At 45.0% G+C, this 933271-nt stretch overlaps 1 protein-coding gene across 1 annotated transcript; it reads right to left on the bottom strand.

The window, feature by feature from the left end:
* Window positions 1–59055: 59055 nt before the first annotated feature.
* LOC138472584 (rap1 GTPase-GDP dissociation stimulator 1-like) lies at window positions 59056–733491 on the bottom strand. The gene is made up of 14 exons (XM_069610828.1): window positions 733311–733491; window positions 497959–498063; window positions 415490–415612; window positions 396626–396751; window positions 394691–394819; window positions 391296–391421; window positions 236642–236785; window positions 227200–227331; window positions 206918–207052; window positions 195468–195593; window positions 157332–157471; window positions 129792–129918; window positions 125347–125475; window positions 59056–60302 (listed from the first exon to the last, which is right to left on the bottom strand). The coding sequence occupies exons 1-14, from the start codon at window positions 733312–733314 to the stop codon at window positions 60151–60153; spliced, it is 1698 nt and encodes a 565-aa protein (XP_069466929.1). The 5' UTR covers window positions 733315–733491; the 3' UTR covers window positions 59056–60150.
* Between the last annotated feature and the right edge of the window lie 199780 nt (window positions 733492–933271).

The following is a 933271-nucleotide window of genomic DNA, read 5'->3' as shown; positions in this document are numbered from 1 at the left end:
GTTTTTCCACACAAAGGGAGGCCCACGGGAGGAACTCTAGCAACACAATTTCAAGAGTTAGCATCTTTTTCAGACTACTTCCTCTCATGAACGCAGTGCAAGCAATTTGAAACTATTGTGAAGTAGGGAGAGCAAAGGCTAGAAGTACCGAAATCACCTGCAAGGTAGTGTTCCTTATTTCAGCTGTCAATTGACAGATGCAGTCTCACATGCTCACAATAAACCTCATATCATGAATAAAATTCAGCATTATGGTCACACCATTTCAAGTGATGAGCATTAAAGTACTTCATACAAAACGCGCCCAGACTTCAAACCAAATCAACACCGTACTGTCAAGCCTCTGACATGTGCTACTGGTTTCAGTAAATTGACCTTACAGGCAACCAATTGCAACTAAGACACATACTATTAACCTTTGAGGAAATCACAATGCCGGAAACCTCCAAAAGCAGGGAATAATGGCACATCACTACAGCTAATGTGTATTCATACACATGGCATGAACTACTTACTGTCCATACTTTCAAAAATATTGAAATTAAAAAATATCAACTTTCCAAGAGCGATCACATTTTTTAAAACCCAAAAACATTCAACATTTTTAATTCAGAAATAAAACAATAAAAATGTAATAACTAACCTTCAAAATTAAAAAATATCTAAACAAAAGCAATCCAAATGTAAAATGCTAAAATTACAATTCAAAATTTAAATTAAAATCTTAAAATTCTAAATCATTCAAAAATATCAAAAGAAAATGAAGTGCAAAGTCACAATACCAAAGTTCAACAAAATCACAGTTCAAAAAATCTAAGTCTGAAAATATCACAGTTGTACAAATATCAAAGTTCAAAAATAGCAATGTTAAAAAAAAAAATCACAGTTCAAACAGTGCTGTCTTCCGAAGATTGGTCACTTCCACACACCAAAAGAAGGCAGACTGTCTCCAAGCCAGCAGAGTTTCAGATGGGGCTGAGGGCAGATTTTTGGAAAAAAATTGTCCATGCTCTGAGGTGTGGTGTCCTTTGCAGAACAGGGTCTGTGCTATTTCCGGGGCCTCGGGTTATAACTGGGCTCCACTGGTGGGTTCTACTTCAGGGGCAGGAGGGGGCCTCACCTTCTTGGCATGAGCCCAGGACTTTAGACCTTGCAGCTTCATAGTTCTGTCTTTGGTGATGAGGACAGTAAATGGTCCTTTCCACCTGGTCTGTGGACTAGTCTCACTGGCAAAGTCCTTGAGCATCAATAGGTCTCCCTCCTGCACTGAATATAGTTGTTGCTTGCCTGGCACAGGATGCACCTCACTGACCTGGCGGTAGATCTGTCTCATGACAGAAGTAAGGTGCTTGAAATATGGCAGAACTGAATCATCAGGCAGTGCCAAAGGCAACCGGTTCACAGATGGAAGGACTGCAGCTGGCAGGGGAATTGGTCTTGCCATCAGGATCTCAAATGGAGAGTGTCCAGCAAAGTGGCTGGTCATACCTCTCATGCCCCCCAAAAGAAGTTCTCACTGTCCAGGAAAATTATGCGTACGCTTCAGGACCAGGGACACAACTCACAACAGTGTGCAGACAAGAGGGTAGAACAGCAGTAACTGGGTCAAGTGGAGTGCTGTAGTAGGCCATAGGACGCAGTGTACAACCATGATCTTAAATAAGATACTTCAACTCAGTTTTGCAGAACTGCAGCTTCACCTTTGATGCCTTGTGGCCCCTGATAGCCTGCTCAGTGAGCAGATGAACCGTGCCAAGAATGCACAGTTCCTCTGTCTTGGAGCAAATCAGCAGATCATCCACATAGTTCTGCCTGACTCCAGCAAGCTTTTGATCTATCTCCAAAAGATCCTTCTGCCGAAGTTGGAAGAACACTGTAGGTGCATGGATATACCCCTTTGGCATTCTTTTTCAAATTTCCTGGATGTCCTTAAAGGAAAAGGTGAACAGATGCCAGCAGCACGGATGCAGAAGGACACTGAAGAAGGCACTGCGAAGATCGATGGCACTCAAGTGGGAAGCAGTCAGGGATGGCAGCTAAGAGTGTGGCAGGATCTGGGGTGATGGCTCTCAGGGGTTCCACTGTAAGGTTAATGGTCTGAGGTCCTGAACCAAGTGCTAGATGTTAGAATTGGGCTTCTGCACGGCCCTGATGGCGCTAGTAGCAGGGGAGCGTGCCACAGCCAGGATGTCCTTTCTTAACAAAGCATTAATGACAGGAACCAGTTCCTTTTCGTCATCTGGCTTCATAGGGTACTGGAAAATCTGGGGCAGAGAGGACCCAGGGATCACCTGAACATGCAGGGGTTAAGCAGATTGTATCAGCCCCGCTTCAGTGCTATGGGTGGCCCACAAGGTGTCTAGCTCATTGCTCAATTTAGGGATAGGTCAGCATGAAGTTAGAGAGCCGCTCAACCACCTCTGTCAGAACCATTGCAGACATTTCTGAATTCCTTTATTTCGGGCTCTGGTTTTACAGACCTCCCTCAATTTAGTGATAGGTCAGCATGGAGTTAGAGCCACTCAACCACCTCTGTCAGAACCATTGCAGACATTTCTGAATTCCTTTATTTCGGGCTCTGGTTTTGCAGACCTCCATGAAGAACTCATTAGGATTGTCTGGGATGTAGAGTGCCTCAACACTTTTGGAAAATGATCACTCCACCCATCTTTCCCAGGAAATTCATTCCCAGCAGATTTTCAGGGGAGGGTGAAGGCCTGTGTGCTAGTCAGGGGACCCAGATGAACCCTATCAGTAAAGGTGACGGGCACCTTAGAGGGGATGCCCTTTGCTCCTACAGCTGTGACAACCCAGCCAGATAGTGGCGCATCCAGGAACTCCCCCCCCGCTCTGTGTGCTTAAGGTGGGTCCTGTGTCCACCAGCATTCTGACACGCTTGTTGCATACCTGGGCTGTCATGTAGGGGCCACTGTATGGGAAGGTGATGGTTGGGCAAGGAGTTGGTGCACTAGGGGGTACTTTGTCTGGTCCAGTTTCCATCAAGCTTGAGGTAACTGGAAGGGACTCTAACGTAGCTGTTGGGGCAGGGTTGCAAGGCGGTGCCGGAAGAGCCACCATGGGTGTTCTACTTGCTGGGGGATGACAGGCATTGGTCAGAATTCTGGCTGGGTGTTGTCCAGGCTGGGGTGCTGGGCCAGACCCAGCCTACTTATTGGCCCTGAGCAGACAGGGCGAGGGCCTGATTCTGCTCATGCTGAATCAGCTGATGCCCATTGTACTTCCAGTGGCCCCATTCCTTACAATAGGCGCACTGGTCCTGATACACTAGGGGACCTAACTGGGATGGGTACTGAGCTGGGACAGACTGTGGCATGTAATGAGGGTTTTGATAGCCAAAGTGCTGGTATATCTGATGGGGTGTCTGGGAGTGGTGAATGATTCCTCCTCTTCCTCTCCCTCCCCTGCTAAATCTATGCTGGCCTCCAGAGGCCCCATACTGACCCTCATCGGGTGTGTGCACCATCTGGAGGGCAGTCTCATCCATGTCTGGAGATGCAGGCATAGCAGCAGCAGCCGCTGCATCAGTCTGCATCTGCAGAGTGGCAAACTTCAGCTGCATGATTTTTTCTTTATCGTCCTCTTGCTCCTTCCTATGCTGGCTGCAGTATTGCCTGGCTTGGGCCAAGATGCTGGAATAGAACATGCTGTCCCACCCCGCACACATCTGCTTGATGTCTGCACTGGCCTTGCAGTAGACCCGCTACATGATGGGTGACAATAAGGGGCCTAGCTTCCTTGGCAGTGCCATCCATCCCAGAGTATTGCTGGAAGACCTGCTTTAAACTCTGGAGTTACTCAGCCACTTCCCGATTTTTATGCTACTTACATGATTTTAGCCTTTCAAAATCAGTGACTGCAGGGTATTGATTGATATTTTATTTCTATTGCGATCGTACACAAGTGTTTCAGAGCACGACAAGGCAAGGGAGGGGAACAGGGGAGAACAAAACAGCGATCTTACTAGGCCAGTGACATTGAGAACATGCATGTGCATGGGAGAGGGGGAGGGGAAAAGTGCATGGAAGGAGGGAGAAGTGTAAAGTGTGAAGCAGAGGAGAAACAGATAAATAACAATAAATAAATAATAAAGGCAACAAACAGTGGTATTGCAGCCAGCAATTTGCAAGTGCTAGGTTTAAGGCGGCAGACAGGGTAGGTCTGACAAGTGCAGGAAGAAAAAGGGTGGGGGGGCTGTATGGGTACAGATACAGACCCCAGTGCAAGGGGTGGCCCGGAGGCATTGTGGGAGGGTGGCAGGGTGAGCAGGTACCTGAGCCCGAATGACAGAGGGTGGCCAGGTGCACAGTGCCAAGAGAGAACAGATCAGCACGGGACAGGGGGAACGAAGGCAGAAGAAAAGAGGAAGGTCTTGAGGTGCTTCCGGAACCGGAGATGGTTCTCCTCAAGTTTTAGATTTGCAGGGAGGCTGTTCTAGAGGGAGGCCCCAGCCGAAGACAGAGATCTACCCCCAGCTTGTTTCTTTGAAAAACGACTGACCCTGAGGGAGTTGGAGGTAGAGGAGCGAAGAGCTCGAGAGGGGAGGTATTTGCAGAGGGATAGCTCAAGGTATTTTGGACCCAGGCCCCAGAAAGCCTTGTGGACAATGCAGAGGATTTTGAATTTAATCCTTGCATCCACTGGGAGCCAGTGGAGAGATTTCAGAGCTGGAGAGATACGATCCCAGGGCTTGAGGCCAAGGACAAGTCTTGCAGTTCTGTTCTGGACTAGTTGCAGAGGGCAGAGAGTAGAGGCAGGTAGATTTAGAAAGAGGCTGTTACAATAGTCCAAGCTAGCGAGAACCAGAGCTTGGGATACCATGAGCTTCTGGGGGAAGGAGAGGAAAGGCAGAGTACCTCTGAGGCAGTGCAGTCGGAAATTTGACTTTTTAGAGACCTCAGCGATGTGGGCGGAGAAGGAAAGGGTGGAGTCAAAGATGACCCCGACGTTCTTAGCCTCAGAGGTGGGGGTAGAAGGAGGGCCAAGGGAGGCCGGCCAGGGAGTGAGGGGAAAGGATGTGAAGGTGTGCCGATAAGGAGGATCTCCGTCTTGCTGGCATTCAGACAAAGATCATTGGCGGAACACCATTCTGGAATGGCAGTTAGGCAATCAAAGATGAGAGAGGGAGAGGAGGTGACAGAGGGCAGCCTGAAAATGAGTTGAGTGTTGTCAGCGTAACGCTGGAAATTTGAGCAGAAAGTGGCAATGCAGTGGGCGAGAGTTGCCAGGTATTGGTTGAAAAGCCAGGACAAGAGGTTAGACCCCTGGGGAACACCACAGGTAGTGAGGAAGATAGATGAAAGGAAAGACCCAAGTTGGACCTGGGAGGGTCGATCTGAGAAGAAAGAGGTCAGCCAGAGCCTGATCAGTGATACCCAGATTTTCACGGAGACTGTTGAGCAGGATGGTATGGTTGACCGTGTTGAAGGCAGAAGAGAGATCGAGGAGGATGAGGACAGAGGGAATGTTAGAGTCAAGGTTGGAGAGCAGATCTTCACGGATGTTCAGGAGAGCAGTTTCCGTGCTTCTGGCAGCTCTGAAGCCAGACTGGTGGTCATGGAGACAGCCAACAGAATTGGAAGGAATGTTAAGCTGAGAGATGGCCAACTTTTCCAGGAGTTTGCCAAGAAAGGGAGTAATGGAAATTGGGCGATAGATAGCTGGACAAGAGGATCAGCTGTGGGTTTCTTGAGAAGAGGATGCACAAAGGAGTGCTTCAGAGGTGAGGGGAAGGATCATGAGGCAAAGGAGTGGTTGCAAAAATCAGCAAGGGCCAAAGCAAGGATGTCAATGTGGTCCTTGATGGTTTTGTAGGAACAGGGATGAACCTGTTTTGACAAGGCTTTCATAGATCGGACTTGTCTGGCGACCTCGTCAGGGGTGAAAAGAGGAAAGGTCGAGAAGGATGGTGGGAGGGTGGCTAAAGGAGGGTCAGCAAGCACAGATGGAGAGGGGAGAGGAGGGTTGTGGGTGGAGAGGGTGAACGGGATGTCCTCGGTTTTTTAAATGAAGTGAGAGGCAAAGGCATTGCAAAGAGCCTGGGAGGCAACAGGAGGGGTAGACTGCAGCAGGGTTGGCCAGCTCCTTGGCGATTTTAAAGAGTTCGGCCGAGTTGTTAGATGTTGCAGAGACACAAGGTTGAATGTGGACTCACTTCTTGGTGAGGACAGAGAGTTGGTATTGCCTTTGTAGCAGGCGACAGGCCAGTTTGTCAGAGGATGAAAAGGAAGTCCTCCATTTCCTCTCAGCTGCCCTACACTTACGTTTAAGTGTAGCTAGGTCAGAGTCTTACCAGGAATTGCACTTGGCTTTGGACTTCAAACGGCAAGAGCATCAAGTGTATCAGAAATTGAAGAGTAGAGCAGAGACAGGGCTGTGTCATGATGTCAGACAGCCAAAGGTGGAGGGGGGGAGAGAAAGTGGCGGCAAAAGCCTCAACTGACAAACGCTTCATGGGCCGGATGTCCGAGAAGGTAGGTGGCAGTGTTGGGGTAGGCTTGGCTTGGGGGTAAGAGAGGGAGAGATGCGATGAGAGGAGGGAGTGATCGCTCCAGGAGAGTGGAGTGGTCAGAGGGATGGAGAGGGGGGGTCAGAGGAGATCAAGACATCGAGTGTGTGCCCTGCAGAGTGAGTCGGGCCAGAGGGGAGGATGGAGGATGGATGGAGTAGACTTCTGCTATGGCTTTTACAATTTCTACTCCCTTCCGGGAGAGGCCGGGACTAGCTGGAGTCACTCATTCACCTTCTGTCTTCTCAGGCAGATTTTGAAGGTCCATTTGGCCTTGGTCATAATGGTGGCCGACTGGTAGGAGGACAGGATTGTCCTCTGAAACTGGCGCATTTCAGCCAGAGAAGGGGCATAGGCGGCTATCACATCCCTCAGAAACACCACAAATTCCTGAGAGCTCTTCCTAATGTTGGGAAACTGTCCCTCTAGGTTGAGTATCTCTGCTGGGGACCAGGGCTGGTGGACCTTGACTAAGGTAAATGCCTGAGGGGCAGCAACAGTCCTTATAGGTGCAACAACCCTCTCTCCTCCTCCTTCTCTATGAAGATGAGGAAGAGTCGGTGTCAGCACCCCTGTCCTTGTCAAGCAGGTAATTGACATCGGCCTCCCTTAGTGACTCAGCAAGAGCATATGCACAAGCAGCAGCAACTGGGGCGTGGGGCAGAATATCTGAGTGAGGGAGCAAGCACAGAAACATCTATGACATCCACTGGGGCAGAAGGTTTTACTGGGGGGTGACACCTATAACTGGGGTCATTTCTCATCTTCTCTAGACTATTGTCATGACCACTGTCAAGGGGGCACACGTTGTGCTACAAGCAGGCTCCCACCAGAACCCTGAGGGCCTTAAAACCACTGCAAAAGGGCTCCTGGAGCCAGTCCTGGCGCCTTTGGCACCAGGCTCATATGTAGGAAGGGAGGGCTGTTCAAACTAGGTCCCATTTATGTACATGGGCCTTTAAATCCAACATGGAAGCATCCATACAGTCTAGTTCTAAGAACCAAGCCATGTGGTCTAGTGTTTTGGGTGTGGCAGGCCTGGAACTATTTTACCAGGTACTACTTTACCTGGGCTATATAAACCACACCCTGACTGCCGAACACACTCAGTGTCATTCTGCAACCCACAGCGTGACGCTCACTGTGTCCAGCTCCTGGTCTTCAGCATCTTCCTGTAATCCTGCAAGAACAAGAACAAGATTATTCTGTTTTACCTGAGAAAACAACATCCAGCACTCAGCATCTCAAGTGGGCTGTAATCTGTGGAAACCGAGAGAAGAAGAAACATCACTCACCTGTGAGTACTAGCTTAAGGACTTCCGGTGAACCACTACCACAGCTGCTGTTCAAACATTGCGACCTCCAATAACGAGAAAGGGAAAAACAATATTAGAAAGCACGCTTCCAAAACATCGAATTCCATCAGTCTTACCTGAATTCCATCGCGCTATGACACGCTTCCATCCGGAGCACCACAGCAACATCTGCAAAGGAAAAGGGACATATTCAGGTTCACTTTCAATATTAAACAACCCCACAGCGCTGTACTTACCTTAACGGATTCCGGGGCCTGTTTTTCGTCGCGCTCTCATCCACTCGCAGCACCACAGCGGCCTGTGAAGAGAAGAAGAAAACACTGGTTAGCTTTAAAAGACAATAAAGGCGCTGCACTTCACGCTTTCTCTTACCTAGAAAACGTGCCTCTCCATCCGGCACGCCAGCATCAAAACCTTTGCACCTGAAAAGGAGATAAAGATGTTAACAAATTCCCACCATAAACAGAACTAAGGCTTACAATTAACAAACTTACCTGCCTACCAGCAGATTCGGGGTCACAGCAGGCCTGGGCCCAAGGAAGGTGTACTGCACCAGTGAAGCAACTCGGGCAGCTCGCCAACAAACGTTAAGCGCCCCTGTACAAGAAACGCAGGACGCATAGCTCACCCTACAAATAACTAAGGTGAGAAAAGAACCCTGTGGGAAGGGAATCGGTCAGAGGGAGGTGGGAGATTCACCCATTAGAGACAGTTATCACAAATGCTCCCTTCTGTAATTGCAGATTCATTATTCAGCACTGGGCAACTACGCATCCAGGGTTCCATCTCAGAGCCTTCCAGACGCCCCCAGGGATATCAGGTGAGCGTAACAACTGTGCTGTTATAGCTTTTTCCCTAGCCTCTCTTGTTGTTTCAGCCACTTCTTCCTGGCCAGAGACACACTGGTGAAGGAGTGTTGTGGACGCTGGAGATACAAGCAGGAGGCAGCAGTGGCAGAGTAGCAGGAAGGAGGGTGGAACGAGGTAACAAGAGAAGAGATATGAAGAAGAGTGAAGGTGAATAAGGTGGTGGAAAGTAGGAATATCAGAAGAGGGGTGAGTCGAGGAAGGGTGGAAATACAAGCAGATGGCAAGGTTCCAAGGCGGAACAGGAGAAAAAAGAGGAGAGGATGAGTCTGGAGGTGCATGTAAGGGCCCCTTAGGAATGGGAGATTGCAACACATCTGGGAGGTATATGAAGAAAGTGTTTCGGGGAGTAGGGCAGGACCATAAGACAAGGAGGTGAGGAAGGAACACTGAACCAATCTGTAAAGAATCAAAGGTGGTAAATCTCTTAATGAAAGTTCTAGGGCTAATTGCCATATCCCTCAGCCCTAGCTACTATCACTGTGCAGGTCCAATGCGCTGGAACACCATGGGCCCTATATGGAAGCCCTGAATCTAGAGGCTGAAGAGCTAAGAAAGCAGTATGGTGGCCCTCAAACCCCCAGACTGTGAGTGACTGAGAAGGGAGAATATAAATCCCTGAAAGGGATCCCTGGATTGGGAGTATGAAACCCAGGGATTATTGCTTGGACTTCTAGGCTTGTACATCCTGTTGATGAGCTACATTTCCCTTAGTTGGTCCCCTTGTATAACAACCTCTAAGAGACCAGTGCTTTTTAACTCTCAGTTTCATTGTCCACCTTACATTCATTTACTTCATGTATCTATTTATTTATATAGCACTCAAGCCCATGGGCATCAAAGCGCTGTAGCATAAAGGGACAGAAACAAACCAACATCAGTCCAACTGAGCCAGCATATCAGAGAGTGGGTTCACAGAACGGAATGTAACTAGGAAAAGGATTCAGAGAAAAGTAATATTTTAAAAATGTTCCTAAAGGATGTAAGAAGCATAGTTACACACCGTAGGATGTGCAGGTTTCCATAGGTTGAATATGTCCATGCTAATGTGCATTGCTCATTGCGAAGAAAGACATTTTGAAATCTTCCACAAGGCCCTCTTGAGATGGCTGTATCCAGAACGTTGTGAATCTGTCAGCAAGAGAGAAAGTTATCTACAGCAAGAGCCATGTTCTGGAGACACATGATATAGTTTGGAGCTTTTAATGATCTTTAAACTTGATTAAATTGTTGTTGTGATGTTTTTCTTCCCATGCACTTGACTGCTGTTGTTTCTCTGCCTTCCCATTTTCTCTCTGTGTTTTTAACCAAATGTCGATAAGCCGCGTTATGCACTCTTGTCAGAATCACATTGTATAGGGACCTGCATGTGTATGAAATGCTTGAATGTTTGGTTCTTACCTTGTGCTTTGTTTTAGGCACTCTTGCCTGAATCTCTATTCACAGATGCTGTATCGTGATTGGATTTTATTGGTGTGATGCATTAAATTGAATTTTATAAAACAGTGTTGGGAAGGGGGTAAACCATATTGCATTTGGGGCATCCTATCTAGAAAGGATACTATCCCCTTATGGAATGGTCTTTCCCGCTGCCTTGGTGTCACGGTAGAATCAAAGATGAGACAGTTGTCAGGATTTATAGTAGAAACAGATTGTTCTATAAGTTCTTTGGAATTCTACACGAATTAAAGGGATCTTTCTATCACAGCACTCCAAGCAAAATGAGCAAGCAATGGATACACCATAGTTAGGGTTTCTCGTTTTCAGTGTTTTTTATTTTTTAGTTCCTTTTTACTTCCAGTAGTGTTTTTCCAGTGTTTTCAAAAAATGTCAGGATCTGTGTTTGTCAGTGTTTTCCCATTTGCCGCTTTACAAAACCGCAGATAACTTGGTGTAAACACACACATATTCTCTTATTGTTTAATTGCATGCATAAATAGGGTACCATCTCATGACTGGCTGCAGGAATAACATGTGCCTGAGGTTGAGAGGCTAACCTCGAAATCCACCCTAATGAAACCATCGCTCAACGAAGTTCATAAATCATAGACAGATTTGACCTCTTCTGACACTGGTATTGTTGTATTAAAAAGATGGCTGGATTTAAGAACTCACAATTTGTGTAGGTAATGTGCAATGAGATTACATTATTTGGCAAGGATCACTCACTTTGGTTGAGCAGTTTGCTAAAAGCCCCTTGTTTTATGGCTAGTCCCTTTGTGACTGTTGTGATACATCGGAGGATCCCAACTAACTCCATTTAAGCAGCACGGAAAAGGCAAAAAAATGACCAGCTGCAAGAATAACATATGCTAAGGTACTTTTGCACCCATTGCAAAAATCATTAGCCAGCACCCATGAATATGCACACAGTAAGTGAACATATATCTTAAAGTGAAACATACAAATGTAGTTCAAACGACCTTCCCCTTAGAAGAAAGTGTGCAGGACAAAAGAGCATTGGACCTAAAAAGTAACAAACACCAGAACAATTACATACGAGAGGAAATGTTCCGATAAATATGCTGGCAAAGTATAAAAGGGGCTCACCTTTTAAAGCCAGCAATCTGTAGCGAAATATTTCCTGGAAAACAAATCCCAATAGGAGACAAGTGTTTGTGGTATTATGGGTAAGCATCTGCACTTGGAACATGACAACCTGAGTAAAATCCTTGTAGCCACATACTTGAGCAAGCTTGGCAACCTCCAAAAAACCCATGGGGTTGCGTCCGCCCTCTGAACCAAAGTTATGCTGTCCACCCATATGTATCCTTTACTTGTACCTTAAAAAGCATCCACAATCAGGGAAAAATAACTCTACCAGTGTGGGATGTTTTTACCCATGCACCCGAGCCCTACCACAAAAACTGTGCCTTACTGGCATTGAAAACATCATGATGGCCAGAACTCCCCAGAGAGTGCACAGGGAAAACATGAAGAATAGGCTGCCACCCATTTTTGCCTATGTTGTGAGCACAGGAGGGCACTGCCTAAAACCACCATTGGGCTACACACACAGTAGCCTGAAACCATTGGGAATGGCAATGCTGATTGCCAAAAAAAGCAACTCAGAACTGTGGGGAATTAATTTTCTTAAATCCCAAAAATGGTTGCATTACCAGTAATCACCACTATCAGAAAGCCGGCGTTTTAAAACCACCAGACTTTTGTGTAAAACTGAACAAATGAAACAAAACCAGACCAAGGAAAGACTTGCTAAGAGGTGGATACAATGTAAAACTATATTCTGAAATGACTTGAAGGAAGTCATTATTTAATGTATAGGTAAACATTGTCAGTTTGATTTGAATGTAGAAAACTGGGAACAAAAAGTGACATTTAGCTGAAACCTGGCTTAATGAAACTGGATTCTGCCTGAAAACTACCCCCGACAGGAGTTGAAACCTGCTCAGCCACTCTTCCCCTTGCCAAAAGGAGTTGTCACCTCTCTGATTAGATTAGGGGTGGAGCAGCTGGGGACTACAGGGAGGTGAACAAAGGCCTGTCCTGGACTCAGGCAAATGTTATATTGGGGGGCCGTAAAGTGGCTTCCTCTTAGGGGAAACTGGGAGGGGCAGTGCCTCTGCTAGCAGCTGAGCTTGGGGGAAGTGGATAAACCAGTTATTCCACCCTGTGATGTGGGAAGCCACACCCCTTTTTTGACCAGAGCATAATTTTAAAAAGATAGATAACTCATAGTGCAGACTTGTCAGAATTATATAAGTAATATCATTATTTTTGTGATTTTTCTGTGAACATTTTAAGAGGCGTTAGGACCCTGTGGTGTATTCTGGGGGGTTGCTAGCGGAAAATAGGGTCTCACTCCAAATGTATGCATGTTAAAAATCTGACACTTTATCATCTGTAACCCATATCCCTGGTGCACATTTGTGTAAAATCTGGAAAGGTTTAGAGGTCGTTATCTGGATGAAAAGGGGAGAATTCTGTCATCAGTGGACACGACATCGTACAAAGACAGGGATAGGATGGTTTGGTGCTACAGAAAATGTTAACTGGACCTATAATATTAGAAAAATGGTGCATAGATAAATATGTATTTGGGTCAGAAATAGATTTGTGTGCAATCTGACAAGGGGAGGTTCCTCTGACCATAAAACCTACAGCATCACTCTGACTCACATTTCCTTCCCCCAATCAAGGGAGAGAGGAGGAATTGGCCAATGATAAGTGAGAGGGGCAGGTTTAGTTATGACCAACGCACACACCCACTTTCCAAAACACATAAAAAGAGACTGCTGGGACAGGTAGAGGGATTCAATTCCATTTTCTGCGGAGCATGCTGACCGACGACTTCACATCCAGAGATCCAACACTTAGACTTCCAAGCTAAACAGAGACTACAGAACTTTGAACCAAGAAGGCCCACTGCAAACAAAAGTATTTGTCAGCAGGCCTCAAAATCATTTGCAAACTCTTCCACAGCCGGGCGAGCTGTCTGAATTCTTTTGCCAAGAACTCTTGCCAGTACCCAGAAAGCAGTGTTACATCCAGAATCCACTTGATCCGGACCGGAAAGCAGAGCAGTATCCAGAACCAGAGGCCGCTGAATCCAGAGAGGCTAGACCAGCAGAGAAGAGCTGACCCAGACCGCTGTGAGCAGAACCAGTGACCCAGATCGCTGTGAAGTGCCGAGACCAGAACCGGAGTCCAGTCCAAAACCTGACCAGATCCGTGGCGGAGGCCCATTCCTGCACAAAATATATTGTGAGTACCTAGCAGAACTGTGCAGAACCAATCTCTTAGTTAAAATAATCTAATCCAAACTATTTTAACCTAAGTAGAACAGCCTCCTAGAAATCGTGTCACCTGTCAATTCTGCAGCTGCAAGCTGTCACCTGTAATTTTGAGTTTACTTTAAATCCGAAAAACTACCTTTATTTAATCGTCCGTATGGGAACGCAATTTAACTTGCATCTGAATGCTTAGAATCTAAGCTTTCCAACGAACCTAGAACCGACTTCCTGCTCCCTATACTTTTTCCGTAATCGCGAGACACGCACTTGCAAAATTTACCGCGATTTGCGATTTTGGCTCAATTTCTCCACTTGTCAAAATAGCAGCTCCATTCTTTCTTTTGTTAAAATCCGTTTGCAACTTGGTAATAACTCATAGAGCATTGCTAAAGTGTGCCTGAACTAATACCAACACGCATCTCCCACTCACCCTGAATCTCTAGAGGGAATTAAAATCAGTTGGCACATTTTCCCATCCATTGCCATCACATTTAAAAGCATTTTGGACCTGTGTGTCAAACTCCTACCTGTTTCCTCTAAGCTTGCTGGGAGGGGGGGAACTGAATTTCGTATTTTATTTGATTGCATTCCTGAGAACTGTGTGCTCCTCTTTCCATCTCCTTCCATTTCTTACATTACATAGGGGAGGGGGTGAATTGCCAGAGAAAAAGTGATTATCTTATCTTTTGCTAAAATCATATCAAGTATTCCTGTACTGCATTTTATTCCTCATTGCTTTTCCCTTGAAATCATAGAAGTATTTTTGCTACTTTATCCATCCTATACTAACTCCTCATTGATTGTAAAGAAGTGTGCTAGTGCCAGATTACCCATTGTTGATCAACATCATATTTCTCAGTGTACTATCAGATATTAATTTATTATAAATGTGTGATATATATATATATATATATATATATATATATAGTTTAATTTTTCAAATAAACCTTTTAATTTGCAAGACAAACCTACTTCTTGGCTCAGGGGGATTCTCAGAGGGGGGTGTTATACAAGGGTTGTCATCCAGAGTACTGAACTAAACATAAAAATACATCAATAAGGGTTTTCCTCAGCATCCCAGACTAGGCATTGACTCAGCTGTAGTGTTGATTGAATATCGCTTACAAAAGTGGGGGCTCAAGCCGGGATATTCTGGGTTATATTTACCATTTGTGCAGATTAATACAGTGTGCCAACTGACCAGATACACATATCTGGTTAGATCACCACGCTGTTTTACACTGTGAAAGCACCCCTCAAAGGAACGCTCTAAGGAAACGGTCTGTTTTGCAAAATAAAATAAAAACTTCTGTAAGTCAGGAAGGAACTCAAATTCCAGAATGACGACCTTGGTAGATATGAAAATAGCCAGAGAGCACTTCTTACACAAGCTATTTGTGAGAGGTGAGCGGACTCATCAGGACCAAACGGTCTGGTTGCAGGCAATCGCGCAACAGGTCACTGAAACAGGGTCAGATATATGGGGAGATCAGAGTCCCCTACATGTGGCCCTGAGTGAACTATATATGGCCCCTAAAGCCAAAGATGAACATAAGATTGCCAGGATAGCGGCATATTTTGTATCTATATATGGGAGCCATGCAGGACAAATGTGCTGAAGGCCAAGATCTGGCAATTAGGCAACAGATGGTGTTAGAGAAGGCCCAATCTGATCTGGACTCTTCTGAGCAGAGGCTGCTCAGGAGCCAGGAGTCAGAAAAGGACAGCAGACAGTGCATCACTAAAATAAAGGAGGATATGGATGTGCTGCAGCAGGAAAAGGCGGACTAGGATACCAGATTTCTGGCCTTGCAGAAGGAGTACCAAGAAGGTTTGGACTCCCTACTACAGAGCCAGAAAAAGCTGGAGCAACAATTAGATTTCAATAGGGCATGTGCCGAGCAGGTAGTCACCCTGCAAAGCCACCTAGATAGGGAGAAGGCAGAGAGCAATAAACTGATTTTGAAAGACCTGGATACCCAGGCAGAGTTTGACCAGGAGCGCCAGAAAGCTGGTGCCTTCCAAAGGCAAAGGGACGACCTGGCGGCACAGATGCAGGCTCTTAGTCAGGAAAGGGATACCTTAGGCCAGGAAGTCTGCCACTTAAAAAGGAAAATTGAAGAAAATCACCTGGCCCTACAGGGACTGGTTGACCTCCAAACAGAACACCAGAACTTGTTAGAGCACACCAGGAGGGTGGAGGATGCTCTGGCAAGAAAGGAGCAGGCCAGTAGGGATGGGACTGAGGAGGTAACCCTCCTGCAGCAGAGACTGGCCCAGTACTCCAGGACCAATCAGGAGGCACAGAGAGAAAATGAGGCTCTCTGTCAGCACAATGATAGGCTCCAGCAACAGGTAGCAATGCAGGAGAGACTGATAGTCTAGTAAGGCCTTAACTGAGGAACTGAGGAATTGAAAGTGCAGGCTCTTGCGTTGCAACAGGGAGCAGGGGCTGATAGAGATGAGGTGCGCTGGGAAAGGGAAACGCCTGAGCATAACTTCAGGAGCACTGGTACCAGAGGCCTTCATCTCTCCCAGTCCCTGGACTCTGCCACCCCCATGTCCCCTCGCGCATATGAGCCCAGGGCCACGGAGATGGCAGATTACTATCCAGCTAGAAGTATGGGGCTCATAGGCCAGTACCTCCCAGGAATGGATGGGCGGGCATCCGGGTATGGGCACCCAAGCACAGTGCAATTTAGTGGGGAACCCCAGGAGAGTAGGCCCATCCTGAAAACCTCTGCCCAGTTAGGTCAGTGGGGGGGGGGTACCCATCAAATCCTGGCAGCAAGGAGGGATCTGAAGACTCCTCTGAGCATTACAGGACACAGGAGACCAGGTCCCCACATTCTGCCAGCCATTCCCAGGCTCGCAGAATCCGGGAAAACCTGGAAGATCAGACGGGCACCTCTGGGAGCAGCGCTTCTGAGTCGGAGGATGAATGGACCAGGGTTACCCGAACCAAAAAGGCCAATAAGGCAAAAAGGGCCTTGCTTAAGGACCCATTGAAACAAATAAAGGCAATAAGGAGTATCATCATGCCTTTTCATATTCTGTTTGGGAACACTTGGAGCTCTATGAGCAAATGATGGAGACTTTCCATTTGAAGGACAGCCAAAGCTGTATTCAATATGTAAAGTGGACCTTCTCACCAGAATACTCCGGTTTCTTTGCGGGGCTGGAGGATCAAAACCATTCAAGGTGGTCCACATACAGGGCGGCCATCTTGAAACATTTTTCTGTGCACAGAAATCCTCAAGAGGCTTGCAAGGCAGCCTACAATTTGCAATGTGGGGGGATCGGGCCCCACAAAAGTTTGTACAAGAATTAAAGCGTGCTTTTGCGCAGACCACCAGAAGGGTACGCACGGATAGCAGAGAATTTATCAATACGTTTTTCCATGCCTTACCCAAATACATAATGACCCAGCTCGTGAGAGATTTTTATGAGAAAAGATCTTTAGACTGGGTCATTGAACAGGCTACCCGGATCTATGAGGTGCAGAAGCCTATCGAAAATAAAAATAATGCGCCGAAAAACCCCAAAACCAACAGCACCCCTGCTGCTGCCAAGGTGGCAGAGGTAAAGGTTTCCCCCGTTTTAGATTTGGAGATGGGGGGGCCTAAAAACCTGCCTGCACCAAATAATTCACAGCCCAGAAGGCCCTCGAGCCAGTCACAGACAGGGAGTCGAGGAGGTAGTCCCGCAAATGGGGTCCCCCGCCCCCCTGACTATGTAAGTCCCCGCTACAGGGGAAACCGACCAATCCTGGGTTATGTGTGGACTCCTCCAGCCCAAGGGGGGGGATCCAGCCAAGCACCTAACCCAGGGAACTTCCCTCCCAACTTCCCACAGGAGGGCAGAAATTCTCCAAATCCTGGGCAGAAATTTTCCCCCAGGTATCCACCCAATTTCCAGCCCCAAAATCATCCATCCTTCTTTCCCCAATTCCCTGAGCCCAGACAACCTAATCCGGGAGAGGGGAGGCCAAGGGTGGAGGGGTACCAAAATCTTCCCAACCAGGGGTACTACCAGAGAAGGGATAGCTACCCTTCCCGGGATCAGCCCAGGGGAGAAAATAGAGCCCCGTATCAGCCTGAGCGGGTTTCACAACTTGAGCGCCAGGTCCAAAATATGGCACGGGATCTGGGTCACATACTCAGGGCTCAACAGAACCCTCAGATGAGCCTGCCACTGCAGAATGCCCCAAACTCTGGACCTGGTGCTCCAGAACAATGACGGGGGCAGCACCCCGATAACCCACCGGTTCCCAGGGAGGAGGCACAAGGGGAAGGGGGGTGGAAAGCCTTGGAGGATGCTTCCTTCCCAACTTGTAAACAGCCCCTGGAAAACCAGGAACCGGAAACAAAATCTCCTGCCCCTGAAAGTCTGCCACCCAAGGAGCAGAGAGGAGGTAGGAGAAACAAAGGACCCAAACAGACCCACTTTGTGGAGGAGGTACAGGTCTTCCAATTTGAGGGAGGGAGGGGGATCCTCAGAAGATCCTGGGAAAAGGATCTTCTCCTTCAGAGATGGGGAAACTCCTCCCAAGGAAAAATGGGTCCCAAGGGATTCCAATCCAGACTGGGGAGATGTGGAGACTGAGCTACCGCCGCCCATCATCTCATCCCAGAACCGACAATACCAAAATCCCCTGGTTCAAACCCATCCTGGTGACTGCCTCCAAAAAGGGGGGGTGGCCCAGAACCAGAACCAGGGGAACCCACAATGGCTCTGATCTCCAGTTGCCAACTTTTTCTTTCAGATTCCCAAGGCTCTCCACAGAATTCTGCCCACATCTCTTCGCTAGCAAATGTCCAAAACCAGAAAGTTAGCCCACCAGTTGTCCCAAAATGTGCATTATCTGTGCCCCCTTGAGGAGAAGGAGGGAAGATACCATGCCCCGGTACAAGTACAGGGGCAGGGTACCATTTTGGCATTGGTGGACACTGGATCCCAAGCTACCCTTCTGTCCAAAAGGGCCTTTTTAGGAACTAAATGCAGGAAGGGGGGAGAATTACCGAATTCCTCTCACCTCTCTTCCTGGACAACTGCAGAACTTTGACGGGAAGGAAATTCCCGTTGAGGGGACTGCAGACTTGGACATTAAAATTGGGCGACACAAGGTGAAACACCCGGTCATAGTAGTGACTCCAGAGGGAACCCCTTGTTTACTAGGGAATGACTTCCTGAGAAGGTTGTCACCCCTAATAGATTGTGTAAACAAGGTCCTCTGGACCCAGAATAGCCGACCAATAAAATTAAAACAGAGTGTCAACCATGTTAGTTTAAACGGCACCTGCCACATGGTTGAACAAAAATCTGACCAAGTAGAATTTCACTTCCAGAACAACCAAACTCCAGACGTGACAGTAATAGCAGTAGGACAACAGACTGGTGATGGGGGGTCCTCTCTATTTCTGAAAACCAACCTTCCTTCCAGTTTAAGGTGGTATTCCACACTGGAAGGAAACACCCTGAAATTCTTTACTAATCCACAATCAGAAACTCCCACTCCTATAGTCCAGAAAGAGGTGAAATCAGCTCAGAGCCTGGCTGATATTCAGCAAATTGGAGAGCAGTTGTTCATCCCTGTTCAGTTAAATGATGGGAAGGACTCTGTTCTCGCTCGAGTGTGTGTGAACAAGGGTAAGAGCTTCATCAGCGAAGCCATGTTCCGCCAACTCCCAAAAGATCCAGCCATTCCCACATTCAAACTGATAGACAAATGGGAAATGGACCTGGAAGCACCTAATTCCAAACATCTCCTGCCAAGCAGGTGTATGCTCAAAATCTCCATTGGCAACAAGAGAATAGTCCATAATTGTTGGGTCGTGCGAGACGTCACTGCCGCCTTTTACTTAGGCAGTGACATTCTCAATCGCTTTGCCATTAGTTTGGACCTAATAAACTTCAAAGCTTGGTCCCGATTAGCGGATAATCCCATGGGCTTTGATGATTCAGAAAAAGCATTTAGGTCAGCTCAATTGCTACCTTATGCAGTTGAAATTCAGATTAAAGAGGAAGTTACCATTCCAGAAAGGAACCGACAATTCTCCCTGGAAGTGAAAGTTAAAAGAGGACAAAAATTGAAAAACCCTGATGCTTATATTCATCTAAATGCTTCTCTCCAACAGCAAGGGTTGGGGGTAAACCCAACACCATTAGTCAACATAGAACATGACACCATTCCAATAGAGGTGGATAACAGCGACTTAATGAGTATTACTCTAGCCGCAGGCACCATTATTGGAATGGCGGTTGATGACCGACATTTCTCCATTGATTTAGGAAATGAACTGTTAGGACCGATCCCCAAGGACTGTTTTGACAGTGACAGTGAGGACAATACGACACCAGACAGGATTTTCACCCGGGATGGGGGGAACTTCCTGGTGTACACTTCTTGCCCTTATGGTTAGGAAGATGTGACTTGTGACTTCAGGAGGGATGAGGTGATTTTCCAGGTCCATGAGGGCTGCCTTTCCCACCTGAAGCCTCCAGTCCAAATCAGCACTCTGACCAGGGACTTCTCCACCCAGCTGGAGGAGGCCCCTGAGATAGCCAAACCAGAAGTCTTTCCAGGCTTCAGGCAGATGGTGGAAGAGAGTGTCAACCTAGCTGATGCTTGTGTGACTCTGGAACAGAAGCAAAAGTTGAAACAAGTTTTCTTGGATTTCCAAGATCTCTTTGCGGTAGACTCATATGACTGTGGTCGCACCGACATCCACACCACAACAATTCCCACGGACCCTGGAATGACTCCAGTGTTTGTGAAGCAATATCGCTTCCCTCTCGCATCCATGGAGTCCCTTACTGAAATAATTAAGAACCTTGAGTCCCGGGGAATAATCCCTCCAGTCCACAGCACTTTCAATAATCCGGTGCTGGGAATATTGAAGCCAAACGGCCAGTGGAGACTCTGCGCCGACCTTAGGGAGCTCAACAAACGGGTCCATACTTCCCGATGGCCTCTGCCCTACATTGACCAAGGGCTGGCCCAGATTCAGGGGTCGCAGGTATTCACAGCAATAGACCTGACCAATGGATACTGGACCGTGCCTGTCAGTAGGGAGGACCAATACAAACTGGCTTTTACCTTTGGGGGCCAGCAGTACACATGGACCCGGACTCCCTTCGGATACCTCAACTCCGGCAATGAATTCAACATTTTCCTACATAAGGCCATGCCCGACCTGGGTGCGAGGGGTAACCTGGCTTATGTAGATGATGTCCTCATCAAAAGTTCATCTGTGGAGGAACACATAGCGGAGATCCGTTATGTTCTGACACAGTTGAGGGCCGCCAGAGCAAAACTTTCCTTCCAGAAAGCACAGTGGTGTAGAACCCGTGTTAATTTCTTGGGGCATGAGATTACTCCTCAGGGTCTCTGTCCTCAGGAAAAGAAAGTGGAAGCACTTCAGAAACTGAAAGACCCCACAACTCTGCGGGAACTAAGGAGCCTCCTTGGACTGACTAATTACAGCAGAAAGTTTATTGAAGGCTACGCAGAGATCACTAGACCCCTGATTCATCTCTTGAAGGGGGGGGTCAAGTGGGAATGGGGTCCAGAACAATCCGAGGCGGTAAAACAACTCAAAAGAAGCCTCTCACAAGCGCCTTGCCTAGCTTACCCTGTCAGAAACAAGGAGTTCTTCCTGGAGACAGGGTTCTCTAATACGTGCTTGACGGCAGTATTATACCAAAAGCATGACAAGGTCAATAAAGTAATCTCCTATGCGAGCAAAACTTTATCCTCTGTGGAGGAAAAATTCAACGATTGTGAGAAGGCACTCCTGGCAACGGTGTGGGCATTGAAGAATTACCACCCGTTTATCCAGGGGGAACACATCATAGTGGAGACTCCACACCAGCCTCTGCAATATCTCCAAAGTGACAGAATCCGGGCCGGAAATGTGAGTAATTCCCGAATTACTTCCTGGATTCTGTCAATGCAAGGCTTTCCTGTGGAGGTCAGATATGGCCAAAACAAGAAGAGTCCCCTCGCGCAAGGTCTGGCTGACTTGCATGATTGTGCCAGAGAAAACTGTATCGAGGACGAAAGTCTAAAAATCAAGGACAACATGGAGGCATACCTTAATTCCCCACACAGTCTTTGAAGAAGACAAGTGTGAGGGAATGCCCACTGTCTATGTGGATGGATGCTCGTACCATGTTGACAACAACGGGGAGAAAGAACTGGTGGCCGGCGTAGGGAATGCCTGGGTGAAGGAGTTTCCAGAACCCTCCGCTGGATACGAAATTGGTCCCCAAAGTAGTCAGGTGGCAGAGTTGATGGCTGTGCATCAGGCCATCCTCACTGCTGTCCAACATCAACTCCATGAACTGGTCGTAATCACAGATTCGGATTATGTACGGAACGGGTTCGTGGAGCATCTGGACAACTGGAAAACCAAAGGCATGTTATGCGCTAATAACAAACCCCTGAAACATGGGAAGTTAATCCAAAAGATTGATGATCTGGTCACATCGAATGGGATGACCATCTACTGGAAAAAGATCAAGTGTCATTCCAAAGTAGAGGGACCAGACAAAACTGGAAATGACTTAGCTGATCAGCTGGCCAAAACCGGGGCCATCCAAGGGGATCTAATAGAAATAGAGTTCCTGTTGGGGGAAATCCAGGTCACTGCGATCACTAGGTCCCAGACAAATGCTCACAATGATCTTTCAACTGCCCAATGGAGCAAGGAGACCCCTGATGCTGATTTGATTACAGCTCAGAAGGGGGATCCAATCATTGGTCAGTTTTACCAACACCTTGAGGACCCTGAGAACTTTCCCCTGACGGACACAGATTACATTGGGAAAGAGAACCTAAGAGTGTTGATGAAATGTCCAAAAATGTTCCGAATCCAAGACGGTTTGCTGGTAAGGAAATCCGAAGCTGGCCACGATCAGTGGGTGGTTCCTACCTCATTCCGAAGCCTGATGTTAAGTCACGCCCATGATGCGGCCACCGCCGGTCATAGGGGGTTTCACACAACACTGGAAATCTTAAGAGAGGTTGCATACTGGCCACACATGGGGCAGGACCTTGACCAATACTTGAAGGGGTGTCTTGTGTGTGCACAATTTCAGCCATCATCCCTCACGCACCGTGCACCTCTCCAAAAGAGGGGGGATGACACTGCCATGGTCAGATTTGCAAATTGACTTTGTAGGCCCTGTAATTCGCTCGTCTAGAGGAAACAAGTACATGTTAACTGTTACATGCTTGTTTACCAAGTGGGTGGAATGTCTCCCAGCCCCAAATTGCAAGGCAGAAACAGCAGCTGCCCTGATGATTAACCACATCTTTTCCCGTTTTGGTCTACCTCAAAGGATTGAGTCAGACAGGGGTAGCCACTTCACCAGTGAAGTAATGACAAAGATGTGGGAGATACTGGGGGTCAAAAGGAAGTTACATATTGCTTACAGGCCAGCTTCTTCTGGAGCAGTGGAGAGATACAACCGAACCATTGTGAGCATATTAAAAAAGTTTGTGGCAGATTCTGGGCCAAGTTGGGATATCCGATTACCTCTGGTCCTAATGGCCATCAGATCTACCCCTTCATCTGCAACCAAAATGTCACCATTTGAGTTGATGACGGGACGCAAGATGGTGCTTCCCCAGCATTTGCTCTACAGGACCCAAGAGCAGACACTGATAAATGCCTCCACAACTCATGAGTATGTGGAGAATTTAAGGAAACACCTTCAACATGCTTTTGCCTATGCTTAGCGGAATCTAGAAAGATCAGCCGAGAGCATGAAGACCCACTATGATTTAAAAACTACCCGAAAGGAATATAAGGTGGGTGATCGGGTCTATCTATACAATTTCCAAAGGAACCAGGCCAAACAGCGAAAATTCTTGCCTACATGGATGGGACCGTTTGAAATTATAGACAAAATCTCCCCTGTGGCCTACAAGATCCGCATCCCCAGAGGTGGTTTGGCAGAGGGGGAAGACAAGTGGGTACATATAAATCAGCTAAAGTGTTGCCATCCCAGACACACTCTGCAACAACTGGAGGAATCCACTGGAATCCCAGATGGGGCCGCTCCAGAGTAATTGAGTTCCAACCCTAAAATATTCCACATATAGCATATAAAATTCTCTGATCCTTGTATATATATATATATATATATATATATATATGTGTTCTTGTCTCCTAAGTTAAAAAAGAAAATGTATATGTTCATATCTTCTGATTCATAAAATGTATATGTTCGACACACCATTAGTAGTGATGGAAAAATGTCTACGAATAGGTATTGCCGCTTTTCCTTTGTCGTCCTAGGAGAAAGAAAACCTGGAGACTGGCCAAGGAGGATGATCCGGAGACCGGGAGCAGAGACCCAAGGGGCCCGGGGTACCGCCCAATCCTCCCATCAGGACCAGCAAGGAGAACTGATTGATCGACTGGAGGGAGGAAAAGATGCTGAACTGTGCCATCTACCGGAAGAAGATGAGGAAAACATCCCAGATCTTGCGAGTTCCATCTGTGAAGGATCAGAATGGCCATCGCAAGAAGGGGGGGTTGTGGGATGTTTTTACCCATGCATCCGAGCCCTACCACAAAAACTGTGCCTTACTGGCATTGAAAACATCATGATGGCCAGAACTCCCCAGAGAGTGCACAGGGAAAACATGAAGAATAGGCTGCCACCCATTTTTGCCTATGTCGTGAGCACAGGAGGGCACTGCCTAAAACCACCATTGGGCTACACACACAGTAGCCTGAAACCATTGGGAATGGCAATGCTGATTGCCAAAAAAAGCAACTCAGAACTGTGGGGAATTAATTTTCTTAAATCCCAAAAATGGTTGCATTACCAGTACTCACCACTATCAGAAAGCCGGCGTTTTAAAACCACCAGACTTTTGTGTAAAACTGAACAAATGAAACAAAACCAGACCAAGGAAAGACTTGCTAAGAGGTGGATACAATGTAAAACTATATTCTGAAATGACTTGAAGGAAGTCATTATTTAATGTATAGGTAAACATTGTCAGTTTGATTTGAATGTAGAAAACTGGGAACAAAAAGTGACATTTAGCTGAAACCTGGCTTAATGAAACTGGATTCTGCCTGACAACTACCCCCAACAGGAGTTGAAACCTGCTCAGCCACTCTTCCCCTTGCCAAAAGGAGTTGTCACCTCTCTGATTAGATTAGGGGTGGAGCAGCTGGGGACTAAAGGGAGTTGAACAAAGGCCTGTCCTGGACTCAGGCAAATGTTATATTGAGGGGCCGTAAAGTGGCTTCCTCTTAGGGGAAACTGGGAGGGGCAGTGCCTCTGCTAGCAGCTGAGCTTGGGGGAAGTGGATAAACCAGTTATTCCACCCTGTGATGTGGGAAGCCACACCCCTTTTTTGACCAGAGCATAATTTTAAAAAGATAGATAACTCATAGTGCGGACTTGTCAGAATTATATAAGTAATATCATTATTTTTGTGATTTTTCTGTGAACATTTTAAGAGGCGTTAGGACCCTGTGGTGTATTCTGGGGGGTTGCTAGCGGAAAATCTGACACTTTATCATCTGTAACCCATATCCCTGGTGCACATTTGTGTAAAATCTGGAAAGGTTTAGAGGTCGTTATCTGGATGAAAAGGGGAGAATTCTGTCATCAGTGGACACGACATCGTACAAAGACAGGGATAGGATGGTTTGGTGCTACAGAAAATGTTAACTGGACCTATAATATTAGAAAAATGGTGCATAGATAAATATGTATTTGGGTCAGAAATAGATTTGTGTGCAATCTGACAAGGGGAGGTTCCTCTGACCATAAAACCTACAGCATCACTCTGACTCACATTTCCTTCCCCCAATCAAGGGAGAGAGGAGGAATTGGCCAATGATAAGTGAGAGGGGCAGGTTTAGTTATGACCAACGCACACACCCACTTTCCAAAACACATAAAAAGAGACTGCTGGGACAGGTAGAGGGATTCAATTCCATTTGCTGCGGAGCATGCTGACCGACGACTTCACATCCAGAGATCCAACACTTAGACTTCCAAGCTAAACAGAGACTACAGAACTTTGAACCAAGAAGGCCCACTGCAAGCAAAAGTATTTGTCAGCAGGCCTCAAAATCATTTGCAAACTCTTCCACAGCCGGGCGAGCTGTCTGAATTCATTTGCCAAGAACTCTTGCCAGTACCCAGAAAGCAGTGTTACATCCAGAATCCACTTGATCCGGACCGGAAAGCAGAGCAGTATCCAGAACCAGAGGCCGCTGAATCCAGAGAGGCTAGACCAGCAGAGCAGAGCTGACGCAGACCGCTGTGAGCAGAACCAGATCGCTGTGAAGTGCCGAGACCAGAACCAGAGTCCAGTCCAAAACCTGACCAGATCCGTGGCGAGGCCCATTCCTGCACAAAATATATTGTGAGTACCTAGCAGAACTGTGCAGAACCAATCTCTTAGTTAAAATAATCTAATCCAAACTATTTTAACCTAAGTAGAACAGCCTCCTAGAAATCGTGTCACCTGTCAATTCTGCAGCTGCAAGCTGTCACCTGTCATTTTGCGTTTACTTTAAATCCGAAAAACTACCTTTATTTAATTGTCCGTATCTTTGGAACCGTTTGGGCTAGGAACGAAATTTAACTTTCATCTGAAAGTTTAGAATCTAGGCTTTCTAATGAACCTAGAACCGACTTCCTGCTCCCTATACTTTTTCCGTTATCGCGAGACACGCACTTGCAAAATTTACCGCGATTTTCGATTTTGGCTCAATTTCTCCACTTGTCAAAATAGCAGCTCCATTCTTTCTTTTGTTAAAATCCGTTTGCAACTTGGTAATAACTCATAGAGCATTGCTAAAGTGAGCCTGAACTAATACCAACACGCATCTCCCACTCACCCTGAATCTCTAGAGGGAATTAAAATCAGTTGGCACATTTTCCCATCCATTGCCATCACATTTAAAAGCATTTTGGGCCTGTGTTTCAAACTCCTACCTGTTTCCTCTAAGCTTGCTGGGGGGGAACTGAATTTCGTATTGTATTTGATTGCATTCCTGAGAACTGTGTGCTCCTCTTTCCATCTCCTTCCATTTCTTACATTACATAGGGGAGGGGGTGAATTGCCAGAGAAAAAGTGATTATCTTATCTTTTGCTAAAATCATATCAAGTATTCCTGTACTGCATTTTATTCCTCATTGCTTTTCCCTTGAAATCATAAAAGTATTTTTGCTACTTTATCCATCCTATACCAACTCCTCATTGATTGTAAAGAAGTGTGCTAGTGCCAGATTACCAATTGTTGATCAACATCATATGTCTCAGTGTACTATCAGATATTAATTTATTATAAAAGTGTGAAATATATATATATTGTTTAATTTTTCAAATAAACCTTTTAATTTGCAAAACAAACCTACTTCTTGGCTCTTGGGGATTCTCAGAGGGGGGTGTTATACAAGGGTTGTACTGAACTGAACATAAAAATACATCAATAAGGGTTTTCCTCAGCATCCAAGACTAGGCATTGACTCAGCTGTAGTGTTGATTGAATATCGCTTACACCAGTCTCCAGGATTGCAAACTCTCTTGCCAAATCCTGGGCAAATATTTGTGACTCAACTGCCCTCTCATTAGTTCCCCTCCTCAACCACAGGTCTGGTTTTCACCAATGCTCTGCTTTATAAAAGATAACCTGAAAAGCACACATACCATAGTAAGGTACTCACTGAAATATATATCCTTATAGAACTATGTTAGACAAAAACTGTACAATTGTGACATTATTCCCCCAATCTTGACGGGGAGACTACGCATACCAGAGTGCAATTGTGCAAAAGGCTAAAAATGGGCTTTGGGTTTTGAAAATGTGTTTTCAAGGCTTATAACAAAATGTAAAGTGTGAAAGGGTTACCTGTTATTATTTCAGTGTTTGACAAATGCAGGATTCTTCTATGATGTGATCAAAATATTACATTCTACATAATAAAATGCTTTTAATGTTAAATATCAACTTCTGAAAATGATGTAGTTAGTTTAAAACTGTTCTGTGTGATATTGACTTGGATTAGGGGGTAGATTGGTAACTGGTCCTTCCTGTGTGCTTTTACAATTAAATGCCCATTTGCATTACTTCACACAAAAAGATTACGAGGGTTTTGTCCAAAACAATGGTCCCTTAAATGAGCCATTATTTATAAATTGCTCCTAATTAAAAAACTCTCCTTGAAGAAAAAAAGTGCTCAGCAGCAATTAAGGGGCCTGTAGCTTTTGATGGGCCACTGGGTGTGGGTGCTCTAGAGAGCCACAGGAGGTTGGGAGGTGACCATGACGCTCTGATATCAGGGTTAGCCTCGTACATTGAAGCCACTCTTCTGCAGACAGATTAGGCAAACCGGCCCATCAAAGGAGGGCTCTTTCACTGGGATGAGAGAAAAGAAAGGTGCTGACGGGTGCTGCAGAGAGAATGGCAAGAGATCAAAGGAGCTTAACACTCACAAACAGAGCTCACCTGAAACCAGAGTTTTCCGGATTCCCCCGAGGAGCAAGAAAACAATCTCTTGGGACTTTTGCCAGGCTTTTTCAGATTTTACTGAAAGTCAGAAAGCCTAACCATAGTGTACCTGGGGTATACAATGTAAGCAGGAGACTGTTCCCCCTGGATCCAAGTACACACTCATGGATATAGATAGCCCCACGCTTCTTTACTGTCGAACAAAGCCTCAGGAATATAGCATTCAGCATGCACTTTGATTCTCAAGCAAAGTTTCAGGGTTATAGTGTCTGGCACATTCATGGATTGCCAAACGGCCTCTGGGATACTGCACCCAGCTTCCTATTTGTAATCCTTCCAGGTGTGTAGGGCCTGGCTCACATCTTTCAATTCCTATAGATATAATATCCAGTTCACCTGTGTCGGGGATAGAGTGCCCAACACACTTCTTCTTTTATGGATATAGTGCCAAGCTTGTTTAATGTTGAGTTGCCTATTGTTGTCCTGCTCTTCTCATGTCTCCAGATGTCTTTTGCCTTTATACTGAGTTTGTTAGACCTTTTATAAGCCTCTTCCCTTGTGGGCCCATGGCTGGTGACCTGGCATTGGTTTGTTTTCCTCACAATATGCTGTGTGCCCTATGGTTTCCCTGTGGCCCTTTGAGACTCTACATGCCCCAAAGGTCCTCCTGGAACCCGGCAGAAATCCCACCTTCTGCTGAAGGTTTTGTAGCTTCTCCTCCTGGCTTACCCACAGTTCCAGAGCTCGCTCAACTGTAGTGTGTCCAATGCTCCTAGTCTCCTTGGCATGCTGTTACATTTCTGTGGTGATCCTCTCTGCCAAATGGGATTCAACAGTGAAGGTGGGTACTCTGCATTACTTTCTGTCAGCCTCTTAGCTTCCTTTTGTTGTTTCTGTAAGTTTCTGCAATGGTCCCATCTGTCATACATGATCTCGTGGTGAAGAATGGGAAGCTGCGTTTCCTCTTGGCAGGGCACTTGATTCTTGATTTATGTTGGGGACTCTCAATGAGGGTCCACTCTGGCACTTAGGGCCCTGTGAGGAAGATTGATACTGGTCATCATATTTTCAGGTAGGCTTTATGTCTGGACGGCTAACTCTGGCTGAATCATGGAGAGGCATGAACATTTCTCCTGGGTGACAGTTGCCTTTAATGTTCAGACCCCAGATTATTCTTACTAAAACAAGATGTCTCTCCCACTGACCCCATGCCTGACAGGGGAATTGAGATGGAATAATGAACTCTACCATAGCCAGTATTTTCAGGTTCTATTTTCTCTGACTTGGATGAGGCATTAGTTGGAATATGTGGATCCTTGAACCCTTCCAAATGGCTTTCAGCTCTGGCTCTAAGGCTCTGGCAGGCTGGGTTTTGTGGCCCACAAAGTTCCCTTCATGCCTTTGGATGAACACTCTGATGTGGCTCTCTCTTATATGTTGAGTATCCCTAAAGGTTGTCATTAGACTAAAGCGCGCTCAGCTTAATTTCAATTAGCAAAACTTATGCAGTAATAGTATTGCATTCTGAAAAATCACATAAAGTAGTGAATATTTCGGATCCTATTTATTGTGAACAGCCGATACGTCTTTCGACCCTTGGTTGTCTTCAAGGCTGCATAAATTAAGTTATATAATAATCAAGCAATTTCACATACATTAGACAAAATTAATAATAATAAAATCATGGTTCATAGTGATAATTTCGACTACAAAAATGTCGAAAGTCAAAATTTCGAGAAAAAAAATGTCGAAAAAAAAAATGTCGACTTTTTTTTTCAATGCATTTTTTTTCGAAATGGGGGGGTTCCCCCCAACCCCCCTTTTTTAAATTTTTTTTTAAATGTTTCCCTTTTTTTTAACTCCCGAACCCCTAAAATAAATATATAATTAAAAAAAACGAAAGTCGACATTTTTTTTTCGACATTTTTTTGTCGACATTTTTGTCTGTCGCCATTTTTTTTTCGAAATTATGACTGCCCACCTAAAATCATATTGTACATTGTGAAAAATAAACAGAAAATTGAGCAAAAAACCATACCACACAGGATGATGTCATCAGGAAGGTAGAAAATTCACCAATCCGGATAAAATAATAAATTAGAATGTAATCAGTTATAGAATATTACATTTTGGTCTAGATATTGTCAATCAACACTTAGTAACCTCAAATTACTCAATCCAGTAAAACCGGAAAATTGATACATTAAATAAATGCCCTTATAAAGTGAGAAACAAGGACAAGCAAACCATTGTCCACATGCATTAAGTTATTCTCACCATATGTGATGATATACTCTATCCCAAAAAGTAGCTGTATTGGGTTATCATTATATTGTACTGGAGAAAAGTTATTGTGAACAAAGAAAATAAGGGACTATCTTACCCCGCATCGATTATGGTATCCTTGTATCTCTACAGGGAAATGAGTTATATGTTAATCTGCTAATTGATTACATTTTTAGCGAAATCAATGATTTGACCTGAATCAAAAACAACAACAAAATAATAAAAGGTTGATTACCTCAGGGATTATTAAATCCCAGTTCCGGTCCTGTTAAATGTTGTCTTCAGTTGTTTGGATATGCTTATATTAATGTGCATTTACTCAGGTATTCCGTTCTGGTTTTTCAAAGCTCTAAAGTTAAAAAATATATATATAAAATAAGTGTAATCCAACCGGTACTTATTGAATCCACTCAAGTGTATTTCACTTGTTTTAAATATTTACAGAACTAGAATTATAAGGTTATCTGGCATAATCATTCTTCTATTATATTGTGTTATTAAATACATTTGCTACTAGTAGCACCATGTTTGGTTTCCGAATTGGGGTGTGACTTGTCTCCATTTTGGTTGCCCTAAGTTAGTGGAGAGGGATTCTATTTTACTAAAATTCAAAACGAGCATAATCTAGCTGGTTTACCTAATGCCTGGATTCCATTCTAGATGAACATAAATTTCAGATTAATCCCCTGCAGAGATGCCGTCCGCGCACCTCCGCATTCGCCTTGTAAAAATAAAACATGGGCGATTACGTTTGAGACGTCATGACGTTTCGCGCCGAGCGTGCGCGTGACGTCAATGTAAACAAATCGTCATTACGGACGTCATAATCTCACTAAGCTTGATTGTCGTCTTGTATGTTTATTTGTGTGTATACGTGATGAGGAATTGATGATTTCTAATAAAGCTCCTATGTTGACATCATTAATCCGAGAGAAATGAAACTAAATAAATCCTAATTATATTAGCAAGCTCCAAATGGGTAGAGCCTCCTATGGGTAATTAAAACAGTTGCTCATAAGAACACATACATTTCATGGTCTATGTTCAGACCATTTTCCGTAGCTCTACATAGACAAATTAGTTTCGACTACAATTTCCGAAGCCTAAATTATAAATTCCCCCCTCTTGGTCCCCTCTTGGCTCTCATAATACCCACAAATCGTAAATCATCCAGTTTGTCCATTTGATGTTCCGTACGCCAACGGGTTGCTAAAGGTAATTTCGAATCGATATTTCTCAAACTCTGTAAATGTTCTCTAAAACGTACCCACAGCTGCCTGATTGTACTCCCAATATAATATTTGCCGCATACACATATTATTGCATAAACGGTGTAACATGTTTTACAGTTAAGGAAATCAGATATCTCAATTTCATGTCCCAAACCATCACAAAATGTCTAACTCTTGTCTAACGCATATGGGCATTGATTACAATTACCACATCTGTGAAAACCATGTCCTTTTGATAGTCAAATACTATCTTTTTAAAAAAAAAAATGTTTAATTTATTTTATTGTTTTATTGCAACGTAACAAAAACAACATAACATTCTCAAAACACTCAGCCCCTCCCACCCCTGCCACAACCCCAGGTCCAACCCGCGTTCCCTATTGTTCGTCTTCGCTGGAGAGCCCTTATGAACTGCTTGCGTCTTCATTAGAGTAGATTCCCTCTCGGGGATGGAATAGTGTTACTGTCAGCGACACCCATTGCTGCAGGTCTTCACTAATGTCCTGTTTCTGTTCCCGCTGGGCATTCTCTCAGGCCCCCATTTCCCCGGTCGACCATTTACGGAGGTCCTCCCACCACTGTGTTACGCTTGGAATCCTAGGGCTCTTCCACTCCATAGCGATGCGCCTTTTGGCCAGAATGTACATCAGATCTTTCATCTTGTTGAGTGATTTGTTTTTCTTGCTTTTCTTGTATTTGCCCAGTATGCATGCCTTTGGAGACTGTATGCCCAAGGTTATGTCCGCTTCCATCACCTTTGTCTCTATTTGCTTCCAGTAGGTTTGTAGTACTGGACAACCCCAGAACATATGGGTCATGCCAGCACGGGGTTCTCTGCATTTGGGGCATTCTGTGACTCCTGCACCTTTAAATTTGCAGATGACCTCTGGGGATAGGTAGGCTCTGTTAATGATGTAGAATTGTATAAGTTGTAATCGGGCATTTCCGGACACTTTCTTGTGGTAGTGTATCATGGCTTGCCATTCTTCGTCCTCGAACTGTAGGCCCAATTCCTGCTCCCATTTTCCTTTACACTTAAGGTCTTGTCTGGTTGTGCCGTCAAGCAGCGACTCGTAAATCCTTGAGGTTTCATGTCCCCCCTCTGCCACGTTCAGCATGTTTTCCACGACCTCTGTCCCAGCTACAAAGTCGTCGACCTCAGGCCATCGTGTTTTAAGGACACTTACTACGACTCCATGCAACAGGAACTGACCTGTAGGTAGTCCTGTGGTTTCGTGCAGCTCCTCGAATGTCAGGATGCCCTGTTCGCTCGCCAGGTCGCCCAGGGTGGCAATCCCAAAGGGTTCCCATATATTCCTAATTATCGTCGGGCCATCAGGTCTGGCGGTCATTGTGGCAGCCAGCGGGATCTGAGGTGAGTAGGGGTCTTTTGCATTCATGGCTCTGCAGGCTCGCTTCCATATCTGGATCCCAAGGTTGATTAGGTATGGGTGGTTCTGTTTTCTTTTAGGTGTAGCCCAGAGAAGGTCTCTAAGGAGCCCTTGGGAGACCGCCGGCTGTAGAAGTCGGGTGTCTGTTGTTGTTTCGTCGGCCATCCATTGGATCACATGCTTCAATTGGCCTGCTAGGTAGTATAGCTCAAAATTGGGGATTTTCAAGCCTCCCTTGTCGTAGGGCCTCTGCATTACCTCCAGTGCCACTCTGTGCCGTCCCTCCTGCCACAGGAATCTCCTTCAGAGCTTATTCAGTTCTCTGAAGAATTGCTGAGGGATGTAATATGGGACGTTTGTGAAGTAGTGTAGGAGACTGGGTAGTGACACCATTTTGAGTAGTCCCGCTCTACCGGCCACTGAGAGCGGTAGCTTGCTCCAGAGGTTCATTGCTTTTTCAAGGCTGTCTTTGGCTTTTGCCATGTTCAGGGCGTGTTCGGTCTTGGGGTCTCGATGGATAGAGACACCTAGGTATTTGAAGGAGGAGGTCTCCCACTTAAATGCCAGTTTAGGGAGGCTTGCTACTTTGACCCCGCTCAGGGCCGCCAGGGGGAAGAGGCAGCATTTATCATGATTGATTTGGATCCCAGTGACTCTGTGGAACCCCTCTAAGGTTTTGAGTATGTATGGCAGTAAGTGTTCGGGGTCACTTAAGTAAAGGAGCATATCGTCAGCGTACATAGAGACTAAGTGGGTTGCCCCGTCTATCTCAATGCCCCCATCCTCATATTCTTGTCTTAGGTATGCAGCGACAGGCTCAGCAGCTATGATGTATAGCATGGGGGAGAGGGGGCATCCCTGACTCGTGCCTCGGTGGAGGAGCCATTTCTCGGAGTAGGTGCTATTAGTGCGCACTCTAGCTGTGGGGTCTGTATAGATTAGCTTAACCCATCTTCGGATAGGCCGGCCCTATTCCCATTTTGGCCATTGTGGCGTGAAGCCAGTCCCACCTGACGGAATCAAACGCCTTAGTGGCGTCTAGGGACGCCACTGCGAATTTGCTTGACCTGCCCTCTGTGCTATGAATGACGTGGTGTAGCCTGCGCAAGTTCTCTGTGATGGAACGCCCGGGTACATATCCTGTCTGGTCCTGATGGATCAGCAGCGGGATCACTTTTCTCAAACTCCTAGCCAACAGTGCCGTCAAAATCTTGTTGTCTACATTGAGCATGGACAAGGGCCTGTATGAGCTGCAGTCGTCCCCCTCTTTGCCCGGTTTCAAGAGCGGTATAATCACAGATTCGCGCATGGTGTCCGGCAGGGTACCCGCATCATAAGCTTCATTATAAACTTGGGCCAATAAGGGGGCTAGTGTGTCTTCATAGGTTTTATAAAACTCCCCGGGGAGTCCATCAGAGCCCGGTGTCTTCCTGGAGGGGAGTGATCTGATAGTGGCCACGACCTCTTCGGGGGTGATGGGGTCGTCTAGGGTCTCGGTAAGCTGCCCTTCTAGTGCGGGCAGTCTGATAATATCTAGAACGTCCTCGATATCAGTGTCGGCAGTTGGTGGGGGATCGGCGTAAAGTGCTTGGTAGTATTTCGTAAATACCGAGTTTATCTCAGTCTGCGTGTGCGCTGATGTTCCATCGGGTCTACGGATGTGGCAGATGGGCCTCCTAGGGGTTTCCCGTTTATAGAGCCACGCTAGTAGCTTCCCCGGTTTGTCACCCATGGCGTGCTTCCTCTCTATGTGTTTTGCGTAGCTAAGTCTCCCCAGTTTTTCCCAGTGGACTAGACAGGCATGCTTGAGGTCCAGAATCTTCTTTGTGGGTAGGGTCCAGTGAGGACGCGGCTTCGAGTTCTCTCAGCTCGCCTTCGTCTCGACCTAGCAGGGTCGATATGGATTTCTCTGCACCCCCTGTGGCAGCTATCATCTCCCCCCTCATCACTACCTTGTACACGCCTCCCATGCTGTGCGGATGTGTCGGACACTGTCCTCATTAATCTGCCAGTAGTCTAACGTGCTGCTGCGGATCTGTTCACTGAAGGCTCCATCAAGCAGAGCCTCACTCCTGAGCCTCTACGTGGGTGCAGGAGGTCGGGGCGCTAGCACTGTCCAGGTAGCTGTGAGTGGGGAATGGTCAGACAGCACTCTTGCTTGATATTGTGTGTTTTCAAATGAGGCCTGGTGTTCTTCGCTCACGAGTAAGTAGTCTATTCTAGTATACACTGCGTGCGGGGGCGAGTAAAATGAGTATTCTCTCGCTTCAGGGTGTTGCTCTCACCAGAGGTCTACTAGTGCAAACTGTTGTGTCAGTTCTTTCAGAATTTTTGCCGGCGGGGAGGGGCGGGCGTGCTTACTATCAGTCCTGTCCATGCGAGGGTCTAGGGTGCAATTGTGGTCTCCCCCCCCATATCGAGATACAGTCTCTGTATGGGCCCAGCCTAGTGTGTAAGGAACGGAAGAAAACTGTGGCATCATGGTTGGGGGCATAAGAGTTGATCAGGCAGACCTCCTTCCCTTCAATGGTGCCATGTAACAGGGCCATTCTTCCCTCGTCGTCTGTTTTCGTGTGGATCAGGTTTATAGGGATGGTGGGGGCTATCCATATAAGGACACCCCTGGCATATGTGGAAAACGTGGTGCCTATCGTCGTTCCTCTCCAGATCCGGGCCAGTGCCGCCAACTTTGGAGCGTTCAGGTGTGTTTCCTGCAGGAAGGCAATTCCGACCTTGCTACGTTTCAAGAATGAGTGAATTCTACGCTGTTTGACGTAGCTGTTCATCCCTCTGACATTCCATGTCATGATTCTAATTTTGTCAGCCATGGGAAATTGGTGGTCTGATGTTCCGGGCTTGTGCCTGGGGTATGTCTGTAAAGGGTTCCAGCAATTTTGGGCGCTCTAGGTGGACCTGGGTCTGAGTACTCGCTAATTCCCAACTGGGGTCCCCAGGTCTGGGTTCCCCTTCCCAAAAACTTGAACTTCCCTTTAACATAACGAGTCTAGCGAGGTTTCTCTCGCTCTGACTTTCCTGTTTCCGCTCCATTTGACCTAAGGTCTCCAGGTGCCCTACGGGTGGGCGTAATTCACCCAAACTTCTTCAGGGGGTTTGAAGCAAGAGCTCTTCGATTGTTGTCTTGTGAGGAGTTATCCGACTCCCGTGCAACTCCTATGGAGATCAATGTTGCTGCGGTGCGGTGCGTCTCGATTTCCATGCAAGCCCAGCACCAGAGCCGGGCGACTTGTGTCACCTGGGATGCTGCTTCCGTGGCCTGCGCTCTCTGGGTTCTATGTCTGGGATCTGCTCTCTGTCCATCCACTCGCTGGCTTCCGCTGGTGTATCGAACAGTAGCGCTTTGCTGTTGTGTAGCACTTTTGCCTGGCTGGGTAAAGAAGCATGTAGCGTAGGCCTACGCTTTTTAGTCGTACCTTAGTAGAAATAAATTGGGCCCTCACCATCTGGACTTGGAATGTGTAGTCCGGGTTTATGGCCACTTTGGCTGAGTCACGTTGTATACGGCCACCCGATCTTGAGAATGCGAGGATCGCCTCTCTGTCTCTGTAATTGAGCACCTTGGCTATTATAGGCCTGGGTGGGGCCCCCGGGGGTGGCCGTTTGGTGAGGGAACAGTGTGCACGCTCAATGGTAAAGCCTTGCAACAGCTTTCCGGCCCCAATTTCCTGTAGTAGGAGGTTCTCTACATAATTCGTGGGGTCGCTCCCTTCAATACCCTCGGGAAGTCCGAGGAGTCTAACGTTGTTTCGGTGCGCCCGCCCTTCAGCTCGATCAGCTCTGTCTTCTAGGTTTTTCACCTTTTGTACTAGAGCGTCCACGTCATTGAGTATCTGGGTTTTCGCCTCCGTGTTCACGCGGACCTGGGTCTCCAGCGCCTCCGTTCGACTTGCAATAGCGCGGATATCCTGTCGCAGCAGGTTCAGGTCAATTGCTACAGCGTCGATTTTAGTCTCCATGGTCCTCTGTAGGGCCTTGATGGCTTCCATTAGCTGTGAGTTAGCTGGTTCCTGGGTCTCTTCCTGCTGAGCTGCCGTATTGGTGGTGCAGGTGTCAAGACTGGCTGGGCCGCAGGCCGCGTATGTTCCATCGTTGTTTGCCGCTGTCTACTCTTGTTGCCTCTCGCTGACATTTCTCACTAGGCAGGCGGGCCACTGCGGTGCAGTGCCGTGGGTGGGACTAGTAGAGTATGTTGGCGTGACACCTTAGGGCTATGTGCGCAGCACCTTTTAACATCAGTGCAGGAGGGGGGCGTCAGGCTCGCCTCAGTGCCCCTAGGCTCGTGTACGCTCGTGCCATGGGCAGAAGCGGCGCCCGTGGATCCGCTGTTAGCTGGTCCGAGATCAGGCCACTACTTAGGATGGGCATGTCTCCCCGGTGAGGGCATCCCCGGGCCAGGTCTTCTGTTGTTGCCGCGGCTAGATGTTGGCGTGAGCCCAGGATCCACGTCCTACAGGGCTGGGTGCAGTTTGTGGTCCCAGTGGTTGCGTGGTGGCACAGAGAGGGTTATGTAGAGAGGGTGCGGGGGGGGGGGCGCCTATCCACTGTGTAATGCTTGAGAAGGCGGCTGGGACGCCCCTCCCACTATCTCCTTACCCCGTGTTCGTTCGGCGAGTTGGCGGACCTCTCCGTGCCGGCTCCCTCTCACTTCGTCCAGGTTGCACTCTGGCTCCGGGTGCTGTGATCCCCGATCGCGAGCAGACCCGGTGGGGCCGCTCACGCTCCACCTTCTCCGCAGAGGCTCCGGCAGCGTATCTCAGGCCGCTCGGGGCCGGGTCTCCTCCAAAGTTCCTCCACTCACGTCAGCAGCCCAGGTGCACAGTCCCCTACTTCGCGAGCGGGCTCAGCAGGGCTGCCCACGCTCCTCTGTCTCCGCTGGCTTCTGGTGGTGCGTCTCTGGCCGCTCGGTGCCGGGGCTCCCCCGGGGCTCAGGGGAGGCACTGGAGCTCAGGAACCGCAGCGCGGCACCGCTCTGATCTCCGCTCCTCTCGCCCAGTGCTCAGTTCGCCTCCCAGGCACCGCACGCCGGGCCCCAGAGCCGTCTGTTGTACGGGCCATGTGGCTGTGCTCCAGTGTACAGCGTCCCCCGCTAGACAGGCGCCATTTTCTGGTGCCAGCGTATCTCGGCAAACTCTGAATATCTTCGTGCCGGTAGGTCGCAGCGGCCCCAAACTTTGTATGCAGGTGCTCTGGGCGCTTAGCCACGGGTGTGGCACGTTTCAGCAGAAATAGTGGGGCGAAACCGCAATATCGCAGCAAAATCAAGGGCACATCATACGGAGCTGCGTGGAAAGTGTCCTGCTTACATGGCGGTTAGCCACGCCCCCCCAGCCAAATACTATCTTGTGGTAATGTATGATTAAAGAAAGAAGGACATAATTTTTGTTTTATATTGGATGCCTTGGTAAACGTGAGTTTTGGCTGTTCCGTTAGATACGGTTCTAAATCCTTATCTAACTTTAAAATGTGCCAAAGTTTGGCAGTTAATTTATACAGAAGGCTACTGTTTTTGGAGAATCGAGTAATGATAGCAATTGATTGAGTCTTGGTCCTATCTTTGCTGCTGTCTTTCAGTAGATCCTGTTGTTTTGTATAAATATATTTGCTGCATGATTTTTCAATAACATTGCGGCTATAACCTCTAGCATGAAATCTTTCTGTTAACAGTTTACATTCACTTAAATAGTCAGTATCTAAACTGCAGTTTCTCCTAGCTGTATACAATTCTCCTCCCGGGATGTTGTTAATGGTGCTTTGTTGATGACTACTACTTGCGTGTAGGATTGAATTAACCTCTGTGGGTTTACGATATGTCTTTGTTTGAATAGAATTATGCTCAATAAAAATGTGTGAGTCCAAAAAGTCTATCTGTGTAGCACTCACATGTCCCGATAGATTAATTCCAAAGTTATTGGCATTGATATGTTCCTCAAATTGGTTGAATTGTGTTTGGGAACCTTTCCAAATGATAATAATATCATCAATAAACCTTTTCCATTTGATGATATTGTGTGAATAAGTGTTGTGTGGATAAACATGCATTTCCTCAAATTGGGCCATAAACAGATTGGCCAAAGATGGTGCAAATTTGGCACCCATAGCAACACCCTTTACTTGTACATAGTATTGGTTGTTAAAAATACAAACATTATTCTGTAAGGTGAAGACCAAGAATTCCTTGAGCATTTGCACATGTTTCCAATATGAAGCCGACCAATCACGATATGTGAATTCGAAAGCTTCTATTGCGAGATCATGCTGTATAGTAGTGTACAATGCTGAAACATCTAAAGTGGCTAGTAAAAAATCTGGCTGCCATTCTATAGATTGGAGAAATTGCAGTACATGTGTACTATCTCTTATGTAGGATTTAATTTTTTGAACTTCTGGTTTCAACACTTCGTCCAAATATTTCTAAAGGCCCTCCGTGGCCCAACCTATACCACTCATGATGGGTCTCACTTCAGGCAACTGTTGGTATGTTTTATGTATTTTTGGTAAAAAGTACATTGTGGGCATTGTTGGATTAGAAACCATTAGGATTCTTATTTTCCCTAATTTTGAAAAAGAGGAGGATGCTGATCTAGCGGAAAAATGGGAACATAATTTAAGCACCAGCTCCAAAGTAATGCTAGAATTACTGATAACTCACGCAACCAGAGAACATCAAAGGATTATTGAACAGATCAATGTCATTAAAGAAGAGATCAAGAATATGCCCAAACAAGAAAGGTTCCCAAACACAATTCAACCAATTTGTGGAACATATCAATGCCAATAACTTTGGAATTAATCTATCGGGACATGTGAGTGCTACACAGATAAACTTTTTGGACTGACACATTTTTATTGAGCATAATTCTATTCAAACAAAGACATATCGTAAACCCACAGAGGTTAATTCAATCCTACACGCAAGTAGTAGTCATCAACAAAGCACCATTAACAACATCCCGGGAGGAGAATTTTATAGAGCTAGGAGAAACTGCAGTTTTGATACTGACTATTTAAGTGAATGTAAACCGTTAACAGAAAGATTTCATGCTAGAGGTTATAGCCGCAATGTTATTGAAAAATCATGCAGCAAATATATTCATACAAAACAACAGGATCTACTGAAAGACAGCAGCAAAGATAGGACCAAGAGTCAATCAATTGCTATCATTACTCGATTCTCCAAAGACAGTAGCCTTCTGTATAAATTAACTGCCAAACTTTGGCACATTTTAAAGCTAGATAAGGATTTAGAACCGTATCTAACGGAACAGCCAAAACTCACGTTTACCAAGGCATCCAATATAAAACAAAAATGATGTCCTTCTTTCTTTAATCATACATTACCACAAGATAGTATTTGGCTATCAAAAGGACATGGTTTTCACAGATGTGGTAATTGTAATCAATGCCCATATGCGTTAGACAAGAGTTACAAATTTTGTGATGGTTTGGGACATGAAATTGAGATATCTGATTTCATTAACTGTAAAACATGTTACACCGTTTATGCAATAATATGTGTATGAGGCAAATATTATATTGGGAGCACAATCGGGCAGCTGCGGGTACATTTTAGAGAACATTTACAGAGTTTGAGAAATATCGATTCGAAATTACTTTTAGCAACCCATTGGTGTACGGAATATCAAATGGACAAACTGGATGATTTACGATTTGTGGGTATTATGAGAGCCAAGAGGGGACCAAGAGGGGGGGAATTTACAACTTAGGCTTCGGAAATTGGAGTCGAAACTAATTTGTCTATGTAGAGCTACGGAAAATGGTCTGAACACGGACTATGAAATGTATGTGTTCTTATGAGCAACTGTTTTAATTACCCATAGGAGGAGCTACCCATTGTCCACGATGCATGGTTATTACTAAATTTAACTACAATACTAGTGGTTGTATCTGTGCTGAGACCATCACCTATTTTAATTCAATCAATATCGGACATAATATATTTGGGAAATAATTTGGTTAGTTTTTCTCCATATTGTTTTGAAAGCATTATACATATGATATTTGATCATATATGGTTTCAAAATGTCTCCATTATTTTAAATTATTCAATACTCTTTCTTGCATAAACTAGTAATATAGTTAACATAGAGATATTTAATACAATTGTAGGATTTACTTCATTTTTCTCGAAAATACGGGAGCGTAATTGGAGCTTGCTAATATAATTAGGATTTATTTAGTTTCATTTCTCTCAGACTAATGTCAACATAGGAGCTTTATTATTAGAAATCATCAATTCCTCATCACAAATACGCACAAATAAACATACAAGACGATAAGCAAGCTTAGTGAGATTATGACGTCCGTAATGACGATTTGTTTACATTGACATCACACGCACGCTCGGCGCGAAACGTCATGACGTCACGAACGTAATCGGCCATGTTTTATTTTTACAAGGCGAATGCAGAGGTGCGCGGGTGGCATCTCTGCTGTTGATTAATCCTGAAATGTATGTTCATCTAGAATGGAATCCAGGCATTAGGTAAGACACCTAGATTATGCTCGTTTCGAATTTTAGTAAAATAGAATCCCTCTCCACGAACTTAGGGCAACCAAAATGGAGACATGTCACAACCCAATTCGGAATTCAAACATGGTGCTACTAGTAGCAAATGTATTTAATAACACAATATAATAGAAGAATGATTATGCCAGATAACCTTATAATTCTAGTTCTGTAAATATTTAAAACAAGTGAAATACTCTTGAGTGGATTCAATAAATACCGGTTGGATTACACTTATTTTATATATATATTTTGTAACTTTAGAGCTTGAAAAACCAGAACGGAATACCCGAGTAAATGCACATTAATATAAGCATGTCCAAACAACTGCAGACAACATTTAACAGGACCGGAACTGGGATTTAATAATCCCTGAGGTAATCAACCTTTTATTATTTTTCGTTGTTTTTGATTCAGGTAAAATAATTAATTTTGCTAAAAATGTAATCAATTAGCAGATTAACATATAACTCATTTCCCTGTAGAGATACAAGGATACCATAATCAATGCGGGGTAAGATAGTCCCTTATTTTCTTTGTACACAATAACTTTTCTCCAGTACAATATAATGATAACCCAATACAGCTACTTTTTGGGATAGAGTATATCATCACATATGGTGAGAATAACTTAATGCATGTGGACAATGGTTTGTTCGTCCTTGTTTCTCACTTTATAAGGGCATTTATTAAATGTATCAATTTTCCGGTTTTACCGCATTGAGTAATTTGAGGTTACTAAGTGTTGATTGACAACATCTAGACCACAATGTAATATTGTATAACTGATTACATTCTTATTTATTATTTTATCCGGATTGGTGAATTTTCTACCTTCCTGATGACCTCATCCTGTGTGGTATGATTTTTTTGCTCAATTTTCTGTTTATTTTTCACAATATACAATATGATTTTATTATTATTAATTTTGTACTATGTATGTGAAATTGCTTGATTATTATATAACTTAATTTATGCAGCCTTGAAGACGACCAAGGGTCTAAACACGTGTCGGCTGTTCACAATAAATAGGATCCGAAATATTCACTACTTTATGTGATTTTTCAGAATGCAATACTATTACTGCATAAGTTTTGCTAATTGAAATTAAGCTGAGCGTGGTTTAGTCTAATGACAACCTTTAGGGATACTCAATAATTTAGAGGACCCCAGTTCGTGGTTCTCAGACATTAAGACTACCGCTGCTGGCATCCGATTCATTGACAAGTGTGGAAAATAGCGCACAGTTACACAGTATCTTACCCACAGCAATAGTTTACAATCTCTCTTATATGTTGCCTCTCATATGTATGTCTCCACAGATAGTGGCTTGTCATTTCATTTGGGGATGTGCGGGACAGAATCGGCAACCTGTCGTGCACAGGTTAATATCTTGGGGCCAGGTCTTCAAATGTAGCCATCTTCATATCTTTCTGACTGATCCTACTTGCATGATTGAAGCAGATGTAGATTTTTGGAAAAATCTGTACCTAAAAGTAGTTCTTCCAGTGGTGGGTTAGGGGGGAGGGACTGGCCGCTACCCCATGGGGAAGAAGATTGCCATGATTTCTATAGGTTAATTGGGTTCCAGCAGTGTTTTGTCAGTCTCTCTTCTTTCTTTTATCTCCTCCTTGGATGGAACTCACTGATTACTTTGATTCTGACACAGCCTATGGTTCTCTGGAACTCTTTTGGTGTCCTTAAGGGAGAGTGGCGATCCTTAAAAGTTGTTAGGTGCCTCTGGAGACCTAGCTCACCCGGGATCTTCCAGGCTAGTAGCTTTCCAATGAATTGGGTTGTTCTGTCTGTCAGAAAGGCTTTTCCTTTTTCACCTCACCTAGATTGCCCAAGTGTTAAATCCTCGCTGCTCTTTCCAGTTTTCAGTTTATATTGTACACAAACTAAAGCCTTTGCTCTCAAATGGGTTCTCTTTGGGTGACTTTCTCCCTTTCGCGTTCTGGTATGCTGCACATGGGGTCCCAAGTCATCTTGTTTCCTACCGATTGCTTGAAGATTGTTTCCTGTACTGTTGAGTTTAGAGGACTTTAGGTTCTGTTTTCTGTTCTTTGTGGGTTTTCCCTCCTGTTCTTCATGACATGCATATATGAAGGCTTCTCACAATGGAGTTGGGGGATGTTTCCTCCTTAGTGAATTAGTCAGGGAGTGTTGAAATAGGTCCCAGATGGCCAGAGGGTACTAAAATGATAGAACTGTTAGAACTCTTTCCATACCAGCATGATACGGCTGAGAAAGGACATCACAACACCTCAGTAGTAGCTCTCAATGCAACTCTGTCTCAAAGAGTGTTGTTTGTTGAATGGGTATCCAATTGGTGCAAGCACTATAGAGATCATACTCATTGGACCATGGTGATTACGGCTTGAACATTTGGACTGACCACTTAAATGTTTAAATTGTAAACCTTGCACTTTTTTCTTCCTGTGTGGATTTTCATGATGGGTCTAACTGCCATCGCTGATGGACCCTCAGCAAGTGATATCCGTGATGATCCTTCAGATGGCAACACTTTCCCCCAGGAGAGAACCCTTTGCCATGAGACTAGGAAGGTGAGGTTGCAAACCAATAGTCCACCTAGGGGTGGTAACATGTGGGAGGATCTCATGGATAGAGACTCCTCTCTAGGGGATAAAGATGTGATTATGAGGCACAGTCCCTTTAAACCCCAACCCAGGTAGGCTGACAATAGTACCTGAACCATATGGGTTTAAACCCATGTCCAAAGCCAGGTGCTATTTTGAAACATAGGTAGAAGCACTTGAGAATGATGCAAGCAACCGGGAAAAGTACCACAACAGCTAAAGTCAATGGAAGGGATGTTATGTTATGGTGGACCCTACCATATCAAGGTGTCAGAAACAAACCTAGGTGGAAGAATACTGAGCTCAGTATCAGAGAGAGTACCAGAGAGAATACGGTAACTCGAGACAATAGTTGAGACAGAGTCAGAAATCAAGGACTAGAGAAAGATCAAAGGCGAGATAAAACCCAGAGGCAGGCTCGAGAAGGTTGAGCTAGAGACGTGAAGGGCATTGTTCAAGGGAACACACAAGGATGTCTTGCAGGCCGGCAGGGAGTTGGCAATGGAGAGAGCAGAAACAAAGAAGGGAATAGGCGTCCCACATGGAGGCAGAATGCACAACATTTTACAGATGAAACTTGGTGTCCGGTGGAAGAGAGTCAAGCCGAGCAAGTGGAGGCATCGTAGAACACACCAGTGAACCAGAAGTATATTGTTCATAAGATGCTTGGAAAGCATCATACTAGTTGGTCGAGAGTAAGCCCTACAGGGACAGTGATTGGGTGATGGTGGCGTAACCCGTAGTGGATGTGCCGGGCAGTCCAACAACTATGCTGAAACCCCCTAACCCTACCTGTTTGCACAGCCACTTACAGAGAATTGAACAGTATCTAGGGAGCTGGTGGCTAAACGTTCTATACAGGGAAGGACGGTCAAGTCCCTGGTCCGCTTCCCGGCAGCCAGCTGTAGAGGGTCCAGGAAGCAAACTGCAATGAGAGGGGGAAAAGTTGATTGACTATCACGAAAAGTCAGGCTGAACCGGTGAAAACGTCTGACACCAAGTACCAGGTAACAGGATTCAATAAAGTCCGGGAGAGGGCCAGGGCAATATTAAGAGAGCCTTAGAGGCTGCCAATAACATCAGGAGGGTGTAAAGAACTGTTAGCTGAAGACACACCAATATTCAGAGCAGTTAAGTAACCAAGCTAACCCTCACATTGGCCGTTGGGATTAAAGTCTGTCAGTACGGCTCCAGAAACCAGATGCCCCTTGAAATGTATTCAATGGGTTACCTTCTTAAGTACAATCCCAAGAAACCGAAACCTGTTGCCGTGTCTTCTGGAGCATTATTGACGAAAACCGAAAACTGGGTTCCCAAACCCAATCATCTTCTGTCGTCATTCTTTCACATTCTGCTGATTGGTCAATACCAGAATATAGCAGGAGTCTCGTCTTTTCAGTATGTGACCTAAGCTTTGCCTTCCTCAAGATAAAAAGAAAAATCATTGTTTTCTTGTCATTTTCTTTTCATTTGAAATGCCAGGAGAATCAATAATCCTTTCAGACTGTAAACCATAAAGAAATAGAAAAAAGCATAAAACATTTTTTGGCACAGTTCCCAGGTCCGTTCCACAAAAGGTTGATACTGGAAAGTCAATAGGTACTCGAGGAATGGCTTCATCGTCCCAGTGGGGGCAGAGCAAGAGACATGCAAAAACTGGGATTGTGAAAGCCTCCATAAGTGAACTACAAACCTTATTAAGAACTGTTAAAGACATTGGGGAAACGGCTAGGAGAAGGGAGCCATTCTCCTAGCCCCACAAGAGCTTTTTGTGGTTATTTGATTTTCTATCGGGTTACAGAGAATATTTAACAAAACACTTAAAATGATACTAGGAAAGTTGGTAGACAAGGACGTGAAGGACTGGGATCGCATGATCCCCATGGCCTCATTTACAGTAAGAAAGACCCCTGGGGCATCCACCGGATGCTCTCCTTTCAAACTACTTAATAGTAGAAACCAAGAGATGACCTAGACATGCTCTGGGAGACCTGGCAAGAAAAAGAAGAAGCACCTATTCCCCTCTCACAAACAGCTACTCGATTGTGAGAGCATATGAAACTTGTTCGAAAACTGGTTTATTTTCACATGGAAAAAGCCCAAGCACTGCCAAAGTCCACCTACGACTAAAAGGTCAACTTACGATCTTTTCCAATAGGACAAAAGGTATTAGTCCTTTTACCTACCTCAGAAAACAAACTTGTCTCAAAGTGTCATGGCCCATATGAAGTATTGGAGCAAACATGGACCTGTACCTATAAAATAGCCCAACCTGGCAGGAAACAAAAGGCCCACCTCTACCACATAAATCTCTTAAGAGTGGAAAGAAAATCCTTCCAGAGCTACTGCCCTGAAACAGTCTTGTTTGTTATCAGAGGAAATAGATCATTTTGCATTCGTTCCCCAAGAGCTATCTAGGCAACAACCAGAAGACTTAAAAGATTTTGTCACAACATTCCCATATGTATTCTGTGATAAATCAAGGAGAGTGCAAGGCACTTATCATTATATCCGAATTCCAAAGGGAAAAATGGTCAATTTGAAACCATATTGTCTCCTGGAAGCCCATAGACAGTAGTTGAGGAAGTGAACAAAATGCTAAGAGAAAATATTATCAAACCCTCTTCAAGCCCATTGTCCTCTCCTATTGTATTGGTCACAAAACCTGATAATTCCTGGAGGTTTTGCATAGACTTCCGACAGGTCAACACCATCTCCGACTTTGATGCCTATCCCATGGCGCACATTGGTGAATTAATTGATAAACTCGGAAATGCCACCTTCCTATCAACCCTAGACCTAACTAAAGGGTACTGGCAGGTCCTAGTACATGGACCTGATAAGGAAAAGACTGCTTTCTCGATGCCCCTGGGACTATTCCAGTTCAAGGTCCTCCCTTTTGGCTTACACAGGGCCCCCGCCACGTTGCAACGGCTTATGGACAGGATACATCAGCCCTACTCAGATTTCTCTGGGGCTCATATTGACGACATAGTCATTTATAGTAAGACCTGATGAGACAATCTTTTCCACATCTTTACTATTATGAGAGCCTTCAGAGAAGCCGGCTTAACTGCCAATCCATCGACATTTAAACTGGCTCAATCAGCTGTGAAATACCTTGGCTTCTTTGTAGGGAATTGCAGTGTCCAGCCTCAACGAGAAAAAGTGAAAGCCGTCCTAGATACCCCCTCATCCAAAACCAAGAGAGACCTCATAGCATTCTTAGGGTTAATCGGTTATTACCGTAGGTATTTCCCTAATTTCTCAGACAGAACAGCTAGGTTGGTGGACTAATTAAAGAACACCGAACCCCAGAAGATTAATTGGACTGACGGGGATGATGTATGTTACAACAGCTTAAAAAAAAACCCTGTGCCAGAACACGATCCTAAAGGTAGTAGATTTTCAAAAGAGTTTGTGTTGCAAACTGACTCCTCTATTACAGGGTTAGGAGCAGTTTTGTCACAAGTTTGTGATGGATTAGAACACCCTATCCTATTCACTAGTCGAAAACACTTTCCACGTGAAAAATAACATTCTGGGGGTCATTACAAGATTGCCGGTCCGGAAACAACAGTACCGGTAAGCTTGCCGGTACCATTGTTTCCAGACTGGCAAACTACGAGTTCTGTGAGCAGGTGCCTTTCAGCCTGCCAGGTTTGACCTGGCACCCGCTCACACACCTTGATGGATGCACCGGCACCAATAATGAATGGTGCCGGTGCATCCGTCCTCCCCATTCCCATTGAGTCCAATGGGACTCGAATGGGAATGGAGAGTAATATTTTCCGGCGCCGGCAAAGGGCAATTACTGGGACCGCTGGGGCCGTAATGCCCCAGTAAGTCCCCATTGCTGGGCGCTGGAAAATGACTCAGGTAAAAATGGCACGCTACCGCCGGACTCATAATGAGGCTCTGTGTTAGAATTAGAGGCCCTTGCCATCAAATGGGCCATCACCCATCTAAGATACTATCTGTTAGGAAGGAAGTTCACACTTGTCATAGATCATTCTCCATTAGTGTGGATAAGCCAGCAAAAGGACTCTAACCCTCGAGTCATGCAGTGGTTCCTAGACCTGCAACCCTACTGGTTCACTGTAGATCACTGAAAAAGTAAAGACATGGGGAACCTCGATTTCCTTTCTCGGTTTCCCTGTGAAACAGATGCGGCTACATCGCCTAGAGGAAGGGCATGTGAGAAACCAGAAGGTTTCTCACCCACTAGTCCCCGGGGATCTGTCATCCAGGTGGCCAGGACACGGCCATCGCTTTGAGATCCAGTTCCTAGGGCAGGACCAGTGAGGAAGGATCACCTGGGTGAGGGTCTTCAGGGAGTCGGTGTGGGACACAGGATGGTGAGATGCAGTATCCCAACAATTTACCACAACTTTACCTTAGGATATTTAGGAACTCTACCACCCTTTACAACACAAACACCTTCTCAGAGACGGCCCACTATGAGAGAAAACAGACTAATACACTGTATTGGAGCAGTGTACCTGACATGTCCCAATACAATGCTCAGGTGAGGTCAGGCAATTCGTGACCATTGCACACACCTGACTTTCATTACACTTCTCCACACAGATAAAAGGCGGAGCACGAGAGCACACTGAGTGAGTCAAAGCACACAAGGAAACAGCGGTTTTCGAGACAACAGCTGAGAAAGACAGAAAAGACGGCACAGCCAAAGGGGATTGGAAAGAGGGAAATTTCCTTGACCTTTTTGACACAGAACTGTTATTTTCCAGACGGAGACCTTGAGAATACAAAGTGTAAGACCAGGAAACCAGGCTGAAGCATCCTGCATTGTGTGTCAGAGATACCCAAGGCCCTCCTGCGTCAATAATCAAGGTGAATCACCATCCACCCTGGTACCGTCCTTAGCTCCAAGAAAAAAGCAGCATCAGTGAAGTCAACACAGCCGCTGAGCTGGGGAGACTGATACAAGACCGGTCTGTTTTGAAGCCAAGGTTGCAAGCAGCAACATTGTATGGTGAGTGCTGGAATGAACATTGTTAAAATGCATCTTTTAAGAGACGCAAGTGAAGTTGAACTGCTGATGAGTGATTAAACTTTAAAGCAACTACAATACCTTTGACAGAGTGGTCAAACCTTTGACAACGTGGGTGCTCAATCGAAGGTTTCTGTAAGACTTCCAGCTGAGAAGTGACAAAAGTAGATACATTTGGTCAGAGCCCGAGGGAGGGAGACCGATTGAAAGAGAATAAATAAATGTGAATCGAAGTGGTCCTGCGACGGGTTAAACAAAATCCTGCGCACAGTCGAAAGTCCTTGATTTTGATCAAGTAGAGAAAGTTTGGAAAAGTGCATGAATCTGGTCCAAGCCCGGCAGAGGGAGACCAATTGAATGTTTTGTATTAAAGTGAGTCTGAGCCGGCGCAGGGGCACCCGGGGGGAACAATACATCACCCGAGAAGGTTTATAAGTGAAAATCCTGAGAAGAAAGGAACTTTAATGCTTTGCCATGTTGCATCAGACCCTCTGAAATAAGAGACTTTGGCACAGAAGGCCCTGATGTTGAAGTTTTGAACTGCATCCTGGTGCTAGAGAAGCCAGAGAGTTGCTAAGCTTGAGTGTGCCACCTTGTCCTGTGCTGAAAACGTGGGGGAGGGAAGCCAATGGCTTGAATATCCTGACATATAATTTCTGTCATGATGACTACCCCCGGGGACCCAGACCAAGTACAGCAACCCCGGAAGCAGGCATCAAGTTATTCCAAGCAAGCCCAACAACCCCTGCTAGGGGCTATTTGGGTGCAGTCCTGGCGTCTATGGCGCCAGGCTCATATGGAGAGTAAGTCCTGGCGCCATAAGCGCCAGGCTCATAGATTAAAACTTACCTGATGCAGACCATGCTGCAAGAGCTCCAAGCCAAAGGAGGCTTGGAAGGGATTACTTTAACTAGGGACTATTTTCACTCGGGTGGGGCTTGGGAGGAATACTTACCTGGGACTACTTTGGAGGCTATTTAAACCACGCCCGAAGAGCAGCACACGAGTCGCCTTATTCTGCATCTAGCAGCGTAACGCTCACCGTGCCTGCAAGTCTGCATCCAGTCTTCTGCCACTCCCGCCTCGAGTTTGGAGCTCCTAGAAAAAGGGAGAAAGAAGGAGAAAAGGTTAGAACAAGAGCAATACCTTTGATCATTACCTGAATTCCCGATCCATCGCGCCTTCGAGCTGGAAGAAAGAAGTTATTTAATGCACGTCGCCTCGCCTGCTGCAGCGCCGCGCTGAACTCACCGGCCTTCGCAGCATCTTCACATTCCACCGCATCCTTCTGCATGTTCCCGCCGCGCTCCGGCACCTAAGGGGAAGACAAGAACAGCAAGGTGATTCAAGGGAATACACAGAGGCAATATTAGTTATCCCCATAGACTTACCTGATTTTACCACCAGGGGTATTATTCCTCTGCACGGGTCGGCGCAGCTTCCACTGCATCCTCGCCGAACCCCGGCCCCTAAGGGGAAACAAAAGGACAGCAAGGTGAAACAAAGGGACAAACAAGGGGAACCCTCCTCACCACTATACACTTACCTGATTTTACCACCAGAGGCATTATTCCCCGAGACTTCATACTTTCTCTCAGCGCCTAAAAAAGGGAGAAAGCAGCAAGTTACATATTGACATTATTTTATCGAACTGTGGGATAATACAAATCCTTACCTGAATATTACCAGTTGCCACAAGGAACTCTTCACTAGGGTCAAGCTGCAACCTGCAAGGAATCGGACAGAGTGAAAGTCAGACATTTGAACTCTTACGAACTACATACTTACGGCGTCTTGCCGGGAATCTCAGAGTCAATATTGTTCTGGAACACACCAATTCCTTCGAGCCAGTGAAGCAACTGGTTATCTACGCGCCCCTGCACTCAATGCAGGATGGAAAGCTCATCTTTCCAAACCATCAGGTGAGACTATAAGAGGGGACATCAAAGGTGATCAGTGGGGAGAACAGCGGGAATGGGGAGGGGTTAACGCTCAACTCCACGGGTGGTTAATTCCCTTTCTCCATTTTCAGAAGAATATTCCTACGGGCGAAGCAAACGAAGCTAGGTGGGCCAGTCCAGTCCGTCATCTCGGCACTACGCGTCACATTGGTGGAGACCGCAGCTGTCCAGTTCAGATCGACGCCCCTGTGGGAGCCAGGTGAGCGTAACAGAATGCGACGCCTACCCACAAATTCCCACCCGGGCGTTATGGATACCTCAGAAACTGACCAATTGGCCCAATTACTAGGGGAACTGAGGGCTGAAGTGCATTCCGCCCGTCAAGAAACCAATGCTCTTAGGAGAGAACTGATTTTGTCAAAGGAGCGAACTGACGACCTTGCTAGGCAACTACTGCAAAGCCAGGCAGGACAAGCACCCCTACCAGGTCCTGGGGGAAATCCAGCTCCTGTGCATTGAGTAACCCTATGCAAATAAACCTACCAGGAAATATTCCATTACCTCACCCGAAAGCTTTGCCGGAGATCCCAAAAGGTTCGCCATGTTTATGAACCAATGCCGCTTGCACTTTTTATGCAGACCTGGAGCCTTCCCAAACGATCAAGCCAAGGTAGCCTTCGTATTGTCATATGTCAGCGGCAGTGCAGCTGATTGGTCAATTCCACTAGTTACTCAGGATGACCCAATTCTTCGGGATTTTCAGGGCTTTCAAATGAACATGGAAAGACTATTTGCCCGGAACTCCCAAGGACAGGCCCTGGATAACAAACTTTTGTCCCTACGACAGAGTAACCAGGACCTTCTATCCTACATCACAACCTTTAATAGGTTGATAGTGGAAACTGGATGGCCTGAGGTAAAACGAATCACGTTATTTCATCGAGGGCTTTGAGGAGAACTCAAGGATGTCTTGGCTCAAGTCGTGAACCCATCTCAAGACTGCACTGAATATATAGACTTAGTGGTCCAGTTAGATCACAGACTTCAGAACAGAAAGGCTGATTGAGCCAAGTTTGAGAATCGCGTGTTGGTCAAAACCCACGCTAACCCCAAAAGAGCAGATGCTTCAGAACCCATGCAAATCGGAGGAGTTAAAGGACCCTTAACACAGAAGGAAAGGGAAAGGAGACGGCAAATGCAATTGTGTCTATATTGTGGAACGTCTGGGCATTTTCTACGGGATTGCCCTGTAAAACCACCCAAGAAGGTGGTAGGAGCTGCTGATAAAAGCCATATGGAGTCAGACTCGGGAAACGACCACGCCCGACAAGCGTAGAGGTCCGCTTGCCGAGCTTGAAGAAGGATACTCGAACCTCGCATTTCATCATACCAATGGTCCTCATAGATCCAATGCAGCCATCGCGTATGCACGCAGTAAGGGCATACATTGATAGCGGGGCCATAGGAAACTATGTGGACTACGAATTGGCTTCCAGGATGAATCTACCACTCTGCCGAAAAACCACCTCAGATGTCATCACCACAGTCGATGGAACTGAAATTGCCTCTGGGCCTGTAACTCATTCCACCGCAGAGATGACACTATTGGGTCAGGATGGGCATCGAGAGACTATTGTGTTTGATCTAATCAAAGCCCCACAGTTCCAAATAATTCTGGGGATACCTTGGTTGGAAACACATAATCCTTGTATTGATTGGCGAGAGAGGAGAATAACCTTCCCGGATTGTGCACAAACCTGTTACCCAAAGAAAAATCTGAACGCAGGCCTGGCCACAGTAACCACAGCAGTCATGCAACTACCTCCAGAATACCAAGAATTCCAGGATGTCTTCCAAAAAGAACAGGCAAACACCTTACCACCTCACAGATCGTACGATTGTCAAATCGATCTCATACCCGGTGAACAACCCCCTTGTAGCAGGATCTACGCCCTTACGGAACCTGAGAACCTTCACCTACGACAATACTTAGACCAGTACCTTGCTAATGGCTTCATTCGCCCATCCAAGTCCCCTGCATCTTCAGCTTTGTTCTTCGTGCACAAAAAGGAAGGTGACCTCAGAACGTGCATAGACTACCGTGCATTGAACCAGATAACTGTTAAGAACCGATACCCATTGCCTCTGATCCCTGAACTACTAGACCAAGTGAAGGACGCTTGCATATACACTAAGTTAGATCTCCGGGGGGCATACCATCTGGTACGTGTTAGAAAGGGCGACGAATGGAAGACTGCTTTTTGCACCAAGTATGGGTTATTCGAATACCAGGGGATGACTTTCGGGTGGTGCAATGCACCAGCAGCCTTCCAATACTTCATGAACGATGTCCTTCGTGAACTCATTGACGTTTGTGTTGTCGTATATATCGATGATATTCTAGTATACTCCTCTTCAGAATCTGGCCATGTGAAGCACATCCGAGCAGTCCTTGAGAAATTGCGCCAGCACAAACTATATGCAAAACTGGAAAAATGCGTTTTTCATGCCACAGAAGTTGAATTCCTTGGGCTTATCCTGACCCAAGAGGAGTCCGAATGGACTCACGAAAGGTGGACGCAATCCTTAAGTGGCCATCACCAAGTTCAGTTAAAGGAGTACAAAGCATGCTCGGCTTGCCAATTTCTACCGCAGATTCATCCCAGATTTTTCACATGTTGTACATCCCATCACAGCACTCTTGCGAAAAAATAAATGCTTTATGTGGACTGAAGAAGCTGAAAATGCCTTCCAAGAGCTGAAGGCGAAATTCACGTCTGCACCTGTATTAAAGCACCCGCGCCCTGAACTTCCATACATAGTGGAAACTGATGCATCCAGTCTAGCCATAGGAGCTGTCCTGTCTCAAAAGGTCCCTGAAACTGGCCAGCTTCACCCAGTAGCATTTTGGTTCAGAAAGTTCTCGGCACCCGAGTTAAACTAGGTGGTTACCGACAAGGAGTTTTTAGCCATTAAATCCGCCTTCAAGGCTTGGCGGAACTATATTCTCGGTGCCAGGCATACCATTACTGTGATCACCGATCACCGGAACTTACAGTATTTAAAGACAGCCAAGGCCCAATCGTCACGCCAACTCTGATGGGCATTGTTCTTTGCCGAGTTTGATTTCGTGATAACCTATCGACCAGGTTGTAAGAATGGTAAAGCAGACGCCTTATCCCGAATAGGGATGGGAGAGGCAGAAGTGAACCCAGAACCAGTACCTATAATTTCCGAACAAAGGATTCTTGGCATGACTACTCTACAGACACTAGAGGACATTCATGTAAAGATCCGGCAACTCTTTGATCCTACAGCCCTGCAGGACTGGGTAAAGAAAGGCCTGGACTACTCTGTCACCAATGACCTGCCTTATTACCAAGGGCGGCTATTTCTGCCACACAAGGAACTACAAGAGCTAGTTATTTCCCGTTATCATGATACCCTAATGGAGGGGCACCCAGGTATTGCAAAAACTGAATCTAAAATTAAGAGACAATTCTGGTGGCCCACCTGGCGAAAGGATATTAAATCATTTGTGATATCTTGTGGTATTTGCACCCAAAACAAAAGTCAAAAGAAAAAACCAGCTGGACTCTTACAACCTTTAGACATTCTGCCTACACCATGGCACACCTTATCGTTAGACTTTATTACTGATCTACCCCCATGCAATGGATTTAACACCATTCTAGTTATTGTGGATCTTTTTTCAAAGACGGCCCACTTTATTCCTTTAAAGGGATTACCTTCAGCTTCAATCCTGGCTAAGGAGTTCCTCGAAAACATTGTTCGCATACACAGATTTCCGTCCGTATTGGTCTCTGACCGGGTAGTCAATTAATTTCATATTTTTGGAAAAAATGTCAATTGGCGCAAATCGATATGAGGTTATCGACCAGTCACCACCCCCAAACCGACGGTCAAACGGAGTGGACCAACCAGACTCTCGAACAATACCTGCGTTGTATGTTACATCAGACTGAGAGTAATTGGAAAGATATTCTTTGGATCGCCGAATATGCATACAATAATTCAGTACATTCTGGAACTGGACAAAGCCCCTTTTATACCTTATATGGGCACCATCCTCGAACCTCAGACCTTGACTCACCCCAACACTTAGAAATGCCCGCAGTGGACCATCTGCACGCTACGATTACACAAGCCTTTAAGGAAGCAACTGCACATTTAAAACAGGCGAAAGAAAAATACAAGAAAGATGCTGATCGGCATAGAAGTGATACTCCACAATACCAGATAGGGGACCAGGTATGGTTAGTCACAAAACATATACCTCTAAAGGGAACACAGACCTTTAACCCCAGATATATGGCGCCTTACTCTATTAAGGCCATTATCAACCCAGTGGCTGTCAAGTTGGATTTACCTGCTAATATGCGAATTCACCCCATCTTTCATGTGTCACTTTTGAAGCCAGTGCAACCAGGGACAAGACTAACCAAGCCACCAAACCCCATCCTTGTAGACGGGGAACCTGAATTTGAAGTTAAGAACTTCCTGGACTCCAAGCTGATAAAGTCAAAACTTTTTTATTTAATCGACTGGAAAGGTTGCGGACCACAGGAAAGGTCATGGGAACCTAGTGACCACGTTCATGCACCCCGATTGGTGAAAAAATTCCACCGAAATTTCCCAGACAAACTGAAGCCATAAGGAAGAATGACTTTAGGAGGGGCCTTGGGGGGGAGTGCTGTCATGATGCCTACCCCCGGGGACCCAGACCAAGTCCAGCAACCCCAGAAGCAGGCATCACGTTATTCCAAGCAAGCCCAACAACCCCTGCCAGGGGCTATTTGGGTGCAGTCCTGGCGTCTATGGCGCCAGGCTCATATGGAGAGTCAGTCCTGGCGCCATAGGCGCTAGGCTCATAGATTAAAACTTACCTGATGCAGACCATGCTGCAAGAGCTCCAAGCCAAAGGAGGCTTGGAAGGGACTACTTTACCTAGGGACTATTTTTTACTCGGGTGGAGCTTGGGAGGAATACTTACCTGGGACTACTTTGGAGGCTATTTAAACCACGCCCGAAGAGCAGCACACGAGTCGCGTTATTCTGCATCCAGCAGCGTAACGCTCACCGTGCCTGCAAGTCTGCATCCAGTCTTCTGCCATGCCCGCCTCGAGTCTGGAGCTCCTAGAAAAAGGGAGAAAGAAGGAGAAAAGGTTAGAACAAGAGCGATACCTTTGATTCTTACCTGAATTCCCGATCCATCGTGCCTTCGAGCTGGAAGAAAGAAGTTATTTAATGCGCATCGCCTCGCCTGCTGCAGCGCCGCGCTGAACTCGCCGGCCTTCGCAGCATCTTCACATTCCACCGCATCCTTCTGCATGTTCCCGCCGCACTCCGGCACCTAAGGGGAAGACAAGAACAGAAAGGTGAGCCAAGGGAATACACAGAGGCAATATTAGTTAGCCCCCATAGACTTACCTGATTTTACCACTGGGGGTATTATTCCTCTGCACGGGTCGGCGCAGCTTCCACTGCATCCTCGCCGAACCCCGGCCCCTAAGGGGAAACAAAAGGACAGCAAGGTGAAACAAAGGGACAAACAAGGGGAACCCTCCTCACCACTATAGACTTAACTGATTTTACCGCCGGAGGCATTATTCCCTGAGACTTCATACTTTCTATCAGCGCCTAAAAAAGGGAGAAAGCAACAGGTTACATATTGACATTATTTTATCGAACTGTGGGATAATACAAATCCTTACCTGAATATTACCAGTTGCCACGAGGAACTCTTCGCTAGGGTCAAGCTGCAACCTGCAAGGAATCGGACAGAGTGAAAGTCAGACATTTGAACTCTTACGAACTACATACTTAAGGCGTCTTGCCGGGAATCTCAGAGTCAATACTGTTCTGGAACTCACCAATTCCTTCGAGCCAGTGAAGCAACTGGTTATCTACGCGCCCCTGCGCTCAATGCAGGATGGAGAGCTCATCTTTCCAAACCATCAGGTGAGACTATAAGAGGGGACATCAAAGGTGATCAGTGGGGAGAACAGCGGGAGTGGGGAGGGATTAATGCTCAACTCCACGGGTGGTTAAATCCCTTTCTCCATTTGCAGAAGAATATTCCTACGGGCCAAGCAAACGAAGCTAGGTGGGCCAGTCCAGTCCGTCATCTCGGCACTACGCGTCACATTGGTGGAGACCGCAGCTGTCCAGTTCAGATCGACGCCCCTGTGGGAGCCAGGTGAGCGTAACAGAATGCGACGCCTACCCACAAATTCCCACCCGGGCGTTATGGATACCTCAGAAACTGACCAATTGGCCCAATTACTAGGGGAACTGAGGGCTGAAGTGCATTCCAGGTGAGCATAACAATTTCTTGAACACTTTTCTTTTGCATAACATTGTTTCCCACACTATTTGTATTTAGAAGGAGTGGCAATATGTTTATTAGTATAGGCCCTTTTATTTTGACAGACTCGACTAGGACTGCATTATTATGATTTGATGGTCGTAGCTTGCTCCCATCGTCAGATTTAGGATTAGGTAGGTGTTTTTCAAACCCAATTGAAGTTCAATAAACACATTTGAACTGTGATCACTTGTGCCTATCTTACTATTTGAAACCATCTCTTCCTTACACTGATCATCACATTTACAGGTTGCCTCTGCATCTGGACCACAAGAACGGGCTCTGTGGTGGTGAGGCTAAAAATGTCTCCCGGGTTACTAATGTACTATTTTAGAAAAGGAGAATGAGACTTACTCCTTCTTTTTAAATATGGTGCCCGAGCAACCAGCCTGGTGTCAAGCAGGGTAACTGAGATTAAGAGGTGTCGATCATGAGCATGATCATAGCCAGTATTTTCAGGTTCTGTTTACTCTCACTCAGTGAGGGTGCGGGCGTGGACTAGGAGTGGTGCATGCACATGCAGGTCCCACTCATGACCCCATCCAGGTACCTTATTGCTCTAGCCTGAATAATCTGTTAGACCGGCTTTCCTGGCATGCAAAATCCCCTTCATGTCTTAGGACAGGGTCAGAACCCCAACGTTATACATGAAATACCTTAAATGATCTAATAATGCACTGCTGGGTCTCAACAGCTAATCCGATTTTGGAAAGTTAGTTATTCAAATAATTTGATGTAGTAGCTGAGGAGTAGACCTGTATTTAAGACACATAATTGTGTGCTTACTCCCAGGCTTTGGTAGAGGTGCCTATCATGAAGATACTTCTAGACAAGCATAAAGTGCATTCCGTAGGGATAAAACTACCACAGCATAATTCCTGCATAACATAGCCCGCAGAAAAAACATAAAGCACTTACCTGTCCCCAGGACAAATATTTTCATAATATGATTACCTTAGTTCAGCTAATTAAGTTTGCATAGTATGCACTAGCGGAAACAATGGTACAAGGACATTTTCTCAAGACTGCTTCATGCTCTACTACACCTGCCCATGAAGGGAACTACATTGCTTTCTTTGCAAAGCAGTGGACTCTGGCAGTGCAGTGCCCTCAGTGCAATGCTACTTACGTGGAGCGTGGCCTCGTTCAAGGAACCTCAAGATCTTAGGTACCTCTGGAAAGAACCTGGAGGTGTTGCCAGATCAAGGCACATTCTGCGGATTTCTTCAATGTCATTCTGGGGGTTTCATTTCATAGATGACCTCAAGCCGAGGCCTATTAAGGCTATTTACATGTTTTTTTTTATAAAGGTCTTTGAGGACAATTGTATACTGAACTGTTAGAGGAAAGAGTTAGGAAAATCATGTGAATCCATAACTGCCAGCACTCTGTCAAATTATCGCTGCATTGTCTCCTCCCTCATCTGCCAAAGGCAGGAACAAAATATATAAGGCCATTCTCCAGTGCTGTCATTGATGGCATGGAATCCTTTATTTTGTCAATATCCCCACTCGAGTAGTGGCATTTGGAGTAGGAGATGGCACAACACATGCCCCTGTTCCGGTGCAAATGTTGGCAGGAGGATCAGAAACGATCAACCTCCTACATTGATATCTTTATAGTTATTTTAAGGCATGACATCCTGCCCACATAAGGATAATTCCTCAGTCATGTTACCAGGGAAAGGCAGCTGCCATCCCAACTCTGACCCATACAAATCAAGGAAAAGAGCATGGAGGGTTGTACCAATTTATTTCAAAACAAGGAGACTTCCACCACTTGCCATGCACCCTGTTGACTAAACGCTTGTCATTTTCAAAATTTTGGAAGAACAGGATTCTGTAGGTTGGCATCAGGTGGGTTAACGGTTCAACAAGGTGTTTTCGATGGATCGCAAAAAGTAGGACATCTTTTCCAAGCGCCCTGGGCAGCTGAAGTAGAATGCATATGGGTGATGAGAAGGATCATGTCCTATTGGTGAGACAAGGGCATAATTCTTTAGGGGAAAATAATTACAGTTGAAGTTTTTTTTGGTATTGAAGCACAGACTGATTTGACTGATACAACATAAAAACAGTCTTTTTCAACCACAGTTACCCTGACGTTGGCAGAAAAAGGAAGCCGTGCAATCAGTTGAATATAGTCCATTGGCATGTTTTGTGAGTTAAAGCTAGACCGCAAATTTTCCATAGCTTCCACCATCTTACTGGACAAACAGAAAATAAACACCCTCTTCCTTAAGCTTGTCTGCCCCATCACAGGCAAGATGTTGCCTTCAGCAGCATGGTGTACAATGTCATCCAATTTTCAACGAACATGCCATAATTCACCTCTACAACCAAGCTGGGATGTTAAACTTCCCCTACCCCTGAAAGAAACCAAAACTTAACATGCTGTTGGCCGTATTATTCGAAAGAAAATGGGTCCTGTCACAGTGATCAGGAGACTTAAGCACTATTTACCCACTAGTAAGAGATCCATAGAGATTGAGAAAAATTAAAACGAGTCAATAATTAACATGTACTTTTGGAAAACTGTAGCACTGTTCAGTAGATCTTCGTCAACTTGATTTTTGGCTTGGATTCTGCATTGAGTTCCTCGGAAAGCAATTTGGCCTTAGGAGCCATTTTCAACATCCTATGCTAATATGTCATACGTTTTGCTACTTCAAAAGTATACACGAGTACTTATTTACAATGGACAGGTCACGGATGCCTCTCATTTCTAGTGAAAGTATTGCTACTGTTGTCCTGACAAATGTACATTTTCTTTGTGGAAGACTGCGAGTGGGCGTTGTACAAAAGGTGCCTTCTGGTTACTGTTAAGTGAACTATCCAAAAAAGTGGCTTCTGTGCTGGTTGTCGTCGCAGAGTATCTCCAGCGCTGTGACTGCCTGTTTGACTACGTTGGCATTGCTGTGGCTGCAGAGTCTTTCAAGGGTCGCCTTCATGTTGGATTCATCTACTTGCCGCTTCAGCTCCTCTGTGGGCAAAGAAATTAAGGTTAAACAACACTTAAAACATTCCTCAATAGCTTTGTTGACTGGGCACATAAATGCATTTGGAACACTGTGCTAAGATACTGTTCTTCCAAATTCACAAAAACCTCTGATACTAGACTTACCCGTTCATCCCACACAAATCACCTTAACACCCTAAGATTCAGAATCCAAAGAGCAGGTGGCGCTAGCTTCCCGGTAATCGCCACCAAGTACTCGAACGTTTTACCACCATCCTCGAGACTGGAGCACTCCTACTGGGCATTCCGCAAGCAGCTCAAATGATTGCTTTTCTCCCATGAGTCCTAGAGGTGATCGCTGCATGACTCCTCCCAAAACATTTAACATTGTACATATCCTGGCTGATCTTTAGTTGTACTGTCGGGGGAATTTCCTGTTGTCTGTTCTGATTACCATGTTATAACGATTTTAACATATGGCTTGATGCCTTAGGGTTTAGTGTGCTGTATAAATGCTAACATAAATAAATATATAAAATAAAAATGAGCTGAGTGAGGAACTTCTTGAGTGGGGATCTCATAAGGTGTACTCTCGCGACCCGTATGTCAGTGCTATTGAGGTTAGCAATGGTTGTTATTATTTTATTCTTGTGTCGCAAGGGTGTAGGTCAACACGGAGACATAGAGTCCCTCAGCTCCGTTTGTAAAGTAAGCAGTAGTTTGTTTGTGCCTACACCTCTTTGCGCCAAATTTCTGATCTGAATGAATCAAAGTACGTAGTCAAGTTTCTTCAAGCATATTTTCTTAATTTATTTGATATATATTCTGCCCATATGGATGACACTTGTTTCGGCGTTTCTTTCTCGCCTTTTTCAAATCCGGGCTGAATGCAAACGTAACATGTAATAAAACAAAACACAAAATATAACATATGAAATAGCATTTTAGCATATTTTGTAACACATTTAGTAATTAAAATAGTGACTTAGGCTGTGTAGTATATCCTTTGAGTATTCTCAAATTACATGAACACCTAAAAGTGCAGCACCTCTTAGTTACCTCAAATGGTTAAAAATAAATCCATTACAGTGACTAAGTTAGTTTTTAAAATTAAATATGTGCAATCCGAAAAAGAAGTAAGTATGGGATGGCATGGATCTAACAATTTTTGGCTGTCAGAAAAGCATGTAAATTTGTTTTCTTACCCTTATTGAATGTAATACGAATCTCCCTTTCTTTCTTTCTTTCCGGGAATTAGTTTTTAGTTGAAGTATATCACGGTAGTTCCAGGGTTAAATCCCACCTAAAACAAATTTGATTATTCTATTATGCTAACATTAGCCTTTTAACCTTCTATCGGATTGATTCTTTGTGCATGATTCCCTTGCATATATTTAGACACATTTTAAACTCTGGTAAGCATGACTAGTAAGATCTTTCTCATTGGATTTATATAAAAAGTGTTATTCATATTTGCAATCCTCCAATTGCATTACATATCCTTGGTCTCATGCATTCTGTTACTCTAGCGGTCACTAGAAATTACTTTTTCAGTTACAACGACTGGTAATCGATTTGCTCCCCATATGTGTTTACCAAAACACCCTGTCGCGTGAGTTTGAAATCCCAACAAAAATATATTTTATTTATGCCACTCGGCATCAAGCATGCTGATTTCTACATTGAGCATGCTTGTAGCGGTGGTCTTTCCACCCCTTAAAAGCGCTTACCTACAAAATTCACCTGCTCATGCCTCAAGCGTCGGGAGTCCCGTTTTGATTCTGACAAATCCTTGTTCATAACATTGGTTTGAATTTAAACTTCCGTATTTATGTTGCAAAGAAAAATATTATTGAATAGTGCAATGTTAAATCATATGCTTTAGATATACACATGGGGAGATCCTATATGGGCGAAACCGCTAATCAGATGAAAGTTAAACAGATGAGAGAGGCGAAAGTAACATCAAACCACAGGTACCACAATGCACCATTCTGAAATTGTGAAAAGAATGCTAAAAAAATATACTGAAAAAATAATGGTCAATGAAGAAAACTAAAGTTACCATAACGCACCATTCCCAACAGGAAACTGTCTCAGGTATACATAATATAAAGAGATTGCGTAAAAAATACTAATAAACATAGTGTAAAACTAGTTACTCTTTTATCTTTAATTTTTGTATAATTTGGACATAATAATAAGTAACAGATCAGCCGCGCAAGATAAATACGGAAGTTTAAATTCAAACCAATGTTACACTAAACACAAATGCAACAGACCATTTTAAACACCAAAAAGGAAAAAAGGACTTACGTACTAAAACTCAGCCCAAAGTATGGCCGCCGAATTTTGCAAATGAACAAAAGGAAAGAGGGACTAGCAATCTGTAACTCTTTATGAACAAGGATTTGTCAGAATCAAAACGGGACTCCCGACGCTTGAGGCATGAGCAGGTGAATTTTGTAGGTAAGCGCTTTTAAGGGGTGGAAAGACCACCACTACAAGCATGCTCAATGTAGAAATCAGCATGCTTGATGCCGAGTGGCATAAATAAAATATATTTTTGTTGGGATTTCAAACTCATGCGACAGGGTGTTTTGGTAAACACATATGGGGAGCAAATCGATTGCCAGTCGTTGTAACTGAAAAAGTAATTTCTAGTGACCGCTAGAGTAACAGAATGCATGAGACCAAGGATATGTAATGCAATTGGAGGATTGCAAATATGAATAACACTTTTTATATAAATCCAATGAGAAAGATGTTACTAGTCATGCTTACCAGAGTTTAAAATGTGTCTAAATATATGCAAGGGAATCATGCACAAAGAATCAATCTGATAGAAGGTTAAAAGGCTGATGTTAGCATAATAGAATAATCAAATTTGTTTTAGGTGGGATTCAACCCTGGAACTACCGTGATATACTTCAACTAAAAACTAATTCCCGGAAATAAAGAAAGGGAGATTCGTATTACATTCAATAAGGGTAAGAAAACAAATTTACATGCTTTTCTGACAGCCAAAAATTGTTAGATCCATGCCATCCCATACTTACTTCTTTTTCGGATTGCACATATTTAATTTCAAAAACTAACTTAGTCACTGTAATGGATTTATTTTTAACCATTTGAGGTAACTAAGAGGTGCTGCACTTTTAGGTGTTCATGTAATTTGAGAATGCTCAAAGGATATACTACACAGCCTAAGTCACTATTTTAATTACTAAATGTGTTACAAAATATGCTAAAATGCTATTTCATATGTTATATTTTGTGTTTTGTTTTATTACATGTTACGTTTGCATTCAGCCCGGATTTGAAAAAGGCGAGAAAGAAACGCTGAAACACGTGTCATCCATATGGGCAGAATATATATCAAATAAATTAAGAAAATATGCTTGAAGAAACTTGACTACGTACTTTGATTCATTCAGATCAGAAATTTGGCGCAAAGAGGTGTAGGCACAAACAAACTACTGCATAAAATAAAAATGTTCTCGTTTATTTTCCTAGACAAGAACATGCACTCCTCCCCACTTTCTTTCCTGTTGCCTTTATATTGGGACCTTACATACAGTCACTTCACCTGTTTTATGTATTTTTTCATTCATAGTTTACTAAAACACTGCATGTATACAAAGTCACTCCCAAGCAACGAACTTTAACATAAATATATAATTTACGACAAGCACTTTTCGCAACTCTCAGCACTACCCTGTGCGGAAAACCAAACTGACTCATGGAACCTCCCCTGCGTGGCACTAGTCCACACCTTTAATCTCCGTGAAATCTGCCGGTTTTGGTCGTTTTGACCGAATCTAATGGTTTGCATGAACCATTAGATCTAAAAATACTACCATCAAAGGTTCGAACACCATAAGTTTGAATCTTTGGTGGTAAAAAGAAAATGGGGGCTGCATGGGTTTCCCCCGCACGCCCTGCTCACTATACTTCATAGTATAGTGAGTGGGGGTTGACAGCCCTGCAGCCTTCCTTTTAAAAAAAAGAAAATAAATAAATAGTGGCTGCGGGTGTGTCCCCCACATCGCCCAACTCACTAAACTTCATGGTATAGTGAGCGAGGGTTGCGGGGGACAACCCGCAGCAGCCTTCCATTAAAAAAAATAGAAAAGAAAAGGACCCTGCGGCGCCGGTTCCCGATCACGGAAGTGAAAGGGAACTGGCGCTGCAGGAACCCAGCGTGAAGAAGAAGGTAAGTGTTTTGATTTTTTATTTTGGGGGTGTGCTGAGGGTGTAGGTGGGGTGTTATGGGTGTGTTGTGTGTGTGGGTGTGCGTATGTAAGTGTGTTCGCATGAGAAAGGTGCAAACCTTTGGTAGTTTGCACCTTTCTCATGCGAACGTTCCAGCCGCGGAAAATTCAGCTGCTGTCGGATCACTTAGAATTAAATCTGCCAGCAAGAGCAATGAAGTGACAACACCCTAGCCTCCACTCACCGCCCCCCTCATCCCTAAACTAACTCCTCACTACTAAAATCTTGGACCCTTGCCTCTCCCACATTCCTACAGACAACCTCTTAGGTCTACGGTACTTACCAGATTCACACCCTATCTATCTTCTATCCACAACCGTGCTCTTCATTTTTCCACTCAACAATCTGGGGGATGCCCATGTGGCTAATTTATGAAGTTGCTGCTAGCCACAAACAACTTGGGGCTTTCATATTGACAAACGGGTAACGGGTACTTCTGACCTGCATCCATCAACACCAAAGGTGTCTGCATCTGCCTTCCCACTATCTGAATAACACACCCAACCCCCCTTTCTTACAGAGCCAGGCGCAGCGTGGCCCATATTATTGGCAGAACAGCACTATTTAAGAACACTTTATATTGCATTACATTTCTCCTGTTAATTCCCCAACTTTGGCTTACTCCTGCTCTTTCCTCCCTGTGTACTACTCTTAAACCAAGCTGAACGACGATGGAACAAGTCTCACTGATTCTCTGATCTTGCTGTGCTGTCATGTCTTCACACAAGACACAGTGTAGGCCAACATACTAAGTACAATTGCTCCAAAAATCTGAGCGAGCAAGGACTAATTTGATTGTTACCTATTGTGACCCTGACTGGAAGAACACCCTGACCCTGCAGGATGAGCTGACTCTAGGATGCATATGGTGGTCCGTCTATCTAACAGAGGATAGGTAGGAGAGAGAACTGACCCTAACTCTACAATGGATGGTTGGTCAAAAGGAGCCCAGATAATGCCTGGGCTATCTTAAGCCAAAACCACACCAAAAAAAATGTTAAAACCGAGATTTGGAAATTTAAAAAGACAGAAAAATGGGGTGAAGAGACACCGAATGGGGGATTTTCCGGCTGTATTCACCCTCTGTGGTGTGTGCTTCACCCCTCCATCTATGGTTATGCCTCAAGTATTAATTACTCCTGTGGAAACCTTAAAACAATGTATCTAGCACCAATTTACAAGATGGGTGCAGGTATTCCTTAGGAATTGATCCGAGGTGCCTCTTAAATATTATCTAGATACAAGGCATTATAAAAAGTCAGTTATTGTTAGACGGTGTCTTTTCTGTTGAGGACATCTGTCGAATGTCAGGTGGACCTGACATTCGACAGATGTCCTCAACAGAAAAGACAGTTGCACTTCAACTGCTCTAAAACCGAGATTCTATTAGTTGCCTAACACAATACCCTGCAACCCATATCCCTCTCTCTTTTCCTCCCTCATGTCTTCCTTTCTCCACTTCTGCCCATAAGTTAGATGTGACCTTTGGCCACTCTCTCTCCCGCTTTGTGCACATATCCAACAAAACCCACTCTTGCCTTTTCTTCCTTTTTACTATTCGTCATGCCAGCCCTTTCTTATCTTTCCATTCCACAAAGCTTTTCAACACTTCCTCAATTTTTAATCGGGTTGGATATTGCTCTGCGCTTCTCCTTGGCCTGTCTGCTTCCCATCTGCTCAATTATGTTTATAACTTTGCTATCCATGCCTTATTCTCCCTCTCCCAACGCACATCGGTCACTCAATCTCTACTTTCCATTTCTCTTCTATCCTTTGATGCTTGTGTTCTTTTCCATTTCCTTACGATTGTCTACAAGTGCATCCATGGTCTCGCTCCACCCTATCTCTCCTCCGTTCTTCCTCTGTCTGTCACCTCGCTCCCTTCACTCTCAAAATCAGCTCCTATTGATTGTTCCCCGGCCTCTCTGTGCTACATCCAATTTTTGCTCCTTTTCTCGTCTCGTTGCAAAACACATGAATGCCCTGCGTCTATCTATCCGCTCTTAATCTTCTCTTTGTATTTTCCAAATCCAACTTAAATTTAGTCTTTGTTCCTCTTTTTCTAATAACTGATGTTTCTCTGTTGCACTACTTGTTTTGATTACTACGTCATACATATCCTAATAGTATACCGTTCTTTCATTATGTTCAGCATATTAACGAAAAAGCTCAATATATCCAAATAAATACAAATGCATATACATTTTTTGTTATTTGGGCTGACAAGGATGTATTTTCCAGGCATGCTGTTAGTATCCAGGTATTCAGTTTGATATGTATGTAGCTACCTGCACCAGTCCTACTCATTGCCTTACTCCAACTTTAATTTTTGAGGCAACTCACTAGCTTTATACACACTTGTGGTGCCAAGCTGTTGCGTGGCTAACCCTACATGAGAAATGTCAGTACTTTTGGTTTTACTCTGTATCCATAGTATGCCTAAAATTGGAATGTAGTTGTGAAAAACAATTATTGGATTATAGAGACAATGAACTGTATATGTGAAATGTCATTATATACTATCAAGACAATAAGAAATTACTTATCACGTTTTAAGTTAAGGAGATGTTAAGGTTATACCATAAAATGCACAAGCCCGCAATAGTCTCTAGTTAAATTTAACATCTCGCCTACGAATGTACTAATTGTACCTCACGAAATATGTTTTTGTTTCAAAATCTTCATTATGAATATTTCTTGTCCGATTGAAAAACTTCATGGAACAAAATTGAGGCACCACATGTTTTCTATGATTTATTTTCTCATTGAAGGCACTTGCAATAATCAAAAGACCAACCATATTGTGGGTCCAGTTCTCAGAAACACATCACATAAAATGATTCACTCATCTTAACAGCAGGCAAAATGACGTGTCCATTCATTCTTTATTCAACACGTTTGCATATTTATTATCTTGTACTTAAGCATTCTCTGCTCCAACAAAGAGACCGTTCCATCCCAATAAAAAAATAATTCGTAACCCTGATTTTCGAGTCAACAATATCAGTATTGTAAGTATTGTTCAAGCCAGATTTGGGAACCACTAATGTCAAATTTAATCTGCTGTCTTCAATTCTGTCTCACACCCATTCTTGCATTACATCTCAATACACATTGTTGGAGTATGAAATTTGGGAATGGTTAGGTGGATGCATGTATGTTTAGAGATTCTAGCAGGTGGTATATGTGAGAGTTGGTCCCTCCCCAAGGCAGTGCCATGTTTGTTGGCCAAACAACATTTGGTAACTAACTTGTTTCAATTGCATTTTCCATTTCTCCCACCAAGTCTATCGCAGTAGAGATTTTCGTAAACTGGTCTTACACATACATCTCATCATTAGGGAATTGTTTAGATTTGCAGCCACAACTTATTTCCTCTGGCTGGGAGCTACATCTGAGTGATTTCGTGAGTGTGTTGACAACTCTGTTTCCTTTATTTTTTTAAGCTACTTTTAGTAGGCCTGTCACATGGCCACTGATATCTTCTAGTAAGTCATTACCACACTAAATGACAATGATATACAGTGATCCACTTCGCCTTTTCTAATGTCAGTAGTCCTCTTTTTTGATTAATACATTTTCTGTGTTTTTCCCTGTTCTTACTGCTTTCTTTTACTTGTGGTGTCCTTTGTTTTTCTAAATGGTTCCACTTTTATCTGGTCCCTCCTCTCCTGCCCCGCAAAAAGATTATCCGGGTAATGACTCTAGTGTCAATGAGAAATTAGATTAATTTGTTGCATCAAGATATAGCTTATCAACTAGTTACTTTTGCCTTTAGGCCTGGTTGGTGCCCAGTTTGCTCTGTCATTTATCTGACTATTTTTAGTGTGTTATACAGATCATCTTCTTTTGTCTGTGTTAAGCTTTAACAACCTCCTTGTTTACGATGAGAGTTCTGGTCTTTCCTCCTTTAAGTTGTTAGATCTGAATTTTCACATTGTGGGAGAAGGTTTACTCTTTTTCTATTTCCTCTGTGTTTCACTGATTTATTTTGGTATAGTTCTTAATAGCAACTTTAAGGGCCTCATTTTAATTGCAGTGCAAATTGACCAGGATGGTAAATGAACAGGCAGCGACAAGGACACCATCTGGTTTTTGACTTTCGTGGCCTTTTTGGATTGATGAAGTGTGAGCAAGGAGTTTTAAAATTGCCTCTTCTTTTTTCACTGCTCTGTGCAAGAAAACTACCAGCATCTCCGTCTGCATCTAATTTAAAAGCCTAAAATCCTTGAATTTCTTGTGGATTCCCACTTACCTTTCACACCTGCAAAAAGCTGGCAGAAGCCATAGGAATTCATTGAAATGCCAACTGCAATTGCTGATCGTTTTGTGGTCAGAGTGGGAAAATAGCGCCACCTGGATACCTTTGCCTTTTAACGGCCCGACCAGTAAAACATTCTTATGGTGATGGCTGTGCACTTGGTCCTTTGTATGGACTACAGCTCTCCTTAAAGTGAGCATGCAAATGGTAAATGTATATCGATATATTGCTCCATTTTGTGGTTTAAAAAAAAAGAAACACAATAAAATATAGTTTCTCAACAAGATGGACTTATCAAATGCAAGGATTGTAAAATAAACATGCAGTGAAAAAGGGAAATTTACCAAAATGTTGCCTCCCGAATTCCGAATGATGAAAATTTGACTTTATTTTGTCCGCCCTCCCCTTACCCCACATATATATGTGGGAGAATGGGATATAATACACGTATGGGGTGAGTGCAGGGGTCTTCCCCCGCATATGTATGTGGTTTAAAGGGGTTTGGAAAAAAAAGAAAGTCAACATTTTTGGCAGTCCGACTGGGGGTTGCAGTAATCGCATAGATCTGTGAAAAAGACAATTGTTTTGGCTGATGCATAAGCATTAGGATCCAAGTCATAAAATAAGCAGTGCCACATAGCAATTAGCTATGTGATTCTGTAGGTTTGCTAATTAAATGTGCACTTGTGTAGCAAATCTAACTATTTAAGTTACCCTGTTCAATGAAAGCAGAGACCACTGTGCATTTGTCTTTTTTTCTTCAGGGATCCCTCCACCCTCTTTTTTCTGTTCACTGCAAGTTCAAATGGACTAATGGAGAGAGAGTGCAGCAGCCTCTTCCAACCTTATGTGCCAAAGGCCCTTGTGAGTATTCGAGCAAGAATTTGTTTTTCTTTTCAAATTATTGCAAACCAGAGGTAATTGGGATAATATGTTTCTGTGCTAACTTTATTTTTTAAATGCAGTCATTTAATTTCATTTCTAAAAGTGTAATTTGTTACATAATGCATAATTACAGTATTGCTACCGTAAGACACTGCATTGTCTCTATGCTTTACAGTAAAGTGTAGGTCACTGTATCTAAATATCATAGTGTCAACTATATTTCATTTTGTTGAGGATGATGCATCATATTGATGAGTGGACAGTTTTGAAAATGTACATGATCGAACACCCAAATGCCATTGAATGCAAACCTTGTTCTGTAACCTGTTGGTTACATGCAGCTTGCAACTGGTGCTAAACTCATGAGCTGATCCCATACTCCTTGACATGCTATTGTATCACCCTGTTGCATTATACCAGGTACTCTGAAAGTGAGATGACCGCTAACTACAATATTCCACTTAGTTTGCCCAGTGTTCTCCCTGCTACACCATCCACTCTGCTTAGTCTTTTAACTTCTTTCCTCTTATATAAAGAATAGACAAATCTAGCTAGATGTTTATGTATAGCAGTGATCAATAGTTCCATCAGTCTGTACAGCTATAGATCTACTGCACTACCATCACTGTAGTTAGCCCCCAGAGCTTGCTTTGCTCTAGGATTATGAATACAGTATATATTAGCACCTGCAGTAGAGAGAGCTGGCCAAACTGTTTTCAGAGCCTTTTTATCATATCAATGTGTGCCCATTCATGCAGCTAACCTTTTACAGACACTTATCAGGGCTTGCAAAGTATTTTCGCCCACTCACAAAGTCGAGTAGATTTTAGGAAGGGCCAGTACCATTTGCAGGGGATGCTTAAAACCTTTATTTAAACGTTACTTTGTTTGCAGTAAATGTCAAATAAAATGGTCACTGTGCAGGGCTGGCCTCTGCGTGGCAGCAGTGTGCCAAACTAAAGTTGGATTGTGATGACATGCACCATTTTACAGAAAGCACATTTAAAATTGTTGTCATCCGTTGCCATGGGTATAATGCATATCTCTTTGGTTCAGTGGGTAAGCTAAGTTGCCCGACTTGCAGGGCTAGTGGAATTTTAAAGAGCTTACAAGGCCTGACTTATCTCATTAATGTCTTACTGAAGTGGTACACAAAACTGCTGCATTGTTGTGTATTTGTACAAGTAACTTTTGGTGGCATTAGAAAATACTAGTAAACCATTGCTAATCAAATGGGGTTTGTTTGCTAATCAAGAACGTTTTAATTAGCAAACTCTGCTAAAGAGTTTTGGAAAAGTAACTTATGCCTTGGATCATATCTTAAAGCACTGGCACCGTTCCACAGCTGCCACATTATTTCAAGGTTTTCTTTGAACAGTCATCCAGCAGTGCCAGATTCGATTACATCCAGTTAATAAATGTCAGTACAAATGTTGCCAATTTAGGTCAAACGTGCTGGGTTCTATTAGACCTAATCAGGATGTCAGTTGCAGCTTCCATTATGCGTAGTAAATTCAGATACTATTATGCCCATTTAGCACATCAGTGCATTATACCCAATTAATACAGGAAGGCTGCATTCCATGATTCACATGTAGCTGTATACCATTATAATCAGCAAGTATGGCAAGCTCATACTCCAACATGGCCGGGGGAAGAGGATTTGGGAAGTAAGTGTGTGTGTGTGTGTGTGTGTGTGTGTACAAGTGTGCCCTCGCCTTTTGCTGGGGCAGTGGATGTGTGTGAAATGTTGTGGACACTGCATCACAGTTACAGAGAAGCACACATTGAATAGGATGGAAACAGAGTATCCCCGAGTTGGAGTAGCAATTGCTATCATACTATATTAATGAACAATATTTTATACATATAAGAAAAGGAACATCACTAAGTAAAAAGGATGAGTGCTAGCAAAGTGCACCACCAACTTACAATAGCAATATAACGAGCCTTTGCTACTGTTACCAATGGCCGCACTCCCCCAATTCTTAATGAGAAATCATTTTCATTTTTATTTTAAGAAAATCACTTACCGTATGGGCGGGTGATAGTACTATTGAACATGCATACAAAGACTGAGATAACCCCCGAGTCCTCTGGTGGACTAGTACTGCACGCTTCTAGGGAAGAAATCCATTAAGAAATATATATATAATTTCTAGATATAAGATAAGATATTTAGATATATAGATACTCTCTTCAGTGTTAATGTATTTCTTCCATAGCCCACTGTAATATATTTTTAATTTAGGTAAACTTAATTTAAATGATTAAATCAAAACTATGGCCCTCATTACGACCCTGGCGGAAAGTGACTGACCGGACCGCCACAGCGTAAATAGCGTTTCCGCCATTGCACGAAGGAGCAAAGTGCGGCCCATTCCGACCCATCGGGCACGAGCACCACGGCATGGCGGAAGTGCAAAGTCCGCGATGGCGGAAAAGACCCCAAAACGGCCCACACCGCCGCCGTACGGCGCCCTAGGTGCAATACCGCCACCCATCACAGCGGACACCGCAGTGTGCGCCTACCGGAAAGTACGGTGACCGGAAATATACGGAAACGGAAGTTAAAACATGGGCCCGGAACGGGAAACATCCCGCCGTACACCTATAAAACCACTAAAACCACACAACCACTAAAAACACTACCCTGAGACACACCCCAACCCGTCATCCACCCTAGCGAAACCAAGAAAAATGGGAAAAGTAGCGAAGAAAGCGTGCGACCGCAAGCGGCAGGTCCACTTCTCCCGTGAGGAACTCACCGTGCTAACAGAGACCCTCCAGGAGAATGCTGCCGTCGTCTTCTGCACACAAATGACCAGGACGGCACTTGCAAACAAGAAGGCCATATGGGCTCTGGTGGCACAGCGGGTAAGTGCGGTGGGGACCGCACCCCGCACCCCACAGCAATGCCGAAAGCGATGGGACGACCTGCGGATACGCGTCCGCAGCATACTCTCTGCCAACCGCAACATTGCCACAGCCACCGGGGGAGGTCCTGAATCACCCATCAAGTTGACCCCCTGGGAAGAAATCTGTGCCTCCACCATCGGAATGGAGAGCATAGAGGGAGTCGGAGGGATGGAGAAAGGAGTGCAGACATCCGAAGATTCAGGTAGGTGGGCCAGATAAAACAATGCCAAATCCACAAAGTCCAACCATGTGAAGTACCATGTGTCCACATAGTGCAACAGAAACACATGTCCAGGAGAACGTCCACACACATCGGCCTGATAGCGCACGTTAAAACCCACAATAAATACATAAATAATTAAAAACCCCTAAAACACGCACTACACGTGCAGCAGGTACACCCTAACTGCAGGCTGCCAAACAACTGCACCCTCACTCCACACACAAATGAAAGCACCTCCAAGGCCCCGACCCAAATCACCCTCAGGTACCACCCCAATGCATGTGATACAATGCCATTCCAATTCCCACAGACCCATCAATAACCCTCGCCCTCCTTTACTCCACCACAGGGTCCGATCCAAACGACGAGCTTCAGGACACCCCTACCAGCACACCTGCAAAGAGGGCCAAGACCAACGGCCAAAGACCCTCCACCTCAGCTGCACGCATCAAGACACGGCAGCAGCACAAATCAGGTGGCAGCACAGAGGAGGGAACATCAACAGGCACCCCAGCAGCCAGCATGCCCACACCACCACCACCACAGGTCCCCCCAACGGATGCCACAGAAGGCACTGCCTCTGGTGGCAGCAGCACCATAGGTGACACCCCATTGATGGCAGCATGCTCCGACACAGAAGACGGGGATGTCGAAGACAGATCCATCCATGACCTGTCCCAATCCCCCTGTCTGTCCCATCCCGTACAACATGAGGATACCACGGAGGGGCACCCACAAGACGACGACTGGCCATCCCCCACAAGCCCTGTGGCAAGGCAACATGAGGTCAACAGCCCCTCTGTGACACCCCCGCAAATGGCCATGGCCCAGCAGAGGCAACAGTCCCTCGACCAGTTAATCGTGCAACAGCAGCAACTGGCCACACTCCTCAAGGACCATGCCGATGAATGTGGGGGCACTAAGGCAGACATAGAAACATCAACTGAGACACTTAGGGCAGAAATGGAGAGAGGTACAGAGACACTAAGGGCACAAATGGAGAGTAGCACCGAGAGCCTGGGAGTCCAAATGGAGAGAAGCACCGAGAGCCTGAGGGGGGAACTGCATGCGATGTCCAAGGACGTATGTGCCGAACTTGCCGCAGTGCGCCGTGTGCTCACTGAGCTCTCGCAAACCCTTAGGGACATGCATGGACGTGAGCAGGCAGAGACATCATCCGTTGCAAGTTCCGTCCAGGGCAGCCCCCAACGTAGATCTGGGAGGAACCTGCGCTCCACAGGCAGGGGTGCCCCTGATACCCGCAGAGGGGGCTTGCAATAGCGACTGCCCACTGACAACGAGCATCTGTGGGCACTGGTGTTCGGGGGGGAGGTAGGAGGGTGGAGGGGGTGTGTTGGGCTCACTTGGGTGGCGGGTCGATAGGGTGTACAACATGATATCACATATGCCATAAACAGTGCACGATCAACCAATGAGATGTGTGGACATTGATCTTTGTGTACTAGGCCATCATAGGCGTACAGTCCATATTGTGCATGTCCCAGACACACACAGTGCCACGAGTCCCGTGTCCATGTATCAGCCACCAGGCGTGAGTGCTAGAAGCATACATCAATGAGATGCTGATGAATGTCACGGCCCTCCGGTGCCTCGCAGACTCCTTGAGGTGCTGCCACATCCCCGCCCTCATCATGACCATCATCAGGTGCTTGCAGTTCTGCGTCAGGGGGCATGGGCACATTTCTACGTACGCACATGTTGTGGAGCATGACACATGCCATCACCATCTTTGCAACCTTCACATGGCGGTACAGGAGTGCCCCGCCAGACCTGCTGAGGCAGCGGAAACGACCCTTCAGTAGGCCGAATGCCTGTTCAATGACTACACGGGTACGTGAGTGGGCATGGTTGTAGTCCTCCTCATGCTGGTCCCGTGGGTTCCGGACTGGTGTGAGGAGCCATCTCTTCAGTGGATATCCAGCATCACCTGTATGTGGACGAGAAACGTATGATGTGGAATGCCATTGCTACGTACGCACACCCCCCCACCCCCCTTCCTGCCAGGTCATTGCCGAATCACATACCCCACATTATCATGCATGTAATGAGACTCACCGAGTAGCCAGGATCTGTTCCCTGCGTGTCGCTCCATGTAGCGTGGTATTGTAGAGTTCCTCAAGACCATAGAATCATGGGTTGATCCAGGGAATCTGGCACAACAATGTGTAATGATCCTGTTGGAGTCACACACCATTTGTACATTCAGAGAATGAAATTGTTTTCGGTTGCGGTACTGGGCCTCCATGGCATGTGGGACGACCAATTCCACATGGGTGCAGTCGATGGCACCAATGCAACCCGGTATGCCGGCAAGTGCATGGAATCCCACTTTTGTGTTGGTAATTTCCTGCTCCGAGCGTGGTAGGGAGATGTAGTCGTCTGCGTGCTGCAGGAGGGCATCGAGCACTTGCAATAGTGTCCGTGAGAACAGTGGCTGAGAAATGCCATGCAACTGTCCGACTGTGTGCTGGTAGGTGCCTGTGGCCAGGAAGTGGAGTACAGACACCACCTTCAGTAGGGGTGGGATGGCGGTTGGGCTATCTATCATGCTGACAAGGTCAGCCTGTGTCATGTCCACAATGGCGGCTATGGTGTCCCGGTCCAGACGGTAGAGGGTGTGGATCTGCTCATCAGTGAGGTTGAACGGATGTGCTTGGAGGCGTGGGATTGCGGGCTGCCTGCGTGGTGGTAGTGGCTGTGCTGGCGGCCCTTGCTGGCCCTGCCTTGCCCTCCTCCTCCTCCTGCGTCTCCTCCGTGCGGCCGGTTGTAGTTGGTGTTCGTCTTCTTCCTGGAGTTGGAGTACTTGCAGTGCTATCAGGTCCCCCAGGGCCAACATCGCGAGTCCTGCCGGTAGCATTTCGGTGTGGTTGTGGGAGGAGACTGGCTGTGCAATTTATGTGTTTTCAGGCTGTATGGCCTCCACCTGTGGTGATTCATTCCACCTGTGCAAACTGCTCTCCCCTTTGGCCGAGCACGTCCCGCACACAACGCTGCAATTCGGGGAATGGCATCTTGCTATTGCAATCATGTATTTGTACCCGATGGCCGTGTAACATTGGTTGATATGTTCATTCTGCTATGGTCCCATTGTTTCACATACTATCTGTGCAGTCGCGAACAGACTTGTGAAGGGTCAGTGGTACGTAGTACTCGAGTAACGGTGGGCCCTCATGCATCACTGTACCGAGTTGCAACGACGGGCGGGGCGTCCCATTTGTGGGTGAAGGCAGTTGCCATTTTCACACACAGCCGCACTAGATGGATTAATTAGTGATTTCAAACGGCCACAGATGCTTCTTCGACGTGATGTTGCAAATGAGGAATTCGAAGGGCGGCGCTTTCGGTTTTCAGCTAGCGGCGAGGAAATGCCCACAGGTCTGACTGCAAATATAACGTACTATTGTTCAATGTCCTTGGGACAGGGGCCATGGCGAGGATGCAATGATTGATATGAATGGTTTGGGATGCGCAATAGCGACGTGGGCGATGAGGCCGGACGTTCCCAAATACATGTTACTTCACAACACTGGCATTACGGGCTGGGGCACTGTGGATTTTGCAGGCTGCATAACGCACAGACTCAATGGATATTTCTAATGTTATGTGAGTAAATATTCTGGCGTTTTAATCCCGGGATGAGGGAATGATGAATGGATGCATGGGCAGGTGATTTGATACAGAGTTTGCCATGTACAGGGCTTCTTGGAATCTATACGCCTCCCCTACGCTATGTGATGCAGGGCTGCCATAGTGGGACCATTGTCTATCTGGCCTTGTTGAGCCCTCCCTGTCTCGACGCGCCCTCAGACACTTGTGTCCATGCACGTTACCAATCCCATCTGATGGATTCTGTTTTGACAGACGCATGCACAGGTACACTCGTTTGTGATGGTGTTTACACCTCGATATAGATAGTTATGAGTCGCAAGTGGTTTTTGGGTGGTGATGAACCTTTGGAGTGGGCTAGCATGCATATGGCTGTGGATTTAGTGTGATCATTGAAGTGAGTTGTTCGAATGTAGTTCTGATGGCCATTCTGTTCTTTTTCTTTTCTTTTGGTTGACAGGTATCTCCTCCCCTTTTGCCACTGCCATCTGTATGCCACTCCTGCAGATGGGTTTTACTCCCGACACCTGCTGCTTCGTGTTAATCAGTGGAGCAGCATTACGATCTTATGGGACGATCGCCAATGGGCCACATGCCCTTACGCAGTACTGGTGGCTCGGAGCAACATTTCGGCCTTTCAGCTGGACTAGTGCCTCCCCATTGGGACGGCCCTGCGGTTGTGTGTGCTTCCATGTTGCCTTTTTGTACGTGAATGTGGCTCTGTGTACCATGATGGAACAGGGCGTCACACAAGTAGTGGCTGGTCATTTCTTGCGGATGCAGCCCACAATGGTGAAATGTGTTTTGGAGTTCATGGCCTGATGGCTGTATGGGCTTGGTGATTTTGTTGTGCATTAAATTTCTATTCTGATTTGGCCCGTGTAGCGTTCTTCTTTGCAAGTGATGTGGCATATTCCTATTTGGGGAGCGATGTATTGTGAGGAGATCTGCATTGGGTTCCAGCTTCGGAGTTTAGTTGCGTGGTACTGTACTGGACGCGTTTGCCTACGAAGCCCGTGAGGTCAGGGATGGGGGCTGCCAATATGACTGTTTGAATGTTGTCATGCTCAGGGGCGGGGGATTGGGTTTTGTGTAACAGATGCCGGTCAGCCAGGTGGACTGGTGGAATGATGTGATTTTCGGAATATTGCTGGTCACAGGTGCCTGTGTTTGCGTGCGTTTCTTGGTGGGGGACTGTGGTCATGTCCATTGGGATGGCTTCTGTATTCGTGCCATCTGTGCCCTGCAGCTCCCATTGGCCCCTCTTGTGTTTCATTTGTTCGTTGGCATGCATGGGTGACTTGTACATTTCAATGGTTGCATTGTGACTTCATTGCACCTACGGGGAGTTGTACTTTGTGGGCAGGGAGCGGTGTACAGGCACTCAGTGGGGCCGTTTACGGTTGATTCGCGATGCCGTACTTCTCACCATGGCGGAATGATTCATTCCGCCATGCTTGATGGCGTTAGGTACATGTCCGCTAGGGTCGGAATTAGCATACCCTTGCGCCATGGTGGTGTTTACGGTTTGGCATGGCGCGCGCGCGCGTGCTTGGTGCAGTTAGCGTTGGCGTTCACTACGGTGTCGCTAATGGCTTCGTACTTTGCGGTGACGGGTCATAGTCGCACCGAGCGCTATTCGATGGCGGTATTGCATTTCCGCCATCGTTTTCCGAATTCCGCCAGGGTCGTAATGAGGGCCTATGTCACTGCTTCTTGTTGACGATATTTCAATTGGCTGTTAACCAGTAATCCCCAAGGACATTTTATCAAGAATGTTGTCAGACGCAAAATTGTTGAGAACCTTTTGTTTGAACTACAATTTTGCTTAAGCAAAAACTTCCCATAAATACATTTTCTTTTAGAAGATATCTCTGAAATGTGTGATTTTAAAGTTGATTTTTACATGGGTATGTATTTTGTCCTGAAAATTAGTTTTGATTCAATCATTTACATTACATTTAGGGAGATTAGAAATATATTACAGTAGTGTATGGAAGGAATAAATTAACACCGATTAGAGGAGAGTGTATTTAATAGACTTGCCACCAGAGGACATCTCAGTCGTAAAATAACGCTGCTACCCAATCCAATGGAAGCAGGAGCATTCATTACACATAGGGGCAGGGGGTCATTTTGATGTGAAGCACAAATTGCAAAAGGTCAATCCTGTGCAATCATTAACTTTGTCAATGCCTAGTGGAAAAGGAACGAAGAGTAATTGCTTTGATTTTTCACTTTTCCACTACATTTGTGGTAAAATGTAAATGCTTCCCGTAATTAACAATTATGGGAGGTGTTTACAATTGATTCCTTTGGATTATGCCTCCTGTTACCATGTGGGAATTTGAGACGGATTCCATTACTGCCTTCAGAAAAATACATGCTGGCAATAATGCAGGCACCATTGAGAGGCGGTGCGGGAGCAGCTCACCAACTCAGCCCGAAAAATGGTAAAACATGCTGTGGAGCGCTAAAAACGGTGGTAAAAGTGTACCACCAATTTTACTGCCATTTGTTTTTACCCAAGTTGCTGGATCCGCAAAATGACACTCATGGTGAAAATAGACAACGTCTAGTGTACGAAGAGGAGAAATTACTAGGCAGGGTCAGTTTGAACAATGCATAACAGGTACATCCAGAGGAGCAGCATTGATTGAGCATGGCAACAAGAAACAAATGGCGAGTAGAAGTAATTAATATACGGCAAAGCGCCTTCCCTGGATTAATTGATAGTTGCTTTTTTCAATTTTGTTACCTGGCAGCAGATTCTAGCGATGTCTGATACTCACTAGTCAGTCAGTCTGATTGTGAAATTTCTTAATTGGAATGCTAAGTCTAAATCATTCGCATAGGCTTCTATTTGAATTGAAAAAGATATTACTTTATTCCTAATTTGTTTAAATTAGTGTTTTATTAATATCTTGGTTTCAGATTGTACATGGTGCCAACATTCTCCTATTTGGAGGCACGTGCTATTGTTTCGCCCTTGCCTGGGCTTTCTCAAGGCACAATATTTTTACTTTACAATTACCCAATTGTGGGTTCAGTGTATAAGAAACATAGTAGTGAGCTGTGTGGCATATTTTTTCAGTTTGTTTTCAGATGACCAATCTTACTTTGAAAGGTATTGCTGTGGGTTTAACATTCCATACTGATGCGTTTCATCACAGCTATAAACGTATTTTCTTTTTACATATAAATCTTGTACGATGTGTGGGATATATTGACCCACTCAACGGCATTCACCACATCACCAAGCGGCATTTGCGCAAGAAACAGCAACCTGGCTGCGCTGGCTCCTGTGCGCACCAGGACCTCAAAACTGCATTTTGGCAGCAAACAAAAAAATTGCTGCACCATCCTACCTAGCACACTTCAGGCAAAATGGAACAAGGGGACACACTGAAAAAATATGCCCGTGTGTTCTGAAACATATATAGAATCAAGTGAACAGGCAGCACTGGATTGCTGCAAAAGCCAATAATCCCATTTAAAATGAAACATTTTCACCCTTTAAACATGCTGCTTTGATGCTAATTCCATCTGTTAATTCTGAAACCACTGTGATTCAATAGGCCCTGTCATGCCCAGGATATTTCACTGTACTTCACCAAAACCAGGCATAATTCCTGAGTGACAGGCCCAGTCAAACCAGCTTTCAGAGAAATCAAGAAGCAAATTCATTTTCACTCACAAAGGAACACACATTTATTTTCCTTCCAAATGTATCAAGGTGCAGCAGTTCAAAGAGACTTTAACTCTCTGAGCCAGGTCAAGTACAATTGTATCTATACTTTAGATAAGATTACTGCTTCAAGGAAATTACTACATCTGCAAAGATAGTGTGGGCAATCTGAGGCAGCTGCCAAACCGAATTTAAAGAAAGAAATGCTAGCCGTTTTTAACACATGAAGAAAAATGGGCTTTGCTGACTGAAGAAAAAATGTCCTGTTTAAAATAAATTGTTGAATAAAAGTCTGCTTACTAAGCAATGTATAGGGTTTATGTTAGTGGTGATAATACACACATAGGCTGTCTTCTTTCACATGTTTTAATTCAGGACCCAAAATAAGAAATTAAAGAGTTTAAAAAACATGGGCTGGATTTGCAAGCTCTCACAAAAACCAGTATTTGCAGTTGCCAGCTATGAAACTTCCCCAACGAAGGGAGACACACCATAAATCCAGGACACGCAAGTGAAAATTGCCAGCTTGAAAAACTTTGTATGGGCCGGGACAAAGCAAGTTCACACGCTCATCAGACATTCGTCTGTGCTCCAGGCTGGGACAATGGAAGTCCTGAGACACTGACCTGTCAAGTGTAAGGGGCAATAAAACCTTCAATTAAGATGGGAAGCCCCCCTTTCCTTGAAGGAAATTACAGTTGCTTGCAGTTGGAGCAAGAAAGAAAACAGGATCTAGTAACAAAGGGACTGCCTTTTGGTTACAAAGACCATTCTATAAAGAAACTTTAAAGACTTTTTTTATCTAGGTAGCAAGAATTAGTAGAAATGCAAAAAGTTTGCAGTTTCAAATCTAATTCTACGTGCTATCTTTTAAAACTTGGTAGAACTCATTACTGCATGGGGAACAGAAGTTACAAAATATGACAGATTCCAAGGAAAGTATTAATGGTGCAAACATACAATTTTGTACATACATCCCTGGGGATAATTCGCATTTGTGTATAAAATTGTGGAATTTTAGGCCAAATCTTTCATGTTTAAAATTACCAAAATGTATCAGAAAGGCAAAACAAGCTTGCACAGATCTGAGGATTGGACTGATCTGTGCTGCACATAATATGTAACCTGTGGGAATAATTTGCCAAGAGATTGCAATTGAATAAATGTATGTTTTTGGCAAAATAGGATTTTCAGTAAAGTAAATGTGGGCGTTTCTGGACATTGTAAAACTCACATAAACCTGACATCATTCCCTTAGAAATCCAACCAACTGAGAGTGAGGCGGAGACTAGCACCCTTGTCCAATCCCTTTGCTAGGGTGTGTTAAGTTAAGCCTGCCCGGTCATATACTGTGATGATGTAATTTTACACTATAAGTAAGGGTCCCTGACAAGACCCTAGACACACTCTTCCTGATTTCCTGCGCTGCATTCGTGTACCCGTCATCTATCCAGACTCCAGATCCTAACTACAAGGCCAAGCATTGCTGATCCTGCTCCAGCAAGGTCTCAAATTCTGAGAACCACTAAAATTCCCAAATAACCAAAGGGAAAAACTGTGGTACTTTTGGCATCCTGATCCAGATTGGCTTGCTGCCACTCGGCAGACTCGGGACCCACGTCTGGGCATACCCATCCCTTCTGTAATGGCTTGACAGGCGAAGAAAAATGGTCTGGAGGGTTGCCCCGAGCAATGCCAGTGGGTAAGATTCAGTCTAAACCTTCCAGCCATCACCTCTTTATTTTTGCTTTGTCACCCTGAGTGGGACGGGTATGCCCAGACGTGGGTCCCGTGCCTGCTGGGCCTAGAGACCCAAGCTCTTCACTGATGAGGCCCAACAAGGGCGAAACTTGTTTGGGGGTGCTTGTGGTCTCGTGCAAAAGGGATGTGACCTAGCAGTTCGGGCTGGACTGCCCCTTTTGGGGTGGGACCAAGCCTGATTTGCTTATGGTCTTTCCCGTTCTGTAATGGCTTGGTAGGCGAAGAACGATGGTCTGGAGGGTTGCCCCGAGCAATGCCAGTGGTTAACATTCAGTCTAAACCTTTCAGCCATCACCTCTTTGTTTTTACTCCCTCATCATCCTCCTGCACCGAAGTAAATTGCATCCTTTTTAATGCCCGATCTGTAGCAAAAAACAGACACAGCATCTTTGACCTCCTCGCCTCTGACAAACCGGACCTGGTCTTTATCACGGAAACCTGGTTCTCTGATGACTTTGCCCCTATCGCCAATGAAGCCTCCCCCCCAGACTACTCCCTCATCCCACTGAACCAACCCTCTAGAGGAGGAGGACTAGCAATTGCCTTCAAGTCACACTTCTCTGCCTCAATCATCGACAACCAGCCAACTATTCCTTCCTGTGAATCACTCCTCGTAAAACTATCCCTCCCCACTTCATTCTCACACAGCTTCTTAATCATCTACAGGCCCCCTGGCTGCGACAGACAATTCTCAAACAACCTCTGTGACTCAATAGCCACCCTTCAACTAAACCATCCCACCCTCACCCTTCTAGGAGATTTCAATATATGGCTTGACATCCCCACCAACCCTATGACCCACTCTCTGGTTGACTGCCTAGACATGATTAACCTCCATACCCACATAAAAGGGCCAACTCACTATAAAGGACACACCTTTGATGCCATCTTCAGCTCCCACGACCTGATACATCTAAACCCCCCATCCCTATCATCTGGTCCGATCACTTCATTGTCTCTCATCATTCGCTCACCCAACCCGCTCCCCGTCCCCAAACCAGAACCTCTAAATCTAAGCAAATACTGGAAGAAACAAAAAATCCTTCCCGACCTAGCCGATACACTCCTTCAGTCTCCTCCCCTTACCCGCCCACCCAATGAAGACCTAACCTCCGACGCCTTTGACTCATGGCTCAACACTTCATTAATCCCGCTCACCCCCTCTTGCAAACCATCAGCTCGCCATGGCCCTTTTCCGGGATGGTTAAAACCAGAACTGAAGACCACTAAACAACTATATAAATCCCTTGAACACAAATGGCGGAAAGACAAAACTACCCTGAGCAGATCCACCATGGCCCGGCACCACTGCCACTACAAAACCGAAATCCGGAAAGCTAAAAAAGCCCATTACAGCTCACGAATACTAAACTGTAAAAATCCCAGCAAAGAACTCCACAAAATCATCTCTGAATTCACCAAACCATCATGTACCACCACCCAACCGACCCCTGCACAATCACTCTGTGACTCACTCTCTCCACTTCTACACCATTGCTCTTAAAAGAACAAACTCTCTAACCAGCAAACTAGCCCTCTTACACCCACCACGCAATCCACCCACCCTACCTGCCATCCCACCGCCTGCAACTGCTACCCACCCAACCTTCGACTTCTTCACTCCATTATCAACTGACCAATTTCTCAAACTTCTCTCTGCCCGCAAACCATCTGGCTCCCAGCCGGACCCCTGCACAGCCACAACCCTCAAAGAAATGTTTGCATCTACCTGCGCAGGTGAACACGCAAGAACCATCATAAACGACTCCCTCTCCTCAGGAATTTTTCCCGATGCGTTCAAAATTGCTCATTTCAAGCCTCTTCTAAAACTTCCTTTGAAAACTACTGCCCCATCTCAAACATCAGGTTCCTTTCTAAACTCATTGACTGAACCACCTACTCCCAACTAAATGCCTTTGTCGAACCCAACAATCTCCTAGTCCCCACTCAATCAGGTTTTAGAGCCCGACACAGAACCAAAACCACCCTAACCTCAATCTGGGATGACCTTAAAAACACTGCAGATTCTGCGGGATGCGCCGCATTAATCCTTCTTGACCTATCCGCCACCTTCGGCACAATCAACCACTCAATCCTCCTCGACCGACTCCACTCCCTGGGAATCCATGGAAACGCTCTCAAATGGATACCATCCTTCCTCAACAATAGGAACCAAATAACCCTACTCTCCGCCTATGCTTCCCACGCCTGACCAGTCAACACCGGAGTCCCACAAGGAGCATGCCTATCAGCCCTCTTGTTCAACCTCTATATGTCCACCCTCCCACGAATAATCCGCTTGTACAATATCCTGTCCTACAACTACGCCGATGACACACAACTAATCCTGAAACTCCTTAATTCAAAACCCAACTGCCAACCTGACCTCGCTGTCTGCCTCCTTGAGATAGATCATTGGATGACCACAAACCACCTCTTGCTAAACCCCTCCAAAACCGAAATCATGGTATGTGGCAACAACAAACTTCTTCCGCACCCGCTACCCTGGCCATCTGCCATGGGCAATTCCCCGACACCCTCAAACTCAGTTAAAAACCTTGGATGCACCCTACACTCTGACCTAACCCTCTCACTCCAAGTCAACAACGTCTCTAAGTCCTGCCACTACCACCTCAAAGCTCTTAGGTGCATTTTTCCATACCTCTCCTTTCCCATCAGACTCTCCGCTGTCCAATCAATTGTTATGTCAAGACTGGACTATGATTACCCCCTCTACCTCGGCGTCCATGCATACCACCTGACTAAACTACAAAGAGCACAAAACGCTGCAGCCAAATTGCTACTAGCACTTGGCCCAAGAGATCACATCTACCCAGCTCTCAAAACTCTGCACTGGCTTCCGGTTGCCCCGAAGGGTGACCTTCAAAACCTTATGCATCTCTCACTGAGCAATGCATAAAACCAGACCTCAATATCTTCAGTACAAACTAAAACCCTATCATCCCCCACACACTCTAAGATCAAGCTCTGCCGACCTCCTAGTTATACCAAAAACCAACTTAGTCAGGTTAGGTGGATCATCATTCTCAGCCCTGGCCCCCACACTGTGGAACTCACTTCCACTCCACATCAAAACTCACCGAGGACCTTGTCTTTTCGCAAACTACTGAAAACGTGGCTCTTCCCCTAAAATCGACACTTAACTCAAACAGGATAACAGCAACAAAGACATTAGCCCAAGGTTGCTATATCAAAAATAACAATCCAGCATCGAGACCCGAGCGAGAAAAATTGAAAACTAAAACTGCTAATGTAAATTAAAACGGATAAACTGAATAGAACGAGTGAAGTGGATGAAAGGAATGAAGAGGATGAAAGGAATGAAATGGATAAAGTAATGACATGGATGAAAGGAATGAAGTGGATGAAATAAAAGAACTGGATGAGAGGAATGAAGTAGATGCAGGGGTGAAATGGATGCTGCGGATGAAATGGATGCAGCAGATGAAACAGGTGCAGTAGGTGTAACGGATGAAGTGGATGGAAGAGATGAACCAAATGGAACGGATAAAGTAGCCGGAATGGATAAAGTGGCCGGAACAGATGAAGAAGGCCAGAACGGATGAAGTGGCCGGAACGAATGAAGTTAATGGAACGGATGAAGTGGATGGAACGGATGAAGTGGATGGAACGGATGGAGTGGATGGAGTGGATGGATCGGATGAAGTGGATGGATCGGATGAAGTGGATGGAGTGGATGGATCGGATGACGTAGATGGATGAAATGGAGCAGACGGATCAGATGGAATGGCTAGATCGGACGGAGTGGATCGATCAAATGGAAAGCATAGGGCAGATAGAACACATGGAGCGGATGGAACGGATAGAGTGGATAGAACGGATAGAGTTGATGGAATGGATAGACTGGATAGAACGGATAGAGTGGATGGAACGAATAGAGTGGATGGAAGGGAGGGGGCAGATGGAACGGTCGGAGTGGATTGAACAGATAAAGTAGATGGATCAAATGGAGCGGACAGATTGGATGGAATGGCTAGATCTGACGGAGTGGATTGATCGAATGGAATGGATAGAGTGCATGGAACGGATGGAGTGGATGGAACGGATGGAGTGGATGGAGTGAATGGATCGGATGACGTAGATGGATCAAATGGAGCAGACTGATCGGATGGAATGGCTAGATCGGATGGAGTGGACCGATCAAATGGAAAGCCTTGAGTGACGGATAGAACACATGGAGCGGATGGACGGGATAGAGTGGATAGAACGGATAGAGTGGATGGAATGGATAGAGTGGATAGAACGGATAGAGTGGATGGAATGAACAGAGTGGATGGAAAGGAGGGTGTCGATGGAACCGTCGGAGTGGATGGAACGGATGAAGTAGATGGAACGGATGAAGCAGACGGAATGGACGAAGCAGACGGAATGGATGAAGTAGATGGATTGGGTGAAGTGGACGGATCAGATGGAATGCATGGAGCGGATAGAACGCATGGAGCAGATAGAACGCATGGAGCGGATGGAACGCATGGAGCAGATAGAGCGCATGGAGCGGATGGAACGGACAGAGTGGATGGAACGGACAGAGTGGAAGGAACGGACGGAGTGGATGGAACGGACAATGCAGATAAAGTGGATGGAACAGATGGAGTGCATGGAATGGATAAAGTGCATGGAATGGATAAAGTGCATGGAATGGATGGAACAGATGGAGAGGATGGAACCGATGGAGTGCATACAATAGCGTGCATGGAATGATCGAATGCGTGGAATGGATGGAACGGATAGAGTGAATGTAGCGGATGAGTGCATGGGACAGATGGAGCGCAAGGGACGGTTGGAGTGCGTGGGATGGATGAGTGCGTGGGATGGAGTGCGTGGGATGGATGAAGTGCGTGGAACGGATGAAGTAGATGGAAAGGAAGAAGTAGATGGAACGGATGAAGTGGAGGGATCAAAAAGAATGGACTGATCGGATGGAGTGGTTGGATCGGACTGAGTGGATGGATCAAATGGAAAGCATGGAGCAGATAGAATGCATGGAGCGGATTGAACACATAGAGTGATCAAACGGATAGAGTAGATGGAACGCATAGAGTGGATGGAACGGATAGAGTGGATGGAACGGATAGAGTGGATGGAAGGGACAGAGTGGATAGAACGGATGGAGTGGATAGAACGGATGGAGTGGATAGAACGGACGGAGTGGATGGGACAGATAGAGTCGACGGAACGGTCAGGAGTGGATGAAACGTACGAAGTGCATGGATCAGAGCGAATGCATAGAACAAATAGAATGGATGGAGTGCATAGAACGGAAGGAGTACATGGAACAGATGGAGTGCATGGGACAGATGAAGTGCATGGGACGGATGAAGTGCATGGGACAGATGGAGTGCATGGGAAGGATGGAGTGCGTGGGATGGACGGAGTGCGTGGGATGGACGGAGTGCGTGGAAACGATGAAGTGGGTGGAACTGATGGAATGGGTGGAACGGATGGAGTGGATGGAACGGATGAAGTAGACGGAACAGATGAACTAGGTGGAATGGATGGAGTGGATGGAACAGATGGAGTCGACTGAACGGTTGGAGTGGATGGAACGGACGAAGTACATGGAATGCATGGAACTGATAGAGCGGATGGAGTGCATAGAACTAAGGGAGCACATGCAACGGATGAGTGCATGGAATGGTTGGAGTGCATGGAATGGCTGGAGTGCATGGAACGCATGGAGTGGAGGGAACAGATGGAATGGAGGGAACAGATGGAGTGCATGGAACGGATGGAGTGCATGGAATGATGGGAACAAATGGAGTGGATGGAACGGATGGAGTTGATGTTATGGATAGAATGGATGGAGTGCATAAAATGGAGGGAGTACATAGAACGGATGGAGTGCATGGAATGGATAAAAGTGCATGGAACTGATGGAGTACATAGAACTGATGGAGTACATGTGACAGACTGAGTGCATGGGACGGATGGAGTACATGGGACGGATGGAGTAGATGGAATGGAAGGAGTGGATGGAACGGAAGGAATGGTTGGAACGGATGGAGTGGATGGAACGGATAGAGAGGGCAGAACAGATGGAGAGGGCGGAACATGTGGAGATGGCAGAACGGGTGGAGATGGCAGAACGGATGGAGTGGGCGGAACAGATGTGAACTGAACGGATGGACTAGATGGAATGAATGGAGTGAATAGAATAGACGCAGCGGATGTAACTGATGCAGTGTGTAAAACACATGGAACCGATTGAATGAATAAAAAGAATAGAACAGACAGAACACTCTAAACAGATGCAACGGATGAAACGGATCAATAGATTGGACTGAGCAGTTTATGTAGATGAACGAACAAATGATGGAATGACTAGTAAACCAATGAAGAACCAGACGAAATGTATGAACAGATGAAGCTGATTGAAAGGAAAGAGTGAATAAAAAGGATAAAATAAATGGCTCAGATGTGCGCTCGATCTCAAGCTCCTTACTGAAAACCACCATATCACATCACCACGCTTACTCTCTCCTATACACCACCATTCAACTAGAACACAGCGATAGTATGACACATTCGGTATAGCTCTTCTCATACTAAAACATCATCCTAATTAAACACATCTGGGTCAGCACACCCGCTAGCCTATGCGTCTCCTCAGACCTAACGCAGCCAGAAATCAGTCTGGGTATCACCCCACCAGAATGAACACATACTCCTGATCTCCCAACCACCATACCTACCGCTAACAAGCAGCTATCATACGAGTACCACACCAGCTGCACACATATCCGGTGCTCCCATGCACCTTATGACTCTCTCCCTCTCTTTCTCTACTGACTTGAACTACGGATCCCGAGGGCGTTCAACCTACCAGCGCCTTGAGATCATACCAATGACACATAAGGCGCTATATAAATGCAAAGTAACATAACATAACATCTCAATATTGAATCTAAGAAAGGAATATAAGCATTTCAATTGCGCGCTGCATACTAGGCCGAGACTAAGGTGTGCGTCGCCTGATTGAAATCCTTAACAATTCACAATTGTTAGTTTATCACACAATTTATTCTCAACACACACTTCTTGTAAGTTATGTCTCATGTTGTGGTTTTCCTCATAGTCGATAAACTAAGCTTAGATTCTAGGTGGTTTCTGTGAGAATCCCTCTTGTGCCGGTTCCCGTTAAATTGCGTTAACCTTGTTAGGTATGCTCACTAGTGGTCCAAATTTACAATTAAAGGCACCTTCTTAGGCTGCTGTATGGTTTGTTTCCGGATGAGGCGCTCCGCCATCAAGAAAGAACAAGAAACAAAGCCCAATGGAAGAAGCAGCACATCTCTACTAAAGCCAGTGGCCAGTGCATTCCTGAGTATTAGCAGCATTTGGTACAGGAGGAGTATAGGTAACCCCCAGCGCACCAAGAGAATGTGTAGAATTGATAGCACAGGAGCTCAATAACCAATGTCCACTGTACCCAAGAGATGAGGTATAGTAGCGTTTGCTGGTCATGGTCTGTCAAGATCACCTTTACTGCACCCAAGGGCGTTCCTATAGATACCTGCCAACATTTCTAGACTCCCAAAAGAAACCATTTGAAGCTGAAAGAGGAATAATTGAAATGTGCCTATTAACGGGAATCTAAGTCATGGATATGTAGGGTAGGTGAAAATACGAAAGGTGTTGAAAAGTGTGATATCACTGGTATTAGGGAAAATGGATCATGAATATAGTGCCAGTTATTATGACAATCTGTAACCAGTACATTGGTATGAGAATTGAAAAAGTTTTTCTTTCTTGTGTAAAATGTACAATTTGTATAAAAAATACACAACAGAAAAAAAAAATCACTGGCTTAAAAAATGCCAAATCTCCTTCACTGTGTATGCATTCTGCAAATGGCGGGTGCACATATTGCTGACACGGTACATTCTGAACTCGCAAGACTGTAGTTTTCCCCTCAGGAAAAACACTTTTGTGGTTGTCACTGGTCTTCAAAAGGCTGCCCATCGGAGAACAGCCAGGTGTGAGAGAAACAGCTATCAAACAGACACCGAGCAGAATTTGAATATATTTAGTGCAAAGCACATGAGAAGGGCGACTTTGATGTGTGGACTACTGAATGAGGGAAATGTGTCCCATGTTACGGGCGGTGTTTTCTTTGCATTCTGATTCTTGTGCTTGTCCTGTCCTGATTAAAAATCTGCGGCTACAAGTACCAGCATGCAGAAAGTAAGTGGGAGCTGGTTGAGTTGTTCGATTCTAATTCACAAGAACGTGGCAATATGTATGTGTTTTCCCCAGGCAGCTAAACAACACGGATACCGTTTTAGATATCTGTTGGCTCTCTAAATGTTTACAGCACAACTCATCTGCACAAAGGAGAAAGTAGTAAATACACAAATGAAGCAGTTCGTCCCTACGTGTCGGCCTGTTCATGTTGACGAGTATGTGTGTGGGCTGGAGAGGTGGCATCTAACCCCACATCGGGCATACCTACTTTAAGACCCCTTCTATTCACAGCCAATGGCACAGTGGCTGCACTAAATTGTCTGTGTACACATGGATATTTGAACGACTATCGTGTACTTACATAACACAAAAATTTGACAGGTGTGCATGGGTGATCGTCCTTCTCTCCCCCAACACCAATCTGGCATAGATGCCTGTACAGCAGAAAGAGAAATGGGGGACGCTTGGGGGACGGGGGTGGAGGGGAATAACCTCGCACACGCTGACTGCATTCACTTGCAGTTTGCTGGGTGAAGCCGTGGGCGGGGGCAACATCTTTAGAGAAACCTCAAGTGATAGGACTGACTGTTCCATCCCATGACAACACTAATGAGGTGGTGCAGTGCCTTTTCTCCAACAAAGGCACCCCCAATATTTATGGGGGACACCACACAATGAGCTGTTGCCTGAATTATGTCCACTTTGTCACTGGCAGCTCCTTCAGCTTTCGATTCACCAGGGCTGCCATCTTGGCTGTTCCATGACAACACTGTCAGGGTTATTCATAAAATTTCGCATAAAAGTGTCGCAAGCGGCTGGCGCATAGTGTCCGCGTGCGATTGTCTGCGCCAGGCGCGTGCGCCAAAACCGATTTCCGCGCACAGCGTATTCATGGATTTTAGGCTGCCAAACCAGCCGTGGCGCAGAGTATCGCAGCGACCCTGCAGCAGCGCCAGTAACGCCCCCAAGAACGCCCTCGCGCCACGAAAAGCCATCAAAATATCTAAATCATCGCAAAGGGCTGCGCTAACCCTGGACCAGTTTACAGGGCTGCCAAACAAGGAATGCAAAGCGGGTAATGTTCATATCAGGGGTACGCAGGAAGTTTTACATGCGATTAGCCAGGGTACGTGTATGACAGGGGTACGCGTGAAGTTAAACACGCGATTAGCCAGGGTACGTGTATTACAGGGGTACGCAGGAATTTTCACACGCGATTTGGCTGGGTACGTGTATTGCAGGGGTACGCGTGAAGTTTTACATGCGATTAGCCAGGGTACGTGTATTACAGGGGTGCGCAGGAATAATCACACGCGATTTGGCTGGGTACGTGTATTACAGGGGTGCGCGGGAATTATCACACGCGATTTGGCTGGGTACGTGTATTACAGGGGTGCGCGGGAATAATCACACGCGATTAGGCTGGGTGGGTCCTCACCGGTGTTCCCTGTACACCCTCCACGGCCCCTGCAGGCAGCCCACAAAACAGGGGACTACCCTGCACACCTGCTCATGTCTCCCACCTCCACCCCCCCAGCAGTGTGGGGCACCCTCCACCAGGCCCCCACTCATGTCTCCCACCCCCTCCCAGCCACCATGGGCAGCCCCCACCAGGCTCCCACCCATGTCTACCACCCCTCCCCCACCCCCAGCCACCATGGGCAGCCCCCACCAGGCCCCCACTCATGTCTCCCACCCACCCCCACCCCCCAGCCACCATGGGCAGCCCCCACCAGGCTCCCACCCATGTCTACCACCACCCCCACCCCCCAGCAATGCAGGGGCAGCCTCCACCAGGCCCCCACTCATGTCAACCTGCCAACATTTCTAGACTCCCAAAAGAAACCATTTGAAGCTGAAAGAGGAATAATTGAAATGTGCCTATTAACGGGAATCTAAGTCATGGATATGTAGGGTAGGTGAAAATACGAAAGGTGTTGAAAAGTGTGATATCACTGGTATTAGGGAAAATGGATCATGTATATAGTGCCAGTTATTATGACAATCTGTAACCAGTACATTGGTATGAGAATTGAAAAAGTTTTTCTTTCTTGTGTAAAATGTACAATTTGTATAAAAAATACACAACAGAAAAAAAAATCACTGGCTTAAAAAATGCCAAATCTCCTTCACTGTGTATGCATTCTGCAAATGGCGGGTGCACATAGTTGCTGACACGGTACATTCTGAACTCGCAAGACTGTAGTTTTCCCCTCAGGAAAAACACTTTTGTGGTTGTCACTGGTCATCAAAAGGCTGCCCATCGGAGAACAGCCAGGTGTGAGAGAAACAGCTATCAAACAGACACCGAGCAGAATTTGAATATATTTAGTGCAAAGCACATGAGAAGGGCGACTTTGATGTGTGGACTACTGAATGAGGGAAATGTGTCCCATGTTACGGGCGGTGTTTTCTTTGCATTCTGATTCTTGTGCTTTTCCTATCCTGATTAAAAATCTGCGGCTACAAGTACCAGCATGCAGAAAGTAAGTGGGAGCTGGTTGACTTGTTCGATTCTAATTCACAAGAACGTGGCAATATGTATGTGTTTTCCCCAGGCAGCTAAACAACACGGATACCGTTTTAGATATCTGTTGGCTCTCTAAATGTTTACAGCACAACACATCTGCACAAAGGAGAAAGTAGGAAATACACAAATGAAGCAGTTCGTCCCTACGTGTCGGCCTGTTCATGTAGACGAGTATGTGTGTGGGCTGGAGAGGTGGCATCTAACCCCACATCGGGCATACCTACTTTAAGACCCCTTCTATTCACAGCCAATGGCACAGTGGCTGGACTAAATTGTCTGTGTACACATGGATATTTGAACGACTATCGTGTACTTACATAACACAAAAATTTGACAGGTGTGCATGGGTGATCGTCCTTCTCTCCCCCAACACCAATCTGGCGTAGATGCCTGTACAGCAGAAAGCGAAATGGGGGACGCTTGGGGGACGGGGGTGGAGGGGAATAACCTCGCACACGCTGACTGCATTCACTTGCAGTTTGCTGGGTGAAGCCGTGGGCGGGGGCAACATCTTTAGAGAAACCTCAAGTGATAGGACTGACTGTTCCATCCCATGACAACACTAATGAGGTGGTGCAGTGCCTTTTCTCCAACAAAGGCACCCCCAATATTTATGGGGGACACCACACAATGAGCTGTTGCCTGAATTATGTCCACTTTGTCACTGGCAGCTCCTTCAGCTTTTGATTCACCAGGGCTGCCATCTTGGCTGTTCCATGACAACACTGTCAGGGTTATTCATAGAATTTCGCAGAAAAGTGTCGCAAGCGGCTGGCGCATAGTGTCCGCGTGCGATTGTCTGCGCCAGGCGCGTGCGCCAAAACCGATTTCCGCGCACAGCGTATTCATGGATTTTAGGCTCCCAAACCAGCCGTGGCGCAGAGTATCGCAGCGACCCTGCAGCAGCGCCAGTAACGCCCCCAAGAACGCCCTCGCGCCACGAAAAGCCATCAAAATCGCTAAATCATCGCAAAGGGCTGCGCTAACCCTGGACCAGTTTACAGGGCTGCCAAACAAGGAACGCAAAGCGGGTAATGTTCATATCAGGGGTACGCAGGAAGTTTTACATGCGATTAGCCAGGGTACGTGTATGACAGGGGTACGCGTGAAGTTAAACACGCGATTAGCCAGGGTACGTGTATTACAGGGGTACGCAGGAATTTTCACACGCGATTTGGCTGGGTACGTGTATTGCAGGGGTACGCGTGAAGTTTTACATGCGATTAGCCAGGGTACGTGTATTACAGGGGTGCGCAGGAATAATCACACGCGATTTGGCTGGGTACGTGTATTACAGGGGTGCGCGGGAATTATCACACGCGATTTGGCTGGGTACGTGTATTACAGGGGTGCGCAGGAATAATCACACGCGATTAGGCTGGGTGGGTCCTCACCGGTGTTCCCTGTACACCCTCCACGGCCCCTGCAGGCAGCCCACAAAACAGGGGACTACCCTGCACACCTGCTCATGTATCCCACCTCCACCCCCCCCAGCAGTGTGGGGCACCCTCCACCAGGCCCCCACTCATGTCTCCCACCACCCCCCACCCACCATGGGCAGCCCCCACCAGACTCCCACCCATGTCTACCACCCCTCCCCCACCCCCAGTCACCATGGGCAGCCCCCACCAGGCCCCCACTCATGTCTCCCACCCACCCCCACCCCCCAGCCACCATGGGCAGCCCCCACCAGGCTCCCACCCATGTCTACCACCACCCCCACCCCCCAGCAATGCAGGGGCAGCCTCCACCAGGCCCCCACTCATGTCTCCCACCACCCCCACCCCCCAGCCACCATGGGCAGCCTCCACCAGGCCCCCACTCATGTCCCCTATCAACCCCACCCCCCAGCAGTGCAGGGGCAGCCTCCACCAGGCCCCCACTCATGTCTCCCACCACCCCCACCCCCAGCCACCATGGGCAGCCTCCACCAGGCCCCCACTCATGCCTCCCACCCCCCCCCCCAGCAGTGTGGGGCACCCTCCACCAGGCCCCCACCCATGTCTACCACCCCCACCCCCCAGCCACCATGGGCATCCCCCACCAGGCCCCCACTCATGTCCTCTATCACCCCCACCCCCCAGCAGTGCAGGGGCAGCCTCCACCAGGCCCCCACTCATGTCTCCCACCACCCCCACCCCTCCAGCAGTGTGGGGCACCGTCCACCAGGCCCCCACTCATGTCCCTTATCACCCCCACCCCCCAGCCACCATGGGCAGCCCCCGCCAGGCCCCCACTCATGTCTCCCACCACCCCCACCCCCCAGCCACCATGGGCATCCCCCACCAGGCCCCCACTCATGTCCCCTATCACCCCCACCCCCCAGCAGTGCAGGGGCAGCCTCCACCAGGCCCCCACTCATGTCTCCCACCACCCCCACCCCCCAGCAGTGTGGGGCACCCTCCACCAGGCCCCCACCCATATCTACCACCACCCCCACCCCCCAGCCACCATGGGCATCCCCCACCAGGCCCCCACCCATGTCTACCACCCCCACCCCCCAGCCACAATGGGCAGTCCCCACCAGGCCCCCACTCATGTCCCCTATCACCCCCACCCCCCAGCCACCATGGGCAGCCCCGACCAGGCTCCCACTCATGTCTCCCACCACCCCCAGCCACCATGGGCAGCCTCCACCAGGCCCCCACTCATGTCCCCTATCACCCCACCCCCCAGCCACCATGGGCAGCCCCCACCAGGCCCCCACCCATGTCTCCCACCACCCCCACCCCCCAGCCACCATGGGCATCCCCCACCAGGCCCCCACTCATGTCCTCTATCACCCCCACCCCCCAGCAGTGCAGGGGCAGCCTCCACCAGGCCCCCACTCATGTCTCCCACCACCCCCACCCCTCCAGCAGTGTGGGGCACCCTCCACCAGGCCCCCACTCATGTCCCCTATCACCCCCACCCCCCAGCCACCATGGGCAGCCCCCGCCAGGCCCCCACTCATGTCTCCCACCACCCCCACCCCCCAGCCACCATGGGCATCCCCCACCAGGTCCCCACTCATGTCCCCTATCACCCCCACCCCCCAGCAGTGCAGGGGCAGCCTCCACCAGGCCCCCACTCATGTCTCCCACCACCCCCACCCCCCAGCAGTGCAGGGGCAGCCTCCACCAGGCCCCCACTCATGTCTCCCACCACCCTCACCCCCCAGCCACCATGGGCAGCCTCCACCAGGCCCCCACTCATGTCTCCCACCACCCCAACCCCCCCAGTAGTGTGGGGCACCCTCCACCAGGCCCCCACCCATGTCTACCACCCCCCACCCCCTAGCCACCATGGGCAGCCCTCACCAGGCCCCCACTCATGTCTCCCACCCACCCCCAACCACCATGGGCAGCCCCCACCAGGCCCCCACTCATGTCCCCTATCACCCCCACCCCCCAGCCACCATGGGCAGCCCCCACCAGGCCCCCACTCATGTCTCCCACCCACCCCCACCCCCCAGCCACCATGGGCAGCCCCCACCAGGCTCCCACCCATGTCTACCACCACCCCCACCCCCCAGCAGTGCAGGGGCAGCCTCCACCAGGCCCCCACTCATGTCTCCCACCACCCCACCCCCCAGCAGTGTGGGGCACCCTCCACCAGGCCCCCACCCATATCTCCCACCACCCCACCCCCCAGCCACCATGGGCATCCCCCACCAGGCCCCCACTCATGTCTCCCACCCACCCCCACCCCCCAGCCTCCATGGGCAGCCCCCACCAGGCTCCCACCCATGTCTACCACCACGCCCACCCCCCAGCAGTGTGGGGCACCCTCCACCAGGCCCCCACCCATGTCTCCCACCACCCCCACCCCCACCCCCAGGCCACCATGGGCATCCCCCACCAGGCCCCCACTCATGTCGCCCACCCACCCCACCCCCCAGCAGTGCAGGGGCAGCCTCCACCAGGCTCCCACCCATGTCTACCACCACCCCCCAGCAGTGCAGGGGCAGCCTCCACCAGGCCCCCACTCATGTCTCCCACCACCCCCACCCCCCAGCAGTGTGGGGCACCCTCCACCAGGCCCCCACCCATGTCTCCCACCACCCCCACCCCCCAGCCACCGTGGGCATCCCCCATCAGGCCCCCACTCATGTCCCCTATCGCCCCCACCCCCCAGCCACCATGGGCAGCCCCCACCAGGCACCCACTCATGTCCCCTATCACCCCCACCCCCCAGCAGTGCAGGGGCAGCCTCCACCAGGCCCCCACTCATGTCTCCCACCACCCCACCCCAAGCCACCATGGGCAGCCTCCACCAGGCCCCCACTCATGTCTCCCACCACCCCCACCCCCCAGCAGTGCAGGGGCAGCCTCCACCAGGCCCCCACTCATGTCTCCCACCACCCCCACCCCCCAGCCACCATGGACAGCCTCCACCAGGCCCCCACTCATGTCTCCCACCACCCCCACTCCCCCAGCAGTGTGGAGCACCCTCCACCAGGCCCCCACCCATGTCTACCACCCCCCACCTCCCACCCCCCAGCAGTGTGGGGCACCCTCCACCAGGCCCCCACCCATGTCTCCCACCTCCCCACCCCCCAGCCACCATGGGCATCCCCCACCAGGCCCCCACTCATGTCTTCCACCCACCCCCACCCCCCAGCAGTGCAGGGGCAGCCTCCACCAGGCTCCCACCCATGTCTACACCACCCCCACCCCCCAGCCACCATGGGCAGCCTCCACCAGGCCCCCACCCATGTCTACCACCACCCCCACACCCCCAGCAGTGTGGGGCACCCTCCACCAGGCCCCCACCCATGTCTCCCACCACCCCCACCCCCCAGCCACCATGGGCACCCCCCACCAGGCCCCCACTCATGTCTCCCACCCACCCCCACCCCCAAGCAGTGCAAGGGCAGCCTCCACCAGGCCCCCACTCATGTCTCCCACCACTCCACCCCCCCAGCAGTGTGGGGCACCCTCCACCAGGCCCCCACCCATGTCTCCCACCACCCCCACCCCCCAGCCACCATGGGAATCCCCCACCAGGCCCCCACTCATGTCTCCCACCCACCCCCACCCCCCAGCAGTGCAGGGGCAGCCTCCACCAGGCTCCCACCCATGTCTACCACCACCCCCACCCCCCAGCCACCATGGGCAGCCTCCACCAGGCCCCCACTCATGTCTCCCACCACCCCCACCTCCCCAGCAGTGCAGGGGGAGCCTCCACCAGGCCCCCACTCATGTCTCCCACCACCCCCACCCCCCAGCCACCATGGGCATCCCCCACCAGGCCCCCACTCATGTCCCCTATCACCCCCGCCCCCCAGCAGTGCAGGGGCAGCCTCCACCAGGCCCCCACTCATGTCTCCCACCACCCCCACCCCCCCAGCAGTGTGGGGCACCCTCCACCAGGCCCCCACACATGTCTCCCACCCACCCCCACCCCCCAGCAGTGCAGGGGCAGCCTCCACCAGGCTCCCACCCATGTCTACCACCACCCCCACCCACCAGCAGTGCAGGGGCAGCCTCCACCAGGCCCCCACTCATGTCTCCCACCACCCCCACCCCCCCCAGCAGTGTGGGGCACCCTCCACCAGGCCCCCACCCATGTCTCCCACCACCCCCACTCCCCAGCCACCATGGGCATCCCCCACTAGGCCCCCACGCATGTCCCCTATCACCCCCACCCCCCAGCCACCATGGGCAGCCCCCACCAGGCCCCCACTCATGTCCCCTATCACCCCCACCCCCCAGCAGTGCAGGTGCAGCCTCCACCAGGCCCCCACTCATGTCTCCCACCACCCCCACCCCCCAGCCACCATGGGCATCCCCCACCAGGCCCCCACTCATGTCTAAAACCCACCCACCCCACCCCCCAGCAGTGCAGGGGCAGCCTCCACCAGGCTCCCACCCATGTCTACCACCACCCCCACCCCCCAGCCACCATGGGCAGCCTCCACCAGGCCCCCACCCATGTCTCCCACCACCCCCACCCCCCAGCCACCATGGGCATCCCCCACCAGGCCCCCACTCATGTTCCCCATCACTCCCCAGCCACCGTGGGCAGCCCCCACCAGGCCCCCACTCATGTCCCCTATCACCCCCACCCCCCAGCAGTGCAGGGGCAGTCTCCACCAGGCCCCCACTCATGTCTCCCACCACCACCACCCCCCAGCCACCATGGGCATCCCCCACCAGGCCCCCACTCATGTCTCCCACCCACCCCCGCCCCCCAGCAGTGCAGGGGCAGCCTCCACCAGGCTCCCACCCATGTCTACCACCACCCCACCCCCCAGCCACCATGGGCAGCCTCCACCAGGCCCCACCCATGTCTCCCACCACCCCCACCCCCCCAGCAGTGTGGGGCACCCTCCACCAGGCCCCCACCCATGTCTCCCACCACCCCCACCCCCCAGCCACCATGGGCATCCCCCACCAGGCCCCCACTCATGTCTCCCACCCACCCCCACCCCCCAGCAGTGCAGGGGCAGCCTCCACCAGGCCCCCACTCATGTCTCCCACCACCCCACCCCCCCCAGCAGTGTGGGGGCACCCTCCACCAGGCTCCCACCCATGTCTCCCACCACCCCCACACCCCAGCCACCATGGGCATCCCCCACCAGGCCCCCACCCATGTCTCCCACCACCCCACCCCCCAGCCACCATGGGCATCCCCCACCAGGCCCCCACTCATGTCCCCCACCCACCCCCACCCCCCAGCAGTGCAGGGGCAGCCTCCACCAGGCCCCCACTCATGTCTCCCACCACCCCCACGCCCCCAGCAGTGTGGGGCACCCCCCACCAGGCCCCAACCCATGTCTCCCACCACCCCCACCCCCCAGCCACCATGGGCATCCCCCACCAGGCCCCCACTCATGTCTCCCACCCACCCCCACCCCCCAGCAGTGCAGGGGCAGCCTCCACCAGGCTCCCACCCATGTCTACCACCATCCCCACCCCCCAGCAGTGCAGGGGCAGCCTCCACCAGGCCCCCACTCATGTCTCCCACCACCCCCACCCCCCCAGCAGTGTGGGGCACCCTCCACCAGGCCCCCTACCCATGTCTCCCACCACCCCCACCCCCCAGCCACCATGGGCAGCCCCCACCAGGCCCCCACTCATGTCCCCTATCACCCCCACCCCCCAGCAGTGCAGGGGCAGCCTCCACCAGGCCCCCACTCATGTCTCCCACCACCCCACCCCCCAGCAGTGTGGGGCACCCTCCACCAGGCCCCCACTCATGTCCCCTATCACCCCCACCCCACAGCCACCATGGGCAGCCCACACCAGGCCCCCACTCATGTCCCCTATCACCCCCACCCCCAGCCACCATGGGCAGCCCCCACCAGGCCCCCACTCATATCCCCTATCACCCCCACCGCCCAGCAGTGCAGGGGCAGCCTCCACCAGGCCCCCACTCATGTCTCCCACCCACCCCACCCCCCAGCAGTGCAGGGGCAGCCTCCACCAGGCTCCCACCCATGTCTACCACCACCCCCACCCCCCAGCCACCATGGGCAGCCTCCACCAGGCCCCCACCCATGTCTCCCACCACCCCCCCAGCAGTGTGGGGCACCCTCCACCAGGCCCCCACCCATGTCTACCACCACCCCCACCCCCCAGCCACCATGGGCAGCCTCCACCAGGCCCCCACCCATGTCTCCCACCACCCCCACCCCCCCAGCAGTGTGGGGCACCCTCCACCAGGCCCCCACCCATGTCTCCCACCACCCCCACCCCCCAGCCACCACGGGCATCCCCCACCAGGCCCCCACTCATGTCTCCCACCCACCCCCACCCCCCAGCAGTGCAGGGGCAGCCTCCACCAGGCTCCCACCCATGTCTACCACCACCCCACCCACCAGCAGTGCAGGGGCAGCCTCCACCAGGCCCCCACTCATGTCTCCCACCACCCCCACCCCCCAGCAGTGTGGGCACCCTCCACCATGCCCCCACCCATGTCTCCCACCACCCCCACCTCCCAGCCACCATGGGCATCTCCCACCAGGCCCCCACTCATGTCCCCTATCACCCCCACCCCCCAGCCACCATGGGCAGCCCCACCAGGCCCCCACTCATGTCCCCTATCACCCCCACCCCCCAGCAGTGTGGGGCAGCCTCCACCAGGCCCCCACTCATGTCTCCCACCCACCCCCTACCCCTCAGCCACCATGGGCAGCCCCCACCAGGCCCCCACTCATGTCCCCTATCACCCCCACCCCCCAGCCACCATGGGCAGCCCCCACCAGGCCCCCACTCATGTCTTCCACCCAACCCCACCCCCCAGCCACCATGGGCACCCTCCACCAGGCCCCCACTCATGTCTCCCACCACCCCCCCAGCAGAGTGGGGCACCCTCCACCAGGCCCCCACCCATGTCTCCCACCACCCCCCAGCAGTGTGGGGCACCCTCCACCAGGCCCCCACTCATGTCCCCTATCACCCCCACCCCCGGCCACCATGGGCAGCCTCCACCAGGCCCCCACTCATGTCCCCCTGCCCACAGGCCCTGACAATCCTCAAGCATGGGCCTCATGGCCAGCCACCACAGCCCAAAGACACAACCAAGTATTACATGCACCCATGATACTACTCCAATGGAAACAATGTAAATCAACACATGTGTCTCACACACACACAATGGTTGCAAGTGAACCTGAAAACCCATATCATGACATGCATGAAAACAATGAGATGAAACCACACATTGAAGAATTAAAAAATCCAAATAATGTATTAATAACAACAGTAATGGCAAACAGAATTAAACAAAATACACAAGTAAAAAAAACACAAAATTAAGCTGGCTGTCCCTTTTCAAATTAAATTCAATAAATGATAATGCAAAAAAATTTCTTCCAATGTTCAACTCCATAAAAAGGAAATGAAGGGAAAAAAGAAATAGAAAACCATTGCTCCATGGGAAAAAATATTCATAGTAAAAAAAATGTCCAAATCCTAAGTCCAACTATGTACAAAGTATTCAGGGTCCATCATCCCAACAGAAGAAATGAAACCTACCAAAAAACCTATCTATACTATATACAAAAGGTGGAGCAGTGTCCTTCCACTCCAAATAAAAATAAACTATAAAGGAAACCTATCACTAAATAACTATATACAAGGGCGGCGGGCCAGTCCAGCGGCTCACTTAGTGGTGTTCCGGGCCAGGGCATCATCGAACTCCTCGTCTATGTCCCAGAGGGGGTCCTGTTCCATGGCCCTGAGGGTCCGCAGGGACGCCGACATGTTCACCTCCAACTCCCTGCGGATTGCCTCGAGGCACTCGGCCTGCCTCGGGGCCCTCCGCATGGAGTTCTCCGCCCTGACCATCGTGAGCCGCACCTCTTCCGCCCGCCGCCGCTCCGCATCTATGGCGTGGCCCAACCGCTGCCACACGGAAGACACTTCCCGTCCAGGGTCCTCCTGCCCTCCGGCCGATGCCTGCCCCTCCGATGTTGAAGGCCCCGAGCTATCGTGGCTCCCACCTACAGCCTCCTGCTGCTGCAGCTGCTGCTGTCCATGTGCCCTGTCCGATGGTGCCTGCACATCCTCCTCCAGCTGGGGTGCAGTCGTTGATGTGGCCACCCCTGCTAGACGTCCGACTCCCGACTGTGGCAGGGATCTGTTGTCCACCAGCCTGGCCGCACGGTCGGAGGCAGCTCCACAGGGCACCCAGGTGACACATGGGTGGGAAGATGGCATGGAGGACGACTGGGGCATAGGGGGATCCGTGGAGGAGGAGGTCGGAACAAGGTCCAGGAAACGGAGGAATCCAGCCCTGGTGAGCTGTCCCAGTGGCTCAACGCAGTCAACGAGCCATGCGAGAAGACGTGCAGACTCATCATGAAAAGACTGCAGGTCAGCTCGCATGGCCCGTTGACGCAACGCCACCCCACCCTGGACAGGCTCAACCTGGTGCAGGATAGCCACATCCACAGGGAGAGGAAGGCCAGGTGTTGTAAGCCAATCCCCTCCCTGAGAACGGGTCTGGAGGTAGGCATCCCCGCTGGTGCAAGATGATGCAGTGACAGGAGCAGGGACAGGATTGCACACAGGCACCTCCGCGGCGGCCTGTGCTGCCTCCTGTCCCAGATCCTGCACTGCACCACTAGCACCAGTGGAATCCCCACCTCCAGACCCCGCCTCTGTCGCTTGCACGGCCTCCTCCTCCTCCAAACCCCCCACCAACCTGGATGACTCCGTGCCATCTTCCTCCGTTGGGCCCTGTGGGGTCTCAGCTGCCCCTTCTGCTGCCGAGGAGTCCAACTCCAACCTCCGCCTCTTGGACCTCCCCTCGGCAGCTGCGGCCTGGGACACGGCACCGGACTCCTCACTCCCCGACGAGATCAGAACCTGGGAGGGGATCCGGGCCTTGTGTCTCCGGCTGGTGGTGCGACCCCTGCCGCTGTGCTCCACAGCACCTTCTCCGCCCTCTTCATCAGTTGACGCTGCAGACAGGGAGAAAGAAAACACAGGCATCAGGGCACTGTCCAATGGACTCATACACACATGACAGTCATACATGAGTGGCATTGGTAAACCTCAGACATGGCATCACAATCCCCAACACACATGTCATTTCAACTTGCACACATGAGCCATACCACAGCCATATTGCAACAGCCAGCACCATCCATTCACATACAACAGCATGAGCAGCCAAAGGTCATCCACACATCACATGCTACATAGGGAGTACACTACACATGCACACACACCACCAAACTTGCATGCATGTGTACACCTCCGCCAACTGTCGCAGTGTTCCGATCGACATCCATGTCACACTTGACAATCATTCCTCCACATCCTGTGCCATGCAAGCCCACACGCACAAGCACCATCCATGTGTCACACATGAGACCCCTCGCATGTGTCACTCTCACGGCCCTGTACACCCCCCCCCTACTTGCCCACATAAAAATACATGTTCAACCTGCACACTCCTGGCACACCACACGCACAGCTTACAATCAGTATGCATGTACACTTACCGCTCGACTCCAGACGGGTCTGCCTTTCAAGGACCTGGACGTGGAGCGCTGGGGATATGCGTTCCAGGACCCTCATCTGATCTTCCGACAAGTGGCCCCGGCGCCCCTTAGCATCCGCTGCCTTCAGGAGGCGCCGGGCCTTGTTGAGGGTCCTGGACCTGAAGTCCTCCCAGCGCTTCCTGACACGTTCGTAGTCGCGGACTGCCACCTCCTCCGTGTTGATGGCAGTCACGATGTCCATCCAGATCCGAGTCCGTCCTTCCTTGTCGGCGCCCAACCTTCCGAAGAGGGCATCATACTGCCCCAGGCCATGCTCCACCAGTACACCAACTTCGGTGGCAGTGAAGCTGGTGCCCCTCTGCCTCCTTGGCCGGGGTTTGCCACTGGTGCCAGATGTTGCAGTGCCCGACATGGCAACCCCAGAGGCAGGAGTGGGTGGGCAACTGGGGCTGGGCTGTGGGGCGATGGAAAAGCAGTCGAGAGTCTTCGGTTCCAGCGGGGTGGTCACAGCAACAGCACCCCTGGCTGATGTGCAGGCAGCAAATGGCAGGGCACGTGGGCAGCAGGCAGTCAGGCAGCAGCAGATGGCAGGTGGGAGCGTGCTCAGCGCTCTGGGGGGCAGTAATTCGGCCTTCTGGGCAGGAGCGTGGTCTTCTGTGTGTGAACGCGTGGCCAGCTTGATACGGAGTGATTTTGCACGTGAAAATCCAGCACGTCTGCGTGTAATTCGAGGAAAGGCCCTTAGCGCATAAGCGCGTCAGCAAACGTCTGTACATTCATTGGCCCAAAGGCCACCAGCGTATGCGCGTCTATGAAGCCACGTGCACGTTGAATATGGCACACGTTTGAAATGTTGCGTGTTAAAAAAATGAAAGACACGTCTGAGTGTCAAAGCGTGTAATTGGTGGAAATGGCCTTAGCGCGTACACGCGGAAGTGGCAAAGCGTGTAATTGGTGGAAATGGCCCTACACGCGGAAGTGACAAAGCGTGTAATTGGTGGAAATGGCCCTACACGCGGAAGTGACAAAGCGTGTAATTGGTGGAAATGGCCCTAGCGCGTACACACGGAAGTGACGCTGGACGTGTGGGCCTGCATAAAAGGTACGTGTAGAACACCATTTCCTTGTACGTGCTTTTCGTGGAGAGCGAGTGGGTGAAATCTGTACTTCTTGTCGTTTCACACATGATTTACTTCACTGCGTTTCAAGTTCGTACTCCCTGTTACCTCTGACAGCTTTTTCTCTTTTTTCTCTAATTCTGGTTTTCCTGGGCCTGTTCCCTCAAACAGCGTTCCCTTCTACTGTTGTCCTGTCTCCTCAGACAGCGTACAATTCTTCTTTTGGCGGGGGTGTTGCCAACGCGCACACGCGCTTCTTTTTCACGCTCTTTTTCCTGGCAGACGGTGAGTCACGCACGTATCTAACATCTGTGCTTGCCCCGTGTGTAGCCTACCCCTTCAGAGGTCATTCTAGGCTGCGTGTGACACACATACGTTCATTCTTGTGTTACTGGGTGCCACAGCGTAGTGCAGGTTTTTTTTTCCACACATGTGGTCTAGGAGGGGTTGCGTGCACGTCATCTCCCTTTTTTGGGCTTCCTGTGCGTTGCGTGACCCGTCATCTTTCCCCAGGGGTCACATTCAGCCTTGCTAGAGCACTAGGGTACAATTACCATCTGGTACCCAACCCCTTTGACCCCCAATTGCCCAGGACAATAGTTTACAGCCACTCCCATACGCACATTAACATCAGTGCCATGGTTGGGAGGCGAGGAATCCGTAAGGGTGGCAAAGGTGGACGAGCCACAAGTGGTGGCCATGGTGGATCCGGTAGGGGACGTGGTCGTTACTTGCAGGGTGACCCTGTCCCCCCATGTGTGGAGGACCAGTCAAGGGCACCCATAATCCCCCCCGCCCCCCCTGGTTGAGGCTGATGTGGCTGACACCATCCATGCTCAGCCCTTGTTGGACCAGCCCATTGTGGCACCAGACCTGGCTGACTCCATGGCTGACTTCCAGGTCAGCAGGCCTATGACACGTGCGCTGGTGCACGTTGATGTCATCAGGCCACGTGGATCAGGGGCAGCAAGGTCATCTGCTGCCCCAAGTAGGCAGGGTGGAGAGGCTGCAGGGGCAGCTGCGGCTCCATCCACCCCAGCTCTCACACACTCAGCCAGGACAGTGTCGGTCCTAGTCCATCCTGCTGACATTCTCCTGACACCATTACACTTGAGCCAATGCCTGCACCAACTCCCATGCTGAGTATGCAATCCCACACTCCTGATACAGAGTCCACCAGGGCTCCTGCCCCCAGTGTCCAGAGCGGCGTAGGACACTCAGGATCACCACCACCTTCCAAGCGGAAGAGGAAGAGTGCTCGTCCGGCACAGGCTGATGCCCCAGACACGGCTACACAGTCCGGCCCGTCGAGGAAGCCCAGCTTCACAGATGCCGAACTGAATGCACTTGTCGAGTATGTGTCCGCACATGATAACGAAATGGTCATTGTTGCAGGATCCAAGACCACACCTGCACAACGCCAGGCACACTGGCAGACAGTTGCGGACATCGTAAGTGCCCTTGGAATCGTGAGGCGCACAGCCAATGATTGCTATAAGCACTGGAATGACCTAAAGCGCAGGGCAAAGAATAAGCTGGCCTCAAGTCATGCCGCAACTCTAGTGACTGGAGGTGGGTCTCCAGTAGAAGACATGGAACTCACTCCACATGAGTCAGTCACTGGGACCTACGTCACGAAGGAAAAGATCCAACGCGTGGGAGATCTGCCTGATTATGAGGCATTGTCCGGTGAGTGCACATGCATGTGTGTGTCATCCATGTGCATGGTGTGTGTGTGAGGGCTTCTGTTTGTGTGCCAGGTGAGGGTGTGTGCGCCTTAGTCGTTTGGGTCACCCATGTGCTTCATGCAATACATTCTGCGCAGCAGCATTTGGCCATAGCAGTATCCCTTCTGCCAACAGTAGACATCTAGCCCAACAGCACGCCAGTTGCCCTTGAAGTGTCACCTTGCCACAACATTGTTGCTTATTTTTCTCTGTTCATTCAGGCAGATTGTTTGCATTCCACCACTTTTACTAGGCATTTCTCAGTCCTCTAGTCACATGTCTGACATGGCTATGGTAAAGTTGAGTAACTTTGTTACCTGGATATCATTTGGTTAGACATGTCCCTGTGCAATCGGACCATTTTGGACTGGCAGCTCCAGGTGAAAAATCAGACCTGTTTGAATTAGAAAAGCTATTACATGAGGGAACTGGACTGAATGAATAAGTGCTGCCCTCCTCTCCATCTTCACTCAATAGCAATGGTACATGCCATCTGTGTGATGGCATGTGTATTTCACCTGGCAATCACAGGCCAATGTGTGATGCCACTGCCAGGCAGCATGCAGAAAATGTGTTCATCTTCCATCTTGGTGTCATCAGTGTGTGCCATTTGTCTACCCTTCATACGCAGTGAGGGTGCATGCATGGGAGGGTTTTAGTCATGTGGGACATGTGTCAATCAAGTACTGGTTCTGTTGCTTCTCAGCCCTCATTGTGTGCCATGGTGCTAATGCCTGTTTCCATTTGTTTGCTTTTATGTCTTTGCAGGGGAAGACGCACCTGATACTGCTGGGGTTGTGGAGATGTTGCAGACCCAGGAGGGGTCTGAGGGCTGACCGACCACCAGTGAGGGACGTGGTGTGGTGGTGGGTGAGAACCCACAACTGCTGCAGGTCGTGCTCTCAAGGGGTGTCTCTGGCTGCACCTCCCCCGAGCTGTACTCAGGTGTTGATTCGGATGATGAGACCTACGTGCCGTCGCAGGTGAGTGTTCCTGGGAGGGATTCTGTTCTGTCCCACCCACCTGCACCAGGGTCAGAACCCTCAATGGGGATGTCAGTGTTGGCAGGTACGCCTTTGGTGGTTACGGATGCAGGGTCACACTCCGCGACATCTGATCCTGTTCCTGGGCCAGCAGATCAGAGGGGGAATGCAGTCCTGCAGCCTCAGGCAGTGCCGGCACAGCAAGGCGCAGTTCGCCTTGCCCCAGACAGGTGTGGTGCCCGCCGATGTGGTGGCCGTACGCCACCTGGCAATACGGCATGGGAGCAATCCATTTACGGTATGGCAACCCAACAGGCAGCATCATCAGAGATGATGGCTCAGGCCATGGATAGAGAGGCCACTTCCATTGTCCCCCCGAAAGGCGGATGGAGCGACTACAGCAGGCAACTGACTCCATCTGCCAGTCACACAGGGAGGACATGTTGGCGTCCAACAGGGACAGGTGGGCGGCACTGGCGACTCTGCAGGAAGCCATCTCCATAGAGTCCCAGGGCCACAGGGAAGCCCTGAGGCTGGAACTCCTTCACCTCAGGACGACTCTTGTTGAGCTTGAGGCTTCAGCAAACCGAAGGACAGAACAGCAGCTGGAGCATCTTACCCGTACGCTCTCAGCTGAGATGCAGACAACTAGGGCGGAGGTCCGGGCATCCCGTGAGTTGTTGCATGGGGACCTCCGCACACTCATCCTCCAGAATGACACCTACCACACCCGCATGCTTGCAGCCATGGAGGAACAGACTAGGGCCTTGCGTGGGCTGCCTCCCATAGTGCCACCACCTCCGGATGCAGCTGCACAGGGTGATAATAGCGACAGCAGTGATACTCCCACAATAGGGTAGCCGTGTGGGCCATGAGCACATGGAGGTGTTTTTTTTTCGCAAGATCCACACAGGTGGGTTTTGGTGTGCACCGTGTCCTCGGACCTCCTGGGTGGCCTCCCCAACCCCCCCGGGCCCATTAATGGCCATTTTTGATTTTTTTTTATTCTATTTTTTTTTTCTTTTTTTTTAATTGTTTTTTTTTTTTGGACAGTGTGTTGCCTTGTGTGGCTCCCGTGGGCATACGCTGCATTGTGGCTGGGCACATGCAGGCTTGTCATGTATTTGGTTCAGATGCTTCGGTTTTTGTCACACACACCCCTCCTGCTTCCCGTTTCCATGGGCTTGCAAAGGGTGTGCCCAAGTGACATTGACGTACATGGTGACATTGGACTCCCACTACATGTGTGGGTAGTCTAGTCAATAATGTGTATACATTCCTAGTGCATATTGCTGTTGTGTTGTACACTGCATGTTGCACTGATGTGTAACTCATCATCCATGTCTACCTCCTAATTTGCAGGTCCTTTCCTCATGTCTACACAAGGCCCTCTACTTTGGAGATGGGGTCCATGTTGGCAGCAGTGCACCTACAACTCTACATGGCGGCAACACTGTACAGTTGGAAGTGGTGGGAGTGCAGGCATTTCCAGGTGGTGAGACTACTGATTCCTTACATTCGTAATGTCATGTTAATGGTAGTTTTGAGGGTCAGTAGCTGATAAGTGTTATTGCTAAATACCTGCTCAAGTGTGTTGTTGGTCCTGCATTACTGTGAGCATTTCAGGTGTCGCGAGTTTCAATTAGGGACACTGTACTTTGTGACACTTGTGTCATGTTGTGGGGATTACTTTGTTTACCTGCACATAGCATGACATGGCACGGTGTGTCGTGTGGCGGTGCTGGGGATGTGTTGGGTGACATGGCACTGTCCTCATGTTGCATTTTGCAAGTGGGTATTCATTTTAGCTGCATGAATGTGTTTTTTCACGAAACTGCATTGGTGGTGTCTGTGTAGGTAGGGATGCACACATTGTAACACTTCCAGGTGAACAATCTCAGGCTGATATGGTTTTGACGGTTGATTCTCCAGACATTCAGGATCAGTGTCAGGTTGAGTCATCATTGATTGTCAGATGGTATGTGCCAGGGCAGTGTGCACTCCACAGGGGTGTGATTTCTACGTGAAGTAATTAGCCACTAGCTGTGTACGGGCTGCCTCCCCCGTGCCCTTTCCCCTCCCATGCGCAGCAGACGTGCATGTGGTTGGGGATGTGGGGGCACCACCATGTCCACGGCCAGGCCCCGGCGTGTTGCAACGTTGTGCAGGACACATGCTGCCACTATGATCCTGCACACTACTGGGGGAGCGTATAACAGCTGTCCGCCAGAACGGTCAAGGGAGCGAAAGCGTGACTTAAGCACTCCAAATGTGCGCTCCACTATGCCCCGGGTTGCAATGTGGGCTGTGTTATGAGAGGGTAGGCACTGTCCCCTGTGGAGGTGGTGATGGGTATCATTGGTGGGGTTGTGACCTTGCTCAGTATCTGACATGCATGCATGTGCAGTGGCATTCATACTCACCAAGCAGCCATGTATCGCCATGCCGCCCGGCTTCTAGGTCCCGGCTTAGGGTGGACATTCGGTAAATGAAGCTGTCGTGGGTGGACCCGGGATAGTTGGCATGTACTGAGGTGATGATTCCCTTGGCATTACATACTACCTGCACGTTGATGGAATGCCAGTGCTTGCGGTTCCTATAGATGTGCTCAGATGCCCTGGGGGGACCTAGAGCCACATGGGTGCAGTCGATGGCACCTAGCAATTTGGGGAATCGTGCCACACTGTAAAAATCCAAGGCGGCAGCATGCCTTTCTGCAGGTGTTCTGGGCAGGTATATGTGCCTGCGGACTGATGGGCGTGCAGTGATGATGTTCAAGACCTGGTGTAGGCAGCGTGACTGCGTGGCCTGTGACACCCCACCCAGTATGGCACTTGTCTGCTGAAATGATCCAGTGGCTAAGAAGTGCAGTACATTGAGGACCTTCTCCAGGGGGCTGAGTGCTTGGGAGCACAGGGTGGGTGATGTGAGGTCATCCTCCCACTCACTCACCAGGTCCAGTATTATGTGTGGTGGAAACCTGTACCTCCCATACACCTGGTCATCAGGCATCCCGAAAAGGCTGGTTCTGGGTGTGAAAATTCTGGCCCTGACTATCCTCCTCCTCCTCCTTTGGTAGCCCACGGCCACTGCTGCTAGGAACGGTATATTCATCCTGGCGTCTGAGCTTGTTAGTTTTTTGCGCGCAAATGTATGCGTCGCGGGTCGACGTATGCCTGCATCCTACTGGCGTACGTGTTTCTTTGCGCCTGTTGTAGGCGAGCGTGTGAAACTTCCCGCGCACCCCTGAAATCCAGTACCCAGGCCAATAGCGTGTGGAAATTTCCACACAGCCCGGAATACACGTGCCCTGATGTACTCGCGTGTGTGAGTGCCCGCGCACCCCTGAAATACACGTACATAGGCCAATCGCGTGTACGCGCACTTTTGTCCAATTACACGCGATGACACTCTGACGTGCAGCCTTTCCACGTGTGCTCCGTCATCACGTGCTCTGAGGGAAACACCCGTGCGGGTCACGTCACAGACGCGCTTACGCGCTGAGGGCCTTTGGTCCAATAGAATCGCATATGCGTGCTGACGCGCTTACGCGCTAAGGGCCTTTCCTCCAATTTCACGCTGACGTGCAGGATTTTCACGTGCCAAATCACTCCGTATCAAGCTGGCCACACGAAAACACACAGAAGACCACGCTCCTGCCCAGAAGGCCGAATTACTGCCCCCCAGTGCCCCGAGCAGCCTCCCACGTGCATTCTGCTGCTGGCTGCCTGCCTGCCTGCTTCCACCGTGCCCTGCCATTTGGTGCCTGCACATCAGCCATCTGCAGGGGTCCAGTTGCTGTGTCCACCCCTGCTGGAACAGAAGATTCCCGACTGGGATAACATTGCTCCACAGCCCAGCCCCAGGACCCAGTTGCCCACCCACTCCTGCCTCCGGGGTTGCCATGTCGGGCACTTCGACATCTGTCACCAGTGGCAACCCCAGGCCAGAGGGGCAGAGGGGCACCAGCTTCACTGCCACCGAAGTTGGTGTCCTGGTGTAGCATGTCCTGGGGCAGTATGATGCCCTCTTTGGATCGTCCCGCGCCAGCAAGGAAGGACGGGAGAGGATCTGGGCCGACTGTGTGGTTGCCATCAACGCGGAGGGGGTGGCAACCCGCGACGTCCAGAAGATCAAGAAGCGCTGGGAGGACTTGAGGTCCAGGACCCTCGTGAAGGCCCGGCGCCTCGTGGATGGGGGCCGGGCTGCATGAGTTCCATCCAGATGAGGGTCCTGGAACGCGTACGCCCAGCGCTCCACGCCCAGATCCTTTAGAGGGAGACCTGTCTGGAGTTCAGCGGTAAGTGGCCAAGCATTGCTGTGTGAGACAGGGCATGTTGCGGTGTGCTGGTTGTCTGATACTTACCTGTATGTGTGACATAGGCCATGTATGCATGTATGTGTGCAGGGACATCATGGTAATGCATGTGCGACCAGTGATGTGTGAACCACATGGTTGTTGGATGTGTTTAAATGAGACATGGGGAGCCCTATGCAGATTTTAGACATGAGAGCATGCCAGTCTCTGTTCCTGGACATGGGTGGGGGTGAGGGATGGGTGCTGATGCCAGGTACATATATGGTAGCCATGTCTGTGTGCCTGACCTGCGTGTCTGTGACTTGTGAATGCCATGGATGCATGGCACCTGTGTGACAATGCACAGATTCACTGATGCAGCCTAGTTATCCTTGTATCCGCTGTGTTTGGGGTGTATGAGGCCAGATGGAAGTGACTGAGGTGAAGTGTGTGCATGTGATAGGCATGACCCGTGATGCATGTGAGTTCCATATCATTGTATGTTTCAAGAGTCCATTGGACATGTATGTAAATGTCCATGGCATGCACCATGCCTGTTACTGTGTGTGTTTTGCCTGGACTGACCCATGTGTTGTGGAGGGACATGATGGAAGTGTACTTTGACAGTGGTACTCATCTGCTATTGCTTCCTGTCTAGGGGACCATTGTACAGTACCCTGATGCTTGTGTTCTATATCTCCCTCTACGCAGCGGCTAGTGAAGAAGAGGGCAGAGACGGCGCTGTGGAGCAAGGCGGCGGGGATGCCCCACGGCTGCAGCGGAAGGGGTGGGTGAGCCACCACAGGGGCCTGCTATGGCGGAAGACGGTGAGGAGCCATCCAGGTTGGTGGTTTCCACAGAGGAGGAGGAGGCCGCCACTGAGGCACACATGGGGCCTGGTGGGGGCATCCCTGCTGGTGCAAGTGGTGCAGTCCAGGGGCAGGGGCAGGAGGCAGCACAGGTCACCGTGGAGGGGCCTGTGTATGTCGCTGTCCCTGACCCTGTGAGTGCACCACCATGCACCAACAGGAATGCCCCGTCCCAGGCCCGTCCGCAGGTAGAGGGGATGTCCATGTCACCTGACTCCCCTCCACTTGTGGACGAGGGGACCCGTGGCCGTATGGAGAAGGTCCTGATTGGGGTTGCGATGCGCGCGGGTGCAATTTGTGATGACGTGCGTGCTTCCCGGGAGGAGCACGCACGTCATCACGAAGAGCACCGTGCCGACTTGGCCCAATTGGGATCTTCCATGTTCGGGGGTTTCCTGCATGTGTCGGCCAATCTGGCGGCCCTCTCCTCATCTGTGGAGGCTATATGCCGGTCGTTCTCCTTGCCGTCTTCCGGCCCAGATGCCACCAGGGCCCCCTGTGGACCTGCCCTGACCAATGCAGCCAGCTCGGTGGGGATCCCATCCCTGCCACAGTCGGGAGTCGGAGGTCCAGCAGGGGTGTACCCCAGCAGATGGAGGATGTGCCGTCATCATCAGGCAGGGCACGTGCACGACGGCGTCAGTGGATTCCATCAGCCTGGATGCCGTCGTGCTGGCAGAGGCAGTTGCGTCGGAGGCAGCAGCAGAGTCAACGTGGGAGGCATCATGGCTCGGGGCCATCAACATCGCAGGGGCAGGCATCGGCCGGAGGGCAGGAGGACCCAGGACAGGAAGTGTCTTCCGTGTGGCTGCGGTTGGGCCAGCAGATAGGTGCAGAGCGGCGGCGGGCGGAAGAGGCGCGGCTCACGATGGTCAGGGCGGAGAACTCCATGCGGAGGGCCCTGAGGCGGGCCGAGTGCCTCGAGGCAATCCGCAGGGGGTTGGAGGAGCAGATGGCGTCGTCCCTGCGGACCCTCGGGGCCATGGAACAGGACCGCCTCCGGGACATAGACGAGGAGTTTGATGATGCCCTGGCCTGGAACACCACGGAGTGAGCCGCTGGACTTGCCCGCCGCCTTTGTATATAGTTCTTTAGTTTTAGGTTTCCTTTGTTTCTTCTTATGATTTGGAGTCGACGGACACTGCTCCACTTTTTGTATATAGTTGCATTTTAGTTAGGGTTTTTTGTAGGTTTCCTTTGTTCAGTTGGGCTCATGGACCCTTGGATGTTTTGTACATAGTTCTTCATTGGATTGGTTTTTTTTTTTTTATTATTTGTTCACCATGGAGCAATGGTCTTTGCATTTATTTTTCTCTCTCGGATTGATTTTATTTTTAATGTGACTTTGAACAACATTTTTTTGGATTTGGATTTGTAGTTTTGATTTTTTTGGACGGACATGCAGCTTATCTTTTTTTCATTGCCATTGTAGTTTGTTTCATTTCATTTGCATTCCATTTTTTTTAATACAATTTTGTTTTCATACTTCACTGTGTGGTATCATCTCATTGGTTTCATGCATGTCATGTTGGGTGTTTTCCCATTCAATTGCAACCATTGTGTGTGACAGACATGGGTTCATTTGCTTTATGAACATTGGGGGTGTAACATGTAATTTCCATTTCCATGTGGGTGAATGGGTTACTTGGTAGGGCCTTTTGGCTGTGGAGGCTGACCATAACGCACATGATTGGGGATTGTGAGGACCTGGGTGCAGGGGGACACGAGTGGGGGCTTGGTGGAGGGTGCCCTGCACTGCTGGGGGGTGGGGGTGGTGGGAGACATGAGTGGGGGCCTGGTGGAGGGTGCCCCGCACTGCTGGGGGGTGGGGGTGGTGGGAGACATGAGTGGGGGCCTGGTGGAGGGTGCCCCTGGATGCTGGGGGGTGGAGGTGCACGGGGACATGAGTGGGGGCCTGGTGGAGGGTGCCCCTGCACTGCTGGGGGGTGGGGGTGGTGGGAGACATGAGTGGGGGCCTGGTGGAGGGTGCCCCTGCACTGCTGGGGGTGGGGGTGGTGAGAGACATGAGTGGGGGCCTGGTGGTGCTGCCCCTGCACTGCTGGGGGGTGGGGGTGGTGGGAGACATGAGTGGGGGCCTGGTGGAGGCTGCCCCTGCACTGCTGGGGGGTGGGGTGGTGGTAGACATGGGAGGGAGCCTGGTGGGGGCTGCCCATGGTGGCTGGGGGGTGGGGGTGATAGGGGACATGAGTGGGGGCCTGGTGGGTGCTGCCCATGGTGGCTGGGGGGTGGGGGGGTGGTAGACATGGGTGGGGGCCTGGTGGAGGGTGCCCCACACTGCTGGGGGGGTAGGGGTGGTGGGAGACATGAGTGGGGGCCTGGTGGAGGGTGCCCTGCACTGCTGGGGGGTGGGGGTGCAGGGGGACATGAGTGGGGGCCTGGTGGAGGGTGCCCCTGGATGCTGGGGGGTGGGGGTGATAGGGGATATGAGTGGAGGCCTGGTGGAGGATGCCCCTGCACTGCTGAGGGGTGGGGGTGGTGGGGGACATGAGTTGGACATGAGTGGGGGCCTGGTGGAGGGTGCCCTGCACTGCTGGGGGGTGGGGGTGGTGGGAGTCATGAGTGGGGGCCTGGTGGAGGGTGCCCCGCACTGCTGGGGGGTGGGGGGGTGGGAGACATGAGTGGGGGCCTGGTGGAGGGTGCCCCTGGATGCTGGGGGGTGGGGGTGCAGGGGGACATGAGTGGGGGCCTGGTGGAGGGTGCCCCTGCACTGCTGGGGGTTGGGGGTGGTGGGAGACATGAGTGGGGGCCTGGTGGTGCTGCCCCTGCACTGCTGGGGGGTGGGGGTGGTGGGAGACATGAGTGGGGGCCTGGTGGAGGCTGCCCCTGCACTGCTGGGGGGTGGGGGTGGTGGTAGACATGGGTGGGAGCCTGGTGGGGGCTGCCCATGGTGGCTGGGGGGTGCGGGTGATAGGAGACATGAGTGGGGGCCTGGTGAGGGCTGCCCATGGTGGCTGGGGGGTGGGGGGGTGGTAGACATGGGTGGGGGCCTTGTGGAGGGTGCCCCACACTGCTGGGGGGGTGGGGGTGGTGGGAGACATGAGTGGGGGCCTGCTGGAGGGTGCCCGGCACTGCTGGGGGGTGGGGGTGCAGGGGCACATGAGTGGGGGCCTGGTGGAGGGTGCCCCTGGATGCTGGGGGGTGGGGGTGATAGGGGACATGAGTGGGGGCCTGGTGGAGAGTGCCCTGCACTGCTGGGGGGTGGGGCTGGTGGGAGAAATGAGTGGGGGCCTGGTGGATGGTGCCCTGCACTGCTGGGGGGTGGGGCTGGTGGGAGGCATGAGTGGGGGCCTGGTGGAGGGTGCCCTGCACTGCTGGGGGTGGGGGTGGTGGGAGACATGAGTGGGGGCCTGGTGGATGGTTATCCTGGATGCTGGGGGGTGGGGGTGCAGGGGGACATGAGTGGGGGCCTGGTGGAGGGTGCCCCTGCACTGCTGGGGGGTCGGGGTGGTGGGAGACATGAGTGGGGGCCTGGTGGTGCTGCCCCTGCACTGCTGGGGGGTGGAGGTGGTGGGAGACATGAGTGGGGGCCTGGTGGAGTCTGCCCCTACACTGCTGGGGGGTGGGGGTGGTGGTATACATGGGTGGGAGCCTGGTGGGGGCTGCCCATGGTGGCTGGGGGGTGGGGGTGATAGGGGACATTAGTGGGGGCCTGGTGGGGGCTGCCCATGGTGGCTGGGGGGTGGGGGGTGGTAGACATGGGTGGGGGCCTGGTGGAGGGTGCCCCACACTGCTGGGGGGTGGGGTGGTGGGAGACATGAGTGGGGGCCTGGTGAAGGGTGCCCTTGGATGCTGGTGGGTGGGGGTGATAGGGGACACGAGTGGGGGCCTGGTGGAGGGTGCCCCTGGATGCTGGGGGGTGGGGGTGATAGGAGACATGAGTGGGGGCCTGGTGGAAGGTGCCCCACACTGCTGGGGGGTGGGGGTGCTGGGTGACATGAGCAGGTGTGCAGGGTAGTCCCCTGTGGTGTCGGCTGCCTGCAGGGGCCGTGGAGGGTGTACAGGGAATACCTGGGAGCACACAGCCAAATCGCGTGTAGAATTTCCCGCGTATCCCTGAAATACACGTACCCAGACAAATCGCGTGTGGGAATTCTCGCGCACGTACCCGGCCAAATCGCGTGTGGGACTTCCCGCGCACCCCTGAAATCCACGTACCATGCCAAATCGCATGTGAAACTTCCCGCGCACCCCTGAGATCCACGTACCCAGCCAAGTCGCGTGTGGAAATTCCCACGCACCTACCCGGCCAAATCGCATGTGGAACTTCCCGCGCACCCCTGAAATCCACGTACCCTTCCAAATCGCGTGTGAGACTTCCCTCGCACCCCTGAGATCCACGTACCCAGCCAAATCGCGTGTGGAAATTCCCGCGCATGTACCCGGCCAAATCGCGTGTGGAACTTCCCGCGCACCCCTGAGATCCACGTACCCAGCCAAGTCGCGTGTGGAAATTCCCGCGCACGTACCCGGCCAAATCGCGTGTGGAACTTCCCGCGCATCCCTGAAATCCACGTACCCTGCCAAATCGCGTGTGAGACTTCCCGCGCACCCCTGAGATCCACGTACCCAGCCAAATCGTGTGTGGAAATTCCCGCGCACGTACCCGGCCAAATCGCGTGTGGAACTTCCCGCGCACCCCTGAAATCCACGTACCCTGCCAAATCGCGTGTGAGACTTCCCACGCACCCCTGAGATCCACGTACCCAGCCAAGTCGCGTGTGGAAATTCCCGCGCACGTACCCGGCCAAATCGCGTGTGGAACTTCCCGCGCACCCCTGAAATCCATGTACCCTGCCAAATCGCGTGTGAGACTTCCCACGCACCCCTGAAATCCACGTACCCAGCCAAATCGCGTGTGGAAATTCCTGCGCACGTACCCGGCCAAATCGCGTGTGGAACTTCCCGCGCACCCCTGAAATCCACGTACCCTGCCAAATCGCGTGTGAAAGTTCCTGCGCACCCCGGAATACACGCACACGTTATTTTTCAGTCAGCGGGTGTCCGTGTTTGTGGGTACCCCTTTGCACGTCATTTGTCCTGGAGGGCCACAGTATAGGACATTCATCATAGCTGTATATAGGTGCTATTTGTTGGCGCACCTTTTGGCGCACATTTATTACATGCGCAGAGACGCTACCGCCTGCTTTCTTGTGGCGGTCGTGTTTGTGCCTGTGCGCTGGTTTGACCGTGCGCTTTTTTGCCCTATTCGATTCCATGAATACGTGTTGTAGGCGAGCGTGTGGGCGTTCCGCGCACTTGCACCCTGTACTTCCCCCGTGACGCCCACATTTTGGCATGTTGTTCCCCATTCCGAGTGTTACGCCCCGTGTTCCGCCTACTTTTGTTGTGTGCGCCGCGCTATGTGCGATTTTCGCTGTGGCCTGTGCGATTTTCGCTGTGACCTGGCGCACGCCGTTAGATGGCCTGTGCGCCAACGTGCGCCGCACACTTTTTTAGCGCACATCCGATGGTTTTCTCGCGCACTGCCTTCCATGAATCGATGTCCGCTGCTTTTCGTGCGATTTTCGCACTTGCACTGCGATTTTCGCTATTCCACTGCGAATCGCACGTTTTTGGCCACTTGCGTCGCGCTAATTATTCCATGAATCGGCATGTGTGTTTTTGAGGGGAGGGAGAGCAAGGATGGGAGGCTGTATGTGGAAGGAGGTGGCTGCAGTATGGTTTTCTGCCTGCTGAGGACCTACCAGCTAGCAGCATGTTGTTCCTTCTCTTACTCGTATAAAGGCAGCAGTTGCTAACGAGCAATGGTAAAGCCACTTTTGTGTAGGCATGGGATAGGTATTGCCATCATGGTACCACTTGGTCATACGATTGTAACGGCGAGAAAATGGTGCGAGGAGCTGCGCATATGATAGAAGTGCCTAACAAATGCCTATCTACTACATATGTACAAGCTTTGTCCATGATTATTTTCAACAAGACTTCAGTGCAAGGACGTCCACACTGCTTATAAATAAAGTGGCTGAAGGGAAATTTTGTTAAGACAGGTTTATTGCACCAGTAACCTTTACAAATGCAATCATGCCATTAACTATCATTAGACTGCAGGCCAAAGTTTGATGTTACTACTTGCTAATGCTAGCTCAAGGAGTTGGAGGATGTCTTTTTGGTGGGGAGGGCCATAGGGATTAGCATGGACATGGGCCTGTCAATGGGTGGGTGGATAACCAAAATACCCACAAACTCAGTGTCTCTCCCAGATCCCATGGCTCTCTTAGCAGTGCACCAATGCAATAGTTTTGCCTTGTAGGTGGCCCTTTAGCCAAAACTAAAAATCTATCAATTTGAAAGCAGAATATGCATGCAACGCTGGCAGGTCACACACCAAAATGCTTCCTGAATTAAGCTTTGACACCGCCTCGTAATTTTGCTTTCCCCCACATATCAAAGACTCAAGCAATAAATAATGTTTAATGTCACTGTTCTTGTAGTGCAACCATGTGGGATTCATTATTATAGTGGGGCTGGGAGGAGGGAGCAGAGGTGGTGTAAAGTACAAAAGTAGTATTCATCCAATGAAGGCGTACCCAAAGTTACGATGCCAGGGCCAGGAAAATTCTGATTTGATTAATGAGGAATAGGAAAACTCTAACCAAAACACTGCCTTAACCTTACCTAAATCCGAAAGCCCACATTATCTAATCTAACAATATAAAAAAAGGCCAGATGTATGTTTGTCCGATTCAGTAGCTAAGCCTGTAGTCAGCGCTAGAGGGAGCTGTTGCCTTAGGATATATAGTGGTCCTACTGTGTTAATGTAAACCTGCACGTTGGCCCGTGAACACGGGCATCTACACTAGTAAAGGAATATTTTGACGACAGTTGTCTTCACCAACATGCAGCCGAATCTAAAAAGGAGGCATCATTAAAACACGCTTCACACAAAACTGAGTGTGTGTCCTTGGTTAAGTGGGATCCAGTGCGTAAAATAAAATGTCAATTTTAAAAGGAGCCAAAAAGCAAGTCAAAGGCTTCACAATATAATGCTTAGCTTATATTAGGCGAGGTTCACACCATTTCCAGTGTTCCCATGTACAGCCCGCTTGCATCCATCTTAACTGAGTGTATTGCACTGGGTACCAACAATTTGTGTTTCCCCTGCACTTGTAAGGATCCCCCCCTCATTGCCCCTTTGGTACAGACTTTACTTGCTTTGGACAGTTCTCTTTTCATGCCATTTTGGATAGGTGCCGATATCCTGTCTGGGAACCTCGGGGATGTTTTTTAGCTTCACACTTTAGTTGCATATTTTAAGGCAATTCTGTTCCATTTTTTTGTTCTATTTTGTAACTGCCATTCAGAGCCCTCTCCCAGGTCTTATACAGAATTGTGCCTCTTTATGGGGGGACTATTTCCCTTTTGGCAGAAGCACAACTGCACCTAGCTAGATATTTACTGCCTCAGACACAAACCCTGTTCAGCTATAACTTCTAATGTATTTCTGGTTGTTTGGGGGGGTGGGGTGGGGAACGGATGGTACAGTTTGTTTGAGTGCTACAACTGGTTAGTGGAGGTTTGACCAGTAGGCATTTTCCACTTTTTCTGTCTTCCGAGGTCTTTTGGTCTCATACGTGGGTGTCCGTTCTAGTCTACCTCTTGCAATTGTTTTGCTTTATCACACACATCTGTTGCACGAGGTCCTTGAGCAGCATGTTGAACTGGTCCCCTACTCAGGGGGTGCAGTAATGCTCTCCTTTGCCCCTGTTCTTTCTTTCTTTTCAAGTGGTTTGTTAAAATGGTCTTGGTCTGGCACCTTGTTCTAGGAATTGTGGCTGCGCCTACAGCCAAGCACTACACAACCAGGCTAGATTTTGTTGCAGTAGACAGGGCAGGGCCTGAGCCGGCAAGACCCACCCAAATCTGTAAATGCCCACTCAGCCGGGATGTGTGGGCATTTATAAATGTTAATGTTTCTGCGGTGGGCCCAGCTACATTGGCCTCAGGCCCCACTTGTTAGACAATCCTGGCTACGCCTCTGGGGTGTTATCTTGCTGTCCTTACACAGCCTGCTCCTCCTGTCACTGATTATGGCTGAAGCTCCAATTCCTCCAGTTTCAATTCCAGTCACTGCCCAGGGGCTTGATCAGTCATACTGCACCATCCTGTTGCGTTTGCTGCACTGCTTCTCTTCCACTAATCACAGGAACAGGGACGGCTCTGGTCACCCAACCGGAGCATACCAGTATGCTGCCTTGTAGGCGAGGGGTCCTCTCTACATTTCCACATAGATTATGATTGTTTAATCTTGGCTTTCAGAGTGGGACTTCCATGTAGACCCCTCAGTGGATTTCGTAGTGTGCTGTTATGTTGGATGGGTCGGGTCGAGATTTATTTCCCAACATTCATCGACGCCTCAGGGACTTCACATGGAAAATGTCCCATTGGTACCTCGCAGAGCCACAACTGAAACTCGCAGTTTAAATTAAAAGAAAATAAAGCATGTGAAACCGGAGACCGTGTACGGCAGGAAATGAAGGGTAACGTGGGTGATCATCTCCACAAGAAGGACATGCCATTGCTGTTTTATTCACTTTCAAAGATGGATGGCACAGTCAATTCTTATTTTGTTGCTCTTCATTTCCATGTCAGGGCAGACGTGGAGTGATGTGGTGATTCCCTTATATTGATTCTGTGATATGCAGACAAATCTACTATCCACAGTAATACATAATAGGCAGAAAATTAATCCAGTTGCATTTTCAGCAAATTATTCCTGTCCATCTTTTATCTTCCATAGTACTTGATAATACTGTATATTAATGCCATCTAGACCAACAAAGGATGGAGTAGAGAAATCTGCCTGACTTCCTAATCCCTGACACTTTATTTATAGTCATTGTACTTGCAATCGGTTTCTTTTCTAATCCTCAATTTATTTTTTTAATCAAATGCACTGCACGGAACTACACGATATACCTTGCATATGATTATTGAGAGAGGACTGGGTTGGTAGACGAAGACCGTTCCCTCAAGGAGAGCAGACGATGAGATATTATCAATTCTAAACATCATAATTAACCAGTGCTCTGTTACGGTTGTAATCCCTCAATAGTATGCATTGTTAAGTCAGTGAGTCCAGCAATTTGCCTCACATGACCTTAAAGGTCTTTCCTTTCTTTTACTCTTAACATCAGATTCTCCAGAGAAGCCAATTTGGGGAGTGTACACAACCGTTCTATTAGTGTGGGTTTGGTATTGGATTTCCATTGGGGGAGCATTCATTTCTTTTGACCAGTCTTTCTGGTTCCTTGTTCCCTTGTTTAATCCTCAGGTCATTGAACAGTAGCCTTTCTTTTGACAGCAACACTCTCAGGCCTCACACTGTTGTCATTTTGCATGTACTTTCCTCCAACCTACCTGTTATCAGTTTGCATGTTACTAGCATGTAACACAGGGTGGTCTTTGGATCTCTTCAATCACCAGCATTGGCCTTCCACTAGGTACAGGTTCAACAGTTTTGCGGGTGTCCAGAATGCCCTTCACATAATACACTGCTGTGTGTATAACATGCCGAAGCTTAGGCCCTCCTCTCTTGTACCCCCCACATGTGAGCTTCTATCTTGCTGGTACATCTCCTTTCACAATCCATTATATTATTTTTCTCAGGACCTTTAGGCATTTTCTCTGTGATCACTCAGATGGTCTGATTTCTTGACTTGTCGCTTGATCATCATATCTTGCATTATTTTGCTAAAGTTATAAAGTTATTGCCATTGTTTGACAGTTGCAGGATGCACGACAAAACAACCATCTTTATTTGCTGGTACTGCACAGATTCACTTTGTGATAGATTGTGTCTTGCCCCAAGGCACAATCTCTCAGGTGTCCCATGGCTTTTAGGTCTTTTAGGTATCCATTACACCAATATAACCCCACTTATGCAGTTTTACACATCGGGTTTTCAAGGTTGATGAACATGGAACGACGTGGGATGCTCTCTTATTTTTGTGCAGATTTGATTGTATGTAATTATTAGAAGAAAAAACGAATGGGAGATTTAATCGAATTTTAGCTATGCGAACATTACATATAACCGAAGATTTCAATGGAGTCTCCCATTCGGAGCCATTACAGTGACCAAGCAGAGCAGGAGTTGCAGGGGTGTCCCCCGCACCTTCTTCACTGTCATGGCCTCATGGGTTGCGGGGAGTCCACCGCTTTCCGAACAAACTTGAAATAAAAAGGACTCTTCAGCAATGGTTTCCGATCATGGAAGTGAAGGGAACAGGCGTTGCAGGGATAAAGCGAGTCAGCAGCACACAGCAAAGCGTGCCGCCGAGGGGTAAGTAAGGCAGTGGGTGGCAGTGGGTTAACTGCAATTGCTGGGGGAGGAAAAAACAAAAGATATTTTTTTCTAAATTACTTACGTTTTTTTCTCCCTCGGTCATTTCAGCTTCCAACAAGTCTCTGTAATCCTGAAGTGACAGGTTGGTTTGGTAGAAGCTTGTTGTGTTTCGGCCAAGATATGGGTTCAAAGCGGGATTTAGTTCTTTTTTTGCTGCCTTAACCTCAGTTTCATTGAATGGGTATTTTTATATAGTCCTTTTTCATATTCCTTATTCTAGGCAATTCTATTCTATCAAAAAAGACTTGATCTGAACTCTATGCATTTGTCACATTTATAACAATTTTTTTGCAGAGGTCTTGCATGTCCGTACAGATTAACAGGTTGTCTGCTCTGATCTTTCCATCTGTGTCTCTGATCACATGCACTTATCATTGTGTTGTCTGTGTTTTCACTGTGTTCTAAGAGCTTGTCTGGTTTATCAACTCCTTTCTAGTAGCGCGGTTTAGTTCAAAAGAGCATTTTCGCCATTTCGGAAGTAGTACTTACTCAGCTCAAATTTTGCTGCCTCTAACTGTCTTTGCAGGTTGAAGGACACGCAATTCCTCTTCTCTTCTTACTCTAGTGTGCCAATGTTTTTACTCTGGTTTGCTATGTTTTTTCTTTTCTCCTGCTTTTTCTTTTCGCCTGCTTTCTCCTTGTGGATACTATCAGGAATAATCCCGCTTGAGGGAATCACAGAATATTGTGAGCCCCACACAGTAGCTTTATTGATTCTTACACAGAGACTTCTTCATTGAAGTAATGTTGAATTTGAAAGCTATGCAGACGGGGGAAACGCTATTTTTCATTATCATCATTGCTTTCTCTAACAAGTTGCAATGTTGCATTCCTTTTTCTTGTTTGGAAAAAAAAGTTTGGATTGGAGCAAGGATGTGCTCCAGTACATTTCTCACACTCAGTGGACAAAAACTGTTTTCAGGTATTTATAAAGTAAATATAAGCACAGCACACTATTTCAACAGCAAATAAGGTTTAGTCCTCATTGGATACTTAATAAAATTTCCAAGGCGGATCTGATGGGCTCAGATACATCTTGGAAAAGAATTTATAAACATTTTCTATACAGATGTTTGATAGTGTAGATGGGGTGGAAGTACATCTTTTTGAGAATGAACATGGTCAATTATATTTTACTAAAAGAACTCATGTTACCTTACTTAAGAACTTATCAAAGCAGCAAAATTGAGCAACAGATATAGACATGAGGGTTACCATCTTTTTAGTAGGCAAATTATGGATTTTGAGACATCGGGAGGCATGCTGGAAAATTGTCAATGAAGAATGACAAGACAAAATTTGAAACGTCAGCCTTTCAGAGAATAATAATGAAACTGTGAGCAAGGAGTCATAACTGTTGAAAAAATTATTGAAATTGATGCGATGTAAAAAAAATGTGAATTGCCATTCAATCAGTAACAGAAAATGTGGGATCCAAAACTGATGTGTGGGGAGTTAGAATCTAGTAATTTGTTTGCTTTAAATGCTTTCAACTGATAATAATTCACGTAGCAATTCATTTTTTCTCACTTCTTGATTTTTAAAACTGTGTCCTTAATCGCTTGATGTGCCTTGCACTCTGAACTAAACTGCACTGAGAATGGGGGGTGTGGCTGGCTGACATATCCTGGAGCAGACGTTGGGGGGAGGTGAGAGCTGGCGTGCTGCTGCATACTGGGATCTACTGTGTTCTCTCCCCACCTGTTGCCTCCTCCTGGCATGGTGCAGTGGGTTGTGGTGCATTGCAGGACACATTTCAAAGAAACGGTGCATTTTTGGGTTGCGGACTGGTCCTTCTACAAGCACACAAACGTTTCTGCCGAATTCAGGCAACCCGTCTCATGTGTGAAGGTGCTGAAATCCAAGAAGAGGGGTGGCGTGTCCAAATGTTATGTAGCCAGTAATGTCTGGAGGGTCTTAACAGGTAACTATGCAAAACTTGGTGCAGATTGGTGAAATGGTGTGGAATTGCATAAGGAACAACACTTCGTCAAGCCAAAGACACCCACAAACAAATTTGGACTTGCACTGAAATCCAGGGAAAGGGTGGGGTGGGGTGGGCAGTCATGTCCAAAGGGTCGTAACAGGTAACTATGCAAAATGTGGTGCAGATTGGTGAAACAGTGTGGAATTGAATAAGGAACAATGCTTCGCCACAAACCCAAAAATGCTCACATTTATAAATATAGATAGAAGCTGGTATGCTCTATTTGTTTACAGTATATTAATAGAATTAAGTCTTTGAAACTGAAATAAAATGTTGCATTTTGATTACAAACACCTTGTTAATAAAATCATAAGTCATTATGCGTTATTGTTCATAATTATACCGTACATGTTTTATGGCAATTACCTGAATTTAGAAGACTGCAAAGTAGCCCCATGCAGTTATATTTGACCTCTGGCCCCATGCTGTCATCATCTAGGACCTTCTGTAGGATTGGGATGAGCCCTGATTCCATAAAGGATTCTTCTACAACGTCTGCAACAAAAAAACGAATTATTGTCAATGCTGGCTTCTAGAAGGTTCCAAGTGAGCGGCTTGGCTTGGGCATCCTTATGTTTTTTCTAGCACTATAATGAAAATGATACATCCCGAGAAGTGAACGTCACAGATACAGGCTAAGATGTTCACATAGGCCCAGGTTGTCCAATAGCTCAAATTAGGTAGGAACACGGGTTACAGTAGTGTACGGGACTCATTCTGCAAGAATGACTGGCTGTGGTAAAACACTGCTTTGAAGCACGAACAGCTCAGCTGCAAATACGACACATTAAATTGGGTGTTCCGGTTCCCTTCCAGCAGTATGAAATTACAGAGGCAATTAAAGTCAAGGGTAGAAATACCATCAACAAAACACATTTTTCAGACTTTTCTGCAGCACAATGAATTACTCTGGTGGTAAAAATGTACCCCAGGTAATTGATCAGTGGCGAAATACCAATGGCAGGTAAATGTTCACTTCTGGATCTGGCATCTGCAGAGAAAAAAAACTTCACCATAATTACATGGGTGTCATGGGACTCCCCAACACACAATCTACACTGCTGCTGCTGCTAATTGGTAACACCATTTTAAAACAAGTTAAAGGATGATCTGATTTACCACCATTTGTTTAGATGTTCTAATTTTCTCTGCTAGGGAGTGGTGGTGGTACTGTTTGACTCGTGGTAGTAACTTCACCAAAAGTGGCAATCTGGTGGGGAAATTCGTTCAGCTGTATTGGACCCTGCTTTTAATTCGCAGCTTGTCTACCACCGCCTGTTCTACCTGAGAAAGTTGCCTACAAATACACTAGACTAACCGAGTAACACCGCTTCTCACAAATCAAGCCCTGTCACAAGACCAACCTCCACACCAGTGGCTAACTAGGTCCTTGCAGCACTGACTTTAATTGGTCAAGCTTAGGCTCTCCCGTCAAGGAACAACACACAGTATATCTTGGTCACCACTCACATTGAATCACTCTGACACTCGGGACACTGGCACTTCCAGTCTGGAAGCATCAACACCAGAGGAAAAAAACGTATCCCAAAAGATCAAATTACAAAATGAAGGAGCCCACTTGCCCGTATTTTGTAATTTGATCTTTTGGGATTTTGGCCATTTGTCGCCCGCGCTGCCTTTCATGTATCCAGGCGACACCCCTGTAACCCCCACAGCCCATAATATTGAACCGGGGTAGCAGGGGACACCCCAAAACCCCCGCTCCCCTTTTCAGTATTTCGGGCCAAAGATCTAATCTACTATGCCGATTGCACGCTAAATGTGCATTCAGCATTTTAGATTCGAACTTTTTGTTCATTACCCTGCCTTTCCCTCCATCCCATTAAAAACACCCTTCCACTTTTCTTGCATAGCCACTCATAGCAAGGACGTTAAAGGGTCTAAGGGTACTTTGGAGACCACTGATGTCATATCCTTGAGCGTGGTTCTCTTTTAGTGGTCAGGATTTTACTCCACTGACGAGGATGAACTCGGTCTTTGAGGGGCTGAATTTAGGTAAATTTCAGGCATTCAGGTTTGGATGATATGGAGGTAGGATCCGGGAATGTACAGTTGGGTGGTGAAAACTTGCGGCAGAGTTGAATTTTGTTTGAGTATTGATCAAGGGCACTCTCTTGACTGCATATTGTAAAGCTTCCAGTGGTACCATGCACATATTCAAAATCTTTGGGCATAGGTTTGAATCTTGAAGGACTTGGTAGTAGACAGGGAGAGAGATTGGAAAACTGTCTTCTGGACATTGTGTTGCTGTTTGAGAAAGAAGAGAACAACTAGCTAGATATTGCTTCAATGATGTCCGTGGAAGAGGGGCCCCTGGTTAGCAGGACATTCTGATTGACTGTGTCCACTGGGAGTTCCAGGGAGTATCAACATATTGAAATCAGCCTTCTCTGTGTTCCTCGGGCTGTCATGCTGGGTGAAACCCACACTAGTATGTATGGAAAAGGCTCTTGTGGTCAGTTTGATTTAGCAATGATGCTGCCGCTGCTTTTTTTCTGACCTCAAGGATTTCAGGGTTTATTTGAGGGTTTTGTGGTAGAAGAGGATAAACATATTTCATTGAAGACCAGAAAGGCGATGAGCAGATTGAGGAATTGAGTACGACTGAGGAAAGAGCAGTCTGTGTGAGGGAATTAGGGATGCAGGAGAGGGTATATTGCTCTTGCAAAACGTGGCATTCAAGGATTGGATAGTGGAGGAAAATGATTAGTGGTCTACTCTTTTGCCCCACCTCTGCTCCACTGTCCATCTCCCCTTTGCTACAACCTCTTCCTTCATGCTTCTTTTCCTACTCCTCAACTTGCCTCTGTCTGCAACCATAACCCCTCTCCTACTGCTACCCCCTTCCCATTTTCATATCTTATTTGTGTGGATAATAGTATCTGGAATGTATTTATTTACTGGATATTGCAGTGTGTGACAGCTGTGCACTGGTGGAAAGTGAGTGCTGTGTTTAGCTGGGGATCCACTAGATTGCAATTTTTTCAGGTGTGCAGCGCACCACACCTCGGTTCCATCCACCATAAATGTACATAATACCTGATAACCTTTTTGCTGCTGAGTGGTCATGCCAAGGACTCAGGATGTCTGACTCCTGCTGCAGTATGCTTTCCTGACACGGTAGCATGTAGTCTGAAGCGGGTTGTACCAGGAATGTTTGTGTACCAAATCCTTACCGTCAGCGCACAGGGATTGTCAGTAACATGCAGCATGAAGAGTTCTGCTGTGGCAGTTCAGCAAGTTGCAACTTCTGTATTCACAGAGTTTGGGGCACTTGACTCTTAATCCCTGGTTCGTATTGTGGGATAGACTGAGACCCTAATATGGCAGCCAATGCAGTTAGGGACACCTGACTCTTGGCCCCTGTTGGGGATCTCGGCGCAAGTTGGGCCACTGTACAAGACTGGGAAGGGAGTGGAGGCCCTGGGGGAGGTTTCATTAATGGATTTGGTAGGCTTGGATTAGATAGGATCTACGGCAAAGTACTTATCTTCTGAATGCACTGATGCACAGTCCTCTTGAGTCAGCTAGTCTAGCAACTTTTTTCTTCCTCCTCTGCCCCTACATTAGCCAGTACTTGAGATGGGTGTTTCTGGAGCATCTTTCCTTCTGACAGCCAGATGGATTTTGCAGTGGCCAGGACCTTCCACTGGGGATACCTGACTTCATACTTTTTCCTGCTATCTGTCCTGCTTCATCTTCCTGCATTGCAGGATAACTAGTCTATAATAAAAGGTTATGGGTAGGGGCCCCAATCACTTCATATTCACTGTGTATAAGGTACTAAAGCCTGGAACATCACCCTACTCCGTCTAAGGACATTTGACCTTCACTCAACCTTCCTAGACAATCTGAGGACCCGTCTTCTCCAACAGTCATAGTGCAGGCTTGCCTACAAATACTCCCTTAAGTCTTGATTTATTTTTCCTTCCTGAACAGAGCAAAGTTCTAAGGTAAAAGGTAGATGCACAAAAACAATGGGAACAATCGATAGAAGAGCCAAGAGGCCGGACATCAGAGTTTAACTCCATCTGGGACCAGAGGTATACACAGGGGTGGAATGCAAAATAAAAACATTTGTATGTCTAACTGTGGCTTAGCACAACAGTGGACTGTGCAGCCCGTTCTGAAAACCCCCACCTTGTGATTTACAGGAGTGATTGAGGTGCTATTCATTAACATTAAATATGATTATCTTATGTACATGGGCCATCAAAGCAATGGGTGGAAACAGAATCTCACACGGTGATCCACTCCATAACTCTATCACTAATCGCGCCCTCTCTTCCATTATGATTTTGTGGACAGGGAGAGAATATTCTGTAAGTAGTTTAAGAATTGGATGTGCCCGGGTGGCCACCGACCTTTCTCTTGTTTCAACTCTTGATGAAGAATGAGGGTATGTTTTGACATGGCATTGCCTCACCCATCTGCTGATGGATTGCTCAGTCACCTCACCTGGTATAGGTTGAATGGTCTGAGCCATTTTCGCTGCATGACTGATCTGCTATACATGTCGGGGTCATTTCTCAAGTGTACTGGTGTATACCATAGACTTGGAACAACGAGTCATAAGATTTTGGTATTTCAGCGTGTTCTGGATGACAGAACTTAAAGCCACTGGGAATGTATTAGTATTGTGATAGTTGTGCAAAGTGACCACACATCAAGCATCATGGTTCTTCCTAGACTGAGGAAACACTCAATACCACATTATCTGACAACATGTATGGCATGTTTCCTTAGTTCGTTACCGACATCATGTATGGCATATTTCCTTAGTTCGTTACCTAGACTGATGGCTGATGCAATGGCCAGAGCTATGAGGGCTTCGTTCTGCATGATGACGTGCGCGCTCGTTGTCATGGATACCAGGTGCTTGACTCCTTGAGCTTTCTGTACAGCTCTCACCACTTCCTACGGCCAGCGGGACCCAAGATACATGAATGGAAATAAAATTGAAAAGACTGCAATAAATAATAGCATTTTCCACTGAAGAAATAAGTTACTATAATGAATTCAATTAAACCTGTAATATAAATAATAACAATACAGCTGAATATTAAGCACTTTGCAAAACATAGAAGCAATTTTTTCTTGAGCCTTGAATGTAGCAAGTTATTTGCATGCAACTCATGATGAATAATTGTACTCAACTCAGAAAAGAAATGCTGAAACAGCTCAGCTGGAAATGCTGAAACAGCTCAGCTGGAAATCATATTTAAGACCTACAGGTTAGAAACACATTTCTACAGCTGACAAACAACAGACTTATTTACTTTGTTAGCCTAGTCCTTATTGGTTATACACGTGGCGTTTCCAAGATTGCAAATCACATACAGGACTTCCTGTTTATTACACGGTGTGCAGAAATATATTATGGATTTAGATTTATGTAGGAGGTGTATGAAATATAAAATGTTGTGTTTTAGCCACATCAGAACATGCCCACTAGGGAGGCATTATGACGCCGGGGGATCAGATCTCCGCTCACTTACCTGTCTCAATTATATGATTGGCAGATGAGGCATTTTAGTCTGGGTTTGAAGAAGTAACCAAAGGCGTACCCTCCAATTGGTGGATACCAATCCATCAGCATAGGGGAAGTCGTTCCTGGCCAGAGAGCTGGCAGGTGACGGCTAGTCTACAACTAGTCTACAACTATACCCTTAAACTCTTTGAAAGTAGGATCTTGTCAGTGCCGGCCCTCTGTGACCCAAGTCCTTTCCTGCTCTCCAGAGTTATGATTGGCCTCTCGCTTCAGAGCACATGAATACATTCACCATGTTTCTCACAACAGCTTTCCTGTGGAAAGGACACCCTGTTGTATTTGGCAATGCCCAGGAAAGTGTCTAGAAACCCCTTTCCTTGACTCACTGCATTCATGACCCTACACAGACATGTCTGCTAAATATCCACGATTGATGTTACTAAGGGCACTCTTATGTGAGGGTGGACACTGATATGCGTGTCAGTTGTGTTATGAAACTTTATTTTCAATGTAGAGAAAGAAGACATCAATTTTAAAAAGCAATAACATATTTACAAAATTATATACAAATTCACAGAAACATCAAAAACAATAGTATCTATAGAAACGAAACCCACCCTAAACTGCAGTTCACATCTCATTGCCTACAAAATCTAATTCAATACAGTTCCAAAAATCTCTCCCCCATACCTTTGCAAACAAACCATTTTTGCCTTGTCTCCTATGTAAATGTTCCTCCATAGCTGCCAAATCTCGCATTTCACTTAGCCACATTTCTTTTTCTAATGTAGCAACAGATTTCCAATTCCTAAGGATAATTTTCTTACCCACTGCAGCCCCTCTAAATAACCATTTTTTTTGGCACTGAGATAGGTCATCCAAGATGGAGTCATTCCCCAGAATTAACGTCTCAAAATTAAAATCAATAGTCACTTCCAGGATTTCTACACAAAATTCACAGACATCGCTCCAAAACCCACGAACCTTCACACAATCCCACAGCATATGTTCCATCGTACCATTATCCTGAACACATGCCCAACATTCCGGACCATCCTTTAAACCTCTCCTCCATAATATTTCCGGGGTCCAATAGACCCTATTCAGGATCTTAATTTGTCTTGTCCGTTCAGTCAAACCCAAGGAACACAGTTTGCAGATTCAGACTATTTTGAAAATCAATTACACCCACAGCCAACTTCAATTTCCTATAGTCTGAAAACCTGAAACCCTCGATGCGAAATTATCTTTGTAAATCTCTAGCGCTTTTCCATTCACCCTCAATGAAGAGGTCACCAATCCAACTAACACCACCCAAAAACCATTCAGGCCAGAATAAAGTTTTGTCATACAGTTTGATAGAGGGATTCATCCATAGTGACGCATTCGGATCTCTACATGCATTCACACCCAACAAGACATTCAGATTCTTCCAGGAACTTCTCAATGATGTAGTCAATACATCTTTCACACCTTTCGATGCTGTGGTTAACAATGCCCTAGGTGACAAAGGACCGTTAGCACTCGCCTCGGCTGCTGCCCACACACTAGGATTTATCTCCATGAAATCAACCATGAAAGCACAAGTAAAGGATAGATGATAGGCCCTGAAGTTTGGCACTCCTAACCCGCCTTTCTCCAATGGCAACTGTAGCTTCCACAAACACAATCTTGGAGGTTTCCTGTCCCACAAAAATCCCTGTATAAGCCTGTCCAATTCTTTCCAATGAGAAGCCTCAAAAATCAGTGGGATCATACCCAAGACATAGTTGATTTTAGGGGCGGACACCATCTTTAAAGCATCAACCTTCCCCCAAAGTGAAAGATTCAGTAAACTCCAACGTTCTAAATCATTTTTGAAAGTCACCGTAATCACATTCATGTTCACTCGTACTAGGTCACAGATTTTCGAAGTAATCCAGATCCCTAAATACAACAACTTTTCCGGACACCAAAGAAAACCCAGATCAGTGACATACTTTTTGCTACACCCAGGGACCAGCGGCAACACTTCTGATTTGCTCCAATTTATTCTATAACTAGAAATCGACTGGAATGAAGTTATGACATCCATCAATGTTGGTAAAGATAGATGCAAGTCTATCAAAACCAAAAGTATGTCGTCTGCAAACATCCATACTTTCTGTTGTAAACCCCAACACGAAACACCATATATATCCAGTTAATTTCTAATATAAGCCGCCAATGGCTCAATCGCCAGAACAAACAACAAAGGAGAAAGGGGGCATCCCTGTCTCGTCCCCCTTTCCAGTCTAAAAGGGACTGAGCGAATCCCATTGGTGTTAACATCTGCTGTCGGTTCTGAATATAAGAGCTTAATCCACGATCTAAAATTCACTCCAAATCCCAATTTCTCGAGGACTAAAAACAAGAAATCCCATTCCACCCGAACAAAAGCCTTCTCCGCATCCCATGAAAAAACGTCCGCATCATCTGACTCATCCGTCGCCTTATTAATTGTATGGAATAAACGCCTGATGTTACTGGAAGTTTTTCTCCCTTTTACAAAACCCGACTGATTTTCATTAATCAATTTCGGTAAAAGATCCTGCAATCTAACGGCCAAGAACTTAGCCAAAATTTTGTTGTCCGTGTTAATGAAACTAATCGGTCGATAACTCCCAGGAAGCGTCTCATCCTTTCCTTTCTTTGGAAAGACAGAAATCATAGCATGTCTAGTCGAAGTCGGTAGTAGGCCATTAGCCAAAGAGGACACAAACATATCCCTAAGTAAATTCAGGGCCGAATCTGGTAATATCTTGTAGAATTCTACCGGAAAGCCGTCTGGCCCAGGTGACTTTCCAACATTTAATTTGTGAATCGCCTTCTTAATCTCATCCAATGTCAGATCTCCTTCAAGTAATTGTGAGTAATATTCAGGAATTCTAGCAAGGTTCACTCTCTCAAGAAAGGCAACATTCTCTGTCAACACATCAACTTCACTCTTATATAAATGCACATAATAATCACAAAAAACACTTTTAGTTCTAATGTTAGTTGTGTTATGATCGATTGACTGGCCACTCTGAAGCCATGTTAGAAGGATCCTATATGTGCTGTGGAAGACTGTGCACTCCTAGTTCTCTAGGAACCAGCTACATGATCTAGTCTCTTCCACAGCTTATTTATATAGCTTTAGTTACTGGACCTCCTTTACCTACAAGAGGGCAATAGGAGGAATCCATGGCCCTTGGTGAAATCCATTGTGTTTACAATGAGGAGTGCTCACTGGTAATCTGGGTAGATGCCCCTGCTCAATTGGACTTAAGCTGAGAACATGGATGCCCCTTTCAAAACATTTTCAGGTGTAGTCTTTGTTCTAGTCAGAACATCTTGTTGGGCTAGGAAGCCCATCTCTGAGTGAGGATTGAAGACCGAGCTGCCAGCGTAAACCGCCTTTGACGACGTTCAAGGAATGCTACTTTCACTATTTTTAGATTTGATTATCGGGTGCCACAGACGAGCCAAAACTATTGCCAAAGTAAAGGAAGATATTAGCTCAGATGGGAGGTGAGGAGGACCACACATTCTGCGGGTGTTATTTGGTTGTGTGCCCACCCCTTTCACACTTAGGGCCACGCTAAGGCCTATGTGCATGTCTTCCCCTTCCCAACCTAACTACCACCACTGGGATCTCTTTGTTCGAGCTCTAGTGCACAGAATCATACCCATAATGACTGAACTGTGCCCTGCATACCCAGCTGTTACATAAAAACTAAGAAAAATGTCTGCAAGTTAGTGCTTTACAGACCCATGACTTTAGTAATAAACATAGTAAAAGGATTTCAGTGCAATACGAAAAACAGAAGTCTTTTTTATGTCTATTATTAATGTTATTGGTCAGCAAATCCTAACTTGGAGAAATTTTTGACTTGACAGTTGTCCAATCATTACTGTGTATGTAAGTCCCAAGTAAGCAATTATTGTGACTCTACAATGCATTTTGTGATGGACCTGTGACCATCTGACTACATGCTGTAATATCACCATAATTATGTAAATATGCACTACATCCGCAGTAATTAATGGAAAGCAAACACAATGTCTGCAACGTTGTGTTTGTAGACCCATGTTGTTAGTACTACACGGAGTGAGAAATTGAAGTCTTTTTACTATGTTTAATTCTAATGCTGGGAAAACAACAACCTGCAGACATTTGTTTGTTTTATTATTTATAAAGCACGCCAGACCCGAAGGTATCAGGGCATAGAGAGCTACAATACGATTTTCAGCTTTGTTACAGTACTGTACACATATGTACAAATCAATACAAAATACAAATACAAAGTATGCAATATGGAGAAAGTCAGAAGGTATATACAACAAGATATGGTCAGCAGGTACAAAGCGGTCAAGTGGGTGATAGATAACATAGAGAAGTTTATATACAGGCATGGGCATGGCAGAGTATTGCAGCAGACCATTGAATAAGTGTGCAGAGAAGCAGAGCGGCATTGTTGCAAGGAGTCGACAGTATATACAAAGTGGTGTAAAGGCGCTTTATCAGTCATTTTTTTTGATCCAGTTAGTGATGTTAAGTCTGAAGTGTGGGTATGTTTGGTCTTCCCTTAGGGCAGGAGGTAAGGAGTTCCACAGCTGAGCAGCTTTGACTGGAAAGCTGCACCCTCCAGTTTTGGAATGTTAAAATCTTGGTATTGTTAGAAGGTTAGAGTTGGCTGATCTTGTTGGGCGATTCGAGGATTGTCTCTTGAATCTATCTATGAGATTGCGTGGGACAGCATTGTGTAGGCATTTGTGTGTGAGTGAGACCGTTTTTAGTAGGATTTTATCATTAGTGGTGAGCCAATTGTTCATTCTCCTCATCTCCGAGATGTGAGTATTTTTTGTTATACCCAGCGCCTCTCTGAGGGCGTTATTCTGTAGAATCTGGATTTTATTAATTATGTGCTTATTGGGCCCCAGATATAAGGCATTGCAATAGTCCAGTTTCGAAAGAATTAGTGCTCTGGCCAATGTAATGCAGCTGTGCATGGAGCGGAAGGGCTTGGCAGCTCTAATTAGCTTGGTGTAAGCCGTGGCTGAGGCCATGGCGTTGACCTGTTTGGTGAAGGAGAGGGTGGCGTCTAAGTAAAGGCCTAATGTTTTGACTTCTTTGGCAACTTTGATTGATATGCCATCGATATTGAAGCTGGAATGTTTGTGGCCTAGTTTGTTCAGATTAGGGGTGGTGCAGAGGATAATGAGTTCTGTCTTGTCATCATTCAGGCATAGACCGTGAGCGGCCATCCATGCCTGGATGATGAGGTACACCTTGTTCACCGAGGCCAAATACTTGCCATAATCTCCTGTCAGCAGTATGAGGATCTGGGTATCGTCTGCATAGCTAGTGTAGGCGATACCAAGATCATCTAGATCATCGAAAGGGGCTTCGTGAATATGTTTTATGTGCTGGGTGAAAGGCATGGTCACTGTGGCACCCCACAGGTGATGGGAATGTGGTTGGCGAATGCTGAAGGTGAAAAGACACACACAGTCCTGTTATTCAGGAAGGATTGTATCCAACCTATTGCTTCTTGTGAGAAGTGTGCAGACGTGTCGAGGTGGTTGCAGAGGGTTGTAGGTCAAAGGATCGACAGTAAAAGGGTCGAGAGGTCAAAGGATCGACCCCAAAGGGTCAACAGGTCAAAGGATCGCATTTTTTTTCACGTTTTTTTATTTTTTGGGGGGGAGTCCCCCCCAATCTCCCTTTTTTTTGCTAAAAAACACTTTTTTCCCCTAAACGAAACCCCCCAAAAATATATATAATTTAAAAAAAAAATTCGATCCTTTGACCTGTCGACCCTTTGGTGTCAATCCTTTGACCTGTCGACCCTTTGGATTCGATCCTTTGACTAGACAGAGTTGCAGAGGACTTTGTGGTCTACCAAATCGAACACTGCTGATAAGGCAAGCAGGAGTAGCAGGGCAGTTTTCCCACTGTCCCTAAGTGCATCAATTTGTGCCTTGAGTTCTATCAGCGCTGTTTCGGTCCCGTGCTGGGGCCTGAAGCCAGAATGGTGGACTCCTAGGAGATGGCTGTGTTCAAGTTATTTCTGTATTTGGAGGTATGTGACCCTGTCTAGGATTTTAAGCAGGAAGGGGACTGTGGTGATGGGTCTGTAGTTAGTGAGAATGGCGGAGTCTAGTGATTGTTTTTTATGGAGTGGGAGTACCCAGGACTCCTTGAGGTTGCTCGGGATGGTACCGGTGGAGAAAGATGCATTGATTCGTTTTGAGATAAAGTGAGATAGGTCTCTGGCAGCATCTTTAATGATTTGATCAGGGCAAGGGTCTCCTTGGCAGTTGGATGGTTTTAAGGTGAGGATAATTATTTCCACCTCTATGATGGACACTTTGATGAAGCTGAAATGGTGTATCGATTTGTGAGTATACGTATGCTTGGGAGGTTGAGTGATAGGTTTGTTGAGGAGGTCTTTTCTTTTGGTGATCTTATCTTGTGGGGTAGCTGCTTTGTTGGTAAAGGCTTTTTGAATACTGGTGCACCAGTTTTTGCCCTTCACACAAGTGCCTGGTACAGAGATTGGAGTTTCAAGATCTTTAAGGATTATGAATAATTATTTTATACTTGAGTTGGCTTGCTGAATTCTCTTATTGTATGTATCTTGTTTGGCTGGTATTATTTCCTTCTTGTAGAGGGCGAATATTTTGTTAAGGTTGGATCTATTATCGTCTGATGGTTGGTGTCTCCATGTGGATTCACTCTTCCTCTCAATGATTTGAGGTAGGAGGAGAACCAGGAATTCAGGTGCATTTTAGGTTTACTCTTTCTAGTTTTTAGAGGGGCAATGGAGTCTAGTGCAGACATAATTTTGTTGTATTTCTCGACTAGGAGGAATGGATCGGTGGATTCTGGTAGGGAAGTTACCGTTTGTAGTATTAGGGGTACGAGTTTCTCAGCTGTAATGTTTTTTTTATTCCTGGTGTGTATGGCGGGGGCCAATGGCGTGTTATTGCTGGCTGGAGTTATGGTTTCTAGTGAGAATGCTAGGGGGTGGTGGTCCGTCCAGGACTGTGGGGTGATGGCAGTGATAGTGGCGTTTCAGTTGTGGTGTGCCACCCAGTCAAGTGTTCTTCCTTTGATGTGGGTGGCAGGGGTTACTCTTTGGCTAAAGCCTAGTTCCGCAACAGAGCCAGCAATTAGTTCAGCTTGCCGATCTTTGGGGTCTTGAAACTCCAGGTTAAAGTCCCTTAATAGTAGGACTTGTTAGGTATTTTAAGGTTGTCGGAGAGGATAGTAGTTAAGTCTTCTTCAAAAGACATAATGGGGCCACGTGGTCTGTATAGTAGGTGAATAGTGAGTATTTTGGAGCTGGAGATCGGTAGTTTAGCGATTAAGGATTCGCAAGATTTGGGGGCGTGGCTAACCGCCATGTGAAGAGGTTGTTCGCTCCGCGTGCTCCGCCTGATGCGACCATCATAAGCTGCCTTTAACTTCATTTTTCGGGGGTCCCGAACCCCACAAATCGCCTCACCGTGGGCTAACATCCTGCTGCACCTGCGGGTCAACTCCCGGGGCTCTGGGTGACCGGCTTCGCCTCATAGACCGTGCGACACGATCCAGCGGACCAGGGCCAAGATGGCGGGCCCGTCGCCCAGCACGACGCGGCGGCCCGCACTCTAAGGCTGCTCCGCGCCACAACGCTCAGCTGCCAGAGGGGGGAAGACCCCTCCGTCGCACATGAGCGCCTGGCTAGACCGACGAGGGGGACTTGCGAAGCACCCGTGTGGCCGGGAGTGCGAATAAGAGGAGGCGCAACCAGGACGCAGAGCCCAGCCTGAGACGTCCCGGACAAGGGCGCTACCCACCGCGGAACCGTGAGCCGGGGCTTCGGAGACCCTTTGAGGTGAGCGGGGGGGACTAACCCAACTGATATATACAGGCTGTTATCGCCGGCCCTCGGGGCGCCCCCCCTCCCTCTTCCACCCTACATAGGCACGGCAGCCCCCACACGAAGCGCCAAGCAGACGTAGCTGTATCTCGCCAGCCGCGCCCTGTTTTGGAAACTCAAAGAAGCGGCCCCGGCGCATACCAAAGACCACTGCTGGCCTGGCCCGCCCGCACAATGACTCAACCACGGGTGAGGGCATTGGGCATTTACTGCCCCTCCATTTCATCACACCTTGGCCACCCCTATAACAGCGAAGCCCTGTGGCCCAGTTGATATGTCTACCAAAGGAGCAAGGGCCAAGCAACGCCAGACCACCATTGATACCTTCACGGCGGCGGGGCCCACAGCGCCTGAGATCATGAACGGGACACTTGCTGCAGACCTACTAGACCCCTCGGGGCCAACATCAGAACCAAGCAACACACAGATCCTCAAAGCCATCAAACAATCTCAAGCAGCCGTGGAACATAAAATTGACGCTGTTGCCATAGACCTGAACCTCCTACGCCAAGACGTCCGTTCCTTTGCCAGCAGGACAGACACGCTGGAGGCCCAGGTCCGCGAAAACATCGAAGCTAAGACTGTGCTCCTCAAAGATGTCGATGTACTCCGACAAAAAGTGAAAAGCCTGGAAGACAGGGCCGAGGAGGCAGAAGGGCGCGCACGCCGTAACAACATTCGCCTCCTGGGGCTCCCTGAGGGCATTGAGGGATCGGACCCCACGAACTTCGTCGAGAACCTCCTATTACAGGAGATTGGTGCAGAGAAACTCTCCCAGGGTTTCACAATCGAAAGGGCTCACCGGTCCCTCACATCGAAACCCACCCAGACCAGTGATCGCTAAAGTACTTAATTACAGAGACCGTGAAACCATCCTCGCCTTCTCGCGATCAGGCGGCCAGATCTGCAGGGGCTCAGCCAAGATATCCATCTACCCAGACTATACCTTTCAGGTTCAAATGAAGAGGGCACTGTTTATACATACCAAAGCTAGACTGAAGTCTGCCGGTCTACGCTACATGCTCCTTTACCCCTCCAGATTGAAGGTGATACGCAACAACAAAACTCACCTCTTCGATACCCCTGCCGAGGCTCGGGACTGGATGGACAGGGAGCAGATCCCAGATATCGAAGTCAGGAAGCGACAACCCCGCTGAGCCCCGTCCCCCAATGGCTACACCTTGCCCCAATGTCTTTCGGAGGCCCCACCAAGGAACGGCTACACACGCCGCAGCTGACTGGATTGCTCGACACGAGACGCCCGGACGAACACTCTCCTACCCCTGGAAGCTCTTTCTTGTTAAGGGTACTCGATACCCGCCCGTAGGGCACCATACGACCGATGTTCGGTCTAAAGGAGCGGAAACGGGTCTGTCATATTGAAGGACACCTCGCTCGACCTTGTTTATGTTTGGGAAGTTCAAAGTTATGGGGGGGTGGGAAAGGGGAAGTTGGCACAGCTGTTAAGTGCCCGAATTGGGGAAAACCAAGACCACCAACATCCACCTTAGACAGCACGGACGAAGCATCTACCCTACGCTGGATGGGCTTACAGTCACCGGAGCAGAGGTTAAAGGACGCAAGTACCCCAGCTGGGACCCACATGCATGAACCACCTGGAGCCCATACGATCCCCACGCTCCTCCCGCCACATGCAGTGCATCCGGGTGGGCCTGATATAGTCACTAGAACCCCTGATTCCCATGGCTGACTCGATAAAAATCCTGACGTGGAACGTCAGAGGCATGAATAGCTTCGTGAAGCAACGGTGCATACTCGCCTACATCAAAAGAAGTAAAACCAAAATAGTCCTACTTCAAGAAACGCACCTAACGTCGGACAAACTGAAGGCACTGGCCAAAGCTTGGCGTGGTACTCTGGTAGGATCTTCCTACTCCTCCTATGCCAGGGGTGTCCTGATCTGGGTAGACCCCTCTATCCCCTTCCGATTAGTTAGCTCCAAAGTAGACAATGAGGGCAGGATGGCACTAGCATGCGGCACTATCGAAGGGAGAGAGACATGCCTAGTCAGCACCTATGCACCCAACCACGACGCAACGACCTTCTTTCACTCCCTATATTCACGTCTCAGCCCTTACAGGGATATGGGGGGGGTGACCACAACTGCACCCTAGACCCCCAGAAAGACAGGTCTGACGATAAGCATACACGCCCTTCCCCGCCGGCCAAAATACTGTCCAGGCTGGTACAGCAGTTACAACTCCGAGACTTATGCAGAGAACAACACCCAGACCTGCGTGAGTTTTCCTTTTACTCCCCTCCACACGCGGTCCACACTAGACTTTACTACCTTTTCGTAAGCCTAGAACAACAGGCAATGTTTGGCGGGGCTCAGTACCAGCCCACAGTGCTGTCCGATCATTCCCCACTATTGGCCACCTGGGAGGTCTACCCGCCTAGAGCCCCTGTCCCCACCTGGAGACTCAGGGCTGAAGCCCTTCTAGACACAGCCCTCCGCGAACACATTGCAGACAGGACAGAAGACTATTGGGAAAGGAACCTCAACAGTGTCAAACACATAGGCACCGCCTGGGAGGCATACAAAGTGGTCATGAGGGGGGAGATGATCGCAGCCGCGGGCGGGGCACTAAGGTCGGTTACTTCCTCCCTGGAACACGCAGAGAGGGAGCTGGGAAAACTGGAAGGCAGACTAGACCCATCCCCAGAACACTTACAGAAAGTAATTGACCTAAAACAAACCTGCCTTACGCACTGGGAGTCCCTGGGTAGGCTGAACTATGCCAAACACGTTGAACAAACCCATGCCCTAGGTGACAAACCCGGTAAACTCCTAGCTTGGCTATACAAGAGGGAGACCCCCAGAACACCCATTTGCCAAGTACTCAAACCAGACGGCTCCCTAGTGCACACCCAGATTGTAATTAATTTGGTGTTCTCTGACTTTTACGGCAAATTATACGCCAAACCCCCATCCGTGGCCGACTCCGACATTGAGGATGTCCTGGATGACCTAGACCTTCCCAGGCTCGATCCTCAAATGACGGACATCCTGGACGAACCCATCACCCCAGACGAGGTCAAAGTAATCATCAGATCACTCCCGGCCGGTAAATCCCCAGGCACTGATGGCCTCCCCGGGGAATTTTATAAATTGTACGAAGAGACCTTGGCCCCACTGCTGGCACAGGTGTTTAACGAAGCCTACGAGCGTGGCGCCCTCCCTGACTCCATGAGGGAAGCGGTGATAATCCCCCTCCTGAAACCCGGGAAAGACGGATCGCACTGCGGCTCCTATAGGCCCCTCTCCATGTTAAATGTCGATTGCAAGATCCTAACCTCCCTGCTAGCTAGTAGGCTGCGAAGGGTAATCCCCCACCTTATCCATCAGGACCAAACGGGTTATGTGCCCGGTCGCTCCATAACAGAGAACCTGCGTAGGTTGCATCACATCATATACAGCACGGAACAGAGGCCTCAGAAATACGCGGTTGCGTCACTTGACGCCACCAAGGCCTTCGACTCAGTGCATTGGGAATGGCTATATGCCACTATGGCTAGAATGGGAATCGGACCCGCCTTCCTGAAATGGACCCAGCTAGTCTACACCAACCCCACTGCTAGGGTACGCACAAATAGGACCTTCTCAGACAAATGGGCCCTACACAGGGGCACCCGTCAGGGCTGCCCACTCTCCCCGATGCTATACATCATTGCCACCGAACCCGTAGCCGCATACCTTAGACAGGAATTACTTAGAAAGTAATAGACGGAGTGACCCACCTCGTCTCTATGTACGCGGACGACACGCTATTGTACCTACATAACCCCAAACACCTCCTGCCCTACATTCTAGAAACACTGGACGGATTTAGCAGATACACGGGTATCCGAATTAACAAAGACAAGTCCTGCCTCTACCCTCTTGCCGCACTGTATAAAGAAGACCTAAGATCCCTTCCCTCCCTGGATCTAGAATGGCAAGTGACCTCCTTTAGATACCTGGGAATCACTATACACCGGGACCCATACACGCAACATATACTCAACACAGTGAGAGCTAAAGACACTCTAGAAAAATCTATGGAATTCTGGGGCAAGCTCCCGCTCTCGATGGCCGGAAGGGCCGATCTCCTCAAAATGGTTGCTCTTCCCCGCTTACTATACAACTTTACAAACGTTCCCTACAACATCCCCCCTCCTTCTTCAGAAACATAAATAAACTATGTAGACGGTTCCTTTGGCAGGGAGGCAGACACAGGGTGGCGCTGGACACATTCCAAAGACCCTACGAGAGGGGAGGAATCAAAGTCCCCAATTTCGAATTGTACTACCTGGCAAGCCAACTAAGGCATGTGATGCGATGGATGGCTGACGAGACCTCCACGGACACTAGGCTCCTCCAACCTGCATTGCCCAATCTCCTCCTGAGGGACCTACTATGGGTCCGGAACAGACTCACACAGCCCTTCCCATACCTAATCAAACTCGGAATAAAGCTCTGGAACAGAGCGTGCAGAACTGTGGGGTCAGCTGATCCCTTCTCACCACAAATCCCCATCGCAGCAATTATGGCTTACCAGCTATGGGGCTCTCTCAAATCACGCACCCAGTGGGAACCTTACGGAGTGGCCACCTTAGGAGACCTAACACGAGACCAAGAGATCATACCCTTCCCTGACCTTGCTGAGACTACGGGATTACCCGCTGGCCAATTTTTGCTCCATAGGGCAGTGACACAAGCCATAATGGTTAGATGGCCAGAGACTACCACCCCAAAGACGGAAAATGTGGTCATAGAAACACTATTAAACACAGCTGAAGGCGGCCATGAAACCTCGCGATTGTACGAAACCCTGCTCCAGGGCACGACAAACAGCGCGCTCAAAAGCAAAGCAAAATGGGAAATCGAACTTGGCCAAGACTTTGCAGAGGTCGAATGGGAGAAAATAACTCACTACCACAAAAAAGTTTCTAGGAATGCCCGTTTGCAGCTCATTCAATTATACATCACCAACAGAGCCTACCTAACACCAGAGGCCATATCCAACTTCAAAGGAGCTGAGGCCCAGGTATGCCCCAAATGTAAGGAGCCGAGAGCGGGAATGACGCATATGTTCTGGGGCTGCCCGGAGATACGCCACTTCTGGACACAGGTTCAGGAGAGGGTGGCGGACGCAGATATTGAGCTAGAAGTGAACAACCCCGCAGCCTGCATCCTGGGCAGATGCAAACGCAACCACAAAAATAAGCCTCTAAACAAACTCAAAGAACTGATTTATATAACTGCGAAGAGACTCATAGCCATGGGATGGAAGAGCCCAAGGGCCCCGTATGAGGCACTGTGGTGGGGGGACCTGACGAAATGGATAACGGCGGAGACCGGCGCGTGGGAAATGGCAATCCTTGAACAGAGGCTGGACTCCAGTGGAGAACTGCACCGCTGGGTGGCCTTAACAGAGCCACTACTGCATCCTAATAACTCTGACGATACCTCGGACGGTTCGGACTGTCCTAGCCATCAATCCGGCCCATCATAATTGGAAGATAATGTTGACTGTGGTCTTGAGTTGGGGGTGGGGGGATACGTAATTCTTTGATTAACGTCTGATATTACAAGAGATGCATACTTTGTTTGTTAAACTGTTAAAACCAATAAATAAAGTTAAAAAAAAAGGATTCGCAAGATTTTACATCGGGTGAGGGAGTTAGTCTCATGTTTAGATTAGTTTTAGCTATTATGGCTATACCTCTACCGTGGGCGTCGGTTCTGTCGTTTCTGAGTATTGTATAATCCTCAGGGACTGCGAGTGTGAGGGTGGGGCCGGCTGCCGTATGAAGCCATGATTCAGTAATGGCCATGAAGTCTAGCTTTTCTGTCTGTATTAGGTTCGCTATCTCCGTGGCATGTGCCACTAATGAGCAGGTGTTTATTAAGGATCCCTTAAGGTGTGAGGCAATCTTCTCTGTTTGTGATTTGAATGGGACTTGGATGTTGATATTGTATTTAGGTGGTATATTAAGTGGTTTGCTCTGTTGGCAGTTTACGTTCAGTGGTGAGGGGTTAGGTGAGTGTCGTTTAATAAAGTGTTGGTTGGTTTGGTGGGTGGATATGTCTTTCTAGTATTTGTGATGCTAGTTGACCTGGCGAGAGGTTCAAACAGCTTGGTGAGTCTGGAACGGAGTCTAAGGTTTCCGGAGGTGGTGCTGCATGGTCTAACCATGATGTGAGCATTAGGGGTTCGTGAACATGTGTGACTCACATTATTAGGTGATAGTGAGATTGTTGGGGTAATCAATTGTGCTGATAGTTGATCTGTCATGGTAGGGCCAAGTGCCGGTAGGAGGTAGAGGCTTGAGGTGCTAGTTATGAAAATCAGGTCCAGAATGGCCCTTAGTAGGACAGTGTATATGCTGGTCCTATATATAGTGGAGCGACGTGTTCTGAATGGTTGGCTAATTACGTGTTGCTACCAGTGGGTGGTGAAGGGCAGAACAGTTAGTCAAAGTGGATTGGTTCCAAGTTGCTTACAGCAAAGGTTGAAAAGCACAGAATGGCAAAATGGGCTGATTAGAAGTTGCTAACAATGTGCAAAAAATAGGCTGATTTGAAATTGCTAACAATAGGCAAAAATAGGCTGAATCGAAATTGCTAACGATGTGCAAGAATTAGGCTGATTCGAGATTGCTATCAATGTGCGAAATTAGACTGCATCAAAGTCACTAACAAAGGGCAAGAAATAGGCTGAATTGGGGTTGCTAACAGTGGGTTGAGGAACCAAGAGTTGGGCGAGATGGGCTAGATCAAGCTTGCAGACAGTGGTTGAAGTATGGCCGAGTAGGTTGGCTCTGTTTGGTACAGGAGGTGAAGCATGGACGGATAACAGTGCTCGATACATTTGTTTTGCAGGCATTACTCATGTCCGGGGATAGCGATAGATTAATTTAGTTTTACTGAGCAATTATTAAGTTGCTGTATGACATATTATGAGCTTGTGTTGATCGAGTAAAGTGCACCTAGTGCAAACATTGATGTTGCGATATCCAAGGGTGCTGGGCGCTTCTTAGGGAATTGATGTGCTGGTTGCCGGCCAAACGAGTCAGGTACAGAAGAATGTGCGGTGAGTCAGGTTGGTAGAATCCCGATATATGACCTGGGCAGTCAAGAGAGGGCAGGCGGGGGGGGGGGGGGGGGGGGTGGTGCAGTACTTGCAGTGCTCGACGGGGTGTTGAGTTGACGGTAATGTCCAACGGCTGATGGACCGTCGCGGACAGGCGCAGACAGGCCCTTTTGCTGGGCACTTCTGCGTCGGCGCTTCTTCCGTCCTAGCGCACGCACGAAAAGAGAGGCAGCCATTTACCTTGTTGAAGGTAATGGCTGGGGTGAAAATAATAGGGGTCAAGGTGCTGCACCGCAGTGATGAGGTGCGCAGATCAGCTGTTTAGAAGCAAAATTGACAAAGTAGAAGATGGCGTGTGTCCTCACCGTCAGTCGCTGCGTCTCGTCGCTTTTACTGGATTAACATGGGGAGCGACGGAGAGGGGGCTCCTGCCACGCTCCTCTCGATGCAGCTGCACACAATTTGTGTTGTCTTGTAATTACCAGGTACGGGACCAAATAATCAATTGTAGTGATTTTAGAGTGCTATTTGTGATGGTCATTTCCCGTTTGAAAACGGCCAGTAACATACCATAATTACTTAAATATGGCCTACACCTCCAGTGATTACTTGATACCTGATAACTAATATAAACGTCTGCAAGTTATATTCTTAATAATATAGTAAAACACCTCTGTCCATCCAGGTGCACAGAAGTCTTTTTTGTGGGTGTTGATGTGATTATTGTCCATTCATAAGCGAATTAATTGTAATGAAGTAGCCCCAGTTGGTGTTCTTTTCCCCACATCACTGCAGCAAAGTTGAGCACTACTGCCTCATGTATACCTGGAAACATGTTATGGGTGCAGCATTCACACTTACATGAAAGCCTATGCTTACCTGTGTCAAAAAGCGAATTTCAGGAAACACTGGAAGATCATCCCAAACAGCCCCCCCCCTTTTCTTCCTGCACTTATCAAACCTACCCTTTCTGCTGCTGCCTTAAACCTAGCACTTGCACATTGCTGGCTGCACTACCACTGTTTGTTGCCTTTATTATTTATTTATTGTTATTTATCTGTTTCTCCTCTGCTTTGCACTTTCCACCTCTCCCCCCTTCCATGCACGTTTCCCCTCCCCCCTCTCCCATGCACTTGCACGTTCTCAATGTCACTGGACCTGGTAAGATCGCTGTTTTGTTCTCCCCTGTTCCCCTCCCTTGCTTTGTCGCGCTCTGAAGCACTTGTGTACGAGCGCGATAGAAATAAAATATCAATCAATCAAAGCACTTGTGTACGAGCACAATAGAAATAAAATATCAATCAATCAATGAATCCAGTCTTGGTTTACCACTTCTCAAATGAAAGCTGCCGAAAACAGTGCTCCGGCCAAGGGAATGTAAACGCAGTGCCCACCACTGCAGCATTAATTGCGTAAATGTGCCAGTGGTTAGCTAGTATTTGTTAGCTCGAAATTGTAGGGGTAGTTCGGTCGGGATACCGGCAACTTTGTAATGAGCCCGATTGAGTTAGCTAAACCTTGTTGGTTTTGTCAGAAGCATAGAGACGCTGTTTGCTTTCCTTTGTTCTCGATCCCGGGGCTCCATTGTCACTTTGACCAACGGAATTTGTAGAAAACTGCTTTTCGTCTTGGGAAACAAATTGTCAATGGCATGCAAACTACACTCCGCAATCCCCTCTTTCAATTAGTGTTTCTCCTCCTCTTAGCACGCGTTATAGGCCTAAGAAGCATGTTTCTGCATGCATAACAAAATTGTAGGATCTGATTCACAGCCCTGTCTAAACTGGAGCATCAAGCATCATAAAGCATATACGCCCCACAGTGGCTTCGCCGGGGTGTGTGGATCTGTATACAACACAATAACCATAGAATTAAAACCACATACAAAATAGGATGACTTCATTGTGCTGCCCAGGGGAGCTTTCATTTATATGAGTTGCTTTGAAATTCCTTTAGGAAGTAAGTGGATCTTTGTTTCAGACACTACTTAACATCCCAGCACGCTGCTGCAAGGGTGTTCTCTGTAAACCATTATCTAAGAGCCTAAACCCTCATTGCCTATTTGGGAGTGGTTTTATACCCAACGTGTTACTTAACTAGTAGCACTTGAATTCTTCTGAACAGCAAACTTAAACCAAAGATTGTATTGCATGTTTAAAAAGTTTTTGGCTTAAGACACCACAATTTCCTGTAGGATCATTGTTTGCCTATTATTCATTTCGCTCACAAGCCAGACTCAAGAACAAGTGCACTTGATTTAGGGGTACCCAGTGGAGCATTTTGTGGGAGATTAGAAGAACCCTCCCACCTCCTTCGTCTTCCTCTTCCCTCCCCATGATGTTGCTCAGTTCATTTTGAGACACTCAAGCTCTAATGCAGTATCTATAGTCTGCATTAGTGTTTCATAAATAAATAAATAACCGATAAATAAATATATGTGTCAGCTGTGATCTCCACCTTGCGCACCCCTTCATGCATGACCGTTTTAAGCACTTTTGTGAGCCCCCTGTACCAAACCAAAATAATTTAAGGATCCAGAATAGCTGGTCGCGCCCCCCCTCATCGTGATCACAACACGTAGCTTGATATGCTGCCTCAGAGCGATCAAAATAAGCATGGTTTTCACCCCTTACCCTCTTCATTCTTGCTGTAATCAGAATGATAAACAAGTAGCATCTCAAGGCCAACATCAGCAGTCCAAGAGGAAGGTCATTGTGTTTTAGTATAGGTACAGGACACTTTACATCAATATCAGCCATATGGAAAGTATACCAGCCTAGTATAAATGTAGGACGTGAAAAAAGGTGCACATAATCCAGAATAGCCAGAAGACCCGGATTAGCTGCCTCACAGAGTGCAAAAGTGCGCAAGCATGGAAACAGGTGACCAATTAGAAGCAAGGAGAAAGCTACACATACAATAGCATAGATAGTGGATGAAGATTGTAAATTACCAGGAAGGTGACTTCATCCAGACAGACTGAAATTAGATGAGGGACATGGTTTTTAAGTAGCATTGCCACTAGACAGCAAAGAAACAAGGGGTTGTGGTGTGCAGTATATTGAGCCTCACTATTATTATAGAGGAAGCACCAGTGTAGTTGGTGAAACTATGAGGGGGGGCTTTTACAAAGATCTTATCCTGAGAACGAAATCACTATGAAGGGCAACAATTTTGAAAGGCTTACAGACTCGCAATTTTGACATGTCAGGCAATATGAGATTAAATGAGATTCCCAGGATCACACATTGGTTGAGAGGAGAAGCTGGGATTTGCTCCCACTCTGCAAATTCTGCACATTAAAACTTGCTTTTCCAGTTCTTACCATGAACAAACATTATCCCATTTTATAGAACTAAACTTGGAAAGTACACAAATCACATAACCAAACATGACAATTAAAAAAATAATAATGTTATAGACATGTGAAGGAAGAAAGGGCGTTGAGCGACTGTTGGAGTTGTAGGCTGTGCAGGAGGAGCCACCCCCTCCCTCTCCTGTTGCTATCATTATTTGGCCAGTGGCCCGGAGCGGCAAAACCCGGTGCGAGAAAGGGAGGTGAGCAATGACTGTTGGAGCTGCAGGCTGTTAGAGCAAGCAGCTTGCTGTGAGCCACTGTATTTGTTCACGTGGTGCCATAGCCGCAAGAGCCCAAACTGGGCCCCTCGTCCCGTTCAATTACCACTTCCCTCACGTCTTTGCTGGTCCCCCACTTGGTTCTGGCCCCCCATCTGCCGCTACCCCCTCCAATAATGTCAACAGGGCTCGTATTGTGGGTGGAAATGGCTGCAGCTGCTTTATTAGGCAGGAGGTAACTTACAGGTGTTCAGTTTTGGTGGCACAGCATGAGGATTCTGTTCTGAGCTGGTGCCCATTATACATTTGTCCTTTCCCCAGGTGGTCTCCTCCTGCAACCAGTAGGTTGCTATCAATTCTAACCCATTACACATTTCCCAGGTGCTTTGTCCTCTTTCTTGGTTCTTCCTTTCCTCGATCTCCTGTCTACCAACACAATTTCCCCATTGCCTGCTGTCTTGCACGCTTCCACTTCTTACTCCTCTCTCCAGGCACCTAACCTCTTCCTCATTCCCCCGGGCTCTGCCATCACCCATTCCCTGATCCCAGGTGCCTTGTTTTCTTTTCTTATTCCTATCCCCCAGGTGCTTCGACCCGTTACTCATTTCTCCATTCTCTGAACCTCTTCCGCCCTTCCCCCTTACCTAGGCATCTTGCTATCCTACCCAGTGCCCATTTACCCCAGATTCGTGTCATCTTCCCCAGTTGTTCATACCCTGACCTTACCGATATATCCTGCCCTTGCCCCTTGTGGCTTCTGCGGGGGCTTGTAATCTTCCACCTTGCTTGTTCCCCCGAATAGTTGTCCCCCATCTCTGCTTTACTTTTTCATTCTTTTTTTCTTTCTTTCCCCTTAGCCAGCTACTCGTGTAGCAGCGTCCACAACAAATTCCTCCCTCCTTTCAACCACCTTGGGTTTCTTTTTTACTCACACTTTTGTATTTACACCTGTAAGGAACTCTTGGTGGCAACAGTAAAGACAGACACAAGTGATCATAGTTCAAGGCTGTTTATTAAACTGCAAAAGTCGGTGAGATAAACGCCTAATCTAAAACTAAATGTAAGATGGGCGCAAGCTTAGACCATCAAATTAAAATAAGGCAGTCCCAGTGGTGTCGTGTCAAATAAAAGGGCCTATACTAAGAAAAACCTATTGCTAATACTTACGCTAATTACAAAATGAGTGTGGGATAGGATTCACAAATAATGTGTCAGGATGCAATAGTCGGGGTCTCATTTCCCCACGTTTTGAGCACGGGATAAGGTGGAACCTCTGAGCATAGCACACTTCTCTGGCTTCCCAGCTCGAGACGACAGTTCCACTCAACTTTCAAGAAACTCGATGGCCAAGTCTCTTTTCCTGAAAAAAGTCTCTTGCCTCCCAGGGTCGGAAAATAACAAACAAAACGTTTTTCAAGAACCTCGATGGCCAATTCTCTTTTCCTGCAAAAAGTCTCTTGCCTTCGAGGGTCAGAAAATAACCAACCAAAAAGTTTCTTTTATACAGTAGTTAGGGTAATAATGGCTGACCCCGGGGTCCCCCTCTTCCGGGCGCAAACCCTTCTCAATTTTCAGCCTCCCTCTCCCGGATTCACTATGGCTTTTCCTTGGACCACGAATCTTAATGTCTGTTTTAAACAATTCTTCAGACTTCGCCCCTTTCTGTTGGCAGCCCTCTGCCAGGCTCACTCTTGCCAACCTTTGCTAAACAGTTCACTGTAGACATCCCTCGATGGGGTTCACTTCTGTCAACACATTGTTCAGAGGGACGTCAGGCTTTGCCCCTTTTTTTCAGCATCCCTCTGCCGGGTTCACTCTTGCCAAATTCACCAAGCGGGATTCAATTCCCTTTGCTTCACAATCATCTGTTGGACGAAGACTTTCAACTGTGCAGAGGATTTTACAAGACCCCTGTATGACCACTTTGACAGTTCCTTTGCGGCCTTCCCGAGGCCTTCTTGTATTAGCAGTTTCAACAAACACAGGAGTGACCAGAGTCTCTCATGTAAGCACCCATGTGGTGCCGGATCCATCTGCAGCTGGTCTCCTCTTTATTTTAACAGTTCTTTGAACTTCCCTTAAGTTGCTACTTTACGGATTTCTTCAACACTGTTTTTTTTTTATTGATTCTCCCCTCAACTCACTGGCTGTGATGAACCGCATGGCTTTTTAGAATATCTGGAGTCAAGGCCGGTACCACGGTAACAGGCACCTCCCTCTGTCCTGCTTATCAGCGTAGGCACGCTCCGTGTACCACTGACATATGCTGCCACACACTTGAGCTATTGTCTGCGATCTTACGATTCCCTCTCCAGAGGTTTTACGGGTCTGGGTCGAAAAAGGCAAGGTCATGTCTCTCCTTGTCAGCCTCTCGATATTCACCTCCATTTTCCTCCTCTTGGACTCTTGAATGGGAGTTATTCAACTCTCCCACTCATAACATTCTACAAACAGAAGGTGGTACAGATCTTGACAAACATATCTGAATCTCTGTTAAACCTATCATGAAAAGTGTGGGGAGTAATGGAAGGGATTTTCTTGTGGACGATTTTAAGATGGCCAAACTCGCTCCCGGGGTCTGCCATTAGATACGAGCTGCGGAATCAATAGCATTGTGGAAAACAATATCACTATATAGAAAATGCATGATCATAGACAGTTCTGCCCCGTTCTCCATCTTGAAGACACGAGAGACCGACCAAGATAAGGGATTGAGACGGTGGAGGTATAAATGTGAGGCCTACCTTGAAAGGTGTAGCATCACAAGGGACCTACTCATGTCCTATCCAACTAAAGTGAAAAGAATTGCAATCCCTTAATTGGGTTGGAAACATGGGGACAAGGGGAAGAGATAAATTGATAACGGAGACAGAGCATGGAGTGGAAAGGGCTATCTCCAAAGGTTTCCATCAGCATACTACAGAGACCTTCTGTTGAGATGCCCCCTGAATATCCTTCCAACAGGGGAAGTTCAATTGGCCAGGAAACAGATTGAGGAGTCAAATCTGCAGTGCAGATACTTTGGAGACCTTAGGAATGTGGAAACACTCTTCCATTTAATAACCTCCTGTAAGGTTCTAGAACGAGATTTCTGGAGGGACATGTAAGTCATACACTTACACTGACAGCAGAAGAATGGCGGAAGAGGCTTTTGGATGGGAAAAGATCTGTTTGGTTTTAGCAGTGATGAAGTTTGTGGAATATGTTTTAAGATAAAAAGATTAACTAATTGGTTGGATTTGGGAAATCAGGGATTTACGCAAAGATGTACGAATTCTAAGATGAACTGATGATTGACGAAATGGGAAGATTGGGCTCCCTCTAGGCTCGGGTGATATGATAGGTTTGAGGGAGTGGATAATTATGGAGGAATTTTATTTTGGATATATTTTAGCAAGGTTGAATAACATTTGAGGATATGAGAAGATTTTAACTGTGGTCTAAATAAATTGTGATGTAAAAGGTTTTATTTTGTGATAAACCAATAAACAAATTAAAAACCAAAATACAGAGAGGCTTTTTGTAGATGGGCTGAGTCAGAATGGTGGGTCTTCATTGCCCTGGTTTGTACACGTAAGAAAAGAGCTTAACAGACTTGGACAGACTGATTGCTGGGTTCTGCAAAGTCTTATGGATGGCAGCACTAAATCTCTTTTTTGAAAGGCTTATACGAGCAATGCTGAAATTGAAGTTCTGAGCATGGTCAATAGTTCTTACTCACTCAGGACCAGAGACGTTTTTATGGGAGGGCAAAAGGGGCACTTGCCCAGGCCCCCCCACCCCCTTTGGAGCCCCTCATCCCCACAAGGCAGGCGTATCTAAATAAGTAAGATTCCATTATTCACCAGACTTAAAAAGCACATGTCAGGATATTCTATGGCATGCTGCTGAGGTTCTAAACCCATTGCATGTCTGTTTTGAAAAGTACATTCTGCCCTGATCAATTCATCATGGAATGCCTTCTGTGTTCACTGTGGTATACATAATTTGTGCGTTCCTAACGGCACAACTCTGTAGCATTCTTTCCTTCCTATGGGAATTATGTTGATCATGTGCAATAGCTAAAGTTGAAATGCATATTGATAAATTGAATGCCACAATCGTTTAGAAGTTAGCTCAGTGTGTTAAGCTCTCATTGCAATAATATGTGTTCATGTGCAAGATTAGAATAGCACATTCTAAGAAAACTTGGCTGAGCCTTTCCTGTGTTTGAAGTTTATAAACCTGCCTGCATATGTGCCGGATGTTATAACACAACAGGTGCTATTATCAGCAATGTAACTGCGCCAGATAGGGGTTGCTATTAAAACGAACACATCATCTGTATGGTGAAGGTCTAGACATTGGTTTGTTCACATGGGGAGTTGTAAAAGCTAGGCAATCACCCCCAATGATGAGCATAATCTGTTAGTCCAAGAAGTGAATACGTATCCAAATTCAAGACTGTGGAACAAAAGCGTTCATGCTTGCATCCTGGCTTTGTCAGCAGATGATACAGTGATCCTGGTCAAATCATCTACTATCTCTTACATTATTGTGCTGTCTTCTGTGAGGTTTGCCTTTGTGCAGGCTGTTGTATTGTTTAGCCCATTACTTGATCTTTCTTCTAATGTAGGCCATTTGACTGGAAGGGGTGCTCGACCGAAGACAGCGGACCAGATGTTGCAGGCCTCAGGCAAGCATATCTTAAGGTCTGCTCGTTTGATACAAAAAACAGTTCGCTTTTTTCTAAAAGTCAAACGTTTTTATGCACGTTTATGAATGACAATGTCACAAGCCATTGTTTTGGAAGTAATTAAAGTTTTGAAATACGAAAGAAAAATCCAGATTAAATGTGTTAAATAACATTGATTGGTATGCTGGTGCTTATATGCTTCCATTGATGATGGAGAGAATTAATCTAGAATCATTCCCATTTTGCGTAAAACCCTTCTATAATATTTTTTTTTAAATGGTCATGTTTGGTAATGTGATTTGTGTACTTTCCAAGTCAGTTTTATAAAATGAGATTGTTTTAGTTAATTATAAGAACTGGAAAAGAAAGTGTTCAACACCAGCAAGTGATCTTCAAGGAAATTCGAGAGTGGTGTCTTAAGTCCTGGTCTAACTTCTTAGAAGTAGTACGAACACAGTTCACTACAGCACAGATTTGTAAAAAACCTTAAACAGGTTAAAAACAAAAAAAAAAAAAAAAAGAAAGTGTTCAAATGCAGAAATTGCAGAGTTGGCACACAATCCACCCCGTACCCAATGTGTGATCCTGGGCATCTGATTTAATCTTGTATTGCCTAACCTCTCAAAATTGCCAGTCCCTAATCCTTTTAAAATTGTCAGCCCTTCAGAGTGATTTCCTTCTGAGGGTATGATCTTCATAAAAGCCTCATTCATGGTTTCACTGGCTATCTTGTTGCTTCCACTATAATGGTGAGTATTGATATATTGCACACCACAGGCATATGTTCGTTTGATCTCTAATGGCAACACTATTTGAAAACCATATCCCACTTCTTCTGTCAGTCTGTCTGACACCTTCCTGGTAGCTTCTAATCTGCATCCACTATCCATGCTATGGTATGTGTAGCTGTCTTCTTCCTTTCAATTAGTCTCCTCTATCCATGCTTGAGCTCTTTTGCATTCTGTGAGGCAGCTCATGTGAATTCTCTGTCTATTCTGGGTTAAATGTGCCTTTTACATATGGTTCTGCATTAATACTACAGGCTGCATACCTTCCTGGATGTAATTGATAAAAAGTATCCTGTATCTATGCTAGAACTGAAGTAACTTCGTAGACTGCTAATGTTGACCTTCAAATGCTACTTCTTTATCACTCTGAGAATGCTGCAAGGCAGCATATCAACCTCTAGCTTGTGATTGCAAGAAGGGGGTCGGAGGTGCAACAAGATATTCTTGATCACTTAATTCCTTTGGTTTGGTGGAGGGGGCCCTCAAAGATGTCTGTGCCCAGGGCCCCAAAAGTGGTTAGGATGGCACTGCTCAGGACCTATTGGGCGGTTAAGCAATGCTTAAGGTTTGAGACATATTTCGATGATATAACCCAGAAACCGATGAGAGCATTGTTCACCAAATTGCGATTTGGTATTTTGCCCTTAGCCACTCTGCAAAATAAATGGAACAGCGATAACTCACCCTCTTGTCATTATTGCATTTTAAAGAGAGAAAGCCCCATCCACTTTCTATGCTTGTGCCATGTGTATTTAGGGTTGAGATAACGCTATCTAAAACCGTTGTTGCTTGCTAGAAACATCAGATCTGCACTGCAGGCTATGGATATTTGTTGCTTGTCTGGTGTAGATTGGTAGTTTACGCTGTGATGACTTATCTTCTAAAAGCTTGGAGGAAAAGGAAAAGGAGTCTAGCTCAAGTCACCACAAAATAGGTTCTCATGCACGTGTCTTGCAATGTAGGACCAGAATTGTTTGTTGTACATTCATTCTGCTCTCGGTTAGACTTTCTCTGAAATGCATAGTGTTTTATGCACTATTTTAAGAATTGTGTTAAGCATTGCAAGGAATTTTGCCACCCTAGGCAAACTGTCAGAGGAGGAGCTGGTGTGGGACAATCCTTAAGGAACAAGCATTGCCAAAGCTGATGGTTTGGACCTTTGTGCAGGCGTGTGCATGGCAAAGCTTCATGGCGGGGGCTGACTTAATAGTGTTGAACCGACTGGGCCTGCTGCATGGACAAGCATTGTTAAAGCCAACAGCTTGGGCTTTTGTATAGGTGTGAGAAACACACTTTGCGTATAAAGCTAACTCAAATAGGGTTATTTCAGGACACAGTCAAACGTATGGGCGGGCCTCACGTTTACTATTTATACTATACATAGAATTTATATAAACTGTATATAAACTGTATATAAAAAATGATATTGAAATGTAATTTATATAGAAATGTATATCAACATTTATATTAAGTCATATCAAAATCGTATAAAATTGATATCAAAACCCATATTAAAATGTATATAAAAAATATATAACATGTACATACAATGCATATAAAATCTATGTCAAAATTATCATGGGTCAATCAAATTGATGCTAAAAATATTTGGGTTCTTATCAAATTTATATAAAAAATGTTGGGTGCCAATACATTTGATATCAAACATTTTGGGGGTCAATCAAATGTATATCAAAGAAGAATGTGTGGCTTAAATGTGGCAGTAAACGAAAATCGGTGTGAAATGTTAGATGATGCGTATTCATTCTGTAGTTAAATCTAAGAATTATGACTATATAATTACATACTGTGATGACTACTTTTTAAAAATGTCATGATGCGTTTATGAGCGTGTTCAATATATTGTGCTCTTTTTTGATTATTAGTACTTCCATCATTCCTTATGGGCAACCAAATGTGTATTGTTTTAGGTGAGACTGAGAGTTCCTGAAACACTGGTGTGTTAACCTGACATAATTATGTTCGCCCGATCTGAGATTGTATGATTTTGTTTACAATGGATTGCAAAAATGCCTAGGAATTAGACATACATATAGCATATTTAAAAGATTCAAAAGCATGCTGACACCTATCAAAATCTATATCTGTGGTAAGACACATTCTTTTCAGTTAATTTATTCACTTTTGTTTTTCACTTTATTCTTTTTTTCCTGCAACATTGTTTAACGTTTTGCACAAGATTTGCAGTTCACAAGACACCAAATTGTCCTAGTTGTTTCTTGTCTTTAGGCGACTGTTTACCCAACATAAGTTCTTAGGATGTTTTCCTCAGATAAGCATTCAATATACAAATATTTACTTCCGAACTTGACATTTTGGTTAATGTGTTCTGATGGGTAACAGAAGTGACAAAACACGCACTTTAGTGTGCTGGAGTTTGTACACAGAGGGCCTCATTACAACATAGGCGCTCCCGTAATGAAGGGTGCCGGTACGGGACCGGCACCCTTCTTTACAGGATGCCCTATTACGAGGTTCCCTTGCGGGACCCGGTAAGGATGCCTGGTCAGACCCGGAGGGGACCAGGGAGCTAATAACGGGCCCGTTAATTCCCTCCCCATTCCCGTTGAGCCCTATGGGGCCTCAAATGGGAATGGGGATGGCTTCCTTCAAGGAGGAATTACCGGGTCCTCCAAAGTTGGAAAGACCCGGTTATTCCTCATTGAAGGAACCTGGTACTGGGACCCGGTATGGAGGCCCAGAGCCTTCTTTTGTTTTTACCTTTGTACAAAGAACTAGTTTTCTCACCTGTGATTTGCTGTGGCGCAGGAGGGATGCCAGCAGACGATTGGCTTCCCCGCGCACGCCGGCATGATCCTTGGCCTCGCACCATTGCACGAGTCTACTTAGAAGGGTGTGGTCCTGTCCCAGAATCCGTGCAGCGTCAGCTTTGTGAGAAAAAACAAACAGATATTTGTAGTAAAGAGAAATACTGTCATTTGGTGAAAAGTAGTGCCAAGTCAGCTCAGCAAAGTCACGCTCCCCATAACATATCTACAGGGCAATTACTAGACGATATGGCACCAAGAGCAAAACCCTAGACTGTGCCCTGACCGAACATTAGAAAATAACTGCAATATAAACTGATACTGGTGTTAGCAATTAAAATAATTACAGTACTTCAAAGTAATAAACACAGAAAAGTCGACAAGGACATTTAAAAAAAAGAATTCACTTTCATTATCATTATTCTCATTTATATATTCATTGCCTAAATAAGGGGTAGTGCCCGAGATTTTTACTCCCGCAAAACATTCATTGCTGGTGCGTAATCTGATTTTTCGGACCACTGTACTCTCAGTTGTAAATGTAACAAAGCCGATAACCTCTAAATAACATCTCTTCTGCCATTAAAGATCATACATATGTTTTTACCAGTTTTCAGCTACTGAAACTCCTGTTCCAGTTAGCAACAATTACTAAAAATGTAACCATGATCCTCACTCACGGTAGCTCAACATTGGGAAATAAAAAAATGGTTACAACGAACATGTTAACTAGCTTCAAGCCACAACTAATGTCTCTTTCGACGCTTGTTTTCTGCCTGTGCATATGTACAACTTTGCCAGTAAATGACACGCATGCAGAAATTGTGCCCTGCCACCTACACGAACTTACATTAACAACCGTGAGCCGCCGTTCCTCTTCTGGCCTTTCCCTATTGGGGCCGCAAGCCTGCATTGCTTTCACTACTGTGCCCTTTGCTTGAGCAGGCGTAAAAAAAGAACTTTCTCTTTCCCGACTTCCGCAAATAATTGCTTTCTTCACTATGTCACACGGCACATCGTTGGGTGGCCAGGCAACTCAATTACCCTCATTACAAGTTTGCCAGTCCGGTAACAACGGTACCGGTAAGCTTGCCGGTACTGTTGTTACCAGACCGGCAAACTACGAGTTCTGTTTGCGGGTGCCTACCTGCCCGCCAGGTCTGACACTGCCGGTAGCACCAGCACCATTCTGAATGGTGCCATTGCTACCGGCCTCCCCATCCCCATTGAGCCCTAAGCGGTTCAAATGGGAATGGGGAGTATACGTTTCCAGCCCCTGGCAATGGGGAAATACAGGGTCCGCCAGGGTTGTAATGGCCCTGTATTTCCCCATTGCCAGGTTTTACCGTCAAGGCTACCGCCAAACTTGTAATGCGGGCTATGTCTCTGTGATATTTGTTTCCAGTCCCCAGCAAATAATCAGCAAAAACGATGCAGCTGGGAGTTTTCGTCTTGTTTAGCTTCAATTGGACTAAACTAATGATTTTCAAAAGAAAATAACAGGTTTGGAAAAGGGTGATCCATGGACACAAATTTTATCACACAAAAACAGCGCACGGAAATGTGCCTAGTCACCTGCCACAAGACCACACATTAATGCAGGTTCACACCTTCTTTGTATATTGGGCCCCACGAGGTCAGAAGTGTGATAAAAAGTGGTGGTAATTCCATTAATGCCACTTTATTGCTACATTACCACACCGCCGTCCTACTGGTTTTGGCGGTGAAGTGTAGGATCTTATTCCAGTAAAAAAGCTGGAGGTAAATCACCCACCTTACTGCCAACATTCATCAGTATTACCATTGGTGGTAATTCTTAAATGATCCCCATGGATTTCTATGAACTCTAAAAAGGGGGAATTACACCATTGTGCCAACACTCGTGATTCCGTGGTAATTCCATGGGGCCGAGTGGTGGTAATGGTAATTAATTTGGGCAGTAATTACCCAGATTTACTACTGAATTACTGCCAAACTCCTAATGATACCCATTATACCTTCCTTTGGCCCATACCATGGCCTTAGGGCTTCCCAATTACCCCATTTGCCTCAAATCTTTCTTCCTCCAGCCGTCTCTGGTCCCTTTGCTTAACAGCATTTCAATTATGCGGTTAAACATATACTTCGCCAGTTCTAGACAGGATTTGGAAAAGGCTTATCCTATTATTATATCATATTCATTGTTAACTCCCTTATCTATCAGGCGAAGCATAAATAGGTGGTGCCACTCTACATATTATTTCATCCGCCATTGATACCATCAACTGTGGTAAGCTATGGGAAAAATTAACAAAGTTATGTTGCATGAACATAATGTAGCTGGGGTCAAGTTAAATAATATGGGTGATTTATCATCCCCCATCAAGATAGACAAAGGAGCGAAGCAGGGGTGGGTTTTGGCCCCTGCTTTATTTAATTTGTTCATGGCGGATATTAGTGAACAGTTCTCTGAAGTGCACAATTTTCCACCGAAGTTAGGGACATCCAAGATCCTATATCTGACTTATGCAGATGGCCTAGCTACATTTGATGCCAGAGATGTTGGCCTTTGTAGGAGTGCAAGATTGGTCAATGAATATGCACAGGTGAATAACGTGTCCATCAATATGGAGAAATCCAAATGTATGTGTGTGGGCAAAAGCTAAGGGTACCTTGGTTATGAGGTTGAGTCCAACTCTAGGGAATCCTTGGTATTTCAGAAGCGCCACTCGAGGGCTATCGCTACTATGATGTTGATAAGAAATGTTGTCAGCACCGATGCCAGATAAAATGTATCCTGCATTATTACTCTCTATGGACAAAGATTAGTGACCAGTATTGCTTATGCACTGGAGTGTTCGTATTCAGATTTTGAAAAATTGCCCAATTTTCTGGAAGGCCACGCTTGGCGACCTATCTTAGGCCTTTTCAAAAGCCACCCCCATAGCAACCCCCCCATACAGGCCATGCTGAGCTTGATATGACTTTGTTGTGCACCATTATAAGCACACAAAGGAACTATTTACATCAAAAGTATGAGTGTTGAAAAGCAATCGATTCTCCTATTGCTTAAGGATGAAATGTTAAAAGGATCCTGTAGAGGTTTAGAGGAATTTACAATTAGAAATTAGAATTTCTTTCAGAAACTAAAATGGCTCCCTAATTGATCGGATGGTTTGGGTGCACTGTTGAGCTGATTTAACAGAAAGGCCCTGGAGTGGGACTGGTCAATGAACCCTGACCACATAGGGTGACTTGTACTTGACATAGTCAAGTACAACTAGACAATAATATGAGGACACATGAAATGTTTGCCTCACGTCCCTACTAACCACACCACCATCTTGTGATAAGGAGACTTCTTTCAACCATGTCAGGGGCTTATTGATGCTAGTCCTATTTGGTTGATTTTACAATGTTTTTTATGTGATGATTTTTTATGTAATGTTCTTTTTAACAATTTTTGCATTTTTGTGTATACATTAATTAAAATATGTAATTTCTCTATCACTCTGTCTGAATATATTTAATGACATAGTTTCTTTTTTTTGGTGCCCTTGCAATTAGACACACCTAGTACGTATAGATGTGGGTAGCTGTTGTGGAACCCCCCCTCCCCCTGTACGCACACATAGGGTGACTGCCATCTTTGTGCACATTCTCGAAACTGTACTTTCCCCATAAATATATTTATCAGTTTCCTAGCCCTACACTCAGATGCGGTTAAATAAACTACCGGCCACGGATGCAAATGGTTTGTGGTTGAAATTACCTGATGAGCATAGGTGTCGTTTGTGTAATGACTTGCAGACAACTGATTCATTTAGACATGTTTTGACCTTGTATAACTCTATGCTAAAGCTCTATATTAGTTATTATAAACATCTTATAGACGACATGAACTATGGGCGTGCAGTCTTTATAACGAATGAAAAAATAACGACAGTGTTTTCGATATTTTCACTATCTTATTTGAATGCACTATCCAACACTTAATTGCTCTTGTAAGGGTTTGGCAAGACTATGGACTTAAAATAAGGTATGGCGATAACCCATGATTCTGTTCCGGAATGGGTGACACAGACGTTTGTTGGCGATGTAGACATAGGAAAGGAACACTAGCAATTTCTCAGGTCACAGAGATGATAAACACTGCGCTAAGAACGGAGTTGTAATACAGCTTTTGGACTGTGGTTATGGGAGAGGACTCTGCCCTGGAATCTTTGGCATATCATCAGAAACACTGACTGTTCAGAGAGGCCATGAACATTTTAAAACATGATACTGAGGGAATAGAAGTCAGTGAAGCCTACAATGAACAAGGAATGGAAAGGACAACCCACTGTAAGAAGCGCACTGCTTCCCATCAAATCTGATATCTTTTCTTTTGTATTTTTTTGTGATCAAAAGAGCATGGCTCCTTCCTGTATGTAAATAAATAAAATTAAAATAAATGAATAAACTTGGTGTGGGCCTTAAGGATCACTAATGGCGGAGCAAAAGGAGACACCATTTTGTCCCTGAAATCATGAAATCTGCCCCACTGTAAGGCAATCTTTTTAATATAGTTACCCTAATCACTTCTGAGGACCACACTTTCTGCAGTTAAGTCACAGTAAGAGTGCACACACTGTTTAAGCAATGAACCCTGAAATATAATCCCCCTCTGCAAATAAGACACTTGACTACATACTTACTGAGGTTTACTTGGTACAAATATTTAAGTTTAGGGTTTCAAGGACTATAGTAATATTTTAATATAGTGTTCACTTGAAAAATCCACAAATCACATAGTTGACCAACCTGGCAATATCAATAATGTAATTATTTAATGATGTATATTAAACAAATGGAATGCCAATGTACCTTTATTTCCCACATTCTGAATGGAAAACTGCAAGTCCTAGAATGAAAAATAATGATAGCCTGACAAATCTGCCATTGCACAGCACTGTTTATTTATTTATGTATTTATATGAATTTTTATATACCGCACCACATGCCAGCAGGCCTTAGGGTGCACACAGAACAAAACAAAACAAACTGAATTAGATAAAGCAAAAAGGTCCGGGTCAAGGGTTGCAGAAGACAGTGGCATTATAAAGTAGACATCAGGCAGAGGACTCAGTCAGGAGAGGGGTGAAGAGTAAGGTCTTCAGCCTTTCTTTGAAGTTAATTGTCATAGTTTCATTTCTGAGGGCTATCAGAAGTGAGTTCCAAGCAGCAGGGCTCAATACATCGAAGCTAAGGCCGCCTGCGTTAGCCAGTCTTAACAGAGGCTGCACAAGTCTGAGTTGGTTACTAGATCTAAGGGTACACAATGAGGTATGGTGCAGGATGTGGTCAGTAAGATATTTGGCAGCAGTGTTGAGTATGCACTTATGGATCAAAGTAAGGAGCTTGTGTGTCACTCTGTGCTTCACAGGGAGCCAATGTAGTTCCCGTCTGGAGGCTGTAATATGTGCTCGTTTAGAGAGGTCAGTAATGACATGGACTGTGCCGTTCTGGGATACATGGAGGGAGGATAGAATGGTCTGAGAGCAACCACTCAAGAGACTATTACAGTAATCCAGGCGGGAATTAACAAGAGCAGTAGCAAGGATGGCTGCATTCTCATAAGACACAAATAGCCGGATATGACTGAGCAGCTTGTTAACAAGGCCGCAAGTGCTCCGAATCTTAGCAGTCTGCTGCTTCATTGTTAACTCGGAGTCAAGGGTGACGCTGAGAGTCTTCACTTTTTTTGCCCGGGGATAACAGCATTGAGGATGGTGAAGCTTTTGTATTCCGAGGTAAGGTTTTGAGTTTGGGGCCAGTAGCCACAATCAGAAGTTCAGTCTTGTTTGTATTAAGTGCCAGTGAATTGATAGCCATCCAATCATGAATTGCAGTATAGATTTTGTTATGGTCGGCTAAATCCTGTGCAAACCAGCCCGCGAGTTTCATAATGACCTGGGTGTCAGCAGCACAATTAGTCTACTTGACACCCAGGTCGTCCAACAGTCTGAAGAGGGTGATGATATAGACGTTAAACAACAAAGGTGAAAAGCACGATCTCTGGGGGACGCCACATGCACTGGGAGCAGGCCAGGAGTGGGCCTCCCCTGGGGAGACTCTGGCCTCCTTACGTGGCCCAAGAAAGGAGGTAATTCAGAGGGAAGCCAGGCTGGAGCAGCCTACTATAGATTGTAGTCGTTCTACCAGGATGGTATGGTCCATGAGTTCAAAAGCAGAGGAGATATTCAGGAGCATCAGAAGTGCAGGTTGGCCATGATCGACAATGTTTATTAAGTTGGCCTTAAGATCGAGCATGGCCATCTCTGGGCCATGATGGGCTCTAAAACCTGCCTAATAAGTGCTCAGAATGTCATTCTGCTCTATAAATTGTTGGAATTGCAAGTAAGTGACTTTATCCAGGATCTTGGTGGAAAAGGAATGTTTTTTTTTTATGGGGCAATAGTTTTCTGTTGCTAGAGGATCAAGATTGTTCTTCAAAAGGGGGATAACCCGGGACTCGTTAACAAAGGGTGGGACAGAGCCTTCAGCAAAAGAAAGGTTAACTGACTTGAATACCCATGGGCAAAGTACATTGATACACCCAATAAAAAGTTAGAGGGACAGACATCCCCCCGGCAAGAAGTGGGTTTCATGGTAGAAACGACCTGGAGGATAGTAGTCTCAGTACAGGGGGAAAATGCAAAGAGGGGGGTTTCGGGAGTTATAGGGTATTCCTTCAAGTGTGGACCAAAGACGGCTCTTTGATATGATTAAGTGAATTTCTGGAGAGCTGAATGGCATTTTGGATAGATGACCTTGTCGATAAAGGCATTATGAATGGTTTGACACCAGTCATTATTCTTCACTGGACCAGTGATCATGCAAGGTTTGCCTTTAATTCGTTGAGATTGGCAAATCATTATTTTGAGCTAGACTTAGCTAGTAAAATCCTGGAGTTGTAGACAACAGATTTAGCCTGTATAATAGCTTCTTTATATTGTTTAATCAGGAGTTTGTAAGTAGCCAAGGTAGATGGGGAGGGGTTATTGCGCCAGCAACATTCAGCAGCCCTTTTTCTGATGTCTGAGGTGGGGGATGCTGTCGTTGGACCAACTTTTCCTCAGAGTTTTCGCTTTTTACGTGTCAAGTTTTTATGGGGGCTAGAAAATTAATGTCACCTTCAAAGTGGCGGTGAGATGGCAGGCTAGTTCATCAGCCCTCTCAACATGATCCACTGTACCCAGTTGGGCACTGAGCAGGGGTGATAATTTATCTGGAGAAACTCTTTTCCAAATCCTGGTATGAATAACTAGCCTAGGGTTGATGTAAAGCTTTGCGAGAGACCCTGGAGTATTGACACGAAAGGTGAGCAGGTAATGACCAGGACAAATACAAGGGCAGGTAATGAGATTCGAGACTATAAGGTGGTGAGCGAGAACCCAGTCAAGGGTGTGCCCGGCACAATCTGTAGGGCCTGATGGCCACTGCGTAATTCCAATATCCCCAAGGACACCCAATAGGGAGGAGGTAGTAGTGTCAGAAGGAGTATCGGCCCAATGATTGAAGTCGCCCAATACTAGGACCGGGGTGTTGATCTTGGTAATCTTCTTCAGGATGCATATTAGCTGTACTTTGAAAAGGGGAAGGACCCTTCAGGGGCGATAAATGACAACAAAAGAAATTGACCTATTGTCAGAGATGTTTTGTTTAGTTACAAGACTTTTGCAATCATCCGGGGCCTCATAGGGAACCAGGTGGCAGTGTAATGAATTTTTAAAAAATAAGGCCACCCCTCCCCCCGACCATCTTTATGATTAGCCCATAGGATTTGGTAGTTATTAGGAGTGGCAAGAATGGCTTCAGAGGAGGGGCTTCATTGAGCCAAGACTCTGTGATGGACAGAAAATCGGGGCTTGACGCTGTGAGGAGGTCGTCAATCTCAACTCCATGTGATCGACTGGAGCGGGTATTAAGGAGAGCAAATTGAAGCGAGGAAATGGCGGTCGGGTCAGGCGTAATGAGTCCTGTAGATGCATCTTGTGCAGGGTTAATTGCAGCGCTCATTGTGTAAGCTACAGAGGCTTTGGGATGCATTGGGCAAGGAATATGAGAGGGATCAGAGGAATCAGCCGTCACGTTCGCACGATTTACACGCATATAGGGGATGGCTAAAGAATCAGATGCTTCTATGTGAGGGCAGCGAGGGGTGAGATCAGTGTGTGACGATGGGTGACCGGGGTGCTCGAGCAATCATCATGGTGTTGTGCTTCGAGTCTGGCTCTCCGGTTATTCTGTATGCGCGAGATTAAATCAGAGCTTGACATGGTGAACAAGCACTGACAAAGCAAATGTCAGAGGGATATTTACAGCGTAGGAGGTCAGAGACCCTCTGAATCAGCGGTACGTACACGCACTAACAGGCTTGGTCACGCCCGGCACAGTCGCATCTGCACAACAAATAAAAAGGGAAAGAACTACAGGAGGGCTGGATAATGTAGTTCGGTCGGAACGTGCAGCATGTTAGGAAGTAACGCGAGGTCGCCGAATTTGAAAAAAAACAATTATGTTCGGGGATCTCTCTCCGCCATAGAAATGAATTAAAGTATTGCGCTGTGTAAAAAGCATGCACAACTAATGTACATATTATAAATATGCTTTTTATGCTACAGCTTAATAAACCTGATCCCCACTCTAAAACGCTAAAAGAAATTGTGTAAAAAGGTCACCTGGTATAGAGATTGTAGGTCACAAAACTCCTATAATGTATAATGTTAAGAACATTTGATATCCATGTGACGAAAGTGGATATCATGGGTATGAACTAATCTTTAAAAGGGAGTGTTCTTGTTTCACACTCTTTACTTGACGTGGAAGCAGACTTGCTAAATTAGGGGTGGGTTCTTTCAGTTGTAAATGCACCACTGCAGTAGCAATTGCCTAACAATTCACGACTAAGAAACAAACAAAAAAGTAATTGCGCAGAAATGGACGCAGTTTATGGTCTGGATTTCGTCCTGCTCATAACGGCTCTGAAAGTCATCAGGCCCTTTCAGGCATTGCTCAGAATTTCCGAATAGGTGGAGTCCAATTAGCTCAAATGTGGCACGCCCTTGGATGGAGGTGAGTAATTCGTTGCTGAGAGGGAAAGCAGTTTGCCTAGAAAAAGTGCCAGCTGAGCCTGTTTCCCGTGTTTAGCACCTTTCCGTTGCCTAACAAGTGCATATATTTTGTTAAATATTTTGTATTTTAATACCGCTTGCGGACACCGTCTTTTGCCTTCATTTCCTGTGGCTTTAGAGCTTTGTACATTTTCAAGGTTCACTGTACTTCAATGTATTACCCAAATTGACCTTACTCAGTTTATCAATTTTGTCGCAATGATGAGAGGCTGAGTTTGCCCTGTTAGGGCGCTAACATGTAATCTGAAGGTTATACACAGATAATCTCTGCCAGTCTCATAGTCCCACAGAGCCATGTTGCATACACAAGGAAACAGTCCAAGACAGGGGTCTGTATTGTTGGCTATCCAGATGTTTTGGACTACAACTCCCCTTAGCCAAAACAAGCATCAGACGTGCAATGACCATTGGGCTAATTGGGCTTGAGACCCCCACTGCCCCCAAAATGCCAGGAGGTTGCTTGCTGGACATCGCTCACCTTCAGAGTTGTCATGAGCAGGACAGGAACCAGAAAATAAGCAGTGCCTGGGGCTGCGCTGTTAACAAAGGCCTGCCAATTACTTCTGTAATACGTTTCATAGTTAGGAGCAGCACTTTTCTTTGTTTATTAACATTTTATTGCTTTTACACATATACAAAACCAACAGATCTACAGTTATGAAGCTGGCAGAAAGCAAGAGTAACCTCCCACTCTCTTTCCCACCCAACTCCCTCCAATCCACGGGCATTCCAACCAATTCAAGTGTTCAGGGATTACACAGCACCCATGAGGAAATACGACCATGTGATCTTGAATAGCGTCATCTTCTTCTGCTCCTCATTATAAATCGCTCAACCAGCGATGTCCTTTCCATTCCTATTTCATTGTAGGCTTCTCTGACTTCTATTCCCTCAGCATCACGTTTTTGGCTTTCATGACCTCTCTGAGTTCTCCCCTATAACCAGAGTCCTAAAGCCGTATTCCAACTCTGTTCTTAGCACAGTGTTTATCATCTTTGTGACCTGCCCCCAGAAATTGCCGATCCACGTACACTCGCAAATCATGTGCTTTAGTATTCCTTTCCTAGGTCTACATCTGCAGACAGGGGTGTTGCTAAGTCTGGAAAAGATCTGGGGCTACACTAATGTCAGGACTGTCAGGACTCAGGGCTAGCTATCATTTTGGTTGTAGCCCCTGAGCCTTTATCCAGGGCTACAACCAAAACACCCGGGGCTATAGCCCCTAAGCCCCCCCCTAGCAATGCCTCTGTCTGCAGAAAAGGCCTGTGTCATCCATTCCTCACATAGCCATCCTCTCTGATGTCCGGTACACCCGTTTCAGCAACTTAACCTGCCTGGCTCTTTCTTCTCAATTCACTGGCACCAACTCAATGTTCCTCCAAAGTTGAATACATTTTTCTGCAGTGACATCCCATCCCAACACCCAAGACCATTCTGCTAACCATCTAAAGTTCCCTGTCTCAGATCCTTGGGGAAGAAGGGAAACAGCTGACCTTGTTACTCCAATTATAGCACAATCACCCCTGGGTCTATCCTTATAGTCTCTTCCTTGCCTTCTGAGCCTGCCTTAGATGTTACAGTTCCAGGGTTATCAATTAGCCATTGGAGCAGCCTTCCATTCCTTTCTCTGCCTGCAGTTTTTTTAAGGTGATTCACCTCCCTATCCTTTATCACATCACCCCACCACTTATTCCGTTTAGGTACTTTGCGGGCCAGTAAATCCCCCTCAGGTCATGCTGCAGTATTGTTGGGAAGGGGGGACGATCGTCCCAGACCCCCAAGTGCTTTCGGATGAGGCATAGGACTGGAAGTGTGCAGTAGTGACTCGGGGAGGGTACAGGGGGTTGTTGACAGGGGCTATAGTGCAGGCAGGGTGGTGGATGCTTTGGCTCTAGAGTACATGGTGAATCAAGCACCATCTTAGATAGTAGCAGCCATATTGAAATCGAGGCCTAGCTAGGCATGCAGCCAGGGCCGAAGACCCGAGCCACACTCATAGAATTAAGTGTATGCATGCAGGAATAGGTTGTAGCTTTGGTACAGGTGAGAAAGGCCAGAGCTGCAGAGATTCATAAACCCTTCATTGTCTCAAGTTGCCAGCATTTGTATCCCAGAAGGACTGTGCCCTGCAAGGCCACGAGGGGGTTGAGAGCTCTCTGCGAAAAGCGATCCCACGAGAAGTAGGGCACGAGCCTCCAACCTTCCCTGTCCGAGTTCTTAGTAATACCGCCCAGATGCCCCGTCCCGAGATACCCAGCATTCCAAGGTACCAGTCAGTCCCAGACCACCAACCATAAAACTGTTAGACCCCCAATCGACCAGAAAACATCAGAAAGCAGGTAACAGTTGCCTTCACCATAGGTTATGTGATTTGTGCTGCGAGGTGCCGGGAGGGGCAAAACAACAAACCTTTGGACGGGAGCTTTGGACGGACGCCTTTGTGTCTGTAATCAATCTGTAGTCTGTTAGATGCAATGACCTTGAAGTATCCTCTTAGCCCTTGTCTGCAGTACAAGGTGCACATTAGGTTAGAGATAGAGCATGTATTGTTTTTCTTCGCATAATGACCAATTCATTATAGTTTCATGCCCAATTACGTGCGAGGAGGAAGCCACATGGAAGAAGATGAACAGAAAACGCTGGGACCAATGGCCTGGCATCCCTCATTGAGCAGGTAGCCTATGTATAGGGTCTCACCAACCAGCCATTTAGATTTTTACATTATGTAATTTACATCACAGATAACGCTGTGTAGCTTCATAAAGTGTTGCTCATACCGATTTCGCCAGAACGTTTCCATAGCAGCAGAGTGCTTTGCTGGTGCAGTTCTATTTCTGTGGAGAAAAAAAAAAAAACCTTGTTCTCCTTGCATCCTTTCCAAGTAAGGGCAGAAGGTGGCACCATTTATTGTGATAGGGGGATACAAAAGTAGGAGCTCTGTATAATTACAGAGCTCGGATTCCTGTGCCCAATATATTTTGGGTCGGGGAAGGAGGCAGAGTAGTGGTTGTTGTTTTGGCTTATTATTTTAGTTTATTGTTTTAGTGTATTGAACTATTATTGTGAATCTGGCGGAGGCCGAGGGAGGGCATGTGGGAAGCAGTGTGAGTGTTAGGTGTGCGGAAGTGTGCGCAGATGGGGAGGTGTGGACTGGAGACGACTAAGAGGTCGGGGCAGAGGACCGGTAGTGACATTTATGATAAAATTGCATGCGACGCATAACGAAAAGGTTTCTTCTGTGAATATGACAATTGTTGATTTGGGGCCAATTACTCCATTGGAGTATGTATATGTGTAGTTCATTGTGATTGTATAAGGAGAAAATAGAAAGATACCATAAGCAGTGGGTGGCAGAGAACCAAGGGCTGATACCCCTACCCTGGCCAGAGCAGGGTACTACAAACAGAGACTATTAGAGCACATGAGCCCATTCCTAACTGCCAAATATAAAGGTAAACAACTTCAGAAACGAAAAGAGATTTTAGACCTGTGGGAAATATAGAGGAGACCGCCGGGTGTACACAATGGCATGAAGATAGTGCCACCTCAAATATAGTGAATGCAACAGCGCCAGAGGAAGCTCTGCGACCTGTGCCTAGAGAGGGGCTTTATCCACTTACCACCCACCCAGCCACAAGATACACCAACCCAGCATATGTGCACCCAGCTGCCACCACCCCACCCCTGTATCGATCACAGAAGGTGTTAGAGGAGGCATTAGAGGCAACAAAAACTGAGCTGGCCCGTCTGAGGACAATAAATGAAGGGAAGAGCAAATCAGGATGTGGGTTGGATGAGTGCAGGGCTGGAGACATTTTGTTTAGACTGGATAGCACTGCTATTAAGGATGTGCATATTGAGAAGCACAGTAGTGGCGATCGAGGGGCAGAAGACACAGGTTATGGGACTGTGAGGTTGAACAGGGAAGCACATCAAGAGGTGCAAGAAGAAAAGTGGGACAGCATGGAAGAGTTTCAGGACGAGGAAGGGGATGCACAAGGGGCTCCAGAAATCACACAGAGAGTGGAAAGCTTGTGGGGCGGGCGACTGAGGAGCAGGTTTGGGCGGTTAACAGTAGCAAGTAAAAAGGGACGTAATGGACGAAAAGCGAGGCAGGGATTGGGAACGCAACTGTCGTTATTGCATAAGGGACCTAGAAGTGCCATGGAGTCAGATGGATGAGAAAAATTTGATGACAACACACCTGCCCCTTGCAGCCGGGGCCGGGAAGTGGATATAAGCATTTGAAAAACAGACAGCAGGAATCCCTTTGGTGGTTGGAGACATTAAATGTTTACTTGTTGCAATTGTGGGAGATCAGGCTGGGAACGTGTGGGTCAAGGTTGGCCATCCAGGAATGAAATTGCATGATTACGCGTAGGATGGAGCCCCTTTCAACAATATTAAAGCACAAGTGTGTGACGCATTGTGGCGGGTGTACCCTGACACACCTGACTTACAGTCCATAATTCAGTACACCATGGGAGATGATGAAGACACCGATCAGTACATTTTAAAAGTGCAGGAGATGTGGAAAGCAGAGATGGATCACCAGTGGGACCGATCAGTTCCTCTTTTCTATTTTGTTACTAAGAGGGGATTGCTTAAGGAGGTTCAGAAAGTGCTTGACAAGATAGTGGGCATAGAGGCAAAAAGGTGGCCCGAGATTCGGACTATAAGTATACACCATTGTAAAAGGATTAAAGAACGATGAAAGGAAACAGCTCAAAGGTTGCAGTCATAGGAAGCAAAACTGGTGCAGAAGAAGTTAGCTAAATTAGCAGTGGAGGGGGTGGTGACAGCGAACACTGAGACAAATTCAGCTGAGCAGTCTGCAGCTTGCGCAGATAGGAGTATAGCAGCATTTTGGGCAGGTGGAGGACAGGGGCAGTGGGGCGGTGGACTCCCGCATCAGCAGGGGTGTTGCTAGGTCTGGAAAAGACCCGGGGCTATGCTAATGGCAGGACTCTCTGGACTCGGGGCTAGCTAGCCTTTTGGTTGTAGCTCCTGAGATTCTGTCTGGAGCTACAACGAAAAGACCAGGTGCTATAGCACCCTTAGCCCCCCCCCCTTAGCAACGCCTCTGCGTATCAGTATCTGAATGGCACCAAGGAGGTCAGCAACAGGAAAGAGGAGGGGGATGAGGGGGGAGGAGGAGGGGAAAGAGGGGGAAGAGGGGAAGAGGGGAAGAGCGGGAGGAGCAGGAGGAGGGGGAGGAGGGAGAAGAGGGGGAAGAGATGGTATGGGACCATCTCAGTGTTGGAGCTGTGGGAAGTGGGGACATTTTTTAAGAGTGTAGAAGCATGCAGGGAGCAGGGTACAGCATATATAATCAACCTGCCACTGCACCGCCACAGCCATGTTCCTTCCCACCCCTGAAGTTCACCTCCATACCTTATGAAATACACCAGGCCTACACCCGGTTGCCACCAAACCCCCAACATGTTTAGGCACAAGCATTGCCTAATACAAAACCACAAACAACCCAGCAGAACACCATATACAGAGGCCAAATGCCTGCATCCAATGCAGTGCCAAATGGAAACGGTAGCACCATACTGAGGGTTCAGCGTCATGGGAGGAAACCCTTTTATGTTCCCAGGTACCAATAACTACCTTGATTAGGACAACCCACAGAGAGCTCTTGCGTGCCCAGTCCTGTCCAAGACTACCCGCCCTGATGAAGATCCCTTGGTGGGTGCTGAGATAGGTAATAAGCAATTCATCTTTATTGTCGACACGGGTGCCACTAAATCATGCATCAGTGAGGGAAACTTCCCACTATCAGATGAAACTCTTGTCATGCAGGGATTCTCTGGGGCTGTCACAACAGTTCCCTACACAGAAGAGGTAGCTTTCAAAATAGGAGGAAAAGTGCACCCTTACTGTATTCAGAGACCTTCCTGATAAATATGTTTGGACAGGATTTGTTGAGCAAACTGAACATGACCATCTGCTTTACGGACCATGGGGTCGTATGTGGAACCCCAGGCATGTGCATCTTAAGGTCATCATACAGGCCAGAGGATGGGAGGTGGTGGTTCGCAGCAACCCCGTGGAATCAGACATGTTTGTGTACAGGATAACTGTATTGCTTGTTGCGGTGCCCCAGATTGGTAAAGCATGTTGGCGGGCACCATCAGACTTCATCTTCTGACCAGTGGTGACCCCAGAGCTTGTGGCAGGAACAATACTATCCCTACATTTACAGGGCCTGGTTGTGTCAGCTAAAAGGATTGTTCTGGTGGGCAAGAACTCTGATGGGTACAGTGAAGTACTTTACTGTGTATTGACTCAACAGTGCCTCGCAAAGAAGTGACAGATGGAGAATTGTTTGAGGATCGGGTTGACGATGGAAAGATTGTGTTAGCAATCTGTATCCCTTATGACATTGTGTTGCAATATCGAAAGGTACATTGTTCCTGGATGGCCCTTGTCGTCCTGTTCCCCTTCACCGAAAGTGGCTTCGAGCAGGTCCCAGAAAGATTATGGACAACTAATGCCCACGATGTAGGGCTCTTGCAAGGGGTGGCACCGGTCCGAATAACACTCAAACCAGGTGCGGTGTTGCCCCGAGCTAAACAGTATCCACTGTCTAAAGAGGCAGGGGAGGGCATATGGGACACAGTTGTGGCACACCTGAATCAGGTAATAATAGGGCCCTCCACCTCCCCATGAAACACAGCGATCTATCCAACAGAAAAGGCAAAGGGGGAGTTGGAGGATGATATAGGTCCTCCGCCCTCTAAATTACATTGTTCAGGCAGAATTTCCTGCAGATCCGAACTCTGCAACAATACTGTACAGCATCCCCAAGGAGATGGCCCACTTCACTGTGGTGGACTTAAAAAGAACACCTTCTCCATACCCCTGCACCCCGATTCGCAGTACCTCATCACGTTTACACATGGGGGATACATTTAGAGCACCAGAGATTGCCTCATGGGTACGGTGAGTCCCTCAGCATCTTCAACAGGATATTGCATGCTGATTTAGGGACCATTCAAGTGCCCAGTACCATCATTCAGTATGTTGTCAATTTGCTGGTGTGTAGTGAAAGTGAGGACTATCTCCCTCCTGCAGCTGCTGGCATACAAGGGGTACAAGGTAGAGAAGGTGAAGCTGCAATATTACTTCCAAGAAGTACACTATTTGGGCCAGCTGATATCTGTCCATGGGAAGAAAATGATACCTGATCGCGCCACCTCAGTGCTCATTACTCCTCAGCCCAAAACTGTCAATGAGATGCAGACATTTCTAGGGTTGGGTAACTACTGCAAGGCATGGATCTTAGATCATGCTGCGTACACCAGGCCCCTATTGCAGGGCCTCAAGGAGGCTCAGAAAAACACCATAAGATTGCATGGACAGAGGACATGCGCAACAGCTTCAATGATCTGAAGGAGGTAATTTCTACAGCCCCAGTGCGAGCTACCCCTGATTACACCCAAGAGTTTTGCCTGTTCTCCCATTACAATGGCCAGATGATGACTGCGGTACTTATGAAAAATAGCACGATGGGCCACAAGCCATTGGCCTATTATAGCGTAGTGCTAGATTCTAGTGGGTAAATGCACCGGCCCTACTAATGGCACAGACAAGGTTTCACTCGGTAAAGCTGCCGCAGATGCGGCGGCCAAACAAGCGGCGGATTTACCAGTGCCCATTGTTTCTGAGTACCCAGTGGTAGTGCACAGCAGAGAACAGCTACAAGACTCCTATAATTCCTTACCGATTGCACAACTGATTGAGTTGCAGGGACGGGCTCCGCAGGAGGAGAAAGATCTATGGTTAAAAAGGGGATGCAAGCAGTCCCCTACAGATTTAATGTGGCAACAAGAAACATCGGGCAAAGCAGTTATGCCACATGGAGTTGCTGCTGATCGCATGCAACCAGCTGCATCATCCTTCCCATGTGTCAAAATAACATATTGCTGCAGATCTACAGGAGGACTGGTTTGTCCCCAATCTGCAGGAGGCAGTAACTTAATAGTTATTAACTGTACTACTTGTCAGACTTACAGCACTCTTCTCATGCTGACAACAATCTGGGGTACACTGCCCCACCTTACTGGGCCATTCCGCAAGTTGCATATTGACTACATGGATGTGGGCGAAAGGTGTAACAGGTCTCGCTGCCTAATAGTAGTTGTGTGTCCTTTCTCACGGTTGGTGGAGGCTGGTCCTTGTGCACACCCTGATGCAAAATGTGCAGCCAAGTTCTTGGTCAGATAGGTTTTCCCTCAGTGGGGTGTGTGCAAAGTATTAAGGTCTGACAACGGCACACACTTTTTCAATGAGCTCTTCAAAGAGATCACAGTGTTAATGGGCATCAAGCATCAGATGTGTACAGTTTACCATCCCCAGGCCAACACGGTTGTGGAGAGGATAAATGGTCTTCTAAATAGCGAATTATCCAAGCTTTGCACCACTTTAAAAAATAACTGGGTGCACTGCTGCCACTTGCTCTGTTCAGCATGTGCATGCAAACCAGTAAGGGTCACCACTTCTCACCTCATGAGGTGGTAATGGAGCAGCGTATGCACCACACAGGCCTGCGTCTTTTCTAGGGGATGACTTTGGAAGTTACTTATGTGCCTTAACAAAAGTAATCAAATGTATCTCATGACAGATAGCGCCACCAAGGACTAAAGAGATGACCAGCACTGCATCTGATACTTCACCAACATCACCTCCTCTCCAGCTCTTCCCTGGCGACCTCGTCTATGTAAAGAACTGTGTCCGCCGGTGGAGTGAGCATAGATAGAACGACCCCTTTGATGTCATCCATACTACTCCCCTTAGGGTGAAAGTTAATGAGTTGGGGTATTGGGTGTATCGCTCTGATGTCAGCAGAGCTCTGCAGGCCACACCATCCTCCCAAGTTGAGTAAAATGCTAACAGTGCAAGCTGAGTACTGCACTCTAACCCTCTCCTCCTAGTTGTATTACTGAAGAAGCACCTGTAACATCACACTGGTGGATGCTTCCTTCCTGACGGTGTTCTTGATTTTGTTTTTTGAAGGTCTTACAACCAACCTATCTCTGTGACACACAAAATACACTGCTATCCACTTTTTGCACAAATGAGCTCTCTCTCTCTCTCTCTCTCTCTCTCTCTCTCTCTATCTCCCTCTCTATATATATATCTCTCGCTCTCTCCCTCCCTTCCTCTCTCTATCCCACTCTCTCTCTCTTTTGTCTACTCTGCAATAGATGTATGCATGCCTTTCTCCTTCGTGTTGAATGTCTATATGAGTCCACTCTTTGATCTCCTGGATTCTGCCTGCATTGGATATACCAATTATGCCAAGAACAACCAGGTGTTCTTCGCACTTACAGGAGAATATAAGGCTGACACAGCCAGGATTAACCAAGTTTATATGATGATTCAGGCTTGGGTGGCCTATAATTCAATGGCCCTTAATGATAGCAAAACAGAGCTTATGCTGGTGGGCTCCTCACAGTGTATTGAGAGGCTTGACGCAGAATATACACAGTTTACAATTGCTAACTGTAGGATTCAGACCAGGATTCAGACAAGCCATTGTGTTAAGACCCTGGGGGTCCATCTGGATTCTAGCCTCTCCATAAAGCAACATGTTCTACACACCAAGGAGGCATGTGCTTCATGACTAAGTTGACATTTTCATGCTAGCCATGGCTTTAGAAAACTCTACAATTGACTATTGTAATAATCTACCAGTGGGCGCCTTGAAGGGTAACATTAAGACTCAGCAGTAATAGTTGTATGTGGGCTTGCAAGAGCAGAGCATGTTACGCAGGCAAAGAGATCACTGGATTGGCTACCGGTTCACCATCGAATCTCTCATAAGATCTTATCTCTTAACCATAAATCTATGGCGAACCAAGCTCCTGCCTATTGGACACAGCGGAAGAAGATGACTGTCATACGATCATTATGCTCTAATGGACTGGGCATGCTTTTTGTGCCCGGGTTTAAGCAGAAACATTTTGGCGGTACCTGCTTTGATGTCGGAGCAATGACTCTTTGGAATTCCCTTCCAAGTGATATCAGAGATATCACTTGTTTATCAGGCTTTAAGAAAGCTACAAGAACCTTTTTCTTTAACTCAAAGGATTAGATTTTAGTTCCTTATGGCTATCAACCTGGATTGTTGACTTGACCTGCTTTGACACTTCCTTGATACCACACGCGTCAGGAGCCCCCAAGGTATTAATGCTACAGGAAACTCCAATTTTGGAGGCTCAATATTTACTTCATCTGACCTTGTGCAGACTGTGAAGCACTTTCCAGGCACGAAGCATGCTACTTGAAGTAATGGACCCTAATCAACTGAAATGTGCTCAAAACTCCAATAGTGTGCAGTGCTTGCAAATACCATACCTAATGTTAGAAGGTGTGAGGTTCGTTGGAAGGCATGAGGTTCGTGGCAAGCAGATGGCAAGAATCTACAATGAGCTGCATGGCAGGCAGACTTGTAGGATTTGGAGAAGAAGTGATTGAAAAAGCAACTGCAGTATGCAGCGTGTACTGGAATGAGCAAGTAGCAAAACTCACGTGGATCGAGGCAATGGAAAAACCAGTGAAAGTGCAAAAGCACGAAGAATATGAACTGTGTTTCTACAATGAAGGGAGTGTCTTTGTGGCGAAAAATAGTAGGTGCAACAAAACATGTTCCATACCAGATATCAAGAAAGGGACAGCAGCCATGGTGGATAACTACTGGGTGTCTGGACAGCAGGCATTTCTGCACCTCCCGCCATCATGGAGGGGCACCTGCTTGCTGGCCTCATTGCACTCAGCACTCCTGGTTTTCTCCGAAGAATGCTTGATAATAGGACCCGGTGGCTTGTCGGCCCTAACATCTACACCAGCGTCCGACATCCCCACCACTGTGCCACAACAGAAGCCAATATTCTGTATCTTGCCAGAGAAGGAGAAAAAAGAAAAATTATAGAGCAAGAGAAGGTCGAATTGTCTCAATCTCATAAGAAAATACCAGATCAATACCGACTCTGTAGCAAAGAAGGAACTTGTTTTCCTTCATTACTGTTATCAGGAGTGTATACCGCCACAAATACCAAATAGCTCTGAATTGTGTATTGGGAAGTGATCCAGCTGGCCAATGACACTGAACAAGGCCTTAACGTGATAAAGACGGACCCTCCGACCACGAGAATTACACAGAACACTGGGTAGATTTCACAGGCAATGGAGGGTGCATATATATGACATGTACTCCTGAGCAATATGCACAAGCTGGGGAAGGTTTACAGTCTGTATGCAGGGAATGGGTACCAAAGGAAGGGTCACCTCCATACTTGGAAGCTGAAAGATTGGAAAGGGAAACAATGATAAAAGAGGACGAGAAGTTCACCTGGGAGTTGATGTTTAGGTACTTTGCCGGCCAGTAAATCCCTCTTGGGACATGCCACAGTATCTAGGATGACATCTTCCAGCATTGCCTCAAGAACTCTGTTGGTTACCTCACCTCCATTTTCATTCTTGTCACGGATGTCAGCACAGCTCTTGGTTCCAGTGGTCCGATCATGTTGGCCTCATCCTTTGTTCATGCATCAGGCTCATCCTCCAGAAATGCCAACACATGACATGCAGATAATGCAAGATAATCTAGCAAGTTAGATACTCTCTGCCCTCCTTTCTCTGTTGATTGCTGCTGTTTCCATGCCAAGGTGCTTTGCTGTCTTATTCAGGGGCTTGAACCTCTGTGTCTTGTCCATGGAACATACTTTTCCTTGGATGGAGAGATAACAATGCTAGGGTATTATTAATCCTCGCTGCTGCCTTCAATTGCAGAGAGCTCAGCCGCACCCAGGGTGCCAGCTTCAGTGATACCCATCTTTGCAGCTCAGACTTCAAGCCTGCCACTGCAAGAGAGACTTTCACCTTCATAATGTCTCTCGGGTCACTTATGAGCCAGTTACCAAAGTATTTCATTTTGAAGTATACCAGTTGAAGCCATATTGAACAATGTTATTCTTTCAGAAGCTCTTTGAGATTGGTAGAGCCACAGCTTTAACCAATTAATTTTGGAACTGGAGACCTCATTGAAGCCGTTTATTTTCTTACTCTATACCAGCAACAAATCCTCAAGGTTTTGAAGCACTAGAGGTAGGTCATCAGTGTAAAGCCATAATGTCTTTCCTATTCCACCATAGTTCACTCCTCTGTTTCATCTATCCCATGCTATCCAAATTGCAAGTTTGTGCTAGAACAAAGAGCAGAAGGGAGATGGAGGATTTTGGTCCTGTCCCATGACCCAGGTGGAAAACCTGGGAGCAGACCGCGTTCATGATGACTGAGGCTGTCGGATTGCAGTATAACAGTCGGGCCCATTTCAAAAAGCTTTTGCCAAATCCCATCTCCTCCAGCGTCCTGAAGAGCAACCTCCACTCAATGCAGTGAAACACTTTCTATGCATCTAGCGAAAGTGCCACCACAGCTGTATCCAGCCTCCTGCCCTCTGTCATGGATCAACCTTCTCGCATTTACTATGGCATAAGAGCCTTCACAAACCCCGTCTGATTCGATTCTGTGATTATTGGCATGATCTCCTCCAGTCTTTTTTACCATGATCTTACAGTCCGTGCTAAATAGCCTATGACGTCATGACGTGAGCATGCTCACTCACGTCAGATACAAAAGTTGGCCATTTTGCCTCATGCAATGTGGCGGTCTTGATATAATACAGAACCATACTCTGGTGAGTTATCAAACTGTTTAGCACCAACATTTGGGTTTATTATGAAGTGAGAATCCTGCTAAGAACCTCCTTATTTGTTTATAGAGATATTATTGCAAATCACTAGTTTGAAGAATTCTTGGAAGATCAGTGATATCAATCATCCATCATTTCAGTCGCAATTGGTGAGTGGACTTATCTCATTCTTCATACCACAATTTAAAAATACTTGCATGCCGTGTGCACGCTTAGTAAGACACCTTCTAGGAGTTTCATTGTTTATTTATAGATATATTTTACTGCAAACCCAGACTGTTGAACTATTGAAAGACTGTAGTAAACGATCCTCTCAGCCTCAGATGGTGCGTGTACTTATCTAGTATTTTTCTCCTAAGACACCTTTTGATGATATTATTGATGTAGAATACCACTTAAGGCATCATATCATGATAAATCATTCTTATTTCAGCTCCATACGGAACTCAACATAACTACACATTTTTATCTTAGCCCTTTGTGATATTAAACAAAGTCAACAAAGCATTCCCTTATTATACCCTCTTGGACAAGAGGTAAGCTTTTAGCTTCTATGTTATTCCTCCAGACAGACTATTGTCCATAATCAAAACTGATTCAATAATATATCAATATATCCACCACCACTTTTATTTTTAATCAATAGGTGATATTTTAAACAAAGAACCTCTTATCCATCCCAAGAGAAGTTGTCTTGTGGATCGCAATATCTTAGCAAGGTGAATGCAAATTGAGTACTACGTGAGATTTCAAACACAAGATAATTGTAAAACTAGAAATATTGACTTAATTCTTTACTTATTCTTTAGATTTATCGTGAATTCTGGGGAGGTCACACACTGAAATGTACTCCTGATGAAGGGTTTTACCCGAAACGCGTTGAGCTCCTCTTTTTAATGTTTATTAAAAATGAATATGCATAAAGATTTCTGAGTTATCATTTCACGTTTCTGTACATCATTGTTTGAAACAAATTTAATGTTAATTGAATTTTTGACTGACTTTGATCAATATTAATGGTGTGCAGGGAACCGGAGTGCCCAACACAAAAGGACAATATTGTTTTTTCTCATACAAATCTGGGGCAGCCCGTCTGTACTGGGACATTTCCCAGTATTGAGGCTAGTCACCAATTTGATTAGTTTCTTCACAGAGAGCTTTCTTTCCGGCTGGGCCCTCTCCTCTTTTGTCAATTTCGGTAGACACACTTCTTGGAAAATCAGCTCCCAGTCTTTCCTGTTAACTACTGTATCTGCAACTTAAAGCTTTTTGTAGAAGGTGCTGAATTCCAGATTGATTTCTTTGGTATGATATGTCACCCTAACGCATCTTCTCTGAATCCCGTACATTGCTCTCTCATTGTTATTATCCTTAGTTGGAAACTCAGTAATCAGCTACACTTCTTTCCATCCTTACATACACCATGTCCTGAACGAGGTGAAATCTAACTTTTGGGTCAATAGCTTATTCTGTTCATACTTTTTACCTATGAGTTTGCTTTGATTTTCATCACTTTTTGCTGTTCGCATACTATCACAAAGCTTTTGATCTCTTTCTCTAGTATTTGTGTTTTACAGCTCTTGACTGCCTTGTCTTTGCTAGACGAGCCAATCAAAAGGCCTTGCATGCAGCACTTGTAAGCCTCACAGACAGTTATGTCTCCTACCTTTCCATTCTTATTCACTTTCAAAAACTCTTTCAGCCTCTTTAAGTACTCAATCTTTTCATCTCATCATTTCCTAGCAGCAAAATATTTGTGTCCATGTAGGCACGTGTGTAGTCGAGTGCTATCCAGGAGATGATTGGTGCATGCTACTGTATATATGGATATTTCCTATTTCATTGCCCAGGCAATTCTGTGTGACTCTCCCGGAGGGCAGTATAAGATTTATTTGGAGTACACATCATTCACCCTCAAGTGGAAGCATAAACTCTGACCATGGGATATTCTAGTGTCCATATGTCCATAAGCTTAAACGTTCTCAGCGAACCATTTAAGGCCCTGCTGCCCCTCCAATTTCTTTCACATCAAGCTGGTCCCCTGATCCTGTCTAACATCAGGCTCAAGACCTTTTTGAAGTTGCTGCCTAGCAGAATATCATCCCCCGAGTTATCTTGGAGGTGCTGTGCTAACTGCTGAAGAAGCTGTTATTCTCAGGCGAGGGGGCATTTTGTTATGACAGTCTATAGTACCTTCAACTGCACTGTGACTCCCCTACCCTCCTTGTCTCCTCTGTGCAAGACTGTCATGTTAGCACAGTTACTACATAGAAGGATGAATTTAGAGTTCAATGTTGAGGAAAATAACCTGGCTCACTCCTTCTCTGCATAGTTCAGGGACTCCAACTATGTTAGGTGGGCCTCCTACATCATAGTTACATCAGCGCTCATCTTCCTCAATTAAGTGACAAAGTTTTTCCTCTTGATCGGGTTATTCAGCCCATTCACATTCCATGACACAAACATCAGTGTATCTGTACTACATGCTCCCACTTGATTGTGTTTGCTGACAGGATTGGTGTTCCTGCTGAGTTTGGAGGACATTAAGCTCCCTGTGATACCATTAACATTCCTACACTAGAGCACCAGTATCAGCTATTGAAAGCTATTTGGAAGAGATCTCCATGTCCTCTCTTCCCCTATCATTGGATAGATTTTAACCCCATCCATCAATTCTCTTCTTTATCTAAATATTCATCTATTTGACCAATCCCACTCTTCTATCTATAAGAGTGCCTATTAATTCATGTTGGTCCACAATTCAGTCAGATCCACTCTTCCGCTCCAGAAATTACACCCCAGCAAAGCACTATCAACCCCCCTCCTCCTCCCAGACATTCTAGGTTTTCATCTTGCTGGACCCCTCCAGCATAGTTCAACTTCTACAATCATCCCTGGGTGCTCAAATGGGCTTTGATTTTTCTATGGCATGCATCCTCTTCTCCCTGTGCCACGTTATCCTTTTGTCTTCCAACTTCTGTGTGTTTGTGAAGAGTAAAGGACCTTCCGGTATGCTTCACTGAAAGAAGCTTCAAGTTTTCAGCTCTCCAGCACCGCTCCGTTGACCCGACCTTTGCTTGCGTGCTGCTGAGCATGGACCGCTTGCAAGCAGGTAGGCCATTTAACTGCTTACATGCATCAGCGTCATCTTAACTCAATAAAAAGAGCAGTTTTATATTGTACAGTTCACAAAATAGTTCCCTCTCTCCTTCACCGGGTGTTGTGGGGAACCACCGTCCAGGCTATTATGGATGTTGTTTGGGGATTTGATCTGACATTATATTACATTGACTTCACCCAAATCCCTCTTGGCCACCTTAGCACCTCGTTGGGGTCCTTAGTGCTCCGTATACCCTTTGGCAAGTGCATCATCAATACAGCAGGTTTTGTGAGCATGACCTTAACCAAAGTCTTTTTTCTTCTCCACAACCTCGCTGGTGAAGTCATGCTAGAAGTGGACAGGTGTACCTTTTAGGTGTACCCCCAATCCTCCCTTCCTAGCCATTTTTAAATATCTTGTCTTTTGCACTAACCTTGGTTAGTGTCATTCTGATTTCATGCAGCTCCTCACGCCAGAATTTCCCAGCCCTGTAGGCAAAATTAAAGTAAAGAGGGCTAATGACCCGGTCCCCATAAATCTCTCCCAAAATCTTTATGACAAATTCTTTTTCTTTTTTTTTTAAATTTGTTTATTTTAAATCAAGGCAGGATGACAATTACATAACAACTTGCACAATCATTTAAGCATGTTAACCCACAAACACTTTCTTACTCTCTTCCCCTCTTCCCCCCAGCTCCCAGGCCCGGATTCCTCCTTCTAGAGCCGTCTGCCTCGCGCCCCACCATCTGTGTCCCTTTCGGGGTTTTCTTGATCCCTCAGGGTCCAGCATGCATTAGTGGGCTTATAGGTCAGTGTCGGGAATTGCTGGTCGTATTCCAATACTGGGGCCCAAATGTTCTGGAATCTGTGGAGCGCACCCGCCTTTGCCGCCATTACCTTTTCCGCAATCAGTATGTCCCAGAGTTTCGTCCACCACTGGGCCATGAGGGGGCCTTCTGTGGACTTACAGGCGCGGGCCAGCACCGTTTTCCCGGCTAGTAGGCATTGGGTCAGCAGTTTTGCTCTATTTCCGGCACGTGGGCAGATCGTAGGGATTGGTGCTCCCAACAGGACGGGCTCCGGTTCTAGCGGGATTGCTGACCCGGTGATTTGTGTGATGGTCCCCAGGCATGCCTTCCAGAATTGCTGGATCTTTGGACAAGTCCACCACATGTGGAAAAAGGCGCCTGGGTGGCCGCACCCTCTCCAGCAGAAGTAGTCCACTTGGGGGTTCATGTGATGAAGTCTCAGCGGTGGGTAATACCACCGTAGTATGATTTTGTATGCACTTTCCCTGTTGGTGATGCAGGTGGATGAGGCGTGCGTCCGAGTCCAGATGTCTACCCAGGTCTGGTCTTCTATCGGGTGACCCAGGTCCGCTTTCCATTGGGCCATGCAGCGCGTTCTCGTGCTCAGGAAGTCGCCCAAAAATCGCCTGTAGAGGGTGGATACCCTCCCATGGACCGGGAGGTCCCTGAGTGTCAGTTCCAGGGTGGTGGGAGGACGCGTTGCTGCCTGCCGAGTTAGGGGGTGAGCACACCAGTGACGCAGTTGAATGTAAGTGTACCTGTCCCTTTCTTGGAGTTGAAATTTTTCTTTACATTGTTCAAATGTGAGGGGTGCCTCTCCCACCTACAGCTGGTCTATGGTTTCAAGGCCGCCGTTTATCCAATTTTGGAAATTGCGGGCGTTCGCTCCCGGCAAAAAAGCCGGGTTATGAAAGATCGGGGATTGTGGGCTTAGACCTCTCAGAACCCCCTTTCGTTTCAGTGCCCAATTCCAGGAGTTTAGAGTGTGTCTGCTTGCCAGTAGAAGGTCTCCCCAGTGCGTTCTGAGGGGGGTGGGATGTGTGGCATGAATCGCAAGGGTAGGGGCATTCGTGACTGTTCCAGCTCCACCCATCTGGGGCGGTTTGTAATTGTTTGCCACGCATGGACCTGTGCTAATTGGGCTGCCACCCTGTAGGCCTGTAGGTCCGTGACTCCCAGTCCTCCCAGTTTGGAGCCCCCCAGTAGCGTCTTTAGGGGGATTGTCACCTTCTTACCTCTCCAGATAAATTTCAGCATCTTCCTCTGTAGGTTCTCGGAGGGCTGGAGTGGGGATCGCCACTGGGAGGGAAGCACAGGCATAAAGGAACCTCGGGAGGAGGTTCATCTTGCACGCTGTTATGCGTCCCAGCAATGAAATCTCTTCGGCCGCCCAGCGTTTCAGGTCTCCTTCCAGTTCTCCCAGTAACCGGGGAAAGTTCACTTTGTATGTGTCTTTCGGGTCTGCTGGGATATAGACCCCCAAATTGGGGATCGCCCTTTTTTCCCACGTGATTGGGCACATCTTAGCCAGTGGTTCCCGGTCTCCTGGGGTGAGGTCGATGCTTAGGGCTGCTGATTTGGTAAAGTTTTCTGAGAAGCCGGATACCTCTCCATAGCTGGTTATTTCGTCTAGCACGTGTCGCAGGGAGAAGCTATCTTCTGAGAGCATGAGTAGGACGTCATCAGCGTATAGGGCGATTTTACGTTGCGAAGGGCCGACCTGCGGGCCTTTGATCTGGTTGTTTTGCCTAATTCTTTGGGCGAAGGGCTCCATGGTCAGGGCGAAGAGCAGTGGCGACAGCGGATAGCCCTGTCTAGTCCCGCAAATCAGGGGGATCGGGGCTGAGTTATGTCTGTTGATCCTCAGGAGTGTCTTTGGGGCTGTATAGTTAGCCAGGACCATTGTTTGGAATGCTGTCCCAAAGCCGAAGGCCCCCAAGGGGTATTTCATAAATATCCAATCCACCCTGTCGAATGCCTTGGTCGCATCTAGGGACATTAAGACCTGCTTCTGGGAGTTCCTGGGAGCAAGGTCCACTAGGTTTAGGGTTCTCCGGATGTTATCTCCTGCCGCCCGGTGCAGAATGAAACCTGCCTGGTCTGGTTGAATGATCTCCGGAAGGACACGACCAAGGCGGTTCGCCAGAATTTTAGAGTATAGATTTGCGTCAATGTTCAATAGTGCAATCTGCCTGTATGAGGCCAGGTCCCTCGGGTCTTTCCCAGGTTTGGGCAGGAGCATGGTGGTCGATTCCTGCATCGAGGGGGTTACCAACACTGTTTCCCTGAAGGAGTTGAAAAGTGTCACCAGGGGGGGAATTAGCTGTGGTCTAAATAATTTATAGAACCTGGTTGAGAATCCGTCTGGGCCCGGGGCTCGTGTTTTGAGTGATTTAATGGCATCTCCAATCTCCTCCTCTGTGATGGCTGCGTCCAGCTCCTCTCTTGTTGTGTTGGGAAGTCAAGTATTCCCTTTGTTGTGGTTGGTTCCATGGGGTGGCCGTCATGACCTTGGTGAGGTGGTCCACCGCTAGTTGTTGTTTTTTGGTTTCCGAATATTGGACAACTCCTTTGGGGTCACGCAGGCCTGCGATCATATTGGTTCGTCTTAGTTTGGCCAGTTTGGCCACCAGGATTTTATTGGCCTTATTGTTCTTCGCGTAGTATGATTGTTTAGCCTTGGCCATGAGTAGGGCGGTTTGTTCCGCATAGTGGGCTTCCAATTTCTTCCTGGCTGTACGCATAGCTCTCTGTGTCTTAGAGGACCAGCCTTTTTTCTTATGGGCTTCCTCTGCGGCCCCTAGTTCTTCCTCCAAACTATCTGGGTCTGTCACCTGTTCCTATGGTAGGCCGCTCCTTGGGAGATCAGAGTGCCTCTGATTACTGCTTCCATAGCATCCCAATTGTTTGCCACAAAGGTATCGGAAGCTGGGTTTTCCTCAAAGAAGTTCTTGATGGATTTCGCGATCTTGTCCCTTGTTGCTATATCATTGAGGATAGGGTTGTATAAAGTCCATCTGCGTGGGCTGTCGGATTTAGGGTTCTGTGCCTGGATCTCCAGGATCACTGGGGCATGGTCAGATAGGGCTCTCGTGCTGATGGATACCTCCTTGACCAAAGCCAGAGTTTGGGGGGAGGTCAAGAGGAGGTCGATCCTCGAGAAGGTCGGGTGGACGTATGAATAGAAGGAGAAGTCTTTTTCGGTGGGGTGGAGCACCCGCCATTGCGTCCACCACCTCTAAAGATCGGAACATCTGGAGGAGGCTCAGCGCCTGGGTGAAGTCGCTCGCAGTCGGGGGGTGCGATTTGGCTCTTGTGGGGTCTGGAACACCATTGAAGTCTCCTCCGATTATCGTTTGGCCTTCTATGAAGCGTGAGAGGGTGGAACCCAGTGAGTCGTAAAAATGTGATTGTCCGACATTGGGGGCGTATACCGAGATGAAAGTGTATAGATCTCCCAGCAGAAGGCATTTGACCGCTACAAATCGGCCTTCCGAACATGTTTTTGTTTCCAATATCCGTGGGTTTAGGTCCTTCCTGAAGAGGATCGCGGTGCCCCCTTTTTTAGTTCCTCCTGATGCAAAGAATTGGACGGGGTACCATTGGGAACGGAGCCGGCCCACATCTGTTTGTAGCAGGTGTGTCTCTTGGAGCATGGCTACTGTCGCCTCTTCATCCCGAAGTTTTAGTAGGATTGCTTTTCGCTTAGCAGGAGAGTTCAGCCTATTGACGTTTAGGGAGAGGAACCTTAGGGTTTGGTGGTCTGCCACTAGGTCACTCTCTGTGAGTTGGGTTGGGGGGGGTCGAGCGGGGGTGGATCAACTGCCATTACTGTTAAGAGTTAGGAGTGTATCATCCTGCACTTGGGGTTTTAACACGCGCCCCCAACGGGGGGGCGTAACCTTAACCAGCAGGTGGGCCAACATTGTGTGTGCGGGCGCACCCTTGGCCAACTGGGCCAATGAACAAATCAAGGTGTAGAGTACCGTGGGTTTCCAAGGATTCAGTGTTGGGACTTTCCTTGGAGTGTCTATGAACCATGGGTGTGGCCCGCCGCCACCGTCGAAGAGATCTATTTATCTAGGAATGAGCTGGTGGTTCCATAGTAGGTGAGGGCTGTCAAGCAGAGGCCGATGTCGCCCAGATCCATGAGGCGTGCACCGTCCCAGCTTACCTCCTCCTGTGGTTTCGCTGTATCTTCGACCATGATGATCGCCTGTGCTTTGGGGAGGGGGGTGGTTCAGCTTCCCCAGCCCCGTCCAGATTCAGTGAGGGGGTCTCCTCGGGTGAGGTTGGATGCATGATTTTGTTTGCGTCTTCCAAGTGGCTGATTCGCCGAACAGTGCCTTTATATGAGAACTGAAGCGCCGTTGGAAATAACCATCTGTACCGCACCCGTTGGTCTTGGAGAAAGAGTGCCAAGGGGCGGAGTGCCCTTCTTTTCTGTAGAGTGAGTAATGAGAGATCCTGATAAATCTGCAGTGAGGTGCCCTGAAACGAGAGGTTGTCTCCCATTCGGCTAATCGCTGAGATGGCCTCTTAAGTCGTGAAGAAGTGAACCCTGGTGATCTCATCTAGGAGAGGGCTGACTCCACTCCCTGGTGTGGGCGCAATCTGTGCGTTCGGTCTAGCAGTAGTTGGGATTTGTCCAGATCCGGGAGCAGGGCCTGGAAGAAGTTCCCTATGTATTCCGCTATCTTGTTGTCGGGGACAGAGTATGGAACACCTCGGATCGGAGGTTATTGCGATGCGCCCTGTTTTCAAGGTCCTCTTGTTTAAACTCCAGGATCTCATATTTATCTTGTAGGGTGTTGATGGATCGTTGGATTTCCTCCAGGGAGGTAGTGTGGACTTGTGAGCGGTCTTCGATCTCTCCCAGCCTCTGCTCAACCTCTGTTACCATCTGGTCCGTCTGCTCTACTTTGGAGGTGAGTTCTGATAGGCAGGAGCGGAATTCGGACTTCATGTCTGCCATGAAGGCCACTAGGTCCCCTCTAGTAGCGAGAGCATCCTTTTCCTCTTCTTCTGTGGGGTGTTTGGGAGGATCATGCTTTTTGCCTTTGTCCGCTACGGCAAACATAGTGGTTATGTCCGCGGCTTTACCGGCCTTCGTTTGTTTAGTCATGGTGGCTAGGTGGGGGTGCCGCGTCAGGGAGGTCTCGGTGTTCACCGGGGGGCACTAAGAATGTGAAGGAGGCCTTGTAGGGGAACTCTCCAAGTGGGCACCCCAATGGATCAGGTCCTGTGGATTTTGCGTGTTGCTAAACTGGTTGGTTGAGTGTGTCCATTAACAAAAGGGGAAGCCGAAGGTCCATTGCGTTGATCTGGGCTGGGTCCGCACACTGGGTGGGTATGTGGGCCGGGGCGCCCCAGGAAAGACATAGGGGGTGGGAGTCCGTATTACACTGGGCCTTAGCTGGAGACACGTGTTGTGTTGGGCCGGGCTGGTGTGGACTTGCTCCTGGCGTGCTACGTTTCTCGGGAGGGGGAGATCTCCTCCGGGGGTGCTGTGCTGTCGGGCCCCTGGTTATTACACTGCGGTTGGTGTTGCCCCTGAAGCTTCTTGGGGCTCAGATCTGTTTGCGTGTGTGGGGGGGGTTCCCATCCGACGCCTCACCTCCCCAATCCTGCTGTACCTGGAGTGGTTGCTGATGTGTCCGTTGGGCGAAGGCACCTGGGCCTCTCCTGGAAGCGGGAGGCCTCTGCAGCTCCCTGTAGCACAAGCTCCCCACCAAGGTCCCGGCCGAGTCCGGCGGAGCAGTCCCTCTCTCGCCGCCCACCCCCGGTGGAATTCCGGGAATGAGAAGGCCCTCAGTAGGTGCAGCCGCGGCCGCCGCGGGGCCCGAGTGAGATTTGCGGCAGGCTTTTGCTTCTGCATCTGGGTCTGTGGCTGCTTGTGCTGTCGGGTATCAGTGCACCCCTCCTCTCTGTTTTCTTAGGTCTCCGCATGCCCCCTGCCTCAAGGATCGTTTGCTTCTCTGGGGATCGCGGGTGTCCGCCATCTTGTTTTTCGTGAAGGGCCCCGGGTGCAGGGTTTGGCGACCAAAATCGGGAGCAACGCACACGCGTTAGTTGGTCATCTTCGACCTCGTTGTGCCCCAATGGTTCCGATCACCTTGAGTGGTATTGGTGATCGCGTACCTTCATTGGAACCGCATGAAATTCGCGGCAGCCGTGGGACACCCACGGGCAGCTTCAAGGGAGCGACCGCATCCGTGGCACTCCAAGCCACGCCCCCCATGACAAATTCTTTCATATGCTTCTCTGTCTCTTCCACGATTTGCAATTTGAAGCATCTGCACTTCATGTCCAGATCTGTGTTGCAAGCTTGCATTTTAGGCTTCTCATGCTTCAGTTCATTATAGACCCTGACATTCCCAGTGCCACTGTATTTTCCTCCACTCTCAACACCCTGCCCTCCAATTGTGCTTAAGACAGCTTGCTAAGGGTTGTTTTCATGTCTCCCACATTGTGGGGGACTTTCAGCAGCAAGATCTAGATCGTCTTCCACAAGGCCAAGCTTGGTGTGTTTGGGTTTCATTGGGATGGGGTTTTCCACCAAATCAATCTTCTTTTTACTGTTTACTATGCACATTTTTTCCAGCTCAAGCTTCTGCTCTGTTGGGTGATATTCCAGAATTCAAGCAGCAGTGTTCTTATGCAGAAATGTTTGCAGACTCATTTTACAATACATTTAAATTGCATGCAGAGGACCTCCAACGTTAGAACTTACAAACAATCTTAAAAGTCCATGAGGCACAGGGTAAAATGACAGAGTAAAAGTGAGACACACTTCCTTTTACTCTTTCATTTTCCTGTCCTTTTCCAACTAGTGCTTTGCAGGCAGCGTTTAATAATGGAATCCTATGGAATCCACCTGCTCTTGAGCAGGTGCAAAACTGTGGCGGATTCAATAGGAATCCATTAATGTTATGCTTGCATGAAAATCTCATGCAGATTTAAATGAAGTGCTCCCACAAAATGGAGGAGGTGAGCACAACAAAGCTTTTATCTCTGTTCTGCAGGGGTGTTGCTAGGTCTGGAAAAGACCCGTGGCTACGCTAATGTCGGGACTGTCGGGACTGGGGGCTAGCTAGCCTTTTGGTTGTAGCTACTGAGATTCTATCAGGGGCTACAACCAAAAGACCAGGGGCTATAGCCCTCTTAGCCCCCTCTAGCAACGCCTCTGCTGTTCTGGGCCCCTTCTCAGCCCTTTTCTCAGCACCAATATGGGGCAGAGCTAGAAATGGATGCACAAATGCATTAGGCCTCACATTTATGTTTCAATTTCTCTTTCTGTCCCATTTAAAATGAGGTCCTTAGTGAATTGAAACTGTGATGGGACATTTCCAACTGAAATCCTCCACTCAACTGCGATTATCGACAAAATCGGTGCCGGCATTCAAGATTAAGCTAATGACACAGGAAAACTGGGTTTTATTAAAGTAATCCGAATGGCAGCATCAGTGGGGCAAGAAAGAAAGAGAGTTGGAGGGTTAGATGAGACAGGAGGAAACTCCTCTTCAGAGGTGCCCTCAAGTGACTGGTTTTCTATGGGAGTGGGAGAGATATGACGGCTTTGAAAATGAAATCTTGTACTGAAAAGTATCACTAGAATCTGTGTTAACATGTGTTAAATACCCGAAAACCATATTGGTTCAAAAATGCCTACAGCAGGAAAGTGAATCACAAAAGAAAGCTACTTTTTAAAGGTTTGTTTATATTCATGAAGTCTATTAGCATAACATCCAATAAAGAGGGTTTCCATTTCAGGACTCTTAGGGCCTCGTTCCGAAAATGGAGGTAGCCATGGCGCTATTTGCGCCATGGCTCTCTCCAATACCGGGTCCGGCACCAGTCTTGTTCAATGGGGACTTACCGGTGCATTCTGACCCTGGAGGGACCGGTAAGTCCCCATTGAACAAACCATCCCCCATTCCCATTGAGCCCCCATAGGGCTCAATGGGAATGGGGAGGGTGCTAATAACGGGGTCGCGACTAGCAAGCCCGTTATTAGGGCCCTGGTCCCTTAGCAGGACCCGTAAGGGACGTGTGGTCAGACCACACGTTCCTTACGGTTCCCGCTAAGGGACCTCGGAATTGGGCGGTAAGGGATTACCGGCACCGGTCTCCTTACTGGTGCTGGTAATCCCTTAACGCCCAACTCAAAATGACCCCCTTAGTCTTCCATTCAGTATGCAGAAAATACAGCTACAATGATACTCTTTTGGCTTACCATGTTTATATAAGGCGTACATATTGTCAAATTGATTTGAGTGCTTTGTGTAACTAGAGTTCATAAGAGATGTGGTAGGTGTCTAAATTGCAGAGTGGGTTAAAATTCTGACTTCACTGCTTAACCAACATGTGTGATACTGGGCAAATAATGTAATCTCACTTTGTCTTAACTTTACAAAAACTCCCACAAGGAGGAGACAATTGAATGATTTTTTAAAACAAAGAAATTGTGTATTCTCATGCTCCACTGTTTGCGACCCTCAGGCCGACACCTAGAATTGCCTTATTGTAGCACTTGCCTTTCTTCAGTCCTACGTTACTTTATTTCACAAGCATATATATATTCTCAGCAGCCAGTCATTGGACCAGGGATTCTAGTGTAGTGGACTGACCTCAGCAGAAACAATATTAATGTCCTCCCCTGTTGCTGCCACCCATCAAACCTGCTTGGGCAGAACAGAGCTCCATCTCACAGGAGAAAGAGCGAAGGTGTTTGAAATGCCCTTGAATGCAATGTTATTGGGTATTGTACAGAACAACCTCTGCCATTTTCAAGATTTCCTGGTGCCTCAGGAACTTCAAGGAGAGCGGTATGGGACTAACAAAGGAGCAGTGGAGCAGGGCAATGTGGCATTTTTGTAATGTTGTGCCCAGATCTGAAAAGGTAGGGATCTCAGTAGGGTGCACATTTTAGAAATATTTTTAGTTGTCTGGAGCAGTGGTTATTGTGCACTCTAGGTTGATAATATACATCGGTTGTGTTGTTGCGTGTTGTGTCTGGCAGAGTAGCAGTTAAGGAGACTGTGAAGAGTTCTGTTGGCATATGTGTGGTGGGTTGGTGTGGTCTTCAGTAGCAATAAGTAAAGGCAAATAGGCTTTAAAGCGGTACGAAGAAAGTGTTCACTGATTCACAAGAACAATTTATAATGAAGTAAGGAGATTTGCTTTGGGAGAGAGAAGGAAAGAATACAAGAAGAAGAAGAGTGGAAACAGAGAGGCTGAGAATTCCAAAGTTTAGGGGCGAGCTAAGAGAAGTCAACCACACACCACATCATTATCACAGAAATACCAGTCTAGCAAGTGCCAGAAGAAATATTTTGTCCTTTAATTCTATCAGGTTTACAGCAGTGTCAGTTGCCCAATGTGGTTTAAATTGCACAATTTGTTGCTAACTTGGCACTAGTTTCCACAAACGTTCATTGGGGGAGAAGACCCCACACAAGTAATGTTGCCACACCCCCACAAAGTCTCTGAATTTAGCTCCTCTCACCAGTTGAAGCATTAGCCCCCTTTTCAAAGTCTAATTGTGCCCCTGACCAGATTAATATATGAAGCAGGATCATGGGAGTCATAGTTCAAAACATCTGGAGTGGCACAGGTTACATGAAATAGAATATGTTGTCCTGGTCCAACATAAGATGCTTGTAAGAGCTGTTAATCATTTGCCTCATTCCCAGGCACTTTGATAACTACTCTGGTCCATATTCCATTGGAGATGGTAGTGGTAAAACATTTTCATCACAAGTTTGGCGGTAACCGTTAAATGCGGCGGTAACGCTATTACAGCCGCATTTAAGGGTCTGCCACACGGGCTTGGCGGATTTACCTCCAGCTCTGAGCTGGAGGCAAACCTGCTGCGATTTTGCTGATTTTTGGCGCTATTACCGCCAAACATTCCCCATTGGGCCCAATGGGGAATGGGAAATTCCCAAATGGGCCCAATGGGGAATGGGGACTTACAGTTCCACCAAACTCATGATCCAGCGGTAATAGTGCTGGGGGGTTTGGAGGTAGGGCTAACAGCCCCGGCGGTAATACTACCGGGGTTAGTGCCTAACCTGTGATGAGGCCCTTTGTGTTTACGAATACCTGATGGTTTACCAGTTTGCCAACACAGTAGCTTTACATCTGAAACTCTTTTTTTCCACCTGGTTATGTGTGGAGGATACTTCCTCCACACAAAAGCATTACTGCTTCTGGTTTTGCCACATGTACTAATAGCACAAGACCTCAATGTTCTCCTATGCACTCCAAATTGGGGAATAACAGAAAGGTTGCATGACTCTGAATCGTCCAGAACCATCTCGTTACTGCATGTTAACCAAATGCAGTAATGATAAATGAGTTTGGCGGGATTACCAAAGGTTGATGATGTGGTTTCATGTCCCTCAGAAGAAGAAGAATCTCTAGAGTAGGTTGAAATAAATAATGATAGATCTCTGCAGTTGTGACATATCTTGGATTCTGGATAGAGGTGTTCACACAGAGTAGAAAACTGATCCAGATTAGTTAGAGTGAAGATCTGGATGCAGGAAGGAGCCCGTATCCAAGCTCTCGGATGTCCCAGCAAGGATTACCATTATTGGTAAACTGCTCACTTTGCCCAGGCCACCAATGCAATACAAGTTGTAGGCAGCCATAGGTAGTCTGACAGTGGTGACATTTTGGGGTTCTGCCGCACTCAGTTTCCAATTCAATCTAGTTGTTAGATTGACAAGATCAGGAGGACACCCAGCCAATTTAACCCTATAATTGTGGGGGCAGCTCCCTTTGCACGAGATTTCCTATGATGAGGACTCTCATTCATATGTCATTAGGGTTGTTTGAACTAACAATTCCCAGTAAATAGGGGTGTTTTACTGAGGTCATTGGATGATGGCACTATCAGCAGTATGAGTTATGGTTTGGTCATGCAGAGACATTAACGTGTGTGGTTGTCTTCTCAAAGACAGGAGAATTTCTTACATAGACACCACAGTCAGTCTGAACTCTTACGATCGTTGCTCCTCTTTTGAACACTACATCCCAGGTAGGGAATACCATGCCACATTACTTTGGTGCTCCACAGGGAATAGCACTTGCAAGGGATATCTTTCTATCATGATTTCCCAAATGTAAATGTCCAGTGTTAATGCAGCACTCTATATTAGGATTATCCTAGTCATAGGCAATCTCAGGTTTTACACATAGGGAAGATGAAGCAGTGAGAAATAAAGGGATTTGCCAGGTCCAAACACTGGAAGATGCTAAAAAGAGAAATCCGCACCACCCAGGACCATTTGAAATTCAGGAAAAGTCTGAAAACCTGGCTCTTTAATGTTTAACATGTTGAACGTTTAATCTACGTCCATCGACAACAACAGTCCTCAACAGTATGACTTTCATATGCATGCATAACCTAAGGGAACACCATACCGATTCCTGACCGTCCAGCTAGAACACAACCTGTAACGACTAAAAGACATCACATCAAGGCACCACCAAAACCAAAAGATAACTCCTAACATGTCTCCCAGAGTATCTATACATCAACAAAGGACATCATCACTCATCAAACACTAAAGCCAAACACATCTCAAGATAACGCAACCAACAGCAAGACCAATACATTGAAAGCACTACTGAAACCCCAAGAACAATAACTACTTTTTGATTAACCCTCAAATTCTCTCCACCTTACTCACTAAACACAAACACATAGCAACAACTTGCATGCAGCTATTAGTAAAACAAACCTCTTCCCAAAATTTGAACATCACAAAGGTACACCTCTAATTACAGCCAACATACTCAGCCCTTTGCCAACACATACGCCCACACTAAAAGCATGAGGCTACCCCTCTGGACACAATGCCTTAAATGGCTTTCGCCTATAAGCATGCAGCACTCACTCATGATACTTCTGATTTGCAACCTCAACACAAAGCACTGCCATCTTACCTTTCCCTCTCCTCCTGACTAACTAAACACACTCACGATCTTACAGATCAGCCCGAGTGCCTGGATACCATGCAAATGGCAGCGGTACATCGTAGAGATCCTAATGACATAACGTAACAGCATCACACAATTTGTCAAATGGGGAAGACGTGATTAGATCGCTCGACTCTTAAGTGTACAGCTGAAGTTTTTGGCCACTTGGCGAAATCTCCAAACATCATACTTTTTAGAATTACATGTTACAATTGTTCTGATGTTCATTGGGGTGTTTATTTTCAAAACCCCTGATAATCAGGAGCACCCACATCAACACAACCCCACTAGCCTGGCACTTGTGCCCAAAGCCACTGTCTCTGTGCAGCCTTCATACCTTGGCCATCTGTCAACATGCGTAGGGTTCCAAGGAGCTTGAATTGAACTGGAGGCATCTCTGATCTGAGCAGCATCTGGATCCGGTCTGCAACGCCCTGCTCCAGCATCCGCACCTTGTTCATAACTGCAACATGGACAGATACACATTTCACTGCTGGAGAAGTTATGGGAGGGAGAACATTTTTACAGGGATGGAGAGTGAGGCACCAGCCAACAGTGACATTCAGAAATGTGTAGACAGGCCAAAGTGATTAGGAAGTTAGAAGGGCTGGGAGTCTGAAACAGTCACAGATGAGGCATGTATGTCTGACTCTACTCCAGCTTACAATGCCAATAAGGTAGTTTGACCACTATACTTATAATGTGTTTTCGTTCTGCTGCCAGTACGTAATTGAATACTGCAAATTTAGTCTTTTTCTGACCAATGTACAGCAGCTAAAAGCAATTTAAATTTAGCCAGATGAGTACACATAGCTCTTAGCCTGATTGAAATAAGCAGAACCTCGTTAGTATGTGCAAGCATTGCTTGGAATTAATTCTTAAATTGGCCATTATGATTTCACAGTGGATTACCAACTAGCAAGACTCTTAAGACGCAAACGTGGGCATCCCAACCCAGATCGACTATCACAAATGTGTTTTTGGCTTTGCCAGTGGGAAAAATATTTGGGCGACGTAAGAATACAATTGACACAGGGTCTCAAAGGGCAAACATTTGCTTGCGATGCCCAAACAATTCCCAGACCATGAAATGGTGTATCTTTAATGTTGCACACTTTCCCACTTTCCACTTCTATTGGATTTTTTAGACCTAAACTCTCTAATGTAACTAAATAAATCTTGGTATTTGCATTTGTAGTCTTTTTCAGTTTGTAAATATACTCCCACGCCCAACTTTACAAACATGTGCATTGCTCTCTCCGCATTAGTCGGCAGGGACCAACATTTAACTGAAATTGCTCATATCTTGGTCTATAGGGGTACAAGCCTTAGACTCCCATCAGCTTGGGTGTGTACATTTTTAGATCCTTTGCCAAATGTTAATGTCGCTGAACAGACAGAAGCAGGTTGTTCACCCAACAAGCCGAGCATTTTCCAAGTTAAGCACTTGCCTGGTAGGTTGAGGCTCCCAAACTCAATTATCTTTCCTGTAAAACATGCCATTTTACTAACTTTGTCCACAGCCCAATATACCAAACACAAATGACAAAGAGAAAAACAATACCAGAATGTAAAAATAATCATTGTCTTCCCATAATTCCTCTAATGAAATGAATGCTGCTGACAGGCAGATACCAGCCTATGTAGTCACTGGGACGGACCTACAAGTACATTTAAAGAGTCTTTGTGATGTCCAGTCATTCTACTGTTTGTAAAGGATTCAGAAACTGCAAAAATATGAACCTTGATAGAGGCTTCTCTAAGAAGAAAGGATCTATTGGGGAAAATGGATGTTTTATAGTGCAATGCACTATGCTACTGAGCACATCGAAAAATATATATTTCTCATAGGATGTCATTAACGGAGTTACTGACAAAGCCATTTTGCTCTTGCATCCAAAACCTAGGGTTGTCCAAATCACTATGTATGCTTCAATGTCCCAAACATTTTAATGTTAGGTTAAGTGTTGTCAAAAATGAAACGACCACCAAGCCGACTGTGCATTATGTACTTAGTGATTCAAGCATGCAATCAATGTATTACAAATATAATTGTGAAATATAAAGATATGTGGTCATTTTTATTTTCCCAAAATGCATTTTGATGTGATGCAATGCAGGATGGAATCCTCACAAGTGCTATTTGTCTACTAACCCTTCTCATAGATATATTTCTAAAAAGTGGTGTAGAGGTGTACAAGGTCATTCTCAAATGATAATGCAGGCCTTGCAAATTCTTAAAAGTCCCACTAGACCTGCAGGGCGTTCTTTAGTTTACAAACTCGACATAAGAGAAATGCTCTCGCCCCATGGTGATGAGTGATGCTTTCTGTATAATGGTCCATGTCACCATAAGCACGCTTCATATTCAGTGCAATGCTTCCATCCAAAGGCCAGCCACGCACAGTGAATCTTTATTTTCCATTTACTACAAACACTGTTTGTTTTCAGTAAATGGTAAATACAAGTTTCAAACATCCTTATACTCGCCAGCAAGGTCAAGTACTATGCAATTGGCACTCGCCATTCATAAAATCTCCTCACCAATGCGAGGGGGCTAGTACATTGTGCGAGCCCTGGATAATGTTTATGGTTCTGGATTTTGTAATTGTGCTTTGCTCAGTAAGACAGTGTAACATTTCTATTATGACCTCAACATAAATGGAAGTGAGCTTTATAAATAAATGTTGTAACAATTTAAAAAGGGCCTGACATAGAGAGACCCAGAGAGAGGGGAAATGATAGAGAAAGAGACACACACAAGAGTGAGACAAGAAGATAAAGATAGCACAGAAAGAGAAAACGTGGAGTGTGTGTAGAGAGAGAACGAAAGAGAGAGAGAGACAGAGAGATTGAGAGCTAGATAAGCATATATATATATATATATATATATGTCGACTACAGCGAGTTCTTTTAAAGAAGTCTCCAGCAGAAAGTGTCAACAGGTAGTGTCTCACAGCCAGGAAGGTGCTTGAAATCCACAATTGTTCTACTCCAGCACCTTCAGCAGCCAGCAGTCTTCTACGCATGTGCAAAGTGAATGTCAACAAACAAAATACATTTTGTGGTTGAAACTAACTAAATTCTTAAACCTTAATTCTGCTAAGCAATTTGAAGTTTCTCATGCTTATACCCTATCATGTCCTTTGTGAGACATGGCTTGTCTCTTTAATTTCTGTGTTCATATGCATACACTCTATTCCATGCCCAGCCATCTGCCTATGTGCAGGTAACATTACATTTCTGCCGATTTCTTGAAACGCTCTTCCACAAGCAGATAAGGTTTCAAACTATCAATCTCTGTCATGATGTTTAGGCTTAGAAGGAGGTATTTAGTTACAGCCAATGTCACAGACATGTAGTGACATACACAAACTTTGTATTGGCCCAAGACTTCACTCTCTTCCGATGTTTTCAGTAGTGCTTAGGGAGATTCCTCAAAACAAGGCCACCAACTTGAACATCATTATGGGAGATTGAGATGATTTGTGTGTTTCTGTGAGACAGGTGGGTGCCTCAAGCTCTCATTTGAATAATGAATCTAGAGACCCACAGAAGGTTGAGGGGACCGATCAGAAGCCTCAAACCTGTCAAGAGCTTCACGACAAACAATCTGAATACTCAAAGCTTTAAGAGAGAGGATCAATAAAAGACCAATCCCAAATTCCTGTTCCTTTGTGGGTTTTGATGGACTGTTAGAGGATGGAACAGGGTAAATCCACAATTGTAGTAAAGAAGTAGGTGTACCATAGAGAGCTGGATTATATTTGAAAGTTTTGTTAGTAAGGGTTTATTATATTTCATTATGTGTTTTGTGGTGTTTAAGTTTTCACAGTACCCTGTCATTTTCATCTGCTCCAAATTTCAAGTTCCCCTATTCCATTGGCCTTTGTAAATCCATTAATTTCCTCATTATTCACCATAATTCTCTTTATCGTTTACACTTTCATTTTGTGAAGTTATCAGTGAATTTTCATTTTATTGGGTCTTCGCAACTTGGGAGAACAATTGGAGATGTGCCCCAAATGGATTCTGAAGGTGTTGTGCAACTCCTGTTCATTGTCTGGTGGAAGATGGATTGGTGGAAGTACATGGGCCCATTGTCTTTGTGCCTGACAGAACTGTTAGATGTAAAAAGAGAAGAATGTGCAGATGGCGGATAGGAAGCAGTGGAGGTTCTTGTGGAGAGGGGCCTGTTGTAGTGGTGACAGGTGTAGAAATGAATACACAGCAACAATGGGAGAAGGACAAGGTAGAGGGGGCTGAGGATGTCATGGGGGCAGAGGCTGTGGGCCATGCTTTGAAGCAGGTAGGGGAAAACACTGCATATGTCTGGGTGGAGCAACTGGTAGTAGCAGTTTAGGTGACATTGCATTGAAGAAGGCTGCTGTGGGAAGGTTGAGGAAGTAGCTGTAGCTCTGGGATGCAGGGGGTGGTGGTGGAGGAGGAGAAACAGGCCACAGTGGAAAAGGAGGAAAGTGGAGAAGGTGCTGCAGAGGGGGAGGAGACAGCTGTAGGGCTACAGGAGGCTGACTGTGAGGGAGGCGAGGGAGGTGGCAGTTGTGGTAGTATATGGGCCACTGTAGAGGTGGAGGCAGTGGATGCAGTGGTATAGAAGTGGCTGTATGGCAGGAGGTGGTTGCTTACGTGCAAGAGGATGAGTTGGTTAGGACTGCTGTTGCAGATTGTACATGGCGCGCCAAAGGCCAACAGATTGCCCCACTAATGCCAGTAACATTGTTCAGCGCATGGGAGTACCGCTCTCTGCCTGAGAGAAAGATGGTGCATATGGGATAGTGCACAGTGGTGTTAAGCCCCTACACAAAGTTAAGGAGTCAGGGTATAATCTTGAGCATTATGCATTGGGCCTTAAGGCAAACCCTACAGTAGTGCAAATGAGATCTGTGCCTCTCTAAGGGGAAAACACGCTTTTCCTGCATTGTGAGGCCATTGCCGGGGGGGTGATCTAATAGACAGAATAATGTAGAGCTACCTACTTGGCCTCTGTCCTTCAATTAGAGAAGTGAGAAGCAGATAGAGGAAGTGAATGACTTCTGTGAGAAACTGAACTAGGTCCCTTGTTGATGAGAAGTCATTTATAACGCACCTGTACACAAGTGTTTCTAGGCGCGACAAGACAAGGTAGGGAAGACAGAGGGAGGACAAAACAAATGATCTTACTAGGCCTTGTGTCATTCAGATGGTCCAAGTGCAGGGGGGAGGGAGAGGAAAAGTGCCATGTGGAGGGAAGGGGGAAGTGCAATCAGGGCAGCATTGCTCTAAGTAAGTGCAATAGGATTTGAGCAATTTGATTCATAAAATAGTGCTTCATTGAAGCACTGGTCCAGGGCAGCAGAGAAGAGCACATTTGGGCACTGCTTTTGGTATCCTATGCAGAAATTGGATTAACAGTGATATCTGCAGTAGAACTGAAGTCTACACGTGAATCACCAAGGACCTTCCTAGGCAGAGAAGACCCCGAGAGTGGAGGTTTGGTCCATTTGGATAAAAAGAAGCTACATTCAGCCTCAAACAATTCCGACAGCAATACAAGTGGTTAAGCTGTTACAGCCCTGATGAAAGTGGTCTTTTACCACAGAAACCGGTCGGCTTATCATAACACTGCACTGGCACACTGTCATGCAGTGTGCCAGAGTACAGTGTGATCTATCCTAAAGAAGTGAAGGATTGATCTAGGATCACCACTGTGTATTAAACAAACAGAAACACAGAGAAACTGTGTTAGTTTATCAACATCAAGAAAAAAAGAAAACCAAAATGAAAAAGAAGTAGATGCGAGGACTGTAGGTCCCAACTATAGCAAGTATTTCCACCCCCCAGAAGACAAATCTACCAGGGATGAGTGGTGCTCTTTTTTAACTAAAAAACCTGCCCTCAAATGAAACTGAATAAAGTCAATGTTTTTTCGTTCTGAGGACAGCCTTTTATGACAGATGAATAGAAGTTTTCCGAAAAATGTTTTTGTTCTTGCGAATTTTTTATGAATCAAATTGCCCAAATCCAATTGTGAAGACACGTTATTAAAGGGAAGATTTGAGTCCTGACCACCCTCATGGTCCAGCACGTGGATATCTCTAAGTAAGTGCGGCCAGGGCAGCGCAGCTCTGGGTAAGTGCAAGGAGGCAGGGGGCTATAGGGTTACAGATACAGGCCCAAGTACATGGTAGGCCCGGAGGCAGTTCAGGGGCTACTGGTCATGGAGGAGCCTGTTGGCCATTGAAATTCTGAGGGTTGGCAGGCAACTAGTCATTAAGAAAGCCATATACCTTTTAAAGAGGAGGGGCATGCCCTCTGGGAGATGCATAACATGTGTGGAGCAAAGGCTTCCTTTGTAGGAGAACAATGAACATTTTTCAAGGGCAAATGGGGCTTTGCCCTGTAGGTGAGTTTTGCAAAGAGTTGGGGACTTGCCCTAGATAAGAGCCATATAATTGGCAGAGGACAGTTTTTATTTGTACGAAAAGACATTTTGAAAGAGTGCTGTACCCATTCTATAGAGCAAGTTAACCGTTTCAATGTTTTGGGTCTCCTCTGCCTATGCTTATGGTTAAAATAGCCAGACCCAAGAAGAATACTAGCCAATAAAACACCATGTTATTATCATGACCTTTGTTCAGCTCTCATGTCTTCACACCAATTACAGCCACCATTGCAAGATGTATTGGTGTGACAACCACCACAAAGTAACCCTACTCCACGTATGTGTGTAGCGTACACCAGACAAAAAGTAAACATCCTCTGAGCTGGACTTGTGCCCTCTCCCTTTTTGCTGAGATTGGTGCATAACTGTCTTCTCATTGTCTTCTGGGATGTAGGGCTTGGTCGCTTTGTATAACATACATAGAAAGATTGCTGCGGTTGTGAGACACAATACTCATGGAAGCACTAAAGAGAGCAGCAACGCAGGGTTTTAGAGGCCAGTGCTGCTGAACTCACAGATCTCTTCGCAAACCAATACTGAATTGGATCATCATCTCTTTGCAGCTGACACGTATCAAGCATTTGTGCATCCAGAGAATAGTGCTAGGCCTGCTATATGTTCCTCACCTATCACAATGAGGAATCTTGGCTCAGGAATAGGTGTGTCTCAAAGGCTTACCTGTCTGCCTGCGTCATACTCAAGAGTGGTATTCACTGAACGTGGCCCAATCGAAGACCAGAAGATACAGGCACTTCCTGATGTTTATATTATCGTTAGTTGTCATGGAATGTGTGACTCAGGGTAGAGGGATATTGCATGTACATTTCTGCCCCTGCACTTCATGCAAATATATTTCCAAGCACCTCAGCAGTTTACCATGTTTTTCACAGACTCTGTTTGTTCCTCCAAATTCTATTTAAAAGCAGCTACTTTCACCTTGGAGCATGGTTCAAGAGCTGATATTTTCCTTTTCATTTTGACTCTGAATACACTACTAGGGTGGTGGCAGACCCCCTTCTCTCGACTCCTTTTACAATGTTCAGAAACACCAAGGAATATGTCTCCCTTCTCCATGTCTTTTCCACAATGTTCACTGTGTTCACAGCCTGCCTTGTTCACTTTCCAGCCAGGCACTGTTACTATGACAATGGTTTTGAAAGCATTTCGTTGTTGGGTGTGGATCCCAATCTCTTCTTCTTGGCTCTTCTTGATTCTTCATAGTTGTACCCGGTTCACTATCCTGCCGGGTATTCTTTTTGTCGGGTCCCAAACCCCTAAAGTATTGGCTTTTTTTCTCTTGGGACCCAGACTCCTTTAGTTCCCTTCTCTCATGTCCAAGACACCTATGGGTTCTCTCTCCTGGGTCCCAGACCCCTTTGGCTTCTCTTCTTTAGGTCCCAGACCCCTTTGTTTTCTTTGTCGGGTCCCAGACCCCTGTGGTTTGGAATTCTTTCTCTTTGATTCCAGGCCCCTTTAGTTTCCTTCTCTTGGGTCCCAGACATCTTTGGATTTTCTCCCTCTGGTGCCAGACCCCTTTGGCTTCTCTTGCTCGGGTCCCAGTCCCCTTTGGCTTCTTTGTCTGGTGACCTAGGCAGCCCTGGTCTTCCGTGGTGCCAGAGAATGCCACGAAGAAGATGGATATGGAGGCCACTCCTTCTTGGATGCAGGTCCCCAACCCGTGTCCCCCTGCAGTATAGTCGTTCTGGGTTCCCAGCAAGCCTCATGGTTTCTCAAACCTCGTCTGGTTGCTCACTGGTCTCTGTCAGCGGTTTCTGGGTCTCCCGTCCCGGTTCAGAGACCTCCTCCTGCTACCGAGCTCTGTGGCTCCATAGCGGCTTCTTGCTTGCGAACATTGCGTCGCAGGTCCACCATGCTCTCAAGCTCCCTCTGTCAACCGGTGCTTTGTCTTCCTGCTTCCAGAAACGACCCTACCATGGGGGGAGCGCTCCTGAATGTCTTTGCTGACAGGGAAGCATCCCATCTTTGGCTGCTTCGCAGTGGTCGAAGTGTACAAAAAGAAGTAGTGGAACTATGTTCCCTGCTGGTCTGCCCCGCTCCCCACAAACCCCATCCCTGCGTCCCCTCCCACACACAATCCAAACATCCAGAGAAGCACACCTGCTATTTATGGGAATGTGCAGTGCATTGCACTGAAGTGCAAGCTTCAACTTCTTCCTACACTTTTATTTTAAAACGAAACCATTCCAGAACAGTTTCTTTTTAAAATAAAAGTATAGGAACTGTGAAACTTAAAAATAAAAAGTATGGGAGCACCACTCCCGACCGCTCCCGCCCACTTCGACCTCTGCTGCTTCGTTCAGCTCATGACCGCAGGCTCCGCAGCTCCCGGTTTCTCTTGAGAGGATTTCTCTCTGTGTTTGATTTCCCCTCTTCATTTCAGTTATGCCTTGGCCAATAGGAATCATATAAAGACTAGACCACACAGTATGGTTCACAGAGGTGCTCACTATGCTTCGCACTTCCTGCTCATCTCAGTACTGATCTTGAGGACTCCCAGTGAGTCAGTTGGTCGCTTCCTCGTTTTAGTACTGATCTTGAGGACTCTCAGTGAGTCAGTTGTTCTCTTCCTCATCCCAGTATACCCTAGAACTGAAACTGCCCTCATCTTTATTGGCGAAGAAACATTGAAGTCTCTGGACATTAACGCTTCTGGTGTACTGAGCCTCCTGAATCTGCGTATGAGCTATGATTCCATGGATCACACACTTCATCTGTATAGGCTACATTTCATCATGGGCATTGAAGCTACAGCTTTGCACTGAATGGACTTTTTTTCTAGGTGAACAGACTGCTGTCAAGGTGGGAGAGTTCATATCAAGCTCATCCACCCTGAAATTTAGAGTCCCACAAGGTACTACACTCTCCCTGTCAATGTTTAACTGATTCCAGCTGAACCCAGCAAAGTACAGGATAACATCTCTAGGGTTCTTCTAATGGCACAGGGTTGAATGACGAATAATAATCTATCCCAACCTATTCCTGTATCACAGTAAAACTGAAATTCCTAGTTTGAACCCCCAATCACCCACCAAGGTCCCATTCCAATAGCCAGACTCCTTCATGTAGGTTCATGTCCTTCTATAGTCAGGGCAAAAAATGATCTAGGCATCACGATTGATGGCTGCATGTTACCCACTCCTCGGATTGAGGAGGTGGTCGATGAGGCTTATTTTCAAATGCATACGCTAAGGAAATCGGCCTATCTGGAAATGGCAGAAAGGGTAGACCTTGCCAGAGCACTGCAATGGTCCACCATAAAATACCACATTCTGTTCAATAACCTGTGAATGATTAAGCGTGGCCTCTTCAACAAAGTGCCCTGATATATCTCAGCCTCACTCAATCACTATATGCCTAGCAGGATCATTTGATGCTCTGACGAGGAACTCCTTACACCACAGAAAGTAAAGAAGTTATATAACATGGAATGATCCTCACAATCAATGCATCCACACGTTGAAACATGCTTCCCAATCAATACGTTTGGAAGTGAGCTACTCCAGGTTCAAACACACTCTGAAAACTCAATTATGTAAAAAAGCTTTCCCTGAAACTATGTAACTGTTCTTTGCCTACTCACTAAAATTCACTGACGATGCTAGTCTCTCATGCTCTAACCCACCCTGAAGAAAATAGCCACCCCATTCGAAGTATTAAGGAAACAGAATTGTGGACACTCATGGTTTGATGGATTGGTTAGATGTGGAATTTATTGGAGTTATATAATGGCCGAAGAGAACTTGAATGACCCTTATGCAAGAACATAGCTATTACAAGGTCTACTTATTAATGCTATCAGTACTAACTCCTTTAAAGTTTAGGTTGAATACAATGGCTTGCTATCTATGCTTTGGTTACTGTTTGCAATTGGTCTGACCTTCCCCCAACTGATCAATGATATAATTGGTAAAGCAGGAATTTTTTTAGTACTCTAAATGTGCAACTATTTTTGACTTACCACCTACTCCACCTGTTCCACCCCCCCTCAGTTTTACTGTACCTGCCGTGCCCCCTATGTGCCGTGAAACAACTTGTCGTAGTTATACCCTTTACAAAACACCAGTAAAAAACAAATAAACGCTCTGCTGAGTCATCATCTGAGCCAATGCCTGCACATGCAACACCCATGTCCCAAGAAGGGAAGGGGTAATGTGTTGAAGCATTCGAACACAAATGTGGAGACAAGTCGCTTCCAAGACCTGGCATTCTTCAGCCATTGGGACCCGATTCTTAAATCAGGTTGTAAGTACAGCAATGTTCATGCAGGTCCACTCTGTTCTATATGTAGTGAGGAAAGTCATGTACAGGACTGAAAATCAAATATTAGTACCAGGATTTGGTTTACAACAGAAAATGTTTTCATACATCAGGAAACAGTCCCAGTTTCCATATATCTGATGAAACATATTTCTACCACCTAGGTGAAACATATCTCATCAAAGGTTTTATTTGTTTGTATACTTATGACTTGTCCAACATAATTTGATACTTTTATTTACATTGCAAAACTCATTGAGCCTCATATTGCACGAAGTTGCCTGGGCTTTAAGACAGACAGGAGCAGATTTCAGAACTATGGAATAATAAAGTTTGGATTATATTCCTTTTAGTGCACGTGTTCAGAATGGATGTATGATCTCAAACTCGGGAAATCAAACACGTTTAAAACTACATGTTGGGGCTTTCGCTGCTGGCACTGAACCCCAAGGCCATTGGATTGAAGCAACCTCAGTAGATCCAGTCCATGTATCTCAAATCCCTACAAATATTGAAATCTGCAGCCAATGTAAGTCATGTTCTACCCTCTCCCCATGAATGCTGTTTTCAAGGATTGCTTGACATCCCAAAATGGTGGTGTTGATGATGGGGTTTGACTTCCGAAAAATGATACGGTGAAGGAGGGCTTTGAATCATAAGAATGGTTCTGTCGCCAATGTAGCAGAATTTCAGACTTGGTGTAATCTAGACAGGGTAGAAATCCAGTCTACAAAAGGTGTGGCTAGGGTCAAACAAAGAATCAGAAGGGTTGCAGTCAAGGAGAGATGACATCTGTCAATGGGGTGGGGCTTAGAATCAAAGGGGGTTATAACCACTTGTCATGTTTGAAAAGTATGTGCCAACCACTTGTTCTTTATTGCCAACACTATTACAATGGAACAGGTTACATGTTTTACCAACACTTAGCAGACCTCAAAACCCACCTAGCGTGCTAGTTCCAAGTGTAGGAAGTGATACCATCCCCATCAAAGCGCTTTTATGTACCAGTTATTTGAGCACCTTCTGTAGGCAGACGCTACCCTCTCATTTGTCGAGACCGCATGTACCTGGGATGGCAAGGTTCCGTAGTGCGCTCAGAGCGGCATGTTGCACAGAGACATCACCATTCTGCACGTGCTGCTCCAGCAGGTCCAGGAGCTGATGTACCACCCCGAGCTCCACCATCCGTGCACAGTTACTGTCTACAGAAAAAGGGATTATTCCATGAGTATGGAGAATATCTTATTTTGCAAAAAATACCTTCACAGCAGGACCATGAAGTATAACTCCTTTTCTGTGCGCCTCCTCACTGCCTTTTAGACACCACATTTTAGACAGCCTCATACACTCTACCAATAACCAAAATGAATAAAGCAGTGGTATTCAAACGATTTTATGCTGAGCCCCCCCCTCTCCCCTTGAGCAACAATATTTTTGTTGGACCACCCTTGAGTAAAATTAGTGTTGCCAGGCCCCCCGGAATCCATATAGGCTTATATTTTCTATTGAAAGCAGTCATTGTTCTCCCCTTTGAAGAGCCTTGCACCCGCCTGGGTCTCCACTGGGCCCCCACCCCTAGGGAGGCCAGCACCACAGTTTGAAGACCACTGCTGTAAAGAAATCAGAAATGGTCAGTGAAACACCTGCTAGAAATTCTCCAAAAATGCCTATTTTCCTCAGCTCGCAGGGAGCGGACTCCACCTCGTATACTGAAAAATGTGATAAATGCATATTGTTGATAAGTCTAGTAAATCATCTAATTTCAAAAATTATTTCCGTATGCATTTTGATTATAAGAATGGGCTAGAATTGATCTTTCATTGAAGAAGCTTCTGTTTTTACTATTAAGTGCGTTTATTTTGAATTGATTTTCTAAAGCTCAATTCATCCAATTCACTTGTTTCTCATAAATTACAATTAATATCATGTGAATAATGTGCCGCAGGCCTTTTCAGTGTTAATGGACTCTCCTGACTTTAAACCAGAAGGAGCAAATGAAAAGAAAAACAAAACGGTCTTCAAAAGTTGCCCGATTTTAACTGAGTGCCAAATGGTGGGTGGAGTGATGCCATACTGGCAGGATTCATATGTTAGAGCTCTTTGACCAATATGGAGTTCCCCTCGGGATGCACTTCCGTCAAGTGCAGAACTCTACGTTGTCAGACGCTCACTATGGGTCCAATCACATAATACTTCTGAGAAGTTTTTAACATGTTAGCATTTTTTATTGCATTTTATTTTATACTCCAACACAGCCTTTTGTTTTAAAAGTTTTAAAACACATTTTATTGAAAACGGCAAAAAATTGTTTCACACAGTGCTTTGCCATTTTTTCAAAACGCACACATTCTAATATTGTATTGCTTCCATACAATCATTTTTTTAAAATACTCAAATTGATTGTGACATGATTTTTTATTTTCTTGCCAAAGTCATACTAGAACACCAAAGGGTCATAACATAACATAACATAACATAACATAACATAACACATTCCAAAAAGAAGAACATGGGAGTCAAGACCTATTCACCTGCCCAAAGAGCAAACTAAACAGGTTTTCCTATTGGGTATCAGTTTCAGTATCAGTATCAGTTTCCACACACTTGAGGTTCACAGTGTTTGCTTTCGAATTTGATGACATAGCACCATGAACCCGGAGAATTGACTGCATATAGAGGTAGAACTTCTTAAACATCTGGGAAAAAGGTACATGACTTCAAAGATTTCAAAACCCAGTATAATAAAGAAATGTGAAGTCATGAAAGCCCAGTTTTCAGTGGATTTGGCATTTGGCATTACCCTAATCTTGGGGGTCTGTAGGCAGGTGCAATGAGTACCTAATGGATAACCCAGCACTGTCTATTCTGCAATCGTTGTATGTGTTGGAGGCATTACAAGGAGTACATCTGAGCATAAAGGCACCTAAATGACAAGTGCAGTGAAGCACTGTGGTGTCCCTTGGACACAAAGTTGGTTGTGGCATGATAAAGCCACTCTGGGAAAAGATTAAAGTGTTTTTTGGCAGAGAGCCACCCACCCCAGAGAGCAATATGACATCCTTTGTAGGACTCACTTGGTATTACTGCAACATCATTGCTGACTACAGGGCAGTAGCATTACATCTCACTCACCTTAAACAACTTCCCCAAAAAGCTGCTAGGCCTGTGGCTAGGTTGCAGGCATTCTACAGACTGAAAGATACCATGGGTAAATCACTGGACTAAAACTAGCCATTCTTTGTTCGAGCTGACATAGCAGGCCGGGCAAGTTTCACTCTTGTCACAACTGCACGAGAAAGGCAAAGAACACCCCATAGAAGTCACAGACACCAACTGAAGTATTGAAAGTTATGACAGCAAAGCACTCCCGCAGATATCCTAGAACTTTAATCAACTGTGCAAGAGTGTTGTTTGGTCAGATGAGTGTCAAGAGGCCTGCCAGGGAGGTGAAAGAGGCCTTTCGCCAAGCAACACTGTGGCGCATGTACATTGAAAGTTTGATGTTCATGTTTCAAATGGATGCCTCCGATCCAAGAGAAGCCGCTGTGCTTTAACTGCTTGTTGAGTGTAGAGAATACCCTACCACGTTCATCAGCTGACGGCTAATGGAAGACAGCACAGATGGATGGTTGCTTTGGTTTTGGTCCTAGAACAAAAAGGACCCTACCTCTAGAGGGATACCCTCAAGGAATAAACACACCGTCATTCCTTATAGTTGTGTAAGGCCCTGAAGGGAGAGAATCCTAAATTACTTTGGTGGATGGTCAGTCTGCAGGGGCTTAACTTCATCCTGCTGCGCATGTTTGGGACTAGTCATTAGACTACGGTTGGGTTTGCTAGAAGATGTGGCCTATTAGAAAGGGAAGGCCACCCGATTTGGGATTAGCCCCACCTGCTGAAATTGGAGAAGTGTGCCCTACGTGTCTTAAAGTCCCATTCTAGTCCTCTGGCATGGAGATGCTGAGATGTTTGCTCTTTGCTATTCCGGTTTACCAGACATATCTGATCACTCCTCATTTGAGGCTTGATCAAAGATGCAAATACCATATGCTACTGTTGAGTGATATTAAGCCCTCAGGTTCAGAATACACCATGTACCCTGTTTTTGTCCCCTTGCAAGTCTCTTTGCATGGTTCCCTATGTGGGCTGAAGTGCTTAGCGGGAGTTTTTGTAATTATAGTGGGAGGCAACTCGGCAATCTGAAGCCCGTCCTCATACCATATTTTATATTTTGTGTCTTATGTGAATATATGTTCTGCAGGGTCCTACCTCCTAGGCCATTCTGGTTGACCTTGAACCTTGCGGTTGTCCTTAATTGACAGGCTTACAATGACTGAGTGGTCTCCTTAAAACTCGGGTATTTCCAAGCACACGTAAGTCTGCATTACTTAACCTTTAAAGAGTTCTACATTTCATAGTTATACACTTGTGCACTGAAAGCTGTTCATTAAAGATGATATTGTTTTAACCTGTTATCTTGTCTACTTTGCTCCACCCTGAAGGATAGCATTGATTGTTTGATGACAGCTACCACTAAGTGTGCCACGGAAAGCTTAAAGGGATACTCTAGTAAAAAAATGTATTTAAAAAATAGATAGGCCACATTAAAAAAAAAATTCTAGCATCCTCCGTTTTAAAACTTCCTATGTAAAATTTTGAGATATTTAAGCTCAAAAGCAAGCACAAGGGCGCCGCCATTTTGTGAATGAAGGAAAAGCCAGCCAGCTGTAGTAAACAAAGTCTACCGCTGGGTGGCTTTCCCTTCATTAGTGCCGGGACTCGGAGGACGCGGACCGGAGACCAGAGCAGGAAAGCTGCAGCTGAATCTCGGTAGGTGCTATTTATTTTTTTTACAAAAAATAAGCACTAGCTGCGGTTTTTTTTCTAAGTTTTCCGGGCTGGCGGAGCCCGGAAAACTTAGAAATAAAACCGCAGCTTTAAAAACGTATTTATGTTTGCGGTCGCTTTTGAAGCGACCGCAAACATAAATACAACGTTATTGTGTTGGAAAACGCTGCGGTTTTAAAACCGCAGCGTTTTCCAACACAACCGTGTTGTGTCTGCCTGAATCTGCTTTTCCATTTGGGGCTCTCGGGCTCCGGAGCCCGAGAGCCCCAAATGGAAAAGAAGATTCAGGCAGACAACGTAGCATTTCCCATTTGGGGCTCTCGGGCTCCCCACGGGGAGCCCGAGAGCCCCAAATGGGAAATCAGCTGCAGGTAGAAACACTACGCGGCATGTAAACATAACCGCGTGTGTTTCTGCCCGCTGTGGCTTTCACTTTGGGTCTCCGGTGCTCCTGGAGCACCGGAGACCCAAAGTGATAGCCACAGCGGGCAGAAACACACGCGGTTGTGTTGGAAAACGCTGCGGTTTTTCGTTCCAAGTTTCTCAGGCTCCTCCGAGCCGGAGGAGCCTGAGAAACTTGGAACGAAAAACCGCAGCGTTTTCCAACACAATAACGTTGTATTTATGTTTTCGGTCGCTTCAAAAGCGACCGCAAACATAAATACAACGTTTTTAAAGCTGCGGTTTTATTTCTAAGTTTTCCAGGCTCCTCCAGCCCGGAAAACTTAGAAAAAAAAACGCAGCTAGTGCTTATTTTTTGTAAAAAAAATAAATAGCACTTACCGAGATTCAGCTGCAGCTTTCCTGCTCTGGTCTCCGGTCCGCGTCCTCCGAGTCCCGGCACTAATGAAGGGAAAGCCACCCAGCGGTAGACTTTGTTTACTACAGCTGGCTGGCTTTTCCTTCATTAGTGCCGCAAAAGCAAAATCCAGCACAGGAGGGCCTCCATTTCACAAAATGGCGGCCCCCCTGTGCTTGCTTTTTCGAATTTTGAGCTTGAACAGCTCAAAATTTTACATAGGAAGTTTTAAAACGGAGGATGCTAGTATTTTTTTTTTAATGTGGCCTATATATTTTTGAAATAAAATTTTTTACTAGAGTATCCCTTTAAGGATCGCCTTGCATGCCTAAGCTTAAGCTTAGAATGGCAGTTCCTGAACATACGCCTTGGAGATTCCCTCGGATAACCAACCTGATATTTGGGGACACAATTTAACAATTATCTGCCTAATCCAGAATATTATTTTAGGCTGCGTTCATGCATTTATAGAGCATTTCAAACTTGTATCTTCAAAATAATTTGCAGAATGTATTGCATGTTTGAGTTGATGTTATGGAGTCAAAATAAGGAATTCTTTAAATATCTAAAGCTTTGACCAAGCTGATAATGTTGTGAAATGATTACATGCTTGCAATCTTTCTGGGAACTTGGATGCCTTTGCCAGAACGATATTAGGCAAGGAAAGCATGAACAGTTTAAATAACCTGGAGATTAAAGGTTGATTGATACAACTCAGCCCAGTAAAGCTCAGTGAGTGGATACCATACTATGCCACTATTATATCTGCATGGAAATATCCATGGTTGAACTTCAGGGCCATTGGGTTATGACTGTACTCGCCATGGTGGGGCAGTGTTTTACACTTGCAGCAAACTATGCCCCTAATGAGGACGATCCTATTATATTTGAGAAATATGAGCAGTAACTATTCAACTGTCATCAACTGTTTGGGGTTTTTTGGGCGGTGGAGCTGGGACACACAGTGAATGTCATGTTTCCGCCAGCGCCACTCGCCTTGCCTTCCAAAAAAGAATGCATTAACTCTAGCATCTGATTTTGATGCTGGTGTTAATGCTTTACATTTCCATGGAATACGCAGCTTTTTAGAAACTACTGCAAGCTAACAGATGCCATAGAAATCCCTGTTAAATTCCTCATGCCATGGGTACATAGTTGGAGGGCTTGGCACTTGGCTGCACTATGAAGTGCAAAAAAGGTGCAAACAATGACAATTCCATGATGGAGACGGCAGCGCGTCGACGCGCACACATTGGCATTCCTATCAGCGTAATTTGGACTTTATGCAATATGAAGCCTTTTTTAATCTAGACCTTGCTGTGCTCAGCTGTTGGATTACTACCATCGGACCATCCACCTGCTAAACTGCTCATGAGTAACTATCAAACCCAATTATAGGTTAGACATTGGTTAGACAATATTTTTGCTGCAAGTAGTGAGATATCATCACTTTAGTTAAACAAATATATTTTCCCTTTGCACAAAGGGCAGCTGAATGTGCACATCATAATTTTTTACATAATATTTATAGAGACTATGTAGGTTGTAAAGCAGTGACCTTTGATTAGCATTGTTAAAGTGTGGGGCTGGTGCTAAAGGTCTGGGCCTGCCACTGTAATTCCGCAATGAAGGGGAGGCCGGATAATTCAGAGGCAACGCGTTTGTCTTGGAACCAAGACAACGCAGCACCACAGGTTCGAATCTCAATCCTGCACTTAGAAACCACTCGCTGATATTAAGCGCGTTATAAATGAACAATAAAATAAATACAAAATAAAGATGGATTTCTATCTATTCACTCTATGGTGTTCATAAGAAAATAAACAAGACTTACACTGCCTGATTCATGGAATTATTTGCGCCGAAAAACGGGGATTTGTACGCCATTCTGCCCGCAAATTCCTGTTTGACAAATAGAGATATGCGGGCAGAATGGCGCACAAATCCCCGTTTTCGGCGCAAATAATTCCATGAATCAGGCAGACAGTCTATATATCTTAGTGGCAGCTGCCAAATTAGATCTACTCTTGATACAAGTTTTGAAGAAAACAATCCCAACCGATATTGTTATTTGGTAATAGTAGCGTCCAATTGAAAACCAAAAGCAATCCTTGATATTGTCAATGGCAGTAATTCAAAAAGTATATTTGGATGGAGAAGTTGAACTGTGGACCTATAAGCCGCCATGCAAGTAATGTAATGTACTGTAGAGTCTGTACACCATCATAAAGTATTTATAAGGATAATGTCTTTCAATGCCATAGTTACATGTACAAGTATAAGTGTAGGTGAGATTAGAACCATACTCATTGGAGCCACATAATGTGGATGCTTATTCTGGTAATCCATTGGAAATCTTTGGATACCAACCATTAAGGCACTAAGTGTTCCTGCTAATTAAAACATGTTGTTATCAAAAGAGATATCCTTTCATGTTACCAAAAATTGGCAAGATATTTTCCACTGTTTAATCCAGAGGTGGTCCCTCAAATACTTTCTCAGGTGTGCTGAAATATGTTCTGTCTCTAGTTGCATCGTCTCGTTCATATTAACATCGGGGTGCATGTCATGGCAACTTGTGGCCAAAGGTGATCTTGGATTTTGATGTTTATTATTTCTTAAATGTTCTTGAAATAATTATTTTGTTGTCGGTGCCATGCTCCCAAATTGCATCTATGTGATGATGCTAGATTTGACAAAGGGGAAAAGCTGGGAAAGGTACTTATATCTTCAGCAATAGATGTAAAAGATACTCTGGGGTCTTGGTAGCTAGAAGGGCTGATGGGTCCCTGTTTAGAGAAGACAAGGCTCCTGTGGATGAATATAACAATTTCTATGATCCTAACCACCTGAGGAGTAGGAATGATTATTTGCAGAATTATCACTACCTCACTTTTCGCCTAGCCAACAATAGATGTTTGCAGGTACAATTTCTGAGGGTGAGGTTGCATTGTTGATTTGGGGATTGCCAGCTAGAAGGGTGGCCAATGAAAATGGGCTTTTGCAGATATTCTTTGAAACATTCAATGACACTTTGGATTCTCTCCTCTTCGAACGTCTTGAAGAAATATGGAGGGGTCTTCTGGATCCGAGCTCATGGTGATGAATTGATATAGTATTTTCCTTTTCAATGGAAGGACACCAGATGGCTTTAAATCTCATTGTTACATCTCATTATTTAATGCTGATAATATAATAATGCTATTTCTTCTAAAATAATTGACAAGCGGATCCCCTTAGCTGTTGAAAGATTGGTAAGGAAAGATCAAATGTAATGAATACGTTGGTGCTCCATGGTGGAGCATATATCATCATTATTGTGAACTTCCCCCTGCTGCCCTATCATGGTTGCTGAGAAAGCAGGGTAGGACGAGGCATTCTTTGGGAGGTCACACATACGTCCTGTATTGCTCTCCCCAAAGTGCACGGAACAAACATAAATCACCAATGCAATTACAGAGCAAATACTTTGAATGTAGACAGACGCAATAACGCATAGCCACGCACTCTTAGAAGATAATCAGCTCTTATACAGCTATTTATTCAAAGCTCAGAAATACATAGAAATAACTCACAAAAATAATATGGACATAAATCACAGAAGAAATAAAAAATTCAAAAGGAAATACATCACCGTGAGCGTAACAGGATTCCTCATCTCACCCAGAAGCGGCTGGAAGACCCCGGGAACAGCCAGGCCGAGAGCACCACAGCTCACAGGAGGGCCGGACATAAGCTTCCTTCTCTGGCTGAAGTCTCACCTGACCACCTCCGGGCTTCCGCATATATACACACTCCACAAAGGGGAGTCAATTCTCGAACCTTCTGGAAATTGCACTTGCGCAGTTGAGGAACAGCTGTCGGTTGCCAGCTGGGTCAATCGAGAGCTCCCCCCAAGAAGCACAGTGCCTCCCTTCTCTAAAAACACTCTCCACGGAGAACAGTAGCAAACCATAACAAAGTTAGCTTTCCCAGCAGAAATGACCTTGACCGCATACCAGGTTTGGAAAGCATGTTTTTCTCAGCACCGTGAATCTAACACTCAGCAAAATGTTTGCAGCTTTTCCCTGTGGTATGAAGTGAATATCCATCATGCCTCCGAGCGCTCCCAGAATACATTGCGCACCAGCGCCATTTTAGATCAAGCATAACAATTCCACCCTTGGATATTTACCTTCCATAACCCAGTGGCACAGGAACCGGTCTCTGAAACCTACGAAATGTTAAAACTAAATTGGGAATACATTGAATGCAACAACAACAAGCAATTGTGTTCGACAATATAATAAAAATGCAAGCAAAAATGTAACGTAGTGTACCCCCAATATCAGGTATCCATGAAAATAACCAATCCCACCAATTTCTATTATGATCTTGAGACACTTGAGAAATGAGACCCCTCAAACTTCGAATATGACTTTCAATAGATCGTGAATGGTCACTTAAATTGAAACAACACATACCTTCAAATGCGTTACACCCTAAATTATGTTTTAGCAATAGATAATCTACAGCAGCTCTGTTCTGCAAATTTGCTTTTCTAATAACTTGACTATCAAGGAGTAATTCTTCTAAAGCCTGCGAAGTATGATTAAGACTTTTAACTACTAAACATGCTAATTTCATCAAAGATTTGTAACCTCCAGCAGCTAAACCCCAAACTCCCACTAATGAAAGGGTTAATGCTAGAACCTCAGCTTCTGATAACAAATGTACATGTGAATCACAGTCAGGAGATAGACCTACAGATTCGAAAGTTGACGTTTTACCTCGAGTTATCGCTGGGTGTAAATAAAACATCATTAGTCCTAATCGAGTTAAAGCACATGGACCTCCAGAAATGTTAGCTGGAATATAAGTGTATGTAATGTTACCACATGAAAAGAGCCATCCTGTTGGAGGTTTCACATGATTCAAATGACTGGCAGTTATCACTGTATGATTACAAGACATAGTGTTATTAACACTGGTGCATTTGCGTGACACTCGCGAACACAGTCGCCTCTCGAACATCGTATGATTATGCTGATTGGTCAACTCTATTTGTCGGCATTTGCCAATTTCTTGTGCCTTGCAGGTCATAACGTAACATACATCACCTTGAGTTATATTGTAAGTAATAACACGTGTCAAATTTCTCCATTTACGGTCAGTCTCTTGGCAGAACCGACAGTATTCATAAACTGAAAAAGATTGTCTAATGTCTGAGTCTTGAATTAAAGAATCTTTGTGTGTGACGCCGAAGATATGCTTTAAAACCGGAACAGGCGTCGGCACCGCTACTAACCACGTAGTCAAAGCTTCAGCATTGGACACATCAGTAAGACAAAAGTGTGATATGTTCAGTACTTGCTGTGCCAGATATATCCACATATTCTCTTCTTGGGTGATCATAGGAGAGTGTTTTCACCTTCCTACGATCGCATCTTACACGACTGGCATCAAGGTTGTTTTCACTGTCTCCTGATGTGTTTGTCGCATTTCACAAATCCATGTCTTCGGTCTGGCTGGCTTTTCGGCACTGGTATAAGGCTGCTTGGGGACAACATTATTCATCACTATAAGTATCCCCTTGATCACTGGCACAGATGTGACATTTTTCGTTGGTAGCAGCAGACTGTTTAACTCGCCCAAATGGAGTCCATTTAGTGCCACAGTTAAACCAACCAGACACAGGATCTACAAAGCAAACCCAGACAAGAGATATCAGTGTTGCACATCAATCTCTCAGGTAACATTTGTCTGCGGGTACATATTGCCATTTCTTTCTACCAGGCTCCATAACTAAAACTACTTGATCTTTGCCTGATGCAATGACATCTGCGGGCACTTGTGGGCCACTTGGCTTTTCTACCCACACCTTTGCACCCGGTACCATACTGTCTGAAGAGCCAAAACCGCGGTCCCCATGGGTAGTTAACACTGTAGGAGGCTCCCCCTTCTTAATCATGGACAATTTAATGGGAAGGACTATCAATTGGGCCACTCGATCACTCTTGTGGATTGACAACAATTGATCCCCACTATTCATTAGGATGACTTTACTCTCGCCTTGGTAATCAGCATCAATCACCCCTCCCAACACCTGAACTCCCATTAATGCTAGGCCAGATCTAGGGGCAATCCATCCCATATGCTCTGGGGGAACCTGTACCCTAATCCCTGTTTCAATTACAACTATTCCTCTTGGATCTAATCTGATTTCTTCATGGGAATGCATGTCTACCCCTGCTGACTCTGGAGTTGCTCGATAGGGAGCTAAAGAACCTGGAGTAATTTCCAAGTACAATAGTGTTTCTCTGGCTGAATTGGGTTGAACCTGTAAAGTAGGAGTCATTTATCGCATCAAAGGAGTTTCATGTTCATATACAGGCCTATTGTTTAATACTTGCACCGCATCAAACACACGATCACGCCAGCCTGTCAAACTGCCATCTCCAGATTTGCGCAACTGTTCTTTCAATAACCCATTCATACGTCCAATTAACCCTGCAGCAGCTGAATGGTAGGGAACGTGGTACAACCACTCAATGCTCTTTTCCTGACAAAACTCTTGGATTAGTTTGCCTTTGAAATGTGAGCCATTGTCACTTTGAATCTGCAAAGGCACTCCATAATGTAATATGATCTGATCTAACAACCTGATGGTGTTCAGTTTGGTTCCACGTTTTCACGGCAAAACCATCAAATATCATGCATACTGACAACCTCTGCTGATTGGCATGGGACCGATATAATCAATCTGCCAAATTTGACCTGGTAATTTTCCTCTTCTCAATGTACCTCGAACAATTTGGGGTATAGGTCTATGTAATTGGTGTTGGCACACGGGACATTGCAAAATGATTGTTTTCACTATTTCTAAAGGAAGACCAATTCCTCGAGCTTGTGCCCACCTGATAGTAGCCTTTTCTCCAAGGTGCCCACATTTCTGATGGGCCCATTTGGCCAAACCCTCCAAATCGTCTTCCTGAGCCTCTGCATCCACTGATGAAATCTTGGTGTGTTCGTCTGCAACAGAATTAAACCAACGTTCTAATGAATCTGTGGTACAATGCGCGTCCACATGATATACAGTGACTTCACTTTGTAATAATATTTCTGCAATATCTTGCCACAGTTCTTTTCCCCACAACTCTTTTGAATGAATCTTCCATCCATTCTTTTGCCAAGTTGGCAACCACACTGCCAATCCATTTGCCACTGACCATGAATCTGTGTACACATAACATTGACCAGGGGTCTCTTGTTTCAATGCTTGGTAAACTGCGTAAAGTTCTGCGAACTGACTGCTCTTCCCTTTCCCTGTCGTTGACAACATCTTTTTTGTTTTGGGATTGTACGACACTGCTTTCCAGTACCGCTCAGTTCCCACATGTCGCGCTGAACCATCCGTGAACCAAGCATGCTCTTTTTGCTCTACGGTCAAATCGCTGTAAGGGACTCCCTATTTCATGGGAGACTCACATTTTTCAGACACTTCCGGTGGTATGTAATCTGAGGGCGGTATGTTGGCTACTTGCTCATGTCATTTTGATACTCCACCCTTTCCTGATTTGGCTCTGTCTTGAATATACCATTTCCACTTAATTATGCTGGCTTCTTGAGCATGTACTATTCGATGCGTTTTAGGAGAGCTCAGTACCCATTGCATGATTGGTATTTCTGGTCTCATGAATACATCATGGACCACCGTCATCTGCTCGGTATCAACAAGAGCCCAATAACACGCCAGCAATTGCTCCTCAAATGGAGTGTATGAGTTACCAGCGTCAGGCAACTTACGACTCCAAAATCCCAATGGCACGCGTTTCCTGTCTTGTTTCTGCCACACACTCCAGTTAGCATAATTGTCTTGTACAGACACATTTAATTCCACTTCTCCTTCCTTCAAGGGTCATAAATCAAGCACCTGCTGCACGGTGTCTTTCGCCATCTCAAAGGCTTTCTGCTGCTCTTCCCCCACTGAAACTCATATTTCTTTCGTGTCACCTTGTAGAGGGGGGGCAATATCTGCCCTACATGAGGAATGTGCTGTCTCCAGAACCCAAACAGTCCTATAAACTGCTGAGCTTGCTTTTTGTTCATTGGAGTGGTGAATTCAAGTATTTTCTGTCAGGCTTTTGGCACCATTTCTCGATGCCCATGATGCCACTGAATCCCTAGAAATATCACTGTTTGAGCTGGACCTTGAATTTTACTCGGATTAATCTCCCATCCTTCCTTTTTCAATCCTTCCATAAGGACATCTAACTGGCTTTGCACACTGTGCTCATTCTTACCTTGGATCAAAATATCATCAATGTAAGGAGAGATTTGCATGTCAGGTTTACACAGTATCTTGTCTAAGTGCTCTGCCACCAGCCGGTGACAGATCGTCGGGCTGTGTATGTACCCCATAGGTAGCCTCGCGAAAGTGTACTGACGTCCACTCCACGAAAATGCAAACTGTTCTTGACAATCGTCAGCAATTGGCACGGAGAAAAATGCATTAGCTAAATCGATCACTGCATACCAAGTCCCCTCAAACTTTTGGACATTTTCAATCAATGTAATAGCATCTGGGACTGCGGGCACTAAGGGAGGAGTGTGTTTATTCAACTCCCTGTAATCCACCGTCATCCTCCACGACCCATCTCCCTTTTTAATAGGCCAGAGAGGATTGTTCGATGAGGTGGTAATAGGGCGTATAACACCCGCCTCTACGTATTCTTTGATGGTGTCTGAAATTTCCTTGTGCCCCCCAGGAATGTGGTATTGTTTCATTGCTACCCGCTTGGTTGCCACAAGCACTTGCACTGGGGGCATCTTCAATTTGCCTACGGTAATGGGTGTACAGATTAATGCACTCACCCCAAACTGGTACGTTTTACCACCAAGTCCCAAGGTTAACCCTTCTAAAATGTCAAAGCCAATTATATATTCAGGTATCGGGACAATTAACACTTGGTATTTCTGCCTATTCAATTGCCTATTTTCATCTACACTCTCGTTTGTACTGCAGGCGTCTCCTTTCCCCCTAGACCTGTAATAGTAAACTGTTTGCCTTTAAATCGTGTTGGATTACCATGAATCAAAGAGGCCTCCGCCCCGGGGTCTATCAATGCTCGCACCCCTTGTGTATTTCCTGGCCACCAAAAAATCTTAACATCAACATGAGGCCGTCTATCCACTTTTAAGCGGGCAGACGCTGCCGGAGCTTGGCCGAAGCCCTAGTCAAACTTCGAATGAGTGTGACTCGACTCCGCCACTAGCATCGCACTCACCACCTTTCTCAAATCAGAGTATGTTGGCTGGTACGGGGAAGGTGTCCCCATAGACCCTTCGTCTTGTTCTTCCGCAGGGGCAGCAGAAGGTGAAGTGTCCCCCTGTGGCATGGTGACTACTTGTTTCTTAACCTGTTTATAGCGCTCTTTGGCTGCAAGTCCTTGTTTTTTGTATAATTCATACATTACTCTGGTTTCAATGCCATCAATGTCTTCGTGTGGCACACCATCTTTTAACAAAGCCAAAAACATGTCTTTTCGGGACACTCGGGAGTCTCTGCTATCTTGCCGCCTGCCTTCGGTTCTTCTCTCACTACACCCCTCTCTCTCCCGTGGCTTGTTATCGCTCTTATCCCACTCTCCCAAATCTGCAAGTTGCCGAATGGCATCTGCTACCTCATCTGTAGCCTTGCCCATCATACCTACGAGCAAAGTCATAATGACACTTTTGTATGCGGGTGGCGCAGTTCTAATCACCATGTTTCGAGTTGAAACTGAGAGCGGCACGGCTCCCATGTGATCAGGAGCATCTATGTGAATAGCCTCTTTCATAGCATGCTCTCTGACTTTTTGAATTGCTTCTCTCAATGTATACCACTTTGTTTCTTCACTGGGCCAATCTGTTGTAATAGGGTATTTACGGTTACATGCTTGGGCTACCAGGTGCAACAAAGACACCTGCGTATCTTGACCATTTGCATCAGGGGCGGTCCTGCTCTTAAGACCTCCTGTACATTGGTGTCAATTGACAGGGGTAAAAAACGTGGTGAATCCGTAGCATCTACCAACAATCCTGCAGCACCCCCATCTAGTAATCTCACCATCCATGTCAGTAAAGCTTCCCCTGATTTTTGCCTCAAACGGGTAATAATTTCCCCAACCTCCTGTTGTGTGTAATCCTCCAGCGTGGTTAAATCCACCATTCCGCCAGCAGGATTCTGTGGGTGGGGTCCGGCTTGCTGTCTTCTAAAGGGCTTACCCGTCACTGTTTTCTGTTTCGCCTCTGTTTTGGGGTCAGACTCATCTGCGGAACTACTTTCTAGACTGGTCGAATCAAAAATATCACCATCTCACTTATCCGGATCCCAGTCTACGCCAGCGGTAGCGATTACAGTTGCCACCTTTCTTTTGTTGACCCCTACCCGTCTTTTCCTATACTTATACCGGGCTATTCTGACTGCTGCCCTCTCGGCCACCGCCTGATATGTGTCAGCCTTATCTTTAAACAATTTCATTGGAATCTGCTGCATTAATGCAGTCTACCGTTCTGCAGCTAGCTCTCTTTCTAATCGCAAGACCTCATTTTTCATTTCCACCTTCATTTGATGTATTTTCCTATATGCATGCAAAAGAACCCAACCTTGTCTACCTAATGCCGCACATTCTTTGCCACGTTCTACTGGAACTTGTTGCAAGCATGCCATTACATCAGCCGGATCGGCATCTCCCAATCCTTGATCCCATGTTTCACTTAAACCGGCACCACATGCCCACGCCTGAGCCAATTTATCATATGGACTATTAGTCCAGCCTGGAATAACAACATCAGAACAGTCACCGCCAGCGGTAACGCTCTTCTTCCTGAACAAGCTACTCATTATCACAAACAAAATAGAACCTCGTTGAATCTATATATTTTCTTCTCTCCATGCTACAGTCACTCCCACAGGCACTCACACACTGAAAGAAGGTAGAAAAAAAAACGTCACTATTCAAAAACTTCACTTACACGACAACCACATCCTATCTACGTTTCAACAGATTCTTGAATACTCAGCACAACTCATCACAAGTATCCTGTTTGTGACGCCAAAAATGTATTGCTCTCCCCAAAGTGCACGGAACAAACATAAATCACCAATGCAATTACAGAGCAAATACTTTGAATGTAGACAGACGCAATAACTCACAGCCACGAACTCTTAGAAGATAATCAGCTCTTACAAGGCTATTTATTCAAAGCTCAGAAATACATAGAAATAACTCACAAAAATAATATGGACATAAATCACAGAAGAAATAAAGAATTCAAAAGGAAATACATCACCGTGAGCGTAACAGGATTCCTCATCTCGCCCAGAAGCGGCTGGAAGACCCCGGGAACAGCCAGGCCGAGAGCACCACAGCTCACAGGAGGGCCGGACGTAAGTGTCCTTCTCCGGCTGAAGTCTCACCTGACCACCTCCGGGCTTCGCATATATACACACTCCACAAAGGGGAGTCAATTCTCGAACCTTCTGGAAATTGCACTTGCGCAGTTGAGGAACAGCCGTCGGTTGCCAGCTGGGTCAATCGAGAGCTCCCCCCAAGAAGCGCAGTGCCTCCGTTCTCTAAAAACACACTCCACGGAGAACAGTAGCAAACCATAACAAAGTTAGCTTTCCCAGCAGAAATGTCCTTGACCGCATACAAGGTTTGGAAAGCATGTTTTTCTCAGCACCGTGAATCTAACACTCAGCAAAATGTGTGCAGCTTTTCCCTGTGGCATGAAGTAAATATCCATCATGGCTCCGAGCGCTCCCAGAATACATTGCGCACCAGCGCCATTTTAGATCAAGCATAACACGTCCCTGATTAGGCTGATCAAGAGCTCTTCCCAAAGCATGTCCCCTCAATTCTGGTGATGGTAGACAGTTTACTATGTGCACCCAGTCATAGGTGTCTTTAATCATTTTCATCTGGCATTCCCATTTTCTGAAATTTCTGACAATGTAGAGTTTATTGCTCTGGATGTCCTACAAAATTTGATTTCTAGTCTACCCACTTATCTCAAGCTCTCTAGAACCAGACGTTCTACTGACACTTGAAAAATTGTTTCTGTCCTCCTAAAATGTGCATCACTACTATTCATGCTGTGCAGATAGGCCTCGTTTTCTTTTCATCCTTCCAAGACAATGAACAGATAATCTGTACACCATGTAAACATAACTATATGTTCAATTCATCAACTGTTTGTATCATCCCAGAAATTAGTTTCTTCCACCACCCCATCATGAGCTTTACAGGGTGCGGCGCAAATCCTGAGTGCATGATAGGTACACATATTTGTTTATACTAGCTATTATTAAGCATGACAACATTTTTCGTTCAGCAGATTTCAGGCATTTCAGTAAACATTTTAAAATGCTGAAGATATGTCAGCCATCATGCTCTCTATAGTGCGCTGAATACAGGTGCATCATGGTTTTTTATCCTTTGTAAGCAGCCACATATCTGGGATCATGTAATGTCTTCTAGCTTTTTTTTAAACACTTACATGTCTACACAGGTGTGTGGTACCATGCAGACATAAAGATATGTTACAAATGTTGATACTCTTTCAGTGACCGATGCCAGCTCATGAGTGAAACAGCTAACAGAAAATAACACCAACATATCTTATAGATCAAGGCAAAGGGCCTCATCACGAGTTGGGCGGTAACGCTGGCACTAATAGCCCTACCGCCAAACCCCCCGGCGCTATCACGGGTTTGGTGGAAGGGTTATTGCCCATTCCCCATTGGGCCCATTCGGGAATTCCTCATTCCCCATTGGGCTCAATGGGGAAAATCGCGCCTAAAATCAGCGATTTTGCTGCCGATTTCCCCCAGCTCAGAGCTGGGGGAAATCTGCCAAAGCCATTATCTGGTGGACCCTTAAATGGGGCGGAAATAGCGCTACCCCCACATTTAAGGGTTACCGCCAGACTCGTGATGAGGCCCAAAGTAGTAAAACATTGGTCACCTTCATGCAGCATCTCTCCTTCTGCCATCACATCTCCTCGGTCATTAGCAGTTGCCTTTTCACATTTTGCCTCCTGTGCAAGATCCACCGGTCCCTCAAGGAGAACTGTGAAATCCAAATGATTCAAGCCCTGGCCACATCCAAGATGGACTATTGTAAGAGTTTGGTGCTGGGCTTCTCCAAGAAGGAAATCGCATGGCTAAAAGCCATAGAGAACAGGACAGGCAGGCTAATGTTTGGCCTCCAAAAACATGACCTAGCAGCTGGTGTTGAAGAACCTCCACTGGATACCAATACAGCACTGAATAAAATGTAAAACCTTGGGGCTTATTTTTGAGCCCCATTACATTACATTTATTAAATTAAATTAAATTAAATTACTGTTAAAAATTCATTTATTAAATTACTGTTAAATTTGCACTTTGGCGCAAACAGGTCCCCATTGGTGTAATCCTCATCATAAGCACATTGGAGTGCAAAAGAGAGGTATAAAGTAGAGGCGTAATCACAGTTTTGCCTCCCTTTTGCACTCAAACGTGCAAACTGAGTAAACAGTGCCTGCCATTTATGCACGGTAGACAGCATTTACAATGGATTCCTATGGAGTCCACCTGTTTTTTGCTGGTGTTAAAAGCAGGCAGACTCCATAGGAATCCATAGCATTTACTCCAGCTTGAAAATGGCATGCTGGCGTAAATGCTGAAGTATTTGTATAACGGAGAGGAAGGGGGAGACAGAATTGTAATGCATGACCCATGCCACCAATAACTGGGTGGATAAGAGCCCCAAATAAGGTACTATGTATGTATGTATGTATGTATGTATGTATGTATGTATGTATGTTTGTTTCTGGGTTTGTATAAAGAACAACTATTACCCAGCGGCATCTTTGTGTTAGAGAAGAAGACAGAAACAAATCAGAATGTTGGTTGACAGTGACCAGTGTGTTACAGAAGGTTAAGTAGGGAGGTCTAAGCAAAACAAAAGAGGTGATGGCTGGAAGGTTTACATTAATCCTAACCTCTGGCATTGCTCTGGGCAACCCTGCAGACAACCGTTCTTCGCCTGCCAATCCATTACCGAAGGAGAAAGACCATATGCAAATCAGGTTTGTCCATTCCAGCCCCATCCCTTCTGTATGAGACCACATGCATGCCCAAACTTGTTTCAGCCTCGTCTGGACTCATCAAGGAGTAGCTTGGGTCTCTAGGCCCAGCAGGCACAGGACCCACATCTGGGCATATGCACCCACAGCTGCTATACTCAGATACCAACCCCTTTCCCTTCTCCCCAGGCTCTACCTACTACTCCCCACACCAGACTGCAAACCACCCCTCCCCCCAATGGTGCCCCACCAAGCCAATTAGTGCCTATTAGAAACTTCCTCCAACTAACCATCTCGTGCCCCACTGCAAGCAGTCACTAGCTCACCGTCTCATGGATCAGAACCATGGCTCAATCACATCCGAGGACAACGGACTGGCATACCACTCTCCGTTTCCAGCAACTTGTTTGCCCAGCTCTGCAGTCTAGAGTCTTCAGATTGGGGCCTGACCCCAGACCCTCCTGCATGCCAGCAGATCCCCACTAAGTTGCTGACAGAAGAGACAAAACCAATCCCTGAAAATCTAGATAGTAGTGGCCCCAAACGGGCCCACCAAAATCCTCCATGCTGCTCCGTGCCACAATTTGAGACCACATTGTACCTTCTGCATGTTTGGTGCAGCACGGCCATCTTCTCTGAAAGAAAATCCAGTGGTCAAAAGCAGAATGCAAGGCCAGTTCCATCCAAACGAGGGTCCAAAGGCCATCGCGGATGGGATCCACAGTGCTCTCCCTTGAGTTCGCTCCACTCCAACACCCCGTACTACAATTTGTCTGAGAGCTCGAACATTGCAGCCTACATCAAACCGAAGGTGCCCCAGCACCAGACAAAGAAGCAATGACTGACTTTGTACTGTGAACCGACAGGCCGCTTTCACTTGGAATAAAGCAAACCCACCCCTTTATAGGCTCCTCATGCAGAAGATGCTTTATTTAACCCAGAAACTCCAACAGGAGCTGGTATAGTCCTGTGAAGGCTGCTATGCCAATCTGTCAATGTAACTCTATGAAACTCTACACCCTTATGCGAGTAGGAATGTCTCACAAAAACAGGTTTCAAAGGAGATGTCACTGCATATAGAGCTTTCAAATTGCCACCCCTGTTTCAGACACGGATATGTGAAAAAGACAGAAAAACACTCACGCCAAGCATGGGCATTTCTATTTGAGCTTCTGAAATGCATTCAGGGGTTTGCACGGACTTTGCAGGCATTGACCTTTCACTTGCACCAGGTTTCTGATAGGATGGGACAGAACAGGCACAGGGGAAAGGGCCACAGATCTGGCACATATCAAAGTGCACCCCATTGTAAATCTGGGATGCACTTTGATTTCCATGAGCCACTGCTGGGCCATGGTCTTCTTTCTGCAAGCCGGATAAACCATTAGCTTTTGTAGATTCAGTTCTGTGCCATTCACACATGCAACCGGATAAAGCAGGCCCAGTCTGGCCATAAGCAGTATTCTTGCGTGTGAGTGATCCACATCAAGGGAAGAGCAATTCTTTTGTTGTTGTTCAGAATCACAGTCCAATTTAGCTTTTAAAAGGAAGAAAAACAAAAACAATGACAGATTCCAGTGTGAGTTCTAGTCAAAGAAGCAAACTTACCATTTCTTGCAAAGTTGGCAATGGCCAGGGCTCCAGTCATCTGCAGCACAGTGTGTCCAGAGGAAAGCCAGACAGGGATATTCGTGTAGACAATGCCACAACCATTGTCAAACAATTTCTGCATAGAATCATCTGGGGAAGAAATGGAAGAGGAGTCATAACCATGCAACCCAAATCTATGATAAAAACACAAAAGTCTGCATAACTAGAAACTGATATTCCTATGGTTACGAATATGGTAATGATGTCTCCATATATGCACATTTTTTACTGTTTTTCGTTGTAGAAATATAAATATGCAGACCCAGCTTCCCATCTCCCTCACGGCTACTGTGGCCATACGCGGAAAAGGGACTCTGGGAAGACCCTTTGCCATGTTCATGACAGTCATCTTTGTAGTTTTTTTTGCCAATAGAAACGATTTTTCTCTCTCCTCGTCTGCTTTTCTTTTGGTTAAAAATCCATTTTGCTCCCTGTGGTGCTAATAGCGATAATACCCGTGCTTGCTGGGATTCCAGGGCGGTAACATTGCATTTCAACGAGTTAAAGGGCTTCCCTGTGATCGGGCTTTTAACTAGATCAGTGCCCCATTATCGCCTGTGAAAGCCTGCAAGATCGGATATTATTGCTTAAACTCCACCAACATTTGAAACCATAGTTTTCCTCATCACCCACAATAAAATACAAGTGAGAACCTTTTAGCAGGCATGGGGTGAAGGAATGAAAAGTTACCCATATTTTTAACCATATGTAGCCACTGAATGGTGGTGGCTCCAACCAAAATAATTGATGCACGAAGCAAAATGAAAAAAACAAAGAGTTTGGGAACAAATACACATACTCTATTTGGCAACCATATTAATACCAAAACAAATGCAGTTTTGTCCATGATTTGCAACATGCCCTTCATGCCAGAGCCAAACCCCGCCCCCAACGTCAGTCTAAAGGCCCACCTAGGGCTTTAACATGTTTTGCAGCAGAAAATAGTGCTATAACCGATGCAAGTCGCTAGAGAAAGGTGGGTCTCTGCGCTTAAGGGGAAGAGAAACAACTACCTCTGAGCACCTGACAGGCTTGCTATTGGACAGCAATATTGTTGTGGGTCTTCCTACCTCTGGGTCATTCTATGCATCACTGCATATTACAATATAGTGTCCTTTTTACTCAACAATAAAACCTAATGAATACTGCTCTCACTTTTCTGTATATTTATTCTCTTGTAGAGATAATATATCAACATTACAAATAGAAAAGTCAAACAATATACAGTTTATACAGTATTAGCAATAGTTGAGCAGATACCCATCATCCTACTCTTCCATTTTCTTCTAAGATGTTAAAACTAGCTACAATCAATAATGTGTGTGTGGCATTGAGGCCCAGTTAAACATAAAATGATACTCAGAATTGTGATTCTGCGGCTTGGCAAGCCACAGGGACAAGTGAGGTTATGCAGAGCAACGTCTGTACAAGCCATTACGTGGAAAGGATTATAAACTCTGTAAAAAGGTCCATGGATTGCATGGGCAGTTAACTAAGAATAACCTAAAAAGCAATATACTCCCATGGATCCAAACGATAACAGGTAAAGCAAATTAAATCTGCCTGTCAGGATTCCTCTCGCCTTCCTCTGTGCTTTGATGGCTTCACTTATCCTGGCCAAAGAAGTATCAGGTGCAACAGAGGTTATGTTTGAATGCTGTGCCAAAACTCAGCACCACCCTAAACTCAGTGTTTCACCAGAACAGGGAATGCTGAAAGGCTTACTTCTCAAACATACATCAAGGGGTCTATTCATAGTGCTCCCATGGAAAATAAAAATATATGCTGAAAAAATGTGTACAAATTTAATATGCCGCCCCGTTAAATATTGAGTACAAGAATAGAAATTTGGGAAAATTGACAAAGTGCCAATTTGTAGCCCCAAAAGCAGTTTACTATCTCAGGGTGAAGGCATCTGAAAAGTGTTTGTGTCTTGTTGTAATGCAGTTCAGCTTGGCATTGTTGCCTTTCCTCTACATTATTGAAGCAACCTTAAAGCAGCAGTTTTTGGACCATAGACTGCACTTACAGTCTTGGCCTACTTCTTAAATCTGCTTGCTTTCTTACCCAGACTTGTAAAGGCTTGCAGAATCAATGGTCCTCCAAGTTCTGCCTCCTAGGCTGCACCCTGTCAGAACCTTCAGTGCAATTTCAGAAGGGCATCTTAGCCAGCTAAAACAGCTAGTTTCTAAACTATAAGTTCCTCCCCTGTTTGCTTATTAGGCAATCCAATCCTACATATGATGATGGCATTCATGTAATCAGTAGACACTGACCATCTTGTTTACATTTGAAACTAAGCAAACTTGTCGTTATCAACCATTTACATATAGACTGGCATGTTTCGACAAGGAGCAACTTTATCACAGAGTACATGACGTTAGTGTTATCCAAAACATTTTCAGCTATCAGCTTATCTCAATTAAGCATTTGCTCAGGTTTGGTGTTTGATCTATACTAGCTTCAACCTGTGTTTTTTGTTTACATAAGTAGCTTTCAGGTGCGTACATGTACAAAAAAACCATATCATGATTCACAGTCAAATTGGTGTGCGTGTTTTGCAGTGTGCAATTAAATTGCTTAAAACGACTTATTTTGTTCAACAATTACTGTTCTTTTGTTTTGAATTACTGCAGGACTACCCACTCGATAGGGCAGAGCCGGGAATGCATTTGCTTTGAAATGCAATTTATAAACAGAACAAGATGTGAGGCAGTTTGCTCAGTCCATACCCATCTTGTGCTTTTCACATAGTAAAATGCAGTTTGAATGAACATTGCTTATGTGACTTCTAGTTAAAAACAGGTTAACCCTATAATGCATTCTGGAAGGTTCTACAATGTTGTGTATAGTTTCAACTGTGCATGGTAAAATAAGGCTGTAAAAGCCAATAGTTAGAAAGCACATTTATGAAATATATCCCTATGAAAGTCACTAGAAATGTTTCATTTGTGGAATGAAGGCCTAAGTGGCTTGGTTTGGAGTTAGAGCTGTTTTGTTTAAATTATATGTATATAATGTAATATATGACAGGCTACATGCCCCTTGACTAGCCTTCATTCAAACTGAAGCTGTTCCTCAGTTGATATTAGGCACCTCATTTAAGATTACTTCTCTAGCATTCCATCAAAGCTTCAAAAACACTTTCCTTTGCACACCAATTATTATTTGTTTGGGAATTTCAAAAATTGATTGTACAATGCTATGAATTCAGTTGCCTTTTGAAGATTTTCCTGGAAAGAATATGTTTCCATTTTAACCCAATATAAATTCATCAGCATGTGGAAAACCCTGAAAACCTTCCTCTTTACCCAGTCATGATGACCCAGGTGAGAGACCACTTCTAGATTTCAGGATAACCACAAACTCTCATTCTATACTGTCTGTCCTTTGATTCCCAACAAGTCATTGTATACACTTCCTAATGTTGTTGTGTTATTTGACCCTCAGCCTATCCATTTGTATATACTTTCATGCATCTACAAGCTAGGTTTATTGGCTTTCTTTTGGTTGTGAGGGATGTACCATGTCCTCGAACCACGCGACGAGATGACTGTGATGATCCCGCAGCATCTTGTTAGAGAACAGCTGGCAGATTTCGCAGTCCTGGATAACATGGTGAGGATGAAGGCAGTAGAGGCAGTAATTATGGTAATCCTCCACATAGACATTCTTTAGTCCACAGCGGGTAAAGGCCTTTAACAGGCTTTTCCTTGTGGATTCCACCATGTGGTAGGCCCAACTGCACAGATGAAACTTCGTCAAAGATTACCGGTGGCAGGAATAGTCTATGGAGCTAGCACTGTCGCCACCAATGCCGGTCGTCGATTAGACGTCGACAAATATATATTTTTCATGGAAAAGATGTTAAAATCCCAAATTATTCATAGAAAAGTTAAAGAGATGATTTTGGAGGACTACCTACAATAAGGTGCGGTAAAAAATCTGAAGATGGCTGACACGGGAGAAGTTAAGGGAGGTGTTCCTATTCGCTGTGAGCAGTATGATTCAAAATGACTATGATAGAGCACAAAAGTGACTGAAAGTTACAGTTTAAGTTTAAACTGCTCTGTGTAACCGAGGATTCCCAGCCTGACGACAGGGATTATTCACAGCATGTGAATCTATGAAAGATCCAATGCTGGAGAACTTTGAAAGAGGTGATTTGTTACACAGTGCGTATGCTAAAAATCACTGATAAACAACTGGAATGCAAAATAGAATAACTCCCATTTGTAAAGGATGACTCCTTCAAAGGACATTTGATGCTGAAATATAATAAGTTGGTTTAGGTCTCATTTCACATATCTACCTATGTATCTGTGTTTCCCAGTCCTATTATGGTCCCTCAGACACTGCAGAATTCTTGAAATTCCACTCCATATGTTAACAGCTACCTGTGTATAGGGTGTCAGATGAAAGGGCCCTTATTTTGTAAACAATTTAAGTTTCAACCTGATGATTTAATGGTAAAAACGTTTCTCGTTTCTTGCAAAAACTTGTGCTGTCACAATATATGTAGCCAGTATCTGGGGTTTTCAAAGTATCCTCCTGCCGCAATCTGCTCAAAGCAGATTCTGTAAAAGGCTGCTAGCCATCCCCAAATCAGCTCAAAATGTTGCTGTGCACTTCAAACTGCAAATTGGCTTTTTTAATAAGATCCCAAGGTCTATTAAGGGAAAAAAGACTGGAGATCCCCTGGCTTACTCCTATTGCAATCAAATAAATGTTTGTAGAATTGCAGTTTAATTTGCTTGGATGTCATCACTTCCTAAAACCCATGTGAAAAAAGTAATTTGAATTCTGATTTTATTTATATAGTGCTATACACCAAAGCGCTTTACAGGAATAAAACAAATGGTACAATTCACAAGAAACAATCTGAGAAACACAAATGAACAGGCATGCAATTTACTTTTTAGATGTGTGCGGAAAGCAGGTAAAGAAGAGAGAGACTCAAGAGGGAGTGGAAGCGTGTTCCAGTGTTTGGGGGCCAGGAGAGAGAAAGAGCGGAAATGGGAGTTAGCACAAGGAGCAGAAGAACAGTAAGAAGGAAGAGAGATTCAGAGCCGAGAGAGTCTGATGGGACATAGAATGAAATAAGAGAAGAAATACAGTGAGGGGCAAGATTATAGAGACATTTAAAGACCACGGAAAGGAAGTTAAAGAGCAAACGTGATTCAAATGGGAGCCAGTGGAGTAAAGCAAGAGCAGGGGCAATAGTCATGAGAGGATAGAGAAAAAAAGCAGACGAATAGCAGAGTTGTAGATAGAACTGAGGAGCGGGAGATGATAAGCAGGAGGCCAAGCAGGAGAGAAGAACAATAGAATAGATGGGAAAAAAATAAGAAACAAGACAGGACTTTTTGTAGCAGGAAAATATAGAAAAGATCTAGCTTTTGGATATTAAAAAGGTGAAACTGACAGGAACAAGAACGAGTGGAAATATGATAGGAGTAAGAAAGGGAAGCGCAAGAACACCACCACGATTCTGGGCAGATAGAGCAAAAGGGAGAGAGGAAGGGGACAAGAAATGAAAGGGGGAGATAGAGGAGGGGGCACAGTGATGGCAGGGAAGATGAGAACTTCACTCTTGGAGGGACTGAGAAGGGGGATGTAGGCTGAGATCCAAGACTGAAAAGTAAGAAGGGAAGAGGTGAGAGTAGAATGAATAATCAGAGAAAATAAAGACATGTGGGATATTCTGACCCATTCCTATATGCCCCACTGCATCAATTTACAAATGGAGAAAGAAACAGCCAAAAATCTGCAAAACTGCGTATGGGTCACAATCACAAAAGGCTTCACACCCCTGCCACACACAGTCAAAGTGGGGGGGGGGGACACTGCAGGAGCATGCCAGTGGGTTCTGTTACATTTAACATGAAGCAAGGCCACAGAATGGGGCTAAAAACCAAAAATGCCTTTTAAAATACAGCTTTGCAACCTTCAAAGTGCTGTTTTGGCGCTAGATCCATTCATTTCCAGTGAATCCTTGAGAGTAAAAGGGTTACAGATTATCCAGTGTTGGATTGAGGGGCTCAGAGGAGCTGGGCCTCACTGACTGACAGCAGCTAAGAAATGTATTTCATGAAAAAGGCAGCCCAGCAACATTGTTTTCAGTTCCACTGGAAAAATGCGGCAAAAAATGGCAACATGTAATAATTTTGGCTGTGCAGAGAGAACTCCATGTAAAAAGGCTGGATACATACATCCAGACGAATCCCAGCACTCAAGGACAGAAATAATGCTGAATTAAATGTGTGTGTGCTGTATAAGAAAATTGGATTTAAAAGGACTCAGTTTAAGGTGCTTTTTCCATGAAGAAAGTGCAACATCGCCTGTTTAAAAGCTGTTTTGGTTTAAAGGTTTTATTCTTGAAGAAAATTCAAAGGATTGCTAATGTCAAAATACACTGAAAACTGTGTGCATTTTATATGTGTTCATGAAAGATGTAGGTAACTTAAAGTCAAAACCCAGTCTTGAGTTAATTAAAGTATTTAATTCTGGACTGACAGCTTCAGCCTGTTAATGGTTGACACCTCGCCACTGACTTGAAAGGCCTAATTGCTGCTGGAAGGTTCTCGCACACTCAGAACAAAGAACTCATTAGACATTCGCCTGTGGCCCAGCCAAAGACAATGGCAAGTTGAACACTCATCCCTACAGGGGAGGGACAGGAAACTTCCCTCTGGACCCCACCCTCATCAAAGGAATTTAACAGCTGCTGCCAGTGAAAGAAGAGTAAAAAAAACTGCTAAAGGACTTTTTGTGTTTAAATGCCTATTTGTAATTAAGCTTTAAAAACCTTTAACTTTGCCATATTAAGGAAGACAAATCTAAAAATTGGTAGTTGTAAATCTAATTTTACGCTCTTTCTGTGAAGACGTGATTGAACCCTGTACTACATAAGGACCAAATGTTACACAAAAATAATAATTGTGCCAAAACTATTCATGCTGCAAATATAATATTGAATACCCGTGTTCTAGGGGTGATTGCACAGATATGTACTGAATTAGGAATTGTTAGGCCAAACCTTTATGATTAAAATTGACAAAATTTCACAGAACGACAAAGCCAGCTCTCACTGAGATGGGAATTGGACATAAGGGTACCAAAATATGTAATGTATGTGTCCGATTTTAGTTGAGGGCATAATTATAGAAATGTGTATTTAATTTTTGGAAAGTTAAATTGTGGTTCAAATAATTGTGGGAGTTCCCAAGTCACATCATAAAATATGACAGCTCTTTCGGTCTTCCAACCAGAAAAAGGCAAGTGCCTGTGACCTATCCCAGCCTTGGGGGTATGGATTGTAATTCTGCCCCTACCATAAACTTAGTGATGTCACTTAGCATGATAAATATGGGAACCTCACAACACCCAGGCACTGATTCCTGACTACATCCTGATTTCTGCATGACGCTCTGGTCCTGACTTCTGCATCCTGTTCCAGAACTTTTCATCTTGTTCTGATTCCAGACTTTGCAAAACCAAGGCCAGCAGCAATTACTGAACTCTTTTCAGCTGGGCCCAAATCCTGAAACCATCCCAATAAAACTTCAGGGAAATTATTCTGATTCAGTTTGGTTTGCTACTATTCATGCTTGCCTGCTGAAACTCGCAATCCCGCTAATCTACAGTGTCCAGTGACAAGAAGGGCCAATGCAATCCAATCTGAGATGCAGTCCAATTGACCAGAACTGCCCAGCTGATCCATACCGCCAGAAGTGCCCTGATGCCTGTAGACCCGATCCGTGATGACCTGAACCTGACGGTCCAATCTTAATTTACAGTGGACTGTAAGTATAAACAAGAATCATAGTCACCCATAGTATATTTGCCTTGTTCTACACCAATCTCAACCCATCCTCTTTTTAACTTAAGAACTTATAATAGTGTCATACCAATCTGAAACCTTGCTTTGATTTCATGTGCTCGTAATCATTTTTGTAAATCCTTTTGTCTTGTGAAATCCCAAAACCTTAAAATCATCCAACGGGTAATCCGACTGAGTCCTCCAAGGCAGACACGGAGGTGCTGGGGTTGGTTTCTGCAGACCACTCTGGAGCTTACTGTGTTTCAAACTGGTAACCAGCCTGAATACCCTAGTTTAGAGCATAATTGTCATTGTAAAAACTGATTTCTGTTTTCATGTTCGTGCCTCTATTTTCAAAAACACCTCTCATTCAAACTTCTTCAATTTTATAGCGAGAGACCTTTTATTAAAAATCGCAAAGTGAAATTTAGGCGGGAATTTGCATTTTTGCAAATGTTTTACCCGTGTCTTTTCCCATTCAAAGTATTTCCATACTCCCATTCTGATTCTAAGTGTGTATTGTTGCTCATATTGTAGTTTATGTTTGGTAGGACATGTTTAGTTTTGCTCCCATAGGAATTTATATCAATTTAAGGATTTTTGCATACTTTTCATTGTTTTTCTCAGCCATTTTCAACTGTCATTTTAAAAGTGTAAAAGTTCCAAAACGCTTTTCTCTTTTGTTAGGGGAGGGAAGATTATATTCAAACACTGTATACATTCCTATACATTCCTGAATACCTGCTGCTTACCTACATCTGTGTAGAATTGTTCATTTGTAAATTAAGAACTTTGCAGGGGGAAACCTTAACTTAAACGCTATCTTTTAACAACCCCCAAACTGTTCTTTTTCCTGTGTTTTCTATTCTATATTGCTATAAGTGAATCCAATTGCCTTACTTACTTTCTGAATTGTTTTGTCACCACATTGGTGATTGCTGCCCCATATATTAAAACTTATGTGATTTGAATTTTAAATAATAAATAAATATTTACCTTTACCAACCAGCCTGATTCCTGGTCCAGTCTGATCTGGGGGTATTTTGAGAAGTGTGTGATATGAGTGGTATATCACTCAGAATATTGAACCTATAGACACATTAAATAAGTATATCATCTGTGCATTACATGCTAGGCGAGACCCGGGTGTATTGCCTGATTGAAATCCTTAACGGATTAAGAAAGAAAGCGCTGGGTATCATCAGTGTAAAGATGATGAGAAAGGCCAAAAGAGGAGATAAGAGAGGCAAGAGGAATAATATAGAGGGAGCAAAGCTGGGGACCCAGGACAGAGATCTGGGGTACACCATAATGAAGAGGAAGGGTAGGAGAGTTAAAGCCAGCTCAGGATATCGAGTAAGTGCGATTAGAGAGATACAAGTGAAACCAATTCATAACAGAACCACAGAGACCAAGACTGGAAAGGGACTGAAGAAGAAAGGAGTGATCAACAGTGTCAGAAGCTGGAGACAAATCGAATACAAGATAGTGGGGAAGACAGATGTAGGGGATGAAATGCCAGCGAAAAAAAGAATAGTTTGTCTCATGTTTACAGCAGCTCTAGCAAAACATCCTTACCTCCAAGAAGCAATGACACCAGGAGATCAGAGGAGGCCTTCATGCTGCACATATCTCTGGTCTGTGTGCTGTCCTGCAACCGCGCTAGGATGTCGCATAGGTTTTCCTGCACTCCTTCATCAACTAACTGCAGCTTCAGGGCATCTAGGGAGATACAGAGTACTTACAACACTCATAAATACTCGACGGGCAGAATGCATACACATTATATATGATAAATGCCGAAAAATATTACAGTTATCAATTCTGCACATTGTCCACATGTAGGCTACATTTCAGTGGTTCCAAGTGATTACCACAAAGTATTTATTCTCCATCACTGTTAGCGCTGTCTCATCACCACAGAGATATCACCATTTTAAATGCTCTGACTGGAAGCCAGGCAGTGTCCCACGCGTTGCCCACCCACTCTGTTTGCCAATGACTGGATTATTGTCTTTCTCCTAACGCCACAGTTGAAATTGCACGAATATTATTCTGTGTGGACCAGGGCGAGAGCAGGGCAGATCAGATTTGAGGACAGTGGCCTAGCAAGCAAGGTGGAACACAATGCCTTAGTATGGCCTTCTCCTCCTTTATCCGTAGAAAATTCCACAGGGAAGACGATGTGAATACCTCCTAATTCCCCCAGAACATTGCGTGCCATGCATTGCGCATAGGATGTTTTGCATGTAGTCCAGAGCAAAAAGTCCTCTGCGTCATACATGGAGTGCGAACAGAGATAGGACGGTCCAGGCAGGTCGAGGTAAAGTAAGTGGGGTCTGGGAGGGCTGGGTTGGGGAGAAGAGTCGCCTGGGCAGGGGATTGGAGGAGGTGAAAGCGGTAGGAGGAAGAAGGGTGAGTGACATGGTGTCCAGGGATGTCCACCAGATGAAGTGAGCAGGGAGTCGGGGTGGGGGGTGAATGGGCATGAGCTCTGGGGGGTGGTGGAGAGGCAGCAGGGGCATGAGGTAGTGTGTGGGGGGACAGGGAGCAAAAGTACATCGTTTACGCGAATCATGTTAAACCCATTCTCGGCATAAGGGGATTTTCGAAAAGGGTGAATTTCGAAAAGAAGTCACGTAGGACGCCCAGCAGCGATTCCTACGCTCCTGCAGAGCGGGTTCAGGGGGCAGCCACTTAGCTAAAGAACATAATAAAGCCCCTGATACCAGATTACAAGGAATTACTTTTTGTTAACATCTGACTAGTTTGAGTACCTTGGTGTAAATAAGTCTACTCGTTCAAGATTAAAATATCTAGGAAACTGTTATAAATACATAGATCGCTGATACAATTGTGCTTAATACTCATGTTGAGAGCTCCTCTGGGAGCTGAGTACCTCAGACTCACTGCCGGGAGTTTTTATGTGGTTGGCGGTATGCTTTGTGACCGATGAGCATCCTGTGTGGTGCTTTTGGTCTGTGATGCTGTGAGTGGTGGGGAGGGAAAGTAGCTAGGGTGGATGTGCAGTGGTAGGAATACCCATACTTTTTGTGGTTTCATGGTGAGCTTCCGTCTGGGCCTTCTGCATGCAGGCCATCCTTAGAGAGGAGGTAGGAAATGACGCAGGAGGGGGCTACTGAGTCTGTCCTTTGTGGTTTATGATAGACAAGGAAAGAACATGTGCTTGCTACTGCTGTAGTGGCCCTTGGCCACACAGGGTGACACACTGTGATTAAACCTGTCCTATGGCCTGGTTCTGGCAGTAGGTGAAGCGACCAGGAGTGGTTGGCAGCTGTGTTCCACTACTTTGATTTTTTTTTTTTACTGTTAACAGATCCTCAAATTTGTGCAACCATTTTGACCATCCCGGTACATTTCGTTATTAAATTAAAGCACACTTCTCCATTTTACCACCGGATATCAGTTACAGCTAAACTGAAATCTGTTTGAACTCAATTGGCTGTCAACCGGCATAAATGCAACCCTTGAAAAATGTGTTGCACTCTGCCCCCTGCCTTCCTACTCTGTCCCCCGCCAGAGTCACAGTTGCACACATTTTTTCGTATTCTTCTATCACTGGCTTCAAGGATATTGGATCTGCAGAGATTTTAAAAGGCAACTATTTAGCAACAACAAGAAAATAGTACAGCAAAGGGGGACGTGGCCAAAAAGGGCAAGAAGGAAGTGAAGGGGCTGTAAAGGACTTGGTCGCAGTGAAGGTGGAATACAGGGTATAGGATGATGTTGATGCTTTTATGGCTGTCTGTGTGTCTATCGCCCTGATGAGAGGTTTGAGAGCTTGCAACTCCACTAGGTGCAAGGCTGCACGTAGATGCCATGGTAGAGGTGCCAAAGGAGCACTCAACCAAATGGATCCTTAAGGGAAAGGGAAGAGATCGGCTTGTTTGCGATGCAAAGAAGAAAGCCACTGTATGGTACACACTGCAAACTCAGGAAAGTGTTTAATGGCAGGGACTTGAGCAGGGGCTGCCTCTGCGGAAAGTATCTTGCATGATCAGCCAGGATCAGGATGGCATGGGCCACCCATGCAGGGTCAACCTAATGGGAACAGCAGGTGGAAAAGAGACGTCGAGTCACAAAGTAGGGTGAGAGGTAAGAGAGATGACAGTGTGCCGGACGGTCACCAGCAACAAGAAAAGTGGGAAGACGATTGGCTGTATAACCTAGGAGTTGGGGACTGGTACCTGTAGGAATCTTGGTTGGAGGAAGGGAGTATTAGGGAGGGTGGGACTCAGAGTATAAGGGGTGCATCAGGAGAATTATGGGCCCAGCAGTGTTAGAGTTGTATAAGGTGATAGGAGACCCTGGAAAGACTCCATGCAATAGGAGATGCCCCTCTCTGTGGATCCAGAGCCTGATGCATCCACCACATGCAGACCACAGAGAAGCCAGGCATTATGCTGACAAGGGTTAAAGTGGAGGAGGAAAGGCAGGTTCTTAAAAATGAACAGCACAAAATATATTGGAGTACGTATAAAAAACATGGCTAGCTGGGAGGTCGACATTGAAAGTTGTAAGGCATGGGGGCGCAAATAACGGAGGGGTTCAACCTGGAGAAAGAGTGAAGGGTTTGCCAGGTTGGAAATAAGATGTCTGAGAAAATGAGTGAGAACCTATTGGTGAGGAAAGGACAGGCACACATTATTACTTACCTAGGACCACCACTAAAAGTCCCAATCCTGTTTACCTAGTACCCTCATGGTGGGAAACAGGGACAGTATAAATGCCCTTTAACTGCAACCCCATGTCTGGTACCCAGGAAAGTCTGCAAGCCATTTCCAGGCACCACCACTATGGCTGGTATGCTGGACATTCCTAATGCTGTTACCCAGCACCACGCTCACCTGCTATTCCCATATGATTGACCCTGCATGGGTGCCCTACCGATACTGGCTTACATTGAAGTTTAATCGTGCTTATTTTATGAGCGTTCCTTATTTTGAATGTTCAGGATTGTGTTTTAATTCATCTGGTCGAGGTGGAGATACATGTTGAAAAATAAGGAGTTTTAATAATACAGGTGATGGGGGGAATCCTGCTCTTTGCAGAGCAATTGATGCTGCACCATGATGATCTACAGGGTAATTCATGGAAATTCGCACAAAAGTGTCGCACGCGGCTGGCGCACAGCGTGCCCGTGCGAATGTCTGCGCCAGCCGCGTGCGATAAAATCAATTTCCGCGCACAGCGTATTCATGGATTCTCGCCTCCAAAAGCAGACGTGGCGCAGAGTGGCGCAGCGACCCTGCAGCAGCGCCAGTTACGCCCCCAAGAACGCCCTTGCGCAAGGAAAAGCCATCAAGATCACAAAACCATCGCAAAGGGATGCGCCAACCCTGTACCAGTTCACCGGACTGGCAAACAGCAAACGCAAAGCGGGGAACGTGTATTACGGGTTTCGGGAACACGTGTGCGCGAGAAGTTTCACACGCGATCTGGCCTGAGGGAGCGTGTGCATGTATTTCAGAGGTGCGCGAGAAGTTTCACACGCGAACGGGCTGGGTGCGTGTATTTCAGGGGTGCGCGAGAAGTACCACATGCGATTGGCCTGGGCGCGTGTATTTCAGAGGTGCGCGAGTAGTTCCACACGCGATCATGCCTGGGGCAGCGTGTGCGTGTATTTCAGAGGTGCGCGAGAAGTTCCACCCGCGATTGGTCTGGGCGCGTGTATTCCAGAGGTGCGCGAGAAGTTCCACACGCGATCGGGCCTGGGGGAGCGTGTGCGTGTATTTCAGGGGTGCGCGAGAAGTTATACACGCGAATGGCCTGGGTGCGTGTATTTCAGGGGTGCGCAAGAAGTTCCACACGCGATTGGCCTGGGCGCGTGTATTCCAGAGGTGCGCGAGAAGTTCCACATGCGATTGGCCTGGGCGCGTGTATTTCAGAGGTGCGCGAGAAGTTTCACACGCGATCGGGCCTGGGGGAGCGTGTGCGTGTATTTCAGGGGTGCGCGAGAAGTTCCACACGCGATCGGGCCTGGGGGAGCGTATGCGTGTATTTCAGAGGTGCGCGAGAAGTTCTACACGCGATTGGCCTGGGCGCGTGTATTCCAGAGGTGCGCAGAAGTTTCACACGCGATTGGCCTGGGCGCGTGTATTTCAGGGGTGCGCGAGAAGTTCCACACGCGATTGGCCCCATTCTGCATGTGACGCCCTGTGTTACGCCTACTTTTGTTATGTGCGCCGCGCTATGTGCGAATTCGCTGTGGCCTTATCGCACAGCGTTCGATGACCTGTGCGCCAGCGTGCGCCGCGCACTTTTTCAGCGCACATCCCACATTTTGCGCGTGCACGGACTTCCATGAAAAGATGTGCGATGTTTTCACTGCGATTTTCGCTATTTCACTGCGAATCGCATGTTTTCGCACACGTGCGCCGTTTTTTCGGCACACATTAATTCCATGAATCGGCCTGCTAATTGCTAAAGTGCATGAAACCACGTCAGTGGCAATCAAGCCCTTTAGCTCGGAAATATGGAGCACTAAATTGGTAAATAAATTACAGATCATTGAGAATAAATCCCTCCACAATTGGTTGACCCTTCCCAGGTTGCATCCCAAAATATGCATCACACTAGGAATTGGGTTTGGATACAGGGGAGATACTGTTGGCATAGCCCATATGTTGCATTGGATGGCAATTTGGACAACCCCCCACACATTACTCTCTTAGATAATTATTTTGCATTACAGCATTGCATTATTTAAAAATAGGGCAAACTTTGCCCTAGTGCTAATAGGGTGCAACTTTGCGCTTGCATTGGCGCAAAGTTTCTGCAATCTGGCCCCAGGTCTCTACAACCAACTTACATACCATGATCCTGGCCAATGCATCCTACCACCATGGTTACACATGACTCCCCTTTGGACTCAAATGCCTCTATGCTCTCAGCACAGACCACATAGCAATCACCATTCGGCTTTTCACACCCAAACGACTTCTACCAAATTTCTCAGCACCTGGAGAACCACAAAAAAGGTTTTCTGTGAAAAGGGCATAGAGGAGACACCCGCACTCCAAAATTCGCCCCCTTCCCCCACTAACCTCTTTTATCTGGGAGTAAAGCAGCAAACCAGGAAGTGAGAAAAAGGGTCCGACACAACACAGACAAAGAAAAGATACAATATGGCCACCAGACCTTTAAAAGCCCATCTCCTGTAGTCTTGAACTTCAAAGTCTCACTGCCAATAAGATCATGGCATAGATACATGTGACCACACCAGCCACTGGGGGAGCAGGAAGTCCGGCAGCAGAAATGAGGTACTATTTGCACTGTCTCAAAGGGAAGCCAGAGTGGAGACTTGGTTGGAAGAATTTAGAGAAAAAAAGTAGTTTGAGGAACGATGTGACACCAGAACCAACTGAGGGCCCAGGAGAGCTGAGCAACCCAGGAGCTTCTTAAGAGATCAATGCAGGGGCAGAGCCTCTTAAGAGACCTATGACTCCCTATAAAAGAGTGGCAATGCCACTATATCCCGTACGAGAGAAGGGCTCCATATTCCTTATTTGTTAGCAGTAGAGAAGGGTGTGACAAGATGACTGCTGTCCTTCAAGTACAGCGTTGAATAGGCGGATAAACCGCCTACTCAGCCCAACACTACTACTAAACTAGAAGTGATCCCAATCATAAAGGTAAAACAGGTACAGATTAACTGATAAACCTCATTCACCTTTTGTAATAATGTTGGCCGAGGGCAAACTACACTCTTCAGAAGGGGTGTAAGGTGCCAACCGAAACAAGTTAGGTACAATAGTCCAAAATAAAGGAATGTCCAAGCAAGGTTCTTTGAAAATGTAGATTTTTCTAAACAATGAAAATGCAAATAACTGTGATAAATCATGGCCAAATAATGCACCCCTGTATGTGAGAACACAGAAGATGAAAATAGCGATGTATGGCACTCTGGGTACTTGAGCAGGTGTTTCCAGGAAAGAAAACAAAGAAATGTTACTGCTTAAAAATGATCTGCTTGCAGAACAAGGTAGAAAAGGGGCATACAAGTCACTAGCTTCTCAGAAAGTGGACCAGAGGGGCAGGGCTTATTATCAGTACCTTATTATTGGCTTAGATTGTTTTACAGTGTCGATCCTGGCTTCTTGGCAGTTTGGTTGAGGTCGAGCTAATGTTGAGATGGTGCGAGCGTCTCCATCGAGTTGACTCGATGGTGCAGGTTCCTGAATGGTCGAATCGGCATTCGACACGGTGAGACAAAGTCTTCCAACTGTTTGAGTAGCCATTGATTCGGCGGTGACACAATGTCTTCCGAGGGATGCAATCAGCATTCACAATGGTGAGTTTAATGCTTCCAGGTCAAGTCGTTGTGCAAGTCGGTTGTTCCCTTGAAGGCCAAGGCTGCAGTTTGTGTTGTTTGAGACATACTGCAACAATGGGTCAGGCCCGCATCGGTGTGGCTCAAGATGCAGTACGCGGTTAGAAGTTGGCTTAGAGAGCAACAAGCAGCCCTATCGGTACTGTGATTGCTCAAAGACTTCAAGCTCAGTCAAAGCGACTCGAGGAAGGTTTAACATGTCTTAACTGGATTCAAGCTGCTCGCTCTTGGGTTTCCTGGGTGCTGTGATTCCCAAAACAGGGGCTCTAGGACAATGTAAATTCTTCTTGCTTTGCACTTCCAATCGAGGGAGCTTGGCTGGCTCCTGCAGAGGTTCCTGTATTCCCAGAGCCATGGTCCTCGTTCCAGTGCAGCCAGAAGTTGATGCCTTTTTCCAACAGAAAAATACAGCAGCCAGATAGCTCCTCAAACTATCCAGAAGAGACCACATCGCTCCAGCCCTAAAACACTGCATTGGCTCCCAGTCAAACATTGCATCACCTTCAAAACAATGTGCATAACACACAGGTCAATCAGTGGACAAGGAGCTGAATTCCTACAAAAGAAAATAACAATCTACAAGCCAATGAGACTCCTCAGATCAAGCAACGAAATCTGTGTGGAACCAAAACCATACCTTAAGAAAAAACATGGGGGCTCCTCATTCTCCCACTTAGCTGCAAAAACCTGTAACAACATCTCGAAAGAAATAGGAAACACCAAAGACCACCTGCAATTCAGAAAATTACTAAAAACCTGGCTCTTCAACATCACAGATCCAAACTGAAAAAGCAAAACAACCAAACAGGAAACACAAAGAAAAGGATGACAAATTTAGGACGACACTGACAACATCCAGAACTGAATAAAGAAACTCTTATTACAACAAGAGAGACAAGGCTAAGTCAAATAGGACACAAGCGACACCCATGAGGACAGAAATCAGCATCTGTAGCCAATTCCAGCCACCAGCCTCACCTGCTCCATGATTGCTACCAGACATCATACTTGTATAGAGTTGTGTGAATGTTAGCACTTGCCACACTTGAACAAAGTTGTGGATATTGGCATGGGAATTGACCGAATGAGGTTGTGAATGAAGGCAGGTGCCGCCTCTGGACGGAAATGCAAGCGTTGGCATTTGCCACATTCTGAAGGGGCTGGGAGCAGTAGCATGTATGAGCAACTGAATAAGATGATGAATGCTAACCAGCCGCCACATATGAATGGAGTAACCTTGGCTGACCGATGCCGCGCACCGACTGGATTGGGAATGCTCTCTGGGCCAGATTTGAAGGGATGCAGAAACGCCGGCCTGCCCCGCATACAGACAGGTATCATGTAGGTGGCCGGTGCCCAATCTGGGCAAGGTTATGAATGTGAGTGGATGCCATGTGGGAAAGGGACTGAGTGTCGGACAGCCCCGGATCTGGATGGAGACGCAGAGATGCTCACGCACCCCACCTGGAGAGAATACGGAAGTTTAGCGCCTCACTTCCAGACAGCAATACCAATTAAACAATACACTAACAATTTCACCCCTCTGCATACACCTCTCAAACTCTAACCAAACACAACCACAAACCTACAACACAACAATCCGCACAAACTTCACTACACTGAAACAACAAAACAAATCACACATAGACCCACACAATGACTACTGACCGGAAAACACCCCAAGACCAGCCAACAGACTTCTGGGCTGAGGCCGCCAACAGCACATCACTGCTCTCTTGCACTTTTCCATCTTATTCCAACTAACTAACCCACACCCCTCCCTTTTTCAGAGCCGCCAGTGCATCAGGGGACCACTTCGGCGGTGATAGTGCATGGAACAAATATCCTTTTACATTAACATTAACAGAAGCTGACTGACAGTGTCCCATGTGGATGGTTAGGGAGACAAACATTCCTCTGCCTTGGATGACTTCTGTTCTCAACTCTATTGCAGAGGACTCTATAATGCACTGCACTCACAGTGGAGGTCCACATCTGTATTCTTCTTTATGGTGTTCAAAGATGAATCAAGAAGGAGTGAGAGACTCCTTCCTTATTAAGGCAAAATGTCACATGGGATTGGAGCAAAGAAACCCTGCTGTAAGGAGACCAATCCCTGTTGGTGTAACAAGTGACTCTTGCCTTCTGACATCAAACCCAGAGTGCTTTGTCCTGCCGAAATGGAGGGGACAGATAGAGAGCCCTGACCGAAAACCAAGAGGGTAGATCCCTTCTCAGGAATACATTCCCTTTCTGGCTACTTTAACTCTGCCCCCACTATGATGCCAGCTGACCTCTAAGGCTCTATGGTGTGCAGCATCCTGGAGTGAGACTAGCTTTTGTATGTCAGTACTACCTTTAAAGCCCAGACTCCCAGGAGATCTAGTAGGACAGTTCCTGGGCCTTGACCGATGGTGGCATTCTTCTTCCCTCGGAATCACTAGTGGTAGCATCCTGGCTATTGTCTCACTGGCAGCAGGGGAGAAAAGCAGGCTAGCCATGAATCCAAACTGCCCTGTTATAGCTAGTCCTAGGCTCACAGGGTGGACACTTGCATGAAATTGAATTGTTGTGGCTCTAATAATTGTGAGCTTTTATCAGTCACCATAACACAGCCAGGCATGGCTTATGTTTAGCAATTACCTTGCCAACAGACTGATTAAGGCAGGCAGTTATGCAGTTATTATAATTTATATCAGAGGTGCTGTAGTTCAAATACTAGCTCTGGCTATGGGGACTTACTTTTCAGCAGCTGTAAGGAATGCACATCTGTCCTTTGATCCTGCCATGCGGCACGCAAGAGCAGGAGCTGCAGATGTTGGGGGCCTGGTACACTAAAGGCACATTAATGATCTATGCTTTTGGCATGGAGCATTGATGAAAGGGGGTCTGTTTAGCAGACCCCCCTTTCTGAAACAAAATCACCTGAATCATTTCATAATAATAATAAACAAAAAAGCTAGGTCTTTCACACCCTCACAGATGACATTCCATCACAAGGGGGAATCCTTCGCAGGGTGAAAAGGGTGCCATGTTTCTTAAGCGTGAGGAGATCATCATATCCCTTCAGACAGAGAAAGAGAGGGCAAGAGAAATCTCATAGATGAGAGACGCGCCACATCTGTCAGAAAAAAGAGCCAGTCAACCTTTAGAGTGAAAAGGCCAGGATATTTCTTGAGACAAAGTGAGAGGAATTGAGGGGTATGGGATCGCTTAGTGTGTAGGAAGGGACACACAACCCTCACAGTGAACCTGCTGCAGCAGTGTGACAGACACTATCCTTCTAGTGTGGATTAAAAATAGTGAACAGGGCTGTATACTCCCGTGATGAGGTTATGTGTCACAGAAGGAGTTGGGCACTATATACTTGAAGCCGTGATCTGCGCTAGCAAGCGTCTGTACGCTATAATGCTGAGAGAGAGAGTATTAGCCAAGAAGTGGTTGGATACTCCATCCCTGAGAATCCCTATAGTGTTGTACTTTAGAGAACCTGGGAGAGACAGCAATAATAGTAACTCAGACATTTTATAATTGATCCCATCCTGATGCTGTTGTGTTAGACAAGTCCCAATCAGCGAAACCCTTTTTTTTAGACATAGGAACGTAGGTCCCACAGGCATTTATCCCAAACTCTTTTGATTTGGAGGCCTAGACCCAAGAAGCATGCAAGGTGCTACTTCCATGAGATTGTACAATAGATCAAAGAACCTGAGGAAGACTAAAACATCAGGAACCCTGACACCTCATAGTTTACCCCATCCTCACACAATTTGCTTAGATTGTTTTGCAAGAACAATATCTTGTTTTGTTGTGGTTATACCCTTAATCCTGATAAGGATTCCTCCCTTTCCTGACAAAGGAATAAAATATAGGCTTTAAACTGTAATTCTGTTTCACATCTTTGAATGATCTACCACAGCAGGCTTGGTTAATGTACGTGCCAGATTTCTGGAAGACTATATAGAGATCCCAGGGCAGACAGGAAGCAATGAGTTGGAGGCATACCATATTTAGCAGTATAAAATACAACAGGCTTTGGCCATTCCAACATTTCATGTACTGTCTGTAGTGGGATTGGCCCAAATCCCCATGCCATAGCCTGACCAATCTACTGAGCAAAGGACTGCATTTTTGGAATTTTTTGCATTTATTTAGGCTGTTGCTAAATAATGTTGTGTATTTGTTAACAAGAAGGTCATAATAAAACCTTATCATTAAGGCAATGGTGGCTAGTGAATTTTTGAATTGGAGGAGCGTGAATATATCCCACAAATATGGCTGAGTGGTTGAGCATAGCAAGGGAGCCAGAACCTTTCTTCATGTCTGGTCGGGGTGGTTCTCCCCCAAGAACATTTTTTGAATTATGGGCTCAAATGGTGCACTATACCACACACTTTCGGTGAAAAACTGGGTGAAAAGCCAGACAGCATGCAATTCGTTTTGTAGGGTAACTCATGAAAGAATCCAATAGATGCAAGCGATACAGTGAACAGGAGCATTTCTCAAATAATTTTCATGAGGCCTTTGCCCACAATATATGCCAGTATAAAACCATTTCACGCTGGCTGTACCCAAACATTTCTTTGCTGGCTGCACCAATATACGCAAGTATTCCCATATAAGAACATCCTAATGTTTACTTCGTGCATAGTGCCATTTTTGATACTATAAGTAAACATGTTCACGCTTTCTCTGCCAATATTTGGCAACAACCTCTATGACTGCCACTAGAAATATGCCACAAAAAGAAACATATTCAAACCAGCTGCACCAATGTAGACCAGTCTAGACATGTAATAACCCTTGTCATATTTGCTTTACCTTTGATGCTCAGTAAAACATGCAATGCCACAGTAAGAAGTTACAGCCAGACTAGCTGCACCAAAATATGGCTTCTGGTTGCCTCACAGCACAGACAGGAACCAGGAAGCAAAGAGCACCTGCTGATACCTGCACATGCACCCAGGAGTCGTAGTGCTACAAAGTCAGTTGCCCAGGCCGTCTGAATCTGCAGGGAGGCACAGGATTGCCCTCTATGCCCATTCAAAGGTGCAGTTCCCCAGCCTGCATACCCAATGGGCCAAGCAATGCTGGGAAAATAAAAAGGCACATGCCCTGCATGGTTCATTGGATGTGCTTGCTGGGCAACAGAAGCTGTCACAGGGAAACAGCGTTTGCCTTTGACAGTTTAAACCAGTCCAGGAGTGCTCCCTCAGCTGCAGCAAGTAGCTGAGGGAGCACTCTGTGTTTACACTGGGCTGGCATGGCTCCTCCATAATGGGCACCCATTATGGACGAACCACCCCTGCATTGAAGCAGTCGTGGCAACAGTAAATAGGCAATTAGAGTGGCACAAGGTTTTACCAACTGAGGTTGTTTACTAGTTAATGAATATAGGGCCTCCTTATGAGCATGCATTCCAGAACAAATGCTGGTAAAACTGCAGTTTTTTCTGGACCGTAGTTCAGGCCCCTCCCGGCAGAGAATTCATTGAATAAGGGGTTCCCATCCCATGGAGTCCTGTCGGACTCCATGGAATGGGAACTTACTGCCGTTGCCCGTAACATCCCAGTAACATCTGGATATCGGGCGGCGGTAATGGTAAGAGGAGTTTGCTGGTAACCCGCCGTTAGTTACCAGCAAACTCCAAATGAGGGCCTATAGTGTTCAAAGCAAGGCACAAGCTTGAGCTCTATAGAGTAGAAGAATGAGGTGCATGGGCATGTCAAGGGATCACACAGGAGGGACTACAGGCAGGCATAAGAAGATTTTGTGACTAGTGGGGCTCTCAGTATGAGAGCAAGCGGATGAAATCTGGAGCCGTGGAAGAAGTGATAATTGTTTTGCTCATGATAAACAGCAGACAGTTGCCAATTACAAATGCAGGTAACACAGTGAGCATAAGAACTCATGGAAAATGGTTTGGGACGGGAAAACGTAAACAAGTATTATTGGTATGCAATGCTGCAAGAAGGAGAGGTGCAAGGTGTAATGTGCAAAAGCTTGAATCACTAGGCATACTTGCAGACAGGTTATTGTTTCAGACAGGCTATTGTGTTATTGGTGCATTCTGGATGTCAGAAAAGACAGGCGGGGATGTGGATGTAACCAGAAGAGAAGCAGTACTGTTCGCCTCCACTCGTTGCTTCCCTTCAAACCATTAGCTGAATAAACAGTCACAGTGACTTCTCAGTACGAGCCACAATCTTCCACCATGGCACCATCTAAGAAGCAGGCAAAGGCTTTGAAATGCCCACAGGCTGACATGCAGAATTACCCAAATATTTATATCATGCATGTAAAATGCTGTTCAATTTATTAAAAGTATCTTAATGCCAATTTGTTTATTTATTTTATTTTATTTGGTAGTTTTATAGAGTGGCAACTCCTAGGGGTGCCACTTAAAAGCACCGAGGCAGGAAAAGGGAGATATAGAATCGAGACTGGGTAATCAAAAGGGGTGATATTACAAGTCCAAGAGGTTGTGAAACAAATGATGTGACAGCAGAAGTAAAGATGCAAAGACGGAACAAGTAAAAATTGAAAGTGGATGAAGGGCCAGTAGAGCTGATAGTGTAGCTAAATGCTAGCTTCAATATTAAGTACAGTTAAGGTGTTTGAGCCCAACGGGGGAGGGGCGCTGCAGCTGGTGGGACTTGCTGGGAGGGTCAGTTGTAGATCTATCTATCTATGAAGCCAAGATGTCGCCAGTTTCTCACGCTCCTATACCAGCCATGCATTGTAGGTGGACGGGGAGAATATACCATTCCAGTGTTTAGCTCATAGTGTAGCGAATGGTCGGCTACTATGATGTAGTTTGTTGAATCGTGTTCTGTGAAAGTTGTTGTTCAGAGAAGAACAAAAATGTCTCTTAACCTACTAAACTAGTGTTTCAGATAGTTTGGGCACGTCCTCTTGAGGTTTCTACATTGTTTTGGCAAAGTAAATGACACTATGGTATCTTACTTGGACAAAAATCACTTACATTTCATTTTAAAATTCTTTTTAGCTTTTACTTTTTAGGGAGATCCCGCCAATACTCCCTTTTCCATCCACTACCACAACTCCCCGTAACCCTGTAACCCGCAACCATGAAAATAAATAAATAAATATATATATATATATATATATATATTTCCAATTCTTTCACTCCGACTGCACGGAGTGATGTTGAGCCGCACTCACGGAGTGGGATTCCGAAAGCAGGCTCCCAGCTCAAAACCACAGACTGCACCAGGATCCAAATGGAATAAAAAATGTTGAGCTTTATTTATCAAAAATTCAGTTTAAAAACAATTTCATTCAAAAAACCTCCATCCCACGCCCCGCCTAACAAAGGTGCTCCACAGATGACGCGTTTCGCTATGCCACAGTAGTGGTCATGTAGTTATGGTTAAGTTGGTGTTTCCATAGGAAGAGCACTTTTTGGGCGGCTTATAACTTTGCTCCCCCTGGACGAATCCACACCAAACTTTGCAAAAAAAGTATATGGCCCACTCTGCATTTTTTTGCAAAGTTTGGTGAGGATTCGTCCAGGGGGGGAAAAGTTATAGGGGGGTCCCAAAATGTCTTTTTTTCCCATAGACTGAAAGGGAAATTGTTTTTGCTCGCGCCTACAGCCCAAACCGCTGCACAAATTTTCACCAAATTTGGACCAGGAGCAGCGGCTTGGTCCCAAAAGCGTGCATTTGCAAATTTGGTGAAAATCCGTCCAGTAGTTTTTTTTAAAATGACCAAAAAGTAGGTCATAAAAAATTAGTGATATCTGTGTTCGGTCCGCGGACACACTTCTCTGTTCGCTCGGTGGACAGTGTCCTGATTGGCCGAGCGGACATGCGGCGTGTTCGCTGATTGGACGGTGGAAGCGCGTCAGATTTTCGGTAGCGCCCGCCATCTTGGATTCGCGGACGTCCGCGGACAGCGCGGTGAAAGTTTGTTCAAAATGTATTTAGTAGAGTGTGTTGATGTGTAGAAGTGTTTGGGGAGGGTGGGAGGGTAGGAGATAGGTTAAATGTTGTGCTTTTCTATGTGGTAGACGTTCTTTTTGTGTTCGATTTGTCTGCGGACATCACGGGTGTTCTGAAATGTTCTAAATAAACTGAATGCGGGGTGTTCTGAGGACTCAATATGTGTCCGTTTTGTTCGCAAGCAAGCTGAAACTGTTCAAAGAACACTCGCGGTGTCCTGAAAGGTTCGCAAATAAACAAAATGGGGGTGTTCTGGGGACGCTGTCCGTATTGTTCGTTGTCAAGTTGAAAGTGTTCTAAGAACTCTCGCGTTGTCCTGAAATGTTCGTAAGGGGTGTCCTGAAGACGCTGTCCGTATTGTTCGATGGCAAGTTGAAAGTGTTCTAGGAACTGTCTCGGTGTCCTGAAATGTTCGCAAATAAACAAAATGGGGGTGTGTCGTTGTCCTGAAATGTTCGCAGGGGGTGCCCTGAGAACGCTGTCCGTATTGTTCGTTGTCGAGTTGAAAGTGTTCTAAGAACTCTCGCGGTGTCCTGAAATGTTCGCATGGGGTGTCCTGAAGACGCTTTCCGTATTGATCGTTGTCAAGTTGAAAGTGTTCTAAGAACTCTCGCGTTGTCCTGAAATGTTCGCACATAAACAAAATGGGGGTGTGTTCTAAGAAAACACGCGTTGTCCTGAAATGTTAGTAGGGGTGTCCTGAGGACGCTGTCCGTATTGTTAATTGTCGAGTTGAAAGTGTTCTAAGAACACTCCGGGTGTCCTGAAATGTTCACAAATAAACAAAATGGGGGTGTTCTGAGGACGCTGTCCGTATTGTTCATTGTCGAGTTGAAAGTGTTCTAAGAACTCTCGCGGTGTCCTGAAATGTTCGCAGGGGGTGTCCTGAAGACGCTGTCCGTATTGTTCGATGGCAAGTTGAAAGTGTTCTAAGAACACTCGGGGTGTCCTGAAATGTTCACAAATAAACAAAATGGGGGTGTTCTGAGGACGCTGTCCGTATTGTTCATTGTCAAGTTGAAAGTGTTCTAAGAACTCTTGCGTTGTCCTGAAATGTTCGCACATAAACAAAATGAGGTGTGTTCTAAGAACACACGCGTTGTCCTGAAATGTTCGTATGGCGTGACCTGAGGACGCTGTCCATATTGTTCGTTGTCGAGTTGAAAGTGTTCTAAGAACTCTCACGGCGTCCTGAAATGTTTGTAGGGGGTGTCCTGAAGACGCTGTCCGTATTGTTCGTTGTCAAGTTGAAAGTGTTCTAAGAACTCTCGCGTTGTCCTGAAATGTTCGCAGGGGGTGTCCTGAAGACGCTGTCCGTATTGTTCGATGGCAAGTTGAAAGTGTTCTAAGAACACTCGGGGTGTCCTGAAATGTTCACAAATAAACAAAATGGGGGTGTTCTGAGGACGCTGTCCATATTGTTCATTGTCGAGTTGAAAGTGTTCTAAGAACTCTCGCGGTGTCCTGAAATGTTCGCAGGGGGTGTCCTGAAGACGCTGTCCGTATTGTTCGATGGCAAGTTGAAAGTGTTCTAAGAACTCTTGCGTTGTCCTGAAATGTTCGCACATAAACAAAATGGGGTGTGTTCTAAGAACACACGCGTTGTCCTGAAATGTTCGTATGGCGTGTCCTCAGGACGCTGTCCATATTGTTCGTTGTCGAGTTGAAAGTGTTCTAAGAACTCTCACGGCGTCCTGAAATGTTTGTAGGGGGTGTCCTGAAGACGCTGTCCGTATTGTTCGTTGTCAAGTTGAAAGTGTTCTAAGAACTCTCGCGTTGTCCTGAAATGTTCGCACATAAACAAAATGGGGGTGTGTTCTAAGAACACACGCGTTGTCCTGAAATGTTAGTAGGGGTGTCCTGAGGACGCTGTCCGTATTGTTCGTTGTCGAGTTGAAAGTGTTCTAAGAACACTCCGGGTGTCCTGAAATGTTCACAAATAAACAAAATGGGGGTGTTCTGAAGACGCTGTCCGTATTGTTCATTGTCGAGTTGAAAGTGTTCTAAGAACTCTCGCGTTGTCCTGAAATGTTCGCAGGGGGTGTCCTGAAGACGCTGTCCGTATTGTTCGATGGCAAGTTGAAAGTGTTCTAAGAACACTCGGGGTGTCCTGAAATGTTCACAAATAAACAAAATGGGGGTGTTCTGAGGACGCTGTCCGTATTGTTCATTGTCAAGTTGAAAGTGTTCTAAGAACTCTTGCGTTGTCCTGAAATGTTGGCACATAAACAAAATGGGGTGTGTTCTAAGAACACACGCGTTGTCCTGAAATGTTCGTATGGCGTGTCCTGAGGACGCTGTCCATATTGTTCGTTGTCGAGTTGAAAGTGTTCTAAGAACTCTCACTGTGTCCTGAAATGTTTGTAGGGGGTGTCCTGAAGACGCTGTCCGTATTGTTCGATGGCAAATTGAAAGTGTTCTAAGAACACTGGTAATGTCCGCGTACATTAAAAGTTTCCATAGGCTACAGTTGAAATCTTTGACTCTATGGGTGTGATATGCTCCGGTGGTTGTGGCCAGGGCATAGAGTGTTGGGTGCATGACCATTTGGTCATGCACCCAAAACTCTATGCCCTGGCCACAACCACCGCAGCATATCACACTTATAGTTTCTTATAACTTTGGGTCAAAAACAAATTTATAAGGAACAAAGCTATAAGATATTATGGGTGTGATATGCTGCGATGATTGTGGCCATGGCATAGAGTGAATAATATACTTACTGTTTGGTTTAGTAACTGGAGTACATGTATTTCTTGTTAATTTCTGTGATAAAAGAAAATAGCATGTTAGTATTAATATTTTGTAATGACTTATTACATTGTATAATCAACATTTTTTTTTTGGACCCACATATTTAGTAGATTACAAACCAGAGTACTGTGCAATTTGCTCAGTTTCTGTGTTTGTTGCTAAAATCATTGGGTCTGTGGGAGAAAAAAAAAATCCATGTTGGATTAAAAAAAAAAACCTTTTTCTGTTATGCTACAGTTTATTTGTTTGTTTGTTTTCAGTGTTCATTTGTTGTTTCTGGCTAATACTTTATACATTGGGTTGTTGCATTTTTTTTGGAGCAGTAACATATTATTTATTTGTTTGGATATTATGAAATTTTGGAGCAGTTAGATACCAATTGGCGTATTCTAACTGTCTATTTTTTTTATATATTTTAGTGGTATTCATTTATCTGATTAATTGTTGTAGAATCTTTGGGCAGTTAGATAGCTTTTGGAATATTCTAACAGTTTATATTTTTTAGTACAAGTTTACTTGAGGTTTAAGTACAGTTTAGTTATCAAATTTTGGTTTTAAGAACATTAAATAAGCGTTTGTAAGATTTGCTGGTTATCTCTGCTTTAGAGTAATGGTACTATAATACATTCAAACCATCCACATTTCTTTTTTATATATGCAGTGTAGTGCCCTGAATCGGTTGTGGCTCCTGCGTGGTAGATTATACCTATTGTTGTGAAGGTTTTCTTACCAAGTGATATTTGACCATGTGTGAATCCAGTCAGCTTGCAGTTGTTTTCGGTACCATCTGCTTTGTAACGTTGAAGCATTAGTATTACGTATTTACTATGTGTTTGTAATACTAACGTGGATCGATTATCTGAATTGCAGGTAGAACATAATCTACCATGGTTTGCATTTTGTACAAGTTGCTGAAATGGAACGGATTCACAATTAGGTATTGATATATACACAAAGCGCTCATTGGGGATTTGTTCTTGTGTCACATTGTTGCAGAGAGTGCATGTATGTTTCCACATGTATGAAATATGGAAGATTTCATTTATAGGTATGTTTTTGTTTTCCAGTACTTGTAGTAAGTACATTAGAAATTCTTGTTGATCTTCCTGTGATTTTATAGTGAATTTCACCATTCCAGTACAGTAGTCCAATTCTTGTCTTATTCCATGAACACTATATGTGTTGTCAGGATTGTTTGTTGCGTTTCTATGAAGTACTAACATTTGCAAACACAATTGGTCTGTACTGTGTAAGTAAATGTTGTCAATAATTGGTGGTAATTGAAATAGGATATTCATTGCTACATTTGCGTAGCAACTTACACCAATTTCATTTCTAAGTTTAAATGGACCAGGTAGTTCTGTATCTGAGTGATTTTTTTTTAGTTTGTCTTCCTTCTTTGACGAAGTACCTGGTTTACTTTCCCTAATTGGTTCTTTTTTGCTTGTGGTACTTGATGACGTTTTAGTTTCTTTTACTCTCTTTGGAGGATTTGCAGTGACATCCTGTTGCATTTCTGTTTGATTTAGTTTTCTTTTAGAACATTTTCCTTTTTGTGGAACAGGATATGTTTCTAGATGGGGGTGTATAGTGAACGAAGTCTATTGTATTCTAAAATGCAAGGAATATCAGCGTTTATTTTACTTGCATCAAAGTTGATTAGAAATAGACTGTCAATTGTACGTAAGCGTGACAGTGCTACAAAGCTCATGCCTTCTTTAAAGACTGTGTCACCAATGTCTATCATTGCTTTGTCTAGGGTAAGATCTTGTGATTTATGAATGGTGACTGCGTATGCAAGAGTTAGAGAAAATTGTTCTCTGCGTACATACATGTCTTTGAAGATAAGGAATCGAGCTATTGAGCGTCCTATCCTTTTTACTTCTGAAAGTTTGTCAAATAGTATATTGACAAACTGAATTTTGTTGTCACGTGGGTATGTTTGAAAGCCAACAACTGTACCCAGTGCTCCATTAACTAGTCCTTGGTCCACGTCAAGGTTACGTTTAAGCATTACTCTGCAATTTAAGGATAATTTTAATATCTTTTCTAAGCCTGCTGTGTTTGAGATTGATTTTTCTAAACTATTTAGACTTGTTGTGGCTTGGTCACACATAGGTAGTGTCATACCATGTACATCTAGTTTGTCTGTGGCGCTAATTTCCATTATTGGTTGCATTTCTTTGCTTAACATTATTTCATTGAATTTGAAACAGCTTGCAAGAGTTGGCATTAAGGCCATACAACTGACATTTTTGTGGGCTAATTGTTCCATAACATCTGTAGTAGATGCATTATCGCCATAAAGTGCATTCATTGCCGGTTTTTCAATATTGCTTCTGCTTCTTTAGAGAGTATACCAACTCTGATCCTTTTTAAAATGTTGGCATAAGTGAGATCTGCAGATTGCCACATGTTTTCTGTTAATTCTCTGTATTGGAAATGTTGCCAAAGGTTGACATTTCCAATGCTGCCAACAGTTTTACAGCAGAGTTTGTGTCCTAATGTTTTAAAAATAGGCTTACCTTTTACTGGTGTAAATTGAAGAAGATCTCCGAAAACAATAATGTGTTTTCCTGCAAAGAGCTCTTGATAGTTTGTTTTCATTGTTCTTGTAATCTGAGGTGAATCAAAGCCAACATTAGGTTGGAGACCATGCTCACTTCATCTATTAGTAGCATTTTCATTTGTTTCAATACTCTGCGTAGTTCCATTGCAGCTTCTGCAGAAAGTTTGTAATGGTCTCATTTGTTCTGGTGTTCTACTGGTAATAGTAGTAATCGGTGTAAAGTGACACCACCTATGTTGTAGGCAGCTAAACCTGTGGGGGCAGTGACAACAGCTGACAGTTTGTTGTTTGTCAATTGTTGAAGGAACTTACTGATGATTTTGATTAGGAATGTTTTGCCAGAACCAGCTTCACCACTGACATACAGTAGTATAGGTTTATAATTATGGCAGGAACATTCTTTATTTTCATGTTGTACACCATGTGCAATTTGTTTTGTTACTTCTTCAAAAATGCTACGTTGTTCGTTATTTACTTTTGATTGTAGTATAGTTAAGTCTTCTTTATCTTTATACTGACACATGGTGTTTTCTACTTCTATCATAGCTAATTCTGCCTCATTTATTATTAGTGGTTCTCCCAGTGGTTCTTGGCTTCCTGTTACAGAAGGTTGACTACTGTCGGGAGTGTCTTTATCTAGTTGGGCCTGGAGTTCTTCTTCGTGTTGCTGTTCATTGTGCAACATTGTTTTGTATTGTGTAAAGTTTACATCAGTTATAGTGCTTTCATTTCCTTTGAAAGCATCTTCATATGAGTCATAGTTTTCTAGTATTTCTTCTTCTTTTCTCCATGGTTTAAAGAGTTGTAGCAGGTAGATGTAATATCATTCTTTATGTTGAGGAGTCTTCAATGACAATTTGATATGATTAATTAAATTTGGTTTAGTGAGTTTAACTAAGCTGCCTTCACAGTTTGTCACTCTGTATTTACCCTTTTTTTCATCAGGTTTTATATTATTTTTGTATGTGTAGTTTTGGGCTATGTGGTATAGACACATGGTTTCCAAAGTATTACTTCTGTTTGGGTAGTATGTGTCCAATAAATTGTTTTTTAAAATGTCTTGGCTGTTGGGATATTGTGGATACATGTTTGGCTATTGTTTCTATATCTTCGTATGTTTTTGGAACTCTTTTTCTAGATTTAGCTGGACCAAGACTTAGCCATACTATATTTTCAGATTTACCATACAATGCAGTACCAGTTAAACGATCAGCTGCTTCATATGATCCACATTCTCTATGGGAGAGCATTTTTATGCCCAAGCTGTATAATTTCTGAGACACTGTTTTATCTGATGACAGGTCATTCCAGAGGTCTTGGAGCTCTGTTTTCTCTGCTTTGGTTAAGTATGCTGTGACATATCGTGCAACTGCAGTAGAATTGTCTGCAATGTACTGCACATCTATGTTTGCATTCCATAGGTGGGTAATGATTGCATTATAATCATTGATATATTTTTCTTCTTCTTTTCTTTTTATGTGATATGTATTTTTAGGTGACTTAACTTTAACACTATGTCTAACTGAAGACATGAGGTTGTTCACTTGACCTGTATTTGTAACTGGTCTAGGAAAACCAAATCGCCATTTGGTGTAGTATTTCCCTTTGTTTTTGTATTTGCGACAACAATATTTGCCACATTTATGTCTTTGAAATCGTAAAATTTGTGCATGAAGATCACTATTTGTGGATTCTGATGGAATTTCACAAGTGACATATTTTTCAATAAACTCTAAAACAGTGGCATCACTGTCTTGACCAAATTTAGGAGCATCTTTAATCCATAAAAGCATGTGGATATGTGGTGCTCCTCTGGCTTGGTATTTTTTTCCCCAAAAGAAGTGTTGCACTTCTCCAAGGGGAGGAACAGTTTTATTACAAATAAAATGTAGCATAGCAATGAAGCGATGGTGAAAATATCTTGAAACATTAACAGGATCCAAAGAACAAAGTTCTTCAGGTGTTAGTATATCTATGTTTGTTTTGTTTTTATTTGATATGCGTAGGAAATCATGTAAATCTTCCCATGCATATTCTGCACAACTTTGGTAGTGGGTATAATTCCAAATTATTTGTGATAGCACGTGAAGGAGTTTGGTTGTTGTCAAGTTTTGTAGTGCAGTAACTGCAAAGTACTAAGGAGTCACTTATTTCGTATTTGTTTTCTGCTACAATGTAGAGAGTGAATTCAAACCATTTAGAATTTTCATTGTCTTCTATTTTATATGATAGGTCTACAGTTTTTGTGTTACTTTTATAAAAAGTTCTGCGGCAACATACACATACATGGTTTGGTACTTCAGCTGATGTACTTTTAAATTTTAGTATTTCTTTTTTGTATGTGTTTAGCAAAAGGTTGCCATGTGTAGAATTGTTGCTAATTTGGTTTAAAGCTATTTCATTCTGTAAATGGCTTTCACTTCCAAAATATTTTTTCTGGATATAGTCAATTTCTTGAAGTAGGTCTTTCGCTGTACCATGTAGAAGAATGTTATTTAAATTTGCTAGTGCTAAAGCAGGACTTTTAGCATAGTACAGTTTATAGACTAGATTTCTTATAGTTGAATGATGTGTTGATATTCTTTTGATATCATGGAAGGTGGTTTTACAAGTAGGTCCTGTAATGCAGGCCAATGAATGTCCTTGTAGTCCTGTGTATTTGCGCACTGGATAGGTATCCATATTTTGCAGTAGTTTAATTTTGATTTTGTCTTTGCTTTTTACATATTGATTGAGGAATTGGCGTAAAGACTTGAAAAATTGTTTGGGAATGTTACATATTGACAAGCATGGCCATTTGTACACTAGACGTTCTGATTCAGTTGAATGGAGGGGTAATTCTAAGTTTTCAAGGCATATTTTTGTAAGGAGTATTTCTTGTTCCATTATGGTATTATTAACTTTTTCATAACCTCGACCACTGCTATGTATGGCTATTGTATTTGTTTGGTTTTGTTTGTACGCTTCTTCATTAAAGTATGGTTCTGTGCTCGTAGTGTGATTCCATTGACCACCGCAGATACTTAAGAAGTTCTTTCTGTTGACATTTTGTTTATTGAAAAGTCTTTTTTGTAATTTACTTATTAGTTTTGTTAGTGGTTTCTTTTTTTTAACACTAAAATAAATAACTTTCTTTTGAGAAGAATTGCACTATCTATCAACACTTCTAAAATTAATTTCCTACGATAGGTTTTAAGCAATGAACCTGATTTCTCTCCTGTTTTTATAACATTTTGAAGGACTTTGTGACGGAACATTTTGGCTAAAATACTTTTCTTGGTATGCTTACTTTGCACTATATTAAAATTTAAAGAAGCAGTTTTATCTGTAGTGATAGCTGATTTTCTGTTAATTGTTTTTTGGTTTGTTTTACATTTTGATAGAGGAGGCAAAGTTTTTGTACTTGAAACTTTATGGTGATATTCTACTTACTTTTTTTCTAAAATTGAACAGGTTAATTCTTAGTTCTTCTTTGTTCTTCAAATTCGGCTGCTTCTATTCAGGAGAATGGTCTTCACTGCAATTGTAAAAAAAACAAATTAGTAATTTTGTTTGTATATAGCACTGTTTTTAATTTAGATATTGATTTTTTTAATTGAAATCCTCAGTGCCTTCCTCAAAACCATTAAAACTATCTTAATCACATAAAATACGTCGCACCAGTTCAATACATATGATATGTCCTTAATGAACAAATTGTATTGCAATGAGTAACTGTAACAAACAAAATATCTTTAGTATGTCTTGTGAAATTCATAATGTACCACTGAATACCACTATTTCTGTAACTAAGCTGTTCTAGGTAATAGTGCCTTAATGGCATGCTTAAATTAAAGTAATCAAATAAATAAATAAATAAAAATATGTAATTGTATAAGTATTATATTTTGAGATTTGAACATAGAGTGTGCATGCATGCAATTTTGTTTCAATATGTGTAGTCTATAAATTTCATTTAAAAATGTTAGTTTAACATGATTTGATAGTGTGTGTATAAAGAAAGTAAATAGTATAAAGGTTTATAAGTGATAGTTGATTTTAGGAAATTGGAAAAAAGACAGTAGATTCATTTTACAGATTACACAAGCTAAAAGTCAGTTTGAAAATGTGTTCATATACTGTACAGGAAATATGCATACCTGTAGTTTGTGTTCATGCATATGGATATGCATGGAGCTGCAAGTAGAAATCTTGGAGACTTGTACAGTATTTCTTGTAGATGGTGCTTGCCAATGATATGACACTAGTACTCAGAGAAATTCACAGTACATTTGCAGTGCTGATCTATGATGATGCAGTTAGATGTAGAGGTCTTGAATGTGATTGGTGCATGGTCATGTGATTTCTTAGCTACATCCAATGAGGGAATGGCACAGAGAGTGAAGTGGAAATGGTAGAAGTGCTGTTCATGTTATGATATGTCCGCGGACATGGCGGTAGTTCGTGGACATCGGGAGTTACATCCGGGGATTTTTGGGTTCAGAAGTCCTGCAAATGAGAATGAGCACTGAAAGGGATTGGTCAGGAAAGTTTAGTGGGTGTGTTGTGCCAGGAGAGAGTTTCTCAGATACTCTTTTTGCGGAGAGAACAACAGATAGCTATGGCTGTGTGTTTCAGAAAACAGATTGTTTGGATTTTGGGAGATTTGTGGATACATTGGTTGAAGGTGCATGCAGAAAGCTGTGGAGTAGCTGTAGATCTTGGATTTCCACATGTGGAAGTACACTGGCATGGAGTACGTGGAATAAAGTGGTTGGACTTGCTACCTCTCTGTGCTACTTTCGAAACAGAGCAACATCCAGACATAATTGTAATTCATTGTGGAGGGAACAGTTTAGGACATGTGTCTGGAATTTCTTTGCAATTTGCTATGAAAGAAGGACTTGGGAAAGTCATGGACATGTTTCCTAATTCTCAAGTAATATTTTCACGGATTGCGCAGAGACAAATGTGGCTTTGTTCTTCTTCATTTAGTCCACAAATGGAAAAAGCAAGGCGCAATGTTAATAAGGCTGTTTGTGCATTTCTAAGAGATTTTGGCATGTCCTCTTATCACAATGAAAATATTATGTTTCGTAGTAGATACATTTTTCGCAAAGATGGAGTCCATCTTATTTATGCTGGCAATCAGATTTTTCTGAGAAATGTACAAAATGCATTGCAACCTTTTTTAGAAATACAGCATCCATTTTGAAGTAGGTGTTAAGTATTTATAATTTTTGACATACAAACACCTCCCAAAGGCTCTTTTCAGAGCCACCACTTCCTCCCAGAGAAAAATGCAATGGTTACAATAGGGTAGCACCCCAATTTTTATGATGTTCGTGAACTGTCCGCGGACTTTTAAGAAATACAAAGGGTCCTGCTTTATTTATCTTCACTTCTATTTTTTAACTGGGAAAGGCGGCTCTGAAAAGAGCCTTATTTTTTTGATTTTTGTTATTTTGTATTTTTTTTTGGTTTTTTTTATACACGACACACTAGGAGAGGAGGGGAAAAGAGGGTAAAGGGGGGGACCCCAAACACAGGGCAAGCTGAGAGAGGAAGATGTAGAGTGGGTTTTACTTGGGTAGTGAGCAGGTCTTCGTGTGCTCTGAGACGATAGTCTCAAAAGCACTCCGAAGTCGCGCCCCCCTGTAGAGTACTGTGTCACAGTACATACATACAACTGTGACCCTCAAAAGGTAAGGGTCATCAGAATTCTGTATGGCCTGTGAGGCAGCTTGAGGAAGACGCTGTCCCACAGAGGTGGTCCTTGTGGTGACAGGATCAGAAACGGAGGATGAAGTAGAGGAAATCAACCTACTACGTTCTTCGCAAGCTATAACCTTGCGAATAGCCCCAGAGTGAAATGACCTCAGGTGTCGCTTCATGGTGATGGTCCCAAAGCTGTACGAATCATGCTTCCCGCGACTGAGTACCATTGTGCACTCATTGCAGGTGAAACTGTTCGCACAAGCCTTAGGACCATTCCCATGAATGGTAAACAATCGCCACACCCAAGACTCACACCTAGTGCGGGTAGTAGGGATTTCCTCTACCTCATTCTCGTCATCCTCTTCTTCCTCCTCTGCATCCTCAATCCTGTTCCCCTCTTCAGGCCCTTGGGAAGGTGGTGGTGGTGGAAGGGGTGGGGGTGCTGCTGAGGCAGATACAGCACCAGGTGGTAGCAGTGAAGCCATGGATGCCATCAAAGATGAGATGGAAATCTGCAGTTCGCAGTTGGCAGCAAAATTCGCTGTGCACTGTAGAAAAGCCAGAAACACAATGAGAATAAGCTCTAGGGCGTGGTATTTTATAGGGGTGCTTGTACGCGGTTCGCAGACATGCGCGCTGTTCGCGGACAGATCAAACACAAAAAAGGTTCAAAAAGTTTCAAAAAGTATGTAGAAACTCATGATTAATATGTGGGACTTGTGCTATGGTGAGTGTTTATGGAAAGAATATTGTGGATGTACTTTTTAATTGTTCGGGGACACGAACAGTGTCCACATTCAGAACACACGATGAGCGTGGGCGCGGTCACATGATCCCTTCGCGAACATGTCCGCGAAGGAAGCGCCTGTCCGCAGGACACCAAATGCAGGGACATTGGTTTGCGCATGCGCGTTGATGTTCTACGGACACTGTTCGGGTCCTGAAGTAATTAAAAGTGCGTCACACGGCAAACAAACATTTCAGGACACTGCTTGTGTTCCTAGAACAGATTCAACTTGCTAGCGAACAGTACGGACAGGTAGAGTGTTCTTTAGGACACCTCAATTTTGTTTATTTACGAACATATCAGAATACCAATTGTGTTCTTAGAACAGTTTTATCTTGCTAGCGAACACCACGGACAGGTGTAGTGTTCTTCAGGACATCTCCATTTTCGTTTATTTACGAACATTTCAGGACAGCAATTGTGTTCTTAGAACAGATTCAACTTGCTAGCGAACAAAACGGACAGGTATAGTGTTCTTTAGGACACCTTCATTTTGTTTAATTACGAACATATCAGAACACCAATTGTGTTCTTAGAACAGTTTTAACTTGCTAGCGAACACCACGGACAGGTATAGTGTTCTTCAGGACACCTCCATTTTCGTTTATTTACGAACATTTCAGAACACCCACGCTGTCCGCGGACACCTACATTGTTTTTTTGTAAAAAAAATGGAAACTAAGTACAACACAATGCAAAAATGTAACTTTATTTAACATATATTAATACTTTATGACTAAGAAGGTGAGGCAGAAAAGGAAAAAAAACAGGAGAATTAGGGGTTCAACATGATTGGTATCAGGTGAAGAAGGGATGGAAGTCTCATCAAAACGTTTTGGGTCATGGAGAGGGTTTGGGGATAATTGACTGGGATATGGTGAGGGGGACAGGAACATGTGGGACAATGGTACAAGGTTTTTGTTTTAAAATGATCTTCAACAAAAGTTTTCAAATTATTAAAATTGGTCAACAATAAATCCATTTTTTCTTTTATGCTGTCAAGTGTGTTTTCCATAACAGCTTCTTCAGAGGTATTTTCTATTTTGGTATGCTCTGTACAAATATATATATATATATATATATATATATATATATATATATATATATGTTAAATGTACATGAAATAATAATAACTAAATGGTTTATATTGTAAAGTGTTTACCATTAGTTTCACTATGTTGTGACATTTCCTCATGTGGGAAATGCTCCTCTAGCCATTCCAGCGTACTAGACATTTCTGTGAGAAAAAGAAAATATATATTTTTTTATCTAATACAGAAAGTTTATAAATATATGAGTAAAATGAAGTACACTTACTATTTCAGGTAAGATATGTTCTAAGTACTCTGTAGGTCTGGTCTTGTTCTTAGTTCTGTAGTGTCTGTGAGGTAATTATGTTGGAAGCTAATTTATCTTCTTGTGGTATATTCCATTTTAGGACATATTGCATTTAAATGAATGGTTAGTGTGTTACATATATGGGTTACATTTCTTATGTATTACTACATATAATGTGTATGTGTGCTGCTTTTTGAATATGTTAAATGTTCATAAGTTATGATATAAGAATCAAACATACCCCCCCCAGAGTTTTTAGGTAGTGGTACTGTTCTCCGAACATGTCCGCGGACATTAAAAGAGTTCGCGGACATACATCAAGTTCAGTAGAAGAGGTTCAGTATGTTCCATATTACATGTACATAAAGTGAAAGCTATTATTATTAAGTTGCGCTACAAAAAACCTATGAAATTCAGTGAAAAAACATTGTTAAAGGGACGTTATGGTTAAGTTGCGCTACTAAAAACCTATGAAATTCAGTAAAAAAACTTTGTTAAAGGGACGTTATGGTTCCAAGTAAAACCGAAAAACCCTTGAAATTCGCCAGTTATGGTAAGCTAAGCAACTATAACTCGCGCCACCACTGTGCACTGCTAAAACTAACACCCATGACATCAAAGATGACATCACAAATGTCAAGGGTGTGCGGGAAGTATCACACGCGATTCCATCAGGGTACGTGTATTCCAGGGGTGCGCGGGAAGTATCACACGCAAAAACAGCGGGGTACGTGTATTTCAGGGGTGCGCGGGAAGTATCACACGCAAAAGCAGCAGGGTACATGTATCTTAGGGGTGCGCAGGAAGTATCACACGCAAAAGCAGCAGGGTACGTGTATCTCAAGGGTGCGTGGGAAGTATCACACGCGATTCCATCAGGGTACGTGTATTCCAGGGGTGCGCGGGAAGTTTCACACGCAAAAACAGCAGGGTACGTGTATTTCAGGGGTGCGCGGGGAGCACCACACGTGAATTGCATGTGTGGGTCCTCCCAGGTGTTCCCTCTACACCCTCCACGGCCCCTGCTGGTGGCCCACACCACAGGGGCCTACCCTGCACATGTCCTGCAGGCACCCTATCCACCATGGCCATGCCCCCCAGCCAACCCACATGTCACCTTGCACTACTGCCCACCAACGCATGTCCCTCTGCACCCCCAGCCACCAGGGGCAGCCTCCACCAGGCCCCCACCCATGTCTCCCATCACCCCCACCCCCAGCCACCAGGGGCAGCCTCCACCAGGCCCCCACTCATGTCTCCCATCACCCCCACCCCCCAGCCACCAGGGGCAGCCTCCACCAGGCCCCCACTCATGTCCCCTATCACCCCCACCCCCCAGCATTGCAGGGGCAGCCTCCACCAGGCCCCCACCCATGTCTACCAGCACCCCACCCCCCAGCAGTGCAGGGGCAGCTTCCACCAGGCCCCCACTCATGTCCCCTATCACCCCCACCCCCCAGCTACCAGGGGCAGCCTCCACCAGGCCCCCACTCATGTCTCCCATAACCCCCACCCCCCAGCAGTGCAGGAGCAGCCTCCACCAGGCCCCCACCCATGTCTACCACCACCCCCACGCCCCAGCAGTGCAGGGGCCGCCTCCAGCAGGCCCCCACTCATGTCCCCTATCACCCCCACCCCCCAGCCACCAGGGGCAGCCTCCACCAGGCCCCCACTCATGTCTCCCATCACCCCCACCCCCCAGCAGTGCAGGGGCAGCCTCCACCAGGCCCCCATTCATGTCTCCCATCACCCCCACCCCCAATAGTGCAGGGGCAGCCTCCCCCAGGCCCCCACCCATGTCTACCACCACCCTCACCCCTCAGCCACCAGGGGCAGCCTCCACCAGGCCCCCACTCATGTCTCCCATCACCCCCACTCCCCAGCAGTGCAGGGGCAGCCTCCACCAGGCAGCCTCCACCAGGCCCCCACTCATGTCCCCTATCACCCCCACCCCCCAGCCACCAGGGGCAGCCTCCACCAGGCCCCCACTCATGTCTCCCATTACCCCCACCCCCCAGCAGTGCAGGGGCAGCCACCACCAGGCCCCCACTCATGTCCAACTCATGTCTCCCTGCACCCCCACCCCCTAGCCACCAGGGGCAGCCTCCACCAGGCCCCCACCCATGTCTACCACCACCCCCACCCCCCAGCAGTGCTGGGGCAGCCTCCACCAGGCTCCCACCCATGTCTACCACCACCACCACCCCCCAGCAGTGCAGGGGCAGCCTCCACCAGGCTCCCACACATTTCCCCCTGCACCCCCACCCCCCAGCCACCAGGGGCAGCCTCCACCAGGCCCCCACTCATGTCCCCCAGCCAACATGTAACCACAATGTAGATCCCTGGCCCTTATGGTCAGCCTCCAAATGCCAAACACCCACCCAAGTATTGCATCCATCCGCTTAGAAATGGCAAAAACATGATCGAACCACAATTGCAAGTTTGGAAATGAACACATGTCCCTCACATACACCCAATGGGTGTCAGTGAATGTCAAAACCCATATCATGATATGCATGAAACCAATGAGATGATACTACACATTGAACTTTGAAGAAAAAATATGTATTAAAAGCAACATAAATTGAATCAAAAATAAACAAACAATAATAGATTTTTTTTTTTTAAAAAACAGCAGGTCCGTGAAATAATGCAAAACCACAAATCATAATGCAAAGGAAAGGTGTCCAAAGTCACAGTCCACAAAAGTAAATCCAATGGAAAATAAAAATCGAAAACCATTGCTCCATGGGGAAATCATAATAAAAATTGAAAATCCAAAAATCAACTATGTACAGATAAACAATCCAGGGTCCATGATCCCAACCGAAGAAATGAAACCTATCTAATAACACTACCTAAAAAAAATAACTATATACAAAAATGTGGCCCATTGTCCAAAAGGTCAAAAAAAAATGCTAATCCAAAGGAAACCTAACACTAACTACATAACTATTTACAAGGGCAGCGGGCTAGTCCGACGGCTCACTTCGGGATGTTCCGGGCCAGGGCATCACCGAACTCCTGCTCAATGTCCCGGAGGCGCTCCTCCTCCATGGCCCCGAGGGTCCGCAGGGCCGTCCACATGTTCCCCCCAAACTCCCTGCGGATTGCCTCGAGGCACTCGGCACGCCTCAGGGCCCTCCGCATGGAGTTCTCCGCCCTGACCATCGTGAGCCGTGCCTCTTCCGCCTGCTGCCGCTCCGCATCTATGGCGTGGCCCAACCGCTGCCACACGGAAGACACTTCCCGTCCTGGGTCCTCTTGCCCTCCGGCCGATGCCTGCCCCTCCGATGTGGAAGGCCCCGAGCCATCATGGCTCCCACCACGTTGCTTCTGCTGCGGCTCTGCCCGTGCACTGCCTCCTGCTGCCTGCACATCCTCCGCTGGCTGGGGTGCAGTCGTTGATGTGGCCACCCCTGCTGGATGTCCGACTCCCGACTGTGGCAGGGATGCCTCCTCCACCAGCCTGGCCGCACCGTCAGAGGCAGCTCCACAGGGCACCCAGGTGACTGATGGGTGGGAAGATGGCACGGAGGACGACTGGCGCATAGGGGGTTCAGTTGAGGAGGGGGTCGTAGCAAGCCCCATCAAACGGAGAAATCCAGCCTGGGTAACCTATCCCAGTAGGCCGACGCGGTCAACGAGCCATTCGAGAGGACGTGCAGTCTCCTCATGAAAAGACTGCAGGTCACCTCGCATGGCCCATTGACGCAACGCCACACCAGTAAGGACAGGCTCAACCCGGACCCGGATAGCCACGTCCGCAGGCAGAGGAAGGCCAGTTGTCGTGAGCTCATCCCCTGCCTGAAAACGGGTCTGGACGTAGGCATCCCTGCTGGTGCAAGATGATGCAGTGACAGGATCAGAGACAGGATTGCACACAGGCACCTCCGCGGCGACCTGTGCTGTCTCCTGTCCCTGGTCCTGCACTGTACCACTAGCACCAGTGGAATCCCCACCTCCAGACCCCGTCTCTGTTGCTTGCACGGCCTCCTCCTCCACCAAACCCCCCACCAACCTGGATGACTCCGTGCCATCTTCCCCCGTTGGGCCCTGTGGGGTCCCAGCTGCCCCTTCTGCTGCCGAGGAGTCCAACTCCGACCACCGCCTCTTGGACCTCCCTCCGGCAGCTGCGGCCTGGGACGCGGCACCGGACTCCTCACTCCCCGACGAGATCACAACCTGGGAGGGGAGCCGGGCCTTGCGTCTCCGGCTGGCGGTGCGATCCCCGCCGCTGTGCTCCACAGCACCTTCTCCGCCCTCTTCATCAGTTGACGCTGCAGACAGGGAGAAATAAAACACAGGCATCAGGGCACTGTACAATGGACACATACACACATGACAGTTGCACATGAGTGGCATTGGCAGACCTCAGACATGGCATCACAATCGGCAACACACATGTCATTTCAACTGGCACACATGAGCCATACCACAGCCACATCGCAACTGCCAGCACCATCCATACACATACAACAGCATGAGCAGGCAAAGGTGAGCCATACATCACATGCAACACAGGGAGTGCACTACACATGCACGCCACCACCACACTTGCATGCATGTGGACACCTCAGCCAACTGTCGCAGTGTTCCGATGGGCATCCATGTCACATCTGCCAATCAGGCTTCCACATCCCGCTGTCACATGCATCCATGTTGCCTCACTGTTGCACCCTTGTCAAATACACACACATGCACATGTACACAGTGCTGATACATGCAGCTGAAAACAACATACATGCGTGACATCACGAACATGCCCACTTACATACACATTCATCCAAACCTGTGTGCCCGAGCAACTGCATTTGACATGCAAGCCTACACACACAAGCACCATCCATATCTCACACATGACAGCCCTCGCATGTGTTAGCCTCACGGTCCTGTACACCCCCACCCATACTCGGCCCCATACAAACAGATGTGCAACCGGCACACTACTGGCACATCACCACACACACAGCTTACAATCATGATGCATGTTCACTTACCGCTCGACTCCAGACGGGTCTGCCTCTCAAGGACCTGGACGTGGAGCGCTGGGGATATGCATTCCAGGACCCTCATCTGATCTTCCGACAAGTGGCCCCGGCGCCCCTTAGCATCCGCTACCTTCAAGTGGCGCCGGGCCTTGTTCAGGGTCCTGGACCTCAAGTCCTCCCAGCGCTTGTTGACATGTTGGAAGTCGCGGACTGCCACCCCCTCCGCGTTGATAGCAGTCACGATGACGGTCCAGATCCGAGTCCGTCCTTCCTTGTCGGCGCGCACCCTTCCGTAGAGGGCGTCATACTGCCCCAGGACTTGCTCCACCAGGGCACCAACTTCCCTGGCACTGAAGCTGGTGCGCCTCTGCCTCTCTGGCCGGGGGTTGTCAGTGGTGCCAGATGTTGCAGTGCCCGACATGACAACCCCAGAGGCAGGAGTGGGTGGGCAACTGGGTCCTGGGGCTGGGCTGTGGAGTGATGGAATCCCAGTCGGAGTCTTCAGTTCCAGCAGGGGTGGTCACAGCAACAGCACCCCTGGCTGATGTGCAGGCAGCAAATGGCAAGGCACGTGGGCAGCAGGCAGTCAGGCAGCAGCAGATGGCAGGTGGGAGCCTGCTCGGGGCTCTGGGGGGCAGTAATTCGGCCTTCTGGGCAGGAGCGTGGTCTTCCGTGTGCTTACGCGTGGCCAGCTTGATACGGAGTGATTTGACACGTGAAAATCCTGCACGTCTGCGTGTAAAACGAGGAAAGACCCTTAGCGTGTATGCACGTCAGCACGCATATGCAATTTCATTGGACCAAAGGCCCTTAGCGCGTGAGCGCGTCTGTGACGTGACGCGCGCGGGTGTTTCCCTCATTACACGTGATGACAGAGCACACGTGGTAAAACTGCACGTCCGAGTGTCATCGCGTGTGATCGGAGGAAAGTGAGCGTACACGCGATTGGCCTGGGTTCGTGTACTTCGGGGTGCGCGGGAAGTTCCACACGCGATTAGCCAGGGTACGTGTGTTTCGGGGTGCGCGGGAAGTTTCACACGCGATTGGTGGAAATCCACGTGTGCTCTGTCATCACGTGTTATGAGGGAAACACCCGTGCGCGTCACGTCACAGACGCGCTCACGCGCTAAGGGCCTTTGGTCCAATGAAATCGCATATGCGTGCTGACGTGCATACGCGCTAAGGGCCTTTCCTCGATTTACACGCAGACATGCAGGATTTTCACGTGCAAAATCACTCCGTATCAAGCTGGCCACGCGTAAGCACACGGAAGACCACCCTCCTGCCCAGAAGGCCGAATTACTGCCCCCCAGAGCTCCGAGCACGCTCCCACCTGCCATCTGCTGCTGCCTGACTGCCTGCTGCCCACGTGCCCTGCCATTTGTTGCCTGCACATCAGCCGGGGGTGCTGTTGCTGTGACCACCCATGCTGGAACCGAAGACTCCCGACTGGGATTCCATCGCTCCACAGCCCAGCCCCAGGACCCAGTTGCCCACCCACTCCTGCATCTGGGGTTGTCATGTCGGGCACTGCAACATCTGGCACCACTGACAACCCCTGGCCAGAGAGGCAGAGGGGCACCAGCTTCAGTGCCAGGGAAGATGGTGTCCTGGTGGAGCAAGTCCTGGGGCAGTATGATGCCCTCTACGGAAGGGTGCGCGCCGACAAGGAAGGACGGACTTGGATCTGGACCGACATCGTGACTGCCATCAACGCGGAGGGGGTGGCAGTCCGCGACTTCCAACATGTCAACAAGCGCTGGGAGGACTTGAGATCCAGGACCCTGAACAAGGCCCGGCGCCACTTGAAGGCAGCGGATGCTAAGGGGCGACGGGGCCACTTGTCGGAAGATCAGATGAGGGTCCTGGAACGCATATCCCCAGCGCTCCACGTCCAGGTCCTTGAGAGGCAGACCCGTCTGGAGTCGAGCGGTAAGTGTACATGCATCATGATTGTAAGCTGTGCATGTGGTGATGTGCCAGTAGTGTGCCGGTTGCACATATGTTTGTATGTGGGCGAGTATGGGTGGGGGTATGCAGGGCTGTGCGGCTAACACATGCGAGGGCTGTCATGTGTGAGACATGGATGGTGCTTGTGTGTGTAGGCTTGCATGCCAAATGCAGTTGCGTGGGCACACATGTTTGGATGAATGTGTATGTAAGTAGGCATGGTCGTGATGTCACGCATGTATGTTGTTTTCAGCTGCATGTATCAGCACTGTGTACATGTGCATGTGTGTGTATTTGACGAGGGTGCAACAGTGAGGCAACATGGATGCATGTGACAGCGGGATGTGGAAGCCTGATTGGCAGATGTGACATGGATGCCCATTGGAACACTGCGACAGTTGGCTGAGGTGTACACATGCATGCAAGTGTGGTGGTGTGCGTGCATGTGTAGTGCACTCCCTGTGTTGCATGTGATGTCTGTCTCACCTTTGCCTGCTCATGCTGTTGTATGTGTATGGATGGTCCTGGCAGTTGCGATGTGGCTGTGGTATGGCTCATGTGTGCATGTAGAAATTACATGTGTGTTGCCGATTGTGATGCCATGTCTGAGGTTTGCCAATGCCACTCATGTGCAACTGTCATGTGTGTATGTGTCCATTGTACAGTGCCCTGATGCCTGTGTTTCATTTCTCCCCGTCTGCAGCGTCAACTGATGAAGAGGGCGGAGAAGGTGCTGTGGAGCACAGCGGCGGGGATCGCACCGCCAGCCGGAGACGCATGGCCCGACTCCCCTCCCAGGTTGTGATCTCGTCGGGGAGTGAGTAGTCCAGTGCCGCATCCCAGGCCGCAGCTGCCTGGGGGAGGTCCAAGAGGCGGAGGTCAGAGTTGGACTCCTCGGCAGCAGAAGGGGCAGCTGGGACCCCATAGGGCCCAACGGGGGAAGATGGCACGGAGTCATCCAGGTTGGTGGGGGGTTTGGTGGAGGAGGAGGCCGTGCAAGCAACAGAGACGGGGTCTGGAGCTGGGGATACCACTGCTGCTAGTGGTGCAGTGCAGGACCAGGGACAGGAGGCAGCACAGGTCGCCGCGGAGGTGCCTGTGTGCAATCCTGTCCCTGATCCTGTCAATGCATCATCTTGCACCAGCAGGGATGCCTACGTCCAGACCCGTTTTCAGGCAGGGGATGAGCTCACGACAACTGGCCTTCCTCTGCATGTGGACGTGGCTATCCGGGTCCGGGTTGAGCCTGTCCTGACTGGTGTGGCGTTGTGTCAACGGGCCATGCAAGGTGACCTGCAGTCTTTTCATGACGAGACTGCACGTCATCTCGAATGGCTCATTGACCGCGTCGGCCTACTGGGACAGGTCACCCATGCCGGATTCCTCCGTTTGATGGGGCTTGCTACGACCCCCTCCTCAACTGAACCCCCTATGCGCCAGTCGTCCTCCGTGCCATCTTCTCACCCATCAGTCAACTGGGTGCCCTGTGGAGCTGCCTCTGACGGTGCGGCCAGGCTGGTGGAGGAGGCATCCCTGCCACAGTCGGGAGTCGGACGTCCAGCAGGGGTGGCCACATCAACGACTGCACCCCAGCCAGCGGAGGATGTGCAGGCAGCAGGAGGCAGTGCACGGGCAGAGCTGCAGCAGCAGCAGCAGCAACGTGGTGGGAGCCATGATGGTTCGGGGCCTTCCACATCAGAGGGGCATGCATCGGCCGGAGGCAGGAGGACCCAGGACGGGAAGTGTCTTCCATGTGGCAGCGGTTGGGCCACGCCATAGGGAGCGGCAGCGGGCGGAAGAGCCACGGCTCACGATGGTCAGGGCGGAGAACTCCATGCGGAGGGCCCTGAGGCGTGCCGAGTGCCTCGAGGCAATCCGCAGGGAGTTTGGGGGGAACATGTGGACGGCCCTGCGGACCCTCGGGGCCATGGAGGAGGAGCGCCTCCGGGACATTGAGCAGGAGTTTGATGATGCCCTGACCCGGAACATCCCAAAGTGAGCCGTCGGACTAGCCCACTGCCCTTGTAAATAGTTCTGTAGTTAGTGTTAGGTTTCCTTTGGTTTAGCATTTTTTTTGGACCTTTTGGACAATGGGCCACATTTTTGTATATAGTTTATTTTTTTAGGTAGTGTTATTAGATAGGTTTAATTTCTTAGGTTGGGATCATGGACCCTGGATTGTTTATCTGTACATAGTTGACTTTTGGATTTTCATTTTTTTTATGATTTCCCCATGGAGCAATGGTTTTCGATTTTAATTTTCCATTGGATTAACTTTTGTGGACTGTGACTTTGGACACCTTTCGTTTGCATTATGATTTGTGGTTTTGCATTTTTTCACGTACCTGCTGGTTTATTTTTAAAAAATTTCAATTATTGTTTATTTATTTTTGATTCAATTTATGTTGCGTTTAATACATATTTTTTCATCAAACTTCAATGTGTAGTATCATCTCATTGGTTTCATGCATATCATGATATGGGTTTTGAAATTCGCTGACACCCATTGGGTGTATGTGAGGGACATGTGTTCATTTGCAAACTTGCAATTGTGGTTCGATCATGTTTTTGCCATTTCTAAGTGGGTGGATGCAATACTCGGGTGGGTGTTTGGCATTTGGAGGCTGACCATAAGGGCCAGGGATCTAGATTGTGGGGGCCTGGTGGAGGCTGACCCTGGTGGCTGGGGGGTGGGGGTGATGGGAGACATGAGTGGGGGCCTGGTGGAGGCTGCCCCTGCACTGCTGGGGGTGGGGGTGCAGGGGGACATAAGTGGGGGCCTGGTGGAGGCTGCCCCTGCACTGCTGGGGGGTGGGGTGCAGGGGGACATGAGTGGGGGCCTGGTGGAGGCTGCCCCTGCACTGCTGGGGGGTGGGGGCGGTGGTAGACATGGGTGGGGGCCTGGTGGAGGGTGCCCCTGGTGGCTGGGGGTGCAGGGAGACATGAGTGGGGGCCTGGTGGAGGCTGCCCCTGGTGGCGGGTGGGTGGGGGTGGTGTTAGACATGGGCGGGGGCCTGGTGGAGGCTGCCCCTGGTGGCTGGGGGGTGGGGGTGGTGGTAGACATGGATGGGGGCCTGGTGGAGGCTGCCCCTGCACTGCTGGGAGGTGGGGGTGGTGGTAGACATGAGTGGGGGCCTGGTGGAGGCTGCCCCTGCACTGCTGGGGGGTGGGGGTGCAGGGGGACATGAGTGGGGGCCTGGTGGAGGCTGCCCCTGCACTGCTGGGGGGTGGGGGTGGTCGTAGACATGGGTGGGGGCCTGGTGGAGGCTGCCCCTGGTGGCTGGGGTTGGGGGTGGTGGTAGACATGAGTGGGGGCCTGGTGGAGGCTGCCCCTGGTGGCTGGGGGGTGGGGGTGCAGGGAGACATGAGTTGGCCATGAGTGGGGGCCTGGTGGAGGCTGCCCCTGCACTGCTGGGCGGTGGGGGTGGTGGTAGACATGGGTGGGGGCCTGGTGGAGGCTGCCCCTGCACTGCTGGGGGGTGGGGGTGGTGGTAGACATGGGCGGGGGCCTGGTGGAGGCTGCCCCTGCACTGCTGGGGGGTGGGGGTGGTGGTAGACATGGGTGGGGGCCTGGTGGAGGCTGCCCCTGGTGGCTGGGGGGTGGGGGTGGTGGTAGACATTGGTGGGGGCCTGGTGGAGGCTGCCCCTGCACTGCTGGGGGGTGGTGGTGGTGGTAGACATGAGTGGGGGCCTGGTGGTGGCTGCCCCTGCACTGCTGGGGGGTGGGGGTGATGGTAGACATGGGTGGGGGCCTGGTGGAGGGTGCCCCTGGTTGCTGGGGGGTGGGGGTGCAGGGAGACATGAGTGGGGGCCTGGTGGAGGCTGCCCCTGGTGGCTGGGGGGTGGGGGTGGTGGTAGACATGGGTGGGGGCCTGGTGGAGGCTGCCCCTGGTGGCTGGGGGTGGGGCTGGTGGTAGACATGGGTGTGGGCCTGGTGGAGGCTGCCCCCGGTGGCTGGGGGGTGGGGGTGCAGGGAGACATGAGTGGGGGCCTGGTGGAGGCTGCCCCTGCACTGCTGGGGGGTGGGGTGGTGGTAGACATGGGTGGGGGCCTGGTGGAGGCTGCCCCTGCACTGCTGGGGGGTGGGGGTGGTGGTAGACATGGGTGGGGGCCTGGTGGAGGGTGCCCCTGGTGGCTGGGGGGTGGGGGTGCAGGGAGACATGAGTGGGGGCCTGGTGGAGGCTGCCCCTGGTGGCTGGGGGGTGGGGATGGTGGTAGACATGGGTGGGGGCCTGGTGGAGGCTGCCCCTGGTGGCTGGGGGGTGGGGGTGCGGGGAGACATGAGTTGGACAAGGGTGGGGGCCTGGTGGAGGCTGCCCCTGCACTGCTGGGGGGTGGGGGTGGTGGTAAACATGGGTGGGGGCCTGGTGGAGGCTGCCCCTGCACTGCTGGGGGGTGGGGGTGGTGGTAGACATGGGTGGGGGCCTGGTGGAGGGTGCCCCTGGTGGCTGGGGGTGCAGGGGGACATGAGTGGTGGCCTTGTGGAGGCTGCCCCTGCACTGCTGGGGGGTGTGGGTGGTGGTAGACATGGGTGGGGGCCTGGTGGAGGGTGCCCCTGGTGGCTGGGGGGTGGGGGTGCAGGGAGACATGAGTGGGGGCCTGGTGGAGGCTGCCCCTGCACTGCTGGGGGGTGGGGGTGGTGGTAGACATGAGTGGGGGCCTGGTGGAGGCTGCCCCTGCACTGCTGGGGGGTGGGGGTGATGGGAGACATGAGTGGGGGCCTGGTGGAGACTGCCCCTGGTGGCTGGGGGGTGGGGGTGATGGGAGACATGAGTGGGGGCCTGGTGGAGGCTGCCCCTGGTGGCTGGGGGTGGGGGTGATAGGGGACATGAGTGGGGGCCTGGTGGAGGCTGCCCCTGCACTGCTGGGTGGTGGGGGTTGTGGTAGACATGGGTGGGGGCCTGGTGGAGGCTGCCCCTGGTGGCTGGGGGGTGGGGGTGGTGGTAGACATGGGTGGGAGCCTGGTGGAGGCTGCCCCTGGTGGCTGGGGGTGGGGGTGCAGGGAGACATGAGTTGGACATGAGTGGGGGCCTGGTGGAGGCTGCCCCTGCACTGCTGGGGGGTGGGGGTGGTGGTAGACATGGGTGGGGGCCTGGTGGAGGCTGCCCCTGCACTGCTGGGGGGTGGGGGTGGTGGTAGACATGGGTGGGGGCCTGGTGGAGGCTGCCCCTGGTGGCTGGGGGTGGGGGTGGTGGTAGACTTGGGTGGGGGCCTGGTGGAGGGTGGCCCTGGTGGCTGGGGGGTGGGGGTGTAGGGAGACATGTGTTGGTGATCAGTAGTGCAAGGTGACATGTGGGTTGGCTGGGGGCATGGCCATGGTGGATGGGTTGCCTGTGGGACATGAGCAGGGGTGCAGGGTAGTCCCCTGTGGTGTGGACTGCCTGCAGGGGCTGTGGAGGGTGTAGAGGGAACACCTGGGAGGACCCACACGGCCAAATCACGTGTAGCATTCCCTGGCACCACCTAAATACACGTACCCTGCTGAAATCCCGTGTGAATCTTCCCACGCACCTCGGAATACACGTACCCAGGCCAATCGCGTGTGGAACTTCCCGCGCATCCCGAAGTACACGTACCCAGGCCAATCGCGTGTGGAACTTCCCGCGCACCCCAAAGTACACGTACCCAGGCCAATCGCGTGTGGAACTTCCCGCGCACCCCGAAACATACGTACCCAGGCCATTCGCGTGTGGGACTTCCCACGCACCCCGAAGTACACGTACCCAGGCCAATCGCGTGTGGAACTTCCCGCGCATCCTGAAGTACACGTACCCAGGCCAATCGCGTGTGGAACTTCCCGCGCACCCCGAAACACACGTACCCAGGCTAATTGCGTGTGGAACTTCCCGCGCACCCCGTAGTACACGTACCCAGGCTAATCGCGTGTGGGACTTCCCGCGCACACCGAAGTACACGTACCCAGGCCAATCGCGTGTGGAACTTCCCGCGCATCCCGAAGTACACGTACCCAGGCCAATCGCGTGTGGAACTTCCCGCGCACCCCCAAGTACACATACCCAGGCCAATCACGTGTGGAACTTCCCGTGCACCCCGAAACACACGTAGCCAGGCTAATCGCGTGTGGAACTTCCCGCGCACCCCGAAACACACGCACCCAGGCTAATCGCGTGTGGAACTTTCCACGCTCCCCGTAGTACACGTACCCAGGCTAATCGCGTGTGGGACTTTCCGCGTACCCCGAAGTACACGTACCCAGGCCAATCGCGTGTGGAACTTCCCGCGCACCCCGAAGTACACGTACCCAGGCCAATCGCGTGTGGGACTTCCTGCACACCCAGGTACACACGCACACGCTATTTTTCACACAGCGGGTGTCCGTGTTTGTCGCTACCCCTTTGCACCTCATTTGTCCTAGAGGGCCACTGTATGGACCATTCATCATTGCTGTATATGGGTGCTTTTTGTTATCGCACATTTTGGCGCACATTTTTTTCAGGCGCAGGGACGCTACCGCCTGCTTTCTTGTGGCGTACTTGTTTGGCCTTGTGCGCGTCTTTGACTGTGCGCTGGTTTGCCCTATTCGATTCCATGAATACGGGTTGTAGGCGAGCATGTGGGCGTTCCGCGCACTTGCCCCCTGTTCTTCCCCCGTGACGCCCATATTTTCACGCGTTGTTCCCCATTCCGAGTGTTACGCCCCGTGTTCCGCCTACTTTTGTTATGTGCGCCGTGCTATGTGCGATTTCGCAGTGGCCGTGGCGCATGCTGTTGGATGACCTGTGCGCCGGCGTGCGCGGCGCACATTTTCAGCGCACATCCAATGTTTTTCTCGCGCACGGACTTCCATGAATCGAAGTGCGCTGGTTTCCCTGCGATTTTCGCACTTGCACTGCGATTTTCGTACTTTTACTGCGAATCGCACGTTTTGGCACCTCTGCGCAGGAATTTTCGGCGCACATTAATTCCATGAATCGACCCCATAGTGTTTCCAAACATAAAAAGATAACATGGTATTTTCACAAATAACCGTTATAGAATATATGGAAAAGAATAGAAGAAATATTGACAGAAACAGAACCTCTACACTTCAAATAACAAAAACATAGTTGATGGCTCCTTGAATAACAAAGCACGTACTAAATACATTCAAGAACCAAAGTGTGCTAAGTACTATGGGGGTAATACCGAGATGGCCGTTGTGGGTTAGATGTGCTGGTATTACCATATACCGCTGCATTACTGCACCGCCCAACTATGAGCTGAATGGAAAGTTGGAGGATTCACCTCCAGCTATGAGCTGGAGGTAAAACCCCTGAGATTCTGCCCATTTTCTTTTGGTGGAATTGCCACAGCAGACATACTGCCGTAGTAATTCTACCAAAAATGCACCATTGAGTCCTATGGACTCAAAACAATTGGAATTTACACCGCCGCTAGTAATCCAGCGGCAATACTGTCGGACCACTGGATATACTGCATAATACCACCCAACTCGTAATGACTCTTTATATATGTAACACAGTAAATTACATTAATCTTTAATACCTCTTGGGATTACAGCACTTAATCTGTCTATCCAATTGATTTCGTTTGTCTATCCAATAGATTTCGTTTTATATATAGATAGTTTCGTTTGTGAATTATAAAATTGTATTATAGCAACAATTACCTCAAGAATTTGCACTCTCATTTGTGATATATGATGTCTGTTCTCATGAAAATGCCATGTTACAGAGGTTTGAACAGCAGCAAAATGGATTAAATTGCATAACTTTTGCGACCAATGACAGCTCTTCCTGGAGGAATTATACTCTTGGCTTCGTTGTTCTGTGTAACTTGCCCTATTGAAGCTTGTCAGCATTTATAGTTTCATCCCCAAAGTATTTTAGTGTTTTGCTTTCTGCCCCATTAATTAGAGAAGGACGAAGAGCAAGGACCTAAGTGTAATGTAATATTTCCTTCAAGCAGTTGGTGTCTTTATAAATAGTGGGGCGAGGAGAGACAATTGTCGCTCTGAGAAATGCTTGCTGTGTAGGTTCTAAACTCTTTTAAGAAGTGTCGTCTTTTTAAAGCTTACAATGAGAGGTTTTCTGACCTGCTGTATTGCCTATTGAATTCCAGGACAAAGCACTCTTAAGCAGAAAAGCAAGCTCCCATGCAGAGCGCTGTTGCTCGGTGCTATTCGAGGAAATCCTGGTAGCAGCTCCATTCCACACCAACCACATAGAACTCCCCTTTGCAACAGCCAATGTCCCACCACAAGTCAACACTTCCTATGCTAAGCCCCTCTAGAAAAAAAGTACTGTCGGCCCTGCTGACCTGAACAACTAGAGTGGTTGCCAACTGTTGCTGCACCTTAAAATTGGCAGAATGGGCAGGCTAACCACAACTGCTCCAGCACGTTGAAGGAAACAATTTACTCAAACCTGCCCATGTTCAAATCACAAGCTGATAAACAGGGAAATTGCCCTGATTTCTATCTGGCATCAGCTCAAGTACCTGGCAGACAATGAACGAATAGCAGCTCTGTTCCTCCAAAACTTGCCATAGTTTTGATTTGTTCTACCACTGAAACCTTGCTACCCGGCTCTTCCTGGTTGGAATTCATGACAGAGCATTCAACTGGATTTTCCTCACTTCCAAGGGTCCCAAATTAATGTTCTTGCCCTTTCTGCTCTTTACCCTACCCGGTTTCATTTGTGGTTCCTCACGGGTCACCACATTCTCCCCTTGCTTTTCAATACGTACCATAGCACTCTGCCGTCGTTAGCCCAATCATTTAGGTTTTCTTATTATAACTGCATAGATTAGGCACACATTCTGGAGATTTGCAAACATTTACAGACATCAGTACTGGATACAGCATATCGACTCCAAGAAAAGAACTGGTTGGTGCAGCAAAACCACCTCCTCATCACCCCTGGAAAGAAAGCAATCCTGCAATTTAGGCATACTTCTCTGGTAACACAGCCCCTCCTATGTTTTCCTTTCTAGGGCACCCACATTTTCCTGTCCAAGAAGTGAGAAATATAGGGATCACGATGAACTTTAACTTCTCACTGGTCCCGCAAGTGACTGCAGTAATTCAACCCTCATTCCACCACTTCAGCATGTTAAGGTGGCAGATAGTTATTGCTTTAGGCATATCTGTGAATGACATTATGCGTCTCGGCTGCTGTCCCTCTCAAACAAGAAACCACAATTAAATACACACATAAATAAAAAGCCCATAATACTGTCAAGCTTGGGCTAGACATTTGTAATTGACCTCTATTTGGGAGTTGCAGAATTCCGGTTAGATATACTCTCCTTCATCACTTGGGCTAAATAGCCCACATCTGGCTAGCAATCCATTTACTGAATTGGCTACCCATCAATCAACATGTCTCATTTAAGGCCCTTTACATTACTCACTGATGCCAGCAAACATAACAATGACAATTCCTGCTTGCCGGGCACCACTTTTTAAAATTCTAATTCCAACGTTGACACTAATCAGCCCCCGCTTGTTTGATGATACTTAACATATCATATCACCTTCTGATGAGGCTTCATGTGACAACCAGTTATAATTGGTGGCCCTGACAATAAATGTATACCAAGGAGTGTAGGGTGTAACCCTGTAGGAGTGGGCTATCTCCCAAAACGTTAAAGTCTTTGTCTGATGCCGTGGCCACAACACACAAGGCCCCCCAAAAGGCCAAGAACCCTAAACTACTGCAACATGTGATGTGCTGTATAGCTGTGCAAGGACTCCAAATTAGTCTCTGGTTCACTCTCGAAATTCAAATAGTTATTGCCCAATTTTGAATCTTGTATCATTTAAGCCTAACCAATATACTAACCGGCACACTGCTTCTATAATGACGATAAAAAGAAGAAAGAAAATTAAAAACAGGGCTCAAGAAGGATCCGGAAACCTTATTATCTCCCTCACTTAACATTCACCCAAGGGAAAACAACATCTCCTCAAGTTTGTTAGTTATTAATGATGAAGGGCTCTATGACGTTGTTGAAAAAAAGCCTAAAAAGAAAAAATCTAAGGGAATATTAATCTGAGCAAGAAACAACACAACTAATTTAAAACTGAGTCCAACAGTGCGACTAGAGGTCAGTTGTCTACGGGCATCAGTAACATTCGTTCATATTTGCCCATGTGCAAACAAGCAGGCATTACGAACGTGCCAAACTCGACTGATCCGACTATTGGCGTCATAAAGGGAGTTTTTTTGTAATTTCTAGAAGGTGGCTGACCATCCTTTCAAAGCCAGAGAAGATTAAGGGTGAAGGGCCAGATAATGCATGAGTACGTGTGGGAAGACAAACTGATGCACCACCCACTCCCAGTACCACTCCTATCTGAATGTGAAGATGTGATCAGAAAACTAAGGACATGAGAAAAACACCCATAGGCCAGGATAGGGGAAAAGAAAAGAAAACACACAGAGGGAGAGGATGACGTGAGGGTGAAAAACTAAGGGAGAGGATTTAATGCAGGAAGAACAGCAGGAGGTAGTCCAAAAGTCCAGAAGGTTCGTGTTAGAACTGATGCGCCACAGAAGGACTAATTTCCAAATAAAAAGCAACCATGTTTACTTGCAGCCAGAGGGAAGAAGCTAGCAGCAATCCAGAAAACAAGCCGAGCTCGAATAGCCAAGTTGCCAGTCGATAAAGAGGGAGCGACAAGAGTCAGTACAGGGGCAAACCGGTTTCAAACTGCCACAGAGTCAGGGTCCGAGCCAAAATGCACCACGGACAAAAAGGAGGCAGTAACAAGAAAACGCAGCTTATTGTCTGGGAGACAGTAAATGGTGGTCCGTTAGGTGCAGAGGATCTCATGAGGGCAGGCAGTCTCTTTCCATTCTGACTGCCACAGGAATTGCGACAACTGGTTGTACTTTGGATCAAGAACCAGGTAATGACACTATTCACCTCGAAGGCATAGAGAGTTTATTTGACTTAGAAGAAACCTCCCCTACCATGATACAACAAATCAATGAGTCAGATCTCCCTTCCCAGATGTAAACACCCATGATGCATAGCAGTATAAGAATAAAAACAGAGCTCTCATATTGAGACCATCTGTGGCTGATGGTAACAGTTTGATACACAATTTTAGCAACTAGGTAGAGCATCGCCTGGAATCGTATAACTCACTTGTTATGTGGACTAATCTGTGTAATACTAGAGACAATCCTAGGTTACCTCAGAATGTATGTTGAATCATTCTACATTTCTTCACTATGCCACCAAATTCTACTACTACGAATTATCACTTTGGCAGATATTGATCTTGCTGAAGCTGTAGAGAACAAATGCTATGTTACTATTCTTGTACATTTTTATTCCGAACCAGTTATTGAATTTATTTTGTCAATGCAAGTTGAAGTCTGGGTTATGACTGCTCACGAGTGACACTTAATTTGTTACCTAAAACTATAGCTCAAGGGGAAACAACAAATCCCATTTCTACTCATTTACCTAGTTCATATCAATCTCTACAAGATGACTTGCACATCAAGAAGGCAAATTATGCAGGAGGTCTTATCCCTCATAGAGTTGACAATTCATTATTGTTACTAACCATAGAGGTAATACACCAATTTACTTTGCAAATGTTGAAAGCTATGCTAACTCTCAAATAGTGAATAAATGGCAGTGCCTATCCACTTTTCTTCCTAGCAATTCACTGAGACGTCACTGGCCAATGTCTTAGCCTTCTTTCATGGAACACCTGTGGTGTCTCCCATTTCTTTGAAAAAGAGGGTATTAAGTCTCACATGAACACTGTGAATGTTGCTGCCCTCCAAGAAATGTGGCTTGTAGTGGTCATTTTTAATTGATGGAGTTGTACAATTCAGAATGTAACAGTAAAAGGTACATCAGGGCACCCTAAAAGGTGGGCTTCTTATTAGTGAGAACAATAATTAACCTGATTATTGCTTTAGAGTCCACGCTTTTAAAAACGACTCACGATACACGTGGAATAGTTTGGGATAACCTTTTTGGGGCATATGGATTATGCATGGAGAATGGTCACAGCCCCAACGATTCACCTGGTAATTACACCAGAGTGTCCTCAAACAGTGCTAGTACCATATGGATTTTTGGATCATCCCACGTGAGGAGATAACATAGGTCACATTGAAACTAATCTGATTAAGAATAGAATTAGTTGGACCCCTACTGACTTAAATAATGCTAATGAATGTTTACTGCCTAAGGTAATGCTCCCGGGGCCTGAAGTTACAGGTCTGAGCGTAGCGAGGTCCTTAACGGTGGCCCCGGGGGCATTACCTTTAGGCGGTAATGGCCCGCCGGCTCGGCGGTTATTGCCATCAGTATTTCAGGCTCTGCAGTCTCGGGATACTAGTTTTCCCGAGTTTGCAGCCCTGCAATACTAATGTCTCGTCACAGTACGCATTAGTTCTAGGAACACTAGAACGTGTGTACTGCTTCATTAGTACAGAGCAACAGGGCGCCATTTTGGGACAACTTGCTCCGTACTAATGAATGGGAGGAAACTGGCCACCTTGGAAATGGGAGAAGGGACTGAGTGTGGTCCCTTCTCCATTTCCATGGTTGCCAGAAAAAAGAAAAAAAAAAGACAGTGTATCCGGTGCGCGATGCACGTAAATGCATCCACGGGATTACACTGTGGAATGGCTCGGAAACGAGCCAGTCCATGTTAAGTGTATCCTGTGGAATGTCGCTACCTGGTATTGATAAAGAATGTAGTTGGAGAAATTGTGTACACATTGCTAACGAAATCAGATTTTTACCCATTCATTCCACTGGACTGGCCATCCTTGAGGCTCATAATCTGGAGCTCTATGCTGAAGCAATTAAATGTACGAGTAATGAATTGACTTCCAGCAGAACATTGGCTACCACTAAATCTCATGGCTCTAACATTGCCTTGCATAGACAAAACCCTTCATTCTCAAAATACGTGATGCCAAAAGAACCCTGAGGTGTGACTTATACCATTTTGCTAGTAGCATCTTTAATACACAAGAACTAATCTTGATTTCCAGAGCAAGAAGAAAAGATTAAACTAGATGGTTGACAAAATATAGTAAAGAAAGGAAATTAGTTTGAAGGCAAGCTCTTATTATTGCTACTAAAAACAATCATTCTCAATCTTTTGGCAAATTGGTTAGACATCCCTTTGCCTCACAGCCTATGCTGGTAGGAGCATCAAAAGACGAATGGAAAAAATACATTGCTTCAAATATTTGCCAAAAATCGCAAATTGATTCTTCTTTAGATTTATGTAATGCAAAGTGGTTGTTCGCTCTACCAATTGCATATTTGATTGCTATTGTAGTTTCCATAAAGAACTCTTGTGGGGGGCGGGGGTGAGGTGTAATGCGCTTATTAAATTAAACCCGCTGTGGTGGGCTGAGAAACCTTATGTACTTTTTAAGTCAATCAGTTATACTAACCTAATACCAGCTACTTGGTGGGAAAGCACTATTGTCCCGATACATAAAAAAGGCCCTCTCGCTATTCTAATAACTACAGGATCTTGACCATTTTGGACGTCCCTCTCAACATCTTTGTGTACGTCCTTTTATTAGAGCTAGACAGCTGGGCTTCTGCACATAACATCATCCCCTTAGAACAGACTGGATTTTGCAAGGGTATAGGCACTTTAACTAATATATTGGCCCTGACTACCATGGTGGAAGCTGCATGGCGCCCAAGAGGTCAGACTACATATGTCACTTTTATCGACTTTAGCGCTGCCTTCGAAACTATTCAAAGGGAGTAAATCTGGTGCAAACCTTACAACTGGGGTATCCCCACTAATCTTCTCAAAGTAATTATTGCACTATATTACAACACAAGAGATAAGATCAGATTGACTTGTTCTGGGGATACCGCATATTCGATTGACACCTTTACTGGTCAAATACAATACTGCATTCTTTCCCTAATTTTATTTAATTTCTTTTTAGCAGATCTTTCGGAGATCACTTGGTGTATGTGACTCATGTCCCCCTGGGCTAGGTGACTCAAGGGTACAGTGGCTTAACTATGCGGATGACTTCAACATCCTATTTATTTATTTTATTTATAGCATTTGTGTAACTCTTAAACCCGGAGGTATCAAGGCATTGGGCCTCATTGTAAGGTTGCCGGTCGGGAAACAACAGTACCGGTAAGCTTGCCAGTACTGTTGTTTCTAGACCGGCAAACAATGAGTTCTGCGAGCGGGTGCCTTTTCGGCCGCCAGGTCTGACATGGCGGGCAGAATGGCACCTGCTTGCAGACCTTGACAGATGCACCGGAACCATTCATTAATGGTGCCGGTGCATCTGTCCTCCCCATTCTCATTGAGTCCAATGGGACTGAAATGGGAATGGGGAGTCATATTTTCCAGCACCCGGCAATGACGAATTACTGGGACCACCGGGTATGTAATGACCCGGTAAGTCCCCATTGCCGGGTACCATAAACAAATGACTCCGGCGGTAGCCGTGCCAGTATTTTCCGGCATGGCTACCACCAGACTTATAATGAGGCCCATTGTCTCTATATAGCAGTAAGCAAAGAGTAGTAGTAATGTACAATATGACAATCATATTTGTTGAACAGTCAGGTTTTCACTTGTCTTTTGAAGGTTGTGTAGGAGCACTTGTTTCCAATATTGGCAGGTAGGGAGCTCCAAATGGAAGGACCGCAGAATGAACAGAGAAATGCTGTCGGATAAACACAGCCAGTGTAATTGTTCAGGTAATGAGGGGCCTCTTTGTGAATACAGTGCTGTGCAAAGGTCAGGGTTTTGAAATCGATGCAGGCTTTGATGGGAAGCCAATGGACCTCTCGACTGGTTGAAGAAATGTCGTCAGAGCGACGTAAGCCCATTGCTGCATGCAAGGCTGTATTTTGGAGAAGTTGGAGCTTGGCAAGGTTAGTTGCCCGAGGTAACCATGAAGAGTATGTTGCAGTAGTCCAGTATGTTGATGATAATGGCTCTTGTGAGTGAGAGATAGTTGTCTAGAGAAATTGTCTACTTGGGAAGATGAGTTTAGAAGTAAATGCCATGGACGAAGCCAGGGTTTTAGTGTGTTTGGTCATAGTCAGCTCTGTATCAAGGTAGACTTCCAGGGTTTTGACCTACGTATGGACAGGTATGGCAGTGCCATTGATGGGAATGATTCCCTGTGGTAGGTATGAGAATTTGGGTGTCGTCAGCGATATTGGTGTAGGTGATGCCAAGGGAGTCGATGATGTTAATTAGGGGCTTGGTGTAGGTATTGTAGAGGGTGGGAGACAGGCAGGAGCCTTGGGGAACAGCTAGGAGAACTGAGATAGGGTCAGCTGCTGAGTTACCAATGAATACCCTCGATGTGAATTTGCTTAGGAATGATTTGACGCAGGTGATGGCTTCTGTGGAGAAATGGAAAAGCGAACTAAGATGCTGGCATAACATGTCATGGTCCACTAAATCAAATGCTGCTGAGAGGTCGAGATGACTGAGAATGGCTAGGTTACCCAAATCATAGATGCTGTCTAGCTGAATTTTGAGGTCAAGCTGGGCTAATTTGGTATTGTATTTAGGGCGGAAGCCAGACTGTCTTGCACCTTGTCATCACACTTGTATAGAGTTCTGTGAATGTTAACACTGGCCACACTTGAACTAAGTTGTGTACATTGGCATGGGCATTGACAGTATGGAGTTGTGAATGAAGGCATGTGCCGCCCCTGGACGTAATTGCAAGCGTTGGCATGTGCCACATTTCAAAGGGGATGGGAGCGATAGCCAGCATAAACAACTGAATAAGATGATGAATGCCAACCACCCACCACATGTGGATGGTGCAGCCTTGGCTAGTCAATGCCGCGCACCTACTGGACAGGGAATGCTCTCTTTTCCAGATTTGAAGGGACGCACATACGCCTGCCTGGCTCCCATACAGACAGGTGCCACATAGGTAGCTGAGGCCAAACAGGGATAAGGTTATGAATGTGAGAGGATGCCTTGTGAGAAAATGGACTGTGAGGATTGGACGGCCCAGATCAGGACAGAGATGTAGAGATGCTCCCACACCCCACCGGGAGAGAATATGGAAATTTAACGCCTCACTTCTAGGCAGCAATGCCAATTAACCAATCCACTAACAATTTCAACCCTCTGAATACACCTCTCAAACTCTAACCAAACACAATCACAAGCCTACAACACAACAATCTGCACAAACTTCACTACACTGCAACAACAAAACAAACCACAAATAGACTCGCACAACAGCACACAACGACTACCAACTGTAAAACACCCCAAGCCCAACCAACGGACCCACCAGGTTGAGACTGCCAACAGCACATCACTGCTCTCGTGCACTTCTCCAGCTTACTCCCACTAACTCACCCCCCTCCCTTTTTTTTTGTTCAGAGCAGCCAGAGCGCCAGGGGACCACTCCGGTGGTGATCGTGCGCGGTACAAATATCCTTTAACATTAGCATTAACCTAAGAGGTGGTGGAGTTCTAGAAATTGTTGGACTTTGGAGTAAGCAATGAGGTCCAGTATTTTACGTAGAAAGGGGACAGTGGTGATGGGGCAGTAGTTGGTGGGGAGAGATGCGTCAAATTATGGTTTTTGAGGAGCGGGGTGATCCAGGCTAATTTGATACTGATAGGGACCAAATTGGCCATGAAAGATGCGTTGATGAATTCAGTAACCACAAAATACTTCATACTTGCATGTGATGGCTTGGCTGTCATGAGAAGAACCTTGTTAACATGTGGAAGGGTCTTTGATGAGAATTATGCCATTGATTGTAGAAGATTTTTATTTAGTGGCAATGATGTCTTAGTCTATTATCTGAATACAATGTGGTGTTTTATTGAACAGATATTCGAATTGATTGCTTGCTAGAACATTTAATATCTTTTGTTTTTTAACATGTTCATATTGTATAACTACTTCAATTAATGTATAGAAAGCCTTAACAGGCTCTATTATACTAAAAACTAAATTAAAAAATATAAATGCTCACATTGATGTGTACTGGGAATTCCACCAATCCAAGCTAGTTCCATACATACTGATGGCTCTTCAAGTCCACTACTGTTCAGTACCTGGAAACTCTACAATGCACAGGAACGTTTCACCCCTTACACTCAACATTCCCACCCTAAGCCCCCCCTCATGCATTTCCACTCACAGTCCTATACCAATTCATCCTGCCACCTTCCAAGGACCTATGCCATTCTTACCAACTCCACTACAGAAGCAATCTGATATAAGGCCATCCTCCATCCACTCCCCAAAGGCTCGCATGGTTATTGCAGCACGATCATGGCAGTGCACAGTGTTCTAGTTTAGATCACATGGAGAAAGTGTTGTCATGTTTAATTTGTGTTGCGCAAGTATATCAAATGGAAGTCAATTCTTACAGAAATCCTATTTTGAATGTCAGCTAAATCACATTAAACCACTAATAAATGCAGTGTTATGTTCATGAAGTTTTCCACTGGGTTATAACTCTTTTCTACCAATCATCCACCAAGATTTTGGAACTTGCATAACATAATATGCACAACACTGCAACCACATGATCCTGCTGTAATGTAAAGCATACTCAATATTAGTACCCTCACCATCCTGCTCAGGGTCTCTAATTGGCAGATAGGCGGGCCTTACCTGATGGTCAGGCACACAAATACTGCTTCTTCATGTGACATCACTGGCCTCTGGCCATCTGGTTTCTCAGACTCTTGCCCAGCAAGTGGCCTTTTGGTTCCCTGGTACTTTTCCTCTTTCATACCATAGCCATGTCTCTCCTGCCTTGCCACCCATGTGCATCAACAGGACCCCTCCTCCCCACAAGTACTAACAGCTTTTAACCTCTTGTGGGGGGCTTTTCTGCCCTGTAACAGTGCAAGGGCCCTTTTGAGGGCTTGGGCCATTACGAGGTAATAAAGTCTCCCAACTCGGGAGCTATTGCTCAAGTCAACTCTGATGAACTCCAGCAGATGGACACAATATTAATGAGGGAATATATCTTTTTCATAAATACCTGCTGGGTCTGAGACCGTGAAGTCTGATTTTTCATATTATTAGTAAGTATTTAACATTAGTTGCATTTTTCTATTCAGTATAATAATAATGAGGATTGTATTATGTGCCGTCCGAGTAGGAAAAACAATAAACTTCACAGTAACATTTTGGGGCATTAGGCAATAATGAATGTACTAAAGACGAGGATGAAACATATGTTAAGTTCTTCAAAGTGGTAATAGTACAACAATTTGACAATGAAAAGTAATGTGGGGAAGCTTTCCTCTGTTGCATTTATTCTGGTATTTATTTGAGCAACACATCTGGAGTTCAAAAGAAGTAGATTGCCTTACAACCATTTTTTTGAACCCTTATAAATGTTGCAAACATGAGAACAAATTAATTGTAAGCCTCTGATATGAAGTCATCGCACAATAACTCTTCTGCCTCTTCTTTGAAGAAGAAAAATATTTCAATGTGCTCATTAAATGGTGCTGAAATAGTATATATAGTTTGAGTAAAAACAGCACTTGTGGGGCCAGTTGGAAATGCTAAAATATGAATGTATACACAAATATAAATGGGCTCCAGCCACTTAGAGGATTTAGGAATTTACTGTTGCCTTTTTGAAATAAAAAGATTTTTTTCAAAATTGACTTTATTGTATATTGAAAAGGTAAAAAACAACATAAACTCAGCAATTTAATTGCGCAACTTTCATCTCAATAAACAAAACTGCAATAAATCACATATTCCAAACACATGTGCAACAAGATGCTATTCAGAAAGATGAAAAGAGAAGAAAAATGGCAGAGATCTCTTTCCTCTCTGGGGAAACATCTATCATATTCTCCTCAGCTTCTTTCTGCTATGATTGAAATAGCATATCACATATTTCTACTTCGTCAATGGTTATTTGCCCGATCTAACATGAAACATCTGGGCCTCTTTGGCACTTTCTTTTGTCTGCCTTACCTTCCCAACTTCCTTCCCTTTGATATTTCTCTCAGAAGAAGCACTATTCAGCCTTCAAATGCCTAGGCTATTTGTTAAGTAGGAAGATTAGGCTTTCCACTTCAAATATTTCGAATGGATTGTGTCCTCCCATGGATTCCTCATTTTATATATATAGGTATCCTGCTTTGCAGTCTATATATTCGTATCCTGCTTTGCAGTCTCATAAACATTTTCGCTGTGCGGCATCGTCGTTCGTGTCCCTCAACTGTTACCATTCTCATGTCTGGACGAAACAACGACGATAGTATAAATAGCACGCACTGCGCCCATTGCCTTAGTTCAGTTTTTTCCACATGCCCAGCACGCTCTTGGAATGTTTCGACTCACCTCAGCAATTCTATTTGACTAAAGTTGTAATTCTTTTTGTGATTCTTCACAATGTCTATGCCGAAAACAGGCTTTAAGAGATGTGCAGATGTCGATTACTGATCCACACAGTTTTTGTCATCGAATGCGTCTCCTGCCAGTCAATGAGTAGTAAGACCTTGAAGGAGAGAATACTGAAGCTGACCCTAGATCGGTCGGTTTCCAAGTCTCCGTCTTCCACACCTTTGAAGAGAAAATCTTCTGGAAGTCTCCAGAAAGGCCAGAGCATTCCATAAAATCACGACCCACGAGCGATTCCTATCACTCTTTTTCTTTGTCATCACCAAAGAAGTTGAAGAAACAACGCCATCATTCCTCATCTTCAGACGCCTCGGCCGACAAGTTTCAGGTACGTTTTTCTGAAAAGACTTCAGCAGCCAAATGGGAAAAGTTACGTGAAAAAAGTATGGAAGTATTCTTGAAGGCAGTCCCTTCCTGTCCCTAGAAAGAGCCTATTGATCCCACCGGGTCTTTCAAGAACGGCAGGAAATCAAGTAAGGCTTCAAACTGCAAGCCCAAATGCTTGAGTCTGAAGACTTCAGCATGTCTTCTCAAGTAGCATCGATACCATCAACCACTGAGACAACATCGAAGCCAAAAGCTTCTGTGACTTGCTCCTCGATGGAGTCAAGGGCGAAGGGCCCTTCGATGTTGACCTCAGTGCCAACTTTGAGCTTCAACTCGTAGTTGAATACGAATTTCTTCAAATCCTTTGGGTCAATTTTCAAGGAAGATGAGGAATTTATCTTAGACCAATTCCGTCTAGAAGAGCTAGCAACTTGTCTGAAGGAGACCAGTGGTCTGGATATTTCCCCTGCAGTTGAATTTGACATGCCAGATGTCCATTCTCACCCAAATGCAGCCTATAAGAATGGTCATGAACAGGATGATCAAATATTTGGGTTGGGGGCTTCCTGCAAAGGACCTTACTCGGGATGATTTCACAGATATCTTAGTGAGAGAGAGAGGCCCTCCTAAGGTGCCTGTGCTGCCCTTCCATAGAGCACTTAAACATCCCATTTTGTAAACCTGATAAAATCCAGACACCACTCTGGCTGTGAACAAGGAGTTGGAGAAGTAGTACAGACCTCCTTCTGTGGACCCTGGCTTTCCTACCAGGATCCCAACACCAAATAATTTGGTGGTACAGGCAGTTACCTCCACTTCAAAGGCTGCAGCTTATTAAACCACCCACACGGATAGGGATTATAAAAAGTATGACACACAAGCAAAAAGCAAAAAGAGTGTTCACTGTTAGAAGCTTTGCATTAAAAGCCATGAATGCATCTTGCGCTCTGGAAAAATACTCCTATGCATTGTGGAATTTAATTTCCCAAGCTGCAGAAAACATTCTTGAGAGTGAGATGAGAGATGGGTTCAATAAGCTAATTTATGATTGTACAGAGGCCTCTTGTCAATCCCTTCAGTCAGGCCTAGATATTCAGACTGTGTCGGCCAATGTATGGGCTCTAGTGTAGTGATCAGGAGATTTGCTTTGCTGTGTAAATCAGGGTTTATTCCTGATTCCCAGTCAAGGCTCCTGGATATGCCATTTGATGGGCCCAACATGTTTGGGCCAAAGGCGGATGACAGTCTAGAAAAGCTCCAAGCTTCAAAGGCTGTAGCGAAATCTTTGGGGGTAGCCATTTGCTTGCTGCAACAACACCCACCTTTGCAGGCTTGCAGAGGGTGTTCATTTCATTATTACTCCTCTTTTGTCCAAAGAGAAAGAGATCAAGCTACACAGAAACAAGGATAAAGGAGGTTCACACATGCCTCCAGAGGCCTACAAGGAAAGACAGCTTAGGCAACAACCTCCTCATTGCCTTCTGCTGCAGCCAGAGCCCCAAAATCTCTCTGAGCACTTTGTTCACAGAACCCCAGTGGGATGCAGATAGACCTAACATCTACAAGAATACCATCTTACTATGTCAGATGCATGGGCACTAAAGACAGTGGCCCAAGTGTGCTGTCTGCCATTTCTGCAAAGACGCCCAGATTGTCCCCCAAGGGAACAGTGTATTTGGGAACCACATCTGCTCCTTCTACAGGAGATTCTTTCCATGTTGGCAAAATGTCCATGGAGAAGGTACCTATAGCTGAATGCTACCAGGGTTGCTACACCACCTACTTCCTGGTTCCCAAGAAAGACGGAGGACTGCGAGCCATCTTGGACCTGAGGTGCTTCAACAAGTTCCTCAGGAAAGACAAATTCAATATGGTCACTCTTTTGCAGATCCTCCAGGCCCTTCAGCTCCAGGACTGGATGGTGTCACTTGATCTTCAGGATGCTTACTTTCATGTGGCTATATATCCCAAGCACAGAAAGTACCTAAGGTTCGCCAATGGAAGTTCTCACTATCAATTTCAAGTACTGCCTTTCGGACACACTTCGACCTAGAGGGGCTTCACTAAGTTGATGCAGTGCTGGCAGTGGATCTAAGGAGGGGAGGGATTCACATCTTTTACTACCTAGACGATTGGTTGATCAGAGCTTGTTCTCCTGAACAAGCTCTGGAACATCTCAACAGCACCTGCCACTCCTCCGCAAAACTGGGCTTCTCCCTCAATTTCCAAAAATCCCAGCTGAAACCATTTTAAAAGCTTCATTTCATTGGAGTGGTCCTGGACTCTTCCTCGGGAGGGCTTTTCCTCCCGAGTTGAGGGCTCATTATATCTTGCAGATGGTAACGAGATTTCAGAACACCCAAAATCTAGCAGTATTCGACTTTCTGAGGTTAATGGGACTCATGGCATCCTGCATTTTCCTGGTGCCAGAAGCCTGCCTTATGATGAGGTCCATCCAGTGGGTCCTCATATCCCAGTGGTCACATTTCTCAGGGAGGATTGTAGACCTTCTTCAGGCCCTGAGCAAGGTTGCACAGAATATCCTGTGGTGAGCCTGCGAGGAGAATGTGATGATAGGAGAGCATTTTGGCAACTCTGGTAGAGAGAATTGTAGTTGCAGATGTTTTTCTCACGGGATGGGAAGCTCACTTGAGCGATCTGAGGATGAGTGGACTTTGGTCCCCATCAGAAATCAAGACAACACATAATCCTGTTAGAGCTGAAGGCAATCAGACTGTCGCTGATGGCCTTTTTGTGTCCAGACTGCGGAAGAATATCCTGATAATGACAGACAATACAGTGGCCATGCATTACCTCAACAAAAGAGTAGATCTAGGGTCACTACCACTGTGCAGAGAGGCAACGCAGCGCTGGTTTTGGTCTCTACAAAACGGGATCTCTCAGTCAGCTGTTCACACATCTGGGAAGAGAATATGGTGGTGGATGATGTGAGCAGGTAGAGCACAAACTCCCATGAGTGGGAGTTTGCTCAGGAAGTCCTTCTAGAGATTTTGGCCCTTTGGCGAACGCCTCAAGTAGATCTGTTTGTGTCTAGTTTCAACAGGAGACCTGTTCTGCTCCAAGGAATTTCCTGAAGGAGGAGCTCTCAAGGACGCTTTTATAGTGGACTGGGAATTACCACTCCTGTTTACGTTCCCACCAGTCCCTGTTATCCCTCACATCATCAGGAGGTTGAGAAAATTTGGGAAATCCATGATCCTGATTTCCCTGGATTGGCGCAGCAGCATGACGTTTCCAGACCTTCTAGACTTGTCCATCTGCCTTTCATTTTGTCTTCGACAGAGAGTTTATTCATTTATTTGCATTTTTAAAGCGCTCACACAGCCCGCGGGCATCGAGGCGCTGAGTGATCTAATCTCATAAGAGGGAGACTGTCTTCCTCATCCAGGAATCAGAACACTGAATCTTTACGCCTGGTTTCTGAGAGGCTAAGATACAAAGATTGGAACCTCCCGGAAGAACATTATGGAGGTGTTGCTTTCAACTAGAAGATCAGCAACAAATATCACTGCCACTGGAACAAGTTTTGCAGCTGGTGTAGAGCTGAAGCTATAGATCCTTTCTCTTGCAATACACCTGCAGTGGTTTGTTTTTACTGCACCTAGCCCACCAAGGGCTGCAAGTGGCTACATTTAAGGGATACTTGGAGGCATTCTGTATTTTTAAACACATGCAATAACAAGGCTCTTACTTTAACATGCCTATTGTCATATAATTATTAAAAGGGCTGACAAATACATCCCACATGTCACTTTTCTGGATCCGTCCTAGGATTTGAACCTGGTACTAACTGTTTTAATGGGAGCACATTTTTAACCTCTCCATTCTTGTCCTTGCAGGTTATTAACCTTGAGAACAATATTTTTAGTAGCCGTCACTTCTGCTTGGAGAATGAGTGAGCTACGAACCTTGTCATAGAACCACCTCTTACTATATTTTCCAAGTAGAAGGTAATTCAGAGGGTTCATCCCTGTTTCCTAAGGTGGAGTCAGAATTTCATCTCACACAGAAGATAACACTACCAGCTTTTTATCCATCTCTTCACCCTTGTAAGGATGAAGATAAGTCATACATACTTGACCTGAAAAGGGCTCTTAGCTTCTACATTTCTAGAATGGCCAATGCCATACAGGATGACCAACTATTTATTGGTAACACTGGCCACAAGTAAGACCAAGTCATGACCAAACAAACTCTATCATGTTGGATCATGCTATGCATTTTGCTATGCATTTTGGAGTGCTACTCCATTGTCGGAAAAGAGGTCCCTGAAAATCTAAGAGCCCATTCCACCAGAGGAGTGGCAACCACTTCAGCTCTCCAAAGAGGTGTACCAGTACAGAACATTTGCAATGCTGTAACTTGGTCCTCATGCGACATGTTTTCAAAGCATTACTGCTTAGACACACTGGCAGGCCAGGACACTCGATTTGGAAGAGCGGTTCTGCACAATATTATGTGCTAATAAAAACAGCACTAAAATCCACTTCTCCCACCTCAATCTACAAAACTGCTATGGCAGTCTATTTAAAATGAGGAATCTGTTAGAAGAAACAATCACTTACCTTGGCAATGTTCTCTTTGATGGATGTTCCTCCCACGGACTCCTCATCGGTCTATGAGGCTACCCCCTGACTGTGGGTGAATTTTTAAATATTTCTCTCTTTCAACACCCATACAGGTTATCTATGACGATGATACCTCTAAGCGCCCACTGCTGTCAAAATTATTTCCAAGACTGCAAAGCAGAACACAAATATATAGACTGAAAAGCAGGATACAAATATATCTAAGATGAGAAATTTGCGGGAGGGACATCCATCAGAAATAACATTACCAGGGGTAAGTAATTGTTCTTCTCCCACCCTCATCACTCATTTTCTCTGTGCTGGCATAAAAGGTTGTTTTAAAACTGACACTAAACATGCAATTTTCACACGGAGAAGGCAATGAGTAATTTGATGGACAGACTGTAGATGGCCCACCCTCACCTGAGAACCCAAATAGCTCCAAAAGATGGTCAGGTCTTCCCAAGTCTTCAATCCAGCATAAGACTTCTTCCCAGAGCAATTAGAAGAGACCACAACTCCACCACATGTGGCCGCATGTTCCTTCCGCTCCACACACCCTCCTGAAACAAGGACTCTCTCCCACTGTACTCTGGCGATCTGTGTGCTCAATTCTCCTCTTGTAATCATGAACCTTTATAGTTGAGAAATCAGTCCTTTGAAGCCTATATGTTTAGCTTAAACTTTCTTGAAGTGTGTCAACGCTCTGTAGTTGGTCTGGGTATGTCACATGTGTAATAGCTCCCTTTATTTGTAAATAAATGAAAACCAACAAGGAAAACAACCTCAAATCTACTCCCAACTATGCCTTGCTGATAAATTAACCATCCTTCCAAAGTTGTTTCACACGTCCAAGTCCTGCCTGAAACCAACTCTGAAATCTCAATGGCACTTGAATAGAATCCCTAATTAGGGAGCCAAAATACAAATAAGACTGGGCAGTCATGAGGGATAGCTTACTATTATTCCAGTTCCTCTGTTATAGTTCCAACGATACCTCAAGAACTTGGTGATACTGTATTCTCCTAGGAAGTGCCTGCGTTGGGACTCACAACCATTCTCCCACAGTAAGTGAAACAAGGACTTCGAGTGCAACTACCTTCCCCACACTCTTTAAGTGGGCCACTAACAACCGTAGCTGTACTGCTCTGAAATACTCAAGATATGTAAAGCTGGCTCCTCGCTCATCTTTTGGCAATATCGGGGTAGAATATTAAACATTTTTATCATTCTACAGGACGAGCAGTCAGAACATGTTAACCAACTTTAAAAAGCAGATCGAGGCCTGGATTAGTAGCATGAAACACAAATGACACCTGTAAGTATATTCTTTTTAATTGAAGTCAATCTGCTCATCCAGGTGACTTTCTCTGCTATGCACCTAAAAAGTGTATGCTTTCCATTACAGCCCAAAATGAAATCTCTCCAACTCGGAACTAAACTTAGGGGAACCTATCCATAGGGCAGGGGTCTGCAACCAGACGTTTCAGACTACAATTCCCATCATATCTGGCTATTGATTATTCGGGTTAGGGATATTGGGAGTTAGTCCAAAACATCCGGTGAGCCAAAGGTTGCAGACCCCTGCCCTAGGGTATAATTTCTGATTTAGTTAAGTTCCCCCTATAGCCTGATAGAGTACGATAGCCACCCAGTTCATGGAATATGTTTGAAATGGAAGTCATTAACTCTGAAATATTTACTAACACACGTTATGAAAATAAGAATAGCTTAAATGAATGGCTTAAACCCCTGCATTTTCCAGTGAAGCTTCAGCAAAGGTTTCTATGAATAATGCAAGCAAAAGGGGTGAGAGCTGATTACATTTCCCAGAGGCATACCCCATTGACTACCACTTGTGCCCTGAGATCTGTGCATAACACTCCCACCACCACATACATTTCTCTCCTACACCCATTTGTTTCAATCAATACCTTGAACATAAATTGCCCACTGACTCAGTCAATCGCCTTCTCAGCATGAGGAGATTGCACGACTTCTTCAGCATTGCCTCTCCCTAGAGATTCCATCAGGCTTGATGCCCTTCTTATATTACCTGTTCCCTAACACTCCCCTGTAAAGCCTTCCTGGTCTTTATGTATCACGTTGAGCCTGGCTCCCTTCAATCTTTGGCCAAGACATTGGAGAGACACTTAATGAATGTCTGTATTACATAACGAAATGGGCCTATAGGATTAAGGCTTCCCCGCACGAATGTGGGACCCTCTCTCTCTCCCTAATAACATTAAACACGCTTGTACTGAAATTGACCAGGACTCTGGGAAACCTCTTATGTAAGGCCACTATAAAGCCATCTCCTTCTGGTGCTGTCTCTAACTTTTTTTTTTTAAACTTTTATTTTTATTCAGCTTGGTAGCACAGGTACAGGTGAGCAACAACAGAGCATATAAATCAAAACAACTTAAAACATCACAGATTCGTACAATAAGTCGAAAGACTCGTCTTGCGCACAGGGGAGGGTACATAGCAGGATGGTACAACCCCCGGTGGGGGACAATTCAAGAGACAACTGGAGAGTAATGAGAAGAGGTGGCTGGGGATGTAGGACCTGTGTCAGTGTCAGGGGGGGACATAAACGAGCAGTACTTCAACCCGATGTCTCTGGGTCTAGAGCAGGCGGGCTGTTGTACCGCCCATGATTCCTCCGTGTCGGAGGCCCACGTAACTGCTCTGAGCCACTGTGTGTGAGTAGGGGCGGTAGGCCGAAGCCAACAAAGTAGTATAGCACGCACAGCCAGAAGCATACAGAGGCCAGCCAGTTTCCTAGAATCCCGTTGAAGCTCGGGGAAGTCGTGGAATAGGCATTTCATTGGGGTTGGGGAGATAGGGTGATCCAGAATAGACGAGATTGTGGAGCAAACTGCACTCCAGAATTGGGTGAGGTGGGGGCATGACCAGATCATGTGGATATAGTCGGTGTCATCATAGCCACATCTAGGGCACCTGGGGGAGGAGTTGTTAGAAATACGGTGTAGCCTGGTCGGGGTGTAGTGGTATCTGTGGAGTAATTTAAATTGAATTAACTTGAATCGGGAGTTGAGGGAGACCCGGTGGATACGTGAGCACATATGGGACCAACGCTCGTCGGTCATTTCCAATCCGAGGTCAGACTCCCAAACGCGCTTTAATTTAGAAAAAGAAGGGGGCGATCTGGATTGGATCAAGGTATATAGTCTGGAAGTTTTGCCCCTCATAGGGAAAGGTGAGGACAGTTCAGTGATCGCCAGCTCATCAGGCGGCAATGCTGGGAAGCATGTGTACTTATGTTTGAGGACTCTACGGAGGGATGAGTATTGGAGCCATACAGAAGGCCTCTGTCTGAGGGACGGTGGGAGGTCAGGCCATTCTATGAAATTACCACCTTCGAATATGTCTCGGAGCAATTCAAATCCCGCCTCAGCCCATGTGCGAACAACCGATGGGGGGACCTGTGGGATCCCCGGGACAAAGTTCCAGATCGGGAAGTTGCCATGGAAGGGATGGGTGATGCCCAACATTTGCCACGTTTTGGATAAAGCCAGGGACGTGCATCTCACCGGATCTAGTGAGCCCGATTCCATTGGCATGGGTGTGATCACCAGTGATCGGATGTCGCAGTCACTAACCGATAACTTTTCTAGTCTGACATGGGGAGGGGGGTCAGATATATTGAACCAATGCGCAATGTGTTGAAGTTGAGCCGCCAGCCAGTACTTGAGGAAGTCAGGTGCGCCAAAGCCACCGACTTCCATCGGGGAGGCAAGGGTCTTGAATTTAAGGCGAACCGCCCCCGAGTGCCAAAGGAAAGTATTGAGGGTTCGTGTCAGTGCCTGAAAAAACTCGACTCCCGGCCATAGCGGGACATTAGCGAATTTATACAATGGCTGGGGGAGTACCACCATCTTCAGTATTCCTACCCTACCTGCCAGTGAAATCGGGAGTTTGTTCCAACCCTGAATTTTCAGCATAAGATTTGTGAGGTATACTTGATAATTCTCCTCGAGAACCCGATCAATGTGACGTGACACCACTATACCTAAATAGGTAAACTCAGATTGGGCCCACGTGAATCCAAGGGTATCGGGAAGGGGGAGTGTGCTGGGAGTGAGCCAGAGATACGGCCAAAGAGAACTACATCCTCTAGTATTGGGGCCAGATTGATTTCAGGGGAGCGAATGAAGAGGAGAGCATCATCAGCATATAGGGAGACTATATCAGAGAAACCGGTGGTGCGTAGGCCTCTATGAGAATGAAATTGGCGAAGCATATCCGCGAACGGCTCCATTGCCACAGCAAAGATTAATGGAGAAAGGGGACAGCCTTGTCTAGTACCCCTAGCTATTTGGAAGAGGGTGGAGCACCGGTCCTCGGTGCGGACTCTGGCAACAGGATTTGAATATAGTAGCCTGACCCAGGAAAGAAAGGTGGGGCCGAATTTGCATTTGTTGAGTACCCGCCAGAGATACCTCCATGAGACTGAATCAAAAGCTTTTTGCATATCAAGCGTGGCGGCCACTGCGTGGACATCAGAGCTCACTCTGCTTATAATATTGAAAAGGCGCCTCAAGTTCAAGGAGGTAGAGCGTCCCGGAATAAACCCCGCCTGATCTGGATGAATAATATGCGGCATGAAGGGAACCAGTCGTATAGCAAGTAACTTGACGTCGCAATTGATTAATGAGAGTGGGCGGTAAGAGCCGCATTGAGTGGGGGATTTACCAGGTTTTAGCAGGACGTTTATGGTGGCTTCGCGGAGCGTGGGAGGGAACTGACCCACTTCCACCGATTCCTCCCAAAGCGCAACCAGACGAGGGAGTAAAAGAGATTTGAACCGCTTATAGAACTCAACGGGTATACCGTCCGATCCCGGGGATTTGCCTGATGAGAGGGAGTCTATGGCCTCCGAGAATTCCAAGGAGGTAAATGGTCTCTCAAGGGCTCCGATGGTATCGGGGGAGAGAGCCGATAGGGGAAGCTTGTCAAGAAAGGTGTCGATCTCTGATATAGTGGCATTGTCCGCGTTAGCATACAAGGATTGATAGAAGGAGAGGAATTCGGAATTGATATCCCCAGGGGAGGTGGCCAGAGAACCGTCAGGCCTCTCAATTCCTGGAATGGGTGGGGCACCGAACTCACGGCGGAGAAGCCTAGCCAGGAGACGGGATGGGCGTTCACCCTCACCATATTTCCTCGCTAGCCCAGGGTTATCGAGAAATCTCTGCTCCCGGTCCGCAAGAGCGCGGAAGGTATCTAGCTCAGTGCCGATCAACGCCAGGGTCTCAGGAGTTTGATTTAGTGTATATTGGGCTTCCAACTCCGATAGGGTGGCTTCACTCTCGGCTATCTCCCTACGGATGGTTCTAAGGATGCCATTTTCTTTAGAGAGAGCAATGCGTCTAATGTAGGCCTTGAAAGCCTCCCAGAGGGTGGCCTGTGATGAGACGGAGTCGGCATTGGTCTCAAAGAACTCCTCGATCGCTGACTCCAACTCTGAACTGAAGACCGGGTCGAGGAGGGAAAGTGGTTTCATCCTCCAGTGTCTAGTACGGTCGTGATCCGGACCCCAGCACAGGGTGATCGTCACTGGTGAGTGATCGGAAAGAGTCCTGGGGAGGATCGACAAGCCCGAGACACTCCTTATGAGTATATCAGACACTAACCATCTATCAATGCGGGAGAAGGAATCATGCATTGAGGAATAAAAGGAGTAGGCGCGGGAGTCGGGGTAAAGGAGCCTCCAAGCATCAAACAGGGCCAGGCGAGGAAGTGAAGAGAGTGTAGTATATGCAGCCCTAGTGAGTTGACGGGGACGAGAGCCAGATCTATCGAGATCCACATCAAATATTGTGTTAAAATCGCCTCCCCAGAGAATCGGTACCAACGGGAAGCCATCTAGGAGAGACGTAAGGTGTGTATAAAATTCAGGATCGTCGATATTGGGACCGTAGATATTTAGCAGGACCACTTCCCTATTCTGCAAGGTGCCATGGAGTAAGACGTATCTGCCCAGGGGGTCTATTGTCGTGGCTATGGGGTTGAATCTAATGCTCTTGTGAATAAGGGTCATAACCCCCCGGCTTTGTGTGGAGTAGGAGGTATAGTATCTCTGTGGTCCCCATGCTTTAGCAAACCTTTCACAATACTCGGTAACCGCATGTGTCTCCTGAAGAAAGTGCTGTCTCTAACTTAATTGTATTAATTGTTTCTTGGACCATGAGGGGACTGTTAGGCATCTCCAAACCAATGCCATCATCCATAGTCTGCTTTGGGAGTTTAAGGTGCCTCAAGAATTGCCTCACCTGTTTCAGTGTCCCTGGGCCTCATACGAGCATGCCGGTCTGGTAACAACGGTGCTGGTAAGCTTACCAGCACCGTTATTACCGGATCAGCACACCCCGAGTTCTGCGGGCGGGTGCCGTACCGCCTGCCAGGTCAGACCTAGCGGGCGGTACGGCACCCACCCGCAGACTTTGACGGAAGCACCGGCACTGTTGCACACAGTGCCGGTGCTTCCGTCCACCCCATTCCCATTGAGTCCTATGGAACTCAAATGGGAATGGGGAGTAACAATTGCTGCCGTCAAGCCACAAACTCACAACTCCCAGCACAATCCCACATATAGCTGTTGACTCTTAAATATATAGATTGTACATGGTGTGTTTAATAAAAGTTAATATATATTTAGAGAACCTTCATTGGACATTCCTTTATTTTGGACTGTGATACTTTGCTGTTTCGGTTGCTACTTCACCACATTCACACCCCTCTTATGGGTATAGCCTCCCCTAAACCCACGTTACCACAAAAGGTGAAGGAGGTTTATCTCTTGTGTAAGGGAGACATGGTATCACAAGTATGACATTGGCACAAAAGGTACAATTTGTAAAACCTTTATTGAAGTTTCAATGGGGTTGGAAAAACTCATACTCTGCCCTATAGCTAAGATGGGAGTAGTCTTCACCATAAAACAATAAATAAAAAAGTCCTAGTTGAGTCTGTTAAATCAAAATGGCCTATACTAACAAAACCTTATGCCTGCCCTATATCTTGTACAAAAGTGTGAACAGGAGAATATGTATGCAAACGAAAGTCAGCGTTCAGATATAACGAATAAATGTGGCTGAGTAATCTCTCCTACCAACGTTGGACAGTACAGAGAAAGGCGGTCCATGCAGGCAAGGTGATACACTCTGGCTCAGGCTCTTAACACAAACGCAGTTCAAGACAAGGATCGAGGCCTGACTGGCCTTTCACGTTAAAGTCTTGCTTTCCAATTTCCCAAAACACAGTTCAGCAAAAAGTTCAGGTCAGTTCCCCTCTGTCAGGACTCAGACTTCATAAAGCACGATTTAACATTGGTCTCCCTCAATCAGGTTCGGACCTTCCACAGCACAAGTTCAAATCAGTCTCCCTCAATCGGGCTCAACCTTTCACAGCACCAGTTCACATTGGTCTCCCTCGATCGGGCTCGGACCTTTCAAAACAAACAGTTCAAAAGAAAAACACTTGCAGGGGTTCCCTTGTCCAATCTTAATTCACCTCCTTTTTACACCTTCGGTTTCCCTCTGTCGGGCTTGGACCATTTCCTGATGTTAAAGACTTTCAAATGTGCGTGGCTTTTTTCTACAGACCTCCGCAGGACCACTTTGACTTTTCAACTTCCAACTCGCACTCCTTTGTTTTTGGCCCCATTGCTTTCTGGTCTCAATAGCTCATTGTATTACATATCAAAGTTCAACATTCACAGTTTACTTTCCCCTTTTCTGTGGGTCAATTTCAATCACTTTGCTTTTACACTTCATTCACTTTATCGCTATAAACCATTCACCTTTCGGTGAGACTTACGGGTGGGCTATTTCCTTTCACCGGACTGCTCCATTACTTAATCTCGCTGACTTTACAGCTATCATCAAGGTTCATTCACAGGTCTGCCTTTCTTCACGTCTCATCCACACGCATGCAGCCTTAAATTGTGCCATATTATGTTGCCACTTCAATCTTTTCTTAGCACACACTGGTCTCTCACATTGCTCAGCAACTCACCAGCTCTGTGCATTTCTCTCTTGTCTTTAGTGTCTTCCAGTTTACTAGTCAAGGCTAGTACCACAGGTTTGGTCTTGCCACCCTAATTCTGCCGTTCACCCGGGAGAGTTAGTGGCATCCTTGAAACACAATGCAGCCTTCTTGTTTGGGACTCAGCCTTCTCCACGTATCTCTCACAGCCTTTTTGAGGCAACAACCTCCTACAGGGAACTCCTGGGTTTCTTAACCTGCTGCTCTTGTCCCTCGGTCGGTTGCTCTACTGCAGTAGGTTCACCTTTTGGTCTGGAGGTTCTGCTCGTACTCGTGTTCCACCTTGCTCAGAGAGTCTCTATGTTCCGCCTTTTATCCGTGTGAGGAGAGCTAATTGGGATCAGATGTATGGACTTAGTGTCAAGTGCCTGACTCTGTCTGACCCAATTAGTGGGACACGTCCAATGCAATGTGTAAGAGCAAGCATTCTTGCTCTCAGTCACCCTCTACCTCAGCCCCAGTTTTTGTTTGGAAAAGGGGGAAGGGGGGAAGTTGGAACATTAGAGAATCCTATCAAATAGGCAGGATAATGTGTATGGGAAAGGGAGGAATACCGCGTCTCGTCATGGGCTATTTCATCCCCACTCCCTGAAGACACCTTACCCAGGTGATCCTCCCGCACTGGTCCACCCCCAGGGTCTGGATCCAACGCCGATGGCCGTGCCCTGGCCACATGAGAGAGAGATCCCCGGGGACCAGCAGGTGAGACACCCTCCGGTTTCACACAATTGACTATGTTTGTTTTACCTTTATGATTCTGTTCGCACTTGATTTGTAGAAGTGTGAGGGCTGAGTGGGCATTTCTAGCCTCTACTAACCCTTGCCCTCCTGCAGAAGTCAATTCGTCATGCAGAGCCTCCTCTGAAAAAAGTGCCTGCCCCTAAATTGGGGCACCTCAATAGATTTGATGTCACTCGCTTCCCACCTCCTTTTATAAATAACACGTTGATGATATGCTTCATTTTCCTCTCTTTATATAGTAAGGAAGTACCCTCTTTCAAGGGTACACCCTGTATTCAGACGTTACAATGCTTTTCAATGCTTTCCATGTCTTTGACCTTTAGGGCCAACTCAGATCCTCGGTCCTTCAAGTCCTTGAGGAATGCTTCAAACTGTCATCTCTATTAGGTTGGCTGACAACCTAATTATTTTCTAATGCCATTGTTTTATCCTTCACTTTTTTTTAATATAGTAATTTTTATTGTTTTTATAAAATAATAACAACAAAGAGTGCTAAAACGTGCGATTGCTCTGAAATACAGTACAGGAAATAACAATGAAATCGAGGGGGACTCCCCAACTGCGGGGAGACCGACGGGTTACAGTAAACCAATGTGGCAGGTACAGTTAAAGATGCGACAGAACACTTCACCCCTGCTCCACACTTTGATAACTTCCAGGCTTGTCCAGCATCCTCCCTGTCAGCCAGGGATATAGTAGGGCATAGTCTCTTGTATTGTTCCAAAGACCACATGACGACAAAGGATAAACAGTGGGAATAAAAAGTATAGAACACAGAATTAACTCAGTTCCCTACTCGTCCGTCTCTTCCCACCAACCGCATACCTTCTGGAATTTACGAGGACAGCCCCTGGCTTTGACTACCTGCTTTTCTAGGGACATACATCTTTCAGTTTTGTTGGTCCAACAGTTGATCTTAGGGTTGCCCAATGATCAACACTTAGACACAATGACCTTCTTAGCCAGACCCAGTATGACCGAGAGGAATGCCCTCTTGTTTTAGAGAACTCTGTTTCCCCCCCACACGCCTAGCAGGACTTTTTTGGATTGCAGCAGATTTGGGACCTCAACATCACAGACAGCCTGCGCAGGCCTTTCCCCCAGAACATTTGAATCTGTGCACACTCCCATATCAGGTGAAAAAAGGTACCTCCCACCATGCCACATCACAGACACCTGTCATGGTCTACAGCCCCCCAGCGGGCCAGATCGGTTCTCGAGTAATATACCCGGTGTAGGATTTTATATGGAATGAGGCAGAGTCTGGACACTATTCTGACCTCATGTGGGAACATGAGGTCTTCTACCTATTCCACAGGGTCTATGGCACCTACATTCCTTTCCCATTTGCTCTTGAGGCGGGACAGCTCCTGGGCCCAAAATGCCGTTAACACCAGGTATAGTGTGGCGGTGGCCTTGGCAGCAATTCTGCCAGGGAAGATGTTAGTTTCTACGGGTCCGAAATTAGGGATCTCATCTAGGGCTGCAAATTGTGACCTGATGGCATGCTTCAGTTGCATATATTGGTAGTTCTCATTCTCAGGCAACCCAAACGTCTCCTCCAGGGACTCAAACGGAAGCTATCGTCCGTCTTGCATTATATCTGCTGAGATGCTGATTCCACGTCTCTCCCAGCTCCTGAAAACGACCCATATGAGAGTTAGTGGCAGCGCCTGCCAATGGAGTGTATCCAAGGCCAATCTTTCTATTGTGGGGTTTATCCTTCACTTTTGTCAACTCAACATTTCAGTTCAGAAAGAGAAGCCTAAATGTTACCTCTGACTGGTTTTATTTCAGTAGGTATATCCTTAATATCATGTTTTGTGGCCACATACTAAGGCACCAACCCTTGCGAGAGAGAGTTATCTTTTGGGTTGCCACCATGGTCTTGTCATCTACTCCCCTAAAGGGCTGTAGGGTGATTATGCCTTTCTTTGTTGTCATTAACAGCCCATTCCTTTGAAGGATCAACTTACCCAGCATCAAACCTATACAGGTCCCCTCCTATTACCCCACTCTTAATTTGACTCCCCCATCTTGGTGCAAGGGCCTGGTCAAGGACAGTTCTTTCTCTCCTTTACTCATTCTGGGCTTTGTTCACCACCAGAACCAGTGCTTAAATTCATGCTACTTCAACTCTAAAGTGGGCCCAGTCAGAGTCCTTCGCATGAGTTCCCAGGCTGAGGGCACCCTCTTGCCAGATCTCCTTGAGACAATCCTTTGTGCAGAAATGCCTGTTATTCCATCTAATCCAGGTACCAATCATACACGTTGGAGTCTCCCTCCATTCGAGTACATTTCAGAGTTGCTTATTATAGCTATGGTTGCTGGCTCCCAGGGCTGCCTACAGTCTCGATGGGATTCCAATGCCGTACCGTCGGTCTGGTGCTCTCCCATAGGCACTTGCAAAGAAAAGGCCCATCCTCAGCCTCTCTGACTTCATTCTCAATCCTCTATTGTACAGGCCACTCAGAACCCCACCAGGCAGCATGGCATCAGTCACTTTTACGATCACGAGTCCTCTCCTTTGCTACGTTGCTCCTCCTCTAGCTAGTTCCAGCTGCCACTCTCTGAGCTCTGTGACTTCCAGGCCTGGGAGATAGGCCACCATTTAACGGGCTGCTGCTTCCACCTCAATCCTCTCCTGCTGCTCGTTCCTGGGGGATGAGAGGAGGGTTGAACCACTGAAACTCAGTTGTACTGGTCATTAATATCTATTTTAACCAGGACATTCTGGGAGAGATTGGAGGGTTGCCATGCTCAGGCTGCCATCTTGCATGTGCTCTCTTGTGATCTCTAAAATAATATATTTTCATATGGATAAAATGCTTGTATATATTAATGTATTTCAATTTGTGTATTTTCAAAAAATGCAAGTAGTTAATGGAGCACAGATAATTATGTAATATTGTAATAGTGAGAAATGTCAATCTTTTTTCCAATAACAGTTGATCACATGGTTGTTTAAAAATTGAAGATTATTTCCAGGGGTGTTGCTAGGTCTGGAAAAGACCCGGGGCTACACTAATGTTGGAACTGTTGGGACTGGGGGTTAACTAGCCTTTTGGCTGTAGCTCCTGAGATTCTATCCGGGGCTACAACCAAAAGACCCGGGGCTATAGCCCCCTTAGCCCCCCCCCCCCAACAAACAACACACTGCCTTGAAAAAGCTCCCATAGAGGATCGGATCGCTTGAGCTATGTGCTAACTGCTAGGGCTTTTCTGATTTTATTTTGCTGATATGAGATATAGGAATCTAAAAATAATGTGTGCGGTGCTCATTTCTTTCTGCTCCTTTATATTCCCCTGCTTTTACAATTTGTGGCATATTCACACTTTACAGATCTTTTACATTAAACACAGTCAACATGTTTCAACCCCTTACATGCATCCTGTGCTAGGCCCTTGGAAAAGACAACGAAAACATATGCATTCCCGGGCTGCTGTGCTACTGATCCATGGAGCAGGGGTAGAGGATTGTGCACCTGACTGCTCAGCCTGGGTGCATAGTGATCTTTCCATGAAAGTCAAGAGTCCCTGTGGTGCTGAGAATACTTCAGAGAGCAGCGCATGTGTAAACCAGACCATATTAGTACGTTTAATTTACCAGGGACTGTTTCTGCCTCTTTTTTGGGTACATACAGAAGTCATGCCAGAAGAAAACTAAGCAGATTTTATAAGGATAACATGGCCCGGGAAAAGCATCCATCGCAAATTGCACCATTCTGCCCATGGTTACCAAATGAGGCTAAGACAATTGCCTAACATTTATCACAAAATTGGAGATTGCTGAGTCTATATGTAATCTATGGAATTCCACTACCATCCTAATGAAGTATATGTTTAAATCCATGTACCTATTAAGAGGGGGGGTTTATTTTTTTATGTTTTATTGTCCATGGTGACACCTACCTTTAACCCAAAAATAATATTGAGCCACATGTAATGTAGCTATATCCTGTGACTAAATAGGTTATAATATTAATCATATTAGTGTGCATTTTTTTCATTTGTTATGGCCAATCCATCTTTGATATTTTGTTTCATGTATGTGAGTTTCCAGGTTGGGTAGGAGTTTATTTCCCGTTCATTTGGTATTAATGAAACACAAATTTTCATGTCATCCATTCTCCCACTTTATCAAGTTTCGTGATCACTTTGTTGTGAAATGCAGGGCGTTAGTACCTTACTCCTGCAAGGGGTACATATGGTACATCTGAGGAGAAGTTGTATTTTTCGACAGCTGTTCCCCCCCCAGGCAATGTTCCCTCTAATTATTTTTCTCTATGTGCGGAATTGGTTGGCTGTTGTACGCACATTATTATCCATGTGTGCAACTGACTAATGAGGTAAGCCACTTTGTGATATGATATGATATGATAGTTTATTTATATAGCGCCTATCACAATGTGTTTCAAAGTGCTTCAAAGCAAGGGAGGGAATAAGGGAAAATACAACGACATTCTTACAGGCCATGAACAGTAAGGATCTGAAATTAACTATCGTACCTGGCCTGACGACATTTCAGATAGTGCAAGTGCTAAGACATAGGCAAGGAATGGAGGGGGGAGTGGGAAGGAAAGGGAAACAGACAGGCGACTACCGTACTAGGCCTGACGACATTTCTGGTAGAGCCAGAGGAAAACAAAAGGTGAGGGAGAGGGGTGCAGAAGTGAGGGAAGGTACAAAACAAGCGGCTATTATACTAGGCCTGAAAACGTTTCATATAGTGATGGAGGGGGTAGTGGGGGGAAAGTAAGGGGATGGGGGAGCGACAGACGAGGTTGCTATCATACTAGGTCCAGGGACAATTCTGATAGAGTAAGTGCATAGAAGAAAGTAAGGGGAGGCGGGGAGGAGATAGGAAAAGGGAGATGGGAGGAGAGAACAGAGAGTAAGCAGTCAAAAAGAGTGGAGAAGCAAGAGGGGAGAGCGAATACAATTGCAGAAGTCAGTAGTAACACGTAATGTTGTATGCCAGGATACAAGATGAAGATGGGAACAGCATGATTCAGGGCCACCATGAGTACAAGATGCAAAAGAAGTCCAGCATGAGAGTTGAGAAAGGGTGACGCATCGTGAATCAATGAAGTCCATAAAAGTAAAAATCCGGCATTGACCACAAGACGGTGATGGTGAAACCAGAATGTATCAGGACAGACCCCTGTGTGCAGGAAGGGGGGGGGGGCAAGGGAACAGCACAGGGGGACCAGAGAGGGTGGGGATGGCCTGTGGGGACAGAGGATGTAAACATATGTTGGTGCATGCTTACCTGCTGTTTTAGCAGGGGGTCGAACCCTGGATCACCCTTGTCCAAACAGGTCCAAACAGGAATTGCCCTTTTCTTTGACTGCCCTTCACTTTGGACGCCCGGGCGATAGACACCCTTGATCTAAGAGTTAAGAGCAGGACAGTAGAGGCAGGGCTAAGAAGGTGGGTGGTGCTTAGGCCAGGTGACCTAGATCCACTTACACCTGCTCTCCAGCTGCAAAGGAAAAGAAGCTGGAAGGCTCCTTAAGTAGGCAAAAGAGCGGCAAGCAGGAAGGCACCAGGTGGGCGGGGCTTGCTAAATGGTGAAAAAGAGCAGCAACCGGGGAAGGTACCAGGTGGGCAGGGCTTAGACCTGGTGACCTAGATCCACTTACACCTGCTCCCCAGCTGCCCATGCATGTGAGTGTGCATATTTAGTGAACTGCCGTCACAGAAGCGAGTTGGAAAAGGAATTTTCTCTTCCCAGCCACTGCAATTCTTGACAAAGCTTAAAACACTTTTTCCAAACACATAGGTTAAAATAAAATATGTCATATGTGATTATACAGAAAACTTATCAACCAGTCCAAGACTTCACTTTCTGCCAATGTACCATGCAAACATTTTATGCCAATGGAAAATCTCTCAAGTGTACTAGAAAACACATATATCTCGTCATAACTGACGTGGCTGTCAAGAAATTCAGACAGAACACAACATTTGCCAATGGATTAATGGCAATTAGTACCCAGAGAGGGCGCAATCAGAATGCAAGAGCCATTCTGATTGGCCCTCGCCGGGTCATTACCAGGCCAGGAATCCCTCTGTCGGGATTCTACAGCCTTTGTCCCCGGCGGGGGGGGGGGGGGCGTTGCAGCCCCTCAGCCAATGAGGAGGCTCGAAGCGGGGCCATCCCCACTCCGAGCCTCCCCACGGCTGAGAGGCTGCCTTCACCCCCTCTGGGGACTCTGGTAAGCTTTTTTTTTTTTTCCCCTTCCTCACTCCTCCCTGCCCTCCCCACCCCACTTACCTTTTTGTTGCTGCGTCCCTACTGGGGAACGATTGCAGGCTCCAGCAGTGTGGAGATACACGGCTGGAGGCTTGCATCGTCCCCTAGCATGGACACACAGGTACGTTTTTTTTTTTTCAACCTTCCCCTGCCTCCCGCCCTCCCAACCCTACTTACCTTCTGCTTCTTTTTTTTTTCGGGAGCGGACGCGCTGGGAACACTTGTGTTCCCAGCGCGTCCGCTCCCGATGGCTGCCATATGGCTGCTTCGCTCGGGCCTATAACTATGGTCCCCGGGGCATTACCTGAGTCAGTAATGCCCCCGCCGCTCGGGTCATATTGCTTAATTAAAAGCAATGCCTCAAAAACATGCTGATAGGAATTCAAGTGCCACTTTAATGAAGTAATTCAAGAGCCAGGAGAACATGCTTCTAATAATTTGTGTAAGGATGATTATTGCATCAGAATAACTGCACCTCAGAATATGATGATCAAAAATTCCTGTGCTTCTGTTTACTACCCACATTACGTTCTCCTGTAGGTAGTGATAGCACCAGACTACAGCTATGAGACGTATGCACCATCAATTTTTACTCCCTAAAAAAATGAAAATGTGCCTAACAAAAATTAGAAACAATGAACATATTGTTGCTTCAGCCCACAAAGCACCACTGATTTTCGAATGAGTGACCAGCAGCATGGGTAGGAACTCTAATAATATTAATCCCCAATCTCATTAGGAGTTTTAAAGGGAAGAACATCTTTTAATAATCAGAAAATATCCCTATTACTTTTTTACTCCCTGAAAAATCATTAGACTCCAAGTAGGGAGCAAAATCTGATTCGAGTTCTGCTTGTACCCCTGACATAGGAAGTGAAATGACAGGGCACATAATGAAGTCTATAGTTTTGCCGCCCACCCTTCCGCACCACAGCCTAGGAAAATGTAAACAAGAGCCTTACTGAGGTTTATTATGGAGCCTTGTTGAATAGCATCAATTCATCATTGATACAACTGATTGAGTGCCTTCTTCAGTAACTATGGATCCCACTTCAGTAATTCTTTGTTATCAGTTAAATAAGATGCAGGGGGATGCTAGAGACAATACACACAGAGCACATGGTTATATTGAAAAGCCCTCAGCAGCTGAGCGTAGAAAGAAAAAGAAGGTGCTGTTGTCTAGACGCGTACTAGACTTTCCTATCCTGTAGCAAACATGCAACACATTTCCATTTCCTTCAGTGTACTGCCAAAACTTCTGACTTTGAAATGTGCTGCTTTGTCCATCACCCGCAAGGAGTGATAATGACCTGTGCTCTTCCACCCATACCTTTCCCGGGCCCCTGTGCTAGCATCCAATACTAGTTGATAGAGAACTGTAAAACGTGAGGGATTGTAGCAGTGAAAACTCAGTGGGATATTTGCAGACCCACAATACTTTGCAAGCAAGGAATATTTAATGCCTCAACATATTATGTCCATTTTAAGAATGTCATGACTCTGCATGTACACAATTATTTTACAGTGCATACATGATTGTTTGCAGCATACACCACCCTCATATCATTGTATAGGATTACACAATGCTCAGTGAAACCTTTTCTGTATAGCAATGAGTTACCATATAATGTGTGAAAGTCTATGCCCAAAGGAACTCTGAACACTTGGCAACGATGCAGATTGTGTGAAAAGCATTCTCCTGTCTGAATATCCGATGCCCCGATACTATGAATGAGTAATCCCAGGCATAGCCCATGTCCATTATCCCTTGTAGGCTAAGTAGATGATATTACAATGTTGCTCTCCACTTAAAGGGTTATGTTAAAGTAGGAGATGCTGAGCATCACATTTGTCTTCTCAAACTCATTAGAGGGCAAATTCATATTTGAGTTTTATACTGCATTATCTTGCAAGGGGGCCACTTCAAAGCACTTGCGTGACATGTGTACTAAGTAGAGGAAGTATGGATAACGTTACACATCCTGGTAGCCTGCTTACATACAGTAATCCGATATTTGAGCTGGTAGTTCGATTGTATAGTGTAGGTGATGCTTTTGGTAAGGCACAATGAGTAACAGAAATTCTGGTGTGTGAACGTTATTCATACTACAACAAACATAAAATAAGTGGATGTAGGTACACGTCTGCTAACCTTGAGCCAAGGGAGGAAGTCAAGGTTGTCTGGTAGTATCTTAATGTGTTCTGGGGCAGAAGTTAAAGTCATAAGGTAACATTGTGGTAGAGTCAAGTTTAGGAGTCATGGATGGGGAGGGAACATTATTTGGTTAAGGTGTGTAGGCATATCTTGGTTAGATTATTCTGTTCATGGAGCCAGTTTTTCATATTAGTTGCTGTTAGGGATTTTAGGTGTTTACGGTCACCCTTGCATAGTAGTGTAATGCAAATGAGCAGAATATCAAGACTAGTTCTTATTTTAAGAGAAAGAAAATGCCAGGTAATTACTGTGGCCTGTTACTCATGAAATCTTTTTGAATAGGTGAGAATTGCCTGTGTGCGCTGTTAAAAATCTTCTGAGCGGCACCCAGAAGGAAGCTGGGCAAGCACACATGCGCACAACTTAGAGGGAACATTGCCCCTGGGAACAATGTTGGCATGGCCCCGGGAAGAAAAAAAGTATCCTGTGAGTTAGAGAGGCAGAGCACCACCATGTGTGTATTAAGGGTCAATCAGTATGTCCCGGTGCCTCTTCGTTGTTATAAATGCCAAGAGTTTGGCCACAAGGCACTAAAATATAGGAAGGATAAGCGCTGTAATAAATGTAGTGGGCCCCATGATATTAATGAATATGTGACTGAGGATATGCAAAAGTGTTGTAATTGTGGTGGTGAACACGTTGCTTCATATAGAGTTTGCCTTAAGCAAGTAGAGGCCTGAAAAGTAATGCAAACAAAAGTGAGTAAAAAAATGAGCTATGCTGCGGTGGTCCTGAAAGTGAGAGTGGAGAGGAAGGAAGTGTCGAGAAGTCCTAAGGTCCCTGAGGGACAGGTGGAGGTGAGGGTGTGGCAGACCCATAGGAGTGATGAGATGCCTTGACATTGGTTTAATGTCAGAATGGAGGACTTGTTATGTTTTATCATTGCAACCATAAACATAACGACTGAATGTCAGTCGTAATTGGACGGATTGCAGGCGGTATTGAGGGCCTCAAAGATGTATCTGAAGATAGGGAATCTCACCGACCGGGATTTGCACAGAATGACGAGTGGAGGTGATACCATCCATGATAGTTTAGGGGTATGAAATGATGGCAGTGGAATACCAGGAGTTTATTGGCGAATGGACAAGAACTGAACAGTGAGTTACTGAAAGAGAGTGATGTGGATTTCTTTGTGTATACAGGAGACTTGGTTGAGCGGCGGTCTCAACTTTCACTTTCCAGGGTATGTGTTGTATCAGAAGGATGCAGCAGTAGGTAGAGGGGTGGTGTTGCTATTTTGGTTAAGAGTGGTATTCAATGTTCAGTAGTTGAGTTTGATGAGGACATTGAACTTGTAGGCATTAAAATACTAGTGGGTATTGGAGTGATGGTTGTGCTCAACTTCTATGACCCTTGATATAGGGGCGTTACAGCACGACCTAGGTAAAAGGAGCAAGTTTATATTCTGTGGTGATTTCAGTAGTCATAATACCATATGGAATATGTTATGGTGATATCTCAGTGCAGGCTGACAATGCAGATCTGATCAGTAGAATGCTGTGAGAAGAATGCCGTGACATACACTCTGTAGCATCATTTGGAATGTTATTCCTTGATGAGAGACAGTTGATTTTATGCTGTGGAGAGGGTTGGGGGTCTTTGCCTTATGACTTGTATTTAACTAATAAACTACATGTCAACCCCATGACTGGAATGGTGCTTTCACATATGGCGACGAGGATGGGATGGAGTGCACAGGTGCCCGTTAATGGACCCGCGACTTCATCGAGAGCAGTGCTGAGGATCTGAGACCCCTGACCAGGCACCCCGGTGAGAAGGAGCTGTCTCACCCCTCCACGCAAAACTCAGTGTCCGGAGAGACGCACCCTTTTGCCGCCCTGCGGGTGCGTGGCTGAGCGTGAAGCCGAGCAGCTATCAGAGCGGTCCCCACGTCCATGGAGTAAGCCGCTTCGAGCCCGCCGCCTCTGGGATTGCAGCGGAGTGAGCCGCTCCGAGCCCACCCCTGGGATTTCAGGGCCGCCTGGGGACACATCCGTGTGTGCGAGGCGGTGAGCGGGGTGAGTGCGAGCGCCGTTCCCTGCTCAATTGGGAAGAGGCGCGCGGCATCCCGAGGAAAGCACACTGTGATTTCCTGCGCCCTCATATCACGTGGGTAGAAGACGCGTGCGACCTCGCAACAACGAGTGTTGCGCGCGTGCATCACATGTGCAGAAGACAAGCATGACCTTGCAACGATGAGGGTGGAGAAGCCTGCCTGCCCGCGTGTTACGCGAGTGCAAATGACGCGTGGAAGGTACTTGCGCAAGCTCGTTCCTACGAGCAGAAGTAAAGAAGTCACATGGCACCACGTGTGAGCTTGTGTCACGGAGCGCAACCTGTGGTGCCTATCACACGTGCGTTTGTCTGGATCTGGCGACGCAGTGGAGCACAGTAGCGGCCAACAGAGGTGAGACATTGGGAGGTTTTGTGCACACTGGCTTGCAGCACCACTGACATTGAGAGGTCGCCTGCATATTTAACTACAGCCCCAGTGTTTTTCACTCTTCACTAAGATTGTGGGTATTCTAAAGTCCCATATTAGGCACGCATGGCTTTGTCTGGGATACCGGGCCCACAAATGTTCTTGCCATCACCTGGCCCCCCAAGGATCAAATGGGGACCCTGGAAGAAGGGTTTTCTCCACTACGTGAAAGCCACTTGTGGGAACGGCATGTCGGTGGAAAAGAAGGTGTCTATGCTTATGCACTTACTGGGATATGAGGGGCAGCGGATTTTTGAAACTTTACCTAATGTCAATGAGTTGGATGCTGAAGAGGGCATGAATGATTTTGATGCGGCACTAGTGAAACTGGATAAACATTTCGAGTCAAAGATAAGTACTGTTTTGGAACGGTATCATTTTGGGGTGAGATCACAACATGAGGGCGAGTCGGTAGAGGACTACGTCACTGCCTTGAGGCATCTGTCTCTGAATTGCAAATTTGGGGAAAGCCTAGATGAACACATTAGAGATCAATTCATTTTGCACTGCTCCAATGACAAGATTAGGGAGGAAGTCTGGCTAAAGGATGATCCCTGCCTAGATGAGGTTATTGGTATAGCGAAAAGAAATTAACACACTCTACAGTGTGTTGCAAAGTTGGGGACGAAGGGTACCAAAGTTGAGCAACAGGTTGAGGTCCTGAGAGTGAGTGACAGAAAGAGGGATGCGGCTAAAACACAGAGAAAACAGAAAGGGAAAACACCCAAATCTGGTGATGTGTACCAAGGGAAAGGTGGCAATGCGACCCAGATGTCTAATAGATTTCCCCAAAGGGAAGCTGTACAGAAATTGGGAAAAAAGAGAGATGAACGTTTATGCTTTCGGTGCGGAAGTCCTCGCCATCTATCTTCATCATCGATATGCCCTGGGAGGAAGTCGAAGTGTAACATTTGTAAAGGATGGGGGCATTTTGAAAACTGTTGTTCTAATTATAATATTGGTGCGGGGAAAAGTATAATGTTAATTGAGGAAGTTGATGGACCTTCATCAGAAGAATGTGAAGGCTCAGATAATGAAATTGTGACGGTGAATATGGTTCAGTGTAAAGAGATAGATGAGTCTGAGCACCCTTCGGCATGGGTTGAAGTAAATGGGTGTCAGGTTAAGATGCTTGCAGATTCTTGCTCTAAAATTACCTTGATGTCAAAAGCTCTATCTGAGAATGTGGTTGGTGGAAGGATGGATGAGTTGAGCCCGTCGGATAAGACACCTGGTGGCTATAATGGTAGCAGAATTGAGGTGTTAGGGTGTTGTACGGCAAGGTTCAAATTTAAAGACAGAGTTACGTATGGAAAGATGTATGTCACAAAGAATGGTGGGACGTTATTAGGATGCAAGGAACAAAGGGGTCTATGTATCAAGTTAGATCCCAATAGCGAAGAACAGGTTTTAGATGTAGGGAAGGAATCTGTGTGCGAGGGTTTGGTAGTGATTCCCAACAGTCTGATTGCTGAATATCCTGATGTTTTCAACAAAGGTGTTGGTTGTCTCAAAGGTATGGTTCATAAAATTGTCTTAAAGGATGGTAGCAAACATGTGGCGGCGAAACTCAGACCATTGCCGCTATCTATGCGCAATGCTGTGAGTGTAGAATTGGAGAAATTGATGAAAGCTGGTATCATTGAACCAGCCAAGGCAGTTGAGTGGATCTCCCCTGTAGTTGTTGTTAAGAAACCAAATGGGGAGTTGAGGGTATGCATCGACCCAAGAGAATTAAACCGTTGTGTGGTGGCAGATCGACACCCGCTACCCAACATGGGGGAGCTGTTGAGCAGGATTGGCAATGCCAAATTCTTTGCCAAATTAGATATGGCTAGCGCCTATCATCAGATTAACCTAGATGTTGAGTCACGCAAACTGACAGCGTTTATTACGTACGAGGGTATTTACCAGTTTAGGCGCATGCCATTTGGTTTCATTTCAGCATCTTCTGTTTTCCAAAAGGTGATGGATGGGTTATTCAAGGGTATTACCAATGTTTGGTGTTTCCAGGACGACGTGTTAATCTGTGGAAATACCCAAGAAGATCTAAAGAAAAAAGTAGAAAGAGTATTGGAAATATTTAAGGCCCGTAGAATTACTTTGAGAGGGGAGAAGTGTGTCTTTTCCACTCGGGTAGTGGAATATTTAGGACATCAAATATCGGAAGAATGATTGAAACCAAAAAGAGAGCTAGTTGATGGTATAAAGAAAATGCAATCCCCTAAGAATAAGGCTGAACTATGCTCATTCTTGGGGACAATAGAATTCTATCATCGTTTCATAGAGAATTACGCTGATAATGTTACTGCGCTGAGGGCATGATTGAGAAAGGGTGTAGAGTTTGATTGGAGCTTGGAGTGCGAAAGAGAATTTCATGAGATAAAGTCGAAAATTGACATGGCCAAACCTTTGGCCATGTATGACACTAGGAAAAAGGCGATACTAGCGGTGGATGCAAGTGAAACTGGAATTGGTGTGGTGATGTCTCAAGTTGGAAGGGGCGGATCAGAGATGGTGGTGTTACATGCTTCACGCATGTTGAGGGGAGCTGAACTCAACTACTCTGTCTTGGAAAAAGAGGCATTAGCATGTCATTGGGGAATTGAAAAGTTGAAAAATTTTGTGTGGGGCCAAGACTTTGTATTGAGAACAGATCATAAGCCTTTGAAAGCTATATTTAAAAGTAAGGGACTGGGCAAAGTGTCAAGAAGGGTTGCATGTTGGGTAACCAGACTACAATGTCACAAGTTTAGTATAGAGGTTGTTGCAGGAATAGACAATGTACAAGCTGATCATGCGTCAAGAATAAGAGTTGAAGATGAGCATGGCATCGAGGGTTATGCTGATATTGAGTCTATGGTTTTTACCACTGGAGGAGGTGTAATTCACAAAGGAGAATGGAACAATGCATTTGCTTTGAATGACATGTGGAAGCACATAATGTCATTCATTAGAGGCGATTGGCCAGAAAAGAGGTTGTTGTCAGGTGAAGAAAGGGCATTCTGGGAGGTGAGGTTTGAATTATCCGTGAAGGATGGTTTGGTATATCGATGGGACAAGTTAGTTGTGCCGAGTTGCCTGAGGAGAAAACTTATTGATATTGCGCATCAAGGACACAGTGCGTTTAAGACCAAGGAGGTGATTAAGGCCGATTATTGGTGGCCGGGGCTGGACCGTGAGATTGAGAGGGTAATTGGAGGTTGTATTGATTGTTCTAAGTCAGGGAAGAACATATCCGCAGTGGCACAGCCAGTGAAGGGAACTGAAAGTCCCAAGGGTGTTTGGCAGGATTTGGCCATGGATATATTAGGACCTGTAGACATGGGAAGGGGTAGAGGTAGTTTTATTGTTGCACTAGTGGACATGTTCTCGAGGTGGACGGAGTTTAAAATAATGAGGGACGTCACAGGACGGTCCATAGTGGCATTTCTGGAGGAAGTGTTTGAAAGGGAAGGATTACCTAGGAGTATGTTGACGGATAATGGTCCACAGTTCACGGGAAGCTTCTTTCAAGAGTACATGTACAAGTGTGGTGTTAAACACAAAAAGACGGCATTGTATTATCCCCAAGCCAACAGCATGATTGAGAGGGTCAACCGTTGCATTATGGAGGGTATCAGAAGAGGCAGTGCATGTGGTTTGGACAGGAAGGTGACTGTAAAAGAACAAATGTATGCTCTGAGAATGGCTCCCAATACTGAAACGGGAGTTAGTCCTTTTGAGTTGATGAGAGGGCAGAAGGGCAACACAGTATTGTCGCGGCTTGGTTGGGCCTGGCGAGAGAGACAGATAAGGTAGTGGAAGAAGTTAAAAAAAGGATGGATGAGCGGAAAAGTAAGTGGGTTGAAAAGGTCAATAAGAAATTCCCCAGAAAGAGAACAATTGTTGAAGTAGGTGACATGATCAGAATAATAAAGGCTGTCATAGCAAAGAAGGGGAATCTTCTGTATTCGGATCTGGTTAGGGTGGCTCAGGTTTTCGAGGGTGCTGTGAAATTGGAGAGTGGGCAAGTGTGGAATCTGTTGCGGGTTGCCAAGGTGAGGAAATAAGGTGTGCTCACATTTGGCGACTTCACAATCTTATCAGTTTATTTTTTGTTTGCGATGTTTAAAATGTATGTATATAGTTTTGTTTGATAAGGGAGGGGGGTGTGTTATGGTGATATCTCAGTGCAGGCTGACAATGCAGATATGATCAGTAGCATGCTGTGAGAAGAAAGCCGTGACATACACTCTGTAGCATCATTTGGAATGTTATTCCTTGAGGAGAGACAGTTGATGTTATGCTGTGGAAAGGGTTGGGGGTCTTTGACTTATGACTTGTATTTAACTAATAAACTACATGTCAACCCCATGACTGGAATGGTGCTTTCAGAGAATAGTCCTGTGACAGATATGAATGGGTCTAGACTTGAGGCGATGGCAGAAGAGTGTGGGCTTGTGATCTTGAACTATAAAGAATACACAAGGGCGGATGTGACTACAGGCCAGGGGTGCTGCCTTGATTTGACGTGGGTTTCAGCGAGTTTGGTGCCTAAGCGCCTGTGGAAGGTGAGAACGGATGGGGACATGGGAAGCGATCATGTATCTATTGCACTGGAGGTAAATTTCAGGATGATAATAGCGACTAGTTCTGCCACCAAGGGTTGTAACATTAAATAAATGGACTGGATGAAGTTTTGTGCGAGGTGCACTGATTTGATGTTTGATAGTGGACATGCTGGAGGGCAGAGTTCATACTTTCCCACCTCAAAAGAAGAGATAAATCAAACGATAGTGCATGTTTTTCAGAGTCTAGTGGAAGAACTGGCTCAGTCTCGGAGAAAGCAGTTTGGAAACCAGAGGTCCACTGGTGGTTGTGAGAATGTTCGGCGGTTGTAAGTGATAGGAAAAAGAAACGGTGGAAGGCCTTACACTCCAAGTGTTTGGAAGATGTGGTGGCGTATAGAAAGGCCAGAGCTCTTGCCCAACGTGTAATCAGGTCACAGAAAAGAGATTATTGGAAGAAATATTGCAGTACTCTTGCTGGGGATACGAGTATGGCGCAGGTATGTGAGAGATTTAAATGTATGTTGGGTCAGGCGATATAATTTTATCAGATCCCACCCATCTCTGTGAATGGGCGTGAATTGGTCGATGATTGTAGTAAAGTGAATGCTTTAGGGGCACATTTTGCGGGTGTGCACATTACGTTTAATTATTCTCCGGCAGCTAGACAAGAGATGACAAATTTCATGATTGCAAATGTGAGTGTGTTAGAGAATGTGCACGTGTGGACGCCCTGCCTGGAAGTGCCTTTCTCTAAGTGAGAGTTACAGAGAGCCTTGAAGGGGAGTAGGAAATCTAGCCAGTGAGAGGATGGTGTGCAAGAAGTTACTGGATAACTGCTTGGAGGTTGTGTTGAGATTGTATAATATAATGTGGGCCAGTGGGACGAAGCCGATTGGGTGGGAGAGGGCTACCATCCTTCCATTTTCGAAACTAGAGAAACTAGCCGATTCCTGCAGATCTTATCGACCTAAAGCCCTGAAGTCTGTCTTATGCAAAATAATGGAGAAAATGGTATGTGGAAGATTGGTATACTTTCTGGAGTCAGAGGGTAAACTAAAATTTGTCCACCATGCATTTTGGAAACATATGTCAGTTATGGATGCTGTGATTGCTCTGGCATCGGAAATTGAAGAGGCCTTGAGCTGGGGTGAAATGGTGGGTGCAATCTTCATAGACATGGAGAAGGAATACAGTATGGTGTGGAGAGGAGGTCTGCTCCATGCTTTACGGGAGAAAGGTTTTCAAGGGAAATTATTTTCCTGGGTGAAGAATATTTGGGAAAATAGAGTGTTTGTGTGAAAGTGAGGGATACAATATCACAGGAATATATGATGGAGAATGGGACTCCTCAGGGCAGCGTTATTAGTCCTGTCGTCTTTAATATAGCGATGGATGGTTTTATAGGAAAGGTCCAGGAGTGTGGATGTAAAGTCAGATTCTGTGCAGATGATGGGGTGCTATGGGTGAGAAACAAGCAAGGTGGTAATATTTAGGAGAAGTTACAAATAACATTGGCTGTCATGGAAGGATGGTGCACGAAATGGGGCTTTATGTTGTCTAGCTCCAAATCAGTTTCTATGCTGTTTCATAGACGTAGAACAAGAGTAAACCTGACTTTAGACTGCGTGGGATTGTGCTGGAGTAAGTGACAGAATGTAGGTACCTGGGAGTGTCTCTGGATGAGTGTTCACATTGGAATACACAGGTGGACAGGACAGTGGCAAAATGTAAAGGACACCTAAATCTGCTAAGGGCGGTGTCAGGCCAGGAGTGGGTGGATGTCAAAAGAGCATGAGACTGCTGTATATTGGAATGGTTAGGAGTGTGTTGGAATATGGGGTTCAACTGCAGCTTAGTTACAGCGAGACTCAGCTTGGTTTGTTGGGTAGAGTTCAGGCAAGCACATTGAGAATTGTGATAGGCACAGTAAGGTCATCACCTACTGAAGCCGTGCAGGTGTTGGCAGGGGGTGTTGTTCTTGGAACTGAGGAGAGCGGAATTATGTGTTAAATATTGGTTGAAATGCCACTCCTACAGTGAGCGGCTCCCAATAAAAAAGTGCGTGCACGTTAACTGGATGAATGTATACAAAGGTGAAAGCTGGGAGAGAAGAGGGAGGACCTTTTGGTTTGATGCTGAAAGGTTAGTGAAGCGCCTGGTGGTGGAGGCGCTACAGATTGTGGAGAATGTTGACCGAGCGCTGTTTCCCATATGGATGTTGCATGAACCAAAAATCTGTTTAGATTTGACAAAGGTAGTGGTGAAAAAGGTAGTGGTGAGAAAGAAGGGTGATAGAGGGGAAATCAGAAAATTGGTGCTTAGGTATGTGGGGGGTAAAGTAGGCTCACAAGTATATGCTGATGGATCCGGGGACCCCGACAGACACAAAGTAGGTATGGCCTGCTATTTTAAGAAGGAAAAGAAGTTTAAAAAGGCGTGGTTATCAGATAATGTTTCCATATGCACGGCAGAGTTGATGCCAGTGAATATGGCGGTGGTTAGATCTATGGAGAAATGGCTGTCAAAAGTAGTGGTATTTGTGGACTTTTTTTAGCACGTTACAGGCTACTAAGGAATGGAACGGCGATAGAAAAAACATTGGGCATCTTTACGAGTATGGAGGCAGCCATGCCGCTTCTAGCGGCATGGCTACCCCCATACTGGGTACCTGGAATGGGGAAAAGCCAGGCTATTCCGACCTTCGGGGGGGCCCGGTATTTGCCCATTCAAGGAACCCGGACCCGGTACATCTCCATTCCCATTTGATCACCCGTAGCGCTCAATGGGAATGGGGAGAATGCTAACAACGGGCCCGTTAATGACCGGCCCGTTGTTGGCATCCTGGTCTGCTCGCGGGTGCTGCTAAGGATGCCTGGTTTTACCAGACGTCCTTAGCGAGTCCCGTGAGAAGACCTCGTAATGAGGCGGTAGAAGGTTAACGGGCCGGCAGCTCTACCAGTGCCGTTACCCTCTACCCCATTCCTCGTAATGAGGCCCATTGTGTTGTGTATTAGACAATAGCTGGAGAAATGCACAGTGGGTGGAATGGGGATTGATATGATATGATATGATATGGCATTTGTAACGCGCCTATGCACAAGTGTTTAAAGGCACAACGAGGCAGGGGGGGGGAAACAAGGGGAGACAGACAACGATCCTACTAGGCCAGGTGTCATTCAGATCGTGCAAGTGCAAGGGCAGAGGGGACTGGGACAAGTGCAAGGGGAAGGGGAGAGGGGAAAGTGCAGTACATGGTTAGTAGAATAGAAGATAAATAATAGGGCCAGCTGGTGGTAAGTGCAAGGTAAGTGCCGGGAGAAGGTGGCGTAGGATACAGAGGCAGTCCCATAGTGCAGGTAGGCAGTGCAGGGAAGAGTGGCTGGGCCAAGGACCGAGATCGGTGAGTGGCCCAGTAGCAGGTTCAGTGCAGGTTCAGTGTTTTTAGCAGGGGAGAGAGGGAGAGAAAGCGGAGGCAAAGAGGAAGGTTTTGAGGTGCTTCCGGAACCGGAGATGGTTCTCCTCAAGTTTCAGGGAGGCAGGAAGGCTGTTCCAGAGGGAGGCCCCTGCTGTGGAGAGAGAGTTGGCATGGATCCCCAGTCATTGTGGGAAATCAGAGGATGAGGCCACTACTAGGGAGGTATTGGACATAGAGATCCCCTTAAGTGTGTCTGAGGTCCAGATGGTGGTGAAAGGTGCAGTTAAAGGAGAATGACAATGCAGATAGGATACGAGCAGGAAGGGGAGGCACATGTTCAAGGTACAAAGGAAGGTTCAGTGCAAAAGATGTGGGGGAATGCACAGTTGGCACACAGAGAGGAAACTATTCTGAATCGGCTAAGAGTGGGTAATGCAGGTTTGAAAGGATGGAAGTTTAAGACGGGTAGAGTCACATCTGCGAATTGTGAGGCGTGCTGAAGCCCAGAAATGGTGGATCACTATATGATGGGAAGCGAAAAGTTCAGACTGCAGAGGGAATTGCTAATAGCCAGGATTAGTAGCATCAGAGTGGTGGTGAGGAGTATATTTTACTTGCTTCACCTCAAAATGGGGTCCTAGGATAAGCAGTGCACGTTCCTCCTTCAATATGTTAGGGATGTGGGAGGAGCTTTAGCAGAGTTGCGTGGCTGACAAGGGTGACTAACGGCGAACATCATCTCCAGAAGGAAATAGCCGGCTCTGGCCCTTTAAGAGCCATCCTAGCAAGATGAAGAAGAAGAAGAAGAGAGAGAGAGAGAGGGACGCAGAAGGCCCAAGGAAAAAGACAGATGAGTGAAGGCGCCTCGTTAAGCTTGGTGTGCTCCTGTCAGCGTCAAGCAGACCTTTCTGGCCTGTTTCATTTGATTTCCCAGCGTGGGTTGTTGAGTGCAGAGGACTGAGGCCAGGAGTTCAGTTAGGCAGCCGGTTGGGTTGTATAAACACTGGTGCTGTCTCCTGTCAAAGTGTTGCCTCCATTAGTCAGTTTCCCCTCTGTTCAGTGTTCAAATGTGAGGTAGGAGTGGAGAAAGCTGCATGGGAGGAGGGACCACTGATGAGCGCAGTCTCCTTCAAATTTGTGCTGCCGCAGTTTCATTATGTGTGTTACGGCAATTTGTAAAACGGGATTAAAATATCCCATACTGAAACACACAAAAGTAACTCTGCGTGCGAAAAAAAAGATTCCTTACCTTCATGTAGTGACAGTTAGTGGGAAACCTGTTGGCGGGCATTGCCTGTAATATGTTATGAGAGGAGTGTCGAGGGTTGAGTGGAAGTAGGAGCTAACAGGTTTTTTTTGGTCAAGGCATCTTGTGCCCGTATTTTGTGAGAAGGTATTTTCAGTGAGGCATCACCTTTCTGTTAAGTGGATGTTTTGTTCCATTCAGCCCTGCACTATTTGGTGCCTGTGTCTTGCTGGTAAGCCACGCGGTGGATCTGCGCCGTGAGTCAGCGAGCCAGTCTACTTCTGACATCTGCTTTAAGGAAAAAATAAAGCGAGTGTATGTTCCTCACAGCATGACATAGACCAGATTAGGAGATCTGGTGGTTAGGTGGCATTCTTTTAGTTCAGTGTGCTATACTGTTGGGTATTCAGAGAAAGAGAAAAATATAACACACCACTAGCTTCATATTTAGACAGATTCCTGTGTTTTGCTTTCCCCATTCCAGAATCCACTGCTCCTGAATCACTATCTAGCCATCTGACACATATCGCAGTAGGGTTTTAATCGTATTGCATGTCAAGGGAGGTTTTCTGTACTTTCCGTAGTCTAGCAGTTAGAGGCTGGGTTATCCGATTGGGTTGTTATTTTTGTATCGCTCGTCTCACATCACACGGTGGGTTTGAGTGGAAAATAAAAGACTACGGGCCTCATTACGAGTTTGGAGGCAGCCATGGTGCTCTTAGCACCATGGCTGCCTCCAAACCGGGCTCCATTACCGGGTTCCTGCAATGGGGATTTACCGGGTCATTCCGACATAGGAGGACCTGGTAATTCCTCCTTGCAGGAACCATTCCCCATTCCCATTTGAGCCCCCATAGGGCTCAATGGGAATGGGGAGGGAGGTAATAACGGGCACATTACAAGTGGCGCATTATTACCTCCCTCTTCCCCTCGCGGGACCCGGAAAAGACGTCTAGTTTTACCAGACGTCTGATCTGGGTCCCGCAAAGGGAACCTTGTAATCGGTGCTCCAGTAATGAAGGAGCCTGGTCCCGTAGCGGCCCCCTTCATTACGGGAGCGCCAGGGTTCTAATGAGGCCCTACGTGTTTATTTATTAGCACAGCAATTGGTGAGACTAGTAACCAGACTGCATTGGTGTGGTGGATCTTAGGGTATTTCATCCATTATCTTTTATGAGGCCGGCCTGTGTGGACCTCAGATCGGGTTCAGGTTTTTGACTGCCCTAGCCTGTTTATTAAGTATACCATAAGGGAAACAATTATTCCATTGTGAGGTGTGCCCGGTCGGTATTTCTATACCTATTTATCGTATAATACACAAATAAACACTCCGGTCCCAGGAAGAAAAGGAAATACTAGGGACCTCATATTGTGCTGTTGTTTGTCTCAGGTTATTGGTTCATAACGAGCCTGAAGAGATCATCTTTTAGGAGAAAGGTTTAGTGGATCACTAGCAAGGGGGTAAATCGTCTGGTATAAATTGGTGTGAGCACCTGCTAAATTATAGGTGGGGAAGAAAGGAACTTGAATGCTCACTTGCGCTCTATTTCGGTGCTTTGCACTTGGCAACTGTTGGGTTTCTCTCCTATGGAAAAAAAACTCTCATCTATAGGACACACTCGCTACAGTAAATTTCAGTGAGCATGGTTATGCTCTCTGACATTATAGGTATAGATCAATGGGGTTGTGTCACCAAAACGATTTTATTGTTCCTGGACCTTGTCTGGTTTGTGTGGTTATTGGGGTTGTCTTGTTTTATATTGTGTCTGAGTGTTACACTGCAGCTACCAGGGTTTCCTTGAAACAGCTCCATAAGGGAGCTCTATAGTTCTCAATCTGTTTTGGGAACCAGTGAGGTTTTCAAGAAGAGATTATAGGGAATATACACTGTACAAGGAACCTCTGAATGTACATTTTACACAAAATATTCTAAAATCTGTATATATATATATATATATGTATATGAACGGTGAATTGGGGTAGAGTGCTAAGATTGAGTGGACTAGATCACATTCCCCACTTTTAATTATAGGCAGATGAATACAATACATTTTTTCTATTGACATATCTATTTATTCATTCAGGCATCTGTTACAGGGCCAAGTGTCATGCCTGCTGACTTGCTGGTTCCTGTTAGAGAAGTGCCCCTCCTCAAAACACAGAAATATTTTCCTTTTGCCCAGAGAACGGCTGTACGACCATTCGTTTCCTGATGGAAGCGCTGGCACGGTACGTTCCCATGGAAATGTTGTGCGGCACCAGCACGCCACGCAATATCACTGTGTGCCAGAATGGTATTACCCAAATTGTTCGTTTACAATTGTTCGAATGAACAATTGACCGAATTTAGAGGGTCACAATTGACCTTTTCACAATTGACCGTATATATATATATAAATATATATATATATATATATATATATATATATCTGTTTGGTAATATATATTTATTTATATATATAGGGGTTTTGGGGAGTTTGGCGTTAGGTGGGGGGTTGTGGGGGGTTTCCCCCCACATATATGTTACAATTGACCTTCACAATTCGGTCAATTGTGAAAAGGTCAATTGTAATTCGAACAGTTGTAAAACGAACAATTCGTATACAACCGCCAGAATCACGTCCTGATTACATGACTTGCAACCCGGTGCATCGCGGTAGGCTGCATCTGTGCAGCTATTTAATCCGGGCATACTATGAACACAGTGCTTCTGATTACGGATTTCTCCTGAAGCATATCCCGTTGCTATGCCCTTTAGCTGTCTCTCAGTGATCCTTGTTGCAGACCTGTTTAACGTCCACAGACTCCTTACTGAACATTGATCCCTGATACCGATCACAGCTTGTTACTGGATTGCCCACGCTCCCGATTTTGCTGTTTAACTGCCCGCTCGTTACTAGTTCTGGTATGCTTATTGGATTGCCTTCTCCTTTTGAATTTGTTTTACTTCTGCCCGCAAATTGCTGAAATGGACTGCAAACGGACTCTGTTATTCGCATACACCCCAAAGCTATTACAAGGTGAGGAACTCTGACCGTCACCACAAGGGCGGCTGGAACGACGTTCTGAAAAGAACCCTACCTGTAAGGACCCTTACCTCTTCCTGACTTCCTCTGCCATCTTCATTCCTGTTCTGCTCTTCCTCTTCAAATATTTGTGTGCTGTGCACTGCACATTGGGACGCTTTGCTGATTTCACCTAGGGTGCACCAACCCAACACTAGTGCGACCCTCGTGCCGCCTGTGTATAGTTCCATACTAACCTTCCCTCAATCCTCGTTGCTCCACTTGCCATCATCCGTTGGATATTTGTCATTGTTACCTCTGCTCCAACACATCTTACGGTAAGAAAATCTGTCACGAGCGTATCTAGACTAGATGTAGGGAAGGGGGAGTGATTAATATTCCCTAACATTGGCCTACCACTTTTCCTTAATAGGAGGAGGCAGGAAGGAGGCGTATATCCATCACCCAGGAAGTTGGATACTATTACCATCAGGTTAGTTCTGCATTATTTGGGGTACTCTTTTCTGGCTGCAAACAAAAACCTTTACTGATCTCTGCCATTCTGTTTCAGCCTGGTGTGTTCCGGGTAACTTGATTCTCCACCCTTCCAATGAATCGCCTGCACTGGCTCCTTACTTTCTAATAGCCAGTGGGGTACATCATTGGGAAGGTCTTATTCTCTCCAAAAATGTTCAGTGTCTTTGGTCAAGGGCAAGCAGGGTTCGAATCTACATCCCAACTCAGGGTCATCCTGGTGAGTCTTGCTGGTTGAGTGATGTTATTTGAGAATTTTTCTGACAGAATCAGAAGCCTCAAAATGGATGTCACCGAAACCCTCAATGCCATGATGCAATTGGTTACAGACTTACATAACGACATGACCACTGCCCATGACTCCATGCGACATCGCATTGATGTTTTACAAACTGCCATATGGGTGCCTTCTCAGGCTGATGTCTCCACAGGAGCCACCACTTCCGGGTACCCGATTCCACATCAGGATCCCATACCTGTGCTCATGTCTACCCAGTTCCCTCTGGCCCCACATGAGAGGTTTACTGTTGATCCCAATACTCACAGGACGTTTGTTAATCAGTGCAGGCTTCATTTTCTTTGTATACCTGCTTTGTTCCCTGACTCGACAACCAAAGCCCCTTTTGTCTTGTCCTACCTAGCATGAACCGCTGCTGCTTGGCCCAACCCGTTGCTCGAGACAAATAGCTATCTCCTTTATGATTGCGATGCACTGATCAGGGCCATGCGTAAACTTTTTGACATGCGGCATAAGACGCAGGCGACTGATCTAGAGTTGCTTAGCCTACAGCAGGGTAATCTCTCCCTTTTGTTGTGCTTGGCCAAATTCTATCAACTGGGGGATGAAACTGACTGGACTGAGGACAAGAAAGCTGCTGTGTTTTTATAAAGGGTTGCCAAAGGAATTGAAGGACACCCTTGCCACTGTTAAGGTGGTGGCATCAGGATTTGTTGAGTTATTGGATTTGGTGCTCTGAATAGATGCTCGTAGGGTAGAAAGGAAAGGGGAAAGAAGACCCCAAGCAAAAGTCCTTCCACGCTCCCACACAGCCCATACCCATGCAGATCGGCACTATCCGGGGTCCTCTGTCTGCAGCAGAAAGGGAAGACCGCAAAAAGAATAATCTGTGTATGTACTGTCATCTGAGCATTTTCTGAGATCCTGTCCCAAAAAACCTTCTTGTAAGCTGGGAAACGTTAAAGCCTGGCAATAGAAGGGGTCCCTTGGACAGGTCTGAGATCGGACTCCTGTGTCCTCGGGGCTTGTCCGCACATGGTTGTGTCTGTATCCTTGAGTTCGGATACCAGCACCATACGCTTGCATGCAGTCCTCGATTCCGAAGATACTAACAATTATATGGATCACCAATATGCTAGGGCCTCTGGCATCCCCGTGCGAAATGATAAATGTATAGTGCCTCCTTTGTGATTAATGTTGGCCTAAGCCTAGTGTTCTACGAGGAAAACCACGTTGCAAGGTTCCGATTTTGGATCGACTTCGCCGCCATTTTAAGATTCATCTGCCATTTTGATTTGTGTTTATACAATTCTCTGTTCTAAAATGGTGGACTGTGTTTTCAACTTGCAACCAAGCCTCCCGACCTTTGAGTCCTGTTAATGTTTAGGCTGTCCGAGAGCCGACTGTTTAGACTAGGCAAAGAGACCTTGTGCTCCATATGAACTGCCATCTGAGTATTGTCTGTGCACATAAGACTCATCCCTGTATAAATGTTGGAACAATGTAAAGTAAATCTCAAGTGTAGACACAGGCCGAACTGCATTGTGTTGGAATATAGACTAAGGCTTACCGCGGGATCCGAGAACATACACCACCATTGTGCCTTCATGGAAATGCAAACCTATGTAATCCTTTTGCATATTATTGTATAAACTGTATGTGAACTAGGCACAAACTCTAGACCAATTATTAACATGAAGAGGGGCTGGACAATATTATTCAAAATTGCATAAAAGTACGAATGTTTAGACGTCCAGCACTCTCTCACCTCTCTTTGTCAGGCTGGTATACATTGCGGGGTGTTGAGAGCCAGATAGCTATCTGTGTTTCTTTGTAAACTGTGCAGAATAAAAGATCTGTGAATCTTTTCAGCCTGTGATTGGTGTATTTCATTTGTGGTACTCAGCCTCGATTTTTTTTTGTTCTTACAGATGGCGCCCGAATAGGGACCCTCAAGATTGATGCCACTTCATTGAAGAGTTGGCGCAGCTATTTGATCGGACGGTGAGAAAGAGGGCCCCTTCTTGGATGAGATGCGACACCTCAACAGTACTGCACAACCCGATCCCGGACGGTGAGCACGCGGTCCGAGGCGGCATCTTGACGAGGGTCCATATATCGAGGCGTGCAGTTTTGCCGAAATCACCAACCAAGAGGGTTTTTTTTGTCCTTAGTAATCTGATCGGACCTCCCTTAGTCCTTTGCATCAGGTAATTTGTGCCCCGATTTTTAAGTATCCTGATATTTGATTTGGAGGATTGTTCTCGCGAGTACAATTATTGACCAGGTAACACCTGTAATCTGACATGCCTGGGAAATTGCCTGTTTCAGGGTGTTATTCTGCAGAGACAATCTTTGGAATTTGGCCGTCCGGCACCACAGGAGGGGTCGCCGGCATGTACTATGTACTGTAAGTACGGCATTGGTAGTATAGTGTTCAATGATATTTGGCACAGACAAACTAGACATGCTTCCGAACTTCAGTGGCCAAGCAATGGTAGCTTTGAGATTTCTCGTATAGAATATTTGGAATCTATATTGTTAAAGAAGAAAGGTAGACCTGCAGCATTTGATACATTACAAAATTGGAAAAAAGAAGCTATGCAGCAGCTTAAAATTAGAGAGAAACATGCACGCAGACATATGTCAAACACAGAGAAAGTGTTATTGTATGACCAGCAAAAACAGTCAGAGTTAGTTAGAAGCATGGATAGGGCTTTTCAACTTGGTATACAGAAAATATATCTGTCTAAAGATGTTCATGCATCAGATGAGTTGATTGATAAGCTTTTAAATGAACGAAGGCCTGATGCTACTGCACCTCCACCTTATGTACCTATTCCTGTTGCCTTACCTCTTCCTGCTGTTGTTCCTCCTCCCGTAGTAATTCCTACTACTCCGGTTATCTCTCCTACTGTTCCTCTGTCGCCATCTATTGCTCTGGTTCCTATTATTGTTCCTCCACCTATACCTCCTCTTTTCCCATTGTTGTGCTTCTGATAGATTTGTCTTCGACGCCAGTAATGGCACCTTCATTACCTATTGTACAGGTTTTGCCTACACTTTCTCTTCCAAGGGGTTCTGTTCCGCTTTTAGTTGATAAGGGTGCTGAATCAAAAATTGTAACTCGTAATACAGTTTCTAAAGAAAGAAAGCAAGACTTGAATGCATGGGCTAGACAATGCATGGAGAAAGTTGAACAATCTGATGTTTTTGCTACGCTCTCTAATCTAGATAGTTTTCCCGAGAAAAATGTGTTCATTGAAGGGATGGGAATCCATTTATCTGTAATGTGGAACAGACTGAATGATATAGATATCCCACAAGGGTTAAGGGATCTAAATGTTTTAGCATATTCAAGAGATACTGCAGAAAAAGTATATGAACACGTCGAGAGAGTATTTGAGTTTAGAAGGGAGTTAGAAAGGTTACAGAATGATGAAATAGATGGTGATAGTTTGAGTGCTATTTTTGTACAGAAACAGTTCCTTCCTCCTTGTAAGTCGATGAGTGAATAAACACAAATTTGCACTAGGGTTGCACATAGATGGATTTCAGACATGTCGATATCTCCCGAAGAAGTATATGACACGTATAATCTGTATACGCCAGAAATGCAGAGGAAAGTGAAACAGGTAATGGTAGAATACCTGCAGGATGATTGTATAAAAGAAAAATGTGTTGTCCCGCAGAATTATTGAATATCTATAAGAAAGCTTTTTCATATGACACGCTCCCACCACTTTAGTGCTCAATTTAGCTCTGTTGCTCAGTAAACGTTCGGAGTTGCCTATTACTCAGTTACCTATGAGAGAGGTTCCTCTGACATTTGTCCCTAAAGTCGAGGTTCCGGCTAATGCCGCAACAGGTGTTGCCGCTTATGATATTGATACACATTATGTATCGCAGTTTGTTCACGTCCCGTTCTCAAGACAGGAAGTGAATACTATTAGACAATCTATTCCAGATATTATAAAGAATCCGACAGGGTTTTATAAAGAGATAGAATCTGTCTTGCAGTTGTCAGTGTTCACTCTGGGCGATATAGACTTGGTATTTCCTGTGCTCATACCTGATAATTTGTGGAAACAGATTAGGGCTGCAGACAATGCAGTAGGATTGGGTGACACATGGGATAATTTGGTCAGACAAGATAGAGGTAGACCAGCTGGTGAAAGACCACCGCAGGTAATACTGACTTTGCCTGATAGAATAGTGGTCAAATTAAAGACTTTCATTCCCGAAAGAAGGATAGTTTGGGACAAACTTACTGCTTGTATTCAAGGAAAATCTGAGGGTGCCACTGAATTCTTTAATCGGTTTGAACAAGTATTTTCAGATTTTAGCGGACAGGATTTAAGAACCGAGTCCGGAAAAAGATTATTTGTGGACAAATTTGTGCGTGGATTGTTACCTAACATCCAGGCGCAAATTATGACTTCTGAGAGTGCATGACAAGCTAAGTCACACTCCGAAGTATTGCATATGGCCCAGTATTATGAAAACAGAGTTAATAATGAAAAAGAAAGGATTGAAAAGAAAAAAGGAGATTTGAAAACAAAGGTATTACGACAGCAGATAGTTAGAGGATCTAGAGGGGGTAAGACACAGTTTAGGGGTCAGTATGTCCCACAAGATAATGTGCCGTTGGGTCCTGTACACGTGAACCAATGTGCCTATTGCAGACAAGAGGGTCATTGGTGAGCAAAATGCCTGATCCTCCAGCAGAGGTCGAATAACACATATGGTGTCATGGGTAGACGACCCAGAGGCTGCCCTGGGGTAGGGGGTCTTGGTAGAAGTCAGTTCGCTCAGAATTCCCAGTCTTTTTCGCAAAATAACCAGCAATCTAATAGAGACAGCAAAAATATCTTTGATAACCCTTCTACTGCCTATCTTTCTGAGGATCTTCCCTTTGATGATATATTGTTCCGTTAGGACAGCCCGAAGCAGGGTCTGGAACCAATGCCTATTCCCGTTAATCAGAAAGGTCCCTATGTTGAGATGATAGTGGGAAATAGGAAACATCTTTTTCTGATAGATACAGGAGCACAGAAGTTTTCCATTGATCATTCGCGGGTTCTAGACATTCCACTGTCAGGGCAGACTAACGTTTCTGTAGGATTTTCTGGTATGCCAGTGGTTAATCCGGTTTCTTTGCCAGTACCGATTTCACTGGGTCCATTCACTGATCACTGTTCGTTTCTTTTGACAACAAACTGTGGAGAGAATTTGTTGGGGTTGTATCTGTTGAAGGAATTAAATCCGGTAATTCATTGTTCTTCGGATGGAGTGCGTTTGACGATTTCACCACAGCAATTTTCTACCTCGCAGTTTCTGACTAGACCTTTACCGCCGGAATTTAGTGACGTTCCGGAGTGTGTATGGTCAATTGATGACAATGATGTTGGTGTTTTACAAATAGAGCCTGTTAAAATTGTTTTAAAACCAGGAATTAAGTTGCCACGAATTCCACAGTATAAGATTTCAGTTGATGGTGAGCAAGCTTTGAAGAGTATAGTTTCTGATTTTGTACATTGTGGAGTAATTGAAGAAATTGCAGGAAGTTTGTGCAATAGTCCGATTTTACCAGTTTATAAGAAAGGGGATAATGCAATTCATTTTTGTTTTATTATCGATGTACGCGCTATCAATAAGATTGTTGCTCCACAATTTCCAATTGTGCCTGATGTAACGATGTTTCTGACGATGATTCCAGCTTCTGCTACTCATTTTAGTGTCTACTTGGACTACAGGCATCTTAACGCAGCTAAAGCGTTCATATAGGTATGTTTTAAATGCTTATGCTCTGCACGCATTTTTCAAGTGCTGAGTCTAAATATTACATGAACTAATTAGATGATTATATTGAGTTGGATTTGACCGCTTGTCTTTCCCCCATAGTGGAGCCCACAGTAATTACTGTGTTTCAATTTGAATTTACCTTTTGGTAAGCATTTCCATCAATTATACATATTTTTTCAATTGTAGTGTCAAGCATGTAATGCATGTAGTACCACATGTACCCTTACTTATCAACACTTATCTTTCAATTAAATTATAATCAGGTTGACTGACCTTATGGAATACAAGGTAATTACTTTTCCTAATAGTTGAATTTGGCGTGTCCATTAAGTTGGAGAGACAAACTTTTTGGCTTTTAATTGATTCCACGGTGGTTATTTTTTGTCTCCTCTTCTCATTTATATAATTTCCAATGACCTTGGCAATTGTGGATGCACCACACAATGTCCTTTTCAAAACGTGAATGTTGATCTTTTTATTTTTTTCTTTGCACATGTCTGATTGTAATTTTCACTACGTAAATGATTAATCAATCTGTGGGAATTGCCACGCATGTGCCCCACATTTGGATCTGTGGTTGTTGTTAATTTATGTACAATTCTTTATGTTCAATTGTGTTTTATTTGTATTTTTGGAATTTTTGTATACTATTGAATTTCCAGCCTCTCATGATGAGCTCCTCAGCTCGAAACACGTGTCAGGCTGTTCAAGACTGTTCAAATTAAAATTCACCTTAACTGTGTCTCTAATCGTGTTTGTGCACATGTAACAGGCAAACCACCCCTTGACATAATTCATGTACTGTTGGCAACTTTGGCAGGTTGCCCACACTTTGCCTCAATCTGCAGCCCTTTGCGAATATTATATATTTGTCAGGGCGCCATTTCTCAATTGTCCTTTTCTGCCAAAACTCGTTCTTCCAATTTCCAATTGTGCCTGATGTAACGACGATTCTGACGATGATTCCAGCTTCTGCTACTCATTTTTTAGCATTCCTATACATGAGGATAGTAGATACTTGTTCGCGTTCACCCTAGGGGGATGCTCGTTTGCATTCACCCGTGCGCCACAAGGGTACACGGAAAGTCTGAGCATTTACAGTAGGGCTTTGAAAGAGCAGCTCGACACACTTGAGTTGCCTACTACTTGTATATTGCTTCAGTATGTCGACGATCTTCTTTTGGCTGCAGATTCAGAAAGTGCTTGTAAGGAAGGCACTGTGATTGTTTATTCATCTAGCAAAGCATGGACATAAAGCTTCACTGAAAAAGTTTCAGTATTGTCGACAGGAGGTCGCCTATTTATGCTATCTCCTGTCAAAGGAGGGAAGAAGATTGACACCTGAACGAATTAAAATCATTTCTAGCATGTCTGTCCCAAATACACAGAAGGAAGTCAGAGCCTTAATAGGAATGGCTTCTTACTGTAGACAGTGGATCCCGAACTTCTCACTAGTGATCAAACCAATGTTGGCCCTGACAAAGAACGCCATTTCTTTGCCACTGCCATGGAACTTGGACCACCAAAAAGCTTTTAATTTGCTCAAGACTGCACTGTGCTCAGCACCGGTTTTGGGCACACCAAATTATGAAAGGGCCTTCGAGTTGTATGTGCATGAACGTGATGGATGTGCGTTGTCTGTGTTAACGCAGGAACATGGGGGGAAGAATAGGCGTGCGGTTACTTTTCCTGCACTCATGATCCTGTTGCATGTGCTGCCGAGATGTCTGAGAGCTGTCGCTGCTGCGTCTGTAAAACAGAGCGAGGGGATGGTCTTAGGCCATGCTTTAACCTGGTTGGTACCTCACTCTGTAGACGTTCTATTAAACAGAACGCAAACACAACATCTTACTTCCGCACGATTAATGAGATACAAATTGATCTTGTTTGCACCGCATATCCAAATGAAAAGACGTTATGTATTAAATCTGGCTGAATTGTTACCTCTTCCGCAAGATATTGCTTGCAGTGACAGAACGTCACATGACTGCCTTTATTCCACAGAACAAGAAACTAAAGGCAGGATTGATCTAAAAGATACACCTTTGAACGATCCACAAGGGGAGCTGTTTTGCGATGGCTCCTGCTTCAAACTTCCGGATGGTACATCCACTGCTGCTCATACCATCACTACACTAAGCACGAATGTGGAAACCAAGAGAATTTTGCATAACTACGCACAGGCCGCAGAGATTATTGCATTGACTAGAGCTTGTGAACTTTCTGAAGGGCTTAGAGTAAATATATATACTGATAGTCAGTATGCTTTTGGGGTGGTTCACAACTTCGGTAGACTTTGGGCAGAACGAGGTTTCTTGACCTCACATGGAACGAAGATTCAATATGGTACCTTGATAGTTCAGCTACTCTCAGCGCTTGCACTTCCTACTCAGTTAGCAATTATGAAATGTGTGGCACATCAGAAAATCATAGACGATGTAGGAAAAGGGAACGCTTTCACTGATCGGATAGCCAAACAGACTGCTACTGATCTCTATTCAGAAATGTATACTGCAAGGGAAACCACAAATGTCTGTACTATAGATGAAGGAATTGATTCCATAAAAAATATCCAAGCCAATGCCACTCTAGAAGAAACTAAACAATGGCCTGAGGGCTTGGCGAGGCTGGATGATGATGGGTGTTGGGTAAATAACTCAGAGGGAAAATGGATGTTGCTAGATGTGTATGTTACTATGATGATTTCAATGGCTCATGGTCCCACTCACATATGTGCTAGGAACATTTGCAGAATGCTAGAAACTGTCTGGGTAAATGTCAACATCCCAAAAACTGCTGAGTGTTTTCTCCAGAGTTGCATGATTTGTTTACAGCACAATGTGGGGAAAGTACATCGACACCAAGGGGTAGTTTTGGTCCACCTTCTGTCCCTTTCGAGGTAATCCACTTTGACTTCATTGAAATGGAGCCCTGTAACAATTTTAAATATGTTTTGGCAATTATTTGTGCTTTTAGTAAATAGGTTGAAGCCTTCCCTGTGAAAGATGCCACAGCAATGACAACGGCGAAAACCATGCTTAAGGAATATTTTACTAGGTTTGGTTTGCCGAGGGTCATCTGGTCGGATAATGGTCCTCATTTTATCGCTGCTGTTATTCTGCAAGTATGCGCGGGATTACAGATCGATAAAGGGTTCCATTCAGCTAGACACGCTCAAAGTGCTGAACTTGTAGAACGCCACAATGGTATTCTAAAAAATAAAATTGCCAAGGTTTGCGCCGGCACCAATTTGAAATGGCCGGACGCTTTACCTATAGCTCTCCTTTCAATGCGCATGACCCCACAGACTAAGACTGGGCTCTCCCCTTATGAAATAATTATGGGGAGGCCAGCTAATATTTGGAATCTGCCTAAACCTAGATATTTAAGAGATGTGGAGCACTAACTTCTTTCTGAGTATTGTGAACGTTTAACTCAAAATCTATATTTGCTTTATCAACAGGTGCTAGAAGCCCTCCCAGATAAATACGAGGGGCCAGGTCACAGGATTCGACCCGGTGACTGGGTGCTCACAAAGTCATTTGAGAGAGCATCCAGTCTTGCACCGCGTTGCAGAGAAAAGCTTCAAGGAACAATGCCTGTTATCGTCTCTACTCATGCGGAACAAACAAGTGACTGTGTGACCAACAAAGACATTGGACGATCGGATACATGGTCCGTGAGGACGTATTGTTTTCTCGTGATTACATTAACCAGTCTCACTGTATTGATTGCTTTCGCATTTTGGTATATGGAAGAAGTGCGCCCACTTGAAACATTTTTTGCCTACTGAGAATGTTTCTACCATGTCTACACCTTTCGTGCATCTATACACTATCTCTTATGGACTTCCAACATAGACAGAGCTATCATAATAATACATTACTATTAAAAATGAATGCAACACATGCGATTCTGAATAGGATGAATTGCTGGGAATGCTCTCATTTACCACTCCATGGGGAAAAAGGGTTGGGCTGGTATATTCATCCTTTGCCTTTAACTATTGCATGTTATGCCTCTTTAAGGGCACTATTCTTTGGCCGATGGAATGATAGCATCTCAGGGAATTTTGACGGGACGAATTTGAATGAGTTTGAAAGGCAAGTTTTAATGCATCTGGGATGCTCACTTTTTGCAAATAGGAGCAAGCTTAATGTTGCTTCTATTAGGCCTTCTGATAGACTGTCCTGACCTTTCCAATCACTAATTTCTTTCAAGATGGGTCCTGTAGGCAACAGGGATGCCATGCCACCTTCTTATACTGTTAGTCATAGCCCCAACTTTGTTTCTTTCTGCATACAAAGGAATGGTACTCATCTAATGGCCGATTTCGAGGGTTGTACCAATGTTGCAAACTTGATCAGTGAGAACAGACCTTTGTATGTAGGAATTCTGCTACGAGGGGTATATGTAACCAGTACCACTGAAATCTCTAGGGCTCGTCCAAGGCGGGACGAGAATAGTGATACTCCTTCACAAGTTCTGGGTGATGTAGCAAAATCTTTTGTACCATTTTGGGGACAGATTATGAATTCCGAGGATATCAGTAGACTAGCAAGAGTACTGGAGAGAACCATCAACCGGACCACTGACATACTCTATAACATGACTCTAGAACAAAATGCAATTAGATTAGTGGCACTGCAAAACCGGATGGTATTAGACGTCATCTTGGCTCAGCGTAGTGGAGTATGCAAATTAGTGGGGTCCGCTTGTTGCGGTTTCGTACCAGATTCCTCCCCGACCATATTTAAGCCAATACAGAATCTGCACGTCCTAAATTCAGAAGTGCATGTTCCCGAGGGAAACTGGGATCTTAGTACTTGGTTCTGGGACTCTTTACGATCTTGGGGAAGGAAACATTTCTCGGTCCTAATGGTAATCCTTGGCATTTTGCTGTTTTGTTGTTGTTGCGTACAATGTCTTCCTGCCATATGTTCAATGCTAGGGGGATGTTGCACGCAAACAGTAGTAACACTAGGACCAAACGTATATGCGCCAGAGAAAATGACCAATGTATTTGTGATGAAAGATATTATTGAGAAAGACCTAATGGCGATTGATATATCTGATGAATATGATTCAGGATGTATGGACATTGAAACGTGTAGCTATGAGTAAATTGATTATTTCTAGTAAGCTCTTGGCTTAGGCCAAAAGGAGGGTTTGTGAAACATTAAATGTATAGTGCCCCCTTTGAGATTAATGTTGGCCTAAGCCTAGTGCTCTATGAGGAAAACCGTGTTGCAAGTTTCCGATTTTGGATCGACTTTGCCGCCATTTTAAGATTCATCCGCCATTTTGATTTGTGTTTATACGATTCTCTGTTCTAAAATGGTGGACTGTGTTTTCAACTTGCAACCGAGCCTCCCGACCTTTGAGTCCTGTTAATGTTTAGGCTGTCCGAGAGCCGACTGTTTAGACTAGGTAAAGAGACCTTGCGCTCCATATGAACTGCCATCTGAGTATTATCTGCGCACATAAGACTCATCCCTGTATAAACATTGGAACAATGTAAAGTAAATCTCAAGCGTAGACACAGGCCGAACTGCATTGTGTTGGAATATCGACTAAGGCTTACCGCAGGATCCGAGAACATACACCACCATTGTGCCTTCATGGAAATGCAAACCTATGTAATCCTTTTGCATATTATTGTATAAGCTGTATGTGAACTAGGCACAAACTCTAGACCATGAATTATTAACATGAAGAGGGGCTGGACAATATTATTCGAAATTGTATATAAGTACGAATGTTTAGACATCCAGCACTCTCTCACCTCTCTTTGTCAGGCTGGTATACCTTGCGGGGTGTTGAGAGCCAGATAGCTATCTGTGTTTCTTTGTAAACTGTGCAGAATAAAAGATGTGTGAATCTTTTCAGCCCGTGATTGGTGTATTTCATTTCTGGTACTCAGCCTTGATATTTCTTTGTTCTCACACCCGTTGTCACCAAATCTATACCTGAAACAGTGAACGGGGTAGACGGTACGCCTTTAACATCAGGCGTGGTTACGGAACAAACCATGCAAGTGACCACCGAAGAGGGACATTCCGAAGAATTGGTCTTTGACCTAATTGCCGCCCCTCAGTTCAAGTTGATACTCGGTCTAGCCTGGTTGTCATTGCACAATCCGACCATAGACTGGGCCTCCCATCAGATACAGGTTCTGTCTGAATATTGCAATGATCACTGTTTCAAAGAACAGGGGGCTGTAGGAGGTTCCCCCTGCCTTGCTTTTCTTGATATGGCTCCCTCCATCTGTGCAGTCACCAGTCATATGAGTACTGTCCCTACAGAATGCTTGTTGTTTTCAGATGATTTTGATAAAGGCATGGCGGGTCAGTTGCCACCTCAGAGACTCTATGACTGCCTGATCGAGCTCCTTCCCGACTCAAAGATACCTACGGGTCAAGTCTATTCCTTGACCCAACAGGAGAACGTGGTGCTCAAGAACTACATCGAGAAAGCCCTGCAATTGGGCTTCATACGTCCCTCTCGCTCTCCAGGGGCATCCCTGTTGTTCTTTGTATAAAAAAGGAAGGAGACTTGAAGCCCTGTATTGATTACAGGGCCCTCAATGCAATAACGGTGACGAACCAATGCACTCTTCCTCGGATTTCTGTGTTATTGGATCAGCTGGTGTTATCTGCACTGTTTACCAAATTGGATTTACGGGGGGCTTACAATCTTGTTTGCATCAGAAAAGGGGAAGAATGGAAAACCGCATTCAAGATGCGGTATGGGCTTTATGAATACCTGTATTGTCCTTCGGCTTATGTAATGCCCCAGCAACATTCCAGTTCCTTATGAAAAACATTTTCAACAATGTTTTGGATCAATATGTTATCGTTTATTTGGATGATATCTTGATCTACTCTCCCTCTTATCGAGAACACGTTGTTCATGTTTCTAATGTGCTACAGCGGTTGCGAGACTACCATCTTTTCAGAAAAGCAGAAAAGTGCGTGTTTCACACTAAGGAGGTCGAATTCCTGGGCTATGATATCACTGACCACAGAGTGTGCATGTATCACTCTAAAGTAAAGGCCATCCTGAACGGGCCTGTCCCGAAGTCCACCAAGGCTCTCCAGTCGTTTCTTGGATTAGGCCATTTTTGTATTGGTGATTCCTCCGATCTTTCTCTTCATTGGTTTCTCCTCTAACAGCTCTAACAAGCTGAAAAGTCCCTTTCTCCTGGACTACAGCCACTCAGACTGCCTTCGATCATTTGAAAAAGGCTTTTACTAAGGCAACTGTCCTGCAACACCCCGATCCCGAGCTTCCATTAATTGTGGGAGCGGAAGTATCAGGAGTGGCCTTAGGGGCTATCTTGTGACAGAAGTGCCCTGATACAGAGGAAATACATCCTGTTGCCTTTTTCTCAAGGAAGATGTCTAGCTACGAACAGAACTATACAGTGACAGAAAGGGAACTGCTAGCCGTAAAGGATGCATTCACAGTATGGCACCACCATCTACTGGGGGCCAAACACCCTGTCATGGTTTACTCAGACCATCGCAACTTACAAGCTTTCAAAACTTTGAGATGCCTAACCACACAGCAGGCTCGTTGACATGCCTTTTTTACTCAGTTTGAGTTTCACATCTCTTACGGTCCAGCACGTCAGATAGCCAAGGCTGATCTCCTTTCCTGTCTCGATGCGGGTATCTCTAAGGTCCCTCCAGAACACCTCCGGGTTCTCTCAGACCATGTGGTATGCAGCTGCATGGCACGGTTGATGCACAGACGTCTTTTACATGACTGGGTGGCTACTAGTCTGATTGAACAGCAAGACCTCAACCTTGATCTACACAATGGCTTGCTGTTTATACAGGGGTTGTAGTACCTACCTAATGAGGAGACACGTACCAAAGCCCTACAGTGGTGCCAAGATTCTATGTTCACAGCTCATCCTGGCCACAAAAAGACCATGAATCGTGACATCATCGACTATGTCTCCTCGTGCTCCGTCTGGGCGTAGTACAAATCTATTCCTGGGAAGCCAGTGGGTCTTCTGCGTCCTCTCCCCATACCCCACAAGCCCTGGCACATGTTGTCTGTGGATTTTATTGTGGAGCTTCCGCCTGCCCAGGGCTTTGATAACATTTGGGCTGTCGTGGACTACTTTACCAAGGTTGCCATCTTTGTTCCTTGTTCCGGTATCCCATCAGCACCTGTCCTTGCAGATCTCATTCTGCATCAGGTTTGTCACTTCTTTCGGCCTCCCATCTATCATCGTCATAAGGCCAGTTGCCTTAAAAGCAGTGTCAGATCTCCACCTCTTTTGCTAAATTTGGCCTTCTGTATTCTGATAAATTGGATGTTAGCCTTGTTACCATTCTGATTTCTGATGTTCTTCTTACCAATGATTGGCTAGTGGCAATCTCTGATCTTGTCTACTAAGGCTGGACAGGTGTTCCATAATATGAACATGCAGCTCTCCTATAGTGCTGCCTACATATATTTTTTGACAGATACAAATAATAACACAGTTTATGAAATCTTGAATCTTGATTTCCATTCCTCCACTATATGTGAATATGTAGGTATCTTTGTGTGCATACCTTCACATGCTGCAGGTTCCTCACTTGTGGAAACCTTTGCGCAAGGATTTCAACCGTTCACTGCAACCCACCTCTTCATTATTAGGTCCAAGAAATGACGGGCACAACTTGTTTTTAAATGTTGGTGCCCGAGTATTTATAAACCTGTGTTTGTCCTTAATATTGTCCTTCAGGTCTGTGTCCAGCAGTAATAAATGCCAATTTCTTTGAACCTTTCTCTATAGTATATTACTATGCTTGGAATATTTGGTACTGAAATTCTTTGGTGTGTTTTGGGTGTAGTATGTGTATATAAAAAGATTGTTGATTTATTTTACAATTTTCTTTGCATTTATATATATATCATTTTCCATTTTCTTGTTCTCTTTTTCCTCCTTGTTGTTCTGTGATGCCGGTGCAAATTACTTTACCCTGTTTGTTCTTTCCCGAATATGTGTTGTAATACAATTGTGTCATTGTTGGGATTTGTTATCAAATATTCACGTATATGAAATGTTATTTGTTTTGGTTTGCTTAATGGGTAATATTTTTAAATAACTGTATTGAAGAATTGTTAGCCAATGGTTTGCCTGGAAAAGAATCACATAGGCCGAAACACGTGGCGGGGAGGGCACCTTATGTATTTTGTAGAGAAGAAACATTGAGATTGCAAATATTGACAAACCTGAATCTTTGCAGGAGTATATGAGGAAAAACTCAGTGGACTCTGTGTAGAAATAGAGTGTACACTTATCTCTGATTAGACGAGTGCAAGTTATTCTGGCACACTTTATTCATTATATTTTATTTGTAGGCGGGACCATAGCCTAAATGAGCCAGAATCTACAGCTACCTGTTCCACCATAACATTCAGATCCTAGTGAACCATATTAATTTCTGCTTCCTAAAGCGCACCTGACAACCTGGATCACCCCCACCCACAACACTAGTCATTTCACTAGAGACACACCTGTGTCCTTCAGCCATCTATTAAATTTTTTCCGTGGGGCACAACCCCATCAATGCCCTTCTTTATCCAAGATACTTTCCTAGCCCAAATAGTCATCGTATGAGCCCACAGTAAGATGGCTGCAATATTGCAGCTGTAACATCATGACCCGCTCCTATCATGTACCAATATAAACTGCAGCGTTGCCGGGGTTTAATCCAGAAAAGATTCTCTGACTGCAGTATGAATCTAAATAGTTCAAAAACATATTCGATCGTGCAGTACCTTAGCAGCAGGGAAGCTGCCTTTTAGATTTTCTAGATCCCTCCACCCACCTATAGAGAACAAGAGAAATCGCAGCATAAACTTTGAAACTGATCTCTCTTTAAGCCACAAATCACGCACTAACTACCGAGTGCCACTTCCAATGACACTTGCCTGGGAATTACTCCCTTTCCTTGATTTCCGCCAGAAAGTCAACATCACCCAGGCCATGATGTTGTCTCAGGAGGCTAGCTCAGGGGCAACGTGCTTGACTTCGAAGGTCGAAGTCCCTGGGTCCACGCTTAGAAACCTCTGGGTATTAAGCGCATTATAAATAACGGTATCTGGTCTTTCCATCTAATGCCATTGCATCTAATGGCATTCCATCGAATTGTTTCCATCTAAAAAATGTGCATCTAATGCATATTTTTGGGGGTTAAAGAGTGTATTTCTGTTTAAGTGCATCATAAAGGGGAAAAATCAGGGGTTGGAGGACCCCCCACACCCTCGCAAAAAAAAGAAAAAAAATGCATTAGATGCACATTTTTTAGATGGAAAAAATTGATGGAATGGCATTAGATGCAGTGGCATTAGATGGAAAGAACATAAACCTAAATAACCAATATCATGTCATATCATATCATGATACATTAAAAACTGGATTACTGTAAAACCATGTACACCGGCTTTTTAAAAAAAAGATCCCTCCGAAACTGTAAACCATCGAGAGAGAGGCCAGCATGATGGATCACCACCTTAACAAACTCACCTGTGACTCCAAGATCCTTCAAACACTGCACTGGCTCCCAGTCCAACAGCACATATAATGCAAGACTTTGTGCATCACACACATTGGTGCGAAATCCCTACCAGGTTCTGGCACTACATTCCATCAAGTAATCTACAAAGCGCCTCCACACAAAGACTCATAGAGCCTTACTATCAGAAACAGGGAAGTAAAGGAAATGAAGCTAAATTGTGGAACAAGCTTACATCTGAACCATAGTAAGACTTGAAATTGACTAATTAAAATGCACGAAGCTAATAAAAACATTGCTGTTTCTGAAAGGTCTTCCAACCGTGACTGTGTACCAGGTCACTAGTATGGATTCTTAGGAATAATAATTTTAATTATAATTAATGCCCTTCGCCTGGGTATCTGCAATGACACTTAGTTGTCTACTGAGAACGACCCTCTACCCAATTTATTTTATTTTTCCTTGCATTGCCGGATATTCCCCACCAAACCTCTTTACCTTGCACTTTCCACACCCCACCATTTCAGTATTTGTGCTCTGAAGTCTGGTCAGAATGTATGTAGCATGGTACAGAACTCCAGATGAATTAAATCATAAGGCTAGAGAAATATGGCATTACAAATCCTGATTCTATGTACAGTTTATACACACAAATTCTAATAAGAAAACCTTAAGAAGAAGTAGTAGTGCATGTTGCAAATGAGTGAAGTTTCAAAATGTACATCTGTATCCAAAAAAAACGAACTTTGATCCAGGTAGCTGGAAAGAATACAACTCTTTGGCCCTCATTACAACACCGCCGCTAAACCATGGTGCTATTAGCACCATGGTTGGTGCCGGTGTTGTAACGGGTCCGCCATGGTTCAATGGGGAATTACCACCCCATTCCAAGGTTGGCGGGGCAGTAATTCCCCATTGAACCATGGCCCTTCCCCATTCCCATTTTCGCCCCATAGGGCTCTATGGGAATGGGAAAGGCGCTAAGTACGGTACCGCAAATTGCGGTACCGTACTTAGCACCAAGGTCCCTTTGCGGGTCCCTACTTGAACGGCTGGTGTAGACCTGCCGTTAAGGTCGGGTCCCGCAAAGTGACCTCGTAGTAAGGCGCTAAGTTTTTAACGACGCCGCAGCCTTTTACCGCCGTTAAACACTTAGCGCCAGGGTCGTAATGAGGCCCTTTAAGTTTAATGGAAGGTGAGTGAATATTTCCCAAGAGGTAGACCACTAGGGAGGCAGTCCAGGGTAGCCATTCCTCTCAGTGACACACGTTCAATATTTAACTTTTTTGAACCTACTGTAGATGCCTCCAGATAAAAACAAATGATAGCACTGCTAGTGCCTCAAGTGATTTTTGAAAGCAATTGCTTCTTAGCCAGATAATCTGGAGCAGACGTGTGAACAGCGCGAAGGACAGGCAGTGCATATCTTCCAATCTGGCCACTAAGTGGAGCCAGTCGAGGCACAAAGGAGTTGGCGCCCTATGTTCATTTTTAGAAGTGTCAGCAATCAGAAACATCATATTTAGCTGCCCTGAGAGTGTCATTGAATATCTGGGAAGGATGGCGAGGGCAGTATGCTTTTAATACAGGCATGATAACACTGTAGCCTTCTCTGGCAGTCAGCCTCACCGCAGTAAATAAATGGACTTACCTTACTTAGCAGCTTAAAAATGGTGATTTCAAAATAGTCTTAACATTGTGAGCTAAATAACGGGCTGAGTCGAATAGAAAGCCCAAAGTCTTAGCCTGCGCACAAAGGACGGGGTATACAGTTCATCGGAAGACTGGTCTATTTTAGCCTGGGGGTTCAGCAAGAGGCCTAGCAGGCTGGGGCAACCTGGGAAATATTTGGTGTGCAGAGCACACTGCTGAAATGAGTAGTGTCCACACTGTGCAGTGCTTATTGCTGTTCTCCTGCCTGTGCGTGGGAAGCCTTCTCGTGGTGACCACCACTGGTGTCACTGGCTGTGTGTGCATGCATGCATGCATTGGCCATGATGTCCTAACATAGCTGAACCGTGATACACATTCTGTAAAACTGTAAAACTGATTCCCCTCATAAAAAAGTTCTAAATGCCAATGTGGATCTGGCTCATGCAATGCTGGGTTATGGTTACAGTCACACTAAAATAAAATCGTTGAACTTGCTGGTATTCGACTCGGCACCCTCGCTGGGTAACTGGGTTATGGTGACTCTTCAGGTACCTACCTTATGGAATCAGGAGTAAGCCTTGGTGACCAGGACTACATCTCTACCAATGCTGGCTCAGTCAGGACTGGGCTGCCATTTCCTGATTTTCCGCTGTCGTTGTGCCCCTCTCTCAGACAGGGTGCTTCCTTTGAGGGCTCACCCAAGTGGTTGAAGTGAAATTTGTTAATTCTGACCATTGATAAGCCTCGACATGCAGTGCCCATGCTACATTCTTGGGCAGTGATGGGAAAAGGCGGGATTCAAAAGGCAGGTGAAACGTACCATAGCTCCTCTGATTTTTCAGGAGCACTGCGTTTCTGACCCGTGCATGGTTTCCCTGGGCTTTCTCCTCTTGCTCTTGGCCTGGTTGTGATCTTTACGATGCGTGACAAATCTCTGCCTCATATTCAGGTGGTTTCCATCCTGGGATGGTGTGAATGGTATTAAGAGGTGCTTGCCGTAAGAGAAGGCTGACCAAGGCACCCCATGTCAATGAATGTGATGTCTTCTATTCTCTCAGGAATTGGAATATTGCTCCTTCTGGGTCATCATTGTGGTCTACTGTTATTCTCTGCATCTTATTGAGGTTGCGCATTAATCATTCTGCATACCCGCTTGCATGCAGCAAGGTTGATTTGCCTGTTATGAATGTTTAGATCTTGTAGAAATTAACAGAATTCCCTCTCTTGGAAAGGATGCTCATTATCATTCTTCATGGAGGTGGGCAAACATCTTTTCTCGTACAGGTATCACAGTAGTTGCAGCGACAGAGTTTAAAATCTCCACCTCCGGATACCGGGAGAATTCATCAATGACCACAATAGTGTACTGACAAGTTGGTAGTGATCCAAAATCATGTGTTCCCAAGGGAAATTGCCTCTAAACATCAACTGGATCTGTGTGGGATTGCGTGGACAGCCTGTGGCTTGACATGGGATGCAGCTTGATAGTGTTGTTTCAATTTTCTTATCAAGCCACTGATGGTCAAGCCAAGCATTTGGATTCACTTTCTGTCTGGAACTTCACTTCCAACAGCCATCTTGAATTGGTGACATCACTTCCTGTGGCCATCATGGATCAGTGATATCACTTCCTGTGGCCATCTTGGATTAGGCTTATCTCCAGTTGAAGGACCCAAGTGGCTCCTCTCGGCACATCAATCAGGAGGAAATCGCCTCATCCTAGCAAACCAGTGACAATATCAGAAAGTGCAAAATATAATGGCCTAGGCGATCAGATGACAAGAGCGTGTATCATCCGTACTGGTTTTTGGCTTCACTTTCTGTCTGGACCTTCACTTCCAGCAACCATCTTGGATTAGCTAAATCACTTCCTGTGGCCATCTTGGAGCAGCCCAATCTTCAGGTGAAGGCCACAAGAGGTGCCTCTGGGAACATCAATGATATGATATGATAGTTTATTCATATAGCGCGTATACACAATGCGTTTCAAAGCACTTCAAGGCAAGGGAGGGAACAAGGGAAAATACAACCACATTCTTACAGGCCATGAACAGTAAGGATGTTAAATTAACTATCGTCCTCGGCCTGACGACATTTCAGATAGTGCAAGAACTAAGACATAGATAAGGAAGGGAGGGGGAGAGTGGGAAGGAAATGGAAACAGACAGGCGACTACTGTACTAGGCCTGACGACATTTCTGGTAGAGCCGGAGAAAAACAAAAGGTGAGGGAGAGGGGTGCAGAAAGGCAGGGGAGGAACAAAACAAGCGATTATCATACTAGGCCTGACGACATTTCAAATAGTGCTGGAGGGGGGGTGGGGAGGAAAAAAACAGTAATGGGAGGGTGGAGGAAACAGACGAGGTTGCTATCATATTAGGTCCAGGGACAATTCTGATAGAGTAAGTGCATAGAAGAAAGTAAGGGGAGCAGATAGGAAAAGGGAGAAGGGAAAGGAGGAGAGAAAAGAGAGTAAGCAGTCAAAAAGAGTGGAGAAGCAAGAGTGGAGAGCAAATACAATTGCAATCAGGATGAAATCGCCCCATCCCAGCAACACCAGGGACAGTATCATAGAGATCAACCACTAATGTACTAGTGTTATGCATCGATGGCGGACTTGGTCGGTTTGGCACCGTTGGCGTCACATCTCGTCAACATATCCAACCCAAGTTGACGTATAGTTCTTCCAAAATGGCGCATCGAACTGAGAGTAACAGTCTAGTCCTGCAGAATGGCGGACAAGAGGCTCCTCCCTCTTTCCTGGAGACGGTACATCTGAAGCAGAAGCCAGGAGGAGGGTGCGTTGCTACTGCTTACTGTAGCTACGTTACGTGAGTAATCGAATAGTTCCGAACTTTCCTCCTGCTTCCTTACCTTTCCGCAACTCCTCTGCTTCTTACCTTTCAAACTCCTTTATATTTCCAGGTTTTCTTTTCCTCCGCGCCCACCGAGCGCAGAGAGTACTCCCACGGCCCCGAGCTTATCGCAGGAACCCTTTCAAGCAGCGTTCCCCGTTGTTAAGGAAGATTCTTTTCAAGTAGGTCGCGTACCTCGTCAGATACTTGACTCCCATCAGGCTACTGTTTGCTGTTAGTAATTCTCGACCCTTTCAGGTTGTGTTCCTTTCTGCTAACGAGGATTCGTGGTATCAGACTACATTTCCCATAACCCCTTCTCCACAAGTCACGAACCTTGTCCTCGTCAACTTAGGTAAACTAAACTCCTCAATAGGTATTCTGAGTAAGACTTCCTACTCCCTTCTTTCAAACCTCTCTTTTCCCTTACTCTTTTACCCAAAGGAGTCAAGCGTGTTTCAAACAGCAGGACTTCCCATCCGTCTATTCTCCCGTTCTAACAGAAATACAGTCCGGAAAGGTATCCTCATTTCCTATATCCTTTGACATACCTTTCCGTCAAAAACATCTTAGTAATTCTCTCCTTATATTATAGTTACCTCCACGTGAAGTAGAATACACCTGCTAGACATTGGGGATCAAACTACGCTCTCTAGCCACGCACCCCAATTTCTATTGACCAGCGCTCTCAAGCAGCCCAGGGTTTTTTCCCTTTCGAGGGTTTCCCTGCTGTGGTCTCCAAGAGCTTTAATCACAAGCGCGAGGAGAGTGCGGCATGTGAACTTTCATCACTTCCTACAGCTCCGAAGACAAGGTAGGCTGTACTTTGATTGTGTTACCCATCGGCCAACATCAAGAGTGAGAAATAGATCATTTGATTGGTATCCTATAAGTTCCTAACAACTAGGCCATCAGGTAACAAGAGCATGTCTCATCACTTCTGAACTCCCTAGGGGCATCAAGCCAGGAACATCTAAGTTAAGGGCAGAGCAGTAAACGGTGAAGACCAGCCATTGACAAGACTCTTTGCCTCTTCACTTATGAGCCTTTGATTTGCTGTGTCCAGCTACTTGTCTGTATGTCTGTAAGTACCCTTACTTGCTTCTTCTCAGTTGCACTCTCACCATGCACTTTGTATGCTATCTCTTCCTTTCCCTTCTACTTGTCTATTCACTCTCGTCCGCTCAGTACCATCTCAACTCTTTCCCCATCCCTATCATCTCTTCTCATCAATGACACCTCTCTACTCGTTCCACTACTCTTTATATTCACAAAACCTAATTCAACCTTACTTATCACATCTACCCCCTGTGTGTCTCACCCTCTTTCTATTGCTCTTTAGAATGCACAGTCTATCTGCAATTAAACATATTTAAATAGCCTTTATACTATGGGAAAGATGACGAATAAGAGGTTAAAATGAAAACGATAATGGCAACTAGGCAAGCTATATGGATGTGGTTTAAGGAGAACAGACAAAAATATGGATTCTGCGAGCATGCTTCAATTTGGTATAATGAAGCATTGCAACTTAATAATCAATGCTTGAATTGGCAAGTTGGGTCAAAAAAGGTATTTTGACTTTAAGTGATATACTAGATGGGATTCGTCTGTTAGATTTTGAGGAATTGCCGAGATAATTTAATCTGAATGCAAGAGAACAGAGTAAATATATGGAACTGATTTCATTAATTAATCTTAGGAAAAGTATGGTAAATGATTCACTGGGAATTAAACTAGAATTGTGTCAACTGCTCATGGGACAGGAGTACAATGTACCTACACACGTGTATTTTATGCAAATGGGAATCGGGCATATTACGGCATGGGAAAGACTGAGAGCTGCATGGTCAGTTGATGTGAATATAGATTTTACGGATAAGGATTGGAAAGATCTACTTAGGGTGAGTGCCAATTTGGGAGCAGATCTAAATCTGCATACAATAAGACAGAAAATAGTTGGCAGAGTATTCTGGACACCAGTTAGGATGCACAAGTTAAAGTTGAAAACAGATGAACTATGTTGGAGCCGTGGAAATGACAGGGGTGCCCTTTTACATCTACTTTGGGACTGTCCAAGGGTTCAAAGTTTCTGGAATTAGGTGATTGATAGAGTTGAAATGGTTTTAAATATAGTTTTACAGAGAACAGCAGTGAATATAATTTTACTTCAGCGTAGGGATAGATATAAACATTCTAAAAAAGTATAATAACTGGATAGATAAGGTTACGTTAGTAGCAATGAAGCTGATTCTCAGGGTCTGGAAAACAAAGGAAGAAACCCTCTGTAGAGGACTGGTTAGTAGAATTGCAAACCTTATCCAATTATGAAAGGCACTCGTTAAAGGCTAAAGATAAGGAGGAAGAATACCTTTCGCTATGGGGATGTGTCCCTTTTTTTGTTGTTGTCCTTTGTGTTGTCCTGTGTTTGGATGTGTGCTTTACAGAAATTATATTGCATTTTTACTACTTGAATAAGGAGATAATTGCGTGGTATGTCGAAGGGGGGTGGATTTGATTAGAATTTTCATGTATATTGATTACGGTAGTAATATATTTTTGTTAATGTGTTTCCTTTTTGGCTTTACTAAACACTCCTGTAATATTATATGTGATGGAATATGTTTGTTGACATACTACAAAAATTTAATTACAAAATAACATCCTTTACCTCTGACTTCTTCCATTCTCATTCTCCTTCTCTTGACCTCATCACCCTTACTGGAACCTGGATCCCTCCCTCTGTCTCTCCAATCCTTGCTGCCTTTCATGACTCTGCCTACACCTTTACTCACTCTCCCCCACAACTGGCGGGGTGGTGGTGTAGGACTGTTTTCATCCTCCAAACTTCCTATCTCTCCTACTTTCATATATCCTGCTAATTCTCCCTCATTCAAATACACTCTCTTCACAATGCCCCCTATGGCAAACATATTATCTCTCTACCGGCCACCTGGTTCAGTAGGTTGATTCTTCAACCACATCTCTCAACTAATTGACTCTCTCCCTCCCGATCACCACCTTATTGCCATTGGTGACTTCAACCTCCCCTCTCTCTTTGCTGTTCTACCCGCTGACCTTAACTCTCTTCTACTTAACCACTCATTCTCCTCTGTCCACCCTTTCAAATGGAAACTCTCTTGACCCTATTCTCATCTCTTCTCAACTCTCCAACTCTAATATCTCCACTGCCACTTCTCCCTCTGATCACTCTCTAGTCTTTGCCACAATCTACACTCCTCCTTCTTCCTCATCTCTCCATGAACTACAACTATTACTAAGCACATGTCTCCCTCCTCCAAACTCCCTTACTACCTCTCTGACCTACATCACTCTCTCTCCTCCTATGCTGAACTCACCTTTTCATCCACTGAAGAAGCCTTCACCAACGTTATGCCTTCTTCAATTAACACTGCTATTTGTGCTCCAGTTTCCTCTCGCTACCCTCTTACTACACTCACTCCTAAATTCTCCCCTCTATGGCAATTGATTACACATCTATTCCACACCCTGAAAATAACAATGAAGGAAAAAACTTTGCAGTTTCCAAGGTCAAGACACTTTGAGCTCCAACTCTATCTCCTGCTCTTCAAAACAACTCCTTTAGTCTTGACTGCCAAACATACTTCTATTTCTCTCTAATTTTGTCTCAATCCTCCCAACCTAGGCGCCTCCAAAAATCTCTCATCTCAAATCTCTCAACTCCAAAACCCACCTCCATCTCCTCTACACTTTCTGCAAATGACCTTTACCTCTAGTTTGCATCATAAATGTCTACCATTCACAATACTCTCACTAATAATTTTCTATCCCCTCCTCATGCTCACTTTTCTCCAACACTTCTAACCTCCTCTCCTGCTACAATGTGTTCCTTTGCCCCCACCAACCCTGATGAGATTATTGCCTTAAGCCTCAAGGCTAACTCTTCCTGCACCCGCACTGACCGACTGTCCACGCACATTGTAAATCACACAGCTCCCAGTTTTGCTCAACATCTTACTTCCCTCTTCAACTGCTCTCTGGACGATGTCACTTTTCCCACATCCTTTAAGACAGCTACTGTCATCTCTCTCCTTAAGAAACCTGGTTTAGATACTAACTGTCCTGCAACCTTTTGCCCTGTCTTTCTTCTATCACAGTATTCCAAAATTCTAGAGCGAGTAGTACTCAATCGACTCACTGAGTTCCTTGATACTCACAACCTTGGGGACCCTCTTCAATCTGGCTTCTGACCTCTGCATTCTCAGCTCTCCTCAATGTCAGCAACTTCAACTCTTCCTCTCGGCATGCAAAACTTTCAGCTATATGTATTCTTCCCAACCACTCTGCTGCCTTCGATACTGTTGACCATTCTGACCTTCTCTACATTATGTCTCCTTGGCATCAGAGATAAGGCCCTCACTTGGTTTGCTTGATACCTTGCACCCAGAAACCTTCAGGTGTCCTGGAACAGCGTTACCTCTCTACTCAACATCCTTACTGTTGAAGTTCCCCAAGGGTCTGTCCATGGTCCACTTCTCTTCACTCTCTGTACTTTATCTCTTGGTACTCTGATCTCCTCTTACAGCTTCTCCAATCAACCCTTCACTGACAACACTCAGATCTTCTCCTTTCACTCCTTATCCGATGAGCGGTTGCCAAAAATGTTAAACTGTTTATTTGTCATCAAATATTGGATGGTGTCTCACTCGCTCATGCTCTCCTCCACTTTTTCTCTTCTCTCCTGAATACCTCCCTTCCTCTGCTTCTGCTCATAACCTTGGTGTCATTTTTGGCCCAGCACACAACGTCTTGCATCTTCATTTCCAAATATGCCACTGCACCCAGACTCAACTTCCTCAATTTCAGAAAAATCTGTCACCTTTTTCCATTCAATACTGCTAAATAGCTAATCTCCTCCTTAGTCCTTTCTAAATTTGACTACTGTGCCAGTCTCCTCTATAAACTTCCCAACTATGTTTTTTGCCTCTGGCCAAAGTCCTCAACTTCGCGGTCAGCATTTTTCTGACCTTTCTCACTTTACTTCTACCTCCTGTAGGGAAATGTAATAGGGACATGCTTTTCCCTATTCTGAATTTCAACAAGGGTTGAAAGGGCACATTTCATCATCCACATTTTAGCAAAGGTCTGAATTTTAACCAGGGCCAAGTGTGTGAGACTCATATGTGTGGCTAAAGGGTGTGAGACACATGTGTGTGACTCAAGGGTATGAGACACAGGCTGAATCTAATAGATGCCAATGTTGGGAATGCACAGAGCACATGCTACAAAATAGTCACTTTGATCCACGATACCACAGTTGTGGGCTGAGTTGCACTGAAAATAAAACTAACATACTAATTTACCTTATCCATTTAAAATATAACAGATTCCCATGCTAACATCTAGTGCATACCAGTCCATGCAGGTTATATAAACTTGGTGCAGATTGATGGAAATGCATGGTAGTTTGTAAATTAAATAAACTAAATGTGTAGGCTTAAAGCTGCACTGTGTCTGAATGGGGAAGTGACAAATCAGAATTGTGGAATGTGAGATCCGTTCTGCTAAAGACATTACATTGTTTAAACAACTTTCAGAGCAGGAAAACGCCACTAAGATGTAGCTATTATTTCCGCTCCTAAGCACTCTGGACACAATCAGAACATTCTTGGATTGGCTGACTGATAAAAAGGGAGGTGGTTTGTATGACACATGAGGTCTTAGAAAAAGGCTTGCAGCAGAAATGGCTGGGTCATTCACTCACTCACTGGCTCGGGAGCAGAAAGACTGATAGAGGGCTAGTTCCAGGTGCTCTTTTCCTCTGGCTGACTTTGGGAACAAAAAGGCTGGCAGCTGTCCAACGAGGGTTCATTCCAGGCGCTCTGTTACTCTGACTGACTTCGGGAGCAGAAAGGCTGGCGCTGTCTAAAAAGGGTTTGTTTCAGGCAAAAAGGGAGTGGACAGATGAGAGTTCTTCTGTCCGAAAACTAGAGTGGGGTCGCAAGCGGTGCAAGACACACACAATTAAAGATTTCTGGGGTAAGTTCAGGCAACTTGAGGAGAGTGCTGATAAGTGAATGTTTGATACTAGGTAGCATAGAGTAAATAAGTAATTTCATATTTAGGTGCTGCAGCATGTCATTTTAAAATGTGTATGTAAAACTGTGTTCATATTTTATTTTCTCTCAAGTTTTGCTGCAATAAAACTCAGAATGACAGAAGCTGTGCTCTGCCAATTTTTGTTGCGAAGTTCAAGGCCAATATTGGCAGAACTCTAGGCATTATCGCAAATAGAACATTTTGAAATCCATTGCAGGAAAGACTTTGCTTTTGTTTGAACTACAACGTGGATGTACATGTCATTCTGTGTATCTTGCATATTTCTAGCTTCTGATAAAGAATACAAATTCGAAAAGGTGACTTAGCGTCAGTGTACTTATTCTGTACTCAGCTTTATTGGGTTGGCATGCAGAGAGATGCAGAACGTGCAGTAAAAAAAAATCAAAGCAAAGTTATTCACTGTAAATAGTTTTACTCTGAGACACTCTGAATGAATATTTCGTGTTTCATTTGCATGGCAAAGGCATTCTAAGATACAAGCCACAAGGGAATAAGGTGGTATTGAAGATAAGATACTACAGGAGGGAATGAGTTCATAGTTTAGAGTGTATTAAGCCCAGTATTTGATTACCGTTAGTGATTCCGGTAAAAGAGCCATCATCAGGCGGTACGCTGAAGTTAGGTTCACCACTATACCAGAAATACCACTATGCCACAAAAATATCCCAAGATACTAAAAATATAGCCAAAAGGTTCTCTGACACTCCTATGCCCATCGCTAGATTGGCTGGCTATCTATGAAACAATGGGCTAAGTAAAAACCTTTTCTCATCATCTTCAAAACTGTCCATGGACTTGCCCCACCCTACCCATCTGTTCACCTCACTCCCTACTCTCCTCTTTGCTCGCTAAAAAGATCATCCTCAGCTCACCTCCATGCCAAAATAAAATAAAAAATGCCACCACTCAAGCCCCCGTGCTTCCTCTCATTTCCGCTCCCTCTCTTTCCTCGCTCCCCTACTCTGGAATGCTCTTCCTTCTACTCTGTCATTATTTAAATCCAGCCTCAAAGCTCTCCTTCTTTCTGAACTATTTCCTAGAACTCTCTGCTACTGCATCAACCTGTTTTCCTCTCTCCCTACCCTTCATGGACACCCCTAGAGCACTTTTCCATTACCTCTCCATCCGTAATTTAGCATTTCCTCCACCATCCCGTTCCTATGTCATTCTGTCCTGTCCTCGTCCCTGGTTTATGTTTCCATCTTCCCCTGCAACATCTGGTCTTTAAATCACATTCTCTCTGCTCACTGTAAAGCACCCATGCCCTCCACTCTGTCATCAATGGTAAATTCTGTATGCATTTTTGTGCCAAAATGCATTGCCTTCCCTGAGAATTTTATAAATAAATAAATAAAATAAAGCCCTGGGAACCATACATTCTTTCTGAGATTGTCGTTGATTTTGCACTGGCCTTGGTGTCTGATGTGCGCACGTTGGACCACCTTCTGGACCAGAGCTGCTGGTATCACTATCCGAGAGCCTCTCAAGTGCAGTCACCAGAAACAGATATTTCACCCCTTCTTAGAAACAGGCTTTACAATTGCTGTTGTGATGCCTCTGTTCGATGCTGGTGGGCTAATAGTAAGCCATTCCATTTGCTTGTGGTGAAAGCTTGCTTCATCACACTGATGCATTCCTTGCTGCTGGTAGCTGTCTCTATTGTTTTCCCCGACAGGGCTTTCAGAGCACTCCCCATGACCACCTTATGTATGTGCTGTTCCAGCCACATGACCGCCTTCCGTTCATTGGCCGGCGCTTCTCTGGCTTAATGCAAAAGGATATCTGACGGGTTACTAGTTCCATATGCAGACAGGCACTACTAGCGTCACACTGCATTTACTTTCTAAATGTGACATTACATTTTTTACTTGGCACCACGGGCAAAGGAAACATGATACATGTGATTATGTGGCTACTTTGACCTATGGGGTCAGCATGCATTTACTTTCTTACTGTGGCATTTGATACTTTTTGCTTGACATCAAAGATAAATCAAACATGATGAGTGTTATTACGTGGCTAGACTGGCTTCCATTGGTGGCTTCACTGTGGCCATATATTCTTTGTGTATCATGGCATTTTTGTACTTGCATCGAGAGTAAAAGAAAAGTTAAGTTTGATTACTTGGTACACTGGCCTATCTTGGCGCAACAGATCTGGATTTCTTAATGTGGGTTGGCATTTTTTTAACGGCTGGAAACTGTAAATGGTAATGCTGACGTATATTAGTGCAGCATGCATGGACATTTATGGGCACAGTCAGCATACAAATGTTTAATATACAAGCATATGTTGTGGCCAAAGGAGTAATGAAAATGTGTTGCAAAATGGTCCTGTGCACTGTTGGTGACTTGCTTCTATTATTTTTTTTCAAGTGTTACCAAACAACATGAATTGCTAATTGTGTGGCCGTTTACCCAGCTTTTCACAGAAAGTGCTGTAAAATTCACCATTTTATTTTATTTTTAAAAGATATTGTCTGTGGAGAACCCCACCAAACACCTCTTGTTTGGTTGTGGCTTCCTCACTATGCTCGGTTGCACATAGACACACACGTTTACGCCCCTCCAGTTCAAAACGTCACTAGCCGCTACTGGCTCCACAAACCTTGAATTCCTATATAGGGAATTTTAATAGTAGATGGCAGGCCACAGATGTTGGAGCTGTCGTGGGGGGTATTTCACTTTCTCCTGCATCCTCCATACCTCCTTCATTCACCAGTTGCTATAGGCTGGGACCTCAGCAAGAAGCCCACCGGGCTGGAGAAAATTGGGGAATATTAGGTGAGCAGCGCCAGCTGCTAAAACAAGCAATGCCCACACTGTGAAGTGCTCAGTGGCTGTCCTCCCACCCATGCGCTGGAAGCCTTCTTTTATTCTTGTGTGTGTGAGTGCATGCATGGGTCATGGCGCCCCAAACATGTCTGCAACATGCTACATACTCTTTAATACTATCATATGACCCTCGTGCAGATGTCTGCAACATTTGACTCTGCAGATGTTTTGGGCTATACCTCCCTTCAGCCCTCACCACCATAATCAGTGGTGAAGGATCATGGAATTGTAGTCTAAAACATCTGGACAGATGCAGATTGTAGACCTCTGCCCTGGCACACACATATTTATGAAATATGACTGGAATAAACACTATTTGCTCTGATGCCCACTAATGCAACCAGGAAAATTGTGCAAATTCAGTAAGCTACATTTTTGCACAAATGAAAATGCTACATAATCACAAGGACCCAGGAGTCCTCACGATAGGGGTGCACTAGTAGTATGGCCATGGCTTCTGAACATAACACACAATGGACCACATTACATGTGTGGTGGTTCGGAAACAAGGGTGCCGGTTAGCTCACTGGCACCCTTGTTTTCGGATCGCCACACTACGAGTCTGCAGGCTGGGGCCGCTGCACTCCAACAGGTCTGACCCAGTCAGGCACAGCGTCCCTGGTTGGCAGATTCGTAACGGAAGCACTGGCACCATAAGCAACAATGCCGGCGCTTCTCTCTCCCCACTCTCAGAGAGTCCTATGTGACTCTGAGAATGGGGACTTACAAAATCCGGCGCTTGACTTTCCACGCCACCAGGACTTGTGATGTCCCGGTGGCACCGGGAAGTCAGGCATCAGATTCAGTGTTACAGGGTTTGGCGGCAACCCGCCAATGGCACGGCGGGTTACTGCCAACCTCATAATGTGGCCCGTTATTTTATGAATTACACCACTTTTTGGAGGTAAACCGGCTGGATTTTATTACAGAAATTCTGACCGGGACCCGCAGGTCTTTTACATCATGCATCATCAGTTGTCATGACCTTGACCCTAGAAGCCCTGCTGACTCGCCAGCTTCCTGATTGGCCTACTAGCTGTTTGAGCTGACCCAAAGTTAATTGCAGAAAATCCAATATTCAGCCGGACAGTCCAAATGCCCATGCCTGGGCTAAGACTCCACCCAATGCGCAAACAGAGGGGCCACCCCTGCCGTCCTCGCTTGCTTGACCTATTCGATGCGAGTGGACCCCACAACCCACAATCTGGGTAGCAAATCCATAGTAGCTGTTCAACATTTTGGTCATGGTTCAAAAGTTTTAATTAATCTGTTATCTAGGTCCACCTCAACATTGCCCATAAAATGCAACATTAAAATACACACATAGCATCACTTAGCACAGTGATCACCCCAATAATTGGAAATTCTATAAACAATAATCCACCAAACAACTGCCAGCACAGAAAAGAGGGTTGGGTGCGTGGGCTAACTCTAAAAACCCAAAAGGCACAGGACGGCGGCGGGAAAGAAAGAGGAGTATGCCTGGGCCTGTCCTGCTTAGATATCCTGACACCCGGATACAGATAAACTGCCCCAACCTGCCGCTGTGCCCGCCCCCTTTGACCTCCTGGAAGTCCCCCAGCGGAGCTGAGGCCCCGGCCATGGCCCACGAGGCAGTCATGGCACAGCTCCAGTTAACTCGTGCCCGTATGCTTAAATCGCAGAGGCAGCGACCGGTAGTCACAATCTTTTAAGTGATTGTTGTTGCTGAAAAGAGATGCTGCTGTTATAATGCAACAACACAGATTAATTGAGCCAGACAGGCGTGTGCAGTGGGGCAATAATGCCCATTATAAAGCTGCAATGAAAAAATCGCTTTGTTATCTCCAGTTGTTCTAGGGAGAATTCAAAAGAAGCCATTAGGGCAGGACGCGGAACAGAAAATGCAACCACTGTGCTAATGAACACCCTGCACAGCTTCCTGCATTGAAACATTGGCCTTGCCAAATCCACCGTAGTGGTGTTCAGCTTTTTTTTTTATATAGCAGAATCAAGGGCTTAGGGAAGTTTGTGACACACAGTTTCAACAATCAAAACTGCTGGCAAAAAGTAAGCCGCCAAGGCTCCGCTTTTCAAGTGAATTCCCATTTGGGTTGCAGATTAGTTGGTCCGGCAGTCAGGGCCCAGTGTGGCGTTGCAATCACATGTCTTCACCTGTATTCAGTGTCGGCCTGTTAAGATAGTTCAGTTGGCTAAAGCATCCGTTGCCTAGTTCTCTGTTCAACTATAAGATCAAAGGCTCGAAATCAGGCCTAGGCCGGCTCAGCCTTTCATCCTTTCGAGGTGGGCATAATGGGCTGTGTAGCATGTCATATATGGGGCTATCAAGTTGCAAGACTATGGCAGAGCGCAAAAACACAGTTAAATAAAAAAAAAACAGTGTTGTCATCATACTCATATTGCTTCCATCGTTGTTCTTTGTTAAATTCACCACCTTGCTGAAGTTAGCTTTGTTACTTACACTCAATCATAGATGTGTAGTTGTATTTGTGAGTGAATTATAGAGCTCAGCAAATACCATTGGGTTTTAAGGTGCTAAATGATGGAGACCTATGAGTTTCCTGGGGCCAGTCTATTTCAGGAAAAGCCAAGATTTTTATGTACTCTAAATAGAAAATGAAGGGAAGTGGCACGGAGAGAGACATGGAGGAAATACTATAACTTGGGTGCTAACACCCTTCCACTGGATGAGATGGGACTTGAAGAAGAAAAGCAGAGGATGACTGCAAATAGCCTAAAGGAGATGTAAGTACAGCTATTCTCAAGACTGGAAGTGGCGATAATCCCGTTATATGCTCTCTGTACAATACGTTGGGATTTGAACCCCATTTGATATTGGTTAGGAAAGAGAATTGAAAGGAAGCATAATCATTTATTGATTTCTAGCTGAAAGATAGGTTTGTAGCCAGGAGAAATGAATTTTTATTTATTTATTTATTTTAATTTTTGTAACGGACCAGCATGCCCGCGGGCCTCAGGGCTCACACAGAACAAAACAAGGACGAAGACAAACAGGCATAAGAGGCAGAAGGGGAGAAAGTAAAAGGATTATTCCATATTTGTTTATTTTAATTTTTGTAACGCGCCAGCATGCCCGCGAATGTCAGTAGCACCTTAATCCCTCAATCCGTTCATAAACAGCGAATGGTCAACAGAGTTAAAAACAGCTGAACATATTAATGAGGTGATATGACGCAAGGCGGCAAGCCGGCCCTGTCAGCAACGGACCACCACACAAGTTAAGGGCTCTGGCAAAGCAAGCATCCATGTAGTTTCCTACGCGGGTGCTAATGGTGTTTAATTTTTTAAAACAACAAATGTAACTTGTGGTTCGCTGTAGTTTACAAGTCCGTTTTTTGTCAACAAGGAAACAGAGTTGGGAAACTAAAGCGCTGTGCTGCGCCAATTCGCAAGGCATGTTTCTTTTAAATTGAACTCTATTAGAACCTGTGCAGGAACTACACAGGTGCTAAGAGGTGAGGGAGAGCAGCGAAGGGAATCGGGCGTTGGCCACCCGCACCCAGCCCACTTTCAAGCATCCTGATTGGTCAGCGCCACCTGCAAGTGTGCTAATTGTTCTTAGTCCATACCCTTTTCATGCTGAACAATAATTACTGTAAATTGCCTTGTTTTTGCACTTTAATCTCAGGGACTGATGTGATTGTATATGTACTTTAGTATTTATAAAAGGCTAGTTCTTTTTATTTTTTTATTTTATTTTGTCATATGAATAGCGCCCAGGGCCAGAAGTAGCACGGCACTTGTACAGGATGTATGGAAGCAAACAGTCAAAAGCTCTAGGTAAACTGTGAATACATAAAGTGTAAATCGTTGGGGTCAGCTATACATGTTTGTTAAAAACATCAGGTTTTTAAAAGTTTTTTTAATGACAAGAGTAAGTGTTTGTTTCTGAGGTGGTCAGTGTTCCAGAGGGTAGGTGCAGTCACGCAAAAGCTGGCACCACCTGCTCTTTTACATTTGTATCTGGGGGCTTAACATTCAATTAAAGGACTCTCCCAATAGGTTATTTTTGATTTGTAGTGTTTAACAAATGTTTGCACTGACATGTCTTTCATGGCTACATTACCAAAATAGTTTGTTGATGGTGAGAATTATTAGGGTAAAATTCAATTTTCTGGGGGTTCTGTTATCCCTTTGTAGGGACCCATTAACTTTTAGCTTTTTCCCCCTTGGTTTTTCTTTTCTGTTTAATCGTTTTATTATTAGATTAATTAAAGCGTGAGTAAAGGCAGATGAAACATCTAATACGTATTGCAGTAAATATTAACAAGCAGTAGAGCAACAGAAGGAAGGGAAAAACAACCATAATATCATTTTAGAACGATTGTTAACGAAGTATATTAGAGAGCCATAATCTGAAATCTGCTATATGAGAACATAATATCTTGCGCACTGACTTAATAGGGGGAGACAAATAAGACAGACAAGAGAACATAGGGAAAGAAGGGAGGGGAGGAGATATATGTGCTAGTATACATTTAATAATAATCACAACTGTAGAAATACACTGTAAACAATAAAGGTTGGGAAGCAGGGATGTTTATGAGCCATGGGTGGAAGCATTGAAATTGCCCAGATAATGAATGAAGAATGACAATTTAGCAATGTATTTGGGGGTAGTACCTTGCAACTTAGCCATGCAATGCTCCATTCTATGAATATGACAGATATTATTCCACCAACCTCTGCTACTTAGGGAACAACCATTTTTCCAATGAGCAGTTATAAGTTTAAGAGCAATAATTATGAATAAATCATACACATTTCCTTTAACAGTTTGCATTCTAAGACTGTTAATGGCGAGGCTGCCTAAAACAATATTCAAAAATGGAAGAGGAATGTCAATTTTAAAGATTAAATTAAGGTATTTCCAGACATCCTGCCAGAAAGAAAAAACAAAAGAACATTTGAAAAACATATGCTCATATGAGGCAGGAGCAGACCAACATTAGCTGATACTGAAATGTTATTGATTCTTGAGAAGATTAGGGACGAAGTATGTTCATCTATGGCGGTACCAAGATCCTCCTCCCAAGACCGACAGATTGACATAGCTAAAGGTTTAGTGTTGAGAGCTGTATATATGTTGGAGGCAGGAAGGGTGGATGATGCAGTTAGTAGCAGCATTCTTGGCGCAATCGGTGAGAGGATGTTGTTTGAGAAAAGATGTAGGGCATCTAAACAAGCATTGACCAATTCATTATAAAACTTAATATCCGTATTTGGAATGGAAAATAAATGCCTAAGTTGCTGAAAAGGTAAAATGATGGGACCATTGATGATATGGTGAATGAATCTAATACCTTTTGATATCCATGATTTGCGACTTAAAGATCTATGATTAATAACAATGTTTTTGTTATGCCAAAGCAAGGGAGACAAATCTTTGTTAAGAGTTTTATTATGGGGAAAAAGGAAGACCTTCAAAGCAGCAGTGGTAGATTTGATTGGATCAAAGATAGCTAAAGAGGAGTAATTGAACCTATATATGAGATCAGCTGGATCGTACGGGGAAACCATATTATCCTCCAGTTTAGACCACAACAGGTTATCTGACCTGAGTGAAGAATTAAACCAACATCACAATTGTTTAACAAGAAAGGCTGTATGATAATGTTTGTAGTCTGGGAATTTGACACCATTCTTATCATATGGAGCTTTTAATTTGGTTAGTGCAATCCTTTTACATTTACCTTAACCCCATAGAAAATTAAGTAATAAGGAATAAATAGGTTTAAAAAAGAAGAAGGTAGCGAAACTGGAAGGAGTTGAAGATAATATAAGATTATGGGAGATAACATTATTTTTATTGTATCGAGTCTACCCCACCAGGATAAGAATAGAGGGGACCATTTAGACATGAGATTTTTAAGTTTGTTTAGTAATAGGAGCCAATTAAGTTTAATTGTGTTATTTATCGTGGGTGCAGAATTGATGCCCAGATATTTAATTGAGTCTTTGCACCATTTTAAGCCAAAAGGATCTAGCTCATGCTTAAGGCAATATGAATTAAGAGGAAGTATTTCCGATTTTTCTTTGTTAAGTTTATACCCAGAGACTAGGCTAAATTGGTGGAGCATATCAATCAGATGTGAAAGGTGATGCTTGGGATTTTCGATAAATATAAGTACATCGTCGGCATATGCAGCGATTTTACAATGTGTGGAACCCCTTTCAATACCCTGTAAATCTTTATTAACTCTGATAAGTTCAAGTAAAGGATCCAACGCAAGGATGTATAAGATCGGAGAAAGGGGACACCCCTGCCTCGTCCCTCTCAGTAGAGGGAAGAAAGATGATGATTGGTCATTCCTACAAATATATGATTTGGGACAGGAATAAAGTAATTTAACTAAGGAGATTAATTTTTTGCCGCAATCATGCCAGGAACATAAAATCCCAATTAACCTGGGCGAATGCCTTCTGTGAGTCTAGGGCAATAGCCACATATCCCTGTCTATCCTATTTGTCCTTGGAGACAATATGAATAACGTCCAAGAATAGTCTAGCATTGGAGGAGATATTACGACCTTTAACAAATCCAACTTGATCCGATTAATCATAGCAGGAAGGGAGGATTCAATTATATTGGCTAGTATTTTCACAAAAACTTTCCATCCACGTTAATGAGGGATATGGGGTGATAATTACTAGGGTTGGAAGGTCCTTATCAGATTTAGGGAATAGTATAAGCAGTGCCTCAGCAAAAGAACCAGAAGATGATTTGTTTAAAGCAAAGAAAGAAAATAAGGATAAGAGTTTGGGGTCAAGGGAATGGGCAAGAGAGTTAAAAAATTCCACAGAAAGACCATCCGGACCAGGGGCTTTATTTCTTTCCAAATTCCTTATAGCTTGCATTATGTCCGCAGTTGTAATATTTTCATCTAGATGAGAAAGATCAATCTTTGGATTAGAAGATCTATTAATTTTATTAAGGAAGGATTTGATCTTCCCAATTGGTATTGGGATGTCATGAGTGTATAGGTTTTCATAGAATTCTTTAAAGCAGTTTAGAATATCCTTTGGGTGTTTAAATACCTTGCCTGAGGTGTCTTTTATATGAGAAACATATGACCTTTCTTTTTTGTTTTAAGATATGAGGCAAGCGACTTACCCGCCTTGTTAGAGGTTTGATACATTTTTGTTTTGTATTTAAGTATGCTACCGGCAGCCAAATCTGTTAGTTCCTTATTGATTTGACAACATAGTGATATCACATACTGTACATTTGTAGAATTAGAGTTTTGATAATAACGGCGTTCTAAGGATGTTAGTTGAGAATATAAATCCCGAAGGTGTTTTTTATGCATCTTTTTTTTCCTACCCGAGATTGCCATAATATGGGCCCTAAGAGCAACTTTGAATGAATCCCAATTATTAACAACGCTAGTGTCTTCATCTCTATTCCGTTCATAATATTGTTGAAAAAGGATTGGGCTGAGGTAATGAATTGTTTATCCTGCAGTAAATAATTATTGAACTTCCACCTAGAAGTAGGCTGGCTGATATCATCAAAAATAAAAGATGTACTAACTGGGGCATGGTCAGAGATGAGTATATTCGAAATGGTGGAGTCAACTATTGGCCCAGTGAGGGTTTTAGAAGTGAAAATATAATCAAGGCGGGGAAAGTGTATTGTGCGGGAGTGAATGAAATGTATAATCAAGTTGTGAGGGGTGTGTGTGTCTCCATGAATCAATTAAGGCAGATTCAGAAATACAGCCTAAAAGAGTTATGAGAATTAGACGATTTAAACCAAAACCTGGATTTTCTATCTAAAACGGATCCATAACTTGATTCATGTCACCACAAATAACCAGGTTAATAAAATTGTTTGTAAGAATAATCTTTTTGATAGATGTCCAAAATGCCGGATCAGGATGCGTAGGGCCATAAACATTCAAAATAGAAACATGTTCAGTGTTGATTGGTAGTTTGACCCAGGCCCAGCGACCATCGGAGTCGCCTCTTGATCCAAAATTTTAAAGGACAATTTCTTACCAAGCAGTATAGCAATACCATTTCTTTTGGCAACAGCAGGGCTTGCAATAACCTCCTTAACCCAGGAGAATTTAAATTTGTTTGCTTCAATAGAAGATAGATGTGTTTCTTTTAAACATACAACAGAGGGTTTAAAGTTATTTAAATGAGAAAGAACTTTGCACCTCTTTATGGGGTTATTGCATCCCTTAATATTCCATGTCACACATTTAAATGGGTGTTTATCAGTTTATGAGCATTGCCAAAGACTGACTTATTAGTACAGAAACTAACAACATAATGCAGAGACAAGGATTTGGGGGAGAGACGCATAAGGCAGACACAGAAGGTAACGGGGAAGGGGAAGGAAGGCCGAAAATTAGGTGATCTCAACATAGATGAACAAACATGTAGATGATTATAGAGCGAGAACAATAAAGATCCTGACATTAAGATCTATACCAAATCGGCCGGGGAAAAGGGGAAAAAAGGATGAAAAATGTAGCAGGAACTGGAGGCAAAAAGCAGCAGGAGACAGCACATGCCAAAAGAGGGGCACCACATCAGCATCCGTCTCAACATTCTAAAAGGATAAATCTAAGAACGGCATGTAGCATAGAACTATATGAGGCAAAGTATGGGAAAAATACTCAATGAGAGCACTTATGATCTAACTGAGGTCGAGGGGTTCACTGGGGGTGATATGTCCATATTCTCCGTTTTGATGGTACGAATGAAGACTTTCAGATCAGCAGGATCCTCAAAAACACATTGTGTGTAACCTTAAATGAGCATGGGTGATATAAACCGTACCTGATGTTAAGCTGTTTCAATGCAGGGCGAAAGGATAGAAATTCCTTCTTACGTAGCACAGTACTTTTGGCAACATCCTGGGAGATGTATAATTTGCTTTTGTGCCAGAACAGATCCTTTTTTTCTTTTACAGATGCCATAATACTTAGCAGTTGCGTAAATTCAAGTAGATAAAAAGTGAGTGTACGTGGAGGAGAATGAGATAATCCTGCATTAGGGTGTTGACCCACCCTATGAGCTTGCTGTATATTAACAGAGGTGCCAGACGGCAAGTGAAGAATAGCAGGTAGTAGCTTTTGTAGAAAAGTAATTGGGTCAGAACCCTTGCATCCTTCCGGTAAACCAGATATACATAGGTTATTGCGTCTGCTCCTGTTTTCTAAGTCCTCATTGTGTTTTTGGAGGGCTTTAACCAATTTTTCCAGCTGAGCCACTCTGGGGGATACATCTCCAGCAATCCCTACCCTCCTCTCCACCTCTTCTATCCTCTCTTCAAAACCTTTCCATCTGTCATCTAGCTGTTGTAGGTTTTGATTCCTGGTCTCAATAACAGGTTTCAAAGCTCTCATTTCTGATAGAATAGCTTCTAAAGCAGGGTCAAATGGATTGGGGGGTGGTAGTGAGTCACTCTTGGGCCTCTTCAAGATTGTTGAGGAAGGCGTAGAGTCTTTTGTAACCTGTGTAGCTTTTTGGTTGTTTTTATTCAAAGCTATTGCACCTTATGACTGAAAACAATGTGGCAGTTAGCAATACAGATGATCCAAATGTAAGATCAAGTTGGTTGAAGTAACTGTAGAGCGCCAAAATGATCAGCGGGAGATCCCACGGTTCTCACACGTAACATTTTTATTTTTAAGCCAGATATTTTAATATTGAGGCAGTAGACCTATTGTTGAAATAGATTAATTGCATTCTTATGTGTAGAGTGTGGCACTGAGAGTTTTGAATGCAGCATTCAATATGGGCAAATACTTGTGCGTAGGAGAAGAGACCGCTGCAAATAAGAACAAGACGTAAGGAAGAATGTACTTGTGGTGATTTTAGATGAAGAAGCCCAAGAAGGACCAACTGAGCATTAGATCTTGTCAGCTTTTCAATGTTGCCAGCAATTTGTCATCAAACTGGATTCAAAAGCTTTAACACAGATAAAGTTACAATATAGCAGATATAGATGAGGGAGCCAGCACTTGCCTTGAAAGTAATGGTGGCGTGAGAACAGACAATATTTTATTCCACTTTGATGTTTATAAAAGATGTAACTTCTTCCTAATGGATGTTGCTGATCTAGGTTTCACCAATGTTTCAATAAACTCTTCATTAACAATTGGAAGGTGAAGAGAAAAATAAAAGGAAAAAAACAAAAAACAGAGCAGCAGTATATGTGAAATGAAAAATGAGTATTTCTTAGTGCACTTGTGATAAGGAGCAGACGGTGGCGCTGTTATAATGAAAGAAACAAAAACCGCAGCACACGCGTCACCGTAGAGGGCTCGTTAGAATTCTCCTCAGGGAGGCGGACACGTCGAGAGCCAGCCGACGCCCACATGGAGCTCTCACAGCGCGGGCTCCAAGAATGGGAAATGCGTCCGTAAAAGCAGGGCTACATGAACGGAGGTAGGTGGAGGAAAAAATAAAGCCAATATGACAGGAAATATCCCTTATTTAGTATACTTGAAACAGAGCCGAAGGATTAGGCGGCCATCTTTCGTAGCACAAGACCCTGCCCCCCCCCCCTTGGTTTTTCTAAGGCATATGACCTTTGTCTGTGGTGAGATGGACTTCAACTGAACCTATCCTGCCACTGCAGCCCTGTTTTGGCGCATAGTCCAATTGTGGCCAATATGACCCCTTGGACAGGGGTCCTTTGTATTCCCACATTCTGGTATTAGGATGATTACATTGCAGTACATTGGTTTAGGGAGTAGGCTGGAGGCATCTATAATTTAGTTTTGTATTCACCATTGGTGCAGTTTGATTTAACCCCTTCACTGCTGAGGGTTTTCCCTCCCAGTGCTGATCTCTTTTTTGGACATTTCAGCATGTTGGCATTCAATCCCTTGTAACTGTTTTCTTACAAGTTATATCCTGGCCAAATATGCACCCTTTTCTTCTCATTTGAAGGTGGTCATAAAGCCACCAAGCATTAGTGGTTTGCTGTAGCACGGGGTGGGTTGAGAAAGTAGCAAACAAGGGACCACAATGTGTGTTTTAACAGAAAATGCCAATAAAATGATGTACAAAGCAGGCTGTGGTTTCTCTTGTAAGAGCTACGAACAAATGGTTTGCAGTTCTGATTCTGCCATTTTCCAAGCTTTCAAACAGGTTGAGTGGAAACGAAAAAAATCATTGGGCTTCCACCCAGATACCACCAAACTGAATTACCGTTACCACCACTTGGTCCGTTGGTATTACTGCAGGATAACAAGTGGCGGTGCCAGTGTAAATCCCCATTTTTTTAGTCCATAGGACTCAATGATGCTTCTTTGGTGGAATTACTGCAGCAGTAATTTCGCTGATTGTGCTGATTTTTTTCAGCGTAGAGTTGGAGGATTTACCTCAGCAAAATGCTGAAGGTAAATCCTCCCCTCCAAGGCCATACTCGTAGTATGGCAGAGCAGGAATATTGGCAGTAATTCTGTTAAGGATGTTATGATATAATGAGGGACATATTTTGATAAGGTTACCATCAGCTTTATGAAAGGTAGGTGATTTTTCCATCATTTTTTAATAGGACATGCTCAGACCGAATGGAAGATAAGGGTATGAAATCTCAATGGGAATACAGGAAGGCATACATTTCTGAAAAGTAGACACATTTCCAAGTTCAGGAAGGTGTCATCTGTGCAGGTCAGGCAAAAAATAGTACCTAGAATTCCCATAGTTTGGGAAAAAATTGGAAAAGTGACAGAAAAAAGTAAGTGCTGGACATGTTTGCACTTGTAAGGTATGGCTCCTGTGAATATTGAGAGAACCAATGCACTGCTACATTCCTCAGACTCTTCTAGTTAGGAAATTACACATTTTTCGTAAGGTTTCACAAAACAAGCAATACCTCGATACAAAAGCTGAGCCATGATACACAGGATTTTTATGCTAATGGCCTAAACAGATGTAGTTAGCATTTGAAAATAAGGAAAACGAATGTGGTGAATAATGGCAAGCATACATTTTTTGAAAGAGCACACACAGACCTTTCCAGGATAGGTGAATTGCACAGGTAACAAAAGCGTACAGTGCTCAAAGCAGCGACTAAATGTAGGTGACATTTGGAAATTAAAGGGTTGTGTCAAAGTGCAGTAGCAAATGTACAAAAATAAGAGAAAACTTCCTACCTTCCCATATTCCCACAGGTGTGCTGATAGAAATGGAGCCTCACATGTTAGGTGCAAAGGCCTGAGCGCAAAGGGAAAAGACTAAACCACTAGTACATCAAACGCCCTGGGGAAGACTGGATTTGACTTTGTGAACAACCCACAGATTTGTGCCTGGGTTGTCGCAGCCACCAAGGAAAACAGGGGACCCCATGCATTTCTGAAAGGAAGACACAGGTAGGAATCCAAAGAGGTCTGACTTGTATGAATCGCCCTATAATGTATTACCCACAAGGCCCAAAGAGTAGGGGAAAAAACACCATTTTGAGACATTTGCCACCAGGAAACCCCCAAATCACGCCGGCAACAACACATATCCAACCGTCCCACATTCCCACAGGTGTCCCGACAAAAATGGTACCTAATATGTGTGGGTGCACTTACCTGGGAGATAAGGGAAAAGGCTAAACCGCTGGTACACCAAAGGCCTGGATAAAACCACATTTGTACTGTATTTGGGCTTGTGGACCACCCACAGATTTAGACCTGGGGTATCGCAGCCACCAAGGAAAGCAGGGAACCCCATGCATTTCTGAAAAGAAGACACTCATGGGAATCCAGTGAGGTCTCACTTGCACGAATCGCGTGACTATGTATTACCCACAAGGCCCGGCAAAGTCCAAAATGTCGATAGAAAAAAACAGTGTTGACATATTTGCCACCAGCAAACCACTGAAACACGCCGACAACAACATATGTCCTACCTTCCCACAGGTGTCCCGATAAATACAGTACCTCACATGTGCAGGTGTACTGACCTGGGCATAAAGGGAAAAGGCTAAACCACTGGTACACCAAATGCCCTGGGAAGACCACATTTTTACCGTATTTGGCCTTGTGTTGGGCCTTGGGTGTCGCAGCCACCAAGTAAAACAGGGAACCCCATGCATTTCTGAAAAGAAGACTCCCGTGGGAATCCACATAGGTCTGACTTGCATGAATCACCCTAGAATGACCCACAAGGCCCAACAAAGTCCAAAATGTAGGGAAACAAACATTTGCCACCAGAAAACCACTGAAACATGCAGGCAACAACATATGCCACATTCTAAGTTGAGAAGCACTTTTCTTGGGCCTTCAAATTTTGTTTTCCATTTGTCTCAGAAGCACATCAATTGCATTTATTGGTTTTTGGTTTTGAATGTGTTTTCGTTTTATGAGAGCCACTCAGGCAAGGAATTGAGTTTAGCATTTGTGATTAGGAAATGCATTTGATGTTAAATATGGAGATGCGAGTTGTATAGCTTTAAAAGATTGCACGTGTTTGCATGTTTGTTTGTGTATGTGCATATGTGCATAGTTAATTGCTCGTCACAGCTGAGAAAGCAAGGAATGGCTGGGCATGTGGTTTGAACTTTACTGCCCTAACATCCCCCACCCTTAGCAGCTATGATGCACACAACCAGGAACAGTGAAAATCTACCAGCACTTCCTTGATGGGCGTTTATCATTTTAATGGGACATTTGCAGTCCTTCCCATTAGGACTAGCTATTAACCAAGCTGTACATATTTTTTGTGGGACCAGCTGTACCAGACATTCTCAACAGCTCTGCTATAAATGTAGGCACAATACACTAATAGCTTAGCAAAGTTCCCATACAATATTCATGGGACAATATCTACTATTAACAATAGTGCTAATACACATTTAGTGGCATCATACCCAGATTGTTTAGTAAGACTCATAGGTTTTGGACCAGTACCTGGATTTCTCAACAGTGGTGTTGCAATGACACACTACCAGCATGTGTTAGCAGTTTCAGCAGTGAGCTAAGGCGCTGAAGAAGAACAAGGTATACGCTCTTCTCTCCATTCTCCTCAGCTGGTGTAATGCAAATTGGTGGACATTGTGAGACAATCACATTGCATTGCTGCGATAGGACTCAAGCCAGTACTGTGCTTTTCATGACTTCTGACTCTCACTTTTCTGCTTAGTGAGATACACTCTGCAGAACCTAGCACCTGTTCTGAGGCACACACCTCAAATCTCCTGATTCATGTGTAGGATGGTTCTTTCAAAGTGGCATGGAGCTTGGGACCAGCCAGTCACGTCAGGAAAAGCATGCATGGGACTACTGGTGCCACAACCCTATGGGCTTTTCAGAGTCAACAGCCTGCCAGGAAATGTAGTCCAGTGTGTTAATAAGCCTGCTACATAGATCAACGTTTAACCTGCTAGGTCCAATCTTGCCAATAGCTCAGTGAATTATAACGTCTGCAAGCAGTGGCATGCGTTTAATATGGAGAATTATAGCACAACTGACTTAAATTTCTACATGGCTAAATGTTCAGAGGTTCAGAACATACATCAGTCTACTCAGTACTGCCATACTTATACTGGCATACAGTGCAGGTAAAGCATCTTTATGGAAGTTAGCTAACATCTGCTGATACAAACCTCTAAATCTGCAATTTCCAGCCTAACTTGCAATAGCATGTTTGCCTACATCTAAATAGACCCACTCCCCATTTTCAAACTGAATTCGATTTGTTAATGCAAAAGGTATTTTCAGCTGTATGAATATGTATTATTGCTAAGCCAAATCCGAATAAAAACAAGAGAGAGAGAGAGCAGTCCTGAACCCATGAGATACAAGGAAGGAAAAGGACAGAACAACAAACACAAATGAGATGTCAAAAACAGGAGGAAAGGAGTTAGGTAGAGCAACAAAGAGAGTAAGCATACAGAAATGGAGGTACATGATAGGAGAGGGGTACAAACACCAGAAATGGGAATGAGGGACAGAATCAGAACAAGAGAGAAATTCGGAAAGAGGGCACTAAGGATATAGAGATCAGTAGCAGGTTGGAGGGATGGGAATGGAAATAGCAAGACAAACTTAAAAACCCTAGGCATCTACATTGACTCCTCCCTCTCTCTGACAAAACAAATTAACGCGATTGCTTCTACCACGGCCTACACGTACAAGCTAATTAATGCTTGCATACCATTTCTGACCACAGGCAACTGCCTTACCCTAGCCAGGGCTCCAGTCTCATCTAAAATTGACTACTGCAACTCCCTCTACCTAGGCACTGACCAACACAACCTAAAAAGTTACACATATTCCAGAACAACGTGCTTAGACCAGTGACTAACCATCCGAGATCACACCACATCTCAGAGTTGTAGCGTAGCGTGCACTGGCTTTCAGTTAACCAAAGAATCAGACTCAAAACTCTGTCACTCACATTCAAATGCCTAAACAATCTAGCACCCAAGTACCTATGTGACAAATTCCCACGCAAGTCCTCGGATCAACCCACCAGATCCATACATTTCAACTGCCTTGTCATCCCTAGGTTCAAGCTCTAAATGGCAGGAGGTAGCAGTTTCCCGGTCCTTGCAGCCAAAATGTGGAACTCCCTACCAGAAACTATCAGAACTGAACCTTCCTTCCACACCTTCAAAAATAACACAAAAACTTGGCTTACACTGAACGAATCATAGGAACATGCATTAAAGCTATATTTACCCACATCCTCCTACTACTCTGTACTATAATCATGCTTGCTATCCTATCATAACCTTATTGCGTCAAATGTATATGAGACTACCTTTACTCAATTGTAAGTTTACCTATATCCTTGCGTAATACCTCTTGTATAGCTGCCAATTTCTACCTTCGTATCTTCACTATGCTAACACCTGCCTTATACCCTGTAAATAATTGATGTGTGCAACTGTAAATTAACTGTAAATATATTTTGTTTACAACTGTAAATTAACCTTTGCTATGTAACTGTAAGAAATGCGCCCAGATGCCTAAGGGCTTGGTGCGCTATACAAATAAATTACAAATACAAATACAAGAGAAAGGAAGGCCATTAACATGACAAAACTAGATCTATAGGAGAGACCACAAGAGAGAAAATGAGAAAGGAGAGAGTGCCATAGTTATACAAGAGAAAAAGACCAATAGGAAGTAACAAGCTGGGGCGCGCTTAATCTTCGGCAGTAAATCGCTGGTCAACCGCAGTAGGAGCAAAATACAAGGTTTCCCTAAACCTCCTTAGAAGAATATCACTAAACAGGAAAGTGTATGTTGCAAAACAGCGCAAGAGACTCCTGATTTAAATGTTCAGTATTGAAAAATAATCAAAATTCTCAAGTCTAAAAAGAATCCAATGGTCATCCAAAACAAGAATTGGTGTTTTATTTCTGTTACAGCCGACACGTGTTTCGACCAATATTACCTCTGACCAAGATTGCCTTGAGGACGGCCTATTGGTCGAAACACGTGTCGGCTGTAACAGAAATAAAACACCATAGTTATACAACATGAGAGGGAAAGGGGGGATTAATAGCCGTAAGATACAGAGCTACAGCAATGAAGCATGACAGAGGAAAGAACCAGCAATAATAGTATTCAGAGCCAGAAGATGTAAACCACAACAGGCATAGCAACGCCTAATAATGAGAGGCAGAGCAGCAAAGTGAGAGACAGTAGTAACAGGAAGGAGAGAGAGAGCAAAAACATGATGGATATGTTATGGTATGTTAAGTACACTTGTAAAGCACAGCGTACACCTGATGGCATCTTGGCCCAATCAAGGATAGGCCGTGAAATGGAGGTAATGCCAGGCAGCAACAGTAGCAGCGAGAGCCAGAGAAGTGCTGCTGGTAGAGAAAGGGACTTGATTCCTGAATAGTTACTGAATAGCTACTGTAATTAGCTGGCATCTGGTTCGCTACCTGTAGTAATTCTTCTCGGATGCCTCTTCTCTTTAACTTCTTGGGTGACGGCTTCACACCTGGATCTCCCTCGGTGGGGCTCATACACCACCTGCTTTTTGCAGGATTTTCTCCTCCCTCAATTTCTCAATGTCTTTTGTTTGGATGACAGCTTCACCCATGGATCTCCCTCGGTCGGGCTCAGACACCTCTTGACTTTAACAGGATTCAATTCCCTTGGTTTCTTAATGTTCACTTTCATTGTGGTAATCACTTCCATTTTTCTTACACTGCTTGTAGATCAAAGTCTTTCGATTGCACATGGATTTTGGTTGAACCACTGTATGACCACTTTGACCTATTTTGCGGACCTTCCTATGGCCTTCTGGTACTTGGAGTGTCTCTCATATGGGCTTGACCAGAGTCTCTTGAGTTAGCACCCACATGGTGGCAGTTTCCCTCTGCTGCTGGTCTCCCCTTCCCACTTTTACCAGTTCATTGAAAGTACATCAGATTTGGTTTAAAACTTGCCACTTTTTGCGATTCTCACTCAACACCGCCCGGTTCTTATTAGTTCTCCCCTCAACTCACTGGCTGTGATGAACCGGTTGGCTTTTGCCTTCTCTGGAGTCAAGGATGGTACCACGGGAGATTCCCTCACTCTGGCACATCAGCTAAGGCTTGCCCTGTGTACCATTGACATCTGCTGCAGGACACTTGTGCAATTGTTCGTGGTTTTAGGCTCTCTAGTGTTTGGGTGTGGCTGGCTATATAAACCACACCCAAGATTCTTCCAGTGCTTTGTGTTGCTTACTGTGAGCTGTATCAGCAACACACTTGCCGTGCTCTGGATCAGCCAGGATCTGCTTACCTGCTCCGGATCATCCTATTTCTGCTTACCTGCTCCGCAACATCCTGCTTCTGCTCACCTGCTCTGGATCATCCTACTTCTGCTTACCCGCTCTGGATCATTCAGCTTCAGCTTACCTTGTTCTTACTCCACGCCACAGCTATCTCCAGTCAAGAGGGGACTTTATACCCGTACCTGTAAGAACAAAGAAGAACAGCGTTAACACGCGCACATCAGTAACGCTGCGCATACTCACCGAATCTTCCCGCAACGCTGGAATCCAGGTTAGTTGCACGAGCGCACAAATCCCTGAAAGAAAGAAGAGACATTATTCATTGCGCTCGCTCCAATAACGTGGACACTTATTTCACTGCACTCTCTCTCTCTATACGGTGCATACTTACCAAAAGATTCCGTGCAAACTTATTTAACCACTAAGTCTCCATTAGCGCTGAAGCCGGACTCGAGGCGCTAATACCACCTGCAAGCGAAAGGGAGAGACACTACCAGGTGCGCTCGAATTGAAGGCGCTGCGCACACCTACCAGCAGCTAGCTTCTACTCGCAGCGCTACTCACCCACAAAAATACTGGCAAACAAATAGAATACGGACAATTTTGGACACAACATTCTCCGCTAAACGTTCACTTGTGGGAAGAACTTTCTAGCCAGTGAAGAAACTGGTGCCTTGAATTCTCGGCCTTGCTCTGACGGCATAAAACAGCGTTTGGCATCTGAACTCAGCCTACAGACATTGGCACCAATCACATGAGTGAATCGCGTCCCTGCAAATGCAGGATGGAGTGCACACCCTACTAAAGATCAAGGTAAACCCATAGGGGGACATCACAGCACACTGTAAAGAGAAAGGAAGGGCCCAGGGGAATCAGGTGAATTCAGGTCTGAGTGTACACCTTGTATTTGGCAGGTGTTCCTCCGGGTGAAACAGGGGAAGTGAAGACTCGGGGTCAAGGGAGGCTCATCCATCGCTCCTGCAGAGACACAGGTGAGTGTGACACATGGCAGCGTCTCTTCATGCTGTCTGCTTTACTCGCTTTTCTCATACTGCACTCTCTTGCTTCACCTTTTATCCCGGTGGGGGAAGGGCCTTCAGGTGTATGTGATCTAAGTCAATTGACTGACTTTACCTGACCATTGTGTCGGGACATGTCAGGTGAACAGGTTTTGCATTAGTCCACTGTCTTGAGTGTGAAAAAGTATTTGTGTCAGAAAGGGGTGTGGTTGGTGTGTCAGAGTATCCTATGGGACAGGATAGGGAAGTTTTGTGCAATGGACAAGAATGACCGGGATGAAGAACATAACATAGGGGATGGTGGGAACAGTAGTGTTCTGCTATACTAGGTTGGGATTTTGGACAATGACAATCAGAGCAACAGGATTGGTAGGGTATGCAGGGTAAGCAGGAATAGCTGGGGTTGTGACATGAATGAAGTGGATTGTGGGAATCACAGTGTTTTGTCTGATCAGGTTGGGAATGCAGAAAATAAATAATAATCAGAGGAAAGGAAAGAAGAAGGATAGGGAGTATTTGAATGGAGATCGGTGAAACAAGTATTCTGGGAGTTATGCTTTTTGGATGCAACTGGGTTTGGGAACCTAGAGGGGTTGTTGGATCTGGGCTGGAGAGATCTAACAGGAGGAAGGGAGGCAGATACAATACAGTCCATGAAAGCCTCCGATATCTTACCCTTCTCTTCTTCTCTGGCACTATACCGCGTCTCACCTGGGGCATTCTCCCAAGCATAACCCTGGGTTCCCCTACACAGGTGATCCGCCCCCACTGGTCCACCCACAGGAACTGGATCCAACAGCGATGGCTGTGTCCTGGCCACCTGAGTAAGGGATTCTAGAGGTCTTACTGGGAGAATACTTGCAGGATTCTCACAGGATGCACTGGCTAGAGACCATTACATTAGAGTGAGTTATTGACATGCTAGGTGGACAAAACAGTGCATTTATGAAGTTGCCAGTCTTACAACGGAGGGTCTTTGTCGACCAGCTAAAGCAGGGGTCTGCATTCTTTGACTCTCTGGATGTTTTGGACTACAACTCCCAATAGGCAGAGCAAGTATAGTCATTATCATTGCTGAGGGATCATGGAAGTTGTAGTCCAAAACATCTGGAGACCTGAAGGTTGCAGGCCTCTGAGCTAGTCCTGAAAACTTAGGAACAGAAAACATGTGATTCCCTTTCAGAGACCCCCTACACCTCTGGCCTTAACGGGATACTTGATCACTTAGAGATGACAACTCAAGCCAATTGTCCTCTCAGTTCAAAACCATAGAGACCACAGATGTTCTTTCGCAGAAATGGATCAGCAGTTTTATTATCAAAGTTAGTTTACAGATAATTAATTTACACAATATGTATCACCTTAACACATTCTTCTTGGTGACCTTACACTCAGGATTCAAAATATTCTTCAACTCTGGGTGACCATGTCCCTCCAGAATGACTTTCAAAATCAACTTACTTAAGACTGATAGTTTATAATAATATTTATTTATTAATGTCTTATAGCTTAACATAAGCTTTTCACATATCATAAATCAATAGAAATTACAAAAGTAAAATACTATTATGATTTCATTAAACATATTCATGATAAAAAGTACAACATTAAGTATAATAGTTAACCAGCGAAAGAATAAAAGAGTTGCAATAATAAGTAAAGTGAATCATCTTATACCAAAAATATCAAGAATGAAGCATAAATTTAAAATGTCATCATAATGATGTTTCAACAGTCCATAACATTGTACTTTGTTCACCTGTATACAATACATTTGCATCACAAAAAAATGCGAAAATCTTGCAGACAAACTGCTAGTGCAGACGCTTAATAGTTCAGAATAAAGTTTAGTCCCATCAGCAGTTTGGGAAGAGAATATCTCTATATAGATATGTCCAGTAGTTTCTCAACTATCAACCATACGTTGTACAGTGCAATATAAAGTTTCATTCCAGTTGCATTAAGCGCCCTCAACCAGAAGACTTTGCTGCTAATACGGTCCATTCGGTGGACAAAGTCCCCATAACATATTGTGTAGGTTTTTTCATTGAAGAGCATCTAGTTAGGACGTGTTTGCCAGTTTCAGTGTCAGTTCTATTCATGCAGAGCCGGCAGATACGTTCTGGTTTGGAAATATTGCTCATGATCCCGCTGATAGCCAGTACCGGTAATTGATCAATCCTCAGCAGAAGGATAAATCGTCTCAGTCGTGGGGAGGGACACAGAGATAGATAAGGTAATGGCTTCTTGAAGGTGTATCTCATATTTTGAACACATTTATAGCTTTTCAGACCTTCTAAGTGTGCAAAATTATCAATCCAGTCATCTAATTCAGACTTTTTAGACAAGGCACATATTGTATTGGCTTGATCCTTAATGAGCCTATTAACCCAGCCGATCTTTTCCAGATATTCGACCATCTGTTTTTTCATGAATGAGAATGTGGCAGATTTATTGATTTCATTGTACATGGCATTCAGCAGGGGGTTTTCTGCTTGTGGTGACATCTTTAAATAAAGTTCAGCCCTTTTTCTGAGTGCTTGAGCTTTCAATGAGATGAGACCCAGTTCCAATCTAAGGATAGCCATTGGTATACAATTCGGGAGTCCAAGTATTTTCTTCCAGAATTTCCCCTCAAGTATCTGGAGCCATCCCAAATCCATGAGCTGTAAGGCTTCTAGACCATAAGTGGTCATAGGGGTTAGGACCCGTTGATATAGTTGTCGTGCAGCCCAGACAGTATACCCGCAGTGAGAAGTGAAGAAACGATATATCAAGGCACTGATTTGAGCAGCTCGCCTAATTCCAGCTTGCTTACACAAAGTGTAGTGGCCCTTAGGATCTATCTCAATGCCCAGATATCTATAATGGGGTGTGTATAGTATTATAGACCCATGTATTTTGACATTCACTTGGGCTATCTTCTTGCTGTTAATGACCATCATCTAGGTTTTATCCAGATTAATTGTAAGGCTGTATCTTTGGGCATAAGTCCATAGCGCCTCTGCTTAACTTGGAAAACCACTCTTTATATGGTCCATAATGGCTACGTCGTCAGCATAGGCAAGAACCGCACAGTGAGCAGGGCCTATCTTGGGAGAACAATTATGTACTGCTGATAAGGCTTTTGGTATGTCGTGAACGACGAGATTATATAATATCGGTGCCGTCACGCATCTTTGCTTTATGCCACGTGTTTGATCAATCTTGTAGGTCATATTACCCTTAGCGTCCAATTTCAGGGAGACTGTAGTGTTACAGTGTAATAATCTTAGATAGTATAATATTCCTTTAGGGCAGCCCAATGTCTCCAGTTTGGCCCACAGCAGATCTCAAATGCCGCCTTAAAGTCAATGAATAATATATATAGTGGTGGATTACCAGGAGATCTGGCCTTATTACGTAGCATGTCCATTACAGTCAAGTTATGCACTGTGGAATATCCACCCCTGAAGCCGCAATGGAATTGGTCTAAGATCTGCTCTCTGTCCATCCATATTTGAAGTTCGTGCAGTAAGTATGTCGCAAACAATTTGCCCGTGCAATCAAGCATGGAGAGTAGATGATAGTTTGAAGGATCTGTCCGGTCTCCCCTCTTATAAATTGGGACCAGAGTAGCAGTCTGCCATGATTCCGGAATACACCCGTCATTCAGAGTCTTATCAAATAGTATTTTCAGGACCTCTGCCCAATATTACGGATTGCTTTTTAGTATAACATTAGCTAGGCCATTGGGCCCGGGTGCTCTTGATGATTTGACCTTTTTTTCATGGTAGTCAGTGATTCCACAGTCACCATAAAAGGGGGAGAGGGACGATCCAAGGTTATCTTCTCCAGGATCAGACCTGTTGGGCAATAATTATGACTTCTCAAAAATTCCTCCCATTGGCCCATATCAATAGGATTATTGAGGGAACTACTCGTATCGCCCCTGGCCTGTCTCAGCAAACCCCATATTGAACGGGAATTCCCAGTGCAGAGTATCTGGATCGTCTTTTGCCATTGAACTAATTTGGCTGTATAACATTTCTGCCTAAGCCAGATTCGAAAGGCATTTTTACGCTTCTTACTTGCAATCTGGTAACTGACCCATGTGATGGAATTTTTGTGTAACTTCTTGAGATCTGCTCTTAAAGCATATTTGTATTGCCAGTAGCATAATTCTGTGAAAAAGATGTTATCCACTCTTCGATCTTGTTGCAAGACATAGTAAGGAGGACTTCGTGACCCATATATGCCATGTCGCTCGTGGCTTCTGCTGCTTTTATGATGTTTTTGGCGGACCAGCGGATATTAGAAGAAGTATGGTTCGTTCTTAGTTCACCAATAGGTCTGGGCCGAGTATGCTGTATCACAAAGTTGAATGATAGCGTGAGAGAGGCATGATCACTCCAGTCATTGTTGTTGATCTTCATGTCAATGGCCAGTTTAGCCATTGAGGGACTTACAAAAATGTAATCTAGTGTGCTTCTGGATCTGGTGTTACTCCATGTAGGTTGTCCTGGATAGTCACTGTTGGTTCTGCCATTAAGGATTTCAAAGTCTCATGTATCAAGGAAGTTTAGCCAAAGTAGTCCCCCTGGGTTCTCCTCTGCATGCCACATCCTACCTATGTTCTTCAGTAAAGGATTGTTACTTCTAACCACTGTTCCCACTATATGACAGTTAGAATCGCCTGCCCTTATTACTAGATTATGTTCCGTATTAATCATCCAATCAATCAGCAGATCGTGACAAGCTTCCTGAATGAGATCTCGGCAAGATGATTCAGGTGGATTGTAAAGATTGATCACTAGCATCTTGTCCACATTGTCTTTGCCGGGAAGTTCTATCTCAACTGCTAGTACAAACTCGTCCATATTAGAGTGCATCCTAGTTGACCGTAGCGGATGTAATATTCCGATAAGGAGACCCCCATATGGTCTTCCCTTGCATCGCTTTTTGGCTAATTCCTGATGGATAGAATAGCCATTTAGGAGGGCCCGGAAGGTAAGCCACGTCTCCTGTAGACAGATGCAGGTGTGACCTACTATCATAGGGGTTGAGCCATCTACAGATAATAAATGGCTAAATCCACGACAATTCCATGTAACTAAGCTTTGATCTCATTGGGTTAGTGACAATGCAGGAAGAGACTCAGCGAGCCATTTAATAACATTCTGTACATCTGCTAGCTGTATTGAGTTGCCTTTAGGTAACTGCGGAGGCGTAGTTTCTATAGTTTTGGTGCTTGGCGTTTGCATTGGCCACTGTGGATCAATTATGTTAGGGTCAGCATCTACTTCAATGTCCACTTCCCAAAGACTGGCTTTAAAGTTGTGTATCAAATTAGCAGTTGCTAAACATTTACAATGTATTGCTGATGTATTGGAGTTCCTTGCTTTCAATGGCTCAACAAATTCAAAGTCTTCAGATCTCAGCACGCTCAGCTGTGGGATGGAATGTAGTCTTGTCAAAAGCGCAGATCTGGAGATCCAATCATGGTCATTATTTTGATACAAGTTCTTGATAATGCAAGTTCTTCAGCCAAGAGGCGGTATAGTGTTACCTTCGTCATCGTATGGCGGCGCGATTAATGAAGCAGGTACAGTATCCATTTTAGGTGGATTGATTGGTTCAATATTTGTGGCATTCAGTGCGGAGTTCACCTCCAGCTCACTCGGACAAAATGAGGGTTCTAAATTCATCTCATCCACTGGGTGTGAAGTAAAGCTGTTATTCAAGTCCACCTCCTCAGCAGGAATTACGGAGGTACTCTTGTCGAGGATTAGCCAACTAGTCAGTTTGCCTTCCTTGCGCGCAGTGCCTTTGTTCACTCGGGCCGCTTTCCGTTTAACTTTTCTCTTGATCTGTTTGGGGGTACTACCTTTTGCGGGTCTGGATATTTCCTCTTCCGGCTCTGCTCTGTCAGGTAGCATTATGGTTGCAGCTTGATGCTTTTTCCTTGCAATCGCTCTTCTGGTCATTCGTCACTGTTTGCATGAGAAATAAACATCCACATTGCTGTAGTGTTTAAATCATGGTCTGCTGTTTCCGGGCATACTGGCACAGTGGTGTTTCCTTCATTCTGCACAGGCTCCAGGTTACTGTTGTTTGCTGTGTTTCCTACCGGTAAGGTAAGAGTGACTTCCAATATCCTCTCGCACATCTTTAACAAGATATTTAAAGCAAATTGTAGAGATGCAATCGAGGATTGCAAGTCCCCCAAGGTCGTTTGGCTTTCCCCTTGTTCTCTGCTACTATCTGGTTCTGATGATTCCAAATGTACATCCAGATTGGGCGAAGCAGATAGTCTATCATATGTTTCTCGTTGGGAGTGGATAGGCAGGTGTTGGTAGCTGTTCATCTGATTGCCCGGGTTGCTACTTAAAAGGGGAGTCATAGATCTCTGCATAGATAAGCACAGGTCCAGTAGTGAGTTGTTATTTATTACACTTTCTCCTAGTGCATCTATGGTGTTATTTATGCTTTGGCCACCTGTCGCCTTTTTTACGGGTAGCGGTGAGATTGTTATATTTGCGGTGCCGGGGAGCAGGAAAAAGTCAGTGATTGCACCTTTCTCCAGAGGTGCTATTTTGGATCCTTTCCAGCCGTTCGTTTTTGGTGTCAGAGTTCTGCACCTCTGGTTGCGAAGATTATATCTCGTCGCTGAACACTTCTTGACTGTCAGCATTGTGAGTCTAGTGCCACTACTCAGATTGGTGATCTCTCACAGTTCTGTGCCACATAGTTATAGATAGAGGGGTAGAGTTGCAGGGAGGGCTAGCAGACCGCAGGTTTAAGTGCATCTTTCCCTTTAGTCCAGGAAAAGCCAGGCAGTGCTAATAGTGGGGGTCTGTTAACTTTTGTCGCTGTTTTTGTTACTGTAGGGTGCCTTGTCGCTGATTCAAGTGAGCCTAACGTCCTGCTTTGTGATCCCAGATGATGTCGGCAGTCTACCTGTAACAAAAGTCTAGATCTTGTAACTGCAACTGTTGATGCCTTATGTATCGTGCCAGGATCAAAGGCGTTGGCAACAGTCTCCTGGAAAAGCTATCAAGTGGCTAATATCCCATAAAATGATGCGCAGTACCAAGTTGCTCCTTTTTCCTTCCAACTTATAGTGTCCCTGTACCTTCCTCCTTACAATACTGCTCTTGCTGGAGCCAATGGAAAGTGATTGGGGAGTGACAAAGTATGTATCTGTGGGGTGCCCATCCCATTCTACGCCTGTTAATCCACTGAATTGCTGGGACCCCTAATGAATAGAGTTAAAAGTCACTGTATAGTGCACATGAAGTGTGATAGTCGTACACGCACACCTCCGGTACTGTTGCCACTCTAGATGAGCCACCAGAGCAATAGATGTCTCTTCAGAAGGGGTTTACAGGGATTATAGGGAATACATATTAGAAGGGGTTGCTGATCTCAATCTAGAGCGTATGGTGAGCGTGCTCGTACAGCTCGTACCGCTCGCGTGCATAACTCATTCAGCTATGGCTCTGTTGCAGCACCGTGCCTTACCTTTTTCGAGTAACGGTCACCAGGGGAAAGCGCGTTACCTCGCCTCCTCGTTTCCTCTTACTTCCGAGGTGGTGGCACTGGAAGGTGGACGTGCCGGGAAGCTCCTGTTCCACTACGCTTCCACCACCTCCAGAATCGATCGTCAGATAGAGGAAAGCACCTAGCAGCGTGTGACGTGTGAGGATTGTCAAGCCGCACCGGTGTAGTTTCACACTCGGAAAACAGTTGGAAACAGTGGCCGCTTCCGACAATCGACAGCCCTGTACTAGAAATGGAGGCAATTGAGTGGGATCCACCTGTGTGTCACTATTAAGGTAATCAGGCCCCTTTAGGTCCCCAGCAGGTGAAATAGTGAGACTATCTCATAGAGGTAGAAGAGGAGTCGGGGTGAGAGGCAGTCCAACATTTTGGCAACATTTTCCAGATCCTGTGCATATCATTTTTTTCCAAGCACCTGCTATAATCTATGGCAAGGAGGCAATTACATGGCAGGCCTGGGGGTGGGGCCGTGGGGCCGTCTCAATATCTTTTTTTCAGATTTGGGAAGAATTGGTATCTTGCCACCAGACTCTGGGTGATATTAAAAGTGAGGATTGCACCAAATTCCTTTCTTTATGTTTGCTTCAGGTACTAAGTGTGTCCCTGGCCTAGATATTCTTAGAAAGGGGCATGTCTACAGAACAGTGATCAGAGTTTGCAACAAAAAAGCCGTTTGCCCAGTCGCTAAACCATAATAGAGTCTGGGTTTATATATTGTTGTGTATTTGTGTCCGCATCGCAGTGGAATTTTTGAAATAGTACACCTATTGTTACAGTGATAATATGCCTTGCTTCAATACAATTTTGCGCAGGGGCATATTAGACAATGGTGCAAAAACTGTATTTGCCTTTGCAAAATCTTTCTAATAAGGGCTCAGCTGAGGACAGCTTTTAGTGAGTTCTTTTGGTAGTTGAGTTGAAAACGTTCAAATAGATTTTGAAGACTATTCGTTTCCTTCGGAGTATGTGGTGATTTATGAAAACTCTGTGTAGTGGGTAATAAATATTCTTTATTTAGCCGTACCTTCTAATCTATCTCACCAAGGAACCCTCTGCTCCACATTCCACTTGACGGCACTCCTTCTAGCTTATCTGCGTGAACTCATGAAGGCACGCGGATGCCGCACATCCATCTTCTCAGCAACACTGACACACTGCCGCTGAAAAGGAAAGAGGAATTTGCATGAACAGGGCTGTGAAGCGAGCGGTGGATAAAGGCTGGGGCGAGCACAGCTGGTGCACGGATACATGTATGTCACTGGGCTGTTGTCTCACATAATGTCCCATGTACTTTCCTCTTCAACTTTCCTGACTCCCTAGTCATGTGTTTGCTCCCTTTGCCTTCCAATTTCAGAAATATTTTCAGGATCAATTTCCTGTGAAATTAACCACCTCTCTACTCGAGTGCTGACCCGATGCCACCACCTCTCTGTTCTGTTCTTCATGTGAGGAAAGGACAGGAAGCTGCACTGCCAGCACTGGAGGGAACTGGGGGTTTACTACAGTGCATTAAGAATAATCACACAGAGCCGGAGAAAGGTTAAACCTTCCCTTATTATTCGCGCCGGCAACTGCCCAGCGCAGGCTTTCCTTATTGTGCATGCACGATTCCCTGACTTTCTATTGGTGGGCGGCTCTTATGACGGAGCTCGGATGCTGCGTGAACTGGGTCCTCTCCAGGACACGACACTCTCAATCTACTCAAGTATTGGTTCTTGCCAGTGCATTCCACTTCATGTCACTCCTATCTCCACCAGATCCATTCATGAATGCCCGTCGATGCCACACATTTCTCTTCTTGCCAACACTGACAAAGCACAGAGGAAAAGGAAGCAGACATTGGCATTCAATCATGAGTAGAGTTGTGGGTGAAGGTTGGGGAGAGCACAGCTGATGTGCGGATACATGTATGTCAGTGGACTATTGCCTCACATAATCTCCAAGGTACTTCGGTATCTGTCTGACTCTCTAAGACTAACAGTCCCTTTCCTCTTCACCTTGCCCAACCCTCTCGTCATACATGCCAATCTGTGTTTGTTCCCTTTTCTGAATTATTTTCAGAATACATTTCCTGTGTAACCACCTCACTACTCGTGTGTTCACCAGAATCCACCACCTTTCGACTCAAATACGACTCTCGCTACTCGAGTGTTGACCATCACCATTCCACTTCACATCAATCCTTCTAGCTCCACTGCATGCATTAGTGAATGCACACAGATGCCACAGAGTAATATCCTTTTAAAAGCTGTATGAGAGTGCTTGGCAATCTTCAGGATGCTTGGCTTCCTTTTCCATTCTTCCCAACTAACCATGTATATTTGCATTTTGCGTGACTTCTTTTTCTTAGCCGCCAATTCAAGCTGCCTCTTTTTTGAATGGCAGCTGAGACATCTAGCCTGTGTGCAATCTTTTTTATCACCATTCCTTCCTGATAAACTAAGGCAAATCCGCTCTGAGTGCTTCTGAGTAGCCTGAATTCAAAGAAGCCTCACTCAAGACAGAGGTGGTCAGATGTTCTTGCCACAACTGAGGCTGACGAAGCTTCAGTCTTGTCTTTGGTCCAGAGAAAAATAGCAATCATTGTCTCTTTGCAAGATGGCATTTGAGAACCGCAAAACGTACGGGACATCAGAACATGAATTCGGGTAATTGACATGTATTTACACAAATAACCTGTCAGCTCAGAGATGATCTCTGATGATGGCCAGTGTCATCATATCTAGTCATAAGAGTTCTGTTATCGCCTCCACTTGCGATGACAATTGATTCTAATGGATGCTAGTCATTTGATGTAAAGAGTTTTATTGAAAAACTTGTTAGCTTCAAAAGAAATAGACAAGGTAGTAGTGGTTGGGCATTGCACCTGGCGTATCATATGGCAAGAGCCAATGTGGTATTTGATCCCATTGTTTGAATCTTGTCAACTCTAGTATACAAACTCTGCACCCCGTGTGGGGTCTACTTTCACTTTGCTGCTCTCTTGTAAGAGGGGAAGGAAACTGCAGACCTGTGAGAGAAAGAGTAGAGTGGAGTATGAGGATAACTTTCAGATGAAGCAAGTACAGCCCTAGAAGCTCTTGAGGTTAGCTAGGGCTCAAGGCTATAGGTGCTAGAGGATGGATTCCTCATAGGCTGACTGGGGCTCTTCTTATCTGTATACTCCAGCCAGTAGCTGAGGCAGCTTTTGGTGCTGGGGGTGGAGGGGCAGCTAATAGGGTGCCAGCAGGAGAATGGGGGTGCACTGGGCATGGGCACTAGGGGACGTGTGGGGGGGGTGGCCACTCACCTAATCCCCCCCCCTGGCTTTGCCACTGACTCCAGCCTATTCACCCTTGTCTAACCAGGGCACTATTACATTCTCATGTGAAACAAGGGCAGCAGGTTGAATTAGGGTCCCAGTGCCGTAAAGAGGCAGCTTGGTTAATTAAGGCCCTAACTAGAGTCTTGGACGGCTTTTTCGCACAAATCCCACTGATGATGATTATCACCACCAGCAATGGTATTTCTAAAAATTCTAGAAATACTACTTGCTATTATTTTTTTTTATTTTTTTTCAAATATTTTTCCTGCCACATATTGAAGGTAGAAATTGACAGTTTACAGTTGAAGTTCATACTGCTTCTATATATTTTGTTTTAAATGTTTAAAAGTGTTAATTGTGACCCTTTAGTGTTAATTGTGACCTTCCAAAAACAGTACTGCATTACTATATAAAATGCAACGCCCAATTCTGGCACAATCCTATTGTAAAGTGCTCTGCTGCTCTTGAGTAAGTTTTGCGCTATAATCAATAAATTAAACAACTTTTAATTTGGGCAATCCTTGTGAAAGGTGGTGAGAGGGTGGGCATCAGTTCCCACTTTCTCACCTCTTTCTAATGTCCCCATGACATCTGTATTTTTACTCTATTGGTGTAAATTTCTTGCGCAGCCGCTATGTATACTGAAAACACTTTTAAACAAATCATGGAACCTTTTTCAATTTTTGACTCCACATTTATGCTCGAGATATAGATTGCAGATTTTCTGGTTGAAAATCCTCCCTGTAGTCCAGAGGTATTTACCACTGATGATGTTACCTAGGAATACTGTAGGAGTGGCCCTTTGATCACCGTAACCCAAAGCAGGCCCACCCTTAAAGAGTAAGGGCACACTTTGACCGAAGGCAAGTTGATTGTACAAACAGCCGCGAGGGATTAGATGACATCAAAGAGTCAAACTAACCAGTCTACCTGAACCACACAAAGAACACATAGTTTATACAATCTGCAACAGTTAAAACACTCCCAGAGGTTTTGTTACAAAGTCAACCACCCGCACATGATTGTTAACCCTATACACTGTAACCATACTCCCTTCAGTTCCCACACTTCTTATTGGATATATTAATCTAAGCACCATCCTCTTTAATTTATAATTGCAGGTTTCATATTTACACTACACCCTCTCTGAGGCCTTTCCACGTGTTGTCATAGCCCCATCTCCTAGTTACACATTTTACACAACTTACAAACAATTTCAGTTATCACAGGTTCCATCTGGTTTGGAAACCTTTATCCCTACGTGTGACACACATAGCTATTCTATGGAAATTCCATTGATGTGAAGAGGAGGGGAACAAACACATTTCCTTTTGATCTATTGTTGCTGGTTTTATCGACCAAATGTGTTGGTGTCCACATTTCACTCTAAACTATGCGACTTACCATTCCAGCCCACATGGTCCTAGCACACAGTGCCCCCACATATGGTTAAATTGTCCGGCCCTAAAATCCAGCCCTAACAGGTGGATGGAATCCCTCTGTGATTCAATAACAGACTCCCATACACTTACAGAGATTGCATCTCCCCTTCACAATGCACAAGGCCATTAAGAGGCCTGCCCGAAACTGAACATCTGATATTCAACGCAACTGCTGCTGTTTTACCCCAAACTTGTAAAACTAGTTTCTCAGTCACACAGATTTCAATTGGCCAACCCAGGTTTTCAGCCAGCACAATTCCTAACTGATCAGAGAACTCTGCAGCAAAACAGATCTGTATATTCAAACTGCCCAAAACCAATTTCCCTAGAGACCCCCAGGTATGTGTACCTACATGTATGTTCAGGACTACAGCATCCAAGCACACTGATTTTCCCATTGCAAATCTCCTACCTCACGTGCACATGTAGAGCTTCTTGCTGCCCAATTGTTAGGCGCTATGTGGCACGACACACCTATATTGCGTTTATATTGTATCAGCAGTGTTGACATTTATCTTGCATGCAATTCGGAAATGTATCAACCAAAACACAAACAACACTAAAAATAACACATATCTCATTCCCATTAGCTACAATGGATTCATGCTAAATTGCAACATCATGTCAACATCGCTGTCACCCCAGCCACCAATATGGGGCACGCAATTCAAACTTCTCTTTACACGTGGGACCCTTACCAACTACCCCTACATCACTATCAGAGTTGTGTACCTCTGACCCTGTATTTGGGCACTAGGTAAAAAATAAGTATTTTGCAAATTTCACTGAGTTTACCGATAATACAGTACCTGTGATGAGCCCCAAAGTGTCCCCCACAAGCATTATGCCTTTATCATTTTTCTTTTGCCTAAAAATAGACCACATTTCCTTAGCTAGTAATGATTACACCATGTTGTAGTATTGTACTTTCTGTTTCCTAAGGTTTCTTTTAACTTTAACACAGTGGGATGTTGTTTATGATAGTGTAATCCATTCAATTCAGAATTATTACGCATATGCGGTGTCTTAAATTGTTGTATATATGTTCATCTATCTGTGAGAGGACCAGAGGCCACTGGGAGGAGTGTGGCATGCAAAGTGCCACTGGCAGGATGTTGCTCCATATGGCAAAAAAAAGTCAGGAAGAGCAAGCATGGAGTCGATGGGCGGGTTAGTGAGGATGCAGGAGAGGGAAATACAAGGGAGGATGTGTCATTTGAGGGATCAAGCGCGAGTGGTGTGGATTCCCATAGGGGCAAGGAGAGGTGTTGGCGTGATTCGCTTGAAAACACATGCAAGATGGGTGGTGGTGCGAAGGGGGAATGTCGATAACCGGACAACCTTTTGGCAGGGCCGCGTTTAACGAGCGACCTTCAGACCCAGATCCAATCTATCAAGTTCAGAGGCGTTGCTAGGGGTTTGAGGGAGCTATAGCCCTGGGTCTTTTGTTTATAGCCCTGGATAGAAGCTCAGGGGATACAACCAAAAAGGCTAGCTAGCCCCCAGTCCCGACAGTCCCAAAATGTGCATAGCCCTGGATCTTTTCCAGACCTAGCAAAACCCCTGATCAAGATCATCATCGTCATTTTATTGGGCTGATTAACCAGTTGTGCATTCTTTCCTGAGCACCATTATGATAGGTGCAGCACAATGGCTCATCGAAACAGCTGAGCTGAAAGGGGCATTGGAATAGAGAAAAAGGAAGCAACAATGTTTTTTTTTGTGTACCGATGAATTTTTAACTACCAGCAGTATTATTTTGGAAGTTCTTCACTTGAATCAGGGTTCTTTTATTTCCTTTTTATTATTTAATGTGGAATACTCTTTTAGGATGATCCTGCGCATTCTTTAAAGTTTTTTTTAAATTCTGGTTCTTTGGCACCGTCCCAAGCCAATGCCCTTCAAACTGCAAGAAGTCAGATTAGTTCAAGGAAGCACACAGAAAAGAACAGGAGGGACTCTACCGTTCTCGGCCAACATCTGCAGCACTTCAATGATGATTTCCAGCCTCTCGTGGGTCCCTGCTCTCTTTAACTGCTTCACCAGTTGTTCGGAAACCTGGGTTCTACTCAGAGCCTCCTTAGCAGTTTCTGAAAGGGACAGGGGCGTGGCAGGTAGCAAATGAGACATTAGGCACATTTGAAAAGGTGCAAAAAGCCAAACTGAAATTGTCCATTTCATTATCCATCCAAAAAAGTAACAGTAACCTCACTGATATGATATGACATGTATAACGTGCCTGTTCACAAGTGTTTCTAGGCACGACAAGACAAGGAGGGGGAGACAAAAAAGGAAGGACAAAACAACGATCTTACAAGGCCTTGTGTCATTCAGATCATGCAAGTGCACGGAAGAGAGATTTGATTTATCTGGCAGCCATTTTAAGATCAGGCAGTATGTGTAATCTTTGGAACTGCAATCTTTGCTAATCTTAAAGCAATACCAGAAGAACAAATGACCTCCGTCCCCAAATATCATGATCACATATGTCCTTTATTAACCCCGCTTAAATCTTCTGACAAACCCTAAACACTCACCAACGACGTGCCTTTTCTAAGAACACATTAAACGTGAACTTGATCACATCACAATTGTTTGAAAAGAAAAAAATCAAATCCATTCTTACAGCAGTGATGGATAATCTTTTGTTCTAGCCTTACAAGGTGTTCATGCACTCTCTCTGTCGTTCTTTGGTTCAAGAGTGTATCTGCTAATTCCCAGTGTGTGTAAGTGTGTGTGCAGTAATGAAATCATCTCTGCATACCCCAAGTTGTATATGCATTTAATCTATGTGGTGCCTATCTTTGAACAATTTACTGACATAATGGTTCATATAGCATTCAAAATTGAACACACTAGTGTAACTTGGGTCCGACTAAGGCTATGCACACTGGCAAAATTATCCTTCTAGCCTATTTTTCATAACTCATTTCAGGTGTGTATGCCTTGTAAAATTAATGATGAGAATCACAAAATATCAGCATTGCAACAGAATAGATGTCTGGAAAGCAATTAGAAAATTAGGGAAATAGTATTGTGCTCAATGTTTTCATGATGAAACGGGGCAGAGGAGTTTCCCCAGATCATGACAGTTAGAGTATGATCAATTTCAATGTCTTCCGTAGTTGTTTATGTAAGTAGTATAGTAATTTGAAAACCTCACATATTAACTGTAGGGTGCACTGAGTATAAGGATGGAGCCATTGTGCTGAGAACAGACACATAAAATATACACACGATTTTCAAGTGTCAAATACCAGAATAATCAGACATCAATGCTAATAGCTGCGTGATTAGAAGGGCAGGGGTTGTAAGAACAGTCCATTCAAGATGGTCTACTCTGCTAGAGAAATCCGGTCACAGGGATGAAGTGTCGGTACAGGTGGGTTTTTGGCTACTTCTTGAGAGTCGAAGTCTGACTGGTGTGGGAAGTCCCTTTAATATATGACATTGTGATGTAAGGCAGTTTGGCTTGCCATCTCTCTGGGGCACTCTTTGAATTTTAAAGCAGGTGAGTCTGTTGTTTGCTCTGGCACAACCTGAGATTGTGTGTTTTATGACTAAATAGTCTGGTTTCTCGTGACCTGTGATCAGGCAGACTACCACGTGTACAACAGCTTTCAGGGGGAACAGCATCATGCTCATCGAGCCAATGAGAATGGTATGTCCAATGTGATGCAGGAGAGGCAGACGGCCTGCACCAGGACTCTGAACTTCGATATTTGGGGGGAAGGCTTTGCTCTTTTGGATGAGGGAGAATATTGGAATCACTTGGCTTTGGTTTCTTATCAACATGCTCCTCCAAATGGAGGTTTGTAGTCTTGCAGAAATGAAAAGGTCTGGCACAATCAGATCATGTGCCTTTCTTCAACTAGTACAGGGGCCACCAAGAAAAGTCCATGGTAGCTCACAACCCCAACAGCTATTCCATGCATTGAAATGTATTTTGTGTGAACATCCTATGATTTTGGGCTTTACAGATCAGACTTGGGAACCCCTGAACTTGATTAAATATGAAAATATTGTGAGTGTGCCATTTGTAACTATAAAATATACATTAAGTGTATTCAATTTTTGGTGTTTACTGTTTAAATAGCATTGACACTCTAGTGTGAGATGATTTGAGACAACTCAAAGGTGGAGCAGCCGTCTTGTGGCTTGTAGGAAATGCTGTGCACTCAAACACAGGCAGTAATCAAAAAATGTCACTATTATGTGAAATCCCTTCTCTGCATTTTGGAATATGTCCACAACATTGATAGTGTAGTGGTCATTTTCCCCATTAGGCTCAGTTTACATATAGTGACTGATCCTAAAATGGCTGCCAGATAAGGCAGGCATCCATCTGCTTGGTACTCCCTTTCCACTGCTGACATTATCAGTGTTCCATTATATGGAGGTGAGTGGGTGCCTAGGAGGAAAGGAAATGGAAGTCAGCAGATGTCACTGGAACACACACTATAATACAAGACTCATGGATGTGGTGTGGTACTTTCACACATAGTGTAAGGGCTTGAATTTGCAAATCTTCTCTTCCTAAAGTTAAAATTCCAACAGTTGTAGAACTCAAAAATCAAACAACTGGAAATATAAAATCTCTATTTCTCTTAGTGAGTGCTTTCTGGCTAGAGAGCATTAAAGGTTGTGTGGAGGATTGGTCACAAGCATTGAGTAAATACCACAATGCCATTCAACAATGTCTAATACATTGTCTAATACCTAACATCCAGAGCACAGGAAATAACAGGATGTTGAATTCAATTGAATGAATGGGACAAAAAAAGAGAAAGTGCAACAAAGATTCATCGTCATTTGGTCAAAAGGTACATATATTTGACATGGCCTCTCATCTGGTCATCTGACCATTTGCATTACCTCTCAGCATGAGGCCATACAGCCTTATGAAATTTGACAGTCAGCTCAGCTTAATCTCGTTTGCTAATTAGATTTATTTCTGTTTTAATCAAATAATTAAATTCTCTTATGATGTTGTTTTTCCATGAAGGATGAGGTGTGTATTTCAAGGTTTCACTGAGTTGTTATGACTTTTTGCATCAAACATAACTTTTTTCTTGTTTTCCTTGCCTGCATTCTTTCAGCAATATTATAGAAAAATGTATTTCCATAATATACATATGCTCACCTTGGGATTTCTGTCTGTCAAGCGATGGTGGCATGGCTTGTTAATCATCCAAACAAATGACTTTTCTATGTATTCTCTGGTCTGTAAGTTAATATGAATCTGAGCTGTTGTGATTTACGGTGTACAGTTTTCCCACTAGGTAGGTTAAATGTTGTCTTGATTCTGGCACTATTTCCATTTCACATGCTAGGAAAACGAGTGGGTGGCAGTACTCACCGAGATCGGCAAGGTTGGACAGCGCCACAAGCCCCACGCTCACCAGAGTGTCATTCTCTGGAAAGTCTGTGAAGATCCTGACCAGGGAGTTGATAGCACCTGCTTCTACCAGTTGCTCTTGAAGTTCACCTAAAGTGTTTGATACAAAAGGCTGAGTTCAGTGGGCAACATGGCCAAGGAGAAGCAAAACACAGACAAGCTTGCAACAAAGTGGACACAACAACAACCACATCAGCACATTTGCTTAATAGGCGTGTCAGATACCAGAGGTTAACTACCTGCCCCAGAGATATTCATGTAACCTAAATGTAACAGTTTTGAATCAAACCATGGTAGGCCCACCATTGTATCATTTCAACATTGATAACAATGAGTTCTGCTGAGTTGGGTATTATTACCAGCAAAATCTATCCAATGAAAACAAACAATAAATGTACTGTGCACATTGTTAAAACGCCAAATATTATGCTTTTGAATGATTGTTCATCAGTTTTTCTTATTTTGAATGGTCCCTTATCAAATTCAACTCCTTGTATTTATGGTAAGCCCCTTTGCGAACTGAATGGATCAGAGATGTGGAACAAGGTCAGAGTGCTGCAAGTCTAGGTCTGTCCAAAGTCTTGATCGGACGAATGGTGATCCAATGCTGTATGTCCACTTTCCACTGCATGGAAACCTACATTTCCAAACCACCTTGGCAGCTAGTACTTTTCTGCGCACATGTTGGTAGCCTTGACATAGGGGCCACTGAATCTAAAGTCATTGCATCTAAGCTGGCCCCCAACACGAATATGGTTGGAGGTACACACTATGGGCCATGTGGGGATTACACTGTCGTGTACATAGGCCTACAGCAGTGCTCTGCACACCTTTGCTGCCCAGATGTTTTGAACTATGACTCCTATGATCCTTCACCATTGACTATGCTTTCTAGGGATGATGGGAATTGTAGTCCAGAGCATCTGGAGAGCCAATGTTTGCAGGCACCTGTCCGACAGTTTCCTGTTGAAGGAAGGTGATAGATTTTCTGGGCACCATCTTCACGCCACATTTCCCAGATGAAGAAATTAGTGCCAACAATCCATTTAAGCAATGGCCATTCCATTCACTAGGCATAATGAATTGGGCTTTTTAGAGGCTTTCACACATTTTCAACAAGAACTATAGTACAACCCACTAAGCACTAACAAATGGTGTTACAAAAGAGAGCGAAGCTCAGGCTAGGGGTTTTCCCAGGCCAAGAGAAGGTGCTTAGGTCGAGGAGTCAGGACATATTTTATTCAGCCCTCCTGGGATCGATTGGTGGGATGCTTGGGGTGTGGGAAAGTCCCCCCTTAGCATCTGGAAGTGAGAGGTTCACCACCACAACCCCTCATAGAGCATTTCTCTTGGGGTCTATTGGTGAGACATCATTGGAAATGGTAGTGTTGAGCAGGGAAACAGTAGATGTATACACTGGAATTAAGTTAAGACCTGTATCGTTATTTATGGCAGGAACACGTTATTGGGAAAAATCCCAAGGTAACTGATATGGGGGAACGTGCTCTGCTTTAAAGGGGACCATTGTTAGGTGTTTGGCAATAATTCACTAGGATAGACAGGTCAGCAACATAAACGAGGTTCTAGGGCTGAGCACATGAATGCCCACTTGTCTCAGATGGAGGACCGTAAGATTCATGAGAAGAGGACCATCATGTCCAAAATGGCGACCCACCAGTTACGGATTGGTCATTCAAATATATGAGGACGTTACGTCTAGTAGAGGAAGGAGATTGAGTTGTGAGGGGCCATACAACCCAGAAAGTTGACTTGTTGTTAGAGATTTGGCAGGATTTATTGTAGCACTACAAATATTAGTATTTCTGACCCAGATAATGTAGAAACGTCATATTGCGCAGGAAGGTCATCCTCTGACTCGGTTGCTTGTGCACTTACTGTTTTCATAGCAGATGCGGCCAATGGCTCTTCCAACGTGAAGAAGAAGCCCCTCCTCAGAGCTTTGCAGCAGAGGCACCAAATCCAAGACCAGCCCAGCGTCAATGCATGGCTTGCGCATTTCCTCTGCAGAAAGAGAGCAAGAGAAAGAGGACTGTTAGGGAGAATTCTCAGAAATGTGCTAATTCCCTGCAACTTAGAGCCCCCCACCAAATTTGCTGGATTTTGAGGACTTGATTTTTTTTAACCTGGAGAGAGTGTGACCCTTTGCACCACTCTCTCATGTATTTTAATATGAATTTTACCTCTGTGTTTCATTTGGTTGTGGAATCTGACAAACGCCATAGGCATCATCTTTTACATTGTGTCACACAGCACCTTCAGTGCAGTGGAACAAGGAAGTCTTTCAGACTTCCCCAAGGTTTAAATACCTTCTCTAGGCTAAACTACTGTTTCCCAGAGCAGTAAAGTGAAATTGACTTTACTTACCAATGTAACTTTCTAGACCCAGCACACCCAATCTTACAATAGAGTGCTGGAGGGGTTACTTAGTATCCTATGTGTCTAGATCCTCATGTAACATGTTTTATGTTACCCTTTCCTCACTGAATGGCTGGTGGCAGTGGTTTCATTGGAACTACGATGGTTTGCAGTTACCGCGGGCTGCATTCGCAGCTTCGGTAAAGAAACCGCGGGGAATCTTTTTCAAAATGGCACATGAGCCATCTTTGACATAATGGCCCTGTTCTTCTTTTTCACCATCTCTTTGTGGAAAGGTCCTTCTAGAGATTTTCTCTGCGCGCCAAACAAGGTTTGGTCTTTGTGTTCATTTCGCCTTTGGCGGGATTCAGAAGTGAAGCCCGCCTCTTGCTCCAGTGTGTCTGGGGTAGGCAGGAAGTGAGGGAGGTGCCGAAACTCCCTGTGCTTAGTCTCCTAAGAGACCCAAGTGCACTATGTGGTGATTGGCTGGCTGACTGTCCGGCAAGGACAGCCACCCTGCTGGGTGAGTGACAGCTAGGCCAGAGTGAATGGGAGAGAACTGAATAAAAGGTGAGTCTTTTGGCTTGGAAGGCAGAGTCGCCCACTGGACTAAGGTACCAAAGAGGAACTTGAAGAGGACGCCTGCTGCAACACCTGGACCGTTGGTTTGCCTGGTGAAGCCCTGCTGCAGTGCCGAAACGCCAAGTTTGCATCGACAGAGAAGCCCCTGCCAGGACGACTTCTCCCTTTGAGTTGGTGGGACCAATTAACTCCAAAGTAAGCCACCTGGATATCCATCTCGGAGCTGGTTGAATTTCCACAGAGTTGCTGCTGGAAACCGTATAGCCAGGGAGAGGAACACCAGATTGTGTGTGTTGCTTTTAAGCTGGCCTAGAGCTTTTGGAAGATCCTCCAGACTCCCAAGAAGCAGGACTGACCAAGCCTGAGACCCCTCAACAGAGTTCAGGACCCCAGAAGCAAGGAAAGTCCACCTCAACAGACAGGAACCGCAGTGTTGTTATTTGCGGTAGACACGAAGTGCTGAAATGTGAAACAGCCACTGAAAGTGAAGTTTGCCGGTTGCTCGTTTTGACCATCCCAGTGCATTGCAGGAGTCCTGCGACGTCCTCCTTCTTGTCCCCACGACTGAGGCCCAGGAACAGTGAGATCTGAAGAGCTGCACAGGAACAGACGTCATCAGCTGCATCTTTTCTTCATTGCTAAGGCACTGTAAAACAAGTCTAAGAGAACTTACCACTTGCTGTAGAAGTGCTTGTAACTTCCACAACTCACAATTTTAATCAGCTTGTGGCCCAACATTTCATTCTTCTTTTCATCAAAGACTCCTAAGAACTTGTGCAAAGACTTTTCTATTTACTTACCAGAAGTGTTTCATCCTATACAAGACTTCTGCCTATTGACTATGGCTTAGCTTATTGAATTGTATGACCCTTCCAAGAAGATCTAAAAGTGTTTGCCCTGCTTAAGAAATGTGTGATCGCTTGTGTTCTAATAATCTTTGCCTTTTACCAACTTTGAAGAGTGTTCTGAATGCCAACAGTAAGATAATAATGTCTCCAGCACCCAAGTTACTGAAGTCACCTGTGGGTGTAGGTTGTGTCTGTGGGCCACCCCAAAAGGGTCTTTTCTGATTCAGAAACTCAGAGTGTACAGTATTGAAGTGTATTTGTGTGTTACTATTATATTGCTCCCTTCTGAAGAAGGCTTTATAACTGACTGGTAAATAAATGAATAATTGTTTATGCAAGAAAGAGAGTTTATTTGAATACCTGTAACTGTGAATCTTTGTATAATTCCACAACAGCTCACATTTCCCCTCTTGAGATAGGCCTGGCTGCTCAACACGCTACCAAAACTGTGTAGTACAAGCTGATACCAAAGGTTGGGTTGCCTACACCTGAAGTCAGAGTTGTGTGTAGTGGTCCCAGAGGGTACTGCATGCAAACTTTGCCTAACAAGGACCAGGAGTAAAGAAGAGCGAGGAAGAATGAGAGAGAGTACGTGAAAGTAAGAAAGAAAGAAAGAAAGAGAGGCATCGGTAGAAAGACGATGACGGAGAGCAAGGAAAGAGGAGGGGCAGTCAAATGGACAAGCCAGGAAAGAGAACGAGACAAAGGGAAAACACAGCGATATAAAAGAGAAAAAGAGAGGGTTGAAAAGGGAGTGAAAAATATAAGTAGAGAAAGGAATAACAGATTAGAGTGTGGAAAGAATGAGAAGAAGTGACATATAGGAAGAACGATTATAAGACTCAGTTAGTGCAAAGCAAGGCATTTGCTTTCCAGAGGGTCACATGGCGACAGACAAAGTAATTAATACCTAACTTCCGCAAAAGCTCACAAAAGTTTATGTTATTTTCCTCATAAGGAAATAGAGTAGCTAAAAAAATAATAATTAATCCTTGAATTCAGAAGATGCGACAATCTAAAACTAGCCTTGACCTTAGCTTCTTCATCTCGTTTTACAAGCTTCCCAGAAGGACGTCTCGGCAAGCTCATACATTTTAAAACGTGGGCAACCAGTGGTCGAAGTGTACGAAAAGAAGTAGTGTAACTATGTTTCCTGCTGGCCTGCACCCACTCCCCACAAAACCCATTGCTACGACCCCTCCCACACGTAATACGCCCCCCCCAAACACGTGCACCTGCTGTTTAAGGGAACGTTCAGTGCAGTACACTGAAAGTGAAGGTTTCAACCTCTTCCTACACTTTAATTTTAAAATGAAACCATTCCGGAATGGTTTCTTTTTCAAATAAAAGTCTAAGAGCTGTAAAAGGTCATTAGAAAAAAGTAGAGGAGCACCGCTCCCGACCGCTCCAGCTCACTTCGACCACTGTGGGCAACACTGTGTAACACAGTGCCAGCCTAGAAACATGTGCCACAATAAAACATAACATATTGAGAGTCTTTCTGTTGCTATTTGAGTCCATGGTGGATTATTGATGTGTACAGATCAATCATAATTACAGGGCAAGTCATTATGTAACCGCAAAGAAAAAAAAAGACAAACCTGCCAAAAAAGCGTGGAAATAAATGGATAAAGCTAGAACTGAAGGATGTGTAAAATGACGAAAATATAAGCATTCAAGAAAATAGAAAAAAAAAGCGAAAAGCGCAATGCCAGCAAAGACCACAAGAGGGAAACATTTTCCACAATATTACATGTAAGAAGAAAACGAGAAGGAATTATAAAAGAAACATTTTAAACAAAGAACAGGCAAAAACAAAGCCAACAGTTTGGGCTTTAGTGTAGACATTGGATAGGCATTTGCAAATCACTGCATAACGGTACTACCTGGGCACTTGATGGCAACATCTGGAAAATGGTGTGTGTATTTGGGCATTTGTCAGTACTTGGAAACAGCATAGCTAATATAAATACGCGCCGAAACTGTTTGCTTTTTTTTTTTTAACAGGACGACAGTGCAAGGACATGCATTCTGCTTATAAATCGACTGTCTGAATGCACACTTGGTTAAGAGTTATTTATTACATCAGGCACGTCCTCCACTGCGGATATAAGTGTGCAGTCTGCAGTGGGACAACAGTGTATTATTTGCTTTAACCACGTATTGTGGAAAACGCGCCTGTTGGAGTTGGAACGGAGCTCGGTTCTCCTTTATCTTTCCCTGACAGTCTGGCAGCTCGGCTATCACCAAAGCGTCCTGGTTGCAGCACAAAACCCAGAACGCGGCATGCCAGAGCACACGTCCTCAAGTGCGGGCAGAAGCCTGCACTCTGCAGACCCACGAGGGCTAGGAGCAACGCTAGCACTGTTCACTATTGGATAGTGTACAGCCTGAGCCCATTTTTTTTTTTTTATTTGTACCCACGTGGACTCATACCCCTTCTGCAGAAGAAAAGATTTGGGCTGACATTAGACAGCAATCTTTTGTTTTTAAGACTTACCTAATATAACAGGCTGGTTTCCACATAGCCCAACATGTGTGCATTAAGGTTCCATGTAATAATGTCGCCACAAAAATCTCGCCTGCAAAAATATCGCCGAAAAATGGCCGTTTTTTTTTTGCCCCTGTCCCCATATATATGGTCACCCATATAATATCGCTGCAACCTTTTCCCAGCGATATTATTTACGGCGACCATATATATGGGGATAATATTACCTGATACCGTGCATTAAGGAGTTCATCTAAACCCTTGGACAAAACCATTGCCAAAGAAATGTTTGAAATGGCATGCAACTTACGATTGCCTCTATCGCCATGTGCAGGAGCGAGTGGTGAAAATACCTCCTTGGGTCTGCAAGATAAACCGTCTATTCAAAAAACAGAGGCAAAGATTTCAGCGTACTTTGCCCCCGCTGCTAAAGGCAAAGCTGTTATTCCAGGGGCCGAACCAGCAAACGAAAAAAAGCCAACTGTGACATTGCCCTTGATCATTACGGATGAAGAAATGCCGGGCGCAGAAGAAATTTGAAGGGAAGCTTCTGTGCAATGGGAGAAAAATTCACCTACAATATTCTCAGAGGTTAGTGCTGGAGATGATAGTTAATCAATTGCATCTTATACCTCTACGTCGCGGCGTGGGCAGTTTAAACAACCACTGCCTCCTGAGCAAACCTTTAGTGCGAACCTTTGGTTGCCTTAAATTATGCACTGTCCACTTTTGTTTCGCTTTATGATAGTATTAAATTAGAAACTAGGATGCACACTTTCTTACTGAATTCTATCTTGCGCAAATTGGAAAATGCCTCTAAGGAGGCGGACTCAAGAGCTATGCTGCACCTAGATCAAAACTCCTCTAGATCTGGGCTTTCACAAGCCGTTCTTTTACTGCAAAGTGCTGCTAGTCAAGAACAAAGAAGGGGACATGGAATTAGGTACAATTCCTCCCCACGGAATACTCAAGAAGAAACTATAAATATTACAGGGAACACGGATAATAATGGTGCAACTCTTACAACTAATATAAAGCCCCAGGAAACACAAGAAAAAGAATGGGCTTTAATAGGCCGGAAAGCCTCACAGAATAGAAAGCACATTACTACTCTGCCGGTGAAGAAATAAAAAAATGTTAGGGCAAAAAGTGCCAACAAGAGATCCTCGCAAAAGTTTCTTCGGAATCTCACTATTCACGAGGCTCTCAGTCATGCCAGCAGAAAGACCTTAAATCCTAAAGTGACCCTCTATGGACATGAAGTTCGCATTATGATAGATCATTTTTCTGAAGATGATTTCCCTACTGAAAGGGAAGCGGTCCTCTATAGTCCACAATCTTTGAGCGGTGGGCTTAACATTATTGCTCCGGACAAACAGACACTAACTAAACCAATGTCCAGGCTGTCAGAGGTGATGGATAAGGATTGCATCGCAATAGGGCAACAAGCTTCCAAAATATTTGTCACTTTGGCGCTACAAACTGATCAGCTGAACCTCCCAGTGGAACATGGAGTAATACCCATATTAAGGGGAATAGATAGCCCCAGGATGGTTCTGGGCAGGAGGTAGTGGATAATGGCTGCATTGCTATAGGGCAACAGGTCTCAAGAGAAATTGTTGCTCTGGAGATACACTCAACCAGTCAAGTCTCCTAGTGAAACCGGAAGCTACACCTGTGTTAAGGGGGACAGATAATCCTAGGACAAATGTTTCTGGGATTTTTAGCTTAGTTAACGATTCCCAAAAATGTTTCCACAGCGATGAAAACTGAGCAGTTTTGTCCTTTGACCAAATTGGGTCTTTCATAAGGGTTGGGCACTTTTGTGAAAGGGTTTGAGGCACCTAGTTAATCCAATCCCAAGGCAGTAGCAGCTATGGTGGTGCAAACAGACCCTGTGATTGATCTAGTGGATAACTCTAATGGTGACCATAAACCATCATGCTCCAAATGGTTTGGCCAGGAAGATACTAGTCATGAGCAGATGTACTGACCATTAGTTAGGTGTGACCTCCTAAATAAATGGAGTTCCCAGCCTAAATATAGTCGGAACCCCAGGGTTTATATGCAGTCCAGAAATGGTGAATCCACAGCCTATAGTGCAGGGGTCTTGCAGAGCATGTGTCGCCCCATTCGAGTCTGTCGGCGGGTTGGTCCACGGGGGGGGGGGGGTGCGTCCCTCTGGTCCAAGGGCCAAAGTCTGGTGCTCAACGGGGCCCAAGTGAGTGTCCAAGAACCCAGGAAGAAGTGGATGCGTTAATGGAGTCAGGGGTGCCTTGAATTCATTGTTGGCAGTTGCTCCGGTCTAGTACTGGCCACGTCCAGCTCAATGGGGGAGGGCTCACATTGCCAGATATTACGCAGGTCTATTCGTGCTGAGCCAGTTCCTCCATTTGCCCTGTGGCCCCCCAGTTCCCCAGTACTGCGGCTTTGTTCTCGGATTCCAGTCTTCCTCACCTGCCACGGTCCCACACCCACTTGCCTCCCTGCACATACCGCTAGTGAATGCTGCGTGCTTGAAATGGCCGCCAGGCCTGGGTGCGCCAATGATCAGCCTTGCTGCAGAGTCACTGTCCTAAGGGCGGCGCGCCACCACCCTGGCCCCGGGACTCCCCCTTACTTGCCTATTACTGCTCGGGCTGCTCCGGTGTTCGCCGGTGCCCTCAGCACTTGTCCTCCCTGGAGGTCCTCTCGCTCTCTGTCCGGAGGATAGGGGAGGGCAGATGCCTTCCGTGTGGTGTCTCCGTAGCGATAGGGAGGGCTGTGTCAGTCCGGGCCTGCCGTGCTGGGACCCACTATAGGTGACAGGCTATCACTGTTCAGCCGTCCATACACGGCCTGGGCTGCGCCTCACAATAGTCAAAGGCCGAGGCGTCTTCGCAGCAGCCAGAGCCGGTCGATGAAGTCAGGAGGTGGCGGTCCTCACGCTAGCTTCGTAACAGGGCACCAGTCGGCAACGCTGTGTTTTCCGGGGAGCCTCCGTCCTCTTTCACAGCGGCCTGCAGGGCTCCTTCACGCTGTGGATGTCTTGGGCTCCCTACAGCGCTGCGCCGCCGCGGACATCCAGACAGTGATTCTGGTGTGAAACCGCACCAGTTTTCCCCAAGACTTCGAGGAGATGGTGCCAGTACTCTTCGCCCTTCGGCAGATCACGTCTCTTCTAGGTTTATTTACATATACAGCAGGATATTGGCAGGATTGTGGGCAGCCCAGACGGAGCAGTGAAAGGCTACGACTGCATCCGTTGGCTGCACAACAGCGCCCCCCTGCCAACAGTGTCTTGAAAGGCACTGGGAAAAATACCCTTTCAATTTCGGGTGATGGTAAACAACACAATAATAAAAAACCTATTGGGAAAAGGAGTAACAACCACAATGGGACTTCTGCCTCGCAGCTACAATCATGCACTCGCAAATGACTTGCGGAGAGTCTTTTTAAAACTGAAACCTGCCTTTTGTTGAATAGATCAAACATTCTGGAACTATTTACAGAAATCCCTAATTTAGTCTTATTTCAACTAAAGACATTCATAGGGTTGAGTTTCTGGACAGTGAATGTACAGCTAGTCATTCTTCATATTAGTTCCAATCTAGTAGCTGCTACAATTCTGAGAGAGGTACAGCTCTTTAAGCAATTCGGAATTGACATCATGGAATGGAAATGAAAATTAGGCCTGATGCGTTGGAGCATAAAATGGCAGGAGCTATTCATTTGGACGCAGCAAAAGAAATTACTGTATCAGTGAAAGATCACATGTAAGGGAGGTTCAACTGATTAAGGAAGTGAATGGCGCATATAAAAAATGTCTTGAGTGGTCATGGTTGGCTGGAGCCCTGCAAGATAACAACAAGAGGTCACTGTGTTGCCCAGAAAGGCTCTAGCATCAAAGTATGACCGTGATGTCATTTCCTGGAATTCCAGGGGCCACATGAACTTGACCTCAAGCCTGGGAGTGGCCAGAAATTCGCATACATTTGATGTCATCTGTATCCAAGAATCATGGCTTATGGAACGACCTGACTGGATGGATATATATATATATATCTTGTTTTAAGGCCACCTGAAAAGGCATAGGGGACAGCCAGTGAGGGGCTGGTCGCCATGGTTAAAGTTGGAGAATGTTTAACTGCCACTAAAGAGTATGTAAAATGAATACATTTACTGTTGAAAGCTTCAAGGGTTACAGTGAGGCGATATGCCCCGAGGTGGGGTGCCCACAGGGTGGTCCCAGCCACCGAGGGGCACATCGCAATTGGCACCCATTTAGCATGCTAGGCGGGTGCTAATTTTTTCTTCTTTTTTTATTTAAAGTATTTTCTTTCTGTGAAGTTTTGGGGCTATAGAGATCCCTCCTGAGAATGGTTTGGAAGCTTTTAGAAGTGGGAGCAATCCCAAGGACCCCGGCCCAAGCAGCTTATCAAACAAGCTGTTTAAAGAAGATTCCATCACTTGGTCAATGGTATTGTATCTGCTATTTGTGGATATCAAGCGGATGGGCCACCTCCCTGCCGCTTGCAATACAGCCTATATTATCCCGGTCTATAAAAAGGGTCTTAGGTCAGATCCCAAGAATTATCGACCTGTTACTATACTCGACGCAGATAGTAATATATATGCTTCTCTACTTCTAATGCACTCCGAAGCAGATCGATTGAAACCCACACAATCGGGATTTAGGAAACACCAAGGCACATATTTAAACAGATTTGCCTTCAAGTGTTGTCAAGAACAAGTATGATTTAGTAACATTGAATTAATCTACGTGGCTGCGGTAGATTTATCATCTGCCTTTGACCTTGTTTCCGGCAACCACTTATGGCAGACTCTTCATAAATGGGGCATAAATGGGCATACCTGAGGGTCTTCTTAAAATGATTATGCCTATTCAAGAAATTCTAAAGTTCAAGTCTGGCTTAACCAAGAAGACAAATTAACAAGAAAGATCTCTACATGTAACGTTTTGAGACAGGGATGTTGGCCCTCTGTCTCTTTAGCCATCTGGTTGGCATGATTTTATCCTTCTAGAATGCACACCAGTAGGCCTAACGTGTCTATTACGTTTTTTTGCGCATTATGCTTCTGTCAACTTGTTATAAATGAATGCAGCTAAAATTAACGTCATGCCACTAACATCCACTAAAAGAATTGGAAATCAGATGGCAGTAAACACCAGACAGTTGACAACCTATTTACCTGGGCTTCCCAATTATTGATATGCCAGGGAAAATGCACATCAGGGCATACTTACGACATAAAGCGGAAGCATTAGCCAATCAGATGAAATACCTCAAATATAAATACTGCACATTGTTATATATCCCATTAGTTAAGTATTATGTTACGTTCTGTTAGGGTGTTCCAGACCACATGTGGATCTGGTACACGGTTACAGTTGGAAGGAAGCTTGGCAGAGGTGCCTGCCGCTCTCTACGCTCTCTCTTAATAGATATTCTTCCTACTTACTTTGCATGTCGTGTGATTGCTGCAATGTCATCATTGGTGACAAGGTGGTGAAAGTCCGCACAAGGGGGCAGAGGGGAGCGTGGAGGCACCTCCATACAATGGCAGGCACCAAAAGAGGCTGAGGAAGCAACCGTCACCCGAACCCAGGTGAGAGGGGGTGCCGCGGCAGCACCTGGACGAGGGCAGAGAAGCAGCGCTTGCAGAAGGTCGAAGGACCAAGGCCCGGGGAAGCAGCGGCCAGTGCCAAACACCAAAGCAAGCAAGTGAGGGACAATGCGAGACGTAACGCTCACGAGCAACCTCCCTCCATTAGCCAGCATTCTTAAAGTGTTGTCCGGACAATGCGGATGGGCTGTGGGTGACACAAGAAAAATAAAAGGTGTTTTTTAATAGAGTGCTTACAAGACGACACTGTGCAGCGTTCTAGAGGAAGGAAAGGGGAACGCTGAGACAAGGAAAACTTAACTATGGCTACAGCAGTTATACCACCTCCACCCCCATTTCTAGCTAAACCACCAATAAGATGGAAGAGGTGGAAGAAAATGTTCGAAACATACACTGTGGCCATGGGTGGAGATAAGTTACACGCCTCCTCAAACAAGCCTTATTACTGCATAATTTGGGCCAGCTGGGCCACAGTGTATTTGATGGCCTTCCAGAACCGCAGGGTGAAGGAACAGGGGACCTAGATGAATTTACCATAGCTGTGAAGAAAACTGAGCAAAATTTTGAGCCAAAGACAAATGGAACTTTCGAGAGACACAAGCTCTTTCAAAGAATACAAGACGCAATGGAACCAGTGGAAGGCTATGTGGCTCTACTGAGGACATTGAGCCATACCTGTGAGTTTGGTGCATCTACAAATTCCCTGATCTGAGATCAACTGGTGAGGTGCATCAACAATCCCAGGGTGTTGATGGCAAAGACATGACACTAGAACAAGAAGTAGAGCTCACCAGAAGTATTAAGAAGATGACACAGTACATGAAGGAGATAAAGATAGAAAAGCACAGCCAGGAAGTGTGTGCAGTGAATCAAAGGAGAGCCACTGGGACAAGAAAGGAATACAAATGCTTCAGGTTTGGGAAGCCAAGACATGTAGCAGCCAGTGTATTTTGTCTGGCGAAGAATGCAGAGTGTATCAGGTGCAAACGTAGGGGTCACTTTGCACACATGTGTAAGGAGAGCACCATCAATGCTGTGGAGTAAAGACCAACCTGCTATGAACAAGAAGTTATGCCGACTCCTCAGGTGGGGAAAGTAAGCCTCGGCACACATTTGAAATCTCTGCAGTGTCTGGAGGTATGGGACGTCCCGTGGACACTTTTCACATTGATGGTTCAAGGCTATCAATCAAGGTAGACAGTGCTTCTGTATGGACTTTTTTTTATTGAAGGACACATTCATGGGAACGTTGTTAAGAGAATTTCAAGAATTAGCACCGCCTCACATCCAACCGTGTGGCTATGGTGAGACAGAATCGAGCTGGTAGGGATGTTTCAAGGACTCATTGGCTATAAAAGCAGGGAATGTATGGAGAACATCCTGTTGGCAAAGAAAGTATCATCTTTGTTGGGATGGGAGGAACAAAGCAACCTAGGGGTTCGACTTCTGGCAACTGCATCTATCCCGGTGACGATAGCAGAAGTGGACCATAAATGGGCCTCAGAATTCCCAATGGTGATCACAGAGATTTTGTGGAAGCTAAAAGATTTCAAACACTGTATCAAGATGAAGACAAAAGCACAGCCAGTGGTGCATAAGGTGCCTCCAGTTCCGCACCACATGAAGGAGCAGCTGCATGGGGAACTCGATGGACTCTTGCAGAGAGGGGTGATAGAACTTTTGCATGGCACGGAGTGGCTATCTCCGGTGGTCCTAGTAGCAAAGAGCAACAGGAATATCCATTTATGTGTTGATTTGAGAGAAATGAATAAGAACATTTTAGTGGAGAGACACCATTTGCCAGTCATATCAGAGGGTTTGGCTGTGTTGGGAGAATCAAGTTGGTTTACGGTCATGGATTTGTCTGCTGCTTACCACAAAGTACCTTTGTCACAAGAATTTCAAGATGTCACAGCGTTCATCACACCGTAAGGAACAATCAAGTACCTTAGGATGCCCTTTTGCTTGACATCAGCTGCGGCTGTTTTTCAGCATTTTATGGAGAAGGTTTTGTAGGGTGTTAGTAATGTGATTGTGTTTCAGGATGACATTCTCATTCTTGCTAATTGTGTTGAACAACATGACAAGAGGCCTCATTCCAAGGTTGGTGCTAGTCATGGCGCTATTAGCCCTATTAGCGCCATGACTAGCACCAATACCGGTACCGTGTCCGCCCTGGTTCGATGGGGACTTACCGGTCTAGTCCGACCTTTGCGGGACCGGTAAGTCCCCATTGAAAATGTCAATCCCCATTCCCATGCGAGCCCCCATAGGGCTGAATGGGAATGGGGAGGGTGCTAATAACGGTACCGTAAATTACGGTACCGTTATTAGCTCTGAAGTCTCTTTGCGGGTCCCGTCCATAATGCCTGGTAAAAGCAGGCATTAAGGACGGGGCCGCAAAGGGACCTCGGAATAGGGCACAAAGGGATTACCGCCACCGGTCTCCTTACCGGTACCGGTAATCACTTTGCGCCCACCTCGGAATGAGGCCCAAGGTATTGAGAAATGTTTTGAAAATGTTATGTGAAGCTGGCCTAACAGTGCAGCAGAGCAAATGTAAGATTGGAGTACGCGAGGTAGAGTATCTGGGGCAAAACATTTCAGCTCAAGGAATTTCTCCCAAGCATAGTCTAGTCAAAGCTATTAGTAATGTCCCAGCAGCGCAGGATAAGGATCAGTTGAGATCATTCATGGGCATGGCAGACTTTTATCACAAGTTTGTCAACAATTTTGCCCTCATCTCAACACCATTGAGTGCATTACTAAAGAAGGGAGTCAACTTCTTGTGGTCAGATGACTGTATGGAAGCATTCCCGGAGATTAAGAAAGGGATCTCCAATGCACCTTCTTTAGTGGAATTGGTGAGTGGACGGAAGACATTGTTGACAGTAGATGCCAGTTTATCGGATCTGGGAGCATCCTTGTCACAACTAGACCGTAGGAAGGAAGAGCATTTGACAGCCTTTGCATCTAGGCCATTGAGGGGTGCAGAAAAACACTATTCATTTGTAGAGAGAGAAGCTTTGGCAGTGTTTTGGGCCATTATGCAGGTAAGTTCTTTCTGTGGGCCCAACGGTTTACAGTAAAAATGGACCACAGACCTTTGATACAAATGTTGGCTTGTGGGAACTGGTCCAAGGGTTCACCCAGAATTTCTAAATCAGTATTAGGCTTGCAAAACTATGATTTTCAGATGTGCTAGGTTCCTGGTAAGCAGAATGTAGAGGCGGATTGTCTCTCTCGACTTCCAGTGGATTGTGTTAATGAGGGTGAACAGGTAGAAGGGAAGGAAGAAGACATGAGTGTTGCTAGTATTGAGCAGGGTGCTTTGAATGAAAAGGAATGGAGGTTGGCAGAAAGAGATGATGCAGTGCTTATTAAGGTGACAGAGTGGACAGCGGAAAGTTGGCCTTACAGGAATGATGTGGACAGGAAGTTTGATCGTTTTCATGAGGTGAAGGATGAATTGTTCTGGTCTGGAGGAAGACTCAGGAGGGCTCATAAAGTGGTTCCCCCGATGGTATTAGGGACAGACTGATAGAAATTGCTCATCAAGGGCATTGTGGAGTCAATAGTACAAAAAGGTTGCTGGGACAGAGTTACTGGTGGTCAGCAATGGATGGCGGAGTTGATAGAGAAATAAGGAAATGTGAAATTTGTTTGGCGAGTGACAAGAGTAAAGTAGTGCGTGAGACACCACTTCAGCCTGTGCTAGTGCCTAAAGAACCTTGCAAAAAAGTTGCAGTGGATTTAATGGGTCCCATTTAGGGGTTGGCTGAGGGTTTCAAGTTCATTTTGGTTTTAGTGCATTACCAGTCAAAGTGGATAAAGTGGAAGGGAGTAAGAGAAGAAACCACAGTGGAGTTGGTGACATTTTATTAAGAGGTTTTCTTTGTGAAGGGTTTCCCACAGAAATTGTAACTGATAATGGTGTGCAGTTCTGTTCAGAAACAATGAGGACATTTTTGATGCAGTTTGGTATTAAACACCCACGCACAGCCTCGTACCACCCCAGGGCAAATGGGCTGGTAGAACGTGCAAATAGATTCCTTAAGGGTGGTATTCAACCGGCTATGAACTTGGGATTATTGTGGAGTGAGGTTTCGAAACACATGGTATGGAGTTATTGTATCACACCACACTCGGACACAGAGGTTTCTCCTTTTGTCTCATTGAAGGGGCGTCAACCGGATACAAAATTGTGTTTGGGATGTTTAGGGTTGGTGTGCAGTGTGAATGTACATCGGAAGGAGGAAGAGGCATAATGTCAATATAAAGGAGCGTTTGATGAACATTTCAAAGTCAAGGAACGTGAATGGCTGGTTGGAGATTGGGCTTTGATTAAGAATCCTAGGTATGGTCTCAAATGCTTAGAGAGCACATTTTTGGGACCAGAAACGATTGCAGCAGTGAGGAATAGTGTGGTGGTGGTTAATGGTGGAGAAGTATGGTCAAAGGGTAGGTTGGCGTTAAGTGAGGAGAGGTCAGTTACTCTTAATGATGGAAATGATGGAGTTGTGGGGAGGAAGTGAGAGGTGGTGGTGAGGAAGTGAAGAGTGTTGGTGAGGGAAGAACAGTGTTGGATGGGGACGTGTAAGTGGAAGGGTTAAAACATTTCGCATTAAGTCTAAAGGATTTATTTTGTGTTAACATTTTGATTTCCCTGGTGTCAATTGATTTCCATCTACAGCAACAGTATTTATTAATTCTCATAATCAATTTTCAATTGTTTATTATTCAACAGTTGATTCTTTGTGGTTTTATTAATGTGTTGTCAATTCCTTGTTAAGGGGAAAGATGTGTTACGTTCTGGAACACGGCTACAGTTGGAAGGGAGCCCGGCAGAGGTGCCTGCCACTCTCTATGCTCTCTCTTAATATATTTTCTTCCTACTTTCTTCACGTGTCGTGTGATTGCCGCAATCTCATCCTATTATTTGGGCAATGTTGTCCCAAAGCTTACCCATGGGATAGAAATATTGCAAACTTGTGCCGTGGATTTTTTAAATAAAATAGAAAATATCATTTGGCGGATAGTGTTAGGTTTTTCTGATGTGGTTCCTTCTCTTGCCATTCTTTTTGAGCTAGGACTAAATTCATTATGAACAAAATCTATTTGGAAGTACATGGCATTTTATAGTAACATTTTAAGCATGTACCCTAGTACCCTGTTTGTAGAATATCGTGGGATGATTCCATCACGTTCTGTACTTGTATTGAACAGTTTTTTGCAATAATGTCTTAAATGACATATCTATGACTTTAATTGATTTATATGGTCCTCCAAACAAGGTCAAATATGACTTTCATGCCCTGCCAGGAGGGCGGACATGGCCTTTAATGGCACGCCAGCCCGAGCTAAGGCAGTCCGAGGCAAAGCGAGGGACTGTGGGGTGTGAATGGCTTTTAAAAATGTTGATCAGGAGATTTGCGCTGCTAGCACAGTCGATCTCCCAATAAAAAAAGAAAAAAAAGCCCCTTTTCCATGTCTATGGCGGTGGCCAGATGGTTGAAGCTCCGGGACCGGAGCACAATGCTGTGGTCCTGCAGATAAGTGGAGGGGGAGCAGGAGATGGAGGGGTTGGGGAGGCAACAGGGAGAGTGTGTTGCCTACCCACCATTAAAAAAAGGAAAAGAAAAAAGTGGTACTTGGGGAAGGGGCTTGGGAGGCTAGGACAGCAGGCGGGGATTGTGTATTCTCGCATGCTGTTCCAGCCACCTGATTGGCTGAGTGCCCTTTCCCGGTGCGAATGCATCTTGTACAATTGGGCTTAGTGTATTACAGTGGATGCATTTCACAGGTTAGTCTTAATGGGCTTTATTATAAGTTTGATGTTCCAAAATAAGGGTGCCGGTAACAACGTACCGGCACCCTTTCCGGTCTGCCAAACTACGAGTCTGCTGGCATGGGCACGGTACTCCCGGCAGGCCTGACCTGCTTGGGAGTTCAAGAACCTACTGGTAGTGTTTTAACTGAAGCATTGGCACCGTAGGCAACAGTGCCGGTGCTTCAGTGTCCCCATGGGGATTTACCGTTCCGCTGCCGCTTATGAATTCCACTGGCACGTCAGGTGGCGGAAATGGTGTTACGGGTTGGCGGTAGCCCGCCTCCTACCGCTGGGTTCTACCACCGACCTCTTAAAGATGATGTCCAATGTATAAGTTCACTCATGAGCAAAAACGTGTGCTGGCATGTCATTTTCAGTGTTTCCCTTGTCCGAAGGCTAGATTAAGTTTTACTAGATTTTGATGGAATTTATTTGGTCGGGATAATAGCTCAGGGCAACAATTTTGTCTTGGAAGCAAGAGAACGCATAGCAACACAGGTTCAAATCCTGGTCTTGTGCGTAGAAACCGTCCTCGGTATTAAGCATGTTATAAAAGAACAATTATAATTATTGTAATTCTTCTTGAATGAGATTTGTTTGCGCTACAAGAAGATTGCACCTCAGAATGCTTACTTAATGTAGCTTGATATGAAATATGTTTTCATTATTTATATATAGATGTCGATATTAGATGAAATATAGCATGCTATAAAAATAGTTTTAAATTATTTTATAATACATTTATTTTGCTCTGAGGAGCTTTTTGTTGGCATCGTTGAATTGTGATTGCTTTTATTGGATTTAAACATTTTTGGGGGGATATTTTCTTTATTTTTGTTAAGGTTCAAACTGCGTTTTAGCCAATATACAAATAAAAAAAATAACATCAGCAGCGCTTTTATAGCTGCAATTAAGCCATGAACTCTTTGAAAACTGCTTTGAAATAACACTGGCAGGCATTTAAAGCATAATGTTTGATCTTACTTCTTGGTAAAGCAAGCTCAAAGAGATCACAGGAGGATGTGTTTTGGGCGTGGAGCGGCAGGTGGTGAGTGTAAATGACCTTAAGAAGGAGCCATGGCCAAGATCAGTCAATGGTTAGTAAATAACCAACCAACACCCACCCACAAGCTGTCCCCCGCCCTAATATCCCATCCCAGTTCTAGCTCTACTTCAATAACATTGTTTCAGATTTTAGGGTGTGCAAAATAGCCAAAACTAATAAGGAATAGCTAAAAACACCTCAGCAGACACAAAGAAATAATTTTCAAAAAATAAAGCAAAGGAGGTAAGTATTGTAGGAAAAACATATTTTTTAAAAACAACACATGACATAATTATTATAACATTTCAGCAAAAAGTTGCCTTGGGTTTCTGCAAAACCATTTCTTTAAACCAACAAAACCATTTACTTCATCAAATTCATCAAAATATATCTCTCACCTTAATTCAGTAGTGCTATCGTCCACCAAGAAATCCTCCTTTGACATTAAACAGGCCCACAAGACACCACCAATATTAGCATGTGGCCCATTAGAGACCTCTTCTCAGCCAATCAGAATGTTTAGAGTGCAGCCAATAACTACTGGTATTGACTGCATTCTGAATATTCAGACTTAAAAAAAACAAGAAAACAACAATGCATTTTTCAGGAAAGGTTGCGTTTAAAAAGACACTCCTACTCTGGCAGGGGTTCTTTTTTTCACTGCAGCATCCAATTTAACACACCAAAGAAAAAGCTTTCACTTTTGTATATAAAAAACGGTTTACTTTTACATTACAACCAATGCATGCTCCTGTTAAAACCATCACAGTTCAATCAAGTATGCAACTGAAAATCTGAATTTATGAGGAAAAACCTTGTTTTTTAAATATTGCAAAAAAAGCACATTTAATTTACAAACACTGTTTGAATATTGATTTTAAATATTAACATTATCTATGATACAACCACAACGGCAAAGCCTCAATTGCTATTACCGTTATGTTCTAATACAGCCTTATATACTTCGATTCATGGAACTGACTTTACGTGAAAAATCTGTACTGTACGGGGCCTTTGTGCAGGTCCTGTGCGTCCCTGCATGCAGTCGAGTGTGTTGCGCAGGACTCCACACAGGGAGTGGGTTGGGCCTACACAGAGCTCAAAGTACGGGGCGGAACATGCAGAATGAGGAAGAACAAGGAAAATTGTGGGCGTGTCGAGAGAAGGCTCGCGCGAGTCAATCGCATGGCCGAAACGGCTGAAAGCGTATTCATGGATGTGACCGCACAAACCTCACGGGGAAATCACTACGCAAAGCTTGCGAGTCAACCCCCGCCCTAAGGCAGGCATAAAAACCCATGCGCATATGAATCACTGCGCAAAGGTAATATAGGTACTTGGATTTAGGGGTGCTTGGATGCAGTCGGGGTTCCGATGGAAGTTAGGAATGCGTATAAGCAGTGTAGCAGGGTGCAGACACGGTTTACAGGGGTTTGCACAGATATTTACCAGAAAATGACTACCTTTACGATACATGCTACGGATATTGAGGGGGTGCTTAGAATTGTTACGGGAGACCCTATGCTGTGTCGCCGGGGTGCTGCCTTGGTTATAGGGGTTTGCATGCAGTGTTGCCGGGGTGCATTACTTTGCGGTCAAGGAGTGCGCAAAGGTCTGTATATGTTGCTGGAATTGCTATGCATGGGGGCGTGTCGTGGGCGTTGCAGCCACAACTTGCACATAGGGTTACTTTGCGGGAACAATTCCATGAATATGCAGAGCACACAGAAAGTCTTGTGCGCGCAGGGACGTGCAAAGTCTTCTTAGGCATGCACGCTTTGCGGGTTCAATGTGCATTTTTCCATGAATCCTAGTCTATCAGGCTATAGTAAGGTGCATCAAATAATAGTGTCACATTTGTACCATAGGACAGCAAGTGAAATGAATGCAGCTGAATTTAGAGTGTTTGCCACTTGAGGCCGTAACTGAGTTCTAAAACATCCACGTGCACGTGGCTTACCGTTCTTGGCCAACTCTGCAAGCACTTGTGCTGCCTTCTCTGCATTTCTCGCGTTCCCCTTCAGGAGTCTGGCCAAGGCTGGCAGAAGGCCATTGTCCGTCAAAAGGTTGCTAGATTTTTGCTCTGGAAAGACAGCACCTTGTTAGCCTTTGCCTCCTTCTATTCAGACTTCACAAGAAGAAAACATTTATTTTTCAAATCCAACTAAGTCCACTCTTGTCCTGTTATCTACCTCCCAAAGAAGATAAACATAAAAGGTGCAAATGTACAGGTACCTTCAGCAGAACAAAAGACTGGCTGCATTAAATAACACATGATGCTAGACAGTGAGTAACCATCTATTGTGGCTCTATAATGCCATTAAGGGGCACCGGTCACATGATAAGAAATACAAGGTTGAGAGGTTTGTACATGTAACTCGAAGATGGCAACCAACGCATTATGGTTACCAAGGGGCTCATGTTGCCCAAAATCATTTACACTGTAACGTAATCGGCTCTCCGCCACCAAATTATGGTCATTTACACTGCAGGGTGCAAATGTAAAGGGCACACACGAATGTATGCAGCATTTTGGCCTTCACATTTAAACTCTGCAGTGTAAAGTGAGTAAACGCTGCCTGGCATGCTGGCATGCCAGGCAGCGTTTACTTTTGTTTGCAAGCGCCGCTTGCCATGAATGGCAAGCAGCTCTCACTCATGAAATGAAACCAAACTCTCCCTGACATGCTCGCACTTCGGGGAGGGTTTCATTTCAACTGGGAACACTTCTTACCATGCATGCATTCCATTGTTATTGTACATGCTCCGCGCCATGCTTGCATGGCAAGGAGCATGTACAATAGATCCCTATGGGGTCCGGCTGCTTTATGCTATGTATTGTTGACTTGTACCGCGCACCGCTGGTGCATAAAGCATGTGGACCCCATAGGGAACTCCAGCTTTTGCGCCGGCATGATATTCCATGCAGGCGCAGATTCTGTAGCATTTTTATGGCTGAGAGGAAGCGAGCGGCAGAAACGCAAGTGGCATTCCGCCCCTTCTCTCCGCCATACAAATAAATGACAATCAGACGTGACGTGATTGCAAGCGTTAAAGCCTTACTCGAGGCTTTTACGCCTTGCCATCACGTTATGGCTAAATGGAAAATGAGCCTCATAATGCTAAGCATTGTGTTTTAAAACTACATGAAAAGTACTTTTTTCATGCTTCCCATTAATTAAAAATGTGTATTATCTTTTAGTGCAGGGTTTGAAAACACTTCACAGGTACTATCATTACTACTAAATGGGTGCCAGAATGTTTCAAGACAGAGACGTGGCAGAGGGATTCAAGTTTATCACTTGCAGGATTACCCGAATAACAACAGAAGGTATAAATCTTGCTGAGCTTTCCTGCCAGCCCATGTGTGATGTCTTGTGTGGTGTGTGCCCCTTTTAGAATTGTGACGTGGAGATCACATGACATGGGCAAATAAAAGGGGCTGCCCATGCTGCAGGCGTCAGTGAGGACGGGGACCAAGTGACCGACAGCACCTCTCTGTGTAATTGATTATACAGTGGGGGGGGGGTGGGGGCAAGGCCCTTATCTGGATTAGGCTCCTTTGTCCCCCACCACACTGGCGACGAGGAGGTCCGCTGTGCAACCAATGGACCCGCTCCTGCTCCTGCACTGCAGGCCTGACGAGCAGAGTTGCCTTGTTGCCGGAGGGGCCTTCCCACGGGGCTTGCCCTGGCGGCCATCACAGGTGGTGAGTGCGAACCGCTTTCATCCCTCTCTCTCCCCATCACCCTTGGGTGCACCAGCAGGAGATAGAAGAGATAAATCCCCCGGTTGCTGACTGTGCACAGGCCGGGCTGTGCGGCTACAGTGCACTGCCATATGCACATGCAATAACGCAGGCCCACCCCTAATGCCTGTGGGCTATGATCTATGCCGGCAATCACACCATTCATTCAGGCTGAGTGAGTGAGCGCGCAGTAAGTGACTGAGCCCCTGCAGTGAGGGTGGCTACATTATTTAATAATGGACATGACAGGCAAAAGCCTAGAACTCCCCGCTGGAGTGCAGGCACACTCTCCCTCTTCCACTACGCTCCCTGCTCCAGCAAGCAGCAAGTACCTCACAAGTCGTCACCCCGTCAGTCGGCCAGACACCTTGTGCTGCTGGGCTGCACCTCCACATGGAGTGCTTGTGAGCCCATCACCACACACAGAGTTTAACTGACACTCAACTGGAGTAGTTCCTGCAGACACAACTGCCCCCTGCACCTCCATTAGAGATGGGGGAAAACACTGAGGCTGTCCCACTGCCAGCCAGAGTGCATTGCTCATCAGCACACCTTGCTTGGCTTCAGGAGTTTGATATGTCCAGAACTCCCTCAGTCCTAGGTCCCATGTGGTCGGCCTGGGTGAAGTGCCTGGACATATTTCTGTCTGCCACAGGAGAAGACGAGGATGCAACTAAGAGTCTGTTGTGCTCTACTCAGCCGGGCCAGCAATGTGTAATGTCTTTGAGACTCTCCGTCCGGTTGACCTGACGTTTACTGCAGCCAAGACTGCACTCCAGGAATATTTTGCTCCCATGGCAAACCTTTATTATGCGAGGTCACTAATGAGACAGACTCTACAGAATGAAGGCAAGACCCAGGATGGCGACCACATGTGCGTGGCTGGATGAGGAACATGAAATGCCCCAGCAGTTAATAATTGGTGCTCGGTAGTCAACCTGCAGCAGAAAATCCTGAGAGAGCCTGGCATTATGCTACCTTGTATCCTGGAGCTTGGACGTTATCATGAGCTGGCAGAGGTCAGAGCAAACAAGAAGTGCACAGTGATGAAATTCATGAAGGTGGGGGATGCCTGTGCCATCGGGAGACAACCAATGGAAGTCTATGTCGTGGGAAAACAACAATTCTGCAGAGCGGAGAGGCGTCCGCAATGGGGCAAGAAAGAGCAAGGCGAGACAGAGGTTATACCATGCTCCAATTGCGGCTCCGATCTGCCTCATTCTGCCAACTGTCCAGCCAAAGACCACAGATGCGGGGTGGCAAATCACTTTTCCAGAGTCTGCCATGCACCCGCACCATACACCCACGTGCGAGGCCGGCAGCGCCATCCAGACGAAGGCAGCTGAAGTGCACCATCAACAGATTTGAATCTCAGATCCCTGCACTTGTGGACACAGGGGTGTCCGTCAGTGTGATGACAGACGACCATTACCGCAGCCTATCCAATGCGCTCCCTCTGAAGGAGACTCAGGTGTGGATCTACACTTTTGGGCAAAAGTGCTGCTACCACTGGAAGGTGTCTTGTGGCACCAGTCAACCGTGAGGATACCACAATTAAGGCAAGGTTCTTTTTCACCAAGGTGTGCAAGGTCACGCTGCTAGGATGTGCCACTGCTGAGGCTCTGCGCATTGTCAATTTTGCTTTTGGAGTCTACGTACATGATATCCAAACCCTGCATATCAAGTTCCCTGGAGTATTCTCTGGCATTGGCAAGTTCACGGGAGACCCAGTCCACCTGCACATTGACCCCACAATCCAGCCTATGGCGCTCAAGCACAGGCAGGTACAGTTCCATCTTCGTACAAAGCTTGAGAAGAAACTAGATGACCTGGTCAACCTGGACATCATCGAAGAGGTAGAAGGCTCAAACCCATGGGTCTCGCCCATCATAATTGCCAGCAAGCCTAGACAGCCCAACACCATCCGCATCTGTGTGGTCACGCGACTCCCCAACAGAGTCATAAAGAGGGAAAGACATATTACCCCATTACTGGAAAACATACTAGATGACCTGCAAGGAGCCAAGTTCTTTTCAAAGTTAGATCTAAGATTGGGATACCACCAGCTGGTACTGGACCCGGCCTCCCACTACATCACTACATTTACTACCCACAAAGGGCTCTACTGATACAAATGCCGCTAGCATTTCTGTGGGGCTGCAGACATTTTCACCTCGACGTGTACGGAAAGTCAGTCACAGTAGTCACCGACCATACGCTGCTGATCATCATAATGGTTGGTTCATCCTAAAAACCCACAGCGAGAATTGAGAAGTGACTGCGAGCCCTACAGGAATATGACATTGAACTGGTTTATCGCCCAGGGAATGGCAATGCGGCGGATTACCTCTTCTGACACCCCTGAGAGTCAAGAAAACAAGTGGACATGGAGGTGGAAAGCGAAGTCAAAGAGTACCTCATCACTATGTTAGCAGCAGCTACTCTAACATCCATGTTCATTGAAGATATTCAAAAAGCATCAGCTTAGGATGACTGCCTATGCATGCTGCAAGCAGCCGAGACCAATGGGGGATGGACCGTGTTTGTGACCATCTGAACGACCGCACGCAAGAGTCAAAAAGAGCCCTTGAACAGATGTGGCGAATCCGATAAGAGCTGACATTCCTAGACAACGGAACAGTGCTGAGGGGGTCGAGGCGGGTCATTCCCTCAAGTCTAATGCCACACACGCTGGAGCTAGCCCACACAAGGCATAAAGTGGTGGTGAAAACAAAGGCCCAACACCAGACAAAGGTGTGGTTCCCCAGCCTAAAAGATAAAGTAGAAGAGTTCATATGCAATTCTGTCTGGTGTCAGGCAGCACTACCCGATCAAAGCAATCCACCCAAAGAGTCCATCCCCTGGGGCAGAGTACACATGGACTTCGGGTCCACCTGTCGAGAGGACCATTTTCTTGTGCTGATAGACCAATGGTCAAGATACCCTGAGGTGGAATTTGTGGAATCCACCTTGCAAGAGGACGTGATCCCAGTCCTGGAAAGGATCTTCGCCACTCATGGACTCCCTCAGGAAATATGTACGGACAATGGCCTGCCGTTCCAGGGCAGAGGGTTTTCAGAATATCTCACGGGGCTGCAGATTCATCATCAGACGATAGCACCAGTATGGCCCAGTGCAAATGGAGAACCCTCAACAAGGTGTTCCGTAAAGCACATGAGCAAGGAGAGTGTGAGAAACGCGCACTATACCAGTTCTTGTTTGATTACCACACTATACCCTACTACTCCAAAGATGTTCGAGAGGGTTTTTTCCAGAGCAATGCAGCCACCTCCAAGGTGTGATCGATGAGGAGTGTGTGCTCGAACAAAGAAGGAAAGCCAATGAGCAAGAAAGTGTCAGAAGAGGCCCACAGGGTCATCACGTAGAGGTCATTGACTAGGTGCTGGTACGCACCAGACAGCCGAGAGGAAAGATGGATTTGCCCCATGAGCCTAACCCGATGGAGATCGTGGACACGAAAGGATCATGGTCGCTGCCTCTGATGGCACGGCAACAGTGACAAGGAATGCCAGTTTCTTCCTACGGCTAGAGCAGTCGGCTGGCCTGTGAAATGAGGAAAGTTGGACTGCGGCATCCCCACAACGGTGAGGGTTTGAGAGTGAAGGGTCAGATGTCGAGGGACTGGTGCCAAGCGATGATGCAAATGGCCCAGTGGATCAAGTAGTTGGAATGCCTCCAGACAAAGATGGAAATGAGACGAGCAGAGCGCTACCCAAGGCGGGTTCAATACAGACCACCTGTCCACCTGAAGGATTTTGTGATCGACACTCCCTAAATGATGCGCAGCACGATCGCCTGAGTTTTTCTAGTTGTTTTGCCATGTTGGTGCATTTATTATCTGTTTAACATGTTGTCACCCGGTGAATGTTTCGCAGGTGTTTTTGTTAATGATAAAAAAAGGAGGAGTGGGGTGTATGACCCTTTTAGAACTGTGACGTGGAGGTCACATAACTTGGGCAAATGAAAGGGGCAGCCCGTGCTGCACGCATCAGCGAGCACGGGAACCCAGTGACTGACAACGCATCTCTGTGTCATTAATTATACAGTGGAGGAGGAGGCCCTTATCTGAACCCCACCACATCTTCCTTTCAGATACATTTAGCAAACAATCAGAATTCGGGTCTGCAACAACAATCACAACTAAGAACATGTTGATGCCGGTCAAATGTCAGGGATGTGTTCAGAATAGGTCTTTTATTTTCATTTAAGGAATATGTTCCGGGGAGGGGCTTTACTAACCAGTAATGGCCCTTGAGTCAAGTTAGAGGCCCGAGGCTGTTGCTGGACGATAATGTCCCCCTCTCAGGTATTAGCATCCTTGGCATGCGACCCTGGGGGCTGATATCTTATTTTAAAGGAATTCTGCAATGCATGCCTCACACTCACCAAATTCCTTTTTTTTCAAATTACATTTCATGCACATAGAAAACGAGTCCCTTTTATATGTCCCCGGTGGTGACAGTGATGACACGGTGGCACGTCTGGGGCACGTCTGGAATGCAGAATTTATCATTTTGCACTGGATTGCTTGGTACCGCTCCCCAGATTCCAATGAGTCATATAATATGGCTGCTAAAGAAAAACCACGCAGCCAATGGTTTACAGGTAAAAACTATATATACATTTCTTTCTCCAATCCCCTCATGTATCAATCAATGTATGACAGTGGTTAATGTTTTGTTATTCTTAGAAATTGTATTATTCATGTTATAATGTTTATAATTGAACATTTGTATAATTACACCAATGCCAATGTTGCCTGTAATGTCTAGATCATGTTTTTATGGTCGTTATGTGGTAGGAGATTGGTCTGAGGTAAAGGAAAAAGGAAATGTGTTGTGGTGGAAGAAGGGGGCTCGAAATAAAGCAGGTAGTAGGTGTATGTGATGTATTTACAGGTGCATGTGGTTATGAGGCCACGCCTACCCACGCCATGCTGCCGCCGATGCACTGAGCAGCTCTTTGCTGCCCTGATGCCATGCGCACTGGCTGAACCCCAAGGAGGGTGTGTCCTGCTTCGGTGGGTTGTGGCATCGATAAAGCTTTGACTCTGTCAACAGATCCTCTGCTTACTGTCCCGTGCTGCAGCATCACGCCCAACAACCCACCACATCACACAGCAATGTTTCTCTTCACTCATCACAACTGGATCGCCATGCAAAGGGGAGTGCGCTACTACTAGCACATGGCACAACAGTGCTGCTCACGTGCAAGACCCAGTTTTGCCACACCGAAGCACACCATTCCTGTACAAGCACTAGTAGACTCATCTACGAGCCAGCAGAACAAATGACCACTTAAAGAAAATGAACAATATCAAAGCTGTTTAAAATATTTTCATGCCTATTTTTTGTCAAGGATAATAATTCATGGACCTGTCTATACTAAGACCAATGACACAGAAATAGACTCAGCAGCACAAGCTCACAACCCAGAAGGAAAGACATTATTTATTCCTACAAAGTCTAACAACAATTCTGACACAAAGCCATATCATCCACCCAAGCCATACCAACACTAACAAATCCAATAATGACATACAGGTTTTTTTTCTCTTCGGGCACCCCACCTTTTGACATAGCAGATACAACAAGTCTATGGTCTCGATGAGCTAGATGGATGTGTCATTTTAAACTGTACATTGACGTTCTAGGGTCACAAGATGGTTGATGCAAGAAGGAGCTGCTGATGCTAGCAGTAGGCCAGTCAGTTCGGGATACAATATATGAAATTCCCAATTGGCACATATAGATTTAACATCTCACTGATCCCTTTGCAATCCATAAAGATGTGAATTATGTACGTCACATATTCCACACAGCTATGCAGCCAAAGGGGGAATCAATGGACAGTATTGTAACCCTTAAGAGCTTGCCGGCAAGCCACTGATACGACTGGCGGCTCACCGGCAAACTTGCCTTCACATTTCTGCTGCCCAATATCCTAGTGATTATGGGATATTACGGGTTGCATCAGAACGGGAAGTTCCTATTCCCATGGAGTCCCATAGGAATGGGATCAGTGAAGTGCTGGCACGTTAGTAACGGTGCTGGCTCTTCAGTGAAAAGTCTGCCGTTAGTGGCCTGAACTACCGGCAGGCCTCACCTGCTGGTAGTTCACTGCCCCTACCGGCATGCCGGTCTGGGAACAATGCTGTAGCCGGTTGTACCAGCCGTTTTAACTGCATTTTTGCCAGACCTGCTTACTCGTAATGACCCAATTTGCACCCAAATGAGGAAGCATTAAAATCTCAGATTATTGTTGGGTATAAATCGTCAACCGTCACAAAGAAATTAGTACGAAAAGTACATACATTACCAGATATTTTGACATTGTCCTATACCGACATGGCCATAGATGTGCTTTTGGACACAATGGAAAAACTGAACATTGCTTCTACTACACCCATGCCTGTACATCAAACAATGACCATGCAGACACAAGACAGAAATACAAAGCCAACTTGCTACAGATGCGGTTACTATTTGCCTCATGACAGAACTTGGCCAGCACTGGGTTAGTCTTGCACTGCGTGCAGGAGTGAAAATCATTTTCGGTCAGTATGCCAGACGAGAACATCCAGTACATGTGCTGGAAACAAAAATGCCACACAAACATACACTTCTGTGTCCAGACTGGAAAAGGGATGCAGAAAGTCACCAAGAAGAAATACAAGAACACAAAACAAACAATCAAAATCATCTGTCAGAGAGCACAGTCATAGATTAATTATCTCAAAACAGTATCACCCCAACAACAGAATCCGACTCGCCATCGAGTAATAAAAGAAAAAGAGATTACATGTTTGCTATAGGCATAACATTTCTCAGAGGGAGAATATTATGCATTCATCAAGCACTTAAATCACCTGTGAGAAGCAACAATGCTCCTTGTACATAGATGGAACCCAGGAATTAGTCATTGTTGTTTGTACAGCTAACCCATTTCTCCCCTCGCACACTGCACCTTCACAACTTAATAGCACAGCTTCACTCCACACATCCTGCACACACATACAACGCAAACACTGTTGCACATCACCTCTGCCATAAGAATTAAGTTACTTTTAACGACAGAAATGTGAACTGTAGCTTCCCACATAACCCTATCACCTTAACCCCCCCCCCAAGTCTACAGTATTCCTCCGCTGCCCACACACACACTCCTTTTAGACATGGGTGACTAGCAGGGTCATGGCCACCCTGGCATAACTTTTATGGCTGAAACGCATAAAAGCTCCTCCCAATCTTTCCCAACTTTTTGAACTCCGGTCCCTCTGAGTGCGCTAAACCAAAAGCGCGTTGGGACCTTAATTATGGTAAAAGGCATATATAACAAATGACAAAATGAATTAATTTAATGAATACATCCAATGGCAGTGGAACATAGTCCCATACTAAGACTAGCTGTAATGATAATCCATGTGATGTCTTAATAGATTTGTGTCACAGTCAATGTCATGAATGAATTTGAATATGCACAATGACGAAACCACCAAATTACACAGAGCACAAGCAATATTCTCCAACAGTAGTTTACACTGTTTTCCCTTTCTTTTTCTTTTCTTTTTCTAATTTGTTTGATTCTTCATGTATTTGTATGCATTGAGATTGATAGTATGTTGTACATGAGAATGTAAGTGTTTTGCACAGTCTTTTAGAAAATATGTGTATGACCCACATGGTGGTCCTTTTAGTTTTTGTAAGAAATGTATTAAAATTGATGACAATTTAAAACTGATATAGAGTGGTGTTCTCAACAATCTTATAGTGAATTAGATTGTCATTGTTCTGACCAGTATATCGTCAGGGACATAAAGGAAGGGGTAGTCGACCTGTTTCTCCTTTTTCTCTTAAAAGTTGTGGATGTATTTTAAGCCTGAAACATGCTATGCAGGTAGCTCTCATTCTTGTACTGTATCACCTCTTGGGAATGCAATGTATAGAAACACCAAGCATAAAGTGTGCTACACCTCTTAACAAAACAGCACATTATTGAGCCTGAAAAGGGACCCACTCTATGGTTTTCCCCCATAGTATCAGTACAAATGAAAGGCTCAGAGAACCACATTTGCTGTGCTGTCTTTAATGCCACTGTTTGTCGTAGGAGCCAAGGACAGTACTGTGGCGGCAAACGCTGCTCCCCGCCTTGGTTATTGAGATGAGAGAACCCCGGTTACCTCCGACACACAATGCAGGTTTCTTCAGCTTTAGTCCCAGGTCTTAGGTTTCTTATTTTCCAAGGTTCACGAAAGTAATGGTCTGAAAAGGTCAAAGGCACTTCCCTGATTGCAACCCTTTCTGGTCTTGCCATCTTCTCGTATTAAACTGCCATCTTGGAACTGCTGCTTCCTTGTGTGCTTTGCCTTGCTCAGAGTGCACTTTCGTGCTCCGCCTTTTATCCATGTGCAGAAGTGTGATGGAAGTAAGGTGTGTGTAATGATCCGTAATTGCCTTACCTTGCCTGACCATTGTATTGGGACATGTCAGGTATACAGCTCTGGTGTTAGTCCGTTTTCACTCACGTTGAGCTGTCCGTGAGAAAGTGTTCATGTTGAGAAAGGGGGGGGTTGCATTCCTCAGTACCCTACTTGGTAGGATGGGGAAAAGGGAATGGGGATACTACATCTCACCCTCCAGTGTCCCACTCCCACTCCTGAAGAGCCCTCATCCAGGTGATCCTCCTTCACTTGTCCACCCCCAGGAACTGGATCCAAAAGCAATGGCCGTGTCCTGGCCACATGGATGACAGATCCCCAGGGACTAGCGGGTGGGACACCTTCAGATTTCTCACATATAATGCTGTCTTTTGTGTAAGAGTCAGGAGTAGAATTAAAGCAAATAGATGAGTGAGATGATTGTGGGTGAAAGAGAGTAGATTAGTTATGTTATGTTAATATTACTTATAAAGCGCATGGTTGCCCAGAGGCATCTTGGCGCTAAGAGAGGGAGACTGTGGTTGAACAACAAGCAGCAATATCTAGAATAGATGAATTTTTACAGCCTTCCTAAAGGCTAGATAGTTAGTAGTTTTCCTAATAGCAAGCGGGAGGTAGTTCCATAGGATAGCAGCAGCAGTGGAGGAAGCCCGTCCTCCAACCCGAACCCGGGACCACCAGGCGATTGGACAAAACGGACTGCAGACTCCGACTGGGAAGATAATGAGTGAACTTAGCTTGGAGATATTCGGCACCTTGATAGTGGAGGGCACGAACTATACATAGGGATTTGAAATCTACCTGCTGGGCCACTGGGAGCCAATGAAGGGCTCAGAGCACAGGAGAAATATGCGCACTATAAGCTGTGCTAGTGGCAACATGAGCAGCCGAGTTCTGCAAATTCTGCAACTGCTGAATCAAGGATGAGCCAGGTATAGGGAGTTGCAGTAGTCAAGCTGTGATAGCACCATGGCAGCCACCACTGGAGGATACAGTGGGGCAGGAATCATGGGTAACACCTTCCTTGGGATATTAAGCTGGAAGTGACCGGCTTGACATACCGCAGTAACTTGCTTGTCCATAGAGAGTGACGCAGACAAAATTGCATCCTGTGGGATGTTTTTACCCATGCATCCAAGCCCTACCATAAAACTGTGCAGTACTGGCATGGAAAACATCATGATGGCCAGAACTCCCCAGAGAGTGCACAGGGAAAACATGAAGAATAGGCTGCCACCCATTTTTGCCTATGTTGTGAGCACAGGAGGGCACTGCCTAAAACCACCATTGGGCTACACACACAGTAGCCTGAAACCATTGGAAATGGCAATGCTGATTGCCAAAAGCAACCCAGAACTGTGGGGAATTCATTTTCTTAATCCCAAAAATGGTTGCAATACCGGTACTCACCACTATCAGAAAGCCGGCATTTTAAAACCACCAGACTTTTGTGTAAAACTGAACGGAGGAACCAAACCAGACCAAGGAAAGACTTGCTAAGATGTGGATACAATGTAAAACTATATTCTGAAATGACTTGAAGGAAGTAATTATTTAATGTATAGGTAAAAATTGTAAGTTTGATTTAAACTGGGAACTAAAGTGACATTTAGCTGAATTCTGCCTGACAACTACCCCCGACAGGAGAAACCTGCTCAGCCACTCTTCCCAGGCCTAGCTGCATCCTGCTTCCCCACCAAAAGGAGTTGACACCTCTCTGATTGAATTACCTGGGGACTGCACGAAACTGAACAATGGACTCAGGCAAATGTTATATTGGGGGGGCCGTAAAGTGGCTTCCTCTTGGGAGAAGTGGGAGGAGAAGTGCCTCTGGGAGCCACCCGAGCTGGAGGCAGGGGCAGACAGAAGCTTCCCCCATGTGCTTTGGAACCTAAACCACACCCATCTGGGCCAGAGCATAATTTTAAAAAGATAGATAACTCATAGTGCGGACTTGTCAGAATTATATAAGTAATATCATTATTCTTGTGATTTTTCTGTGCACATTTTAAGAGGTGTTAGGACTCTGTGGTGTATGCTGGGGGGTTGCTAGCGGAAAATAGGGTCTTACTCCAAATGTCTGCATGTTAAAAATCTGACACTTCATCAATTAATGTCCATACTCCTTGCGCACATGTGTGCAATTTTGGGTAAATGCCCGATATTGCGAAACCAGTCAAAAAGCCCAAAATGTTGTCATTTTTGAATGCAAGCCCCCAGGAAGATCAGAGGCGGACAAGCATGGACCATAAGGAATATATAATGTGTACATGTAATTTCAACAAATTGTGTATCTGGGAAATATGTGTTTGGGTCAGAATTAGATTTGTGTGCAATCTGACAAGGGGAGGTTCCTCTGACCATAAAACCTACAGCATCACTCTGACTCACATTTCCTTCCCCCAATCAAGGGAGAGAGGAGGAATTGGCCAATGATAAGTGAGAGGGGCAGGTTTAGTTATGACCAACGCACACACACCCTTTCCAAAACACATAAAAAGAGACTGCTGGGACAGGTAGAGACATTCAATTCCATTTTCTGCGGGACGCTCTGCCGGGAGACTCCAGACTTCACATCCATCAATCTTCAGAGACCAGAAATTTACTTCAGAACTTAAAGCAAGGGCCTAAACCCACAAACTGTGAACTCTTCTCAGCAGGCCTCAGCATCCTTAAAATCATTTGCAAACTATTCCACAGCCGGGCGAGCTGTCTGAATTCTTTTGCCAAGAACTTTTGCCAGTACCCAGAAAGCAGTGTTACATCCAGAATCCACTTGATCCAGACCGGAAAGCAGAGCAGTATCCAGAACCAGAGGCTGCTGTATCCAGAGAGGCTAGACCAGCAGAGCAGAGCTGACCCAGACCGCTGTGAGCAGAACCAGAGATCCGGATCGCTGTGAGCAGAACCGGTTCCTGATTGACCCGCCGAGCAGACAGAACTGCCGCCGGACGTGTTGACCAGATCCGTGACGAGGTCTAGTTCAAATTTATATTGTGAGTACCTAGCAGAACTGTGCAGAACCAATCTCTTACTTAAAATAATCTAATTCAAGCTATTTTAACCTAAGTAGAACTGCCTCCTAGAAATCGGGTCATCTGTCATTTTTAAAGCTGCACAACTGTCACCTGTCAATTCTGCAGCTGCAAGCTGTCACCTGTCATTTTGAGTTTTACTTTAAATCCGAAAATCTACCTTTATTAAATCGTCCGTATCTCTGGAACCGTTTGGGCTAGGAACAAAACTTCCTACTCCCTATACTTTTACCGCAATCGCGATTTACGCACTCGCGAAATTTACCGTGATTTGCGATTTGGCTCAATTTCTCCACTTGTCAAAATAGCAGCTCCATTCTTTCCTTTGTTAAAAATCCGTTTGCAACCTGGTAATAACTCATAGAGCATTGCTAAAGTGAGCCTGAACTAATACCAACAAACATCTCTCACTCACCCTGAATCTCTAGAGGGAATTAAAATCAGTTAGCACATTTTCCCATCCATTGCCATCACATTTAAAAGCATTCTGGGCCTGTGTTTCAAACTTCTACCTGTTTCCTCTAAGCTTGCTGGGGGGGAACTGAGTTCCGTATTGTATTTGATTGTATTCCTGAAGACTGTGTGTGTTACTTCCATCTCCTTGCATTGCATATAGGGGGGGTGAATTGCCACCAGGGGAAAAGTGAACATATTATCTCTTGTGAAACCATATCAGTTTATTTTCTGTACTGCATTTATTCCACCTTGCATTTCCTTGAAACCATCAAGCATTTTCAGCTACCTCATCCTCTATACTACTCCTAAGTAATCAAGTGTACCACATCATATTCACAAGTGTAATATCCATTATCAATTTATTTATAGAAGTGTGATATATATATTGTTTATATTTCTCAAATAAACCTTTTAAATTTGCAAAACAGACCTACTTCTTGGCTCAGTGGGGTCAGGGAGATTCTAAGAGAGGGGTGTTATATAAGGGTTGTCATCCAGAGTACATGAACTGGACCTAAAAATATATCAATAAGGGTTTCCCTCAGCATCCCAGACTAGGCATTGACTTAGCTGTAGTGTTGAAGTGAAGCCGCTTAACAAACCAGGTTTTTAACCTTGTCAGTCGGCACAGGAAGAGAACCCTGGGATGAGGGCCAGAAAGAGGACACCCAGAGAGTGGGATCAGGAGGACAACCCAACACCATCACCTCAGTTTTGTCGCCATTCACTTTGAGCCAATTGAAGTTCATTCACTCTCCCACGGCTGCCAGACACCCCTGCAAGCATGACGACACCTCAGCCTGATCGAGGTCTAAACGGATCAGGATATGGGTGTCGTCAGCGTACGAGTAGCATCTGACGCAAAAGGAGCAAATCAAACATACAAGGGCCCAAATGTAGATGTTAAAAAGAATAGGAGACAAGAAGGAGCCTTGGGGGACTCCACAACTGAGGTGACCGGGAGCCGAGAGAAAGGGGAGCATAGAGAGAGTCTGTGTCCGGTCCACCAGGAATGAAGTGAACCAGGCCAGTAATTGTACTGAAATGCCCAGCTGGGCAAGTCGAGACAGCAGAATGGAGTGGTCTACTGTGTCAAATGCCACTGAAAGATCTAACAAAACCAGGGCACCCACTCCACTTGTGTCGAACAGCCTGACCATATCATCCTAGACGGCGACCAGTACACTCTCAGTGCCCCTACCAGGTCGAAAAACCAGACTGGGCAGGGTCTAGAAGATGGAAAGATTCAAGAAAAGTGGAGAGCTGAGGGGACACCAGTGATTCAAGAAGTTTAGATAGAAAGGGGAGAAGAGAGATAGGGTGGAAATTGGAGATAACAGTAGGGTCCAGGGAGGTCTTCTTAAGAAGAGGGATGACCATAGCTTTTTTCATTTTCTGCAGAACCAGCCCAGACTGACACGAGTCATTAATTGCCACTGTAATCTCAAGAAGGAGGTCTTGGAGAGATCTCTTTCATGACTCGAAGTGGAATGGCATCAGACTGAGAGCATGATTTAATTTTTTGAATAGCCGCCAGAACTGTATCTTCATTAAACCTGGGAAAAGTAGACCAACTTATCATGGTAGGATAAGAGGGCGTCACAGGACAAGTAGAGTTGTTAACAGCGGGTGGAGCTGCCAGTATGGTCATCACAATGTTCTGTTGAATAGTATCAGTCTTGTCAATGAAATATTGTGACAGGGCATCACATAGCTCCTGGGTAGGATTAACCATAGGGGTCAATTTCTCAGAAGAGGAAAGAGCCTTAACAGCTGAGAAAAGGGCCCTGACATAGTGCAGACTCAATTTTAGTGGTATGGTATAAAATTTTCACCACTTTTATGGCAGCTGAATAAGCTACAGAGCAGGCTTTGTAGTATATTTTCTGAGTTAGGTCATATGCTATCCAACATTTTCCTTTGGCCTGTCTCAGTTTGAGCCGGGCGTCCTTCAAATGCTCTGTAAACTATGGCTCTGAAGGCAGCCTCCGGGGTTGAACCAGACGTAGAGGAGCTGCCAGATTGGCGGCCTCTGAAAAGGCTTGAGAAAGGAGGGACAATGTAGCGGTGCTGCACTTGGCACGGATTGAGGTGACCATGCTTTGTGTATCAGCGGTGCGCTATGAGCCTTGCCAGGTTTTACACATTGAAATCAAGTGTGACCTTCCCACAGCCTCAAAGGGGCAGGAAACCAAGAAATGATCAGACTATAGTATGGGTTCAACTGACTGAATAGTCAAGAGGGATTCTTTAGCGAAGATCAAATCTAACATGTTGCCTAATTTATGATTAGGACTTTTCACATGCTGGTAGAGATGAAGGTCTGACAGACTGTCAGCAAAGAAATTGACAGCTGGGGGTCTGGAAAGGTTAAATTTAACATTGAAATCACCCAGAACCACCAGATGAGTATATTGTAGTTGCAGATTGGCTAATAAGTCAGGGAAGCAGTCAAGAAAAATACTTTGTGAGCCAGGTGGGCGATCTATAAGTAAGAAGTGGCAGGTAGTAGTAGATGAGATAACACATCTAAAAAGAAGAGCCTCCATAGGAATATCATGGGGACAGTTCAGTAGAGTTATAGTGAATTTGGCCCTAACAATAACCATGGTGGGGTGCCTGGCAGTCAGAATGTATAAGACAGTAGTCAGCAGGAATGGCCTGTATAAGGGAAGGGGCGGAGCTAGCCTGCAACCAAGTCTCAGTCAGGCATAGTAAGTCCGGAGGGCAAACTTCCAGCAGGGATCGTATTTGATCAGCATGAGCAGGGATCGATCGAGTGTTCAGAAGCAATAATGTGAAATCATTAGAATTAGGCGGCTCTGCCAATGGAGATTGAGATGGAGCTGTTTTAGGCTCCGAGAGGCTACTAATCCACCCCGGTGGGAATAAAGTCATCGGCAGGGCAAGAGCAGTTAAATCTGTCTGAGAGTAACAGATTCCTCAAGCTTCCACGGCCGCGACACGGACAGGCACAGAGAGGCTTGCCTTCAGCGTGCCTTTGGCGCGCTGATGGCGTGCCCCGCTGCGCCCATCCGTTGCGCTGGTAGTGCGTATGGCACATATATGCCAGGAGGGAAGGCTAAACCCGCCCCCTGCCGAAGTAAAAACAGGACAGCCCTGTGGAGCAGCGTCCAGTGAATAAAACACCCCACCTAGGGTTATAAAACACAATCACTACCAATAAGCACAGATCAGTATAAAACAATAGCAGCAATTAGGTAAATAAATTTAGAGCTGTAGGAGCGGCTTTAAACTGACAGCTCCTCGGAGAAGTCTCACTTCCCCGACAGCGCGTTGAACAACAAAGCAATATATGCCGGGGTGTGGCGGCAGGGAAGTGATTGTGTTTAATGACTTAGAAGCTGGGAAGAGGATAAAGAGGGGGGGGTTGTTCTTTGGGTGAGAATATTTTTTGTGTGATTGTGGTTAATGACTAATAATCTGGGAAGAGGATAAAAGGGGGGTTCTTTGGGTGAGAATATTTTTTGTGCCGCAAGTTCGACTTTAGTGCTATTTTTGGTGATATGGGTTTGGGTAAATTGGGTTGGAATATGGAGACTGTGCTGAATCATTTGTGTTAGGTACTTTCTGGATACAAGGTGAACATTCTAAAGTATCATAGTTAATGGCTGTGGGTAACCACATGTGAAATGCCCAATTCTTGGCCTATCGATGGAACCTATGATACAGGGAAATTGGAGACCCTACATACTCTTTTAACTATGAGGCACAAGGGTTTGAAATTAGAGAAGTGTTTGGAGAATGTATGAAAAAGGCAGGAAGGCCCACAGTGTTAAAATCATGGAGGAAGTGCTGAAAAAGGAGAGTGCCAGACTTACTTCTGCTCCGCCCCCATATGGGTGCTATCCTTTATCACCCACAGAGGGGTACACAGATCCTGAGTTCCACCCTTCATTTTGCCCCATGGCCACTCCAGTGGTTGCGAGATGGGTGATGCCTCCATCAGCGGCGATGCCTAAGCGGGATAGAAAGGAAAGTGGAAGGGTAACTCCTTCAGTAGTTAGGGCTACAGAAAGACTGAGAATGTTTAGCAGAAAGGGAATAAGTGTCATTACCCTTGCCTCTGGCCCTCACAGGCAAGTCAGCCTTCCAGTTAGGGCCAGGTCAAAGGCCTTAAAACCTCATCCAAGACTCTCTTTGGCACCAGGCTCATAACCATCATGAAGACCAACATTAGAATGGGACTATTTACTTGGGACTATTAACTTGGGGGGTTCAGCCAACATGGAGGCACACACATAGCTCAGTTACATGGAACTGAGCTATGCAGTCTAGTCTTTTGGGTGTGGCAGGCCTGGGACTACTTTACCTGGACTACTTTGGGTGTGGTAGGCCTGGGACTATTTTACCTGGACTACTTTACTTGAGACTATTTAAACCGCACCCAAACAGCAGAACATGCTTTGCGTTATTCTGCTGTGGGCAGCGTAACGCTCACTGTGTCCAGGACTTTGATGCCAGCTTACCTGAAACCAAGGACCTGCAGAGAGAGAAAGAACACTACGAAACTTACCTGGAACAGTATCCTGTCTTCAATACATCGCTGACTTCAGTTCCACTCACCTGAAGGTACGAACTCCATCATCCGGCACTGCATGCATCCTGGAATACCATAACCTGAAAAGAGGAGAAAGAAAGACAGCATTAGTAAGCGTTTACTCACATTTCCTCCCGAATGAAGAAAGCCACACAATTCTTACCTGGGTAGTCATCTCCTGGTCAGTATCATTGATGGAACATTACGGCGCTCGGCGAGGAACATCGCAACCTGCAAGGAGAGGAAAGACACAGGTTAGCAATATAAAAGGTGAAACAGCGCTGCGCATCGCGGATTACTCATCGGACAGCATTGCGCACACCGCGCTTTCGCCTACCGGCCCATGCTCATCTTCAAACTGCATGACAACATCAAAATACCTTTCCATACATAAAAGGAAAGAAGCAAGACATTATTATTCGAACATAAGAACTGCATATAAAGACTGTAAAGCAGCAACCCTATGGAGTCGCAGCAGGCCTGGATTCCCACAGGGGGGCTTGCACCAGTGAAGTAACTTGGTCGCTGCTCGCCCCCCACATCTACGCGCCCGTGCCACGAGGAGCAGGACGGAGAATCCATCTTTCACAATATTAAGTTGAGGAGAAGACCCAAGGGGGAGGAAGGAGTTGAGGCCAAGGGAGGTGGGAAAACAAAGACAATCTGGTATTGAATCCAGCTCTCCTATATTGCAGACCCATCTTTAACCCATCTTTAACCAGAGGCCTTACCAAATCATCCAACCAGGGCTGGGTGGCGTCCCCGTGGATACCAGGTGAGCGTAACAATACGTACCCTGACTGCTGGGTTAGTGTCTAGATCAAGGATGGAAGATAGAGAAAGAGTGAGGCCAACAGACCGAAGAGCAGATGAAGAATTGAGAACGTGGGAGAAGGAGGAGGTTAGGCCTTTTCCTGATTGGACAGAGGATAAGCTGCGAAGAGTGGTAGAGAAACAAGAGCAGGAAAACACGAAATATGTACTGAGGCTAGCAGAGGCATAAGTAGTGCTGCTACTGCGGCCAAGAGATGAAGAGCAGGAAGAAGGGAGACAACAGGCAAGGGAGGTAGAAGAAGTAAGGTTGAGGCATTGGCAGGTTCTTGGTTGATTGAATGAATCAGTTATCAAAGCAGTTAAGGTGTATATGGAGAACATGGATACTGCCACAAGTACAGGGTTTGCTAGGGAGGACAGGAGATGGTACCTAGGATAGTGCTGAGTACACTTTATTGTCTGTAGAAGTGTCAGGGGAGGTGATAACAAGAGTAGAAGATGAAGAGGAATCAGATGTCGAGCAGGGAGAGCCGAGTGTAGCACCCCTACCTCCTGCTCTGGTACCAGCGACAGAGAGTACACCATGAGTTCTTAGGGCCCGTCAGGGTACTCGCATGGCTGTATTGAGTAGCAGGGGAGGGATGGGGGAGGCCCCAGTGAAAGCGGTGTAACTCAGTTTCTGTTGCTCCAGAAGGTCTGGGAAAGGCATATTATGTCCCGTGATCACACATTGACTGCAATAACCTGATGAAGACACTCCCTCCACTGATTGCAGGGGTGGGGAAGTGGATTTATGCATTATGGCATCAAGGTGGCCATAGGGGACAGGAAGATCTGAGTCATGGCCGTAATAGGGGAGCAGTCAGACAGACTTTGGAGGAGATTGTGGTATGCAGGAATTCAGTTGGATAAAAATGCCCACAATGGAGCCACTTTTAATAATTACAGGGCACAGGTATGAGGGTCCTTGCAGGTTATGTGTCCTGATACGCCTGATATAAATTCAATTCTAGCTAAAACAATGAAATTGGATGATGATCCTGCTGCATACATCCAGTTAATTCAGGAGATGTGGAGGGCAGAGACGGGAGAAGCATGGGACAAGAATGCTGTGATGTTTTACCACATGCTAAAGAAGGGGCTTCCCAAGGAAGTTCAGCATGATCTAGATAAAGTGGTAGGAATGGAGGCCAAGAGATGGCCAGAAATTCAAGCAAATATTGTGCATTTTAGTAAAATTAGGCAAAAAAGGAAAAGGAGAGTACAGAACAGACACAAAAGGCAGAGGCCAATTTTCTTGAGAAGAAAATTGGCAAAGATTTGTTTGGAAGGGGCAGTAATTACCAACTACATGGAGGGGCAATTGGGACAACAGGGACAGGGCGAATCAGGTATGACACAGGGGTGGATGGACGGGTATGCTCCCATTTCAAGACAAATAGAGGGATTCCAAGGGGCGGGGCAGGATTTCCACAAGGAAGTGGGTCGTTTGGTGGGTTCGGAGGAATGGTGTCCCGGTTTAATGGGCCCATGGGAAACAACTATGGAGGGTTTGATGGGATTCAGTGTTGGTTGTGCGTGAGGTTGGGACACATGTCACAGGATTGTCGAGACAGGACACCGTGTTTAACGTGCAGATGCAATCCCAGACTCTGCCATATGGCCCAGGCTCTGTGCAATCGCAACAGGCACGGGTTGAACAGAACCCAGTGACTGGGGCTGCACAGACCTATGGGATCACACCGGCCATGCCAGCACAAGCACAGGTGCAGACATGGGAGAAAAATCCTTTACCCCATGGTACGGTTACTCATTTCACTGGAGCAAGTGTTTTTGAACGGAGTCCTTTTTTGCTCCCTGGTGCTAGTATGTACCAGGAGTCGGATAGCAGACCCGGGTCTCTGATGTGTCCAGACCTGTACATTACCACTGATCTGGAAGAGGAAACCCAGATAGGTGTACAGATAGGTGACCAAACATTCTCATTTATGGTCGACACAGGGGCTAGAACAATCTTGCATTAAGGATGGTGCGTTTCCCCTTATTAGGAAAGAAGATGGACGCACAGGGATTTTCTGGGGCTGTCCTGTTGATCCTTATACTGAATATCTACGTTTTAAGGTAGGTACTCAAAATGTATCTGCTCCTTTGTTGTATTTTACAGACACCCCAGCAAATCTTTTGGTAAGAGACCTCTTGAGCAAGCTGCAGATGTTGATTGGTATAGTATGCTTGATTCCAGGTTTGTATCTGGTAAAAGAAGCAGCACGTTTGGATGCATGCTGTAGTAATAGCTTGATAAAGGGAGTGCCTGTACATACAGCCTGGTTTCATTATGGGGTAATGGTTTTGTTGAGTTGGGTTCCTGCAATCAGAAATATGACACAGCGGGTCCCAATTGAGTTCTTGGTTCGGCCTGTTGTGCCGCAGCAGGTAACACCTGGAACCATTGTTACGGTTCTCTTAGAGGCAGCAGTGATCAAGAAGAATAGGGTGGTTCTCTCAGGCACTGATGAGGAAGGCAGAGAGTGGCGCGCAGTTCTGTCCATCAATCCGACCTTATCACTAAGGGATGTGTCCGGCAGGCAAATTGTTTAAAGACACTGAAGACACAGGATAGATGGTTTTTGAAATTGGAGTGCCTTACCAGATAACAATAGAGCAAAGGGAAGTACCACAGACCCTGCTCATTTTTAAAAATACATTGCCATGTTGAAGGCGGATATGGAAAAGATGCCGGACCATTTATGGACCAGCAATCCTCATTATGTGTGGCTGCTAAAGAGTGTTGGAGCAGTGCGAATAAAATTGAATCCCGGTGCGATATTACCATGGGTTAAGCAGTACCCCATGTATAGAGAGGCAGACAAAGGGATTTATGAGACCATTATGGCATTGTTGAAGAAGCATAATACAACCTTCTGTTTCCCCATGCAACACAGTCATCTACCCTGTGAAGAAAACGAAGGGCTCCAGGTGGAGGATGGCCAGGATGTTTGCCCCCTCAATAATATTGTTGAGGCAGAATTTCCGGTGGTACCGAATCCTGTCACCATTCTCTGTAACATCCCTACTGGGTCAACCCACTTCACAGTGACTGATTTAAAGAATGCATTTTTCTCAGTCTCCTTACACCCCGATTCTCAGTACCTCACAATGTTTACCAATCGTGGTCAGAGATTTCAGTACACAAGTTTTCCCCAGGGGTACTGTGAATCTTTGAGTATCTTTAACAGAGTGGTTCAAATGAATTTGGGGAATTTACATGTGTCCAGTACCGTAATTCAGTACAAGGATGATTTATTAGTTTGTTGTGCTTCAGAGGAGCAGTGTCGAGGAGATTCATTACCACTCATTACCTTGCTTGTGGAGAAGGGGTACAAAGTGGATGAAGAAATGTTGCAATACTGCTGACAGAGGTAGTATATTTGGGGACAGTAATATCACCTGTAGGATGGAAGGTAATACCAGTGACACTGCAGTTCAAAATACGCCCCAGCCAGTCACAGTGAAACAAATGCAGCAGTTTTTGGGTCTCTGTAACTATTGTAGATCATGGATCTTTGATTACTCTAGTTACGTTAGCCCCTTACTGCAGGGGCTTAAGGAAGCACAGAAGGTGAAAGGTCCAATAGAGTGGTCTGAAGAAATGGCAACTTACTTTTGGGAACTCAAGGCGGTGATCAGTAATAATCTAGTCTTGACAAACCCGAATGAAAAGAAACGATTCTATTTGTTTTCTCATTCAAATGGGTGGGTGATGACAGCTTTCCTGATCCAGAAAATATTGCTAGGCCACAAACCATTAGCGTACTACAGTGGACTCCTAGACCTAGTAATGCAGGGACAGTTCCCTTGCGAGCAAGCTTTAGTGGCAGTGGCTTTTGCGATTCAAAAGTCATCAACCATTACTATGGATTACCAGGTGACACTGCCCATAGAGCATGCAGTCTTCGCGATCTTAGAAAAATCTAAGTTGACTTTGATCACTCAAAGAGTTTTGGGTTATGAGGTAATTCTGTCGAATGCATCAACACATCCCGTGCGGTGTCACCTAGTCAATCCTGCGACACTTGTAGCCGAGCCAGTCAGGGGCGTTGCTAGGGGGGGATAAGGGGGCTATAGCCCCTGATCCTTTGGTTGTAGCCCCGGATAGAATCTCAGGAGCTACAGCCAAAAGACTAGCTAGCCCCCAGTCCCAACAGTTCTGACATCAGCGTAGCCCCGGGTCTTTTCCAGACCTAGCAACTCCCCTGGAGCCAGTGCAGCCTGATGATATTATTCATGATTGCAAAATTTATGAGGGTGAAGAGGAAGAGAGCATAGATGTCAAAGAGGATACATTGGAGGGAGGTGAGGTACTTTTTGTTAATGGGTCTTCAATAATCAATCAGGACACTGGTGAGAGGCATACAGGTGCAGCCGTTGTGGACTTTGTGAATGGGGAATACCTGGTCAGTTTGAAGAGATGGTTGCCTTTGGATTACTCCATGCAAGCGGCAGAATTAGTGACAATTATAGATACACTAGAAATGAATGAAGGGAAGGCAGTCACTGCTTATTCTGACTCTGCATATGTCACCTCCACTGTGCATTTGGGGTTATCAAGGTAGCATAGAAGTGGGTTTAGGTAATCTGACAGGACCCTTGCCCAGAATGCTGCACTGCTATCCAGACTAATTGAAGCAATAACTTTGTCCGCAGAGGTAGGTTTAGTTAAATGTGCTGCTCATACTAGCCATACTAAACCAATAGCACTTAGAAATGATGCCACAGACAAGGTGGCGAAGGAAGCAGTGTCCCAGCAGGTACAGTTGCCAGCCCCATACACCACAGTACTGGTGCTTGGGATTACAGAGCTACAAGGAAAAGCCCCTAGAGAAGAACAGGAGCTCTGGAAAAAGAGAGGATGTGTCCTCTCGCCCACGGATTTGCTGCGCATACAGGAGTTGACGGGGAAAGTAGTAATGCATGTAGAGCTTCTTTTTTTGACTCTAGAGCAACTACATTATCTGTCGCACACTTCTCTGCGACAAATTGCAGCAGAGCTCCAGGATGAATGGTGTATACTGAACCTCTAGGAACAGGTAAGTAGATTTTTAAAGAATTGTGTAGTTTGCAAATAATTCAATCTTGGAAACACCATGAGGTCAGTAAGGGAATTCTTGCCCATGCCCTCAGGACCTTCAGGGAGCTCCATGTGGACTTTGTGGATGTGATCATGAGGTGTAACAATTTTCGGTACCTCATCTTGGTTGTTTGTCCATTCTCCTGGTGACTTGAGGTTGTGCCTGCGTACAGCCTGATGCTAAATCCGTAGCAAGGTTTCTGATGAGGGAGGTATTTCCACTTTGTGGAATTTGTGAGGTCTTAAAATCCAACAATGGAAACCACTTTTTTAATGCCTCATTCGCATAAATTAGTTTAGTTTTAGGCATCCAACACAGGTTGTGCTTGGTATACCACTCGCAGGCCAAGGGATGGTAAAGAGACTAAATGGGGTCCTTAAGGTCCGGTTGCCCAAAGTATGCAATAAGTTAAAAGTAATGGTACTATTGTTTAACCCTATAAATGTTTTATTTGAGAAATCACCAAGGAAAATACCATCACTTGAGCTCCGCGAGATCGTGACAGGGTGAAGGCTACAGACACCTCTTTCACCTGCATGCACTATATCAGATGCACACAAGACCGCAGAGATCTTAGAAGATGAATTTAGGGAGTACCTTAGGGCTTTAACCAAAAGTGTCAAGATTATATCGTCACAGGTTGTGTCTTCTCACCAACAGACTATAGGAGAAAACAGACAGGAAACCGATGATCAACGCAAGCCGCAGCTACTGCCAGAAGACTGGAAGTTCGTACTGACCTTTGTGCACTAGCAGCATTTCCATGGGCCACACTGTGTTATTTACATGACTCTGACTGCTGTGCAGGGGGAGGGCAACAAGAATTGGATCCATATTAGTGATACAGGCACAACTCCACCAGCACAGGATCAGGATCAGGAACAAAGTTAGGCATGCCCTAAGGATCCACCGTTAATTCCAGTGACAAAGGGGGGGGGGCAAATGAAAATCTGTGACTAATTTCTCTGTTTAGAGAAAGAAGAAATATTAAAATGTATAATCTATATATATAACAGAAAAGGTTTGTTCCTCTAAAATTCCACACGTTCCACCAATCTGCGCCAAATTCTGCATATGGACCTTTTAGGACCCTCCAGATATTACATCACATTGAGACACCCCACCCTTTTCCTCAGATTACAGCCCCTTCAAACATGAGACGGTTGCCTGGAATCAGCGAAACATTAAAGTGGGGTCATTTTAAGCATCACAATGCAAGGAATAAAACTCCACATTTCAAGGCCCTAGGACACACCGTTTCTGAGATATTTGCACTATGATGCATGGAATAGAGAAAGCATCCATGTGGTCAAGTAGGATTGACAAAGCTAATTTTAAGCATCTCGATCCCAGGAACAAAACTCAGAGGTCCATATGGGACCCAGAAAACCATATTTCAACGCCTTAGGACACACAGTTTTGGAGATATTTACACTACAATGCACTGCACTGCGCCAAGGTGATGCGACAGGTGGGGAGAGTGCACAGAAGCACAGAAGGTCCAAGTATGCTGCAACACTCCAACTCTCACCTTCCCTCCATGTCTGCTCCAACGTATGTAAGTCAGCCACATCCACCCATTCTCAGTGCAGTTTACTTCAGAGGGCAAATCACATCAAACAATAAGCAAATCAGAACAGGGATCACAGAAACATTGATTTCCAACAATTAATGATAGTGTTATCATGACTGTCTACAGAACCCATGTGAAGTACGGGTACATTTTGGTAGTGTATGTTGAAATTAGTGTTTATATGTTTTTTGTGGTTCTCTTGTCATCATGTTTGAAGATGGCAACAAATATAAATGTAGATGGTTCAAATGTATTTAGGTTTGTAGAACCTGAGGATGTAAAACGAAGTGTTGATTTCTTAGATAATGGGGATGATGCAACAGATTGCAAAATAGATGCACATTGTTTTGCAGTAGACAATGTATGGTACAGCCATCTGAGGACGGTTGGGAGAGAAAGATAAGTAGGATATTGCTACATCTGCTCACTTATCCCTGAGGTTCTGGTGTTCCTAGGGTGTTTATCCCAAGCAAAGTAGAGGTAGCAGACGCACTATGCCTGGTGCACCTAGCATTGTGCAGGGTCCAAGGGCAGTTTAAAGGGCAGTTACAGCATCTGTTTTGCCAATCAGTGAAGGGTATCAGTTGCAGATCACAGAGAGCAGAAAAATGTTCGGTGCACACAAAGAGCCCAATTGAGTTTAGAAAGGGCTATTTTTTTCTAAAAATCAAGGAGAGGAAGGGGTGAAGAGTTGCAGAGCTGTAGGAATGAGAGGATTCTCAGAAGAAGGTGTGGCACGAATGAACCAAGAATGTGGTAAAGTGTTGAAAGCTTATTTGCAGAATCTGATGTGGCTCCAACAGCCAGAAAAACCTGGTAAAATAAATGATTCTCCCGTGTTTTAAGGGCAATGGCACGTTGTCTGTTGGCACAAATGGGAACTGCAGCTGCAGGCTTCGCATTGCGGGTCTGGCTTGAGGTACGGCTGCCCTTCTGGGCAATTATTGGACTAGCGGGTTGTACCCCTATAGGCAGTTGCCTCCAGCCTGGTGAGGTGTATGCAGTTTCTCTACACTCCATGTGCCAGTCCTCATTATCTCTGAGGAACACCTGTTCCTGGGCCGCCCAATACCCAAAGCTACATCTGTGCCCCCTTTGTCCCCTGTGCCCCTTGCATCATTACATATGGACAAATCAATGACTTTGTTCAACAACGGGAAGCTGGAACTATTGCAATGAACAACATGCTTGAACTACTTTCAGTGGTCTCATCAAATGCTTTAATGGACATTCCTGAACAGTAGGCAGGAATTACAAATGATTTGTTGCTAGACTTGCTTTTCTCCTGGGTGTCCTCTGGGATGAGCCTTGCTGTGAAGATCCTGCTACCTTTTTTTTTTTCTTGTTGTTTTTTGCTCTTGTCAAATGCTCTAATTACGCTGTTCTGCAGAGGTATGGAAAGCAGCTGCTATGGTGACACTTGACCCTGTCCAAAGCTATAATCAATACCATTTTATCTCACATGGATACTCAGACTGAAACTATTTTGTGTCCTCCACCAAGTTGTGTTGATTGTGTGGATCAGTGGGTAGATTGTGGAAGTGGTGGGGGGGATGAGTTGATATTGTTCAGCAGAGAAGTATGCCCATATTGGGACTGGCACGAAAGGTGATTGCAGGATTATTCCCCAAGAAGATGATTATGATTTGTTAGTTAAAGTATTAACTAAAGGGGGAATATTGGGGTGGTCAGGAAAGGTCCCCACAATCAAGAGCGGTTTATGTTCCGTGTGCCATATTTATGACTGGGGGTGCGACCAACTAAGCGCTTTGTTGCAATTTCATATGTATCCAATGTAGTTAATTATGAATGGGATATGTTACTTTTTGGTTAAAGTTGATAAGTATTATATTGCACATGCACAGAAGGATAAAAACCTGAAACCACAAAAGGAAATTTAAAAACGATTCAGGTAATGTGCTAGGCAGTGCCCAGAAGCAGGTAAGGAGCGGTTTTTCCTAAGGCTCATGCGTGAAAGTGGGCCTATCCTGAAGGACCCACTGTAAAGGAAAAATGGTATTTATTAAAAATGCATGCACACTGAGAAAACATATAAAGAGGATTTATGAATCTACATGTAGGGGGATTTTTTTTATAAACAGATTAAAACTCAGTAGTCAGGGTTTGACTTTCAGAAACTGGTTCTGCAAAGTTTCAGAGGCCAGAGGATGGGTAAATAAGTAACTACTACCTTAGCAGTGGCCAGCCCAGTTAAAAGAGCCGGACATGGTTTTTATTGTCTGATAGTATCACAGAAAGTAGATATAATCTCGTGAATGCATGGGAGCTTGACAGAGGGTTTTGACTATTTGTTTTTGACCAGCAATAAACGTGGGGTGAAGCAATGCTCAAGGTAATCAAAAAACAGAAGTTTCATTTGTATTCTCAAGATGTGCCGTTTGTGATGAAATGGCAGTTCTGTAGATTAGAATGTTCCAATGGAGCCAGCTTTCCTCATATTGCCTAAAGTATCTATGAAAACCATGTGCAATCACAAATAAGGTTAAAGGGCTCATACCAGTTATTGCCAGCAATGAATTATGTTTGCACACACGTTTAACTGTTTGATGATGTCATGATTTACCACAGATAAATCCTAAAAGGAGGTGTGTTCTACACATGAGCTGAAGATGGTAGTTAAAGTAACGTCTACCAATGAGAATGTAGGAATTGGAGAAAGATGGGCTTTCTTTGAAGAGGTTTTGTCAATTCACATTTGGGGAGGGGGGGTGGACTGTGATAAAATATATGGAAGTGTTTTAACTGTTGCAAAACTGTATACAATATTTCAACGTATGTGATTCAGTGAGACTTGGGTTGGTTAGACTCCTTGGCATCATCTAGCTCCTCCGGACAATTGTACAATAAACTTGTCTTATGTACCAAATGTGCACTTGTTCCTCAGGTGGTGGGCACGTTTGGGTTAAGGTGATTAAGGGGTCCAACCCCACAAGAGCTGAAAAACGAGGTATGCACATAGTATGCTTTTGTATATCTATATGGCATCATTTCTATGCATATGCCTTTTATGCCAAGGTATAGCTGTTGCCAAAGAACATGCAGCTCATACCTTTCTACAATATTGCAGGCTCTTGTAACCTTGCATATAATGTTACCTCCTTACACCATCTGGTACAGCTTCACCCAAAACTTCACATATGCAATGCCATGTCCAGGCTTGTAGGCCCGATACTACAACATAGCCAGGTGTACACATCATCTGTGCAATGATATTGCCTAACAGGCCCTTGTGAAGCCTTCTTTGTTCTAGTATACACTGGCTAACCAGGATAGAACCTTGATAGAACCCTGAAGTATAAGTTAATAGTCACAGGTGCAGATTTGCATTAAGGCACACAACATATGCTTTTGTCAGCCTCACAGACCATGGTACAGGATCATACCAAGGCACATGCATATTATTTCAAGCACATCCATGTAAGTCTTGGTGCAGCCGTCTATACTCTGATCGAGAATGTGATTTCAAAATACATCCTTCTTTGCCAATGTCAAGTTATGGTCTCATATGCTTTATATGCAGTGCTTCAAAGCAGTTTTGGCTTAATTGTTTCACACTAATAAAACTTAAAAATAAAAATAGAAATACACACTAAGGTACACATCTAATGTCATGATACAGTATGCCTAGACATGATATGGCTCCATAGAAAAGTACAGACATGCTATATAGTGGTACATTCTTATATCCCTCCATGGGGTTTTATATAAAGGCCTTTTAAACCCGGTAGATCCTTCTATACACTAGTAGCATTTGTGTAGGCCCTAGCACAGACTTGTAATGAGTTAAAAGCATATTTTACGCTGGTAAACATACTATGCTCTTGTACAGCCTCACAAAAAAGTACATTCAATGTATGTACTGTGTCAGAGAAGCCTTTAGTCACAGAAGACATACATCTATTGTATTTATTTGTACAAGTGCAAATGCTCAACACAAAAAATCAAAGTCTGTAATGGAAAACTCTCAGTGTCATGAAGTCAAGTCTCTGACCCTGGGGAGCGGCGTCCTTCAGTCCTAAAGTCCTAAAGTCAATCCAAGTAGGTTAACTTTATGCGAGCATTCCTGGGCCCCAGACATCATCATCTCATTTGGTTCAAAGCCAATCCCCTTTTTGGTGCTCTTCTTTCACTGGTCATAATCCCTATCCCCCCAGCTTGAGGTGTAGCTTGCATTGCATTTAGAGTCGGGAGTACTTGCCATCACTCTCTAGACAGCAGAGTCCTTCTCCAATTTCAGGGTTACGCAATCTTTCTTTTCACATTTCTGAACTGATGGTAACCCTTTGCATATCCGTCTCATTCCTTCTCCCACCACCTGGCCCTGTGCAAGGGTGACCTTGCCTGGCGGAACTACTAGTCACTTACTGACTTCCTCACCACCTCCTCCAGTCTGCAAAAACCTCCTCCCTGAGTTCAGCATCCCATCTGATGTTAACCCTTCCTCTCGCCTTTCACCACCTCCTCTAAGTACAATTGCCTGCTCCAGTTCATATATGCCTCCATCGGATGCTACCACCTCTTCCTATCTCTCACATCTCCTCTTATTACAACTATCTTGTCCAGTCCTACGCCTGATGTTACTGCCTCCTGATAATACCACCTCTTCCAATCTCCTAACACCTCCTCATGGCTTCTCCTACCCCTCTCGCCTTCAACAACTCCCCCCCCCTCCAGAGTGCTTGTAACTCACTCCAAACCCATCCAACCACCAGCCACAACCTGCTCCAACAACCCAAACTCAGCAAATGGGGATGGCTGTATTTGTGCTCTATCCCCTCCTCCCCTGGTGGGGGATTTCATTGAGGGTATGCAACTATGAGGGGTAATTGAGGGAAGGCTGACTTCCTTAAGTGCTCCTGGGGCTGTTATGGGCTCGGGTGGGACCAAGGTTTTATGTGGCCTGTCTGCCATCTTCGATTTTATGCATGCTTCTATGACCCTCCCTAATGTCACTTCTTGGGTGTTGTGGTGTTTCCAGTGAGTGAATCAAGAGCTAGAAATACTCCTGGTACGTTTTCTGACTTCCTTGATTTATTTGTGATACTGGATGGCTGACAAAAAGGATACATTGTTTCCCAGAAACAACATTTATTCACATGGAAATAGTGGGGATTTCATTGAGGGTATGCAACGGTGAGGGCTAATTGAGGGAAGACTAACCTTGGATGACTTCATTAAGTGCTCCTGGGGCTGTTAGGGGATTGGTGTGGGACCAAGTGTTTATGTGGCCTGTCTGTCATCTTAGATTTTACACATGCTTCTCTGACCCTCCTAATATCGCCTGCACTGAGTTCGGCGTTTCGAGTGAGTGAATCCAGAGCTAGAAATACTTCTGGTAGGTTTTCTGACTCCCCTGATTTATTTGGGATACTGGATGGCTTGGAAAATGGGAACAATATTTCCCAGACACAACCTTAATTTGCCGGAAAACAATGGCAATGTACCTTTACTTTCCGTATACGTTTTTTTTTTAGTGTTTGTGAAATCCCAAGCTTGAATAATTGTGTTTGCTGGACCCCAGAGTTCAATGAGGGTCCTGCAGATTCCTCAATGTGATTTTTCTGATAATGATAATGATAATAATGTGTCATTTATATAGCGCCTTAATCCAAAGCACTTTACAGAGCAAATATTTACATACAATGTCACCCAACCGAAACTGGTACTCATTTATCGACCTCGGAAGGATGAAAGGCTGAGTTGGTCTTGCCGGGATTCGAAACTGCGAACTGCCGATCACGCTCAGATCGCAGCAGCGAGCGCTCAACCCGCTGAGCTATCTTACCTCTATGCCACCTTATTCCAGGACAAGGAGCGTGCTTCAGTTAAGGTAAAACCTGTCATTTCAGTGTTGTGAATTTGGGTCTGGCTGGGGAGGGCTTTGTGCTCTCTTAACTGGGGAGCGGAGACTCATAGTGAGATTCATCATCAGTCACATAACAGTGCCTCTTTGGGAAACCTGGCACCTGTACTCTGCTTCCAGGAGATCATTGCAACTTTGGAGCCAAAGTTTCAAGAGGACAGAGCATCCGAGATTTTCATTTTATTGAGCCAGATAAAACAGGCTAAATTAACTTCTGTCATTGTCCTCTTCTTGTGTGGGTCTCCTTCGTGTTTAACACATATGTCTGATGCTGTTCCATCCACTTTCTCTCAATAAATATCAGGATCACCTAATACACTCAAATAGCTGTTAAAATAATTCTTCCTAGAGCAGCACCTCCACATATTCCGATTCGAGCTCTGCAATGCTAAAAAAAGTATATTCTTGATCTCTTCTTTAGGGGTGCGTTTCTTCTTTTGAATTAAATTCACACTGGTCTCTGCTGAGAGAGGGGAGAAAGAGAGAGAGAGAGAAAAAGAAAGAGAAATAAAGAGAGAGAAAGAGAGATGAAGAGAGAGACAGCAAGAGAGAGAGAGAGAAAGGGAGAGGGAGAGAGGGAAGTTTTGCTTCACGCTTTACTGAGCTCAGAGCCATGGCCCCTTTGAAAAGGGAAATGCACTAGCTCCACATAGCTACAATCACTGCATGGAGAGGGATAATGACTAATATATACATAGGGAGGTTCACTAACATACATGTCCCTCTTGAGGTACCTTTAGTGCTGGGGCTAATTACATGGCAGATGAGTGACTATTTCCCAGCATTTTAGAAGCATCAACCTAGTGGGAAGCTTCTATGTGTGTCAGTATTCCGCTGGAGGTTAAGCGCTTATCTCTTTCCTACTACAAATCCCTGTAATTGTTTAACAATGAGTGGGTTACAGTTATGCTTGCTTTAGAAACCATAACTGTATTTTTGGGGATTTTGTTTTTTGAGCTGCAACCATAATTTTCCTTTTCACTGAATTTCATGGATTTTTTGGTATCTTGATTTTTGGGCTTCAACAATAATATTCCTTTTCACTGAATTTCATAGGTTTTTATTATGCCCGTGTAACCATCATGTGACTTTAACCAAGATTCCCTCCACATTTCAATGTGTTTCTAATGATAGACAATATCACAATTAAAGTACCCACCAGGCATGGTCAGATGGCCTGCGGTCAGTTTCAGTTGTCCCTTTTCACCCATTGCAGCTCTGTGAGCCCCTGACCATGTCCTATGGCCCTGATCCTAGCTTAATGCAACTTTGCTTAGTCCATGGCCTTTGATGATGGCCTAGGCCCTGCTACTTTGGGTGGCTTGGTTGGAGCTGGATCATGGCTGATGGCTGCGCTTGATTTTTCACCTTAATCACCAATGCCAGCCTTGATGCAAATGTTCTATTATATAGTTTTGAAATAAAATAAAGTGATAATATGTAGCTTGTGGGTGGTAGTGGTTGTAGAGTTTGATGTCGCTGTTGGGGTGATGTGTTGGAGGGTTTTGTGGTGGTGCTAGTGGGACCAGACGAGAAACTAGCAGAAAATGATCAGTAATTTATACATTTTTTTTGCATCTTTGCAGGTTCACCCAGACGTTGCTGGTTGATGATGCTAATCACCAGCAGCTGCTGTATACTAGAATATAGTCAAATTCTAGCCTCTTTCACGCCTTTAGACTAACGGTGGGCATTTGCTGATGCCTTTATACTAAACAGAGTGTTGTCCATTGCTGATATCCTGTAGGATAGTGATAATGTCCAGGAGCTTCAAGCAAGTTGATTGCAAACATCCTGTGCCATCATCATCTGCAACTGCAGATCACACTACCTGGAACTATGCCTCATTTGCTAAGAAGACAAGTCAGACAAAACTCTCTCATGTCCTTCACAGTGGACAAAGAAAGCTATGCCAGGTGGGTTTGATTACCTATTAGATAATTTGGTCAAGTTAAAAAAACTAGGACAACTTCCACAAAATCTCCACTAGGAAAGATTTGGTGACGGACATAGCATTGAAACAGCCACAAATGAAAACATTGCCTCATACCATTAGACATGCCAACTAAATACAATAATAGTAAATGCAAAAAGCAAAGAAACAAGCACTCAAGATATAAGGTAACAATACACTGACTGTATGTAAACACACCAGGTCAAATACACTTCATCAAGTACTGCAAATGTAGACCAAAGTGTTTTTTTTTTCTGTGGGCAACCTACTGGGTCAAAAGTTCTCCATGAAACAGCATCATTCAAAAGGGAAAAACTGTGTGGGACTGTACAGAGATTCTTGGAGACGTGACTTGTTGAGATGGGAAACAATTCTCCAGTTTCAGTACTGAGCTACTGTGCTGGATCTAGAGCTGGTGCTAGTGGTATATGTGTGTTCTCTGAGACAGTTATCATACTATATAATAAAAGGCCAGATGTATGTTTTTCCAAAGCTGCCCTGCCTGCTTCACCTGTTATCACTGCTAGAGGGAGCTGTTGCCTTACGCATACAACAATAAGACTTCAAGTTCAACTTCCAGGCGAACAAAATGTGTATTTCAACAATATCACCGCTAGAGGGAGGTGTTGTCTTATGCATACAACAATAAGACTTCAAGTTCATCTTCCAGGCGAACAACATGTGTAGTTCAACAATGATAACATACAATTAGCTGCAGAAATGGCCCAAGGCAGGGAAACCACTTTAACAGCATACTTCAAGTTGCATACACTTAGACAAAATACACATTTAAAAACATTATCAACAGAAATTAATTTGATTAAGCACTATTTTTCTAACAAAATAAAGTATTTTTTTTTAATGTACTTAAATATTATGTAATTATTCATTGTAATATTTCTTGGTATTTATTGTTATATCAATAATATTCTTCATGTACGTATTAAACTTTATTTGACTTCAATCAACTTTATTTTATGATCTCATGTCTGCTTCAAATCATGCTGCATGTGAATTGTATTACTCTGACATCCCTCAACATTATATATTTGAGTCCAAAACCTGTAAGTGGAATCCAAGACAATGAGGAGCAGATATAACAATTGGCCATATGTACTATGTTGAACTTTCAACAGATTCTGTGAGATTTTGTTTGAGGTTACTACTCCTCCATGTACAAGGAGCAAGATCCTTTACAAAATGTTTGTATTTATATTAACATAAATTATGTTCAAATACACCACATAATATATTTACACTCTGAAAATGTCGTCCTTTTTGCACATAAGCCTGTGTACACAGGCTTTTCCACTAGTCAATCATAAATTATCTTTATGCCCTAACAAAACTGGTTCTGTGGTTCATGACTCTGGACCATACTAATTATATCTGATGGCTCCTTGTTAGCATGAAGGGCATGTCTCAGAATAGACTAAGACACCCAATTTCAGTGAAGGAATTCAGTGCAGACAACTTTTCAATGCAAGAAATTCACAGTTTTCTGCCATACCGATTGACCAAGCACATGAGCAGAATAATGTTTGAATTAAAAGTGATAGATGGGCATTGGGCTTCACTAACAACCTTAATGCTTTGAGGCATGTGATGTTTGCTGGGCCACAGGTTCCCAGGGTCATAGAGGAGTTTCATGATGTACTCTATCATTCTGGAGCGCAATCTGACACCCACCATCCTAACCAGACACCAAGGGTGCAGGACACTTTCACCAAAGATGCATCATAATTTGTCAGTGCCATGCAAGAGCTAGGCATCCCAGTTGAGGAAGACAGCAAGGATCAGATTGTTCTAGACACAAAAACCATTGCTGGTCCTGCTACAACAAGGCTTTCCATAATCTGAAGAGAGCAGGCCAAGATCAGTTTCAGGCTTTCACAAAATAATATCTGTTAGTGAGAAACAGATCCATGAGTGACACAATTCATGAAAACAGATTCAAGATCTTTGGTGCCGGACATAGACAAGTTTCAGCAAAGGGAAGCATCAGCTGGACTCCATCGAGAATGAAGTGGCACTTTACTCATGTCTGTATTTTGGTAGCCGGACGAGGGGCAGTGACCATGAAGAGTTCTTTTTTTTAATTTTTATTGATATAGCTGAAATGAATCAACTTTAAAATAATTACAGTCAAAATGAGACATAGCATGTACAGTTGTTATTACGTATACATCACACTTAATTGTTATGGTATACATTATAAGATAACATTCATCACATAAAATTAAGAAACCAAAGGGAAAGTGAAATTTAGAAGGTGTCAACAAAATTTACACAATTTGTATGAAGACATCATACATAAAACACTCTCTTTGATTCTAAGTGCGACGCTTAAGTTAAGCATCCTAACAGGTGCAATGTAAAATTCTATATATGTGATTACTAGTGTAACACACAGTCTTAGTAATAAGGAACATGGTAATGATAAATGTTTAAATGTATGCATCATTCTACTTTAAATCATTTAAAAATCCAGTTGCCGCAATTCTCATAGAAGTCGTGTTACCATAGAAAATCAACCACCACATAGTATCCAATGTTAAGTCGCTATAGCCCTGTAAAGGGGCTGTGAAATATTGCAAGCGTTTTTGGTTAAGAGCCTTGCACTCCGTCATCAAATGTCGAATAGTCTATGGCTGATTTAAAAGAGTTCTTCTATCATGAAAACCAGGCATGTCCTCCTGCACTCTCAGACAGAGGAAACTTGCAATTGGGTGCTAAGTCAGAGTTCCTCACATGTTTTCAGGAAGCCTCTGGTACCAAGATAGAGGCTCCAGCCACCAATTGTGTTGTCCTTGATGGAGATGCCATTGTCCAGATGTTAGAGGCCAGTGCAGCTAAGAACCTCAGTGACAGTGCTCATGTGATCTTCATTCCATACCTGCATTTCAAGCTACAACATGTCTTGATTTTATCTGGGACAGTACCTTGACAATTCACTAAAAGGCAGTGCTAGAGCAATGCATGGTAAAGGTGTGTGCAGACGTGTGGTGGCTGCAACCACAATTCCAAGTAACTGGCCAAACTTCCACCCGGAGGACACTAAGAAGACAGAGCAGTTCAAGTTCCTGTCTGAAGCAGTCTTCACGTGGGTTAAAAAGGAAGATATACAACTCATCAGCACTGATACAGAGGCAGTCCTCAGCAAGTCACCGATACCAGATGTGATCTCAGTTATGCCATGTATCCATGAAGAAGCGTGTATGTTGCTGCATACACTTCTGCATACACTTTACTCAAACCGGCATGGTCACACAAAAAAGCATTTTTACAGACCATTGATACATGTGTTGTGGTGATGGCTGTATCAGTGGTCCAGAAGATGCACAAGATGATGATCCCTGAATGGCATTTGGAACTGGCAAAAGCACTGGCAGGACAGTGGCCCCAGATTCTCTCACCATGATAAAAAGAGTGCCTTGCGTTGCTGCCTGCACTGACAGAGGCGCTCCTGCAGCTGTCCACATGTAGTGCAGTATCAGATGTCATGCACTCCATTGGGAGTTTCCTTATTCTGCTGCATGATAGTACCAGCATTTACACAGATGTTAATACGGCACAACTGCAACTCATCACAAAGAAGAACAGTGTGCAGCTTCTTACACCAACCAACCCAGGTTTGGAGGAGCATGTGAAGATGAGAGCCTACTAAGAAGGCTATGTTTGTGGTCAGATTCTCATAGCAACATTTGAACTGCCTCCACCAACTAACTGGTTCAAAACTGATAGATTGTGTGTGAACCACATTGGACAGGAGTTCCAGAAGTAGTGGCTGCCTGCCTTGAGCTCATGTCATACCAGTGCACAAAGGTCTTCCTGGCATCATGCAAGTGCAAAAGGGCTGCACAGCTCCATGTGTCAGTGAAAGAGAGTGTTAACAAAATGAACTACCTGTAAACTGAATGGCAGAATGATGCTTACGTATGTAACTGTTGCAAATGAACAATTTGTTTGACTGATACTTTGGAAATGAGTCTTCTTCATTACCACCATTGAAGCTCTGGTGATAGTTTTAATTAACATATATTATCTTCATGCTGTACGTGGTGCAGATAATGTGATAATATGCTTTTACATTTCAGAAATCGGGGGTTATCTTAATATTTGTCTATGCATGCAAAGAGGTCTAGACTGACTGTAACTTGGGCGGGGATTTAGGTCTTTTAAATGATATTGTATTGCTTCATTATGGTAATACGCCTATGTCACCATGGTTAACTGTCTTCTTTGTATGTTTCATTAAATCTTGATTAAATACCTGTTAACAAAACATAGTTGTGTTAATAAAACAGCATTTTATCCTGAAGACCTAATCACAGCAGACAGCTAGGGAATAGTAAACTCCATACCATTAGCTCCAACCCAGAGGGTGATAAACAGAATAAGCACCCACTTTACACAATGCTCATCAAGATACAGCGGGAAGCACAATGCGCCATCAGACACAAACTACAACTAAACAATAGCTCTAAGGAAGTCACCCCATGGAAACCAAAGAACCAACTGAAAGATAGTCATGATAGGAGGAAACTAACGACGGAATACCCAGGCTGACCAAGTCAGATGCACTAGGATGCCTCATCAACAGCATTCTGACTCTGAACCATTCAAAGATCCAACTGAATAATGTCACATTAGATAACAAGAGAATATATAGTACCAACCCGGTTCCCCACCCGAAGAAATGGTTCAGACACACCTACTATCCCATACAAGACTCACTATAATACAACTGGATACGCGCAGCACCGAGACGGCCCATAAGAAACCAGCAACAACCACACCCACAGGGATACAACTCAAACGGAACCAGAGTACCTGGACCACGATACAGACCCCACTAACCCAACCCTCAATTTTCTGCATAGTCAACCCACACAAAACTCACACAACCATTTCTCTCCCATCAATCGCACACACTTTACCACACTGCATCAACAACACATAGACATCACCTACAGCACACAATGCCTCGCCCAATCCGATAATTTCACCAAAGCCCAGCACTCGGTGTATACCGAGCTGAAGCTGCCAACAGCACACCACTTCTCCTACACCCTCCCCCGACTAACCCTACCTGCCCTCCTCCTGTTTACAGATCCGCCAGAGCGCCTGCGGACCAATTTCGTTGGTGACGGTGCGCTATATAAGTACTTTTAACATAACATAACATTAAAAGGGTCAAACTCTTTTAAAAGAGTAAAATTCTAAATAACCCCCTGAAATTTACTTCACACAACCTCCTGATAGCTTTTGATTTCAGCCATCCCACGCTGAAGTTACACATGTTTTCTGTAGTTAGCAGTTGTAAATGGCAAATTTACTTTCCTAGAAGCCATTTTGGGCAAATCCCACTATTACTTACCTGGACAAAATATGCAATGTCTTGCTACCTGAATCTGTTCATTATATATCACAGTAATTGTGTGTCAACTATGGTGCTATTATCACAACATTCACAATAGGTTTGCTCTGCTGTCTCTCTATTAGAAGTGCCTAGTTTGGTAGTAGTTTTGTAGGGTCATATTTACTGATTCACTATTTACTGCTACTGCTTGGCTGATTCAAAATGGCGGATATAGTACCACATTTGGGGAAAGGATCCCTGCACCAATCATAGGGTTACAGACACACAATATGCTGGCGATAAATCACACATTTTAAAGCAGGAAAAGAAAGAATCCTGCATGTAGGGGTGCAAAGAATGTACAAAGACAACGCATAAAGGAAAATACAAGTCAATTTGGAATCCTCTAAAACGAACAGGTTTCCTATACAATTACATTGGGCAAAAGAAAGAATTTTACCAAAGTCCTTTACCTTCCACAATAAGAGAGTAGCAAAGATTGCTTTGTAAAACACACAAAAGTGACTTTTGCGGTGGGTGTAAAGTTTTGAAAATATGATTAGGGGTTTTATATAAAGAACTGTCAAAAAATGCCCGGGCTTTGCTTAATAACATTGGAGCATCCTTCAACAGTGAGCTTGTGCTGCCATGGCAATAGCACACATCCCTATGGTTTGGGAGAAAAAAAGATAACATGGCGTTCATATGTGGTGACAGGTATAATTACTGGGTGCCACGTCAAACCAAACATACATTAAACTGCACTTAGCAGCCCATAATTAGCGCGGTTATAAAGTACTTTGATGCAAATTCTTTAAGAAAATTGTGATTTGAGAATTGGGACTTTTTCATGCCGAACCTCTCACCCCTGGAGCTAAAAGCCTTTGCAGTAGCCTAAGCCCTATTATGATGTCATGTGGCGGCTCACGTGAGAATGTATGTACACATGCTGCTCATGTTGACAGGTCACTGATTTCATTATAGTGCAATGGCTGCCACCACGTGGCCCCATGCCATGTGTGACCCTCTGAACCATTTCTAGCTTTTAACTTTAGTTTCTGAGAGTTGTAGTTTGGTTTGATCTATTGTAAGTAGGGAACCCCAACTGCCACTATGCAGAGCAAAACGCTAAGGTTTGCTCAAGGTGCCATGCATGATATAAGCCCACTTGGTAGCTTTGTAATGGGGGACTTTACAAATGTTGCACCAGCTTTCAGTATTTTGAGAAAAATTGCATGCATGTCCCCACAGGTTATTTGCTAAACTGCTCCAATGAGCTCCAAATGGAGCAAACCACACGGGGAGTTGGACATTGTTAAACTGTGTCGTCCAGATGGCAAATGGGGAGTGGCTGCAATACAGGACTGCCCTCCAGAGTCTAGACGATCACACTATAAGCACGTTCACATGAGTGTGCCAGTCTGTTCTCCATCATGTTGCAATTCTGAGTCACCTGCAACCTGACGTCCTTCAACTAGGGATATATAGCCCCTCACAGAAATTGAGCGCAGGAGGACTGCGGGAACTGATGGATGGGCCTGACAGGGTTGGCACATTACCAGTGGGTAAAAGAGGATGAGATACTGTGATGCTCGTCAGTAAATGTGAAATGCAGCAGTAAGGAATGAGGCGCTGTCTAGCCAATCTGGTGTCATTTGGAGACAGGTCAGAATTTTCCACACTCTTTTTTTGAGCTTCTAATACAGCACAAGGCTTACGTGGGTCATTTGACACTATCATTGCATGCGGGGGACCCGCACTGGTCATTGGGCTGGATGTTCGCGGATCCGAGAGCCTGCAAAATATGTCTACCTAGATTTCGGAAAAACCATTTACACCCTTTAAGGGTTTTAATGTTTTTAAATTGATTTTGTTGCCGAAGCCGGAAGCAAACACATACCCTAGAGAACAGAAGTCAAGAGCCTTACCCACTAGACCACTTGAACGAAGGTGACGATAGTGGTGAATAGGTTTGCTAGGGTTGCACTCTGCAGAGAGTATGTAAGTAAACTTGCAACATCACAGGAAACACTCCTCCTCTCCTGTGTTATTTTACAGGTGCTAATGAATCTCCGGAAATGGAAATGTTTTCTTATGGGGTGGGCTTAGAAAAACTCCAGCAAATGGCCACCACCCATCCCCGTCAACCCCTTGCCCCCACACTCTCATCGCTGGATGGATCCCACAGGTGACAGTGTCCATTTTCAGCCCTGCAGGGGACCACCAATGCTTGCATTTGTGTGTTGCTGGTCCCCTGCATGCAGCTTTCAGCACTCACAAAGTGGAGTGTTATTATGAAAAGTGAATGAGTCAAAATCACCTTTACTCTAACGTTTTACTCACCACGTTTTGTGAAATAGAACGCCAGCTACAAATTATGCTTTGCAGTAAGTGTTTTATATGGGATTTCTATGTAATCCTGCATTCACAGAGTGTAATGTAAGGCGTAGTCCATAAGAATCCTTTGGTTTAATGACTGCATGAATATCTCATTCAGACGTAATTCTGGGTGTTCTTCCAAGACAGAGGAGGGAAGCAAAGCAGAGATGCAAACCTTGCTTTGTTGCCCTTCGACGCCTGGGACAAGCACCAAAATGAAATGTTGCAGAAAATAAAAGCATAAAGGTACTTTTACACTTTATTTTGAGATCCACTCGGTGCAAAATGACCCCTTTAATTAACTGAAATGGTGCAACTACGATCACCTGAAGGCAACTAGTGATGGACATGGACAGAAGACTATTGAAGAACTGCATGAAATAACTGTGTAGCCAGAGAGATCGGTACAGTTTTGGGCAGATTCTGCCATCTTGGATCTCTCCGCCTCTCTTTCTCTTTCCTGTCCCCTCCACTTCCTTCAGTACAAATAACTTTGTGTGATGTCAGAAGGGCAAAGTCCAAGCAGGGATTAGACCCTTAAAGCAGGCTAGCTTTAGTCCAATCACCTGTGGGCTTTCATCTTTAAAAGAAGGAGTCTCTCATCACCTCTTTGAATTATCATTTGTAAACTTGAATCCTGAAAGAAGATTTTGTTGCACCCTACTGAGAGAGCAGTCCTTTCCAGAGTTCTCCAGTTGTGCCAGGAAAGTAGGTGTTCCAAGGCAGAGGCGAGCTCTGTCCTCTAACCATTCCCATTGACCTTTGGGGGTGACCTCTGCTGCTGGACCAATATCACATCTCTGCCAGCCACCCTGTTGTCTGGGACTTCACTGTGTTGCAGGATCCCTGAAGGTGTGTGCAATCCTTGCCCATGTTTGTGAGCCAGAGAAGGACAAACCTTTGCCCTTGAGACCCTAGAGTAGGACTCACAGCACCTGGTAACCAGAACAGCCAAGATACCTGTTTTCGATGTCAACATGCTGTGAGCCGTGATTCGAGCATGACATGACAACGAGCAAACTATCAGGACCTTTTAATGCTGCCAATGGCATTAATTGTTCTTCTAAACACCATTTCCCATTTTGACTCCATTCGCAACCATGCCCGCTGAAGCGCGTTGTTGCCTTTGCTCAAACCAACAAAGTACTGCTGTATTGCATTTTTCGAGTCGCCGTTCAAAGCACCTAGGTCTTCATCACCGTTCCTGTAAGTTTATCGACCTGGCCCTGGCGTCTCCTGAACAGAGACCTACGAGACTCTACATCAAATTGACTTGCCTGCACATCCTGTTACCAGGTCAGCACCGTCGAAACTCGACCATGGACTGAACCTGCTGTCTGCCTGATCCGCACAGCTCGAGTACATGTTTCAAGACTACAGCCACATTCCATTTGACCCCGACTTGATGCCCGCTTGCTCAGGACCACCGCAACTGCAGAGTCTTTGAACTGAAGAGAACCCGGTATCAGTGTTGAGAGGCTTGGTTCATTGCCATCGAACCCCTTAGATCTTTGCAAAGGTATTATTGACTAGTATATGCCTTGTGGTTCATCATTGGGCCCTAGAGACTGAATAGGTCATTTTAAACCCTTTTGCAACCTCAAGAACATATCCTTTGAGCATTGTGGTCTTTATTGACTTTTCTCCCCATGTATCATTACCCAGACTGCTGTATCTTTTCTATCTTTGTATATTCAGTGTTCCTTCTGTTGGATTTTACAGTGTTTTCTAGTTTGCTATTGTACATGGTGTGTTTGATTAAAGTATATCTTTTTATAAAACCTTGATTGGACATTGATTTATTTTGGACAGTTGTACTCTGCTGTTTGGGTTGCTAATGAATCACATTCACACCCCTCCTGAGAGCAGAGCCTTCCCTTTGCCCATGTTACCACAAAAGGCAAATTAGGTATATCTCTTGACTGTGTTTGTGTTACCTTTATGATTGTGTTGGCTCTTGGTTTGTAGAAGTGTGAGGGCTGAGTGGGGTTTTAACCTCTACTCATCCTTGTACTCCTGCAGGGCAGAAGTCAATGTGTCACACCTGCCAGGGTCAGACTGAGGCATAAAACTGGGCACCAATGAAAAAGTGTCCCACAGTTGGAAATAGCATTGCATTCCTTTTGTGATGTACTCTTTGAGTCGTATGCAAGGGGTTGTTTTTTTGGTAAAATGTGTTGCAAATTCTGCATTATAAATGAGAAGCGGAGTTGTGAGGAGAGTTGGAGTGTGCTGGAGTCCCTACAGTCTTTCTCCCCTGTCTACTGCTAGTGTGAGAGGACTTAAAAACTCCCACCCAGAGCGAAGCGGTGAGTGGAGTTGTGAGGAGGGTTGGAGTCTGCTGGAGTCCGCGGGATCCGCGGTGAGCAAGGGAGTAATGGACCTAATGTGAAATCCTCATGGCACACTAATCACACAGAGAGGAAGTGTGCAAGAAAGGAGTGGCCTGAAGACGCAACCACTGAAATAGACACAGACCAGAGCTGCCGCCGGCTTAGAAGCACCAAAATCACATCAAAGGTGCCTAACACAAAAGACCTCCACAGCGACGACATGACCCAGACAAGTCTTGTACAAACCCTAAGCCAGACGCCCCATGGTGTGCAGATTACTGTGGAAGAATCTCAAGAAATTCAAGATGCACAAGAAATCAGCTAGGATACGAGCCACTCACCCACAAGCGAGGCGTGCAGCGCCCAGCCAACCGCCGGCATGGCGAGCGGGTCTCCGACGGGGGTGGCCGAAGGATGGCCTCTGTCGGACCCTGAGCGGGAGCACTGCACAGAAGAAGAGGACGCCAGTGGGGGGGCTAGTAAGCCGGCCCCGCACGCCCTGAACTTCCTTGACCCGCGCTGGAGCTGGCGAACATGCCGTCGAGGGGGAAGGAGACTGTTCCTGATGAGAGCCGAAGCTCTCTGAGTGCAGCCGAGCAACGGACGAAAATAGTCAAAGCGGCTGGAAGGAATGCATTAGGACTGCAATAAAACGGTCAGCCATAAAACAAGCCACAAAACGGCAAATCGAAACCAGATCTCTGATCATCATGCAGAAAATAAGAAAACGTGCATTACGGCATTAGTACACACGAAGCCCAGGTCTCCATATAACACAGCACCCCTGTGTACAGAAAGGAGCCTACAAGATGTAATAAAGTCTTCAAGTGACAATCAAGTCAAGAAAAAAAAGACAGCCCTGTTGCTATGCACGACAGTGAGGAGAGTGACAACGACGAGGAAACCAATGAGGGAGAAAAGTCAGAGTCTGACTCAGAATCAGAGGCGAGTCAGCACTACGTACAAATGAAAAAAAAAGAATGAAACTAAAACTAAGACACAAAGAAAAGTCCAAGCTAACACCACCAACCCGAAATTGCACAAGAAAAAACAAGACAATGGTGACACAAAACCGACTAAGGGTAAACAGCAGTAAAGAGGCACCAGAAACCATATAAAAGAATTGCCACACAGCCGAAATGGCTACCTACCCCCCTGATGTCGAGTACCCTAAAAGCATTTTTCTGCAACCATCAAAAAAGCAAACTAGACATAGAATCAGAATTGTCTGACGCAGAAATTTTAGAAGCTGTCCAGGAAATGACGCCAGCTAATAAATTTCATAAAACAGACCCAGCGCGGGTTCAAGACCTAAACCCACCTCCAGATGAACCCCGTCTCCACCGAGAGTTCACCGTCAAAAAGAAAAAACATAGACGTGAATCAAGTGCAAAGGGGGTTTAACTTGCCGCCTACTCCCGCTAGGAAACAACTGGACATGGGCAACCAATGTGACAAGAACACACCGCCAAACAAAGCAATCCAACAAACAGAGAGGCAGCAGCGGGAAGAGGGACGCTTAAAGCTCCGAGAGGAGGTAACAAAACAACAAGACCAGATGCCAAGAGTCGGAATCCCACCACCCAAACAGGTGGACAGAACAAAGGACTCACAGATGAGCGTCCACCACCTTGACTGGACCAAAATCCACCTCAGCATGAGTCAAAAACCATCTACCCCAGCCAAAACGTGGGACCAGAACCCTAAGAAGCACCTGGGTCAAGCGAGAAGAGGATCAATAACACGGAATACGTCAGAGTACGAACAGTGTGGAAATCACTCAAGTGACAACGGGGTTTTCGGGGTGCCACGAACACCGGGAGACCAGTGACAATGATACCGTCACCTAAGCACAGACGGTTGAGCGAAATATCCACAACAACTCAAAAAGTCTCACCAAGCAAAAAAACTAACATGTTAACGGTCATGTCAGCTGTTACGATCGCTTTAGCCCCATTTTGCAAACTTTACAAGGTTATAAAAGATGGAGTCCAAGACACCACCTCGATTCTTGCAAGCTTAACGACAAAAATTACTTACATCGAAGGCTATATCACCACCTTAGAGGAAAGAAACAGTAACCATCAAAAATATTGGGAAAAAAAAGCCGAAGATCTGAAAAAGCTGGTAGAGTCGCTCCAAGCAGAGAGGAAACGACAACTGCGAAAACAAATCAGGACCAGAGTTATGTCAGTGAAACGGTGAAAGAACCAGATGCACCGCGTGAGGCAAAAGTAAAGGCAAAAGAAAAGATCGGTGATACATCCAGATTGAGCACCATGTTAGTAGTGAAACCGGGAGCGACAAATCACCCACCTATAAGAAATCCGGTGGTACTAAAATTAGCAAGCAAAGAACTGGTGACCTCGACGACACGAACGCTCTTCGGACGTACCCAAGAACCGAAGAAGGCAAACCAGAAAAAATCATCCCAAGAAAATGAACTTCTGGAAGCCACGAGGCCAATGAAAAAGGTGGGAAACACTAGCAGCTCCCGGAGATCAGTAGAAGACTTCTTGAAAGATACGGATATGATGAACCTCTCGCAACATTGGGAAGCCACCCCGTAGATTTTGATCAAGAGGTGTTCATCATTAAACCTGAAAAAAACCAACTGAAATACAAGATCCACCTACCAGTAAAAAAAAAAGTGGGTGAAGATCCTGGTAAGAAAGAACAAGCTTTCACCAAAGAGCCTCAAGAGTCAATATCACCTATCCAGGAAAAAAAGAAACGGCAAAATAGCGAGGCAGATATAAAAGAAGATAGGCGAAGACCAAGTAGGCACGTAACTCCTGAGCGGAAAAGAGAACCGAAAAGAGGAAACAGACAGCAAAGTAAGAATACAAGGGCAGGAGACGAAGAATTTCAATTAGAGAAATGGAGCAAATCGGCTTCAAACTGTCGGAACTGAAACCTCCGAGTGCAAGAGAGGACAAAGCGTGTCAATCAAAAGGCACGGAAGAACAGAAATATCGATACACATCTAGAACGGAAGAGCTCTACGAAGCGAAATGGCTAGGCAAAGGGCAGGGGGAAAAGACAAACTTCCCTGCAAATAGGCACTCCCCTCAAGAGTACCAACACCACCGACATCACCAGTCCAGTCATGAGAACGAAAGTAAGAAGGCACAGGAAAGGAGTGAAAGACACCAGAAAGGACAGCGCGATTATACATCATGGTCTAGATCAGAGGATCACCATATTCAACTCCGCCACAGTCCCAAGAACTCCACACGCAGGCAGACAACCGACAAAAGTCGAGATGGAAACTCAAGACCAACAAAAGCCACAACAACATCTCAAGGCCCGTGGTCATGGCTCAAATCAACCCTGAAGCCGAAACCAGAGAGATAGCAACGAAAACGGACCCCAGAACACACTCCCATAGGATCTGTCAACACATCAACCGACGCAGGTACTCAAAGGCACACCTTGGGATCATGGAACACGAGAGGTCATGCACATCTGATTATTTTCAGCGACATCGATCTAGGCCTATTGGACATCGTATGTCTCCAAGAGACAAGGCTGTCAGAAAAACTGACCCTAGATGGTTTTGTAGTTGAAATATCTCTGGCAGTCAAGGGCCTGCTGGGTTGTCCATCTTCGGGACTTTTGACAGCAATAAAAATGGGTTCAGGTTTAACTACACAGAGAAAGCTAAAGGAATCATATGAGATGCTGGTCATTTTGACAACATGGATCCACCAAACTGCAGTGCCAGAGCAGGAACACACTACCCATCTAGCAATAATAAACACATATTGGAACCCCCAACGGACGACAACAAAAGCCTACTGCATGAAAATGGGGATAACAATAGATTGGATTTACGCGGAGTTCGAAAAGATTGACATCATCGTGTGCGGCGACCTCAACGTCAACTGCCCCGGACCCCACGACGATGAAAGGGATCGGGCGCCACAAGGAACCTCAGGCGAACGAGGCAAGGCCTGGAGGTCTGTCACCAAACAAAGGCACCTGCATAACATCGCAGCACCGTTCCCCAAACAAATTAACATCCCAACTTGCGAACACCTGAATTCGAAAGCCACCTTGGACTACATCTGTGCTTCCCAAGGTCTTCTGCCCTACATTCTGGAATATAAAGTCCAAAGAACTACGCACAGCATCACAACCTTCTGATTTGTGAATGGCAAGGAAAGCAGCCAGCCAAACAGACCTATAAGTTCAACGTGGAGGTTAACAATCAACAATCCAGGTTACGCCTGACAGAAACTGATGTCATAAAGATAACTGCGAAATATGGGCTGCCTGAGGAACCACACACACCCGATGGTGAGGTAGAGTGCCCAAACTATCTACCCCTACTACTCCCATACAGAAGACCCGTCTCAGTCCAACAGAACAAGGTGGCGCAACCGAAGCACGTCTACGACAAATTGGTGGCAGAAAAGAGGAAAGTGGTATGGAAATGGAAGAGAACAGTAAAAAAAACGAATACTAAAGAAGCATGGGAAAAATGCCAAATCGAAACAAAAGCATATAAACACTGGCTAAAACATCATAGACTTCTCCTTTACCAACAAGACGCCGAAAAGATGCTGAGAAGTCTTAGTCCAAAAAAAAAAAAAAACAAGCGATTTCAATAAACAATGAACTCGCCCTTATCCACAGAAATCTCAAACGCTTTGTCAGAAGAAAAATGGGAAACATACTTGGCGGCCCAATTCGACCTCCCACAGGGGAGAGCACCTAAGGAAGACAAAGAAACCACTGTACCATGGGTTGATGTATTGAACGTGAATGACATTGAAAAAGCCATTAATAAACTCAAAACATTGAGAGCCCCCTGCCCGGACGGCCTGACCAACTTAGATCTGAAACAAGCACCAAAAGCATGGGTGGGGGCAATCAGCAAAATCTTCAGCCACTGCAAAATCACAAAAATGATTCCTGAAACCTGGCTCAATGCTATCATTGTCCCAGTATATAAAAAAGGTGGCAGAGAAGATCTGGAAAGCTACAGGCCCATAGCACTCTTGGACATTGTTGGTAAAATCTTTGCTACACAGCTGTTAGACCACTTCAGCAGCTGGGCCAAAAATGCTCCGTGCAGTGATATCTTCCAAACAGGTTTCCAGAAAAATGGAAGCACTGCCATAAACATCTTACTGATAAACATCTTGAAGGCTAAAGTCAGAGAAGGAGCACCAAGAGTGTATCTTGCATTTGTGGACCTATCAAAAGCCTTTGACAAAATAGATCGGGCAAAATTGTGGGCCAAATTAAACAATTGGAAATGTCCATCGCCGATTTTGAGTCCAATAAAAGCGCTACACGCCGAAACCAAGATCCTGGTGAAATTAAACAAACAAGAAGTACTCTCTGAGGAGATCCCAGTTAAGCGAGGCGTCAAACAAGGATGCCCCTTAGCTCCAGCCCTTTTTATTGCTTTCCTCGGTGACTACCAAAACGACGAGGAGAAAATAAGAGCCTTCCCACCAAAAATCGGGAAAGCGACTATGTCGCGACTCGTTTACGCAGATGCCGCCATCATCATCGACCAACCACAAATTGGCCTACAACGGAAACTAACGAACTTGGCGAATTATACGAAAGAGAACAACCTGGAAATTAACATACCAAAAACAAAAGTACTGGTCCTGGACAAAACAACCAAAAAGACGCCTAGACCGCCCAAATGGTTTCTGGACAAAATAAAAATTGAAGTTGTCAATCAGTTCAAATACTTAGGGGTGACCCTCGATGGGTCGGCCAAAGACAAAGTGATGCAAGACGAGCTATGGATCAAGGTGAAATGATTAAAAGCACAAACAAGATCGGTGGACAGTCTATCAACTTTTATAAGGCTAAGGTCGTCCCGTCTATAATCCATGGCATGGAAGCATCATTAAACATCCCAAGCACGATATGGCAGAAGCTGGAAGGCCATGTCTGGAAATCGGTACTGGGCCTTCCAAAGTCAACATCTATGCCCGCGATCAGATGAGAACTGGGCCTCATTTCCTTGGCATCGCTGGTTGAGCAAAGCAAGATGAGACTATTCAGAAAAATCCTGATGGCGGATACCTTGCCAATTTATAACATCATTGCACAAGAGCTCAAGAGCGGTACATGCAAGGCACTCAATAACTGGGCGTCAAGACAGCAAGAAATCCTGAGGAAAATAGCATGCTCGGAAGAAGATCTAAAAACCAACCCAGACTGAGTGAAACTGGAAATGGAACTGATGGATTGGATCAAGACTACTGACACAGCTAGCGCCAATAAATTATTGACTCATCTCCCACCGACGTTTAACAGTCAAAAAATCTCAGAACTACTGCACAAAATTTCCAAACAAACGTATGAGAGGTATGTTCCTGAAAGCAAGACTCAATTTGCTGACAAAGCACAAAATCCTGGCGATTGGCTCCCCGTCGATGGACAACAGCTGCCATCTATGCAAAAACAAAGACAAAGCGGAAACACTGAAACATTTAGGGGCTGATTCATGGAATTATTTGCGCTGAAAAACGGGGATTTGTGCGCCATTCTGCCCGCAAATCCCTGTTTAACAAATGAGGATTTGCGGCCAGAATAGCGCACAAATCCCCGTTTTTCGGCGCAAATAATTACATGAATAACCCCCATAGTGTTGCAGTGCCCTAAAACACAACAAAACTGAGACATATATCTGCAATTGTGTTTGCAGGGGGTGATAACGTTGGACGAAGATGCAGTCTGAAACAGGCTAATTTCGGGAGAGACAACGAGATGGACACTGACTACGGTGAAGTTAATAGAACTCGTCTTCAAAATGATAAACCACCTGTTGATAGAGGTGGCTGCATTACCAGATACCACAGAGAGGGTAGGCCCGCAAACCTAGAGGGCCATTCTAGGTCAGACAAAATTCTGGCCATTATACACCAGTTGAAGAGCGAGTCGACAATATACTAAGAATCTGGAAGGCAACAAGTCAAGATATACTAAAACACTAAAACACACTTTGATTCGTGGATCCTGAAGTTTCAAAGAAAACTTTTTGTTTAAAACTCAAGAGTAAAAAAAACAAAAAATTATAAATTATATGTGTTCAGTGACACTGCTCTAAACTACTATCCACATAGTGAATTAGCTAATCAAAGTCGTCCTCTCTGGCTAAAATACTTTGACCAACACAACTGGCCAACAGTAGCATGTTCAGGCATTGCCCTATTGCCCTGTAGCCCAGTCTGAGCCTGGCACCTGATGAATAATGGACTTATAATCATTGCTATACTTCAGTAGTTGTCACACGTGCCTTGTTCGTATGTCACAATGCAATGGGAAAATGACTGTAAAATGTTTCATGAACTCAATGAAGAATCAATCAAGTTGCATTTTCCTACATGTGCCAATTTGACTCCCATTTCTTGGTACCCAGTAATCAAAGGAGTTTTCTTTTCATCTTGAACCTAATGAATATCCTTGGGAGGTAATGCATGTGGCAGTTACTGTTACTGCAGGAGATACCCAGGATTGTACCACGTTTTATGATTTAAAATGCTGTGTTTAATCTTTAAATTAATTCATGGTCTTGCCCCCTAATATATAGCAAAAAAAAGATTACTCTCTACAAGCCTAATAGAACTCTCTGGCCTCAAGGTGACCACCTCTTGAATGTTCCCAAGTCTTGGTGTAAGGCTCGATGAGACCATAGGTGCTGACCCTCGCCTATGGAATGCTTTCCCCCTCACCACTTGAAATCTAAACTTCCTGCTCTCCCTCTGCAGGTCCTTAAGTAATTATTTGTTTTGTTGACACAACCCTTTCTGCTGTTCTACTTTGTTTTTATTTTGTTTTTTAAAATGTTTACTGGTTTATTGGTTAATTCTTACTTGTTCAAATTGAATTAAACAAATTTAAAAAACAACCATTTACATTATCACCTACCCTCTTACACACTCAACAGAAATATACATCACCCAGAAACAACATTTTTTTAAAAAATTCAAGTAGAAACCAAATTAAAAACAAACTATTCCTATTCCATCCATTTGACCATTGTCCTTTCTTAAAACCAAGCCTTAGTCGCTTGTCTCTCTCTTGACACCCAAACACAACCTCTGCACATTACCTCACCTATTTCTGCCACCTTCAGTAGCTTTCTCTCAGTAGCTACTCAGCAGCTATTTTGCCACTCGATTGGAATCTACTAATGTATACTCTACCAATTTCAACACCGCTATAGTGAGGTGGGCTCTCTCCCCCAACATTATCCAATCCCACCATTCAGAAACTGACAATGACATCACTTCTGGAGCAAATCATTTCAATCTTTCCATGCGCAGCCCAGCTAGTGCCCTACAAGGGGTAGCCAAATGAAATAAAGTTTCCACCAACCCCATAGTCCTACAATGCCTACATTCAGTTTCCCTGGGGCTGATCATCCTTCGGGATAGCAAGAACTCTTTGGTGGCCAGAATATTGTGCCGACATCTAAGCAGAAGGTCCCTGTAATGGACAGATGGAACTTCAGAATATATAGAGGGGGATCATTAAGACCGCTTCTTTCTTGATCCATCGGAGTTCTAAGCCTATCCTCATATCTCCAGTTACATGTGTCAATCCAGTCGATTTGCTGCAGTTTTCTTTTTACCATCTGAGGGCTTGAGATAAGATCATCAATCTCAAACCCTTTCTCCACCAGGATTGCCTCTATTATTCCCCTTCAACTTATTAGTCGCTGATCACCCTTGAAGTTCTCCAGTCTAAAAATGTCAAATGGCTCTATCTTATCTCGTAGCCTGCATTTCCTATACAGTGTCAAAGACTTCTACAGCACCATTGACTCCAATGACTGAAGTCGTAGCTCATATCTAAGCGTAGTCATCACCAAGGAATTTGGGAGCCTTAACATCTACCACCAAAACAGGCCCTCCAGATGTGCCACACTTTGCACTGCATACTAAGCATTGCCTCTGCTCCAAAAGTCAAGACTGGAGTGACTTTCTGCCGATAGAGTGTCATAATCGGAGATAGGGAGTACTTACAATATTTCTGGATCAGAGCCTTACTTTGGTTGGCCAAGTTCATAGTCTTCAATCTAAGCATTTCATTATGGGCTCTCTCATCTCTATTTTTATTAATAGTAACCACTAAGTATAGCAAGGTATTTACCACCTTCAATTTCTGTTTCCTGACATACCAGTTAAAGCCCTTTTTGGGTTTCCAACCCGCAGCAGTCATGATCAATATCTTGGATTTTTTTATGTTAATTTTCATTTCATTAGCCCCCAGAAATGAGTTGAATCCATCAATCCTTCGCTGGAGACCAATTGGAGTATGATCCAAGAGGACTAGATCATTGGCATAGATAATCCAGAGGATATCTATGCGGTTGACCCTCGGGGGGAAGGCTCTAACTACTCCTTGTGAAATTCCCAAATCAGAAATATACAGACTGAACAGAGGGGGAGCTAACGCGCACCCTTGCTTTAAACCACAAAAAGTTTTTAAAAAATGCTGCCAGAATTCCAGCCTCATTCAGTCGTACTTGCACAGAGGTGCCAGTATAAAGAGTCATGATTGCCTCCAAAAGGTCTCCGGGGCAGCCCCAATCTTGTAATTCTCCCCATAGGAGTACTCGGTTTACACAGTGAAGGCCTGCTCCAGGTCCATAAAGGCCATGTAAATGCAGGTCCTCGACTTGAGTGCTCTTTGTTTTAAGAAGCCTAGTAGGAATAGGTTTAGGGATGTACCCACACCTTTTATAAACCCAGTCTGCCTAGGATCTAGTCTTCCCATTTGACTGGCCCATGTTTCAAGATCCCTCAGCAGCATAGTGGCAATCAAGAAGGGCGATCTGGCGATAGTTTTGAGGATCGCTCCGATCACCCTTCTTTTAAACCGGGATTATAATTGCTTCACACCATGTCAGAGGCAGGCATGTTGTCCATAGGATATGATCAAAGATCAGCTTTGCCAGATTCCCCCATGCCATCGGGTTATCCTTGAGCACCTTATTAGAAATGCAATTGGGCCTGCTGCCCTTGAATAGCTTAACCTTCCTATCAAGAGCTTGAGCTCATCTTTATCAAACTTAATGTCCCAGTGGCCCCTACCTGCTCTTAAACCAATCTCCCCGAGGGTCCCAGTGCCAGCAAACAAAGAGGAGTAATGGGCTATCCATCCAGGTTGCGGGTGTTATTTTGGCAGACTGTATCCAGCATCACCTCGCATCCCTCTGAGACCCTAATGCTCTAGAAGCTATACACCAATTTCTGAACTTCTGTTTGTGTTGTTTTAGCAGCTCAAATCTATGAGGATTTGATCTTTCTCATGTCTGCTCGCAATTATTTCCTCTTGTTGACAAATAATAGGGTCATCAACATGCCTAGGTCTAATTTCGCTCATTTTATTTTATTTGGTAGGAATTGTGTATTCTTTAAGCATCTGCCTATAATCTGGACTAGAGAGATCACTTTTAGATGCTTCCGCATAGCGACCGCCATTGTATCAATTTCCTTCATACCCACTTTTATTCGATTTTTGGCCCTGTTTACCTCCACCTGCGCCATTATTTTCCTGGGGCTGGGTTCCCACCACCCATCAGTGAGATGGAAACAGGGTCACTTAGTTTGTTTAATACATTCAAATCATTCAAATCTGGTAACACTTGTTGCTAAATCCTCTGACGTGAAACAATAATCTAAACAAGATCTATGTTGACCTCAGCCCCAAAAGCGGGCTCCAGGGATATCCCCTAATGTCTGGCCGTTTAGCATATATAACCCACAAGCTGTGATTTGTTGAACCCAATCCAATGCTCGCCCCTCTAGATCACATTCTGCATATGGCGAACCACTATCATCCAATAGACACACATTCAGATCTCCACACAGAATGAAATTCATTGGCTCTCCCACACACAAGGTTTGGTAAATCACATTCATTACCAATTTTACAAGATTTTGCTTTTTGCACATGTTGACCGTCCAATATACATTCAGCAATACAAAGAGTTCTTTCCTTTTTAAAGTCTCTCACAAGAGTTTTGTAATCTGAATGTACGGACTCAAATTTTTCATTAAAAAGAGTGAGGCATGGTCAAGATACCTTTGCCTGCATGATTTAAAAGGGACTCATAGCCATTAAAGGCTGGTGTCGGTCTAAGCAAGGTCTCCTGCAGGCATAGGATATCGTACTGGCCCAATTAATTGAGCTTTTTGTTGAACAAAGGTTTAAATCTACGCGTTTTCCACAAGCCAATGGGGAGGTCAGGATTCTCCTCAATTAAATCATTCTATTTGGAATTCTTAGCAGCCAACGCTATGGCCAACCACTCCCAGTTTGATTCCAACAGGCCATTCATTTCACCATCATTGTTCTTGAAACCCGACTTCCTACAACATTCCTGGTTGCCCACTGTAAATTTTAATGGGAGCAGCTCTTCCTGTCCTAGTCTCCATTGTTCCCGAGAGCCATCATTGCTCCTAGCAGGCCTCCGCTCACATTAATCATTTAATCATGAGAGCGACTAGGTTCATCTTGTTTCAAATCTTCTTCCAATTTCTTTTTTAAGTGTCGGTTGTGAGGGACCTCCTTTACTTTTATCACTCCCCCCTCTCCAACGTGTCTTAGATCTTAACCTAAAGGCCATAGCTTCTCACTGGCCGATAGTATTTTCATTTGTACTTCCCAAGAGATCAAGTGAATAACCCTTTCCATCTTCTTTTCTGTTAGAAACTCAACCACTTTTATGTCATCTGAAGTGATATGTCGGAGGGCAAATACACATTGAAAGAGCTTCATTACATGGTAGCGGTTCAGGATCACTGAATTACAGCCTTCTCCGATCCTTTCTAATTGGACTTTCCAATTTTCAACAAATGGAACCATCTCAGTCTTTTCCGATGTTAATGGTTGCTCCAAATGAACTTTCTGGGTACCATGAGATTTCTGATTGCCTCTTTTCTCTTCCAATGTCTGAAATCCCTCCTTTTTCCTTTCTAAGGTCACCCATTCCACTTTCTGATTGCAAGGAGTATTTTGCCTCTGTCTGTTCTCTTCCATAGTCCAAAACACCTCCCCTGAGAGCTCAACCTGGACTGGTGTATGTTTATTAATTGGACCACTCTCCTCTTGAGGATGTGAATTACAAGTTATAAAATGTGCCTGCCTTTCAATTTCTGCCCATTCAGATGTACTCATTATTCCATTCATTATCCTCCTGTTCTTGATCTATGGCTCTGAGTAGATCACTTAGGCAAGTTTCCCTCCAGTATAACAATATCCTACCCTTTTCGCAGGGTGGTGCGTAATTGGGAGTGGGGGGGGGTCCTAGGATTCCGTAGAAACACCCTTGATCCATTGGACCTACCCCTTTTCTTAGCTGGCTGATTTTCTGATTTCTTGCTTGTAGGGCAAGTTGCTACTTTCTGACCACTCGTTGTGGCTTCTTGTTGACCACTCCTTTCAACTACCCCAGGTGGCATCTCTCTAGCTTTAGGAGTTTCCTTTGGAATATTGGTTGTTATTTAACTGGAGGCCTCTCTCTAGATATAGAGAATACATTGGACACCTTTCCTGGGGCACTCCGATTTACAGGTTCCAAGCCTATGGAGGGGGCCACGCTCACAATAATCAGTTGCCTTAGGATCTTTACCTGACTCCAGATTGAGTTGTTTTGGAGATCACATCCCTGTTTTTTCCATTTGGATCTCATCCACTTACAGTCCTCCATTAATGCTTCCATTAGGAGGGATTTGTCTGTGGACTCTCTTCGAGCCATATCGCATAAGTGATTTTGCCATTGCTACGAGGTTTCAGCCTCCTTATTTAATCGTTCTTCCACCTTATTAGCCAGGCCTTCCAGAACACACATTTTGGTTTGAGACATAGCTATCAGGGTAGCTTGATGTTGTAAAGCTCCATGGATGGAATCATACAATTTGGTAAACGGGATTAGGGAAATTGATACGGCAGATAGAATCACTTGCTGCAGTTCCCCTGAATCTATCCTGTACCTTCCATTGTGGTCATTTTGATGACTCCATCTTGTATTCTCACTGCTTGACGGGCATAGTCAGTTGCAGTGCCACTTCAAACACTGAATTGGGGGTCAGACAAGGGTTGCAATTTGTTTGGGGACTAGTTTCCCAAGCTTCCCCCTCCTTGGCTCTATTTATTTGATCCACTATTTTCATTGAGATCACTTCAGTATCCCCTTGCCGATCAGGCGATAAGTCCAATTCCAATGCCGCAAGCCTATCCTGAATAAACGGCAAACTTTTCCTTTTTTGAGTGGACATTTTGGCTGTTAATTCAGTGAAATCCCGAGACAGCTGAGCAGCCAGATCTACATTTTTTAACAAATTAGTCGATTTCATCACTGATTCCGACTGCATTTCTGAGTCTGCCATGCCTCATTTTCTGTAATCATTATCACATTCTCTAAAGCAGGATCTAAAGGCTCCCCCTTTTCAGGTATCCTCGGACAATCCTCTCTCAGTGGAGACATTTGACATGAGTCACTATGGGAGTCCAATATCCCCCCCCCACCCCTGGAGGAGAGGGGTAACCAGCTTCCCACCACTGGAGTGTTCACACAAGACTCCACTACGCTCCACTCTGAAATTATCTTAAATTGTGGAACAAGCTCTGGAGTTTTAGTTGTTAGCTGTTTTTTCCCAGCCACCTTCTCATCTTCCAGAGCTGCTTCCTGTCCCCACTACTCATAAGTTCATTAGATTGTTCCATCATAAAGGAATCAGGCTCTTCACTAAACAACAGCAACAATTGAGTCCTGTTATTCGCTGTTTGCTTAGATTGCAGTCTTACTTTATTTATTTATTTGGATTTGTAGAGCACACTACGGCCCACAGCCATCGAGATGCTATAGCAGATCTTAAGAAGGCTTGATTAAGGGTTAGAGTGAAGCCACCCATAAGAAAAAAACATGGTACTTCTGGATGTATTGACCCACTCCACTATGCTATGCGGCATCACCCTGCCAGTTATGGTGAAAGAAATGGCAACAATGGCGGCAAAACCCTTGTGCGTGCCAAAAACCTACAAAAACCTACAAAAACCATGTGCTTCAGCACACAAAAAGAGGGATGCACAGCCTGCCACCCATGGTGCATGTGTGGTGGAATAGAGCACACCCTGCAGAAATGTGCCAGTGGGCTCCATGACCAGCAAACAGAGTGCAGAGAGAGAAGCAGCGCTTTGCAAATGAAATCCCCAAAATGTGCCTACAAATGGTATTTGCTTTGTTTCTAAAAACTCCTAAATGCCTATACACAACACTTCTCCACATTCAAAATCTTGCCTGGTGCTACAATTCATGTATCTAATGACACATTGTGAACATAAAAAGTCCTAATGTGAAGAGCAAAACATTCTTCAGACAAACTGGATTGTTTGAAAAGTGACAGCATATGCCAAAATCTGGGTGCAGTTCCCAGGGCTACCTGAATGACAGCTGTCAGAGGAGTACTGATGAAACTTTAAAATGACCAAAAAATAAAAAGTCTGCTGGTTAGCAAATATAAAAAGGATTGTTGCCAAAAAGGAATACAGATTTTAGTTGTGTTTTTGATCCCACAGATTTTAAGGCTAAGAAAAAAATGTATTTATGTTTGACGAAACAAATTTGGTTTTGGCTGGATTTAAAACGTTAATTAGCCTGGGAGCTGAAAGAACTGGAAAAGCAGGTTTCTCCCAGAAGGAGGGCCTTCGTCTCAGGAGAAACTCACTGGGTGGTGTTAGTTGCAGGTTAGAACAGACGGTTGTCTATAGAAAGAGTATGAACAATGACAGAGCATCAGCCCAGGAAACTGGAGGTGTGAAGGGTGTCATAATGGCTTCTGGAAGGAACAAACAAGGAGGGGGATGCCCCTGGACTGCAAGATGACAAAAAGGGGCAGACCATTTGTTGCTAAACATGAACAAAGAACAATTCTCAAAAAACTCATAACTTGTCATCAAAAAGGGTGAAAATTATAAAAAACGACAGAAGAGGCGGTAGAACTGTGTGACATGTTCTGGACAGGAATAGCAAAATATGTGGTTTTATGTAAAATGTATTAATGTTAGAATTGTGAAAATTTACACGCATATCCCCATGTTAAACACGCACATTTGTTGAAATCTGCATACAATTTGGAAATTGTGTTCATAGCAATGTGGGCAAAATTCTGTAGACAGTTGAGACAAGATCCCACCGCTGCAGTGTTTTGAGGAATAGCTGCTAGATAAAATATGGCATCTTTGTGTGTGATTTGTATAAATGTGACCAATCTAGAAATGTACATTCAGTATCAAATCCGATTTTGAGAACAGTGACTAAAGGGAGGTTTCTAAAGATTGTAAAGCAAACCATAAAATGTGACATCATCCGGCCTTGATCTAATCACTCAAATTGCAAGGCGGAGATGAAGTGGGGTCCAATGCCAGCTCACAGGGGCAGGCTTAGCTAAGCCGGCCCATACACCCCCTTTGTGATCTCATTTTAAAGGATAAATAGAGACAGCTGACAACAAATAGGGACTCACAGATCTACTCACTTTACTGATTCCGGTGAAGCACTCTTATCCAGCATTCTACATCCAGCTTTCATGTTCTTTCAGATCCAGATGCCAAAACTCTTGCCAGCAATAGAGAACTATTGATTTTCAGCAAGACCCAAATCCTCAAATGTATTCTCTCCATCGAGTAAAGCGCGGTGTGGTGTGAGAATGTCTTTTGAACCAGTATCCTGAAATTCTCTGGCTTGCCACCACTAGGCTTGCCTGAGGAACTCGCTATCTAGCGGATTAAAATACCCACAGACTAGGAGGGCAGATCCTGTGCCAATCCGGCGACCGGCCTAGCTGATCCAGTACCGTGCATGATGTGCTGTCTTTCCTAGACCAGACCCAACCCAATGACCAGAGCTGACGGTCCAATTTAATAACTGATCCTGTGAGTATTAATAGGAAGAACTGTGGTCCTAGTATATTTACTTTGCCTTATCCCTATCTCAAATCCATTCTCTCTTTCATTCAGAACCAGTTGTTAGGAGTATCTTTACATTGTCTTGTCACTATCTCAAACCCATCCTATCTTACATTCAGAACCAGTATTGTTAGGAGTATCTTTGCATTGTCTTATCCCTATCTCAAACCCATCCTATCTCATCTGAAGAAGTCGAGTTTCCTCAGTAGGCGGGTTAAATTGATCACGTAACTGTAAGATTCCTCTGTGGTATTCGCTTTTTCATAGTCATCCTCTAGTGTAAGCAAACCCATTTGTCATTTTCAAAAGTGCATTTCTGTTTTCCATTCTCGCGCCTATTTTACAAAAACAACCTTTACTAAAACCTCCATAACTCCCTCAGTTTTCATGATAGAACCGAAATTTCAACTTCTACTTGTACCTAACATCCATAGCTATCCATAGAACCCCAAATCGAGCAAGGAAAAGTTTGCCGCGATTTTAAAAATCGGAAAGGTTTTTACACATGTGAATTAGCTTTAAAATGCTTCCGACCTGGACTTTAAGATTTCAAATGTTTTCTTTGGACTAAATCATTGCTTGTGATTGTGTGCAACTGTTCAAAGCGGCTCCCATAAGAATTTAGAACAATTTAAGTATTTTTCACCACATTTGGTGCTTTTGCCCAGTCAATTCTAAAGACCATTATAAAGCCATGCTGACAGCTGAAAAGTCAATTCCGTTTTTCTCTTGTGTTTGAAGGGGGAAAGTGGAACTGATATTCTGTTTGATTTGTGCTATTCCTGAATACCTGCTCTCTCCTCCCATCGCTTTACATTGCCTATTGGGGGTTGAGGGGTGTGCAGGGGAAACCTCTAACCATAGTGCTATCTGATCTGAACCAACACAAAAGTATTATTTTCTGTACTGCATTTGTTTTGCTCATTACTTATTCCTAGTGTATTAAAGATATTATTCAGTGTTCTGTCACCCCATTGGTGATTGTTGTTTACCTATTAAAATATATTGTGACTAAATTTTAAATACACAAATAAATATTTACCTTTGCAAACTAGCCTGATTCCTGGTTCAGTGTGACTGGGGGGGGAGATAAGGGGGTAGGCCTCAGGAGAAGGGTGTGATAGGAGTGGTATATCGTTCAGAATATTGAATTTATAGACAAAAATAAATAAGGGATTCATTTGTGCACTACATGCTGGGCTTTGACGTGGGTGTGTGCCGGATTTAAATCACTTACAGTACAGTACAGGGTCAATGGTTCTACATACATCAATACATGATTAAAGTAACAGAACTGAAAAGCAGCTAGCTAGTTCAGGTACTTAGAAGTACAGGGTATTTCAAACAAAGAGTCTTGTTTTGATGGCCTTGCGAAAAGGCTGAGTGGGAGTCAATTAGCCTGATGTGAGGCAGGAGCACATTCCAGAGTGTGGCAGCCATGGTTGGGAAACTTGTGCCACCAGCACAGGATTTGCGCGATCTGGGAACAGATCAATACTTGATTATTTCCTTGGGCTTGGACACAGGGCTCTTAATAGATGGCATCTGAGTAGGACCAACTAACTCCTTTATGCAGCACAGCGATTTTGGCTGTTTATGGAAGACAATTCACTCAATATTCTCTAGCGAAGTTTTATTCCACACCCCGTTCAGTGACCTCCTTGCTGCGTGCTCTTAGAAGGCTGCAGAGAGCACTGTCTTTCAACCACTCATCAGCTTCTTTATTAAAACAGCGAGCACGCTAGTCAGCTGGTATTTGTCCAATAGCCTTAACTCTTTATCGCAGCACAGCTTTCGTTACGCCTTTTTTCTTTTAATGGGCAGAACATAATTGTTGTGTGGCCTACCGTAGTGTGGGTGGCCAAACACACGTGCACACACACACGCATGCACAGACGAGCCAGGCACGATGTTGCCGGTTGCATCACTCGGCGGCAACTGCCGCACGGACTTCCTTTATTCAATTACGCATGCGCGGGCCCAAACGAGGCTCGTGCATGCCCAGTGCACACACGGGACGTCACATCCCTTTGTATATTTAATGACAAACAACAACATGAACTTAACTTATTAAACATTAACTGGAGCAAACTGGGAGCAGGTTAATTCCCGTCGCTTACTGACAGTCACGGATCTCCTGACTTCAGTCCCTTGAGTCCAAAACATAGTCCTTGAGACAGCCAGGCGGTCTCCTGGACACTCTTGAGGGATACCTGGACGAGACTGTTGGGGTCTCTGTGCTTGCTTCTGCCGCAGGGATTCCGAGGTTTATGGGTTCCTCGCCCAGCTCTTCAGAGCCTCCTTCCGGGGTGGGCACGGCTGGGGCACTGGACATTCCTGTTGACGTGTCCACCTTCTTGAAGAAAGATATATTACGCGTGACCGTACCGCGCTCGCAGGCGGCTGTCACCATGGTCCCCTTTACATGGGTGACCTTCCACGGGTGCGGTTCAAACGGTAGAGCTAGCTTTCCTTCGGGGTGTCGGTTCTTGACTAGCACTGAATCTCCGACACGGATCTCCTAGCCCTGCAGACCGCGCCTGTCACTTTCCTTCTGGTTGTGCATGGCCCGCTCTTGTCGTACCTTTTCATTGTCTATGACGCCCGGACTCCTCCCCTCCATTTCGGGTATCATTCCTCTGGGGGAGCGCCCAAACATGGCCTCCGCCGGGGCGACACCCGTGGACTGATGGGGTGTGGTCCGATATTCCCTCAAGAACTCCACTAGCTTCTTCTGCAGGTCGTCACCTCCGTTTGCCGAGATCCTCAGCACTTTATTCAGCGTGCGCATCATTCTTAACCGCTTCCCCGTTAGCGCGAGGCCACAGTGGCGATACTCTGCGGTGCTGGATTCCCCTATCACGGAGGTATTGCGCAAATTGGTTGCTGGTAAACGGCGGTCCGTTGTCGGAGCAGAGCATATCGGGAAACCCATGTGCCGCAAACATTCTGTCGAATGCCCTCGTGTTGAATTCTGTTGCTGTTGATTCTACCACCTCCACCTCCGGGTATCTCGACCATTGGTCAACGGCCACCAGGAAATACATGCCCCTACCTGTGGAACCAAAGTCTACATGGATTGTCCCCCATGGCTTCTCACTCCGCTCCATCGAGCTTATAGGGGGAGCCCTGTCACCCGGGGTCGCCGCCTGGCAAGCCAAACACCTTTTCACAAAGCCCTCGACTTTTTCTTCTAGATCCGGAAACCACACCTTTGGTCGGAGTCTCGCTTTCGTTTTGACCACCCCTTGATGTCCGATGTGCGCCTGTTCAAGCACCCACTTCCTTAGTGTCTGCGGGATTACAATTTGCCTACCTCTCAGTAGCAGGCCATCGTCGGAGATCGAGAGCTCCTCCTTCACCCGCCATAGTGCCTGAAGCTCTCTCTGGGCCTCCTGCTGGCGCCGGGAGTTGTTGCGCAGCATTTCCTTCCAATCTCCACTTCTAATGGCTTCTTTAGTGATGTCAAAGACTTCATCCTTGGATGACTCAGAGGCAATGGTTGCTCTCGACAACGCTACGGGGAGTGCCCCATCCACCACATTACAGAGTAGACCCTGGCAGTCTGCCACCTCTCCGCCTTTGTTGGAACCCCCAGCATTGGGGTGACGTGACAAGTAGTCCGCCGGGTTGTTGGTGCCTGGCCTGTACGTTAGACGCACCTCTACTCCAGCAGGGCCAGCATCCACCTCTCTATCCTTGGCGGCGGCTTCGAGGATAGACCCACCAGAATTGGTAGTAGTGGCTTGTGGTCTCTCGCCACTGTCACGGGCTTACCCAGAATATACAGGCGAAAATGGTGGCAGCCCCACAAAATGGCGAGCGCCTCCCTCTCAATTTGCGAGTATCGCATTTCAGTATCAGAGAGGGCCTTGCTGGCGTACGCGACAGGTCTCATATCACCCCTTTCGTCCGGCTGTAAGAGCACTGCCCCCACTCCCACCGGACTGGCATCGACGACGATCTCCGACTCTACGGCGGGATTAAAGTAGGCCATAGTGTCCCCATCCGACAGGGCATTCCTGAGTGCCTGAAACGCCTCCTGCTCCTTACCTTCCCATTTCCACACCGCATCACTTCTGGTCAGTGCTCTGAGGGGTTCTGATAAGGAGGCCAGGGCCTTGATAAAACGTCCGCAATAGTTCACCATCCCCAGGAAGCTCCTTACCTCCGTGGGGGATGTTGGCGCCGCTGCCTCCCGGATGTCCCTGATCTTCTCTGGGTCCGGGGACACTCCCGCTGCGTGAAATATGAACCCAAAAAACCCAATCCGATCTTTGAGGAACTCACATTTCTGGCGGTGCAAGGTGAGGCCTAGGTCGTGCAACCTCTTGAGTGTGCTCTCGAGCCTTTTCATGTGCTCGGCTTCTGTGTCCGCAAACACCAAGATATCGTCACTTATGTTCAACACCCCTTTTAGGCCGGCGAGTGCCCCTCTTATCGTGTTCTGAAAAACCTCCGCCGCTGAGGAGATACCAAAGCTCAGGCGTTTAAATCGATAAAGCTCCTTGTGCGTCGTGAAGACGGTGATGAACCTCGAGTCTTGGTGAAGCTCAAGCTGGTGATAGCCCGCTCGTAGGTCCAGCTTCGAAAATATTTTCGCCCCCTGTAGTTCGCCAATGATATCGTCCAGCGTTGGCGTGAGGTGCCTTTCCCTCTTAATGGCGGCATTGGGGAGACGCATGTCCACACAAATCCTCACTGCCCCTGGCTGCTTCGGCTTTGGCGCCACTACTATGGGGGATACACAGGGTGTCGGCCCTTCCACCCTCTCAATAATGTCATTGTTGACCAGCGAGCTAAGCTCCTCTTCCACCTTCCCTCTCAGGTGGAACGTAATCCGCCTGTGCTTCAGGGCAGTCGGCCTGATCGTATTGTCAATGTGCAGCTGCACCGGTGGTGCCTTCAACTTTCCAACCCCTTCAAAAATGCCTGTGAATTTGTTTACAGTACCTCGATGTCCATTTGATAGACTGCCATCGTGAAATGGACCAAATTCAGGTCCTCGGACGCTGCACAGCTGAGCAACGAGTGGTGGCTCACGTCCGTAACGAAGAAGCGTACCTTGATGGTGATGCCGTCCTTGGACACGGGCGCTATAAACACGCCGTCAATGGGAAGGGGGGTGTCCCCTCCAAACGTAAAGATCTTGGCAGTTGATGCACATAGTGCCGGAGGTCCCGGAATCCGCCTATAGTGGTCTGCGGCCAGCACGCAGACCGATGCACCGGTATCGATGAGCACTTGCGTCGGCTCCCCTTGGATGTCGACTACGCATTTCGGCTGTCTCTTGCTCTTGGCACCTGAAGCAATGTTTGAGATGAAGAATACTTCTTCATCTCCGTCCTCCTCCTCCTCTTCTGCCATGTTCAGCCTCTGTATCTCCTGCTCCAGCCCCGCGATGCTCTGCAATTTTCTTGAGCCACCGCCACGTGCTCTGGCTGGGCCTCTCTGCACTGACACCGGGGTGGGGGCGCGACACATTCGGGCATAATGTCCAGGTCTATCACATCTGCCACATGACCTGTCCTTGGCAGGACATTCTTCAGAGTGGGGCAGGTCATAGACGCATTGCTGGCAAATGCTGTCGGACCCCGCACTCGAGCGACTTTCCCGCTTTCTCTGCCCCCACTTGTCTCTCGACATCGACCGCTTCCCCATGGCGAAAGCTTCCTCCGATGCTCCTGGGCGCATCGCCGGATCTATTTTCGCCCCTCTGGACTCGGCCAGCTCAAATGTTCTACCACTGTCGAATATTTGCTGCAGGGACCAGCCTGGCTCTCTTAACACTTGTCTCCGCAGTTTGCTGGAACTGCAACCCTCTAGAACCTGATTACGTATCATGCACTCATCATTGTCCCATCGACAAGAGGTGGCCATCATCCGAAGCCGGGCACAGAACTGGTCAAGCGACTCCTCCTCTCTCTGCTTTTCCCCGCAGAAGAGGAACCTCTCGTAATCGACATTCGAGAGCGGTATGAAATAGTTCTCCAGCGCCTTCTTCACCTCGGTGCATGTCTCTACCTGCAAGTTGAGGGACTCGTAAATGCGTAAAACCTCTAAGCCTGCTGAGTACAACAAGGTGGCCCTCTTTGCATTGTCATCATTAATCCCCGTTGCTGTAAAGTACATGTCCAGTTTTTTGATCCAGAGCCGCCATCTTGGACCCAACTTCGAAGGGGGTCCTGACACATCAAATTCTTGCATGGGTAGCAAGGCTCCCTGTTGTGCTCTCGCCGCCACCGCTGCAGTTTCTGTCTCTCCCTCACTGTCCGACATGATCACAGGTCGCACAGGCACCTCCTGCTGGGCTGGAGGCCGCAAACCTGACTCTGGAGGGTCTTGCACGTACCTTGCATTCTGCTGCTTTCAGGTCCCCTCCGTGCTGTGCCTGCCATCAATGGGTCATCCTCTGGGTATGGAGGATAGCCCAAAATTCGAAAATGGGTAGAAGTGGAGCTAGTGGCGCACGAGCACCTTCTCAGGCCGCTACCACTGTTCTCCTGCTTCTAAACGTTGCCGGAATGCGCCCGCCGGGTCCGTGACTCATCCGCCGTGACGTCTTTGCTACGACGTGCTATGTGTTCCACGAGCGCTCGTGTGGCATCCCGCCTCGTCGCCAGTTGTTGTGTGGCCTAGCGTAGTGTGGGTGGTCAAACACACGTGCACACACACACGCATGCACAGACGAGCCAGACACGATGTTGCTGGTTGTATCACCCGGCGGCAACTGCCGCACGGACTTCCTTTATTCAATTACGCATGCACGGGCCCAAACGAGGCTCGCGCATGCCCAGTGCACACACGGGACGTCACAATAATGATCTCACAAGGCTCACTTTAATTTGGAGTCGGCAAATAGCAGGTAGGCAGAGTAACATTCCAGGCCACGGCCAGCCGACCACCGAACACCAAACACAAGCGCTTCACGTAGGGGGCAGTTAATAAAGCAACGCAACCTAGCGTTGTTAAAGGTGCAGGCGCCGGCAGTGATATCTTCCGTTCCTGCTTTCCTTCTCCGTAGCTGTCACCACAGCTGCTTTCCTTCTCACGAAATGACAATGTGCTCCAAGCAACATGTTCGCAGTATGTCAGTGTGGCATCTCAAAGAAGTAGCAGAGTATGCCCGCAGCAGTCAGGACACAATGTAGCCCACTCACAATCTCACATCAAACACTTTGCGAATGCACCTTTAACCAGGGACGCCCAGATGCCGTGTCATCTGCTTGCCCTGCACGATATAAACTTCGGAAATCAAATCACATCAGCTCACCTGTCTTTACCCCTGCTAGAGAGAGCATGTCATGCTGGAGAAGCATGTTCTCAGATAGTAAAGCATGCAGGAGCATTTCTGGTTTGTAATACTCTAAAAAAAATGCATTTCTAGCCCTTGCAAATGGATGGAAATGTATGTGAGGCACAATGAGGCTGTCGGAGAAAGAATGCACAGGAGGGTCATCAATAACCCTTCTGCACATTTTTCTTCTGCATGCACAAAGGGGTGTGAATGAGAGGGTCTGAGTTGCTCACATTCTCATGCCCTTCGCATTTCCCCATTATCTTTCTACGCTGCAAGTGAAGCAGACAGAATGCATCATTCTTTTTTAATGTTCTGCGTTGGGGCGTGTGCATGTGAGCGCATGTATGTGTGCGTGCTTGTGTGGGTTTGTGGGAGGTGTGTGAGAAGTCAATAATTGTACCTATATCTTTTGCATGGAGGTGAAATTATGGGGTGCTACCTTAGATTTGTAAGAGGTATGTTTCTTTTTTACCACATGCAGGACTTCGAAATACTGCATGAGGTAAACATCTCAAAATGCGTAAGAAGTAGGGTTAGTAAAAACGGGCTGCATTCTAAAGGCGACCTATTTTATGGACCATAATTATTTTGTAAATACTGATATATAACCCACCAGACACTAGAATGCTTTCATCAGGCCCTGTATATGAACTGGTGGGTTTAATGGTTTACTTTCTCTGTCTACCACAGTCCTAGCGGAGTACATTGAGATCAAGTAAATTTACATAGTAGAGGACTGCATCATTTTAGGCCTGTCTAACTCAGTGCCACAGATGCACCCGGGCAAACACTTGTGTCCTGTATACTTTCCTCCGAACCTCACCCCTGTAAACAGAAATGAACCCGCTGCTGAGGGGAATGGTCCGTTTAAAAGGCAAAGATGCAATAGCACGTCTCTCCCAGGCAGTAAGTTAACAATTACAGGATTACTCACAAGAGGGTTCTCCCTGGTTCTCTCACCACCCATATCCCCTTGTCATACCTTAGGCAGGCTGCGAGAAGACCAGTAACCTACGTGCTTCACACAATCCACCAGTTGTTGCCTGCCGGATGTCAGTCAGGAAACTGGTTCTCAAAGCCCAAAGAAAAGAATAGTCCAAAGGAGCCTGACCCAACCGGCACAAGGACGGAAAACTAAGGGACAACACAAAAACGCCCAAACACAAATCCTGGGTGCAATCCAGAAAGCATAAACCTGGTCAAATCCAGTTAAGCATTCCAACAAGATGCAGTGAGCCAACAAATTTGATCCAGTGGCAAAAACAGGTAAACCTGAGCCGGTCCTTATCAGGTAAGACCAAACAAAATACATTAGCAGACAAGGATGATCCAATACCACTATCCAGGAAGCACAACCCTGGTCGGTTCCAGAAGAGTGTTCCACCAAAGTCTGCCTCCAATCCAGGAAAACAATGCCAGAGGGTCGCCATGCCAGAAATGGTGTGTCCAACAAAGAAACACTGCTTATTTCGGATCTTTCTGATCACTGCGTGCCCGAAAAGGTCGCCCACGGAAATTAGGCATGCAAAAATGCAGGTGCGCAGTGATCACATAGATATCACAGCCATGTGCAATGGCACAATCCCGGCCTTGCGACGGCAGGGGACACCCCTGCAAGCCCTGATTCTCTTGTGCGGTATAACAGGGATTCTGCATTTTAGTTGACTGCAAACGCACAGTAAATGTCTATTTGCTATTGTTTTTTTCTTCTGTATTTTGGGATGATAACCTTATTTCCATGTTGAAAATGTTCCTGAGGCTCCCACTCCCGGATTGGCTATGTGTCGTCAGTGTGCTGACCCTGCGGGTGCTTGGGGTACCAGGAGCTGTAGTTTCTGTCATATGCCCGGTCACCCAAGCGCCACAGCAGCCTCAAGGACTCTCCCACCATCGCCTGGCAAGTGGGAGTGACGCCAGAGCGTGACACTCGATTAACCACGTAGGACTGGACCATCTGTGAACTCTTTTAGCCATTTTATTCTATGCATATTTTTGCCATGTTGCATGTCATCAATACATAAATTAAAGATCTGTAGCTTTCAACTACAGGTATATATTCCACGAGGGGCCGAGTTAAATGTGATAATCTACTAGGATTCAGCTCAAGTAGCCTATGATGTTACTTGGAATACCACTATGAAATACATAATGTAGTTGAAAGCTACCCATCTATAATTTTATGATGTGTTTGCCCCCCTGCTTTCCTTTTCCAAACTCTGCCCTTTTTCAATTAACCAGCATTATAGTGGGTATAGTATACTCGTGCGCATAGCACAAGGAGAAAATGAGCAGACAAAGCCAACAAGTGTATGCAGTCACGCCTCCTAATTGGACGGCCACACAGGATGTACGTGTTGCGTGTTAACTGTGCTGCCTCTGGGACACAAGATCTCCCCCAGGCAACAAACAGTGCTTAAGCCCATTGACGCCTTCACATTTCTTTGATGAGACTCAAAGGCCATTGGATGCACAATACTGGTCTCACACGCACTTCTACTTGCACACCTTCTTCTCGATACTCTTAATCACACACACAACCCTCGTTACTCTGCTCATGTCACCATCCTCAGCTTCCCTTTCAACATATCTCTTGACATGGGAAATGTTTCGGGTGATTACTCTATTGGCGATCATGCCATCACTATTGACCCCCTCGGAGGAGATACTGTCAACCATATTGGATCGAATTGAGCATCCGATTTCCTTTCGTGTCTGCAACAAACAAATACCTTGCCTCCAGCTAGCCCAGATGGTTCCTTCGCATGCCTCTGTTGATCAGCATCCTTTTTCATGTTCTTCTTCCTTATGTTGTCCATGACAGTCAATTCTTCATCATGCACAGGAGGTGGCTCACAGGGATGATAGAGCCATGTTTTCACTTTCTCCCAACATTAGTTCTGAGGGACACGTTCCCGTGGTCCCCTGCAGTGAATTTCTGTAGTTTAGTAGCATGTTGCGCAGCGCCTGATTGAGTGACATGGAGCATAGTTCATTGTGTTGTAGTACCTTCTTGAGGCTGCTCATGAATCTCTCGTCCCATGTCGTTGGCCAGAGGCCACAGAGGAGTGATATTTATATGTTGAATCTCCATATATTGCTTGAATTGACCAAATTTCAGGCAACTGATTGGAGGACCGCTGTTAGATTTAAGTACATTGTGTATGCCCCACACTAAGAAGATGTTATCTAAATCTGGAATAATCATGCTGGCTGCCGTGTAGGAGACCGTCTGTACAATGGGAAATTGAGAGTATTTGTCCATGACTTCTAGCCAATATTGACCCTCTCTGAACGGCCCAAAGAAGTCAATGGCAATCTGGCTCCATACCGCACCTGGTGTTTCCGACATTCAGAGAGGTTATGAGTTAGCCGGCTGGGCTGTACTCTGACACAGATGGCATACTCTGATTGTTTGCTCAACAAGTGTATCCACATAGTGTCTCTAATTTGTCATTTTGTAGCTATGATGGCCTTGTTGGCCTTTGTGTGCCATGTCCACAACCTGCTGTCATAGCTCATAGGGAATGACCAATCTGTTGCCTCTCATGGCAAATCCTTCTGCTGACACAGAAAGCTCATCTTTCACCTGCTTGAATGCGCAAAGCTCCACAATAGACATGACTCTCACTTGAGATCTCTCAGGGAACACCAAACCCCATCTCTGGGTTGCAATTAATTCTTGCACTTTCCTCACTGTGTCATCACGTTGAGAATGTTCCCTACTGAGAGTTGAAATTACTGGGCCAGCTAGAACAACTTGAGTGGGGAAATTGACGTACTCTATCACCATGGAGTCACCAGCAGACAAATCCGGAAGCGGGTGTAGCGACATAAAATCTGCTGCATTGTATTCCTTGCCCGGCTCGTGTATGATTTTGAAATTGAAGTATTGCCGCCGTAGACGCCATCTTTCTATTCTTGGCAGCATCTTGTATTGAGGATTACCATACATGCTTAATAGAGCTTCATGACCCGTGATTACTGTAAACGGCTTGCCAAGTAGGAACATGTGAAAGTGTTTGCAAGCCCTCACAACAGCCAGCCTTCCTTCTTGGGTTGTGAGCATTGTTTCTCTGCACCCAATAGGCTTTTTCTTCTGGCATACGCTATTACTACCCTTAGGATTCCCTTCCTAGTCGATACTGAGCCAATATTGCTCCTAACCCCACAGGGCTCACCTCTACCATTAACACTGTGCAGGCGGACGGATCAAAGTAAGCCATGTGTTCAGCGGATGCAATGAACTCTTGAACGGACAGAATGCTATCTCACACTCTTGGGACCATTCAAAAGCAACCCCTTGCTTGGTGAGTTCTCTAAGCAGTGCACTTTTGGTGGAAGAGTCCTTGATGCACCTGCTTCAGTAACTGCCCACCCGTAAGAATGATCAAACTTTGCTGACATCTTCCAGTGGCAGCATTTGTGAGAGAGCCTCAACTTTACCAGGATCAGGACTGATCCCATTTTGTGAGAAGATATGGCCAAAGAATTTCAGATGTGACTTGTGGAAGACACATTTGTCATTATTGAGTGCTAGTCTCGGCTCCATCAGTGCAGTGCACACTTGCATGAGTGCCTGGTCATGTTTCTGGATTGTGGACCCAAAGATACAAATCTCATCACTGCAGTTGAACGAGTTCTGTATGGAATATATCACCTTTCAAATACTCTGTTGGAATATCTCTGCTGATGATGATATTCCAAAGCTTAATCTTTTGTAGAGGAATAGGCTGATATGCGTGGCAAATGTGGTGATGATCCTGGAGCGCACATCCAGCTCAATCTGGTGGTACCCCTTGTTTAGGTCAGGTTTTGAGAGATTCTCGCCCCATTCAGCAGACTGATCATGTCGACTAGGTGCATCCCGGGTGTCTCTCTCTTCCAATTGCTTTGTTGGCTTGCCTCATGTCGACACATAAGTGGATGCTGTCGATCATACCCCTCATTGGCACTTCTACAATGTGTGAGACAGAGTCGAGTCACCTACCGGTTCTAGGATGTGATTGGCTGGCAAGCAATTGATTTCCTTCTCGACCTGTGGCTGAAGATGACTAGGTATCCCCCGAGGATTTTGGGCCATAGGGGCGATCGACTCATCGATGTGAAGCATCGCCGGTTCACATTTGAGACACCCCACACCTATGAATAGAGAGAGGACCTGCCGCGCCATTCGAGGAGCGTGTTCAATGGTGTACATTACAGCTGCAATGTTCATTGCAAGGCAGTAGAGCGACCCAGCAAGTTACTGTCTGCTACTTCTCGTTAGAGAACATGTATCTCAGAGACCACTTGTCTTTCTTTATAGTGAAGTGTTGTGGAGAACATCCTGTGATTTATCACTGGACCCTTCGCGGACAGGCATGAGGATCCTCTGAACGATGATGGAAATCCTCAACAGAACGAGTCGGATGCAGGATCAAGCCATGTTTTTGTCATTTACTTCTTCCTAATTCAGAATTGTGGATACAAGTGGTGGTTTGATTAAAGAAAGGTAGATAAACTATACCCTTTACTCAATTGCTTTACGCAGATATTAGGCAGAATGCTGTGCTCCGAGCTGCCATCTTTAGAAACTACAACCTTCTGGGGATGACCGTTTAAGGGGGCTAATGTAGTGTTGCTATGAGAAAGTGGGACAGCCTGAAAAGAGTGGTTAGACAGAGGCAAGCCAGAGAACGTGTAAACTTTACAGTACTGCTGCACCTTCGTGTTTTCCATGCGGATCATGTAAACATTTAAATTTAATAAACAAGGAGACAACATGTCGAATGCCATTGGTCGGGTCTGCCATTGGTTCCCAAGCCCCTCAGCTTGATGAGACTCCCCCCTTGGTAGGTCAGGAGCGCACCCTGCTGTTTGGGATTTCAAAGGCTCATGCGAGCAGAAGCTTATGCTCGGCTTCTCTTCAGAAGGCTTGTGCCCCGTCCATTTGCTGCGCAGAGCAGTCTCGCGGAAGTATCCGCCGTGGCTTGCCGCATGCTTTGCTCCCTCCTGTGCCCGCGCCGCTGCTCTGCTCATTCCTCGCTGTGCCCATTCCAGATGGTGCACAGCTTAGCTCGCTCTGCTGCAAGGATTTGCCTGCGAGGAGTGCTTTTTTTATTGACTTAAATAGCTCTGCTACTTCTCGGAATGTCAGATTTGTAGCACATTCTGACACCATCTTTCACTGTCAAATTAAATTTAACGGTCGGTCGACTGAGGAAAAGGCACCTGTCTAAAACCACCGAGCCCGTCTTTAGCTGCCACACGGTGTGTTTCCCACGTATTAAGCTGGGCCTCTGAAGTGTGTGACGGCCCTTGCGGTGGCTCTCTTCAATGGCTTTCTTCCTTTTATGAGAAACTGCGCGGCAATGCGTCCATCAAATGTGGCAGCTTCTGCACAGCTGGTTCAGACAGGCTCCCTGAATACACGAGAATGGTTTCATCCGACGATCAGCCTCCGCTCAGGCCATATTCTAAAAGCTCATACATGTTTCTACCTGCCATCTAATTTCAGGTATCCTAGACAGCGAAATGTAATTTTGTACACGACCACCCAGTGTGCCCAGTGTCAGAGCCAGGACTTGAACTCATGATGACAGGAGCAATTTCATATGGGGTCTTACTCCCTTCATGATACACAGGGCCTGATTCATGGAACGTTTTCCTATGGGATTGCGCCATTACAAAACAGTTCCATGAATCAGGCCCAAAGTCTCTTTGGCTTTATTTGATCATTTGTATGCTGAAGTGAGCACCACAAAAAGCATTGTCTCATGTTGCTTAAATAATTGGGGACTGATTTACAAAAACACTTTTCAATGGGAGAATCCCATTGAAAACGCTGTGTAAATCTGGCCCTTGGTGTTTTATTACCCATCTCTTCCTGGCACCATCACAGCAGTAGACTTGTAGAATTTCTCATATCTGGTGAGGTTTAACGACATAACTAACCAGTGGCCCTTCTGCATTTTCATCAACCGCGTGGAGCATTCCACCAGGCTCTATACTTTCTCTGCTTTTATAATCTTCATCTCAGCACCATGCCCACTCTCAGCCACTCATTTGGACCTCCCTTCTAAATGCATGGCAATGATACCCAGCTTCTCCTCCAACTGGAGGATATCTGGCTTAGGCCGTCAACTTCAGGCTACAATGAAAGATGCGTGCACATGATTTAAATTCAATTCTACAAAGTCCAAAGTCTCTCATTTTCGGTCCTAGACCGTCAGAGGGAATGGTTTTCTTTGGTTTGATTGCCCCCCGGATCCTCACCTAAGGCTGGTCCCCAGGCTCAGAATTTTGTAAATCCTGTTAAACTCTGAACTGACCTTAAACCCACAAATAAGGCAACTGATTAAATCCTGTTTTTTTTTATCTTTAAACTTTTCCGCATTTATTGAAACGTTTTTCTATTGAGCAAAGAAACATCATGCTTGATGCTTTAATAAGTTCATGGGCCAACAATAACTCCTACTTACAGCGTGTGCTGCCAAAAAGCAGAGCGTGGGACTCCAAAACATCCAAAATGCCCCAGAGGCTTTCCTTTCCTACAACAGAAAATATACAGCAACTCTTTAGCTCTGCTCAGCTGATCTTAGGTTACTGGCTGGGCCTCGTTTTTCTCGGCATTGGCTAGATGGTTTTTTCTTTGCATTCAGACACTGGAACTCATTTTCTTCCCATTGGGACATCAAGGGCCAAATTACAGAAACTTGGCACTGCTGCAAGTACAATTTCGCATTGTATTAGCAATAGGACAACATTTTCCCTAGTGCAAGACATACATTTTATCAATGCATCTCTGCCCTGGAGCAAAGATTTTGCTTGAACTAATACATAACAGTATGAGCACTTGGGAAAACGTATTTGTGGGCAAAAATGATATTCTGTGTGAAATGTAATTTCTTCTACTATATTAATGATTTGGTGTAAGATCTCTTGACTGGAAAGTATTGGTGGAGAAGCAATACATTGGGCCTCATTCTGACTTTGCCGGTATCCTGGTGGTAGAGCAGCCAGGATACCAGCAAATGTAGATACCGTTTCTGGAACCAAGTATGGCGGCTTTGCTGCCGCCGGAGTGACGAGGTAAATACCCAGTCATGGAGTCTCATAGGACTCCATGAGGGGATTTGTCGTCATTAATGAGGGCTTTTTGTGCTGATAGGGCGCCTGGCTTACCTCCAGCTTTTAGCAATACTTCTGCAGTTGCTGAAAAAAGACCCCTATAATAGCTTTCAAAAACGTTCTTTCAATAAACGCAAGTTGTTCCACATTATTAGTACCTGGCGAGAGTCAAGCAGAATGTAACACATATTCTGATTGGCTCTAGCTGGGTAGTTAACCGGCCGAGAATCCCTCGGCCGGCAGCCCCTCAGCCATTGAGGAGGCTCAAAGCAAGGCCATCCCCGCTGCGAGCCTCCACACGGTTGGAGGCTGCCATTGCCCCCGCCGGGGATTCAGGCAAGTTTTTTTATTTTTTATTTCTTTTCCCTCTCCCCCCCGCCAACCCCACTTACCTTCTTTTCTGTCGTCTTTCGGGAGCAAACACGCTGGGAATACTTCTGTTCCCAGCGCGTCCGCTCCCGATGTCTGCCATGGAAAGGGAAAACGGACTCCATTTTCCGTTCCCGGTGGCCATTTTCTGTATCATTTTTTTTTCTGTCCCGAAACGCAGCAGTGTTTCAGGACAGAAAAAAATCTTTTAGTACCCCGGTCTTGGGCTTGGTACTAATAGCAATATGCCCCTCACAGCAGGGCATTACCGAGTGTGGTAATGCCCCAGGGCCTTCATTAAGGCCCTTGCTTCGCTCAGGCCTACAACTATGGGCCCGGGGGCATTACCGCACTCGGTAATGGCCCAGCCGCATGGGGCATATTGCTTAATTAATAGCCAACAGCAGCATATGAAACAATGCCTATGGATTTTGCCTCCTAAACCTTTAATGCTGGGATTACAGCTTGACCACCATAGGATGAAGAAAAGCGAAGAATACCCATATTACTTTGTTTCATCAGACATGCAACTTGATCAATCTGGGGTCAACACGTCTCTGAATCTTAGAATCTAATTAGTAGGAATTCAAAATTCTTTACTCTCGTAAGGGCTCCCATGTCCGCAGAGAAAGTCGGGTTCTTTTACTATTCTTTCTATGATATATCAGCGCACATGACTTGCTTTTGTTAACTACCATACCTTTCAAATTCATAAATTCCACTAGTCTTTTCAATAATTTTTGTAAAGCAATTGGAGTTCTACCTAACAGCACCAAATCGTCAGCATCCGTTAAGCACAACAGTCTTCTAAGCTGATTTTAGGCAATTGGTACATCCTCAGTAGCAACCTTGGGAAAAAAAGCCCAACTCAAATAAAAATGAAAAGGTAATGGAGAAATAACACATCCCTGGCATGCTCCCTGATGTAATGTAAGGAAATGATTTAATGTAAGGAAATGTAGTTGTACAAGCACCAGCAACGCCTTACAAAACAAAAGCTTTGTTAGGTGAATAAAGTTGGCTCAAAATACTCAAAATATCTAATTTAATACCATGCTTTAGCAAGCGATTCCTCAACAAAAGTATATGCACTTTGTCAAAAGTCATAGATACATCCATGAATGCCGAATACAATGGCCCTTTTCTATTGTCAAAGACAGGTTGGGGCATTGTCTCTAGTACAATCATATAGTTGCACATAAATGATTTTGCCCAGACTTCTCAAAGAAATATCACTCAACGAAAGGGGTGGTAAAAGGTGGGAACATTGGAAGATCCTTTCTTAAAAATGTGAATAATGGTACTGAGGTAATTTCCATGTAATGAAATTGGCTCTCATCACGTTTCAAATATCAATATTTTATTTATAAAGGTTGGCAGGTACCCCATCGACACTGGGGCCTTAGCGGAGGGTTAATGCTCTCCATTACAAGAGGTAATGTACATTTCTCAGCCAGTTTCTCCATACTTTCCCAATACTTATTAATATCAAAAATCTCTACTTCCACCTCAGCCAAATAGGGTACTAAAATACAATAGCCACTCTTCTTGAGACATATTTCCATGAATTGCCTTATTGATAGAGTTATCATTAGGGTCCTTTGCAATCAGCCACCAAAACGTCTTAGAGTCTTTTGCCTAAGAGTGAATAACATATTGTTACATTTTTCATTTTCATAACAGTGATTAGCCTGGTTCAGACCAAGTTTATAATTAAAGTGTGCCTCTTTTAATTCTTCCCTCTTTGACTATTATGCCTGTAAGTCATCAGTAATTTCCTTTTTGCTATTCTACAGTCCTCGGAATGCCATGTTAGTTGGCCTTACCTTTCGAATGAGTATGTCTTTTAGTACACTTTTAATGACTGTGTTTAGCACATTAAAAGCTTCCACATAAATCCCATACATAGATAAGACTCTTGTAATAATTTCTTCGGGTCACTGTTCTCTTTTCTTCTTTTCTTAAAACATGCGCACGGGGCTTATGCAACAATGCCATCAGATTCAAAGTAGTGGTGATTTGCCACCAAAGCTAATAATACATACATATGAGCAGTAATTGATCAACACATCTGCAAGCCCATACAATAGTCATGGTATCCTCTTTCGCTATAAAATGTGATGTATAGAAACTCGGATACGGCTGCCACAATATTGTTGGAATAAAAAAAATAGAAGGACTATTGTGTGAGTGTTGAATGTTTGCCCCCCCCCTCCTCTAATTTTTATATATCACGAAGGAGATGCTGTAACATCCTACTCAGTTTATTTATTTTTTCTCCTGCACTCATTTTACAAACTCTAAAATCCTACGATGGAAATACTGCAACACATGCCTCAGGGGCTCTATATTTCGCAGACGTAAAAACAGAGCACATAGTGGCACTGCCTAGACTCCATATGCAGATTGCCAGGAAGGTAAAATGTGCTCCTGAGAATATTACATCATAAATATTAAAATGGCCCCATAGGAAACAATATGCATTACAGAAGGACAATGTGTTGTATTCACTCCACCTTAAGCTGAAGGATCGATTCACTGATTTTCTAGGTGAAGAGTATTGAAACGAGGAGAACACTGGAGGGCTATGTACGTCAACCACTTAGAGAAGAGCTGTTATGACTGGAGAAAGGCTAGCTGGTGGGTTCTAGTGCAATGAAGAGTTGCGGTCCTCTTTTTACACAGAGCTATACTTATTAATAAGTAGGATTATGCAACCCCACTTTGGTTCTCACCTTCAGATCTCCCTTCCTACTAAAAGGGCATGGATGATACATTACTGAAAGAAATAGGAGTAAATCCAGCACAACTGTATGAAACAGGTCGCCTTAACTGTGATTATAACGGTCTGGGGTATTTGGTAATGTGTGCACATTCTCAAATTAGGCCATAGAGAAATACTTTAACGTTAATCTTTACCAGAGGAAGCCACTTATTTTCTCCAAGAAGTAATCTACCTGAATAAAGTCCAACCCAGAGGACAGAAACATGTTTGGGTCATGAACACATTTAAAGTGAAATCAGAGAAACGATCTTATAAAAAAGGTTCTTATTGTGAAAGTTTGACGTGAAACATGTTTTTGTACATGTTTATTTTATTTGTATTTCAACAGGATATTGTAAAACATATTTTTGCATGTTTATTTTGTTTACACTGCAATTTATGTGTAATTGAGTACATATAAGAATAGGGAAAGTTAATGGCACGTCAGCATATAATACTTACTATTCCTGATTGTATGCAAAACGGGGGGGGGGATCTGGGAAACTCTCTACTAGCATGAACATAGCCCATTGACTTGTTATTGGGTGGATGGCCCCTGGGAGAGTCTAACCAAGTCTTTAGCTCACTGTTCTTTTCACAGAGAAGAAATGTCCCCGCATATCAGTATTTGTTCTGCCCAGGGGCAGTCCTGCACCGAAATGCTAGGCAATTCTCCTCTGAACAAGAGTACCACAGCAACCCCATACACGTGTTTCAGCCTAGTTGGGCATCATCAGTGAGTTGAACCTGTGTCTCTCTAAGAGCAGTGAGCAAGGGGTCCACGTCTGGAGTCCCCTGGTAACTTAGGGTGAGACCCAAAGTTAGTTGGTATGCAAAACAGGCGGGGGTCTGGAAAACTCTCTACCAGCACGAACACAGCCCATTGATTTGTTCATGTGTCACAGCTGAAGTATCAACAGATAACTGAGAGCCCTGCTCCATGAGGACAGCTCAGGGGCAACACGCTTATATAAGACACAAGGCAGTGTCCCGCAGCGCGGGTTAGATTTGCGGTCCCGTGCTTGCTTAGAAGCTGGAGTTCGGCATGGAGTGCGTTAGAAAGTATATTACATTTTTATTTTTTAATTAGGGTTCAGTATTCTTTAGTATGTACAATAAAACTCAGGGTGATGTGTTTGACTGAGCTCACAGCTTGGCACTCTGGAATAACGGATGCTGGTAGTTCTGCCTCAGAAAATGAGCTCTGGTATGCAGACTCCCTTTTATAACGCTCTATGATGAAAACAATAGCGCAAGCATGTAACTCTTCTGGGACTGTCTACTGACACACCCGGCAGCTACCCTGTAGTTTAGCAATATGGCAGTTGCAGTGCAACATATGCAGTCCTGCAAATAGCCAGCTGGGAACCAAAGTTCCAACAGCCAGGCACTGCTCTTAACTATGGGCAACCCTAATTCTAATGATACATAACTGAATGTCCCCAAAGCCTGTAGGCAGATTAATAAATAAATACCTGGTGTGATATTCTGGCCTGCAGGAATATACATTTATACTGGCCAAAACACGTTTAATGCTACTCTAATTTCAGCCTGGTTCATAGTGATTAAGTCAACTGCTGTAGTTCTATGCACACCCAAAACAAATCATTTGGATATAGACCTAGAAGTTCCTTTTGTTTTCTATGGGAGGGTTTATCACCCTTCCAGGAGAGAGGATATTCCCGCAGGTGATTATATGGGGGCCAGAGCTTCAAAGGCAACTCTGCCAGGACAATATGGAGTCTTGGCAGGGCATATGATGTAAGGCAGACAGGAGAGAGGGAGGAATGAGAGTAGACCAGGAGTGGAATGAGCAGGAGGGAAGAGGGTTACAGTCAGAAGAGGGGACCCATCATCTTGGAATCATGGAGCCACTCATAGTTCCTGTGCACCCTCCCCACTTCCTGCAGACAAAGCACCCGGCACTGACACCACCAGTCAGGAAAGGACTCTTGTCTTAGCAGCTAGTATTGGATGCTTACAGAAGGCTTGAAATGGACCAATCCACAGTGGCAAATTTACCTAATAAAGGGGTCAGTCCCCCACAGTTGAATCATCTTTGGATCACAAGAAGATCACCTTTGGATTACAAGAAGGGAGAAGCTTTCATCTGCAACTTTATTGGGGTACAGTCTGCCATGAAGCTGAAGACAATGACTTCCAAGGACGGAGCAAGCCCCTCTCCTCGCCCACTTCAGATGGCCATTTGAAATGATCTGCTGTTCAGACAAACTCTGTTTGTTGCCTGAACAAATCAATGGTAACCAGAACTCTGCCTACTGGAAGTGGAAGTCCCTGTCAGTCAGGGGTCAAGTCCCACAAATAAAAGTGGGGGACTCATTAACATAAGCAATGGATGTGATGTCACCAGAAATTAGCATATCCAGGTGAAATGTGCAAGTTTCATTCAATTAGCTTTGCATAGCCAAACAAATTGCACAGAATGAATGCCATTTGCCTTTCATAAAATCAACACACACAAGAAAACAAGAGGATATGTTGTTGTAATAGTATTTTGAAAATGTTTAAATGTGTGCATGCTTTAAACTCCAAGACATTTGATCGGCTTATTTGATTCATTGGGGAAGTGCCCAGCCTGCAAACCTGGCGACCATGGTTTGAATCCCAAGGACAGCGTGATTTTGCAATTTTTAAAAGACAGGGAATTCTGCCTAATTTTGCACACGGCCTCTAAAATACCCAGGGGGAGGCCGTCCATCCTCTGAAAAAAGTGAGTGGACTCAGTCCACCTGTTTGTAGCCTCCACTTGAGCCCTGCTGTAAGTGCTTTCTGGCAAACATTTTGGCTGGAAAGTGCAGAGGAAAGACCCTCCTTATCCCTGGAGAGCCTGACCGAGGTCATCCAGCAACCAAGAAACCAACTCTATACGTATAGCTTACATTATATTTACTATACATAGATGCAAAATGCTTATTAGTATAATACATATATACATATGCATTTTTATATATGTAAAAACATATATAGGGAACTAGCAGAAAATGCTGTCATGTAGTCACTGAGGGATGTTAGGTGGAGTCAGATGCGATCGCTTGAAAGGCGATGAGTATTTGCAAGGTTTTTCAGTACTTCACAGTATCAGATGTGGTCTGAACTCAAGAGCCAGTCAATTCCCTAGGGAAAAGCCTTGAGAGTAAACAAAACATTTTAAGCTGATTTCGGGCACCCGATTGTCTGACACTGATGCAGACGTTTTGAGAAATGTCCCTGGGTAGGGGTCATATACAAATCTGTGCACAAGGCAGATGGCTTTCAATTCAACTTGCTGCTCAACCAGGAGCCAATGGAGCGAGTTCAGTGCATTTCTTATGTGATTTAAAATCTGTTTTACAACAATATTTCCTTGAGGGTCATTTTCCATAAAATTTACATTGCATTCAGGGAACTGCCAATGCTTGCACTTACGTGCTTTGCATGCAAGTTTCATTGCATTCAGGGAACTGCGAATGCTTTTTCAAACGCAATGCGGAGTGTAAATAAACGTGAAGAATAATTGAAGGCTAAATCGCCTTCACTCTTCACTCTCTGCTTAGTGAGAAATAAAATCCTGCCTGCAAATTACCATTTGCAGGTGCCGATTTATATTGGATACCTATAGAATCTAGCTGCTATTTGTCAGGTGTACAGGCAAGGCGTGTTTCATAGTAATCCATCAGTTTTACTCCAGCATGAAATGCTCTTATAAGATGGAGGAGGAAAGCAAAGGGAGATGAAAATGCTGCTTTGGTATCTTCCTACGCCTTAGAAAGGAACAAAAACAGAGATGGAGCACAAAATGAAAACAAAAAGGCATTACACCTTGCTTTTGTGCTTTTAATTTGAGTACCACTGGATTTAATGCTTCTCTAAAAACTAATTTGACGGTCCATTAGCACTCAGCCGTAGCTAGGTCCATACCGCCAAATTCGCGTGTACACCACCCTTTGTCCTGCATATTGGCACTCAGCTGTGCAAAGTGAGTACACGCTGCCTGCTGTGTACAATGGATCCCTACGGGGTCCACCGACTTCATGCTTTTGCATAAAACCGGCGGACTTCACAGGGATCTCCAGTATTTGCCCCATCATGGGAATCCATGGAGAGGAAGGAAGGCAGTGGAAATGCAAGTTGCGTTATGCCTCTCGTCTTCGCCATACCAGTGAGTGAAAATGTGGCGTGACGTGCTGAAAGGCGTACAAGCATTACTCAAGAATTTTGCACTTTTCATTCATGTAACGCCACAACTCTCTGAGAGGAGTAGGACAAAGGCGCAGAGAGATACTTAACTGTCTTCATCAAGTGCTGCAAGGACCATATTTAGGCTTTCCAGGATCTGCTCCTCGGATTCGGTCTCGGAGAGCTTCAGGCACTCCAGGTGGCGCTGCAGAGACTCTGTACAGAAGGGAAAATAAACACAGGATGAAGGGAAGCACCCACGGTATGAAGCAGCGACTGTAAAACCGACATGACAATGACTCAGCAATCAGATCACTAGGAGCAGGTTTTCTTTGTCAGCAGTAAATACTATTACATGGACCGGCAATATAGATATAACAGTTTGCAGAGTACTCGGTAATGGTGATTTTTATTTTCTATTGTGTATGTTTTTTAATATCAGTTGCTAGTCTTTCCTCAAAACATTCTCAGCCCTTTTTCTCTTTCCTATCCCAGCTTTGGTCAAGCTTTTTATAAAGTATTTCATGTCAGTTCCTCTTGCTGTAATACTAGGCGTCCTTATTGCCATTTGTATTACACTGCATTTATCGGCCTTAAAGATATGACGGGCCTCGCTGCAAATAGAATCTGTGACTGCAGGTGGCACTCAGACCCCTGAAGCAAGGGCTTAACCAGATAAACTAGTGAGCTATCACACCTGCATACAAGAAGCCCCCCCTAACCTCTTCCCGTTGGCGTTCAGAGCCGGTCAAAGAGAGGCACCAGAGGTGCGCTACACGAAACCACTTTGCATTCCATCAGTACAGTACACATGAGGGCACGCTCACACAGATGCACAGCAGTGCAAAAGCAAATGCCCCAATTACTTACCGGTTATCTCCATTACTTCAAGTCCAGGCCTTCCTCGTCCCAGTCAACACCAGCGAGGGGCTTCCTTTTCTATAGTAACAAAAGTCTTTTGTGCCTTGCCCCTTAACCCGAAGCCCTTCTGAGGTGGTGCCATATAGAATCCGGCTGCCTCTGACGCACGTCCCAAATATATCAAATGAACTACAGCTCCTCGTGTAGTTCAGCCAGGACTCCTGTGAGGGCAGGAGGGAAGGTGACCTAGATGAGGGAGACTTGGAGTAATGTAGATTACCGGTAATTAATCTGGGCATTACCTCCTGGTCCCATCTTCCTCGTCCCAGTCAACACCAGTGAGGACACACCAAGCACCCGACTGAACTACCCAGCACAGCCGCAAGTGTACTACAAACACACTTTATTAACAGCAAATGGTACCAAATCACATAAGGCATGTGCACATTGCAGAATTGCTGTACAAAAGAACTCTCATAGCCATCTCTGAGAGACAACCTGTAGTGACGGATGAAGGTAGAAGGGCACAGCCAAGTAGCTGCCTGCACATTTTCTTCAGGGACACCCGTCTCAACTCTGCACAGGAAGCTGAAACCCTCTATTGGTCCTGCCTTGTGGAATCTGAGGAAAAGGTAAACGCTGATGCTCATAGGCCACCAAAATGCAATCTCTGATCCATCAGCCAATAGTGGCAGCCGAAGGTTTCATCCCCACATGTCCTGGACCAAAGAGACCAACAAAGAGTCACAGGTCTGCTAACTTGCTCACCTCTTCAAATAAATGTGTACCGCCCTACCCACATCAAGCCGGTGTAGAGGAGAGCCATCGTCATCAAAGAAAGAGGGAAAAATCAACTCTTGAGAGGAATGAAAAACGTATAATCTACCTTAGGCCAACAAGTGGGGGAGGAGATTGAGGACCAAACCTAAAGCACTAAAAGCCTTTCTTGACAATACCCCTATCTCACCCAGCCTGCAGGCAGATGCCACTGCTAACAGCAATACCACCTTCACAACTCTTCTAAAGAAACAAAATATCAACCTAAGATCCTGCTGAAGTTATTGCTCAATTGCTAATGTCCCTTTTGTACTAAAGGTGTTTGATAAGGTGGCGACTATCCAATTTAGCAACTTTGTTGAACAACAAAGCCCGCTTAGGGACTTAAAGTATGGATTCAGGCCAGGCAGGAGTACTGAGATAGCATTTATGGACATTAAAGACTCCCTGCTTAACATTATTAGCAATGGAGAGATGGGTCTTCTTATGCTGTTGGACTTGTCCACAACATTTGCTACCTTGGACCACGACTTTCTAATAAGTCATATTCAAGGGGTGGCCCATGTCTCAGAATATCCTGCAATGTAGTTCACCTCATTCATAACATCTCCAAGAGTAAAACATCTTCAAGAGTAAAGACAGGGACCTATGAGAAGAAATAGTTGAATGGCGAGTGCCCCAAGGAAACTGCTTATCACCATTGCTATTTAATATTGATTTAAAACCCCTTCATGATTACTACTTAAATTTGATATCACTTCCAAAATGTCCCCGAACTTGTTTTCAGACTTGGGAAATCGCTGTCATCTAGTTTACTAGAATTCGGTAGATCTTCAATATAATCGAAAAATGATGACTGACAACTAACTTTCTGGGGTTGAATCCCAATAAGACAGAACTTGTACTTGTGGTGGTACGTACAAATATGGCTTTTGCTCCCACTGGATTCTCTACCATCACTGGAAGGCGACCCCTGCCGCGGCACAAATCGACTGAGCCAGATCCACCATCAATGGGCACAGAATCTCCCCCTGATGATTGATTTAGCATTATGCTACCATGTTGTTGGTGCAAACATGCATTCTTTGGTGGAGGAGCCAGGGAGAAAATCCCTCCAATGCTTGGCCCATGGCTGCCAGTTCCCTCCAATCTTCAATATCTCTTGCAGAAGAGAAGGCTGACATTGGTCATTATTCTGATGAGATCTGGGGGCAGATCACATAGCCTTTCATCACCATCTGCTCCCTCAACCATCACTGCAGTGACTGAGAAACATCTTTGGTCATCGGAATCCGAGTCTCGCACATCCCCTCCTGTGGATTCCATTGTTGTAGAAGATGGTGTACCAATGTTTTAAGGCACAGACGTGGCCAAGGTACTTTCAACACACATGCCATGAACTTCCCTTGAACTTGCAGCTACTGACATGCCTTGGGAGCCGAGGTGTTGTGAGAAACCTGAAAGTGTCTCACCTGCTGGTCCCCAGAGATTAATTGCACTCCCTGAGAGTGCTACGCAAGGACAGACAAAAAATACAGAAAGTGGTGGCCAGAGGATACAGGGCCCTGCCCTGGAAGGGGCATGATTTAGGACCAATGAGCAAAAGACTTGTTCTTGTTAATAAAGGAAGGGTCTGACCTGGGCTGGCTGCCCCCCATTAGTGCTGACTGGTGTTAGGTAAGATGTTCATATCAATGATAAATCTTCCTAACCTGTGTCAACCCCAGAACTTTTTGCTTTGACTAGGTAACTATTTTACTTTGTCCCTAGGTGAAGGGGAATCATTTCCCCTCTCACCTAGTGTTTTACTCTTTTTATGGTTGACCTTGTTATGTCTCTCCATAGTGTATGGTTGAAGTTATAGTTTCCTACAACTTTTGAGCTTAGGCTGGGTTGCCCCTATGGTCTCCCCTGTTAATTTCTCTTTGATGTACTTGGGTGAACTAGAGTTCCCAAGTAGTAAAGAGGGATTTTCCTCCCCCTTTACATTTTATATAGTGAGCCAGAACACCCTACCTTATGTGGGGTGCTGGGGGATACAATGTATCCACTTTCTTACTTACCTGGTAAAACATTTTTACAATTGCAAGTTTCTTTGAATGGCTGGTGGCAGTGTAATTACTTTTATGACTTTTTAGTCTTCATTACTCGCAGGCTGCTAATTCGGCCTTGGTAATGTACAGAAGGGCACCATTTTTCTAAAATAGTGGGCTCCTTGCCATTTCACATGTGCTTGCTGTTTCTGAGGTCTTCCCCAGACATTCCAGGCAGTAACAACCTCAATGGTTGTTTTGTCTTCGACGGGAATCCTGTCGATTCACCGCCCAGGCTCCAGAGTGTCTGGAAAGGCAGGAAGCGAGGGAGGAGTCCAAAACTCTGCACCGCTTTGTCTTCCACCTTGCCTGAAAGGGACCACCTCCCAATAGGGGGCTAGCTGTCCTGATTGGGCAGCCAGACCGCCACTTTCTGTAAAATGTGGGGAGAGAATGCAGAGGCTGTGCTATAGTTCCTGATAAAAAAAACTCTGAACCTAGAAGCTGCTGACAAGTTGACCACTGTAACCAAATCCAAAGAGGAAGATGAAGAAAACGCAGCTGAGATGATTTCCAGCGACCGGAGAGCCTGCTGTGTAACCAGATCTTGCTGTTACCCGTCCTTCGAGTGACCTAAGGACTCCCAAAATGATGACCCTGTCCCAGAGCCTAATGGGATCCACTAGACTCAAGACGTCCTGCCTTTTGAGCCCTCCCACAACATGCTGTGACCTTGCAGGGATGCAATACCCCAATACTCTGGGACCTCAAGTCATTGTGCAGTGCATGGTCTTCCGAATTACGAATTGAGATGGAACTTTGGTGGCCTCCTGCTGGAACCCCAGAAACACGATTTGAGTCCTAAAAGCACCCTCTGGGTGCTGGACCTTGTACACAACAATAATCTGACCAGAAATATTCAGTCTTCTTCTTCTGGCTCTGGAAAAGGGCGCCAAAACCACATATCCACATCCATCTGTAAGGAAACTCTTGCCTGCAGCCTTCTCCATTGATCCCTGCAGCAAATTCCCTTCCAAAGTCCTGTCTTCTATCTTCATGACAAAGGAATCCATCGACCAGGTTTTTGGCTGCAGATTCTGAAGTCTTCGTGCTGCAACTCTTCTTCTGTGCTGAGGTACTGTGTTGGCTGAGGTATTTACTTACCTTAAGACTATGTGATTTCTGTAAAGCTTTTGGGCTGTTTTCTGTGATTGGGAGTCCTCTCATCCAGTTCATCCAGCCACACTGCTGGAATCATCCATCCTCCTAGGGTGTCTTCTATGAAGTCCCTGGACCCTGACTAACTTTAAAGTGAACTCTTTACTTGTTTGTCTTCCACAGGATCTCTGACTTTTGCCTGCAACAGAAGCCTATCTCACCCTTCCCACAGCTGGATCCTTGACCAGTAGGACCCCTCTTCTGCCTCTGAGGGAACTAATGCAATTGAATAGGGAAGGACTGGATAAGTAAAGGATTCTGGGCCTCATTATAAGTTTGGTGGTAGCCTTGCCGGTAAAACCGGCAGGCTGCCGCCAACTTCTGAAAAATTCTGGTGCCCGCGAATGGGCAATTACTGGGTCATTACGGCCCTGCCGGACCCGGTAATTGCCCATTTGCGGGCGCCGGTATGAAATGCTCCCCATTCCCATTTGAACCCCATAGGGCTCAATGGGAATGGGGAGGTCGGATGCACCATTGAGAATGGTGCTGGTGCATCCAACATGCTCTGCTCGCGGGTGCCGGTATGGCCGCCAGGACAGACCTGGCGGCTTTAATGGCACCCGCAATCAGAACTCGTAGTTTGCCGGTCTGGGATCAATCTCCTGTTGTAGGCCAGCAACAAACGTCCCCTGGGGTAACAGAGTTTAGTATCCTTGCAAAATTCCTGGGCCAAACGTATATGCTCTTGCCAGAGGAGTGGGACTCACATGTCCATGACAAAGGGAATGTGAAGGAATGTTGGGGGTAGTAGGTGTAAAAACATTAAAAGACCCAGTGTCAGCAGCATAGTTAGATTTTCTTTATCAGGCGAGGGGACCTTTACCATATTAATGTGCGCCTAGATATGGGTCCGAATTAACTGAAATAAACATATCCAACTGGAGTGTTTTCTTTCTTGAGCTGCCGCAACTAGATGCAGTTTTAGCTTTCATGGAGTACCTTCATTGCTTTGTAAATACCTGATGTTATAAATACCCAAACAATGGTGCTGATTTTAATGACTGCATAAGGATGGAAGGTAGAAAAGAACCTGCTAGAATTCTATGCAGCTTACATAAAGATCTATGCAGATCTCTATATATGGCCCTATAGAATAGCCCCTCTTAATTAGCCTCTCCTCCCTAGATTGCTCTGTTGTTCTCTCTATAGTTTCCTCTTTTTTGTACAGTGTGCTGTTGCTTGGTAGCTGGGGACGTGCTGTTTAAATCCCATACCTACCTACATACGTACATACATTCATACATACATTCTTTCTTTTCTGCCAAACAACAGTGACCCACACACAAAATAACCGCTGAGTGTGACTTTTTAAATCTACAATAGTAATGTAAACAAACCTTTCCCCACTTTTCTCACCCAACTACTTATTTCATGCTCGTTTTAAAGAGATCTCCTGAAATAGAGCTCTCACCTCAAATTCTGTAAGTCCTGGAATTGTTAGCACGTACCTTTTTGCATTCCTCTACAGCTTATGCATACTGGACTCCAAGAACCAGAATGCAATATTATGTGAGACTAAAAGGCAAGACTGCTTTATTATTTTGGACTCAGCATGGGGCAACATTAGACCCTGCCAAATAGGTTGTACTACTTTCAAGATGAAAAAATACATTGAACGTGCTTAAGAGTCGATACATTCACATGCTTGTAGTCATCGTTTGTTAGAGGCATGCAGATTGTTTTTATGCATGCCATTCATAAACCTCTCCATCCGCTTCACCCCAATGGGAACACTGCAGCGAATCTGAAAGCACATGGCAATATATCGTTGGCCTGAGATAACCCCACTCTGGTCACTCCTGAGAACCCCCTGCCCCTGTTCACAAATGTCTTCCATAACAACCAAGTCAGTGGCTCAAATGCCAGCACCAAAATGAACACTCTTCCCTAGCATTGCCCCTACCAACACACTTTGATCCATGTGCTCATTCGTTCCAATCCAAGCAACAGAGCTCATGTAGAACAACTCCACCCATATTGCCCCAGTCCAAATCACTTCTGAACTTCAAGCTAATGCCACGAATCAATGCAATCGAAGGTCTTCTTGATATGGGCTTAAAATAACTTGGTATCGCGATGAATCCATCCAAAATGGCACTGGTGGTAAAAAACGGGCATTTTGCTTTTTTATACCTGTTTTATTTACCACCCTTGTCATTTTGCACCTCAGACTCTTCAACATGATTTCCCAGATCTGTCTGAGCTCTGTTTGACACACCAGGAGTATTGTATTTCACAGCCTGTGCTCTGTCAGGAAGTTGAAAGACCCGCATGGACTACATGTTTCATTGTTTGCTTACAGCCAATTGACTGATTTAGTGGCAGGGCTGGGAGGTCAGCAACCGGTCCCACACACTTCTTTGCAAAAGGAGATACTTTAAAGCCTCTAAGAAATGGGAATGTGCGGTGGAAAAACCAATGGAAAATTGCCGTTTTAAATTCCACTTTGCACAACACCCATACCTAAAACCATTCTCTGCCAGTCGCAATTCTCATGGGAGCATCGTACTTTTTCTTAATTTATAAACAATTTGGAACACAGTAATAATGCACTGTGTACAGATGTAATCTCTGACCATTTCTATTTAATTGTAAAAAAAAGTATTCAAGTCCCCTTTGTTTATCCATGCTTTTCGCTTATGTTCCCTGCACCACCTGTTATGTACAGGCCGCTGTTGCTTTTCTGAGTTGGGCTTGCAATTTAAAATGATTGTAAATACAAATAAATATATATAAAAAATAATCTACTAGTACTTCAGAATAGTTTTTCTTCAAAGTACATTAACTTTGGCAGAGAGGTAAAAGTATTTTAAATAAAAAGAAACATACAAATAGTGCACTAGTACTTCAGAAATATTTTATTTTTTTCAAAGTGATTTAACTTTGGCAGAGAGGTAAAGCGCTCTTCAGCTAGACCAGAAAGTGCATTTTTTTAAAAGTGAAAACAATTTGTTACATGGTGCTTCTTTTATTTTGGTTTGATGCAGTGCAGGCATATAGCATAAATATGAAAATATCAATCTATCAATATATTTATGAGGTCTGTAAAATTAGATAATAAAAATGAACACTGTGGGCCTCAAACGGGGTGTGAATCCCGAGGAAAGGACTGCTTACACAACCGTGCATTCCTCCGCGGCTCTCTCTGGGGGATTTTGATACTTTCTTGTCTAGACAGTAACAGATCATGGGAACACGGTTAGTGCGATGAACGGGATTGGCAGGCGGCATTTCAATGAATCCCTAGGAATGCCACCTGCTTTTCACCGGGGTGACAAGCAGTCATGGACCCATGCGGATTCAAGCCTCTGAATCTGAATGGGAGTTAGATACACGCAGAAACAGTGGTGGTTTTCTTGCACACAGAGGGGAATTATGCTCTGTGTGCCCATCTCATCTAGGAAAGCCAACCAAAAGGACAGGGATGGTGAAAAAACAGGCGTTGTGCTTGTCTATGCCTGTTTTTGCCACATTTTTCATTTATTTATTTATATACAGGAAAGAACAATGATATTTTGATCACAACAGTACGTACAATAGATGAGAAATCAGATTTGAAGGGAAGCAGTGATCTTCTTACAATTGGCTGAGTTTGAGTGACATTCTGACCAGGATGTGTTAGGGAGTAAATGGAGCAGTCACCAGGGACAATAGATGGCTGGATATAAAAAGATTAAGGCAATCAACACTAGACACTTTTAAGTGCAGATAGGTGGTGTGGCCAGCTGTGTTAGGGATGTTCCATGATGGATGAAATTCTAGAGTGAAGGCAGAGAAAGCGAGGGACAGAGGTAGAATAGAGGCAAAGGAAAAATGTTAGCTAGAAAGCAGATGAGAGGTACGTTAAGAGGGTAATTTAGGGGCGAGGAGGTACAGTTTTAGTTTAGTTTTGAAAAAAATGGGTGCGGACTGTTTCTCGGATGTCGAGAAACGTGCACCTCATACAATGCAACACGAGGCTTAAGTACTAAGTGCGATGGGGGGTTTCCTGGATACCTCCGTTTTGTTATTTTTGACAGAAAGAAGACACATAAGCGCCACGCCAAATTGAACTCAGTACCCAACAGGAGCCCAGCTGTAACATACAGGACTGACCCTCATCTGATACAGGACCCCACACAGGACAAAATATAACTACCATTAGCCTTGATAAAGACCCACGAGGTCGAAACACGTGTCGGCTGACCACAATTGGCACCATAAGCCCGCACCAAAATTGATTAATAAATCCTGCACTTATCACTAAACACAAACAGCGTGGAAAATCGATTTTTTCAAAAATAACGCAAGGTATCCAGGAAAAAAACCCTCAATCGTACCAATAAAGAGTTGTGGGCTTCACCTCAAAACACATCCTGTGACCTTGCACTAACAATAAGGGCATCAAAATAATAAACAGAGCTTAGCAAGGAGGGTTCCAATCCTAGCCCCCCCTTTTCGTTTTAAGCACTAAGTGTTCGCCCTTTTTGCTTAGGAATCCATAGAATGCATAATAACTCAGCAGTTAAGTGGTTTTAATGTCTAATAGAATAGTACACTAATCACTAGCTGATTTGAGCTTTCTCTGATAAGTTTTCAGCTTGCTCTTATGAGTCCTGTGACATGTTGTTCCTTTGCACTTCAAACAAGGTGAAAGACAAGAAGTGAGTAAAAAACCATGAAACAAACTTGTTATAACTGTGCTCTTTATGAAACATTTGCTTATGTAATGTTGTAGTTTTCTAACAGATGCGTCTATTAAGCTATCCCATATCAATAACCTTCTATAACGAAAACACAACCAGGGTTTGAGCCTATGACTGGAAAACGGCACTTAGTTAATTTCAAATGAAGAGTGGCAAATTAGCGTGTCCATCGTTGCTTCGGCCCTCCCCCTGTTTTGACAGTATAGACATGAGCGATGTACCTCGCACATCGCATCTACACCCTCACCACCATTGTATCACTGCTGCGAGAGATGTTACTCCCTGAGATAACCTTACAGACCCTACCCAGATGACATCACAGAAGCAATAAATCGGGCAGGTGATGGAACTCCTGGATGAGCTGTAATCATGAAGGAGACAAACGACCCATGTCTGAGGCCAACACACGTAGGTGCATTAGACACAAAGCACGAAGACACACACACACACTGGATCCATTTGCACGTAGACACAAAAAACATGCTTGCATCAACTAGTGTAGAAAACATATACTTTCTTTTCTATGGTGAACTGCAAGTTGCACGAGAATACATATAAACACTTGCTTATTGCAGAATACAACTAAAATGAATGGCCATGTAAAGCAAGATGGAGGACACAGTCATGTTATGTGAATAGGAGACACTGGGAAGCACTGGGAAGCAAGAGGACAGCAGAGAGACCCTGTCTTGCTGAGCCAGCAGAAGAGCCCAGCCTGAACACCACAGATAGCAGGTGCACAGATTGACAAGGTTAGCAGAGAAAGACAGTACTGGAAAAGTACAAACAATAAGCAGATCCCAGACAACAAACATAACTCTGTCTGAAGAAGCAAAGAAACAAATGTTGCAGGAAGGTCAGATTCCCATCAGCTCACACCTGACACAGAGGAGAAAGCAGCTCAAACAAGTCTCCAGACGCCAAGGAGGTAATGACACCCACAATAAAAAGAGCTAAAATTCTGATAAAGTACTGAGTAGGATAATTCGGAACACGGTTCCCACACACGTGACTTGCAGCTGGCAGAGAACGTCTATTCGTTAGCGGCAGACACGGGCAGACAGAGACCTTTGTTTCCATCCATGTCTTTGGGACAAAAGATACAATACGTGTAAAGTTGAAAGTCAAATGTCCTGGCTCGAGGCCTGGTAAATCAGGGAATGGTAACTTTAGTGGGACACAATGCACATGGGCCGATCCCATCACCTTCGATTGTTGCTCATCTGCTGATAACAGTCCAAACTGCCAAGGCTGATAAAGCTATCCCCGACCAATCATTGCCCACCTCCCACGTTCACCTTAACAGTGTTGCAGCTACCACTCATAATGCACCCCAATGACATGTTCCCCATGTATCTTTTTGTACGTGGTACCGGGCAGAGTTACCTGATATCGCAGGACCAACTAGATTACTAACCCTGTATAGAAAATATACTTTACCATACTATTCACCCAATCACATCCCCCATAGCTTTGCTCAATGTATAATTTGCTTGTGACTTCATATCGAAGTAAAACTCCATGGCAAGCCTGTACCAAGACCAGAGAGAACTGGAGATCACCCGATGTCCATCACTGTCCCTGTTTTATTTGGATATTGTTAATAAAACAGTACTTTTGCCACATTATTGGACTCTTCTGTTTTTTGGGTGTGAGATGTTGCCTGCCTGTCTGCTGCATACCTGAGTGGGGCATCTTTCCCAATTCAACATATGGAAGCAAAGGACAGTTTGCCAATGCCATCACTGATTATACCACCTTTTTCCCGCCACAAGCCTGGGGGCTGCATCGCACCCAGTGAGGACCGAACCGCCAATCACGTGTGAAAACTCAGACCGTCGCCAGCAGCCCTCTTGGAAAAATTCCTGCCCCCTCCCCACGGGGATGCATTGCAGACGACAAGGCATAGTGGCAGATTGTGGGTGGAGGTGGTTCTGAAAGTGTTGGCTGACCAACAGATTTAAGTATGAGAACAGTAATCTGGTAAATATAGGGGAGGAAGATATTGTACATATTGTGGGGAGATGAGAGGACATGGGGAGCTGGGGTCTGTCATGGGGTGTATTGCTGTTGGAGTCACAACACATGGGCTAATAAGCCCTCGAAGTGTGGTGTGTTGGGACCCCGGACCACATTGCACCACAACAGCCCATGCCGCTTGCTGGTGATTCTTGGTGGATTGCAGGCATGGGTCGGGAGAGTCAGGGGCGGTGTTGGCTAAGGTAAGGACTGGGACCCAGAAATCGCAGCAGTGGCAACGTTCCGGAGCAGGGGGCGGAAGAGCAGTTTTCCCGTGCTTCCGGACCGCTCTCTGGTATTCAGGAGTGGTGAGCGGTGTGTGTAGCTGCTCACCATTCAACACCGGCATTACTTCTGGGGAGGATTCGGAAGGACTCCACAGGCCTCAATTAAGTACAAGATTGTGGTGCTTACTGTTGGGGGCATTGAGTTACCAGGAAAGACCAACCATTAGACGACGGGGGTGGGGTCTGGCCACCATGAAACCTTTCACACAGCACACTCTGAGTGAACAACATGATCTGTATATGTGCACATGTCTATGTGGGTATGATACATTCTTCTTGTACGTTCTTGCTGGATTTCTTTGCATGAAATGCTTGCATGGGTCGAGGGAAGTGCACATTCATCCTCATGCCTCCATGTTTGTGATGCAGGGTATTATGCAACTGATGTCAGTTAAGAGGCAAGCTACTGCCCTGCACTATGTGTGTTCCATGTGTTGCTAAATGTGCTACTGTTTGTTGCTTACATTGCTTAAGGTACATAAGGGGGTGTACTCTTAATTAAGAAAGGGTGTGCTCTGGATGTAGAAGGTATCCTTGATTAAGGAAGGGCATGTGGCTTGGTATGGTCAGAGAAATCTACTGCAGTTCATAGTATCAGGGCAGAATTGTCTAGGTAAAAAGGCCCAACAAGGATAGGGTCCAATAAGGTACATGTGTTGTATCTTCTTATCCTCAACTCCCCGTACCCTATCCAATCAGCATGCCGTAACCCTCCCTTTGGTTTTCCTAAACTCTCCCGCCTATCCATGACCTCTCCCTAACCTTCTTCCCCCCTTGGCTGCCTCGAGTTACCTGTTAGCTCATAAACAGGATCCTGTGCCAACCAAGGTGGTAGGGCCGACTACCATTCAGCTTCCGGGTCAGGAGGAGTTGTGAGGAACTGCTAGGGCGTGACAGGAGAAAAGAGAAAAAAAGAGTTTCCCTGAAACTAGAGCTCTGCTAACATTATGGATGGTGACACATAATGACATATTACAGAAGAAATAAAAAGTATTAAAAAACCCAGAAGAAAGGTATCCCTGTATCTGATTGCGGCATAGAAGAAGGGCCAGTACCGCGATGGCCCAACAGGGCTGTATCAAGTGAGGATTCTCTTTTCATGAATAGGTAAGACAATTGCCGTGGGGATTATTGTGTTATTTTACGAACGCACTCATTTGTTGGATGTATATAGGGGTTGCTGTTTGAGATAGGTTGTAAATGCACTTTGTACTGTGGAGGATTGGCAGGAGGAGGTTGTGGGTGGAGAATAAGGGGTACTTGGATTGTAATAAGCTGATGCAAAAGATCTTGGTTTTCTGTGGCAAAGATTACTAGCCAAAGAGTGAGGAGCTGGCTCAAGGTTGTTGAGGTTGTGAATTTGAGGTTGTTAAGGTTGTGAACTCAAGGTTTTGGACTTGAGGCAGTGAGGAAAGGTTGTTTTGACATTAGCACAGGCTCCAGGAGCACGTGCAGGTTTAGATTAACATTAAAGGCTGGAGTTTGATGAAGGGGCGGCAGCTGTGGTGCACGCTCCAATTAGTGTTGGTGGACCTATAGAGTCTTGTGGGAAGACTTGAGAAGTGTTGAAATTTGGAGAAGAAATATTGATGATTTATGAAGGATTGGGAAAGTAAAGTGAGGATATTAGAGGTACAAAACAAAAGCCCATTTTGTGTTCACATGAGTATTGGCAGTTAGAAGAGTGACCTGCCATCACGGGAGACAGTCCCCTAATGCATATGTGCAAGTCCCTTCTGCAGTATAAGATTACAATTTGTAAGTGTAGTGTGAAATGGACTCTCGAGATGGTGGGCAAGATGACAAAATCTTGGCCCCAGGAGGGCAGTGTTTCAAAACCTGTGCTGCAACACATGACCACATATTTGTGAGCTGCATATAAGGGGAAAAAATTACAAGGCAGGATATGGAAGAAGTTCGGGGATGAGGTGGAGGACCAACCCAGGAGAGAGTGGATACTGAACCAGCCTGCCGCGGGGGAGAAGCAACCCCAGCTCCTCCTCCTCCCCAGGGCACTGACCTGCCAAACAAAGGACAGGGATTTTACCTACTTAAATAATTAAAGGCAGCGGCAGGATAGACTCATTCCGTGTATGCACCTCCCGCATACAGAGTTGAAGATGCAATAAATGGAGCTAAGTTAAATAATTAAAAGTCACTACACATGTGCAGTGAGTATAAGGAGCACTGCAAATTACAGGCGAAACTAACAGAGAGTGACAAGGAAGGGAGGATTTTGGGCAAGAGTGAATGGGAGGGAGGACAGATTTTGCTAAACTAGACGGACAACATAAGACCAACCCTAAAGCTGAGGAAAGGGAAGCTAAAGATAAATGGGATAGAGAGGAAGAAGACGCGCAACAGAGAAGGAAACTATAGGAAGAAGAAAGATAATGGGGAAAAGCGATAGAAGTAGAGGAAAGGGAGAGAAGAGTAAGAAGGCAGCAGAGAAAAGAAGGAGGGAATTAGAATAGTCAGAGAGGGAGAAGGGAAGGGAAAGAGAAAAAAGAAAGAAGAAAGGGAGAAGCAGAAGGAGGAGGCAGAGAGGGCAGCAAGAGAAGCAGAGGAGGAAAGGAACTGACAGGTGCAACTGAATGAAGAAAGGGAGAGATGGGAGGTTGAGAGGCTCATTCGAGAGTGTTTGTGCAAGAGCAAGGAAGAAAATAAATGACGGGAGCAGGAAAGAGAGAAGAGCTGGGAAAGATGAGTTAAGGAGATGGAGGAAATAATGAGAATTCATGCACTCCCTGAGGAAGATGATGGAGAGGGGATAAGAACAAGGATTGGGACATTATATCGAAGCAGAAGGGATGGTGGAACTAACTTCAAGTCAGCAAGGAGCACAGCAGTGTCGCTACAAAGAAGGGAGCCATGATCACTAGACATGGCTTTGAAGGGGTGAAAGGGGAGCGGTACGTTAAAACGACAGAATTTTGAAAGTGATGAGGACGAGAGGAGTGATGACATTTGTAGGACCATGGGGTCAGATGAGGAAAAGGAGGCAAGTCAAGATGTGAGAGAGGGAAGAAGCATACCAGGCCCCTCAGAGGAGCCTTAGAGCAGAAGGCAGAGTGGTCTGAGGGGAAATAGACGGAAGGGGAAAGGCCAAGGCTTAAGATACATGCCAAGCACCTAAAGCCCCACTTGCGTAGCTTAGACAAAGTTAACCCATATGCCCAGAGGCTGAGGGCGATGCTGAAAAAAGTCGAGCATGACCAGAGCATTTACAGTAATGAAGGGTCCTGACACACCCGAAAGTTATGCAGACATAACTACCTACTGTTAGAGAAAGGCCACAATATATACCATGACCTCAAATGGACAAATACAACTTGAGATGTAATTTGCCATCATTGACAGTAGGGATGGGGAAATGGATATATGATATAGAAAACTGACGACATGCATGAATTTAGCAGTGGGCGACATTGAAAGTGTGCTCTTTGCCATCCTTGGGGAGAGAGCAGACGATATTTGGAAGTGAGCAGGGTATCCTGGGGTGACAGCACAGAACACATTACATGATGGAGCACCATTTAAAAATTGTACGGTAGCCATACGGCAAGCACTCAGAGTACAGGATCCCGACACGTCAAACATAAGAGCGATTATGACACATAAAATGTGCAAGGACGAAGACCCCATTGCATATATTCAAGAGCTTTGGGTCTCAAGATTCGGGATTCGTGGGACAAGATAGTGGGCTTATTTTATCACATAAGTTAGTGGGGATGAAGGTGAGACCATGGCCAGCGGTTCAGTTGATGATAGTGCACTATTGTCGGTTAATGCAAGAGAATTCTAGAAAGAAATGCGATGAAAGGAAGCAAGATGAAGCAAAATAGGTTAAGAAGAAGTTGTCGAAATATTCGATGAAGGGCCAGTGCTAACGAGCGGAGAGGGGGTGGCTATGTAAGATCCACCGCACAGCCAGAGTTTTGCAGGATGGGGAGAGTACAATCATTAGCCCCGGAGAAGAAGGGGCGGGTTTCAGGCACTGCACATAGGAGGAGGATTTAACAGAGGACAGCCCCGATCCATGGGATCACCACAGTGTTGGATATGCAGGAAGATTGACCATATATCCTGAGTGTGTAGAAACAGGGGAGGAGAGGAGGGATGCAACAGATTTGTCAAAATCCAAGAGGGGGCACGACATATCCACCCGCCTTCACAGCCAAATAACCTGACTATTATGCCCAACATCACACGCAGTACCAGACACATGTGCCACAAATGCAACATACCGCTCAAGTGTCAGCTCAACCATGGCAGACACATGTGAAAACACTGTCACAGCAGACATGAATACAGACGCCATGACAGCAAGTGCACACACAAATGCAGCAATTGCCAGCACCTCCCCAGACACTGACGTAAGAGAATTCCATGACTGTATGGAACTCAACCACCACATTACATACTGCCACACCCAAGCTAGGGGACATGGCAGTAGTGGGAGGGAATCCTTTAAAAGGTGCTCATATTGGGGAACCTATACCCACAATTGGATAGCCCACAGACTGACTTGATGTGTATCATCCTATACATCACACTTGACTCGCAAGAGAAGCCACCAGTGGGGGTAACCATAGGTGACAAAACGTTCTCTTTTCTTGTAAATACATATGCGACTAGATCCTGTGTTAGGGAAGGGAGACATTCAAATGTCAGGTGCTACCATGAATGCACACAGGCTTTTCTGGGGCTACAGATGTGGTTCCATTCACTGATGAATTGCCCCTCACAGTTGGGGAACACGACTTTACCATGCCGCTATTATATTCCCGTCAGACCCCAGTGAACATAATGGGAAGGGACATGATGAGCAATCTCAACATGACCATCTCATTAACTGAACAGTGTATAGTGTCTTCTACTTTGGGGATCCACTTCATGAATGCACAAGAATTTATCCGAGCATTTTGGGGGGAGACGGTACAGAGGGGGACAGCCCTGGATCCCGAGGTTTTCCAGTACGGAGTGAGACTTATACTAGCATTGCTCCCTTGGATACGAGGTAAAACATTGTGGTTACCCGCAGACATTTTATTTAGGGCATAAATTCCCATGAATGAGGAAGGAGGGATACATGTTTGCATTGGAACTAGAAGCGGTTATAATAAGGGCCGAGGGAGAAGTTCTCCATGGACAGATGACTAGGGGAAAGCATCGCGGGCAGTAATTGCTTTGGACAAAGGACACAGACTGACTGACTTCACTACAAGGAGTTGTTTAGAGACGACTATTCAGACAGAGAAGTGGTGTTCTCCATAAGCATAACTTATTGAACGAGAATTGAGTACAAGGAAGTGCCACACAGAATGGCACTTGTAAAAAAACACTGTCATTTCTTGAGGACAAATTGGCGCAATTGCCAGCTGTCTTGTGAGCCAACAGTCCATATGCCGTTCAGCTTCTAAAGGGACTGGGAGCAGTCAAGATTAAATTAAAACCAGGAGCAATTTTACCTAGAGTAAAACAATATCCCATGCCCAGAGAAGCAGACAAAGGCATTTTTGAGACAATTTCAGCGTCAGTACAACAGAGAATTCTAGTGCCATCTGAATCCCCATGTAACATGGCTGTGTACCCAGTGAAGAAGGTGAAGGGGGGGTTGTGGAGATTTATTTATGATTTGCACCCCCTAAACAACATTGTTGGGGCAGAATTTCTATTGGTTCCCAACCCAGAAACCCTATTATGCAACATCCCACCAAAAACCAAACATTTCACAGTAATTGACTTACATTTTTTTTCTCAATACCCCTTCATGGACAATCACAATATTTGACATCTTTTTCATATAGACACAGGGAGTGGAAACATTCAAAATTACCACAGGGGTACTGTGAGTGCCTGTCTATATTTAACAGAGTACTCCAGATGGAGTTGGGGAACATATACACGGATAGTGCAGTAATTCAGTAGGCGGACAACATTTTGGTGTGCAGTGAGACAGAGGAACAGTGCAGATTAGACTCCATACAACTGATGACAGTATTGGGAAACAAGGGATAAAAGGTGGACAAAGCAACATTACAATACTGTCAGAAAAAGGTTTTATAAATTGGGCAATTGTTCTCACAGGAAGGCAGGAAGGTATCCCCAGAAAGAGCAGAAGTGATCACCAAAACACCACAGCAAAAGACAGTAAGGAAGACGCAGCAGTTTTTGGGGTTTGTGCAATTATTGCAGGGCTTGGGTATTTGAATACAGCCCATATGTTAGGCCCCTCCTAGCAGGAATTCAAGAAGCCCATAGAGACAACTGCGATTTAGCCCAGACAAATGAGAGGACAGAAGAATTTGACGAGCTGAAAAGAGAAATATGGACTGCACCAGTCTTAGGGATACCTGAATACAATGAGCAATTATACTTATTCTCGCACTCCAATGGGGACACAAACCATTAGCCTACGTCAGTTGGCTTTTAGATCCAGTAATGAAGGGTCATTACCCCTGTGAAGAAGGGTTTGCTGTAGCAGCCATTGCACCGGAAACGTCAGAAAATATCACCATGGGCTGTGAAACAAAACTGTATGTGGAGCATGCCCTTTTAGCCATTCTTGAGAAACCCAAGAGCACATTGACGATGCAGAGGGGATCCAAGTACGAAGTAATCATTTCAAACTTAGCAGTGAAGGTAGTGAGGTGCAGGGTAGTGAATCCAGCGACATTCATAGCAGAACTAGTAGAGGAAGGAGACTATGTACATGACTACAACAGATACACTGAATACTTTGATGACATATCCCATGTGAGAGAAAATGCCCTTGGATGGGGGGGGAGTACTCTTCATTTACGGGTCTTCGACAATTGACCAGATTTCCGGTGAAAGGCACACTTGGACGGCAGTAGCAAAGGAAAGGCTGAGTGGGATTTTTGAAGTGGTGGCAAGTGAAAGATTGCCCTCACATTTATTAGTGCAAGCAGCAGAGTTAGTAGTGCTTATTGTAGCCCTTGAATCACATGAGGATGAGGAAATCACAGAATTTCCAACTCTGCCTATGTGATGTCAACAGTGCATGCAGGACTGTCATGGTGGAAGTGGCAGGGCTTCCTGCTTGCTGGCGACACACTGGTGCAGCACGTGCCACTATTGGACAGGCTCATACATGCACTACAGTTCCCAGCAGCCATTGCTGTTGTGAAGTGCGTGGCCCACATGAGGGGGAGGACCTAATCTCCTGCAGCAACAAAACTGCAGTCACAGCATATTTTCCTGAAATTACCAAATGTAACCCTCCCAATCAATAAACATGTGCAATCATGCATCAAGATTTGAAGAAATGCTTTAATTCATTGCCTCTCACCCAGATAGCAGAATTACAGGGAGTAGATCCACCAGAAGAGCACGAGTTATGGTGGAGAAGGGGTATTCAGTGTTCCCCACGAATGCCTTATGGAACTAAGAGAGCACCAGTAAACCAATCATGTTCCTCACACTACTGCAGACAGCATTATAGCAAATCCATTGCCTGACCCATACAAGTAAAAAGAGTCTTGCAGCACAGATTGCAGAAGACTGATTCGCTCACAACGTGGCCTAGCATGTTGACACTTTTGTATTCAATTGTATGATTTGCCAGCAATTTACAGCAGGATATAAATTGCAAGTATTGAGAGGAGTAATACCCTGGCCCACAGGGCCTTCCAACATTTGCACATTGATTATGTTGACATGATTTAAAATTGCAATGTATACAGGTATATGTTAGTAGTTGTATGCCCTTCCTCACGCTGGATTGAGGCCGGTCCGTACGCACACACTAACTCTACCTGTGCTGCCAAATTCCTCATTCGAGAGGTGTTCCCACGATGGGGTGTCTGCCAAGTCCTGAGGTCCGACAATGGACCGAATTTTGTAAATTAAGTTTTGAGCATATCGCAACTGTAATAGGGATTAAGCATAAGTTCTCCTGCTCTTATCACTTGCAAGTGAATGGAGCATGTGAGCGCCTCAATGGCCTGCTCAAAGAAAAAATAGGCAAGCAAAAAATGACACTAAAGAAGGAATGGCTCCATTGCCTACCCCTAGCCCTTTTTGCACTACGAAATCAGCCTGGCTCTGATCACCACTTAACTCCTCATGAGTTGGTGATAGGATTCTGCATGCGTATCCCACTTGCTCCTCCCTATAGACCATTGACTGATGCCCAGAATGCTGCTGTTATTTTAGGAATTGAAATGCATGATTACCTTACAGCAATGATGGCAAGTGTTTCTTTTATGTTCTTAACAGCTTAGAGCATGGCAGCAGAGGTCGAAGAACAACGAGGAAGAAGATGAAGCTTCAGACCCACAGGAACTTCTGAAGCCCCCTCCCTTATATCTGGGGGACACAGTTTTACAAAAGAGTTTCAATAGGGTATGGTACAGGCGTTGATTTAATGGTCCCTATTCCGTTGAGAATGTTGCTTTCAGAGCTGTCAAACTTGCAGAAAAGAGACCCGGGTTAATCCCGGTGACCTCAAACACTGTAAGGGTCAGAACCCCCTAACCCCCTGACCTACCACCCAGACAAAGCAGCCCAAGCTGAAGACGAGGAAGGAAGAGTATAGACAAGGTCCATGACAAGAAGTAGATTAGCCATAAAAGAGAATTAGAGTAGGCACACTGTCCTTTTGAGCTTATGAACCAGCAAAACGTATCTGTTTTGACACACAGAAGCACAGACATTCGATGTTGCCTATTCAGCTTTTTACCTATGCCTTTCTTGCATGTGTTGCCAGTAGTTACCAAACATTACCGAGGAGCAAGGTGCCCATTGCTGCCTTACTCAACGACCCTAAAACTGAGTTGATCTTTGAGCGTACCTTTGTAGCGATCCTAACACAGTTTTCTCATAAGAGTTTAGCACATAAACACAAGGGGGAGAAATGCAAACAATGACAAAAAAGATTATCATTAATAATGCTGTAAATTTTGCTAAACGTACAGTGATTGCTTTCAGGCAATGAAATGGACATGCACCCATGCAACACATTCAATATACAACTCAGGCAATTGTGATTACATTCTTTGCGTTATGCTGTCTCTAGCTCTCTGCCCTCCTAGCAGTAAGAAAAGTGACATTGTATTAAGTACCTAAACCTGTGTATGCCAATGTGACACCAGTTTCCCTACTAACCGAAGTAAAAAACCCATCCCTCACCAGTGACACCCAAGAGATAAAGAGGCTCATCTGAAAAACATCACTAATCTTTGAACATGTGAATGCATGCATGACTAGTTTGGCTCACGTCATCAATAACATGTGGTACCAGCACATGACCTGTGTGGGGAGAGATGCTTCAGGGGAGTGCTGCTATGTTCGCTCATTCCCCATGCCATAAGCGCCTCCAGGACATTCATAGCCACTGAGATCCCAGCTACTAGCACACAGTGCTTAATGCATCTGGTGCTGTGCACCACTAGAGGCTAATTTCAGGGAAAGTGGGCTACACTAACATGGATGTCACAGAAGAAACTTCCATCTGAGGATAGTTACATAAAGACACAGGGAATGATGGAAGATTACTGGAGCACAGACAAAATTGTACAATAAATACTGGATAGCCTGCACACAGGGGAAGCTAGAAGAGTGGCACAAAATGAGTTGCAGTGCCTAAAACAGGAAGAAGAGAAATAGGTGGAATGCCGGGATTCTGGGAGAGACCCCAACTGGTGGGACATGGACAGGTCTTCACAGGACAGGTATGGGCTGATGGGCTTATTGGGTGCAATGTACATGCACTCCCGACAGTTCCAGTGGAAGTGGTGCTGAAGGAAAATGACAAATGCCTCAAGGACTGGGCGGAGTATTTGAAATTGCTCACTTGGGTAGACAACAAAGCAGGCCTCCTACCCATAATACCCCCCGAGAAGGCATCATTATGTTATCTGAATGATGGTCCAGTGAATGTTGGAGAAAACAGAGGCTGCAAACATTCAAAGATAGCTGACATGAAAGTAGGAGCAGCAGTACTCATGGACCACTATTGGGACTGTGGTTCCCAAGCTGACATGCATCTGTCCCCAAACTGGAGAGGGATATGTTCCTTGGTACTACTGATTACACCAGCATTGGTAGTACCTCAAAAATACATCAAAATAGTTGGGTTCCCTAAAATGGACACACAATTGAGAAACAAAGGTTCTGTGGCCTGTGGTTCCCAAGCTTACATGCTGCTGCCCCCAAACTGGAGAAGGATATGTTCCTTGGTACTACTGATTACAACAGCATTGGTAGTACCTCACAAATACATCAAAATAGTTGGGTTCCCTACAATGGACACACAATTGGGAAACAAAAGTTCTGTGGCCTGAGGGTCCCAAGCTTACATGCAGCTGCCCCCAAACTGGAGAGGCATATGTTCCTTGGTACTACTGAATACACCAGCATTGGCAGTACCTCAAAAAGACATACACACTCGAGAAAGAAAAGATTGGTGGAGCTGAACAGGGGAAATTAAGTTTCCAAGAGAATAGACGCAGCACTTGACAACAATACCAGAGGAGCACAGGCTGTTCAGCAGGACATAGATGTTCTTCGCCTTTGTTTTCCCGGGAATACCAACGAACGGGAAGGCCAAGTGGTTGCGGATTGCCCAATGGGAGCTGTTACAAACAATCAACCCAACATTATAGGGGTTAAGCACCATAAAGGAGGAGCTCAGAGCCATGAGGCTCATGACTCCTCAGAATATGTATGTCCTCGACTTTGTCACAGCAATGGAATGTGGCGTCTGCTCAAAAATCAGGCCATCCTGCTGTACATACATACATAGATGCCAGCAGTGGGAAAAATGAGACCCTCACGGAAGCCTACATTAGTTTAATAAATAATTATAAGCAGAGTTTGCTAATTAGCATTTTCTTGATTAGCAAACAAACATATTTGATTAGCAATTTTTGCATATATTTGTAATGTCACCAGAAGTTATTTGCACTAAGGACATAATATTAGCAACAATACATCATGTTTGTGCACCTCTGAAATTAGATATTAGTGAGATGAGTGTCTGTAAACTGCAAAGGTTAGTTGCATGAATGGACACAAATAAAACGTTTTGAAAAATGGTTCTAAAACAGTTTTCAGTGCAGGGCTCTGTGCAGCTGGGTGCAGTCGGTGTTGCACAGGGCAGTGCCCCGTATACCATATACTTTCCCCCATCATTTGCAGTGTAAGTAGAAGTTCAGAAGTTTAATAAATCAAAAAGTTCACAATGTTAAAGGAAAGTCACATCTGTAGATTGAGTATGTAGTATGGTGTTGCGCATGTCGAAGATATCAAATGATTTTAATATAGCGTTGAATACCACTTTTGGGGAAGGGTAGGACCAGTACCAACTCACAGGCCCAAGCCAGGTAAACCCAAGCGCACCCACAAAATCAGTATTTATCAATTTAGCACTCTGAGCCCTCATCAGGGGGTGCTGATAATTTTTTTGTTTTTGTTTTTAAGGGAACCAGGCTTTGCATAATTAATGCTTCCCTTAAAAAGAAATTACAAATGTCTGCGATTGGAAATAACTATTTCCAGGACCTGGAGCTGCTCAGGGAAATGGGCAGGGTGGTTGATTGGGTGTTCTAGTAGTGCGGCAGGAGGGTACAAAGGGAGGTACTTCAGTGGAGACTCTGCCTGTGGCACTGCCTCCAAAGAAAAGGTGAAGGCTGAGCAGAGGCCCAGCGGGCCGGCAAGATGTGCTGGTGGCTACTTGAGGATTTCACTTGTATTTGCAGCCTCCTAATTGTCCAGCTCTCTTCCCCCAGGTTCTGATATATAATGCAATCATAATCGTAGAGCAAAGCAAGCTCTAGGGACTACCTACAGTGCATGGTATTTCATGCAGTATGTCTCAAGATGTACAGACTGGAGCACACTACTTTGCATCAACTTCTATTTAGCTTTGTTTATTCATTATTTAAGAAGAAAGGAAGTAAGCGACTAAGCAGAGTGGATGGCAAAGACAGAGAAGTGGGCAAACTAGGTGTAATATTGTAGTTTGCGGACATCTCCCTTTCAGAGTAGCTGGTATAAAGCAACAGAGGGGATACGATAGAATGTCAAATAGTTTGGAATAAGCTCATGAGTTGAACACTAACTGCACAGATGTATGCAGGTCACAAAAGTAGGTTTTCCATACAAAGCAATTAGCCATGTGATCATGTACATTTACAAAATAATTCATTAATCAATATTATGCATCGGCCCCTATATGGCACTATGAAATTTAGATATACTAAACTAAACATCACTAAAAAAAGTAAGACAATGCAGTTTTACAAGATGATTACTTCTGCACTCTCTCTCCATTAGCCCCTTTGAACTTGCAATGAGCAGAGAAAAGAGGGGAGCCCTATGCTGAGTGTTCATTGAACAGGGTACATTAAATCACCAGCTGTTATACACATGTGTCAATTTAACTGGCAAACCCACAGAATTACATAGCAAATTTCTATGTGACTCTGCTTATTTTATTCCTTGGTATGCTATATGTTTTAAACCATAATTGATTAATGCACCTATTGGCTTAGTAGCCAGCAACAGTTTTGAGATAGAGAAGAGTGGCAGTTGCCCGGCTGGTGTTTTACTATTGCATTTCTTTGAGATTCTAAACCAATTGTTTATTTTTCATATTCGCTCAAAAACTGGATTTGGAGCAGTTACATAATAGACTGTGCTCGTAACAGATGGGCAGTTTTTCATTGAGCTTCAGTGTGTTATTGGGCATCTGGTGCCTTCATTCTAGCAGCCCCAGGACACATCACAAAGCAGCTGCATGCTGTCAGAAGCCGAGAGGGAACATGACAACATTTAATTTTGGATTGTCTATATAAAATGAATTTATTAGAGGTCACGGCAATGACAGATCTATGAAGATGAAAATATACATGTATTATTCTAATGTAACATTAACGCTTGGCCTGGAGACCCTGGTCACAGTCTACACTAATGAGGTTCTCTGAACCTGGATTTCTTAATATTTTCTTAAGTTTTGTGTCCCCTTTAAGCTTCTCTGACCTTCCTCTTTTCGTTTCAGTTTCATCCCTCCCAACCTGTAAGTGAAAGTTGATGGAAGCAACTCTACCTGCTATGTTTTTTATTTTAGGAACAAGAGACATGGTCAAGCAGGGTGCCCGACCATATGGGAGATATCCAGAGCCATGACAGTGGCTTTAGGGGAGGGCAGGTAGAATATCTGAGGGCCACTGTGGTGATTGACAGAATCTGGAAATGTGGAGGAGTTTGAATCCTCTCTTTTCAGAACAGAGTGACAGAATCTGGAAACTGAAAGGTCAGAGATGCGTGGTGGGCGCACCATGGATGACGTCACCACAGAGGTACGCAACTGCAGTGGGGCAGTCACGGCTTGAGATAAACTTTCCTCAAGGAGAACGGGAACTAGATGTAACCACTGCCAATGACACACACTACACAGAACCCACTGCTGAGGGAAAAACAGAGAATAAGCAAAGGTAGTACAATGCAGCACTTTAGGTAATGAGTCAGCAGTGTAAGGAGTGTGAAAACCACAATGTTCTTTTTAAAATTATATGTTTGTTGAAGGTAAGGAGGGATTCAGTGACCTAACCAGTCTCTGGGGCCAAAACTGGACCAAGGGGGCATTTACGATTCAATAGTACCTTCTTATGTTGCTCAATGGTTTGACATCATTGAACAAGGCATTTTGGTGCTGTTCCAGCAGTTTGAATTGGGTTCAAATGGGTCAGCAGCTTTCTTCCAGGTGGGGAGCAGGTGTCGAGCCAGGGTTGAACTGAAGTTCATTGCAGTTCCAAATAGTGCAGATTGTAAGTGACATCATTATCGGTTCATCAGTGAAACAGCTGGTGACTGGATGCAGGGTTTGAGTCGAACTGTTTGATTCTGGTGTTCCAAGATTTGGTTCTAAGGTTCCTCGGTCGGTTTGATGGACAAGATGCTGGAGACAGGATACACAATTTGGTTTGAGTGAATTAATGCAGCTTTAAACGGTTGGGGCTCGATGGGCCATCAGGGTCAGTTTTACTGATGATGTCAATCGCCAGTGAAGATACAGGTGGTTCGATGGAGCAGATGCAATGATGAGTGTGTAGTTCGAGCCGAGGCAATGACGCGTTCGGCTAATGCAGTGTGGCAGTGAACAGGTTAAAAAATTAGGGGTGGTGGTTTGGGGAGGTAGAGTACCAACAGCACCTATGGAGGGTCCTGTGGGCTCTAAGGCATTGAACGGGCTCAAATCACAGCTCGAATTGATTCGACATTAGGAACTTTGGAGAATCACCATCTTTGTCCTCTGGTTGCTCTGAGTCACAATCCCGGGGCTCAAGGATAAGGTTTGATCCTTGTTCCTGTTCTGCAAAGCACTAGGGAGGCTGATCTACAGCTTCAAGAGTCAAACAACATAGTGAGGTCTTTGATATTTATTTGGCTGGCCGAGAAGCAATTCTTGCCCCAGTAGCAGGTCATCCCCAATGGTCCCTGGGGTTGGTTCAGCTACAGAACTTGCTTCTGCCTTGGGCACTCAGTCTTCACCTCACTGGCAGAGGATTTTGGAGAGATGAACTCCCCAACAGGGGTCCAATTAATTCTTCCTCAGGGTTATGTTCAAGAGTGAATACAAAAAGTGTCATGAAACCACTTATTTTAAAGGTAAATGTTCACAGGAGATCTGACTAAAGCTACCCTGCTTTAGGGGTCCAATCCCTGCTCTAATAGTAAGTGGACTTTGCCCTTCTGCGATCACACCCAAAGTGATGTGTGCTCAATGAAGTGACATGGACAGGAAGGAGAGATAGAGGCAGAGAGAAATAAGATGGCAGAATCTTCCTTCATCTGTACAGAGCTTCCCTTCTACACTAACAGCACCCCTTTCCCTTCTCAATAGGATCAAAAGCCCTTTGAAATCCAGAACCCTGGTGTGAGGCCAAGCATTTTGTAAATGGGTGTGACCTTTGGTTCCTGTTCCCAGGTCAGCTTTCTATGGAGTGGCTGTATTCTAGAAAGGGTGTTAACAACCCTTACAAAGGAACAAAAAGTGGCAATCCCCCAAGGCTACAGACCAGCCTGGAGTGGCAAGGTCCAACCTGCCTGGGAAGAATATCTATAATCCTTCCACAGCTGAGCATGGGGTCACAGGGCTGACACTTGTGTGGTATCAAATTGCGGTGGCTGTAATAATTATGAGAATACAATCCACAATACCATAACTCAGGTATGGCATATATTTAAAGATTATTCTGCTACCAGGAAGTAGACTCATAATTATTATAGGCTTTTGTAATGGAGGTGCATATCTTAAAGGCATCCCCTGCGCTGAAGAGATTTGTCTGTAAATGTAGCTGCCAAATGGGCACCTGTGACCTCTGAACCTGCTCTGTGCCACTGGTAGGGCAGGTTCTGCAAATAAGGCTACTGATGCAACAGGCTCAAGTTCCAAGGATGCTTTTGGAATGGTGCTTACGAAAGGGAAATCTGATCAGCAGATTACCCTTTCAGAGATGTAATTAGCTGCATTATTTTATTAAATTAATAATAATCAAAAAAGTCATGGCTCCTAGACCCTTGCCAAATGGCAGTCCATCACAGCAAGGTAAACCTGTGGAGGATGATGATGAAGAAGGCCGTCCAAGGACGGATGTTTATCTAAGGAAAAGTATTCTGACACCCTCACACATGTACGGTGCAACCTGCAGTATCCTTCCTTGCTTAAGGGCAGAGATGAGGATTGTCACAGTCAGTATGACACCCCTGAGGCAGAACAGCTGCCAGTGCTAAAATCAATAAAGAAAGCCCTGGACACAGAATGGACGAACCCTGTAAAGGTGATTTTGCCAAAGTTCCTTTCTAAGAGATACCCGATTGAGGGGGCTGAGGTCAAATTTAAGGAATTGGTCCATGTGTAAAATCTATCCCGCAAACGTTTTATGAAGCCGATAAGAAGGTTGATGCAATCCTGGTTGGAAAAGCCTTTTTAAGCGGCCACTCTGTCCCTCAGTAGAGGAATTCTGTCAGGTGTGACTTGTTCAAGCCAGTGCACAAAGATTTACAAACACTAGACTTAACCGTGGATGAGAGCGCTGACTGTTTGGAGGTTCATCAGACACAGTTACTCTCTAATACGACAATGGGGTACAACGTCCTTTCATCGCCTGCAATTGCAACGCCAGACATTTCAAAGTGTATATTATAATAAAAACGTTAATTGAATTTGTTTAGGGGGTGGTGGGAACGGGCAGATAAGGCGTTGGGGGGTAGGGAATAGGTAAAAATGGGTGGGGAGGGTCAGTTGGGGGGGTGACCACCCCCCAAAAAAGACTTTTCGATGACCATTTTCATTAGAATGTACACGTTTTAATGCCTGCCATTGTAATTGCAGGCGATGAAAGAACATGGAACCCAACAACGGATGCCATCACTGCCATTGGGCCCATGGATTGTATCATTGAGGCTGTGAGACACTACGTATGTTGTAGGGAGTGAAAAACTGTTGTGTCACAAAAAATGATAGTATTTCACCTTCCATTTCTGGGCCAAGTTCTGTTCAGTGCATAAATGGAATCTATGGTCAAGAAATCATTCGAAAACCAACATTATACAGCACAGCTTGATGGAATGTCATCAGCAGTCATGTCGAAATATGACCAAAATTGTAGTGTAGTAATTAAGTCCAATATGACCAGGCATATCTCATTCCTTACAAAATTGTGGGAGCCCCTCTACTGAGAAAAAACATGGCTTAAATAACGTGGTCTATGGTTTTTTTCCCCACTCAGGAGGAGCAATTATGTTTGAGCTTACTGTGCTTTTCATATGGGAGAATTATCTCTTCACATATCAGTCTGTTCCCATCCACAAGGTAAGTCTAGAACTGAAATGCTAGGCAATTCTCCTCTGAGCATTGTTGTGTTTCCGCCCGCGGTGACGCAGGGCGTATGAATAAAGGCCCCGCCCCCGAGCATGGGAGGCAGTTCCGGGGCAGACCGCAACATACGCGTGTGTCCCCATTAACCTCTCCTGCTAAAGCTGCGCCACTGAGGCCTACGCACAGGTCTTCACTGCATGCAGGCCCAGGCCCACACTACGCCAGGCCTGGACACAACACTGGCGACGAAGACGGAGACATCCTGAACACGTGTGAATAGCACAGTAAGGCGCGCATCGCGACGGCGATAAAAGCAATTTTTGGACACCAGGTGGGGGGGGCACATAATAAAACACCCCCGCCTTCAAAAAAAAAAAAATTGTTTTTCCCTCACACATCAATTATCCATGCGCGAATTTAAAAAGGCCGCCTATGATGTGGTGAATGGAAATCCTGAAGTTGGGAGACGCCCATTTCAACAGGAACGTCCATGAGTCAAATCACACACCGCAGGAGGCTGTAAATGCACCTACACAAAGGGGAGCACGTCATACAACAGCAACTGGCCTCCAGAAGTGCTGGACATCACACGGAAGCCTTTTTCTCTACACAATAAGGGGAGGATGTAATCCCTGCCAGGGAAAAAGGGAGTTTACACCATGGCAATGGGCACGTCTACCCCAGGTCAAGCACACCATCCAGACTTGCCGCAAATTTGTCGGTATCAACACCTCAAGCCCGTCCACAAGGTGGCTCATCAATAATGATACAGCCTTTTGACCCCTTCACAGATCCATCTTCGGTTGGCCCCGATGGCAATTGTGGATTCAAAAATTTGAAATGGCTATGGAATGCAAAGACATCACTACTGACAGGAAACTGAGATCTCATTTATTGTTAAATGTGGGGGATGAAGTGCTGTGCATTTTCAACGCACTAACCATTGATGAATGCCTAGACGTCTATCGACAAGCCAAGGATGCCCTGACAGCCCATTTTCTCTCACAACTGAATCCGGATTATGAGATTTTCATATTCTGCACCACAATTCAAGCAGAAGAGGAGACTCTTGATGCATATCACACCCGACTCAGGAAATTAGCCATTTCATGTGAGTTCACACAAACTGAAAAAGAAATTAGAAGGCAAATGATAAATGGCATGCAATCGGAAAAATTAAGAAGAATGGTTTTGAGTGAAAGAGACATTTCGCTAACACGAATTCTGGAATTGGGCTGCCAACAAGAGTTAGCACATGCTAGGGCAGCCCACATGGGCACCATGCTACACAAACTACAGCCCGCCGTCACGGCGGCCACTGTAGCCCATGTAAATCACCGTCAATCAACAAAAGAAGAGGTTAGAGAAAATTTTGCGCATACCCGATGGCAGCCACGAATCCCGGGTCCCACGGAATGCGGATGGTGTGGTGGACCACGACATGGACGACAAAACTGCCCAGCACAAGGAACCACATGCGGTGCCTGTGGCAGGAGGGACCACTATGCAAAGGTGTGTCAGTCGTCAGGAGCCCCGCTATCACTACCCAACACACGAAACGCTAATGAGAAAAGTGGGAACAAGAAAAAGAAACAAGATGGAGCCCGACGAGTGGAGGCCACAAACTCATCTACAGAGGATGAAGGAGATGACATGAATGGAACCCTACAAGAACCGATCAAGGAAAAATGGGGAAAAGGAAGAAAAATATACATGGTCTCAACTCTCCATTACCAACATGCCACGCCAAGGAAAGGCCGTAGGAGGCGGAAATGCCAAATCACGATCCAAGATCAGCAAATATGGATGACCATCGACACAGGAGCATCCGTCAATGTGATGCCCATAAGCACATTTCGGTCACTACAGCCTCAGCCAAACCTTAAAAACACGGACACATTGCTATTCGCATATGGTTGTAAGAAACCCTTACCTGTATTAGGCAGATTCCGTACCACTCTCAGCCATGGGGAAAACAGTTTACCTTCCAAAATTTATGTGGTGAATGCTGGCATTGAATGCCTTCTGAGTGGCGATGCGGCAGAAGATTTGGGTTTGGTGAATTTCATCTGCAAAGTAAATGAAGCACAAGAAGTGGAGAAACTCCTGGAAACATACCCCAACCTGCTGAAAGGAATAGGATGTTTAAAAGGTAAATCATTCAAACTCCACATAGATGAGTCCATACAACCGAAAGCTGTTAGACACTGAAGAACACCATACCACATGCGCGAACAAGTGGAAAAAGAACTGAGAACGCTAGAGCAGGCTGGAATAATAGAAGAGGTAACAGGACCAACACCCTGGGTTTCCCCGATGGTTGTCACTAAAAAACCAAAGCAGCCGGGGAAGGTCCGAATCTGCATAGACATGCGATTACCCAATGCCGCTATCAAGCGAGAGCGACACATAACGCCAACACTTGATGAGATTGTGGCTGATCTCACGGGGTCAAAGATATTTTCAAAAATAGACCTAAAGGCCGGATATCACCAACTACGACTACATAAGGAATCCCGATACATAACAACGTTCTCAACACACATTGGGCTATGAAGATATAAACGTTTAAGTTTCGGGATTTCCTCCGCAGCTGAAGTTTTTCAACAGACTATTCAAGAGCTCATAAGGGACATTCCTGGAGTACTAAATGTGAGCGATGATATTTTAATTCATGCAGCTGACAGAGAGGAACACCTGAAAAGACTGCACATGCTCCTTGGCCGATTAGAAAGCGCTGGACTAACCATCCACAGGGAAAAATGTGAATTTTTCAAAACGGAGTTGTCTTTTTTTGGTTACACATTCAGCAATACAGGCATCTCACCGGACCCACAAAAGGTCGCTGACATTCAAACTGCCAGCCCCCCCACAACGCCGACGGAAGTACGCAGTTTTTTAGGCATGGCCACGTGCTGTGTGAGATTCATCAGGAAGCTAGCTACAATATCGGAGCCATTACGAGAGCTCACCAAAACCAACACAAAATGGGAATGGGGAACAGTGTGTCGAGAAGCATTTGAAAACATCAAGGATTCACTGTCAACTGACACCAAAATGGCATACTATGACACCACGCTCCCCACAGAACTGTACGTAGATGCCAGTCCAGTGGGTTTAGGAGCCATACTCTCACAGGTGACAACAGAGGGGATACAAAAACCGATTGCGTATGCCTCACGAGCACTCACTGTGACCGAACAATGATATTCTCACATTGAGAAGGAAGCGATAGCCGTATTGTGGGGATGTCAACATTTTCATATCTACCTGTATGGCAGAAAGTTTACAACATTTACTGATCACAAGCCTCTACTACCCATATTCATGGGCACCTCCTCCCACCCACCGGCCAGAATTGCCAAATGGCTGTTGCATCTCCAACAATATGATTTCGAGCTGAAATATCGACCAGGAAATGAAAACCCAGCGGATTTCCTTTCAAGACATCCTAGAGAGGCGACCACACAGGAAGTCCAAGTGGCAGCGGACACAGAAGAACATATCTGCCAAGTGGTATGTGAAATGAGACCGAGAGCTGTCAGCAGTGAAGAGATTGCGGAGGAAACACGAAAAGACCAATGTTGCAATTTGGTGAAAAACACAATTTTGTCAGGAGAATGGAACTCATTCATGAAAAATATCCACAACAAAAGACAAGAAGCAAAAGCATTTCTTGAGGGAATGTTCACTGTACGGCAAGATCTCTCCCTTACAGAACAGGGTTTAATCCTCAGAGGAGACCACAATATTATCCCTGTGAGTCTTCAGGAAAGAATAGTGGCGCTAGCCCATGAGGGCCATCAAGGCATGGCATGGACAAAAGCCTGCATCAGGTATCGAGTGTGGTTTCCACAAATAGATGCCAAGGTCGAAAAACTCATCAACACTTGTTTACCCTGCCAAATCACTGGTGCCCCACCAAACCCAGAGCCGATCCAGTCACCAGTGAGAGGATGTGGCAGATGAGAAGCCATCAGTATTGATTTTTGCAAGCTGCAGGAAGGTTTATATCTCTTAGTGGCTATTGATGACTACTCACGCTACCCCGAAGTAGAGATTGTAAACTCCACGGCAGCGGAAGTGGTAATCCCTGTGATTGAAAAAATGTTTGCAACACATGGTTTGCCCACAAGAATAAAGAGCGACAATGGCCCTCCATTTCAAGGCGAAGAATTCAAACATTACCTGCAAGATCTAAACATACGATACCACCACATTATGCCACATTGGCCACAAGCAAATGGAGATGTGGAACGATTTATGAGGACACTAAATAAAGTACTGAGAATATCGAGAGCAAGTGCTAGCCCATGGAAACTCGACTTATACCGTTTCCTGCAAAATTATAGAGTGACACCACACAGCACAACTGGTATTCCCCCAGCAGACCTAATGTTTGGCACGTTACTGCAATCTTCCATACCGCACATCCCTAACAGAAGTCCGGACAGAATTGACGATGAACGAATAGAAAAACGGAGAACAGACGCTAATGAGTATATGAGCACCAGGAGAAGAGCGAAATCGTCGAATCTTCAAGAATCTTCAAGTGGGTGACCAAGTGGTCATGCTGCGCAATCCTACTAAATCCAAACTGAACTCCCGATATGAGCCAGCCCCATGGATCATCAGTGAAAAACAAGGAACCATGTTAACAGCACAAAAAGGACACCAACGCGTGACACGCAATGCGGCATGGTTCAAAGCTGTGCCATCTAACCCATGGACAGATGGTGAATGCCCCAGAGAAGATGACACCTCCATACCGGACGGGGACGAAGCTGTATCTCGGCATGAAGAGGAAAGAACAGATGACGGAGCATGGGAGTTGTGGAGTGAACCTGAAATGGGTGAGCAGGACACTGAAGGTGAGGCACCCCGTGAGACATTGGGAGCCAGGTCACAGGGTGGGGGTTATAGTCTGAGAGGCGCCACCCGGCCACCAGCTCGGTTGAAAGACTATGTATGTTCGGTTTGGGCTCCCAAGGACTAGAACAGACGGGAGGCACCCTGTTAGCAGTAAATGTGTTAACCCATGGTTGATATCGAGTCATTGATGTAATGTTGTTTTGTTCATTTTAGAATAAAGGAGGAATGTTGTGTTTCCGCCCGGCGTCCCGCTACGTGGTGACGCAGGGCGTATGATTAAAGGCCCCGCCCTCGAGCATGGGAGGCAGTTCCGGGGCAGACCGCAACATACGCGTGTGTCCCTCATTAACCTCTCCTGCTAAAGCTGCGCCACTGAGGCCTACGCACAGGTCTTCACTGCATGCAGGCCCAGGCCCACACTACGCCAGGCCTGGACACAACAAGCATGTGTATCATCAGCAACCTTAGACACATGTTTCAGCCTTGTTGGGCCTCCTCAGTTAAATGTACTTAAGCACAGGGACCATGGGGTCCAAGTCTGGATTACCCTTAGAAATTGAAGGATAAAACCCAAGATTTACACAATTTATAAACATGTGGAAGCTCCTCTATTGAATATGAACATGGCTTGTATAGGATGTTTCCCTGGCAGCAGGATGTACACGCTTATTTCAGCTCACTGTACCTTTCACAGAAGAGACCACCTTGCTCACTGTGCTTATAGAGGCTCTGATTCACTTCCCTGATGATGCCCCACACGGCTGTAATGTATTACTGATTGTAGTCTTGTTCAGAGGAGAATTACCTAGATTTCAATGCTAGATTGCCGTGTGAGTGGAACCAGACTGCAATACAAATGGATATGTGCCCTCTGGGAAAGGTACAGTGAACTAAAACATGGTTGCCTTTCTGAGTGGTAACCATCCCATAAACTAGGCTATTTGAGTGAAGTTCATTCTCAGTATAGTGGTTCCACAGTTTTGTAAATTTGTATCTCATTGCTAACAGTATATTCTCAATTTCTCAAAGTCCCAGCCACACAATCAGCCAGGAAACACAACAAATCAGCTCCTATGCCAGAGACAAAACGTGGAAACTGGGTGGTGTTAGGATCCAGTGGTTTGCAGAGACCTGGGGACAATTGATAGTGTAACATTGGGTATGCTGGGTTACGAAATTAAATTCCTGTGAATTCCAAAGGCTCAGAATTCATCTCAATCCAGTCAAGCCACCAGAATGGGATGAACTTTACTAAATAGTGCTTATAGCAAGGACATCATCAATGAAGTACCTGCTTTTACTTGACCTCAAGGTTTGAATAAATGGATTGTCACCCGATATTTCAAGACAAACAAGCTAAAATCAATAATTCCCTGTATAATGCCAGTAGAGTTTATCTGACTTACTGGAGAATGTTGTGGTTCATCACAGCTGCATTTCACTGCTAATATAGGATCTTGTCATTTGGATTACAGAAAGCACTTTGGGTCTTCACGAAGATGATAGCTCCAGTGGTGGAAGACAAATGACTCCTCCATGCCAGAACGACGGACAATCTCATGGACATACAACAAGTACTAATTGAGAATTGTTATCCTCCTGTCTACTGGTTAGTGTGCTGAGGTGATAATCTAACCCGTTCCATGAAACTATGCTTCAATGTAGTCTTATTCAGTACTGACCTGGGGAAAGTCGGAGAGCAGGGTGCACAGCCTCCCTCCAGAACAAGCTCTTCAATATACTCCCCCCAAAAGCAAGCTACTTCACAAGAGTATGCAGTAATACAGGGATATATGCCATGTACAATCTTGCTGGTCCCTTGTGAGATATTGTGTTTGAAGCTCCCAGACAGGCATATCCTTGTCCAGTGAAATCCTGAACTGGAAGAATACGACCAGATCAACCAAGTGATGCAGAAATTACAGACTGTGTGCAGTGGTTCTAGTTCAGGGGTGGTATTGAACCACTGCTACCACTTGTGAACTTGACAGATACCAGTGCCTTTGCATGCGGTCCAATGTAATCGGATCAAACAAGGCAAGGTAAATGGATCAGTCGACTATCCAGGCGATCTTCCAACTGGAAAGTATTGGGTGCAATAGTCAATACCATTTTGGCCTTTCAAAATCTCACAAAGAGAAATTGTTTATTGAAAGGAAGAGACAATACCACTGCAAAGGCTGCTATAAACCATCAACAGAGAACCAGAGAACAGCGACCGCAAACATAAATACGTTTTTAAAGCTGCAATTTTATTTCTAAGTTTTCCGGGCTCCTCCAAAATAAATGGCACTTACCGAGAATCAGCTGCAGCTTTCCTGCTCTGGTCTCCGGTCCGCGTCCTCCGAGTCCCGGCACTAATGAAGGGAAAGCCACCCATCGGTAGACTTTGTTTACTACAGCTGGCTGGCTTTTCCTTCATTAGTGCCGAAAAAGCAAAAGCCAGCACAGGAGCGCCTCCATTTCACAAAATGGCTGCGCCCCTGTGCTTGCTTTTTCAAATTTAGAGCTTGAATAGCTCAAAATATTACATAGGAAGTTTAAAAACGGAGGATGCTAGTATATTTTTTTTTATGTGGCCTATCTATTGTTTAAATAAAAATTTTTACTAGAACATCCCTTTAAGGGTTTATTTAAATTATTAGGAGGAAAAATAGCATGATTTAATATGGAAATAAAACCCTATCCGGTGGGCTGGATAGGGTACTAACAGCGCGAGGATCTTAATGATGGGCCCCAGTACCATTACCACCTGATCCGGCCTGCTGGACAGGGGTTTATTGCCATTAGCACCTCAGGTTTTCAATCCGAAAACCTGGGGTGGTGACAGCAATGCAATTTTGTTTGAATGAACAGGACGCGATCCCAGCGTTCCTTTCATTCAAACAAAATGCTTAAGGTGAAATGTGGGGCTCCATACAGAGCCCCTCTTACATTTGCGTGGTAGCCGGTGGGATGCAGAGCAGTGGCACAGCCAAAGGAATCAAGTAAGGGGGATAGGTGGGTGGGAAGTGAAGAGACTGGAGAGGATGTTTGGCTAATATGACCGGGCGGAAGAGCAACATTTAGGTTGCTTGGAATGGGTGCTTGGATTGTGGGATTCAGCCCGCGATCTGAGCAACCTGATTGGTTGGCTCCTCGACACCAGGTGCTAATACTATGTTATACAGGAAAGCAACAAAACAATGAAAATAAATCACAATTGTTGCACTACTTTTAGCGCTATCCCCACTTTCTTAAGAATTTCTATCTCAAGCCGGTGCCCTTCGGAAGATACAAGTTTTAACGTGTGTGTGTGTGTTTGTGTGTGTGTGAGGATATGCCATCTGTCAGGGATGTCGAAGCCTTGGCTTTTCCGATTATTATTAATTAATAGGATGATGCAGGTAGTTCAATTAGTCTGCAAATTGCCCCCCTTTCATTAAGCTCCATGTTAAAATCATAGTAACACGTGTGCCCAGCTGAATCCGTCTCCTGATCTGCAGCCCCTGCTCTCCAGTGCCACAAAGTAGGTTTAAAAGTCACAGGTGCCCTCTTGACGGCTGCTGTGAAAGTCAGGTCTGCAGCAGAGAGGTTGCTTCTAAGCCTGCACCTCTGCCCAAAACTACATATTTTTGACGAACTATCATCCTGGCTATACACATAACCATTACTTGGGTTTGGGGTATGGTAGCTGGCAGTTCACGCCATTATTAAAGCCACATCTGATTTGTTTCACACATATGTCAACACTGTGAGCCCAGGCCAGCCATGGGCAGGCTGTCTGTATTCTCCCTAGAATTATGTTTCTGTTGCAACAAGCTGGACAATAGCCAGTGGGAGCTGCCTCTCCCTGATCCTTTGTGAGGACAGGAGATACCTCCTTCCAGTAGGACAGCCCTCAGAAGGAATAGGACTGACCTCACACCAGGGTGTTTTAATGCCAAAGGGCCTTTGATACTCGGGGTCTGGGAAGGAGGATGGGTGAATGTAGTCAGTGGGAGCTGAGCAGAGCTGGGGCAGTATTTTGCAATCTGGGGTTTCTCTGTATCTCTCCTTCCTTCCCATCTCCAACACTTCCTTTAGCACAAATCACTTTGGGTGTGATGCAAAAAGGCAAGGCCCACTTGTCACAAGGATATAATAGGACACCTTAAAGCAGGCTTGTTTTCCCCCAATCTTCTGGGGCCTCTTGCCCATAAATTAGAGTGTCTCCCACTCCTTATTGGATTTGCTTCAGGAGCATCCAGGCCTCAAGGAAGAATTCATGATGTGCCTCTTTAAGGAGTGCTTACCTTTCAAGTGCCATCCGCTAGTGAGTTGAAGATTGAATGTTACAAGGAAAAGGCAATCTCTGCTTCCTAACCATTCCCAGGGCATATTGGAAGTGACCTACTGCTGGAGCAAGACCTGCCTCTCTGCCAGTTACACTGATACCCATGACCTCACTTGAAGTGAAGGGCCCCTGCAGGTGTTTGTCCACCTCCCTGGGTAGGGAGAACAAGAACAATTACCATATCTTGTCCCTGAGCCCCAGGATTGGGACTCAGAACACTTAGACCACCCTGGGGGCCAGAACAGCTAGGATCCTCATGAAACTGCTTCCATCCATCTCTGAACCAGGTTTGACACCCTTCTAACCAATGCGACCCAACGGTGCTGCTTTTGCCACTCTCTCAATCTTCGAACCACTGTGCTTGCATCATCGAACCAGCACAAATCCACATTGCTCTAGCACTGGACCATTGCGTCATTCATCAACCCAACCCAGTGGTACTCATTGTTTGTTTGTTTGTTTGTTTATTCATTTATAATGCACGCCAGTGCCGGGGGGCATCAGGGCGCAACAGTAAAGTATATGCGAAGCTTAGGTTACAAGGTTACATGGTTACAGGGTTACATAGTATAATACGAATTGGAGTATATTCATACAAGTTGATATTAGGTCAAAGGAAAGTTACAGGTTACACAGTGAGAGGAATATATATCTGTAAGAGGTTGCTCAAATAGATAGATAGGTAAAGGCCAACATGGTGGAAAAGAAGATACAGGCGTGTATGCAGGCAGGTGCAGCGGGATGAACACTTGTGTGGATCTAGGTATCCACAGACTTCAGCCAGTTTATATAATTAGATCTGAATTTAAGGTAGGGCTGTTCTTCTCTTATGTGGGCTGGCAGGGAGTTCCAGAGTTGTGCTGCCCTGACTGTGAAGCTGTTGCCCCCGGCCTTAGACAGCTTATATATCGGTATGTTGAGGGTATTGGAATTGGTTGACCTCAACGGTCAGATGGAGATTCTCCTCTGGAGTCTGTTAGTGAAATAGCTAGGGGCTGCATTGTTTAGTACTTTGTGAGTAAGGGAGGCCACCTTTAAACACATTTTATTTTGGGTAGAGAGACAATTATTTTGGCGCTTTATCAATGATATATGAGATCTTTTAGACACACCGAGCGCTGCATGCAGGGCATTGTTTTGGAGGATTTGAATCTTATGGATGGTCGATTTATTGGCGCCGATGTACAGAGCGTTGCAATAATCAAGCCTGGACAGAATAAGGGCTCTAGCCAGGATGATGCAATTGTCATCAGAAAGAAATGGTTTGCCTGTTCTGATGAGCTTACAGGTGTAGGCTGTGGCTGAGGCCATGGCCTTCACCTGTTTGGAGAAGGAGAAGGTGGAGTCAAGGTAGAAGCCAAGGCCCTGATTCATGTATTATTTGCACCGAAAAAAACAGGATTTGTGCGCCATTCTGCCCGCAAATCCCCATTTGTTAAACAGGGATTTGCGGGCAGAATGGTGCACAAATCCTGTTTTTTTCAGAGCAAATAATCCATGAAATGGGGCCCAAGACCTGCTTGGCTACCTTAATCAGGTTGCCATCGATTATGAACGAAGAGTATCTTGGCTTAATTTCTTGAGGCTGTGGTGGGTGCCTAGGATGGTAAATTCATCACTCAGGCATAGATCGTGGGTTGCCATCCATGCCATCCATGCCTGGATGATGAGATACACCCTATTTACCAAGGCCAAATCCTTGTTGTAATCCCCGGAAAGTGGGAGGAGAATCTGAGTATCATCCGCATAGTTTGTGTAGGTGATACCCAGGAGGTCCAGATGATCAAAAAGGGGCTTAGTAAATGTGTTGTATAGGGTAGGGGAGACACAGGAGCCCTGTGGCACGCTGCAAGTGATAGGGATCGGGTCTACTGCTGCTTACGGTGAGAACACCCTCATACTCCTGTCGCTTATGAAAAACTCGATCCATGTTATAGCCTCTTTGGAGAAGTGGGCGGCCGAGTCTCGGTGGCTGTAAAGTGCTAGGCCATAAAAACCGCATATGGAAACTAAGGCACAATAACCATATACGCTAGTGACACGACAGACACGAGGTTCTATTTCCAAACAAGTCTGGTTTATTTCAAAGTATTCTCAGTCGGCCGACTGGGTCTCTACGTCTCGCAACGTTTGTTCCCAGACCTCGTGAGACGCAAGAGAGCGAGCAACTCTCAAGCAACAATATATATACATAACATGCAATCTTTTGAAGGCAACTCAATCTGCCCATAAATGTATTGTTCAGTCTAGGGTTCGGTGATTGACAATCATGACAATTATGATACGTTATGACAAATCTTTATAATATAGTTATTCTAGCAATAGTAGCAGAGACAGCTTTCTCTTATGGGGAACATAGAGCTCTTAGTTCGGCAAGGATATCATTTACGTAGTAGAGAAACATTCCTTAGCTCGTTAGAGGGTCAGACAGTTCTGAAGCAGAAAATACCAGTCTCCGCGAAGGAGTACCGCTAAAAGAATATGATTCATGCTTTAACTGCCTTTTGCTACAGCGTTTGCAAGACAGGCCGGCACCTGGTCTGCTGATTAGATGCGGCTTGTGCTCTCCTTCAAGGACTTTATGAGGGAGAAAAACAATGTATCTCTGTTTCATTTGACATTCCTGTCTGTGTTAGTCTTTCAGCATTCAGGCCGTGACAGAAAGGAAAAAAGCAAATGGCTGACATTTCACAAAATGGACGCCCTCTGGTTACATTGACGATTCTGCGATTGCGATGTTTGTCACATGATAAGATTGGTTTCTGGCCAACATAATATACATACTATACATACTATAGGGTCGTTTCTGGTCTAACAAAAGGACCTTGTGGTCTACAAGGACGAATGCAGCCGAGAGGTCGTGCAGTAGAAGGAGGGATGGTATCCCTTTATCTCATAGCTCATCAATTTGTGCCTTCAGATCGATGAGGGTGGTCTCAGTTCCATGTTGAAGTCGGAATCTGGATTGTCGTGCTCCTAAAATCTTGTGGAGTTCTAGGAATTTTTGAATTTGATTATAGGCGACCTTGTCCAGTATTTTTAACACAATGGAACTGTCGTGATGGGATGGTAATTTGTGGGTATAAGTGGATCTAGGGTTTGCTTTTTTAACAAGGGCAGCACCCAGGATTGTTTCAGGTTAGTGGGTACAGTGCCAGATGCAAATGAAGCATTAATGAGTTTAGAGACAAATAGGGAGAGATCTCTAGCAGCATCTTTTATGAGCTGGACTGGGCATAGGTTGCCTTGGCAGTTATATGGCTTGAGTGAAAGGATAACTTTCTCTACCTCAAGAATGAAGGTTTTGGTGAACTTGAAGCGGGCTATGGAGTCATGATCCTTCAAGGGGAGGTCGATAATGTTATTATTGGATTGGGGTGTTTGGTTGAGTGTGGCTTTTTGTTTAGCTATTTTAATTTGAAGGGTAGTTACTTTGTTGGCGAGCGCCTGTTGTATGTCCGAACACCATGCTTTGTCTTCGTTGCAGGTGTCGGGGATAGGTATAGGGGATTCTAATTCCTTAAGGATGGTAAACAATTCCTTCATGCTGGAATTAGCGTTGGATATGTGCTTGTTGTAAGAGTTGCGCTTGGCTTGGTAAATTTCTTTTTTATATTGAGATGAGATTTCCATGAGTTTAGTTCTGTTGTCTGCTGTCGGGAGTAACCTCCACGAGGTTTCGCAACTCCTCTTTAGCAGTCAAAGATCCTTTAATTGGGGGGTGAACCACTTGTTTAGGTGGGATTTGGGTTTGCTCGATCTTAGTTTCATTGGGGCAATGTTGTCTAGTGGGTTTAGCATAATATTATTAAATTCGTCAACAAGCGTTTCTGGGTCTAAGTGATCGGCCAGCTGGTTGAGGATGGGTAGGATGGCAGGGATTACATTATCCATTGTAATCGTCTTTTTATTCCTGGTTAGGCATGGCGCGGCAATCATGGGAATTATAGATGATGGTCTGGTGGTGGAGAGTTCAAAGGACAGGAGGAAGTGGTCTGTCCAGGGTTGTGGGGAGATGGTTGTGATATTGGCGGTACAGTTATAGTCTGCCACCCAATCAAGAATTCTCCCTTTGATATGGGTGGGTACAGTGATTTTTTGCATTATGCCGAGATTGGCAAGGGTGCTTGCGATGGAGGTGGCGTGTTTGTCTAGGGGATCATTAAAACCCAGGTTGAAGTCCCTGAGGCTAAGTAGTTGAGAAGTGATTTTGAGGTTATTGGTAAATAAGGAGTTGATGTCCTTCTCAAAAGTTCCAATAGGGCCATATAGGTAAATAACATGGATGGTGAGGGACTGGGAGTTGAGTAGAAGGAGTTTGGCTGTAATCGCTTCACATGAGTTGGTAATCAAGGAAGGTGTAATTCTCATAGCTAGGCTGGATTTAGCAATGATGGTGATGCCTTCACCTCTCATCTTGTCTCTGTCCTGTCTCAGTATGGTGTAGCCATCTGGGATTGCTAGTGAGAGGAGGGGTCCTGCTGCTTCGTGCAGCCAAGACTCTGTGATGGCCAGGAAGTCCAGGTTATATGCCAATATCAAGTCAGAGATATCTGTGGCATGGGCAGTCAGGGATTTGGCATTTATTAGAGCTCCTTTGTGAGGGAGGGTCTCTATAATGGGATGAGTTGGTTTTGTTTTAATAGTTGGGGGACAAGATCTCATGATGTTAGTGGCCTTGTCCTTCTGGCTATTGTTTTTTTTGTAGACTGTAGGTAGGGATCTGGTAAGGGGTTTGAAAAGTCTAGTTAGTCTTGAACGGAGTCTAGAGTTTCTAGAGGCTAAGCTGCAAGGATTACTTTGAGGCCAGCTCGAAGAACTCAGTGTTGGGTGGTCTGTGGCATGGGCAGTCAGGGATCTGGCATTTATTAGAGCTCCTTTGAGTGGGAGGGTCTCTACAATGGGATGAGTCAGTTTTGTTTTAATAGTTGGGGGTAGAAATCTCGTGATGTTAGTTGTCTTGTCTTTGTATTTAGTTTATTTATAAAACGCAGCCAGGCACAAGGACAACTGGGCACCTAGTGTTGCATACACAGTTACAGTACATTACAGTAAAGGTCAGTGACAGGAAATTCAAACTCAAACTCCCCCAGTTTACAAGCAGAAGCAAGGGAATAGAGTTCACGTATCAGGCTCATGAATACAGTAGTGTACAGACAAAGGCAAAAGATAAGAATTAAACTATACACGATATATAGACATAATCCGAGGGTGGGCTGGTAAATAGACGGAACATACAAGAACGCAAAGCGATCCTTGGGTTAGGTAGGCCTTGTATGAAGTGCTTCATGAATTCTGCGTGAGGAGCCAAGATTTGGCCTTATTCTTGAAAGTTTGAAAAGAAGGTTCCGTTCTGATGGGAACAGGAAGGGAGTTCCAGAGCTTCGAGGCTAGGACACGGAAACTCACTCCTCTGGCTTTTTGGAGTTTAAATCTGGGCAAAATGAGGCTGTGAATTTGTGGCGTTCTAGTAGGTCGTGTGGAGGTATGGAGAGTGAGACGAGTGGAGAGGAAGGGTGGGGCCTTATTGTCCTGGCATTTATGAGTCAAGGCTAGTGTTTTTAAGGCGATTCTTTGTTTTACTGGGAGCCAGCGTAGATCAGATCTGACATTGGAAATGTGGGAGTGCCTAGGGATATTTTGAGCCGCCCTGATGGCATTATTCTGGGTTGTTTGCAGCTTGTTGAGGTTGGACTGGCTAGTCCCCAGGTAGAGGGCACTGCAGTAGTTGATCTTAGACATAATGAGAGTTCTTGCCAGGGTGATGCGTTTTGGGTGTTCAGAAAAGGTCTGCAGGCAGTGATAAGTTTGCAGGTATAGGCAGATGCCGACCTTACTGCATTTGTTTGTCTGTTCAGTGAGAGAGCAGATTCCAGGTAGACGCCAAGAGTTTTAGTGTCCTTGGAGACCTTAATGTCATTGCCATCGATGATGAAAGACTTGAAGGCTTGGTCAAGTTTATTAAGGCGTTGAGTTGAACCTAGTAGTAGGAGCTCTGTCTTATCGTCATTAAGGCATAGTTCATGTTGTGCCATCCAGGCCTGAATAACCAAATAGACGTAATTCAAGGATTTGGTATCGGCTTTGTGAACGATCACCAGTGATGGGGATGAGTATCTGTGTGTCATCCGCATAGTTAGTGTAGGAGACACCCAGATAATCAAGCACACCGAAAAGGGGTTTGGTGAACACAATATAAAGAGTAGGCGAAACACAAGAACCTTGTGGAACACCGCAGTGTATCGGAGAGGGGTCCACGGAGGCTGTGGGAGAGAAGACCTGCATGGATCTGTTACTTAGGAAAGAGTGGATCCACGCATTGGCGGAGTCCAAAAAGTGGGGCGCGGATTTAAGATGATGACAGAGTATTTGGTGGTTGACCAAATCGAATGCCGCAGAGAGATCGAGAAGTAAAAGAAGCGCTAATTTCCTGTTATCTTTCAAAATCTCCATTTGCGTTTTCAAATCGATCAAGGCTGTTTCAGTTCCATGTTTAGGGTGGAAGCCGGATTGTCTTAGCCCAAGGAGGTTGTTGGATTCAAGATGTTCTTGAATCTGCAGGTAAGCTGCATGATCTAGAATCTTGAGCAGGAAAGGGACAGTGGTGATAGGTCTGAAATTGGTCGGTATGTTGGGGTCAAGGGATGGTTTTTTGAGTAGTGGGATCACCCAAGCATCCTTAAGGTTGTCAGGGACTGTGCCCATTTTGAAAGAAGCGTTTATGAAGGCCGTGATGAAGGGGGCTAGATCGTGAGAGGCTTCCTTGATGATAGGAGGCGGGCAAGGGTCACCTTGACAATTGGAAGGCTTAAGATTGTTTATGATCACTTCTACTTCAGGAATGGTAAGGGGGGAGAAGGTGAACGGTTTGCCGTTCAGGTTGGCCTGACAAGTACCTGACATGGGAATGGTCAGAGGATTATCGAGCTGTAGAGGGTTTTGTGTCCTTTTGGCTATTGGTTTTTTGTAGAATGTAGGTAGGGATTTGGTAAGGGGTTCGAAAAGTCTAGTTAGTCTCGATCGGAATCTAGAGTTTCTAGAGGCTAAGCTGCAAGGATGACTTTGAGGCCAGATCGAAGAACTCACTGTTGGGTGATCCATAGTATGTGGGCTGTCTAGTATACTGTTGGCCAGATTTAGTGGGGCGTGCTCTTTAATTTTAAAATGGCTGACACAATGTGTTATGTGTGTGATTAGCAGTATGGTTATAAGGGCGCATAGGCTGTGGACTATGGTGCGCATGATGTATTGTGGCTGTGGTAGTGCAATTATTGAAAGTATGCTAATTCCACTTATGCCTAGATGGGGCACACAATAATCACTAATGCAACAGAAATAACAGGTAGGCTAGTTCCACTTATGCTAGGGCACACAATAATCACTAATGCAGTAGAAGTATCAGGTAGGGTAGTTCCACTTATGCTAGTGCATACAATAATCGCTAATGCAGTGAGAATAACAAATAGGCTAGTTCTACTTATGCTAGGGCACACAATAATTACTAATGCAGTAGAAATACCGGGTATGCTAGTTCCATTTAAGCGAGGGCATACAAAAATCGCTGATGCAGTATGTAATACAGGCTAGTTCATTGTTTTGAACCATACTCGATTGACACATCCCTCCTGGTGATCCACTTGACTTTCATCGTTCGACGCTGCCTCAAATCACACAGAGCACTGACTCGAATCTGACTCGCCACCTGAGATCAATGTGACTCGCCACCTCTGAACTAACGTGATTCAACTGGCAAACACAACGGCTTGTAGCCTGGTCCGATGCGGTCGAACTGCCAAGAACAAAATAAGGTACTGTTGGAAGGCCCCACCCCCCGTGGTCCACGTGTTGGGACATTAAAAACTGGTTATGGCCATTTCACACCTTTTTCACCAAGGAGCGCATCTTTTTAAAATTGTGGCACTTTATGTCCTTTTCCATCTCTGCTAAGTGTCCAGAGTGGTTGCGTCTTTACATTCTGCATTTCTTTATCATCCTTTAAAGGGCTGCATTTTTGATAGTGTGTTTATTAGTTAGTTGTACATTGGTGTGTTTAAAGTATATCTTTTTATAGAACCTTGATTGGGCATTCCTTTATTTTGGACTATTGTACCATTGCTGTTTGGGTTGCTATTGGAGCAGATTCACACCCCTTCTGAGAGAATAGCCTTCCCTTGGCCGCCAATACCATAACAGGCGAAGGAGGTATAACTTAGCTGTGCCTCTTTTACCTCTATGACTGGGATCGCTGTTGATTTGTAGAAGTTTGGGGGCTGAGTAAACAGTTTAGCCACTTATCCTTATACTGCTGCAAATCCGTGTGTTATCTTTTTTTTAACCACAATATGAAACACATTTTGAGTTTCTAATTTTTTTTGCTAGTCCTTTTGTAAAAAATAAGTATACAAATAACACACGTTTGTGGAACAAGGGTTTAGATCCTAGTATGAAACTCTCAAACATTCTTCCTTACACCAGCAAACCAGCCGCTATGTGTACACCTGTTTGAATCCTCATCCGCTAAATCAACATTCCAAAAAACCTTTGACTGACCCTTGCAAGAGATGAGCAGTGCCAATCATGTTTACTCATAATGCTGCTCACTGTGTAATTCGTACTCCCCATGTTCCCACCGCCTGTGTTCTCTGCAACCAATTCTGTGTAATAGGTTTGCCCCCCCTCCTCCCTCCCGCTCACGTGTTCAGGCCACTGTGGCTGAGGGATTCTGATTGTGCTGCACCTTTGTAGTGGCCTATAGGCTTTTCTCTCTGCAATTAATGTTTTTTTTTTGGTAATCAGCATATTAGGGGTCCCTCATTATCCTCCCTCACATGACACAAGTAACTGGAAAAGGTGGTTGGCTGGAGGTATCCCTGAGAGGGTTGACTCACTGGCTGATGTTATCCTCTTGGGAGGTGTTGGGAGGATAGCTCAGTGGCAACGTGCTCGCCTTGGAAGCAAGATGACACAGAGCAACACAGGTTCAATCCAAGGGTCCGGGCTTAGAAATCTCTGGGTATTAAGCGTGTTATAAATGACCTATCATATCATATCCTCCTGCTTTCTGATCTTTTCTTTGCTCGCAGCCTTCACATTGAAAGCGTATTTGGGCCTGATTCACAAAACCGGTTTATGATGGCACATTCCCATTGAAAAATGCTGTGGGAATCAGGCCCAACGTGTCTTGTGATGCCACTAGAACTGCATCTCTTCATCAACCACACCTCCTCATGTGGGTCCCTGAAAGAGGCACTGTGAAGTGGCGGGCAGCACCACTGGCACACACTACTTGTCACTCAGAGCCATGAAGAAAAAAAGGGGCTGCAGATAACAGCTGGCAGTTAGCACATGGCAGGATCTCTGAATTCTAGAACGATAAGAGTTTCTGGCCAGTGGACGCGGGTGGCTCACATGCAGGCCTTCGGATGTCAAGTACAGTGCTCAGGAGGTGCACGCCTGCACCACCTGGTGGCAGCAGTAGGAGAGCAGGAATGGTGCGATAGCTGCACCACCGAGAGCATTTTAAGACATATGTACGGGGTCAGCTGAAGTTGAGCCACATTTAGTTGAGGGATGATAATTGTATGTAAATGTTCGATGTGCAGTGCTTTGGTGAAAGTGCTTTATAATTAACAAATCATTATCATTAAATCTCCCATGCGTGGGCCAAGCCGGGGGTCATAATATCCGTTCAAGCCCCGCCAAGGTTGTTCTTTGTTTCCCCTGGTGTGAATCATCTACCCATAACACGAGTGAGCTGATCAGTGTGATCCTAGGCGCGGGGATACTTTCTCCCATCAGGGAAAAGGTGTCTGTGATGGGTATGTCTTGGGCAGGGATAATGGAATATTTGGGCAAAAAGCCATTGCCATGGCATTAGGTTTAGAGTGGATGGGAAAGAAATCAGGGCACTCATCCATACATTCTCTTGCTAGCTCCTCCTCTCCCGTCCATCTCCTTCTGTCACTCACCTTCCAAGGCAATAATGAGCCTCATTATAAGTTTGCCGGTCCGGGAACTACGGTACCGGTAAGCTTGCCGGTACCGTAGTTCCCGGACCGGCAAACTACGAATTGTGCTCGCGGGTGCCTTTCTGCCCGCCAGGTCTGACCTGGCAGGCAGAGTGGAACCCGCGAGCACAGCATGTCGGATGCACCAGCACCGTTTATAATGGTGCCGGTGTACCCAGCTTCCCCATTCCCATTGACCCCAATGGGGCTCAAATGGGAATGGGGAAGAATATTTTCTGGCGCCCAGGAATGGGCAAATACCGGGTCCGGCAATGCCGTAATGACCCGGTTATTGGCCATTCCTGGGCGCCAGAAACCGCAACCTCCTAATGAGGCCAATGGAAAAATGATGCCGGTAAGGAATTACCCGCACCGCATACCGCTACGGGCTATTCCGACCCACCAAGCCTCTATTAGCGCCACCACTGATAGCGTGCTCCCCCGTACCAGCATGCGTGCGGGCACGCGGCCCTCGGGCCCGGCAATAGCGGGATGGCGCTAACAGGAGGACATCACAAGTCAGGCAGACATGCAAATACCGGCATCATAAAGGCGGTAATGAGGCGTACTGGGATGCCGGCAATACCGGCATCGCCTACCACTCTCAAACAGAAATGTCCAGTTTTCCCAACTGTCACAGGTGAACACAATTAGCACAGGTGGTGGCAATGGAGTCTGGGCCAGCACAAAAGGAGCACACCCACACACCACACCTCTCACCACACCAAAATGATTCCACTTGTAGTAGCAATACGGGGCTGGAGGACATGCTTGCATTGCTACACCAGCAACAACAGGCAGCACAGAGGAGACACAGGAGGAGAAGGAGGGTGAGACAGGCCCAGCAAGCCCCACCAGTGCATCCAGTGGTACAACGCAGGCAGTCCCCAATCCTTCGCATCAGAGCCAGTCCATTCAACCGAACCCCTCAGCATATCCACACCCTGTATCGTCTGGACCATCACCACCATTGTAGACATGATACATGACGACATTGTCAGCCTGATTGAAATACGCACTGCCATCCCACCTCTACTGAAGGTAGTGTCTGTGCTCCACTTCCTGGCCATGGGCACCTACCAGCACACAGTGGGGCACATGCATGGCATATCACAACCCTTATTTTCTCACATGCTGAACCAAGTGCTGGATGCTGGATGCCCTCCTGAAGCACACATATCCCTACCACGGACTCCCCAGGAGATCTTTGACAAAAAAGTTGGTTTCCATGCACTGGCAGGCATGCCAAATTGTATTGGTGCACTTGACTGCACCCATGTGGAATTGGTGGTACTGCATGCAACAGAGGTGGTGTACCGCAATCGCAAGCTATATCACTCAATCAATTTACAGATGGTATGTGAATCCAGCATGACCATCTCACATTGTAGTGCCCCATTTCCTGGATCAACTCATGACTCAATGGTCCTGTGCAACTCCACGCTACCATGCTACATGGAGCGGCATGCAGGACGACGTGCCTGGCTGCTTGGTAAGTAGCATGACAGGCACATGGCAGTGAAATGGAGGGAGAGATGCACACACCACCATGGTGTCATTGTTTTAGTGACAGCACAATGTGCACATCCCAAAACACAGTGCTCCAAAGCATCCAAAACTGAATCTGACTACCAATTCCCATAGCAATTAAGTAAGCTGCACACCTATCACAACATGCCAAACTTAAAACCACAACACGTGCACCACCCATCATCTGACCTCACCATCTCCGTAACACAATCCAGCAACATGCTGTGAGTATTCACAATGTAAATGTCTGCAGCAAATCACTACACAGGACACGCATCCATGAGAGTGCACATAACAAAACCACCAAGGGAATCCACTGCTTGTGACAGGGCCACCACCACAGTAGTGCAGCATGTCACCATGGGAATAATCAGCGCTGAATGCCAAATAATGGAGAGACTACTGCCAACGCTGCCAGTCAGAAAGTCTTACAGAACACTACACAGCACATATATATCACAAACACAGCGGTATGCGTCCACAATGCATGAGCAACATCAAGGCAGTGTACACTGTGTGTCATCCTGAAGATGCAATGCACACCATAAGACCATGGCACAGCACACATTGAGGGAATGAAAAATGTGTGCATACAACCAGGGACATGTGCATGTGACCAACAAATATCTGCAGGCATGTGTGATAAGTGCAGCTGTCCATCATGAATCGACTAACACATACCTTATTTTGCTCCCACGCAGGTGATAGTGGCCATCCCTTGAAGCCGTGGCTCCTCACCCCTGTCCGAAACCCACAGAACAGGCATGAGGAGGACTACAATCGCTCCCATTCCCGTACCCGTGTGGTAATCGAGCAGACCTTTGGCCTGTTGAAGGCATGTTTTCGCTGCCTTAGCCGGTCGAGTGGGGCACTCCTCTACAGGCATGAGAAGGTGGCCAAGATCCTCATGGCATGTGTCATGCTGCACAACATGTGTATCCGACGGAACGTGCCCCTGCCCCCTGACATTGAACTTCAACCACAAGGTGATGATGAAGGGGATGAAGAAGATGTGGCCGCACACCATCGCGGTGCCGATGCACAGGAGGGACGTGCTGTGCGCCAGTCTGTGATTGGACAGTATTTCTAAGACACATGGGTGCAGAGGGTGAAATGAATGTGAGACAGAGGGCACTGGGTGTGGGAGTACATGTACACTATGCACCGTATAGCAATAAATGACACATATGCAATAAGGAATGTCCACTCAAGTAATTTTTCTGCCACAAAACAGGTGTATTAAACTGTTAAACAAAGTGCTCAAACCCTCCACCACAAACACACCCTCTCCCCTCTTCCCCTCCCCCTAACTCTCCCCCTCCCCACAACTCCCCCACACACCCTCTCCCCCTTCCCCTCGCCCCACAACTCCCCCACACACCACCTCTCCCTCCCCCTCCCCCACACACCCTCTGCCCCTCCCCCTCCTCCCGCAACTCCCCCACACATGGTGTCCCAGCAAATGCTGCAGGTGTCTGCGTCTATTGCCTTCATCAGGCTACCCCATCTACATTGGTCCACTCCCCGAACCTGGTGGCGGCATGTCCGATCGACGCAAGGGGCGTGCTGACCGGCGAAGGGGGCTGGTTTGAGTGGAGCTGCAATATGATGCGGTGCCCGCCTGCTCCAGTCTGGGGGCAGTACGCTCTGCCTCCATGGAATCCGCTATGCGGGAAAGCACCTGTCTCAGAGCAGACACCGCCTCGCAGATCCATGTGGTACTGGCCTCAATTGCCTGTCTCAGGGAGGCAGTGTTGTCCCGCCCCTCCTACCTTGCCTGGGCACCGTCGGACACATACTGCCTGACAAGGGCAGTGAGCTCCTCCTGGCGCTGCACAGAATGTTCCATTAGCGGCACCCCACCCCGGACACCAGTGGAGGTGGATGCTGCATAGGTGACATTTACAGAGTCGTGTGGAAACTCAGTGGGGCTCATGCTCCCTTGCCCTGGCTCCCCTCCAGACAGCTCCTGTGTACTGTCATAGGTGGAGTACAAAGGTGTGACCTGGGGTGATGGTGGGGGACTGGGTGTGGCAGGTAAGTCCGAAGAGTCATTCTCCACAGGGACACACACCTGGCCCTGGCTCTGTGCATCATCGTCCGTCTGGGCTGCCGTGGCTGCCGCCTCCCCAACAGAGCTGCTCTAAGCTGATTGGGCCCCATCAGCCATTGTCTCCTGTGCAGGGGCCACAGTTGTTGTGGGGACTGTAGCAGTGGCCCTTAGTGGCACCAGTGCCGTGGCATCCTGTGATATCTGGCCCTTCTGTGCCTGTCGTGGCTTGGCTGGCCTTTTCGATGTTGAAGGCCTGTTGCCTTCTTACCCGCCCTTGGGCCTCTTCCGGGGAGTTGGTGCCTGTGCGGCCGAGTCCCGGGCCTCGCTGTCAGGATTAGAACCTGTGGGGGACCGAGAGAGGGACAGCATCAGTGATGGTTCTACATGCATCATGCATACATTGATATTATTGCTGTTGTACACATTAGAGGGGATTAGGTATTGGAGTTTTGACTATCACGTTGCTTGCTATATGGGTGGAGCATGCAGGCATCCGTCAGGGTCACACATGTTATGATATGATATGATATGGCATTTGTAACGCGCCTATACACAAGTGTTTCAAGGCGCAAAATGTTGGAGCTGACGTATGCTGTGTGACATGCATTTCTATTGTGGACTGCATGCAGTGTGACTAATGCCATTTTCATATTTGTGTAGTGTGTCTCAGGTATGGCATTGCCATGCTGCATGGATGTGGATGTGTCAGTGCTGAGGATGGCATCTAGGCAGGGATGTGGCCATGTGTATGTAATGGGCCATGCATTGCCTCTTGGGACGGACAAATTGGTGGACCATCATCCTACTTTGCATTACAGTGTTTTCTTAGGACACTCACCTCCATCCGCCGATGAGGTGGCGCCATGTTCCATCTCGCTGACACCTTCTATTGCCTCGATGCCAATAGTGCTGGTGCAGATTTCCTCCCACTGGCTCAGCTTGCTAAGGGAGCTGGGACCACCACCATTAGCCAGGCCCGGGCTCCGGTTGGCTGACATTATTTTCCTGACTCTCAGGCGCATGTCGTCCCACCGTTTGCACACGTCCTTGACTCTGCGGGGGGGGTGTTCGCTACATCAGTGACTTTTTGGGCAACAAGTTGCCAGATCTCCTTCTTCTTTATCTGTGTCTCTCTCTTGAGGTTGTTGGCAAACACAACCTCTGCATTAGCTGGCAATGTCTCGGCGAACATTGTCAACTCGTCCTCCGCAAAGCACTCTTTGCACTGTCGGGATGCACCTTTTTTTACAGCCTTAGGCATGATGGTGTTGGTGATGGTCTTTTTCTGCAGTTGGAAATAGGCTCCAGGTCCTTTGCAGTGAGGATGGCAATGGATTATGTTTTTCAAGATGGCCGCCGTGCTCTTTCCCGTTCCGGCACGATGACGCTACTTCTGGTTCCGCTTAATAGCAGTGGCCGCTAATAGCGGTGCCTGCTAATGCGGTATCCATTGATGCCGGTCACGTTATTTAGGGGAGGACTTGCGACGGTATTGCTGTCTGCGCTTTCCATGATGCCGCTACGGGGCTTTTTTGGGACTTTAGCAGCATGCCGGTACTCTCTATACCGGCATGCCGCTACAATCGTGCACGCAAACTCATAATAGCCCACTATTATCAGGCTCTTACTTACACGGACACGGTATTTACTCCATGCCGGTATAAACTGTTTTTTACCTCCAACCTTGTAATGACCCCCCAATGAATTAAATTAAATTCTGCAGTTAACCATTTTCCTTTTTCGTATACCTTCGCCTAGTTAACATCCCTATTTTTCACTTTCATTGCATACACTGTGGAGCTCATGTCTGTGATGGAGTATAGTGAAAGTCATATGTAAAAATCATACAGACATTTCCTTCGCATGCTTCTTACTCTATTCCACAATTTCATTCATTTTTATGATGCAGAGGGAGCACAAAACGAAATTACCTTTTCTGCTATCCTCTTCCTCTCCATCATACAAATGCACAGACATTTACAGCACCATTATATTTTCATAGTGGCTTAAAAGCTTTGGGTTCCTATGGAATCCATCTGTTTTTTACACCACCAAAAGGAGGCATGCTCCATAGTAATGCATCGGAAATGCTGCCTGCCATGCACAAATGGCAGGAGGCATTTACTCAATTTTCACAGGAAAATTGACATACAGGCTATTGCTCGTGGCTTTTACACCTATTTGTTGCAATTTGCATTGAAAATGACCAATATTGCATAGATAGGTACCGATTACACCTACTTGCAAGCGTTATAGATCCCCTTCATGCAATGTATGCATGGAAGTAAAATGACTGAGCAATATTTCAACAAGTTTAGAAATCATTTCAATGCCGAGAGGAAGAAAAAACATGCTTTCCACCAATTTAATGCTTCAGTTGCAACACAGTGGCACAATGTATCATTCTTAAACCTTATTGGGCATTTCAATTACATCAGCTCTGGTGCGATCTGGAGCAACACCCGCCACATCTGCAGACATGCAGGAGCATGGGAGTCTCGACCGCCATGTAGGCAAGTGCATCCACGCCAACCTGGCCTCCCCAGGCACTATGAAGTGCAGCCTGAGGGCACCAGGCCATTTAGAGCGGTCTGATTGGCCAGAACTCCAATGTAAGACCTGTCCTGATCGGAGCCAAATGGTGGAGACGGCAGATATTAAAGGCTGTGACTTAAGGCCCAACTACTCTCTGCAGCTCTGCTGCGATCAGGAGCAATACCCAAACCACCTCCAGACTTGAAGGAGCATGGGAGATTGGACCGCTGTGTAGGCGAGTGCATCCAGGGGCGTTGCTAGGGGGGCAAGGGGGCTATAGCCCCTGATCTTTTGGTTGTAGCCCCGGATAGAATCTCAGGAGCTACAGCCAAAAGACTAGCTAGCCCCCAGTCCCAACAGTTCCGACATCAGCTTAGCCCCGGGTCTTTTCCAGACCTAGCAACTCCCCTGAGTGCATCCATGCCAATATGGTCACCCCAGGCAATATGAAAGGGCAGCCTGAGAGCACCAGGCCCTGTACAGCAATCTAATTGTCCAGAGCTCTGATGTAAGACCTGCCCTGACCGCAGCTGGATGGTGGAGACGGCTGATATTAAAGGCTGTGATTTAAGGCCACAACTACTTTCTACAGCTCTCTGCTGCTCATCGCAAAGGTTGCACATGATATACACCACACAGGTAACCCAAACCATCCCATTACTTTGACAATATTGTTCCTACTACCTAACTCTAACAAGGTACCACCTTCCCCCTTCTTACCGTACGCCTTGATGCTACGCATCATGCTCACTACATAAGCATCCATCATGGCCCATCATGACTTCAGGGCCTCTAACCCATGTGCCATAGTATGCAGGAACATGAACCTAACATCGCACATCACCCAGAAACACCTCCTACCCATCCCCAAACTTGGTCGCCCTAGGCCTGGTACCGCCGCATCAGACACAATGCAAGCCTTGAGCCCAGCCTGCACCTTAGAGTGCCACTATTGGGTGTAACTGCATCCACAACAATACATTCAACGCGTCCCCCAATGGCGCCAGACGGACACTTACCACCAGGGAACTACCTGCCAAGTACCCCGCATTTGCAATACAATGCATGATACAGCCACAATACCCCTGCCCTTATCCGGTCTACAACCACAGCTAATCCTGCCTTCCCCACAATCAACCTAACCATGAGAAACTGGGAGCCAAGAGAATATGCTTCAACAAAGGAACCTAGTGCCCCCACCTTGTCTGATGCCACATGTATTCTGGAGACCAGTGCCCCCGAATTGTCTGATGCCACACGTACTCTATAGCCCAGTGGCCCCACCATGTCTGATGCCAAATGTATTCTGGATACTAGTGCCCCCACATTGTCTGATGCCACGTGTATTCTGGAGACTAGTGCCTCCACCTTGTCTGATGCCACATGGATTATGGAGCCTAGTGCCCCCACCTTGCCTGTTACCACATGTATCCTGGAGCCCAGTGCCCCCACTATGTTTGATGCCACATGTATTCTGTAGACTAGTAGACTAGTACCCCACCTTGTCTGATGCCACATGTATTCTGGAACCCAGTGCCTCCACTATGTTTGATGGCACATGTATTCTGGAGCCTAGTGCCCCACCTTGTCTGATGCCACGTGTATTATGGAACCCAGTTCCTCCACTATCTTTGATGCCACATGTATTCCAGAGCCCAGTGCTCACAATATGTTTGATGCAACATATAGTCCGGTGCTCAGTGGCCACACACACTGCTTGAAACCACATGTACTCTGGAGCCCAGTGCCCCCACTATGCTCAATGCCACATCATCTATAGTACCTATTGGTGTTGCAATCGCATATTACCCACACCCCTCAGTGCCTGCCACCTCTATAATTAGTGAGGAGTTGAGCAATTGTCCTATTACTGCCCCCCAACTGCAACGCTCATGCATTGTGTAAGTCGACTTGTGCCAACACTAAAGCAAACTCAGACATATCCTTAACACACCTTATCAATACTAGATCCCTCCTGCCCAGGCCCTTGATATATCAGATCTTATCACAACTAACAACCTAGTCCTATTAGCCATCACAGAAACATGGCTGCATGCAGCTGCTGGACCAGCCCTCTCACTTGCCATCCCGACAATTACACTATCTTCTGAAAGGACAAATGGCTCACAAAAGGGGGAGGGGTAACCATCATTGCCAAGAACCACCTGGCCATTAGATAATTGCCTAACCAAGTATTACACTCTGGAGAACTACTCTCTTTCAAATTATCCCTTTCCAACACTCCTGAACTAACCATCCATACCATCTATAGATGGTTCCATGTCATTTCATCGCGGGATGTTTTTTCGCTGGGTTTTTACTGCAATTTTCTTTTACAAAAAAACCATCACATTTTTTTTTATTATTGTTTAGGTGGTTCACCCCCAAACTCCCCATTCCCCACATCCCATATATAACATGTTCTAACCCCCCAAAAAAAATCGATGTTTTTTTTGGTTAGAAAATTTGCGGTAAACAACCACACGGAAAAACATCCCGCGATGAAAGGACGTTGGATCCTATAGACCACCCGGTCCTCCACTATGCTTCAAGGAAGACGTTTCAATTCTCCTCTCGAACGAATCTAAGCCTTCTTCCAGAATCATACTCATGGGGATGTAAACATAGGCCTGACGGACCCTTTCGATAACAATGTATTGACTCTAGCCAACTCAATTGAAGCACTGGGGTTCCCCCACCGCATCACAGACCCTACTCATGACAAAGGTCACATGCTAGATTGGCTGGCCGACATGAACTGCAATACCCACATTACATCTAACTTCCCATGCACATGGTCTGACTATAATAACATCTTGTTTACTATTCCCAAAAACAACCAAATTTGAGCAAGTATGCAAACTGCTACAGCCCCCTTCTCTAGAAGCACTCGCAACGTCTCCCCTTCCAACATGTTCCCTCTGTTGCAATTCATATATTGAACTACCAATGTTCAGTTAGCGACCTCTGTCCATGATAGAACTGTACAACCAAACACTCCATCTAGCCATCAACAACATAGCACAGCAGGAGTCACGCAAACCCAAACCGCTAGCCAACCTAAACACCTGGTTTACCCCAAATCTTAAACCCTTACGCTCCACCAACTGAGCCGCCGAGACCTTATGGAAAAAGTCCTCCTCAGCGGCCAACAAAGAACACTTCATCTTAACTGCCAAATCTTACAAACAAGCCATCCTCATAGCCAAAAGCTCAACCTATAACGAGCGATCCTGCAAGAACTCAAATCCCCAGTCACTCACCAGATAACTGCCTTAAAGACATCACCTGGTGCTCCAATATTCAAAAGGCAATACTGAAACAAATTGCTCTCCTCCATACCAAAATTGAGGATACAAAAAATAAATGATCACACACAGAAACATTGTCCGCACCCTATCCACTGCCCCCGCAATCCCTTGTTTCATTTGAATTCAACCCAGTCTCAATGCTAGAAGTCACTAAAATCATCAAAGACCTGAAGCCATCCAAATACCATGGAGACATTTGCCCATCTTCCCTTATTAAGGACTGTGCAGTTGAGCTTGCCCCCTTCATCTTATTATTCATTAACAACTCCTTCTGCTCAATCAACATCCCTGCCAACCTCAAAGATGCGTGGGTCCTCCCACACCTAAGGAAGCACTCACTAGACCCAAATGTCCCCACCAACTACCGCCCTACTACGACAGTGCCCTTCCTACTCAAAATACTTGACCGAGCAGCTTATCTGAAAATTTAAAAAAACCTTGAATCCAACAACCTCCTTGGCCTGGGGCAATCTGGTTTCTGACCCGGACACAAAACTGAATCAGCCCTTCTGGACCTTAAAATCCAAATGGATGAAATTATAGACAATGGGAAACTGAACATCCTCCTCTTACTCGATATCTCTGCGGCCTTCGATTTAGTGGACCATAAAATACTATGCCAACACCTCTCCACAGCAGCCTACTTTTCTCCAAAGCCACAACCTGGATAGAATCCTTCCTGTCCAACCGAACAATGAGGGTCTTCTCCAAAATCACTGCGGCCCCCATCCAGCCCAAGTCTAGCAGAGTCCCCCAGGGCTCCTGTGTCTCCCTGACATGATATAACATATTTACGAAGCCTCTCTTCAATTTATTGGATGAACAGGGTGGTTCCTACACTAACTATGCGGACGACACCCAGATCTTCCTGCCCATCTGTGGCAATTACAATTTCATTGCCAATACTCTGAGTAAAATATACCTAATCATCCAAGGCTGGATGGGCCAGCAGGGATTATTCTTAAACAATGAGAAAACCGAGTTACTCCTTGTAGGAACTCAAACATGACTGAGTAAACTAAATGATGACTACAAATGCTTCATCATAGACAGGAAAACCATCCCAGTCTCCAAAGAAGTAAAAACTCTGGGGGTCTACCTGGACTCCTTGCTCTCTCTAACAAGACACATGAAAGCAATCGCTTCTGCGACAGCATACATGACAAAACTTCTCAATGCTTGCAGACCCTTCCTTACCTCCGAGAGCTGCATCAAGCTAGCCAGAGCATTAATTCTCTCTAAATTCGACTACTGTAATGCCCTCTTTTCACGCTTGACCACCCGCAATATAAAAAAAAACTCCAGGTAATACAAAACAATGCCCTAAGAGCAGCCCTGAACATTCCAAAGAATGATCACATCTCTTCTGTAAGACGGAATGCCCATTGGATGCCGGTTCACAATAATATTGTGTTTAAAACCCTCTCACTAACGCATAAATGTGTCACAGGTTTCCCCCCTTCTCACCTGTCTATGTTGCCTGATGTCCTCCTTGGGTGGAGTCTTCTTTCGTATGGTTCAGGACTTAAATAAGCCCGCTCAGCCGTCCTCAGCTTCCAGATTACGTTCAGCTTCGATGTCCAGGATCACGGGAAACTCCAGGAGAAGAAGGTGTTGGGGGCGCGCGGGAGGGGCACAGAGATTCCGGGAAGTAGAAAAGAAGGAAGAAGCCGAAAGAAGGGAATCCAGGAGCCAGGAAATAGCAAGTAGCGCTAGAGGAGTTTGGAACACACGTCCGATCACAGCTAGCAGCAGCGTTGAGACATGCGGGGCCGTGAGGGTGTGGCTTCTTTATAGAGGACGCTGCGTAGAACGTGAAGACTGGCGAGCAGCATGCTGAGTTTGCCGCCATGTTGGTAGTATTATGGACTGTAAGGCCCGACATGACAGGGACCAGGAAGCCCAGAAGGGGGAGTTCGATGGTTCATGACAAAATATCGGACTAATACAGACCCTTTATACCTATCTAACACATTCTCCAAATCTCAATCCAACAGGTCCGCACAGGTTGCCCACTCTCTCTCCATTCCCAGATACAAGCAAAAAAGGCTGATGGATGCAGCTTCCCAGTGGTGGCAGCTAAACACTGGAACGCACTCCTGCTAGCATTAAGATCAGAGTCATCTCTCAGCCCTTCTGCCGAAACCTCAAAACATGGCCATTCACGCAAGACACATTAATCCCTGGGATATCACCATGATCTACCATCTTCTTCTTTGTATGTGATACCACTATTGGTTTGGGCGCGCCCTCCCGTAACCAGCCACAGACCAATCTTTAGATTCTGCTGTGACATTATGTCTTTAATATAACTAGCGCACAGATACCCATTGGTTCAGAGCGCTCTACAAATGCCACATAAATACATAAATAATATCAATAAATCTATTCAGCTGATACCAAAATACGGGACCTTTTATTTAGAAAAACTGAAGTCTGGTTGCAAAAATTGAATTATTTTTAAGCATGCCTATAAAAAACTTTGGACTCCGTGTAAGGTAAATGCATATAAACACATCCTACTTTCAAATAGTGTGTCTTTAAATCTTACATTTCAAGCTTGCATTACAATACCATTAATATTTTTTCATACTTACTCGCTCCCACTTTTAAGAATCCTTTTGCTTATGTTTGTGTACACACTGGAGAATTTTCTTCAGTGGTGTAACGTGAATGAAACGCGTGAAAGCCTTACATAAGACTATTAAGCATTTAATTCACGCCACATTTTAATCCATTTGTATGGCGTAGAGGAGGGGAGGAATACAACTTGCGTTTCCCCCACCTCCCTTTCACTCTGCAATACAAATGTCCAGCATTAGCGCCGGCATGCATTTTCATTTGCACTCTATGCACCAAAAGCAGGAGGTCTCTGTAGGGATAGATTGTAAACACTTTGTAACATGGTAGGCAGCATTTACAATGAAACACTTCCTACCATACTCGTATGGCAGGCAGCGTTTAATTGTAATTGTAAATGCTGCCTACTTTGCAAACATGGTAGGCATTGTTTACACATTTTCAAAGTGGAGTGCAAATGTGCAGGACAAACAGTGGTCGCCTTTAGCCCTGTACATTTGCACTCTGCCATGCAAATGACCAAAATGTGGTACCCGCCGTCAAATTACTATTTTATAAAAATGAACTCCAATATGTGCCACAGTGTTGCTTGAATAATGTGTGTCTCCTAAAAATATAATTCCCATAACTGCTTGCATTGTTAGTTGATTTCCTACATATCTCTGATCTGATCCCAGATGTATGCTCTGTAGATAAGGTAGTTGTCCGATGAATACATTTCATATATACTATTCTTGAAGCCATTGGACTTTAAAGTGAAGCATACTGTCTTTTTTTCTACGTGAAAAATACTCTCTTTTTTCTATGTAAAAGAAATGTCCGCGCTGATCTTTTTTTTTATCATTTCACTTTGCAAATACAATCTGATGAATATGTCTATTGGTCTTTGAAAGCTAAAGCTTGCCATCATTTCTACATAACATTTTCAAACAGTCCAATAAAATATATAAAAACTTGGATTTTATGAGATTTTATAAACTGGACTAACGCAGCATCAAACCTTTCTTTTCTTCTAAAAAATCTCTTAATTTTATACACCAGTGCAGTCTTTTAATTAATTCCAGAAAAGGTGGGATTTCATAAAAGAAATCGCCTCTGCACATAAGCTACACATGGGCTATTACTTTTCCTTGGGAAACCAATATTCCCTTCAACCACGAGATAGCCCTTTGCCTGCGTCCTTGGTTATAACATTGTTGTGGGAATATTGACCTTCCCCGGGAGCCTTAACAGACCACATTCATCACAAGGGCAGTCAATATTTCCCATATACATAACCCAGTGCATCTTCTTGTGTAATTGTCATTGATCTCGTTCAGTAACTTTAGATATTGTCTTTTGTTCATTACTGGTTCTGTTTCATTCATGATTATAATTTTTAAAATGCACACTTTTTTAGTTAAACATTACTTATGTCATAATGTTATTTACCCATCCTGCAGGGCAGGTTTCTAATGGCGGCCAAGGGATGCCGTTAGAAATGCCTGCTGTGTGAAGATTGCCTCTATCTCTGGAGAAAACACCAACATGGGCCTGGGCTGTGTTTTCATCTTTCATTATAGGTGACTGTAAATCATGCGATGGCCTTTCACGTTCAGCTCCCTAAATTTAGTCCAAAATAGCTGTCGCCGGAGGAAAACGCAATTACAGTCCATAACTGAGGAAACACTAATTTCATTTGGCTGACAGCTCATGCCAGGGGCTTTGTTCAGCCAAGCAGAACAGCCTCAGTGACCAAGAAGTGCACAGGCTCACAAAGAGCCCCCCAGGCACTATCCATGGCAAGCGCTAATTCAAGCATCAGAGAGAACCTCTCCATGCATTGGGAAACCGTAGGAACGCATGCCACTCTGATGCAGCTTAAATACGTCTTCACTCCACACAGGAAACATCATTTGCTGCCTTGATTATGGAAACGCGAACAATTACCTCAACGGTTAATTTGAAACACATAACGGATAATAACAGTCTTAACGTTAAAGGTAACATTTGCCAATACCGTTTTTTTTTACCTCCTGCACATTACAGCTGAAGAGAAAAATTGTAAAATGCCTGCAGATTTCTTTAGAGTGATTTAACCGCGCAGATGGGAAATGCAAGCACTTTGCTTCACGAGAAGGAAACCATTTTGATAAGGGGGCATTTATGGGGTGGAGAAAGTGGGCACCTTTAATGCCCATCCTCTCAGCACTTCTCCCATGTAATGCATAAAAGGGCCTGAGTTGATCCTTCTATGTATTAAAAAAGTGTACAGTAGTGGTATGTGCTAGTACTTGTACACTATCCCTTGCCACCATCAAAATAAAGGTGGAAATGAGCAGAAAAAAGGAACAAAAAATGCAGCAAGGTGCATTTCTGCAATACTGCAACACTGCAGGGGGAGTACTGGGCCAGTGGTAAACCTGGTATTTCTGGAATACCTCAGGTAGTAGTCCAGAAATACCACTTCCATGTCCACATGGCCAATGATAACCTGCAATTTGGTGATCTATTTGGAAACACCTCCTGCAGTGGTTGTAATTACCAAAAATTGTATTTCTGTTAAAAAGCTATGCAGGCTGTAATGGGTTGTTGATGAGAGCAGGTGTTCTTTGATAGTGTCAAAGTTCGGGTCCAGTTTAGTCAAGGTCAGGGAGTGATGGGCAGCTCTAAACATAGCTTGCAAACTGCCATTTCTAATGAGGTGGGGCCGCGACACTATTCCGAACAAGGGTTTGAAACAGTGCCGGGCTGACTCGTGAGCTCACGATACTGTTCTTAGGTAGAAAATGCAGTGCCAAAAATGTGTGCAGTAATACTGGTAATTGTAACATCTGTTACCAACCTCTCTGAAAAGGGGGAAACTCTGGTATGCCACACTATTCAAAGCACCACATATTGTTATTAAACATATCTAGAACGTTAAGGATCTCACAACCCTTGAAACATGAGAAGTGAACATTTAGATGGCAAGACTTTACTCAGCACCACTGTGTTCACCGATGACATCTACCTCATGAATGATGTCACTGGTGATATATATATATATATAAATATATATATGCAAGGACCGCAGTGCACCTTTCTGAGGAGTGCAGCAGGAAATATACCACTGATAATTCACTACCCCCATTTCCAGTGTACACACAATCATATATATATTAGTCAGTGAACAAACGTTGTTAAAGGGACGTTATGGTTAAGTTGCGCTACTAAAAACCTATCAAATTCAGTGAAAGAAAGTTGTGAACGGCACGTTATGGTTTGGTTGTCCTTAGAAAAACCCTATCACATTCAGTGCATAAACTTTGTTAAAGGGACGTTATAATTACTTTGCACTAATAACAATATCCATATTATGGGTACATGTGAAACTGAAAAACCCCATAAATTGGCTAGTTGTGGTAAGCTAAGCAACCAAAACTCGCGCCACCACTGTGCACTGCTAAGACTAACACCCATGACTTCGAAGATGACATCACAAATGTCATTGATGACATCACTGATGACACCACATGTCTGGCTCCCTCCTTTTTTGTTCACTGACATATCTAGGCCAGGTGGTTTTCTCAAGTGCCATTCAGGAAGTTAAAAATCAAAAGGTACTACATTTGTAGACTTTACCCTTCTCATATGTTCTTACACTGCATTCCTTACGGCAGTGATCCCCAACGTGTTGCTCAGGAGCAACATGTTGCTCGCTGCACACTAAAATGTTGCTTGCCAGTTGCTCTGGACTGCCGTATGGAGGCCAAGAATGAGGAGGTGCTACAGTAAAGCAAAAAGAATGTCAGTGTAGGATGAACTAGGAAAGCGAGGGAAGGCTAGCAGAGGGATGACATATTACATGTTGTGGAGGCATCACAGTAGACTTAAGGCCGGGGGATGGGTGGCACATAGGTTTACATAGCATAGAGAGCATGGTAGGAAGCTCATGAAGTGAATGTTGAAGCTGTTGATAAGGACAGCCGCATGAAGATCTAACTATTAACATCAGAAGCCATAACCATCTCCTCCTGTACCTACATTGCCTGGGTCATTTGGGTGTGCAGTTTGCATTAACCAATTGAGGTGGACAATCAGTTGAACCCGGGTGCCAAACCTAGGGCAACCTGTTAAGACAGGAATGAACAATGCTCCTGCTGCTGTAATCATCAGTAAAACCATCCATTTAACCTGCATTTACAAGGCCTGCCTATCTTGGACTCTCCACCATCGCTACATGACTTGGAACAGGAGCACTGGCTGGAGAAGGTACTTCATTTGTCCAGGAAGCACTTTAACCAACTGGGCCTCTTCGTTTCATATGATATGATATGATATTTTATTTGCATTGTGCTCATACACAAGTGTTTCATACCATGTTTTGGGGGAAGTATAGATGCTAACAAATGCTGGGCAGGTGCATAATGGACAAATGAGTGAACATTACCCAAGTTCCAATTGGCCTTTTTGTACATGGACGTTGTGGGTTTGTACCCATCATTCACATCATTTGTTAGAAATGTTCCATACTCCAATTAAATTGTATGCTGGTTGTATGATAATTGGTTTTCATAAAGCCAATGTACACTTTGCCAAGGCATCTTGGCACTGCAAAAAAACAAAACTTAAACTAGATACATGGTCCAATCTAATTACAGTTGAAATACAAGTGTTTTGATTTCATGACAACACTCTGGTTTCAGATGTAAGTGCGTTGATGCTTCCACAGTTTGGCTGCTTGTACTGAAAAGGCGTAGCAACCCCATGTTATGTACCTGTCTTTGCTACAGTGAGCAAACCTTCTAATTCTGAATAAAGTGCTCTGATTGGGATCTTGGAATGGTAGCTTGCAAGAATGAAAAGACGGTGTGTTGTTGGAACTCTGACCCTGCCACCTCTCATTATTGCACTAACAGCAAACACACACTGACTGACAGAGTCCTCTCCTATCAGTCAACATGTTCACCCTACAGAGAAGAGGGACGTGCCATCCGGTCCTCCATGCTGGTGCATGCTGTCTGTGTAGGTGAAGGTACTTTTGTGTATGAAATGTATTTGAATTTATGTATGTGCGCGTGCATGTTTGAGTGCTTGTTTTTATGTATGGATGCATGCAAGGAGTTGTTTGAATGATGTCTGAATTTACGGGTGAATGAGAGAGTGTATGTTGTATGAATGCGTGTGTTTGAGAGCATGTGTGCCTGCATGTATGAAGGGGGAGCACCACCAAATTTAGGTTTGGGGCTGCTGGGGGCGTGGAATTGTTTTTTGCTTTACCCTTGATGCACAGTAACGATTCTTAAGGGTGCATCAAGGGTAAAGCAAACATGATAAGTGTTATTACATGGCTTGTCTGGCATAAATTGGTGGTGCCAGTCTACATTCACTTTCTTAATGTGGCATGGCATTTTGTACTAGGCATCAAAGGTAAAACCGAACATACTAAGTGCTATTAGTTGGCTAGACTGCCCTACATTGGTGGTGCCTGTCTGGTCATATATTTCTAGTGTGGCATGATGTTTTTGTACTGGGTGTCAAGGATAAAAAGCAAGCATAAGTTATTATGTGGCTAGACTGGCTTACATTGTATAGCCAGTCTCGATATTCCTCTTTCTGTGGCATGGAATTTCTTTCCTAGCTCAGAGTTCTGATGTGGTAAAACTGGCATATATTGGTGCAGCCTGCATGAATATGTACGGGAAGGGATAGCATGAAAAGGGTTCTTATACTGGCATTACGTTGGCTTATTCATGTACTTCATACAAAATATATGAACTGTGTTGCTTTTTATCCAATTTCGCAAATAAAGTGTACTGTAAAATGCACCATTTTAACCCATTATTTTAAAAATGTTCTTGCAGTGGATAAACCAAAACCAACCTAACCACCTGTTGGTTGGTTGGGGCTCCATCTCTATGCTCGGTGACACCCACATATTCTGAGCTAATATTTATTCCCCTCCAATTCAAAAACTCAATAGCCGCCACTACTCATTGCAGTGTTCCTGTGAAAAAACTGTCATCTGATGCTTTGCCCATATGGCATTTAGATAATGCACAAATAAACAAGGGTCTTACCAAATTGTCCCTGATTGAATACATTGCATAGGAAAATTCATTTCTTGATACTAATCTCCTGTGAAAATGTCAATACGTTTCTCCAAATAGCAAAGGTAGAACTACCAAACCACTCTGTACAGCGGTATGTGAATGCTCCATTATTTGACCAAAATGACTGGCCTAACTTGATCACAAATGCATCATTTGCCACCATTTCCCAAATATTTCTTGGAAAAATAACCCTAAAGCCTCAGTAATGTACACTTTAAATCCTATATGTTTTGACCAGTGTTAATGGCCTTTTGTGATTACAAATGCTCCATTTTCCACTTGCACTCCTTGAAAACATCAGCTTAATTTCAAATTCAGTTAATAACTATTGCAAAACCGCTTGGCCTAGATTTGGACCTAGACTTACTATTTAATTGCTGCACATTAACATGTTCTATTTGTAAAATTCCATTTACTACCACTGCAATTTGGGTTGCAATAGTTTTGCCATCACCTGAAAGACAATATGTTCCGTCGTGGTACAGCTGTTGCTCACCATTTCAGTTGATAAGCAAATATTGCTCACTGCCCACAAAAGGTTGGGGACCCCTGCCTTACGGTATAGTCACATCATATGACACATATACATAGTGGAAGAAACAAGAGTGAAACACATTAATCACTTCTGTGCATCAAGATAATCAGTTAGGTTATGAATACTTTGTGGTGACAATTCTGCTTTTTTGCCTACATTACTTTTCCAATATATACTCATGTTTCTATGTGTTGTGGTCTGTTTATGTTTTCTGTGTAGTAGTACAATTAATTAGTAAGTGAGGCATTGTTAGCTACTTATTACATGTTTCACAGTACACAAAACTCTGAAAGGAAAGCATGCATCATTGCACCATGCAAAATGGCAAGTATTTGAATAATGCATCTCTATGCTGCATGCTACAGAGAGCGCTGACGTTTCTACATGAGTAGGGTTACATACTGGAAAGAACTCTGTAATGCAATGGTGTTTATATAAATGCATTTTTTAATGAACTACGTATCTCATTATAGTTCTCCCAATGAACTGTAATAGTTTTCTGGCAACATTATAATTACAATCCCTTGTGAAGCCATTTCATGAACACTAAAAGCACATGTGATGTCATCAGTGATGTCATCAATGACATTTGGGATGTCATCTTTGATTTCATGGTTGTTAGTCTTAGCAGGGCACAGTGGTGGTGCGAGTTATGGTTGCTTAGCTTACCATAACTGGCACATTTCTGTGATTTTCCGGTTTGACGTGTACCCATAATATGGATAGGTAGTTGGTAGTGAAAAGTAAGTATAACGTCCCTTTAACAAAGTGTTTGCACTGAATGTGGTAGGTTTTTCTTAGGACAACAAACCGTAACGTGCCGTTCACAATGTTTTTTCACTGAATTTGATAGGTTTTTAGTAGTGCAACTTAACCATAATGTCCCTTTAACAACGTTTTTCACAGAATTTCATAGGTGTTTACCAGGATATCCTTAGTTTGTATAGATGTACCATACAGCATACCAAATGGATAGCGGCATACCTATGGGCACAGTAACAGCGATATTATTTACGGCGACCATATATATGGCGATATTATTACCTGATACCTGTGAGCACAGATGTTACGATGAGACCTCAATCCTTGCATCCCCTCATGACGGCCTTGTACAAATACCCAATTCCCCTGTGCATGTATCCATTTCAGGTAACCCTTCCCTTTCCTAATAGTGTCTATGTATGTCATAAATTAAAGGTGTAGATGTAAAGTGTTGCTGAGTTTGTGAGTGGCTTTACCTTTTATTTTAAAATTCCATTATAAGTCTGTAGCGCACAGTACTGTCCGGGATGGATGTAGTTAAGCAAAATGGAGGTTTTCCTATGGACACCGCACCTGCCCGGCGTATTCACAATCACAATGCAGGTATCCATAGCATGCCAGTGCTGGCCTCATGTCCGCATCTTGTGATGCACCTTTAATTAGTTGTGGGAGCGCACGTCTGTCCGTCCCACAGCGATGCGCATGCGTATGTCATCCTCTGTGTCCTGGTAACACCGGTGCTTTGCAGCATGGTAGGAAAAGGTTGTAAGTACTTTCAGTACTTCGAAGCATCCACTCACGTCCTACGGACAGCTGTGCACACAATCATTGCACTGGCTGTAGCCTACAAACAACCAGCTTGTGCAAAAATGGTCCCCGGACATGTGTCACACTTTTAATGAGTCCGGGAAGGCCAAACCTGTTCGTAGGACACCTATGCACATGCACACAAAGTATTCCGCCCAATACAGGTCCTGCGAACAGACGTCCCAGTGGAGAACATTCACAACATCAGTATGTGACTGCATCCACGCTGCGCATTGACCTTTATTTGCCGGACACAATCAGGGCTCCCGGGCATTGGAAAAGTAGCGTTTTCTGCAGTATAAGGATTGTTATTGTGAAAGTGTACCTGTAACGCTCACCTGATTCCCGTAGAGGCACCGGTCTTGACTGGGCGTATACCGTATCTTCAAAGGTGATGTGTAACACACGGCTGGCTCTTTGGGCTGGACCTCTGTGCACTGTATGTCTGACTCGAAGGGTAAGATGTCTGCAGATAGAAAATATGGGATTAATGAACTGGGTTATTGAATGTCTCTCTCTTCTTCCCTTTCTCTTCTCCTGTAGAACCCAAAGGTTAACGCTCTCACCTTAGGTAAGTGAACGCCGTGCTCTCCATCTGCCTCGGGGCAGGGTGCTGTAACCAGTTTCTTCACTGGATAAGGGGAGCAGGCCTCTTGACTTCAGAGGACTGCTGTCCGTCGTTTACTGCACGAACGGTAAGTTTCGAGTAATTCTAATGTCTTTAAAAGTCTTTAGGAATGATGTCTCTTGTTTTGCAGGGTTCCGGCGATGGCGGATGACTGGCTGAAGTGAGTTGAAGATGGAGCCTGTGTGATGAATAGAAGCGCCTGGAAGCACGTAAGTAAGCGCTTGTTGCCTGCTTCACGATGCGCTCTAACTGTCTTTTTATTTTGCAGGTACAAGTTCGGAGCGGCTGCCGGAATACCCACTGGGTTGGATGTGGAAAGGAGTAATGGCACGTGAGTATTAAAGTTCCCCAATGTCTTTAAACGCACCTTGTTTTGTCTTTCAGATGCGAGATGCAGCGCCGAAGGCCTCCGGAGCGTGCGAAGAGTTGGTAAGCTTTTGTCTTTCAGATGCCGGAATGCAGTGTGAAGACCTCCGGAGCGCACGAAGAGTAGGTAAGCCTTTGTCTTTCAGATGCCGGAATGCAGCGCGAGGCGTTGGTGACAGCCGATGGACCAGGTAAGTGAAGAGCTGTCACTGAAGACCGTAATGCTAACCTGTTCTTTCTTGTCTTTATAGGTGTTGCTGAAGACTGGATTCAGGATGGTAAGCCTTTTTCCTTAGGCCCAGGATCAGATGCAGAAGACACGATGAGCGTTCTGCTGCAGAGGATGCAGAATAACGCAAAGCAAGATTCATCCATCGGGTGTGGTTTAAATAGCCTCCTGTAATGCTTAGGTGTCTCCTTCCACAGCCATGCCTAGGTAAGAAAAGAGTTCCTGCATTCCAGAAGAGTTCCAGTGTTCTGAATCTAGGGAGTGGCTCCTGCCCCACCCAACAGGAAAAGTAGTTCCAAACAGAAGAGGATCAGAGGCTCAACTGGCAGGCAAGTAAGCAGCATGGTCTGCTGCAGGTAAGTCCACCCAAGCATTATGAGCCCGGCGCTTCCAGCGCTGGGACTGGGCATATTTATGAGCCTGGTGCCACTGGCGCCAGGACTGGGTCCAAAAGGTCCCAATTGGGACTGGTTGGCACTCGGAACCTGGGTTATGGATCTGCTTCCAAGGGAGTTGGGAAAACCCTGACCTTTTGGAAGCAGAGATCATGACAGTACCCCCCCTCAAGGCCCCTCCCAAACCGGGCTTCTCCGGGGGTTTTGGCTTGTCAGGAAATGTTCGGTGAAATCTTTTGATTAGGCGAGGAGCGTGGACATATTCAGCAGGTTCCCAGGATCTCTCTTGGGGGCCGTAGCCTTTCCAGTCAATTAGGTAAAATAGTTTAGATTTGGAGATCTTGGAGTCCAGAATGCTTTTGACTTCAAACTCGAGTTCTCCATCAACTAGGATAGGTTTTGGAGATTTAGTTAGTCGGGTTTGAGGTTGCACAGGTTTTAATAGAGAGACGTGGAAGACCGGATGTATCTTCATGTGCGGGGGCAAGTCCAACTTGACCGCTACTGGGTTTACTATGGTAGTGATGGAATAGGGACCAAGGTATCTTGGGTTGAATGTGCGTGGCCCTTTTAGAGGTAGATATTTGGTGGATAACCAGACTTGATCCCCTACTTGATATTGAGGGGCTTCCTTCTGATGTTGATCTGCTCCTTTCTTGTATTGTTCTTTAGCCCTTTGAAGGTGAGAAACAGCTTCCTTAAAGGCTTGGGTGATTGTAGAATGCAGGTAGTCTACTGCTGGTGTTTCAAGATCTTGGAGGGGATCCAACTCCGAGGTTCGAGGGTGACTGCCGTACAAAAGAAAAAACGGGGTTTTCCTAGTTCCCGAATGGACAGAGTTATTGTAGGCATATTCGGCTATCCAAAGGATGTCTTTCCAAGTTTTTTCAGTTTGTTGCAGCATGCAGCGTAAATACTGTTCCAGAGTTTGATTGGTCCTCTCGGTTTGTCCGTCGGTCTGAGGGTGGTGACTGGTCGATAGTCTCACATCAATTTGAGCCGACCGACAGCAACTTCGCCAAAAATGAGAAATAAATTGACTACCTCGATCCGAAATTAGAACCGAAGGAAAACCGTGCAGTCGGACGATGTTTTCGAGAAATTCTCGGGCCAGAGTTGCTGCTGTTGGCAAGCCTTTGAGCGGAATGAAATGCGCCATCTTGGAGAATAAGTCCACGATTACTAGAATCGTATTGTATCCAGAGCATGGAGGTAGATCTGTGATGAAGTCCATAGAAAGCGTATGCCAAGGGCGAGGTGGGATGTCAATAGGGCGTAAGAGGCCTGCTGGTCTTTCCTTTTGACTCTTGTTTTGGGCGCATACTCCACAGGACATTATAAAGTCTCTGATATCTTTTTTCCAAGACGGCCACCAGAAGTAGCGCTTGATCTTTTCTGAGGTCTTGGCCATACCGGGATGTCCTTCCATTAAAGAATCGTGATAACAAGAGATTACTTTTTTCTGTAAATCTGTGCTGGGTAGGTATAATCGTTCTTGGAAATACAATAAGTTGTCCTTTACTGCAAAGTCCTTTCCCTGCAGATGCCAATTCTGTATGTCTGCTGGAGTTACAAGTTGCCTGGCTTTATCCTTAACTTCCTCTATGGATTCTGTGGCGATTACACCCAGAATTCTTTGTTCGGGAATGATTGGTACAGGTTTAGGGTTGATCAAGTGTTCTTCCACTCCCATCCGAGAAAGGGCATCAGCTTTACCGTTCTTTGTACCAGGACGATAGGTAATTATGAAGTCAAACTCGGCAAAGAATAATGCCCAACGGAGTTGTCTAGAGGATTGGGCTTTTGCGGTTTTCAAATATTGCAGGTTTCGGTGATCCGTAATCACAGTAACGGTGTGTCGGGCCACCAGCAGATAATGCCGCCAAGCCTTAAAGGCAGACTTGATAGCCAGAAGTTCCTTGTCAGTAATCGTGTAATTGATTTCAGGAGGCGAGAATTTGCGGGACCAAAATGCCACGGGATGCAACTGATTGGTTACCGGGTCCTTTTGTGATAGAACTGCCCCCATGGCAAGGCTTGAAGCATCAGTTTCCAAGATGTAGGGGAGTTCGGGGCGAGGGTGTTTTAAGATTGGTGCAGAGATAAATTTAGTCTTCAAATCCTGGAAAGCTTGTTCCGCCTCGGTAGACCATTCAAAACGTTTGTTTTTCTTTAACAAGGCAGTGATGGGCTGGACTATTCGAGAGAATTCGGGGATAAACCTGCGGTAAAAGTTAGCGAAGCCTAACATGCTTTGCACACCTTTTACGGAGGATGTTGATGGCCATTTGAGAACTGCATCGACCTTCTTTGAATCCAAACGCACTCCGCCAGGTGATAATATGAATCCCAAGAATTCAACTTCAGTCACGTTGAAAACACATTTTTCCAACTTAGCGAAAAGTTTGTGTTGACGCAATCTTTCGAGGACCATTTTCACGTGTTTCCGATGTTCAGATTCCGATGAAGAATAAACGAGGATGTCGTCAATGTAAACAACAACACACACATCTATGAGCTCTCTGAGGACATCGTTCATAAAATATTGAAAGGCGGCCGTGGCATTGCAAAGTCCGAAGGGCATGACCTGATATTCAAATAGCCCATACTTGGTGCGGAAGGCCGTCTTCCATTCATCGCCCTCTTTTACTCGCACCAAGTGGTAAGCTCCTCTAAGATCCAGCTTTGTATATATGCATGCTTTTCTGACTTGGTCCAGGAGTTCAGGGATCAAAGGTAACGGATATCTATTCTTAACGGTGATCTGGTTCAGGGAGCGATAATCTATACAAGTTCTAAGGTCTCCTTCCTTTTTTGGAACGAAGAACAAAGCTGAAGAAGCAGGGGACTTGGAAGGACGAATAAACCCATTTGCCAGGTATTGATCCAGGTATTGTCGAAGGTGAAGGTTCTCAGGCTCGGTGAGGGCATAAATTCTACTACAAGGAGGAGTAGATCCAGGTATCAGGTCTATCTGGCAGTCATAAGACCTATGAGGAGGTAGAGAGTTAGCCTGATCCTTCCGGAAAACATCTTGGTATTCTAGGTATTCGGGAGGTAACTGGGGAGTCTCTGAAGAAATTGCTGCCAGTGCAACACCAGGTGGAGGGTGACAAGTAGAGACACATTCTGGAAACTGGACCGTTCTTGCTCGCCAATCGATCAGAGGATTGTGTTTCTCTAACCAAGGTATTCCTAGAATAATCTGAAACTGAGGGGCCTTGATCACATCGAACACGATCTTCTCATGGTGTCCATCTTGACTTACTAGCGTCACCTCTTGAGTGGTATGCGTTACTGGCCCGGAGGCTATCTCCGTACCATCCACCGTAGTAATGATGTCCTTTACAGCCTTGGGACAAAGAGTTAGATTCATCCTCAAAACCATTTCATGATCCACATAATTGCCGATGGCACCGCTGTCGACGTAAGCTTCAATTGCATGTAATCGATCCGGATTATCAGGGCTAATGAGGACCATAGGTATCACGAAATGCGAGGTCACGGAACTGGTTTTCACGCTCGGCAAGAGGACCGCTATTCTTGTCGGGCGAGGTCGTTTCCCTGCTCAGAGTTTGTAACTTTGGTAACTGCAGCTCCTACTGCCTTCTTGGCAGGTTTCACCGGACAGTCTCGAAGAAAGTGCCCTGAGTTTCCGCAATAGAGGCATAATTGCAACTGTTTTCTCCTTTCCCGCTCCTTTTGTGTTAGAGGACCTTTCAGGGCCCCTATTTGCATGGGTTCCCCGGAGTCTACTCCTTTGGAAGGAGTTGGCGGTTTGGAAAATACTCGAGCATCAAACTTGGAACGATCGGCCTTCCTGTTCTGCAGTCTGTGATCTATTTGAACGACTAAGTCTATATAGTCCGAACAATCTTGTGGGGGATTCACTACTTGGGCTAACACATCTTTGAGCTCTCCACGTAGACCTCTATAAAACAGCGTAATCCTTTTGTCCTCAGGCCATTGAGTTTCCACTATCAGTCTGTTGAAAGACGCAATATAAGCCAAAAGGTCTTGATTACCTTGTCGCAACGAAAGAAGCTCATTGTCCAAGGCCTGCCCCTGTGAATGTCTTGCGAACAGTTTTTCCATACTGAGCTGAAAAGCTTGAAAATCATGGAGGACCGGATCATCTTGATTTACTAGAGGGATCGACCAGTCTGCCGCATTGCCACTAAGGTACGAAAGCACGAAAGCTACTTTAGCTTGATCAGTTGGAAAGGCTGCTGGCCGGCATAAGAAATGCAACCGGCACTGATTGATAAATACTGCAAACCTCTTTGGGTCACCAGAAAATCGTTCGGGCGGAGCCAGAGGTACATTCCCAGGTAGGTTGATCTGCACTGGATTCATAGAGGATGTAGAAGGAAGATTTCCCCCAGATGCGGGTAACGGGGTCTGTCCGGCTTGTGACTGTAGCAATTGTCTAGCGAGATCATCCGTTCGCTCCTTGGAAATAATCAGTTCCCTTCTTAGAGCGTTCGTTTCCTGACGGGCTGCATGCACTTCTGCCCTTAGTTCCCCAAGTAACTGGGCTAGCTGGTCGGTATCCGAGGTTTCCATAGCGCCTGGACGGGAGTTTTGCGGTAGGCTTTGCGTTCTGTAACGCTCACCTGATTCCCGTAGAGGCGCCGGTCTTGACTGGGCGTATACCGTATCTTCAAAGGTGATGTGTAACACACGGCTGGCTCTTTGGGCTGGACCTCTGTGCACTGTATGTCTGACTCGAAGGGTAAGATGTCTGCAGATAGAAAATATGGGATTAATGAACTGGGTTATTGAATGTCTCTCTCTTCTTCCCTTTCTCTTCTCCTGTAGAACCCAAAGGTTAACGCTCTCACCTTAGGTAAGTGAACGCCGTGCTCTCCATCTGCCTCGGGGCAGGGTGCTGTAACCAGTTTCTTCACTGGATAAGGGGAGCAGGCCTCTTGACTTCAGAGGACTGCTGTCCGTCGTTTACTGCACGAACGGTAAGTTTCGAGTAATTCTAATGTCTTTAAAAGTCTTTAGGAATGATGTCTCTTGTTTTGCAGGGTTCCGGCGATGGCGGATGACTGGCTGAAGTGAGTTGAAGATGGAGCCCGTGTGATGAATAGAAGCGCCTGGAAGCACGTAAGTAAGCGCTTGTTGCCTGCTTCACGATGCGCTCTAACTGTCTTTTTATTTTGCAGGTACAAGTTCGGAGCGGCTGCAGGGTGCCGGAATACCCACTGGGTTGGATGTGGAAAGGAGTAATGGCACGTGAGTATTAAAGTTCCCCAATGTCTTTAAACGCACCTTGTTTTGTCTTTCAGATGCGGGATGCAGCGCCGAAGGCCTCCGGAGCGTGCGAAGAGTTGGTAAGCTTTTGTCTTTCAGATGCCGGAATGCAGTGTGAAGACCTCCGGAGCGCACGAAGAGTAGGTAAGCCTTTGTCTTTCAGATGCCGGAATGCAGCGCGAGGCGTTGGTGACAGCCGATGGACCAGGTAAGTGAAGAGCTGTCACTGAAGACCGTAATGCTAACCTGTTCTTTCTTGTCTTTATAGGTGTTGCTGAAGACTGGATTCAGGATGGTAAGCCTTTTTCCTTAGGCCCAGGATCAGATGCAGAAGACACGATGAGCGTTCTGCTGCAGAGGATGCAGAATAACGCAAAGCAAGATTCATCCATCGGGTGTGGTTTAAATAGCCTCCTGTAGTGCTTAGGTGTCTCCTTCCACAGCCACGCCTAGGTAAGAAAAGAGTTCCTGCTTTCCAGAAGAGTTCCAGTGTTCTGAATCTAGGGAGTGGCTCCTGCCCCACCCAACAGGAAAAGTAGTTCCAAACAGAAGAGGATCAGAGGCTCAACTGGCAGGCAAGTAAGCAGCATGGTCTGCTGCAGGTAAGTCCACCCAAGCATTATGAGCCCGGCGCTTCCAGCGCTGGGACTGGGCATATTTATGAGCCTGGTGCCACTGGCGCCAGGACTGGGTCCAAAAGGTCCCAATTGGGACTGGTTGGCACTCGGAACCTGGGTTATGGATCTGCTTCCAAGGGAGTTGGGAAAACCCTGACCTTTTGGAAGCAGAGATCATGACAGTACCATTACAAACGTCCCACACTGTGCCACTGTGCATGTAACTAATTTTTTGAACGACTTAGGCCCGCTTTTCCCAGCAGCCCTACAAAAAGCCACACCCCAGATGTGCACCATATTCAGTTTGTGTCCTTGCAGAACAGAGGAGGGGGCCACGTTGCTTTGTGCTGGAATTGCTTTCTCATCATTTCTACTGTGCTATATTACCTTTGCAACTAATGGCAACCATGACTGCTGGTACTGTCTCTAAGTCACCAGCACCCACACCCTGACCCTCAGACAAGGGAACAGACGTGCTGATGTACTTTATTCCACCGGGGTCTATGGGGAGAATTAAAGGACATCCTAGCACAAGTGGTTAATCCACCAAGAGACTGTGCAGAGTTCATCAATCTTGTTGATCAGTTAGATCATAGGCTACAGGACCGAAAAGTCGATTGGATGAGATCGGACCCTCGTGCCATGTATGTCCGGTCAAAGGACAATGTCTCACGTTCAGCGGAGAACACTATAGAACCCATGCAAATCGGAGGGGTACGGGCTTCCTTAACTAAGGCTGAAAGAGACTAAATGAGGCAACAGCTATTATGTCTATACTGTGGAAAGTCAGGCCATTTCCTCAAAGAATGTCCAATGAAACCTCAGAGGAGAACTGTTGGAGCTACAGAAAAGGAAGATGACACCAAGGAGATGGAAAACTACCAAGCCCGGCAAGCGTAGAGGTCTGTTTGTCGAGCGAGGAGAATGAGGAGAATGAGCCAAAGACCTCACACTTTGCATTACTGTGATTTTGATCCCTCACCAACAACCATCGCGAATGCATGCCATAGAAGCATACATAGACAGTGGGCAGTTGGAAACTACATAGACCAAGATCTGGCAGCAGAGATAGAGCTTAGAGCTTAGAGATAGAGCTTCCCCTGTGCAAAAAGCCGACTACTGAAAAGGTCACCACTGTTGATGGTACTGAAATAGCTTCTGGTCCAGTAAACCAATGTACAGCAATATTAACCCTTCTGTGCCAGGATGGACACTGAGAATCTCTTGCTTTCAACCTCATCAAGGCTCCTCAGTTCTGGTTGATTTTAGGGATGCCATGGTTAGTAGCTCACAATCCTCAAATAGACTGGCGTGCAAAGAAGTTGGTCTTTTCCGACGACTGTGCTCTCACTTGCTACCACAAAGAAAAGCAGGAAAAAGATTAACAGCAACAGTTGTACTGGGAGTTACAGCTACTGTATCAAGCTAATACCAAGATTTTGAAGACGTTTTTCAGAAAGAACAAGCCAATACCCTGCCTCCACATAGGCCTTATGATTGTCAGATCGATCTCATACCCGGTCCACAAGTCCCTTGTGGCCGAATCTATGCACTCACAGAACCAGAAAACCTCCATTTGAAATCTTATCTAGATCAGTACCTGGCTAATGGTTTTATCGCCCGTCTAAATCACTGGCAGCCAGTCCCTTATTCTTCGTACCAAAGAGGGAAGGGTACTTGAGAACTTGCATCGACTATCTCGCACTTAATCAAATCACCGTAAAAAAATGCTATCCACTGCCTCTAATTCCAGAACTGCTAGATCAAGTTAAGGATGCCCAGATCTACACTAAATTAGACCTTAGGGGACCATACCATCTCGTTCGTGTTAAGGAAGGAGGCGAATGGAAAACTGCCTTTCGTACCAAGTATGGCCAGTATGAATATCAGGTAATGCCCTTTGGACTTTGCAATGCTCCCGTTGCATTCGAGTATTTTATGAATGATGTCTTACGGGAACTAATCGACGTGTGCACTTTGGTTTATATTGATGACATCTTAGTATACTCCTCTTCAAAACAAGATCCTGTCAAACATGTTCATTCCGTTCTGGCAAAACTCTGTCAACATCAACTGTATGCTAAATTTGAAAAATGTTCATTTCATGTTACCGGAGTTGAATTCCTCGGTTTTATCCTCACTCCAAAAGGGATCAGGATGGATATGCACAAAGTAGATGCCATTCTTAATTGGCCATCGCCAACTTCGTTCAAGGGAATCGAGAGCATGCTGGGCTTTGCAAACTTTTATCGCCGATTCATCCCAGGCTTTTCTCAGATAGTTCACCCGATCACGTCATTGTTACGAAAAAACAATAAGAAATTCCAATGGACAGAAGAAGCAGAAAGGGCTTTTCTAGAACTCAAGAAAAGATTTACTTCTGCCCCAATTCTTCGACACCCTGGCCCAGATCTCCCTTATGTGGTGGAAACGGTCGCCTCTAGCATGGCAATGGAAGCAGTTCTTTTCCAAAGGTATCCCGATACCGGCCAGCTGCATCCTGTGGCATTCTGGTCACGCAAATTCACGCCTCCAGAACTCAATTATGCTATCACGGACAAAGAACTTCTAGCTATCAAATCAGCTTTCATGGCTTGGCGACATTATCTCCTAGGTGCCAGACATACCATCACTGTGATTACTGATCATTGAAATCTTCAATACTTAAAAAGTGCAAAAGCTCAATCTTCACGTCAGATGCGATGGGCACTTTTCTTTGCAGAATATGTCTATGTGACCACATATCGAACGGGAGTCTGAAACGGAAAAGGTGACGCTTTATCCTGCATGGTTATTGATGAGAAAGTATACACAGCCCCAGATCCAGTAGCTATCATTCAGAATGACAAATTATTAGGCCTGACAACAACATGAACCCAAAGTGAACTCCATAACAAGATCCAACTCTTAGTGAATCCCGAGACCTTACATAAATGGAGTACACAAAACGAACATCAAATAATTAGGGATCAACTACCATATTTTAAAGATCAGTTATATCTGCCAAGCAAAGAATTACAAGAGCAAGTCATCTCCAGTTATTATGACTCTTTGATCGAAGGTCATCCAGGAAGTGCAAAACCTTAGCCAAAGTAAAAAGAAACTATTGGTTGCCAACATGGTGCAAAGGCATTATTCACTTTATCCTTTCCTGTGGTGTGTACGCACAAAATAAATCGCAAAAGCAAAAAACAGCTGGTCTCCTACAATCCTTGGAAATTCCACCCGCACCTTGGTATACACTTTCTCTCAATTTCATCACAGATTTACCTCCCAGTCACGGATTCAAGACCATCCTAGTGGTTGTAGATTTATTTTCTAAGATGGCACACTTCATTCCATTTAAAGGTCTTCCAAACACATCCAGCCTGGCGAAGGTGTTTCTGGAACATATAGTACGAATACACGGTTTCCTTCTGTCCTGATTTCCGATCGAGGTAGTCAATTTGTATCTAGCTTCTGGAAGAAGTGCTGTTCAATGGCCCAAATCGATATTCGATTATCCACCAGCCATCATCCCTAAACGGATGGCAAAACGGAAAGGACAAACCAGACACTTGAACAATACCTACGTTGTATGTTACACCAAATTAAAGAAGGTTGGAAGGATTTACTATGGATAGCAGAATATGGCTATAATAATTCCCTGCATACCAGCACGGGACAAACTCCTTTCTATACCCTATATGTTAGGCATCCACGCACCTCTTAAATAGATGCTCCCATGGCTCTGGAGATGCCAGCGTTGAAAACCTTACATACAACCATTACTCAAGCCTTGAAAGAGGCAACTGGACATTTATTTCAAGCTAAAGAAAGACAAAAGAAATTCTCTGATCAACATTGCAGAAAGGCTCCTGATTATCAAGTTGGAGACAAAGTCTGGTTAGCGTCAAAACATGTGCCAATAAAAGGAACCCAGACCTTTCATCCACGATATCTAGGACCTTTCACCATTGAGTCTATAATAAACCCAGTAGCTGTTAAACTAACCCTGCCAGCAAACATGAAGATCCATCCTGTATTCCATGTATCACTCCTAAAACCTGTGCAACCTGGAACTCGAGTTACAAACCACCAAAACCAGCACTGATAGACGGAGAACCGGAGTTTGAAGGTAAAGATATCCTGGATTCAAAATACACTAGATCTAAACTATATTATTTAGTAGATTGGAAAGGATATTTAGGACAGAACATTGGAACCAAGTGAGAACATCCACGAACCACGCTTGGTAAAACGTTTCCATTAAAATCATCCAACTAAACCAGGGCCAGGCAGAAGACCTAGCATGAGAGGGGCCTTCGGGGGGAGTGCTGTCATGATACATGCCCCTGGTCATCATGGTCAAACCAGCCTTTCAGCTGGGGCCAGGTTACAGGCTTCCATGGTGGCCTCAAGGGCCACAAAACACCATCAGGGACTCTCTTGGAGCCAGGCTCATGCTGTTATGTCAAGGACAACATTTGGATTGGGACTTCAGTTAACAAGGATGCACTCACATAGCTCAGTTCCAAAGAACTGAGCTATGCGGTCTAGTGTTTCGGGTGTGGCCGGGCCTGGGACTACTTTACCTGGAACTACTTTACTTGGGCTATATAAGCCACACCCAAACAGCAGGACATGCTTCGCGTAATTCTGCAGTTAGCAGCGTAACGTTCACTGTGTCCAGTTCTGATCTCCAGTGTTTTTTGCATCCTGCCACGTGCTGAATCCTGTATCTGGAAGAAGAAGAACACCATTATTCAGCATTTACCTGTAAGTAGAAGCCTGGCTTTGGTCTTGAATCTTCCATCTTCAAACTACCACCAGCTGCTCCCCTGAATACATGCGATCCAGGGATTCTTCATCACGATGCCGCATCCATCTACAGAACTCTGCAGCAACCTGAAAGAGACAAGAGAGACATTATTAGTGAGCACTCGCTCACAGCCACGCAAGGAAAACGAAAACCACTTACCAGGTGCAGTCTCTCCTTGATCTCGGAACATCACAGCGGCCCGGAACATCATAACGACCTGCAAAGGAAGCGGCGCAGGCACAGCTTAGCAAAAAGGAAAGGCAAGAAGGCGCTGCGCACCGCGCATTCACTTACCTTACTGGGATTCTCATCCTATACAGCACGGCAACGCCAAAACTCTCCAACTCATCTGATGGAAAGAAACCAGAGACATTAGTAACAACAAAAAGACTTTACAACAGTAGTACCTACCTCATCAAGCAAATCGGAGACACAGCAGGCCTGGACCCAAACACAGGGCAATGCACCAGTGGAGCAACTAGGTCGCAGAATGCCCACCCCTCGAATGGGCCCCTGTACAGAGACGCAGGCGGAGAGCACACCATACCTAATATTAAGGCGCTCTCCATGTTCTACACATTATCAAAGGAGAGGGTTCGAGAGTGCTAATCTTCCAGCCAGGGCTGAGTGGCGTCCCCGTGGATATCAGGTGAGCGTAACATGTACATATAGATCAAGAAGAAAACAAGAATGAAGTAGAGCAGATCCCCAATGCCTGTAGGCAGCGTGAGTGCTGGCTGTGCAAACTGTTTAGCAGTGTAGGAGACATGCCAAAATGTCATGCCAACCAAGAGCACTCACTCAGTTATGGAAAACCTGGCGTGTACAGTTACAGAACCACCTCAATGCGACAAGATCTCAACGTGAACCAGAAGACATCAGTTCAGATGGTAGTGCCCTTCAAACAAGGCAGTAGGTTACTTTCTTCTACAGCATCCCCCACATCTGTGTGTTACAAGACCAAGAAAGATACAAAACAATCAAAAAAGAAAAAAAGTTTAAAAAAGGCTCTTTTCAGAGCCACCTTTCAAAGTTCCAAAATAGAATTGCCAATGAAAGGATGCAGGCTGACACGCAGCCAATAAGCTCTACAGATTGCACGATGAATAATGGGAGTGGTAGCTCAGCCAAAAACATTGTAGTCATTTCCAGGAGAAAGTGCTGGCTCTAAAAAGAGGCTTTTTCTGGTGTTTGAGTGTGTTTCGAAGGGTTGAAATGATCACCACATACTGGAAAAATACTTGCTGTACTTGCAAAAAGGGCAGCAATCCATATGTCATATTTCGCAGACAAAGCTGATTACCAGCATCAGTAAGATGAACTCCATCTGTGGGAAAAATGGTTGTGCTACTAAATGCAATGTTGGCATTGTGGAAGTACGACATGGCAACATCTCGCAGAAAGGCACAAACAGCCTTCTTGACATTTCACTTCCCTTTCTCCATTTATGCACCAAAGCAAGAAGAAGGCAGCCACATCTGTATGTGCAATGCGAGAAAAAAATAACTCGGGAGTTCAGAAACATACCCATGAGCTAGCCAAGTGGGTCCTTCATCGCAAATTGCAGAGAAATTTAGGTAACATGTACTAAACTATTTCCTCCACAAAGAAGAATAAGAATGGCTGGATGATTGAGCGTCACCAAAGTGGCAGAAAGAGGAACCAAAATCAGCCACTTCATTGCACGTACTCCATACCAGTGCACATGCACATGATAGAATCCAAAATGTTCCGCCACTGCACACTGTTTTACATGCACTTCCAACAAATGTATCTCAGAGTCCCCCAACACTCATACACAACCATATCCATACACTTCTGCATCCCTCTCTACAAACACACCTTCTACCACAGTCTCTCAGTTTTGCCAACTCTTCAGTAAGGAAAGTAGCTATTGGCTGTCCTAAAAGTAGCTAGAAGTAGCTAAATAACGTCATCCTTTAAATTGCATAATTGGCCATGTGCATGATGGATAATTACTGAGGGCACGGTTGTTATAGCCTCTCATTCAATTTTTCACCCAGCTAGCTTCCTAAGTATACGTGGGGCATAGTCTGATAACCTACAGATGACAGTACATAACATAATACATAAGTGCAGTACAGCATGCATGTCGATATGTCATAGCCAGAAGTAAATACCTATTAGAAATAGTAATAACTATATTTTGCTTCTTTATGATTTGCAGGAAAAAGGTGAGAATGTGTAAAATTCCTCTGCAGGGCCATTGTCCACTTCCAAACCAGAAACTATTTCAGTCCTAAATAGCTCTACAGGTTTCAACGCTGTACGAACCTCAAAGTGCCCGAAAGTTGACAGTTCCAGTACTGACACAATACACTGCTCTACCAAAGCAACTCACTTTCCTGCTTTTGATGTGCAGAAACCCGTGCTAGATCAGTGTCATGGTTGGACTGGGGCATAAAATGGTCTTCGGCACCAATGAAAAAGTGTGCCACAGTTGCAAATGGCTCTTCCTTCTTTTTGTGGCAGACTTTTTTAAATAGTACGCAACTGTGAGTTTTTTATGAAATGTGCTGCAAATTGTGCACTTTACAGAGTATTTATTCAGAAACAATGGTCAACTACTAGCCGCACGGCTAGCAAGAAATGTAGCAACTTTTTCCAATTGGATTGGAAAGTAAGAGAAAAAAGTGTAAGTTTCCAAACCAATGGAAGAAAGTAGGTAGATTTCATGTTACTCACTTTCATTCTTGCCAACCCTACTGATTTAGGCAGTAGGCCACTGCTTTTTAAGCAGTCCTTACGCCAACAGATTTGGATGGCAGATCCTACTGCTTTTTACAGGGCCAAGTAATTTATGTAGCTCTAAGGCAAGCTGATTGAGACCGGCCCAGGACAAAGCATACAACACATTAGTTAGTCTGTCTGTGCGGTGGGTGGGTAACTGATTACTTTGAGTTATGGGCTCACACCAATCCACTGACATGACAGCTACGTGACTCTGCCCTACATTCTGGCCGGACAGGCCTTACGTGAACCACCAGTAAATGCAAGAGGCAGAGCGTACCATCAACACACAGCATCTGCATATCAGACTGAAGAGGGTATCAGTCTCCATGTTGTCCAGTTATTTATCTTGCACTGCAGGAATAAATATGTATTTCCCAGGCTACTGCTACAGAGGAGTGGCAAACGTGGCCTCCTAGCTCTGCGTGATTAACTTCTGTAAAGGTAGATAATTACATTTGGTGTTAACTTACCATGCAGAATTATACATTTTAAACATTTGAATATCTTTCCATGTTGTGTTGTTTGATTGGTTGTGTATTCTAGAATGCTCAGTGGTGCCAACAATGCATGTTTTCTATTTTCCTGAGATGTAATTGTTATGTGAAGTATTATTTTAGAAAGTTGAAGTTTTTGGTCACAGAATGTTGGCAAGTATGCACTTTTACAGTACAAAGTGGCAACGGCAGCGTGATTTAGAGAAAGTCGCCAAGTTCACAACACTGCACTCTCTGCTTACACACCACACCCAGAAACCCTATTGGCCAATCCGTTAGCCTCCACAGTCCCATTTCCATGCCTGACATCCTCAAAAGCTCAGGATGTGGCACGTACGATCCTGCAAATATCACGATATCCGTGGATACATTGTGCTGTGTACAGGAGTGGGTGAACACATTTCAACCAGGGTAGGGGATTTCGTCTTTAGTGGTGGCTCTGAAAAGAGCCTTTTTTGTGGTGCTTGGAAACAAACACCTTTTTTTGTGGTGCTTGCAAACAAACAGCTTTTTTTGTGGGGGGCTTCTTTTCCTCTCCTCTTTACATTCTTACAGGAACCTCTTCAAAGAATCCTACAGATTGTAAAACAAAATTCTTCTGCTTTGTAAACTTCTTCTCCTCCAAGATTCTTTCTCTTCGTCAAAAGATTAACTGCTCTCCCTACTCCACCCTTCCCCTCCCCCTATTCCCCTTCAGAATGCATGTCTGACTTCTCGCCTGTCTCCCCTTCTGACGTGTCCCTCCTCCTGGCCAAAGCACACCCTACATCAGCCCCTATTGACCCTCTCCCCACCCTCCTCATCCGGAAGATCTACCCTCTTCTTATTACTTACTTAACCTCCTTCTTCAACATCTGTCTCTCCTCAGCTACCTTCCCCTCCACATTCAAGCTTGCCACTATTATACCTATTCTGAAAAAACCTACTGCTGATCCCCTTCTTACCTCTAACTTCTGTCCAATCCCTCTTCTCCCATTCCTCTCTAAACTACTTGAACGACTAGCCTACTCCCAGCTCTCAACTTTTGTCACTAACCTTTCCCTTCTTCCCCCCTCTCAATCCAGCTTCCGACCTAAACCCTCCCCTGAAATTGCCCTCACGTATATTCTTAACTCCCTCCTCTCCGCTCGATACTCTAAACAATCCTCTGTCCTCATCCTCCTCGACCTTTCTGCTGCCTTCGACACCATCGATCACCCCCTACTTCTCAACACTCTTTCTTCCTTTGGTTTCAATGGCTCTTTTCTCAACTGGCTCTTCCCTTACCTCTCCTCCCGCTCGTTTGCTGTCTCCTGGGGAGGTCGTACCTCACCAACCCACCCCTTGGTTTACGGAGTACCCCAAGGTTCAGCTCTTGGCCCTTTCCTATTCTCTCTCTACACCTCTCTCCTTGCCCCATCATCTCTTACTTTGGTATTTTTCACCATTTCTATGCCGATGACACCCAACTCTTCCTTTCCTTCTCTTCCTTTTCTCCTGACCTCCACCTTAAACTCTCTGCCTGTATTACAGCCAATACAAACTGGATGTCATCCTGCTTTCTTTCCCTCAATACTGATAAGACTGAAGTCTTATTCTTTTCCTCCAACACTCTTCCCCCTCCCTCTCCTCCTCCTTTTATCCACTTTCCCCCTTCTAATCTTACTATCTCTGCCCACGCTCACAATCTAGGCATTCACTTTGATTCCTCCTTCTCCTTTTCCCACCATATTTCTCTTACCTCTCGCTCCTGTCACTAACACCTTTTCAACATTCGCAAAGTCCGCTCCTCTCCCACCTTCCATGCCACTAAACTTTTAATCTCCTCCCTTATCTTCTCTCGCCTCTTCTACTGCTCCTCTATACTCTTTGTACTACCTGCATCTCATCTCGCCCCCCTCAAATCCCTCTACCACTCACCTGTCCATACCCTCTGCCTCCTTGCCCCTCATGACTCCATTTCCTCCTCGCTTTCTTACCTTGGTTGGCTTCCCTTCCACTCCCAACTTAAATTTAATGTTCTCTCCCTTGTCTTTAAATCTCTCCATGATCTTGCTCCCCTTACCTCTCATCTCTCCTCTATTTCTACACCCTTTCCCGTTTCCTTCGTTCTGCTGATCTCTTCCTTCTCACTGTTCCCCTTCCCCATGTGCCTCCTCCCCTTTCTGCTCCTTTTCATCTCCTAGCTCCCCTGCACGGGAACTCCCTACCTCTCTCTATTCACTCAATACCTACCTTTTCCTCCTTCTGTACTTCCCTGAAATCTCTCCTTCTCCATCCCCACCCTGATACCTTCTCCCATTACTATCTCCACCTATGCAGCTCACCCTAACCCCCTTTTTCCCTTACCCTCCTTGCTTCTTCACCCTAATGCCCTTTCTTTTCCCTCCTCCTTTCCCATCCTCACCCCCTCCTTCCGTCTTACCCTCACAGATTAATTGCTCTACATACTGTTTTATTGGTTTAATTCATGTTTTGTAAATTGCTTCTACTGTTAAAACATGTTTTATGTACCTTGTTGTTATAATGTACAGTGCTTTGTATTAAAGCGATATATAAACACAATAAATACAAATGCAAAATACCATTTCCAATAGCGGTCAAAGAAATGCCATTTGCATGGAAAAAGTACACATTTCGAGAATTAAGGATGTCATTGTCACAGTAAAATATCCCAGCAGTGCACAGAAATTCAAACATGCGTCTGTTTATTAGACACCTTCCGACCTCTGGCTATGGACAAATTACATTCGGATAGTCCCATAGTCTTCTTGGCGGTATGGATGAGAAAAGCACCTTGGCATTGAGAACAATCCACTTCACTGCTTTCAGCACCTTCTTCAGTTGATGCAGCAAACGCGCACAATGGCATGTAACCCAAGTGCAGCACACCATAGTGCACCACGACAACGTGAACAACAGCGACAGGGCCACATTTCTGCAAAGTGCAACCACAGTGCCCAAACTGCACTCACTAACACTGTACCACAAAGCCTCCACTCCTTCCAAATCAGAATTGCCATCAAAGCCTCTTTCCATGGCATACCTGTGCAGATCTTGCACAAAGGCATCACCCACGATCAACACTGTGCGTCTGTCCATCTCTGCCATCCTCACTACACAGAGCAATGAAAAAAAGTATCATCGCCCCTTCCATTGAAGCACACCCTCAACACCTGATTGGATAGTCCCCATAGCTGCATTTTCATAACCAGCATGCTAAGAAGTAGAGGCTGTGGCACATGCACTTCCCCAATTACTGCGAGGTCCGCACCCTACTAAAACAGGGGCAGTGCTTCTTCCCTTTCCCCTACTCTTTTTCCAGCACTCCCTCGTTGGATACTGTTAAATAGTCACACACGCATCCACCTATCACATCTAAGACCTCTGCATCTAAAACTATAATTTCTGTGCAACACACTCAAAGTACAAGTCTTGTGTGCTTGTAAAGCACCTGCAGTAGACATTTCTGTGAAACTATGCAAGATTTCTGCATCCAGATTCATCCACATCGCCACCCATCACCACAAAATACAGGTATCAATTTATTTTATACAGTACTTTTGCAACTCTGTTATAAGTGCCTCTGAGCAGTGTACCTGCCACTAAACCTCCAAAACGTTCTCATGAAGCATACGGTCATTTCTCCCATTACCAACTTGCAACGGCGTGGGCGTTGAAAGTTTTCACTTACCCATATCAGCCATTGCAATAGCCAAACAGTTACTCTCTTCTTTTCTTCTAACAATTGTACAACTTTTTTCTGAACTAACGCATCTCCTATAAAATTTGTAACATTGTCGCAGCAAAGGAGCACTGAATGCATCCTACCAACCTAAACTGGTGCCTGCCACTTACCTTGCACACTTCACAGAATGTAACATTACTTACAAAAGAAAAAAAATGTATGTGTGCATTGACAACAGTACCAATCGTACCTATGGACAAATGAAAGCAACAAGTGAAATAATTGCTCAACTCATGTTGAAGGCATATATGCGCAGAAAAGGTAATAGAATTGCACACACAAAAACATTTTCTTTTCCAAGCTGGACACCTTTCCGGAGCTTTTTCTCATCCTTGTACAACTATGGCTAATGCATTTGCAAAGGAAACACTCCTACACTAATGCACACATTTGTAAAACCGCACGTCGACAGCACACTTACAATTGAACCACTTACCCGGTCACCAACAAAGCTGCTGCTCCCAAGTTCCCATTCATATACAAAGCCATCCACCTATACACACACACTAACCCTTCCTGTCAACACATCCCCCTACCCTTTTAAGTAATGTATTATCCAAATGCACTCAGTATGCCATTAACAACATATTTTCTTACTGTCTTCTTTCACAGTTGCAGTAAGTACCTATGTCCTGAAAGCCAGTGGCGTGTCCACTTGAAAATGTAACCCAGAGTAAACCGACCCTCGACAGCCAAAAAGCGCAATGCTATCGTACAGTGTCACCTCTTATTGAGACTGTTCAGTGTTCTTGTATTTTCAGGTACAGAATTGCATCAACCCACTGATGTTTGCGTCATTGTTACTCATTGCACCTCAACAGTTCCTCACTTTGTGTTATCATGTCGCTGCCATTATATTAACTCCCACATAGCATTATGGCATTCCAACCGGACACTAATACGCCATTACACAATCACACACCTCTATCTATAGTCCTACCCTCACATACATCCATTCAAGTAGAGCTGCACACATATACATCACACATTTTGCACACCCACACTTTTTTTTCTGAAACAGCTGCTACTGAATGCCAAGCAAAAATGAACTCAGTAGATAACAACACACAAATAGACCAGCTGTACCTAAAAGCATAGAAAGTAGCCATCCACCTCAAGCAGATTTTCTACTGAAAGTTGAAAGGGAACAGCTAATGCAGTCACTAACGAAAACTAAAGCACCTTCCAGTAAGGAGAATGTAATGCCTCTATAAAAATGTAGACATGAAAAGAAAGGTAGTAAAAAGAGTGCAACTGTCACTACCGGTAATAGAGCATGTATAAATGCTAATGGCACTGCAATGAAGCATTCCAAATAAATAATTGTACACAAAATGTTCGTCCACGGAGTCCTTTACCCTTATAAGTGGAGGGGAGAAATGATGCTCAGCCCTTAACCGTACCACAGAACAGTAATCCTGGAAGATCTTGTAGACAGTACAATGCTCTAGAAACGAAAATTCTTTCTATTAATTGTAAACAAAATGAAACCACTGCCAAAATTAATTTGTAAACTACAACCACTACTTCGAAACAGACCTAATTTCAGCATAGATAGCTTTGGAAACAGTATTACAGGCGAATCGACTCACACCATCAGCACAGAGCCATACTTCAATGTAGAATCATAAAAAACAAGAGCAAAGGAACCATATTGCTATACATAGCACTGTGCGAGGGTATGAAAAGGGAGACAGTAGCATAATGGAACAAAAAACACTGCTTTCACAAATATCCCCATCAATCTTAGATGCCACTCTAAATGCAAAGCAATAAGGCCCATTCACAAATACCCTTGCACATCAATGTGCAATGGCCGCCACACCTCTAGCAAGTCATTGCAGCAGTTCCTTGACGACCCTGTGAAAGGCAACGAGAACGTAAAAAGGAAAATACTACAAACTATGAACTCCTGACCAGTGCGCAAATACACAAGAGTACCACGACATTCGTTAACCTGCATTTCTGGACCTGCTTGCAAAAGTACCTTCCACCATATGAAAATGTCAGCAACACACCATTGTAGGGGCAAACATTTCGTTTACAAAGTGTAGTAAGCATAAAGTACTCAAACACAAAACTGGCTGCTCCATTAACATTTTCCAATACAAGTGGTGTAAATTACTGTGCAAATGTAGCAAACAATGATGTATTACAAATGCCAGAATTTGTTGAAAACATTTATGTAAACGGCTCAGACCAGTTGGGTTTACAAACAATAGTCCTGCACACAAATGCTGCAAACAATCCTAGAAACAGTTACGGATTCTCAGGAATAAGACAGGAATTGGAGTAGTGTCCTAAAAAGATAAATACACATTAAACAGACAAGGAGATCCACAGGAAGTTGTAATGTACTTAGTACACGTATTGAAAAGAAAAACATACCCATACATGAAATAATTCAGACTTCCTACATGTGAAAACATACATGCGCTCTCAGCAATCATGACATTCATGAACAAGTCCTTAACGAACACTGTCTCTATGTATCTATACCTAACTGTGATTCCATTCCATTTTAGCCAGTGGTACAAAATGGAAACCATAGTATATTGTGTAGGCCTTGCAATTCCGATAAACGTTCCACCTTACATATACAATCACATAGGCAATACGCAATATGAATGCTTTCAACATACAATGTAGATAGAAACAAAAATAACTGCAACCTTACAACCTTCACACAATGACAGGTATCACTTCCAAACACAACCTTCTCAGCAATAGCCATAATGTAGCACCGAGGTGACACAACCACTTCTGGTCACTGTACTGCATACATTGGAAAGCACGTACAATCTTTGAAGGAGTAGTAAAGTAATTTATTTCCTTTCATGAACAAGAGGGCCTAAAATCTCCTTGCCGAAAGGCACTAAAGTTTGTAAGATGGCCATGCCACCCACATAGGCGCATCCATTGCACACACAGTCTGCCAACATACAACACTGATTCGTAAGACACTGCACCTATGAAAAGTACATAGGGCCCATAAATGTACATTTACATATTGTGACAGATATACATTCATTCCACCATGTGTAAGGTAGTAGCATTTCTCCATGTCAGTAAAAGTAAGTTCTACGTAACTGCAACTATATGTGGGTTGCTGTGTACATTATCCATATTTGAAATGTGTGATGCAGAGCAATTCCTTTCATGTCGCAATAGCTTACAGCACTTCATAAACACAGGGTGTCTTTACGGGCTAACCATAGGAAACACAAGTGGTGGCATTTCGCTCCCTAATGTGGAACAAGTGCTATAACCTACACCATATGGAAGTGTACGCATGACAGCTCACTTCTGGTGCTCTACCAACTATAAAATGTCCTTCACAACCATTCTGTAAAGGTGACCACCCTCTGAGAGATGCAGAGTTGTAACTGTGTACAATGCAGCAACGTATCGTTATAACAACTTACCCAAAGGAGCAAAGGAGAAAATAAAATGACTTGTAACCATATTTGTGGCATCCTTATACCAGTATCACAGTGTTGGCATGCACCCAAGAGCCTAGGCCTTGGCCACACCCACTGCAGCTTAATGCAGCCATGCATGCAAGCATGTGGCCAGCTACCACAACCCACAAATGTAACACAGCCACCAGCAGTCTCACCCAACCCACATAACATAATACAGCCATGCATGCAACCATATAACCATTCAGCAGAATCCACAAACATAACACAGCCTTCGACACCACTGCCCACTTCCATTCACATATAATTTTATTACTTCCAACCAAATCACAAAATCTTCACAACATTTCCCCTGCTCCCAACACTCTATTAAATATAAAGAATCAATGCATCATAATACAGTTCAGTTCTCAGTAATATGCGCAATGGCCACAACCCAACCACATAAACCATCCACTGGAACCCTATGCACTTGTATACACACAGTACTTCAACACTTCACCCAGTGGACACACTGCAGGACAGTTGACTCCACCATCTGCAGCCAGGCAACCAAAACTGGAGGACTTGCTAACAATCACCACACCCATGTAACCAACAATGTGTACAATGCTGACAAACCACACACACACAAGGCAACAATGTGAAACCTACTTTCAACCAGTGGACATACTTTTCGGTGCAAGGCCTCCAACCATGCATCCAAGCCGCTAGCAGCTTAACTCACACAACATTCTGTGACCAAAAATCTGTAGAAATCGTAACGTTTCGAAAAATAGTAATTAGCCTAATGATGACATCCCAGGAAATGATGTCACATCAGCTTGACCCGATGAAATGACAGGACATGACATCACAGGAAATCATGTCACGAGAACTGTCACCTTATAACACCTCAGTAAACGACTTCACTTGACATATGGCCTTTAAGAAATTGCAGGAAAGGACTGCCTGTCCTCTGACCCAACATGAGAGAAAAAAATGTACCAAATGTGTGAGCTGTGAGCACTGTGACAAGCTTCGTCCTCATTAAGACATATTTTCCTCCTCAAACATACAATCAGATGCTAACAAATCTGTATACCCCAAGGTAAGTGACGGCCACACGGACAAATGCAGCGTGTAAAGCGAGCGCTGCAAACCACACATTGCAAGCCCCAGAACAAAAGTACTATAGAGAGAAATATATTGCGGTTTTATTAGACTGCTGACTTGCAACATGGGGCAGTTGCTGAAGGCCTCCCTGAGCCTCATGTCCACTTTCCACTGAAAGAGAGCAAAGGCCCTGATGCCGTCCCTACCTTTGACACATCAATTTGCAAAAATATTTTTTTTAAAGTATGGCAGTGTAAAAAAGGCAATGAGGTGATAACACTTCTGTATACCCAAAGGGAAGTGACAGCCATAAAGGCGCCAGCAACTGCAGCTTGTAAGACGAGTGCTGCACAGCGCACATTTAAAGCCCGACAACAAAAGTAATACAGAGAGAAATATATTGCTGTGTTATGACACTGCTGGCTGGCAACATGGGACAGTTGAGGGCCCACACCCCCCTCGGGCTCAGGGCTCATTTGAACTGAAAGAGTGCAAAGGCCCTGATGCTGTAGTGAGACAAAGCACTAGCTTGAAGCTCTGAACAAACAGTATGCATAGAAGAGCTCAGACACCTCTGAGATGTACAGCATGGCTGTGACCGGAGCTGTTACAGGAGTCTTCAACTTTTGCATCTCCAGATATTTTGGACTACAAATCCCAATTCCCCTCTGCATTGACAGTCATAACTAGGGCATATGGGATCTGTAGTCCAAAACATCTGGAGCGCCAAAAGTTGCAGACTTGTACACTACTGTAATGCATATGAAACAATTTCAAGACATTTTTTGAAAAGACAGAATCTTTGTTACTGTGCTGTGCAGCAGGGAGCCATTGCATTACAAAATTGTTTAAAAACAAATAGTGAAGCGTGCTTTTCTGGTTTGCCATTGTCATTTTACTTTTCTGGTCTATGTTATTTTTAAAGGGAAACAAAACATGTGCACTGTCATGTCCACCTCCTGTACAAACCCTTACCTGCTGAGCTAGTGAAAAGGAGAGAGCATGGGAAAGGTGTCAGAAAAAGCTTCACAATAGTGAGAGTGACATTGAACAAACACCACAACACACCAAGTGCCCGATTCATGGAATATTTGCACAGTTCAAAGTCAGTGCACGTGGTTATTTTTGCAGTACTAAATGACTTTGCACTGACTTTACACTACAAAAATAGACTTTCCACAGTTCCATGATTCAGGGTTTGTGTTGGCCCTGCAAAGTCATTTTTAAGCAGTGCAACGTCACTTTGAAGCGTGCAAAATGTCAATGAATCGGGCTTCAAGTTCTGATTAAAAAGTAACATGATTTGAAAGAAAAGTACTGTCTGACATTGCATAACCAGGTATCTTGAATATTTTTGGACTTGTTAAGAAAATAGTTTATGTGGTACTATCGTTCCATCCCTTTCCACGTCTCAAGCCAAACCTACTTTTCAAATGCATTTTAGACCGCTGTGTCATGTAAACAAAGCTGTCCCAAAACATAAGCACTGCTACTTCACTTTTCCATTTTTGGGGGGGCCTGGAAAAATTGACCGTGAATGTAAGCTTTGTAAAAAATCCAACATTACTGCAGTGTCTACATTCTTGCTAGCAAGTAATTACAATAGCTATTGCAAAGCGTGGGCAGGGATTTGGATACACATTTGGGAATGAAAGCCCATGAGTTTTACTCGTCCACAATACCCGCTCTGTTGCCTCCTTCTTGCCTGTCAACAAAGCGACCGAAAACCGGTTGCTATTAACAGTACAATACTAAATTGAATGTGCAAATCCAACGTCTCATACACTAATGACAAAGAACTTGTGCAGTGGCGCTGCCATATCTTTGAATCTGTGAACACGGGCAAGTGGTTCTCGCAGATATTAAACTGCAGCATAATGTATGACATGTGGCATGCCAAAAAACTGGTAAATGTAAGTCTTCAAGTATAGCAATAAGTGGATGGAAGGCAAACTATGGTCAGTTGATGGCACGGCATTAGCCGTACCACCAGCATTCACGGAGATGAGTACATTTGTGTCGGCACTGCAAAGTCATTTTTAAGCAGTGCAACGTCACTTTGAACCATGCAAAATGTCAATGAATCGGGCTTCAATTTCTGATTAAAAAGTAACAGGAGTTGAAAGAAAAATACTCTCTGACATTACGTAACCAGGTATCTGGAATATTTTTGGACTTGTTAAGAAAATAGTTTATGTGGTACTATCGTTCCATCGCTTTCCACGTCTCAAGCCAAATCTACTTTTCAAATGCATTTTAGACCGCTGTGTCATGTAAACAAAGCTGTCCCAAAACAGTAACCAAGCAGCAACAGTGATGCCATTTTCCAGACTGACTAGAGACTGTCACACGTACAGTGAAATCCTTTCCCCAACTCTACAAACCGCAGGCGACAACTAGACACTTTACCTCACGGTGTTCAGTGCAGAGACGGTGTTTCTGTTTCATGGGTCATGCATGGGCATGCAGCACATCAATCAAATGAATGGGCCATTTAACATGCCCACCATACACTGGAGGATGCTGTTCCTTGCTCCCACTAGGCCTCTGGCAGCCAGGCCTGCTGCATTCGTAAATCGGTAGGTTTGGACAGCAAAATCCATAGGTGATAGGACTGCTTAAAATGCGATAGCCTACCACCTGGCTCGGTAGGGTTCCCAACTGTCATGTGCCATCTACGCGCCATCTGCAATTGCGCCTGCCAGTAGTTTCCACACAAAGAGGTTGCCTCAGGACCTATCGTGCCGTAACGAAGGCTACCTGCATTCACCACACAAGGAACTCACCTGAGGAGGTACCCACCAAATGGCGCAGTACGCACGGATACCGCTGGCACACCACAACTTCTTCCAACTTCTTCCAACTAATGAAATATATATCAGATGAACCACTTCTCACTCCCTCACCCTGTCCAACCACTCTTCTCACCACCAGATGCTGCAAAGCATGTTTGCCAGCCCCTTTCAGTGCTGCACTATCCTCGGTTACTATATGGCGGCGTTACCCAAAATTATGACACACATCACGTTTCCCTCCACCCAACCACCAGGCACGTCCAATGTCCACCGACATGACGCCACACTGCAGACCAATCAGACTTTTGACTGCGGAGCGAACAGGGAAATGGGACCGCAGAGCGGAGACAGATATCAATCATTTTTTGAGACGTACTTACTTTATTTAAAGTACAGAACAGATTATCACCAAATTTAGAAAAACACACTTTTGGGACTAAGCCACTGATCCTGCCGCAAATTTGATGAAAGTCCATCCAACGGTTTGGGCCATACGCATGCGCAAAGTTTTTGTCCATTCAGTCTATGGAAAAAGACTAATTTGGGACCCCTCTATAAGTTTGGCCCCCCTGGACTAAACCTCACCAAATTTCCCAAAAGAATTCAGAGCGGCCCATACACTTTTTTTGCAATGTTTGATGCAAATTCGTCCAGGGGAAGCGAAGGTATAAGCTTCCCAAAAAGTGGTCTTCCTATGGGTTGAGCAACTTGAGCAACTTAATTATAACTACACGGCCGATACCGCGGGCCCGTGTAGTTATGGTTAAGTTTCTAAATCCATAGGAAGAGCACTTTTTTCACCACTAATCCTAGCATTACATATTCTTTTTCTTTCCCCCATTCCCCTTTTGTTTGTGTTCCGTCCTGTTTTGTCATGTTTTGTTATATTATTTAGCATGTTATTATATTACTATTTCATTATCCCCCCTCTTCTCTTTTATATAAAAAACACTGCAGTGTTATAATAGCTATATCCCTTTTATATTCACATACTGGACATTGTTGTAAATTATTTGTACCTCTTATCTCAAATGTATATAAGGACACTTATTCCAGTTGTATTATTAATGTTTATTGAATATCCTTTATGTGATTTCTTATAATAAAAATCTTTTAAACTAAAATGCCATATCATATCAACAACAAAAAAAGGGGATAATCCTTCTAAGCAGGATGAATCAAGAATGTGTCCTTTTCACAACAACAGCAATCTGGTGTGAGAAGGATATCCTAAGGTTTTTAACTCCCTGCATTATTTGGAATGCTGCACCAGCTCACTTGGCCATAAAGATACCATTTCCTAGTATCAGGAACTCTGTTTTAGAGGCCGCTAGGCACACAGATCTCTTTTTTCTTCAAATGATAAAAGTGCCTTAAACAGTTAAAGATCTTATCTTGCTGGCCTGAATCTCTCTACAGCCTGAGAGCAACCTCCATGCCATCTGTGCACATTTAGACAGGCAGGTAATGTTGGGCTATTACCAGAGCCAAAGAATGCATATATCAATTTAAGGCAAGTGGCGCTGATGGGAAGCTGAGGACCTTTTGAACGCCACAGGAAATCGCTTTGTTCAATGAGGTGGCACAACCCATTCTTGCCTCTTGACTCCTGTCTGAGTAGGAGGAACCATTTCACTGTAAGGCTCAGACTGAGAGTCCTGCCAATTTCTCCAGCTAATCAAGAGGGATAACATTGTCTACATACAAAATTGTGTGCAGCTGACGGATCCAGTCATAGTAATACTACAGGATGGCCCAAATACAGGCAGACTAAAGGCCATCACGGATGTTGAATTAAGCTCTGTTGCTGCTTGCATGTGGCCAGAAGGTCCTCTTTAATGTTGAATAATTCTGTTTTGGTTCTTCTATAGGACCTGAATCAGTGGTGATGGAGGTGATGGTTGGTTTCAATATGAGACTGGGGTTACTGACTCATCTCACTTTCTAGGGTCTTACCCAGGGCAGAGTTTTGATTGATTGATAACGTGCTAAGTCCTGAGGGTATATAGATGTGGTTTTCAACAGGGGATTATAATATTTGAACTCCCTGGGAGTGTGTCCTTGAGTGATCGATGTATTTAGAGTAGCCAGTGTGATTGTCACTAAGGTTACAAAGCAGTTTTTGATAAATGAGGCTCTACATGAGCTCATAGGTAAATGACACGTGTTGACTTTCTCTCTGGCTTGGGGGACTTGGTGAAAGCTCGTTATTGAAAAGGTTGTGAAAGATACCTATAGTTTGGGAGCGGGATGGAAGCAAAGAGAGATTTCTCTATTATTGCTCTGAATCACTCTTGACCTGAAGAAGGAAAGTTCTCTAATATGTTGAGGGGAGGCAACATGAGTAGTTTTGATTATTTCTCTTTACGTCACATCACAGATGAACATGGACTGCTCATTACTCTGTTTTCTGTCGGATTGATGCGTGTATCATAGTAATCTTGTTTTCCACTCCTTAATGCTTTATGGGATCTACATCAGTGATTTTCTTTCTTTATCATGCATGGTCTACTTCCACCATCATTCCACATTCTGCCATTGTCTCTTTGTATCGGCTAAGTCGGGGCCAAGCCACTTGTTGGCAGCCTAGTTGGCCAGCTTTGGTTCTTAAGTTGAATTGGGGCTGCTGTGCTGATTTTTTTCAAAATGTTTTAGCCCATGTTCTGTTCTTGACTAGTTGTTATAAGCCACTTTGGGCAGTGGAGAAATACCGTTATTTTTTAGAAGGATTGTTGAATGGCAGAAGTTGATACTGTCTTTAGTAGTCTTACAGACACCGGTCTGAGGTCTGTATTGTGAAAAGGTGGTTACACAATTACTTGGATTGGTTTGCTGGGTTTCAAGTAATTAAGCATCATGGTATAATTAGGTCAAGTGTTCAAACAGCTTTATGCATTGGACCCAATATCAATTGGGTGAACCAAAGGCATCCCACATTAGCTCTAATCCCTGCTGAAAATGTGTTGCCAGTTGCATGTACCACTATAATTAGTCAGTGAGTGGCAAGGGTACCTATTACTACATTCCAAAGGGAGCAGTTCCAAAATTGAGACATTGTGCAAAGGGAGGGAGGGTCCTTATCTGTAGACCTTTCATTTGGGAACCTTTATTAGAATTCTAGAAATAGCATTAACAGCATTTACATTGCATCTGCCAATTATAAGACCTGCCTGCCAACATTCTGAGCATTATGGGGACACCTTTAGTTTCATTTCTCTTTTCCTTTGTGTAGATTTTACTTATTTTCACTGAGTACGGTCTGCCTCCTGACTAACACCAAATATACCTTAACAAACCCTTGAGTAGTTAATTCCCTTACAGAATATCTGGAATAAAAACTACCCTCCCTGTGCGTCATTCTCCTACTTGCTTTGGGGACATCATTGGTGCATCTAAACCATCACACACATCTGGCAACCTCATTCTGCCTCACGCTACCTGATGAGGTAACTAGATCACACCACTTTTCATGAGAAGGATATCACATCACCCAATCCAGGAGTCCTCCCTGGCAGTAAACTATCCAAAATGTAGCGATGGCCTTGCATCAGAGCTTCTGATCAGGCTATGTTTCTGCATGCTCTCAAGAGAGGGAGCAATCCCTCTAAAAGGGCTTGCTTTCTTTGATACAAAGGAGAAGGCACGCACTCACGGTTTAGGAGCAGGAGAGGCTCATATCACTGTTGCTGGCTCTCGCATGCTGATATTGTGCTCTTTATATCGGATTCCTGGGTGACCAGACTGATGACAGCTGGCTTTCAGGAGGTCCATCAGTCTGGACCATCCGAACACAGTGCTGCATATATAAATAAAATAAAAATAATTAAAAAACATATATATATATATATATATATATGGGATACATTACTCACCGTAATCGTATTTCTGATGCTTGTATCTGCTTAGATTCACATGCTGTGCATAGGCCGACATCTAGTGGAAGCTGCGGAGTATTACAGTTTGTTTTTCGAAACTCGAAAATGGGCGTCGACACAGGCGTGCCAGTAATACTATCCCTAGTGTGACGTCCACTGTACCCAAGATCCCTCACGCGTCTGGGATCCTCAGATTGTATTTTTTCTGACATGAGGAAGCATGAGGAGTAGCGTGAGTACAGATAATCCAAGCAGATAGACAGAAAGGTAAGACTACAAGCAATCATGCGCCTTCTCTCGGAGGGGAGGAAGGGTGGGTCGCATGTGAATCTAAGCAGATACAAGCATCAGAAATACGATTACAGTGAGTAATGTATCCCTTCTGAGGCTTGTGGAATCTGCTTAGATCACATGCTGTGCATAGATTAGCGAGCAGTACCCGAAGAAGGAGGTGGGATGTGAGAAGGGTCATGAGCAAACAGGTGTCTTAGAACCGCTTGTCCCACTTGTGTATCTGTCTTGGAATGAGTGTCAATGCAGTAATGCTGAGTAAAAGTGTGAATAGAGCTCCAAGTAGCTGCTTTGCAAATGGTGTCGAGGGGAACATTTGCAATGAAAGCCAGAGTGGCACCAATGCCTCTAGTAGAATGGGCCCTTGGCGTAAAAGGCAGAGTTCTTCCAGAAAGAGAGTAACATAGCTGTATACAGTTGATAATCCACTTCGAGATTGCGCCTTTAGAGACGCGATCCCCCTCTCTGCCTGTGGCTACGGAGACAAACAGTTGATCTGTTTTTCTTAGTGGTCTGGTCTTATTTACATAGTAGAGGACCGCCCTACGCACATCAAGGGTGTGTAGTTTCACCTCAGCCGAGCTTTGCGGGTTCTGGAAGAAAGCCGGAAGCTCGATGGACTGGTTTACATGGAATTTAGATATGAATTTAGGTGAGAACCTAGGGTGTGTGCGTAAAACCAGTTTGTCTTTGTGGATAATAAAGAAAGGATCCTGCACTGACAGAGCCTGAATTTCACTGACCCTTCTTATGGAGGTAATGGCTACTAAGAAGGCCGTTTTATAAGTCAGGTGTTTGAGACTACTTTTATGCATGGGTTCGAAAGGGGGGCCCATGAGCTTAGCTAGCACCACATTGAGGTCCCATCCTGGCGGTGGGTTCGAAATAGGAGGGTGAAGTCTCTTTACTCCTTCCATGAAGGCTTTAACTACTGGTACTTTCCACCACGATACTTTGTTATGGGATGTGGTGTAAGCCGAGAGGGCTGCCAGGTGTACTTTCAGAGAGTTAAAAACCAACCCTGCGTCCAGCAGGTGGAGCATGTATGTTACCACGTTGGAAGGAGTGCAATCAACTGGGTTGATTTGTTTATTCTGGCACCAAATAACGAATCTTTTCCACTTGTCAAAGTAACAGTGCCTTGTGTTTGGTTTCCTGGATTCTTTTAGGATGTTCATACACCTCTGTGGTAAATTGAGATGGCCAAACTCTATGACCTCAGGAGCCATGCTGCTAGGTTCATTGAGTTGGGTTCCTGGTGCACTGTTAGACCTTGTTGCTGGGACAGTAGGTTGTACCAGGCTGGGAGTTTGATGGGCTCGCACAGCGCCATCCTGCGTAGGTGTGGAAACCATGGTTGTCTCGCCCACATGGGAGCAACTAGGATGAGCGTCATCGATTCCTTGTTCATCTTGTACACCACCTTCCTGATGAGAGGAGTTGGTGGAAAAGCGTACGCAAACATCCCTGACCAGTTCATCCACAGGGCGTTCCCTTGGGAGTCTGGCTGGGGGAACCTGGATGCAAATCCTGGGCATTGTTTGTTTTCGCTTGTGGCGAATAGGTCTATAGTGGGGAAACCCCACTGAGAGAAGAGATCTTCTACGATATCTCTGTGAAGGACCCATTCGTGTTCTTCTGGAAGGGAGTCTCTGCTTAGGGCATCCGCTAGGGAATTGAGCTCCCCTGGAACATGTTGTGCTGATAGGAAGATGTTCCGTCTGAGTGCCCATATCCAGATTTTCTGGGCAAGCTTGGACAGATTTGGCGAACGAGTCCCTCCTTGTTTGTTCAGATAGAACATGGCTGTCGTGCTGTCCGTCCGGATCTGCACCGACAAGTTTAGTAGATGGGGCTCGAACGCCCGAAGCGCTCGGAATACTGCCAGAAGCTCTAGCAGGTTGATGTGGTTCTTGGCTACTGAGTGAGACCAGAGACCCTGAGCTGTGTGGTGGAGATGGTGAGCTCCCCACCCAGTCAGGCAAGCATCTGTAGTTACCACTGCTTGTACTTCGGGATCGTAAAAGGGTTTTCCCCTTGCGAGATTCTCTTTTGTCCACCAGTGTAAGCTCTGTACGAGTGTTGGCGAAACGACCACTAGATCGTCCCACTGACCACTTGCCTGAGACCACTGTTTCGCCAACCATTCCTGCATGGGACGCATGCGCAGACGCGCGTGGGGGACCAGGTAAATTCATGACGCCATCATGCCCAGTAACCGCATTGCTTTGCGTACCGTTATTTGTTGACCTGACTGATAATGTGGAATTTGCAGTAGTATATTCCGAATTCTCTCTTCCGAGGGGAAGGTCAACCCTTTCTGAGTATCTAGGATTGCTCCTAGGAACTGTTTTGAGGTGCTTGGCACCAGACTTGACTTCTTCTCATTGATAGAGAAGCCTAACTCGTGGAGGAGGTCGATAGTCCTCTGAATGTTTGACATGCAAATTCTTGGGGTTTCCCCCGTTATGAGCCAGTCGTCCAGATAAGGGTACACTGGGATTGCCTCCCTGCGTAGGTGTGCAGCTGCCACCGCCAGTACCTTGGTGAATACCCTTGGTGCTGAAGCTATCCCGAAGGGCAGTACCTTGAATTGGTAGTGGCGACTGTCCACTTTGAAGCGCAAGTATTTTTTGTGCGCCGGGAGCATGGAAATATGAAAATAAGCATCTTTCATATCCAAGGTTGCCATGTAGTCCCCTATTTTTAGGAGGGGGATTACCTCTTGTAGCGTGGTCATACGGAATTTTTGGGGCTTGACATACTTGTTGGCAGGCCGTAGGTCCAATACTGGGCGCATTGTCAAATCTTTCTTTGGCACAAGGAAGTAAGTTGAATAGATACCCTTGTTTACCTGGTGTCCTGGGACGAGTTCTATCGCGTCCTTTTCTAGCAGAATGGCGATCTCCTCGAGAAGGATCTTCTGATGTTCTAAGGAGTGTATTCTTTGTCGTGGAGGGTGGTTCCGGGGACGCTGCAGTAATTCTATACAATATCCTGTGGACACTGTTGACAGCACCCATCTGTCTGAGGTGATCCCTTCCCAAGCCTGGGTGAAGTTGGAAATGCGTCCCCCTACTGGGGTTGCGTGAGAAGGGACCCTGAACTGAGCGTCACTGCTTTGGCGGAGGCGTGCCACCTCCCTTGTTGGGGCTGCCTCTGCCTCTTCCACGACCTCTCTTGTTACCTTTGCTGTAACTTTGGGTAGACTGCTGGTTGTTGTTCCATTGTGTACCCTGTCCTTGGGCATAGTTGCCTCTTTGTGAATTTTGGCCGCGTGGGCGACGAAAATTACTGTTCCCCCTCTGGTTCGGGGGTTTGTTGGTAAGCTGGCCAAGGGATTTGAGAGTCTCGTACTCGTCCTTGGCATTTTTAAGTGCGTCTTCGACCGCTTTCCCAAACAATAGATCTGGTTCCACCGGCTTGTCTATTAATGAAGCCTGTGTTTCTGTTTTGAACCCCGACTGCCGTAACCACGCATGTCTCTTGATAACAGTTCCTTCTGCTATCAATCTTCCTGCGTTGTCTGCAGCGTCGAAAGTTGCTTTTAATATGCAACCAGACACGGCTCTCCCTTCTGCCGAGATCCGAGCCAACTGGCCCTTTAACGGTTCAGGAGCAGAGGCTATGAGCGCCGCAACCTCTTCCCATTGATGGCAGTTGTAACTTGCCAACAGGGTGGTGGAGTTTGCAATCCTTGCTTGGTAGGCGGACGTTGAGGCTACCTTCCTGCCAAACCCGTACAGTCTTTTGCTCTCCTTGTCGGGGGGAGCTTCTGACGACGATAAGGGTGTCCCAGCCCTCTTCCGAGTGTTGGTAACCACTAGGGAGTCTGGTTTAAGATGACCTCTTATATAAAGAGGGTCAGACTGGGCTGCCCGAAAAAGTTTTTTGACTCTGGGGTTGACGGCTCTGGTGAGGTTAGGATTCACCAGGGATGGATCTATTCTACGTTGGATGGATTTAAGGATAGGGATGGTCTGAGCGACCGGCCTCCTCTCTCCCACCAACTCTTCTGCAAAGTCCCTTTCCTCCTGTACACCGTGGGTGTCGATGTGAAAATGTTCTGCTGCGCGAGCAAGAACTTCATTAAGGAGGGGTTGGTTATCAACTGGCGAGTCGGTAACTGGGGCTTCGCTCTCTACCGGGGAATCTACTCTGTAAATTTCCTGCTCATCTTCTACCTCCTCCAGGTCCTCATCCTCCGCATAGTATTCAGACCCGGTTCGTTCCTCCATAATTGAAAACTCCTGGTCCCCTTCAGGGAAAGGTTGTCCTTGGTATCTGGGGTGTGGAGTAGAGTATGGAGTAGAGTAAGGCTGCACCTCGAAGGGGTCAGGTCTTTCGACCCGGGCCTTTTTACTTAGGGGGATAGGATCAGAGGAGCCTGAGGGTGTGGCCCCTTGAGGGTCATACGAAAGGAAATGTTCTGGGTTTTTGTCATAAAAATCCGCTAAGGAAGACATCCTTGACATGACCCCGTCTATGTCCTCACTGGACCATTCTTTGGAACAGGGTATGACTTTAGTAGGCAACTTAGAGGACTTATCAAGGGTACCCTTGCTGGATGTTGATGTCCCAGTAGATTTATGTTTATCTGTCTGCTTGGGGTGGAAGGATGGTCTTACAGGAGTGGAAGGCTGAGCTTTCCGCTGTTTCCCTCCCTCCCCGTGCGTGGAAAAATGTTTTCCCTGCCCCTTGGAGGCCCCAGAGACTTTCGACCCCTGGCGCCGAGGGTCGGGAGAGGTATCTTGTTTCGAGCGTGGGGCCTCGCTGGTGTTAACTGCGGCCTCGGTCTCCTGGAGCGCGGCCTGGGGGTGGAAGTCGTCTTCGTCTTCCGACGATTGAACTTCCGTTAATCTAGGGAGCGAGGCACTCTTGGCAAGAGTGGATGATTGCCTTGCGTCATGAGGCGATCTCGATCGAGAGCGCCCAGAGGACACCGAGTCGGACCGTTCTATCCGTGCCTCTTTCCGAGAAGTCGACGTCGTCGAGGTTCGGTTGGACTTAGTGTGCTTAGTGTGTGTAGGTGTAGCGCTTGCGTCGCCGGGGGTCTTCCCCATAGCCGCCCTGCCGGACAACCTTCCGAGGTCGGGGACCTGCACTCGGCAGTCTTTCGACGCCATAATGCCCTCGCCGTCCGAAAGTACGGCGTCGCTGCCATCGCTGAAGGCGCCCTCCGCTGCCATGGCTGCCTGCCTGGCGTGGTGGGCCCAACGCTTTGTCGAACGGTCCTTAAGTGTTTTAGGTTTAAACCTACTACACGCTCTGCAGTTCGCTTCGGGGTGGTCCCTCGGCAAGCAGAGATTGCACGTGGCGTGCCTGTCGACCCAAGGGTATTTGCGGTTGCACTTGGGGCAGAATTGGAAAGGGGTACCCTCCATACGCACCTTGAGGCAGCGGGCTGGTAAGTGTAGGAAATATATAAGGTGTACCTATATACCAAGAGTGAAGAGTATGTACCACCCCCCACTCTCCCTACTTGCAGGGCCGAGGCCAGCGGCCTACTAGGCCCGGGCCGAGGCCAGCGGCCTTCCGAGGCCCAGATCCGTCGTGCAGCAGCCGACGGTCGATGTCTTCTCCAGCCGTCGTCGAGTGTCGATGGTCGACGTTGGGGTGGGGAAGGATGTCAATAAATAATTTTAAATTGCAATAATAGCAAAAGTATGGCTAAGGCCAGGGGACTCCGCAAGATGCTTCCGACCAGTATGGCGGAAAAAAACAATCTGAGGATCCCAGACGCGTGAGGGATCTTGGGTACAGTGGACGTCACACTAGGGATAGTATTACTGGCACGCCTGTGTCGACGCCCATTTTCGAGTTTCGAAAAACAAACTGTAATACTCCGCAGCTTCCACTAGATGTCGGCCTATGCACAGCATGTGATCTAAGCAGATTCCACAAGCCTCAGAAATATATATATATATATTACATGGCCTGCGGTAGCGGCTGTGTAGTCATGGTTTATCTATATATATATCAACTGATTAATGCTGTAAAGTAGCAGCAACGGCCTGCACGTTCACGGTTCATAGTGACTGTTTCGACAGTTAAAGTTTCGACTGACAAAAGTTCCAACACAAAAGTGTCGAAAAAAAAGTTTCGCATTTTTTTTCTTTTATTTTTTTATGGGGGGGTCGCCCCCCAAACCTCCGTTTTTTTTAAACACTTATTTAACTATACTAAATTAAAATAAACCCTTTAATATTAAAAAAATAAATTTGAAACTTTTTTTTTCAGTACTTTTGTTTCAGAACTTTTGTTATTCGAAACTATTGATTCAAAACTTTGCCTGGACACCACGTTCACATTTCTGTTGTGTTGTTATAATAACATCATTAAATGAGCTATAATGTCAGCAAAGTGTGTTTGGGAATTGAACAAACGAGAGGAAATGCTGCGCAGTATGAAAGCTGAATGTCTTCCAACAACTTTGTAACCCCCGTGCAGAGGATGAAAGATAGGATCCCCAGCGTGTGAAGCCACAACAGGGGACCTTGAAACAAAACAAAAAAAGCTTGAGTAAAGGACCCTCACGCGTGGTCACGTGAGGGTCCCTTTACTCTAGAAAATAAATCAAACATTAGCAGTGTGAGCAGAGTGCCATGGATACAACGGAAAACCCTTCAAGATGGTTTAGAGGTTCTCCACTCTGTGCCTGCCACCACTGCAGCCTAGCCCTTCATATTGGCGCTCCCCTGAAAAGCGGGGGAGAGCTGTGATAACTGCCACCTCTCAAGTGGCCCAAATTCCACTATTGGCCTCGGCCACACATCTAATTACTGGCGCTACCCACAGCAGGAGAGCGCCCAATGCTTTCAGCCATCCGAGGGTATATATAATTGAAGGGGCCACCCCTCTTGTCAGGTGGCCCACCTGAACTCCTGGACCACCCCTGGCAGACGTGGCCCTGGTTGAGTAGTCAGTTGTGGGGGGCTAATCAAACCGCATCTAATGGCTGGGCTGTGTTTTGCATACACAGTCCAACCCATATAAGAGACTTTGGGGCCAACTACACACCATTGCTGCCGATGTCTGCCTGCCAGGACCAGAGAGAGTGTGTGAAGAAAGAAAAACATCAAGAAAGAAGAACATCGAGAGAGCAGCAGCAGAGACCTTCAGACAGCCCTGACCAGCTTGTCTCAGAAGTAAGATAGTTTATAAATAGTTTTTTTAACAGTGCACTGTATGGACTTGTATATAATTTTTAAAAGACTCTTTTTTTCTATTTTTAATATTTAAAAGGACTTGTATATTGTTTCTTTAGTTACGCAGCTGCTAGGTTTGAGTTGTACAAAGTGCCTTGTGTTCCACCCTTTGTCCGCAAACTCACAAACCCCTGCTGGTGTATTGGAAGAGAAAAAGTTCTGCCATTTCCTACCTGCACATCATTCCAATCAGAGCTCACCGGGGCGATCTCTTGAACCCAGGGAAGTGGGGCTTCTAGACAGGTAAGAGGCGGGGTCAGGTTATAAGTAAAGGCTTAAGCTGTATTTTGTGTGCCTGCCTACACATGTCTCCCAAAAAGGTGCGTTATACGATCACCCGCTACATTCTTTGGAGGCACTGCTGAGATCACCTTTGGCGTGCCTATACACTCCCTATCTACTTACCTCATACATACCTTTTTCCTTCCTGGGGTAGTGTACAGTTTGTCAGTATAAGTTTCTGTTTTTTTTCAATCAGTTATTTTGTGATGCAGGTTTTGGATAGGGATTTGTGTATAGCATTATAATCATTGGGCCTCATTACGAGTTTGGTAGTATCTGGGCTGTAAATCTACCCAGTATTACCACCGGATTACGAGTGCCGGCAATGGTTGTAAATCCCTATTCCATGGAGTACCATTGGACTCCATGGGGGGGATTTGCCAGTATTAGTGGCACTGGTAATACTGGTTCTGGTAATACCTGTGATTTTTGCCGGTAGGGCGCCTGACTTACCTCCAGCTCGTAGCTGGAGGTAAATCAGTTGCCCCACCGGCACACTTGCAGTTGCCCGGTGCAGTAACCTGCCGGTAAACGTTATTCGTGGCACATTATTACTGCACCAGCCAACTTATAATGAGGCCCTTTATGTATGATTTTACCGGATTTGCCAGCCTATCTGACAAAGAGTTACCATCCCAATGGATCACCTTCAGGTAGCCAGTTGGGCTGAGGGTGAGGGGATTAAACCAGACCATTGCTTTTTTATAGGTGAAATCCCTTGAAGCACACCTCTACACCAGGTGCTCAGGTTGACGTAGTCCCTAGAGTCCCTTACCATCCAGGTCAAATGCCTGGGTACAGCCCCTGGCCTATCAGGAAACAGTATCCTGTTCTGCTGTGGGCCTAATGAAGTTGACCCTGAGACATTGCCCCTTACCATCCATGGGAGGGACCCTGTAGTGTCCTATTCTCTCTGGACATTGACCACATGAACTGGGTTGAAAGCTAGTGCTCCAGTCATACCACTGATGCTTAGCTCAAATCCTGCCTTGCCCAGCACTGTGCCCAGTCATCCTGCAGTCCGTAAGCACCCCTATGGTGGATGCCTTCAAGGACGTGTTACACAATGCCATCATGACATCATCTGAGCATGGCCGCTATGGCCGCCTGAGACCCTTCTCCAGGGAGAAAACAATTCTGTGGGGTGAAGAAGAATATCAACTTTGGGAAGACCAGACCAACTAGATGATACATGACTAGAGAGCTACTGACCGGAAGAAGAGGTGTCATGTCATTGAGAGTCTACACAGTCCTGAAGTGAGTGTCATCCAGGCACTCCATGCCACACATTCAGACCCCACAGTGATGGACATCATGTACATGGTGGATGGAGTGTTTGGAGTCACAGAGTCAGTTGCGGATAAGGATGGCGAAGTACTACGCCCCTCGGCTCCAACAGGGTGAGCGTCTCTCCAAATATCTGGCCAGGACCGAGCCAATTCTTCATCTGGCTATACAATGTAACAGGATTGAGGCGAACAGCCTCAACCTAGTCAGCCTGCAACAGGTCATGTGCAGAGCCAAATCACTGCCAGTGATGCTTCTGCAGCTATGACTCTGAGAACGAACCCTGAAACCACCACCCTTTGATGAACTGGTCCGAGAGGTGCATACTCTGCATACTCTGAAAGGCGAAATGGAGGATGCAGCGTACAGTCTGCTAAGTGAACTGGTGTCTCCATACACTGCCCCAGAGTATGACCTGGCAGAGGATGCCAGCCAAGCCACCGCCTATAATGAAATCCATGCTACCATTGTGCGGAAGAGGGTCAACACTGCCATCTCTCTTTCTCTGTCTCTGAGAGAGAACACAAACTCTTCCGGCATGCTCAAGAGCCACAGCAGCCTCAGGCGGACCAATGGCACACTGTACCACTCTATCCTTGGAAGTTCTGCCACAGCTGTGGACTGGAGGACCACACCTTCCGTATGTGCACAAACCCACCAGATTACATCCAAATCACAGCAAGGTTCCAAGCCTTGAACACCCTAACACAGGCGATGGTGGAACATGCCAGTGAGGACCAGCAATCGGAGCACGTGAATTCTCAATACTACTATCCTCCGACTGACAATACAACAAGTCTGTGCCACCAGACAGGCCCAAGGCTGGAGTGACATCAGCGGTGAGCAAGTCATCTGGGAACCAGCATCCACGCAAACCGGCTAGTCCACCCTAGAGGAAGATCACCTGTAGTCAAACTTCCAGCAAGTGCAGCGCCCGAGCATCATGGGCAATACCCGATGGACTTGGAGGACCACCAGCCACTGTGACAATTTCCATCGCTGGACAAAAGGCACAAGCGCTTCTGGATAGCAGCTCACAAGTGACTATCATCTATTAGCCATTCTACAGAAAAACCTGGCGCATATTCCATTGGAACCCTTGGCTGGACTGAACCTCCTTGGTAAGGGAGACAACTCTTGGAAATATCTGGAGTACATCCAGGTCAGACTGCAGTTTCCATGCGATGAACAACTCCCATGTAGGTGAAAGTGCATCAATTAATCTCTGCCCCAGCCTCACGAGTTTGTAAAGGACCTTTGTGGGGAACTGAGATTAAAAGACAACCTTTATCTTTAAACGCCAAAGAAATCTAGATGCAGAAGGCAAACAGAATTTTATTTTGCTTCCTGCACTTATTTAACTTTACGTTGCTGAACATGGTCTGCATAATATCCCTACAAATGCAACACTATTTTTCATCAGTATCTTCTGTAACATTATCTTGATAACTTTAAAAGAAAATGCAAAGAAAATGTTGGTTTCTGCTCCCAGAAAGACACAAAGATGAAAGTAAAAACATAGAAATGAAACTGCTGCTTTTTGTGTTACACTTTCCTTGTGAGTGAAGGTAAAATCAGTCTGCATTCAGCAAAACAAGGACGGCTGACCATTCCACTCAACAGAAACAGTGGGTAGCTTGGAAGCTTACTTCATACCAGTAAATTATAGCCAGAGCGTTTTGAATCTTGCCCAACACTCCATCCAAATTCTGGAAGGCACTAGAGGCATGTGTGAGGGTGGCCTGACAACACAAGGTAGATATATGATTCGGGAGGCAGACATACTAATGTACATAAGTACGGGGGTCTTGTGGAGAACACAACACGTTGCAAAATGAATTGGATTTTCCCCAGGTGTACTTCATTTCCCATTTTCCTGTGTGCATCATTACTGCCTGCAGTTCTCAAATTACAAGCAGTCCTTTCACTGACCCAAGCGTTATTGCCTCTCAGAAACCTTAGGCTGTAGCGCGTGGCATGAGGTGGAGTGTGGAGACTGCCCGTTTTCCAAACGTTCAAATTCACAGATCATTGTTTTGTTGTATTTGGGGTACAATGTATTTAGTTGAGAAAGAGAGAAGGATTGACAGTGGCAATGTGAGGTGGTGAAATGGGACCTTTTGACCAGTGGTAGGAGTGCAGTGCTGCAGGTTGTTTTGCCTTGTGTGGCCTATTCCCCTTTTATCAGACTAGCCAGTTCCCCTCTAAGATCTTCTAACACATTACACTGCACATACAAGTGCATTGCAGGCCTATATCCTTGGCATATAAACATAAATAGAGCAATGACTAAGCTATCCTCTTTAGCCCCATCATACTCTCCCACATCAGTGGCGAACAAGGCACAAAAAACAGATTTTCTTTGGCTAATTTGGTGTGGCCTTCAATATTCCGAAGTGGCACTTTTTAGGGAGTTTTACCCCTCCCCCAAACCTTCTGGAAAGAGAGCCCCCACCCGCCCTCACATTTTAAATTAGGGGGTAACACCCCCCCAAACCCACCTGTACTCTTCCCTTCCCCACCATAAACATTCCTGACACAAACCCACCCTCCCCATACAAACAAACAGACAGACAGACACGCGCACACACACACACACACACACACACACACCGCTCTGAGTGGTCTCACAGTGGTCATTCTAAATCAGTCTCTTTTGCTTTTGCAAACAAGAAAAAGATATACTTACTGCATAACCATAACCAGACATAAAACAGTGAACTTTATTTGAACTTGCCACTTCCATATAGATAACATAATCCTAGTGTGTTCCCAAGCCCATAGAACAGTGATAATCAAACAGGAACCAAGTACATCCTACATGCAACCATCAACACCAGGTTTCGCATCTGCCTCTCCCGCTGTTCCATAAATGACACCCCCTTTCTCTTACAGGACCATGAACAGTGACACTATACAAGACCACCCATTATGGCCAGAGGCATCCCACCATCCCTGGGCCATATTTATGTGCCCACCACCAACAATAACTCCATTCACATCCGACAGTAGCCTTTTACAACCAGAGCACAGTCTGCGAATCCACTGATCCGATTGAGAATGTGCATCGCAGGCAACCCTCAGCCGTAGAAGGCTATATGAGAGGCAGATGTGCACTAATCAAATGACAATTAACACAAGTCCATGCTTAAGAAAGGGATTTTGTGCTATTGAGCAAAGTGACATATACAGACTAAATACATTTTTGGATATGGACACACATGGCAACAAACAACTTGTAGTTTTTATGCTGGCCCTCATTTAAACAAGTGTGCTAAAAACAGTGACTGAATACATCAAAGTGTGTATATATAGGACTTAATGCTGGATTCCTCCAGCTTCTCTGTGTGCTTACCAGGAAAACATCCAAGTGAAGAGGTTGAGAGAACTTGGTTTACGTTGTATTTGTCCAGATGTTAGGAAAGGTTTACCTGTGGTGCTCAAATGAGTATGGCCACGAGGTAGCCTCTCCAAATTTCGCCTGCTGTCAAATCAAAAACCTAGAATTGTAGCTTCTTACTTCTATTTTCTTGCCAATGAATGCCTCATTAGAACTGTGAAGACCCTTTGATTATGCTGGTTTTCATTTTGAAACAAGTTTTGGGGCAGTTTTGAATCTTCCAAAATACTGCAATGTGTTTTAATCAGGCCATGCGTTTGGATATTTCTTTACTTAAAGCATGTGATAGTACTTGCAATGTTGAAACCAGTAAGACCTTCTGGCACATTGAACTAGCAAAGAAACAAACAGTGAATGGCACAAGATATCACATGCGCCAAAGCACTGTTTTTATTCTTCAGGAAAGAAGACTTCAAAAGAAGTAGATGAGATTCCTTCCCGAGACCAGGCATCAGTCAAGGGTCCGCCACAAGTGTAGCATTGAGACAGCCAGCATCCAGGTGGTGGATGATGCTCTCCAAATCATAGATAAGAGCGACTCATTACTGCTCATCCTCCTTGACCTCTCGGCTGCATTCAACACCATTGACCACTGCATCCTTCTCTCCCTCCTTGCTGACATAATGGGATTCGCTGGCACTGTCCTGAATTGGTTTACCTCCTACCTCTCAGGCAGACACCAGGCTGTTCAAATGAACTTGTTGCATTCTCCTTTCGGAGTCCCTCAAGGCTTCATCCTCTCACCAGTCCTTTTTAACCTTTAGATGGTGCCTTTGAGCACTGTCCTCAAAGATCCCAATATAGCCACCCACCAATAAGTGAACGATACTCAGTTGTACATGAGAGTAAATAGCGTGCAGGACATCATTCGTCTCTGCGATTACCTAGCCATTATCCAGTTCTGGATGTCGACTGTCTACCTGAAACTAAACCCATTGAAAACTGAATTTGTCCTCATCAGTCCGCCCGCTTTAAAACAACTTGTCCAACAATGACTCAATGATATGCCAAGAAGGATTTGATCCACAACTCTGACTCAACAAAATCCTTAGGCTTCACCATTGACAGCAGCCTGTCCTTCCAAAAACACATAGCCAAGAAGGCCCAAATAGCCTGTCTCAGAATCTCTACCCTTCAAAAAATCAAACCCTTCATCCCTCTGCAGGACTTCTGGGCCGTAGTGCAGGCCCTTGTGGTCTTGCCCATCAATGGTGGAAATGCTCTCCTGGTAGGGCCCCCATCTGCTCACCCGGCTCCCATAAAAGCAGTACACCACGATTCTGCACATCTTAATACAAGAGCACAGATATTTGACCGAATTACTCCATCCTACGCAAACTACATTGACTTCCACTCCAAACCAGAATACTGTTCAAGACTGCAGACATCATCTGCAAAGCAGTCACGAATAGCACAGCAGCATACCTAGAGGCCAAGCTCCACATATCTGGTGGCACACGCTCCTCGTTCAGCAAACTGACCAACCAGTTTGAATCACAGCTCATCCGTAAAGAGAGGATCAGCAAGCAATCCTTCTCATGTCATGCACCCAGCCTCTGGAACTCAATCCCGGTGTCGGCTCAGAATGCCCCCACAATTCTCCAATTTAGCAAATCTCTCAAAACATGGCTCTTTCAACAACACCTGACCAAGGACTAATTCCAATGGGCGCACAAACCAACGCACAGACCTAACAGTACTGCGGCTACTATTAATAGATGTTAGCCCAAATGTTGGCTACCCACACTCTGAACAGTGCTCCCCTGCTCTTGAGCTAGGTGCACTCTTTAAACAATAACAAAATGAATGTGTGCTATTATTTGTACTCTATTTGTGTGTTATGACCTTCACTTTCAGGTGAACATTGTAAGCAAAGCCATGCAGCCTAAAACAATGTATTTGCTTGTCTGCAATGACCTACTTCAGGACTGTATAACTTTTGTAAAGAGTTATAGAAGTGTTTGTTTTGAGTCAGCCATAATAACAACCGAAGAGATAGCCTTATATTTAGACATTGAAACTACCTTAAAGGCAACTAACAGCAAGAGTGCTTGTCTACGAGACTCAGGATGAGACGCCAGAAAATGAAGAGAAATCATTGTATTTTAACTGTGTTTTATAACTACTTCACTTGTAAGATGTTTTCTCAGTTGTCTGCTAACAACACAAGCTGGGGCCTCCTGTGCAACATAAAGCTCTTACCTGAAAAAGAGGAACTGATAAAACTGTGCAAGCACATGGCGCAATTGTTGGCAAAGGGTGTTGACTGCGCACCTGAATGGGATACAGACAACTCCTTTTGGCTGAAGAATGGAGACATATCCAGACATTGGTTCAGAAGAGCTCTGTTAACGCCCTTGAGGTTGTGGGGCATAGTCCCCCTACAAAAAAACCATTGCTTGTTTCCAAATGTGTGGGTTGCCATGAGGATCTTGCAAACAATTCAATTTACTTTGGCAAATGTTAAGAGGAGAATTAGTAAACTAAAACTGATAATACTTGCTCTCCATAAAGGCGGAAGAAAGGTTATTGGCCCGTGCTATACTATCCATATTTCCTTAATGTAGGCTAATATTTGACACAAACATTTTTAAAGTATTCCTAGTATATAATACATTTGTGTACTCTGCTTTGTCTGCAAATTCATTGAATCAAACTGTGATAAAAGCTGGTTCATTTGTACAGCACTGATTTATTGACGTTACAGAGGAGCTTCATGAGATGGGGTGTAGTTTAGGAGTGATGCGCATGCGGGGGGTGGGGGGAGTGGATTCTATCGATTCGGCCTCGGCAGCAAAAAGACTATACAGCGTCATGATTGAAGGCATCTAAATCAAGCAGACAACGCGTTTAGAAAGTAGCTCACGGCTGCAACCTCGCTGCATTTTCACGCAAATAATACAATACATTAGCACAGAGCTGAGGCAGTTCACACACTCGGGATGTACTGGAAATCTTTTTTAGGGCATATGTGTTAAAAAAAAACTGTTGAAAGAAAGGATGCAATGCTGCAAATAAGAAATACGAAGACAACGCTTTAAAGTGGAACGGATGCGTTTTCGTTTTTTACTGAGAAATGATAGGCAGAAATACGAGAATGGGGAAGTTCTTTGGAAGTGTGAAACAGGGGAAGTAGCAAAGTGATAGCAAGCTGAGTGATTCTGAGATAAGACCATATGTCGACAAGCCAACAGAAATAATTCATGGTCTCTACATTTTAGCTACATGTCAGCAACGTTAGTTGGTACCAGGGGTGTTGCTAGGTCTGGAAAAGATCAGGGGCTAAGCTAATGTCGGGACTGGCGGGATTCGGGGCTAGTTATAGCCTGTGGGATTCGGGGCTAGCTGTAGCCTTTTGGTTGTAGTCCCTGAGCTTCTATCCGGGCTACAACCATAAAACCCGGGGCTACCACCCCAAGCCCCCTCCACCCCTAGCAACGCCTCTGGTTGGTAGGATGGGTACAAAACAAGTCACACCCTTTTCATAAAATCGAAAATGAATTAACTTAAAATTGAAAAAGTTACCCATATTCAGTATTTATGAGAACACATTATAACGCAAATTTTGAGAAAAATCTCAAATAGCACGGAGACTACTGTGAACCCTAACACATGTGCATCTTCAGTCATTAATGTGCTATTTTGAATTGGTCCCTAGTGGCCCGAGAGACAGGCACGGAAGTCGGGGAGTTCCGGATTGTGGTGCATGCGCATGCTCCTTCACAGACATAATTAATACTGGCCTCCAATTCTCCGGATTGTGGTGCATGCGCATGCTCCTTCACAGACATAATTAATACTGGCCTCCAATTCTCCGGATTGTGGTGCATGCGCATGCTCCTTCACAGACATAATTAATACTGGCCTCCAATTCTCCGGATTGTGGTGCATGCGCATGCTCCTTCACAGACATAATTAATACTGGCCTCCAATTCTCCGGATTGTGGTGCATGCGCATGCTCCTTCACAGACATAATTAATACTGGCCTCCAATTCTGTGCCTGGTGAACAGCGTTAAAATAAATCCCCATTTCTCTGGCGTGTTTTTTCCAGATGCAAATAAACAGGTGGAATCCCTAGTAAGTTCTGCATCTTCGCCCGCATGAAAGTTCTATGCCGGCAGAGGTGCCTGCCGATTTGCTGCACAAAGCAGGTGGTGGAGGTAGAATTACAAACCCTGCCACCCTTGGTTCACACCAAAATGTATAGCAATGTTAAGTCGTTATACAGCGTCAACTTTGGAAGCACAAACTCAACTTCATCCACCACCTTCTGTGATCAATCTGAATATTTCCTAATACATTGCGTCAGACTTGCTAGGTAATCAATAGCTCTAACCGACTATCCAAGGTATCGAGCTTGTTGGAAGTGTAGTGGGCCTACACGGATCATAATAGGAGTACACAGAGGCGTGCATGCAGTTCAACTTTACTTTATTCTTTTATGCCTGTCTTTTCTCCCTGCCAACTCCTCCCCTTCCATTCTCGTGACGTGCCCTTAAAGGGAGCATTCAAATATCTGCACATCACTTACAACACCACCCCCACACATATCTCCTTGCATCCATCTTATATTTCTTCAATGAGTCTGCTGGGTCTTTTGATGTTCCGTCTCAGTCGGTCATCTCGTCAAGACTCTCTTTCCAGGGTCACAGACCCCCTTGCTGTACGTCTTCTTCTTCACCTCCTGTCGCTTCCAGTATGTCCTGCACCCCACTTCCTTTCTGGTTTGTGTCAATCTCTCTTCCAGGCATGAGGTGCTTCAAGAATGACACGTTACTGATCACTTCCTTCTTCCCATTGGTAGCGGTGACCATTGTTCCTTTCACGCCTGTTAGCCACAATGCCGTACTCTCATATCTCGAATCCATCTTTCTCTGTATCCGTTGCTTCACTAAGACGTCATCCCCTTCATTAAAGACCTTCATATTTGCCCTTCTCGCCCAGTCGGTTCTCTCCTTGGCCATTTCTTTGCCGCAGGCATCTCTCTCTCAGGACCTGGTTCACTCCTTCCAATTGTGTAGTCCGGTCTTTGCATGGTAATCCCTCATTAGGTCACCAGGCGGTATGCCCATCGCGGTAGTGGGTGTCTTCCTGTAGTGCTGCAGCATCCGGCACAGCGCTTGTTATGTTGGCATCCCTTCAATCAAAGCCTTCTGTATCATTTGTATTTGAATTTGTATTTTTTTTATTTGTAAAGCGCGGCCGAGCCCTGGGACAACTGGGCACTGAATCTTACATGTTACACAGGCATAACTATACAAGCAATCTTACAAATTACACATACATAAAATATACAAAACAATCCAGGCTGTTAACATATATGGTAGCAAAATACAGATTATTATACAATTTGAGTACAACTACATATATACACAGGTAATGGCAATTGAATAAGAAATTGATTAGATTGTTTTATAAAGCAGATGGAGGAGCTCATGGAACCAGGCTTTAACCTTGCTACAAAATGGTGTAACAGACGGTTTCTCTCTTATGGAGATAGGTAAAGTATTCCAATTCTTTGCGGCAAGGACTGGGATGCTGACTCTGCCTGCGCATTGTTGGGTGAATTGTGGGATGACAACGCAGTGCGATTGCGCTGTGCTAGTGGGTTGCGTCGATGCATGACGTGAGAAGGTGTCAGATAGATATGTGGGGGCCTGGTTGTGGGGACACTTGTTGGTAAGTGAGTGTGACTTTAAGTCTATTCTCTGCTTAATGTTGAGCCAATTTTTGTTCTGTCTAGTTGTAGTGCTGTTTCCTGGGGATGTTACATGCTGATCTGATTGCGTTATTTTGCATAACTTGCATTTTGTTCATATTTTGTTGGGATGTACCCAGGTAGAGCGCATTGCAATAGTCAAGCTTAGATAGGACTATGGCTCTTGCTACTGAGATGCAGTTGTAGTCAGGCACAGACGGCAGGCTGTAATGAGCTTGCATGTATAGGCTGTTGAGATGCTAATGCATTAGTCTGTCTTGTAAGTGTGAGTGCTGAGTAAATGTAAATTCCTAAAGTTTTCACATTGTTGGCTACATTGATGATGTTACCATCGATGTTAAAGGAGTTGAAGAGGGTCCCTAATTTGTTCAGTTTGGAGAGCCAAGGAATAGTAATTCGGTTTTGTCATCGATTAGACATAAATAGTGCTTAGCCATCCAAATTTGTATGGTGCTGTAGATATCATTAAGGGTTTTACTATCTGCAGTGTAGTCACCAGTGATGGGGATGAGCATCTGGGTGTCGTCTGCATAATTAGTGTACATGACACCCAGATAGTCAAGTATAGCAAATAGAGGTTTGGTGAAAACATTGTAGAGATTTGGGGATACACAGGCTCATTGAGGGACTCCACAAGTGACTGGTGATGGTAAGGCAGATGCAGAAGGTGCAAAGACCCTCATTGATCTGTTGCTAAGGAAGGATTTAATCCAGGTGTTAGCTTGGTCTGAAAAGTGTGCAGCAGATGACAGATGTTTACATAACATTTCATGATTCACTAAGTCAAATGCTGCTAAGTCAAGTAATAGGATTAAGGCAGATTTACATTTGTCTTTTAGGATCTGAATTTGTGTCTTTAAGTCAATGAGCACCGTCTCTGTCCCATGTCTAGGTCTGAATCCTAACTGTCTTAGTCCTAATAAATTGTTAGATTCTAGGTAATGCTGTATCTGGAGGTAGGCTGCACAGTCCAATATTTTTAGCAAGAGCGAGACAGTTGTGATAGGTGTGTAATTAGAGGCGTTGTTTGGGTCTAATTAAGGTTTTATTAACAGTGGGAGTTCCCAGGCATCTTTGAGATTGGTGGGTACGGTACTTGTGACAAATGATGCATTGACAAATGACTTAATGCAGGGGGGTGTTCATTGGCCGCCTCCTTAATAAGCATGGCAGGGCAGATGTCACACTGACAATTAGATGGTTTGAGTTTAAGTATAATCATCTTCACTTCTTTAATAGAGAGAGGCTTGACGTTGAATTGTGGTACATTGGGTGTGGGGGTGGGGGAGAGGGCAAATCCTGTGGGATAGCATTGTCAATTAGTTTTTTTTTGGTTTTTATTTTGTTTAATAGCAAGGTGATTTTTATCCTGGAGAGCAATCTGTATGTTAGTACACTATAAGGTGTCTTTCCTACAGGTGTCAGGTACAGAGACAGGAGATTCAAGTTCTTTCAATATGTTAAATAATTCCTTTGTACTGGAATTAGCTTTGGCTATGCAATCATTGAAGCTGTCTTTTTTGCCTGGACAATGGCTAACTTGTAGTTGATTGAGGCTGCAGTGAAATTAACCTTGTTGGATTCGAGGGGGGAGTTTTTCCAAGCAGTTTCCGCTGTTGTGTCGCTTTCCTAAGAGTCTTAAAGTGGGACGTGTACCATTTGTTGATGTGAGCACAGGGTTTGGATCTCTGCATTTTAAGAGGTGCTATGGTGTTAACAGCTTGAGGATAGTTTTGTTGTATAGGTCCACTAGTTCAGATGGGTCGGAAGGCAATGTATCAGGATGTGTAATTTGTCGTAGTAAAGGTAATATAGGTTCTCTACTGTGAGATTCCGTTTGCTTCTCGTCATCTTGGCCAGAGCTTGAGTTTGTGAAGTGTGGGGTGCTGCCTTGTCGATGATGAACGTGATTAGGTGATGGTCGGTCCAGGAGTATTAGAAAGAACATTAATACTGCAGTTAAGGTCTGCTAACCAGTCTAGCGTTCTTCCTTTGTTGTGGGTAGGGTTATTTATGCGATGTGTATGCAATGTGTGAATCCTTACTCAGTATTGGTGTCCTTAAGGACAGTTGCTTTAGAGTCTTTTTAGTTTATCCTTTGTAGCATGGGGTGATACAAGTTTGGATTGGAGGTCAGTGTAATCTGGATTAGGGATCAGTGAGGGGATCCTCTGTGGGTAGTTTGGAACTGTGTTGAGGCAAGGTTGTAGACATTTTGAAGGTTAGTCATCATCTGACCTTGGAAGTTTCGTTGTCATCGTGAGGTGTGTGATGAGTGTGTTGAGGCTCGGACAGGCGTCCATGTGTTTAAAGTAATGGAAGCCTAACTGAGGTGCTTTTTTGAACATAAGAAAGTGTGTTATGCTATAGATAAGGGGTGAAAGCACTAGTTGTGAGGTCAGCATGACTAGTATGAAGTTATGCTGATTGTCCACCTTGGCACATTTGTGGAAGGCGTATTCAAGAATGTGTTTTAATTGCTAGGTGCGTCTGGTTGGGCATTAGTTCTTCCAAGACCATAAGGCAATAGGGTCAGCACAGATAAAGTTCTAATAGGGGGCTGATTAACTATAAGATGCGAGTCAAGAGGAACAGGCTAAGAGAAACAAGATCAAAATGATTGCATGGGCGAGCGGACACACATGGGAGAGTAATCCATCAAAATGTAATGCAGTTGCAACGAGGAGGCCACAGTTAGAACAGAATATGATACATGACTACATAGGCAAGGGGACTCGTAAACAGTGAGCGAGCAGACAAATCAAAGTGTGATACAGTTTGTAAAGCGGACGGCAGCAGTTACAGTTAGGGCAGATTGTAGTACATTTTGCAATGCAGCGATGGTTAATACAGGTCTGTTTTACTACGGCTGTATCAACAAGGGGTCATGAGCAATTAATAGGCAGACAAAAGAGGAATATGAATAAGTTACAAAGCAGGCATAGTGCATGACTAGTGCAGGTGAATTAAGTATGACTGCACGGGCAGGGGACTCAGGAGCAGTCGCAGCAAAAGGCAAACACATCAGGTGGGAAGACAGTTAAACACATCAGGTGGGAAGAAAGTTTGAAATGTGGACGTCAAGTCACAGTTGAGACAGGAGAGTATAGGATGATAGTAGGCAGGTGGGCGAGGGACAATTCCAGAGTAAACAATACGGATTACAAACTAATTGCAAAAACGGGAAAGGCCGTAGATTTCAGATGACCGCATGTGCTGGAGTACATGAGCAGTCAGAGAGAATACTAATCCGAATAAGAGGCAGTTCACAGACTGCAGCTGTGGTGGAGGATATGCAAAGTACGTAAGACAACTGTATTGAGGCCACTGCTAGTACACGGCTTAGGGCACACGTTGATTTAGTAGTATTGAATGAGAGGGGCTAGCAGCACGGTATGGAACAGCCGTGTGTTATACTGTGGTGACACAGATAGGCCTGATTCATGATAGATAGTACAGAGCAAGGATACGTGAGAAGAGGAGATGTCTCACCGTAGTTGCCAAATAGACCTGTCATCAAGATAGTGAAGGCGTTGTAGTTCAGTATTGGAAAACATACAACCAAGGTTCCGGGCAGCTTTCAGCTCGGTCAGCTCAGTCAGGAGCCTTATTTCATGTACCTTCTTTTTGTGGGCCGGCGCTCGCCTGCCGGGGAGATAAGATTGGCTTGTTGTGTGTATAGCAGCCAATCCGGAGGCTTCAGGTATCACTGGCTCAGGGTGGGGAAGGTTGCATTGCATGGGGCGGTCATGTTGGAGAGTGGCAAACCTCATGTTGCCTAATGGCGATTGTGCATCAAATCAGCAGTTTGAATGAAAAGAAAAAAAAATTCACAGAAAAGGGCTGATGCTTGGTGGAATACAAGGGGAATTGCAAAGATAGCGGCAATTAAATCGCGGAATGCTGACAATCCACAAGATGGACTTGGGCTGAAGAAAATATGCCCAAAAGCTTACCTTAACACCCAAGCAGGGTGAAGGTGATGAAGGTACTGCTCCTGCAGCTTGGACGAATGCTACCAGAGCTCCAGCTCTGGTGAAGAGGGTCTGAACCTCCATCATCTTCTTTATGGATGACATCAATCGTTCCTCCATGCCCTTCGGTTGAGGCCATAGCGGCATGTATTGTCTGGTGTTTGAACCCTAGATGTTTGGCAAAGTTGTGGAACTCCTGGTCGTTCAATGTCAGCCCGTTGTCCGTCTTCATGTTGTGGGGAATACCCCATTCACTGAAGACCTCGTCTGTTACCCCCACTACATGTGTAAATACTGTGGAGGAAGCCCTCTTCACAAAGGGAAATCTTGAGAACTCGTCCATGATCGCTAGTAGGTAATCCCCTGTGTCTAATGGTCCATAAAATCCTATTGTGACCATGTACCACACCCTCACAGGAATCACAGTCACTTGTAGAGGGAGTGACAAATTACTCTTGGCCATGCATTGGCATGGCAAACACTTCCTGATTGCCTCTTCCACCATGACATCCATGAACGGGAACCACATCGCCTGTCTGAGCATTTTTCTGGTCCCTTCAGCCCCCACAGCCCCCCGATGTTCCTCATGTGCTAACAGCACTAAGCCCCTTCATAGGGAGGATGGTATGACCAGGCAACACCCTCTTAACAATATCCCATGTTTAGAAACGGCTAACTCTGTCCATATTCTGGTCTGGGGGGTTGCCCAGAGCAATGCTAGAGGTTAAGATTCATTCTAAACATTCCAGCCATCACCTCTTTGTTTTTGCTTTGTCACCCCGAGTGGGACGGGTATGCCCAGATAGGTAACAAATTTGTCCGTATAGTCAGCATAAGGCTCTTGTGATTATTTATCATATTCACTGTATGAATCACCCGGGTATTCATACTGTGCCGGGAAGTACCCTGCCTGCAGCAGCTGATCTTCGCTCAGGGGCTCTCCATAGTCGGGACCCTTGTCCATGGCCATGATCATCCTTCTCGGCAGCTGTGGGCAGAATGGTGTCTGTCTCCACTGTTGTTGTTGTTTGTTTATTCTGGCCGATGGGCGCCAGCCTGTTGGCATCACTTGTGGTTGTCGTCCTGCCGGGAATGGTCTTCCTTCCCGGCAGACTGTGTGGAAATGTCCTTCTCTGCCACACTTCGAGCAATGTTCCAGCGTGCGGGAATGGCTGGACACATCGGTAACATAGTCTCTAGGGGCGAGGACCCATCTGCGCCTGCATGTATCCATCCCTCTGCAGGCCTCTCGATGTTGCCTGGTTGTTACCTGGTCCTCTCTCTCCAGGTCCCTGTATGGTGATAATGCAGATACTGACACTTCCTTGTCACTCCTCTTCTTTGGCATCTCCATGGCGGTTGCCTGTACTTTGACTCTCTCGTGCACCCTTGCCATCTCTATGACCTCATTGATAGATAGGGGCTTCTTCAGAAGTTGTTTATCTAGAGTAGATGACACACACCCTTCAATGACGCAAAGTCGCACTGCTTCATCATAGGAGAAACTCGTAAACTGACAGTGGACCAGCTTCTACCAAAGGCGGGTGATGAATTCCTCCACGGTCTCGTGCGAGGACTGCTGACATTGATTGAATACGTATCTCTCATAGTCCCTGTTGGGCTGTATTACCAGTTTTATGTTCACAGCCGCCACAAGTTCATCATAGGTGGTACTTTCATCTGCTGGAATCGTTTTAATGATATGTTTTATTTCCTTTCCAGCAAGGTTCATGAAAATGTCCTTCAGGACACTGGATTTCTCTTCTCCTGTGGCCCTGATAAAGTCGTCAAAGTCTGTGACCCATTCGGTCCACCGCAGCCCCTTGTCCTGTTGTGGTTGCAGATTGAACGGGCACGGTTTCCTTAAGAAGGCAACTTTAGCAATGGCCTGCGGCGGCCTCTCTCGGTCTTCGACTCGGTCTGCCAGGGTGGCAGTTCACTGATCGCCCAAACACCTAGCAGATGCGGTCTGTTTGATTGTCTGCTACCTCGTGATCAGTAGCTCAAAGGGACGTCCTTGCTGGCACGCAGTGATGTGGGGGGGTGATCTCTGCTGATGTGCTGCTGGGTGCATCAGGTAATACTGGTGATGCTGTATTTAATGTTATTTTTTCTTTTCAGCCTGCTGCTGCACAAACCCACAGGATACAATTAATGAATGCCCCTGTGCTGCTTTGGTTGAGGAATGGTGTGGTCTTACAATGGTGCACTTCTATTTTGGCTCCTCCCCAGGTGGCCCGTTGGTGGCAGCGTAGCCCCAGAGGTTCTCATCGGTCTCACAGGACTGTCATGTGTGTATTATGGTGTGCTTGGTCCACACTCGCACCCCTCGGGAGTGGGTAAAACATGAGCCCCGCTGACTTGCCTCAATCGTGGTGGCGATCCGGGTCGGATCTCAGCAGGGTTCCCAGCCACTGCACAGCATACAGACACAACGCTGTGGCCTCCGGATGCGTTGGAGGACACGGGACATCCGGAATCTCGGAAAGGACACGTCGGACGACGCGGGAAGCGCGGCTCTCCACCGAGGCACACAGGAAAACACAGCGGATGGTGCTGCAAGTGTATGCCGGCTTGTTTCCCTTGTCGCCAGTTGGTGCAAGTGCAGCGTGCCTACACAGATCATAAAAGGAGGACATAGAGACGTGTATGCAGTTCATCTTTACATTATTCTTTTCCGCCGGTCTTTTCCCCTGGCCGACTCCTCCCCTTTCTTTCTCGTGACACACCCTTAAAGTGAGCATTCAAATCTCTGTAGTTCACTTACATAGAGCCGGAGGAAATCCCTGGTTTGGTGACTGCAAAGTTGGCATTTGACTAGTGCAAACATACTCAACAGTAAAAGTAGGATAGTGAAACCTGGTCATCAAATGACTGTCACAAATACCTAATCAAATGATCATATTGAAATCGCACTGTGCAGCTGAACCTTTTTATCCTGCATGTATTCCCTTGTTCACGCTTCCCTATTCCCTGTGTCTTGAAGCGATTTATACTTGCATATGATACATTACAAATAAAACAAAAGTAAACTGTAAATCAAAATAGCTGTTGTACATGATAATACACCTGCAATGACCGACAATAAATTGGAAGCCATTTTAGCAACAATTTATATTTCTGAATGCCTTATTTAACTACAGTCACATTTATTTTATTTATTGATTCTAAAAAGTGCTTGGCCAAGAAACACTGTGCCTGGGACATATTGATGTTTGGAACAGTGCCATTGCTGGATGCATTACACACTTTGCAAAGTCATGATATAGCATTGGACACATTAACTGTGCTGGTGGTGGGGAAGGAGCTGTAAACTTCCAATGGGGACAGCACAAAACAGACCTTTACCACTTTAATACAGCTGTTTGTCTACGAGGAGGTGAGTATCAAGACACATATTCAGCCAGGGAAGGGTGGGGGTCATCGGATTGATGGTTTAAAATGCAAGACGGAATATGAGGGGGAGCGATTTTGCATGAATAGCAACCTGGTGTGAAGGTGGTGTCCAGAAGTGGGTGAGAGTCATGGGAAGATTTAGGAAGAATGTGCAGAAAGATTCACTGCCTTCTAATGAGCAACAAGGGAGTAGAGTTAAATACCATGAGCAGGTTGGAGTAGTAATTCATCCTTCTGAGGAGCCCAGTGGTGATACATGATTTGGTCGAGAGAACAGTGGGATGGCAAAAAAATGTACAGATTTTCAGGAGGCTAAGCTTGGCTGGCGTGGCAGTGCAGGTGAAGAAATCTGGAGGTTTCAGGGCACTGCTAAAGAGAGCCCCAGTTAATGGTCCCTGGGAGATTACACAAGGAGGTCAGGGTGAAAGATCACTTTAGTTTTAGAATCGATAGGCATAAAGAAGTGCAGAACATTCCAGAAATGGATAGCAGATGTGCTGTCATAATGCAAGAGGGCAGCTCAGAGGTGATGGAGGAGAAGGTCAGAGAACATAGAGAGGATATTTAGAGTGTGAAGAGCAGAGGACTAAGAGCAGACCTATGTGTAATCCATACCCAGAGTAGGTGGCAGCAGATTTTCTAAGAAATGGAAAAGGTGGCAAAGAAGGTTCTAGGAAATGTAAAAGTCTCAAGGTGGGAGGGATGGTCAACTGTGTCAATTGCAGCCAGGAGCTCAAGGAGTCTGGGAATAGATGACAGATTCCAGTGGTCAGCCCTATTGAGGGAATTACAGAATTGGATAAGCACTGTCTGTGAGGCGTCTCTTTTATGGTCCCAGATTGTAGGGGTAACTAAATCCATGGGCCTTTAGGTATTCAGTGAAATGTTTGAAAACAGCATGGTCGAGAACCTTTTACTTGTGAGGAAAGAGAGTGATGTATTAATAGTTGGCTGCCTATTTAGAGTCAGCAGTGAGATTCTTCAAAATGGGTACTACGGTGGCCAACTTAAAACAAGCTGACGAAATGCCAGAGGAAAGTGAACGGTTGAAAAGCAGAGAAATGTAGAAGCAGGTCAGGGGTGCCACCTCTTTTACTTTTTGAGGTGCGTCAGGGTCAGCAGCCACAAAAAAAGTGTTTCGGAGCTTCTCGAATCGGTGCCAACACAGCCATTGTATTTGGGGGAAAAGTCCGATAGTGAGGAGATGGTGACAGTAAGAGGTGATGGAGAGAAAGAAGAGAAGAAAAGAATCAGAGGAGGGCTGATAAGCTATCCTGTTCTTTAAAGATTTTTCATTAAAAGTAGCTGGAATGTCCTTAACTGAAAGAGAAGCACTGAGTGGGAACAAGCATTGAATCGACGGTCATGGAAAGCTTGCAATGATGGTAGTGGAGAGAGGGGATTTAGCCAGTGTAATAATTGGTCTTTGCTGTGTCCAGCAGTGAGGGTGAGGAGAAGTTGCTTGTAGGAAGCAAGAAGGGTTAGAGGGCAGGTTTTGCCTTGGTATTGTAGTTTGAGGTGTGAGGTTGTCCTGAACTGTTCAATAGAGGTGGAGAGCTTGTTTGATCGCGTAGGTGAGAGGAAGTAAAGGAGCGAGTGGGATAATTGTGCTCAACGGGGCTTTCAGTGCCAAACTGAACTCCTTAAATGCAAATGGAATGCTGAGAAAGACTTTAAAGGGAACTCCTGGCTTGGTCTAGGTAGGTTGTGAAAGAGTCAGGTTTGAACTTACATTTGGTGATGTAAAAAGGAAGGTTCGGTCGCATTGGAAGAAGGAGAGAGACAGTGGAGGAAGTTTGAGTGAAGAGGAAGATGAACGTGAGTAGTTGCCACAATTGTGGGTCAGCAGGAAACACAGTTGAAGCTTGTGGTGTTAGTTATGATGGTGAGGTTTCACTCCTCCCATAAGGATGGGAGAGCATTTTTTGGGAAGACATTTGAGGAGGAGAACAAGATCCGGGACGAAGAGGTTGTTTGTACCAGGAGGATGGCGGAGGAGGATAACTATACGATGATTAGTGCAAGATACTGAACAGCAATGTGTTTAAGACAAGATGGGCAAAAGACAAAGGGTCCAACAGGGAAAAAGGTTTGGCTTTGTTGATCATATGTTTGATCATTGTTGAACAGAATCTCTAACACCTGTAACACCAGCAGGGAACTTCACAAGATCATCTTAGAAATCAAGGCCTCTCCCTGCACTTCCATCCCCCAACCCCACTCCCAAGTACTCTGTGATGCCCTATTGGACTACTTCTGCAACATAGCAGTGGAAAGCAACTGCACCATCATTGCTAAATTAGCAGTGCTCCAGCACCAATCACGTGTTCCCTCGTTTGACCCCTCAAACCCTTCCACCTCTCACCCTATGTTCTCCTGCTTCTCACCCATTTCATGACCTGAACTCTTGAAGCTATTTGCTTGCAGCCGCCTGTCCAGATCCCAATGAGATCCATGGCCTCCCGCTCTCCTAAAAAATATCTTTTCCTTAACCTGCACGGACAGCATTGCGAGATCTATCATTAATTCTTCTGTCACCTCAAGCATATTCCCAGCAGCTTTCAAGACATTGCACATCAAACTCATGCACAAAGAATGCTCCTGTGACCCCCTTCTATCGGTCAATTAAAGACCTATCTCTAACAACTGTTTTATAGTCAAACTTATTGACCCAACACCCTATTCCCACCTTTACCTCTTCACCAAATTCAACTTCCTCCTTAACCCTGCCCAGCCAGGCTTCTGACCCGTTCAAGGAACAGAATCATCCCCAGTCTCCATTTGGGATGCCCTCAAAAGAAACGCAGGCTCAGAAGGCTGTACCGTGCTTATCCTCCTTGATCTCTCAGCAGCCTTTGACATTATCAACCACCACACCCTCACGGAAAAACTCCACTCGCTCGGCATCAGGTACACAGCATTAAGGTGGATTTTTTTTCGTTCCTCACTAACCAATCCCAAATTACCCACGTTCCTGCATCTCCTCGATCCCTTGCCCTGTCACTAACGGAGTACCACAGGGTGCATCCCTATAGCCCCTGCTCTTTAACCTCTACCTGAACGCCCGCCCTGCTCTTATTTGCTAACATGACCAAACATGCTGCAACTATGCATATGACACCCCGACCATCTTCAAGATTTCTTAGACCTCTGGCAGCCCCTTTCTTGACCTCATCTCATGCCTCTCATAAATAGACCACTAGATGACAGAAAAACACCTCCTCTTCCACCCTGGAAAAACTGAAATCATGATCTACGGGAAGATTGCACTCTCCACCCAACCCACCCCATGGCCGTCCTTTCTTGGCGCTCCTACTGCTACATCCAACACAGTAAAAAATCTGGGATGTACCTTGGATGTAGATCTGACACTTTCACACCACATCAACTCTGTGTCTAAATCGTGCTATCCACACGTTGCATTTTCTGACAAATCTACCCTTACCACTCCTACCTTCACTGCAATCACGACTATCGCCCTCTCTTGCTTAGACTCTGCTAGCTGCCTATTCCTGGGTACCTATGCATCTCAACTGCGAAAAACTCCAAAGATTTCAAATCACCACAGCCAGGCTACCCCCTAGCCCTGGGTCCCAGAGTTAACATCACACATGCCCTCCATGTCCTCCACTGGCTCCCTGCTGGGCAACTTTCAAAGTTATGTGAATCACCCATCGTGCTCTGCACAAGACAGGCCCAGAATACCTACAACACAATCTCACCCGTTAGAAAGCCAACAGAAACCTGAGATCAGGCACCGTATTCCCCCTTGTCATACTCCTCTGTCCAGGCTCCCACATTATGGAATGCAAAACCCCTCAGAGTCTGCCACCTAGAGTATCACCTTACCTTCCGGAAGGTCCTCAAGACGTGACTCTTCTCCCCAGCATCCTGACAATCACTTTCCTCCTCCCGTGCTAATTTAACCCCCTGTCAAATAGGCTGGCGCAGTAACGAGACCCTCAAAGAATGCACTGAGCAATGCAGAGAAGGGACTCTGGCAGACAGCTGGACAGAAACAATGAAACCTCAATGACACAAGAAGCCTTCCAGGACACTCAAGTACATATCATACTCCATGTCAACGGAAGACAGCCGCAGGCACGGCAACCCACCAACACTCATCTGTAATCACACGCTACTTGAAGACTCATCACACAACACCTCTGCCATTAGAATGCAGCTAAGTCCCACGTCAAAAATTCAGTCTAGCTAGACACATAATCATTCTCCTGGACTTGCATACTCTCTCTATAACCTCACAGCACCCATCCGCAAGCAAGCTCGATATGAGTCGCTAGCAGGGACTTGGCCACCGCTACCTACCTTCGTATCATCTAATATGCATACACGCATTCTAAACTCCTCTGATGAATTTCCCATACCATATACTTCGGTCCTCCGGGGGCATTCACCTACAGCGTTTTGAGGCCATACTAAAGGAAATAGGTGCTATACAAATGCCGTATTTGATTACATTACATATGGCCAACACCACCAGCTTATCTATATATGCACAGGTGAGTACACCTGAAAGAGTGGCAGTGTCATTTGGGGGATCCATGTTTTAGTGACAGCCATCAGGATAAGATGTGCTGGTGTGAGTCAAAGTTGTCAGTAAGAAAGTAGGCTTTGTTATGGCATCACAGTGTGCATTTCAGACTCCCGCAGTGAGTTTAGTGGGCAGCAGGAGAGGATGGAAGCAAGACGGTTTGCTCCTTATTATTATTATTGTTTTTTTCATAACGCGCTTAATACCAAAGAGGTTTCTAAGCGTGGACTCAGGATTCAAACCCATGTTGCTCTGCGTTGCCTTGCTTCCAAGACGGGCTATACTACCCATGTTCTTAAGGGAGAAATTGAAGTTAGATGAGATTGGTGTGTGGATGTGTTGTCTGTCTGTGTGTGTGTGTGTGTGCTCACCTGTGTGACTTGAATGACTAGAGTACTGTTGTGGAGAAGTATGAGGATCAGGATAAAGTGGAAGAGGGAGGACACAGTCGCAATGGAGGCCATACAAGGAAGGGCATGGTCCATATAAGTGAAGGATAGGGAGACAATTGCTAGGGCGAGGCCACATATATGAAACAGCATGATGCAGGTGAACAGCAGAGGGTCAGGACATGCTTTGGTATGTTGGCAAAGCCAATCCCAGTGGGGTTTCTCTAATTTACCACTTTTACTATCTTTGACGGAAACTAACACTACACCACTGTTCACAAAACCTTCAATTGATCAGTGCCTGCTGCAAACTGTCACCTCACTGTGGGCATACATTATCGCACTAAGATTTTGGAGGAAAAAAATGTAACTACTCAGCTAAAGAACAATATTTAAAAATAATAAGGTTTCTTGGTTGGTTTCCATTCTGGCTTTCATTCCAATCATGGAACTGAAACTCTCTTGACGGCTGTTTGGGATGATATATTCGCAAATGCTGACTTGTTGTCCTTCTATTTCCTTGTTTTCCTAGACCTTGGAGAGGCATTTCATACTATTGATCAAAAAATTCCTCTGCATGGCTTTGATGACTTGAGTGGGGTTCCCAAGAATGCCCTTGTCTGGTTTCACTGTTTCAAATCCTGAAGATCCCAAACCATTAAATTAGACCTTTGTTTCTTTTCTTCTGGCCTTACAAGGCATGGACTGTTGGGTACCCGAGTGGTGTTCCCTTTAATCCCACTTGTTCAAAATCTATGTCCAGTCCTCATGCTCTTGGGTCTGAGAGATGATCTTTCCACCTTATGCAACTGTCTGGATATGGTCATAATTGGATGTTGTTTAATGGTTTACGATTGAATCCTGCCAAGATGGAAATTATTACAGTAGGACCCAAACACTTTGTTAAGCACACTGCTTGCTTTCCTTCCCTACCCTTTCTCTACGGGCTCGCCACAATTTCTACGGGCTCACCACAATTTACTTGGAGAAGATTAGAAATCTAAAAGTTGTTTTGCGGTCTAATCTGGTTCTTAAATCATTGGTTAACTTTGCCTTTTTCAGACTGAAGCAACTCTGTAGTATACGTCCTTTTATTCTAAACAGTGAACATGCTGTTGTGGTTCACTAGCTGGTTAATTTGCAGCTGTTCTATGCTAATACTCTCTATGCTATGCAGGGTTCATGACTTCCAGCTTGATAGACTACAGTCTTTTCAGTATTTAGCAGTCTGTCTGGTCTTCAGACTTTCCAAGCATCACTAGGTTACACATTTAGGCAGTGTCTTCTTTGGCTCCCTATACACGAAATAGTTCATTTCATGTTATTATGATCAGTTTTTAAGTGTTTCAATGGACCTCCTCCCCAATATTTAAACAGGAATATATTTTTATACCAGCTTTTAGAACTCTTTGCTCCCAAAATGACCAATTGCTTGTGATTCCCAAGACTAGATGTAAGACCAGAGAAGATGAGCATTTTTCAATTCTTGGACCCCGCTTATGGAACTCGCTCCTGACCTTATTTGCATACAGGTGCCCCAGCTTTTTGTAAGGCTCTGAAGATGCAGCTTTTCTGTTTTGGTCATTCCAGTTTATGTTTCCTTCCTTCTCACCTCATTTTGGCATATTAACACCTGTGCCTAGCAGCCGTTGCTTCTACCTTGTTTGTGTAGTAGAAATACATAAACATAAAAAATAAACAAGGAGTAGAACAGCAGGGAGCAGGCGGTGTGATACGCTCCTAAGTCCTTGGAGAACACTGGAGGGCTAGGATGCCCTGCGTTCAACTAGTGGTCTGGTCCTATGCTCTTGCAAGCCCTAAAGGGACCAAGCAGGAAGTCAGTGACTGTTATTGCGCTTTGCTGTTTTTAGCCACTGTCTGCAGATGCCATAGCTGGTTTGATCTCATGACAGTAAACAGATGTTGCCTCTAAATCCCACAGCACATAACCCTTGTAATCATAGCCACTGTCTACCCTTTATTGCATTTATTCCCTTGCATATTGTACAGTACTGGGATCCCAATATTTGAAAATATGCTATTTACGAATAAGTAGAAGGAGCAGATAAATAAATGCTCCTAGGTTTCCATGCTTTAGACCTGCTTGGGAGGATGTTCATCACTTATACATACACGGCAACATTATGAATTCCATTCGGGAGATGCTAGTTCAGTCCTGGTTAACTTTCAACCTTTAGATTTGCAGTCGTCCCAGAATGCAACGTTTAGCGTCATAGCTCTGCAGCTTTCTCCAAGGAAGGATGCACTTAGGAAGGTACTGCAGGGCTACAAATCCCACAATGCAAAATTAAAAACCAGGACTGGATCAGTATCTCACGAATGGAATGGATAATGTCGGTGTGTATGCTCAAATGTTTAAGAGGTAACTCAAATGCCTGTTCCTCCATTGTCACTCGACTGCCACCAAATTGCAAATTCAAATGAAGAAATCATTTCTCAGTTCACCGATAGACATGAACTTGACCCCATGATATTGTGCTTAAATATGCTAGTTTTATCACTAAATCAACAAAAATTACATACATTGCAAATATTTTTGAAAAGTATTTGAATATGTGGAGAAGGCAGGGATATATCAATCTGGGATGTACTCACATAATTTAAGCAGGAATATAATTTGTCACTTATGAAGATTAGAGATAAAATACCTGCTATAACCACCCACATTGTACCTTCATCTTCATGCCCCTCTGACACTACTATGGCTCTGCTGAAGAAATAAAGTGAGCATTTAGCCTTGTGATGAAATTCAGGGGTCTGCAACTTGTGCTCCCCAGATTTTTTGGACTACAATCTCCATGTACCCTGACCGTTGACTATGCTGGTTAGAGCTCATGGGATTTGTAGACCAAAACATCTGGACAGCCAAAGGTTGCAGAATTGAACTCCATATAGGGATTTAAGTTATAATTGGCAGTGAAAGTTTGAGCACGCCATCCAATCCATCCTACTTGCAATGTAAATGTACCTCATGAGTGTGTACCTAGACGTCAGCACCTATCTCTTCTAAAAACCTCAATGCCTCTGGAACTGTATCAGGAAAGTTCCCAGGTCGCCTTTGCTATACCTGACAATCATCTTTGGGATCTGGACCTGCTGATACTTGCACATACCTTCTGGGCCTCATCACGAGCTGGGTAGTATCCCTGTGCTGAATGTGCCGGGATACCACCCAACACTATTAGCGTTACTGCTACTCGGTCCAGCGCTATTAGTGTCGGATCAAGAGTAGTGGTTGGGTGGTTAAGCCCCATTCCCCATGGGGGTTTCATGGCACTATTAGCGCTGGCCCAATTAGTGCCACGCTAATAGCACCCAAAACGGGTGTTCAGTGGAGATTATTACCTCCAGCAAAAATCTAGAGGTAAAGCTCCCATTTAACACCCAACTCATGATAGGTTCAGCCCTTAACTGCAGTGTTAATAGCGTTACCGCCTCATTTAAGGGATAAGGACCAACTCGTGATGAGACCCACTGTCTGATAAGTGTACCTGCATGTAGTCATTGCTGTTTTGTATGTTGTGATATAAAGGTTTAAGTGCTGCAAACAAGAAAGGTGCCTTACTTTAGATTCAATTTGTTGTTTTAGAATATTGGATTACATTATGCGGTGTGGGGCCTTTTAAAACAGTGGGGAGGTATCTATTGTCAAATAAGGGGAAGTAGAGAGATTTAGATAGGCAGGGACATTCTGATTTAATTTGGTTTTTACCAAATGAAAGCTTTATCGGGAGCCCTCATTTTTTTCACTCCACAATGGTAGGACACTCAGGATATACAAAATGTATAAATGGTTTTGTGTGTTACAAAAGTCACTGATCCTCTAAATGTAGCATTAAAAGCTGAGGTGACTAGTGTATTAATTGGTTCTACATTGAAAGACCAAATATGAAACAAGGACCAAAATAATTTTTTTTAATTGGTTACATTTCGTTATTTTGCACTTTTCTATGTGGTAATGCAGGGGGATACTGCTGCACCTTCCCTCACATTCGATTAAAATAATGTGCTATTTTCGTCCTCGTTTTTGTAGTCTTTTTTTGGGGGGGTTACCATATTAATCATTCTTCACCATTGACTCTGAAGTTCATAGATGTATAATATGTTTATATTTAAATTGGTTCAATTATGTCTATTTTATTAATAAATAGAACGTATCTGTAATCCTGTTGTTTCTGGTCCCAAAAGGGGAGGGATACCGTAGGGAATCTATACTGTTATATTGTGGGACCTACGTTCATAAAAAGAAGCGGATTAAATAAATGAGAATTCTACGCGCCTGAATTAGGGTGGGTGGAAAATTCCTCTGAACTAGATGTCGCATGATTACAACATCTTACAGTTCCCTGTAAATTCGTGCTTGATTCTTTTAGGTCAGGGCCATCTTAAAATATGTTTGCAGGTTCCGAACCAAAAAAGAAAGAAGGGACCCTAAGTCTCTCTGGTTGCCCTCTACTCCCTTTACCCCTTTGTCACAATCACAGCCCATAGCTGGATATGTTGCCTTGATAGCGATTAAGATACGTGTGGAGGCTCCCACAAGGACCTCTTACCCAAGGCATCAATTATGAAACGAGAATAATAAAGTGACATTACACAGTCAACATTATCTGTTCACGATGATGCTACTTTTATTGTGCAGTAGATACAGGAGGGCTCAAGTCAAGGGTACACGCAGGGGGTGGAGTCCATCCACTTTTTCCAGACGGTGGACTTTGCGCCCCCCCCCCCCACAGGTAAAATGACAACCATTGAATGTTCTCTTTGTATTTATATATTAAAGCCAACCACAGGGATCGAACCACAGTCATCAGATTTGTAGGCAGGCCACTTCACCACTGCACTTTATAACCTGATGAAAAATAACAAACAACCAAAGGTGCAATGTCCCATTTTGGTACTGCAAGTCCCAGGGAAAACATTTGTATTGGTTCTTGGAGTTTAAAACATGCACATATTTTAACATTTTCAAAAAAACTATTAGAAGAAAATAGCCTCCCTGGGTTTTCTGTGTGTGTTGTTTTTATGAAAGGCAAATGCCATTCGTCCTGCACAAGTTGGGTGGTTGTGCAAAGCCAATTTAATGAAATGTGCATACTTCACCTTGATATGCTAATGTCTGGGCATGTCACATCCCATCGCATTTGTTGATGAGTCCCCCCACTTTAGTTTTTAGGACTTGACCCCTGAGATACAGGACATCTTTTAACATGAAAAGCCACAAGGAAGGCACCCAGGCACTAGTATACATGTAGGACACGAATCAGTAACCATATGACAAAAGTATGCATACCCCAGAATAGATAGAGATTATAATTTTAACAAATTGTACAACTGCTGAAGGCCGGGAGAAAGAATGGAATGGAGGCGTAATGTGTGCATGCTCCAGCATAGACAAAGGATGCATATCAGAAGTTACCATGAAGTTGCATGTACCCGGACATATACCCAGGATAGGAGAGGTCTTTTTTTTTATTTACTTGATGTTTACATGATTGGGCCAGAAATAAATTACTGTGTACAACATTCCCAAGGTCACTATTACTGTAAACGAAGCAACAATATAGTTATTTAAACCGTGCGTGTGGACTTCATTCAAGAGGGCTGACCATTTCAATATATTAGGGACTGCCAGTTTTGACAGGTTATCCTCTATGAGTTTGAATGAGTTGCCCAAGATCACACACTTAGGGCCCAATCTGTAATGTTGGCACCTGACAGCAGTGTTATACACCCATGTGAAATTATTTGTGGATGTTGACTTTCATAAAAAAAAAATAAAGCTCTATTTTCTAAATCGAACTTGGAAAGCGCACATATCAAATAATAGTATTAAATATGTGCAAAAGAAGACTGATAGCAGCTTTAGTTCCTCTATCATAAATGGCAGCAGGGCAAGTATCAGAATACTGTGGCTGTGAACCTAAAGCATCTTGTCTGGGTTGTCTACTTTATTTTAAAGATTTAAACACATCCAGTGAAAGAACATTTGTGATAGGTGTATCTGCTTGTAGTCATGGTTTGACACAGAGGTGCAGATTGTTACAAATGAGGTGAGAAAAACCTTCAAAAGTGTACTAACAATCAAACTCTTTTGTGTCCACCTTAAAAAAAAGCTTGCTAGTGGCTTGTTACATTTGGTCGACTTGCTCCTGTCATTCGACACAAAAGGCCCAGGTTAAAAGAAAGAGCAGGCAATTGGCTCAGTAACGCCATTAGAAGGGGAGAAGGCAAACCCTTCCACTGAAGACAGCTGAGTATCATTTGGCGGCAAAGCTGGATATATGGTCCCTGGCCTTTCGGCTCCACCGTCTCTAAATTGGAACGTCTTCTGATAAACGCATTATGATATTCCAACTGTGCTCATAAAGCTCGTTTGGAGGCACCAAGCTGTAGACCTGCAACAGACTGATGCTATGAACGTTGTTATAGCTGGACTTTTCTAGTGCATGCATGTTGTTCCAGCAGCAAGGTAGGTATCACTATCACTAAAGCGTATATAGTTCTGAAACGTCCAAGAGAGAACATCTGGCTTGCTGTGTTTTGGAACTATGATCTGGCACATGAACACATATCATATCTCAGCAACAAGTGCTTAACACACTGGCCTATGTTTGGAACCATCGTAGCACTCAACATCATGCCTTTTAAATTTGGTTATTGCACATGATCAATATATTCCCCAAAGACAGACTCAAATGTGACATATACTACTGAGGAGAGAATGCATTACACAATGAATTGATCAATTTAGACCTTGGTTATTAAAAACAGAGAGCGCGCTCAGTGCCTCAGCAGTGTAATACCCAATAGCATCTTGTGTTATTTATTTTTATTAAAAAATGTGCACTGACTTCTTTTTTTAGGCAAACAGGTAGAGGGTCCTGCCAATTTCCTATTTATTGTGTTCTCTTAGCGCAGAGATCAGCATTCCAGGTAACACAAGAACCGCACCAGCTTCCAACTCCACACTCTTCCCCTCCCCTGCATTCCTCCGCTGCATTTAATGTAGTAGGTTGTGCCCAGGGAATTGATGGCTGGCCTTTCCCCTCATACCACTGACTGGCTGGACCACTGGGATTCTAGTGGGACCGTACTCTTTGATTTAATATTTACTGTGGGGGTACATTTTAAGCACCCCCTACTTTCCAGGTATGTGGTGGTATGGGATGTCAATTGGTCCTGTCCCCTTTTCAGTAATGGGCAGATGATAAACACTTGTCTTAGAAGGCCTCATAAGCAAAACCTGTTGAATTGTGAGAGCGTTGCAGCTGGGTGGACATTGCTTTTTTCTTGGCAGAGGTTTGGTTTGCTACCTACCAGAGGATTTAAACTGGACGTATAGATGTATTTTTGCCCATTTTACCTAGATTTTCCAAGGTTGGTGGAGTATGGTGTCTTCAGACTTATGAATTAGCTACTAGGTCTTTTGGGGGGTACTCATTCTCAGCTCTTCCTTTTCTTCAGGAAACCTCATAATTCTGTTTCCTCCCAATTTGGCTATGCGAGTTAGATGGGTCCTGAAAATGTAGGTATTGGTATCTCTTTTTATGGGATGGATTCTGCCAGAGCGGCATTGGCATCCATGCATTACTGGGCTCAAATTAGGCTGGAAGATATTATGAAGGCGGTAGATTGGGCTAAGCAATCTGTGTTCAACACTTTTTATTACAAGACTATTGAGCATGTTGCTAATGTGGTCTTATCTATTTATTTATTTATTTATTTGAACATTTAAAAAGCGCACTGAGCCCATAGGCATTTAGGCGCTATTGCTTAAGAGATTGGTTAGAGGTTTGTTGCATTTATGCTTATATGTTCACACATATGCATTGCATATTCATACAAAAGAAATGGGTTACATATTTGCGTATAAGTTCATCTTGTTCTATGCAGCACAGTGGTCTAACCCTTTTATCTCTGAATAGATGAACGAAATGGTCAAGAAGTGACCAGGGCAGGAGTGAAGAGTTGTGTCTCTAGCCCATGGTAGAAGGCTTGACAGTCCTGGTTGAAGTTACTCCAGTTTTTGGCACTGGTTTTCATGGCGTGGTGTACTTTAACTTTGGGCTAAACATCAGAGATATACATTTGATTGGCACATGGTGATCCTTATTGATCTCCTCTCAGCCAATCAGAATGATTAGAGTGCAGTCAATAACTACTGGTATTGAATGCGTTCTGAACATTCTGTCTTCAGAAGCACGCAGGGAAACAACAACGCAATTTCCAGGCACTGTTTTTTTTAACAAGAAACTTCCTCCCTGGTAGGACCTTTTTTGCTCAAAAACATGCTATTTAATACATGAAAGCAAAAGCTAAAACATTGAAAATTGTTTTCACTTTCTTATAGAGAAACCGTTCATTTTTTTTTTTTTTTTGCCATTGCATGCTCATGTTAAACTTATTCCAGTTCAACAAAGTTGCAATTGAAATGCTTAGCCTATGTTAGGTTAAGTTATCCAGTATTTATACAGTGTCCTTCACCACGGTAGTGGCCTTACGGCACCTACAACCATGTCATTTAAATACTATACAATTAAACCATATCTTTTTTTTCATTATTGATATTGAGATATCTTTTATTCCATCATCATCGAAATGTTTATTTCGGTAAAACAGCCGCACAGACGTCAGAAGGGGTAATTATCGCTTGGGATAATGACCCGTCCCCAAAGTAAAGCCGTCGGCTTCCCTTCGGGCTGCGATAACAGAAACAGGGAGGATATTAAGAAGATTTCTAGCTTCTTGGCTGCTTTGTGTGTGGAACCAGATAACATTACATCTAATACCCCCAGTAATTACCCCATTTAACAATCTAAATTACTCCAGCAGTCACACAGCAACTTCAGCTGTGCTCTTTTGGCCTGGTATTGCCTGCCCCACAGAGCGTGAGAAGTATTAGCAATTTAAAACCAGAGTCCTTAATCGCACTGCACTGGTCACTGCATGCACTACTCACCTAACAGCCTTTGTCAGTGCAATCTAGCTGGGTCCCCGTTCAGAGCCCCCTCCCATCCAACCTAAGACCTGCCAGTCCCAACACATAGGCAATACAAACCCAAGTGCCATCCATCCAGACACCAGACTCCGGTCTATGGGAAACCCGAGCCTCCTCTTTTCACACAAGGAAACAGCATTGTTAAGTGATAGCAATGAAAGCTGTGTGCTATACAAAACACCTTTCACACTGACATTGTGTTAGCCTGTGAACATTGGATTAAATTCCGTGTCACGGCTTCCTTAGGTGTCTAAAATTGGGTGCAGTTAGAAACAAGTTAACACCAGCAACATATTAAAAAAAAACTGGAGAAATACTTAAAGCTGTTGCTGGAGTCACTTGCTATTAATAACCAGTGTCTATTCCCAAGTACAAACGAATGTGCGCGTCCCGCCTTTCTACCACCTTCAGAGCAACAGCAATTCATCACATTACAGTGTTTCAAAGGTCAGGAAATGCATATATGCATTAAAACATAACGTTGTCTCTCAAGCATTGGCGTTTCGAGGGTCACTCCGTAGTCTTGCCTCATTGTGCTCCTCAATGAATTATTAAAGAATGAAGCGCCTGGCAGATACCATTTTCTTTTCAGTAAACAAATGGCGGATTATTGTCCCTCGGCAATGATTCTGTCTGAGGCTCGCTTTAAAGATGAAGAGCAGACTGTGTGCTGGGCCCGTGCGCCCCACTCCATGACCTGCAATGGTGCTGCTGGTGATCTGAGTGATTTCACTATGGATGCCGGCAGAGCAATGTAGAAAAGGTGTCAGTGGCGTGGGCCAGATTCCTCCACATCTCGATGACTCATGACCTGAATTGTGTTTGGTGCAAGATCCTGGCTAATTTCAAGCTGGCAGTGAGTTCACAGAAAGTAAATGAGCTGGAAATATAAACTGCAGGTTTATTTTTGGCATTATAAGGAATGGAGTTCCTTTGATATAGCTTTCAGGCTACAGCAGGTGTCTGCAACCTTTCCCCGTCTAGGTGTTTTGCACTACAACTCCCGCCAGCCCTAGCCAACGTAGTCGAAAGTGAGAAATCGTGGGAGTTGTAGTCTAAAATATCTGAAAAGACAGGTTGCAGAGCCCTGGTCTAGAGGATTTTCTGTGTTCGGCCTTATTTTCTTCAAAGCACACACTTTCCTGCTTTCTGACATTAATGTTTCCCATTGCGCTTGCAAACGAAATCTAGGAGCCGATAAAGTTTACTGCGCTACTCTTATGCTTGAAAACGAAAAGTGACCTCTCTTAGCTTGCAAGATGGCCCAATGAACAGCCCCTTTAGAGATATGCCCTCCCTTTTCAAGGCCTCTTTTCCTTGCAGATGTTGACCTATTTACCCTACAGTGTGCGCTTCGCCTGCAATCGGTATTGCCACTCTGTTCTACTCCCCCTAGAAGCCAGCTCCCCATGCAGTCCATGTGTCTGACTTTTTGCTGTAACCTCTTTCCCCCCAGCCTGGCTTTTTCCTGGGCCCCTCCAAAACCCCCGTAAAGCTGCTGGTCTATGTTTTGACTCTACCTTCCCTCTGAAGTCGCTCTCTATCCCCTCCAATGTACCATATTCAGTGTCTCTCCCCATGCAAACTAAGGGCCTGTTTTATGGATTTTTTTTGGCTCGTTGCAAAGTGACGTTGTACTGGTGCAAATTGACTTTGCACTGCCAACAACCACCATGATTTACAGAACAGTGCAAAGTGAATTTTTGCAGTGCAAAGCCACTTTGCACTGGAAAAAGTACTCTTTGTACTGCGCTAAATTGGCCTAATTCACGGTGCAAAGAGTACTTTTTCGGTGCAACGTGACTTTGCTCTGCAACAAATCACTTTGCACTGTTCTGTAAATCAGGGTGTTTGTTGGCAGTGCAAAGACACTTTGCATCAGTACAAAGTCACTTTGCATTGCTCCAAAAACTCCATAAATGAGGCCCCAAGTGTCTTGTGATGTGATTCCCCTTGCCATACTGTGCGCTCCCGCATTCTTTTCTGTTTGCCCAGCCGTCTCTAAGTCATTCCCCTGTATTCTCTCAGTTTTCGACCACATGCACTATGTCCTCTAAGTGCGCTCTCCTTTATTCAATATATTAGTTGTAGTCTGTCTTTTTCTCTTGCAATTTATTTTCTGCTGCAGTCCCTCAGTCTTCAATACAGTCTGTCTTCCCTTCAATCTCATTTTATATTGAGTCTGTCCCTTTTTTAAAGCACTCTCTTTTGCCCCGAATTCCCTCTTCCTACTAAATTGTATATGTCACCCATAATAACCTTTTACCCTTATTAGAAAGATAATTCTGCTGTCTGAGCTGCCAGCTCCAACCTACTTATCAGTTAGAGGAAGGGGGCCTAGGATTAATCCAAGGCAAACTGATCCTCGTTTACCCAGAAACAAAGCTCACTGGATTTTCCTGTTCACGTTTGAGATGCATCGGTACTGGCTTTCAGGCTCATCGCATTCTATGTTCTTGTGGTATTATTTTTCCCAGTGCCCCAGCCCAGTCCAAATGCATGACTAGACGCCTGCAAAGTGAGGTGACCCTGAAGACAGGGCAATGGAGAGGATGATCATCTCCTGCCTAACAAGGACCTCTTGAGAGATCTCTAAACTGGCCCGTGGCCACGCCCCCAGCAATGTGTCATTGTTTGATATGGAGATGCAGCTCGTTGTTAAGCATGAAGTCAATAAAATGTGCAGTCACTCATAAAACATAAACAGTTGTCAGCTAGATGTTATGCTATGTTAACAGTCTTTTACACTGTGCACATCACCACATAGTGGTCTTAAAGTCCCGCGCCCAGGTCAGTGGATAGGGGAATTGTGACTTTGCCACGCGTACACTAGGATTGTGACCTGTGGGTAAAAAGGAAACAGGGGGAGGACAAGTGGCAAAGGGCAAAAATTGTGGGAAATCAGCAGACACATGCTGGTTTGCATCACAGCAAAAAAAGAGATGACATACGGACGAATGATAGTGAACGTTTCAAAGTGCCAGACACTGTAATCAGGGGATTGAAGGAGAGCTGCTCATATTGGCACAACAACTTTCCAGGAGGTGGCTGTTGGCACAATCTGGAGGTGTTCTTAGAACACATCAAGTTATGGATGTGTGATGGTCTTGAGGTGTGCAGAAGAGCGCCCATGAGTCTTGGGTGCCTCTAAGTGCTATTGAATTTCATTTCCCCCAGTTGAAAGCCAAACGAAGAGACAGTAAAATTGCATTCGCTAGTAGAGGAGTCAATGCCACAACTCAGCTGTGCATGGTATGAGACCACATAAGGAGAGTTGACGAAGAATCTCTGGCTCACTGAGAGACACCAGGTTGGCTTTTGGGTAGATAGAGCGGGTGCTGCACTTGTACACAATGTCTTGGTATGAAATTATACTGTGCTCCAAGGAATACTGTACTATCCTTAAACTGGAAAGTTTTCTGTTGCTTGTTATGAGATTGTGGTCCTGCAATAAACATGAGCGTAGCTGCACATAGATTGTAAGGAATACCCTCACACTCTGCTTGCCCATTGGGTGTGCTCTGCCGCCATTGAGGGCATTGCACACATAACTGAGAAGTGCTGTGGGGAAGGGAGAAAAAGGAAACGAAGGACATCTACCAGAGACACATTTTAGTCAGTCACTACTGAGGAAAATAATGTAGCAACGATAATTGTAAGGAAGGCATGGTATCAGCAGAAGACACAGACACAATAGATGCAAGTTTTGAAAGCCTTACTGTTTATATTTGGTAAGGTTGAGACAGTTCCTAACTTGTACTAATTCTAGAATGGGAGTAGTCTGGATCATTAAATGAATAACAAATAAGTCCAAGTCAGTCCAAATAAAAAGCATATACTAAAAAAAAAAAAAAAACTAACCTTGCCGTCCATCTCAAATGACAAATGTGTGAAGGGGATATCAAAAGGAAAAAGTATTGTCAGAATGGCTTTGGTAAAAAAACTCCCTTACGTTCAGAAGCATGGGTCTCGGGAGGTTCTTAAAAGGTAAAAGGATTACGGGCTGGCACTGTTCTATCAGTCTGGCACACTTTGGCTTGAAGGTACAATTCAACAGTTCAGGCTTGGGATTCATCAATACTGGTAACATAAGGGACAGCCTGGGGTCGGGCAGGACATAAATGGCTGAAAATAGTGCTGTGTACGAGGGGGTTGTCCTGTCCTCAAAGCTTTTAACGCTGCAACAATTTCTTGCATTAATTATTGAAACCTCCAGAAACAACCAGTAAGACTTTGAACAGATTTGTGTTACTAAAAAAGGAATGATCCAACCACTGGAATTTAACTACTGTTGCCTTTTTTAATTCGGCTACACCTGTAGATTTTCAAAAGGAAAATGAGCAAAATAATTAAACTAATAAAGTACTGTGTGAAAACAAATCCAAAAAACATATAATCAGTTGTACAGCGTGTTCTCACATATGCATGGTTTCACTAGATATGACTTCATATTAGTCCAAAAGGATGTACAGACATTGCAAATACAATAAATGCAGTGAGTATTACAAATACAACTGATTTATACCAAACAGATCGCATCGTATCCCTTATGTTTTAAGATGTATGGGTGTCACCAGAAAGCCACAAGTTTTTTCAAAAGAGAGGGGGTTTTGTTCATCTGGTGACAGAGTTCTATACAGGGATCTGATCGGGTGGTCCACTTGTGCGTGGGGTTTAGACCTTAAAATTAGGGTCTGCTATAGCCTGGTTTAAGAGGGATGACCAAGGAACTGGTCGACGTCAGGATAAAAGCAGTGATGGTTCTTGTGGTCACAGTTCATGGTAGTTCCGGCAGGAACATGATGACCATTGACATTTCGGCTAGGTAGTGTTACAGCCTTTTTCTGGGGCCAAGTGTAAGCAGGTCTCCCTAAGGATAAAAACAGTATGTAGATATATTCAGTGTCAGACCAGAGAGTAGATCATACCTAGAACGGTATGTGAAGAGAAGGTTTAAAAAAGGCACCCATTTGAGGTGGGAGCAAGTATGTGAAAGGGTGCTTTTGAAGGGGCCCTCAGACCCTAAAGACTAACCTTCGGCAGAGCTTGAGAAAGATGTAGGCTCTATGTGGTTGTGCCTTCAGCTTGCTTGTAGTCACATAGCTGGTTTAGGCAGGCAAAGCTGGCGTTTAGTTCCTTGGAGAAACATATAATCGTGGAAAGAGCTAGAAATGCCCGTAAGGTCTCCAATGGAGCATGGATGCACCTATAGGCAGAGATGAAATAGGGCCAGGAGGTTACCTTATTGGCTGGGTAATGCCGCTTTGGACTGCTGTTCCCTTGGCTGTGAGGATCCTGTAAAATCGGATTCTGTGTGCACAAGCTGGTAGGTCTGAAATACAAAAGACAGGGAAGAGTGGGGGGAATCAGTCAAGTGCTGGTAGAAGAGGGGAGAGGGGCCTGCCAATTTCTGTGGGAGGTGCAGGTCCATCTTGGGAAAGATACTCACCGGGACAGTTCACAAAGGATACGGAAGGGTCTGCCGCGCATCCGTCTGGCACAGAAAACTGGAGCTGTGTACGGAAACGCATTGTGCATGCGCAGAGATGTAGTGTCTCTGATCGCGCATGCGCAATGACGGAACGGACCCGTTGCAATGGTTGCTGTGACAGAGCATCGGTCACGTGAGCACCCGCTGTAATGAGCCTCGTTAGTTGGAAGTGTGGCGGTATCAGGCAAGGCGGGTCTTGCTGAACGGGGCGGTAAGTTGTCATAAGGTGTCTCCAATCTAAATACTGTGGTTAATTGAAAACATTGATTACACACAAGAGGCTGGACTCCAACCGCAGCATGTATAGTGGGGATGCATGTAAGGGCCAGTTGAGGCAGATAGAGCATGATGAACACAAAATCCTCAACAAGTGTTTTTCGCTGTTAGTTAACAGCTTCATCAGGAGGAAACACAATGTTTTTGCAAGAGCTGTATGTTGTAGAAAGTAAAAATAGGGAGATCAAAAAAAGAAAAGAAGAGAAAGTAATGTCAGAGGCACATGCCGGACTAAGAATAAGAAATACATGTGTGTTACTAGGTGCTTTGACGGCATGTCACGTACTCGTGAGATACTCAGACAGAGACGATGTGTTCATTTTTTAATTCATTATTTTCAGATTGCACTAGGGGTAGTGTTGGAAAAATGCCTCTAGGAAGTAGGGGGTGCTCTACAAAGGGTGGGCGGAAAATTCCCCTGAACTAGATGTCGCCTGATTACAACATCTTACAGTTCCCTGTAAATTCGTGATTGATTCTTTTAGGTCAGGGCCATCTTAACATATGTCTGCAGGTTCCGAACCAAAAAAGAAAGAAGGGACCCTAAGTCTCTCTGGTTGCCCTCCACTCCCTTTACCCCTCTGTCACAATCACAGCCCATAGCTGGATATGTTGACTTGATAGCGGTTAAGATAGGTGTGGAGGCTCCCACAAGGACCTCTTACACAAGGCATCAATTATGAAACGAGAATAATAAAGTGACATTACACAGTCAACATTATCTGTCCACGATGATGCTACTTTTATTGTGCAGTAGATACAGGAGGGCTCAAGTCAAGGGTACACGCAGGGGGTGGAGTCCATCCACTTTTTTCAGACGGTGGACTTTGCGCCCCCCCCCCCAGGTAAAATGACAACCATTGAATGTTCTCTTTGTATTTATATATTAAAGCCAACCACAGGGATCGAACCACAGTCATCAGATTTGTAGGCAGGCCACTTCACCACTGCACTTTATAACCTGATGAAAAATAACAAACAACCAAAGGTGCAATGTCCCATTTTGGTACTGCAAGTCCCAGGGAAAACATTTGTATTGGTTCTTGGAGTTTAAAACATGCACATATTTTAACATTTTCAAAAAAACTATTAGAAGAAAATAGCCTCCCTGGGTTTTCTGTGTGTGTTGTTTTTATGAAAGGCAAATGCCATTCGTCCTGCACAAGTTGGGTGGTTGTGCAAAGCCAATTTAATGAAATGTGCATACTTCACCTTGATATGCTAATGTCTGGGCATGTCACATCCCATCGCATTTGTTGATGAGTCCCCCCACTTTAGTTTTTAGGACTTGACCCCTGAGATACAGGACATCTTTTAACATGAAAAGCCACAAGGAAGGCACCCAGGCACTAGTATACATGTAGGACACGAATCAGTAACCATATGACAAAAGTATGCATACCCCAGAATAGATAGAGATTATAATTTTAACAAATTGTACAACTGCTGAAGGCCGGGAGAAAGAATGGAATGGAGGCGTAATGTGTGCATGCTCCAGCATAGACAAAGGATGCATATCAGAAGTTACCATGAAGTTGCATGTACCCGGACATATACCCAGGATAGGAGAGGTCTTTTTTTTTATTTACTTGATGTTTACATGATTGGGCCAGAAATAAATTACTGTGTACAACATTCCCAAGGTCACTATTACTGTAAACGAAGCAACAATATAGTTGTTTAAACCGTGCGTGTGGACTTCATTCAAGAGGGCTGACCATTTCAATATATTAGGGACTGCCAGTTTTGACAGGTTATCCTCTATGAGTTTGAATGAGTTGCCCAAGATCACACACTTAGGGCCCAATCTGTAATGTTGGCACCTGACAGCAGTGTTATACACCCATGTGAAATTATTTGTGGATGTTGACTTTCATAAAAAAAAAATAAAGCTCTATTTTCTAAATCGAACTTGGAAAGCGCACATATCAAATAATAGTATTAAATATGTGCAAAAGAAGACTGATAGCAGCTTTAGTTCCTCTATCATAAATGGCAGCAGGGCAAGTATCAGAATACTGTGGCTGTGAACCTAAAGCATCTTGTCTGGGTTGTCTACTTTATTTTAAAGATTTAAACACATCCAGTGAAAGAACATTTGTGATAGGTGTATCTGCTTGTAGTCATGGTTTGACACAGAGGTGCAGATTGTTACAAATGAGGTGAGAAAAACCTTCAAAAGTGTACTAACAATCAAACTCTTTTGTGTCCACCTTAAAAAAAAGCTTGCTAGTGGCTTGTTACATTTGGTCGACTTGCTCCTGTCATTCGACACAAAAGGCCCAGGTTAAAAGAAAGAGCAGGCAATTGGCTCAGTAACGCCATTAGAAGGGGAGAAGGCAAACCCTTCCACTGAAGACAGCTGAGTATCATTTGGCGGCAAAGCTGGATATATGGTCCCTGGCCTTTCGGCTCCACCGTCTCTAAATTGGCACGTCTTCTGATAAACGCATTATGATATTCCAACTGTGCTCATAAAGCTCGTTTGGAGGCACCAAGCTGTAGACCTGCAACAGACTGATGCTATGAACGTTGTTATAGCTGGACTTTTCTAGTGCATGCATGTTGTTCCAGCAGCAAGGTAGGTATCACTATCACTAAAGCGTATATAGTTCTGAAACGTCCAAGAGAGAACATCTGGCTTGCTGTGTTTTGGAACTATGATCTGGCACATGAACACATATCATATCTCAGCAACAAGTGCTTAACACACTGGCCTATGTTTGGAACCATCGTAGCACTCAACATCATGCCTTTTAAATTTGGTTATTGCACATGATCAATATATTCCCCAAAGACAGACTCAAATGTGACATATACTACTGAGGAGAGAATGCATTACACAATGAATTGATCAATTTAGACCTTGGTTATTAAAAACAGAGAGCGCGCTCAGTGCCTCAGCAGTGTAATACCCAATAGCATCTTGTGTTATTTATTTTTATTAAAAAATGTGCACTGACTTCTTTTTTTAGGCAAACAGGTAGAGGGTCCTGCCAATTTCCTATTTATTGTGTTCTCTTAGCGCAGAGATCAGCATTCCAGGTAACACAAGAACCGCACCAGCTTCCAACTCCACACTCTTCCCCTCCCCTGCATTCCTCCGCTGCATTTAATGTAGTAGGTTGTGCCCAGGGAATTGATGGCTGGCCTTTCCCCTCATACCACTGACTGGCTGGACCACTGGGATTCTAGTGGGACCGTACCCTTTGATTTAATATTTACTGTGGGGGTACATTTTAAGCACCCCCTACTTTCCAGGTATGTGGTGGTATGGGATGTCAATTGGTCCTGTCCCCTTTTCAGTAATGGGCAGATGATAAACACTTGTCTTAGAAGGCCTCATAAGCAAAACCTGTTGAATTGTGAGAGCGTTGCAGCTGGGTGGACATTGCTTTTTTCTTGGCAGAGGTTTGGTTTGCTACCTACCAGAGGATTTAAACTGGACGTATAGATGTATTTTTGCCCATTTTACCTAGATTTTCCAAGGTTGGTGGAGTATGGTGTCTTCAGACTTATGAATTAGCTACTAGGTCTTTTGGGGGGTACTCATTCTCAGCTCTTCCTTTTCTTCAGGAAACCTCATAATTCTGTTTCCTCCCAATTTGGCTATGCGAGTTAGATGGGTCCTGAAAATGTAGGTATTGGTATCTCTTTTTATGGGATGGATTCTGCCAGAGCGGCATTGGCATCCATGCATTACTGGGCTCAAATTAGGCTGGAAGATATTATGAAGGCGGTAGATTGGGCTAAGCAATCTGTGTTCAACACTTTTTATTACAAGACTATTGAGCATGTTGCTAATGTGGTCTTATCTATTTATTTATTTATTTGAACATTTAAAAAGCGCACTGAGCCCATAGGCATTTAGGCGCTATTGCTTAAGAGATTGGTTAGAGGTTTGTTGCATTTATGCTTATATGTTCACACATATGCATTGCATATTCATACAAAAGAAATGGGTTACATATTTGCGTATAAGTTCATCTTGTTCTATGCAGCACAGTGGTCTAACCCTTTTATCTCTGAATAGATGAACGAAATGGTCAAGAAGTGACCAGGGCAGGAGTGAAGAGTTGTGTCTCTAGCCCATGGTAGAAGGCTTGACAGTCCTGGTTGAAGTTCCTCCAGTTTTTGGCACTGGTTTTCATGGCGTGGTGTACTTTAACTTTGGGCTAAACATCAGAGATATACATTTGATTGGCACATGGTGATCCTTATTGATCTCCTCTCAGCCAATCAGAATGATTAGAGTGCAGTCAATAACTACTGGTATTGAATGCGTTCTGAACATTCTGTCTTCAGAAGCACGCAGGGAAACAACAACGCAATTTCCAGGCACTGTTTTTTTTAACAAGAAACTTCCTCCCTGGTAGGACCTTTTTTGCTCAAAAACATGCTATTTAATACATGAAAGCAAAAGCTAAAACATTGAAAATTGTTTTCACTTTCTTATAGAGAAACCGTTCACTTTTACATTACACCTAGTGCATGCTCATGTTTTTTTTTTTTTTTTTGCCATTGCATGCTCATGTTAAACTTATTCCAGTTCAACAAAGTTGCAATTGAAATGCTTAGCCTATGTTATGTTAAGTTATCCAGTATTTATACAGTGTCCTTCACCACGGTAGTGGCCTTACGGCACCTACAACCATGTCATTTAAATACTATACAATTAAACCATATCTTTTTTTTCATTATTGATATTGAGATATCTTTTATTCCATCATCATCGAAATGTTTATTTCGGTAAAACAGCCGCACAGACGTCAGAAGGGGTAATTATCGCTTGGGATAATGACCCGTCCCCAAAGTAAAGCCGTCGGCTTCCCTTCGGGCTGCGATAACAGAAACAGGGAGGATATTAAGAAGATTTCTAGCTTCTTGGCTGCTTTGTGTGTGGAACCAGATAACATTACATCTAATACCCCCAGTAATTACCCCATTTAACAATCTAAATTACTCCAGCAGTCACACAGCAACTTCAGCTGTGCTCTTTTGGCCTGGTATTGCCTGCCCCACAGAGGGTGAGAAGTATTAGCAATTTAAAACCAGAGTCCTTAATCGCACTGCACTGGTCACTGCATGCACTACTCACCTAACAGCCTTTGTCAGTGCAATCTAGCTGGGTCCCTGTTCAGAGCCCCCTCCCATCCCACCTTAGACCTGCCAGTCCCAACACATAGGCAATACAAACCCAAGTGCCATCCATCCAGACACCAGACTCCGGTCTATGGGAAACCCGAGCCTCCTATCTTCACACAAGGAAACAGCATTGTTAAGTGATAGCAATGAAAGCTGTGTGCTATACAAAACACCTTTCACACTGACATTGTGTTAGCCTGTGAACATTGAATTAAATTCCGTGTCACGGCTTCCTTAGGTGTCTAAAATTTGGTGCAGTTAGAAACAAGTTAACACCAGCAACATATTAAAAAAAACTGGAGAAATACTTAAAGCTGTTGCTAGAGTCACTTGCTATTAATAACCAGTGTCTATTCTCAAGTACAAACGAATGTGCGCGTCCCGCCTTTCTACCACCTTGAGAGCAACAGCAATTCATCACATTACAGTGTTTCAAAGGTCAGGAAATGCATATATGCATTAAACCATAACGTTGTCTCTCAAGCATTGGCGTTTCGGGGGTCTCTCCGTAGTCTTGCCTCATTGTGCTCCTCAATGAATTATTAAAGAATGAAGCGCCTGGCAGATACCATTTTCTTTTCAGTAAACAAATGGCGGATTATTGTCCCTCGGCAATGATTCTGTCTGAGGCTCGCTTTAAAGATGAAGAGCAGACTGTGTGCTGGGCCCGTGCGCCCCACTCCATGACCTGCAATAGTGCTGCTGGTGATCTGAATGATTTCACTATCGATGCCGGCAGAGCAATGGAGAAAAGGTGTCAGTGGCGTGGGCCAGATTCCTCCACATCTCGATGACTCATGACCTGAATTGTGTTTGGTGCAAGATCCTGGCTAATTTCAAGCTGGCAATGCGTTCACAGAAGGTAAATGAGCTGGAAATATAAACTGCAGGTTTATTTTTGGCATTATAAGGAATGGAGTCCCTATGATATAGCTTTCAGGCTAGAGCAGGGGTTTGCAACCTTTCCCCATCCAGGTGATTTGCACTACAACTCCCGCCAGCCCCAGCCAACCTAGTCAAAAGTGAGAAATCATGGGAGTTGTAGTCTAAAAGATCTGAAAAGACACAGGTTGCAGAGCCCTGGTCTGGATTTTCCGTGTTCAGCCTTATTTTCTTTAAAGCACATGCTTTCCTGGTTTCTGACATCAATGTTTCCCATTGCTCTTGCATACGAAATCTAGGAGCCGATAAAGTCTACTGCACTACTCTGTTTGAAAGTGAAAAGTGACCTCTCTTAGCCAGCAAGATGGCCCAATGAACAGACCCTCCTGCGATATGCCCCGGAGAGTCTGTCTCTTTCCTCTTTGCTCTGCTTTTTCAAGGCCTCTTTTCCTTGCAGGTGTTGACCTATTTACCCTACAGTGTGCGCTTCGCCTGCAATCTCTATTTCCACTCCATTCTACTCCCCCTAGAAGCCAGCTCCCCATGCATTCCATGTGTCTGACTTTTTGCTGTAACCTCTTTCCCCCCAGCCTGGCTTTTTCCTGGGCCCCTGCAAAACCCCCTGTAAAGTTGATAGTCTATGTTTTGACTGTACCTTCCCTCTGAAGTCTCTCTCTACTCCCTCCAATGTACCATATTCAGTCTCTCTCCCCATGCAGACTAAGGGCCTGTTTTATGGATTTTTTTGGCGCGTTGCAAAGTAACGTTGTACTGGTGCACATTTACTTTGCACTGCCAACAAACACCTTGATTTACAGAACAGTGCAAAGTGAATTTTTGCAGTGCAAAGCCACTTTGCACTGGAAAAAGCACTGCGCTTAATGGGCCTCATTCACGGTGCAAAGAGTGCTGTTCGGTGCAACGTGACTTTGCTCTGCAACAAATCACTTTGCACTGTTCTGTAAATCAGGGTGTTTGTTGGCAGTGCAAAGTCACTTTGCATTGCTCTAAAAACTCCATAAATGAGGCCCCAAGTGTCTTGTGATGTGATTCCCCTTGCCGTACTGTGCGCTCCCGCATTCTCTTCTGTTTGCCCAGCCGTCTCTAAGTCATTCCCCTGTAGTCTCTCAGTTTTCGACCACATGCACTATGTCCTCTAAGTGCGCTCTCCTTTATTCAATATATTAGTTGTAGTCTGTCTTTTTCTCTTGCAATTTATTTTCTGCTGCAGTGCCTCAGTCTTCACTACAGTCTGTCTTCTCTTCAATCTCATTTTATATTGAGTCTGTCCCTTTTTTAAAGCACTCTCTTTTGCCCCGAATTCCCTCTTCCTACTAAATTGTGTATCTCACCCATAATAACCTTTTACCCTTATTAGAAAGATAATTCTGCTGTCTGAGCTGCCAGCTCCAACCTACTTATCAGTTAGAGGAAGGGGGCCTAGGATTAATCCAAGGCAAACTGATCCTCGTTTACCCAGAAACAAAGCTCACTGGATTTTCCTGTTCACGTTTGAGATGCATTGGTACTGGCTTTCAGGCTCATCGCATTCTATGTTCTTGTGGTATTATTTTTCCCAGTGTCCCAGCCCAGTCCAAATGCATGACTAGACGCCTGCAAAGTGAGGTGACCCTGAAGACAGGGCAATGGAGAGGATGATCATCTCCTGCCTAACAAGGACCTCTTGAGAGATCTCTAAACTGGCCCGTGGCCACGCCCCCAGCAATGTGTCATTGTTTGATATGGAGATGCAGCTCGTTGTTAAGCATGAAGTAAATAAAATGTGCAGTCACTCATAAAACATAAACAGTTGTCAGCTAGATGTTATGCTATGTTAACAGTCTTTTATACTGTGCACATCACCACATAGTGGTCTTAAAGTCCCGCGCCCAGGTCAGTGGATAGGGGAATTGTGACTTTGCCACGCGTACACTAGGATTGTGACCTGTGGGTAAAAAGGAAACAGGGGGAGGACAAGTGGCAAAGGGCAAAAATTGTGGGAAATCAGCAGACACATGCTGGTTTGCATCACAGCAAAAAAAGAGATGACATACGGATGAATGATAGTGAACGTTTCAAAGTGTCAGACACTGTAATCAGGGGATTGAAGGAGAGCTGCTCATATTGGCACAACAACTTTCCAGGAGGTGGCTGTTGGCACAATCTGGAGGTGTTCTTAGAACACATCAAGTTATGGATGTGTGATGGTCTTGAGGTGTGCAGAAGAGTGCCCATGAGTCTTGGGTGCCTCTAAGTGCTATTGAATTTCATTTCCCCCAGTTGAAAGCCAAACGAAGAGACAGTAAAATTGCATTCGCTAGTAGAGGAGTCAATGCCACAACTCAGCTGTGCATGGTATGAGACCACATAAGGAGAGTTGACGAAGAATCTCTGGCTCACTGAGAGACACCAGGTTGGCTTTTGGGTAGATAGAGCGGGTGCTGCACTTGTACACAATGTCTTGATATGAAATTATACTGTGCTCCAAGGAATACTGTACTATCCTTAAACTGGAAAGTTTTCTGTTGCTTGTTATGAGATTGTGGTCCTGCAATAAACATGAGCGTAGCTGCACATAGATTGTAAGGAATACCCTCACACTCTGCTTGCCCATTGGGTGTGCTCTGCCGCCATTGAGGGCATTGCACACATAACTGAGAAGTGCTGTGGGGAAGGGAGAAAAAGGAAACGAAGGACATCTACCAGAGACACATTTTAGTCAGTCACTACTGAGGAAAATAATGTAGCAACGATAATTGTAAGGAAGGCATGGTATCAGCAGAAGACACAGACACAATAGATGCAAGTTTTGAAAGCCTTACTGTTTATATTTGGTAAGGTTGAGACAGTTCCTAACTTGTACTAATTCTAGAATGGGAGTAGTCTGGATCATTAAATGAATAACAAATAAGTCCAAGTCAGTCCAAATAAAAAGCATATACTAAAAAAAAAAAAAAACTAACCTTGCCGTCCATCTCAAATGACAAATGTGTAAAGGGGATATCAAAAGGAAAAAGTATTGTCAGAATGGCTTTGGTAAAAAAACTCCCTTACGTTCAGAAGCATGGGTCTCGGGAGGTTCTTAAAAGGTAAAAGGATTACGGGCTGGCACTGTTCTATCAGTCTGGCACACTTTGGCTTGAAGGTACAATTCAACAGTTCAGGCTTGGGATTCATCAATACTGGTAACATAAGGGACAGCCTGGGGTCGGGCAGGACATAAATGGCTGAAAATAGTGCTGTGTACGAGGGGGTTGTCCTGTCCTCAAAGCTTTTAACGCTGCAACAATTTCTTGCATTAATTATTGAAACCTCCAGAAACAACCATTAAGACTTTGAACAGATTTGTGTTACTAAAAAAGGAATGATCCAACCACTGGAATTTAACTACTGTTGCCTTTTTTAATTCGGCTACACCTGTAGATTTTCAAAAGGAAAATGAGCAAAATAATTAAACTAATAAAGTACTGTGTGAAAACAAATCCAAAAAACATATAATCAGTTGTACAGCGTGTTCTCACATATGCATGGTTTCACTAGATATGACTTCATATTAGTCCAAAAGGATGTACAGACATTGCAAATACAATAAATGCAGTGAGTATTACAAATACAACTGATTTATACCAAACAGATCGCATCGTATCCCTTATGTTTTAAGATGTATGGGTGTCACCAGAAAGCCACAAGTTTTTTCAAAAGAGAGGGGGTTTTGTTCATCTGGTGACAGAGTTCTATACAGGGATCTGATCGGGTGGTCCACTTGTGCGTGGGGTTTAGACCTTAAAATTAGGGTCTGCTATAGCCTGGTTTAAGAGGGATGACCAAGGAACTGGTCGACGTCAGGATAAAAGCAGTGATGGTTCTTGTGGTCACAGTTCATGGTAGTTCCGGCAGGAACATGGTGACCATTGACATTTCGGCTAGGTAGTGTTACAGCCTTCTTCTGGGGCCAAGTGTAAGCAGGTCTCCCTAAGGATAAAAACAGTATGTAGATATATTCAGTGTCAGACCAGAGAGTAGATCATACCTAGAACGGTATGTGAAGAGAAGGTTTAAAAAAGGCACCCATTTGAGGTGGGAGCAAGTATGTGAAAGGGTGCTTTTGAAGGGGCCCTCAGACCCTAAAGACTAACCTTCGGCAGAGCTTGAGAAAGATGTAGGCTCTATGTGGTTGTGCCTTCAGCTTGCTTGTAGTCACATAGCTGGTTTAGGCAGGCAAAGCTGGCGTTTAGTTCCTTGGAGAAACATATAATCGTGGAAAGAGCTAGAAATGCCCGTAAGGTCTCCAATGGAGCATGGATGCACCTATAGGCAGAGATGAAATAGGGCCAGGAGGTTACCTTATTGGCTGGGTAATGCCGCTTTGGACTGCTGTTCCCTTGGCTGTGAGGATCCTGTAAAATCGGATTCTGTGTGCACAAGCTGGTAGGTCTGAAATACAAAAGACAGGGAAGAGTGGGGGGAATCAGTCAAGTGCTGGTAGAAGAGGGGAGAGGGGCCCGCCAATTTCTGTGGGAGGTGCAGGTCCATCTTGGGAAAGATACTCACCGGGACAGTTCACAAAGGATACGGAAGGGTCTGCCGCGCATCCGTCTGGCACAGAAAACTGGAGCTGTGTACGGAAACGCATTGTGCATGCGCAGAGATGTAGTGTCTCTGATCGCGCATGCGCAATGACGGAACGGACCCGTTGCAATGGTTGCTGTGACAGAGCATCGGTCACGTGAGCACCCGCTGTAATGAGCCTCGTTAGTTGGAAGTGTGGCGGTATCAGGCAAGGCGGGTCTTGCTGAAGGGGGCGGTAAGTTGTCATAAGGTGTCTCCAATCTAAATACTGTGGTTAATTGAAAACATTGATTACACACAAGAGGCTGGACTCCAACCGCAGCATGTATAGTGGGGATGCATGTAAGGGCCAGTTGAGGCAGATAGAGCATGATGAACACAAAATCCTCAACAAGTGTTTTTCGCTGTTACTTAACAGCTTCATCAGGAGGAAACACAATGTTTTTGCAAGAGCTGTATGTTGTAGAAAGTAAAAATAGGGAGATCAAAAAAAGAAAAGAAGAGAAAGTAATGTCAGAGGCACATGCCGGACTAAGAATAAGAAATACATGTGTGTTACTAGGTGCTTTGACGGCATGTCACGTACTCGTGAGATACTCAGACAGAGACGATGTGTTCATTTTTTAATTCATTATTTTCAGATTGCACTAGGGGTAGTGTTGGAAAAATGCCTCTAGGAAGTAGGGGGTGCTCTACAAAGGATAATGATATTTCTAATAAAACCAGTGCCAGGATTGGCTTAACACAAAATGGGTCTCGCCACTTCCAGTGGGTTCTCTCTAAACATAGACTTATGACCTACTTTTAAGAGTCATTGTCCTTCAAGGGTCACCATAGGATACAGAACTATACCCATGGATATGAAGATTTCAAAACCTAATCCTAACAGGTCCTTAGCCTCCATGCTAACTATAAGGTAAAACATAAAATCTTCCAAGTCTTGGCTAAAACAAATGTTCATAAACGTAGTCTTTTCAGTTCCGACTCTATTCTAACAAAACCAAACATACATTAGTACATCAGGGTTCTTGTACAGTCCTCTCCTGGCGTACACATGAGGCTATTTCCTGTCCAGTTTCCAATCCTCACACAGTCTTGTGGCCTCTTACATGGTCTAGGGTCATTCTTGGAAGTCTCTGAGCTTTTTGGGCATCAACACACGGGTGTCCTTTGGCCTACATGACAACTGTATGCAAGGTTCAATTTATTTTTCTTGTCAATATATGGCTGCAGCATGGGCCTGCGCTGACAGGCAGGAGAGATTGCTTTCCCGAGGTTTGACATTTGGGTGAGTGGCAGTTCGGTTTTCCCTTGTCAGCAACAAATGTGTTATCGATGTAAACAGTTTGGAGCTTGTTTCGTTTCTCTCTATGTACAAATCCATGATGGTTCACGGTTCATCCTCCTGATGAGCCCCTGTGGCCTGGGTGGGGAGGCACGTGTCAAGGACTTGAAGGTGGGGACGCTGCTTGCATTGAAAGACAACCAAATGGGGCTTAACACTTTGGACACAGCTGTGGTCTTGCAGGATCTTTTTGGTGCAATTTGGATTGCCCAGTTTTCATTTTTACATTTCCTTTAGTATTGGGCAGTCTCAATATTTGGATATCACATTTTGCAGACAACTGAACAATACCTATTTAAGCAGACTATCAGGACTCGTCAGTGGTTGATTTAGGACTGCAAACTCCTGTATGACTATGAATATATAGCAGTGCTTTTGAGAGGTACCGGCACAATCTGTGCCACTGAAAATATATACAGCACTGCTTCTACCTACATCCATTAAACCCGCTTGCGGTGGGTGGTCAGAAAGGGATTTAAAGTAACATTCAGACAACATGCCCAGTTATTTCTTGCTCTCTAAGACAACACACTATGCATAGTGCCCACATGCAATCTTAAGACTAAAAAAACTTCATATAGGACACCAAAAGCTTTTCCTTCTCACATAGACCAAACAAATGCTAGTTGGGGGGCTCTTCTAAAACTTCAAGACATCAAGAACCCCAAGCCATCAAATGCAATTGCTGTGCTTCTGTGATGAAAAGAAAACAAAGCATGAGATGCCCATGCTGCGGCATCTGCGCGGCCTCTATTAAAGATTATTAAAACAGAGGAAAATGAAGCAAAAATGCACCCCTAGTTTAAGACAATTTTCATTTTACACAATGCTACATGTTTCCCTAAGCAATGTGAAAAGCATGATCATGACTCAAAATGCTTTACACTGTAACCTCCAAAATGCAGCAGTTGAGCAAAGTGAACAAAATACATATTCCCTCCTACATTACTCAAAATATTATCTTGATAGAATTATTAACAATGGAGAGTGTTGAAAAAAAAAACAGACCAAGACTCATCCCAGTTGATTCTTTCAAGGAACAGTGTGGATTGCTACAGTGAAGAGTACATTTGAAAGCTGCTGCTTTCCAGGCTGTCACCTCATGACTTATGGGGGTGCTGCCTTTAATAGCCTGTGTAAGCTGTGCCCGAGGAAGAATGAAAAGGGCCATATTGACAAGATTTCTGTGTGTAAAAAGACCACGCACCTTATCTGAAGGTCATTGATTTGTGGTGTTTGGAGTATGAATATGTGTATGGAGATTTTTGTGTGGCTGGCTTAGTCTCTTGTTTGTTGTATGGTGTGTGAGGTTTGTGGTGGTTTATGTTTTGTGTGTTAGAGGCATGTTGTGTATCTCGAAGGATCTGCTAGGGAAACCACTTGGGAAGCAGCCTTAGGTGCTGGTTGATGCTCAGTGAGTAGTTGTGCATTGATTGTAATACATTTTTGGCCTTTTCAGGTACTCTGGTGGAGGGGTTTGAGTGTTTTTTCAATTGTTTTTGTTGATCAATGTGTGCTATTCTGGTGTGTTTCTCTTGTGTTTCTGTGGCTTCTCATCCTGTTTTCTGTGCTGGCTTGCATCTAGAGTGTGCAGTCCCTGGGATGTAGACCCTTGTTTGTGTCTGGCTTCCTCCCAGTCCCACCCTCCCCTCTTGCAATTGGTTGGAATAGTCAGGTGTGTCTCTGCCTTGCTCCCTGCAGCCATTTCCACTTGCCTTCTGGACTGCAATCTTGAAAGATCTGCTAGGTAAACCACTTGGGAAGCAGCCTTAGGGGCTGTTCGATGCTCAGTGAGTAGGTGTACATTGACTGTAATCTGTTCTTAGCCTGTTTCATCTACTCTAGTGGAGGTGTTTGAGTGCTTTTTCAATCGTTTCTGTTGACCAGTGTGTGCTATTCTGGTGTTTCTTTGATGGCCTGCATCTAGAGTCTGCAGTCCCTTGGGTGCAGTTCTTTGTTTGTGTCTAGCTTTCTCCCAGTCTCACCCTCCCCTCTTGCAATTGGTTGGAATAGTCAAGTGTGTCTCTGCCTTGCTCCCTGCAGCCATTTCCACTTGCCTTCTGGACTGCAATCTCAAAGGATCTGCTAGGGAAACCATTTCTGACCCGCCCTGCACTGGCTCCCAGTTTGATGAAGGGCCACCTTCAAGACACTTTGCATTACCCACGACCAGTGCACAAGACCGGCCCAACATACATACAAGAGAAGCTAAAACCCTACCTCCCTTCTCGCACCCTAGGATCAAGCACTGCCCTCTTTATAGTGATTCCAACCTCTAACTGTGTAAGGATCGGAGGATCTGCCTTCTCAATCTTAGCCCCAACTCTGTGGAACTCACTCCCTCCTCATTTTCGACACACCCAAGACTACATGACCTTCCGCAAAGCTCTAAAAACCTGGCTCTTTCCATAAAACCGACTAAGACCATCTAAGGCGACTGAGAACTACAACCCGATGACAAATGTTCAATGAGATCAGGAGCAATGACACCACCGAAAGCGCCTATTAAGTCACTAATAAGTTTACTTCGAACGTAGCAATCACAAACGCCACTTGAAATCCAGAATACTAAGCTTGTTAGAGCAGAACTCGACCCCACTCCTATCACCTCTCCTATCACTATGCTCATTCTCCACTCTACATCTACACACAATTAGAGCGCAGCTACACCCCTCTATCAATTCAGCCTAGCTGCTCACATACGAACAATACTTCATGAACACCTCAACATTCTGATAAAACGCAGCTAGACCCACGAAATTCGGGCCTAGATGTACACATAAGCGTTTCACACAGGCCTAACGCAGCCAAAACCCATTCCTGGTGAACTCCCTCCAGACTGCACACATTCAACTGATATCAAATACCACAACACCTAATGTTAGGATGCAGGTACCATCAGGCATTCGCATCAGCTGCGCACATAATCAGTGCACCCAAGCACCCTACTACACCCTACTCTCTCGATTGATGGGGCTGCAGTCCCCGAGGGTGTTCAACCTACCAGCGCTTTGAGGTCATACCAATGATATTTAGAGCGCTATATAAATGCCAAATAACATAACATAACATAACTACTGGCTTCTCAGCAGTCTCTCCAAGACCTCTAATTCTCAGGATTGTCTCAATGAGTTCTCTCCATGACCTTGGGTTATCAAGATTTCCCTCTGAGGTCTCGCCATGACTTCAGGATCTAAAGAATTCTCTCTGAAGTCTCACCACGACCTCAGTTTCTCAACAGACCTTCTTTTAGAGGTTTCAACAGGAACTCTGATTCTCTGGATTCCTTCAGTGGAAATTAGTATTTCTTAACCCTCATTCAGGGTCCTTTTCATATAGACCATATTATGACCCTCCAAGATGTTTTTTTTTTCTCAGTCTCTACTTGGTATTGTGTTCTCCAGCCTGTATCTGCCTGGGGATTTTTTTATATAGTGGACAGTGATGACACTATCTTGGCCTAGGTAACATCCTCCCCTTGTATCAAAGAAGCAGTAAAATGCCATCCAAATCTGTGATAAACAATGAGAGCTCCTGCTTCCTTTTTTAAACTTGCTGTCAGTCACTGAGAGAAGGAGTCAGACCTGTATCCTGATAGGTTTGTTGTGCAGGCAGGGAAGGAGGAGCAAAGGTTTTAAGACATAAGGCAGCCACCTAGGTTTTCCGGTTAGTACTTTGTATGGCTGCTCCCAGACAGGTTGCTTGTCTCACCTTCTCAACCTGAAGATTCTTGAAGCTTTTCTGATAAGTCATGGGGTTTCATTGATATTTCTCAATTTTTGTTGGGGTTCCTGTCTTGTCTCCAGGGGGGTTTTAGCTTTAGAGCTTATAGTAATCAGAAAATATTTCTGCCGCTTGAATCATTTTTTCTGTATGTTTGTGTAGAAGGGTACAGAGGGGTCACTTCTAAATGTTTTCTCGGGTAAGGTTTGGACTCTGGAGGCTCCCTCACTGAGCTTAAAAGTTGTGTTGTTTGCTGAACTAACATAGAGAATGGTCCAGTGCCTACTGCCAGCAGTTTGCCCTCTTCTAAGCTGGGTTCTGACTTGGTTTTCAAAACGTTTCTGGGAGAATGCAAAGAAGCTGTTAGTTAAGGTTCCTATCAGTTCCTTGTGGTCTTGGTCTATGTTCTCTGTCCTGCTCCTTTTTTCCCATTTCGGAAATCCAGCCCAGGGTTTGCTCTCAGAAAAGGTATTCATTTCAGGAGTGATCATGACAAGAGGTTTGATAGTGAGTGAAGTCCAGGGGTCCTGCTCCAGCCTCTAGCGGTCCTTTACAACGTTTCCCTTTTTGAACCTGTTTCAGACGTCACAGATTTGTGGCTTAAAATGTGATGCATTATGGGAGTTGGTGTTTTCAACTCTCCTTCACTGTCTACGGGAAACAGTTCAATGGCTCAGACCATGCACGAAATGGAAATGGGTTCGGGAAAATCCCCCTTGGAATGCACCCAGGATGCATTCAGAGAGCAGAAGGCAACAATGGTTCCGAAAGTACCCACAACCTCACAGTGTACGGTCATGTAATGAGTGAATTCATCACACTACATCAAGACACATATGTTCTGTTCATAGGCTACACATATGACCAGTGTGCTTGTAAACAAGAGGTGTTTATAGAATTGTCTAAAAATGATGAGTAACAGAAAAGGTACTCTGCCACAAATAAACTATGTTTATATATGGTTGGCTGAAAAATTATCATAATGTCAAATACACAATATTAAAATGGAGGATAAAAATAAAGTGCATCACAGACCTTTAAATGGTCCACATATATTATATTATTTCACAGTTTAATGAACATGATTGGCTGATAAAGTGCCGAGACAAATGAGGAGTACTCATTTAACATTTTGGTTGTGAAAATGGGGTCAGTCTGAAAAGCAGGTGCTATGGGATATAGATTTTCCATGGTTGAATGTTCAAGTTTACAAATGGGGCAAAACATTATCCCTAACTGACCCAGTCATATCTACGTCATGAAAATGATATACATAACTCACTAGCAACTATAGCTGTAATGTTAATTGAAAAATTGGGTTATGGCAGAAAGAGGAGCCAATGTATCAATACTTCTCAAAGGATAGTACCAAGTAAATGTGAATAAAAGAGCACCCTCCCAGTGTGGAATGGAAATTCAAGACAGGCACCATCACCTGAGCTTCTGTCTTCTATTTGTACTGGAGCCTCGGTTTCAGAAAAAAATGGCTGATGTTTTTGGGGAGTTACGCAATTAGCAGTCGTGACAAGGCCATGGAAAGTCTAGAAGTAAATAGCTTATAAGATGATGGAATTGTACAGATCAAATTAGTAGACGGGGTGCATAGAGTGTGTTGGTGGTGGTGTTGGTAATACTGGAGGAGCTGCACCATCTACAGTCTGTTTACCATTTCCATTGAAGCAGAGGCAGAGTTCACCATAAAACATTGCACCCAGACGAGGAGCGTCGCGGAGTGCACAGAGTGTGTTGGTGGTGTTCGTGGGGTGAGGCGGAAAGAAGGTAAGACCACTATTGACACTTTGTATTCCCCTTATTACGCCCACGGCTGATCCGGCTGACTACCCCCCCCCCCCACGTACTCCTGATCTAAATTTCAAAATTTCAAAATGACACCAAATAACAGTACAATTGGAGCTCGCGGAACTGCTCGTCCAACGTCTTCTTTAACTGTTTACCCGCAGACGCGCCTGCATCATAGACGATGCAATTCTGCGATTGAGCAGCGACACTTACAGGGAGGGCTGGAGGTCATGCCTATTCATGAAACACTGTGTCCTCGCTCCTTCCCTGCTAAGCAGACACAGCGTTCCTCACTTAACACCAGTGAGTCGTGTCCCAATGACTCAACAAAAATAACCCCTCCAAAAACTGCAAATACAACTTTAAATCAAAACAATCCATTCCAAATCCCCTTACCTGTGGTGAAGGCGGGAGGATCCGTCCGACCAGAGGAGCTAGATCAGGATCTTCCTTCGGACGGAGCGGTAGGGGTGTGTCTTGACGGACAGCTGTGTGCCCTGGCGAGGGTGGCGAGGGTGCGGCCGCAATGTTGCAGCAAGAATGGGGGTCGGTGACTCCCGCTGCAGCAATCCAATTGGGGGCGGAGCAAGACGGATCAGGCTCTACCCGTGACTCCCTGGCAGAGTTGCGTGGTTTAGCCGGTGGGAGTCTGGTCAGGAGTGATGGTGAGGTGGCTGCACCATCTAATGCCCTGCCTAATGAGTATATGACCCCTCAAGCGCAAGGGAAGGAAAGGCTCAGTATGTCCAATGATGTCCCCGCTTGTATACAGGATCTCACGGGGAGTCCTGAAGTGTTGTTTGAGAAGCAACACAAGAGGCGTGCGACTGCGGGGCAGGATGGAGGTCTACTGCGGAAAAGAGCAACATTAGAACAAGTACCTCTGCCTGGTTCGTCCAAACAAGTGGAGTCTAGATTAGGGCTCAACCAAGAGCTGCTTATGCAAAATGGCCCCTTATGTGGCAATGCCCCCAATCCTATCATAGAAAATGTGAAAGGAATAAGGCAAATGGGGGTGAATGAGATTCACTTAATCCATCTGATTTCCAAATACCTCCGGGTGACAAACTAACAGTGCAAGAATCAATAACACCTGATTGCTGTTCTCTAGAACCTAATGATCAATTCTGTCCCCTTAAGGAGGCAACAACTAATGGATTGCTTGAGGAAACTTTTTTTGCTGATAATAAAAGGTCATCACTGGCTGTTGCTGATCAACTACTTCTGGACCTGGCGACACTCAACAGGAAACTGCAATCTGGAAGAATGGCCAGAATCTCCAGTTTAATTAGTGACAACAATAGTGAATTGAATCTACAAAAGAATGTGGGAAAGTCACATGAGATATCTAATACACTCCAATCTAAAGAAAGAGCGAAATGCCTAATTTTGTCACAGCTAAGAGGAGGCGCCTGGATGTGAGCCCCAAAAATGATATATTGAGCTCACAGAAAAGATTGCCTGATCATTTACATAATTCACAGAAAGGGGTAAAATTGACTCTTAGTTCCACCCACATAAAATACCAACGCGAGGATGATGATGTGGAAACATCTTCTGACTAGAATTCCTCGGATTCATCCTTTGTGGAAAGATCATTCCCTAAAGTGAGAAGAGGGATAAGCCAAAAGACAACAAAGCCTACTAACAACTCAACAAATGTATCAATAGAGAAGTTGTGTGCTGAGCTGGTGCCAAAAATCTCACTTGCGCTGACAATAGCTACAGCCCCTTTCTCTAAAATGTATGAACAATTTAATAAGAGCTACAGGGATCAGAACACCCTGTTAGCAACGTTAAACACAAAAATGGCAAACATTGACTTGGAAATGCGAGAAATGAAATTTCAATCACATAAAGACCTGCTCTCATTGGAAGCATCCAATGTGCTACTGAGAGAACATCTACGGAACTCAGCTGAAGATAAAAGACTTCTTGCTGAGGTTGCTTGAGAAGCATTACTGATTTTGAAAAGTCACAACAGACTAACCTTGAGTGTGGAAAATTCACTAGCGTTCAGGATTACAGGAATACTGCTCCGGAACTTTGTCCTGGTCAAAAAGTGCCTGAAAAAGTCTCTACTGATATACCAGGTAACTAACTGTGGGATGCAGTCTGTTGCCACCAATATGTACTCTCTGGAGTTGCCCTTCCCACTTGAATTCATCAAAACAATATGCACTTATGGGAAAGGTGCCTACAACAGATCCGAATTTGGTATGGCCAAAAAAACAGGCGGAAAAACTAGTAATCTTGATTCTTGTGCCAAATCCATACTTTGTATAGGACCAGGCCAAATATCTGCAGAGGAAGTGCCCCATCTACAAACAAATGAAAGTAGTTCTTATCCAAAAGAGGTAGAACCTACCAGTATTGTGACTCAACTGCCCACTAATGACGAAATCCTAAATACAGAAGATCATGATACTTCAAAGGGGCAAACTCCGAAGATGGCAGAATTCATCAGAAAGTGTGATGTGCCCAATAATAAATCATGGGAAATGCAAGAAAAAAAAGAAAACATGAATTGTTAAAAAAAAAACGAATCCAGAAAGTTCCTGTGAAATTTAAAATCCTTAAGTTTGACGGTCATGACAGCAGTACCGACAAAAGAGGCCAATGTAGTCTGTGATGAGGCGCAAGTAATACCTGAAGTGAATGGAATTGAAAGTTCTTCTACCTCTGAAACCAAGAATTCTATGGATTCGTTAGCTGAGCTAACGAATATATCAACATATGAAATAAGTGATGAAGAAAAGAGTGTAAGTGAGGAGATGTCGGAAGGTGAAAAAGAAGGATCTAAAAGACTCAAGCAACCAAATTGTAATAAACCAAGCGATAAGGTAAATCCAAAACAAATAAAAAAAACAAAAAAAAGGTTGTTTGACAAGAACAGTGGAACTCATAGCCTCACCGAACCATGAATCTACAGAGGGCAAACATTTTGAAAATGATGATTCTTCGTGTTTCTTATCATTGGAAGAAAAAAGACTGATCATGCATGAAAAATTATGGAATGGGGTCGATGTTTCACGAGAGCATGAGAAAACATCTGAAAGAGGCCTGGGAGAAGAAACAATCTCCTCTAAAGTGACACAACAATTATTGTCAAACCAAAATACGGAAAAAGTGAACGGAAAAAGTTAGTGAACGCAAATGGTGAAAATGGGAGAAATGATTCACACAAACCGACTCAACATAAAAAATCTGAGCAAAATATCAAGAAAAAGGCAGAATCAAATTTTTACATTTAGCTAAAAAGGAATTATAGCGCTAATGATGGTCTGATATTAAACAGGACAAATGTAATTACTCTGTGTCAACATATCCTGGAGTTGCGATCAATAGTATCGAGTGACATCAAAACAGTTGAATTTGCCAACGATACTCAAACAGATCGAGTAATACTACATATACATTCTAACTACAAAAAATATCACATTTTGGATGGCGAGTATGCCCTAACACGCTTGGGATTCAAAATAGCTGAAGTAACCCCTGAGACTTGCAACATGGCTAAACCATCGACTGAAGAAAGATCTACACAAGCTCTGCATCAAATCATAGAAAATACGGCCCAAAATACGATACAAAAGGGAAAAGAAAACATGACCCCTACTATCGTGACAAAAACAGTTACTTGGCAATCACAGGAATGTGACATGCATGTTAGAGAACTGAAGTCAAACATGAAGCAAATCAAAATAACAGTTCCACTGGAAGAATTGGAAAAATCAGAATCTGATCAACTGGACGACAAAGATTTGAATTCTTACTCAGACAATTGGAGCTGGCTGGCAAGCGCGTTGAGCTCTAACAAATCAAGTTAATGCCTAAAGCAGCCAACAAAGGAAGAATTGGAAGTGGGGTCCTGGAACACAAGAGGTTTCCGCCACTTATTCCAAGATCAACCGTTGGAAATTAAGACAGTTGACATACTATGTTTACAGGAAACATGGCTCTCAATCCTTCCAGTCGTTGATGAGTATGAAATAGCAATGAACCCAGCGAGTAGACCTCAAAAGGGTAGACCGATGTCCGGTTTGTTAACTCTGGTACATAGAAGATGTGGATTCCGGATCACTGAGTCTTACAACAAATCGCCCTATATTCAGGTGTCAATAATTGATCGAGCTGGGAAAGAATTTGACATTGATCAGAGGCTACATTTAATAAACATTTATTGGCAACAAAAAGCAACAGGGACTTGGACCTTTGCTGACATGTTATGTGATGAAATCGATAACATAATGTCAGTAGTAGAAAAGCCTAACATCATTGTGTGTGGAGATTGGAACTTGGACCTCGTTGCTTTACTTGACCTAACCACGGATTCGCAAAAAGTTCTACATTGTTCAAGAAAAGTAAAACTTGCAACCCACATACATGAGGAGATGAACATCAGAGAATTTCAGAGATTGAATGGATTCACCCCATGCGATATACCTCCAAAGCCAACTTGGAAAAGGAACAACCAAAATTCAGTGTTGGACTACATATTTGTATCCAGGCGGCTATCTGAGAATATAGGATTCTTACAAGTCCACGAAATGCAAAATAGTTATCATGATTTGGTAAAGATTGGGATTCGAAATCATCAGTCACATAAAGATCAAATCTCATTCGTTCCCACTCTTGAAATAGCCTTGGGTCGCAACCACTTGAGACTAAACACTAACAACATAAAAGAATTGACAAACTATGTTGAAAATGACAATGACATGAACTATGTCACATTCCTGGAACAATATAGAGAAGTAAAGACACACAGTGGAAAATCCAACTTTATACCATGTCATATCTTTGATCGAGAAGTTATGATGAAAAAACATGCACTGCGACAGAAAATACGTTTTTTGAAAAGTAACAAAAAGGAAAAGAATCGAAATGAGATACTTAAAATCAAGAGATCCTATAATAACTGGATAAAAAGTCAGATAAGTCTTATGTTACAAAAAGATGCTGAGATAATGCAACAATGCTTATCAAAGAAAATAACAAGAGACTTCTCGACTTTAATAAATAACATCGAAGTCCAACAAGAGGCGCTACTAAGTAATATGGTTAGCGAAGCTCAATGGATCCAACATTACACTGAATTTTTTAGGAGCCAGGACCAAACAAATGAAGTTATGTTTGACGAAGAACTGCCTTGGAATATAATCATTGAAAGATCTGACATTATGGATAACATCAAAAGACTAAGTTCTTCACGGGTATGCGGCCCTGACGGTTTAACAAACCATATGTTAAAACAAAACCAGGATGAGTGGGCTGAGTTCTGTGAAAAAGTCTTTAACATCATCATAAAAAAAAACCACTGATGTCATGGAAGAGTGCCATAATTGTTCCGATTTTTAAAAAGGGAATTCGATCCGACCTTAAAAACTATAGGCCAATTGCACTCTTAGACATTGTGGGAAAAATCTTTGCAACACAGCTCGAGCAACAACTAACAGCATGGATTAAAAACTCAGGAGCCTTCAACACAAGACCATCAGGATTCATCAAAGGTGTCGGTTGCAACCTGAATTTATTCATGATCAACTCACTGAACATGGAAGCAATAAGAAAGAACTATACCATACCTTATCCCTGCGATTAAGCAACTGTACACGGATACCAATATAAGAATTCACCTGGATAGAAAGGGTTCACTCTCAAGTGCAATAGAAACTGAACGAGGAGTGAAACAGGGCTGTCCGTTGGGAGCAGTCCTTTTCAACTTCTTTATTGCAGATGTGGGAACTGCCTTTGATGACATAAGATCGTTCTCGCCAAAAATCAAAAACATTAAAATTGAGTGTATACTCTACGTAGACGATATTGTTCTCATAGTCCTAACAGAGATCGGCTTACAACAAAAACTAAAGGCCCTGCAGTCATAAATCAAAGAGAATGGCATGGTTATCAACAGCACAAAAACAACTGTGATTATAGAATTGAAGAAATTGCAGGGTCAAAAAAGAATTCGGAAAGTGAACTTTCAATGGAAGATCGGATCAGACACCATAATAAGAGCAAGTGAAATCAGATATCTTGGTGCCATAATAAGTGCAAACATTAATGATGAACTGATGGCTAGAGCAATAAAGGCAAGAAGTAAGCAACTGACAGCGCAAGGATTGCTTATTAATAAAAAATATGGAAAATTTAGCCTAAAGCCGGTCATTGACTTTTACAAACTCAAAGTGGTACCAGCTCTAATACATGGTGCAGAGACTGCATTTGGTTGCACATATAAGGTGTGGGAAATATGTGAACATCTTTTTTGGAAATACTACACCTGGGAGTTGGAGTTCCAAAAGCTTGCATAAGGTGTGAGCTGGGATTAACATCGATCACAGTGAAGATCATATGGAACTCATTGTCACTTCATGGTAAAATAAATCCGAACTCCGCTCCACAATTTCAAATACTTAAAATGAACCATGCAACAGATGATCAATCAATTCAAAACCTCTGGCTAATGAACTGTAAGATGATTCTTGAAATCCTTAACACACCTGAAGAAACATTATGGAGCAATCCGAATAAGGTTAAGTCAAAACTATGGCAATGGGATTGGCTAGAAACCTGTCAGCAAAGGTCCCTACATAAATGCATGGAACTTGTACCGATAGAAGCTGGAGCTTAAAATAAGCTTGCAAGTTATATAATCAAGTTCCCTGACAAAACCTATTGTGATGTCTTTTTAAGGTTCAGGTTAAACCAATTTGAAACCAAGGAAATACTAAGACAAATAAATAAAATACCAGCTAATGATCTAACTTGTAGGCTTTGTACAAATGACAGAGACCTTGAATCATCTTTTGGCTTTCTGCCTTGCCTTACGAGAAAAAAGATTGTTAAGTTTTGGAAAAGAAATAGAAAAACGAACGATTTGGAGCTATGAAGATTGGTGGTCAGCACTATTCGAAGGATCGAATAATAAACTGACTTATGCTCTGATCTATTTCTTAGCTCATGTGAGAGATTCTCTACAAATCACAAATCAATCAACATCGAACTCAAAATGCAATAAACCAACGCTGAGTACTTTTGTGCTCCAGGGATTAACTTACATGAACATTGAACAATCAATCTAATGCATTCCATGGAATTTATTATGAAGGAAGGGCAATGAATTTCGTTGGAATCTTGAAGAAGCGAGTTGTAATGAAGATGTTATGTTTCTCATTTATATATGATCTTTTTTTAAAAATAAAATAGAAAAAAAATGAGTAGACTAAATTGGGAAAACAGTACGCATGTCTTTGGAATTGAAAGAGTCTGCCCCCTACCAAGAGCGGATAACCAATCCTGCGATAAAGAGAAACCTACTGGATCAATGTTATGAACATGGTCTCCTTTGGTCTAAACACTGATAATGAACTCTATATTTACTTGCACATATAATCTATAATGTTCTATGATTATTCACTAGTGCTTGTTTCATAGATATGGCATCATTGTATTAACCTTTGGATGTAACATTACTCATGTCTCTTTCTTTTTCTTATGAAATTGTTATTCAATTTAGATATTCTTGAATAGCCAACAGAAATGTATTCTTTGAAGCCTTTTCTAATACCACACTGGAGTCTTTTTAATACAGCATTGTTTTTGGTATTCATTCTAATGTCCCCCTGTACATAGGAGAGCAATTGTCATGCTCCGACCTTTGAAGTACTGGAATCGCTTGAGGCTGTGTGGCAATGTTCGCTAGAACCATCCTCTGCGGTCCAGTCTACCCCCAATATGGCTGCCACTGTTATGTAGGCTGCCATTTCCGGATACAGGGTGCGTTGTATCCGTTCCTGGACCTGCGCTTGCTTGTACTTCACTCCGTTGTACTAGCGCTTTCTTGCCATACTTTGTTCCTTTCGCTTCTATAGTTTCTTTCCCTCACTTTTTGTAGCATTTCTTTCACTACTAATTTCTGCTTGTTATTCTTCATATCTTCTATTACGTGGTGTTGTCTGCCCTCACAGTACTTTTACTTTTGGTTTCATATTTTTCTGGCTGTTCTTTTCCGTGTTCCTTTTTTAACGTATTTTTCTTGTTCTATTCTTACTTACCTTTCTCATTGGATTTCCGTGGGACTGTTGCTGGTGATTTCCCTTGTTTATGTTTTGCGGTATCCGTGCACCGGCACAGTCTGTATTTCTTTGGGTTTGGTTATATTTTGTCTATCATTTCACCATCTTGTTAAGGTGCCTGCTACTTTCTTTTTTTCTTTCTGCGCCTCCTCTCTCTTGCGACTTTCTTTCCCTCTCTCTATTTGCTGTTCTGTCCTCTTTTCAGAAGTACGTTTCCATCTGTTGCTCTTTTTTATTCCTGTTCGGTTTCAATTCCATTGATGACTGTCCTACCTCTCTACGCTTTCTACGGTTCTCATACCGTCCTTGTTAAATCCTTTCTTTAGTTATTTTCTTATGCCGTGTATCCCATACTACGGCTGTATCGGGACCTTTTCTGCAATTCAGGCAGAAATCCCCTCGAGGAGAGAGACATTGATACTCAAGGATTACTTACCCATGTGGTTCTGTGCTGTAAACCACCCAATTCAATAACTTTTATCAACAAGCAGCTTCGCAGCACATTAACTGCTTTCATAATCAAATTCTGCCAACAACAACTCAACAGGGTTTTTTGCCAAATAAGGCTTTTTCCCTGGACTTTTTTGGGAGCTTGCTCCTTGGGGTTCCCCCTGACCTTGTTTCCCTGCAGGTCACAGTGGCCTCCGAGGGAGCTTCCCCTTGTTTACATCAAAAAAATGAAAAGAAATCCAAAGAGACCAAGAAGAGTAGGAGAAGGAAAGATTTGGAGACCCACGAAGACAGCATTGAAGACTCAGGTGAGGTTAGGGAACGGGGAGGTTCTGCAGGTCGTGACAACAACACTGAATTACTTACATGCTAATTTACATTTCAATGACTCCAGTGCATTCCTATCACAGAAATACACATCCCTGCTTCTCCTCTAAAAAACTGTCTTGCACTTATTTCCTTGCCTCTGAAAAGGTTCAGCCTCCATTAATCATCCTGTTCCATGCAAGCCACGTAGAGTAGATGGGCAAAGTCCAGAAGGCAGGGGGCAAGGGAGTTGGAGTATGACAATAAAGTCTACACTAAGTGTAATGCGTATTAACAGTTAATTAGTTGAACCTCATGCCTAAGTGTGCTAATTTAGTAAGGATATTACAAAGCAGGTTAACTGCACAACTAGCTCAGGGAAATGGTGACCAAAAATCACAGTTTAGCAATTTAAATGCCTACCTGTGGTTTATTACATTTTTTTTTAAATGACAGAATTTGTCAGACTTAGACTGACTGTCAAATTTAGGATCCAAAGACTTGAGGTATTGAACCTCTAAGGATCAGTTTGTAGTGCCCTGTGGCTATGTGACTGTAACAGGGCTGGCCCAGGTTGCAGCATTGCAGTTAGTTCGAAATGACACACCCAATTATGCCACCCTGAATGTAGACATTCTGCATATGACTCTTCCCCGATGTCTTCATGAATCTCTTTCAAGGGCTGCCAATAGGCTTCTTAAACAAAGCCATCCTATTAATGGTTCTGTCACAGGTGTCACCATTCTTCTGGCATGGCAGGAGCCATCTCCAAACTGTGCAGTGCAATAATTTTGACTTTTGGCAGTATTCAGATGGTATTTCTGTGGAACTACCACCAAACTTGGTTAGCCTTAACATCACACTGTCTGGACAAAGTACTACTGGATTATGAGCGTTAGCAGAGCGTAGTTTGGGAGTTAATTATTATTCATTTATTTTTGTTCAATGAGCATCATCTTAAGTGAATTATTATTTCTTGAATGAAACATCATTTGATGGAAATTGAGTTTGAAATATATATATATAGAGAGATTAGCTGTAAAACAATGTTTTGGTTTTGAGTGTGAACTAGGTTTTAAAAGACTTTTAATCTATCCTTAACATTGCAGGCTATATCCCTAACAGACTGATTGAGTTTATGCATCACCCTAATTCAACGAGTGTGTCTGCTCCTTTTATGCATCTTAATGTCTAGCTCTACCCCAAGTTGATCCTCCCGGTCTGGCTAACACATCTCCCGAGGTTACATTCTTCAGCCTCCCTTTGCCCCTTCACTGTCTATGGGAACACCCAGCCACATGTACCATGTCTAGCCCAGCACAGGTCCTAGAGGAATGGATTATTTATTGTATATGGTAGAGATGCTGCTCTACTGCCACCAGAAGGTGTGCCACCTCAATCCATGGAGGGTCCTCTGTGTAAGCCGACTGCCCTTTACTGTGGTTAGCGTGTATAAGGTTTTGTGACTGCTCGCACCCCCACCCCTGATATGGGATCGTAATGAGTTTAAAATTGCCTGGTTTTTACCCCCCCCCTCCCATATTGGGTAAATGGTAGTTGGCCTTAACCGTTTTTAACTATTGTTCCAAGGCTTAAAGTGGCCACCGGGACCTCTGCACCACCTTGGAATTCTTACTGTGTTTGCTCATAGCTGCCCTGTATTCTACAGTAGTCTGGGCCTACAGAATCTGCGCTTCCGGTGTGCTGCAGAAGCAGGAATAATTCATTCAGCACTCACCGTTCTGTGAACATGTGAGTTCTGCCAGTCGCCACCGATTTAGGAGAAATGCTGGTTCCCCTTACATTCATAGCTTGAAAGAAAGGTTTGTTCCATACAACCTTTACTGTTTGGAATGCATGTTTGTTCTACTGAGTTTTCATTGTTTGCTACAAATACTTGTTCCACTGATTGTCTACTGGTTGGGGCATATTCAGGTTTGTGTTCTATTTCTCTCAAAGCCCATGGCTGCTACGACTTGCAATTCCTTTCCAATAGTTGCGAGTCATGTGTCTTCCAAGAGGAAGTATAGATACTGTATCTTGGAGGGGGTGAAAAGTCCATGGATTCCCACTCCATCCACCCTCTGGGAGACTCATTGGGTAGCATCCAGACCATAGTAGTCCCCTGTGGCTTGCCCACGCATATAAAAGGATGGGGATTTCTTCTAACTCACCACAGACAATAAAAAGAAGCGCACAATTCCAAATGTAGGAAAATTAGAGAAGAGCACAAAAGTACTTCCATATTTTGAATCACCACAACTATCCCTAATTGAAGAATGTTGGGAAACCTGATTTTGTTGTCTTTGCTGTAAGAACGACCATAGAATCTTGTCTAAAACAAGGCATTTTTCTCAGAATTGCACAAATGTTACCTGCATTACAGTATATCCCTGCACAACGTGAATTTCTAGACACAGGAATACACATCTATTTGTATATATGTTTTAAAGATCCTTTGCCTCACACTGATTTGTACACATGAATTAATACAATGCAATCATCTCTATACATTGATACAAAGAACCCACAAGATGGCTGACTAGAATGATTTTGCATATCATTTGTCTGCACATTTTTGCCATAGCACTCTTCGAGGAAGTTGCAGCATGACTTAAGAGAGTGGAACAATATTAGTAGATTCTCTGTGACAACTATTCCGGTCTTCTCATTAATTGAAAGAAACAGGCTCAGGCTGTAGCATTAAGCTGCTATGCAGAACAATAATGCCAGCTACTTCTTTAATGGATAGTGATTTGGTGGATGCTAATGCTCCCTGTGCTGCATTGCAAGCCACATGTTAGAAACACCAGAAAACCTCACGAGACAGGTCTTTCACAGCTTTGGTTAATAAGTACAAACAAAGAGGTGATGGCTGGAAGGTTTAGAATGAATCTTAACCACTGGCAATGCTCTGGGCAACCCTCCAGACCACTGTTCGTCGCCTGCCAAGCCATTACAGAAGGGGAAAGACCATATGCAAATCAGGCTTGGCCCCATCCCAAAAGGGGCAGTCCAGCCCGAACTGCTAGGCCACATCCTTTCTACACGAGACCACAAGCATCCCCAAACATGTTTCGCCCTTGTTGGTGCTCATCAGTGAGGAGTAGCTTGGGTCTCTAGGACCAGCAGGCACGGGACCCACGTCTGGGCATACCCGTCCCACTCGGGGTATCAAAGCAAAAACAAAGAGGTGATGGCTGGAAGGTTTAGAATGAATCTTAACCACTGCCAATGCTCTGGGCAACCCTCCAGACTACCGTTCTTCGCCTGCCAAGCCATTACAGAAGGGGAAAGACCATATGCAAATCAGGCTTGGCCCCACCCCAAAAGGGGCAGTCCAGCCCGAACTGCTAGGCCACATCCCATCTGCACGAGACCACAAGCATCCCCAAACATGTTTCGCTATTGTTGGGGCTCATCAGTGAGGAGTAGCTTGGGTCTCTAGGCCCAGAAGGTACGGGACCCACGTCTGGGCATACCCGTCCCACTTGGGGTGACAAAGCAAAAACAAAGAGGTGATGGCTGGAAGGTTTAGAATGAATCTTAACCACTGGCAATGCTCTGGGCAACCCTCCAGACCGCCGTTCTTCGCCTGCCAAGCCATTACAGAAGGGGAAAGACCATATGCAAATCAGGCTTGGTCCTACCCCAAAAGGGGCAGTCCAGCCCCAACTGCTAGGCCACACCCATCACTTTTGTGGTCACAGTTTGTCTCACTATGTGAGAGAGGGTATGCCCAGACGTGGGTCCCTTGCTCGCTGCGCCATAGGGAACCAAGCTGCACCTCACTGAGGAGGCCCAACAATGCTGAAACATGTCTGGGGTTGCTTGTGTTTCCGTGCAGAAGGGACCTGGCCTAGCAGTTTGGGCTGGGCTGCTACCATGGGTGGCAGTACCTGGCTGATTTGAATATGGCTGGACCCCTTTTGCAATGGCGCAGACGGGCTAAAAAACGGTGGTGTGGAAGGTTACCCAGAGCAATGCCAGTGGTACAGACTCATTCAAAACCTTCCACCCATCACTTTTGTGGTCACAGTTTGTCTCACTATGTGAGAGAGGGTATGCCCAGACGTAGGTCCCTTGCTCGCTGCGCAATAGGGAACCAAGCTGCACCTCACTGAGGAGGCCCAACAAGGCCGAAACATGTCTGGGGTTGCTTGTGTTTACGTGCAGAGGGGACCTGGCCTAGCATTTCGGGCTGGGCTGCTACCATTGGTGGCAGTACCAGACTGATTTGCATATGGCTGGACCCCTTTTGCAATGGCACAGACAGGCTAAAAAACAGTGGTGTGGAAGGTTACCAAGAGCAATGCCAGTGGTACAGATTCATTCTAAACCATCCACCAATCACTTTTGTGGTCACAGTTTGTCTCACTATGTGAGAGAGGGTATGCCCAGACTTGGGTCCCTTGCTCGCTGCGCCACGGGGAACCAAGCTGCACCTCACTGAGGAGGCCCAACAAGGCCGAAACATGTCTGGGGATGCTTGTGTTTCCTGCATAGGGGACCTGGCCTAGCAGTTCGGGCTGGACTGCTACCATTGGTGGCAGTACCTGACTGATTTGCATATGGCTGGACCCCTTTTGCAATGGCGCAAACGGGCTAAAAAACAGTGGTGTGGAAGGTTACCCAGAGCAATGCCAGTGGTACGGATTCATTCAAAACCTTCCACCCATCACTTTTGTGGTCACACTTGATTAATAAGTACCACATCAACAGGAATCCCCCTCCCTCACAGATGGAAAACCTGCAGTGGATCTGCTAAACTCATCTACATGTCCAAGGGAAGATATACTTAATTGAAAATCCCACAAAGGTACCAACCTCCCCCTGACGGGAACAGTTATGCAAAACCTATGCATCTTTCTCCCATTTCACCCTTCTTCACATGGAGAAGGGTAATTATCCATGTGCATCAACGAGGCACAAACAGGGGTCTCTACTTCTTCCCCAAAAAACTGGGAGACTTAAGGAGAAGAAAACTCAATGTTCTGTCTCCAAATGTAACGCCAGTAGAAAGGGCATCTCCTGCAGACGATGCCGAATTCAAATGAATGGGATACACATTGAAAAAACATAGACTCCAGGAGAAGCATTTTTCAAACTCCCAGTCCAAAAATCTCCCAATAGTACACAAACTGACCCAACGTGTACAGGTGACAGGCAGACTCGACTCCAGGGACAAAACCTGCAGCCAGTGAGAGAGAGTCAAAATGGCAGAACACACAGTCACATTGTTGGAGGGATCATGCGTGCCATCTGTAAATTCAAATACTAGATTACAAAAAAAACTGAATTGCTCTTCTGAATCTTCTCTGCATAAACCACTGAATTTAAAGTGTATTATATTGCTTTAAATTGTATTGTTTTGTTGCATGTTGCATGCATACTCCTATTATAAAAGATTTACAAACCAAGGCAAGATATGTCACTGTACACCATGTGAATTAATAGCTATTGAGTGCGACGTGTGTTACTTGCAACACATAACAAACAAAAAATAATAATAATAATAATAATAATAATAATAATAATGAAGCCTTTCCAAATGCAATTGGTGCTAATTTAAAGATATGTCATCTGCAAAAGACACATGGAAAGCTTTGGTATAGCCAGTATATTCTGTTACGTTTAATGATTTTGAGAAGGATGTTATAATACCTTATTCGAGATGTAGAGAACCATTGTTGCAAAACCAATATTATTTTATGATAAACAAAGGCTCTGTCTTAGGGCGGCTTTTTGAGATGGGAAGATAAAAGCATGCTGTGGCAAGGCAATATTCTTGGGTGCATTACAGACATTATTGACAAAATGTGCAGGGCACGTTTTATGAACTCTATGCTCTTCTATGAAAAACAGAAACTTGCCTTAAGCAGGGAAGCTAATCCAAATTTGCGATTTGGCCAAAAATTCTCACAAGCCATCAAGGTCGGAAAGGATAAGACAAAACTGTCCAAAAGTCAGGATTGACTAGCATTAGAATAAGGTTGATTGAGAGGGGCCTGATGGGTTGAAATTTACACTATATACTTAACTGCAAAGACGACCAGAAATACACAGACCAGTGAAGAAAACAGAGGCAGACAGAGGCTATGTTTCTCAGAATACAGAAGTGGCAGAGCCAGAGGCCCAGATGAACCACAAGGTTGAGCTGCCTGAGTAACAGAAAGCAAACAGCTATTGTAAAGCATTGGCCATGACAGAACAGATCTACCTAGGGGCCTAAAACTGTCATTTGGACAATGTTTCCAAATTCAAATTTGTATGCATAATTTGGAGATAGAACTGAAACACGAGACTGAAGTGCTTTGTTGTCAAGAAGAAACATTTTCAAATGTCTTAAAGCCAACAGAGTAAATGTGGGTCTAAAACTGTCACTTTGCAAAATTATCCCGATTTTAATTTTTTGAGTGTCTCAATAGTTTGGGGACTGACATAAACCAACTTTACCCAATTTAGGAACATATTTTTCTTTTTTATGGGACACCATTAAGAGGCAGCATGATGTATTTTTGCTAGGTTGCCTTTCATCTGTATCTGTTCTCATGAAAAACTAATTTTATAGTTATACTGAGGTTTGGTACAGCACATTAAGGATCTCATTACAAGTATGGAAGTGTGGTAAAAAGTTTCAGTAAAGTGGCAGTAATTACTGGGACATTACTGCATCACTGCACTACGAGTTTGGTGGTAAATTGTAAGATTTGTTTCCAGCAAAAATCTTCCAACGCAGGAGGGTGAACATGGTGATAGGTGTTGGCCCACTCCAAATTCAACATAGGGCTTTGGAGTGCTTCCAAATCCAGGATGTGTTGATTGGTGCTGGAAAATATACAGATGAGTAGGAACTATATTCACAAGCACATATTTCAAGTACAATATCGTACTTGCCGGCCATAATTACACACGGGTAACGGCTCCTCGAAGCAACTCACACATAAAAAGTGCCTGAACTGGATCACAGCATACGGTCATTGCATGGAGATCGCATGCATCTCTAATCTCCATAATACGCAGGGATAATCCATACAAGGTTCCCTCCCAGAACGATCCAGTCCAATGGCACATATGATAAAGGTGGTAAAGTATAAACCTACCTGTCTTTCCTTGTTTCTCCAATCTGGCTAGTACTTTAATGGCTATTGAGATAAACTAAAGACTGTCCTGAAGAAAGTGGCTCGATTTACACCCATGCCACTGAAACCGGTTGACGGTCGTTACTACACTCTAGAGGCATAAGTCTGGCCTACTTTGTAGTTTGAGCAAGCCTTTTTACCTATACCCACTCACTGCCAGCCTATCATATCCACAGATGGAGAGCAGGGATTGTAGTGTCTTCTTGTTGTTGGAAACTTTTGTGTTTTTTTTACCCAAGCTCCCCAGGGTCAGCTAGACAGTCTGTAGGTTATTAAAGGATACGTTATCCTAATAGATGTCTGTTGTTCTGATCCCTGGTGTGCCTTTTTAATAGATCTTTTCTCTTCCAAATACATACACATAGTGGAAGAGTGTGGTAAAGGAGCAACAAGGCTGAATGTATTACAACAGATAGAAGTTTTTAGTTTATCTCTTTTTCTATCTCTGTTAGATAAGTGGCACACCATCGCTACCTAGCAGAGGTCTCTGAATGAGGTAGGGATAGTTAGAAATTCGCTCTATCCTTTCTGTCTTTCGCCACAGCCTTATTTGTCTTCATTACTTGTCCTTACCACTGAGGTTTTCTGCCTGGATCTAGACTGGCTGTAACAAGATTTTGAGACAGATGTATCTTGCCCGTTTGTGTTATAAACAATATCGAGTACACCTACAGCATATTAAGGAGCATTGTAGCATTGTAGCCGGACCACCCTGTGTAGCACGTCACAGCACAAGGTGGTCTGCAGACACTGTTATGGTGCTCCTACATCTGGTGCCTGCTAGCAGATAGTTTACCATGCCCTGGACCTGTGGTGGACACTGAATATTAGGCGACAGGAATGAACCGTCACAACAACTTTAGTGACAATGTAGATCTTTGTGAGCACTTTCCAATACTTTTTGAGGCCTTTGACTTGTGGACCCTGACTGTATCCCAGCAAGGTGTTTTCCATTGACTTGAGCAACTGATTGGGCAGTTGTGGGGGCTGTGTGGAGCCCGCTGGATGTCAGACTTGGACACATTCAGCCAGCTATCACTGGACAAATATAAGGGAGACCAAAGTGGCTAATTGTACAGTTACAACAGAAATGTTATTGAGACAAAAAAGAAAGGTTTTTGAACTGAGCTACATGGCCACCTGCTCAGAGAATACCTTAGGGTAAATGTAATCCCCTTGGGCCTACTCATTCAGACTGCTCCACTTCTCTTTCTAGAGGACGAAGAATGTAAAACAGGGTTCAGCAAAATCTCTACGAAATGTAGAGATTTGATGCTGCATACTATAAATACGGCTGAGCATTTAGCAGTAAAAATAAAACAAGAACTATACCTTCTAGAACAGTCCTTTTTTAACAACTCCCTGATTGTAGACACAAAGGGCAAACTGGAAGCAATGAACAAAGAGTTGGACGAATTTAAGGGTTTCAATTTCTGGAAAAAGTCTAATAAACTTAAACAAGACATCAGCACTTTCTCCAAAGAAAAGACATATCTTTATCTCTCTTCAAACAATAACCCTCCACCAAAACCTTATTACAACCAAGGCTACCATCAAGGCAATAGACAAATCAACAGGAGAAAGTGAGTATCATTCTCTCATACAAGCAGTTCATCAACTGACGAGGGACAAAGTTCAGAACCCGGTGCCTTAACATAAGGCGAAAATCAATCCTTGATTGAATGAGGCGATCCATGGTGGACCCAGCAGAACTTCTACAATACCAGGAACAGAGGATACCTCTGCGAGCACCTCTTATTTTTAACTTGTCAGGAACTGACCTGACAGAATTAGAGATGAGTGTTCTTTCAAAAGGACTACATTTAGCACCCACTCAAGACATGAACTTAAACCAAACTCTTCAGAACAATTAGACTTAGAGCTTTCTTTCATAACAGGTAGGCCATGCAAAAGATTGCCAATACTAAATTCAGGCCAAAATCGACATTCACCCCTACAGACAGCGAGATACCTCCAAAGATACTCACACTTGAGAAGATGATATTGAAGGATCTCCCACGTCAATTTCACTAACAATGAAATGACAGTCAATTCAACAATATGACCCATGTTGAGATTGCGGCACTTAGAGAACTTACACTAAAGCAGAACATCATCGTAAAACCCGCCGATAAAGGCAGAGGAATGGTGGGGATGAGAACCGCACAGTACATCAGAACGGTATCTGCCCTAGTGGACAACAGTGAAGTTTACAAAAAAATCTCTATAGACCCCACAGACAGATTAATGTCACACCTTCCAGACCTATGTACAGAGGTCATTGAACAGGGGTTCCTCACCAGCAATGAAGCCATGTTCCTGATGCAGAGGGACATCAGGGTACCAGCCCTTTATGCAATGCCAAAATTCACAAAAACAATACCAATCTCCCGGGACATCCGATTGTCCCTCTATGTGGCTCCTGTCTGAAAGCCAGTGGACAGTACATCAACTGTTTTTTACAACCACTTGTATCCACGACAAAATCTTAAGTAAAAGACATTATGGCAGTTATTAACATGGTGGAAGGGTTTAACATATAATTATGAGGCAAGCATTTTGGTATCTTTAGAGATATCTGCCTTATATACTAATATTCCTCAAATTGAAGTGTTGGAGATAGTGCGCAATGCACTGGATGCAAGACCTCTCCCACATACAGTCCCTACACAGTTAATTATAGAATTACTACGGGTGACCCTATGTAACAACTTCTTCCCTTTTAACAACAACCTACACCTACAGAAGGTGGGTACTGCCATGGGGGTGGCGTTCGCCCCCTGCCTGACCAATATCTATATGGCCAACTTCAAGGAGAGAAACATATATCAGAATTATCCCTACACGTCCCAAATTACCAGCTGGGCATGTTATATTGATTACATCTTTTTTATATGGACAAGAATAGAAGAATCTCTTCAAGAATGTGTGTTTTAGTTGAACCAACATCACATGAACTTTACGTTCACATGCAAATTTGACAGGCAGTTTATTCCATTCTTATACATTATGATAGCCCATTCCAGTGGTCGATTAAATACAGATCTATATCAGAAGAGCACAGACCGATAAACACTGCTCCTGTACTCCAGCCAGCATCCGAAAGAGATAATCTGCCATTTGGGCAATTATTCTATCTACGATGCAATTGCACTTTCAAGGATGACTTTGAACTTCATGCGTGAAACCTATCCAATAGACTCATGGACAGAGGTTACCTGCGCAAAGCCATCAAACATGTGGCAAAGCGAGCAAGGATCGCAAACAGAGAGATACTGCCATCCCTAAGAATTGAAAAAGAAAATCAAGATTGGACCGTCTGTGTGACAACTTTTGGCAGCCATACCAACAAAATAAATAAACTAGTAAAGAAACATTGGAGACAAGTTGAGGCCATAGGTTGCACCAGTAAACCACCCTTATTTGTGTTGAGGAATGTAAAAAACCTTAAGGACAAATTGGTTCACTCCAGATTGAGTATCGACCCTATGAATGTGACCCAAAATACGATTGAATCTATATGGCATCCACATAGAGAACCTCTAAGGGGCTACTATCCATGTGGCCACTGTAATGGCTGTCCCTTCACTTCAAAAACATTGGAATTCTGCCACAGTGACCTTAAGTGACAAATAATGCACTTTACATATTGCAATATATCCAATGCCATTTATGTGATCAAGTGCAAATGTGAACTCTTATACATAGGTATAATCATGAGAAAAGCCTCTATGAGAATCAACGAGCACTGAAGTCGGATACGTAAAAGCACATTTTACGCCCCCCTCGTTCTGCATTTCCAACAAATGAACCATGGAGTTGATTTCACCTGGTTCATTTTGGATCATGTGAAACCCACCAGATTAAATTTCTCAGTCGCTGCTCACTTATTTAAGCTAGAGCAAAGCTTAATACAAAGATTGCATACTCACGAATCTGGCCTTAACTAAGAATTAAACTAGAGCAAAGCTTAATACAAAGATTGCATACTCACGAATCTGGCCTTAACTAAGAATTAAACTAGAGCAAAGCTTAATACAAAGATTGCATACTCACGAATCTGGCCTTAACAAAGAATTAAATTGGGCTCCTTTGCTGTGAAGCCCAGAAGAGTGATCAACTTTGTGCTCCACCTCTGGTCTCTACATCTGTATTTATTTCCACACATTTGTGCCTTGGTACCACTAATGCGTATATTTCCAGACTGTGCCATTACCAGCAGATCAGCATGGTTGTATAATGATTTATTTCAGCACTCTAAGCAGGTTTGGAGCCTTCCCTTTCCAATTCCAAACTCTGCACTCTAAAATTATACCACTCCAATGCAGACTACTCGCGGAGATCGTTGAATTGAATGGCTTCGATGTGCTTTAATTTATTAAAGGCAAAGCTAGAAGCCACAGCGTGCAGTGTGAACGCATTGTGCTCTATAACAAGCGCATGTGCACTATAATAAATGCACAAACTGTACAGATGTCACTTTTGAAATTGTGCTTGTTTTTAAACTAACCCACACACAGCAGGGCACAGCCATATGAATGCATTATTCATTTGATGCAAGCCACGTCAACATGGCACCTTCATGATGCATACGATAGATGTAGAGCACCCGGACGTGGCAGCAAGTTTACCCATGTGACGTTTTCCCTGGAAACCTCAGTAAACGACCTCAGGCGGCACTCGGTGGACGGATTCGCTGCAGGCTGAGAGCAGCGGCACAGCAATCACCCAGAAGAAATTATATCAGTAAGCATTTCATAAAAGATAAATGCAATTTTTCCCCACGAGGCACAGAGATAGTTTTGCACACTTAACGCTGCAGAAAATGATACGCATGGGGATCTTCTGAGAGATAGATGTCTAGACGCCCCTGCATACCTGTATACCAACATGATGACACAGTCGGCTGAGAGAACCCGCAGAACTAATCTGGTATAGCTCTGCTTTTCTCTATATTCACTGCCCTCCTGTGCCTGCCCACACAATTAAGCTCACACGGGCTCAATGCAAATAATAACGGTCACGATGGAAGCACCACCACAGCGTGCTCCAAGAGAAAATACATCCGTGAGTTTCACATGAAAGCAAATTTGTGAGTGTGTTCTCTCAGAAAAACACAGAGACACCTTGCAAATCAATCAGGGGTCAAGTCCTAAAAATTAAAGTGGGAGGACTCATCAACTAACGCAATGGGAATGTGACATCACCAGAAATTAGCAAATCAAGTTGAAATATGCACATTTCGTTAAATTGGCTTTGCATAATCACCCAAATTGCATGGGACGAATGGCATTTACCTTTCATAAAATCAAAACACACACAAAACCAAGAGAGGATATTTTCTTCTAATAGTGTTTTTGAAAACGTTACAAGGTGTCCACGTTTTAAACTCTAAGAATCAATACACCTGGGATTTACAGTACCGAAATGGGGCATTTCACCTTTAGTTGCTTGTTAGCTTTCATCAAGTTTGTAGTGATGAAGTGTCCGGCCTGCAAACCTGTCAACTGTGTTTCGATTCCTGAGGTCGGCTTTAATTCATAAATTCAAAGAGGACATTCAATGTTTTTCATTTTAGCTGGGGGGGTACTGAGTCCACCCTGTGAAAAAAAGTGAGTGGACTCCGTCCCCCTGCGTGTACCCTCGACTTGAGCCCTGAAATCAATAGATTGAATGTCACACAAAATAATACATGCAGTTTCTCTCAGAGAGAGGCAGTGACAACCATGTAGATGAATAGGACGGCATCGGGAGTTGAGAGAAATCCACAGCACTAACTTTGGATTTCTCTCTCTATTGTCTTGCACTAGGTTTAACTGTTCCCCGGTGTAAGTATGTATACGAAACCAGACTCATGCTTGTTTCCAATATTTAATAATGTCTGCTAAGGTGGGAAGGTGCTCTTGCACTGCACACTAGTCAGCAGTGGACTACAACACCTCGTGAGTGACTAATGATTTCGACTATTGTCCTTGACTATCAATCAATACAGTGCCTTCTGCACCATGCCAACAAAACAGAGAGCAGTGACTCTAATCTAGCTATTATAAATAGGGGTGTTCTTTCCAACAGTGGCCCCAGTTTTGGTTGGCAATGAGGTCCTTACTCCCCACCCAAAGAGCACCCAAATAAAGGTCAGTGATACATTGGATAGATATGACAAAGATTTCACAGTCCATGACAGACTCGCCTATGGGTACGTATTGTGTGTTTTTATTTATTTTAGGTCCAGTCACAACATATGCCATTGTTAGATGTGCTTCACCCTGAAGTAGGCTGGGTCGATGGTTCCCAATTAACGCCATAGCCGGAATTCGATTTGGCAGCCCGACTAAAGTTTAGATATTGAAGATTCATTAAGTAAACTAAGCCACAGTCACATAAATTGTTGAACCTGTGGCCAGCTGAATAATAGGGCACCTTATGGAAAATACAGGCCCAGGACTGATATTCAGCACAGCCCACCACTGTTGAACTGGGTTAAAACTGCTATCTTGCACATTTCATTGCATATGTTTGCACAATAGAGTTAGGTTTTGCACAATAATGTCAATTGTTTGAGTGTGTATTTAGTGTTTGTTTGATATCTGTGTCAGGTGTTTCTATGGCGTGTGAGTGGGTGTATATGTCAGGTATGAAGTTTTCTGGTAGATAACACTGATTGTACTTGTTTTTTCAAAATTGTGATCTATCATTGTTCAAAAAACCGTTGACATTCTGCCATCTATTTTATGTTTGTTTTCATTTGTTTTCCATTACCACAAATTTGTTGACTATTTATGTTGTTACTATTGTATCTTATTGCTTGTTTAAAATATCATGATTAATTGATAATAACATTGAAATGAAATAATTTGAAATTAAACTTTAAATAATTGATTTACTCTGCTAAGCTTTTTCAAATATTTGGCATAGGCAGTTGCTTTTGTTTTTCACTTTTGTACTATAGGTACCACAATGCATGATGCCATGGGTATTACTGGGTGATCACATGCATTCACCTATGGGTTCTATGAGAAACTGGAAGGTGTCTCACCCGCTAGTTCCCGGCGATCTGTCATCCAGGTGGCCAGGACACGGCCATCGCTTTTGGATCCAGTTCCTGGGGGTGGACCAGTGTGGGAGGATCACCTGGGTGAGAGGTCTTTGGGGAGTGGGACACTGGATGGTGAGACACAGTATCCCCTTCTCTATAACAACTTTACCCCATCCTACCAGGTAGGATACTTAGAAACTGAACCCCCCCTTTCACAACCCGAACACTCTCTCACAGATAGCTTGATATGAGAGAAAATGGACTAACACCCAAGCCCTCCACCGGACATGTTCCAATACTATGGTCAGGTGGGGTCAGGCAATTGCTGACCATCACACACACCTGACCTCCATTACACTTCCCCACATGAATGAAAGGCGGAGCACGAGAGCACCCACTGAGCGAGGCAAAACATACGAGGAAGCAGCAGTTCCAAGATGGCAGTTAAACACGAGGCGAAAGATGGCAAAACAGAAGTGGATCGCAAAGAGGGAAGTGCCCTTGACCTTTTCGACGGGGAATCGTTACTTTTATGAAATCTCGAGAATAGAAAGCATAAAACCAGAAAATCAGGCTGAAGAATCCTGCATTGTGTGTCGGAGGTAACCAGAGCTCTCCCGCGTCGTTAATCAAGGTGGGGAGAATCACCTGCTGCTGTGGTACTGTCCTTGGCTCCTACCTACAAAAAAGCAACACCAGTGAAATCAACACAGCCAGTGAGTTGGGTAGGCCAATACCAGACTGATCTGTGTTGAAACCAAGCTTGCAAGCTGCTACATTGTATTGTGAACGCTGATGCGAGCAGTGTATGAAATGCATGTGATAACTAACGCAAGTAAAATTGGACAATTAATGAGTGATTGAACTTTGAAACAGGATATGATACCTTAGACAGAGTGGTCGGCACTCTTCTATTTGAAGATCTCTGTAAGGTATCCATTTGAGAGGTGACAAAAGCGAAAGAGGGACACAGGATTGTGAATCGACGTGGTCCTGCAACGGGTCAAGCTAAATGCTGTGCACAATCGAAAGTCTTCGATGTTAAAAGAGTAAAGAAAAGTTCCTGAGAAAATAGATATAGATGGTCCAAGCCTGAATGAGGGAGATCAGCTGAAGGCTTTGGGTTAAAGTAAGTTTTGTGTTAAAGTAAATGAACATTGGTCCGAGCCCGGCAGAGGGAGACTGATTGAACATTGTGTTGAAACACATCTGAACCTGGCTGAGGGGTATCCGGCGTGAACCTTGAATCACCTTAGAAATTGGGTACATGAAAATCCTACGAGCACTGTGTTAAAGGGAATCTGGACCCAGTTAAGGGGAATCCAAGGTAAATAGTGAAACATCTGAGAAATTTAGTGTGTATGAAATCCTGAGAGGAAAGGATGTATTGTTTGTTTGTCGCATCAGGCCATCTGAAAGAAGAGACTTTGAAAGGCAAAGAGACTTGGGCACAGAAGGCCCTGATGCTGATGTTTGGACTGCACCCTTGCGCTAGAGAAGCCAGAGACTGTGCTAAGCATGAGTGTGCTGCCTTGTCCCATGCTACAAATGTGGACAAGGAAGGGCAATGACCTGAATATCCTGACATATAATTTCTTGAACACTTTTCTGTTTTATAACTTTGTTTCCCACACTATTTGTATTTAGAGGTAAGGATCAGCAATAGTTTTATTAGTACAGGCCCTTTTATTTTGACAAGACAACACTAGGACTGCGTTATTATTATTTGATGGTAATAGCTTTCTCCCATCTTCAGATTTTAGATTAGATAAGCATTTTTCAGCCCCTTTTTGAAGTTCAATAAACACCCTTGAACTGTGGTCACTTGTGTCTGTCTTACTGTTGATACAATGCCTTCCTAACACATGTGTCAGGAGTGAGATGTGACTCAATTGAGACAAATTGGGGAATCCTAAAATTCCAGAAGCTTAGTCATAGAGCCTCAGATCCCTCTATTGCCACAAAAGAATCCATAGGCTTTGATATCTGTAGCAGCAGAGAAGCCACTATCCCTCCTGGGAAAAGAGGAAAGATTCCCACAGACTTGGTCTTGATTCCCCTTCCTGGGTGTTATATAAGATTGGCTCCAAAATCTTGCCTGGCCTGGAAGTTCAGTCTAGATGTCCTAGTGGGCGTCATACATCCTGACTTCCGGGGAGACATAAAGGTTCTCCTAGAGAAACATAGCAAAATTCCATTTGAAGTACATCATGGGGACATAATTGCACAGGAAATTCTTGAAAGGGCTCTATTTCCCTGTTTTATAGAGAGTGAACCAGAAGATACTGAGAGAGGTACATAAGGCTTTGGGGAAGCTGATGAACCATCTGCCCGAGAAGCAAAAAGGGAAGAACAACCTAGCCTTTGCCCAGCGAAATGATCCAGCACTTGCAGAGGCTTTCCTGCATGTAATTCCTAAAGTGGAAAGACTAGAGAAGGGAAGTCCCTTTTTCTTCCTAAGGCAGGGATTACTGTACACAAAGGAAACATCTACAGAAGACCTAAGTAAAACTCAGTTAGTATTTCCCAAAACCCATTGGAAGATTGTGCTAGAGTTTGCACATTCTTATTTGACAGGGGGACACTTAGGAAAATCTAAGACCCACACACATCAGTGGGAAGTTTTACTGGCTAGGTATCCATGCTGATATAAAGAACTGCATTCAGACATTAGAAATATGTCAGAAAACCAGTACACATATTCCCTTGCCTGCCCCTCTGAACCCTTTACCAATAATAGATGTCCCTTTCTCCCGGATTGGGATGGATATCATTAGACCATTGGAATCCTCTAGACTGGGTAACAAATGTGTCCTCATAATAAATGATTACGCTCCCAGATACCCCGAGGCATTCCCTATGCGGAATAACACAACCCAGCAGATTTTAAAACATCTATTACAATATTTTTCAAGGGTTGGGTTTCCTAAGGAAATTCTAACGGATCAGGTATCCAATTTTATGTGCAAACTCATGGGTGAGGTCAAAGAATTGCTCCATATTTCCACCTTAAGAACCTCAGTTTACCACACACCCAAATGGACAGACTGGTAGAAAGATTTAACAAAACACTTAAGATGATTCTGAAAAAGTTGGTAGACAAGGACAGAAAAGACTGGGACTGTATGATTGCCAGGGCCTTGTTTGCAGTGAGAAAGACCTCTCAGGAATTTACCGGATTCTCTCCTTTCGAACAAATTTATGGTAGAGAACCAAGAGATGTCCTATACATACTCCATGATAAATTTGAGGAAAGATAAGAGGCATCTATTCCACTCTCACAGACAGCTGCCCGATTGTGAGAGCATATGAGACTTGTTCGAAATCTATAGTCATATGGAAAACGCCCAAGCACACAAAAGTCCACCTATGACAAAAAGGTAAATTTAAGATAATTTTCAATAGGACAAAAGGAATTAGTTTGCTTACCTACCTCTGAAAATAAACTTGTCTCAAAGTGGCATAGGCTGTATGAAATATTAGAACGAACAGGGACTTGTACATATAAGGTAGCCCAACATGACAGTAAACAAAAGACCCATCCCTACCACACAAATCTCTTAAAAGTGTACAATGAAAACCCCTCTGCCACCACTGTATCAATACTGTCTTGTTAGTACCAGAAGAAATAGATAATCTCAAATTAATTCCCCAAGAGCTATCTAGTCAACAACAAGAACATTTAAAAGATTTAGTCACAACATTCCCTGATGTATTTTGTGAAAAACCAGGGAGAGAGCAGGGCATATATCATTATATCAGAACCCCAAAGGGAAAACTGGTACATTTGAAACCATATAGACACCCGGAAGCCAGTAGACAGATAGTGGTTGAGGAAGTTAACAAAATGCCACAGGCAAATATTATTGAACCCTCTTCAAGCCCATGGTGCTCCTCTATTGTGTTGGTCACAAAACTCCATAATTCCTGGAGGTTTTGCATAGAGTTTCGATAAGTCAATGCCATCTCCGACTTCGAATGCCTATCCTGTGCCATGCATCAACAAATTGATTGATAAACTAGGAAATGCCACCTTACTATCAACCCTAGATTTAACCAATATGTACTAGCAGGTCCCGGTACATGAACTTGATAAAGAAAAGACAGCTTTCTCGATGCCCCTGGGACTATTCCAGTTGAAAGTGCTCCATTTTGGTGTACAAAGGGCTCCAGCCACTTTTCAACAGCTTATGGATAAGATATTACAGCCCTACTTTGATTTCTGTGGGGCTTATATTGACGACATAGTCATTTATAATAAGACTTGGGAAGACCATCTTTTCCATCACTTTACTAATATGCAAGCCCTCAGAGAAGTCAGCCTAACTGCCATGCATCCAAATGCAGTCTGGCTCCATCAACCGTGAAATACCTCAGCTTCTTTGTAGGGAATGGTAGTGTTTAGCCTCAACGAGAAAAAGTGAAAGCCGTTCTAGATACCCCCAGGCCTAAAACTAAGAGAGACTTCAGAGCATTCCTAGGGTTAATCGGTTATTACCATAGGTTTATCCCTAACGTTTTGGACAGGACTGCTAGGTTGACAGATAAATAAAAGAACGCAGAAACCCAGAAAAATCATTGGGCTGACAAGGATGATGTATGTTAAACTTAACTTAAAACAAACCCTGTGCCAGAACCTGATCCTAAAGGTAGTAGATTTCTTGAAGGAGTTTGTATTGCAAACGAACACCTCCCTTACAGGGCTAGGAGCAGTCTTGTCACAAGATTGTGGTGGATTAGAACACCCCATCCTATTCACTAGTCACAAACTCTTCCCACATGAAAATAATTACTCTGTGTTGGAATTAGAAGCCCTTGCCATCAAGTGGGCCATCACCCACCTTAGATAGTACATCAAAGGAAGGAAGTTCACACTTGTCACGGATCATTCTCTATTAGTATGGATGAGCCAGCGAAAAGACAATAACCCTCGAGTTATGCGATGGTTCTTAGACCTGTAACCCTGCTATTTCACTGAAATCACCAAAAAAGCAAAGACCAAGGGAACGTCGATTTCCATTCTCAGTTTCCTTGTGAAACGGGTGCAGCTACATTGCATAGGGGAAGGGTATGTGTGAAACCAGAAGGTGTCTCACCCATTAGTCCCCGGGATCTGTCATCTAGGTGGCCAGGACATGGCTATCGCTTTTGGATCCAGTTCCTGGGGGTGGACCAGTACGGGAGGATCACTTGAGAGAGGGGTTTTTGGGGAGTGGGAGTGGGACACCAGATGGTGAGATGCAATTTCCACTCGCCTGTAACACCTTTACCACATCCTACCAGGTAGGATATTTAGGAACTCAACCCCCACCCCCTTTTAAAAACACAAACACTTCCTAAAGGGCAGCTTGCTATGAGAGAAAACGATCTAACACCCGAGCCGTATACCGGACGTGTACCAATACAATGGTCAGACAAGGTCAGGCCATTACTGACCATCATACACACACCTGACTTCCATTAAACTTTCCCACATGGATAAAAGGCATTGTACGAGCGAGGCAAAGCACAAGGGGAAACTACAATTCCCAAAATGGCAGTTTAACATGAGGAGAAAGACGGTGAAAGAGAAGGGAATCACAATGAGGGAGGTTCCCTTGACCTTTTCGACAAGGAACCGTTACTTTAATGAAACCTCAAGAATAGAAAGCAGAATACCAGGAAACCAGGCTGAAGAATCCTGCATTGTGTGTCAGAGGTACCTTGTGCCTTCCTGTGTCAATAATGAAAGCAGGGAGAATCACCAGCTGTGGGGGTACTGCCCTTGGCTCCAACAACAAAGCTGTGTCAGTGAAATAAACACAGCAGGTGAGTCAGGGAAACTGATACCAGACCAGTCTGTGTTGAAGGCAAGGTTGAAAGTGACAAAGTGACATGGTGAGTGCTGTAGCGAACAGTGTATGAAATGCATGTGATAACCAACACATGTAAAGTTGAACAGCAGATGAGTGACTGAACTTTGAAACAAACTAAGATATGATACCTTTGACAGAGTGGTCCTCACTGCGTGCCTGCTCATTCGAAGGTCTCTGTAAGGTATGCAAGTGAGAGTTGACAAAGCTGAAAGAGAGGCAAAGAACTGTGCATTGAATTGGTGCTGCGACGGGTCAAGCAAAATAGTGTGCCCAATCGAAAGTCTTCAATGTTGATACAGAAAAGAAAGTTGATGGCAAAGTAGATAAAGTTGGTCCGAGCCCGGCAGAGGGAGATCAATTGAAAGCTTTACGTTAAAGTAAGTTTGTGTTAAAGTAGATAAATTGGTCTGTACCCGGCAAGGGGAGACTGACTAAAGATTTTGTGTTGAAGTGGATCTGAGCCTGACGGAGGTGGATCCGGGGTGAACCGTGAATGACCCAAGAAATTGGATACATAAAAATCCTGAGAACCTTGTATTAAAGTGGATCTGAGCCCGGCTGAGGGGGATCCGAGGTGAATAAAAAATCACCTAAGAAAATTGCACAGATGTGAATTACTAAAAGGAAAGGAACTTTGTTTGTTTGTTGCATCAGGCCCTCTGAAAGAAGAGATTTTGAATAGGATAGAGACTTTGGCACAGAAGGCCATGATGTTGAACTTTTGAACTGCACCCTTGTGCTAGAGAAGCCAGAGACTGTGCTAAATTCGAGTGTGCCACATTGTCCCGTGCTGAAAATGCGGGGAAGGGAAGCCAACGGCTTGAATAACCTGACATATCATTTCTTGAACACTTCTTTCTTTTGCATAACATTGTTTCCCAAACTGTTTGTATTTAGAGGTGAGGATTGGCAATATGTTTAATAGTGTAGGCTCTTTTATTTTGACAAGACACCACTAGGACTGCGTAATTATTATTTGATGGTCATAGCTTGCTCCCATCTTTAGATTTAGGATTAGATAGGCATTTTTCAACCCCTTTTTAAAATTCAATAACCACCCTTGAACTGTGGTCACTTGTGTTTGTCTTACTGTCGATACCATGACTTCCTACACCGGACAACTAATTCCCTCCCCTTATCCTCGGCATTCGCAAGATACTCCCACAACCTCACCAAAGAACGACTCCTCCCTATCCTCACAGCTGACCAGACACTCGCTCAAGCTTCTTTGCCCTCTAATCCAACAGCCTTGGTTGACACCTCCAATCCTGCCATCCTGTCAGCAATTGATTCCATCGCCCCACTCAAATCTCCCAGAGCCAAACCAACCACGCATATCAACTCATGGTTCACACCTTGTCTCCAGGCCATGCGAGTAAAAGAAAAGTATAATTGAAACTAGCTGGCGCAAATTCCCATCAGTAGCCAACAAAACCAATTTCCTCAAATTCTCAAAAGAATACAAACAAGCCATCCTCACAGCCAAAGCACCTGCCCTCTCTAATAGAATCTTTATAGCCCAATCACAATCACCAAAGCTATTCTCTATCCTATGGGAGCTTAAAATCCCTATCCCACCACCTGCTAACTTCACCAGAAATGACACCTGGTGCTGAAACATCCAAGATGCCCTCATCAATATGATTGCTACCCTTCAAGTAAAAATAGAGAGGAAGCAAACATCAATTCTCACAAAAGTACATAAGACAGAGCCCAGTCTCTCCCCACCCCGCCCCAACCCCTCCTACTGACACCGCTTTCAGCTTCCTTCCTGTCACAGAATCTAAAATTTCCAAACTCATTGCTGGCCTGAAACTCTCACGTTGACAAGGCGACACTTGCCCAGCTCCTATCATTAAGAACTGCTTAGAAATCCTTACTCCCATCATCACTGCATTTTTCAACTACTCCTTCACCAACTCAATTCCACCTATCCTTAAGGAAGCTTGGATATCCCCACTCATCCAAAAAGCCTCCCTTGATCCCACCATTACCAACAACTACCACCCTATCACCACTGTTTTCTTACTAAAAATTGTGGACCGTGCTGCCTACGTTCAGATACAAGCCTATCCGGAACAACACAACATCCTCAGCCCTCGACAGTCAGGCTTCCGTACAGGTCATTGCACAGAATAAGCCCTCCTCAACCTTAAAAATAAACTGGATAATATCTGTGACCTGAGCAATCTAGCCCTCCTCCTACTGATAGACCTACGGCAGCATTTGATCTGGTCAACCACCAAACACTATGCCACCACCTTACCACAGCCGCCAACTTGGCCACTAAATGGATTGCTTAATTCCTTGCAGATAGAACAGTCCGTGTTTTTGCAGGAAGCGCTACTGACTCCTGCCTGCTACAGCCTACCCCACCCAAGTTCCCGGCGGGGTCCCACAAGGCTCCTGTGTCTCCTCCATGTTATACAACATCTATACTAAAATCACTCTTCGACCATCTTGACTCTCTGGGCATTTCATACACCACCTATGCTGAAAATACCTAAATCCTCATCCCCCTTTCAGGGAACTATGACCAAGATTCCAGAAATATTAACAGAATTTATGACATTATTAAAGCCTGGATGGCCACACACCAGCTCTGTCTTAACAACAAGACAGAGATCCTGATAGTGCCCCCCCTCAGGTTTCGCCAAACTTGACCCAGCCTTCCGGTCCTTCACCATTGATGCCTGGGCCATCCATGTCTCCTCCCCCATCAAAATGCTAGCTGTACACTTGGACTCTAGCCTCAGCATGGCCCAGCACATCAATGTGATCGCATCATCAGTAGCCCATTCCATCACACTCCCGAATGCCACCAAACACTTCCTCTCATCAAAAGTTTGCCTGACCGTAGCCAGCGCAGTGATTGGATCCCGGCTTGACTACTGTAACTCTCTTCTTGCAGGCACCTTTGAATGCAACCTTAACAAGCTCCAGACCTTCTTGAACAATGCCATCCGGGGTGCCATGAGCTTATCCAAATGTGGCCTTGTTTCAGCTCACAGAAAAGCTGCACATTGGTTAACTGTCAGAGAATGCATCATGTTCTACATGACTCATTGATGCCTCTCCAATTCTGCTCCACCCTACCTCTCATGGAGGATATCCAAGAACTGATCCTCTAGACCCACAAGACTAATCTACAGGCACAGACTTACAACTCTGTATTTCAGATACACCGGAGCTGGGGGATCCAGATTCCCAATCATTGCCGCTCGTTTGTGGAACAACCTGCCTCCTCACCTGCGGTCCGAGCCCTCGTATTGGCCATTGAGGAAAAAATAAAAAACAACCTTATTCCAATGAAAATGTACCTTCCTAATTTGAACTTGCTTCCCTTCTGCTTCCTGCCTCCTTCCTTATACCTCCCCTCTAACCCTTACAACTAGTGCCTTGATGCTGGCTTGGTTTTGTGTTCTTTACAGATGTATAAATAAATAAATAAATGAATAAATGGTGCATATAGGCAGATTGGACAACTTATCCAAGAATGCACTGCCAACAAATGTTTATAAAAAAGATAATTAGCACAGTAATAATAATAATAATAATAATAATAATAATAATAATAATAATAATAATCATGTGTATAATGTTTCATGCCAGACACCTCCCACTTCAAAGTGCTGTAATGACAGGTGCTATTGTTAGGGGTGTGTTGATAGTTTTTTTTATTGGTTGTGTGTATTTTCAGTTCAATTACTGGCTCCTATTTTAGAGAACCTTAGTGGGACATTCATTTATTTTTGCACACTGGTACTATTGTTGTTTGGGAGCTTCTTTACTATCTCACACACCCTCTTGAAGAATATAAAGCATGCTCTCAGACCATTCTACCTCAAAGAGGCAAAGACGGTGTACCATTCATGTTGTGCCTGTGTCACCATTATGGGTGAGATCACTGCTGGTATAGTAGTAGTGTCGGGTAGAGTATTACTTGCAATTCTCCCTCATTGCTATACTCCTGCAAAGCTGCACTCATTTCGCCAAGGTGCCATTATACAGTGTGATTAACTCAGGACAGGAGACCCACCGCTCTACGGGTTGCGCAGAATTTCATTAATATTCCTCGCTGTGCTATCTGGCTAAGCCTTTTGATCCAAGTAGTTCTAGTCCTCGCTGAACTCTTGGTTGCCTTCGACACAGTTGTCCCACTAACACGCCTCTTCCTTCTCACTGACAGGATGGGATTCTTTGAAACCATCCTCAAATGTTTCACTTCTTAACTATCATGAAGACAACAGATTGGCTCATTTAGATACATCCGACTCCCAGTCACATCTGGGGTCCCCCAAGATTTCATCCTCTCCCCACTTGTCTTCAATATATACCCTTGGGCACTCTCCTAAATTGCCCCAACACAACCATCGGTCAGTACACCGATGAAACACAGCTGTACCTTAAGGTCAGTGGCCTTCAGGACATTGCTTACATTTGCAAATGCCTAGCTACCATCCAAACATGGATGTCAAATTCCTATCTCAAACGTACACAAGAACCAATTAATCCTCATCAGTCACCACACAAAACAACAACTAGTGCAAAAAGGTATATACAAAATGTGCCTGGAAGGAGTCACAAACCAGCTGTCAAACTCAGCCAAATCCCTGGGCTTTATTCTTGACAGAAGCCTTTTTTCCTTCCAAATTCACATAGATAAAAAGGTTCAAACTGTATGGAAACAGATCTCCACATTCAGCAAAAATCAAATGCATAATCCCCTCCACATCCTATCCGCTTTATGGTTAAAGCCATTGTGATTGCAGGGGAAATACCCTCTTTAATAGGCTTCCACCTGGCCCCCCTCAAAGCAGCCCACTACGCCACAGCCCGCCTCACTACTGGTGTCCGCATATTCGACTGTATCGCGCCTCAAAACACTTGTATACAGACGCATTATAAATGTCATATCATTGCTCACTGTGCCTTAGAGAGGCTCAGCTCCAACTCACTGATGAGGCCCAAATAGGCCAGAACACGTTTCTGGGTTTGCTGATGGTACGCTAGTTCAGAGGAGAACTGCCTAGCATTTTACTGCTGGACTGCTCTTGTGGGGGGGACTAAAACTGATATGCAAATGGATATTTCTCCTTTGTGAAGTGTGCAGTGAGCCAAAACGTGGTTGTAGACCCTCCTGAGTGGAAGAAATTCCATAGAATAGGGTATTTGACCAATTTTCATTCTCAGTAAAGGGGCTCCCAAATGCCTTTAAAATGTTGTGAATTATATCCAGTTATACTGTCTCCGTCATGGGATCATTATTAACTGTCATAACAAATTAATTCCTCCGCCTCTAGGCTGGGTCCAGAACACATTTTAATAGGAGCGAGAATGCTATAAATAAATTCTGCATCATTGTATAGTTCAGCAATTGATCCACATTGAATAGTCTCCCATCAGGCTGTTAATCATTGGTATATACATACAACAGTAATACATAGAATGTAAATACTAGTGGCTGTCCACCTCATTTTGGATCATATTTCATGACCAATGAGGAGGGTAGTATTATCCCCTCACCAGGAAGGCAGCTTAATATTCCTAAACACGTGTCCTGTGCATGAGAGCCCTCTCTTACTTAGATCTCTTGTGTGGAGTTAGAAAGTAAGGTTTAAAGCATCAATATCATCTAAGAACTTGCTGATGTTATTTTTCTGTGTGAAGATGCTAGTTTACAACAGAAAACATATGGCTTTCCCAACACCCACACTATCCTTACAGATCCAGAGAAAGTCTCATGATACCTACTGACTTTAACATTTACTCTATAAGCTAATGTAAAAGACTTGAACAAGCAATACGTCGATTGCCTCCATCCGAGCATGTTTCAGGAGACACCTATAACTTCCCCAGAAGACTTTAGAGGATCGACAAAAATATTGTATCCTTTACACAAGTGAGGCAGACAGTAGCCTCTTCTGGGACATACGTTTTAAGAAATTCCCATGCAAATCTTGAAAAGGATGGATCCAATGCCCTTGTCTGTCAAGAAACTCAGCTTCATATATGAAAAGGTGTAGCAGGTGTCTAGCAGTATGATAGCCCACTCTGGTGACTGAAAAAAGGAGCAAATGTTTAAATGTAGAGACCTCACCCTAGTTGATATGTGAAAACCTTTCATGTAAAGTATGCTTCAGACATATCTACAGTTTCTAAATGTACAGCAATTGCTGACTAGAAAATATGTCACACTTGGTCTCTTCTGTTGACAAAACTCCACTTCATGAGAAGTGAACAACTATCTATTGTCGCTCTATACAAGTAGGTACAACCTTCTTACCTCCCATCCAAGCCTTGTTAACACGCATGCCATGCACAACCAGCTTTACCACCATGCGCCTACACTTATCGACTACAAAGCAGAAGACACCATCTCCTGCATTGTCATAACCATTGAATGCCCAGTCAACATGAAACCCATCATCAACAGTTCAGTCAAACATCCTCATCCACAAAGCTCTGGAGACCCTCATTGGCTGAGGATCCTTTCAGAACAAGGAAATCTTCACATGAGAAAAGCGGAACCACCCCAGAACAAGCAACATCATCAACTCGGTCTTCCACAGACATTAAGGATGCTATTCCAGGAGCTCCAACTTTCACTCCACATTTCACTTCATTTACAGAGTTTACTAAAGTGCAAGACCAGTTTCTTGAAGACATAGTTTCAGATTGAGTGAGGACACCTCATGGACATTGAGGAACTGAAAACTGACAAGGAGCTGACTTCTGAAGCAGAAGAGCCCAGCTGTGTTTGCGAAGGGACTATCAATCCTGATGTCTTGTTCTCAGATTAATTATTTTGATCTTGGGTAGACATTTCCAATGAGCTCTGGCAGAGATTGGTACCTAGTAAAGTGCCAGAGATACTTCAAGATTACAATCATTACAACTCCCACCATTTGCCTTAACTTTCCCTGTGAACATGTTTCTATTCACCAACCTGCTACTGCAGCACCCACTTTAGGCTAAGGGATGTACCCTGCTCAAGATGGACATTTGAATAATCCTCACTCCACCTTTTATCTTTCCTGCCCTTATCACATTGACTTCACAGTGAAAAAAAAAACTTCTATGTTTCAGCAACATTTTGAAAATAGTGAACTAACTCAACACCAGGTGAGGGGTTAGGTCCTTTTTCTGCTGGAACGTTGATGCCATGTGAAAATGTTTGAGGCCTGTTGGAGACATCAGTGTATATTTCTGGGAGAAATAACTGTGTTTCTGTCCCCCTTCTGATTGCCTGACAAACATTATGGTTCAAGGTTCCAGAAGGACTCACTGGGCACAGTAACCTAACACATTAGAGTGAGGTTTGAGATGCCTGTCAGCCAGCCACCCAACATAATAAGGAACATAAAACAGGCAGATGGGGTTTTCATATCTTGGGCAGGTCTTTGTTTGACCAATATGATTCATGGTCCCACAATTCTTAGCACTTCATTTAGGATAATCGGCGGAGTCACCAGACCACCTCCTACCTTATCTGCCATCCCAGATCCTTGATGCTTGCAATGTATGATGTAACTATCAGAGAAAGAGAGAGAGAGAAGAGAGAGAGAGAGAGAGAGAGAGAGAGAGAGAGAGAGAGAGAGAGAGAGAGAGAGAGAGAGAGAAAGAGAGAGAAAGAGAGATTGTGGCTTCCGCAAACCTCCTCACCATTCTGCTTTCTAACTTTTTCTACACACATTGATTCATCACTCACCCACTCACACACTTTGGGTAACACCAGTATAACCACCACCCCTAAAGCCCTTTGAAATCTTCACCTCTCACGTTTGGCACATACAGCCCTCCAGCAACACTCAACCCATCCTCGCTTGCAGAACAGATCTTGTTGGTACAAAACTGAACCGAAAACCTACACCTGGGGCTCCCTTCTGCATACCCATATTCCTAGAAATATACCAGTATACAGATCCTGATAACTTCCAGTTGGCAGACATCAACATGAAAGCAAAGAAGTGTTGCACTGCTCCGTTGGCTCCAACTAACCAAACACAACCCTTGTTAATGCCGACCCAAAACTATATAAAACCCAGTGACATAGCATAATGGTGCATGGTGTCAGTCTACATTAGGAACTGAGCCAGGCATATGTACTTTTCAACACTAGTTCCTTGCAATCTATAATGCTTGGCTCCTGCCAGACCTTCTATGTGAATATGCCGTTTTGAACTTTCCTGATATTTTTACATTGGATATCATGCAACCAAAAACGAATTCTACTATAATGTACAGTACTGATGTAGTGGACGTCATGGTAGCACAATAGGGACCACAATGCCCATGATTTAGACTAAAGACTTCGAGGAAACAAGAAACTATAACTCTCATAATGTCACTTGCTGAGTTGCTGGGAATTAGGAAGATTGTGCATACACTTGCAAAGGTTTCCAGAGCTATCTTTAGGCAGTAGTCAATCACATCAGTAGATCTAAAGCGATACCCCCTGCACAGTTCTCCCACTCATTTAGGGATACACCAGAGCTGATCCTCTGGAGAAGGTGATTTCAGCCCACTTCTAGAATTGTGTCCTATACATTTGACCAAAGCAACTTTAGTATTGAGTGTGTTTTTGTTCTTGTTTTTGTGAACCATCTTGAGATAGTGTTTATCTGCTTTTCCTATATGGCCCAGTCTGCGGCTGATTGTTTAAAAATAGCCACCTGTCATTATAGCATTTTGCCATCTATTCACCTATTTGGATTTATATCAGATGAATGAAAGGCAGCACATTACAACTATATCAACAAGGGCACAATCTCCATTTTGTATTATTTAAATCCTACATCTGTGCTTGTTATGTGACATTTCCGGATGGTATTAGCGAAGAGCTTCATTCATTGCAGTTGTTGGGTAGCTAAGATACATGACTTCCCACAAATTAATATCCCCTCCAGGTTAACATTTGAAAATAGCACAAACAAAAAGATTAGTACATTTATTGATGTTTCTAACTGTGAAAAGCAATTTCTTTCTTTCTGTAAAGTTGCAATAATTTAAAATCAAACATAGTTTTATTCTAGGTTGCGTACAATATATTTAAATTTTAAAATACATTTCCTTCAAACGGAACTTGTAGCTTATTTTGCCTTCTCAAGTGCTTAATTCTACACTTGAAACACAAAACTCCTGTTGTCAAAGAGAAGGTGTGAGTCGTTTGGCCTGCATTGGTATTTCAACCGGGTACTGGAATGTTTACTTTCCCAAGTAGCAATGCAGGTCATCAAGTTGTGGAATGCACTCTGAGCTTCAAAGCAAAGCATGACTAAATATCTTATCCACAACACAAGGAAACTTAAGTGCTGTGGTATGGAGTGCCGAATGAGAAGTTTCAGTAGCTTCTCCCATTATGCCTTTTCTGCATTCTGTAACTATGTAGTTTAGAGCTCTCGACTAGACCAATGTCAGACGGGTGTAGTTCATCAAATTCAGTTCTTTGCTTTGTTTTACATGACCCAGAAGATGTTCTTCTGTAAATAATCTTCTGCAAAGCAAATGCCCATATACTGGTTTCTAGATGTGAACAATATACTTGGAGTGGCACAGCGTCCAAGACCAGGTGCCAGTCCACAGATCTCACCTAGCAGGTACAATCCCTGGTACCATCCTTTGTCTCCCTTGTCAGCAATTTGACTCTCTATTCACAACCCACTCTTTCCCTTAGCCTTATTCAACATAGAATTAACCGACTGCTGCCTTGGGGTGGTACACGTAACTTTGTGACATCTTCAGGCTTACGTGGGTATAAAACATTGATTTATGATAAAAGAAGGTTTAAATTGTGATTCTTCTCCATTGATGTTACTCTTGTAATTTCAGATAAAAAATAAACAGTAGGCTTTCTGAGAAAATGGCATAAGTGTAACTCGCAATTTACTTAAGGATTCATTGCAGGACTACACTTGTATTTATTCAACTATTGGTAAGTTGTATATTGCACATTATTGGGACATTTGAGTCTCCACACAGCATATAATGGAAGGGGCTGCACGTTTGGGATTAATTCTTACCATATGGTGAATATAGCAGGTATCCAATAGCATTTGCTACACCAACTACGCTGACGATACCCAGATCCTCCTCACCCTCACTGGCAACTATGACACTGACTCCTTGACCCTTAACAACCTTTACAACACCATCCAAGCCTGGATGGCAGACAATGGACTATGCCTCAACTCTGACAAGACCAAACTCCTCCTGGTAGGTTCCCCCGACACTCTAAAAAATCTAGACTCCCAATTCAGTTACTTCACCATCGACACCATCAAAATACCTGTCTCAGACTCAGTAAAAACTCTGGGAGTCTACTTGGATTCAAACCTATCCATGGACAGACAAGTCAACGCAATTGCCTCCTCAGCCGCACATCATGCTAAACTTATCAACACAGTCAGGCACTTTTTCTCCAAAGAAAACTGCACAAACATAGGCAGAGCCATCACCGGATCCAGGCTAGACTACTGCAATGTTCTCTTCCTAGGAACCTCCAACAAAAACTTGGAAAGGCTACAAGTCATCCAGAATAGTGCTCTCCATGCAGCCCAAGGCATTGCTAAAAGGGAACACATCTCGGCTGCCAGAAAGCTAGCCCACTGGCTCCCAATAAAGGAAAGAATCGTCTTCAAAGCTCTGACATTGACCCACAGGTGCATTCACCTCACTGCTCCTGACTACCTCTCACAAAGTATCCACCCCGTCTCTTCTACAAGACCAACCAGATCACCCTATACCAACATGCTCTGGGTGCCACTAGTAAAAAGAGCCAGAGCTGGCAGATCCAGCTTCCCATATCCCACACCCACACACTGGAATGCCCTACCTCCCACAATTCGAGGTGAGGCCTCCCTCATCGCTTTCCGTAAAGCAATGAAAACCATCCTATTCTCATAAGGTCCCTCGTAACAGCTTGAATTCTAAACATATGACCGACTGCATAAATTGTAATACAAATTGCATACGTTTGTAATGATGGAACTATTTCTGTGTTGATTTCTGTATTGATTTATAAGGTGCCAATGACTGCTCCCATGCCTGTACCTCAGTAACTAAGCTCTTACTAGTAACAGTGCCTCAATGCCCCCGGGCTGCTTGCGCGCTATACAAATTTAAATAAATAAATACAAATAAAAATAAAAATTATTGGGACATTGATGCTGTACTTGACATATACCATATGACAGCAAAAGATTATTGGCTTTACCAATGCATGTTTCAATGTGTCCTGCCAACATATGACCCCAAGCCACTGCACAACTCTGAATCCATTCATGGATTTTCAATCTTTTAGGATTATATTCCTTGTCTCTGTCATATTTTGTATTGCCAATGGAACACTGAAGTGGCCCAAATATTATATTCTGAGATTTCATTGTAAATAACTAGTTTAGGTGCTCAATTAAACTCACTAGATAATCCAAGGCTATTCTTCCTTTGTTGTATTTATTTCTCCACCAGTGTCTCCACTATTCTGATGCTTTCTTACATTCCACATACATATGTGCTATCAAAGATCATTTTCATGAAGATACGCTTTTATAATCTTTGCTGGTGTTTGGCGTACTTGAAAGATTATTGCTGCTCCACAATTTCTTCCTGGTAGCGCTCTGTGAAAGGAAAATGTGGTTCATCCTCCCCATCAGATTTAGCTTTCTTGTTCACTCTATGTTATCCTCCCCCAATGTCTTCTAAACTGCGCTAATTTTGGTGTTGCATTAGATGCGATGAGCAAAAGATTTAAAGACCCTATAGGATTTTCATGTCCAGTTGAAATTTGAGTCCCCAAAGAGGCTTGCTCTATCTTTAACTGTAGATAGTTCAGAAGTTGAAAGTTGGTAGGCTCTTTTGGAGTATTTTAATAAAATCTCCTCATTACCCCCACACTTGAGACAAGAAAAAGACAAACACTATCCATTGGTGTTCATTTTACTTAATTTGCACAAAGGAAGCTCTCCCCATAGTGTCTCCTTAACTAGCAAGTGAGATAATACCCTTACTTTTCACATGAGCTTTCAGACTTTCTGTCTTGTGTGTGAAATGCTGTCTAGTTCACCGTGATCACATTTCATGCTATTAACAAAGCAGGCAGATGCTAGTAAGATCGTTAATATAGCACTGTCTTCAATATACAGCCACACTTGGTGACTGCATTTGTCTGCGGCGATAACAATGTTGGCGCATGAAGGCCTGGTGGTACATCTGAAAATGCGGAAAAGCAAATCCACCTTTGTTGGGTGGAATATTCAGCCTTTCAAGTGAGAAAATAGCTTTCCTAGATGGTCCCCAAATACATACTGGATATTCTCCAGATGAAAGTACAGCGCAAATTCACATTTGGACATACGTTACTGATATCCTTTAAAGGACATTCATATGAACAGTATTTATATTGGCACACACCAACAGCTTAAGTTCGATCTGTTTTTAAAATCCAATGGAATGCGCTCTTTCATACAGTCAATATTTGTCAACACAAATTGCCCCTATGCTCTTGTGATGAAGCTGGTCTCCTTCCCAAAGAATCTCCTAGTGATTTCAATACATTTTGGGTATCAGCTAGAAAAATAGAAGTTCACCTAGATTTGTGTGTGTTTTTGCATACTCTTCATCTGCTCCTTCAGACAAACAGAACTGTATAAGGGATGCATAGACAACCTAAACCTAGCTAAAAGTTTGTAAACAACAATAACATGATAAAATTGGGAATGCACAAGACCTTTTCATTCCTGCTGAATCCTATAGGAGACTCTTCTGATTTACTTACTAGAAGAAGCACGTTTAGGGGACTAGAAACCAACTGTAAGCATGCATGGACATAGAGAGATACATCTAAACAAAGAAAGACATGCAATTTAACCACCTGCCTTTAATACATATAACAAAGCTGGGAGTCCGCCACTGTGGGTAAGGTATGTGTGTTTATTAATCAGATCCAGGGTTCTGCCATACTCTCTATAATCTCTTCTCTGCACTCTACTTTCTGGGCCAAAATGTGACCTCCCTCAGCATTGCCACTTATCTATCTCTGGTGTACATTGTGATTTGGCTCTGCGGTGGCAAACATCGGGTGTGTTTTTCCGTTTGAGTTTTTATGAGTAACATGGTAATCAGGGATAAAAGAAGGGCTTCCTTTGCATCGTTATTGTAAATAACATGTTCCTCTTGTGAGGTTTTGAGTATCGCTTTGAGTTTGCCTTCTATTATCTGAAGGTCATCAGGGATGCGTTTCAACACCCTACCAATACTGGAATCCTGTTTGTCCCAGGAATATATCCTTGTCACTTTCTCTCCCAATTTAAGGTGGAGAATATGAGAATGTTTCTATTTATTTGGTGACTGGTTTTCAACAAATTCCCTTTGGTAGCTGTCCATATTGTTATGTCTTTCTTCATTACCTGAAATAGAGCTTGAGTGCAATAAATCAGTTTTGCAGATTCTGGGGGACAGGTGGACATTCTTTAGGGTAGTCCGTCTTCACCTCCTCTCTTCTCAAATCCTCCACTACATTGGACCACCTCATCTCCTCAAGTATACATGGTTGTACATTTGGCTTTTGTATGTCCCTTTGTTGTTCATTGGGGCATAAATCAAGCCTTATTGTAATGCAGAAGCAGGCTTGTCTGTACCCCAAATGGGTTGCTCCCAGAGAGTCACTGTTTGACATTAGCTTATCCTTATAATTGGAGTCAAGGAGCTGACCAACTGCTGAGTCCCTAGCATAGATTTATCTTCTACTCTCATCCAGCAGTATTCCGAGTCTCGGCTTGCTTTTGTCCAGCTGTGGAGCAAAAGTCTTTGGATGAGGGATACATGTACAGCTACATGGATTAAGTTTGCATTGTGGCCTGCCTTTGTGAGGATAATTTCTAGGTTGCACGTTCCCAGAGAACAAGAGCGACAAGAATTACACATTTCTTACAGTGATATCTACAATTCCGTCACTATATAAACTTCTAATCTGACTCAATGTAAATGTCGCACAATACAGCAGATATCTATAACCCTTAGGCTCCCTCAGCTTTTCTTATGACTGTGGGGCCAGCCTCCAGGTTCAACATGCAAGTAATCCTCTATTTAACACGATGCCAGTTTCTTAACTTCATTTTTCTAGGATTAGCTTTGGATTTGAGAGACGTATGGCAGCATGAATCGAGGCAGTCACCAGTAAATCAAGTTTCAGATATTTCCCTCCACTGAGAATTAAGGGATTTCCTGTATCAGCCACCAGTGACAAAAACGTCTATGAGTATCTTTCAGTACCAGATTCTTTTCAGAGCTGTTTCAACTCTCAATTGTTGCCATCAGTGGAAGTCTCTCCCCTGACATAACTGGTGACAAGTCTCTCTGGTGCTGGTCACCATGCAGGGTCCATGTGATATTGCTGAAACACCTACCCATGGCTGCTGCAGCTATCTTGTGCAGGCGTGGAATAAACTTTACAAAATGGTAATCAGTCTGCAAACTTCACAGAAGTGAAGAAATGTGGCTGCTGTAGGTGTGGCTTCTTCTGCAAGAAGGACCCAGAATTTCATGAGGTGACAGCAATATTCCAAATTATCGAAACAGCATATCATTTCATGAAAGAAGTTAATGAAAAAGAACAGAAACAGCAGGAATGGGAGGTAAACAAAGCTGAGAAAGGAAGAACCTCTTCCAGTCTACAGCAATCTACAGTACAGGCAAGGAGACAATGATAAGGACAGTAGAAGGCGTGGCATCTAAACCTAGGCCAAACAGTAAATACTACATATGTATATATGTAGGCATTATAGAATTTACGAACCGTAAACCTCGCTAGGAAGCAACAGGTGCAGAAGTAACATGTGTTATGCACATGATAAAAGACGTCCAGCTTTGAAGAGGAAATATCGAAATTGTGGAGGCACAGGGCCTTTTGCAAAATAATTATGGACTAGATACAAAACGTAATGATGAATATTGAAGGGGTGATGACTAACAACAAGCTGTGGTATTACAAATAGAAAGGAAGTTTTGACAAGGCCCAAGATTATGCAAATTGATGGTAAGTATTAAAATATTATGGCTGATACAGAATCCTGACATATCCATAATCCATAACTAGGAAGGCATAAGAGGACAGACTAGGTTGATACATATTCAATTGAACAGAATCGATATATATATATATATTACATGGCCACGGTAGTGGCCATGTAGTTATGGTTAAGTTGCTGTTTCCATAGGAAGAGCACTTTTTGGGCGGCTTATAACTTCGCTCTCCCTGGACGGATCCTCACCAAACTTTGCAAAAAAAGTATATGGGTCACTCTGAGTTATTCTGCAAAGTTTGGAGAGGATTCGTCCAGGGGGGGCAAAGTTATAGGGGGGGTCCCAAAACTTTTTTTTTCCCATAGACTGAATGGGAAAAAAATTTTGGGCACGGCCACAGGCCAAACCGCTTGACGGATTTACACCAAATTTGCGGCAGGAGCGGGGGCTTGGTCCCGAAAGTGTGCTTTTGTAAATTGGGTGTAAATCCGTCCAGTAGTTTTTTATAGAATGACCAAAACGTAAGGCAAAAAAATTAGTGATATGTGTTCGCTTCGCGGACGGACTTCCCGGTTCACTCCGCGGACAGCACCCCGATTGGCCCATGGCCTTGCGTCATGTCCGCGGACACTCTGAATTTTTTTGCAAAGTTTGGTGAGGATTCGTCCAGGGGGGGCAAAGTTATAGGGGGGGTCCCAAAACTTTTTTTTTCCCCATAGACTGATTGGGAAAAAACTTTGCGCAAGGCCACAGGCCAAACCGCTGGATGGATTTACACCAAATTTGCAGCAGGAGTGGGGGCTTGGTCCCGAAAGCTTGCTTTTGCAAATTTGGTGTAAATCCGTCCAGTAGTTTTTTATAAAATGACCAAAACGTAAGGCAAAAAAATGTGTGATATCTGTGTTCCTTCGCGGACGGACTTCCCTGTTCACTCCGCGGACAGCACCCCGATTGGCCCATGGCCTTGCGTCATGTCCGCGGACATGCGACGTGTTCGCTGATTGGACAGCGAGGGGCGTGGAGCGTGTCAGATTTTCTATGGCGCCCGCCATCTTGTATTCGCCGTCGATCGCGTACAGCACGATGAAACGTGGATAAAAAATTGTATTTAGTGCCTTGTGTTGGTGTGTAAGAGTGTTTGGGGAGGGTGGGGGAGTATGAGATAGGTTCAATGTTTTGTTTTTTTATGTGCTAGACGTTTTTATTGCGTTCGATTTGTCCGCGGAGAACATGGCTGTTCTGACATTTTGTAAATAAACTAAATGGTGGGGTGTTTAGAGGACGCAGTATGTGTCATTTTTGTTCGCAAGGAAGGTAAAAATGAGCTATGAACACTCGCGGTGTACTTAATTGTTCGTAAATACACAAACTGGGGGTGTCCTCAGGACGCTGTCCGTATTGTAATCTGTCTAGTTGAATGTGTTCTAAGAACACTTGCTGTGTCCCGAAATGGTTGCAATTACACAAAATGGGGGTGTTCTGAGAACGTTGTTTGTATTGTTCGTTGTCAGGGTGAAAGTGTTTTAAGACCACTCCTTTTGTCCGCTAATATTACAATTTCCTATGGGCGTCAACTGACTTTTTGTCCACTAAAGAAACGATAAATCCGGCTGGTGTGCGCCAACATTATGTGATAATCCTATGACTGGCGATATTGACCTGGCTGACTTGCTTTTGCGACACTAAATCATATCTGCCGCCCCTAAGCCTGATACTATCAAAGCATTCATATTTCCCACCTCTCTCTGTGACGTTACAGGGTGTGTCATCAAACGCGCCCAGTCCTCTGCAGTCCTAAGTGACTTTACACAGAACCCGGAAGACAACACATATTATGTCACAAGACAGGGCGCCACAATTTGGAATATGAAACAGTCTTTTAAAAGCAAACAGCAAGATTGTAAATTTTGTAAAGTACATTTATTTGACATCAAATGTTTGGAGAATATTCAGCAATTTGCATTTGTCTTTGTTGTCGATCCGCAAAAGTTCATGTTGAGGCACACGATGTTCCTTTGCGGTAAAGAGGGTGTTAGATCAGCTTACAACTCAGTGTGCCACAATTCGGAATATGAAACTGTGGTTTAAAAGTAAACAGCAGGATACTACATTTGGTAGATAGGCTGTTGGTTTATGATAAAAGCAGTAAATGGTCGCTCTGATAATGGAAGGTTGCTCCAACAACGAGCCACTAGACCACCCTATTGGTTGGTATGTTGTTTGTAGTTGCTAGTACTGCGTAAGGGCATATTGGTCCTTGGCGATTGTCCCATAAAATGGTGAGGGTCATGAAGTTGCATATTTGGACCTGCACCTGGCAGTTGAAGACCCCATCCGCAGGAGTCTGTAAATCGTGACATAGGCAAAATGGGGCCACATACCTGTTTTAAAAAACATAAATTAGTCTCACCAGCCGATCTTCATTAAAAATCATCATTTTATTTATTAGGGGTGAAACTATTTGCTATCGAAGATAGTGCAACGGAGTATGTTAATAATAAAATAATAATATTTCCCATTCATATAGCGCTAAGAACCGTGCGGTATCTAAGTGGTGCTTATTATTAACCACGGTGTGTGGTGCTCATTTATCGACCACGGAAGGATGAAAGGCTGAGTTTGGCCTTGCCGGGATTCGAACTTGCGTTAGCAAGGTGTGCACGGATGTCAAAGCGAGTGTTGTACTCGCTGTGCCACTTGACAGGCTACAGTGAAGTGGCACAGCGAGTACAGCACTTGACCGCCTATAGACTGGTTAAATTATTACTATTAACCCACCCTGTGTCATCTGCCTTTTTCAGAGCCCTCTAAATGACAGGGGATCAATTCGGCGGTGATAGTGCGCGGTAGAAAACATTATGCCACTTTCAACAAACAAGTTCAACTTGAGCGGTCTTTAATGCTACGCTATTGTAATTATATTTGGTATAAAATAATCTAAAGGGTTACTTACAGTACAATTGCAATTTCCATTGTCTACGAGTAGTGCAGTCCCAAAATACGACTCTGCGTGTGCGAACGATCTTTCGCATAGTGATATAATATATAAAAGTGGTTTCGTTTCAGAAATTTCATCCTTATCTTCTCTTACGTTTTAGCAACACTCCTTCAAGAGAAGTCTTTCATCTCTGTCTGTCAAGGTCAAAACACAATACAACCTTATAGTCCGCTTCGTGAGCCTCTCCGGGGCCCAAGAGAGGCTTTACACATTCTGTGTAAACCCATCTGTGAGAAGTTGGTTTTTGCACGCCATGTTTGTATATTGTTTGCATGATATTAAAAAAAGTTTGTTTAAGGGACGTTATGGTTCTAAGTACAGCGAAAGACCCCTGAAAATCGCAAGTTATGGTGAGCTCTGAAAAATAACTTGCGCCACCACCGTGCACTGCTAAGACTAACACCCAGGACATCAAAGATGACATCGCAAATGTCATTGATGAAATCACTGATGACATCACATGTGTATGTACTTTTCATGGAATTTGTGTACTAGGGATTTTTATTATAATGTTGCGAAAAAAGTGTCAAGGATATTGCAATAAATATCATACCGTTATTAGTGCTTTGAACGATGCATTGATATAAATAGCATTGTATTATGGGATTCTATCTAGTATACTGAGCTACTAATGGAGAAACATAGCATTGTGTGCAGAGTACAAGATGAAAGTATATTTGTAATGTTAATATGTTGAATAATGAAATGATAATTGTCCTGAAATGTTCAAAAATTCACAAAATGGGGGTGTTCTGAGGACGTTATTCGTATTGTGTGATTACTGAGCTGTATGCAATGAGGGAATGGCACAGAGAGTAAAGTGGACGCCGTCCGCGGACACCGCGGCTGTTCGTGGACAGGGCGTGCTACATCCGGGTTTTTCCAGGAAATCCAACATGGAAAGAAGACTGTACGGATAAGCCAATCAGATGTCGAGGTTGTGGATTTGTGTTGAAAGAGACTGTGTATAGTGAAGATGGCAGACGTGGAGAAAATCAGGGTGTTGGTGCTCAGAGATATGTTTGTGCATGGTTTACAGCAGTATGCTCAATGCAGGCATGTTGCAAAGAACTTTGATGTGAAAGGAGTGGAGGTGGTGTGGAGCACTGTGCCTGATTGCAATGTACAGGGAATTGTACAAGTTTGTGAGGATATGGCCACAATGAACAGTCCGCATGTGGTAGTTTTGCACTATGGTGCTTTCCATTTGGGCAACATCAGTGCCCCTACTTTGTTGGCTGATTTGGAACGCTTGGTTCAAGCCGTAATGAAGATCCTTCCAAATGCGAAAGTAATTTTTTCTGGATTACTACCTAGGGCAATATGGGACAATAGTTCAGTTTTTTGTCCTCAGCAAAACATTGCTAGCTGTGTCATCAACCGAGGCATGTGTGCCTTCATGCTTAGAGCTGGTATGTTCTTCTGTAATAATGAGAATATTGATGCCAGTAATGCTGTTAATTTTAAAGAAGATGGCATTTCTTTATCTTTTACGGGAAATGCCTTTCTATTTTGGAATGTAAGGGTTGCTTTGGAGAAGGTTATGTGAAGATGTTAGGAGTAAAGTAAGAAAAGAAAACAAGAAAAAAATACAAAATAACAGGTGTCTGTCAAGTATCTGTAAAAAAAAAAAAATAACGGCTCTTTTCAGAGCCAACTTCAAAGGGGAAATGGGGCACACTGTTTAAATTTACATTCACCACGCTCAGATTTTCGATATGTCCGCGGACATGGCGGTAGTCCACGGACATGAAAATCACTACGAGGGGGTTAGTATGTTCTATGTTACATGTATATGAAGTCAGGGATATTATGGTTAAGTTGTGCTACTAAACACCTATGAAATTCGGTGAAAAAACTTTGTTAAAGGGACGTTATGGTTAAGTTGCGCTACTAAAAACCTATGAAATTCAGTAAAAAAACTTTGTTAAAGGGACATTATGGTTAAGTTGCGCTACTAAAAACCTATGAAATTCAGTGAAAAAACTTTGTTAAAGGGACGTTATGGTTCAAAGTAAAACCAAAAAACCCCTGAAATTCGGCAGTTATGGTAACATAAGCAACCATAACTCGCGCCACCGTGCACTGCTAACACTAACACCCAGGACATCAAAGATGACATCACAAATGTCATTGATGACATCACTGATGACATCACATGTGCATTTACTTTTCATAAAAACTCTGTACAAGGGATTCTTATAATGCTGACCAAAGGCACACATTCTTATGACGTGTTCCATTCAAGTTGTATTTGAAGAAAGGAAATGAGTAATTAAAACAAGTAATGTAATGCTCAATGTACAAAGTATAATGATGACGTTGTATAATTTGTGGGATTCCTGCATGAGATACGGATACCATGAAAGAATGAAGGGGAACTGGGTATTGGAGCAGATGTATAGTGCCCACAATAATTAAAATAAATAACAAATAGATGGTGAGAACGAGTCCCTTGAAGATATCCTGCCACATGCTGCCAAAGTTAAGATGCCAAATATGGTGAATACCTACATACACCATTTGATTATGGTGTGAACGTAATCATGGTGAAGCCAAGGGGTTTGAGAACCATGCAGAAAAAAGAGAAGATCTAGGATAGACAGCGAATATATACATACCCTGATGGTTAGAATGAAGTAACAGCTAGGAAAGAAATAGAATAAATCCATAAACAATATCCTGGCAGGATCTGGCAAATGACACAAATTGTGGTTGAATATTTAAAAAAAGCTACAAGGAGTAATACATTGCGCCAAGAAAATTCTAGCAATCAGGGTGGTCAGGTCCCCAATACTCACAAATTAGAATTAAAGGAAGATATGCATTTCATGGTCTGTATTTAGACCCTGTGTCGTACATTGAAGGAAGCATGTGAGTTTAGATTCCATTTTTCTGAGTTTTAATTGGAGATTACCTCCCCTAGTACCGCTTGAGGCTTTCATTAGCCCAATGAAACTTAGATCTGATGTATTGTCCAATTGGTGCTCCAATTGCCAATGGAGAGCCAATGGTGATTTAGGCTCAGTCATTTTAAGGCTGGCAAAATGTTCCCTGATTCTGACCCTCAATTGATGGATGGTACTCCCAATGTAAAGTTTACCACGGGTAAATATAACAGCATATACAACATGACATGTCTTGCAGTTAATGAAGTCATGAATTTGAATCGTAGTTCCAAAAAGGTCAGTGAATGAAGAACAATTGGCATATGCAGACTGACAAAAGTTGCAGTGAACACATTTAAAGAAACCTTTCTGATTTTGAAGCCATGTGGTTTTGCTGTTCTTATCTTCAGTTTCTAACAGAGATGGGCTAACCCTGTGTTCGATGGATGGCGCTTTTGTTAAGTTAAACTTGAGTTTTGGGGTCAAATATAGTAGAAGATCTTTGTCCAGCCTCAAAACGTACCAGTGTTTCAGAACCATTTTATATAAGATGGAAGAATCATTAGAAAATTGAGTAATGATTGACACATGTTGGGGTGGATCCCGTGATTTAGTTTAATATCCCAGGAGATCGGTTTGTGATTTGTCAGCAAACTTGGCGTGTGCTTTGTTAATGATGTCTGCTCTGTAACCTCTATTCCGAAACCTTTGGTATAAGATGGTACATTCTTTGATAAAATCAATAGTACGACTGCAATTTCTTCTTGCCCTGTGGAATTCTCCTGCTGGTATGTTGCTAATGGTGGCATGTTGATGACTGCTCTCGGCTGAGAGAACCGAGTTCACTTCAGTGGGTTTGCAAAATGTTATGGTATGAATGGATCCATCTTGAATAAAGATGTGTAAATCCAGAAAGTCAATCTCAAACGGATTTGAATTGCCAGTTAATTGTATACCATATTTGTTCTGATTAATATATTCCAAAAGTTTGGAAAAAAGAATCTGGTAGGCCTTTCCAAATGATTTGCACATTATCAATGAAGCGTTGCCAAGCTATTAAATGTGTTGCAGAAAGTTCATGAGACATGACATGAGTTTCCTCATATTGTGCCATAAACAGGTTGGCCAATGACAGGCCAAATTTAGCCCCCATCGCCACCCCTTTCAGTTGGAGATAGTATACACCATTGAAAATACAGACATTATTAGAAAGAGCAAACTTTAAGAAACTTTTTAGCATTTCCACATGTTGTAGCTAAGAGGCCGACATATTGTGAAAACTGTAGTCTATAGTTTGTACTGCAAGATCATGGTCAATACTGGTGTACAGTGAGACTACATCAATAGTAGCCAAAGAATAATCTGAATGCCAAGAAACCATTTTGAGAAACTGAAGTACATGGGTACTATCTCTTATGTAGGATTTCATTTCAAGAACAAAGGGCTTTAAAGCCTCATCCAGGTGGTTGGACAATCCCTTAGTTGCCCAATTAATGTCACTCATGATATGTCTGGTAGTACTGAATATGGTTTATGTACTTTTGGAAAAAAGTATAGCGTTGGCATTGTCGGTTCAATTACACATAGAAATCTTTTCTCATCATCAGTTAAATAGCCTTTAGTATACCATACATCGACCGAGATGAATTGTTATTGGAAGAAGATTATTTTAAAAGATAGAATGACCATGGCAAAAGTATCCGTTTCTGAGAAAGACACACCATTGACATGTTGATGATTTTATAAGGACTTTTAAATTAAAATAAATTAGTACTGTAGGTGGTGTGGTATATTTCATAAGTCCAACAGTAAAAGAACTAGAAGTATTTCAGCAGTTATGTGGAAAGAGCAAAACATGCCCTCAATTTAATAAACATGTGTTATGCATTACAGTGACAGATAAGTGAGTATTCAATCAATTTTAAAAATTGTATTCCCTTTTGAATCTACATGTGTTTCATGTTGTGGGTACTTCCTCAGGACTTCATTATTTATATTTAAACCCATAATGTTGGCAAGATACGCCCGATTCCTACTAACATTCATCTGCAGTAGCCTTATGTGCTCAGTGCCAAGAAAGGCAAACAAATGGCTTTCCATCATAAGATAATTATTTTTCTAAAAATCTATTTTTTGGACTTTTTATAATACCATAAGATAAATTGAAACAGAAATAGTTTAGTTCTTATGGCATATGATATGTTTAGAATCAATATTTCTTTATTAAAGTCACCAAATGACTTCCAAGCTATTCCTAATAATAAACCATTGAGAGTGTTGCCAGATTTTCTCAAATTAACCCTCTGCATTTGTGAGGTGTTGCGAGATGTTCTTGGAGCACCTTGTCGTTTTCAGCTTTCCTAAAAGAATGCTGTCCAAGTTGCACGTCCGCTTCACCCTGTGACCTAGACAGTCATTAAGTCATGCAAATCATCGGTTCATTGCATCCTGGAGGTCAAGAGGGTGGGTGAAGGTATGAGAGAAAAATGCCTATTTTCAGAGCTGTTTCAACCCTTGAATGTTGTCATCAGTGGCAGTCTCTCCCCTTACATGACTGGAAACAAGTCTCTCTGGTGGTAGTCACCATTCAGGGTCCATGTGAAATTGCTAAATAAAAGCTACACATGGCTGCAGCAGCCATGTCAAGCTCAACCTCTATGCCCTGGGCAGGCCTGGAATAAACTGTGCAAAAGTTCCAGAAATTGTCAGCAGATGACAAATTAGCACAGGATTGGCGGGCAACATGTAGATCAGTCTGCATACTGCACAGGAGTGGTGAAATGTGGGTGGCATGGACTTGTCTGCTTTTGGAGACAGCAAACATAGGAGAGATTGTGAATCAGTAGGGACTTAGAAGTAATACGATTATAGCAATGGCCCAAACTATAGAAAAAGCATACGATTTCATGAAAAGTTAATGAAAAGAACAGAACAGAAGGAATGGGGGATAAATAGAATAAGCAGAGGAAGAACCGCTGGACAATCTACAGTATAGGCAAGGTAATAATTAGGAAGAAAAAAGCTGTGGCATCAAAATATAGACCAAATAATGAATGCTACAGATGTATTTTATATGTATGTACAGGATTTATGAACCACAAACCTAGCTGAGAAAAAACAGATGCAGAGGTAACACGCATTATGCACATGATAAAAGATGTCCAGCTTTGAAGATTAAATGTAGAAATTGTGGCGGTATAGGACATTTTGCAAAACAATTATACACTAGAAATAAAGTGTATGTAAGGAATATTGTAGGGGATAATGACTAACAAGAAGGTGTGGCAATTCAAATAGAAAGGAAGTATAGACAAGACCCAAGATTTACTATGCAAATCAAAATATAATGGCCGATACAGAATCCCTGACATATTCATATCTAGCAAGCAATAAGAGGGTATACAAGGGCTGGGAGAACAGCTCAGGGGCAACGTGTTTGTCTTGGAAGCAAGACAACGCTGAGCAACACATGTCCCGTGCTTAGAGGCTGGTCTCCAATATTAAGCGTGTTATAAAAGATTAATTCATTAATACTGCTACAGAATAAAAATCAATAATGATATATCAAACAATATGGTCAGAACCAAATATTAGACCCTTGACAAGAATTATACCACTCCCTCGCAAATGAAACAAGCAGATAATAAAGGTTACATTTTTCTCTAGTTCATTCCTATGAGGAAATACCCTCGCTTGGCCGAAAATGTGCATCTTGTCATCAAAGGTCAATACTGAAACCTATTTTCATGGCGGTGTAATTAAATAATGGATCACCAGTGTGCCCTAAAAGAGGGAAATCTTCTCCCACCTATTTGCACCCATTTTCAAGGATATGTGAAGCAATGTCATTGGCCCGTCATACTTAATATCTCTGTTCAACATGTTACAGAATGTCTTACTCATTTTGGCAAATAGCCACCTGATCCATAGCCAAAGCAAGAAAATGTTCTCCTAGGAAAGCACACCTTTTTTCGATCTATGACGCAAGCGTGAGGCTGTTTGTTACAGTCTTAACACACAAAAGTATTCAATACAATACTCCAAAGAAAAACATGGGGAGGTCATGCTAAGCAATAATACAGAAAAAGTGGAATGAGTAAATTGAAAGTGATTAGATTATGCAAAGGAGACAAGAATGCCTGACTCAAGAAACCTATTTGGAGACTCTGAACAGACAAATGTCGTCTTCGACACAACCAATATTACCAGGGCGACACAGGTAGGTTACCTTCTCAGACTCCAACAGTGACTCCCCTGTAGAAGACAAAACTAGGTATAACCAACAATATACATTCAGTAATTATCCACCTCCTCCACCCCCATGATTAGGCAGAGGAGGATTTGGAGGAGACAACTGGGGGACCCCACCATGGACACACTAGGGAAATAGACTCAGGACTTCAACCACCCTCTACCTTCATCCATCTGGATAATCAAATTCAGTGGGACATTCTGATGTTTGAAAAATGTACCTTGAGAGATCTTGATAAACTCAAGCAAAAAAGACAACCCTCCAGCACAATAGATCAAAGTAAGACAGGGTAGCCCTACGTACCCCAGCAGGCAACTCGAAATTGATTGTTAAACCATCCGACAAAGGAAGCAGCATTATGATCATGACTGCGGCCCAATATCAAAGAATGGTCTATGACTTACTGAATGATACTGAGAGCTATACACCACTTAGAAAGGATCCTACTAAGGACCTTAATCACAGTACCTCCGAAATTGTTACTTTTGGACTCCAAAGAGGTTGGGTTATGGAAAAGGAAGCAGCTATGCTTAACAGTACCCAGGGACGCACTCCCATGTTTTATGCCCTACCCAAAATCCACAAAGACCCCCAAAAACCTCCAGGGATCCCAAAGGTATTGGGATGCAGCTAAATTCTGAACCCATATGCATATGTATGGACCCATTCCTAAAACCTATTAGTGTTCTAACGGAAACATATCTAAGAGATACAATGCACAGTATCCAAATCTGTGAACAAATAAACTTTGATCCCAACAACCAATTTCTCGTCACGATGGATATAAAATCCGTTTATACAAGTATCCCACAAAATCAAGCTATTGAGTGTATAAGAGAACATCAGAATACACACAAACTATTAGAACAAAGAGTCCCTACCAATTTTATTGTGAAACCCATGACCATAGCTCTTTAAAGGGGCTTCTTTGTGTTTAGCCAACAGTTTTACCAACAGACCAAAGTCACGGCTATGGGGGCTGCATTTGCCCCCAGTTTAGCAATTCTATTCATGGTCAAATTTGAATCTAAATATGCCCTATCTGACCAAAATCCATTCAGGGAACAGATCCGACACTGGAAGGGGTATATAGACGATGATGGCAGACTAAGAGCCAGAGGCTACCCTAAAAAACGTCTCTCCAGATCAAAAAAGCAGGCTAGATTAATGGATAGAGAGACGCACTTGACTCCAAAAAGCCAGCTTACAGTTGAAACCAATATACAAATGACATGCGGCATCACACATGGCACACATACCTGCAAAGTTAAACAACATATATGTAAATACGGGCTACTGGCACAACTTTACTTGTCTAAAGAACCCTTACCACAATTCGTTTTTAAGACGGCCAAGAATCTGCAAAACAAAATAAAGCATTTGCAGTTCATCAAAAAGGCCCCATGTAGTGCCCTATGGAACCTATGAGCAGTTACTAGACATTTTCCGTGCAACAACTGCACTGCCTGTAAATTCACAAGAAGAATCCAATCATTTGCCACCAGTGAGAGGATATGGACACTCCGAAGCCTAACCAACTTCAAAACCAGTCAGGTGGTCTACTGTATCGAATGCCCATGTGGTTTACGCTACGTGGGTCAAACCATGAGGCCTATCCACATCAGAATATCCAAATACAGATCTAAAATTCGATGTATGAATGCTAAGGTGCCCATGGTTAACTATTACATTGAATTTCAACATTCCCCCAATGATCTACTAAGGTGGATCTTGAAGACAGTATATTGAGTACCCATCATACAAAGAAGCCTCTTAGAGAAGGAAATCAGATGGATTCACAGATTGGATACATTTAACCATGGATTAAATGAGGAATTCATACCCCTGACGTAAATCCTGATTATGGCAGACACAGATGAGGATATATGGCAGCTCACACATTGGGTCAATGGAGATGATCGCTGCAACATTTATGGTATAGGCACTCTGCCAGCCTACCACCTGCTTTCCCTGTTTTCCTTCTCCCCTAGCTATGGGAAACAGCAAGAAACAACCGTGGCATTCACTCCTAACAATATGGCATTCTACACATTAAGTCCCACAAGAGGGTATTTTTACCATCCTGGAACGCCAGCCACCTGCCATCTCACAACAATGAGTGCATCAGGTCATCGAGCATGCTATTCAAATTGTTTTACTTCAGTCCCAACACAATGTAGATGTATTTTTGGACGCACACCCCCTGTACTGGCCATACTGCTTTCACTGCAACAGCATGCGCGATAAGAACAGAAACACCATATGAGGAGGCAGACCTGTAAATTGCAACAGACACACTCAATGTGTGAATCACCATACTTCCCTATAATCAGAGACTGGATGGTCAGAAACCCAAATATGGGCTGGACACGTTATCGTTACAACTTTAATTGTGAGAGTGGTAGACACTAACGTAGAGAAGAAGGACCGGGGACCCTCCGCACACCATATGCAGGAACCGGTTGCCATGGCAACAACACCATGTATACTCTAAGTAAGAGTTTCCTTGACTATGGCGCGATGAAGTAGACACGCCCCCACAATCGGAACCAACTGGAACAAAGCATTTGTGTCCATATCAAAGCGGTAGATGGCACTTTGACTCTGCAGCTGCCGCTGTAAGGAGAGACGCACCGGATTCTCAGAGTTAGATGAGAACATACATGAGACTGTCAGGCCTCTTCCTATTTTCTTCATACTGGCCACATCAGACTGGATGCGTGACCAATATTGTTAATTAACTTTACCTATACCTTGCAAGTGCGATCGTGACTTTCAACGCATCGCGCAGAGAGAGTGACTGTTCCCATTAAGGCTGGAACTCCACCAGTCACCAATGAGGGTACAGTGAACTATCCTTCATAACTTGTCCATGCTTTTGGGTTTGGACTTAACATGCTATGATGCATGGGCACATTATTACGCTAAGACTCACAGGGTTTAGATGCTTTTTAACCTGCCACCTCTGTAAATAACAGCTTGAGATACACATGACTCAGGACCGTCCCCTTAAAACTGGTGGCCCATTTCACCTATCTGAAATAAGATGCATGGCACCCCCTACTATGGTGTTGGAGCTCTACATAACAAGGAAACCTTTCAACTTACCAGTTTCTCCATATTTTGTCCATAGATTGAAAGATATTCTTCCCGGTCATGAATCAAAAGGCCAACTTTGAGTACACATAAGTGCAGAATACATTGCTAGCCACAATTTTGCAGTATCAGATTGATTGTCACAGTATCAGCTCCACTGTTGCTGTAGGCCGATCGAGAGGGTAGTAGATATCTGGAGCACCCTTACTGACTCTACTTAGGATAAGTAAAGTAGGGTGCACACAATGGCTCTATAAAAATTATTGAGGTCGACTGTGGATATATATATAAATTACATGGCCTGCGTTAGCAGCCATGTAGTTATGGTTAAGTTGCTAAACCCATAGGAAGAGCACTTTTTGGGCAGCTTATAACTTCGCTCCCCCTGGACGAATCCTGACCAAACTTTGCAAAAAAAAGTATATGGCCCACTCTGAATTTTTTTGGCAAAGTTTGGTGAGGTTTGGTCAAGGGGGGGCAAAGTTATAGAGGGTCCCAACATTTATTTTTTTCCCATAGACATAATGGGAAAAAAACTTTGCTCATGTCTACTGCCCAAACCGCTGGAAGTCCGTGAACAGTTCGGATGTTTGCGGACAGTCCTGTGAAAGTTCGCGGACACCTCTGCATTACTGCTTTGGTGAAAAGCAGTTCTTGGATGGCTTATAACTTTGGCGCCACTTAATGGAATGAGTTTGCAGAGTTTGGTGGGATTCTGTCAAGAGGGGGCAAAATTAGAGTGGGGGTCCCAAATAATGTAAAGGCTTATAAATGAGGTGCCATTTGACGAATATAAACTTAATTTGCAAACTGATAATACATATAGATATAAATGTTTTTGCGAAGTTTGGTGGGATCTTGTCAAGAGGGGGAAACATTTGAGGGGGGTCCCAAAATAATGTAAAGGTTTATAAATGAGGTGACATTTGACGAATCTACACTTAATTTAGCAAACTGATAATAGATCTAGATATAAATGTTTTTGCAAAGTTTGGTGGGATTTTGTCAAGAGGGGGCAGAATTAGAGGGGGGTCCCAAAATATTGTAGAGGTTTATAAATGTGGTGCCATTTGACAAATCTACACAAAGGTTTGCAAAAAGATATAGATCTAGATATAAATGTTTTTGTAAAGTCTGAATGGATTTTGTCAAGTGGGGGCTAGGTTATATGACGATTGTATGTGTATCATTTGACAATTTTGAAAAAATAAAACATGGGTGCATTTCCAGCAAACTTGTGTAAGGAGCATTGAGAAGGACCTGAAAACATGGTTTTGCAAATGTTCCCGTGTTTTTTTTTTGACAAGTGTCATAATGTAGGTACAAAAAATAGTGATATACCTTTGGTGACTGAGGTGTAACCTGTGGCCATGGGCAGTAGCCAGATTGTGCGGGTCATGGAATAAGGTCATGATCCAGACAATCTGGCTACTGGCCATGACCATGAGGGACAAAACATGGGGTTAAAGTGGCCATGTCCACCTGGGACTGGCTTTGTGGTAAAGTTATTCGAAATTAAGATAGATTTGAAAAGGAAAAAAATGTGCTTGTGGTAATATGGTCATAGAGTTTTCTTTTTGCCTTCTGCAGGCTTCCATGGAAAGCAAAGAGGGGCCCTGTATGAAACCCTGCCTTCCCTTTCCGTGGTGGCCATCTTTTTTTCATCACCCCGGGTTCCCGCTTTGAGAATCTAGGGTGCTAATGGCCTTCATCCCCCATTACAGGGGCTGGAATGGGGGGATAATGGTCCAGAGACCTTGTTATCCACCTTTGCTTCGCTTGGGCTGATAACTTGGGCTGCCGGGCTGGCATCCACCGTTTCAGTCCCTGGAATGGAGGATGAACGCCACAATATTCCCATTAGCATAACACAAAATGCAAATAGAAATGGTGGAAAATCACATTTAGTCTATGTACTTTACTGAGAAATAAAAAGTAGATGGAGTCTATATGTTTTTTTTAGTTCTAGAGTCTATACGTTTTGTTTAGTTCTATTTTTTAACTGTGAAAGGTAGTTCCTAAAGCAACATTTCTTTTGTTGTTTTTGGATGTATTCGTTTTTTGGCCGGACAACGAAGAACGAAATGTAGGTAGGAAATGAGGGGAGAGGCACCAAACACTAATATGAAGGGGTAGGTGGACAGGGGAAAATGTTGTGCATGTGTTATTTCTAAGGTAGGGGGCAGTGTTTCTCATGCTCCTTGATTACAGCAGTAGTGTAATCAGTGATGTCATCAATGACATTTGTGATGTCATCTTTGATGTCCTGGGTGTTAGTCTTAGCAGTGCACAGTGGTGGCGTGAATTATGGTTGCTTAGCTTACCATAACTGGCGATTTTCAAGGGTTTTTCGGTTTTACTTGTAAACATAACATCCCTTTAACAAAGGTTTTTCATTGCATTTCATAGGTTTTTATTAGTGCAACTTAACCATGATGTCCCCTTAACAAAGTTTTTTCATTACATTTGATAGGTTTTTATTAGTGCAACTTAACCATAACGTCCCTTTAACAAAGTTTTTTCATTGAATATATATATATATATATATATATATATATATATATATATATATATATATATATATATATACCTATACACATATATATTCACAGGGTCTTTGAACACACCCTGAGGAAGGTGGACTGATTTCTACATTGGACTGTCGAAACGTGCTGTATCTGGGGATCCTGCTCAACAGCCAGGGCCCCATAGAACATCTAGTGGCAACACGCACACCATCCACATGTTGGCAGACCCTTTATATAAAGAGAACTTTATCAATTCAAAACCTTTTTTTTATATTTTAACACATCCTGAGTGATGGGAGGGATGTGATCAGAAAGAAAGTGAACAAGTAACTCACAATTGAGAATCATTGACGAACAAGGAGTTAAATATATCTTCTCCACTTTTATTTAAGAAATATATTTCGATTCTTCCTCCTTTAATCCTTTGTTTCTTATTAATTCAGGCACTAATCTTGTACCAAGCGAGATTTTATGAAGATTAAGGCTAACCACAACTCTTGGGTCTTCTAGTCTCCCGTTCCCCTTTCAGGGTTTCTTTCTCCAAAGTACTGTCCCTTGGCATTATGTTATTTTCTTAATTGTTGTTGTTGATTTAAGTGTGTGATGATTAGAATGTGTTAATAAAACCAAGCTACATTTTGTAATTCTTTAACAATTGTTTGAACTGTTTATTTATTATTTTTTGTTATTTTGTGTGCTTGTTTTAGGGTTGTCATACCAGACATGTAGAACAGGATAGACGTATGATACCTGACCATGCGCAATTAATTCTACTGAGCGGGAAATTCATAAAAGTTCAATAGTGGGTTATTTTGTGTCATATGGTTATGTTACCCAAGCCACCATTGAAAGCAGGGGCTTACCCAGTTTATGTTAGATAACTCAAGAAAGGTAACAGAGGAAAATGTATCAGTAGATTGAACGCAATATTGATATGTCAAGAAAGACGTATGATTACATTCTCACAAGAAGATATAAAGATATAAGAAAAATAAATCCAGGGGATGTAGTTGGAAGTAATGCTTTTAACCAATGAAGCACAGTTAGGGACCAGACATTGCATAAAACAGAGAGTTTACTGGTGACCATCATTGGATAAGGACATAGAGTGTGTAGTGATGGATATGGGTGTGTAGTAAGTGATAAACATTACATATAATAATCCACTACTGTATTCTGTACAAATTAAATCCATGGAAATAGGTTGTGTTGGACATGTATTGATTCCAAACTCTACGTGAAAGAGGAACACATATGATGGTTTTTGTTAGATTAAAAAATGAAATATATAGAAGTGTAATATGTAAATAAAGTGGGTTTGCTTAAACTGACATTATTCTGTTTGACTGTACCCCGATCATACTACAGAATAGCTTTAACATCGTAGAGACGTATGAGAAAGACAATTATTTACTTATTAATCCTGTAAACTAATAAAATATAAATGTCATATGAAAAAGTAATCAAAGGTTTTATGTGGGTGCTTTCTGGCACAAATTGGAGAGGGTGACAAAACGTACATACTCGGGTTTCCATTATGCAGTAGGAATGTAGATTTACCTTTTAAACCATTGCTAAGACTGAAGATTGCTCCTATCTTAGCACAAATAAATACGATTTATCAATGGTATGGGTGATACTCATTATTGCGCCTTACAGAATATACAAACAAACCCATGTAAAGAAACGGCAGTCATGAGCAACTGTTCGTGCATAGGGTCCACACAAACTAACCAACTATGAGACGACAGGAAGGTGAGCTCCTTGTGCTAAGCCTCTAAAACAAGAGAGGATTGGGAAGCCAGACAGGAGGATCTGACAGATGTCAGCCCTCCAAGTATAGTCACTGCTATGACCAGCCATGCACGTTAAGCTTACAATAAGCAGCCCTGCATTTTGAAACTGTACGAGTTATTCTGTGTACACTTGCAGGTCCACGCGGGATGCTTTGAAATTGCAACGCCCGTTTTGATTACAACAAAAAAAGAAAGAAACTGAAGACACATTTTTAAAACTCGTTTGATTCTTCTTTATTCAGGAGTGCACCCAAGTAGGGTAAGATCCAGGGGGCTCATATGGTACAAGGGATAACATGAATAACATTGCGCACAACATACATATAGAATACAAAAAAACTGAATTCTCTTTGTGTTTTTCTTGTTCCCCTCCCGTCCTCCCCTTCCACCCCCACCCCGTTTTTCACCATACAGGTGTGGCGTGACGCACGGCAAAGAAACTCTCCATTTTGTGTGAGAACAGCATTGTAAGTGGTGCTGTGGCCCTGAAGAAATAGGTTCGTTTTTTTTACACCACTGAAACCAGTAGGCCTTTTAAACCTCTTGATAATTAGGGTGTTAGCAGTAAGCAGCGCGACAACTGCATAAGAGAGATGCATTGCTTAAAAACAACCACGAGACATTAATGGTATTCTTAAGTAATTGTTTTAATTTTTATTTTTGTTTTTAGTAGCTGCAACAGGGAAGAAGAATAAATAAAGGTACTTCACGTGGGAGGCTGGATGCACACAGTGTGTGCTTTTTAGAGATGAACAAAAATGTATACTAATGAAGCCCAGATAGGTATAGGGCAAGTTTCTCTTTCTATCCCCTAACCCTAGATAAGCGGTCCATCAGCGCAATCTAGGGTGAGACAACTCACTATGGAATAGTTACAATGTTGGAGGGCAAGTTTTACATGCAGGTTAACTTAAAACAAGCAAAGAAAAGTAACTAGCGACCTAACACTATTTGTGTGAAAAAACATTGGGTGTGTTGTTAAGGTTAATATCCACCAATGGTCCCCCTCATTATTACCCATAATTAATTATTATGAAATGTAAGCAGTAGACTGTATCATCTATAGATTAGAGACCTGTGAAATTAAAAGAAATAGAATTGAATGGCCATTTTGGGGGGCTTGATCTGGAAAACCACCTTACAACTGCAGGAATCTGTGCTGATCGCAGTGATACAGTATACGCTAGGTCTTATCTCTATGAAGGTGCACATTTGGTGAAAGAGGCTGCTTTTGTACTTCAAAATGAAAACTACATCCACTAAAACCTTGTATGCATATACATTACAGATGTTGCTAGACAGAAGTGTGCATTGTGTGGTTTTGTTCATGCAAAAGTGTGAAGCTGTTATATTGGAATTGGACAATGACAAGACCATTTTTAACAACAGGATGCTTCACAAGAAAATATTATGGGAACACGACTGGTCCATTACTTTAACCTATTTGGCAAAATGTGCAGCCTTGCAGGATATGTGAAGTTTCTGAACAAAGGGGTGGTTTACCAACATACTTATGTAAATTCGCTTCTAATAAATATAGTTCTCTTTTTATGAGATTTTTTTAAAATCTATTTACACTGAAATTCTTGGGCACAAGATGGAGTATGGCTAAGGAATCATGTAGTTGCCATCTGTGTGGACTGGTGGTACTGACTGAGAACATCAAGCACTTGACACTGTACTGACAAAAGAGATTTTTTAAGAGGACTGGAAAGTTGTAAGAGGTTTGGTGCACACTTTATTTCTTCAGAGCCGTTTTGGAACATAATTATGCAGGGGTACACAAGTATTACTGATCAAAGCTGTGTTTTGATGCATTATTAAGATTCATGAACTGCTAGGTGAACAGCTCTATGTAATCAATTGAATACTTAGAATGGAAATTATTTAGTTTTAAATTAATATTATATATATTTTAACAGATTTGAATGGCTTATTATAGTATTTTCAAATCTGTTTAGCTTTTTTCTGATAAATTCTTCGATAAAAGAAAAACATCAACATCACAAATATTTTCATTAGAATAAACTAATATCTTCAATAAAACAGCAACATGACAATACATTATATAAAAATGAATAACATCTATAAAACATAAGTGGATAATAAGATATTGCCATCAAAATATCCCGTTTGTACCATGCAACGTCTAAATAGTTTGCAAAAGCCACAATAACGTCAGGGCAGGTCAGAACTTTAAAAAACAAAACAGCATACCAAGACCTGTAAATATAGTTGTAGCCAACAGAAGTTATCAAATATGTTTTCTTTATATGTTTATGCAATGGGCAGTAGAACAAAAGATGAATCAGGGATTCGACATTTTATTTGTAATATATACAGAAAGCGGACATGTCTTTGTTCCAGTTTGCCACTGTATCTCCTAAAATAAGCAAATCCATCCTAAAATTCATAAACTAAGCTCTTTTAATCTCGCAAAGTAACAAGTTCAGGTAATATTTCCAGCCATTGGACACCTTAGCACATACATGCTTAATAGACACAGGTCCCAGGAAGTAAACCTGACAGGCAAATAGATTTTTTTAAAACCCCCCTAAAATGTCTCTTTAATCTTACTTAAGTTGTTTTAACGGGTGTATTAGTTATTGATTTTATATTTGTGTAAGGGTTAGCTGATAACCAGACCACAATAAATACATGAATATATACAAAAGTTGCTACTAGGAATGTTATAATTTAGAGAAATATTTGACGCAGAGGCCAGTGTAGTAAATTAATAGCCTAAATGGTGTACAATTAAGTTCACATGATATGTGGAGATGTTTTAATGAGAGTTGCTTAAAACACAATCGCACACGCGTATACACCCAGAAGGGAATGGCATAGACCAATCATAGAGGAGATTCACTATGCTGTAGTCAGTCTTTTACCTTGGTAGGATATTTTGAAAGGGTTATTATTGGTATACAGAACAAAAACAACACCATCTTAAATAGGTTACCCATACATGGCAATAAAAGGGAGAAACAAAGTACCTGGATATTTGTGACTAGCTAAACCAATTGACACTAATTTTGATGAAATAGAGGTAAACAAAATGAAGTCCTTAGAAAAGTCCATAACACAAAACAGCAAGAATTATCATACCAAGCAAGTAATTATCAATGCTGGTGACTGGTTAAGAATAAGGAAGCATAGGCATGTGCAGAAATGGTGAGTTGGTTTATCATGTTATAAAGAGGCAAATAAATAATAGAGTTGCACTTTGTTCCATGTTCTCTGTTTCAATAATTTACTACAATTTTGTAAACAGTGTTTCTGTATTTTTAAAACTGGCAAAACTAGGTGTATTTTTTAAAATAACTCTACTATTCATTTTTATGGGTGCCTGACACCTACCACACCTAGAACTGTGGCATTTTGGGGTGGGTTTGAGTTTGTTGATGCAGAAGCAACACCCTGAGGTTTCCCTTTGTCACTCAGGCTTGGACGTCTGTAGGACTGGCTTGGACTGACAATGCCCAAAGCACAAGACCCACCAAAGTTCAGTGTCTGCTGGTGTTGTGGGATAATGTGAGTGAGTTCATGCGGGCCTGTTTGATGTATTTGTGTGCTGGTTGTGCAGATGGTAAGATAGTAGTTTGAACAATTGTATTGGTTCAGTGCACTTCAAAGAGATATCATGTGATACACATCTCCCCAAAAGGCTCCACAAGAAACTACTCAAACTGTTTGTTGAAAGAAATCAGAAATTGTGATTTCCAAGTGTAATACGCTTGTGTTTTGGTGCCCAGGTCTATTAAGTGTCACAGCCCGACTTTGTTGACACCCACTGACTGTTAGTCTCTCCAATGGCCTTGTGGCTTGAAGGCACGTCAACTCTTCAAAGTTCCCAATCCTTCCATGTCATAGTCTTATTCATGAGCAGTGTCACATAGCTGGTCTCTGCCTCGTATGAATGAAGCAGTGAAGAAACAAATTCACTTACGTGTGCAAGTTCCGCAAACAAACCCTCACCTTGGGTAACCTGATCCCCTGGTCACACATTTTGTAACCCAAGAATCAAGGGTGCTTCCCTTGACATATTATATGCCTCTAGTTCTTTCTTTATGATTTGAACCAACCATGCTCACATGTATATGTTTTATGTTCTTTTGGATGTATGAATTATATTCTGTATATAAATACCTCATGTATATATGTTTGTTTATGTGTTAAAAGATTCAAAGCGATTCAATATCTTTGTAAAATAAAATACCTGTAATTTACAGGATGTAAAAAACAATGAACTGTGATTTCTGACCGCAGAACAGTTTTGGAGTCAGTTTGCCCTGGACACACAGGGGCAACATAGAGTAGAGTGTCATTAAGGGTCTCTGCCGCCATCACATTCTATTAAAAAAGTTGCATGAATCTATTTCTGAGGATAGAATATTTCCTGGCAGGGCACACTTTTTGAATTTTGGGTGGACAGTCCCAGTTTTTCACACCATGTCCACTTCTCCCATTAAAGTTCTGTAAACTAATGAAATGGCCCACTTTTTAGAATATTTTTTCAATCTAGATCCTTATTTGAGAATATCTTCGCTTTTTAAAAGGTGAATCCAGTGCAGGTTGGGTGAGAGCCGAAGGGAAAGTATTTTGTGAAGGAGGGTCAGTGTGAAGGTGAGCATCTCTTACTGCTCTTCTTGCTGCCACACTATTTGAAGGTACAAAAAATAAAGAAAAAGGAACATATGAAAGAGCATGGAGAAGTGATGGAAAGGCACGGAAGGGAGGAACCTACGTAAGTGAGTGATGAGGTCACAGAAGATCATTAAAAAGATGGGGGATTTAAAAAGAGAGGAGGGCATAGGAGTGGTAGAAAATGTGTCTGCACCCAAATGTTGTTCCACTTGGGGCACTATCAAATAATGTATCTTCCAAGTACTCAACATAAAAAGACATTACACTTTTCCAGAAAAAGGTAAACTATGCACATTTCTCTTGAAAGGATTGTAACATCACTCATATATCACACCTAGATTTAAAGGGTAGTCTAAATCTAGCTGGGATTGAAAATAAACTCTTCTATATTGTTCATTCTAGTCTGTCTACAGATTTGGTAATTCCGGTCAATGCCTGTATATGCTTCAACTGTTAGCCTTTGTTGCCCCTTTTCTATGCCTATTGTGTTGACTTTACAAAAATTGGGCCATTTGTGGTTTTTAAAATCTGGTCACCCTACCTTCACTTCACAGGAGGTTTACATCTCCTTTCCAAATTTGCACTGTGCTCCCTCTAGTGGCCATGTAATGTAAATATGCTTTAGACGATTAGGTACAAAACGTGAGAGGGATTAAAATGTCAATGTTAATGTTAAAGGATATTTGTACCGCACACTATCACCACCGTTATGGTCCCCTGGCACTCTGGTGGCTCTGAAAAAGTGATGGGGGTGAGTTAGTGGGAGTAAGCGGGAAAAGTGAAAGGGAGCAGTGATGTGCCATTGGCAGCATCACCCCGGTTAACTCTGTTGGCTGGGCTTGGGGTGTTTTTCGGTCGGTAGACGTCATGTGCTGTTGTGCGAGTCTATGTGTTATTTGTTTTGTTGTTGCGGTATAATGAGGTTTGTGCGGTTTGTTGTGGTATAGGGTTGTGGTTGTGTTTGGTTAGAGCTTGAAGGGTGTAGGTAGAGAGGTGAGATTATTAGTGGATTGGTTATTGGCATCGCTGTCTATAAGCGATGTGCTGAATTGCCAAGTTCTATCTAGGGGTGGCGCGCAAACATCACTGCTTGTCTATCTATCTCTGGCACCAGCCTATATTCACAATCTCTTCCATAAATGATGCCTGCCAATATTCACAACTGTCTAAATTCGGCCCCTGCCCACCTTTGGAACTAGTCTATATGTGCGGCTAGTTGGTGTTTACGATTCCATTCCATCTGAGTGTGACGCATGCTAACATTCAGTTTTATCTATACGGGACGTGGGCTAATGTCTATGATTTCGTCAAGGCAGGGCACATGTTAGCATTCACATTTCTAAGTGTGGCACATGCTGACATTCACAGTTTCATCTAGGTGTGGGACTTCCTACCATTCATAATCCTGTCTAGATGTGGGTCAAGCCAATGTTCACGATTTCATCCAAGTGAGACACATGGTATCCTTCATGATTCCATCTGAGTGTGGTACTTGCTGACATTCATAAAACTATCTAGATGCGACTCCATCTGATGTTCAATGTTCCATCCAGGTTTGGCACATGCTATCAATCATAATTTCATCTAAGTGTGGCACCTGCCATCGTTCACAACTCCATCTAAGTGTGGCACCCGCCGACATTCATTGCTCATCTGGATGCGACTTAGGCCTCAGTATAGGATCCCATCTAAGTGTGGGACCTGCCACCAACCATAATTCTATCCAAGTTGCCCCTAGCGACATTCACGATCCCATCCAGATGTGAGTCAGGCTAATGTTCATAATTCAATCTAGATGTGGCATGTGCTAACAATCGTGATTCCAGCTAAGTGTGGCACAGGCTGACATTTATTCATTCAGAATACTATCTAGTTGTGACAAAGGCTAATGTTGACAATTCCATCTAAGTGTGGTGCATGCTATCATTCACAATCCTATATAAATGCGATGCAGGCTAATGTTCACAATTACATCTAGGTGTAGCATGTTCTGACAATCATGGTTCCATCTAAGTGAGGTACATGCTATCATTCACAGTTCTATCTAGGTGTGACACATGCTATCATTCACAAATATCTGTGAGTGTGGCACATGCTATCGTTTATAACTGTCTGAGTGTGGCACATGCTATCATTTATAACTGTCTGAGTGTGGCACATGTCTAAGTGTAAATCATCAAATTTCAACAGGAAAAAAATGAAATATTGAATCAATTACTCATTTAATGATAAGATTAAGCTGAAACACAGGAACAGAGGTTGTTGTGCAGCTTAGCATTTCCCTGTACTATGCTTCTTGAGCAGACCTAACATTTCAGGGCCAGTGGAAGATATGTGCCATCTGTGTGACTGTCCAGGGCGTCACATTCCTGGGGTTTGCAGCAGCCTCTCCCCACCAGAACCCTGATTAGGAGGATGCTGTTGCGCTAACACCACTCTCGTATACCTGCCATTATCGCCATGCTAATGCCTTAACACATCTCTATGGGTTTGAAAGGGTAGCTCTAGGTCGGTTGAGAATGGCTACTAGTCTCTCTGCATTAGTGCTATTGTTTGGGCTGTAACAACTGATGCAGGCTTTCGGATCAAAAAGCCCCCACACAGTTCCCCCATTTGACAAACTAAATATGCATCTTTTCTTAAGTTGTGTGTCTTTAAAAGGCTTTAATTTGAAAGGCTGCAGTTTGGTTCACCACCTTCGGTCGATTCCAACAAATGCATCTTACATATACATTTGTAGAATGGCTGAAAGGAAAGCCTTGCGGATCCCGCACTCCAAGGGTCCTCTTTCCTTTACATGAGACGTACGACTGTGTATGTGGGGGCAGGGGAATGTGGAGGTGGGTGTGGTGGGCAGTAGGGAAGTGGGATATGGGGAACCCCCATAAAAAAATAAAGAGGGCAACTTCAGGTTGACGAAAAAGTGATCAACCAAGATGAAGACTTTCAAATGAAAGTCACATCAAAACACCTAGAACCATTTTTACCAACAAGAGCAGAACAAAAAATAATTAGTGAAGGACCTAAATTGAAGGCTGGATTCAAATTCCAGCTTTTCTACTTATCTGAAGTGTGTTCCCTTGGGAAAAGAATTTTGTTAGGGCCCTTTATCTGCCAGGTTTGTGCGTCCATAACAGTACTGAGTTCATATTATGTAAGTTTTGATAAAGCCATAATTATAGTTTAACAGACCGTAAGTGTTGCTCCATTTATGTTATGTAAATATGATTTTATACTGTGCCAAATCACCTTGTAATAATAGTGGTATTTGATATGCACATCAAGTAATGTGTCTCTTATTATTATATTATTGTAATGTAAATCCTCATGATGCATTCGAGTATCAAGGATTGATGCCACTCCTTATAATTTCTATTTCTGTATTGTGCCTTCAGGCGATGCCAATACCTATGTATTGCCCATCCTTAGCTGCACAGTGCCTCACAAATCCTAGAACTTTTTAAAAAATGATCTTGTATTTGGAAGTGACTTGCAGCTATATTTTCTTTATTTCCTATCAATATTTCTTTTTTGAGGATTTAGAATTTTTTTTGTAATCATGTGGCCCGGTATTCTCTGCCATCCACGTAGGGTTCAGTATATTCCATGGTGTGACATAATGTGCACCATAATTTCACCCGGCGCCGTTAGTCTGACATTACGTTGCGTAGAAAATATCAGCAATGGTCAGTGTGGATCTTGGTCAGTTATGTAAGCCTTTTTGGAAATGCTTGGATTACTTACCGGTAATCTTTAGCCCTATCCCTACTCGCTCTTGTCGGAGTACTTAACTTTGAGGTGTTCACCTCCAGCCCTAGGAACCCATTTTTTCCCACCCCTCTAAGGTAGATATACCTCCAACATCCCAGCATGCGCTCGTTAATATTCCTAAGCATAGTCTCAGCCCCTCTATCCTCATGGGGAGGGAGAGGCATATTGTAGGTACTTCGATGAGGATGAGTTGGAGTAGTGAGTGAGGTTACCGATAAGTAATCTAAGCTTCACGTACACATCCCTCCTCCTTGTCCCAGTACTTAGATTTGAGAAATACCAACTTTATAAGATGGGGCCTGTGAGAAGACTACACACCAAGACGCATGCTGCACCACTCCACCACATTTCTTTCTTGCCAAACTAACCAAATACACTCTCCCAAATGAGTACCTGTTTTCAGAATTCTGATACAAGATGTGCATGATTCATGTCCTTCCAGATTCGAGTGTCTTATGCATGTATTAGGCACTGCTCATCTGGCAGTCGTTTCAAGAGCTTGAAGCCCTGAACCAAGCTGCACTTTCCTGATGTTTGGCTACAAGTAGCAGGATGGATAAGCATTCTCTACCTTCCTGTTGCTTTGTCCTTTACACATTCATCTCATTTCTCAACAATGCTTTTATCCCTATGTGAATGGCTTAACTCTTGACCTTCCTTTGAGCAATGGAGTAATGATGGACCCCTTAGGAGGGTGATGAGGGGGAAGAAACTCTATTCTATGCACAACTCAAGATCCTGAACACCAATTCATCGCTTCTGATCACTTCCCACTCTTTCACACAATCTGTTAGCCTTGCCCCCACTGGGCTTCTGTAGCCATCAAGGTCTGCTTCTGTGGTGATGCTGGTTGGTTTGCGACCTGTCTGCACTTTATGCCAGTGGTTTGATGAAATTCTTTCTGTGGGTCTGAGATCTTGTAAGACTTTCTGTAGCTTCTGAACATGTCATTTTGTCTTTTTCCTAAGTGTATCTACATGCTTGTTATCATTTTTAAAAACTTTGTGTACTTTGTCTTCTCGGCCATCTCCAAAAAATGGGCTCCCTCAAAAAGCATCCTCAAAGTAGCCAAATTTTAGTTCCCTTGCGAGTGGCAGTAACTAAAATGTATGTGTCTTCTAACGGAGAACGACAGCCCCATTGTCATTAGAGTTGTTCTCGGACCATCACATGCTGAATCCGACAGCAACTCTATCAGTCAGTAGAATCCATTGTATTTAACCCCAATGCTCCTGCCATTTCTGTTATGAACTTTACTCAAAGGCAACTACGCTGGTTGGTTTCGGTAGCAGTGGAAAACTTGCCAGCCCAATCATCATCGCAAGGGAAGTGAAACAAGGATGCTCACTGGCCAAAGTGTTTTTTGTTTATATATAAACAACATGGCCTCTGAAGTACTGACTGTGCATCCAGACGATTCTGTTCTTATCGCCATGACTCCCAAAGCTTTGAAAGTCCCATTAAAAGCAATATCAAAGTAATATAAATCAAACTATTGAGCTCTTAACAAAGCAAAATCAAAGGTCATTATCACTGAACAAACAAAAGGGAAAGAAAAGACAAATATTAGTTTAATTTGGAGGGAGAACCAATTGATCAGGTGAATTCCTTTGTGTAGAAATCTCAGGCAACCTCTCTTGTAAACCACACATTACCTCAATGCTGAGGGAACCAGTGGTAGTCACCAGAGCTCTGATGAGGTTTCTGGAGAAACACACCAATTACTAAGGGCCGCAAGGGGAGAAGATCTTCCAAGCAAAATATGGTAGCACTGCGGCATATGGTGGAAATATGGGGGCTGGATAGAAACATCACGACCATAGGAATCAGCGAGGAAAAATTCAGGATGCAGCTCCTGTATTTGCCACAGGGCTTCCAAGCCTCATCCCTACAAGCGCGTGTGGGTTTCCATTCCCAAAGGAGAAGGGTGATAGCACAGCAAGATATGCAGTCAATAGAACACTGACAACAAAAACAAACTTGGTTGATCTAGCATGAAAAGAAGATTTTGCCCAACAGGATGCAACGAGCTAAAGAAATCAACTGAATGATGAATTAAGCAAATTGGGAATTGATCGGATTTTAAAGCTACATTTTCAAACCACACCTTTCGATAGTTCGCTGCTCTTAAAATGTAAAATAAAATTTGCTTGAAACAGTGGTCTTAGGGCAAGAAAATTGGCAAGAATAAGCAAGCAAGGCTAGAGATATCTATATGGCAGATCGTTTACACCAACCATATTTGGGCAGCTTATTGAAATCAAACGAGCGACGACTCTTTGCATTGGTGAGAGCAGATAACTTGGCCATAGGTAGCAATAGGAAGAGATGGATTTGTTCACCCGATTCAAGTTGCATAATATGTAAAGCAGAGGAAGATACTCGGGCGCAGTTTATTTTGCTGCGCTGCTCAGGTGATGATTTTCTACACTCCAAAAGAGTGCTCTCCCACTATGAGAGTGAGATGGCGTTTTGAACGACGGAAGCGCAGCAATGTTGTTTCTTCTGGGGGATTTTGATCACAGCGGTGACTGCCTTCCTGGAAACGTGAAACAGTTCAAAAATAACTGTTACTAGCATCATATGAGAGAGACACCACGAATTAGAATTATTCTCGTTTTTCTATAATTGTTCATTTGTAACACAATACCAGAGATTGGTTTCTAAGCGCAGTATTGGGATTCGAACCTGTGTTGTGCTGATTTGCCCCTGAGCTATCCCCCCTCACCCTGGGAGTTAGTGGCAGCAAGTAGGATGCTGTGAGGGATGTTTTCGTTTTCGTGAATGACTGCCTCTCCCCTACTAATGGTCCGTATTAGACTGCAGTTATTGACATTTAGTACACATGTAGCCTTTGTTTTTATCTCTATTTTAATCAAGTAAACATTTTAGAAGAGTTTGCAGAATAGTGTATTTATATTTGTAATAGCAGCCATTTTGTTTAAACAAAATGCTGTTTTTAGAACCCCAGTCGTGTTACTCTATTGTTTACTTATATTTAATTGCACTTTTTCTGTCATGAAAGGTTTAATCAGCAGAACATCTTTTTAAATAAATCTAAATCTAAAAATCTACTAAGAACTCTGACACTGCTTCTCTGCTGAGCTCTTTTTTTCTTGAGATCTGGTGACTCACTTGAGCATGATGTGGGTTTTGAGGAGCTTAAAGATGATGAAGAAGTTGAGGTGGAAGAGAGCACCACCTTTTCGAAGTCCTGTCCCGATGCTGCTCTAGGATTTTGTTAATGTGAGGATTGGGCAGCCTTTGTAGTGTTTTTTTGGTTCCAATGTACCTCAGCGCATTGTCTTCCGCACAGTCAACAATTACCTGTCCCGGAATACAGGGAGGGCGGACACTGTTCCAGGAGAACCCTTTTTTGGAGCTGCAACCAAACTCCTCGTGGTTTGCTTGACGGCCTTCTCCTGCTCCCTTCCCCAGGATGCCTTGCCCAGAAAGCCCCCCAGGGAATTTCCCAAGAGGGGGAACACGGTCCTGATGCCCTTTAAGCTGAGATTTAAGGGGTTTTCCACACACAGAGAATGCAAAATCTTGGTCCCTGTCTGAGAGGCAGGACATTAAAGCAATAGAGGATGCTGGAATGTTGGTGGTAAATATATTTCCGAGGAGTGGATGAAATAAAGAAAAGATTGAAATGGTTTCTGGGGGTGGAGGAGAATATGGCAAAGTACCGTACTGGGACGATGAAGAGGGGCGTGAATGCAACTCCTTACAAATGTTCTGGTTAAAGAAAGTGCCATTATCCCGGGCGGGCACTGCTTACATATTCATATCATAAACAACCAAACCATTAAGTTTTAGGCATTGCCTTTAAAAGCAAAGGCAAATTAAGTTTCTGGGAAGAAAATGTGACACAAAAACATCCGGTGTGAAGATACTCAATTTAACATGTGCACAAGTACATTAAATGCTGTACCTCTTTTCTGCTACCCTATCCATTCTATTCTTCTCCCCTTTTCTCCCCCTCTTCTCTCAAGCTCTCGCCTCTGCTGTATCTTTCGCACGAAAGCTTTACCTCGCGCCCCACTTCATCACATATCTTCCAGAAACGTAATAATAATGTATATTTATAGATACGCTGGAAGACAGAGCCTCGCGCGCGACTGCACACGGCAGGTGCTTCGTGGTGATGCAGTGGCATTCGAGAGATCTGCTGCCGGCCGTCATTCGAAGAGTCCAGGGCGGGAGGCGGGGGTGGAGTTGGGATAAAGTTATTGCCTTGTCATGGGTGCTGCAGTGCTGGGGTACTCACCCATCTTGCAGTGCTAGCAGCAGGCGCAGGACTCTCGCAGGCGCAGGGCGGGCTGAGTACGCTGTGCGCGGCGCAGCTATGTCCCTCAGACGCCGAGCTGCGAGCAAGTGACTGCGTATAATGCTCTGCAATCCGCCCGGGGCGCGCGCGCTCTCTCTTTTACGCTTCACCACGCGCTTCTAGCTTCTCCTGCCTCTCGCTCTCGCTCCCCCCTTCATCTCTGTCCCTCTCTTTCCTTTGGACGAACGAGAGACTCATACAGCGCCACATAATTACTAAATAGCAGCAATACGCTTCCTTTCTCTCTTCGCCCCTGTCCGCGTTTTGCGTCTCTCTCCTATCCCTCTGGTGCTTTCTCTCAAACCCCCTTTTATCCCTCCCCCCCTTCCCCCTCTCTCTCTATCCCTTTCTCTCTCTCTCTCTCTTTCTGCGTCCTTTCTCGATGTTCCTTTGTATTCTGCTCCTCTTTCATTTGAAAGGATGGAGCGACTCATGCACAGTTCACACACAGTTAACCATATACCTTCTAGGCGCTTTCCGACATTCTTCACCGCCCGCCTCACCTGCTCTCTTTCACCGCCACCTTGCACTTAACCTCCCCTCTTTCTCTCTTGCCCCTTTAGCAAGCATGTTCTCTTCCCGTCCAATCCTTTTCCTTTTTCTCTCACCCCATGTTTATCTTTTGGGCGTCCCTCTATCTCTTCTCCTCTTTCTCTCTCTTATTCCCCTTTATCTCTTCCCTCTTTTCTATATACCCCCTCTCCCCTCCCTGCACTCTGCCCGAAGGGTATTTGTTCCCCCCCTCTGCCCTTCCATCTCCATGCTTTCACCTCTTATTTCCGCTTCCCGTTGATATACCTCTTGTTCCCTCGTCCCAGAATTTGTCGACGGCCCTCTCCCTGCCCCCACCCCCCTTCCCCTCTCGGACGAGCCTGCTCTACAGTGTAATAAGGCCTAGTAATGACTTAATCCCTGCGTACTGCCTGTGACGTAACATATTATCCCAGATACTGAGCTACGGGGTCACGTTCACCATCCGTTTAGAAACTCCTCTCCCTCGGTCCTGCCTGCAGTTCCCAGACGACCTCAGCAGGGGTCCATTATTCAGGGCTTGACACACATACAGAGGATTTCCTTCTGGGCTCGTTTCTGAGGACTATGTATAGATTTTTTTCATACAGTAGGCGGGAAAATCGCATTCAGCTGCAACAGCTGGCAAGTACTTCCAGGGAGATCACCCCTCCCCCTGCACGGATGAACCTATCTCCTTTAAACCAGAAAACTGGGCATAGCCACGGGTTTAGGGCGATGAGTATGTGTCTTTGGTTTCATCTGGGGCTGGGATTACTTTGTAAAATGGAAACAAAGAAATTGTCCATAGAGACGGTTTTAACCAACATTTTGACTGCAATGAAGATGGGAACGTGTGACAGTGTAGGGGAAGTGTGTTCGTTTGGATTTTAATACAGTGAGGAATACACACACAGACACACACATACTCCCTCTCTCTGTCTCACGAGTGAAATGTCTTTCCACCCAGTGTCCATTGTGGTGGGAGCCAGGGCGGGAGATCCCACGATCATATTCCTCAACGTCAGCACGTAATGTACGCACACAAAGACATTTAGGGCCTGATTCATGTCCAACGTTACTTTGCAATGGTGCAAAGTGACTTTGAATTGCAGTGCAAACTATATCTTTGCAGTGCAAAAGTACTCTTTGCGCTGTGAATTAGGCCCATTCAGCACGGTGCAAAGAGTACTTTTGCAGTGCAAATTGATTTGCACTGCAAAAATACACTTTGCGCCACTCTGTGAATCAGGGTGTTTGTTGGCAGTGCAAAGTCACTTTGCAGCGTGCTAAACATTTTTGTCACTTTGCAGCGTGCTAAAAATTTCATGAATCAGGCCCTTAGACACAGCAGTAATAGTACTCATCGGCAAAGAAAGAAACAGTAATTTTGCTTGGGTTTAAAATATATGAACCAGCCCAATATTATCAACGTTAACAGGAGGAAAAGCAATCCTTGGTAGAGATCACCTTCTTCCAACTGCCACCAAGATAGCGCCCACCTAAGGGGATACTGGGGGGCTTCAACTTTTCTGGGGGAAATGCTCCATTCCTGACGCTGAATGCCTCAAGGCCCGCTCTCAGTATTCACTATTTAATACATCGTTTTGGGTACACTCCAAATCATAGTTGGCACTAAAAAGTAGCTAGCAGGGTCTTTTGCAGAAAAGCCTGGAGGCCCCATTCCTGATCCTGACACAGATAAAGGAAGTGGAAGAGAGAACAGAGGCTGGTGAGAGTGGAGTAGGAGGTCAGAACAGGAGGCTGCAATGCTGATTCTAACAGAGTCCAAAAGGGTGCTGTGAATTGACAGAGTGGAGCTAATGTTCTAAGGGGGCATGGCAAGCGGCACTCACAATTAAATTGTACATGCTGCCTGTTATGCGAGCATGCCTGGCAGCGTTTACTCGCTGTATACGATGAGGTGAAAAAGTACAGGGCAAAAGATTGCGTACATGTTCGTACGCCGCATTTAGCCCTACACATTTGCACCCTGCTGTGCAAATGGCGTATATGTGGTGGTGGGGAGCCGATTAGGTTGCAGTGCAAACATAATGGCCCTCTGCTGGCAAACGTAATGGCTCTCTGCTGCCAAATTAATCATTTTATAAAAATAGCTCCCAGGTGTTCGCACATAGATACAATGTGCAAAGAGTTTCTAAAAAGGCACATAATAGAAAACTAAACTGTCAACTACCTCTATTGCCTCTATTGTCTATTTATTTTTATGTATTATTATTTATCTGTACTCCTCTGCCCCGCACTCTCCACTCTCCCCCTTCCATGCACTTTTCCCCTTTCCTTTTCCCATGCACTTACGCGTTCTCAATGTCACTGGGCATAGTAAGATAGGTGTTGTGTTCTACCCTGTTGCCCTCCCTTGCCTTGTCGCGCTCTGAAACACTTGTGCATGAGCACAATACAAATAAAATATCATATTATATCTATACATGCTGGAAATGGGTAAAGCTATGCACATTCACACGAACAGGCACAACCCCAAAGAGAATAAATTACTAAAACAAACTTCTTACGATTTCACAATACATTATCCTATATTCTGTATAACAGCATAGTTGTAAACACACCTAGACCCTGGCAAATGAAAAATGTGCCTAGACCTAAACACCATATAACTACAACAGGCCAAGCTGAGAGAAGAACAACCCTGTCCCTATTCTAATTGTCGAGCATCATCTGGAATCTGGTATGAAGTACAACTGATAGCTACATGGGAAGCCTTGACTAAGCACTTGGAAAACCCTAACTGGGATCAATGTTAGTGGAAACAGATGTCTGCTGTTCCAAAACAGCCTCTGAAACAAGTGGCCAGAGATCTCCACCATATGCACCTGTAAGCAGGCCCATATCTCCCTAACATTGCTGAAGCAAAACGTATTTCTCAGTGTCCACAACTTCCTCTGGGGCCCCCATTATCCCACAAAAGAAAGAGGCCCTGTACCTTTTTGCTTATTGTATGTAGGCTGTGTCTGTGCGCACGCGCGCGCGCACAAATGCGTATATATATATATATATATGAATCCATTCACTGCATTATGTTTTACAATGTGCAGAGGTTTGTTTATCTGAATGCGTCCTGTTAATATTACTCTCAGCCGCAGGTCTAAAAGCAAGATCTAGGCTACTCTGCTCCATTTTACAGCACAGGCTCTGTGACTGCTCTACTGCTTGTATAAGCATATGTATTATGAGGCAAAGAATCAAATATCTTAATTTTTTCTCACATCAATGTTTATACTTACCTCCTTGACCAAATGTGAATACACCATGTTTATGTTTGTTTATACCTTATCGACTAATAGTAAACATATCCCATTTAACATTACACCAAAAAGACTCTCAGTTGTCATGTGACACAGACATGGCCTGATTCCACCATATATGAGGCACTCCCCAAGAGAGCACAGAGCTTCCTGGGTTCCCTGCCGAGCAGATCTCAATCAGGGCAGCAGAACTGACTGGCAGAGCTGAACTACGGATCTAGAGGCAATGCCTGACTGGCTCTGGTAAGAAGTGTCAACAGCTGTTCTAATACATTTACCAAAGCAGCATAAATCAGATTCCTGGTCATACAAAAATGTCACTTGTTTTAAATTCATTTTTTTTGACTGCTTCTGTATTGTGGGTGGCTGAATTAAGCCCTTTGATTCATGTTTTATATAGTCTGCGTTCCATGATCTTCAATAGCCAAAAGGGTCCGGCATATATTTTTGTTACAATAGAATCAAACTATTCTCTGCTGTGTTGAGAAACACAGAGCTTTGCTGTTTGGCAAGTCTGATTGCTCCTCCCTGCAGTTCACTGGCTAGGATAAATGGACCCACAAATGTACTGGTAGATGGAAGATAGGAATCCAGCTGGTGGATTTAAACTATTTTAACATACATTTTTAATTCATGGCTTTGGAGTCTTTCTAGGTAATTGTCCCTAGAAGCCAAGGGCTTTTGATAGCGGTTTTTCTTCCTTTCCATTTTCTGGGTTTAAGGTGCTTGGTATACCATCACCATCTACCTGCCCACCATCCTGACAACACTACTTTGATTATGTGTTTAAGTTTCACTCATATTCTAATTGGCTATACACAGTGTTGATTGGCTGTCAGGTTTAGATTACTATAAGTGAATAGGAAAAGAGTAAGATATTAGGCTATATTCAACTACCGTACTGCTAATATTGGGGGCTAATTATTTGATTATACTATTTCCAATTCCTATATATTACCTCTATAATGTAATAAATATACATTGATTCCAAATAATTGAGTGAGGGCATTCTTCATGTGTTTCTACTTTTGAGTATAAAGAAGGAACTATATACACAGTGCAATGCTTGTTGTTTTAACCATAGAACTGTGTAGGGAAGTTATTGATCACATCTAATTCGAATAATTTACAAAGGTATAATAAGAATTGGTTTCGTGATGTTTTGGCAGTAGACCCACTATAATATTGCTGTCCAATAGTTATCTTGTCAGGTGTTCCGATATAGTGGTTTCTCTTGCACTATGCACAGAGATAAACTCCCTTCCAGAGCCAGGAACTGGGTATAACACTATTCTCTGCTTCACATCCTGCCACAGGCCAAGGTGGGCATTATGACTGCCTCTGGCGTGGAGGTTAGGCTTTGCAATGTGGAGCATGATGCAAATCACGACTGTTGGAACCGAATATGGGGCTGCTACGTTGAGGGCCTAGAATCTAGAACTGAAAACATGTTCCCCCAATATCTTGAAAACACTTTTTTTGAAATCTCCCTGCTTGGTCACTAGAGAAGTCTTAAAGATGTGTTAAACTTAACAATACAAAGACACAAGTGGTACATTCTAGAATGATGGAAGAATCACAACACATTGATCTTCCAATACCTGCTGAATGCCACCCAAATTAAATTATCGTTGGCATAGGAGAATGCCATAATCCCCAGTACTCATTTTATTGTGGTTCGAGCACAACCAGGAGGTCTGCACGGAGAAACCATTTTTTACTTACATGAAAAGTCCTACTGGTAAGGTATGAGGCCTATTTGAAAATTCCAGCATTAGAAAAAAATGTACACTAAGTAGAATATACACCATATGGGTAGTCTGAATTAGCCTTACCAATTATAGTCCATCAAAATTGCTTTGGGGTAAGTTAACCTATCCTGTCTTTTCTGATTGACATGGTCTTTCACATTAGAACGGATGCCACTTGTTCAATATATTTCAGATAATGTATGGCTTCATCATTAGACAGGAAGTTTGATCAAAACTCAAATTTATTTAAACAAGTGAATCAAAGGTGGTTCCCAAGCTTTCTGTATGGGAAGTCACCACAGTATCACACAATCACAGGCAACTAGTCCAGCGAAGACGAAAATAACCTGCCTGCTTGAATCTTATTATTTCTCACACACATACATACATTTCCATAATCAAGTCTCTATATTTTTATTTTGAATATCAATAAGCTTTATTTATAGAATTAATTCTGCCACTGATCAGCCAGTGTGTTCAATTCTTTACATCCAAAGCATTTCCAAATTACAAATAAAGCTACTTTTACAAATGATAAAAATAAATTGGCTTTCCCCATTAACGCCAGCAATTTCCAAGGTAAATATGATGCTGTGGTTTATTATTATCTCTGTGCAAGTTAACGTAAGCATATAATGAATTGCATCAAAATTCAGTAGGTTTCGATTAGCAATATTAATGGTTCAGAACGCATAAAGATAAAGGAATAAATGCCCATCCCCTCTCATCTCACTAATCGAGTGCCACTGTGCAGTTTCAAGAATTAGGGCTATATGGGATTTCTAGTCACAACATATTTATGGGAAAAGATATGATACAATTAAGCATACTCTCATTTTCCTGGCCTTCATAGAACACACATTATCAAGCAGATTGTCATTAGGCTAGGGTACAACCATCTTCATATTTCAGCTTAATGTTAACTATTTCTGTGAAAACACTTTGGGTACAATTTAATGAGATAATAATCAACAAAGAATTGCAGACAGGCAGCATGAAATTCTATATGTATCACTGCACACACTGATCAGAAATGCCTTTTAGGTTGGAATGAAATTACATCTCACTTGATTTTAATTGCAATGAGTATGCACAGTACATCTTTCATTTAATAAATTCATTTTGGTATCGCTTTTCCAAACCACCTGCCTTTCTAAGAATTAACAAGAAAAATTAAAATGGTGGCTAGAGAGCAGATGTCATTTTTTTCGTGGAATACTCATACTCACTTTGAATTAGTCTTTAATGGTGTATATCCAGCAGAAATCCTCAAGTGTTCCCAGGGAAATCTCAGTCAGCAGTCCCACTTGCCTGACTTTCATGAAGTTAGAGCTGCCGTAGGTTCCCTTTTCTGCAGGCTCCCTTGTGGACAGGATTCAACTCCTTGGAACAGAAATCCTCCCATCACCAGCCCTTAAGTTGATCTCCCTCATTACTCCATCTGTCCAATAGGAACAGGGGTTGCTCTTTCTGGCAGCTTTTCCAGTATTGGAATCCTACCCCCTGTTTGCTCCCACTTTTTAAAGTTTAAATAAACTGATCTATGCTTATTTTATAATTATGTCACACTGTGTGATTGGCCAAATATTCCAATGGCCTGCCTCATAGTCAGATATGTTATTGAATTCACCCCCCCCCAATCTTCATTGTATGTTCATATTCATATTTCTATATTTGTGATCTGAAGAAGGTGGGGACCCATCTGCTTTTAATACACTTCACTACAAATTGGTTTTTATTCGATAATTCATGGTAGCAACATGCCATCTCAATGAAATATAGATCTCTCAAATCTATCCTCACAGATGCATGCCTGCATATGTAGCATTCATGTGTGCTATAATTTAACGTATATATACATATATTTATCATGTTATTTATTTGTAATAATCACAGGGAGTGTCAGATTAAAGAGGAGTCTCTGAGCTTCAAAACACACACTGTGTCATGTTTGTAACTGGTATGGTTTTAATGTGATCAACCAAATTCCTTTCTATATATAATGTACTTTTTGAAATATCCCTATGGACAACCTCACATGCTTCAGCACATGACTCATATAAATCCGCCTATTGTATTGGGTTCAGTGAATGATTGATTCAAAATGTGATGGCTGGACTGCTTTGTTGCCTGAAATAATTTAAGAGATGCCCAGTTGTATTGCTATGTAGAGTTGAAATACTGCCACTTTTATTGGAAGAATTTCACTTTGAGGCTCAACACTTAAACAAACGGTTCAGACCAACATAAAATACTCCCAAGGCTGTGGGCTAATTTTCTGTTAGGTGAAACATTCGGCAACTTGAAGTCAGCACAATATGAAGCTGAATTGAATACAAGAGTGATTCAAATCAATACAAAAGGACCACTGGTTTCGACATTTTAACACTGTGAGATAATATGTACAATCCACCTTATTTATTTTATAAACCTTATATAATAATCAGTCGTTGGGACAGGAAATAAAATATTATTTAAAAACAAACTCTAATAGTAATGATTCATTTTCTTCACTTGATGTACAGTAGGGAAACTGTAAAAGTGCAGAAACCTGTATGATGGGGTGGGCACCACTTTGTAATGTTAATACCAAATCTGACAATTATTGTAAATTTGGGCATACTGTTCAAAGGTGTATGCCCCCCAAGCATCTCTACACTAGGTGTAGGAATACAGTGAAGAAAAGACCAGGGTACAAGCCCACGGCAAGGGATGCACTCTAAAAAACAGCTATCAGGCTGTATAATATGTACATCATATGTAACTCTACCAAAATTCTTGAGCTAGTTGCAAAGTAAAACTTTCTTTTCTGGTAGTGATTTTAATTATTTTGCGAGGTCATCACAAAGTTTCTTTTGTGTTTTATTTTGTAGACTTTGATCTGAAGAAGGACCTACATAGGTCTGAGATGCACTATCCATCGGTGTCTGCCTGTATTGTTAAAGAAATAATTGTTACTTTCCACCAAAGCCTGTTTACAAGAAAATTATTGCAACTAATACAAACATTTTGTTTCAGTTCAATATGATGTACATTTAATACAGCCGGATAGCAGTTTTTTAGAGTGAATCCCTTACGGTGGGCTTGTTCCCTGGTCTTTTCGACAATGTAAAAGTGCACCATTCTGAAACCTTGACAACATCCTACCGCTTGACGTTTGTCATTTTAAAAGGGATTTTTGTAACACAGGTCATGTTTGTCAGTTGGCAGAATTATATTTTTGACACGTTTGGGACAGTGGTATTTTTGGGTGTCTAGTTCCAGTGCTGCGGGCACAGTTCTCCATAAATACAAAGAGTGTTTTACCTTGGAGCTTTTCAGCATTTCCTGCTTTCAATTTAAAGTTATTCAAACTCAGTCTTTGGGGTGAAATATACTCAAGGGCAAATATTGTCCCAGAGATGGTTTAGTTTGTGGCACTTTCAATACCGTATGTTGAGGGCTGTCTCTCAGCTATGCAGGAGACTACCTGCGTCCCACAGGTGCACACTATTTGTAACAATGAAAGAACTATGACATAAGTGAAAAAGTAAAAGGCACTTTTCCATCACCTCTCACTTTGAATTAAAGCAGTCTCCACTTGCCATTGACTCTCCCCACACACTAGCACTCCTAGTCTACTACAGATGTGCAAATGACTCTTAGACAAGACCAAAATGGGAATTCTAAAGGAGACTCTTTAACACAGCCAAAACGCATGGTAATCATGTAGCTGCTCCAAGAGCTGCTCCAGCACCATGTTCATATTCTCATCCTCTGCTAGGGACACGCCCAACAAATGAAGAGGCAATAAGTTAGTGCTACCCATCCACATTGAGTTTAATTGAGGCAGCATTTCCTCAAGCCACTACATAGTACAGACATACATTGCTAGACATGATCATGCAAGCAGGGTGCAGTCTTCCAATGGAAAACTGTGATAGCTAAGTTTCAGTTTACAGTGGGCTATACTTAAAGTTAATAGATACTCCATCAATTACAACATTAGCCAATATTCCCAGGGGAAATATTGAGCAATCAACTGCAGTAATGACATCAACATTTGTGGAATGTATCCCATGGTGGAAGGGACAATCATGCTGCTACTAAAAGGGAATACCATTTAGATTAGATGACACTAGTAGTCTAGCTTTACAACCTAATCAGTAAGAAAGGAAGGTCCAATTTGTACCAGGAGAATGATCTAGGAAATGATCAAAAGAGAGTAAGCAGTATAAATTGGTGATATCTCATTGAAAATCTCATCAAGACAGAACCAACTGATCACCTCAAGGCAAAAGGGGACCTACATTGCAAGTAGGTCGAATAAAACAGAGCAAGAATATAGGACTCATGGCGCCAATGATGATAGAGCAACCTCCTTTGGAAAGAAATCTCCAAGAATCCAATTGGAATAAGAGATCATTGATCAACGATAAAGGTACAGTTGGAATTACCTATAATCTCAGAGAAAGGACACAGTTTAGAGAACCACACATGTATAGAGATGAAGACTATACTTTTTCTCACCCACAGAAAGGCAATTCACAGGGTTCAACATTCAAAGGAACTACAAACATCTGAAGAAGAAGAAAACAAAGGCAGAGAAAAAGCAGACAGCAGCTCTATAAGTAAACAATGGGAACTCTCCAGACCCATGAGATAAATCCAGTACCTAAGGAAACCAGTGGCTGGGTTGGGGTTCGTTTACAAACTGGATTGGACAGTTCCACATTTGATGAAAACTACAAATGCCATTTAATTAATATGCCAATTTATAAGCAGATAGACATACCTACTCCCTCAGGACAAGTGGTAGAAAGCAATGAGCATTATTTAGTATGAATTCAACTACATATTGTGACAAATTTGTGGATGTCGCCCCTTCTCCCCTAGAGGGGGATCTTTCCCATAGTGCCAGGACGGTGCATCCACAGTACAATAGTCCCCCTGGGAGTGCCACACAGGATAACATGGGAGAGAAATCTCCTTATGGAATTAGGGCCGACCATTCTCAGAGAACATGGTGCTTTAGTACACCCTACTTCTTGGCCAAAGCCAAATTCTCCTTCCCTCTTTCCAACTAGTGCCAATATATTTTTCTGCAAAGTCAGCCAACCTAATATGTTAGATCTAAGGCACCAGAGAACATAATGTACTTTCCTTACAGTTCAAATGCAAGTACTGTGAAGAGGAGGATGACCAGGAGTATGAAGATCACTCCAGACAATCAGAGTGAACGGTCTAGTCTCTCATGGTATTTAATTGGTCGAAGGCAAAACAAAATAGCAGGGGGAAACCAACATGGAGAGAGAGCCATCCACCGACAAGGAAACCTGGGAGATGATATCCCGGTGAACAGGGAGACGCACCATGAGACACTGTGCCCAGCAGCAGATGGGAGCACAAAGGTAGTCCAGGATGAAGGCACTACATCGACCGCTGCCCACGGAAACCTCCAGGTGTTCCACAGTCCGGGAACTGTTTGATGCCAAAACTGCAGCCCGAGAAGGAAGCAGTAACCGGAAGAGCAACTGCCAACGAAGGGAGAAGCCCGAACCCGGCTGAAGACGGAAACTGCAGCCCGAGAAAGAAGAAGTAACTGGTGGAGCCACCACCGGTCAGAGAGAACACCTGAATGCTTCCAGAGCTTCGCAGCAGGGCACCACTGCTCAAAAGACGCAAACCACAGAAACAGGTATGCAGCAGACCGAGAGGTGCTAGAGGTCCGGGAGGAATCAGGGAACAGCTATAGAACACGAGAAAAGAGGGTCTGAGACCCTGAAAATTACACAGAGAGAAAGAAACCGTTGTATGCTTGGCAGGAGAGTAAACCAAGCAGGCAAGAGGCATTATTGGAGTCTAAGACCCGCACCCATACAAGAGCCAGAGAATAAGAGGGTCTGGGACCCTAAGAGAAGCAGAGGCAGCCCAGAGAAAAATATATACTTGGCAGGAGAGTAAACCAAGCTATGGTGATACGTCATTGTGAGTCTGTGACCTGCACCCATATGAGAATCAGAGAATAAAAGGGTCTGGGACCATGGGAGCAAAAGAAGCAGACCATAATGAAGTACATGCTTGGCAGGAGAGTACACAAAGCTGGTATAATAACTCAGTGTGAGTCTGGGACCCACAGACAATTGAAAGTCTAAGAATAAGGTGAAGCCCAGTCAAGAATGTATAGGGTCTGGGCCCAAAGGAGAAACACAGAAAGAGAGACTATCAATTATAATTTACTGGTATATGTTTGGCAGGTGAATGCACCAAACATAAACCCTCTGTGAACAGAGAAGAGGTGTTAACGAGAAAGATAGGAACTTTTGTTGTGCACCATTTGGGAAAACTTGGAAAGTCTAGGGAACAGAGACACGTCCCCTGGCTGAGTAAACATTTTGTTATATTTTACAATATTTTGCAAATTTAATATAAGGAGGAGAAAAGCTCCTAATTTGTGAAGTGAAGCAAGATGGGATCCAGGTAAAGCAGCTAATCCCTGGTCATTGAAATATTGCACAGTGGAAAAGGAACAGTTGTTTCATGTACTGACAACCCGAGACATTGGGAACTTTCTGTTGACAAGAACTATCATCATCACTTTATTTGTGAATATAGCATCCTTACACATTAGATTTAGGTTAATAGTGTTAGGGTCAAAGGCAGGGTTTTAGGACACACCAGCGACTATTTATTTGACAGCCTGGCATTTTCCTTAGATTTCTTTGAGGTAGGAAATCCCCTCTTAGCTTTAGGAACAGAGTGGTCATGTTCCCAACCCTTTTACAGGTTAATAAAGGTTTATAACTAAAACGATACCACCTTTCCTTTCAAGCCGTACTTCCACACCCTTACAATATACAGCATGATGGACTTTATGCAACTGAAGACTGTCACCCCCCCCGTTTATATGTCGGAGGGGAGAAGATATTAAACCAGCTTTTTAAAAGAAGTTGAATAACACTTAATAACTTCATATGAAGAATCTTTGGCTGTTCTAAGAGCAGTTCACTTTCAAAAACCATGTATGTCATGAAATTGAATATTCGTCAAATATATTACGAGCATTTTCAACACCAAATCCTCAGAGACACTATCCCTTCGAAGCACAAACTCACCATCACAGTTGTTTGACCAAGGAGACATTGCACAACATGCAAGTGGAAAGAATACACCCGGTCTTCCAGTGGATAATCCTGATGGTACATGTGATTTAGTTCTATTTACACACACTTGCAATACGGCACTTCAAACTCTACAGTTCTGTACTTTTGAGTAACATCTAGAGGTGCAAATAAAAACATGCACTAGAAGTGGGAAATGTTTTTTTCCACACATCTACTAGATCAGTAGTTTTAAAAACGCTTCAATCACTTTCCAAGGAAACAGCATTGTTTCATTAGAACTCCTCAAGGCTACAAGAACAGCCCAGGTACATTCTCTAACAGAACACACGTTAGAAGACATTAGAAAAGTTGTTTGCCGTATGTGTATGACATCTATTGTACCGATGATGATTTGAAAACCACTTAGACAGAGTAGATTCACAGGCCGATTCATGGAATTAATGTGTGCTGAAATTCCCGTGCAAGCGTGCGAAAGCGTGCGAATCGCAGCGCAAGTGCGAAAATCGCAGCGAAACCCGCGCACAGCGATTCATGGAAGTCTGTGCGCGTGTCAATCCCTGGATGTGCGCAAAAATCCTGCGTGGCGCACATGTCTCCAAACAGCGTGCGCTACGCGCACAGCGAAAGCGCACACAGCGCAGCGCACACAACTAAAGTAGGCGGAACAGGGGGCGTGACAAGCGGAATGGGGAACAACACGTGAAAATGTGGGCATCACGCGGGAAGTATAGGAGCCAAATGCGCGGAACGCCCACACGCGCGTTTACAACACATATTCATGGAATCGAACGGGGCCAATGCGTGCACCAAAAAAGACGCGCTAATCCGGAAACACGTATGCCAGCAGGAAGCAGGCGTACGTGGACCCGCGCAGCATAAAAGTGCGCGCAAACAACAAACAAGCTCAGACGCCAAGATGAATATACCGTTCCTCGCAGCAGTGGTCGTGGAATACTGCAGGTGGAGGAGGAGGATAGTCAGGCCCAGAATTTTTACACCCAGAACCAGCCTTTTTGGGATGCCTGATGACCAGGTGTATGGGAGGTACAGGTTTCCACCTCACATAATACTCGACCTGGTGAGTGAGTGGGAGGATGACCTCACATCACCCACCCTGTGCTCCCAAGCACCGAGACCCTTGGAAAAGGTGCTCAATGTACTGCACTTCTTGGCCACTGGTTCATTCCAGTGGACAACTGCCATAGTGGGGGGGGTCTCACAGGCTATGCAGTAACGCTGCCTGCACCAGGTGTTGGCCATCATGACTGCACCCCCATCAGTCCGCAGGCACATATACCTGCCCAGAACACCTGCAGAAAGGCAGGCTGTCATCCAGGATTTTTACGCAGTGGCACATTTCCCCAAAGTACTAGGTGCCATTGACTGCACCCATGTGGCTCTACCTCCTCCCAGGGCAACTGAGCACATCTACAGAAACCGCAAGCACTGGCATTCAATCAACGTGCAGGTAGTATGTGATGCCAAAGGAATCATCACCTCAGTATATGCCAACTATCCAGGGTCCACCCATGATAGTTTCATTTACAGAATGTCAACCCTAAGCCGCGACCTAGAAGCTGGGCGGCCTGGTGCAACATGGCTGCTTGGTGAGTATAAATGCCCCTGCACATGCATGCATGTCAGATACTGAGTAATGTCACAACCCCACTAATGATACCCATCATCACCTCCCCAGGGGACAGTGCCTACCCACTGAGCACCCACATGATGACGCCAATTCGGAACCCCACCACACCACCCGAGGTAAGATACAACACAGCCCATATTGCAACCCGGGGCATAGTGGAGCGCACATTCTGAGTGCTCAAGTCACGCTTTCGCTCCCTTGACTGCTCTGGTGGGCAGCTGCTATCTGCCCCCCGAGTAGTGTGCTGGATCATAGTGGCAGCATGTGTCCTGCACAACGTTGCAACACGCCAGGGCCTGCCCGTGGACATGGTGGTGCCCCCACATCCCCAACCACAAGCACGGCCGCTGTGCATGGGAGGGGAAAGGGCACGTGGTGAGGCAGCCCGTACGCAGCTGGTGGCTAATTACTTCACCTAAAATCACGCCTGTGGAGTGCACACAGCCCTGGCACATACCAGCTGACAATCAATGATGATGACATAAGGGACAGCAACTGTCACAGCCATACCAGCCTGAGATTGGTCACCTGGAATTGTTACATTGTGTGCATCGCTACCTGCCGAAAGACAACCAATGCTGTTGTCACAAAAAAAACACACATTTATGCTGCATGAATGACTACCCCCTTGCAAAATACAACATGAAAATAGCGCCATGTCACCCAACCCCTCCCCAGCTCCGCCACCCAACACACCATGGCATGTCATGCAATGTGAAAGCAAACAAAGCAATGCACAAGACCTGACACAAGTGTCACAAAGTGCACTGTCCCAAATGGAAACTGCCCACAGACAATATGCTCCCAGTAATCAATAACAAACAGCACACATGAACAAATACTTACCACCAACACAATACAGCAACACACCATGAAACATTTCAAAAACATGACAGTACTAAGTCAAAGTAGTGGTAGTCTTACAACCTGAATAAGCCAGCACATCGACCCCTTCCAACTGAGTGTTGCTGCCACGCAAATGTGTCCGTGTACTGCATACAACATGAACTCCATGTGCAAAGGAGACGGCCTTGTGAAGACATGAGGAAGGAACCTGCAAATTAGGAGGAAGACATGGATGCACAAGCACATATCAATACACCATGCAGTGTACAATACAACAATACCCACTAGGGATGTACACACAGTATTGACTACAGACTGCCCACACAGCTCATGGGAGCCCAATGTCACTGTGTAAGTCACTCTCACTTGGTCACACCCTTTGCAAGCCCATGGAAACGGGAAGCAGGAGGGGTGTGTGTGTCACGAACCGAAGCATCTAACCCAAACTCAGGACAAGCCTGCATGTGCCCAGCCGGAATACAGTGGATGCCCACTGGAGCCACACAAGGCAACACACTGTAAGGACAGGGTGCACACCAACACCCACCTGCGTGGATGTTGCGAGAAAAAAAAAATACCTCCATGGGCTCATGGCCTGCACGGCTATGCCATTGTGGGAGAACTGCTGTCGGTCTCTTCACCCTCTGCTGCTGCATCAGGAGGTGGTGGCACTATGGGAGGCAGCCCATGCAAAGCCCTGGTATGATCCTCCATGGCAGCAAGCATGCGGGTCTGGAAGGTCTGATTCTGGAGGATTAAAGTGCGGAGATCCCCATGCAGCACGTCACGGGTTGCCTGCACTTCTGCACGCATGGCCTCGCGGGATGCCCGGATCGCCTCACGTGTTGCCTGCAGCTCAGCTGAGAGCGAACATGTGAGCTGCTCCAGCTGCTGTTCTGCCCTAACATTTCGGGAAGCCTCAAGTTCAAGCAAACTCTGCCTGTGGTTATGGAGTTCCACCCTCAGGGCTTCCCTGTGGCCCTGTGACTCTATTGATATGGATTCGCGCAGAGTCTCCAGTGCCGCCCGTCAGTCCCTGTTGGACGCCAACATGTCTTCCGTGTGTGATTGGCAAATGGAGTCTGTTGCCTGCTGTTGTTGCTCCATCTGCCTTTCAGAGGGGATAATGGAAGTGGCCACCCTCTCCATTGCCTGAGCCATCATTTCTACTGATGCAGCCTGTTGTGTTGCCATACTGTACATGGAGTTTTCCCATACAGTATTGCCTGGTGGCGCACGGCCATCGCGTCGGCGGGCACCACACCTGTTTGGGGCAAGGCGATCTGCACCTTGCTGTGCTGGCACTGCCTGAGGCTGCAGGACTGCATTCCCCCTCTGATCTGCTGGCCCAGGAACAGGATCAGATGCTGTGGAGTGTGACCCTGCATCCGTAACAGCCAAAGGCGGACCTACCAACATTGACATCCCCATAGAGGGTTCTACCCCTGGTCCAGGTGGGTTGGACAGAACAGAATCCCTGTCAGAAGCACTGACCTGCAACAGCACATAATCTCCATCTGAGTCTCATCATCCGACTCAGCACCTGAATAGAGGTCTGGGGAGCTGCACCCAGAGGCACCCCTCGACAGTATGGTCTGCAGTACCAAAGTGTTTTCACCCACCACCACACCACTTCCCCCACTGGTGCCTGGTCGTGGCTGAGAATCCTCCTGGGTCTGCACCATCTCCTGAACCTCACCAGCATCAAGTGCGTCGTCACCTGAAAAAACATGAAACAGAAGAAATGGAAACAGGCATGAGCACCATAGCACACACATAGGCCTGACAAGACAGAGATCCTGTACATGGTTAACACATGTCCCACATGACTATAACCCTGGCATGCATGCACTGTTAATGATTCTGAAGGGGAGTCAAAAAGGCAGACAATAAGGACACCAAGATGGAAAAGCAACACATTCACAGCATGTCGTGTAGCACTGGCATCACATATCAGCCTGTGAGTGGCATGTCCAATACACATACATGACACATGCCAGCACACAGATGTCATGTCGCATAGCCATGGTAAATTAGACAACTACAGCGATATGTCAGTGAACGAGTACTGTCACACATCCATGTCACATGGACATGATGAGAAGATTAATGCAGACTAGTGTTGCAAAATATGCATGTGCCACACACTGCAACACATCCAGTGTACAATTAGACAGTGATTGTAGGCAGATGTTCACATCAATGGTTGCTCACTTCAACATGACAGGAAACAACTATCATGTTCCACATGCAAACAGGCCCTAAAAATAAATTTCAGCAGGCCAATACTCCCTCGCCCTGAATGGTCTAATCATTCACATAACCAGGTAACTAAAGTGGCGCAATGTGGGGTGTAAACAATGACAGAAGCATGTCACATATGTGGCATTAGGGATGAAAAAAGCATATGAAAAATGGAATAATCCAAACAATCAGCCAGAATGAACACAGAAAAAATTCAGAAAAATGTTGTTGCAAGATGATAGTTCAAGTGCAACAGCAGTAATGTGGGGCTAGTTGGCTACGGTAGGCAGAAGGAATACTGTCATACCCAAATCAAAGGCACATGAATGGATTGGAGGAAGCACATGGGTGACCCATTACACTCAGGAGTACACACCCTCACCTGGCACTCAATCAGAACCCGTCACCCAAACAACATACACATGGATTACACACACATGCATGGGCACTCACCGGACAATGCCTCGTAATCAGGTAGCTCTCCCACGCCTTGGATCTGTTCCTCTGTGACGAAGGTCCCAGCAACAGACTCATGTTCAGTGAGTTCGCTGTCCTCTGGTGGAGACCCACCGCCAGTCACCAGAGTAGCGGCCTGATTTGAGGCCAGCTTATTCTTTGCTCTGCGTTTCAGGTCATTCCACCGCTTGTAGCAATCATCAGCTGTGCGCCTCACAAATCCAAGGGCACTTATGCGGTCCGCGATGGTCTGCCAGTGTGCCCTAGGTTAACCAGGTGTGGTCTTGCACCCTGCAGTCACCACCATTTTGCGGCTATGTGCCGACAAATAGGTCACAAGTGCATCAAGTTCGGGGTCATTAAAGCTAGGCTTCCTTGACGTGCCGGACTGTGTAGCCGTGTCTGGGGTCTCAGCCTGTAGTGCCAGAGCACCCTTCTTCCTCTTCTTCAAAGGTGGAGCAGAGCCTGAGTGGCTTGCGCTGCTCTGGTCAGTAGGGGCAGAAGCGCAGGTGGACTGGGTACTGGGAGTGTGCAAATGCAAAATGACCATAGGTCTTGGTGCAGGCATTGGCTGAAGTGTGATGTTGGCAGGGGCAAAGCAGTTTGATGGACCAGGACCGACACTGTCCCAGCTGGGAGACTCAGAGCTGGGGTGGATAGAGCTGCAGCTGCCCCTGCAGCCTCCCCACCCTGCCTACTTGGGGCAGCAGATGACATCGCTGCCCCAGATCCACGTGGCCTGGTGACACCAACTTGCACCGGCACACGTGGCTTAGACTTGCTGACCTGGAAGTCAGCCCGGGAGTCATCCTGTGCTGGGTCAGGTGCCACAATAGGCTGGTCCAACAAGGGCTGAGCTGGGATGGTGTCAGCCACGTTTCCCTCCATCATAGGTGGAGGGCATGGTTGTCCCTGATTGGTCCTCCACACATGGGGGTCTAGGGGCACCCTCCAAATCCTGGCCACGTCCCCTACCGCGCCCACAACGCCCACCTTTTGGAGGTCGGCCACCTTTGCCTCCCTTACCGCTTGGTCGCCTCCCAACCATGGCACTGATGTTATTGTGCGTATGGGAGTTGCAGTAAACAATTGTCCTGGACAATTGGGGGTGAAAGGGGTAGGGTACTAGATGGAATTCGTACCCTAGTGCTCTAGCAAGGCTGTCTGTGACCCCTGGGGGAAGATGACGGGTCACGCAACGCACAGGCACCCCAAAAACAAAAAGTAACGTGCACGCAACCCTCGTAGACCACGTGCGTGGAAAAATGAACCCGCACTATGCTGTGGCATCCAGAAACACAAAAACAAGCATACGCGTGTTACACGCAGCCTACAATGACCTCTGAAGGGGTACGTGACACACGGGGCAAGCACAGTTGTTAAATGCGTGCGCGACTCACCATCTGCCTGGAAAAATAACAGGCCCAAAAAAAATAAAGAACGCTGTCAGAGGTAACAGGGAGTACGAACTTCAAACTCTGTGAAGTAATCGCGTGTGAACCGACAAGAAGTACAGAATTCACCCACTCGCTCTCCACGAAAAGCACGTACAAGGGAATGGGGTCCTACACGTACCTTTTAAAGCAGCCCACACACAGCGTCACTTACGCGTGTACGTGCTAAGGCCCTTTCCTCCAATTACACGTGTACGATGAACATGCACCCGTGTTGATGGAAATGCCCGCGTGCGTCACGTCACTTACGCGCGTAGGCCATTTCCTCGGATTACACGCATTCACATGCGGACGTGCAGTTTTTTCACGCGCACTGAGCCACTATGCCCACGTCACGAGGGAAACGCCCATGCGAGTCACGTCACAGAAGCGCTTACGCACTAAAGGCCTTTGGTCCAATGAAACCGCGTACGTGTGCTGATGCGCTTACACGCAAAGGACCTTTCCTCGAATTACACGCTGACGTGCAAGATTTTCACGTGCCAAATCACTCGATATCAAGCTGGCCACGCAACAACACACGGAAGACCACGCTCCTGCCCAGAAGGCCAAATTACTGCCCCCCAGAGCCCCGAGCACGCTCCCACCTGCCATCTGCTGCTGCCTGACTGGCTGCTGCCCACGTGTCCTGCTATTTGCTGCCTGCACATCAGCCAGGGGTGCAGTTGCTGTGACCACCCCTGCTGGAACCGAAGACTCCCGACTGGGATACCATCGCTCCACAGCCCAGCCCCAGGACCCAGTTGCCCACCCACTCCTGCCTCTGGGGTTGCCATGTTGGGCACAACACCATCTGGCACCACTGGCAACGCCCAGCCAGAGAGGCAGAGGGCCACCAGCTTCAGTGCCAGGGAAGTTGGTGTCCTGGTGGAGCAAGTCCTGGTGCAGTATGATGCCCTCTTTGGAAGTTTGCACGCCGACAATGAAGGACGGACCAGGATCTGGATGGACATCGTGACTGCCATCAACGCGGAGGGGGTGGCAGTCCGCGACTTACAACATGTCAAGAAGCGCTCGGAGGACTTCAGGTCCAGGACCCTCAACAAGGCCCGGCGCCTCTTGAAGGCAGCGGATGCCAAGGGGCGCCGCGGCCAACTGTACGACCACCAAATGAGGGTCCTGGAACACATATGCCCAGCGCTCCACGTCCAGGTCCTTGAGAGGCAGACCTGTCTGGAGTCGAGCGGTAAGTGTGCATGTATACTGATTGCACGCTGTGGGTGTGGTGGTGTGCCAGTAGTGTGCAGGTTGCACATGTGTTTTCATAGGGCCATGTAGGGATGTGTATGAACAGGGGTGTGAGGCTGCCACATGTGAGTCCTCTTAGGTGTGAGACACATCGATGGTGTATGTGTTGGTAAGCATGCTGTGCAAATGCAGGTGTGGGCGCACACATGTTTGAATTTCTGTGTATGTACGTTGGCATGGTTGTGGTGTCAAACATGGATGGTGGTTCCTGATGCATTTATCTGCACTGTGTACATGTGCATGTGTGTGTATTTGACAAGTGTGCAACTGTGATGCAACATGGATGCACGTGACACTGATATGTAGAAGGCTGAATGCCAGATGTGACATGTATGGCAATCGCATCACTGCGACAGTTGGAGGAGATGTAGACATGTAAGTGTGGTGGCGTGTGTGCATGTCTAGTGCACTCCCTGTGTTTCATGTGATGTCAGGCTCACCTTCGGCTGTTCATGCTGTTGTATGTGTATGGATGGTGCTGCCTGGTGCAATATTGCTGTGGAAATGCTCATGTGTGTGAGTTGAAATGACATGTGTGTCGTGGAGTGTGATACCATGTCTGGAGTTTGACACTGCCACTCATGTGCAACTGTCATGTGTGTATCAGTCCATTGTACAGTACCCTGATGTCTGTGTTTTATCTCTCCCTGTCTGCAGCGTCAACTGATGAAGAGGGCGGAGAGGGTGCTGTGGAGCACAGCGGCAGGGATCGCACCACCAGCCGGAGACACAAGGCCCAGCTCCCCTCCCAGATTGTCATCTCATCGGGGAGTGAGGAGTCTGGTGCCGCGTCCCAGGCAGCAGCTGCCGAGGGTAGGTCCAAGAGGCGGAGGTCAGAGGTGGACTCCTCGACAGCAGAAGGGGCAGCTGAGACCCCACAGGGTCCAACGGAGGAAAATGGCACGGAGTCATCCAGGTTGATGGGGGGTTTGGTGGAGGAGTAGGCCGCGGAAGGGACACACACAGGGTCTGGAGGTGGGGATTCCACTGGTGCTAGTGGTGCAGTGCAGGGGCAGGGACAGGAGGCAGCACAGGCCGCCGCAGAGGTGCCTGTGTGCAATCCTGTCCCTGATCCTGTCACTGCATCATCTGGCACCAGCAGGGATGCCTACGTCCAGACCCGTTTTCAGGGAGGGGATGAGCACACAACAACTGGCCTTCCTCTCCCTGCAGACGTGGCTATCCGGGACCGTGTTGAGCCTGTCCTGGCCGGGATAGCGTTGCGTCAACGGGGCATGCGAGGTGACCTGCGGTCTTTTGTGAAGAAACTGCACATCATCTCGGATGCCTCTTTGACCATGTTGACCTGCTGGGATGGGTCACCGGTGCTGGATTCCTCCGTGTGCTGGACCTTCTCGCAACCCCCTCCTCACCTGAACCCCCTAGGCGCCAGTCGTCCTCCATGCCATCTTCCCACCCATGTATCACCTGGGTACCCTGTGGAGCTGCCTCTGACCCAGCGGCCAGGCTGGTGGAGAACACATCCCTGCCACAGTCAGGAGTCGGACGTCCAGCAGGGGTGGCCACCACGACAACTGCACCCCAGCCGGAGGAGGACGTGCAGGCAGCAAGAGCCAGGACGCAGGCACAGACACAGCAGCAGTAGCAACATGGTGGGAGCAATGATGGCCCGGGGCCTTCAACATCGGAGGGGCAGGCATTGGCCAGAGGGCGGGAGGACCCAGGGTTCCAATTGTCTCTCGTGTGGCAGCGGTTGGGCCACACTAATAGATGCGGAGCGGCAGCAAGCGGAAGAGGCACGGCTCACAATGGTCAGGGCAGAGAACTCTATGTGGAAGGCACTGAGGCGGGCCGAGTGCCTCGAGGCAATTCGCAGGGAGTTGGTGGTGAACATGTCGTCGTCCCTGCGAACCCTCGGGGACATGGAAGAGGACCGCCTCCAGGACATTGAGCGGGAGTTCGATGATGCCCTGGCATGGGACATCAAAAAGTGAGTCGTCTGACTAGCTCGCTGCCATTGTAAATAGTTTTTAGAGTTAGGTTTCCTTTTCCTTTTTCTTTGTTTTGTGGTGAATGGACTATGCCACACACATTTGTCTATAGTTTTTTATTAGGTAGTTTATTAGGTAGGTTTCATTTCTTTCGTTGGGCTCATGGATCCTTGACAATGGATTGTACATAGTTGGACAATGGATTATTTTGACCTTTTTCATTTGATTTCACCATGGATCAATGGATTTTTCTTTTTACGTTTACTTTGGATTTGCGTTGTTGGAGGGAGAGTTTGGACTATTTTTCTTTCGGATTTGTTTGGATTGGTTATACTTTTCATTTACTCATCTTTTGCACATGCTTTTCATTTCATGGTTGCTGTTTTTTTGGGCTTTCATGTCATTGATTTTTTTTGTACATGATACATTTTCATATTTTAGTTCCATGTGTGGGATTCGCTCATTGGGTTGATGCATGTGAAAATGTGTGTTTACACAATCAATGCCAACCAGTGTGTGTGTGTGACGGACATGTGTTGATGTACATAGTTGACTATTGGTTTGTGTCTTGAGATAGGCATGTCAGTGTGGGGTGGATTGGGAAATCATTGCGTCTCAAGAATGGGGTGGCGTGCTGTGGTATTTTGGTGTAGAAGTGGGACATGATTGTGCATCTATATTTCATGTAGGGGGGACATGAGTGGGGGCCTGCTGGCAGGTGCCCCTGACTGCTGGAGGATGGGGGTGCTGAGGGACATGAGTGGGGGCCTGCTGGCAGGTGCCCCTGACTGCTGGGGGGTGGGGGTGCTGAGGGACATGATGCTGGGGCGTGGGGGTGCTGGGGGACATGACTGGGGGCCTGCTGGCAGGTGCCCCTGACTGCTGGGGAGTGGGGGTGCTGGTGGACATGAGTGGGGGCCTGCTGGCAGGTGCCCCTGACTGCTGGGGTGTGGGGGGCTGGGGGACATGAGTGGGGGCCTGCTGGCAGGTGCCCCTGACTGCTGAGGGGTGGGGGTGCTGGGGGACATGAGTGGGGGCCTGCTGGCAGGTTCCCCTGACTGCTGGGGGGTGAGGGTGCTGGTGGACATGAGTGGGGGCCTGCTGGCAGGTGCCCCTGACTGCTGGGGGGTGGGGGTGCTGGGGGACATGAGTGGGGGCCTGCTGGCAGGTGCCCCTGACCTCCGGGGGTCGGGGTGCTGGGGGACATGAGTTGGTGGTCACTAATGCAAGGTGACATGTGGCCTGGCTGGGGGGCATGCCCATGATGGATGGACTGGCTGCGGCACATGACCAGGGGTGCAGGGTAGTCCCCTGTGGTGTGGGTTGCCTGCAGGGGCCGTGGAGGGGGTAGAGGGAACACCTGGGAGGACCTACAGTGCTAATTCACGTGTGGGACTCTACGCGCACCCCACTGGATACACGTACCCCACTCTGACAGCGTAAACGCTTGTGAAACTTCCCGCGCACCCCCGAAATAAACGTACCCCTCTCGTACTGGGCCAATCGCGTGTGAAACTTCCCGTGCACCCCCGTAATACACGTACCCCGCTCGCACTGGGCCAATCCTGTGTGAAACTTCCCGCACTCCCCCGAAATACACGTACTCGGCTCGCACTGGGCCAATCGCGTGTGAAACTTCCCGCGCACCCCAGTAATACACGTACCCCACTCCCACAGGGCCTATCGCGTGTGAAACTTCCAGCGCACCCACGAAATACACGTAGCCCGCTCCAATCACATGTGAAACTTCCCGCAAACCCCAGTTATACACGTACCCCGCTCCAATCGCGTGTGAGACTCCCCGTGCAGCGGGGTACATGTATTCGGAGGGGTGCACGGGGAGTTTTACAGGCGTTTTCGTGGGTGGGGGCCTGTGTGCCATGTACGGGATTTGTGCGCTGTGCATAGCGCAAGGGAGGAGTTGGGGGCGTAACTGGCGCTGCTGCAGGGTCGCTGCACCACTCTGCGCCACGGCTGGTTTTGGAAGCTAAAATCCATGAATACGCTGTGCGCGGAAATGGATTTTAGCGCATGCGGCTGGCGCAGAAAGTCGCACGCGCACACTGTGCGCTAGCCACATGCGTCACTTATGCGCTGAATTCTATGAATTACCCTGTTGGTCATAACAAGCTGCAAAGGGAAATATATTCCATTTAAAAAAAAATCAAATATAGCACATGGACACGTTATATTTTTAGTGTTCTCGTTGTCAGATGAGTGGAGGGGTATGCCCTTGCAATTCCTAAAAAAATGTATACACTTACAGAATCCTTACACACTCGGACAGCTTCAGGTATTTATATATTTGTTGAATTATGGTGGCACATATTTAGCAATCTATACAGCATTGGTAAAAGCACTTTAAGCTTTAGTAACAGTGAATTTCTGTCCATCAGACTTCAAAGCAGAACAAGCACTTTCTATAACACTGTCAAAACTAGTAACCCTAAACAACAATGCAAGTGGAGAAGATATATGATTGACTAAATAGTGGGTTTAATATAGATTCATCAAACAAAATCAACATCAAAAGAAAAGTCCATGCAATTGCTCCCTGCATAAAACCTCAATAACATAACAATGGACAGCCGACACATGTTTTGACCTCTCGTCAGACCTTTATCAAGGCTGTAACTAAATTAAGCGCATTATGTAACAAAGCGTGATGGCCTTTCCGGCTTCTCTCTGGCTTCCGCGCAACCCAGAGAGATGGCAAAAAACCATTGCACTTAGGACCCAGGTATTACATGCACACACGCTTTTATTAGAATACGTTTTCACGTTAAGGATACTGACCACACTCCGGTTACCTGGACAGCACATGGCAATCTTCTCCATTCTTCTCACATCATTGGTTTACTCAGATTCTTTTGCTGTGCAAGCTTTAAATACTCGTTCCTGCACGCATAATATGTTTGCATATTTATGGTCTGCAAGCTGGAACGGCTCAGCTGCAGTTCACCTTTATTACGTTCCCATGGATATTTGTAAACAATTCAGTTACAGCCTTGAAAAAGACATGAAGCAAGGTCGAAACACATGTCAACTGTCTGTTATTATGTTATTGAGGTCTTATGCAGGGAGCAAATGCATGTACCTTTCTTTTGCTGTTCATTTTGTTTGATGAATTTATATTTAACACACTACTTAGTCTATTATATATCTTCTCCATATGCATAGTTGTCTAGGGTTACTAGTTTTCACATTTTTATCTTTTTGGACTTTTAGGGCTTAGGTCCTTTACCCATACACAGGCTGCGGGACATACTATTCTTCCTACTTAAATGCATTGCAGGGGATCCTATAGTTCACAGCCCACCTTGATTGTTGTACATTCTGTAACACATTTACAATCCAATGATTCAAAGCACTCCTCTTCAGGGCAGGAACACCGATCAAGATTTAGATGTAACATTGCCTTTAGTGAGAATGCATTTAGATACACAGTTTGTACTTTTGATGAGACCAAGCCAGCCAATAGTAAATAGTTCACATATCTACAGGATGCAGAACAGAAGTTCACTCCAGAAGAGAAAATCTTAACAGAAGTGCAGGTTACAGTACAGAAAGAAAAGGGTCCAGCTGCCAATAGATCTATACACCTGAAAACCCCACTAGTTCAGCTGATAGTATGAACACGCCTAAGCGTCTTAAATGCTAAAGCACTTCACATATGACTTTAAGGGATCACAACTTAGGTTAATCCTGATATGCAGTACCATTACATACTAATATAAAAGCAGATGTGTGATATTGAATGGATCTCAAAAACAGAAGCAGATGTAGCTATAGCAGTCACAACAGTGTGGATTTTTGCAGAGGTTTGCAGATAGGTCAGCGATTCCAGCTACTGGTACACATACCAAATATCGAGCAGCATGTGCTCCTGTAAAATGCCAGTTCAACCATAATAAAGACTTTGAAAGTGATGACACAAAAACAAAGCTTCTAGTTGACACATCAGCACAAACAGCAGAGTTAAGTGCAACTGTCACTCCAACACAAGCCCACACTAATATGCTCCGATTCAGAACGAGTAGTCAGGGGTTCTGTACACAGTGCTGGAGGTATGCTAGCAAACCTCTCCACTAGATAGCAGCCTAGAAGATCTGTGGTGGCAGATTTGCCATTCTCTGCTTCAGACATTAATAAGGATATAAGAGCCTGCCAATAACCAAGCTGTTCTAATCCAAAAGGATTCCCTATCACACAGGCATCTAGCCTAAAAGACAGTACACTAATAGTCACAATTCCCAAAATGATTGCAGACCTTATCCAAAGGGTACTTCCAAACAAGCAGGGAAGTTTGCACTTAATATCCACTATGCAAGCAGGAATGGAAACTAATCGCTTTGAGATATTTACATCACCACATCTTTTAATGGACATATATTGGTGGTCAGAGCTGTGAAAATATGTAAAACATTATATTGCTAATATGTTTGCAGGTCACAGTGCATCATGCAAGTAAGCCTTTAGAAAGTCCTGTACCGAGGGCACAGTAGCATTTGAAACTATGCACTTGGATTAAATAGGTCCACATCAGTCAAAAAATACAAGCACTTGTTAATTGTAGTGGGTAAATGTGCAAGATTCAACTAGAGCATTCGCCAAGATGAAAGCTGGTTGCAAAACAGAATACACAATAATGATTTTCATTCTATAGTAGCAATGACAGCACCAAAACACTCAAAACGGACAGTTCTCAAACTCGCTCAGATTACAGTTTAATGGCATTTTGACAAACAAAATGGGATTATAAAACCTGCCAGCTTCAAAGGCCTTTGGTAAATCTTGAAGATGACATATGAGGATTGCAGTATGTCTTTATGACTGTAGGAGTCCCCATAACCCACAGACATCGGGTCAAACCCTCCCCAAAAACACCCCAATACAAATGGATGTTCAGTGTGATAGATCTACAGATACATGATTCAATTATTTTACTTTAGAAAGTTAATATATAACATTCCAAGAGTAAGGGTGACTGTGCCCAAATATAAAACACTTAACCAATTTATGAAAAAATATATAAAGTTTTTAATGATTATTATGAATTCTAAAAAAGTTATGGCAAAGCGATTTCAGGTTACATGAGAGAAAATAACACTACATACAAAATGCAAAAGAACAGACGAACAAAACAAATTGCAAATGTAATTCAAAATGGATATATCATATAAAGTCTCTGAAAATAAATGAAAAAAGCAATATTATGAGGCATCAGAACACAATTAGATATTCAAATCTACTGGTTTAGATGGAACATCCTTTAATTTTGTTAAGGCTGCATCTTTTACAGCCCTGTTAACTTGCTTCGACCAAACATCCTAACGTCGTGACACTACGTCTCCCTAAGAACCATGATTCACGCCTGATCTGCAAAGAACCAAAAAAGACAAAATTAGAACAAGCAATGGACAAATCTACTATACTCATTTATCCCCTTCCACCTTGCAACAGAGCACCTCATCTGGAAAGCCTTCGAGAGCATGAGGACCACGTATCCTGCTACAACCCGTCCTTCTATCATGGCCGCCAGGACTGCTGATAATATCTGAGGCTTCTACATGTCTCCCTGAAGTAGCCTGATTGGCTGAGAAGTGTTACTAAATGACTTCCAGGCTTCTTTTGGTAACTGCTTAGCTTTATTAGCAAGTACTTAAGTCAACATAAGCAGGCACTGAACTTCATGTGCTTCCAGGCTGCAATGACAGCCATGGACTAGGGAAATCTCCCCCTAACTAACTACACTACATCCACACACATACATCATGGAGCATGACCCAGCACAACACAACACATCTCCTATCCTACGACCGAGAACACACTGAAAACATGAGGAAACACATGGTGCATCTTTTTATGGAGAGGTGTAACGTTAGGTGTTGTGCATGAGTGCACATACACACAAACCTGGAACGGATCCACAACACCCCAGTTTCATGCCCCACTCATAGGGTTTTTGCAGTGGGGTGGATAAGTTATGCAGGCACTAGATCCATATTCATGTGCACATCGGGTCTCTACACCTCGGTGGAACCCAATGCACACAGCACAATGCACACATGCATTTTTCTCTTCCCGCACTTCAACATAAGCAGGCACTGAATTTCATGTGCTTCCAGGCTGCAATGACAGCCATGGACTAGGAAAAACTCTCCCTAACTAATGCCTACATCAGGCGTTAATCCACCTCATGTGCCACATTGCATTGCCAGCTTTGCCATTTCATCACTCCTTTTCATGATTTTTACCAACCGGCCAGCATGATCCTTCGCTGCGTCTTGTTTTCGAGCCTTGTTATCCTCGGCCCAATTATCGAGCCCAGGAGGACCGTAACACGTACCTTCTTACACACCCTCACAGGCGGACCTATCATCTTCCTCCTTTGAGCCACCGCCTTCTCCTTCTTTCACTTCGCCAGTGTCCCGCAACTTCCGGGTCACGTGGCTCTGAAAAGCACAGCTCCTTGTTGCCTAGCGACTGGCCTGCAGAGCTGGGCCTCGCTGACGACACCGTCCACACCACGGCGAGGCCATGACACAGCGTTTTGCACGCACGAACACCCACAAAGCCAGTTCACTGGGGAAAAATACAGCTGCAGCCTGAGGTAAGCGCCTCCTTTCGTGCTTACAGCTACCAGCGGTTTCAGCCCGCTCATGGCCCCCGCGCCACCCATTTTTCAAACAAAATAACTCTCCCACCCCGTCTCCTTTTATGTCCCTCCATGACTCCACTTATCCTATAATTTTCCGACACTTTATATCTTGCTACAGGCACACATTCCAGGGCACCTGCACTGTTGAGGGGACTAACGCCGGGCAGCAGCAACGTGCCACCCTTTTTCCGCATCTGGTAACCACCACGTAGAGGACTTTTTCTCCATTAGGAGGCACCTGGTAGGTGTATCCTTTACATTTACCCAACCCTACTCCCTCCCCTAGTTTGGTGAATCCTAGACCTTGGGTCCTCTCCCAATTATTAGCAACTCTGTAAAACTGCTTTATCCTTGTATCTAGCTCCATACAAAACAAGGGGGTTTACAACAAATACTCTTTCATTCATCCTAGCACAGGAACAAGAATAACAACTGATGCAGAATTAAACACCTCCAGCGCCTCAAATCGCCAGGCACACCAGGTGTCCAAGCGATCCCGCCATTGGATTGTCGGAGCCACGGGGGCTAACACGCAGGTCCAGTCTCACGGTTCCTGAGACTGTCCCACAACCCCTCTAGGTGAGAAGAGAATGTTTCCCTTTTCCCACCACAGTGGGGGCCCTAGCACTTCTGTGCTATAAGCAAAACCTGTCAATGTAAACTCTCTTAGCAGGCTTGGTTTAAACAGGTCACTCCAAGCTTGCAACTTGCCACCTAGCTTTAACCTGTTTTTTAGACTTCAATTCGATTCATCTCCCCCTTCTCTTTTTTTTGTCCCCTTTTTCCAATAGGGTACCATGAATTCGCCCTGTTGAAGGTGGCAGTTCAAGACCACCTAAACGCAAACAATATTAAGGGGAATCTGCTTCTAGATTTTGGACAGATGAAACATTTTCCTTCCTTTGGGAACTAACAGATTGTCTGGAAGCAAAGCCTCTCCTTGTCTCTTTTGAGTGTATTCCCCTAATACGCGTTGGCAGACCCAATGGGGGTTTCCTCATGAAATCTATGGAGTGAATCTTTTAAACTAATAGACTCCAGCATATGAGCACAATATAACAAACCAATACAGTAGCAAGAACTACAGTACTGATTGATTTGTCTAATTATCTATAAACTTGTATTTAGCACTACATTTGTGAAAATAAGACTAACCTGGAATTTAAAACCCAGGGTAAATGTGTATACACACTGCACTTGAAGTATACACAAATAAGTTTCTGGCATATGAGCCCAATATCCAGAATTGTTATTGCACATTGTTCCTTCACTAATTTTCATTTTTCATTCAATCTTTTGTTGCGAGAAAAATTTGGCTTAGATTTCATCTTGAAACCAAGCCCCCCACTTCTATTTTTTCTCTCTGACTTGACTAAACTCAGAGATGTTTGCTTGTTGATATTTCTTTACTTCATTTCCTCTCCCCTCCAGCACTAGGTTTCTGTTCACTTGCATTATTATCTTTTCTATTTCATTTTCTAAACCACTATCTTTAAACAACAGGATTGTGAAACAAGTTTTTATTACTTCTTCTTTTGTACTCACATTTTGTGTCTGACATATCAAAACTCTTATCTGTATATATTTCCTTTTTATGTAACTTGAAATATGCAAATATCACATTAATAACTATCTACTAAAATGTTATGGCTGATGTGGCATTTAATTACATGAATCATGCATGAATATGATGTTGCTTGGGGCAAGATTTGGCACATCAGCCCCGGCCAAAAAGGTATCTTACTAATTCAACAAATGTCTAAGGTAAAGAGTCCCATTTCTTTTGCAGCGATTGTTTTTTGTGTTATCGAGGTGTAACTCAATATAAATATTTCAACCGCATACTGACCCTGGAGGTGCTACCTCCCTGACTTCTTCCTACTACTGACAGAGGTGCCCCCCCCAATAACCATTGCGGCACTCACCACACTAACCTCATACATCTGACGGAGGTGCTACCCACCTGATAACCATTGTGGCACTCACTCACACTCACATCATACTTCTCACTGAGGTGCTACCCCCTAATAACCATTGTGGCACTCACCCACACTCGCCTCATATTTCTGACGGAGGCGCTTCCTCCAAATAACCTGTTGCCAGAGGCGCTACCTCCTATTAGGCTCTTCATCCATCTGACGGAGGCGCTACCTCCCATTAAACTTCACACAAACACCGGAGGCGCTACCTCCATAACACCATTGTGGCACTCACCCACATGCTATACACACTCTGGGCGCTACCCATCTCACATCTTCTCTGACTCACACCAAACGTCATGCTAATCCAAGTGCACCCATTGCACTATATATAGAAGAGTCAGTTCAAAATAAATGTTGCATAACAACATCCTAACTGAATACTCATAATTTTGAAACTATTAAACCATTAATGCAGGTTTAAGATTGCCCTACAAATTCCTAAAAGTCTGTGTTGCCTTTAAGCAACCTAATACTGTGACCTACAGTTTCATCTTAAGTGTCCATAGCCTGTCCTTGGCTCGACCTGGAGGTTCCTCAAATTTGGTTACATCTACCTTCATCCATAACCAAACCACTCTCATGCAGTGACCTACAAAATGCTCCTAAATGTCCATAGCCAGTCCACCTCACAACAAAGGGCCTACACCTAACGGCTACGTCTCACCCTGTCTTGTCCTGTTCTGGCCTGGGAGTGTCGTGGAGGGGCCCCCTGCCCGGATCTTGATGTCTGAAGCATCTCCTGGACCGCCACATGGGAAAGACACGCACACTACTGCCTTTCGCCTTGGGACCCAGGGGGCTATGCAGACATTCCACTGCCTATGTGTATGGCTCCTAACTTGAACATAAATGCATCCATTCATCTATTCTGACTCTGGCACTTCTGTCCCACCTGTAAGCAACTCATGGTGGCAACAGTAAAGACAGACACATGTGATCACTCTTGGCTAAATCCGATTCTTGAGGAAATCGGTCAATTCACACTGTGTCCTGTTTTTCACTATTCGTCGTCCTGTCTTTTTGTCAGCGTTCTGATGCCCGCGGGCTTTCAGCGCTTTACAAAAAAATAAATAAAAAAGAAAAATAAATCACAGTTCAAGGGTGTTTATTAAAGTGTATAGGTAGGTTGGAAAAACTCCTAATCTAAACCTAAATCTAAGATATGAGCAAGCTACGACCATAAAATAATAATAAGGCAGTCCTATTGGCGTCTTGTCAAATAATAGGGCCTATATTAAAAAGAACTATTGTCAATCCTTACAACTAAATACAAAAAGAGTGTGGATAGTGTTCACAAGAAAGAAAGAAGTGTTTACAAATGATCAGTCAGCATGTGGTATCCGGGGGTCTCGCTTCCACACATTTTGTGCACGGGACAAGGCGGGACTCCTGAGCACAGCACACTCTCGAGCTTTCCCAGCACAAAACAACAGTTCCGTTCTCAGGTATCAGGACATTTGGTTGTTAAGTCTCTTTTCTACAAAAAGTCTCTTACCTGCGAGGACCTGATGTGTTAAAAAATGATAAACAAAAAGTTCCTTTTCAATGTACGTTGGGTGATGACTTCAGCCCAGGGCCCCCCTCTTCCGGGCTTAGACCCTTTTCAAATGTTTGCCTCCCTCTGTTGGGTTCAGTACGGCATTCACATGTCATTGGGCAATGATTTTTCACCCATGGATCCCCCTCTTCTGGGCTCAGACCCCTCTCGAATTTTAGCCTCCCTCCATTGGTTTCACTACAGCTTTATCTAAACGATTTCAACTGTTGCTTTCACAAGTTTTAATGTCTTTTTAAACAATTCACTGTGGACCTCCCTCTGCCGGGTTCACTCGTGTCAACACAATGTTTATTCTGCTTTCTCACTTTTTCGGAATTCATCTCCCTTAGCTTTCCAATGGTTTGTCGGTCAAAGACTTTCAACTGTAGAGAGGATTTTGCTAGACCTCTGTTTGACCACTTTGACCCTTTCCGTGCGGCTCTCCTAGGGCCTTCTGATAATGGTAGTTTCAACAAACCCGGGATCAACCAGAGTCTCTCAAGTGAGCACCCACATGGTGCTGTGTGCCTCTTCCGCCAGTTTTCCCTTAATGTTAACAGTTCTTTGAACTTTCCTTACTTTGCCACTTTGCGTCTTTCATTCAACACAGTTCGGTTTCTTATCAGTTCTCCCCTCAACTCAACGGCTGAGATGAACCACTTGATTTTTCTTGCATCTGGAGTCAAGGACAGTACCACGGTAGCAGGCGTCTCTCTCTGTCCTGCTTATCAGCGTAGGCAGGCTTTATGTACCGTTGACATCTGCCGCAACACGTGCTGGATTTTGTTTGCAGTCTTATGATTCCTTCCACAGAGGCTTCGCGGGTCTGGGTCAGAAAGGGCAAGGTCGCTTCTCTCCTTGCCACCCTTGTGATTCTCCACCTTTCTCCTCCTCTTGAACTGCCGTGTTTGGATAGCTGCCTTGCTCAAAGTGTGCTTTCGCGCTCCACCTTTTATCCCTGTGGGGAAGGGAAAGGGCCATCAGGTGAGTTTCATTCTGGTCAATTGCCTGACTTTGCCTGACCCTTGTGTTCGGACATGTCAGGTAAACGGCTCTGGTATTAGTCCATTGTCTTTCATGGTGTAAGAAAGTGTTTGTGTCCGAAAAGGAGGGGGGCAAGGAGTAGAGTGTCTGAGTATCCTACATGGTAGGATGGGTAAAAGCTGTTATAAGAAGTGGGATACTGCGTCTCACCCATCAGTGTCCCACTTCCTCTCCGTGAGGACCCCACATCCAGGTGATCCTCCCTCACTGGTCCACCCCCAGGAACTGGATCCAATAGCGATGGCCGTGTCCTGGGAACATGGGTGACAGATCCCCGGGGACTAGTCAGGGAGACACCTTCAGGTTTCTCACACCCCCAGCACCTCCCTGGCTGTGTTAATCTCCCATGAAAACCCACTCACCTGTTTACATTTGTGCCTCTTTACTCTCTGCTGAGTTGCCCTACCCTCGGCGTGCCTCCTAGGTTGAACTGTTCACTTTTCTCATGACTCCCCGCCACCTGACTCTCCTCTCCTTGGCAGACTACAGCATCCTACCCCACTCTTTACTAGCTACCCAGCACAGCTGTACTTTGCATGCCCTCTACCTACCTAGGGTAATTGTCAAAGTATGTTCACTCCCATTTGTGGGAATGTTGTATCTGCCAGTACCCATTGCTGGCTGTGTGTTTTTGAAAAGTATGTTTCTCCCCCTTCCTCAGGCTTGAACTGCACGCTTTCTGTAACTTTTGTGGAAATTTCAAATCTAGGCATTTGTTAAAAGTTGCTTTTCAACTGCATTGTGTAAAATTCAAATGTAGCTGTCTTTTTTAACCTGCTGGCTCTGCTTAAAATGTGCCTTCCAACTGCATTGTGTAAAATTCGAATCCAGCTGTCCTTTTAACCTGCTGGCTCCGCTCAAAAGGTGCTTTTCAACTGGACGCCTTATTCAAAGTTGCACTTTGACTATATTTTCAGATCTAGGGTTGCTGGACATCTACTGCCCTGTTGAAATGCTGATACTTCCCTGTACATCTGATTTTCACCTTGGTGTTCTTAAATCTCTTGCCCTTGACTAATCTCTATGCCAAGGATCTTATTAATTTGCCTGCTGGCTGCTAGGCCTCCTGGTGAGTTATTCGTGGACTGTGCAGCTCCCCTATTTGTCTCTCTCTATCCCCCACCACTCACATTGCACTCTCTATCTCCTCTATCTGTTTTATCTGCTACTCTATCACCTATCCTATCCCTCTCACAAAGTCTGGAACAAAAAACCTTTAAAAATCTCTCCTGATTTCTAAACCAGGCCTACCTATTGCTGACACTTACGTCAATGCTACTTCCAGGCAGACCATCACTGACATTCTCTTTTCTGTCCCTTCCCCAGACCTTTGGACTCCCCACCTCATCTCTACTCTCTCCCCTTTCTCCTCTTCACCCATTAATGGTGGCACTAGATGGGAAGTACCCTTGGCATACTTCTCATCCTCTAGGTGCATCATTAATATATATCACAATGGCACTATCATGACCCAAAGTTCTCAACCTACTCTTCTCATTCTTGACCAGTGCCTGCCCTCTCTCATTAACTTCCTCCCTTCGCCTGCTACTCCTCCTTCCTCCCCTCTAACCTCTCCACCACCACCGACGGGAGTACCACTCCCCTGAACCACTCCTCAGAAAACTTTCAAAGGTGGTAATCGGCTTCACTTAGCTACTTTGAACACTTGTTCTGCTGTCGAACACTCCGCTGACATTTGTCTCCTTCTTGAAGACTTTGACCTTGACGTCCTTGCCTTACGGAGATGTGGTTCAATGCCAGCTCTGTCAGTGCTCTTGACATTCTCCTTCCTGAGGGCTACAAACTCCTCTACAAAACCAGGCCCAACTGGTCTGGAGGTGGAGTGGCCCTGATTTTCCATAAGTAGGTCCATGCTTCTATCATACCTACTCAATCCTATACTTCTTTTGAATGCCTCGTCTGTAGGCTCAAGGTCTCTCATACCCTCTCTACCATCTGCAGGCCCCTGGCCGCCCTATCCCTCTCTTTCTCTCTGAATGGGCTGACCTCACCTCTTCCCTAATGACCTCTACTTCCAAACTCCCCGTCCTCAGTGACTTCAATACTCACCTCGACTCACCCGAATCAGCCACTTCACAGTTCTGTGACCTCTGTGACGCTCTCTCTCTCTTACTATTCTTCCTTTCTAGTCTGACCCACTCATCCAGACACACTCTGGATGCTTTCATCTCTGGTGACATCCCTATCTCTAGCCTGGTCACCACCCCACTCTCCTTGTGTGACCACTCTTTCCTCTCTTCCCACTTGGGGCCCCTCAGCCCTCTGTCTGAGCCACCAACTGCACTGCGTCTCCTTTGCCATCATTCAACCGATGAAGCAAGTGTCAGTTGCTAATTTTGCCTCCAGTTGCATCCCCCCTCCGACCCCTGCTTCTGACTCTCCCTCTGACTCTGTCCCCGTTAACCTTCACCACTCCATCTCTAACGCCCTTGACATCCTTGCCCCTACAATGGATGGTATGACTCTGATCTAGCTTCTCTGAACCATAAGTGCAACATTGCTGAACGGAAGGAGCTGACCTCGGGTTCATCCTCTGACAAACTGGCCTGTCGCCTGCTCCAAAGGCAATATCGTTTCTCTATCCACTCCAAGAAGAGGACCCACATCCAAGCTTGCATCTCTGGAGCCACTAACAACACAGCTGAACTTTTCAAAATCTGCAAGGAACTTGCCAATCCAACTGCAGTCTCCACCTCTATCCTTCCTTCCCAGGTTCTCTGCACCACTTTGGCCTCCCATTTCACATCTAAAACTCAGGACATCCTGTCCTCACTCACCACCACCCCATCTCCACTCCCGCTCCTCTGCCTATCTTGGCTCCCCTCCATCCACCCCCTGCACCCTCCTGCCCATAGCACCTAATGAGGTCTCTAAAGTTGTCCGCTCCATGAAAGGCTCATCCAAACAATTGCCCCACTGCTTTTCTAGAACCATTAAGGACAACATCTCCTCTCTTGCCCTGGCCCTTGCTGACTTCTGTAACCACTCCTTTGGCACTGGCTCTCCCCTCTATCCCTCAAACACTCCCTTATGCACTCCCTCCTAAAAAAGCCAGCTGCTGTCCCCTCCTGCCCATCTCAGTATTGCCCTATTTCCACCACCCCGTTCCTGGGCAAACTCTGAGAGAAGTTGGCCCTCCCCCAATTGATCCTTCATACTGAACTTGTTAGTTGACTCCCTGACCATAAATACAGATTCCCGGCATCCAGATGCACGGAAATTGCTCTCCTGAACACCCATGAAGTAATGCTTGCAAATCTTGACTCTAACTCTCCTGCTGTTCTCATTCTCCTCGATTTCTCCTCTGCCTTTGACACAGTCAACCATTATATGCTCATAAAAAGACTTTGTGATACCCTCAGCATCACGGACCGGGCACTGGAATGGCTAACCTCTTTCCTCACTAACCACCCTTCCCAGTTGCAAACGGGCCAGTTCTCCTTCAGCAACTCACTCTCTACCTGCGGCCTCCCACAACTCTCTATCGTATCCCTGTGGCTATTCAATATCTATCTCACTCTTACTTCTCTTCTAATTTCCAGTGTGTGCTGATGACACACAGCTTTCCTTCAAACTTCCCTCCACTACCTCCTCTTCCCCCTGTCTCCTCTATGATTGTCTGACCGCTATCCAGGCATGGTGTGTGGCTAATGATATCTGTCTTAATGGCAGTAAGACAGAGATCCTTCTCATTGAGACACTTGCACCCTGTTTCCCTCTTACCCTCGGGCCACCCTCATTGGGCCCTCTACCATCACCATCCTGTGAGGCCAAAACCTTGGGGTCATCTTTGACTCTGCACTCTCCTTTACCCCTCACATCTTGGACATTGCCAAGAAGGCCCACTTCTAGCTTCACCTCCTTAGAGGCATTCTCCCTTTTCTCCTTTTCTAACCTTTCCTCAGAAGCTTAATGTCTCCAAAGCTCTGGTTCTTTCTAGGATGGACTACTGCAACAGCCTCTTCCTCAATCTCCTCATTTCCTCCCTACACCCCTTCAGCTAATCCCGAAATGGGCTGCAAGACCTATCCTTGGCCTAAAGCCCAGGGACTGTATCTCTCTAGCTCTAAAATCTCTCCACTGGCTCCCAGTGGGCGTGAGGATCAAATTCAAGACCCTCTGCAAGACCTTCCTCTTTGCCTCTGCCTTCTCTCTTCCTCTTCCCTGCTGAACTCCTGACTGAAACTGCACTGGTCACCTGGCTACCCTCTGATCTCAGGCCCAGGTTCCCTCCCCTGCCAGTTGCACACCTGCACTGCCTCCCGGGCAACCCCTGCACTTGGGGGCTGTTTCTGTATCCCTGCCGTCCCCTACCAGCTCTTAACACTTGATGTCTGCATGTACCCCTGGACTTGCTACAAGCTGGCTGCACTTTTTAGCTATTGTGTTATTTATTTGATTTATTTGTATATATTTCTTTTTTTACTGTTGATCCTATGTATTGCACTGCCCTATCCTGTCCCCCCTTCCCTCACACCTTTCCCTTTCCCCCCTCCCCTGCACTTGAGCGATCTCAATGTCAGCTGGCCTAGCAAGATCGCTGTCTTTGTCTTCCCTCTGTTCCCCCTCCTTTGCCTCGTCACGCCTTGAAACACTTGTGTATAGGCGCATTATAAATGCCATATCATATCATTTACAAGGCTTCCTGGGGCCTAGGACCATGCTATCTCCAACTTTCCCTCCATAAATACTTCCAAGCTCGAGCCCTCCGCTCCTCTCTAAATCCCTGCTTGTCAAACGCTTCTCCAAGCAGAGAATTGGGGGCAGGTCCCTCTCTTTGGCTGGTGCCTCCCTTCGGAACAGCCTCCATGCCCCTCTCAGAGTTGAGCCGGACCTCCTTATGTCCAGGAAACTTCTCAAAACTCTTTCCCTTCCCTGTCAATCACTCCACTGCTGCTGAGTCTGGTGGCCTGGTCCTTCATGAATCTCACAGGTTATCAGGCCCTCTAGCCAGTCGACACCAGCGCCCCCCTCTCAACACTGCCCATGTGTGCCCCCTGCATGGCGGCTGTGCATCCCAACCTTAGGATTCATCTGTCCTAGCACTTTGCAAGTAGCCTCCTCCCTTGGCTCCCCTTGGCACATCCCTCCTGGACTCCCACCAGCACTTGCCCACATCTTGCTCCCTTCCCCCTTCCCTTTCTCCTACATTTCTCTTCACTGCACTTGCACGTTTGAATGCCACAAGGCCTAGTAGGACCACAATTGTATATTTACTGTTTTGCCACTGTTATTTCCTCCCCTTGTTACCTCCCCATTTGCCTTGTGGTGCCTACAAACACCATTCTGTTTTAGAGGCGCCTAACTAATGCTCAATAAATAAATAAATACTTAGACAGTCTAATGATTGCAATAGGAGTGCCAATTGTGCCATTTCTTGTGTTTCATATCTGAAGACCTTTAATCCAAAGAAGAAATTCAATTCCTCTGGGTTTAAGACAAATCTTCTTGAAAGGGAGGCGAGGTACACAAAATTATTTAACTTTGCCATACCATGCTGACGGCAAGAATGCCCATCAGGGGTGGACTGGGAACTGGGAACCAAAAGAGGCCCTGGAAAGAATGTTCAAAGCGGCCCCATATTACACATTTCCAGCAGTTGCAAACCTTTTCCTATGCTGTTGTAACATATCTTTATTTCGCTTAAAACCATAAAAGCATTTTAACGTCACACTCATATAAAACATATTAGCAGCAATAATTCATTAAATACATTTCAGTTTAGCACCCAGCTCATATAATATACTAATACAAATAGAGATGTTTAAAGCAACATTATTTCACACTACAGTTCATTAATTATAACATGATTTCTGATCAGACTCTAGCTTTGCACTTTTACTCTTTGTTGCCAGGCCCTATGTAAGTACTTAGAGACAAAATAAACTGAATTTAGGTCTGCTGTACTTTTACAAAATGTAACTGCGAATTCAGTAGTTCTAATACCCCTCCGGAGGAATAGTGGCAGCAAGTAGTATTTCCTCAGTCTATTGTACCCTGGACAGAATAACAAAAAATGTATTATAGATTCCTCCAGGTTCCCGCACACTTTACGCTGTGCATCTGCTGTGTTTGGCCATCTTGTGTAAAAGCTGCCAACTTCAGGGTATTATTGCGCAGCTGGACGAATAGGGCTCCGGCATATGCGGGGGCCACACAATCCAAATAAGGTTGAAAGCCTTCTCATTGCTTAGCCATAATATATAGGGCACCTGTTCTTAATTCAACACACGTCCTCTTCATTTCCCTAATGGTGGCTTCATGGCACTTTGTCTTAGCCAACATCCTTGAGCTAGGTGGTAACCCCTCTGAGTTAGCCTATATGCTAATCAAGTTCAGTTAATCAAAGCACTTTTGAAAGGACCTAAACCATAGGAGCGAGCCAGAACCACTAACGCTGCGTATGTTTGTAAGCACTTCTCAGTACTTCACTAGTTCTTGCGTAGTCCACAGTCTGATCCAGTATTGTAGTGGCTTACTTACTAGTACTTCACTGATGGGCTTCAAATTGCATTCCCAGCACAGGCTGGCTATAGGGGGGTGCTTTGATTGCATGAGTATACCCCGTAAAAAATCGTAGTCAACTCCATTTAGTGTAGTAGTTTAGCAATGTTCCCACAGTTCAGCCCTGTATGAGGCAGCTACCCAACCCTGGGCTTTGTACAATTTTAGCGCTGCGGAGATAGCATCCCTGCCATGCCTATTATAGAAACTGCCAATTCCACAGCTATACTTTCCCAGGGTTGCCGTGGCCTTTGCAAGATGGGCCGTCCACGTAAGGTTGTTTAAAAACCTGATCCCCAGGTAATCGTAGTGACATACTTGCTCTAATTCGTACTCATCTACCAAAACCTGCAATTTGGTATTTTTATGACTTTCCGTTCAAATGCCAACACCTTTGTTTTTGCCAGGTTGAGCGTCATTTCCTATGAGAAAATGTGGAAATAAAATACATTACCACACAAAAGAGGCTCAGGTTGCCGAGGCCTACCAGGAAATCTCCAGAGTTCTCTATAGAGCAGTCCACCCCTGATGCCCATATGACAGTTCATTGTCATAAGCAATTCACAAGTTCCTCACCAGAAAAGGTATCCTTGCTAGGAGTCAGTTCATGTAGCGTTTCTCACAAATGTTCTGGATATACAGTCTGTGTCATATGTATTCTTCTTGTAGTGATGTGCATCAATTTATTTTTCAACAGCTCTGTATTGTAAAAAAAAGTATATATTGTTGTGGTGTCAAATCAGAATAATGCAAGTGACAAATGTATTGACTTATCAATGATCTTATTTTTAACACAAGTGACATGGCCCTGTGTGCAACCTACAAAATGTAAATGGCCACCATTCCTAATCCAAATCACATTTCATTGTTAATAACTGCAAATCTATGGTCAACAAAGTGTAGACTGAATACGTTTTTCCTAATGATAGTAGATGAATATTTTGACAGATGCCTGTTTTATAAGCATATTCAAGTACATTGGATAAACAAACCCACTGGGAACATTGTGCAGTAACATTTTTAGATGAATCCCCTGAACTGAAAGCACAGTTTCCATGTACAATACTGGGACCCCATCAAAGGGGTGTATACATTTATAAAAACACATATATACTATTACTGCACCACTGAGGAATATTAGCTTCAATTGGTCTGCAAACACTGACTAATCATAAGAATCAAAACATAGGGGAAGGCTAGCACATGGAGATGACACCTTAGTCCTAGCATGCAATTTCTTCATCTCGTGTATTTATTAAATTGTACTCATTTTCAGAGAACCCTTAGCAATAAAAAACATGCTTTTATGCAATCCAGCCTGGGAAGTTGTAGAAGGCAAGTTCTGCGTTGAAAAGAAAACAATGCTTAGTGGTATAAGTCACATAAGAAACACTTCAGGTATGCTAGCATCATGGGATATACACTCCAATGAGTGCAATACAAGATTTATGGGTATCACATATCACCTCACAAAGCTTTGCAAACTCCATTTGGAAGCTAATCCGGTCAGGGGTTAAGCATGCAACATTGAGATCCCTTTTCAATGACATAGTACATGGGTTTTGTCCAGTAATTGGACCGAAAGCAAACAGATTGTTACACAATCGGGAACACCTTGTTGGGATGGATATAATATATCCCACAAGTGAGAGGAAATACAAACTAAGAAAACCCATGATGCACGAGTCGGGACACACATCAAAGGCCAAAGGTCCAGGCCACGATCAGATTACCTTGTCATTCCCAACATATCCCTTCCCCGAGAGATCAAATGAAGAGCAACACACACATGCACTGTAGGTGTAGATGTGACAAAAGACAGAAGACACAATGAACGAACAAATATGTGCCAGGAGTCGATATGACATGCGCGTAGGGATAGGTGAAAGTAAGTAGGCACAAGATGCAAGAAGCACGATAGGAGCTAGAGGAAACATTTATTAGATAAAGCAAGCTGCAATAGATTGAGGCTATGAACATGGCACATCAGTAGTAGGGGTAGTTCTCTTTGTTAAATGAGAGGGATAGCAGCCAGAAAAACACATATGTACAGACAGATTAATTCGTAGGTAGGCTAAGCCATGAATGGAATGGCGATGACAGAATAACATAGAGTGAGAAGTTTGTGCTAACCAAACACATATACACATGTTAGCACAGGCTAGAAGAACTGAGAAACACATCAGGTAGGTAGGAGTGTGTGGTAGCAACACTGAGAAACGAAGAATATAGCATATGATATATATGTGTACACATATATAGGTGTACACATTAACTCTTTATAGGTACCTAATACTTCAGGCAGGCCTCAAAACTGGCCTCAGAACTGAAGGCAATATATAAGCCATTTGAATAACAGGCCTCAGAGCATTAGAAATAGTCTCACCCTGAAAAGGCAGTCAATTCATGACATTGCATAGGAATGCATTGGCAAGGTCAGCAGCCTTGAGCACAGTGTAAAGATGCACCGCTATTGGTCAGAAGTATGAGGTAAAGCCCTTTTGCAGCCAAAGTACAAGGAAACATGACCTAATCAAATGTTACTAAATGAAGAAGGGTCCACGAGGGGAAGGGGTTTTATGCCATGCCCCCAAAACTAACCAATACAAGGTCATAGCCATGATGAGGATAAGACCACATGCAGAGACCTGCACAGAACAAAGTCATTCAGACAGAAGAGACACATTGCCCCTTGTCGGAAAATATCCATCCAAGAATGGAGACACACAATGGGAGGTCAGCTTCCTGCCAAGGTAGAACTTAATATACAAAGGTTCCAATGCTCTAGATAAACCCCAAGGATACCAAGGGTTTGGTCCAAAGCAACGGGCCTAGGAGCACAGCACATGAGGTCATACACATGACCCATGAGAAAGGAAGGAGCATAGTTACATGTTTCCATTCAGAAGTTGCAGTAATATGCTGCTGGTTGACACAGCTGAAAGGGCAAGAAAGGTAAGATTGTGCCTTTAATTCCCATGAGAATAGGATGTGAAAAATAATTGTTGCCACACTGTTTGCACCTCACAATTTCATTAATCAACGATGATCAAAGTGGCTGACCCAAGGATGGCCACAGGAGCTCCACCAATTAAATACCAAGGACTGAAAGCAACAATATTGAACATTGAATGTCCAACAGCAAACCTTAGAAAGTAGATTATATCAATGTAAAGTCATTCTATGAGGTTATTAACATCATGGTCATGAGGGATAGGATAAGCTAATAGGGCTAGGAATTGTATGGATTCACCTATAGAGCAAGCATGATCAACCAATCAGTGAATTACATGAGTATTCTGAAACATTGCTTATTATGAAACTCCACTCTTCACTATAAATCTCCACCTTTTTGTATTGATCGCTTAATTGTTTTTTTCACTTTAATACATTTTTGTTTTTCTTGCTCCCATGCACTTTATTGACTCATTTGGATTACTTTTATTATTGATTTGTGGGTCTTAACATACAGCCTACACACAATTGTTGCATTAGATAGACATAGTCTGTACAATCCTGGAAAGGTGCCATTGAAGCAATACATAGTCTAGAAGAACATGACATAAAGAGAGGATTCAATGTTATAGGAACAACTTCACTGATCTATCAAAATGTTCCTACTTCGTTAGGGACGATATTGTGGGTAGGATCAGCACAATTCACTGTGATGTATCTATAATAAGCAATGACCAACAGGCTGTTGCAAATCTTCTACAAGGGATTGTCTTGATCGATAACCTCTCAAGAGCTGTTCCAGATCGGAACTCACAAACATTTCCCATTTATATGAAAGAACTGGATTTTTCTACACACGTAAGAAGGAAAGTCCTGTCAGAAACTGCATACGTTTTGTTTAATGTAATTAATAAACATTTTGTTCAATATCTGCTTGGATTACAGATGCGACATCTTGTAAAATTCTGGGGGTCCTGAACATTACAGCTCCTATAAAACCCACTTTGCTTTGCCAAGATTACAATCTTGGGTTATCCTACACAAAGTAGAAAAGTACTGGATAAAACTGTCATATGAAGTAGTCTACATGCATGCCTGCATGGCACAGGGGGTTCACTCATCTGCCAGCACACCCTTGAAGTCTGTATTGTGTGCTAACTGTGTGTAGTGACCAAGAAGGAACCAACTGGTAGTTCAGGTGAGTTTATTAAACATATATGACACTAGCAACAACAATACATTTGGCCACCAAGGCACTCTTTTCCAACTGTCAACTGTGTTTCTCTCTTACTCCCAAAGGCAACGTTCTGACCTTGTGCACACATGGTACCACCTGTGCCCTCAACTTTATTTTGTGGTAATATCCTCTTAGCTTTCACATCCCTTTCCCAAAAACCTTCGTGAACTTCAGTCCAAGTTCTTGTGCAAACTTGTCAGATTTATTATCTTTTAAACTTCTAACTTTCTTTTCCAGATGCAATTCCATCCCTAGTCTCCACTGGTGCATCCATCCGAGTAAACATCCCCCCTTAGTTGCTATATATATCTTCCCCTGCACACCTCTCCCACCATATGAGTTGGTATCCTTCACAAATCCAATCATTTCAATTTCGCCCCTTCCATATGCCTTCGGTTTTATGCCACTTTCAAGCAATGTATGCACCTTCCCTGCCCAAATTTCCTTATAGTCTTGTTCTGCTATTATCGTGTATGGTGATCCTAAGTCCACCAACACTTTCCTCACCTCTGCCGTAATCCCAATTTCTACCTCTGGTGGTTCATAATCCTCCTCCTCACCATCCACCAGCCCTCCCACAATGTTAACTTCCTTGTTACACCATGGTGCTTTCTCCTCACCTACATATTTCACACATGTATCATTCTCTGCTGGCTTGTTTTGCATGGCCTGGTAAAATGCTCAATTGTTTTACATTTCCTACACTTTACCCTCATTGGAGGGCATTCCCTTGCATTCATGGCATGCTTTCAAACCTGCACAATCGTGTACTGTCCCTTCTTTGCTTTTTGCGTCATTTGAACTCCCCCTCTTCTATTCTCCTTTTTTCTCCCAGTTCACCTTCCCTTCTTCGCTTCCCAGACCATGTTCCATTTCACCCTCACTCACTATTTGTATATTCTCTTTCCCCGCTCTGGCATTCACTTCTTTCAAACCTTTACTGGTTAATTCCATTCTCTTCGCTATTGATATGATATGATATGATATGGTATTTGTAACGCGCCTATACACAAGTGTTTCAAGGCGCGACGAGGCAGGGAGGGAGGGAAACAAGGGGAAGAACAGACAAACGATCCTACTAGGCCAGGTGTCATTCAGATCGCGCAAGTGCAGAGGTAAGGGGAAAAGGAGAAAGTGCAGGGGGAGGAGGTGGGGGGGAAGTGCAGTACAAGGTAAGTAGCGTAATAAAATAATAAATAAAAAGGGCCAGCTGGTGGCAAGTGCAAGGTAAGTGCAGAGCAAGTGCTGAGAAGTGCTGGGAAGGGGGGCTGTAGGGATACAGTGACAGTCCCACAGTGCAGGGGGAGCCAGGGAGGCAGTGCAAGTGGAGAGTGGCTGGGCCCTGGACCGAGGTCGCTGAGAGTGGCCCAGATGCAGGTTTAGTGCAGAACTCAGTGGGGAGTAAGCAGGTTTAGCAGGGGAGAGGGAGAGAGAAGGCAGAAGCGAAGAGGAAGGTTTTGAGGTACTTCCGGAACCGGAGATGGTTCTCCTCCAGTTTCAGGGAGGCAGGAAGGCTGTTCCAGAGGGAGGCCCCTGCTGCGGAGAGAGATCTACCCCCAGCTCGTTGCTTCGAGAAGCGGCTGACCATGAGGGAGTTGGAGACGGATGAGCGAAGGGCTCGTGAAGGAAGATATTTAGGAAGAGAGAGTTGAAGGTATTTAGGCCCCAGGCCCCAGAAGGCCTTGTGGACAATGCAGAGGGTTTTGAACTTAATCCTCGCAGCCACTGGGAGCCAGTGAAGAGATTTCAGTCCTGGAGAGATACGGTCCCTGGGCTTGAGGCCAAGGACAAGTCTCGCAGTTCTGTTCTGGATAAGTTGCAGAGGGCGGAGAGTGGAGGCAGGCAGATTAAGATAGAGGCTGTTACAGTAGTCCAGCCTTGAGAGAACCAGGGCTCGGGAGACAGTGAGCTTCTGGGGGAAGGAGAGGAAGGGAAGAATACCTCTGAGGAGGTGCAGCTGGTAGTGTGACTTCTTAGAGACGTCAGATATATGAGGAGAGAAGGAGAGTGTGGAGTCGAAGATGACCCCGAGGTTTTTAGCCTTGCAGGTAGGGGCGGGAAGGGGGCCAAGGGAGGCCGGCCAGAGAGCTGCAGGGAAGGAGGGAGTGGGTGTGCCGATGAGTAGAATCTCAGTCTTACTGGCGTTAAGGCAGAGGTCATTGGCAGCACACCATTCCTGGATAGCAGACAGACAGTCGGAGATGAGGGAAGGAGAGGAGGAGGCCGAGGGTAGCCTGAAAATGAGCTGGGTATCGTCCGCATAGCACTGGAAGTGGGGGCAGAGAGCGGCGATGCGGTGGGCAAGGAGTGCCAGATACTGGTTGAAAAGCCAGGGAGAGAGGTTGGATCCCTGGGGGACACCACAGGTGGAGAAAAAGATGTCAGAGAGGAAGGAGCCCATTTGGACCTGGGAGGGTCGACCGGAAAGGAAAGAGGTCAGCCAAGCCAGAGCCTGACCAGTGATACCCAGGTTATCACGGAGACGGTTGAGCAGGATGGCATGGTTGACAGTGTCAAAGGCAGAGGAGAGATCGAGCAGAATGAGAACACAGGGAGTGTTGGAATCGAGGTTAAGGAGCAGGTCCTCACGGATGTTCAGGAGAGCAGTTTCCGTGCTTCTGGCCGCTCTGAAGCCGGATTGATGGTCATGGAGATTACCAACAGATTCAGCATGGAGGTTAAGCTGGGAGATGGCCAGTTTCTCCAGGAGTTTGCCCAGGAAGGGAGTAATGGAGATTGGGCGATAGTTGGCCGGGCAGGAGGGGTCGGAAGAGGGTTTCTTGAGGAGGGGGTGCACAAGGGAGTGCTTGAGGGGGGATGGGAAGACTCCAGAGGCGAATGAGTGGTTGCAAAAGTCAGCCAGGGCAGGAGCCAGGGAGTCGATGTGGTCCTTGATGGTTTTGGAGGAACAGGGGTGAACCTGTTTAGACGAGGCTTTCATAGATCGGACTTGTCTGGAAACCTCATCAGCAGAAAAAGGTGGAAAAGCAGAGAAGGAGGGCGGAGGGGCGGCTGCAAGAGAGCAAGAGGAAGAGCCGGGAAGAGAGGGAGGGAGGAGAGCGGAGGAGAGCGAGGACAGGATGTCCTGAGTTTTTGAGATGAAGTGCGAGGCCAGTGCAGTGCAGAGGGCCTGGGAGGGGACAGGAGAGGTAGAGACTGCAGCAGGGTTGGCCAGCTCCTTGCAGATTTTAAAGAGTTCGGCCGAGTTATTAGATGCCTCAGAGATGCGGGCTTGGATAAGGGCTCTCTTCTTGGTGAGAACGGAGAGCCGGTATTGCCTTTGGAGCAGGCGGCAGGCCAGTTTGTCAGAGGATGAACATGAAGCACGCCATTTCCTCTCTGCCACCCTGCACTTGCGTTTTAGGGTGACGAGATCCGAGTCATACCAGGAGTTACATTTGGCTTTGGGCTTCAGGCGGATTCTCATGACGGGGGCAAGGATATCGAGAGTATCAGATATAGAGGAATAGAGCATGGAGAGGGCTGTGTCAGGGTGGGAGTCAGCCGGGGGGGGGGGAGGGGGCGAGAAGGTAGCAGCGAAAGCCTCAACTGACACGCGCTTCATGGGCCGGATGACCGAGAAGGTGGGTGGCAGTGAAGAGGGTGGCTTTGCCTGTGGGGTAGGGAGGGAGAGGTGGGAGGATAGGAGAAAGTGATCACTCCAGGAGAGAGGAGTGGAGAGAGGGAGGGAGAGGGGAAGGTCAGAAGAGATCAGAGCATCAAGAGCGTCAAAGCTTCTTGCATCAAATGATTTTTAGCCTGTCATAAGCATTCCTGGATCTTGGGATCGGATGTGTGCATCATGAACTGGTTAGATATATACCCATCTCTTCCTGTAAATGTACACAATGCTGCCTTAAATCTGTTATGAACATATTGACAGAATCACCCACATTTTGTTTCCTCATGAAAAATGTATACATCTCTAGTACCACATGTATCTGTTTTCCAAACTCTGCATCCATTTTTTTCATAACCTTACTCTACAACCCTCCAGCTTTTCCTCTTCCATCATCCTTCCATTCCACAACCTCCTCTACATCAGGTAGCGTCCTTATTATTCTCACTGCTTCAGCACCCAAGCAACACATAAGAATTGAGAATTTCCGTTCATCAGAAAATCCACCCCCACACCCCCCCCCCGCCAAGCTCCAAAATAAAATGTAAACAGATCCTTCCAATACTGCCGTTGTGCTAAAGGTTCTCATGGGGTCCCTAAAATGTAGGCGTAGGTTCTAAATTTTGCATTTTCCTTTTCCCTTAACAATCTTAGATTTATCTTATCATCCAGTTGGTGGCATTCTTGCCAGTGCTGTGCCAATGGTAACCTTGGATCTGGATTACACAGGCTAGATAGTGGTTCCCTTATACACTGTATAACCTATTACTAAGAGTTAGAGGTATTTGTATCTGTAGACACTATTAGTAATACTCTCTGAATATCAGTATCTGTAGTGTCTCTCATACTGATGGAGGCTGCCTGATCTCTATGGGACATGCCTGATTACCTCATGGCACGGAGAGTCAGGATACTAAGAACTCAGGTCTCACCGGGGTTCTAGAACGGAGGAGGGGATTGAATCACAACCGTCCAGCTCTCGGTGCTACAAGCTGTCTCCCTCCTTTATCTTTACATACAACTTAATTGTATGAATAAATATATATACTTATAATTGTACTGTTGTTCCCGACTCACTCATTACCTTTGTTGCGGCCCACTTCATTTGGCGACGAGGATGGGATACATGTGTACGGAGCTGCTCCGCTCATGCCCGAGCGTAGTAGCGGCCCCGTCTTCGTGTTCCTGAAGGTGACGCTGACTTTCCTATTATCTATTGAACGCTTCGTGTTAGTGCTGAATTTCACTCGTTCCTTGGCAAATGCGACCTATGACAGTCGTTTGATGTGGCTGGGCTGTGCTACACATCGCTGAATCGTCTCAGCCTTCCCCGTCGGCTTCTGTTGTTTACATTTCTCAGCGGATTTCGCGCATGCGTGAATGCACTGAAGGGAGAAGGCATCTTTAAAGGAACAGTACGTCGTTTTCCCTAATGCAAGTCTCCGTTTCTTTTACACATTGAAAGTGCTGAAACTGTGTTGTATCAAGAGAAGGAATATCACAAGTTGAATACTTACCTTCTGGAATATGTTAAGGATCCATTTCCCTATTGAGATGAAAATGAAATAAGGGGTATTTAGCTAATTTTACTCTAGTAAAAGTAAATTCATACAAACTTAAAAGGACCCTGCAAGAAATCTCTGTGCATTGCATACTGCCTGGACATTACTGTGCCCTACGCACAGTACTCAAGCTGAATTTGAACTTGCACAGTTCTGCATCTTACGGAGTCTTAATTGAATCATACATACACTATTATATAAACATAACTTATCATGGCATTTAGCAGTGTGCCTCCACCTGCTTTCTTTATGCCTAGCACTGATGAACCTGCTTTGCCTTGGAAGAGGTGGATAAAGTCCTTTGAACATTATGCAGGAGTGATTTGTGGTCCCAATTGTAGTGCAGAGAAGAGGAAGTCATTACTCTTGCACTGTTTAGGTCCTGTTGGACAAGAAAAATATGAAACACTTCCAGAATTACCAGATGAGGAGAGTGTGGACTTAAATGAATATCAGCGAGCTGTAAAAGAAATTGACAAACACTTTGAAAAGAAAGTGAGCATAATTTTGGAACGTTACAAGTTTGGCAAACGCACACAGGAGGAGGGAGAAAGTGTGGAAAAGTTTGTCACTGCATTAAGGAAATTGTCAAAGTCATGCAATTTCAATGAGCAACTGGACGAGAGACTCAGAGACCAATTTATGTTAGAGTGTCGCAGTAGCAAAGTGAGGGAAAGATTGTGGTCGGAAAGTGATCCTTCCCTTGACACTGTTCTCCGAGTGGCAAAAGAAGTAGAACACACGGAAGAGTGTGTCAAAGAATTGGAGAACAAGATGAAACAAGTAAAAATAGGAAGCAGCAATAGTAAAATGCATGATGCACCTGATGAGGAGTCAATTTCCATGATCAAGGATAATACCTTTAAGAGGAGATCTGTCACCAAACAGTGCAATTTGTTGAGAACGGATAAAAGATTAAGCAAATATGGTCAAAAGAGTTTATCATATGAAGCCTCTAAGAAAAACAGTCCAGAGCATCGATTAAGGAAATTGGAAAAAAAACGCCAGGGAAGGTGTTACAGATGCGGCAACGTGAATCATTGGGCTGATGATCCAGATTGTCCAGCATTGAAAATCATTTGCAGTAAGTGCAAAGGGAAGGGTCACTTCTCTAAATGTTGCAGGTCACGTGACAATGCCATGAACTGGATAGGAAACAATTCTGATAGTGATTGCAGTGAGAAGGAAATTCAAGAGGATTGCGTGTGTACCATTACTGATGATGATGATGAAGAGGTGTTGGAAAGTCCCAGGGCTATGGTGTCCATTGATGGCAATGAAGTATGTATGATAATTGATACTGGTGCAAAATATACACTCCTACCAAGTCAATTGTGGAACAAGAATAAACATGAGTATTTACATGAAACGGATATCAATCCAAGAGCTTATGGAGGTGTGAAGATTAATGTCATCGGTTGGCATTGGGGAAAATTGAAATTTAAGAACAGAACTGCCAAGGGCAAGATATATATCACTGGTGAAGGGAAAACTGCCCTACTCAGTTGGACCCACCAGAGCAAATTACGAGTGAAAGTGGATTCCACCAGTGATGAATCAGTTTTGTCTATAAGTAGTGGCAATTCTGAATCGACTAATGGCAGTGATGTTATACGTAAGGCTGGTTTGATACAAGTTTTCCGAGATAAGATAGGATGTCTCCAAGGATATACCCATCAGATATTACTCAAACCAGACCAAAAACCTGTAGCCCAAAGATTAAGAAGCATTCCTTTAGCTGTAAGAGAAGAAGTCAGTAAGGAGATAAGGAAGATGGAAGAAGATGGAATTATAGAAAGTATTGATGCCAGTGAATGGGTTTCCCCACTTGTTGTTATTAAAAAGAAATCAGGAAAACTTAGGATTTGTGTTGACTTACGCGAGTTGAACAAATGTGTCATACCTGATCGCCATCCCTTACCAAATATACAGGAAATTGTTTCTACTATTGGACCCTCTAAAATATTTTCAACGTTAGATCTATCTTCCGCTTACCATCAGATTAAACTACACAAAAGTTCAAGGAAACTGACTGCTTTCATAACTCCAGATGGGTTGTATCAGTTTAAAAGAATGCCTTTTGGATTGGTGTCGGCAGCGTCATTTTTCCAGAAGGTTATGTATAGCATGTTTAAGAATACTGAAGGAGTGATTTGTTTTCAAGACGATATATTGATTCATGCCGTCACTCAACAACTACATGACAAGAGGTTATTACATGTATGTCAAAAATTATGCGATGCAGGAATGACATTAAGCAAAGACAAATGTAAGATAAATAGCACAGAAATCGAATATTTGGGACATAAAATTACAGCAGAAGGGATTTTTCCAAAACCACAATTGGTCAATACCATTGTGGGGATGCTGAGGCCGAATAACAAAGATGAGATTCGTACATTCATTGGTATGGCTGAGTATTACTCAAAATTTGTCAAGGATTTTGCCATCCACACCGTCCCATTACGAGAAGCACTTAAGAGAAAATCATTTTAATGGAACGTGGAATGTGAAAGTGAATTCAATTTTATAAAAAATGCGATAAATTCTGCTCCTGCATTGAAGAATTTTTGTACTAATGACAAGATTATCATCACTACAGATGCCAGTAACATAGGCTTGGGAGCTGTGTTGTCTCAAGAGAAGGATGGTCAGGAAGCAATAATTGCTTTTGCATCAAGATTGCTTAAGGGAGCAGAGACTTCATATGCCACTATAGAGAAGGAAGCTTTAGCTATTAAGTGGGCAGCTGACAAGTTTAGAAGCTTTATATGGGGAAACCAAGTTGAGTTTCGAACAGATCATAAGCCTCTAACTCAAGTATTCATGTCAAAAGGTCTTAATAAAGTATCCAACAGGATGAGAAGATGGGTAATGATGTTGCAAGAGTTCAACTACACTGTGATATATGTTCCAGGAATTAAGAATGTGTCTGCTGATTGCTTATCTCGATTGACTAACATTTCTGAGATTGTTGATGAAGATGAAGACAGTGAAGTTGTCTTTTGTGTGGAAACTTCTTCCATCTCTAAGGACGTTTGGGATTGCGCTGAATCAAACGATGATAACATCAAGAAATTGAAAGAATTAATTCAAAGCCAAGGTTTTATGAAGAAATCAAAATTTGAAGAGGCTGGATTGAGTGTTTTTTGGCCTGTTGCAGATGAACTGCATGTTCATGGTGATTTTGTAATGAGAGGAGATAAGGTCATCCCTCCGACGGATCTGCGTTTGAAGATTATAGAACTGGGTCATGAAGGTCATCAAGGAGTGATAAAGACCAAACAAAGAATTAGGAACGACTATTGATGGCCTGGTTGCGACCTACAGATTGAGCGATTTATTAGGGAATGTATCCTTTGTTGCGATGATGAAAAAAGATGCTTGGGTTCCAGACAACCAATGGTTATTACTGACATTCCCAGTAGTGTTTGGAGGGATATAAGCATGGATATTTTAGGTCCCATATGTTGCAAGGGTGTACAAAAATATTGTCTGGTAGTCATAGATCTACTCACCAGGTGGGCAGAGATTTTGATTGCCTCTAGTATCACAGGTAAAACTGTAGTTGAATTTTTATCAAATGTATGTGAGAGGGAAGGATATCCGGGAAGTATTCTTTCCGATAATGGTACTCAATTCAAGTCTAAAGAAGTGGCAGAATTCTGTAAAAAATTTGCCATTGAGCACAAGACTAGTTCTATTTACCATCCCCAAACTAATGGATTAGTAGAACGCTTTAATAAAATCTTGAAAGAAACCATCAGAATGGCTTGGGCCAATGGGATAGATTGGGAGGATGCTGTCAGGGAGAAAGTAATTGCCCATCGCTTTACCCCACACACCAGTACAGGTCTTTCTCCCTTTGAGTATAGTAGGGGAAGAAAAGCAAACACCAAGTTAGCTCCCATTTGGCTCATAAAGAAGAATAAGGAAATAGAAAGGAATTTAGTCCATGCAAAAGACAAAATTAGGGAGACACAAAAGAGAAACAAGATAAACTATGATAAGAAAGTACGTAGCAACACGTATGATATGTCTACATCTGTTGGTAAGTTGGTCAAGGTGTTACTTCCTCCTGCTCTAAGAAATGGACCATGCAAATGGTCCGATCCTATTAGAGTTATAGAGGCTTTTCGTCATGCTGTCAGGACAGAGGACAAAAGGATATGGAATGTAGAAAGAATTTGGATGTGTGAAAGTAATGATGTTAACAAGAAAGATAAGGAAAATGTAGGCCAGGATATAGTCAGAATTGGTAAAGTTTCTAGAAATTTAAGCAGTGGTGTGGAGAAATGTGGAAGTGCTGTTGAGAAGAAATGTGATAACGATTTTGAGCAACTTCAATTTTCCTTGCCAACCACCTCCAGACATGGTGGATGCATGTCCAGATCTGGCAGATCGTATCGTTTGCCGAAAAGGATGGAGGACTATGTGGAGTTTACATGAACCAGCTGAGAACTTTGTTCCATGAGTTTCTTGTATATAGTTTGTGAACAATATAAAGGAAAGGAGATGTGTAGTGTCTCTCATACTGATGGAGGCTGCCTGATCTCTATGGGACATGCCTGATTACCTCATGGCACGGAGAGTCAGGATACTAAGAACTCAGGTCTCACCGGGGTTCTAGAACGGAGGACGGGATTGAATCACAACCGTCCAGCTCTCGGTGCTACAAGCTGTCTCCCTCCTTTATCTTTACATACAACTTAATTGTATGAATAAATATATATACTTATAATTGTACTGTTGTTCCCGACTCACTCATTACCTTTGTTGCGGCCCAATGGATGCATTAGCCAACTATGTCACCAGTGTGAATTGATCTTCATAGTAATTGTGGCAATGACACTGAAACATTCTTTAAAAATCAGAATGTAGACGAACAATGGTAAGAACGGCTCTGGTCGAGTCAACCAGCTCGCGAGGGCTGTTTTGTTTACATTTGTGACGTCAAGCGCAATGTGTGTGTGACGTCACACATTCTGCATATAAATAATAGATTCAACATGGCTCCCCTGCGCGCAAAACACACGCAAGACACTAGGGATGAATCTGAAAAGGGCATTCCATTACCTAATGAGGTAAGAGGAGCATGGAGCTATGAGGAGGGATTATTTTAACATTGAATGTTGAGCCAAGTAAGATTGACCATCCAACACTTAATAACACAATTGGGCATGGACACTACAATGAAAGACAGTATAGGAGATACCCATTCTCTGCACATTATTTATACAGGTATAGGTGGATTAAGAATCATAGGAAAACAGATATTTACCTGCATTATTTAATCAAATACATGGAATGGAGCTCCAGTGATATGTTGAAAGGGTACAATGGTACCATTAAACTGAACACACGTATTTACCTATATAATTTGTTATGGGTCTTGCAGCTACTAAGCCCAATCGAACAACAATATATGAAATATCCAATTATATGAATATTATGAAAACAGGCATCTTGAGGGGTAAGTCAATGTTAAGACTATACAATAGACTTACAAGCCATAATTGGTAATACTTGAGATTCGGAAGAACCAGGGTGAACTGATATCATTGGATTTCCAGGTAGCAGTCAAGATAATGATAATGATGTGTTATTTATATAGCGTCTTAATCCAAAGCGCTTTGCAGAGCACATATTTACATACAATATCACCCAACCGAAATTGGTACTCATTTATCGACCTCAGAAGGATGAAAGACTGAGTTGGCCTTGCTGGGATTCAAAACTGCAACCTCTGCACTTGGGGGCTGTTTCTGTATCCCTGCCATCCCCTACCAGCTCTTAACACTTGATGTCTGCATGTACCCCTGGACTTGCTACAAGCTGGCTGCACTTTTTAGCTATTGTGTTATTTATTTGATTTATTTGTATATATTTCTTTTTTTGCTGTTGATCCTATGTATTGCACTGCCCTATCCTGTCCCCCCTTCCCTCACACCTTTCCCTTTCCCCCCTCCCCTGCACTTGAGCAATCTCAATGTCAGCTGGCCTAGCAAGATCGTTGTCTTTGTCTTCCCTCTGTTCCCCCTCCTTTGCCTCGTCACACCTTGAAACACTTGTGTATAGGCGCATTATAAATGCCATATCATATCATTTACAAGGCTTCCTGGGGCCTAGGACCATGCTATCTCCAACTTTCCCTCCCTAAATACTTCCAAGCTCGAGCCCTCCGCTCCTCTCTAAATCCCTGCTTGTCAAACGCTTCTCCAAGCAGATAATTGGGGGCAGGTCCCTCTCTTTGGCTGGTGCCTCCCTTCGGAACAGCCTCCATGCCCCTCTCAGAATTGAGCCGGACCTCCTTATGTCCAGGAAACTTCTCAAAACTCTTTCCCTTCCCTGTCAATCACTCCACTGCTGCTGAGTCTGGTGGCCTAGTCCTTCATGAATCTCACAGGTTATCAGGCCCTCTAGCCAGTCGACACCAGTGCCCCCCTCTCAACACTGCCCATGTGTGCCCCCTGCATGGCGGCTGTGCATCCCAACCTTAGGATTCATCTGTCCTAGCACTTTGCAAGTAGCCTCCTCCATTGGCTCCCCTTGGCACATCCCTCCTGGACTCCCACCAGCACTTGCCCACATCTTGCTCCCTTCCCCCTTCCCTTTCTCCTACATTTCTCTTCACTGCACTTGCACGTTTGAATGTCACAAGGCCTAGTAGGACCACAATTGTATATTTACTGTTTTGCCACGGTTATTTCCTCCCCTTGTTCCCTCCCCATTTGCCTTGTGGTGCCTACAAACACCATTCTGTTGTAGAGGCGCCTAACTAATGCTCAATAAATAAATAAATACTTAGACAGTCTAATGATTGCAATAGGAGTGCCAATTGTGCCATTTCATGTGTTTCATATCTGAAGACCTTTAATCCAAAGAAGAAATTCAATTCCTCTGGGTTTAAGACAAATCTTCTTGAAAGGGAGGCGAGGTACACAAAATTATTTAACTTTGCCATACCATGCTGACGGCAAGAATGCCCATCAGGGGTGGACTGGGGACTGGGAACCAAAAGAGGCCCTGGAAAGAATGATCAAAGTGGCCCCATATTACACATTTCCAGCAGTTGCAAACCTTTTCCTATGCTGTTGTAACATATCTTTATTTCGCTTAAAACCATAAAAGCATTTTAACGTCACACTCAGATAAAACATATTAGCAGCAATAATCCATTAAATACATTTCAGTTTAGCACCCAGCTCATATAATATACTAATACAAATAGAGATGTTTAAAGCAACATTATTTCACACTACAGTTCATTAATTATAACATGATTTCCGATCAGACTCTAGCTTTGCACTTTTACTCTTTGTTGCCAGGCCCAATGTAAGTACTTAGAGACAAAATAAACTGAATTTAGGTCTGCTGTACTTTTACAAAATGTAACTGCGAATTCAGTCGTTCTAATACCCCTCCGGCGGAATAGTGGCAGCAAGTAGTATTTCCTCAGTCTATTGTACCCTGGACAGAATAACAAAAAATGTATTATAGATTCCTCCAGGTTCCCGCACACTTTACGCTGTGTATCTGCTGTGTTTGGCCATCTTGTGTAAAAGCTGCCAACTTCAGGGTATTATTGCGCAGCTGGACGAATAGGGCTCCGGCATATGCGGGGGCCACACAATCCAAATAAGGTTGAAAGCCTTCTCATTGCTTAGACATAATATATAGGGCACCTGTTCTTAATTCAGCACACGCCCTCTTCAGTTCCCTAATGGTGGCTTCATGGCACTTTGTCTTAGCCAACATCTTTGAGCTAGGTGGTAACCCCTCTGAGTTAGCCTATATGCTAATCAAGTTCAGTTAATCAAAGCACTTTTGAAAGGACCTAAACCATAGGAGCGAGCCAGAACCACTAACGCTGCGTATGTTTGTAAGCACTTCTCAGTACTTCACTAGTTCTTGCATAGTCCACAGTCTGATCCAGTATTGTAGTGGCTTACTTACTAGTACTTCACTGATGGGCTTCAAATTGCATTCCCAGCACAGGCTGGCTATAGGGGGGTGCTTTGATTGCATGAGTATACCCCGTAAAAATCGTAGTCAACTCCATTTAGTGTAGTAGTTTAGCAATGTTCCCACAGCTCAGCCCTGTATGAGGCAGCTACCCAACCCTGGGCTTTGTACAATTTTAGCACTGCGGAGATAGCATCCCTGCCATGCCTATTATAGAAACTGCAAATTCCACAGCTATACTTTCCCAGGGTTGCCGTGGCCTTTGCAAGATGGGCCGTCCACGTAAGGTTGTTTAAAAACCTGATCCCCAGGTAATCGTAGTGACATACTTGCTCTAATTTGTACTCATCTACCAAAACCTGCAATTTGGTATTTTTATGACTTTCCGTTCAAATGCCAACACCTTTGTTTTTGCCAGGTTGAGCGACATTTCCTATGAGAAAATGTGGAAATAAAATACATTACCACACAAAAGAGGCTCAGGTTGCCGAGACCTACCAGGAAATCTCCAGAGTTCTCTATAGAGCAGTCCACCCCTGATGCCCATAAGACAGTTCATTGTCATAAGCAATTCACACGTTCCTCACCAGAAAAGGTATCCTTGCTAGGAGTCAGTTCATGTAGCGTTTCTCACAAATGTTCTGGATATACAGTGTGTGTCATATGTATTCTTCTTGTAGTGATGTGCATCAATTTATTTTTCAACAGCTCTGTATTTTAAAAAAAAGTATATATTGTTGTGGTGTCAAATCAGAATAATGCAAGTGACAAATATATTGACTTATCAATGATCTTATTTTTAACACAAGTGACATGGCCGTGTGTGCAACCTACAAAATGTAAATGGCCACCATTCCTAATCCAAATCACATTCCATTGTTAATAACTGCAAATCTATGGTCAACAAAGTGTAGACTGAATACGTTTTTCCTAATGATAGTAGATGAATATTTTGACAGATGCCTGTTTTATAAGCATATTCAAGTACATTGGATAAACAAACCCACTGGGAACATTGTGCAGTAACATTTTTAGATGAATCCCCTGAACTGAAAGCACAGTTTCCATGTACAATACTGGGACCCCATCAAAGGGGTGTATACAGTTATAAAAACACATATATACTATTACTGCACCACTGAGGAATATTATCTTCAATTGGTCTGCAAACACTGACTAATCATAAGAATCAAAACATAGGGGAAGGCTAGCACATGGAGATGACACCTTAGTCCTAGCATGCAATTTCTTCATCTCGTGTATTTATTAAATTGTACTCATTTTCAGAGAACCCTTAGCAATAAAAAAAAATGCTTTTATGCAATCCAGCCTGGGAAGTTGTAGAAGGCAAGTTCTGCGTTGAAAAGGAAACAATGCTTAGTGGTATAAGTCACATAAGAAACACTTCAGTTATGCTAGCATCATGGGTTATACACTCCAATGAGTGCAATACGAGATGTATGGGTATCACATATCACCTCACAAAGCTTTGCAATCTCCATTTGGAAGCTAATCCGGTCAGGGGTTAAGCATGCAACATTGAGATCCCTTTTCAATGACATAGTACATGGGTTTTGTCCAGTAATTGGACTGAAAGCAAACAGATTGTTACACAATCGGGAACACCTTGTTGGGATGGATATAATATATCCCACAAGTGAGAGGAAATACAAACTAAGAAAACCCATGATGCACGAGTCGGGACACACATCAAAGGCCAAAGGTCCAGGCCACGATCAGATTACCCTGTCATTCCCACCATATCCCTTCCCCGAGAGATCAAATGAAGGGCAACACACACATGCACTGTAGGTGTAGATGTGACAAAAGACAGAAGACACAATGAACGAACAAATATGTGCCAGGAGTCGATATGACATGCGCGTAGGGATAGGTGAAAGTAAGCAGGCACAAGATGCAAGAAGCACGATAGGAGCTAGAGGAAACATTTATTAGATAAAGCAAGCTGCAATACATTGAGGCCATAAACATGGCACATCAGTAGTAGGGGTAGTTCTCTTTGTTAAATGAGACAGATTAATTCGTAGGTAGGCTAAGCCATGAATGGAATGGCGATGACAGAATAACATAGAGTGAGAAGTTTGTGCTAACCAAACACATATACACATGTTAGCACAGGCTAGAAGAACTGAGAAACACATCAGGTAGGTAGGAGTGTGTGGTAGCAACACTGAGAAACGAAGAATATAGCATATGATATATATGTGTACACATATATAGGTGTACACATTAACTCTTTATAGGTACCTAATACTTCAGGCAGGCCTCAAAACTGGCCTCAGAACTGAAGGCAATATATAAGCCATTTGAATAACAGGCCTCAGAGCATTAGAAATAGTCTCACCCTGAAAAGGCAGTCAATTCATGACATTGCATAGGAATGCATTGGCAAGGTCAGCAGCCTTGAGCACAGTGTAAAGATGCACCGCTATTGGTCAGAAGTATGAGGTAAAGCCCTTTTGCAGCCAAAGTACAAGGAAACATGACCTAATCAAATGTTACTAAATGAAGAAGGGTCCACGAGGGGAAGGGGTTTTATGCCATGCCCCCAAAACTAACCAATACAAGGTCATAGCCATGATGAGGATAGGACCACATGCAGAGACCTGCACAGAACAAAGTCATTCAGACAGAAGAGACACATTGCCCCTTGTAGGAAAATATCCATCCAAGAATGGAGACACACAATGGGAGGTCAGCTTCCTGCCAAGGCAGAACTTAATATACAAAGGTTCCAATGCTCTAGATAAACCCCAAGGATACCAAGGGTTTGGTCCAAAGCAACAGGCCTAGGAGCACAGCACATGAGGTCATACACATGAACCATGAGAAAGGAAGGAGCAGAGTTACATGTTTCCATTCAGAAGTTGCATTAATATGCTGCTGGTTGACACAGCTGAAAGGGCAAGAAAGGTAAGATTGTGCCAACGTTTAATTCCCATGAGAATAGGATGTGAAAAATAATTGTTGCCACACTGTTTGCACCTCACAATTTCATTAATCAACGATGATCAAAGTGGCTGACCCAAGGATGGCCACAGGAGCTCCACCAATTAAATACCAAGGACTGAAAGCAACAATATTGAACATTGAATGTCCAACAGCAAACCTGAGAAAGTAGATTATATCAATGTAAAGTCATTCTATGAGGTTATTAACAGCATGGTCATGAGGGATAGGATAAGCTAATAGGGCTAGGAATTGTATGGATTCACCTATAGAGCAAGCATGATCAACCAATCAGTGAATTACACAAGTATTCTGAACCATTGTTTTTGTTATGAAACTCCTCTCTTCACTATAAATCTCCACCTTTTTGTATTGATCGCTTAATTGTTTTTTTTCACTTTAATACATTTTTGTTTTTCTTGCTCCCATGCACTTTATTGACTCATTTGGATTACTTTTATTATTGATTTGTGGGTCTTAACATACAGCCTACACACAATTGTTGCATTAGATAGACAAAGTCTGTACAATTCTGGAAAGGTGCCATTGAAGCAATACAGAGTCTAGAAGAACATGACATAAAGAGAGGATTCAATGTTATAGGAACAACTTCACTGATCTATCAAAATGTTCCTACTTCGTTAGGGACGATATTGTGGGTAGGATCAGCACAATTCACTGTGATGTATCGATAATAAGCAATGACCAACAGGCTGTTGCAAATCTTCTACAAGGGATTGTCTTGATTGATAACCTCTCAAGAGCTGTTCCAGATCGGAACTCACAAACATTTCCCATTTATATGAAAGAACTGGATTTTTCTACACACGTAAGAAGGAAAGTCCTGTCAGAAACTGCATACTTTTTGTTTAATGTACTTAATAAACATTTTGTTCACTATCTGCTTGGATTACAGATGCGACATCTTGTAAAATTCTGGGGGTCCTGAACATTACAGCTCCTATAAAACCCACTTTGCTTTGCCAAGATTACAATCTTGGGTTATCCTACACAAAGTAGAAAAGTACTGGATAAAACTGTCAAATGAAGTAGCCTACATGCATGCCTGCTGGCACAGGGGGTTCACTCATCTGCCAGCACACCCTTGAAGTCTGTATTGTGTGCTAACTGGTAGTGACCAAGAAGGAACCAACTGGGAGTTCAGGTGAGTTTATTAAACATATATGACACCAGCAACAACAATCCCTTTCCCAAAAACCTTCTTGAACTTCAGTCCAAGTTCTTGTGCAAACCTGTCAGATTTATTATCTTTTAAACTTCTAACTTTCTTTTCCAGATGCAATTCCATCCCTAGTCTCCACTGGTGCATCCATCCGAGTAAACATCCCCCCTTAGTTGCTATATATATCTTCCCCTGCACACCTCTCCCACCATATGAGTTGGTATCCTTCACAAATCCAATCATTTCAATTTCCCCCCTTCCATATGCCTTCGGTTTTATGCCAATTTCAAGCAATGTATGCACCTTCCCTGCCCAAATTTCCTTATAGTCTTGTTCTGCTATTATCGTGTATGGTGATCCTAAGTCCACCAACACTTTCCTCACCTCCGCCGTAATCCCAATTTCTACCTCTGGTGGTTCATAATCCTCCTCCTCACCATCCACCAGCCCTCCCACAATGTTAACTTCCTTCTTACATCATGGTGCTTTCTCCTCACCTACATATTTCACACATGTATCATTCTCTGCTGGCTTGTTTTGCATGGCCTGGTAAAATGGCCAATTGTTTTACATTTCCTACACTTTACCCTCATTAGAGGGCATTCCCTTGCATTCATGGCATGCTTTCAAACCTGCACAATCGTGTACTGTCCCTTCTTTGCTTTTTGCGTCATTTGAACTCCCCCTCTTCTATTCTCCTTTTTTCTCCCAGTTCACCTTCCCTTCTTCGCTTCCCAGACCATGTTCCATTTCACCCTCACTCACTATTTGTATATTCTCTTTCCCCGCTCTGGCATTCACTTCTTTCAAACCTTTACTGGTTAATTCCATTATCTTCGCTATTGTCAAAGCTTCTTGCATCAAATGATTTTTAGCCTGTCATAAGCATTCCTGGATCTTGGGATCGGATGTGTGCATCATGAACTGGTTAGATATATACCCATCTCTTCCTGTAAATGTACACAATGCTGCCTTAAATCTGTTATGAACACATTGACAGAATCACCCACATTTTGTTTCCTCATGAAAAATGTATACATCTCTAGTACCACATGTATCTGTTTTCCAAACTCTGCATCCATTTTTTTCATAACCTTACTCTACAACCCTCCAGCTTTTCCTCTTCCATCATCCTTCCATTCCACAACCTCCTCTACATCAGGTAACGTCCTTCTTATTCTCACTGCTTCAGCACCCAAGCAACACATAAGAATTGAGAATTTCCGTTCATCAGAAAATCCACCCCACACCCCCCCCCCCGCCAAGCTCCAAAATAAAATGTAAACAGATCCTTCCAATACTGCCGTTGTGCTAAAGGTTCTCATGGGGTCCCTAAAATGTAGGCGTAGGTTCTAAATTTTGCATTTTCCTTTTCCCTTAACAATCTTAGATTTATCTTATCATCCAGTTGGTGGCATTCTTGCCAGTGCTGTGCCAATGGTAACCTTGGATCTGGATTACACAGGCTAGATAGTGGTTCCCTTATACACTGTATAACCTATTACTAAGAGTTAGAGGTATTTGTATCTGTAGACACTATTAGTAATACTCTCTGAATATCAGTATCTGTAGTGTCTCTCATACTGATGGAGGCTGCCTGATCTCTATGGGACATGCCTGATTACCTCATGGCACGGAGAGTCAGGATACTAAGAACTCAGGTCTCACCGGGGTTCTAGAACGGAGGAGGGGATTGAATCACAACCGTCCAGCTCTCGGTGCTACAAGCTGTCTCCCTCCTTTATCTTTACATACAACTTAATTGTATGAATAAATATATATACTTATAATTGTACTGTTGTTCCCGACTCACTCATTACCTTTGTTGCGGCCCACTTCATTTGGCGACGAGGATGGGATACATGTGTACGGAGCTGCTCCGCTCATGCCCGAGCGTAGTAGCGGCCCCGTCTTCGTGTTCCTGAAGGTGACGCTGACTTTCCTATTATCTATTGAACGCTTCGTGTTAGTGCTGAATTTCACTCGTTCCTTGGCAAATGCGACCTATGACAGTCGTTTGATGTGGCTGGGCTGTGCTACACATCGCTGAATCGTCTCAGCCTTCCCCGTCGGCTTCTGTTGTTTACATTTCTCAGCGGATTTCGCGCATGCGTGAATGCACTGAAGGGAGAAGGCATCTTTAAAGGAACAGTACGTCGTTTTCCCTAATGCAAGTCTCCGTTTCTTTTACACATTGAAAGTGCTGAAACTGTGTTGTATCAAGAGAAGGAATATCACAAGTTGAATACTTACCTTCTGGAATATGTTAAGGATCCATTTCCCTATTGAGATGAAAATGAAATAAGGGGTATTTAGCTAATTTTACTCTAGTAAAAGTAAATTCATACAAACTTAAAAGGACCCTGCAAGAAATCTCTGTGCATTGCATACTGCCTGGACATTACTGTGCCCTACGCACAGTACTCAAGCTGAATTTGAACTTGCACAGTTCTGCATCTTACGGAGTCTTAATTGAATCATACATACACTATTATATAAACATAACTTATCATGGCATTTAGCAGTGTGCCTCCACCTGCTTTCTTTATGCCTAGCACTGATGAACCTGCTTTGCCTTGGAAGAGGTGGATAAAGTCCTTTGAACATTATGCAGGAGTGATTTGTGGTCCCAATTGTAGTGCAGAGAAGAGGAAGTCATTACTCTTGCACTGTTTAGGTCCTGTTGGACAAGAAAAATATGAAACACTTCCAGAATTACCAGATGAGGAGAGTGTGGACTTAAATGAATATCAGCGAGCTGTAAAAGAAATTGACAAACACTTTGAAAAGAAAGTGAGCATAATTTTGGAACGTTACAAGTTTGGCAAACGCACACAGGAGGAGGGAGAAAGTGTGGAAAAGTTTGTCACTGCATTAAGGAAATTGTCAAAGTCATGCAATTTCAATGAGCAACTGGACGAGAGACTCAGAGACCAATTTATGTTAGAGTGTCGCAGTAGCAAAGTGAGGGAAAGATTGTGGTCGGAAAGTGATCCTTCCCTTGACACTGTTCTCCGAGTGGCAAAAGAAGTAGAACACACGGAAGAGTGTGTCAAAGAATTGGAGAACAAGATGAAACAAGTAAAAATAGGAAGCAGCAATAGTAAAATGCATGATGCACCTGATGAGGAGTCAATTTCCATGATCAAGGATAATACCTTTAAGAGGAGATCTGTCACCAAACAGTGCAATTTGTTGAGAACGGATAAAAGATTAAGCAAATATGGTCAAAAGAGTTTATCATATGAAGCCTCTAAGAAAAACAGTCCAGAGCATCGATTAAGGAAATTGGAAAAAAAACGCCAGGGAAGGTGTTACAGATGCGGCAACCTGAATCATTGTGCTGATGATCCAGATTGTCCAGCATTGAAAATCATTTGCAGTAAGTGCAAAGGGAAGGGTCACTTCTCTAAATGTTGCAGGTCACGTGACAATGCCATGAACTGGATAGGAAACAATTCTGATAGTGATTGCAGTGAGAAGGAAATTCAAGAGGATTGCGTGTGTACCATAACTGATGATGATGATGAAGAGGTGTTGGAAAGTCCCAGGGCTATGGTGTCCATTGATGGCAATGAAGTATGTATGATAATTGATACTGGTGCAAAATATACACTCCTACCAAGTCAATTGTGGAACAAGAATAAACATGAGTATTTACATGAAACGGATATCAATCCAAGAGCTTATGGAGGTGTGAAGAGTAATGTCATCGGTTGGCATTGGGGAAAATTGAAATTTAAGAACAGAACTGCCAAGGGCAAGATATATATCACTGGTGAAGGGAAAACTGCCCTACTCAGTTGGACCCACCAGAGCAAATTACGAGTGAAAGTGGATTCCACCAGTGATGAATCAGTTTTGTCTATAAGTAGTGGCAATTCTGAATCGACTAATGGCAGTGATGTTATACGTAAGGCTGGTTTGATACAAGTTTTCCGAGATAAGATAGGATGTCTCCAAGGATATACCCATCAGATATTACTCAAACCAGACCAAAAACCTGTAGCCCAAAGATTAAGAAGCATTCCTTTAGCTGTAAGAGAAGAAGTCAGTAAGGAGATAAGGAAGATGGAAGAAGATGGAATTATAGAAAGTATTGATGCCAGTGAATGGGTTTCCCCACTTGTTATTATTAAAAAGAAATCAGGAAAACTTAGGATTTGTGTTGACTTACGCGAGTTGAACAAATGTGTCATACCTGATCGCCATCCCTTACCAAATATACAGGAAATTGTTTCTACTATTGGACCCTCTAAAATATTTTCAACGTTAGATCTATCTTCCGCTTACCATCAGATTAAACTACACAAAAGTTCAAGGAAACTGACTGCTTTCATAACTCCAGATGGGTTGTATCAGTTTAAAAGAATGCCTTTTGGATTGGTGTCGGCAGCGTCATTTTTCCAGAAGGTTATGTATAGCATGTTTAAGAATACTGAAGGAGTGATTTGTTTTCAAGACGATATATTGATTCATGCCGTCACTCAACAACTACATGACAAGAGGTTATTACATGTATGTCAAAAATTATGCGATGCAGGAATGACATTAAGCAAAGACAAATGTAAGATAAATAGCACAGAAATCGAATATTTGGGACATAAAATTACAGCAGAAGGGATTTTTCCAAAACCACAATTGGTCAATACCATTGTGGGGATGCTGAGGCCGAATAACAAAGATGAGATTCGTACATTCATTGGTATGGCTGAGTATTACTCAAAATTTGTCAAGGATTTTGCCATCCACACTGTCCCATTACGAGAAGCACTTAAGAGAAAATCATTTTAATGGAACGTGGAATGTGAAAGTGAATTCAATTTTATAAAAAATGCGATAAATTCTGCTCCTGCATTGAAGAATTTTTGTACTAATGACAAGATTATCATCACTACAGATGCCAGTAACATAGGCTTGGGAGCTGTGTTGTCTCAAGAGAAGGATGGTCAGGAAGCAATAATTGCTTTTGCATCAAGATTGCTTAAGGGAGCAGAGACTTCATATGCCACTATAGAGAAGGAAGCTTTAGCTATTAAGTGGGCAGCTGACAAGTTTAGAAGCTTTATATGGGGAAACCAAGTTGAGTTTCGAACAGATCATAAGCCTCTAACTCAAGTATTCATGTCAAAAGGTCTTAATAAAGTATCCAACAGGATGAGAAGATGGGTAATGATGTTGCAAGAGTTCAACTACACTGTGATATATGTTCCAGGAATTAAGAATGTGTCTGCTGATTGCTTATCTCGATTGACTAACATTTCTGAGATTGTTGATGAAGATGAAGACAGTGAAGTTGTCTTTTGTGTGGAAACTTCTTCCATCTCTAAGGACGTTTGGGATTGCGCTGAATCAAACGATGATAACATCAAGAAATTGAAAGAAATAATTCAAAGCCAAGGTTTTATGAAGAAATCAAAATTTGAAGAGGCTGGATTGAGTGTTTTTTGGCCTGTTGCAGATGAACTGCATGTTCATGGTGATTTTGTAATGAGAGGAGATAAGGTCATCCCTCCGACGGATCTGCGTTTGAAGATTATAGAACTGGGTCATGAAGGTCATCAAGGAGTGATAAAGACCAAACAAAGAATTAGGAACGACTATTGATGGCCTGGTTGCGACCTACAGATTGAGCGATTTATTAGGGAATGTATCCTTTGTTGCGATGATGAAAAAAGATGCGTGGGTTCCAGGCAACCAATGGTTATTACTGACATTCCCAGTAGTGTTTGGAGGGATATAAGCATGGATATTTTAGGTCCCATATGTTGCAAGGGTGTACAAAAATATTGTCTGGTAGTCATAGATCTACTCACCAGGTGGGCAGAGATTTTGATTGCCTCTAGTATCACAGGTAAAACTGTAGTTGAATTTTTATCAAATGTATGTGAGAGGGAAGGATATCCGGGAAGTATTCTTTCCGATAATGGTACTCAATTCAAGTCTAAAGAAGTGGCAGAATTCTGTAAAAAATTTGCCATTGAGCACAAGACTAGTTCTATTTACCATCCCCAAACTAATGGATTAGTAGAACGCTTTAATAAAATCTTGAAAGAAACCATCAGAATGGCTTGGGCCAATGGGATAGATTGGGAGGATGCTGTCAGGGAGAAAGTAATTGCCCATCGCTTTACCCCACACACCAGTACAGGTCTTTCTCCCTTTGAGTATAGTAGGGGAAGAAAAGCAAACACCAAGTTAGCTCCCATTTGGCTCATAAAGAAGAATAAGGAAATAGAAAGGAATTTAGTCCATGCAAAAGACAAAATTAGGGAGACACAAAAGAGAAACAAGATAAACTATGATAAGAAAGTACGTAGCAACACGTATGATATGTCTACAGCTGTTGGTAAGTTGGTCAAGGTGTTACTTCCTCCTGCTCTAAGAAATGGACCATGCAAATGGTCCGATCCTATTAGAGTTATAGAGGCTTTTCGTCATGCTGTCAGGACAGAGGACAAAAGGATATGGAATGTAGAAAGAATTTGGATGTGTGAAAGTAATGATGTTAACAAGAAAGATAAGGAAAATGTAGGCCAGGATATAGTCAGAATTGGTAAAGTTTCTAGAAATTTAAGCAGTGGTGTGGAGAAATGTGGAAGTGCTGTTGAGAAGAAATGTGATAACGATTTTGAGCAACTTCAATTTTCCTTGCCAACCACCTCCAGACATGGTGGATGCATGTCCAGATCTGGCAGATCGTATCGTTTGCCGAAAAGGATGGAGGACTATGTGGAGTTTACATGAACCAGCTGAGAACTTTGTTCCATGAGTTTCTTGTATATAGTTTGTGAACAATATAAAGGAAAGGAGATGTGTAGTGTCTCTCATACTGATGGAGGCTGCCTGATCTCTATGGGACATGCCTGATTACCTCATGGCACGGAGAGTCAGGATACTAAGAACTCAGGTCTCACCGGGGTTCTAGAACGGAGGACGGGATTGAATCACAACCGTCCAGCTCTCGGTGCTACAAGCTGTCTCCCTCCTTTATCTTTACATACAACTTAATTGTATGAATAAATATATATACTTATAATTGTACTGTTGTTCCCGACTCACTCATTACCTTTGTTGCGGCCCAATGGATGCATTAGCCAACTATGTCACCAGTGTGAATTGATCTTCATAGTAATTGTGGCAATGACACTGAAACATTCTTTAAAAATCAGAATGTAGACGAACAATGGTAAGAACGGCTCTGATCGAGTCAACCAGCTCGCGAGGGCTGTTTTGTTTACATTTGTGACGTCAAGCGCAATGTGTGTGTGACGTCACACATTCTGCATATAAATAATAGATTCAACATGGCTCCCCTGCGCGCAAAACACACGCAAGACACTAGGGATGAATCTGAAAAGGGCATTCCATTACCTAATGAGGTAAGAGGAGCATGGAGCTATGAGGAGGGATTATTTTAACATTGAATGTTGAGCCAAGTAAGATTGACCATCCAACACTTAATAACACAATTGGGCATGGACACTACAATGAAAGACAGTATAGGAGATACCCATTTTCTGCACATTATTTATACAGGTATAGGTGGATTAAGAATCATAGGAAAACAGATATTTACCTGCATTATTTAATCAAATACATGGAATGGAGCTCCAGTGATATGTTGAAAGGGTACAATGGTACCATTAAACTGAACACACGTATTTACCTATATAATTTGTTATGGTTCTTGCAGCTACTAAGCCCAATCGAACAACAATATATGAAATATCCAATTATATGAATATTATGAAAACAGGCATCTTGAGGGGTAAGTCAATGTTAAGACTATACAATAGACTTACAAGCCATAATTGGTAATACTTGAGATTCGGAAGCACCAGGGTGAACTGATATCATTGGATTTCCAGGTAGCAGTCAAGATAATGATAATGATGTGTTATTTATATAGCGTCTTAATCCAAAGCGCTTTACAGAGCACATATTTACATACAATATCACCCAACCGAAATTGGTACTCATTTATCGACCTCAGAAGGATGAAAGACTGAGTTGGCCTTGCTGGGATTCAAAACTGCGACCTGCAGATCACGCTCAGATCGCAGCAGCGAGCGCTCAACCCGCTGCGCTATCTTACCGGCTATGAATCCTTGATAAATTCCCATAATTAACAGCACATCATAGCAAGAAATGGAATCCATATACGAATGGGTACGTTTATGCCCAAAGGAATCCTTAACAATAGCAGGACTAGGGGAGACGTACAAATAAAAGGAACACCACTCTCCCCCTCTTTATTTCAGAATAATACAAGCAGGATTAATTGGTGAGTGTATAAATCTCACTCCTGCCCACAGGATGGGTTACTAATGGCAGCTAACACACAGTACCTATGTACCATATTAAGCTAAATCTAAAATATAGGGACACCAGATTATCACTAACATACGGATAGATAGATGGTATTTTGCATCGGCTAAGCACAAGAAGTTTCTTCGATGCCAAACTAATGGCACATCTTAATACCAATAAATTGGGTCATTACTTAGTTTGTTTGTTTGTTTGTTTATTTATTTGATAATGCGCACCAAGCCCTTGGCCAGCTGGGCGCAGCAGTACAAGATGTCTCGAAGCTTAGTTACAGTGCCTGCCACAGGCTGGTACATACATGTAAGTACAATGTAAAATACAGTATATAATACAATACAGACAATTTCCAGTAGAAAAAAACATAAATGGAATCTCTGATCATATGCATAACATGGATCAGGCTTAACAATGCGTAAGTTTAGGGAGCGCCTGCAGCTATGGACAAACAGGTTCAGAGTGTAATTTGCAGTGGTGATGTTAGGTGCAGTGGTGGTCAGGGTAGTGTGGCAGTGGGGGGGAAGGTTATGGGTTGTTAGTGCAAAGCCATTTGAGAGTGTTACTTCTTAATCTGGTGTAAGGTAGTGGGCGTCTGAGGTCAATTGGGAGTGTGTTCCATGATTGCGCAGCTTTAACCGGGAAGCTGGTTCCTCCAGCCGTGGCCAGTTTAAATCTAGGAATTTCAAGCATGAATGTGTTAGCAGATCTCGTTGGTCGGGTTGTGGATCTTCTGATGATTTTTTCAGATAAGTAGGAAGGTGCTAGATTATTTAGGAATTTGGAAGTGATAGAGATGGTTTTAAGGAGGATTCTATCCTTTATTTTTAGCCAATGGGCCTCTGTCCGGAATTTAGAGATATGCTCTCTAAGTGGGATGTTGAGCGCTGCTCTAAGGGCATTATTTGCAATCTTTGGAGTTTGTCAGTGATAGACTTGTTGGCTCCTGAGTACGGGGTGTTGCAATAGTCTAGTCTAGACATAATAAGAGCATTGGCCAGGGTGAGACAGCTGACACTGGAGAGGAATGGTCTAGCAGCTCGGATTAATTTGCAGGTGTAAGCTGTTGTGGAGGAGAGGGAGTTGACTTGCTTCTTAAGGGTGACAGAGGAGTGCAGCTAGAAACCTAGAGTTTTTACCTCGGGCATAACTTTAATGATGTTGTTGTCAATGTTAAAAGATGCGTAGTTAGGGGTTTAGGTTAGAGTCAGATCCGAGGAGCAGAATCTCAGTTTTATCATAGTTCAGGCAAAGGCCATGGGTTGCCATCCATGCCTGAATGAGGATGTATATCTTATTCACCAAGGCCAGGTCCGCTTCATAGTTGCCCGAAAGGGGTATGAGGATCTGGGTGTCATCTGCATAATTAGTGTAGGTGACGCCCAGTCTATCCAACTTGTCAAACAGTGGCTTGGTGAAAATGTTATACATGGTGGGTGAGACACAGGAACCCTGTGGGACTCCACATGTTATTTGTATAGGATCAGCGCAGGTGGAGGTAGAGAAAACTCTCATAGTCCGGTTGGCTAGAAAGGATTGGACCCAGGTTATAGCTTCCCCTGTGAAGTTGGCAGCGAACCTAAGGTGGTTGCATAAAACTGTGTGATCCACCAAGACAAAGGCTGCTGACAAGTCCAGTTAGCATAACAAAGCTGTTTTTCCGCTATCCTTTAACTCCTCGATTTTTGTCTTGAGGTCTAGCAAGGCTGTTTCGGTGCCATGGAGGGGGCGGAAACCCGAATGCTGAGAGCCTAGCAAATGTTTAGCTTCCAAATAATCTTGAATTTGTGAGTAGGCTACTCTGTCGATAATTTTGAGTAGGAAGGGCATGCTGGTGATTGGCCTGTACTTATAGTAATGTTGGCACTGGGTGTTATTTTGGGTGCTTCAACGAACACCCTTGCTCTAATTTGGTTAATGGCAATAACAGGCATGTACACAGATGAAATTATATAATAATGTTATTTTTTTCGATACAGATATGATAGGCAATATACTGTATTTTAATCTTAGTTTGTATATGTCTTTTGTTTGTATTCCTATTCTGTCTCCCAACACTGGCCTTGGTATGTATACATTAATTTTGATATTATTAATTTTGCCGTGATTATGATAGATTCAGCCTTGAGAAGACCTAGGGTCGAAACACGTGTCAGCTGTGGCAATGAAAATTAAAACCCATTTATGATAAACTCCATTTGGTTTTGACCATTTTCAGACTGCTATTTTAAAAAGCTAAGAATATAATCATGAACTATCAAGAATATAAATACAACCTATCAAGATTTTATAGGCTACTAGATTTATCAGCGAATGGTGAGCGTGGGATAACGGTATACACACATACCTTTCATTATATGCCCAGGTTCACACTCCATCATATTCCCTGGATCTCATGCCATTTTCAAAATGTTGGCATCATATACCCACGTTCCCCATATGCCAGGCTTTGCCCTTATTTTAATTTTTTTATTATTGTGTTCTTTGCTAAAAAACAAGCCGTAGACACAGATCAGCATAACAAGATACAACACATAGCTCTTTCATTACATACACACAACATAGAATACATCAAAATTGAACAAAAATGCAACAAGATCTCAATCACTAAAACCTCTTGCATTCTAAAAATATATTACATTCTTTTTAAAAATGTGTTCCAAATATGAAATACCACCATAGATATGACCAAAGAGGCCCCTGAGTGAATTAAACGCCAAAGCTAATATTTGCTTATCTATATACAAACCTATTATAGACCTTGACATAGTTGATCGGTAAACTGAGACAGTTAAAACATGGCGCATGGTCTTACTTCACTCTTGAATAGACAGCATAACCTTTGATCATAATGTATAATCTGCCATGCCCCAATGATAGCATTTGTTTGGAGTTGGTCCAGATGCAAACGTAATGTAAAATCTTTAACCCTTCTGTTTTTACATTTAATTACATTTTCAAAAAGGCTCAGGGAATCGGAATCCTCAGGTCACGTATTCTGAAAACTTTATTTTGCTGGTCAATTTAGATATTAGCTGACTCCTGTCCCACCAATGCTAACATGAGATTTTCCAAATTAAAATCAATTAACATTAAAAAAAAACCCGGAATCTACTCTTACTACTTTGTGAAAATGTCTGTCTTGGCCACTCTACCCGTTACCATAATTGAGGAGCATATTAAAAGTGAACCTGTCTTCTGCTCCATGATGAACAATGGTAGACCATAATACCAATCTCACAACACATAGCTTTCATAGGAACACAGTTGGGTCAACCCAAGAAATATCTCCAGATTTTCCCTTCTAGATTTCACAACCACCACATTTCTTTATCTTTAAACACTTCTAAACTGTAAAGGGTTTGCCAGGAACTATGCACCATTCTCCCACCCCCTCACCACACTTACCCACAGCACTTTTCGGCCACATGTCTCCGACTCCTGCCCCGGGGCAGCGCAGCACTGTTGTGTGCTTTTCTTTTTCCGGCACTCTTCTCTGTGTCACTCTTCACCATGCAATCCACAGACTGCAGACCGACATTTCATTACATTGCTTGTATACTTGCAAGATGTTAACATAATATGCCCAGGTTCACACTCCATCAAATGCCTTGGTTCTCATGCCATTTTCAACATTTTGGCATCATATACTCACGTTCCCCATATGCCAGGTTTTGCCCATGTATGGCCATGTACTCATATCATATTACAGATATTGCTGTCATTTGCCGACATACTTGCATCACATGACAACATGACTGGATCAACTTGTGACATCCCCCTTCTCCCCCTTCCTCCCCTACAGTAATTTGAAGAAGTAGCTTCACAGTGCTCTTAGGATCCAAACATGTAATATAAACTTGTGGCTTGGAACTTTACCCATGTTCTCAGCTCCTAATAGCCTTCCCTTTCTTCCACACTCCCCCTTGGATTCTTCTCCTGGATAATTTGGAACAGCGCCTCGGCAGTATGTTAAGCACTATATCACAAGCAAAACATTCAATATGTATTTTCAGAGATGTTTTTCTCAGCTTGATTACATTTCCAATTGCTGTTTTTATAGTTGGAAGAATAAATTACACAGTAGCAATATATGCATCTGTGCTGGCAACCTCTATGAGAGTGCCCTTTGTTAATATAATTACATAAACATGATATCATGAAAATGAATTCCTGTTTATAATATTGTGGTCTTTGTTTTGTCTACTTAACCGATTTCAAGCACAAGTCAATACAACTATTTAAATCACAAGAACTTTATGAGGATCAATAGGTATTGCAGTGCAGAGTTTCGGCATATATGCAAACACACCCCATCCCATTTAGAAGACCAGTCCTAGTATTTGCTTTGCATGTTGAGAGATGTAGTCCATGATTTCACCATTATAAGTCCCAGATGCAAAGAAAAAACAAAGCTTCACAAACATCTCCCAAAAGGCATTTATGTTTATGGTATGGGACCAAGGTGTAGGGCGCATTCTAGTGTTTTGCCCTGAGCACAATATTGTCTGTAAATTGCGTGCCTTCAACGCAACCTGTGCCAGCAACCCCCCTCCGGAGAGACCCTAAAGAGTAAACACCTTCAACATCAAGTTTTGCTCACGTTCATTTTAAATTAAATTCTCGCAAATCAACTGTTTCCATTTCCATTACAGCCCTCGTCCACAATTTAAACCTGCTCCTAGAAGCCCCTGCACAGCCACAAGCTGTTAAGTAGTGCCCAGGGTCAACTAAACAGACCTAGGTACCATGCCCGAAACCCTGAGGGCAGCGTTGCCCAGGCAACTGGAGAAGGGTAGTAGCTAAGTGTGTCAGCTGTTTACCTGTTAACCATTTTTGGCCCTGCCCCTCACCTCCACACACATTTTAAGCCCACTACACCACCTGCAATTGACAAAGATCAGGTAGGAGAGATCACAAAATCACACATTTCGCTATATATATATATATATATATATATATATATATATATAATATATACACATATATATATATATATATATATATGTATATGTATATATATATATATATATATATATATATATATATATATATATATATATATATTAGGAAGAGCCCTTTTTGGGTGACTTATTACTTCCTCCCCCTGGATGAATCCTCACCAAACGTTGCAAAAAAAAGTATATGGGTCACTCTGAATTATTTAGCAAAGTTTGGTGAGGTTTGGTCCAGGGGGGAAAAGTTATAGGGGGAGTCCCAAAACCTCTTTTTTTCCCATAGACTGAATGGGGAAAAAACTTTGCTCAAGTCTACAGCCCAAACCGCTGGACGGATTTTCACCAAATTTGGACCAGGAGCAGCGGCTTGGTCCCGAAGGCGTGCTTTTGCAAATTTGTTGAAAATCCGTCCAGTAGTTTTTTATAAAATGAGCAAAACATAGGTCAAAAAAATTAGTGATATCTATGTTCGGTCCGCGGACACACTTCCCTGTTCGCTCCGCGGAAAGTGTCCTGATTGGCCAACCGGCTTGCGTCATGTCCGTAGACATGCAACGTGTTGGTTGATTGGACGGTGAAGAGCGTGAAGAGTGTCAATTTTCAGGAATGCCCACCATCTTGGATTCGCGGACAGCGCGGTGAAACTTTGTTGAAAAATACTATTTAGTAGAGTGTGTTGTTGTGTGCCATATGGACAATTTTAATGTCCACGGACATCATGAGTGTTCTTAGAACAGGTTCAACTTTGCTGCCTATAGATTTGATCTTGTCCATGCACCCAAGACTCTATGCCCTGGCCACAACTACCACAGCATATTACACCCATAGTGGTTTATAACTTTGGGATCCAAGAACAAATTTATAAGGAACAAAGTTATTATCCACTATGGGTGTGATATGCTGTTGTGGTGGTGGGCAGGGCCTATAGTCTTGGGTGCATGGACAAGATCAAATTTATGTTGTTATAATGAAGTGGTATTGATTTATCTATTTGGATATTGTAAAATTTTGGGTTAGTTAGATACCATTTGGTGTATTCTAACTGTCTATTTTTTGTTATAATGTAGTGGTATTGATTTATCTGTTTGATTATTGAAAATCTTGGGGTAGTTAAATACCAGTTGGCGTATTCTAACTGTTTATTTTTTTATATAATTTATTGGTATTCATTTATCTGTTTAGTTGTTGTAAGAATCTTGCGGCAGTTATGTAGCTGTTGGCATATTGTAACAGTTCATAGTTTTCTAATAGAAGTTTAGTTAATGTTTAAGTACAGTTTAGTTAATACATTTTGGTTTCAAGAAATTATAATGAAGTGGTATTGATTTATCTGTTCGGATATTGTAAAATTTTGGGGTAGTTAGATACCATTTGGTGTATTATAACTGACTATTGTTTGTTATAACGTAGTGGTATTGATTTATCTGTTTGGTTATTGAAAATCTTGGGGTAGTTAGATACCAGTTGGCGCATTCTAACTGTTTATTTGTTGATATAAGTTAGTGGTATTCATTTATCTTTTTAGTTGTTGTAGAATCTTGGGGCAGTTACATAGCTGTTGGCATATTGTAACAGTTTATAGTTTCCTAATAAAAGTTTAGTTAATGTTTAAGTACAGTTTAGTTAATACATTTTGGTTTTAAGAAGATTAAATAAGCGTTTGTAAGATTTGCAGGTAATCTCTGCTTTAGAGTAATGGTACTATCATTACATTCGAACCATCCACAATTCTTTTTTATATATGCAGTATAGTGACCTGCATTGGTTGTGGCTCCTGTGTGGTAGATTATACCTATTGTTGTAAAGGTTTTCTTACCAAGTGATACTTGACCATGTGTGAATCCAGTCAGCTTGCAGTTGTTTTTGGTACCATCTGCATTGTAACGTAGAAGCATTAGTATTACATATTTATTGTGTGTTTGTATTAGTAAGGTGGAGCGATTATCCGAATTGCAGGTAGTACATAATCTTCCATGGTTTGAATTTTGTACAAGTTGCTGAAATGGAACGGATTCACAATTAGGTATTGATACATACACAAAGCGCTCATTGGGGATTTGTTCTTGTGTCACACTGTTGCACAGAGTGCATGTATGTTTCCACATGTATGAAATCTGGAAGATTTCATTTATAGGTATGTTTTTGTTTTCCAGTACTTGTAGTAAGTACATTATACATTCTTGTGGATCTTCCTGTGAGTTTATAGTGAATTTCACCATTCCAGCACAGTAGTCTAATTGTTGTCTTATTCCATAAACACTATACATGTTGTCAGGATTGTTTGTTGCGTTTCTATGAAGTACTAACATTTGCAAAAAACAATTGGTCTGTAATGTGTAAGTAAATGTTGTCAACTATTGGTGGTAATTGAAATAGAATATTCATTGCTACATTTGCGTAGCAACTTACACCATTTACATTTGAAAGTTTAAATGGACCAGGTAGTTCTGAATCTGAGTGCTTTTTTTGGAGTTTGTCTTCCTTCCTTGAAGAAGTACCTGGTTTACTTTCCCTAATAGGTTCTTTTTTGATTGTGGTACTTGATGAAGTATTAGTTTCTTTTAATTTCTTTGGAGGATTTGCAGTGACATCCTGTTGCATTTCTGTTTGATTTAGTTTTCTTTTAGAACATTTTACTTTGTGTGGAATAGGATATGTTTTTAGATGGGGGTGTACAGTGAACGAAGTCTATTGTATTCTGAAATGCAAGGAATATCAGCATTTACTTTACTTGCATCAAAGTTGATTAGAAATAGACCGTCAAGTGTACGTAAGCGTGATAGTGCTACGTAGCTCATGCCTTATTTAAAGACTGTGTTACCAATGTCTATCAATGCTTTGTCTAGGGTAAGACCTTGTGATTTATGAATGGTGACTGCGTATGCAAGAGTTAGAGAAAATTGTTCTCTTCGTAAATACATGTCTTTGAAGAGAAGGAATCGAGCTGTTGAGAGTCCTATCCTTTTCACTTCTGAAAGTTTGTCAAAGAGAATATTGACAAACTGAATGTTGTTGTCACGCGGGTATGCTTGAAAGCCAACAACTGTACCATTAACTAGTCCTTGATCCACATCAGGTTTAAGCATTACTCTGCAATTTAAGGATAATTTTAATATTTTTTCCAATCCAGCTGTGTTGGAGATTGAATTTTCTAAACTATTTAGTCTTGTTGTGGCTTGTTCACACATGGGTAGTGTCATAACATGTATATCTAGTTTGTCTGTGGAAATAATTTCATTTATTGGTTGCATTTCATTTTTTAACCTTGTTTCATTGAATTTGAGAAAGAAGTGGTTGTTGCTAAAACTTAGGAACTCCCGTCCCCTGCACACTATCTGGTATCTGCGGAGCAGATCAATAATTTTCTAGTATTGTGTATTGTTAAATTTCATTACATTTTTTTCAATTGACAGTTGAATAGATGGAGCAATCAGAGAAATAATAAGTTCACCAAACTTATATAGACAACAAACAACAATTTATTGTGCAATATCTCTGAGCCCGACGCGTTTCGAGTAACAACTCTTCTTCAGGGGCAAAAATCATATTTCACAATCAATTTCTATAAAAAGATAGAGCAAGATACACCTTAATATGTTATCGACCATGTTATTACATTATTGATGAAAACATTTTTAAAAAAACTTTTCCAAAAAACTTTTCAAAACATTTTCGAAAAGAACAATTCAAAAGAAATATTCAATCATAAGTCTAGTTTACAATACCTATAAATAGGGGGGGCTGGGATACTACCTAATAACCCTGTTTATTCTGAGTGAAAAACATAAGTCCAGTCAAATCAATAGTCATTCAGTATTATGAAGAAAGAAAAAGTATCATTTCTCAACTGAACATGAAGTCAGCTATCTAATTGTCTCAGAGATGAATCAAGAATAAACTCTGCAGTTTTAGATATATGTATAAAAAACAAAAACAAAAAAAAATAGGTGTAACATGCAATTTACCAACTATGGGATAAGCATAGTTGAAGCATGCACGATGTCCAGAAGATGGCAAGTGTTTAAGAGAGGAAGCGTATGCGTCCGCACTGTACAAATAATATGTAAAATATGCAAAAAGTAAGCAATACACTCTAAGTGTTGATAGAGAAAGATAACAGTGCTAAATCCACACTTACATAGAAATATGTATAAGTTCCAGCCAGCGGTCTGTTGACAGAGTCAGACGAATGCAGGCGGTACGTGCTGGTCAATAGTTCTACATAGAAAAAGAGTGCAAGAGAAAGTAAGTAGTTATAGGAAGGGTCCGGGTGACAAAGGTGTCCATAGACCAAGAGAGCACTTACTTTGGAATGTGTCAATACTTCAACGGGTAGATCATGGCGAGCCTCTTCCCGAGCAAGTGGATGGGTTCGTTCATGATTCTGCTCTTAAATACTGTCTGAGGTGATTACCTACGATCGGGCATGCCTGGTAGCCGATGGACCACCACCAGGCGTTCTAACGAAACAGTAAGTAATTGGTGTGCATCGTGGGTCTGACGACACGGCACAGCCGGCGTCAGACTCATATGTAAACAAAAGAAGTCGCGCATGCGCGAGAGCAACAGCATGAACCATAGGGTGCACCCATATTTAACTCAAACAACTACTTGACCTTAGAATGTCCTTCTCTAGGTTAAATGAACTCACCGACAAGCACGCCACAACACTAGCTTTCAGTGCAGAAGAAGCAACCCGTATCCTAGGTTTCATCAAAGATACAGAAAAAATTTTACAAAGTGAAGATAATCCCGAAAAAACAATTCAGAAACTAGAAAAACTCATTAGACGTGAGATCTCCCAAAAATTACATGCTAGCTCATTAGTGGAGTATTATAAAGCTAAGAAAATTCCCAGAGGTCTGAGGGCTTACCTAAGACCAACACTTTGTAGTGAAAATAAAACCTTTGTACAAAAATGGGATCAGATCTTGAATAAGTGTTCTTTAGATCTTATACTACTAACTATTGAGGAATTGTCAAAATCCCTTGTAACCATTGATTCTGAAATTAAAACTCTCCAAGACCAGATATCTAAATTTAAATCGGCAAAAAGAACTTTCAGAGATATTAGAGGATATCAACCTGAAATTGGCAAACTACAAGACTGAAATTGAACAGAGGAAATTAAGAAAATGTAAAAGGGATACCTTTGACTATCTCAATGATATAGTATACAATTGGCAAGAATATTACCGACAGCAAAACTTTAATCGTAATAACCAACAAAACTCTAACTCCGCAAACTCAGGCAACAGTAGCGACAGCAGTGTTGGTGAACCCATCCAGAGGCCCTCCTCAGACCGTACTAGTAAACGTGAACAAACAGAAGACACCAATAGATCAGGGGTGTCCACATCTCCAATTAATAAAGACGCTGAACCTAATACATCAACAGGGGCTTTTTTAGGTATAAGAGAAAGACCCGGAGAGGGAAGAAAGCCACAAACAAAAAAGAGAAACAAATAAAGGACAACAATCTAGTTGTGAATATTTCCAGTAAGATCCTTTCAGCAGAACAACTTAACATTTTGAACAAAGGATTATCGTTTGTTCCAATGTGCAATACTTCATTATTTCAAGAAAAAAATCTGTCTACACAGATTGATGCGAAAATTAAGACTCAAAATTGTCTTTGATTCGCAACCTGAAATGGAATCTAGACCACCACAAAGTGACTTACTGGAAATACGTCCCAAGAGTACATTTGACCCACATGTACAAAATTCAATTATGAATTTATTTGAGAAGAGTGTCCTACAAGATTTAAGCAGAATTGACTATAGAAGAAAAACACCCATTAATATCAAAAACCGCCAACTAGATCTAATAGATGAACTGGTGAAAAGAGAAGACATTACCATTAAACCAGCTGACAAAGGTGGAGCAATTGTTATCATGGATACATCCTTCTATGTTGAAAGATGCACTGAACTCCTTAACAACACAGACACCTATGCTATATTAGATAGGGACCCGCTACCAGAAATCAGAGAACTGATTAACAATACTCTGTTAAAAGCCAAAGAGAACGAATGGATTAATGATAAAACACATCAATATCTCACTAATTCCCATCCGATTACACCAGTCTTCTATGGGCTCCCTAAAATTCACAAAGATAAACAAAATCCATCACTCAGGCCGATTGTTGCTGGGACAGAGAGTGTCTTCGACCCACTGGCAGTCTACATTGACAGATTACTACAACCATTTATACAGGCATCATCCACATACCTAAAGGACACAACAGAATTTCTTAATGGACTTAAAAGATTTCTCAGCTATCAGTGAAGTCTGCATACTATTCAGCCTTGATGTATGTAGTTTATATACCTCAATACCCCATAGTGAAGGTATAGATTCTGTTGAATGGTTGCTACTTAACCATTCAGGTGTGAAAGGTAATCCTCAGTTCATTCTGGAGCTACTCAACTTAATCCTTTACAATAGCTATTTTAGACATCAGGGCAAATACTTTTTACAAACATCGGGTACCTTGATGGGATCATCGATGGTGCCCATGTAAGCTAATACTTTTAAGTTTCAGTTCGAAAGTCAGCATGTACTGGAACACCCCACATGGGCAGCATACATTTTAACCTGGAAGAGGTTTATTGATGACATTTTCTGCATTTGGTGTGGCACACAAGATGACCTAGATCAGTTTTTTGAATACCTTAATTCAGTGCACCCCAGGATCAACTTTACTATTGAGATTGGTAACCCTTATCTACATTTTCTTGACGTTAACTTGAGCATTGTTAACAATAAGATTGCTACATCTGTATCCCATAAACCGACTGATGTTAACAATTTGCTTCACTATTCTAGCTTCCACCCGAGGGCGATGCTCCAAAGTCTACCATATAGTCAAATTTTACACTTGAAAAGAATAATTTCTAACCCAGAAGTTCTAGATAAGCAATGCACAAATCTTGTTGGTAAATTTCAGAACAGAGGCTACCCACTGGAAACTTTGGAAATTGCCAAAGATAGAGCTTCAGAGATCTCTTGTACAGATTTATTGAAACCTAAATCTGTTGTGAAAGATACCTCACTTCTATACATATCAAAATTCTCAAGACAGAGTTTTCAGATCACAAAAAGTATAACGAAACATTGGAATATCCTTCACAATGATCAAACTCTATTAGAATTGTTCCCCATACCTCCAATGATGTGTTTTAAAAGGGGTAAAAATATAAGAGACACGCTGGTGAAAGCTGAAAGTGTACCAAGGGAGAAACAACTTTTCCTAGCCACCAAAAAACTAGACACCTTCCCTTGTTTAGGGTGTATACACTGTAATAACACAATCAAAGGTAATGTAGTGACTCACCCCAGGAATGGTCAAAAAATCAAATTAAGAGACTACTCCACGTGTCTGACATCAGGTGTCATATATATGTTGAAGTGCCCTTGTGGCAAAGTGTATGTAGGACAGACCAAAAGACCTGTCAAATCAAGACTGTCTGAACACAAGTCGAACATAAGATGTAATAACCAATACTCACCAGTATGCCGCCACTTCAACATGCAGAAACATTCAATTGCCCAATTAAAATACTAGGTGCTAGAAGTTGTCAAACGACCTACAAGAGGAGGTGACTACCAGTCACTCTTACTACAAAGAGAGGCGTATTGGATTGACAAGTTAAGCTCTTTACAGCCCTGGGGTTTAAATGAAGATTTCACATTGAACTGTTATTTGTGATTTGAATTTGTCAATAAGGAATGCTTGATCTTCAACAACATAAACTTGAAAGTTACATTACTATTCCATTGTCTGACTGTGATCTAAGGCACTACTTTGTTGAGACTAATAGATGGGTGCCATAACAATCATTGCCTGTAAATTCAATGTAAAAATTGTTCTTATTGTTTACTCTTATTTATGTTATTTGTGTTAAACGTATTACATTTAATTTTGACCTTCTGTAAATTAAATGTGTTTACCCAACTGAGCCTGTCACAGAGTACTATGTCTTCGATGTGAAAAAGAGAGATCTAGGGTTAGTTTCTCCACCTATTATAGACTGAGAGGTTACACGCAGTCATTCAGTGACCTTGCCCTGATGATTTGATAATTATATTTATTTTTCCCCCTCTTAGATCAGAGCGTTCTGCCCAATTTACGACATTTTTCTCATTGCTTATTTCAATTCTATTTCACACGGTAAACTATTTTTCTTAGCTTTCCTCTCCCCATTCTACTATGTGCGGACTAGTATTTGTTATGCCCGATTTACATTTTACACTAGGTATTTGCATTGCATGAATTTTTCGTATCATTCGATCTTATTTCGCACTTTTGCGCTTCTTGATTCAAATGACTTCTAGTTTATTGACTATCTAGAGGTCCATACTCTATCCCAACATATAACCTTGTTTCAAGATGGCCGATCTTTCGGCCTTATTGCTCCTTAGTCCTTCTTCTTTATCTATAACTCTAGTCCTCTATTTATCTCCATGGTCACATGCTGTTTCCATGGTTTGTGAACAACAAGCTGCTCGGCTGAACAGACCCTGTTCAGGATTGTCCCCCTACACTCCAGGTAAGCGCTAATGCATTAGCATTTGTCTATCTAGGGACCAGGGATAAAGTTCCTTAGTCTCATTATTCTTTTTTCCTTGCACTTTCTTTAGTTGATACTCTACCTAATCCATTACTGCCGGATTCTTCAGCTGTAGACCGGCCGCACAATCTTGACATCAGTTTCACATCAGCTTCAAGAATTGTGCCTGGTGCACATCCTAATCATGGTAATTTTTAACATTTCACTTTGCCTTTATTAAACATCACATTACGTTTTCACTACTTCATTTGAGTTTTTTTATACTAATCAGGACTCCATTCCTGTCCAGCTTATTTATTTTCGTGACAGAACTCCTACATTCTGAGGCACTCCTGCAGCGACAGCTGGATATTTGAGGTCCACACTTTACGTGGGCTCTTCTATTGATTATTTACCGCCATCCACATTCTGGCTAGGAATGTTATTCGATTTTTATATATTTCATACTAATGTCTGTTACTTTTAAACAATGAGCTTGACATTGATCAGGCTGTGTTATTTACAGATTTCGAGTATCTTTTTGGGAATTGGCCATGTCTCTAGGAACTAACTGATACACGAAGACAGTCTGTTTACTTATTTTTCCTGCTTCGTCGGATTCTTTGTTTCCGACACTTTCTACACACAAAGGTAACGACTTTCGCATTTCTTCCCCACTAGATCGATAGAGCCTAGGAACTACTAGCTTTTTTTCCCTTTATATTCACTTTAGCTTATGTTTCACCATCCACTTGATAGGTCCCATTAGAGGGATCATTCCACTGAACTATAATATGTTGTATGTTTTACTGTCTATTTTACAGGAAGGGGTGTATTAATTGACCTTCAGTTTCTCTTCCAAAAATGGACCACATCATTCATCTTATAATGTTGCATGTATTACAACGCATATTATGACATGTTACAACTAACGTCACCAAATTTTCTAAATTGTAAAATTGAATATGTTATGAACAATCTATGAATTGTGCCTACAATATTTTCTTTACTGAATTTGTGTTTTTCCTTTTACGTTAAGAGTCCAGGTTTGGCCTTATGAAGAAGAGGAGAACTTCCTCAAAATGCGTCGTTATTTAATTTGGACTCAATTTTTCCTCAATTTGAGCTTCATCTATTGATTCCATTTTGTTTCTATGCACTGTAAATAATTTCTCTCTGAACTATAATTCTTGCTGAAAATAATATAGCTTGGCTATAAATATATATTTGTTTATCTCACACTTCTGTGTCTGACCATATTTATTAGAAACAAAAATATGTACAATGCCTATAACTCAATTTGAACAACTTTATTGGATTAATCCAAACATTTGAAAGTGTGCAGGGGACGGGAGGGTTCCCAAGTTGAATCCTCTTTCTTTTTACTGTTTATTGTCGGGGTCTTGTGCCATGACCCCAGTTCCTCCCCCGCACCTAAAAATGTATTTAAAATAATCCTCAAATTTCTTTAATAAACTTACTTAACATAGGTGTGCACTTCTATCTAAACCCTTAGCAACAGCATGAATGCCTAAGCAAAAAGGAACTTTGAATTGCAATTAATGCAAAGTAGATGTAGACATGAAGATATATATAGTAGAGTGATGGGAATAAGAATTAACCATCACAGAGTTGTAAGCTAGGTAGGTAAAAGAGTGAGTCAGGTGATGGGTAGGTCAGACCGTCCTTTGTCAGTTAGTAACACAGCGAGCAAAAAAAAGTATTGTTCTAAAATAAACAATCTAACAATTTAGACATCAGTGTGATATTCATTTGGTGTAACTTCATGTTAAGATAAACAAGTAAATGATAATGCACATTGAGACATAAATGTGGCACATTTTTCAAACAAGAGATATTTCAACCATTCAACAACCCAAATATGGGGTATTTTTTAACTATTCAATCCATATTATCACATTTTGTGAAGAAACACATGTCTGCATGTCAATATAATATGCATAAGATAACTAATTTTAGAGGTTACTAATGCTGCACAATATGGGAATTGTGGTCTACCTAGATGTGAATAATATGCAGTAGTGAAAAGAAGGAATTGGGATGGGTGATCTGATCTTCAAAAAAAGGGGCAAGATAGTAGTCCTTGTTCATGCCTAGTGGGGCAAGTGAATGTATCCAGTACAGTTCACGCTGTGATAGCAGTTTTTGTAAGTCCCCTCCTCTCGGGAGTGGGTGTAGGACTTCGAGTATCACCATTCTCATTTGTGCCACTGTATGCTGATGGTCTCTGAAATGTCTGTATACAGGAGATTTGGAATTCTTAGTACGGATATTTGACTTGTGCTCAGTCCAACCTTCTTTGGCTTTCCTGGTTGATTTCCCTACGTAATATTTCCCACATGGACAACGTAGAGCATAAATAAAAAATTTTGAATCACAGGTAGCAAAGTGTTTTAGTAGAATTTTCTTCCCAGAGTTACCATGTCCGATGTGGTCTCCTTTTATTATATTAGAGCAATGTTGGCAATTCAAGCATGGATAGGTGCCCCTTTTAGGTTTGGACAAGAAAGTTTGGTTGAAGACATGAAGTTGTTCACTTGACCTGTTTTTGTAACCGGTCTAGGGAAACCAAAGCTGCATTTGGTGTAGTATTTCACTTTGTTTTTTGTATTTGCGACAACAATATTTGCCACATTTGTGTCTTTGAAATTGTAAAATTTGTGCTTGAAGATCACTATTTGTTGCTTCTGATGGAATTTGACAAGTGACATATTTTTCAATAAACTGTAAAACAGTGGCGTCACTGTCTTGACCAAATTTAGGAGCATCTTTAATCCATAAAAGCATGTGGATATGCGGGGCTCCTCTGGCTTGGTGTTCTTTTCTCCAAAAGAAGTGTTGCACTTCTCCAAGGGGAGGAGCAGTTTTATTACAAATAAAGTGTAGCATGGCAATGAAGCGATGGTGAAAATATCTTGAAACATTAACAGGATCTAGAGAACAAAGTTCTCCATGTGTTAATATATCTATGTTTGTTTTGTTTTTGTTTGATATGCGTAGGAAATCATGTAAATCTTCCCATGCATATTCTGCATATTCTGCACAACTTAATGTAACAAACCAAGTGGGTGGGCCAAGGTTTCTTATCATACAACGTACATCTCCATGACGTCGAAACCAGTATTCTTTAGTACCATGCATATTTGCTAATTAATTTGTAATATTTGATTGTAAAACCTCATCTTTTTGTTGCACTTTTTGTAATAATTGTGTAGCTGACATATTTTGAAAGTAGGATCCTGATTTTAATGTGTGTGCAACTCCGTAACATAAGGTTGCTGGTTCACTTTCGAAGAGTAGGTGGAATATGTATTCCACATTTTGTCTAAATCTGGGATCTTCAGAATACATCCATAATGAGCGATATTCTGATGCTGTTATTTGAATAGGTCTATTATCGTACCTTCCTCCTTTGCCAGTAGGAAAAAGTAGAGTAAAAGCATGTGCTTCTATACTTTTTTCCCACATGCTGATTGGTGATCATTTTTGTTTGATGCATTTGGTACGTTTCTAGTGCATCTTCTACGGTGTCATTAGAATGGAATGGGTGAATTGTATAATGGTCTAAAGTATTGGATATTGTAGCAGGATCTCGGAGCTCAAATTGACCAGCTTCTTGTGTCTCTTGAATTATTTCTGTGGTATCCTTCAAGTTTTCTTCAATATTAATTTCTTTGTAGTATTCATTATTGTCTTTTAGATATTGCAAAGCTTGTCGAACTTTATTTAAATCTATCAGTTGTTGCCAATTTTTTTTGTTTTTTGTAGGTACATCATTTACTAAGATAATTAAAGATTGCTCCATTGGACGTTGCACTCCTAGAGTGTGCACATTTTCTTTTAGATCTAATGGTAAATACACTACTTTTCCACAAATAACTTTCACTAATTCAGAGGGAGGTAATTTTGCTGTTTTTGGTTGAAGGCGTATTATTGCTTGAAAGGGGTGCACTGTTTGAATTATGATGCTCTCATATAAATTGAGTTGTTGTACGGGTTTTGGTAGTGGAAATAATTCCAAATTATTCGTGATAGCACGTGAAGGAGTTTGGTTGTTGTCAAGTTTTGTAGTGCAGTAACTGCAAAGTATTAAGGGGTCAGTTATTTCGTATTTGTTTTCTGCTATAACGTAGAGAGCTAATTCAAACCATTTAGAATCTTCATTGTCTTCTATTTTATATGTTAGGTCTACAGTTTTTGTGTTACTTTCATAGAAAGTTGTATGGCAACATTCACACACATGGTTTGGTACTTCAGCAGATGTACATTTAAATTTCAGTATTTCTTTTTTGTATGTGTTTAGTAGAAGTTTGCCATGCATAGAATTGTTGCTAATTTGCTTTAAAGCTATTTCATTCTGTAAGTGGCTTTCACTTGCAAAATATTTTTGCTGGATATAGTCGATTTCTTCAAGTAGGTCTTTTGCTGAACCATGTAGAAGAATGTTTTTTAAATTGGCTAGTGCTAAAGCTGGACTTTTAGCATAGTACAGTTTATAGACTAGATTTCTTATAGTTGAATGATGTGTTGATATCATTTTGATATAATGGAAGGTGGTTTTACAAGTAGGTCCTGAAATGCAGGCCAATGAATGTCCTTGTAGTCCTGTGTACTTGCGCACTGGACAGGTATCCATATTTTGCAGTAGTTTAATTTTTATTTTGTCTTTGTCTTTCACATATTGATTGAGGAATTGGCGTAAAGACTCGAATGATTCTTTGGGAATGTTACACATTGACGTGCATGGCCATTTGTATACTAGACGTTCTGATTCAGTTGAATGGAGAGGTAATTCTAAGTTTTCTGGGGATATTTTTGTAAGCATTATTTCTTGTTCCATTATGGTATTATTAGCTTTTTCATAACCTCGTCCACTGCTATGTATGGCAATTGTATTTGTTTGCTTTTGTTTGTATGCTTCTTCATTAAAGTATCGTTCTGTGCTCGTAGTGTGACTCCATTCACCTCCACAGATACTTAGTTATTTCTGTTAACATTTTGTTTATTGAGAAGTCTTTTTTGTAATTTAGTCATTAGTTTTGTTAGTGGTTTCATTTTGTTTAACACTAAAATTAATAACTTTCTTTTGAGAAGGATTGCACTGTCTATCAACGCTTCTAAGATTAATTTCCTACGATAGGTTTTAAGGGTTGAGTTTGATTTCTCTCCTGTTTTTATAAGATTTTGCAGGACTCTGTGACAGAACATTTTTGCTAAAATACTTTTTTTGGTATGCTTAGTTTGCATTATATCAAGATTTATAGGATCAGTTTTATCTGTAGTGGTAGTTGATTTTTTGTTAGTTGTTTTCTGGTTTGTTTTACATTTTGATAGAGGAGGCAAAGTGTCTGTACTTGAAGCTTGTTTTGTTTCGCTAAATGACTGTATTAGCTGTTTTGTTTAAACTTTTTTTACAAATTCTGCCAGAGATGGATGCTTGTTTTGGACACTTCTATTTTAATTTGCTCTGTTTCTGCGTTGCTTTCTACGGACTTGATTTTTGTTAGGCATTCTTTAGGGTCTGTTGAAAAATATAAAGAAGGTATGGGTATGTGTGCTGTTTGCATGAGTGTGTGAGTAAGATAATAAAGATGTATGTAATGGTGTGTGATTGTGCATTGGGCAGCTACAACTAGTTGGGATGGCTATTCTTGAATTTATGTGCTACTAAACTGGGGTTCAGATGATAGTAGAAAGTAAGCTGGTGGTGTGGAGAAGTAGAACTAGTAAATCTAATGGTATACAATTAAACAGTTGTTTGTTCTAGTATATCAAAATTCTAGGGGTTGAGTTGGGTTATTTGTGTGTCGAAAACTAAGAAATTGTGCGTCATTTTGCCTGTAAATCTCTGTTTAAGAAATGGGGATTTGTAGACAGAATGGTGCACAATCTCTATTTTTAGACACAGAAATAGCATGAATTAACCTTACAGTGTGTTTGAATAATAGTACAAATAATATGGTGGTATTCAACTTACTTTTTTTCTGAAATGAGCAGGTTTCTTCTTAGTTGTTCTTGTACTTCAAATTTGGCTGCTTCTTTTCAGGAGAATGGTCGTCACTGCAATTGTAAAGGAAACAAATAAGGAATTTTGTTTGTATATAGCATTGTTTTTAATTTAGACATTGCTTTTTTTAATTGGCATTGATCCTCAGCGCCTTCCTCAAAAACATGAAAACTATCTTATTCACATAAGATGCATTGCACCAGTTGAATACATATCATATGTTCTTAATGCATAAACTGTATTGTAATGAGTAACTGTACCAATCAAAATATCATTTGTATGCCTTGTGCAAATCATAATGTACCACTGAATACCACTATTTCTGTAACTAAGCTCTTGTAAGTAAAAGCGCCTCAATGCCATTGGCTGCTTGCACAGTATATAAGTATAAGTAAATAAATGTTTATATTTTTGTACAAGTATTGTTGTTGATTTTTGAACATACTGTTTGCATGCAATTTTGTTTGAATATGTTAACTCTTCATATTGCACTTAAATATGTTAGTTCAACATGATTTGAAAATGTGTGTAAAAAGAAATTAAATAGCAGATAGGTTTGGAAGTGACAGTTGATTTTAGAGAAGGAAAAAATGACAGTAAATTCATTTTATAGATTATACAAGCTAAAAGTCAGTTAATCTGTTTATATGAATCTATAAAAATTGTACATATACTATATAGAAAATATGCATACCTGTAGTTTGTGTTCATGCATATGGGTATGCATGCAGCTGCAAGTAGAAATCTTGGAGACTTGTACAGTATTTCTGGTATAAGGTGATTTCCAATGATATGACACTTGTACTCAGAGATATTACAAGTACATTTAAAGTGCTGATCTATGATGATGCAGTTAGATGTAGAGGTCTTGGATGTGATTGGTGGATGTTCATGTGACGTCTTAGCTATATCCAATGAGGGAATGGCACAGAAAGTGAAAAGGAAATGGTAGAAGGACTGTTCATGTTATGATATGTCCGCGGACATGGCGGTAGTCCACAGACATCGGGTGTTACATCAGGGATTTTTGGGTTGGGGAGCCATGCAAATGAGAATGAGCAGAGAAAGGGATTGGTCAGGAAAGTTTAGTGGGTGTGTTGTGCCAGGAGAGAGTTTCTCAGATACTCTTTTTGCTGAGAGAAGAACAGATAGCTATGGCTGTGTGTTTCAAAAAACAGATTGTTTGGATTTTGGGAGACTCGTGGATACATTGGTTGAAGGTGCATGCAGAAAGCTGTGGAGTAGCTGTAGATCTTGGATTCCCACATGTGGAAGTGCACTGGCATGAAGTAGGTGGAATGAAGTGGTTGGACTTGCTACCTCTCTGTGCTACTTTGGAGACAGAGCAACATCCAGACATAATTGTAATTCATTGTGGAGAGAACAGTTTAGGACATGTGTCTGGAATTTCTTTGCAATTTGGACTGAAAGAAGGACTTGGGAAGGTCATGGGCATGTTTCCAAATTCTCAAGTATTTTTTTCACGGATTGCGCAGAGACAAATGTGGCTTTGTTCTTCTTCATTTGGTCCACAAATAGAGAAAGCAAGGCGCAATGTCAATAAGGCTGTTTGTGTCTTTTTAAGGTCATGCTTTTTAAGAGATTTTGGCATGTCCTCATTTCACAATGAAAATATTATGCTTCGTAGTACGTACATTTTTCGCAGAGATGGAGTCCATCTTACTTATGCTGGCAATCAGATTTTTTTGAGAAATGTACAAAATGCATTGCGACCTTTTTTGGAATTACAGCATCCATTTTATAGTAGGTGTTGAGCATATCAAATTTTCCAAACACAAATAAACACCACCAAAAGGCTCTTTTCAGAGCCACCACTTCCTCCCAGATAAAACTGCAATGGTTATGATAGGGTAGCACCCTAAAATTTTAGATGTCCTTGGACTGTCCACGGACTTCTAAAAAATACATAGGGTCATGCTTCATTTATTTTCACTTCTATTTCTTAACTATAAAAGGCAACTCTGAAAAGAGCCTTTTTTATTTTTGTTGTTTTACATTTTTTTTAGTTTTTTTTATACAAGACACACTAGGAGAGGAGGGGAAAGGAGGGCAAGGGGGGGACACCAACCACAGGGATAAGAAAGGACGAGCTGAGAGAGGAAGATGTAGAGTGGGTTTCACTTGGGTAGTGAGCAGACCTTCTTGTGCTCTGAAACGATAGCCTGAAAAGCACTACGAAGTCTCTCCCCCTGCACAGTACTGCGTCGCAGTACATACACACAACTGTGACCCTCGAAAGGTAAGGGTCATCAGCATTGCGTATTGCCTGTGAGGCAGCTTGTGGTATACGCTGTCCCACAGGAGTGTTCCTTGTGGTGACAGGATCGGAAACAGAGGATGAAGTAGAGGAAGTCAACTTGCTACGCTCCTCGCAAGGTACAACTTTGCGAACGGCCCCCGAGTGGAATGACTTTAGGTGTCGCTTCATGGTAGTTGTCCCAAAGCTGTATGAACCATGCCTCCCGCGACTGAGTACCATTTTGCATTCATTGCAGATGACTTGGTTCACACGTGCCTTAGGACCATTACCACGAATGGTAAATAACCGCCACACCCAAGACTCACACCGAGGGCTGGTAGTAGGGACTTCCACTACCTCATTTGCATCATCCTCTTCTTCCTCCTGTGCATTCTCACTCCTTTTTGCCTCTTCACGCCCTTGGGGAGGTGGTGGTGGTGGTGGAGGGGGTGAGGGTGTTGCTGAGGCAGATGCAGCACCAGGTGGCAGTAGTGGAGCCACGGATGCCATCAAGTTCGCAATGGAAATCTGCAAATTGGCAGCAAAATTCGCTGAGCTCTGTAGAATAGCCAGAAACACAATGTGAATGAGCTCTAGGGCGTGGTCTTTTATAGGGGTGCTTGTGCGCGGTTCGCAGACATACGCACTGTCCGCAGACAGATCAAACAGAAAAAATGGTTAAAAAAGTCACAAAAAGTATGTAGAAACTCAGGATTACTATGTGGGACTTGTTCTATAGTGAGGTTTTGTTGGAAAATATTGGAGATTACTTGAAAATGTAGTTTTAAATTGTTCGGGGACACAAACAGTGTTCGCAATCAGAACATACACTGGTCGTGGGCGCGGTCACATGATAGCTTCGCAAACATGTCCGCAAAGGGAGCGGGTGTCCGCAGGACACCAAATGCACTGAAACTATTTTGCGCATGCGCTTTGGTGTTCTACGGACACTGTTCGGGTCCTGGAGTGATTAAAAGTGCATCACAAGTGAAACGAACAGTTACAGACAGGCGTTTGTTCTTAGAACAGTTTCAAGTCGTCTACGAGCAATACGGACAGGTATAGCGTCCTCAGGACACCCTCATTTTGTTTATTTACGAACATTCCGGGACACTTGGTGTGTTCTTAGAACATTTTCAACTTGCCTGTGAACAATACGGACAGGCATAGCGTCCTCAGGACATCCCCATTTTGTTTATTTACGAACATCCCAGGACACATATGTTCTAAGAACACTTTCATCTTGCCAGCGAACAATACGGACAGCGTCCTCAGGACACCCACATTTTGTCCATTGACGAACATTTCAGGAAACCGAGTGTGCTCTTAGAACAGTTTCAACTTGCCTGCGAACATTACGGACAGGCATAGCGTCCTCAGGACACTCCCATTTTGTTTCTTTACGAACATTTTAGGGCACAGCCTGTGTTCTTAGAACATTTTCAACTTGCCTGCGAACAATACAGACAGGCATTGCATCCTCAGGACACTCCGATTTTGTTTCTTTACGAACATTTTAGGACACAGCCTGTGTTCTTAGAACAGTTTCAACTTGCCTTCAAACAATACGGACAGGCATAGCCTCCTCAGGATACACCCATTTTGTTTATTTACGAACATCCCAGGACACATAATATGTTCTAAGAACACTTTCATCTTGCCAGCGAAAAATAGGGACAGTGTCCTCAGGACACCCACATTTCGTCCATTGACGAACATTTCAGGACACTGCGTGTGTTCTCAGAACAGTTTCAACTTGCCTGCGAACATTACAGACAGGCATAGCGTCCTAAGGACACTCCCATTTTGTTTCTTTACGAACATTTTAGGACACAGCCTGTGTTCTTAGAACAGTTTCAACTTGCCTGCGAACAATACAGACAGGCATGGCGTCCTCAGGACATTCCCATTTTGTTTCTTTACGAACATTTTAGGACACAGCCTGTGTTCTTAGAACAGTTTCAACTTGCCTGCGAATAATACGGACAGGCATTGTGTCCTCAGGACACTCCCATTTTGTTTCTTTATGAACATTTTAGGACACAGCCTGTGTTCTTAGAACAGTTTCAACTTGCCTGCGAACAATACGGACAGGCATAGCGTCCTCAGGATACACCCATTTTGATATTTACGAACATCCCAAGACACATAATATGTTCTAAGAACACTTTCATCTTGCCAGCGAACAATACGGACAGCATCCTCAGGACACCCACATTTCGTCCATTGACGAACATTTCAGGACACCGCCTGTGTTCTTAGAACAGTTTCAACTTGCCTGCGAACAATGCGGACAGGCAGAGCGTCCTAAGGACACTCCCATTTTGTTTCTTTACAAACATTTTGGGACACAGCCTGTGTTCTTAGAACAATTTCAACTTGCTTGCGAACAATACGGACAGGCATAGCGTCCTCAGGACACCCCCATTTTGTTTATTAACGAACATCCCAGGACACATAATATGTTCTAAGAACACTTTCTTCTTGCCAGCGAACAATACGGACAGCATCGTCAGGACATCCACATTTCGTCCATTGACGAACATTTCAGGACACCGCGTGTGTTCTTAGAACAGTTTGAACTTGCTAGTGAACAGTACGGACAAGTATAGTGTTCTTAGGACACCTCCATTTTCATTTCTTTACGGACATTCCGGACACCCACGCTGTCCACGGACATCTGAATTGCTTTTTTTTTTAAAAAACAAGAAATTAATTAGGACAAAATATAATAATTTTACATGTATGTTAAATTTATGACACAGAAGGTAAGGCAGAAACTGAAACAAAAACAGGACAATTAGGGGTTTCAATAGGATTTATATGAGGTGAAGAAGGGATGGAAGTCTCATCAAAACGTTTTGGTTCATGGAGAGTGTTTGGGGATAATTGACTGGGATATGGTGAGGGGGGACAGGTACATGTGGTACAATGGTATGTAGTTGTTTGTTTGAAGTGATCCTCCACAAAGTTTTTTAAATTATTAAAATTTGCCAAGAGTAGGTCCATTTTTTCTTCTATGTGCTGAAGAGTCTTATCCAATACAGCTTTTTCATTAGTATTTTCAATTTTTGTATGGTCTGCACAAAAAAAATATAAGTTAAATGTATATAAAATAATATTAATTAATTGGTTTATATAGTAAAGTGTCTACCATTAGATTCACTATCTTCTGACATTTCCTCACGTGGGAAATGCTCCTCTAGCCACTCCAGAGTCCTAGACATTTCTGTGAGAAAAAAAACATAATATCATTCTTTTTTGTATCTAATACAGAAAGTTTACAAATGTATGAGTAAAATGCAGTAGACTTACTATTTCAGGTAAGGTGTGTTCTGAGAGGTCTGTAGATCTGCTGTTGCTCTTAGTTGTGGCGTTTCTGTGAGGTAATCATGTTATAAGCCTATCTTTCTTCTTTTGGTATATTCCATTTTAGAAATAATATTGTATTTAAATGAATGGTTAGTGTGTTATATATATGGGTTACGCTTCTTATTTATTAATACATATAGGGGCCGATTCATGGAACAAACGTGCGCCGAAAATCTACGCGCAAGCAGGCGCAAGCAGGCGCAAGCAGGCGCAAGCGGAAAAAAAGAGGCGCACGCGTGCGATTCATGGAAGTCCCTGCGCGTGTCTTCCTCGGGATGTGCGCCAAACCCGTGCATGGCGCACACATCACTGCAACATCGCGAAAGGCGTGCGCGACGCGCACAGTGAAAGCGCACAACCGCAGCGCACACACCAGAAAGTGGGCGGGACATGGGGCGTAACGCGCGGAATGGGGAACAACACGCGAAAATAAGGGCGTAACTGGGGATGTACTGCAGGGAAGCAGACGGAACGCCCACACGCACTCGAACCACACGTATTCATGGAATCGAATAGGGCAAAGCCATGCACAGCCAAAGACACGCACAAGCTGAAACACGGCCGCCACACGAAGGCAGGCGGTAGAGTCCCAGCGCATCCAAAAAGTGGCGCGCGGGAAGTTAAATACGCGATTGAGCGGGTACGTGGATTTCAGGGGTGCGCGAGAAATTCTACACGCGATTGGCCTGGGTACGTGTATTACAGGGGTGCGCGAGAAAATCTACACGCGATTGGCCTGGGTACGTGGATTTCAGGGGTGCGCTAGAAAATCTACACGCGATTGGCCTGGGTACGTGGATTTCAGGGGTGCACGAGAAATGCTACACGCGATTGGCCTGGGTACGTGCATTACAGGGGTGCGCGAGAAAATCTACACGCGATTGGCCTAGGTACGTGGATTTCAGGGGTGCGCGAGAAATGCTACACGCGATTGGCCTGGGTACGTGTATTACAGGGGTGCGCGAGAAAATCTACACGCGATTGGCCTGGGTACGTGGATTTCAGGGGTGCGCGAGAAAATCTACACGCGATTGGCCTGGGTACGTGGATTTCAGGGGTGCACGAGAAATGCTACACGCGATTGGCCTGGGTACGTGTATTACAGGGGTGCGCGAGAAAATCTACACGCGATTGGCCTGGGTACGTGGATTTCAGGGGTGCGCGAGAAATGCTACACGCGATTGGCCTGGGTACGTGTATTACAGGGGTGCGCAAGAAAATCTACATGCGATTGGCCTGAGTACGTGGATTTCAGGGGTGCGCGAGAAAATCTACACGCGATTGGGCCTGTGCGAGTGGGGCAGTGTATTACGTGGGTGTGCGGGAAGTTGAAGAGGTGAATTGCCAGTGTGGGTCCTCCCAGGTCTCCCCTCTACCCCCTCCACGACCTCTGCAGGCAGCCCACACCACAGGGTCTACCCTGCACCCCTGGTCATGTCCCGCAGGCAGCCCATCCACCATGGGCATGCCCCCCAGCCAAGCCACATGTCCCCTTGCACCCCCACCCCCCAGCACCGTGGGGCACCTGCCAGCAGGCCCCCACCCATGTCTCCCACCACCCCCACCCCTCCAGTCACCAGGGGCAGCCTCCACCAGGCCCCCACTCATGTCCCCCTGCGCCCCCACCCCCCAGCACTGTGGGGCACCTGCCAGCAGGCCCCCAACCATGTCCCCTTGCACCCCCACCCTCCAGCAGGCCCCCACCCATGTCTCCCACCACCCCCACCACCCAGTCACCAGGGGCAGCCTCCACCAGGCCCCCACCCATGTCTCACACCACCCCCACCCCCCAGTCACCAGGGGCAGCCTCCACAAGGCCCCCACCCATGTCTCACACCACCCCACCCCTCCAGTCACCAGGGGCAGCCTCCACAAGGCCCCCACCCATGTCTCCCACCACCCCCACCCCTCCAGTCACCAGGGGCAGCCTCCACAAGGCCCCCACTCATGTCCCCTTGCACCCCCACCCCCCAGCACTGTGGGGCACCTGCCAGCAGGCCCCCAACCATGTCCCACTCATGTCCCCTTGCACCCCCACCCCCCAGCACTGTGGGGCACCTGCCAGCAGGCCCCCAACCATGTCCCCTTGCACCCCCACCCCCCAGCAGGCCACTGTGGGGCACCTGCCAGCAGGCCCACAACCATGTCCCCTTGCACCCCCACCCCCCAGCAGGCCCCCAACCATGTCCCCTTGCACCCCCACCCCCCAGCAGGCCCCCACCCATGTCTCCCACCACCCCCACCACCCAGTCACCAGGGGCAGCCTCCACAAGGCCCCCACCCATGTCTCACACCACCCCCACCCCTCCAGTCACCAGGGTCAGCCTCCACCAGGCCCCCACCCATGTCTCCCACCACCCCCACCCCTCCAGTCACCAGGGGCAGCCTCCACCAGGCCCCCACCCATGTCTCCCACCACCCCCACCCCCCAGCAGGCCCCCAACCATGTCTCCCACCACCCCCACCCCTCCAGTCACCAGGGGCAGCCTCCACCAGGCCCCCACCCATGTCTCCCACCACCCCCACCCCTCCAGTCACCAGGGGCAGCCTCCACAAGGCCCCCACCCATGTCTCCCACCACCCCCACCCCCCAGTCACCAGGGGCAGCCTCCACAAGGCCCCCACCCATGTCTCACACCACCCCCACCCCTCCAGTCACCAGGGTCAGCCTCCACCAGGCCCCCACCCATGTCTCCCACCACCCCCACCCCTCCAGTCACCAGGGGCACCCTCCCTCAGGCCCCCACCCATGTCTCCCACCACCTCCACCTCTCCAGTCACCAGGGGCAGCCTCCACAAGGCCCCCACCCATGTCTCCCACCACCCCCACCCCCCAGTCACCAGGGGCAGCCTCCACAAGGCCCCCACCCATGTCTCACACCACCCCCACCCCTCCAGCCACCAGGGGCAGCCTCCACCAGGCCCCCACCCATGTCTCCCACCACCCCCACCCCTCCAGTCACCAGGGGCAGCCTCCACAAGGCCCCCACCCATGTCTCCCACCACCCCCACCAGCCAGTCACCAGGGGCAGCCTCCACAAGGCCCCCACCCATGTCTCACACCACCCCCACCCCTCCAGTCACCAGGGGCAGCCTCCACCAGGCCCCCACCCATGTCTCCCACCACCCCCACCCCTCCAGTCACCAGGGGCAGCCTCCACCAGGCCCCCACCCATGTCTCCCACCACCCCCACCCCTCCAGTCACCAGGGGCAGCCTCCACCAGGCCCCCACCCATGTCTCCCACCACCCCCACCCCTCCAGTCACCAGGGGCAGCCTCCACAAGGCCCCCACCCATGTCTCCCACCACCCCCACCAGCCAGTCACCAGGGGCAGCCTCCACAAGGCCCCCACCCATGTCTCACACCACCCCCACCCCTCCAGTCACCAGGGTCAGCCTCCACCAGGCCCCCACCCATGTCTCCCACCACCCCCACCCCTCCAGTCACCAGGGGCAGCCTCCACCAGGCCCCCACCCATGTCTCCCACCACCCCCACCCCCCAGCAGGCCCCCAACCATGTCTCCCACCACCCCCACCCCTCCAGTCACCAGGGGCAGCCTCCACCAGGCCCCCACCCATGTCTCCCACCACCCCCACCCCTCCAGTCACCAGGGGCAGCCTCCACCAGGCCCCCACCCATGTCTCCCACCACCCCCACCCCCCAGTCACCAGGGGCAGCCTCCACAAGGCCCCCACCCATGTCTCACACCACCCCCACCCCCCAGCAGGCCCCCACTCATGTCCCCCTTGCACCCCCACCCCCCAGCAGGCCCCCACTCATGTCCCCCTTGCACCCCCACCCCCCAGCACTGTGGGGCACCTGCCAGCAGGCCCCCAACCATGTCCCACTCATGTCCCCTTGCACCCCCACCCCCCAGCACTGTGGGGCACCTGCCAGCAGGCCCCCAACCATGTCCCACTCATGTCCCCTTGCACCCCCACCCCCCAGCACTGTGGGGCACCTGCCAGCAGGCCCCCAACCATGTCCCACTCATGTCCCCTTGCACCCCCACCCCCCAGCAGGCCCCCACTCATGTCCCCTTGCACCCCCACCCCCCAGCACTGTGGGGCACCTGCCAGCAGGCTCCCAACCATGTCCCCTTGCACCCCCACCCCCCAGCAGGCCCCCACTCATGTCCCCCTGCACCCCCACCCCCCAGCACTGTGGGGCACCTGCCAGCAGGCCCCCAACCATGTCCCACTCATGTCCCCTTGCACCCCCACCCCCCAGCAGGCCCCCACTCATGTCCCCCTGCCCCCAGGTCCTGACGAAACGCAATCATGGCAGTAATGGGCAGCATACCCAGCACAAACACCCAGGCAAGGATTGCATCCACCCACATAGTAGATGCAATTACATGATACAACCCCAATGGCAAGTATGTAAATGAACACATGTCCCTCACACACACATACACAATGGGTGCAAGTGAATGTCAAAACCCATATCATGACATGCATGAAACCAATGAGAAAATACCACAAATGTAAGTAATAAATATATGTATTAAAGATGAAAATGAAGTAAAGAAATAAAACACACAACAATGGGGATGACAAAACAAATGGTCCATGTCCGAGAACAAATAGAAAAAATCAAAAAACAAAGGAATCCAAAAACTAATGTAGTCCAAAGCAAAATAATGGGGGGAAAAATAAGGAAAAACCATTGCCTCATGGTGAACACAAATATAAATCCAACAAATGTTTTCCAAACATCAAACTATGTACAAGAATATCCCAGGGTCCATGAGCCCAACACCATAAATTAAACCTACTACTACTAACTAATAATAAAAATATATACAGAAAAGTGGCCATTGTCCGAGCGGTCCAAAAAAAACTTAAAAAATAAAGGAAACCTAACACTAACTAACTAAAGAACTATATACAATGGCAGCGGGCAAGTCCTGCGGCTCACTCTGTGATGTTGCCGGCCAGGGCATCCTCGAACTCCATGTCGATGTCCCGGAGGCGGGACTCTGTCCTGGCCCCGAGGTCTCGCAGGGACAACCCCGTGTCCACCTCAAACTCCCTGCGAGCTTCCTCGAGGCACTCAGCCCGCCTCAACGCCCGACGCATGGAGAACTCCGCCCTGACCATGGTGAGCCGCTCCTCTTCCGCCCGCTGCCGCTCCGCACCTATCCGCTGGACCAACTGTTCCCACACGGAAGACACTGCCATCCCAGGGTTCTCCTGCCCTCCGGCCGATGCCTGCCCCTCTGATCTTGATGGCCCCGAGCCATGATGCCTCCCACGTCGAGCCTGCTGCTGCCTCCGACGCCACTGCCTCTGCCAGCACGACGGCATCCAGGCTGATGGAATCCACCGATGCCGTCGTGCACGTGCCCTGCCAGATGATGCCGGCACATCCTCCATCTGCAGGGGGACAGTTGCTGGTGTGTCCACCCCTGCTGGACCTTCGACTCCCGACTGTGGCAGGGATGGGGTCCCCACCGAGCTGGCTGCGTTGGTCGGGGCAGGTCCACAGGGGGCCCTGGTGGCATCTGGGCGGGAAAACGGCATGGAGCACGACTGGCGCATAGCCTCCACAGAGGAGGAGAGGGTCGCCAGAAGGCCACACACATGTAGGAAACCCCCGACCATGGCGGCTCCCAAATGGTTCACGTACGCACGGTGCTCTTCGTGATGATGTGCATGCTCCTCCCGGGAAGCATGCACCTCATCACGAATGCCAGCCGTGCGCAACGCGACACCAATCAGGACCCTCTCCACACGGCCAGGGGTCCCCTCGTCCGCAGGTAGAGGAGTGTCAGATGACATGGACATCTCCCCTACCTGCGGACGGGCCTGGGATGGGGCATCCCTGCTGGTGCATGGTGGTGCAGTCACAGTGTCAGGGACAGTGACATGCACAGGCACCTCCACGGCGACCTGTGCTGCCTCCTGCCCCTGGCCCTGGACTGCACCACTTGCACCAGCGGGGATGCCCCCACCAGGCCCCATGTGGGGCTCAGTAGCGGCCTCCTCCCCCTCTGTGGAAACCACCAACCTGGATGTCTCCACGCCATCTTCCGCCGGTGCAAGCCCCTGTGGGGGCTCACCCACCCCTTCCGCTGCAGCCGTGGTGGCATCCCCGCCGCTCTGCTCCACAGCGCCTTCTCCGCCCTCTTCTTCACTTGCCACTGTGTAGAGGGAGACATAGAACACAAGCATCAGGGTACTGTACAATGGTCCCCTAGACAGGAAGCAACAGCAGATGAGTGGCACTGTCATACATCACTTCCATCATGTCCCGCCACAACACATGGGTCAGTGCAGGCAAAACACATACAGTAACAGGCATGGCGCATGCCATGGACATTGGCTTCCATGACCAAGGGACTCATGATTCATACAATGTTGGTTTTAAACTCACATGCATCATGGGTCTTGCCATCACATGCACACACCTCACCGTAGTTCCATCCATCTGGCCTCGTACACCACAGACGCAGTGGATACAAGGATGACTAGGCTGCATCAGTGAATCTGAACATTGTCACAGACATGTGTCATGCATCCATGGCAGTTACAAGTCACAGACACGCAGTTCAGACACACACACATGGGCACCATACGTGTACATGGGACCAGCACCCATCCCTCACCCCCACCCATGTCCAGGAACAGAGACTGTCATGCTTCCATGTGTCCATTCCGCACAGAGCCCCCCATGTTGCAATAGAACACATGCACCAACCATGTGGTTCACACATCACTGTACTCACATGCCTGACCATGATGTCCCTGCACACACACATACGTACATGGCCTATGTCACACATACAGGCAGGTATCAGACAACCAGCACACTGCAACATGCCCTGTCTCACACAGTAATGCTTGGCCACTTACCGGCCAACTCCAGATGGGTCTGCCTCCGAAGGATCTGGGCGTGGAGCGCTGGGTCTACGCGTTCCAGGACCCTCATCTCGATGTCACTCAGGCGTGCCCGGCCCCCTTCCGCGAGGCGCCGGGCCTTATTGAGGGTCCTGGACCTCAAGTCCTCCCAGCGCTTCTTGATGTGCTTGATGTCGCGGGTTGCCACCCCCTCCGCGTTGATGGCAACCACTACATCGTCCCAGATCCTCTCCCGTCCTTCCTTGTTGGCGCGTGGTCTTCCGAAGAGGGCATCATAATGCCCCAGGACATGCTCCACCAGGACACCAACTTCCTTCTCACTGAAGCTGGTGGCCCTCTGCCTCTCTGGCTGGGGGTCGCCACTGGTCTCAGATGGTGCTTGCCCCGACATGGCGACCCCCGAGGCAGGCGTGGGTGGGCAACTGGGTCCTGGGGCTGGGCTGTGGAGCGATGGTATCCCAGTCGGGAGTCTACTGTTCCAGCAGGGGTCGACACAGCAACTGGACCCCTGCAGATGGCTGATGTGCAGGCACCAAATGGCAGGGCACGGTGGCAGCAGGCAGGCAGGCAGCAGCAGATGGCACGTGGGAGGCTGCTCGGGGCACTGGGGGGCAGTGATTCGGCCTTCTGGGCAGGAGCGTGGTCTTCCGTGTGTATTCGTGGCCAGCTTGATACGGAGTGATTTGGCACGTGAAAAATCTGCACGTCAGCGTGTAATTCGAGGAAAGGGCCGTAGCGCGTAAGCGCGTCTGCACGCATACGCATTTTCATTGGACCAAAGGCCCTCAGCGCGTGAGCGCGTCTGTGACGTGTTGTGCGAGGGTGTATCCCTCATTGCACGTGATGACAGAACACACGTGGATTACAATCAATCGCGTGTGAAAGTTCACGCCACCCCGGAACACACCTACCCAGGCTAATCGCGTGTGGAAAACTGCACGTCCGCGTGTAATGCGCGTAATCGCGCGTGAAAAACTGCACGTCCGCGTGTAATGCGCGTAATCGCGCATGAAAAACTGCACGTCCGCATGTGACGTGACGCGCGCGTGCGTTTCCCTCAGCACGGGTTAAAGGTGAGCGGGCCCAGCAGTTCGCTGTACGTGCCTTCCGTGGAGACCGACGTGTGTTGCTGCTTCCAGTTGTTTCGCGCGCCATCTACTTCACAGCTCTCAAGGACGTATCTCTTCTTTTGGCGGGGGTATTGGCTACGCGTGTTTTTCTGCATCGCGCTAGTCAGACGGTGAGTCGCAAACGCTCCTTTTCCCACTGCGGGTGCCCCTGTGTATTGCACCCATTTTCGATGTCATCGTAGCCTGCGTGTCCCACGCGTACGCGTTATTCGTGTTACTGGGTGCCACCGCGTACTGCGGGAGGTCAAATCCACGCACGTAGGCTGCAGGGTTGCGTGCACGGTTTTACTGCAGTTTTGGGGTGCCTGAGCGTTGCGTGACCCGTCACCACATCACCGGGGTCACATACAGCCTTGCAGGTGCAGGGGGGCTGTTAACATCTTGCTTCCCACCCCCTTCAGCCCAATTGCCCAGGACAATTGTGGTGTACACCTCCCATTGGCACCACTCCATCTGTGCCAGCACTATTACATCTGTGCCATGGTTGGGAGGCCACCAAAGGTGAGGGGTGCCTCAGCTGGGCGTACTCCTCGTGGCGGGCGTGGTTGGGGACGTGGCCGTGGTGACCAGGGAGTAGGGGGACTCCAGGGTGTCCAGGGCAGCCACAGAGGGGGAAGAGGCAGGGGTGCGCCACTTGAGCACAATGTTGTGCCATGTGTCGGTGCAGCCATGCCACCACCCCCTGTGGTTCCGGGGGATGCAGCTCCTGCATCTGGCACTGGCACCCGTATGACCCAGCAGTCCGTTCCATCGACTGCCACGGGCCCAAGGGTAGCGGTAGCTGCAGGTGCAGCTGTGGACACCGCCACCCAGGCTCAGGGTCTGCCAGCGCAGGCTGCGTTGGCACTTGAAGAGCCCTTGGTAGATCTCCAACAGGCCAGGGGGAAACCATAGGGGCACGCCGGGCTGCTCAGACCAAGACACGTGTCCCTGGGGCAGTCATGTCATCTGCTGCCCCGAACAGCCGGTTGTTGGCAAGTGCAGGGGCAGATGCACCCAACAGCACCCCGGTTGTGAGTCTGCCAACCAGGACCGTTGCGGTCAATGACCCTGCCACAGCTGATGTTGCTGCGCAGGGTCCATTAGTGGGCACCCAGCTGCCACTGACACAAGTCAGGCCTTTGGTCATCCCTCCACCTGCCACTCCCTCGGCTCAATCCACCGAACCCACTGGCCATACTGGTCAGGGCGGCATTAGCCAGCCAGGGTCTGCCCCACAGTCCAAGAGGAGGAAGGTTGCACCTGCAGCACAGGCTGGGACCCCACACACAGCCACGACCTCCTGCACGTCGAGGAAGAAGCCTTTCTGTAAGCAGGAACTGGACTTCCTCGTGGACTACATGCGGGGACACAGCCGTGACATGCTAGTGGGTGCCAATAGTCAGACTACGGCTGCCCAACGTGACACCCACTGGAAGCATGTTGCGGAACATGTCAGTTCATTCGGCCATGAGGTGCGCACAGCGCAGGAGTGCAAAAAGCGCTGGAATGACATCAAGCGCAGCACTAAGGCTAAGCGTGCCTCAAATTACAACTTGACTCTGGTGACTGGCGGTGGGCCTGCACCAGAGGAGGAAGAACTCACTCCGCATGAGGCTCTCGTTGCGGAGTTCATACCACCAGAATTGGTCGAAGGTGTGGGAGAGATGCTGGACTTTGATGCCCAGTCCAGTGAGTGTTGAAGCGTAGTTGTTGAGGACGTGTGTGTTTCACTTGTGGGATGTGTTGTGCATGATTGCTGCTACATGTGACGTGTACATGGTTCTGAGGTGTAAGTAATGCAATGCTACCGTCATGCATGTCTCCTCTGCCTGCATGCGGGACTCCATGTGGGCATGCTCCCTTGCCCCTCCTCCGCCACTCTGCACCCCAGTTCCACCTTTGCACTGGTCTGCTACATTCTTGCCAATGTGTAGTTTCTTGTTCATGTGTCCTGTGTAGATGCTAACTTCCAGCTTAGAAACTGCCAGACATATGCCGTGTGGTACAGCCTTAGTACTCGATGCAGGGTATCCCACTTGTACTGTGCATGGGTCAGATGTCCCGCAGGGACATGAGTGCCCATTCATGCTCCATGTGCATTGCACGCATGCCCCTATGTGTCCTTGACTGGATGAGCACTGTAATATGAGTCCTTGGTTACATACATTGCCTGCCATATTATCGGCCTCCCCATGTCAACTGTGGCTCAGTCCTGCGTTGCACACATGTTTAGGCAATGACAATCTGTGTGGCTCACAGGCCTCAGCCTGTTCAATGGCCAATGACTCTGTCCAACTCTTGTCGTGTCTTCTTCACACGTGGCTGGCCTCCGGATCTTCCATCATGTGTCCTGCCCACTGTCCCAGCATCATTAGCAGTGTTGTAATTTGATTCACATTAAGCTGTTGATGCCAGTCAACACTGCTTGTCAATACACAGGTGTATGGGCAGCCTTTTGATACCATGCTAGGCATCCCTGCTTTGGTACTGGGGTGGAGGGGTGCTTGGCTGCTAGACATGGTACACATTGAATACACAATGCACGTGATGTCTGAATTTGACATTGCACTGCCTTCACATTTCCTGGCACACACCATGGAGTGCTTGTACATGTAGGTAGTGAGTGGCGTACACATTTTCAGCACTGCATAGACCCACTTCCATGCAAACTGCCACCTTTCAACAGGTCTGATCACAGTGGCTATTCTAAGTAGACCCAGCATGCATGCCAGGTCATATGTTGTGTGTCACATGTCTGCCGGATGCCTTTGCTGTCGGTGTGTGTGTGTGTTGTGTGCTTCTGACATGTGTAGTTACCTTTTCCTCTCTATTTTTCAGGTGATGACGCAATGGATGCAGAGGATGGTGTTGTCACGCCAGACACAGGGTTGGTAAGACCACATCAACCCGGCACTAGTGGGGGTCGTGGGGTGGTAGGCCACGAAACCCCCCAAGTGCTGCAGTCCATCCTGTCTCTGGCTGCCTATGAGTCCAGCCTTGATGACGACTCTGACGTCCATGTTGAGTTGGATGACCATCAAGTCCATGTGTCAGGGGTGAGTGATTCTGATGTGGACACTCCTCTGTCTGCGACACCTGCACTGAGGGATCAGACAGTGTGATCCCTCAGCAGCAGATCACGTGTATCACGTGAGTGTCTTGGTTCCTCCACCCGTGGTGGATCGGGACGCAGGGTCACCCTCCACACCAGTCACTGATGTGCCTGGGACATCACGTCGACGGGGGCATGTAGTCGTGCAGCCGCAGGCGGTGCCAACACAGCGAGGACCTCCGGTCCTTGGGTCCCGCAGGGGTCAAGCCCGGCAACGCGGTCGCCGCGCGCAACCGCTGTATACTGAGTGGGAGCAAGACATGACTGCCAATACCGAACGGCAGGGGGCAGCAATGGAGAACATCGCTGACAGCATGGAGCGTGTGGCCCGATCTGTGCTCCCCCCTGCTAGGCAGGTGCTTCTCCAGCAGCAGGCGGCACGGTCCACGGCCCGCTCGCTCAGGCTGGGCATGGCGGCCTCAGACAGGGCACGCCAGGCTGAAATGTCGTCTCTGTGTCAAGCAATTACTGCTCACGCTTAGGCGCACAGGGATGCCCTGAGGGAGGAGTATGCCTCCCTCAGATCCACTCTGGGTGTCCTTATGATGTCCCAGAGGCAGCAGGCAGAGGAGAGGTTTGCACAGCTTGAGCGCACCATCTCGGCTGAGCTACAGGCTTGCCGGGAGGTGCAGCGGTTGTCCAGCCAGGCCTTGCAGGAGGAACTCCGTGTTACACGTGCTACCTTGCAAGAGGAAGCACGTGTATCACGTGAGGTTCTGCATGCAGACCTATGTAACATCGCCACACAGAACCAGGCTCACCTGTCCGGCAGACTTGCTGCCGACGAGGGGCAAGCTGCGGCTAGGCGTGGCCAGGCTACTGTGCCACGTCCTCCTTTACAGGATGAGCCAGACTCGGACGACCATCTATCTCCCACATAGGTCGTGCTGTGCAGGCGTTGAGCCCATGGAGGTATTTTTTTTTGGCTCAGCATCATTGCATGTGGATGTTGAGCAGCACCCTGTACCTCCCCCCTCCTGGGTGCCTCCCCTCCCCCCCGGGTCGTATGTGGCCATTTTTGATTTTTCGTTTAGTTTAGTTAGTTAAGTTTCTGTTTGATAGTTAAAATAGTTTAAATAGGTAATGTAGGTTTTCCATAGTTAGTGTAATTAGTTAATAGTTGAGTTAGTTTAAAATTTGTAGTCTATTGTGCTTTCATGTGACAGTGCGGTGCCTTGTGGTTTTTGAAGGCATCCACTGTCTGTTCCAGCTGGGCCCTTCATGGTTGTCTTGTGTATGTGTTTGCTGCTTGGGTTCCTTGACTCACATATGCCACTCCTGCCTCCCTTATCCATGGGCTCGCAAGGATGGTTCGGTGTTACAGAATTTTACACAAGGGCTTTGGACTGTCATATCTGTGGCATGTCTGGTGCTTTGTGACTTGTGTTAACACCCCTAGTGGGGATGATTTAGGTGTAATTGTCCACTGTTCAGCTTTTGCTAGATGGGGTGTGTCATGATTAATGTGGACATTGATTGCTATGCATTGTGTATTATGTCTCATTTCTTTCCTGTACACGTGCCTGTTGCAATTCATGCTGTAGATAGTGTTCCACACTTTGGAAGTCAAAGACGGACTGATGGTGTGATTTGTGATGTGACTCTCTGACATGGTCAAGTAATGAGATGCCTGATGAGACACACACAGATCACTTTGATGCATTAATCATTTGTTCCATGCACTTTCTGCAGGGGGATGAGGCACCAGAGCACCTTTGGCAGCAGACATGGCCCATTGGACGACGGAATTCCTGACCCGTTTGTTGGTGCCCACATGCACATGTGTGCACGAGCAGAGCCACAGTGATTGCAGACCCACATCCTAGAACTGCTGACATGTTCCAAGGAACTCCAGGCAAGGTGAGCATCACAGGGGGGCCACGACACAGCAAAGCTTGCACCAGGCGAGTTGCACATGCAGGCTTAGTCACAGCACTGAGGGTGAGCTTAGACGAATATTGGTGTTGAAGCACACAATGCAGCTCAGATGTGTTTGTGGACTGATGGCTGTTGATAGTAGGGTTGTCTGGGACACATGCAGGGGCAGTGGCACATACCCTGCGGTACACCAAGGTTCATTGAGGCACTTGTATCAACCATGTAGCCTTCAGAGACATGGAAAGGGGCAGCTCACAGGGACATACAGCAAGGGACATACTTGGGTGCAGTGCATGTCTATTCCACGTACTTCATGATAAATGCACTGCCAACTTTGTTTTGGTCATGGTGGTACGCAACTTGCTCTGTAGTCATGGCTTGCCATATGGGTCTGTCTGCTTACCCAGGGAACATTGCATGTTGTGTGAATTGTGACACATTGGTGTTCCATTTGCCACGCACCCACCAGCGCCTGACTCACTGCATTGACTGTGTATGACCCGTCACAGGGGTGATGTTATATATGGGTACGAAGCATCGAGCACTGATTGTCTGTTTGTAGAGTAGTTTGTTGCTATGGGGCATGTTTTGTGTTGTGTTTTCGTGTAATTGGCACATACAGGTTGTTGACTGTGTCTCTCTTTGCAGCATTGGAGTGCTCCTGTAACCGGCCCTGAGAGTGCGCAGGCAGGAGGCCAGCACTCAAAACCAGAGCTAAGTGTCTTGTTGTTTTCCTTACAAACTGCCCTGCATAGGCTTGCTGGGGAGTGTACTGATGCACGGATGTATGTGTGGTCCTATTTGGTATGTTTTTTTCCCTAATCACCCGTGATCCTATGCAATTATGAAACCTGTACCCTCTACCCGGTGTTCCTGCTTCCCGTGCCTATCCAAGCAACGTTCCCTGACCCTCTTTCCCCACTGGGGTTGCGGATGCCTGTGTAAGCCCCGAACTTGCAGGCGCCAAAACCCTAGAGGGGGTGGTTGGTTCGTACCACTCCTGAGCCTGGACTACAGAATGTCATGACAATGATGTCCAAGTTTGTTTGGATTGTGTATGTGTTCATGCAGGTTGTACATTTTTGTGCATTCCCTAGTTTCATGTGTCATTCCTCCTCCCCTCACCTGCCACTCATTCCAGTCATCCAGTGTGTCTACACCTGTCCCGACTGCATATCCCTGAACCTCATTCCCCACCATGATCTCAGGGGCCTGTGTGAGTTTGACCTTGCAGGCACCCGGGACATGGTGTGGGTGGTTGTTTCATGAGACTCCCGCGCCTGTACAGGGGACCTGTGACAGTACACATCCATTCATTGTGCATCATCCTATGTCATGTACCACACATGTCTCACATCCTGTCGTGACATTGTTCTGCTGTGCTACCTTGGTTGTTGCATCATTGTGGTAGTACTTGGCGTTTGTGAGGTACTGCTACGTCAAGTCATCTACTGGAGGGTGTTTGGGTTCGTTTTCATGCCTTGGATTTTGTGATTTTGTAAATGAGTGTGGATTCTGAGGGTTCAGGCATCTTTTTACACACAAGGTGGGAGATGGACATGAAGGGTAAAGGTGATCCTGTGGCCAGGTGGAAATGAGGGTTGGAGGCTCCATGACCCAGGTGCAGTTGTTCAGCGGGTCATGGTCATTTGCGCGGGTGGGGGGGTTGTTGTTGATAGTTGCATTGCCCTGCAGTGTGATGGGAACTCTGACATTGTAATGTTGTTGTCCTATGTACATGTTGTGTTCTGCTGATCAATGCCTGTTCATGTGTTGTGTTTTCCTTTCAGGTGCTGATCAATGCCTGTTCATGTGTTGTGTTTTCCTTTCAGGTGCGAGGGGATAGTTGTGGTTTGACATGCTGGGGTGTACACATGGTGGATGTTCACATGTGATGTGTAGGAAACACTGATGGTCACTTGAGTGCACATGCATATGTGGAGTGCATGTCCCTGCAGAACCACACACTTGCACTCGGATGCACTCCATGTACTCCCACCCTTGCATATCCACGTGTACACTGTTTGCCTTCTGGTGCCCACTGTGTCCCGGCAGCACATGTTCTGTGACCGATTATGGTTCCAGTACATGCCAAATTTGATGTTTGATGTAGTCTGTCACTTAGATGTGATGCTCAGGGTGTGCATCACACGCAATGGCTGTTCACTGTGCTGTGCGCTGAGCAGTGTGATGCAGGAGTGGGACACTGCACACATGAGCTGCAGTGTTGATTTTGCAATGCATAATGTGCATATAGACAGGCATTCATTGTGATGTTACGTCTACGACTGTTGCAATGCATTTGGAAACGACTTATTTTGGGTGGGACATTTTGTTGGTCTGTCATTTCATCTGATTCCGGGTCAGGCATCATTGTCCGATGCCACTGTACATTTAGGACATGGCAATGTGTACCTTATTGTTACTGCGTCAGTGTATGGGTATTGCTTGCCATGTCATGTTGATGTTTGGGAGGGTTTGAGTGACATGACAGTGATGGCCATGGCCTGTTTTGCAGGTGTGTGTGATGCACACCTTGCATGTCCAGGTCATCCGCTTCTCAGAGCAACTAGCTGGGGGTATGTTTCTCTCCGCAGCAGGGCCCTCCCCCTGCAACAGACTTCCTGGCTGACTTGAACTTGAGGGGAACCATCTCCAGTTCTGGAAGCACCTCAAGACCTTCCTCTTTGCTTCTGCTTACTCTCTGCCTCTCCCTTGCAGAATTCTTCACTGGAACTGCACAGGAGCTGCTACTGGGACACTCTCACCAACCTCGGTCCCTGGCCCAGCCACTGTCCACTTGCACTGCCACCATGGCAACCCCTGCACTGCAGTACTGTCTCTCTATCCCTACAGCCCTCCCTTCCCAGCACTTGTCTGCACTTATCTTTGCAGTTGCCACCAGGCGACCTATGTATTATTCTTTTGGCCTACTTCCCCTGTACTGGACTCCCCCCCACCCTTCCCCTTGCACTTTTCCCTTCCCCCTACCCCTGCACTTGCACAATCTCAATGACACCTGGCCTAGTAGTACCGTTCTCTGTGTTCCCTTGTTCCCCCCCCCTGCCTCATTGGGCCTTGGAATACTTGTGTATGGCCCATGTCATGTCACATGTCATATGTGTGCATTTTGGTTGCACAGGATAGCTTGTGTTTAAGTAGCTAGGGATGCAGACGATGTGGCACTTCCATGGCAACTATCTCAGGGTGGTAGGGTTGTGACAGTTGACTGTCACTTTGTCATCATCGATTGTCACCTGGTATGTGCCAGGCCTGTGTGCACTCCGCAGGGGTGGGAGTTTAGGTGAAAAATGTGGCCACAAGCTGGGTCCGGGCTTCCTCGCCACGTGCCCTGTCCCCTCCCATGGGCAGCGCCTGTGCCTGTGGTTGGGGATGTGGGGGCACCACCATGTCCACCGGGACGCCCTGCCGTGTTGCAACATTGTGCAGGACACATGCTGCCACAATGATCCTGCACACTACTGGTGGTGCATAGAGTAGTTGCCCACCAGAGTGGTCAAGGGAGCGGAAACGTGACTTGAGCACTCCGAATGTGCGCTCCACTATGCCCCTGGTTGCAATATGGGCGGCGTTGTATCTTACCTGGGGTGGTGTGGTGGGGTTCCGGATTGGCGTCATCATGTGGTTGCTCAGAGGGTAGGCACTGTCCCCTGGGGAGGTGATAATAATTGAGATTATTAGGGTTGGGATATTTGTCTGTGTGTGACTTGCATGCATGTGCAAGGGCATTTGTACTGACCTAGGAGCCATGTGTCGCCATGCTGCCCAGCTTCCAGGGCCCGGCTCAGGGCGGACATTCTGTATATGAAACTGTCATGGGTGGAGCCAGGGTAGTTTGCATAGACAGAGGTGATGATTCCCTTTGCATCGCATACCACCTGTACATTGATGGAATGCCAGTGCTTGCGGTTTCGGTAGATGTGCTCAGTAGCCCTAGGTGGACGTAGGGCCACATGGGTGCAATCTATGGCACCGAGCACTTTGGGGAAGTGTGCCACCCTGAAAAAATCCAGGACAACGGCCTGCCTTTCTGCGGGTGTTCTGGGCATGTATATGTGCCTGCGGACTGAGGGGCGCGCTGTCATGATTGCCAGTACCTGGTGTAGGCAGCGTGACTGCGTGGCCTGTGAGACCCCCCCCACTATGGCAGTGGTCCGCTGAAACGACCCAGTGGCCAAAAAATGCAAGACATTGAGCAGCTTCTCCAAGGGGCTCAATGCTTGGGAGCAAAGGGTGGGGGATGTGAGGTCATCTTCCCACTCCCTGACCAGGTCTAGGATGATATGGGGTGGAAACCTATACCTGCCGTAGACCTGGTCGTCAGGCATCCCAAAAAGGCTTGTCCGTGGTGCAAAAATGCGTGCCCTGGCTATTCTCCTCCTCCTGCGGTGTCCCACAATCAGTGCAGCAACAAATGGGGCATTCATCGTCGCTGTATATACGCGTTTGTTGTTTGCGCGCACTTTTATGCTGTGCGCGGGCGCGGGACGCCTCCGTGTGGGCGGACTCGTTGGTTTCCCGTATTCGGGTGTCATCGCGTGTGATCGGAGGGGAGTGAGCGTACACGCGATTGGCCTGGGTACGTGTGTTTCGGGGTGCGCGGGTAGTTCCACACGCCATTGGCCTGGGTACGTGTGTTTCGGGGTGCGCGGGTAGTTCCACACGCCATTGGCCTGGGTACGTGTGTTCCGGGGTGCCGTGAACTTTCACACGCGATTGGCTGAAATCCACGTGTGTTCTGTCATCACGTGCAATGAGGGATACTCCCTCGCACGTCACGTCACAGACGCGCTCACGCGCTGAGGGCCTTTGGTCCAATGAAAATGCGTATGCGTGCAGACGCGCTTACGCGCTAAGGGCCTTTCCTCGAATTACACGCTGACGTGCAGAATTTTCACGTGCCAAATCACTCCGTATCAAGCTGGCCACGCGTAAGCACACGGAAGACCACGCTCCTGCCCAGAAGGCCGAACTACTGCCCCCCAGAGCCCCGAGCACGCTCCCACCTGCCATCTGCTGCTGCCTGACTGCCTGCTGCCCACGTGCCCTGCCATTTGCTGCCTGCACATCAGCCAGGGGTGCTGTTGGTGTGACCACCCCTGCTGGAACCAAAGACTCCCGACTGGGATTCCATCGCTCCACAGCCCAGCCCCAGGACCCAGTTGCCCACCCACTCCTGCCTCTGGGGTTGTCATGTCGGGGCAAACTCCATCTGTGACCACTGACAACCCCCGGCCAGAGAGGCAGAGGGGCACCAGCTTCAGTGCCACCGAAGTTGGTGTCCTGGTGGAGCAAGTCCTGGGGCAGTATGATGCCCTCTTCGGAAGTTCCCGCGCCGACAAGGAAGGACGGACTCGGATCTGGACTGACATCGTGACTGCCATCAACGCGGAGGGGGTGGCAGTCCGCGACTTCCAACATGTCAAGAAGCGCTGGGAGGACTTCAGGTCCAGGACCCTGAACAAGGCCCGGCGCCTCTTGAAGGCAGCGGATGCCAAGGGGCGCCGGGGCCACTTGTCGGAAGAACAGATGGGGGTTCTGGAACACATATCCCCAGCGCTCCACGTCCAGGTCCTTGAGAGGCAGACCCGTCTGGAGTCGAGCGGTGAGTGTACATGCATCCTGATTGTGAGCAGTGCGTGTGGTGATTGTTCAGTAGTGTGCAGGTTGCACATCTGTTTGTATGGGGTCGAGTATGGGTGCGGGTGTACAGGTCCGTGGGGCTGACACATGCGAGGGCTGTAATGTGTGAGACATGGATGGTGCCTGTGTGTGTGGGCTTGCATGCCAAATGCAGTTGTGTGGGCACACAAGTTTGTATGAATGTGTATGTGAGTAGACATGTCCGTGATGTCACGCATGTATGTTGTTTTCAGCTGCATGTATCAGCGCTGTGTACATGTGCATGTGTGTGTATTTGACAAGGGTGCAACAGTGATGCAACATGGATGCATGTGACAGCGGTATGTGGAAGCCTGATGGGCAGATGTGACATGGATGCCCGTCTGAACACTGCAACACTTGCCAGAGGTGTACACATGCATGCAAGTGTGGTGGTGTGTGTACATGTGTGGTGCACTTCCTGTGTTGCATGTGATGTCTGGCTCACCTTTGGCTGCTCATGCTGTTGTATGTGTATGGATGGTGTTGGCAGTTGCGATATGGCTGTGGTATGGCTCGTGTGTGCGAGTTGTAATGACATGTGTGTTGGGGATCGTGATGACATGTCTGAGGTTTGCCAATGCCACTCATGTACAACTGTCATGTGTGTATGTGTCCATTGTACATTGCCCTGATGCGTGTGTTTTGTTTCTCCCTGTCTGCAGCGTCAACTGATGAAGAGGGCGGAGAAGGTGCTGTGGAGCACAGCAGCGGGGATCCGACCGCCAGCCGGAGACACAAGGCCCGGCTCCCCTCCCATGTTGTCATCTCGTCGGGGAGTGAGGAGTCCGGTGCCGCATCCCAGGCCGCAGCTGCCGGGGGGAGGTCCAAGAGGCGGAGGTTGCAGTTGGACTCCTCGGCAGCAGAAGGGGCAGCTGGGACCCCACAGGGCCCAACGGGGGAAGATGGCACAGAGTCATCCAGGTTGGTGGGGGGTTTGGTGGAGGAGGAGGCCGTGCAAGCACCAGAGACGGGGTCTGGGGGTGGGGATCCCACTGGTGCTAGTGGTGCAGTGCAGGACCAGGGACAGGAGGCAGCACAGGCCGCCGCGGAGGTGCCTGTGTGCAATCCTGTCCCTGATCCTGTCCCTGCATCATCTTGCACCAGCAGGGATGCCTATGTGCAGACCAGTTTTCAGGCAGGGGATGAGCTGACGTCAACTGGCCTTCCTCTGCCTGCGGACGTGGCTATCCAGGCCCGGGTTGAGCCTGTCCTGGCTGGTGTGGCGTTGCGTCAACGGGCCATGCGAGGTGACCTGCAGTCTTTTCATGAAGAGACTGCACGTCATCTCGAATGGCTCGTTGACCACGTCAGCCTGCTGGGACAGGTCACCCAGGCCGGATTCCTCCGTCTGATGGGGCTTGCCACGACCCCCTCCTCAGCTGGACCCCCTACGCGCCAGTCGTCCTCTGTGCCATCTTCCCACCCATCAGTCACCTGGGTGCCCTGTGGAGCTGCCTCTGACGGTGCGGCCAGGCTGGTGGAGGAGGCATCCCTGCCACAGTCGGGAGTCGGACGTCCAGCAGGGGTGGCCACGTCAACGACTGCATCCCAGCCGGTGGAGGATGTGCAGGCAGCAGGAGGCAGTGCAGGGGCAGAGGCACAGCAGCAGCAGCACCATGGTGGGAGCCATGAAGGCTCGGGGCCTTCGACATCGGAGGGGCAGGCATCGGCCGGAGGGCAGGAGGACCCAGGACAAAAAGTGTCTTCCGTGTGGCAGCGGTTGGGCCACGCCATAGATGCGGAGCGGCAGCGGGCGGAAGAGGCACGGCTCTCAATGGTCAGGGCGGAGAACTCCATGCAGAGGGCCCTGAGGCGGGCCGAGTGCCTCGAGGCAATCCGCAGGGGTTTGGAGGTGGACAGGTCGACGGCCCTGCGGACCCTCGGGGCCATGGAGGAGGACCGCCTCCGGGACATTGAGGAGGAGTTCGATGATGCCCTGGCCCGGCACATCCAGAAGTGAGCCGCGGAACTAGCCCGCTGCCCTTGTACATAGTTATGTAGGTAGTGTTAGGTTTCATTTTTGTTTTTGTTTCATTTGGACCTTTTGGACATTGGCCACATTTTTGTATATATTTTTTTTATTAGTTAGTGTAGTTAGATAGGTTTCCTTTATTTTGTTGGGATAATGGACCCTGGCTTCTTGCATTGTACATAGTTGTAGACTTGTACATACTTTATTTTTTAACATTCTCCATGGATCAATGGCTTTTATTTTTATTTCCCATTGGATTTTGTTTTGTGGACAGTGACTTTGTACAACATTACTTTGGATTTCAATATATATTTTTTTTTTTTATTTTGAACGGACATGCTTCTTTTCATTTTTTTACATTCACATTTCTGTTTCTTCATTTTTGATTCTATTCATGTTTCCTTTAATACATTATTTTTTTGTTGAACTTCAATGTGTGGTATCTCATTGTTTTCATGCATTTCATGTTATGTGTTTTGAGATTCACTGACACCCATTGGGTGTATGTGAGGGACATGTGTTTGTTTCGGAACTTCCAATTGGTGTTCTGTGATGTGATTGCAAATTATGAGTGGGTGGATGCAATACTCGGGTGGGTGTTTTGCATTTGGGGGCTGACCATAGAGACCAGGGTTCTGGATTGTGATGACATGTTGGGTGGGGAACATGAGTTGGACATGGGTGGGGGCCTGGTGGAGGCTGCCCCTGCACTGCTGGGGGGTGGGGGTGCAAGGGGACATGAGTGGGACATGGTTGGGGGCCTGCTGGCAGGTGCCCCACAGTGCTGGGGGGTGGGGGTGCAGGGGGACATGAGTGGGGGCCTGCTGGGGGGTGGGGGTGCAAGGGGACATGGTTGGGGGCCTGCTGGCAGGTGCCCCACAGTGCTGGGGGGTGGGGGTGCCGGGGGACATGAGTGGGGGCCTGCTGGGGGGTGGGGCTGCAAGGGGACATGAGTGGGACATGGTTGGGGGCCTGCTGGCAGGTGCCCCACAGTGCTGGGGGGTGGGGGTGCAAGGGGACATGAGTGGGGGCCTGCTGGGGGGTGGGGGTGCAAGGGGACATGGTTGGGGGCCTGCTGGCAGGTGCCCCACAGTGCTGGGGGGTGGGGGTGCAGGGGGACATGAGTGGGGGCCTGCTGGGGGGTGGGGGTGCAAGGGGACATGGTTGGGGGCCTGCTGGCAGGTGCCCCACAGTGCTGGGGGGTGGGGGTGCAGGGGGACATGAGTGGGGGCCTGCTGGGGGGTGGGGGTGCAAGGGGACATGAGTGGGACATGGTTGGGGGCCTGCTGGCAGGTGCCCCACAGTGCTGGGGGTGGGGGTGCAAGGGGACATGAGTGGGGGCCTGCTGGGGGGTGGGGGTGCAAGGGGACATGGTTGGGGGCCTGCTGGCAGGTGCCCCACAGTGCTGGGGGGTGGGGGTGCAAGGGGACATGAGTGGGACATGGTTGGGGGCCTGGTGGCAGGTGCCCCACAGTGCTGGGGGGTGGGGGTGCAAGGGGACATGAGTGGGGGCCTGCTGGGGGGTGGGGGTGCAAGGGGACATGAGTGGGACATGGTTGGGGGCCTGCTGGCAGGTGCCCCACAGTGCTGGGGGGTGGGGATGCAGGGGGACATGAGTGGGGGCCTGCTGGGGGGTGGGGGTGCAAGGGGACATGGTTGGGGGCCTGCTGGCAGGTGCCCCACAGTGCTGGGGGGTGGGGGTGCAGGGGGACATGAGTGGGGGCCTGCTGGGGGGTGGGGGTGCAAGGGGACATGAGTGGGACATGGTTGGGGGCCTGCTGGCAGGTGCCCCACAGTGCTGGGGGGTGGGGGTGCAAGGGGACATGAGTGGGGGCCTGCTGGGGGGTGGGGGTGCAAGGGGACATGGTTGGGGGCCTGGTGGAGGCTGCCCCTGGTGACTGGGAGGGTGGGGGTGGTGGGAGACATGGGTGGGGGCCTGGTGGAGGCTGCCCCTGGTGACTGGAGGGGTGGGGGTGGTGGGAGACATGGGTGGGGGCCTTGTGGAGGCTGCCCCTGCACTGCTGGGGGGTGGGGGTGGTGGGAGACATGGGTGGGGGCCTTGTGGAGGCTGCCCCTGGTGACTGGAGGGGTGGGGGTGGTGGGAGACATGGGTGGGGGCCTTGTGGAGGCTGCCCCTGGTGACTGGGGGGTGGGGGTGGTGGGAGACATGGGTGGGGGCCTGGTGGAGGCTGCCCCTTCACTGCTGGGGGGTGGGGGTGCTGGGAGACATGGGAGGGGGCCTGCTGGGGGGTGGGGGTGCAAGGGGACATGTGGCTTGGCTGGGGGGCATGCCCATGGTGGATGGGCTGCCTGCGGGACATGACCAGGGGTGCAGGGTAGTCCCCTGTGGTGTGGGCTGCCTGCAGAGGTCGTGGAGGGGGTAGAGGGGAGACCTGGGAGGACCCACACTGGCAATTCACCTCTTCAACTTCCCGCACACCTACGTAATACACTGCCCCACTCGCACAGGCCCAATCGCGTGTAGGATTTCTCGCGCACCCCTGAAATCCACGTACCCAGGCCAATCGCGTGTAGATTTTCTCGCGCACCCCTGAAATCCACGTACCCAGGCCAATCGCGTGTAGATTTTCTCGCGCACCCCTGAAATCCACGTACCCAGGCCAATCGCGTGTAGAATTTCTCGCGCACCCCTGAAATCCACGTACCCAGCCCAATCGCGTGTAGAATTTCTCGCCCACCCCTGAAATCCACGTGCCCAGGCCAATCGCGTGTAGAATTTCTCGCGCACCCCTGAAATCCACGTACCCAGGCCAATCGCGTGTAGAATTTCTCGCGCACCCCTGAAATCCACGTACCCAGCCCAATCGCGTGTAGATTTTCTCGCGCACCCCTGAAATCCACGTACCCAGGCCAATCGCGTGTAGAATTTCTCGCGCACCCCTGAAATCCACGTACCCAGCCCAATCGCGTGTAGAATTTCTCGCGCACCCCTGAAATCCACGTACCCAGGCCAATCGCGTGTAGAATTTCTCGCGCACCCCTGAAATCCACGTACCCAGGCCAATCGCGTGTAGAATTTCTCGCGCACCCCTGAAATCCACGTACCCAGGCCAATCGCGTGTAGAATTTCTCGCGCACCCCTGAAATCCACATACCCAGCCCAATCGCGTGTAGAATTTCTCACGCACCCCTGTAATACACGTACCCAGGCCAATCGCGTGTAGAATTTCTCGCGCACCCCTGAAATCCACGTACCCAGCCCAATCGCGTGTAGATTTTCTCGCGCACCCCTGTAATATACGTACCCAGGCCAATCGCGTGTAGAATTTCTCGCGCACCCCTGAAATCCACGTACCCAGGCCAATCGCGTGTAGATTTTCTCGCGCACCCCTGTAATACACGTACCCAGGCCTATCGCGTGTGGGGACACTCGCACACCCCTGAAATACACGCTCCCCGCTCTGCGTTTGCTGCTGCCCTTTGCGCTGGATTGGGGATTTTGATGGCTTTTCCCTGCGCAAGGGGCGTTCTTGGGGGCGTAACTGACGCTGCTGCAGGGTCGCTGCGCCACTCTGCGCCACGGCTGGTTGTGGATGTTGGAATCCATGAATACGCTGTGCGCCTGAATGTGTTTCGGCGCACGCGGCTGGCGCAGACTACCGCACGCGCACACTGTGCGCCAGCCGCGTGCGCCACTTGTGCGCCAAATTCTATGAATTGGCCCCATAATGTGTATGTGTGCTGGTTTGTGAATTTGTAAAATGGTCATATGTTATGATATAACAATTAAACATACCCCCCGCCCACACTTTTTGGGTAGTGATGCTGTTGTCCGAAGATGTCCGCGGACATTAAAAGAGTTTGCGGACATCAAATTCAGTAGAGGGGGTTCAGTATGTTCCATATTACATGTACATAAAGTCAGAGTTATTATTGTTAAGTTGCGCTACTAAAAACCTATGAAATTCAGTGAAAAAACTTTGTTAAAGGGAAGTTATGGTTAAGTTGCGCTACTAAAAACCTATGAAATTCAGTGAAAGAACTTTGTTAAAGGGACATTATGGTTAAGTTGTGCTACTAAAAACCTATGAAATACAGTGAAAAAACTTTGTTAAAGGGACGTTTTGGTTCCAAATAAAACCGAAAACCCCCTGAAATTTGCCAGTTATGGTAATCTAAGCAACCATAACTCGCGCCACCACTGTGCACTGCTAAGACTAACACCCACGACATCAAATATGACATCACAAATATCATCGATGACATCACTGATGACATCACATGTCTTTCTCCCTCTTTTTTCCTTTACTGACATATGTAGACCACATGGTTTTCTTCAGTAACAGTCATGAACTAAAAATTGTAAACATACTATATTTGTAGACTTATCCTTCAAGTATGTTCTTACAGTAATTCCCTTAGGATCCAGTCATATCATACGAAACATATACATATGGGAAGACACAAGCTTGAAAAACAGCAATTCTTTCTGTGCATGAATATAATCAGTAGAGTTATCAGCACTTTCTGATAGTTCTGTTGTTTTTTTTATTACTATATTTTTCCCTGTATATGCTCACATTTGTATACATTGTACTCACACTACTTTCCTTAGGGTGCAGTCACATCATGTAATACATGTACATAGGGTAAATAGCAGCTTTGAAACAGAGCAATCATTTATTTGCATAAAGATAATCAGTTAGGTTATGAATTATTTCTGCTACTACTTCTGCTTTTTTGCTTACTTCACTTTCCCTGTATATACCCATATTTGTATGTGTTATTGTGTCTTTGTGTTTTGTCTGTAATAATGCAATTATATTATACATGGATTTTATTAGCCACTTATTATGTATTTCACAGTACACAAAACTCTAATAAGAAAACAGTTATCATTTCATTATTTAAAATATCAACATTATGAATATTATACCTTCATCAATTATGCTGCACACAATGCCTATGTTTCTGCATGAGTACCTTAGTATATTGGATTTATATCAATGCATCGCTTAATGCACTAATTAGCTCTTGATATTTATTCCAATAATCTATGACATTTTTTTCTCAACATTATAATAAGAATCCCTTGTACAGACATTTCATAAAAAGTAAATACACATGTGATGTCATCAGTGATGTCATCAATGCCATTTGTGATGTCATATTTGATGTTGTGGGTGTTAGTCTTAGCAGTGCACGGTGGTGGCGCGAGTTATGGTTGATTAGCTTACCATAACTGGCGAATTTCAGGGGTTTTTCGGTTTTACTTGGAACCATAATGTCCCTTTAACAACGTTTTTTCACTGAAAAAATATATATATATATATGTATATATATATATATATTACACAGCTATGGTAGTGGCTGTGTAGTTATGGTTAAGTTGCTAATCCCATAGGAAGAGGACTTTTTGGTTGCCTTATAACTTCGCCCTCGCTGGACGAATCCTCACCAAACTTTGCAATAAAAGTATATGGCCCACTCCAAATTGTTTTGCAGAGTTTGGTGAGGTTTGGTCCGGGGGGGCAAAGTTATATGGGGGTCCAAACATTTCTTTTTTCCCATAGACTGAATGGGGAAAACACTTTGCACACACCTACAGCCCAAACCGCTGGACGGATTTTCACCAATTTTGCGGCAGGAGCAGCGGCTTGGTCCCGAAAGCGTGCTTTTGTAAGTTTGGTGAAAATTCATCCAGTAGCATTTTTAAAAATGATGAAAAAATAGGTCTAAAAAAATTTGTGATATCTATGTCCGCTCCACAGACACCCTTCCGTGTTCGCTCCGCGGACAGGACACCGATTGGCTAGTCCTGTGACGTGTTCGCTGATTGGATGGTGAAGAGCGTGAAGTGTGTCGGATTGTTCCGATGCGCCTGCCATCTTGGTGGCGAACAGAGGTGAAATGCAGTTTTGGGGATTGTTTTGGTGTGCAAGAGTGCTTGGGGAGGTTTGCGAATCTACAGTTTCTGTACTGTTTGATTTGTATAGTTTGTATGTGAAGTTTTGGCTACGTCATATCATTAAGATTGTAGAGTTTGGTAACAAGCACTGCAGTATAACATATCCATGGAAGTAAACATTTTGTATTGTGGTGTATGGTTAGATGTTTGCTTCAATGGTTCTGTTATGCAGCAGTATTTATGTGTTCTATTAGAATATACTTACTGTTTGATTTTTTGAGATTGGATATATTTTTTTCATGAGTTGGGTAACTGGAGCACATATTCTTTTTCAATTTCTGTGATAAAAGAAAAGATCGTGTTAGTGTAGGTCTTTTATAAAGACTTATTAAATTGCAACATTGGCATTTAACCTTTTTTTCGACCCTCATATTTAGTAGTTTACAAACCAGTGTACTGTGTAATTTGCTCAGTTTCTGTGTTTCTTTTTCTAATCATTGGGTCTGTGGGAAAAAAAATCCATGTCGGATTAAAAAAAAACTTTTTTTGTTATGCTGCAGTCTATTTGTTTGTTTGTTTTCAGTGTTCACTTGTTGTTTCTGGCTAATGTTCCATCTGTTGGCTTGTTGCAGATTTTTGGAGCAGTTAGATACCTGTTGGCGTATTCTGTCTATTTTTTGTTATAATTTAGCGGTATTGATTTATCTCTTTGGTTGTTACAAAATGTTGTGGCAGTTAGATACCTGTTGGCATATTCTAGCTGTTTATTTCTTGTTATAATTTAGTGGTGTTCATTTATCTGTTTGGTTGTTATAGAATCTTGGGGCAGTTAGATACCTGTTGGCGTATTCTAACAGTTTATAGTTTTTTAAATTGAAGTTTTGTTAATGTTTAAGTACAGATTAGTTATTAAATTTTGGTTTTAAGAAGATTAAATACGCGTTTGCTGGTAATCTCTGCTTTAGAGTAATGGTACTATCATTACATCCGAACCATCCACATTTCTTTTTTATATATGTAGTGTAGTGACCTACATTGGTTGTGGCTCCTGCGTGGTAGATTATACCTATTGTTGTGAAGGTTTTCTTAGCAAGTGATACTTGACCATGTGTGAATCCAGTCAGCTTGCAGTTGTTTTTGGTACCATCTGCATTGTACCGTAGAAGCATTAGTATTACGTATTTACTATGTGTTTGTATTAGTAAGGTGGAGCGATTATCTGATTTGCAGGTAGTACATAATCTACCATGGTTTGCATTTTGTACAAGTTGCTGAAATGGAACAGATTCACAATTAGGTATTGATACATACACAAAGCACTCATTAGGGATTTGTTCCTGTGCCACATTGTTGCAGAGAGTGCATGTATGTTTCCACATGTATGAAATCTGGAAGATTTCATTTATAGGTATGTTTTTGTTTTCCAGTACTTGTAGTAAGTACATTAGAAATTCTTGTGGATCTTCTTGTGAGTTTATAGTGAATTTCACCATTCCAGCACAGTAGTCCAATTCTTGTCTTATTCCATGAACATTATATGTGTTGTCATGATTGTTTGTTGCGTTTCTATGAAGGACTAACATTTGCAAACACAATTGGTCTGTACTGTGTAAGTAAATGTTGTCAACAATTGGTGGCAATTGAAAGAGAATATTCATTGCTACATTTGCGTAGCAACTTACACCAGTTACATTTGTAAATTTGAATGGACTGTGTCCAAGTCATTTTTTCAGAGTGTGTGTTGCTTCTTTGAAGAAGTATCTGAGTTACTTTGAGTAATAGGTTCTTCTTTGATTGTGGTAATTCATGAAGTATTAGCTTGTTTTACTCTCTTTGGAGGATTTGGAGTGAGATCCTGTTGCATTTCTGTTTAAATTAGTTTTCTTTTACAACGTTTTACTTTTTGTGGAACAGGATATGTTTTTAGATGGGGGTATAAAGTGATGGTAGTCTATTGTGTTCTAAAATGCAAGGAATATCAGCGTTTACTTTACTTGCATCAAAGTTGATTAGAAATAGACCATCAAGTGTACGTAAGCGTGATAGTGCTACATAGCTCATGCCTTCTTTAAAGACTGTGTTTCTATATCTATTAATGCTTTGTCTAGGGTAAGACCTTGTGATTTGTGAATGGTGACTGCGTATGCTAGAGTTAGAGAAAATTGTTCTCTGCGTACATACATGTCTTTGAAAAGAAGGAATCAAGCTGTTGATCACCCTATCCTTTTTTTACTTCTGAAAGTTTGTCAAAGAGAATATTGACAAACTGAATGTTGCTGTCACGTGGGTATGTTTGAAAGCCAACAACTGTACCCAGTGCTCCATTAACTAGTCCTTGCTCCACATCAAGGTTACGTTTAAGCATTACTCTACAGTTTAAGGATAATTTTAATATTTTTTCCAAACCAGCTGTGTTGGAGATAGAATTTTCTAAGGTATTTAGTCTTGTTGTGGCTTGTTGACACATGGGTAGTGTCATGCCATGTACATCCAGTTTGTCTGTGGATCAAATTTCAATTATTAGTTGCATTTCTTTTTTCAACATTGTTTCATTGAATTTGGAACAGCTTGCAAGAGTTGGCATTAAGGACATAAAATTGACATTTGTGTGTGCTAATTGTTCCATAACATCAGTAGCACATGGGTTATGGCCACAAAGTGCATGGATGAGCCAGGTTTTTAATATTGCTTGTGCTTCTTGAGATAGTACACCAACTCTAATACTTTTTAAAATGTTGCCGTAAGTGAGGTCTGCAGATTGGCGCATGTTTTCTGCTAATTCTCTGTATTGGAAATGTTGCCAAAGGTTGACATTTCCAATGCTGCCAACAGTTTTACAGCAGAATGTGTGTCCTAAGATTTTAAAAATAGGCTCACCTTTCACTGATGTCAATTGAAGAAGATCTCCGAAAACAATAATGTGTTTTCCTCCAAAGAGCTCTTCGTAGTTTGTTTTGAGTACTTCTTGTAATCTGAGGTGAATCAAGGCCAACATTAGGTTGGAGACCATGCTCACTTCATCTATTAGTAGCATTTTCATTTGTTTTAACACTCTGCGTAGTTCCATTGCAGCTTCTGTAGAAAGTTTGTAATAGTCTAATTTGTTTTGGTGTTCTACTGGCAGGAGTAGTAATCAGTGTAAAGTGACACCGCCTATGTTGTAGGCAGCTAAACCTGTGGGGGCAGTGACAACAGCTGACAGTTTGTTGTTTGTCAATTGTTGAAGGAATTTACTGATGATTTTGATTAAGAATGTTTTGCCAGAACCAGCTTCACCACTGATGTACAGTAGTATAGGTTTGTAATTTTGGCAGGTGAATTCTTTGTTTTCATGTTGTACACCATGTGCAATTTCTTTTGTTACTTCTTCAAAAATGCTTTGTTGTTCATTGTTTAGTTTTGATTGTAGTATAGTTAAGTCTTCTTTATCTTCATACTGACACATGGTGTTTTCTACTTCTGTCATAGCTAATTCTGCCTCATTTGTTATTAGTGGCTCTCCCAGTGGTTCTTGGCTTCCTGTTACAGAAGGTTGACTACTGACAGGAGTGTCCTTATCTAGTTGGGCCTGGAGTTCTTCTTTGTGTTGCTGTTCATTGTACAACATTGTTTTGTACTGCGTAAAGTTTATATCGGTGATAGTGCTTTCATTTGCTTTGAAAGCGTCTTAATAAGAGTCATAGTTTTGTAGTATCTCTTCTTCTTTTCTGCATGGTTTAAAACGTTGTAGCAGGGACATGTAATATAGTTCTTTATGTTGAGGAGTTTTTAAGACAATTTGATATGATTAATTAAGCTTTGTTTGCAAGTTTCACTAAGCTGTCTTAACAATCTATCACTCTATATGTACCTTTTTTTCATCGGGTTTTATATTATTTTTGTATGTGAAGTTTTGGGCTATGTGGTATAGACACATGGTTTCCAAAGTGGTACTCCTGTTTGGGTAGTATGTGTCTAGTAAATTGTTTTTTTAAAATGTCTTGGCTGTTGGGATCATTTTTGGCTATTGTTTCTATGTTGTCGTATGATCTGAGAACTCTTTTTCTAGATTTAGCAGGACCAAGACTTAGCCATAATATATTTTCAGATTTTCTATACAAAGCAGTACTGGTTAAACAATCTGCAGCTTCATAGGAGCCACATTTTCTATGCGAGAGCATTTTTATGCCTAAGCTGTACAATTTCTAAAATAGTGTTTTGTCCAATTATAGGTCATTCCAGAGGTCTTTATGCTCTGTTTTTCATGCTTTTGTTAAGTAGGCTGTAACATATCGTGCAACTGCAGTGGAATTGTCTGAAATGTACTGCACATCTATGTTTGCATTCCATAAGAGGGCAATGATTGCATTGTAATTATTGATATATTTTGCTTCTTCCATTCTTTTTATGTAATATGTGTTCTTAGGTGATTTACCTTTAACACTATGTCTAACTGAAGACTTGAAGTTGTTCACTTCACCTGTTTCTGTAACTGGTCTAGGAAAACCAAAGCAGCATTTGGTGTAGTATTTCCCTTTGTTTTTGTATTTGCGACGACAATATTTGCCACGTTTGTGTCTTTGAAATAGTACAATTTGTGCATGAAGATCACTATTTTTTGCTTCCGATGGAATTTCACAAGTGACATATTTTTTTATAAACTGTAATACAGTGGCATCACTGTCTTGACCAAATTTAGGAGCATCTTTAATCCATAAAAGCATGTGGATATGTGGTTCTCCTCTGGTTTGGTATTCTTTTCTCCAAAAGAAGTGTTGCACTTCTCCGAGGGGAGGAACAGTTTTATTACAATTAAGTGTAGCATAGCAATGAAACGATGATGGAAATATCTTGAAACACTAACAGGATCTAGAGAGCAAAGTTCTCCAGGTGTTAGTATATCTATGTCTGTTTTATTTTTGTTTGATATGCATAGTAAATCATGTAAATCTTCCCATGCATATTCTGCACTACTTAATGTAACAAACCAAGTGGGTGGGCCAAGGTTTCTTATCATACAACGTACATCTCTGTGACGTTGGAACCAGTACTCTTTCGTACCACACATGTTTGCTTATAGATTTGTAATGCTTGATTGTAAAACCTCATCTTTTTCTTGCACTTTTTGTATTAATTACATAGCTGACATATTTTGAAAGTGGGTTCCTGATTTTAATGTGTGTGTAACTCTGTAACATAGTGTTGCTAGTTCACTTTCAGGTGGAATATGTATTCCACATTTTGTCTAAGTTTGGGATCTTCAGAATACATTCGTAACGAGCGGTATTCTGATGCTGTTATCTGAGTGGGTCTATCATCGTACCTTCCTCCTTTGCCAGTAGGAAAGAGTAGAGGAAAAGCATGTGCTTCTATACTTTTTTCCCATATGTTGATTGCTGATCCTTTGGTTTGTCACATTTGGTAGGTTTCTAGTGCATCATCTATGGTGCCATTAGAGTGTAATGGATTAATTTTCTTCAATGTTTATTTTTTTTAGTATTCATTATTGTCTTTTAGATATTGCAAGGCTTGTTTAACTTTATGTAAGTCTACAGGTTGCTGCCAATTTGTGTTGTCTTTTGTAGGCACACCATTTACTAAGACAATTAAAGATTGCTCTATTGGATGTTGCACTCCCAGAGTGTGTACATTTTCTTTCAGATCTAATGGTAAATAAACTACTTTGCCACAAATGCCTTTCACCAATTCAGAGGGAGGTAATTTTGCTGTTTTTGGTTGAAGGCGTATTATTGCTTGAAATGGGTGCACTGCTTGAATTATGATGCTCTCATATAAATTGAGTTGTTGCAGGGGTTTTGGTAGTGGGAATAATTCAAAGTTATTTGTGATAGAACGTGAAGGAGTTTGGTTTTTGTCAAGTTTTGTAGTGCAGTAACTGCAAAGTATTAAGGGGTCAGTTATTTCGTATTTGTTTTCTGCTATAAGGTAGAGAGCTAATTCAAACCATTTGGAATCTTCATTGTCTTCTATTTTGTATGTTACCTCTACAGTTTCTGTGTTACATTTATAAAAAGTGCTGCGGCAACACACACACATGATTTGGTACTTCAGCAGATGTACTTTTACATTTTACTATTTCTTTTTTGTATGTGTGTAGTAGAAAGTTGCCATGTGTAGAATTGTTGCTAGTCTGTTGTAAAGCTATTGCATTTTTAAGTGGCTTTCACTTCCAAAATATTTTCTCTGGATATGCTCGATTTCTTCGAGTAGGTCTGTGGCTGTACCATGTAGAAGATTGTTATTTAAATTGGCTAGTGCTAAAGCAGGACTTTTAGCATAGTACAGTTTATAGACTGGATTTCGTATAGTTGAATGATGTGGTGATATAATTTTGATATGATGGAAGGTGCTTTTGCAAATAGGTCCTGAAATGCAGGCTAATGAATGTCCTTGTACTCCTGTGTATTTGCGCACTGGACAGGTATCCATATTTTGCAGCAGTTTCATTTTGAATTTGTCTTTGCCTTTCACATACTGATTGAGGAACTGGCGTAAAGATTTGAAAGATTTTTTGGGAATGTTACACTTTGACGTGCATGGCCATTTGTATACTGGACATTCTGGTTCAGTCAAATGGAGAGGTATTTTCGAGTTTTCTGGGGATATTTTTGTAAGCAGTGTTTCTTGTTCCATTATGGTACTATTAAGTTTTTCATAACCTCGTCCACTGCTATGTATGGCAATTGTGTTTGTTTGGTTTTGTTTGTATGCTTCTTCATTAAAATATGGTTCTGTGCTCGTGGTGTGACTCCATTCACCTCCACAGATATTTAAGAAGTTATTTTTGTTGACATTCCGTTTATTGAAAAGTTTTTTTTGTAATTTAGTAGTTAGTTTTGTTAGTGCTTTCATTCTGTTTAACACTAAAATAAATGAATAACTTTCTTTTTAGAAGGATTGCACTGTCTATCAAAGCTTCTAAGATTCATTTTCTACGGTAGGTTTGAAGGGGTGTGGATGATTTGTCTCCTGTTTTTATAAGATTTTGAAGGACTCTGTGGCAGAACATTTTTGCTAAAATACTTTTTTTGGTATGGTTACTTGCTAGTATATCAAGATTTATAGGAGCAGTTTTAGCAGTAGTGTTAGCCAAATTCTTGTTAATCATTTTCAGTTTCATTTTACATTTTGATAGAGGAGGCAAAGTTTCTGTACTGGAAGCTTGTTTTGTTTCGCTAAATGACTGTCTTAGCTGTTTTGTTTGAACTTTTTTTACAAACTCTGGTAGAGATGGATGCTTATTTTGACACTTTTATTTTCATTTGCTCTATTTCTGCGTTGCTTTCTACGGACTTGCTTTTTGGTAGGCATTCTTTGGGGTCTGTTGAAAAAAAAAGAAGGTATGGGTTGGGCCGTTCTGCAATGTATGTGTGCTGTGTGCATGAGTGTCCGAGTATGGTGGGAAAGATGTATGTGGTGGTGTGTGATTGTGCATTGGGCAGCTACAATTAGTTGGGAAGGCTATTCTTGTATCTGTGTGTTACTATACTGCGGTTCAGATGAGAGTAGAAAGTGAGGTAGTGGTGAGGAGAAGCATTAATAGTAAACCTAATGGTATGAAATTAAAACAGTTCTTTGTTTTGTAATACTAACATTCTAGGGGTTGAGTATGTTATTTGTGTTCCAAAAAATGGGGATTTGTGTGCCATTCTGCCTGCTAATCCCTGTTTAATAAATGGGGATTTGTGAGCAGAATGGTTCAGAAATGTCAGTTTTTCTTTTGGTGCGCAAGTTACATGAATGAACCAAACAGTGTGTTTGAGGAACAGTAAGAATATTAGGGTAGTATTGTACTTACTCTTTTTTTGTGGCATGAGCAGGTTTCTTCAGATATGTTGTTTGTAGTTCAGATGCTGCTGATTTTCAGGAGAGTGGTTTTCACTGCAATTGTAAAAGAAAGAAGTTAGTAATTTTGTGTGTTTATAACACTCATGTTAATTTAGATGTTGATTTTGATGTTTTTGTAGTATGTTTTTGTAGTAGTATTCTTGTTGGATATCTGAACATAGTGTATGCATGCATTTTATTTGACTATGTGCAGCCTTTATATTTTATTTACAATATGTTAATTTATTATGCTTTGCAAATGAGTAGAATTTTAAGTGTATGAAATTTACTTGGTGTTTAAAGCTGTGTTGTAGATAGCAGACAGGTTTGGAAGTGACAGTTGATTATAGTAGATGGAAACATTTCAATAAATTCATTTTATAGGCAGACATGGCAACAATCGGGAGTCCCAGAGAGGGAGATTTCACCACAGCAATCGGGTCATTTATTTTTACCATAGGATTGTATTGGGATTAGCATTAATTTAGGAGGGAGACAGTAAAAAATTGTGCGATTTTTCAATGAAAAATCGGGAGTCTCACACCTGATTTGGGAGGGGTGGCATGTATGTATAGGTTAGGCAGGTTTAGTGGCATTACTCTGTTTATATGGATTCATAAGAGTTGTACATGTACTGTGAATAAAATATGCATACCTGTAGTTTGTATTCATGTATGTGGATATGCATGCAGCTGTAAGTAGAAATCTTGGAGACTTGTAGAGTAGTTTTTGTAGTAGGTGCTTTCCAATGATATGAGACTTGTACTCAGAGTGATCAACAGTACATTTGAAGTGCGGAACTCTGATGATGGAGTAAGATGTAGAGGTCTTGGATGTGATTGGTGGATGGTTGTGTGACTGCTTAACTACATCCAATGAGGGAATGGATTTGAGAGTGATGTGGAAAGGGTAGAAGGGCTGGCTAAGAGTTATGCAACTCGCGGACACCGCGGCTGTCCGCGGATAGGGCGTTCCATATCTGGGGTTTTACAGCAAATCCAGCATAGGGTCGGGATCGGCAATCAGATGTTCAGGTTGTGGATTTGTGTTGAAAGAGACTGTGTGTAGTGAAGATGGCAGAGGTGGAGAAAGTCAGGGTGTTAGTGCTCAGAGATATGTTTGTGCATGCTTTACAGCAGTATGTTCAATGCAGACATGTGGCAAACAATTTTGATGATAAAGGATTGGAGGTAGTGTCGAGCGCTGTGCCTGATTGTAATATACAGCAAATTCTACAAGTTTGTGAAGATATGGGCAGGATGAACAGTCCCCATCTGGTAGTTTTGCACTATGGTGCTTTCAATTTGGGCTACGATAGTGCCCCTACTTTGTTGGCAGAGTTGGAACAGTTGGTTCAAGCAGTAATGAACATCCTTCCAAATGCAAAAGTAATTTTTTCTGGATTACTACCTAGTGTAATATGGGACAATAGTTCTGTTTTTTGTCCTCAGCAAAACATTGCTAGGTGTGCAATCAACCGAGGCATGTGTGCTTTCATGCTTAGAGCTGGTATGTTTTTCTGTAATAATGAGAATATTGATTCTAGTAATGCTGTTTATTTTGAAGAAGATGGCATTTCCTTATCTTTTTGGGTAAATGCCATGCTGTTTTGGAATGTAAGGGTTGCTTTGGAGAAGGTTATGTGAAGATTTTATTAGTAAAGTAAGAAGAAAAAACCCCCCAAAAAATACAAAATAACAGGTGTCTGTCAAGTATCTGCAAACCCCCCCAAAAAATTGGTCTCAGTTTAGGACATGTGTCTGGAATTTCTTTGCAATTTCCAATGAAAGAAGGACTTGGGAAGGTCATGGACATGTTTCCAAATTCCCAAGTAATTTTTTCTCGTATTGCACAAAGACAAATGTGGCTGCGTTCTTCTTCATTTGGTTCACAAATGGAGAAAGCGAGGCACAATGTCAATAAGGCTGTTTGTGCCTTTCTAAGAGATGTTGGCATATCCTCTTTTCACAATGAAAATATTATCTTTCGTAGCACATACATTTTTCGCAGAGATGGAGTCCATCTTACTTATGCTGGCAATCAGATTTTTCTGAGAAATGTACAAAATGCATTCCGACCGTTTTTGGAATTACAGCCATTCATTTTGCAGTAGGTGTTGACCATTTCAAGTTTTTCAAACACAAAAAACACCACCAAAAGGCTCTTTTCAGAGCCACCACTTCCTCCCAGAGAAAAGTGCATTGGTTTTGATAGGGCAGTACCCTAAAACTTTATATGTCCCAGGACTGTCCGTGGACTTCCAAAAAAATGCACAGGGCCCTGCACTGTTTATCTGCCACTTTTACTTTTGAACTGTGAACGGTGGCTCTGAAAAGAGCCTTTTTTTAAATGTTTGTTCTTTAATATTTTTTTGGGTTTTTTACACACGACACACTAGGAGAGGAAGGGAAAGGAGGGTAATGAAGGGACACCAACCACGGGGATAAGAAAGGGCAGGTGGAGAGAGGAAGATGTAGGGTGGACCTTACTTAGGTAGGTAGTAGGTCTTCTGGTGCTCCGTGACCGTAGTCTCGAAAGCACTTCGAAGATTCTCCCCCCTGCAGAGTACTGCGTCAAGGTACATACACAATATTGTGACCTTTGAAAGGTAAGGGTCAACAGCATCGTGAATGGCCTGTGAGGCAGCTGGAGGGATGCGCTCTCCCACAGGAGTGTCTCTTGTGGTGGGAGGAGTGGAAACGGAGGATTTGGTAGAGGAACTCAACCTACTACGTCGATCAAAATGTACAACCTTACGAATGTCCCCACTGTGGAACGAGGTTAGGTGTCACTTCATGGATGTCGTACCAAAGCTGTACGAACCACGTCTCCCACGACTCAGCACCATTTTGCACTGTTTGCAGGTGACCTTGTTCGCACATGCTTTTGGTACTTTACCATGAATGGTAAACAACCGCCCCACCCAAGACTCCCGGCAAGTGCTGGTAGTAGGGAGTTCCTCTACCTCATCCTCTTCATCCTCTTCATCCTCGTTCTCTACATCCTCACACCTGTTCCCCTCTGCAGGCCCTTGGGGAGGTGGTGGTGGTGGAGGATTTGGGGGTGGTGCTGAGGCAGATCTAGCAACAGCAGCCATGGATGCCATCAGGGTTGATGAGATAATTCCAGCAAGAGCAGCAAAGGCAGAAAAGTCAATCTGCAATAGCCAGAAGTACAATGAAGATCAGCTCTGAGGTGTGACCTTTTATAAGGTTAGAGGGGTGCGCTTCGCGGACAGATCGAACACCCAAAAAGGTTCAAAAACTTCCAAAAAGTATGTGGAAAGCCAGGGTCATTGTCTGGCACATGTGCAATGGTGAATTTTTACTGTAAAATAATTTGGATTGTCTGTAAAAGTTATTTTAAAATGTTGGGGAACGGACAGTGTCCGCAAATTAGGACACACGCTCAGCGTGGGTGCGGTCACATGATGACGTCGGGAACATGTCCGCGAAGGGAACAGGTGTCCGCAGGACACCAAATGCACGGGAGCGGTCGTGCGCATGCACGCGGGTGTTCTACGGACAGTGTCGGGTCCTCAAACAAATTAAAAGTGTGACACAAGTGAGACGGACAGTTACGGACAGGCGCAATGTTCGCAGGAGTTACGGGTGTGGTGCGGATGTGCGTAGATGTTCTAAGGACTGTACGTACAGGTATAGTGTCCTTAACACACCTTGATTTTGTTTGACTATGGACATTCCGGACACCGCGCATGTTCTTAGGACAGTTTCAACTTGGCTACGGAGGGTACGGACAGGTATAGTGTCCTTAGGAGAACCCCATTTTGTTCATTTATGGACACCCCAGACACCGGGTGTGTTCTAAGAACAGTTCCATCTTGCTTGCGAAGGGAACAGACAGGTATTGTGCCCTTAGGATACCCCCATTTTGTTCATTTACAAGCATCCCGGACACAGAGTGTGTTCTAAGAACAGTTCCATCTTTGCTTGCGAATTGTAGGGACAGGTATAGTGTCCTTAGGACATCCCCATTTTGTTAATTACGGACGTCCTGGACAGGCGCGCTGTCCGTGGCCAGTTTAACTGCTTTAAAAAAAAATAAGACACAAAGGATTTAATTAAAAGACACATAATTTTTTTTATTATATACAGATATACAATTTATGAAAGAGAGGGGGAAGCAGAAACTGATACAAATACAGGGGAGTTAGGGGTTTTGAGAGGATGGATGGGAGGGGATGAAGGGATGGGAGTCTCATCAAAACGTTTTTCTAGGTGTTGAGGGTTTGGGGATAGTTGACTGGGACATGGAGAGGGGGAACAGGTACATGTGGGACAATGGTATTTAATTTTTTCTTTTATGTGGTCCTCCACAAAATGTTTCAAAAGATTGAAATTTTCCATGCCCATGTCCATTTTTTGTTCCATACGCTGCAGAGTATTTTCCAATGTGTCTTTTGGTGTATTATTTTCAATTTTTGTATGGTCTGTCAAAAAAAAAAAATATATATATATATGTTAAGTACACATAAAGTAATGATTATTAATTTACTTATATAAAGAAGTGTCAACCATTAGTATCACTGTCTTCAGACATTTCCTCATGTGGAAAATTCTCCTCAAGCCATTCCAAAGTACTGCACATTTCTGTGTAAAAAACACAAATATATTAATTTTAGTGTACCTAATTAATACAAAAAGTTTAGAAATATATAAGAAAAATGAAGTTTACTTACTATTTTTGTGGTAAGTTGTATTCTTACTGTTGTGTAGATCTTCTGTTGCTCCTAGCTGTGCAGTTTCTGTGAGGTAATTATGTTGGAGGCATATCTTTTTTGTCTTGGTATATTCCATTTTACTACCTATGGTATTTAAATGGATGGTTGATGTGTTTCATATATAGGTTCCACTTCTTATTTATTATTACATATAATGTGTTTATGTGCTGCTTTTTGAACTTGTGCAGTGTTTGTATGGCATGATAGAACAATTTAAGATACCCCATGAGTTTTTGGGTAGTGTTGAAGTTGTCTGCATCCGCCCGCAGACATACACACAGTCCGCGGACATCAGAATCATTAGCAGGGGGTTCAGTATGTTCTATGTTTCATGTATATAAAGTAGGGGATTCCTAGTAAACATCTATCAAATTCACACTATGTATATGTGTATTCAGTAAAAAAAAACTTTGATCAAGGGAGGTTATGGTTAAGTTGCGCTACTAAACACCTATGAAATTCAGTAAAAAAAACGTTGTTAAAGGGACATTATGGTTCCAAGTAAAACCGAAAAACCCCTGAAATTCGCCAGTTATGGTAAGCTAATCAACCATAACTCGCGCCACCACCGTGCACTGCTAAGACTAACACCCAGGACATCAAAGATGACATCACAAATGTCATTGATGACATCACTGATGACATCACATGTGCATTTACTTTTCATGAAAAGTTTGTACAAGGGATTCTTATTATAATGTTGACAAAAAAGTGTCAAGGATCATTGGAATAAATATCATGAGCTAATTAATGCTTTAAGCAATGCATTGACACAAATAACATTCTATTATGAAGTTCTATCCAGTATACTAAGATACTCATGTAGAAACATAGGCATTGTGTGCAGTATACATGATGTAGGTGCAATATTCATAATTTTGCCACGTTGAATACTGAAATGATAACTGCTTTCTTATTAGAGTTTTGCATACTGTGAAACATGTAATAAGTAGCTAATAAAACCCACTTACTACATAATTGCATTATTACAGACAAAACACAAAGAGACAACAATACATACAAATATGAGTATATACAGGGAAAGTGAAGTAAGCAAAAAAGCAGCAGTAGTAGCAGAAAGTGTTCATAACCTAACTGATTATCTTTATGCAGAGAAATGATTGCTCTGTTTCAAAGCTGCTACTTACCCTATGTATAGGTATTACATGATGTGACTGGACCCTAAGGAAAGTAGTGTGAGTACAATGTATACAAATATGAGCATATACAGGGAAAGTACAGTAATAAAAACAACAGAACTATCAGAAAGTGCTGATAACCCTACTGATTATCTTCATGCACAGAAAGGATTGCTGTCTTTCAAGCCTGTGTATTCCCCTATGTATATGTTTCATATGATGTGACTGGACCCTAAGGGAATTACTGTAAGAACATACTTGAAAGATAAGTCTACAAATATAGTACCTTTTCAATTTTTAGTTCCTGACTGTTACTGAAGAAAACCATGTGGCCTAAATATGTCAGTAAAGGGGGAGCCAGACATGTGATGACACCTTTAACAATGTTTTTTACTGAATTTCATACGTTTTTAGTAGCGCAACTTAACCATAACGTCCCTTTAACAACTTTTTTTACTGATATATATATATATATATATATATTACACTGCCACGATAGTGGCAGTGTAGTTATGGTTAAGTTGGTGTTTCCATAGGAAGAGCACTTTTTGGGCGGTTTATAACTTCGCCCCCTCTGGACGAATCCTCACCAAACTTTGCAAAAAAAGTATATGGCCCACTCTGAATTTGTTTGCAAAGTTTGGTGAGGATTCGTCCAGGTGGGGAAAAGTTATAGGGGGGGTACCAAAATTTCAGTTTTTTCCCTACAGCCCAAACCGCTGGATGGATTTTCACCAAATTTGGACCAGGAGCAGCGGCATGGTCCCGAAAGCGTGCTTTGGCAAATTTGGTGAAAATCCGTCCAGTAGTTTTTTTTTAAATGATCAAAAAGTAGGTTAAAAAAAATTGGTGATATCTGTGTTCGCTTCGCGGACACACTTCCCTGTTCGCTCCGCGGACAGGACGGTGATTGGGCAAGCAGCTTGCGTGATGTCCGCGGACATCTGACGGGCTCTCTCATTGGATGCGGTGAAAGCGTGCAGTGCGTCTGACTTCAGAGACGCCCGCCATCTTTCTTTCCCGCATGAGAGGCTTTGTCAGGTCAGCAGGAGCGTGTCTGTCTCCTGTTCCTCCCACCCCCCACTCATGCCCCGTGTCTGCTCCACCCCCCGCTCATGCCCCGTGTGTCCTTTCTGTCCTCCCACCCTCGCTCATGCCCCGTGTGTCCTTCCTGTCCCCCACACCTCCGCTCATGCTCCGTGTCTCCCCTGTTCCTCCAGCCCCCCGCTCACGCCATTGCACACGGTGGCCAGCGGAGGGCCGAGGAGCGGGATCTGCCGCACAAACTCATGTCCGTGTTTTTGTTTGTCTCCTGACATACAAACCCCCCCACCCCCTGCTCATGCCCTATGTGTCTCTCTCCCTCCCCCCCGCACATGCTCCGTGTGTCTCTCTAACTCCCCCCAACCACCTGCTCATGCCCCGTGTGTCTCTCTCCCTCCCCCCACCCCCCGCTCATGCCCCGTGTGTCTCTCTCCCTCCCCCACCCGTGCTCATGCCCCGTGTGTCTCTATCCCTCCCCCCACTCCCCGCTCATGCCCCGTGTGTCTCTCTCCCTCCCTCCCACCCCCCGCTCATGCCCCGTGTGTCTCTCTCCCACCCCCCCACCACCCGCTCATGCCCCGTGTGTCTCTCTCCCTCCCTCCTACCCCCCTCATGCCCCGTGTGTCTCTTCCCTCCCCCCCACCCACCGCTCATGCCCCGTGTGTCTCTTCCCCACCCCGCTCATGCCGCGTGTGTCTCTTCCATCCCCCCACCCCCCGCTCATGCCCCGTGTGTCTCTTCCCTCCTCCCACCCCCCGCTCATGCCCCGTGTGTCTCTTCCCTCCCCCCACACCCGCTCATGCCCCGTGTGTCTCTCCCCCTCCCCCCACCCCCCGCTCATGCCCCGTGTGTCTCTCCCCCTCCCCCCACCCCCCGCTCATGCCCCGTGTGTCTCTCCCCCTCCCCCCCACCCCCCGCTCATGCCCTGTGTGTCTCTCCCCCCCACTCCCCGCTCATGCCCCGTGTCTCTCTGCCTCCCGCCACCCCCCGCTCATGCCCCGTGTGTCTCTCCCATCCCCCCACCGCCCGCTCACACCCCGTGTGTCTCTCCCCCTCCCCTCCACCCCCCGCTCACACCCCGTGTGTCTCTTCCCTCCCCCCACACCTCCCTCATGCCCCGTGTGTCTCATCCTTCCCCCCCACCCCCGCTCATGCCCCCTGTGTCTCTCCCCTCCCCCCACCCATGCCCCGTGTGTCTCTCCCCTCCCCCCCACCCCCCGCTCATGCCCCGTGTGTCTCTCCCCTCCCCCCACCCCCCGCTCATACCCCGTGTGTCTCTCCCCTCTCCCCCACTCCCCGCTCATGCCCCGTGTGTCTCTCCCCTCCCTCCCACCCCCCGCTCATGCCCTGTGTGTCTCTCCCCTCCCCCCACCCCCCCGCTCATGCCCTGTGTGTCTCTCCCCTCCCCCCACCGCCCGCTCATGCCCCGTGTGTCTCTCTCCTTCCCCCCACCCCCCGCTCATGCCCCGTGTGCCCTCTCCCCCTCCCCCCGCTCACGCCCCATGTGTCTCTCTCCCTCCCCTCCACCCCCCGCTCATGCCCCGTGTGTCTCTACCCTCCCCCACCCCCCGCTCATGCCCCGTGTCTCGCGCCTGTTGCCCCCCACCCCCCGCTCATGCCCCGTGTCTCTCTCCTGTTGCCCTCCACCCCCCGCTCATGCCCCGTGTCTGTCTCCCCTCCCCCCACCCCGCGCTCATGCCCCGTGTGTCTCTCCCCTTCCCCCCTACCCCCTGCTCATGTCCCGTGTGTCTCTTCCCCTCGCCCCCACTCCCCGCTCACGCCCCGTGTGTCTCTCCCCCTCCCCCCACCCCCTGCTCATGCCCCGTGGGTCTTTCCCCCTCCTCCCCACCCCCCGCTCATGCCCCGTGTGTCTCTCCCTCTCCCCCCACCCCCCGCTCATGCCCCGTGTCTGTCTCCTGTTGCCCCCCGCCCCCCGCTCATGCCCCGTGGCTGCCTCTGTTGTTCCCCCCACCCCCCGTGTCTGTCACCTGTTCCCCCACCCCCGCTCATGCCCCGTGTCTCTCCTGTTGCCCCCCGCTCATGCCCTGTGTCTGTCTCCTGTTCCCCCCACCCCCCGCTCATGCCCCGTGTCAGTCTCCTGTTCTCCCCACCCCCCGCTCATGCCCCGTATCTGTCTCCTGTTTCCCCCACCCCCCGCTCATGCCCCGTGTCTGTCTCCTGTTGCCTCCACACCCTCCGCTCATGCCCCGTGTCTGTCTCCTGTTCTCCCCACCCCCCGCTCATGCCCCGTGTCTGTGTCCTGTACCCCCTGCTCATGCCCCGTGTCTCTCTCCTTTTGCGCCCCTGCTCATGCCCCGTGTCTGTCTCCTGTTCCCCCCACCCCCTCCGCTCATGCCCTGTGTCTGTCTCCTGTTCTCCCCACCCCCGCTCATGCCCCGTGTCTGTCTCCTATTTCTCCCACCCCCCCGCTCATGCCCCCTGTCTGTCTCCTGTTGCCCCCCAGCCCCCGCTCATGCCCCGTGTGTGTCACCTGTGCTCCCTACCCCCCGCTCATGCCCCATGTCTGTTGTTCCCCCACCCCCCGCTCATGCCCCGTGTCTGTCTCCTGTTCTCCCCACCCCTCTCATGCCCCGTGTCTGTCTCCTGTTCTCCCCACCCCCCGCTCATGCCCCGTGTCTGTGTCCTGTTCCCCCACCCCCGCTCATGCCCCGTGTCTCTCTCCTTTTTCCCCCCACCCTCCCGCTCATGCTGCCCCGTGTCTGTGTCCTGTTCCCCCACCCCCCGCTCATGCCCCGTGTCTGTCTCCTGTTACCTGCTCATGCCCGTGTCTGTCTCCTGTTCCCCCCAACCGCTCATGCCCCGTGTCTCTCTCTTGTTGCCCCCCACCCCCCGCTCATGCCCCGTGTCTGTCTCCTGTTCTCCCCAACCCCCGCTCATGCCCTGTGTCTGTCTCCTGTTCCTCCCACCCACCCGCTCATGCCCCTGTCTGTCTCCTGTTGCCCCCCACACCCCCGGCTCATGCCCCGTGAGTGTCTCCTGTGCTCCCCACCCCCCGCTCATGCCCCATGTCTGTTGTTCCCCCCAACCCCCGCTCATGCCCTGTGTCTGTCTCCTGTTCCCCCACCCCCGCTCATGCCCCGTGACTGTCTCCTGATCCCCCACCCCCCGCTCATGCCCCGTGTCTCTCCTGTTGCCCCCACCCCCTGCTCATGCCCCGTGTCTGTCTCCTCTGTTGCCCCCCACCCCCTGCTCATGCCCCGTGTCTGTCTCCTGTTCTCCCAAACCCCCTCTCATGCCCCGTGTCTGTCTCCTGTTATCCCCACCCCCGCTCATGCCCCGTGTCTGTGTCCTGTTCCCCCACCCCCCGCTCATGCCCCGTGTCTCTCTCCTTTTGCCCACCACCCCCCGCTCATGCCCCGTGTCTGTCTCCTGTTCCCCCCACCCGCTCCTGCCCGTGTCTGTCTCCTGTTCCCCCCACCCGCTCATGCCCTGTGTCTCTCTCTTGTTGCCCCCCATCCCCCTGCTCATGCCCCGTGTCTGTCTCCTGTTCTCCCCCCCGCTCATTCCCCGTGTCTGTCTCCTGTTGCCCCCCACCCCCCCGCTCATGCCCCGTGTGTGTCTCCTGTGCTCCCCACCACCCGCTCATGCCCCATGTCTCTTGTTCCCCCACCCCCGCTCATGCCCCGTGTCTCTCCTGTTGCCCCCACCCCCCGCTCATGCCCTGTGTCTATCTCCTCTGTTGCCCCCACCCCCGCTCATGCCCCATGTCTGTCTCCTGTTCTCCCCACCCCCCTCTCATGCCCCGTGTCTGTCTCCTGTTCTCCCCAACCCCCGCTCATGCCCCGTGTCTGTCTCCTGTTGCCCCCCACCCCCCGCTCATGCCCCGTGTCTGTCTCCTGTTGCCCCCTACCCCCCGCTCATGCCCCGTGTCTGTCTCCTGTTGCCCCCCACACCCCGTTCATGCCCCGTGTCTGTCTCTGTTGTCCACCCACCCCCCACTCATGCCCCATGTTTCTCCTGTTCCCCCACCCCCCACTCATGCCCGTGTTTCTCTCCTGTTGCCCCCACCCCCGCTCATGCCCCGTGTCTGTCTCCTGTACCCCCCCACCCCCTGCTCATGCCCCGTGTCTGTCTCCTGTTCCCCCACCCGCTCATGCCCCGTGTCTCTCTCCTGTTGCCCCCCGCTCATGCCCCGTGTCTCTCTCCTGTTGCCCCCCACCCCCCGCTCATACCTCGTGTATGTCTCCTGTACCCACCCGCTCATGCCCCGTGTCTCTCTCCTGTTGCCCCCCACTCCCTGCTCATGCCCCGTGTCTGTCTCCTGTACCCCCCACCCCCCGCTCATGCCCCGTGTCTGTCTCCTGTTGCCCCCTACCCCCCCGCTCATGCCCCGTGTCTGTCTTCTGTTCCCCCCACCCGCTCATGCCCCGTGTCTGTCTCCTGTACCCCCCACCCCCCGCTCATGCCCCATGTCTCTCTCCTGTTGCCCCCCAAACCCCCCGCTCATGCCCCGTGTCTGTCTCCTGTTGCCCCCCACCCCCGCTCATGCCCCGTGTCTGTCTCCTGTTCTCCCCACCCCCTCGCTCATGCCCCATGTCTTTCTCCTGTTCTCCCCACCCCCGCTCATGCCCCGTATCTCTCTCCTGTTGGCCCCACCCCCTGCTAATGCCCTGTGTCTGTCTCCTGTTGCCCCCCACCCCGCGCTCATGCACCGTGTCTGTCTGTTGTTCCCCCCAAACCCCGCTAATGCCCTGTGTCTGTCTCCTGTTCCCCCAACCCTCGCTCATGCCCCGTGTCTGTCTCCTGTTCCCCCCACCCCCCGCTCATGCCCCGTGTCTTCCTCTTGTCCCCCCTCCTATGATGCCCCTTGTTGACCTCTTGTTCACCCCACCCCCCGCTCATGCCCCGTGTCTTCCTCCTGTCCCCCCACTCCTCGCTGATGCCCTATGTCTTCCTCCTGTTCCCTCCCACCCCCTGCTCATGCCCCATGTCTTCCTCTTGTCCCCCCTCCTATGATGCCCCTTGTTGACCTCTTGTTCCACGCACCCCTCGCTCATGCCCCGTGTCTGTCTCCTGTTCCCCCCAACCCCCGCTCATGCCCCGTGTCTGTCTCCTGTTCCCCCCACCCCCCGCTCATGCCCTGTGTCTCTCTCCTGTTGCCCCCCACCCCCCGCTCATGCCCCGAGTCTGTCTCCTGTACCCCCACCCCCCGCTCATGCCCCGTGTCTCTCTCCTGTTGCCCCCACCACCGCTCATGCCCCGTGTCTTCCTCCTCTTGTCACCCCTCCTATGATGCCCCTTGTTGACCTCTTGTTTCCCCCACCCCCGATCATGCCCCGTGTCTTCCTCCTGTCCCCCCACTCCTCGCTTGTGCCCTGTGTCTTCCTCCTGTTCCCTCCCACCCCCTGCTCATGCCCCTCCTATGATGCCCCTTGTTGACCTCTTGTTCCACACACCCCCCGCTCATGCCCCGTGTCTCCCTTCTTTCCCGCTCATGCCCCATGTCTCCCTTCTTGCCCCCCACCCCCCGCTCATGCCCCGTGTCTCCCTTCTTTCCCGCTCATGCCCCGTGTCTCCCTTCTTTCCACCCCCTGCTCATTCCCCGTGTCTCTCTCCTGGTCTCCCCGACCCCCCACCCCCCACCAATGCCCTGTTGTGTTCTCTTTATACACCCTGCCTTCCCTTTCCCTGGTGTCCATCTTGGTAAAATGTTTTCCTTCCTATGCCAGGACGCCTGCCTGCGGCGTCCCGGTTTGGGAAGAAAAATCGTTTTTTTACCACCCCGGGTTGCCACTTTGAGAACCTAGGATGCTAGTGGTCTTCCTCCATTGAAAAGGACATTATGGGGGTCTTCCTCCATTGAAAAGGACGTTATGGTTACGTTGCATTAATAAAAACCTATGAAATTCAGTAAAAAACGTTGTTAAAGGGACATTATGGATAAGTTGCGCTACTAAAAACCTATGAAATACAGTAAAAAAACTTTGGTAAAGGGACGTTATGGTTAAGTTGCGCTACTAAAAACCTATGAAATTCAGTAAAAAAAACTTTGTTAAAGGGACGTTATGGTTAAGTTGCGCTACTAAAAACCTATGAAAGCTTAGCTTACCATAACTGGCGAATTTCAAGGTTTTTTTGGGTTTACTTGGAACCATAACGTCCCTTTAACAAAGTTTTTTCACTGAATTTCATAGGTTTTTAGTAGCGCAACTTAATCATAACCTCCCTTGATCAAAGTTTTTTTTTACTGAATACACATATACATAGTGTGAATTTGATAGATGTTTACTAGGAATCCCCTACTTTATATACATGAAACATAGAACATACTGAACCCCCTGCTAATGATTCTGATGTCCGCGGACTGTGTGTATGTCTGCGGGCGGATGCAGACAACTTCAACACTACCCAAAAACTCATGGGGTATCTTAAATTGTTCTATCATGCCATACAAACACTGCACAAGTTCAAAAAGCAGCACATAAACACATTATATGTAATAATAAATAAGAAGTGGAACCTATATATGAAACACATCAACCATCCATTTAAATACCATAGGTAGTAAAATGGAATATACCAAGACAAAAAAGATATGCCTCCAACATAATTACCTCACAGAAACTGCACAGCTAGGAGCAACAGAAGATCTACACAACAGTAAGAATACAACTTACCACAAAAATAGTAAGTAAACTTCATTTTTCTTATATATTTCTAAACTTAGCCCTATATGTTCTGTATCAAAGCAGAAATTACAGCCAACTTCCCAGCAAATTCCATAAGCTAAGGACTGGCCTAGCAGACTGGGGTACGTTTATACTGTCTTGGCACAGTCATATGTAGCAATGTTAAGTCCACCTACAACCGTTCATCAATTAGCAGGTGGCTGCCAATGTGCTGCCAATCGCGATCCAGCAGGGCAGAGACATCTGTGGTGACTGACCACGTGTCTATCGATCTGATCAAACGTCAAACATGTGCAAGACTTTCAACTAATAAGAACAAATAAGTTCTAATCCGAACGCAATTTCTGCTGATGGTTACAAGTTGGTAGCTGTGCATTACCAATATGGACAGCTGAAAGTAATGTATATGAAATACTCCAAAATAGCTCTGACCTGCAAGACATTTGTAGACCAGGTTTTCTGGCAACACGTAGATTAAGTACATGGGCCCAAGTAGCCTGCTGTGTTATAGCAGAGTTGAGGGCGCCAGATGATGCCTCCTCAGGTTTGATTGCTGGGTGGATCATGAAAGTACTCGCTCTTGAATGTGCGGGCGGAGGAGCTCACAATTATGGGAGCTTGCCAAAACCTGGCAAGCCACAAGCACCAACTGATTATGCGAGTCAGTATACCGTTGTTTCATCGACAGGCTTTTTTTCTTTTACAACTGCCTTTTTTACGAGGACACTATTACAGAAAAGTCATCGAAATTTTGGGGGGTGGGAAAGGGCAGATAAAGGGGTTGAGGGGTCAGGAATAATTGAAAATTGGTAGGGGAGAGGAGGTTTGGGGGAACCCCCCCAAAAAAAGTGTTAATGACTTTTTTTCGTAATAGTGTCCACGTAAAAAAGGCATTCGTAAAAATGCCTGTCGGCGAAATGTTATGGAACCTGCGAGTCATACATGCAGTTAGTTGGCTTCCACTCCACTTTTACAATCTATATCAGTATTTTCATCTGAGTTACCCGCACACGTGGTTCACACCCAAGCTCAAGCAGAGGTCTGACCACTTCTAACTTCAGCAGTATCATCTGCTCTATCAACATTTTCAGATACTAATTAAAAATGATATATCAAGAAATTATTCCCATGGGTTAAGCTTTTGATGATTCCTCTTTAGACAAACTATTAAAACGTAGAACAAATCACTTACATATGATGATGTACATGACTTACTTACATTATGAGCTCAGATTACTCTCTCTCAATCATTTATGCAATTAACAACTGGATTCAACTAGATTTCATAAATTCATTTTTATTGTATGTTTCTAATAACGATGAAAATGTTATGCATAAAGGTTAAGAACGTATACATTTTATATACTTACACAGACAAATTACAGGAAAGGACCCACTCCCATCTATTCCACATTCTAACACAAACACACACACACACGCATACACACACCACTAGTTCATACTAAACAGTCACAACCATAAGCAACATATGTAATTGCAGAAAGTTAATTATTAGAAACAGTAACATCCTATTAATTCAATCTTTGATTTTACATAGCGTTGAAAAACTGTTAAAACAATTCCTTACCCCTCAGTATCTATGATAAATCCATTATAATCGCCAATGTAAAATTAGGATCGGCCAAAGTACCCTGCTCTGTGGTATGGAATGCAAAAAATAAACAAGCAGCATGGCCACAATGGATCCCCCCTCCCCTCGGCATAACCGGAAATGATGCTGCCTTTTCTACAAGGGAAAGTGTCTTTCCAGTCTTGGGCAAACAGTGAGTTGAACAATATTCAGGTAAGAAACACACAGATAGACGTACCCGGTCAATTCTAGGCTCATTCCCAGAATAAGACTAAATTAGCGGGCATCTATATTATGAAATACATTGAATCTTCTCAGAATGGCCAGCAAATACACAAGACAATTTCTACAGTCTGAATGGTTATTAAGCCAGTGTTAGTGCAATACCATCGACCATCTTTCTGCTCTGAGCTGCTTTCTCACAGGAACCTCAAGACTCTTGGCACATTTGATGTCCATGAAATTCCCTGAAGTTCCATTTTCTATAATTAAAGAAAACTCAAAACACTTCTCTGACACCAACTGGGTCCAATTAATGGCAAGGTGAGACATTGACAACTGCAGGTTACTAGCAATTTCATCGGGTACCTCACTAGGCTGGATACTAGCAACATCTTTAAACAAGTGGGAATGGAGTGGGGTGGGCAAGGACTTTACAGCCACTGGAGCAGAAAATGCCCTTCACTCCCACAGTGCAAACATGAGCCCTTGTTCGTTCTCCACCTTCACCCATTAATCTATCATGCATTTCTAGTCATCTCCATTGTTTTCTATTCTGTATTAATATTTCCAATACAAAGCTCTATTGGGTTTTGTTAATAAAACCAAGGTTATGCAAGTAGAACTCTACTCATAAAGAAATTGTAAATCAATATAATCATTACATGAGATTCCTAAATGAAGGATTGTGAGTTGGATCTTTCTTTAAGAAATATAATCATAAATACTGCACAGGTAAATCTGAAAAGTTAAAATAATAGCCTTATGTACAGGGATTTGGTTGAGTAATATACATATTTAATTAGAGAAATCAGCTTTACATGCATATTAATTGACTTGGTAGACACAGTGGCCCTCATTACGAGGTGGGCGGAATGGGTTTACCGGCACCGGTAATGGTGCCGGTGCCGGTAAACCCATTCCGCCCTATTACGAGGTCTCCTCACGGGACCCGCAAAGGGCGCCTGGTAAAACCAGGCTTGCTTACCGGGTCCCGCGAGGAGACCAGGGAGCTAACAACGGGCCTTTTATTAACGGGCCCGTTGTTAGCTCCTTCCCCATTCCCATTGAGCCCTATGGGGGCTCGAATGGGAATGGGGATGGACCGGGTCCGGGTTCCTCGGAGGAGGAATTACTGGGTCCTCCAAGGTTGGGATGGCCTGGTAATTCCTCATTTGAGGAACCCGGGCCCGGTATGCGGTAAGGAGCCAACCTCATAATGATGGCCAGTACATAGATAAGGAGGAATTAAGGTTGTCTAGCAACTGGGAAGAATTTTGGGAACGTATTATATCTTGTAACAATACAGCAAATAAATATTAGGCATAATCTTGCTCAGGTGAATGTGGTAGTTAACGTTATAATTACCACTTTTCTCCCTTGCTACATTTCTTCTAACAATAAATATATTAGCTACATTTGTAAGAAATGCAAAGGGGCTCTCCTCACCACTTAATCAAGGAAAACGTACAAAAGTAATCAAAAATGAGCAAGAAAGAACGCAGCTTTGTTGATCAATCTGCTAGGAGAAAAGAAACTGCTCTGTTGAACTGGTCTGGACAAGCCTTTCCCTACCCGCTCCTAGCAGACGATCCATTTTAAGAAGTGAAAACACATTTGCATCCATCACATCTTCGAGATTTTGGAAGCAGCTCTAACATGGTGATTGGCCGCTCGTCATCAGGCCCCTAAAGAACCCTATACATTAAACACTGGGATTGGACGCCACATTTCTTGCAAAGCAAAACATATAATGCCCCTTATTGACCTTGGGATGCTGAACATACCACGCCTCAATGACATCACATTATGCTGGTCTACAAAAGAAACTCAACAGATTGGCTGCAATCTTTCACAGCACAAGTAGATGACCTGCTTGAAGCTATTTGGACCTTTACGTTGGAGACAGTGCAGGCGAAGGATCCCACAGAGACTGATCAATTATATTGAGTGTCACCATTAGAATGGTCAGGATCATTGTTGCAGTTCCTGGAACACCCAATCACAACCTCCAACAACCAATCTCAACCTCCTGATTGGTTCAAAGTCACCGGTAGCCCCAATGCACCTGCTCGGCCCATTACCTACCCAACTCCCTTCTGACAACATGCTGCCAATTTAAGATAGAAAACTTGCCAGGGACTGCTGCTGGAAACCAATTTCTCCTATTTTATTCATTCTTCCATAGCAACAACTGACTGCGCCTTTATGTGCACAGCACTGGACATTGGGGATCGTTATGATTTTGCCAGTATACAGTAAACGTGGCCGTAATTAAGTTTACTGGCACTTTTACCATTCCGACGAAGTATGAGTTGGCAGCAACAGCAGTGGCATTATTACAGGCACTGGTATATCCCGTACCGGATGTAATAGTGCCGGTAAAACTGGTAATAGAATATCCAACAGTGACGCAACAAACGCTGGTATTATCGGCACAATGGTATTACCGGCCGATTACAATTCAGGATAAGGCAGTAACACCACTGTTCATCGCCGGTAGCAGCAGCAAAATCAAGGCAGAGATATCTACACCATACAGAAAGGGGTAAATGCATACAGGTGATACAAATGAGGCAATAGGGACACCAAATTCACCTAGGAAGAGTACAAAAAGGCCACCCCTTTCCCAAACACACTTGCCTACACCACCATGTTGCCACTTGGAGCTGTAAGGGCTGGAGTACACCATAGGGAACAACAGGCAGTGGAGAGGAGGATTATGAGGAGGAGGAGACACAATTCAAAGCGTGCACCCATAATCCATGAAAGGGCTATGCCATGAACCCTCACTGACACCAAATCCTCACCCTGTTGCGCCTCAACAGGCAGACCATTGCAGACCTCCTCAACCAGATCCAGCATGACGTAGGGAGCAGGATCGGCATCAGGACAGCCATACCACTGCTGGCAAAGCTGATGTTGGACTTGTACTTCCTTGACACGGGCCAATTCCTTTTCACTGAGTCAGTTGCATGACTTTCACAGCCTACATTTTCCAAAGTGCTGTGTCAGGTGCTGAATGCACTCCTATACCATGTGGGACACCACATAGCACTCACCACCACCCTGGCACAGGTGAACTCCACGAGGGCAGGATTTAATGCCATTGCAGATATGCACAATGCCTTTGCATGTATGCCCAATGTGGTTATAGCCTTGGATTACACGCATGTAGAGCTTGTGGCACTTCAGGTCTGAGAGGAGGTCTACAGGAACCAGAAGCAGTTCCATTCACTTAATGTACATGTCACCTGTGATGCCAACCTCACAATCACCCACTGCTGTGCCCGGTTCCCAGGATCAACCCATGAAGCCATTGTCCTGCAGAACAGCTCACTGCCAGTGAACATGGAGGAGCATAGAGGCCAATGGACCTGGGCATTGCGTGAGTACATGCTCCATCACACTAAACTTACTACCCATGCAATGGGCTGGGGGTTAACCACACAAAGAGATGGTATGCCCTGACAAGGCCCATACATGCAGGGCCCACACGCACACCCAACAAATGACAGGCTAAAAACCACTGCAGTAGGATATGACTCACGATGCAGCAGTGAATGGCCAAGACATGCTACCCCAACAGGCCAGCCACACACACTGGACTACAGGTACCAGAATACAATATCACACATCCCTCTACATGCATGGTCTGCAAGGGTGGGAGGAGGGCCCATATAGGGGTGTCCAATGTATGTCCAGCAGTAAACCAAAAGCCATGGAAGAAGTGCAAAGATGACAGATGACAACATACCCAATGACCAAGGTTACCGTCCATCCAAAGCCAAACCACACATTACAAAATATACACAAGAGAGGAGTTGCTACTATGGCACCCTGAAAGTCTGAACAGCCTGCCCAGCCCCGGAAACCCTTGGTGCGAGCTGGTGTGGGGTGGGGAACGATCAGGGATAGGGACCACCAACACCAATAAAGCTCATGGGGTGTCCGTTATGTCTGGAGAACACTGCCATACATTTAATGACATCCTGATAAACTGTAACTGAGGGACATGCCACTGGCATTTGACATGGCATGTAACCAGGGCACCATGCATTTGAATACATCAACTGATCCACACAGATGACCTGCATGTGTTACCCAGATCCCCATCAGGAACCATGCATCGGAGCAATGCACAGACTCAAACCACCCAACATACCATGCTGCCCTGTCAATCACTGACCATGGAAGCTACAAGTATTGACTGTGAGCTGTGTGCAAGATGTACCATGATAGACCGAACATCCCCCCTGAGTAGTTGACTCCACATGCAAGGACCTGAATTTAAAATGGTGTAGTGCGATGACACATGGGACATGCATGCACAGACTGTCAATTGAGATGCTGCTGTTACAGGCGGCCTGCAAGTGACTCTGGATACCCACAGCTTCCGTGGCTGATGTCTACTCTGAAGAATCCCCTGATGCCACAGGAGGTGGTATACAGCCAGGCCAATGTCCAGACCAGGTTGTCAATTGAGCACACTTTTGGCCTGTGGAAGGCCCGCTTCCAATCTTTACACTGGGTGGGGGTTGCGCTCATTTACAAGCACAAGAAGGCAGGCATTTTGTGCTTGCATGTCCAATGTTGCATAACATCTGCATTCAGTGCAACATACCCCTACCCCCAGATGCGGACATGCCGGAGGAGGATGATGCGGTAGCTGAGCGTGTCATGCATGCACATTGAGCATGTGGAGTCGTCTTGGATGACTAGCTCGCAAGGAACTCATTGAGAACTTCTTCTGATGAAGCCACCAAATTGCACCCCACTTTGACCTTTGCATACATCTATTTTCTTGCGCACATTGAACACTTGCACACGATAAGTAATGCCCTGTTTCTGCTTCAAGTGAATATAATTTTATCTTGCTATTTGCAATGTAAAACGACCTTCGCCACAACACAATCACCGCTCCGCAATATCACACCCCAAAACACCCTCCGCCATCCCCCACCCTGAAAACACCCTCGCCAATATCCACTCTCAAAACACCCTCCCCAATACCCCACCCTCAAAACACCTTCCCCAATAACCCCACTCTCAAAATATCCTCCCCAATACACCACTCTCAAAAGACCCCAGCAGTGTCTGACTGTCATTTCCTGCCCCTCTTGGGTTTGGGGACCTTCTCCTGCTCCTTGGCAGTGAAATGGCACAGTGAGTGGCACCTTGGGGAGCTGGGTAGGGAGCACTCTGTGGGGGTCACAGAGCTGGATGGCTCAGACCCCTGTGCCCAGGTGAACTGCAGGGTAAACTGGATGGCCTGGTTGAGCGAATCAGCAGGGGCAGATGATGCATCTGTGTGCTCATGTACTCTCTGTCCAAGAGTGACCATGACTGCAGTGGCATGGTTGGTTGACTGGGAAATCCTGCGGCTACACCCCTGCAGGCCATCCTGCATGGCCTGCATTTCATGCAACTGCCTCCTACCTCTCAATGGCATACAGCCTGGATCGTATTGCAGATGTGTTGGTCACAGGCAGTGCTGGTGGGTTGTGTGTGCTTTGTGATGGCACCGGGCTGAAGCATGGTGTGGCATCGGCCATGTTGTGGACATACTCCTTCCGCTCTTCCTTATCCGTGGTAGGGAAATGGGCCCTGCCACGGTGTGCCAGTGACTTCCCTCCACATGATGGGTATGAGGGTGCGCTGGACCCCAGAGGTCTGTGACCCATTGCTGGGACTGCATCAGGGTGTGCCACTACAGGTGGTGGCTGTGGCATGGCACTGGCAGCGACAGCTGTGTCACCTTGATGGCAGGTGCAGGGGCCACTGAGCACTGCCATGGGCATTGTGTCCCCCTCAGGTCTTGACGGTGTGTCAACGGTGGTGGTAGGTGGTGGCGGTGTATTGGTGGTGGTGCTGTAGCCCTGCCCTGCTGTATGCTCCTGCTGGTGAGTGGTTTGGCCTGTACAGGGGTTGGGGCAGATGATGTGCCTACAATTGAGGGCCCAGACTCTTCACTTTCTGTGTACTGTGTACCTGATGGGAATGTAATGACATGCTGTTAATCATCTAGCAGACATGTCTGTGAGCTTGCATTAAACTCATGTGACTTTGTGTGTGTCCCAGAGATGCACATTTCATGTTGATGGCTTGGGTGGTATTGCTCAATGTGTGCTCCTACTTTTAGGTGGTGGTAGTGCCAGTTTAGGGTGTACACAGTGCATGCATGTGCACATTGCCTTGTTGGCCTGCCAACGTGGGATGTTTTCGGTTGTGGTGGGGCATCATTTTCTGACATGAACTATCTTGGCACACATGGGTGCTTCTCATGTGTCCATGTGTTAGCATGCACATTTCGGCTAAAGTGCATACACATTGGTATGTTCACCCGCACCCCCTGGCACCTGTTTGTTCTCACTAGCCATTTGCTTTGCCTGCCATGTATTGAACCCTTTCCCATGCCCATTCTGTACATCGATGCTGGGGGACTCATGCATTTGGTAACTACATGCACATGTATATGGTGTTAGTTGTACTCACAGCCATCGCCTTGGGTCCCTGCTCCAGCGTCCAAGCTCCCTATCCCCTTGATGCCCTCCATGTGCAGGATAGAGCTGGCCATCTGCTCACAGGGCATGAGGCAGAGGGGTTCCACTGTGCCTCCTCCTGTGTCAGCGCTCTCCCTCCTCTGTTTGAAGATTAGGCTGTGGACCCTCGCTTCCAGGCCATCCCAGTGCTTCCTGCAATCCCTGACAGTACGGGGTAAAGTTCCCACTGTCGTCATTCTTGACATTATTTCTGACCATATGGCAGTCTTTTGCTGGCCACTGGTTTTCCTGTGCCTGCTGCCAAATAGTGCATCAGCATGCTCCACCACCGCATCAGCCAACACGGTTAGGTCTGCCTCAGTGGATATGGGCTTGCAGTGCCAAAGATCTGGCAGACAGGCCTTCTTCTGCTGCACCATGCTGTTGCCATGACTTTGGGGTCTTGATGCCAGCTAGAAATGAGTGATGCAGAGTTTTTTAAGATGGCCGTCTCAGGGCTTCCAGTTCTGGCAGTGATTCTATATCAAGCACTGGTAAAACCAGCACATTTGTTGGACAAAACACTATTACCATCAAAAATCGCTGGTAATAGCCACTGATGGCTGTTGAAGCTGGTAATAATGGTCTGCCGGTAGTACTGTTTCCTGTGGGGGGTTATGCGCGATCCTGATAACTAGTAATACAGTGGTATTTCCGCTGGTCACCACACCGGTAAAGGTAACACCGCCATTTTACTGACAAACTTGTAATGAGCTCTAATGTGTATTCACACTTTATCTCCTGGGACCGCCGCTGGTCTTTAACTCGTGCTTGCATGCCCATGTGAAACTTCTTCTTTGCAACAACATATTTAGACACCATCTGACACCTTCCTCGCATCATAACCTTGGCTACTCACCGTTTCTCAGCCTAGCAGCAGAAACGAAATGAAATGAATGCCAGCTGAAGCCTTTTGCTAACTGGTGTCAACCTCCGCAACTTGTAACAAGATGGCAGACATCTTGCTCACTGCTACATCTAACAAATATACTTACTAGAGCTTTATCTACCTAAGGACTCTAACCCTAACTACATAAATCTGTACACTAATACAGATGTGTTAAAAGAGCATGCTAAAAACCAAACCCATGAACCTTGCATCACACCCTCACTCCCGTAGTTGTTGGTTCGCCCCCCTGTGGGATGTTATATCTACCTCCTTACACTAATTTCCTTGAGTTGTTACCTTAGGATATTATGTATCCTTTTGGAAAGTAATGCACCTATGTTACTAGTGGTTTGTATGTACTAATTATTTGAATGTAAGGTAATATACAAGAGATATAAATATGTTAAACATATTTAAATAAATAAACATATATATATTGTCTCTAGAATCTTTTATATATCCTGACACCTCCTTAAACCAATTCCCTCTAACTATATCCCCTGTCCTAGTGCCATACCCTAACAGCGCCCTAGCATAACGCCCCCTAACTATAATAGTGTAGTGAAGGTGTCATGACCCCGATTGTGCTCTTTTTCACCTCTTCCATCCTGTCAGGCTCACATGGGCATTCTGGGGACCTCTGCTGCTCTCCAGGGCTCTCTTTTATTCTCTGGCATCTCAGCAAAGCAATTCAAGCAGCAGACACGGAGGCAGAGTCAGGTTCACTCAGGTTTTATTTCATGCCAAGCTTGATCACAGAGCACAAAACAGCATTGTTGTCAAGTACACGAAGCTCAAAATGGAGATCTCTCTTATAGCTAGTCAGAGGGAGAATCCAGCCCCCACTCTCTCTACACATGTCTAACCAAACTCCTCGTTGAGCATTCGCTCACCGGGCAATAATTTGTCATCTATCTAAACCTTCAAAAATGAAATACATTCTGGCACACATTCTGGCTTTTTCCCCGTGCTCTGCCCCAAATATGGTTAATGCAGCTAGATCCTTTAGATAAGTTTCCAGACGCGGCCCAATTATCTGTCAGGTTTCAGCCCATTTGTAAGGCACGGCAGGCTTGAATGTTTCAACTTTAGAATTACCTCATCCTAAACGCTCTGCAGCATTACTTCATTTCACTTATTTTAGCTGCATTGTCAGTTACAGGCATTTCCAGTAAAAGGCATTTGTCAGAGTTCTTTTCTGTCTGTGTACAGAAAAACCTTGTTATGCATTCTGTACCTTGCCTACTTATTAAACCACGATAAATACATTTTCAACTTTATAAACATAACACCTGTTAGAATACTAATATCCCATACCATTAGGAATACTGTTTTCACATAATTTACAATACTAATTCAGTATATACTTTAGGGGGGCTGCCCCCTACTGCATTCAGTAGTTGGTATCTTGTCTTCATTTCAGCTCCTCCATTACAATACCCGGTGCAGAGTTTTGCCCCTCACAACGGCTGAGGACTCCCACTCACCGAAACCTCAAGGCAGTGTTTGAGATAGTGGCCGAGCAATCAACCTTCACCTTGATGTGGGCCACTTCCCACTTCTGCTCCACCTTCTTGAGAAAACAGGAGTCCCAATCCATGGGACTGTGCTTGCTCTACCTCCAAAATCATAGCTGCTCTTTATTTTGCATTCAGGTGGCCAGCCCCGCTGTGGTGAGTGTCAATTTTGTACCCGATAACCACTGTTTGCTGCATGGACTAGGTTTCCCCCACCTGCCATAATGTGAGCTGCTCTTGCATTTTGTGATACAAGTCAATTCCCTGGAGGTAAGACATCAACATGGTAGGCAACCGAAGGGTCAAAATCTGCGTACTGCCCTATGCACACCCAGATCATCTATTGAGATTGGTGGTTTTGCACTGCAGACACAAGTAAACTGAAAAAGGTTTGGCCTGTTCATTTTGTTTCAACTTTTTTTGTTTTGGTATTGTGTATTTTTGTCCACTGTTTTTAAAGGAATGTAAGAAGAGAAGAGATGCTCATCAGCAGTCATCCTCCATATACAGAATGAAACATATTGCCAGTCCCTCGACTGCAACATCAGCACCACCCAAAACCTAATAAAAAGTACATTGAAAAAAATTGTAACTTGTCCTTTTGTCATTGTTTTTATTGATTTTAAACACAATTTTAGTTTTGTTCTTTTCAATATTTGTATTACATTTTCTAAAGGAAGGAGACAAAATGAAAAAAAGAAACATCAATAATTCCACTCCACAAACAAATGAGAACTGTATGCAGTTCCCTCCACTGCCAAAATAACAGCAACACCTTCACTGCTTTTAAATTCTCCCTTGTAGGTGCCACAAAAAATGATACATTCCTAGAATGTCCTTGCTGTCAGGCAATGTTATTGTTGTCCCTGCTGATTCAAAACCTCAAATTAGAACTGAGAGACCCAGGCGTCTTGCCTGTAAATTGACCACAGACTTGTGTAAGGGAGTACATCCTCATACCTGCATGAGCAGAACTCAGGCAGTCTAATAGGCTCATTCGAAGTGTGCCAGTCCGTAGAAAATCTGGAATAAATGCCGGTAATTCTGGCTCTGGCATTTTTTTCAGACCAGCACACTTCAAGTTTGCCGGTGGGGGCCACGGACCTCCCGGCAGGCCTGACCTGCCGTAGATCAGGCCACTACTAGCAAATAAATCCTGCAATTACCTGCGCCGATAATACCAGTGCCGGTAATTGCAGCAATCCCATCCCATGGAGTTGTAATGATATTTGGCATGTTACAGCACTACTGCACAGGTAGCAAACAGCACAGAGTACAGCACTACTACACAGGTAGCAAACAGCACAGAGTACAGCACTACTACATAGGTAGCAAACAGCACAGAGTACAGCACTACTGCACAGGTAGCAAAATTTTTTGCAGCACCACCACAAGGGTGCGGTGCATTGCTATATGTGTTACCAGATTAACAAGGAAAGACAGGCCATTCAGTCAAAAAACGATTTTAACATATAAGATGCAAATCTATTTTTAAAGTTAAAAGCACATGTGCACACCCAAAAATGCACACTATTTTTCACCTGAAATGCCTATGGTGCGAGAGACACATTTGAAAATAATAACTAACCTTACTGACAACTAACATGACTAATGAAACCTAATCCACTAATAAAAAATGTGTCTCCACTGCAGAATTAGGCCTATTCTGAAAGTGAACTTTTAAACGCACATTTTTTTTTCTGTTCTCTCTGCTGCCCTGTCCACATAACTACAGGAAATCAGTTGGTTACAAAGTATTACTATAAAAATGAGCCATTGTGTAGAGAAGGAGGAGATGGCGTGATTAATTCTGATTGGAGCAGCGTCATAGCAAGTATCATGCTAGAGGGAGTGATCAGGCTTTTGCTGGGGGGTTTTTGAGAAAGGAGAAAGGCAGTCGAGATTGGGGAGAGCTGAAAGAAGGACCTTTCCACTGGCTGAGGCGTTCCTATCTGCAAAAGCTGAGAATTCCAGGCAATGACCCCGGTTTGAGAAGGCAAGCGTTCCTTTTTACTGGAGTTAATCTTCAAGGGAGCCACATTCACAAAGAGAACAGCCAAAGAGAACAACTAAAAAGATAAGGTAATTACAGAAGTGTGGGGGCTGAGTGTGTACGGTAATATGCAGTCAGTGTAGGATTCCTGTGCATGCTTTAATCAAATGCTAATGTTGCAATTTGAGTTCTGTTCTCCGCCACTCTCTTTGTAGTGTGTCATAGACAAAGCTGTTACTGTGCTGTTTTAGTTATTTCTGTAAAGAGTGAGATCGTGTTTAAATGCAACTTTTATAATACAAAAAAAATATTTGAAATCAGACGGGTGGTGTATTTACTATTTACCATTACAATGCTGATGATGTGGGGAGATTTTAAACAGTGCAATGGTCATTTTAAGACAGATGTGTGCATGTCAGATTCAGTATGAACAGTTGTGAGTGACTGTAGCATAGCTCGTTGGAGGTACATGAGCCAACGGGAAGAGAGACTCTCTGAACATAGCTCCCTACCGTATATAAGGTAGTGGAAATTACCACAAGATTACCATATATAGCTCTCTGTCGTAAATAAGTCAGTGAGATCGCCCATGGTGGCACACTAACACTGAAAAATGTGGTATTCCTAAAATGTAGGTCTGAGGTCTCTCTAGTGATTACACGAAAAATCTAAGCAAAGATAAGGGATTTTGGACATTGGGGCCACAAATAAAACAAGGGAATTATGCTCACCAAAATACCACCAACCGCGCCTACCACCCACGCATACCAAATATGCATGCCTGGGTGCTGAAATAATGCATGTCCACTGTATTATTGTTGTACAGGGCCCAATCTGAATACGAGGAGTGATTATTGCTAAGTTATTTTTCGGCGGTAATAAAATACCGTCAGGCCCCAAATCTCCACAAAATACCCTACATATTTATGGTGCGTTGCAGGCCGGGAAAGTGATCATAGAGTACCTACTGGGCGTGGCAAGCGTGTCTCACACTGCCATTTGCACATTAAAGGGAACCCATTTTATAATAGCAGTGTGCCACTAAAAACGAATTTCAGAATGTCACAAAGGGAAACCACATTCTCAGATCTAGTGCAATATTTAGAGGCAAAGTTATTTGCACATGGGAATTGGTCTTCGAATAGCACGTTAGAATGGAGTAACCGCATTCAGGGTGAGGTGCAGAAAGAAAAACTAGACAATATTTTTGCATAAGGCAGCATAATTCAGGTCTGCCTTACAAGATTATTGAATGCAGCCGATAAAAGTGCAGAGAAAGACTGTTTAATACGGCTATGCGGCAAAATATGGTTTATTTTAAACAAGTCCCTGCGAATGCAAGAGAATGATACTCAGCTAATTAACAGGTTAAAGACTGAATTAGAGGGGGCAAGTAAAAATCAGGAAATGTTGAGAGCAGAATTGGATGTATGCCAAAAAGACATGCAATTAAAATGCAGAGACTTTGATACTCAGTTATCCAAAAGCAAGAAACAATTTGAAGATAGTGAGCAAGAATTGGCACACTTAAAAGCCTTGGTGGATCACATTAGGCAGGATAAAGATGAGGTTGTTTCAGAAATGCAGATTTTACAAAAAGAACATTGTGAAAAAGAAGGTGATCTCCAGAGTGCAGAACAAGAAATGATTAAAATGATCCAAGAAAGAGACAAGAGAAATAAAGAGTTCAATGAATGCTAAATGCAAATGTGCGAAATGCAGGAGGTGATTAATAAAATGAGTGATGAAAATAATTATTTGCATGATGAAGCCAACAGACTCCTTAAAAAGTGTAAGGACTTAGAACAGCAAATGTGCATTCCCAGGTCCCAGGAGAGGCGGCAGGGTACCACATTCAATGGAGTGGAGGTGAATTCTAGCTCTGCCCAAAGAGCTAGTGCTCCAGTGACTGGGCCGGTGACTGAACTTGGTTGCAGCGCCCTTGGGGGATTTGATACTCCCATTGGGGGCAGCCACCAATATCCTACACCTGAAAACAGCATTGAATCACAAAATAGTGCAATTCCATGTATTGCAACAAGTAGCCCCATAAAAATAATGAAATCCATTAAAGCCCTGATCAAACCATTTAAAAAGGGAGGTGAATGCTGCATTGAGGATCACTTAGAAGCGGTGCATGACATTTTTAAAGCACTCCAGATACCTAGGGAACAGTACAGACAATATTTTCCTTTAACTTTAGATGCCCCGACGGCCAGCATCATAAGGGGATTAAATGAACAGCAGAATATGACATGGCTGGAGTTTGAAAAAGAAATTAGGTGTCATTTTTCTCCTTTTCAGTCATTGCAGGAGGCAAAGAAAGTCGCGTACACAATTACTGCTGGACCTAATACATCCCCTCGCCAATTTTAACAAGACTTAAAAAGAGCATTCTCTCGCTTTGATGTATCTTTTGACTCAAATTCCAATGAGTTTAAAACTGCATACTTCTATGGGCTACAGAAAGACATCATATCCCAATTGGTCCGTGAATTTGACCGTGACAAGTCCCTTGAATGGATTGTACATCAAAGCACAAAGCTATATGAGGTACTCTATTGTCAGGGTAGAGAAAGTGATAAAATGAAAGATACTAGGCCTAAATCTAAAGAACCCTCAGCCACAGTAATGGAAATCAGGTCAGCCAAAATGTCCCTTGAGTCTGCTCAAAGCCAAGGTAAAAATAATGTGACACCTGAACAAAGGGGTAATCAACAAAGATCGCCATTTCCTGTGCCAATGTTCCAAACACATGATCCTAGTAATAGAGAGAGCTACATCAGCCCTAGGTATTTAGGGGATAGACCCCGGGTAGGATATCGGCCTGATATGGCAGGTATGAACAATAACCAGAGACAAAATCAAGATCAAAGAAATGATGGTCCCTACCAGTCATTGGGGACACAGAGCAGATTTGATCCCAGCACCATGATATATGGTAATCAGGATAGGCCCCGATATGTGGATCGATTTACTGATAATGGAAATCAATATAGGGGCCAGTACCCACAATCTGAGAGACAGGACATGAGGCAAAATGTGAACTACAGTCCACGCCATTACAATGATTCCCCACCAGGGGACTATAATCAAAGGAAGGGTGCAACCCGCTCCCCTCCACAAATGAATCAAGAGTTCAGAAACCATCCCAACCGACATCAATCACCTGAGAGGTATCAGAATAGATCCAATCAGGGGGAAAACAACCAATATCGACCTAGGCCACAGAAAGAGGATCCTAGAGAGATGGAAAGGTTCCAGTGCCTTGAGGCCCAAGTGAAAATGTTAGCTGAGCAAATAGGAAAGCTCTATACAGCGCAAAAACAACCTTCCAAAGAGGGGGCTGATGGCCATAGCAATGACCGGGGGGCTTCCGAAAAGTGACTCATGATAACTGCAGTGCCAAAATGACAGATTGCTCTGATATAATTTTGCATAACGACTCTGAGATGCCTAATGGATTAAAAACGAAAGTACCAGTAAATGAAATTGTGACAGAAAGTGCAAATACTTCTAAAAAAGAGGTACGGTTTAACTTAGAGCTAAATAAAACAGTAAAGATTTGCACAAATGAAAAAGAAACATTAGGAATTCCAAAAGAACAAAGGGACAGATTTAAGAAAAATGACTCATGCATGGGGAATACCAGTGAACAGGGAGTAAGTGGGGATGACATAGCTCCTTCCCTGGGCAAGCAAAACAATGACCAAACACAGACAGAAAAAGGAAATACTCAGAAGGAGGGTACAAGTCAATCCCCTGAAGAATTCTTTGAGCCACATATTTTTGAAGAGGCTGAAAGGGCTGGTATCACACTAAATGATCACAAATGCACAGAATTAAAACATGACAAATTGCTGAATGATGTTGTTACACATGTTCAGTTGGAGGATTGTAATGTGGTCTCTGATGTTACCCAGATGGATGGGCGAACAGTGGCCACACTCCAAAAAACCTCTGAACATGGAGAAATGAATAAAATCTCTCGTACAGAAATGGGTAAAAAGGAGGGAAAAATGTCTTTTCATTTACCAATGTGCTTAGCCAAAAGTGAAAAAGACCTGAGAAAGGTGAGCCCTGAAATCAGTAAGAATTCACATTTCTTATGTGTATTAGAGGAAGTTGAGGACAGATATTATGCACCCATCACTGTAGAAGAAAAATGCCACACCTTCGCTATGATTGACACTGGCGCACAGGCCACAATTATGTCCAAGGAGCTGGTAAAGAGCATCAATGAAGGGAGGCCTCCACAGAGTCAGATCACAGTGAAGGCAAATCAAGGCCCAGTGCATAACTTTAATGGGGAGGAGGTGCCCATCATAGGTGTAACTGAGGTTGACATAAAAATAGGAAAGCACAGAATGAAACAAGAGGTATTGATCACATCTATTTGTGAAATTCCATTTCTGATGGGGACAGATTGCCTGAAAAGATTGTCTCCTCTCATAGATGGGGTGAATGGAGTGCTGTGGTCCTTAACCAAAAAACCATTGAGGCCTAAGAAACTAAAATCACAAAACAGCAATATAAATGAATGTCACACCGTTGCCAAAACAAATGATGCTGTGGAGGTATATCTCCAGAATAGCTGCATACCTAGTGTCACTGTTATATTAATGTGTCAAGACAAAATGCAGAGCGACAATGAAAAACTACCTGTACAAATATACTTGGACCCAAGGAAAGATTGGCAGACTGCCATAGATGAGCACACATTACGTTTCTATTTAAAAGAGAAAACATGCAAACAGAATATTGCTCCTAAAACAGATTCAGAAAAACACATTACCACTCTGGCAGAAATACACATGGAAGATGAGCAACCATGGGTTCATGTTGGTATAAATGATTATCTTAAAACAATAAAAGCCACCTTACCACTTGAACATGAAAGGAGTTTCATTAATGAGAAATTGTTGCAAAAAATTATGGAGAGGGAAGAAATCCCGAAATTTAGGATTAAAAACCAATATGTTTCTGGGTTGGACAGTCCAGACTTTGAAAACCGAATTGCAGGCAGATGCATGCTTAAAATTAGCATTGGGCAGAAAACAATTTACCATAATGTCTGGATAGTGAGTGGAGCACAAAATGAATTTTACATGGGAAATGACATCATGCACAGAATGTGTATGGTGTTAGATTTCCTTAATCAAAAAATATGGTCACGCCTAGGTGGTCCGGCACCTGAATTTGAAGACAAAAGAAGGGCTTATCATTGTGCACAACTGGTTCCTTATGCAGTCGAATTACAAATGAGGAAAAATACTATTATTCCTGCATTTACAAAACAGTTTGCAATAACACTGAAATGCAAAAATGGACAGCAGATGAAAGGCTCTGATGCATTTGTATGCCTGAATGAATCCATAAAACAGCAAGGCCTGGATTATGAATACATTCCATTGGTAGACATTGGTGAGGGATCTGTAAAAATCATGGTAAATAATAAAGGTTGTCAGGATATTCATTTAGAGGAAAACTCCCCATTAGGAATGGCCATACAAAAATCACATTATACGGCAGATTTAAATAACATGGTGATTGGGAATATTCCTGAAAAATATGTAGATGCCAAGGGCGAGTTGCCAGAACACCTGGACTCTCAACCCAAAGGAATATTTAAAATTCATTCTGTGTATCCTTATGATTCAAATGAGACAGTGTGCTGCCATCAAGAGGATTGCATAATATTTAATTTAAATGAAAATGAAACAGGAAATCAGCCCATTGAAGTGGAAGCTGATATGCCAAAATATTTAAAAGTGGCAGCTCTACAAAAAGACACAGCCACACAGTTAGAGGAAAGCGCTGAGATTCCTTTACCAGAAGAGTTTCCAGAATTTTCCAGAATGGTAGAAGAGCAGATCTCCTTAGCGGATGCATGTGACAGCGATAAGGATAGGGACGACCTGAGGGAAATATTTATGGAGTTTAAGGATGTATTTGCAAAAGATGCTTATGATTGTGGTTTAACTGATTTACATGTGGCCACACTACCAGAAGGTTGTAGCAGAAATCCAGTGTTTGTACGCCAGTATAGACTACCGCTGGCATGTTTAGAATCATTGGCAGAGATTATTAAAAATTTGGAATCACGGGGAATATTCAGGCCCATTCATAGCACATCCAATACGCCTATTTTAGGTGTGTTAAAGCCAAATGGTCAATGGCGGCTGTGTGCAGACTTAAGAGAGTTAAATAAAAGAGTACCAATATCTAGATGGCCACTGCCATTCATTGATCAGGGCCTAGCTCAGATACATGGTTCAAATGTATTTACCACATTAGATCTCACCTCTGGATATTGGTGCGTGCCATTGGCAGAGGAGATACAACACTTATTTTCATTTACATTTGACAGGACTCAATATGCCTGGCGTAGAGCTCCATTCGGGTACATCAATAGTGGGAGTGAATTTGGCATATTTTTGAGAAAGGCCATGCCGGATGCAGCGGAAAGAGGAACAATAGTTTATGTGGATGATGTCCTGATAAAAAATGAAAGCCTGAAAAGCCATTTTGATGAAATAAGACATGTACTTGGCCAATTGCAGAAAGCAGGCGCCAAAGTATCTTTGCAAAAAGCACAATGGTGCAAGAAAAAAGTGAACTTTCTAGGGCATGAAGTGACTGAACATGGGCTAAATCCACAAAGGAAGAAAATAGAGGCCATACAAAGATTAATAGATCCTAAAAATATGAAAGGAGTAAAAAGTTTATTAGGGATGACAGGCTATAACAGAAAGTTCATTGAAAATTATGCAGAAATCACTCAACCATTGACTAAACTGCTTAAACTGAATACTCCCTGGAAATGGGAAAGAGGGCAGTCTGATGCAGTGGCTAAATTAAAGGAATGTCTTGTAAAGGCACCATGTTTAGCATACCCCATAAAGGACAGGGATTTCTTTATAGAAATAGGTTTTTCTGAACATTGTATGTCAGCAGTGTTATCACAAAAACACGATTTGAATCACAAAACCATTGCATATGCAAGTAAGGCATTTTCCCAAGTTGAAATGAAATTTAATGAATGTGAAAAGGCCCTATTAACCACTGTGTGGGCGCTACAACATTTCCGCCCCATTGTTCAGGGAGAAAAGGTGATTATTGAAACAAATCATCAACCTTTGCAATTTTTAGAGAGTAAAAGAATTAGATCAGGCAATCTAGCACAATCCAGAATCACTTCATGGACGCTGGCATTACAAGGTTTTCCCGTAGAAGTGAGATATGGACAAAATAAAAAGAGCCCAATTGCTCAAGGGTTAGCTGACTTACATGACTGTGCAGCTGAACAAATACCAAATGAAATGGAAGTGGAAACTAGTTTACAGGAATTTGAACAATCACCACACAAAGCTTTTGATGAAAAAACATGCAAGGATTTGCCAACTGTATATGTGGATGGTTGTGCTTTTCACATTGAAAATGACAGTAATAAACAATTAGTGGCAGGAATAGGAAATGTCTGGTTGAAATGTGAAGGCGTTCCCAGTATAGGGATGAGGATTGGAGATAGGAGCAGTCAGGTGGCGGAATTGGCAGCCATTTATAAAGCAATTGCTACTGCAGTTGATAAAAAGTTCAGTGAAATTGTCCTGGTGACTGATTCTGACTATGCACGGAATAGCTTTGTGGAGTATTTGCCTGGTTGGAAAGCAAGAGGCATGGTTACATACAACAAAAAGCCACTCAAACATGGAAAAATGATACAAGCCATAGACAAATTGGTGTCAGAAAATAATTTAACAATATACTGGAGAAAAATTCGTGGGCATTTAAAAACACCAGGAGAGGATAAGGAGGGAAATGATAAGGCAGACCACCTGGCTAAGATTGGGGCTGTGATGGGAGAATTGCTACCTATTGATTATTTAATGGGTGAAATACAAATTGATGCAGTCACACGTTCTAAAGCACCAAAGGAGGTAGATCAACCGGTGGTGCAGTGGAGTCATGACACGCCAGACCAAGATTTGATTGAGGCACAAAAGAATGATCAAATTTTGGGAATCTATTATAATCATTTGATAGATCCTGAACAAAATCCTTTAACAGAAAATGATTGTATGGGAAAAGAAGAGTTGAGGGTGTTATTAAAGAACAAAACACGAATTAGATTACAGGATGGACTCATGATTAGAGAGTCCATAACAGGGCAAATACAGTGGGTAGTACCCCTTTCATTCACAGGACTAATGCTACACCATGCACATGATGCCATAACTGCAGGCCATAGAGGTTCACAAAAAACATTAGAAATACTAAAAGATTATGCTTACTGGCCTCATATGTCCCAAGATGTGGAATTATATACTAGAGGATGTCTAGTATGCGCCCAATTTAAACCTGCTTCACCAATTCATAGAGCACCATTGATGAAAAGAGGCCTAACTCTCCCATGGTCAGATTTGCAAATAGACTATGTAGGTCCTTTAAAAAGGTCGAGCAGGGGACACCGTTATATTTTGAGTGTGGTATGTTTGATGTCGAAGTGGATTGAGTGCATTCCTGCACCAGATTGTAGTGCGCAAACAGCAGCCACATTGCTGGTGAACCATGTGTTCTCAAGGTTTGGGTTGCCACAAAGAATTGAGTCAGACAGAGGAAGTCATTTCACAAGTACTCTAATGAGTAAGGTATGGCAAATACTAGGTGTGAAAAGGAAACTACATATCGCATATCGGGCGGCGTCTTCAGGTACAGTTGAAAGAAGCAATAGGTCTGTTGTGGATATTTTAAAGAAATTTGTGGCAGAAGCAGGTTCCAGCTGGGATTTGCGTTTACCATTGGTTTTGATGGCAATCAGGTCGACTCCTGCCAAAGCAACAGGTGTTAGCCCCCATGAGGTCTTAACAGGTAGGAAAATGGTGTTACCACAACACCTACTATACAGAACACATGAGCAAACCCTTGTGAGTGCATCCACAGTTCATGAATATATTGATGAACTGAGGAGGCATTTGCAACATGCATTTGCTTTTGTGCAGAGAAATCTGGAAAGAGCTGCTGACAGTGCAAAGTCATATTATGATAAAAAGACATCAGTAAAGGAATACAGTGTAGGGGATCAGGTGTACAAATTTCATTTTGGAAAAAGTAAACAGAAAAATTCTAAATTTCTAGCAGCCTGGCAGGGGCCATTTCGAATTATAGATAAGGTCTCTCCTGTGGTTTATAAAATTTTGAAAAATGAAGGTGAAACAGCAATAGAGCAGTTTGTCCATGTAAATCAAATCAAACCATGCCATCCCAGACATGAGATCAGGCAGCTTGAGCATGTAGAGACAGATAAAGTCCTTTAAAAAAAAAAAGAGAAAATAAATGGGTGTAATCAGGAGGCAGTGACAAAGAAGTTAAAAAAAAAAGTTGTTTGTTATGATGGTACATAAACACTGTAATATATGTAAAAATATATAATATAAATAAATAAATAAATGCACATATAATGGAAGCTCATGGTTGGTGTGCAGAGAGAAAGTGTGTTAAATATTGAATATCTGTTTGTTTTCTTTTAACTTGTGTTTAATTTCAGAAAAAAAAAAAAATGAAATATTTTTACCAAGCATGTTTTATTTTTGGCAAAAGGATGAAGTTAGTATTATGCTATGTACTTAATTTGTTTATTTTCTATTTTGATTTAGACAATTAACATTATTTGGTCGGAGGTTCCGAGATCAGAGCCCACGGGAGAGACGATGGAGTCCTGGAGTCCCCTGGATGAAGACCAAAAGATGCCTGCCTCCAGGTGGAGGTGAAGACAAGATAACCAGGATGCTAAAAAGGATGACTCCTATGGATCTAAGATTGACAAGATGGAAGTGTACTCGAATGAACCGAATAACATCGCTGGTCGGGACATATCAGAAGCGGACAAGAGTGCTGACATATGGAGTTCCACGTATTTATTATTTTAATTATTTATTTTAATTTGTTATATTAATTATTTGTTTTAGTTAGTTGTTTTATTTCTTTGTTTTTAATTGACTTGGACAATCTAAACTTAAAGTGATGCCACTTCAACTGAGAAGGCAAATGTGGAATATTCTGTAAACTAATGAACTCAGATGAATACTGTGTTGATTGCAAATTTTTCATTGATGCACATGAATATTCATTTTGTTGGATTGCTATATTGTAAAAAAAAAAAAAAGAGAGAACAAGTTGTTTTTAGGAATTGGCTTGGATTGTAGCCAAGTTCTAAAAACAAAAGGAGGGTATATGTAAGGATATTTGGCATGTTACAGCACTACTGCACAGGTAGCAAACAGCACAGAGTACAGCACTACTACATAGGTAGCAAACAGCACAGAGTACAGCACTACTACACAGGTAGCAACATTTTTTGCAGCACCACCACAAGGGTGCGGTGCATTGCTATATGTGTTACCAGATTAACAAGGAAAGACAGGCCATTCAGTCAAAAAACGATTTTAACATATAAGATGCAAATCTATTTTTACAGTTAAAAGCACATGTGCACACCCAAAAATGCACACTATTTTTCACCTGAAATGCCTATGGTGCGAGAGACACATTTGAAAATAATAACTAACCTTACCGACAACTAACATGACTAATGAAACCTAATCCACTAATAAAAAATGTGTCTCCACTGCAGAATTAGGACTATTCTGAAAGTGAACTTTTAAACGCACATTTTTTTTCTGTTCTCTCTGCTGCCCTGTCCACATAACTACAGGAAATCAGTTGGTTACAAAGTATTACTATAAAAATGAGCCATTGTGTAGAGAAGGAGGAGATGGCGTGATTAATTCTGATTGGAGCAGCGTCATAGCAAGTATCATGCTAGAGGGAGTGATCAGGCTTTTGCTGGGGGGTTTTTGAGAAAGGAGAAAGGCAGTCGAGATTGGGGAGAGCTGAAAGAAGGACCTTTCCACTGGCTGAGGCGTTCCTATCTGCAAAAGCTGAGAATTCCAGGCAATGACCCCGGTTTGAGAAGGCAAGCGTTCCTTTTTACTGGAGTTAATCTTCAAGGGAGCCACATTAACAAAGAGAACAGCCAAAGAGAACAACTAAAAGGATAAGGTAATTACAGAAGTGTGGGGGCTGAGTGTGTACGGTAATATGCAGTCAGTGTAGGATTCCTGTGCATGCTTTAATCAAATGCTAATGTTGCAATTTGAGTTCTGTTCTCCGCCACTCTCTTTGCAGTGTGTCATAGACAAAGCTGTTACTGTGCTGTTTTAGTTATTTCTGTAAAGAGTGAGATTGTGTTTAAATGCAACTTTTATAATACAAAAAAAATATTTGAAATCAGACGGGTGGTGTATTTACTATTTACCATTACAATGCTGATGATGTGGGGAGATTTTAAACAGTGCAATGGTCATTTTAAGACAGATGTGTGCATGTCAGATTCAGTATGAACAGTTGTGAGTGACTGTAGCATAGCTCGTTGGAGGTACATGAGCCAACGGGAAGAGAGACTCTCTGAACATAGCTCCCTACCGTATATAAGGTAGTGGAAATTACCACAAGATTACCATATATAGCTCTCTGTCGTAAATAAGTCAGTGAGATCGCCCATGGTGGCACACTAACACTGAAAAATGTGGTATTCCTAAAATGTAGGTCTGAGGTCTCTCTAGTGATTACACGAAAAATCTAAGCAAAGATAAGGGATTTTGGACATTGGGGCCACAAATAAAACAAGGGAATTATGCTCACCAAAATACCACCAACCGCGCCTACCACCCACGCATACCAAATATGCATGCCTGGGTGCTGAAATAATGCATGTCCACTGTATTATTGTTGTACAGGGCCCAATCTGAATACGAGGAGTGATTATTGCTAAGTTATTTTTCGGCGGTAATAAAATACCGTCAGGCCCCAAATCTCCACAAAATACCCTACAGAGTCATATGGGCCTCCATGGAAATTAGTATTTAACGGCACTCTGCTATGGTATAATATGATATGGCATTTATAACGTGCCTATATGTAAGTGTTTCAATGTGCAGCGAGGCAAGGGAGGGGGAAAAGAGTTGACAGACAACAATCTTACTAGGCCAGGTGTCATCAGATTGTGCAAGTGCATGGAAAGGGGGAAGGGGAAAAGTGTGTGGGGCAAGGGGGAGGGGAAAGTGCAGTACATGGGATAGTAGAATAAATAAGATACATAAAAAATACAGCCAGCTGGTGACAAATGCAAGGTAAGTGCAGACATAAGTGATGGTAGGGGGACTGTAGAAATCAGAAAAACAGTCTCCAGGTGCAGCGGTTGCCATGGAGGCAGTGCAGGTGTGCAACTGGCAGGGCCTGGGCCCAAGATCAGAAGGGTGTCCAGGTAACCAGTGCATTTTCAGTTACAGCCAGGAATTCAGCAGGGGAGAGGGGGAGAGAAAGCAGAAGCAAAGAGGAAGGTTTTAAAGTGCTTCCAGAACCAGAGATGGTTCTCCTCAAGTTTCATGGAGGCAGGGAGGCTGTTCCAGAGGGAGGTCCCAGGTGAGGAAAGAGATCTACCACCAACTCGTTGCTTGGAGATGCGACTTACCCTGAGGGAGTTGGAGGCGTATGAGCGAAGAGCTTGAGAAGGACGATATTTAGGAAGAGAGAGCTGAAGGTATTGAGGCCCCAGGCCCCAGAAGACCTTGTGGACAATCCAGCCATTGGGAGCCAGTGCAGAGATTTCAGTCCTGGAGAGATACAATCCCTGGCTTGAGGCTGAGGACAAGTCCCGCAGTCCTGTTCTGGATGAGTTGCAGAGGGCGGAGAGTAGAAGCAGGCAGATTTAGAAAGAGGCTGTTGCAATAGTCCAGCCTAGAGAGAACCAAAGCTCTGGAGACATTGAGCTTCTGGGGGAAGGACAAGAAAGGAAGAATACCTCTGAGGAGGTGCAGCTGGTTGTGTTACTTCTTAGAGCCATCAGAGATGTGAGGAGAGAAGGAGAGTGTGGAGTCGAAGATGACCGCAAGGTTTTTAGCCTTGCAGGTGGGAACAGGAAGAGGGCCAAGAGAGGCCGGCCAGAGAGTGGCAGGAAAGGAGGGAGTGGGTGTGCCGATGAGGAGAATCTCAGTCTTACTGGCATTAAGGCAGAGATCATTGGCAGCACATCACTCCTGAATAGCAGACAGACAGTCAGAGATGAGTGAAGGAGAAGAGGTGGCTGAAGGTAGCCTGAAAATGAGCCGAGTGTCATCCGCATTGCACTGGAAGTTGGGGCAGAGAGCGGCAATGAGGTGGGCAAGAAGTGGCAGGTATTGGTTGAACAGCCAGGGAGATAAAGCAAGATGAGGACACAGGGTGTTGGAATCAAGATTGGAGAGCAGGTCTTCACGGATGTTCAGGAGAGCTGTTTCCATGCCTCTGGCAGCTCTGAAGCCAGACTGATGATCATGAAGACAACCAACAGATTCAGTGTGAAGATTAAGCTGGGAGATGGCCAGCTTTTCCAGGAGTTTGCCCAGGAATGGAGTGATGGAGATTGGGCGATAGTTAGCCGGGCAGGACGGTTGGGTAGAGGGTTTCTTAAGAAGAGGATGCACAAGGGAGTGCTTCAGGGGGGGTGGGAACACTCCAGTGGCAAAGGAGTGGTTGCAGAAGTCAGCCAGAGGAGGAGCCAGGGAGTCGATGTGGTCCTTGATAACTTTGGAGAAACAGGGATGAACCTCTGTTTTGACGAGACTTTCATAGATCGGACTTGTCTAGAAACCTCGTTTGGGGAGAACAGGGGAAAGGCAGAGAAGGATGGAGAAGAGATGGCCGAAGAATGGCCAGAGGAAGAGCAGGGAGTAGAGGGTGGACGGGAAGAGGAAGAGAGAGAGGACAGGATTTCCTGAGTTTTAGAGATGAAATGAGAAGCCAAAGTCATGCAGAGGTCCTGGAAAGGGACAGGAGAGTAGAGACTGCAGCGGGATTTGCCAGTTCCTTGCAGCTTTTAAAGAGTTCGGCCGAGTTGTTAGATGCCACAGAGACGCAGGCTTGGATGTGAGCTCTCTTCTTGATGCGGACAGAGAGCCTGTATTGCCTTTGGAGCAGGTGGCAGGCCAGTTTGTCAGAGGATGTACCAGAAGCACGCCATTTCCTCTCAGCCACCCTGCACTTGCTCTTGAGATTGACGAAGTCTGAGTACTAACAGGAGTTGCACTTGGCTTTGGACTTCAAGCGGATCCTCATGACAGGGGCAAGTATGTTGAGAGTATCAGATATAGCAGAGTGGAGCATGGAAAAGACTGTCAGGGTGTGAGTCAGCCAGAGGGAGGCATGGGGGTGAGAAAGTGGCGGCGAAAGCCTCAACTGACACGCGCTTCATGGGTCGGATGACCGAGAAGATGGGTGACAGTGCTGGAGTTGGCCTGACCTGAGGGGTAGAGAGGGTGAGCTGGGAGAAGAGGAGGAAGTTATCACTCCAGGAGAGAGGAGTGGTGAGAGGGATAGAAAGGGGAAAGTCTGATCTGAAGAGATCAGAACATCCAGAGTGTGCCCTGCCGAGTGAGTCGGGTCGGAGGGGCGAATAGAGAGTGAGAGTGAGTCGCAGAGGTTGCGAAAGAGTCCAGAGGCAGGACAAGAAGTATCCAGGTGGATGTTGAAGTCTCCAAGAAGGAGGAGTTGAGACCAGGAGGGAAGAGGAGTCGTCCGCCCATTCAGAGAGGAAGGAGGAGATCTGACCAGGTGTCTGATAGATAGTAGCCACAGTAAGTGAATGGCTAGGAGAGAGAGAGAGAACGTGCAGACGAGGCATTCATAAGAGGAGTAGGCCTGCGTAGGGATGACAGAGGCAGGAAACCACTCTGGGAAGATCAGGGCTACACCCCCTCCGGAACGGTTGGATCTGGGCGCGGAGGAGATCTTGTAGCCATCAGGGAGGAAAGTTTCAAAGCTTGTGATGGAGCTGGCCGTTACCCATGTCTTGGTGAGACCGAGGACATCGAGTTCAAGTTTCTCCCAGAGGCGGCAGATGTCAGAGGAGTGTTTGACAGCAGCGCGAGAGTTAAGAGTGGCAATATGGAGAAGGTTGCCACCCTTAAAATACTTCCGGGGAGGGGTAGGAATCAGAGGTATGCCCTGCAGAGGTGTAGAAGAGGCCCGAGGGGGGCAGAAGAGGAAGGAGAAAAGGGCAAGATAGCCAATGAGGCCACAACAGGGGGCGGCAATGAAGCCGTGGCTGGAAGAGAGGGGACAGCAGGTGAAGGAAGGAAATTGATGAAGCGCGGGAAGCGTCTATCAAAGAGGAGAAGAGTGGCCTGAGGGCCTTGGACCAAGACGGTACCGTTCAAGTAAACATTAATGATGACCTTACAGGAGTGGAAGGAGGCCAGGAGGGCCTTCCACCGGGTGCCACCATTAATGGGAGAAGAAGAGAGAGGAGAAAGCAAAGAAACCATATGAAGAGTCCATAGGTCTGGAGAGGGAAAGACAAAGAAGATGTCGGTGAAGGTTTGCATAGAGGAGGCACTTGTATAGGTGTCAGCGATAGGGCGGCGTGGGTTGGAGACCAGGATATCCTTTTTAAACTTCTTCCTACCAGATTTAGTGAGGAGAGCAGGATAGTCGATAGAGAAGCAGTTAGAAAAGATAGGGGAGAGAGAGAGCACCACAGAGTTGGTGGGGATAGGAGAGAAGAGGAAGGACGGGGAATAGGAGCGGGGGAACCCCAGGGAAGGACAGAGGGAGGGGCGCAAGCAGACGAGACAGGGGGGGGAGGGACAGGTGGACAATACGACAAGCGCACAGATGCTGGTAGAAAGTAAGCTAGATGAATGCTTTGCTAAGAAGCAACCATAGAATAGTACTACTTTCACAATGTCGTTTAGATATGGGGAGAAAACACCTATGTCTGAGATTCCTGAGTAAGGCGCAAAGGCCTAGGTTTCAGAGTGCAATTTTTAAATACTTTCTCAAAGCAATTCTTTTAAATACTTTCACAATACAATTTGAACAGCCCTAGAAAACACACCTAAGTCTGAGAGTCCTGAATAAACCCATTGTTTGAAAAAATGTACCTCATTGGTTGGGACCATTCGCCACACCTGGTCGTTCGCTTGCATACATTTTTGGGAATATTTCAGCCCCTCCAATGGCAAAACAATTACCCACAGCCCCTGGCGTCAAAAGAATATTATAGCGTCTAGAATGGATGTATAATGCCTCTGGCTTGCTGCCCATGATATCCCGCTAATACTGGGATACTGGGTGGCGGACACGGTAAAGGCAGATTGCCGGTATCCCACCGGTAACACCGGCAAGAGACCAGCAAATTTAGAATGAGGGCCAAGAACTTATTCATAAAACAGGCATGTACATCATTAATAGAAACAATATAGATAACATAATACATTACAGTAGCATTTTATGAATTCTACTGTTAAAACAAAACTACATTTCATGTAAAACATAACAAAAGTCAAACAGGTAGGGCCATATCCATGCAATAATGCTAAAGTAATGTGTAAAAACACAATCAGCACTATATATGATTTTGCAAGTATTCATAAGTACCTTTGCTACAATAACGTAAAAATCAGAGTGTTTAAATCTATAAAAAATGTGTGACCTAATAGTTCATCCTGCAAACTGATCAAGAACTTTTGCAGTGTGTTTACCATGTAAGAGAAGAAGATCGGATGGTGCTACTGGGCCTTGGCAAAAGCACATATTTCTAAGGAACTGGATCTTATTTTCCACTGTTAGATTGTCACAATAATGCATATTGTCACGTTTGTTTCCTTTCTATTTAGAAGCCACGCTAATCAAGGGTAGAGTGCCTGTCACCATATTTACCAATATGTGTCGCTGGCTATTGTAGGTGTGGCAAACATGTACAGATAAACTGCATGGCCGGAAAGCCACTTTAATGGGAGATAACGTTGCATCGAAGATTTTGACATGTCACTGCTTTGTTAAGCGAAAGGGATTTCTTAGCCAGGCCCTAAATCCGGGCTTTTGTAATGCCCGTAGGTCTCTAATAGAAATGTGACTCGCCCAGACCAGTAAGTCCATTCCTCACATACGATACCCAATTGCTTCTTTCACTGACAGTGTTTAATTTGTAAAACATTAAGTGCTACGGCTCTAATTTTTTTTATCATGCCAGTGACACATCAGGACGGGCACCTCCATGCCAGTTGTTGCCACCTCCCATGGCTTCTCCTGATGGTGTCAACATATAAGGGGTTAATGCTGTAACTGCTGCTGGCTCATTGGGGTTGATGGATGTACTGACTATGGCAGATGTCTGATTTACAAATGCCAATGAGCATAACATAAAAACACATCCTCATTGTGCCTTCATATGAGACAAATGTTTAAGTGTGTCTTTGGACAAAATCATTGTTAGTTAACATTTTGCTCTGTTTCTACACGTGCTTCTTATGTGACTGTCAGTTAAAAGAATAAAGTTGCAAAAACACCACATCATTATTAAACTGAGTCTGAAGCGATAAGTGCTGGGGCTCATAAATAAGTGGCAGGGCTGAGCCCTGGCAAACACCCGTACAAACTAAGCACTGCACGGACATCTGCCGTGGCTAAATCTTGGATTATAGCTTGAGTAAAATCAAGACGAGTGCTTTTCCATAAACATCCCCAGAACAAAAATAGACAGTTTGATCATGTCTGAAATATTACCCAAGATGCATTTTAGTTGGATCCAATTTTAGTGAGGCATTCTGATTTAGGCCATGTGTGGCGTGCAACATTTAGATTTTTTTTAATAAATAAATGGTATTACATGTTCAAAGTAAGGCATTGTCCAAGCAGTATAGTTGAAGAGCAATACGTATGCCCTATTAACACAGGTGTGCAACAATTTCCCCCAATGCACGTCAGTTACAGGGGCAGAAAAAATAAAGACACCACCTAAACAAAAAGCTAAACTTTAACAAGGACATACTAGTATAACACATACAACAATGTACACGATAATAGGAAGGTAGTAGGGGGAAGTGGAAGGAGTAAAAGGTAAGCAAGACTCCAGGGCGTTCAGTCATCACCCGTAGGTCCTTGATGGTGTCGTCATCACCCAGATTTTCTTCAATGTGGATTGGTGATGGATTAGAGTAGCACTATTCCCCAGAGCCATATGGTGCAACCGAAACCGATTTGGTGTTATCCACATGCAAAGGTATGGAGGAACACCACCAACTTTCTTCCCACAGTACAATACGGCACTGTTAACTTGGGCTATTTTTGTCACATGAGATTTAATGGGTGTCGCTCACTTTGAGTTGTTTGAGAATGTTTTGCTTCGGTGGCAACATTATTTACCCACTTCAGGTTCCTCCTGTGGCCTGAATGGATCAGATCTGCGGGTCTGACTTAACAATGCAGAATGCATCTCAGTTGATAAGGTTTATTGAAAAAGCATATGCCGACATAAATTCAACTTACCTGTGACAAAATTACTTTTGCTCTCCAGGAGTATAGAAACGAGTAGTGGTCCCTAAACTCTTACAGCCCCACGCTACTATTAAAGAAATAGTGTTCTCAATCTTCAAGGTGAAACAGGCACAACTTCAGCGACATCATTTCACCAACATGCCAGGGGTAGCACACGTGAAATTACATGACCCTTGACCTCTGATGATGGCACAGAAGGGAGCTAACAACGGGCCCGTTAATAACAGGCCCGTTGTTAGCTCTCTGATCCCGTTGCAGGACCCGGAAAGGACGTCTGGTTTACCAGACGTCCTTTCCGTGTCCCGCGAGGGAACCTTGTAATAGGGTGGAGTGGGTTTAACGGCACCGGCACCATTACCAGTGCCGTTAAACCCATTCCGCCAGCCTCGTAATGAGGCCCATAGTCTAAAATTGATGCTTATCCTACTCTAAATGCTTTTTGGAGTATTTTGTCTGCATTGTGAATTTGAGGTGTTTAAGAACATACTAAATTAATGACTCACCCCTTGAAGTGTCCCTAAATAAACCTTTAAAGAGTCTAGCAATTATTGCATAGAATTCCAGAAAGACACATTATAGTTATTCCTATTCTTTCCTTTTAGGGTCACGGCTCAAAGTGTTACACTTGTGGAACACACTGTTTCTTTTATGAAGCCTGAACAAGAAAGCCAGCCACTCCAGAAACAAAGAGCCACATGACATTGGCCACAGCCCAGGAGATTCAATTTGCAAAATTTTGCGACCTGGCGACCTCTAAATGACATCCATGCACAACATGAGTGTCATACCTCCTTCACCTCCAAGGGTAGAGCAAGGCTGAGGGCATGGTATATTCTTCAAGAGAGACGTGAGCAAGCAGGAGAGCATATAAAACAAAAAAATAGACCTAAGGTACCAAAATAAAGTATTATGTCTAATGAAAGTTCTATACAAATAAGAGTCTTTAATTAAACTAAGAATACAAAGACACCATTAACAACCCACCACTGTAAGGAAATACATAGACTATAAAGACCTTTGGATGAAAGGAGGCACTCTGGATCTGAAGACTTGGGACTGCAAGCAGGCAACTGTCTTTGCAGAAATGTTAACGTTTTAGGGAAATGTTTTTCAACAGCAAAGAATGGGGTGTAAAATGTCATTAAGGCCCTTAAACACCAGGCCAGCCGACAGAACCACTTTCAGTCTTGTTCTTAAGGGTCAGCAATGCAAAGACAGGCTTCTTAGTGCTTTCTAAAGGGTTGAGTCTGGCACTTCCAATGGGTCAAGTGGGAATGTCAATCGCAACTCTGTGGGTCTTGCAGCAGAAACAACGGACTCAAAAGTAGTTGAGTCAGGTCAAAGATTAGTCTGAGGCAGGAAACAGAGCACACAACTGTTCCTTTGATCTTTGGTGCTGTGGGACCCTGTTCAGGTTCTGAGAGGATAAGGTGAGTTCTTCCTTTACCCTTCCAAATCAGGAAGGTTGCCAAAGACACTTTTAGGGACACCACTTCTAGTAGGCAGAGTCATGGGTACCAGTGTCTAGGCAACAGGCAGGCCTTGCCCAGCGGGTTGGGTCCCAATGGTCCTCTCAACTGGTTGCGGGGAGTGTTTGACTCCCTCCTTAGAAATTTTTGCACACTGGATTGGCCTACGTCAAGCCATAGGTAATAGGCCAATCCTACCTTCTGTAATGAGTGTCTTTCCTTCTGATGTTAGTTCCCAGAGGGTTGTGCCTGCAGGAAGTTAGCAGGAGGCACAGGAAGTAAGTATGGCTTGGACATTTTCAAGAAGTTGGGACCCTTCCTCTTGGAATAGAATCTTTCCCATGATGCAGTGTACTTCACCCTTCCCATGTCTGCCTTGCAGCAAACAGACTTTAGTCATCATTTCCCTGGTGTGATTACCCCATTCTGCTAGCAGTGTTCACTTTAATGCTCATATCTCATCCTTACCACCTCTGGGAATATCCCCTTCTCTTTGGAAAGTGACAAGCCCCCAAAGAAGAGTACAAAAGGAACTTCTAGGGCTCGACCCTACAGTTTGTTGTGGGTGAAACTCAGCACCACACAAAAACACTGACAGTTGTATGAGTCATTAGAAGCGAGCTTGACATTAAAATGCCATCAGATTCGTGTTTGGCAAATATAACTGTATCTCTCCATAAGCCACTATATCAAATGAGATATAGCGTTATCTTGATATTTTACCAATCTTCAACCAGGCCTTGGGGATGTGGACTTATGTATAATTTGGGTCAAGGGAACCCACCGTTAAGGGTGGCCCATGGCTGGAATTAATTTAGATTCCAGAAGGCAATTTGTCAGGAATGTAAACATTATTCTATTGCTCCCATGTTGCCAAATTCAGATGCTGGTTAGTTAGGAGACAGGGCCACATACACTTTACCTTTTCAGCATGGAGCATTTAGAAAGTGGCACCTGATTAACAGAGCTTCCTTGCTGAGACAAAGTTACCAGCTCGTTTTGTGTTACGAAAATAAAAAAGCTGTTGCCCACCCGAGACATGGTATTCGGTCACAATACTCACTAACTAAAGTTTGTAGTGTAGTTGGCGTTGATGCTGGTTTATAGTGATATTTTCGAATGGCTTATTTTGGAATGCCATTATGTCGATGCAATTTTGCCAAAAATTTATTTTTCGATTTTTTAAGAAAATGTTATGTTTAAAATGGTGGGGTTCCCCCCAAACCCCTGTTTTTTACTTACCAACCAAAAAAAACATATAAAATGAAAAAAAAGATATTCGAATAAAACATTCCGCTAAATGTTTTCGACATAATGGTGTTTCGAAAATATGTATTCGAAAATATGACCGGATACCGTTCATGCCAGCAGGACTACATCATCTGCATATGATAGGGCACAGATGGTCCTTTTTCCTGTCTTGAGAGAGTCTATAGTGCATTTATTTAGCTCATAAGAAAGGAAGTTGATGTGCAAATAAATAGGAAGCGGTGCCAATATGCACCCCTGACTAACTCGACAAGCAGTTAGGAAGGGAATGGACATTTCACTAGAGAGACTGCTGCAGACCCTTGCACTCAGACAATAGAGAATTTCTTACTAGGCTGACAGCAGAGCCCCACCTTCCCCATAGTTTTCAAGTTGCCCCTGTCGATTTGATCTAATAACGCTTTAAACATTATTTAATTAGGTCTGTAAATCCCAAATGGATTGGACTCTTAGACCTTGGAATTACTTATTTCAGATCCGTTGTAGATACAATACTTGCTCGATCAGTTCTGGATATCAGTTAAGATATGATGAGTCTTGACGTTGCATGGCTTACTGTAAATTACTTTATGGACCACTTAGCAGGCGAGCCAAGAATGGAGATAAGTCCAAAACATTTTGGTTTCGATCTGTCGCCATTTTTGAATATTCTGATTATTATCACTTGCTCAGTGGGAGTTGGCCTTAGGACACCACGGGTGGAGGGCTCTGGTGGAAATTGGTATCCAGATATAAACCACACATTTGAACATGTCCATAGGACCTTGATCTGGGCCCGAGGTTGTTTTAAGCAGAAGTTTGATACAATGCCTCCTTAACCTCTACACAGGTACAAATGGGGGAATCAGTTACATGTAGCCCCTGCTGATTTGGTTCTATGTGATATTACCACATTTAAAAGAACAAACACAATTCGACAACACAATTGTTTTCGGCCGTTTTTCTGTTGGCTTTTAAATGCTGCAATATCACATCCTGCCCCACCCTCCCAAGATGACCCCTTCCCCACCTCCAACCTCTCCTGGCGGTTTTTATTTTAAAAGGGGAGTTTCACCCACCAAACCTCCCCTTTCCCCACACACACACCCCCTTTCCACCACAACACACACCAAATCCGCACACATATGCTCTCAAAAACGCTCACACACACACAGACACTCACCTGACAGATCGATTTAGAATGACCACTCTATGAGGTCACAGAGCGGTCATTCTAAATCGATCTTTTTCTATTTCGGTCCAGTGAAAACTATGTTTTCACTTATTTCTTCTGATTTTCTGCTATTTCCATAGTTGTGTTTTTGGTTCAGTACTAATGTTATACTTGGGATCACATAATATAAAATGGTTTATCCACCTTAATGAATTAAATGTCTGGGTTGTCTCCTTTAAGTAGGTGGACAAAGTAAGACCTTTCATGAGCAACTTCCCAAATGTACTCTTGTTGTTGCCAAGAACCACCTGCTCCTGTAAATCCCAAGCCTCCCTATTAATGCCATCTTCTGCATTTGGCATTTTTAGTTTCTTTTCTACAAGTGGCCAATATGACCAGGCACGGGGGGAGATTTAAGAGAGTTGAAAATGAAAATTTGCCAATTTGAACTCTGCTTGAATCCCATTCCTGTTCCCTGCATCACAATTAGAAGAGCCATTTTGGCTATTTCAAAATGATATTAAAATCACAGATTATAACTTCCAAATAACATCGGAGAATGCGCAAGTGATTATTTCTTTTGATTTTTGCTCCTGTATAAGGGATTCCAAATTCAGGTGGCCGTGGGTGCCCAAAGCCTCAGGTTCCCTCACCAAGTGTAAACCTATATAACAATTAAAATCCCTGTTGATAAAGATAAATAGTGGATCATGGTCACTCCCATCCCACATATCGATCTCAAAGTAATTAATCAAATGCCAGTTGCCTGTTTGAACGATAAAATAATCAATTGTGAATGATTTCTTTGTGTTACGAAAGATGGGCTTTCCCAGCCTGTCCGATAAGATCGGACATTTATAAGACAGATTCTAAATTCCAGCAAAAAGACTAAGAACAGCTTTCTCGTTTGATTCATGCTTGAGTCATGCATGACTACTGAGTCTAATTTCAAATAGCACCTCTTGTTCCTCAAGGAAAGTGTGAGATAGAGAACAGCCCCGAATTCGAGGGTGAAATCAGCTCCAGAAGAATAAGCCTTCTGTCAATTACCTCACCCAATATGGGCATTCTTGCTAACATAGGGCTGCGCTTTGGACCTTATTTGGCTTAAATACATAACAAACACTTGGATTCGACCCCTGGATTCATATTCAGACTCACAGTCATTGGGATCTCCGTGTGGCTAGGTTAATGGATACCACTGCACTATAACGTGATTGTAACAAATGCTGCTAGACCACTACTTTTCCTGCCTATCTTATTGTGTTTAGCTGTCACAAAAGACATTGAAGCCCATTCAATGGCCAAGAAAAAATAGGCTTAGTCTCCTGGAGCAGGAGGATGTTGAGTTTGCTGATGTACTGTATAAAATCAGTTGGGGTTTAACTCTAAGTAATTAAGGATAATCAAGACATAAGTCCCGTGATCGCTGTACTTAGAAAGACACAGCATCATCTCACTGATGACACCCAACAAAGCAGACACACCTGTCTGGGGCTGTTGTTGGTATTCTTGTTCAGAGGAGAATTGATCAGCATTTTAGTGAGCGATGGACTGGCATTGTGCGTGGGACCAGAGTGATATGTAAATGGAGAATTTGTAGACTTCATGTGTTTGGTATTCTGCAGACACTGCTTTTCATGGAGGTGCACCCTATTGGCCGCTGAGTGACATTTCCAATTATTTTGGTAGTCTTTGGAAAGAATCTTCTTTTAACAGTTTGTCCAATCTAAACCATGTATTGTAGATCTGTTTCAAAGTTTCTATACTTCTTAGCTACAGCATCTCATTTATGAAGTCAAGTCTTTTTCTCAAATAGGTTTTGAACAGCGCTTTGGCATAAGGCACTTTATAAATCAATAAAATACAAATACAAATCTTGAATCATGTCCTCTCTGAGTGATGTGACCATTCTATTGAGCTCCCTTAGGGAACCTCCAACCTTAAAGGTTGCAGGAGCATTACACTGTGCACCCTTCCATTGAATGGGCCTCTCTCCCCAAGTTGCTAGTGCATGGTAGTTACACTTTGCTAAACACATTTGCACAGCAACATCAATAGCTCTATTATCCTTACAGTGTCTAACACGCTTTCCCAACTCTGCTTCATGTTGAGGAGTGAAAAACGGCACTAATTTTACATCAGGATTTTCAATGATCATGCCACTATCAAACATTCCTGGATTTACAACATAGCTAGGGACACATCTACACTTACAATGACAAATATAGTGTTTACCAGTGTCATGTGAGTCACTGGTATGGTCTAAAGTATGGAAGTGAAGGTTTATAGTGCTATACTCCACACTGCCAACACCACCAATGGTTTAGGAGGGCTCTAGCCTCCAGTGAATGTGTGCCAGGGATTGTGCTTCTCTAGCGGCCAACCTGGCACTGTGCACACACAAAGGTTTCAGGTTCTACTGCTAAACCTGCTGTAGGGACCTTGGAAATGTCCTAGGTCCAAGAGAAGGGTGGCAATGAGGGTTTTCCTCCTGCCATCCTTGACCTTACAGGGTATAATATGTGCCAGTAGTGCAGCCTTACTATGCTCAGTGCCTAATGGCCCCTGCTCAGAATTCTCCACTACTGCGTCCACACGAGTCTCCCGTTTAATCTCCTCCATCAACTTCTCTCTTTCATACCATTCCCTCTTCTTCTTATGCTCCTCAGTTTACCATCACCTCCGTCCCTTTAATACCACAACGAACACCACCAGTTTCACTATCAATATACCCACCAGATTTTGTGCAGGGACTGGCAGATTGCCTGTATACTTCACTAAACCAAATAGGCTATAAGATTATATAACTGTGCCTCATGATAGTGGGACAACATTTCCACATCCATATGTGCCATCACATCAAAACTGAATACTCGCTGATGAACAGCAATTCACCCTCTTCTCAACTCACTACAATTTTTCCTCAAATAATAACAAAGCATAAGCACAGATATAAAAGTAACACAAAAGAATAAAGCATCTCAGCAATAATCATCATTTCATAAAGGTGGAAGGCAAAAGTAATTTTGTATATATTCAGAAAGAGATCCGGAGAAATTGTTCATGAAATAACAATTTTTTAATTATTCGATATATAAAAATTGAATCACAAAATACATGGAGAACAGACAGCAATAATGAATGGACCGGACATAATTAAAAACAGCCCAAAAAAAAAAACAAAAGGACAACCATCCAAAATGGACACACTCCACAATCACACATTGTTCAAAAGCCTGCAACCAGAAGTCCAAACTATTCGAGAACAATATATGCCAACCAAAAAATAATTGACAAGCTTCAATGGACGGAATGAAAAATGATGGTTTCAACTTCTCATACTTAAATCTTCTGGCCAATACAGCAATCTTCAACAACACCCAACCGGTTTCGACGTATTCAGATAACGTATAACGTCTATGTCAGGGAATGACTTCTGAAAACCAGTGAAGGCATTACATCAATGCCGAAATGAGTAAACGCGAATCGACACTAGGGCCGCCCTAGAACGCAGTCTAATTAGTTATGTACTCCACATATGTAGTTGCCATAGCAGCACGTGGTGCTTAAAGACAGCACATCACAACGCCGGAAAAAGCCAGAAGGGATGTATTCCTTTGGGCATGTATGGTGTCACCCAGAGCGGCAGGTTTTGCAGTAGGTCGCTACTTCCCCACCTGCACTCGGCATGTGATTCTCATGCGGCCTGAAGCACATAGAACACTTGGCTGTAAAAGTAAGGCAAACAAGAAAGGATTAAGCAGTTAGCATCTTAATTTTACACTCCAGGTGATTTTAATGCATTTAGAGGACGAGTATGGGCACACAACAGATTCAGCTTTTCCGGCGTTCAATTCTCCTGCTTCAAATGCCTCCTGGTTTTACATAAAGTGAGATATTTATGCAGGTGTAAAAAAAAAATGGATTCCTATTGAATCTGTCTGCATTTTGCAAGTGCTTAAAGCAAGTGGCTTCCATGGGAATCCATTGTGAATGTCATCCTCAAAGCATAACTTGCAGTATTTACTTTTTCCTAAAAATCAGAGAGCAAAATAAAAGAACAAAGGCAATTTCGCCCGTTTTTACTCTATTATTTTACACTCTGTTTTGTAGCAGTTAAAGATTTCAATTTTACAAAATGACCCCCTAAGGAGTCCCAAATTAAACAAAAGCCACACAAACTAAAATAAAAACAACTAATTACATTTTCCATAAGAAGTCAATAAACAAAATCACTAACAAAACAAATTAAAGTTTATGTGAGCAATATAAATAATGATAAAGAAAGTATCCCTAATGATATAGCTTTATAGACCTGCAGCGAGGGCCGTACCGGGCGTTATGGGCCCTGAAGACCGAGTTAATGGCCCTCGCTTTGCTCAGGCCATTAACTCGGTCTTCAGGGCCCATAACGGACGGTACGGCCCTCGCTGCAGGTCTATAAAGCTATTAGAACACCCTCACTGTTTAATTAAATTTGAATAAATGAGACATGTTTAATGGAAGTACAAAAAAATTGCAAAATGGTAAATAAATGTTGCAGACATTTTTTGTACTTCAATTAAACATGTTTCATTTTTTTATAGGGTGGTGGAAGGTGCTAGAGTGGGAAGAGTATCATACTAAAGTGGAATCAGGTGTGGGTATGCTTGCCCCCTGCTCTAATTACGTTTACTTTAGGTGTGCTTTATTTACCCCCACTACACAAATGTTAGGCACCACTTACTCCACAAACATGCAAGTTAATAAACTGCTACAAGCTCCACATATACATACATTCACTTAACAGCAAATTAATTTACTTACCTCTCTGTGCAACGTCCACAAATGTCTGCAACATTTCCTGTGATTTCGTTGCTAAATATAAACTTTTCTATGTGTTCCCCATTATGCTGCAGTGCAGCTCATGTCAGCCCTTTTTTCATTTGTAACGTTGCGAAAGCGTTTCCTTTGCCTTTTTATTTAATAACAATGTCTGTGAGTGTGATGCTGGGAAAGCGTTCCCATTGCTTTGCTTTTTTCCTGTCGTGAGCCTACGTGCACACGTTGGTCTAGGAATGTGTATTTCGGAACGGAAAGTTAACTCTTTCAATTCCGGAATACACACGCTGATCAACGCGTCCACTGCTGTAGGCAGCTCGGCTGGAACTCATAACTCTTTGCAGCCCGAACTACGGGCTGTAATCAATCTGCGGGCTATACCAGTGCGTATAGCCCGCAGATTGACCAATCAGCAATGCCAAACACCCGATAGGGTGTTCTAATAATAAATATAGCAAAGAAAAGCATAATGAAGGTCTTGCTAAGAAAAAAGCACATTAAGGTTTCCCTTTAAAGTAAAACATGTTCCCGTAGCAAGAAATTAAAACAGAACAAGCTGATGCATACGCTCCCTCCCAAACTTCTCCATTGCCTTAATGTGCTGCCAAACTAATCCTACAAAGGTAAAGGGAAGATACGAACATTTCTAAATAGCCTGCAGAATTCCGTTTCTGTCTTCTAACTCGCTTGAAACTAATGCAATTTTCCAAGTCTTAAGCAAGCTTGATGATTCAGGCTGAATCGTCACACAACCTACAAATCCATGTATGAGTTTGTTGTACTAACTCGAAATTGCATAAGACATGTGACTATCCTGATTCACTTATTTGCAAGCCTGGGTGAACTTGAAAATGAAAACCAGGGTGCCCAATGAAATATTTAGGTAAGGTTTGTTCCTACAGTGGAGCCACCAAATCCCAGGATGAATTGCAGAGGATGCCCGGCTCATGCATGATGATTCATTGTCAAATCAGGAACCAATTATGAGTTTATTTATTGAGTTTGTCTGCTCAGTCAGAGCCCTCTCAGTTAGAGGGTGTTCAGAGGTACTGGGGCTTTGGAGCAGAGTTTTAAGGTGTTTAGTGGTGCTTTGAAATTGTAGCCGTTTGGTGTTGTTCTTTCTTCTAGTTTCGTGGTCTTTAGTGTAGTTTTTGTAATGAATTCGTGTTCCCCTTTGTTTTAGTGCTTGTTCAATGTGTTGATCGTTTATTGTCAATTTCGCCATTTAAAAAGAGAAAAAAAGCTTGGCTTTTTCATTTTGTGCCATTTCCCTTTGATACCTCCTTCTAACTAAAAAAAAGGGTTTCTGGCCTTAAATGCATCCCCTAATAAAACACAAAAAAAGTCTTTACTCATTTCTAGTTTTCCACTGTGTGTTTATTGTTGTGGTCTCTTCTAAACAGTTGTTGTTCAGTTGATGTATTGTGTGGTGTTGTTTGTATTATTAAACAATAGTTGGATTTGTGTGCATGTTATTTTGGGGTTGCGGTTTGTTCTCGGATTGATTTGGTGTTTCACAATTTATGGTTCTCAGGGTGTAGACACACGGTTCTCAACACCACCATTCAGTATTTGTCGTTATCATGGTGCACACTTAAAGCTGGGAGTGGAAAGGGCAGAAGGTTGTGGGAGAGGTGGAGGAGGAGGAGGAGGAGCTTTGCAGGAAGTGAAGGATTCCTCATTATGGATAAGGCTGGAAAGATGTTTGTGCTGATGGTGGGTGTTTGTTGGCAGGCCTGGTCCATACAGCATAGCTGATCCTCTGTGTCAATGGGGGAGGCTGAGCCATTGGGGCAAGGGGTGGCTCAGGAGAAGGAGTGGGGAAGAAATCAGGGCCATTAGCGCAGACCCTGACAATTAGCATAGTTGCAGGGGTGTCAAGGCCTCTTCTGGACACACCCACCTTATAAGACAGGACCTCTAGTTTAGGTGCCCATGGAGGCAAGGTAACTGGAGGCACAGGGGGGCATGTTCCTCAAGTGGGAGGAGAAACCAGTCACAGGAAGCCACCTGGAGGAGTATTACAGTTCCACTCCTGTCTGGGTGAGGAGAAAGTGCTCTCCACCAAGTGGGGTGAGGGTGTTGCTGAGGCCAAGGGGGAGGTTCATCATGATAAGGCTCAGGAGGAGAACCAGCCCGTGGGGGTGCCACAGCAGCTGGAAAACCTTGCTAAGAGGGAGGAGGAGCAGGTAGAAGAGGGGTTGGAGGAGGTGCTGGAAACAGAGACCTCTACCCCTCACATGGTCCTGAGTGTGGGTCTATTTTGTCCTGAAACCAGGGAAGACTGTAAGGACCTGGGTACTGAGGGAGTGCTTTGACCTTAATGATTCTCCTTGGTTGGTTCACCATGCTTCCCTCTTTTGTCGCGCGAAGGGGACTGCCACTGGTGTCCAACCATGGGTCCCATCTCCCATGCAAGAATATTCTTTGGGCTGTGAGCCCAGTCCCCTTTCCTGAGGGTTAACAGTCCTGTAAGCAGACACCCTTGCACTCTGTCTCACTGTACGAAATGCTACATGAAGAAGGGAGCAAGGATTGCAGCATATGGAGGTTGGCATTTGGAGCCACATGGAAGACCAGATGGCCGCACAGTGGGACTGTGTGTTTAAAGCATGTACCAATGCTGAAATAAAGCTCATAACACATGTTCGCCTTTATCTAATTGATTGTGTTTGTTTTTTATCGTTTGGATGAAATTGTTCATTCAAAGAAGACCCTCGGGTGGTGGGTGGAATGAGGGGGGAGTCTGGGGTCTTCTGCATGGTGAAGTGTTTTTAAAAGAGGACCAAATGGGGGCCGGAGGGAAGGTGCAGGGACGGCTCCCTAAAGTTGACTGCCATGAGAACCCATGAGAACCCACATTTTCTCATAAAAAAAGAAAGTCTATCTGACAAATTAATCCTCTACCTCCATGGAGATCCTTAGCATCCGGGCTACTACCAACACCCCCTCCCTTGCAGGGGAGGTGGTGAGAAGGATAGACATGGTCAAAGCAATTCCCAGGACCAGAGTTCAGTACGGCGGCAACATTGGGCTTGCCATGCAAAAAGTCCTGCACTAGCTCAGCTTGCCAAATCAGTACCAGTGGTGGCAAACACTATGGCCCTTGGCAGGCCGCTGTGGCTGTCACTGCCCCACAAGGAGTTGGGAGCAGTGCACCTCAGGCAGTGCATGCCTTTGGGCAGGATCCCCTTTACTACATTATGATACATAGAGCACCTATGAACTTTATTGCACAGAGTCCCTACCGACCTGGGGAGCATTACGCAGAAAGAAGGAATGAGGCATTCATGGGAGAGAGATGTGCCTCACATGGAGACTCCCCACCGTGAGCGTGGCAGTGGTCTCTAGGAGAACTGCAGAACTTAGGAAAAGCTCTGTTGGAGAGCTTAAGAACTTTAGTGGGAGGCTGAGTCCAGTGAGAAAACCATCGAACGTGAGTGGGGAGCTGTGCCCTGCGGAAGAATCTGAGCTCTTTACTGGTTGGTTGAGTCCTGTGAAAAGACCTGAGAACCTTAAGAAGCAGCTGTGCCTTGTACAGAACCTTCAGGTGGGATTGCACCCTGGTGGAGAACCTGAGAATATTAGAGGCGAGCTGCGTGCAAGTGAGAGAAACAGGGAATGAGTGGCCCTGTGATAGAACCCAATAATATTAAGTGGTGGCTGCATCCAGTGGGAGGAATTGAGAACCTCAATGAGTGACTGGGGCCTGCTACTGAAATTTGAGGTTTGGCCGCACCCTTTGGGGGTACCTGAGAGCCTTAGTGGGTGGGTGTGCCCTGTGAATAGCAGAGAGAACTGTAGTGTGTTGCTGTACCCTTTGAAAAAATCAGAAAGGTCTAGTGTCTGGCTGCAGCCTGTGAAAAAATCAGTAAACTTTAGTGTGAGGCTGCATTCCTGCGGGGAAAAAAACAGAGAAAGATAATGGGTGGCTGCACTCAGTGGCAGAGCAGGAGAACATTAAGCGGCAGGGGCACCATGTGGGAGAACCTGCGAAGCTTAGTAAATAGCTGTGCCCTCTGAGAAAATTAGACCTTTTGTGTGCAGCTGAGTACTGTGAAATTCTTTTTTTAAGGGGTGGCTTCCCTTTGTGGGAGATCTGAGACACTTAAGGGGTGGCTGTGTCCTGTGGGAAAACCTGTGAAACCTAGCGGAAGGGTACACCCTGTGGTGCTTCCCATCATGAGACAACACTAGGATTCAAAAGCATTGCTCACTGAATAGGCAATGGCATGTGTAAGACAGTAAGTGCTCGATGCCACTCCGTCCCTACTACAGTTATCCATTTCCCATCTTGACACACCACAAAAAAACTCTGCTTCGATTTTTAGGGTATGACGTTTACCGGGTAACACATCATAATCATCCCAGTTTATGTTGTCTGAGGGTAGATGTTGTTGCATAAACATCTGCAATGAAGTGCCTTTTGATTTCTATTAATATCAATTGTTCAACATGCAGAACCGCAAGGCGTATCCTGTGGTTAGAGACAATAGGGCCTGTCGCACTAAAAACTGTCTCAGAATTTACACTTGTGAGTGGGGAGCTCGAAGATACAACAATAACTCAAACAAGTGCAGCTGGCTACAAAAAAAACCTGCTGTACCAGCACTGCAGCCTGTCATCATTCCTTCCCACAGGTGAAGTGTCCAGTAGATAAGAGGCATCATACATCTGTGCAGCTGTTGGTCTGCTGCCTGTTCCTATTGATGGCTACTTGTATTAAAGATACTGGAGCCAGTAAGGAGGGTGTCCCCTAGGTTCACCTCCCTGTAGGCTGCTCCCGCACTCCTCTCAAAGCTTTTACACGTGCCAGTGATGTACTGTTTGAATTGTGAGCGTGACTTTCCCAGTGTACATAGCAAAATCCAGGATGGTTGATGTTCTTCCTGCTGTCTGCATTCTCTCCCCATTTGATGTTGTAAGTACTACAGCAATGCATCCTTGCACGTTCAGAGAGTGCCTTCTCCTTAAGATGCTTGCTGAGAGGCCTTCATCCCCGAGACATTCGGACATAAACACTTTCAAATGTGCACTTTCAAATGTGGGCTCATAAAGGAAGCCAGTAGATTCTCTGTGTCATGCAAGGTTGAAAGTATGTCCCTCACCAGCTGTGCTGCATCAGAATCAACTACCAAGGCACAGACTCCAGCCAGTCAGGTTGATATCAAGCATGTACAGTTGAGAGAGAAACTCAGTCAGGGATTAATTGTGATGACTACCCTTGGCAGCCACCTTAAAGATATTACAGGGAAGCAGATATTAGACTTCTGTCACTGACACATTAAAATGTAGTGTGGGTGTTAAAAATGGCCCATCCAGAGCTCTACTGTGTGTGTTGCAGTATTCTGTGATGGCATTGCACTTCTCACATAGCCTGTCCAACATATGCAAAGGAGAGTTCCAACGGATGGCCAGTGAGATTTATACGCTCCTCAGTGGCAACATATGGTGCAATTGCAGGTGACAGTGCATTTTTGGAATGGTAAACCCAGCTGAAATTGGAGGTTATTGTCTGGGCCGCAGCGACCATTTCTTTCACAGTCTCACAATTGCTGATAAAGCATGTGTCCACAAGGTGAAGGACACGGAAAAAGCAAGGGGAAAGCATTGTCTTGCCAATCATTAAGTAGCAATGGCATGTGATCCATTGTCTGCTGCAAATGAACCCAAATTGAAACCAGGAGGCCTTAGCCACTGTGCCTCCACCTCTTCCACCCCCAATGTTACCTGCCCTCTGGCTTATGCCCACCATTTGTATTAAAGAAATGACCTGTACGGAATTGCATACATCGTATGCCACCTTCAATTACTCTGCAACCTCTCTTGGCTATTAGAGGAAGGAAAGGGCACACAGTGTGTTATTAATGGCCATGACGTCAGTGCTCTGACCACAGGTCCATATGTTCACCGTGAAGTGAACCTTTTGTCTAATGGACTGCAGAAGTACCCACATCACTGTAGACTGAAGCTCATTATACAAGTCTGGAACTGTCTGTGGGAGAAAAAAACTTCGGCGGTCAGGGAACTCCCAGCAGTGATTGGCTTGTCAAATAAGCTGCTGGTGTCCAGGGTTTTCTAAAGGAGTAGCTCAAGAGGTCTCTTGCCAACATTATAGCCAGGTTAGCATTAAGCAGGTGTTGATTCTCATGGGACTTGTGATATGGCTACGCTCAAACAATTGCATAGATGTTGTACTCAAGTTGGTCCCTGGCTTCCCTCATCACACCACCTTCAAGCAGTGTGTCCAGGTAGGCTGATTTGAATCCTGTTGGATGCTATTTTTTCAGTGTTAGGTACTGCCACACTCTTGACTTTCAAAGCGGTATAGCAGACAAGCTTTTGTCATGTAACCTGTTAGTGCTGTTGGTGTTGGTGCTGGTGATGTTTTGGGGATGTTGCCATTTGTTGATGTGACAAACATTATGATCTGCAACATGAAGAGACTGTACACAGGTGGAGGTGGGCTTATATTAATACTGCAGTCTCTGAATTTGTTTTGTGATTCTCATCCTCCTCAGTATTACTGCTTTCCTGCAGCAAAGCTCATTTCCATCTTGATCATCATCCATCTTGTTATCATCATTATCATTTGGCTTGTCAGTGAATGAGATCGAGACCTCAGGTCGTTCAACTCTTGCCACTGATGAACAAGGTCATGTGTTGTTCTTCCCTGCGCTTGGGTAGACAAGATCTGCCCACCACCTTTCTTCTTCCCCTCAGATAGTGGACATAAGTGAATGTGCAACCTCATCTATTGGTCTCTGTGAATGTTCAACATTATGCATGCGTATGTACTTGTACAGGTGCATGTACCTCAGGGCTACCCTTTCTGGAGGCGTGGAACCTGATTTGGATGGCACCTCTAATTAACAAGGTGCAATTCTGCCCGCAGTGCACATAGCAAGTGCTACTGCAGGAGGGGGAAGACCATGATGAGATCATCACCCCCTGCCTCAGACTCATTTGGGAGTTGTTGCAAATGTGTTGCACACTCACTGACTGCTGTGTCACCTGACACCGGAAATGTCTGATGCTCCCACTCATTAAAATCAGGTGAGCGTGCCTCTCCCACAAGATACTCTTAGGGATTCCCAGCTTCCACTGCTCCTCCACACAGGTGTCCTCCGATGACACATGTCTTGTCCACTAACAACATAACAAGAGATGGCCTCTGACTGGTGTGTCATCTGGCTCCATGAACCTATGCTGAGCCCTCCCAGCAAAGTCAGCTGAGCATGTCTCTCCCAGAAGCTGCCTTCCTCCTAGCTGTCACCCATCCACTCGCTTCAAGAGTCAGACACTAACTGGAATGTTGCCCACCTCCACAAAATCTCTGCTGCTCTCTCCCAGCAAAACCCCGTGAGTTTAACCCTCCCATAAGCTGCCCTCAGGGATTTTCAGCTACTACAGTTCCTTAACTGTAACGGATTGGCATGTGCCTTATCTACTGACCTCGAGAAACCAATGCTGACTAATGTGTTACCCACCTCCCTGAATCTCTGCTGCTCCCTCCTAGCAAAACCAGAAGAGTGTGTCTCCCTCACAGGCTACCCTCAGGGATTACCTGCTCCTCCTACACCACCTCTCAGGTTTGACCAAATTGCATGTACTTCATCCACTTGTATCAGGAGAAGGACACTGAATGGTATTCCACCCGCCTCCCTGAAACCTCTAGTACTCCCTCCATAGAAAAATCAGGTGAACTTGACTCTCACACAAACTGTATTCAGGGATTCACCCCTCCACACTTCGCCTCCCAGGTGTCACAAGCTGACATGTGTCTCATCCACTTGCCTCAAGAAACAGACATGGGGCCTCATCACGAGTTGGCTGGTATCCCGACTGGTATACCGTCCAACTGTATTTGCATTGCCGCCCACCTATCCGGTGGTATTAACGCCAGATCATGGGTTGGGCAGTAAACGTTATTCCTCATTCACCATTGGGTCCCAATGGGAAATTTTTGGCGCAATTACTGCTGCTGGTATTACCACACAGTAATTGTGTCATAATTCGTCATTTTTCCGGCGCATTTACCCCCAGCTTTGAGCTGGGGGTAAATGCGGCCAGACTGATGTTTGTGTGGATGCTTAAATGCAGCAGAAATAGTGATACCACCCCATTTAAGGGCTACCACCCATCTCGTGATGATGCCCACTGAATGGTGGGTCACTCACCTTCCCTCCCTGCAAAATCAAGGACGCTTGTCTCTCCAAAAAGCTACCTTGGGGATTCCTGGCTTATTTTGCTTCTCCATCCTATGCTACATTTCTTGCCCACTTGCGTCAGGAGAGGGACACTGAGGGCCCAATTCAAAAGTACATGTAAAATTAGAAAAGTGTTGTTCATGGAGGAGCAACACTTTTCCTAAAAGCACCATAGTCTGTGAAAGAAAGAATGTGACAGTCTGACATTAAAGCCTTGACTCCTGTATGTCCCTGATTTACAGCGTAACAACACCCCTAGTGACACTAAGTAATGCACAGCAGGCATTGTAAAGGAATGCTGCTAAGAAAGCCCTACTTTAACATGTGGCACCTGTGAGGTGTCATTACCAGCTACTGCACACGTCTTTCCTGTATAAGCTAGACATTTCGCTGTTGACAGCACCACTGTTCTGATTTAGTGAAGGCCCAAAGACTTTTAGTCAATCAGAAAAGTGACATACTTTTTAGAAAGTTTTGCAGCGACACTGGCACACATGCTGCCCCCACAATGATTGATTATATCAGCTTGTGGCGCTGGAAATCATGACAGCTCTCCTCAAATCCTTCCACCCACCTCAGAATGGTGGTGGTAGTGTTGTAAACTGGATGGGAGAATATTGGCTTTCCCGAGAGCTCGGAATCAGGGCCTGGCTGAGGTGTCGACCAACTCATTGGATCGCTGATGCTGCCACCCAGAAACATCAGATGAGCATCCCTCTCTCACAAGTTGGCCTAAGGATTTCCCTGCTCCTTCTCCCATGTGTCACCTGATGCTATGTGTCTTAGATACTCCCCTCAAGAGACAGACAATAACTGGGGTTTACGCTCGAGTTTGAAACGCCTGGAGATAGGGGTGCACGGATAGAGTTATGCGGTAAAAAGTCACGCGCAGTGTAATAGAGATTGTTGTATGCTACCTTTTGATTACCACTTGAAGTTGTCCTTGATGCAGGAGTATGGCCTGGGACAGCCTTCAAGCATATTGAGTAGGTGGCTGTGATCACACATAACACAATCTGAATTAAGCAGAGGTTTCCCTGATAAAGGCCCATATGTGTCTGAAATTCATTGGCCAATAGGGCTCTGCCAATGGTTTGAATACACTAAAAAATTATGACATTTTACAATTTTCATCAAGTATTTTTGTAAACAAATATGATGTCTGTTTGTAACAAACAGATCATCTTATGATTGAGACCATTTCATGGTTTTTAGGGTGTGCAGCCCTCATTGACAGCTATCCAGCTCTGGTCCTTTTTTCCCTCACTAACTGGTGTTTACCGAGTATTCCCAAATCTATCTTACCCCTTCAGAGATAGTCAGGTGAGCTTGACTCTTACACAAGCTGGCCTCTGAGGAAAGCCTGCTCCTACCACTCCTCCTCCCAGTTGTCTCCCCAACAGCATGTGTTTTGTTCACTCGCTTCAATAGATGGGCACTGACTTGTGTTTTAAGCTCATCCCCAAATCTCTGGTTCCCCTTCAGAAAAATTACATAGCTTGCCTTTCTCACAGGTTGCCCTTTGGTAATTCTCTGCTTCTCCTCAGTTGTCACCCAATGGTATTTGTCTCCTCCTTTCACTATAAGAGAAGGACAGTAAACAGTAGTTCACCTACTTCCCTGAATCCAACCCTAAATATAAGCCTCTAATTGGGTCTCAAGTCACCCACCACCTCTCCCTGCTGTTCTCCCTATTCAACCACTCTAAATGTTCTCCAGTTTAATAACCTTTTCCTAAATATCCTTAGTTTAGTTAAGTTGTAGGTGACTTGAGACGTAGGAATTGTAATTGTATAATTTGCTCTGTCTGTTTTGTGTGAAATAACAGTTGGGCCCAAACAGCAGTGGGCTGCCCAGTAACTTTGTTTGTATTGTACTACCTAAATATCCTAGGCCTGTCTCCAGTAACAACCTCCTGATTTGCAGCTCCTGCATGCCAGTGGCACAGAACAGGTTCAGACTTCACATGTGCTCTGTTTGACACCTGCAGAATCATTTTGAAATATAGGCCAGACCTAGGTTTCGGTATAGTAACTGATAGTTCACATAATTATTGACAACATAATCGACTTATAGCATCCAGGTTTCAGCCCTGTCAGCAGGGACAAGTGCTGAAAGGCCATGTAGATACCAGGCAGCTTGACTGTCCGTATTCCAGTGAATGAGACAAAAGACAGATGCCTGTCTCTGCTGACTCCCTGCGAGGATGGTAATTTCACCCTGCCAGGCCCAGTAGCTCATAGCAGGAGATCTCCTAGGGAACCTGGCTTCAAAGAGACCCTTCAATATCAAAGGCCTGCCATGTTCTAGGGTGTGGCAGCTGAGAAAGCCTTTGAAGCTGCAGGCTGAGAGAGGGGTGGATTTAAGTCAGTTAGATTGCACAAGTGGGCTTGAGGAAGGGTTACTCCATATTATTTCACTGTGGGCTTCACTTTCTTTCTTGTCCCTTCCATTTCCTCCATAACAAGGCCCTCTGGTTGTGACATCAGGTAGCAAGGGTGACTTGGCTTAAGGACAGAGACTGGAACCATTGATGAAGATTTGCTTTAATCCAATCTCCTGTGGACTTTTACCTATAAAAGAGGGAAGTATGTATACGCTTTCATATTCTCCTCGGCTCATGGAAAAATTACCCCCAAACTGTTTTGATGGTGTACTGTATTGACTTATGCTGTCCTTTACCTACCTCCTGTAATCACTTTTCTTACAGTTATCACAACATTTGAGAAGATAAAAGAATGTACAGCATCATTTGGTTTGAGGTGGAAAATCTGCTGGAAACTGCAAGTCTGCTATTGCCTTGGGCCGCGGGCGACCTTTCCATCAGATTTTTGTGTTTTGCCACATAACATTACTTTGCACAGTGACCATGTGTAAAGTCTTTGTACACTATGAAAAATTATACTGTATGATGGTGGGAATAATTTGCCCAGAAACAATGATCCTATTGTTCCACTTGGACTTTTTCTTAAGCCTGGGAGTAATAACAAGGCCTCAAAATATGAGCTGGCCTAACTTTGAGAAGCAGCAAAGCACTGTACCGTAATGGTTTAATAGGGATTTGTGTAAGAGGCACACTTACCAATTTGAAAACCAGTTTCCACCTTTCCCGTTGAGTCCATGCCAAAGGAATAGTGCACTTGTTCGTGCCCTGCCGCATCAGTAGTCTGATCTGTGGCACCAGCTCTACTCGTGGCACAGAACAGGATCGAAGGCCACGAGATGCCCACTTGACAGCTGCAGAAACAGCCAAGTCCCTGCAGTGCAGAGGCAGCATTTGAGATATGCCCCACTGTACCCAAAACCAATATAATTTTAAGTCGACTATGTTGGTGGCAGGGTAAACTCTAAATAAAAGCTATGCCTACATTTAGGCATAGTTCATGGTGCTAATTATGATCAGAACCACCACATTCCATTTGATATAGCACATGTCATCTCCTGTGAGCCAGGTCCACTGTGGAAGGTGATGTATATAGCTGGTCAGATAGCACAGCGAGTAGAGTGCTTGCTTTGAAATCTGTGCAGAGCCTGCCGGTGCAGGTTTGAATCCCGGCAGGGCCAAACTCAGCTTTTCATCCTTTTGAGGTCGATAAATGAGCACCACACAACGTGGGTAATAATACAAGCAGTGCTCAGATGCCTAAGGGTTCATAGCGCTATATAAATGCTAAATTACTGTTATTATATTCTGGTCAGCCTGGCGTACCCCAACAAATGGCAGGACGAGAACCTGGAAGGAGGGGCCTCCTCTTAGATCACTTTGTGAGTCAGGTAACACCCTTCACCAGAGACATTTGTCCGGGAGGCAGCTGTCCTGGGCCCGGGCATCAAGAGATCACACTCATTAAAAAGGACTAGCCTCACACCAGGGTACTGCATCTCTAAAGGTCTTTGTTTGTTTGTCTTTGTTCTCAGAAAAAAGGGACAGGCAGGATTATGATAGACAGGAGGGTTGTGGTCATTGGGAGAAGATTTCCGACATTTTGATTCTCACTGTCCCTCTCTTTCTTTTCTGCCCCCTTCACTTCCTCTGGAGCAAAGCAATGTGGGTGTTACATCAACATGCCAAAGTCTAGTCCGTCGCGAAGGAGGGTTTAGGCCACTGGCTAGGTTTAGTCTAATCACCTGAGGACTTTTTCCTTTAAAAGAATGGGTCTTTGACCCCTCCAGGAGATTTGCCTGATTCCTCTTGGATCCTTTAAGGTTGTTGATTTGTTCTGAAGATCTCACTGGACTTCCTTTGGGGAAATGATACTCTCCAAAACCCACAGTCTGAGGTGAAGAATCAGCCAGGACAGAAGGAAGATCTGTCCCCTACCAGCCCTGCTGTGATCAGAACCTACCACTCTGCACTGGAATCTCCTGAGCTGGGAGAGCAGACCCTGAATGGAATCATCCTATCCTTGAGGTTCCATGAAAGGGCCTCACAGCAACCGGAGGACCAGACCAACCAAAGCTCTCTGTTCACAGCACTGCACCTGGAACAAGTGGGAAGCTGCCAGCGCTGATTTATGTGCTCCTCCACCAATCGAACATTTGCTTGCACATTTGAACAGCTCAACACAGCATTGTGTTCCAGCCAAAGCTCCTCACCTGGTGGGCCCGAATTGACTGCTCAACGCTGGCACCCGACTCAATCACGGGGAAGTCACTTGCTGACTCTAACCGGGGGTTTCAACCACAGCTCAGCCCAGGTAGCCCTTGAACTGCTCCGTAATCAGTCCCACATCGACACACCCAATATCACCACTTTGACCACAGTCGCCAGCCAACTCGAACCACTGGAGTGTCACTCATTGACACCTCCTAGCGTCTAAAGCCCTAATCGGCCTAGCCAACTACAAAGAATTCCTGGGACCGCCACGAGTTGCCTCCTTGAAAAAACGCCATTCTTCCACACAGAGCACCATCATTTTCCCCTACTCAATGTGTGCTTGCTGCCAGGGCTTCTACGATCCTACATGCCCGGACTGAGCATGATCAGCTTGCATCTACATTCAAGCCCGGGTCTGACTGTCAGCCTACCAAGAACTGAATCCAGGTACTGTTGACTCTGAACTGTCCCCTCGGTCCACTTCGAACCTAGAGACTCGTTAGGTCACAATCTCTGATGTTGTCTAGCAAGATATCCTTTATATGGTAGTACCTTACCTACCACCCCTGGTACTACACTCACAGTGTTAGTTTCTCCAGTCTGTCGCATCATATCCGTTCCTCCTTTGGATGGGTTTTTGTACAGTGTTTCTATTCATTCTACATGCAAATGTTGTGTTTAACTGAAGTGTTTATATTTGTATAGAAACTTGATCGGACATTCCCTTCATTTTAGACTGGGTACTATGTTGTTTGGGTTACTACTGGTTCACCTTCACATCCCTCTTCAGTGCATAGCCTTCCCTCGGCTCACGTAACCACAAAAGATGAATAAGGTATATCGCTTTACTGTTCCTGTTTTATCTCTATGATTGTGTTGTGTTTTGGTTTGTAGAGGTATGAGAGCTTAGTGGGCAATTTTACCCCTACTCATCCTTATACTGCTGTGAAGCAGAATCAAATTCATCACCTCCCACCCCCACAGCCACGGCTTGTCATTGGCTTCAGGCATTGGCTGTTTACTGAGCTATTCTAACAGGGTTTACTCTTGTAGTGTAGTATTGCTGTTCCTGTCCCCTGATTTGCACCTGCTCAGGGCAGGTGCTAATTTCAGATGCTAATTCTGGTGTTAACCATACTTTTAGCATGCATCATTATTCTGGTGGGTGGATATTTTGCCAGATAACCTGGAGACACCATGTGGTTCTACCGCCTATGGCTCGATGCATTTTTCGCGGCGATGATCCGGGTGGAACATCCACATGTATTGTCTGTGTGTATCTGCATATGCCAGAGTGGCAAAACAGGCCAAAATACTGCCCAAAAGTACTTCAGAAAAAGATGATAGCTTTTTCTTTTTTAAACCTTTGATTTTAATTGCCAATTTAACAAGTACAGCAGAGAGTATATAGCATTTTCACAACTGCATACCTGCATAGCAATCAAAGCGACATTGTGTAACAAAGTATCACACGTAAAAGCTCTAACAGACATCATTGTTATCTATTCAGTTATATGGTATTGTCATTTTCTTCTCCTTCACCAGTCTCCAATCGGGCTAGGTAGGGGCAGCGGTACACCCAGATATCATGATGTCTGGAGGAGACAGGAAAGGTACATGCATACTGTTCCTTGTTCTCTTGGGCACAGGTTAGATCAATTAGCCAGTCTTTCTCACTTGGGGGGTTCCTATTTTTCCGATTTAGAAATATAGTTCTTTTGGCTATCATGCAGCCCATGTTAATGAACGTTCTGTGCTTTTTGCTCTGGATGTTAGCCCACGACTCGAATAATGTCACGCGAGGGCTCCTCTCCATTGGGGTGCCTATCAACTCAGACATCATATCAAGAGTTTTATTCAAGAAATCTTTCAATGAGGCACAGTCCCAAAAAATATGTAAGTTGTCTGCTGAAGTGGAGCGACATCTGGGGCAATGCTGCTCGGTAGGTGGGGACATTTTCGTATGTCTGGTGGGGGTGTAAAATAGCCTGTGCAGAATCTTAAATTGTATGAATTTGAACCTGAAATTACTAGATACCATCCTAGTATGCGTGTACATATGTGTCCATTGGGCACCAGTTAGTTCCACCTGCATTTCTTCAAACCAGCAAACGCTTGTGAGATGGGGGGAGAGATTTTCCCCGGGATGATTTTGTATAAAGCTGAACGACTGTGTCTACGGTCACCCGAATTCACTATGTACACCAGTATAGATGTCTCGGCAGTTCACAGGGGTACTCTGGCCATCTGGACGAGATTGCCGACTAGTATGTCCGGGTCTCCAGGTCTCAGGGCTAATGAATTCCTCATCTGCAAAGTGGTTCGCCAGTGCTCTGTACCCTAGTCCATCCTACCTTACTCGGATTGATCGGTCATGTAGGGGGTAGTAGTCCGGGGAAGTTCCAGATCGGAAGTCACCGGTAGTATGGCTGGTCAGCAGCTAGTGAAGATTGCGTGACACGCTTTCAACATAGAGGAGAATGGGTCCGATGGGGAAGCATCTTTATACTTTCGATCAAACACCAGAGTTTTGAGGTTTGTGCGGCCTGCCGCTAATGCTTCCAACTTAATGTGCGGGGGGGTTGCTCAGAGATATATCAGAATGAAGCTAATTGCACCAGAGAGGCCATCCAATAGAGTTCCAGATGGGGCACTGAGAACCCCCCCCTTCTCATATGGAAGTGTCAGCTTCACGCATTTCTTTCGGACCGTCTCCGAGTGTCACAGAAACTGGGCAAAGAGAGAGTGCAGCTTGGCGAAGTAGGATTTCCCAGGCCATATCGAAATGTTAGCGAAGATATAAAGCAATTTAGGCAATAGTGTCATTTTAATTAGGGAGAGTTTGGCGACAGTAGAGAGCGGGAAAGATTGCCACCTCTGTATCATATTTTCAGGAATTACTGTGGCAGCTTCATAATTGTCTTGCAGTAATGCTGTACTTATCATAGATACTACCACCCCAAGTATTTAACGTGGTCAGGGGACCATCACAGGCTAAAGAGCCCCAGATATTCACCGGTATTGTCCGTAAGTGGGAATACTTCAGATCTGGAAACATTTATCGTAAAACCAGTCTGTTCCCCAATATGTTTGATGTCTTGTAGAATGGGATCAAGGTTCAAGTGTGGATATTTGACATACAACAGCACGTTGTCCGTGTACAGGGATGTTATCTCCGGTGTGCCAGCCAGGCAGATTCCTCGATGTCTGTGTCATTCCCTGATAAAATAAGCCATGGGCGGAATGACTAAGACAAACAAGTTGGGAGAGAGGGGGCAACCCTGGCGGGTGCCTCGGCCTAGCTGGCACTGGTCAGACAAGGAGGAATTCACGCACACTCTAGCCAAAGGTTGTGTGTAGAATAACTTAATATATCTAATCATGTTTGGTCCTATCTCCATCTTTTCCAATGCTACCCATAAGAATCCCCACAACACCATATCAAAGGCTTTTCGAGCATTGATAGTAACCACCACTGCCTGTGCCTGATGGGCCATTCTGTCCATGAGATCAAATATTCGCCTCATATTGAGTGAAGTGGATCTACCAGGGATGATCCCGGCTTGGTCGGGGTGGACCAGATTTGGCATCAGGGGAAGAAGGCGATTAGCAAGCAATTTAGCAAAGATTTTTGTATCGCAGTTCATTAGTGATAGCGCTGGTCCCTAGGCTTGTCTTGTTTGAGAAGTATTGTGATCACCGCTTCCCGCAGAGACTCTAGGACGAGGGCTAACACTGCCATATATTCACGGTAAACCTCTGCAGTGAGGCCATCCGGACCAGGGGCCTTCTCCTTAGGTAGGGTACAAATGACTGCCACAATGTCTTCAACTGTGAAGGGATTATCGAGTGACTCCTTAGTTTGGGGGGTAAGGCGTGACAGTGGGATGCCCTCTAGCAATGCATATATGGCCTAACCACCCCGGGGCTGCTTTCCAGAGTATAGGTTGCAACAGAAGTTGCGACAAACTCCCAGAACTTCAGCATCCACCCATTTAGTGTTGCCCGCCTCATCAAGAATGGAGTCGACCTGAGGTCACCCTCTTTCTGCTTGTACCAGTCTCAACAGGGTTTTCCCGGGCCTATCTCCCTTGCCATATTTCCTGGCCACCAGTAGTTAG

This window comes from Ambystoma mexicanum, chromosome 8 (assembly GCF_040938575.1).
Source record: "Ambystoma mexicanum isolate Mex_15411 chromosome 8, UKY_AmexF1_1, whole genome shotgun sequence".
Classification (NCBI taxonomy): Eukaryota; Metazoa; Chordata; class Amphibia; order Caudata; family Ambystomatidae; genus Ambystoma; species Ambystoma mexicanum.
The sequence above is the reverse complement of the archived record's forward strand: the minus strand, read 5'-3'. Positions and strand labels throughout refer to the sequence as shown.

What these genes read in the sequence shown, in the direction of transcription:
- LOC138472584 (XM_069610828.1), bottom strand. An exon ending in TGCATCAGCCATCAGTCTAG is followed by an intron (nt 125,476 to 129,791) that starts GTAACGAACTAA and finishes TTTTTGTTGCAG; the next exon opens with ACGTTGTAGAAGAATCCTTT. An exon ending in TTGCAGTCTTCTAAATTCAG is followed by an intron (nt 60,303 to 125,346) that starts GTAATTGCCATA and finishes CTTTGCCCACAG; the next exon opens with AGGAGCTGAAGCGGCAAGTA.